We start from the raw sequence: 1,153,433 nt of genomic DNA, 5'->3' as shown, positions 1-1,153,433 counted from the left end.
TGGCAGTCCAGTGGTTAAGATTCCATGTTTCCACTACAGGAAGCATGGGTTCGATCCCTGGTCAGGGAATAAGGTCCCACGTGCCATGGGGCATGGCCAAAAAATGAAAAAAAAAATTTAAATAAATAAAAAGTTTTTTAAAAGATCAGGTCAAAACCATTAAAAATGTGAGTCTTGAATGTCGAAGGATTGCTCAAGGAAAACTGGTTTCCACAAGAAGATGGGAAGCACAAAAAAATGGACCCAATTTATAATACTGCCCAGAGGCAACCCTACTAAAATGAGTAAGATATACATAGAATATTAGCTAAAAACTGATCTACCAGGAAACATTGTCCCAATTAAAGTATTTGACATTGTTCCTGGAACCCAGTGTTGGGAAAGGCAATCTTCCAAGAGCCCTGAACCCTGCACCTCTTGCTGGATGTACCAAGAATGCAAAGACCAAATGCTCTTTACCCAAGCATTTCTCAGAGTTGTTTCAATTTTTGCAGGGAGCAACCTTGAAGGAAGAAGAAATGTCTCCCTCTGGGATTAAGAGACCGCTTGTTTATTGTTAGCTACAAAATGGTGAGTTCCCCAAATGTGATGTTCCTTGGCTGCAATGAAATCTGAGTATGGCAAAGCATCCATGTGACCCTTATTGAATCATCTCTGCAAGACATGAGGAAGGGCAAGGAGAACCACCACATTTGCTGATGCTCATGATGCTTGCTGTACCACGAGCAATAAAAAGTTCATTATCTCTGATCCAGGAGCCTGTGCCTTCTCAGCATCCATAACACAGATTAACCCATTAGCTAACAAGTAGGGCTACATTCCAGACCTGACACCTAGGAACTGCTCAACAAAAGTAGCCATTATTATGAATAAAAAGTATACATTTCAAAAACGCTACCAGAAGTAACATGGAAGAACTAACAATGCATTCCAACATTTGAAATCAAGGGTGAAGGTTTTAAAATACAGTCATTGCACTTTAGTAAAGTACAGTGCAAGCAAGCAATCAATGACTAAGGATCAGTCCTTCCTCTGGTCAGTCTAAAAGTACAAAATCAGGTTTACCTGTAGAGTTACCTTCACGCTAAGTCTTTATGCAATTCAGGACTCTCTTTTACTCTAAAATTTTGCTTCCTTGCCATTCTTAGAAATAATAATAACAGCCACAAACACTAATGTGACTCCTAATATTGTAAGTAACTTATATAAATATTAATATTTCAATCCATACAGCAGCTCTATGGGGTAGGTGCTATTATTATCCCTATTTTGCAGACAAAGACATTGAGGCACAGAGAGGTTAAATGACTTACTTTAAGCACCCAGCTTGTAAATGGCAGATCAGGGATCTGAACTCTGGTAGTCTAACTCTAAAGACTGTGCTCTTAACTAGTACGTTATAAGTCTTTCTAGAAAATAATGGTTTATTATGGACTGAAAAAAAAGGAAAACTAACATTTTTAAACCCCTCTTGCTGCCAGGTGTTTTTACAAATTTATTTCATATAATCTTCTCCTTGCAGGAAAATGTTATCACCATTTTTTACAGATAAGGAAACTGGGGCTCAGAGAAGAAATGTCATTCTGTTAAGATCACACAAATAGGCTATTGGAGAAACCAGAATTTTTGAATTGAGGCTTGACTTATTCCAAACCCCATGCTCCTTCTATTACACAATGGTGCCTACAGGACACTTAAAGAAAAGGCTATGGGGCTTCCCTGGTGGCGTGGTGGTTGAGAATCTGCCTGCCAATGCAGGGGACACGGGTTCGAGCCCTGGTCTGGGAAGATCCCACATGCCGCGGAGCAACTAGGCCTGTGAGCCACAACTACTAAGCCTGTGCATCTGGAGCTTGTGCTTGGAAGCAAGAGAGGCCGCGACAGTGAGAGGCTTGTGCACTGCTATGAAGAGTGTCCCCCACTCACCACAATTAGAGAAAGCCCTCGAACAGAAACGAAGACCTAACACAGCCAAAAATAAAAAATAAAATAAATTAATAAATTAATTAATTAAAGAAGGTTATGGATACACAACACATCTTTCCTAATGACCAATTTTGTCTATGATAAGCCTTTTTTGACTTAATCAGAAATGGGAACAGATAGAAACTATTCAAATGACAAGGTTATCTTGTCCCTAGATGCTTCCTATATTATTTGAAAGTTTTTATTTGTTTGTTTAATATGCCTGACTTTGTATAGACGAACTCCATTCCTTGAGTATTTGTCAATCAAGTTATCATTTTAGTGGCAGCTTATTTTTTAAACTCTATACTTTAGTATCATAAAGTTAGCATTGGACTGGATTCTATGACTAAATCTCTACTGAATATCTAAATTAAATGGCTCCTGTTTGGGGCTCATTTAAAATGACAGAATAGTGGAGCTGGAAGAGGTTCCTGAGGCAACTTAATCTCCCTTCTTTGAGGAAATCAAGGCCCAGAGAGGTAGGTGACCAGCTTTCAAACCTAAAAAAAATTGTTAAGTATGGTACAGTGAGCACTCATATGTCTGGAATCTCGAGCCACCAGTGGCTAACATTACATTTGTACTCACTCACTTTTGCTTTATGTATCTGTAATATGAGTATGTGAGTATACCTATTTATGTGTGTATATATATATATATATATATATATACACACACATATATATATACACACATATATATATGCATGTACAGTTGATTCACACTACTCAAGATGGTTACATTCTACAAAGTCACTGCAAATGCTGAATTAGTGAATATTGAACCGTTACTCCCAGGGAAAACACAGGATTTGGTTCCTGTGAGTTTCTGGTCACAATGTTTTCATCAGCCAATCAATACAAAACCTTGCTTCATGTGTACTTCTGTTTAAAGATACCTTATTTAATATTCTTGTTAATTCAGTAACAGTGAACTCACAGCCAACAGCACTATAACTCATGCCTGAAGGAAATTTATCTAACAGGAGCATTTTCTCCTTAAGGCATATCACAGCTTTCTTGCATTTAGAATAGTAGACAGCATGTCAGTATTACGTTTGGGGGCCATTTTAAATAGGGAAATCACCAACGAAAAGCACAAAAAATATGAAAAAGTACCACTAACTAGACTGCAGAGAGGATATTTGTTTACAGTATGAGAAATGAAAAAAGAAGGCAGAGATGTGTTGTCTGACCTCGTCTAGGAGCACACATGGCAGGCAACTCAAATTTTTCATCGCTCTGCATTTAGCTTCAAATGACCATGACAATGCTGTGAGTATTGATCTGAGGATTACAAATAAATTACCTAGTAGGCGAATTTTCAAATACAAAATCTGTGAATAATGAGGCTTTGTTGTATATATTTAAATTGAACCGTTTAAATTAAGTAGCGAAGTTTATGACATTTCACATTAAATGTGTCAAAGCTGGTGAATTTTGAGTACTATGGATCTGAAGCAAAAGTGAAAAATAATACAGAAAAACATTTTGGAAATTTTTATGGCCTGAAGGCCCACAAACTTCCCATTTTGGGGAATCATACCTATCTTTTTTAGGCCTCCCTGACCTACCTGAGTTGCAGCACACCACACTCAAGTTCATGACCATCTGAATAGATAAGGCCAACTAGAGAGTATTATCTTAGATATTCCTGGAGTTACCAACAAAAAAGTTAAGTATCTCAATTATCTGTATGTGCATGTAGCAGAGTTATCTGTACACTTGTCAATGCCTTTTTTATGCCAATTATGGATTTCCCCCTCTGATATACACTATTTCCCTGAGCCAATCCCCAGTGACTGTGGACCTAACATTTTTCACAAACACTCTAAATCAGGTCGCAGACACTGCAGCAATGCTGTGAGACTGCAGTAAAGCAGAAAGAAATCACACTCTGTGACTCAGTCTTGAGCACCATGTTTGTATTTGTGCTGAGTTTCCTATGTGACCATGTGGCTGAGAAACTAGAGCCAAAAGCAGGCACAAAAGTATCAACTTTAACTTCTAATCAAGGCCATCCTTTCATTGAATAAGGACCAATCATCATCCCTGGTCTCACCAAGTTTCTGTATTTTCCCCCAGCTATCATTGTTGGGAATCACAGATGCTGATGTATGAATGGGAATAAAATGAGGAGATGAAGCTTTGATCTTGAACATGTAAAACACATATTACTAAGAGAGTAAAAGGGACTTTGGGATTTTTTAGATGATCTAGATTCACCATCGATTGTAACGAATGTCTCATCATTCTTATATGCCATGTGCTTGGCTTAGCTGGTTTGGAGGGACTTTCTGAGGGCCACTTGTACCATAAATAAAAGCTATCTTTCCCCAAAGACTTTAATGAGAAAAACTTCAACTAGCTGCTGCCTCCACCAGAAACATCTCTCATAGTTTGCCCGTCACACCCTTTGATGTAAACACACTGCAGTTCGCTTCACTTCTGTGGTCCTGACAGCCCTGAGTCTTTGCACATGGCAGTTCCATGCACCTGAAAGTCCTTTCTCTCCCTCCGTCAACTGGCTACCTCCTCTTCCTCTTTCCAGTCCTTGTTTCTCTACCACTTTCTCATGAAAGACCCTCTGAACTATTCCTCAGAATGACTTAACTTTCTTTCCTCTGCTGTTCAGTGTTCCATGTACCTGGGCTCCCCTCAGTCATAGAGTCCTTCACCTTATATTTAATCACTTGCCCTCAATCCTGTCTTCCACACTAGAGTGTGAGCCTTTTGACTCCCGGCAAAGACTGTCTTTTGTCTTGTTTGTTATTTTATTTTCTGTGACTCGCACAGTGCCTAGTAAGATAAGAGTTCAAGGAATGTTTGTTGCATGAAAGACTGAATAAGTGAATGAGTGAATTTGAATTTTCACTTGCTCTTATTAGAAGTATCATTTGTCCCATTGAAATGTCTAACCCTTATTTTATACATTTAGAATTCCTATAGTGAATTCATAAACAAGGTTTTCTTTAAATGCTTCCATATTTTCCCTGTCTCCTTAGTTTTCCTCAGTACCCCTATTCAGGAAGGAGACTAGGTATGAATTTAAACCAATGTATTTTAAATTGTCTGCCAAGTGCAACTTTCTCACAGTGTCCTAATCCCCCTGTAGGGGAGAGATGCTGCTACCAAGCACAGCCCCTGGGATGCACAGGAAAGAGGCATGAGAGAATGGCTGCTAGGTAATTCACACAACCTCATCACTCCTCAACCAGCTCAAAGGACAATGCTCTATGCCAACTTCTCTTCCTGAGAGGTCACATATGTCCTCTCCATCCTCTGAGCATCTGAGCATGTGTGCACCTCTTGGGGGAAGTTGACACAAGTCCTAATGAATCAATGTGAGTGAACGAGGTCTGGGTCCCATCATTTGACTCTAGCCACACTTCATCTTTCATGTAGCACAAATGAGCTACACCAGGCTTATTTTTTTCCCCAGAGGAATAAAATGCCTTTAACCATTCTGAATGAATCAGTCTCACCAGCCTCCAAAATGCTCAGACATTCAGTTCATTTCTCATAATCTGCAATTAAACCCAAGACCTAGTTGGAATGATAAAGAACGATATTTTCACATGCTCAGCAACATTAGCATGGGAAGAGTAAACAGGGAAATTGGACACGGCAAACTCAGCTTCTCAAGGTGAATAAACATATGGAATGATTTTTTCAGGCCAAGCATTTGGAGCCAGGGGCATTTAAAAAAAAAAGAAGGCCTCCCTGGTGGCGCAGTGGTTGAGAGTCCGCCTGCCGATGCAGGGGATACGGGTTCGTGCCCCGGTCTGGGAGGATCCCATATGCCGCGGAGCGGCTGGGCCCGTGAGCCATGGCCGCTGGGCCTGCGCATCCAGAGCCTGTGCTCCGCAACGGGAGAGGCCACAGCAGTGAGAGGCCCGCATACTGCAAAAAAAAAAAAAAAAAGAAAAAAAGAACAACAACAACAAAAGAAAACACCTCTGATGACGTGTGCCTGGTTTCCAGAAACACTGACGGAAAAATTAGATAGACTAAATAAAAATCATATTAAAAAATAAGTAAATTAGACCCAGCTAATAGCTTCTCCATCATAGCTTACTCCATATATATTTTCACAATATGGGTTTCAATAAGTAATTGATGATAGTCATCATCCACTAAAACTAACTTTTATTTGGGGGCCTCCAAGTGCCAGATGCTATGTAAGGAAACTGTGTAAATGTTGTCTCATGTGATCCTTAAAATAACTCCACGAAGTAGGTGTTGTTATTATTCTCATTTTACAGATGAAGGAACAAGCTCAGAAAGGCAATTGACTTGCCCTTGATTAAAACCATCTGTATTGCTCTATCCGAACTTGCATGTACTTTATAAACTTGGATTGCAAATCACCTTATAATTTCTAAGGATAGGATAGGAAGAGATTCTTTCATGATGGGCAGACACCAAAACAAGGAGAGAAGTTCTGGGAGATACTGACACCTAAATGGGTTAACACATGGTAAGCTCGATCATTCCCATGCATCCACCAACACCTATAAATTGACGTCTCCTTGCCATCAGCTACATCTCTAGCTGAGTTCTAACTGCTCGTAAAACACCTCTATTTGTGTGTTTGCCCATTGCCTGGATTTTGACATCCTCAACCGCGTGACCTTAACTTCCTCACCGTGGAGAAATAGGTAATCTGTGTATATAAGGGTTAACCCGTAAACCAGAGTCAGCTGAAGAAAAACAGTGCATGGCGAGACAGGTATTTAAAATGTAAGGCCTACTTTCCTGGACTATAGGAATGCCTCTTCAAACATGATCTGTTTCTGCCATGTATCTTGAAAAAGTAGCAAATTACCTATATTTCTATGGTCTGACCTCCACTGCTTCTGACCTTGGAACTGACTCTGTTCTTTTGTGTGTTCTAACCTCATTTCCATCTGCAATATCTCCTCCTACCCTAACATGATGACCTGACCACATACTGCTTGTCTTCTTCCCAGATAGTTTGTTTTGAAGTTCTCAATTTGGACTTCACCTACCTCCAATTAAACCCATGAGAGTATTAATAGATTGTTGTTATTTAGAGCTTCTTCTCTGCCAGTGAAGCTAAAACCTTTACATGTATTATAATATTATATTTTATAGATGATAACATCGAGATACAAATATGTCAAGTAATTTGCCCAATGTCACATAACATAAGTGTTAAATCCAGAATACGAACCTCCCCATTCATTCTTCCACTAAGAGCTCACGTTCTTAACCACTACACCATAACACCTCCTATTAAGAAGAAAGATGTCAAACCTTCCTTCTGAAAAGTGACGGCTACAGTAAGATCAGTCTTCCAGTATCCAGGCCAGAACTCTGAAATATCTTTGAATCACATCTTTTCTTCATTTCCAATAACCACGTGTCCCTTAGTATTGTCAATTCTTCCATCCAGAACTTTATTTTTCATTTCCTTTCTACTTTTCTTTAACCATCACCTTTCCAATAACATTCCAGCTAGTCTCCCCAAATGTAGTTTTCTTCCTGATCTAATCTGTCTCACACAGGATTGCCAAACTAATCTTCTTTTTTTTTTTTTTTTTTTTTTTTTGTGGTACACGGGCCTCTCACTGTTGTGGTCTCTCCCATTGCGGAGCACAGGCTCCGGAAGCACAGGCCCATCAGCCATGGCTCCTGGCCTAGCCGCTCTGCGGCATGTGGGATCTTCCCGGACTGGGGCACGAACCCGTGTCCCCTGCATCGGCAGGCGGACTCTCAACCACTGCGCCACCAGGGAAGCCCCAAATTAATCTTCTTAAATATCGTATTCACCAGAAAAGACTGAAGCCTGATGATGCTTAGTCTGTAAGGAGAATATTTAAGGGGAATATGACATTTAAGAAATTGAAGGACTGTCAAGTGAATAAAGGATTAGCTTTATTTTGTGTTTCCAGAGAACAAAAATCATGTTTCTATACATGGGATGGGAGGTGGAAGTTTTTTTTTAATTAATCTTGGTATGAAGAAGTAATTTTTATCAATTAGAGCCATTCAACAATGGAATAGTTTGCACATCCCATTGTGATTCACCCACTAATATGTTCAAGCATAGACTAAATTAACACTTGCCAGAGGTTTTGGGATGTCTAGAGGTTGGACTCAATCAGCTCAGATATTTCTTTGGGGTTTTTTAATTCTGTAATGAGTCCCTATACAAAGGCCAGCAATGACTCTCAAATTCATATCTCACTATCCATCTAACCTTGCATCTCAATACCTCCAATCATGAATCTCCATCCCAGGTTGGTAAATTAGTACCCACACACCAAGCTTATCCCTCAAGTCTCTGCTTTTGCTCAAGCAAGTTGACCCAGCCAGAATCCCTGTCTCCAAAGTCTCCACCCTATCAAATTTTTTTGCTTTAGCAATGTAATAATCCTTTATAAATCATAAAAAATACAAAAATCATCTCATTTTATGTTCTCTCTCCTTCCCTTTCTTCAAGTCCTAATTCATCCACACAGCCTACCTTGGAGAAAGTATTTTCTATGAAATATGATTTATCTAGACACGTATCACATGAGCTCCTTATCTTGGTGTCATCAATGAGTTTGTGTTTCCCTGAAGTTGTTTTTGAATTTTTATGTGTAAGTGCTCATGTTCTCTTTTCTAGTAAATATAATTATCCTTGTATTTTATTGGAGCCTCAAAGAGATCTTTGTACCCAAAAAAGGTTAAGAAAAATGTTGTTTGCATTTTTCATCACCTGTATCATTTAGCTGTTCTCTCTCTTTTGTATTTTTCCACTTGTATTCTGTCTTAGATTGTAAATCCCTGAAGGTAGAAACGTTTTTTTTTTTTTGCTTATTAACCATAAGCTGTAAATTCCTTATGAAAGGATAGCATCATGCCTGTATTCCAAGTACCCAGTATGTAGTAGGTATTTTAGAAATGTTTGTGACTGAAAGCCTGAAAGAATGAATGCCCATCTCCTACTACAACAGTGTTTTGTTACCTTTGGATGTTCTCTGAATATTTTAGATTGGACCTGGGGTTTTCAAAATAATCACTAAGAAGGCAGCTTCTTAATTCCTAACATATAGCTGAGATATATAAATATCTCATCATGTTTTGTCAAATTTGTCTGCCACAGATTAGCTGAGACTTTTTGCATGCTAGAAGTAACTGCATTCACTGAATTTCCTATTTCTGGAGCTCACACAGAAACATCTTTACTATACCACTTATCATTACATGTCTATCCTGCTCCCATTCTGCAGTGAAAGACCCTGGATGTGGAAGTGGATAAAGATGCTACAAAGGTATCTACAGTGATTGCTCACCAAGGCCACATGAAGAATGATGCAGAGGCACAGCACTGGATGAAAGGCTGACAGGACTGCCTTCCATTTACATTGGATCTGTTCCACTCTCTCATTTACTGGTTAAAAAAATAACAATAACAAAAAGTAATGCAGTTCTCCTTTCTTAAATACATACTCAATGGAAGATCAATTACTAGGCTTGCCTGGCAGCACCTAAGAGAGTGCTGAGTACCTATTAGTTTCGCTTTTAATGTGGATGATGAACTGAATGTAATCAGGCTCCATAGCATTATCAGTGAGGCTCTGTGCTAAGCACCCCATGCAACGTTTTAAAGTACGCTCACTCTCCGCAGAAAACATTCAAGGTACTGAACTCATTTTAGTAGCAATTCTTTAATAAGGGTGTCTGCATGTTAACAAGTAGAGAGAAAGGCTGACTTTTGTTAAATGCTTTTTCTCCTTACAATAGAACCTGCTCTATTTTAGGTATCTAATATTAACATTCATTGAACGCCAACAGTGAGCTGGAAACTGTACTGCATAGAGACGTTTTCCTCCTCTGTTGCTGCACTATATTGGTCAACAATGGAATAAGAAGCAAGTGGCAGACTTGCAAACTGAATTATATAAAAAGACACAGAGCTGGTTATGCCCACCATCAAAATGCACATGTTTGAGCACTGAACCTATGCCTGGGAACATCCTGAGATAGTTTTCTTTCTTTTCATCTGATTTTCAGCATCCGTTACTGGCTTTGTAAGAACAAGATACTTCAATGCAATATATGTTTATTGATGATGAACTCAAGTCTTGTCTGTTATTTCAGAGTGGTAACAAAAACAACTATCATTAACATTAATAAACTTTGCATTATGCCATATGTATAGCTATTTAAACTTCCCAGCTCTCATTTGAGCTAAGGATTATTATAGATGAGGAATCTGAGGTCCATTAAAAAGAAGTAACTTGTCAGGGATCACACAATAGCAGAGATGGAAATTCAACTTGGGTCTTGAGTCCAAACCCTATCCAGTTTCCCCAACTTTAAGGAGTCTCAAGAAGAATATGTTTGTTTTGAGCCCTTGTATGAGGAAGCCACTGATTTTGTTGGAAACACAAAAGCATAAAACTGGATAATAAATAATAACTCCTCTCAAGAACATTAGAATTGAGTAGGAGTAGTGAGAAAAATAAGGCATGATTGTAAATATACATGACACAAGGTAGTGTGGAATAAGTGACACATGAGCTATTCAAACCAGGCCTCATGTGCATTCAGAAGAAGGCAACGCTTGGCAAAGGCTTCCTGGAGAAGGTGGTGGACAAACTGAACAATGTTCAGTAAATAAGTAGACAGAGAGGATGGGAATATAAAACAAATTAAGTAATCTAAATTGGAGAATAATAGAAACATTTTGCCAGTACTGTGGAGAGATGTGAAAAGCAGGTGAGGTATAATCTCTGTGCTCAAGGACCTTACAGTTAAACTGAGTAGAAAAGAACCTCATATTCAAAATAACTGAAGAACAACCTAGGGTATCCCATATAGCAATTAAACGGTGAATTGTGTGGCACAGGCAACAGAATACTGGTGGTGCTCAGAGAACAAGCTTTGCAGGTCTTAAGTCGAGTTTGTCCATGAAGAGAAAAGAAATGAAGCAAATATTGCCAAAGGCAAAGAGAAAAGAGCGCGAGAATAAGGACTAAAATGTTTTGGGGATTATTTGTTTGAATATTTATCGAGTTTCAGTGTACTCAATGCACACAGGGCTAGGTATTCATTTAGAAGTCTCAGAGACAGTCATAAAAGTGTGACTGAAGGAAAAAACAGCCAGGAAACCATGGTGACTGCTAAGCATAGAGAAAGGAGCCCACATATCTGAGCCAAATGGGGGAGCCCTGAGGAGAGAGCTCTACCACTAGTTATGTGGCCTTGAGTAATTCATTTAATCTCTGGTTCTCAGTTTTCTCATCTATTAAATGGACTAATAATACCTCCCTGGCCTCAATCACAAGTTTGTAGTGAGACTATCATAAGGCTTATTGATTTCATCGAGCAAGTGTCAAGGAAACTTGAAGTACTACCTACAGTGCAAATGCAATGCCAAACGCTGGGTGGAAATGCAGAGATAATAAAATACTGCAACCCATGCACACACAGTCTAGCCAGCCATTTGAATGTACCCAGTCATTAATTCGACCAACATTTTTTGAGAATCTACTAGGTTCCAGACATCATGCTTTTCACTAAGGATCCTAAGTCAAAAGAGACAAAGTTAGAATAACACATAAGTGTAAATCTTCATGTATTGGCAATGGTTTATTAGATATAACACCTAAAGTACAAGCATAATATATGACATAAAAGTACAAGATAAATAGATAAAGTGAACTTCATCAAAGTTTAAAACTTCTGTTTTTCAAAGAACTCTATCATAAAATGATAAGACAATTAATGGAAGAAAATATTTGCAAATCATATATCTGATAAGGCCGAATATTCAAATACATAATGAACTATTACAACTCAACAATAAAACGACAAATATCCCAATTAAAAATGAGCAGAGCACAGGGAGATCAGCTCGGTGCTTTGTGACTGCCTGGAGGGGTGGGATGGGGAGCGTGAGAGGGAGGGAGATGCATGAGGGAAGGGATGTGGGAACAGATGTATATGTATGACTGATTCACTTTGTTATAAAGCAGAAACTAATAAAAAAAATAAAAAAATAAAAAAATGAGCAAAGATTTGAATAGACATTTCTCCATAGAAGATATACAAATGGTCAGTAGCATACAAAAAGATTCTTAACATTATAAGTCATCGCAGAAATGCAAATCAAAACCTCAGTGGGATACTGCTTTATAACCACTAGGATAACTATAATCAAAAAGATGGACAATAAAAATTGTTGGCAAGGATGTGGAGAATTAGAACCATCATATTTGTTGGTGGGAATGTAAAATGGTGTAGCCATCTTGGAAAACAGTTTGACAGTTCCTCAAAAAGTTAAACATAAAGTTATCATATGATCCTACAATTCCATTTCTGGGCATATACCCAATAGAACTGAAAACACATATTTACACGAAAACATACTCACATGGTTCTTAGTAGCATTATTCATAATAGCCAAAAAGTGGGGGGGAAATGTCCACCAACCAATGAGTAGAATGAATGTCCACCAACCAATGAATATAAACATGGAATACTATTTGGCCATTAAGAGGAATGAAGTACTGATACATGTTATGATATGAATGAACCTTGAAAATATTATGCTAAACAATAAAAGTCTGTCACAAAGGCCCACTTATTGTGATTCCATTTATACAAAATATACAGAATAGTCAAATCCATGGATACAGAATGTGGAATTGTTGTTGCCAGGGACTGGAAGGAGGGGGCAATGTGAAGTGAGTCTTTTTTTTTTTTTTTTTTCAGTATGCGGGCCTCTCCCGTTGTGGAGCACAGGCTCCGGACGTGCAGGCTCAGAGGCCATGGCTCACTGCCCCAGCCACTCTGCTGCATGTGGGATTCTCCAGGACCGGGACACGAACCCATGTACCCTGCATCGGCAGGCGGACTCTCAACCACTGCGCCACCTGGGAAGCCCTGAAGAGACTCTTAATAGGCATAAGTTTCTGTTTGGGGTGGGGAAAATGTTATGGAATTATATAGTAGAGAGGGTTGCATAACCTTGTGAATATCATAAAAGCCACACAAGTATACACTTTAAAAGAATAAATTTTATGGTATGTAAATTATATCTTAATTTTTTACAAAGACAGAGCTCCTTTTAATCAAGGAATTTACAACATGGTGGAAAGGAAAAAGAGGGAAATCACTTATAGTGCAAACCAAACATATTCACTATTCAATATAACAGGCATTGGTGAGTTGTTTCACACATACAGAGAGATATAAAACAGTAGCAAATATTTATTGAGCACTTGCTATATGCCAGGTATTGTTCTAAGCGTTTCACATGTTAGCAGCTCATTTAATCCACATGATAGGTACAATTACATCTCCATTTTTCAGAAAAGGAAACTAAGAGTGGTAAAGAAACTTGTCCAAGGTTATACTATGCATAAACAACAGAGCTAGGGTTAGAACCCAAGAAGTCAGTCTATGGCATTTGTATTCTAAACCACGAGGCAATACTATTTCTGTAGAAAATATAAGGTACAAAACACATATAAAAATTATTAGCAGCAAGTCTCAGCTCATGGAAAGATTGAATCTTGGAGTTACAATTGATCTAGTACCTCCTTCTGGTTCATGCCTGAAGTCTCTACACAATTCCCTGCCCAAATGATCACGGATATATGTATACTTCCTGAAAGAGGGAACTCAGCATTGACCCAGACCATTTATTCCATCTTTAAATGACACTGGCTATTTTGAAAGTTCTTCCTTGCATTAAGATTGTATGACTTTTAGAGAAAGAAGCTCTTCATTGGTCAGGTTGCCTAGAAGCAGAGCCTGAGATGGGGATTTAGCTGAATGTGATTTATTAACAAAGTGTTCTTAAGGATGGGCTTGTAAGGGAGGGAAGAGAATGGGATAGGAAAGTGGTATGTGGTCCCAGTCAAGTGCATTCTTGGTCCCATGCATAGGTCTAAGGCTCTATAGAACATAAACCACAGCACAAAGTTGCCTGCCTTGAAGCATCAACCTGTTGTGAGCCACAGTGGTGGAAAGGGACAAGTAACGCTGGTCAAGGTAGCCAGGAGAAGGGGATGGAGCAACTGCAAGCCATGAGCAGCTCACACAGCAGCTAGGGGTAGAGTGCACAGGCCTGGGACAGGGGATATATGTGGGTATCACAGCATCTCCCACTTTCCCACAGTGGCTAGCAAAGGGGTTGAGGGTAAGTGTATAGAGTAGAGCCCGTTTTAAAGCCTAAATTTATTCTTAAGACTCTGCTATTTACACCTATTAGCCGTGTGACCTAAGCCAAGTCTTAAACCTGGTTCTTTAAGCCTGTTTCTTGACCTGTAAAATGGATACAATAACACAGGCAGACCTTGGAGATAATTCAGGTTTGGTTCCAGACAACTGCAATAAAAAGATTATAGCAATAAAGCAAATCATTTTTTTTGGTTTCCCAGTGTGTGTAAAAGTTATGTTTAGACTGTTGTCTATCACGTATGCAATAGTGTTATGTCTAAATAGACAACGTACATACCTTAAATAAGAAGTCCTTTATTGCTAAAAAAAAAATGCTAACCATCATCTGACCCTTCAGCAAGTTGTAATCTTTTTGCCATTACAAAGTATTGTCTCAGTGTCGATGGCTGCTGACTGATCAGGGTCATGGTTGCTGAGGGTTGAGTGGGCTGTGGCAGTTTCTTAAAGTAAGACAATAAAGAAGTTTGCTGCATTCATTGACTCTTTTCAAGAATGATTTCTCTGTAGCATGCAATGCTGTTTGATAGTCTACTACTTGCAAAGAACTGTCAAAATAGGAATCAATCCTCTCAAAACATGCCACTGCTTTATCGACTAAATTTATGTAATATTCTCAATTCTTTATTGTCATTTCAACAATTTTCACAGCCTTTTCACCAGGAGTAGATTCCATCTCAAGAAACCACTTTCTTTGCTCATCTGCTGAAGCTTTATCATGAGACTGCAGCAATTGAGTTCACATCTTCAGGCTCCACTTCTAATTTTAGTTCTCTTGCTGTTTCCACCACATCTGCAGTTACTTCTTCCACCAAAGTCTCAGACCCCTCACATCATCTAGGAAGATTGGAATTAACTTCCAAACTCCTGTTAATAGTGATATATTAACCTCTTCCTGTGAATCATGAATGTTCTTAATGGCATCAGAATAGTGAATCCTTTCCAGAAGTTTTTCAATTGATTTTACCTAGATCCACCAGAGAAATCATGATCTAAGGCAGCTATAGCCTTATGAAATGTCTTTCTTAAATAATGACTTGAAAGTCAAAACTACTCCTCGATCCATGGGCTATAGAATGGTTGTTGTGCTAGCAGGCATGAAAACAACATGAATCTCACTGTACATCTTCATCAGAGCTCTTGGGTGACCAGGTGCATTGTCAATAAGCAGTAATATTTTGAAAGTAATCTTTTTTTCTGAGCAGTAGTTCTCAACAGTGGGCTTAAAATATCCAGTAAACTATGCTGTAAATAGATGGCCTGTCTTCCATGCTTTGTAGTTCTATTTATAGAGCACGGGCAGAGTATATTCAGTATAAATCTTAAAGGCTCCAGGATTTTCAGAATGGTAAATGAGCATTGGCTTCAACTTCAAGCCATCAGCTGCATTAGCTCCTAACGGGAGAGCCAGCCTATCCTTTGAATCTTTGAAACCAGGCATTGACTTCTTCTCTCTAGTTATGAAAGTCCTACATGGCATCTTCTTCCAATATAAGGCTGTTTTGTCTACACTGAAAATCTGTTGTTTAGTGGAGCCACCTTCAGTAATTATCTTAGCTAGATCTCTGGATAACTTGCTGCTGCTTTCTACATCACTACTTGCTGCTTCACTTTGCACTTTACCATCATGGAGATAACTTCTTTCCTTAAGCCTTTCAAGCCAATCTCTGCTAGCTTCAAACCTTTCTTCTGCAGCTTCCTTACCTCTCTCAGCCTTCATAGAACTGAAGAGAGTGGGCCTTGCTCTGGATTAGGTTTTGGCTTAAGAGAATGTTGTGACTGGTTTGACCTTCTCTCCAGACCACTAAAACTTTCTCCATGTCAGCAATAAGGCTATTTCACTCTCTTATCATTCATGTGTTCACTGGAATAACACTTTTAATTTTCTTCAATAACTTTCACTTTGCAATTACAACTTGGCTAACTGTTTGGCATAAGAGACCTAGTTTGGGGGCTATCTCAGCTTTTGACATGCCTTCCTCACGAAGCTTAATCATTTTTAGCCTTTTTTTTTTTTTTTTTTTTTGCGGTACGCGGGCCTCTCACTGTTGTGGCCTCTCCCGTTGCGGAGCACAGGCTCCGGACGCGCAGGCTCAGTGGCCATGGCTCACGGGCCCAGCCGCTCCTCAGCACATGGGATCTTTCTGGACCGGGGCACGAGCCCGTGTCCCCTGAATCGGCAGGTGGACTCCCAACCACTGCGCCACCAGGGAAGCCCTCATTTCTAGCTTTTGATTTAAAGTGAGATACATGTGACTCTTCCTTTCACTTAAATACTTAGAGGCCATTGTCGGGTTATTAATTGGTCTAAATTCAATATTGTTGTGTCTCAGGAAACAAGGAGGCCTTAGGAGAGGGAGAAAGATGAGGGAACAGCCAATCAGAACACACACAGTATTTATCGATTACGTTCGCTGTCATATACCGACACAGTTCTTGGTGCCCCAAAACAACAATAGCATCGAAGGTCACAGATCACATAGTGATCATAGATCACCATGACAAATTTAATAATAATGAAAAAGTTTGAAATATTGGGAGAATTACCAAAATGTGACACAAAGATACAAAGTGAACAAATGTTACTGGGAAAATGGTGCCAATAAACTTGCTCTTGACAGGGTTGCCACAAACCTTCAATTTGTAACAAAGATAATATCTATGAAGTGGAATAAAACAAGATATGCCTATACCATCATAGGGCTGTAATGAGAATGAAGAGAAATGACAAACAAAATGCATTTAGCACTATGCTTAGCAGGTAATTAATGCTCAAACAACTATTATCATAGCAAGTATATATCAAATACTTGTTGATATGAAGTTTTGCCTATTTCCTTCTAAAGTGAACTGAAAGAAGTTGAATTACTTGTGTAACCCACCAACAATTTCAAACCTTATAATTTCCAGCCTCTATAATAGAACATTTAAACATTTTCTCACCATACTTTGAATTCACACAGTGAAAATTTAAATTTTGTCCTATAGTCCTCTCCAAGGACTCAAAAGAAGAACAGTTTTTTCTTTCAGCTTTACCTTTTTGCCCTATTGAATTAAGCTTTCCTTCTGGACTATCATAAATCCACCAGTATCTGATGTTTTCCTTTGTGCTCATGAATACCAAAGCCTGACTATGAATCCAGGTCCTGCTCTAATGATTTCAAATATATTCCAATTTCCAGGGTTATCCCTGTTAAAGGTACTTTTATAAGAATCTGGTATTTTTGCCAGGAAAAGACTTGTGATCCAACTGCCAAAACCTGAGGGCAAGCATCTGACAGAAAACCAGTGATGGATTTGTTGGCCGCCAGACTGGCAGCTCCATCAATAACAGTGTAACTGGACAGACTCTACCTTGACCCTGGGCTGGGTAAAAAACTGATACTATACCATGACCAGTACAGAGCATTCTGGAGAAAACCTTCTCATCTACTAATGGTAGAAAGGCCCATCCCAATGAGGAAATGGCTGTATTGTACACAGCATTGGGGGTACATGTATCGTTCATAAAGCTGCACTCTGTAACTCTACAGAGATGACAGCCAGCAGCAAGCAGTCTTTCTGCCAAAACATGCCCTGGAATTCTAAGGCATTTTAGGTAGTGAATTGACTTGCCATTTTACTGTCCTCCCATCCCAAGCATCTCTCTACTCTATACATATGCCAAGGCACACATTCTTCACCAGTGCTCTTCCTGTGGAGGCCGGTCACGTTCTTTTGTTCATGCATTCATTCATTCAGTTACTCATTCAATGAATATTCACTGAGTGCTCAGCTGGTACTAAGGATACCAAGGTGAAGACAGGTATAGGAAAAAGGAAACCAAATGCAGGTGACTGAGTTTTAACCCTTGCACACTACAAACTGTGCCCCACCCTTGTAATATAGGACAATTTTAAAGAGAAATTCTGGAGAAAAATTTCCTTACTTCAAATACCAAATCAATAATGGTGGAAATGTAGACACTGTTGCATAGACCTTCCTGGCCCTTCTTGAATCATGCCGCAAAACAACTGGCTCTTCAGTTAGAGAACGGCTGGACTTGTCTCTGCTCACACAACATACAAAGCAGTTTGAAATCCCAGTGCCTTGAAAGAACACTTGACAGTGCCCATCTACATCCAAGTTGCCCTGTGGAATCAGTTTTCTATGACTCTAGTTCCCACTCTGTGAAATGGGGATACTGTCACAAACAAGGCTGGCAGGCACCTGGGCAGCAGAAAATACTGTTATTTGCCTATCTAATGGATTCCTTTCAAATTGTTCATTTTTCTCGTATGTTTGAAATACCCAGCTAATAATAATGAGATGGGATGTGACGATGAAAACTCTCTCATTTAGCAAGATTCATTTTACAAAATCATCCCAGAGCATCTGAATCACTGCCTAGCAGAGGAGAACAACATCTGGCAAACAAGCGGTGCTGTATTATGTTTTTAGCACCATATGGCAATATGTTTTCAAAGTCACCTGCAGGTTGAAATGAAAACCCAATTTATAACTATCTAAGGAGAATAGGGGCCGAGAAATCAAGGGGTGCATTGGAATAATACTATATGGTCACCAAAAGCATGTGCTGCTGAATATTAAATATTGAAGTAGCAACACATTATTAAGCAGCTAAAATAACAAGTTGTCTAAAGCCTTTAATTGCCATGAAGTGTAACAAACCAAAGACTCATCTACTGAACCACAAGATGGTATTATCCAAACCCAATTAAAAGTGATTAATAGTTAACGTGGTAGGCCTTAATTAGGATTCTTGCCCTTTAATATGAGAAATGAAGTCAAGAAGCGGGTATCAAGTAGAACCTAAGGGCTTCCCTGGTGGCGCAGTGTTGAGAGTCTGCCTGCCAATGCAGGGGACACGGGTTTGTGCCCTGGTCCGGGAAGATCCCACATGCCACGGAGCTGCTAGGCCCATGAGCCATGGCTGCTGAGCCTGCGCATCCGGAGCCTGCACATCTGGAGCCTGTGCTCTGCAACGGGAGAGGCCTCATAGAACCTAAGTGTTATGTGAGTTGAGTTTTTTTCCTTATTTTTGCTAGAGAAATAGATCTTGCATATCTAATGTTTTCTTTCCTTCTGATCATGAACTGTCTTGCCCACACTCTGGGGTAGAGAACACAGCTTGAAGTATCAGAGGAATCTCTCTGCTCCAGCTTCTCCCCAAGCCATCCCCCTGCAGGTTGCCATCCCCCTGCAGGTTGCCATCTTCCCAAGCCTAGTTCTGTTCCTCTTTCAGTGTAACTGGTGTTGCCCTACATCACATCAGCTTGGGGAAGGGAGGAGGTGCAGGGGAACAAGAGGCAAAAAACAATCAATAAATAGTAGTCACTGCCTCGTAGCCCAGCCTCCTCTAATTTCTCCCTAAGTTCCCAAAGTCCTCAGAGAGGTGACAGACATATCACCTCATGAGTTCTCCCCTTAGCAACACAATGCCTTTCACCATTTTCCTTCCCTTCCCTTCTTAATCTCTGAAGTGACACTGTTGTAGAAGCTACATATGTCTATGACAAAGGTGCCACCACATTGTGTCATTCTCCTTGTTCCAAGTGTAGTGTGATCAGTGGCTCTGATGGCTGGGCGCCATGTTCAGTAGGTTCCAATAACCTTCATCCTTAAGCGTCCCATCAGTCTGTCCCATGGGCTACAACACTGTGCTACCTCATGCTCTTTGTACACCTCGAGAATTCACTCTTCTAATTTTCACCTATTGTACTATTGTCACATCTCTCCCTAGGTCTCAGGCATGACTCTATGGCATTGTATTACCAGAAAATATAACTGACCAATACTTTGCACCCTGACCCTGGCCTACGGCCCTGAAACCAAGCATAAAAATAATGATAATAATAAAAGTAATAATAATAGTCATAATTTATTGAACTTGTGATAGTTGCCAGGTATTCTATTAAGCACTTTATATACTTTCCATCAATTATTATCTCCATCACTGAGAGAAATTGCAGAGTTCACCAGGGTGAAGGAGTCAAGATTCAAGTCCAGGTCTGACTTCAGAAGTTGTACTCTTACCATTGGCAAGTAGTGGCTTTCATTCCTCAACATGTTCTTCCTTTAGAACATGTTCTTTTCCAGATAACACTTTAGGCACTCACAGAAATATATTTCAGGAACCAAAATGTAGCAAGAAACACATGACTGAATTCTGGTTGTAAAGCACAGCTTAGTTTCTCCATCTGAAATCCTCCCAACAATAGGAATAATGATTTTTATCTTTTATCTTTATCCTTGACAGTCTTACCTCATTTGCTCCTAACACCAACTCTCTGTTCTTGATTATTCCTTCTTTCTAGAATGCTCCCTGCTCCACTGCAGACACCAAGCCCCAACTGCCGTGAATGAAGTCTCTCCTTGGCCTTCTACTGTGTGAGGTCCCCCAACTCTACTTTTTAGTATGTTGTGTACACCCCTCAGTGATAATTCAATTTTTTTGGTCATTGTGGTTATTTTAATAGTTGTCTTGTCATCGCCGCCATTTTAGATCGTAAATTCCCTTAATGGAAGGACTTGGCCTTACATCCTATACACCTTGCAGTACATAAGAGAGCACTCCATTCCCTGAGTGGGAACTTAATAACCATTTGTTGAATTAAGATAACTTTAACTTCTGCTCCTTTATTAACAGATCATATTTATGATCAACTAATCTACGTACCATTTCCACTTGCAGGTCTCCATATTTTCCCCCAAAACAAGGGCACTTTGAAGTCATTCCAAGATTTTAATTTAATTTTCCTTTAATGGAGTTTGCCTCCCAATTGGTTCAGTATATTCTCTAACAGTCTATTTCCTTATGGATTTATAGCCTTGAAAAACTTTGTTTTCTACCTTAAGAATCTCCTGGATTATTTATTGGGGCTGATTAATATCTAGTGTATTTATATTGTTTTCTTATCAAAAGAGAAGTTCCTATTACATTTCAGCCAAAATATCTCAGTTTTCCTCAAACTCCAAGTGATTTATGGTGTATAATATATATTGGGGAAAATTAAAGTTTTTTATAGATCAGACAAATACATTGGCATGGCTCTTTCCTAAGCCTTGCATGTGAGAGTTTTTCCTGATGAGTTCTGGTTTTCTATGCTACGTCCAGTAGCAGCAGATTGTGGTTCACAGCCAGGGCTACTGAGTGAGCTAAACAGAAGATTCCTGCTCCTGTACCAATATTTCACCACTGGCTCCATTGGTGATCCTGTTGATAGCTCTTGGTTTGCCAACACATAGAAAGAGTTTCGATAAAGACAACATGGAAAAAGTACAGCCTTTCAAAATCAACTTGCCAGGGTTTTTGTTTTTCTTTTTAATACTTTTTGCCTTTATTTACAAGTTTATTCATGCACATAGTAAATTAGTTACACCAAAGGTGTACAAAGAAAAGCGTGTTCCCATCCCACCTGGTTTCTAGTCCCACACTTCAGAGACCACCACTGTTAGTGTTCCTTGCATATTCTAGACTAAGGGTTTTAAAGAGGAAGCAGGGAAATTACAATCAGACTCAACCACAGTTAATCAATGGTCTGCACTGAGCACCTATTAGGCTCCAGGCACTATGCTGGGTGCTGCACGTGGCCCCTCCCTGCTTCACAAGATTTACAGCTATGGGCAGTACAATAAGCAGGGCTTTAGCACACAGTGTAATCAGAGCTATAATTGTAGAAGTGCCAGGAGCTAAGGGAAACTGCAGACTTCCCAGAGGTGGTAAAAACCTTTATGAGGACTCCAGTAGGGAGAATTCTGTCAGGCACTGAGAAAGGAAATAGTGATCTCTGAGGATAACCTGTGCAAAGTCAGGAGATGTGAGAGAAGACGTGGCAAGCTTGACAAACTGGAAAATGGTCAATTTGGTTAAAACTCATGTTTGAAGGAAGATTGGCAAACAAAGAGCCTAGAAAGGAAAAAGTCACTCAGTGGCCATTGACCACCTCCCAACTGTTCTCACTATCATATTATAAAAAGAATACTGTAGGGGCTTCCCTGGTCACGCAGTGGTTGAGAGTCTGCCTGCCGATGCAGGGGACGCGGGTTCGTGCCCCAGTCTGGGAAGATCCCACATACTGCGGAGCGGGTGGGCCCGTGAGCCATGGCCACTGAGCCTGCGTGTCCGGAGCCTGTGCTCCGCAGCGGGAGAGGTCACAACAGTGAGAGGCCCGTGTACTGCAATAAACAAAAAAACAAAACAAAACAAAAAAAGAATACTGTACATGAAATAATAAGAAAATCTGATTTTAAATATTGGCTAATTACCTGAACATCTCCTTTGCCTCATGTGTAAAGGAAGAGAAATCAAAGCCACCTCCCAGGGTTATTGTGAGAATTAAAGTCAATTATCTAATTCATGCAAAGTTGCCCTAGCAGCGTGCTAAGCAAATACAAATAATAGAACCCAGCAAATGTCAAAAGGAAAGAAAAAAAAAGGAATTATTCTAGGTCACTGGAATTTCTTCTGTACATCATTATCTGACCGAGATTCTGAACTGCCAGGGCACAAAACAAGAGGGAAAATATCGCCTCCCCATCCCAAATCATGGGAAATCACAGAGATCACACTCCTCCCACCAGCCTGGTTCTACTTTGAAGAATTTCCAAAGCATATTGTAAGACAACATATTGCCTGCCTCTTAAGGCCTGATATTCCTTAAGGTATTACTAATTGGACAAATGAATCCTCTATTACACTTGCGGGGTGGAAAAATGCTCGATCATTTGGGAAACAAATTCAGATCTTAGTCATTGATATGAATCTACTGCTTTTCAGGGTAAAGTTGTGAAACTGTCAAAGGAGTTACTTTTTAAAAGAACGCTGATATTCTTGCTTACTTACTTGCTTTTGTAGCCATAGATAAACAGAAGTCCTAGCAGAAAGGTTAGTTTAAAATGGATCACCCTCAGAGTGACAGAGCACTCAAATTATTTGAATGGTGGTGTTTGGTTTGACATCTTTACTGAGAATTTCTGTGCAGCAACTGGTATTGTGTGACTGAAGAATCGTGTCGTTGTGTGTTTTTACCCCCTGATTACTATTTAATTTGTACTTCAGTGCTTGCAAAATGAGTGTGAAAAATGAAAATTGAGTAACAATTGGAGGGTAAGAGACATAATTGTGTGATTTCTGACATCCAGCACAGAGTTTCAATAGTATGGACAAATTAACTGTGACAGTTCAGGCAACTGACCCACTTTGGGCCTAAAGCTGTAGAACTTGAAATGCCAGGAGCTATAGTTTTGAAGGAGTTGAAGAGATCAGACTTGACATGGGAATATATGAACCTATTGTCAAGTCCATAGGCTTTCTCTGGTAGAACTATATAACTCCTTTAAAGAATTCTCTAGGCATATCAAGGAAAATGCAGACCTCTATTTAATGCAGTGTATCATCTCTAGCATGCTAAGTCACTTAGTAATCAAACTTGGCCATGCTACAGAGGATGATCCTTTTATTGATTCATCTATTCAATTCGTAAGCAATTCTTGAGCACCTACTAAAAAATCAGGCAAAATCCTAAACCTTGGAGATTCAAAGATAAATAAGACATAATCTCTGACTAAAGGAACTCATAGTGTAGCATACCAAGTACCACAGGAAATAATAATCATTACAAGAGATAGTGTTGTTGTATAGAGGAGGGGAGTGTTCAAGATTGATCTGCTCTAGGTGTCAACTTTGAATATGGTATTGGTAGAGATATAAAAGTAAACAAATAATTACACATGCAAATCTTACAATAAATGTGTGGTTACTGTCACTGTGACTCCTTTAATTAGAAAAACAAGGTCATTTCCCACTTAAGTTGACCAACAGAGAAGAAACAGCTGATTGAGGCGGATTAAGTGTTTAGTGATTGTTGCAGGTTCAACAACAGAGTTGATCTGAATTAGTCAAGGAAAAACTGTATTTATTCTTTAGGAGACCCAAATATTTGGTGTTTAGGACCCAATATTCAGCTCTACAGAATTGCTTCAACTGCAATTCTTTTGAGCTCTGTAACCCAGGCTTGTGTCCTCTATACATACGGCCATTGCTGAGGGAGGAGGCTGCTGATTTTCAAAAGCTTAGATGAAAGGTGATGAAGAGCACCTGTGCTGGATGAACACAGATTTATTTTTTTTTTAAAGCCAATATGACGGTAACAAATGTCATCGCTATTACTGAGGCCATTAACCTTTGGTCTTTTCTTGAAATCAGAAAAATGTCTCTGACCACCAGTAAAAAAGTCATAGTCTGGTGAAACCCTAAATTATACTCTGTATAGCAGCACCTCTTCCCTTAGATTAAGAAGAAAAAATCAATTATTTTTTTATGATTTATTTTTGCTTAATTTTCTTGGCAAAGTTTGGATTCCAAAAATTCCTTTGAAGCCCTTTAAGGGTCTCTTAGAGCACTTTTTCCCTCTTTGAATCAGCATACATCTTTTCCCAGCATGGAAGGAAATTCCTACTTCAAAAAGTTTTAAGATTCAAATCTAACCCTCCTTCTAAAGGATAGGCCTGGTTATAGGGATGTATCATTGGGATACATTAACCACACATAACTCATGGAGTAATCTAGAGATTTGAAGTTGTAAAAAAACTGATTATATTAACCCTTTGTCACATTATTCTTTCACACAGTCTCCAGAGTTTAGAAGCTTACAGTTTACTAAATTCTCATTTTATGTAGGTATAGATATAGACGTGTAGTCAGTGACACATAGCCAAAAGGGATTGAAGCACAAAATATCTCCTACATTCAAAAACTGCAGTGGGATTGGAAAAGTGAAATATATGAGAAATGATAAGTGAAAGAATTAAAGACATCAGTGGCATGTACTCTTTTAACAAGAAGGTACCCTAGAGATTATACAGATTCCCTCATTTTCAAAATAAGAAAATGTAAACCAAGGGGGAAAAAAATCAATATTTTGCCCAGGGCCACACATTTAGTTCATAGAAGAGTAAAACTAGAGCAAGGTCTTCTGACTCTTTTCCCAAGATACTTTACCCTGCATTGCATTTTATACTTAAAGAATAATGATGGTTGGGGGATGGTATATTTCAAAGCCACCTCTAAATTAGGATACAATGCTAAAAATCACACACTAGCTATAAAGAAATTCAAAGAGAAGATCATTCGTGATGATGGAATAATAAGGCAAGATTATATACAGAGATTGTCTTCGGATTAACTTTAAGAGAATTATAAGATATATGCTGGTGAGGGAGGGAGAAGAGTATTCTAGATAAGAACACCTCAATTTCATTTAGCAAACATTTTATCTAGAACATTAACATGCTTCAAGCTGCAAATGCATAGTCAGTTAAGACAAGATCTCTGCCTTCAAATCATCTAGCAAGTAAACACACAATGGATTAAAACTGTTGAGGGAAGGTGGGACAGAAGACTATTCAGGCTATTCTGGAACCACAAGATAGGAATGGATAAATCAGATGAAGAATCAGAAAAGATGTCATAGGGCTAGTAATTTTTGAGCTAAGTTTTGAAGGACAAGTTGTCTTTAGTGGGACAAAAACAGTAAGAAGGGAATTCCCGGTGGCAGAGACACAAAGTATGAAGGCACAAAGGCACCAAAAGCCACACATCACTGAAAAACTCCAAGAATGTCTGCATGACCAGAGCCAAGTGTCTGGGTGAGGAATGGCAGGGAGGAAAGCTGAAGAGGGACCACAAACGTGGTGACCCATAAGGGTGGCAGGGATGAGCTCCAAGAGCAAATCATCATTTGTTTGCAAATCTTTACCTACGAATTTTTCTGGTGCCTCAAATTCTTACATGAGTTCAACCTAAAAGGATTAATACCAGCAGGGAAAGAGATAGGTGGGGGCCAGATCATGATGAAAGTTGTGTGCTACTGTGTTATGTTTGAACTTAATTCTGAAAAGTGTGAGTTACTGAAGCACTCAAAGCAGGGAAATGGCATGATCAGATTTGTGTTAGAAACATCAGTTTGACACAAGAGTGTAAGATATATTGGCAGGAAAACAGACTGGAAACAGGGAATCTAATCAGTAAGCTGTGACAATAATCCAAGTTATAAGAGGTTTGGGCCCAAAGTAAAGCAGTGGCAATGATACAGAGATTCCAGAGATAGATGCTCAGGACTTGATGTCTAAGAAAATAGGAGGATGAGAGAAAGGATGAAGACAAGGAAAATATTACACCTTGTCTAACTTCCAATGGGAGGGTGGTGTTGTCATTTACTGTAAAATGAGAACTTATTGCCTATAGATGATAGTTTATGACACAAGAGTAGAAGTGATCTTCAAAGGACTATTCTGATTGAGAAGGGAGCTGAGTGGGGAGCCCTTATAGAACTAGCTTTAAGAAGCAGGGTGGAGGATGAGGAGGGAGCTGAAAAAAAGAGGTAGAAGAAAACTACAAACAAAATATAGAAAACGCATAGGTGGGAATGAGCAAAATGTGCTGCAGAAAGAAATACTGTGAGAATAGCTTAGCTTATCAATCTCTCAGTAAGGTCAAGTCCAGTTGAAAGAAGAATTTGCAAGCCTGGATGAGGAGTTCGTGTTTGGTACAGAGATCACTGTGTTGCTAGTGAGTCAGTTGATTTTATTAGCAGCAGCCATAATAATGTTTTTTTTCCTTTACTTTATACAATTTCTGAAGTTCTTTCACATTCATTAATGTTCTCGTTTAGTACTTATCATCTCTTTGAGTGAGATAGGACAGGACTAATTATCCTTACTTTACAGATAAGGAAACCAACTCCCAGAAAAGGCTGAATGATTAGACCTCACTTACATAGCAATTAAGGCAAAGCTAGGACTGGAATCCTAATTTCGTGTTCCTCCATCATAGACTCTTTCTAATTTGTAAACTTGCCCAAGTTCAGGCCTTCAGAAGCTCCACAGAATACATGTACCTGTCTAGGGCCCCAAGCAGAGGTACTTCCTCTCTGTCACTGTTCTAACTCTTCCGTGGTGGTCAGAATTATGGGAAGCCATAATCCCAGCTGGGTGTCTTGAGAGAAATCCAATGGAACTTCCACCCTAACTCTGTGATCCCCTCCAGCTTCTCTGGATGCCCTCCAGAAGGGTTGAGTTAGCAGCCACTGCTGCTGGTTTTCACATCCTGCCTTACAAATGGCAAACAGCCACTAGACTAGACAGGTGGTAAGCAGGTCTGTTTCTGAGATTACTTCAGGTGACTCACTATTCTGCCTAGTCCAATTATTAAGGCACAAACAAAGCTCAATTCTTCCTGCATGGGCCAGTTATCATGGCTCTGCATGTGACCACACTCTCAAGTCAACCCCTTTCACTGAAATGCACACCCTTGGTCAGAAAGGTTAATAGGTGGGGAAATAGGGAAAGTTGTTATGTGCATGGAAAGCCATTCCTGCCACTATAAAAGAAAAGTGCATAATTTTTCAAGTGTCAGAACTTTTGGAAGAAATCCAGAGCTCTATACAGTCAAGTGTATGAATCTGGAGCTAAAATCCCTGAACTGGGTCTTCTCTATGCTGAAACCGCAAGGAAGTAGCTCAAAATCCAGATGAGAGCCCTCCAATGTTCTGGTTTTTGCTATGTGTGATTCAAGGGCCAATAAATCTGGAGATCCAAATGGATTCCATTCCTGAATATCTAGTTAAAACTTCTAATGGATTAAAAATATAGGCATGAAGTTCAGGTCAATTTTAAAAATAACCAGTAAAACACAACCAAAGCTTTAGCAGTGAAAGTAAATGAAAAATGTACAAATATACTAGCTGGAAATGAAGCAATCTTAATCTATGTCCTGCCTAATCAGAACTGGCCAGATAAAGAAAAGCTAGAATCTGGAGAGTAGGCCCACTGGACAGGATAAGTGCAGATCTTTTCTGAGACCCAGGAATAAGCAAGGGATTGAAATTCAAAGCAATAGGTGAAGCTTAAGTGCAAGAAAGTATGGGGGAGGGTCTGGTAGGAAAGTGAGGCTCATGCAGATGTCTTAGGAGTCCGTTGGAACAGGGTAGCTGACATCTTTATGTTTCTCAAAAGTCAAGGGTGCCTCCTACCTATAGGCTTGGTTCCGCTGGGTTCCTGAACCAAACACAACTAGAAAAACAGCATTTCAGCATCATCAATCCTACAGCTAGGGGGATCAGAAATTAATCTTGTAGTCATAGACTTACTGCTATAGGTCAGTTTGCCTGAGCATGAAATTGCTGATTAATTCACAGCATTCACCAATTATTGCTGGGTTGGTTCAGGCTATATAATGAGCTTCTAATTCAATTTCCTCTTTCTGATTCCAGCTTCTACAGAGTAAGAGTCTGGAAACTATGGCCCCTGAGCCAAATGCTGTCCTCAACCTAATCTGTAAATAAGGTTTTATAAGAAACTGTTCACATCCATTTGCTTAAGTATTGCCTATGGCTGCTTTTGAACTATAATGAGAGTTAAGTAGTTGTGATAAAGACCATATGACCTGCAAGACCTAAAATATTTATTATGTGACACTTTGTGTAAAGTTTGCCAGCCCTGCTGTAATGACTAAAACTCTGTCCTAAATACCAGAACATAGAGTAAATTCCCTAACTCACCAGGAATTGCTCTTTGATGCACTCCCCACCAGGAGCTGGCCCCATTTCCTGTCCCTCCAGCCTCTCTCTAGGTGACAGCACTAAATGGATGGATTGTTGAAGTCAGGTCATAGATTTCAACCCTTTTAGAGAGCAAGTCTAGCCCAAATCAAGCTAGAATATACCACAAGGCACAAACTGAGCCTTTGCATATCCACAGCCCACCCAAGGGAAGTCCTCTGTGCTCCAGGAGGCTGATTTGTAAGGATTATATCAGTGAGTCACTTTGTCTTTTTGTTAAGTTCAATCCATGAGGGGCAGCTACAGGAGAACAAAACAAAGGATGAAGAGATCAAGCTATTTATTTTCCTGCTCTTATGAGTAGCCCTGGCAGTTGGCTATGTCCCATAACCAAAGGTTCCAGATTCTGTTAAATAGTCCTTTTCCAGAGTTTTTTGTCTCCAGGTTCTGATAATTGTTCCCACCCCTTATCCTTCAGAGCTAGAAATGGTAACATCCTCCACTATGGCTAGCTCTGTGAACCGCTTTATCCCTTGCAATTTCCCTACACTAGGCCTGTATTTTTATCAATCATCTCTTTATCAAAATCTTCTAAAATTACCCAATTTTAGATCATTTATTTTAGGATGTCATTTTAAGGTGCTTATTTTGGTTTGTCATTTATCTCCTGTTAGACTTCTAACTGGTATAGTAATTGGGATCATGATCCCACAAAACAGACCCAAAATATGGTATTTTGAGATTGGGTTGTATACATAATTGAAGAGCACATAGAAAACCTCCAGTTGAAGGCAAATGAAACTTGAGTAATCCACAATATTGGAGGCAACAAAATTACTGAAATTATCTCTAGTAGTGCCATGGGATGAAATGCAAGTAGAGGGCAAATTGGGATATCAAGTGGCCTATAACACTTAGTGCTATGATGATCACAGAGATTATGAAGTCACCTACTTTCCTCTTATGGCCCTAGAGAGACAAAGGAATAGAGAAAATAAGAAATTAAAAGGTATGCAATTAAGAACACAGTGAGGAAAATCATAAAGCCTAATGGCAGCATAGAATAATTCCCTCATCTCCTGTATGTGGTCACAGAGCAGCATTACTGATAATCTGGGACCTAATTGTAAAAGGTGAAAAATAGCATTTCAATTTAGAGCTGAACTCCACCAAATCTCTTATACACTGGTTGGAAAAAAGTAAAACACTGAGGCTGAGAACTGTGAAATCCTAAATCTTCTTGAATCAATTTTATTAGCAAAAGAGACTCCCTTCCCTGACAGGATTAAGGACCTGAGATTCCCCTGCATAAAAGCTGTTCAGTGATGAAGTCTGGGACAATGCCTCACCAACTGATGTCAATTTGTCTAAGGGCCCCTACACAGCATCCTTTATTACCTTCAGGTCCATAATTAATAACTAAATTTCAATAGAGTCCAGACTGAGAAATATCTGGTCTTCTCTGGGATGAGATAGCCTATAAACAGAAAAATTTATAGAACCATGTCATTCTGTATCACCATAAGTCTGGATTTTATGGGAGTGGATTCTAAGGTCATTAAATGGCAAACAAATCAAAGCCACAATTAGCCCAAATTCATTGAGATGTGTATTTTCACCTAATGTTGGCTCAAATGTATAGGATTGGCATTAGTTAACTGCTAGGTGGTCTACAGTTAATGAGTTCAAAATGCTATAATTTTCCTGGTGTATTATAGAGGACAATGAATGCACTAATCATATTTTTTATATTTTTGATGCTTTGACATCTTAGAGTCTTGCAGACCCAGGAAGACATTGTCCTTCCCAACGTTAAGTAATTCCTAGAAACAACAAAAAATCTGCCTTCAAGCACACTTTTGATATGCAAACCAGCCAATCAGAGGACATACCCCCCAACCACTTCCTCTATCAAACTCTCACACATCAAGCCAATATTCCCCCTGCCCAAAATCACCCCAAAGCTAGGTACCTGACAACTAGGAATCACCCCAATAACCCAGAGCCTCCAAGCCTAAGTTTACTCAGCATACCTACCCTACCTTGTCTATTTCTTCTCTCAAAAAATACATAAAGCCTCTGGCTATGTTTCCCTTTTCTCCTCTGTCTCCTGAGTAACCCAGGTGCTTCATCATATGACCCTACATGGCATGGCATGTCCCATTCTCTTGGGAGCTGTGAAAAATAAACCTTCTTTCAAGGCAGTTTTCTCATGAGTTGTCTCATATCTGTCATCTTATCATACGTGATTAAAACAAAATCCCAGGTATATTTTAGAACAAAGACAGATGACTTAAGGAAAGGGGAACAATGGAATGAATCATTTTGTTCTCATCCACCCACTAAACTATATCTGATTGGAAAATTCAGAAGATACTTCTTTCTTATTATGAAAAATATTATTTTTAATATTAGGGGAGAGGGAGTGCCAGTTTTCCTGAAGAGCTTTATGTAGTGGTCCTCTGTAGACTGGACAAGGTGGTGGTGACTGCTACACTGGACGGTCCCTAACTTCAAAGGGAATAATGGAATGCTAGAGTGGTAAACCAAATAGCTGCACTTAACTCTCAGAGTAAAGATGAATGAAGTTGCCACAATAAAACGTGGAGAATTGACAATCAGAATGTTTTGACTCATAGGGTTCTGTGGCAAAAGTTAATTTTTCACAAGTTTTCCAGAAATAAAATAGATAAACAGCCCACTAAGATACAGTTGGGCACATAGAGGTCTGGTGGACAGAAATCTAATTTAAGCATCAGTAGTGAGGATCCATAACCTATATAGCACAATTTCTAGATCTAAGCCAGTTCATACACCTGGGTCTGTTCAACTAAGGGAAAGCTGGATATTTTATTCAATAGGTGATGCAAATTACAAGTGTGTGTTTAAATGCAAAATTTTTAGTCAATAAACCAATGCAGGCTTTGGGACTTTATGTGTAACTTTTAACTTAATAAATGCACTTTTTCCTCATTCCTATCAGCTTTAAGAAACAATCAGGAACAGTTTTCCTACACATGGCAAGGATAACAGTACATATTTACTATCTTGTCTCAGGGCTCTATCAACTGTCCTGTTCCCCATCATGTAGTTTGAAATGAACTTTAACTTAAAATCCATAAAACATCAAGTTGGCCAATCCCATCAATGGAATTATGCTAACTGGACCTGTGGAAATTACTACTTTCTAGAGTGCAATTTGACAATAATATATACCAAAGCTAAAATACTGTAGGCATCTTGTGATCCAGTAATCCTAATTCTAGGTTTTTACCTTTGAATTTTGGTTAATGTAATAATTGATTATATGCAATTAGATATGCAACCAAGAAGTTTTATTGTATCACTGCTCTTAAATGTGACAAATTGAAAGAACCCAAATATCCTAAAACAGAAAATTGTTTAAACTATAGAATACTCATAGGGTGGAACGTTATACAGGCATGATAAAAGGATAGTATAAATATATATTTATTAACCTGGTGAGGATTTCTCAATATATCACATGGAAAAGTATGTTATAAGATAGTTTCTATACTGTGATAGTATTTTGTCATAAAATGCTTATTTTCTTAAAATCTGGAAAGATATATACTAAAATGTTAATAAACGTCATATTCAGGTAGATTGTGGCTGATTTTACTATATCCCTGTTTTAGCTGAATTTCTTATAATAATTATATTTGACATTCTTAATTAAAAAAAAAAACCTAATTCCAATTTGGAAAAACAAAAGGGTCTTTTTCCAGAATTTGAGTCAACATCTGAGAAAGGCTTGCATCAAAGCTGAGCATGCTGAAACTCTGGAGAATTTTACTAAGCTTTCCATAATCTCCCTGATAAAAGACTTAGGCCAACAAGTAGGGCTGCACTGCACCTGCACATACTGACTAAGTGGATCCATGTGGGATGGTTGGAGGCCTGCAGGAGCAAAGATGGTGCAAGGCCATTGTGAGTCCTCTGGTTACAACCCCTAAGGTGTATGCATAGGCCAATGCACCCACAAGATGAACAGAACCAGGAGGTATTGGAAACTGTGAATACAAATGAGGGAAAAAATAGATGTGCATCCATGATTTAATAACTCCTGGTTCCCAAAGAAATTAAATATAAAGTTATTTCAACCTTTGTACATGCCTCATTAAGATGAATTCGATCTTACTATATACCAGACACTGTACTAGACAATAGGTATAAAAAGAGGAACAAGATAGAAAGATGGGGGGAGGGATAAATTAGGAGTTTGGGTTTAACAGATATACAATACTATATATAAAATAGATAAACAACAACTATACCTACTGCATAGCCTGGAGAACTATATTCAATATCTTATAATAACCTATGATGGAAAAGAATCTGAAAAAGAGTATGTATATAGATATATATATGAATCACTTTGTACACCTGAAACTAATACAACATTGCAAATCAACGATACTTCAGTTAAAAAACCAACGTAGGTAGAACTAGTTTCTGCCTCCATAAAGCTTGCATCCTAGTGGAGGACAGTCAGGCAAAAGGAAAATTATGATGAACTCTAAGTGACATGAAGGGGAAGTGAGATGTCTTTAAGAGGCATAAACAAACAACACTATGTTGCAATGTGTAGTCGGGAAAGCATTTTAGAGAGAGGTAACAATTAGCAAGGCATCTGAAAAGTAAGAAGGAGTAATTTAGTTTTGAAAAGAGAGAAGGTATAGAATGTGATGTTAGAGAAGAAAAGGTGAGTCTTCTTAGCAGAGGAAATCTGCAGTTATCTAGTCAAGGTCTTATTCTACATTATGGATTTTTCTATAAGAACTTCTGCTTGAATATTTTAAGCCATAGTGAATTGTTTCTTCCCAAGGTAGTTAAATCCATTCTGGAAAACTCTAGCTGTTTGAAAGTTCTTTAAATAGAGCCCTCATGTTGCCTTTCTATTTATTTCATCCACTGATCTATTTCTTCTCTTAGAAGTTGTACAGAATGAGTCAAATCACTCTTCTACATAATATTCCTTCCAACGTTTGAAGCCAGTTATCAGATCCTTTTCTGGCAACTCCTCCAACTGTTCTTTTCTCTTGCTTTTACATGATCTAATTTCAAATTCCTCAACATCCTAGTCATTCTTCCCTAGACACACTCTAAGATGCCAAGGTCCTTGGTAAATAAAAAAAGAATAACAATCCGTTCAACAAACATTTATTAATTACATACTACATGAGAGGCAGTTTTCTAGGCTCAAGTAAAAGCATAGGGAATTAAATAGACAAGAGTCCCTTGACCTCATGAACCTTATATTCTAGTGAGTAAGAGAAAGGGAGAAGGAGAGAGAGAGAGAGAGAGAAGAGACAAAGACAGAGGCAGTGAGAGGTAGAGAGAGATTGAAATATATATCTATCTTAGGTAGATCTGAAAAGCAAAATTCTCACATTAAACAGCAAGCATGTTTTTAAGTCTTTCAATACGTTTGGCCAAATTGCCTTCCAAATATTTTTCTCAACTGCATTCCCCATCAACAACGTATGTGATTTGTAATTTCTCACTAGCTCAGCTTCCTACTTATCATTTTAAAATATTTCCAATTTTGTTGGGGAATAATTATATTACATTTTAATTTGAAACTTATATTACTAGTGAGCCTAAACATTTTTGCATTTTTCTGAACTTCTTCTTTATATCCTTTGCCCATTATTCTGAAAGTATTTTTCTTTAGGTCAAATACTTGTAAATACTTTGCCATGTAATAGGATATTAACCTTTTCTCACTCCTATATGTCAAAAATAGTTTACCATCAATTCATAATTTTCTTAAGGATATATTTTTTGTCAAAAAGTTATTTTTAAGCTTTAGTGTTTTAGTAGTCAAATCTATCCATCAATTTCTTCATGCTTTCTGGTTCTGACTTTGATATAGTTCTTGGAAAATTCTTTCCCTTTGGGTCATATAAATCTTCATCTATAATGATTTCTTGTACTTCTATGAATTTTAAAACCTAATAATATTTAGGTATCTATAATTTATTTTGGTGAACAGAATAAGCTAGGGATCTTTACTATTTTCCCTTATAAAAATCCAGTCATCTAAGTAACATTATATCCTCATTCATTTTTAAATGTCACTGACCCTCTACCTATCATTCCATTTGAACAGATCACATATAAGTCCATATATTTTTAAAAGCATGAAGAACTGGACATAGTGGGCTCTCATTTCTCTATAGGTCTACTTGAATAGTGACTGCCTCTGTTAGAGGAAGCATAAGCTCTCCAATTTGCCAAGTTCTTCTTTCACCATACATATGTATTACCATTCTGGCTCCATATAGGCATATGAGTTTGGAATTCTGTCCTGCTGGACATTCTTCCAACATTCAAGGTTTGTAACTTTGTTAAACATCTATTTAGGCCCCCAAACATATGATACAGATATTAGTAAGAATACCAAAACCTCTGGCAACAGCAGCAACATCTATAAATCTGAGGAACAACACCTCAGGTCTAAGTTTGTACAGCTTGGTCCCATACAGAAATAGATGTCCAATGTTCAAGAGGCTTCTGAGCTCAAGGGGAGGTGTCCAGGCTTCTGTACAATGCATGTGTCTAATTTGATTCTACATAATTAACTGGAGAATACAGCTAGATAAGAATTACAAGTCAGTGAATTTTTTCTCTTATTTGTTTATGTATTTTCTCTATGTGTGCACACAGAAGCTGCCACTGTGATGTATTATTTATAAGCCCAGTCACAAAAGTGGCACACCCAATGCAGGCAAACATTTCCAAGTTCTAGGGATACAGAGAGACATCAAAAAAAGTTAGATTATGACCTACACAATGATAGTTCTGGGGATTGAGGAAATAAATGAGGAAGCAAATGGAAAACCACTCTCTGTCTTCAGTAGCCTCAGCAGCTCACATGTTTGCTGAGCTAATGGAATTCAAAAAATTCATGTGAATTTGGCACTGGATGACAAACACACTCTTTTAAAAATAAAATAAATGACACCCTTAGATTACAGATGCTGTAGTAAAGTGACTCCAAACAGCTCATTCTCATGAAACTGAAGGAAAATTAGCTAATTATAATGGCGAGCAGGTGGGGACGGGATGGTGGAAAAACCTCTTCCTCAAACCCCTCTTCTTGACTTGCCAATAGGTCACCTATTATTCCATTTGAAATGCATTATGCAGGAATAACTAGTAAGAGAATATGATGGTTAATATTATGAATCAACTTGGAGGGTTTTTTGAATGAGATGAACATTTACATCAGTTAATTTTGACTAAGCTGATTGCCCTCCAGAGCATGGGTGGGCCTCATCCAATCAGTTGAAGGTCTGAATAGAACAAAAAGTCCAAGAGCAAAAGGGAATTTCCCAGCAGACTTCCTTCAGACTTCATCTGCAGCATGGGTAACCTGGGTCTTTACCTGTAATCCTTCAAACTACAGCTGCACCACTGGCTTCCCTGGGTCTCCAGACTGCCAAGGAACCCTGAAGATTTGGACTTTCAGCTTCATAATTGCATGAACCAATTCCTTATAACAAATCATATATAAACATATACATACATATATATGTGTATATATACATATATACATGCACACACATATCCCTTTGGTTACATTTCTCTGGAGAACTGTGAGTAATATGGGCAAATTTTAATAGGAAAAGAAAACAGTCATCATAATCCTATACCAAATTAACTATTCAGCTCTCTATGCTCTGAAAGAATGATACACGGATAAATACATTTTATGGAGAAGATAGAATAGAAAAGAATAGATAGAATGTAAAATAAAATAAAAATGATTTGCCCCCAGTGCAGATATCTGAGCATCTGAAGGGCATCAGGGAAATGATGGACATGGTTAATGAAACGGAAGAGGTAGACAACAACAAGGACACCAAAAGCAAACTATTTTATATTATTTTTCCAAGACCAGGGCCTGAAGGTGGTAAATAAGAAGATGAAATGCCTCAGAGGCAAGTATTACTGGACTGTGCCAGGGCCCAGTGATAAGAGTTATGTGAGTCACAGACCAGAAGATTCATAGAAGTTTGGTGTATGTTAGAGTGGGACCACTGAACAAGAACGAGACTGCTGGAGAAACTAGGATGAGTGCTCAGTCTTTATAAACTTTTTTTTAAGTAGAAAAGAAAAAATGTAGGAAAAAGCAATGTTGGGCTTCTTGGTGGTCTGAAGTGCACTGAAATTATAGTCAGAAGATGGCTCTTACATTTACCATCCATGTGACCAGGAGCAACTTACTTCTCTCATCTATATATGATAACTGGAAAATAATTCCAACTCAGGTTAATAAATATTTACTATGAACTACATAAATTTACCTAACACTGTAAATTCACAACAATCATCATATTCCTTTCTTTTGATCCTAATATTAAAATAGAGATCATGGTATTTTCTTTCTGAAAGTAGATCAGAGTAATTTTGAACTCATTTTCTTCTCACCTAAGAACAAGTCCATTTTAAGCCTTTCAGTAATCAAATGACTGGCCCATCATAACCTGCCTCTGGTGAGTAGTTTGGCATATCCCCAACCCCTACCAGCTCAAGGGTACCAATACAACTAGCTGGTAGAGTTTAGTCTATAAATATAAATCAGTCTTATCCCTCCAGTTCCCTAGGTTTAAAAGCCCAAGAAGCTTAATGGTGACCGGCTCCCACAAGTCACCCATATTTTGTTAGTGACTAAGTCCTATGGATGTTACTTCCACGATTTTGGCCACATCTGTCCCCTTTCCTTACCTCATTCTCAAACCAGTCCAATCCAGACTTTTCTTACTTTCTGTCTTGACTGTGACTTCACACTTAGGCTCCCAGACAAAACTTCTTAAAGCATCAGTCAAATAATGTCACCCTGTTGCTCAAGTCTTCTCTACAAAATGGAGATAATATTAGTGTTTATCTCATGGGATTTTGTGAGGATTAATTGAGATTATATATATATATGTTCTTAGTGCCTAGTTAGAAGTCATAAACTGGCTCTCTTATTTGTTATAATTTGTATATGATCATCATCGTCGTCTTCATCATAATTATTATTGCAAAGCAAAGAGTAAAATAATGCAGCCTGTTATTTAAGAACATCCAAGGGCTAGTCTCAGCCTAGCTTCTCACCTGGGAAACAGAAGCAGGGACCTGCTTCCACACCCACCCCTGGAGCTAGCATTTGATAAAGATGCACAGAGAAGTTCCAGGTACCCTGGAAACTTATGCAGAACAGTGTCAGGTAAATCAGAGAGGAAGACACAGAGGTGTGTCAAAATTTCTGTGCTCAGACATAGAACATCTGCCTATTTTTGAATCCCACTTATAAGTCCAGTGGAATGAGGGTGCTCCTGCTATTCTTGTGATGGGTCTATAGTTAGGTTCAAAGAGACAGTGGGGCAGTTTGCAGAGAGCCTGAACTCTTCAACACCGTGCCTTTGGCCTATCTGTACAAGAAGACAATAAAGACAGGTACAGGTAAGTACCTGTAATGAACTGTCTGTAATGATCCGTAGTTCATTAGCAGCATGGACTTGGACAATTTCTTACCTTTACTAGGACTCAATTTCCCCACCTCTTCAACTGGATATGAATAGGAACTATCTCATAGAGTTTTGTGAAAAATAAACAGCTTAATACCTGTAAAGAGCATAAACTAGCACCTGGCACATGGTCAGAGATCAAAAATCTTAGGTATTACTAAAAGGATGGTAAATATACAGAAGTAATACTGCTGGAGCCAAGAGCATATGTTGCTGAATTCTGCACCACCCCCCCGAAAAAATAGTTGTACCAATTTACATCAACAGTGGGTAAGTGTGTCTCTTTCCCAGTACCCTGGTCAGTATTAATTGGGATCAGTTCTTTGAATTCTTGTAAATCTGATAAAAATGTAACTCTTATAATCATTTATTTTGGTCCATTTTTGTATATTTATAGATGTTTCCTTTTGTATGTGTGAATCGACTGCTTAAGTTACTTATTTTTCATTTACCACGTTTCTCGCCATTGGCTGTGTTCTTGATTTCACTCTGTGAAAGTGGACTCTTCCCTTGCACTTTCCTGTCACTGCAGGCTGAGGGAAATGATGAAAGGACAGCTAGAGCATGCCTTCAGACTACTTTTCTGCTGATAGAACAAGAGAGGTCCTCTGGCCCAGGCCAACTAGGCTTAGTGGCTAAACTCTAGTAGCAATTGAGTGTGCCCTGGCCAGACCTGTGAGCAAGAAGCAAGCAAGGCAGCAAGGCAGTGACTGGAACCAGCCAAGAATTCTAGGTCCTCGCCATCATCTCTTCTTCAGAAACACCAGTTACAACCAACAAGTGTGTGGCACACATACCCAAGCAATGCGTACTGAAGAAATACATTGAATTCACACATTGATTCAGCCAGTTATCTATTGATTTATTTATTGAGCTAGCTTTGGCCAGCTACAAACTGAAATGACAACTCCGTGTTTGGCATTATTCAAAAACAAAGGAAGGTGTAAATACACCACCTGCTCTCAAAGGAGATGATAGTAGCAACACACAATGAAACACCCAGAATATGGGTCTCTCCATCACCTCCCATGGTGGTGGCCATCATCAACTGTGGATCCCAGTTTTTGCATCAAACTAAACTTCAGGTCATGTGTGATGACCTTACTTTATGAGATGCTGCCAAGTCTCCCTCAAAATACATGAACTCTATGGGAAGAGTTATTCTGAGGAAAATAAAGAAAAAAATAGGACAGATTTTTGGTTCAGGGTTGGGTGACAATAAATGGCCAGATTTGAGAAAGTTCTGTAATGCTTCCTTTTCTCTTAATTTCTCACAAGGATTATCACCTATCATTTGACATGTCCTCTTGGAGGTCTCAAATACATTTCAGACCAACATGTCCAAAATCAGATCATTACCAGATTGCACCCTGCCCCCAACCTTGGCTGCTGGCCCTTGTTTCTTACTTCAAGAGATGGTACCAGCATCCTGTCAGTCATGGTACAGGCAAAACAGTAGTTATCTTTGACTCTCCTCTCCATTAGCTCTACATCAACTGTATCACCAAACTCGCTTCTTTTTTATTTATTGTAATTGATTTACAATGTTATGTTAGTTTCATGTGTATGGCAAAGCGATTCAGTTTTATATATACATTCTTTTTCAGATTCTTTTCCATTATAGGTTATTACAAGATATTGAATATGGTTTCCTATGCTATACAGTAGGTCTTTATTGTTTTATATATAGCAGCATGTATATTTTAATTCCAAACTCCTAATTTATCCCTTTCCCTTCCTTTCCCCTTTGGTAACCATAAGTTTTTTTTTCTATGTCTGTGCCTTTATTTCTGTTTTGTAAATAAGTTTATCTGTATCATTTTTTTAGATTCCACATATAAATGACATCATATGGTATTTGTCTTTGTCTGACTTACTTTAGTTAGTATGATAATCTGTAGGCCCATCCATGTTGCTGAAAATGGCATTATTTCATTCTTTCTTGTGGCTGAGTAATATCCCACTGTATATATGTGCCACATCTTCTTTATCCATTCCTCTGTTGATGGACATTTAGGTTGCTTCCATGTTGTGGCTATTGTAAATAGTGCTGCTATGAACACTAGGGAGTAGGTATCTTTTTGAATTAGAGTTTTTATCTTTTGGATATATGCCCAGGAGTAGGATTGCTTGATGATATGGTAGCTCTATTTTAAGTTATTTAAGGAACCTCCATACCAAACTCACTTCTTGAATAACATTCAAATAGGATTCCCTTTCTCAATCTCTACTGTGCTCACCATATGTTTCAAGGCAACCTCCTCTTCTACTTTTCTGCTTCCCTTATTTTTACAACATTATAATTTTTATGTCTGCACCCATTCAGGCCTTTCTCTCATGTGTCTTTCACAAGAGTCACAATTACCTTTTCAAACAAAATATTCACATCAAAGCCTGAAAACATTGAAAGCTTCCCATTACTCTTAAGAGGGTGTTGGGGAGAGAGAAATTTTCCTCTACCCTTCTAGGTTCCTCTGGCTGGCATAGAATTAATTTGACATGAGACAGATTAACAGGAGAAAATCAAACAAAAATTTAATAACAAGTGTACATGGGAGAGACCCAGGAGAATTAAGCAACTTGCCAATATGGCAGGAAACCTCACCTTAAATACCATCTTCAGCTAAAGACAAAAAAGGATGTTGGGGGTAGTGGTTTGGTATTTCAAAGGGGACGAAGGTAATGCACAGGGAGATGGAAAAGCAAATGTTTGGTAAATAAATGTTTGCTGGGCCACATAGAGACAATGGGACACAGAGTGGACTCTGATCTCTAAGCTCTTCCTGGAATTTTCCTCCACCACATCTAGCTAGTATACTTTGCAGATATTGCTTGTGATAGCTCTAGTCAGTGAACAGGCCCTCTATCTATATTCTTTCAGGCAGTTAGAGCAAGGTCAAAGTTTCTTCCTGAATCTTTTTGACCTCAATTGTTTTCAGCCTGAAATAATCCATATGCCAAAGAGATATTTTGGGCTGGCAAATTTTGCTCCACTGCAAGGGATTAAGACAAAACTTAGAATGGACTTCAAGGCCTGTACCATCCATCACCCACACCTACCTATGGAACCACACCCTGCATTAACAGCCCCTTATTTGCTGCACTTTACCTTCCCTCAATCCATCATGCTCTCTGGTCCCCTCCCTCCAAAGGCTCTCTGCACCCATCCTAATTCTCTCTGATAGGTTTGATGTCTCTCTCATTTACACTTGTCAAGGTTGCAATTTTTGTTATGTGTAATTACAGGATTGTCCATCTCCCCATGTCAACTGTAAGCTTCACTAAGGCAGGACTTACTTTTTTTCCCCAGATTTATTGAGATACACTTGACACACAATATTGTGTAAATTCAAGGTGTACAACGTGTTGATTGGATACACTTATATTTTGCAAAATAATTAGCATCATAACGTTAGCTAACACCTCCAACATGTCACATAATTACCATTTTTTTGTGATGAGAAGATTTAAGATCTACTCTCTCAGCAACTTTCAAGTATATAACACATCATTAATAACTATAATCACTATGCTGTATATCAGATCCCTAGAAGGGAGAATATTTTTTTGTTCACTGTTGCATACTGAGTGCCTAGCCCATAGTAGGTGCTCAGAAAGTATTGCTAGAAAACAGATAAATGAATAAATGAGCAAATCATAAAAAGGAGATAGTTCTAAAATGTGCTGCACCATTTCCTATTATTTTTAAAGTACAATATGTGCATATAACTGGAGTCTGTCTTTTTAATAGTTTCCTTATAAAATATGTAGAATTTATTGACCAATTTTTATTATTTTTTAAACTTTTATTCCATGTTAACACATAAGTATTATATGTTTTGTCAAAAAGGAAAAGAATAAAAAAGAACATTAAAAATGTAAAACCCAGTCAAATCTAGTACTCAAAGATTATTAGTAGTATTTTGATATATGTTTTTCTATTTTCTATGTGTTTTTAAGCAAAACTAGAGATATACCAGTAAATTTTCTGTAACTTTTTTTGTTTTTTCTGCTTAATTTATCAGGAAAATCTTTCCATATCAGCAAAGAGTTTCTATATCATATTTAGTGACTACTTTGTATTATTTTACCTGGCTAGGTCGTAACTGGTTTTTAGAATATTAGAATATTTTTCTTTTGCAACAAAAAATTCTCCGCTAACAATCTTTGAAGTTAAATTCTTATGTTATAATTTTGTTAAATCCACATTTGTTAAGTGGAGCACAGGCTGCTGGATGGTGAACTGAGGTTCAACAAAAGACCACAAGAGAACTTGAAACCAAGAAGATTATTACTCACATGTCCTGGAGGAAGTACAGGGCACACCTAAAAGATTACACAGGGAAATTGAGGCAGGGTGAAGGCAAAGAGAGAGGCAGGACCTGGGGCACCTGCTTTTACTGGGATCCATGGATGAAGTGACTCGGGGTTCTCAAACTAAGGCAGGATTCACCAATTCAAACCAAAAAGAAAGGTGTTTGTGTTAGCTCCACAGGAGGTCTTACCTAAGGGGTGCTCCAGGGCAAGGCCCTGGGAGGTGGGGAAGACTGTAGGTCACAGGAACTTACATTTGCTTGTGGCTCTCTGGGCTGTGATTTAGGGTACAAGCTTGCAAAAAGGGGCTAGTGTCATTTTAAGGCCCCCACTGGCCACTTGGCCAAACAAAAGGGTTGCCGAGGCAGCAATGCCATGACATAGCTTAGAGAAACTCCTGACACAATATGAGCACACAATGGTTTAGGGAACAAAGTCTTATATTTAGAAACACTGGGCCAAAGGGTGTACACATTTTAAAGCTTTTTCCGTCCACAATCAAAGTGTCCGTTAGAAAGTTTGTACCAGTTCACAACTCTGCCCAAGACAGCTGAGAACGCCTGCTTCTTTACCCCTTTGGCAACACTGGCTGTCATTTGGTTTTTAAAGCTTTGCCAATTTGACAGATACATAGATATGGGTTAGGGTTTCAGGGTTTCAAGGTTAATTTGCATTTATTTGATTACCTGTGGCAAACGTCTCTTCCTTTGTTTATCGGCCATTTGTGATTCTTCTTTTGTAAATTAAATTGATTCTGTTCTTGATGATACAAGGCTGTGGTTCAGAAGATGGAATATTTTCTGGTGAGGTCTCTGACGGTGGAGGGGATGTGCGGGTCTCTGTCTTCATTATTCTCAGTGGTTTAGCCACTGCTTTCAGACCTGCTGCTGCATCTACTTACTCTAATCTCTCTTAATCCGGCATCAGGGATCACTTCCGGCTCCTGTCTTTACACATCTCTAGCAGTTGCACTGTACTTACCTTCTTCACATCTTACTTCTAATTTTCTCTGGGCTCAAATAAATAAATAAATAGACAGATTGGAAAAAAAATAGAAAAATAATCAAACTGGCTAGAACTTTGCCAAATAAAATGTTAAATTAACTGGGAAATTCTCTCTGGACACTCATTTAGCTGCTCCGAGAATGCTGTGTTCTGCTTCTGGGTGTTGACTGTGCTACAGAGAATGGATATTCCCAGGTAAATTCATCTGAATGACTAAGAATCTTCTGCATTGGCACTGTATTTATTTTTGTCTTTTCAGTGCAAACTATCTGAGCTCTTGAGCACCACAAGACACTGGGAAGTTTTGAGTCAACAGTTACTGGGAAGAAGCCCAATAAGAGACAAGAAGTCCTGGGAATCTCCCAACAGCTTGTCCACAAGAACCATCTGGCCAAAACAGGGGAAGTGAAAATAACTCCTCTCTGCCTTCACCATGGGCCCAGATTAGCAAAGAAGAAAAAAAAATTCTTCTAAGGAGGACTTACCAGTAAATTTAGTCCCTGACTTTCAGACACCTTCTGTGCATAAATAGGCCAAAACAGATTATTCCGAGAGCTTCTGAAAAAGAAAGTCAGATAAACTGAAAAATTTGAAAAGGAGCCAAAATAATTAATAGAAACAGTTTCATTGCTGTCTTGTTTCTCTTCCTAATTAATATTTATGCAGGCACATTCCAGAGACGTTGCTGTTTGCTTAAGAATACACTGTTGCAATATTGTTGGCTACAGCTGTTTTTGCAGTAGGACTTCATTGAGCAGCCTGAAATTGACAGATTAATACCCTGGTAATTAAATTTCCTAAAGAGGAGGAGTTATATCTCTCTTCCTAAAAAATAAACAAAATGATTACGGTAACAACGATATAGGTAGAGAACTACCAAAGATCTTAAAATGGCAAACGGAGTTTTGGGAATCAAAAGTGTGTTAAGTTTTTCTCTTCAAAGAGCTGTCACAGGGTAAAGAATTACCAGACTGTGAGGTCTTGTTCCTAGGGGAAGGGGCAGGTGTCTGTGGAAAGCCAAAGCCTTTGCAAAAGGAAGGAGGGTTTGTGTTGGTAGTAAATGCGGGATGTCTTTACAATGACTTTGTTGTGATGGCTCTACACTGATAAATCACAACCAGTGCAGCCTCTAACCCGGAAGTTTCATTCATACAAACCAACGAGTACTGTGAACTTGTCCCTGGAACAGGCCAGTTTGAAAACAGTGGCCAGGAATCCAGGAGAGTGGGGAGTTGCCTCCTAGAGTGCAGTACCCCTAATTACACCTCAGTTAAGCTTCCCCTGAGCTCTTCAACACCACCTCCCGCCACCCACATGGTGATCTCCGGTTGTGGTTTATACAGTGAGGGTCCTAGAGTAACCCTCGCCCTTCCCCAAGCCAATTACCTTCCCAGCTTTTCCCTGGCAGGCTAGATTTGACCAAATTCCAGCATTTTGGTTATTTAGCATTTGTATAAAACATACTACCTTCCGAGGGCTTTGCAATCATTGATTAGCTATTAGCCAGCTTGTGATGGATGAGTGTGCAGTTCCTAAATTACACGCTACACCAAATGAAGCATATATCTTTCCCAGTCCCTTCCTCCTCCCGTCCTCCCCTCTCCATCTCTTTCCCTCTCCGTCTTTCTTTGTCTGTCTCTCTCTGTCTCTCTCTCTCCCTTTCTCCCCAAGGAGGGATTGATTACGTCCACATTAATCAATCCAGGCAGGACAGGATCTCGCTCCTGTGAGCAAGCTCTCCATCTCAGCAAAGCTGGGGCTCCCAGAGCTCTGACCACCTCCCTTCGGCTGCCCCCTGACGCTGCACAGTCGAGTCCCTTTTCATCACCAATCTGTCACTCACACGAAATCAGTAAATCATTTCTCTTGTCAGAACTTTCAGCTTGGCCTCCCCTGCCCTCCTAGACTCTGATAGGTGGGAACAAATAATGCTCTAACCACCTGTTTATTAATAAAACATTTGCCTCTCCTAACTCAAGCAGTAAGTAATTTGAAGTGACATTGCTCTTATGTTCACAGTTATTTTTCAGTACCGCTGAGAAATGCATATATTTTTCTCTGTTTGGGGAAGCCCACATTTACACCCTCAGTTTTTCAGTTTTTCATTAAAGGCACACCGTTTCCCCTTTATAGTTTGCTTGCCTTGCTCAGCTGCCCATTTGGGTTCATGTAATGTCTATAGCTACCTGTCTCTAGGGAGACTAGAGGCAAGCCAAAGAGAGATACTGGTCATTTTGAAAGCCTGCCAAAGGCATTGTGCCATCTTTCACTCCCTGTTTAAACAGGATTCTTTAACCGCATAAAGATCCCAAAACCTAGTCAAGGTATTATTTTGTTATGTACCCTGATGATCCATGATCTAATTGCACACTTTGTCTAAAAATTGGTTTAGTAACGATCGCAGTTTCTTGTACCACTATCCTGGGAGCTTACTGGCTCCAAGCCCATCCTCAAGTCTCAGTATTCAGATTGGTCTTCACAATGTGCCAGCTAGCCCACCTTTGTTCACCCATCTCCTCCAGAGTTCCCACTCTGCCCCCCTGTCCAGTGAAGCTTAATACCAGGAACAATTATTTTTCACCAAATTGTCAGACTTAAATCTTCCCCCTCTCATGCTAGATAACACCAAGTGTTTAATTCAGAGAAGCATTCCTGTAGTATTCCCACTGACTCCAATTAATGTGCATCCGTAAGGGGCTTATTTTCTGGCATCCTGACTAATTGCATATACCCAGTCTCCAGTCGAACCAGGTTAAAAAAAAAAAACTTATAAGGAAAACTTAATCAACTCTTTCTTTTGAATTTTTTTAGCTTACTTGAAATTTCTGAATATTATTTTCCCAGAAGGATTCCAGACCAAAGGGATCACACTTAAAGCAGAGATCAGTTGCATTCATAATATTCCCAATAATACATGCGTTAGCAATACTGTCAACTAATTAGCCAGGGTTGTGCGGCAAAAGCACATCGTATTGCTCCAACTGCGCACCGAGTAAGCATCTCTGCTCCTCTGGGAAAACTGATTAACCTTTATCCTCCAATTTAAGAGTCTAGAATGATGTTACAAACAATTACCCCTTGAATCAATCATTATTAGTCCATTTGTGTGCAGGGAAACGACGCCTCCAAATTCTGGTATGTTAGTATATTTATTCATTTGCTCAAAAATATTTATTGAGTGTTCACCATTTGTCAGGAATAGGTTAGATGCTGGAAATGTCACAAAATTTATGAAGCAAGGCTAGTCTGGAACAATAGATTTATGGAAATAGCATCAAAAGGAGGGGTGCTAGGCAGAATAATATCCCCCAGATGTTTATGTCCTAATCTCAGGAACTTGTTAATATGATATGTTACATGGCAAAGTGACTTGCAGATGTGGTTAAGACGCTTGAGATGCAGAGATTCTCCTAGGCCCAATCCTCTTAGATAGGTCCCTAAAATCTGAGAAACTTTCCCAGCTGTGGAGAGAAAGAGATGTGATAATGGAAGCAGAGTCAGTGAGATTCCATGTTGCTAGCTCTAAAGATGGAAAAAGAGGGCCACAAGTCAAGGAATGCAGGTGGGTTCTAGAAGCTGGAAAAGGCAAGGAAACCAATTCACCCAAAGAGCATCCAGAAAGAAAAAATACTCTATGGGTACCTTGATTTTAGCCCAGTGGGGACCATGTTGGATTTCTGACCTATAGTACTATAAGGTAGTAAATTTTGTTCTTTTAAGCCCTAAGTTTATGTAATTGGTTATAGCAGCTCTAGAAACTAATACAGGGACTTGTGTTCAAATACAACTGTGTCACTTACTAGCCGTGTGATTTGAGCCCATTACTTAACCTTCTCAGTGTCTCAGTTTATCTGTAAACTGAAGGTAATAATACCTACTTTACAGGTTAGTGTTGAAAAAACCTGTAAGACAAAGCTGGTGAAGCCTCTGGCATTATGCCAGAAGGCAATAGGTATTCAGTGAATAGCTGCAGAACATACTGTTGACACAAAACTCTGAAAGTCATCTCTACCAAACTATCTAAGGGTTAACATCACATCCTGCTAAGTAGACTAAGAACCCACCAGGTCCAAGGAAGCAGCAGAGATGTGGAGATACTACACAGATGGGAGAAGAGGACCCAACCATGAGTACAATATTTCAACATCCTGCCTGATTAAATCCTGTTGTAGTTTTCCTCATTTTACAGAAGGTCTTGGGGTGTTCTGTTGCTTGTGCCAGGACCACTACTATGAATCAGAGCTTACAGTTCACATTCAGCTGCATCCCTGAGCACTTAAAGTGTGTGTCTAGCTACATTATGGTTGATGGTTTCTCTCCATTCACATTAATTCTGACCAACCACAGAGAGACAATTGAGGAAGCATCCCAAACAGAGAATCCCATAGTAAAGAAAGAGCTCTGGATCTCTCAATAACAAGTGAGGATCTCCCAACATCGGTGATCTGCTCACATAGCTAGAGAGAGATCTGGTGACATCAAAGTTTCTGCATGCCTCTCAACTATAGGCTTCCAAACGAGAGAGATTTTGAGCAGGCGGAGATCTTAAATGTCACTGGGCTTAACCTCCCATGAAAAAGGAGGGAAGTTCATTGTTGATCAGAGGAGACTGCTGAGTCTCTAAAGGGGGAAAGAGGGTGGTAAAGTTTATCAGGGCCTTCTCTATGTGTAATTTTAAGATTAATAGCTTAAACCTCAGAAAGTTCAAAACTTCTTGAGTTGTTCCAAATGGTATTACTTATAAGGAATAAGAAGTAGGACATTTAAACAGAAGAAACATTAGAGATCATACAGAAAAGATCCTTGAATTGTTAAGAGGATCAGACAAGATGACATTTAAGATAACTTCCGAAGCTAAAATGTTATGGTATCCTTAATATTCTTCAGCCTTTTGAGTGGTTCTGTACCTAGAAGAGAGCCAATAAAATCAGAGGTTTAACCTAGTGAGATATTTTCTTAAGTAACAATGTGGAACTTTAGGTAGTCTTTGTAATTGTCTGTTGGTTTAATGTTAAATCCTAGATGTAAAATGTGGCTAACTTCCCAATGCTTTAGTGCGTACAAGAATGCTAACACAAATGTTTATTTCAAGCTCTGTTGGAAAGAAAGGAAAATAATCCATATATAGCAGTACATCCTTGCTGGAGAAGTACCATCACAGAGACAAGAAGATAAGCTGATTAAAAGATAATGAACAATTTTTGCTTTTTTAAAGTGATAGTAATTATGCGGCTCAAATGCTTCAAGTCTGTACCTTCTCTTTAGATCAAATATCTTTACAAACTGTATTCTATGACCTTCACCAAAGAGCTGCTCTGAAATCTCCTCCCCCAACATGGCCACATGCTCCTCGTGTAGACATAAAAGTCCTGTCATTCCATTCCTTCAGTCTCTTCTTCCCACTCCAACCCGTTTTTTTTTTCAATTTCCCAATCTGGAAAATATTTATTTTTCCTAGTGGCAAGGATTACAAATCTTTATGATCTTGTTTAAAATACTCCACTTCGAAGATTAACATACAATATATTAACTATATTTTCATAACTGAATCTGAATAATTTAATTTTTTCTGAATCCTTATTATAAATGTTAAAATGTTAATTCAAAACAGCCTATGAATAAATTCTATTTAGTCAGTGTATAATTCAAGTTCCAAAAATAAAAGCTTCCATTGCCTTCCTTGCTGGTAATTAGACCCTTGTATATTCACAGTTTTGTCAGTGATGTCCAGGGCACCATCTCCAGAAAAAATGTCTTTGTGTTCTTTCAACCCAGTTCTTCCCCTCCTGATGGGCCACCATTGATTGCTTTTGCTGCCAGCAACCTCTGAGAGCTCACTGCTTCAATGTATACAGCTATCCTTGCTGGTTACCATAGCTGCAATCACCACTCTAGACTCAGGAGAGCCAATATAGCTATTACTTTCTTATATTGTTCCAAGTACAGAACATGCCCTTCTTTTCAATCTCTCACAAAATACAAAAGCTCATTCCATTACTCTTGATGAAGGTTAATAGATGGTCCAGGGGATGATGGAAGGGCAACAAGCAAGACACAGAATGATTTACAATAAGCTGTAGGAGCCCAGACAATTCCCAATGTTCTTTAAGGGCCATCTCCCTGAGCCATCTTGGCTGCTTCCCTGGAACCAAGCACAGTTTCCCATCCCCATTGCCAGAAAGGCTCAGGTCATCTCTATGGCTTTGTACCTACACTAAACTGTCTCTCAGACCTAGGGAAATGAAAAAAGCTTTTCTCTCTTTTCATCACAAAACCTGTCTTTTATGTACTTATTTCCCACACTAAAATTCACTTCCTTCTAGAATGATTTACACAGTTTAGTCCCTTGGAACCCCAAAGACACTTACACAATAATCTCAGATCTGTACATTTACCAAGGTATTTGATATTATGCTCTAAATAACAAAGCCTAATTGGAGCCAGGCAGGGAGGTGCCCTAATATCAATCTAGGTTTTTTTTCATTTTCTCCTCATCACTGATCCAAAAACTTTGGGCCTCTGATGTCATACATGTCACATAGGGGCATCTTGATACATGAGTAAAATTCTAGATATGACATGAATTATCCCAAGTGTGTGATCAAAATCATGGTGGGCTTCACAGTTTGCAATCAATGAAAGTATTCCATTTAATAATATTAAGAGAAATGCCAAATGGTTTAAATTATTCTACTTATACAATTCAGTCACATATAGGTTTTCATGCTAAAACTTTAAGGTAAAATTCAGATTCAGAAATTGTATGGATTGTTAGACCAACACAAATGACCAAAGTACAAGATATACTTTTTTGGTCATAAGATTGAACATGTTGGCTTCTAAAATCCAGGAGATCTTTCAAGTCATTATTCAGTAGCATAGATCAGAGGCAGAAGGGAGAAGTGGAAAGGCAGTTAATATTTGATGGCAGTCAATGGTGAACATTTTTACATAGGCTACCTCATTTAATTATGAAAAACACCCTAAAAGGTAGGTCATTTTATTCGCATTTAATGAGTAATAAAGATGAGATTCATAAAGAATAGGCAACTTGAGTGATAGCATGCAGCTAGGAAGTAGAAACGTTGGGATTTTTATTCAGTTTCTCTCTGGCTACAGGGCCTGTGGTTTATCTTTAAAAACAGCTTAACAAAAACCTAGTAAGATGTGAGCTTTGAATGAGATCTACAGCAGAGAGTAAATAATTTAGACTTTTGCAAAACAAACCATTTTTGTTTTCCTTTGAGAAATGTCCATTGCCAAGTTAGCCAGAAAAGTTTTGCTCCCAGTCACTTGGTCAATATGGGATAGTCCACTGGCTCCAACTACCTAAAGGGTGGTGTGGACTCTCTCCTCAAGACAAGATGAATTAATTACAAAAAAACAAAAAAAGCATTTAATTGTTTGATAAATCAACTCTGGTGAAAAGAGAATCTATTACCTCCAGGCTTCCTGAAGTTAAGTGACTAGTATTTATAAAGAATTACAAATACGGGGCTTCCCTGGTGGCACAGTGGTTGAGAGTCCGCCTACCGATGCAGGGGACACAGGTTCGCGTCCCAGTCTGAGAAGATCCCACATGCTGTGGAGTGGCTGGGCCCGTAAGCCATGACCGCTGAGCCTGCGGGTCCGTAGCCTGTGCTCCACAAGGGGAGAGGCCACAACAGTGAGAGGCCCGCATACCGCAAAAAAAAAAAAAAAAAAAAAAAAAAAATACAAATAAGATACACTTGCTAAGAGCTCCTATGTTGGCTCATAAATGCTGCAAGGTACATTATCTACGTGGGACATATGAATGATATTTATGATTTGAAGGTTACTAGTGAGGAATCTGTGGTTTACAGGGGCTACAGAGCTTGCAAGCAATGGAGCCAAGAATCCAGGTTTATCTGATTCCACGTTCGGTTCACTTTCCACTGTTTCTTACAGTATCAGAAATTTCAGCACCATTTAAAACTTGATATGACTGTGAACAGGAGCTGTGTAAATGTGTATCTGAGAGAAGAATTTAGTTGTGCAGCTGAATGGTCAGTGGGGCAGTGCTGAGTCAACGTACCATGAATAGATTTTTCCAGGAACATTTCAGGACACGAAGGTTTGCTGGTGTGTCAGTTGACAGACCCTAGTGTTATTTTTCTTCCAGGAATGGGGGAAAATACCAAAATGGGTAGTATGCTAAGGAACCAGAGGCAAAATAATTATATTAAAATGAAAAAAATTAAAATTAGTAACTCAAACTTCTGTTTTTTGATGCCCCTTTGCCAAGAGACTTATGGGGAACTATCCAAAGTATTATAACATGAAACCATAATCAATAAATTCAAAAAGAGCAAAATTCTCTATAACTTTTCAAAAGGGAAACAGCCCAAAAACAACAGCAGCAACACACATAGATGTACTGTGTTATGAAAGTCATATTGAAAACCAACTGCATAGTTAAGAATTGCTTGATTTAACATTTTAAAATAAACAGACAATTTTCTTTTTTCGGGCATTGCTCCTCCAGATCTGACTTAGAGGCTTAAATAGATGGATCCTTCAAATAACTTGTCAAAAGGAAGACCATTTTACAGTTGACTTAGAAACTGATTTAGATGTTTTAAAATGTCTTTAGTTATATCTTTGATCTAGTGGTTAAAGATAGAATAGAGTATAAAAAGGAAGGAGAAATAAAGCAAAGTCTGTATGTGTATCCAATGCTTAACATTAAAGACAAATCAAAAGAAGAAATAAATATATATAATGAAGAAAAGACTTAAAGGGAAAGAGCAAGTGGGGATAAGGGAAGGATTATTTGATTCATACAGATTGGCAGTTTAAAAAGTTTAATACAACATTTCTCTTTTCCCTTTTATTTTTTTTCTTAACCTTTCACCATGAACAAAATAAAATCAATGTTCCTGTTACAGGTGACAACACAGACTGGCCATTTCCTGCTTGATCCTGAATTGTGCATGTGAAAATCTCTGTCACTTTGTGAAGATGATTGTGTAATATGGGGATAACAGAGAAAGAATCTGAATTTGGAAACAAAATTCTCATCAACTATGAAAAAAATTGTCAGTCAGTCAGTCAGTCACAACACAGAGGTCAGTGTTTGACCTCTGACTATGTGCTGTAGACCCACATCTCTGAACTAATAATGAATTTTCTACCTTGCAACTCAAGGCTCCCATATAACAAAGTGGCATACACAGTGAATTTTAATAATGATTATGTATATTCCTATCACCAAAAATAATACTCAGGGGCTTCCCTCGTGGCACAGTGGTTAAGAATCCACCTGCCAATGCAAGGGACATGGGTTCAAGCCCTGGTCCAGGAAGATCCCACATGCCACGGAGCAATGAAGCCCTTTCACCACAACTACTGAGCCTGCACTCTAGAGCCCATGAGCCACAACTACTGAGCCCACGTGCCACAACTACTGAAGCCCATGTTCCTAGAGCCCGTGCTCCACAAGAGAAGCCACTGCAATGAGAAGCCCATGCACTGCAACAAAGAGTAGCCCCTGCTCATCCTAACTAGAGAAAGCCCGCATGCAGCAATGAAGATCCAACACAGCTAAAAATAAATAAATAAATAAATTTATAGAAAAAAATAGTACTCAGTTGAGAAATGCAAATAAAAACTACAATGAGTTGCCACCTCACACTGGCCAGAATGGCCATCATTAAAAAATCTACAAACAATAAATGCTGGAGAGGGTGTGGAGAAAAGGGAACTCTCTTGCACTGTTGGTAGGACTCTAAATTGATACAGCCACTATGGAGAACAGTATGGATTTTCCTTAGAAAACTAAAAATAAAACTACCATACAACCCAGCAATCCCACTACTGGGCATATACCCTGAGAAAACCATAATTCAAAAATAGTCATGTACCACAATGTTCACTGCAGCTCTATTTATAATAGTCAGGACATGGAATCAACCTATGTGTCCATCGACAGATGAATGGATAAAGAAAATGTGGCATATATATATGATGGAATATTACTCAGCCATAAAGTGAAATGAAATTGAGTTATTTGTAGTGAGGTGGATGGATCTAGAGTCTGTCATACAGAGTGGAGTAGGTCAGAAAGAGAAAAACAAATACCTTATGCTAACACATACATATGGAATCTAAAAAAAACGTTTCTGAAGAACATAGGGGCAGGACAGGAATAAAGATGCAGATGTAGAGAATGGACTTGAGGACACAGGGAGGGGTGAGGGTAAGCTGGGACGAAGTGAGAGAATGGCATGGACATATATACACTACCAAATGTAAAATAGATAACTAGTGGGAAGCAGCCACATAGCACAGGCATATCAGCTTTGTGATTTGTGACCGCCTAGAGGGGTGGGTTAGGGAGCATGGGAGGGAGAAGCAAGAGGGAGTGGATATGGGGATATACGTATATGTGTATGTATAGCTGATTCACTTTGTTATAAAGCAGAAACTAACACACCATTGTAAGGCAATTATACTTTAATAAAGATGTATAAAAAATAGTATTTTTCTTATTTTCATTTCTTTAAAGGGAAAATGAAGGTATGAAACAAAAATAATAGCATTGTAATATCCATCTATAATCTATAAATAATTACAATATATGGAAACCACAGCACAAAGAATGGAGCAAATGAAATTAAACTATTACAAGATTCACAACATTTATACATTTGTGAAATATGATTTTTGAAGTGGCATGTAATATATTTCAATATAATTTCTAAGAAGGCTGTAATAATTTAAGATTTCATATAGTAGTCTCCAGAGAAACTAATTTAAATGAATTTAAAAGCTAGAAACAATCCAAATATCATTTACTCGGTGAATAGATAAACTATATAATTGAATATTAGTTACAAACTTTTAAAATAAATTTCTGGTATACGAAACATCATGGATAAATTTCATAGACATTATTTTGACCCAAAGAAGCCAAACACAAATACTGTCAAGTCTATGGTGATAGAAATCAGATCAGTGTTTGCTTGGGGCAGAAAGTATATTTCAAATCCAAAGGGACACATGTGAATACTGTATGACATTGATAAGGGTTATGTTTTCATGGATTTATACATTTGTAAAAACTGACTGAACTGTGTACCTAAAATCCCTGCACTTCATTATAAGTAAATTGTATTTCAATAGAATTGATTTTAAATGTCTCCTTTTAAATGTAGGTAAAACTAAGAGAATCACAAAGGAAAAATTACTCATAATACTATCATCCACAGGTCATGTTTTAACCTTTGATGTATGTATATATTTTGTACTATTTCTTTCCACATACTTTTCACACTATAAAAACATTCCATGGCCTTCTTTTCATTATAAACTTTAATGTTGACAAAATGGCCACATATCAATAAGTGTTCTGTTCCAGCATTTTAAAAAATGATTACATAATGTAAATGTAGCTAAATTAAAGGTTTACATAGATGTACAAAATTATTAAATATAGCAATAAATATCAAAAAGTCTTCTTTTATTTTCCATTGCAAATCTCTTTGTATTGTTGAGCTCTTATTCCCACTGAGGATTAAACATTAAATTTGCCAAGTGAAAGTATCCCTGTCTTCCTGTTTAAAACACTCAGTAAATGGTAATTCCTCTATCTCTCAGGGTTTCTCCCCACCTTCCTTGGACGCTCCTTCCCAAAATGATGTCTCAGTGAAATGATGGCTCTCACAGCATTATATGAGGGGCATCTGGGCTTCATGATATCATTTGGATCCTTGAAGTGTTCACTAAAGTACGGCTTAGCCTAACTAATCACTAGTTGCCCTTCATCAGTATCTCCTTGGTATGGCTGGTGCCGTTTGGCCTTTTAGGAGTCATGCTATGACCCACTGATGGTGGCTATGGACCTTGCCCCTAGCTCCACTCTCGACACATTGTTATGCTCTTCTAGTCCTGAATCCCAAATTCTTCAATTCCATTGGCCCTCTTAGCACTTCTGCATCTTGCTTAGAGAGCCTGAGAATTCTCAGCTGTTAATTCCACACTGGAGTGTTCAAGACTGAAATTTCCTAAGTTCTACATGCCTAGGCACCTCCCACAGCCACTGTTCATTTATCATTCTGATGGCTTGTTGAAAAAAGGGCCGTGTTGAACTGGGAATACTTCTGAGAAACTTGCATCCTCCCCAGACTATGCCTAAGGATTTAGGGTATCAGCCCTGATGTTCCTTGAATTCTCCAAATCTCAAATCTCTTTTTTTTCTCCATGACGATTCAAATGTAAAAAGGAAGCATGACATTTGGGTGTCCCTAATTTTTTTTTTTACCTTATCTTCTTCTCTCCCTTAGTTTTATTCTGCCTGCTCACAATTTTATGAAGTAATTTTCCCTTTAATAAGTAGCAAAAATCTTTATATCACATCCTCCTCTTGGCTATTCTTTGATTTTCCCTATAGTCAAGCCTCTAGGTATTGTCTTTTTTATATGTAAAATCCTATGCATCTGAGTTGAAAGTCTAACTACTAATTTTAAAATGGAATTGATGAAACTCAAAGCAATGATGTCTGATGTCTCTATTTTCTTTCCAAGAGCCATAAGCTCCAGCTGAAAGCTTAGTTGTAATGGAAGAAGGGTAGGGGCAGACACAACAAGAAAAGAAATTGCATTTGATCCCATGTCAAACAGCATCTAGTTTCAATAGCATTCCACTGCATGCATGTGCCGAAATGTGTTTAACCTATCTCCTGCTGCTGGACACTTCGGTTGCGACTGTTTTTTCATTACTTTTCTTAAGTTCATAAAGGGAATTTTAAGAAGACTAAAGAACAGGGCTTATTAAGGGGACATACAAAGATTTGGGTAGAAGAAAAAGCCCAGGTCACTACTCAGCCCACTTTCTCCTCCAAATGACTTGCTGTCCTTACTGTTGGAGCTTGATTTGCTACACAATCAAGAATTCAGGGTAGAAATGTGTTCATCCAGAGTCCATCATAACTGTCTTTAAAGAGTGCATCAGTCCATGCGCCCGATGATGTATGTGCCCATTTCCTCAGATATAAGGCCTGAAATACCTTGGCAGCTTTAGTCAGCAGTTTTCTACCTGGGGGTGGGGACGGGGTGAATAGATATGCTATCCATGATAATTTACAATTTGTAATAAACTAAATGTCATGCATGGAACCAATAGGCATTTTTGATGGCATTTCAATCATTTATACTTCTTTTATTGAAAACCTAATTTCTACTGATCACTCTCTTCCTCTCATCCCCACACTAATCCATCACCAAGTCCTACCATCTCTATTTTCAAATCTTGTCCACTGCTCTTCATATACAGTTCCATTATGCTAATGTCAACCACATCCATTTCTTCCCTGAACTTTTGCAAAACCCAATGAGAGCTTTTGTCCTACTCCCTACAACTCTTCACATAGCAGCCAATCATCTTTTAAAATGTAAAATAGATGACACCCCTCTTATGCTTAAACCAGTTGTACTCTGAATAAAATCCAAGCAGCTTACCATTTGTAAGTCAGTAGGTGGTCTGGCTCCTATCTTACTTCAGCTCACCTTCTCTTTGCACATACTGTCCCTAAGCACAGTAGGGTTCCTTTCTGTTCCTTGAACAAACCAGGCTCTTTCCTGCTCTGAGACTTTATACTTACTTTCCCCTCTGCCTAGAAACCTCTCTTCCACATTCTCAACATAGTAGATTCTTTCCTACCCTCAGGTCTCAAATCAAATATCACCTCCTCAGAGAGGCCTTTACTCACCAATCCAATCAAAGACCCTTCATGAAGTTCTCTACCATCTCACCCTCAGGTTGATCACCATCTGAAGTTATTTTGGATGGTTTTATTGTTTTACATCTGTTTCCAACAGAGGTTTGTATGGTCTTTAAGAAAATAAACTTTGACTTATTTACTCCTGCATCCCTAACACCTACCTAGAATCTGACTTACAAAGATACTTAATAAATATGTAAATGAATTAATAAATAAATGAATATAGGAGTCGCTTTGTTGTGACTCTCAAACTGCCATGATTCTCACAGTAGATACCTTGACCAATAGCATAGAGTTGCCTGGGAACATATTAGGAATGTAATTCCTGTACCCTACCTCCTCCAGACCTACTAAACCAGTAATTCTGGTGTGGTCCAGCCATCTGTGTTTTAACAAGCCCTCCAGTCACAATTGACCTTGCTATCATCCCCATTTGACAGATGAAGAAACTAAGAAAGGTTGAGTATTTTGTCTGAGTTAATAAGTGAGAGATCTATAGGTGCTGAGTCTGAAGTCCCAGACCTTAACCCCTGAACCATGCTTCCCATAAATCCCATGGGTCCAAGGAATTTAAATACCAATAGAATGAAGTTTTACCTTCAGGGTCAGTCCAATGAGTCAAATATTTGAATGAATAATTGTATAATTGTGTGAAAAAGTGGTTAATATTTAAGTTATGTATAAAGTTCAAAGGGAACATGGAGGCATGATACCAGCACTCTGCCTGGAATGATGAGGGAAAGGTTCTAACGCAAGCTCCATTTTAGATGTGCCTTTCATAATAGGTGAGAATGAGCTAAAACAAAAAAGGAGTAGCATGGATGAATCCAGCTTCCTGGAAGTGGGGTTTGGGGTGAATGGTTGAGGGTGAAAGGATACATTTAAAAGACTACAGAAGTATCCAGGCTTTGAATGGTCCAATCTGCATTCGTCAGCAAGGACTGCCATACAAAATACCCTAGACTGGTGGCTAAAACAACAGAAGTTTATTTTCTCACAGTTCTGGAAGCTGGAAGTCCAAGACTAGGATACCAGCATGGTCAGGTTCTGTCTGGTGAAGGCTCTCTTCCTGGTTTGCCAATGTCCACCTTCTCATGTTGTGCCGATATAGCCTTTCCTCAGTGCATGAGCATGCAGAGAGAGAGTGCTCTAGTGTCTTTCCCTTCTTATAAGTACAACAATTTGGTCAGAATAAGGTCCCACTTGTTGAGGTACAGGACTTCAACATATGAATGTATGGGGGACACAATTAGGTCCATAACATTCTGCCCCTGGCTGTACCCCCTGAAATTTATGTCCTTATTGCATGCAAAATTCATTCATTCCATCCTGACTACCCACAAAGTTTTAACTCATTTCAGCATCAACTGTAAAGTCTAAAGTCCAAAGTCTTATCTAAATATGATCTAACTCAGGTGTGGGTGAGACTGAAGGTACAACTCATCCTCAGGTATAGTTCTTCTCCATTGTGAACCTGTGAAACCAGACAAGTTCTGTGCTTTCAAAACACTACGATGAGACAGGCATAGGATAGACATTCCCACTCCAAAAGGGAGAAAGAAGAAAGAAGAAAGGGGTGACAGGCTCCAAGCAAACCCAAAACCTAGCAAGGCAAATCCCACTAGATCTTAAGGTTTGAGAATAATCCTCTTTGGCTCAATGTTCCTCCTTCCAGGCCCACTGGGATGACAGCACCACCCCCCTGCAGCTCTCTGTGATGGCTTTGCCCTCTGAAATTAAGATGGAAACACCCTTGTTTATTGTTTTACATCTGTTTCCACATGGGTCTGTGGTGGAAGTGGCAGCTCTGATGATCTCTGAATTAACTTTAGGGTCCTTCCTCCCTCTCTTTGGAGAATAGTCTGTGTTCACAGTGGAATAGGCATATTGCCTGGTCCTGCACAATCCAAGAAGTCTGACAGCTTTCCTTCATTTTGTCCCACTTTCTCTGTAACCTTTAGTCCATACCAGCAGTTTCTCTGCTGGTATCATCCCATTTTTATCCTTGACTTCTGCTGAGAGGGCTGACTAACACTATGGGTAACTACTTTATGGAGTGATTATCCAGCTACATTGTTGGTATTCTCTCCAGAACAAGCTTCTTCATTTTTTCACAATCCGGATAAGCTGATAGTTTTGCAGATCTTTCCATTTTGGTTCTCTTTTGCTTAACAATTCTTTCTTCAATTCATATCTCTCCTCTCACATTTTACTAAAGCAGTCAGGAGGAACCAAACTGCCCCTTCAACACTCTGCTTAGAAATTTCTTCAGCTAAATATTTGGTTTCATGGTCTGCAAGTTCTACCTTCCACAAAATACTAGAACACAATTCAACCAAGTTCTTTACCACTTTGTAACAAGAATCACCTTTCCTCTAGTTTTGAATAACCTGTTCCTCATTTCTGTCTGAGGTCTCTCCAGCATGACCTTTAACATCCACATTTATACCAACATTCTGTTCATGGCAATCTAGGCTTTTTCTTGCATACACTTCAGAACTCCTCCAGCCTCTGTCCATCATCCAGCCCCAAAGCCCTTTCTACATTTGTAATTACAGCAACAGCCCACTTCTTGATACCAGAATCTGTATTAGTCTGCAAGGGCTGTCACAACGAAATATACCACAGACTGAGTGGCTTAAATAACTGAAATTTATTTCTTACAGTCTGGAAGCTGAGAAGTCTAAGATCAAAGTGTGGGTAAAATAGGGTTCATTTGGAGCCAGGTCTGGTGTCTCTTCTTATATCAGTCTTAATAGGTGAGAGTCCAACCTTTATGACCTCATTTGATTTTAATTACCTCCTAAAGATCCTATATCCAAATGCAGTCACACCGGGGGTTAGGACTCCGATATATGAATTCTTGGGTGCAGGGGACACAATTCGGTCCATAGCACCTTGCTACAGAGTTTGCCTTTTACCCTAAGGGATATAAGGAATTGTTGAAATTTTTTAATAAAAGCATATGACCAACAATTCTCTTTGTATTCTTTCCCACCAAGGGCATAACATTTACATATTTTAAAGAGGGGTTCAGAATAATTTCTTTTTAGAAATGATAAGTCAGCAGTGCAACCAAAGGCACTTTATCCAACTAGAGTGTGAAGTAAAGTTTGCTCAGTGGCACCTGTCAGTGGTACCTTCAGTCACTGGATTCTGCTTTGGCTCCTCTATTAATTTTTTATTGTGCCCCACTCCTAATTGGCATCTGTATGATATTTGAGCCTTAAGCTTGAATTAAATATTATTTCACACACACACGTGTGTGCACACACACAAAAAAACCCTGACAACTGATAATAAAGGAAAAGGAGCCATTCTAAATTACCTGGCACTTGTGCTGTAAGGCAGACAGTGGGGACTGACTTTTCCAAGTGAGTTGGGAACAAGATTCAGAATTTTTGCCTTGTAGCCATGGAATGATATTTTGAAATATGTTTGCATAAAGAATTACATGTCACTTGCAAATAATATGACAGATACTTAAGTTTGTATGGATAGCAAAACCTTTAAGTGCTTATTCTTAGTTTTTAATATTCAGTCTATGTAAGAAGCAACTCATTATCATATGTTTTATGCTATCCAAATTAAAGAAATAGACTACTATATATAGGATGGATAAACAACAAAGTCCTAATGTATAGCACAGGGAACTGTATTCAATATCCTGTGATAAACCATAATGGAAAAGAATATGAAAATACCATATATATATATATATATATATATATATATATATATATATATATATATATATATATATATATATATATATATAGGAGGAGCTTCAAGATGGCGGAAGAGTAAGATGCGGAGATCACCTTCCTCCCCACAAATACATCAGAAATACATCTACACGTGGAACAACTCCTACAGAACACCTACTGATCGCTGGCATAAGACCTCAGACCTCCCAAAAGGCAAGAAACTCCCCATGTACCTCGGTAGGGCAAAAGAAAAAAGAAAAAACAGAGACAAAAGAATAGGGATGGGACCTGCACCAGTGGGAGGGAGCTGTGAAGGAGGAAAGGTTTCCACACACTAGAACCCACTTTGTGGGCAGAGACTGCAGCTGGCGGAGTGGGAAAGCTTTGGGGCCATGGAGGAGAGCTCAGCAACAGGGGTGCAGAGGGCAAAGCGGAGAGATTCCCGCACACAGGATTGGTGCCGACCTGCACTCACCAGCCCGAGAGGCTTGTCAACTCCCACACCGGGGTGGGCGGGGCTGGGAGCTGAGGCTCCGGCTTCGGTCGGATCCCAGGGAGAGGACTGTGGTTGGCGGCGTGAACACAGCCTGAAGGAGTTAGTGCACCACAGCTAGCCAGGAGGGAGTCCGGGAAAAGTCTGGAGCTGCCGAAGAGGCAAGAGACTTTTTCTTGCCTCTGTTTCCTGGTGCGTGAGGAGAGGGGATTAAGAGCGCTGCTTAAAGGAGCTCCAGAGACGGGCGCGAGCCGCTGCTTTCAGCGTGGACCCCAGAGACGGGCATGAGATGCTAAGGCTGCTGCTGCTGCCACCAAGAACCCTGTGTGCAAGCACAGGTCACTATCCACACCTCCCTTGCGGGGAGCCTTTGCAGCCCGCCACTGTCAGGGTCCCATGATCCAGGGACAACTTCCCCAGGAGAACGCATGGCACATCTCAGGCTGGTGCAACGTCATGCTGGCCTCTGCTGCCACAGGCTCACCCTGCCCTCCGTACCCCTCCCTCCCCACGGCCTGAGTGAGCCAGAGCCCCTGAATCAGCGGCTCCTTTAACCCTGTCCTGTCTGAGTGAAGAACAGATGCCCTCAGGCGACCTACATGCAGAGGCGGGTCTAAATCAAAAGCTGAACCCCAGGAGCTGTGCAAACAAAGAAGAGAAAGGGAAATCTCTCCCAGCAGCCTCAGGAGCAGCAGATTAAATCTCCACAATCAACTTGATGTACCCTGCATCTATGGAATACCAGAACAGACAACAAATCATCCCAAATTGAGGAGGTAGACTTTGGGAGCAACAATATGTATATATATTTTTTCCCTTTTTCTCTTTTTGTGAGTGTGTATGTGTATGCTTCTGTGTGTGATTTTGTCTGGATAGCTTCGCTTTTACCATTTGTCCTAGGGTTCCGTCTGTCCATTTTGTTTTGTTTTATTTATTACTTAACATTTTTTTCTTAATAATTATTTATTTTTTATTTTATTTTACTTTATTTTATTTTATTTTATTTTATCTTCTTTGTTCGTTCTTTTTTTATTCCTTCTCCCTTTTATTCTGAACGGTGTGGAGGACAGGCTCTTGGTGCTCCAGCCAGGGGTAAGGGCTGTGCCACTGAAGTGGGAGAGCCAAGTTCAGGACACTGGCCCACAAGAGACCTCCCAGCTCCATGTAATATCAAACAGCGAAAATCTTCCAGAGATCTCCATCTCAACACCAAGATCCAGCTCCACGCAAAGACCAGCAAGCTACAGTGCAGGACACCCTAAGTCAAACAACTAGCAAGACAGGAACACAACCCCATCCATTATTACAGAGGCTGCCTAAAATCATAATAAGGCCACAGACACCCCAAAACACACCATCAGACGTGGAACTGCCCACCAGAAAGAAAATATCCAGCCCCATCTACCGCAACACAGGCACTAGCTCCCTCCACCAGGAAGCCTACACAACCCACTGAACCAACCTTAGCCAATGGGGGAAGACACCAAAATCAATGGGAACTACGAACCTGCAGCCTGCAAAAAGGAGACCCCAAACACAGTAAGTAAAACAAAATGAGAAGAAAGAGAAACACACAACAGATGAAGGAACAAGGCAAAAAACAACCAGACCTAACAAATGAAAAGGAAATAGTCAGTCTACCTGAAAAAGAGTTCAGAATAATGTAGTAAAGATGATCCAAAATCTTGGAAATAGAATGGAAAAAATACAAGAAACGTTTAACAAGGACCTAGAAGAAATAAAGAGCAAAAAAACAGAGATGAACAACACAATAAATGAAATTAAAAATTCTCTAGAAGGGATCAATAGCAGCATAACTGAGGCAGAAGAACGAATAAGTGACCTGCAACATAAAATAGTGGAAATAACTATCGCAGAGCAGAATAAAGAGAAAAGAATGAAAAAAATTAAGGACAGTCTCAGAGACCACTGGGACAACATTAAATGCACCAACATTCGAATTATAGGGGTCCCAGAAGAAGAAGAGAAAAAGAAAGGGACTGAGAAAATATTTTAAGAGATTATAGTTGAAAACGTCCCTAATATGGTAAAGGAAATAGTTAATCAAGTCCACGAAGCACAGAGAGTCCCATGCAGGATAAATCCAAGGAGAAACACTCCAAGACACATATTAATCAAACTATCAAAAATTAAATTCAAAGAAAACATATAAAAGCAGCAAGGGAAGAACAACAAGTAACACATAAGGGAATCCCCATAAGGCTAACAGCCGATCTTTAGGCAGAAACTCTGCAAGCCAGAAGGGAGTGGCAGGACATATTTAAAGTGATAAAGGGGAAAAACCTACAACCAAGATTTCTCTACCCAGCCAGGATCTCATTCAGATTTGTCATAGAAATTAAAAGCTCAACAGACAAGGAAAAGCTAAGAGAATTCAGCACCACCAATCCAGCCTTACAACAAATGCTAAAGGAAATTATCTAGGCAGGAAATACAAGAGAAGGAAAAGACCTACAATAATAAACCAAAAACAATTAAGAAAATGGTAATCGGAACATACATATAAATAATTACCTTAAATGTAAATGGATTAAATGCTCCAACCAAAAGACATAGACTGGATGAATGGATACAAGGCCCGTATATATGCTGTCTACAAGAGACCCACACCAGACCTAGGGACACATACTGCCTGAAAGTGAGGGGATGGAAAAAGATATTCCATGCAAATGGAAACCAAAAGAAAGCTGGACTAGCAATTCTTATAAGAGACAAAATAGACTTTAAAACAAAGACTATTACAAGAGACAAAGAAGGACACTACATAATGATCAAGGGATCAATCCAAGAGGAAGATATAACAATTGTAAATATTTATGCACCCAACATAGGAGAAACTCAATGCATAAGGCAAATACTAACAGCCATAAAAGGGGAAATCGACAGTAACACAATCATAGTAGGGGACGTTAACACCCTATTTCACCAATGGACAGATCATCCAAAATGAAAATAAATAAGGAAACACAAGCTTTAAATGACACATTAAACAAGATGGACTTAATTGAAATTTATAGGAAATTCTGTCCAAAAAAACCAGAATACAGTTTCTTCTCAAGTGCTCATGGAACATTCTTCAGGATAGATCATATCTTGGGTCACAAATCAAGCCTTGGTAAATTTAAGAAAATTGAAATTGTATCAAGTATCTTTTCCGACCACAATGCTATGAGACTAGACATCAATTACAGGAAAAGATCTGTAAAAAATACAAACACATGGAGGCTAAACAATACACTACTCAATAACGAAGTGATCACTGAAGAAATCAGAGAGGAAATTTAAAAATACCTAGAAACAAATGACAATGGAGACACGACGACCCAAAACCTATGGGATGCAGCAAAAGCAGTTCTAAGGGGGAAGTTTATAGCAATACAATCCCACCTTAAGAAACAGGAAACATTTCGAGTAAACAACCTGACCCTGCACCAAAAGCAATTAGAGAAAGAAGAACAAAAAACCCCCAAAGCTAGCAGAAGGAAAGAAATCATAAAGATCAGATCAGAAATAAATGAAAAAGAAATGAAGGAAACGATAGCAAAGATCAACCAAACTAAAAGCTGGTTCTTTGAGAAGATAAACAAAATTGACAAACCATTAGCCAGACTCATCAAGAAAAGAAGGGAGAAGACTCAAATCAATAGAATTAGAAATGAAAAAGGAGAAGTAACAACTGACACTGCAGAAATACAAAAGATCATGAGAGATTACTACAAGCAACTCTATACCAATAAAATGGACAACCTGGAAGAAATGGACAAATTCTTAGAAATGCACAACCTGCCAAGACTGACTCAGGAAGAAATAGAAAATATGAATAGACCAATCACAAGCACTGAAATTGAAACTGTGATTAAAAATCTTCCATCAAACAAAAGCCCAGGACCAGATGGCTTCACAGGCGAATTCTATCAAACATTTAGAGAAGAGCTAACACCCATCCTTCACAAACTCTTCCAAACAATTTCAGAGGAAGGAACACTCCCAAACTCATTCTACGAGGCCACCATCACCTTGATACCAAAACCAGGCAAGGATGTCACAAAGAAAGAAAACTACAGGAAAATATCACTGATGAACATAGATGCAAAAATCCTCAACAAAATACTAGCAAACAGAATCCAACAGCACATTAAAAGGATCATACACCATGATCAAATGGGGTTTATTCCAGGAATGCAAGGATTCTTCAATATACGCAAATCAATCAATGTGATACACCATATTAACAAGTTGAAGGAGAAAAACCATATGATCATCTCAATAGATGCAGAGAAAGCTTTCGACAAAATTCAACACCCATTTATGATAAAAACCCTGCAGAAAGTAGGCATAGAGGGATATTTGCTCAACATAATAAAGGCCATATATGACAAATCCACAGCCAACATTGTCCTCAATGGTGAAAAACTGAAACCATTTCCACTAAGATCAGGAACAAGACAAGGTTGCCCACTCTCACCACTCTTATTCAACCTAGTTTTGGAAGTTTTAGCCACAGCAATCCGAGAAGAAAAGGAAATAAAAGGAATCCAAATCGGAAAAGAAGAAGTAAAGCTGTCATTGTTTGCAGATGACATGATACTATACATAGAGAATCCTAAAGATGCTACCGAAAAACTACTAGAGCTAATCAATGAATTTGGTAAAGTAGCAGGTTACAAAATTAATGTACAGAAATCTCTGGCATTCCTGTACACTAATGATGAAAAATCTGAAAATGAAATCAAGAAAACACTCCCATTTACCATTGCAACAAAAAGAATAAAATATCTAGGAATAAACCTACCTAAGGAGACAAAAGACCTGTATGCAGAAAATTATAAGACACTGATGAAAGAAATTAAAGATGATACAAATAGATGGAGAGATATACCATGCTCCTGGATTGGAAGAATCAATATTGTGAAAATGACTCTACTACCCAAAGCAATCTACAGATTCAATGCAATCCCTATCAAACTACCACTGGCATTTTTCACAGAATGAGAACAAAAAATTTCAAAATTTGTTTGGAAAAACAAAAGACCCCGAATAGCCAAAGCAATCTTGAGAACGAAAAAAGGAGCTGGAGGAATCAGGCTCCCTGACTTCAGACTATACTACAAAGCTACAGTAATTAAGACAGTGTGGTACTGGCATAAAAACAGAAAGATAGATCAGTGGATCAGGATAGAAAGCCCAGAGATAAACCCACGCACATATGGCCAACTTATCTTTGATAAAGGAGGCAGGAATGTACAGTGGAGAAAGGACAGCCTCTTCAATAAGTGGTGCTGGGAAAACTGGACAGGGACATGTAAAAGTATGAGATTAGATCATTCCCTAACACCATACACAAAAATAAGCTCAAAATGGATTAAAGACTTAAATGTAAGGCCAGAAACTATCAAACTCTTAGAGGAAAACATAGGTAGAACACTCTATGACATAAATCACAGCAAGATCCTTTTGGACCCACCTCCTAGAGAAATGGAAATAAAAACAAAGATAAACACATGGGACCTAATGAAACTTCAAAGCTTTTGCACAGCAAAGGAAACCATAAACAAGACCAAAAGACAACCCTCAGAATGGGAGAAAATATTTGCAAATGAAGCAACTGACAAAGGATTAATCTCCAAAATTTATAAACAGCTCATGCAGCTCAATAGCAAAAAAACAAACAACCCAATCCAAAAATGGGCAGAAGACTTAAATAGGCATTTCTCCAAAGAAGATACACAGACTGCCAACAAACACATGAAAGAATGCTCAACATCATTAATCATTAGAGAAATGCAAATCAAAACTACAATGAGATATCATCTCACACCAGTCAGAATGGTCATCATCAAGAAATCTAGAAACAATAAATGCTGGAGAGGGTGTGGAGAAAAGGGAACACTCTTGCACTGCTGGTGGGAATGTGAATTGGTACAGCCACTATGGAGAATGGTATGGAGGTTCCTTAAAAAACTAAAAATAGAACTACCATATGATCCAGCAATCCCACTACTAGGCATATACCCTGAGAAAACCATAATTCAAAAAGAGACATGTACCAAAATGTTCATTGCAGCTCTATTCACAATAGCCCGGAGCTGGAAACAACCTAAGTGTCCATCATCGGATGAATGGATAAAGAAGATGTGGCACATATATACAATGGAATATTACTCAGCCATAAAAAGAAACGAAACTGAGCTATTTGTAATGAGGTGGATAGACCTAGAGTCTGTCATACAGAGTGAAGTAAGTCAGAAAGAGAAAGACAAATACCGTATGCTAACACATATATATGGAATATAAGAAAAAAAAATGTCATGAAGAACCTAGGGGTAAAACGGGAATAAAGACACAGACCTACTTGAGAATGGACTTGAGGATATGGGGAGGGGGAAGGGTAAGCTGTGACAAAGCGAAAGAGAGGCATGGACATATATACACTACCAAACGTAGGGTAGATAGATAGTAGGGAGCAGCCGCAGAGCACAGGGAGATCAGCTCGGTGCTTTGTGACTGCCTGGAGGGGAGGGATGGGGAGGGTGGGAGGGAGGGAGATGCATGAGGGAGGGGATGTGGGAACAGATGTATATTTATGACTGATTCACTTTGTTATAAAGCAGAAACTAATAAAAAATATGGAAAAAAAAAAAACTAAAAATAGAACTACCGTATGACCCAGCAATCCCACTACTGGGCATATACCCTTAGAAAACCATAATTCAAAAAGAGTCATGTACCAAAATGTTCATTGCAGCTCTATTTACAATAGCCAGGACATGGTAGCAACCTAAGTGTCCATCAACAGATGAATGGATAAAGAAGATGTGGCACATATATATAATGGAATATTACTCAGCCATAAAAAGGAACGAATGAGTTATTTATAGTGAGGTGGATGGACCTAGAGACTGTCATACAGAGTGAAGTAAGTCAGAAAGAGAAAAACAAATACCGTATGCTAACACATATATATGGAATCTAAAAAAAAAAAAAAAGTAAATGGTCAGAAGAGCCTAGGGGCAAGATGGGAATAAAGACACAGACCTACTAGAGAATGCACTTGAGGATACGAGGAGAGTGAAGGGTAAGCTGTGACAAAGTGAGACAGTGGCATGGACATATATACACTACCAAACACAAAATAGATATCTAGTGGGAAGCAACCACATAGCACAGGGAGATCAGCTCGGTGCTTTGTGACCACCTAGAGGGGTGGTATAGGGAGGGTGAGAGGGAGGAGACGCAAGTGGGAAGACATATGGGGACATATGTGTATGTATAACTGATTCACTTTGTTATAAAGCAGAATCTGACACACCATTGTAAAGCAATTATACTCTAATAAAGATGTTTTATATATATATATATATATATATATATATATATATATATATATATATATAACTGAATCACTTTGTTGTACAGCAATAATTAACAACATTGTAAAGCAACTATACTTCAATATTTTTTTTTAATTGAAGAAATATTCAGAAAATGGCTTGAAAAGAATTTGGAAAAACTCTATACCCACAAAGGTTTTTAATATCAGGCCTTTCTGCACTTAATGTCATCTTCATAGATCACAGATCTCTTTGATGCACTGTGATTATCCATCCAGGGCAGGAAATAAGGACAGTACAAGTTAAAGAGCAAAATGGTCTGCCTTTGCTTTCCTGTCACAGCCTTTTCATCAGTCCTAAAGCCTTATTTTTTTCTATCACCTTATTTTAACCTTTTTCTGTCTCCATAGGTTTCTGAGAATAAGAGCCACAATGTTAGTAACATGAGTTAAAATTGAGTAAGCGGGCTTCCCTGGTGGCTCAGTGGTTGAGAGTCCACCTGCCAATACAGGGGACACGGGTTCGTGCCCCGGTCCGGGAAGATCCCACATGCCGCGGAATGGCTGGGCCCGTGAGCTATGGTCGCTGAGTCTGCGCATCCAGAGCCTGTGCTCTGCAATGTGAGAGGCCACAACAGTGAGAGGCCCGCTAAGGCAAAAAGAAAAAAAAAAAATTGAGTAAGCACTTGCGGTGTGTAAGACTTGGTGCTAAGCTCATTTACTGTTTAACCCCAAGAAGTTGGTGCTAACATTATGGCATTTAAGTCAATCTGAGATACCATCTTAGATTAATGTTTGTTCCTCTATACTGGACCCAGCTGCATTCTTCATCAGTTTACTCAGTCTCACCAGTTTTCCAAGTGGGGGCTCCTTGTCCTGGATATAAAGACATGGCCACCAAGGCCTAGGAGGGCAGGAAGGCCAGAAAGTGGTCAGCCTTCCAACATATGAACACCCAGCCTTGGCCTGACCTCCACCATGTTCACTGTGGTAGGGCCCTCTCCAGCTCCAACACTCAGGTCCAATCTACCCAGATCTTTGCAGGGTCTCTCTGCCCCAGTAAGGAGGTCACATAACATAACCCAGAAGTGAGGGCAATTAAACCAAACTCTGACCAATGAGAGACAGGAGACATTATGGAAGTTTTTCACCATTCCCCCACACACATCAAAATGTTCTGAGACACAGTAGTTCCATATGGCTTTTCCAGACACATCCTTTCTGACTTAGAACTGGCTGGGTTTCTTGTGAAGCTGTGGTCAGCCTGGTAATGCATCTCCTGAGTTTCCTTTGCTTCTCTCTGTTCCTGACTCACTTCCTTCTTTCTGTCACTCTTTTGGACTGCAATCTTTACCTCTCACCCTTGCCCTCCCCACACAAAAACATCAGTGTATAATCTTGGCTTCAGGCCGTGTTTTCTAGGATACTCCAGCTATTAGAGCTGGAAATGTAGACATGTCATTGGTTACAAGGTGTGTTCTGAGTTCAGAGATGTTACATGTGTGAATTATTTTAGAGGTAATGCCAGGCACTGTTCTGAGCACCTTCCATACAATTAATTGTTTTACTCCTCACAGACTCCCTTTGAGGGTGATACCATTATTCCATTTTATAGGCAAGGCAACTAATGCTCAGAGAAGTTAGGTAACTTTCCCAAGATCACACAGCAAGTAATTGATGGAGCCAGATGGGAACATAGCTCTTTCTGATACCAAAGCACAGGCTTTCAGGCTCTACACTACATTCTCCACACCTGCCTTTTTTCCTTCACAAAGCTACATTGGCCTATATATGAGAGAGTGTCAGTGTCTAGTCACTGGAGTCCTCACTTATTTTAAAGATCTATTCAAACAGTACATTGATACTGAGCTCATCTTTCCCTTTGTGAAGTCTCATATCTTTGCAAAATCTTTTCTCACTACTTCAAACCTTTCCCTTCTTAAGCACTTTCTGTAATTACCACATACTGCCACATACCATCATTTAAAAGAGAGAAGACAATTTTTATTGAAGTACAGTTGACATACAATATTGTGTTAGTTTCAGATGTATAACAAAGTGATTCAGTTATTTATTTACACATATATATTCTTTTTCAGATTCTTTTCCCTTATAGGTTATTATAAAATATTGAATGTAGTTCCCTGTGTTATACAGTAAATCCTGTTGTTTATCCATTTTATATTAATATATAGTAGTGTGATCTGTTAATCCCAAACTCCTAATTTATCCCTCCCAGCACCCTTCCCCTTTGGAAACCCCAAGAGAGAAGAGATTTAAAATTCATCAAATGCTTACCTAGGTATCAGGTACTGTATGGGCATATAAACAATCATTAAATTAATTCTAACAAAAATCTTATTTGGCATATGTTCTTATTCCATTTACAGATGAAGAAACTGGATCTTGGAGTGGTTAATAACTTGCTAAGGTCAGAGTGTTAATACACACCAGCAATTTCCACAGGTCAGTACATCATTTTATCACTCTTTCTTTTTTCTTCCAGGGCATAAAAACTAGGTTTTATACTTTTCTGTATTCCATAGTGTCTAGTGTAACACTATATGTGAAAAACACACAATAAATAGAGTAATAAATAAGTGCACTATAAGTATGCCATAAAATACAGTAGTGAAGGGGGAAGAAAAGTTATTTTACTGTGATGGTGATTCTCCTACTCACATATTTTTCTGGGGATTTATTTTTTTTAATCACCTAAAACTTGACCTCTGTGGTCACTTTTCTTGAAAAAATAGAAATCCTTGGGAAGATTCAGTATGTAACTGCTTCATTATCTTTTACCCTCTTATGGAAACTTTGTTCAGAATTCTTACACTTAGTTATATCTGCCAGTCCTTCAGACTCTGGAGAACAATTTCTATATTTATTATTGCACATACATACACTAGAAGGGACCCAATAAAGAAACATTTGTAAGTAATTCATTATCAAAACCAGTCTATAGATGTCAGGGTGCAGCTGACAAATGAATTACTTGCATTTTTAAAATCAGATCAGAATTTGGGTTCTCAACTTTTTAAATCCAGTCATTAATTCCTTAAGACAGGTAAGAACACTAGACCAACCATTTTCAGATCTTTGGTCTTGGCCACATACACAGAAACCTGAATCTACTTTAATCGCCAGCTGGCATTCAGATGTATGTGTAACGCTGGTGGCCTCACATTGAGTTTCTCCTACAGAAATTGATCTGTTCTTACCCAGAATAAGATTATTTCTTCACCTCTAATCGGTAGGGAAATGGAAATTACTTACTCCAGAAAAGATTAATCTACTTTTTTTCTTCCAGTTTTGTTAATCATCATGTCATTCCTATCGCACTGAATGATATACAGAGCTGTGCAATGAGATGTCCCAGAAATAAAATCTCACGCTCTGCAGACCTGTCTCCCACCAAACTAGTAACTTTTCCAATACCACAGAAAAATCTGGGGGAGGTGGGTTGCATAAATTGGCGAAAAAGGAATAGTAGGATAAGAATAACAGCTTTTTTTCAAGTTACTAGATTTATATCTAGAATAATGTGGTACTTAAGTTAGTCTCTTTAGCCAAAAATAGCATGAGCTTATTTTGCTTGCCCATTACAAATCCAAATCTAATTTATCATCTGCTAATAAGACTCCAAGATCCTTTTCACCAGCAGTCTTTTCCAGGTTTTTCTAACCCATTTAATATCTGTATTTCACATGATTTTGCCCCATACATATCAGGTTGCATTTACCAAAACTGAATCTCATTCTATCAGTTCCTACTCATGTTACTGACTTTTCAGGGTCTTTTATATGACTTTCCCCACTGCACTTCAGCACAAAGCTTCTGTCCCTTTTGATACACTGCAATGTGCTTGATGAACAGTGACTCTGGATAATAGTATGTATAATAGTCATTCAGCCTCCATACAGGCACTGAAATAATTCAGATCCCCGGACACCCATCACACAAACAGGAATCCATGCCAAGCTATTTACTTCTGAAAGTATGCATGGGTATGCACCCTGGAGTGAATTCTCTGCCAAGCCATGGGGATTATCAGACACTGCAGTGCTCAGTAACAATCATTGACCTTGCAGACACAGTAAGCTGAAAAAATAAAATGACTTTATTTTAAATTCCCAAATCCTAAAATTAAATATTCTACAAGCCTTCCAATTCAGGTCTCAAGTAACAGTCAAAGTTCTAAGCTTGGGTACAAATAAGCATTAGCTTAAATATTTTCTTCCCAACTCAGTCTAACTATTAATTATATAACCCAGATATAAACCAAATAATATAGTGATTACAATAAACTGTAAGTGTAACAGAATGATTCAGGCCTCCAAAAGGCTGATACTCTGTGAGTGCCCTAAACAAAACAGTTGATGCTGAATCCTCCATTTGTACAAATGTATATGCCCACTGTGATTGAAGTAATTTTCTAGTTGCTAATTTTGATATTAAGTACAGCACATTTTATGACTAGCAGGAACCTTGATGGAGGGAGAATAAAGACCATCATTTAGACAAAAAAGAACACGACTGGGATTTGGAAATCCGGGATACATTCCCACCCCTGACAAGAACCTACTATCTTGCTGGTCAAGTTAACACTTCTCTGGACTATATTTTCACCAGTAAATACAGGGAGGGGATAGATCATCAAAGAAAGAGACAATAGTGTGGCATTCTACAATGTATTTTCAATCTACTTCTTTCCACAATAACTCAGTGATACTGGATAATTAACTTTTCATATACATGACCCAAAGAGAAGCAAAAGTAATTTCAGAAACGTAGGTTTATTATCCTTTTTCCAAAGCTTTTTGGTTTTCTTAATTAATCATATTTTATAATGGTAAATAATATTAATCTTATAACCAGAGGGTAATGAGCCCTTGTTCCATAGAAATGAACCTTGAGTTTGAAATGTTTCCACTGGGGCAACTTTTCATGTAAAACGCTGACTAATGTTGATCTTATGATGAGGGAGCAGGGGGCATGGTAAACAGGAACGAATATACTGTGTGTCTGGTTTATTTTAGTTAATGACAGCAAATATCCTCTAATTATACTATCTGTGAATTAAGTAAAATGAAATCTATTGACCTATAAAATTCCTATTATATTCTACAGCTCTAATATATTATACTAACAATTATAACCCATCATGTTTCCAATTGAGCCATTGCATAGTCCCTTAATAGAATAATACTTAAAAGCACAAAAGAATGTTTGGTAGAGAGATAAAAAAACATCTTGTTGTTTGATCTTCAAAGTGACTCAATGGAAGGCAGGTCAACTCGGATATGATCTGCTTGTGTGTCCAGGTTGTGTTGTACAGGAACAAATCTGTGGTTGGTGTTGGGACATTCCTTATCGCCAGTGGAGGATAGTGCTGGGCCAGGGATGACTTTGGTCATCCCTGGAGGAGAGGACTCTGGGGATCTTCTTTTTCACTTGCCAGAATAAGGGGGAGGCAGGATATTCACTATTCAGGACCTTCCTCCTGGGACCCTCTTCAGCATCTGATCTCTGATGGGAGGACATTGTGGGGGACAAGAGCCCATGCCAGCTGCTCCTCTCTCCCATGGGAGGGTTAAATCAAAGAAAGCTGCAGAGCTTCCTGCGTGAAGATCACCGAGACCAGCTCTGTCTTGCTCTAGTGAGGACCTGCTGACCGAGGATGAGGTCGGTCAGACTGGAGGGGCCCCAGGTAGCAGCCCACCTGCTTACCTTCAGCAAGGTTCACCTAGAGGCTTGATCCGAATTTCTTCATTATGAAGAACTTACTCAAGACAGTTTAGGGTTTTCTGACACTTTATCCCCCTCTTTAAAAAATTGGCCTACTCTTCCTGCCATTTTTCAGATTCTTTTGAAAGTACCTTATATTCTCTGAAGATTGAAACTTTCTTCCAAAGCCTCTGTTAATGCTGTCCAAACCAGGTCTCCATTCTTGTGATGGTCTTCCATTGCGGAGCACAGGCTCCGGGCACGCAGGCTCAGCGGCCATGGTTCACGGGCCCCACCGCTCCGCGGCATGTGGGATCTTCCTGGACAGGGGCACGAACCCGTGTCCCCTGCATCAGCAGGCAGACTCTCAAGCACTGCGCCACCAGGGAAGCCCCAATTGTGATGGGTTTCTAAAGATATTTTGCTGCAGATAGTGAGTCCACTAAGGGAAGAGTCTCACCTGTAATATTAGTCACAAGCCAAACTTGTGGTAAACATTAGATTTCTCTTCTTCCCATGATTTTCTCTAAGAATGTATTTTAAGGCAAAGTAAAGAGGTTTAGTTTTCAGGCTCTTTATTAATGGTCTTTATGTTTGCTAGATCTGAGAGTTTTTTCCCAGTCTAACTCCTAGTACAGTTGACTTGAGGTCTCCAAATTTTCTTTGGAGAATGTTTATGGCTGAACATATCAAAAATTTGAGTTTTCCTTTAGAAGGTCAGTTACTCCAGTGGTCAATTCCTTGTCTCTCTTGCATAGCAATTTAAAGCTCTAAGCACAAAACCCCCACTGTGACTATACAATCACCATCTTCCCCAGCATTCTTTGGAGACCTGAGCCTGGACTAAGCTACCTTGGCGGCACTGCCACCACCGGCTCAGGGTCTCCAGGATCAACATCACACTAAGCCTATCAGCCCTCAGTGGACCCTCCATGGCTCCCAAAGCCACTGCACATTCATCTCAAATTGCCAGGATCCTGTGGCTACAACAGGTGACAGTGTTATGGTGAATATTCTTTCTAGAACCTCCTTAGTGCCTGGCAACCAGAACAGACCTCAGTGGAGGTGAGCGAGGGGTTAAGAAAAACAAAAACAGTATCTCTCCTAGCTTCTTCACATGACCCACAAAGACGGGGATCATATCCCATCACCCTGGGGTATGGACTAGGTTCTTTGTGCCAAAGGGGATGGCCTGTGGCTCTGGCCATCCTAAGCACATTCTGGCTGCTGCAAGAACAGAGGAGGTCAATTTCCATACCTGTAATTAATCCAGGTCACGAGTTGGGCAGCTCCATGGTGGAGCACTTGCAGGGCCCCAACACTGACCACTGCTCTTCTTTCTCATCAATAAACTTTTTCTTCTGCAACATTGGAAACCTAACCTAGACTATGATGATCAGGGAAGACTCTACCTCTCAGTGTCTCTTTGGTTTGTGTCTGGCTTGCCTGGAGTTTGTTTGGGGAAAGGTGTGAAGGGGGTTATGAAGAGTCCTGCATGAGGTTTCAACTTGCTTTGCTAATTTCACCATTAAAAAATAAAGAAGAAATCATCTGAATTTTAAAGTCTGTTACCTTTTTCTTTAATAGACTTTATTTTTTAGAACTGCTTCGGGTTCACAGAAGTATTGAGCAGAGCGTACAGAGATTTCCATATTCCCCCTGTCCCAACACATGCATAGCCTCCCCCGTTATCAACATCCCCACCAGAGTGGTACCTTTGCTACAACTGATGAACCTAGATCGACAATTCACTATCACCCAGAGTCCATAGTTTACTCGGGGTTCACTCCTGGTGGTGTCCATTCTATGGGTTTGGACAAATGTATAATGACATGTAGCCACCATTATAGTGTCATACAAAGTAGTTTCATTGCTCTCTGCTTCACTATTCATCCCTCTTTGGCCCCCAACCCTTAGCAACTACTGATATTTTTACTGTCTCCATAGTTCTGCCTTTTCCAGAATGGCATATAGCTGGAATCATATGGTATGTAGCCTTTTCAGATTAGTTCTATTGCTTAGTAATATACATTTAAGTTTCTTCCGTGTCTTATCACTGCTTGATAGTTCATTTCTTTTTAGTGTGGAATAATATGCCATTGTCTGGATGTACCACAATTTATTTATCTATTCACCTACTAAAGGACATCTTCATTGCTTCCAAGTTTTGACAATTATTAATAAAGCTGCTATAAACACCTGTGTGAAAGAGTTTGCGTGGGCATCATCTATTGCCCTTTTATAGCTGAAGAGTGGAAGGCTCAGAGATGCTAAGTGACCTGCCTAAGATCATCTGGGTCATACATAATAGGAGCAGAATCTGTACAGACATCTGACTCCCAGGCCTCTACTCAATCAAATAAACACCCACTATCAGCTGTAATCTCCTCTTAGCTGTGTGACAATGGGGAAAAGAACAGCAAATACTTTATAATGTTTACCTGCTTGCTTCCTGCAGGGCTTATTCCAAAACTTAACAAGAAGAGCAAATTCTGAAATAATCCAAACACCAGTCCATAAGACTAGCCTCAAAATAGTATGGGGACCACGTGAAGCAGAAACTGCATTGATTCACATTTAGAGTCCCTGAATTGGAATTCTAGCTCTATCATATACTACTTTAACATCCTGAACCCCTCGGTTTGCTCACCCATAAAATGGGAATATCGTGAAAAGCACCAGGCATGATTGGTCTTAAGTAGAATTTAACTCCATTCCATCATTCATTTTTATCCAGATACAATCTGCACAAGATGAAATGTTTTGGGCTAATAATAGATTTTAACACTAGTTCTCATCCTTGGCCACACATTAGAATCACCAAGGGAGATTTTAAACATGACTGATATCTAACACCAGAGATTCAGATTTAATTGATTTGGGGTGTGGCCTGGGCATTGGGATTTTTAAAAGCTCCCCAGGTAATTGTAACATGTAGCCAGTGTTGAGACTGTAACATGTTAAAGGCTAGTATGAATGAGCACTTATGGATGTTAACTAAGCATGGCCACATTGTTAACCATTTAGTCTTCTCAACTGTACATGGGAAACACTATTATTTTATTCATGAAGACACTGAGACTCACAGAGATAAATGATTTTCCAAAGTCCCACAGCTATAAAATGGGAAAGTACAGATTTGAATTTGGGTCTCTGTCTTTGAAGTCCAAGCTGGTAGCCACCAGCTAATGCCAGGAAGGCACGAGTTCCACGGGTCATTTTTATTACAGTATATGGCATCATATGGTGTAGCATCACATTCACACTGAAGTGTCAACAGTCATCCCACTTTGTTCCGAAAAAGAGCTAAGCCAGATAACAAAGATCAAAATCCCAGGCCAGCTGAAATTTGGCAGTGGCAAAATTCTCAGTTAATTCACTTGCAGAGACCCAAACAGAGCAGATTTCTTCCTAGTCTTCTCAGATTCTACTTGCTGATCACCTTTGCCCACCATCTCATTCCTCCTTCTACCACATTGCCAAATAGATCAATGGAAAATTACTATTTGGAGTCATTCAACATCACTCAAGATGTATTTGGCAGGAGGAATGAAATTGGTGGCAGATGAGATTGAATGACAGTTGCCTTGTCAGAGAGATCAGAACCAGGAGGCAATTGATAAACACCCAACCCTGGCTAGAGCTGAGGGTAGAAGGCACATTTCCTGACAGAGTGCGATAGGTCCTCTCATTTCCATCACTTGCCATTAAGCATCTAACCCTCTCCTGGGTTCACTCTAGTTCCTGTTCATTGTTTAAAACAGATATGGACAGGGAAAAACTTAAGGACTCAGACACATTCAGAAAAGCTTCTCTTTGAGGTTCTATCTGAATTTCTAACTGTGTCATTAGTCTCCATCATAGGACTAAATTAAAAACTTGCTAAGAGACAGAGAGCTCCATCAGAAACCTCGGAGCAGTCAGGCAGGAGATTAAGCCCTGAGTTACTCAGGCTTCTCCCTCGTTAACAAGTGAATCCATCAGTGGAGGGAGAAAGACTGGGATCCATCAGAGCACTGACTCCATGGGAAGACTGACATTCTTTACCAACTTTTATCAGAGAAGGGAGTGTGATTTAGTGAAACAATCTTTATCTTTGTCATCAGGAGATGGTGGTGTGCATTCCAGCTGATGATCTGTTAGTCCTGTGGGCTCCGGCAAGTCACTTAAGCTTTCTGAGCTTTAGCTTCCTCATATAAATTGAGGATACAATAACTTCCTCACAGAGTTATTGGGAGGAGCAAATGGACTCATATACAAGAAGGTACTTGTAAAGCAGTTGGCATCATGACGATTAGCTGGCTGTCTCCTGTTGCTGGAGAGAATCATTACCTGTAGTTAAAAATCCCTGCTGTTACTCGTCCCAGAGCAGGCAACACAGGAATGCCCAAGTGAGAAACAGCCTGGACACAAATCAATGCTGACTATTTAAAGCACCTACCCCTTGGGGCTTCCCTGGTGGCACAGTGGTTGAGAGTCCACCTGCCAATGCAGGGGACACGGGTTCGTGCCCCAGCCCGGGAAGATCCCACATGCTGCAGAGCTGCTGTACCCGTGAGCCATGGCCACTGAGCCTGCTCGTCTGGAGCCTGTGCTCCACAATGGGAGAGGCCACAACAGTGAGAGGCCCGCAAAAAAAAAAAAAAAAAAAAAAGCACCTACCCCAGTGACTTTTGCTTTGGGGCTCTGTTTGAAAGCACTGCGTGTTTTCTCATACATATGCCGTGTCTCTCTGCATCCAAAGTCCCATGTGCTCTTCAATGTTACTCAGTTTCAGCCACTCCAGAGAATGGCTCTTTGAGTTTGCTCCCTGGGACTCCTGCAAAAATAAATCTTGCATATGCTACATACTTCTTTAAAATTTATATCATACATTTCCACACATACCATCCAAAAATTGGTAAAAATCTATCCATCCATTGCTTACATACTGTGGCAATTGCCAAAGGAATAATAAAATTAAGTCAATTAGGTAGACCTTCAGTTAATTTTAATAAACTTTAATTGATTATTCTGTGGCAGACATTGTGATATGTGCTAGGAATATAACAAGACATAGTTTACATCCTCAGGGGCTCCCAATATATTGGGGGACACACACAAGAGATAATTTTTACACCATGGTATATTCTAGATTGATGTTTGTCCAAGAAGCTACGGGATCACTCAGGTGGATGGAAAACATTAGGACAGTCAAGGAGCCATCCAGAATTAACATGTTGGGTTTTTTTTTAAATTTTTTATTTCTTTGACCACACCGTGCCACTTGAAGGATCTTAGTTCACCAACCAGGGATCGAACGTGGGCCCCAGCAGTGAAAGTGTGGAGTCCTAACCACTGGACCACCAGGGAATTCCCTCTTTTTTAAAAAAAAATTTCTGAATGAACAAGTTTTGACTAAACTATTTTTGAATCCTAGAGTGAATCTAGGCACATAGTACAAAATTTGGGTATATCTAGATTCTGGCAAAGTCATCCTTTTACAGAATTTCATGCATTTCTTTGCAACTCCATATATTCATTAAATAAGTAATATTAAAGATCCATTAGGTGCCAAGCACTGTGCTACGAATTGAAAATAAGGAGAAACACAACACTTTCCTTGCTCTTGAGGGGATTTCTGTCAAAGGGCAGAGTCAAACATGCAGTGTAATAACTGAAATACAGTGCAATGAGTGAAATAATAGAGAAATGTACAAAGCACATAGGTGGCCCAGATTATTTTAAAAACAGGTTTACTTTGGTTGGTCAGGAAAGGCATCCCTAAGGAACAGATGTTTGATTGATTCTCAGAGGCCTGAGGTAGGATGGGGTGGAGGATGGGGCAGGGAGAACAGGGAATTGTAAGTGCAAGGAAGAGAAACAACATCCCACAGTATCTCCCAGAAAATTAAAGCCTGCACTCCAACAGGGAATGTTCTGTCACTCACCTTCTATTTGTGTAGCACTTCCTGCTTCTCTCAGTGTGTGGCAATAGATTCTTCCACAAAGTCTAGAAAAGCATGGCAAGCACTCCCACGTGTGAGATGGGGTCCCTGCTTTGACCTGAATAGTCACGTGCCATATGTAAGTCTCTTTCTCCTTCTTAAGCCTCAGTGTGGCTTATGACTTCTGAGACATCTTCAACTTCCAAAATGTTAAAAAAAAAGTCATTTTTTAATAGATCAGAAAATGGAACCCAGAGATAACTAAGTACACAGACAGCTCGTGACAGAAAGACTAGAATTCAAGCCTCCTGACTCATAAGCCAATAACATCTTCACCATCCTGAAGTGACCGAACTGAGGTACAAATATGATGCTGGATATTCTCTCTTCCTCCTCGACTATCCTGCTCCACTCTGCTCTCTCCAGGGAAGCTGATTTCTACGGATTGTATCAACCAGTCTCTTCTGATGCCAAGCTTCCAACTGTATTCAACGGCCATCATGGAAAATGAATCAGAAAATGAAGGGAGGCAGAGGCCAGGGTATTACATCCCTGGCTTCCTTCCTGTCAGACCGTTCCTCTGCCCGATGCCTCAGCACTTGCCTAGTGGCTCTCTCCTCTGGCTCCAGCTGGAGCTGCAGCTGCAGCCCTCTCCAAGTGCTGGCAGCCACTCCGTCCCCTGACACTGCTGACCCAGTGATGCAAATGGCTTCACTTGATTGCTGGCACAAAGGTGGCTGCATTACCTTCTTGTGGCTTCCCAATATTAGCACAAAATCAGGTGGCTTAAAACAACAGACATTGGGACTTCCCTGGTGGTGCAGTGATTGAGAGTCTGCCTGCCGATGCAGGGGACACGGGTTCGTGCCCCAGTCTGGGAAGATCCCACATGCCGAGGAGCGGCTGGGCCCGTGAGCCATGGCCGCTGAGCCTGCGCATCCGGAGCCTGTGCTCCGCAACGGGAGAGGCCACGACAGTGAGAGGTCTGCATACCGCAAAAAAAAAAACAAAAAAAAACAGACACTTATTCTCTCAGTTTCAAAGGTCAGAGTCTGAAATCACGGTTCCAGCAGGGTTATACTCCAGAGGCTCTAGGGGAAAATCCAGTCCTTGCCTTTTTGAGCTTCTGGTGGCTGTCCACATTCCTTGGCTTATGGCCTCATCACTCCGATCTCCACCTCCATCTTCACATTGCCTCCTCCTCTTCTGTTATCTCCCTTCTGTGTTGTCTCTTTCTTACAAGGACACTTGAGAAGGCATTTAGGTCTGAATAATCCCAGATAATCTCCTCATCTCAAGATCCTTAACATAATCACATCTGTTACCTTATAAGGTTACTGTCACTCCTGATATATGAGGCGATATTCACAGTTCCAGAGATTGGGACATGGGCATATATTTTGGAGAAGTTACCATTCAACCCACTGCAGTACCTCACTGTTCTATGTTGGTTTTCCTTAACTCTGCCTGCCCTATTTAAAATAATGCCTTCATCGGACATTCCTCAGTTCCTCTGCTTGTCTGTAACCCCTTTTTGATCCAATCTAATACATATGCCCTTTGGTTACCCTTGCAGCATACGTGAGGGTACAGGAAGCCACAAAACAAAAATAATACATAAATTTTACTTTATAGCAAATAATTTATAACATTACTTTTTGTTTGTAAGAAAGCATAGAAATAATATGGAGTAGAATTCAAAATTCACATGAATTTTATAGACATGTGATTTAAAGGAAGTTTATTACCCACTGAAGGTCATTTTAGATTCACTCCCTGATTCTTTCATCCAGCCACTAGGACACATTGATTCCCTACTGCTGTAAGATGTAAGAGTTTTAGAACATTAACTACCCTACAATAGTTTTATTCTTTTTATTTTTTTAAATTTTTATTGGAGTGTAGTTGATTTACAATGTTGTGTTGGTTTCTGCTGTACAGCAAAATGAATCAGTTATACATATACATATATCCATTCTTTTTTAGATTCTTTTCCCATATAGGTCATTGCAGAGTATTAAGTACAGTTCCCTGTGTTGTACAATAGGTCCTTATCTATTTATAATAGATAGTTATAAATAGTTATATATTTTTTATATAGTGGTGTGTATATGTCAACCCCAATTTGACTTCTGTTTTTAGTGATTAGCCTCTAGGCTTGAAGGATACAGTTCACGTAAAGCAGAGGTTTTGTGTTGCTTTGACCCTATTCCCCTGGGGGTTAGAACCCTCATTTCACCTCCTTCTCCAGTTTCCTAGATGTGCAGGGGTAAGATGATCAGGTAGTACAGTGACATTATGATGTTCAGGTTAATAAGATTTGCAGTTTTGGACCATGCCTATACCTTCATTAAAGGAACTCTAGATGAGTACTCATTTTAATATTCTAGTCAAAGGTCTGGTCTCCATGGATGGCTCTGGGTGACAAGTGAATGGCAAAAGTGAAGGAATTATAACTTAGCAGACGAGTGACAAACAAATGGTATATCTTTGCAAAACCTGACAATTTATGATTAACTTCCATGACAACAAAGCAGGACAAAAGAGTCATGGACAATGTGTTCTAAGACCCCCTCAGAAAGCCTACAGCCTAATTTTGTTATTCTTAACTCATCCCTTTTTATCATTTTCACAGGCAATTCATCAGAAAATCCTGCTACATAAAAAACATATCCAGAATCCAGCTACTTCTCACCGACACCCTGAGAGGCAGCTGCCCTGGCTGATTACAGACCCTCCTAACAAAACTTCTGTTTCTGTCCTTCCTTTCTATAGCCTATTGTCAGTGCAGTCTTCTTTTTAAAACATGAGTCATATCATATTATTTTCCTGATGAAAATCTTCCAGTGGCTCTCTATATCAGTCCCTAGTAAATGGCAAAACTTTTAAAATGGCTTTCGAGGCTTTCAGCCAGTGTTTCTCAATGGGGCTGTAAAGCAATGAAGCCGTCCTTTTGTAAATTTCTCCAGGGTGTTTTTGCTCTCACCACGAGTGGCATTCTCCTCTATCTAGTGAGCAGTACAGGGCTACTGAATGTTTTGCAATGCATGGACAACCCACACAGTAAGAGTTTCCTTGCTTCCTGCATGGCTTTCTGGTATTTTCTCTGGACATTATACATCACTTTATTTGGAACTTTATCAAGAATCGCTCTTTTCACAAAACCATGTCATCAATGGCAATGTCATTCATGATATTTGAGTCACTATTATATCACATCTGTATCAAGCTACATATTCATGTTATGGTTATGGATATTCTGACTAAAGGTGAAGCATCTGACCACTTCATTATGTCTTCTGATGTAATCATACACTAAAAATTTCTATTTTTAGAAATTTCTCACATATTTTACTATTAGGGAATTACATAAGTTTTTTTGAAATTATGTGTATAAGTAGGTCATATTATTGATGAATTTAGTTACAGGAAAGTTATAGGAGGCATTACAAAACATTTGCTACAGTATGGGTCATTGGGTCTGATAGGTGTACTTTATATGATCTGGCCAGTGTCACCTCTGAGGTCACCAAGGTGCTATCACCTCCATCTCCACTTGGTCTCCTTGCCTAGCAATCCAAGCATGGTCTCACCTCAGGGCCTTTGCAGTAGCTTTTCCTTCTCCCTGAAATGCTCTCCCCTCAGATATCCTCGTGGCTCTTCAACCGAGTTACTTCAGATCTCTGCACAAACTTTGCCTGAGCAGTAAGAACTTCCCTGACCACTCTTTGTAAAAGAGTAACCCCTCACTTCTGGTGCTTTCTCCCTTACCCTATCTTACTTCTCCAATGCACTTATCGTCCAGCTGATAGCCTCTATGTTTTATTTGTAAATGTATTTTCTTATTATCTGTCTCTGCCAGCTGGAATGCAAGCTACCAGACAGCAAGGCCTTTCATTCCATCAGTGCCCAGACCCATGCCAGGCACATAATATGCACTCAATATGTGTTTGTTGAGTAAATAACTGACCATTCATTTTAATTTAAAATGTTAATTTAAAACAATTTTTTAAAAATTTTAGTTCTTTTTTTGTTTGCTAAATGGTCTATTTTTTTATTTTTTTTGCAGTATCCTCTTTTTGTTTCATGAATGCAATATATTTTCAGGACTCTTCAAAGATATTAATGGTAAATTTGGAAATTCCCTGGTGGTGCAGTGGTTAAGAATCTACCTGCCAATGCAGGGGACCTGGGTTCGAGCCCTGGCCCAGGAAGATCCCACATGCCGCAGAGCAACTAAGCCTGTGCACCACAACTACTGAGCCTGTGCTCTAGAGCCTGCCAGCCACAACTACTGAAGCCCACGTGCATAGAGCCAGTGCTCCGCAACAAGAGAAGCCCCCACTCGCCGCAACTAGAGAAAGCCCGCGCAGAGCAACGAAGACCCAACACAGCCAAAAATAAATAAATAAATAAACAAATAAATTTATTTAAAAAAAGATATTAATGGTAATTTTATTTGTTTTTAAATATTGTATTCTTCCTTCATTTTCTGTTACTCTAAATCTCCCTCTTATTATCTACCTATCCATATATCTAGTTATTTATTTACTATCTTAACCTCCTTGTGTCATGTTAGAGGCTTCCTCAAATGCCAATGACCCTTGCTAGTCTACATTTTTTTGAGTGCAACACAAAACTGCTGACTGGAGGTTCTGGGGATGGAGGTGAAGCAAGGCCTGTCAACTAGTGTTTGTCAATGAGAAGTGATCAGGTGGCCAGCTGCTCTGCTCAGTGAGTGTGGACAAAAGTCAGTCCCTACTAGGATTTTCTCTGTAGTGGTGCCAGTTTTCCAGGGATGGTCCCTCTCAACTCTTCCTTGAGAAGTATCAGCCTGGCTGCTAAGCTCTGGAATTGGGCACTGCTCAACAAGAAGGCCTGTACTTAGTCCATCTATATGCTGTCCTAGGCCTCAGCTCCCCATTTCTCCATACCTGCCATTCCCTCTAGCCTCTCTGGCTCTATTCTACCAGAGTCGCTAGCTTATTCTGGGTAGACAGTCAGCATCTAGGGATCTAATTGCTCCTTAAAAAGACTTCAAGCAAATCCTCTGTTTCCAGTAAGTCCCTCCGTAACCCTCCCCCACTACACACACACACACACACACACACACACACTTTATCCATAACTTATGCTTGGTGCTTCCAGTTCCAGGGCCTTATTGAAGTTAACGGGTTAAATCAGAATGTCTCCCATTGATGCCATAGTCTGGAGGCATTTAATTTTCATTTTGCTCTGTGCCATTAACTTACTATTCTTCCATTTGTCATACAGTTTCATTGAAGATGGTGTTTGTGCTTTGCCTTTAGTTCTTGTTTTGCAGGTGATTTACGAGTAGAGCAAAAAAGTAGAAAGGTTTTTATTCTACCATATTGAAATCATTTTTTTTCTACAGTGATTTGTAATGGCACAAAAGGTTTTCTTATTTATTTTAATTTTTATGTAATCAAATCTCTATATTCCTTGGTTTCTTCACTTGGTCTAATAGTTTTTGAGTGTCTGACATATGTCAAGTAATGTCAAGGGTAGGAGCAGTAAGCCAGACAGATATGGGCTCTACTTTCATGTAACTTACGGCTACGCTTATGAGGATGTTATGAAAGGAAGCATTCAGAATGCTGTGTAATCACACCTTACTTACGGTCACCTGGTCAAGAAGAGATAGAGCCCAATGATTTTTCTGTTTTAACTTTTATCGAATGCACAGCAACTCTTAATTGTCCTTACTCTATACTTCCATACTGATCTGTACAAACGTCTGCCACTGCCCTTACAGTACTCTCTTGCAATTGTAGGTTTGTCCATCTCTCCTGTCACATAGGAGAGAACAGGCCACTTATTCATGTCTGTGCCCCAGTGCCTAACACAGTGACATCAATATCAGTGGAATAAGTAAACACTTGTTGATTGCACTATTTACCTCCACTTTAACTGTACAGGAGGACAGGGAAAATGGGCATGAAAGTCAAGAGCAGGTTTAACATACAGCAAGAACAAGCAAAAGTTAATATCTTCCACACAAGCTTACCATACATAAAACTGGTTGAACTAACACCAGCGATCAGGACTTCAGCCCCACCACCACATTATCTGATGGAAGTAAAGGAATAACATTAGCCCCAGAAAGAGAATCTTCTTGGGGCCAATACAGATGTGGCCTTAAGGGCCAAACCCTAGGAGCAAAAGGAGACCTTGCTGACAGCTCCACTCTGACCAATACAGGGAATGTTCTGTGATTGGCAGCTGCAGATTTGGAGTTTATGTAAGTTTAAATCCTGGGTAACTATACACCCTTCATGAACTAGCTAGTGCCCTACACAGCTGTGACCCACAATGAAAAAGGAACATATTATCTTCAGTTTAAACGTGTCAGCTATATTAGTTTCAGTGGCTTTTTACAAAGTTTCCATCACCTAGCAATCATGGACACTTTATCCTCTCCTCGGGTCCATAACTGTCATATTAAAACCAGTTATGAGGTTTAATATCTCAAGAAATCTCTATCAGCTCAATAAATGTTTGAGAGGAAACTCAAGGCTGACAGCATATTTATTTATTTGTAAGAACAGCTCAGACCAGAAGAACAATCAATCAAGCTTCCTTCTGGAAAAGAGCTCAACCTCTCATGCTACAAAGAAATGGATTTGTTTACTTATTGTATATTAAAAATGCACTAAGCACTTACTATATGCCAATTAATGTGTGGCGCATCACAGGGGATCCCTAGATAAAAAGACAATGCCTCTGCATGTGGGATCTTACAATCTGCAGGAAAATGAAAACAGAACAATCCTTAAGTTATAATGCGATAAGGAACTTTAAAAGGATGAACCCTGTTTTGTGAGGGAACAGCAGAAGAAACAATTCCTATGGATTTGGTCAGAAGGGATGAAGGCTTCACCGGGATCCTCTGTGAGACATGTATAAAGAATGGCTAAAAGTTTGACTAACAGATATGAGGCAGGGATATATCTACTGAATCGATTTTAGTGTCTAGACACTATCTTAGTAACCATAATTGCTAATTTTTATCGAAGAGATTTCACGTGCCATACCCTGTGCTAAGGGCTTTACCCTATCTCATTCAACCCTCAAGCAATGCTCTATGAAAAATACTTTGATTCATTGAGCAAATGCCTTCTGAATACAGACCATGTGCCAAGTAGTCTCATTATTGCTATTACACGTGGAAAGGAAGTTGAGGCTTAGAGAATCAGTAGAGCTGGGATTTGAACCCACACGATCCAGTCTGTTAGCAGAGCACTGTATAACCTCCCACAGTGAAGTGGTCTAGATTTGGCCTGTCCAGTATGCAAGCCAGTAAGTAAGCCACATGTAGCTATTGAGCACTTAAAATCTGATTTGCCTGAATTGAAATGTACCACAAGTGTAAAATACATATGAGATATTCAAGACTTCGAATTTTTGAGAGTGTGAGACATCCCTAATAGTTTCGTATATCACCTACATATTACAATGATAATAATTTGGATGTATTGGCTTAAGTAAATATATTATTAAAGTTAATTTCATCTGTTTTTCTGTTTTTATTTTAATTAGTGTGGCCACTAGAAAATGGTAAGTTACCAATGTGGCTAACATGATAGTCTTACTGGACTGCTCTGATTACAACAAAGATGAGTACAGAGATGCCTTCAGGGTGCCTGCACTGCAGTCTAGTGGGGAAGATGGACTGTATCCAAAGCAGTATAATGCAAGACATATGGTAATTGCCACAGGGAGACACACAAATATGCACTGTTATTTAAGAGTTCAGAGCAACCAGAAGCTTCTTCTGACTAGGATAATTGGATGTCTCTACTGGTTTGGTTACAATTTAATTTTCACAAAATTCCAAATCTGAATATTTTCTCTAACCCATGGGCTATCATGAAAATACAAAGAGCCCAAAGAAAAACCTCTAAATATGACTTCTGATGGCTCAATCAGTTACCTACATAGAGAGTGAAAATAAAATGGATTAACAAACTTCATGGCAACCCCAGAAACTAATTAATTCAGAACTGCCCATAAGTAGCAGATTTCCTTCATCTAGTAAATATCTCATAAGTGCATACCTAATGCTGAGACTAAGCTATTGGATTATACTAATAGTTCATTTCCTGGGTCCCTTCTGCCTTCTCTACCCACACATTACGGAATACAGCGTTAGGCAGAAAGAGAACTGACAAAAACATAAACAATTGGATGTAAGAGGGAAAAGCAAGAGTCCCAGAAAATCCACAAATTGGTAAGTATCCTCTGAATAAAATAATTAATTATATCAACATAGCTCCATTGGGACACCACTGGTTTTTCATTTTGATTAATTTAAGGAATCTCAATCTAATTTATGAACCAGCAGGATGTTTTGAAAGATAAACAAAGCTGTCTGCAATTTGCGTTTCTCCTGACTTGGTCCGGCTCGAATTTCACATTTACCTCATTTTCTCCATTGTTATGGACTACTTTTTACAACTCAAACAACCAGATGTGCTTCAAACCGCGAGGCCAAATTCTTCTCCTGAGTATTCTCCTCCACAGGAATTCCTATAAAAAGTGTTGTAAAAAGTGAATCTTCCTGGCAGCATTTTGAAGGTGAGCTCGTTGCTCCAAACGGCATCAAGTTACCTGGAGACCTTTCAGCATTTATGGTTCCGGAGCTGTAATTTTCAAATGCAAATGTGATACAAGCAAGACTACCTGAGACATGAAAACATATTGAGATGTCATGGTAATTACAGAGGACACAGACCTGGCCAGCAAGCCACAATTCTGTGCATGCAGTGGTGGTTTGCTTCAAGCCAGTTCCTCTCTCTCCTCAATTCCCAGAGGCTCAGCCAAAAATAGAGACAAACCGAAATGGTGTGAGCACCTTTCTGGAACTGCAAACACTGAGAACGAATCTCCATTGTGTGAGCCAGCCTTGAGTCTCTCCCAGACTCGATATACCAGACACCATATTGACTTCAATTCTTAAAACAGTGCTAATTAGAAATTATTCATGCCCATTTTAAAAATTAGGAAACTGAGCTACAGAGTGATGAGCAACTAGGGTCAAAACCAGAAGAGTTAAGTTACTTCCCTAGGGGAACAAAGATTCAAAGACAGGCTTATCCGAACCCGTGTCCGTGCCCCCAACTCCATGACATACTTCCTACCACAGTCATTTTATTTTAACACCGTACAAATGCATCCTCTCCATCATTCTGAAAAGTATTTGATATAATTGGGCAAATTAAGACAGAATTGTTAGCCATGTTTTCTCATCCATAGAATGGGTTGATGGTAACAGTCCTATCATAAATCTGGTTGTTAAGTGATCGTACGTGTTTCTTTCTACATATGTATTATTTTGCTTAATTACTTCCCATTTCATTCTGCAAAGCGTTTGAAATGGCTTGACAAGTTACCCAACTGCTCTAGGCCTGCATTTCCATCTGTAAATGGGAATAATAACACCAGCCATGTGCTGACACATGGAGCTACTGGTATGAAGTAACGGATCTGAAAACACCATATTTATTGCAGGGTTCTGCACAAATATGACTTTTCAAGTGGGCATTGCAGCTGAAGAGTTTGAGTCAAGAGTTTTGTTTTACTTCTTCTCTTGACTCATCAGAGCGTATAGTGAGGCAAATAAAACACTCTATCCCCTTGTTTCTAACTTTCAGTTACCCACACACTTGTGATGTGCTTCTTTTAATTAATTCACCATGTTCCTACTGTTCACAGCTCCAAGAGTCCAGGGAAAAAATGGCCGCAGACTTCATTTCAGAGCCTGCTATGCTACCTGGAAGAACGTTTCTGGAAAGATGAGTGAATACTGAGTGGTCAGCTTTGGGGATACTTCATAGCAATCCCCAATGTAGTAGTATCTGGACAGCTCAATTCTGTGACTAAGGAGAGTTAAGTAAAGTCCTCACAGGTAAATATTGAACCAGGCATTAAAACACCATCAGACACCATACATAAATAGCAGCTGTTGGAAAGAATGTGGAGACCTCATCACCTGGCAACAGCTCTGATTAAGGCTTCTTCAAGAGAAGAGGGTGGGAGAAGGAGGGAGAAGGAAAATCAAATATCCATGGTGTGTGGCCAGGCCTCCATGTCCTCACACATCAAACTTTCCTCAAAAAATGCAAAAGGGATTGCTCAGAGACTGTTAGAAAATAGAAAGATCAGGGAAAGGAATGGTGTGGTGCTTCTGGAACAGGAGGTGGTAATGGAGTCAGTCTAGACTCTTTTCCACAATTCTGATCTTCCTAGAATTGTTTGATGGTCCAGAGATATTGCCTGGGGAATTTTATGCTGACATGGCTCAGGTGTTTATCGTGCAGAGTTTGTGCCAGTGTCACACATATAGAAGAGAAAGGAGGAAGCTGGCACTCATGGAGTACCAACCATGTTCTATGTCATGTGCTAGGTGACTCATTCCCAGGACCTCATTCCATTCTCACAAGAGCTCCACAATCACTCCCAATGTACAGAGCAGGAAACTAAGAGTCAGAACTATGCTCAGGTTATATAACTAGTAATTGATCAAATCAGGATTCAAACTTAGGTATCTGTTATTCAATGCTCTTTCTACTCTACCAAATCCAACACTGCCTCAGCAGTAGTTACTCCTAATTGACCTTTCCCCATTTCTACTCATCCACTATGAAGCCCACGATACTCCAACTAGACTGGCTAGTTCAAAGCCAATTAAGCCATGAACTCTGCTCCCTGAAGTTTTTCCTTAGTTCTAGTCAAGTCTCTACCTATTCTAATTATTTTGTCCCCAAGTAGAATTTTAAGTGGAAGTTCTTATACATAAACTTTGTGTGGACACAGAGATTAGTTCATGAAAGGGTTACATAAAGCAAATGGTCCAAGTCCTCTAATTTTACAGATTAGAAAACTGAGTCCCTGAAGGGTTAAGCGTATTTGTTTAATATCACAGAGTTGGTAGTGAGGACAGTAACAGAGTCCAGGCCTGTGTCTGTCTCAGAGTATCTTGAAATTGTGGGTCCTGTAATCTAAAAGCCATAAAAACAAATAGAAAAAATATACATATATGTGTGTTTGTGTGTATGTGTACATTCCAAGTGACCTGTATTTAAAATTTATCTTAGAACTTGCTTTGTGATCTTAAATATCTTATTCAACCCCTTGAAACTTTGGCCTCCTTATCTATAAAATAGAATTGTTAATCTCTACCTTAATCATTTTGAGAATTTAATGAAACAAGATGGGTAAAATTCCTGATACAACTTGGCACATAGTAGCTATGCAGTAAAAATTAAACTTTTTCCCATACTTTTTATAAATTTGAGAAAAGAATAGAAAGCAGTAACAGCACTGTTGCAGTTTGTTTGTGTGTTTGTTTTGCTTTTCCAGCACACTTAAATTCTAGAACTGTAGGTCAAACTTGAATGAGACATAGGCTTAAGATATTAGTCCTGTAAACCAAAAAAAAATACAACCCAGTGACTTCTGTAGCATAAAAATATCCACAGTTATCACATAATTTATCCATGTTGTCATCTGCCTATCAGCACCATGTTCCTGTACAATTGAAGTTGTTCACTGCCATAACTGTGTTCATCTCATACTCACAAGGCCAAGTTCTCATGTGATCCAGTCAAAGCCACTCTTCTGGCATCAGCTTGGCCTCACACTCTGTCTCTTTTTTCTTGCAGCAGATTGTACTCAATCCTATACCATATTCCCCAACTTCATAAAACAGGATATAGGCTCTGTTGTAGCAAAAATTAATGTGTATTAATTAAAATGTGGCAGCACACTTATGAAAACACCCTGGTACATGGCTATGACTACCCTGCTACTGGGCTCAGTCTGTGACTGGGCTCCAAATAGATCAGAAGTCTAAGTCTACAGATCTGTGCTCTCCCACCCTAAAATCCTGAAGTCTGTCTGAGCCCTAGGTACCCAGGGTACAACCTAGGAAAGGCACGTCTTTCTCACTTCCTACTTCCCTTTAAAGTGAATAAGAATTTGTTGGATGATAAGTCAGTACTCCAAGAATGAAGCCTTTTTTAGGATACATGTTAGAAATTAAGATTCAAGATTTTTTTTTATTATTATATGGACTATGTCTCTAATTTTGTACTGTCTTCTTCAATCAGAATCACTGTATATGACTCATAGAAAGTGGCAGGTCACTTTCCAGTCTAGGATATTAGTTCAAATCTGTCAGTGCTGATAATGACAGACAATTGTCTCCATCTGTGTGTGCTGTCTGTTGGTTTTAACTGAGTGTATATGGAACAAATATTCACTGTCACTAAACTGACTCTGCTAGATCTTTCTGACATTTTCAGCTGAGAGAATGAAGACCAGAAAAGAAGAAAGAAGAAAGAGAGTGAGGGAGGGAGAGAAAGGAGGAAGAGAGGAAGGAAGGAAGGAAGGCAGGGAGGGAGGAAGAATCTCACGTGCCAAGACCCACAAAATGCTGGGTGTCATCAGGAAGGACAGCAGAAACAAAATGGAAAGCATGACCTCACACTTTATACAGGTGACTACAGGTCACGTCATAGGGACACAATTTGTTCTCTATCTCTGCATCACCTGTGCCCACCTTCTTGGGGCCACTAGAGTCAATCCACAGAAGCTCCAGTCCAGGGAACTCAGCATCAAGACCAGTCACTGTGAATCCTCTAGTCCTACATCTTAGTTCTAGTTATTGGGCTTTTTAATTTCCCCTATGGTGAAGCCTCACCCTTGTCTTCTAATTCCAAAATTTGCATTCATATCACTTTCCATGGTACGTCACTGCCCCTGCCTTGATTACCACCCAATATACTGTGTCCTTCTAGAACAAAACTGAATTATTATTATGAACTAAACATCATATGAACTAAACCTTCACATTTTATTTTAATCCTCACAAAATCCATGTATATAGGTGTAATTACCCCATATTATAGATAAGGAAACTGAGGCTTAGAGGGTTAATTGACCTAGGGTTACATGGTAGTAAGGAGGGAATGAATTTGACATAGTTTTTCACTCTAGAACTTAGTTTTTTTAAGCCATGCACTAAATGCCTCCCTTATCCCTGCCATACAAGCATCATAATCTAACAGTGTATGAAGATAAGAAAATGAATAAAACTGGAACATGACACAGGCATGTAAACTGTGTGATGTTACCAAAGGAAGAAGCTATTCATTCTTCCTCAGAAAACTGTAGAGGGCTTTATTTTCATGATAAGTCTGGGAAGAAATGTGAGGATGGGCTTTCAGGAAAATGGAAATGCACAAATGGCCAGTAGTAGCTTATAGTTAGAATTAACATGTTTGATAGAAATGTGTCAATAGCAGAAGTTAAAAGGTTACTGAAGACCAATTAGAGAAGAATTTGAATGCAAACTAATAAGTTAGGACATTGCCCTGGAGCAAGAATACATTTCAATAAAAATTACCTTTGCCCACAGTTTGGAGAACGAATGAAAGCAGAAAAAATCTAGCAAGAGGATATAATTACAGTCCAGATGGAGATGATGGAGGTTTATCCAGGTCTGTTGTAGCAGGTTGCAGGGGGGCAATAAGAAGGAAGGATTTAAAGTTATATAATTGGTGGGCAATTGGGTTATGAGGATCGAGAGTAAAGAATTAGTTGAAGATTTGAGTTTAGGCAATAGTTCCAGAAATCTTACCGTCCTGAAACTAAGAGATACAAAGTGATATTAGAACAATGTGAGAAAGTACTAAGCCATATAGTATGCTTATAAAATGTGTAAGATAATGAGCAAGTAGTCTAAGAGTGCTTCTCAAATTTTAATGTGTATGTAAATCACTTGGGAATTTTATTAAAATGTGGATTCTGGTTGAGTAGGTCTGTTGTGAGGCACAAGAACCTGCATTTCTAACAAATTCCTGGTGATGTTGATGCTGGTCCAGAGACCACACTTTGAGTATTAAGGTTATAAAATACAAAAAGGGACTTTCAGGACACTTTTACTCAGATGGCCATTATTTATTATTAAGTATAGATCAGTAAAGAAAACTGGCAAAGGAAGTTTTTGGGGGAATGAGAGGGGGGATGATAGAATATGCCTTATCTTTTGCAAGTGCTGCATGAAGGCCCAGCATGCTGTCCACAAAGCCTCCTAGTGTAGCTTGAGGAGGCCCCGTGGACCACGGATGTCTTGACAGCTCTTCCTGGGAGGTCTTTTCAATGTATGAGATGGAAAGAATGAGCCCCATGTAACTGCAGAGTTACCGCCATCACAGCCAAGAACATTCACCTTCTATAGAGTAAAGGTTCCCCTGGCTTCTTCCTTTGCCAAGACTTAAGACATGATGTAGATGGAGATGAAAACATTTAGTAGTCAGCTCCCTTAAAGAATGTCGAAAATACACACCAGGGATCTTTGTCCAAAAGTAAATAATTATTGTTTGGCAAATGTTTAAAACAGTGGATGGAATTATACATAAATCTTGTTCTCTCCTTACAAACGAGTACTTGCCTGCTTTAACTTGTAGGTGTGTTGTTGCTTGTTTCTGTTTGAATCTGGTTTCATAATGAAAGTATTCAATAAAATTACCTTTTAAGAAATGTGTGCTGGCTGTAGCAGCCACCACCTGGAGCCTCCGGGACCCTCAACCTCACTGCCCCCGCCTAGCCTGCCCTGCCATGCCGTCGGAGAAAACCTTCAAACAGCACCGAACCTTCGAACAAAGAGTAGAAGATGGCCTACTTACCTGAGAGAAGCATCCTACCAAAATCCCGGTAATAATAGAACGATACAAAGGTGAGAAGCAGCTTCCGGTCCTGGATAAAGCAAAGTTCTTGGTGCCTGATCATGTCAACGTGAGTGAGCTCATCAAGATAATTAGAAGGCGCTTACAGCTCAACGTTAATCAAGCCTTCTTCCTGTTAGTGAATGGACATAGCATGGTGAGTGTGTCCACACTGATTTGTGAAGTGTATGAAAGTGAGAAGGATGAAGATGGATTCCTGTGTATGGTATATGCCTCTCAGGAGACTTTTGGAAGGAAATTTCCTGTGTAAGACTAAAAAAAAAAAAAAATGTGTCTCTTCTTGAATTTTTTAAACCCTTACCAAGGAATAAAAAAGGGATGTTACCAACTGAAAAAAAAAAGAAAGAAAAGAAATGTATGCTAACAACCACCCCTTAAATATATTGCAGTTTCTATAACATTAAAGACTCCAAGAATTGAAAGGAATTTTAAAAGTCTGCTGAAACTACCAGTGATTCTACACTGATTTCCAACTAAGTGATCAGCTACCGTCTACTTGAATACCTCCAGTGCGAGTCAGCTCACCACCACACAGAGATTTCAGTATACTTGCTGACAGCTCCGCTGGAAAATTCTAACTTATGTTATGCCAGGCTGGCTTCATGACTCTTTAATTTACTAGTCCTAGTTCCACTCTGTAGAGTCACAGAGAAAAAATGTAAACATCTTTTTCAAATAACAGTCCTCCCAATATTGAGCTACTATGGGCTCTGCTTTCCAGGTCAAAAACTCTTAGTTCTTTGGACTGTTCCTCATATAAAATAAATTCAAATCTCTTCTCCATCTGATTACCTGTACTCTATAAGTACTCCAGCTTTCCTCTTAAATTGTGGTGTTCTCAATCAAAGGGAAAACTCAAAATGGAACTCAGTTTAGATTAAACTGTGCTTATTACATCCGTTATTTTAATTATTTTTTCCACCTTAATGAACCCTACAATCACACTAATGAGGCAGAAAGAGAAAAAGAGTAAGAACCTTGTGGAAAAAAGGATCTGGGATCATTCATCTTAGTCCCTACTCTTATTAGCTGTGTGAGCAAATTATTTCATCTCCCTGAGCTTAAAATTTCAATTTATAATATGGCAAAAATTAACCTTAAAATTAATGGTGTACATAAACTTTACAGGCAAATGTATGCAAAGTCCCTAATAATGCTTGGCATATAATAGATATTCAATAAACTATAACCATTATAAATGTTGGTATTTTGGCAAGGCATGCCAATCGTTAATCTATATTTCATTTAGAATCACCTTAAAATCCTTAAGCACTTTTATGTCATATTTCACTATTACAATTATTTTTATTGTGAAACCAGTGGCATAAATTTACCTTTACCTATTTACTTTTATTTCTTTCAAATGTCCATCTATTATTTCAGAGTCACTTGAATTCCTTATGGATAACACTTCAAGAATCAAATATTTTAACTACCCTTCTCAACTTTGAACCATATAAAATTCTGGTCAGCATGACATTATTTAAAATATCAAGGACCTCCCTGGTGGCACAGTAATTAAAAATCCACCTGCTAATGAAGGGGACACAGGTTTGAGCCCTGGTCCAGCGAGATCCCACATGCCACAGAGCAATGAAGCCCGTGAGCCACTGCTGAGCCTGCACTCTAGAGCCCATGAGCCACAACTACTGAGCCAGTGCACCTAGAGACTGTGCTCTGCAACAAGAGAAGCCACCACAATGAGAAGCCCACGCACCACAACAAAGAGTAGCCCCTGCTTGCCGCAACTAGAGAAAGACCACGTGTAGCAATGAAGACCCAATGCAGCCATAAATAAATTAATAAATAAATAAATTTATTAAAAAAATAAAAAATAAAATAAAATATCATATTTGAATCACATGTCCTTGTTTAAAATGTTTTCCAAAAATGTAAGAACTTGTCTAAAAAAACAACATGACATTGTTTGAAGTGTAAAAAAAACAAGCATAAACTACACACGCACACACAAGGTCAAATGAAGGGTCCTATGTCTCTAGAAATATCACTATTCAAATAAACATTGACCCTCTGAATCTAGCCCTTGGACATCCTATGAATTACTCTATTTATACTAAAGCATCCTCTAACTGTTCCACCTATTCACTTATTCAAAGCTGTCATAGGCTGGGGTATCCAACCACCGGGCTGCACAGCAGGAGGTGAGCAGCAGGCTAGTGAGCGAAGCTTCATCTGTATTTACAGCCACTCCCCATCGCTCGCATTACCACCTGAGCTTCATCTCCTGTCAGCATTACAGTGAGTTGTATAATTATTTATTTATATATTACAATGTAATAATAATAGAAATAAAGTGCACAATAAATGTAATGCACTTGAATCACCCCAAAACCATTCCCCCACCCCGGTGTGTGGAAAAATTGTTTTCCACGAAACTAGTCCCTGTTGGCAAAACAGTTTGGGACCACTGTTATAGGGGACTCCAACATCATGTTGAAATTTAAACATGTACAGTATGTACTTAACTCACCAAAGAAGGAAATGATTCTACCATGGATGATTTATTATTGGTGAACCCATAAGTCTAATAATAACCATTGTTTCCTTTTCCAAATACTTACAACATCTCCTTTTATTGAAACTTGTTAGTTCTTCATAATGATTTAACCTCTTAATCGTTAGCAAAGTTCCCTTGTTATCATAAGTAATATTCTCTATTTTGGAGAACACTTGGCCTGATACTAATATAGCTATTCCTACTTTCTTTTTTTTTTTTTTTTTTTTTTTTTTGCGGTATGCGGGCCTCTCACTGTTGTGGCCTCCCCCGTTGCGGAGCACAGGCTCCGGACGCGCAGGCTCCGGACGCGCAGGCCCAGCGGCCATGGCTCACGGGCCCAGCCGCTCCGCGGCATATGGGATCCTCCCAGACCGGGGCACGAACCCGTATCCCCTGCATCGGCAGGCGGACTCTCAACCACTTGCGCCACCAGGGAGGCCCCCTACTTTCTTTTGATTCCTGTTTGCTTTTCATTAATTTACTTTTATATGCAGATTCATATTTAATTGGATGGGTATTTTTTTATCCAGTCTGATAATCTCTGCCTTAAATGTTACATTTAATAACATTTATATAACATTATATAACATTTAATAACATTAATAATAAATGTTACATTTAAAAGTGTTACATTTAAAAGTGCTTAACTATACAATATATAGTTAAGGTAATTATCAATATGGTTGATTTCAATTTATAATACTGTTATTTGCTTTCTGTTATTGCATCTATTATTATCTATTTTCTGTCTTCTTTTGGATTAAGTGTATTTTTAAATTACATTTCATCTGTACTATTAGTTTATTAGCCATACATCCCTTTTTTTAAAGCAGGAGTTCTAGAGTTTATACCCTAAATTTATCAAATATTCTGCCACTTCACATATAATATAAAAATGTTCATTTTCCCCCCTCCTGTTCTTTGTGTTATTCTTGACACATAATTTAGTTCTACTTTTGTCATAAACCCTATGATATATTACTATATTTGCATTAAACAGTGAATTATTTTTTAAAGAAATAAAAAGAAAAATCCCTAATACTTACTGTTTCTATTTCTTTTTTTTTCTATAGATCTACTCTTCCATCTGATATTGTTTTACATTGGTCTGAAGAACTTCCTTTAATATTTTTTATAATGCAGATCTGCCAGCAATAGATTCTCTCAGGCTTGGTTATCTGAAAAAGTTTTCATTTTGCCTTCATTTTTGAAATACAGTTTCACTGGATATAGGTTTCTAGGTTGAATTTTTTTTCTTTAATCATTTTCAATATGTCTTTCTATTGTTTTCTGACTTCCCTGATTTTGGGTAAAATCTGAGGACATTTTTATCTTTTTTTCTCCTCTATATAATTTGTCTTTGTTTGGTTTTCTGGAGTATACTCTGCTTGGAATTCATTGAAATTCATGGATTTGTGTATAAAATACTGTAAAAGTTCTCTTCAAATATGGAAATTTTTAAACTATTTTTTCTAAAATTTTTACTGTTCCCCTTCTCCTTAGATTTCAATTACATATTGGCAAAGGTAAATTCCTTGCTATTGTCCACCAGGTTACTGAAGTGCTCTTAAAATTTTTTCATTCTTTTTTCTCTCTATGCTGCACTTTGTAGGTTTTCTATTACAATGCTTTCCGGTTCAGCAATCTTTTCTTCAGTAGAATCTAATCTTCTATTAAGTCCATCCAGTAAATTTTTATTTCACAAGTCAGGAAGATGCAATGTTCTACCTGAATTCTCCCTTGCTACACAGTAGCCTGTAAATTGCCTCTAGGCAGAAAGCCAAAGTAATCACAGTGCACACCTCAGGTGTTCCCTTCTCTCAGTGGTCACAGCCTACATAGCCTCTTTCTGGTCCAATGTCTAAACATAACTGTTTCATGGATTTTGCCTAATGTGCTAGTTCTTCACAGTGGAATGGCAATTCCCAAATCAGTTTTTCCTTCATAGCCTGCAGCAAAAATCTCATCCTGTGTAATTCAGGGAAATGCTAAACTAGAGAATTTATATAGATACTTTAGATTTGTTTTTATATTTCTGAACCATTATTTTACTTTCTAATAATTTATTAGGAGAATGATAACTAATTCATAGGAATTCTAAAAATGAGAAATCTCAACTGAAATTGGTATTTAGTAGCCAGAAGACAAATTGCAGGCATATCATTTGAGAAGGAAAAATCTTAAATTAAGTCAGAATATTTTAAGTACCATTGATACAGGACACACAATGAGTAATACCATATAGTGTTTAAGTTATCATGAATTCTACTTGTATACCAAATAAATGGTTTTTGCCTATTTACCCAATTAAAACATTAAAATCAGGCATCAAAAAGATCATCCAGGGCTTCCATGGTGGCGCAGTGGTTGGGAGTCCGCCTGCCGATGCAGGGGACACGGGTTCGTGCCCCGATCCCGGAAGATCCCACATGCCGCGGAGCGGCTGGGCCCGCGAGCCATGGCCGCGGAGCCTGTGTGTCCGGAGCCTGTGCTCCGCAACGGGAGAGGCCACAGCAGTGAGAGGCCCGCGTACAGCAAAAAAAAAAAAAAAAAAAAAAAAAAAAAAAAAAAAAAAAAAGATCATCCAATATTAGAAGGAAAGTATATCACCTTTTCCAACCCTCAAAATTTATAGCTTTGGAGGGCCTCCCTGGTGGCGCAGTGGTTGAGAGTCCGCCTGCCGATGCAGGGGATACGGGTTCGTGCCCCGGTCTGGGAGGATCCCATATGCCGCGGAGCGGCTGGGCCCGTGAGCCATGGCCGCTGGGCCTGTGCGTCCGGAGCCTGTGCTCCGCAACGGGAGAGGCCACAACAGTGAGAGGCCCGCATACTGCAAAAAGAAAAAAAAAAAAAAAAATTTATAGCTTTGGAGAAGAGAGTCAGAGAAGTTAACTTTTTCATTCTCCTAAGGCAACATAGCTTATTATTGGAAGAGCTGATGTTACCTGATTCCCAGTTCCATGAGCCATACTCTTGCTGCTCCCTCCTCCCTCAGAATTCAGAGTGTACTGAAACATAGTGTTGTAAGACTAATCTATATAAAGATAAAAAATAGGAGGTTATCTTTACAAAAATTAGAATTATTTTTTCAATTATCCTCATGCTGTATTATCTTTAAATTGTTAATTAAGCAAATACTAGATTAAATTCTACTACATATCATCCTTTATAGCCAATTATTGTTTTTGTAAAAATCAAACAGCCAAATTATAGTGCAAAGGAAGTGGGATCTTTAGCCTGTAGAGTATTATATTGAGTTAAAGTTTTAGAAAATAGTTATGATTTGAGCCCATGGAGATTTTTTTTTTTGAATTACATTCTTTATCAAGAATCCTGTCCTTATAAAATATCTTATCCCTTCAAGAGGTCCCTTAAGGTTTTATTTTTACACTCATACTTAGCAAGCATTTAAGCAAATAATTCATCTGACTAAGTTGTTGATGCAGTTGAATTGAGTCTTTGGTAAGCTTGTGTTTGATTAAATAATGACCCGAATGATGTTCAAACAATTCAGAATTAGCTGTCTTAAAAGAAGTTTATAATTCCCTTTACTTATTATTAAGCACTGTATTACCTCACTTGCTTGAAATATGGACCTTGAATTCAAAGAGAGGAGGTGCCATAGTAAGTGAAAGCTAAAATGTGACCCCAAGTTTCTGAACCCCAAACAGCTCCCCATTGGCTTTATCAATGTTCCATTTCAGTGTCTTCCTCTGGTCCAGCATTAACCAAACATGTTGAAATATGTGTTTGAGAAAAAATACATTAGTTCAACTGAGTTACCAGTTGGAGAAAAAGAGTGTTAAACCCTGAGGAAATGAGTTTCCTGATATGTACCTTTTTTTGCATTTTGTTTTATTTTTTTTTAATTGGAGTACAGTTGCTTTACACTGCTGTGTCAATTTCTGCTGCATAACAATGTGAATCAGCCATACGTATATATATACCCCCTCTTTTTTGGATTTCCTTCCCATTTAGGTCACCACAAAGCACTGAGTAGAGTTCCTTGTGTTGTACAGTAGGTTCTCATTAGTTATTTATTTCATACATAGTAGTATATATATGTCAATCCCAATCTCCTAATTCATTCCACTCCCCCTCCCCCTTGGTATCCATATGTTTGTTCTCTACATCTGTGTCTCTATTTCTGCTTTGCAAGTAAGATCATCTATACCATTTTTCTAGATTCCACATATATGTGTTAATATATGGTATTTGCTTTTCTCTTTCTGACTTACTTCAAAAGATACATGCACCCCAATGTTCATTGCAGCACTATTTACAACAGCCAAGACATGGAAGCCACCTAAATGTTCTTCAACAGAGGAATGGATAAAGAAGATGTGGTACATATATACAATGGAATATTACTCAGGAATAAAAAGGAACAAAATTGTACCATTTGAAGAGATGTGGACGGACCTAGAGACTGTCATAAAGAGTGAAGTAAGTCAGAAACAGATATATATTTATATATTTTGGTCAGCAGATAATTATTGAGTACCTACTACACACTAGACATTATGCTAGGGAAGACATTAATGTACAGGCCATAGTGATAATTAACAATCTGTATTATCCCATCCATTTGTCTCTTTAGTTGTTGACTGCTTCCCCCACTCAACACCACCAGCAAACACTGAAATGGAAACTCCATCAACATTCCGTGTCTTGTTCATCATTGGATCACTAGCCACTTAACTGGTTCCTGCCATATAGTAGGCACTCAATCAATATTTGTTGCTTGTTTGAATGAATGACACTTCTATACCCTCATGAGAGTCTGATGTTAGGGAGATGTTTGGGGAAATTGATAGCAAATGACATGGTTCAAATGAAGGAGGAGCTGAAAATTTTCAGAATGTTTTTACTGTGATCTATCAGTATTTTATACCTCTGAATTTTCTGGTTTTCAGATCAGCATTTTAAAAATATTTATTTATATATATTTAATGTTGTATATTTTAGTGATTTTTCAATTTCTATTTATTTCACCTTACTCTCATAGCAAAAATATGGCAAAACAGATATAGAAATCTCATAACCTAAGAACTGGACAGGGAAGGAGGAAGAATCTACTGCTATTTGGATGAGGCAAGTCCCTTGGGCAATCTCTGCTCTTGCTTTGGGTCTACCTTAAAGCCAGATTCACCAGTGTGTTCCTCCTCAAAAAAAAAAAAAAATCCAAAGTCAAAAGAATTGGTGAATAATATAGATAGTAGACAGATTCTTTGTGCAGAAGAATTCCAAATAACTTATACAGATGCTCTGCCCTCAGAAAGGTAAAGCATAATTCCCAGTGAGCTGAGCTACCCATAGAGACTTCCTTCCAAAGAGTTCAGGAAGGAAAAAGTAAGGAAAGAAGAACTTTACAGAATAGAAACCTGGCAGACACCACCTGAGGTAGATGATCAAGTCAACATTGACAGAGGTAAGTCATATGTATAGCATGTACCCTTGATATGAAGTCATGAGGATGGCACTTTACTTGTGTGGTCCTCCTTGCAAAAACCCATACCCTCTCTCTAATCTTGAAAAAACATTAGACAACTCCAAATAGAGGGACATTTTACAAAATACCTGACCAGTAGTGCCTCAAAACTGTCACGATCACTAAAAACAAGAAAAGTCAGAGAAAGTGTCACAGTCAAGAGGAGCTTAAGGAGACAGAATAAGTAAATGTAATGTGGAGTCCTACATAGAATCCTGGAAGAGAAAAAATGACATAAGGTACAAACTAAGGAAATCTAAGTAAAGTATGGTCTTTTACTAATCATAATGCATCAAGATTGGTCCATTAATTGTGAAAAACTTATCTTGCTACTGTAAGATATTAGGGGAAATTTCATGTTAAGGTATATGGGAACTCTGTACTATGTTTCCAACTTTTCTGAAAATTTAAAGCTATTCTAAAATAAAATGTTTTCAAAGAAAGAAAGAAAAAGGAAGGCAGAGAGGGAGGAAGGAAGGAAGGAAGGAAGGAAGGAAGGAAGGAAGGAAGGGAGGAAGGGAGAAAGAAAGAAAGAAAGAAAGAAAGAAAGAAAGAAAGAAAGAAAGAAAGAAAGAAAGAAAGCGAGCCCTTATCTGAAGTCACAGGCCTGGTCTTAAGATATTTCTGCCAGATCACTCTGCAGTAGAAAGAAGATAACCATTTCTTTCTCTATCTTTCCAGCTCCCTGAGCAACTTCATCATCCCTGTAAATGACCCTCCAAAGACATCCTAGTCTCATCCTTGTCTCATCCTAGTATCTCTCTGTTGAACTTCAGAGATCTCCCCCTTTAATTCCCACTGGCCACCCACACATTACCCTATCAGACAGAAAATGCCTGCTGTAAATACCCCCAGCCTCCTGTTCTCCTACTTCTACTCACTGAACCCAACCTTTGCCACCATGTGAATTCCTATTCCTTGTCGCTTCCTGTCATCCCAACTGATCAACTCTCTTCCTTACGCTGCACCTCTCAAGAACTTGCTTGGGCCCCAAGACCCATGATTATCTGCATACACCTTAAATGCACTTATGCCCTATGCATTCAGCAACCACTGCTTCCCCAGGCCCCCCAGTCAGCTGACCTTCCAGTCTTATTCCCAGAATGCTCAGGGCTGTCAGCAAAAAATCAAAGTACTCAGTTGACTGGCTCCAGAATAACAATATCCCATCCCTGCTGGATTCTAATGGAGTCCACTGATCCCTTTTCTTTACCCTAAATGTCCTTGTACCAAGTGCTCTCAACAGCTTTCCTGGACCTTTTTCACCTGGTTTGAATCCCTAGTTTACACCCTCCCTCCTTCATTTCCTCAAATAGAAGTGCCTCCTGCCTGAGAAGATTGTGGCCACACACCTCTAAACTCTTCAACTTCCTTTCCCTCCCCTGGCAGGAACGTCCCTCCTTACTTTCACCCCTCCTGCCTCCCTACCCTCACCCTGACAGCACATTCCCCTCTTTCCACCGTCTTCTCATCTTTCCCCAGGGAAAAACAGTCAGAGGTCTTTATACCCCACCCCCAATCATTGTCTAAAATCCCTCTCATTTCCCAGGGTACTTGTCTCCTTAATTCTCTTTCTCTCTCTTTCTCTCATGACTTTATTGTCTTCCATTGTTCCACTCTCCACTTCTCCCTGGCTTTCAAATATTTCCCCATCCTACAAACAAGCTTTCTTAACTGTATTTCTGACTGCCAGACAATGACACTGCATTCATTAATCGCGTGTAAATGATTCTGTTTGATAAACATTTTTTTTCCAAAATGTTAGGAGAGGCAAAGAAAAAAAAATGATAATAAATTGCATCTCTAGCAGTGAAAACATGGGCACAACTATCTAGGTCCCATTCTATGGGTCTCTAATTCATCTGCCATTTCTCTGTGTTTCCAGAGCTTCTGGATAGGGATTCTGTTACAGAGCTAACATTATCTTGTCTTTTATTGTACCAGGTTGTTGACTTGCCCAAAATTTTCTTGAGGGAAGAGTTCACATTTTGTTTATCTCTGGCATAGTGTTTTGTGAATAATAGGTATTAATCGTTACTGAAAGAAAAAGTGGTAAATTGGCTTTTCTCCAGGCTCACTATTAATGTTAGCTTTCTAAAAATAAATTTTAATATTCTATTCCTAAAAGGATTTGAAGTTGCTATTTTCCTCCTTAAGCACAAAAATGTAAAAATGAGGAACACAGCCCGAGGACCTAGATGATATGGAAAATCACGCCTGCAATTCATTTGATATAGATTCTGCCTGCTGCCAAGAGTTCCTTGAGAGCAGGGTCCCATTTTGATGTATGTTTTGTACAGTGCATAGGTCAATGGGAATTCATGGTGAATAAATATAGGGTGCAAGCAATGTGACTGATGGATACAGTGAAGAACGAGAGTCCTAGTATCTATTTTCAGCTCTAGAATTACATAGACAGCCTTTGACCTCTAACATGAGGCTTTGAAAGTTAAATTCTTCAGCTTTGGTATCAGAAATAATACCTGCACACCTCGACAGTTTCAAAAAGGTTTTGCTTAGTAAAATGGTCACAAAAGAAGAAAGATTGCTCTTTACCAAACAGAATAAATCAATAGCACAGCATTCCAGAGAAGTCTGCATTAATATGAAAAAACATACTCTATCCATTCTCCTAAATTCTTTCCTTTCAAATAATTATATTTGTATTCCTCCTTAATGAGAGCTACTGGGTTTTCATAGTTGCTTAATTAAATTGGGGGAATATCAATTCTGTGATGCCTTTAGGAAAGTGATTCCAATTATGGGGCCAATCTGTCAACAAAAGTGAAGAGGCCAAAACATTTTAACAGCAAAGTTACAGAGAACAAAGGATGAATATAAGTAGGAGGCATACTTAATAATTAGCCTTGCTATTAGTTGAGTTTTGTAGAAATTGCTCATAGACTTTGACTTAAAAACCTTGGTTGCAAGGCATGGGCTTGTAATTCAGCCTCTAAGCTCAGATGGCTCAAGTAGCTATTTGTTCTCTTTTTTTTTTCACATTTTAAAATGTCATTTTTTTACATGAATTAAATGTGAACATGGCATATGTACATGCACTGGGTTGGAGACAAATGGACTTTTTCCCACAGAGTCACAAATTGTGGAATCTAGATATTTGGGGAACATATTTGAACAATAACATTTTATAAGGTATCAGAAACAGATGAAATTAGAAATGATCATATATTGCTATAACTGTATTCTTTGGTATAAAATAATTGCATGATATATGTTAAGAGAAGCATTATAATCTATATGGTAACAATGCCATAAATGTGATTTCATAGAAGGAATAAGGCTTTAAATGGCTGATCCTTACAAAATGTAAACCAAAACAGTTTCTCTTTACAAAGAAGGAAGTGGATCCTAACCAGTGTTATAGATCTCCATAATAAGAAACTAAACTAACTTTAGTCTTCTTTACTGGAACCCTGTTTTAAATGAATGATTATACATTATTTAAAATAATCATGTGAAGTAATTAATTTTCTCATTGTTGGTTTTGTTCTCTCTATCCATCATACCTAGAAAAGTATCAGATTTTTTAGGAGGAATTCCGTTATTACTTGTTGAATGACTGAATGAAAAATGAACTATCATACAATATTGATCTCACCTATGGCACAATACCATACTGAAGCGTCAGCGTTGCCTCTGTTGTGACAGGTCACACATTCAGCACCAGGAGAATCAAGGTCAGCTATAGTGGGAGGGAGCCCATACTGTGGAGCTCCTGCATATTCGCCATCTGTGCCACCCTACCCTGTCATGACCTATTGTGCAATTTTGGGTGGTTGAGGACAGAAACTGGCTGGTGTTACCTGGGTGAGTCATCTACTCACCTGGCTTTTCAATGTTTCTTCTGTGATATATGCTCTCTGTATTAGTTATTGACTGTTGAATAAAAAATTAGCTCCAAACTTAGCAATTTAAAACAATACATGTAGCAACTATACTCCAATAAAAATTAATTTAAAAGAAAATCCACCATTAAAAAATGAAATAAAAAATAAAGTTGCATCAAAACAAGAACATACTTGGGAATAAACCTGACTAACAAGGTAAAAACAAAAACAAACAAACAAAAAAACATGTTTATTATTTCAGTTTTTGTGAGTTAAGTATCCAGACACTGATTTTATGGGCTCTCTGCTTCAAGTATCTCACAAAGCTGCAACAAGGTTTCTGCAAGGTCTAGAATCTATCTTATCTGAAGTCTCAACTGGGGAAGTATCTGCTTCTGAACTCAAGGGGTTGTTGGCAGAGTTCAATTCCTTGCAGGCTGTTACACTGAGGGTCTCAGTTCCCTGCTGGCTGTTGGTTAGAGACTGCCTTCAGTTTCTTGCCACAGGGGTCTCCTAACTATGGTGCTTTGTTTCACCAAAGTCAGTAAGAGAGATAGAGATAGAGAGATAGAGAGAGGTGGGGGAAGAGAAACTGCCAGCAAGATGGGAGTAACTATCTTAGGTAACAAAATCCAGAAGTAACATTGCATCATCTTTGCTACAATACATTGGCTAGTTATAGTAGCTAGGTCACCCCACAATAAAGAGGAGGAGATTACTCAGGGCATGGATAACAACAGACAAAGATCATTGGGACCATCTTAGCATATGCCTGCCACAGTCTAATGGGTATTACATGAGACACAGAGATCCACACATTTTATGTCTACTCCTCTAGGTCCATCCACTTCCTTCTTTCCCAGGCCAGCTTGACTTTTATCTTCCAAAATTACTCCTTCCAGGCTTGAGATCAACCGGCTGAGCCATTTGTCACTTCCCAGGAGTATGTATATCATTATCCTTACCTCTGACAACCCTCCACAGAAAGTCAATGAGCAGTTACCTCTTCAGATCTCTGACTACTAGAAAAATTTCCCTTCACCTTGTCTTTCACCTCTGAGTTGGGGCAGAACATTCTCTTTTTAGCTCTTACTAACATATTAAGCTAACTTATTCATGAATCAGGCCCAAGTTTTGTTTTGGGCTTTTAACTTTTTTGTTTGTATGTTTGTTTTAATTTTAAAAGTACATTTATTGCTTATTCCTGATTGCAAATAACTTTAGCACCATTGGATCTACTAGGTCTCGTGGTCCAAAAGGCAGAATTGCTCTTACCTTGTTGTAAAGCTGTCTCTTGCTCTGGGTCTGACTCAAAACTGGTAGCCTTCTAAGAGTCACTTTATAAATAAGGTGGAACAATATTTTCAAGTATGGTATATGCTGTTTCTAAAATCAAAAAAAAATGCTCTAAACTTCTGTAATTTATCCCTAATGGTTAAATGTGCAGGACCAATAACTTTATCTTGAAAAGAAATATCCTGTCTTGCCCTAAACTATTTTACCAATGCACAAACCCCTGAAACGTAAGTTTTATCTTCCACGCTCTGGTGCCTTACAGAGGGATTCGTACTGCTTGCCATTTCCTACTCATCAAGTCACATTAACTTGATGTCATCAATATAGAAGAGCAGTAGGATATTGGATTGGGAGGAACAGGAATGGTGAGTGCCAAAACTATATAGTTAGAGCACCAGAGATAGTCTAGTCCTAAGCTACTTTAACTGGGGAGAAGAGAAATATAAAAATCAAATAATAATAGAAGATTTTATGCAGTACTTATCAACTTTATGGTAGGGGCAAAAAAATGGTGTAAGAGTTTAGAGAGAGGTAAAAGCATTGTAAGCAAGATGGTTTCTATAAGTCAACACCTAGACCCATTGTACATGGGCTAAAGCACGAATTAGTGTGTTTATTTTTCATGTATACTCTGTATACTGTCCAAAATGTGTCCAGATCAGTTGGACGACTTGTTACCACACAGCCATTTAGGAATCCAAGCACATAGAGGCTTTGTCATCTTGCATATGTGCTTTCCTGTTTCCTAGGTCACCTAGGACTTTGATATGCCATTATTGGAAAAGGAAGGGTTTCATGTGTGCATTAACAGTTTTATTAACTTGGAAGCAGCACACATCTCTTTCTTGCATATTCTATTGGCAGGAACTCAGTCTCATAGCTATACCTAATTACAATCGAGATTGGGAAATGGATTCTAGCCACAGAACTGATTATATAATTAACAGGACCATATTCAAAATGAAAAGATGGGGATCCTTTTTGAAAAAACAGGAACAAAGTGCTGTTAAAGATACCAAAATATAAAGCTTTTACTTTTCTTCTGTGGTCTCCCTCTCTCTCAATTTGTCATAGTGGTTTTTAATTTGATATTGAGTGTCTTTCTAAGGAAAGAATAAAAATTTTAGATTATTAGCATGAATTTTGCCATTCATCTTTGTACTGTACAATGCCAGCTTTATATGCAAGTATGAGTATTTAATCCATATGTGGAATCACTGAAATTCACAATTTGTTTTTGGTAGCTGGCACATGTGTGCATGTATGCATATTTTGTTCTTACCAGAACAGTGGAAACAGTGCACAAAATGAATTCATCTCCTTTTTATTTCACTTCTTGGTACATTCTGCCAACACTCTCTACCTTCAGCTTTCTGATGAGTAAGAAAGAACTGCAAGGAAAAGGAACTATGGGTTACCCCATCTTTCCCTTTTTCTCTATGTCATCTTTTTCAAAGTAAGTGGTTGGCTCACATAAGGAAGTAAGAAAGGATATGATAGTGTTTCTTGCTTGTTTGTGTTTCTTAGACCATCGTTGGCTTCTGTTTTCAAAGCAAGCTCAGGTTCAAAGTGTCTCTCAAGGTGGTCTCTCAAGGTTGTCAGTGACTTCTTTATTCATACATGTAATATATTGACCTTGCACTCACCTTGAGTCTCAATATAGACTCAAGACCACCACACATGGTGGGTGCACCAGAATTCTGTGCTCATGAGATATTGCAAAAACCGTATGCAAATGGGACAGCAGAGAACAGGAGACATGCATATTATGTGTAGTTCCCCTGCTTTTACACATGCTCTATTTTCCCATTGGACTTGACTTACAAAACACAAGATCAAAAATAAAATTATTAAGAATTTTTAAGACAGCGACAGCAGATCATTAACTGAGCACAGGGCCCTCTGAGCATGGTGTCTGATGCAACTTCACAGGCTGCACACTCATGAAGCCAGCTCTGTCTAAGTGTGTACCCAGAAAGAAATAACAAAGAATTTGGTTTTATGAAAGGAAAGTTTTGTGAAAGAGTTAATGCTTAAGAATATCTAGGCGTGAAAACAGTATGGTTTCTGTAGTTTAACTACTTAACCATTTTGTGTTTGTTATATACCAATATATATGCCTAACATATGCCAGGTAGCAGACCTTTGTAGGAATTATCTCTAACTACACAATTGTTCTGAAAGGGATATTAGTATCATTCCCAACTTGCAGTTGAGAAATTAAGGCTCATAGAGATTAAATGCTTCCCCAGGGCCACTAAAGTAATGTCTATTTCACTCCAAAACTCTTATTCTTTATGCTGATATATCCACTCTATATAGATTACCAGTAACCAAATTAAATCATTTTTTAAAGTACCTTTTTTACTATCTACAACTTATTTCTTTTCCTAATCTGTATATACCTGGCCCAAGACAACCTCAGTAAAGCTTGTGGAAGGAACCTTTGGGATAATCAAACCCAACTCCAGTCATGAAAAATGACTACTTTCTATAACATCACTAAGTGGATATCTGTCCACTGTTCAACTGTTCCAAGTGTCATTTATTCGATTTGCAGTAAGTCCTCAGCAAAGCAAATCTGAATCAAATCAAGTGCAATAAAAATAATAGGCTGCATATTTTCATAGCACAAAGAACTGTTGCATGATAAAAATAGACTAAAGAAATAAATTTAGGAAATATTTAGGCAATATTATTGTTTGTGGGCATGAAACATTTGTCTTCCATTCATTATTATGTATATACGATCTAATAATTTCCCAATGAGAAAATATCCTGACTAGCAGGCAGCTGGGGGACAGGTGAATGAGGCTGCAAAGATTTCAGTCTCTGGTATGTCCTGTCTTGCATTTTGATGAGCTGATGGGAGACACTGTGAGCAATAGGAAGAGAACAGAGTGTGGAGTTTAAAAACATCTGGATTCAAATCTCAGTTACACACCTGGTTCCAGGTCTCACCAGCTATACGAAGTTAAAGTAGAAACTTAAGCTCTCTGAGTCTTTGTTTGCCTCATCTGGAAACTGAGAATAAAAATAACTACTTCGCAGAATTGTTAAGAGAATCAGAGGAATCAGATAAGCTGATATAAGTAAATTTCTTCATCAATAACAAGGTGCTATGCACATAGAGATATCATTATACCCTCCAGTACTTAAAGGACATGAGTGAATGTAAAATAAATTGGAGATGAGAGAGAAACTGACTAAAAGCAGAGCAAGGTATAAGAGGAGTGAAGAAAAAGGTGAATGAGAAAGGGAAAAAAACAAACACTGGGAGAGGAGAAAGTCTGTTCTGCCCTCTGCATTTATTCAGAATAACTTCTTTATATCCAACATTGTGCAACATGTTATCAGAAATTTTTAAAAGTAGTAATAAAGCAGTAGAAAATATGATCCCGACTTGAGCAAGTGCTTCCTATTACAGTTTAGAAGCAGAAGACTGGGCCTTATCATTTACTTGACTTGTTCTGTGATTTTGCTTGAAGATATGGCTAATTTGAGCCTCATTTCATCTGTAAAATGGGAATGATACATCTCTCTCTTCCCAGATTGTTGATGAGAACAGACTGAGAAAGCATATGTGAAAATATACTGTGAGCGTGTGAGCTTTTGTGTGGTTCTGTTCATCAGCACAGATGACAGGATAGGATCACAGTTATTGATACACTTGGAACTCATCATTTCTGTTTGACAAATATGGACGTAAACCTGAAACAGGACACTCAAACATAATTAAAGGCTAAATGACTGTTCCGTAATGAGAAACAAGTTTTTCTTTTTAAACTCCAACAGCCTCAAGTGTTGCAGTATGCCCTAGGGAGACTGACATAGGAATACAATTCAGGGAGAGAAAGAGTGACTTCAATGGCAGCTTTACCTCTCCTTACATTCCCTTCGTATCTAGTTCTTGGATCTCAGTTTTCCCCCATGAAGGGGTGATAATTGCAAATTCACAGTATGTGGACTTGGGTTGGTTGGTTATTTGTTTGTCGTGTTTGTGCGTTTGCTGCATAACAAGCTCCCTTTCTCTGGAAAGAGCACCCTATTTCCTTTGATAAAATGGGCTCTTGAACTCCATGCAGTTTTGGTGGGTCCTAAATAAAGATATTATTTCTTTCTTGAAGGGAAGAATAGGGGTTAATGATTCAAGCTTGGCCAATACGACCTTGAGCATAAGACAAAGGACTTGAAAAGGTGACTGGAGCTGACTGGTCCACAGTGTTATCTGATGAGACTGAGGTTAACTCTTGCTACTTGATTTCCCAAGAGCTCTCTTGTTTCCAAACCCTTCCCACGGTGGCTCCTCAAATATTCCTTTGGTTCTGTGAATCAACTCAGACACTTTCATTAAGCAACCTCTTTGTTTAAATTAGCCAAAATGGGTTTCTGTTGCCAGAAACCAAAACCTAACAAACACCCCCAAAACAACCAAAAACAGAAAATACAATGATACTGCAACCTTGTGGTGCTGAGAGGGAATAATTTCAGTCAACTATAAGACTTGTGGGAACAAGTGTTGTTCAGATGTACTTTTCCATTGTGTACTTAACACAGGACAAAATGTGTAAGTGAATCCACCCATCCTTACAAGGCACAAACCCCAGCTGTTAGTCAGTCTCACATAAGAAAGAGGAAATTTTGGTGACATTTAGACCAGCCACAAATAGAAATTTTGATCTAGTCCAATTTATTTTTGTTGTTTTATTGCCAGTGCTTTTGATGTCATATCCAAGAAATCACCGCCAAATCCAATGCAATGAAGTTTTGCCCCTGTTTCTTTCTAAGAGTTTTGTAGTTTTAGGTCTTACATTTATGTCTTTGCTTCATTTTGAGTTAATTTTTGTATGTGATGTAAGGTCACAAATAGAAATTTAAACATTATTATTACTCAAGAAATCCTGGCATCACTGAGTGGAATTTTAACAAAGGTAGGTTATTGAGTCAGGATCCCTAAGTAGGAGGGAATATTGGCAATTCAGGTAGTGCTTCAGGCCCAGAGTAAGGAAAATTGTGGGTTTGAAAAAGTGTGGTTTCTGTACCTTCCCTCATCCTTTACAACAGCCCTCTCTGCCCTTCCAGCACTCAAGGCCTATCCTCCCCCATATTTTTCAAGATCCTACTCTCTTAAGAATTCATCCAAACCATCACCAGAGTATGTGCTGGGAAGAGAGCTAGCCTTTGTGGACCACATGCTGTGTGCCAGAAACTTTCCTGTATTATCTCATTTCATAGCACCTGAAAAAATTGCCTCATATCTGCTCAAGAAAAGACTCTATCTGTATTCCTATGAGGAATTCAAAGACTCAAAACTTTTCAGATTCATTTATTCCTTCATTCACTCTTTTTTTTAAATTTTATTGGAGTATAGTTGATTTACAATGTTTTGTTAGTTTCAGGTGTATAGCAAAGTGATTCCATTATTCTTATACATATATTCATTCTTTTTCAGATTCTTTTCCCATGTAGGTTACCACAGAATATTGAATAGAGTTCCCTGTGCTATACAGTTGGCCCTTGTTTGTTATTTTATATAGACTAGTCAAGAGTATATAGTAGTGTGTATGTTACTGCCATTTGCAACAACATGGATGGACAGAGATTATCATACTAAGTGAAGTAAGTCAGAGAGAGAAACACAAATATCATGTGATATCACTCATATGTGGAATTTAATTTTTAAAAATGACATAAATGAACTTATTTACAAAACAGATTTAGAAGACAAACTTATGGTTAGCAAAGGGGAAACATGGAAGGGAGGGATAAATTAGGAGCTTGGGATTAACATACACACACCGTTCATTTATTCTTATTTTTTCACAAATAACTACTGATTAAAAATAAAAGTAAATACATAAATAAATAACTCTTGAGCAACAACTATGCAGCCCACACCATGCTTAGATCTAGAAATACAGCTATTAACAAGCCCACAAAAAGCTGAATCTCTACTGTGAAGGTAAAGATAATGCAAGGGAGTCATTAAATGATTCCAAATAAATCATTGAAAATGGTGGGTTCCCAACTTGATATTTGGGAGCAAGTAAATCTTTGGCCAGGAAATCTTGGACTCAAACCTCATAGGATCCAATTCATGAGGTCAGTCTACCTTCTGCTGAGATCATTTATAACAGACATAATCAGATTTGAAACAGTATTTGGAACTTTGATCAGATTAGAGACTAGACGGTATAGGAATAAGCAGGAGGAGTGACACCACATTGTCTCCTGTGGCATCTAGTGACAATCCAGGAGTATCTCATTCTCACTCATCAAAAGATGACTGTCCATTAAAACCCAATAAAAAAATATGGAAGTCCATTTCTTTGTTAACTCCAAACAGCTACAGTTGTTACTTGCATAGATGGCTAATAAATTGTCAATTTTCTACAACTATGCTACCCTTACTATCCAGATACTTTTTAGTTGCAATCTCAGGCATTATAAGAACATGTCCTTATCCCCCTATTTTAAAGCAGATGTAAATTTACAAAGTAGGTTGCATAAGGTTTCATGAATATTTTTGTCTGAGATAGAGGATGAAAATTGCTTTATACAGGTTTTAATTTTTTTTAATTGGGATTTGTGTTTGTTCTTGTTCCTCTGCTTTTTGTTTTTTTGGTTTTTTGTTTGTTGATTTGTGTGTGTGTGTGTGTGTGTGTGTGTGTGTGTGTGTGTGTGTGGTGGGGTTTTGATTTTGGTTTTGGTTTTGATTTGCTGAGGGTGAGGGTTTTTTCTCAGAAATCTCACAGTCCAACTCCAGGAGTTGGTGTCCTTCAGGATTTCTCAACTGTCAACTTAGAAAGGACAAAAAATTAAAACTGAAGCAGATGACTCATTTGCATCAGAAAATGAGCTACACACTAAGCCTAACTGCTCTGTAACTCCGCTGAGAAGGGGAAGGTAAAAGGCCTGTGATGAAAGGTTTCTCAGAGACAATGAAAAGATATCTAAAGTGGATCAACAGGACAAACGCACCCAGACCCCATGTTTTCTGACACGAACAGACACTTTAGCAGCACAATAGCTTGTATTCACAAGATGTCTGGCTATTGAAAGCTTTCTTTAGACTTTTTGAAATATCTCTCTAATGAGAAATTAAAGCTAAAAGAGTGATAGTATCAGAGAGACTTTTTTCCCCTATTTTCTTTTGACTGAGAAACAAAATCCCTGAATACTCTTTTGTGACTGGACTTATTGACCATCTCTGGAGGCTTGGAGGAATACTGTATGTGGCTATTTAGAAGACTCAATTCAGGTGGGAAAGGTTGGGACCTGTCAGCTAACCCATCCTCCCATGGGGAGAGTTAGAAAGGAAGAAGAGAGTGAGCAACGATATGCAGCACTTAGGAAGTGCTATTCACCTGGGTTCAGAGGTCGCTTTACCTTGACAATATCCTAGTTTCATTTCTTGAGCAACTGCATTCTGCCAGGCACCTGATGAAGCACTGACCCAACTGAGATTTCAGCTCCTAAATTATAGAAAGGAGACAGAAAGCAAAGGCAGATAAGATCAGACATGCAAATTCAATCCACCTAATCATGTAGGAATCCTGGGTAAGCATGGAGAGCCAGGCTTTTCTCTGCTTCCTGAAAAAGCAAGAAACATCAGCGACCCAGTGTGGAAATACAGAGATTCAAAATTCAAATTACATTTCTTCCAACTAGGTAAGCTGGCTCTCATGCAGCAGCCTGATTGGTGGAAATCTAACACATTAAAACCCCAATTCATGGATGTTCTCAGAATACATTCTTGTCTGAATCAATGGTATGACCTAGTGTCTGGGGCCTACTTTGTGACCGGCAGAGATCCTGACTGACTCATTAGTCATTGTATCCCTGGGCTTGGCACTGTGCCTGAAACATTGTAGACTCTGAATAAATATGTGATGAATGAAGGAAAGAAAAAAGAAAAATAAAAAAAGTTAAACCCCAAATTATTATCAACATGTGCTGTGTGTCACTTATTTCTATTTAATTAAGATTCTGGTTGTTTCTTTCTGTTCTGACTTTCCATTTTGTCTAATCTGATAAACTGGAAGTTCTGATGTTAGGAGTTTTTACTCTATTTGGATTTTTAGATTAATGCTCAGGGCAGACATCATGAGTGTGTGATTTTTGTCCTTCCTGTTGTTAGTCTCCTACAAAACGTGGGCCTTCTCTTTATTCCTCTATCCACATTATCTCCTCTGCCCCAAGGATGCGGACAGACCCATGCTCCCAGGGGGAAGGATCTTCTATAGGAACATAGCAATCAGCCTCTATTGGGCAAATACATCAATGGGCCAAACTAGTATCAGAACACAAGGGATGCTCTAGTCACCTCTTCTTCCCCTGCTTCTGCACCCTGGGGACTCTCTCACTCTTAGAACCCAAGGGAAGTAAGGCAAGGACCAGAGCCTGCTTCCCCTCTTTCTCATTCCATGTCCCCTACCCTTCTCCCTGCTCCAGCTTTTCATGCTGTCTTTACTTTTTTCTCATTCTTCCTCCTGGCCAGATGAGTGCATCTGTCTTCCTGTCCTCAGACACTCTTCTCCTCCCAGGAGGTGAGGAAGCACAGGCTGGTGCAGCTCCCTTTCCAGATGTCTGTTATTGACAGCCCCTGATTTGCTCAGCCCATTCAGGGCTAAGGCTGGGTGAATGAGGTGCTTATCCTCAAGATGAAACTTAGATTCCCTTAAACCTCTTCTTCACAAAAAATCTCTGCCCATCATCTGCTGCCCATGTCAGCAGCATGTCAGGAACATTCCTTCCTCCAAACTAGCTCAATATTCTATCATTCCTGCACTGAGGCAACAGTGTGGAAGATCATTATAGAAAGGTTCAGGCTACCTGTGATGGAAGGATGGACTATCTAATACATGGGTTCATGGTCAACCAGTACAGGAGAGTGATGAATAGCATGGACTATGGTATCAGACTGCCTGAGTCTGAATCCCAGGTCTTTATATATTAGCAGGAAGACTTTAAACACATTACTTCTCTCTGTTAGTTTCACCATCTGTAAAATGGAAATAAATATAACACCTATCCCAGAGCACTGTTGTGATTATTAAAAGAGCATAGATAGATAGATGATTGGTAGTTAGAGATAGATGATAGATAGATAGATAGACAGATAGATAGATAGATATAGATAGATAGATAATTCAAAAATAAAAAAAAGAACAGTCCTTAACATGTGGAAGCTGGCCAGACGCTCACAGCCAGGCCATATTATTCTCCTGTTGGAGATAAAAAATCTCACAGAATACCAACATCAGACAAAGTTACTCTGAGACAATGATAAAGTAAGACAAAGCAAAGCCACTTCATAATTTTGTCTAAGAACAGACAAAAGCAAGGTCACTGTGCTGCCTATAAAATGCTAAACACCATCCCCCTTGGCTAGAATGAGAACTGCTACTTCTTTACAGCTTGATTCTGGCTCTAATCTCCCCTCTCTGTATATAAGATTTAATGAGATACTCCATCATAAAATTGTCCCCGCTTTTTGACAGCATCCAATTTAAAAGAAATTCCTGCTTCCTTAGACCTTCCTCCCAAATCCCTCAATTAGATCCTAAATCCTTTATTAAGTACTTTCTAACACCCTATTATTGAGGCACCCCACAGTTCCCTTCTCCTGTTCTCATGTGTTCTCCCTCTAGGTAACTAGTAATAAACTCAATTTGTTCAACTTCTGGGTTCACATGGTTTTTCGCTGAAGGGCACTTATGATAGAGATATTAGAGGGAGATGAGAGAAAGAGAGAACGAGAGAGAGAAGAATAACACCTACTGGCACATAGTAAGGATCTGAAAAGTCTTTCCTATCGTTATCATTATACATACCTTGGGAGTATTAGGCACAGGACAGGGAAATCATGTGAGACATAAGAACTGAGAAGGAGACCCAGAAAGTCAGGCCTATCAGTCAAATAATAAGAATAAAGTATATGTCTAGGACAGAAAGTCAGTCCGGAGGTAATGAGATAGCTGGTGCCAAAGAGCTCATAGGGATTTGAGGTCAGGAAACAAGGCATATTAAACTGATTAACACAATGCCTGGCACATAGGAAACAGGTAAAAATGTAGCTATTTTTTTCATCATCTTCCTTAGATGCTCAGGAAGCCACCTGCCAATAAGATGATGTCTGCTCTATTTAAACAGTGCGAGTCCATGACGAACAAGAACACTCCTCGTACTCTGAAAGAGCGCACGACAAAGTACTCAGAGGCTCTACTTTCCAAAGGCTCTTGGCATTCTTGTCTGTAACAGGAATGCACAAATGTGTTTTTGCACAGCCATCATAGCACCATCATTTGGCACTCGGTGCTAGAGCCCTGTGACAGTCATTTGCAGTGTAAATTCGACTCACATCCCAGCAATTTTGCCATCACTCTTACTGTGAAGTCACCTTGCAGGTTTCCTCTATGATGCTGTGATTATTTTTCAACTTTATTGCTAAGCTGATTTGTTTTCCATTAGCTTATTGATTAATTTTGCCGTTAACCAGAAATATGTATTCAGTAGCTAGTAGTAAGCCCCGGGAACATTTACAGGACAAACCTTACAAGCTGGCAGGAAGAACAGGGAAAACTAACATGGATCCAACTCTCATGGTTTATTCTGCAACCTGTGTTCCAAGAATTTATCCATTTATCCCACTGATGAGAATAGCATGCTCACACCAAAGTCATAAAGAGCGAAAAACAGCATATCTGTATCCATTATTTATTCATGCCCAAGTCACATGGATGAAAAACACTAACCGTTAAGACCAGAACAGCAATCTTTTATGATGATTGTGCCATTGCTTTCTTTATGTTCCCCCCTGTGCTGTGCTACATGCAGCAAACAAAGGGGAGTTTTCTAATTAGTTCTTAGTGATTCCTCCTCCAGAGCATAGGTGTGGGCATCACACCATGTAGTGTAAGACTTCTGATGTCCACCTTGTTGGAACCAAATATGTGCACAGTGCAATTCAGTCCAAATAAGTTGTCAGGTTTTTAAAGTTTATGTATCATTCTAATGTGACATAACCATATTGAAGAAATATTTAAAATAGAAAAATATTAAAATTTTTATTGTTTCACATCTCTCCAAAAATTACTCACTGTCATTTTTTAATGCCCAGGGTTTATTTTACATATATACACAAACAAACACGTGTATATGTATGTGTTTATGCATGTGCTGTTGTCTGCATGTTGTTACCGAATGCAACTTCGTGTGCCCAATGCACAGTGAGGCCAAACAATACTGAAACATCAGAGTTTGGAGCAGAGAAAGGTTTACTGCGGCACCATGCAAGGAGATGGGTAGCTCATGCCCCCCAAAATCCCACACTCTCCAAAGGAGTGCAAAAGCATTTTTAAAGGCAAGGTGACAGAGGGGCATGGTTGGTTGTTTTGAACTTCTTGGTGTCAGAATCCTTTGTTCTTGTAGCTGTTCACGTAGGTCAGGTCACGATGTTCCTGTAAACCTTCAATAAGACAAATGTTATTGTCTGTTCTGCAACTTTTATCTTTATGTGAATGGAAAAGTGTTATACCCTTAAAAGTCAGAGCCTTGAGAATGGGCTATCCTGTATATTTTAAGCTATAGGCAACATTCTTAAGTCAAAGCAAAAGCAATAGAATACAAAGATTAAAGTGAAAGAAATGGATCTAATATGGAGTCAGATTTTTTCTTCACTATTACATTTTTATACATACAATTTTAAGAAAAAATATTTCTCCATCTAGCATATTCTGGTCATATATTCCAAGTGTTTGACTGGAGACATGGGGAACACCCTTATTCTACCCACATTTTAAAAAAATTTTGCTCTTTCTTCCTATGTTTATTCTTCTTATTGTATAAATAATGTAATAGAATTTTACTATGCCCCTTTAATATTATATTATGCCCCCCAAACACATCATTTTATTTTTTTAAAAGTACATATCATTCTCACATCACTTAAATATACTCTTTCTCAAAACACATTATATAACAACATTGGGGGAAAAATCATTCACGTAATTTTCTACACAGCAGTGGCAATTTTAATACTGAAACTTTGCACTTCTGTGTACCTCTGTTTAAAGGCAGCAAGTGTTGACTAACTCTCTGCATGGATAGGCCCTCCCAAGAGCCCAGAGCTCCTGTGACAAACACATGGAGAATCACTTGTATCAGTAAGATAGAGATTGCAGTGGGAGATAACACACAAAGAACAGAGGAGAGTGCAAGGAAAAAAGTATAACCGAAGAATAATTTCTCAAAAAGAAATCCATCCACCCAAAGGAGCACTGTAGATGGTTACACAGGTTTCCATGGCTGGAAAGGATTAGAAAAGTTTCTGTATAATGAGGGAGCAATTAGATTGAGTTTAAAGCAACCTTGTTATTTATGATGGAGCAAGGTCAACGTGATTAAGTCTCTTCCATTATTTATAAGTTTGTATGTAATTACTATAAATTTTAGATGTTTCGTATGTTATAATAGAACTCATGGTAATGTTATTTTAGGTTCTCTTGATGCGTGCATCTGTTTCCCCCCCAAATTTCAGTCATTAAACCAAAAATGCACACAGTATGCTCTGATATTAATCAAGAGAAAAAGCAAAATAATTTTTGACACATTGACATTTTTTTAAAAAAGAGCATAGGATCATGAAAACCTAGTCATTTTCTTTCCCTAGCCCTGCGTAAGGAAAACAATTTTAAAAAGCAGTTTATATCACACTCTTGGCTTGAATCTTTTTTTGAAATGTCTCTTTTGGTGGCCACTTATAATTAAACACACAACTCCTATGATTAATGTCAATGTTTGTGGTTAAATGAGTCAACTGTTAAATCAGCTATAGCCCTGTAATGTAGGAATGAACAATGAGGGAGTGTTCTCCGCTAAATTTGCATTACTAACATTTGTGCTTTGATGGGGGAGTTAGCTTATAGCATCTGTTTCAGACACATGAAAATTCAATTAAACTATCAGCTATCAGAATTACCATGAAGCAAATATCAACATAGGAAACCATGACCTAATTATATTATGAATTTTAAACCACAGATAAAAGCTACATTCCAAGATAATCACATTGACTGACTCATTTTCCAGAAAGCTAACAAATATTTTTAAAATCATATAGTCTCTGGAAATATAAGCAAAGGAGAATCTTCTCTTAGTTATTACTCATTTTTGTCAGATCCTTCTAAAATACAATTTAATGATAACACAAAATATGTTTTAATAAAAGAAGGTGAGACTTAGAATGAGACAGAAGGTTATTTTGGAAGATAAGGCAGAAGTTTCTACAATTCTGTGCTAAGAAATAAGCAGGAAGTTGAATCAAAAATTTCATAGCCTTGGAACCCTATTCCCACTTGCTCTCTGATGACCAAGGAGAGGAGATGTGCTATGTGAGTGGAGGGACAGAGCCAGGTCAGAGAAACAGTAGGTTCTGCCATAAGGGAATCTACCCAGGCAGAGTTAAAGGTAGATAGCCTGTGGGAAGACATACTGCCATATGGGGAACTTCTCCCATTGGAACTGAGCAAAGGTGAAACTGAGCAGGAGTCTATGTGGCTCCTGGACACAAAGCCTTTCTATGTCCCCTATTTCTTTCTTTTTTTAAAAAAATTAATTAATTAATTAATTAATTTATTTATTTATTTTTGGCTGTGTTGGGTCTTCATTTCTGTGCGAGGGCTTTTTCTAGTTGTGGCAAGCAGGGGCCACTCTTCATCATGGTACACGGGCCTATCACTATCATGGCCTCTCTTGTTGCGGAACACAGGCTCCAGACGCGCAGGCTCAGTAGTTGTGGCTCATGGGCCTAGCTGCTCCACGGCATGTGGGATCTTCCCAGACAAGGGCTCGAACCCATGTCCCCTGCATTAGCAGGCAGATTCTCAACCACTGTGCCAGCAGGGAAGCCCCCCTATTTCTTGATTATAGGAAATAGGCTTCATCCAGCCTCCCTGACCTTCCCTGAGTTCCAATGGAGAGGTTCAAACAATTGCTAATCAAGGAAGGGAGGGCATACAGAGACAAGGGAAGAATGGTCAAGAAATAGTAGTGCAGCCTTGGGGCAGGGTCCTGGTTCCCCCTCAAGCGACACACAATCATATCTTTGAGCTGTTTTGCAGATACTGAAATCCCCACCAGGTGGGAGAAGTTGACGGTATGCTGCCCACAGGCACATAGATCCCAGACCAGTTGAAATCAGAAGGTTGAAAATGCTGATGCCCACTTACCCCACCACCAACCAATCCGAAGAATGTCCATGAGCTGATCACACCCTCTTTGAACCATTACTATAAAACTTTCCACTACCCCCTCCAGGTCAGGACACACAGTTCTGAGGGTATTAGCCTGCTGTGGCCCCCTTTGCCTGGCAAAGCAATAAAGCTATTCTTTTCTACTTCACCCAAAACTCTGTCTCCGAGATTTAATTTGGTGTCAGGGTACAGAGGCTGTATTCAGCTTCAAAGAATGTTAAAAAGAGGTCATCTGTCACTCTTCCTATTTAAATTAAACATGCAGTCATGGTCACAGAGGCAGGGAGCAACCCTGGGAGGTGGAAGCAGGCTGCCATCTTACAGAATATGCCAAGAAGAATCTCACCTCCCAAGTCTCAGGTGTAGTGCCCTCTCATCCTGCCTGACCCATAGAACTTATGGATTCTATCTTCTTTACTGACTGACACTCAAAATTGATTAGCCTCTTATTAAACAAATGACCAAAATAGTTAACTGAGGACAAAATGTTTCATGAAGTGACAAGTCTTAACCAGACATGAGTCTAGTTCAGTATTAATCCAGGAATAAGATGACAAGTCTCACTGCTGCACACATTCATCCTACACACCCAGTATTCCAGCCACACTGCACATGTTACCTTTACTCTAACGAATATGTTCACTACCACCTCCAAGCCTCTGTTCTGTTCATGCTGGCTGCTGGTCACTGTCACATGTGCCACTGTGCCTCTTGTCCAGCTGGTCAACTCCTAGTCTTGCTTGAATATTTAGTTCAAATGTCTAACAGCAGTTTTTTACTGCCCTTTATGTCCCCATAACATTTTCACAAACAAACTCTATCACAGTTTTTAGCATATTGTATTCTGACTTACATATGCATCCCTGTGTTCTTTTGCTTATGAACTTGATGACAAAAAAAGACCTAGATACAAAGATGAATTGGTCACTGTAATAAGGTTCTCAACAGAGGTATCTTTAACTGCTCTGGTCTTTAATTAGAGTAGGGTACCTGGGGGAAGGAAAAGGACTTTTTTCCATTTCCCTGCTGAGATCCTCTTCTTGAGAATGAGTAGAGCAAGCTGCCATTTTGGCATGGAATGGGAGTGAGTCACAAGATAGTCCACTAAACGGACTAGACACACATGGGGGAGAGACCACAGTTAATACTCATAGAGGCATTCATGGGTTTAATGTCCTTCCAAGGACCCTATGAAGTAGAAATGGGGACTGCAGACTAATTCCAGGCCATTTTCTATAACAGCTACTTAGAGCTATAACAGATACCTAAAACACTAATCTAAGAACAAAATCCTCACCCTGGGTCAAATAGAATCTTCAAACTTTGTGATCATGGTACAAAGAACGGGCTAATCAAAAAGTGTGCCTGTTTGAGAACAGCTACAACAGCTAATAAAAACTCAGACTATTTTTCCATTCCTATACTGGTCCATAATGTCCTCTCTAAGCTCAATAAGCAAAGAGGAGCCTTTTATTTAATGTGCAAGGTGCTAAAAGAGCTGAACTGACAAAGAACAAAGTGGTTAGATACCAGATTTCAATGGACATAGACTAGGGAAACCAAGAGACCTACAATCTTCATGAAGACACTTGATATATTTCTGCAGATATGTTCATGGCAAATGTCATTTAAAATAAAATCCCTCTAACCAGCAAGCTTGTAGGTGGGTTGTGGTATTCTTAGCAATCATTAAAACCCATATGCTTCCTCACTGCTGCTCACGTAGATTGTGTTTTTGTTACTAGGGAAGTTTTTTCATTGGAAAACAAAGCGACTCTAGTTCCATGGAACATTTAATATGTACAAACTCAGAAAAGGATCATTAAGAATTGGGTCAAAAATACTTTTAAATATATGCTACCTGGATTATAGAAAGTGGTATACTGGGCTTCCCTGGTGGCGCAGTGGTTGAGAGTCTGCCTGCCGATGCAGGGGACACGGGTTTGTGCCCCAGTCTGGGAAGATCCCACATGCTGTGGAGCGGCTGGGCCTGTGAGCCAGAGCCTGTGCTCTGCAATGGGAGAGGCCACAACAGTGACAGGCCTGCGTACCGCAAAAAAAAAAAAAAAAAAAAAAAGAAAGTGGTATACACTCTCAGTCTGAAATTCCTTTTTTCCCAATCTCTTTTCAACCCACTCTACTCGGGATCTTGCTCTGTCCTCCCTTATTCTTTTCAAAGTCACCAGTGACTTCCACATTGATAACATAATGGTCAATTCTCAGCCTTCATCTTGTGGTTCTACCAACAGTATTAAGCACAGATGATCACTTGCTCCTCCTAAATACACTGTCTTCACTTGGATTCCTGGATACCACTCTCTCCTGGTATTCCTTCTCCCTCGCGTGTCCCCCCTTCTCATTCTCCCTTGCTGGTTCCTCCTCTTCCCTTACCCTTAATATTGGAGTGTTCCAATCTCCATCCTTGTTCCTCTCTCCTTCTCTATCTACACTCGCTCCTTTAGTGATCTTACCAGTCTCAGAGCTGTAGGTATCATGTGCATGCCTATGTGTCTCAAACAAGTACAAAACTGTATTCAAGGCACAGATTTCTTTCCCAAAATCCTGATTCATCTATCCCCTGCCTACTCAACATTGCTGTTTGCATGTGTCTTAACATGACTGCAGCTGAATTTCTGATCTTCTCCCCAAAATCTATTTTATCTTCAGTCTTCTTTCTCCCCGCAGTTAGCAATGCCATCTGTCCATTTGCTGAGGCCAGAACTTACAGACATCTTTGACTAATTTTTTCTCTGACACCCACATCCCATTAATCAGTCAATCTTTTTGGCTCTAACTTCAAAATATTAAGCCAGAGAATCAACCACTCCAGAAATATTTATGGACAAAAAACACAGTTCAAGCTACTGAAAGATAATTTAAGCATCACTTCATGCTCATCCTCACATGGATTTCTGTACCATGTCATAAACCTATTAAGCAATCTGCATATGCCATCTGAAACTATGTTTTTGACTTTCTTCTCTGAACATATTCAACAAAAGAAAATTAAGTTTTGGTTTAATCTCTGCTTTATTTTTTTCTAAATATCTTTCTTCACAGATCCTAATGTCTCACAGCTAGTTCATTATTAGAAAGAGACTATTTTGTTCCCAGAAGAGCATAATACTATTCATTTGGCACTCCAGAGAGCCTATTAATACAATTTAAGGTATATGAGGTTAATCAAGGCCATACCATTTTTAGCTTAGTGTGCCTGCATGGTAATTAGTAAGAAAGAAATCATTCATTTGTTGCCACCTCTTAACACTTACATATTTCTCCCTTCTCTCTCTCTTGTTTCCTGTTTTCTCTGTATGTTATAAAGTGCATTTTACATCAGATAGGGATACAAAATTGAAAACAGTGCTTAGTAACACATTTGCCTCCATGTTCTATAGAAAAAGAATGAAAGAACCTAACAGCATCCTTTCATCTACTGCATTTTTTAATACATTTAACAAACATATATAATATTCCAGGCACTTTGCTAGATCATTGTGATTCCACAGTGATCAAGACAGATGTAGTTCCTGTCCCTCAGTACAGCTTACAGTCTAGGGACAGTTACAGACAAATAAATTGGCTATTATACTACAATTTTAAAACTGCTGAGATAGGTGAGGAACAGAGGGTCATAAGAACACTAAATTCAGGATGTCAGCAAAGGCCTCTTAAAGAAACTGACTTGCGAGTTATGATCTGAAGGATGAGTAGGAAGTGCCAGCTTGTCAGGGAGGAGAGACTAGTGTTTTACAGAGAAAGAACATCATAGGCAAAGAGGTGAAAGAACATCTGAAAAGCCCTAGAAGCTCAAAGTGTTCGAAGAGGAAAGGAATATTGAGGAAATGAAGCTGAAGAAGTAAACTGGAGCCAGTTCTAAGAGATGGCCAAGAACCTGCAGTTTATTGTAAGGGCAACAGAGGAACTGTCTAAGCCATAGACTGAATGGCTTAAACAAGAAACATTTATTTTTCACAGTTCTAGAGGCTGGGAAGAGATTTGATGTTGGGCGAGGACCCACTTCCTGTTTCATAGATGATCATCTTCTCTCTGTAACTTCACGTGGCAGAAGGGGTGATGGAGCTCTCTGGGGTCCCTTTGACAAGGGCACTAATCCCATTCCTGAAGGCTCCACCTTCATGCCCTTATCACTGCCCAGAGACTGCAGCTCCAAATAACATCACATCGGAGTTAGGACTTCAACATACAAGGGGGGGTGGGGGACAAAAAAGTTCAGTCTATGGCAAAAACCTTAATCTTGAAAATGACAATCAAATGTGTGTTTCAGAAAGATCATTCTTGTTGTGTTGTGAAAAAGACACTAACAGAGGGGCAAGATCAGAAGTAGGAAAACAGTTAGGCAACATTTGACATAATCTTGGAGAGCAATGAGAGTGATCTGAACTAAAAGAATGAGAACAGGAATAGAGAGCAGACAATTTTATTTGGATGATTGCCAAATAAAATTTTGGCTGCACAGAGGATTTTACATTCTAACACACTCACTCCATAGTACTTGTTGGTCATCTATTATCAAAGAATTCAAACCATCATCTGAAAACCAAGAACCAAAGAAATTAATTTAATTAATTAAGGTCACACAGACAATTACTGACATAATTGAGTCTAATATAACTCTTCCAGTCCAGCTTTAATTATAGTTCAATGTTTTACATAAAAGAATGTTCCAGTTATCTCAATAAAATGAATTCAGATCCATGTTACAAAAATAAGGTTATGAACTACAGTGTTTAAAATGAGCTTAATTCTGATCCTTAAAATTCACATTGTAGAAATGTAATTTGGTTGAGAGCCTTCCCTCAAATACTTTAGGGCCCTTTGAATTAGTCTGTAAATACAATTGCCTCTCTAACCGAGAGCCTAATACTGTTTGCCAGAGACTGTCTCCAGCCGTGCCAGTCAATTGTTAGGGCTATTGGCAGAAAACCTTATCATGTACATTAACCCGCAGCCTTTGAATGGAAGATTACTGGAAATAATGACTAGGAGTATCAAAATCATGAATAAAATATGGGAATCAGGATAGCAAGTTATAAAGTTCTCTTATCAAGTCTGCAGACCAAATGTACTCTCAAAGGCAGTTCTCCCACCTTGGGTGACATAGATGAATGATGATGCTGATTAAAAAAAGGAGAGAAGAGCAGATTAGCACCTGAGGATCAATTCTGTTGGTGTTGTTATCAGTTGGATCCAAATAAAATGTGTTAATTTTTCTGTGTTTTCTCAAAGTTTAGCTGTGAAAATGGAGGTGTCTCTTGGAGTAGAAGATAAGAAAAAGTGAAGATAAAATAAGTCCTTTCAAGAGATATAAGAAGTATGGCAAGAACAAAAGGAGAATATTTTGATTAAAATGAAATTCTTCTTAGGACTAAGATATATTATTAGTTTGCTCAGAGACAGTTAGGCAAAGAAAATACAAGGGGCTTTGTTGGGATTATATGTGGTGGGTGAAGGAAAAAGTGAAGTATTGACCTATAAAAAAGGGGGAGGTGTTGGTGTAGAGTCTCAACATATAGAATATATGTTGAGACTCCTGGGTTGAATTATCTAGGCAAGCCTTAATGAAGTCATACATATTTTTGAGTGGTTCTGACAAATCTCTTCAAATTTAGTAATGATTTAAACACAGAGAAGCTAGCAATTTCAAAAAGGCTCCAAATCTTACTGAAAAATTTCAAAGTAAATACACTAATCCTTGCCAAGTACTGCACGGGGGTTTCATAAACCAGAAGCCTTGCTTCAGATCGACCTGAGCTTCAGAGTAACTCAGATGGTCTGTGGCACTTCATCAGGTATCTGAGTTGATTTGTATTTGCAGAAGAAGCAAAAATTCACTGATTCTTTACTTATTTTGAAAAATGGGATTATTCACCTTTGAATTGGAATCTTTGTACTTAGTAAAGAAAGGAAGCAGGCAGGTAAAATAATCACATGCATAAGATGCATAAGATAACGAGGAAGAATTTTTCTATTTCTTCAGGGAACTAAGTGCTTGAAAGCACTTTAAAAGCATCCATTGTATGTGAACATAAGAATATCAAAGCGGTCACTTTCAACTCAAAGAGGACTGCTCAGTCTTACTCCTCATTAGATTTTTGACAATAGACAGTAAAAGAACACTTGTTCCTTCTGCCACCTACCTCAAAGCTTATAGATTAAGAAAAACATGTCCTAGCTCCTCTTTTTAAATCAGTAAGAATTTATTTCAGTCCTTTAAGAGTCTTATCATCTGTAGCTTATCATTTAGCTGTCTCATTTATCTTTACAGCAACCCTAAGAAATAGGGATTACTTATTCTCAGGCTAGGAAACCAGAGAGCTTCATCTGGGAATTAATTCATCCAACAAGTTTTTATTTCTGGTTTGCTGGAGGTCATGCAATGAATAATTGGTGGCACTGGAATTGTTGTCAGATCTGGTTTTAGAAGTTTTGGAGTCAGACAGACTTGTGTTAGAATCTCCATGGTTTACTGACTCTGTGAATTGGGCAAATTTCCTAAATTCATTGAAACTCAGCTTAATCATCTGTAAAATGGGTCTAATAATATCCCCCCACCACCACCTGCTGAGAAAATATATGAAAGTTGTTCTAGCAGCGGCCTTCAGGAGGAATTCTATGTGCCTTTCCCTTATTGCATCCCAAGAGGAAGGAGACCCAGCCACGGTAGTTAAATCAAGTTTTACAACATGTTTAGTTTTGTTTTTTGGCACTGAGTCCTTAAATGCAGTCACTTTGTAATTGAGCAAGACCCTGTGGGTACCTCCGTCAAGTTTATGATTAACCTCCTTCTCTGAACCTTTATTCCTTTTCTTATTCAAAACTTGTTCTCCTCAAGATTGAGGAGTATCAAGGAAAAGGGAGGAATTGTAACTGAGCAGGACCCTCTGAGGGTCTTCCCAGGGCAGGCCCTTCCCCATATCCTCTGCTTTAGCTCCTCTCTGAAATACCAAGATAACAGTATTTGATACACATTTCCTGAGTTGTTTTACAGATGTGAAAACCCCCCACGAAATGGAAAATTTTAACTACTTGATGACCATGAGCACATAGTCCCAGGCCTCCTGGAGCTTAAGGACTGATAATGTTAACCCCTGTGACACCGCATTGCTCCCTCACCATCAACCAATCAGAGAACTGTGCACTAGCTTATCACATACCCTGCGACACCCCCCCCCCACCCTCACCTGGCCTTTAAAAATGCTTTGCCAAAACCCTTTGGGGAGCTTGGGGGCTTTTTGGGCCTGAGCCACCTGTCTCCTTGCATGGCCCTGCAATAAACCTTTGTCTGCTCCAAACTCTGACATTTTGGTTTGTTTGGCCTCACTCTGCATCGGGCATAAGAAGTTGTGCTAACAACTTAGTAGAATTACATGATCTTTGTTCCTAGTTTGACTGCATCCTCTTCTTTAGTTTTTCCATTGTATCTGAGTGGAAAGAATATCCGGGGTTTATTAGCTTTTGTTCTTATTCATTCTTTCTCTCTCTCTCTCTCTCCTCAGAACGCTGAGGGAATGGGCCTGAGCCAGTTCAGCTCTGCACTCCAGGGAAAACACCTCTCTCGATCTGTCTCTAACTGCACTTGGTGTCTCTAATTTGTTTTGGATGGTCTCTTCTTCCACTAAGAAGAAAGAAAATTCTTTGGGCTTGGAAAAAGTAACAAGAATACGTCTCACTGTTTTCTTTCTGAAAAAATTTAATCCTAAATAACCTGGAAAAAAGCAGCCTTCCTTATGCTCCTGTTTAAGTTATTGAACCAAAGTCCTGAGTAATAAAGGGTAGTATGCCCTGCTACACGTCTTTGTACATAGACCTCTCCCAGAGGCTTCACACCAAAGAAACAAACCTGGACCAAGACTGGAGTCATGTAATCTTTAGCGTTCAGCCTAAGACAACCATAATAATTTCTTTGTATTATTTAAATATCTGTTATCACTATTAATCAACAATTTCTCCCCAATTTTTAATTTCTATGAGATAGAGGAAAACTCAGTAGTTTAGCTTATGATTTCAGTGACTGCTCTCAGTTATATGATCACTGTTGCATAAAATCAAATTAATTTTAAATCCCTCTTTCTTATTATCAAATAATATGCCATGTAGAACATACCAAGGAAGATTTTCTTTGTATAATTTTATGTCACTGGAAATAATAATCTTGTACTTTTATACTACATATTCAGACTTTTCACTAATTTACACAGACCTTTCCCCTTGTTAATCAAAAACAGTGTTGTATTGACTCTTGGGCTTATCTTTGACCTATACTCATGTTAACCTCAGCCTCAGTTTTTTTACCCCTCAAATAGGAATAATGGAACAATGTTTATTTCCTGGCACTTAGAATTCACTAAATTTAAAAACTCTGTGTTGAATAAGATGCTTTACAGGAAGGGTTTAATGTGACTGAATGAAGCATGAAGAAACGGTCACACAGACCTCAAGTAAACAAAATAATGTAGACATTTCAGTTCCAATCACCTTCTCATTAAGGAAACTCTGCTGACACAGGCAGAGTTCCAGTTGTGGCAAACCTGATGTTATACTCAAGCATGAGCCTTATGGGTTTTCCCAGAAAGCTGCAGGATGTCACAGTATCACTCTTAGCTGCATAATCAAATGACTATATCCCAAGACAGTCAAGCAGTTCGAAATGACATTCTTAACACAAAGTCTTTCTAAATTATTATTTTTAAAAAATATAACAGCTCTGGAAATGAAAGAGACTCAGGAGATAAGATCTAACCTGATGGTGAAGAGATTCAAATGCCATCATAAAGCTTAAGTCATTGAGGTGCTAAGCATATAGCAATGGGGTCCCGAGATTAAGACATCATTTAATTTAACAAGAATTTAGGAAGTGCCTACACCATGGCAGGCCAGAACTGAGCTAGAGATACAAGAACAAATTCTCTGTGACTCCGGCCCTCCAGGATTCCCGGTCTAGTGGACAGAGTTAAATGTGTACAGTACATTGGGATCAGGATAACCATTCCCTCTCTACTCACGAGGGTGAAGAATAACCTAGGCCCCCTTTAGGAAGATTTTTGTACCATGAGTCAAATATTTCCAGACATGCTTTCCTGGGTAGCAAAAGAACTGATGTGAAACTAAGTAATTACTTGAGGTGTGGGGAATAAACATTTACTTCGTTTATCTCATTTAATCCTGCCAGCTGACCTCAGAGGCAGAGTTTGCTACCCTCTTTTTTTTCTTTAATTAACTTTTTATTAGAGTATAGTTGCTTTACAATGTTGTGTTAGTTTCTGCTGTACAGCAATGTGAGTCAGCTATACGTATACATATATCCCCTCTTTTTTGGATTTCCTTCCCATTTAAGTCACCACAGAACACTGAGTAGAGTTCCCTGTGCTATATAGTAAGTTCTCATTAGTTATCCATTTTATACATAGTAGTGTATATATATCAATCCCAATCTCCCAGTTCATCCCACCTCCCCTCAGAGGCAGTGTTTGCTACACTCTTTTACAGAAGAAGTAATGCCTGTGGCTAAGGGATTGTCCTTCATCACCAGCTACATGTGATGGGCCCAAGATGCATACTCAGGTATGTCTGATTTCTGTCCCACCACATGGCCTAATAAGGGTGTAAATATCAAACTGCGTCTGAACAGTGTCTGAGTTTCTGGGAAGGGGAGTTCCAATGCCTGCTTCAGAGGATAGACATGGTCAGGTGATAAAATTGGCTGCAGTAGAAAAGTCAGCCAAGTGGCTTTGAGTGACCCAATCACTTAATAGAGGACCCTGCAATATGAGGTATACGAAAGAGGTTGGCTGATAGATGAACCATGTGTACTGATTTGTTATCCTTCCTTGCCCGGAATGTTGTAACACACTAGAGTAACTCTAATTATATGATGAATTAGAGCAATAACAATCATTGTATGCCTAAGATTATCATCACATGAGTCAGGACAGATAAAAATGTGGTGAAACATTGTATCTCAATGGATAGATCCGAACACAAATCCTGGGTTTGTCTAGTTCACTGGTAGGTGTGTGCTGAGCACCTAACACAGTGTTTTCACACACAGTGTATTCATACAATAGAGTCTCAATGTTCATTAAACAAAGGAATGAATGATTAAACAAGTAAATGAATGACAGCAACATAACTCCATATACCTCAATGCAAATGACAAGGCAAGTCTTTCTCAGTCTGATGATCTGAGGCCAGAGGGTGGGTCTGAGAGTAAGTCCTGGACTCCAATGGAGAAGCTCTTATTTACCTCCTAGGGACACCCAGAGTCTTCTGGGTGAATTCTGTGTCTTCTTGTAATTCTCCCAGGGCTCAGCTGCAACACTTGTTCAAGGGCAGCCTTGATGCTTTCCTCAGAATTTAAATGCCCAGTGGAGTACGCTCTGCAAGCTTGTCTAGGTATTATTACAAGGAGTCTCCACTTTCTCTCAACGAACACGTAGATTACAGATCAGCGTAGATGAATCAATGATGTAGTGCGTTAGTGCAGTGATTCAGAACCTCCATTAGCACATATTGTCTCTCCAGCCTCGTCAGTTTCTAAGAATCAATTTAATTATCATGGTGAAGAAGCACAGGACTCACCATGGGACCCACCCGATGTGAAAGGTGATGCGGGACACAGTCAGGGGGGCTGACGTGCAGGGTCTGTGTGTGTGGGGAGAGATGTGTGTGGGCACTGAGAAGTGTGCGTTAGTCTCTATGTGGTTAAGAGAGGTAAAATATGAAAATAAAAATATAAAAATAAACCTTGGTGACCGACAGACTTAAATTTAAATCTTACCTCTCACATTTACTTTGTCATATGACCTTGGGCATGTTACTCCACTTCTCTGGGTTTAAGTGACTTATCAATGAAACAGAACAATTGCATGTACCTTCATGGGTTATGGAAAGATTTAATTGAGCAAACTATACAAATCTAATGGCAAGGTACTTGGCCTATACCCGGCACCTCACAAACATTAGTGTCTTTTGTCGTTTTCCCTTCTGAAGGGGGAAGCATCCCTTGCTAGTATGCTCCTTAATTTGGGAGTCTTCTCCCCACTCATCCAGAGCCATTTTGGTCATTACTGAGTCACTACAAACAACATTAACAACCTAAACAACCAGGGAGACTCCTCTGGTTAAGTGCGAGAAACATCACTATCCTGTCTTGATTGTTTCAGAGATACTGACAAAGCCCTTACCGTAAAGCAATGCCATTATCATTTAGATTGTCAAATATCTTTGCTTGAAACGAGTCATGACAGTGTGGCTTCCATGTATGGAGTACCAACTACAGAGGCAGAATTTCAGAGTAATTGGCAATGTGGATTTTGGAGTCAGAACCTCTATAAAATTTCACTCCACTACCTTCTAATTGTATATGACACTGAGAAATTTATTTTACCTCTTTAAGCTTTGGTTGGAATATCTATAATATGGGAATAATGACAATATCTATTTTGCAGGGTGGTTGTGAAGATTAAATGAGATATTTATGTAAGACAGCAGTTAGAGTAATAACTGGCCCATAGTAAGTGACCAATTTTTGCTAATTTTTATTGTTATGTAGCTGATGTTATGAACATTTTCTCATTGAATCCTTTCACCCAGTGCAGTTGAGGCAGCTGAAATTCAGAGAGGATAAGGAATTGTCCTAGGTTCCCACACTATCTTAATTTCTTTATGGATTGTGCCCACCCTCCTAAGGAATTTCGTCAAAACTACTTGGAGGTGGGAGGTCCCTGCAGAGCCGGAAGGGAGCTAGACTAGAAGCTGTGAGAGAAAGTTTAAGCAGTGGTTACTCCACTTATCAGCTACATAAAGGGGCAATTCACTTCAGCACTCTGTAAATGAGAAGGATTGACAAGGTGTTTGTTAGGGTCACTCCTGGCTCTGACACATGGATTCCATGTGATAGGCTTGGAGGCTTAAAGCCACGTGTGCATCTCGTGGGACCTCAGTGGGTCTAATTGATAGTGATGACATTACTGGGATCATCACCCTGATGCCTTCACTTTTCCATTCGCAAGGATGGTCCTGTTTTCCCTCTTCCCACAGGGAGTAGAATGAGGTTCTCTTTATAATTCAACTTCCTCATCTGGAAAAGCATATTCCCAAATACCAATCATGTTTCCATATGTACAAAGAACAACTCACCTCCTCTTTTTGTTTCCTTTGATTTGTCATCTTCTGTCTGGAGTTGTCACAAGATAGACTTTCCCGGATATTTTCAGGCCGTTAAAAATGATCACAAGAGTCACGGGTGTAAATATTGAAATCATAAATACCTTTTGAAATTTTTATTTGTTTTCTTTTTATTTTTTATTGAAGTTTAGTTGATTTAGAATGTTGTGTTAATTTCTGCTGTATAGCAAAGTGATTCACTTATACATATATACGTTCTTTTTCATATTTTTTCCATTATATTTTATCACAGGATATTGAATATAGTTCCCTATGCTATACAGTAGGACCTTGCTGTTGATCCATTCTATATATAATAGTTTGCATCTGCTAACTCCAAACTCCCAATCCATCTCTCCTTCACTGCCCCCCTTGGCAACCACAAGCCTGCTCTCTATGTCTGTGAGGTTGTTTCTGTTTCATAGATAGGTTCGTTTGTGATAAGTATCATATTGGATCCTAATTCTAAGGGCAGACTTTGGTTGCACTGATTCAGGAGAGGGGTTCCCACTTTTATACTGAGATAACATGTAAAGATGATATTAGATAAATTCTGTTTACATTAAAATGCTGGTAGTCTCATCACACTGTCACATCTATATTTATTTCCTAGCAGTATTTTATATGTATTGATCTCTTATATGTGTCAGGCACTGGGCTAAGACCTTGTAGGACCTATCTCATTTAACCTTTAGAGCACCCTGAAGACACTAGAACTATAATTAACTCCATTTCAAAAATGGGAAAACTGAGGCTTATAGTGGTCAGGAAAAAAAAATCTCCAAAATCACAGAGATAAGCTGGACCAAGTTTTGAATTCAGACTTGTCAGACTCTAAAGGCAAGGTCTGCATGGCTAAACTATTCTGCCTTCATTTGCAGTCGTTCATATTTTTATAAAGTTTCAACAGTAGAGGACACCACCTTCTGCTAGTTTTGTTTAACATTTTTGTAAACATTTTCTAGAACCACTTGAAATAGTATTACAAATAAAATTAATCAACAGAAACATTGCCAGGCACTGTGCTAGTGCATTACCATCACTCTTTTATTTGACCTTTAAAATAATCGTGTAATTCCTATAAGGAACTACAAACATCTCCACTTTATACACAAAGGAGCAAGTTCAGGCAGGTTAAACAACTTGCCATGGTCATAGAGCTGAGACCTGGCAGAGCCACAGTTTAATCTCAGATCTGCCTTATATGTGGAATCTAAAAAATAAAACTAGTGAATATAACAAAGAAGGAGCAGACTCACAGATGTAGAGAACCAACTAGTGGATTAAAAAAAAAATGTCAAGGGCTTCCCTGGTGGCGCAGTGGTTGGGAGACCGCCTGCCGATTCAGGGGACACGGGTTCGTTCCCCGGTCCGGGAGGATCCCACATGCCATGGAGCAGCTGGGCCCGTGAGCCACGGCCACTGAGCCTGTGCGTCCAGAGCCTGTGCTCTGCAATGGGAGAGGCCACAACAGTGAGAGGCCCACGTACCAGAAAAAAAAAAATGTCAGTGCCCATTGGTGAACTCTTGAGTTCCACAGACAATTTTGTGAAAGAAATTGTAAGGGAAACTCATGAAGTCATATAAGTGGTCTTCAATATCTTCCATACCACTTCCTAGGCAGGTCACTTCATCCTTTGATCATCAGGTTTATCATCTATAAATCTGGGCAATAATGCCCCTCCAAGGACTCTGTAGGGATTAATTGAGATAACCTACACAAGACAGTTGGACAACTCTTTGCCCATAATACACAGAGAACACAAATTCTAGGCCCTTGTGAAATACCCACCCTTCCTTATGGACACACACCCATGAAATCAGAAGACACTGTAGTCCAAAAGACCACAAAAGCTTGCTCAGAGCCTTGAATGCTACTGAGCTATCCAGTGGTGCTATCCATTCTATACAATGTTATTGCAAGAAGCATGGCCACATTCTTTGTAAAATCAATAGTTTAGAGTCTCTTGTCCAGCTACTATTAATTTTCTTGTGCAGATGATAAAACTTAATGGAATAAAACTCAGTAGGGCTAAGGCTTCAGACACCAAAAGCCAAAAGGTAAACTCCCTCTCAGCTGAATTCACTTACACACAGATTATGCTTAAACACTGGTCATTACATGGGCCTAGATAAGATTTCCAGATGTGCACATTTGGGAGACCAATCCTGTGTGTGAGAATATGGAAGAGAATTGTGTTTTCACTGATGATGAATAGTCTCTTCGCCCGTGGTATAATTTTCAGGGAAGATAAGGATGAGCATGTCTGGTCTCCACAGGGCTAATCCCCCTTTTTTTTTTTTTTTTTTTTTTGCTGTACACGGACCTCTCACTGTTGTGGCCTCTCCCGTTGTGGAGCACAGGCTACGGACCCGCAGGCTCAGTGGCCATGGCTCACGGGCCCAGCCGCTCCGTGGCATGTGGGATCTTCCCGGACCAGGGCACGAACCCATGTCCCCTGCATCGGCAGGTGGACTCTCAAACAGTGCGCCACCAGGGAAGCCCTAATCCCCATTTTTTAGGCACATGCGAGGCTCCTATCCTGACTAAGGCAAGACCCTCATCTATCAATGAAGGGAAATCTCTGCTCTTTAATACTTGAAGTTACTTCTGAAGCTTGGAGTGCAGTCCTCATTGCTGAGACGCTAGAATTCATCATCAGACCCTAATGTTCCCTCTTCTTGTGCAGACTCTGAATCATTCGAGGAAAAAAACATTACCCTTTAGCTCCTCTGCTACTTTTTATCCCACTAATAAAACTGGAATTGTAATAGTGATACCTGTGCCTAATTATAGCAAGGGCAAGGATTATGTAGCACAGTTCAGCCAGGACAGTAATAGCACTTTTCAAAATACAGTCCAACCATCCTCTCAAGCTTCTTCCATTCTCATAAGCCAACTCCTGAATGTTAAAATTATTTTAACAGGCGCAGCGCATGGTGCATTAATAAATGATTAAAGGGTGTACATTTGCTAATGTCCCTTTGACCTCGATAAAGAAACTGGCAAATATTCCATTAACCAAAACCCATGATGTCGTTTTTTAAACTTGAAATATATTTTCCCCATCTCATGCTGGAGGTGGGTCACCAGGATTGCTTAGTGTATGCACTTGAAAACTGAATCCTTAAAGAAAAAGGATGAGATGGATTATTTATGAACATGCGTAAATTATGTAGTGATTTCATTGAAATTTCTGGGACTTGTATGAAGTAGAATGTCCCCTGCAGTGGCCACATCTCATTTAATCCATCCATTTCATCTTTTCCTCCACTTCAGAGACTTCCCATATTTTCAGGTTCACTTTGAAATGATAGCTCATTTTGAACTGTAATTTAGAAATATATTTATTATGTATTTCTGTGTAACACAAAATATTGCTTATTAAAAAGAAAGAAGCCCACAGGACACACACAACCTGAAAGGAAATTATACTTAAGAGTCATCATTCATTCATAAGATGGGTAGGGCAGTAAAAATACAGAAAAAAAAATACAATACAGAAGAACAATGAGAAAAATTAAAAACCGATAACCATGAAAACTCTATGTGGCATCATTCTCCTCTGTGATTTAATACACTCTCTTATCTTCCACAAAAGTTGCAGGCAAGTATTATTAGTTCCATTTTATAGGTAAAACCTTGAGGAACATAAAGTTACATGCCTTAGTAATCCTACATAAATGCATCACTTACAAATCAGCACCAGGAATCTTCAAGGAAGTATTATTTTCCTCTCAGCTACAGAACTGGAATATATGAATCACTGTGGGCCCTATTTGGTCAGTGTTCCAAGAGACACATCCATATAAAAAAGAGAACATTCTAAAATATATTTGTATGGTTAAACTTTATTCTTATATAGGTATATAAATACTCTACCACACAAAGAATATCTAAATAGATGATACAACAAAGATGTGCATTATATTTGTATTGCAATTTTTAGAAACAACTTTAATGTTTAATAGTAAAGAAATATATCCATACAATAAAAATACTTTATTGAAAAAAAAAGCAGAAATTTAAAAATAGCATTACAGGCAAATCTTCATTGACCCAGAAAAAAATGTTTTTTCTTATATTGATAAGATAAAAATAAAACAGACCTCAAAACAATTATTAAATTATGGCATTTTTGTAGAGAATAACTATGGAAAATCTTGATAGATAACACACTAAAATTTAACATTTTAGTTACCTTTGTGGTAGAATTATAGATATTTTTTGTTTTCTTTCTCTATAAATTCCCATGCTTTCTAATATTACCATATTGAACTTTCCTATAGTTTGTAATTAGGGAAAAAAAGCAAACCAATTTTTCAGGTAAAATAAAAAATATTTCATAAAGAATCCACAACCAATAGTACTTATTAATGAAAATAAGGATTCTGGGTACTCTGTTCTAGAACCAGTCGAATTTTGCACAAGGTTAAATATGTATTTTTATGCTCCAAAAAAGATGTATTAAAAAAATAGATAAACCATAACATCCTACCATATAGCACAGGGAACTATACTTGATATCTTGTAATAAACCATAATAGAAAAGAATATGAGAAAGAATATATATATATGTATAAAACTAAATCACTTTGCTATACAAAAATATTATAAAATAAGGCAGAGGGAGGAACACTACCAAACTCACTCTATAAGGCCACCATCACCCTGATACCAAAACCAGACAAAGATGTCACACAAAAAAAGAAAATTACAGGGCTTCCCTGGTGGCAGAGTGGTTGAGAGTCCGCCTGCTGATGCAGGGGACACGGGTTCGTGCCCCAGTCCGGGAAGATCCCACATGCCGCAGAGTGGCTGGGCCCGTGAGCCATGGCAGCTGAGCCTGCGGGTCAGGAGCCTGTGCTCCACAATGGGAGAGGCCACAACAGTGAGAGGCCCATGTAGGGGAAAAAAAAAAAAGAAAATTACAAGCCAATATCACTGATGAATATAGATGCAAAAATCCTCAACAAAATACTAGCAAACCGAATCCAACAACACATTAAAAGGATCATACACCATGATCAAGTGGGGTTTATCCCAGGAATGCAAGGATTCTTCCATATACACAAATCAATCAATGTGATACACCATATTAAAAAATTGAAGGAGAAAAACCATATGATCATCTCAATAGATGCAGAAAAAGCTTTTGACAAAATTCAACACCCATTTATGATAAAAACTCTCCAGAAAGTGGGCATAGAGGGAATCTTTCTCAACGTAATAAAAGCCATATATGACAAACCTACAGCCAACATCATTCTCAATGGTGAAAACTGATAGCATTTCCTCTAAGATCAGGAACAAGACAGGGGTGTCCATGCTCACCATGATTATTCAACATAGTTTTGTAATTTATAGCCACAGCAGTCAGAGAAGAAAAAGAAATAAAAGGAATCCAAACTGGAAAAGAAGTAAATCTTTCACTGTTTGCAGATAACATGGTACTATACATGGAAAATCCTAAAGATGCCACCAGAAAACTACTAGGGCTAATCAGTTAATTTGGTAAAATAGCAGGATACAAAATTAATGCACAGAAATCTCTCTCATTCCTATACACTAGCAATGAAAAATCAGAAAGAGAAACTAAGGAAACACCCTCATTTACCATTGCGAGACAAAGAGTAAAATACCCAGGAATAAACCTACCTAAGAAAACAAAAGACCTGTATGTAGAAAACTATAAGACACTGATGAAAGAAATCAAAGACGATACAAACAGATGGAGATATATACCATGTTCTTGGATTGGAAGAATCAACAATGTGAAAATGACTATACTACCCAAAGCAATCTACAGACTCAGTGCAACCCCTATCAAACTACCAATGACATTTTTCACAGACCTAGAACAAAAAATTTTACAATTTCTAGGGAAACACAATAGACCCTGAATAACCAAAGCAATCTTGAGAAAGAAAAACAGAGCTGGAGGAATCAGGCTCCCTGACTTCAGAATATATTACAAAGCTGCAGAAATCAAGACAATATGGTACTGGCACAAAAACAGAAATACAGATCAATGTAACAGTATAGAAAGCCCAGAGATAAACCCACACACATATGGTCAACTTATCTTTGACAAAGGAGGCAAGAATATACAATGGAGAAAAGACTCTTCAATAAGTGGTGCTGGGAAAACTGGACAACCACATGTAAAAGAATGAAATTAGAACACTCCCTAACACCATACACAAAAATAAACTCAAAATGGATTAAAAACCTAAATATAAGGCCTGACACCATAAAACTCTTAGAGGAAAACATAAGCAGAACACTCTATGACATAAATCACAGCAAGATCCTTTTGACCCATCTCCTAAAGTAATGGAAATAAAAATAAAAATCAACAAATGGGACTCAATGAAACTTAACAGCTTTTGCACAGCAAAGAAAACCATAAACAGGACAAAATGGCAACCTCAGAATGGGAGAAAATATTTGCAAAATGAAGCAACTGGCAAAGGATTAATCTCCAAAATATACAAGCAGCTCATGCAGCTCAATATCAAAAAAACAAACAATGCAATCCAAAAATGGGCAGAAGATCTAAATAGACATTTCTCCAAAGAAAACATACAGATATCCAACAAACGCATAAAAAGATTCTCAACATCACTAATCATTAGAGAAATGCAAATCAAAACTACAATGAGGTATCAACTCACACCAGTCAGAATGGCCATATGCAAAAAATCTACAAACAATAAATGCTGGAGAGGGTGTGGAGGAAAGGGAACCCTCCTGAACTGCTGGTGGGAATGTAAATTGGTACAGCCACTATGGAGAATAGTATGGAGGTTCCTTAAAAAACTAAAAACAGAACTACCATATGACCCAACAATCCCACTACTGGGCATATACCCTGAGAAAACCATAATTCAAAAATAGACATGAACCACAATATTCATTGCAGCACTATTTACAGTAGCAAGGATATGGAAACAACCTAAATGTCCATTGGCAGATGAATGGATAAAGAAGATGTGGCACATATATACAATGGAATATTATGCAGAGCCATAAAAAGGAATGAATTTGAGTTATTTGTAGTGAGGTAGGTGGACTTAGAGACTGTCCTACAGAGTGAAGTAAGTCAGAAAGAAAAACAAATACCATATGCTAACGCACATGTATGGAATCTAAAACACGGTACCGATGAACCTAGGGGCAGGACTGGAATAAAGACGCAGACATAGAGAGCGGACTTGAGGACACAGTAGGGGAAGGGGAAGCTGGGATGAAGTGAGAGAGTAGCATTGACATATATACACTACCAAATGTGAAATGGATGGCTAGTGAGAAGCTGCTGCATAGCACACCTAGATTAGCTTGATGCTTTGTGACAACCTAGAGGGGTGGGATAAGGCGGTGGGAGGGAGGCTTAAGAGGGAGGGGATATGGGGATATATGTATACATATAGCTGATTCCCTTTGTTGTACAGCAGAAATTAACACAGCATTGTAAAGCAATTATACTTCAATAAAGATACTTTAAAAAATAGAAATATTGTAAATGAACTATACTTTAATAAAACATTAGAAAGAAAAAAATTGGAAAGATCAGCATTTGAAAAAACCTCCTCCTTATTTTCAAAATACACATAGAATCTAACACAAAGAAAATTTAATGGGGATTTATCTGTGGTTCTATAACTTAAAAGAGTTGGGTTCTGAAACATATGAAGAGACACAGCACAAGGTTTTGAGGTTGTTATCATTCAATGTTTAAACTAAATCAACAGTTTAGTTTAATTCAACCAATATTTATTGAGTATACAGTATATGCCAGGCACTTTGCTGAGTGAAATGAAGCTAAAGATAAATAATGCATAGTCCTTGAAACTCACAGTCCTATGTAAAATGCTGTGTGTGATACAAGAAAACATAGGACACTTTGCTAAATCAGAGAATAAACATCCAAATCATTCTAAGGAATGAGAGACAATGAAGATTCTTGAAGGACATGAAGCTTCAAGAAGCAACATAAAATGAAGCAGGTAAAGAAAGAAAGGAAGATGTCTCTAGGCATAGGGAACTGCACGAGATAGAGAGAGAGAGAGACAGAATTTTTTAAATTCTTAACTATCTGAGCCTGCTAGAACAAAATTCATGTTGCAGGGAGTGGTAGGAGTGAAGGATGGACAAGTAGGCAGAGGCCAGATCTTGTAGTTATTTTGTTATGGAGGAGAAGGAAAGGCTTGGGGAAGATGGTGAAACTTGTGACGACTTTCAATATTCTGGCTAGAGTTTGTGGTTCAGTGATATCACTAGCTGAGACAAGAATAACAGTAGTAATAATTGCACACATTTCTTGAGATGTAAATATTTGCCAGGTCCTGTTCTAGACATGATCACATATCGACCCAACCAGCACACAAAGCCTACAAGTTAGAGAGGGACACTGAGAAGTTAGGAGACAGTGAATGCAGGAAGGTGAAGAGGCTGGGGTCAGAGGAGCAGACAGTGAAATCAGTTTTAAATGTGTTGAATTCAGGGTAAATATGGAGCCTCCAGATGGTCTTCATCAGGAAGAAGCTGAAGTCTTGAGCTAAGAGGAGAAATCAGAGGAAAAGATGTAGACCTAAGAATAATTTGTATATAGGAATTCTTTAAAAACCATGCTCAAGTTGTTGTTAATTCAGGCAAAATAGGTAGTGTAAAGAAAGGTGGGTTATAAACAGAGCCTGGGGCCGGAGCATCAACATTAGAGGGAAGCAGAGGAGTGTTTTTGAAGGACATTGTGGAGGAAGAGTCAGGGATGTGGGGGAAAGAAGGTACCGCAAAAGCCAAGACAAAAAATGTTCTAGAAGATCAGTACAAAGTGCCAATGCTGGCAAGAGGTCAAATGAGATAAGGACCAAAATATGCCTATTATGTTTGACAACATAAAGTCATTGTTGACTGCATTGTCAGTTCAGTAAGAATGGAAACCGCACTGTTGGTGACTGAGGATTCAAAGGGAAAGGAGGAAGTGAAACTAACAAGTGTATAGAGACTCACACTTCTAAGATACTTGCTTAAGGAGCAGGGAGTGAGATAAACCAGTAGAGATAGGTTAGTAGTAGCTGGGTTAAAGACACAGAGAGCAAGGTTTTGCTGGTTTATTTCTCCGGACAAGCAGAAAACTGAAGAGGTTCTTGTTGGAGAGAAGGAGCTAGTTTAGATGCATAGAGTGGAGGCTGAAATGAGGAAATCATTTTTCAGTAGACTTAATTTTTCAGTTTCAGGTTCACATCAATATTGAGCAGAAGTATAGGAATTTCCCAAATACTCTCTGCCCCCCACATATGCAAAGCCTCCCTCACCATCAAAATCCCAAACCAGAGTAGTTCATTTATTATAATTTATGAACCTACACTGACACATCATTGTCACCCAAAATCCATAGTTTACACTGGAGTTCACTCTTGGTGTTGTACATTCTATAGGTTTTGACCAATGTATAATGACATGTATCCATCATCATAGTATCTTATATGGTAGTTAAAAATCCTCTATGCCTGCCTATTCATCACACTTTCCTCTATAACCCCTAGCAACCACTGATCCTTTTACTGTCTTTATAGTTTTCTCTTTTCCAGAATGTCCTATAATTGGAATCATAGAGTATGTAGCCTTTGCAGTTTTGTTCTTTTGCTTAGTAGCATGCATTTAAGTTTCTTCTATATTTTTTCATGGCTTGATAACTCAACGTTTTTAGTGATGAATAATATTCCATTATCTGAATGTACCACAGTTTAATTATCCAGGTTGCTTCCAAGTTTGGGCAAATATGAATAAAGCTGCTCTTGACATTCATGTGCAGATTTTTGCATGAACACAAGTTTTTAACTCACTTGAGTCAAGGAATGCTATTGCTGGATCATATGGTAAGAGTATGTTGACTTTTGTAGGAAACTGTCGAACTGTCTTCTAAAGTTGATATACCATTTTGCATTTCCACCAGCAATAAATGAGAGTTTCTAGGAAATTAACTTTAGTACAATTCAGTGGCATTCATTATATTCACAATGTTGTACAACCATCATCAACCACTATTTATTTCCAATTTTTTTATCAACCCAAACAGAAACTCTGTACTCATTAAGCAATAAATTCCCATTTCCTCCTCCCCCAGCCCCTGGTAAATTCTAATTCACTTTCTCTTTTTATGAATTTGCTTATTCTAGATATTTTATATCTAGAAATATACATACAACATTTGTCCTCCCATGGCTAGCTTATTTCACTTAGCATAATGTTTTCAAAACTCATCCATGCTGCAGCATGTATCACAACTTCATTCCTTTTTATGGCTGAATAATATTCCATTATATGTACATATCGTATTTAGTTTGTCCATTCATCTGCTGATGGACTCTTGGGTTGTTTCCACCTTCTAGGTATTATGAATAATGCTGCAATGAACATTCCTGTGCAAGTATGTTTGAGTCCCAGTTTTCAGTTCTTTTGAGTATATACCTGGGAGTGGAATTGCTTAGCCACCTGGTAATTCTACATTTAACATTTTGAGGATCCGCCAAATGTTCTCCTTTGAGGCTGCAACATTTTACATTCCCACAAGGTGACAGAATTTTGAAATACAAGCAGGAATTATGCAGGTGTATAATGAGTGGGAGGGCATTCATTATAGGTATAGATTTTATTGTAAAGCCACAAAGACAAAAGAGGATATGAGGAATTCTCAGAAACACATAGAATTCAAAATAGACAGTCACTACCAGGCATCATTTAAGTAATGGCTGTAGAAAACAGCATCAGGCATTCATGAACAGTGTTCTTACTAATGAGCTTAAGTTGTTCCCTCAAAGTGATAAGATATTTTGAAGAATGTGTGCTTTAGAAATATTATTTTGTCAATTTTGTAGAGAATAGGCTGGATCAAAAAGTAGACTTTTGTGAATACTTAATGCAATAATCCAGAGTTGGTTACTGAAGCTTGATCTAGAGTGGTAAAGATGACCTAAGGTGGAAATGAGCAAAAATAGACAAATGGGACCTAATCAAACTTATAAGCTTTTGCACAGAAAAGGAAACCATAAACCAGATGAAAAGACAACCTATGGAATGGGAGAATATATTTGCAAATGATGCAACTGAGAAGGGCTTAATTTCCAAAATATACAAACAACTCATATAACTCAATAACAAAAAACCAAACAACCCAATCAAAAAATGGGCAGAAAACCTAAAAAGACATTTCTCCAAAGAAGATATATAGATGGCCAACCTCAAAAAGACTACAAATAATAAATGCTGGTATTGTGAAGCAATTATACTCCAATAAAGATGTTTAAAAAAATGCTGGAGAGGGTGTGGAGAAAAGGGAGGGCCTTTTCCATGAAGAAATGGGGTAAAAGGCAGATTGCCTGAGGTTGAAGAATAAGTAAGCATGAAAGAAAATACAACTTAGAAGTTAAGGGAAAAATAAAAGCCAAGAGATAGAGAAATAGTGCTATAATGTAAAGGAAGGATTTTCTTATGCTTTTGTTTTATACTCATGGAAGGACATGAGTATATTTTCAACCAAGAGAAAAGAAGTGGCAGAGCTTGAAGAAACAGGAGAGATGGATAACTGATGAATTGAGTCGCTGGGGGAAAAAAAAGTGCCAGAGCACTGATAGTGAGATTAGCCTCCACCTCTCAGAGTCCCTGCTCATCTACCAAGATGAGAATGAGTTAAAGAAAGGGGAGGTGGCACATAAGACTCTTCCCCCATTTTACAAGTTAATCACCTCTACATGCTACATGGATTATGCTATGCTTACCAGACCCCATGGGCTTAAAGATTACTGTAAAATGAAAAGAAACCTTAGCATTCTATTTTTTAAAGGTTTTAACATGTGAAATAAATTTGTTAAACTACTTCTCCACCACAGCATACTATTTTAATTGCTAATAGTCTAAGGAAAAAAATCAAGAAGTCAACAAGTCAACATATCAACTGTCTCATGAACCCTGCTTATCTTTATAAAACAGACACTTTCTGAGGCCAAAACAATAATTAAAATCATAAATATGTATTGCTACATCAAGTCAAACAGTTGGAAAATGAAAATTCATTAAGAATATTTTAATCATCTCATTACTTATGTGGCATGGTTGTAGATAAATAAATTTAATTGTCCTATAGTTTAAGTAAAACATTTGAAAAGACAAGTTGTTTTTCTGTGTCTTCTTTCCCCAAAGCAAAATCAGAACTTGACTGAAACTGAGGTGCTTCCTATGGGATAAACCTTTTGACACGGAAATAAGATATGGAAAGGCATATGGATCTGGTGACATTTTGGTTTAATTATTGAGACCACTGTACAAACAAGTGCTGTAAATAACAAAACAAGTCTGATTCCAGTTTGCTGTAAACAGAGAAATGAAAAATCTCATCCGCAGATGATGCCTCTAATACAAGATGCTGAAAGTGGCCTCCTCAGAATTCACAATTAAACTAAATGAAGATTCACTTACAGAAGACTCACAGGCCTCCAGGAAAGGGGTGGAAAATATACCCATTCATCCAAATTGCATCAGCAATCAAGGAAATGGATGGAGGGACATATACATCACCCCTCTCTCCATCTCTCCTCTCCCTCCTCACTTCTCAACTCTAGGCTGATTATCAGTCTTGCTCTCCAGCCTCTGCCACAGGAAAAAGGAGCAGATTTCCAAAATAACATATAAATATTCATGCTAGAGATTCATTGTTTCGCTTTGCAAGGTGCTGCGTTATGTTGCACCATTGGCCTCCAATCTGGTGCAACAAGATGTATGTTCAGAGCTGGTAGTCAGCAACAATGTTGGGAACAAGACCTTGCTTCATATTCACCAGAGGAACAAGCTAGACTCCTCTCTTTGGTGAACCCAAAAGTGTCTGCACAAATCAGCAGAACCCTCAGTCCGAGCCGAGCAAGGCATTCATTCATAGGAGGTGAGAGGTTAACATTTCATTGTGCACTTTGCAAACCCTGATGAAGGCTGTTTGCTCCCATTTATGTAAAAAAAAAAAAAAAGCCATTCTTCTCAGCAGCCCAGGGACTGTATAACAAATATGCATATTTTAAACTTACTTCTTATAGGCTTAGAGAATAAATTCTATGTATATTAATATATTAATATATTAACATATTTGGCCATCCCAATGATCATGCCTATTACTAATAAGCCAAAAGAAGCAAAAAGCTAACTTAACTTCTGACTAGACTATGGAGAGTTATTTTGCATAGAAAATCATGTTCAAGAATTAAGGATCACTGCTTCCTAGGTCAAAAAAATGAAAGATGGTGAAGTAGGATTTTATCTTCAACTGGTGGGAAAAAAAGAGTGCATGTGTCAAGTGGGGAGCAAAGGAAGGATTTTTATTCCATAGCCAAAGTCACTGCAGTGCCCTAAGGTAAAGACGGCAGCTCTGCCTTAGGAAGATTTCAGGCCCAACTTTAGTAGACGGCTGGACCCCCCTGCCCATCCTCTCCCAGGACTATCTCACCTTCACTCTTATCATCAGAGGACACTCACTGGTCAGCCTTAGACAACCTGGCCAGCAAGTGATCATCACTCCTGACACAGGTCAGAGTCACCATCAAGTCCATCATTTTTTAGGAAAGCTAGAGAAAACATAGACAGTGTCTAACACTTGTTCATTCATTCAATCAGCCAGTCAGCAGACAATTAGTCTGAAAATATTTACCAAATACTCAGGTGCTGAGAAGTGGTGAGAAAAATGGACAAAACTGCCTCCCTGATAGGACTTAGAGTTTAGTGGGGTCCACAAGAACTAAACTAATAAAATAATCCAGGGGCTTTGAGTGTTGGCTTTGGGCACTCTGCTTTAATCTGGGATGGAGTGGATGTGGGAGTGTCAGTGGATGTAGCTCTGAAAACACTAAATTTGAACTGCAGTCTCAACAATGAACAGGAGTGAACTAGGATGAGTGTCCCAGGCAGGGGAAAGAAAATAGGGAAAATCCTTGAGACAGGAAGGAGCATGGGATGTCAAAGAACCGACCCAATGACTAGAGAGCAGAAGGACAAAAAGGGATCCGGGCCAGACACTCAGTAAATATTTCTAATGAACAAATAATGGATGAGTGAACACACCAATGATCAGGTGTCTGGTTCCATAACCATCCAGCATTCCACCCATTCATTTACACAAGGATACTCAATAAAATCCCACTTGTTCATTCCTTTTCCCTTCTCCTAGTTTACCATTTTAAAATTCAAGTTTAACAAAAGTGAAAAAATGAGAGGAAAAAAAAAAAAAAAAACCCAGAGCCGTCCTCTCCAATATCTTCTAACTGAGATGCAAACTTTCTTGAATTGCCCTCATCACAGTACAGGAGAAAAGGGCACCAGGCCCTTTGTTAGGGGGTTTTATATGCTTTGTCTTATTTAGTCCATACAACAACGCTATAAGGTAGCTATTATTAGTTCCATTTTTGAAGATAAGGATCAGAAAGATTTAGCTACCTCTCCACTGTCCTGAAACCTGGATCCTACCTAAGCGCATGCTCTAAATTTTCAACCAGTGGATATCAGCCAAAGGCAATTTTTTTTTTTTTTTTTTTTTTTTTTTTTTGCAGTATGCGGGCCTCTCACTGCTGTGGCCTCTCCCGTTGCGGAGCACAGGATCCGGACAAGCAGGCTCAGCGGCCATGGCTCACGGTCCCAGCCACTCCGTGGCATGTGGGATCTTCCCAGACAGGGGCATGAACCCGTGTCCCCTACATCAGCAGGTGGATTCTCAACCACTGCCCCACCAGGGAAGCCCCAGCCAAGGGCAATTTTGCCCCAGGGAAATATTGGGCAGTATCTGGAGACACTTGTAGATATCACAGTTGGTGGGGTACTATTGACTATAGTGAGTAGAGGCCAGAGATACTGATGAATATCCTACAGTGCTTAGGACAGCAACTCACAACAAAGATTTATCAGGCCCAAAATACCAATAGCTGAAATTGAAAAACTCTGCTTTACATCATTCTGCCTTTGAAAGATATATATTCTTTTGCATAACTATTGAAGCACTTATCAGTGCCTGTGGGGAACTGTGAAACCATTGAATGGTAGTGTTGATGTCTTACTCTCTCCAGGAATAAATATGGTACATGGCACAAAGTAGACACTCACTTATATCTTCTTATTGTGATTGAAATTAGGTAGTGCAAATGTGATCAAGAGAATCAGAGACTTCCCAGTGGAGGAAGAATGCGGGCAATAATTTCAAGGTTGAGTGACATGCAGTAGCCCAGGGCCTTGTCTCACTCGCTGGCTGAGGCCCTTTCTCAGTATAATCGGACTGCCTATAAATGTTACAGGGGCACTCTGCCAAGGCAGAAGGAAGAAAGCCAAATGGCGAGATTTAATACCCTCAAATGTGATGGACTTTTTAACAAATGCAATTCTAGGACAACATGGTCTCCAGGGCAGAATAAACTTCATCTACACTGGAGACTGAAAAGACATTATGGGGGCTTCCCTGGTGGCTCAGGGATTAAGAATCCACATGCCCATGCAGGGGACACAGGTTCTAGCCCTGCTCTGGGGAGATCCCACATTCTGCAGAGCAACTAAGCCTGTGCGCCACAACTACTGAGTCCACACTCTAGATCCCACGAGCCACAGCTACTGAGCCCGCATGCCACAACTACTGAAACCTGAGCACCTAGAGCCCGTGTGCCACAACTACTGAGCCTGTATGCCACAACTACTGAGCCTGTGCTCTAGAGCTCGTGAGCCACAACTACTGAAGCCCACATGCCCAGAGCCCATGCTCCACAATGAGAAGCCCCCGCAATGAGAAGCCTGTGCACCACAAGGAAGAGTAGCCCCCACTCGTCGCAACTAGAGAAAAGCCTGTACGCAACAACGAAGACCCAAGGCAGCCAAAAATAAATAAATAAAATGAATAAATTTATTTTTAAAAAAGACATTATGTGTATATGTAAAATGGTGCAGCCACTTCAAAAAACAGTTTGTCAGTTTCTCAAAAGTTAAACAGAGTTATTATGTGACCCAGTAATTTCACTCCTAGGTATATATCCAAGAGACTTGAAAACTTAGGTCTACACAAAACCTCGTACATATATGTCCACAGCAGCTCAACTCAAATAGCCAAAAAGTAGAAGGAAAAAAAAAAAGATTTCTATCAACTTATGAATGGATTTTTAAAATATCGTAGATCCACACAATGAAATATTTTTAACCATATAAAGAGAAAATGTACTATATATGCTACAACGTTCATGAACCTTGAAAACATTATGCTAATTGAAAAAAAACAGACACAAAAGGCCATGTATAGCATGACTCCATTTATATGAAATGTCCAGAATAGGTAAATCCAAAGACAGAAAGTAGATTCATGTTTGCTAGGGGTTTGGGGCAGTTAAAAAGGAATGACTCAAAATGGGTATGTGTTTCTTTTGGGGGTGATGAAAATGTTCTAAAATTAGATAGTGCTGATGGTTGCACAACTTTGTAAATACACCAAAACCCAAGGAATTGTACACCTTAAAATGGTGAATTTTGTTTTATGTGAATTATATCTCATTAAAGTTATTATTTTTAAAAAGATATTTAAAGTGCTTTACTTTCTTCAGTGATGAAATCCACTAACTTTATTATTCATTATTGATTACATCGTTCTTGGTCCTGCATCTTAAAAGTATTGCTGTTATCTTTGAATAGGTAGCTGAATGATTACAAATTCATTTAAGGATTTCACTGCTTCTGAAGGTGACTTTGCCTGACCCTTAGGATTGCAGATTCTTCAAGACTTCTCTCACTGCTATTTATAGAAAAGTATAAAAAGTATTCATTTGCTTTCCTAAAGAGTTCACATCTTCAGTGATATTACCCATTATGACCAGGACTAGGGATGTCACAAGATCAGATTAGATCGAACAGAAAGCTAAAAATGGAGTATATTATGTTATTTGATCAAAAATCATAACATTTTGCTTGCAATTTTTGGCCTACAATGAGAGTACCTTTGCCTACAGTGAGACTGCCTGTTTTATTTTCTTGTGACATCAATGCTCAAATCCTTTCAGAATTACCAGGAAGACTGTATTTTGAGAAAAAGCACTCTACTCTCAATTTCAAACCAACCCTAATCTTTTGATGTTTCTATCTTAGTTTTCGTTAACTACATCAGTGAAGAGAGCTTTAAAGATTAAAATTTAAAGGACACTAGGATCCTTCCAAACTTCATTCTTTCTCAGGAAGCAGAGCGCTCCTTTCATCCTCCACCTCACATCCTTGTCAGCTGAAACCTGCCGGGAAGGGAAGTTAAAAGAAATAGAATCTTTTCCCCAAGGTCCTTATCTGGGCCCAGAATGTTCAGTCCTTTCACCCATAGAGAATATAAGTGGATTTGGAAATTTCCATAGCCAAGATAATGACCACGGGTAGACATCATGGGCAATGGATTTTGCAGCCCCTTGGGCAGCTCCATGATACCACCTGGAGCTCTGGCATCCTTATCACACCTGTGGGCTCAATGATGTCTGGAGATGTAGGGGCTCATGGGATTTGTGGTCATCTTTTCATAAAAATACAGAATCTCAGAGTGGAGAGAAAACTAATCATGAAGTTTCCTTGTCTCTCCTCCAAAAGTAGTTACCAGTTGCATGTCACTGTTAATGAGAAGCTCACTATATGGAAAATAATGACTTGAATTGTATTCCCTGTTTCAGGATTAATGCAACCAAAATACAGAGCGTGTTTTGGTCTAGATTTTAATGGTAGTTTTATCTCTTACCAACTGTGTCATTAACATTACTATTATTATTCCCCGTTCTCCCTTCCCATCATTATCCCCATCCTCGCTCTCCGCAAAGCATCATGGACCAGATAGAAAAGACAGAAGTGCTGCGTTAGACTCTCTTCTCACCTCAAGTGCAGAATAATAGATCAGAGCAGCTGATTAGCAAACACGAAAGAGTACCACACATCCTTAAGAAAACCAAGCAGGGAACTTGCTCCCATCTAAAATGTATCCAAGAAAGAGAAGGCACCAAGCTGTGATTGCCTGGTAGTTTGAGTGCCACTATTCAGAAGCCAGAATGCAATCTAGCCCTTGACCTTGAGAAGTAGGCCTTAAGTGGTATGCAGAGGATGCTTGAGCACATAGAGCAGACCCGAACTATGACATCAACACATCATAACTACTGTGTTTCAAGATTTCATACAGATTTTAGAAGATGGAGTCTATTTCTTTAATTACATATTCTATTAAATACATAACCAGTCCTAAATTTGTTGAGTGGAGGGAAAGAGAAATCAATCTCATTTTTACTGAGAAACTATAATATTCCAGGCCCAGTGCCAGACACATAGCTATTTAGTCCTCACAAAGGCAACGACTGAACCTAGAGTGTGGAACTGATGCCTGGACATTGAGCCCAAATGCAAGAATCTGCTTAGTTACAGAAGTGTTCTCCAGTGCTCATCATACCTCAAGGGACCAGTCAGGCCAACTGGTGTCAGTCACCCCATGGCTCCCTCAAGGTTTCTGGTTTTAAAGCCCATTGCAAACAAAATGATTTATATAAGCAATCTAACAAGATCCCTAATTCTGAGATGAAGAAATCCAAGAGGAGTTCCTTCTACTTGCTTGTAACACTGAAATGAAGCACAGAACCCTAAATGAGCCACTTACTGAATCCGGCAAAATGAGCACCACATTGAGAGCCATTCTTCTGTCCCTGGGATATTCTGTGCTCACTACGCCATTCAGTTAACATTTACTGAGTCCTAGTACATGACAGGCACTATGATACAAATGGGTCATTTAATGATAAATAAAAATTAGTCTGTGTCTTAAGGAATTCATACTCTTTGAAGCAAGGTAGTAACATACAGCTAGCTGTGTGTGTTGAGATGTCACTGAGTGCTGTAATAGAATGTAAACGAGATGCTGTAAGGATGGATGAGATTAATTCTATTGTAACGACCCAGAAAGGCTTCACAGATCTGGCCACTAAAAAAGCCAAAGATTTTAAAGCAGTTTAGGAAATTCCATGTGGAGAAGATAGCATAAGAAAGACACAAAAGGGGCCTCCCTGGTGGCGCAGTGGTTAAGAGTCCGCCTGCCGATGCAGGGGATACGGGTTCGTGCCCCGGTCTGGGAGGATCCCATATGCCGCGGAGCGGCTGGGCCCATGAGCCATGGCCGCTGGGCCTGCGCATCCGGAGCCTGTGCTCCGCAACGGGAGAGGCCACAACAGTGAGAGGCCCGCATACCGCAAAAAGAAAAAAAAAAAAAAAAGAAAGACACAAAAGTACATGGCATGTTTGGGAAATCATATGGATAACTTGATTTTAAAGTTCATGTCATGCTAAAATGTTTAGACTTGATTCATCAGGGAATGAAAAGCCAACAAAGTTCTTCAGCAGTGTCTTAACATGATCAATATTATATTCAAAGAAGGGTAATTACCTGGGACAATCAGGGAGGGCTTAACAGAAGAGGTGACATTTCAGCTGGGTCTTGAATACTATTTCAGGAAATAAGAATTCTAATCGAAGGAAAGGTGAAGACCTTTCCCTCAAAGATATGTAAAGACACAAAGGCAGCAGAGCCCAGGGAACATTTTCACAACATCCTAGAATCTGGTTTATCCAGAAACTGGACAGTACAAATAATAAAATGGTTAGAAACAGATCATGATACACTGTGAATACAGAAGCAAAGTGTTAATCTAGAGTTTCTCAAGAGATGCTAAAAAGCTACCAAATTTTTGCTTGGATTTTGTTGAGTAAAGTTTTGCTTAATGAGATTGAAACTGACAGCCAGAGATAGGAGAGTTTAGAGAAATACAAAAGAAAAGAGGAGCTCAATGGAATGTTATAATAACAATAGCTAACTTTTCTTGAGCACATAATTAGTTTTATGTGCATTATTTCATTCGATATTCACCTATGAGCTCAAAACTTATTTTATCTGAGTTGAAAAAACTGAGCATTTGAAAGATTAAATAATTTTTTTACTACAGCCAGCTCACAACCAGAAAATAGCAGAGCTGAGACACAATCCCATTCCCTCTGAAACTGTATCTCTAGGACTTAGGATACCTCCTGACACCTGGTAAGAATATAATGAAAAACGCTTGAACTACTTTTGTTGAATCATCTTAACTCTGTGGCCTAAACTCAATACTATCTATTCAAAAAATATTTTCCTGATATTTTCAGATCAAAATGGATATATTTTTCTGCATCCCAAGTTCTATGGATTATATTCATTTAGAAGTAGTCCCTACTCCAAGTTTTGGGGGGAAGCCAGGAAATGAATCTCATTTATCCTGGTAGTTCTCACAAGATGTCCAGCAAAGCATCTACCACAGAGAAAAGGCTTGATAAATATGGGATGAATGAATGGACAAATAAATGAGTTATATTTTCTAAGCAGTCTTTTCTTCATTTCAGCACAGGTAAATTTCAATAACTTTTCATGAAACACCCAAGCCATGTAACTGACTCAGAGTTCTCAATCAGATAATTTTTTCCATTTTCTTTTTTGATGAGAATCTTTATTGGCTGTGACTTAATTTAATCATAGCATTCATATTCTCTTTAGAGAAGCCCAGGGGCTCTAAGGTGGTGGGTTCTGTTTAATTAAATTCAATCAAATAATAATGATCTTTAATTTCCTAAAATCTAGATCACTGAGCATATGAGAGGCGCTATTTAGTGCACTTTTATGTTCTTATAATAATGTTCTTATTTCTGTGTTAACAGAAACATGGATGGACTAGGTGTCCTCACTGTGACATTTAGTGGACCTGGAACATCTCCTGACTTAAAAATAACTCTCACAATAACTCTCACACCAGCCTGTCCTCCTCTCTAAAATTCCACCATCAATATTTTATTCCTTTGCATTTACAAGGGATCCCTTTTAATCCCTTTTAAAATGCAAATAATTCATGTCAACGAAAGGGAAACATTGAGTGATTCACTGCATCTGTTCTATATACAGGGAAAAAGCAAACCAACATTTATTGAGGGACAGCTACACACTAGACATTGTACTAGGCATTTTACACTCATTATTTAATTTAATATTCAAACTCTGTAAAGTATTTCTTTATTTACAAATGAGAAACCCCAAAACTCAAAGGAGGTAAGTAATTGGACAAAATCAAAGAGGAAACAGCAGAGCTGGGACTCAGGCTTTAGTTTCTCTGATTCTGATGCTCTTTCTACTTTTTTATGTAGAAAATGGAGCTGTGAGAGTAGACGGAGTACATAATGCTGGAATACAAGAATAACATTGCACACATAAATGTGTGTCAGGGGTGGTGATGGGAGAGTCTGAACTGCCAGTGAGCAGTTGAGGAAATTAATAGGATTCTACGAGAATGGGGAGTGACTATAGGACTCATTGGCCATAGACTGCTCTAGTGTAGCTGATTTTATAGGATGGCTAACAGATTGTTAATTTTTACACATGCAAAAAATCATAAATTGGAAAAATACATATAGTAAGGTACTATTTTCTTTCCATTTAACTTCTGCTTTTGAAACCGTATAAGGACTTCCCTGGTGGTCCAGTGGTTAAAACTTCCACTGCAGGTGGCACAGGTTCCATCCCTGATCAGGGAACTAAGATCCCACATGGTCCTGCATGCCGAGCAGCAAAAGAAAGAAAAGAAAGAAAGAAAGAAAGAAAGAAAGAAAGAAAGAAAGAAAGAAAGAAAGAAAGAAAGGAAGGAAGGAAGGAAGAAAGAAAGAAAGAAAGAAAGAAAGAAAGAAAGAAAGAAAGAAACCTAATACTGAGAGACTTTCCAAAAATGTTAACATGTTTGCTCATTACCCATGATGAAGTAAGTGTATGTGGGAAAAATTTTAGAGATCTACAGTGTGCATTGTGAAAGACACAACTGAAAACCCTCCAGCCATATGAAAAACTCACCATGCTTTTGACCTGACTCAGAGTCATGGACCTCTTAACCTGTTTCTGAAAGATGTATGACATTTGGTCTGAGTCTTACAGATCAAACATGCCCCCAGAAAAGACTGGCCTGGGTAAAACTCACACACTGTTATATGGCTCTATATTCAACTTTAATAGAGCGATGAGTTAAATCAGTCTGCATTTCTGCCAATTGTAATTTCTTGACGGCTTTTCACCTTAAATTTTAGAAAAAGTCACTTTGGGGAAACCTGTGATTTTATCTTTTTCAGTGTAAATTAATTCTTCACTCTTAATTTTTATGCTCACCGTAACTGTTGTAGGAGATTGGGGGAGGGAGGGATTGTCAAGAAACTAGTGAAATCAGCAAATTTAAAAGAAAAGGAGAGCCTAGATAAAACAGAGTATAATTTCATCCTCGACTTACATTTTACATCTGAATGGACTGCCTCAACCCAAGCCCTCCTACAACCTACCGCACTGAGTGGGAGAGGGCTCTGCTGAAACACGTCCATCTTTTGGTGGCAAGTGCACTGTGAGTTGTTGCTTATAGAGACACCACGGGATCGATATAATGGCATGCCAGTGTACTGTATTATTGTTAACATCCTGCTGGCTAGAATTCAGGTTTCCATTTAATTGTGCTCTTATTTAAAATGTCTGCTGCACCTGCAGCTGACTCGATCAGCATTAGTTATTTGCCTGGTGTCATGTACATTTATGAACAATGAAAACTTCAGAAAAAATGTCAGCCGAGATGCATAGATCATAAATCACAAGATGATAATATCTCACGTGGAAAAAATGGCTCTGAGAAAACAGCCCCAGTGATGTAAATATTGAATTTACCAGCAATGTCATTTCCCTATGGAGGTCGGACAATAGGCCGTTTCTTAAATGGCAAAAGGGATGAGCTCTCTTCTTTATCTTTATTCACTTTTCCTTTTATTTCATTCCTGGGAAAGAGAAATGCCAGAGGAGAAGCTTAAAACAGATTAGAGTGTGAGTACTGTATATAGGCTATTACATCATAACTGTCTTTGAAAACTCTCAAACAGCTGACCTGTTTATATTACAAGACAGGGTCAATTTCCATTCTAGCGACTCTTTTGATGTTTGTGAATACTAATGCTCTCCCCAGAATGCTGGCTTTAGGATAGCAGCAATTGAATCATTCAGCCTTCTCTGATGCAATCTTTCTGCAGCTAGACAGGATTCTATACATGGATTTCATTGAGCCACACAGCTTGGCATGATCAAAAGCTTTGCCGGAGCTGTCAGTGAATGATGTTTCAAATAATAGAGTCACGTTAATTCCTACAGTTTCTACTCTAGTCACTGAGGTTGTGTGTATGAGTGCATATGTGTCTGGATGTATGTAACACAAAGTCACAGTTTTGCTTCCATTGGAACTCAGAAAGATTAAACATTGAAATGAAATAATAGGGTCATTTTCATGGCAAATGTCTGAGAAAACAAGAAAGAACTTTACATCCACATGGAATACTAAGGAAACTTGAGGGTTTGGTATCAGCAAGACATAGTCAAACACTTGCATTTCCACATCTTTCCAACTATAGGAACTCAAGCAATTTACTTGACCTAGAAGCTTCTGCTACCTTATTCCTAAAATGTGGATGACATGATCAATCTCACAAGGTTATAAGCCAGAAAAAATTTACATATAACAACAACAATAATAACAGTTAACACGCCTTAGGAAATTATTATGTAACAGGCACTCAACATTTGATGTGCATCATCTCAAACCAATCTTCACAATAGCCTTATGAAGTATGCACATTAGTTATTCCATTCTATGTATAAAGAATCTGAGACTTAGAGTCAAGATTTTTAGAAATGAGTAAAAGGTCTTTAATACATACCAATTACCCTTGAGACAAAATGAATGAGCAAGTCATGGTTTTCTGCTTAAATGGATTCAAACCATTGAATTTTTTTCTTTAACATCTTTATTGGAGTATAATTGCTTTACAGTGGTGGCTAAGTTTCTGCTTTATAACAAAGTGAATCAGTTATACATATACATATATCCCCACATCTCCTCCCTCTTGCATCTCCCTCCCACCCTCCCTATCCCAACCCTCTAGGTGGTCACAAAGCACCGAGCTGATCTCCCTGTGCTATGCAGCTGCTTCCCACTAGCTATCTATTTTATGTTTGGTAGTGTATATATGTCCATGCCACTCTCTCACTTCATCCCAGCTTACCCTTCCCCCTCCCTGTGTCCTCAAGTCCGTTCTCTACATCTGCGTCTTTATTCCTGTCCTGCCCCTAGGTTCTTCATAACCTTTTTTTTTTTTTTAGATTCCATATATATGTGTTAGCATACGGTATTTATTTTTCTCTTTCTGACTTACTTCACTCTGTATGACAGACTCTATATTTTTAATGGAAAGACAGTTACTATCAACATCTTCTCTTTGAATGTTAACAATAGAAGATACCTTAAGTTTTGGGCAGTCCAACACCGCATACCCCAAAGCAGGAATTCAGACATCAGCATCAGAGGTCACCACCTTTAGCGCAAGAAGCCCCACATCACTAACCAGCCTGTTCCATGCTTGGACAACACTCCTTGTTACAAAGGATTTTCACCTGCTTTCCTTTATAGTCTACCCAAGGGCCCTCTGGAGGTAAACATCTACCCTTCAAATATTGAAAAACCGTTTTCTTATTTCCTCTGAGCCTTCATCAGTCTGATCATCATGAGCTCCTCAACTGTGACTCTTACAACAGGGTCTTCACAATCCTAAAATTTGCTCTGGTTTGTCAATATCCCATTGAAAATATGGTAACCAAATTCTAGTCTCAATATAAACTGCATTCTCTGTGCACTTTAATTTTAAACTGGTTTGTAGAGTCGTTAGTTTAGAGATTTAGAAAGGCAAGATATCAACTCCCTTTGTCTGCCATGATCTCCTTAGAAAATCAGATTCCGGATTTTCTTCCCTCCCTAACTCAACCTTCTATTGAAGACTTCACTGCTACTTTTTCCACTTGTACTAGAGAAGCTTCGTTATTCAGATGAAGGCAAATTATGAATTATTTAAATTTTATTTAAATACCTTTCAGGAATTTAATCTGTTTCAGCCAGCTGGGCACCAAATTCTTGATAGCTTCCGTTATGTGCTGGCAGGTGAATCAGACACAGAGTCTTCCAATGGAAATACTGACTCTAAAAGCTTAATCATTGAAATTATAATTTGCTCCCTTTAGGGCAGAAAGGGGATTTGAATTAAAGAAATTTCTTCGTGCAAAGTAAGGGATTATTTTTTTATGGCAATGGTCCCAGGGTTCAACTGATTAAAATTTTATAGTATTTTTTTCCTCCATTTTGATACAGTGAAAGAATACTCCAGCTCTATTGTTATCTGGCCGTATTACTTTGGACACCCCTGTGTGTCAATTCCTCATCTGTGAAATGGGTATAATATTTATATAACCAAGCGTGTCCTGATGACTAAACAAAATGTATATGAGAGCACAAATATTTTAGTCTAATACCACTGGAAAGGAGGAGCTGTGAGGTGGGAGAAAGAGATAGCAAAACGAAGAGGAAGAAATTAATACTCAGGAAAGGGAAAAGCAGTTCTTTCTTTGGGAAAAGTCATGAAGTTCATTTCTTACTTAACAATGAACTATATTTGTAGAGTTGTTTTGTCTTCACCTACTTGTCTCATTGAACCTCAAAACAGTTCATGTGATGGATTTAAGTCAAGAGCCATTGCTACCACACTTGACACATGAGGAAAGAGGGATTGAGGGAGGCTGGGTATCAAACCTCTAAGATCACTCAACACAATGAGACAAAGTCGGACTAAGGAGGCTTTCTGACTCCAGAAAGAGTCAATGCTGCAGAGCAGGGAGAGCAAGACCTGTCCACCAACCTGGTTCACCACTTACCAGCTGTATGTTCTAAGTTACTTGCTAACCTTTTCTAGTTTCCATGAAATACCGATAAGTGCTACCTTTTCCAGTCAGGGTACTCCAGAGAAATACGGCCAACAAGATAATATAACAGAGCATGTGTGTGTGTGTGTGTGTGTGTTTACTGAGAGGGAAAGATAGAGAAAGATTTATTTTAATGAATTGGCTCATATAGCTGTGGAGGCTTGCAAGTCTTAAACCCACAGGGCAGTACAGAGGCCTGGAAACTCAGACAGAATTTTTATATTACACTCTTTTTATTTATTTATTTTAACCATTTTTAAAAATTGAAGTATAGCTAATTTACCATGTTATGTTAGTTTCAGGTGTACAGCAAAGTGATTCAGTTATATGTGTATATATATATATATATATATATATATATATATATATATACATACACACACACACACATATATTATTTTTCAGATTCTTTTCCATTACAGGTTATTACAAGATATTGAATATAGTTCCCTGTGCTATACAGTAATTTATATTACATTCTTGAGGTAGCAGTTTATATTACACAATTGCTTCATCGCCAGTGTTGCCAAAATATTTCTCTCTGTGCACCAATGCCGAAAAGAAATATGGAGACAGAGTTTTGGAGGAAGAGAAAGAGTAGCTTTAGTTCTTTTGCCAGGCAAAGAGGGAACACAGCAGACTAGAGCCTCAAAAACTCTGCTGCCCCCCACCCTGGGGAATAGGGAGAGGTCTTATAGTCAGGGCTCATAGTCTGGGGTAGGTGATACGGCTCAAGGCAGTACCACTGGCATCAGGCAACTTGGTAACTGGGGCTGGTCTTTTCCCAGTTTATTGGCTCATGACCTTCCTGAAAAGAAGAATGCTACAAGGTAGTGATACAGGGGAGTGTGGAGGAAAAGGATGCCACGTGCAGGATATAATCCACATAGAGTCAGAGAGCAATTAAGGAATTAGCTTTGTGAAGGACAAGTCTAGTTACAGGCACTACAAATTAGTAACAGTTAAAGTAATGCTAAAATTGCTTAACACTTTCAGGCTTGTGTGTGCTATTTCTACAGTTATTCACATGTTCCTTATTTACTTGTTTACTAATAGGAAAGAAAAACCTCATTATTATTTTTGTTGTAACACCAGGAAACCTTACTTTTACTCTTAAAATGTTCAACTGATTGCATGAGATCCACTCACATTATCAAGGATAATCTCCTTTACTTAAAGTCAACTGACCTTTACAGAGACATCTAGACTAGTATTTGACCAAACAACTAGGCGACATATCCCAGACAAACTGACACATAAAATTGTGTATCACACTACCTCACAGAGCTTTTGTAAGCTTTAAAAGAAAAACTATGCATTTGTCTCAAAGTGGTGAGCTCTAGAGATTAGCACAGGACAATCTCGAAATCAAAATAATGCTTAACTTAGGCTTGGGCTATTGGAACAGAATTCCCAAAAGAAGACATGCTTCAACAGGTTTGTTCACCTCTTCCCACTGTCCAGTCAGGAATGAATCCAGGTGTATGAGACCTGAAGCTTCTATAATTTGGATGTCCTTCTTTAATAAAAAAAAAAGCATTCAAAATTAGGTATATATATTTTTTAATTTCAAGATACATTATTTTTAAAAAAAAAGAAAAATAACAGGTCACAATGCTAAGCTTCTGACTCATTCTGCCAATGCACAAGCTACAAAGACTTGCTCACATAGACATCTCAAAACTAGCAGTAATTAAGTATTTAGCCCTAAACCCTAATGCTTTTAATAAAAAGCATTCAAAATTAAGTTTTTTTTTCATTTCTCTATATCAGAAAAATATCATGATCATTAAAAATTTAAAGCAAGTGAGAAATTACACACAATTTGATCAACATGGAAGCTTACCTTGTTTGTTGTCTTATATTTACTTATTAAAGAACAGAGAAAAATCAAATTTAATGAAATATGAAAGGAAAGCAAACAAGATAAGCACTGAAATCAATAGAAACTATTTTGACATGGAGAGAAAAATTGTAAAAATAATTTTGCCACATCATACCTAAGGCAATAATTTATGAAGAGGATAAGATGAATTTTTAATAGCATTAATAAATAGACTTCAGGGTTATTTGATAATCCAGTTAAGGAAGAGGAGTGGATCATAAAAACATTGGCAAAAGTGTCTAATTTCTTGCTGATTTGATGCTTAAATAATAAAACTATCATGTTATTTTCCTGGATTTTGTAATGCTTGAGCTATTTGTCAACTTTTAATCATTGGCATTTAAATTGTATACACTGAATTATTGAGAGTCCTCCTGATTGGAGAAGACTTCTCTTTTGACCAAGTGGCAGTGAGAATGGAATCCTCAGTTTACAATTTCATTTACTATTAAATCCTCAGTTTAAAATCCTTCAGATTTAGAAGAATTTTCCACAGGCCAGCTCCTGGCTCCATGCATATTAAACCTTGCTTCTGTCTCACTACCCATGAACTTCCAGCAGTGGGTGCTGGCTATATGGGGTGTGCTCTTCTCACAAGACAACTCCTAGCTCCAAAGTTTTGTGTCATGACATTGATTGAGTCAGCACAGTGGGCAGCAGGAGTATTCCTGGAAACCATTCCCACACCAGTGCAACTAGCAATAACTTAACTGGAAGCCATGTTCATATGACCCACTAAAGTCAAACCAAAAACATCCTCAACTTAAGCTCCTCTGAGAAGATACCATAAATGTCATAGCACCTCCAACATCACCCGACAGGAGGGGAAGAACAATGGAGGAGAAGCCAGAGCAGAAAGAAACATGGGTTGTGTGGACAAAAAATGTCTCCTGCCATATCAATAAACAAAGGATGTTGAAGCCATCAAGCGATTAACCACTATACCCTCTCCCAATGGTGAGTCCTGAGGGGACTCAGGACAGGAAACAACAGGATACTGGTCCCAGATAGCTGAGGTGCATATCAAAGGAATGATTTCAATGAGCTCAGACTCTTGCATCTTCCCATACATAGAAAAGCACTGAATTCATTAACTTGAGATGTCTGGTTTTCTTTAATTAACAGTAACTTTTGATGTTCAGCTACCTGGTTTTTGTTGCAAAAACTCCTATATGTCGGTTCCTCCCTAATCTTATCAGAGCAGTCCCTCAGAGCTATCCAAGAGGCTGTCTTCCAGGCTTAAATACCTCAGAAAGTCCTCAACTTTAAGGTTGTGCATCTTTTTTTCAGTCGACAGTTTCAAAGGCTTTCAGTTAAAATATCTTACTTTTGCAAATTATACTGTATACATACATATAAATGTGTATATATGTAGAGTTCCCCAAAGGGAGAAGAATAGCTTTGTAAAAGTGTATGGCATCTCTGTAGCACGTGGTTCTTTATATACTTGTAAGACTCCCCTCCCAATTGAGCTCTAAGTGTCATGAAATTGGGGACAGTTTTGCTTTCTTTGTACTCCTTGCAACTAGATCAGTTTGGGCAATAAGTGGGCACTCAATAAATAAGTTATTTATTAACAAAATGATTAAGGTCAAACATTTTAAACAAAATGAAAGTGAACACTTTTAAAACAACTGTCACGATAGCCTTGTATCAAAGCACTCGGGGCTCTACACATGTTGTAGTTTTTATAGCTGCAAACAAATTTCCCCAAGACTTAGCAGCTTGAAGCAACAGTAATCATTTATTTTCACTCATGGTTTCCATAGGCTGGGAATCTGTGCAGATCAGCTGTGTGGTTCTAGTCTCTCATGAGGTTGCAGTCAGAGATGGTGGCTGGGACTGGGGTCATCTCAAAGGCTTCTTATCTTATGTGTCTGATACCTGGACTGGAAGATTCCAATTGCTGGGGCTGAAACAGCTGCAGCAACTCAGACATCTCTCTCTCTCTCTGGTCTTTCCACATCATGTCTCCAGCAGGCAGCTTCTGGGGAGCTAGACTTCTAATGTTAGATCACGCTCTCAGGATGCATGTGCCAAGAGGAAGAGCCAGGGGGAGATTTTTTCCATTTTATGACCCACTCTTGAAAAATATGCAGCATCACTTCCACTGTATCCTATTGGGTAAGGCAGTTATGAAGTCATCCCCCACCAACCAAGTTTTAAGGTATGGGAACATAGACTTTACCTTCTTATGGAGAAGTATCAATGTCACACTGCCAGTAGATCATCTGGGATAAGATATGCATTAGTGTGGCCATCTTATTATAGGAGATAGAGGTTTCTAAACTTATAAGCATTTAAAAAATATTATATCAATATAATGTTTATGCTGCTGCTAATAACTACTAGCTACTGTTCTTTATGTGCCAGACCACTAGGTGCCCCTGCTAAGGAAATAAGGCATCACACATGAACAGCTGCAATGGCTTTGCCTTCAGAATGACATTGGTAGATGATGTTGTGTCTCAGAGTATCTAATACATTTAGGCTCTTGTGGTTTTAAAAGTGCCTTCTAGAGTTCCACAGAGCAGCCCATCTCCCTGTTGCCACCACCATTCAATTCAGGGTGGATGAAACTTAATAATTAATATTAGTATACAGCCCACCTATAGACTGTATATTTGTGTCTCCCCCAAATTCATATGTTGAAATCCAACCCCCAAGGTGATGGTGGGGCCATTGGGAGGTGATTAATTCATGAGGTTGAGCTCTTATTAATGAGATTAATGTCCATTTAGAGACCCCAGGGAGCTCCCTTTCCTCTCCTGCTGTGTGAGCAAACAAGAAGACAGCCATCATCTATGAATCAGGAAATGGGACCTTACCAAACAGTGAATCTACTGGAGCCTTGATCTTGGACTTCTCAGCCTACAAAACTGTGAACAGGTAACAAAACTGTGAATAAGTAACTGCCTATTCTGTTACCAGTAGGAATAGCAGCCAGAACTAAGACAAGCCCTGTACCCTATTCAGCCTCTGAGGACATAACAGGCACGTCTTATGGACTTCCTCAGATCCCTGGACTGCTGGCTGCTTTGCCCTCACTGGGCAGCAAAGGCAGCTGTGCAGATCTGGGCAGTTCTGCCTTCACAAGCTGACTAGCCTCTTTCCTATAGTTGCTAACTCTTCCCACCACTTCTACTTCCAGACTCCAGTATAACTGCCATGCAACAGGATATGGAATCTGACTTTCTGAGCAGCTGCCGAAGTTAATTCCCTGTGGGATAAATTGTGACCAGTTGCAGACAGTATATGCAGATAAATTCCCTCTCTCTTCCTCTCACTGATGGCCAGTATGGAAACACAGTATTGTTTGTCTGGAGACATCCTGCAAGGCCAAACTTGTACACTTGCCAGGTGACTGGCTGTGTCTGTGTAGATCATGTCAGAGTGGCTGGCATACTACTGCATCGTGTGATCTATTTTAATTTCTCTTTCTTACCTGCTATACTTCCTTTTTCATTCTCAATGCCCCAGGATGGCATTTCCCAAGTAAAACACCAGCAATTAATCCTTTATTCAAGCTCTGTATTTTAGAGAACTGAGGCTAAAGCTGAAATCATTCATATTATCATCATTGTCTTCATTTTAGAAATGAAAAAACTTAGATTCATAACTTTCCAACATCTCTCAGCTTCGTAAAAAACTTAGGATTAGAAATAAGGATTTTTCTTTCTCAGATACAATGCTCACATTTTCTTTTCCTTCTCCACCACGCTATTTTCTCAAGAAGTATAGGATGGGGCTTCCCTGGTGGCGCAGTGGTTGAGAGTCTGCCTGCCGATGCAGGGGACATGGGTTCGTGCCCCGGTCTGGGAAGAACCCACATGCCATGGAGTGGCTAGACCCGTGAGCAATGGCCGCTGAACCTGCACGTCCAGAGCCTGTGCTCTGCAATGGGAGAGGCCACAACAGTGAGAGGCCCGCATACCGCAAAAAAAAAAAAAAAAAAGAAGTATAGGATGTAGAAAAGTATAGGAAACAGGGTTGAAAGTTAAGTAATATAATAATATTAAAAATTATTAAATAATAATAGCTAATATTTGTTGAGTTCTTCCTACATGCCAGACTCTGTTCAAAGTAATTTATATGTAATTTCTTTAATTGCATAAATTCCCTTATAATTTAATAGTATCATCATCACTACTTTATAGATGAGGGAACTGAGCCACAGAAGGTTTATGGCCAAAAGTTCCAAAGGTACTAAGTGGTGAAGTCTTTGTCTATTTCTTTGCCTCTTTTTTTTTTTAAATTTTTATTGAAGTGTAGTTGCTTTACAATGTTGTATTAGTTTCTGCTGTACAGCAAAGTGAATCAGTTATACATATACATATATCCACTCTTTTTAGATTCCCTTCCCATGTAGGTCACCACAGAGCCCAGAGTAGAGTTCCCTGTGCTATACAGTAGGTTCTCATTTGTTATCTATTTTATACATAGCAGTGTATATATGTCAATCCCAACCTCCCAGTTTATCCCACCCCCCCTTCCTCCCTTGGTATCCATAAGTTTGTTTTCTACGTCTGTGACTCTATTTCTGCTTTGCAAATAAGTTCATCTGTATCATTTTTCTAGATTCCACATATAAGCAATATTATATATTTGTCTCTCTCTTTCTGACTACTCAACTCTGTATGACAGTTTCTAGGTCCATCCATGTTGCTGCAAATGGCATTATTTCATACCTTTTTTATGGCTGAGTAATATTCCATTGTATATATGTACCACATCTTCTTTATCCATTCTTCTGTCGACGTCCATTTAGGTTGCTTCCATGTCCTGGTAAATAGTGCTGCAATGAACATCGGGGTGCATGCATCCTTTCGAATTATGGTTTTCTCCCTTGTCTCTTAAATGTAGATGTAACTCCTCCCATGCCTACCTCACAGCATTCTCATAAAGACTGATAATGACACAAAATGCTCAGAAAAGTGCAAATATGAAGTAGCTTTAATATTATATCTGTCTTTTTGATAAATGGAGAGAAAACCAAGCCAATCCATATGCAGCATTGGAAAGTATATTCTAAAACATGAGTCTCAGCCAAAGACAGGCTCTAGCAATTAGAGCCACATCCCCAAGTAGGCCAGAAGTCGATGCTCATGGTGAGAAAAGGCCCACTGCCCTCCCTCCAGCCTTCAGATCTCTCACGTGTGGACAGCAGAACACATGAGCCTTCTGTTCCTTCTCTGAGTTCAGCTTACTTATTTCCTGACAATTTCCACTTATTCTAAAGATTACATTATATCAATAAAGGTCATTTAAAAGGAATCACAAATCACCCTCAATCCCATCACCCCAGGAAATTAGCTATTTTCATAGGTCTGGTTTACCTTTCAGTCTCTGTGCATGAATATTTTTTACATAATAAATACAGGGCAGGAAAGAAAATAGTTTTATTTTACTTAATATTATAGATAAAATTTTAAACATATTTCTCAAGAATCACTGTTTCTAAGATTGAACAGTTATTATAAGAATTTCATCATTAAATATAGTTACTTTTCACTATAAATTTAGCAAGAGATAAAATCAAGGCAATGGTTAATCCTTTTACCAATCTCTTTCCTAACTCCCCCTAATATGACCTCACCATTATACTATTTTCCCAACTTTGCAACTTAATTACTGCATTATCACCCTCACCGTAGTTTCTATGAGAGCAGGAACCATATCCGCCTTGTTTTGTCTTATTCATCTATGCTTTAACAAATCAACTGAAAGTGTCTGATACTCAAAAGATCACTTCCCTAAATCTCCAAAACCACTCAAAATCTCATTACACCATGTTTCACATGGAACTTCTGTTGGAAATTGGAACACTATTAGGTATATCACCCAACAGCACACAGCACAATGCTCAGTACATATTATAAATAAACATTATGGGCTGATTATATATGAAAAGAAATTAACTTGAAATCCTGCTTAATTGTATCTCCAAGCCCATGATCTGGCTTTGGTGGCAGTTAGCTATAGTTTTCCTCCTAAAAATTGAAAATGTAACATTCTAATAACAAGTAAATTATTAAGCTCTCTGAGAGCAGAGACTGTTTCTTTACTTTAAAATTTACTTTATCCTATATTAGAACCTCTCCTGCTTTTTAAAATTTATTTATTTATTTATTTATTTATTTATTTTTGCGGTATGCGGGCCTCTCACTGTTGTGGCCTCCCCCGTTGCGGAGCACAGGCTCCGGACGCGCAGGCTCAGCGGCCATGGCTCACGGGCCCAGCCGCTCCGCGGCATATGGGATCCTCCCAGACCGGGACACGAACCCGTATCCCCTGCATCGGCAGGCAGACTCTCAACCACTTGCGCCACCAGGGAGGCCCTAAATTTATTTTTTAATCATGGTTTGCATGGTGTGACTTTTTCCATTCTTTCACTTTCAATCTACCAGTGTTGTTATATTTGAAGTGAATTTGTTGTAGACAGCATATTGTCAGATCTTGTTTTTTGTCCACCCTGGCAATTTTTATCTTGTATTTTAATTAATTTCGATGATTTATGGTTATTATTGATATGGTATGGTTTAAGCCTGCCATTCTATGTTGGTTTGTTTGTTTTCTCTGTTTCCTCTGTTCCTCATTCCTCTTTCTTTTTTCTACCTTCTTATGGGTTATTTGACATTTTTTCATTCCATTTTGATTTATTTTTAGTGTTTTTGAGTATAAAACTTTGTATAGTTTCCTTAGTGGTTGTTCTAGGTATTGCAATATACATACATAATTTTTTGTGGTCTCTGATAGTGGTATCAATGTTTTACCACTTCAAGTAAAGTGTAGAAATCTATTTTCATATAGGTCCCTTTACACTTCCTGCTTCTAAAATATAATTGTCTTAAGTATTTCCTCTACTCACATTAAAAACCACAGCAGATGTTTATAATTTTTGCCTCAGTCATCAACTATTATTTAAGAAACTCTCATGAGAAGTAGGATGACCTATTATATTTTTGTCTATTTGTACCCATATGATGTTTTTCTTTCTTTCTGAAATTTCAAGCCTTCTTCTGCTATCATTTTCTTTCTGCTTAGAGAATTTTCTTTAACCATTCTTCAAAGAGGGCTTTTCTACCAAATAATTCTCTTTGTTTTTCTTCATCTGAAAAAAATGTCTTTTTTCCCCCTTAATTCCTGAAGGATATTTTCACTGAATATAGAACTCAGGCATGAGAGTTCTTTTCTATCAGTCCTCCAAGAATGGTGCACAACTTCCTTCTGGCCACCATGGTTCCAGATAAGAAATCTACTGTCATTCTAACTGGTGTTCCCCTAAAAAGTAATGCATTGTTTCTCTCTGATTGCTTTCATTTCTTTAGCTACAGAAGCTTAATTTTTTTTTTCTTTTTGCGGTATGCGGGCCTCTCACTGTTGTGGCTTCTCCCGTTGCAGAGCACAGGCTCCAGATGCACAGGCTCAGTGGCCATGGCTCATGGGCCCAGCTGCTCCATGGCATGTGGGATCTTCCCGGACCGGGGCACGAACCTGTGTCCCCTGCATCTGCAGGCAGACTCTCAACCACTGCACCACCAGGAAAGCCCCGAGAAGCTTAATTTTGATGTGCCTTTAAAGGTTTTTGTGTTTTGACAAACTGGGGAAGTTTTCGGTCATTATTTCTTTAAATACTTCTTTAGTACCATCCTTTCCTCTCCTCTGGCTCTCCAGTGATATGAATGTTAGCAGTTTTGTTATTGTCTCACAGGTCCCTGAGATTGTTCTTTTTTTTAACATATTTATTGGGTTATAATTGCTTTAAAATGTTGTGTTAGTTTCTGCTGTATAACAAAGTGAATCAGCTATATGTATATATATATATCCTCATATCTCCTCACTCTTGTGCCTCCCTCCCACTCTCCCTACCCCACTCCTTTAGGTGGTCACAAAGCACCAAGCTGATCTCCCTGTGCTATGTAGCTGCTTCCCACTAGCTATCTCTTTTACATTTGGTAGTGTATATATGTCAGTGCTACTCTCTCACTTCATCCCAGGTTACCCTTCTCCCTCCCTGTGTCAGTCTATTTGTTCTCATATTCAGAATGGGTAAATTATATTGATCTATCTTCAAGTTCACTGATTCTATCCCTTTCATCTCCATTCTACTTTTTGAGACCATCTAATGAGGTTTTTCTTTTTTTTTTTACTTCAATTATTATATATTTCAATTCAATAATTTACATTTGGTTCTTTTTTTATAACATTCATTTCTTTGTTGAGACTTTATATTTTTTATTCTGCTCCAATATCATCATTGAATCATTTTTATGAGAGCTGCTTTAAAATCCTTGTCAGATAATTTTGTCCTCTGATTCATACTGGTATGGTTTCTGTCGTCATTCATGTTGTGATTTCCCTGATTCTTGGTATAATAAGTGATTTCCTGAACATATTAGATATTATGAAACTCTGGATCTTATTTAATCTTTTTCTTTTTTTAGTAGTTTGTCCCTCTATTGAGGTGTAGCATGAGGGTCAGGAGGCCCACAATACCATCCAGCAATAGAGAAGCACTGACTAACACTGTTCCATTTCATGTTGGAGGAGAAGACACTCAGCTCCCTTTTCTGCTCCACTGACTCCTTTCCTTTAAAAATGAGGCACCAAAGGTCACACTGCCTTGTTGTTTCCAAGTAGGAGTAAAGATTATGTTCTGACTCTGGTCATGCAGCCACCAAGTACAGGATAAATAGAGGGCTGACTAATAACAATTTGCTGCTGAAGAATGGGAGTGGAGGCTTAGGTCCCCAGTGGCCCCGAGTGACATTGGGTGGGGAATGGGGAAGAATAAAGTGTTTACTACTCTCAACTTGTACCACCTTGTCAGCCTTATTGATGCCAGTCAGGGGTGGAGGCTCAGCTCACCAATGAACAGCAATGACACTAACATGGTGGGAAATTCAAGTACTGCCAGGTTCTTCTGGGTGAGAGATCGAAGACCAGCTTCCCACTCAGCCCACCAATATTATCTGGTGGGGATGTTGCAGTGTTGCCACCAGCTTCTGCCAAACAGGGAATGGAAAAGTAGGTCCCTACTCTATCCAGATGACTTCAGCCAGTAGGGAATTGGTACACAACATCAGCTTCCACGGGGTAAGGGCTAGGATGTAGAATGAAAGGTCAGCTCCTTGCTGGCCAGCTGAAATGGGGGGAAGTGTGATAGGATTTTTCTGTTGGCATTTGCCTAGACTAAAGTAGATATTGCCACAAGGTTTTCTGTTGTTAGGACACTCTTTCCCTAGTCCTTTGGCTAAAAAGAATAGGACATTCTTGGAGAATTTTATCTGTGCCTGTTGGTGGTTCTAGGATGGAGGCTTCTGCAAAACCCCTTTGGGGATATATTGGAGGCAATAAGGAAACCTAGGAAACTCATCACTATGCTGTTCCTCAAGCCCCAATGTCCCTATGCAGCTCACCTTCTTCTTTCCATCTTTCAGAGTCTTTCTGGTCTTATTTGTTGTTTTATCACCAGGAATTTTTAAGTCATAAGAGGAAGGACTTGGGAGGACTAGGGCTACTCCATCTTGACAGACCCAGGAGACTACTCATTGTTCTGCAAGTTTTCCTGCATGCTATAAAAGTGTGTGGCACAGAGTAGACATTTCAATACTATCCAAGGCAATCTACAGATTTAGTGCAATCCCTATAAAAATACCAATGGCATTTTTCACATAACTAGAACAAATAATCCTAAAATTTTTATGGAACCACAAAAGACTCAGAATAGCCAAAGTAAACTTTAGAAGAACAAAGCTGAAGGTATCATATTCCTTGATTTCAAACTAAACTATGAAGCTACAGTAATCAAAGCAATATTGTACTGACACAAAGACAGACACATAGATCAATGAAACAGAATAGAGCCCAGAAATAAACCCAAGCTTGTAGGATCAATTACTCTACAACAAAAAAAGGCAAGAATATACAATGGGGAAAAGGCGGACTCACACAAAAGAATGGACAGCTACACACAAAAGAATGAAACTGGACCACTTTCTCCCACCAGATACAAAAATAAATTCAGGATGGACAAATGTAATACCTTAAACAGTAAAAACTTCTGGAAGAAAATATAGACAGTACCCTCTTTGACATTGGTTTTAGCAATATTTTTTGGATATGCCTCCTCAGTCAAGGGAAACGAAAGCAAAAATAAACAAATGGGACTACATCAAACTAAAAAGTTTTTGCACAGAGAAGGAAACTATCAACAAGACAAAAAGGCAGCCTTCTGAATGAAAAAGAAAAATCCAGTAAAGTGCTAATATCCAAAATATACAAAGAATTCATACAACTCAATAGCATAAAAACAAAGAACCTGATTAAAAACTGGGCAGAGGATCTTAATAGACATTTTTTTCCATAGAAGACAAAGAGATAGCCAGCAGGCTCCTGAAAAGATGCTCAACATTACTAGTCATCAGGGAAATGCAAATCAAAACCATAATGAGGTATCTCCTCACACCTGTCAGAATGGCTATCATGAAAAAGACAAAAAATAACAAGTGTTGACAAGGATGTGGTAAAAAGGGAACTCTTGTGCACTGTTGGTGGGATGGTAAATTGGTGCAGCCACTTTGGAAAACAGTAAAGGGTTTCCTCAAAAAATTAATAATAGAATTACCCTACATTCCAGCAAGTTCACTTCTGGGTTTTTACCTGAAGAAATTAAAACACTAATTAGAAAAAAAATCTGTGAACCTCTATGTTCAAAGCAGTATCATTCACAATAGCCAAGATATGGAAACAACCTAAGTGTCTAAGTGTCTATCAATAGATGAATGGACAAAGAAGAGGTGGCATACATACACACACACACACACACACACACACACACACACACACACTATAGAATACTACACAGCCATAAAAAGGATTAAATCTCGCCTTTTGTCACAATATGGATGAGTCTAGAGTGTATCATGCTAAGTAAAATAAGTCAGAGAAAAAATACAGTATGATTTCACTTATATGTGGAATCTAAAAAACAAACAAACAAAAAGAGAAACAAAATGAAAACAGACTCATGGATACAGAGAACAAATGGGTGATTGCAAGAGGGGAGGGAAGAATGGGTCTTTGGGTAAAATAGGTGAAAGGAATTAAGAGGTGCAAACTTCCAATTAGAAAATGAATAGGTAACAGGGATGTATCATACAGTATAAGTAATATTGTCAATAATACTGTAATAACTTTGTATGGGACAGATGGTTACTAGACTTATCATGGTGATCATTTCATAATGTATTTAAATGTTGAATCACTATGTTATATGCCTGAAACTAACATAATATTGTATATCAACTATATTTCAATTTTTTATAAAGTGTATTAACTCCGTGTAGTTACACTTTATATTTGTTGAATACCATAATGAATAAGAATTGTCAACCCCAATCAGAATTAATCTCAAAATGTAATAATATTTTGGTTATTTTTCATGGTCTCTTTTCTACTAAACACTGTATAAGGTTATTTTGATGTGTGCCTGTCTGATGTTCTGAATATACACACTTTGGGCAAAGGTGTGTTGTTTTTTTTAAATTTTATTTATTTCTTCATCCCCACTTGCTTGCATAATGAGGATATCAAATGACACAGAAAAGTTCTCAGTAAACGACTGAGAATTTGATAAGTAATCGTTAAATCTTCCATTTTTCCTTATGCTAAAAGATCTGGAGTATTCAGAGATTGAATGTTTTAGTCAGAAGATAAAATGTTTTTAGCTCCTTCCTGCTCCTCCCACCCCAATTCACCATATCTCTACATCTATTTCCTGTTTATCTCCTTAAAAGAAGGTTGGGCTATGTGTTTTCTAAAGCTATGCTTTCCAATACAGTAGACTCTGGTCACAAACGTCTATTTAAATTTAAACTAGTTAACATTAAATAAAAATCCAATACCTCTTTCCCCTTGCCACATTTCTGGTGCCCTCTAGCCACATGTGGCCAATGGCCAGTATAGTGGATGGCACAGATACAGAACATTTCCATCTTCACAGAACGTGTTCTTGGACAGTGCTGCTTGAAAGACCTCCTTCTGCCTCCACCTCTTAAAGAAACAACTTCCTCTAGGGTCTGATTCAACTTCCCCCCACATATATCTATATTTTAAAATGCACACATAGGACGGCTGTAATTTTTTAGGATAATCTGGTGGCAGGCACAGGGCTGGTCAGAAATGTCTGGGCGACTGTTGTTGAAGGCACAGACCAATGAAAGTTTCCGGGGTATGGCTGTGCTCCACATGAGAATCAGCTCTCTAGGACCCGTGTTATTGGAGCAATTACATGTCCAGGTTAGATGATTTGCATTCTGATGGGGTTGAGGAGTCAGGTCAAAGAACAGTGCATCTCTCCATTCTCCTCCTAGAATAAGAAGGATTTGTGTGTGAATCATTTATATACTCCCAATAAATATTCATGGAAGATAATATATGTGTATGGATGTGTGTATATATTTATTCTATGCATACGGTTAAAATTCATCTGCATTAGAGTCAAAAGACCTAATGTTTGCCATCTTAGAACAACTGTTATGAAACTAGAAATCACTTTGAAGAAAGGAGAGCAGGGAGGCTGCCTCTGCTGAGGCAGAGCAGGGAGGGGTGGACAGCTTATGAGCAATATGTCTTTTCCCCAGTCATTTTTTCCATCCTGTTACTGCTGATGTAACGACTCATTGCTGCGACATTGTGAGTCTGGCTGATAACTCCATCAGGGTGGTCTCTCTGATTGTCGGCCTGCTCCCTCCCACCCATTCCCATTGTGGGAACCACACCACTTCTTTTCATCCACTCATTTAAATATTACTGTAATGAAAAAAAAATCTTTGTTGAAATGGATTGTTTTCAACATGTTTTTATTTGTTTCCAGTTGAAACCTTGCTTCATTGTTATTAATGTATTGAATGCTTACTGTAGGCTAGATTCACTATATCCATTAGCTTATTTGATCATAACAATACCCTGTGAGGGCAGTATCAATAATAGACCCACTTTAGAGTTAAGGATGTTGAAGCTGAGATAAGTTAAGATCTTTCCCAAGATCACACAGCAGGTAAGTTTTAAGAATCTGATTCACCATGGAATGCATCATTTCAAAGAAGCTGGAGAAGCAGGTGAATTAGAGTGGAGAGAAGAGGATCTGCTATTGTATATCTTAGTGATTTATGTTTGCAACAGAATTGTCACTGTCTAGGTACGCTTGCCTAATGTGGAAAGGCCATCGCTGCCTTAAACTTGACACTCAGTAGTGTGCACTCCTGCTGTGTTATTTCCCTGTGGACATGTTCATTTTCCAACCACAGTCTTCCTTCTCTGCTCTAAAGTTGGGACTGCACAGTAGCAGAGCAGGACATTAGGTTTTTAGATTGGTGAATTCCCTGTGCACAACCCTTAATTTCCTCAGCTTTCATTTTCACATCCATAGAAAGAGGTACTGACAGATACCCAGACAGAGCAACTGAGAACAGGACCGTCTCTGGTTTCAGATAAGATTATTCACAAAGACAAAAGCCTGAAACATTTAACAAATGCAAGTTCAAGCAACCAGTTCAGCCTACCAGGGGCAGCAAAAATAGATTGCAGTGTCAACTTAATCAATGGTTCATCCCTGTACTTTTTCAGTGCTTGAACCTTATTAGGATTGAGGCTGCACCGCTCAGCTGAAAATCAATCTGGAATTTTTCAAAAAGCTGCAAAATGCAGAAATACAATTGCAAATAATTTGATGAGTCCTCCAACTGCCTTGGGAAAATCCATGCAGAGCTAAGTGGGGCTGGTACATGGATGTGCTTCTGGCTGGAGCTCAGGGTCGAGAAAAGAGGATAAGGAAGAGAGTGGAGTGCATGGTAGAGTTTCAAATCCAGGGCAATTGACTGAACTCGTGTCTGAGGTCAGTTTTGAAGATGCAGAGACTGAACGCAGCAGTATGAGAATTAGGCTCTCTTGATACAGAAATTAACTTCAGGCTAAGGTTGAAATAACAAGAGTCTATACAAGAATGATTGAGTTCCTCCTTGGGACCTGACCTAGCGTTTAGAAATGGCTTCAAGGATGATATGGATTATGAAGACAAAGGGAAAGATGAGAAGGGATGCTGACAGATGAGTTGACATAAAGAAAAGGTGAGGGCCTCCCTGGTGGCGCAGTGGTTGAGAGTCCGCCTGCCGATGCAGGGGATACGGGTTCGTGCCCCGGTCTGGGAGGATCCCATATGCCGCGGAGCGGCTGGGCCCGTGAGCCATGGCTGCTGGGCCTGCGCATCCGGAGCCTGTGCTCCGCAACGGGAGAGGCCACAACAGTGAGAGGCCCGCATACCACAAAAAGAAAAAAAAAAAAAAAGAAAAGGTGAAATAAAGTCTTAAAGAACCTAACCAGACAACGGCAGACCTGTGTGTGGCCTCAGTTAGGTTGTGGCTGAATATATGACAGGATGATTCTCAAGGCAGACATTAGAAAAAGAGTTTTTAAATTTTTAAATATAGGGAATCTCCAAATGGTTAATAGGCTCATGGGTATTTTTAAAAAAGAAGAAATGCTTGCATTTTAGTTGAGAATGTAGACCTACAAATCAGTGATCTTTGTTAAATCCTGGCTCTACCATTAGTATAGGACCTGGTATGAGTTATTCAATCTCCTTGACTCTCAATTTGACAGCTTTAACAATGCTAACATTTCCCATCTCTTTGGCTTATTGAGAAGGTAAGATGAAATAATTAAATATCTAGCAGCTTGATTGGTATGTAATTCATGGTCCAAAATGTAGAAGTTGATGCTATTATTATGAGGAAGGGAAAAATACGATTTTGGACTAGGTCACTGTTATGGGTTGAAATGTGTCCCCCCCACCCAAATATATGTCGAAGTCCTAACCCCTGATATCTGTGAATGTGTTCTTATTTAGAAATAGAGTCTTTGCAGAGGTCATCAAGTTAACATAAGATAATTAGGGTGAGCCCTAATCCAATATAACTGGAGCCCTTATAAGAAGAAGAGAAGAAACACAGAGATAGACATGCACAGGGAGAAAATGATATAGAGACACACAGAGAGAGGATGACCATGAGAAGTTGGAGGCACAGGTTGGAGTTTTGAAGTCACTGGGGTTGCCAAAAGCTGGAAGAGTCAAGAAGGATCATCCCATAGAGGATACAGAGGGAGCATAGTTCAGCTAACAACTTGATTTCATACTTCTGGACTTTAAAATTGTGAGAAAATAAGTTTCTCTTATTTTTTTATTATTATTATTTGTGTGTGTGTGTGTGTGTGTGTGTGGTATGCAGGCCTCTCACTGTTGTGGCTTCTCCCGTTGCGGAGCACAGGCTCCAGACGTGCAGGTTCTGGACGTTCAGCTCAGCGGCCATGGCTCATGGGCCTAGCCACTCCACCGCATGTGGGATCTTCCCGGACCAGGGCACAAACCTGTGTCCCCTGCATCGGCAGGCGTACTCTCAACCACTGCACCACCAGGGAAGCCCAGTTTCTCTTATTTAAAGCCACCTACTTTATGGTACTTTGTTATAGCAGCTGCAAGAAACAAATACAGTCATGATTCTTACCCAAGTAGAGTCTCTCCATTTAACTAGCGTTCTGTTAACTTTCAGTCTTAACCAACTAGAGATGCTTTGGTTCACTAGGAAATCTCACAAAAATCCAGACAGCCTACAAAGTTTTGAATGTTGTAATTTTGTGAAGACTGTGATTTTCAGTATGGTTATAATTAAAAAAGAAAAAAATTGTTTAGCATTTTGTATGTCATCTCAGGCTACCAAACCAAAATATCACAAATTGGGTGGCTTAAAAAACAGAAACTTATTTTCTCCAAGTTCTGGAGACTGGAAGTTTGAGATTATGGTCAGATCCTGGTGAACACTCTCTGACTTGCAGGTGTCTGCCTTCTTGTCATGTGTTCACATGGCCTTTTCTCAGTGCCATGAGAGGAAAAGAGGGAGAGAGGAGAGAGAGAGAGAGAGAGAGAGAGAGAGAGAGAGAGAGAGAGAGAGAGAGAGAGAGAGAGAGATCTGGTCTCTTCTTATAAGGACACTAATCCCAACAGGCCAGGGCCCCACCCTCATGACCTCATCTCACTCTAATTGCCTTCCAAAGGCCCCATCTCTAAACATCATCATATTGGGGATTAGGGCTTCAATGTATGAATTGGGTGGAGAGGCATAAACAGTCAGTCCATAACATATGTATTAAACCAATAAGTTACATATTATTCACTTTCTCCTTCAAGTATATATTGATATCAGGTTAATGCAGTTCAAATAACTTTTGGAAGGTGAGGGAAGGGGACAGGATGTGCTCAGTGATTAGTAAGACATGTTCTCTGCCCTCAAGTATCTTGCAGACTAATGGAAGAGATAGAGTCTTAATACGACAGTACAATGTAATATGGTAGGCATATTGCTGGAGGTGAGCCTGAGGCAGCAGGTGAGGTTCAGGCATATCTTCCTTTAGGAGACCCCAAAGTCAGGGGAAGGGACTATGTCTCATTCCTTTTGGTCCATAAGTGTGGCTAGCAAATTTCAACAGCTATGGTGTGTATTTAATAAATCCTTTTTGAAGAAATGAATGAATGGATGAAGAATATTGTCATTAACAAGAACACCCAAATTCCTTATCATGGTCAAGGATTCTCTGTGTTTGAATATTATTATAAAATTCTAAAATGTAAGTTGAGGTATTATACAAGAAAAAACATTGAACTAGGAATCTAAAGAAAGGGTTCTAGTCCTAACTGCCTTTAAGTATCCCTAGGACCTTTGGTAAGAGACAGAGGAAGAAGACGTCTAAGATTTAAGGGGGTTTGTCCAGCCCCTGTCAGCTCTAAAACTGTGATTCTGGGATTCCCTCCTTGGATTTCATCTAAGGAACATTATTAATAACATCTGGAGTGCTAAAAGGAACTCATTACACTCTGTAAGGTGGTAAACCCTGAAAAGGCCCCAAAATCCAAATAATAGCCATGAAATGAACATGTGTTGAATTGAAGGAATAAGTAGTATAATGTAGCAGCTCTAGTGGATTTTTTTCATTCATTCAAAAGCATTTATTCAACTACTACTAAATGTCAGGCTAGGGATGAGTTAATGATACATTCATGTATATCTCAAGAAGTGTATACATACACACAGTTATATAAATTTTTAAACACTAAAATCTATTTCTTCCAAGTAACTTTCTAAAAGGCTTTTTAACTTTTCAACTTGAGAGCTCTGTTGCCATAATCTCATGTTAGCAATGCTCTGTGGAAAGGAATTCCCCCTAATGCTTTAAGTGCTTGGCTCTTATATCTGAACCATGTGGTTATTGCACTTGACAAAAGCCAAAAATAGCTTTATAAAATGCAGCCTCTCGACTCCCCTTAGAATTTGAAAAATATTAATAAATCTTATACTTCACTTTCAGTTTGGTGGGGGGAAGTAAGTATATTTTGTAATTCTTTCCGAATTCAAGTCCACCTCTATATCATTCCTTTCCCAGCATTTCCTACATCCTAAGGAGATAAAGGAGTTTCATTTTATAAAGGAAGTAGTGGTCCAAGCCTTGCCTCCTCTCTGCCCTAGCCTTAGGTTCCAAAGAATCATAGACCATTAGTGACTGAATGGCCATAGGGCTGATTTAATCCAACTCCTTCATTTTGAAGAAAAAGAAGTAGGTCTAGAGGATGGAAGTGGTTACCCAAGGTCATTCAGCTAACTGCTAGTGAGGGTGAGACTGTCACTCAAGTCTCCTGACTTTAAGTTCATAATCTCTCCACTAACTCATACAGCCCAATTTCTCTGTTTCTCTTTTTTCCTTCACATACATTTGCTCACAGATGTAGACATTTTGAGATCTCCATCATGTGCCCAACTGGCTCATATCTGTTTATATCAGGGGCTAGCAAACTTTTTCTATAAAGAGTCAGATAGCAAATCTGGCTTTAAGGTCCATATGGTCTCTGTGGCAATGCCACAACTCTCATTGTAGTGTAAAAGCAGCCATAGGCAATATGAAAATGAATAATCATGCCTGTGTTCCAATAAAACTTTATTTACAAAATCAGGCAGTGGAATGGATTTGGCCAGTGGGCTGGAGTTTGCCAAACCCTGGTTTAGATCTGCCTTCATTATTTCTGATGCCAGGAGCCCTCTTCCTCTGATTATCAGGGTTGTGAATGAAAGATACCATCTTTCTTCCCTTATCGTAACTACAAGAGCTTGTGAATTGTATACATTTATTCAACGGAAATCTATTGCATACCCACTTTATGGAAAAAGAACAAGGGGTTAAATAAGCTGTAATAATAATAATAATAATAATAATAGGGTATTATATTTATTGAGCATTTACTATACCCCAGTTATCAAGCAAAGCACTTTTATGTATATGCTTCTCATTATCCTTACAAAATCTTATTTTACAACTAAGGAAATTAAGGCCAAGCAGGAGTAGGAAACTCATTCAAGCTAGAAAGTTCTAGAAGTGAGATTTGAATCCAGATCAGCATGGTTCTTATCACTGCCACCTACTGGGTTCCTGAGACCATGGGTCTGGTCTCATGTTATAGAGGAAGCATAGCTCTAATCCTGGGTCCAGCTGTCTTCCATTAATACCAGGGATCCCTCCATCTGTTCCTCCCCCTCTGTTCTTTTGTTTGACAATAATTTGTGTTCACATACATAGCTGTGAATGATGTGAGTTATTGAATAAAAAGAACAACAGGAAATTACACTGATAGATTAGTCTAGGTTTCCCAAGAAGGTTAAAAGCCAACCTAAAGACAGATAGATAGATGATAGATGATAGATAGATAGATAGATAGATATAGATGATAGATAGATATAGATGATAGATAAATAGATAACTATAGATCTGTCTTTCTATCTTTTGATATGTGTGATTGGCCCACTCTGATCAGCATGGTGCCAGGCACTGCTGCTCACACAAGCAAGATTTTGGAGCCCTGAGGTTGAGGGCTGACTCTTCAGCTACTTAGCTGAGAGAACTTGGGCCAACACCTCACACTATGGTCCTTACATTCCCCTTTAAAAAAATAAGAGTTTTATTTAACACTCACTAAGATACCTTCTGGCTCGGATAGTCTAGTTAATGAGTCTGCAAGAAAGGTAAAGTGTCACATGAGCATCCCTCCTAGGGTTTAAGAATTCTTTAAAGAACTACCTCTGATCCGTAAGGTTCATGTGAAGGATGTTTCTGGGGGCCAAATTTTAATTCAGAGCACCTGACTCTGATGGAAAGATGGTGTGAACACACATATGCACGTGTTTGCCCAACACTATAATGTGATGGTTAAGAGTCCAGGCTTGGGTGTCAAACAACCCTGGAACCCCATCTTGATTTTACCAAGATTTTTGTTAATCACATGGTCCACAAAAAAGAGAGGGTTAAAGTGGACTGGACCACAGATCTTCTCTAGCTAAGATATAAGAAGGGAGAGAAAAATAACTGAGAAGGGCTTCCCTGGTGGCACAGTGGTTAAGAGTCCGCCTGCCAATGCAGCAGACATGGGTTCGTGCCCTGGTCCGGGAAGATCCCACATGCTGCGGAGCGGCTGGGCCCATGAGCCATGGCCGCTGAGCCTGTGCATCTGGAGCCTGTGCTCCACAACAGGAGAGGCCACAATGGTGAAAGGCCCACGTACCGTAAAATAAATAAATAAATAAATATAACTGAGGACATTGGGGGTTCCATGGAGTAATAAAATTAAACACTGATAACTATGGGAAGATGTCAGATCTAAATAAATTTTAAAAAGTAATGCAATGAATAGGAAGGCAGTGAGCTCCCTCTCCATGGAAGGATTCAAATAGCAGCTGGACAGTAACTTTTTAAAAATTATTTAAAAAAAAAATCAGGTACCAGATAAGAGTATGGCCAGAAAGTCTCCAAGAGTCCTTCTGATTCTGAAATTCTGTGACCCTAGGGAATGTGAAAGAGATTTGTTTACTTATCTTCTGTCAAGTGTAAAAGGAACCCAAAGATCCTTTGGGTTAAGCTCCTACTCTCTTAGAGTATCACAAAGAGCACTTAGCATAGCCTTTCAGCATTCCCAAAGGGCATGTTCTTCCTTCCGTAGAGCCTAGACAGCCCCTCAAGTCATTTATTTGCTCAGCATGTGTGCAGTGACCTTGACTTCACTGTTTTTTCAGGTAAGATAGACTGCCGGAGGGCTGCCCGGGTGGAACCATGGAGTTTCTACCTCAATGTTTCCTTACCTTCGTGATCACTATCCCCAAAACCTTGCAAGGACATTTGGAGTCTTCTTCTGAGTAATCATAACCCTCGGTGGAATAAACTGTCCCTAGAAGGTATGGGCCCTTGACATGGAAGCATAGTAGTTGTATTAAATGTTCTTTCATTCATTTAACAAACCACACTATTGCACTTTCTACATGACAGGCACAGTGAAAACCCCTGGAAATAGAGGAGCTACCTGTAATTTGCCTTTCTATCCTTAGTTCCCAGCATTGGTGTTGTGATAATACCTTGTATCTGGATCTCCATGAAGGCAATGCCATAACTGAGAGGTCATTCCTGAATGTGACAGGGAGAAGCATTGTTACTGGAGCCAAGTGTGATGAGGTGAAATGCGATGCAGTGTCAGCAGTAAAAGCCCATGAGCTGATGTCCCCTCCACCAAGTATATCTGTTTCTGACTTCTTTTACCTGCTTTGAGAGACTAAGCAATAAATTGCCCAAGAACATCCATGACAGGACTTTTGGCATGTCTTCATTACAGTCAATCATGTAAATTCTATTTTTGAGCTTTCTCATTCCTCTCTTCAGATCAGCCAACTAGGCATCCACTCAGAATCCTGTAGGAAAGCTCTGGTGCTCACCTCCAATTATCATATCCTCTGACTTCCATCTCAGATTTCCCTTTACATGATTCTTAACAGATTAGAGCTGTAAAGGCAGTCATAATAAACACACCAAATAAGTGTGGTATATATTGTCTGTTGATCCATCCCTACATTTTTAAGCTCCCCTCTACTGCAAGAACTGAAAGCCTAGGACCTATTACCTTCAATGTGATTCTTACTCCAAGATTTATACTTAACCAATGAAGTACTTTCACAAGATTTATAAAACATAAAAGAAAAAGAAAGTCATTCTTTTCAGCTATACGCAGGCATATGGGCATTCAGAGGTAGAGCATTTTTGCAGAAACTTCCTAGCAAACACCTGATAGTCAACCCCTTCCATGAGGCTGGCAGCTGAGACCACAGGCAGTGGCTTCTCTGTGATTCCTAAACATGAGTGTGTTCTGAAATTTAGCAGCAGCCTTCCAAATCTTCCTGCCCCAAGTCCTTCCAAGTTGTGAAAATCTATCTCTTGCTGCATCAGCTTTCTTCCTGCTAGAAATTCCTAAAGTGGTTTTCATTTCCTTGACAGATCTGCATGGCAGATTATAATAATTAACTCACAAAAATAACTCCCATTATTGAATGATACTATTTGTTGGGCACCCTTCTGGATGCTCTATGAGTATTTTTTTATTTATTCTTCATAAACTGTTAGTCCCATTTATTAGTTGAGGAAATTGGGAACAGAAATGTTAAGTAACATTCACAAGATCATATAGAAACTGAGTGGAAAAGCTAAGGGGAGGCCAAGGTTTTCTGAAATCTAAGCAGAGCCCATAGGGATGAGCCATCCCTTGGAAAAGGTACCTGGAGGAAATCCAGGCAGGCAGGTAGGACACAAGATCCAGAAAAATATGGTGTAGCGATAGGATGGTCCAGAAAGTGATACAAAGGCAAGTTTCAGAGGAGGTGAAATGGGAGATCCAGTTAGACAAGCAAACAGTTAGCATCAGTAGGGTCTTGTGTCATGCAGTAAGACATCACAGCTGAAATAAGATTCAGGGCCAGGACTATAGATCCTAGCAGGGCTCATCTAAACTATGACAAGTCTCAGTCTTGAGGGAACTTAAGTACTAGGCAAGATAACAAAGCAGGAACTCAAGTACGGGCAGTAAGGCTGGGATAAAGTTATTTGAAGTGGTCAAAGCAGAACAGTTCTTCATGGAAAGAAACCCTCAAAATGTGAAATGTGATGACGTGCTTTAGCAACTTCTTAACTAGTCTCTTTAAGCCATCCTAGAATTAAACCAGATTGTTCTCAGAGACTAGTAAGGAAATGAGTTTAGAGGTGAGTGTCAAGAGGCCTCAATTTTGGAGTTTGTAATAGTGAAAAGACAGATTTATACAATTTATTGTTATCATATCATGCTTTATTTTTCCCCTTATATTATAGCACAAAGGTTTCCCATTCTTTTGTACAAAGAACCATGGGTACAAAACGAGTGAAAGCTATAGGGTGTGTTAGGTAGTGTCCCCTAAAAATGTATTCAAGTGATTTATTCAAGAAGAATTTTCAAGGTAAGGGAGTGAGTGACAGGGGATAAGACAAGGGGGAGAAAACTGAATAGTCTCATCTGGATGTTTCATCATTCTGATGTCACAGGGAAGCTCTGGAGGACAAACTGCATGACAGAGTTAGTCCCACCTTCAGGCAAGTGGTCTGGCTGACCTTTTATATCACTATGCCAGTGAGTCTTTTGTCCCAAAAGAGGGAAGGAGAGATAGCCTCCAAGGAGAGGTGATCCTTTGGCAATTCTCCAAAAAAGAGAACCGCTATGAACTATTCTCAGGCAACAATGAGCGTACTGGTTGATTTTTAAAAACCTGGGCAGGAATGAACGGCATCCACTACAGTCCACCCCTTGCATTACTTGTATTCATGTGTTTCTTACATTAAGTTTACTCCTTCTGAGTATAGCTTCTCAGAATTCTCATTGATGTCAATTTCTTGGCAAACTCACAAGGGATGGTTAATTGGGATGAACTCCATCCCCTTCTGCTGCTGAGGCATAACTGATATTCATCATCCCTAACTTCTAAATCCATGTTAGATTTCCCTCCCCTGGGGCCAGTGCTTCTACTAATGTAGGGGGCTTGTCTGATGGCTTGCCACAAAGTCTTAACCCTAGCGGGTCTGAAACCTTGGTTACTATGTTATTATTGGGTTACTCTATTTGTCAACTTGAGATTACAAATGGGCCTGAAAGTACCAAGAGATGCCTAAGTGAATTATCTCTAATTAGATAATTAGACATAATTATCTAATTATGTTAGATAGTTAGACATATTTCTCTTGGCCTTCATTATGTATAAGCAATCCCATCACTTCATGATCATCAGCATTAGTTACCTCCACCACTATGGTAACTCCTTTATTTGGCTGATGGTCAGCTGGCTTGAGGACCCCAAAGTGACCAGATGGCAGCCGCAACTTTAGATTAGAAGTATTCTTACTCTGTCTACTGATGGAAACATCCCCTTCTGGAACCTAAAACCTCTAAAACCACATAGCCTAAATTTGTATAAAAGTGTTGCAAAAAATCCTTAAATTGATTACAGGGAATCAAAATGAATGGTGTATTTCCACTTCCAGTCTTTAGTTCTCAGAGCCATGTATTACTGGGAAGACAATATATAATGCTTAATGGTTTAAAGTGTATTCTGTTAGCACTCCATCTTTTTATGGTGTCTTCTTAAAGCTAGTGCTTCAGCTATAGCAACAAGAGTTTATCTTCTTTGCTCTATTAGGCCATAAGCTTCTGGATGGTAGGACCCATGGATGCCATAGCCATGTGCTCCCAGCTCCATCTCCGTTGCTGTAAAGTGGATCCAAGCAATGTTATATGGGATTCCATGTTGGTAGGTCAAGTACTCTATGAGGTCTTGGATAGTGGTACAGCCCAAGGCATGGCAGGCAGGCAAAGGCAAATCTATGACTAGATTATTTGTCAACTCCAGTAAACATGAATTACTGATCTTTCCAAGATGGAAGAGGTCTAATCTGTCAACTTGCCATTTGTTTGGCTCTTTTAAGGATGACACAGTCTCAGGGTCTCTGTTGCTGGCAGGTTGGATATTTAGCAGTGGTAGTAACTACATCAGCCTTGGTGAACCCATGCATAGCCTCCGTCTCTGCCACCATGGCTAATCTGTTTACTGGGGTCGTTGACGACAGAGGCTGCTTTACATCTACTGGCTGTATTAGCTTGTCTACTTAGAATTTTAGTCCTCTTCTACCATGGATGTTTTCTGATGGGCCATGACATGTGACACAAGATCCTCACACATTTTCCCCACTTTCTTGGGACTATCCATATGGCTCTTTCCTAGGACTGTCCCCAGGTGACCAATCTTGCACTTTTCAAAGGTCATCTCTGACCAACTAAGATATTCACTACTGCCCATAAGTCTATGTATACCCTTGCTCCAAACCACTTCTCTGTCCACAGAAAATGGATAACCAACCAGGTTCAAAGCCCAAAGCTCTGCCCATTGTCCTTGTGGAACAGTACAGTTGCATATATACAGGCAACTGGGAGGTTTGTCTAACATTTAAGTGACATTTCAGATTTTCATGCATTTTCTCTCTTCCTTTGTGTGTGTGTGTGTCTGTTTCTCTCTCTCAGTCTCTTTCTCATTCCTTTTTCCTCTTTCTCTCATTTCTTTCAAATATAGTACATTGGCTGTAGTGAAGCAACAGTCCCTGTATGGCTTGTACTTTGTACATACAAAGCCAGCCCATTCATGAACTAAACTCAGGCTTTTTCTTCCATCATCACCTGATCCTGTGGAACTCCCATCATGAGGGTCTAGGTGTGAGCTAAGGAAAAGGTGACAGTATACGAAGTGACATTTGGGTCCGGACCTCCTGCCCTCTAGCTTACTTGATCCCACTGTGCCTTCTCAAGCCTGATCCTAGATGAACCACTTCTATTTAGTGACAAATTGCTTCTGGAATTCTCATCCTTACAACTTGGTGGGTTTGACAGAATAATACATCACTTGATCTACAGTTCTGCTCACATGGTCAATTGATAACACGTAGTCAGAAAATCAATTTCAATCCGGACCCAGAAGCACATCAGGAGAAATTTTAGAATGTTATATACTGTTCTGTGGTAGATGGCAGGACCTTGCTCCAGAACCACAAGATTCTGCTCTATGACTCTCTTATTGGGTCCTGCCAGAGACTCCACATGACTCTCAACTTTATCCCCAACAAAAGCTAGAAGTCTTCTGCATCACCTGATAAATGGGTTGTAACAGAATTCCCATGTGTGGAAGAGACTGGCTTCAAAATCCAAAGAGTGCTATCAAGTGCTATACTTCTCTCTTACTGGCAGAAGGAGCAAGGTGAAATAATGTTGTCCTGCCCTTTGAAAGAGATGTCCTGGCATATGCCAGACCACTGGGTCCCTAAAATCTCCAATGTGGCAGGCCTTGAATCTTCATAAGATTTATCACCCGTCTTCTGTAGTGCATGTATCTTTCTAAAGCATCCAAACTACTTGCCATTTAATGTTTATCAGATCAATTTTGTAGACTAATATGACGTTCTGAATTGTCCAGAGAGTCGAAGCCCCTTTGGAATATATTATGACAGAGAACATAGAGTTCACAGAGCTGTCACTAAACCGTGAATGTGTATTGTTACTTGTCTCTTGTGAATGTGAACTGCACTTAGCCATACTCCTTGATGAGTATGGAAAATTAATTAATTAATAGCATTGTACCATGTACATAAGTCTGCACGGGATTTTTTTTTTTCATTTTTTAATTGAAGTATAGCTGATTTACAATTTTGTGTTACAATTTTGTGTTAATTTTTGCTGTACAGCAAAGTGACTCAGTTTTATATATATATATATTTTTTTCTATTATGGTTTATCCCAGAACACTGAATATAGTTCCCTGTGCTATACAGTAGGACCTTGTTGTCCATCCATTCTATATGTAATAGTTTGCATCTGCTAACCTCAAACTCCCAGTCCATCCCCCCCATCCCCCCACCTTGGCAACCACAAGTCTGTTCTCTATGTCTGTGAGTCTGTCTCTGCTTCGTAGATAGGTTCATTTGTGTCATATTTTAGATTCCACATATAAGTGATATCATATGGTATTTGTCTTTCTCTTTCTGACTTACTTCACTTAGCATAATAATCTCTAGTTGCATCCATGTTGCTGCTAATGGCATTATTTCATTCTTTTTTATGGCTGAGTAGTACTCTGTTAGTCAGCTCTAGGAAAGCTACCATATCAGTATATAGTTGTCATTGGCACTAATATTTGGTTAAGTTTGGGTGATCCACTATCATCCACCATGATCCACTTGGATTTTGCAGGGTCCAGACTGATGAAGCAAACAGGGATATGATTAGGGACCACCAATCCTGAGGGTGACACTACTAGCTGGCATTACAAAATGTGTTCTTATTTTTATTTACTTGAGGGGCAGTTTGGGGAGCTTCAATTTGGCCTGTTTTACAATAGTTCTCATTGTATAGAACAAGAAACCATTGTAAGGGTTTCTGCCAAGTATGTCTATTACAATTACACTTTTGGGAACCAGGATCACAACCCTTGTAATAACCCATCCCTTTGCTACATGTATCTTGACTCTGATTGTAGTGAAAGGAAGTTCAAATTTGGGAAGAAAATTACAAGGAGAACAAGGAGGAATTGCCTCAAAGGACAGAAAGTTCCTACCATATAGATAACACACTTCTCTGGAATCCAATAAACCTCAACTTCGTGTCAACAGCTCAGGGACAGAGGAGAAGGTACAAAGTCCATGTTACAGATTCAGCGGTGAGTATGGGCCTGACCTGCAGGGCATGCCCTGATGTCATTTTTATTATGGCAGCATTGATTCACTCTATTGGATAGACTCATGGAAGGGATTTTATGGTTTATCTAAACCATCCCCTCATTTTACCAATTAGCAGGCTGAAGCCCAGAGCAGAGAAGTGTCATGTCTGAGAGTGACAGAGGTAGCCTCAGATAATACCGTATAGAAATTCTCGAACCAGTTTGCCTGCGGCCAGATCCTGACTCTGTTGCTTGCTTGTTGACCTGAAGCAAGACAGGTAACCTCACAGTTTACTCACATGTAAAACGGGGAGAATGTTATTGTGAACATGATGAGCTGGTGCTTGGAATTGCCTAGGACAGGGCTGATATATAATGAAGGCTCAGGTAATATTAACTCTACTACTGTCATCTAAACAAAAGTCACCTGACTCCAAATCTGGTGTTTTGTTTAATTTCAAAGTCTGAATCTTTCACCTACTAGATGGGGCACTTTGGACACGCGACTTAATCTCTCTATGGGCTCATTTTCTTATCTGGAAGGTAAAGACGGTACTTACCTCATAGAATTGTGTGAGGAGAAAACAAAATAATGAGTGTAAAACACCTCACATTTAACATCATGCCATCTTCCACAACACTTTCCCTAAAGGCCTGTGGTTTAGAACTTCATATTGTAAGAGAGGAGGGTCAATTGGTAGAGAACTCACCGAAAATTAATGAAATGATTTTTATACTGTGTATGCACTTTATCTATAGCATCTTCATTATCTTTAATCCCAAACTGGCTACTATTAGCCCCATTTTACATATGAGGAAAAGAGAGTCTGGGAACTTATCAAGTCTGCAGTACTAATACAGGTTAGAGCCAGGAGTTCTACCAAGGTGCCTGGTAGCAGAGTTCTTGCCGTTCTGCTCCTCTATATTCAGGCAGCGGGGAGCTAAAGACGAAGGAAGAGGAAAGGGATCATTTATTGGGTGTGCCTACATCCAGGTTTTACCTGTGTTAACACATTTAGGAAAACATGACATTCTGTGAGCCTGGAAACTATCTTGACAAAGAGAGTACAGTGTCTCATAGTTATGTTTTTCAATTCACCACTGTTTGATTTTTTTTTTTAAATACTAAGGTAAACAACACTGGTGAAGGGGCTCCTAAGTCTGTTCACACAGATGTTTACTTAGACACCATTCCTCAAACAATTGCATTAAGTGAACTTCAAGTTGAGGAATAAACAGCCAAAATCAATTGTGGTTGCTGATTCCGTATGGGTTATCTGCATAAATATTAAAATGCCTTCCATGAATTTAGAACTACTTCTAACCCAGTAAAGAGTGATGTCCAGGATTTATTGGTCATCAGTCCAGAAGCCATGAGCTGGAAACATCAGCATCCACACAGATCTGGCTGTGGACAATTTGGGCATCAAAAGTCAAATTAACTGAGCAGTGGAAATGTTGCTAATGTAGCCATTTATTGAAAAAATCACAGTTGTTATAATCGCAATGATTAGGCTGACGTGTTCCTAGTGAGCTCTGTTCATATCTGTGTCTATAGATTGTCAACACAGCATTTTAAAAAGTAAAAAAAAAAAAAAAAAGAATTGTACCCAGATCATTGGTGATTATTTTAGCTACACACAACCACATAACTGACATTACCATATTTATAGTTAGTACCCCCATGTTATTTTTCCAAAGGACATTCGAATTTCTTATTTTATCCTCACAACTCTGGGAAGTGGGCTTCAATTACTGTTCCCAATTTATAGACAAGGAAGTGAGAATGCAAAGAACTTCCCCAAGGTTACACAGCTGAAAATTCAGACATAATGTAGTCCTGAGTGTTTTTACCTAAAAGTTAGCAACTATGTTAATAGACTAGATATTAATGTTTAAAGATCAGTTTGCTCATCTGTAAAATGGGGAAATAAGAGAACCTAAACCATAATATTGTAAGAATTAAATGATATCATTAATGTACATCACATAGAATAATGCTTGGTGCATTGTAAGGACTCACTAAATTTTAAACATATGATTATGTTTAAACATAAACATATGATTAATATTTCATAACATAGCAGTGGACTGAAAAAACACCAAGGTTCAAGCCCGACCTAATACTTTCCAACTGCATGAGTTTGGGTTAGTGTCTAAATATGATATGCTAAGGGAGATTAGGTTATTCTTGCCCTATCAGCCTCACAGGATGCATGACATGATGTAAGTGGAAATGCTTCGAAATTTGCAAAGGGCTATGAAAATATCAGAAGTTATTATGTTGGTGTCATACAAACTCTTCAGGCAGCAGAAGTAATACTAGTTAACATAACATTGACTCCTTGCATGCCTGCCAGACACAGTTTGCTTAGTGCTTTACATGCTGACCCCATTCCATTCTCACTGTTGTCAGGGACAGGGATTAACATTCCCATCCTATGGATGAATATGCCAAGGCTTAAAGCATTGAGGTAATTTACCCAAAGTCACTCAACTAATAAATGATGGATAGAATAGAACCCAAAAGGAAATCCAGGTTTTGAGCTTAAGCTCTTAAGCATTATACTATAATGATGAGCTAGTAAACTTTATAATGGTGAAGAAAGGGCCAAAAATAAAATAGCATACATTTTTTAAAGCAAGACTCATTTATTGCATATGAATGAGACTGAGAAGATGGGCTTTGCCCAGCCCTGAATGCATTATCAGAAATAATAAACTACACTGAGCTAATAGTTCGTCATCTGCACATATGGACACTGCTTCCATCTTGGGATTTTACTGGAAAATCCCAAACTGATTTCTAATCTTTTTTTTTTTTTGGACTTCTGAAAATTCTTTATTAAACCACATTGAATTGTTTTGCAATTATGCATTTTAAAATTGTGTGCATTAATACCTAGATAAAAATTATTTCTGACAGTAGTTGAGCATTTTTCCAGAGGACTTGGGACAAAATCTGTAATTCAGGTCCGTTACTAGCAATTTAGGTAAAATACTGTTATCTATTTTCTCTAATATTATAATAGCCTCCTAATTGGTATCCTCACTTCCTCTCTTACTACTCTATCTCCTCCCCTTATTTCCCCAATCATTCTTCCAACTTTATGCAAATATTATGTCATATCCATACAAAAATCCCCCAGAACAAAACCTTGTCTTTAAACACCTTCATTCCCTTTGTCCTTAAGATAAAGTCTAAGAAGCCCAAGTGATATGACTTATTGTACAGCATTGTCAAGTGCCATTCTATCCCTTTGTGTTTTATACTTCGTCTGTACTAGATATCTTTTAATACCTTGAATTTTCTGTGTCCTCTTCTACCTTAGTCCAGGCTTGTTTTGTTTTTGTTTTTTCCACAGCAAAATTACACTCATCCTTCAGATCAGAGCTTGAGCATTACTTCATCAAAAAAGACTAAATTGTCTTTCTCTAGAATCTAGTAATTCTCTTCCATAACATCACTGTACTTTTAAAATCTGTCTCTTGTGCTAAAGAGTAGAAGCATCCTCTGATTTCTAATCTAATCTACGTAAATATTTGTATTTCTTGAATGAAACCAGAACCCACCACTAGGGGGAAAAAAAGTGACAAGAAGAAACCACTGAAAGGCAGTGATCCCTCCCCACCCTGGGGTAGTCAAGGGAAGGAAATTAAAATGCCATTTCAATGGAAAAAATTTTTTGAATTTTTAATCCTGAGTATTTCAATCTGTTCCTCTGGAACTTGGCAGTATTACAAATGTATTGGCATCTTTTTTTTAAGGAAAATACTGTGGAAAGTCCTATTGGATTTATTTTTACATACGCATGCCCCTACTGACCCTATTTAGGAGATGCCAATCCTGAGAGGGATTTTTTTTTTGTAACTTAAAAACAAATCAGAATAAGTTTTCCTCCTTTTCCCAAAAAAAAAATATAGTTTTTCAATGCATTTTAATAAGGCTCAAACTGTCTCCCTGTGTGTCTTCCTTCAATTTATCCATATTTAATTGTCTTCGATCTTGGCATCTTGATGCCATAGAAAGGAACTGCGGTTCTGTTCTCCCACCCCCTTCCTTGTCTGCTCCCTTAAATAGGCTTAGCAGCCATCTGCACCTCCGGGTAGAGTCAGGCTGAATGTCATCCCTCCTGTAGGGCTCCACAGAAGAGAGCTCCAGAAGACATGCTGGTCTCACACCCAAACTGCCATGCCCTTGCCTCACTGTCTTTTCCTATTAATATTTCAGCACGTGGGTTGCATGGGCTTGGGAAGCCCTTTTGTCTCACTAGGGAGCAGATGACAAGCTTCATAAAGAGTCTTTTTCCCGCAGACATTTGAAAACTACTATTTAGAGCTAAAGAGCCCAGTCTCCATCGCCTGTCTTTTGGTAGGCTAGAGGGACTAGGTGTTCAAGCAAAACTTTCAGAGAAAGGCAGAGAAGCCAGGTACAAGTTGGGTTGAGTGCTGAGTAGAAGGGAAGAATAAAGATGCTAAAGAAAGAGGCTAAAGGAGAAAAGGTTGAGAAAGAAGGAAGTAGTTGAGGGAGGAATAAAGAAAGAAGAAAAGAATGTAGGTCCTATGCTTAGTTTCGAGGTGGCAGTGACAGGTAAATGTACAGGAGGAGGGAGGATCTAGAAGGAGAGAGATGGAAGGAGAAAGAAAGAAAGAAAGAAGGAGATCTGTAATGCCTAATATGTATCAATCATGTGCTTGGGGCTTTGATATCCACTCTCTCATTTGATCTTTGCCATGATCCTATATGGTTGTTGTCAGGAAAGTTAAGCTCAGAGTGATTTTCAAAGTTGCCTAAATTTCAGAGTTAATAGCAGAATCGAAAACTCACTAGCCATTATGTCATCAAGCAAATATTTGTTGTATCCCTTATAAGAGGTGTCATGTGTGGTGCCATTTGTCCAAGTAAGTGATGGATAGTCTCTGCTCTCTGAAACCCCACAAGAAATTATAATAGATTTTTTGACAACAGATGGGAGTCTGGCCCCAGGGTGACTTGACAGGGCTGACAATCTGGAAGAGTCTATACAATACAAAACAGTCTAGAGTTTCAGAATCACATTAGGGCTAGAATTCCTTCTAGCTTGGCTGGAATGGCTCTCAACTCTTTAGACTGCTGTTGAGGGAAATTGCTTGGATGTAGGGTTCTTGTGTTACTCAGTTTTCCCTCAAACTGGAGAGATGTTCCTGAGGTGAGTGCTTCTGATGTACAGAAGGGTCTGTCTTGAAAAGACCTCAGATGGACGTCAAAAAGATGGTGGGCTAGGAGGTCCCAATGCTTGTCTCCCTTACAAAAACAAAAAATGAAAATAGCTCTGGGAAAGCTCTAGACTACAATAAAGAAGCAGCAGATATACAGCTGAGCTCAAAAATTGAAGATGGTTGCATAGAAAAGGATAGGAAAGATTTTACCTGCTTCACGCCACCCCTAGTATAGAGCAGCTCAGCACCAAGAGGGAGTCCCTCAGAGAGATTTCACCCCACAGGGAAATGGAGAGTAGGAGAAGCAAAGTGATCCTCATCACACCATGGATGTTTGTCACCTTTGCTACTGAGGACCCCACAAACACTAAACCCAGCAGACGGAGCTGCCCAGAGTCCCCACCACTGCATCTCCTCCTTGGGGCTGGAGTTATAGCCCTGGGAAAGTAAGTTAGAGGCTCACAAATAAACAGTAAAAAAAAAAAAAAAAGAAGAAGGAAAAGAGAAGGAAGGGGAGGGAGATGGGGGAGAGGAGAAGAGTACCTTCTAAGAGATGGTTCTCCTCTTCTGAAAGACGTTTCACTGAAGCCCTGGTATATTCCCTTTTGGAAACCTGTTTCTATCATAAAGCATGGAATTTTATTCCAAATATATTTACTGAGCACCTACTACATGCTTGTCATGAATCCTCAGAGTTGTATAGTATGATTTGCAAGCAGGGAATGGAAGTCTGGGTCTTTTGCACTAAACTGTGTGGTTTCCTCAACGGGCATAAACTTATCATATACCATCCAAAAAGCAAAAGTTGCAAGCATTGAAGGGCTTTCATCTTGCCTTCAGTTTTCATTCAACGATGACCTTACTCAACTTCAAGCCCTGAGTACTTACCTGGAGTTCAGCAGAAATCAAGTTGTTTCTTTATTTCCTATCTCTGACCTGAAATAAAGATTTTGCAATTCAAACTCTGATGACAATTTAGTTGTTGGCATGAGTGAGACAATGGATTCCTCCTCTTCTACTGCTCTATTGATGGAGGAAGAATATAGCTAACACCCACAACTTGCAGGAATACAGCAAGAGGATTATACAAGCCAATTTCATATACCAACCCCCCTCCCCCCAGCTCTAAACACACATTCAATCCCCAGCATTGTCCATTCTGCTTGGTGCTGAGATTACAGAGATGAATAAGACAAATCCTCTGCCTTTGAAAGGCTGGACAAAATCCAAAGATAATAGAGAAACATGTAGTACCAGCAAACATCAATCTACAATTATGTGAATCCATCCTCATTTCTCTTCTATCTTAAAAGAATTGCTTATTAGTGTTTACGCTAAGCAGTATTGTGACATAAAGAATCCTTATTCTCACTTTGTGATACCTTCTTCCTTCTCCATAGGCAGGACTGTTCATGGATTTTAAAACCTTACTTCCTTAAACAAACTCTTCAAACTGACGATGCAAGAGCGGTCATAAGCCCCAGAACAGTCCTAGCCTATCTTAAGACTCAACTCCATAAATATACCTGGTTTCTAGGTCACCTCAGATTCAAAGTGTTTTCTAAGCATGTGCAAAGCCCTCTCTTTTTGTCAGTTTCTGGATACAGTTAGCTTCAAGGTAGCCTTGCATGACTGGGTGTTTCATTGAAGTGAGGTGTGTGGACATAATTAGAAGAAAGGATGAGTCCATTGTCTAGTTAGTAGAACTCTGTAGCAGAGAAACTTGAGCCAGCATTGTTCAAAACTAGAATGTGAAGGCTCCTTCATCCCACAAACATCATGGGGTTCTGTTACTAACACTGCAACGTGCCAAGGACTGCTCCCACTTCAGAACTCAGGCACGCATAACACTGATGTCCAGAGTGTTGGCAACTGTTCAAGTTTCCCAGGGCTGCTGTAACAAACTACTGCAAACAAACTGGGCAGCTTAAACAACAGAAATTGATTGTCTGAAAGTTCTGGAGACCAGAAGTCTAAAATCAAGATGTCGGCAGACTTGGTTCCTTCTGACGGTTGTGAGGGAAAATCTGGCCCATGACTCTCTCCTGGCTTCTGGTAACCTCAAGTGTTCCTTGGTTTGAAGATGGCATTCTCCCTGAGTCTTTACCTTGTTTTCCCTTTACACATGTCTATTTCTCTGTCTAATTTTCCCCCTTTTTAATCCATCATCATTGGATTGGGACTCACTCTGATGATTTCATCTTAACCTGACCATCTGCAAAGACCCTTTTCCAAATAAGATCACCTTCACAGGTATCAGGGGTTAGGACTTCAACATCTTTTGGAGAGACAATTCTACCTGTAGCAGCCACTGAGAGCTTGCAGTTAAATGCTCTCCTGAGATTGTCCTCAGCTGAAGAAAGCCAGCTCTCCCAAGTTATGCCCCCTCCCTGTATCATATCAACCTACATCCCATGATTGATCAGTGAAGGGAGTATAAAGGCCCCAGATCCCTTGCCCCAGGTCAGAACAACTTAGCAGTTATCCTAAATCCAAAACTCCCTGTAGTGTTGGCAAAGATCTCTGCCTAGGCCTTCTTCCTTCACTTCCCCTGTAGGCACTAAACTGGAAAACGTACCCTTATAAAGTTCTCTCATGCAAATAGCTAAATCAGAGTCTACTCATACCACTTGTAGCAGTGTTCCTCTGAGCCTGCACTGGTCCAGATGCTGGAGAATCAAAGGTAACAAGATATGTCCCTACCCTCCAAGATTTTCCTCAATATCAGAAAATGTTATAAGGTATAGAAAAAAAAGTCTTACCTCAAACACAGCCTGCCTTTGGGACCTTCACTTTCTATTTTATAATTAGCCCCCCTTTACCTGCTCCACCCCCCAAATCTCAACCAATGATCATATTCTTCTTCTCCTCATGAATTGAGCTTATAACAGGAAAAATAAAGAGGAGAGATTATTGTTTATTAGGTAGTATTGTGAGCTAGACATTTTGCATATGTGATCATATTCAATTCTCTCAACAGTGCTATTGCCTTTACATTACCAGTGGAGAAACTGGACTTCTCATAGAACCAGTAAGGGTTCAGCTCATCTGGTCATAGCAAATCCAACAAGGAGGGGAACACAGGGGCTTCTGCTTTCAAAGGCTATGCTTTTTCTTCCACACCAGTGGTTCCCAGATTTACATTATACAGTCCAGTAAATTAAGAACAAACAAAAAAAATGGAAAACAGAAATAGAGATAGCAACTTTGGATACTGTCAAAAACATTAAACATAAAAACTTCAATCTACTAATACCACCATTTTATAATAAAAGGGACATTTCAACACAGAACATTTTGCAAAATCAAATCTCAAAATAGAGGATCAGCACTTATCATTGAATGTATTTAGCTTTATGGAAAATACGTCACTTTTCCCTTCATTTTTTTTTTTTTTTTCATTTTGCCAAAGATTTGTGAAAATTTTGTCAAGGACTGGTACCAATCTTGAAAAAAAAGCTTGGCAATCACTTCTAATAGATCTGGATTTTATTCACACTAAAATAAATGACCTCTCTAGGTTATTCAGCAAAATGTTTTGAGGATTTCAGAAGATGTATCTAAGTTAGCTTTGATGTGATCAAACATAACTGAGAACTACATGGGAATGTTACATTTGAAGAAACAAAGTGAAAGCAAACGGAAATCATATTTTAAATCTTGGCTATTTTTCCCCCAGGTCTCAGATCTCTCTCAGAACTCAAGAGCTGGCAAGGCGCCAGTTTCCAATCAGAAGATTTTGCTCTGGACCTATCCATTCGTATTTGAATGCTGAAGTTATATTCAACGATTTTTATTCTGCCATCAGTTACCTCTGGCAGGGGACAAGAGTTCAAATTCATATGTTAATAACTACTGCTTGTAAAATGCCAGCTCAGTGTTTGAAATGGATGCATTCTATAACATTTGTTGCACATGCGCTCTCAGTATTTGGGGGAAGTATAATGAACTAATATATTCAGTAGTGGCAACAAATTTGTCTTATGCAGAAATACTGGCTTATATTTGCAACCGTCCTTCATCCAGAGGGCTCTCACAGCACCTCATAGATGGGGTAAAGATCAGCCACTCACTCGTGAAATTCAGATGCCTCAGGGGCAAAATCCCTCGTGTCTGAGGTTTTAGCAGTGCAGAGAGCACACTGCAGCATTACATGAGATGAAGCTCGAATTCCCCAAGTATTACAGATTTAGAACTGACATGAGGGATTTCATTTGAAGAACAGAAGTATTTTAAGAAGGCTGAGTGCAATTTTGAAGTGGCAATCATTCCTTACAGGCAGCTTGTCATAGTGGCGAGAATGAAACTTCAGGAGTTCATCAGTTAAGTCTGAATTCCAGCTCCACTGCTTACCCAGCTGGGTGATCGCGAATACAGCCTAGTTTCTCTTTGTGAAAGTGGGGATGATAATGATGCCTCCCCACAAGCTTGCTGTAAAAATTGAACAAAAGATTGCACCCAATAAATGATAGTGGCTGGTATTTTTTATCTGTAAAGTGAAGGTGTAATGACTCTCAAAGTGTCGTGAGAATAGAAGTAAAAATAAGGAAGGTTTAGTGAGGAGTTACTATGTGCTGGGGAATGTGCTCACGGCTTTATCTCATTGAATCTTAACAATAAACGTATCATTTTACAGATGAAGAAACTGAGTCACTGAGAGAGAAAGTAACTTGTCCAAGGTCACTATGCAGTTAATAAGGGACAGACAGTATCCAAATTTGTAGTGTTTAAGTGTATAGTCAAGACAAAAAATTGCATTTAGTTGATCTCTTTAGAGAATGACTTGGAAAGCCCATCTCATCTCCCTACACCTATTTACATCGCTGGCAAGTTCTGAATGGACACAAAGTCAAGTACACACTCTCTTAATTTGCCCTTTCCCAGAATAACTCCTTCAATTCCACTCAATGCACTAAACCATTGTGGAGCTCCTGCAGAGTGCAAAGACTGTTCTAGGCACTGCAGGTATACAACTATTTTCAAGATGCGGGTCCAGTCCTGCCCTATAACAAGGTCACAATCACAGCTAATTATCAAACGGGTGAGACTGTGATAAGTCTGAGTATTTGCAAAATGTTATGGACTCAAATGAAAAAGTAATTAATTCTGCTTGGGAGGAAGGGGAAATCTGCAGAGTGGAAGGGGTACTGGAGTGAACCTCAGAGACAGTACCGTCTCTAAGCCATCCTTGACAGGTGTCATTCTTTTGGGCTCAGCCTTGCCCTCTTCTAAAATGCAAACACTGGAAAAGGAAGGTATCACATCTCTTACATGGTCATTTTTAAGATCATTTTCAGCAGTGTCTGACAGGCCCTGGGAATGTCAGCACACTGGCTTGTCAGAGAAAAGAGACAGTAGGATGGAAAGGAAACAGGAAGTAGCACATGGGTGAGAGGCTTGGAGGATAACCTTTCAACTAGGTGAACAACATGCAAGACTATTAACGCGGCCCAAGTTGGCTGCTTTATCGGAAGGAGCACAAAGCTCTTCCCAAAAACAATGGGCAGAAATGTCACAGCCAAGAGTATATTTTAGATACGAGACAGGACGTTTCCAAACAGCATGTAAGTTTTCAATTTGACTCAGTTTACTGGAGATTAACTGGAGTCTTTTGATTTCTGCACAGGGTGCAAGAGATGGGGTGATGGATTGTTTGGTGTCTTCTCAGTTCTTCTTCGCTTCTTATGCATAAAAGCTGTTTTCTAAGAAATTCACTTCGATTCCAAAGGGTGACCAACATATCCAGAGGAAAGAAGATAGCTTTTTATTTAAAAATCTGCCTGAAGCAGTAATGATGTCATAGAAAATATATGAGTTTGGCAGCCAAACAGATGTGGGTATCTGTTTCCTATAGACTTCCCAAATTCGCAGCTGTCTGACCTCTAGCAAGCTAAGTTTTCCAAGCTCCAGTTTCTCATCTGTAGAATGGGAATTATATTATCCACCTAGGGTTGACAGAAAATAACATGCAGCACTAGAAGGTAAGTTACATGAGGGCAAGGATTCATATTTTGTTTTTCATTGCTGCATTTCCTGTGCCAAGACCATTGCTAGCATTTATTGAATGAATAGATGAGTGAGTCCATGAACAATAATACTGTTTCAAAGCTTACTATGTGCTAAGTATTATTCTAGTAATAAGATGATACCAATAAAGTATGAAGTATGCTAAATAAGTGTTGTTTCTCTTTATGATATCTCACACAAAACAGTGAATACGGGGAAAGAGAATCAGTCCAAGCATTGCTAACTGGCTCTACACCCTCACTGAGGTTCTGAGTTGACATGAAGGAGACTCTCTTTTCCTGATTGCTGCCATTTGATTTCACCAGCTGCTGTCCCTTTATCAACAGCCAAAAATTTTTAGATCTTCCTGACTCAAGCCTTACTAAGCTTGCAAATCAAAGGCAGCCTTACTCAAAGCAAATGCTAAACATCTTTTCCATAAAAGGCTCACCCTGAAATAGCACTGATTTTCTGCCAATGCTTATTTGGAACAGACTTATATTTTAAGCTCCTCAGGTATGCCTTTAAGTCTCCAGTGTCCATAAAAGCATTTGGCAGTGTTCTGCACACAATAGTGCTCGATGAATGTGGTGTTTATTAAGTGAGTCAGAGAAGACAGAGGAAGAGGAGCAAAATTTGGAGAATGTAAGGAAGAGGAAGAGACGATCAAGAAGGAAAGGCAGGGGCTTCCCTGTTGGCGCAGTGGTTGAGAGTCCGCCTGCCGATGCAGGGGACACGGGTTCGTGCCCCGGTTCGGGAAGATCCCACATGCTGCAGAGCAGCTGGGCCCGTGAGCCATGGCCGCTGAGCCTGCGCGTCCGGAGCCTGTGCTCTGCAACGGGAGAGGCCACAACAGTGAGAGGCCCGCGTACCGCAAAAAAAAAAAAAAAAAAAAAAAGAAGAAGAAGAAGAAGAAGAAGGAAAGGCAGGCAGAAAGCACGTTCCCTCTGCTCTGCGTCCATCTGCTCTATTTAAGCTCTCCTCGAGGCAGTGGTTTTTGAACATTGGTGCACAAAATAGTCACTTAGGGAACTTGTTAAAATGCAGATTCCTGCCCCAACTCCCAAAAATTCTAATTCAGTAGAGCCCTCAGAAGCTGCATGTTAACAAATCTCCCCAGTTACTTCTGATGCAAGTAGCCTTGTGATGCTCTTTTCAGAAACACTGCCTTAGGGAAGATGAGAAGGAGACTGCTACAAGGAAGGCGAGCAGTTCAGGAAGAGACTATCCACAGGTTGAAATCAAACACATCAGGAATAAGGAAGGGAGTAGCTATTTTCTTTGAAAACACCACTGCAAAAGAGAGAGTTAAAAATATTGGTATTATTACCATGATACACTCTTGCTAAACATGCCAAATAGCTTCTCACTGTCAGTAAGATAATTTTAGCAAGGCACTCCATAATCTGGCTCCCACTTACTTTACCAGCTTGATCTCTTTCCTCATGCATTTACCCGCCATTCCAAGCAGAAGGAACTATGCATCAACCCAAGTATGCAATAAATATCATTTCCACATCTATGGTGGAATATAAAAAAGTGTCAAATCATTTCCACCACTTGGAGTGATCTAACACAGAATTTCTTCAAGTCCCAGGATTGAGGGCACCCCCAGATTTCTGGCTTGCTCCTGCAAGCTTGCCTTCTTAGCCCTCCCAAGCTTGGTGTCCCTGGGCCTCCAAGCCAGAACCTCAAAACTTTCTGGCAGGGCTTCCCTGGTGGTGCAGTGGTTGAGAGTCCGCCTGCCGATGCAGGGGACACGGGTTCGTGCCCCGGTCAGGGAAGATCCCACATGCCGCGGAGCGGCTGGGCCCGTGAGCCATGGCCGCTGAGCCTGTGCGTCAGGAAAACTTCCTGGCAAGTCCGTGAGTTCCTAAAATTCTTCAAATAAATTCGCTTTTGCTCAAGTAGAGAGCATTACTGTTGATTTGAATCAAAGAACACTAACACTTACGCATTCTTCCCTTTAACCTTTACTTTCCCTACCTTTCACTGAGCACTTTCCATATACTGACTCATCCCATTAATTTTTCATCCACTTTTGAATTTTTCCACAACCAAATCCAGCTCTTTGGCTACAGAGACTGTCTTATAATTCTTTATGTGCCCCTCTAAAGGCCTAGGGTAGTGTCTTGAATAAAACATCTGTGGCTTGGTTAGGTTATTGGCTACCCCCAGAGGTTGAAAGTCACCTTTCTAGCCTCAGCATAAAGTGTTCCTAACACCTTGACATCAAACTCTTTCTGGAATTTTCCAAATCATTGGTAATTCTTTGCCAAACCAATCTATGTGATGGACAAGGAGCATTCCTGTCTGTAACGTTTCCCTAGTGCTGGTGTTTAACAAAGATTGTAGCCCTGCGAACATCTGCTTAAAAACAAAAACAAAATTCCTCTAGGATAACTTGATGTCTGAAATTCATCAAGAAATATCTTGGACTCCATAATGCATCAGATCACTAGTGAGTCCCACACTGTAATTATAGAATGAGACCCTAACATTTTCCCTCTGTTTAGGAGGTAAAGGGTGGGCTTTGAGTCACACACCCTCCCAGCAGCTCGCCAGCCTCTGTTCCCTTGCCCCTTTCTGTCTAGTTTTCCAAAATATCTACTCTTCTGTACCAAGGTTGCTTTCCATGAGTGAAAGAACATTGCTAAATCAAATGAATCTACTGTGAATGCTGCCTTTCTATTTTCCACATAGCAAACACACAAGAAAAACCCATGCCATACAGTGAAAATATTGTTAATTTGCCCTTTGTAATGTCATATTACTTTAAAAGTGATTTATGTATAATTTCATATATACTTAAAAAGTATCTATTCTTTAAAATAAACTGATATTTGGGGAGGAAGTGATAAAAGTACTTGAATATAAGCAATTGACTGGGGTGCTATCTACAAAGTTAAGGCTCACAACATTTCTTTGCAGTAACTCAAGGATACACCAAGCAGGTACACAGAGATCTTTCATGTACTCAGCCTTGGAAAATGCTATCAACCGATTTTTAGTATTTTTCAGTGTGAGAATAATCTTTCCTCCTGCTTCTACTCACTTTAGTCCCAGGGAAGCAAAAAGAATAGGGGTATATATGCAAATACTGATAACCTTCAGGACTGCACTTAATTTTTTGACAGGAAAATTTTTGCTCATGCCTGAAGCAATCTCAGGGATATTTTCTGCTTTTGGGTGACATTTCTTCTATGATGATAACCTGAGAGAATTCAGCCCGCAGTTACATGAAGAATAAACAAATTATCTTCCAAAGATCTTAATGCTAAAACTCAGACAGTGAGTGACACAATTTAGACTTCCTATGAAGTCTGTCTCCATCAAGAATTCCTTAGACAACAAAGCACTACATTTAGAGCTTTTATTCTCTCCAATACAATTGAAAGTGTCACATGCACAAGAAAGCCAAAGTTTTTTTTTTTAATTCTAAGAAAACAATGTGACAATGTCTTGCCTTAGACTTCTTCAGCTGAATCCCTCACTGCTTATTACTATTATTATTGATAATAAGCATTTCTGTGCCACTAAACTATTCACAGGACAGCATACAGTTATTCTCTCTCTAAGCTGCTCTTTAACCCCTGCATGAGGTAAACCAGTTGTATACTGGTTTTATTAACAGTAAAACAAAGATCTCAAGTAAATAAGTAACCCATTCCTTCCGAAATTCTTTTACTTAACAGAAACCAGAATGTATAATTTTTATCACACATCACAATCTGAAACACTATGTAGATAAAATCACCAAAAATGCCTACCAATCATGGGGATAATGATTATTCTGCAAATCCTCAAAGGTAGTCCTGTGAGTCTGCAACTTTATTTTCTTTGCAATTTGATCAAAGGAAACTTATTAACCTTATACTCAGCCTTAATTTAACCTGCTCCAAGCAACTGCCAAAAATCTTCCTTGGAAATGCTGGTTCTTGTTCTAAGAATTATGATATCTGAAGTCATGTGTGACAGAAACCTTGTTTTACTAAGAGCGAGGGAGCATTCTAGCTGTAAAACCAACTGTCTTGCCAATGCATCACCAAAATACAGCCACCAGCCACAGACAGCAGGTCAGCAATACATAACGTGCAATTGTCAAACTAGGATACTTGTCAATTGCCTATTCCTAATGAAGCCCCCAGTGCTAAGAGCAGAACTACTGAGTTATTTTCCCCTCTTTCATATATCAGCTCTTATTTCCTTAAACAAGAAAGAGAGGAAAAGAAGGGAAGTAAGCTTTGTTTTGGATCTCTCCTGCAAAGATGGTGAGCACCTTCCTCCAGCAAGACTGTGTTAAACATCTAAGAGAGTCTTTGGCTTACAGACAGTGATAAATAATTGACAGATAATTAAAATTAAGATGAAAAGGACAATGAATCCCTTCTCTGACCGGCATTTGGCTGATGTAAATGAGATAGGCATTTTTTTTTTTTTTGCCCTGTAAGTGGTTATTTCTAGCTGGAATCACAGAAAGGCTACTGTATCAAATTGAGCTATTTGCAGACAATCTGTTTCTGTTGACTCTAATTTATCTGTCTGTTTCAAACAATGTAAGCAATGTATCAAGCATATATTTTAAAAGGGGGGGAAATGGGCTTATTATTTGAAGTTGGGACAAAAAGGAGAGTTGTACCACCTCCATGGTCTCCATGTTTCTAGTCCTATTCCCAGCATAGAAGATCAGGACCACCCATGGCCACACTACTTACTGCACACCTCCAAGGAACCCTCCAATGGTCAGCAAAGGGAATGGCCCTTCCTGGAAGCTTGGCACGTGGTAACCCTATAAACCCTCCCTATCAAGCCTGAGACCCTCAGTGTAGAAACAGCTTAAAGCAGATACAGTTGTGTTGACTCCTTCTGGACTAGAGTTCGGTTGTGCTGTCTGGCTTTTCCTGACCTGGAGAGAAATGGAGATGTAGTGTTGGGTCTCAAGGGACCATTTGAATGAATGGGATGACAATTGTGGATGTCAGTCCCAAGCCCTGAGAAGGACTTAGAGCCTCTTAGAGTGCTCAGTGACCACCTTCTTCCCACCTCCTGACTTAACTTCCCACCTTCTGACCTAGCTCCCCCAAGGCTATTACCTCAAACATGGGTGCTTTCTTTCCCCTTCCTGTTGTCTCCTCTGAAACCAAGGGCAAAGGGTTAGGATCTTACTACTACTGGCTTAACTTCTCTGTCTTAGCTAGAGAACTATAGTAACTAAAACATTCTTTCTGCCGGGGTCATGTCGACCAATATGAATAAATCTGTGGGATTATTTTTTGTTCTATTTATTTTAAATCAAGATACATTCACTATCTAAACCCTAAATATAGTCTTTATGACTTCTGTTACTGTTTGTTTCCAAGGGAAGATCATAAGAATACTTTATAAGAAAATTCCCAATATACAGACTGATACCTACATTGCTTTTTGTCATCCACCAAGTTTAAATACTTTCAAACAGAACTTTAAAGACACCTAAGAAAAGTTTTAGATAACACTATCCAGGAAATATTTGTTTACTCAAAAATAATGAACAATTTTGTAAGTGCCAGGGAAATAACACTGAACAAGATGGACACAGCCACTGCCCTCAAAGAGCTAATAGTCTATCCCCAGGATCTTGAAAGAACTAAAAGATTTTGCCAACCCGAATTCTTTCTACAAGGAAAATCCATCTCAACCAGTGTTAATCCCATCGTAGGAGCTCAGCTGATGATGAAGAATAATCAGTCCTTTGTGAAACTGACACAGTACTCTAGAAATGCTACTATTTGAATGTGGCCCAACATTTTTCCTTCTTACAAAAGTGACACTTTGTCTCAGCACGTTAGATGAAAGGTACACACAGGTACCCTCTTGAAAGGGTAGACATGCACCGCTCAGCATGCTGAGGATGCAGGGGATGACATTTATTTTGCTTGTTCTTTCAGGGTGGCATTAGAACCCCACAGACAAGGAGAAACAAAGAAGTCTGTGTTGCAATGTGGACAGACATAAACCTGAAAGTCATAAGCAGTTGATCATCCATCTCCTACATTAATCTCAGGACTCAAAGTTACTTAAGTAAAAACGTGGGGCCTCAGTTGGTATTTCAGTGCAGGACCTCAATAGTCTTAGGACCCAGATGTTTGAGACTCAGATGTTTATTATCTTGAAGTTATTGCTCAATAAGTTACAACTTTATGTATTGGAAATTTCTTAGAGCTTCCAATAGGGCTCCAGGCGCTGAAATTGGTTGAGGTCCAGCTGTTCAGTTAAAATTACCTAGGGTGGACCTCTTTCTCTGGCCCAATACTCTAGGCTTCAATAGCATTTATACTCTCATCTATCATTCCCTCTTGTATTGCAGAAAACAGTTGGGGTTTATCAAACCCCATCCCATTCTCAACCCCAGGAATACACACACACACACACACACACACACACACACACACACACACTCTCTCTTTTCTTCATATGGAAAAATTTTAATTATCCTCAAATGCTCAGACTAAATATCAATTTTTCTGTGTCAATGCCCTAGGTAGGGCTCCTATAACACACTGTTCATAATCCGATTTTGAAATTTAATACACTACATTGTAAGATATATATTTATATTTATTACATTATAAAATATATATAGTTATGTTCCCCAACTACTCAATAGATTCCTCAAGGATGGGGATTGAAACCTCTTTACATTTTATCCACAAAACCTCACAGGGTGCTTAGAACACAGTAAGTGCTTAATAAATACTGAATGAATAAAAACTTTGTTGAATGGAACAAACTTACCCCATTCTAGATTATTCCATAACCCCACCACCACCAGGGTTACCTGTAAGGACAACTATTCTCAAGTAAACCACTTTGGATCTAAAGTGAATCCTTGGATGCTCAGAACTTCTGGCCCTCTGTGAGGTATAGAAATGTTAGCAGAAGCCATTTGGTTTTTTTTTTTTTGAACTACAGCTGAAATATATATAAATATTAATAGATATTCCAAGAAGCTCTGGAACTTTGGGGAAAAATATGTGGATTTCAAGGAAAATAAATATTCCATCTCTGGCACAACCTCAAGTACCAAGAGCTGACTCTTCTTAATGAAGTATTAACGAAATGTCAGCACAGACCAGAACACTGTTGATTTGCATACTTCTTGGTTAATAGTGTGAAAATAGGATTACATGGATGTTAAATCCTGTTTATGTTATAGAGCTAAAGTTCCTGTTAAGATTACTGATTCTTGGGCTTCTCTGGTGGCGCAGTGGTTGAGAGTCCACTTGCCGATGCAGGGGACATGGGTTCGTGTCCCGGTCTGGGAAGATCCCACATGCCGTGGAGCGGCTGGGCCCGTGAGCCATGGCCGCTGAGCCTGCGCGTCCGGAGCCTGTGCTCCACAATGGGAGAGGCCACAACAGTGAGAGGCCCACGTACCACAAACAAACAAACAAACAAAAAACAAAAACAATTCTACTTTTCAAACAGAACATCTTTCTTTGTTGTATGCAGAAAACAACAGAACGGGAGGCTTGGAATTTTAGAGACAACCCCTCATTCCTAAAAATTTGCGGGTCTATACTAGAGGAAAATTTAATAATCACTGGGCCCAAAGTCATTGAGCCCAAGCATTCACTCTTGACCAAAGAAGTATCAGAAGTAAAGCATAGTGCCAAGGACAACATTGCATTACTATTTTTTGGAATATAGAGTAATTACCTTCTAAAATATGCTGCATCAGCAAAGTAGCTTAAGTATAAATATAAATATGCAAATATTATATACATAAGTTTAATATATGAATATTTATACAGTCCATAAAGCCATATTGCATTAAAATGTATTCATTTATTATTGATAAAACGTTATATAAATATATTAATATTTATTCATTGTATAAATATATTGAATTGAGACTTCCGGGTAAGATGGCAGAAGAGTAAGACGCGGAGATCACCTCCCTCCCCACGGATACACCAGAAATACAGCTACACGTGGAACAACTCCTACAGAACACCTACTGAACGCTGGCAGAAGACCCCAGACCTCCCAAAAGGCAAGAAACTCCCCACATACCTGGGTAGGGCAAAGCGGAGAGATTCCCGCAGAGAGGAGCGGTGCCGAGCGGCACTCACCAGCCCAAGAGGATTGTCTGCTCCCCCGCCGGGGCGGGCGGCGCTGGAGCTGAGACTCAGGCTTCGGTCAGAGCGCAGGGAGAGGACTGGGGCTGGCGGCGAGAACTCAGCCTGAAGGGGGCTAATGTGCCACAGCTAGCCGGGAGGGAATCCGGGAAAACTCTGGAGCTGCCGAAGAGGCAGGAGACTTTTTCTTCCCTCTTGGTTTCCTGGTGCGTGAGGAGAGGGGATTAAGAACGCCGCATAAAGGAGCTCCAGAGACGGGCGCGAGTCGCGGCTAAAAGCGCGGAGCCCAGAGACGGGCGTGGGACGCTGGGGCTGCTGCTGCCGCCGCCAAGAAGCCTGTGTGCGAGCGCAGGTCACTGTCCACACCGCCCTTCCGGGAGCCTGTGCAGCCTGCCACTGCTGGGGTCCCGGGATCCAGGGGCGGCTTCCCTGGGAGAACGCACGGCGCGCCTCGGGCTGGTGCAACGTCACGCCGACCTCTGCTGCTGCAGGCTCGCCCAGCACTCCGTGCCCCTCCCTCCCGCCCGGCCTGAGTGAGCCAGAGTCCCCGAAGAGGCTGCTCCTTTAACCCTGTCCTGTCTGAGCGAAGAACAGACGCCCTCCGGCGACCTACACGCAAAGGCAGGGCCAAATCCAAAGCTGAGACCCAGGAGCTGTGAGAACAAAGAAGAGAAAGGGAAACCTCTCCCAGCAGCCTCAGAAGCAGCGGATTAAAGCTCCACAATCAACTTGATGTACCCTGCATCTGTGGAATACATGAATAGACAACAAATCATCCCAAATTGAGGAGCCAGGAGTCAGTGCTGTGCCTCTGAGGTGGGAGAGCCAACTTCAGGACACTGGTCCACAAGAAACCTCCCAGCTCCACACAATATCAAACTCAACAGCAGCACCCAGCTTCACTCAACGACCAGCAAGCTATAGTGCTGGACACCCTATGCCAAACAACTAGCAAGACAGGAACACAACGCCACCCATTAGCATAGAGGTGGCCTAAAATCATAAAAAGTGTGCAGACACCCCAAAACACACCACCAGACGTGGACCTGCCCACCAGAAAGACAGGATCCAGCCTCATCCACCAGAACACAGGCAGTAGTCCCCTCCACCAAGAAGCCTACACAACCCACTAAACAAACCTTAGCCACTGGGGACAGACACCAAAAACAACGGGAACTACGAATCTGCAGCCTGCAAAAAGGAGACCCCGAACACAGTAACATAAGCAAAATGAGAAGACAGAAAAACACACAGCAGGAGAAGGAGCAAGATAAAAACCCACCAGACCTAACAAATGAAGAGGTAATAGGCAGTCTACCTGAAAAAGAATTCAGAATAATGATGGTAAAGATGATCCAAAACCTTGGAAATAGAATAGACAAAATGCAAGAAACAGTTAATAAGGACCTAGAAGAACTAAAGATGAATCAAGCATCGATTAAAAACACAATAAATGAAATAAAAAATACTCTAGATGGGATCAATAGCAGAATAACTGAGGCAGAAGAACGGATAAGTGAGGTGGAAGATAAAATAGTGGAAATAACTGCTGCACAGCAAAATAAAGAAAAAAGAATGAAAAGAACAGAGGACAGTCTCAGAGACCTCTGGGACAACATTAAACGCACCAACATTCGAATTATAGGGGTTCCAGAAGAAGAAGAGAAAAAGAAAGGGACTGAGAAAATATTTGAAGAGATTATAGTTGAAAACTTCCCTAATATGGGAAAGGAAATAGTTAATCAAGTCCAGGAGGCACAGAGAGTCCCATACAGAATAAATCCAAGGAGAAATACACCAAGACACATATTAATCAAACTGTCAAAAATGAAACACAAAGAAATCATATTAAAAGCAGCAAGGCAAAAACAACAAATAACACACAAGGGAATCCCCATCAGGATAACAGCTGATCTCTCAGCAGAAACTCTACAAGCCAGAAGGGAGTGGCAGGACATACTTAAAGTGATGAAGGAGAAAAACCTGCAACCAAGATTACTCTACCCAGCAAGGATCTCATTCAGATTTGATGGAGAAATTAAAACGTTTACAGACAAGCAAAAGCTGAGAGAGTTCAGCACCACCAAACCAGCTTTACAACAAATGCTAAAGGAACTTCTCTAGGCAAGAAACACAACAGAAGGAAAAGAACTACAATAACGAACCCAAAACAATTAAGAAAATGGGAATAGGAACATACATATCAATAATTACCTTAAATATAAATGGACTAAATGCTCCCACCAAAAGACACAGACTGGCTGAATGGATACAAAAACAAGACCCATATATATTCTGTCTACAAGAGACCCACTTCAGACCTAGAGACACATACAGACTGAAAGTAAGGGGATGGAATAAGATATTCCATGCAAATGGAAACCAAAAGAAAGCTGGAGTAGCAATTCTCATATCAGACAAAATAGACTTTAAAATAAAGACTACTAGAAGAGACAAAGAAGGACACTACATAATGATCAAGGGATCAATCCAAGAAGAAGATATAACAATTGTAAATATTTATGCACCAAACATAGGAGCACCTCAATACATAAGGGAAATATTAACAGCCATAAAAGGAGAAATCGACAGTAACACAATCATAGTAGGGGACTTTAACACCCCACTTTCACCAATGGACAGGTCATCCAAAATGAAAATAAATAAGGAAACACAAGCTTTAAATGATACATTAAACAAGATGGACTTAATTGATATTTATAGGACATTCCATCCAAAAACAACAGAATACACATTTTTCTCAAGTGCTCATGGAACATTCTCCAGGATAGATCATATCTTGGGTCACAAATCAAGCCTTGGTAAATTTAAGAAAATTAAAATTGTATCAAGTATCTTTTCCGACCACAATGATATGAGACTAGATATCAATTACAGGAAAAGAGCTGTAAAACATACAAACACATGGAGGCTAAACAATACACTACTTAATAACGAAGTGATCACTGAAGAAATCAAAGAGGAAATTAAAAAATACCTAGAAACAAATGACAATGGAGACACGACGACCCAAAACCTATGGGATGCAGCAAAAGCAGTTCTAAGAGGGAAGTTTATGGCAATACAATCCCACCTTAAGAAACAGGAAACATCTCGAATAAACGACCTAACCTTGCACCTATAGCAATTAGAGAAAGAAGAACAAAAACATCCCAAAGTTAGCAGAAGGAAAGAAATCATAAAAATCAGATCAGAAATAAATGAAAAAGAAATGAAGGAAACGATAGCAAAGATCAATAAAACTAAAAGCTGGTTCTTTGAGAAGATAAACAAAATTGATAAACCATTAGCCAGACTCATCAAGAAAAAAAGGGAGAAGACTCAAATCAATAGAATTAGAAATGAAAAAGGAGAAGTAACAACTGACACTGCAGAAATACAAAACATCATGAGAGATTACTATAAGCAACTCTACGCCAATAAAATGGACAACCTGGAAGAAATGGACAAATTCTTAGAAATGCACAACCTGCCAAGACTGAATCAGGAAGAAATAGAAAATATGAACAGACCAATCACAAGCACTGAAATTGAAACTGTGATCAAAAATCTTCCATCAAACAAAAGCCCAGGACCAGATGGCTTCACAGGCGAATTCTATCAAGCATTTAGAGAAGAGCTAACACCTATCCTTCTCAAACTCTTCCAAAATATAGCAGAGGGAGGAACACTCCCAAACTAATTCTACGAGGCCACCATCACCTTGATACCAAAACCAGACAAGGATGTCACAAAGAAAGAAAACTACAGGCCAATATCACTAATGAACATAGATGCAAAAATCCTCAACAAAATACTAGCAAACAGAATCCAACAGCACATTAAAAGGATCATACACCATGATCAAGTGGGGTTTATTCCAGGAATGCAAGGATTCTTCAATATACGCAAATCAATCAACGTGATACACCATATTAACAAACTGAAGGAGAAAAAACATATGATCATCTCAATAGATGCAGAGAAAGCTTTTGACAAAATTCAACACCCATTTATGATAAAAACCCTGCAGAAAGTAGGCATAGAGGGAACTTTCCTCAACATAGTAAAGGCCATATATGACAAACCCACAGCCAGCATCGTCCTCAATGGTGAAAAATTGAAAACATTTCCACTAAGATCAGGAACAAGACAAGGTTGCCCACTCTCACCACTCTTATTCAACATAGTTTTGCAAGTTTTAGCCACAGCAATCAGAGAAGAAAAGGAAATAAAAGGAATCCAAATCGGAAAAGAAGAAGTAAAGCTGTCACTGTTTGCAGATGACATGATACTATACATAGAGAATCCTAAAGAGGCTACCAGAAAACTACTAGAGCTAATCAATGAATTTGGTAAAGTTGCAGGATACAAAATTAATGCACAGAAATCTCTGGCATTCCTATATACTAATGATGAAAAATCTGAAAGTGAAATCAAGGAAACACTCCCATTTACCACTGAAACCAAAAGAATAAAATATCTAGGAATAAACCTACCTAAGGAGACAAAAGACCTGTATGCAGAAAATTATAAGACACTGATGAAAGAAATTAAAGATGATACAAATAGATGGAGAGATGTACCATGTTCTTGGATTGGAAGAATCAACATTGTGAAAATGACTCTACTACCCAAAGCAATCTACAGATTCAATGCAATCCCTATCAAACTACCAATGGCATTTTTCACAGAACTAGAACAAAAAATTTCACAATTTGTATGGAAACACAAAAGACCCCGAATAGCCAAAGCAATCTTGAGAACAAAAAATGGAGCTGGAGGAATCAGGCTCCCTGACTTCAGACTATACTACAAAGCTACAGTAATCAAGACAGTATGGTACTGGCACAAAAACAGAAAGATAGATCAATGGAACAGGATAGAAAGCCCAGAGATAAACCCACGGACATATGGTCACCTTATCTTTGATAAAGGAGGCAGGAATGTACAGTGGAGAAAGGACAGTCTCTTCAATAAGTGGTGCTGGGAAAACTGGACAGGGACATGTAAAAGTATGAGATTAGATCACTCCCTAACACCATACACAAAAATAAGCTCAAAATGGATTAAAGACCTAAATGTAAGGCCAGACACTATCAAACTCCTAGAGGAAAACATAGGCAGAACACTCTATGACATAAATCACAGCAAGATCCTTTTTGACCCACCTCCTAGAGAAATGGAAATAAAGACAAAAATAAACACATGGGACCTAATGAAACTTCAAAGCTTTTGCACAGCAAAGGAAACCATAAACAAGACCAAAAGACAACCCTCAGAATGGGAGAAAATATTTGCAAATGAAGCAACTGACAAAGGATTAATCTCCAAAATTTATAAGCAGCTCATGCAGCTCAATAGCAAAAAAACAAACAACCCAATCCAAAAATGGGCAGAAGACCTAAATAGACATTTCTCCACAGAAGATATACAGACAGCCAACAAACACATGAAAGGATGCTCAACATCTTTACTCATTAGAGAAATGCAAATCAAAACTACAATGAGATATCATCTCACACCAGTCAGAATGGCCATCATCAAAAAATCTAGAAACAATAAATGCTGGAGAGGGTGTGGAAAAAAGGGAACACTCTTGCACTGCCGGTGGGAATGTGAATTGGTACAGCCGCTATGGAGAACGGTATGGAGGTTCCTTAAAAAACTACAAATAGAACTACCATATGACCCAGCAATCCCACTACTGGGCATATACCCTGAGAAAACCATAATTCAAAAAGAGACATGTACCAAAATGTTCATAGCAGCCCTATTTACTATAGCCCGGAGATGGAAACAACCTAAGTGTCCATCATCGGATGAATGGGTAAAGAAGATGTGGCACATATATACAATGGAATATTACTCAGCCATAAAAAGAAATGAAATTGAGCTCTTTGTAATGAGGTGGATGGACCTAGAGTCTGTCATACAGAGTGAAGTAAGTCAGAAAGAGAAAGACAAATACTGTATGCTGACACATATATATGGAATTTAAGAAAAAAATGTCATCAAGAACCTAGGAGTAAGACAGGAATAAAGACACAGACCTACTAGAGCATGGACTTGAGGATATGGGGGGGGAAGGGTAAGCTGTGACAAAGTGAAAGAGCGGCATGGACATATATACACTACCAAACGTAAGGTAGATAGCTAGTGGGAAGCTGCCGCATAGCACAGGGAGATCAGCTCAGTTCTTTGTGACTGCCTGGAGGGGTGGGATAGGGAGGGTGGGAGGGAGACTCAAAAGGAAGGGGATATGGGAACATATGTATATGTATAACTGATTAAATTTGTAAAATAAATATATATATATATATATATTGAATTACATATTATACATATATATAAATATTTATAATATAGAATTACTTAATATATACATATATAAAACAATGTACAATGATGTTCTTTTGGTGATTTCAAACTGTATACTGATGGCATATGCAAATTCATATCTGCATTTTATTTCTCACCTGTTAGTATTACACACATGTGTTCAGCTGGAACTTCAAACTTATCAACAGCCACAAAACTGCACTTATCATCTTCTTTGTCCTCCTCCTATAACCCTCTCCCTGTTCATGTCAACATCTACCCACTGAACCAGGAAAAGTCATCCATACCTCTACCTTTCTCCCTCATCCCCACATAACAATGAATTACTAAATAACTCCAACTTGACCTCCTAAATATTTCCCAGAAGATATCCTTTTGTTCCATTCCTACAATTACTTCCATGGTTTAAACACTCATCATTTCTCTTCTGGACCACTTGAACACCTCCTTACCTTCATTATTTTCTCTCTGGAATCCATCCTCCAACCAGTTACCACCATGGTTTATCTAACATCCAAATATGTTTCCATGGTTTAAAACCCTTCAGTGACTCCCCATGACTTATACTGTAGGTTCAAGCTCCTAACACAGTAATAAAGAAGTGGCCCTGCTTACCTTTCAATCTCTTCCAATAACTCCATGTCTTGCTTCTTACATTCCAAAACACCTAAGTATTTCTACTCCTTTACATAGAACATGATGATTTTTATTTGTTTGCTTTGTTTGGGGATTGTTTTCAAATATCTGGGGACTTTATCTGTATTCCTCACCTTAGTCTTCAAGAATTCAAGACTAAGCTCAGACATCACCTTCTCTACTCTCTCATCTCTCAAGATACAGCCAAGCTTCCCTTCCATGTACACTTTCATACTTAGGGTAAAAAGTGTTACTTTTCTTGCTGCTTTATTATTTGGTTTCTTATTTTATTCTGGTTTTGTCTGTTTCTTACTAGATAATGCACTCCATGAAGGCTTGAACTAATTTTTTTATTTTATTTTATATTGGAGTATAGTTGATTAACAATGTTGTGCTAGTTTCAGGTGTACAGTAAAGTGATTCAGTTATTCATATACATGTATCTGTTCTTTTTCAAATTCTTTTCCCATTTAGGTTATTACAGAGTATTAAGCAGAGTTCCCTGTGCTATACAGTAGGTCCTTGTTGGTTATCTATTTTAAATATAGCAGTGTGTACATGTCAATCCCAAACTCCCAATTTATCTCTCCTCCACCACCTTTCCCCTCTGATAACCATAAATTCATTCTCTAAGTCTGTGAGTCTGTTTCTGTTTTGTAATAAGTTCATTTGTATCATTTTTAAAGATTGCACATATAAGTGATACTATATGATATTTGTCCTTCTCTGCCTGACTTACTTAGTATGAAAATCTCCAGGTCCATCCATGTTGCTGCAAATGGTATTGTTTCATTCTTTTTAACAGCTGAGTAATATTCCATTGTATATATATGTACCACTATTTTTTTTAATCCTCCAAACCTAACATTTTGCCTAGAAAATAGTTGTTGAATGAGTGAATGAAGACATTATTGTTCACTTTAATTTCTCTTAAGAAACAAATGTGTTCAATTCTCAGGAATAACTTTGTGAGCTAAAGTTCTCTGACCTGATCTTGCTTCATTCTTTTCTGCACTGTTCACTTACTTTTACCAATTCCCATAATGAAAACTTTTCCCTCCCTTTTCTTTATGTTTTTTAAAACTAACTCCAGAAATTAACAATTTCAAGAGGGTCTCTGTTATCTCTATTTCTATAGCTCTATACATGGTTGTTTTTAATTATCTACTGGATATGTCTGTTCAGTGCAAGAACCTAAGCCCAGTTCTCCAACACATACAGAGTGAAACTGCCTGCTTTAATTTTCTGTCTCTGCTTAGTTATGGAAGGAAAAGGACCAGAAACACATTCTTGGTCCTTCCTGTTATAACTTCCAAATTTAATACTACTTGAGAAATCTTCCCCACTGAGCAGAAATAATTACCTATACATTACTTCTTGTATTACTTTAACGTATGAGGAGCTAAATCACAGCAATGGACAGGATATAATCATGGTTCAATGAATTTGTATATTTGTGAAGAAATAAGACAAGAAACTGGACAATTATAATTCAGTTGCGAAAAATGTTATAACTCTCAACAGAAAGTTATTTTTTGAGTGGAGATCCCAAGGACAGGCAGCTGAAGTGCAGGAGACCTGCTTATCTCCCCACCCTGGAAGCAACATCCCTACCACTCAAATGCTGTGTTCTATTTTGTCCAATATAGGGAATGCCCACAGGTACCCTGGCAGTGATCTACAGGTGTGTTTTAGCTCTTCAACCACAAAGCAAAATAAGCTAGGTGCTGGCACTTCCTTAACAGAATTGCCTGTTAAGAGTGTATTTAGTTCTTGAGATAGAATTTTAGGTGATGTAAATGGGAGGCACCCTCTCAAATTCTCCTACATGTGCCTGTTTAGAAGGGTGTCAACTCAGTACATAGCTCAGAATAATATCTCCCCTATCTAAGAATCATGAAAGTGGTGACAACTGAGCCATATCTCAGAAAAGAGCAAGCTAGCCTTCTTAAGCATGTTTAGTGACTAGTGTTGACAGTTAACAAAACCCTGAAACCCTGAGGCTGGAGCTTGGAAACCACTGATGGGTTTGGAAAACTTAATAAACATTTATTCATGTGTTTATGTATTTATTTATTTGATAGACACTTATGGAGAGACTACTGTGTGTCAAGAAATGTGCTAAGAGATGCGGAGACAATCATTAATAAGACATAATTCTTACCCTCAAAAGGCTTACCATTTAGAAATTCAAGTAAACTGTGATGATAATAGAGTGTTCTATGTACACAGAAACTCAGAGATGCAGTTAACCCAGGCCTAAGGGATCATGGAAAACTTCTCAGTCAAGGCAATCTAATTTCTACACTGAATCTTGAAGGAATTAGCAAAGGATTTAGAGACCCTACCTTGCATTTGCCTTGAATAATCCAGACCTTCATTGCACATCTCTGTGCATTCATTCTGTGCTGCAGGGGTCCTGCCTATCCTCTCCTGAGATAATCAGAGATGTGTTGCAAAGGCACAGTGCAGAGCTAGATGTAGTTAGCTCATGTGTGTGACTCAGTCTTGCTAAAAGAACACCAGTCCCGGTTGAAGTGTTTACAGAGTAGATAAAAATAGGCAAATGATTCATTTACTTAGGCTTATTAATGAAGATATTCTTCACAAACAGCATAAACCTATTCTCTAAACCTCTGAGGCACAAAAGGTTTTGTTTCAGCCCTGGAAATCTGCATCTACTTGTGCCTGATTGAGTGAACCCCGAACAACGAAGAATAAAATTCTTCCTCAATAACTTTATTGATTGGCTCTGGAATGGAGAGTTGTTGGAATGGCGATAATTCATGTATTGCTATAGGAAGGTTTTCATGCTATTTTTATTGGATTTATTGGTTTTTAATCACAGCTTAAAAATCAGACATGCACATTTAAAAATACCTCACTAGGGCCTCCCTGGTGGCGCAGTGGTTAAGAGTCCGCCTGCCGATGCAGGGGATACGGGTTCGTGCCCCGGTCTGGGAGGATCCCATATGCCGCGGAGCGGCTGGGCCCGTGAGCCATGGCCGCTGGGCCTGCGCATCCGGAGCCTGTGCTCCGCAACGGGAGAGGCCACAACAGTGAGAGGCCCGCATACAGCAAAAAGAAAAAAAATAATAATAATAAAAATACCTCACTAAACAGCTATCATTGTTCCCAGCACAAAATCTTATGTAATCTATTGAGACAATATATTTATGAACATATTCTTTTTTGTGATCAACCCTTGAATTGGGACTAAACATAAATCAAAATTTTTCAAAAATGATTCATATCAAAGTATTTTCTTGGATTACCCCCAAAGGGATGGAATGGGGGTAAGAACTAGCTCCATGTTTCACTTTGAACATTTCAGACCTTGGACTTTCTTTTTTGTAATTAAAAAAGCAATAAAGATGGAAGCAAAACTGCCAAATTTTAATTCTGTGATGAGACTCAAGAGGATATGATATATTTCCCATGCCTGGAAAATTTCCTCTTACAAAAGACAGATAACAATAAAGAAATACTTCATTAATTAGGAATCCAGGTACAACATTGGATAGAATTAAGCTCATGTATTATTGCCATAATCCCCCTTTGCTGTGGATGTCAGAGGTATAGGATGTGGAAATTTCAGCATCATCAGTAAAAGAATCTTACAAATAAGTGAGCAGGTAGTGTACAAACAACAGTTTAATCTCTCAAACAAATGCTATCTGCATTGATGTAATTCCACTTGTGTGTCAAATATGTGAATGAGATGGCTGCCTTTAAACTTCCAAAGCACATTCTGTCCTCCAAATCTTGGAATTACCATCTCTTGAAAGAGGAATCATAAAAATAGATGGAACTATTTGTAAGAGCCACAGAAATAGACTTTCTGAAAAATTGGGTCCACTGTACATGACTGAGCCAAAGCCCTTGAAAACATATATTGACACCAGGGCAACCAGCTAAGTATGAAAAAATCTCATCTGTGGAAACACACATCCCAAGCAGAATTTTAGGACATGAAACAAGATTATTGAGAATTTGACCTAAAATGGATTGAACCAGAAGGAATGGCAGAAGCAATAAGCTAAAGTAGAATCGTGATCAGATTGTTTCCATAGCTTTAGGCAGTGCCTACGACTGTAAACCACTCTGGTCCAGGGAATCAGAGAAGGAAAGTTCTAGTGACACCTATGCTGCTGACTGCAGCCTTCGGAAAGACACTTCTCCTTTGGAATATGAAAATGATACTTACTTGTCCTTTGTGCATTGTAAGGCACAGAACTTGAGGAATGCAAGCCCTAGGGAAAAGTCAGAACTCTTCTGTAAGGGAAAGAGCAAATTTAACCTACATGTACTCCTGCTTCTCAAACCTCTACTCAAATGGGTTGGTCCTCTGACTTGGCAAGAAAATAAGTAAAGCTCTTAATGTTCATAACATAATGATAACACTGCCTTCCTCATGTCTGGTGTCTAAAGCATGCAACTTTCACATTAGCCAAGAGTGTAGAGTAGCCATGTCATCAGTTGTTGCTCAATCAGGAATTGTCTGTGAGCCAGCACCCACCAGAGGCTGGCTTAAGGCATCTGATATTTGAAAAAGATAGTGTAATGGGCATGCTACATACCCTTTCTCCTAGACTCTGCAAGCCTTCTGCATTTTAAGTTAGATCATCAAGAAGCAATGTACTTGGACCAAATTATTTCAGTTCTCCATAGAACTACCTTCACTGATTGATGATACAAGGTTTTGCCCTGAGTGTTATAGAGGGTCGATAGGAAAGCTGTCTCATCAGTATTTCTGTTGTTTTTGTAAAGCTGGAGCCAATCTGTGTCCACTATGTTTGCAAATATAAGTTTTTTAAAAGACCCACAGAAATTCACCTCATTTAACATAATTCCAAGGGAAGTTTTGTTTCTTGTCAGTAAAAGTATGCTTTCTTTTGTCTGGAGAGAACTTTAGGTAACTAAAGAGGTTTCCTTTTAGATGTCAGGAAATTCAGAGCTAAATTCACACATACCTTAGAAATTAACTCACTTTCGGTTTATAGCACTATCTATTTTTGGTTGTGTTTTTTTAGATAGTGTTTCTTCTGTTTCAGTCATGAACTATCTATTTTACATGATATTTATCTTGGAAGCTGCTTTTTATCTTTTTAAATTTGGGAAGCATACAGCTGAAGGTAAGTATAAAAGTAAACAGAATTCTCTAAACATTTACTGTGTGTCAGGTAGTTCACATTTACAACCTTAGTTGTTATTCAATAATACCATATTCTGTTTTAAAGTCGAGGTTCAGGTGTGTCAAATAACATCATCAATGTTACAAAACTAGTAGGAATCAGGGTCAGTGTTGGAACCCAGATTTTTTTTCTAGTTTTGTCCAAAGCACATTCTCATGTTTGTGACTCTACTATATATCTATTTAACAACATTAATTATATATATATATATAATTCATATATATTTATTTTTATAACAAGCTTATTTTGAGCTTGATTATTAAGTTCACTAATGAATTAAATACCTATTCCCCTTTGCAGTATTGTTGTGAGGATAAAATAAAATTAAACACATGAAAGTACTTTGAATTTTAAAGTGATGTACAAATGTGAAGTGTTTTATCATCTGCTACCCCTTCATGTTGATCATTGTCAGGTTTGAATCACTATATTAAAATCTAATGGCTCCTGTCCTGCCCCTAGGTTCTTCAGAAACTTTTTTTTTTTTCAGATTTCAGCTGCATAGCACAGGGAGATCAGCTCGGTGCTTTGTGACCACCGAGAGGAGTAGGAGAAGGATGGTGGGAGGGAGGGAGACGCAAGAGGGAGGGGATATGGGGATATACGTATATGTATAGCTGATTCACTTTTTTATAAAGCAGAAACTAACATGGCATTGTAAAGCAATTATACTCTAATAAAGATGTTTAAAAATAAAGTTCCAGGGCTTCCCTGGTGGTGCAGTGGTTGAGAGTCCGCCTGCCGTTGCAGGGGACATGGGTTCGTGCCCTGGTCCGGGAAGGTCCCACATGCCGCAGAGTGGCTGGGCCCGTGAGCCACGGCCACTGAGGCTGCGTGTCCGGAGCCTGTGCTCTGCAATAGGAGAGGCCACAACAGTGAGAGGCCCACGTACCACATAAAAAAAAAAAAGTTCCATAAAGATAAAAAAGAATATATTACTCAACTTGCACCAGAGGTAAGAAGAATACTGTGTATGTAACAAATATATATATATATATATATATATATATATATATATATATATAATGGTTCTATGTGCGTATGTAATTCTGAATCTTGAGTGCCCCACGATTCACTTATTAGTACTCAGCAATGATTTTTAATCAGCTGGAAAGCTGAAAAGGGTTTTGGTAAATGTCCCTCAGATGTAAAATATTCTACTGAAGTTCATCAACAAATGACATTCTAAATTAAACTTCAGCTCATAAAATTCCTGTTCCGGTAAAGAAATTCTTCTTATGCCATACATATATAGCACCTTCCTGCAAGCTGTATGAAACCATCCATTTGAAAATCCTACAGTGGGCCGCCGACCTGCAAACAGCTATTTCAGAGAAGAGAGAGAGAAACTATACCTCTCCTATGTCCTTAGAAACCTCCTCAGACTTTATGAAATGATCCATTGCCTCTACTCACAGACAAGAATAGTCCCTTCACTGCTCATCCCAGTCCAAGTCCTCAGCCAATATTAAAGTGCAACCTCAGCACGCTTGATCCTACTTCATTAATAAGTTTCTCACTTTCTTCTCAGTCCCCTCTTTATCCTTCCAGAAAATGACTTTGGCTATTTCAACTCTTGATACTAATTATATTTTTCATTTTGTGTGTTAGCCCTACTACGTCCTTTATTTTCTCAGTAAGAAAAAAAATTTAAACATACTGCATTAGAAACCATGAATATTTTTCTAAGCATCAACCGCAAGTAATTGCACAAGGAAGATTACTATCATGGAAAGGTTTCAGTGCTGCTTCATTATTATAAAGGTAGAAAATTCAGGAGATTGCAGGACTGGGTGCTATTTAAACACAGCTTCATTCTTTCTGTAGGACATTTAGCAAACTGTAGACACAATATTTTCTCTGTCTTATTTTTAATATAATGAATTGCAACAATATCCTCACCTCATTCTTACCCATACTTTATCATCACTGGTGGATGGGGTGAACATTTTTATATTCCCAGAGGTCTTTGGACATTGGCTACATCATGCATCATATGGTGATAAATGCCTTGGAAGCCTCTGGTGCTCTAAAAAAATATTATAAATGCAGATGAAATAATAATAACCTTTGACCCTTGGAACTAGGGTGACAAAGACCATTCTGGGCAATCACTGTCACTCCATTAGAGAAGCAGTAGAAAGAAAAGTTGCAGAGATGATGAACACCTTCCTTTTCTGAGAGGAGCATCACAGATCTAAAAGACCAACTGGGATGGAACTGATTATTGAGCACTGTTGGTACATCAGTCTGGGACACTTCACAGCTCCCTTAGAGCCAATGGAAACACAGAAAAAACAGCAGGAAAATTAAGAAACATGTGAGTATACTGTCAGTTTCCCTTGTTAAGAAGCAGAGCCTGAGGAAGAGATTTGGATGCAATCTGTAAGGGAGGGAAGGAAGCAGAATAGAAAAGGAGAGAGAACCAAGCAAGGACATGGGTGTCACGTGTAGTCTGGGTTCGGCCTCATATGCTGGGAATAAGTGAAACTCTAGAACAGAGTCAGCAGCTTCATTAGCTCTCTCACAATTTTTCAGCTCTGCCATTGTAGCATATAAGCAGCCATAGGCAATAAAATAAATGAGCTTGGCTTTGTTCCAATAAAACTTTATTTACAAATACAACCTGTGGGCCAGATTTGGCCCAGGGGTCATGGTTTGCTGACTCCTTCTCTAGAGTATAAATCACATCACACAGTTGCTGTCTTCTCCCCACTTCAGAGGCAAGGAGTTTGGCCTTTTGTCCCCTGTATCAGTCAGTCAGCCACTGTGGAGCTGGGTGGCCGTGGTGCCTTACCTCCAAGACCAAGCGGTTTCCATCAGCTAGTATGGTAGTTCTCAAACTTTGCTGTGAATCAGAGTCATGTGGAATTCCATGAAACACAGATTATTGGGTACCACCCCTGGAAAGTCTGATTCCATAGATCTGGGGTGGGGTTTGAGAATTTGCATTTTTAGTACGTTTCCAGGTGAAGTTAACACTGCCTTTTGGGAACCACTCTTTGAGATCGCTGAGTTCAGACAGCTCTCTGGAAGTGGGGCAGCGGTGAGCCCTTTGCAGCCAACACTCAAGGCAGCTAGATGTTCTGACCTTTTAAGGGGTATCTCAGCAGGTCATCAACAGCACCCAGTACAATACCTCAATGTTTGCAGCATGGAAAGATACAGATATTTTAAAATATACCTTTGGATGAGGAAATGTTTACTCATGCCATATTTTCAATGAGGCTACTCATTCTTGAACTATCTTTTCCTGTCTTTTTCTGATCCAGCTATTTCATAACACTGAATTATATCCTTCTGAGTATCTATATTTATTTATATGTGTTATCTTCCATGTGTTTATTTATGCACTCATTGGTATTGGTTGGATATTAATTTTTGTTAAATTCTAGAATCCTTGGGAACACAGACCATGTTTTCTCCTAACTTTACAACTATAAATGTAAGAGTATTCTATGCACTTCATAGCTGCTTTGAATCAATATTTCCCTGTAGAAAATAAAACTCATAGCATATAGAAAATTTGGGTTTCTTTATTTAAGTCCTCCCATAACTTCTCTCTTGTTCTTTATGTATATTTCTGTTAGCATAAAGTATATTCCCAGACAACTGACATCACCAGCATAACATTGAATCTCTCACTAAATTTGTCCTCATATATATTATTGCCCAAGTATTAATGCCTTCCCATGAGCACTCTAATTCTGGCCAAAGAGTCATTACAAGGAACCCAAAGCAGAAAGAATAATCTCAATTTGTGCCTTATGAAGCAAGTTCTCTGAGCCACCTACAGTTTGAGGGCAAAAAAAAAAAAAAGAAAAGAAAAAAAGAAAATCACTGTTTATCTAAATCTCGATTTTATCTTTCTTAATATCCTTAAAGACTAAGCAGAGAAATGTGGCTTGGAGTTGTGACTAGTTGATGAAATTAAGTCTACCTAAAGGATAATGATAGGTAGAGTTATTTCAACCTCAAGTGTTTGCAGTACTTCAAGCTGTAATAACCTCAAGTTAGTAATACACACACGTGCACATGCTCTCACACATGCCCCCTGCTCCCAACACACACACACACACACACACAGTAGGCCAAGAAGTAAATACTTAGCATGCTGGCTCAGTTAGCCAGAGTTGGAGATGGGGGATTAAGTGGCTGAATAAGATGAGAGCTATTATAGTCTATAGATCAACACAATGCAAGCTACAGTAGCAAGTCCAAGCCAAAATATTTTGGGAAACACTGAGTCAAAAATCAAGAAAATGAAGTAATAAGGTTAAGATGAAAGCAAGAGCTGGATCATAAACCACATGATCCAAATATAAAAACAGAATGAATTAGAACTCAAAAGATCATAAGGAAAGGAAGGGTAGAGATAGGTTATGACCAAAAAAAAAAAAAAAAGGATAAATATAAGTGATGTGTGCAGTTTTCTTTATTGTTCAGAAGGTGTGGTGGCATAAATTAAAAATCAAAAGCATTATTTTGTAAGGTTGAGCATTAGCATACATACCTTATAATCCAGTAGCTCCCCTTATAGATATACAAGTTAGAGAAACTTACAAAAATGGACCAACAGATATGACTAAGAGTGTTCGAAATGATGTTGTTTATAAAAATAAATTACCTGAAATAACCCAAATGCCTATTTACAGGAGAATGGATAAATTGTAATATATACACATACTAGAATATTACACATCAGGGGGAATAAATGAACTATAACTATATACAATAACATAAATCTTGAAAATTTAATGCTGAGTGAAAAAAAATAATCCTTATAAACTCCACTTCCACTTAAGCTATAGGAAGCTGAGAGAGAATGTTGCTCCCAGCCTAATAACAACAACAAAAACAATATACAAAATAATATACTATATAAAATATAATATACAAAATTATAACTTATCTTGAACCCATCAGGGAGCTGAGGTCATAAGGCAGCCATAAGAACTGAATTTCAAAACCAGACAAGCCAGCAATTATACTCCAATAAAGATGTAAAAAAAAAAAAAAAGACAAGCCCCTCTAAAGAGAGACATGAACATTATTTTACCTTTACCAGAGATCAAGAGACATAGGAGGCCAATCAAGAAGAAGGTGAGACATCAGCTAAACTTGTAACAAATACCTGAAGGTCAAATGTGGGCTAGCATGTAAGTTTAGAATAACTAGGAGCCCCGGACTCAGGATAATTCTTATTCCCACACCAGCTCTTCTCCATGGGGCTCCAATAATGCTCTCAAGAAAGATTAGGGGCAGGACAGGAGACCAGCTAGATGTCCTTTCAGTGGTGTATGCAGATGGAGAATACCTTCTGCTTAGATTCAGATACAAAAACATTATCCACTTCCCTGGACCCATCTTTCATCAAAAACAAAAGCCACTTTGGGAAGAATAGAAAATCCTCTATGTGTCCATGGTCACTGAGGAAGAGGTAATAGCAAAACCCATCAGCCTCTGGAGGAAGAGTATGACGCTCCCCTTCCTGTCACCAAAAATCTTCTTAGGGAATGATAGGAACAAAGAAGTCTTCCCCAGGAGAGACAAAGGAAAATCTTTAAGTCCCAGTGATCTGAACCAACACAAAGAAGAAATCTGCTACCCTAGGGGATGGTCAGGAAACTCTTCTTCCCAATACCTGCCACAGATACAAGGCAGGGTTTGGTTGACACAGGTGGAACTGACAGAAACACTAAGAATGCCCTATCCCCAAGGCCCAGGTGCATAGGGGCTGGCTAAAATTGAGATGATTTTCTTCTTATTTTTTTCTTAGTTATCTTGTTCCATTTATTTTATTTTATTTTATTTTATTTTATTTTATTTTTTAAATTTTTATTGAAGTATTGTTGATTTACAATAGCTTGTAAGGTGTATAGCACAGTGACTCAGCTATATATATATATATATATATATATATATATATATATATAAAGATTTTTCAGAATCTTTTCCCTTATAGGTTATTACATAATATTGAGTTTAGTTCCTGTGCTATACAGTAGGTCTTTGTTAGTTATCTATTTTATACAAAATAGTGTGTATATGTGGTACACACACACACACACACACACACTCAATGGAATATTACTCAGCCATAAAAAAGAATGGAACATGGATTTTGCAGCAACATGGATGGACATAGAGATTTTCATACTAAGTTAAGTAAGCCAGACAGAGAAAGACAAATATATGATATCGCTTATATGTGGAATCCAAAAGAAAAAAAGAAAAAGAAAAAAAGAGACAAATGAACTTACTTCCAAAACAGAAAGAGACTCACAGACAAAGAAAAAAACTTATGGTTATTGAAGGGGAAAGGGGGGTGGGTAGAGGATTTTTTTCTTATTTTTAATAATATTAAAAGAAAATATGTTGTCTAAAGCATAAGTAGTAACAATGTATTACAAGGTTTATAATATATGAGAAGTAAAATAACAACAATAGTACAAAGGATGGGAGGGAAGAAATGGAAGAATTCTGTTGCAAGGTTCACACAACCTGTATGAAGTAATGTAATATAATGTGAAGATAGACTATAATAAGTTAAAGACATATATTGTAAACCTTAGAGCAATCACCCAAAAATTGTAAAGGAAATTTAACTAGAAAAAAACAAATGGAGAAGAAAAAGAATCCTAAATATATTCTATTAATTCAAAAGAAGTCAAGAAAAGCCAAAAAAGGAACAAAAACAGATCAAATAGAGAGCAAGATGGTATATTTAAATCAAACCATACCAATAATTATATAAAATATAAATTGTCTGAATGCTGTTATTTTAAAAATTATAATTTGCAGACACTTAACTACATGATAGCATTTTTACAAGCCTCAAAAATGAGCAAAACTAAAAAAATATGCTTGTTAAAGATGTACATCTACATAGGTATGTAACTATTTAAAATATGAATGATAAAATTCACAATAGAGATTATCTCTAGAAAAGATGGGGAGCATAGCAGTCCAGTGATTTTGTGAAATTCTGGTTCTTGAGTTGGGTGTTAAGTACACAATGCATTACTATGCTTTGATACATATGCATTACTTATATTTTGTCATAAGTGTCAAATAAAATACTTTGAAAAGAAGATTATATAAATAACTAAATATAGAAAAGGACCTCAAAGTAAACTAGACGGATTTTCAAACAGCAAAGGGAGAAAGGGCATCTAGAACTACACTGAAGTGAGAGATTCCATAAAAGTTTAGTTCAACAAAAATATCTTGAACGTATATTCCATGTGCTGAGATTTACAGTGAATGTAAAATTATAAATAAGACATCATTCCCTACTCTGTATAGCTTATACCATAGTGGAGGAGTTCACTATCAAATCTCTATCTGAAAGTAATATGTTGTTTAAAATAACCGGAAGGTAAGGACACAAAGAGGGAATCAGTGGAGGTACCGAAGGAGGAAGATTGGCCATGTGTTGATAACTTTTGAAGTTTTGTGATGGGAGCGAGGTGTTCATTATACTATTTTTACACATTTATAGATGCTTTAAATTTCTCCTAACAAAAAGTGGGTTTGTTTTGTTTTGTTTACAAAAATTATCCGGTACAGTACTTTTAAATAAAAACTAGGATGAGGAATTGGTGAAATTTCTGGTCAATGGTGAAAAACATAGATGACACTTTCATGATTCCAAAGTTCTTCACAGGCTAGAACAATGGGGTAAATAAAAATATATGTAGTAGGGATGCAAGAAAAAATAAGGTATACACATTGGAAAGACATACAATCGTCTCTACTTGCAAATGACATGATTGTATAGGCATGATATAGAAAATTTCAGACCTTTTAAAAGCTATTAAAACTAATTAGTGAGTATCAAATTAGAAGAATACAATGTCAATATAAAAATTTAATAATATTTCTATATACTAGTAGTGAATAATCAGAAGTTTAAATTTTTTGAAGTACCATTTTCAATAGGACCAAAAAATGAAATATATGTGTACAAATATTACAAAGTAAGTGTAAGATCTGTATGCTAAAAGCTATAAAATATTGATGAATGAAATCAAAGAGGATCTAAATAAATGGAGTGATATACCAGTTCAAAGAATGGAATATTCAAAATTGTTATATAAGTTCTCTCCAAACTGGTCTACAGAGTTAATGGAATCCTAATCAGAATCCCAAGAAGATTTTTTAAAAGAAATCAACAAACATTCTAAAATTTATGTAGACAGGCAAAGAAACTAGAGTAGTCAAAAACGTTTTGGAAAAAAATTGTAAAGTTGGAAGTTTCACATTACCTGATATCCAAACCTACTATAAAACTAGAGAAGTCAAGACAGTCCGATGTTGGTGAGAAGAAATACATATAAATAAATGGAACAGAATGGAGAGTCCAGAAATAGATGCACACATATATTATCAATTAGTTTTTTATGAAGGTGCAAAGACAATTCAATAGAGAAAGGAAAGTCAGTTCAACAAATGGTGCTGAGACAATCAGATAACAATGGGAAAAATTTTTTTTAATGAACCTCAATCCATACCTCTCAGTCTATACAAAAATTAACTCAAAATGGATCAGAGACCTAAATGTAAAATCTAAAACTATAAAACTTCTAAAAGAAAATGTAAAAAAAAATTGTTGTGTTCTTGAGGTAAACAATGATTTTTTTAGATAAAATACCCAAAGCAGAATCCATAAAGAAAATATTTGATAAATTGGACTTCATCAAAATTAAGAACATCTACTCTTTGAAATACAATGTCAGAATGAAAAGAGACAAGCCATAGAGAGGGAGAAAACATTTGCAAATCGTATTTCTAATAAAGAATTTGTAAATAGATTATATAAAGAACTCTCAAAATTCAATAATAAAACAAACAAACAAATTGAAAATGGGGAGATATTTGAGCAGACACTTCATATTGCAACCAAGTACATGAAAAGATGCTCAACATCAATAGTCACTAGAGAAGTGCAAATTAAAACCACAATAAAATACAACAATATAACTATTAGAATCAAATCTAATTTAAAAAAATCTGACAACATCAAGTACTGATGAGGATGTAGAGTAAGTGGGACTCTCAAACATTTCTCAGAGAAATGCAAAAAATACAGTCACTTTTGGGAAATATTTTGACAGTTCCTTATAAAGTTCAACATACACTTACCATACAACTTAGAAATTCCATTACCAAATATTAACCCAAGTGAATGAAAACCTATGTTTAAACAAAAAGATGAACACAGATGTTTAGAACAGCTTTATCTGTTAATTGCCAAAAACCAGAAACAATTCAAGTGTCTCTCAGCTGGGGAATAGATAAACCCCCAGTATATCTGTAAGATGGAATACTACTCAACAGTAAAAAGAAACAAACGCACTTGAGACACACAACAATATAATTGCATCTCCAATGAATTCTACTGAATGAAAGAAGCCATAGTCAAAAGACTACATACTGTATGATTTCATCAAAATGACATTCTTGCAAAGGCAAAATAATAGGAACAGAAAACAGATCAGTGATTGTCAGACATGAGAGTGGGAGAATGGTTGACTACAAAACTGCACTAGGGAGTATTTTGGAGCAATAAAACTGTTCTTTATCTGAATTGTGGTAGTGGTTACATGGCTCTATAAATTTTTCAAAACTCAAAGAACTGTACAGTAAAGAAAGCAAATTTTACTGTATGCAAGATATACCAACATTTTTTTAAATGGAAAATATCCCCCTCCAGAAATATAACATAGATAACCATAAACTATTTTATTTGGTTTTCAAAATTCATAAATACAAAATAAGAAAAATATGATTTAATATGCATACATGTAAAAGTATGAGAAATAATTATAAATTCAATATGAATAAACCCCTTGGCATGACTGACCAAAAAGTCAATTCACTCAGTAGATACACAGAGTTCAAAAAAAAAGGCAGGGAGTAGTGCCCTGTTATTTTGTACTACTGAGGTCACAACTGGGGCAATAATTTGAATCTGGGGCCAGGATATAAGAGGGATATGACCCATGTATCACTATCTACTAATAGAATCTCCTTTTGTCCAGCCAGTGTGAATTCACCATCATCAAAGTTGTTCAGAGAACACTGAAAACACTGAGATCAATTTTGAAGTGAATTAATAAGTCAGAATTTCAACATTTGTTTTTTTTTTCCTCTTAAAAAGTTATCAGTAATGCACCTGCTCTGGGCCAAGAACTATATAGTCTGGAAATATACTAGTGAACAGGTACTGTGTTTCCAGCCTGGGAAAGACCTGGTTAAAGTTATCAAGTTAAGCGTTCTTTCCTCTAAACTGAAAAACCTGTAGTTGAAAAGGGAGAAATGCAGAGAGCAATACTTCCTGACTTATTTTACTTAATTATGTCCGGGAAACCCTCAGGCAGCCATGATCATGAGAAGACAGCCAAATTCTACTTGACTGCCTATGCCTACAATTCAGTTCTGTTCTTGTTTTGTTTTGCTTTTGTATCTTGGATACTAAATCTGGACTTCCTCAGCATGGTTGCTTGTTGCCTTACCTTAAACCTCTCTCCAATTAGTATCTGAAATGATGTGAGTAGGAAGACCAGAAATAAGCAGTTCATCACATACCTCTGTTTTTACTGAGCCTCATGTACACTCGATGATTTATAGAACACGAACCTGATAATGGCCTTGTCCTATAGCTTTGGCATTCATCATGGGGGCTTTTTCCACTCTACGACACACTTGTCATATTGTATGTTGATGTATTTTATATATCAGGCCATGACTTTCCTGCTGCAGATGTTCACACTCTCCTAAAGTAATTCCTTAATCACTTGTGATTCATTCACTCATTTATTAGCTAGTAGCCTCACCTGTATTTACCAAGCATCCACTCTATGTCACTCAACTTGCTAGGTGTTAGAGGTGCAAAACTGATTATTTATAATTATTTCACTAGAATTTAATTTCATTTGGTTTTTACAGCTATCTCTGACCAAAGGAAAGCACATTGTTGATTTCTTTCTCAAGACAATAGTTTTTGTTAGTGTGATTAATACATGCACAACTCACAATATACACACACACACACACACAATTAAAATGGCTTGATCCTAAATTTTTCTTCTCAAAAATATACCTTGATTTAAAACTACCTCTTTTATGAAGGTTTCTCTAGTTCTCTTAGCCCAGAATGACCTCTCCCTCTTGTAGTCCTCAAATATACTTTACCATTTGTCTTTCACTTTATAACATCATGTGTCTTATTGTATTTCTTTGTGTGCACTTTTCAAAGGTTTTTATTTCATTTTGTGTCAAGGTAATATAACCGTACAATATGAGCATATGATAATGATTTAAAAATCATACAAAAGAAGTCTTCATGAAAAGCAACAGTCTTTGCCCCTCCTTATCTTGCTAGGCACCACCCTCCTGCAACCATCCTAATGCCTAAAGGTAACAGCTTTTTAATACTTGTATACTAGCCCTTCTAGGTATTAGCTATTTTGTTTTTTGAGCTATAAACTTAAGATATTATATCTTGGTTCCTGCCATGAAAGACTAAATTTTAACTTATTTACTTTGTTTTCCATATTCTTATCCCCCTCCCAATTCTTTGATTTCTGTAATATTTTTAATCAACTTTCGAAAGTACACCTTGACTCTCAGTTATGTACAGTGAAACTATTAGTGCTCTTACCTTTGATGCCACCTCACTTCCCTTCCGAGGAGAATGTTTCTACTATCCAGACCAAACTGATTCACTAATGTTTTATCTCATATGTTGTTAATTCATGTAATGTCTCTTATTTCCTTCATATTTGGACCATGACTTCTGATACAAATTTCTATTTGACTTTCCCATACATTTCTAATTGTCTTTCATTTTCTTACTGACAAATTAATTCACTAAATTCACTAATATTGCCAGTTTTCAGCCCTCTGATTATTCTTTCTCCTGCTTATAATCCACTCCATTTTTTTTTTTTTATGAGGACTTTCTTCATGGAATCTTCTGACTTTCTTTTGAAATTTACAACAGTTTTCTTTTAGGCCTCTACACAAATTATCATTACAGGATAAATTTTAATCATACTCTTAGTTTAGTCCCACAGTGTCTTGAATTTTTAACTTCTTTCTTGGTTTTCACCAAAATTTCCCTTGAGTCTCATTCTTAGAAAGGGTGCATAGAGATGTGATAGGAAGGGTATAATCTTTGAATGTACGAAATGTTTTTATTTTGCCCTCAAAGTAACTTGACTGGGAATGGAATTCCAGATTTAAAATAGTTTTCCCTTAGACTAATACTTAGGCATCTTTCTGTTGTCATCTCTCAGCAAGTGTTGTTGAAGAGAATTCTTGCCAATTCGTCTTTCATTCCTTTGTAGATACCTACTGTAGGTTTTTTTTTCCTTTCCAGAAGCTTTAAAGTCCTTCTCTTTTTCCTTGATATTTTGAAATTTCATGATGATTGATCTCTGTTTGTCAGTCAGGATCCCCATAAGAATAGATGGCTGTTGTGTGTAACCAGAGGAATTCCCCAGGTTAAATCTGAAACTGGCCTCTGTACACAGTGAGAAAGAAGAGACAAAAGAAAGAGGCAGACCACTCCAGACTGGTAAGTGGCAGGTTTGATAAGGGAACTTACATACAAGGCTTGTCTTGGCAGCCATAAGACATGTAGATTTCCCCATCCACCCCCCAAAATCTTAAAAGTTTATTTAGAGTCCTTAACTGGGTTCAGTCATGTATACTATCCAGATGGTCTCAACAACACATTGCTCTCTCAAGACTGCATCCTTGTCCTTGAAATGACTCCAGTGATGCGGATGGTGGGCAGAACATACATTCCAAGGGTGGGGGAGGTGTGGGGATGAGGAACCTTCAATTGCCTGGGTCCAGCTCTCCAGTCAACCTGCAGTCATGTCCTCTCAACAACCTCTTCCAACAGTGGCCCACTCAAGTTAATAAAAAATGTTGAGGAGGATTTAATCTGGAGGATATTTACAAAGGTATTGGGTATGGGAGATATGGAAGAGTCTCAAGGGATGCTGCCATGACTCAAGATCAGTCATTACAGAGCTGTTACCACTCCTAAACTCAAAGGGACAAGGAAATATGGGATGGCCAGGGAGTCACATACAGAAAACTGACCTGACAGCAGCAGTGACTTGTGTTTGAAGAGACTCTACATAGAGGGACCCACAGACAAACACCCTGAGCCTACCCTTCTTCCTCCCTCCCATCTCTAACTAGGATTCCCAGTGGCAAAACCCACCCAAAAGCCCGAGGGCTGGGGACCAGATGGTATCATCCATCGTGTTAGAAAGTGGTAAATGGTGGAGAGTGAATATAGCGAGACAAAGAAAAGGTAGCCAGCAATCAAGTATGATGCTTTTCTTTTCTCTTCTTCTGTACTGAATGGGCTTTCAATCAAAAGTCTTGTCCTGACTCAACTCCAAGAAGTTTTGTTCTATTGTTTCTTTTACAACTTCTTCCTCTCCTTGTTTTTCCCCTTGCTTCCTGAACTCTTCATTTTCTCTTTCTGCAACACTTCACTTTTTGTTGGCTTCACCAAATCATAAACTTCTTGAGGGGAGAGAATCCACATATTATATACTTTTTTGTCTCCTGCAGTACCTGGCACAGTGGCCTGAGCATGAATGGTATAAGAAAATGAGTTCTAAATTGAATTCAGTCTAAAAAATGTTCACTTTAAGTGTCAGTGCTGTACAATGTTTAAGTCATGAGAACTTGGAAGAGAAAGGCTTTCAGAAGCATTTACTTTTCTTTTACTGTGCAGTTTTGCTTTGATATTCACATTGATACAGAAAAAAAAAACCAAGAAATTTTGTTAAACTTTTGAATTAGGATGAGGAATGAATGTGTATTCTATTTTGACTTAAAATGTACCAAACATGAAAACATTTAGCTCTTTAATAAAAAAGAGTTAAACAGACAGTAATGACCAACAAATTATTGAATTTACATTTAATTTTTAATACCCTGGCATTTTTAAAAAGAGCTAGTGGGATTCTGTGTTATGATTTAAGGTAACATGATACATTCAATGGATAGAATCTTTTACGGTTACTTGTGTTGTTCTTAAAATCTTCAGTTTTTCAATGCCAAGAGATGTTTAGACAGCAACCAAGTCATTTTTGTCAGAGGAGAGTGGACCATATAAATTCTCACATTCTTTGGCAGGAAGGAGACCAACCCCAATCCAAGGTGTGCATTCTGATTCCATCACCCACCAGAAGTGATTGAATTTAGGCACATTATGACCTCTGAACTTCACATTTCTCACCTGCACAATAACATCTTAGATTGTTATGATAATTAACTGAGAAAATTCTGACAATACCTTACTGAATATCAGTCACCAGCCCAGGAAGACCTGTCCTCACACTTTTTACAGTTTATTGGAGAAGATGGACAGTTAAACAAGGAATTGTTTAAACCAAAAAGAAAAAAAAAGATATCTCTAGTTAGTGCTAGATTAGGGAGTTTCAGGAATCTTTGGGGTAGAAAATAAGGGCCTTTTATTTTGATGAGGGGGCGGATGTATGATAATAAATACAGCAAGTAGATTAGGTCAGGTCGGGAAAAGTGTGCTGGAGGCAGACAGAACACAGTGCATCTACCATGTGGTTAGTGCTCAAAAATGGTAGCCAATATTACTCAAACACTTGGTACAAAGCCAGGCACAAATGTAGTTAGCAGATTGACTAATTGGGACTTGCAGAGGCAATGAAGTTGCCCCTGCCCTCCACCTGTGCATTCAGTCTCATTCTGTGGGATGTGTTCTTCCTCTGCCATTAAGTGAAATCTCAGGTAGTCTCCATACCTTGGCTAGTCCTGCTTGGAGGATGCGTACACATGAGTAAGGCATACATACATGGGTTACTAGCAGTCCAAACAACGGTCTTGTTTCAGGAATGTATATGTTCACTTCAGCATGGTAAACGTATCCAAAATTAAATCTCCTTCTCTCCTCTATCAGAAGGATGGGTGTTGGTTCAAAACCTCAGGAGCTTCCTGGGTGAAACCTGAAGCTGGCCCCCATACACAGAGGGCAAAAAGAGACTGAAAACAGAGGTGCACACTACAGTAAGTCCCTACATAAGAACGAGTTCCATTCTGAGTACAGTTTGTTTGTGAGTCTAACAAAGTTAGCCTAGGTACCCAACTAACACAGTCGGCTATATAGTACTGTACTGTAATAAGTTTATAATACTTTTCACACAAATAATACATAGAAAACAAAAAAATAAAGAAACCATTTTTAATCTTACAGTAGAATTCCTTGAAAAGTACGGTAGTGCAGTACAACAGCTGGCATACAGGGGCTGGCATCAGGTGAACAGACAAAGAGAGTTACTGACTGCAGGAGGGAGAGGAGGTGGGAGATAATAGAGTTGAAGGATCATCAGCAGTAGGAGATGGAGGCCAGGCTGCAATTTCACTCACACCTGAGGTTGATGGCACAGGTTCTGGTTCCTTGCTGGATTCGATTCTATCTACCCTCTTGAAAAAAATGATCCAGTGATGTCTAGGTAGTAGCTCTTTTTTTCTCTTCATAGACGACACGGTAGCACTGGATTGCATTCTGAACAATTGATGCAACCTTTGTGTACCATTCTACGTTTGGGCCCTGTGCCTCAAAAACTAACAGTGCCTCCTCAAATAAAGAAAATCCCCTTGCCATTTCCTGCGTCATGAATCTCTTCAGGTCTTCAGTTACTTCTTCCTCTTGTCTCTCTCCTTCCTTTCTCTGGGCCTCCAATTCCTGCTGCTTCTTAACAGTACCAGCTATATCACCACTGCTTTTAATCTTGTTTCCGACATCCTGGGCCTGAAATAAAGATACTGTACTACTGTACTCTATACAGTACTTACAGTAAAGTACACAAAAGCACAACCACTTGTAGAGGATGCACACACGTGACAATGTACTCCAGACATGTGAACTAACTTATATGGTTGGACATGCAAACACATGTTTGCATCTTTGAAAGTTCGCAACTTGAAGGTTAATATGTAGGGAACTTACTGTACTCCAGGTTGGTAGGTGCTAGGTAATAAGCAAGGGAACTTACATACATGGCTTGTCTTGGGCAGCCACAAGATGTGTAGATCTTTGGCACCCACCTACCAGATTCTTAAAAGTTTACATAGAGTCCTTAATGTGGACAATCAGTCACATATACCATCCAGAGGTTCTCAGTAACACATTGCTCTCTCAAGGTTGCATCCTTGAAAATGACTCCCACTATAGGAATGGTGAGCAGAACCCACTTTCCAAGGATGGGGAGGGAGAGGTGAGGAGCCTCTGATTGCCCAGGTCCAGCTTGCACGTCAACCAGTGGTCACATCTTCTCAGTGACTTCCTCCAACGATGAGGTGAGCTACTGCTTCCTTTCCCACCTCTTTTCTACCAGCCCTAGGCTTCACATACTCTTCTAGGGGAGAAACCAAGGAAGAGAAAAGAGGTAAGGGAGCAGGAAAGTTACTGCTTACCTGACGTCAATAATCTACCCTTAGTTTCCTTTAGGCTATGTGGAAGCTTAAAACTAAGTCTCTTTGGGCTTGGCAGAAGTTTAGACTCTATTTTTTTTTTTAGTTCTTTGTAGACAGTGTCATTACTGGGATCTCTGCCTGAGTTCCCGTAACTACTGATCCCTTAAAATCCCCTCATTTGAGTGGTCTAATCTGAACAGACTCTCCCTTTTGGGGACCCATCACTTCTCCTTATTGGAGACAGTCATTGTAACAGAGGTTTGGGCAGATTTTTGTCTCATATTATCCCCCATCTGCTCATCAAGCAACCCTCACCCATCTTTTGCTCAAGCTCACCCATCCTTTGTTCAGGCTTCCCTAACACTTCCAGCTATGCTATGGACACATCTAACCAACAATAACCTTGTAACTTTAGGCTGTTCTAGGCTTGACCTAGGTCCTACAGAAGACATAGGTCAATCTGTCAAATGGTTTCCTCAATGTACCTCTCACTCAACTTGGGGTGAGTGTGGATAGAGTGGGGGTAATATGAGAGAAAATGCCTCAGCACTCCAAAAACTTCCACACACATTCTCTACTTGTCACTTCATGATTCTTTCAAAAATGGATAGTTATTCAAGGGCTACAAAACTGAATTTTGAAAGCTTTTCTGCAAATCCTGCATAGGTGGCCTGGTACCTCACTCCATTGTAGAAGAGCACTTGGGTAATAAGAAAGTACAAATCTGACTCCATATTGGATCTGTTTCTTTTGCCTTGACCTTTGTATTCTGTTGTTTTTGCTGCAAGCTAAGAATGTTGCCTACAGCCTGAAGTATACAGGACAGCCCTTTCTCAAGTCTCTGACCTTTAAAGGTGTAACACTTTTCCATTCACATAGAGATAGGTTGCAGAACAGAGAACAACATTTGACTTGTTGGAGGTTTACAGGAACATGAACATCATGGCCTAACCATCATGGACAGATGCAAATACAAAGGATTCCGACAACAAGAAGTTTGCAACAACCAATCATACCCCCTCCCCTTTTAGTATAAAAGAAGCCTGAATTCTAATTTGAGTAGAATGGTTCTTTGGGAAACTAGTCCACCATCTTCTCAGTCTTCTGGCTTTCCAAATAATGCTGCTATTCCTTGCCCCAACAACTCACCTCTCAACTTATTGGCCTATCATCCAGTGGGCAGTATGGGCTTGGACTCAGTAACACTTGCACCTACTGATTTGGGGCCTCAGCCCAAACTGAGGCAAGAAGAATCCTTTTGAAACATCCTGTTACCCATAGTAGCAACTCAATAAGTGATAGTCGGACAGCAATTTGTGCAAGAGAAATTTCCAATGAAAGATAAACAGGTATTATGGAATAAAGTGACAAAAAGATCAAACTCTAGTAAAGCACAGAAATAAGGTTTCAACAAATCCTTATTGGGGAAAACTTGAGATAGGAGAACACTATCAGAAGGACAACATTGACCTTAGTAAATAAAATAATAATAGTTGCTAGTTATTAGGGCTTTCTCTTTGCCAAGCATAGTGAAAGCACTTTATAAACAGGATCTCCTTTAATCCTCAAGTAACCCTATGAATTAAATATTACTATCCATACAATTCATATAAGGAAACCAAGTCTGAGAGAAGCTAAGCAACTTCCAAGAATATGGTTCTATGATATTATGTGTAATTTCCTGAATACCTATATATTTAATTATATGTATTAAATGTCCTTTTGAGGTTTCCCATAAAGAACACTTTAAGATACTGTAAGAGGGAAGACTTGGAATTTGTGGGACCAAAATAACAATCACAACCAAGGTTCTGGAGCCCAGAGTACACAGGTTAGAACCACCAGTAACCAGAGAGTAACTAAATCTTGTCTATTCTTTTTGTGGCATCACATTGCAGAAGGACTCTAGTTTTTAGAAAAGAAACTGAAAGTGTCTTTGCAATTTATTCAAAGTCCTTATAACTCGGATCAGCTAAGATATAGCCTCAATATAAGCTAAATCACTTATAAGGAGTTTCTTTTCCTTTTATTACACTATTTAACCCCTAGCCTCTTTTGTGGTTTAAGCAAAAGCCGATTTTAATAAGTAGGAAAAAATTACCTGCATGAAACTTATAAGCTTCCAATCACTGTATGCCAATAACCAGCTAGTTCTTGCAGAATTTCATAACAAGGTATAATTCCAATGGTTCTTTGTGATTTGACAGAAAATTTTTAAACTTTTTCTTCTTTCTTCTCTCTAGTAGTTTCCAAGACTTCTTTTGTTTCTTGTGTATCTTGTTGCCTATAAGACGTACTCTTTAATTTGCTCTGAAACTTTAAATTTACTTTTTATGTTTGTCCTCAGAAGAGAAAATAAGTAGATAGATTATCCTCATCTTACCAAAATTTGAAGTACCGAATATGTTTAAATTAAAAACATACAAGCTTGGGCTTCCCTGGTGGCGCAGTGGTTGAGAGTCCACCTGCCAATGCAGGGAACACAGGTTCGTGTCCCGGTCTGGGAGGATCCCACATGCCACGGAGCGGCTGGGCCTGTGAGCCATGGCCACTGAGCCTGCGCATCCGGAGCCTGTGCTCCATAACGGGAGAGGCCACAACAGTGAGAGGCCCGCGTACCACAAAACAAACAAACAAACAAAAAACATACAAATTCCCTGAATCCTTGACCCTCCACTGCCAAGTAATCCCAAACCCCTGAAGCCTGTTTCTACCCTCTTCTCCTCTCTGAACTGTGAATGGCTCCATCCAGCTAGCTGCTCAAACTCCTCCATCAAATCACTTCCACATCCTGTCAATGCTAATCCCAGAGGACGTGTCAGGAAACTCCACGTCCTTCTAGCATCCCAGAAACCACCTTGCTCCAAACTACTAGCATCTTCCCAACCTCCCAAGTGATCCTTTCACTTATGTTCTTGCTCCCAGCTCAAATGATCTCCAAATAACAGCCACTGAGAGCTTTGAAAAATGTAAACTGCATTCCATCACACCCCTATTAAAAACCTTCAAAGGCTTCCTATTACACTCAGAATAAATAAAATTTAATCTTCTGAAAATGGTCTACAAAACCTTATATGGTCTTGTCTCTGCTATTCCTTCCAAGCGTATGCTTTCCACTCATCTTTTATACCAATGTCTAAGTATTTGTGTATTTGGTGTAATGTTTCTCTCCTCCCCTGGACTGCGAGTTGCAGGAAGGGGGACCATGAGAGTTTTATGCATCATTCATGATTTGCTTGCACCACAATACCTGGCACATAGGTTCTCCATAAATTTTTATTAAATGAACATGTTACTATAATCAGCAGGAAATATTCTATATTATATGCAGCTAGTAAAATGGGAATTACAAACAACAGGGAAATGTATACAATATATTATGTGAGGAAAGAAAAATAGGAAATGTTATGTAAAATACAGTTGTATATAACATTTACAATATGATTAACATAATACTTACAGTGTGTATATGTTATAGATATACAGAGCATCTGCAATACAATTGAGCACATTAGAACATAAAGTTGTCTTGCATATTTTTTTAAACCAATCCTTGTTATAAAGAAAGGGAGATCTATTTAAAAAGTTATAAGCAGGGTCTGCCTTCTGAGGTGGCAAGTAGAATTTGGCTTTGGAGCAGATGATTCCTTTGTCTATAAAGCAATGTTTTGGTGGACCTTTTAGTTACAGAGAGTGAAGCAAAAATCCTTCTCTGACATGGAAGGTGTGTGGAGCTTAACTGCTCTGTGTAATAATGATTTTGTCTTCAATGAAGGTAGAGGTGCATCTCTGTAGATTTTGCTTCCTTTTTGAATAACCTCCTGAGCCTCCCATCCCTTCCTCCCTTTTGGGTAGCAATGGTGGAGAGGGTCTTTCAAAGAGGCTGGAACTTAACCTCTGTAGAAGCATGGGTTAGGGAATAATGCACTGAAGCCATCTCATGACATCTCCAAAGACCCAATTTTTAAATTCTCAGGAATTTTGTGAGATCACTGTTAAAAGCAGACATTATTAAAAATTCATTATTATAATCTTACAATTATATAAATTTTATTTAAAATAAAGTTAGGGAATTCCCTGGCAGTCCACTGGTTAGGACTCCTCACTTTCACTGCTGAGGGCCCGGGTTCAATCCCTGGTCAGGGAACTAAGATCCCGCAAGCCGCACAGTGTGGTCAAAAAAAAGAAAGAAAAAGAAAAGAAAGTTAACAAATACTCAAAACTCATCAATTCCTATTTCATTACATTTTACTATCACCTCTGATCTGGAAGTTGCTTATGTGTCCTGTATCTGTATTGTGGAAATATTGCATTGATATAATGGAATGCTACTGCACAACTCTCCCCAGCTCCGTGTTTGATGGAGTCATGTTGATAGCTTGAAATCAGCCATGGTGGCTCCATTTATACCACGGAAATTGTCAACTTCTATAAAATAGGGTTTGATTTATTGTTTTGTTGACTTTCCAGACTGAAGTGATACAGAAAATATTTTTAAAATCCAGATTAACCTTTAAATTGTGTCATGTCTGTAACCATTACATTGTGAATAGCACAAAACATTGCCAAAAACAAAATTATTGAAACTTGGCTTATGTTTTCATTGTTTCACTTTTGCTGTATTCCTTAATATAAACTAAAATATCAACCAGCATTTATGTCAGAACTACACTTGTCAGTTGCAACCATATGTTGTCTAGGGCACAACAGTTCGGCAAAAATCGATGAAATCACTCCATGAGAATCAATTCCATATCAATCAATTGATAAGGAATTTACTATAAAAATATTTCATATTTTATTATTATTGTAAATTGTGTTACATCCTTCATATCAGTAAAATTAATAATAAACTTATGTACATATGCATGCACACATTTTTTTTCCAGCAAGCCAGTTGTTGAACAGGCACATCACTGGGTCTGGGCCACTTATGTAGCAGAATGGAATTTGTGGAACACTAAGCTTTCTTTCAGATATGTAGAAACTTTGGGGAAGGAGAACCTAAAAAGAGACTGCTCTTCCTGCAATATAAAAGGATGAGAACTCCAGCTATTAGTATTTGGGAATTAAAAATGAGAGTAGTTCCTAAAACCTGGACTGTCAGATACACATATGTAAAATATTTATGCATATAGACAAGGACTAGAGAGTGATAACTGTCATGAAATAGACAGCAATGGGTTTATGAGTCATTTTTTTCCTTTATATTAATGATTTTATTATCTTGAAAACATATAAAAAATAAAAATACATGATTGTAGAGAGAAGCTGTTGGCTCAAAAATAAGAAATATGCAAATTTAGATTTTATGCCTAGCTCTCAACTTGTACTAGCATGGGTGAAATAGTTTGGCCTCACTAATTCTGTTTCTCATCTCCAAGGAGTGAAATAGAAACCTGGATCACCAGGTACCCATGAGGAATAAGCAATTTGGTAGCTTTTTCACCATAGTTTCTTAAAAGAATGATAGATGGATCAAAGGACAGACTGTATTATAGAAATACTAAAGATAAAGCTAATCACGCTTAAATAGATTACACTTCCTTGGTGGTCAGCTGACATCCGTTATCGAATCTGATGTTTTGAAATATCTATGATCTGTCTTTGGACATTCCTTCATTAATTCTCTTAAGTATATGAGAATTATACTGCCATTAACTAGGAAACGTGAAAAATACATTCTAATGAGACTGTTAATTATAGACAGTGCTTCATTTCCTAACTTGGTATCCTTATAAATTAAATGTTTTTCCCTCTATAGGAACAGAGAAGCACAATTGTTATTTTTACAAGGCCAAAAGTAACAAGCAAAATTTCCAGAAATGCCACCAGGTGATAGGGGTCCTAAGACATCCCCCAATAAACCTGGAAGATCTCTTGTATTGTAATGATATGATTTCTCACATACAATTTTACATAAAATAAATCAATGGTAATATTTAAAGGTAATTGCTTTGCTAGATGAAGATAGTGTCAAATCGACATTCCTATAGGTAAAAGAAGGTTGCAATTCATCAGGGGAAAATGTTATTTCCTTTAATAAGTAGGCTTTTACCCTCTCGTTGTTTTCCTTCCCTCTAATTGGTGTCAAAATGAGATCAATATCCCATCCTTACCTCTTGAGAGGACTCTTGTAAGGATTACAGTATATATGCAATGCTCAGTACAGGCACACAATACACGCTATAGACATGTAGCTATTTTTTATTGTTATTATAATATACATGAAAATGTGACTTCAGCTCTGTACCTGCCTGGAGGCGTATTCCCACGGTACATTTTCACTATCTCATAGCCACCTGTCTCGCCATCTGCCTGAGCCATGTTCACAGCTCTGACTTCTTTCTTATTGCTTCATCCAGATTTCTCCATGATTCTCTGGCCACCTTATAGAAATTAGAGATAGATATTCAGCCCCACTAAAGGTATCCAGGTAGCAGATCTCCTACGATTTTGTGCAGTTAGATTTTTATAAAGCCCAAAAGATAGATTGTTATATTTTCTCAGGCTCTTGTCTCATGGTCCTGTTATTCCAGATAATTTATTTTTCCTTATTGTGTTTCTTTATTCATTCTTCTTAATACTAAATACCCAATACTATTTCTACTTGGTGTATTTTTAGAACAAATGACCAGTTGTTTTAGAATGATGGAATTAAAGGAATGGGAAGAACCTTAAAGATTAGGAGGTCAAAGCTCTCATCGAAAATTGGGTGTAACCTTGCAACGTTCCATCCTGTATCTCTCCTGTCTCTTCAACACTTTACATCATTTACACTTGAATAAGCAGCAGTTTTTATCTGTCTACCCTTCCCACCATAGAAGGGGTCAAGTGACGTAGGCTGCTCAAAGTATCTCATCACTCTGGTCACTGTCATGGTCTGAGGGGGGAAATGTGAAAAAAACAGGGCTGATTGGTGTCTTTGAAGATTGATATTGATATCAAGAGAGGGGTCACTCTATTGTCTATGGGATCACTAGCAGTGAGGACAGTTCAAGTCTAGAGTCATCTTCCTCACCAAGTGGAGAAAGCCTTTCCAGAGAATTCAGTAACTTCTAATTAAATGAAGTAATTAGCACTTGTAGCATTCATAGTATATGCCAGGCACTGTGCCTGGTACTTGAAACATATTATTTTATTCAGTCTTTGTAACAAATTTTTTAGGTGGATACGGTTTTCCCACTTGCAAATGAGAAATTTAAGGCTCAGAGAAATCAGGTAACTTGCCCCAAACCAAATCCTCAGTACTTAGCAGAGCAGGGATGAAAAGAGCTCTTTCCATCACGCCACATAGGGATAAACCATCTCCATGGAAGTGAAAACTGTCCAGTGGCTACACCCAATCTTCTTTTTGCCAACAGAAAAGGTGGGTGTTCCTGTGTAGAGAGCTGAGTTGGGGAGAAGCCCAGTCTAGCCCTATCACTACCTAGATGAGACATACTCCTCTGAAATGCACCTACTGCATGGCTGTGGTGAGAGGTGCCACTGTCTAATTACTAGGCTATGTCACCAGACACACACGCAGGGGAAAGAGAGACTGAATGTTGCAGACAAGGATTTAAAACAAATTCAGGCTGGTGGGTATTCCCTGTGTCTTTCAGCCTGTGCCTTCTAGTAGCTGCCGATTCAGATAGAGGTCAAGACAGTCATGTGGATTAAAAACAACAACAACAACAACAACCCTAGCAAACTGTCACCAATGCTATGATTAAGTGATAATATGCTGTGGGGTTTCCCATGAAGCTGAGAAGAACTCTGCCTCCTATTCTGATTTCTAATGTCATTCTTTTGAGTTAATTTTTCCAACATAGAATGACTGAATTCTCTTCCAGTGAGTCCTTCAACATAGAAAAACAAAACATCCTTCCCTTGAAACACACACACACACACACACACACACCAACTCTATTTCTCCTGTCTTGCGTTCCCCGTTCTTTTCTTGGTGATGATAGAAATTCTTCCCAGACATTGCTTTGTCTAACATTCCACTTACTGTTCTTCCCTACCTTCCTTGGAACATTGCTGAAGACACACAGCTGGAAGAAACAAATGGAAGCCTTTGCCCTGTCCCCATCCGCAGCCCTCAGACAAGTCCTGACTATGGAGCATGGCAGCATCGTATGCCAGATTTTCCTGCCAAAGAAAAGGGAGAAGGGTTATTTTTACCCCAGTTCAGAATGCTCTTTTAAAAGTGCTCTCCAGGGCTTCCCTGGTAGCACAGTGGTTGAGAGTCCGCCTGCCGATGCAGGGGACACGGGTTCGTGCCCTGGTCCAGGAGGATCCCACATGCCACGGAGCGGCTGGGCCCATGAGCCATGGCCGCTGAGCCTGCGCGTCTGAAGCCTGCGCTCTGCAGCGGGAGAGCCTCCAACAGTGAGAGGCCTGCGTACCGCAAAATAATAATAATAATAATAAATAAGTGCTTTCCACAGGGAGTTTCTCTAAGTGGTTCCTTACCTCTTTCAATACTTTGTTCCATTCCATCATGACTCATTCGAAAGGTCTCTTCTTTGCCCCTCATTTTCTTAATTGGTTTCCTCAGAGTATTGAAGGCTACTGCTGTGCAAGGTTCAGGGTAGGATGTATGAGCCCAAAGTGTCCTCGCTCACAATGCAGTCTGCAGGCTGCCCCTGGTGGATCTGGACCACTGCTTCCTACCTGCACTAATCTTTCCTAGAAAATCCTTACCACCTACAGCAATCACTGAACATTGGACTTAGGCGAGCCACGGTGCTCAGTAGAGCACACCATCTCTGGTGACCCTCAAAGTGATCCTATGAGATAGGTATGATTATTATCATTTGCAGATGAGGCATCCATGCTCTTCAAAGAAAAGCAACTTAAGTTCACAGAGCTAGTGGCACATCTTGGACTCAAACTTCAGTCTGTCTGATTCTAAAGCCTGTGCTTTTTTTTTTTTTCTTTGTTGAACCTGTACATTTTATTGCTTCCCAAGGAAAACACTAGAAATTTTACATCAGTATGACTTGCTGTTCTCCAAGTCTGCCAGACCCTTGCTGATTTTGCTTCTTCTGCCTGGAATGCCCTCCTACCCGCTCCGTGCTTAGCTAATGATATCTGCCCTTCAGCCTTCAGCCCTAATTTCCTCTAGGCTGGATTATCTCCTCCTCAAATGTTTCCCATATGACTCTGCACTGACAAGTGCTTCATCACCTGAGCACCATAAGCATCTCTTCCATTGCATGGTCTCCACATTTATTTGATACCAGCATCCTATCAGTGAACCATGTTTGAGGTAGCAATCCAATTTATGTATATGTATTTATGTCACTTGCAGTACTATTCTTCTGATATAGAATGTATATTGTAAATCGACATGTAATACAAAAAATTTAATATAAAAACTTAAACAATGTTCTCAATATCTTGATAATGATACTGGCTTCAAACTACCGTACTGTAAATCATTTAGGACACAATGTATACTTAGGGTTGATCATTAAGAGAATTTAAAAAATCAATATTTCAAAAGTCATCTTGATTTTATATTTTTATGTGACTTCTCAACTGATCTAATTTGGTTTGACACTGATTTTACCTCCTAATGCAGTAATGTGTCCTCCAGTTTCCATAGTTCTATAGCTACAAATGGACTCCAGCCTAGAAAGCAGTTGACAATACCTTTTCCACATCATTTCAGCAGTGGGAGATGCACCCTGGTCCCTGCTTTCAAGCACTGAGCCTGGCTCAGGTTCCCACCTCTTTGAGAAGCACTTTCAGTCCAGTTGTCCTGCATAAACTGGTCTCCTGATTGGCTCTGCTTATTTGGGAACAGGAAACCAGGAGACCAACAGGACAGTCCTTCAGCCTTGTCCTTACTTATCATTTAAATTTCATTTCTGGTCCATGGAGATACTTGTCTTGTATTTTTGTTGTTGTTGTTGTTGTTGTTGTTGTACACGGGTCTCTCACTGTTGTGGCCTCTCCCGTTGCGGAGCACAGGCTCTGGACGCGCAGGCCCAGCGGCCGTGGCTCACAGGCCCAGCCGCTCCACGGCATGTGGGATCTTCCCGGACCGGGGCATGAACCTGTGTCCCCTGCATCGGCAGGCGGATTCTCAACCACTGCGCCACCAGGGAAGCCCCCTTGTCTTGTTTTAAAGCACAAAAATCTCTTTAAAAATTTCTCATTCTATGGTTTTTTGTTTGTTTGTTTTTTTCCTATCTGGGGGAGAGGATGGTACTTAAATGCACAATTCACAACATTATCTCAATATAAGTTCTCTTATCTTTGTATTCCCAGTAATGAGCACAGCTTATCCATGAACGATTGAAGAGTCAATGCAGGCACTCATGACTCCCTGCAAGGAGAAAGCAAAGGCTACCTTACAGGACTATCTTGAGGCTTAAAGTAGTCAGGTCTGACTCTTGTCTTTAGTGTTTTAATTTTTCAGCTAGTTTTATTCCATCTGAGTTAGTACACCTAGGAATGTCTGATTGTTAGACAGGAGTTCGTGGGAGGAAGAAGGTTGCACAAAACTCTCCTAATCTGAGCTGGTTTCTGCCTGATGGCCAATTTGGGGAGAGGAATCAAGCAACTGCATAACTGGAAGGGAGGTGTGAATACCAGATTTATGAAGGAAGCTGCTTGGCTCTGGGCTGGGAGAAGGCAGTGTGGGATGACTAAAGCCAGATCTTCTGGGCTAGAATAAAATGAGATGTGCTGTGTGAAAGAATTTGAAAAAGTGTAATCTTAAATTTGTAACGTGAGGTTTAGCAAGCAGGAGACCTACTTGACCTCTCTGTGGTCAGGTCTTCTCATACACAAATCAAGAGAAATAAATTCTGTGCTTTCCACAACCTGTAGCATGTGTTAAAGGTAGGCAAAGAGTATCAGTGAAACACTTTCAGCTTCCTAGAGGAGAAAGGGCAGCACTGTGTAGGTATATTAATTTTCAAGTGTTTTTAGATTAATGTTATTAGTAAAAGCTTCAAGATATTACTTTTATGAGCCCTTTTGATTTAGAGGTGTTTATTATACATGCTCTACAATTCTGTTATTTATATTGCTTTTCTTTAATTTTATTTTTCACACATGTAATTTAAAGAATTTAATAGGAGATCTTGGTTAGGAAAGGCACTAAAACTCACATTCTCTTTTTTACACACAGTAAAACTTAAACCTCAAAGGGGAAATATATTTTAACTATATTTGTACTCACCATAAAGCAAAGCTTTGTCTCTATGCATGCTTTGAGGCTGAGAAGAATCCTCATTTGGAAGGTACATTTGGGGTGGCCCTTCTGAGTAGAGGTTGACCCACGGCTATAAGGACAGTCAAGCACCTGGCATACCTGCCAACCTGTTGCTGAATCTATATTTGGCTGCCAGAAAATCTCTTCTAGTAAATAAAAATAAATGCATGCATGAAGGAACCAGATGCTATGGACATCATTTTGCTCAGTTTGAAAATGTTTTTCATGAACTGCAATTTTCAAGAATAAGAATTTGCCTCTGAACAGGCTTTAATAATGGAAATGGAAACAGTTCTAAAGACGAAAGGAAAGTTGGCGTGTTTGAATACCCACAGAAAGATGTATTTCCTAATGTGAGGTGACAGGTATGAAATAAGACCACAAAATTGTTGGCATTTATGAATATATTATTTATATTCTTTCCTGAATGCAGGTACCATACTGCAATTTCTATCCAACAGTGAAAAACCTGTGAACCCTGATAAAATTCAACCAGGAGTTATTGTACTTATATCATTACAAAAAGAGACCCCTTTTATTGCTTGAGTTAAGAGTCTGTCCATTTTCATCTCAACCTTGATTTCTGTAAGATTTTCATCTATAAAACTGTATAAAGGGTTGAACTTGATGTAAATTCTTCAGAATTGTATGGTTTGCCCCAATTTTTTCTACCCTCTAATCACTTTCGTGTATTTTACTATGATTAGCGCAGGATAAAGCAGTGTGATCTAAAGATCAGAATGTTCTAATTGCTTGCTCATGTTGCCAAAGAGGCCACATCCTTGTTCTGGATTGAGTTATTAATTGATTAGGCCTAAAGCAGGGAAGCTGGTGTTTAAGAACACCATCCGTGCTCCTATCTCTTTCAGATTGCATGTATCCTTTGATCCTTACAGCAGCTTTATGAAGCAGAAAGAGACATCTCCATTTTTATAAATGAGGAAACAGAGGCTCAGAGAGGTTAAAGAACTTAGTCAAGGTCACACAGGGGACAAATGGTACAAGGGAAATTCCAACTCCAGTCTTCCTGACTTCAAAGGCCCTGCCCGTTAACGCATTCCTCCACAAGATCTTTATTCTCTAATATCAGGGCTCTGAGAAAGTTGGTTACATGGAGGCTTCTGGCCCTCTTCATTTTTTTCTCCTCAGTTATAAACTTCCAACAATAATAATCAGGTGCTAAGTGTATGGACTAGAACCAGAAGTGCACTTTTACTCACACATTTCCTGTGGGGAGAGTTGGACTCTCCTTTGAGAAAGAGCTTAAGTAGCCAGCCTATATCTTCCTTTCTGTCTGCCTCTCCAGCCCCACACAATGCCCTCTCCCCCACAGATACCAGTGCCCTCCAGCTACCATCCAGGTGTCCCCTGGCCACCTCTCAAGCCTATACTCCCAAAGGAAGCCTCATTCATTAAGCCTTTGTGGTCAGTCAGCAAGTATGGAACAAGGACCTCTAACAGCCAGAAACTATAGCAGAAGTGGAAGATGTAAGGAGAGGTAAATAATACACAGGTCCTACCCTCCAGGAGTTTACAGTCCACAAGGGGAAAAAAATGCATCCAAACAGGTAAAGAACCACAACGTGACACATACTACAGGGCAGTTATGAAGCAAGAAAAATAAGAACACAGTAGAGTGAGAAATGAACTCTCCTTGCGGTACTTGGATCACACTTCTTGGAGGAGGTGAGCTTTCTGTTGGTTTTTTTTCACATTTTTATTGCAGTATAATTGCTTCCAATGTTGCATAGGAAGTTAAACAGCTGAGGAAGAAAAAGAGGAGAATTCCAAAAGAGGGGAATTTTACATATAAGGGCAGAGAGGAGTACATGGACAAGGCAGTGGCTAGATGTGACTGAAGTAGAGAGAAAGCAGTGGAGTCCACTGGTTTCCTGTGGCTGACCTAAGAAAGTACCAAACAGTGGGTCTCTTTTTTTTTTTTCTTAACTTTACTGGAGTATAGTTGATTTACAATGTTGTATTAGTTTCAGGTGTACAGAATAGTGATTCAGTTATACATATACATTTATTCATTCTTTTTCAGATTATTTTCCCAAGTAGACCATTACTGCACATTGAGTAGAGTTCCCTGTGCTATACAGTAGGACTTTGTTGGTTATCTATTTTATACATAGTAGTGCATGTATGTTAATCCCAGGCTCCTAATTTATCCCTCCCCCTCACGTTTCCCTTCTGGTAACTATAAGTTTGTTTTTGAAATAAAACAACAGAAACGTATTGTTTCACAGTTCTGGAGGTTAAAAGTCTGAACTCAAGGTGTTACCAGGGCCACACTCTCTCTCGCAGCTCTAGGAGAGAATCCTTCCTTGTGTTCTCCTAGCTGCTGGTGGCTGCTGGCAATTCTTGGTATCCTTTGGCTTGTAGATGCTTCAATCAAGTCACCTGACCATCTTCTCCCTGGTGTTTTCATATTGTCTTTTCTCTGTGTGTGGGTGTGTCTGCCTCTGTATCCAAATGTCCTCTTTTTATAGAACATCAGTCATATCAGGTTAAGGTTCACCCTACTGATCTCATCTTAACTTGATTACTACTGTAAAGGCCCTATTTCCAAATAAGTTTACATTCTGAGGTACTGGGGGTTAGAACTTCAATGTATCTTTTTGTGGGGGACCCAATTTACCTTTAACATAGAGTTAAGGCTGAAAAGATCAGTTGGAAACTATTGTGAAGATTCATTCATTTAACAAACATTTATCAATCACATATCAAGTGCCAAACATTGTGCTGGAGAAAAAAATGCCCACACGGATGCTCAAAGTTTTTTGAGCTATGATCCAATGAATTTAGGTTGTAAGAACAGAAAGAACATTGTATCACTCAGCTATTGCTTTGTAATTAATCACTCCATACTTGTTGGCTTAAAATAATAATCATGAATTACTGATCACACATCTGTGGGCCAGCTGGGGGCCAGCTGATCTAGTCTGTGCTTCTGTGAGGAGGTTCTGTTTCAAATATCTCTCATCTTGGATCAGTGGGCTGGTTGGGGCATGTTCTTATCATAACAATGGTAGAGGAGGAGGAGGAGGGCAAGTGGAAACAAGCAAGGGCTGCCATTTCTCTTCATAGATCATTGGTCAAAGCAAGATTTATAGCTCAGTTCAAAGTTTAGAGGGAGCAATTGTAAAGTCACATGGCAAAGGGAGCAAATATAGAAAGGTTGAAGAATTGGGGGCAAACTACCCTATGGATTTTGCAGTCAAATTGGACCTTGCAGGGCTTCCCTGGTGGCGCAGTGGTTAAGAATCCACTTACCAATGCAGGGGACACAGGTTCGAGCCCTAGTCCGGGAAGATCCCACATGCTGCGGAACAACTAAGCCCGTGCGTCACAACTACTGAGCCTGCACTCTAGAGCCTGAGAACCACAACTACTGAGCCCAAGCACCACAACTACTGAAGCCTGGATGCCTAGAGCCCGTGCTCCACAACAAGAGAAGCCACCGTGATGAGAAGCCCACGCACCACAATGAAGAGTAGACCTCACTCTCCACAACTAGAGAAAGCCCATGCACAGCAAACGAGGACACAGTGCAGCCAAAAATAAATAAATAAATGAAAAAAATTGGACCTTGCAGTCAAATAGGCCTGAGGTTATGTGTGATAGATCTATGACAGATAGATAGAGAGACAGAGAGAGAGAGAGACAGAGAGAGAGAGAGAGAGAGAGAGAGAGAGAGAGAAATATGTGAAATTATTATTTTGATAATACACAGTCCTCTGGCTCTCTTATCAGTAGACAATAGCTTGCTCCTACAGAATATCTGAAGTCAGACTCTCCTGTTTTTTACTCCTTGTTCTTTTAATCTGCTCTTAGTTTGTTTTCAAAGATGGAAAAATCTAATAATATAAAATGATAAGTACTGATAATGGTATAATATAATGTCTTCCCAGGAATACATTGAGGGATTCTGCCTAACCTGGGGGTGGATATTGCTTCATCTATCACAAAGAGGTAATAATGGAGGAATTTCAGGCACCTATGAAGGATGTTGAGGTTAGGCAGAATCCTCCCACTACGCTACATAGGCAGTCACCTATTTTACCCATATGTAGAGCAATTATGATGCTAAAGGCCCAGAAAAGTCTCTGTACTAGTTCTCCTTATCAATCATCACCAATTGAGGGTGATGCTCAGGGCTGGCTGTCGTGATGCCTTATAGAAATGCAGATTAAATCTAGACTTTGGGACTGTATTCACCTGTGTGCTCTGACAACGTCTTTACTCTGTCAGTACTCAGTCAGTGCTTTTCCCCCATCATTACTGTCATTAACATCATCCTCCTACCCATAAATGTGTCGTCTGCCTCACTGCCGTGGCAGCTTCCACACACCTGAAGTGTAAAGCCATCTCTAGGCTTCTACTGGCAACTGAATTATAGCATAAACCATATCAACTCTTGATCTGTGAAAAAGAGAAGGCGCTGGGATGCTTCCTCAGGCAGAAACACACATTTGCTTTTATGGAGAACAAAACTTTAAAGAAGGAATAAATGACTCATTAGGTTCACTTCTAATAACTAGATTTTTTCCCCTCTAGTTTTAAAAGTAGAGTATGGTCATAAACAATAAGGAAAATTATAAAAAGACTAAATAAATCATCGGCCCTTATACCATCACCCAGAGATAACCATAGCTAACACGTTAGTGCTTTTCTTTCATGTTACTCTTGCATATACATAAATACATATTTTACTTAAAATTAGAACACAGAGAATAGATGGCTTACTTTTATTCATCTTTAATATTGTGGTCATTAACCCAGATCATTTTCACTAAATATTCTTGAAGGACATGATTTTTATGCTTTTAGGGTAGTTCAACAAATCCACTGATACCTTTTCACTTCTACATTTCTCATGGTCACATTTGATATCCATGAATCAAAAAAATAAAGACCTTGTTTTAAGGATATTCATGGCTAAGATATTGACCTCCCATTCTTAAGGTTTGTCACAAACTGAGTCTCCCAGAAAGCAGAGCCTGTGGCTGAGGGTATGTATGCTCTTAATTTACTGGAGGGAAAAGTGGGGGAGAAAAGAGAGAAGTGGGGAAGGAAGGCGAGCCAATACAAGGATGCATTATCAAGCTGGTGGCCACAGGAATGTTCAGGAAGCTGTATAACCAGAATCTCAAGGTCATCCATAGGACAGAAGGAAGAGCCTTTATCCACATGCACCCATCTCCCATTGGACTTAGATTCAGTCCACGGAGCTTTAATTCTGCATTTTGGGTTTGCACACGCATGGATACCAGGTGGATCCCTGGTCATCAGCCAGAGGCAAGGCATGGTCAGCTGGGGCCACATGACCACATGAGGTCTGGGAAGCTGGTGCTGAGCCAAAAAGAGAGAGGGAAGTGGTGCAGAAGTGGTGTCTGATCTAATGCCTTGTCTACCCTGTCTGCAACTACACGACTATTTAAAACACAAGACCAAAAAACAGTAAATGTCATTTAAAAGAACTACTAATTTTATAGTTAGTCTTACAATGTTAGGAGGCCAAGAAAGGTATGAGGGAAGAAAACCAAGGGACAGGGGTTGGTGTGTCACATCCTAGTAGGACAGTCACAACCGCCTGCCATTCCTTCAAAACCCTCCTAAAAATAATCGCTCTGGGATGCCTTTCATTATTTATTCCACCTGAATGAACATTGCTTGCTTGATTCTCCCCTGGCATTTTCGTGCTCTCTTCATACTGCAATCATGACAATCTCATAGGATGGACTCTCAGCTTAACAAGGTAGAAATTCCTAAGAATGACAGTTTACCCTATTATAGATATGCATGTCCTCAAAATTGTGTAGTAATTGAAAATAGAATTTCAGAGCTAGGGGCACTTCATTTCAATACATAAATGATATCCAATCCCCATTCTGTAAACAGCGTCATTTGGGGCAGTTCAATGGACATTAATTCGATATGGCAGTGCGGCTGGAAATAAGGTAGCACAGTATACAAATATTTTGTCCATCCAATACGCCTTGATCACCCACTCATTCACACCAAGTATGAGTAAGATATACATGAAAACCCTTTATTTCAAAGGTCTTACAGTTGACAAAAGAGCATTTTCTACATTTGTTACAAGCTCAAAGTATACTCTTATATATATTAACTAGTTAGATGTTTATAATGACCCTGGGGAATGAAGGTTAAGCCTCAGGGCTCTGGATTTAGAGAGATGTAGTTTCAACTTTGGTTTTGCCATTAGTGGCAGTGTGGTCAGGGGGCAGTGGGCATTCCAAGCCTCACCTCACTCGTGTATAAAAAAAGAATAATGATAATATGCACTTCGTCTGGTTGCTGTGAGAATAAGATAATATATGTAAAGCACTTAGTACATCGAGCATATAGTAATTCAGTGAATGTTAACTGTTTTAATATTGTTCAGATTTCACAGTGAATTTAAATGCATTGTTTACAATCCTATGCCACAGCCAGGGCTAGAACCCTTGTTTTCTGTCTCCCCAGTCTAGTGATACTTCCTTTGAAGTATAACAATGAGGAATACGGACTTTTCCAGACTTTCAACCCTAACGTCCAGCACAATATTCCACCTGTAATGGAGAGTCAGGAAATACTGCTGAATAACTCACTGGCAGCAGACTCCAAGTCAAATTATAGAGTTGCAAATGCAGAATAAAAATAAAATGTGTTTCAGTGCTTCTTCTTGGCATTGCTTTGGAAGATATTAAAGATAGTTTGAACAAACATAGTTTGTTCTTTTGGTCCACCAGCTGGCGAGAAAAACCATAGGTGCTCAGATCATGAACAAATCCTTTAAGGATACATTTTGCTTTAGCAGAGTTTGCCTGACCACAGGGATGTTGAAGAGATAATCCCAGTCCTCATCCTCTTGTCAGGTGGAAAGCAGGAGGGTATAGGACTGACCGAGGGAAGGAAAGACATTTTGCTTTGGGCTGAGGAAAGGCCTATGGCAGACTGCACGGCCCAGACATCCAGAGAGGGGGAAACCCCTCCTGGATCACTGGCGTCTGACTCAATGGGTCTGCAACAGGCAAGATAAGTCCACGCAAGTGTGAAAATTTCAAGTTATTGAAGTCCAGCCCAATTGGAACAAAAGGATAGAGGCTTCCTTGAGAAAGAGCCAGTGGCATGGAATCCATATCCTGAAATGTGTACTTGTGTTTGTTCTCTGGCAACCAATTATTCTAGAAAAGCATGTTGCTGGAATTTTTCTATTTCATTACCTGAGTACAACTACCAGAGACTTTCTAGTCACCATTTACTGAGCATCTGTTCTACACCATGGACACCATTTACTGTACATTACCTCATTTCATCCTCCCAATTCTCCTATAGCCGTGGAGAATTGGAGCTCAGGGTAGGGGGTTTGTTCATTTTGCCCACCACGATATCCCCAGTGCCCAAAACAGAGTCTGGCAGAGTAGGTTCTCTGGAGTTTTTGCTGAATGTATTAAGAGGATAAAGGTTATTATCCAAACCTGAAACTCAGAAGGGTGAAGTGACTTGCACAGTCTAGGAGATGAAGCAGCTAAGACTGGAACACAGATCTGTCAAATTCCAAATCCCACCCTCTCGGCCACTGCCCTCCTCACTCTTACTGGTTTATCTAATTCTAGGCTCTCCCCTCTTCAAAGCAGAGCACACAAACCACCATTAGTACCCTAAAACACTGTCTTCATCTTGTCATTTCTCAACTGAAAATCCTCAGTGTCTCTCAGCTGCCTTAAGATGACACTTAGACTCCCCTGCCTAGCTTTCCAGGATCTTTAAAATCTGGACTTCACGTTAGTATTTTCCGCTAAAACTCCCACAGAAAATCTCTAGCCCAGTACTCTCACTGTCCCTAGGTCTTATGCATTTCTGCCCACCACAGTGATCCCTTTATATAAGTCATTTGAAATTACCAATTCATTCTGCCACCCTCTCTGAATCCCCTCCCATCCTTTAGGATTCGCTCATGTTGCACCTCTTCAACAAAGTTCCTGACTATCTCAGCAAGCAAAAATTTCTCATGTCCGAGAAACGACAAATCTCTCATTACATGTCTAGGCAGTTAAAAATGTTCCTTATGGACTTCCCTGGTGGCGCAGTGGTTGGGAGTCCACCTGCCGATGCAGGGGACGCGGGTTCGTGCCCCGGTCCAGGAAGATCCCACATGCCGCAGAGTGGCTGGGTCCGTGAGCCATGGCTGCTGAGCCTGCGCGTCCGGAGCCTGTGCTCTGCAACGGGAGAGGCCACAACAGTGAGAGGCCCGAAATGTTCCTTATGATTGTTGGTCTTTGTTAGGAGTCTAAAACATGAGTATAAGCATATTGAGAGCAAGGAATATGTCCAGAAGCAAACAAAACAAACACTATATCTGGCATCTAAGAATAACTGGTTGAATGGTTAATGCAACTACATATTTTTGGTTAAGCTAGCTAGGTGGCATATATCAAAAATATATCTGAGGTTATTGATTTAGAACAAAAAAGGACAGTAAAATGTCCCTACTCTTCCCTCTTTCTCTGCCTCTTTGCTCTTTTAGGTTGGCAAGGTCCTTGTGTATCTCCGCTGCAGGGCAGAGACTGCCAATGCTGGGTGACAGTCATTGTGAGACAAATGCAGGGTCATGTCAGCCTGGAGGCTTGATTAGAGTTCGATGATCCTGGCCAAGATTTCAAACTGGCTCCATTCAAGAGCTATGGACTTGTGTGTGGCAGACTTTGCTGTGAGATCACTGCTGATGCAGTTTCTCAGTGTCTTTACCAGGGACATGAGGGAGGACCACCCAAGATGCTGGGGCAAGTTAGGGAATGACACTGTTAGGGAAAGACTGGTATTTAGCAACAGACTCAAACCACTATGATATTCTGCTTATACTTAGGATGAAAGGATCATTCAGACTAAATAAACTCTACTGTTTCTCCCAAGTTAATCAATTGTTAGGGAAATGTTAATGAAACTGACCAAGGATGCACCATGTTGTAGTGCAAGTAGGGAGAAGCCGTCTCCTTCCTGCACTGGCATGTGCCACCACAGTAAAGAAGCAGCTTCCAAGTCTGTTCTCAGAAGGGCTGTTTCTAACCCTTTTGGGGGCAAGAGAATGATTTGTGCTGAGCAATCTCCCATCAGCAGCAGTTCCTATTCCCAGAGGAATCCGGTTGCTCCAAGAGAAAACACTTCTGGAAACCATCCCCTGGGGACTGTTTTGGAACCAGTCGAGGGTCCTCTACATCATGTGAAGTAGAGATATGCATCTGAGATCCTAGTAGCTGCTCTGGAAATGTTCTCAAAATAGTTGTTCACTTAAAAAAAAAAAAAGAGCTTCCTTTTCTCTGTACAATAAAAGCAAGTTGGGGACTTAGAGATACTCTGAAAGGGACAGGGACCCTGCAAAGGAAGCAAGTATAAGTATTACATTGAATTAAAATTGCTGCTAACTTGTGTTCTAAGGCACAGAAAAGGTGAGTAGATACAGCGAGAGTAGGATGCAAGCTTCTTGAGGCAGGAACTGTGTCATATTAACCTCTAGACCCTCTGCTACTGGAACATAATAGACACTCAGCGGTGTGTATAGAATGCATTTATGCTTGCCCAAGTAGGTATACGGGCTAATAAATGAACAAAGTCTTTTTCCATCTTGATTCTTATGGAGTCTATTAGTCCAAACTTAACCTTATCAGAATATTATTATAAATCCTCTCCCACAAGTAACACTCAGATTTCTAGAAATTAAAACCTGGTGTTTCCTGAATTCTCTAGAGCTTCCAAATATTCTAACCAAAATGGGATAAATCATGCACGTTTTTTCAGAGTTTAAAATATATATTACTCTGCCCCCATTTTAAAAAACACTAAGCAAAAATATGATGTGATCTCTAAATGGTATTTGTCAATATGAAGACGGGGCCAGCTTCCTTGACTGGGACCACTGTTAAAAACACTCTGTGTTACCCTCATGAACTGGAGGATGCTTGACGGGTTTGCCAGAGATTTTCACACAACTCTGGCCTCTCCACTAGCTTCTGGGAGCAGTGCTTCAATACTTTGTAACACCACTACTTTCACTCTCAAACAAGTTCAGAAATATGTTCTGAGAAATGAAATTTTCTTCAGACATTTCTTTACCTAAGCCTTCCAACTCGGAAAGATAGAAGGCTCCAGTAAATTTTGTCTTAAAGGCAAATAAAAAGTTACTGCCACCAGGTTTCCAATATCTCAGGGAAAGTAATACTTGACGCATGGCTAAGACAAAACTCACTGATTTTAGGTACAAATTGAAGAAAATGAAAATATTTTCCATGTAACTCCTTAAAAAGTCTTTCATTTTTTTCAGGTGCCTAGTCCATGTAAATAATATGAGTGTTTCATTTTTTAAAAAATCTTTATTGGAGTATAATTGCTTTACAATGGTGTGTTACTTTCTGCTGTATCACAAAGTGAATCAGCTGTACGTATACATATATACCCATATCGCCTCCCTCTTGCATCTCCCTCCCACCCTCCCTAACCCACCCCTCTAGGTGGTCACAAAACACCGAACTGTTCACCCTGTGCTATGCAGCTGCTTCTCACTAACTATCTATTTTACATTTGGTAGTGTATATATGTCCATGCCACTCTCTCATTTTGTGCCAACTTAGCCTTCCCCCTCCCCGTGTCCTCAAGACCATTATCTATGTCAACGTCCTTATTCCTGTCCTGCCCCTAGGTTCTTTAGAACCTTTTTTTTTTTTTAGATTCCATATATATGTGTTAGCATATGGTATTTGTTTTTCTCTTTCTGACTTACTCCACTCTGTGTGACAGACTCTAGGTCAATCCACCTCACTAGAAATTACTCAATTTCATTTCTTTTTATGGTTGAGTAATATTCCATTGTATATATGGGCCACATCTTCCTTATCCATTCATCTCTCGATGGACACTTAGGTTGCTTCCATGTCCTGGCTGTTGTAAATAGTGCTGTAATGAACACTGTGGTACATGACTCTTTTGTAATTATGGTTTTCTCAGGGTATATGCCCAGTAGTGGGATTGCTGGATCATATGGTAGTTCTATTTTTAGTTTTCTAAGGAACCTCCATACTGTTCTCCATAGTGGCTGTACCAATTTACATTCCCACCAACAGTGCAAGAGGGTTCCCTGTTCTCCACACGCCCTCCAGCATTTATTGTTTGTAGATTTTTTGGTGATGGCCATCCTGACTGGTGTGAGGTGATACCTCATTGCAATTTTGATTTGCATTTCTCTAATGATTAGTGATGTTGAGCATCCTTTCATGTATTTGTTGACAACCTGTATATCTTGTGTGTAGAAATATCTATTAAGTTCTTCTGCCCATTTTTGGATTGGATTGTTTGCTTTTTTGATATTGAGCTGCATCAGCTGCTTGTATATTTTGGAGATTAATCCTTTGTTGTTTGCAAATATTTTCTGCCATTCTGAGGGTTGTCTTTTCATCTTGTTTATGGTTTCCTTTGCTGTGCAAAAGCTTTTAACTTTCATTAGGTCCCATTTGTTTATTTTGGTTTTTATTTCCTTTTCTTTAGAAGGTGGGTCAAATAGGATCTTGCAGTGATTTATGTCATAGAGTGTTCTGCCTATGTTTTCCTCTAAGAGTTTTATAGTGTCTGGCCTTACCTTTAGGTCTTTAATTCATTTTGAGTTTATTTTTGTGTATGGCGTTAGGGAGTGTTCTAATTTCATTCTTTTACATGTAGCTGTCCAGTTTTCCCAGCACCACTTACTAAAGAGGCTATATTTTCTCCACTGTATATTCCTGCTTCCTTTATCAAAGATAAGGTGACCATATATGCATGGGTTTATCTCTGGGTTTTCTATCCTGTTCCATTGATCTGTATTTCTGTTTCTGTGCCAGTACCATACTATCTTGATTACTGTAGCTTTGTAGTACACACTGAAGTCAGGGAGCCTGATTCCTCCAATTCCGTTTTTCTTTCTCAAGATTGCTTTGGCTATTCAGGGTCTTTTGTGCTTCCATACAAATTGTGAAAATTTTTGTTCTAGTTCTGTGAAAATTGCCATTGGTAGTTTGATAAGGATTGCATTGAAATCGCAGATTGCTTTGGGTCATATAGTCACTTTCACAATGTTGATTCTTCCAATCCAAGCACATGGTATATCTCTCCATCTGTTTGTATCATTTTTAATTTCTTTCATCAGTGTCTTATAATTTTCTGCATACAGGTCTTTTGTCTCCTTAGATAGGCTTATTCCTGGGTAATTTATTCTTTTTGTTGCAATGGTAAATGGGATTGTTTCTGTAATTTCTCTTTCAGATTTTTCATCATTAGTGTATAGGAATGCAAGAGATTTCCGTGCATGAATTTTGTATCCTGCTACTTTACCAAATTCATTGATTAGCTCTAGTAGTTTTCTAGTAGCATCTTTAGTATTGTCTATGTATAGTATCATGTCATCTGCAAACAGTGACAGTTTTACTTCTTCTTTTCCAATTTGGATTCCTTTTATTTCTTTTTCTTCTGTGATTTCCATGGCTAAAACTTCCAAAACTATGATAAGAGTGGTGAGAGTGGGCAATGTTGTCTTCTTCCTGATCTTAGAGGAAATGGTTTCAGGTTTTCACCATTGAGAATGACGTTGCCTGTGGGTTTGTCATATATGGCCTTTATTATGTTGAGGTAAGTTCCCTCTATGCCTACTTTCTGGAGGGTTTTATTATAAATGGGTGTTGAATTTTGTCAAAAGCTTTTTCTGCATCTATTGAGATGATCATATGGTTTTTATCCTTCAATTTTTTAATATGGTGTGTCACATTGATTGATTTGCATATATTGAAGAATCCTTGCATTCCTGGGATAAACTCCACTTGATCATGGTGTATGATTCTTTTAATGTGCTGTTGGATTCTGTTTGCTAGTATTTTGTTGAGGATTTTGGCATCAGTGTTCATCAGTGATATTGACCTGTAGTTTTCTTTCTTTGTGACATCTTTGTCTGGTTTTGGTATCAGGGTAATGGTGGGCTCGTAGAATGAGTTTGGGAGTGTTCCTCCCTCTGTTATATTTTGGAAGAGTTAGAGGATAGGTGTTAGCTCTTCTCTAAACATTTGATAGAATTCTCCTGTGAAGCCACCTGGTCCTGGGCTTTTGTTTGTTGGAAGATTTTTAATCACAGTTTCAATTTCAGTGCTTGTGATTTGTCTGTTTATACTTTCTATTTCTTCCTGGTTCAGTCTTGGAATGTTGTGCTTTTCTAAGAATTTTTCCATTTCTTCCAGGTTGTCCATTTTATTGGCATATAGTTGCTTGTAGTAAACTTTCATGATCATTTGTATTTCTGCAGTGCCAGTTGTAACTTCACCTTTTTCATTTCTAATTCTATTGATTTGAGTCTTTTCCCTGTTTTTCTTGATGAGTCTGGCTAATGGTTTATCACTTTTGTTTATCTTCACAAAGAACCAGTTTTTATTTTTATTGATCTTTGCTATCATTTCCTTCATTTATTTTTCATTTATTTCTGATTTGATCTTTATGATTTCTCTCCATCTGCTAACTTTGGTGTCTTTTTGTTCTTCTTTCTCTAAATGCTTTAGGTGTAAGGTTACATTGTTTATTTGAGATGTTTCTTGCTTCTTGAGGTAGGATTGTATTGCTATAATCTTCCCACTTAGAACTGCTTTTGCTGCATCCCATAGGTTTTGGGTCATCGTATTTTCATTGTCATTTGTTTCTAGGAATTTTTTGATTTCCTCTTTCATTTCTTTGGTGATCTCTTGGTTATTTAGTACTGTATAGTTTAGCCTCCATTGTTTGTGCCTTTTATGTTTTTTTTCTCTATAATTGATTTCTAATCTCATAGCACTGTTGTTGGAAAAGATATTTGATATGATTTCAATTTTCTTAAATTTACTGAGGCTTCATTTGTGACCTAATATGTGATGAATTCTGGAGAATGTTCCACGTGCATTTGAGAAGAAAATGTATTCTGTTGTTTTTGGATGGAATGTCCTATAAATATCAACTAAGTACATCTTGTTTAATGTATCATTTAAAGCTTGTGTTTCCTTATTTATTTTCATTTTGGATGACCTGTCCATTGGTGAAAGTGGGGTGTTAAAGTCCCCTACTATAAGTGTGTTACTGTCGATTTCCCCTTTCATGGCTGTTAGCATTTGCCTTATGTATTGTGGTGCTCCTATGTTGGATGCATAATTATCTACAATTGTTATAGCTTCATTTTGGATTGATCCCTTGATCAATATGTAGTGTCCTTCTTTGTCTCTTGTAATAGTCTTTATTTTAAACTCTATTTTGTCTGATGTGAGAATTGCCACTCCAGCTTTGTTTTGATTTCCATTTGCATGGAATATCTTTTTCCATCCCCTCACTTTCAGTCTGTATGTGCCCCTACGTCTGAAGTGGGTGTCTTATAGGCAGCATATATATGGGTCTTGTTTTTGTATCCATTCAGGCAGTCTATGGGTTTTGGTTGGAGCATTTAATCCATTTACATTTAAGGTAACTATCAATATGTATGTTCCTATTACCATTTTCTTAATTATTTTGAGTTTGTTATTGTAGGTCTTTTCTTTCTCTTGTGTTTCCTGCCTAGAGAAGTTCCTTTAGCATTTGTTGTAAAGCTGGTTTGGTGGTGCTGAATTCTCTCAGCTTTTGCTTGTTTGTAAAGGTTTTAATTTCTCCATCGAATCTGAATGAGATCCTTGCTGGGTAAAATAATCTTAGTTGTAGGTTTTCCCTTTCATCATTTTAAATATGTCCTGCCACTCCCTTCTGGCTTGCAGAGTTTCTGCTGAAAGATCAGCTGTTAACCTTATGGGGATTCCTTTGTATGTTATTTGTTGTTTTTCCCTTGCTGCTTTTAATATGTTTTCTTTGTATTTAATTTTTGATAGTTTGATAAATATGTGTCTTGGTGTGTTTCTCCTTTGATTTATCCTGTATGGGACTCTCTGCAGTTCTTGGACTTGATTGATTGACTATTTGCTTTCCCATATTAGGGGAGTTTTCTTTTTCTTTTTCTTTTTTTTCTTTTTTTTTTTTTTTTTTTTTTGTGCGGTACGTGGGCCTCTCACTGTTGTGGCCTCTCCTGTTGCGGAGCACAGGCTCCAGTCACACAGGCTCAGCGGCCATGGCTCATGGGCCCAGCCGCTCCTTAGCATGTGGGATCTTCCCAGACCGGGGCACAAACCCATGTCCACTGCATCGGCGGGCGGACTCTCAACAACTATGCCACCAGGGAAGCCAGGGAGTTTTCAACTATAATCTCTTCAAATATTTTCTCAGTCCCTTTCTTTTCCTCTTCTTCTGGGATCCCTATAATTTGAATGTTGCTGTGTTTAATGTTGTCCCAGAAGTCTCTGAGACTGTCCTAAATTCTTTTCATCCTTTTTTCTTTATTCTGCTTTGCAGTAGTTATTTGCATTATTTTATCTTCCAGGTCACTTATCCGTTCTTCTGTCTCAGTTATTCTGCTATTGATCTCTTCTAGAGAATTTTTAATTCCATTTCTTGTGTTGATCATCATTGTTCTTTGCTCTTTATTTCTTCTAGGTCCTTGATAAACGTTTCTTGTATTTTCTCCATTCTATTTCCAAAATGTTGGATCATCTTTACTATCGGTACTCTGAATTATTTTTCAGGTAGACTGCCTATTTCCTCTTCATTTGTTTGAGCTGTTGGGTTTTTACCTTGCTCCTTCATATGCTGTGTGTTTCTCTGTCTTCTCATTTTGCTTAACTTACTGTGTTTGGGGTCTCCTTTTCACAGGCTTCAGGTTCGTAGTTTCAATAGTTTTTGGTGTCTGCCCCCGTGGGTCAGTTTTGTTCAGTGGGTTGTGTTGGCTTCCTGGTGGAGGCAACCAATGACTGTGTTCTGATGGATGATGCTGGATCTTGTCTTTCTGGTGGGTAGGACTGCATCTGGTGGAGTGTTTTGGGGTGTCTGTGTCCTTATTATGATTTTAGGCATCCTCTCTGCCAGTGGGTGGGGTTGTGTTCTTGTCTTGTTATTTGTTTGGCATGGGGTGTCCAGCACTGGAGCTTGCTGGTCGTTGAGTGGAGCTGGGTCTTAGCATTTAGACAGAGATCTCTGGGAGAGCTCTCACTGATTGATATTATGAGGAGCCGGGAGGTCTCTGTTGGGCTGATGTCCTGCACTTGGCTCTCCCACCTCAGAGGCTCAGTCCTGACACCTGGCCAGAGCACCAAGACTCTGTTAGCTACACAGCTCAGGAGAAAAGGGAGAAAAGAAAAAATAAAAGAAAGAAATAAAATAAATTGTTATTAAAATAAAAAAATTGAAAACGTATTATTAAAATTTAAAAAGTAATAAAAAAAGAGAAGAGAGCAACCAAACCAATAAAGAAATGCACTGAGTATAACAAGCACTAAAAATTATACTAAAAAAATGGACAGAAAGAACCCTGGGACAAATGGTAAAAGCAAACCTATACAGACAAAATCACACAAAGAATCACTAACATACACATTCACAAAAAGCGAAAAAGGAAATATATATATATATATATATATATATATATATATATATATATATATATATATATGTATATATATACAAAAGGAAGAGAGCAAGGAAATCAATATACCAACCTACCAATGATAATAAGGTCTAAATAATAAACTAAGATAAACATAAAACTAGAAACAAATTAGATGCAGAAAGCAAACCCCAAGTCTACAGTTGCTCCCAAAGTCCACCGCCTCAATTTTGGGATGATTTGTTGTCTATTCAGGTATTCCAGAGATGCAGGGTACATAAAGTTGATTGTGGAGATTTATTCTGCTGCTCCTGAGGCTGCTGGGAGAGATTTCCCTTTCTCTTTGTTTGCACAGCTCCTGAGTTCAGCTTTGGATTTGGCCCTACCTCTGCATGTAGGTCACCCTCTGGCGTCTGTTTTTGTGCAGACAGGACGGGGTTAAAGGAGCAGCTGATTAGGGGGCTCTGGATCACTCAGGCTGGGGAGAGGGAAGGGTACAGGGTACGGATGTCGGGTGAGCCTGTGGCGGCAGAGACCAGTGTGACTTTGCACCAGCCTGAGGCGTGCTGTGTGTTCCCCCTGGAGAAGTTGTCCCTGGATCACAGGACCCTGACAGTGTGGGCTGCACAGGCTCCCGGGAGGGGAGGTATGAACAGTGACCTGTGCTTGCACACAGGCTTCTTGGTGGCTGCAGCAGCAGCCTTTGCGTTTCATGCTAGTCTCTGGTGTCCATGCTGATAGCTGCTGCTCGCGCCTGTCTCTAGAGCTCGTTTAGGCGGTGCTCTGAATCATCTCTCCTCACGCACACTGAAACAATGGTCTCTTGCCTCTTAGGCAGTTCCAGACTTTTTCCCGGAGTCCCTCCCAGCTAGCTGTGGCACACTAGCCCCCTTGAAGCTGTGTTGACGCAGCCAACCCCAGTCCTCTACCTGGGATTTGACCTCCGAAGCCAGAGTCTCAGCTCCCAGCCCCTGCCCACCCTAGCAGGTGAGCAGACGAGCCTCTTGGGCTGGTGAGTGCTGGTCAGCACCGATCCTCTGTGCGGGAATCTCTCCACTTTGCCCTCTGTACCCCTGTTGCTGCGCTCTCCTCCTTGGCTCCAAAGCGTCCTCCCCACCACCCCCCATCTACACCAGTGAAGGGGCTTCCTAGTGTGTGGAAACCTTTCCTCCTTCACAGCTCCCTCCCACTGGTGCAGGTCCCGTCCCTATTCTTTGTCTCTGTTTTTTCTTTTTTCTTTTGCCCTACCCAGGTACGTGAGGAGTTTCTTGCCTTTTGGGAGGTCTGAGGTCTTCTGCCAGTATTCAGTAGGTGTTCTATAGGAATTGTTCCACACGTAGATGTATTTCTGATGTATTTGTGGAGAGGAAGGTGATCTCCACGTCTTACTCCTCTGCCATCTTTCTGATTGCTTCTTACAACCAACCAGGATTGCTTGTAATTACCTGCCTCAAAATTCCCATCTCAAGGTTTCAGAAATTGTGTGCCCCTGTGACTATGATGGCAACAACATTCATAAAGTGCACAGACAAGTTCAGGTTCACACCCATGCAAAACAGCACTTAACATTGTCAGGAGATCAAAGCTGCTGAGGCAGCAGGAATTTCCCCAGTCTCCTCTACTTCCCCTATTTTGATTCTAATGATGGGGGAGATGCACCCAAAGTGTACTTGATACAGAGAAGCACTTCCTTCTATCACTCAAGTGCCAGTCCCTGGTAGCATAAAATCATATGAACCAGGGTGTAAAGGAAAGAAAGTTGTAAACAGGGCCAAATAAATGCAGACATAGCCTCTGTTCTGTCCCCAGATGGTTCATTTCCCCTCCCCAGCAGGTCTGTAGTTGGTTCCAACCTGAGGGGAATAGGTTAGAACACCTTTTGGATACTGTGGATGGTTTTCCCACCAGCTGTGCCTGCCTAAGCTAACTGAATTGGTTAATTGAAGCAATTACCTGGCAATTCAAGCCCAAACACCACCCCATCGTCAGGAGGAAAGAGAATAATGTGGAGTTTTTGACAAATTAGTTAGACTACCTGACTGCAGCCTGTGCATAGATTTATAGGTTGAGTTAAAGGGGTGTGGCACTTCCATCCTTGAGGACACAGATCAGGAATCACATGGGCTTACTCTGAACTCTGAACACATGTGTGTATGTGAAGAGTAGTGGTTTTCAAGTTTTAACAAGCATCAGAGGAGAGAATCACCAGGAGAGTTTGTTAAAACTCAAATCTGTGGGCTCCACCTCCAGAATTTCTGGTTCACTAAGTCTGGAGTGAGGCCTGGGAAAGTGCATTTCTAACAAGTCCAAATTGACATGAATGCTGCTGGTCCAGGGAACACATTTTGAGAACTACTGATCTAGGGCTCTCTCTCTCAAGAAAATGAAAACAGTACAAGGCTTCCTATGGCAACACCATGCTCTGCCACCTCTTGGAAACTCAAACGAGGCTGAGATGTATTTATTCATTCAACCTGCAAAGAGTTTGTTGCGCACCCACCATGTGATGCTCACCTTGGTGATACAGAGATAATTACCAGCCTTTATCCTCAAGAGGCTCCCATTCTGGTGGAAAGACAGACACGAAACCAGATGAAGATGAGGATGAGGCAGTGTGAGAAGTGATATCACAGAGTTAAAGTCTGGATGCCACTGGGAACACAGACACTCCACTGGGACTGGAGGTTTATCAGTTCTGGGCTTGGTGGGGTAGCAAAGAAATGAGAATAAAGGTGTTAAGGTTGAGAGGTCTGTTAACATCCATAAAAGTCAGCCTTACTGAATCCAAGGGCTGCACCCATAAAAGTCAGTCTTATGAATCCAAGGGCTGTCATGGGCAAGCTTCCTGATTTCAGGGACCATTTATGCCACAAAGATCTCCATCTGCCCCTCTGCACACAGTAGGTTTTTAGTGTATGAATGAGTTGCTGTCAATGCTTCATAAATGCCGTCTAGTGACACAATTTGCCCAATGGAAAATGTATGGAGAGAAGTAGCTTTTTTCAAATTGACTCCTGAATCAGAGTCAGAGGAAAAGAACATTTAATCACTACAAATCTGGTTTGAATTTGGACTGGCAGATTTTGAAATGAAAACAAAAAACACAAAAAAACCTGAATCCTATGATCAACTCCTTGAAACTGCTACTTCCTCATAATCAGTAAGGTTTGTTTGTTTATTTGTTTGTTTTCACTTTACTGAAAATCAACTGTATTTGGCAAGTAGTTAGTTTTGGATGAACAAAGTTATCAGGTACAAAAATAGATGATGTTCTGCCAGCATTCTTTGACAACAGCCACAGGCAGCAAGGTGCTGGTTCACAGTGACGTTTTTGTTATGCAAATAATTTGATGCAGTTCACTTTTGAAAAATTATGCTGACATTCATGGCTAACATTTGGCCCGGTGAAATGAAATAGGTATTAATATTTGAGCTAAAGTATTCTAAAAATAAGGGTAAGTAGACCTTGTCATGAATTCAAAATGAAAAGGGGGTTTATGTTCCTTTATTTAAGGCAATATGCCAACATTTATTTTTAATAATACTTTGCTGATTCAATTAAAATCATGTAATAAAATCAATTGCTATAATTTGTTCACCAACCTCTTGGAAAGACTTTTTCCTTTTCTTTGGTTCGGGGGCTCCTGAGTTTAGATGGATTTTTTTAACATTCCTTTTTTGGATTAGTCAATGAATAAGGTAGAAGGTCACATACTTCTTCCTTTTAGCAAGTAGACAAAAGTCTTTGTTCTGTGCCTGGACTATTTTTTTGGAGATGCACTAAAGCCTGAAGCAATAAGTAGCTAAGACACTTAGGCAAATTAAAAGACAGGAGATAAATTCTAACTACTTTTCCAGTCTAAGATTTTATGGAACTTATACTAAATGGTGACCTCACTTTTATGTTACATAGCAACTTTCCCTTTGATTGGTAAAGGAACGTCTTAATTTACAAATAAGCTGTGTTCCCAAAGTTTGTAAGCCAGTTGTTTTAAACTTGGAAAGTTTTTCCCACAGAAATATGTTATAAATTGTGGTCTGACTAGATTAGCCCGCATAAGCATGTTTTATTTCTAATACAACTTATCTATTGTATTGAAATATAGGGGCAGACAATAAATATCAATACTTTATGAATAATTTTATTTTTTATTTTTTTTTTATTTTTTTTGCTGTACGCGGGCCTCTCACTGCTGTGGCCTCTCCCGTTGCGGAGCACAGGCTCCGGACACACAGGCTCCACGGCCATGGCTCGCGGGCCCAGCCGCTCCGCGGCATGTGGGATCTTCCGGGATCGGGGCACGAACCCGTGTCCCCTGCATCGGCAGGCGGACTCTCAACCATTGCGCCACCAGGGAAGCCCCATATGAATAATTTTAAAAGCAGTGATTTTGAATAAAGAACTAAAATTTCACCTCAAGATACTCGAAGAAAAGAAGGTTTAGGTAAAGGTCAATAGGGTAGATGAAAACTTTTGGTGAAGATGATGAAGTGGGATCCTGAAACTATTAATACCTTAGTATTTGATGACATTTATAATTTATAGTATTATGTCAAAACACATATCAGGTGTAACCCCAAATATCCTGTTTGCTTATTAGCCATGGTTAATGTTGAACTTTAGTTTATAAAAAAAGAAGGATGGGGTGGTAGTGATCTTTAAACAAACAACTTGAAGCATTCTTTTGTAGTCCTTCTTACTGTTACATGTCTTTATATAATCACTTGATAAATAGTGACTTCTCCACTGGCCCAAAGATCCAAGAGGGCAGATATCAGTTTTTGCTAACCATTATATCCTCAGCACTTAGCAGAGAGCCAAGTATGTAGCTGCTTGGAAGTATTGCTTGAATGACTAAAAAAGAAAAAGAGGAATGGTCTAAAGAATATAGAATTGCAGATGCGTTAAAAATGAGTGTCTGATATTACATTTATTATTAGTCTCTGTGTAGCCAAAGAGGGGAGAGTTGTAGCCAAAGACAGACGTATAAAGAGAAATTTCCCCAAGGATAAGGACAGTTGGTAATACAATTTTCTTGGTGAAAGCCAAGCAGTTAGGTCTGTCCAAGTTTTCTTTGGTTGTTGTTTCAAAATAAGGGAGTTTGGGATTGATCAGCTTTAGGATAGTTCAGTGGCAAAGAAGGACCCCTACAAGAATCATCAGAGGCTTGTGTACAAAAGGTGGGGCAGTAGGAGAGTTCTGCCCAGTGTGCAGACATTGGATGGATAGAAGCGCTCTCTGTATGTAGAAAATTTTAAAAGGAAATTTAAAAAGAGAAGTCAGTCTGCTCTTTAGTATTACTATATACCTGCAACTGTAAAAACGTCAGTGATAAAATATTCCTCTGTAACAAGATCTCTTTTGGTCTAAATTCTAAAAAAATCCTACAGTTACTCTTGCTTTAATTTAGTTACTATTGAGTTTTCATCTGGAGTTTGTAAACTCCAAATTAGCATATTTTAATTCCTTATCTTTTTACTAAGCTTTGTAGTCTAAGTGGAAGTTAATTCAGAGAACTTCTAGTTGCATAGTGGGTCCCCCAACACAGGAGGTCTTGGCTATACATGTTTATCTTAAGAGTAAGTTATTAAGAGTTTGGAATAATCCAAGTTCATTTCAGGTACAGTTTGTGCCTACAACACCTGGGATACTACGTATCCCTTATAGGAGGTTTGAAAAAGCAACTAAAGTAACTAAAAACTGGAAGAAACAGAACGTGAGTTTTGGACTAAATTTTTTCATGTGCAACATTTTCCTTAATCTGGGTTCTGTGGAGGGACTTTAGAGGGACACAGAAACTACTGAAATAGAATGCAGAATGTGTATGTGTGTATATGTGTATTTTTAAGAAGATGTTCTGTAAGTTTAACCAAAGAGGTCTGTGACCCAAAAAACATAAAGTGTACCCAACGTCTCTTCTATATTCTTTTTTTTTTTTTTTTTGGCTGTGCTGTGCAGCTTGTGGGATCTTATTTCCCCGACCAGGGATTGAACTTGGGCCCTCCACAGTGAGAAAGTGGAGTCCTAACCACTGGACTGCCAGGGAAGTCCCTATTATAATATCCTTTTTGAAAACAAATTTTTAATTTTTTTAATATTTTTGGCTGCATTGGATCTTCATTGCTGTGTGCGGGCTTTCTTTAGTTGCAGCGAGCGGGGGCTGCTCTTTGTTGCGGTGCACAGGCTTCTCCTTGCAGTGGCATCTCTTGTTGAGAGCATGGGTTCTAGGCGCTCAGGCTTCAGTAGTTGTGGCACACGGTCTCAGTAGCTGTGGCTCGTGGACTCTAGAGTGCAGGCTCAGTAGTTGCGGCACAAAAGCTTAATTGCTCTGAGACATGTGGGATCTTCCTGGACCAGGGCTCAAACCCGTGTCCCCTGCATTGGCAGGCGGATTCTTAACCACTGTACCACCAGGGAAGTCCCTCTTCTATATTCTTTGATGTTTTATAATACACAGAGTCAAATGAGGAAACATTTTTCTATGAAGATATGTGAATTATAATTATAGTCATATATGTAGTATATGACATGTTGTTAATTATAATATAATATATATTAATATTATATATAATAATTTTGCAAAAGGTGAATTTGAAATCTAAGGAGGTTTATTTATTAAAGAGCAAAAAAGGATATAAATAAATGTTTCCATCCACAAGTGACCCCCTTATATATTGAATATAAACATTTTATGGATTGCATGATATTGAATATCTGGAATATCATTTTGCTGTATTTGGATAAAAGTTTGGCCTTTAATTGCTGAGAATTACAGAATTTTAGCATGGAAGGGATTGTAGTAAGTCTGAACTTCGTTCCGGCTGCTAGCACTGACTTTAAGCTCAGATGATATAAAATAATTGCCTAAAGATTTGGATCTAAAAGAATAGTAATAGTTAAAATTTGTTGGGTGCTTATTATATGTTGAGCACATGCTTTTATGAATTATCTCATTTATTTTTACAATATACTTATCATTATACAGGTCCTATATTACATATGAAGGAACTAAAATCTAGGGAAACTAGGTAACTTATCCAGGATAATACAACTCGAAGGTGGAAAGTGAGAATTCTAACTGTCATTCTGTCTCCCTCCAGGGCCTGCTCACTTCACCACCACCCTAAATCGACTCCCTGCCATGATATAACTTGACTTTATCTGTTTCCAAAACATCCTAATACCACAGTTTCTTGACAGATCCACTCCTAGCCCAAGTTGATAAACACCTATCCTTTGATTAAATACTTCCAGGGAGGAAATTCCAGCACTTTTCTCAATTGTCCATTGTGGTAACGAATTCTTCTTTAAAGGAAATTGTTCTGGAATGTTTATGGAAGGCTAACCTTGAGGTAGGCCCTGTCTCAAATGTCACACTAGACAAGTTCCTCTCTGATCATTGATTTTCTGAGCACAGAAACACAGTGAATGGGATTAATAAGAAGAGATCCGGGTGGGATATAATTGATCACAAAGAAGAGCCAGTGTGTGTGTGTGTGTGTGTGTGTGTGCGTGTGTGTGTGTGCTATAGCACATTTTGAAAAATAATTTGCTCCTTAATGTAAATATGTAGAATTGATGGCGGGTGTTTGCTTGGCATTTTGCCAGAAAGTAGAGACTGCTAACAAAGACTTACTGAAAATACTTTACTGGGGAGTGTGACCCTAGGGGACCCAGCTAAGGATGGAGAGCCAGGACGAGGATGTGTTATCAAGCTGGCCACTGCTTCAGCTGACTGGCTCCTCAGGAAGACCACCTAAGGAGCTCTATGGAACACATTTCAGGACCCTTTGTTGGAGGATGGAAAAGGGAACAGATATCCATGGACTCCCACTGGGCAAAGATTTACCACAGGGTGTTTAAGCTGTCACACTTCTTTCTGGGCTTTCGTCTAAACCAAAACTTCAACCAACAAGCCTCTGGGTGGGACAAGAGATGTAAGAGAGGCCTCGGGTGAGACACTGTCAGATTGGACCTGTGTGAAGCCAGTTGGAGCCCATTTAGAACTTGGCTCCTGCAGTGGCTAAAAGAGACAGGCCCAGAGGATAGAAGGTGGTACATGGGAGGTGTAATATAACAAGTAACATTATTTTATTATTATTTTAATCAAATTATTTTATTATTCAATTCACAGTTTTTCATTCCTTGGCCTACTTTCCTATAAGGAATGTCCTACGTATCATATTCATTGGGTTTAATGGAAGATTCTCAAGCTTTCATTTTCTGTTCATTCTTTGAATATTTATTGGGTATTTACTGATATTCATGGAATGTATTAGACCTGTGTAGGGAACTGGGGGTAGAAATATAAACTCATATGACTCCCTGCTGTCATAAAGCTTACTATGTTATCCACACTGAGCTTACTACAGTACTAGCACACAGTAGGCACTTTTTAAAGAATAAAATGGCCTTCTGAGAATGAGTATTAAGTACTATGCAAATCTTAAATGACCAGAGGGGTGTCCTACTAGATAAACCACCTAATCATTCTTGTTGGAAGTCTCTCACCCCCTGCTGTAAATGGCTTATGTCTGCCAAGGGAGTAAAGACTATTTACTTTATTATCTATGTACTGCCTAGGGATAGGGGAGGCTGAAATTTAGACAGATTTCTGTACTTATCTGTAACGTGCCTCCGAGGCATAAGAGAACATTCGGAGGAGCTGAAATCCAGGAGCAGTAGCAGCTGTAGCAGCAACCACACCTACACTCACCTGGCAGTCTTCCCAGGCGGAAGGTGGAAGATGCCCTGTCTCCTTGCCAGCACTCCTTCCTTGAGCATCCTAGTGGCCAAACAACCACTCGCTGACTCTACCCAAAGCACCTGGTTTCGGGAGCCAACTCGTTTCAGCACTTCCCTGGGTGGGAAATATCGATTCCTTACAACCTTTGATGCACAGTTGGCTGAATTCTGTTGGTCACAAGCAAAATGCCCTGCCAGGGTTATACACACACACACACACACACACACACACACACACACACCCCATAATAAACTTTCCAGTGCCTTAGAAAGCTACTGAAATAAAAATAAAATCAGATTTAAATTATTCAAATGATAACATTTTGGAGGACAGGAGAGTCTTCCTAGCCCTGTTGGTGCTTTCCCTCACTCCAGACCCATCTTCTGGCCTTCTGTGACAGTGAAGCCCTAGGTAACATCATGCTGATTACCTCCGAATTAGCTGATGTATGGGGAGCTGTCACTGTTATTTAGTATTCACATTAACCTCTCAGGGCAGAGTGACCAGAGCATGCCTGTGCTTTATGGGGCAGTCAAGGCAGCCAGGCTGCTGGAGGCTTTCAAGGGGAACCTTCCACCTGTGGGGAGCGGCGGGGCCATTGTGTAGCTGCAGCAGGGCAGCGGCCCCAGGCTGAGAACTGGAAGGACAGAAAGGTAAACTCCGTTGGCTCTTCAAAGGACTCGCTCTAGTGACTGAGCACAAAGCCCCCGGTAGCCACCCCTACCTCATTCCCCAAGGAGAATTTCATGGTTGAAAAAAAGTAAGGATTTCTTTTGGAGAAGAGATCTGCAGGCCTAGCTCACCTCTCCTCTGGTGCCAACGGTAGAGTTGGGGACAAACCGCCTGGGAGAGAGCATCCGGGGCAACATGCCAGCTCGTGTGCCTGCTAAAAGGACAGATGCGCGTTGCTGTGTGTGGAGAGTGGGGATGGGGGACGGGGGTGGGGGTGGTGTTAAGACGCTTCTCAGTTCTGAGAAGAAAGGCGGAAGTGCGAGGATACACGGAGAGCGGGACGAGTGCAGGCTCCGCGGCAGCAGAGTGTGCGTCGGGGGTGGAGTCGGGGTGTGGTCTGGGAAGCGTAGGAGGGATGGGGGAGCACAAGTTACTGGAACAGACGGACAGACAGGTTGCAGTTGCAAATCATCAAGCCCCAAATCAATCACTCATTCCATTTAGAAGTACCTCTCCTCCATTTGGACATAAAAATGTTTAAAACGATCTGGGGGCAGGGAAGGAGGGAAGAAAATGTGCCACGGTTACCCCTTTAGTTTAATACTCTCTCCTCCACCGGGGAATTAGATGACCCTACGATCCAGAAATGTGTGGGAAAGCAGCAGGAACCCTTTCTGGGAAGCACGTAATAAAATCAAAAGTCACTTTGGGTGGTTTCATCTTCAAGCTACAAAGTAACCTCGGGATCTTAGATTAGCCATTTTAATCTCCATGTGCCTCAGTTTCCTCATCTGTCCTCCGAGAGTAACACGTGCTGGACCTCTGCTCGGGGCTGTGGTAGGGATGAGACTGAGAGCGGTGTGGGTGAGCTCTCTGAAGCCGGCACCACGTTCCGCCCGCGCCGCCAAGGAACGTTGGTGTTATCCTGAAGCCCCAGGGACACGGTGGGGGAAGACTCGAGCTCTAAAATTAGTCCAGCTTCCAGGCCCGGCGCCCGGAGCGCCCTCCAGCACGCCGCGCCTCCCCCATCACCCCCCTTTCCACCCGCCCCCTCTCCCCAGCGCGGCGCTCCGAGATCGCTAGTCATCCCGGACGCCGGTGCTTCTCTCCCCCTCGCCCTTTGCGCTCGCGGTTTGGGAGGAGGAGACAGCGACAGAGAAGGGAGAGGGGGAGATGAGAGAGAGGGGCTTGGCCGTGCGTCGGCGTCGGCTGTGATGGGGAGCTGGGAGCAGCCAGGCGCCGAGCAGTAGCGGCGGCGGCGGCAGCTCGGAGCACACACGAGAGCCGGCACTCCTCCCGGCAGGCTGCGCTGTGATCTGGGCTGCGGATTGGGATCTCGCGCCACCGTCCCCCTCCTCCCGCTGCCGTTCTCCTCCTCCCAGCTCAGCTCCTCCGCCTGCGAGCCCCGGCGGCGGCAGTGGCGGCGGCGTCCCGAGCGCTGAGCGCCTCTGCTCGTGGCCCCAGTCCCCGCTAGCGGGCTACAGGCACTGCGGCGGCAGCGGCCGGGTGGCCGGCTCGCCCCGGGCACGAGCGCCGGGAGAGGAAGAACAGCGGGGGAAGCGCCTGGTGTAGCGGAGGATCGCCGGCGGAGGCAAGGGTGCGTGGGCATTTTTAACGTGATTATTTGGCTGCCCGGTGCACCGGCTGGAGCGCGCCTTCCGGAGCACAGCTCCAGCTGCCGGGTGCAAACTGGCTGCGAGGTGGGCTCGTGTAGGCGAGAGCCGGCGGAGCGCGTGGGGGAAACTTTTCACCTTGTGAAGTTCCTGCCTCAGCACAGCTCCGAGCAGTCTTTGCCGCTGCAAGAAAGAGGGGAAGGAGACTAGGTCTCGTGGCGGTAGCCGGGAGGTTGGCATGGAGTGTTGGCTAAGTTTGGGGCTGAGGATTTGGAGAGGGGACCCGAGGGGGCTTTCAGGTCAGTGCACCCATCCCCCGACCCCCCGAGCCCCGGCCGCCCGCTGCAGGTGGATGAGAGGGTCCAGGCGGCGAACCTGCTTGGTAGCCGTTGCCTGTCGGGCGCTGTGGGGACGTTCAGATGCCAATGGATGCACTTGAGGGACCCGGAGGCTCAAGTTGGGTCGTCGCTTGGCGAGGCGCCGGGTGGAGCAGGGAGCCCAGACTCCACTTTGGCCAGGGAGGGGAAAGGGTTACTAGACATTCTGCGTGTCCACTCCATGCTTGACTCCGGTTTACGGGGGTCATGGGCAGGGTGAGATGTGCTGAATGGCAGAGGCTTTCGGACTGGGGCAACAGTCTTTTACGGAGTGGCGGGGAGGTGGGACTTTCCCTGCTATCTTGACAGGAGGAGGGAAACGGAGTGCCTTGAGAATGCACGGATTTTGGCGGGCGTGCGTGAAGGTTGCTTGTCTTTGAAAAGAAAGCCGCGCGGGTTTGAGTGTCCTGGGGGTGCGTTGCGGCCCTCCCTGTGTTGGGGAGTGGGGGCGAACGCGAGGGCGCGCCAGCTCCACTCTCAGGGCCCCCTCCTGGGCGGTGCCGGGTAGACTCCCCGGTGGGGACCAGTGTGGGTGCGAGGTCCGGGCGGGGGTTTGAGGCGCTCAGGCGGGGAGGCAGCCGAGGTGGCCGGGGCAGTCTTCTCGCGGCGCGCTGAGCACCAGGATTCCGCCAGTGGGGGTCGCTGAGCTAAAGTGCATCTGGCCCCCCGGCTTGCGCGAGGTGGCGGGCCCGGGGAATTTTTAGCAGCACTGTGGTCCGTACTCCTCCCTCCACTCTCCCGCTGACTTCTGTCGCGTGTGCTTTCCGAGACGGTTAAACATTGACCGCGATTAGGCTTCGCGGAAAGCAGCTTTCATTGTTCGCTTTTCCCTGCTCGGCTCTTGTGGGCGGGGGCGAGCAGGGGGCAAGGATGCGGGGGTGGCGGGAGGTTGGCTGTGAACTAAGGGAGCCTCTTGGGTAGCCTGCGACAAGAGGAGAGGAGGGCGCTCCTGGGATGTGTGTGGTGATGGTGGTGGCATCCAGCGGCTGCAGCTCCGCGTGATAATGGGGGCAAACCTGGCAGTGGAAGGGGATCCCAGAAAGGATGTGAAGAGGGAGGGAGCCTGCAGGGACCTGGCGAGGTCACCGTGGAGGGGCGGGCCGGGTTGGAGAGGCCCCCGGGAGGGAGAGGCGCCTGCGGCCTGGAGTGTGGCCGCTCGGTGGCCTGGGCTTGCGGCGTCTGGCCGGTTCAACCTTCCTCGGCCCCGGGCTCCGTCTCATCGCCACCGCGCGCCGAGCGGGACTCTGGCTTCTGGTTGGGGCGGACCTGCAGCAGCCGCGGTGGGAGGCTGGGAGGGAAGCGCGGAGCGCGCTGCTGCTTGAAGAGTCTTTTCTCCTCCTCTCCCCCCAGCCTCCCGCTCCTCCCCGCCCCCAGACTCCGGCGCGTTTGTTTTCCAAGTTGGATCCCACTTCCATTTACAAGTGTCAGACAAACCCGCGCGAACCTCCCCCATTCACCCTGGCCCCAGCCAGACGCGGGAGGGGCCGGGGGCGAGCTGTCTGGGCAGCGCCTAGGGCTGTGCGACGCTCCCACGGGGGAGCTGGACTAGCTTGGGTTCACATTTGTGGGTCCTTGATGTTTAAAAAAGAGACACGTAGACAAACCACGAAACCCAAACCGCTCTGGCCACTTGTATTCCGTCGCTTTTCTCCTCCTCGCCTCGGACGTTTTAATTTTCTGGCCCCAACGCCTGTCGTTTTAAAGGCGAGTCAGGGGCGGTGGGAGGCTGTGGGCGGGGGAGCGGGCCGACCAGTTCATCACGGTGGATTTGTGCTCCCGGCTTTGTTGCTAGGATTAGATTCTCTGATTCCGCCCGGGCTGGGTTAAAATACATGCAGAAAGACTGAGAGCCGACCAGAAGGACTGTAGACGACTTTGCCCGCATCCAGGCGGCAGGTCCAGGTGGTGGAATGGGGAAGCCCGCCATCTAGGAATCGAGAACTGAGGTGCTCCCTTCTCAGTATCAATCAAAGAGAGCCGGGATTTCGCTTCCACCGGCAGGCACGCAACTTCTCTTAACGTTTATCGAAAGCCTGAATGATGTTCTGGTTTGTGACGTGGAAATTTGAATCTGAGAAGGAAAGGAAGGGAGGGGATGGAAGAGGGAGAAGGAGGGAGAGAGATGGAGAGATTGAGATTCTGCAGAATCCTGGAAACTGCACCGAGCCAACTGCTCCTTTTTTTTTTTTTTTTTTTTTTTTTTGAGTTCGTATTCCTAAATTGGAGCAGTTGAGCAGTGAGAGAATAAAGGACAGACAAGAAAACCAGGGCGCCAAGAGACAAAGACAAAAAAATGCATAATAACTTTAGCGCTTTGATGTGCTTTTTTTCCTCATAGGGTGGAGTGGGGGAAGGGTATTTAACGTTTTACAAGGAGAAAAGTTGTCTCTTAGAATTAAGCGGTATGCTGATATTTAATCGTGAATCCTTGTTGTTGCCTTTTTTGGAACTTGGACAATGAAGGGTGGTGGGGCCAGTTTCTGTGCACAGTGAACTGGGATGAGAAAGTTCCCAGAACTGTCCAGTTATAATGTCTTCATATCAGAGCCACACAGAGACCTTCACATGAAAGGCAGCTGGCTCAGAGATCAGAAATCGGTCAGCTGCTGGGCTGGCTCCATGTCTTGAAGCTGTAGGATTTTCACAGCCAGTGTTTGTTGACCAGGGACTGGCTATCAAGCCCCCCTCCCCCTATTTTTTTTCAAATTTATTTGTTCTGGTTCATGGCAGAGTCATTTTGGGGATTTAAAAAAAATAGGACCCCGTCTATCTGTTAACTAGCAATTACAGTTGTGCTGAGCTACTCAAAATTGAAATGAGTAGCAATAAACAGAGTGGCTGCCCACTGACCTGTATGCTGTATGGTTATTTTGCCAGCTCACAGCGTTTTGTAAAGCAACAGCTCTTCACGCTGCTCACAGAAGAATTTTTTGATGACATAACTTTGATGACACATTTTTGATGTGTCAGGTTATGTTATCAGCCTTGCTTTCTTCATATGCTGCAGAACGACCCACTGTAATCTGGCTAATGAATAATGTTAAATAGAAGTAGGCAGTTACCAGTGAGGAGTGGATATTTAGTCATAGCAGCTGGTGTGAGGAGTGGCTCTTGTGTTGTTATGCTTTATTAATAGCTCATGAGGCAAAGAGGACCATGGTGGCTTTATTTTCCTGTTTGTGGAGTTGGGTGTGGCTTTCCTTGACACCCTACTTCTGTCCGGTTGACTGGTAGGTTGACTTTTTCCTGCTGAGCAAGAGGGAAAGGATAATATTGGTGATGTTTGGTTACTTGAATTGTGTCATTCCTTGGTTCTTTCCTTCTGCAAGGGCACTGAGTGGGGAATCGTCTGATGGGATCAGGTGGGACCATACATTTGGATTGATTTCCTTTGATTGCTGGGGAAGGACTATTGATGAGCTGTTGCCTTTGCTGGTTGTGACAAACACCAGGAAGGAATGATAATCTAAAAGAGATCTGACAGACCTAGTGGGGAGGACATGTCTGCTGCCAAATTCCTTCCTGAAGATAAGAGAGCCCCTGATTTCCACAGATGTGCAGAGTCTTAAAAAATTAAAGGAAGAAACACACCCCAGTGTAGATTGCTTTGCTTATTGATGCAATTTTCTGAAATACGTTTCAAACTCTAATTGTTGAATATGTCTTTATGAGCTTCTTTCTACACCATTGTGAGGGTTGGCTCTATTTTTATAGTCTGTCCTTTGAGGATACCATGCCTACTGCCTAATAGACACTAAATAAATATTTGTGGCTTAGGTGACTTCCTCTGTGAAGACCCTGATGGTACATTTCTTTTCTGTGTTTCACTCAATTTTATTCTACAGGCTTCTCAAACTTACTGATTTTTCTGTCAGTTGAAGAGTATCTACTTCTTTAACTGGCTTTTTTCTTTCTTTGTTTACACTGTTTCTTTTCCCCAAATTTCTTTCCAAGAATAACTTTAGGAAAGCTTACCTTTCCTTGAAGAAATAAAAACAAAAAGGCTCAGTTTAATGCCACAGATTGAATTTATTGAGAACATATTTGACACTTGTCTGGTGGCTTCGGGCCAGTTTCTGGTCTACCAAAATAGGCTATCAGTTACATGTAACAGTGACAAATGACCATTCTAGTAGTTCTGGATTGGAATGGCACTCCCTGGTTAGTCTTAATTTTAGCCAGTTCTAGGATTGAGATATTTTTGTATTAAAGTAGAAGGATTGAAAATTTGAGAATGGATTTCCTGGCATGATGGTGGTTGCAGAAAATAGAGAACAGATTTCAAAACTTAATGAGCAAACTCTTTATATAATCAAAGTGTGTTACTTCCTTTGCTGGATAGATATATATGAATGTGGAGGCCTGGGAGGAGGTCGGGAGAGGGTTGTGAGATTGTCCTTCTTTAGAAAATGTTTTATGAGAGTATTGCCTTGCCTGGAGAGAAAGGTTATACATGGGACCCTGAGAGGAATCCTTGAGGAGATTTTAGTATTTCACCTTTCCGATCTTCCAGGGTTCCAGGATTGTGGAATGCAACCTCTATTTGATAAAGGAAATTTGTTTAATGAAGTCTTGCCCTTGTGTGTCTTAAATTTATCTTTTTATTTTTATTCTGTTAAGTCACACTGAATTTAAAGTCATTTTGGTTTTTTTTCCTTTTAAAACAAAGCTTTACTTTTTTAAACTTATATTTTTGTTTCTTTTATCTCTTGAAGAAATTTGTTTCACTTAAATTTCTTTTCAGTAATATTTACGACCCTACGCAGGATTCAGATATGCCCTTTGTCAAAGTAAAATGTATCCTTTGCTTCTGTATGCTTACTGTGTTGTTGGGAAGATGGGAGGATACCCATGTGTGCAAACTAGAAATCAACACATGACATATTTGTTAATCGACAAAAGTGTCACTGAGCAGGGTCCTGGAGGAGGAGGGAGAGATTAATATGAGCTTGAGCAAACTTTTAGGGGGAGTATAAAAGTGAATATAATCCAATTTCATAATTCTTAGTGAAACTGTAATGTAAGCAAGACAGTACAAAATTAATCAATTCTTTCATTTCTTTAGGACAGTGCTCCTTTTTGGAAGAACACACTCACGGAACAGGCCAAATAGGCTGTTGGAATGTTATTCAGTATTTTGGTAAGACACCAGAATTTATTCAGGCCCTTTTCTCCATTATGCTTTTGTGGCTCCCCATCTCCCCATCCCCAGCTTCAAAGAGGAACTTTTAGGCGTTTTAAGTGTGTCTGGGAGCCTGCATGCAGGTGCACCTGCCTGCCCCCATTTCCTCCACTATGTATTCACACACTCTGGCTTCCTAGTGGTTCCATCACTAATTCTGGGTTTTTTAAGATTTTTTTTTTCCTGTTGGTAGTATTTAAAAAGTATGGGTGCGTGGGCTTCCCTGGTGACACAGTGGTTGAGAGTCCTCCTGCCGATGCAGGGGACACGGGTTCGTGCCCTGGTCCGGGAAGATCCTGCGTGCTGCGGAGTGGCTGGGCCCGTGAGCCATGGCCGCTGAGCCTGTGCGTCCGGAGCCTGTGCTCTGCAACGGGAGAGCCCACGACAGTGAGAGGCCCGCATACCGCAAAGTATGGGCGCAAATAAGTTGCCTTTTAGGGAGGCAACTACTGATTCTTTAAAGAATCATTCATTTTTGCTGTTTTGCATAAAATTTAATGGGCCTTTTATGGCACTACTTATTATTATTCAACAGGGAACTCTGGGAGACTTCTCACACCACCCAAAGTGCCCCAAAGTGATCCTAAGGTAGGAGTCCTCAACCTTGACTGCACTTTTGGAATCACCCAAAGGCTTTTAAAACAGCTGACTCACAAGTTGCATCCAGAGCACTGAAATCAGACTCTCTGGAGGTAGCACCCAGGCATCAGTATTTTTTAAAACCTCCCAGGGGATTTCATTGGTTAGTCAAGGCCAAGGACCACTGCTACAAAGGCTGTGCCTCCATCTGGGAGTTAGAGTTCACTCCTGTCCGAAGCTCCCAGACCCCACGGAATTTGAATGGAAATCAAAAACGCATGCTCTGCATTCTCCTGCTGTGAATGTAACCCCTGGGACTCTGTACTGTGTTGAAGTTAAGCTGGACTGGCCCTGACGGAGGTGGCTAGGAAGGTCCTGGCTTCCATCCTCCTGTGTTTTTTTTGGTACTCAGTTTTGCCGGTGCTTAACATTCTTCCAGTTGCCTAATGTGGATTTAGCCTGTTTGACTCTAGTTTGCCATGGTGCCTTCTCCAGATAGTAATCATGGTGCTGTCTAGGAGCTGGTAAATGATATTTGGAAAGTTTCAAACATCTTCAGGAACAGAAATTCCTTCCTTTTTCACATTGGATTCTCACTCTATCTAGCGTCTTTTTTTTTTTAAATGTAATTCTGAATTTGGGGAATGAATTCAATGTAATCCATCAATATATGCTCAATTTTCTTTCTATTTGTAGGGATTACAAGAAATGCATTGCACAAAAAAAATGAATCAGGTCTTCAGGAAGCTTACAGTCTAGTTGTGCCTCAAGATGTGTACACTTAAGGAAAAAAATCACAGCACTGTTTAATGTTGGAGGTGAAGGAATCTATGAAGTTTGGCAGGCATGCTTCTGGCACATGTTAGGAAGAAACTTCATTCCCATATACTGATGTAATTGGCATCTTCTTAGTTCCATTTTCCTCTGACGCTTAGTAATCTCAGAATTAGCTTTAGCACAGAGAACTTTGAGGTGTTCTGTCATTTAGGAATTCAGCATTCAGGTCTGTTGCTGGCTTTTTAACATTCAAAAAAAAAATGTCAAGTAAATGGTAAGCCTAGTAATGCTAGCTTTCACAATGTGGGTGAAAAGGCCAGAACTTTTACCTTGGATGTTCAGCATGAGTTGCTGAAACTTGCACTTTGCAAAGCAGTTGCAAATACTGTTTCAGTTATTCTTTATTTCTTTTCTTTTTTTTGAGATGTCAGAGACAAGCCTAGATGTTGAGTGACGCACTGATAGAAAAGGTTAACCGGAAGTTTAATTGTAACTTTAGGACTTCAAGTAAATTAAATTCCCAACAATCTGATAAAAATTATAGCCTTTACCATACCAGAGAAAGTTAAAAAGTGAGCACACTGGAGCGGCTATTACATTTCACATTTTGAAATAAACTCCAAATTATTAGTGCTACTAAATATCCATATCATTGAACATTACTTAACACTCATAAACATCTGAAAGCATGCCAGATAATACAGATTACATCTAGTGACAACTGTGCTTAATGACAGTATAAATATCATTTTTTTTTCTATCAGATAAACAGTGAGTGTGTGTGTTCTCTTCAAAAGCAGAAGGAGGCTATATCTTGGGAGAAGGGGTAGCTTGGTCTTTTTTGCAACCTAGAGCATCTGTTACAAATGACGTTTTGCTGATTTTTAAACATCTGAGTATGTGATTAATATTTTGGGCATCTGAAGTCTATTTTTAAGACTGGTTTGAAATTCTCTGTTTGGCTCTAAGTGGTGGCTAAATGATGGCTGTTGGTGCCGTGATTGGTTGAGAAATGCATTGTGTGATACATGTGGTGTGGTCTCTGTTTGGCTCTAAGTGGTGGCTAAATGATGGCCGTTGGTGCTGTGATTGGTTGAGAAATGAACTGTGTGATACATGTGGCGTGGACCTGTGCCAGGCTGGAGTGTGTAGCTACGGTTTCATCAGATTGGCCTGGCTGTAGAGAGCCTCACAGTAAAGAAATGCACACACGAAAGTAGGCCAAATGCAGACAACTTTAGCATTGCTGGATTTAGGGAGAAAATGTGAATCTTTCCCACATTTCAAAAAAGGTTTCATAATAACCATTTCACTCAGATGAACCAGAATTCAAAAGTATGTAGTAATCTCCCTTGAGAATTTGGTACCTATCTGATAGGACTGTAAAGGCATTTCAGAACGTCAATTAAATGGAAAAATATGCCTGGAATTGAATATAATTAAGAAATGCTGAAGTCTGGTGTCTACATATTCAGACACTGTATTCCATGGTTTAATTAGTGAACCAGGACTTACATTTATTGACAGAAAGTCTCTTTCTCATGGCACGTTTCACCCTCTATATTATATTTATCTGATATTGAAATCCACATTTCTCTGCGTCCTTTTCAGTTTTATTGTTGATCAGTTAGTGGTATCAATCCTTTTTACTCCAGATTGTGGCTATGGAAAAGTTCCCAGTTAAACAGGAGATTGGGAAATTCTTTTCTTTCTTAAATATCCTTTTTGTGGGATGTATTTCTTTTTGAACTGCATTTGATGGTTATAAAGCCTTGAAAATACTGTAATTAATAAAGAGATAACTTGGGAATGTTGACAACAAGTGAGGAAGAGGGAGAAACACAGTTCACCTAATCCTTGAGGATCTGTCACTACCTGATTACAGTTTTTAGCTGACTCCTGTACTTGTATTAATGTGAACAGCTAGTTTTATATGAATTCTTAATTCCTTGTCTTCATAGGTATGTTCTGTAACTAGCAGCAGTTTAATGTAATCTGGCATTTCATCTTTCCTGTAGACATAGCAGATCATTCACAGTCTGGGAGAACTAAGTACACATTACATTGTTAACCTTTCTGAGGGCCTGTGCTGGGTTCTTCAAATCTGTGTGTCATTGTTGGCAAAAATGTATTGAGTGCTCTTATTACCTTGTACTGATTTTTTTGTTTGTTTGTTTTGGCGGTACGTGGGCCTCTCACTGTTGTGGCCTCTCCCGTTGCGGAGCACAGGCTCCGGACACGCAGGCTCAGCAGCCATGACTCACGGGCCCAGCCGCTCTGCGGCATGTGGGATCTTCCCGGACCGGGGCACGAACCCGTGTCCCCTGCATCGGCAGGCGGACTCTCAACCACTGCACCACCAGGGAAACCCTACCTTGTACTGATTTTGCATGCAGCATATTAAACAAATGTGGTGCCTGACCCTTCAAAAGTTAGCTTTGTCAATTGACTCTTGTTTACCTAGATAAGCCCAGAAAAGGACAAAATGACTGTGGGACACAAAGTTAGAACGATGGCACCAGCATCTTTTATTGAGATGAAGTGACATCATCTACTTGGAAGTACCTGCATTAACAAGGGGACAATATGTCTTCCATTTATATTCAGAAGACAATCACTACAGTGAGGAAATTATGCAGTCTAGGCAATTGATTGGGAAATGTAAGACAAAAACATACTACCTTGCCAAATCAATTTCCTAGATCTCCTTGAATTATCCAATCATTAGATAATCTTCTTTTACTTTGGAAGTGCAGATTTTGTATGTGTAATTATTTGCGTTAATGACTTTATTCCCAAGTTGTATTCAGCAGTATATACAGTCTGTTCAATTTATACTCTCTCTATTTCTGTTAAGTAGGTAGAATTAATAACATATTATACTTCCTCTCCAAAGAGAGAGAGGGAAATACAGGTATTTTTATAACATTTGCCACTTTCATACAATACAGCTCATCAGTGGTTATTATAATAATCAAAGTGAATAAGCCTAGATTGCTCTTATACAATAGATATGTTTTTAAATGCGAGTGTAAGTTCCATTTTTCCAAGCAAATCACATTTTAACTGCATTCAGTTAGGGAAAACTCACTATTTCAGCAGATCCTGTAGCACATTCTTTTATAAAGTAAAGAATATTTTGTTTCTCCTTAATTTACCTGTTTTTCAGCTTTCAATGTTTGCATATCAACTTTCTTTAAAAGAAGCAAGAGTGTATACCTATGGAAAATATATTTTCTTTTAAATATGTGATGAACTGAAAGTTAGTTTGTCCTTCTCCCTCTGAACTGCTTTCAAGAGAAGCATCAGAGGGGAAGCTAAATGGGGAAGACAAGCCTGGAGTTAGAGAGGATGGGAATGTCCATGTCATTTGTGGAGACTGAGGAAATGTTATAAAGCTTGAGAATTTCTGGGCAGTAGGGCCAGCCCAGTGCAACCCAGAATTACACCTCTGATGATATCCGCTCCTTTGTGATGTCGACTGAAAGAAGTACACAACCTAAAAGCTGAGAGTTGTTTTATTTGGTGGACAAAAGTGAGGACTTAAGCCCAGGACACAGCATCTTAGATAGTTCTGAGGGACTGCTCTGAAGAGGCAAAGGAAGAGCCAGGATATATAGGAGTTTTTGCAACAAAGACCAGGTAGTAGGAACGTCACAAGATTACTGTTAATAAAAGAAAACCAGACATCTCAAGTAAAGGAATTTAACGCTTTTCTGCGAAGGGGAAGGTGCCAGAGTCTGGGCTCACTGAAATCGTTCCTTTGATATGCACCTCAGCTATCTGGGGCCAGTGTCCTCTGCTTCTCATCCTGAGTTTTCTCAGGGTGCACCATGGGGGGTGGCTGCAGTGTCTGATGGCCTGATGGCAGGCATTCTCTTTCCATCCTGAGTTCCATCAAGGCTCACCTTTGGGGGCAGCTGTAGTGGCTGATAGCTGCGACATCCTTTGTTTGTTGATATTTCTACACGCGGTTGCCCACTACAGTTTGTGTTACTATCATGGCACCTAATTCCATCCTGTAATGAACTTACCTTTGTTGGTGTCTCTTCCTTCCTATAGACCATTCATTCCTGGGTTCAGTGAAATAACATAAATCTTTGATCCCTCATTCTTATTACTGCTGGATCTTACCAGTGTTTAATATTTAAAACTGAATGACCATATTTGTTGATGTTTAACTTGAATAGTATATTATTGACTTTCACAATGGAACATCTAAGACTAAACATTGAAAAATATGCCTGAGATATTAGGACTTCTTATGATACTGGTACTGGTGGGATATACAATTGGCCCTCTATATCCACGGGTTTTGTGTCTGTGGATTCAACCAACCACAGATTGAAAATATTTAAAAAAAATTTCCAAGTGGTTTCAAAGGTCAAAATTTGATTTTGCCACGCTAGCAACTATTTATGTAGCATTTACATTGAATTTATAATTATTTACATAGCATTTACATTGTATTAGGTATTATAAGTAATCTAGAGATGATTTAAAGTATTTGGGAGGATGGTGTGTAGGTTATATGCAAACACTATGCCATTTTATATAAGGGATTTGAGTATCTGTAGATTTTGGTTCCCAAGGGGGACCCTGGAGCCAATCCTCCATGGATACTGAAGGACGACTGTAGTATATTCGAAGTCCTCATTTTCTAGTTGAACAAAAGACCCTCCAGGCATGTACACCCAGGTTCTTGATTGGCTGGTCTGTCAAAGCTGTGGATCTTTCCAATAAGTTCTCAGCCAGTGCGGTGAAGACACCAAGAAGGCATGTTGGGTACATCCAAATATTTGTTAGCTTTCAGTAGCACCACTTTGTTTTCCAGGAGGTTCTGATAGAGGAATTATTAACCTAAGGGTACATACACATGCACGTTGGATGGATGTTCACAGTCAAAGGTCAGATTTACTGGGAGTGGGGAGCACATCTCAGTACTGAGTCTTTTCTTCTCAGGAAAGCATAAAATGCATATGTAAGAATGTTGTTATTATAAGAAAATTTGAAGCCTTTTAAATTTATATTTAGAAATTGAATTATTTGTAAACACCTTTGTTGTAACTCTTGTTACACTAAATTACAATCAATATACCATTCCAGTGGGTATGAAGACACAAAGGTTCCCAAGGGTATTACTTACCCAGTTCTGACCATTGTGGGCAAGTGAATCCTGCTTTAAGGGCCGAATTTACAGTATCTGGCATGTAGTAAAGCTTGTGTGTATAAATGAATGCACAGAGTTACCTGGCAGTTAGTAATAGCATAAATTAAAAGCAAATCTTGTAAAATTCCAAGTATCTTTTTTTTTTTTTCAGTTACACTGCACTAAAGCATTATTTGAGGGGCAGGCCAGTGAAATCAGCATGTGAACAGGTGTGTGTCTTGGGAATGTCATATTACAAAAAATGTTCAATAACTATTTCTTGAATGAATGGAAATTGGAAAAGGCCGGGTCTGTCTTTTAGACACTTTGTCGTTCTGTGAGCTTAACAAACAAAATCTCATTAATGCTGAATGCATGGGAGCATGAGAAATGTGTAATGCTCTTAATTTCTTATTAAGTGATTTGTGTTTATTGAAAATTGGCTTGAAGGTACACTGAACATAATTCATAATATTGGATTTAAGGGAGTCTAGATAGCCATGTCTTTTCTGTACTTAGAATGAGCTTACAAGCGCATATTGGAATAGGGGGTGGGAAGAAGGATAGCTTATTTCTGGAAGAATTTCATTTCATTTCATTCTCTGTAATGAGAAGATGATGAGTTAGACTTCAGAGATCCTTTTCTGATGCTCTCGTGCCTTTTAGGTTTGTGTGAATTGTGTAAGGCCTTTATTTCTCCAGGCACGCTTTGTACGTGTCTACAAGCAGATGAGAGGGAGCGAGGGCACTTCGGGGCTGGTAGAGGCAAATGTGAATCCTGTTTTTTCCCTATTAACTCATGAGGCCTGCTGGGTAGCAGCAGGCACTAGCAGACATTTAATTGTGTGCTAGGTAAGGCTGGCACAACTCCAGCATCATGGTGGAGTAAGAATTACCCTAATCAGCTGGGATATACTGCATATATTGATTAGAGTTGGATTTTGTTGTGCAAAAAAAAAAAAATCTTTATAAATAGTGGGAAAGTAATTGAGAGTAATTAAAAAGGCAGAGAGTTAATTCACAGTTCTTTAGATGAAAAGGCATTTTGATCCTTTGCTTCCATGCAGATTTCTGGGCAGGCTGGAGCAGTCTGTGAGCACTGAGTCTGAATGGTGTGATGGCTGTTACTGCTGCCCTCAGAAGTAAATGGGCAGGCTGTGTAGATGAAGCACAGGTGACCAAGTTCCAGCAGTTTCTTCTTGGTAGCTCTTTGCTGCAGGAAGCCTTCTTCTTTATTTGGGTCTGGGGGTTTTTCATTTCTTTTTCTTGGCCCTACTGATAGCTTTTGGTTCTTATTAATATCCCTGATGAGAACTGGATTGGGACCCAAGTATCCTAGAGAACACTGGAGAGAACATTAAACTTCACTGGAATTACCTGGAATTTCAGCATGTTTTGTCCTTGCTTCCCTCCTTCCCCCAACTGAGAAGGCTTCGTAGTCATTTGATGTCACGGAAAACACTTCATTTCTGAAATGATGACCTGAGTAGTATATTTGCACACCGTTTCTTGCCTCCTAGCCCTTTCACTCATAGGCAGTGTCTGCCACAAAATAGATGCACAATGAATATCTGCTGGATGCATGAATGAATGGGATGTTGTATAGGTTTGGATGCTGGAAGGATTTAGCATTTTTGAGAGAAGTTATAGATGATGTTTGGTGAAGTTCCAAGCATCATTAAGATCTGAGATCCTGAATAACAAAGAGAAAAAGGGGAATAGGGGATGGAAGAAGAAAATGGCTAAAATTTATTGAGCATTTACTACATCAGGCTCTTTGCATATGTGCTTTTGTTTCAGCATCAACTATGTTCTGGGAGTTGTTTGTTAGCATTATCATTTCATAGGTGACAAATAATGGTTAGGAATTGAACCAAAATCACAGACCTTAGTTGGCAGGATAGGGATTTGAACCTACAGCTCTTGTCTACAACCAGGACTTCTCAAATGTAGCCACACAAATCCCCATACCAGAAGAGGAGGTTGGTCTCATACTGTCAGAGCTTGATGGTGAAGCCCAAAGATAGGCCGTAAGCATCAGTCAGATTTCTTTGAAGGCTGAGTATTTTTCTACAAACACTTATGGGAATTTTACAGTCTGTTCCATAATGTGTTTGGTTGAATGTGAAATAATATTTTAAATTACTTGATTATCAAAGTGCTTAATTTTTCTGCCCCAAGTCTTTCATTACAATGGACCCACCTAAAGTTGCTCCAAGTGTATCCTCTGGGACTTTTCTGGGAATTCCATGAAGAGAGAATCAGAGGTGGCAATTTTGTTGGAGGAGGGACTGGGGAACCTGTCTTGAAATTTTGTTCCCATTTCAAGTGTAGTTTTTTACTTAGATTGGATGCTTATTTGCAGCGGCATGGGGCTATTAGAGATGAGGAAGGTGCCAAAACTCCCCATGATTTCGTCTTGTTTATCAGGAGCTTTAAGTACCCTGATGTAACTGCTGTTAATCCAAGTTTGAGAAGTACGCACAGAAACATACTTCGCTGTATTATTTGAAAAATAATAATGATGCCAATAACAATTACTGTGCATATGATTAATTGGTTAGTCATAAATGGCGTTTTATCCTAGTTTTACTGTATGGATGATAAAACTTAAAGGAGATACTTGAGAAAAGAATGTGGATTAAGAACCCTTGAAAAACAGAATATTCCCAAACTTCTGCTGGTCAGCAGGCACTTATTGGTAGGAGACTATTAGAAAGTAATTCCTGACAATATCAATAAAAACTTGCATTTGTTTAGAACTTTACCATTTATAATTTATCATTCATTTTTACATTTTTTTTACAACAACTAACATTGATGAGAGATTTACACATATTATCTCATTTATCCACCAACAACTCTATGAGACAGGTACTATTATTTTCTCTACAGATGAAGAACTTGAGGCCACTTGACAAGTGACTTGCCCAAGGTGACATACTTTCGGAGGTCAGGATTCAAATTCCGCCTTATCTAACTTTGCAACCTTTGCTCTTTACCCCTCTGCTGGGCTACCAGTTCTTTTTCTCCTTGGTGAAGTTCTCAGTTCCTGGCCTGTCCTCAGCCTCACTCATAGTTATAGCGACCCTCTAGTAATCCTGCAGAGGCATCCTTCTCCAGACTGCAGTATCCCTTAAAACACCTGCCAGTGCATGGCAAATCTGGTTTGATTTTCTAAAAGTTGAGTATGCAACCCAGGTCAGCAGGAAGCAAACTGAGTCCCTCCAGAGGGTCATGGGAAGAGTACAGATGTTCCCTCTTGGAAATTACTTTTCCCTTCCAGGATAACATAACAACACAAAACGAAATGGAAAAGTTAACCAATGTCCATAAATGTGGGTTGTTGCAACCTTGCTGGAACTAACTTCAGAATTGTTGGGCTGGTCTGAGTTCATCTTACTCCTGCGAGTTGGGCTGTTAGGTTCCAAGTGACTGTCCTACAGTTATCCATGGCTGTGCTTGTACAGGACAGGTTGGATCAAGAAGCGGGAAATCTGTTTTCTGATTTTGATATCTCAGCTGAATGTAAATTAAAAAATGGAAGATAAAAATGGAGAAAAATGCATTAGCTTGATTAGAGGCTTTATTTGCATAAAACTCTTTGAATCACAATTTCCCTCTGGCTTTGGACCCACCCCCCACCCTTGCCTTTCTTATTATCGGGTCCAAGGTCGTTACTAAAAGGCTTCCTGTTTCTTGGACGAAGACTTACTGAAATATTAATTTCATTGCCCAAAGTAGATTCATATGGTCTGGTGAATAACTTGAGGTTCTGTCAAAATCACAAAGTAAGAGAGTTATTTTTTATGCCTTTGGAAATGTGGTTCAGGAATTTTAGTAACAGGCAGCTAAAACTTCACTCTCATTTTGCCTGTGTTTATGACAGAAATGAGTACAACTCTATGTTCTTTGGTAATTACTGCAGTGAAACAACTGTAACTGGGTAAGTTGCATGTTTAAGTCATCATGGAGGAGATTTTGTTTTGTTTTGTTTTCCTTTAATTGCACTGTGACTGGGTTTGGATTTGATGCATAAGATTCTGAGAGAGAAATGAACTTGTGACATTTGAAGTTTGGAAGTTTTTTTTTTTTTTTTTTTAGTATAGGTAGAGCTTGAATATTCAAGATTTTGTTGAATACCTTTTCAGTTTGTAACTGCTTTCACACAAAAGCTTGACTTCAATGCTTTTTTTTTCCGTTGCTCTTTTGCAGCCTTGGCTGTATGTGTAATTTAATCCAGTGTATTAAAAAGAAGTTGAGTTCCTCAATAGTAGAACAAAAAGCCCTCAATCTCCCTTAGTAGTAGTTAATGATAATAATACTTGCAAGCACAATTCTTTAAAACAAAGACAAAACAAAACAAAACAAAACCCAAACTGTAATTGAAGGTTTTTGCATCATTACAGGCAACAGCCTCATAAGGCTGTAACAGATACACTTGGAGAGAGTTTGGCTCATTTTATTGACATATTGTTTTGTCTGTTGTGAGTAGACATGCATTATTCTTGGCCCAAGTAACATATATCAGTTGACAAAAGCCAGCAACTTACTTACCTGGTCTCACTTTAGAAATATCCTTGAAAGTTCTTACTTTAGTGTTCTTTTCAGCTGGTTTTGCTCAGTAGCTCTTTGCATAGCTGTTTTCCAGTCTGTTTTATAATCCATACGTGTTCCCCCCACACCCAGCCTTGCATTGCTGGAATCTTTTCTGTTTTACTTTAAAAAGCACTTTGCTAAATGTCACAACAAAATAAAGCATGGATTAGAAACAGCATTGCAGTTGCAGACTTAATGCCTTTGTGACATCTCATTGCTATGCAAATGAGATTCAAGGAGGTCATCCCTTTAGCAGTTGCTCTAGCCCCCGGTATCTACTTGATATTCGTTGGCCCAACTTACTAGGCATTCATTACTGAGATGACCTAGGTGTTTAACTCTTTGTTGGCTTTGAACCTGCTATTGAGTCTGCTGAGTTCAACAGCTCCTTCTTTAGTGGATGTTTGCATTTTAGGGACCTCTTTGCATCTCTGCTCTGCGCTTCTCAGACTGTGGGTACCTCAGGAAACCCAGCACTCCTATTTGCAAGATACACTTGTTTGTATGCCAAGACAGTATTGGGAAAGCTCATTTGTGATGTTTCCTTTGCTGTCTCAAGTATTTTTATCATTGCTAAATACTATACATTTAGATAGATGTTTTATTCACTTGCATCTGTGACAAGTTCTTACAAATATTCCATAGAAAAATGTGTGTCTGGGCTGGTAAATGTTCACGTAATACTTACTTTAAAATTAATTGTCCACAGTTCAAACTTGATTTCATCTGATTTAGCAGATGTGTTAATAGTAAGTAGTTACTGTAAGTGGTGGAATCTGGTTTTAATTCAGTAAGAACCAACTACCTTTAGTGAGTACAGATTATTGCTAGTGTTCCATTTGCTTGGTTAAAGGGTGTTTTTAATTTGCTAGTATGATTCGTTTATAGCATGATTATAAAAGTAAGACCCACTTGTCTTATAATTCCAGTTTTGAATGAGCATTTTGCAGTTTGAGCAACTGGCCATATTTTAAATGGTTGATTCATTATGTAATTATTCTCTTAGTGATTATTTCAGTGTAGTGGATTTTCTTTACACACAAGCAGATACAGAGCTGTGTAAACACTGAGTTAGTTCTGAGAATTTGGGTAAAATAACTGCTAACACAAAGAAAGCACACCTTGTACTTGGTGTAAGAAGGCTCAGGCACTCTGGAGAAGAACATTCATCTTACACCACGGTCCCGTACACATTAAGAATTAAAATGTTGACATTGATGAGAGGGGTGATTTGAACAACTCTGTGTTTCACATGGAGAATTACAGAATGAGGATTTGACCCTTTTCATGTATTAAATAGGCATCTCTGGATTAAGGTATTTAATCAAATCCAAAAAAAAAGTTTTTAAAGCTTCTTTGGCCTTTTATAGACCAGTACCTTTCAGAGTGTCATATCTGACTGCCTACTGGTGTGAAGGACCGCTCAGACATCTGATAATGACAGGTTATCTTGAATTCTGCTGAGAGCGGCATTACGCCTTCATGATTTTGATCAAAGGGCGGTAGAAAACTACTAGTAGTTAAAATTGGAACAATATTTCAAGGGCCAGTTAAGTGCAACATTAGAGTGAAAGCTTAGAATCACACTTCTCTGTGGTTTCCCACCTCCTATCCTCGTCTTTATTGGATCATAAACATTCATGGTGACCCTGTTATACTCTGAATCTTGCTGGGTGCTGGGAGGGCCAGGGAGATAAATTTAACTTTTCTTGACTTTGAGGAATTTAAGGTATGGGGGTGAGATAAGGCCTACCAGTAACCATCAAGGAATAAGACGTGGTATTGCTGCAGTGGCTGTGCTCTGCTAGTTTGGGCACAGAAGTGTTTTCTCTGAACTCATGTGGGAATTGATTTCTGATCTGTCTCTTATGGACACCTCTGAAAGCCGGATTCCCTGTTCAGTGCTGGAGCATCCTGATACAGGAACCGAGGGTGGCCGGTTACCCAATAACTAACACTTGAAGAGTCAAATTTCTCAACTTGATGCTCCTAATCTATCCTGGCAATTCTTCTTTATTCAATGAACAATTAGAAGGAAATCTTATTTAGTAGGTGCATCCTAGGAAACAGAATACGTCATCTTCAGAGGATTTTTTTTTAATTGTTGTGAAATCTTTTCATGTAAAGAAGCCCTCCAAGTTATTCTTTTGTGAAGAGACGTATAATTTATGAGTTGTAAATTTGAATTTACCAAAGTGATGTTAGAAATATTAAAAGCTGGTAATAATTGTATTTGGTTTGCAGATTATCTTGGGGCCTGGCAGGCAGCTGCCCCTTCTCTATGGTCTTCAGTTTTCCACCTAAACCAGATGTTGAGTGTGTGACCTGTTGAATTGAAATCAACCAATATTGATTAAAATGAAAAGAGGAGACAAAGTTAGAGAATGTAGAAGCTAAAATGAGATAAAGTCTGCATATTGTTTGTCTCTGCTGTCATTGTGTCCAATAACACAGATGATTCAGTGGAATGCTTTCAGGCGTGGGTGAATTATCACAGTGGTAAGTTTTCTTCTGGGGCTTTTGAGGAAAGTTTTAAAAATGAGTTTGTTCAGAGTTAGATGGAAATGTTCTTTGCTGGAAGCCCTGATTTTTTAAAAAAAATTACCTTGCTCTCTGTTTTAGGAAATTGTCTTTTTTTTCTCAGTAGAAAACTGTCAGAAAATTGAAAATTAGTCGGTCAAACATTTTGCATCCTCCCCCATACATTGTTTTAGAAATCGACTTTCTTATTGCAAAAGATGCTGGTTGATAGACTGCTCTACATCACTGTTGTCATCAGTGTTTGCAAACCCAACGTTAAAGAGGTCTTCCTGGGTCCTTGGCCTGCTAATATGGTAAAATGCTACCAGGTGAGCCACAAGGCTTTGGTTTGTGATCTGAACCATAAGCCAAGGACTTCAATTTTAGATCCAGATTCCAAACCATGAACTTTTCACTGGGCATGATTTTTTAAACTATGGATCCAATCTTTATTAAAATGCCTTAAAATAGTAAATATCAACTCTGTTACTGTACATTATATGTAACAATGGATTAAGGTCAGAGTTTAAAGAAATGAGCACCCAAATAAATTTAATGCCTTTCTTATCATTCCATTGTGATTCATATGGCAACCCTTTTCTAATACACACACTTGATTAGAATGTTCCTCTCTGCCTTACAACTTTTCCCTCAACTCTAGGGTCAGAATCTCTTTTTGGGGTATTTAGAAGAGGTCTTTGAAGTAGCGCAGCCCCAAAAGACCTTGCAGCTATTAACTGACGTAGGAAGAGGGGAGGAGATTTTTGAAATGTGAGATTTTGAGGTAATCATATTGTTTTGCCCTTTGTTTATATCATCGGCTCCCTGATTGAACTCCGCACTACTCTTGAGTAAAAGCTCTTTTATGTTCACTTTATAGCTCCCGCATAGGATTGCTAGGTAGAGTAAATAAAAATACAGATCTCAAGTTAAATTTGAATTTGAACAAGGAACAATTCTTTAGCATATCTCCAATACTGCATGAGATGTATTTTTGTCTGCCCACCCAACTCCTGCACAGATCACAGCTCATCCTGTACAGGGTATTGAGAAAAGGTTTGTTGAATGACTGAATGAGCCTCCAAGGGGAAATATCCAGGAGTTAGTTGAAAATATGAACTTAGAACATAGCAGAGCTTGATTCAAGAGTCCCTATCACATGCACGGGTGGTACTTGAAGCCCTGGAGATTGTCCAGGGTCATTGTGTTGACCTAAGGTTCTTAAACTGCAGTAAGCATCAGAATCACTGGGAGGGTATGTAACACATAGATTCCTGTGCCTCACTCCATAATTTATGATTTTGTAAACTTGAGGTGGGGCTCAAGGACTGCTTATCCTACAGGTTTCCAGTTTATGTCAGTGCTGCTCTTCTGGGACCACGCTTTGGGAGCTACAGCGTAGACTCTCTAGAGATGGATCTGCAAACCTTTTTTGTAGAAGACTAGGTAGTAAATATTTTAGGCTTTGTAGGCTGTACTGTCTCTATTATGATTACTCAACTCTGCCTTTGCAGCTTGAAAGCAGCCACAGGTAGTATGTAAATAAATGGGGTGTGGCTATGTTTCAATCAAACTTTATTTACAAAACCAGGATACTGGCCTGATTGGGCTCCTGGGTCAGCTTCAGTTTGCAGGCCCTGCTCTAGGGTGAAAAAAAAAAAAAGGTGACTGTTGAAGACATCCAGGTTTAAAAATTGGGCAGAAGAAAAGGAAACAGAGGAAAAGTGATCTGAACCATGGTAGAAGACCCAGGGGAGTATCCCCAAAGCCAAGCAATCACCCTCATCTATTGTCTCAGAGCAATTAAGGATGTGGGAGGGGATGAATGCTGAAAGAGGCCATTGGATTTGGCAGTTAGGATGTAATGACCACTGTTGACTGAGTCGTATGAATAGAGTGGTGGGGAGGGATGCCTGCCAGATGGCAGTGGGCTGAAGTGAAGGAAGAGGTGGAGGCAACAAATTTTGAATCCTCTTTCAGGAAATTTGGCAGTGAAAGAAAGGAGGGGTTCGAGGCTAACGCTTAAGGAGAAAATTGGGTCCGAGAAGGTTCTTATGAGGATAAGAGGAAAACAAGTATGTTTATAGGCAGAGAAGAAAGGTCCAGTAGAAGCAGGAGCCTGGGCTGCAAACACATAGTCTCCTAAGAAGATGGTTCCCCACAGGTTGTGCAGCAGGTCGTGAATAGGGAACAGAAGAAGATACAAGAGAGAAGAGATCATTAATGGGGGAAAGTTCTCAAAAGAAACAGTGCAGGAAGGGGGATTAAGAGAGCCTGCAGAAATTGTCCTTGGTCCGGAGAAGGATAATACTTCCTGTAAGACAAGAGCGGGTGAGCATCACTCCATTTCGAGGAAGGAAGGTAAGAGACTTCCCAACCCATCGCCTTTGTTTCCTTGGAAAGGTTGAAAGCTAGGCTAGAGTGAAGAGATTGTGGAAAAAGTAGGGATTTTAAGGAAAGCGGTGATAGTTTGGAGTAGGCAGTGAGGCAGAGAGTATACCAAAGGTAAATACTATGCATACCAGGTAGCACTGAGGACTCTGCTGGAGTTTAAGCTCATTTATGAGCATCCATATGTCACCCTGATATATGGAACTTTCCTGTAGTCTGTAGCTGCCTGGAAAATGTAGAACATGTAACAGATGGAGGGTTATTCAGAATTGCAGGTTGTCAAGAGGTGTTGGTCAAAAAGACATGAGGTGATAGAATTGGAGATGCCTGTGAATGGGAGTATGAAGGAGAACGAAGTGGAGAAGCAAAGGAAACCAAGAGTGGTACCCGTGTCATAGGTTGAAGTCTTGGTAAAGATGAAGAAGAGCAGGTTTAGAGGAAGATGTAAGGGGGTTGAGGAGGATTGGAAATTATTAGAGATGTTGGGATTTCTTAGTGATTTCAGAGATGTGGCAATTCCAAGGGCCTGGGCTGTGGCTGCAGAATTAGGCTCTGAAGTCGAGTTGAGGGGGTGTGTTCAGGAATTGAGGGGAGTAGTTTGGGTAGGTTAGCAAGGTAGATCCTGAAGTTATGTAAGTCATGGCAGGAGAGGAGGAAGCTCTTGGCACAGCAGGGGACCTGCCTCTTCTTCTACCTGGAGGAGCCTCGAAACTGTCTTGTTTTGCTTTTTGTGGGGCTCCCCAGTTCTTGCTCTTTTGGTCTGCTTCTGCCATTGCCTGGCATGACGTATCTCTTCTGTGACCATTGAAGCAACTCACCACACATTTTCCTTCTTTCTTTCCTCATTTTTCTCCCCTGGCAGAAGCATGAAGAAAGATTATAGACAAGTAGGGTACCTCTTGTTGGTAACTTGAACTTCTGTGACTGTTCCTTGCAACTCGGAAGGAAGCTATTTTCCAATTCCCACTATAAAAGAGAGAGCAAGTTTTTCTCCCTACCAAGCCTTACTAGTTGTTGGGCATCATTGAACATTTGCTGGTACCTTCGAGTCTGTATTGTTGCTGACTTCTTTGAGGAAGTCTGTCTGTTGTAAAATATTTGGGCTCACTTGTTTTTTATTTTCCAGCTTTTGGTTGCAAATTATCTTCTAAAAAGGAACTGGATCCTTTCTACTAAAAAATGCAAGCTCATGTATGATAACTTTAATGAACTAAGAAAAATAACATTTAAATGAGCATTTAAGAAGGGCTTAAAAGAAATGTTTAAATGGTGTCACCACAGAGGATTCACGCTTCAAAAGGAGTATTTCCCCATTGCCCCAATCCTTCCTTTGTCCTCTCTTTCTTTTTCTATACAACCATTTTCTTTCACCTACAGAAAAGAGGACTATGTTTTGAATTTGTCTTTGTTTTTGATGTTTTTTTTTTTACAGGAATGGCTTGATTTATATCTCATGCTCTCATGTATCAGTTGAAAAATCTGAGAAAATGAACTGAAAGAGTGTATCATTTTTTAATATTTGAATCATAACATCTCACACTAGATTTCATATCTCATACAGATGGCATTACCCTTTGCATATTTTCCCCCCATTTTGGAATTGCCAAAGGAAAGGTATGAATATGAAAGGTAAATGAATGTTGGAGAAAGATTATTAGAATAGCTGTCAGATGTTATGAGTACCCTATCTGTTTTGCTGGAACGTATAAAAGTTTTCCCTTTGACTAAATCTGTGCAGAAAATGTTACCCTGCACTTGATATCCATCAGTATTTTCAGAACTGAAACATGAAAAAGAAATATAAAATTTTCTTTCAAAAACTCTATCCCAATTTTACGTCTGTTGTCATTGGGGGAAATAATATATATTGGAAAAAAGAGAAAGAAGAACCACTGATGGTGATTGTACTTTGGCAGACCAACACCCAATCTCAAAACTGACTACATGACAATGACATTTCCACATACATTTTAGTGAGGTATAGAGTTTGGTGTTTGAATAAATAACCTGTACTAGATAGACAATTCCTAAGAGATATAATAAATTGTAACACCATAGCTCCATTAGTGATCCTGTAAAGATGTAAAAACCACAGAGTCTTAGGGGCTGGAAGAAACTTTAGAGTGAATCTGATTTAATCTTCTTTCTTTACAGATGGACCGAGGTTCCGAGAGGGCTAATAAATTGCCCAGGAACATGGAACTAATTAGGGACTTAGTGAGGGGCTAGACTTGAATATTCTAAAATCCGAATTCTGTGCCCCATCACTAATTGGTCATCTAGATTTAAGCATTTTACCATTTTCAGACTGAATTTGAAGGTGTGATAGGCATTTTAGAAGGCTTATTTGTGATTTAAAAGTAAGTTAAAGTACCTGCATTTATCTCACAAAATATGGGAACGTTTTGACAACTACGTCATTCTGGAAACAAACTCAAATGAACTTGCAGGGAATAACTGAGATGAAAATGATTGATCGGAAGGGGGAATGGGAGACTGTAACAAGGCAGCGTGTGTTTGTAAGTACAGGGGCCACCACCTGTGACTCTGAGGAGAAGTGAAAACGCAGAAGCACGTGTAATCCGAAATGTGCCTCTCACTCATCAATCAGTGTTTATCAGAATTGGAGGTCTTCGTAAGCGAACTGAATGCTTTCAATCCAGACACGCCAGTAATTGCCATCGACCGAGCGTTCTGTCACACCTGCCTGCTTTTCTTTCTCTTTCTCTTTACTTCATTACATATTGATTGACTTCTTGGGTTTTACAAGTTCATAAATCACATTCTTTTAATAGGCTTCTTGGCTTTTGTGTGTGTAGACTGAGACTACTGGAAAAGATTGATACTTGAATCACAGTAATGAAGAACTTCATCTTCCCTCCTTCAGTTTCATATGCAAGAGTGACATCAAAAGACAGTGTCATTGTGATGAAACAGATTTAAAAGCAGTGGAAACACCTTATAAAAACCTGGAGCACTAATAGCCAGCCCTCTTGGGTTTAATGGAAACTCTCATCTTACACACATGGAAGGATTGGAGAGAGCTGGAGAGACTTCACAATCAAGAAAAGTATTATTCAGTAAATAAATTATTATTTTAAAATATTAGAAGTATTATTCAGTAAATAAATAAATAAGTAAATTCAGTATTAATTATGTAATGAAATGTCACCTTTGCAAATAACAACAGATATTCCTACCTGATTGCAAATCCATAATCCTGGTACAGGATAGAATAGATTTTTGTCTGTCTTGGAGGGCTACATTTTATGTGCCTGCTGTAGAATAATAAAAGAACGGATACCTATGATCTCTTCTGCTCCTAAAAGTTTTTCAAATTTATAAATCTTAGGAACTGAACTTTGTTATTATCCTTTTCATGAAAAAAAGGTCATTGTTCTTTCCACTATGGACATTTTAAATTCCTGTTTTATGAATGAATCCTAAAACATCCACTTCTTACTGTTTCTGGATACAAACTGATATTTAAACTCTGTAAGAATTTTTTTTTCCTATTTTTAGTACCTGTTTTTTATTTTAATATAAAGCAGTTACATGACATTTAAAATTCTTATTTTACAGATGAATTCTAAAATACTCATTTTTTTTCTTATTTAATGATACAAACTGGTATGTTAACACTGAATGGGATAGTTTCCTATTTTTGGCATCTATGCATTTTTTCTTAAAAAGTCACGTGGGACTTTTATGGAAAGGCCTATGCAGTTGTATAATATTAATGTCTGTTGTCCTCTTAAATAACAAGGGAGTCTACTTTGTGGGTTTGTAGTCAAGCATTAGCAACAACAAAAAATCATATTCCAGGCATTCTTTAACAGCTGATTTAATTTGGAGATATTCAGCCATTCCTTTCTGCATTAATTTAATTTCTGACAGCCAGTTTAATACATCAAAAGGGAAAAAGAAAGCAAAAACTGCCACTGAGGTTGACTGTAATTAATAGAGCTGACTTCTGAAGCACTCCAGACTTCTAAGCCCTCACATGTGAGAAGTGGCTTATTCTGAAGATCTGGCGCTTTGAAAGAGCAAAACAATTGAGGCTTGAGAAGGGAGGCTGTGAACCATTCTTCACTTTGGTGATTCAGAGCCATTGCTTCTATTTTTCTCTGTGAGGAGGAAGCAGAAGGAGGACGGGAAATGTTCTGGGAATAGCTGTCTTTTCTTCACAGAGTTTGCAAACAGAATTTACAGGCAGAAGTGTGTCTTTTGCACTAGTTTAGTAAAATGACATGAAGTCTCACCATGTTGCTACAGAGAGTCATATCTCCGAAATGAGGTGATAGAAGATAGCCATATTTACTGTGGATCAGTCAGTGTCTACAGTACATGTGATATTTTCTTGAGACAGTTTTAGTAAATAAACAGATCCAGAGAAATTCCCTTGAAACCAGAATCTGAAAAACTGAAATAAAATACATTTCAAGTGGGCCTCCCTGGTGGCGCAGTGGTTGAGAGTCCGCCTGCCGATGCAGGGGATACGGGTTCGTGCCCCGGTCTGGGAGGATCCCATATGCCGCGGAGCGGCTGGGCCCGTGAGCCATGGCCGCTGGGCCTGCGCGTCCGGAGCCTGTGCTCCGCAACGGGGGAGGCCACAACAGTGAGAGGCCCGCATACCGCAAAAAAAAAAAAAAATACATTTCAAGTACTTTAGAACAAATAAGCATCATTATTAATTGAAAGGCAGTACTGTGTTAAATACCATATAGACAGTCTCATGTAAGCTTCCTTACCTCTGGCCTCTGAGGGAAATACTGTCCTTCATCTTTATAGATGAGAAAACTGAGCTTGAGGGAGGCTAACGAGTTGATGGTTCCACACATGATGAATAATGGAAACCAAGTATGTTGGCTATCATAGTTTTTCTTTAAAACCTATAGAATATATCAGGTTATACTAATTGAATTCATTTAATTATTCCTCTTAATTTTTTTAGGAACCTCTAGAATGTTAGTATTTAGACAAAAAAGCAGGTACTTAATTGTTAAAACAATGAAAAAGAATTGATGATGTTACTGAAGTGTAATGACCTCATGATTTTCCACAACCAGATATTTTTTCTACCCTGGTTTCCTTATCTGTTACGTCTCCAGTAATGTGCTTAAGGAATTCATATTTCTTTTAGTATTAATCAAAGTAGAAATCTAATTTTAAAAAGATGAATCTGTGAATAAAAGCCCACAAATTATATTTCATAGTTGAAAATTACCTTTTCATTAATTTATTGAAGAAATAGGAAATTGGAGTGCCTACTTTGCCAGGGATATGGGGGACAAGACAGGCAAAGTCCTGCTTTCATGAAACTTCCAGGTTTTTTGAGGGGAAAGATAGCTAATAACTAAGATCTGATTTGCTTTTATCCATTTTGAATTAGCTATCATCTGGAAAGATCCTAGAACAAACAAACGGATGTGTTGAAAAGTACTATTAGTTTACTTGGGAAAACCTTCCTCCTATTTTGCTTTAACAAACTTGGAAGTTCCACATAAGTAATTCACTGGTTACTTTTTAAAATGTGATTAGATAATCTGGGGTTGTATAGTACTCCATTTTTTTAATTGAAATATAGTTGATTTACAATGCTGTGTTAGTTTCAGGTATACAGCAAAGTGATTCAGTTATACACACACACACACACACACACACACACACACATTCTTTTTCAGATGCTTTTCCTTTATAGGTTATTACAGAATATTGAGTAGAGGTCCCTGTGCTCTACAGTAGGTCCTTGGTTATCTATTTGATATATAGTAGTGTGTATATGTTAATCCCAAACTCCTAATTTATTCCTCCCCCTTTCAACAATTGTTACCTGATGAATTATCAAGGCTTTGAGGGTTGATCATAAATGTGTAAAGGCATTAGAAGCCAGTGGGCCAGGTGACACTTCTAGAAGGCCCTTGGGGAGTCAGGAACCACATACCTGATTGAAAGGAATGAAGTACCAGAGGGAAGAACGCAGAAAATAAATTTAGCAATTTTGCCAAAGACCAGCTTTATGAGCAATCCTTGGAATTGAGAGCTCTTTCTCCTAAGTTGTGTATCTGTGTCAGTGCTGGAGAGACATGGAATCAAATGGAGTGAAATCCTTTAGGTTCAGCTGCCCTCTGTGATCCTGTCAACTGGATTGCCCCAAAGTGATGCAGTTACACAGCTGCAGGGCTAAGTCTAGAACTTTATGACCATTTCTCATGAATCCTGTGCTATGGTTCTTCTTTGAGGTGACATCAAGGAGAGAACAGTCTTCCTCTAAATCATGTCGCTGAACATCGCAAAGAATTTACTTGGCTGCAAGCACAGCATTGGAAGGGTGCATCATTTCCTTTCCTTCCACTGTTTCTTGTCCCATCCACTTGGGTCCCTAACAGTCGTGTGCCAGTGTCAAAGCTGTTTCCTAAGCTGTAGTTCCCAAACCTTGCTGTGCATTAGAATCGGGAGCTCTACAATTTAGATTCCCAGGTCCAACTGTTTCAGGTCATTTCCTTGGCAAAGAATAAGCAAGTAAGTGCAAGTAATCTTCAACAGCAATAAGTAATTCTCTCTCTCTGAACCCCTACTGAAAATTTGCTGGAAGGGCATCTTCTCATCACCTCCCTCCCCCACCTCCTGCCCTATAGAATGCTGGGTGTGGAGTAAGTGTGGGGAGGAATGAGTCACAAATATTCTATGTTGTTTTTCCCAGGGGATTTGACTGTCACTCTGAGAGCAGCACTCAAGACCAGGTACCTCCTGCTCTTTCTAAAATTATTACATATTTTCCTTCTGCTAGTGCCTTTTTGCCCGAATCAAGCAGTATTTTGCAGGTACTTGGGCCTGTTGCATAAACTCAGTCACCCCTCCCCCACTGTCCGGGAGCAGCCTGGAGGCAGCCTGGAGGCAAACGACCTTCACACGTTTGCCCAAGCTTCTCACTGTAATGGTGAAGTGGATTCTCCCTGTCCTGTGTTGCTGAGTGGATCTGGGTAATACATCCACTCAGAGGGGAAGAAGATTGGTCCATCCCACCGTAAAAGGGCTGTACCTTCTCTTCCTCTCCCCTCCACATCCTGGACAGCTTCGGCTTCTCTATTTCCCACTAATGCACTTCGGATTTGGTTCCTCCTCTTTTTGGGGGAGCTCTCTTCAGTTGATCTGTCCTCTCGTTGGTAGATTTAAACCTATCGTGTAAATCACCAACTTCATAGTTAACAGCATTGCCCTTCAGTCTTGCTAGTTTTTCCTGCTTATTTCCTTGGTTTCTGCTCTGAATTTTTCTTCCATGTGATAGGAGCTGGTGCTTTTTGCTTGCCAAGGACTCCTAGGACATATTATTGGCTCTTTAGAAAGTAAACCAACTGGAAAGCTTGAGGATAATTATTCAGTACTTGGGAATTTATAGAGAGCATCTCTTTATAGTAACTCGGGTTTCTTTAATGTGAAGCAATACTGGTTTTAGACCGTAAGTACCGCTAAATTGCACCTGTGAGCTAGCCATATTTTTTTTCTCCCCAGTATTTTTAGAAGGGACAACTTTTAAGAAAGTCAGCCTTTGTGGGGATTTTTTTTTTTAACTGCAGAAACGTCAAGGTAAGTGGTCCAGGCTGACAACAGATTCATTGAGTCATAGAATCTCAAGTTGGACGGGATTTAGGAAAGATTGTTAGTCGTCTACTATTGATGACTTCTTGGACTGAAAAGATCACACTGCAAATTCCTAGATCACTCAAGATTTAATTTATTTGAGATCAGATACTTGAACTAATTCCAATCAGGTATTAGTAGTTTTCTAACCTCTGAAAGTACTGGCAACCTTTCTTGACATTGAAATTCTCCATGGAAGTTCTAGATTTGAAATAGATGAAAGCAGAGTTCTCTGATTGCAGAGGAAGAGGGCTCTGAAATAGGGATTCTTACATATCCCCTGGTCCTTTCTACCTAGTTCTTCTTGCTGAGAGATGGAAGGTGGAGGAAAAGTAGAAATCCAGCAAATCTGTCCTGCTCACTGTCATCTATTAAAACTATACTATCTTTTCCACACCAAGGGCCCTAATCTGCACATCCAAATGTAGGCAATGAGGCAAGATCTAAGAAATGTTGATATCCTGAGAAATCTTGCAGAAGGATCCAAGATCCTGAGTTAATCAGAGATTCAGTTTTATTTTAGTCACCAGACTGTTACTAAGATAAAACATTGTATTAACGCATTTTAGAAAGATTTTTAAGGACAGAGTGGTAAAAAGGAAGTTTCAGAGAGTTAAGATCTTGATGGCTAGAAATATTAATGCTGTTCACAAAGCATTGGAGAAAAACAGGGCATTACAACATGTTAAAGAATTTATATATTAAAACTTTCAAATCCTTAGGTAGGGAGGAGCTTTAGGTAAACTTCAAACTGGTGGTGGAATGCCAGGTTAGATGGTAGAGAACTACTTGAGATTTTAGGGCTGGGGAAAGCATTTTATGACATGTTACTTTATCAAACTTTTATAGGAACTTACCCAATACCTGGGCATACAGACAGCCAGGGAGAGGTGAAAGGAAAGTTGGCATTTTGAAGTTTTGTTGGCAGATATCTCGTATTATTAAAAAACAAAAAATAGCAATTGGCTGAACAATTCCACTGGGCTGGAATCAGGAATCCAGATGTTATAGAAACAAGTCCAGTGGCCACTTCGCCTTTGTAGATGCTATGGCTAAAATTAGCCCTAGCTAAGGGCCCCATCAGCAACATCAGAGATCTGTGTTCCCTGGTCCTCCAGACCAGGATGGGGCCCTCTGCTATATCCATCCTTTTACAGGGTCCTCCCCGGCTTGTAGCAATGATCCTGACTTTAATTAATTAATTACTTACATTTTTTTTTTAATTGTAGGGCTTTCCTTGGTGAGTTTTATTTAATTATTTGGGTACGTTTTAATATTAGGTTTTTTCGAATAAAAATTTCTCAGTAGCTGCCTTGAAGGCAGATACAATGCATGTCTTCTTCATTACTGGAACCCTGCTATTTTGCACAGTCCCTGCCATATAAAAGAAACAATTAAAAGAACCTACTGAATGAATGAATAAATGAATGCTGAAACAATCAGGATTTCTACATTTTTATCAGGGAAAAGGAACTGTTGTGGGCATTTTGGATACCAAGAAGGGCAGCCTACTGGAGTAGATACAGACTGGTGCTCTGAATTGAGTCTTGGCTCCGCCACTCCCCAGCTTTTAGGATGCTGGGAATTTGACTTTAACCTTTCTGTGCCTTAATGTTCTTCTCTGTAAAAGGTGATAATAATAGCACATAACCTGTAGAGTTTTATGAATATCTGAAGGGGGACCTGACACAAAGTGATGTGCCCAAGAGGAGTGGGGTAAAGGTGAATGAACGGGCTCTTGACTAAGTAGGGAGGAAACTCCTCTGCCATATGTATTTTCAGACTGTTACTAATTAGAAAACAGGGCCTTTACTGGGACAAGGATGTCAGGAGTGGGTGAAACCAGAGAAGGCCCAAGTAATTGAAAATATGGAGGTGACAGCTACCCCATTAAAGCAGAGAAAATCAAGTACAGTTGACCACTGAACAACATGGGGGTCAGGGAGCAGTGGGAAATCCATGTATAACTTATCCCTCTGTATAAGCAGTTCCTCTATATTCGAGGTTCTGCATCTGTGGATTCAACCAACCGCAGATCATGGAGTACTGTAGTATTTACTGTTGAAAAAAATAAGTAAGTGGACCCATGCAGTTCAAAACCCGTGTTTGTTGTTCAAGGGTCAACTGTAAAACTAGAGTGTTGAACTCTGATGCAAATACCCTTAACTTTTGTGAAAAAGTGATCTACAAATTATAAAAACCCATCGTTCTTATCTGGATATTGAAGTGTGATAGTGGATACATTACCCATTATCCTGAGCCTAAATGACGCTGAGTATTTTTCACTGTTTTGTTTCGTTATTTCCCAGTTTCACCTTGAAGGATTTGGCATCCGTCTGTTGGCACAGCAGATAGGTCTTTCATGGAGCAGGGTGTGTTGCTCCAGGAAGAAGATGGGGGTCCAGAGGAGACCCCTGGGAAGAGTGCACACTCAGTTCACACACACTGTTAAAACGTTCACGGTTTCCCTTAGTGACAGAGGAATGCTTTAAGTGTTTGGAATTTATAGTCAAGGAGTTTCCCACGTGAGCAAGGCTGTACATGACTCATTTGTAAAGGTTATAAAACACCGTTGGTCATAAGATAAAAGATGCCCTCCAAATTTAATATTGTTACTATTATAAACAAACAAGGGATAACTAAATAAAAAGGAGATAGAGAATTAGAAAACCAAAGTACAAAACCAAAAGAAAATCCAGGCACCATTTGGCATGTGTGAATCAAGCCTTTTCTTTTTCTTGTTTTTCTTTGTTTTTCTTTCTTTCTTCTTCCTTCCTTCCTTCCTTCCTTCCTTTCTTTCTTCTTTCTTTTAATTGAAGTATACTTGATTTACAATATTGTGTTAGTTTCAAGTATACAGCAAAGTGATTCAGTTATATATATATATTATATATATATATATATAAATATATTATTTATTTATTTATTTATTTATTTATATTTTTCAGATTATTACAAGATACTGAATATAGTTCCCTGTACTATACAGGTAACATCCTTGTTGCTTATATATCTGTTAATCCCATACACCTAATATATCCTCCTTCTCCTCCCTTTCCCCTTTGGTAACTCTAAGTTGTTTTCTGTCTGTGAGCCTGTTTCTGTTTTATATATAGATTCATTTGTATTATTTTTTACATTCCACATATAAGTGATATTGTATAATATTTGTCTTTCTTTGTCTGCCTTACTTCACTAAGTATAATAATCTCTAGGTCCATCCATGTTGCTGCAAATATTTCATTCTTTTTTATGATCAAGGCTTTTCTAAGTGTAAGGTTGCTTACACTTAGTGCTGTGGTTCTTTTTGAGTTTAATAGTCCATTTAAGTGTTTTATTACCATTTGCATTTGCTTTGGATTTACTCTGGGCCACAGGATGTTTTGTGTTTAACATTTTACTTGTGCTGTGTCAAGATCATCACAGTTGTCTGAGGTTGGTATTATTATGCCCATTGAGAAACAGAGGTTTAGGGCGTCACTTAATTTGTCTGAGATTATATACTTAATCAATTGTGGAGCCTGGATTAGAACCCAGACCTGCCCTGATACCAGTGCTTTACTCTTGACCATAATGAGACTGCAAATCATACAATCTCAGCCCTTGGGAAACTTGGATTTTTGGTAACACTAGCAACAGGTCTTAGATTGATGAGCAAATCTTGCTCCTTTCTTTTACTAGTTTTTTTTTTTTTTTGAGTTTTAGAAGTCTACAGCCTGCTATTGACCATTCTGGTGTTTACTTACAAGAATCCAAATGAAAACCTCATGCCTTTGCTCAGATTGTTGTCACTTCTTCTGAGAATGACAACACCGAAAAATAAATTTCTATGTGTGGAGGCTTGCTGCGGAGAACAGCTACGGTGGTGAAAGTAACTCAGAAATGCATAAAAACCTGATGTGGTCTTTTCCATTTGTGCCTAGGATTGTTTTGCTCCCTTGCGAAGAGCAGAGGTCCTGGTTTTCATAGCTGTTTGCAGTTTCAGCTCAAGTCTTGTTATAGTTTACATTTAAAGCTTTACAGTGGTACCAGGTTCAGGCTAAATTTGAAAGGAGCTCTGGGGAAGACAACTTCAGCATTTCCACAGGGAAGTGGTCTGGAAAATTGCTAGAGAGTGAACTGTAGGGAACAAGCTTGACTTGGTCTCTTGGGTTGGCCATAATTACCTAATGGATTTTCCATCTCTCAAAATTTTAGGAAGGAAAAAATTGCATTAAAAAATAACAACAAAAATGTGAAACCCGAACCTCCTTGATTTCTCTTCAGGACTATAAACTCCTGCCCTCCTGTCTAGCCTTTGAAGAATGGGTGTGTTCTGGGACAGAGACAGGCCAGAGGAGACACGTGCAGGAGAAACGGATTGAAGTGATTGAAACTCACAAATTCCATAACCTTATTTCCCCCTTCTGAATCACTGCTGAATGCTGAGATTCAGCTCCATTCAATATGGCTTTGGGTGCAGCTGGGACTATATTTTAATGACCTGTATATCCTAATTATTATGGAGCATTTTGTTTTTCCATGGAATATAAAGGTATTTGTTGAGTGGCTTAGCTGTTTGCATACCAGGGTTTCCTGCTCAAAGGGACCCATTATGCAGTTAGTTTTCACCTAGAACACTGCCCACCTCCCACCTCCATCTTGCTTGGAAATTGTATCTTGAACCAGGAACATTAAACTCAGTCCCCCACCCCACCCCCACTGGATGCATCCCCAAAACTGTTCTATTTTAACGTGTTCGGTTATTATTCAGATTGCCCAGGAAGATAAAGTGTCTGTTGCTCTTCTACCCCTCTAACTTTTCTTATTGGCCGATGTGTGTAAGACTGTGCTTGGCTTTGGGAATAAATACGCTCCAATAGAGGGAACCAGCTTCTGTGATCCCACATACGTTCATTGGACCGATAAATGTGAGTGCTTGCTGTGTGCCCAATGTCGTGTTACAGCTGTGATGGACCCACACATGGAGCAAACACTGACTTGCTGCTTTCGTGATTGGGGAAGTAACTCATTTACAGAAGAAAGAAAAATACCAGGTATACTGTGGAGAGAGCTTTAAGGGATCCAAGTGCTACGAAGTTCAGACAAAGGAGACTTCACCTTGACTTGAGGGATCATGGGAGAGATCATTTGAAATAGCTGCAGTCTTGCCTGTGCCAAGAAAGGAGGGTCCGGCTGGGTCCAGCAGCACCAGCAGAGGCCCAGGACTGGGGAGCAGAGGTGACTGGCATGGGACTGTGCATGGTTTCATTTGACTGGCATATTGGTTGTGTGGAGGATGGTAGTGGCAGAGAAAGTCGGAGCCAGATTTTGAATAGTAGTGGACATCAAGGAGGGAGCTTGGGCTTTATTCATTAGGCAGTCAGGTTTTGCTGCAAAGATGTGAGCATCTTGGCATCATTATGAGAACCATGATTACTGTGGAGTTACCTGGAAGCAGTGTGGTGTGCACAGTGGATTGTAGGAATATGGGGGCACGGACAGACAGAAAAGAATCAGGTGAGTTAGAATGAGGATGATAGGCGACGGACCTAGAGCAGGTGGGATGCAGATGGAGACCAGAGACCAAGGTCGCTGGGGAAGGAGAACCAGCGATTGAACCAGTAGTGTGCGAAGGCTGTGGCGAGAAGCTGAAGGATTAGAGTTTGGATGACAAAGAGACAGGTGGTGACATTAACATAATTAGTTGAGGAGGGAGGAGTGTGTGTGTGTGTGTGTGTGTGTGTGTGTGTGTGTGTGTGTGTGTGGTTGTTGGGCAGGAGGGAGTTGTGGCCAGGCTGGCGTTCTTTCAGAACTTGATCTGATACTTCCTTAGCCGTGTAATCTTGAGCAAGCAGCTTCACCCCCCTAAGCATCTAAGCATTCTACATCTGTAAAATACGTCTTTAATTCTCATGACTTATTATTCCAAATATTATTTGTTTAAGAAAAATAGAGAATGGAATGGTTCCATCAGTTCTCAGAAAGTAAAAGAGAGGAACAGGAAATGCAATATGGAAATCTTTTGAACTTTCTGCTGCTGCATAAGATTTAGACTCTTGACATTTACAGCAGAAAAGTACAATTTAATGAATGATGGAGGGTATGTTAATTAGTTAGTAAATAGGAAGTTTCCCCCTTTGACACTTCAGATGGCCATAATTTGGGGTGGCACTTACCCTGGCCACATTTATACTCAAGGCTAATTGTGCATTGAGTGATAAATAAGAAATGGGTTGAAATTTCCAAAGAGACTGACACAAATATGAATATTACAAGCTGAAAAAAAAAGAGAACCTTCAAGCTCCTGTCTTGCCTTTATATATGGTAGATGACAAGAGAAGAGGTCCGCTTTGGATTGGTGGTATAGGTGGGTATATTTAGTGCTCAAAACTCAGCACTTCAGAAGGAAGTGAAATCTTTCTCTACATCTAACAACTTGTAAATAACCGTATGGCTTCTAAGCTACTTGAAATTTTGTTGAGTTGAAATGAATTGGAAAGGGACCAGACCTGTCATTGAAAACTAACGGATTGAGCTTTCTTAAATACTGAAAGGCACCTAAATGACCTCCCCAGGTTTTAGAGAAGAAAGTTTTCAACCTGCTTTCATCTCCTCTTCCTCTGGGTATTTTTCATGTAAGGGATGGGGAACAGAAGCCACAGTTGGGGTGTTTTTAAGGTGAGACTGGAGTTTGCCCTCCAGTCTTTCAAGGATAAGACAGTTTTACTTACCAGGGATAGGATCTATTACACCCTGAGCAGCTGCTGTTTTTGAGGTAGGAAAGTGAGGCTGAAGAGCTTTGTACAGCTGTCATGCAGAATTCTAAGCACCCATTTTACAAACCTGTCAGTATGGCCTGGTTTCTTGGGCAGATGCAGCCTTCGGCTGTAGCCTCTTTCCCTGCTAGCCCTCTTCTTTCATCAGTTTTGTTTTTGTTTCCTGTTAGGAATGTTCCAGATTTAGCAGCTTATAAGCAGGATGTGTGTGTATGTTTTAAGAGTCTTCATTTGTGTGCTTGAACTCAGACTCCTGTTTGTCTTCAAGGAGTCATATACAAAAAAACCCCCAAAAAACTAAAACCTTGACTCAGGGCTCTGAAAATTTTGTCCTACAGGGAAAAGGAAGAGCAGAAATCCTTATCAGCTTTCTTATTTGCTTATAAAAGTGGTAAGGCATGAAATTGGAACAGATGGCATAGAAATAGCTAGACTGATCTCCTTTAGTTGGATTTTGCTGACAGTTTCTTTAAAATCTTTGTAAACTCCCACTTTCAACAGTTCTTTTAGGTCTTTCAAGGCCCTGTGGGTAAATGCATCAGTGTAATAAGCTCCCATCCAGGTATGTTACAGGAAGGAAGCTTTAAACTAATTCAGGACCCAAGATCTAGACCATGAAGCCTATTTTACATATCTCTAATAAATAGATCCTAAAGTTAATATATCACCTGTTCTGTCATCCTGAAGTTGAGACAGTGTAGTTACCATCTTAGGTTGTACCTGAGGGGGTACGTGTAGTGGGCAGCCTGTCTTTGATAAGTTAAAGTGGACATTAGAACATCCTTTAATAGAAGGGTTGAGGAGATTTTGAGAATTGCAGGCTGAGTATGCCAACACATAGGACATTGGATAGACAGCAAAATAACTTAAGTAGTGGGTATCCTATTCACTTTTTGTCTGTAGATATTAAGCAGTATGAATAGCTGGGGAAAAATTGTTATCTCATTAGCCATGGGTGGTGTGGTGATAGTTTATTATAGGGTAGAGTTACTGAAAAAGAAAGAGATGTATCATTATTCATATTAAAAAATGCTGTGACAATGTACTACTTCAGATGAGTGTTGCTCCCATAAATCATCCCAAATCCCTGTACTCAGGGGATTTGTGAAAAGATAGTATTTTCAGAGGCAAAATTATTTCAGTTTCTTCATGGGAGAAATTTTAGAATGCAAGGAGGAGTTCATCCAAACAAGAAAGCCATTTACTGAGTTCATATCATTAAATAGGAAAGGTAAGGAGGAATATGCCGAGTTTAAAGATATCTTAAAACAACTCTCCCCAACCTGGGGCCTCAGACCTCTGGGCGATTGCAGTGTGTGTCAGACCTGCATTGCCTATAGACTTAATGAATAAAAACTGAATTCCTTTCTGTTTTGGGAGTGGTATTAAAAGGGCCTCGTACTCACAAGGGTTGAGAAGTGTGCTTTAAGGTGAGGTACAAACCTTAGTTTGCTCTCTCTCTTTGTCTTTTAATTTGGCTATTTTCTTATTTATGGACATTTTAGCCCAGCTCAGAATAGAACAGTAAAATTGCAGTCACCAGCTGGAACCAGTTTAGTACAATATTCAATCTAAGGGTCTTGTATCTTACAAATCTTTGTATTATTCCAACTCCTTAGTGGTTACATACCTTATATATTAGTACTTGATTTCTCAAAAGATTTCCTTCTAAAAGCAGAATAATACCACAACTAAGAGGTAAGGGCAATGTACTTTGAGTTTCTGAAGCCCTGGCTCTTTGACCTACTCATGCTGGCTGGATGCAAAGGCATTTTAGTCATTCCTTTCATTAAGGATTCCCCAAATTAATGCCTTCTAATTAATTATTCAATTAAATTATGTTGTCCTCTTTCTCCTGAATTCCAGATTTTCTTACTCCTGTATTGCTTTCCTTTATTATATATTTGCTTTTTTCTTTACTTTTTAAAAAAAAATGCTTTAGTCTTTAGAAGAGTAAATGGACTTAAGCATTATTTTGCTTCCATGTGACCTAAGGAAACTTGCCCAAAGGCTACCATATTAGATATAGCTTTTGCTTACCAGAGGCATCTGAAATGGCAGAATTATGACAAGAACATCCAGAGAAGGAACATTTAACTGGAAATTCCACTCTTGAACAGATCACAAAATAGAAGGAGCCCTCTTTAGCTGCCCTTAACTGGTAATAACTGCTCATGGGTAGTTTTAATATCCTTCAGAATTCCTCATCTTTCCTTCTCTATATTTTCTTGTAAATAGGTGTCAAGAAGTAGTTTCGGTAACTCTTTTGAGGACTGGATAGAAGGAGCAAATTTTTGAATTTGCTCCACTTTTATTGAATTCAGAGGAGTCACTTAACATATTAAGCTCTTTCCATCAGCTGAAGAAATCTTACCTCAGAATTTGGAGACACCAATCCCTTAACCATTATGAGACACTTTTAAGGCATCCTTGGCCTGTTCCTTCTTGTTGGAATTCAGAAAAGATCATCAGACCCTTTAATGACACCCTCACCATCTCAGGAAATTAAACAAGTCCATTTCTCCATCAAATAGAATTTTCGCTGGTCCTTTGTGAATGGGCAGAGCATGATATATTTCAAATAATTTAATGAAAGAATTGAAACAAGTTTTACTTTGATAACTATTTGGGAATATATACATACCCTTCTTGAGAAAATGAGAAGATTCCATGTGGGACTGAGATAAGACCAGGGTTAGGAAACATTCCCAGAAGAAAGGGTGAGGTGTCAGTATCCCTGCTTCTGAATCTATAACACCTGGCCCCAAAGCAAGTGATTGTAAATACTTCTGAAGTATGATTGTCAGTTCTTTTCCATAAAGAAGAGAATAATAGAAGCATAGAGAAATAGAGACAGTTATTCTGGTCAAAATAGCTACTGAAATGCAAGTACTCCTCTTTGGGCCTGTGGTGCCCCTACGATGATGTCTTTTATCTTCTTTTCCTTCTTTATTCCTTTTCACTTTGTAGCTGGTTGCTGTACCTCACGTTGTTTCTAATAAATGGAATATTTATCACATCCACCTGGGAATCCTTGGTGGTTTTGTTCCCAGTATTCACAGTGCAGTGCTGAAGAGATAATGGTTTGTGTGTGGTGGGGCATCTCAGTGTTAACCCTGCCAACCTTCTGTGGGCTTCACACTTCTCAAGGTTCTGTCCAGCATTTTCTTTTTCAATTTTTTAACCTGGTTTTCCTCAGGTTTTCTGTGTCATGTCACAGTCTGGAATTACATATATATATATATATATATATATATATATATATATATATATATATATATACACACACACACACATATATATCTTTACTAAAGATTAAAGCATTTTTTTTAAAAAGTAAAGAAAAAAGCAAATATATATATATTATATACATATAAAATATAGTGTGTGTGTGTATATATATATATATATATATATATCTTTACTCGAGTAAAGCATTTTTTTAAAAAACAAAGAAAAAAGCAAATATATATTATATATATATAAACTATAGTGTGTGTATATATGTATATATGTGTATATATATATATATATATATATATATATATATATATATAGTATTTGCCATATGTCACATTAGACAGTTGTAAATAGAAAATTGATTCCTTGAGAAAGATTTCATTTCATCAATACTGTGGGAGTAATAACTGTATTGCTGTTTTATAAAGATTTTAAGGGTTTGCGAAACACTGTTTATCCTTTGTCTAAAATTTCCTTCCTTGTGTCTGCACAAGTTGTGAAGATTGGCTCTGTTAGGTAAAATGCCACTTTTTCTAAAATGTGGTATGGTAAGTGTGGCATTTGAATATAAGTATACATGTGTGTTATAATTTTAATTTTGAATTCTAAATGCTTCCCCATGAACAAATGATGAAATATTTCCCCAATTTATTATCTGTTAGCATTGATCATATCCTACTTGGTATTGCTTTTAACCTTCTCTCTTTTTTTTCATCTTGAGTTACTTTTCTAAGGCCCCTAAGAGTAGGGATCTACATTTGGTATCTGTTCTTAGGAGGAAAGAAAGCTGACATATCCTGAGCAACCACTGTGTTCTAGGCATTGTGCTAGAGAGGCAGTGTTCAGAGAAGTGCTACGAGGTAGGTATTATTACCTCTATTAAGAAACTTAGGTGCAGAGTAGTTAAGTATTATAGGCCCATAGTTACATTTGATCTACTGACCAAGCACTGTCAAGCCCACTGTTTCATTTCTATTTTACCATTATGCCTCTTCTACCCTGTGTATTCTAAGGTGTCATTTTGTTGACTTCAGCTAATTTAAGTATAGAAATAATAAATAATAGAAACCAGGGTAACACGACATTTTCCTTGTCTCATGACAAGCCAAGGGACGTTACCGTAATGCTAATATGTATTTCAGATTTGAATCTGGAATGACTTGAGACTTGAATTTTGAGCCTTGCTTTCGTGTTGTACCCATTTCAGGATAGTGGGTCTTATTGCATTGTTTTCCACATCTGAAGAACAGAACATGAAAATGGTTATCTGTAGTGTAAGTCACATGTGTATTGAAATGGTTAAATTGTAGAAACCAATCATGGGTTGTTTTAAGGACATTAAAGTCATCTCTGCCCCTTGTCCTGTAGAACATACTATGCATTTAGAGAGAACTTAACCAGTAATTCAGGATGACCACTGTCACATACCATACACTTACTGTGGGTGAATCCAGGTTGCTATGACAACGGAAATCTTTTCAGTTTCTCCTTTTTAGAGTATAAACACACAAAGCTGGAATATTTCTTAAGTTCACATTTCATATTTATCTTTTCTGACTTCAGGTTACAAAGACAAAGAAGTGAGGAAGACACTAACCATATTTCTTCAGTTATGCAATTGTTTCTCCTTTTCACTCCCATCTCCTAGTGGAGTTCCTGGAATTCAGCATGGCTGTCGCTAGTCTATGCTGACATCTCTTCTTAAGGGCAATGATGAGGAGAGATTAGACAGCTTTCATTACTGTTCTCGTTTAAAGATTAACACATATTTATTTCAACTTGGATTTGAAATCTAAATCTCCTTGGGTAAAGAGGATTCAGGATCAGAGATACACAGTATCCCCCCTTTATAGATGGCAAGGACTTCATTCTGTGAATATTCTGTGGGGGGCGTTCTTGGCATTCAGGAAAGAAGAAAAAGGTAGAAGAGAGGAGGAAAAAACAAAACCGTTGCTAAGCCAATAGTCTAGAAATTACCCCAGGCTCCCTGGGGCTTTATCTCTTGAGGTCCCTTCTTTGGGACCCACAGTGTGAGTTAAGAGGATCACTAAAGAATCAAATAGCTGTAGATGGTTCAGCAATTTTTGAGCCAGCTAGGTGCTGAAACCCTATATTTATTTGAAGGGTAGCAGACATACTGGCTTCTGCTCCACAAGGCTAACAATGAACATTGTTAAGGAGATTTTATTTTATTTTGTTTGGTTTGGTTTGGGTTTTTTTTTTTGTTTATATATTTATTTGGCTGCATGGCAAGGCTTGTGGGATCCTAGTTCCCTGACCAGGGACTAAACCTGGGCCCTCGGAAGTGAAAGTGTGGGGTCCTAGCCACTGGACTGCCAGGGAATTCCCAGGAGTCTTTTTTTTTTTTTTTTTTTTTTTTTTTGCTTACTAGATCACTGGTTTATTATAAAAGCATATAACTCAGCAACAGCCAGACTGAAGAGATGCAGAGGGCAAGGTATGGGGAAAGGGTGCGGAGCCTCTATGCCCTCTCCGAGTGCAACACTTTCCACAAATCTCCATGCGTTCACCAACCCAGAAGCTCTCTGAACCTCCTTTTTTTGTTGTTGTTTTTATGGAGGCTTCATTGCATAGGAATGGTTGATGAAATCATTGGCCATTGGACCTCCAGCATCTCTCCCTTTCCCAGAGGTCAAGGGTGGAACTGAAAATTCCAACTCTCTCTTCAAGGTTGGTTCCCCGACAGCCAGACCCCATCCTTAGGTGCTTTCCAAATGTCATCTCATTAACAAAAACTTAGTTGTGGTGAAAAAGGGCTTGTTATGAATAACAGGACACATTTATGGCTCTGAAATACTTTCAGGAACTAAGGATAGAGACCAAATATTATGACAAAAGATGCTCCTATTGCCCGGGAAGTTCCCAGGGTTTGGGAAACTGTGAGCCAGGAACTGTGGATGAAGACTAAATATATATGAAAAAAATATTTTGGCCGCCTCACCAAATATACATGTTTCTCATAAATCACAGTATTGCACGTGGCAAAATAGACTTTGTAGATGTGATTAAGTTAAGGATCTTGAGATGGGGAGTTTATCCTGGAATATTTGAGTGGGCAGTGTCATCACAGGGTCCTTACAACAGTCGGGGTCAGAGAAGGAGATCTCATGACGGAAACGGAGGTTGGAGAGATTCGAGGAAGGATTGTTACCCAGCCGGCTGCCTGGCGTGTACAGAAGCCAGTACTATGGCGCTGGCTTTGGAGGAAAGGAAGAGCTTTATTGCGAGGCTGATGGGCAAAAGGACAGGAGGCAGGACTCAAATCTGTCTTTCCCATCCAGAGTTCAGGGCAAAATTTAAGGGCGAACTTGGCAAAAGCTGATTGGCTAGTCTCAACTCATCCATCTGGAAGCCATTTTTCCTTATTGAAGGACTTCTCACTTTGTAAAGGGCTCCAGTGGCAACGTTTCTATTCTTTGAGTTCTGTAGACTCAAGATTTTTGGTTCCAGGGTCATCCTGGAGCCATGGGTTCCTGTCTTGCACATGCATAGTACTGTCTCTGTGAAATAACTACAGATTTGAATACTCAACAACCTGTTTTAAGGAAGCAAAGGGAGTTTTTGCTGGTCAATGTGTTATGTGCTATTTCAATTTCCCCTTATTTCTTTATACATTCCTCAATCTTGAGGGAAATAGGGTGCTTCTTGCTGATTAGGAGCATGGTTTTTTATAAGAGGAACAAAATTGTTTTGCACTTAATTGTAAATATTCACAAGTCCCACCTTGAACTCTTAAGTCTTAGACCATCATCATGTGAGTGGGGAGGCCTATTAAATATATGAGACAGACAATAAGTACAAAATTTGGTGAGTCCTGTGAAGGCGTCTACAAATACCAGCAAATAGCCGTAATTTCTCATGGCTCTTAGCCTCACGGTCCAGGCTATTTGCAAACCATCTCCAGGAGATTTTAAAAAGTACAACTCTGCAGCCTTGGGCTTCCCCATATTCTCTCCATCCACCCCTCCATTCTCTTTTTTCTCCTTCTTTCTGTAGCCTTCAATATTGACTGAGTGCCAGGCACGGTGTTAGGAGATGCAGGTAAAATGATGCCTGAGGCAGACCTCTTTTTCTATCTTCATAGAGCCCCAGTCTCAGGGGGAAGACAGATAGGTAGACAGGAGATTACAACATGGTACTCAACGTTCCCTGAGAGGGCAAGGGGAACACCAAGCCCTCTGGTGCTGGTAAGACTTCCTGAGTGGGGCAAAGGCAGCAGGCTCCAGGCTTCTTTTCTCTTTTCCTGACTTCTTCCTTCCCCTTTCCTTCCATCATTTCTTCCTGTTTTCTCAGATTATCTTGAATATTTGTCCGAACTGAAACTATGTCTTCAATAACTACTTTTTTATTATTAAACATAAGGCACGATTTGTAATATTTTCCTCCAAGTCTTTAACTTGGAAGGAGATTTATCTCAGGTACTAAATGCTGCTTTTAAAGAAATACTGACTAGTTTTTCATTAAGAGAAAGAGGATAATAAATAAGCTACATTTCTTTTCAAAATTCATCAGCGTAGCTCTCTGAGCAATTCATGCTGTTCATTTCATTCTGTAGTTTGAGAACCTGGCCTCACAATGAAAAGTTATGTCCAAACATCCTTGAAACTATACTTTCTCTTTAGTATAGGCAGGAGCTAAAGTGTCTTCAGACCCAAAATGCTGTTTATTCCGTGTTTGACACGTACAAATCCTCTTTGGTAAAATGTCATTAGGGAGGCATATTGAGCTGTGTGGCCTCCGTTGATAGGTATTTTTCAGCTTTTATCACTGTCTGTGACAGAAAATTAAGTGTAATCTAGGGTACTTTCATTCCTTTGTTAACTCTAGTGGGTGTATTTTATATTAGGGAATTTAGTACCACATTTTGCCTTGGAGAAATGCATGTCCCTTTCCACTCTGACAGCCTCAGCCTGCTCTGTCTGGAGGGTTGTGACTGAAAAGCCTTTTGCCCACCCTCTGGTTGAAAGTCCTCTGCTGAAGGGTAGCAGGGATGGTTCTCAGAGATTCACCTCATTTGCAATTCTGTTTCGCAGAGAGAGTGTATCTTCTATTTGCAGGGTGACTATTTGCCGGAAATTTTATGGAAACACCGCCTGAAAATCTGGGTATGCTTTTTGGGTGCCTTTTCCTGATTTCATCTGATGATTTTCATTCTCTGTGATTCATGCCCCAAGGTTGTCAGTTAATTCTGGCATATCACCCACAGAGTAACATCCCATAAGCAAAGGGCCCATTAGCATGTGTCTGCATGCTGCCCTGTGCTGATAGAAATCCTCTGGAAGAAACTTGGACTGAGCCGCTGCTCCACTCCGGTGTGGAAAGGCGTTGGAAGGCTGCCTGCCTGACAGTGAGTGCCTTACATGTCACCAGCCATAGCGCCCTAAATTTGCACAATGCTGATGCTTTGTACCAACTCATTTATTGGCAACATTTACTGGAAAATAAATGTACTTGGCCTCCATGAGTTTATCATATTACTTGTTATTCAGGACAGAAACAGTGGGACAGAAAGCAAATTATTTTTGTATGCACCTACACTCCTCAGAGATGAAAACAGTGTAGAGATTGTTCATTGTAGGTACATTCTTTCATGTTTGTAAAGAATTCCTAAATAAATGCTGAAACTTCGTACCAGAAATCTAATACTAATTCATTCTAATTAGTCAACCTTTAGTATAAGAAGAATATGATGGATATGTTTTGCTGGGGTCAGGGGAAAGAGTGCATAGAAGCTAGAGGTCCCCTTAGCAGCCTGAAGGTGCATAGAACTTGGGGAGGGTCTTTGGGCCAAGATTGGCAGTTTAGGAACAATTGCTTTTAGGAAGGAATAACTAAAGGGTTTGGAAGTATGGAAAAAAGCAGTGATGGTGATGGGAAATGACCCCCCCTAAATACAGCTACCAATTAGACTACTCACATCCTGTCCATTTTTTTATATCCTCTGATTAAGTGGCTAAAATGTAGTTTTATCTGAAAGTATTAAAGCGAACTAAAAATGGAATGTTTAATTCTGACAGTTCTCAACAGAAACTCTTGGTTACCATTATTTATTTGGAGATACCGTTGTCTCTTGAGCAACACCGGTTTGAACCATGAGGGTCCACTTATATGTGGATTTTTTGTCAGTCGTAAATACTACAGTACTACATGGTCCGTAGAGGGTTGAATTCACCAGAGCAGAACCACGAATATGGTGGAACCTCATATAAGGAGGGCCGACTGTAAGTTATGTGTGGGTTTTGGACTGTGCAGAGGTGCCCTAACCCCCTCGTTGTTCAAGGGAATCAAATCCAACAATACATTACAAGGATCATACACCACGATCAAGTGGGATTTATCCCAGGGATGCACGGATTTTTCAGTATCCTCAAATCAATCAATGTGATACACCACATTAGCAATTTGAAGAATAAAAAACATATGATCATCTTAATAGTTGCAGAAAAGGCTTTTGATAAAATTCAACATCCCTTTATGATAAAAACTCTCCAGAAGGTTGGCATAGAGGGAACATACCTCAATCTAATAAAGGTGTCCTGAAATTCTTAAGTAATCGAGTCTGTGAAAATCTTTTTATGGGACTGTGTAAGAGTATGTCGTTTGCATAATGACATATGTGAGCCCTGATTTGTTAGGATTTGGGGAGCTGGTTCTTCAGATTGAGTAAGGTAGCAATTCCTCATGAACCTGCTTAAATTACTGAAAATTGAGGCTCTTCTTCTTTCAGTATACTTCACTAATATTATAGCCTTTTAGAGTATAAAGGGAATTTAGTTATCTGCCCTAAGTTCCTCATTAAGGAAACAAAAACAAAAACAACTAATCTGTTCAGAGGGAAAAAAAGGACAGAGAACAAACCCTAGTACCAGCTCTGGGCTAATCGTTTCAGATCACTAACTTATTTAATCTTAACCTTGTGTGATAACTATTATCCCCATTTCACATGTTGGGAAACTGATACTCAGAAAGGTTAAGGAGCTTGCCTGGGGAAACATAGCACAAGGCAGAGATGAGTTCTAAATTTAGATCTCTCTAGTGTCAGTGTCCATACTCTTTCTACTACCCCAAGCTAAGGCCATTCAACTAGTTAGTATTAAAGAGAATGGACTAGAACCCAGGCATCTTACTCCCCTAAACAGTGATCTTTCTAATATATTATACTACTTAACTTGGAAAGATTTGAACATGTATGCCAATTGTAAAAAAGAGTAATATAGAATTCCACTTTCTTAATTTTTTCAAAAGTAAAAATAATTTTCCTTGAGACTGTAATTTCACAATCCTCCCCCCCCCCTTTTTTTTAAAGCTTTGTTTTTTGCATAGAAGCTAATTGAGCTTTCAGACACTTCACTAACTTAATTTTAATCTCTGGTTGCTCTTCTGTATATATTTCTTTTCCGTTCAGATGATGAGTATGCAATTGTGGTTACCCTGATTAATGTTTTACATATTTCCCCAGGCATTCATACAGAGTTGACTAAAATATAAGTTACCCTTGGCTTCAGAAAACTTCTGGCATTTAGAAACACGCACAAAATATACCCCTTGGTAAGCAGTGTTCCAACTTGCAATTTTCTTCCTTTTAAGGAAGGGGGGAGAGAAAGAGACATTTTCCAGGGAGATTTTGTTACAGAAAAGACACTGATTTGAAACCATTATTTTTTCTATTTCAGCCTTTTCCTCAGCATAGGAAAAGTTAAAAAATAGATGTATTCAGGTGTTTTTAACATGATGAGCTGGAATGGAATGCAGAATCAGCTCTTTTTTCCTCTTCATCTCTGAGCAAAAATATCACCATATCTTAAATGGCTTTGGGTCTGAACACTGTTTGTTGAATTATTCAGCAGTTTGAACTGGTAGAATTAGAGCATTCATTAGACCGAAGGTGAAAAGTTAAGTTTAAAACACTTCCTTATAGTTATGATATGATTCACAATGTTGACAGATTCCAGAATGGCCTCAGGAGCTTAGAGATGTGTGGTCTTAATGAGCTAAAAACACTCTTTTGCCTGGCCATTTAGCCCCTCGACCACTCAGAAGTACCCTGAATTCAAATCACTTAGGTCTGTGTTAGATCTGTAGGCAAGTGTGTACTGGGTAATTCTCCCACTGGTTCTTTTCACAAGATGTTTACATGAGACTGGAAATTGTTCTACTGATTTATTTTCATTTTCCTGGTTTATCCACATCCCATGAAAAAATGAATCTGGTTCATACTGGGTCGTATAATTGGAACAAACAGAACTTTCTGCTCTTCAATTCATCTTTCAGTTATTTGTTGAAAGAGCGTATGGCTTGAAGTCATAAGATGGAAACTGTATTGAGCAGATTTCTCATTAGAAGGATGGCAAAAGAAAGGGTAATATAGCAATACTGTGCATATACAGAGTACCAAGTGTTCATGGGCAATAAAATATTTACCTGCCTTCTTCCTTATTCATGTGTATACAGAGGGTACTTAGTGTTGAGTATCACCATTTTAGAAATGGGTAAGACGATTTGCAGAATCAAACCAAGAACACTGTTCTCTTGTCACCAGTCTGCCCACTATGATCCACTTCCCCTTCCCATTTGGCAACTTGGGAATTTGGAAAGTTGGGCTTTGGGAAGAGTTCTACCTTACACCTTCTGGTGCTACCCACGATTTCATTTTCTTGCTGTTGGTTGAAACTCACTTGTTTTAACATGCATTAATTTACTAGTTTGGACACTAAAGAAATAATTGATGGTGAAGCCATCTGAAGAATAAGATGTTCCTTTACTACTTTGGCTGTAGCCACTCTCCTCTCCATTATGGCTCTTTCTTTCCAGGTGATTGATGATGTCTTGTTGATCTGTGTTTTAAGACCCTAAGCTGCCAAAGGTGGTGAGATTTCTCAGCAGCTTTTGGTATAGGTGACCACTTCCTTTGCCTTGAAACACTTTCATTTTTGGTCTTCAGTAATATTACCCTGCCCTGGTTTTCCTCCCACCGCACTGGCCATTCATTCTTGGTCTCCTTTATTGATGCTCCTACCAACCTCTAAATATTGAGTGTTTCAGGACTTGAACTTGGACCCTCTTCTCTCTTTATCTGCAGTCCCCTTCCTTACCTCTAGTGATATCATTTAACATTACTTTTAATACCATCTATAGGCTACTCTTAAATTTATATATCTGATTGAACTCCCACTTGGATGTCTGAGGGATGTATACATATGTGGCTAAAAAGAACTAATGTTCTCTCAGTCCCCACCCTGAAAGCTGCTTTTACCCCTGTCTTTTCAACCTCCATAAATGGCACCATCATCCACCCATTTTCTCAGGCTAAAAACCTAGGAATCATCCTCAAGCCCTCTCTTTCCCTCATTGCCCACATCCACACCATTATCCAATCCTGTCTGTTTTACTTCCAGAATATATCCTGAACCTGACCACTTCTCACCGTTTCCATTGTTCCAGCCCTTGTTCAGGGGATCGACATCTCTTCCCTGGACCACTGCAGCGGCTCCCATCCAGGACCGGACTCCCTGCCTCCAGTCTCCCACTCTTAAAATTCATCCTCCATGCTGAGCCAGAGTGTTGATCAGGCCACATCACTGTCTTGCTTATAGCCTTCCAGTGGCTTCCCATTGATATAGGTATAAAATTTAGACCCCTTACCCTAGCCTCAAGGTTCTTTGTGACCTGGCTCCTGTCTGTCTCTCTGATTTCCTCTCCCTTCACTGTCTCTCTGGTTATCATGGCACACAGGACTTTTGTCTGTAACGTAAACCTCCAAAATGTCCTGCCCCATCACCTTTGTCTCTGCTGCTCCTTCTGCTTCCTTTTCCTCCAAGTCTTTCATCTTCTGCTTTTTATCATTTATGTCTTGACTCACCCCCTCCAAGCAGCCACGCCTGACTGTTCTAGTTGAAGTGATCCCTCTTCAAATTTCTCTCTTCAAAAGATCCTATTTCATCTTCTTCACAGCACATTTTAGTACTTGAAATGATTATGTTTATATAGTCTACTCTCTGTCTTCCACCACAAGAATTTCTGGTCCTTGGGGGCCTGTCTGTGGGGTTCACTGCTGTTTCCTCAATGCCCAGAACAACAGTGCTTGGTACATAGTAGCTGCTCAGTAAACACTGGTCAATTATATTTGCCTCTTGGTTTCTATAGCTCTTTTGATTTTTCCTTTAAAAGGAGAGTTAACAATTCCCTTTGATATGCTGGACTGAGTAAATTAGATTTGCCCCAGTCATCTAAAGAAATTATCCTGCCAGAGCCTATTAATTGTTTTTTCATTTTTGAATTTTATTTTATTTTATATACAGGAGGTTCTTATTAGTTATCTATTTTATACATATTAGTGTATATATGTCAATCCCAATCTCCCAGTTCATCCCACTCTCCATGTCCCTTTCCCCCCTTGCTGTACATATGTTTTTTTCTCTATGTCTGTTTCTCTATTTCTGCCTTGCAAACTGGTTCATCTGTACCATTTTTCTAGACTCCACATATATGCGTTAATATACGATATATGTTTTTCTCTTTCTGACTTACTTCACTCTGTATGACAGTCTCTAGGTCCATCCACGTCTCTACAAATGACCCAATTTCGTTCCTTTTTATGGCTGAGTAATATTCCATTGTGTATATGTACCACATCTTCTTTATCCATTTGTCCGTTGATGGGCATTTAGGTTGCTTCCGTGACCTGGCTATTGTAAATAGTGCTGCAGTGAACATTGGGGTGCATGTGTCTTTTTGAATTATGGTTTTCTCAGGGTATATGCCCAGTAGTGGGATTGCTGGGTCGTATGGTAGTTCTATTTTTAGTGTTTTAAGGAACATCCATACTGTTCTCCATAGTGGCTGTATCAATTTACATTCCCACCAACAGTGCAAGAGGGTTCCCTTTTCTCCACACCCTCTCCAGCATTTATTGTTTGTAGATTTTTTGATGATGACCATTCTGACCAGTGTGAGGTGACACCTCATTGTAGCTTTGATTTGCATTTCTCTAATGATTAGTGATGTTGAGCACCTTTTCCTGTGTTTGTTGGCAATCTGTATATCTTCTTTGGAGAAATGTCTATTTAGGTCTTCTGCCCACTTTTCCATTGGGTTGTTTGTTTTTTTGATTGTTTGTTTTTTCAAAATTGACCTGTTTATATATTTTGGAGACTAACCCTTTGTCCATCGATTCGTTTGCAAATATTTTCTCCCATTCTGAGGGTTGTCTTTTCGTCTTCTTTATAGTTTCCTTTGCTGTGCAAAAGCTTTTAAGTTTCATTAGGTCCCATTTGTTTATTTCTGTTTTTATTTGCATTACTCTAAGAGGTGGGTCAAAAAAAATCTTGCTGTGGTTTATGTCAAAGAGTGTTCTTCCTATGTTTTCCCCGAAGAGTTTGATAGTGTCCATTCTTACATTTAGGTCTTTAATCCATTTTGAGTTTATTTTTGTGTATGGTGTTAGGGAGTGTTCTAATTTCCTTCTTTTACATGTAGCTGTCCAGTTTGCCCAGCACCACTAATTGAAGAGACTGTCTTTTCTCCATTGTTTATTCTTGCTCCCTTTGTCATAGATTCATTGACCATAGGTGCATGGGTCTATCTCTGGGCTTTCTCTTCTGTTCCATAGATCTGTATTTCTGTTTTTTTGCAGGTGCCATATTGTCTTGATTACTCTAGCTTTGTAGTATAGTCTGAAGTCAGGGAGTCTGATTCCTCCAGCTCCGTTTTTTCTTTCTCTCAAGATTGCTTTGGTTATTTGGGGTCTTTTGAACACACAAATTTTAAGATTTTTTTATTTGGTTCTGTAAAAAATGCCATTGGTAATTTGGTAGGGATTACATTGAATCTGTAGATTGTTTTGAGTAGTGTAGTCCTTTTCAAAATGTTGATTCTTCCAATCCAAGACATGGTATATCTCTCCATCTGTTTGTGTCATCTTTGATTTCTTTAATCAGTGTCATAGTTTTCTGAGTACAGGTTTTTTATCTCCTTAGGTAGGTTTATTCCTAGGTATTTTATTCTTTTTGTTGCAGTGGTGAATGGGATTGTTTCCTTAATTTCTCTTTCTGATCTTTCATTTATAGTGTATAGGAAAGCAAGAGATTTCTGTGCATTAATTTTGTGTCCTGTAACTCTACCAAATTCTTTGATTAGCTCTAGTAGTTTTCTGGTGGTATCCTTAGAATTCTCTATGTATAATATCATGTCATCTGCAAACAGTGACAGTTTTCTTCTTTTCTGATTTAGATTCCTTTTATATCTTTTTCTTCTCTGAATGTCATGGCTAGGGCTTCCAAAACTATGTTGAATAGTAGTGGGAAGAGTGGACATCCTTGTCTTGTTCCTGATCTTAGAGGAAATGCTTTCAGTGTTTCACCATTGAGAATGATGTTTCCTGTGGGTTTTTCATATATGGCCTTCATTATGTTGAGGTAGTTTCCCTATAAGCCCACTTTCTGGAGAGTTTTTATCATAAATGGGTGTTGAATTTTGACAAAAGCTCTTTCTGCATCTATTGAGATGATCATATGGTTTTATTCTTCAATTTGTTAATATGGTTAATCACACTGATTGATTTGCATATATTGAAGAATCCTTGCATCCCTGGGATAAATCCCACTTGATCATGGTGTATGATCCTTTTAATGTGTTGTTGGATTCTGTGTTGCTGGTATTTTGTTGAGGATTTTTGCATCTATATTCATCAGTGATATTGGTCTGTAATTTTCTTTTTTTTTGTAGTATCTTTTTCTGGTTTTGGTATCAGGGTGATGGTGGCCTCATAGAATGAGTTTGGGAGCATTCCTCCCCCTGCAATTTTTTGGAAGGGTTTGAGGAGGATAGGTGTTAGCTCTTCTCTAAATGTTTGCTAGAATTCACCTGTGAAGCCATCTGGTCCTGGACTTTTTTTTTTTTTTTTTTTTTTTTTTTTCCTTTTTGCGGTATGCGGGCCTCTCACTGTTGTGGCCTCTCCCGTTGCGGAGCACAGGCTCCGGATGCGTAGGCCCAGCGGCCATGGCTCATGGGCCCAGCCGCTCCGCGGCATATGGGATCCTCCCAGACCGGGGCACGAACCCGTATCCCCTGCATCAGCAGGCGGACTCTCAACCACTGCGCCACCAGGGAGGCCCTGGTCCTGGACTTTTGATTGTTGGAAGATTTTTAATCACAGTTTCAATTTCATTACTTGTGATTGGTCTGTTCGTATTTTCTATTTCATCCTGCTTCAGTCTCAGAACATTATACCTTTCTAAGAACTTGTCCATTTCTTCCAGGTTGTTCATTTTATTGGCATAGAGTTGCTTATAGTAGTTTCTTATGATTCTTTGTATTTCTGTGGTGTATTTTGTAACTTCTCCCCCTTCATTTCTAATTTTATTGATTTGAGTCCTCTTCTTCATTATGAGTCTGGCTAATGGTTTATCAATTTATTTTATCTTCTCAAAGAACCAGCTTTTAGTTTTATTGATCTTTGCTATTGTTTTCTTTGTTTCTATTTCATTGATTTCTGCTCTGATCTTTATGATTTCTTTCCTTTTGCTAACTTTGTGGGGGGTTTTTTTGTTGCTGTTCTTCTTTCTCTAGTTCCTTTATGTGTAAGTTTAGATTGTTTATTTGAGATTTTTCTTGTTTCTTGAGTTAGGATTTTATTGCTATAAACTTTCCTCTTAGAACTGCTTTTGCTGCATCCCATAGATTTTGGATTGTTGTGTTTTCATTCTCATTTGTCTCTAGGTATTTTTTGATGTCCTCTTTGATTTCTTCAGTGATGTCTTGGTTATTTAGCAACGTATTGTTTAGCCTCCATGTGTTTGTGTTTTTTTACATTTTTTCCCCCTGTACTTTATTTCTAATCCCATAGTGTTGTGGTCAGAAAAGATGCTTGATATGATTTAAGTTTTCTTAAATTTACTGAGGCTTGATTTGTGACCCAAGATATGATCCATCCTGGAGAATGTTCCATGTGCACTTGAGAAGAAAATGTAATCTGCTGTTTTCAGATGAAATGTCCTGTAAATATCAATTAAATCTATCTGGTCTAATGTGTCATTTAAAGTTTGTTTATCCTTATTAACTTTCTGTCTGGATGATCGGTCCATTGGTGTAAGTGAGATGTTAAACTCCCCCACTATTATGTTACTGTTGATTTCCTCTTTTATAGCTGTTAGAATTTGCCTTATATATTGAGGTGCTCTTATGTTGGATGCATATAAGTTTATAATTGTTATATCTTCTTCTTGGATTGATCCCTTGATCATTATGTAGTGTCTTTCTTTGTCTCTTGTAACATTTTTAATTTTAAAGTCTATTTTATCTGATATGAGTATTGTTACTCCAGCTTTCTTTTGATTTCCTTTTGCCTGCAATATCTTTTTCTATCCCTTCACTTTCAGTTTGTATGTGGCCCTAGGTCTGAAGTGGGTCTTTTGTAGACAGCGTATATACGGTCTTGTATTTTTTTTTTTAATTTTTAAAATTTTTTGGCTACATTGTGTCTTTGTTGCTGCACACGGGCTTTCTCTAGTTGTGGTGAGCAGGGGCTGCTCTTTGTTGTGTTGTGGGGGCTTCTCATTTGTGGTGGCTTCTCTTGTTGCAGAGCATGGGCTCTAGGCACATGGGCTTCAGTAGTTGCAGCACACAGGCTCAATAGTTGTGTCTCGTGGGCTCTAGGACACAGACTCAAAATTTTTGGTGCTCGGGCTTAGTTGCTCTGTGGCATGTGAGATCTTCCTTTACCAGGGATTGAACCCGTGTCCCCTGAATTGGCAGGCAGGTTCTTAACCACTGCCCCACCAGGAAAGGACCTGGGTCTTGTTTTTGTATCCATTCAGTGAGCCTGTGTCTTTTGGTTGGATCATTTAATCCATTCACATTTAAGGTAATTATCAATTTGTATGTTCCTATGACCATTTTCTTAATTGTTTTGGGTTTGTTTTTTAGGTCCTTTTCTTCTCTTGTGTTTCCCACTTAGAGAAGTTCCTTTAACATTTGTTGTAGAACTGGTTTGGTGGTGCTGAATTCTCTTAGCTTTTGTTTGTCTGTAAAGCTTTTGATTTCTCCATAGAATCTGAATGAGATCCTTGCCAGGTAGAATAATCTTGGTTGTAGGTTCTTCCCTTTCGTTACTTTAAATATATCATGCCACTCCCTTCTGGCTTGTAGAGTTTCTGCTGAGAAATCAGCTGTTAACCTTATGGGAGTTCCCTTGTATGTTATTTGTCATTTTTTGCTTGTTGCTTTTAATAATTTTTCTTTGTCTTTAATTTTTTTCAATTTGATTACTATGTGTCTTGGTGTGTTCTTCCTTGGGTTTATCCTGCCTGGGAATCTGTGCTTCCTGGACTTGGATAGCTCTTTCTTTTCCCATGTTAGGGAAGGTTTTGACTATAATCTTTTGAAATATTTTCTTGTGTACTTTCTCTCTCTCTTCTCCTTCTGGGACCCCTATAATGTGAATGTTGTTGTGTTTAATGTTGTCCCAGAGGTCTCTTAAGTTGTCTTAATTTCCTTTCATTCTTTTTTCTTTTTTCTGTTCTGTGGCAGTGAATTCCACCATTCTGTCTTCCAGGTCACTTATCTGTTCTTCTGCTTCAGTTATTCTGCTATTGTTTCCTTCTAGTATATTTTTCATTTCAGTTATTGTATTGTTCATCTCTGTTTGTTTGTTCTTTAATTCTTCTAGGTCTTTATTAAACATTTCTTGCATCTTCTCGATCTTTGCCTCCATTCTTTTTCTGAGGTCCTGGATCATCTTCACTATCATTATTCTGAATTCTTTTTCTGGAAGGTTGCCTATCTCCACTTCATTTAGTTGTTTTTCTAGGGTTTTATCTTGTTTCTTCATGTGGTACTTAGCCTTCTGCCTTTTCATCTTGTCTCTTTCTGTGAGTGTGGTTTTTGTTCCACAGGCTGCAGGATTGTAGTTCTTCTTGCTTCTGCTGTCTGCCTTCTGGTTGATTAGGCTATGTAGAGGCTTGTGCGTGCTGCCTGATGGAGGGACTGGTGGAGGGTAGAGCTGGGTGTTGCTCTGGTGGGCAGTGCTCAGTAAAACTTTAATCAGCTTGTCTGCTGATGGGTGGGGCTGAGTTTCCTCCCTGTTGGTTATTTGGCCTGAGGTGCCCCAGCAGTTGTTGCTATGGGCTCTTTAGTGGAGCTAATGGTGAACTCTGGGAGGACTCATGCCAAGGGGTACTTCCCAGAACTTCTGCTGCCAGTGTCCTTGTCCTCACAGTGAGCCACAGCCACCCCCCACCTCTGCAGGATACCCTCCAACACTAGCAGGTAGGTCTGGTTCAGTCTCCTATGGGGTCACTGCTCCTTCTGCCTGGGTCCTGATATGCACAGAATGGAGTTTCTGTTTCTCCAGTCCTGTCAAAGTCCTACAATCATATGCCCCTAGCCTTCAAAGTCTGATTCTCTGGGAATTGCTCCTCCTGTTGCTGGATCCCCAGGTTGGGAAGCCTGATGTGGGGCTCAGAACTTTCACTCCAGTGGGTGGTCTTCTGTGGTATAAGTGTTCTCCAGTTTGTGAGCCACCCACCCAGCAGTTATGGGATTTAATTTTATTGTGATTGTGCCACTACTACCGTCCCATTGCAGCATCTCCTTTGTCTTTGAATGTGAGGTATCTTTTTTGGTGAGTTCCAGTGTCTTCCTGTCATTGATTGTTCAGTTGTTAGTTGTGATTCCAGTGCTCTTACAAGAGGGAGTGAGCACATGTCCTTCTACTCTGCCATCTTGAACCAATCCTCCCCTATTTATCTTTTTTATGTAACTTGCCTTTTTCTGTCTTCTTGTACCCATTTGGAAGTGGATTTATTTTATGTCTCAATATCGTTGTCCCATTTTTAACCTGTGTGTGGCAACTCTTGGAAGCAGACTCTACTAATCTCTCTCCCTCCTCTCCTGGATCAGAATTGGCTTGCCTTAAGATTGCATCTTTTTTATTATATAGCTGTGTAAGAATTTAGATCAATTCTCTCAAGCAGTCATCCTCCTCCACCTTACTTCTCTTGTGTTGCAGAAGGAAAAATCCCTGGTTTAGTCATCAAAGAGAGCTCTTTTATTGATGTCATTGTAAATTCCTGCTCACATCAGATGTAGTGGTGATTATGCAAAGGAACAGTGAAGCCACTGAAAGGTATTAGAGGGGAAATTGAGTGTGGGTACCATTGTTCACTGTACCCTACTTCCATGGGAGTCTCACCTGGTTGCAGATGACCAAGCAGGATAGAAGTCTAGCATGTAAGGCTGAGTGGCCTTTACCATCTTTCTGGCTAAGGACTCTCTGTTCCAGCATAAAGTTTGCATTCACATGGCACAATTAGACTACTTTCTGAGTTCCTTGTAAATGTGTGACATTTTGTGAGTTACTGAGTAGTCATGGTGACAGTGGTTGGGAAGATAACTGAGACATGGATCATGTGCTCAGGAAGCTCTTCATTAATAAATATGGGAATAATCAACATAAAGGGCATAATATGATTTAAGCCAGAGGAAAGAAAGAAGCAAAATGTGGTGGGTGTTTGAAAGGGGGGAGATTACATGTAGGCTGGAGGAGGATGGGGGAGAATGAAGAGGGAAAGCTGCAGTGAAGAGGGGCCATTTGAGGAGCTCATGTGCTATGGGGGTGGGGCAGCCAGGGAAGATGTGCCTCAAATGACTGAAGTGTTAAGGAAGGGTAATCCTCAGGCATCCTTCACTTCTGTCATTGTCAATGACCTTGGACAAACTTGTTAAAGAAAGGATTGCCAAGGAAGCCTGCTAGACCTTTTGAAAAAGTAAGATCTGTTGAGCCCAATAAAGTATTGATCTGCAAACCTCCTATCTAGCTTCGGATGGAGATCTGACCCTACACCTTGTCAGTATTGTATTTGTCAGCAGGGAAACTGGGGGAAGCCTCAGCCATGTACTCTGAGGTCCACTTTTTTTTTCAGTAGATAATCTTATTTACATTAATACAGAATCACTTTACATTCTTGGATCTGACACTAGTAGATGCTTTATTTTAGTAAATTATGAAGGAAACAAAAAGGAAATTAATCAGAAATGTTCTCCATGAACCTGTCTTACCATAGCAGGGGGATCTGGAGACACAATGGAACTGGCACATCCTTCAAGCCATGGTTGGGGAAACAGTGTTTTGCTTTGGCTGGATGATGGAGAACTTTCTACTGCTGTGACTGTGCTTTCCTTTTCTGAACAAACATTAATGCAGAAAAGCATGATTATTAACATTAAATAATTTAAACACACTTCTGAAAACAGAGGTCAGCAGTGTGCGTGGTTTCCCTAAGTCAAATTTTCATGTATCACCTTCTAGTGACATGCCACTGATGAGTACCCCCTGTACCCCTACTTACGTCATATTTTCCTTTAAATCAGTCCTCTGTTTTACTTAAGTAAATAGAATCTCATCCTAAATAGTATCTGGAAATCATAAGTCTGATGTGCCATGTGTTTACATAAATTATAAACCACCTACCATTCATCTCATGTGTTTTATATAAGTGATGCTGAGATGCCGAATTTGTTTGTTCGGAACTTATGTCTTCTGCCTTTAAAATCATTTCAGCTTTGGGGGAAAAATAAAATTACTTCTTCACCATCTTTGTAGCAGTCCTATTAAGCCCTTCCCCTTCATCTCTACCCCCTCCCCCTGCTGTCATCTTCGCCCTGCCCTTCCAGATTCTGTAACATTCTAAGCCTGCAGGGATCATGGAGGACATAATAAAAAAGATCTTGGGTATTTTAGGATTTGAAGTTCAATGAAAGGAAATTACCGACACACTGAGTCGCCATTAAATGGGAGATGGTGATATCAATCTGGTAATGTTTCCTACGGTCCTAGGTGTAATAACTGTATAATATCATACACTTTATCGAAGTAATTTAAAAGCTGGCAAATGAAGTTGTTATGGAGCCTCTGTGTAAAATGAAACAAAAGTCAGAGGGTCTAGAAGTTGGTGAAGGAGGAAGAACAGACTATATTCAGTCCTACAGGACCAAATTAGAGGAGAACTATAAAGCTCTGTAGCCAGAATAGATTTCTCAAAGTCAAGTTCATGTTGACATGGGGCTCTGAGTCTCTGGGCTCTGTTATTCTACAGAGAGTAAAAAATGATGCTCTCATCCCCTCTTTTGTTTTAACCATTATTATTCTTCTGAGCTGATGTAAGTTAGCATGCAAAGTTGCTTGATTTGTAGACTGTGATTAAGTTTACTAGAACATTTCTGGCATAATAAACTGACTTTATGAGGGGCCTGCTATCAGCAGGTTGCATGTTTAGTGCGTAGCTCAACCCATTGGTTTTTATAGCCCATAATGAAATGTCTGCTGTTATCAAAAATTTAATGAAAATTATGATGGTATCTCTCAGTGTCCTTATTAAAAAATCAGGTCTTGATATTTCTAAAACTTTCATTATTACTTTAATCAGTTTGTACTCTCATTGTCTTTCTTGGGCACTAAAATTCTTGAAGTTTCACATTTTTGTCGGTATTGTTTTGTCACTGTTTTCTTCACATGCATAATCTAGAACATGATTATAGAGGAACGGTGGAGCATAATTAAGGGAGATTTCTCTTTCTTTTTTTTGGAAAATAAGCATAAGTTGGAAAATCATGCTCCTGTGTTTTCCTTTACTCTCATATTACTACCACACTTTACTTCCTGTCTGACACTGGATGTGTGGGTTTTCCACACAGCAGGCATTTCTGCAACACCAGTTGGGTGTCCTACAGTTCAACTCAGTTCTGACACTATCTACCTGGAGGTAGCATCACATCCCTCAAGTTGAGGAATCAGTTTCACAAGACTGCCTTCACTTAGGCACCAGTGGCACGTCTCACATTGCCACCTGTACTTCTGACGGACTAGGCTATAAATCTGGGTTCCCATGACCCCCTGCTAGTGTTCCATAATTTGCTAGAACAGCTCATATAAGTCAGGGAGACACTTACGTTTACCAGTTTATTATATAATCAAGGATGCCGATGAACAGCCAGATGGAATAGGTACACATGTCAATGCATGTGGGAAGAGGTGCGGGGCTTCCATCCCCTCTCCGGGCACACTACTGTCCCAGCACCTCCACGTGTTCCAGCCTGGAAGCTGCCTGAAACCCGTACTTTGGGGATTTGTATGGAGGCTTAATCACATGGGCATGCTCAATCATTAACTCAGTCTCCTGTCTATCTTCTCTTCCCAAAGGATGAGGGTGGGGTGGAAAGTTCCAAGCTTCTAATCATGGCTTAGTCTTGAGAGTTTCAAGCTTCTAATCATGGCTTGGTCTTTCTGGTGACCAACCCCCCATCCTGAAGCTATACAGGAGCTTACCAAGAGTCACCTCGTTGCACAAAAGACACCTCCATTGTTCAGGAAATTCCAAAGGATTTAGGACCTTTTTGTCAGGAACCAAACACCAAATATTAGAACAAAATGATGCTCCTTGTGCTGTTATCACTTAGGAAATTAGAAGCGTGTTAAGAACTCTGTGCCAGCAACTGGAAGCAGAGATCAGTACATAGATAAGTTCTTTTTTCTATTATTTCACAAAGTAGGTATTATTTTTGTTACTGTAATCATACTGCAAGTTTTCTTGACTTGGTCTTCAATTAAAAATTTCTGATTACTTGGGGGGTCACTATTGTTTGATTTAGAATTATTGATTAAAAGAAGGTTTTCTAAAAAATTAAATAGTATTGCAATTAAATAGCTTGTAAATGTTAGGTTTAAATTTAGAGTCCCAGAATTTGAGCACTTTATATGCATAAATTTGTTGGACCACTTCTGGTTTATTTTCAAATCTCATCTTCTGTGAATGTGATGTCAGTTATAAAGCATTTTTAAATAATTAAACTCTATAGGACTTCTTCTTCTAGAAGATTTTTTGGCCAAGGGTGTACATACACTTTTAAATCTTTAAAAGTATTTTACACTTAGTGAAAAGCTTTATGTTATTTCAGTATATTTCTTCACTTTCTTTATCAGTTTAGGGTCAGAAGTATAGTATAGTGACCTTACTATCATATTAATAGTCTCATTTTACCCATTTTTTTAATTCAGGAAAATAAAACACTAAGTTCTTGACCTTTCCTATGACTCTGTGGGCGCCCACATTTGTCTAACCTTTCCTATATGTTTATTTTGCTGTGCTATTTGCTTTTATGAATGTTAATATAAAGAGCTTCTCATAGTTGTGAAAGAAAGAACGGCGACTTTTAAATGAGGATTACTAGGAAACATTTTTCATATATAAGGACCCATTTGCGCACATACACGTTGGTCACTTCCACATTTTAATTGTGTATGTCAGATATTTAATGCAATGTGAATCAACATAGCAACAATAACAGGGAACTTCTGCAGCAAGATGAACCATGAATTCTAAGCCCTTGATTCTTCAGTCTTCCCAGACACCACACTGAAATCAGGAGCCTTCTCCATCTCTCCATCTCTCCCTGAAGGGTGCTATAATCCTGGACCAGACCCTCATTTCCTTATCTCATGCTGAATTAGGGTCATAAACATCTGCAAGACTTCTCTGCCTTTTTACTTTCTCCCTAGCTGTCCATCCATATTGCCAGAGTGACTTCCCACTTTCAGACACTTTCAGCATTAACTCCCTCACCATATTAAATCCAAACGCCTGTGTCTGGGTTTCAGAAGCTGCCATAATTGGTCTCAGTTTCTGTATTCTACCTTATTTTTCTCTAAATGCTGAGAGACCCCTCTGTTCATCTTTGGTTCCATTCATTGGCAAACATACCATGCTTCTTCTTATTTCCATTACATCAGTTATGACTCCCTTCCCCCAGGTTTTCTGGACTGTATTTCCTAAGTCTCCTTCATTTTGTCAGTACTTATCTATCCTGTAAAGTGCATCTTGATTTTTACCTTCATCATGTACACAAATCATTGCTCTTCCTCATTTGGAAGACAGCACTTGTTTCTGCCACTAATTTAACACTTAACTACCAATTGAATGGTTACTTTTCAGGAGCACATGCACTGTGGAAAATAAGGAACACCTTTTAAATGTTCATTTTGATGATAATAATTCCCAAGTTGGAGACTTGTGTACATTTATGCTTATTAATCACAACCTTTTATTTTCAATAATTCCAGTTTTCCAACAACTTTCCTAACCTATAAAATGGAGTTAAGTGTCTCATTTTTAGAATATTTTCACCATTAAAATTTCAGTCAAATTTAAGAGTGCATAGTTTATCATATGCTTATGATGTCATATGTATGTGATACATATAGAGTAAGAATAGTTTTTAAAAGAAACTGATAACTCACTACATCAAGCTTTGAATGTGAAAAGGAGGCTGCTTAGCTGTCGTATGATGGAACATTTTTTCTGCTAAATTGCAGTTCTCTGTGCTTGAATCTGCATGGGTAACTAGATCTGAATAAAACTGTTTTCTTTAGCTCAAACTATTTAACAAAACAATGCCTAAAACACTAAATCTTTTTATTTCTATTAACATTATCAATCAGTCCAGTAATACATTTTTATCAAAGTAGTCACAAAATTGTAACATCATAAAATGATAGAGCTAAAAGTGACTTTGACTATCAATTTTAACCAGAATTTTGACCTATACAAGACCACAGGAAGCCTTTTACTTTGGTCTGTATGGTAGCTTAGATTATTGTTGAAAATGTTCCCTACCTTCCCTGTCTCCATGGGAGAAATATATTTTCTCACTCTGGGATCTTGCACTTGGCCTTATGACTTGATTTGCCCTCCAGGTTGGTGGAGTCTGCTACCTGTCCTTTGATGACTGGTGTGGCCATGTGGCTCCCTTTGGCCAATGGAATATTAGCATTCATGACACAAAAAGAGGTTTGAAAGGTGTCTTGTGCTTTGCCATTGTTGTGAGAAGAACTTCCCCCAGGTAGCCTAGGTACCTGAACGCATGTGTGTTGAGCAGACCCAGCCTCCTCCACAGTGAGGAATCAAGCTCAGCTGACCCAAAACTTGAAGCAGAGATGCTGACCAGCCTAGATCCCAGCTGACTTGGGGACCCATAAGCATGAGAATAAAATGCTTATGATTGATTTTATGCCATTGAATTTGGGGTAGTTTGTTATGTAACATTATTGTGGCCATCGCTAATTGATATAGTAGCATAGGACAGCCATATGTGTTTTTAAATCATTTCCATTTCTGGTAGAAACTTTCCTAACTAACTGGTTTACTGAGTTCCTTTTTGGGTTCACAGACACTCCCTTCACACTCTGATAAAACAGTCTGACTGATGCCCGTGACTCACTGATCACTGACAGCTGGTAGCTTACTCGTTAAAGTGCTCATATGCTTCTGCCCCCAACAATTGTTAGGTGCTTACAAGAATAAATTTTAGTTGTGCTCAAACTTGCTGATACCAGTTGTACTTCTATGTTTCAATTAAATATTAGTGAAACACATCTGTTTAAAAATAGTTGCTTCTGGGAAACCAATTAAATGCTGGGAAAAAGCTAGTTTCCAAAAAGTTTCTGTCAAATAGGGCAAGTGAGGTAATTGTATAAGAATGGAAAAATTGTAAGCTCTAGAAGGTTGCTATAGAAGTATCCCTAAGTTATTACTTTACTTTAAAGAATGCCTAACTGGAAATCATAGGCAAACCTGTGTGTGCCATTCACATAGGATAGAGCTGAGAGAGGACTTGGCCATCTCAAATGATGGGTGAATGAACTCATATCTATGTATTTTATGTTAAAATTACATGTTTAAGGCATGATTTCCTACTTTAATCACCTCTTTTGATTAACTGACCAACTATTGGGTTGGAAAGCAGCTTTGTTAGGGATATTTCATTGGGGTTTGCCCCCTTGTAGTAAATTGTTGGGACATTTATGAAGTTTGGACTATTGGAGTAAACATTCCTTCATGTTTTTTCTTTATTATAATATTTCTTCTTATAGGTAGGCATATATTTGGATGTTCTACACATTTAGAATTTGCTGGGCCTCTTTGGATTTTTCACGTACAATTTTAAGGGTCACAATTTTCAGGGTTATTAAATCTAGAAATAATTTTAGATAATATATACTAATGGAAACTGGAAGCTGAGGTGAGTGAACAGTTTTATATATAAATATGTTGTGTATGTATTCTTTATGAAGTACATACATATACACACATACTTCATATACTTCATAAAATTTTATGTATATATACTACTCCTATATAAACAAATTATAAGCAACTGTCAAAATAAATGGATGAACAAAAACAAGTTGTGATTCAACTCTTTAGTCTTGAATCCTATTTGCACAAATTTAATCAGCAACATGCAATGATTCATGTTAGTTCCCCTTGCCATGAGTGCCAATTAGAAAAGATATGGTGATAGAATAAGGGACGTTTTTCTGGAGACCAGCCCATCCCAGGAGACAGTCTATCTCGAGGATGATAAACAGAGTGTTTGTTGATTGTGTGGCCTGTTTACTCTTGCCTGTTTACATCGTGGGTGGCTTCCAGTCCTCTGTGGTGGGCACTACTGGATTTTGAGGACCACAGGAATATCAAGAGAAGAGGAAAGGGAAACAATAGCTCTGAATTAGGAAGTGCCCCTCCCAAGTGGATGGAATTCTAGCCTAAGCACTGTAAAGATGGGTCCAAATAAAAGTGATATCATTTACAATCACACTGCTGTACGTTTTATGTAAGACTTTTTAAGCCTTTTATACCATGTATAAGATGACCTTAGGGTATGCAGATTTGTCTAAATACCCATTGGTCCCACCTGTCTCCCATTTTTGGTGTGACCCACCCCAACCTATGGCTCAACCTCCCCTTCACTGACTACTGCTGATGTCTTCATCTCCTCCATAGGTACAAAGGGCGAGGGTAGGTCAATTGGGAGGCAAAGCTCTAAGTTAATGAGGACATATCATCTGTCAGGAATAAGGAGAAACATTGAATAAATGTTGACAAAACGAAGGTTCTGGAAAGAACCTCAACAGTGAAATTTGACTAGAGGGATGTGGAGATTCCCTCTAGAACGTCATCAGTCCATACCACTGTCTCCCTCTTAAATGGGAAGGGTAACCTACAGGTCTTCTTGATAGGGGTGCTTTAACTGTCTTTGAAATCAGTCACCAAATCTTGTAGATTCAGTCAGCTTAATATTCTTTGTACGTACCCCTTTTTGTGCATCACTGTTGCCTAGCTTCAGGCCATTCTTTGTTTGCTCCCGGATTATTAAAGTAGGTCTCCAGGGTGTCTTTCCTCCTCCAGTGTACCCCCATCTGTCATTGCCACAAGTGTGGCCTCTAAATCATGAATATGATCATGTCCTCTTTTCCTTAAAATATTTCAGTTTCTCATAACTAACGCTGTGATGGAGTTAAATCCCAGTAGCTCAGCTACTGTTTGTCTTTATGAGTTAGTTCTTGGCCATCTCTTCAGCTCCATTCAGCCACTCCCTCATCTCATCATACACACCCCTTTGATCTAGCCTTACCAAATTACCTGAAGTCCCTGAATGTTGTCATACTGTTTCATGCCCATATACCGTCATACATACTATTCCTTGTACTTCACTTCTATTTCTTCTTCAAAACTCAAGCTTATTTAAAATATGTATATTCTCTTTAACCTAATAATTCTACTTCTAAGAACTTACTTTAATGAAATAAATTTTGTGTGCAAATATGTTTATTGTTACTGTTTATAATGGCAGAAGTACTGTATTTGAAAAAACTTAAATATCCAGTAGTAGGGAAATGATTTAGTAAATACTATGCAATATTGCATTTACATTACATTAGATTTTCATAGGTTTTTGATAACATGAGAGAACATCTATAAGATAATATTAAATGTATGAAACACAAACACATGTATATTTATTCTCATTTATTTCTTTTAGTGTCTGTTCCTTTATTTAATGAGGAGTGGAAGAGAGAGACTGGAAAATATCACCAGAAGGAAATATCATAAAATTGATAGAAACTTTTGGGTGATAGAATTGTAGGTGATTTTAATTTTTCTTTATATTTATGTAATATGTAAAATTTATATTATATAACATTTTTTATATTAATTTATTATGTCTTCCAAGTTTCCACAAGTGTATGTGTATTTTATAATCAAGAAAACAATTCTAATTAAACACATACAAATGAGTTCAAGGATCCATCTACCTGGGAAGCCTTCCAGGAACTCCCCTACCCATCGGGATCCTCTGTAGGTAGGGGAGTTCTCTATGTGGGATTCTCCCACATTTCCGCAGGCCCTGTGCTCAACTTCACTTGTGCATCTGTGGTACTGGATGCTAGTCACTGATTTATTCATCTCTCTCCAATCTTAGACTGTGATATTCTTCAGGGCAGGCAGGAGACTTAAATGACTTTTCTCCAGCATGGTAACTGCCCTATGATGAGTGCTTAGTCAAAGGTCATGAATCCATAAACTAGCAATGACGCCTCTTCTGGTGTTAGGCAGCCACTCTAATCACTCACTGGTCCACTGTGTGGTAACAGGAGACCTGGAGAGCATTGAGAGCTGGGAGAAATGACTGTAGGTTTGGAATACTCCTTTTCTTAGAACTTAACCTGATTGAGTCCTCATATTCAAGGGTCCTACTATTCAAATCCCCATCCCCGCCATCTGACCTCTACAAACTGTGCCCCTTCTTTCAGGTCTGTTTCAAATACCATCAGCTCCCTGAGGTTTTAAGGAAACATATCTTGTTTAGATTTCAGTCCTTAACAGTGAGTGCCTGATGATATTTTTGTACACAGTTTGTGCTTTGTAAATGACTGTGTCCTTGTATCACCAATTCTGCCTTAGGAATGCTTCCCTAACACCTGTCAGTCTAAAATTGAAAATTTTCTTTGCCCTGGAACTTCACATGTCTCCTATCTGGTTTTTATTTTATTTTATTTTGCTGTAGAGTCATCGTCACCACCAAACATATATAATTTACTCATTTATTTATCTGTAACATCCAATAGATGGTAGAGATGAATAGTAGGTTTTTTTTTTTTTTTTTTTTTTTTTGCGGTATGTGGGACTCTTACTGTTGTGGCCTCTCCTGTTGCAGAGCACAGGCTCCAGACGTGCAGGCTCAATGGCTACGGCTTACGGGCCCAGCCATTCCACGGCATGTGGGATCTTCCCGGACCGGGGCACAAACCTGTGTCCCCTGCATCGGCAGGTGGACTCTCAACCACTGCGCCACCAGGGAAGCCCTGAATAGTAGTTTTGTTCACAGCTATATCCCCAGAGCCTATGACTGTGTGTGGTATGTATAATAGATGGTGTTCAGTCCATATTCATGGAATACACAGTGAAGGATAAATATATTCAGTTCCATTCACTTCAATAAGCAGGTACAAAATGCTTACTATTTGTAAAGCACTATGAAAAGAACTGTAGATAAATATGAGAAAGGATGGCTTCCGGTCCACAGAATTATTTCCCCATCTCATAAGAGATACAATATACAGACACGATACAACATGAACTTTGATAAGTGCAATGATAAAAATACTGACAGTGGGGCCTCCCTGGTGGCGCAGTGGTTGAGAGTCCGCCTGCCGATGCAGGGGACACGGGTTCGTGCCCCGATCCCGGAGGATCCCACATGCCGCGGAGCGGCTGGGCCCGCGAGCCATGGCCGCGGGGCCTGTGTGTCCGGAGCCTGTGCTCCGCAACGGGAGAGGCCACAGCAGTGAGAGGCCCACGTACAGCAAAAAAAAAAAAAAAAAAAAAAAAAAAAAAAAAAAATACTGACAGTGTTCAGGGGGAATTTGAGGAATAGAAGACTTGATTTCCACTAGGTTTATCTATGAGGGCTTCTTGGAAGAAGTAAAATATGAGCTGAATTTTGAAACACGGGTAAGATCTGGAGAGTGGTGTAGAAAGCAGTAGACAGTGGCGGGTATCTGGAGGGAAAAACAAAGGTGGGAGATGACAAAATGAATTCTGAGGACAATTAAGAGCTCATTTGTCTTAGTTTAAATGAAGGGGATGGGAGGGCATGGCAGAGGAAGCAGTTTGGAATTTTACTTAAAAACATGAACGTTCCCACAAGTGTTGAGCAAGGCCATGTTGTAAAGTCTTTGGAAAGGTGGTTTGTAGTGAGGAAAACCTGGAGTCAGGGAGAGGTACAGAAAGAAGATAGATCAGTTGGGAGTCTACTGAAATCCACCTAATATGAGTTGATAAGAGGCTGGATTTGGGTGGCAGGAGGTATTGTATCCATGGAGCTTGAGAGTTTACAGTGTAAAGTGAAATTTGGAAGATGGAAACAGTAGAACTCAACTTCTTACTTTGTTGCCTCATTTATAGAACAAGAATAGTGATTCGCTTTGGCCTCCTCTAAAGAGGCTGTTTAAGAAGTATAAATTAATTTTCATTGAACATTAACTTTCCTGTGAACGCAGGTAATTTCAGCACTGGATGGAACTTTATTAATCATCAGTCTATCTTTTATCCATTGCTTTTACCTGAAATTTACAATCTGATTTAATTTTTATAAAATAAGCCTCTGAAATAAGCATGCTCATCCTTGTTTTATAGACAAAAAAACTAGGGTATAGAGTTTGAATGATTTCTCCATAGTTACAATTAAGTTATGGGGCTGGTACTGGAACATAACCTTCAGAATTCTACTCCTGTGCAAATTCTAGTTCAGTGCTCTGTCTACAGCCCAGACCAACTCTCTGGAAAATCTTCTTGTCTCATCTTGGTGTTATGTCCTCAGAAAAGATCATACCACTAACCATTTTATTCCTATTAAAGCAAAATCAAATCTGAGACTTATCTGTGACAAGCTTTGCTCCTGAGTTGAGAGGCATTAGGATTTTTTACTTGGTGTGTAGGTTGGAGTATTATAATGTTTATCAGACAAAATTTTTGACACCAAACCGCCACATCAAGAATTAAACCTTAGATCATTTTCTGAAGCATCTTAGATACTGTGACAGTCAGATAAGCCTGGTTCTATCAAGATACTGGCTCTGTAACACCTCCTAGATTCTCTACTCATTAGTTTTCCTCGTTTGGGTTCTGGAGACTTTTTAGCTAGCAGTTCAGTGAATGCCCTAAAGAGTTGAATCCAGTTTCTTTTGCAACTTTTACAGTTAATGATGGCCTGTTCACCTGAATAAGCTTCTGGTCTCACCTTCAATTCAGGAAGAGCTAGTGATGTACTTCTCAGTACAACTGGAATCCTGGTGCTTTCTGGAAGTCTTCGTTAAAGTGGCCTTGCACAAAGTGAGAGCCACCTGGTGCATTGGCTATGTCATTCATTTATCCATGCATTTACTCCTTTATTTCACAGACTGTTTATTGGGCTAGTGCACTTTGAGAGAACGAACCAGGTGCTGACCTTGCTCTAAAGTAACTTAACATCTAGAAAAGGTGATAAGACCTCTCCCTTCAAGCCTTTGCTGACCCACTGAAGCAAGTGGTATTCTTCCTTTTGTGTCTTGGGACACAAAAGTTTTCTTGGGACTTTATTAAGTCTTGTATCCTATTGTATTGCATTTCTGTATGTCCAGGTCTCTGTGAGTTTTGTGAGGGCTTGCAGAAATTCTGTTCATTCACTTCTACCTCTCTAGTACCAGACATAGCACAGGATAGGTTTTTAATAAATGTGTGGTGAGTATATAAACACGTAAGAAAGTTAGGTGCAGAATGAAGTACAGTTCCATTGGGAAGATGATAGAGGCATTGGCATCTGAGCTGGCTTTGAAGGAGGGACATGAAGGAAAAGGAGAGAAGGCATTACAGCATTGGAAGCAGCATATTAAAGATATGGAAATGGGAAAGAATTAAAGCTTCTGTGATTCCAGGAGTGATTCCTTTTGAATGGAGTGTGGGGTTCACCAAGGTACGAAAATGGAAATCATGTTGGAAAAGGAGCTTTGGTCCTTTGGGGTCCGATATGGGTTTTGCAAAGGAGGCAACAAATAGCCAATAATGTTGCAGCTCACTGGCCTTTACACCAGTTCTAAAGACTCCACCTCTTAGGTTTTAAGGAAAAGGAAGGTGAGGGGTCAGAATGGGAATATTATGTTATGAGAATCAAAGCCTGGGCAGTCCTTCAAGGAGCTCAGGACTGAGTAGGATTAGGATGGGAAAGAAGCCAGGGCCCTTGGAATGGGCCCATCCCACCCTAGGGTACTTGAGTGTTGTTTCCATTTGTCAGTCTTGGGCCACGATGTGTTTGAAAACACAGGTGCTGGATTTTTTTAGATGAACTTTGCAGAGGCTGAGTGCTCAGAGGACTTTGTTGTTCTGCCCCTTAGCTCTTTGTACGTGCTGCCAACATAGTACCTAAAATACGGTAAGTCCCCTACATACGAAACTTCAAGTTGTGAACTTTCAAAGGTACGAACATATGCTTGCATGTCCAATCACGTAAGTTAGTTCACGTGTCTGGCATACATTGTCACATGTGTGCATCCTCTACAGGTGGTTGTGCTTTTGTGTACTTTACAGTACTGTATAGAGTACAGTCGTACACTATCTTTATTTCAAGGCCAGGATGTCCGGAAGCAAACGTAAAAGCAGCAGTGATGTAGCTGGTATTGCTAAGAAGTGTCAAGCGAAAACGATGGAAACAAAAATGAATATAGTTCAGAGTGGAGCGAGGAGAAAAGATGGTAGACGTTGCTCATTCTTATAACATGAATCGTTCAACTATCGGCATGATTCTAAAGAACAAGAACAAGATCATGGAACGTGAAGTCCGCTGTGCCATGATGTTGACAATAATATTGAAGAAGTGTGGAAAAGCGATGGAGGAGATGGAGAAACTTCTCAGTGTGTGGATGCAAGATCAGCATCAGGGTTGAGTCCCACTCAGCTTAATGCTGATTCAAGAGAAAGCTAAAAGCCTTTACGAAGATTTGAAGAACACTGCAAGGAGTCAGAGGGTGTGTCTTATAATGCCAGCCATGACTGCTTTCGTCAGTTCAAGGCTAGAACCAACGTTAACATCGTAAAAGTAAGTGGTGAGTCAGAGAGTGCAGATATGGTAGCTGCCCAGGAATTTCCTGAAATGCTTCAAGAAATTATTGATGAAGGCATGTATTTACCTGAGCAGGTTTTTAATGTGGATGAGCCGGGACTGTACTGGAAGAGAATGCCAGACTGAAGTTGCATCAGTAAGGAGGAAAAGTTAATGCCAGACTATAAAGCAGAAAAGGATAGGCTAACTTTGTTGTTTTGTGGCAATGCTTCCAGTGATATGAAGCTGAAGCCTCTGTTAGTTTGTCACTCAGAGAACCCAAGAGCCCTTAAAAACATAGCCAAGTGCTCTCTTCCTGTTGTGTGGAAGAGTAATGACAAAGCCTGGGTTACACAGACCATTTTCTAGGACTAGTTTTTCCACCACTTTATCCCAGAAGTAGAGAAATATTGCTGGGAGAAGGACATCCCATTCAACATTTTTTGCTGCTTGACAATGCTCCAGACCACCCCCCATTCATGGATGACTTTCATCGTAACATCAAAGTAGTGCATCTGCCACCAAATACTATGTCGCTCATCCAACCTATGAACCAGGAAGTTATAGCAACTTTAAAGAAATATTATTTATGTCACACTTTTTGTCAGGCAGTAAAGGTGAATGATGAATCAGGAACAACCTTGTGACAATTTTGGAAGGACTTTGACATCTACAAGGCCATAAAAAACATTGATTTTGCTTGGAGTGAGGTTACGGCCGACACCATGAAAAGGGTTTGGAAGAATCTTTGCCCGCAGTTTGTTCATGATTTTCGTGGATTTGAGAAGGTGGATGAGGAGTCCAAAGAGATCTCCAGCAACTTAGTGACCCTCAGCGAGAAGCTGGAGCTAGATCTGCAAGAGGACGACTTCACTGAACTCCTTGCTGTGCAACACAAGGAGCTTACTGATGAAGACCTGATGGAATTGGGGACCCAGGCAAAAGACGAAGAGAGACAAGAGGAAAAAGAAGTAACTGAAGAACCGACGAGATTCACGATGCAGGAAATGGCAAGGGAATTTTCTTTATTTGAGGAAGCACTGTTAGTTTTTGAGGCATAGGGTCTGAATGTAGAATGGTACACGAAGATTGCAGCCGCTGCTCAGAATGCAAAGCCAGTGCTACTGTGTCACCTATGAGGAGAAAAAAAAGAGCTACTACCCAGACATCACTGAATTGTTTTTTCAAGAGGGGAGATAGAATTGAATCCAGCAAGGAACCAGAACCTGTACCATCAATGTCAGGTGTGAGTGAAATTGCCGCTTGCCCTCCGTCTCCTGTTGCTGATGGTCCTTCAGCTCTACCATCTCCCACCTCCTCTCCCTCCTCCAGTCAGTAACTCATCTTGCCTGTTCACTCGATGCCAGCCCCTGTATGCCAGCTGTTGTACTGTACTACTGTACTTTTCAAGGTACTGTACTGTAAGATTTAAAATGTTTTCTTTAGTTTTTTTCTGTTTGTTTTTTATGTATTATTTGTGTGAAAAATATTATAAACTTATGCCGTTTGTGTTAGTTGGGTACCTAAGCTAACTTTGTTGAATTTACAAACAAACTGGACTTAAGAACGCACTCTCAGAACAGAACTCGTTCATATGTAGTGGACTTACTGTATTGTCCTAGGGATGCTTGCAGGTCAGTCGTCTCCAGAGATGGCTGCAACTGGCTGAGGCTGCTTTGTTTCCCCAGACTGAGTGCAGTGCTGGCACATGGAAGATCCTCTGTAAATATCATCTGCGTGGAATCGAGTTGCTGAAGTATAGCCAAATATAGTATTACTCACCTCGGGGACATCAGAAGCAGAAGTTTCCATCTAGGTCGGAGTTAGGTGCTCTTCGCTTATTGGTGATAGAATTTACCCCTAGGAAAATGACACTACAGGTATTATCTTCCTGGTTTCCTTATGCCATGGGGATTGGGAGGGAGCAAAAAGAGGAAGGCAGTGAACTGTCATCAAATCAGTGGCTCTCCCTAGGACACGAGTGAGGAGGTGATTCAGGAAAGTTGAGGCTGCATGGTGAAGTCAGAGACTCCTCCCCTTTTTCATAGGGGAGGAGTGAGAGAGAGCAGAGTATTTAACATAGCTCTGCAGGCTCTGCTTATGAGTTGCATGTGCACAGCTACACATGCAACTGGGTTTTCTGAAAACCTACCCAGTCTGTTTGTTTTTCCAATTAGATACACACTGGTATGCACATCCAGTTTTTACTAGGAGCAAGCTGTTATCTATTAACATGGTATTTTTATTATTACCATTGTTTTGCCAAATGGTAAGGCTTTCTAGAATGGGAGTAACTTGACTATGTGCAGGAATGGGAAAGAGTTAGGATACTGGGCAGAAGTAATAGTACAGCTTGTGAAGTGCTGATGTGTTTTGCTCAGAGCGTCATCCCTTTCTTGCAGCTCATTTGAGGAGTTTACTCAAGTGGCTATTTGATCATCCATGTGATATCTGGGGACAGGCAGTTAGGTCTCTGTTTTCATGAAATCATGTATCTTAGCCAAATTTGGAATTATTTCCTTTATACTTAGGGAAAACCAGTATCTTGGCAGAAGAATCTTCTGTCTGGTTCTGTTGTGCAGGTCAGTGTTTTGTCTCCTAAGAGGAGGCATTTGTATATTTTTAAGTCAATGCCAAAATTAAGCAAAATTCTCTTTAGTCACTTATGTGTATGTGTGTTGAATTGAGGCAGCAGAGGGTGGAAATGGCAGCGTATTGGGGGATTCTGTGTTTTGCTTTCTAGAATGTTCCACTTTGCTCCCATGCCCCTCCGCGGTGGATGGTGGTGGGGTCCGTGCACAGGATGGCAGGCAGTGTGTGCACTCTTGGGTACCACAGCTAATGCTCTTCCCCAAGATAAGAGTATTGGCAACACCTGCTCCTAGTCAGCAGCGTGACTCCCCTCCTCTCCCTGGAGACCGACTGCCCCCCTTCACTGTTGGCTCCAGGCTTTAGATCAGAGATGCCTCCTAATGGGAAACTCTCCCCAGTTTTGGCAACGGGGATACACATTGCTGGTGATGCTTTGTCATTCCAGCAGCTGATTTGTTGCAGGCGTTCAGTATGCGGTGTCTGTGGATTGGAAAAATTCAGGGGTCAAGTCTATTTTATCGACTTCTAGGCTGGCAATCACTGCCAGTGACAGGATCAGTCCAGGGTTTTTGATTATTCTAAATTTCATGTCCCAGAAGCCTGGATAATCTAGCGGTGAGTAAAGGATGCGAATGCCCAGATTCTGGAAATAGCTTTGAGAAATCTTCCCTTATATACATGGGAGGGAACTTACTCTGTTTGTTCTTTATGTAATCAACAAATAGTTACTGGAGTGGAATGGCTCCTGTTATTTAAATATAGAACATGGTTTTGGTGTAGCTGTTTTCCTGAATGACCATATGTGAAGTGGCAATACTCTCTGATAACTAGTTTGTTTAGAAAAGCCTCACAATTCCCTCATCTTAATAATACATTAAACACTTAGGGGCCTGATTTTGAGCATTTTACTATAGTGATAGCAAGGGAGAAAAAACTCTAGCTGGTGCCAGCCATTTTTTAGGTTATACACTAAGAGCTCATTTGCCTTTTCCTGTTAAGGCTTATGGCATCGGTTTAAGAAAAGCTGCTCCTCGGCTGGGCCCGTGAGCCATGGCCGCTGAGCCTGCGTGTCCGAAGCCTGTGCTCCGCAATGGGAGAGGCCACAGCAGTGAGAGGCCCGCGTACCGCAAAAAAAAAAAAAAAAGAAAAGCTGCTCCTGGAAGTTTGGACTGCGTTAGGGGTGTAGCCTGAAGTATTCAATGACTCAATCTGTGACTTCACGTTGGCTCATTACTCCCTCTTGAGCAAAAGACAATATGTGAAGAATTCTGATTATAGCTCAGATCTTCAGCTTTAAGAAGTTGCCCTTTGAGCTTGCTCTGTAAATACTGATTAGTGTCAAACCTTCAATTTTTGTCCTTCACCACCCAGACTGGTGCCTGGGTACTGAAGAAAAGTGCTTTTCTCACTGCAGAAGCACTTGAAACAGTAGATTCTTTTGCAGGGAAACGAAAATAGGTTTCCTGTTGTTTAAATGGGTGTTCTAAGTGCTTTGCAGGTGTATCTTAGAGAATGGAGGTATTTATTTTTAATGAGAAGAGCTGAAGAATAAAAACAATCACAGCCTTGGAGAATTGCAGATCAAAGCTTTTCTTATTATAAAACAAATGAAGGCCTCCCTCCTAGGAGTTAGTAAATTTATTAATTTTTAATAGAGGAATAGGCTGTACATGATAATTTAATTCTTTGGGAGAAGATCGTTTAAGTGGTGTTTAAAAATCTACATACTTAGATGGTTTGAAGTGAGAACTTGTTGTGATATCTAAGGTAGTAAATGGGCAGGGTGGTTGAGAAACTTATTCAGAAACACCATGAGTCCTTTACAAATGTTCTTCTTCTACCTGGTGTACAGTATAATATTTTGTACTGTAGCCATAGTTAGCTCTTATTTTGGACCTGGGTTTCCTATCTTTCCATTTGAATCAGAAATGCCACTGTCAAGAAGTAGAATTTTGTGCAGAAATAATAAGCAAATCCCAAATCTTCTATTTCACATTTTTCCTCCTTGGTTAAGATCTCCCCTCACCATTCTAAATGCCTGTGCTCCCCTCTAAGTGATCCCCCTCTGTTTTCCCCTTTTGTCTTCAAGTAGCAGCCATAATATTTCTTGAAGAAGCCAGCTGTGCTCTCTATGAGTTGTTTTGTGGAGTTGGATTTCTAAGCTGCTGATTTTTGTGATCACTGCCCCAAGCCCTCCCAGACTCTTCAACATTGTGGTGCTGGCTTGGAAAGAGCCAGTCTGCTCCAGAATGCCCACGTGCCAGGGGGCAGCTCTTCCAGAATGGGTCTGCTGTGAACTGAACACGTTGGAATGGCCACAGAACCGAGGGCATTTGTTAAAGTGACCTGAGTTTGAAGCCATTTGGCAGGCGCAGAAAAGTTGCAGAGCAAATGAGTTGTCTCTGATCTAGGTGTGTGTATGGAGGCGTGCATTTGTCAAAGGGAAGTCACTGCTGGGCTGAGAAATACCTTTTGGGAAATAAGATGAATCATGAGGTCTGAAAAGCACTGGGGTAGAGGAGGCCCTGCCATCTTCTGGTTCTATCCCCTGCTTTAGAGATGAGGAAACTGTGGCTCAGAGCTATGAAAGGACAGCTTTGGAGCCTTAGAGCCAAACACTACCTGAGTCTGCTTCTTGCCTCTCCTGTCCTTTAGCTCTGTAAGCTGGCTATTTACGCATTTCCTTATTTCAACTCTTTCCTGGAGCAGGGCAGCACATTAATAACTGAATTAATTTATGCCTTCTGTGTTTTAACATGTTCATTCTTATCATCTGTCTGTTTATCCATATTGTAAATCTGCAAGTGATTGTCTATCTTGCTTTCCTCCCCTCTTCCACCCCTCAAATTGGAGTCGCAGGAAGGTAAGGACCTTGTTGAAACAAAAACAAACCTATAGCATCTAAAATTCCATCATGTTCCTTGACTATTCAAAACATGTTGCTAGGGAATGAGCCTCATGAATTAAATATTTGCAATTTTTAAAATCTTCCTGGTTTGCTGGGACCACACTTGGTTAGCTCTTTGGTGAAGGGTAGTTGTTAAACCTGATCTAGGAAAAGCAAGGTTTCCCATGTCACTGCTTCCCTTTCTATTCCTTGTCAATGTGCTGACAACTCCACCTCAGAACTGCTGGAGCCTGAAAATTATCTGTTGTGAGCTCCAGGCCCTTCTTGCAGGGTTCAGGAGTCAGGGCGCTAGGTCAGGCCTTGAGGCAGAGAGGTGCAGGGCTGTAAAAACAATCATAGATAACTCTTCTGGGGCCCATCTAAGAGCAGGTGTTCTCTAAATGACCTCTTTGATAGTTTTAGTCACACACGTTGGCTGGCAGTTTGGAAACTTCCAGTGTTGGAAGGGTTAATCCCCCAGGTCCGACTCCAGTGCCTGTCGAGGTGGGGACAGTTTTCCTTGCTTCTTATCTGTGTTTTAGTTCCAGGCTCAGGTTTGGGGACCTATTTCTGGGTCCCTTGAGTCTAAATGGAAATTCCTATTGCACTGTCTCTTTCTCCTGTGTCATCCTCTGCTTTCTGTTACTTTCTAATGGCATGCATATATGTTGGCATTCTGTTCATCTTAAAAAAAAATCCTTCATTTGATTTAACATCTCCCTCCATACACTGCCCCGTTTTCTGCTCCCCTTTCAGTAAAACTCCTTAAAAAGTTGCTTATTCTTGTTTCTTTCACTTCCTTTCCATTTCCTCCTCATCACTCCACTGAAACAGTTCTTGTCAGTGTCATCAGTGGCCTGGTGGTCACTATAACCAGTGGTCAGTACTCAGCCCTCTTCTTAATTGACCCATCAGCAGCATTGGATACAATCCATCATTTCTTCCCTCTTCCTTGAGACTCATTCTTCATGGAAGGAAACACTGGCTTTCCTCCTACTATCCTGCCCATTCCTTCTCAGTCTCCCTTGCTGATGTCTCCTGGTCTCCCTTGTCGCAAAATATTGGGGTGTCCTGGGATCAGTTCCCTTCTCTTCTTCTGAAACAAGATTCATTCTTTAATAATCTCCAGTCTCGTGGCTTTTAATACCATCTATACATCCTAAATGTAGAGCTCTAGCCTGACACTCCCTCATACTCCAGACTCATATATTCAGTGTTTTATTCAACATCCAAATGGGACCTTCAGAGGGCATGTGAAACTTCACATGGCCAATATGGATCTGCAAGTCTTTACCCCATACACTTGCTTCTTCTGCCATCTTCCTGAATAATGACAGCTCCATCATCCTTCCAGCTTGGTGTCTCCCATATATATATAATTAATAATAAACTATAATATAAACTTATAAATTGTATTTATGAATTATGTATTTCTGTATTAAATATATTTATTTTATATTTTAAAAATTAAATAGTTCCAGAATCTGACCACTTTTCATTGCTCCCACCTCAGTTCAAGTCACCATTGTCTCTCTTTTGGATTATTGTAATAGCCTCTTAGCTGGTCTCCTTACTTCTACTCCTCTGTGCTGTTTTTTGTTTTGTTTTGTTTTTTTGCGGTACGTGGGCCTCTCACTGCTGTGGCCTCTCCCATTGTGGAGCACAGGCTCTGGACACGCAGGCTCAGCGGCCATGGCTCATGGGCCCAGCTGCTCCGCGGCACGTGGGATCCTCCCAGACCGGGGCATGAACCCATGTCCCCCGCATCGGCAGGCGGACTCCCAACCACTGCGCCACCAGAGAAGCCCTGTGTTGTGGTTTTTTTCAACACCTCAGCTCAGTAATATTGCTAAACCTTCATCAGATTATCTCACTCCCCCTGCTCACAACACTGTTGGCTTCCTATCTGAATCCGAGTCAACTTAGCAAAGACTGTATGGAATTTGGACCCTGTTTCTCTCCGACTTTACCTTTCCCATTCTCTACCTCATTGACTCTTGCCACAGTGCTCTCATTCCTGTTCCTCCAGCAGAGCAGGCCTCTTCCCATCTGAGGGCCTTTACTTGTGCTGCATCTTCAGCCTGGCATCCTCTCCCCTACACACCTACATAGCTCACTCCCTTACCTCCTTCCCTTATTCAAGCCTCACTTTCTTGGTGACACCTTCCCTGAATGCCCTGTTGAAAACTGTTACCTGCCTGCAGCGCTGCCTATCTCCTTTTCCTGCCTTCTTTCTCTCCACAGTCCCTATCATCATATGTTTTAGTTATTCTCTTCATTTATTTTCCTTCTCCCTCCACCAGAATGTAAACCTCTCTGGGGCAAAGATGATATCATCTGCTTTTGTCTGGGCCTGTATCACTAGCTCCTTAATGGGGCCTGATTCGTAATAAGCCATCAGTGATCAGTGTCTTGAATAAATGAATGCTTTCCAGCAAAATCTGCCTTTTCATGGCTCAAAGATTCTGTTTTCTGTGGTGTTAATTTTTTTTTTTTTTTTTTTTTTTTTTTTTTTGCGGTATGCAGGCCTCTCACTGTTGTGGCCTCTCCTGTTGCGGAGCATAGGCTCCGGATGCGCAGGCTCAGCGGCCATGGCTCATGGGCCCAGCCGCTCTGCGGCATGTGGGATCTTCCTGGACCGGGGCACAAACCCGTGTCCCCTGCATCAGCAGGCAGACTCTCAACCACTGCGCCACCAGGGAAGCCCTGTGGTGTTAATATTTAATAAGAGATATTCCAAGCTCACCAGCAGAAGCAATGGATTTAATTTATATAATGCTTTCTTCAGCTGCACACCGGCCACCTTAGAACACCAGTGTGACTTGTCTAACTAATCAGGGAATTTTTGCATAATTATAATGGTGATATTATAAATACTAACTTGAAAGGCTTGGACTTGCTAAGATATATGAGAATCTAGATGCCCCCCAAGTGTGCTCTAAAGAGACCAACCATAACAGAAATAACTAACACTTGTTGAGCCTTTACTCTGGGTTACACTCTGCTAAATACTTTTTGTTATCACTCACACACATACACACACACACACATTCTGTGAGGTAGGTGGGCGTTTTTTTTCATTTTGCAAATGAGGACCCTAAGGTTTAAAGGGCTTAAGTAACTTGTCAAGTTCAAAGGTGAGGAAGTGGCCAAGTCAGGAGATGTCTTAACTCCTCTGCTCGGTTGGAAGGACTGACTCCTCAGAGATTCACTGGGTGAGTCCTTCCTTTCTCACCAGGCAGGTGCTTCTGCCCTTGGTGGGAGCCTGACACTCAGTCATGACATCAGGTCCAGTGGGAGAGGAGAGAGAGGGCAGAGTGAGAACAGTATGGATCCCTTGCTCAAGGGCTGGGCTGCTATCCAGCCGGTACCCTCAGCTTTGGGACCCAGCTCCGTGCTTCAGGCTGCGGAGGGAGGAGTGTTAGCTCGTCAGAAACTCAGTCGGGAAGAGAAGCCTAGTCTCTAACTTTGCTGGTTGTAGATTTTGTGCCGGCCTCCTACCTCTCTCTCGACAAAGCAGTTTAGTCTAAATGGCATGTCTTGCTCTGGGGGCCAAAAGTTATTTCTGCTTTCCTAGGTCTGAGCCACAGAAAAAGCCCTTATCTACTCTGATCACCCAAATAGGAGGATTTCAGAGCTGGAATGGATTTTCTTTTTTTTTTTTTTTTTTTTTTTTTTTGCGGTATGCGGGCCTCTCACTGTTGTGGCCTCCCCCGTCGCGGAGCACAGGCTCCGGACGCGCAGGCTCCGGACGCGCAGGCTCAGCGGCCATGGCTCACGGGCCCAGCCGCTCCGCGGCATATGGGATCCTCCCAGACCGGGGCACGAACCCGTATCCCCTGCATCGGCAGGCGGACTCTCAACCACTTGCGCCACCAGGGAGGCCCTGGAATGGATTTTAAAGATCCTGCAGTACTTCCTTATTTTGTGTGCTCCATCCTTCTGGAAGAATACACAAGTGCTCCCACACACCCTTCTCTCCTCACCCTGGCCCTTGGCTTGCTCTGTCCCCTCTCCTGTGAAACGTTCTCTCTCTGTCTCTCTGGCAAATACTTTAGGATTTAGCCTAGTATGGAGAACACAACTGAAGATTTGCAATTATTGTTTTTAATACAAATGAAGGACGGTTAGCAGCATCATGATTTGCTTTCATGTTTGCAGTTTATTCTCTGAAAAAAATATTGATTTGCATATGCAGATGCTAGCATCTGAAAGTTTGGTCAATCTTTTAATCCCTCTTATCTATCACAAGGCAAAATTTAACCATGGATGTGAAACCCAAACAAGTGTATTAATTAATGGATATCAATGGCCTGTAAAATCAAGGCACGGCCTGTTGGTTAAACATAGTCTCAGATTAATGATAAACAGAATAATATTTTTTTTTAAAATATGTTAAGTGCATAAGTTTGTGACTACATTAAGTGTGGGTTTATCATTATTATCCTTAGGGAGAGAAGGGGCTAGGTTATTTTTTAATGAATCCAGATGTCCAGAACTGTATTTCCCCTCAAATTTAAACATACTTCCAGCCAAAGTTTCAAAGCTGGAGCTGTTGAACATGACCATGGGGATGGGAAGTGAGGTAAGACAGCTGCTTTTGTCTGTGAGGAAACTTAATTTGTGTGACACTCGCCTTCTGTCTTCCAGAAAATTAACATGTGTCATTTTAAACCACAGAATGGACATGCTGCTGTGTTTATTAAGCAGAACCAGTTTATGCCCCTGCATAGCTCTGTGACTATGTACAAAAACTTTTAGACTGTACTGTGTATAGCAAATTTCTGTGCACCTGAAATGCCACTTTTATCTAAAAGGGGGGTTTCAGTGTGGAGCCCAGTAGGAAGGAAGGGAACTGACATTTATTGAGAGCCTTCTATGTGCCTGGCAGTGGGCTATATGCATGCTTTGGGCACGAGCTGGCATTTCCTACTGAACTCTGAAAGTGAGGGTGTTTTAAGAAGGGCAGGGTAGTGGGGCTGGACATCCTGAGCATTTCTGAATAAAATCAGCTCTCAGTGACCCGAGCCAATGGAGAAGAGCAATTTGGCAACTGTGGTGGGTACTCTCCCAGGACCTCTCTGATCTCCAGGGAGAGGGTGACAATGGAGAGCAGAGAGGAGGGTGAGGCCCTGGAGGAGGTGTGAGGTCTTCTACCAGCTCCACAGCTCCTCTCTTCCCTGCAGAGGGACGGGCAGTGGTGAGATTGCTGGGAAGGAGGTCAGTCTTTTCCTTAGAGGAGTCCATAGCCTTCATCCCGTGTGTTTTTTTTTCTTTCTCTTCATTCAAAAGTAATTTAATTATTTGTTGAAGATTTAGAGAATGTACATGAATATAAAGAAGAAAATTATAATCATGTCCGTAACCACCTGACCCTGATATAACCAGTTACCATTTTAAAGTGGAGCCTCAGATATTCTGTAATTTTTTCCTTATCCAATTGGAATATACAGTACATACCTTTTTAGTTCATCTATTAGCCACTGGCTTTCTTAATTGAGCAATTAGAAAATAATTGTGGCGTGGGTGGAGAGAGGCCTCCAGGAGAGGATCCTGAGGCCTTCCAGTGCTCACGGCCACTGGAGACTGAGTCAGAGCACCCAGGAAAGGACCTCAGCTCTGTTTGTAGTAATAATGCTGCACAGCCGTGCGCTCATGAAGCTCTTTATAATTGTTCAGAGGTTCTCTGATCCTTGTAGTGTCATCAAGATATATATACATCTCCATGTGCTTCCACAAAAGCCTGAGATGAAACCAGCTGTTCTGTTGACTGTGGAAAGAAGGGGCCTCAAACTCTTGACATTTTTCTTTTAACCCAATAATTCTCATTCTCAGATGCACAATCAAATCACCTTGGAGGTTTTGGACACCCAGGTCCTGCTCCAGACCAGTAGAGTCTCTGGGGGGTTCCCAGGCCTGAGGATCCAGTGTGCAGCAAGGTGGAGAACCGCCATCTTACCAGGTTGAGTTCAGCTTTCACCAGGTTTCCGTTAGTTGGGTGATTGATCACGTACTACTGCTCCTGTTAAATAGTGGGGATAGGACGTGGGGAGCAGATGAAGAAAGACACTTAGTGGTTTCTCCTGGTTCAGTGGTCAGGGCCAGACTCAGAGTGTCTAAATATAGTTGAGATCAATTTTCCAGGTCTAGACCCACATTTTTTTTTCAAAAAAATTGAGGTATCGTTGATTTATAATATCACATAAATTTCAGAGGTACAACATAGTGATTCACAATTTTAAAGGTTATACTCCATTTATGGTTATTATGAAATATGGCTATATTCCTTGTGCTGTAAAATATATCCTTGTAGCTTATTTATTTTACATTAGTAGCTTGTACCTTTTAATCCCCAACCCCTATCTTGCCCCTTTGTTCTTCCCTTTCCCCACTGGTAACCACTAATTGTTCTCTATATCAGTTAGCCTGTTTCTTTTTTGTTATATTCACTAGTGTGTTGTATTTTTAGATTCCATGTATAAGTGATATCATACAGTATTTGTCTTTCTCTTGGACTTGGAGGGTATTATGTTTTTTGAAATAAGTCTGACAGACATAGACCCACATTCTTGACAGCTTCCCTAGGTTAGAAACTCAGAAATCCACCTCTAATTTCCATACAGTTTCTGGGAAGCATTACAGAGTTGTGGCTAAGAGCACATGGTCAAGGTCACAGGCTTTGAAGTTGGAAAGAAAGGAATGCAAATCCTGGATTTTACACTTATCATGTGTGTGTCTGAAGCAGCTACTTTATGTTTTCATGGCTCAGTTCCACCTCTGGAAAATGGTAGAATCATACATGCATTTCAGGATTTTTAATAGTTAAAACAGACTGTGCACAAAGAGTAAGCACTTCATTCTATCGGCTACAGAGGGAGGCTCACTAGACATTGACTCTCAGGGTAGCTGTGTATCTAGTACGAGGGTCAACCAGAGATCCTGGGCTCTGAGTGCCAATCCTAGCACTAGCAATGCTGGTTATCACCATCTAAATGATGACCTAGGGATGGAAAGCAAGTTCAGGAAGCTACTAGTGGCCAACTTCATATCAGGTCCAACTTGTCATGGCCTGTCTGTTCGATGGGTTTTTGACAATCAGTAGAATAATCTGATGAAATATTTAATAGATGTTTTGAAACCCAGAATGAAATGGAGCTGAGCTAGCAGTTAGCCTGCCTTTTCCACCTCACCACTGACCTCCTTATTTGTCAGGATGGGATGTGAAGGATGACTCCATTGCACCTGCTGGCCAGAATCATGGCAGTCCCAATGACTTAGCACTCTCCAGGCTCAGAACTTAGAAAGAAGGACTGACTTCTTTCCTGGATTTGAATGTGCCTCCTGTGTTATTTAGACCACTCAGTGACCCAGAGCAGTGAGTATTAAGTGATCCCTAGATTTCATTTTAGTAATGTAAACCTCTGTAGGCATCAACATTACCCACGCTTTAAATAAGCAGCAGCATTAGAGCTTGATTTTAGTTATCTTGCTTCTGTCCTGTCCTCTAGAAACAAGCAAACCAAAGTATGACAGGAGGAAAGGAGCAGCCCAAAGACTAGATGGGCCACAGCACTGGAATAACTGTAGTTGACTGCACTTAGTTCATCACTGGTAAAGTCCTTCTTCTTCATGAAGCTGTCCTCGAATTCTTGTCCTCGTTCAACCAGATGCAAGGTGTTGCCTCTTCTGAATTCTTGTAGTGTTTCAGTGACTTTTTAATGACAGGCTTTCTTTTATTAAAATTATTTATGCCCATATTTCTATGAGCTTCTTGTGGGAAAGGACTTGTATTAGTTATTTTTGTATCTCCCTTAACATCTAAGCCTTTTTACAAAGTAAGTACTCAGTGACCGTCAACTGAATAGATGTATGTTTTGGGCACAATTATAAGAAATGAATCTGTACCATCAAGACTCACCACTGTAATCCTGACCATTGAATGACAGCTGTCATTTACTTTTCAGGTGTTTAATTGAAACACTGATATCCAGGCCTTGTAGAGTCCTTTTAAGAATTTTTTGATATCTTAGTTTTGATGTCCATCCTCCAGACAAACCCCATGGCCAAAAGCCATGAAGAGCTTTCACCATTAATATTTTTCCTCCAAATTCACAACTATTATGTAAGCACACATTTGCAAATGTACTGTTTTGTGTGTTCTGCTGGTGTCTAAGTGAGTGTAGTTATCATTTAGAATTCTCCCACCTGCTTCCAGATGTCAAAGGTGGGGGAGGGATTGCTCTTGAGAGCTCATCAATTCTGCTTCAGTGGACACTGGGAAGGTGCACGATATAAATTCTCTTTTGAAATCTTGAATTGTTCACAATCTGTGGCAACTCTGGCTTTATTTGAATATGTTGGAATGATGGGGTGGCAGTAACTAGAGTCAGAAATTCTGTCCAGCAGGAGCTGGACATAAAAAAACAGCATTTTCCTGCCTGGTGGTAAGCTCTTTGGGGAAGAATAAGCTTGTTTCTGTGTGCACAACAAGGAAATGGGGGTGGTGAAGACATCCAGGATAAGACAAGTGGTGATTGACAGCCCAGCTGGTGGAAATGGGTAATTGGAAATTCATGGCACATAAATCTCCCAGTACTTATCTTGAAGCACAGGAAGAGAGGAGATCTGAGCAGGGGAACATTTAACTCTTTCAAAGAGATCTAATAATGTAGCAAATCTTTAAGTTCTTCATTTTAACTTTAATTAAATTACGGTTTTCTGTCTTGGAGAGATAAATACATTCAGCTAAAGGAAATGTTTCTGTGCATAGTAAATGGAAATGTGCAGAACTGTTGAAGAAAAGTTGTTCAGTTTGTTAGTTTACTTTGAATACGTAGTCCTTTCCCATGGGTCTCATTCATTTAGAGAACAATTGTTTCCCTCTCTTGATGGGTTTCTGGATTCTCTGTATATAGTGATGTCTCCTTTATGTGCCTTACCTTTCTAATTTCCAAATTGGTGTTTTGTAAAATGAGGTGGTATTAGAGCATTAGCAAGTAACTTGAATTACAAATACTAGCATAGCGAAAGGGACATTCATCATACTTGTTGAAGTCTCATGCTTTCTCTGATGATCTGATTTTTGGTTCAATATTTTTGACCTGGACAACTACCTGCCATTATCTTTCTCATGATAATCCATCATACTATTAAAGATAATCATTAAGTTACTTCTAATTTTTATCTCTAAGCCAGACAACCCCATACAGACTAAATAACTAAAAATTTTCATCCCAACACAGTTTTGGACTTGTCAGGGTATGAGTGAGATTGGGAAACTCGAAGTGTCCAGTTTGCATCTGAACCTGATCAGTGGAGCTCCCTGGTACCTTTCCATAATTGGGTTGGGTCCCTTGAAGGATTGGATCTATTTTATCAACTGGGCTTCTTCCATCTCTGCTTCATTTTCGTTGCAATTCAGACACTTATCTAATCTTAGTGCCTCGTACGCCTGAAGATGTGTGGCCACATCTGTGTTATTTCTGGCTGGCCAAATGTTGCATCTGTTGCCATGCCAGAGTTCCTGCTGGTGAACAGTGTTATGCCATAGGGGGTCAGCTCTCTATGGCTTCAGGGCTTCCATGAGTCTAATGCCCTGACATCTGGCTGAGGTCTGAGAAGGGAGTAGAAATTGGAGAGGTACGCTGGGGTACAGAGATAGACATGACAATAGTTATAATGGTGGGGCACAGGGTGGATGGATTAATCTGAGGGAATGCATTGAGCTTTGGAAGCGCTGAGCCATTGTGTTAGGCATCCTTCAAAGTACTCAAGAAGAACTAGGTGTGGTCCCTTGGTGACCTGGAGCCAGGAAACCCAGGTTATCATCTGAGCTCTTCCAGGAGCCAAATAGGTTACCTGGTTTGGACTAGGTCTTTAAGATGAAATGAAAGGGTTGGACTGATAATCATGTACAGTAGGAACAAAAATGCTATAAACTTTCTTCCACTATTCAAAGGCCATTAAGGCTATTTTATGACTCTGATGTGTGAAGCATATGTTATCTCACACGATGATCCTTGCTGTGCACAGAAGAAGAAGATGATACGTACACATGGGTTGACTGATTCAGTGTGGAGCCAGGTAATGGCAGAGTGGTGGATCACAGGGAAGAAGTGAAGACATATATTTGACAATCACAGCAGGAAACCTTTAGTAGATGAGATTATCAAGCTTTAAAAACCATGTTTCATGTCTGAAAAAGCACTGCAATGAATATATGTCTCTACAGTGAAGGACACAAAAAGCCAAATCTTCATTTAAACCACATCAGCAGTAGCTGTTAGCACTACCAGTATAGGCTTTCTAAGGGCAGGCATCCAGGTTCATTGGTAGGTCACTGTTGTCATCCTTGAGGTTTTCTTGTGAATTGCAAAACCGTTAATGGCCCCCGTACCTACAGAAAGAAGTCCAGCTCTCTCCAACTTTCATCTTTCAACCTTCACTAACTGCTGTGAACCTGTCTTTTTACTCTTCACCCAACTCATTGTGCTAGATTATTACGATTCAAAATGAGTAAGTTTGCTATTGTTAAAGAATGTACATTCTAACAAGGGGAAAAGACATGGAACAAATCCATACAATTCAGTGCTTAAATGCCATAAGAGTAACTTCTACAGGGTACAAATGTCATTTATAGACATGTCATACACTCTCATGCCACTGTTCCTTACCTCATTATATTTCCTGGGCCCAGAATGTTTTTAACAAGTCTGGTGGCAAAATCCAACTCTTCAGTCGAGGTCATGGTCGAAGGTCACATTTTAGAAATGTTCATGGACTCTTCCCATTGGGGTTTGGGTGGGAGTTTGGGGTACATTTATTATGTCACTGGGTCTGTGTTCCCCACTATACCATGGGGCCTTCAAAGGCAAGGGATTTGTCTAGTTCACCTTTGGGAAGAATAGGAGCTTAACGAAAGTTTACAGGCATGCAGGCCGGCTGTTATGGCAGGGCCTTTGCCATTGCTGTTCCTTCTGTCCAGAATATGTTTGTTCCAGATCTCTGAATTGATGACTTAGTTTCAGAGAGGCCTTCCCTGACCACCTTCTCTAAAACAGACCCTTCCTTTCATCCAGGTTTCTCTTCATCACTTTGTCAAGGTGTTTTGTCTTCATAGCACACATCACTGTGGGAAATTACTTCTTAATTGCTTTTATTTAATTGAAGAATAGTTGATTTACCATATTGTGCTAGTTTCAGGTGTACAGCAAAGTGATTCCATTTAATATATATATATATATTATATATATATAATTTTTCAGATTCTTTTCCATCATAAGTTATTATAAGATATTGAATACCCTGTGCTATACAGTAGGTCCTTGTTCTTAACTGCTTTTGTCTGTTAAGACAGCTTAGACAGCTCTCTAAGAGTGGGGATCTTGTGTGTCTTGTTCACTGATGGATTACTTGCACCTAGAACAGTGCCTGACCAGTAGAAAGCCTTCAGTATGTATTTGTCTAATCCATGAAAGGCATTTGGTTCCCTTTAACCCGATTTGTATTTCTCATCTAACATACATTTTTATTATTTAAAACTGAGCTCTTCGCACATTTCCAGTGTTTTCTTCTCTCTCTCTGGGCTGGTTTGAGTTTTCCTGGCACCTGGAAGATAAGGGCGGCAGGATGGCATGTTTTCTTTTGCCACATTTGGCTCCGGGCTGCTGGCCTTTCATGAGTGGTCTTCAGCAGGTGTTTCACAGAGTTTTTTCTGAATCATGGAGGCCTGGACCCTCCACTCTTGTGCTTTTGGGAACTGACATCCCAGGGTCAGAGTTTGGCTTCTGACCTCCTTTGTCTTTTTCAGCTGTTTGTCTCCATCAAGTCAGCTGGCCCACCCTGATATATGAGTTACGTTTGAGAGGGACAGCACGGAGGTTTTTGTCTTCTTTCCTTAATGACTGCTGACTGTTCCAAAGGGAATAAGGGCATGGAGTTGAAGGAAGAGGATAGGATGACAAAGGAGAGAGAGATACAATGGATAAGCCCGTGACTGGGAAGTCCTGAGATTGCAACCACTTGAGAGTCCTGAGTGCAGGAGCTCCACTTGGGTGGAAGTGGATGCATGAGCACCCCTCTCCCTCCCCTTGTAGAATCTGCTTCTCCTTCCATAGTCATAAAATACCCCAATTCTGGGCCTGCAGCTCTCTGCCAACCAGTCACCCTTACTTTAACCACCCTCTTCTACATAGTCTGGAGGTGGGCAGTGGGATAAGGGGTGTGGAACTAGCTTTGCTGGATGGCAAGTCCATCACCCCTCTCCAGTGGGGACAGTTACACCTACTGTTCTCAGCCTTGGGACTCAGAACAGCCAGTTAAGCTGTTATTATTGTTTCTCTGTTCTAAAGGAGCTTATAATTTGCTGCAGTTATTACCAGGGACCATGAGGATCAGAATGCTTGAAGTGTCATATGTCATAACTGAATCATCTTTGTATGCCTTATACTAGGTCTAGTGTGTGTGTGTGTGTGTGTGTGTGTGTGTGTGTGCACGTGTGTATGTTTTAGGTTAAGCTGTAAGCACAAGTATCCACAAAATCCCCCACTTCTTTCTAAGGGGCCCATAGAAGCCCTGAATCATTCAGGGTACAGGCTAACTCTGCAGAACCTCCTAGAATCCCACTGACACATCCTAATGAAATGTCAGGGTGTTAACTTCTGTAGTCTCTGCTTTAGGGATGGAAATGCAGACACACACACACACACACACATACATACAGTTGACCCTTGAACAAGGTGGGGATTAGGGACACTGGCCTTCCTGAAAAAACTTCGTGTATAAGTGGCCCCACATAGTTCAAACCCGTGGTCAATTGTACATATAACCGTCTCCACCATGAGAGTATTGTTACCTTGTTTCTCTTTGGTGATCATTAGCAAAAGATGGAAGTATTTCTCTATGCAGTTTTAAAATATTATTGGATAATATTCAATCCTCCTGGTGGTTTCATGTTGCCAAAACTGAAATTCTAAGGGAAAAAAATGGCCTTTGTAGCATGGCTACATAATGAACTAGAGTACATTTAGCTAGCTGAAAAACTCTGGCAGTTTATTGTGTGGATGTAAATTGTAAATATCTACCTAACATTTTCTCATGTTAAGCTTGTTGTTGAAAAGGTTGTTTTATCTCCTAAGTTTTTTTTTTTTTTCTTTCAGGCTCAGCACCATTTATATGTATATTGAATTTGATTAAGGGAAAAGAAGAAAAACATTGGTAATACCAATCGGTAGAAATCACCCCTTTGTGGAATATTATCTAACTTCCATAGTAGCATAGAAGCATAAAAGGCACTGCATTTACAAACAGTCTCTACATTTATGAACAATTTTTTCTCAGTCCAAACAGAACTCATAGATCTATTTTGAATGAGAACTAGTCTCAAGTTGGAATTTATTATTATAATCACTCATTTTATTAGTCATTTAACAATTGGGTGGTGTTGATTAATTTTCTGGCAGTGTTATGTTAACAAGATTTCAAGGAAAGGGAGGAAGTAATTTCATGTATGTGGGTTTAGTTTAATTTTATTCACCAACATGGTATTTAATTAATAACAATGATGGAAATAAGCACAGATTCAGAATTTGTCACCTTCTATTTTAGTGCATGGCTAATGAATGGAGCAGGTGCTTGTGGAAAAATAGGTTGTGAGTCACAGGGGCACTCGACCTCATTTGAGTGTTTGCAGTTTGGATCAGAGATGGTTATCTTCTACCAGACTGTGATGTGTCTATGGATGCTTGGTCGATGCCAATTAATGAGGAGGGTTGAGATCCCCTGTATAGTTTTAAGTTTGTGCTGATTCTTAATGCACAGATTTCCCATTAAGTGGAAATCAGTTTTGCGAGGAATTTATTTACAAATTTGTAGGTAAAATTTATTTTAAAATTAGGATTAGAGCTAGTTTTAAAATTCTGTTGTGTTGTTTTCTCTTCCATTTTCCTTCTCTTAATTGCATGGTGATGGGGTTATTAACCCGTTTGTCAGAATAGAGATCTCTGTCTCTTACACCAGCCCACATGGTTGTATCTTGTGAGTATCTTCCAAAGGTTCACCTCTCAGAGTATTTAGTTTTCCAGCTCTTAAAACACATTAGTGTTTTACTAACATAGTTGGTTAAAGGGGCTAACACAGTTTTGATCACCTTAGGATTTGAAGAATTGAGTCTTGCACTTTGAACCAAGTGGTAGGCATTTCTTCAGTATATTGCTCTTATAGAGTCTAGATGATCTTTGAAATTCTGGCCCTAAAGATGAGTTTAAGAACAATAAATGTATTGTTTAGCTCAGAGTTTCAGTAGCAGAGCTTAGGTGCTGAACTAGCTTTTTAATTTTTTTCCCTTAAAAAACATTTGTAGCTTGGGATGGATAGTCAGAGAAACCATGGTATCATAGCAGAGAGTGGGCTGGCTTCACCTCATCACATAATCATTTCATTTTGGATGAAAATTTAGCACCTGGTATTGAAAACCTAGAGAAAGTTTTGACAGCCTATTAAAATGTAATTTAGAGAGTTTTTGATTCTAGTAATATAATAAATATAGAAGCCTGTTTTAGCAGTCATATGGTTATGTAAAGATTTTGATGCAGAGCTCATGGGGTTTGACGACATATTCTGTTTGGTGGTCTAGTGATTTTAAAGGGCGTTTGCAGAGTATGTACCTGGAAAGTAAGGGAGCTATGTGATGTGGTCTTCAAGCCACTCTCTAACCTTTTCCTCATAAGACTTTTCCTTCCTTAATCCTCTCCTGGTGGTTTTCTGGTTCTCCGAGGCATGCCAGCTTGAGGAGTGAGCCTCAGGATGGCTCTCCGTGGGTGCTTGGTAACTTTTTTGCTGACCTCTACCTATATTCCTGCCTAATGAATCAGGGTTCCTCCTGGGTCTAGATTCTACAGTGGAGAAAGCTAGCAACCACCACCTTAACCAAATGATCAAAGTTATTTTTACATGACATATCACTATCATGTAACCCTTGGTCTGATGCAAGAGAAAGGAGAACATCACTTCTATGGTATTCTTTCCAAAAATACACACCCTGAGTTAATCATGAGTAGACATGAGGTAAACTCAAATTGAGAGACATTCTACAAAATAACTAGCTAGTACTTTTCAAATGTAAAAGTGATGGCTGTTGTGGAAATGTCACAGTTTTAAGGAGAGTAAGGACCCAGGACAACTAAATGCAGTGAGGGTTCCTGAATTGGATTCTGGACCAGCAAAGGGACATACCTGTGACAGTCAGCAAAAATTGTGTACTCTGTTGATTAGTTAAGAGTGTAGCATCAGTGTTAATTTCCTATAATTGTTATATGGTTGTATAAGATATGAGCATTTGGGAAAACTGAGTGACAGATATATGGGAACTCTTTGTGTTAGTTTTTCAACTGTTTTGTAATTTTGAAATAAAAAAAGAAGTAAAACTCTCTTTTCTTTAGGAGATATTAAGCTTCATTGAACTAATGGTTTCATTAACTCCCACATATCCTGTCTCTGCATATACCTAGTCGCTCTTCTAAGAAAATTAAAGTGCGTGGAGACTCTCCTTTGATGTTATCATTTTACTTGAATATCAGACTAAGTTTTTTAGCATCTCAAGGTTGCACTCTCCTCTCATCATCACCAATAAGAGAAGATACTCAAAGTTCTACCGAAGGGGGCAGGGATGGTCCAGCTTTTCCCACCCAGTTACCTGAGTCTTCCTACCCTTGAGTTGCTCTGAAGGGAGACCCCATTGATAATAGGGCATATTTATTGTGAAGTTATTGAAGCTTCGGCTTCAGAATGCTTCTCGCTCAGGGGCCTCTTCCAAAGACTTCTGACTTAATTTTGAATTGAAAATTTTATACTTGTTTCTTAAAGGGGGCCCTCCACATGGTATAAGCTTCAGGCCCCACAATACCTGAAATGCTCCTGCTTCTTGGGAATATTTTGCCTGAGGTAGCCCCATACAAGGTCATGAAGTTTCTTTCCATTCTGGCTCACCAGTTCAAAACAGCAGAGAAGAAAACAACATCAAGCGGATGCCGCAATCAAATATTTCAAAAGTTTTCCTTTGGGACTTCCCTGGTGGCACAGTGGTTAAGAATCTGCCTTTCAATGCAGGGGACACAGGTTCAAGCCCTGGTCCGGGAAGATCCCACATGCTGCAGAGCAACTAAGCCCGTGCACCACAACTACTGAGCCCGTACTCTAGAGCCTATGGCCACAACTACTGAGCCAGCATGCTGCAGCTACTGAAGCCCGTGTGCCTAGAGCCCGTGCTTGACAACAAGAGAAGCCACCACAATGAGAAGCCTGTGCACTGCAACAAAGAGTAGCCCCCACTTGCCACGACTAGAGAAAGCCCGTGTGCAGCAACAAAGACCCAATGCATCCAAAAAATAGATTTAAATAAATAAATAAATAAAATTAAAAAAACAAAAAGTTTTCCTTTGCTGGATTTGGTTCACTACTCGGCTAGGCAAAATTAGAATCAAATAAAGGTGAATGTAAATGAAAAGCATCCATGTCAGCAGTCAGAACCTGAGCACATTTGGTCAGAAGATCAGCTTTGCTGCATCCAAAAGGTCACTGCCCAGAGGAGCACACTTTGGACACTTAGAAGCAACATGGCTTGGACTGACTTGGAGTTGCAGCTGATACTTGAAAATTCAACCCCCAGCCCAGCCACAAACTCATCCCAGTTCATCTATCTGTCAGATAAGCTCACAGCCCAGATTTTCAAGTACCAGACCTCACAAGAAGAGGCCAATTATCCATATGTAGAAATCTGTGTTAAATAAAATATAGGATCAAGCCAAGGAGCATGAAATTTGGCGCTGGTGTTGACAGCCCCTCATTCCTGTCACTTATTAATTTTATTTCCCTCCTCAGCTTGTGTCATTGCCTAAAAATTATTTAAACATAGGTTTTCATATTCTGTGATTTAACTGTTGAAGACCTTTTGTAACACATGGGAACTAATGACCTCTTTCTCTATGAACATTTTAGATCGAGTTTATTCTTAGGGAAATTTGATCTTTAATAATTTTATCAAAGTGATTGTTTTTAAAGCCTAGCTGTTCTAACCCTGAATTTACCAAGGACATTTTCTTTTTCTGGCCACACACTTTTGAAATCGAAGTAGAATTACAAGACACAAGGCATTCATTCTGAAGTTGCCTTCTCTCTCTTGACTTTTACACTCTGTGTGTGTTGTGTGTGTGTGTGTTCAGAAATTTTTATTTCCATATCTATGTTTCCAGAGTAAGCAGGGGACAGAATGTAGAAGTGATTTGAAATCACAAATTAAACTAGTTATGCTAGAAATATCAATAAAATATTGTTAAATGAAGAGGCTGATGGTTTGGAACCCTCACTTGACAATGGTTCCTGTTTTTAATGAAATACATCTAGCAATATTTTAATTGAAGTATAGTTGATTTACAGTGTTGTATTAATTTCTGGTGTACAGCAAAGTGATTCAGTTTTATATATAACTCTTTTTTTTTTTTTTGTGGTACGCGGGCCTCTCACTGTTGTGGCCTCTCCTGTTGCGGAGTACAGGCTCCAGACGTGCAGTCTCAGTGGCCATGGCTCACAGGCCCAGCCGCTCTGTGGCATGTGGGATCTTCCCGGACCGGGGCATGAACCTGTGTCCCCTGCATCGGCAGGTGGACTCTCAACCACTGCGCCACCAGGGAAGCCCTATATATAACTATTTTTCGTATTCTTTTCCATTATGGTTTATTACAGGATATTGAATATAGTTCCCCATTCCATATGGTAGTACCTTGTTGATTATCTATTTTATATCTGGTGCTTTGTATCTGCTAATCCCATACTCCTAATTTATCCCTCCCCTACCCCCTTTCCCCTTTGGTAACCATTAGTTTGTTTTCTATGACTGTGAAACTGTTTCTGTTTCTTAAATAAGCTCATTTGTGTCCTATTTTAGATTCTCATGTACGTGATATTATGTGATATGTGTCTTTCTCTTTCTGACTTACTTCACTTAATATGATAATCTCTAAGTCCAGCCATGTTGCTGCAAATGGCATTATTTCTTTCTTTTTTATGGCTGAGTAATATTGCATTGTATATATGTACCACATCTTCTTTATCCATGTCGTTGGACATTTTGGTTGCTTCCATGTCTTGGCTATTGTAAATAGTGCTGCAGTGTATCTATTCAGGGTGCATGTATCTTTTCGAATTATGGTTTTCTCTAGATATATGCCCAGGATTGGGATTGCTGGACATATATCCAGAGAAATCTGGATCACCTGGTAACTCTATTTTTAGTTTTTAAAGGAATCTCCTTACTGTTCTCCATGGTGGCTGCACCAATGTACATTCCCACCAGCAGTGTAGGAGGGTTCCCCCTAGCAATGTTGTTTTTGATGTTTTATCTTTGGTCTTTGAAAAAAATCAATTGTTTGATAATCAAATGAATCAGAGACAGAGAGAATACCATTTTTAAGGAAGACTTGCTATGAAGTATATTGAGGGAACCAAGTCAGGTTCTCTAAAACGTATATGAGTGAATCATTTGCCAAAACACCAGAATTTGGCTATGAAGAACCCAGCAATCACCGGAGTCCCTTATGAATTAAAGCTCAGGAAACCTCACATGTGAAACAGCCTGCTGGCTATCAGAGACCTGAGGCTACAGCAGAGATGATTTCATTGGCTTCAAAACTCTATTAGAGGGACTTCCCTGGTGGCACAGAGGTTGAGAATCCGCCTGCCAATGCAGGGGACACGGGTTCGAGCCCTGGTCTGGGAAGATCCCAAATGCCATGGAGCAGCTAAGCCCATGCGCCACAACTACTGAGCCTGTGCTCTAGAGCCCACGAGCCACAGCTACTGAGCCTGTGTGCCACAACTACTGAAGCCCGCACGCCTAGAGCCCATGCTCCACAACAAGAGAAGCCACCGCAATGAGAAGCCCTTCTCACCACAACGAAGAGTAGCCCCCACTCGCGGCAACTAGACAAAGCCTGCGTGCAGCAACAAAGACCCAACGCAGCCAAAAAATAAAACAAAACAAAACAAAAAAACTCTATTGGAGTTAAGCTTCTTAAAGATGTTCAACCAAGTCATCATGCTCTTCTATCCTTACATAATGTCTGGTATGTGTGTGGCTTACACCCACCCCCGCCACCCCGATTTTGGCTGTCACTCTACAGAGGAAATAAAGAAGCAGTAGACCCAATTTCTGGACTTATGGATGCTAAAAGCCAGTTTATTTCATATTGATCATACCAGGGAGCTAGCCAAGTATGGTGTTAATTGGGTCCTTTGGAATTCTAAGCCCTCGGGACTGAAAGCTTTCTAGTGAGGAGGGGAAATAACCCACAGGCTGCATAAAAATGAAATCCAGGAGCCCACAGTGTCCCAGTTGCTGGTGATTTGGCCAGCTCATTTTGTATCCAGTTGCTTATTTCAATTAGCTTGTTTTGTGTTATGTTTCCCCACACCCCCCTTTCCTTCAAAGCTGTGAAGACTTGTTTTGAAAACTGCTGCCCCAGAGTACACTGGTTTGGCTGTCCTGTCCTCATTGTTCTAAGGCTCATTCCATATGTGGGTCACATCCTAGATCTCTCCTCCACCCCTCCCCCCAATCCCTTCAGTAGTCTCCCCTTCCCTGTCCAGGCATCCAGGCATTGGCATGCACTTGCTAGTTCTCTCTCTCTCTCTCTCACTCACACACACACACACACTTTTTTCCCCTTATGAGGCAGAGGGAAAGAGCAGATTCTTTTAGGAGCTTGCAGGCAGAGCCATTCCAACTTACTAAGCTGGTAGCTGTGCATTTAGTTTATGGCAAACACCACTTCACCTTCATGAAAGTCATTATTCTGTTCCTCTCCCTTTTTCCCTCTTAATACCCCTTGCTCTTTTCCCTTCTCTTTTTCCAGGACAAAGGTCTTTAAGAAACTAAGATTGCTTCTTAGTTTGGCCCTTTCTTGTTACCGTGGTAGCGGGTGGGTATCTCAGACAGTGAAGGATGGAGCAGGCAGGCTGGAGTTTTTATGCGCAGTTCTTTGGGAGCTGCAGAAGGAGTCCGCTGAGAAATGTGTGTTGCAGGCATGCATGCTGAGTTTAGTCTGCTGGTTATCTGTCACTTACTCTGACTAAAAGGTAAGGGCTTCTGTAATTTGCTGCTGCAAAGAATTGGTGCATTGTTCTATTTTTAAGGCCTTCAACTAATTGGCTCTTGAGGGAAGATTGGAATGAGAGTTTTTGCTTCACTTCTGTGGCCTATCCTGTTAGATCTCTCTGATTTTTTTTTTTTTTAATATCTGAAGAAAATATAATCTTGGCTAATGTTATGGCCGTTAATGGAAGGTCTATTTACATGTCTTCCAGGGGGGAAAAATGCAAAAACTTTTGATTCCATGATGTTTCTTCCTTTTCATCTAAAACTTTTTATTTACCAGTGAAGAGGGATGGGGTACATGTAGTCACTATTTTCAGTTATTTCTGTAAACTTTGGGAACATGTAGTCACTATTTTCAGTGATTTCTGTAAACTTTGGGAATAGGACTTGTAGTTTTATCCCAAGCTAATAATATTTTCATTCAGCAGATTGCATTTTTACCAATTAAGAACTATAGTGCATTTGAGTAGTCATAGTGAGGAAAGTTAGAGACTATTTAAACAAGAAGTAACATTTACAAGTAGCATTTAAACAAGAAGTAGCATAACTGATTGGTCAGTTACTCTAGCGTGTGTAAATATATATTGATAAATAAAAATCACCAATTATACCTCTTGTTTTATGTGTGTTTAGAGGAAATTTTCCATTTCTGACTAGAATTCAGATATGAACTGAAATATAGGCAAAAAAATCTTAACAATGGAACTATTATAAAATTATAGAAACCTTAAACTTATGTTTCTCAAACTTACCTACTTAAAGTAATTGAAACTAGAATATCAGATGCCTGTTATCCCTGGGAAAAAAAGCTTACCTTTGGTTAAAGAAACATAATTTCAAAAACAGATTGCCCATCGCTATGGAATTTGTACAGTTGGAAACCAACTGAGTTTTATTGAAAAAAATTATTACACCTTATTTTCGTAAGCACTGGTGATTTATGGAGACTCTTTGGTAGGAGTGTAGGATGTATTTTATTGGAGATGGAGGTCCCTTTAAATATATTTTCTTTTATGGTTGCTACTTGGGGCGTGTGATATGTGTTGCAATCTGGCTCTATTTATCAATCTGTCTCATGAGCCATAAATGAAGGAAAGGTGTATGTTTGGACACCCAATTTAAGTCAACTTATTTTATGTATTACTTTATAAAATTTGGGCCAAAGAGCCTGTGGGAAATGTTTCTTCCAATATTGATGCATATTCCTCCAACATATTGATGCATCTACTTAAAAAACCTAGTGATATTAGCAAAACGAACTGGATTTCTTTAGTGATTAGACTTTGAGAAGAAACAAGAAGTAACGTGGATACTGAAGGGATGATGCTGTCTGTAAAGGGGGAAAGTTTTATTTCCTTAACCCTGACTCACGTATTCCTAGTGGGACTACTAGAGATTGAGTCTACAGAGTAGGGCCCAGATTTTAGAGGCTGTTTCTCTCCCACAGCTACCCCTCACCCCAACCGTCACTGTCCAGTGTCTTGTCATTAAGTCCCTCTGGTTTCTTTAATGTGTTAGCAGGATGGCTTCACCTTCCATTTATTTATTTATTTATTTATTTATTTATTTATCTATTTATTTATTTATCTATCTATTTATCTAGGCCGTGCATGGCATGGTGGTCTTAGTTCCCCAACCAGGGATCAAACCTGCGCCCCCTGCATTGGAAGCGCAGAGTCTTAACCACTGGACCACCAGGGAAGTCCAAAACTAAGATTGACCTTCCATTTGAAATCAACAGGAGATGGCTCAGATCAGCACATACTCCTGGAGACCTTAAAAATCTTTCCTCGGGCTTCCCTGGTGGCGCAGTGGTTGGGAGTCCGCCTGCCGATGCAGGGGACGCGGGTTCGTGCCCTGGTCCAGGGGGATTCCACATGCTGCGGAGCGGCTGGGCCCGTGAGCCATGGCCGCTGAGCCTGCACGTCTGGAGCCTGTGCTCCATGACGGGAGAGGCCACAGCAGTGAAAGGCCCACATACCGCAAAAAAAAAAAAAAAAAAAAAAAAAAAAAAAAAAAAAATATATATATATATATATATATATATATATATATATATATATATAAATCTTTCCTCCCATGTTTTATTCTAAACATCTCCTTCTTAATACAAAGAAAAAATAAACAAGGAGGAAAAGAAAGAAACCAGATACTTCTTCATATGAAAATTTTTTCTCTTCCAAGTGTTTCATACTTTATTTTCTAAAATTTAAACTGGATTTGTCCCTTATATAAAATTGGATACTATTTTATGTACTAAATCAGTGACTGTTAGCCTGGGCGTGTCCTTAGGACTCACCTGTAAAGAGATTGAGTGATGCCGCCATCAGGGAGTTTGTTCTGGAACTCTACATCCATTCCTGGTACATGGTAGGTGTTCAGTAATATCCAATGAATGTCAAATACTGAAGTGTTTTCAGAGTGGATTCTAATAGGCCACATTGGATAAAACTCATTGCAAAATCTGTTCCTCTTCCTCTTTAGTTGAATTTAGAGAAGGGCATGTCCCAACTTCTATGCTTCCTACATGTAAGTTGAGAAATAATAGGGCTTCTTTTGAAAGGCTGGACTTCTTTTGCAGACTTTTTCAAACCTCTGAAAATAGATGAATAAGGGCCCTTTAATCATTTTCTAGCACACAAAACAAAGTGACTTCTATAGCAATGATACTAACATACCTCTTAGAAATTACTGTGTACTCCAGTCCCAGGACTCTCTCATGAACCTCAAAATGATACAATGGAGAGAACCCAGCCAACTGAAAACATGCTCTTTCCACATGTGTATTTTTGGGTTATGTGTGTATCTTCTCACTTGAACCAGTAGAAGTTTGCCTCTTGAATAATATTGGGTTGGCCAAAATTTCTTTGGGCTTTTTCAGAAAAACCTGAATGACTTTTGTGCCAACCCAATAATTATTATGTATTTCTCAAACAATTCTAAAGGCACCTAGGTAGACATTACATATCAGATGAGGCTCTATCTCCATAGACCTGGAATTGGTATGTGACCTAAACATTTGTTTTTCATATCAAAGTTTCTCTCCTCCAGTGTCTTTTCTACTTTAGACTGAGTCTTGAAAAATTATGAGAGTATCTAGACAATAGGGGCAAGACCCTTAAAAAATGTTCAGAGATACTAATATGTTAATATTATCTGTGATTTGAAGACTTGGATTAGAAGAGATGAGCCTTAAGTCATTCCCAGGATTCTAATCTCTGAATTTTAGTCTTTCTTTTATAAGTTTAATCAATTCTCAGTAGTCATTTCTGCTGTAACACTTGTTTTGAAAATGCAGATTTGTTGCAAAGCAATTGATGTATTAGAGAACAGACATAAAAGAAATGTATTCGCTTATGTTCAGTTTCCTCCTAGAGAGACACTAGGTGAAGGCAGAAAACTGCAGCCAAGCTTAACGCCACATAGAATTACCCCAAAGTGTGTACAACACCCAGTTATCTACATACTCATTTTACTTATGAATTATGAGCCTCATCCATCCACATTTGGTGTGAAACAACTTTCTGTCTCATTTCAGATCGCTTTTCTACCACACTTCACAATAAACGCATCTCTTCCTGCACCCAAGTCCAAAACAAACTGTAGCTTTTTTTTTAATGAGGTAAAGTGTCATATTTATTGTAGTTCTTATGTGTTTCTTAACCGTTTAACACAAATAAAACTTTGATATTAAAGTCCTGCATTTTAAAAATGTTACTGATATCCTTTTTGAGTGCTTACCCCTAACCCCATGCTCCCCCTAAGTCCTATGGTTTTTATTGCATGATTTGCATTGTATCATGATTTTCGGGAACACTTATGTTTTGTTATAGCAGAACTGACTGTAATGGATCTTGGTGTGAAAAAATTCTTAGAGGCTAGTGATGAGGACATTTAGCATGTCCTAGTATTGTTTTCTGAGTGTGGACAACTTGGCATGCTTTTTCCTACCTGCATTTTTTTTTTTCCAGTGCCTTTATAGGTTTGCTTCAGAATAATCATTTTCCAAAACTGCAAACTTCAGAGAAAGTTGTATGACATTCCCAAAAGTGAAGACCATTGAAAGATGATTATATACTTGGTCCAATCTTAGGAATAAGGAGAGTTTTCTGGTCTTGGCTAATTAATATTTAAGGTCATTGGGTGACATAATTTTAACCGATTCTAAAGTTCAGATTTTAAAACATGTAGATGTTATATTTTGCAGTATAAAACTTGATCAAATGAATCCAAACTGGATCCTTTTTACATTTACCAAAAAAAAAAAAAAATGCTGGACTCTTCATCATATGAAACAAGGAAGAAAGCTGGCCTGGTTTGGTAGAAGGGACAGGGGATTGTCATCTTCAGAGGTGGTAGAGAGGTAATCTATACTGTAGGGTTGTTGGTTTGTTTTCAGTGTCTGCTTACTGTGAGCCTGGGAATTGGAGTCTGTGTTTTTGTTTCTGATGCTCCTCAGGGTTCTGACTTTTGGCCACAAACAGTTACACCATATACTGCTCAGGGTATCCTCTTGCCACTACCTACTCTGTTATATTTCTTTCACCACCGAACTAGCCCTCCAGACCTTTGCAGAGCTTCTCCAGGGAATTGAACATGACGGCCAGAGTTTGGAGCTGCAGATGGAGCCCTTGTGTTGTCCTAGGGTCTCCTCTGTTTTCTAGCTGTAGTGCCTGTCAGGCCACATGGGCAGGCTCTTTCGTCCTGACTTGTAAAATGGAGCTTCTCTCCAGCTCCTTCATGAGAACTTTTCCCTTTGAACAGTAGCCATTTAAAAGCTTCCCAGGCACATCCACAGTCCTTAGGTCAGATGACCATGCTCAGAACTTACTCACTTGACTAGAGGGCTGGTGCCTTGATCATTATATATGCTTAACCCGTTTTTGCTCTTATTAAATATCCTGTTAGGGACTGAACATTTGTGTACCTGCCTCAAATTTATATGTTGAAGCCCTGACTCCAATGTGACTGTGTGTGGAGATGGGGCCTATGAAGAGATGAGGGTCATAAGAATAGGGCCCTAATTCAATAGGGCTGGTGCCCTTGTAAGAAGAGAAGACACCAGAGTTCTCTCTTTCCCTACGTGGGGACACAGTGAGAAGGTGGTAGCAGTCTGAAAGCCAGAAAGAGAGTTCTCATCAGGAATTGAAACAGCCTTCACTTCAATCTTGGCCTTGTCGGCCTCCAGAACTGTGAGAAATAAATTTCTGTGGTTTAAGCTGCCCATCCTGTGGTATTTTGTTATTGTTGCCAAAGCTAAAACACACACACAGTTTAATTCATCACTTTAATGAATTTCTGGTTGAAGAGAGGAAACAAGAAAATTGACGTTGAAATACAACTAAGTTGCCAAGAAGTATAAAACTAATAATCCTATTAATAACCTTGAGATTGACCTGAGCAGATCTTCAAGCTGAGTTGAACAGTGTTCTTATATAGCATATCAGGTGCTAAAAATAGAAGACACAGTACCTGCTCCATCCACTATGGCTCTTCATTTACCGAGATTAAAAATTATTCACAGGGGCTTCCCTGGTGGCGCAGTGGTTAAGAATCTGCCTGCCAATGCAGGGGACACAGGTTCGAGCCCTGGTCCGGGAAGATCCCACATGCCACGGAGCAACTAAGCCCATGCACCACAACTACTGAGCCTGTGCACCACAACTACTGAGCCCATGCACCTACAGCCCATGCTCTGCAACAAGGGAAGCCACAGCAATGAGAAGCCCATGCACTGCAACAAAGAGTAGCCCCTGCTTGCCGCAACTAGAGAAAGTCCGCGTGCAGCAAGGAAGACACAACACAGCCAAAAAAAAAAAAAAATTATTCATATCCACTCTATGGTTATTTATTGAGATGTCTGTGCAAATAGAAACCTGAAACCATCAAAATTACCAAAAAATGTGGGTTAAGCTTATGATGCAAACATTTCAACTATCAGATCATGAAGTTTGTTTTTTTTTATTTTTGACACAGTATGGTGCAGTTAAGCCTCAATGTACATGTTAATATGTGCTCGAGCCTAAGATGAAATCTTATATAATGTTATTTTAAATTTAAGTTGTAGACAAATGATTAGTTTTCTTACAAACTTAAGGTAAATGAAATAGCGTTTCTTACTTATTAAATGGGAAAAAATTGGAATTTGTCTTCATACATAATGAATGTTATTAAAATTTTATTAAATGAACTTTATGATAAAATCTTTAATAATATATTGATCTCAAGTGAAATGCTTTATTTTAAATCCCTTATCATCTACCATGCAGAAAGGATGAAATGATTAAAAGTTTTCCTAAGGGGTTTCCAGTGGTGGTGCATTAGAGTGAAAAAAGGGGTCCCAAGTGAAAAGCGAATAGACAGTGCTAGGCTGAAAGATCCCCAAGGCCTCTGTAGAGTCTATAGTTCTCTGATATGCCTGGAACAAAGCAGAATTAGGAATACAAAGGTGGAAAGAAAGAAGCGATTCCTTAGGAAGTCTAAAGAAGACACTCCACTTGGAGCTCCGTTAAGTGTAGAAGGTTTCATTGAGCTGAAAAAGAGACGTTTCAGTTCTCAGACACAGGCTGCACCCTAAGATAACATGATTGTTGGCAGCAGTATAACTATTGGTTGTTGAAAAAATATATACAAAATACATATTTCTTAGTTGCTTTGATTTTTAAAAAAATCTGTCTGTTTTTGTGTTTACAATGGTCCTTTTAACATCATGCCAAAAATAAGCCTCTAGCTATCCATGCTTAACAAGTTGAATTGGTTTACCTCTTGACTACTTCATAATTAACTGATTCGGTTAGTCTTGGCAAATGACAGAACCCAATTGTTGATCTATTTTCTAATATCTCTGTAAAATTAAGCTGAAAAAATGCATACAGGGTAAATTACAGCAGGAATTGCAGTGCACCCACCTTCTCTTTGTGTTGAAGAAGAAAAAATAATGATTAGATCACACATTAGATTCATTCGATTTCACATCAACTCTACTTATGATCATAGGTCTAGGTTAGGGAAGGTCCGTGGGACCTCTGTGCTGCTGTGTGTTTAGCTGAGTACACTATTTAATAGCCTCATGGTAGCTTTTAGGCAATGATTTCCCACATTCCTCTCCTTCTCCACTCTGGAGCCAGGTGCCTTGGGAAAAGGGAAAGCCATAGCTTAATTTGAACAAAGAAGGAATTAACCAGTTGCCTTTCCAATCCTAGGACATACGGAGCATACTGGCTGTGCCACTAAGGAGTTGGCAGAGGAGGAACTGGGACCTCAGGACAGATGGCACTGAAGGGAAGGAGGAAGGGAGGAAGGTAGAAGGAAAGAAGGAAGGTGGAAGGTAGGAAGGAAGGAAGGAGGAAGGAAAGAAGGTGGAAGGAAGGAAGGTAGGAGGAAGGAATGAAGGTGGAAGGTAGGAAGGAAGGTAGGAGGAAGGAAGGAAGGTGGAAGGTAGGAAGGAAAGTGGAAGGAAAGTAGGAAGGAAGGAAGGTGGAAGGAAGAAAGAAAGGAAGGTGGAAGGTAGGAAAGAAGGAAGGAAGGTGGAAGGAAGGTAGGTGCGTGGAAGGAAAAATTGAGGAAAAATGAAGGATGAAGAAAACCAGCAACATGTACTTTAAAAATGTTTTTGTCCTCTCCCTCCAAACATGGTGGACATGGAGATTCACATATATTCTTCCTCAACTTTAATTGTATTCTTTTGTTTGTGTAATATAATGTTTAAATTTTTTAGAGGAAGTCCTTTCCGTTTTGCCTTTTTTTTTTTTTTTTTTGCGGTGCATGGGCCTCTCACTGTTGTGGCCCCTCCCCTTGCGGAGCACAGGTTCCGGACGCGCAGGCTCAGCGGCCATGGCTCACGGGCCCAGCCGCTCCGTGGCATGTGGGATCTTCCCGAACCGGGGCACGAACCCGTGTTCCCTGCATCAGCAGGCGGACTCTCAACCACTGTGCCACCAGGGAAGCCCCGTTTTGCCTTTTTATAGCTGAATGACCTCAGGTAGGTAATTTTGCTGGGAAATCAAAGGATTTGGTTGTTCGAATTGCATTAGCATCAGAAAGGCAAGTTGCCTGGTGCGCTGGCTAAGGTAGCCTTGTAGAAAGAGGCTGAACTGGTGGTGGAGAAAGAGATTGTTCCTTGGAATTAAGAGAGAGCTGGAGTGGCTTTGTTGGGCAATCAGTAAAGCCCTGCTCACAGGTATTGCTGAATATCAAGTTCTCTTTGCTGGGCTGGGTAAAGCCTTATTGCAGTTGACTGTGGCTTCTTCCTTGTTGTCGGTAAGTATATACTTGAGGCTAACTAAAGTGGTCTATACTGTTTTAGTGCTCACAACTTTTGTGAAGGCTTTTCATGTCTTCAGACTCCTAGAATTACAGGCTACAGGAGACATGGTGGAAGAAAGTATTCTGGCTGGGGTCAGGAATGCAGTCACTACTCTTAACCGACTGCTTTTGAGCAGTTCCTTTTACCTACATGGCCTCAGCCTTATCCAGCTTTGAAATATGGGACCTTGACTCTAATAGTCTTTATTTTTCTGTTTGCATTTATTTAATATGAAAGCTCCTGCCTGTGATTGAAGTTGGCCCAAACTGACTGGAGGGATAGAGTTATTCTTTAACAGAAATTATCTGCCTTTACCTTGAAAATGTTTTGTAAAGTACTTTGCAAAGTCCAAATCACATAACATCCCATGAGATAGAGAAAACACCATTTGGGCATGGATTTCTAGAAATGGGCAAACTGAGATACAGACAGGTGGTGTGGCAGCCTTGATATCCCAACTCGGATTTGGAAGTATTATGGGAATCTTCTTCTGAAAGTCATTAAAAAAATTTATATATATATATATGATATATATATATATATATATATCATAGATATATATATCTCATGATATATCATATGTATATATCATATATCTAGTATGAGATTCTGAGAATATGAAGGTTATGAAAACAGTGCATTTGCTGGTATTAGTGTTTACTGAACTTTATTTAATGGAAAAATGTTAATAGTTATGGGGGAGGGGAAGGGGGAGGACAGAGGAATTTCCCTGGTCAAAGCACGTTAGCAAACATTGGGCTAAAGGAAGTAAGCAGGTTTTTCTTACACATGATTTTTTGTTATCTTTAACCTGCTGATGTGCATTGTAAATCTCCAGCGTGGGTTATAGAGGTAGTTCCCAAATCTGAAATCATAATCACAAATTCCTGGGCTCCAAAGACTCACTGCATCAAAACTGTGGGAGGTGGGAACTGGGGACTTCCATTGAAAACACCTTTGGGAGACCACCTTTAGGCAGTGAGTTCATCTATTTCAGCAGGGGTCCAAGGCACCACTGTCAGCCAGACTGCAGCCCTCCCGCCCCAATTTATTTAACTGCCAAACTCCTTTTGTCTGAGAAATGCATGTCGACATTTATGGAACTAACAGTTTAGAAAATGCTGGTCAATGCATTCTCTTACTAAAGGCTTAAAGAAAAATACGACCATCAACAAGTATTGGTTTGGGACTTTCCTTTGAGTTGTGTATTTTGTGTGTGGTGGTGGTTCAGATAGCATTAAAGATCATGTGCATTTTTTTTTGAGCCCCCAGTGATGTGTTATTTATTATTTTTTATAGTGGTGTTTATTTCATTTATATTATCCTTAGACTTTTTTTTTTCTTTTTTTGCAGCAGACTTTCCCAAGATGTTGAATGTAATATGTAGTAAACTGTTATGTTCTCTCACTTTGTTAGGGAATAATGCTTAAACTTATTTGATTTCTAAAACTCAAATCTCTAGAGATAGGGAATTTTGTAATTAAAGTGAGTTTGATAAACTCTTGGCATAAAATAAATAAGTCTTCCAAGAGAGGAGAGAGTGAAGGATCTCATTTTTTAAAAAATCTTGATTGTTTCTAGTACTGGACTCTAGATTATTAATTTATTATGCTGAAGGGGGTTATGACAGTGACTTAATTAAAATGATGTAATTAGACAAATACAATACAGAAAATACTGGTCCTGAAAAGAAGATGATTTTTCTGAGGGGAAAAAAATTGGGAAAACCCCTCCAAAGAGGTTTAACTTTCTCTTCATATGTGTTCTGATGCCACATTTGAGAGCCTCAGAGCTGAGCTGTGGAACTGAGGCAATTCACTGCAGACTTAGGGTTCTGTGTGGACATCCATGAAGACGTTTGGGGTGCAGCTGTATTTTGAGAGATGAAACACTCTAACGGTAACTCCCTCCACAGCCATTAGAATCAGGTGAAATGTAAATACAACCTTCTTTTCATTTTGAATATCCTTCTGTGTAGAAAGCTCTTTCTCATAAACTCACATTTGAGTCTCCGCTCACTTATTAAGACACTGCAAACCAGATCACCATTTCTGTTCAAGCGACTGTTGCTGAGGTACAGTACCATGGACCTTTGAGACCATAGGTAGATGAAAGGGCTTTGAAAATTTTTGTTCAGTCATCGAAAACCTTAATTGCTGAAGTGAAGACTCAGGTTCACTGTAGACCTTGTCTTAGGGTCCAGTGAAGCCACGTGCATGTACAATATGCTAACAAAGCACCAATAGCAGTACACACGTGGTGGCCTCTAACCCATTTCATGATGATAATAATTGATCTAAAGACTCTCTGAAGAAAAGACCAATTATCACTGACATTCTGCAAGCTGGAACTCCCTGTGGGTTAGACAGAGGCCCTGACTGAAGACTGTTACCAGGAATTTGAAGATGATTCTGGCAGAGATACTTCAGGAACCAGGACCTTTAATCTGATCACATTTAAAACCCATTTCAAGATGTTAGGTAAATTATGTCAAGGCTCTGGGGAGATATCTCCGGAATCTGAACATTCTCTGGGGATTGCTGTTTGACATTTAGAGCAGGTGAGAGTCCTATAGCTTGTGAAGTCATTAAGGTACAATTATGACCAGCTAGACTTGATCCTTTCTGATGTGCCTGCCAGACTTGACAGCTCCGAATAGTTGGTGGGGACCCGAAGACACCTCTTCTTGTTTCCTTGTAGCACAGTGAAAATATTCTGCTCCCCGTGGCTAGAGCTGCATGAAAGAAATTTTTGCTGAGGAAAGGTAGAAGGCCCTCTGTTGACGGTTGCTATTAAGTTAGAAACCTTGGGCCTATTATCGATGATTCCCTAGGTGTACAGAATGGGTATAATTCCTCTTCTTTTTTTTCTGGTTTTCCTTGTGCTTTAATTGGAGGCTGACATTTCTTTATTCTGTCAGATAACTCCTTACCTTAACTCTCATTTGACATCTGGCTAAAATGGTGTCTGTGCTTTTGGAATGCAGGATGGTGGCATGTCTACAGCAGCTTGAGTGACATAGATTAAGGGTCATTCTTTTTATTTGTGGGGATGTGTGCATTTCTTTCATGCATGCCTAAGCCCTTGTAATTTAGGGCCTGGCTCCCAAGCCATATTCATGTTGGCAAAGTAGTTTAAAACAAGTACTTCTTGGGCTTCCCTGGTGGCGCAGTGGTTGAGAATCTGCCTGCTAATGCAGGGGACACGGGTTCGAGCCCTGGTCTGGGAGGATCCCATATGCCGTGGAGTGGCTGGGCCCTTGAGCCATGGCTACTGAGCCTGCGCGTCTGGAGCCTGTGCTCTGCAACAAGAGAGGCCGCAATAGTGAGAGGCCCGTGCACTGCGATGAAGAGTGGCCCCCACTTCCCACAACTAGAGAAAGCCCTTGCACAGAAACGAAGACCAACACAGCAAAAATAAAATTAATAAAATTAATAAACTCCTACCCCCTATATCTTAAAAAAAAAATTAAGAGTAGGAGGAAAAAAAAAAAAAAAAACAAGTACTTCTTGAGTAGGCAACATAATCTTACTAAGAACTCTGAGCATCGGGGTCACCCAGGGTCCATCCGGTACTAGCTATGTGATTTAGCACAAGTAATTTAGTTTCTAAGCCTCAGTTTCCCCAGCTGCCCATCTGTGAAAAGCAGCTCCTTAAAACTACCTCCTAGGGTCATCTTAAGGTGAAATGAGAGTGCATTTAAAACACAGTGTGAGGTACATAGTAAGTACTTTATAAGTGGTACTATAATTATTGTTTGCAGTCAATTTCACTAACATAAAATGAATGTATTTTTTATCTCTTTTCTTTGAAAGACTAAGTGATAAATGATATGGATATGAACCTGGAATAGAATTTCTGAATTAATACATCTCTGCTCTCAGGAAATTATCTTATGTTGGTGGCTGTCTTTGGTCTTCCTTAAGTCTTAAGGTGTTCCTTAACTTCTCTTTATTACTTTGGTTGTGTTTAGAGTTTCCCCCTTAGTTATATGTAAATGTATTTTATCTAATGCTTCATTTTGAAGAAGATAGAAAATGTTTGTATTCTTTAGAAATGCATTAGATAGCAAGTAATAGAAAACCCAACTACAACAGCTTAAACAAATAATTTATCATGCTAATATAGCAAGTAGTCCTGAGGTGGGTGATTGTTAGCTTTGGTTAAGGACCTCAACAATGTTAGGGTCAGTGCTTCTCTGATTCTCGAAGATTTCCCTCCTTTTTTTCCCACATGGTTGCAAAATGGCTACTGAATTCCAGATATCACATCCCCATTCAGGTAGGAAGAAAGAAAGAAGAAGGAAGGGGCATGCTGCCTGTCACCCAGTATCATCCCTTATTTCTGCTAGTCTCATTGGCCTAAACTGAATCACATCCTACCTGCAAAGGAGATCAACTGTGATCATCACCTGGAGTTGGACATATTTGCTCTCTAAATAAATATGGTGTTAGTTAGGTAACAGCAGGATGATGAATATTGAGTAGACAAAAATGGTCTTCTTCAGTATTGCAGACCTCAGCTTAGTTTCTGTACCAGCTGCCTTCTGCACTAGAGGAATTAAATGCCAGGGGGAAAACAGTTAATCCTAATCCCTCTAACCCTCCTCCACGTGAACTGAACACGGTTAATGTCTGTATTATTTATTAGGTGCAATGCACAAAGAAGGAAGCATTTGAACCAACCAGTTGCCTGCCCCAGTCTCCATCCTTTGCTTCAGGATGGCTTCCCTTCCCTTGGTTACGTCCATCAGGATGGTTGTAGTTTATGATGGATATAATGGATGTGATGTTGGACCATCTTTGACCATTACTAGTTCTCCACCAAAAAACATCCAAACAAGCATGAAGCCTGCTGCTCCCGACTCACCCTCTTGGGACTCTGGGCAGCCCCCTGGTGTGTTCTCCTTGCACAGTCTGCATTCATCTAGGTGGGAGCCCACCCTTCCCCACCCCCACCCTCACTCCTACTTTATCAGAAACTGGAGGCTAATTTCCTATTGTCTTATGAACTCCCAAGACTCACTTAGAAATAGGAAAGTATATTGACTCAATTTCATTATCTAGATTAGTGAGTCAAAGTTGAATAATTCTGCAATAGTTCTAGGGACTAAACCATTCCTAAAATCAGCACTCACTGGCTCAATACAAAGTAGCTGCTTGCTTATCCTAGTATTGCATCTGAGAAGCAACCTTGAAGTTCCCTTTCCTTTCATCTATCATTTTCTCAAGGTGAAACAGGCATAACCAGAACTTTAAGGTATTCCTTATACAGTCCAAATGCTTTTCAATTATATTTATGAAAAGACATGGAGTCGCTTTTGCTTATCATGCAGCTTGTTACTGACTTTTTCTTTTCTGCATAAAAAGAAAAATAAATACCTCTGTAGGCTTCCTATTCAAAGGCACCTAGGCTGAATGGAAGATTTCCTTTTATTATTGTTATTTTTTTCTACTTGCAAAGCCAGGAGTCAGAACCATGGAATCAGAGAATTCAAGTTTCTTTATAGTTCAAGCAGAGTGAGGCAGGGGATGGATAGAAATAGGTCACATTGTGTTTGAAAGTCCAGGACAATGAGGGTTTTCTTGGAGTGCTCAGAATCTGATGGATTCTCATTTGGGGGCAGAGTGTTTCAGGAAAGTCAGAAGCCAAGAATTTATAGTATGACAGCCAGTAAAACATTGAAAAAACGTTTATTAGTCTGTGTGTTTTTTCCTAGTAAAAGGAATTTGGCAATATTCTTTAATCATTTGTCAAGAAGAGACAAGTGGCTTTTCCCAAGATAATTAGAAGATGGGTTGAATGTGTCTTTTCTGTTGCATGTAGCCCTTGAATGATCTTTGGACATCATCAGCTCCCCACATGGCTGGGTAATGGAGACGGTAGCCGACCCCTTAGCTGAGATCCCTAGGTCCCAGCCACTGGTTTTGCCAGTAAAGATCATTTGGCAATGACTTTGAGGAAGTCACCTAATCTGAGGGTGTTCTTACCAATAAAACAATGGGTCTGTTTGGCCTCTTCAGCTTCTAAAATCAGGGTGTTGCTCTCACTTTATGGTGTGCAGTTATAAGGTAATCTGGGGATTCTTGGGTTATTGCTCTGAGTCTAAACAGATATAAAAATGGGTAAAGAAGAGGTGGAAGCTTCCATGGGTCCCTGTCACTATCTTTGTTTTCCTCTTCCCATAAGAGACAGGGTAATACCCAGAAAGGCTGTGATTTTTAATTTTGCAGACTAACTCTGAGTGTTGCATGGGCTCTGGTTTCTGTCTTGTTCTTGCTGCCCCTTCGTCTGGGATTTAGGGACATTACCCCTCTCCCTTTCTTCTCAGTTCTGCCCAGAGATTAAGTGCTTTGGATTCTTGTACGTCACCCAGACATGCCCTCCTGCTTCAGAATGCCACTCCCATCTCCAGTTAGCTTTTCCATTCTCTGAACATAAAGCCAGACTCAGCTAGCTGCCAGATTATTTGATGACATTGATGGACGTCAGGTTGTTAAATGATGCTGAACTTCAGCAAGGGTATATGCATTTTTAAAGAACATCGCCCTGAAAAAGATCTCTTGTTTCTGGAATATGTGGAGAAGATAAGAATAACGCTATGTGTAATGTTTTATCCACTTCAAAAGGCTTTCACATTAATCATCATGTTTAGTCACACCAGGAAAATGAACTAAATAGGGATATCCCTCCGGGACTTTATTTATTTCATTTGAGCAGCTGAGACGGGTTGAGCAGATAATGCTCAAGGCCAGCTGGCTAAAAAGTTGAAAAACAAGACCTTGCACCTAAGTCTTCCCATCCTGGGCTCTGGCCTCTATAAGAAGCACCTCTTCACAAGTGCCACTTCCTTTTCCTCATCTTCCTTTTCCCTGTTGAATCAAGTACATTGGGCAAAGGGCCACCACATATTTAAGGGACATGCTGACTTTAGAAGATGACTTATAAATCAGAGGGTGTTCAACTGTATGTAGGATCAGCTTTGCAGCCTTAAAACATCTACCACTATGGGCTTCTTTAGCTTTCCCCATCTTTTAAAAGTGAACTCAGTGAAGACCAGTGTTGGATTGTGTGGTATAAGAAGTGGGGCAATTTTATACCATGACATGGGATGTTATCTACCTGGTGACAGTACTTCCTGTGACACAGGGAGGGGAGTTGTGGCACAGGGCTGCCGTCTGCTTTGATGCTTTAGAAGATTGTGTTTAAACCACCAAATAAAAAATCACAGTTCTTTATTCTCCAAATAGTATGCTTTAAACAGCTCTCCATTCTTCAAACAATAAAGAAGAATGTAAAATAAAATGTAAAATCTCCTACCCCATTCAAATCCCTCTTTTGGGTGATTTTTGAGTGTGTAATCTTCCAGACCTTTTTCTACACCATACAGCGTATGTATCTGTATACATATTTTTAAAAAATGAATTGTAGTTGTTTTAAGAAAATCTTTCCCTGTTAGTAAAAAAAACTTGATTTTTCTTAACGGGTGCCTGATATTCTACTGGATGGAGTCACCAGAGGTATTTACCCTTCCTTACTGAAGGGCATTTAGTCTTTCTTTAGTACATCACTACTAAAAACAACCTCGTAAAACATATTATGCCAGTATTTCTGTAGATAGATTCAAAGAAGTGAAATTGCAGAGTCAAAGAATGTGCCATATTAAAATTTTAATAAGGGTTGCCCATTGTCCTCCAGAGCTATCATCCCCAATTACTCTTATAGTAGCAGTGTTTGAGTGTGCCCGATTCCCCGCATATTCACCAACATTGGGGAGTATGACTCTGGTTTGCCAATTTGATAAACAAAACAGGCTCTCATTTGATTTATATTTCCCTGGTCATGTGAAGGTTGTACATCTTTTTCATAGGTTTTTTTGCTATTTGTATGTCTTTTGCTGTGAAGTGCTAGTTCATGTCCTTGTTCCAAATTTCTTTATCAGTAGAGCCCTCTCTCTCTCTCTCTCTCTCTCTCTCTCTCTCTCTCTGTATCCATGGGGGATTGGTTCCAGCACCCCACTCCTCCCCTTGGAAGCCAAAATCATCAGATGCTTAAAACCCTTACATAAAATGGCATAGTCTTTGCATATAATCTAGGCAATCCTCCCTTATATTTTAAATCACCTCTAGATTACCTGTAATGCCTAATACACTGGAAATGCTATGTAAATAGTTGTAAATACAATGTAAATGCATGTAAATAGCAAGCAGCAAATTCAAGTTTTGCTTTTTGGAACTTTCTGCAAATTTTTTTCGAATCTTTTTGATCCATGGTTGGTTGAATGCACAGATACAGAACCCGTGGATATGGAAGGCTGACTGTATTTGTTTTCCTCTGTAAGAGCTCTCTCTGGTCTGTCATTAGCCTTTTGTTTATGGTATCTTCTGCTACTCAGATGTTTTTAATTTATATGTGGTCAAATCTGTTAGCCTTTTTCTTTATGGCTTTCTAAGCATTGTGCCATCTTTAGGGAGGACTTCACCCTGCTAAGATTTTGGAAATATTATAAATTTTTTTCTAGTCCTTTTAAAGTTTTTTTCTTTTCTTTTGTTTGTTTGTTTTAGGGTATAGATTCCTGATTCATGTATGACTGTAGGTAGACTTCTCATTTTACTATGAAGCACTAAAAATTAACAGTTATTTAGGAAAGAAAATAAGATATAAAATTGCACCAAAAATAAAATGAACTCCTAGTTATCCAGGATCTGGAAGGCCATTCGGGGTAAGGTTGGTGATCCAAATCACTTACAGGGTGTTGGGGTCCCTTGAAGCAATTTCTCCACCAAGATCTTAGAAGCTGTAAACTATCACATTCCCCTACTTTTAAGCCCATCATGATGTGTTTCAGGACCAGTCCACATGGGTTTAGTGACTAATGAAAGATAATGAGTTAGTCATTTGAATTTGTTCCTTAGTAGACAGTGCAAAAGAACAGGTGTGATGACCAAGAAGATATTTTCTAGGGGAAGCATCTTGAGATGAAGGGGAAAGTTTAGTGGAGTCTGGCAAAGACCTGCATTTATGCTGGATTGCAGAACTTAGTATATTTCTTCTGGAAGAGAATCCCACTCATAAAGCAGATGCATTGTTGTCAGTGAAGAATGAGAAAATAGCGGAATTCATGAAAAATGTCTTCAAGTCACACAAGTGCATGAATGACTTAGGGAACATATATAAGTAACTGGCTTAGAGAATTGCTTATAGAGGAAATGATGTCAGGACAAAAATGCATGCAGAAGGGATTTATCCTCAGCATGTCTTTCTTAGAAAAACAGAAACCAGATCTTAGGAAGATGGTGGGCAAGGCAGTTGAAGATCACTTGTGAAATTTTGATCTATTTTGAGTCCCCTTTTCTCTGAAGATACCTTTAGATTCACGAAAGGGAGCAGAAAAGGATATCGGAATGTGAAGGATGTGGTCACTCCAAGGTCAGAGGTGAGAGCAGGGAGGGAACAAGACCCTGAACCTTACCGTGTCTCTGTCAGGATGGAACAGACACACATAGATGCATGCCACATCACAAAAGGGCATTCAAAATTTTTTTCAAGAGAAATCTCTGAAGATTAGATTTTCACTAAACCAATTATAACTTAAACTAAAATCTTTAAACTAAAATCTACTGAAGAGAAACAAGCCGTCCTTATGAATTAATGCTTGTCTCATCTGATTTGAAGCATAGATGAAGTAATTTTGCTTGGGGTCCATAATAATCGAGACCTCTGTGAACCAAGACCCTGGGATGTTTGTCCTTGCTGTGGGCCTTAGGAGCTGACTAATTTTTCCAAGTCACTTAACTCTCTGAGCCTCAGCTTCCCCACCTGTAAGATGAGAAATAATGCCTGCTTCAGAGAGTTGCCATGAAGAAAAAGCTAGCTGGTCCATATAAAAATTACCTGAATAATTTAGAAAATTCTGTGCAGAGGGTGAGATTATAAGGTGTACTAGTGCTATAAATGATCATGAACCTTTTTTGGCCTTCTTTCTGATATAGGTTAAGTTTCCTCTGATGCCGTTGAAGGTTGTATCTTGACTCATTGTACCCTGAAACATCTGACATTTTATATATATATATATATATATATATATATATATATATATATATATATATATATATATATATTTATTTATTTATTTTTTTTTTTTTTTAATTTTTTTTTTTTTTTGCGGTACGTGGGCCTCTCACTGTTGTGGCCTCTCCCATTGCGGAGCACAGGCTCCGGACGCACAGGCTCAATGGCCATGGCTCATGGGCCCAGCCGCTCCGTGGCATGTGGGAATCTTCCCAGACTGGGGCAGGAACCCATGTCCCCTGCATCCGCAGGCAGACTCTCAACCACTGTGCCACCAGGGAAGCCCTTATAGATACATTTTAAAGAACTATGACATTAAAAGGGAAATTTGAATTGTCTTTTCCACACTGTAAATATAGGGGTGATGAGTTAAGCTTTCTGAAGTGAAGGTCACATTGTCTACTTTTGTTTCTCCCCCAGTGTCCAGCTAGCATAGTGCTGTGCACATAGAAGATGCTAAACAGAGATTTGGTGATGCTCACAGATCATCACTGAACTCTGCTCCAAATTCACCTGCAATGCTGAGAGCTGGGGCGTGTCTGTGTCCCTCTTAGAATCTCATAGTGCTTCTGTATTGTTTCTGCACCAGCTCAAATGAAAATGCTGGAATTCCAGCTGGAGTGTCAAAAAGCCCCCCCACCTCTCATTTTGGGGCGATGAAGGGCTGTTTAGAGACAGGCACTAGAGCATCCATTCACCCTTTGGTTGCATTCTCATTTACGTGCTACAAAACCCCATGACTCTTCATTTTCTCCAGAGCTGACATTTCCAAAACTAGACCTTGGAGAACTCTATGGGAATTGGATTTGGGCAGGCAATTTCTGAACAGGCACTAGTCTTTCTGCTTTCATAGATCCTTAGGAGTTGTTTGCACCTAACACAATCTTGTCAGTTAAAACCTCAAGCCAGCTGAGCCCTGAGGATTCAGGGAGTTGCTGGGGGAAAACTGCCTCTGTTTGCTAACTTGTTTTAACTTCAGCTTCTGAAAGATGGGGGCCAACTCAAATTCTTCCTGCTGCGCTTCCGTTGCTGGGCACCTATCTTTCTTTGTTTCTTGTCTCAGACAGTAAACAGAGGGTAATGGTTGCACAAGCATCCAGTTCTTTTGTGATAGCCTGGGAGCTTCATGCAAGGAGGTCTGAACAGGTTGCAAAACGGAGGCTGTTGCTGAATGAAAAAGAAACACACACACACACACACACACACACACAAGAAACAAAAGACAAACCCCAAAACACACACAGACACACAAAACCCCCCAAACCTCTTCCTTTCTAGCTTGTTACCCTTTTCCAAGCCTTCTTGAGCCTTACCTGTTAGTGAGTCAGTACCTTAACCGTTTCTTCAGTAATAAGCTGAGGGGTAGGATTGAAACTTGTACACTTGGTGATATCATAGGAAGTTCTTACCTGGGCTTAATAAACTTTAGCCTCATTTGAATGTATTTTTCATAGTCACTAGAAACCGGGCATGTTCTTAAACTCAAACATTATTGGTTTTGTACTTTTAATGTTTTAAAGCAAGGGTTGTAAATCCTTAGCATAAGAAGAAAACTAACAGACAAACCCCAAAGCAGTGGTAGGGTAGTGGAAAGAAAACTGAAGGAGATAGCAGAAGAGCTGAATTGTTATCCTAGAGACCATATGTAAAGCAAAATAAAATGTTCTTTTGGGGGAAATGTCACAAGGCTCCATGATATTGAAATTAAAATAATATATTTCTTGACTGTATGACTGCAGAATTTGGCATAAATTTATGGAAGCTACACTCTTCCCCTTTCTGCTTTGCTGATGCCCCCCAAATTGTGAGTCAGCCTCTGGGGGAATCTAGCCCTGCTGTCTTGGCTCTGTTGCCCACTGGATTTTGACTCTGCAAGACATCTCCTCTCTCTTGTCCTTGGCTTCCTCCTCAGTGTACTGAGAAACAGTTCATATGTTACACTTCTGGTTACTTTCAAATACATAGCTTCATAGTAGCTCTGTGTGATAGGAGAGGTGGAACAAGTTCAGAAAGTTGAAATGTTTTGCCCAGGGTCATAAGCAAGCAGGAGTTTCACCTCCTACTAACTTTCCAAATCCAGTTTCTTCAGCTCCACTGCTTGGCTAGGGTTTATTATAAATTGTTAGGACCTGACATTGGGTAATGGACAAAAAACTATGCAAATAAATGGAGTACTTTATTGCTTCATTGTTATTTATTTGAGTAAATATTCATTTACATGTTGCTATTATGTCTCAAAATGTGTAATTGTTTTATTGTTGGGAGCATTATCATTTTGGAAGGAAAGGCTTTAAATATCTGATAAACAGAAAATATTGAATAACGTGAGGCATTTTAATGAGTTTCCATTGACTTTAGTTTGCAAATTATGTTAATGGAGTAAAGGAAGGGATTTCTTGTTAGTGAAACTGACAGGAGGACACTGTGTATGTGTGTGTGTGTGAGAGAGAGAGAGAGAGAGAGAAAGAGAGAGAGGGAGAGAGAGGGAGAAAGAAACATCTACAACCACATTTACAGCTTTTCAGATTCTGTTATTGAATCTGTACAGAGTTGAATAAATAAATGTTAAGAAAATAAAACCTGTAATAAAATACTTTATCATGTCAAATAAAATGTATACTTAGGAGTACCGTTTGAGATAAGTTTTCAGCCTATCTCTGGATGTAATAGATCAAGAGTCATTTAACATTGTTTAGCACTCCTGTTGCACAGTTAAACATTATCTATGGTTGAATGGATCATGAAATGCAGTGCGCATAAGGTATGTTTTCTTTCTTCCATTTTTTTCTAAATGTGGGTTTCATCGAAACCTCTCTACGATATTAAAAGTCCTTCTCTGATCTGAATAAATATTTTCTCTTCAGGCAGATCATATATTATAGTTTGACCAAATAAAGGCTTATGGCAGAGGCACATGAAATGCAGATCATAGTAAAATAACACTGGATAAAGCCCCCCAGGGCAGGTGCAGGCTGTACTTTTAGCAGTGAACCCCTCCTTATGAAAGTCTCTGCCACAGGGCTTCAGGAGAAGTTGATGTCCTTTTGAATCAAAGTGGCCATAACAGTGCTTCCTCACTTCTTTGCCCTGATCATGGACTGAGATACTCCAGTAGTGCGATACTAACATTCTTGTCTTTAGCTTGTGAAATTCATAATACAATGAAACCTAAGGTGAATGAAAACAGAATTGGAACTTTGCTTTTAAAAAAGAGTTTTCTCTACTATATTCTTGTGATTTTTTTCCTTCCAAAAACATCATTTTTTACTTTGTTGAATAAAGGTAGTATTGATATGTAACAAGGGGGATTTATAAGAGGAGAAATAATATATTAGACAAGAGTGCGTATACAAAACACTAAAGCTGAGATGAATTAACTTGACTAAAGGCTATTATATTATGTTTCTTAAGATCGCCTTCTCTTAGCTTAGTGTTTCTTATCAGACTTCCCTGGTTCTTATCTCTTCTTTTAATTGCATCCTACAAATATCAGCTACAGAGCTATAATTTTCCTGAAGCAGCTCTTCCATCTTGATGCTTCCTTAATCAACAAAAATAGGTAGGGAGAGGGTTCCAAAATTGCCTCCAAGCTAAAGTTCATGATCTTCAGTTTGATATTTAAGGCTTGGAGGCCAACCTCTTTTTTTTTTTTTTTTTTTTTTTTTTTTGCTGTACGAGGGCCTCTCACTGTCGTGGCCTCCCCCGTTGTGGAGCACAGGCTCCGGACACGCAAGCCCAGCGGCCATGGCTCACGGGCCCAGCCGCTCCGCGGCATGTGAGGTCTTCCTGGACTGGGCATGAACCTGTGTCCCCTGCATTGGCCGGCGGACTCTCAACCACTGTGCCGCCAGGGAAGCCCGACGCCAACCTCTTGAGCTTTATTTTCCTCTTTCCCTATCGTGTCCTCTTGCTTCCTCTAGTCCAACTACACTGGGTCACTGGTTCTTTCATGGCCTTGTGCTTTCCCACATCTGTGTTTTCACTTTCTTGGACTTGGGACCAAAAAAATTCCAATCAATCATTAGAATTCTTTCTGCCCTTTGTGACCCACCTCACATGAGAGTGTAATACCGTGGTGGGCGAGAGCCTGGGCATTGCAGTCAGACACACCAAGCTGGAATTGTAGTTCTATCATGTGAATGAGAATGTGGGCAAGAACCTTAAACTCTCCAAACCTCAGTTTCATCATGTGTGAAACAGAGGTAGTGATACCTCATGAATTTATCGTGAGAATGAAATAAAATGATATAGGTAAGGCGTATATGATCACAATGCCTGGCATTTAGTAGGCACTCAGTAAAATATTATTCAACGCTTCCTTCTTCATTGAGTTTCTCTATTTTCCATCCTACAAAACAATTAGCCTATTTGAATTCTTAGAACACTTTGCATCTTTATAGTATTGCCGTGTTCTGTTAGCATTTTCCTTCCCTTAAGCTCCTTGAAGTTTATCTCTGCTAGATGTTTCATAAATGTTGGTTGAATTAAGTTAGGTTGCTGAACCAGGGCTTAATAACAGTGGGGTTTATATGATTTCATCATAAAATAAATGGGAATTTTAGATAATTAATGGTTCCTAGGTCATGCCAAAACCCAAGCATCATTTTTATAGTGTAATAACTAAAATCGAGCTGAAAATAAGCAGCCCTGAAAGCCAGATACTTAAATTATAAATAGCTGGGGAGGACCAAAGAGGTCAAATAGCTGATGCAAGGTCATTCAACATGGAATCATAACCAGGTATTTGGACATGGCCACCAGTGATTTGATCTGAACTCTTTGTAAAGTTACAAATATTTATTGTAATGGTGATTTCTCTGTGTTTCAGATTCTCATTAAATCATACTAGCAATGCTAGCTTTCTAATAATTTTAACTGACTTACATGAATCACCAAAATTCTGGTGTAAGGGAGTCAGGCAGTCAAGTGAAGTAGCAACTTGCTCCCCAACCTGTGACCGGGAGGAAAGTATAGTCAGCACTCACTGTTTGGCTGTCCCTCTACACCTCTCCTCCTCCTCTTCTCTATATAGCTGCTCTTTCTCTCTGAATTTCCTTATCTGGTGGGGAATTTGGAGCTGCAAGTCCTGGAACGTATTCAGAATTCTCCAGATTCTTATCTTGAAGTATTCAAGACAAGAAAAACTGTGAAAGTTTTTTTCCAACCTTAAATCATGTTCAAATTATCATCCTCCCTACATCTGCCTCATAAATGTAGGTTTTAATTTGAAAGTATTTTTTATTTCTCCATTAAGGCAGCAGTGAGACATTTTTGAAGAAAGGACAAGATATTAGGGCTCTCTCAAGTTATATCCCACACTCTTGAGCTGTGAAGAAGCATTAGTACTCTTCCTAAAGCATCTCTTTAATCATGACCCTCCCCTGATTCCCACCTCCGCCCCTCCACAAAATCAAAAGGGGAGAAAACCTTTTTTTCATTTTGCTCCCAGTTAAGTAGATTACAATTGGTAAAGGACTGAGGGTGAAAATGGAATTGCTAAGCAAAGGAACTGACCAGTATTCCAGTATTTCCATATTGCCTTTCTTCTCTTTTAGAGTGACTTCATGAAGGATGTGAGAGTCATAACTTAAAGAAAGTAACATCATTATCTTTGGTAGACTGTGCAAAATATCTTACTAATGCCTTATGACTTTTGTCAGGATTCATTTTATACTCCCACCTAAGAGGCTAATCTGTAGCTGATGATTTCTTTCTTTCTCCATTTTTAAATTTCAGTCATCTATAGAGGGATTCCAGAGAGTGTCGTTGATAAAGGAGTGATTCTTTCCATGAGTTAGGAGGGTGCATCTTATGTGCAAATAATGCCATTCATATCAAGCTTATAATTCTCTCCTTGGTAGTATGCGAAAACACCACCTTGAGGAGAAAAGATAGCTGCTGCAATTATGGGAAGCCTTTGAAACAGCCCTGGGCCAGCATTTGTGAAACCTGTTCAGAGATGCTCTCTTCTGCCAGTGAAGAGCTGACTCAGATAAGAACTGATCACAGTTAAATTAGGCTTCTGTGGGGGAATGTCGGGCTGGAGGGACTGCCCTTTATGTTCACCATTGATTAGACCGGTGGAAATTCTTATCCTGAAGGCACTCTAGGCCAGGATCCTGAGGAACTCTGCATGTATTAGAAAGGAGAAGCGCTGACTGCGTTAAATGTCTGATGATGCTGCACAGGGAACACGAGACGGGACACCATCACTGTCATCTGCTCACTTTGAGAATCCCGGGAGTTACATTTAGCCCATTTCCTCCCCTCCTCAGTGTTGGATCCTTCTTCTGTTGATCTACATAGGAAAACCTACATACTTGTTTTTGTTCAAAAAAAAAAAAAAAAAAAAGGCAAACATTCCCCAACTGTCTTTCCCCTGACTCAGACACTGAATGTATGCAAAATTCCCAAATGACTTGAAACGGAAGTTTTCACTCCTTTGACTTTTTATTTAGGTTAAGTGGTTGATTATGGTTTTCTTGTCAGGCAGGGGGGTTTTGCAATTGATTGATCGGATGGATGATGGACAGAGGTGATGTATTAGAGTTATTGGGTACTTCCGTGCCTTTGAGTGAGGTGATTGTTTGCCATTATGTAATCTACAACAATCACACCCGCTTTCCAAAAAAACTGTGGCTTTTCCAAAAATCTCAGAGGCTTTGCATAGTATATCAGTATATAAATCTGATGTAAAAAAATGTAAGAGCATGGCTTTGAGGAAGGCTAATGTTTTTTATACTTTATTTTAAATTGTGATAAAAAACATATAACACAATATCTACCATCTTATCAATTTTTAAATATAGTGTTCAGTAGTGTTAAGTGTTTTCACATTGTTTTCTCACTATAGGCTAATGGTATTGAGGAGGTCCTAGTCTAGAAATAACTGCATACAATGTGACAGAGATTGTGAACATGTTGTTAAAAAAAAAAGATTCTGGAACTGAAACTAAAATTAAATCAGTGGAAAAGGAAGAAGCTAGAGCAAGAAGGACATTCCAAGGGCTTTCCTGGTGGCGCAGTGGTTGAGAGTCCGCCTGCCGATGCAGAGGATACGGGTTCATGCCCCGGTCTGGGAAGATCCCACATGCCGCTGAGCGGCTGGGCCCGTGAGCCATGGCCGCTGAGCCTGTGCGTCCGGAGCCTGTGCTCTGCAACGAGAGAGGCCACAACAGTGAGAGGCCCGTGTACCGAAAAAAAAAAAAAAAAAAAAAAAAAAAAGAAGGACATTCCAAAATTGTCCCCAAAATCAAAGTCCAAAGTTTCAAAGGAAGATTGATATGTATTGAATCACATGAGTATATATTCTATATAATCTGTGTCTGAATTGTGAAGGGCAAAAATATACAAATCATTTATTTGTTGGCTTCACTTTTACTTAGTGGGGAGATCAACATTATGATAATCTGGAACAGAACTGACTTTTGGGGGCCGTTTTTTAATAAAACCAAATCACCAGTAACTATTTGATTGTAAAACCAGATAACCTTAAACTGCCAAATAATGTTTCTTGACTCTTTCTTAGTGATATGTTGAATCCAAATAAACTCTGGAGTGGTAGAAGTAGGGTTGCAGACCATATGGCTTCCATTTGCAATTCTGTGAGAGTATGGTAAATAAACATTCTCTTTGTACTTCTAGAAATTATTTTAAAAGGTAATAGTTTTATAACTGTTTATTTTTGGTTTAGAGCTTGAGTTCTTATCCTGGCCCTGCCATCAGCAAGCCCATGTGATGAGTATTGAGTTCTGAGCATCATCTTTCGACCTCCATGGCAAGGTTGATGCACCAAACTGTTACTGAGCACAGGTTCACGTGCTCAGTGCACAGTGAGGCCAAACAACACTGAAAAGTCAGAGTTTGGAGCAGAGAAAGGTTTATTACAGGGCCATGCAAAGTGACAGGTGGCTCATGCTCAAAAAACCTGGAATTCCTCCCAAAGGGTTTCAGCAAAGCATTTTGAAAGGCAAGGTGAGGGAGGGGCACGGTTAGTTGTTGCAAACTTCTTGGTATTGGAATCCTTTTCCAGCTGTTCTTGCAGCTGTCCAAGTCGGTCAGGTCATGATGTTCCTGTAAACCTCCAACAAGACAAATGTTATTCTCTGTTCTGCAACTTTTTATCTCTATATGAAAGGAAAAATGTTATACGTTTAAAAGTCAGAGCCTTGAGAATGGGCTATCCTGTATATTTCAGGCTATAGGCGACATTCTTTTACAAAAGGTGCATAGCTAGCATGACTGAGCACAGGTAACAGAGTACAAAGGTTAAAGTAAAAGAAACAGATCTAATATGGAGTCAGATTTGTTCTTCCCTATTACAAAACTACCTCTGAAATTCCTTCCTCCTTAACCTCCCTAACTCTGGAAGTACCAGTGTTCAAGTTATCTTAGATAACAAAACAGTGCACAAGGTCTGGCCATGTGGTAAGCACTCATTCTGTGTTAGCTGTTATTACCATTTCCCAAGTCAACGAATATTTATTGAATGACTGGTATTTGATCTTGCAGAAAATATGGGAGGCCAAGAGTAGTGATGCCTACAATTCTAGTTAGGGACATTTAATCTAAGTAATTTTTCACTAATATCATTTGTTCTTTCTCCTAAAAGCACATAAGTAGTGGAAGGATGGTATTGTTACCTTTGTGAGGCTGAGAGCTAGCACTTCTCTTTTGGATGTGGAAATAGAGGTTTTTGCAAACTATAGTATAGCCTAGTGGATTCGTGAAGCTCAGAACTTAAAGTGTTTGATATACAGATTTTTCTGTTGCTACATTCTTTATTAATAATATTTACTCTTGTCTGCTCGCATTTACTAATAACACATGGACATTGAAAAGCATACTTCTGGGCTTAACGTTTGTAACGGTTGGATGAAATTTGCTCATAATGGTCAAACCACTAGGGCTTCTTTCCTTAGTTAAAAAAAGGAAGTGGGAAAGGCATGTTAAACACAACAGAAATCTGTTCTAAAGGAAAATTCAGATCTGAACCCCTTAGGTGGAATGGTTTGATAAAGGTTAAACAAACCTTCTCTCACTCTTGTGGGACTTTAAAGTAAATTTCTTCTAAATTCTTGTCAGCTTCCCTGTACAGCTGTCCCTAAACATCTGCCATGGCTGCTCGGTATGGCAGCTTCCCCCTTTCACAGTTTACACATGCTTGTGTAAACTATTTATTTGTAATACATAATTGGTGGAAAAGTGTAGACTTGGTTTTTAACTACATCGACTCAGGGTGGACTGGAAGAAAGCTCTATCTAACTTCATGGAATGGGAGTAGTTGGTTTAAGGCTTGTTAGATTTGCAACCCCATTTATTTTCCAGCAACTGTTGATGTAAAGGGGTGTTTAAAAATCTATTTAGGTTCTTGTAGCTTGGGGTAATTTGGGGAGTTGTGCTTGCCCTCTCAATCCAGGACTGGGTTTGAGAACCCTGCCTGGTAGACCACGCTGCTGAGGAAAATGACTCTTTTGAAGCCATGGAAAAGTGAGGCAGCTCAAAGCCTGGGGAGGCTGTGGTCATAGTAGTCATGCAGAGCAATTTATGTGACCCTTGAGAGAGGTGGCCCTCCATTGACCTGGAAAGATCAATCTTCCAGGGTCTTGACTCTGTTGGCAGAATAAATGCTTCTGTAAAGAGTGAGATCCAAGTCAGGTTGTTGGAAAACTGGTGAACATTAGTCCTTGGGAGCAAAGAGGGAGTCTAGCTGTCAGGGTGACTGATGGTCTTGCCACACGTGAATACTTCCTGGAGAAATCAGGTCAAATGGTTCCACCACCGAGAGGTGAAGGTTTCTTCATTCTGTGTTGGGGACAGGTAACTGAGAACCCAGCCAGGTTCATCCTGTGGGGATGGAGGTCATCCCATCCCTAACAGAGGGGAGCTCAATTCTTAGTACCAGATACTCAGAGCTGTTCTCCCTGGGTCAATATCCTGGGAACATCTCAAGGGCAGCAGAAGGGCTCTGTGAAGTGTCTCTTCCATGAACCATTCTTCTTGGGGGTCTTTTTATTTTATATGCTACTACCCTTCTCAATATAATTGCCCTTGTTGCCCTAGTCCAGTTGCAACCTCAGCATTAATTGACATCTTACTCCTGATGCTAATTCTTTGTTTGGGAGCCTGTCCTGTGTCTTGTAGGATGTTTAGCAGCATCCCTGGCCCAAGCCCACCAAATGCTAGTGGCACCTCTCTCCTCATTGTGACAATGAAAAATGTCTGCAGACACTGCCAAATGTACCCTGGGGACAAAATTGTCCCCAGTTGAGAACCACTGCTCTAATCCCATGGTTTCATAAGACATTTATAGTTTATCCAACAGCAAATATTGGGCACCTGTTATGTGCCAAACACTAGGTTTGGTGTGGGACAAGAATGATGACCCTAAGATATAGTCCCTTCCTTCATATAGTTTATAGTCCAGCTGGGAGAGCAGATATTAATCAAATGGCCTTACTAAAATATAATTAAAATGGTAATAACTGTGATGAAAGAATGTTCTGGGTACTCTGAGGACCAATAACAAGAAGCCACAGTTAGTCTTGGGGATCGGAGAAATGTGCCTGGAGGGATACAGAAGCTGTGGTGACTGTGAATGTGTTTCCTGATGGAGATGGGGCTGGGAAGAGTTAAACTCAGGGGCAACAGCATGTACAAAGTGCCTGGGGCAGGAGGTGATCTGCCAGGAACAAGAAAAAGGCCAGTGTGGCTAAATGCAGAGTGGTTAGAGATGAGTCCAGAAAAGAAGCGAGGGCCAGATTCAGCAGAACCTTCTCAGGCATGTTAACAGTTTTGGTCTTTATTATCCTGAAAGCACAGGAAATGTGCCCTCAGTGGCACCCTCATTCTCATCAGCCGTGAGTGAACTTTAATCTGTTCCAGCTCCAAAGTCCTGGATTTGAATTTGCTGCATTCTTATAACATTCACATTCTTTCTTTCTTTTTTCTTTTTTTTTTTTTTTTTCACTGTCTTTTTGAACCTACTACATTTGACTGCTTTCCCACTTCTGGCTCTCAGGTTCCAAAATGATACGAGGGTCCCAAGAAGCGGGGTGAGGGGATGTCCCAGGAAACCATTTCATTAGCCACACCCACCACTTTGGGTCCTAATTCTTCCAAAATTGTGATGTGCAGCAGTATTGACAGAGATGAAGAAAGTAGCAGTTTAGCATTTCTCAGGGTGACTCCACTGACCAGCCTTGTCCATGTGTGCTTAGTAGCTTTTCTCCAAAGATAGGACCTACCCTTGGCCTTTTGGCTCCATTCTAGGTAGCAGAGTTCTTGTCAAGCCAGCTCTGAGGCACTGAGTGTTCGCACCTAGTCCTTTTACAAGTGCTTTGGGATAGTAACCCTGCCCTGGACCTAATATGTTAGGCTAAGGTTGGTTATACTGAAAATTACTATCTAGGTGCTCCGAGGTTCTTTGACAACTCCTTCCATGTGGATCTACAGAAATGTTACAAATATCTCATTCTTCTCAGGAAATATGTTTTCTTTAGTGAACGTGAAGACCCCACTGACACATGATTCTGCATCCTTGGGCTTCTCAGTTGATATGGAGGGAAGTTGATGCTCAGCTGTCCTTGATGACCTGTTCTTAGGAAGACTCTGGGTAGTCCCGTGTGGGGATTGAACCTGTGACCTTGGTCTCATTAGCACTGGGTACTAATCCAAGCAATGTCGGTATAAACCCATGAATCAGTAACAAATAACCTTAATGGAGAGTATGGGAGAGCTGAAGGAAGCCAATTTGCATTTATGCCTTGTTTGCTAAGGCACAGTTGTCAGTGATGACAATGTGAGGAGACGTGACTGACAAGATTTCTGGATTGTCAGCAAACTTCGAGACTGCATTTCTTGACCTACATGTGAGCTGTTTTAAATCCTGGCCAATTTTTTTTGTTGCTTATTCCCAAATCATCTTCTTTGCCTTCTCCTGTATTCTTTACCTCTCACCATAGTGTGTTCATCTTCCATAAGTTAACCTGCTTTTTCATCTCTTCTAGGATTGCTGCCTAGAATACCTTTTTTTAAAGAGTCTCTCACCCATTCCCAGATGTATTTTTTCTTCATTTCTTGCCCACATATTCCCTTCCCCATCTTCATCTGCCCATTCCCCAGCTTTCATGTGGTGACACATATAGTATCACGCCGTTGGAGAGAGTTAAGCGTGTATCTCTTTTCTTATTAGATTCATTTAGCAATGCTGTACCGTGCATAATAGTTAGGGATCAGTGCTGCTGCCTTCTTACATTGGAGTGGGGGGGCATTTAGCCAAACACATAGGCCTTTCCAGAACTGTCTTCTGGAACTTGTGACCTGCTTTGTCCAGAATAAGACCAGATCCCATGTGTAATTTTGGAAAAATTTGGAGTTGAATAAATTCTCCCAGAAGTCCTCCAATAGTCTTTAGGATGTTTTATCATTTTCACATCTTTCTTTGGTGATTAGGTTCTTTGGGAGGAGGGAAACCTGATACCCCCGTTACCTTGTTTTGGTCCCAGAGCTCTGTGTACCTCACCCTTCCTCGACTCTCCCAAGGATGCACTTCCTAACATTACCAACACTTATCACAGTGGGGAAGGGAGGTACTGAGGGATGCTCCCCCATATTCTGCTTTCCTGATGCCTGATTTTACTATGCAGAATACTCTTTTTCTTGAAGGATACCCACTTTTAAAGGGGTACAGCAATTGGGATGGCTGAAAGGATGTTAACTTTTGGAAATAGGACAGACCACAGGGACTTAACACAGCAGTAAATATGGGTTGTTTCAGAACGCACTAAGCTAAGGGCTCAGAGAACACAATTCCCTTCAACTGCATTTTGCCCCCTAACTATTGGAATGAACACTGTTAAAAAGAATTGTTCCATCTGAAACTATTTGGGTTCTTTTTTCTTTCAGGCAGTTATGCAAGAGTAAATGACATTACTTGGAAAAGGCTCTTTTTTGCTTTTTCTTTCTTCATTTTTAAAAAATCTTGAGCATAAGTGAACACTAATGTATTTACTCTTTGGTTTCTGTCAGCGAGGCCCACCAGAGAAAAATTGAAATCATGCATTTTTCTGGAACATTTTCCCAGACAGCCAAGCATCGAAGCAAATTATATCCACTCCATACATTTTTTTTTTCTCTTACCCCATGATGAATTTCTTTCTCCAGAGGGAAAAGTGATTTTTAAAAGACTTGAACAACATGCTAATCTTCCTTCTTATAGCCCCTGGTTGAATTACCCCTGAATTTGAAGCATTTACTGATGAAATAATACTTGACATTAACCACTGTTGTATGGAAATATTTCTAGCACCTGGGGAGAAAATAAAGGAGGGTGTTCATAACACTGCTGCTGTGTGGCCTGAATCTTCCATTTTTCTCAGGACCAACTTGAATTACACTTGCTCCATGCTGACTGACTTTTCTCCTGAGAGACCACTCTTGGACAACAGAAAGATGTGCACAACTGGAAAAATTGAGAATTTACAGTATTATTATAAAGAAAAATATTGGGTTTGGGTAACATTCTGCTTGGCTGGTTGGCAGAGCCAACTGGAGGCTTTGGTTTGGGACTTGGTCCTTGTTCAGAATGACAGAAGTTGATATCATATCCTTGTCAATGAAATACTCTTTTGCTTGTAAAACCCTGCTTAGGCTTGGGGCTCAAGTAGACAAGCAGAATTTTCCAGAGAGGTGTGAAATATGAACTTGGTTTTAGGTTTTGCACCTCAGAATATTTTTGATTTGGCAAACTGCTTTTGATCATTGACTAAGTAAAAACAGATAATAAAAACTATGAAAATATAAGGATGACCATTTAACATTAATAAGGTTCTTCCCCTCATACCAGTCTATGTAGCTTATAGGACTGTGAAAATTCTCTATTTGCCTTTTTTTTTAAATGAGAAAAGAAAATATACAGCACAGTATAGAACATTCAGCTTTTTCTTCAGTTGGAGCATGGAGATGTGTTTATATGACAAATATTGAAGCAGTTTCTTCAGGGATAAGTCTCAGCTTAGTTGAAATGAGAAAACATACCCTGTGATATGGTGATGAATAATGAACCAGTCTCAAGAATCTTGGGATTAGCCCTCACCTCCAAAGCTTTCCAGGCAGCTGTTTGACCTGTCTGAGCCACAATATCTAGCTTGCACTCAACCAGTGTTTCCCCAACAAAATATTGTTTCTTCTCCTGCTGGTGGTGGTATGGGGAGGGGGTAGGAATGGGGAGGAAATTCATGATCAAATACATTTTAGAAATAGCGCATATACTATCCCTTGGGATCACAATTTACATAGTATGTCTGTGCATGCAATGAGAATTTTTTAATCCTGACCAAGTACCAAGGAACTTTATTTCTCCTAGTGTAAGTAGACAATAAATACAGATTGTCCTTTCCTAGGGAGTTAACAAAGCAGGGCAAATTATTAGAGGCGACTAAGGAAGGGAGATGGGGAAAGTTTATTTTGGAGCATAGTAAAGGCTCCAAGAAGTTCTAAATTAAGAAATCCATTTAGCTTTGTTCAACCAGCATTTCCTAAAATGTTTTTTAGTTGCATACCTATTTTCATATCATAGAATGATGTGTCATAGGACACAGTTTGGGAAATGGTGTACTATTTCTCCAAGGTGTCTAGGTTTAATGACTATAATTCCTGATTTGTCCAATGCTCATTTTCATCCTCTCCCTGGAGCATGTTGTGAAGTACACTGTCTAGACAGTGTACATTGGCAAGACAAGTTACACTCGACAAAAATTGATTGAAGTTTTGCCTTTTCAAGTTAGATACTGTAAAAAAGAAGAAACAAGGGAGCTTACTGTCCAGTATGTAATTTACAAACACACATAAGTAACTTTTTTTTTTAATGTTGAGGCTTCTGTTAATTAATTTATTTTTATTTTTGGCTGTGTTGGGTCTTCGTTTCTGTGCGAGGGCTTTCTCTAGTTGTGGCGAGCAGGGGCCACTCTTCATCGCGGTGCATGGGCCTCTCACTGTTGCGGCCTCTTTTGTTGTGGAGCACAGGCTCCATACACACAGGCTCAGTAGTTGTGGCTCACGGGCCTAGTTGCTCCACGGCATGTGGGATCTTCCCAGACCAGGGTTCGAACCCATGTCCCCTGCATTGGCAGGCAGATTCTCAACCACTGAGCCACCAGGGAAGCCCACACATAAGTAACTTTGATACAAGGAAGGCAGTGCTATCAGGAGGTGCATATGGATAAGCTACAGACAGTTTAAGGCAGTGGTTCTCAGAGTCCTGGTCATCCCAAGATGAGCATCTCCTGCGAACTTGTTAGAAAAGAAATTCTCAGCCCCTACCTCAGACCAACGGATCCAGAATCTCTATGGTGGGGCCCTGCAATGTGAGCTTTAGCAAGTCCTACCTTGTTTCCGACATTTGCTAAAGTTTAAGAATCTCAGCTTTAGATGTGGAGCTCACTTTTGGATGGGGGTGGGTATCTCCAGGATTGCTTCAAAAGGTATGTGGCATTTTAGCTAAATCTAAGAAGATGGAAAAGAATTATAGGCACGAACAAGTAGAGACCTGTATTATAAAGGAAGCAATAGCAACGAGACAAATTCACAGTAGAGATCTGAGGTCTAATTTTAGCTTTTTTACTGGTGAGCTGTGTGACCTTGTCCAAATTACATAACCTCTTTCGGTGTGTTTCCTCAACTCTAAAACTGGGTTGTTGGATGAGACAATTTTATGATCCTTGTGTCTGTAAAACTCATTGGGTCTCCATGCCTCTGGTTTAGTATATCATAATGTCATCTGAGTAATGGCATAACATGAATTATTTGTGACGCAAATGCTTAGTATATTATCCTGTACACTCTCTAGCTACAATGATTTGTATTAAGAAAACTACACAGTAAACATTTTTTCTACTTTTCAGGCAGCCATTAGCATCAGCCAGAGAGTAAAACTTTATTCCCAAGTGTGTCATACAGCCAGTCTATAACTGATTTCAGGAGCAAGGACCCAGAACATAAAGTAGTGCCATGAGGATGGTAATTTAAGCCATATTGAAATATGCTGCTTTGGAAGATAGGGCTTAGCAGTATCTGGCTGTGCTGGAGCTCATCATTGCAAGGAGAAATCCTGCTAGAACTTGTCAGGAATTAAAGGCCAAATCTGAGGAGTAGGTCCCTAATGCAGCTATAGTTTCCTAAGTTTGAAAGTGTACACTCAGGATTTGGGAATGAGTTACAGAGCCTTGGCAAGAACCCTTAGCCTATGTTACCATGCAAAAGACCCCTCCCTGATTCTGACCCCACCCCATGGCAGGAGCCTGGGTCTGTGGAAAGGTTATCTTTCCTATTAGGGATGGACTACCCCATGGATTGTCTTCCTCTTGACCCCTTATCCTCAGCCCAGTTTTCAGTTATTTTCTACTTTGTCTCAGTTCTTCTGAACACCGTAATAATTATAGCACCAGTACATATTTGTGAAACATTTACTGTGTGCCAGACACAGTTGTAAGCCTGTTTCATGAGAGTGGGAACTGGTATAATCCCTGTTTTAAAGATAAGGAAACTGAGACTTAAAAAGCTTTATGTGTTACCCCAAGGTCACCCAGCCAGTAAGTAGCAAACTTCTATTCAAGTCAGATATTTCTGACCTTTGGGTCTCATGGAGTGATCCTTTGCTTTTCATAAAGAGGACATCCTTTCCTTTCCCTTCAATGTGGCTTCTCTTGTTGGAAAAAAAAAATAAATGTCAGCGTAGGTTGTAAATTTCGTCCATTATCCCTCTCTTGTGACTCACAGATTTTGCTGTTTCTAAAAACTGCCTTAGTTAATGATATTAATAGCCAGCAGTTGTATACTTACCAAGTGCCATGGACTATTTTAAGTGCTTTATATTTATTAACTCAAATCCGATTTGGTAGGCAGTATCATTCTCATTGTGTAGTCGAAGAAACTGAGGCACAGACAGGTTAAATAGCTTGCCCAAGGTCACACAGCTACTAAAGAGCAGTGCTAGGGACGTCCCTGGTGGTGCAGTGGTTAAGAATCCACCTGCCAATGAAGGGGACATGGGTTCGAGCCCTGGTCTAGGAAGATCCCACATGCTGTGTAGCAACTAAGCCCGTGCGCCACAACTACTGAGCCTGCGCTCTAGAATCCATGAGCTACAACTACTGAGCCCGTGAGCCACAACTACTGAAGCCCGCGTGCCTAAAGCCCGTGCTCCACAACAAGAGAAGCCACCGCAATGAGAAGCCCGCGTACCACAATGAAGAATAGCCCCCCACTCTCCGCAACTAGAGAAAGCCTGTGTGTAGCAACGAAGACCCAACACAACCATAAATACATACATATATACATACATACATACATACATTCATTAAAAAAAAAAATAAAGAGCAGTGCTGGGATTCAAACCCAGGCAGTCATGCACCAGAGTGTGTGTTCTAGAACCAGTGTGCACGGAGCGTTTGTGTAGGTTTCAGACACAGTCACAGCACACCTGAGCCTTGACTGACCTTCCCTTTGCAGTTCAAACATAAGGCATCTTCGTGAAGGATGCCTGTAAAGGGGCGGCCCTTCAGAGACTGACTTTGTTCTTTGTTTCACAGGCTGTCATAGCACATTCCCCAAGCATCATCTCTGGCTTACAAAACCCTTTGAAAATCTGTAAGATACGAAGAGATGGAGTAAAAATAGAATGCTTTTCTAAGATGCTGTTTCTACTGTTCAGATATCCCAGCTGTTTAAAGAGGCCAGCTTACTGATGGCAAAATACAGCCTCCCCAGGTTACCTAAGCAAGTAGAGACACTCCGGGACTCCACTGAGTCAAGGCACTCCCAGAGCGGTGGGCTTTGTAAGAGGTGTTCATTACCCTGAGGTCTGTGGTATTTTTTCATCCCTGGAAAGAAAATCCGCATGCCCTTCTACATCCCAGGCTAAGAGCCCCTCTATCTGAGTGGGCAGGGCCGGATGGTGAGGCATGCTGGACTGCTTCTGGAAAATAAATGTCTTGAAGATTGATGACTTGATGATCTCTTTGGAGATTATATCAAAAATTATTGATTATGTTACTAAGTCGTAGAAAATAGGCTCTGAGGTTGGGAGCTAAGTGCTTTCTTTAAAATAATCCAGAAGCAGTAAAATAAATCAATGTGCAGAGCTTCTCAAACACCATCAACTATCAATCATATTGGCTTCACAAATAGCTTGGCTTCAATGTGGAAAAAGCAGGACTCTTTTTTTAAGAAAACATCTTAACAGTCATCTTGGCATACTAAAAATGGAAGCCAAAAACTAATTCTAGTACTTACTTTGCAGAATTTTAAAGGATATCTCACTTCTAGCACTTGTTTGTTTTCTAAATTGATGGAGAAAACTTCAAGGTTTTGAAATAATTTGTGCCATATAAGACTTTTTTTTTCAAAAATAAATATACCAAAACCTCATGAGATATTTTTTGGTTTTAACAACTGAAGCCTACAAGCTCAGTCCTGCTCAGGTTTTTTGGAGTTAAATCCAAATTTCAGAGCACAATAATACAATTCCATTTCAGCGTGGTTTGAAGTCTTTTCATTTGCATTTAAGACCATTGATTCTGCTTTATAAGAAAAGTATTCCAGCAGTGTATCTTGCTGAAAGAAAAACTCAGTATGCAAAAGTACTGATTTTCAAATAGTTAACATGAATGATGTTTTTCATATTATGACAGCATTCTGTGTTTTGAAGGATTCACCAGAAGGATTTGTAAAAGTAACTGTTCCCCAGGGCACTTCAATGTTTACTTATAAACAGTTAACTACTTAGAGGAGGCAGTAACACCGGGGAGACTAATAAGATGTCAGAAAACAAAGATGGCTGCAAAATGTTGATAAACCACAGCTCTAAAATTGTAATATAACTCAAAGGAGAACTAATTCAATTGACACACATTTCCATTTGGTATCAGCTCGAACCTGGGAGATCTGAGACCTCATGTTAGGGAATCTCGTCCTCTTTATGGGCCTCAGTTTCCTCATCTGTAAACTCAAGAGATTGAAACAGATGTTCTTTAAGGCTCCTTTGAATCAGTATAATTTCTTGATTCTGTTTCCTGAAGTAAGATGTGCTTATTTTGGGGATTTGGAAACTGAGCATGTTAAAGGCTTCTGGGCCTCTGTTTACTTCTGTACCTTAATATTCTGTTCAGCAAACCAGTATTGTATGCCTCCTACGTGGTATGTGGTTGGTGGTACATGCTGGACTGCATGCTGGGAATAGAGTGGTGCCCAAGTTCGGCTCATCCCATCAGGTTTCCTTCAATCTGGGCTTAGGGTGGGGATGGGGGACAGACTAAGAAAACTTCAATTGAACTAAATTTACCATTGAAATGGGTTTCTTCTCTGGTGATCAAAGAGTCCAGACTCCTTGGGCTAAGTATTGGTGAAACCCCAGGAGTGCCCTGGGTGTAGACTAGTGAGTGGGAAATGAGGCAGAAACTTGCTTGTATTTCCCTGGAGATGCTGGGAGTAACCTGTTTGCTACCTTAAGAGAGTGCACATGCCTTCAGTCATCCCCTTGTAAAAACCTTGTCTCCTTCCACTGTGTTCATAGTGCACCTAAAAATACCTCTTCTGCTTTGGAGCATTCTCAGATGATGAAATAAAAGAATCTTATGGGTCATACGGGTTCTTATCAAAGCTTCTGCTGGTTTCTATCTGTGGTCTCTACAGAGGCTCTGTCACTCCCACGTTTCAGCTGAGTGTCCTCCACGGAGAGTCACCTCCAGTCACTCTGGTCCCCTGGGGTTCACTCTCCTGAACCTTCTGTATCCAAGCTGCTGCTTTGCGCAGAACTTAGCACATGGGACATTTCCAAAGGACAACCAGCCAGAGGAACTGCATGTGAAATTAACTTCTTTTATAAAAAGTCATCCCATCTTTCTGCTTTTCATTTTTATTGTCTATTCTGCTTACGAAATCCATATAGTAAACTGTACTCTTTCTACCCATCTACTCAGTGTTTCCTTGGTACTTCACCAGGTGACAGCAGCAAGTTATATTTCCTCCTCAGTTGGAACCAAGCAAATGCAGGCTCGGAATTTCACTTATGAGAGTCTCCTGTAAGGCAGAGTTGGGGGGGGGGATGAGAAAGTGCATGGGGTGTGGAGAGAGTCTGCTACTAGGAAAATGAGGTTTGATGGTCTCATTTAAAAAAGGTATAATAGGGCTTCCCTGGTGGCGCAGTGGTTGAGAATCCGCCTGCCGATGCAGGGGACACAGGTTCGTGCCCCGGTCCGGGAAGATCCCACATGCCGCAGAGCAGCTAGGCCCGTGAGCCATGGCGGCTGAGCCTGCGCATCCAGAGCCTGTGCTCCGCAACGGGAGAGGCCACAACAGTGAGAGGCCTGCGTACCGCAAAAATAAATAAATAAATAAATATAAATAAAAAAATAGAAAAGGTATAATAGCATGTGCGTTGCCAACCTTGAATATTTGTATAAACTACAAAGATATCTTTGTAGATGCTAAACTTCCATATGGGATTTTTTAGCTTGCAGCCAGTGATTGCAATTAGTCTAAACCCAGAATGGAGATCATCAGAGAGGATGTGTGGGTTTTATGCTTTTCCATCAATGATAAATACTGACTAGTTCAACAGAATGAAATTATGTCATATGTGCTTCTAGGGAACCTGATTATTTCATTCTTGCTTATAGATAATTTAGGAAGAATGGTGGTGTGATAGGATAAAGCATGGCTTTTAGAGCAAGAAAGACCAGGGTTCGAGATCCTGCTCTGCTACTTACCAGCTGGGAGACATTGGTTGGGCCAGTGTTCCAACCAAGTGGGTTAACTTTTCTAACTTTCAGTTTTCTAACATGGAGTTGGGTGAAATTGTACTTAGGGTGTTGTGAGGATTAAGTGTAACAAAAGGGCTAAGTCACAGTGTGCCGGCTAAAGGATTCATTTCCTATCTCCTCTTCTCTCCCATTCTGTTTCCTATAGAAGAGGCGGAGAGAGGAAATGGGAGGTTCTGGTGAATATGTCTTGGTGGAAGAACTAATACATTTGGTTGTTCTAAAAATCTGAGTCATCATGGTATAGATAGGCTTAGCTCTTCCCTGTTAAATAGCATTTCCCCTCTCTATTTTTAAAGCACTTGACAGATTTTAGAGTTAAAATAGGAAAATGTTTTGATAATCTACATAGTCAGAGCTGTGGTGACTTGGAAATTTAATAGTTGCTGATAAAAATAATTGGAAGCAATTCCTTCAGTTACTCTTAAGAAAATAAATCTCTTGTCATTCTTTAAATTTTTCTTGCATAAAATCTTTCTTACCTCCCTTGTCCTTAGTGGCACGGTCCACTTGTGAATATCACTTAGCTCATGCAACTCCTTAGGGATGGTCCTTCCTGCTTTGTTTGTTACATGATGTTTTGTTCATCCTCATGGTAGTAGATTATGCCTTAATTTTGATCAGTTTAAAAGTCAACACAACAGAAAATGGTGATACCTTGAAAACATTTCTTTAAAGATCATAGTTATAAAAGTAATTACACAACCATAGATGAGCAATGTTAACTGAAGAAATATTAGAAAATGCAAAGATGCCCCCAAACCCACAACACAGTTAATTCATTTTAAATGTAAAAATGCAGTTGTATATATAAATGTTTAAATAATAATAGAATGATATCACATATACATACTGTTTTATGATTTTTTTTATTTAGCATTACATCTTACTTCATCGGAAAATATACATCTTTTTATCATTATTTATTTATTTTTTATCATTCTTTTTAATGGCTTCATAGTATTTTGTTTTATGAAATGTGACACAAATTAATTGCTTCTCTATTGATAAGCAGTTAATATCGTTTCAATATTTTGTATTTTAAACTGTGCTCTAAATGTACAATTGTCTAATTATTTCCATAGGATAATTGCCTAGAAGGTAATTTTATGTCAGAGGTAAATGCACTTTTTAAGGCTTCCAGAACATATTTCTAAATTGACCTTCAGAATGCAAGAAATCTACCAATGAACAATGCTATCAGCAGTGTAAAAGTGTCATTTAAAAAAATCAAGTAAGATAAATTTAAATCCTAGTGGTTTTGAATTCCTTGTCATCTAGTAGTGGTAAGGAGTCTATTTTTTTTCTCATTGATGTTTTAGTAAAAATATTTTATAATAAAGTTTTTAAAAAGCACTCTTTCATAACAATTATTTCCTGTTCCTTCTCCCATGTTCCTCTAGGTTAATGTATCTTTTCTCTCTCTCTTTTTCCCCCTCCAGGATGGAAGTATGATGTGATGGATATAACTATGGGATACTGTGTAGGTACACGGCCTCCCTCTTGCCTCATCCTCCTGCTTCTCAAGCTTTTAGCCACTGTCTCTCAGGGGCTGCCGGGGACCGGGCCCCTTGGTTTCCACTTCACACATTCCATTTATAATGCTACCGTGTATGAGAACTCGGCAGCAAGGACCTACATCAACAGCCAGAGTAGAATGGGCATCACCTTAATAGATCTGTCCTGGGATATCAAATACAGAATAGTGTCTGGAGATGAAGAAGGCTTCTTCAAAGCAGAGGAAGTCATCATTGCAGATTTCTGTTTTCTCAGAATAAGAACTAAAGGTGGCAATTCTGCCATATTGAATAGAGAAATTCAGGACAATTATTTATTGATAGTAAAAGGTTCTGTTCGAGGAGAAGATTTGGAAGCATGGACTAAAGTGAGCATACAGGTTTTAGATATGAATGATCTGAGACCCTTATTTTCACCCACAACCTACTCTGTTACAATCGCAGAAAGCACACCTTTAAGGACTAGTGTTGCCCAGGTGACAGCAACAGATGCAGATATTGGTTCCAATGGAGAATTCTACTACTACTTTAAGAACAAAGTTGATCTCTTTTCAGTTCACCCCACGAGTGGTGTCATCTCTTTAAGTGGACGATTAAATTATGATGAAAAGAATAGGTATGATCTGGAAATTTTGGCTGTGGACCGGGGGATGAAGCTCTATGGAAACAATGGAGTGAGCAGTACTGCAAAGCTTTACGTTCACGTTGAACGAATAAATGAGCACGCTCCGACTCTCCACGTGGTCACTCACATTCCTTTCTCACTGGACAAAGAGCCCATATATGCACTGGTGACAGTGGATGACCTAGATGAAGGAGCCAATGGAGAGATTGAGTCTGTTTCCATTGTGGCTGGGGATCCTTTAGATCAGTTCTTCCTGACTAAGGAAGGAAAGTGGATGAATGAGTACAGGATTAAGGAGAAGAAGCAGGTTGACTGGGAGAGCTTTCCCTATGGCTACAATCTCACTCTTCAAGCCAAAGACAAGGGGTCACCTCAGAAATTTTCAGCAGTAAAGATAGTCCACATTGCCAACCCCAAAAGAGACACTGTCCCAGTTAGGTTTGAAAAAGAAATGTACGATGTGAGCATTAGTGAATTTTCCCCTCCTGGTGTCATGGTTGCTATAGTAAAATTAAGTCCTGAACCTCTAGATGTGGAATACAAATTATCCCCTGGAGAGGATGCACAGTACTTCAAAATTAATCCTCGGTCAGGTCTGATCGTCACAGCACAGCCACTGAATACCATTAAGAAGGAGGTTTATAAACTAGGGGTGACAAATAAAGAAGGAGATTTAAAAGCACAAGTCACTATCAGCATAGAAGATGCGAATGATCACACCCCAGAATTTCAGCAGCCACTGTATGATGCTTTTGTGAATGAAAGTGTTCCAGCGGGAACAAGTGTTTTGACAGTTTCAGCTTCTGATAAGGATAAAGGAGAAAATGGGTACATCACCTATAGTATTGCCAGCTTGAATTTGTTACCATTTGCCATTAACCAGTTTACAGGTGTTATTAGCACAACTGAAGAATTGGATTTCGAATCTTCGCCAGAAACATACAGGTTCATCGTCAGAGCCTCTGACTGGGGTTCGCCATACCGCCATGAAAGTGAGGTCAATGTGACTATTCGAATAGGAAATGTCAATGACAACAGCCCTCTCTTTGAAAAAGTGGCTTGCCAGGGAATTATTTCCTATGACTTTCCAGTTGGGGGCCATATCACAGCTGTCTCAGCAATCGATATCGATGAACTGGAACTTGTAAAGTACAAAATCATCTCTGGAAATGAACTTGGTTTCTTTTATTTAAACCCAGACTCTGGTGTTTTGCAGCTTAAAAAGTCACTGATGAATCCTGGAATCAAAAATGGAAATTTTGCCCTTAGGATTACAGCCACCGATGGGGAGAATTTTGCGGATCCTATGTCTGTTAACATTTCAGTCCTGCATGGGAAGGTGTCTTCAAAGAACTTCAGTTGCCGAGAAACTCGTGTGGCTCAGAAGCTGGCAGAGAAACTACTCATTAAGGCCAAAGCAAATGGGAAGCTGAATCTGGAAGATGGATTTCTTGACTTTTATTCAATTAATAGGCAGGGGCCACATTTTGACAAGTCATTTCCTTCTGATGTGGCCGTGAAGGAGAATCTGCCAGTTGGTGCTAACATCCTGAAGATTAAAGCCTATGATGCCGACTCTGGCTTCAATGGAAAGGTGCTATTTACAATATCCGATGGGAATACGGATAGTTGTTTTAATATTGATATGGAGACCGGGCAGCTTCAAGTCCTTATGCCCATGGATCGAGAACACAGAGACCTCTATCTCCTTAATATCACTATCTATGACTTAGGTAATCCACAAAAGTCCTCGTGGAGGTTGCTCACCATCAATGTGGAGGATGCTAATGACAATAGCCCAATTTTTCTTCAAGACAGTTACTCAGTTAACATTCTTGAAAGTTCAAGTATTGGCACTGAGATTATTCAAGTGGAAGCCAGAGACAAAGACTTGGGTTCTAACGGTGAAGTGACTTACTCAGTCTTGACAGATACACAGCAGTTTGCCGTCAATAGCTCCACTGGAATCGTGTATGTAGCTGATCAGTTGGACCGGGAATCCAAAGCAAACTACTCTTTAAAAATAGAAGCCAGAGACAAGGCAGAAAGTGGCCAGCAGCTGTTTTCGGTTGTCACCCTGAAGGTTTTCTTGGATGATGTCAATGACTGCTCCCCGGCTTTCATTCCCAGTAGCTATAGTGTGAAGGTTCTTGAAGATCTCCCCATTGGCACTGTCATTGCTTGGCTGGAGACCCATGACCCAGACCTGGGACTGGGGGGTCAAGTGCGCTATTCTTTGGTCAATGATTATAATGGGAGATTTGAAATAGATAAAGCAAGTGGCACCATCCGCCTGAGCAAAGAGCTCGACTATGAAAAGCAACAGTTCTATAACCTCACCGTTCGGGCCAAAGACAAAGGGCGGCCTGTCTCTCTGTCATCCGTTTCCTTTGTTGAGGTGGAAGTGGTGGACGTCAATGAAAACCTCCATACTCCCTATTTCCCAGACTTTGCTGTTGTTGGATCTGTAAAAGAAAACTCACGGATTGGAACAAGTGTGCTGCAGGTTACTGCACATGATGAGGACTCCGGGAGGGATGGAGAGATCCAGTACTCCATCAGGGATGGCAGTGGTCTTGGAAGGTTCAACATAGATGACGAGAGTGGTAAGTTTCATATTTTGTGCCAGAATTGTTGTTTCTCTTCTCATGAATTGTCAACATTGGAAAAATGAATGGCTATTCTTGCACTCAAACGGAATGACAAATGAGGTTGCATTTGGTGCAGAGGTGATGCAAGTAAAAGCTTTTCCGTAGAATGCATTGACTTGTAAGAAGACCCATTTATACAGTGATAGCCAGTGGTTTTCAGTGGGAGTCCCTGGTTTTTGTTTTTCTTGTTCAGCATTGCCATCACCAGGTTATCTTTCAATAAGTGTAAATAATTGTCACCTCTGTTGAGTGCACTTCTGACCTTCACTAAATTAAGGACCCTGATAAAGTAAATTACATTTGAATTGGCTTTAAATTAGAAGTGTGAAATGGATTTTCAAATGGATCTTATATACCAGTGTTTCCCTTTATAGTAAGGCTTTTCTAAAGTGATATTGCATTAGTTGCTTGGTCTCTTGTGTTTCCCAGGCACATCTGGCACTTGAATGACAGGCATTTGCACTGTATCGGCCCCATTAATGCATGGAGGCAACCTTCTACAAATGTTTTCATGATAGACTAGAGGAGGCATGTTGTGGCTTTTATTTATTTAAAAAATGGTTTTAAGATTTTATCTGTAAGGTTTTACCTTTTACAGAAACACTTTAAAATATGGGACAAAATAGTCCCAATATTTTCATTGTCCTCTACCTGTTTATTTATACACTGTCATAGATACAGGTATAGATTTTATTTCTATTATTATTGTCATTATTTGCCTTTAAATGTACAGGTGCTTGGACACCTGCTTGTGTGTGTGTGTGTGTGTGTGTGTGTGTGTTCCTTGATCAACACAGTGCCTTTTTCTAGTCTTCTCTAGATTGTACACCTCTCAAGACAGGGACTGTGTCTTCTCTATTCCTGTGTGAATGGTACTATTAGTACTTTACAGTTTGGGGGCACATTTGTATCCAGTAAATCATTTTCTACAACACTCACAGGGTGTTTTGTTCCCAGTAATGATGATGATGATGATGATGAAGAAAACAGATAGTGGGAAGTTGTCATCATAGGGATACTAGTTGTACATTAATTATACTAGAAAAAGGGTTTGAGAAAATATTAAATACTGGATAGGAGTTAAAAAACTGTGTATACTGTCAAAAATTTAGACTGTAAATTTTTTGTATAAATGGTTTCTCATTTTGGCTAGTATAAATTATAAAATTGATCTCCATAGTCATAATGAAGGAAAAGGTAAATGTCAAGAAAACTGGGTTCTGATGTAGCCCTATACTCTATCTTATTATATATAACTTGTCATTTGATTAGAATATATTTTTACCTTTGAAGTACAAAATGAGAAAGAAAAAGTAGTAACCTTTACTGGGTGTCTATTCTATGCTAATACTTTACTATTAATAATAATGACTTCATTGAGTACTTGCAATAGGCAACACACCATATGAAGTGTTTTAGAGTCGGGCCTTATTTAATTCTCCCAACAGCTCCTCCAAAACTAATACTCATGGACTGATGTTCAGAGAAGATACATAACTTGGAGCCTGGTTTCAAGTTTAGCTCTGAGTAACTGCAGTATACACTGCTGTCTCCCATCTAAAGACAAGTATGTGCTTCCTTGCATGTTCCTAGATACACATGAATTTGATGTTGATCTAAAATCTGTAAGGCAATAAAGTGTTAAATGGGTTTCAAAGTCCTTACAATCCTGGGCTTGTTGGCTGATGGCACCAGCCATTAATCATCTTCCTTCTTCCTCACAGTCCCATTGTTTGTGTGGCTCTTCAGTGTGAGAAGCTTACCTTTGGGACTCAGGTGGATGTAGGTAGGTAGGTCAACAGGAAGGTGTCAGGCTGAATCATTAACAACTGCAACCTTCATGACTACATCAGGCCACAATGAGTTATGTTCATTAGTTTCATCTTGGTGTAGCTTGATGCAGAGAAGAGCAGGAGCAATTTGGTGAGAGTGGCCTAGATTTTCCATGTTTGTACCATGCTCTTTTGTTCTCATCTTGGGTGTTATTTCAGAAAATGTGTGTATAGTCATCTGATGATGTAGCTGCTTTTATAATTCTTTACATAAATAGAAATTATTTTTATTGAAGTATAGTTGATTTACAATGTTGTACTAGTTTCAGGTGTACAGCAAAGCAATTCAGTTATATATATATATGTGTGTGTGTGTGTGTGTGTGTATGTATATATGTGTGTATATATATATACATATTCCTTTCCAGATCCTTTTGCATTATAGGTTATTTGAAGATATTGAGTATAGTTCCCTGTTCTATACAGTAGGTCCTCGTTGTTTATCTACTTTATATATAATAGTGTGTATCTGTTAATCCCAAACTCCTAATTTATTCCTACTCCCTTTCCCCTTTGGGAACCATAAGTTTGTTTCCTATGTCTATGAGTCTGTTTCTGTTTTGTAAATAAGTTGATTTGTGTTTTTCTTTAGATTTCACATATACGTGATATCATATGATATTTATCTTTGTCTTACTTACTTCACTTAGTATGATAATCTCTAGGTCCATCCATGTTGCTGCAAATGGCATTATTTCATTCTATTTTATGGCTGAGCGATATTCCGTTGTGTGTGTGTGTGTGTGTGTGTGTATACATATATATATATATATATATATATATATATATATATATATATATATATATATATATATATATACCCCACATCTTCTTTACCCGTTCATCTGTCTATGGACATTTACATTGCTTCCATGTCTTGGCTATTGTAAATAGTGCTGCTATGAGCATTGGGGTGCATCTATGTTTTCAAATTAGTGTTTTTGACTCCAAGAGTTTGATGTCTTTTGCCTCTGTTGTAAAAACAACTTCCTACTTTGCATTGTTCCCTTATATTCTGGATTGTATAAAATAAGTTTTGCCATGAGTGATAATAATTCCACTTTCATTTTGACATTGCTTTGTGACTTAAAAATCTCTTTTCTTATGACATCAACTCCCTTGGGGTAACAAATAGCTAAGTGCATTGTGCAAACCCACATACCCATTAGAGGATTTAGATCTAGAACCAACTCTCCTCAGTCCTAACTGAGTGCTCTTTTCTTTTCATTCATTACCCATGTTTCTGATTTACTTTCCTAGAGAATTATTCATTTTTAAAACCATAGTGACTATTTCTTTTCCTCTTTTTTTTTGAATTTTATTTTATTTCATTTTTTATATAGCAGGTTCTTATTAGTTATCTGTTTTATACATATTAGTGTATATATGTCAATCCCAATCTTTTCCTCCTTTTTATTTCATTTTGTTTCCCCCTTTTAGGAAACAAAACTATCTTTTTCTCTAGGTTATAGGAAAAAACTTTCAACTTAATGTTGAAATTTTTATGAAGATTAGAATTTCCATATGGTAATATTCTTAACCATCTTCCTTCTGTCTCACTTCTTGCAGATTTTAACATCCCAGCCCAAAAAGATGATGAGGAATGATTGCGTGGACTTGTGCCACGGGGATGCTAGGGTTAGGGAGAAGTTTGGCAAATGTATGTCCAACAAGAGAAGCCATCACCATGGCGCTATTGGGTTTGCACTACTGTTGAGTGATCAATCAGCTCTTTGCCTCCCAGCTCTAAAAATCATGGCTTGAGCTGCTGGTAGAATGAGTGGTTGTTTAGCCCTACAGCTGCTACTGGGTCTTAAGTTCGGACTCTGTTGTTTCATATGACCCCTTGGGCATAATAAAATGGCCTAAAATTGTTGGGGTTTTCATCTTTCAAGAACCTTAAGTCATCCGGCAAAGGTTCTGTCATGGCTTGCCTTGTTTAATGGGTCTAAACTTATGCATGCACATGAATCAGCTGGAGAGTTTGTCAGCAGTGCAGATCCCCAGGCCTGATTCCCAAAGATTCTGATTCAGTTGGTCTAGGGTAGGAGCTGAGGGATCTTCATTCAAGCACTCCAAGCAGTCCTTCTGTGTGTGGTTCAGAAACACTACCCTAAATTTACCTGGGCTCCTTAGAGTGTGTCTATCAGATTATATCTTTTCTGTAAAATCCTGTTCCTTATTCTTTGGAAAGCCAAGGAATTGAGCTCATATTTTAGATAAATTTCTTTTCTGGTCAAGTTTTCCAATCCAAATAAATTTTCTGTTATTCATTAGTGGTATAGTTTTCTGAATGCCTTCCCAATGGATCAAAATCTATTTCTGTGCTTCAGTAATTGCAGTGCTCCTGTTTTGTGGACAGATTATGCTGGAATTAGTTGATCCATTTAGTAGTTTTATGTTCTTGATGTTTTTGGAGCTCAGTGAACAAAACCATACCTTTGAAATTCTTTACCATGCACGGGCATTTAATAAATGTTTAATAATGTTCACAGTAAATGGATTAACTGAGGGGCCCCCAACTACAGTGGATTTGATGACAATTTAAATAACCAGTCTGGAAGATGCAATTTAATCTTCTTTTATTCCTTCACAAAGAATGCATTCTTATTCTTTGACATAATAGGAATGCATATTCTTGACTACTCAGAAGTTTTAGAAGGTTTATACACAGCACACTGTACATTTTAAACAGTGATTTTCTATTAGATTCTTTTGTAAACTGCAAACTTGAGCAATGACTTCACTGTTTTATTTACCTGGTGTTAAAGAAGTATTTAATCCAGATAAACAATTTCCAGTTTAGCATATTAATCATGGGTGATTAGGAAGATATTTTACCATCCGTTATTACTAATTATATTATTGCTTCCATTTATCAAGTACCTATTGTGTGCTAAGCACTATGCTAGGTGCTTTGTGGGTACTTTCTAGTTGTCACAGTAATCCAGCACGGTGAGGTTCAGTGAGGTTTGCCCAAACAGGGTCAGGCATCTGGAAGTTGTTAGAACTGGATGCTCTAGTGCAATGGACTCCAAATCTCATGTCAGTTCCCCTCTTTTCCACTGCAGTGTGCCATAATAACCTTGCTAAGCATATGTATTAGTCAGATTTTTTCTGTATTATTACTGTATAACAAACAATCACAAAATTTCAGTGGCTTATAAAAGCAGACATTTTTTTCTTCTTGCTCTTAAGTCTGGGAAGACAGTTGAAGTTGTTGAAGGCTGTAGAATGAGTTACGATCTGTTCTACATGTGTTTCCTTCTTCAGGACCCAGGCTGAAGGGAGTACTCACTGTCTGGGATGTAGTGTTCTCAAAGTCAGATCAGGAGTTCAAGAGGCTGATGGAAGTTTGTGGTGCCTCTTAAAGCCTCTGCTCAAGACTGGCCCACATTCCATTGGCCAAAGAAGGTCTTGGGGCCAAGTTCAATATCGATGTGGGGTAAAGAGTAGTACCTCTCTTACAGAGGGAGGGAGGAAGAGGAATGAATAATTACTGAATAATTAATAATCATAAGTACTGAATAATAATACAGCCTAACATACCATGTGACAGCTCTCACTATTGTCTTCATAACTTAACGTTAGTTGGACACTACCTTTGTGGAATGCACTGGGACAGGCAGTGGTGACACAGAGAGCTACAGGTATCAGACCTGGGCCTTCTATAGTGGGACCAGGATCTTTCAAGCTCTCCAGTGTTGAGATGCTGTACTTGATCTTCTATAGGGAGAAGGATTCACTTCAACTGGTGGCCAGGGAAAGAATAAATACATAGAGCTTTTATTTATTTAGTTCAACTGAAGAATGTTTACTGGCTGACAGTGCTGAGTCTAATACTCTTTTATCTGCAGACTAATCATTAGAAAGTCAAGAGTGGGTGGATGAAAACCAAGAATGGGAATATTTGTATTGTTAGAAATTTGAGAAGCTTTTGTCATTGCAGAAATCGGATGTCTCAACACAGATATTTTAAAAGGTGGGTAATATCCATAGGATCATGTTTCTTGCATAATGTCATAAAATATAAGCTTCCCTTTTCTGATATTCAGAGGCACCAGAAGCCATATTTTATCTTATGGTTGGCTGTTAATCTTTCCAGTTTATTCTCCCCAAACTTTCCTGTTAAACTCCTTTTTGACAGTTTGAGGTGTAAGGCAGATGCTACTCGGCGGCTTTGGTGCAATTCATGATAATTCCAAACTAAATGGTGTTCTCCATCCTCATTCTTTTTTCAAGGTGATATTTTGTCTCTACCCGTCTAGGTTAAAAGAGAATCACTGAATTTTGGCTCAAAATTGCCCCTGGGACCAGAGCAAGTAAAGGAGAGGAATGAAGTTATGATCAAGTGATAGCAGAAACTTTTCTCAGCTCTGGATTTTTAACCTTAGCTCTAGACTTCTTGATCATAATTATTTGAGAGAAATATAATGTTCCCGGAGGAGCCCTGAACACTCCATAACATTCAAATGAATGTAGTAGTTGTCATGTAAATCAGGCCAGAGAGAGGATTAGAAGCTTCTGGAAAATAATGAAGAGCATGTTTTTATTACTCTTTTCAGCACGTGCCTTCTTCTTGACCTTTTTTTCTTAACTGTCGGCTGAAGGCAGTTTAGGTTTTAATAGAAGACTGTTGGTTCAAATCTGTAATTATGCCTGCTTTGTATATCAACTTTGAGCTGCTGTTGTCCCTAGGTAACTAGTAAATGGTAAAACTAGTGACCAGCATAAAGACGAAATCCAAATAGGGTGGCAAGCCAACAACCTAGAATCTTGTGTGGTCTTTTCTCTGAAATCAGTCTTCCTTTTATATTTTAATAATAGAAGTTTCCCATGGCTTACCTGGCCCGTCATGCCGAGGTCATGATTTCCTCAGTGCCAAGTGATAATGAATTATATGTACTTCTTCAGTTAACAAAGAATGAAATTTCAGAGGCCTAGTAAGCAGAGGTTACAAAAAAAACCAAAGGCTTGCATCATGTATTAGTGGCTCTCCAGAAGGTAGTGGGATCAATTTATTGCCTTCTGTGACTTCGGATAGCTTGCGTCTCATTTCAGTCTTCTAAAAATGTTTTTTTGGCAGGTGTTTTATATGCACGTTGAAGGATACTTTCATTTATCATTACATTTGGAAGGTTTATAGAGTTTGATAAATATTTATGTGATGCCGCTACATTCACAGTGTTTCATTGAAAAGAAAATGAAAATGAAAATGGGCTGCAGCCTGTAGTTTTAGCTTGCCAGTTTTTATGAACGCATGTCTTATCGACAGACAGAATCTACAAAGAGTTGTGTGTGGGATTCAATTCAACTTATATTAAATTCTGGGCACTGGTATACAATGATTGAATATAATAGGACTCTCCAAATTTTCCCATTGGACATTGGAGGACTTAGTAGCTCCTCTAGGGCCACACTCTTTGTGATTAAATTCACCAATTTTCATTTACATAGCATAGTTAATATTCGAATTGCTTTTAAAAAACAGCATGCTAGTGAGAATAGTACCAAGTAAAAATAATATATTGAATAGGAAATGTCTTGAGTCAAAAAGTGAATAAATGTTGAAGGAATTAAGATAAGAATTTGAGGTACACACACACCAGCATACACACACACGCACACACACACAAACACACACATGTTATGGTAAAAACATAAAGGCTTTGTGGTTTAGCCCCAAGATCTATAAAATAGAGCTTAAACCATTTTCGGTTTTTCTCCACATTCTTAAAAGTCTGCCTCTTGGCTCTTGTGGCTTCTCTGCTCCCTTTTTTCCTCATCCTCCACCTCTTCCTTCTCTACTTGCCACAGTTATAGTGCACAGATTCTCTTCAGGCACAGTGTTTTGCACTGAAGAAGATGCATAGATGATTAAGTCACGGATGGGTAGTAGAGACAGAAAAGCATGTAATTGCAAACCGTGGGATACATAAGTGACACAACGTAAGTGAGTGCCTTGTGCTAGCCATTCATCATGTTCACTGTGGCCTTAGCATCACCCTTTGGCACTGTCAGATGATTTTTACAAATTCCAGTTAGAGACAAGACAGTCTGAGAGATAACCAGGGCATTAAAGTCAGTTGATGATGATATATAAGCAAGGCTTAATTGTCAAGGAATGCATAACCCGAGAAATGGATCCAGGTTTTGTGAGACTTAAAGCTCATGCAATTTGGTGTGCCTGCTTTGAGAAAATTATAAAAAGTATGACTACAAAATCTTTGTATTTGTTTAGAATGAGGAAAGAAATCACAGTAACTCATGAGTTTGAAAGCCAACAAACACAAATATCACAAAGCTCAGGAAAAATATAATATTTTGTTGATTGATTGTCTAACATACCTTTCTAATACTTTTTTCCCCTGCATTTTTTGGTTGCCTTTTTTCTTTGATTGCCTCTTATAGGATAATAATCTTGTAATTGTTTCTATAAAAAGTGCAGAAAGATTATTTTTCCTCCAATGTGGTTGATTGAAGTTTGTTTTCTCACTGAGAGTTTAGAAATGTTTCTCTAGAGTCACAGCTTGTTATTAGTAGTGCTATGTGTATTCTTTCTATTGGTGTCAAAGTTGAAAACATCTCTATCAAGTTTATTTCTCATATGAGCTGTGGCAGATCTACTTGCTCTTAATAATAATTTCTACAGGTCTGTGCTCTGTAAACAAAAATCGTATAGTAATTTCCATGTCTGAGAATCTAATCCACCAAAGGAAAGAACTCATGGTGCACTTATGCTGCATTTCAGGAGAAAACTTTGCTGCAAAACTTTGATTTTGACTCTATAGGCAAGAACCAAATCTTCTAATTACAAGTTTACATGTCTAATGATTGGGGAATTTTCCACAGACTAGCTCCTGGCTCTGTACATTTTGTACCTAGTCTCTCCTTCCCAATGGCTGTAATTCGAGTGCTGGCCACCCCAGGATATGGTCATGTGGTGATACAAGTTCTTTCCCTTCACTTCCATGTTACAATGCTGGGTGTCTCGGTGCAATGGGTAGTAGAAGGGTTTTGGGAAGCCATTCCTACACTGGACAGCTAACAACAATTTGTCTATACATGGAATTGATGGTGAACCACATAAATATATGCCACTAAATGCAAACCTAATGTATCTTCAACTCATTCTCCGTTAGATCCTTCAGATGCTTACAACTACTTTATCTGGTGATGCAGAGTATAATAGAGGAGAAGTTGAGGGGAAAGAGAAAGAAGTTTTAAATGATTGTGGTTTAGGTATATTACTTTTGCAAAATTTATAGAAATGTGTAACCCTGTGAATCATTGCTAGGGTCCTCTATGGGGCTTGGAAGCTTTGACTTTGATAGCTTCATACTAAATGTGCATCTGCCTAGGAGTGTTGGTAAATGAACATTTTTCTGAAAGAAGTTAAGTCTTCAAGATCATTGGAGGGAGGAACTGAGCTGGGCCAGGCCACAAAGGCTAGTCCTGATTTGTAGACCGCTGACCCCTAGACCAGGTTTATGGTTTTTGTCACTCTCATGTATTATTGAACCAACAGACAAAACTGTACAAAGGACATAAAATCACGGTTACATGTGAGTGGATCTGGCTCCCTGATATCTCCAAGAATCTCAAGGAGGTGCCCTGGAAGTATGTAGCCAAAGCAGCCCTTGAAGAGTAAGAAGTCTGCAAGTTCAAAAAATACAGAGTTTTGAGCTCACTGCCTTTTCTGAGTGGTTGGCTGGTGAGAGAAATGCATTGTTCCTTGGGCCCACTCTCTTTTATAACACCTATTTGGAAATTCACTAGGAAGTATACACTAGGATCTGGCAGCCAAGGAAAAAGGGTCTTTGAGAGCTGTCCTAATGACAGTCACAGAGTTCTTTTGCTTTGACTCATTATCTGTATCCTAAAAGCATGATTTTGAGGTTTCCCCTAAAGCATTAGGGTTTCACTTAATCAGAATTTCAACATTATTATGAAAGTGTTTTTTGGTAATCTAATTATTGCTATTATATCATACATATCAGTAGCACATCTCACAATCGGTAATTTCCATCCCCATGGGCTGCTGGCATTGGTAAGATGTTTATGGAACCTTGATAATGCCCTGTTATTTTTTAAAATAAACATTGACTTGAGGTCAGCTTTAACAAGGAATTCTATTCAATAGATATCACATCATATTGAGCCAGCATGAGGCCCTGAGATCTTGAATGAGGCTGTGGTGATACCAAGCAGGGTTAAGGTTTTCTTCCATGTTTGTCTATCCCCTGTTCCCATGCATATCAGCGTCTTTCCCTGAACCTGGGTAGAGTTATACATATCTTTCTCACACCTTGAGTATACTTCTAAAGAAATATTTGCCACATGATTAGACTGAATGAGCCTTGAATTGAAAACACGGTGATTAACTTTTAGATGACAATTTCATAAAACATTGTCCTGATTGCTAAAAGTGCAGGCATCAGGGTGTCCCTGGTGGCGCCATGGTTAAGAATCTGCCTGCCAATGCAGGGGGCACGGGTTCGAGCCCTGGTCCGGGAAGATCCCACATGCCGTGGAACAGCTAAGCCTGTGCACCGCAACTACTGAGCCTGCACTCTAGAGCCCGCAAGCCACAATTACTGAGCCTGCATGCCACAATTGCTGAAGCCTGTGCACCTAGGGCCCGTGCTCTGCAACGAGAAGCCACCGCAATGAGAAGCCCACACACCACAAAGAAGAGGATCCCCCGCTCGTCACAACTAGAGAAAGCCCGCACGCAGCAACGAAGACCCAAAGCAGCCAAAAATAAATAAATAAAATAAATAAATTTATTAAAATAAATGAATAAATAAATAAATAAAAGTGCAGGCATCGTCCATCTGTCTGTCAGGTAGTTTTATCCTAGAAGGCAAATCATCAGAATTGGAATGAGTAAGAGTTTCATTTATGGTCACTAAATTCCTGTGTTTCACAGCTAGGATAGGGTAGACAACCAATGGTGTTAATGCTAAGTCAGAATTCTATATTCCACAGTCATACCACATAACTCAAAAATGTATAATTAGCTAAACTGGAACTTGATAATTTGGTAGAATATGTTCAAGAACCAGAGTGTAAGCAAAAATTGCTATTGGGAGCCTTCTAAATAATCTTTAGAATGAATTTGTTCTGCTATACACGAACTCTTGGGTTTTTACCTAGACCTTTTCTTTTTCTCATTAATTTATTTTATTTTATTTATTTTTGGCTGCGTTGGGTCTTTGTTGCTGCAGGAGGGCTTTCTCTAGTTGCGATGAGCAGGCGCTACCCGTCATTGCGGTGCGTGGGCTTCTCATTGCGGTGGCTTCTCTTGTTGCGGAGCACGGGCTTTAGGCGTGCGGGTGTCAGTAGTTGTGACTCGCGGTCTCTAGAGTGCAGGCTCAGTAGTTGTGGTGCACGGGCCTAGTTGCTCTACGGCATGTGAGATCTTCCCGGACCAGGGCTCAAACCTGTGTCCTCTGCACTGGCAGGCAGATTCTTCTTTCCTGCACCGCACCACCAGGGAAGCCCTTTACCTAGAGCTTTTTAATTTTACTTCGCACACAGTTCTAGTAAGCTAGACTTTTTTTTTTTTTTTTTTTTTTTTTTTTTTTTTTTTGCAGTATGCGGGCCTCTCACTGTTGTGGCCTCTCCCGCTGCGGAGCACAGGCTCCAGACGCGCAGGCTCAGCGGCCATGGCTCACGGGCCCAGCTGCTCCGCAGGCATGTGAGATCTTCCTGGACCGGGGCACAAACCCGCATCCCCTGAATCAGCAGGCAGACTCTCAACCACTGCACCACCAGGGAAGCCCTAAGCTAGAATTCTTGATGTATAATCCTACAGTATTTTAGAAACTGCACAGCAGAGAGATTGCTGTAGATAGGCATACTAACAACAACGAGGAATAACCCTGTTCATCAGACAGGGAGAGAAATCAGTGGCTAACCCCCCATTGCCACTGGTATTTATTATGTGCCAGGCATGGAAAAGTATTAACTCATTTACTTTTCACAAGGATTCTGTAAGGTAGGTACTCCAATTATCGACATCTATGGATGAGGAAACAAAAGCTTGATTTTAAATTACTTGTCCAGGGTTTCACAGCTTGTGGTAGAGCAGGGACTTGAATGAGGCAGGCCAGCACCAGTCTGAGCTCTTAATCACTATACCTCAGACACTTTCTGGATGAACAGCCCTAAGTATCTCCTTAAGGGCTGACCCAAAGGGAGCCCATCATTTCATTACCACACAGTATAAGAGATGAGCATTATCATGAAGAGTCCCAACCATTGTAGAGGCCCAGATTCCCTAGAAAACAGAGCCCAAGGCAAAAATTATAGTACATGCTAATGTTTTATTAAGGGTGCAATCCCAGGAGAACAAGAGCGAGGGAAAGAAGGAAGCCAGGCCTGAAGGAAGGGAGTCCAAATATTAATTCGTATATTAAATTAGTCACAGCTTTACAACAAAAACCAGCCTGTTTCTCAGTCACCCTGCTGTCTCCAGGGAGGCCACTTAGAACCTCTGCATCTTGGGCCATTTGGCCTGGAGTTGGAGGGAAGAGCAGGCAATTTTTCTTTTGACTCCCATTTTTGACCTCTTATTGGTCAGATCTGCCACCAGGTGGGGGCATCAACACCCCAACTCTTCTGGGTTGCGTTGGGTATGCTTGGGCTGCTGGTGGGAAAGCCAATACTCTGTGGGTACAGCCTGGTCAGCATTCCTGCGTTACTGTGAGTAAGCTCCTTTTCCTGCTGTTGCACTGGGGGTTCCTCACGGGAAGCTGGTGAACAATTGAGGCTGTGGCAGAGTAGTGGAGCAGATGGAATTGAGTGGATCTTGGCAATGCACAAACAGGGTCTGGGCAGAGAATTGCAATGTATTTGGGAAAGATTTTTCATTGAAACAAACAAATAAAATCTAAGCAACATGAAACACAACCCATAAAATTGTGATGCCTACCTGAGCAGATGCTAAGCTACTTACAAAACTCAGTTACACAAAATGACACATTTCCCCATAGCTCTGATTTGTCAGGATGTTGTGATTCCTGTTTCTCTGGGCCCTGGACTGCTAAGAACTGCATGGGAAGAAGTGCCAGCACTGCATATTCTTTCATTGATGTGGGCAAAACCTCTTTTTAACACCTCTCCTTTCTTGACATCTGAGTGCTATTTTATCAAATGTTTGTGCATGAATTCATGCACTAGAAATGCAGGGGGAGGTAGAAGAGAGACTAGAAGCTGAGGATTTTGTGAGAATTTTGTCTGCTGAACTTACTTTCCCATTATCATTCTTTGTCACAATACAATCATCTTTGTTATCCTCCTCATTGGTATCATCACCATCATCATCTAGCACTTTCTTGGAGAGCTTGTTATCTGCTAGATGCTCTGCAGGGTGTTTTATGTACTGGAACTCATGCAGTCCTCACACGAAACTTATGGGCCAAGGACTCTTATGACCCCAGATTTATGGGAGTGGGAACTGAAGTTTAGAGTGGTTGAATAACTTGCTAAATTTCACAAAGCTAGGAAGTAGCAGAGCCAAGGTTTCAACTCAGATCATCTGACTCCCAGCCCTTGCTCTTGTCCTGACCACACACTGTTCCTGGAACCCACATGTTTGGGTCCTCTTAGAAAAATGCCTGTCCCCACCCCTGCCGCTGCCCTGTGCATCAATTTTCTTATGTGCCTTTGTTGCTAGGAGCTTAAAGGGAATATCTACAATATTCAACAATTCATTAAAATAGGCATTGTATGTTATAGCATGCAATATATAATATAATGAACATATATAAGCAAAATAGAATATGTACTAAATATAATAATATATAATACAGTATATAATATAAATATAATTATAATATAAAATATATAATATAAAACAACATAATTTATAATACATACGTCATGTAGTATTACATGTTATACAAGTTATAATATGTTATGTATTTGGTATTTTCATATATGGTATGTTATTATATATTATATATATTGAGCACCTACTATGTGCCAAGCATTGTTCTAGGCAGCAAGCTAGGCCAGTGAATCAAATGGACAGAAATCCTTATCCTTTTAACATTCTAATGGAGAAGGAGATAATAATCAAGATAAGTATAACATGTAATATGTTAGGTGGGTTTAAGTGCTAGGCAGAAAAATCACGCAGAAAAATCAGGTGGTGGAGTGTTCCAAAGACGGCCTCACTAAGAAGATGGCCTCTGGATTAAGTCCTGAAGGGATTTTAGATGTGGAAAATTATGATTTCAGCTTGGAGGAAGGCAAGAAAGATGGGGCACAAACTCAGTTGATTGCCACAGACAAACTCTCTAACTACTCTTTGTGATTAACAAAATCACTATGAACTGTAGGAAGGATATAATTTAAAAGACACAATTGTAAATGCAGATTTGTTCAACACAGAAGTATCCTGTTTTAAAGTATTTTCCAGTGACTCAAAAGTCTTGATGTAAATGTATCCCATCTCAAATTTCCTTTAACTTCAACGTGCCTACATCATAAGAGGAAAAACTATTTCCCTTGTTAATTATATAACTATTTCCCATCTTCCTTCTAGAGTCTATTTTTCTGATACTGTTTCACAGCAACTGTACTTTCATTTTTATCAAATGTATTGTATTAAAACATGTCCAACTGAGCAGGTGTAATGTCTTAACTGCTGGGAGTGGATCTTGGCTCCTTGCTTGGAGGACTTCTAGTTGGGAAGATAAGGCATGTGTGCAGGCAAAGCGGAAGTGTTCTGTCCTGTTTAATAAAATAAACATGTACACACCCTGTACCTAAATTACTAATTTTCAAAGAATTGGAGTAATTTAATACACTTTCTGCTAAAATTATAATTGAACTGGATTTTTAAAAACTCTTTGATGATTCTTTGGAGCACATTTCGCCCAGTGCCCTGCTTTGACATTTGAGGAAGATGAGACTTACTGAGATAAAGTGACTTTTCCACAGCCCCAGAGCTGGTCAGTGGTACCACTGAGCCTTGAACTGAGGACTTGTAAGCATGCACACTGTTTTGCTCAGAGCTGTCTCCACGATTCAGAAAATGCTTTTGATGTCTTAGGTTGTCATCATTAACCATATTTATTACTGAGGTGTGGAGTTACCAACTTTGCCATAAGCAGACATCAACTTTTAGCAGAATGGCTTATGCTGGAGTTGACTGTATGTTCACTTTACACTTGTGAAGATTTTGGGTGACCATCCTCTACGGTATTTTACAACTTATTTTACATTCTGTTGTATACTGCCCTAAAAAACATCATACCTAGCATTTGAAGCAAAGATGAAAGCACACTTTTTTTTTTTTTAAATCACACATGCTCAGTTTTTAGTCATGGAACTCTTGAAATGAAATCATTAGCATATGGAAACACTCTTTTTCCCAAATTGGTTTTTTACTCTGTAATTATTAGGTTGTTTGGGGTAAGATAAATAAGCCCAACATGAAAACACTACATATTAAAATGAGAAACAGTAACATTGTCATTATAAAATATTAGGGAGCTATGAAAACACAAACAAACACAAAGATCCCCCTGTGGCTCCTGGCAGGGTCTGTTAAACACAGTGATGCCTGACCCCAGTCTTGGTCCTCTGGCTTCCCTGGGTGAACACTGGGCTGTTGAATATTCTCTGCTGGAACTGGCTGGCCAGGCCACTAGTTGGGGTAGGTGGGAGGGAGAGGTTTCTGCCTTCTTTTGTTCTGATCAAACCCAATGCAGTTTCTCCAGCTGTGAGGTCGAATTTCCAGTGCTTAGTAAAATTAAATCATCTGCTTTGTCTAGTACCAGTTCTGATTTCAGGCAGACAGAGCTATAGTGGGAAAGCAACCGTGTGGGTAACACAGAGGTAGTGTTGGCTTTGGGGCAAATAGTTTATCATTCTGGGGACCTTAGATACTCAATTAACATACAGAGCTTGGTACCCAGGTTTGAGTAGATGGCCTGTCACGTTCAAGAAGATTTCTCTCTGTTGCAGGGGAATCTTTCCTAGTTGGCACATGGGATTCTTAATAAAGATGTTGGAAACAGCAGCCCTGCTATGTTTTGGCTTCTCACCAGAAGCCAAATAAATATCAGAAGTTCTCTGTCCCTCTCAAATGGATCCTAGCATCTCTCACTTTGGAAAATGAGTGTGGTTTTGTTAGCTTGTGTGTTTCTTGTTATTGTTTTCTGTCTTTTAGTGTTTGTGAGTCACTCAGATTTGGCAAACCTTGAATAGACATATGAACCCCAAATAACTGTAGTAAGAAATGCAGAACATACTGAGCAGGAGGTTATTGGATTTCCTTTAGTAAGCAAATATATCCTAAGAGCTCATGGGTGAAAATAGCTTTTTATTTAATGAGTCATTTTTACTGGAAGGTAATGATTATGTGCAGGTCGTAAATACAGTGTAAATTCCCTTCAGTGGACATGAAAAACTTTCAGTTGTAAGCAGCTTTAAAGGCTTAAGAATTCTGAGGTACAGATTTTCAAACCTGTGTATTCTGTACACATATGGTTATAAAGAAATGAATGAAACCCAATAAGAGTTTGTGCATAGGAACAAATGTTTCTGACCACCATCTGTAGTTGAATACAGCGACTTGAACGAGAACATATAATGTATAATGATAACAAGTTTTCAAGTTATTGTTGCATGTGGCATCTCATTTTATTGTTATAGCATCCTGTGAGTTATTATCCTCTCTCCATTTCACAAATGAGAAAAATTAGGCACAAGGAGATTTGGTGACTTACCCAAATACTTCATATTTCCAGTGTATTATATTGACTCCTTGTGTCTATGAATATGTAATTTTAGGACTAACAATTTGAACAATCCATCTTCAAAGTTTAATTATATTTTTCTTCCAGGAACACTCAACCAGAAATAGGAGTTATTGCTGGTGGATAAACTTAATAGCTTATACATGATAATTGTAAAAAATCCAACTGTGTTCCACATTTACCTAGGAAATAAAAACTGTTGTCTAGTCATGTAAAATCATATCTAGACTCTGTAACCTGTATTCTGTCTGTATTAAGATTCTGTTTAGCTGCCCAGAGGGCAGGTGACAAAACTTTTTCAGAACTTTTTTAGAACTTTTTTATAGTCATACTACCAAGGTATTGAACTGGCTGTTTCCATCTAACTCTCTGGGATCAGCTGGTTTTGTTGGAATAGCCGAGCACACAAAAGATTTGGGTGTAGAGGCCCAGATTGACCTACACCCATCATCTTGGTTCAGCATCAGTTGTACATTTGTCTTATTCTTTCTGCTTGATTGTAAGCTCCTTGAAGGCAGGATTTATTTCTCTTTTTTTCCTTCTTTTTAAAATTGAAGTATAGTTGATTTATAATATTGTGTTAGTTTCAGGTGTACAGTAAAGTGGTTCAGTTATATGTGTATATATACATATAATATACATGTTTTTTTCAGATTTTCCATTATAGATTATTATAAGATACTGAATGTAATTTCCTGTATTATACAGTAAATCCTTGTTGCTTATCTATTTTTTTGTATATAGTAGTTTGTATCTGTTAATCCCATACTCCTAATTTATCCCTCCTCCCCTCCTTTTCCTTTTGGTAACCATAAGTTTGTTTTCTATGTTTGTGAGTCTGTTTCTGTTTTGTATGTAGATTCATTTGTACTATTTTTTTAGATTCCACATATAAGTGATATCATATAATATTTGTCTTTCTCTGCCTGACTTACTTCACTTAGAATGATATTCTCTAGGTCCATCCATGTTGCTGCAAATGGCAATATTTCATTCTTTTTTATGGCTGAGTAATATTCCATTGTATATATATACCGCATCTTCAGATGCCCAACGGGCACATGAAAAGATTCTCAATGTCACTAATTATTAGAGAAATGAAAATCAGAACCACAATGAGCCATGCTTCACACCAGTCAGAATGGCTATCATCAAAAAGTCTACAAATAATAAATGCTGGAGAGGGTGTGGAGAAAAGGGAACCCTCCTACACTGTTGATGGGAATGTAAGTTGGTGCAACCACCATGGAGAACAGTATGGAGATTCCTTAAAAAACTAAAAATAGAACTACCATACAACCCAGCAACCCCACTCCTGGGCATATATCCAGAAAAGCCAAAATCTCTATTTCAAAAAGACACATGCACCCCAGTGTTCATAACAGCATTATTTACAATAGCCAAGGCATGGAAGCAACCTAAATGCCCATCAACAGATGATTGATTTAAGAAGATGTGAGACATATACACTACAAAGGATTTCCAAAGATTTGGGGTTTTTTTTAACTTTTTATTTTATATTGGAGTATATTTGATTAACCATGTTGGGATAGTTTCGGGTGTACAGCAAAGTGATTCAGTTATACATATACATGCATCTATTCTTTTTCAAATTCTTTTCCCATTTTGGTTGTTATAGAATATTGAGCAGAGTTCCCTGTGCTCTACAGTAGGTCCTTGTTGGTTAGCCATTTTAAATATAGCAGTGTGTACATGTCAATCCCAAAATTCCAAAGATTTATTTCTTATGCACGATTGTGTCCTATGTCTTGCCTAGTCAGAGCTTGGCATATAATCAATGCTGAGTAGAAATTTTTGGAAGGAAAGGAAGAGAAGAAGGGGCTGGCTGTATATATCCAATAGCAGCTCTATGTCTCTGTCTCATTCCTCTCGAGAGGTTGGATTAGATGAAGGAGACATGTTTTCTGGCCATCAGCTTCACCTCTTGAGTACAGGAGGGTTTGTTCCAGTGCCTTTTTCTTCTTCTGTGATTCAAAGCTTTGAATAACCAATACGTAGATAAAGAAAATTGAGACGTAGATTATCTATGGAAAAGCTTCCCTGCAAATACTGGCTTATATTTTCCCAGCCATTGAAGGTAGAGACAAAAATAATGATAAAAGCTTACATTTGAAAATAATTTGACTTTTTAATGATTTTCACTATGTCTCATTGACCACCATAGGGTTTTTAGCTTCTACATAAGCTTTCTTTCTCCCTACCTGAACACAACCAACACAATGTCCACAGAGCTGCCCATCGCTTCCTTATAAATTTCATCCTCTCAGACTTCCAGTGCTTTCTTGTTACCTGGCTTCTTCTTCTCTTGTAATGTGTTTAATGCTCCTGTGGCCAGTTCTTAGGCTGACTCTTTCTACTTCTGTTATTGGAAGGACTTTATCCTCCACATAATTCTTTTATTCTCTTTCTTCTCTCCCCGCTATTTGTCAGTAAGACCCCATAAACCTATTATTGGTCACTTCAGCTCACTAAGCCCTTCTACATCCTTGTCTCTTTGAGTAGGTGCTACCTCATACCCTGGCTGGAACTTTGAGTTCATTTCAGCCAGCAGTTTTTATATAAGACTTTCCATACTATTTCCACTGTGCCAAGGGCCTCCAGCTTTGCCACTTTCTTAAAGGTTATCTTCATCCTTAATTTCTACTTTATATGCATTGACTTCTTTTGGTATTTCTTTGCAAAAGTACTTTACTGGTTTTCCAAGTTAGATCTTTGGCCTTGTCACACTGCCTACCACCCTCCCATCCATGTGCTTTCTGTCAGCAACACTTTTCTGACTTCTTTAAAAATCTTCTGTCTTCCCCTTCATTCCATCTTCTTCTTAGGTAGGAAATATTCTATTTTTCTTCTTGGGATAACATAGTTTTAAGCTTGTTCCACAAATGATTTTATACTAAATGAGTTATTTTATATACCAAACATGGTCAGGATTCCTTGTATATTTAATTTAGCCTTTCTCATTCTGAAAGGAATGTAATGGGCATCACTGGTGCTCAGTAGTACCTGTCCCCACAGACCCAGACATTCATAAATTTGAAACATAAGGCATTCAATTATCAAACATTTCTGTATTTACCAAGCCATAGCTTCTTTCTTCTTCTGGCAAGTAGTGTATGCCACTTTTGATGGGGTTACCCTGTTTCATGGGGCCAGGAAAATGGTCTCCACGAGCAGGAAATCATCTGTTTTGTACATACCAGGCAGTTCTAACACTATTTGGTGGTAACCCAGACCAAGGCAGATTATTCTGTCTTTGCCTCCACCAAAATCACTTAGCTGGATTATAGATGACAAAACAGCCTGACAATCATGTAATCAGATTCCTCTGTGTGTGTGTGTGTGTGTGTGTGTGTGTGTGTGTGTGTGTGTATTCAAGCAAGCCAGGAACAAAATGGTACAGGTGAGGGTCTGTTCTCAAGATAACTGGTGTTAAATTTTATAACAGGGATTTTATGTGGGGAAGGTGCAGTTTGAAAACAAATGTGAATACGCCTGTCACATAGAGTGTGTCTCTTATACCTTCAAAATTCCCTTTTGTGGTTGACCTTTGACACTTACTGTGCCTCTTGCTAATGTCTGGAGTGAACAGTGTGGACCTGGTACATGAACATTCCACTTGCTCTGTGGCCCTCAGCGTTTCGTGGTTCTTAATCAATTCTGCATGCCCCCGTCATCCTTTTCCAGTCTTGGCCATCTGCTTGATCTGTAAACTGTGGTTATACAGCTGTTTCTTTTCTTCTTTTTTGAGCACCCCAAAAGAAACCATGTGGACGGTGCTTTGTCATGTGAGGAGGTGCCCATGTGACCTTCGCAGCCACCCTCTGAGGCATGATTATCCAGACTTCAGAGATACACAGCATAATTTAGCTCTCTTCATAGAGCCAAGGTAAAACCCAGATCCCTTCATCCTTAAGCCAATTCCCTTTTAGTAGATAACCTGGTAACACGTCAGTCTTTTATTTAGCAGCTAGAATTCTTTCATAGGTTGGGAGAGATACAGGGTCACATTTCCATGAGTGGGTACCAGAATATAGACTCCCACTCTAGGCCCCATACCCACAACTGACCTCTCTCTGTCAATGAGCTGCTCATGGGATTATGTCCTTAGGGAAACCTTGGCATTTTCCTGATTTTGTTTTTGTTTTTTGTTTGATTGAGGTGAAATTCATATAACATGAAATTAACCATATTAAAGTGTTCAGTTCCATGGCATTGGTACAACCACCACCTCTATCTAGTTCCAAACTGGGTACCCATTAAGCACCCATCTCTCCCCTGCACCTGGAGACCACCAGTCTGTTTTCTATCTTCTGTTTTGGTTTTTCATAAGCATAAAGTATAGCCATATGAAAGAATGAGATGCCATGTGATTCAATTACCCCATTGTTAAAAGAGAAGGTGGGATCTTAGGGACTGGGATTTCTTTTATGTTATCATAAATCTAAGAGGTGAGTTTCAAGAATAAAACCACATCTTGCTTTATCTTCCCTTTAGTGATAAAAGAAAGATGTTAATTTTCTGAAGCAGCTTTGATCTGACTTTTAAGGAGTAAACCCATATATTTTTGTTCAAGCAGACAGCGAGATAGCTGAAAGATAATTGAACTATTTTTTTTTTTCATTTTAGAATTGTATTTTTTAGAGAATCCTAGTAACACTCTGGAAATGTATGGATTAATTTCCCATTTTAAGTACCCGATTCTGTTTTTTTTTTTTTCTTAAAGGAAATATTTTTGAACACCGGATTTCATTATGGGAAGACAAGTGTGCCAGGCATTAAAAAGAGAATAGAAGAAATATGAGATGCTGTCTTTTTCTCAAACATTGAGGGTAGTTTGTATACTTTTGGCAGGATTTTTGCTTAATGAGTTTTTGTTGCTTCTTCATTGCAGTATTAATTACTTTCAGAGGGCCAGATCTCATAAAATGCCAGAAGATCCAGGAGAAAATTGAACCCTTGGGCTCAGATCAATTGCATATTACGTTAGAAGACTGCAGACTTCATGAAAACGCCTCCTGTTAGGAGGAAGATCTGAATAGGATCTGAATCCAGATCTGTAGGATTTAATAGTAAAAAGACATGGCTTCACATGTATTTTTAATTTCCTCAAGTTTGAAAGTTGCATGAGTCTTACACTGACCCTTGGAAGTGGATTTCAGAGTTGCTATTTAAAATAAAAGAATCACAGAGACTTTTGTGGGGGGGGGTCAGCTAGAGTGTCATTTTCAGGAGCAAGCAATATGTATTTTGTCCTTTGTTCAATACTTTCTGCAGTTTTCATTTGGTAAATCTGGTTGTTATTAAAGTGCCAAAGCTAATGGAATTACCTGCTGAGGTACTGTCCCAGGAAGGCACCTGGAACAAAACCTTCCATTTACTGAGGGGAGATTCTTATGAGGTCCTGCCTCACAAGAGGGACCCCTGAGGGTTACACTGGAACATTCCTTCATTCTACCTGAGTGTCCTTTGGCTTTAATCCTTCTGCCACCACCTAGATGCCTGTCAGCCTCCAGCTTAAATTCATTTTAAGATACTCCTTGGTCTTTCCTTGAATTAAACACAACAATAAAACAACCAACACTCTGGAGGGTTTTTCTTCCTTCAGGTTTTACTAATTTTGAGATAGCCATAGTTTGATGGCTTTTTTCAAGTGTGTATCAGGAAAGATGTTCACGGACCCACCAACTATAGGTCAGGACCTAATGTTTCAGGTGACTGTGTTCTTGTTCAGTGTTTTTTTTTTTTTTTAACTGAATGAAAGATTCTTTACATTCTACAGTGCTTTACAATTTTCAAAAGTTTCACACATGTGGTTTCATATAATCCCACAATAACCCTTTTAAAAAAATCCCCTACCCCTGTATTGCCCCTCCTCCCTTCCCTCTCCACACTGGTAACCACTAGTTTGTTCTCTATATTTGTGAGTCTGCTTCTTTTTTGTTTTATTCACCAGTTTGTTATACCTTTTAGATTACACATATAAGTGATATCATACAGTATTTGTCTTTCTCTGTCTGATTTATTTCACTTAGCATAAGGCCCTCCAAGTCCATCCATGTTGCTGCAAATGGCATTATTTCATTCTTTTTTATGTTTGAGTAGTATTCCATTGTGTGTGTGTGTGTGTGTGTGTGTGCCGTATATAAGTGTATATATATATACACCACATCTTTATCCATTCATCTGTCGATGGATGCTTAGGTTGCTTTCATATCTAGGAGACTGTAAATAATGCTGCTATGAACATTGGGGTACATGTGTTTCTTAAAGAGTGTTTGCCACGAGTCAGCAGGTATGGAGTGGGCCAAGCATCTGCATTTCAAACTGGATGATTCATATTAAATCAGATGATTCTGAGATAGGTGATGTGCAGACCATACTTGGAGGACCACCATCCTAGCCTATTGAAGCCAATGGGGGCCTTGCTTTGTTATCCAGCATATTTGTTGTCCCTCCTTTTTGAGTCATGAGAAAATTTGGTGAGATATTCATGATCTAATCGCAGTCATTAGGAAAAATGTTGACGGATGCAAGACTGGATTCAGAGTCCCGAGGCAAGCCGCTGGAGACTCTTTTCTAAGTTGACACTGCCTTGTGTGTACTGAAATTCTATCAGTTTTATACCCCTTTCCCTGGCTTGTCATTTGGCCCACATTTTCCCTGTCATGTCCTCTGGGATTTCATGAGAGATTTTTGTCAAATGCCTTGCTGACATCCAGCTATGCTATATCTATAGAATTTCCCTGATCCACAGTTTAGCAAACACATTTTTAGACAGGAAAGAAGAAAAGAGATGGGCAAATAAAATTTTAAAAAGGAAAAGAAAATTGAGCCTAATTTGGCATGCTGTCCCTTTTCCTGCTGATCCAAACATATAAATTTGAGCCCACAGATTTCTTTGGTTATTTCATCTGGAACGCTCAGATTGTAAGGTATACTTCCCAGGAGTCACTAGAGCCTAACAAAGAAATCTACATGCATTTTACAGGAGGTTTTGCCTCCCCACAGGAACATGTGCAGACATAAATGTGGTAAGTCATTAATACCAGCCTCCCTCTTTATGTGATGGGAAGCAGGGGGGCATCTTTTAACTCTGAAGCAGTGATTTTTGGGGAAGGGTATAGAGATGGGCATTTCCCTGTAAAAATCTCTGAAGGTTTCACACTGGTCATCCCTCACTTTCTCATCTGCATACCTGATCCTCCCATTCTTGCTAAGTGGCCCTGATCCTTTCTCTGTTTGTCTTGTGTATCAGGGAGGAAATAGGCAAAGGGTTGCTGCTCAAAGAGAAAGGGAAATTCCTGTAGCACATTTGAATGACAAAACTGTATTTTTTAGAGGGTTTATTCCTAGAAAAAGGAAAGAGAGTAGTTGGAATATGTGTGTGTCTCAGAATTCTGACCATGAAACCGCAGAAAAGAATTTGACTCACAACTCACTTAAGCTAATCCCTCCCTCAGCGCCCCCCTCCACCCCCACTCTCACAATGTGGTGATTCATTGTGGAAATCTGAAGCAAACTGAATTTAAGCACATGCAGAAGCTAGACTACCACGCATCTGGGGGATTACGCACTGCCATCATCCCTCGAAAATTGATGGTTCAAAAGCACTGCCCTTCTGATGTACAAATTTAAAAAGTGAGGGAAGCAAATTAATGATATTCAAAAAGAATTTAAAGTAGACTAATCAGGGCAGTGGACGAGACAGGGAGATGTTTACAGATGTGTGATGTAGAAAAATCAGTGTTGGCTTTGTCTGGAAGAAGGAGTGGGGTTCTTCTTCTCTAGCTAATTAAAATGGGCTTATCTGTAAATTTAGTCATTCATAAAGCTTGCTTCCACAAAGCTGCTGTTTTTCTAATAGGATGGGAAGGCTGGGTTTCTGTAAATGTGGGTCAGCCATGTGATTGAGTGACCCAGATTTCTGCAGACACCCAGAAGACAGAGCAGAGAGAGGATCTGCCAGCTCAGGCTGCACAGCACAGCATGGGCACACCTAGCGCCTACTCCCGTGCGCTGACAACAGAGCTTGAACTTGAATGTTTTCACTTAGAAATCAGGTTGTAGTTTCCTCCTAAGAAAACAGCACCAACTACCAGGTCTTCCTGTTTTTTTTTTTTTTTTTTTTTTTTTTTTTTTTTTTATCACGTCTCTTTCTTAAATTTGCTTTTAAGCATTGAAATTACGGCAACATCTTCCTTGGCTGTGGCTCTGTCTGGGATAGCTGGCAGCACAGGAATTGGGCTGGGGTCCCCGAGTGTCCATCAGTGGAGAGACTGGAAGTGGACTCATGCTGATTTTAGACAGCTCATCAAATTAGCATTTTATTATCTCTCTGCATATTTTCTTTATAATGTAACAGCAACTGTTTTCATCTCATGGTCAGCCAAATCATTTTTTTTTGTTGTTGTTATAAATTACGCTCAAGATGACATGGCTCAATGTAGAAAAACTAGAAAACACGAATAAGCAAAAAAAAAAAAAAAAAAGAGGGGGTGATTAGAAAGGGAGATAAGAAAACTCTTACTGCTACCACTCAGAGATAACCATTCTTATTCTTTTGAAGACATGAGCAAGAGGTGGTTTTGTTTAGAGGATTTTAAAAAAAGGAGCTCTGGAACCAGCTACCTGGATTGAAATCCCAGCTCTGCCACTTCTCAGCTGTGAGATTTGGGGAAATTAATTGATCTCTCTGTATCTCAGTTTCATCTTTGATAAAATAAGGGTACCTACTTCAAGAAAATTCCTTGATCTAATTAAAAGACTTTGAACATAGTAAACGTTCAATAAATGTTTGTTGGAAAAGACACTGAATGAATGCTTAGGTGGAATGTTTCCCATGCGGTACAAAGTTATGTATCTGGTCCCTAGTCCAGTACCTAGAGCAACACAAAAACATAATGGAGCCTGCTTAGCCCAGTGTGTGTACCGTAAGTGCTGTGTAAGTGTCAGTTATGATTATTGCCTGGCACACTAGTATTTGTTAGATATTTCTTGAATGAATGGATGTCAGTCACTGCCCTTGGGTCATTTAAACTTGAGAGAGAAAGCAAGAGAAGATTCATGAAATAATAAATAAGTTGTGAGCCACTTGGTACCCATTTGAGGGGAGAGCTCCCTGGGGGCTGTTTTATTTCGGAGGTTTCTTTGATGTGTTCAGTTGATTAAAACGCTCCCACTACAGCCTGATTGTTACTGGGTAGTGGATCTAGGGCCAGATCATTCCATCTCAGAATAAGAAATACGCTGTGGCTTCATGCATTCATCTTTTTCATTTTTTTGTTCCAACAAACATCAGGAGCTCTGTCAAATTCTGTAGCTCCAAAGACATTTGCAGGGGCACAGTTAGAGAGATCTCTGACTCAAAGGGGAATTATAATGTACTGTGATATATGGTGAAAGCCAGTAATGCCCAGGGGCTGTGGGAGCTGGTGTGTGTGTGCTTATGTGCATTGGAGGGAGAGGGTATCAGAGCATCCTTTCCCCAAGGAGACCCAGTTGGAACTACATCCCAATAAAGACTAGGTATTAGCTTCATGCAGTGGGTGCGGCTCATTATAAACCAAGGACACAAGAGTGGCATTTGCAAACATTGAGGAGAGTAAGAAAGCTGGGAAGGTGAAAAATCATCCTTAGTTCAGCATGGCTAGAGGTCTAGAGTGAGGAGGGTCATGGGTCTTTAAGTTTAAGGCTGAATGGGGCTGGTTGCCATTGAATGATTTTTAAGCAGAGAGTGACATGATCAGAGCAGACTTTTGGAAAGCTAGTCAATAGCCACATGTACGTGGAGTGGCAGCGGGGGTGCGTGGACTGGCATCAGGAAGACTAGTCGTGGAAAATCCAGAAGTAAGTGGCTGGAGTAAGGGTGGGGCAGCAAGGATGAGCGAAGGAACTGATTCGCGAGATATTAAGGAGGCAGAATTCATCAAATTTGGCAACCCGTGAATGTGTCTGCGTTGGAAGGATGGGTGTTGGTGGGGTGAATTAATGATGGTCCTCAAGTTTTTGGCTCATCATGAGGTGCATGGGATGGTGAGAACTTTTTTTTAAATATAAATTTATTTATTTATTTTTGGTTATGTTGGGTCTTTGTGGTTGCATGCGGGCTTTCTCTAGTTGCGGCAAGCAGGGGCTACCCTTCGTTGTGGTGCGCTGGCTTCTCACTGTGGTGGCTTCTCTTGTTGCAGAGCATGGGCTCCGGGTGCGCAGGCTTCTGTAGTTGTGGCGCCTGGGCTCAGTAGTTGTGGCGCACGGGCTCTAGAGCACAGGCTTCAGTAGTTGTGGCTCACGGGCTCTAGAGTGCAGTCTCAGTAGTTGTGGCGCACAAGCTTAGTTGCTCCGTGGCATGTGGGACCTTCCCGGACCAGGGCTCCAACCTGTGTCCCCTGCATTGGCAAGCAGATTCTTAACCACTGTGCCACAAGGGAAGCCCAAGACCTTTTATCTAGATTAAATATACAGGGGAAAGGTCATTGTTCAGGTGGGAAGATGCCAAACATACCAGTGGATTTTGATGAGCCTCTGACACATCAGTTTCCTAACGGAGTGGCCCAGAGAAAGCACTGCTGTAGAGGTAATGCTGGAAAGCATGGATTTTTTTATGCAGATGACCTTCGGCTTGCATCAATATATATCTCTTGGTTTTTCCTCACTAAGTAGTTTGGGAGTTACCGGCTTACCTTAAGTTCTGTCTTCTTAGCGTAACTGTCCCGTCCATAAAGAACTGAGGTCTGCTGTGCTTGTTCTAAATACAGGACAAGGATCTTTTCTGGTGAAGGGAACTACTCTGGACAACTCATTTCCATTTTGGGGCTTTCTGCCAGGCTTGTGGGAGGCAGCACTTAGAAGCAGGGAGATGGAGATTAGCACTGACTCATTTTTGATGCTTTGGCTCCAAGCTGATAAAGTAATGAAAGTTTTATGATTTCAACATGGTTTTGTGGATGGGTCATAATTATTTATGTGTTTGAAAGTGAAGGAAAAACCGGTTCTAAGAGGGAAATGTGCCCTCACCTTGTGGCCGAGTCTAGATCTGGCACTGCCCTTTCCCCACCAGCACTGGGCCAGGTCATTTTAATATGCTCTTTGAGAAAGAGGCCTCCTGATCTTCTGACCATCGCCTAGGGGGTGGAAGGTAATATTTCTTGCCCATTTGTTTTATAGTGCTCAGTGCCTCAGGTCAAGAGCGTTCCTGGAAGAGAAATGGTGGGAAAGAAAAATTAGGAGTCTGGGATTAACATAAACACACTACTATATATAAAATAGATAACCATAAGGACCTACTGTATAGCACAGGGAACTCTACTGAATATCCTGTAATAACCAATAAGGGAAAAGAATCTAGGGAAAAAATTATATATATAATTGTATCACTTTGCTGTATACCAGCAACTAACACAACATTGTAAATCAACTATACTTCAATACAAAAAAAAAAAAAACCTAAAGAAAAGAAATATTCAGAAACAGGAACCTGTGGCTATAATTTACTTCTTAATTGTTCTCAGGTTACATATAGAGGTAGGATAACAAATTGGGTTCATGTTTCAACAGCATTTATTTAGGACTTACTATTGTGTATCAGATATTGTAGTAAGTTTCCTGGTGGCGTGATGAAGGGGTTGCATGTATAAAACAACAGGGCCTGGTAGTCCTGACCTGAAGAAGGTTACTAACTTCCTGGGGAAGATGGGTTTCCAAACAAATAAATGCAAAACAACGAGTAAAGTGTTGTAATAGAAGTATATCCAAAATAGTACGGGGGCTTAGAGCATAATTGCCTGGGGAGTGCTAAGGAATTCTTTACATAGGAATGCTATCTGGGCAGTCTGCTTGCTTGTTTACCTTGTTTAAAATAGACTGCAGACCCGTGTCCTTTTCCCTGCACTGGACTTTCTTTACATTCTATCTGTGCTTCTTTGTATTGCAGTTTTTTCGGTCTGAGTCTTCTCTCCTCCACTATCCTGGAGCATCGTCAGGGCAAGGCCACTGTCTGTTCAACTTTCCTATTCCCTGCTGGGCTCAGCAAGTACCATAGTAACACACAAAATTTATCATTTCACTCTCAAAATAGCACCATGGCACAGATGTTATTGTTAGCCCCATTTTTGAAGATAAGAAAATTAAAAGTCAGAGCATTGAAAACTGTTTTCAAGGTGTTTTAGACAATTCCGGCCACTTTAACAAAATTCCATAGGCTGGGTGGCTTAAACAATAGAAATTTATTCTCTGACAGTTCTGGAAGCTGGGAGTCCAAGATTAGGGTGCCAGCATGGTCAGGTTCTGGTGAGAACCCTCTTCCTGATTTGGAGACAGCTGCCTTCTCTCTGCATCCTCATATGGCAGGGGGAGTGGGAGAGAGAGAGGAAGCAAGCTCTCTCCTCTTTATTTAATTTTTATTTGAAATATAGTTGATTTACAATGTTGTGTTAGTTTCAGGTGTACAGCAAAGTGATTCAGATATGTATACACACACACACACACACACACACACACATATATATACACATATATGTATATGTACTCTTTTTTAGATTCTTCTCCATTATAGGTTATCACAAGATATTGATTATAGTTCCCTGTGCTATCCAGTAGGGCCTTGTTGTTTATCTAGTATGTATATTTTAATTTCCAACTCCTAATTTATTCCTTGTTCCCTTCACCTTTGGTAACCATAAGTTTCTTTTCTATGTATGTGAGTCTATTTCTGTTTTGTAAATAAGTTCATTTGTATCATTTTTTCTAGATTCCACATATAAGTGATATCATATGATGTTTGTCTTTCTTTGTCTGACTTGGCTTCACTTAGTATGAAAATTTGATAGGTCCATCCATGTTGCTGCAAATGGCATTATTTCATTCTTTTTTATGGCTGAGTAGTATTCCATTGTGTATATATACCACATCTTCTTTATCCATTCAGCTATTGATGGACACTTAGGTAGCTTCCACATCTTGGCTGTTGTCAGTGTGCTGCAATGAACATTGAGGTACACGTATCTTTTTGAATTAGCGTTTTCTCCTGATATATGCCCAGCAATCTACCCAAGAAAGAGTCCAGAGTAATGATTGTAAAGATGATCCAAGAACTCGGGAGAAGAATGGATGAACAGGGTGAGAAATTAGAAGTTTCTCCTGTCTCTTATAAAGGCACCTAATCCCATAATGAGGGCCCCACCCTCATGACCTAATTAATTACCTCCCAAAGGCCCCATCTCCAAATACCTCATTTTAGGGACTATGTCAACGTAGAAATTTTGGGAGGACAGAATCATTCAATCCATAGCAAAGGGTCACACAGCTAGTTGAGTGAAAGCCAAGACCAAATCTAGAACTTTTGACTTAGGCTCCTTTCACTAAACCACCCTATTCACTAGCATCACCGTACCTGAAGGCAGGTGGAGGGGTACTACATCTCTGTGGAAGCTCTGTGAACAATGCACAGGTACAGGAGCCCCTCTCTTAGCTTGGGTTTCCCATAATTTGAATTTAGGGAGATTATTAGCAGGGAGCAAAGAGTGTTAGTACAGGGAGAGAGGAAGAAATTCAAGAATGGAAGGCAGCCAATGAAGGACATTTACCACAGAGAATAACTGGGGCTGATTCCAAGGAGAAACTCTGGGAAATGGTGTAAAACACAATTTGAAATTATTCTGTTCAAGGGGTGAGGGAGCTGAAGTATTGAGGTGCCATGTTCATTCGGTCATTGGTTGGGGACTGCTGGGGGATGGGGGCAATTAATTCCCTGGCACATTCAGCCTGCTATGAGATAGGCAAAATAGCCTTAATTAGTTTCAGGAAAAACTCTCAGACACAGAGATGTGGAGGGAAATCATACAAAGCACCCTGAAATGGCAAAGGCATTAGGATATCAGTGGGGGCCCTGACAGTGTCTCCCAAGCCTCCTGCCTTCCCTGCATGGATTCAAACTCATAGATGAGTTTCCTGAGCACTTGTTTTTTGCCTTTCAGGGATATAACAGTAATGACTAGTGTTCTCTGTCCTGGAATCAAACTAAATGCTCATAACCACTCCTGTTAATGATTATAATTTCACAAGGCACGTTATTCTTATTCTTGTTTTACAGGTGAGAAAACAGTAGGCAAACTTAAAATCTAGTTGGGGAGAGAAGGCTCACGTGCAAGGATAATGAAATAAAAATAGATTTAAATAATAAAGACTAATGATATTAGATATACCTTAAGGTAAAACATAATCAATTGTCAAATGAATGGTACACAATAAAAACTCTCATTTATTGAGTGGCATGGCTGTGACCATCTTGGTGAAGTGCTTTATAATAATCTTCTCAGTAGCAGTTAGAAGTATGTACTATTACTTTTCACTTTTACTGAGGATGAAATCAGTGCAGAAAAGTTAATGATCACATATTAGTAAGTATCAGAGTAAATGTCAGATCTGTTTGTTTCCAGCACTTATTCTCTTAAATGTGCAATCACAGCAGTGTAACACCCTGACATATTAAACCTTGAGTTGTTCTTTTCCACACTGGCTTACATTCGATCTTTCTAATCAGCTGGTGGTCTTCACATTGCCTTGTGGAGAATTAGGGGCATTCTAGGCAGGGAGCAGAATAAGCAGGAGGCATGCCCATAGAAAAGCAAAGAAAGCAAAAGGAAAAAAAGCTATATATATATATATATATATATATATATTTTTTTTTACTTCCAAAATAGGCTTTTGAAGTCCACATCAAAAATAACAGTTTTAAAAGCACAGGTTTTGATCTTAAGAGCTAAGTTTTGTTGGGAGAAGAAAAGCCTCCTGAGAATAAAAAATGAAGGTCCCTGAAAAAACTGACCCTAGACTTTATGCCATAATCACAGATTGGAAAGAGACTAGAGGAAGATTTAGTAGCTTCCCTCTCCCCACTTGATTCTCCCAAGACTAGCTGAGTATCCTTGTGTTCATAGGGAAGGAGAGTTAGTTAGGACTTGAGCAGGGCGGAGGGGTCTGAGACTTGCAGTGATGAGACCAGACCTGGGCTGGTCAAGGAGACAAGCAAAACCAAGTGTGGAGAGTGTGCCATATGCTGGCCATGGCTATGTCTGGGAGCTCAGCTAAAACCTACTCTCCTTCACCCTTGGAATGGACACCGTATGTCACCTCAAGGAACCACGGTGGTTGCTTACCACTGCTTATCAGGCCTTCATTGATCGCTGTCTGCATGCTACTGGTGGACCACCCACTGAGCCTTGATGTGAACTGCCCAGTTTAGGCATTCCCCTTTTCATGACCCAGGATACTCAAAGCCTTGCAAAGGAAACCAATCTCTGACCTGGGTAGGACTGACGGTATTTTGAAAGAAGTGAAGACACTCTATGATGGTTTCCAGGAGCAGGTGGGACCAAAGCTGGACCTTGAGGATGAGTAGGATCCGGGAAGTGAGAGGGTGGGAGAAGCCTTCAAGGAGGGGATCAGAGTGCATAGCTGTGGAAAACCATAAGTGTTGTGGATGTACTTAAATCCTGTAGTTACAGGTTAGGGCTAGAATCTGGCATCGGGGGCCTTGAATGCAAGATTAGAGTTCAGACTTCAGCCTGTGAACACTGGGGAGTCACTGAGGCTATCTTTTGTGTGTTTGTTTATTGATCTTCATAGTGGCTTGATGAAAGGCTCTACTAAGCATTTTTCACGGACGTACGAATGACCCACTTAGTATTCAAGAACAGCTCCAGAGAGGCTAAATAAATTGGCCTGAGGCTACATAACTGGAAAGAGGTAGAACCCAGCAGAAGTGAACTCTGGGTTTGTCTGGCAGAGACAAAAATCTCATGTTCTTCCAACTGTTCCAAGCCGTCCTTCAGCCTGTAGGTGCAGGTTGGGGCTAGCATCCTTGATAATGCTTGGAGTCTGGAGTCAGACAGTTGAAGATCCTGAAGTGTTCCTGCAGCCTTGCCAATGAGTGTAACACCCCTGTCCCCCAAAAGGTTTTCTAGCCTAGTCATTCCCAAGCTGTGTGGCCCCTCATTCTCCTAATTTTTATTCTGACTGAAAAGTGAAATCAGTCTCAATCACCTATAAGCTTAGGCCCCAAGGCTGTAGGCAAATGGTTCTGTATGTTGACATCTCAGCCCCTGGATCTGTGCTTTGTACAAGATCCTGTGCATAATGTTTTTCTTCCCCTCGCTCCTTCAGAGTAACTTTGTTCCAGTGTCGAGGGAGGACAATTTGTATGCTTTACTGTGAGTTCTTATTTATATGTGGTTTAGCTCTGTGTTCTGTCACCTCATTAATTTGTCTGCTTTTCATTCAGTTAGTGACAAATGGACACTACACAAATGTTTGACATTCAAAATAGACAGCTCGGCAGTTTTGTGCTTTTAGATCATTTACTCCCTCCAACTTGGAGATTTATCTAAATTAGCATGACAGTGGCCATCTTTCCATGCACTTACTTCTACTGTCCTTTCTGGAGTTTTTCTTGGCACCTCAGAGTTAGGGATGGGATTCATTAAGATCAACAATTCTTTGAGATAGATAGGATATGTGTCCTAGGGTTCTGTTCATAGTGCCCACAAGTTATTCCGCTGTCCAGTGGAGTGGTGATGGTTGCCTGGAATGCTCAGTTGTGTCCATTCCATTGGAATTCAGCAGTTTAGCATCATGCTCAATTGGAAGTAACTTTGACATCTACTATCAGATAATCCATCTATTCTCTCTTTCTCCTTCTCTCTCCACGTCTTCCTCTCTTTTTCTCTCACACACGTGTACACAAATACACGTTATATTTCAGCCAAATTGAACCATGTGAATTTTCCAGAATGTTCCATATGTTTTCTTACCTCTAAGCATCGGCAAATGTTGCTGTTATTGTTATGATTAATACAACTATAGTAATGACAGTGATGGCTATGAATTATTGAGCCCCAGGTTCTTTCCTCACATTCTCTTATTTAATGGATGAAGAGGAAGAGCTTGGAGTATTTGACGCACAAGAACAAATTTCTGCCCGGCTCTAGAACTGCTCCCTCTGCCTCGGCTGTGCTCCTCCCTAGCCACTTGGCTGATGGTGCTTTCTCTTCGGGACTCAGTGTGCTGCCCGCCCACAGTGTCTCTACACCAGCTGATACCGTATTGCAGCAGGATGCATGCTGCACTGTATTGGCCAGTGTGTCTGGCTCACTCCTCTACTAGAGTCAGGGACCACTGCATCTGTCTTGTTTGGAACTGTTTCCAGACTGACTGTAGTGCTAGACTGTCCCTGCTCGGTCAAGGTGGAATGAATGGCAGAAAGTGATGAACAGGTATGGAAGGAGGATGCTGCGTAGCACCCCTCAGCTATTTTGTGGTTGTGACTCTTGAAGTCCCCTCCCCTTCAAGCCCATAGCGGTGATCAATAAGGATTTGTTGACCAATTGAATGAGTCTGATGAAGACAAATCTGAGCAATTTGTGACAGCTTTCGGGACCTGGCAGTACCTCAGACTGCCAGGGAGACCAGGGGACTCTGATCACATCTCTGAGTTGCTAACAGGCCATCTTTTCCTTGACTGCGAGTTGGGTGGAAAGCTGGTGGTGACTCCCTGTTTTCTGAATGGAACCTAAATGTCAGAGTTACATAAGCAAAGAACAAAATAGTTCTCTAGTTGCCATTCCCTTTCCAGCTGGCTTTACACCATTAGAGACAGATGAAAAAGACCCATGGAAGGCCAACTTCACCTGATTTTGCGTGCACGTATATGCATGTGGGGCATGAGTGTGTTTGTTCACACTCCTGTGTCTCTGCCTGTGGGGATTGGGGAGGGGTTCTGTTTTGCCTCCAGCTTCTCGAGGAAGGCATTGCTGTCATCACAGTGAAACATGTGGCATCAAAGCAGCAGTGGCAATTATGCCACCATTTGGATGCCTGTGCTATGGCAGCATCTGCTGATGCTCTGAGACTCTTCTGCCAGGATTTCTCCTGCCAAACTACCCAAACCATATGTTCTCATCAGCAGTAAGACCCGCATCCCCAAGTCTTTTAGGGGTGAGGCATCATAGATCAACGACCGGCATCTCGGTTGGGATAAGCACAGCTTGTGCTTGGCTTTGATAGCTGAAGGGAAGTGGTGGGATACTTTGTAATTTTGATTTCAGAAACAATAGGTATTAAAAATAATGTTGAATTTACTTCTGATCCACAGTAATTGACAGTAATGAATGGATTAATTAATTACAAAGAGCGCAGTGTTTTTCCAAGGCCTAATCTGCTGGCTTGTTGTTAGTGAGAAGCATCATTAAACAGAATAGCATGAAGCAGTTGTTTTCCTAAGTGGCAGGAAAGAGTGTCTTAACTTCTGGTTGGGGAGTATCCCACTTTCTGTTGACACTAACACATGAATTTTATATGCTATTGATGTGCTATCTTGCAATATCTCAAGAATTGATTGCTTTCTAGTTGTTTCAAAGTATATGTTTGTTTTTTGTTTCTTGCGATACGCGGGCCTCTCACTGTTGTGGCCTCTCCCATTGCGGAGCACAGGCTCCGGACGTGCAGGCTCAGTGGCCATGGCCCACGGGCCCAGCTGCTCCGTGGCATGTGGGATCTTTCCGGACCGGGGCACGAACCCATGTCCCCTGCATCGGCAGGCGGACTCTCAACCACTGCACCACCAGGGAAGCCCAACAAAGTATATGTTTTATTTTCTACCCCCTCTTCCTCCTAAAGAAGTGATGAGCCTGTTAAAAATAGGGCTACTCATGTTTTTCTTTTCTACTACTAGGAGCCCACTACGACGTTGAGCCCTGAGGAGGTACTCAATAAATCACTCAGAGAAAGAATAATTCTGACAAATAAGATTTATTTAGGAGGCATTACAGTATGGTTAAGTCACCAACAGATTATAAAAATTTAAACTTTTATCGAATGATCTGTATACAAGAATTAAAGCAGAAAACTCTTTTATCCCAAATTAGATTCACAGTCTTTCCTGAGTTTCCACAATTAATAGGAAATTAATATTTTTCCTTAATATACATGCCATAAAGCATTTGAATCTATCTACACACAGTTGGAGGCTATTGGAATCTTTAAAAGAGGTTAAAAGTTTTTAATATTTTCCTACTTCTCTCTAACTTTTCAAATTAGAACACCATAACTATATCCCTAGAATTCAGTGTCCATTAGGGCAGGGATGTTTGTCTGTTTTGTTTTTCTGCCTCGCCCATTGGCTGGAAGAATGCCTGGCACATAGCAGGTATTGAGTATTTGCTGAATGAATACCTGAACCCCAAATCCTTTCTAACCCAGTTAAGAGTGCTATAAATAACCTTTTTTTTTCAGTTTAAGACTATTAATTAAATATTTTCAGTAGTTCTAAATACTTTTTCTCTACAGTTTCCCTAGATATGTCCTCCTTTTGTCCTTTACTCATTCTTGTTCTGTCTTTCTGTAAAATAAAAAGACAGTGTTGAACTAGACACTTGAATTGTTTGACAGTTTTGACATTATTCAGCATTTGGGTCACACCGATCACTTACTGGGTGCTCAATAAATATTTGTTGAAATATTGCAGCCCATCTGATTGACGCTCAGTCCCCTTCTATATATGGGCACTTTTTGCTCATTTGTATTTACAAAATGAGACTGTACGCCCAGGTCTTTCTTACTAGTTTTCTCTCTTACCATTGTCTAAGAGTCCTGCATTCCAGTTTCACCACATTTCACCACATTTCTTGCCGTTTTATAAAGACACACTTTTTTTTTCATGCCTTCTTTTTTCTCCTTACTTTGCATCCCTGTCACCCGGGTTCAGTGTCACCTTCTCTGGTCTTGGGCATCCCTGACCCCAAGTAATATTTAACCAACTGGTGCTGTGGTGTACACTTGTCTCGGTGTCTCTCTCTGTAGCTGTTGAGTCTGTCCAGCTCAGGGAAACTAGCTTTTTCAGCCTTGTATCCTTCCCCCTCTCCCTTCCCTAACAGTCATCCCACCCTGATGCCTGCTCAGTCCCCTGCCCATTCAGGACACTGAAATGTTTATAGAAGGACTGGTTGATAGCTTCCCTCACATAGAAGGGTAAGTTTAAATCAAAGATTCATATGATAAATCTGAGCCCATCTGTGAGCCAGGCATTTTACAGTTACCATCTCATTTAATTCTCAAAAACTCTGTGAGATGAGTATGATCGTAAATCCAGCTTATTCCTGAGGAACCAGAGATGGGGAGCTACTGAGTAGAGTGTTACACTGTGAGTGATTTGTTTCCTTATCTAAACCTTTGTGTCCCTACTTGCTCTGCTGCCCTGCTATCTCATATGCAGGTATTTTATAGGGGCCAGAAAGGCAGAATTTAAAGGTCCATCTGCTTGTTCTCATCTTGATACTGATCATGGTTCTTGACCTTCGCTTAATCAATAGAAATTGATAAGAGGCCAGACAAGAAATTCAAGCAAGGCTTTACTGGGGCTCCTGCTGCAGCAGGGGGGAGCAAAAACAAGTAACAGTTTCCCTTGCTGGCTCCCCAAGAAGAGGGGGTGAGCTGTTTCCATCTATGGGGTGAGGGTAGGGGTGTGTCCAGGGGTCAGGCCAGAGGGGTGGCTTGGGTGTCTTGCCCACCCCTTTGGTGGTGCTGTGTGCAGGAGGCATGCACAGTACCCTGCTTTTGCTCCCAACACCCTGTTTTTGCTCCCAGCTCTTCAGAAGTGGCAGTTGGATTTTTGGTCTCTTTGTAACTTGTCCATAATTTGCCCCAGCCGCGCATGCGTGTTTTTAATCTCTCATAGTTTCTTTGTATTTTGTTGCTCAATGTTGTAAGCATTGCAGCAAAGGGTCCAAGGTCCCAGGTCCCAGGTCCCAGCCTGTTTGAATCTGACCAGGGAGTGGGAGATCTGGTTTACATGGAGGGATAACATCGTAGGATGGTTTGCTGCCGGTGGGTAATGGGTACTGAGGTGTGTATGAATCGGCGGCTTCCCCCAGCCCAGCATGCTACGCAAATACAGTGATCAGATGAGCAACTGCAGCTCACGAGTAAATCATGCTAGGCTACCCCACCTCACCCTCCTGTTCTGGTAACAGAATAAGTCATTGGGTTTCCTTTTGTTGTCCCTTTGACACCCTAATTGACTGCATACATTTATACATACATGAGATTTGGTAATAATGCAGTTTTTCTCTGTTAATGATAATATGATGGTATGTTATAGGGATTTTGTGCCACATAATTTGTGTTACAATGTGCATTACAATAGCAAGCCTAAAACTGTTTACAAAGTGGTTTTTGTTTTGCACTCTGTTAAAAAAAAAAAAAAGGACTTGGAATTTTGGGGATTTGGGCATTAAGCAATACATTTGCCCAGATGTGAAAAGTTAATTTCTAAGGGATCAGGAGATCTTGTTTATGGTATGTGAAGGAAGCTTAAAGGGAATTAGTTTAATTGTGTAAGAATATTAAGCAATCTTCTGCCGTCTGCTGTCAACAGCGCATGGGTCCCTGAAGGTCTGCTTTTCCATTACTCTGATTTTCTCCCTGTCTGGATGGAGTTCCCAACATCATTAACATGCCTCACAGTTTCTTTTGAAGCTTGGGCTGGGTTAAATCATTTTTACTTATGCAAAGTGGATTGGCAAAAACCTTTTCCCTAAATACCTGCCCAAAACAGCTATTTTTGTCTTCTCTTGCAAGTGATGCATGGCCAGTTTCATACAGTATATTACCCCGACCAACAGCTACTCTATTTAATTATACTGCTCTCCCTGCCTATCTTCCCAGAAAAGCTGGAACCTCCTTCCATTCCCCACCCTGCAAACGCTCCATCTTTTTTTTTTTCTTTTTTCCCTGCCTCCCGTCTTAAGGAGATTGCCCAGATAGATTTCAGTGATAGTATATTTGCCTGTGTTATGGAACACTGTTTCACAAACTTTTTTTGGCCACAATCCACAGTAAGAATTAAATTTTACATTGTGAACCAGAATATACATCCATATGCACATAAGCACACGCTCCAAAGGGACTCTACAAAGACTTTCTCAAACCAGTATTGTGTTAGTTTCCTAGGGCTGCTGTAACAGTGTACCCCAAACTGGGTAGCTTAAAATAACAGGAATTTATTGTCTTACTTCTGGAAGCCAGAGTCTGAGATCAAGTTTGGCTTGGGCCGTGTTCTCTCTGATGACTCTAAGGGAGAATCCTTCCTTTCCTCTTCCTGACTTCTGGGGTTTTGTGGCAATTTTTGGTGTCCTTGGCTTGTAGATGCATCACTGCACTCACTTGGCTCTCTTCTCCCTGTGTGTCTTTGCATCGTCTTCCTTCTGTGTGTGTTCTGTCCCTGGTGAGATTTCCCTTTTTCATTAGGACACCAGTCGTATTGGTTTGACTCACCCTAATAATTTCATTTTAACTTGGCTACCTCTGTAAAGACCTTATATCCAAATAAGGTCACTTTCTGAGGAACTGGAGTGGGAGATACCCCCAATTAGGATGTCACTGTATCTTTTTTGGGGGGACACAATTCAACCTGTCATAAACACCAACCCTTAAATAATGTCTTAATATCTATTCTCTTTTATTAAAAATGTTGCTTATTTCTCACAAAATTAATTTCATGTAAGTTTGAAACACTGTTTGGGACAGTGGTTCTGAGTTTCAACCTGGCTTCTCTGATCTTCAGTTCCCTCCTATAAAAAAAAGAGATTATAATCCCTACATTACAGGATTGCAGTGAAAATTAAGAAGAAAATATAATGAGATACTTGGTAAGTTAAATGCAATAAAAAACAAAGTGAAAATGAGAGGGGAATTAGGAGCAGTACCTTTTAATCTGCTCGGTGAAACTACACAGAATCCATTATGTCTGACGTGATCAGGATCTGTAGTTGTTAATCAAAAAAATCAGACTATTAACAATTATATACACATACCATACAAGATATAAATTATTCATTTATTCTCCAGTCTTTTAATGTTGGACCAAGATTTGTGTTTGTTACTGCTGCTGTTGTTGTCTTAAGAGTCCCATGGTTGATGTTTCACATCATTTTTCTTGTGTAAAGCCCATATCACTAATAGTTTCCTTTTGGAGGGTTTTTTCAAAATAATGAAGTGAGAATTTAAAACACAGAGCAATCTGAGTGTAGAATTCTGAGTAAAGCTTTCTCTACTGATGTAGAAAATAGTTAACTATTTTCCTGGAAAGTTTCACAGTGGTCTTGCTCACATCTAATTTGATGGCTAATTTAACAAAAATCAATTCTCATTCAACTTAATTTTGTTTTTGTTCACACTCATATTTTATTAGCTTATGCAATATTTGCTTAAATTATACAATGTTGTTAACAAGTAAAACTGGCATATATTGTTTAGGGCACAAACCCAGCTGATTCTCAGCCTAACAACCCAGTTGGTGGGGGTAGAAGACAAGATATCACGGAGAAGGGCCTACTGGCTAAAACCCTTCAGTCTAGCCATGAGTGCGGGTTCATATTTTTCCGAAGGAATCTAGAGAAGTGGTTTATTTGGTGAGTTGGTTAAGTGGTGGTAGATTAGGGGGCTTTTACATTTTGATGACCACTTACATGAATCAGTTCTCCATTCAGGGGACTCTTGTCTAAATCTTCTGCAGCCCTCCCCATCTGTACCTCTACCACAGATACAGGACATGTGGCTGGGAAAGCAGAACCCAGCAGTTGGGCTGCGCCCCACAGGCCTACAAGGCCTGCACTTGCCCAGCTTTAAGACCAAAGGAAAAGCAGGGAGTCAGCAATAGAGACATCAGTGGTTTACTGGACAGTGGGGAGCTTACATGTCTGAAGCGACACCCCACTGTCTGCTGTGGATGGTGGGCAGGATGTGGCTACAGTCTTCACTCCCAGGGGAAGGAGGGATGGTCAGTTATAGGGGGAATTGACATCCAGTTGGCTCATTGGTTACCAGGGAAACTAGTAGAGGGTGCAGGCCCTTCACAGCCCCTTTGATAAGAACAGTCACTACCTGGGGTGGGGGCAAGTATGTAGGCAGGTGAGTAGGGTGTAGGTGAAGCAGGCACTGGTCAAACAGGGGATGTACAGAGAGCAAGAAAACAGCCACTGTGAGTGGCCTGACCATATACCAGCCAATAGGAGATACATTAAAAGTGAAACAATATGGAGAAGGAAATGAGCTTGATAGACGTGTTTCTTTGTGCCTGCTCTGCTTCAAGGATGCTCTTAGGATGGACTTGGGATGTATGCTCTTATCTCAGTGCAGGGATTATTGGCTCCTCTTAGCTCTTCCTTAACACCTCTGAGATTGTAAGGAAGAGAATGCACACCTCACAGTGAAAGAGCTTTCTCTACTGATGTAGGTGACTTTTTGCTTGTGTCAGTATTTTTATCTAGCAAAATGGGTTTAAGCTGAACTTTAAAAAAGGCAGATATGTATCTTCACTACGCATTTACTAGGAAATGTCAAGTGGTGTTTTTATTAACTCAGTGAGATAAAGCCAAAGAAATACACAGGAGATCTGCAGCCCGGCTTGAAACAACTAAGAGACGTTTTCTTTGTAACTGTCTTAGCCTTGGATCGCTTATCCACACAAGGAATATGCTTTGACTTTGATTGTGCTTTTTTAAGTGTTCTGTCTGCAGATCATAGTGCTCAACAAACAGGTCTAATGCTCAGGATAAGGTTGGTAAGAAATAGTAAGCACTGTACATGAACCAGAATATGGAAGAATTTAAAATAAAGATGTCTGAAATTAAAAGTATTGTGGCTTGGCAGTCAATGGTCATATCATCTTACATTTGTGCATTACTTATTCTTTGTCAGATGTGCATTTTCTTACAAACATCTCTATGAGAAAAGTACTCTCCATGTAGTTTTCTTCCCAAAGAGACTGAGACTTGGACATTTAAATGCCAGATAAATAACAATAGGATGAAACACCCAAATAGAGGGAAGATAAAAGTAGAAATTGAGTATAATATATGATAAAACAATGAAAATTGATATGATCAACAAATGAGAGGAAACATAAATTGGTAATATTCAAAAGAATGCTTATTTACAGGGTTATTAGAAATTTAAAAATTTGTGTATGTGCATACACTCACAAAGAGAATGACATGAACAACTATGTGCCAGTACTTTTAAAAATCTAAATCAAATGCACAAAATTCCGGAAAATATATAGATTACTGAAACTGACCCAAAAAGAAATAGAAAACCCGAAAAGATTGAAACCATAAAAAGGGGACTTCTAGCTCCAGCTCTGACATGCAAAGAGCTTGGATATTGTTACTCCCAACATTACAATGTCGATTGAAAAAATATGCACAAGCTAAAAGTTGAGAGTTATATTTTATTCTGCGGGCAAAACTGAGGACTTAAGCCCAGGACATAGCATCTTAGATAGTTCTGAGGGACTGCTCGGAAGAGGTAAAAGGGGAGCTAGGATATATAGGAGTTTTTGCAACAAATACCAGGTAGTTGGAACATCAAAAGATCACTGCTAATGAAAGAAAACCAGATATCTGAAGTTAAGGTATTTAGCACTTTTCTACATATGGGAAGATGCAAGAGTCTGGGCTCACTGAAATCATTCCTTTGATATACATCTCAGATATCTGGGGCCAGTGTCCTGTGCTTTCTCATCCTGAGTATCCTCAGGGTGAACCATGGGGGAGTGGCTGCAGTGTCTGATGGCCTGATGGCAGGCATTCTGTTTCCATCCTGAGTTCCCTCAGGGCTTACCTTCGGGGGCAGCTGTAGTGGCTGATAGCTGCAGTTTCCTTTGTTTACTGACATGACAGGCAACATTCTTATACACATCAACAACAACAAACCTGATCAAACTGGAAATTGACTTTTCTTGGAATTTGGTTACCTGGAACAGAAACCAACCAGTAAGTGCTATAAACTGGTAGGAACATTTTGATACAAATTTTGACGAATTCCTAGTGGCTGAGTGTAGACAAGTGGGAGATTGAGAAGCTCCTGGGAGCTGAAATAGACCCAGGAGAATGTGTAGGTCACCACATTTTCACAAGCTTTACCTTTGGAACCTGCCCAGTGTTCAGGAGGAGGGTCCAAGAAAGCTCCCGTCCTGGCTCTGGGAAAGGAGATGGGATGAAATAAAGGAAACCCTCTGAGACTCTTCTCCCTAACAACGGTCTACTCTCAAGGGGGAAGGACTTCTCTAGAGGGCAATTCTAAAACCTTATCCCAACTGAGGGAAGGGAACTGGCTCCACCACAGCTGCCTCTAAGCCTTTCCTCTCACTTAAGGGAAATATAAATAAATAAAAGCCATGGTCAACAGGGGAGGGAACTTTAAGGAAATAGACTGGGAATGTTATAGCCTGAGAGCTGAGAAATAAGGCTCTTCTCCTGGAAAGGGACAAAACACTTCTGAAAGCCACACCCCTGAGACACAAGCTCACTAAGTCTGAGACTTAAGTGAGGATTTGAGAACACTCCTCTCCCCCACATCCTACCATTACACTCACAAGCTTCCAGTAAAAATAACAGTGGGGTAGAGCTGAAGAGGCTGCAAAACACAGGTTCTTTCTGAGAAGCAATAAAAAGGGAAGCCCAAAAGCTAAGAGAGGGGGAACACAGAAGCCCACTATAGGGATTTGAAGCCTTGGGTACCAACAACTACACCAAACATTAAACACAGCTTATCTCCTAGCCTGATTAATATAAATTCTCACACTAAAGTCCTATTTATTTCAGTAACTATCCTATAGGACATGTCTTGCTTTCAGTAAGAAATTACTAGTCATACCAAAAGGCAAGAAAAAATTCTCTCACTCATACACACACACATATGCACAGTCTGAAAAGACAAAACAATCATCAGAACCAGATCCAGATATGACATGGATTTTGTCATGATCAGAGATTTTAAAATAAGTATGGTTAATATGTTAAAGGCTCTAGTGAAAAAAATAGATAAGATACAAGCCCATATGGTTAATGTCAGCAGAGAGGTGGAAACTCTAAGAAAGAATCAAAAGGAAATGACAGAAATTTTAAAAAAAAAGTAATATAAACAAAGAATGCCTTTGATAGATTCATAGGTAGATTTAACATAGCCCAAAGGAAAGAATAGGTGAACTTGAAGGTAAGTCAATAAAACTTCCAAAACTGAAATGTAAAGAGAAAAAAGAATGGGAAAAAGGCAAGCAGAACATCCAAGAACTGTGGGACAGTATAAAAGATGCAATGTTTCTTTTATGAGCAGCAGAAGAGAGAGAGAGAACAGGGCAGAAGAAATATTTAAAGTAATAACGGTTGAGAACTTTCCAAAATTAATGACAGACACAAAATCATAGATCCAAGAAGTTCAGAGAAATCCAAGCAGGTTAAATACCATATAACCAACCAAACAAACAAATACCAAAAACCCATACCTACACATGTCATATTCCAACTGCAGGAAACCAAAGACAAAGAGAAGATCTTAAAGGAAGTGGGGGAAGTGTGAGGTGAACGTGAAACAGTAGAATCAGAAATCAAAACTTTTCCACTCTCTTCCCACTTCTACCCAGCCTGGCCTCCATCACCAAGATACTGATCCATATTTTTACATCAAGTTTACCTAACTTTCAAGGAGCCCATAATCTCTATTTTATACAAAGTCTTCCAGGAAATTTTAAAAAGTGGGGATGGGGAGTGAAGCAGATGGCACAATTTGTTTTATAAGGCTAACCTTTTTTTATCAAAACTGGACAAGCCCAGGATAAGAAAAATGTAGGCAATTCTCATTTGCAAATATAAATGTGAAAATCCTAAGCAAAATATTAGCAACTGAACCCAACAGCGTAACCTACAGAAATACATTATGTCTGAGAAGGATTCTCCTAGGAGATAGTTCAACATTAAGACATTTGTCAACTAAGAGAACTGATTAACAGATAAAGGGGTTAGTTAAGCAATTGCTTACTCATATAGCTATTAATGGGTGAGTAAGATTTCAACTTGCATAGTTCAGAGCCTAAGCTCTCATCTACTATTCTGTCTCTGAACAAAGACAAAAAAAGGATGAGGATGGAGGCAAAAAGAAAACTGTAATGGCAATGAGTAGAAACAGACTGCAGTGGCTGAGCAAGATGTCTCATTACACTGATCTCTTATTAGGGTTTTTGTTTCTTTGCTATTTTACCCAATCTTCTAAGTCCCTACCCTCAGTGTCTTCTTAAATTTTTCCATTCCTAGGTTTCTCACTGACTAGCTGTGTTTCCTTGAGCCCCTCTTACTCCCACTTATTCCATAAAAAGAAGGGTTGCCCTCTGGCACATAGGCTCCCAGAAAAAGCAAGTTAAATACAATTCATTGCAACATGTGATTAAGTGTCATGTAGATATTACAGATCACAAGTATAGTAGGAGTTTAGAGATGAAAGCTGGGGATAACGTTTAGGAAGTCAAAATAAAGGAGTTAGATTTGAACTAGGCCTTAAAATTTGGGGTTGCCATTTGCAGAGGTAGAATGGGTTTATAAGGATGCTCTAGTCCAGGGCTTCAGCATTGTTAAAGTCCTAGAGGTGGGAATGTGTAGGTCAATGTAGGTCATTCTGCTCCAGTGGGAAGAAAAAGTTTATATTGAGGAGTGGTAGAAGATAAGTATGAGGTATGGATTTTATCCTTTGAAGGAAAACAAATAAAAGTTTTGGAACTTTCACCTGTGAACTTATTCATTTGTTCCTCCATTTAACAAATATCAAGCATCTATTCTATACCAGTCTCTCTGCCACCATTCAGAGTACAAAGGTCAAAAGGAAATGATTCCTGCTTTCAAGGAGCTTTGCAACTAAAAAGAAAGATGTGTCTGTAACTAAAATTCACTGCAACAGGTGCCGTACTGGTGGAATGTATCACTGGGTGTGGGAGGCCCAGAATAAGGAGTGATTAATTGTGTCAGGCAGGAGAAAGAATAACAAAGAGCTGGAAGAATCTAATTCCAAGTAAACTATCCTGAATAACTTCGAGTCGATGATACATCTTTGTCAGATCCTCAGCATTATACCTCACTGAGCATCTGTGGACTTTGGAGGTTTTCCATCTGTGTTTGGTCATGGCCTGACCCCGTAGTGTGTGGGTCATGGCCTCAGAGCCCAGTATGACCAGTGGATGAAGCTGACTTACTGGCAGTTTTCCTAAAACACCCCTTATTTACGGCTTCTTCCTGTGTTCTTCATGGCCATTTCTTCCCAAGCAGAACTCTTCTGTTTGAGAGATACTTCACTTCCAGCTGTAGAGTTTGCTTCTACTTTCCCCAAGTTTACATATATCACTCTTATCATGGAAGATTCCATCCTAATGCCTTCCCGTGATGCTTTAGAGAAGCAAAGGTAGCATTGGGGTACATCCGGGGGCTGTATGTGACATTCATGGTGGCACAGCCTCTCAAGCCCTGTTCAAAGAGGTTTTATTATTTGGCAAAAATTTGCTATATAAAGTGATCTCATCAAGTCCTCTTTTGAGTGGTATCAAAGGATGGCATGAGAATGAGGCTCCCATTTATACATTAATATCCTTGAACCAACTGGAGAACTTTTAGAAAAAGTAAGTATTTGGTGGTGTAGAGAAAGTAACGAGTAGGAGTGGCTAGAAATTTTATATCCTTAGTCAATTTGCAAAAATTTAAAATTTTCTATGACCAGTCATATTTTGCTTTCTTTTAGCAAAATCGTTTTGGACTTTTCTGAGTTTCCTAGTTAAACCCATGAATATTCTGAAACTTTGACTCTTTCAGGACATAATCTTGACCCTTGAAATATGCCTTGTTATTGTTAAAGCCCCCAAAAAAGCCCGCATCATTCCTTGGTTCATGCGTACATGTTGCTTGATTTATATATGGCTGCTCATATATCCTTCTCAGGCTCCACTAAGAGTTCAATTTTCTCTTTTTAGTGTGGCAACAGCAGAATTTTAAAAAGGATTCTTCTTTAACGTTTGAGCCATACATTCTATGACTTTGTCTTAATGTTTCTATGGAGATTGTCTTGTTCTTTGAGAAACTGTTTTAGGACTTAATAGTCTCCAGAATTGGTGCTGTTTTGTTTCTTGTTCCTTGTGTTACCCCAGTCCCCGATAAAACCATATTTTAGTAGTTTATACACCTCCTTTCTAATTGTATATTTAACACATAATGGATACTGAAAAGTTGCCTTGTAACTAATTGTTCCCTTTCTTAAATAAATACCTTAGTGCTTCCTAAATCAGAGTAACCAAGGGAACAGCATCTCATTTTCCCAAACATAATCTGATTTCTTTCCTTCATGCACATGCTTAGTTTGCTGGCCTGAAAGTTGTACAGACTGCATGGACTTCCAGAATTCTTTCCAAAGGGAAAGATAACTCACGTGGAATCCTTCCTATCATGGGCCCCATGTGAGCCTCGCCTGGAGGAACACTGATTTCAGTCCCTTTCCGGGAACCAGTAACAGCACATCCTAGTAGCTCCCCAGTGGGCAGATACCAGGTGCCTCTAGGACCCAGGTGACTGAGGCTGCCAACATGGATTAGATAGACACATCTTTCTAGGCAACAGCAGATTCTCCAGGTTTGTGCCCTTTTCCTGACCAGCCGAGGAATCCACCCTACAGATCCCGGAGAGGCCTCTGTTTCTTCATAATGTTGTCAAGTTAATGATTTAAGAAATTTTCTCTTATATCTTAGAAGGCTAGACTCCTGGAGACAATTAGAGAAAGGTACTCTGGAAGGCTGAACTTTTTTGAAAATGACAATTATTCTAATTGCCAGAGACCAGACTCAAGGGAATCTGTCTGTTCAGGCTTAAGCCAGATAATTTTATTTGCTAGAAAAATTATTTAGGAGATACTGCAAGAGTGTAGGAGGGGTAGAGTATGTTTAAGAGAGAAAGATTGAGAGATGGAGATTGATTAGTAACATGTAAGGGATCCTTTTTGAGAAAATGTGTTTATTCATTCATTTGGTGATGGAGCACTACCAAGTGCCGGGTGCTGTTGAGGAGTTGGGATTACAGTGGTGAAAAGAAAGGCAGGCATGGTGCTCCAGAGCTTCTTAGAATGATGTTCACATGTTATTGCTTCATATATATATCCCAAACACCTAGAACACTCTCTAGCACATAGTAGGTACTCAGTAAATGTTTGTTGAGGGAAAGCATGAATAAATATTCAGTGAATTTCTCTGCTATCATCGAACTGTTATTTTCTAAGTTTTTCAGTGCTCGTACCTTGGCTTTGATTCATGCATGTAGTGTAGTTTGCCTGTGAAACGCTGGGTTGATTTGAGAGGAAGTGCCCTTGATTCCACACATGTAACTAGTCAGGACTGATCAGATTGAAATCTAATGTAGACCCCTAATTTAATGAGGAGAGAAAAAATTACCCAAACAAGAGCATGTGTAATTATGCTAAATTTCATGACTTCGGGGTCATAAATGGATTTTGCTTGATGTTCATCTGACATGAATTAATTCCAGTTGTTGCTGACTGTTAAGCAGCGGCTTGTAGAGTCCCTTATAATAAGAGGACATTAATTCCTGTTAAATTGTGATGAGCCTCCTTCAGAGTCATCCATTTCATTCATATAGATGCAGCTAATAAGGAGACAGTGAAAGACCAAGGGGAACAGAAGGAGGCTTTTGCTGCAGAAATTGAGAGGGAATGAACCTTTGCCTCCCGTGAGGCAAAGAGGCAAGGAAGAGTAGTTAGCTCCAACTATGGTAACAAAACACCACAGACTGGGGGCCTTAAACAATAGAAATTTATTTTCTCAGAGCTCTGGAGACTGGGAATTTCAAGATCAAGTTTCGAGCAAGATTCAGTTTCTGGTGAGAGCTCTCTTCCTGGCTTATTCGATGGCTGCCCTGTCCTCATGTGCACTTTCCCTCTGAGTGCATGCCGAAAGAGAGAGCCGGAGAGAGGACGAGATGGAGGGGGCAGAGAGAGGGAGCGATGCTCTCTGGTGTCTCATAAGGACACCAGTCCTATCAGATCAAGGCCCCATGCTCATGACCTCATTGAATCTTAATTACCTCCTATAGGCCCTGTCTCCAAATACAAACACATTGGTGTGCTGGGGCTTCAGCGTATGAATTTGGGGAACACAGTTCAGTCCATAGCAGTGGGATAGCCTGAGGTTTGAATTCCAGCCCTTTTTCTGCTTAGCTGTTTTGACCCTGGCTGGTTGCTTAGGCTCTCTGAGTCTCATTCCTCTAACTCCATATACCATGGGGGTAAGAATCACAGCCTGAGTCACGAGATTGCAATGAATTAAATGTGTTTGAGAGCCCTCATCCAGGCGGGGCACATAGCAGGCACTCACAAAGGCCAGCCCTCAAGCTCCTCCCTTACCCATTGTGCCCACTCAGACTTCATCCTTCTTTGCCTGGCCAGGCTGGGATCCAGGTTCTCAGGCACATTTTTGGTGTGGATACCCCTTTCAGTGATCAGTGGATCATAGTCTAGGAGGGCAAAAAAATTTTCAGAAGCAGGGGTTAAATGTGGAATGTGTGACAATCTGCCTAAGTGGTGATGTTGAGAAAATGAGAGGATTAGCAAGCACATTAATGCCAATGGAAATTATGGAACAGTGAAGCTAAGGAAGGCATTTTTAATGACTTGAGTAAACGAGAGAGTGACTTTAATTCTATTCTATCAAATTATGGGATTAGGCTAAGGCCTTTCTTTGATGAGGAAATAAAATGGAATCATTTTTCAGCAGAATTCCGTTTTAAAAGTATGCCCATCTTTAAATATTGTTCTTTAATAATCCTGTCAACTGTTAATGAAGTAAACATTATGTATAGATGTGTTGTTTTTATTTCCTGCTCTGCAGATAAATCTCCTAAGAAAAGATTCTACATCTTCTCTGGGCTTTCTTCTCATGGTATTTGAAATTAAATTCCTCTGGCCAAGTATTATATATATAATTCTTATTCCTGATTTTAGCACAGATGTTAATAAATGTCACCCCAGTATATTTGCTTTCTTTATTAACCTGAATTAACAAAGTTTTCATATATATATATATATATGTATTTATATTTATATAAATGTAAATATATATAAACACATCTGTGCAGCCTGAACCTTGATATTTTTAAAGAGATAAGCATATTTCCCCCCCCTTTCTTTGTACTGAAGAAAAAAATGTCATCAAGTGTTATGCCAGCTGCATTCCAATACCTTTGCAGATTTTTGTTAAATATATTGTTTGTGCTTGCGTATTAAGCCCTCTAATGAGCTAGTATCAGTCCGCTGCTATAGTTTATTGGTGGCATTTCCGCAGCTCAGCAAATACATCTTCTTCATTCATTCATTGAGCCTGTGGAGTCGTTGTCAGTTGGTGATATTTAGTGTGACAGAGGAAGGAAAATAGCTGTGCTTGAAAGTGCTGTCAAATTATTATCTTTTTTTTTTTTTTTTGGTCCCAGTCCTTGTATTTGGTATACAGAAGAAACCCTTTATTTTAAGGCATTGAGTACAAAATTAGATCAGTTCCATAAGATAATGACCGTATTTCACAGTTTGAGCTGGTGTGATTGCAGGGTAGCACTTACAGCTTAGAGTCACTTCTTGTTGTGGTTCCTCGATGAAGTGGACTCGTATTTTTTATTTTCTTTTGTGTTTTGCCAGCCTCAGACAGCGTTCTGTACTGGCAGTTGGGATAACAGACCTTGAATTTTATTGAATGAAGTAGGGTGGAATGGACATCATCTTTCTGACTGCTAAATTGTGCTGGTGCATTTGTTTATCCACTCATTTGTAAGAAGCAACACAGAGCATGCACTGTTTGGTTTTCGGAAAAATAACAAACAAACAAAAAAAAACATTGCATGGAATAAACAAGGGCCAAAATGTAAGGAATGAAAACAAATCCACTTTTTAGATTTCTTTTACCTGAGGATCTTTTTAGGATTATGACTCTATATGCTCTTTGTAAGGCGGTCCGTGATTTTTTTGTTGTCTTTTTGTTATCATCAGATGTACTGCAGCTTTGGGATTCCACAAATCCAGAAATCCTTTGTACCATTTTCTGTCCTGGCTTCTTCACCTGTATACTAATTGCATAATATGGCCATTTAAAATTTCACTGTACTTGAATTTCTTTTATGGTGTGTGTGTGTGTTTGTGAATAATCACTCTGGGACTAATCAGGGGGGAGAGTGGAGCTCGAACCATGCTTTTGAGACATCTGAGAGATTATGATAAGGGCGTACAATCTGATAAACACCTTTGTTGAGTCAATTTGAGTTAACTTGAAGCCCAAGAGTATTTCCCCAGTTCTTCCATTAGGGGGTCCATATTTTTGCTGGTGTGTAAATTCTTGTGTCATTTTTTGCCTTTAGTTCTCAGCCAATAAGTAAGCTGAGTAGCTGATGGGAAGGAGGGTGAGTTTATTGAATAACTTTCCAGATCAGTTTGTGGCCCAGACTTCAGCTGCAACCAGCATGATTTCAGACATGCCAGGTCCTCATTTCCTCATTGACCTCCTTGGTCTTCCTGCCAGAACCAAGCAAAATAAAAAATAAATTAAAAATGTGGCTCCTTTCCTGCCGTTTTCTTGGAATATAGTCTTGCGGACATAAGCCAAAACTCTAATGAGGAAAAAGAAACCTTACTGGAAGGAAATTTTCATATATCACCCTAGATTTTTTTTTTCTTACTATTGAATGTTAGGTACAGTTGGTATATGTGACAATTTCCTATGCATAAATTGGAAGGTCCTGAAACTGTAGAGTCACTTAGGCAAAGAAACAGGATAAAGAAATACATGAGGAATGATAAAGCCAGGAGAACCTCTAGGCAAGTTACAAAGTCAGAATGACCCACTTCTTTTTCTTTTTTTCTTTTTTTTGCGGTATGCGGGCCTCTCACTGTTGTGGCCTCTCCTGTTGTGGAGCACAGGCTCCGGACGCTCAGGCTCAGGGACCATGGCTCACAGCCCAGCCGCTCCACGGCATGTGGGATCTTCCCGGACCGGGGCACGAACCCGTGTCCCTTGCATCGGCAGGTGGACTCTCAACCACTGCGCCACCAGGGAATCCCAGAATGACCCACTTTTTGAACAAATTTGTTTAACTATTGTTGATTTACAATATTGTGCTAGTTTCAGGTGTATAACTTCAGATTCTTTTCCATAATAGGTTATTACAGGATATTGAATATAGTTCCATGTGCTATACAGTAAATCCTTGTTATTTATCTGTTTTATATACAGTAGCGTGTGTATGTTAATCCCAAACTCTTAATTTATCCCTCCTTCTCCCACTTCTCCTTTGGTAACCATAAGTTTGTTTTCTATGTCTGTGAGTTTGTTTCTGTTTTGTAAATAAGTTGATTTGTATTCTGTTTTTAGAGTCCACATATAAGTGATAGCATATAATATTTGTCTTTCTCTGCCAGACTTAATTCACTTGGTACGATCATCTCTAGGTCCATCCATGTTGCTGCCAATGGCATTATTTCATAGAATGACCTACTTTTAAGGGAACAAGTTAAAGATGTGTTACTTAGTCTCTGCATGCTACTCCCATTGTGCTAGGAACTGTAGAAATTTCAAAGCTGAATCAGACCAAAGTCTAGTAGGAAAGTACATAAAATGCCATAAGAACATTGTATAAGAACAATGACAGATGTCCAAAGACATACAAATGTATTTTTAGGAGACATAGAGTAAGGAGAGATTGCATCTATTTCATTGCTTCTGAAAGTGTGTCTGCAGGCCCGCTGCTTGTTGGAAATGCAATTTCATTGGCCCCACCTGAACCTATGCTGGGGCTGGGGCCCAGGAATCTGTATTTTAATGAGCCTTCCAGGTGATACTGGTGCTTGCTAAAATTGGAGAAATATTCAGTGTATAAAGAGAGGCTTGGGGTTTCATGGGGGAAGTGGTATTTAAGTGGGGCAAGAGAAGCAGACAGAACGTGAGTAGGCACTGCAGGAAAGCAAAATTTGCAAAGTCCTTAAGCCACCATCTATTTTAGTGCCTCCGACTCTTAGAATGAAAGATTTATTTTAGACTTAATGTAAATTCATCATGCTTTTCCATAAGGCTGTTTCCTCTGTTTTCATTCTCAGTGGAATTGTGAACATGGTGATCATATTTTGTGTAACAGCCTTTGCTGTATTTCAAGCAGAATATTAAGTTCCCTACTGTCTTTTCTTCCCCAGGCTAATTAATCTTCATTCATCAGCTTTTTCTCCTACCTTCCAACCCTTTTATCATTTTCATTGCCCTTGTCTGGGCTTTCCCCAAATCTTCCATATTTCTTCAAAGTTACAAAGACCCAAATTATACCTGGAGCTGGTTGAGGTCTTTGCCTTTACAGGCAAGTGGATGAACATCTTGAGCCCCACATTATTTTTCTTTGTGGGAATTTACCTACAGAAGTAAGAGAGTGTATTTTTCAACACATTGTCCTTGGATTCATGGGGAACTGGGGACTGTTCACATGGTATCTTAGATCCATGTAAGTACTGGCCATTATCTGCAGACTCAGTAACTATCATGATTTCCACCTAAATGCATTTCTTTTTTTCCTCACTTATTTAGCTGTAATAGGGATTAGCAAAATATTATTTTAACTTCTTATGCTTTCTTAACACAGTAAAATCCAACTACCATGGTGGGAATCTATGGAATTTTTAAAGTCAACAAAGGAGCCCTTCTTGGTTTGAAAGCATATTTATTGGGGCAATACGCCAGACAGTGAGCATGGTGCCCTGTCTTCGTCTGTACAATAGGAAGAAAAGGATCTACCTTTCATGATAATCATCATGAACCATGTGTCGAAAGGTGGTTACTATATGTAAAAGAACATAGTAGGTGTTTAACAAATGGGAGTCATTATTTATGTGTACTGACTCTTGTGTACCATACGTGCCTTTTAAGCCACCATGATCATTTGCTCATCTAGCCCTAGAATATTTAGATGGCATCTGTCAAATGGTGCCACACTTTTCTCCATTTACACCTCTGTTCTTTTCACTTTCTTGGTTTAAGTTTCTGCGGGTAGGGGATTGGGGAAAGATTCCTTTTGGGGAGTGTCCTTAGTCTGAGTTGGGCTTCGCTGTGCTGTATCTTGCCATGAGAGGCCCCTTCATACTCTACTGGATGTCTAGAATTTCAGCATTTCCTGCTTGAACTAAAAGCAATAAAAGAGGAAATAGTGTGGGTGGGTTTGCTGAACGGCACAAAGTTGAAAATTTAAGACACTTTTCTATATAGTCATTTGAGTTTTCACCAAGAACGTTATTTCCATATATGTTGACAGGCAGGAGAGGAAAATTTCTGACCCAGGAGTCTGTAAAGTGTTGAAGACTAAATAAATGTTCTTAGCAGACCTGAGATGAAGGTGTGGCTGGTCTCAATGGAGCCTTTCATGAAAGAGATGCAATTTTCATGGCTCAATCTCTTTCCAGCTCCTGGATCTGTGTGTTTACCTTGGTGATGTTGGCATAGGTTGTCCTTTTCTCTGTTGCAATGGAAACAGGTGACGCCACACCTACCTTCTCTGTCTGCTTTGCATTTTATGTGAGGAGGTCTGAGAGGGCCCTGGTACACATGCTTCTTTGATGGATCACTGCTCCGTTAGTAATGCACAGTTCTTATAATTTATTGTTGTGCTGCATGCTGGAGTATCATTTCCTATCTTTGTCATTTCTATTTGTCTTCTATTCTTAGGCTTTGTTTCTTTTTTCTCCTCTAAGGATGTGGTACCATTATTTTTATTTATTTATTTACTTATTTATTTATTATTTAAATTTCAAATACATATATATAATTATTCCAAGTCTCCAAAGTTTTTTTGTTAGTTTCTGCTTTACAACAAAGTGAATCAGCTATACATATACATATATCCCCATATCTCCTCCCTCTTGAGTCTCCCTCCCACCCTCCATATCCCACCCCTCTAGGTGCTCACAAAGCACCGAGCTGATCACCTTGTGCTATGTGGCTGCTTCCCACTAGCTATCTATTTTACATTTGGTAGTGTATATATGTCCAGGCCACTCTCTCACTTCGTTCCAGCTTACCCTTCCCCCTCCCCATGTCCTCAAGTCCATTCTCTATGTCTGCGTCTTTATTCCTGCCCTGCCCCTAGGTTCTTCAGAACCATTTTTTTTTAGATTCCAAATATACGTGTTAGCATATGGTATTTGTTTTTCTCTTTCTGACGTACTTCACTCTGTATGACAGACTCTAAGTCCATCCACCTCACTACAAATAACTCAATTTCATTTCTTTTTATGGCTGAGTAATATTCCATTGTATATATGTGCCACATCTTCTTTATCCATTCATCTGTCAATGGACACTTAGGTTGCTTCCATGTCCTGGTTCTTGTAAATAGAGCTGCAAGGAACATTGTGGTACATGACTCTTTTTGAATTACAGTTTTCTCAAAGTATATGCCCAGTAGTAGGATTGCTGGGTCATATCGTACTTCTATTTTTAGTTTTTTACAGAACCTCCATACTGTTCTCCATAGCGGCTGTATCAATTTACATTCCCACCAACAGTGCAAGAGGGTTCCCTTTTCTCCACACCCCCTCCAGCATTTAATATTTGTAGATTTTTTGATGATGGCCATTCTGACTGGTGTGAGGTGATACTGCTTTGTAGTATTGTTTTGCATTTCTCTAATGATTAAGGATGTTGAGCATCCTTTCATGTGTTTGTTGGCAATCTGTATATCTTCCTTGGAGAAATGTCTATTTAGGTGTTCTGCCCATTTTTTGATTAAATTGTTTCTTTTTTTGATATTGAGCTGCATGAGCTGCTTGTACCTTTTGGAGCTTAATCCTTTGTCAGTTCCTTTGTTTGCAAATATTTTCTCCATTCTTAGGGTTCTCTTTTCATCTTGTTTATGGTTTCCTTTTCTGTGCAAAAGATTTTAAGTTTCATTAGGTCCTATTTGTTTATTTTTGTTTTTATTTGCATTTCTCTAGGAGGTGGGTCAAACAGGATTTTGCTGTGATTTACATCATAGAGTGTTCTGCCTATGTTTTCCTCTAAGAGTTTTATATTGTCTGGCTTTACATTTAGGTCTTTAATCCATTTTGAGTTTATTTTTGTGTATGCTGTTAGGGAGTGTTCTAATTTCATTCTTTTACATGTGGCTGTCCAGTTATCCCAGCAGCACTTATTGAAGAGGCTGTCTTTTCTCCATTGTATATTCTTGGCTCCTTTATCAAAGATAAGGTAACCATATGTTTGTTGGGTTATCTCTGAGCTTTCTATCCTGTTCCATTGATCTGTATTTCTCTTTTTGGGCCAGTACCATATGTCTTGTTTACTGTAGTTTTGTAGTATAGTCTGAAGTCAGGGATCCTGATTCGTCCAGCTCCGTTCTTTTTTTCTCAACATTGTTTTGGCTATTTGGGGTCTTTTGTGTTTCCATACAAATTGTGATATTTTGTGTTCTAGTTCTGTGAAAAATGGCACTGGTAGTTTGAATAGGGATTGCATTGAATCTGTAGATTGCTTTGGGTAGTATAGTCATTTTCACAATGTTGATTCTTCCAATCCCAGAACATGGTATATCTCACCATCTGTTGGTATCATCTTTAATTCTTTCACCAGTGTCTTAGTTTTCTGCATACAGGTCTTTTGTCTCCTTAGGTAGGTTTATTCCTAGGTATCTTATTCTTTTTGTTGCAGTGGTAAATAGGAGTGTTTTCTTAATTTCTCTTTCAGATTTTTCATCATTAGTGTATAGGAATGCAGGAGATTTCTGTGCATTAATTTTGTATCCTGCTACTTTACCAAATTCGTTGATTAGTTCTAGTAGTTTTCTGGTAGCATCTTTAGGATTCTCTATGTATAGTATCTTGTCATCTGCAAACAGTGACAGCTTTACTTCTTCCTTTCTGATTTGGATTCCTTTTATTTCTTTTTCTTCTCTGATTGCTGTGGCTAAAGCTTCCAAAACTATGTTGAATAATAGTGGTGAGACTGGACAACCTTGCCTTGTTCCTGAACTTAGAGGAAATGGTTTCAGTTTTTCACCATTGAGAATGATGTTGGCTGTTGGTTTGTCGTATATGGCCTTTATTATGTTGAGGTATGTTCCCTCTATGCCGACTTTCTGAAGGGTTTTTATCATAAGTGGGTGTTGAGTTTTGTCAAAAGCTTTTTCTTCATCTATTGAGGTGACCATATGGTTTTTCCCCTTGAATTGTTAATATGGTATATCACATTGATTGATTTGCATATATTGCAGAATCCTTGCATTCCTGGGATAAACCCCTCTTTTATCATGTTGTATGATACTTTAAATATGCTGTTGGATTCTGTTTCCTAGTATTTTGTTGAGGATTTTTGCATCTATGTTCATCCGTGATATTGACCAGCAATTTTCTTTCTTTGTGACATCTTTGTGTTGTTTTGGTATCAAGGCAATGGTGGCCTCATAGACTGAGTTTGGGATTGTTCCACCCTCTGATATATTTTCGAAGAGTTTGAGAAGGATAGATGTTAGCTCTTCTCTAAATGTTTGGTAGAATTCACCTGTGAAGGCATGTGTTCCTGGGCTTTTGTTTGTTGTAAGAGTTTTAATCACAGTCTCAATTTCAGTGCTTGTGAGTGGTCTGTTTGAATTTTCTATTTCTTCCTGGTTCATTCTTGGAAGGTTGTGCATTTCTAAGAATTTGTCCATTTCTTCCATGTTGTCCATTTTATTGGCATATAGTTGCTTGTAGATCTCTCATGATCTTTATATTTCTGCAGTGTCAGTTGTTACTTCTCCTTTTTGAGTTCTAATTCCATTGATTTGAGTCTCCTTCCTCTTTTTCTTGATGAGTCTGGGTAATGGTTTATCGATTTTTTTTATCTTCTGAAAGAACCAGTTTTTAGTTTTATTGATCTTTGCTATTGTTTTCTTCATTTTTTAAATTTATTTCTGATGTGATCTTTATGATTTCTTTCCTTCTGCTAACTTTGGGGATTTCTTGTTCTTCTTTCTGTAATTGCTTTATGTGTAAGGTTAGGTTGTTTATTTGAGACGTTTCTTGCTTCTTGAGGTAGGATTGTATCACTATAAACTTCCCTCTTAGAACTGCTTTTGTTGCATCTCGTAGGTTTTGGGTCATCGTGTTTTCATTGTCATTTGTTTCTATGTATTTTTTGATTTCCTCTTTGTTTTCTTCAATGATCTCTCTGTTATTTAGTAGTATATTGTTTAACCTCCATTTGTTTGTATTTTTTACAGATTTTTTCCTGTAATTGATATCTAGTCTCAAAGCATTCTGGTCAGAAAAGACACTTGATATGGTTTTAATTTCCTTAAATTGACCAAGGCTTGATTTGTGACCCAAGATATGATCTATCCTGGAGAATGTTCCATGAGCACTTGGGAAGCTGTGTATTCTGTTGTTTTTGGATGGAATGTCCTATAAATATCAATTAAGTCCTTCTTGTTTAATGTATCATTTAAAGCTTGTGTTTCCTTATTTATTTTCATTTTGGATGATCTGTCCATTGGTGAAACTGTAGTGTTAAAATCCCTGTTCTTACCTTGTTACTGCAATTTCCCCTTTTATGGCTGTTAAAAATTGCCTTATGTATTGAGGTGTTCCTATGTTGGGTGCATAAATATTTCTGATTGTTACATTTTCTTCTTGGATTGATCCCTTGATCATTATGTAGTGTCCTTCTTTGTCTCTTGTAATAGTCTTTATTTTAAAGTCTATTTTGTCTGATATGAGAATTGCTACTCCAACTTTCCTTTGATTTCCATTTGCATGGAATATCTTTTTTCATCCCCTAACTTTCAATCCATATGTGTCCCTTGGTCTGAAGTAGTTCTCTGGAAGACAGCATATATACAGGTCTTGCTTTTGTATCCATTCAGCCAGTCTATGTCTTTTGTTTGGCTCTTTTAATCCATATACATTTAAGGTAGTTATTGATATGTATGTTCCTATTACCATTTTCTTAATTGTTTTGGGGTTTGTTTTTGAATTACTTTTACTTCTCTTGTGTTTCCTGCCTAGAGAAGTTCCTTTACCATTTGTTGTAAAACTGATTTGATGGTGCTGAATTCTTTTAACATTTGCTTGTCTGTAAAGGTTTTAGTTTCTCCATCAAAGCTGAATCAGATCCTTGCTGGGTGGAGTAATCTTGGTTGTAGGTTTTTTCCCTTTCAACACTTTAAATATGTGCTCCCACTCCTTTCTGGCTTGCATAGTTTCTTCTGAAGGATCAGCTGTTAACCTTATGGGGATTCCCTTGTATGTTATTTGTTGCTCTTCCCTTGCTGCTTTTAATATTTTTCCTTTGTATTTAATTTTTGATAGTTTGATTAATATGTCTTGGCGTGTTTTTCCTTGGATTTATACTGTATGGGACTCTCTGCACTTCCTGGACTTGATTTACTAGTTCCTTTCCCATGTTAGGGAAGTTTTCAACTATAATCTCTTCAAATATTTTCTCAGTCCCTTTCATTTTCTTCTTCTGGGACCCCTATAATTCGAATGTTGGGGCATTTAATGTTGTCCCAGAGGTCTCTGAGACTGTCCTCAATTCTTTTCATTCTTTTTTCTTTATTCTGCTCTGCAGTAGTTATTTCCACTATTTTATCTTCCAGGTCACTTTATCCATTCTTGTGCCTCAGTTATTCTGCTATTGAATCCTTGTAGAGAAATTTTAATTTCATTTATTGTGTTATTCATCATTGTTTGTTCTTTAGTTCTCCTAGGTCCTTGTTAAACGTTTCTTGTATTTTCTCCATTCTATTTCCAAGATTTTGGATCATCTTTACTATCATTACTCTGAATTTTTTTCAGCTAGAGTGCCTATTTTCTCTTCATTTGTTTGGTCTGCTGGGTTTTTACCCACATTTGCTCCTTCATCTGCTGCATATTTCTCTGTCTTCTCATTTTGCTTAGCTTACTGTGTTTGGGGTCTCCTTTTCTCAGGCCTGGCAGTGGCAGGCTGCACAGGCTCCCAGGAGTGGAGGTGTGGATAGTGACCTGTGCTTGCACACAGGCTTCTTGGTGGCTGCAGCAGCAGCCTTCACGTTTTATGCTCATCTCTGGTGTCCACACTGATAGCTGCAGCTCGCACCCATCTCTGGAGCTCATTTAGGCAGTGGTCTGAATCCCCTCTCCTTGCGCATCCCGAGACAGTGGTGTCTTGCCTCTTCGGCAGGTCCAGACTTTTTCCCAGACTCTCTCCCAGCTAGCTGTGGTGTGCTAGCCCCCTTCAGGCTGTGTTCACGCAGCCAACCCCAGTCCCATCCCTGGGATGTGACCTCAGAAGCCCGAGCCTCAGCTCCCAGCCCCCGACCATCCTGGAGGGTGAGCAGACAAGCCTGTTGGGCTGATGAATGCTGGTCGGCACTGATCCTCTGTGCAGGAATCTCTCTGCTTTGCCCTCTGCACCCTGTTGCTGCACTCTCCTCCGTGGCTCTGAAGCTTCCCCCTGCCCACCCCCCATCTCCACTAGTAAAGGGGCTTCCTAGTGTGTGGAAACTGTTCCTCCTTCACAGCTCCCTCCCACTGGTGCAGGTCCTGTCCCTATTCTTTTGTCTCTGTTTTTTCTCTTTTCTTTTGCCCTACCCAGGTACGTGGGGAATTTCTTGCCTTTTGGGAAGTCTGAGGTCTTCTGCCAGTGTTCAGTAGGTGTCTGGAGGAGTTGTTCCACATGTAGATGTATTTCTGATGTATCTGTGGGGAGGAAGGCGATCTCCACGTCTTACCTCTCCACCATCTTGAAGGTCTCTCTACCTTAGGCTTTGTTTTGAGTCATTTTGTTTACACCAAAATTCACTCATCCAAAAACAAGCTGGGAGAGATCATCATGCCCCAGGCCCCCAATTCATGGGCAAGGAACTAGGAGCTCTTATGAAATGTGAACTGCCCCAGAAACTAGTGAACAAGTGAGAGACTGATGTTTGTAGAGAGAATACGAAAATGCTCCATGTGTTGGTGTTCTGGCCAATACAGGATACCTGACATTGATTAGAAAGTTAAACCTTCTAGGTGATTTCTCTGGCACTTGTGGTTTTCCATTGCAAAACAAAAAGTAGTGACGTTCATAGAATTTTAACTTTAGCCTGTCTTTTCTTATTTTGCCTTTATAAACCATTGCATCAGTTTTGTATTTCTCCACTTCCTCTTTGCCTACAAGAAATACATCACATGGGCTAGATGATTTTCTTTCTCGGAAATGTGTTTGACAAAGCTGCATATAATAATAGCATAATTTTCTCATCAGGAGAGCACAACACACTACCCTTTGCAACTGAGCTTTAAAAAAAATCTAAAGAATACACTTACTTAGATCAATTTGGGTTGTGTTTTCATATTTTTGAAGTGGTGTCTTTGCTTCAGAACATTCCCAGTTGAAAAAATATGAAACTCTCTTTTACTGATGTGCTGGGGAAAAAACGGATTCTCCTGCCAGTTTCAGCTTGAATAATCATGGTGCCTGTTTAATGTGTTCTCTTTGTAAATTATAAGCCTAGAATAATTCTGCCATTTCCCAAGTTTTAAAATATGTTCTTATTTGATCAAGTTTACTTAGCAATGCATGCTGATGGTGTTCCACAGATTGATCAGCCTCTCATTTTGTTACATGCCTTGGATACTGCATTCCTGGATGTTTGTGTTTCTTTGCATGTCTGAACCAGGATGGGCATAGAATCAGAAGCCTTGGACTGGGGACAGATGCCCCAGGCCATTAGCTAATCTGTCCTCCTGCATCACTGGAGCAACAGAATTGCAACTTATTCCCCTCATGTTGGCCACAGTTTCAGAAGAGTGGGGTCTCAGTAGACCATACTGTGCCTCCGTGCTTCATATATCAATGGCTATACTTTCAGAAGACCCTGTATTATCATGGTTGAACGAAAGAACATCTAGAGTGTCAGAACAAAAATACCACCAGGCACAAGGCAGATGGTTCAAAGCAACTGAAGTGTAGGACTAACTTTGGGGGTTTCCCTGGTGCCATTGGCTTTGCAAGGTCCAAGTTGGCCCCTGAAATATGCTTTGTTTTAGCCCCTATCACTTGGAAGGTGAGAAAGAGTGTGAATAATCATGTGGGTAAATGTACTCATTTTCCAGTATAAGATTTTTTTTTTGTGGTGTTTTAAACCCTATTGCTTACAATTAAGAGCAAACCATCTTCACACAGGCAGAACTCCTTGAAACCTATTTGTTTAACTTTTCATGTTAACATTAATGATAATTAATTTATATGACATTCAAATTAGTGTTTCTTATACATTTTTCTTTCATTGGGAAAATGGATATGCTGTGTTTTGTTAAGGATATGTAAGAAACCATTGGCAGAGCCATCTGGGTCAGATTATTTCTAAATTTTGTCAGTGCTTTATCCATTACACAACACTGACTTGACTTGTGACATAAAGAGCTCACATAAAAAGTTGTCACCAGTCCCTTGAAAGGAATTAACATTTTAGCAACCCACCCCAGAAACTTTGCCTGATGGATGAGATTTTTTGTCAGGCATAAGGTCACCTATGAGATACCCTTGCTTTGTGAGTCCCAGTTCAGAGGCAAGCACACAGAAACTGATGAGACCCTTTCTCAAAGGCTCCTCTACATCCTTCACAGGTGCAGGTCTGTCCACATCCTGCCGAGAAAGTTGGATGTGTCTGACTTTTGGTTGGAGAGGATGGTTTCCAGGACAGATGCTGGAGGTTAGGCAGTGGCCTGGGGAATTTGGCCAAGCCAGCTTGGATGTGTGCCTTGGAAAATACCAGCCATGCAGAATGATCCAGGAGCTGGAGCAAGGGAACAGAAGCTAAAAGAGGGTATTTAAGCAATTGTTTGATTGTCTGAGCTCCCTTTTCAGGTTTAGAAATCAATTCCTAGTCATCATTGCCTTGATACAACCTTCTGTTTTGATAGTTCTTAGGAATTTGTGGTGATTTTATGGTTGTTTAGTTCCTACTTTTAAAAATGCTAACCTATGATAAAGGTTATTTCTAAATCACAGCTGTGGGGAAGAGTTTGCTGTCACCTGGTAACAGGGCTGTGTTTCTCATTATATAATTAAACCCATTCCAGGGTCTCGATTTTGAATTGTACACTCTTAAATTCAACATTAAAAAATACATATTGAATACTTCTTAGGTACTTTGCTGGATTCTGGAAATAGCAAAATGAGAAGAATGGACTTTGTTCTCCTAGAAGGTATCATATAGTAGGAAGACAGATGTGTAAACAGTAACTACCGAGTGGTTTGATGGGTGAGTGTAGCCACAGAAATGTTAAGGTAAAAACTGAGCATGGAAGAGGTCATGGTCAACTTTCCAGGAGTGTGTGAGTCAGGAAAGATTTCAGAGAGGAAATGATACCTGAATCGATTTGTCAGATGGATAGATATTTATCAGAAAGGGAAAAGATACAGTGAAAAGTTACCAGGAAGAGCCACACAGCATGGGCTGAGTCACATAGATGGGAGATTTATGTACTTAGTCTTAAACCACTCTTGATGGGAAAGAATTGACTTACAGAATCTTCAAAAATAAAATTAAAAAAAAAAACCAAATAAGTAATAGATTCCAACTTTACTAATCATATCATACAGTATCATTGGTGCTCCCTGTGGATATTTAAGCAATAGCTGTTCTTAAACTTACGTGAGAAACATCTTCCTTAAATTTAGGAGAGGAAATAATAGTAGTAGGTTCAGAAGGTGCTTTTCCCTTAAACCAGCAGGTCCCCTGCACATACCTGTTGAGTGGGTGCTGGAAGGGGACTCTGAGGTGGGAATTCTAGCCTCCTTTCTGCAGTCACCGATGGGGGGGGGTGTCACCTCGGGCTTATTACTTAGTGGAATCTCACTTATATCTTGGTCAAAATGAGCTGTTTCTGTGTCTGATATCTAAATTCTCTTTCCAGCTCTGATTCCATCACCTATCAAAATACCTTTTAATATATTTTGACACACGAAGGAGAATAATTCACACGTCTCGACAATTCTCTCATAGTGGGTAACCGAGGTAGTATTAGTAAATGCTAATGCTAATACCATGCTCAGTTTTTACCTTAGCATTTCTGCGGCTACACTTAGTAAATCTTTCACTAAGTAAATGTATTTTATGTAGTGATAACCTCATACCCTGAAGAAGCCAGCTTTTACTAGGCTACAGAAGAAATTATTTTAAAAAATAATATTTAGGAATAATTATAACAACAACAAACTTCCGTGAAAGTGTTAAACAACCTTCCTCTCTCCATAAGAGAGAATAACTTTTCCATTATAGCACAACCAGGCAGCTGTCAGATTTGGTGCCTTGCTGAGATCCTCGCTGTCACCCTCCAGGCGTCATTAGAAGGCGGTGAGCACCTTTGGTAAAGACGCAACTTAGAGCACGTCTGCCTCGCTGTGCCTGCAGGTCCCCAGGAAGCATTTGAAGGCCTTATTGACCCTGCTCTCTGGGGACCACTCCAGCCAAGAGGGCTCATCCATGCCCGCAGTAACAGATGCAAAATGTAGTTTGCTTAGCGAATTTGTTTGAGTTCTTTATCAAATCAAAATTCTATTTTGTTTTTGTTTTTTAATTGATATAACTTTGCTGGAAATTGTCTTTGTAGTACATGATACTAAGAGAGATATTAGAACCACTGCCCTCAGAGTGCTTTCAGTCTTTGGAAAACATAGATGTACCTATTGTAGCTTTTAGGAAATCACTAGGCCTGGAGAAGAAAACATTTTTATAATATCTGGACCTCCTGGTCAAACATCAATCTAGCTTTTAGAAATTACCAGCAAAACAAAGGAGTGTTCAGAAGAGGCTTTGACCTTTCCCTGTCTGCCTCCCCACCAGGCTTCTGACTTACTGGATGTGAAAAACCTTTAGTGCAGGCTTCCTGCTCCCCTACCCCCAATTCATATTCTATATTAAATATATTAGTGGTCTCTATAGAAACTCTCCAGAACCATTATTATGACTTCTGGATTTTATTTTCTTTAGGTAAGCATTTAATGATAAAACAGATTTCATGAACACAACATTTCTGTTGCTGTCAAATTTTACGTTTCATGGTGGTATGCTATGTTCATTTCTATGTAGCATTCTTTTTGTTTGTTTGTTTGCAGTACACGGGCCTCTCACTGTTGTGGCCTCTCCCGTTGTGGAGTACAGGCTCCGGATGTGCAGGCTCAGCGGCCATGGCTCACGGGCCCAGCCACTCCGCGGCATGTGGGATCTTCCCAGACCGGGGCACAAACCCGTGTCCCTTGCATCACCAGGCAGACTCTCAACCACTGCGCCACCAGGGAAGCCCTATGTAGCTTCCTAAAAGTGGTTTAAGGGACTTCCACATTTCTAAATTGAGCTGATGTCCAGGAAAACCTTGTACAGGTTGCAGGTGATGGGTATTTATATTGACCTACAAAGATCCAGGAAATTCATGGGGCCCTAGTTTTTGTTAATCCCATTATAAAGGGTGTCTGAAACAGAAAGTTTAGGGCTTGAAAAAACTGAAGATCCCCATGAAGATAAATAATACAATATACAGCAGAGATAGGAGGATTATATTACATTTCTTTAGGACCTCGGATTTCTTTAATCCCTAGGTGTGTTAGGATAGTGCTTACCTTCATGACTGAATTAGCAAGGTAACTGAGGAGTTTTGAATTTCACTTTCTACCTTTCTAATGCTTTATATTTATGACTGGTGTTACTGTTGTATATTTGTTCATTTCAACTGTGTACCCGTCAGTAAAGCCAGGACCGCTGACCAGTCTTAAATGAGATAAGTGACAATCTGGAGCCAGCAAGTCAATTTCAGGTGTACTCTTTGTAATTTATTTGAAAGACTTCATGCCATCCCTCTGGCTATATAACAAAATCACAAGTTGACTGAAGGGATACTTGCCATCTTTCAAGGATAAACTCTTACAGTCTTTAAGGAATGTGGGAAACTTGTTTAATATAAAGATCATTCCTTTAAGGATGTCTCAGGCAGGAGAAACTTGGAAAGTTAATTTAGATTTTTTTTAAACATCTTTATTTGAGTATAACTGCTTTACAATGGTGTGTTAGTTCTGCTGTATAGCAAAGTGAATCAGCTATACCTATACATATATCCCCTCCCTCTTGCATCTCCCTCCCACCCTCCCTATCCCACCTCTCTAGGTGGTCACAAAGCACCGAGCTGATCTCCCTGTGCCATGTGGCTGCTTCCCACTAGCTACCTATTTTACGTTTGGTAGCGTATATATGTCCATGCCACTCTCTCACTTCGTCCCAGCTTACCCTTCCCCCTCCCTGTGTCCTCAAGTCCATGCTCTACATCTGCATTTTTATTCCTGTCCTGCCACTAGGTTCTTCAGAACCATTTTTTTTTAATTTTTAGATTCCATATATATATATATATATGTGTTAGCATACAGTATTTGGTTTTTCTCTTTCTGACTTACTTCACTCTGTATGACAGACTCTAGGTCCATCCATCTCACAACAAATAACAAAATTTTGTTTCATTTTATGGCTGAGTAATATTCCATTGTATATATGTGCCACATTTTTATCCATTCATCTGTCGAAGGACACTTAGGTTGCTTCCACGTCCTGGCTATTGTAAATAGTGCTACAATGAACATTGTGGTACATGACTTTTTTTTAACTTCTTTATTGGAGTATAATTGCTTTACAATGGTGTGTTAATTTCTACTTTATAACAAAGTGAACCAGCTGTACGTATATATATATATATATATATATATATAGCTCCATATCTCCTCCCTCTTGCATCTCCCTCCCACCCTCCCTATCCCACCCTTCTAGGTGGACACAAAACACCGAGCTGATCTCCCTGTGCTATGTGGCTACTTCCACTAAGTATCTATTTTACATTTGTTAGTGTATGTATGTCAGTGCCACTCTCTCACGTTGTCCCAGCTTACCCTTCCCACTCTCTGTGTCCTCAAGTCCATTCTCTACATCTGTGTCTTTATTCCTGTCCTGGCCCGAGGTTCTTCAGAACCATTTATTTTTGTTTTTAGATCCCATATATATGTGTTAGCATATGGTATTTGTTTTTCTCTTTGACTTACTTCACTCTGTTTGACAGTCTCTAGGTCCATCCAACTCACTACAAATAACTTAATTTCATTTCTTTTTATGGCTGAGTAATATTCCATTGTACATATGTGCCACATCTTCTTTATCCATTCATCTGTTGATGGACACTTAGGTTGCTTCCATGGCCTGGCTTTTGTAAATAGAGCTGCAGTGAACATTACGGTACATGACTCTTTTTGAATTATGGTTATCGCAGGGTATATGCCCAGTAGTGGGATTGCTTGGTCATATGGTACTTCTATTTTTAGTTTTTTAAGGAACCTCCATACTGTCCTCCATAGTGGCTGTATCAGTTTACTTTCCTACCAACAGTGCAAGAGGGTTCCCTTTTTTCCACACCCTCTCCAGCATTTATTGTTTGCAGATTTTTTGGTGATGGCCATTCTGACCAGTGTGAGGTGATACCTAATTGTAGTTTTGATTTGCATTTCTCTAATGATTAGTCATATTGAGCATCCTTCATATGTTTGTTGGCAATCTGTGTATCTTCTTTGGAGAAATGTCTATTTAGGTCTTCTGCCCATTTTTGGTTTGGGTTGTTTGTTTTTTTGATACTGAGCTGTATGAGCTACTTGTATATTTTGGAGATTAATCCTTTGTCAGTTGCTTCATTTGCAAATATTTTCTCCCATTCTGAGGGTTGTCTTTTCGTCCTGTTTATGGTTTCCTTTGCTGTGAAAAAGGTTTTAAGTTTCATTAGGTCCCATTTGCTTATTTTTGTTTTTATTTCCATTTCTGTAGGAGGTGGGTCAAACAGGATCTTGCTGTGATTTATGTCACAGGGTGTTCTGCCTGTGTTTTCCTCTAAGAGTTTTATAGTGTCTGGTCTTACATTTAGATCTTTAATCCATTTTGAGTTTATTTTTGTATACGGTGTTAGGGAGTGTTCTAATTCATTCTTTTATGTGTAGCTGTCCAGTTTTCCCAGCACTACTTATTGAAGAGATTGTCTTTTCTCCATTGTATATTCTTGCCTCCTTTATCAAAGATCAGTTAACCATATGTGTGTGGGTTTATCTCTGGGCTTTCTATGCTGTTCTGTTGATCTGTGTTTCTGTTTTTGTGCCAGTACCATACTGTCCTGATTACTGTAGCTTTGTAGTATAGTTTGAAGTCAGGGAGCCTGATTCTTCCAGCTCCATGTTCCTTTCTCAAGACAGCCTTGGCTATTTGGGGTCTTTTGTGTTTTCATATGAATTGTGAAATTTTTTTTTCTAGTTCTGTGAAAAATGGCATTGGTAGCTTGATAGGGATTGCAGTGAATCTGTAGATTGCTTTGGGCAGTATAGTCATTTTCACAATGTTGATTCTTTCAATCTAAGAACATGCTATATCTCTCCATCTGTTTGTATCATCTTTAATAACTTTCATCACCTTCTTATAACTTTCTGCATACAGGTCTTTTGTGCCTTTAGGTAGGTTTATTCCTAGGTATTTTATTCTTTTTGTTGCAGTGGTAAATGGGAGTGTTTTCTTAATTTCTCTTTCAGATATTTCATCATTAGTGTATAGGAATGCAAGAGATTTCTGTGCATTAATTTTATATCATGCTACTTTACCAAATTCATTGATTAGCTCTAGTAGTTTTCTGGTAGCATCTTTAGGATTCTCTATGTATAGTATCATGTCATCTGCAAACAGTGACACTTTTACTTCTTTTCCGATTTGGATTCCTTTTATTTCTTTTTCTTCTCTAATTGCTGTGGCTACAACTTCCAAAATTATGTTGAATGATAGTTCTGAAAGTGGGCAACCTTGTCTTGTTCCTGATTTTAGTGGAAATTGTTTCAGTTTTTCACCACTGGGGGATGTTAGCTGTGGATTTCTCATATATAGCCTTTATTATGTTGAGGTAAGTTCCCTCTATGCCTACATTCTAGAGTGTTTTTTTCATAAATCGGTGCTGAATTTTGCTGAAAGGTTTCTCTGCATCTATTGAGATTATCATATGGTTTTTATCCTTCAATGTGTTAATATGGTGTATCACATTATTAGTGTATATTGAAGAACCCTTGCATCCCTGGGCTAAATCCCATTTGATCATGGTGTATGATACTTTTAATGTGCTGTTGGATTCTGTTTGCTAGTATTTTGTTGAGGATTTTTGCATCTATGTTCATCAGTGATATTGGCCTGTAGTTTTCTTTTTGTGACATTGTTGTCTCCTTTTGGTATCAGGGTGATGGTGGCCTTGTAGAATGAGTTTGGTAGTGTTCCTCCCTCTGCTATATTTTGGAAGAGTTTGAGAAGTATAGGTGTTAACTCTTGTCTAAATGTTTGATAGAATTCGCCTGTGAAGCCATGTGGTCCTGGGCTTTTGTTTATTCGAAGATTTTTAATCACAGGTTCAATTTCATGGCTTGTGTTTGGTTTGTTTATATTTTCTATTTTTTCCTGGTTCAGTCTCGGAAGGTTGTTATTTTCTAAGAATTTGTCCATTTCTTCCAGGTTGTCCTTTTTAGTGGCATACAGTTGCTGATAGTAATCTCTCATGATCCTTTGTATTTCTGCAGTGTCAGTTGTTACTTCTTTTTCATTTCTAATTCCTTTGATTTGAGTCTTCTCCCTTTTTGTCATGATGAGTCTTGCTAATGGTTTATCAATTTGGGGTTTGTTTTATTCATCTTTCTCTAATTGCTTTAGATGTAAGTTTAGGTCGTTTATTTGAGATATTTCTTGTTTCCTGATGTAGTATTGTATTGCTATAAACTTCCCTCTTAGAACTGCTTTTGCTGCATCCCATAGGTTTTGGGTCATCATGTTTTCATTGTCATTTGTTTCTAGGTATTTTTTGATTTTCTCTTTGATTTCTTCAGTGATCTCTTGGTTATTTAGTAGTGTATTATTTAGCCTCCATGTGTTTGTATTTTTAAACTTTTTTTCCTGTAATTGATATCTAGTCTCACAGCATTGTGGTCGAGAAAGATACTTGTTATGTTTTCAATTTGCTTAAATTTACCAAGGCTTGTTTAGTGACCCAGGATATGATCTATCCTGGAGATTGTTCCATGAGCACTTGAGAAGAAAGTGTACTCTGTTGCTTTGAGATGGAATGTCCTATAAATATCAATAGTCTCTCTTGTTTCATGTATCATTTCAATCTTGTATTTCCTTATTTTTTTTTTCATTTGGATTATCTGTCCATTGGTGAAAGTGAGGTGTTAAAGTCCCTGCTATTATTGTGTTACTGCAATTTCCCCTTTTGTGGCTGTTAGCAATTGCCTTATGTATTGAGGTGTTCCTATGTTGGGTGCATAAATATTTATACTTGATACATCTTCTTCTTGGATTGATCCCTTGATCATTATGTAGTGTCCTTTTTTGTCTCTTATAATAGTCTTTATTTTAAAGTCTATTTTGTCTGATATGAGAATTGCTACTCCAGCTTTCCTTTGATTTCCATTTGCATGGAATATCTTTTTCCATCCCCTTACTTTCAGTCTGTATGTGTCCCTAGGTCTGAAGTGGGTCTCTTGTAGACAGCATATATATGGGTCTTGTTTTTATATCCATTCAGCCAGTCTGTTTCTTTTGTTTGGAGCATTTAATCCATTTACATTTTTTTTAATTTTTTTCATTAGTTTCTGCTTTATAACAAAGTGAATCAGTCATACATATACATCTGTTCCCACATCCCTTCCCTCATGCATCTCCCTACCTCCCACCCTCCCCATCCCACCCCTCCAGGTGGTCACAAAGCACCGAGCTGATCTCCCTGTGCTCTGCGGCTGCTTCCCACTATCTATCTACCTTACGTTTGGTAGTGTATATATGTCCATGCTCTCTTTCGCTTTGTCACAGCTTACCCTTCCCCCTCCCCATATCCTCAAGTCCATTCTCAAGTAGGTCTGTGTCTTTATTCCCGTTTTACCCCTAGGTTCTTCATGACATTTTTTTAAATTCCGTATATATGTGTTAGCATACGGTATTTGTCTTTCTCTTTCTGACTTACTTCACTCTGTATGACAGACTCTAGGTCTATCCACCTCATTACAAATAGCTCAGTTTCGTTTCTTTTTATGGCTGAGTAATATTCCATTGTATATATGTGCCACATCTTCTTTATCCATTCATCTGATGATGGACAATTAGGTTGTTTCCAGCTCTGGGCTATTGTGAATAGAGCTGCAATGAACATTTTGGTACATGCCTCTTTTTGAATTATGGTTTTCTCAGGGTATATGCCTAGTAGTGGGTTTGCTGGGTCATATGGTAGTTCTATTTGTAGTTTTTTAAGGAACCTCCATACTGTTCTCCATAGTGGCTGTACCAATTCACATTCCCACCAGCAGTGCAAGAGTGTTCCCTTTTCTCCACACCCTCTCCAGCATTTATTGTTTCTAGATTTCTTGATGATGGCCATTCTGACTGGTGTGAGATGATATCTCATTGTAGTTTTGATTTGCATTTCTCTAATGATTAATGATGTTGAGCATTCTTTCATGTGTTTCTTGGCAGTCTGTATATCTTCTTTGGAGAAATGCCTATTTAAGTCTTCTGCCCATTTTTGGATTGGGTTGTTTGTATTTTTGCTATTGAGCTGCATGAGCTGTTTATAAATTTTGGAGATTAATCCTTTGTCAGTTGCTTCATTTGCAAATATTTTCTCCCATTCTGAGGGTTGTCTTTTGGTCTTGTTTATGGTTTCCTTTGCTGTGCAAAAGCTTTGAAGTTTCATTAGGTCCCATTTGTTTATCTTTGTTTTTATTTCCATTTCTCTAGGAGGTGGGTCCAAAAGGATCTTGCTGTGATTTATGTCATAGAGTGTTCTACCTATGTTTTCCTCTAAGAGTTTGATAGTTTCTGGCCTTACATTTAAGTCTTTAATCCATTTTGAGCTTATTTTTGTGTATGGTGTTAGGGAATGATCTAATCTCAAACTTTTACATGTCCCTGTCCAGTTTTCCTAGCACCACTTATTGAAGAGGCTGTCCTTTCTCCACTGTACATTCCTGCCTCCTTTATCAAAGATAAGTTGGCTATATGTGCGTGGGTTTATCTCTGGGCTTTCTATCCTGATCCACTGATCTATCTTTCTGTTTTTATGCCAGTACCACACTGTCTTAATTACTGTAGCTTTGTAGTATAGTCTGAAGTCAGGGAGCCTGATTCCTCCAGCTCCGTTTTTCATTCTCAAGATTGCTTTGGCTATTCGGGGTCTTTTGTTTTTCCAAACAAATTTTGAAATTTTTTGTTCTAGTTCTGTGAAAAATGCCAGTGGTAGTTTGATAGGGATTGCATTGAATCTGTAGATTGCTTTGGGTAGTAGAGTCATTTTCACAATATTGATTCTTCCAATCCAGGAGCATGGTATATCTCTCCATCTATTTGTATCATCTTTAATTTCTTTCATCAGTGTCTTATAATTTTCTGCATACAGGTCTTTTGTCTCCTTAGGTAGGTTTATTCCTAAATATTTTATTCTTTTTGTTGCAATGGTAAATGGGAGTGTTTTCTTGATTTCATTTTCAGATTTTTCATCATTAGTGTACAGGAATGCCAGAGATTTCTGTGCATTAATTTTGTATCCTGCTACTTTACCAAATTCATTGATTAGCTCTAGTAGTTTTTCAGTAACATCTTTAGGATTCTCTATGTATAGTATCATGTCATCTGCAAACAGTGACAGCTTTATTTCTTCTTTTCCAATTTGGATTCCTTTTATTTCCTTTTCTTCTCTCATTGCTGTGGCTAAAACTTCCAAAACTATGTTGAATAAGAGTGGTGAGAGTGGGCAGCCTTGTCTTGTTCCTGATCTTAGTGGAAATGGTTTCAGTTTTTCACCATTAAGGACAATGTTGGCTGTGGGTTTGTCATATATGGCCTTTATTATGTTGAGGAAAGTTCCCTCTATGCCTACTTTCTGCAGGGTTTTTATCATAAATGGGTGTTGAATTTTGTCGAAAGCTTTCTCTGCATCTATTGAGATGATCATATGGTTTTTCTCCTTCAACTTGTTAATATGGTGTATCACATTGATTGATTTGCGTATATTGAAGAATCCTTGCATTCCTGGAATAAACCCCACTTGATCATGGTGTATGATCCTTTGAATGTGCTGTTGGATTCTGTTTGCTAGTATTTTGTTGAGGATTTTTGCATCTATGTTCATTAGTGATATTGGCCTGTAGTTTTCTTTCTTTGTGACATCCTTGCCTGGTTTGGGTATCAAGGTGATGGTGGCCTCGTAGAATGAGTTTGGGAGTGTTCCTTCCTCTGATATTGTTTGGAAGAGTTTGAGAAGGATGGGTGTTAGCTCTTCTCTAAATGTTTGATAGAATTCGCCTGTGAAGCCATCTGGTCCTGGGCTTTTGTTTGATGGAAGATTTTTAATCACAGTTTCAATTTCAGTGCTTGTGATTGGTCTATTCATATTTTCTATTTCTTCCTGAGTCAGTCTTGGCAGGTTGTTCATTTCTAAGAATTTGTCCATTTCTTCCAGGTTGTCCATTTTATTGGCATAGAGTTGCTTATAGTAATCTCTCATGATCTTTTGTATTTCTGCAGTGTCAGTTGTTACTTCTCCTTTTTCATTTCTAATTCTATTGATTTGAGTCTTCTCCCTTCTTTTCTTGATGAGTCTGGCCAATGGTTTGTCAATTTTGTTTATCTTCTCAAAGAACCAGCTTTTAGTTTGGTTGATCTTTGCTATCGTTTCCTTCATTTCTTTTTTATTTATTTCTGATCTGATCTTTATGATTTCTTTCCTTCTGCTAACTTTGGGGGTTTTTTGTTCTTCTTTCTCTAATTGCTTTAGGTGCAGGGTCAGGTTGTTTACTCGAAATGTTTCCTGTTTCTTAAGGTGGGATTGTATTGCTATAAACTTCCCCCTTAGAACTGCTTTTGCTGCGTCCCATAGGTTTTGGGTCGTCGTGTCTCCATTGTCATTTGTTTCTAGGTATTTTTTTAATTTCCTCTTTGATTTCTTCAGTGATCACTTCGTTATTGAGTAGTGTATTGTTTAGCCTCCATGTGTTTGTATTTTTTACAGATCTTTTCCTGTAATTGATGTCTAGTCTGATAGCATTGTGGTCGGAAAAGATACTTGATACAATTTCAATTTTCTTAAATTTACCAAGGCTTGATTTGTGACCCAAGATATGATCCATCCTGGAGAATGTTCCATGAGCACTTGAGAAAAATGTGTATTCTGCTGTTTTTGGATGGAATGTCCTATAAATATCAACTAAGTCCATCTTGTTTAATGTATCATTTAAAGCTTGTGTTTCCTTATTTATTTTCATTTTGGATGATCTGTCCATTGGTGAAAGTGGGGTGTTAAAGTCCCCTACTATGATTGTGTTACTGTCGATTTCCCCTTTTATGGCTGTTAGTATTTGCCTTATGTATTGAGGTGCTCCTATGTTGGGTGCATAAATATTTACAATTGTTACATCTTCTCCTTGGATTGATCCCTTTATCGTTATGTAGTGTCCTTCTTTGTCTCTTCTAATAGTCTTTATTTTAAAGTCTATTTTGTCTGATATAAGAATTGCTACTCCAGCTTTCTTTTGATTTCCATTTGCATGGAATATCTTTTTCCATCCCCTTACTTTCAATCTGTATGTGTCTCTAGGTCTGAAGTGGGTCTCTTGTAGACAGCATATATATGGGTCTTGTTTTTGTATCCATTCAGCCACTCTGTGTCTTTTGGTGGGTGCATTTAGTCCATTTACTTTTAAGGTAATTATTGATATGTATGTTTCTATTACCAGTTTCTTAATTTTGGTGTGTTTGTTTTTTTAGCTCTTTTCTTTCTCTTGTGTTTCCTGCCTAGAGAAGCTCCTTTAGCATTTGTTGTAAAGCTGGTTTGGTGGTGCTGAATTCTCTTACTTTTCCTTGTATGTAAAGATTTTAATTTCTCCACTGATCTGAACGAGATAATTTCTGCATAGAATAATCTTGGTTGTATGTTTTTGCCTTTCATCACTTTAAATATGTCCTGCCACTCCCTTCTGGCTTTGAGATTTTTTGCTGAAAGATCAACTGTTAACCTTATGCAGATTCCCTTGTATGTTATTTTTTGCTTTTCCCTTGCTGCTTTTAATATTTTTTTCTTTTTATTTAGTTTTTGATAGTTTGATTATTATGTATCTTGGCATTTTTCTCCTTGGATTTATCCTGTATCTGACTCTGCACTTTCTGGACTTGATTTACTATTTCCTTTCCCTAAACTTCTTTTAGGGAAGTTTTCAACTATAATCTCTTCAGTTGTTTTCTCAGTCCCTTTCATTTTCTCTTCTTCAGGAACCCCTAAAATTCGAATGTTGGTGTGTTTAATGTTGTCCCAGTGGTCTCTGAGACTGTCCTCAATTCTTTTCATTATTTTTTCTTTATTCTGCTCTGTTGTAGTTATTTCCACTATTTTATCTTCCATGTCACTTATCCCTTCTTCTGCCTCAGTTATTCTGCTATTGATTCCTTCTAGAGAATTTTTTGTTTAATTTATTTTGTTCATCATTGTTTGTTTGCTCTTTACTTCTTCTAGGTCCTTGTTAAACATTTCTTGTATTTTCTCCATTCTGTTTCTAATATTTTGGATCATTCTTACTCTTATTACTCTGAATTCTTATTCAGGTAGTGTGCCTATTTCCTCTTCATTTCTTTGGTCTGCTGGGTTTTTACCTTGATCCTTCATCTGCTCTGTCTTCTTATTTTGCTTAACTTACTGTGTTTGTGTCTCCTTTTCACAGTTTGCAGGTTCGTAGTTCCCGTTTGTTTTTGGTGACTGCCTGCAATGGCTTAGGTTGGTTCAGTGGGTTGTGTAGGCTTCTTGGTGGAGGGGACTGGTGCCTGTGTTCTAGGGGATGAGGCTGCATCTTGTCTCTCTGGTGGGTAGGACCACCTCCAGTGTGGGTTTTGTGGTGTATGTGAACTTATTATGATTTTAGGCAGCCTGTTTGGTATGGGTGGGGTTGTGTTCCTGTCTTGTTAGTTGGTTGGCATGGGGTGTCCAGCACTGTAACTTGCCTGTCATTGAGTGCAGCTGGGTCTTAGCGTTTAGAGAGATCTTTGGGAGAACTCTTGCTGATTAATATCACGTGGAGCTGGGAAGTCTCTGGTGTACCAATGCCCTGAACTTGGCTCCCCCACCTCAGAGGCTTAGGTGTGAGAGTACCAAGACCCTGTCAGCCACACGGCCAGGTACGTGGAGAGTTTCTTGCCTGTTGGAAAGTGTGAGGTCTCCTGCCAGGGTTCAGTAGGTGTTCTGTAGGAATTTTTCCACATGTAAATGTATTTTTTATGTATTTGTGGGGAGGAAGGTGATCTCCACGTCTTACTCCTCTGCCATCTTGAAGGTCTCCCCCATTTAGATTTTAAGCCCATTGTGATTTTTATAGTTGATTGTAGGAGCAGGGATCAGAAAAGCCTAGCCTGCAGGCTGGCCGCCTGATTTTGTTACGTTTTAATGGGACACAGCTTTTGCCATACAATGGCAGAGTTGAATACTTGCCACAGAAACCGTCCAAATCTACAAAGCTTAAAATATTTACTATTTGACACTTTACAGAGCAAATTTGTAGAACCCTGCCTTGGGGGTATTATTGATGCTTAATATTTATTAGGACAATTTATCTGATAATTATAATTTGTAAAATGGAGGGGTCTTAGGTTAACTTATGCACTACTATATATAAAATAGATAACGAACAAGGATCTACTCTATAACACAGGGAACTATACTCAGTATCTTGTAATAACCTATAAGGGAAAAGAATCTGAATAAGGATATATACATATGTATAAGTGAATCACTTGGCTGTACACCTGAAACTACCACAACATTGTAAATCAACTATACTCCAGTAAAAATAGGAAGAGGTCTTTTTAATAAGTCATTACATTATGGTTTCTGCTTTCCCAAAAGTGAACATTTTTTTGACCACTCATAAAGGATGCAGGGGTGGAAGGGCTGAACCAAGATTGCACATAGATAGCTTCACTCAGCGTTCATTCACAGAGACATCCTAGAGCCCCCGTTCTCATATCCCAACCAATTTTATATTGAGTGGGATTTCACATCCAAGTTCTGGTCCTAAAGGATTCAACAGTTTTAGAAGACCTGCCTAGCGTAAGTGCTGATCAACCTCTCCACTCTGATGGGGTTTGGAGGGCAGAGAGAATACCCATCATAACTAAAGGCTTACTAATTATTTAAATTCTACAAATTCCAGGACTTTTGCAGCTTGACTCAGTAAATCTTTCCTGTCTTTCTTTTTTTTAAAGCAAGGGAAAAATAAACAGATTAAAGTGCACTTAGAAACCCAGCTGACTTGTTTTTAAGCTCCCAAAGGAGCACTTGATTCCCTGTTACACTATTTTCCCTTTTTATCAAATTGCTAAGAAACAGTAACTCAATTGATTTAAATGATGTCTATCACACATAACTTTTAAGACAAGTAATCGGTTTATTATGCTCCATCATAACAATTTTACTTCTATGAATTGTATTTTCAGCAGCGCTCATAAAATACCCAGTTTGATTTTGTTTATTAACTTTCTTGTTTTTCCATTAACTAATGTTTTCCTGTCTCAGATAATTTTCCTGCCCGTTGATATTGCATAACTCAATAGAAATGTGTCTTTCAAAAGAACGAACAGAGCATTCTTTGAGGTTTGGATAAGATGATTTTATCTGAATATATCTTGAAGAATAATTCTTTGGTTTTTGTTTTAGTCAAATTTCACTTTTAATGTAATCTGAATATCACTTTGAATTTAATTACATTAATTTTTCTGCCTTGCTATTTAGTAGTTTCTTATTGCTGAGAACCTAGGCATTAAAAAAAATTCATTTTATGCATTTTAGATAAGAAGATATGATTCAGTTTTCATTCATTCAGCTCTTGTCTGCAAAATTAATTAAAAAGATGTCTGGTCTTATATTAATAAGTTTCAGTTTAGTGTTTTATTCTCTGTTGAGTCTCTTTCAGTCTGTTGCTGAAGCCGTCTAGATCTGCATAAGGCATCTGCATTATTTTTTTATCTTCCTCATGTTTTATTGGCAAGTGACCTTGTGTATGGTAATTGAGAAATTGTGTGCTTACATGGGTTTATGGAATTTGCCTCAGCAACTTTTGGAGATCTTAAATTTTTGTCTCTAAACAGACTTGAAGAGGAAACTTTCTGAAATACTGTCTTCTGCTTAAAAATGTTTCATTTTATTGAGTGACAGTCAGTCTCAAAACATTAAAGACATATTTCCCTTTTCTCTTGGCCATATCTTCTTGTGCCTTTGTAATCTTGGAGACTGGAGCCAGAGGCAACTTTTCATTTATGAGGGGGTACTGACTGCCAGGAAAGGGGACAAATATTCACTGAGCCCCAGGTAGACCGAGGTCAGCAAGCTAAGCCTTCACATGCTTCATCGTAGCCTCTCTTGTCCATAAACTGCTGTTCTTTCCTCCCTTTTTTGACAAATGCAGATACTGACAAATGCAGTTTGAGATAGTGAGGTGACCTTCGTCTGGGTCCACCAGTCAATGTAGCAGAACAAAGTTTTGAGCTCTGCTTTGTGTCTTTGCCACCTTTCTGTCACCTGTTCCTTGGCAAATGTGATTGATTCTGCCATCAAGAGAGACACCTAGTGGGACTTCCCTGGTGGAGCAGTGGTTAAGACTCCATGCTCCCAATGCAGGGGATTCTGGGTTCGGTCCCTGCTCAGGGAACTAGATCCCACTTGCATGCCACAACTAAGAGTACACATGCCACAACTAAGGAGCTCACCTCCTGCAACTAAGGAGCCTGCCTGCCGCAGCTAAGAGACCCGGAGCAACAAAATAAATAAATAAATAAAAGAGAGATACCTAGTTCTCTTTTTTAGCTGCTTCCATAATGTTTCCTCCTTTGTTTGAGTCCTGACCCATTCATTCTTGAACTGGACCGTGCCGTCCTGCCCTTTTTGCCTGACTCTTCCAATCCCATTCCAACCCTGATCTCTGGCTTGTGCTTCTCTGATCCCCCTTCACTTTTTCAGTTCCTGAGGGCAGTTTTTTCTGGGAAAGTGCTTGTGTTAAACTTGGGCCCCTCTGGCTTGAGGCAAATTCCATCTTGAACCTGTGGGGCATGTTCAGTCCCTGGCAGAAGCTGGAAGGCCATGTCAAGGGGGTGGAGTCTGTGTTTCCATACACATTTTATAATTTTTTGTTCTAGTTCTGTAACAAATGCCATTTGATAGGAATTGCATTGACTCTGTACATTGCCTTGGGTATGGTCGTTCTAACAATATTGATTCTTTCAATCCAAGAACACAGTATATCTTTCCATTTGTGTTGTCATCAGTTTCTTTCATCAGTGTCTTACAGTTTTTGGAGTAAGGTCTTTTGTCTCCTTAGGTAGGTTTATTCCTAGGTATTTTTTTTTTTCTTTTTGACAAGATGGTAAATGAGATTGTTTCCTTAATTTCTCATTCTGATATTTCATTGTTACTGTATAGGAATGTGAGAGATTTCCGTATATTAATTTCGTATCCAGGAACTTTACTGAATTCATTGATGAGCTCTAGTAGTTTTCTGGTAACATTGTTAGGAATTTTTATGTGTAGCATCATGTCATCTGCAAACAGTAATAGTTTTAAAAAGAAGGGATGGAGTCTGAATGGCTTTGAAAAGAAGAAACTTGGTAGGGCCCATGGGGTGGGGAAGAAGCGTGCTTGACCAGAGGCTCGGGCAGGATTCTGGGGCCAGGGTACATGTATGGATAAGTGTGTTTGCATTGGACATGGAAAGGTGTGTGATGAGGGAGACAAAAGGCTGAAAGGAGGCTGAAGCTGGGCCATAGAGCCTGAAACACACCTGGGATTATGGCCGCTGAGAGCTGCTGGAACTTGGTGGCAGAGGAAACCCTGCCTGCCCTGTGCCTGGCAGGCAGTCAGTGGATATTTACTGAACGGCCACAGATGGGATCTGGACATTATGGGTCCTCCTGCAAGGAAAATTAACTGAGTTGGAGGAGAGTGAAATGAGAGGCAGCATAACCCAATAGAATGGATTCATTTTTCCTGTTCTCTGTGTGTAGGAGTCACAAGAAACTAGGGATGCACTCAAGGAAAACACTCCAGAATCATATTCCTGGTTGATGGGTTTATATTTACTATTGCTTCATTTATATTTAGGAGAAGTGATACTGAAGACTGGATGGAGTACAGACAAAGTAAAATCTCTGATACACGGGCCTCTCTCTTCCTCCTTCCCTGTCCCCAGTATCCTGAGGCAATTAGGAACACTGCATGCCAGCGAGCCCTGAATTCGTCCAAGTCAGTGCTTTTCAAACTGAGGTATGATCCCATCCATGGATCATGCAGTGAAGTTAGTGGGTGGCAGAGAGCATTTGAAATGACACATTATAAAATATAAAATAGCCCATTGCATTGCACATCATAAGGGTCAGTTCTGTTTTGTGACAGAAAATATATTTCTTATTGTGGGTCACCGAGAAATTTGAAACACAACATTGTAAGTGAAAAGAGCTTATTACTTAGGAATATCATATATCTATCTTTAGCTCTTTGTGTAAAGAGATCATATGATTTCTCATCCCAGCCGGGACACATTTCAGACGGAAAGAGGTAGCTCTTAATTAGACCACAACAGGTGTAAACCGGGACTGCCTCAAGCTAATTAAGAAATATTGTCACTCTGCCTGTATTAGAGTTCTCCAGAGGAACAGAACCAATGGGATATATAGATCTATATACATCTAGATCCATCTATCTCTGTATAGAGGGGGAGAGACAGAGAGAGGGAGAGAGGATGGGGAGGATATTGAGATTTATTTTAAGGAATTGGCTTACGTGCTTATGGGGACTGGCACATTGGAAATGCGTAAGGCAGGCCAGCAGCAGGCTGGCTACTCAGCTAAAAGCTGATGCTTCAGTCTTGAGTCCAAATGCTGCTGCAGGACATCAGGCTGGGAACTCAGGCAGGGTTTTCATGGTGCAGACTTGAGGAGAATTCCTTCTTCCTTGGGAAACCTCAGTCTTTGCTTGTAAGATCTTCAGCTGATTGGATGAGGCCCACACACATTCTGGAGGGTAATCTGCTTGACTCACAATTTCTTGACTTAACTGTTTATCACATAAAAAATACCTACACAGCAACATCTAGACTGGTGTTTGACCACACAACTAGGCATCATAGTCTAGCCGAGTTGTCATGGAAAATTATCCAGCACACCCCACTTACTTAAGAAGGACAGATGGTGGATGAACATAGCTACAAAGCTTTCTTTAGTGCCCCAAGGCTCTGCTGAGGCTGGACAATTTATCAGGATTTTTGTTGTGCTGTTTACTTTTATTCATAGTTATTGGCAATGAAGTTATTGAGTATTTTCAATTTGACCTTGTGACTTCTTAAAATAATTTTTTAAAAAAGGTTTAACATCTCACTTTCGTGGTTTAGATCACCTTTTACCTAAATGTGAATTATATGTAACTTCGTATTTAAAGCTGTTTTATATCTTACCAAATGTTTTATGAAATGTTTGGAGAAGAATATTCCTGAATAGCTTGGCTGCTTGGGACACACTGTTTATCCTATAGAAACTGCTACAAAAATTTCTTTATAAGTAGTCAACAGCTTACTACTTCTCTTGCTCCAAGATAAACTGTGAGGGCTCTGAAGTACCAGAGAATTTGTGAAAACTTTAATTCTCATCAAGTGGCAGGAACTAACCACTAGGCAGCTTTGCCCTATAGTTGGCTACAACAGAGTAACTGTTAAACCCTGAGCAGAAAGCTGGCCTTGCTAGGATCTTTGAAGAAGGAGAGAGAATTCTGCAAATTTTCATATTGAAAAATATCCAAGTGAAACTCTTGTCCTTCATCTTTGCTGACCCGATAGTCAACTTAGTGCTGAATATCTTAAGTTTTGCATTTTCCCTAGTTTTAGAAGGATTGTTTGCCAATTATAGAACATTTGGAAGCTATTGAAGAAGTACAAAGAAGGAGCAGAAATGAAAAATGATAACTCTGATCATAGTGTAGTAGGATCATTAATGTTTGAGTATTTTCCTTCCACCTTGTTTTCTGTAAACTTTTAAAAAATTGTAAGATTGCATGGCTTACATACTTCTATGTCTTGTGTTTTTGTCAGGTGACTTAATAAGGGAACACTTTCCAATGACAATAAGTACCTTTATAAGCATTATGTTTGTAGTCGGCATAATCTTTCATCATGTGAACACATCATATTTAAGTCATTTAGCATTCTTCCCTGTTGGACTTTCAAGATACTTGCCAATTCTTTTTTTTTTTTTTTTTTTTTTTGCGGTATGCGGGCCTCTCACTGTTGTGGCCTCCCCCATTGCGGAGCACAGGCTCCGGACGCGCAGGCTCCGGACGCGCAGGCTCAGCGGCCATGGCTCACGGGCCCAGCCGCTCCGCGGCATATGGGATCCTCCCAGACCGGGGCACGAACCCGTATCCCCTGCATCGGCAGGCGGACTCTCAACCACTTGCGCCACCAGGGAGGCCCGCCAATTCTTTTTTATGATTGTAAATAATGCTGCAGTGAACTGCTTTGTGAATGAAACTTTTCTCTTGTTTGGATTTCTTTAAAAGATAGCTTCCTAGTTGCTTTTGAATATAAGATTAGAGCCTTCCTATTGGGCCCTGCGTGCGCTGGGTCCTGAGGTTGGCCAGGGCTGAACCAACCCTCAGCATCCTTGGATACGTTCATGGAGGGCTGAGCTGCTTGCTAAATGGCAACAAAAAGCTACTTTCTCAAGGGAGCCATTAACTCTGGTTGAGAGTGATAAGCTTCAGAGGATACTGATCAGGTGAGAGGTGCTATCAGTCTCGGAGTGTTTCACCTCACAAAGGATTAAGGGAGCCTGGTGAGTCCAGGACTTGAAGAACTCATAGGCCAGGAAAGCAAGGTGGGGCTGCAATGGAAATTCTTGTTGGGGATGCTCACGTTCCTCCCTGGCAGTGCATCGCACGTGATTTTTAGGAAAGAGGATGAAGGGAGACTCTCGCTCTCTTAGAATCTCATGTTCTGGTTTATTTACATCATGTCTGCTGACAGCCAACACAATGCGGGCTCCTGCCCAAGTTCTTCTTTTCACTCTTGAAAATAAATCTGTGTTGAATAGAATCGTCATCAGTAGTTAGTCTGAACACCCCTCAGACTGCCTTATTTCTATGGAAAACATGATCAGGCAAGGCTGAGGTCATCACTTTAGAAGCTCGAGATCATGATACAATGTGGAGAGAACCCAAGTAGGATTTAGGGACCTGGAATCTCTCCTGCCTCTGCCGATGTAGAACCTTTGCCTCATTCTAGAGTCTTTGATGTTGGTTCATAGCACTGGTTCTCGAGCCAGGTAGATCTTGACCTAAAATCAGTCTCCCGTACTCACTAGCCATGTGACACAAGCTGCGTGACCTTCTGTGCTTCTGATCCTCTGTAGCATGAATATGTCACATCTGCTTCTCAGAATTGTTCTGGCAATTGGATAAACATAATGTAATTCTAGCAGTGTACACATTACTTAGTATTGATATATGTATGCCAGCATTCATTAAATGAAGCTGTTTTTATTTTTTTTTAATGGCTGTCCCAAATAATCTCTAAATTTTTGTTCTCATGTATGAAATTTCGGTGCCCCAGTGGGGAGCTCTTCCCCGGTGTCTCTACTGTGACTGATAGTAACTGGCGTTAGAATCACAAGAAACAGCCAAAGGTGATAACACAGCTCCTAAGGATGTTATTCTCTGGGATTCTCTCTGCCTTCCTGTTTTCTTTGTATTTTCATTATCTGCTCTGTGTCCAGTACTCTGGTAAGTGCTGGGGATTTTAAGTTGAATGAAACACCATTTCTGACCTCACATCATCTTTGTGGTCTAGTAGTTCCCAGATTTCTAACTTGTAAATGCATAAAGTACCTCTGATGATACTTTCATTCATTTGTGACATACCCTGAGGATTCTCAGATGTGAAGGGCTCTTTATCTTCCCTGTAGTCATTTTTTTTTGTTTTGTTTTGTTTTTTGCAGTACGTGGGCCTCTCACTGTTGTGGCCTCTCCCATTGTGGAGCACAGGCTCCGGACGCACAGGCCCAGTGGCCACAGCTCATGGACCCAGCCGCTCCACGTCATGTGGAATCATCCCGGACCGGGGCACGAACCCATGTCCCCTGCATCGTCAGGCGGACTCTCAACCACTGCGCCACCAGGGAAGCCCTTCCCTGTAGTTTGATACCCAAAGTTAACTCTACTTTGACAGGAATCTTTTCTGGAAGGAATGGGTTCCCACCTGTCAGAGTTAAGACACTGTCTGCCAGCTTAGCATAACTTCGGGTACCTGGCGCTTCCTAACCCAGTTCCTAGTTCTATCAGGAACTAGCTATCCTATGGACAGAGATGAAAATTTGCTTCTCAGATCCTGGAGCAAGGACCCAACAAGACATGGCTCTGGCCTTTGAGGTCCATTGGTTCCATTTTGGCCTCTGAGTTTCCAGTTTCTTTCTTTTTTTTTTTTTAACATCTTTATTGGAGTATAATTGCTTTATAATGGTGTGTTAGTTTCTGCTGTATAACAAAGTGAATCAGTTATACATATACATATGTCCCCATATCTCTTCCTTCTTGAGTCTCCCTCCCACCCTCCCTCTCCCACCCCTCTAGGAGGACACAAAGCACTGAGCTGATCTCCCTGTGCTATGCGGCTGCTTCCCACTAGCTATCTATTTTACGTTTGGTAGTGTATATATGTCCATGCCACTCTCTCGCTTTGTCACAGCTTATCTTTCCCCCTCCCCGTGTCCTCAAGTCTATTCTCTACATCTGTGTCTTTATTCCTGTCCTGCCCCTAGGTCCTTCAGAACCTTTTTTTTTCAGAGTCCATATATATATGGGTTAGCATACGGTATTTGTTTTTCTCTTTCTGACTTATCTGTATGACAGTCTCTAGGTCCATCCACCTCACTACAAATAACTTGTTTCTTTTTATGGCTGAGTAATATTCCATTGTATGTATGTGCCACATCTTTATCCATTCATCTGTCGATGGACACTTAGGTTGCTTCCATGTTCTGGCTATCGTAAATAGAGCTGCAATGAACATTGTGGTACAGGACTCTTTTTTGAATTATGGTTTTTGCCTATGTTAATTACACAGTGATTAATTGTAGGCAGAGAAACTGGGTTTGGATACAGCTCTCCCTCTTATTAGTTATGCGACCTTGAGCAAGTTATTTAACTTCTCCAAGCTTCAGTGTCCTCATCTGCATGAAAGGGGAAATTTTTTCAATATAGCTCACAGGGCTGGTGTAAGTTAAATGAAATAAGCCCCTGGTTAGTGCATTTCAGTAAACATTAGCTATTATTATGATGGAGCATGGAGAAAGGCAGGAACAAATCCACACTGAGGTGGGCTGCGAAATTACATTTTCAACAGGTGTTCGTGGTGGGTGAGGATATTCCAGGAAGGAAGGACACAGAGACAGGGAATTGAGGGTCTTAGTGGGAACATTGGGAGTAATCCAGCTTGGCTCTGCTGTGTAATGCATGAGTACAAGAGCGAGATGCAAACTCTAAAAATGTAGTTGAAACCTGATCACAGCTGTCTTGGATGCCAACATGGAATTTAAAGTTCAATCATTAGTATGTGTATGTCTGTGTGTGTGTGTGTGTGTGTGTGTGTGTGTAAGAGAGAGAGAGAGAAACGGACAGACAGACAGTAAGAAAGAAAGAGAGACCGAGATATGATTAGACCTGGGCTAAGGGAGAGTAATTGGGTGAGGACGGATAGGAAGGGAGGCTTTCTTTAGATAAAGTGGAATTATAGCTTGTATTCTGACAGTGTATGTTGAAAACTTACAAATGTGTCTCCCTCTGGCCTGGCAATTCTGATTTTAGAAAAGTATGCAGAGATGATGGTTTAAAACTAATAACCTAGGACTTCCCTGATGGTGCAGTGGTTAAGAATCCACAGGCCAATGCAGGGGACAAGGGTTCGAGTGCTGGTTCAGGAAGATCCCATGTGCCTCGGAGCAACTAAGCCCATGTGCCACAACTACTGAGCCTGCTCTCTAGAGCCCGTGCTCTGCAACATGAGAAGCCACCACAATGAAGAGTAGCCCCGCTCACTGCAACTAGAGGAAGCCCACTCGCAGCAATGAAGATCCAATGCAGCCAAAAATAAATAAATAAAATACATTTATTAAACAAAAAACTGACAATCTAAATATCTAATAATGGGGTCTTGGTTAAAGAATGGAAAATCTATATAATTTAATGTTATCTAGTCATTAAAAATGATGTTATTTATCAACAAAGATTACCAAAATAATGCTAAAATTATTTAGAAGGTATGAAATGTTATGTTGGTATGATCTCATAAAAAATATATGTGGATATATGATGGCCTATACCTTCATTCATAAAAGTCCGGAAGGGATTTAAACTGAAATATTAATAGTGGTTACCTTTGGGTGACTTTTTAATTGAATTAAAATATACATAAGATAAAATTTACTATTTAACCATCTTTAAGAGCACAGCTCTGTCATATTAAATACATTCACCATTGTTCTGCAGCCATCTGCATTCTCCATCTCTAGAATATAGGTGATTCTTTTCTTTATTCTTCATGCTTTTATCTACTGTTTGAATTTTTAAATTTTATAACCAAAACAAAATTTGAGTTAAAAAATACAAAGCGAGGTTTTGAGGCTCGCTGGGCTATTATTGCTGGGATGAGGGAAATCACGTCCTGACTCAAGATCATTACCAATGGAGTGGAGAGGAAGTGCAGAGATTGAGAGAAGGCCAAGTTGTCCTTGTGATTTTGCTTATAATGTTTGATCCCCCTGGATTAGATGGTGCTTTTTCCCCCAGATAAATTTGGGGCACCAAGTTTATGGGAAATGGACTTAGGAGCTGCTGGGGACTTGCAGGCTTCTGGTGTGCATAATATATTGTAAGGCAGCTAAGCCACCAGATCCAAGATCAAGCTGTCATACCAACTTCAGGAAACCAAGGGACCCAGATCTGGTTCAGGTTGCATATATGAGGAAAAACTTTGATGGAGGCACAAATCCTTACTTTGGCCTATGGCTGCTTGTGGGAGAGCCTTCTGTGTTATAGCATCAAGAATCTCCACGTCAATTTCATATTGCATATAATTGGATTCTCTGATGCCCAAATTCCTTCACTTACAGGAACGTTTGTTTCATCAGCATTAACAAATGGTCTCAAAGTAACAAAACAGAAGACTATTTAAAAAATTTTTTCTGCAACACGCAGGCTCCAGGCTCCAGTACCTCTGATCTAAAACAGAATTGAGAGTATTTTAGCACTTTTCTTTCATATATTGTGTCTTATTAGGTATGCTTATTATACAATGTGAAAGCCAGATCTCCCCATAAGATAGAAAAATAACTCCATAAGGAAGCATCCTTCAAGAAGAAACACATGGTTTTATTTAGGGACATTTCTAAAAAGTTCACCTTTTTTCAGCAGACGTGGAGCAAAGCCTACCACATGGAACCACAGTTGCTCTGGTGGAGGTGAGAATGAACATGACAGGGTGTTGGCCTCCCAGGAGCTCATGATTTAGTCTGTGGATTGTAGTCAAAGTAAATACACATGTAAACATCTTCATAGGGGACCTGTGCTACTGAGAGGTGCACAGTTCTCCAGATGGTGGCGGTCTCCCTGGCTGATTGGCTCAGGAGGTTTGGGAGGGCAGAGCCTGGCCCAGAGCCTTGAGGATGGGTAACTCAGAAAAGGTGGTTATGCACAGGAGGTGTCTCTTGATGGAAAGAACAGCCTAAGTCGAAGTGCAGAATTAGAGATGTCCAGCATAGTGTTTGGATAATGGGTTTCCCCAGAAGCAGAATTGGAGGCAAGGATTTGAATTTAAGCCCTTAATTAGGGGGGATCCTGGGCAACGTTAGTAAGGGGTAAGGAAGTGAGGCCAGGAAGGGAAGGAAGCCAGTAAAGGGTGTGTCATGGAACCAGTGAGCACTTTGGGCCAGTGGAGCTCAGCCCTGCTGGAAAGCTCTGGGAAACGATGTGTAACACGCCTTAGATTTATCCCAGCTGAGGCCAAGGCAGCCCCTATCCACAGCTCTCAGACCATTGCTGCTTGAGGACTGCTCCCAGGGACATGGATGCTGGCCCTTCCAGATTGTCCTGCACAGGTGGTTTGCACTTCTGTGGCTGGAATAAAAAGCTCTCGGGCAGTGATGCTCAGAGGTGTTTGTAATTAGAGTCTTCAGCATATAAAGAAGAAAGACTAGAGTGTTAAGGTACATCCATTGCATGAGTGGTCATGGTGGACGGGTGTAAACTGAAGAAACTGAAATTAGAGACGGAGCGGAATGCCATGCAGTGTCAAAGGAGAGCTTCCATAAGGAGGGAAAGTCGAAAGGAAAGTAATATTTTACCAAAAGCATGGTCATAATTGTGCTTTCAAACCCCCAAACTAGCCGATTATGTGTTAACTGAGTGGTCTAATGGAATAGGCTTGCTCTGAAAGTTGGCTGTAGTTCTGGTTTTGCTGTTCTCTAGCTGTGTGACCTCAGGAATGTCCCTTAACCTTTCTGGGTCTCAGGTTCCTGTTGTGTAAAGTGAGGTGGTTGTTTCCAATCTCTCCAAGTGCCAAGAGGCAATTTGTTTGGATTCAAAGATGTCGTGTGACTCCCGCCTCACTCCTTGTCGTCTATTAAGTTCATAAGTGTACTGCACATGAGACGGAGGAGTAATCTAATTTCACAGTTAAATAAAGAGCTAATTTAAATGACTGTTGAAATTAAAATGTCCATAGAATAAATTTGCTAGGTCTAATAAATGCACTCTCAAGCAGTTTTCCCTCCCCCCCATTCTCTGAACCCGTCACCCTCTATCTTCTCTGTCTGCTTCTGTTCTCCAGCCTCCAAATGGACTCCAGAATTATTTTTATTTCGTGTTTGTTTACTTTTATCTATGGCTGTTTTGGCAGCAGGAATTATATCTGTTTCCCTGACAGAGAGTTTTACGTGGAGCATGTGTTTGAAAGATTAATATAAGAAGTCACTTCTGAAACAATTTAATCTTGCTTTCCCATAGTAATGAAAAATGAATAATCAAAAGCAATAAATTGTGTCTGGAAGATAATAAATACTTCTTCAAGCATTTTAGCACTGACTGTGAATTATAGCTGACCCCCAAATCGGGAAGGATGAATATGACCAATGGAAACTCCACAGTGGGTGCCACCGGCCTTTAATATCAGTGTTTAGCTGCTTGATTGATTTCATTGTTCCCTATCAGAACCCAGAGGATCTGCTGTCTGTCCTGCTGATTTAAAACTCAAAAGGGCATCTCAAGTGCCCATTAGGGGAGTCTGTTTTTAAACCACCATAAAACAGTTTTCTCTTTCTGTCCCTTAACTAACGTACAGACCCAAGTGGAGCTCCATTAGGATTTAAAATGTAAATAGTAACAACTGAATAATCCTAGATCCAGCTACTGTAGACCCGGAAACTCCTAAGAATGTATTTTATCCAGGACCTCATCAATTTCCTGTGCATGAAAGCTACTTCAGTAAACTCTAGAAAGATCCCTCAGAGACTTAATTTTACTTTCAGCTGCCCACCTTCTGCTGGCACATTCATGAGCCAGAGCTTACTTCAGACCTGATATGTTTTGAAAAATAGTGCATCTCTTTCATGAGACGTTCTGTGAGGTATTGAAGCCCTGAAGTAAATGGTTGGCTTTCTTTTGAGATGCAACACTTAGGAAGTATATTTGAGCACCTGTGGCATTCAGATTGCTATGTGCAACACCACCAATAATACATGCATACATACATACATACATACATAAAACAGATGTATCCATACTGTCTCTGCAATGAAGAAACTTAAACATTACTTGGCAAATGTAGACTTAATGCACTTTACAAAACAGCGGTCAGGCACAGACACAGAAAGTTTCCTGCAAAGCTGATGGATGGCAAAGGGAATCAAGACATGACCCTGGTCAAGATCTTGCACTGTATGCAACTGCCTGCATTTAATGTGTTTATATCTGCCTGCTGCTCTGGTACCCAGAGAGGCCATATTTTCACACTACTGAACCAAAAAGCAGGATGTGTCCTCCTTCTCTGATGAAGCTTGGCAGGTAATTATCATGAACCCCAAAGTACATCTTTATAGTGTCCGATTTTTTCCATGCTACCTAGTAGCTGAGATATTTGAGCTGAGGTGCTGGAGCTTCAGCATCCTCTAAAACGAAAGTAAGGCTTCCCTTCTTTCTATTTCCAAGAAACGTTTCTAAGCACAAATGAAATAGTGTGTGGTATACATAAGTGCTTTGAAAACTCTACGGTGATGGTCAAACACAAGTTGATAGACCTGCCAAAAGTTGATTCCTCTTATATTGCTGTTTTAATTCTATTGTAATTGTAAACATAACTATTTAAGAGGTTTTGTCAAGGAATATTTTCAGGTCTTATACATTTATACGAGTTTATATGTTTTCAAACCTGGAAACATAATTCTGAAATCTCCTAAATAAGTGAGAGAAAAATCAACTCAGCAAACCAGTCTTTTGAGAGAGGAGAGGCTCTCCCTAGTTCATTGTTTCTAAAAATAAGCTTTCCAAATTTAGCATGGCTGTTTGGGAGCAGGGATGGGATGTCAGTAGCCTTAAGTCCCCAAGTGCATGCCGTGCTGTATTGTCAAATGCTTACAGAGCTACTGAAAAAATTCCTGGCATATGAGTTTCGTTCTAACAACTTAACACAACATGTTGTTTTTTGTTTTTTTTTTAATTTTGCTTTTATAGAAATGTTCAGGTTCTCCTGGAATCTTCTGAACTGTTGCCAGTATGTGATTTAAGCCCTTGACTTGGTCCTACAAACAGAAGTTGAAAACCAAAGATGAACAGTCATGTGGTCTCTTACACATGAGAATTATTCAGTTAATATTTCAAGTTGCCAAGGCTGGTCTAGCAGGAAGCATGCATTTTATTTTTGTTCTAAAACATTTCTCTTTTGAGCTATTTCCTGAAGGGTTTTTGCAAGAAAACAGTTCATTGTATGTAGGAAGATAACTATTTCTTAATGTGCTCTTCTCTTTCAATTCCTTGTTCCAAAGTGTCAAGCTGTTGGTGGTGGGGTTATAATAATAACAAGAAGAAAGAAAGAATAATGAGGAGAAGAAAAAGAAATTAGGAAGAATGGGAAAATGAGGAAGAAGAAGAGGAAGAGGTCATAACAATGTCCTTCAAGTCGTTTATTCTTTTGTAATTTACAAAGTGAGTTAGTGAGGAAACTGACTTTTTGGTGTGGCATTATTTTCTGTGTGTCATATAGCTTAAGTGACAGAGCTACAGCTTAAACTTCTGATTCAAAGGCTTTTTTTTTTTTCTACCAAACAGTTGATTCCATATTTTCATTCCTAACTCTGCATGTACAGTGTGGAGTTTACAATGTGAGCTAATCTATTTGTAAAAAGGCTTGAACTAGGGCACTCCATAGAGTGAGTGTTACACTGAAAATTTGATAAAGAAATATAATAAAAATTGTCATTAGAAGAAAGAATGAAACATAGATAATTGTTAGAGTTTATCTCAGACAAAGGGGGAAATGTCCACCAGGTTCCCAAGAAGAAAAATACTTTAAGGATGCTAATGAATATTATTGGGAAAATAATGCAGACTATAGGTTATATTGCTTTCTTAGAAGCACACATGTTTATGAATGAATGGCTCAGTTTCACAGAAGTCAGATAACAATGCTCAGGATACTTGATTGTGGCAGCTGTCAATGAACATGCCCTTTCCTTTCTCAAAGATACGTTGTGAGGAAATTAGCAGACACCACAAAATTGAAATGTAATGACTATTCTGTTTCAATGGCTTCTGTCTTAGAAGGAAAAGGTTCTGTCATTTTGATAATACACAATAAAATTCAAAACTGTTTATTATGCTCTGAATCGTGCCCCACTCCCCAATTTGTATGTTGAAGTCATAACTTCCAGTGTCTCAGAATGTGACTGCATTTGGAGATTGTCTTTAAAGGGCTGATTAAATTAAAATAAGGCCAGTAGGATGGCCCCTAATGCAATCTGACTGGAGTCTTTATAAAAACAAGAAATTTGGGCCTCCCTGGTGGCGCAGTGGTTGAGAGTCCGCCTGCCGATGCAGGGGATATGGGTTCGTGCCCCGGTCTGGGTGGATCCCATATGCCGCGGAGCGGCTGGGCCCGTGAGCCATGGCCGCTGGGCCTGCGCATCCGGAGCCTGTGCTCCGCAACGGGAGAGGCCACAACAGTGAGAGGCCCGCATACCGCAAAAAAAAAAAAAAAAAAAAAAAAAAAACAAGAAATTTAGACACAGACACACACAGCGGGGAGACAATGTGAAGATGCAAGGAAAAGATGGCCATCTACAAGCCAAGGAGAGAGACTTCCAAAGAAACCAACCCTGCTGACACCTTAATTTTGTACTTCCCAGCCTCCAGAAGTGTGAGAACACAAAATCTGTTGTTTAATCCACCCAGTCTATGGTACTTTGCTATAGCAGCCCTAGGAACTAACACTTTTTAAAATCAGTAGCTCTCAAACCCAGCTGTGTTTTAGAATCACATATGAATTTTTTTTTCAATTAATGCTCAGGGTACCATCCCAGAACAATGGAGTCAGAATTGCAGGAGATAGGACCTGGGTGACTGTGTTTTGCAAAGACTTCCCCAAAGATTCTGATACAGTTTAGGTTGAAAATCACTGATTTGCATTTCTTTCCCAGAAGAGTTCCCAACTGGTTCCTTTTGGGGAGGGAAAACAAATCTTCCATCCAGGTCTGGGTTGTTGGAGCTCGTTACTCAGAGCAAAGGAAGACATCCCACATGGATCCAGTGATAGTCCATCCTTGCTGATCCTTTCAATCATTTGAATGTCTGTTTAAAAATACTTATTCACAGAGATTCTAACTTGTGAATCTTTGGAGTTCTGGGATAGGGGGCAGGAGTTTGAATGTTTAAGATGGTCTGTGAGTGATTCTGATGATATTTTAGATTAAGAATGGCTGAACATTTATTTTTATGTATGTGTGTATATATATATTATGTATGTATTGTCCTCAGCAAGGAAAAATTACCTATAATTCCACCAACAAGGGAGCCTACTCACGTTTCTGATCTGTGATTGTTTCCCCATGTCTTTTTCCATCATTAGTTCAATGATGAAAGTGTTAAGGACATTGGGAGTGATTTTCACAAGTAGATGTGGGACAGTTTGGTGTTTTGTAGTAATGACCTCAGGTTAATCAGTATTTTCTCTTTATAAAACCTGCTGTTAGGGCAAAAGGTCTGATGCTAACAAATTATGTCCTTCACAGTTGAAGTAGAAATTGAACTCTGAATCCATTTGTTTGCCTCCTTATGAATACACTAATCAGCCTCTTTGGGGAAATTATCTGTCATGTATAGTCATATATTCATGCAACATTTCATTGACCCAAAGTCATTGATCCCCAGCCAAACAAGTTAAAATCTAGTTGGAGGGAAAAAGAAGTCTATGGAAAGTGAAAGTCAGTTCAAAATAGTAACTGATATGTGTCATAAATGATATAAATGTTTATATTCATAATCTCAAAACAACCTCGTGTGATGTGCTACTATACCCATTTTACAGATGTGGACATTGATGCCAGGAGAGAGGTGTTGGGTAACTCACCCAAAGTCCTGCCGCTAGGAAGTGGCAGAGGCAGTTTCTGTATGCTCTTAACAGTTATACCTCTACTCACCCTAAACTTACCAGTTAACTCCTCCATGAGCCCTTTTCTCAGTCTCTTTTAATCTCTTTTATATCTAATTTTAACTAATTTTGGATTTCAGGTTTCCTAACCAATATCAGGTTTAAAACAAGCTTCCCAATCAAAGACCAGAAAGGATGCAATAGATATTTTTAGAGTGGGTGGTCCCTTTACACAATTCTCTTATTTTCACTTGTAAAAAAGTAATATACTATGATTTTCTTAAATATAATGTTTCTATAATAATCTTCTCATGTATTAAATTGCAAAGATATCCATACATCCATAGGCTATATTCATAATCCCATCCTGATATGAAAATTATTTGTGTTTTGCCTACTATCTTTCAGTCTTTGACCTGCTGGTGTTTTTTATAATTGCAAATGGAACACTTATTTTTTCATATTCAGTTTTTCACTTATGTAAAGACATGTTGTGTAGTTTCAAATTGTTCCAGGCAGTCATCAAGGTAAATATTTGCAAATAGTTCTTGGAGTTGATACATCTGGATTTGCAGTCTTATGTCATAGCATTTTCAGCACTTCCTATCTCTTAAAATCACCTAGATTGTAAGCTTTTTGAGATTGACTATCCTGTCTAAAACCCAACTCTAAATTTACAGTTTGGCATACTGCAGAACAAATTTGTAGCAAATAAATGTTGATTGAATGTAGCCTAATAATTATTATTCACATATTCTCTAACTAGAAATGCTATACACACATAATACATATTTATATATATAATATACATAACAATATATATGTGTATGTGTATATATATACAGTGGTTTAGAGCACATATTTCAGACTTAGGCTGACTTGGACTAATACCCTTTTTCTACTATTCACTCCCTGAGTCACTTTGGGGAAGTATTTGAACTCTTCAAATCTCAGTTTTCTTTTCTGTAAAGTGAGGACAGTAATATCTACTTGTAGGTGGAGATTAAATGACAAAATAAAGGTGGAGCTCTTCAAGATGCGCAAGCCTGGCCCACTAAATGCCCAGTAACAGCTAAACAGTATTATAATGAAAATTCCTGTGACCCCAAACTGAAATACAGTAATTGTACAAAGCAAGGTAAACTTTTATATATAAGTACTATGAGGGTAAGGCACAGAGTGAAGTTTCCCTGGTCTTATTTGGAAATAACACACTTCTTTTGCTGAATATGGTCAAGGTTTCCCTGTGTACATTGCCAAAACAAATGTCTTCATATAAACATGTCCATCCACTGCTGTGAGCCAGGACCAATAATCAGGTATGTGGAAACGTTTCTGGAAGGAGAAGTGGAAAGGAAAGAACCAGAGTGCCTCCTTTTATCCAAAGCTAATCCCTTGAGCAGTAGGAAAGGAAGATGGTCAGGCCTGCCTAGAGTGCTTGTACCTTTGTAGAAGGTGGATGCTGAATAAATCTTGCAAACACAGAGGCAGGTAGGCAGGATCCAGAATGAGGTTCAAATCGACCTGGGGTTGTAAAAGCTCATTCTAGAGCCAGAGGGAGGGCTTGTGGGAGATGGCTGGATGAACTCATTCTGGAACCAGATGGCCTGGGTTTGGCTCCTAGCTCAGCTATTTACTAGTTGTAGGACCTTGGACAAGTCTTTTTGCTTTATTGTGGCCAATTCCCTTAATTGTAAAAGGGGGGTAAAAATATCACCTACCTTCAAAGTTTGTTGCGAAGATTAAGGAAATTAATTTATGAAAGTGCTTGGAACAATATATGGTGAAAAGTGAGCATTCAGTAAATGTTAGCCATCATAATCTATCTACCCCTAGAGAGCTGAATGGTCAATTTTGCTCTTGCCAAGTTTTTTTCCCCTCTTTTTTTCCATGATTGTACCTGGATTTATGTGCATTTCCACTTAAGAGGTGACTCTTGAAGGTTTCTTATTTTCTGGGGGCAGAAAAATGTATAGCATTATGAATGATAAGTCTTGAGCCTGTTCTGTTATTAAAGTCATGGAGACGGTTACTTTTTATATTAAGAATGGTTCATCATCCTTCCTAATCTTCAAGATGCAAAATTTGCACTCTGACAGGCCTGGGTAGCACAGGACGCATTTGCAGGCAGAACAAAAACTGTACATCCACACACTTCTGAGGTTAGAACATGAATTAGTTTTTAGCAAACGTGTTTGCTCAGGATTCCAATTTCTTTTCTCATTCTCTGGGATAAATTCCTTTAACCACAGCTGGAGCTTTTCGTCGGGCTGGACTCCCTCCCCCTTCATTAATTTATTGCCCTTGTTGCCTGCTGAAAGTGTGCTCGGGAAATAAGACTGTGATTTCAGGCTTCCTCCTCCCAGCTTTCTTGCATTCAGAGTCTCTGGGATTAGACTACTGTCACTAAGCCCACTTTAGAGCCACTGATCTCTGAATTCTGCCATTAAGTTTTTTGTGCTGTTGCTCCAAAATGTATTACAAGGATTACAGATTTTGCTGCCCAGGTAGTTCCCAAGGGCAGTCTGTGGCTACTCAGGTGCCAACCTCTGTCTTGAGTCTGGAGATGCTTGTGGCTGGCTGGCCTATTGGTATGAGGCCCACCTGGGTCACCAGATCAGCAAAGGAATGCAAGATTCTGATTCAGCCAATTTTTTGTGAAATCCGACTCTGAATGGAGCTCAGTGGTAGATGGTTTCAGATGCCTCCGCATTTACTCCTCACAACATCCTGATACCTAGTCTGCAGATTGATGGGGGTGCCTGAGGGAGACTGAGAAAGAGTATAACTCCTCTCAGCCTGAGTTCTGAATAATTTGAGAAATAAAGCAAAAGAGCAAAGATGGAGGCCAGAATATCATCTTTATTGTAGAGATGCTAAATTGGCAGATGTAAGTTAGTGCCAGAGCCAAATGAGCTTGCAAAGAATGAATCCCAGAATTAGGCAGATGAATTGTGCTTCCCTATGGGCAGCTCAACCCCAAGAGGAGAAACTGTGGAGCTGAGTGGAGTGCACCTAGTTTTCTTCCCAAATATTCTAAACCAATGAGTCACTCCAACTAGAGATGAATGGAATGAGTCAAGTGCTGGAGAAAGGGCATAGGAGCATGTTTAAGGAATATGTGCTCTCATGAAAACAGTGTAGGGTAAAGTTCAGATGAGAAAACTGAGGCACAGAGAAACTCAGTAACTTGCAAAAGGCTTCAACAGTTCCTTAGCAGAGGAGCTGAAATTTCAACACAATCTTTCCACTCTTCCACCGAGGCTGAGGTAGAGCTTTTCTCCAAATTGAATGACTGGAATCTTGACATAGGAAAGAAATGTAAAAGGTCATTCATCCTCTAGAATCCAAAACAAGATTTTACATAAACTATCCAAGAAGCATAGGCAGGTATTTTCTCCTTTGGGCTTGCTACTTCTGCTTTTGCTGTTAACTGGCTGTTGAAAATTCTAGTGGCCTTGTTTTCCATAATATAGGTCACTTCCTTATGAAGTTATCTTGGCCACTGGACTTCTGCCTCTCAAAACTGACTCTCACCCTGTACACCAAAGCCCACGTCTGAGAAACTTGCTTTTAGACCACAGATGATTTGCAAATCAGCTTCCTTCCCCGTGACATCTCTTGCACAGCCATGCCACCTCCTTAACCATAGAGGAATGCTGCCTCAGCACCAATGGACTGTGACAACCATCTGTATACCTCCTGCCTGACCTTATGTTCTCAGCATTAGCAGGCCAGCTGAGGACCCATTAACTGCCTTGGAGCCTTGCTGTTGTTGTTGTTTTTTTAAAATCCCTTTCTTTCACATGTGATTATCATGATGCTTAATATTTAAATTTTTAATTGCGTTTTTAAATTTTTGGCATTAGATGGCTGAATGGCATCATCTTTAAGGACAGCTTACACAGTTTCCTGCAGGGGTGGGACCTTGCTCTCAAATGTGTTCATGTTCAGAGCTCAGCTTCCTTGTGGCTCCGTGGGGGAAGTGTGGAGTGATGGTGGAGGGATTTATGGGTGCCGTTTCCACTAGGAGCCTTCCTGGAAGATCTTTATGAATAAGCTAGATAAATGTCCTGAAGGAGATATGGTATCACAGCCTCTGGCTCCTGAAAGGTTTTATGAAGTACACAGGGCTGGAAACAATTAGGAGCAGCAGCAAGATTTGGGAAGTAGGAAGAAAAAGGTAAATCTTGTATCTTGTACCCAGAGTTAGACATGGGAATTTGGAATCTCCTTCCAGTGAATCAGAAGTTATAGCCCAGAAGCCATGAAATCCCAAAGCCTACTTACCTCTTAGTAATTTTAAGGAGGCTAAAATACCCTTTGCCTTCATGGCTATGCTAAACTGATAGTATGGACATTTTGTAAGTTATGTTCCCTTGAAATATTATTATCCAAATAGATTTGCATTGTTTAGAAACTCATCTTTCAGTATGGCCTGTTTCCATACTGAAAGCTTCCAGATAAGTGTTCCTTGAGAAATCAAGACGATGTAAAACAGGATCCTGATTCTTGCTGGTCCGTCTATGGAAATTTTCTCTTGAGTTACTTTTCCCACCAACTGTAGAGCAGCTTTTATTTAAAATTCTACAGAACACTTCCTTTCTTCCTTTCTCTCTTTTCTGTCCTCACGGCTGAAACCTCAGAAGATAAGCAGGAAGGTTTAAGTGGTGATGCAATAGTAAGCACTTGCCTGTCCGTAAGAAGTTGCAGCTTTGAGGGACCCTGGAAAGAAAACTGCGCTCCCTGCATGTGGCAAGGAAGTGTTTCCTATTTATGGACAGGTTCATTGGCCGATCACTCTGGGGAGCTTGTCCTCAACAATTTAATTCAGGTTGGGAAGCTAGTGAACCTTCAGCACAGCTCTGTGGATAAGGTTGTAACCAGCCTTCCATAACAAGTCCTGCCTCTGATTCCCTTGAGCTAGGGTTATTCTTTGGACTGTCAAACTGGCACCTTTGGATATTTCTATGACCTTGAAAATTAGAATAATTAAGTTTCCTCTGGCACAGCGGGAGTTGATATGCATAATTAACAGCAGCCAGCAGTCCCTGGAGAACAAATTTATGAAAGAGATTAAAGGAGGAAAGAAGCAAACCTTTTTGAATGAAGGGAAGTGAACATTAGTTATGTGAGTGTGGCAGTATTTGGATGTTCCTTATCATAAGCATGTAGATACTTCTGTGAAATTTAATAATGCATTTTCCCTTTATTTTTCTTGGTAGCACCTATCATGTGAAACAGAGGGACATTAACAAGTGGCAACCAAATTAATGAACGTGGGAGAGAACTAAACAACTTCCTCATAGGGGAGAAAAAAACTAGTTGCAGGTTACATTAACGTTTTTGCAACAAAAACAACTTTTAGACCACAATAATTGTGTATGTGCATTTTCTTTTCTTAAGTTCTGAGAGTGCCTAGCGTGAATTGGTCACAAGTACGTGCCTAAAAAATGTGCAAGGAATGTGTTTGAGTGTATGTCTTTTTAAACATTTCTCCAAACAACTGTGATTCTTTATAACCCTGTTTTCTCTGAAATTTTCTTTAAATGTACATAGATAGAGAGACTGATGGACAAATGAGAGAGAGAGAGAGAGAGAGAGAGAGAGAGAACAATCCATTAGGATAGAATTCTATCTACCTACCTAATGACTGCTTTGAATATGGGTGTTTGCCTTCAGCCAATGGGAGTTAAAAGAGCAGACTGTAGATATGCTCTCAGCCAATGAGCATTAGCATTCCATCTGTACATACTCTCTGCTGGTGAGCTCTGGTAAAGGGTGTGTTCTTCCTCTGGACTCATTATGGCCTTTATTTCATTTGGAACTAATGCCAAAAGTATGCAAGTGATAGTATCTGTGTGTCCATAGAGTATCCTTCTAGCTGTAAGAACATAGATTCTTTTTTTAAACATTTATTTATTTATTCATTTAGGCTGTGCCAAGTCTTACTTGCAACATGCAGGATATTAGTCTCTGACATGTGAACTCTTAGCTGCAGCATGTGGACTCTTAGTTGTGACATGCATGCGGGATCTAGTTCCCTGACCAGGGATCGAACCTGGGCCCCCTGCATTGGGAGTGCAGAGGCTTACCCACTGGACCACCAAGGAAGTCCCAAAACATGGATTTTTGCAGAGATGTCACACACCTTCAAGGAAATGATCCAGACATCTAGTAGTACTTACCAAGAAGCAATTAGAGATTAATGGAAATCCTTTGTCATTGTGAAGAGCGTCATAAACATCTTTACCACTGAGGAGGGGTTGATCAATTACTTAGGAGTGGTAGTTGATAAAGAATATGGCAGAGGGGCTTCCCTGGTGGCGCAGTGGTTAAGAATCTGCCTGCCAATGCAGGGGGCATGGGTTCAAGCCCTGGTCCGGGAAGATCCAACATGCCGTGGAGCAACTAAGCCCATGAGCCAAAACTACTGAGCCTGCGCTCTAGAGCCCACATGCCACAACTACTGAAGGCCGCACACCACAACTGCTGAAGCCCATGTGCCACAACTACTGAAGCCCATGTCCTAGAGCCCATGCTCCGCAACAAGAGAAGCCACTGCAATGAGAAGCCCACGCACCGCAGTGAACAATGGCCCCCGCTCGCCACAACTAGAGAGGGTCCGCATGCAGCAACAAAGACCCAACTCAGCCATAAATAAATAAATAAATAAATAAATAAATAAATAAATAAGAATATGGCAGAGAAGAGATTTTCTGAAAAGCATGGAAGGATCACTAAAGTACTGTGATGGGAACATGTATTCATAGGGACAGTGCTGTAATGACCTGTGCATTGTAATTCAGTTAATGCTAAATGGAACAAGCACATATTAGTTCTTTGATAGAAATGTCTAGAAAGAGGGCAGGGGGATAACTGCCCTATAAACATCCACTGTGGCAACCCTAAATTGATATCCCTGTTTTTGTTACTGATTTCTACCCACTACCACTCACACCACTGCTGAATAGCTCTCTACTTCTCGCCCAGAATAAATCAGCTTTGAGGCAATTTGAACGTTAAGAAATTAATCAAAAGATATTCTTAGAGCTTGGGTTCAGTGAATAGGTCATAGTAAGGCAAAATATTGCTCAAATGCTGCTTTACATACTGTTCACCAATAAAACCAAATGCTATAAGTTAAGTATTTATCACTTACTACTATGTACTATGTACTGTATACATTAGGCCAGTCCAAATGGGCATTTCCCCTTTCTTTGGGTCTTTGTATTGTGCTAACCAACTTCTAAGTTCTCTGGTCCTAAATAGAAGACTCATTTTTTTACCTCTTCACATTCCAAGTAAGGACTAGAGCCATTTCCCAAAACATTTTCTGAAAAAAAAAAAAAAAAAAAAAGTCCCTAAAGGTGCTCAAAAAGAAAAAAAGAATAAAAATGATGTGTATCAAATGAGTATGAGAAACATGGGCCACATATCTTTTTTATTTTTTAACATCTTTATTGGAGTATAATTGCCTTACAATGGTGTGTGAGTTCCTGCTGTATAACAAAGTGAATCGGCTATACATATACATATATCCCCATATCTCTTCCCTCTTCTGTCTCCCTCCCTCCCACCCTCCCTATCCCACCCCTCTAGGTGGTCACAAAGCACCAAGCTGATCTCCCTGTGCTATGCAGCTGCTTCCCACTAGCTATCTATTTTACATTTGGTAGTGTATATATGTACATGCCACTCTTTCATTTTGTCCCAGCTCACCCTTCCCCCTCCCCATATCCTCAAGTCCATTCTTTAGTAGGTCTGTGTTTTTATTCCCGTCCTGCCCCTAAGTTCTTCACGACCATTTTTTTTTAGATGCCATATGTATGTGTTAACATATGGAATTTGTTTTTCCTTGCTGACTTACTTCACTCTGTATGACAGACTCTAGGTCCATCCACCTCACTACAAATAACTCAATTTTGTTTCTTTTTAGGGCTGAGTTATATTCCATTGTATATATGTGCCACATCTTCTTTATCCATTCATCTGTCAATGGACACATAGGTTGCTTCCATGTCCTAGCTATTGTAAATAGAGCTGCAATGAACTTTGTGGTACATGACTCTTTTTGAATTATGGTTTTCTCAGGGTATATGCCCAGTAGTGGGATTACAGGGTCATATGGCAATTCTATTTTTAGTTTTTTTTCGGGACTTTTCCATACTGTTCTCCATAGTGGCAGTATCAATTTACATTCCCACCAACAGTACAAGGAGGTTCCCTTTTCTCCACACCCTCTCCAGCATTTATTGTTTGTAGAGTTTTTGATGATGGCCATTCTGACTGGTGTGAGCTGATACCTCATTGTAGTTTTGACTTTCATTTCTCTAATGATTAATGATGTTGAGCATTCTTGCATGTGTTTGTTGACAATCTGTATATCTTCTTTAGAGAAATGTCTGTTTAGGTCTTCTTCCCATTTTTGGATTGGGTTGTTTGTTTTATGATATTGAGCTGCATGAGCTGCTTGTAAATTGAGGATATTAATCGTTTGTCAGTTGCTTCATTTGCATATATTTTCTCCCACTCTGAGGGTTGTCTTTTCATCTTGTTTATGGTTTCCATTTCTGAGCAAAATGTTTTAAGTTTCATTAGGTCCCATTTGTTTATTTTTGTTTTTATTTTCATTTCTGTAGGAGGTGGGTCAAACAGGATCTTGCTGTGATTTATGTGATAGAGTGTTCTGCCTATGTTTTCCTCTAAGAGTTTTATACTGTCTGGACTTATATTTAGGTCTTTAATCCATTTTGAGTTTACTTTTGTGCATGGTGTTAGGGAGTGTTCTAATTTCATTCTTTTACATGTAGCTGTCCAGTTTTCCCAGCACGACTTATTGAAGAGGCTGTCTTTTCTCCATTGTATATTCCTGTCTCCTTTATCAAAAATAAGGTGACCATAAGTGCGTGGGTTTACCTCTGGGCTTTCTTTCTTGTTCCATTGATCTATGTTTCTGTTTTTGTGCCAGTACCGTACTGTCTTGATTACTGTAGCTCTGTAGTATATCTGAAGTCAGGGAGTCTGATTCCTCCAGCTCCTTTTTTTACCCTCAATACTGCTTTGGCTATTCTGGATCTTCTGTGTCTCCATACAAATTTTAAGATGATTTGTTCTAGTTCCATAAAAAATGCCATTGGTAATTTGAAAGGCATTACATTGAATCTGTAGATTGCTTTGGGTAGTATAGTCATTTTCACAATGTTGATTCTTCCAATCCAAGAATGCGGTATATCTCTCCATCTGTTGGTATCATCTTTAATTTCTTTCATCAGTGTCTTATAGTTTTCTGCATACAGGTCTTTTGTCTCCCTAGGTAGGTTTGTTCCTAGGTATTTTATTCTTTCTGTTGCAATGGTAAATGGGAGTATTTCCATAATTTCTCTTTCAGATTTTTCATCACTAGTGTATAGGAATGCAAGATTTCTGTGCATTAATTTTGTATCCTGCAACTTTACCAAATTCATTGATTAGCTCTAGTAGTTTTCTGGTGACATTTTTAGGATTCTCTATGTATACTATCATGTCATCTGCCAACAGAGACAGTTTTACTTCTTCTTTTTCCAATTTGTATTCCTTTTATTTCTATTTCTTCTCCCATTGCTGTGACTAGGACTTGCAAAACTATGTTGAATAATAGTGGCGAGAGTGGACATCCTTTTCTTCTTCCTGATCTTAGAGGAAATGCTTTCAGTTTTTCACCATTGACAATGATGTTTGCTGTGGGTTTGTCATATATGACCTTTATTATGTTGAGGTAGGTTCCCTCTATGCCCACTTTCTGGAGAGTTTTTATCAGAAATGGTGTTGAATTTTGTCAGAAGCTTTTTCAGCATCTATTGAGATGATCATATGGTTTTTATTCTTCAATTTATTAATATGGTGTATCACATTGATTGATTTGCATATATTGAAGAATCCTTGAATCCCTGGGATAAATCCCACCTGATCATGGTGTATGATCCTTTTAATGTGTTGTTGGATTCTGTTTGCTACTATTTTGTTGAGGATCTTTGCATCTATATTCATCAGTGATATTGGTCTGTAATTTTCTTTTTTTGTAGTATATTTGTCTGGTTTTGGTATCAGGGTGATGGTGGCCTCATAGAATGAGTTTGGGAGTGTTCCCTCCTCTGCAATTTTTTGGAATGGGTTGAGAAGGATGGGTTTTATCTCTTCTCTAAATGTTTGATAGAATTCACCTGTGAAGCCATCTGGTCCTGGACTTTTGTTTGTTGAAAGATTTTTAATCACAGTTGCAATTTCATTTCTTGTGATTGGTCTGTTCATATTTTCTGTTGCTTCCTGGTTCAGTCTTGGAAGGGTATAGCTTTCTAAGAATTTGTCCATTTCTTCCAGGTTGTCCGTTTTATTGGCATAGAGTTGCTTGTAGTAGTCTCTTAGGATGCCTTTTATTTCTGTGGTGTCTGTTGTAACTTCTCCTTTTTCTTTTCTAATTTTATGGATTTTAGTCCTCTTCCTCTTTTTCCTGATGAGCCTGGCTAATGGTTTATCAATTTTGTTTATCTTCTCAAAAAAACAGCTTTTAGTTTTATTGTTCTTTGCTATTGTTTTCTTTGTTTCTATTTCATTTATTTCTGCTCTGATCTCTATGATTTCTTTCCTTCTGCTAACTTTGGGTTTTGTTTGTTCTTCTTTCTCTAGTTCCTTTAGGTGTAAGGTTGGATTGTTTTCTTGAGATTTTTCTTGTTCCTTGAGGTAGGTTTGTATAGCTATAAACTTCCCTCTTAGAACTGCTTTTGCTGCATCCCATAGGTTTTGGATCATCGTGTTTTCATTGTCATTTGTCTCTAGGTATTTTCTGATTTCCTCTTTGATTTCTTCAGTGATCTGTTGGTTATTTAGTAACATATTGTTTAGCCTCCATGTGTTTTTATTTTTTACCTTTTTTCCCCTCTAATTCATTTCTAATCTCATAGTGTTGTGGTCAGAAAAGATGCTTGATATGATTTCAATTTTCTTAAATTTACTGAGGCTTGATTTGTGACCCAGGATGTGATCTATCCTGGAGAATGTTCTGTGCACACTTGAGAAGAAAGTGTAATCTGCTGTTTTTGGATGGAATGTCCTATAATTATCAATTAAATCTATCTAGTCTATTGTGTCATTTTAAGTTTCTGTTTCCTTATTTATTTTCATTTTGGATGATCTGTCCATTGGTGTAAGTGAGGTGTTAAAGTCTCCCACTCTTATTGTTTCACTGTCGATTTCCTCTTTTATAGCTGTTAGCCGTTGCCTTATGTATTGAGGTGCTCCTATGTTGGGTGCGTATATATTTATAATTGTTATATCTTCTTCTTGGATTGATCCCTTGATCATTCTGTAGTGTCCTTCCTTGTCTCTTGTAACATTCTTGATTTTAAAGTCTATTTTATCTGATATGAATATAGCTACTCCAGCTTTCTTTTGATTTCCATTTGCATGCACTATCATTTTCCATCCCATCATTTTCAGTCTGTATGTGTCCCTAGGTCTGAAGCGGGTCTCTTGTAGACAACATATAAATGGGTCATGTTTTTGTATCCATTCAACAAAGCTGTGTCTTTTGGTTGGAGTATTTAATCCATTCATGTTTAAGGTAATTATCAATATGTATGTTCCTATGACCATTTTCTTAATTGTTTGGGGTTTGTTTTTGTAGGTCCTTTTCTTCTCTTGTGTTTAGAGAAGTTCCTTTAGCATTTGTTGTAGAGTTTGTTTGGTGGTACTGAATTCTCTTAGCTGTTGCTTGTCTGTAAAGCTTTTGATTTCTCCATCGAATCTGAATGAGATCCTTGCTGGGTAGAGTAATCTTGGTTGTAGGTTCTTCCCTTCCATCACTTTAAGTATATCATGCCAATCCTTGTGGAGTTTCTGCTGAGAAATCAGCTGTTAACCTTATGGGAGTTCCCTTGTATGTTATTTATCATCTTTCCCTTGCTGCTTTCAATAATTTTTCTTTGTCTTTAATTTTTGCCAATTTGATTATTATGTGTCTCGGCATGTTTCTTCTTGTGTTTCTCCTGTATGGGTCTCTTTCTGCTTCCTGGACTTGGGTGGCTATTTCCTTTCCCATGTTAGGGAAGTTTTCGACTATAATCTCTTCAATTATTTTCTCGAGTCCTTTCTCTCTCTCTTCTCCTTCTGGGACCCCTATAATGTGAATGTTGTTGCATTTAATATTGTCCCAGAGGTCTCTTAGGCTGTCTTCATTTCTTTTCATTCTTTTTTCTTTAGTCTGTTACGCAGCAGTGAATTCCACCATTCTGTCTTCCAGGTCACTTATCCGTTCTTCTGCCTCAGTTATTCTGCTATTGATTCCTTCTAGTGTAGTTTTCATTTCAGTTATTGTATTGTTCATCTCTGTTTGTTTGTTATTTAATTCTTCTAGGTCTTTGTTAAACATTTCTTTCATCTTCTTGATCTTTTCCTCCATTCTTTTTCCGATATCCTGGATCATCTTCACTATCATTATTCTGAATTCTTTTTCTGGAAGGTTGCCTATCTCCACTTCATTTAGTTGTTTTTCTGGGGTTTTATCTTGTTCCTTCATCTGGTACATAGCCCTCTGCCTTTTCATCTTGTCTGTCTTTCTGTGAATGTGGTTTTTGTTCCACACGCTGCAGGATTGCAGTTCTTCTTGCTTCTGCTGTCTGCCCTCTGGTGGATGAGGCTATCTAAGAGCCTTGATGGGAGGGACTGTTGATGGGTAGATCTGACTGTTGTTCTGGCAGGCAGAGCTCAGTATAACTTTAATGCACTTGACTGCTGTGGTGGGGCTGTGTTCTCTCCCTGTTGGTTGTTTGGCCTGAGGCAACCCAACACTGGAGCCTACCTGGGCTCTTTGGTGGGTTTAATGACAGACTCTGAGAGAGCTCACGCCAAGGAGTACTTCCCAGAACTTCTGTTGCCAGTGTCTTTGTCCCCATGGTGAGCCACAGCCGCCCCCCCCCCCACCTCCGCTTCTGCAGGAGACCCTCCAACACTAACAGGTAGGTCTGGTTCTGTCTCCCCTAGGGTCACTGCTCCTTCCCCTGGGTCCCAATGCACACACTATTTTGTGTGTGGCCTCCAAGAGTGGAGTCTCTGTTTCCCCCAGTCCTGTCGAAGTTCTGCAATCAATTCCCACTAGGCTTCAAAGTCTGATTCTCTAGGAATTCCTCCTCCCGTTGCTGGACCCCCAGGTTGGGAAGCCTGATGTGAGGCTCAGAACCTTCACTCCAGTGGGTGGACTTCTGTGGTATAAGTGTTCTCCCATCTGTGAGTCACCCACCCACCAGTTACGGGATTTGATTTTACTGTGATTGCACCCCTCCTACTGTCTCATTATGGCTTCTCCTTTGTCTTTGGATGTGCAGTATCTTTTTTGGTGAGTTCCAGTGTCTTCCTGACGATGATTGTCCAGCAGCTAGTTGTGATTCTGGTGTTCTCGCAGGAGGGAGTGAGAGCATGTTCTTCTACTCCACCATCCTGGTTCCTCCTCTTGTTTCTTGTGGTAGGATTGTATTGTTATAAACTTCCCTCTTAGAACTGCTTTTGTTGCATCCCATAGGTTTTGGGTCATTGTGTTTTCATCATCATTTTTTTCTAGGTATTTTTTGACTTCCTCTTTGTTTTCTTCAGTGATCTCTTGGTTATTAAGTAGTGTATTATTTAGCCTCCATGTGTTTCTGTTTTTTACAGACGTTTTCCTGTAATAGATATCTAGTCTCATAGTGTTGTGGTCAGAAAAGATACTTCATACGATTTCAATTTTCTTAAATTTACCAAGGCTTGATTTGTGATGTAAGATATGATCTATCCTGGAGAATGTTCCATGAGCACTTGAGAAGAAAGTGTATTCTGTTGTTTTTGGACAGAATGTCCTATAAATATCAATTAAGTCCATCTTGCTTAATGTATCATTTAAAGCTTCACATATCTTTTTGATATATAGATTACGTATAAAGTAGTGTAGTAGCTCTGAGAAGTCCTGAACCAAAGAAATTTGCTTTATTTAAACCTACGCTTTGACTCACTGTATTCAACATGATAAAACTATATATATAAGTGACTAACATTTATTGAGGGGGACTGTATTGTCCAAGGCATTATTTTATTGCCTATCCCAGTTTTGTTTTAATGTAACACCTATTAACTGTCTAATAAACCATCAAATAATTTTCCATTTAAGGGAAGCAAAATGTTGTACACACAAGTATGATTTGAGTACCTCATGGTCTAAATCAGCACTATCCAATAATGGATAATGCTAACCACATATGTGATTTTAAATTTTCTAATGAAATGGACCAAAAAGCCCAGTTGAAAATAATTTTAATAATATATTCTATGAACCCACTAGATCCAAAATATAAAAGTTATATTAATATTAAAAATAGAGGACGTCCCTGGTGGCACAGTGTCTAAGAATCCACCTGCCAATGCAGGGGACACAGGTTTGAGCCCTGGTCCAGGAAGATCCCACATGCCCCAGAGCAGCTAAGCCTGTGTGCCACAGCTAATGAGCCTGGCCCATGTGCCACAACTACTGATGCCCGCATGCCTAGAACCCATGCTCCTCAACAAGAGAAGCCACCGCAATGAGAACTCCGTGCATTGCAATGAAGAGTAACCCCCATTGCCACAACTAGAAAAAGACTGTGTGCAGCAACAAAGACCCAATGTAGCCAAAAATAAATAAATAAAAATAGAAAGTTTATATTAAAGTATCTTATTAAAGATATTTTACATTTTTCCCCCATTTTTCCTATTAAGTCTTCAAAATTCAGGGCGTATTTGGCACTTAAACATTCCTCAGTTCCCACAGCTTCATTTTAAGAGCTCAGTAGCCACATGTGACCAGTGGCTACTCTTCTGGACGATGTGGGTCCATTCCAAGATGACCCCTGTGGGAAAGTCTTCCCTGCCTTTCCTTCCAGGAGTGCAGTGCATCCAGTTCTCCTTTACTCCCAACAACACCATCTGGAATGCAGATCAGATGGTGAATATCTGTAAACACACATTTCTAATTCTTTGATATTGCTGTTTCATTCAGCTCCAGTGTCAAGTTTCCCCAATGGAGAGGGAACACAAATGGGGGAAGCCTTTATTATTTAATGAAAATCAGCAGGAAGGCATCCAGAAACCTCATTTAACCTTGTCAGGATAACATTTAATTTTATTTAGGTAGGCCCTTAAGTTGACTTTCTGTGTCTTGGAACCCTGATAGACAGGTGGATGTGGATTTTTAAAACAAGGTATTTCACTAGAACATTGGTATGGTCTTTGAGGGCCAGAGAAATTTCAACTACAGTGTAATTTACATAGGAATGTGTGCATGCATTTATTAGGATATAGATGATAATAGTAATAGTTAACTTTTCCTTAGTGTTTTCCATGGGCCAAGCCCTATTAATATGCATCATCTCTTTTAATCCTTACAATTCTATTAATTGCCTCATTGTATAGATGAGGAAAATAAGGCTTAGGCAGGTTAGGAAATTTTGACTGAGCTTCCCCTGTTGTCAACTCTATTCAGTGCTGGAGCCCATGCTCTTACAGAACAGGGAATTCCCATGTGCCCTCCATTCAAGAATTGACAATCTTCTAGTATCTGAATGGAAGCCGAGTTTGGGCAGTCATGGTAGGATGGCTGTAGACCAACAACTGCATGAGAATGTGCTTCAGGGAACATCTCTGAATATCCTTGACACTAGGATGTTTAAATACTTTCTTCCTTTCTGTGAATGTGAAGATGATAACATTTCTATTTTAAAAATCAGGGGATAGTTTGAACCTAGTCTGGGAGAATCAAGATAATTCTCTAAGTATAGTTTCAGTTTATCCAAGCCTTGCAATTTCAACATGATGACTCTGTTCCCAGAAACTGTGGCTCTGACAAGCTCCTGCTGCAGTCACTTCATTAATCTTACTCTACCAGGACACCTGTTCACTACTGTGCAGTGTTGGCTGATATCATGCGGTAATTATGTTGTTAATTCATGGGCTGATGTTTTCCAGGCTGAAGCATGGCTTCCTGTAGGCAGTGATCTGGGAAATCAAATCAAGGAAGCAAGGAAAACATTGACAATTGTCTGCTTCTGCCAGCTTGAATGGCATGACTTTGGGTGGAAAGAATGCCTTTTGGTGAATATGGTCTTTTTCATTTGGCCACAGCAGAAATACTGTTAATTGAATGGTGGGATAAAACATGAATTCTTGAGTGAGATGACCCAAATGGAGCTAGGACCTAAATCCTAGCTCTATTCCTTAATCTGGGATCTTGAAGTTACTTAACATCTCAGAGTCTTTTCTTGTATGATAGAATGACAATAGAGCTAGTGTTATAAGATGCAAACTCTTAACCCAATAAACACTCAATATATGTTAACTTCTATTATTATTATTATTTAGAAAATATATATCAATGGCTACTATTAATTAGCAACATGGAAAAGCTTCTTGAAGAATATAATATTCTAGTTCAGCCATTTATAAATAAGTAGAGATAAGATAGAAGAGCATTACAGATGGGGGAGCAAGGCTTTGTGTGGTCTGGTGTGGTTTGGATCCTTGGGCTCTGAGAATCTGCAATGGGATTTTTGCCTTTCAGTTCTATGTGATGTTGTGATTTTGAAGGACTTGGACTAGAATCTTGCCTCTAGTACTCCTTAACTGAGTGACCCTGGGCAAGTTTCTCCATCACTTGGTTCCTTCATCTAAAAAGATGCAGAAATAATACCTACTTCATAGGGTCTCTATGAGTATTAAATAAGTAAAGCATATCAAGCACCTAAAGCTGTACCTATCTCCTGGTACATACTCAGGAACAATTAGCTATTGCATATAATAATATTATTTTTTAAAATATTTATTTATTTATGGCTGTGTTGGGTCTTTGTTGCTTCATGTGGGCTTTCTGTAGTTGCGGCAAGTGGGGGCCACTCTTAGTTGTGGTGCGCAGGTTTCTCATTGTGGTGGCTTCTCTTGTTGTGGAGCACAGGCTCTAGGTTCACGGGCTTCAGTAGTTGTGGCACGGGGGCTTAGTAGTCGTGGCTCACAGGCTCTAGAGCGCAGGCTCAGTAGTTGCGGCACACAGGCATAGTTTGCTCTGCAGCATGTGGGATCTTCCAGGACCAGGGCTCCAACCCATGTCCCCTGCATTGACAGGTGGATTCTTAACCACTGCACCACCAGGGAAGTCCTATAATAATATTATTACTTCTGTAGTTTATAGTTTCCCTGGGGAGGCAGACCTAGCATATGAAATTATAAGCAACCTATGATTCATTGCCACATATGTGGTATAACTTGTAATCAAGAACAGTAATTTCCAACTTTTTCACCCCAAGTACCTCATTATTACCTTCTCTAATGACTGTTAAAAAAAACAAAACAATAACACAAAAACTTTAATTTTTTCTTATTGTAAAAGCAATAAATTGGACATCATAGACAAATTATAAAATATAAATATGCAAAGTGAGGAATAACATTGAAATCCATACACACTACTCAGAGATACATGTGGTTAATACCTTGATGTATAGCTCTTCATATCCCTGTCTTAGTGTGTGTATATATAACTTTTCTGAAAATGGAATTATACTATCCATACTGTTTACAACCTATTTTTATCCTTAATGGTGAATATTTTTATCTGTTAATAAATGCTTCTCAACAACAAATGTTTTTTAGTGGCTGAAGACTATTTCATTGTATGAATGCACTGTAATTCTTTCAACCAACCTCCACTTCTGGTGCTTTCCTCTGTGTGTGTGTGTGCCATGGCGAACAGCACTATGATGAAACTATCTTATGCTTAAATGGCATGTAGCTCATTCCAGTGTTTTGCTTGACCTAAACTTACGAGTAAAGAGGATGGTCATGGGTCTATAGCTAGGAGGTAAGGGCCAAGGTGGAACTGTCATCCATTTCCTGGGTAGAGGAGGACACAGGAGCAAGATGATCCCAAGCAGTAAATCTAAGAGTAAGGGCAGATGGAGTATAGAATGTGTTTTCCAAGGCAAGAAAATGAGAGCCTGGAGGTCCTGTAGATGAGGACTAGAAAGAACTAACCCTTCTCTGCATTGCCAGTCGCCTGAGCCCCTTGCTATTTGAGGCTATGACCCCCTGCCCCAAGAGGTCAGAGAAAGGCCAAAAGCTCTGTGAGAGAGGGCAGCTGGAAAACCTTCTTGAAGTAGATATTGTGGGTGATAAATACAAGATAAGTACAAATAGGTCCAGAAGAATCATAAGAGTGTTTCAGATGGGAGAATAGCATGTATGGTCTGGTGTGGCTTGGACCTGTGAGCTTTGAGAAGCTAGCAGTGGGATTTTGTGGTTGTAATCACTCTGCAGAGCTTCTGGTAGTTGCATGTGAGTTGATTTGCAAAAAGGACCCTGGCCCACCTTGCATGTCCAGAGAAATGGAGAAGAGCTAACTGATGAATATGAGTGGATATCCTTGCCTTAAAATAATCATCAAAAATGACCTCATCCAAATCAGTCTGACCTCTCAGAATAATATTCTATTTAATATAATTATACATTAAAACAAACAAACTGAAACATCTTAAGGCATTGGGTCAGAATTAAGCCAGCAGTTTACTTATCTCTCACAGAGAAACAGGTAAGAAAAAAAAAAACATTACCTTCCTCCTCAAAGCCTCCTACTTATGACCAGAAGAAAATCTCTAGTTTTCCCCAAAACACCACCTTTTATCAGGTGGTGTCCAAATTTTTTCTTCTATGGTGAAGAGAGCTATAATGAGACTGTGGTATTCCAGTTCCATTGTTCTAAATATTTTAACTAATGGAATTTTATTGTATTTTTTGCCCTGGGGACTTGAAGCAGTAGGTAGAACTATACAGGGCTAACCGATAAATAATAAATGCCACAATGCCCATTAATCTATATTTGGAAGCAGTGTTTCTGTTGCTCTTTCCAGGTTCTCACATTTACTTGTACACTTTGCCCCTGACTATGTAGGTTTACATTAGCTGCATTTTCCACGGAATCATTTTCTTTAAATTTCTAGGGCCCATAACATATATTTTTGTCCACTACTTGTTCGTTTGAGAGTGAGGTCGAACTTGTTTTCCGTATTTTGCCATGAAATTTTGAGAAACCCAACACTGCTCTCTGCACCCCCCTTATTTCTGCCATTCCGCTTTCCAGCCACAGCAGAGGGACTTTTCAGTTTCCTAAGTGGTACGGGCCATTGTGGATGTCATTTGAAAGATAGATGGTTTTTCACTGGCCTTCCCGAAGATGTTTTACGTGACGAGCATTTATATGGTGTGATGTACTGTTGGGAAAACTGACAAGAGGCAGCACGGTTTTGCATGGTCTGGGATCTGAGCAGTCTGCCAGGCAGAGCTGAGCCTAGTCCTAAGGAGAACACGGGAGTCCTTGCACTGTGATTCCATCAGCATTTAGCCCATTGCCTTCATTCAGCGAAATTCATCAACCAACATTGTGTATGCCTTCTGGGGGCCAAGCACAGGCACTTGATAATGATTTGCTAAATTTGAATTTAAGCAACCTTTACACCTGTTTATCATAATGTGTTGAGACCATTGATTACATCTCTCCATATTAAGAAGACATTGGTTGACAACCTTGAAATGCAGATTGTCCTTTGTTACAGTCCTGTGACCCTCACTGCAGCAGGTCTCCTAAGGTGTGGGACCATCTGCGCTTTAGCAGTGTAAGGACCCTGTTAGAGCACAGCCCAGGAAGGACGGCTTCCTGAATGAGGTGGCGTTGGAGCATGGAGCGCAGCAGGGTGGATGCTCAGCCGTCAGAGCCTGTGACTTCAGAAACCGCAGGGCATCCCCTTGCCCATAGGGCCTTCCAGTTGGTCCTGACAGCTGCTCCTGTAGTGCTCAGGAGACAAAAGAGCATGGAATGAGGGAAACTGAAGGAGGGACTTTGGGTGCCTGGCTCCGCTCCTGGCCAGCTTCGCAGCTTGGGTAAATCTCTGCACATCTCTAAGCCTGAGTCCTCTTCCACATTATAGCCATAATACACCATGTGTGCTTACCTTCCAAGCTGTGGTCAGGTTCCATTAAATAAGCTCCTCGCATTCTTGAAAATGCTCTCTAACTTCCCTGTCTACGCCTGGAGCAGAGGAGGGGCTTGGAAGTATTTGATGATGGAATGCATTGAAAGCACTACATGGATCATTCTGGTCAAATTCGAATTTTCAAATTCGAGCAGATGGGGTCTCATTCTCTTCCTGCTCATTTGAGGGTAGAGCAAGGACCCCACTTGCTTAATTGGGGGAACAGCCAACACTGGTTTGAGGTCACCACACATCTCTGGCCAAACATCAAAACCACGTTTCCCTGGGGATCAAGAATGGGAAGCTAGCTGTTGCAGGACATGATGTGTTTTTGCCATTGCTTCAAATGCTAGTTAATCTTGAACTTTGCATGCCTTGTTGGCAAGCCTGGAGCTCCTTCAAAGTGTAATATTAAACAAGAAGAGCTATGGTTAGTGCAAGCCAAAGAAAAAAATATGTTTTCCTTTGTTTTGTCTTTAGCTCAGAGTTTATTGCTGCCAGAGACCTATTTATTAGCCAGCTTTAAAAAGCAGCTGTTCTCTGTCTTCGTTTTGCCTCCAATGATGCCTAACTTGGATATTTGGGCACAGCTTAATTTTAACAGTGCTCTGTAAAGTGAGTCCTGGAAAATGGATTTTCTATCTCTTTCAGAGGTTAGAGAAATGGAAGTATAAATATTGAATCCACATATTAAAGAGAGGGTAGGTAATTAAGCTCTTGTATGTTCCCCAGCAGCTTGTTGATGTGTTTTTATTTTCTAGTGAATGAGTGATGTTTTTCAAAGGGAGGTGCCAGTTGGGAAATCAGATCTCTGCTGAAGCATAGCAGTGATCCCTGCATTGATGCACACCGTGCATCGTGTTCTGCACGGGTCCGGCTCTAACCCACAGGCAGGCGGCAGGGCTGGACTAACTATGCAGCTGTCAGAATCACACAAATGAATGGACTGGGAGTGCTGCTGCCTTATCTGTGACAGTGTTTGTGGGTTTGGATTTCACTTTTTTTTTTTTTGCGGTACCTGGGCCTCTCACTGTTGTGGCCTCTCCCGTTGCGGGGCACAGGCTCCGGACGCGCAGGCTCAGCAGCCATGGCTCACGGGCCCAACCGCTCCACGGCATGCGGGATCTTCCCAGACCGGGGCACGAACCCATGTCCCCTGCATCGGCAGGTGGACTCTCAACCACTGCGCCACCAGGGAAGCCCTTACTTTTTTAACAAGCCCTTACTTTTTTAACAGTGATCTGTTAAAAAGTGATCAGAAAGCACTCGTGTGAAATTGAAAACTTTCTGAAAACAGTATTAGAAAGTATATCTGTCTGTGCTTGGGGTCCCATGATATAGAGCGTGCTTGCTACCATTCCAAAGTCACCACTGCTAGTAAGACAAATAGATGAAATTTAGAATCATGCTGCGAGTCAGTGACATTTGTACCTTGCAGGAACATGCTCATTCACACAAAGGACACATGCACCCAGTATCTCTTCTCTCATTAGATGTATGTTACGGATGTTGTATACCTAAAGTATAATTATGTTATAGACATATAGTGGGAAGCTTTATGATTTAGAATGTTTCTCTGTGAACAGGGGAGGGGACGCCTCTCCTGAGAAGCCATCACCACTGACGTACAGATATATTGTGAAATCATCCAGAAACCAAATAGGAGATGCTCTTTGTTCTGAGCTGTAAGGACCAAGGAAGTGTTTGAAGGGCTGTGCCATACCTTACCATCTTCGAGCCTGTTGTTAAAGGAAAAATCAGTAATACTGATCCTGTCTTTATTTAAAGTGTTGATACTTTTTAATCAAGGATTTCATTAATGTTTTTTTTAATGTTGTATTAAGATATTTTCTGTCTAGATTATGGTGTTTTGGGGGAACACTCTCTTAAGTTTTGCACGTGGGACAGGTACCTGGCTTTTCTCACTCTAATCCTGGCCCCTTGGAGGGTCCTTTGCATTTTTCTAGAAGATGAGAGCACAGAGATAGGAGCCTTTCTCATGCTGGCTCTGCTGCCTGGTACTTTCTCCTCTTTCCCCAGTAGGCCTGGTTGTGTGATATAGTAACTGCATCAGGCGTAGTCCTCACGTTCATGGAGTTAATGGTCTGGAAGAAATGATAGACAAAATCAGATTAAACACATTTATAAAATCAGAGTAAACATGTTTATAAAAATTAGAGTAAACACATTTATAGTTTGTTTGTTTACAAAATGCAAAGCACTGTTTTAAAAAGAGAACACTGGGATATGAAGAAGAATGGGAGTTGTGATGCTGGAGAATCCTTAGAGCAGAGTTAGAAACAGCCACACACAGAGAAGGAGCTGGCATTCAGATCAACACCTGAGGAGACGATGACGAGCTGGGGGAGAGGACTTCAAGTCAGAGGACACTGGGTGAAGGGCTGACTTCAGCGAAAAAAAGGTGGTCTTTTCAGTAAATAACTGGCAGATGGGGCAGAGGTGTAGTGAAGTAGCAAGAGAAGGGCCTGGAGTTAGAGGCAGAGGCCAGATGAGAGAAGCCTTTGAAGGTTAAGGTCAGAAGTCTATCTCGTCTGAGAAACTCTCCTCTCTCCCTCTGCCTCATCTTGGTGCACCCACAGCTTCCCAATCATGACACTTATCACGGTGTAGTAAGTGCTTTTTCAGGTGTTGTCTCCTCTTCTAGACTGAAACAAGGAATGTGACTTAACTGGTATTTCTTATGTCCACCACGGGGCTCAACAAGCATTGTGACATAACTAATCTTTACTGTTCAGGAAGACACGCTGGTAGCCAGAGATCAACCTAGCTGAGAAAAAAAGCAGGGAGTGCCTTGATATTCTCCCTTTGGGACTGAGGGTAACAATCTGCCAGAAAAAAAAAACGATTTGGGACTCAGGAAAGCAATTTGCTGTATCCATGGATATTCTTAGGACCAGAATCGTATACTCCGAATCCGTGAGTGTTTTTATATTGTTTATGTTGTCTTTAGTTCATTCTCTTTGCCTTGGCTTATAAAGCAAATGCCCGCTCATCTTAGCTTTAAGATTTTATTTGGGGTGTTAAGGCAGATTCATCATCCTTCTGTGTTTAGAAATGGCAGAAGAAGGCAAAACCAGAGGAGAAAACACGGAGGAGAGGAGAGAACCCAGGGGAGCGTGGAGGAACACATCGTGAAGTTCCACAAAGTTCAGTCTCCTCCCTTTTTATTCTCAGAGAAAATCTAGGATACTTTGTGCATATTTTACCCAGAGTCATTCAGTTCATGCTGGAGAGTTCCAAATCTATATTAATAATTAGCTTTCAAGTTTGAATATCCTGATGCAGTGACTGATTCTCCTTTGATAATGTTTTTCATTAAGAATTGTGTTTTATAGCCAAGATGTGGAAACAGCCTAAGTGTCTGTCGACAATGGGCAAAGAATGATGGATAAAGAAAATGTAATATATTATATATATATGAATGTTATTCCTATATATAATATAATGGGATATTATTCATCCATAAAATAAGAAGGAAATCCTGCCATTTCCAACAACATGCATGAAACTTGAGAGCATTATGCTAAGTAAAATGAGTCAGAGAAAGACAAATACTGTATGATCTCACTTACATGTGGAATTTTTTTTAAAGTCAAATTTATAAAAGCAGACAGTAAAGTGATGGTTGCCATGGGCTGGACGGTGGAGGAAATGGGGAGATATTGGTCAAAGGGTACAAACTTCCCATTATAAAATGAATAAGTTCTGAGGCTCTAATGTACAGCATGGGATTATAGTTAACAGTACTGTGTGGTATTCTTGAAAATTGCTGAGTGTAGTTCTTAAAAGTTCTATTTGTACACACACACAACGTAACTATGTGAAGTGATGGATTTGTTAACTAACCCTATTGTGGTAACCATTTCACAATATAAACATATCAAATCATCTTCAACTTAGATTTGTTATATTCCAATAGAAACTCAGTAAAGCTGGGGGTGGGGAGAATTGTTTTAGGAATCGGAATTCCAGTAAAATGTAAAAGGTTAAAAGAATGTTTGTCTTATTCCCTAGCCAACAAAACTTCCAACACCTCATGCTCTCTTTTGTCTCAGAAAGAAATACAGCTTTCCTGCAACCAAATCTGTTGTCCGTTTGGCACCTTTTATGCCCTTTATTTTTTTCCTCCCATAAACACACACTGGTGTCTGCTGAGAACTGTGCTAACTAAGCACCCAGATCTACAAGTCCTGTGGCCTCTGGAGAGGCCCTGCAAGAGTAGGGGGGAGGTGGGAGGTGAGGACAGAGGGTAGTTTGATGGGCTTTGGAAGCAACCGTAGAGTGAGAAGTTTATTTTTAAGGGGTATAAGTTTCATCGAGGAACAAATATTTGTGCCAGCACTTAAAAGATGCCTAACAGGGGCTTCCCTGGTGGCGCAGTGATTGAGAGTCCGCCTGCCGATGCAGGGGACACAGGTTCGTGCCCTGGTCCGGGAAGATCCCACATGCCGCGGAGCAGCTGGACCCGTGAGCCATGGCTGCTGAGCCTGCACGTCCGGAGCCTGTGCTCTGCAACGGGAGAGGCCACAACAGTGAGAGGCCAGCGTACTGCAAAAACAAAACAAAACAAAACAAACAAACAAAAAAAGATGCCTAACAAATGTATACAATTTATATACTGTTTTCTAAATATAGTCTCTGGGATGCATTTAGTTTATATCACCCTTTTCTCAACAAATGAGTGGCTGATATTCTTTAACAAATTATTGAATCATTTGTGTTTATTGGGAGATAGTATAGTACAATGGTTAAGAGTACTAGTTCCAGAACAAAATGGCCCATGGACAAATTCCAGCTCTGCGAGCTGACAGCATGTGTAACTTTGGGGAGGACTCTGAACCCCTCCAAAGATCAGTTTCCTTATCTGTAAAATGGGTACAATACTGCAGCTCCCTCCTAGAGTTCCTGGGAGAATTAATGAAATGGTCCATGTAAAGCAACCAGTGTAGTAACCTGCACTTAATAAGTGTTCAGTAAATGGTAGCCATTTCTATTAGCATCAGATTTGACTTCGGGAGTTTGTTAAAAATGCCAGCTCTTTGTTCCCACTGAAACTCACTCAGTCAGCTTTCCTAGGTTATTTTCAGAATCTGTGTTTTCACCCCAGGTTATTCTTACATAGGCACTCTGGTACCCATATCTGTGCTGAGGCTTGTCAATTACAGGACTGCAAAGGATCAATGTCTGGACTTTACAGTTAGAAAAGCATGAGTTTGAACAGCAGTTCTCAACCCCTTTCTGTCTGTGTGACTCTGGACGATTAAGTTCTCTGACCCTCTGTTTCCTAACTTGTAAAACAGAGATAAGACCTTCTGGGTATCTCATGAAAGTTCATGAATATGGTGACACAGTGAATGTGGAATACTTAGCATATAGTAAACGCTCAGTAAAGCATGGCTGCTGGTCTCAAGAGTGTGTGCTACCCACTGTGCTAGATGCTGGGGATACAAGACCATAGTCATCTTTAAGTTTGCAGTCAGCAGTGTAAAGGCTGATGAGGGCTTTAATGAAGAATAGCTCCCAGTAGTAAGAAGGGCATTTAAAGATCACCTAGTCCCGTCTGGTGGAGGGATGGTTACTCCTTTAACATTCCTCGGAAGTGATGGTCATCTAAATGGAACACAACTCTATCACAAGTGGGCCTACCTCCTGATGCAGTCTAATTATTGGCTCTGGCATATCTGCCCCTCTCTCTTCCTGCAGGGTAAGTCTCATCCTTGGTGGAAGTTGCCATATTGAAATATCTGAGGGCAGATGTCATATACCCTCTGGCATTGATTTTCCAAGTCAGCATTCCCAACGACTTCAGTTGTTTCTCATACAGGATGATTTGGGGCTCCCCCCATCGCTCCATTGGGCTCCCATTAGCAGGGATATCTTCAACCATGAGGGAAGCTCAGCTATCATACCATGAATGCCTCAGTAGAGGTGCATGTAAAACCCCTTAAAAGGCCTATGTGGGAACTATTTCTCATATGAAATAATACCATTGCATTTCATAATCATGGATTGACCAGTAAAATGCTGAAGCAGATGGATTTGGTTATTGTGAAAGAACATTGAAAGGGTGAATATGAAAATAAGTACTTCTGAATATTTCTTAGACTATCCCAAACCTTAATCGCAGGCTCCAATTTTTGTTTAAAGTTATTTCTTTGAAATGTTGAAATATCTGTAACACATAAAGTTTGCCTGACTTTGCTGTGCTCCTAACAAATAAAAATGCACTCGGACCTGTTTGAGAGGACAATGCCATTTAAACTCTGAGAGCTAATGAGAAGGCCAAAGCATACATTTGATAAGCTTTGTCATCTTTTTGTCTTGTCTGCAGATCATAGACCTTGCATTTTAATTTACTATACATAATGCTTTCTTAATGAGTTCCAGTGGATGGCCATTGAAACATGCTGGAGCAGCTGCAGACATGATTATGGGGGGAGGGGTGGGAGGAGGAAGCATTTATTTGACTTATGTGATACGCGGCTAGGGTAACTAATATTCGCAGCCAGGGTACAATAACGGCAAGGGAAAAAATCCTCAGTATTACTGTGGACAGGAGAAAGGTGCTAAATCAATTTAATTTTCCTGTACGTGTGAAAACTACTAATTGCAAGCTAATGGAATTGCATTTTAAATGTTGAGTATCTTGCTAAACTATGATTTGCTTTATGCCAGAAAGTTTGTATTAAGCCACTATAATTATCAGAATATTTTTAAAGTGAAAATTGAATTGAGGCTTCCCAGTACTGACTTCGGCTATGTTATAAAGCTCTGCCTTCAAAAATAAATAGTGGCTTGGCGGAAGAGAAGAGCAAGGATTGGGGATGAGTCCTAAGACTAAAACACGAACAAAGTCACACATGTAATTGCCACAGTTACAGGCACTAGTTATAGGGCTTTAGTGTTAATAAGTGTTGAAAAGCACATTCATGTATATCACCTCATTTAATTCTGCTAATAATTCTGTACAGTAGGTACTATTATTCTCATCTTCCAGATGAGGAAACTGAGGCTTTAATAGCTTAATGTATTTATCCAAGGTAGGAATGCTCAAACGGTGATTTGAACTCTGACTCTCTGAACCTCAGTTTCATTTTTAGAGATAATAATACCTGTTCTTGGAACATTGCTGTCTCAACAAATCATGCTTTGAATGTATTTATTAAATTATGGAGTACTATCTCTGTAGATATACGATGATAGGATGATTATTACTGTTATCAATTATACAGTTAAACAAGAAGGTGGGAACATCAAATGGACAACAAGCAATCGAAAACCTAAAATTGAGGGGTGTACAGGCACACCTCATAAGTATTGTGGGTTCAGTTCCAGACCACCACCATAAAGCGAGTGTTGTAGTAAAGTGAGTCACACAAATTTTTTGGTGTCCCAGTGCATATAAAATTTATGTTCACACTATACTGTAGTCTATTAAGTGTGCAATAACATTATGTCTAAAACACAATGTACATACCCTAATTAAAAAATACTTCAGGGCTTCCCTGGTGGCGCAGTGGTTGGGAGTCCGCCTGCTGATGCAGGGGACATGGGTTCGTGCCCCGGTCCGGGAGGATCCCACATGCCGCGGAGCGGCTGGGCCCGTGAGCCGTGGCCGCTGAGCCTGCGTGTCCGGAGCCTGTGCTCCGCAACGGGAGAGGCCACAACAGTGAGAGGCCCGCGTACCGCAAAAAAAGAAAAAAAACTTCATTGCTAAAAAATGCTAACCGCCATTTGACAAAGCAGGTTTGCCACAAAACTTCAATTTGTAAAAAAGTGCAATAAAGCAAAGTGCAATAGAATAAGGTATGCTTATATATAAAGAAGAAGAAAATCATTCCTGGATGTTGAGTTATTAGAATTTTATCTCTAGGTTCTGAAACCATGATTCAAAATCTATCACTTCTGCACTCAGCGTCCCTCACCTTGTCCCCATCGTGCTGTCCACTTGGCGTGGCCAAGTTGCCACATCTGTGACTCGTTTCCTAATGTCTTTTGACATGTATAATAACTATCCTCTTCTCTTTTGTGAACACACACACACAGAGACATGCACGCACCTTGGGGACCATTTAGTTATTATCTTGCTTTTTCCATTAATCCTTCCCTTACTTGGGTTAATGAGAAGAGTCATGATCCCAGCTTCAATTCCTACTCTGTGTAAAGAAGCAAACCCATGGTGACCTCGCTCACCAGTCCTCCATGCCCTTATCCCTTGGCCTCTATATAATTTAGTTAATCACATCTGCGTACGTCCAGGGCTCTGTAGTCATACATTTGTTCCTTTTTGTTGGTCTGTCACTCATTGTCAGTTCCTTCAGGCTGTGCCTGCATCCTGTGCCCAGAATGAACCTCACACTTGATGATGAATGTTGTTGAAGGCTGACCTGAACACGGTGCCCTCTAATCTGGAAGCAAGAACATCACCATCTCTGAACATTCGCTGAGGTTTCAGTGTTTCTCCAACCCTAGGGCTACAGCATTAACTTCCTCCTTCTTCCCATTAGAAGAAAGAAAAATACAAATGTTAACACAGGTCCATTATCCCATATCCAAACCCTTGGGACAAGATGTGTTTCAGAATTCAGAATTCTCCAAAATTTTTCCTTCTTTTTTTTTTTTTTTTTTTGCGGTACGCGGGCCTCTCACTGTTGTGGCCTCTCCCATTGCGGAGCACAGGCTCTGGACGCGCAGGCTCAGTAGCCATGGCTCACGGGCCCAGCCGCTCCGCGGCATGTGGGATCTTCCCGAACCGGGGCACGAACCTGTATCCCCTGCATCGGCAGGCGGACTCTCAACCACTGCGCCACCAGGGAAGCCCTCTCCAGAATTTTTGAAAGGCAATGGGGAGGGGGCATATACTGTAACATTTACATGACATCCTCAGCTGGGTCTAGGGCAGTAGCTTGTAATCAAATACTTTAATATTTCAGTGGCAAAACATATGGAGAGTCACACTGGTGGGTTGAGTATAAGAGTCTCACATTGGGCCAGGTTGTGTTTAATCATTAAATCGTTTCTGGTTAAATCAGGTTTTGCAGTTAAACGAGTTTTCAGAGCTTTTGGGATTTTAGAATTATGGATAGATCAGGGATTGTAGCCCTGTACTTACAGAGGAATCACTGTATAAAGTAACTCTCCATGCCACATGCCTTTTTATAGAAATTTGAAGAAATTTCTTTTCTTCAATTAGACAACAGTAAACATTTTCTTATAATAAAATACACCAGATTAGAATATGTTTGACCTAATGTGGTGGTTTATAAACTTGATAGAAGCCTTAGGAAGTCCTCTTGTCATATATACCCTTTCTTATAGCATCTATAATGCATTAGCTCTCAATATATTCAGAAGAGAGGTGTAACATAATGTCTGCTTTCTTCCCTCTGAGAAACTGAGATAAGATCAGCACAAAGGCAAACAACACACAACGTGTGGAGAGCTTGCATAGTTTTAGAGGCTTGTGTCAATCTTTATATATAACTTTTCTTTCCTGATCATTTCTTTTTCTTGGATGTGAGGCCATAGCCAAACTACCAAGGTGTCTCATCATCCCAAAGTCGTTTTCAAATGTATTCTGAGTTTGAATGCCGAATAATAATTTCTCAGCATGGTTTCACTGTCTGTTAGGGTCATAGCTTAATGAACCTATCATAAGGCTGATCAAGGTCAGTGTATATGTTAGTGATAATTAAAAGAGAAAAGGCAGGCATGTGGGATCTTGATTGTTTCATTCAAAAACCCAAAATTGTTCAGGAACTCATAAATTAGCCCTGTTTAATGAAGATAATTAGGGAAAGATTGCTTCAAAGTAATAACTGTTATAAAAATGAGACCTTTTTAAAACCCTGATTTATAAAGCACTTATTTGCCTTCAAGACTTTTGGGAGCTGATTTATAAGCTGATTCACCATCTGTGTCTTCTTGGCAAAACAAAGGACAAATGGTTGGATACTATTTTAGGAGCTGGATTAAAATATTAATTGTATATTTTACAGGACCAAGAAACCAGGGGAGCTAGGATTTGCCTTTGACAGTGGGTGACTCCTTTTTATAAAGTATCTTTTAAATTGTTCTACATTGTGATCATTTAAGCTGAAAAATAAATATAATCTAAATAGAAAAAATAAAGCTTGAAACCAACTGGTGTTGCTAGTAAGCTTTTAATCAAAGCTTTTAGAGTTTCATGTAGTTTACATAGTGCAGCAGTTAAATATCTGGGGTATATTATCCAATGATGCTCCAATTCCATTTGCGGAAGAAACCGCCGTATTCCTGGGATTCACCTTTCCCTCTTTTTTTTTTTTTTTTTTTTTTTGCGGTACGCAGGCCTCTCACAGTTGTGGCCTCTCCCTTTGCGGAGCACAGGCTCCGGATGCGCAGGCTCAGCGGCCATGGCTCACGGGCCCAGCTGCTCAGCGGCATGTGGGATCTTCCCGGACCGGGGCACGAACCCGTGTCCCCTGCATCGGCAGACGGACTCTCAACCACTGCGCCACCAGGGAAGCCACACGTTTTCCCCTTTTTGAGTGCTTCCAACATGCTGCACATAGTATTTATTCCCATTATTTCTAAATGTCCAATAGCCATGCAAGGTCGATACTGTGTTATTATCCCATTCTTATGATGAAGAAATTGAGTCTAAAGAGGTTGAGAAACATGCCCAAGGCTGACCTGAGTTCAACTCTGAAGGATGTTCTCTCTCTTCTTTTCTACACTTGACCTTGATTCTTTCAAAAACTGGGGTAATTATAAGCAAGTGTTTCATAAACGAAAGACAGTTATGCCAGTGGTTCAAACCATTAGCCTTCTGGTCAAGGTGTTTTAAAAATCAGTCTTTGCATTCTGAGTTGATGATGTCTTTTACCATCAACTGCATAAAATGTACTTCTTATAACCCTCAGAATCCAGTTCTAGCTATATTTTCTACTTAGATCTCGCTTGACTCTCCTTAATCTGTCCTCAAATGCATGCCTAGACATAGAAACCATATGCCCACTCCTTGACTGAGGTACAAATTGCCTTTTCCATCCTGTGTCTGTTTGTCTTAATTGTGTCATCTGTCTTACTTAGATTGTAACTTCTTTGGGAAACACTGAGTCCTGCTGTATATGGAGCCCACAGAACTTCTCGGGTTATTATTCCCCATTAAGTGAGACAGCAGTGATCCAGGGGTGATCATTTTCAGTGGGTTTGGCTGAAATATCTGGTCTTGGGAACAGAAGTCTTGCATACATGTACACACTGGTCTTATTTGTAGTTTTCAATGCTCTTTACAATCTGGTGCTTTTCAAAATTGTCTCTTAGATTAATTTTTCTCCTGATAATCAAATTCTGAAAGAGTCTCCCCATTATATTTATAAGCATAGCTTAAAAAAAACATTTTATATCCTTTATAGAAATTTTTGAGAAAAGATAAGAATAAAAAGAAGAAGATATACTTATAATCCCATAAACTAACAATGATCGCACTGTCATATTTTTTGCAACCTGCTTCTCCCATTTAATATATTTTTAACATTCTTCTACACATTAAACATTCTTCTATAAATGTCAGTTTTAATGTCTAGATAGCAGTCTATTTATGGATATGCCAATTCCTTTTCTTGTTGTTGGAGAATTTCATATGTTTCTGGCTATTACTTAAGTATATTGCTTGTAAGTTTTGTTATTATAAACAATGTTTTGATGAGCATCTTTGAAGCCTAAATCTTTTAACAGACTTTTATTACTTTCTTAGTTTTAATTAATTAAGTGTAATTATTGGGTTAAAGGGTATGAAAGCATTTTAAAGGCCTTAAAATTAATATATAACAATAATTTGTTTTCTATAAAATTTTTAAATGAATGATTAGTATACAGAAAAGAAAGCCAAATGGTCAGTGAACATGAAAAGATGCTCACCTTCACTGATAATCAAGAAAACAAATTAAAATGACAAGAACCATTTCACACCTATCAGCCTGACAAAAATTAAATTTGGCTCTAACTGAGTGATTTTGAGGCTGTGAAGCAATAGAAACTCATGCACTGCTGGGAAAGGTGTAAATTGTTTCAACAACTTTGGACAACAATTTGACAATATCTAGAAAAGTTGAAAATGCACTGACACTAATCAATATTGGAGAAAACTCTCCTAAAAGAGCATGAAGTTTATGACAGGGTTTCTTCTAATAATAAGAAACTGGGAACATCTAAAAAGTCCATTTCTGGAAGAATGGATCTAACATAGGGCAGTGGATTCATGCAGTGGAATACTATATAGATGCGAAATGAATAAACCAGAGCTACATTTATCAGTACAAATGAATCTCAAAAAACATACTGAGAGAAAAAAGAGGAATCAAAAAAGCCAGCTTTTTGTGTTTTATATATATCATTTAAATAATATTTAAAACAAACAAAACATCATATATTATCTTTGGAGATGTTCACATGGAGTAAATATATTAAAAAGTGTGCGTGAAAATGAGAAATTCACAGTAGTGATGTATGGAGGGAAATGGGGTGGGGTTTTATTTATATCTGTGAATTTTAGCTCTTAAGCTAAATAAGCAGTACATAGTGTATATATTATATTATTCCACTACACTTTTTAGTGTTCTGAAATATAAATGAATGATTTTTACTTCCACGAGTACTATAAGTGATTATCCATTCCTCTGGCTTTTTCCAACACTGGCCAACACCATTTCTGATGGCAGCTCGGTAATCTGGTCTCTGTAGCTTAATTTTGAAAATTTTTTCTACCACTCGTGATAGGTTTGAACCCACACTCTCTAGCCTGCCTTGTGATAACCAACAAGTGATTGAAGACACTGACAAGAGTCACGGGTATTTTTGAATGCAGCAGAACAAATTTTTCTCTGTAAAGAAAACTACCTGGCCCTTGGTTAGACTCCCAAGTTGTTTCCAGCTAAGTTAATAATTCAAGTCAACACACGTTTTTGAGTGTCTACGATGTACAACCTACAGTGCTGTGAGCCTCCCTTGCAACTGAATTTTCTACATAAAAACTGAACTACTAACACCCTTTCAGAGTTTGAATCTACTCTTCAGTGTAAACACAACATAACTGTCATGGCCTCCAGACTGCCTGCCATCCCCACTTTGCTTCTCCTTTATCCAGTGGCCAGAAGAGTCTTTGTAAAGCTTTTATCTTGCCCTGCAGTTAAACGCTTCTGAAGATGCTAGATGATGTTCAGCCCCTTAGCCTGGCAGTGGAGGCCTTTAATCATCTGAGCTCTGCACTCTCCTAACCAGCTCTCACTCTACAGGCCAGATCATGGTTCTGAGAAGGCTGCTCACTCTTCCATTCATCGGTGACTTCCAGATTGTTCTTTCTGCAGGTTTGAAATTTTCTTTGTCCTTTATCTGCTTGGTAAACCCCACTTACCCTTTAAAATTTAGCTTAAATGGAAATAGCTGGGGAAACTCTTCCCTGATCCTCAGTCTCTCCTGAGTACTCCTGGGTCCCTGTGAATATCAACTTCTGCAGGCTTTGGTCCTCACTTGTGACTCTTGGTGTGTGTATCTATTTCCCTAATTAGGCTTATAAACTTCTTAGAGTCAGACACTATGTCCTTCATGTTTGTACACTTAATTGGTGCAGTACTTACCATACAGCAGGTACTCAGTAAATGTTTGTTAACTTAATTGCAATTAACAATAATCTCAGTCGTGTGTGTGAGAAGGAGGCTGTTCAGGGAGTGGCGTGGAGAGAAAGAAAAGAGAAAGATCAAATCAGTCAGCCACCATCTTATCTTTTCACATCTTCTATCCATCTTTAGCATTTCATCCTTTTCCACTGGGATCCTTTTTTAGTTGATTGCAATTATTTTGAAATGTTATCCAGTCATTTATAGTATTGGAATGTCACCTGGCTTAACTTTACCTCCAAATTTAGTAAGCACATCTTTGATTCCTTCATCTTAGGCATCAATATGGACAGAAATAGTTTGCATTTTAGGATTTATTCCTGTGACAAAATTTGGTAGATCTCTCCAAGTGCTTATGAGACACTTGTTTTTCTTGTTTTTGCACTGAAGTTAAAAACTAACTCCTAAAGCTGGGTGTCCCATGAATCATATATTTTATGCCTCATGCAAGTCAGCAAGTCCCTTCACAGAGAAAACACTGTGTGAACCTCGGAACTGGCTAGAAGCTCAGAATGTTTTTTTCACATAGGTTCAAAAAAATATGCCATTCCTGCAGTCCTAGTCCAGAAAGATTTGGGTTCTTCATTGGCCTTTTGTGTAGAAAGACTGCTAAAGAAGTGACCTCCTCAGGCATCCATAGGATTTTTTTGTACCTGTTGCTGTCACTTAAGGCTCTTGTCAGGACACTTCTGCTGCCAGCATGCTTGTGAAGCTGGGAATCACAAACATTGCATGGATACTTTGTTATTAGGTGATGTTAACTCCAACTGGAAGGTATGATGCTTGATTGTCAGGAGATAAGGGAGCCGCCTTCTTTTCCTTTGGGATGAAAGGCTCTCCTGGACCACCCCAGTGATCTCCAATAAACCCTGAATTGAGGCTCACTACTCTGGCTGTTCCCAGCACAAGTGCAGGTCATTTTGTATCAGGGGCTCCTAGGCCAGCTAATAGGCTATCATAATTTCTCTTCTAATGAAGGATGGTTGTGCCAGTGATACGTTTCTTTATCAGAAATTTATTACCAAGAGGAGATATAATAGATATACCAATATGTTCCCTCAAAAGAGCATACACAAAATATAAAGAATAGTGAAGGATAGGTTAAGTCCTATGACAGCCTCGAGCCACTACAGCCAAACTAATTCTGGGTTTGAGACTAGTGAGGTGGGCACAGATTCTACCTTTATTGGTCAGAACTCACAGACTGAGTGTGTTCTATGTGCTGGGAATACAGGGGTGAAGGGATAGATGCCATGGTGCCATCTCTACCCTCCAGGTGCTTAGAATGTAATGTGGCAGAGGCAAGAAGCCTGAGACAAGGGATCAGAGGGTCGGGGTGTCTCAGAAGAGGAGATGCTGGACTCCTAGGGGTGACTGATGTAAGCTAGGGGCCCTCGAAAGGCCTCCTGAGACAAAAATCAGAAATCAAAGCTAAAACCTGAAGTTATCAAGTGAAGAGGGAAAGAGTAGAGTTTCTTTCCATTTAGGTGATGCCAAGGTAAAGACTGATATCAGTTTGCTCCTAGGCTGATGACAAAAAGGAGTTACAAAGCCTGGAAGGTGGGGATAATACTGGAGATGCCTAAAAATATGCTTTGCTGTCTTTATAATCTGTTGTTCCTCACTGATTCTATTATAAGCAGTAATGTCATCATGACGACGACACATGGAGGGCCCCATGGGAACATCACCCTTCTTAGTTGTCCACTGGTCTTCAATAATTTTCCCTTCTCCATACCTTACCTGGATATGGATGGCTGTTGTAGGTCTTACCATTGTGGGTCTTGATTAAAGGCTGTTTTTTATTTGAGTATCTCACCATTTTCATGGCATGGTCCTTGAATGTAGAGATTGTATCTCTCCTCTAGTTTCTGGGATACCACTCTTCCTTAGTTCTCCTGTCTCTTTGGAGATTCTAAGATTCTCTGCATCTTTATTTATTTATTATTTATTTATTTATAATCCTTGTGCTATTTTTAGTGACCTCTCCCAAGCTGCATTGCTCCTCTCCTGGCAGAGAACTCCATGTACCAGTAGCACTCTGCTGGCTATTCTGTTCCAGGCTGTCTGTTTATTGTCTTTGGGTCACTGATGGACAGGGGCCATGGATGTACCCTGGGATGCTGCTCTGAACTGCTATTCATGTGGGGAGCCCAGGGTCAGGGAAAAGGTGAAACAGTTCAGAAAGTACCCACATATACATGTGAAAACTGGCTGCATGTTCCCCACAAAGACAAAGCCTTACAATTCTCACTCTTAGGGGTGGAATTTTTCAGTTCCTAACTTTGCAAAATACTAAATTCCCTGTTAGTTTTTTAGCACTTACTTATTGATGAGAGGAAGGTGAAACAAAGAAACAAAGAGAGAACCTCAGCAGAACAAGAAATATATGAGAATATTTCAAATAGTTAAGAGTTTTGATTATCCTTCGTTCACTTATTTATGAGTATGTGTTTGGAGCGTGATATTTTAAATCTACCTTTACAGACTAGAATCATCATAGTCATATATAAATTGAAATTTATTTTTAGGGAGTCACCTCCATACAAATCTTTATAAAAAGGCTTTATTGAGAGAGCAGGTCATAAAATCAAGTGGAAAGGAAGAAACTAAAGACCTAAGGTTAATGTGGAGCAAAGGAAGAGATTAAGTAATTTATGAGGCAACTCAACTGAGAGATCAACTCCCTTTCTAGCTTCACGTATCTAATGGAGGTACCAGGCTGGCCAGCAGTGAGTTAGTGAGCCTGTGTGTGCACAAGTGTGGGTGAGCATGTGTGTGTGGGGGGGATTCCAGGACTGGGTTAGTGGGAGGTAAAGAGGCATCTACGAAGCACAGAATATGACTGGAGGACTCATGTCAAGAGAGCAGCCTTGGGACTTCCCTGGTGGTGCAATGGTTAAGAATCCTCCTGCCAATGCAGGGGACACAGGTTCGATCCCTGGTCCAGGAAGATCCCACATGCCACAGAGCAACTAAGCCCATGCGCCACAACTACTAAGCCTGCGCTCTAGAGCCCGTGAGCCACAACTACTGAGCCTGCGTGCCACAACTACTGAAGCCTGCTTGTCTAGAGCCTGTGTTCCACAACAAGAGAAGCCACCGCAATGAGAAGCCCGCACACTGCGACAAAGAGAAGCTCCCACTTGCTGCAGCTAGAGAAAGTCGGCATGCAGCAACGAAGACCCAACACAGCCATTAATTAATTAATTAATTTAAAAAAAAGAGGGCAGCCTTTTGTTTTGTTTCAGCTTTGGCTAGATCACCACTATCTTTTTGTTGGAGCCAGGTCAGCTCAAATCAGTTGACCAAATGCCAGTGTTAGAGTGAGGATCTCTCTAATCTGTGTAACCCACTTTCAAAACCATTCTTAGAAGCCATCTAAATATATTTGGGTCATAAAATTACATCAAAGTCTACTATCTCTTATTGTGGAAGCAGAAAGAAAGTTTGGAATTTTATGAGACTCAGCAGCAGAGCAGCACACACACCATGCACTATATGCCCAGAAACATGTAGCATGAACAAAATGAGTCAACAGCATGATAGTGCAGAAAGTGGAGAGTGAATGATTTAGCAGTTCATTTGGAGCGGCATATAAGACATTTGATTGCATTGAATTGATCAAAATAAATTGAGTGGGCTATGTGTTAGGTACTGAGTGAGCTCTGTGAGAATAAGAAGCTAATCCTTGCCCTCATGAAACCCATAAGCTTTGTAAACTAGGACACCCAAAGAGCTTGGTGGGGGGAACATGGATGGAAGAGGGTAATGTACATTTACTAAAATAAGCCTGTTATTATGAGTGCCCTGCATTTGGAGTTGAAGAAAGTGGTACAGAGGAGCTAAACACTAATTAAATTTATTCTGGAAAATGGTAGAAAATTACCCATATCAAGTATATTTGCTGTGACTTTCTCCTCTACTTGTTTATTTCTTCCACCACCTTGACCATCATGTGAAGCCTTGCTTTGTGTAACCAGTTATTTAATTCTGTTCAGACTGTCAGCAGCCAAAGGTAGTAATGTAAAATGTTAATAGTGTACTTTAATTGTGTTGAAAATTCCTCCATGTACTACCATTTTTGTTTCTTAATACCTGATGGAAAGTTCATTGATGAACTTTCTTGGTAAATCCAAAGGGACCATGATTGGTCTTTCATTTATTATTCTTAATAGAGACAGCTTTAATCTGACAGCTTTATTTAAAATACTTTCCCACAAAGAGAGTGGGGTTTCTATGGTAACATAAGACTATTCTGTATAGCAGATGACAATGTAGATTTCATTATTTGGGGGTTTCTGATGTGAAGTGTATTTTTGTTGTCCATGGCCTCATGCTTTTTGTAGGTGGTGAATGCAGCATTCTAAAAATACAAACTATCAGACTCCTACTTTAGGGAAGTGAATAAATAGGTACAAAATGAGATATGCAGCCTAATCCCCCAAATTAAGTGTGCCTCTCCTCTCTTTTCTGGATAATTCATATACCTATGCTTTTGTGAGCACTTGTTCTTATAGACATGTCTTCACTTTAGATAGTCCATCATGTTCTTTCCCTGACCTTATTTATTATCTCACTGGAATCAATTACTCTCTCACCTTTTATATCTACATCTCCTCTAGTACTTAATTTGTGTTAGTGTACTTATTTATTCTATTGTCCATGTGCAGCCTTGGATGTGAGCTTCTTGAAGGCAGAAAACATGTTATTCAGCTTTGAAATTCTTACACTTAACACAGCTGGCGCCTGACCCCAGAGCAGAGGCCCAGGAAATGTACAGGGTTGCATATGTTCAGGGTTCACTGAATTTTTCTATGTCTGTATTAGAACATGAGATCGGTTAGACAGCTTTGGGTATGCAAGTCATAATCAGCCTTGACCTTGGTTAACTTACAAGAGCATGCTCTGGGAGGTCTGTCAAAATGGCAGGATGGTGTGGGTCTGTGAAACCAGGTGGCTCATTAACAGTCAGTAACTCTATCCCTGGTAATAGCCTTCAGAGTAGAAACCAGAAGGCCTGGTAGACTGAGTTGGCTAGCACAGTGAAGTGTTACTTCTCTGAAGTGTTCTTAAGGGAAAAATTAGTGTAGAAAAGTTATTTAAGGCAGTTAAGAACCTCTGTGTTCTTATTAGTTAAGAACTGGCTATGTGAGGCCAAACATTTTCAAGATAAAATGCTTTTCTAGGCCTGGAAAATACGAATTTCAGTATTCAAGATATTTATTTCACAGAGAACATCATGAGCTGGTAATTCATCACCTTGGCTCTCCCTCAGACTAGTTTAAAATTTCTACAGATGACAACAGCATTTTCCCAGTCACCCTGACTTGATATCCTGAAGGCCATTTTTTTCCTCTTCTTTAAGTTTCTTTTTGGACTTGCTTATTGAGTCACAAGCCAGATTCTGTAGGTTTAACTTCAGCACGATGCTTGGTGTACTTGTGTTTCTTCCAGTTTCACCAGCATTGTCCTTCAGCTCATTAAGTGACTACCTGTGACTGCCCCCCGCCATGAATCCCTGCCTCCTTGCTTAAGTGGTAGCATGTAAATCTGGAACTTGCCCGTATACTAGCTCACGGCTCATGGGGATGTCAACTAACTTCTCTGAACGTCAGATTTTTTCCCAATGGAAAATAAGGTCAATAATAGTAGCTAACTCTTGGAAATTTGGGGAGTATTAATTGAGGTAATGTTGGGAAAGCAATTGAAACAGGATTGGCCCAAGTTTAATAACTAAAAGTCACTACAACCAAGCCTGTCATTAAGGGTCAGGAAATGGTGATTTGATAGGGCATGGTTGAAAATAGTTGTTCAAAGAATAAACTATTTGTATTTATACCCCATTACAATGTAAACACATGACAGTAGTTATATGACGATGCTGCACACCCCAACCCCTTCTACTGCTCTGGGTTATTAGTTTTCTTTTTTATAGCTTTTTGAATTTTCTTTCCAAGAAGATGTAAACTTCTTGAGGGCAGAAACTTGATGTTCTACTTCTGTTTATGTGTAGTACATGAACCAGTTGACCATGACAATATTAGATTATTTTTGACCTCCAAAAATGGCTGTTTCGAAGGTTCAACTTAATTATAGACAACCAGTATTCCAGTGCTTGATTGATAATAAAAACTATTATGTTTTAAATCTTTCCCACTCATTTACTTTCAGGGGAAAGAACTTCCCTTGAAGAAAAGGTTTTACCCCCTTTGGTGGCAAAAATACCTGCAAACATTTATAAGAATGTATGTGTATTTTAACTCATTTCTGTTGAGTTTGGAAAAATTACGTTGCTTTGCTTCTGTTCACTCTCTTGCATGTCAGTATGGGAACCCACCATCTTCTATATTGTGACACACACACACACACACACACACAAAAGAAAAGAACACTGCAGAAAATGCAGAAAAGAACATATATGGCTAGAGACCTGGATTTCACTCCAGCTTAGTTACTGGCTGCTAGTGTAACTTTGGGCAAGTCACTTCTGGGCCTCCATTTCTTCATCTTATAGACCAAATGATGAGATCAGATGCTGTCCACAGCTTCTTCCACCAATAAAATTGTTCAGTTTGTGTAGAACTCTCTAAAATATTGAGAATTTTTCATGATAATCTGTTACTTATACCAGTTGGGAGAACTGGTTTCTTACAGACTTTTCTGGTTGTGTCAAACTCCATTTACACTGTAAAAAAAATGGACGTCTATTAATTCTCCTGCAAATTATCCTCTTGCTTCATAGATGGTTGATATGGTTGCTCTGGCAGAAGCCAGCTCTTGGGCTGGGAAAGGTAGAAAGACCTGAGTGATCTGACCCACGAGCCCAGACCAAGTGTCCCTTTTCTTCAAGGCAGACAGCAGCACAGCTACAAGGCTAGGGACGGGGAGGCAAGGTGGACGAGGGTGTAAGTGGACTCTACCCACAGTTGAAGTCATGATAATTTTGCCCTTTTAATCATGTGTCATGCTTATAGCTTCTAAGCATGGTTTTACAGTTGTATCACATTCTATTAATTTATTCCACCCGCAGACATTTTTTTGAGCACTTACTGTGTGCCAGTCATTCAGGAGACATACATCAAACAGACAATTTCAACTTGAGTTGTAGATGAAATTCGGGGTGCTTTGAAAGCATGTTAAGGGAATATCTTTACCTTCCATTGCTCTTGCATGAAGGCTGTGGAGCCATCTATGGAAAAAGGCCAGTGTGCCTGGAATATGAGGGAGATAGATGTGAAGGGTGACAGGTCATCTGTGGAGGACCCTTCAGGCCTTTTAAAGGCTTTGTGATGTTGTCCACATATGTTAATGATTTTATTCCCACAAACAACCTCCTGAGATAAACAGAAAAGATACTACAATTTCCATTTTATAGACTTTATAAACGGCTGCAGTGCAGCTAAGACGTTCAGTGTCTAGCCCAAGGTCCCTCTTTCAACACTCATTTGCTCACTTGTTTAGCAAATATTTATGAGTATTTATATGTGCCTCTGGGGTAAGTCCTAAAATTGGGGCTCAGGATTATGTGCTGCCCTAATAGCATCTGGTCAACTCAGGAAGGCCTTACATGGCCCGACTGCAAGTTCCTCTCCCCACTCGGCTCCCTGGTCAAATACTCTCCCTTATCAAAGGGACCAGTCCCGGCTCCTGCCAGCCTGCAGAATTATTCAAACAAGCCAATCACGTTGTCTGGTGAGAGACAGGGGCCACGCTATGGTCTTGGTATTAAAGCCTGTCTCCCATAGTCCCTGTGGGTTCACTTTGTTCCCAAGTGCAGCCCCTGTGTGGTCCTGCCTGGCATGCATTCCCCTTCCCTGGCCTGTGAGTGCTTGGGACTATTAAACTTCAGTTGCTCTCATCTGTCCAGTGTTGAATGTCCTGTGTCCAGCCATCCCCATGACCATAGGACAGGAACCCTTCCCTTAATAACAGGGTGAATAGGAGGCCATTAAAACATTGCCAGAAACACACATTTTAAGTGGAGGAAGTTCAAAGAGTTGATGTATTTTGGAGTTGGCTGCCTCTGCATATTTGAATTATGAAGCAAACTAATACTAGAACTTTTACTATCAAATTAAGGAAAGCATTTGCATCAAAGGGCTCCCTATATCAAAATTGCACTGGTGAGTGTGTTTTGGGAATGCAACCCACAGGGTGAAAGGCAAGAGCAACAACTGACTTGGTGTTCTGCTTCCCTGCTAAGTTTACACGAAACAAATTTTCCAGTGTCCTCAAGGATTATGAGCAAAAGGTAGCTAATCCTCCATAGGTCCCCTTTCCATAGCATTATATGATGTATGTGGATTTTCCAGGGAGATCAGAAAGGCTCCAGGATCATATAAATGGAAGCAGTGCCCATTTTATTCTGACCATAAGTAAATGTAAATGCTTTGTTATAAGCACAAGGGGAGTCAACCAGTTGCTGATTGTGAGTTTAATAAAATCCTTTCATTGAATGCTGCATAGCCAAGTAAAGAAATGCATAAATCATGTGGAGTGAAACGAGCTTTGTGGATGAGGCCATAAGAGAAGATGCTAAAGGGAGTTCCTGCAAACATGTGTTGTGTGAAAGAAGCTTAGGGAAGCGACTAAGCTGCTGTTATTGTCCAATCCTTTTGTTCATTCATATGTGACAAAATATTGTTGCAAACTTAAGAGTTTCTTCCTTAAAGATGACTAAGAGGGCTTCATTTATAAGAACCTAAACTGGTGATCAGGAAGACTTGGATCGTCAGTGTGATCTTTGATTCATTTTAGCGTTTGTTGACTTGCTCTCTCATATATGAGTATGCATTTCAAGGAAAATACTCAATTATTCCAGTCAGTTAAACTGGAATCATGCTGTTCCTATCCTTGCTCAACTTAGTAAAATTCCCTGGGCAATGATGATATTCCAATTATATATAGTTTGAAAAATTATGTTTGTCTAGTATATTTACCTCTTTGTATTATATATTGGGATCCTGGTGATACTTTTAGCTTTGCATTATTGCTTCAGAAATTAAAATCTAAAGCTCTGGGAAAAAAACAATCAAAGCATAAGCTATGAGGTTAGAGGAAACTTCTAAATTCAAGGGAATAGTATATTACCTATTTTAGTGCATTAATCCAGTTTATTTTGTTGCAAAATTTTTTTGAAGAGTGTTTTTAATTGAAGGTGGACTTGGATTTGTTCACTTAGTATTATGCAAGGAAAACTACAGAGTAATGTTGAATTAGTTCTGATAATTTCTCAGGATTTTAAGAAAAAAATTGACTAATGAAATTAATTGAGTCAACATCTAAAATATAAGTGTTTCATGCTTGTAGCTCTTGTCCTGTCAATTACTGTACTTTTTGATTTCTCTCTTTTGTGAGTTATCAGATCAGGGGTGGCTTTAAATTTCTGATTAGGAAGTAGAAAAATACGAGATATGTGATTCTGGTGCCCATAAGGACACCATGTAGCAAACAGACCATTGAGAAAAGACTATTAAGAAAAAGCTCAGCCATCTCAAAATCTGCTTCTTGAAAATAATAGTAAAAAAATATGATTACAAAATGGATACATTTTTGTTAAACCACACTATGCAAAGCATAATTTAGAAAATTAAAGTCTCCTTTAATTTCACTCCACAGAGATAATCATTTCTAATAACGATGCTTATATTTTTCAAATTTTTAAAAATGAATTTTACTTAGAGAAATTGGCTGATACTATATGTATTGTTGAATGTGGTTTTTACTTAATTATACATTTGGGCACCTGCTATGTCAGTGCACCTAAGTAGATCTCATTCATTTTAATACAGTAAGGATGTACTACACCATAAACCCTGCTTCTGTTAGTGAACACTTGGATCGTGTTCCATTTTTCATCATTTCCAACATTATTACAATGGGTAGTCTTTTGCACTTATGAGAGTATTTCTTCGAATTAAAATTCGTATAGTGGGGATCATAGATTTAATCATAACAGCAGTAGCCGTTGGTAACTTTGAGGTCCTTACTATGTGCCAGGTCTTCTGCTGAGAATGTGCAGTATTCCCTTCTAATCCTTAGAACAGCCTTAGTGGGCATGTTCTTTTATGTTTCCCCATTTTATAGCCGAGGAAACCACGTTTTTGTTTTTGTTTTTGTTTTTGCGGTATGCGGGCCTCTCACTGCTGTGGCCTCTCCCGTTGCGGAGCACAGGCTCCGGACGCACAGGCTCAGCGGCCATGGCTCACGGGCCCAGTCGCTCCGTGGCATGTGGGATCTTCCTGGACCGGGGCACGAATCCATGTCCCCTGCATTGGCAGGCGGACTCTCAACCACTGCGCCACCAGGGAAGCCCAGAAACTACGTTTTAAAGAAATTTAAAAGCTTCCCCAAAAGTCACCTAGCAAAGAAGAAACAGCATCAGGACTTAAACCCTGTTGTTTCTGATTTTACAACCCATCACTGTCCTCTGGCCCCATTGCCAGGTCTGCATCAGTACTTCAGTTGCTTCATCCCAGTGCATCTTTTTATCTCTGCTTGAGCTTCTTCTCCACCTTGTGGTGCTGCCAGCTTGCTGTAGAAACCCCCAAGACCTCTGCTTTCCACCTCACATCTGGAGACTGGCCTGGGCATCTAGTTCCTCTCTCCTCTTTTGCACCTGACCCTTCCCCAACTCCATATCGGCCTCCTCCGTTGCTGAGACTGCGTTCCTGGTAGAAAGCACAGCCTCCCTAGGTGTGAGAGGAGAGGGAGAGTTCCCTTTAGCTTTCCTGGATTTATAATGCCTTTGCTGTCATCCAACAGATTTCAGCTGACCAGCAATCTCAGGAGCAGTCACAAAGAGTAGCTGTCATCATAAATCAAGGTGGAAAAAAGAAAGAAAAATGACTGCATGTACAGTACGGAAAGAGTCATAAATGCTCTTTGGTGCTTTGAATTACACTGGCACAACCAGGTATTGGGAGTAGCCAAGTAAATGAACTGGGAGATGTTGGTGTGTCTTTTTTGTAAAACTCATATTGCAAAAATAGCCACCAGCCAGTGCTGATTCTTAGAGGAGCTACATGAACTACAGTGCACAGATAATACAGTATTTGAACGACTTCTGAGTATTGTGCGGGAGGAGTACATTTTTCTGGAAATTATCGGCATGTCCATCATAATCCAACTCCTTTCTTAATGTTTCCCCACTTCCCCTACAAAACACTTTTTTCCCTTTTATTTTCTTTTGTTGTTTCTAAACAAAGTTGTTTTCTAATATTTATGTATGCAGCTCTATTAGACCGTGAGACTGTGTGGGTATGAATCCTATCCCATTTCTCTTTTATTCTCATCTATATTTTCCTCTACCCTTATTTTGCTCCCTTTCTTCCATGCAAGTGTATTAAGCATCTCTGCTATGTCAAGCACTGCCAAGCACATCATACCCCTAGAGGTTACAATGATGTGTGCAGAAGATACATCCTTTTCTGTCACTAGGCTCATAATCTAACACAAAGTGTTGAATAACCTAGACTCTTTCATAGTATCTGACACAGAAAGGCACTCTGTAAGTACTTGTTACATTTATCTTTCAAATTCTTACAGATAATAAGGAAACTGATTTTCAAGATTATTAACTGACTTGCCTGCTCTCTCACAGAATGCAAGTTTTGATTGCCTGTTGCTGTGATGTAATTCCCAACTAGCCTGCCCAGTTAAGGTAGTTTTTATTGCTGTTACACACTAAGGTGAGAGTGGTATATCATGTGTCATAATCTATGTTAATGATCCTAAGAATAACATGTGGGACAGACAGGTGGTCAAGGGCTGTCATTCCTTCACTTTTTCAATGTGACCATTGCACAAATTTTCTAAGAGATCAATCTTCTGTCCTAAGGTCTGTCTTCTTGGCATAGAAACTTGGACCCTATGCCTGCTACATAAATTATAAAAATAAATTCTCGTTACTTTACCAGTTCCACTGTGGTATTCCCCCCCTTAGCAGTTTTATTTTTTGTTGTTGTTCTTTTATATTTTATTTATTTTCTTATTCTAGAACTATTACCATAAAGTAGATTCTGAGGTCGGACGAATTTTACCCATGTTAGAATTTTCACTCGTGTTTGAGTAGTATCATAAAGAAAGAAACCTCTGGAAGATACTTCTTAAAGACTGTTAATAAGAGTGCCTCTTTGTACCAGGTGGATAGATACAGGTATAGTTTTCCACTCAAGATGAAATCTACCTGGAAAAGGGAGAAAATGAAAATCACTTTAGAACAATGGAATATTTCCTTCCTTAGGCCTCCTCCGGGAAAGAAAAACAAAGATTTAAAATGTTGGAGGATGATAGTAACGATGCATTAATTTTATCTTATGTAAATTATGTGAACTACAGAAAAAAAAAACAAATCATTTAATCTAAAACCCAGTTTATTGTATGTAAATTAGATTAGAGGGACTGAGTGATTCTTCCCATCTCTCCGCAGAGCAGTAACTGCAAATTTCACTCTCTATGTTCACCTCTACTTTGTATCTTCAGCTAATAACCACTATTAATAATATTCTGAAATACGACACTCAGTTGCTCTACTGCAACTGTAGCTCATCTGTAGGTGAAGAGAATTTGTTCATAAAGAAGTTAATTAGACAAGTAATTCTTGAGAAACGTCTTTGAAAATGTGTGTGTGATGAAAGTGAATGAGGGAGGAGTGTTCACGTGTATATTTATAAGCCTAACAGTTTACTCAGTGTACAATTTTTGGAGAACAAGATTCACAGTTTAAAGTACAAAGAAGTAAGCCCATAGGTGGCTCCTCTAAGGGAAAGATACGTCGTATTTAATCTCAATTGACTGTAAATAGAACAATTCTTCAAATTAAAGAGAAGCTTGCCTGCATCATGACAGCCAATAATGTAATGAAAACAGGCCATTTTAACTGCTTGGAATCCTAGTATTGGGTTGTATGTGTGTTCATTACTTACTCTCTGGAAACTGTGGCATATCGTTTATAGTAAATATATGTTGAAGACTGAAATATATGTTGTTCATCTCTTCTCCGTGCTGATTTCATTTTGGAAGACATATGGGAGCTTGGAGTGTCCCAAGTGTATAGAAAAGCCCAGAAGAGTGATCTCTTAAGTCATGCTTCTCTTGATACAGAAAAGGACCAGACTAAAGCTGTGTTTAGACCATTGAAATAATTGGACCATCTCTTGATAGACTGGCTTATTTCAATAATCTTGATAAGAGCACCAAATCCAATAGATTGCACAGAAATGAAAAGCCCAAAACCCCAAAGTAGTGTCTGAAAAGCGAATGCTATGGTCATGTATATATGATGTGAATGAAAACATTTGTCCCCATCCTGCCCTCCCCACCAACACAAGCACACAAATTTGTATGTGCTAAACAACCACAGGTCCCATGGGAATGCTTGCCAGCTGCTGGAGCACACCAGAAAAGCATGGAAACACTTCTCAATTGCAAAGAATAAAATACCAGCTTTTATGTACCCTAAGAATTTTACTGTTTTAAAGTAATCTTTAAAGATTTGATGGAAGGACTTCTGACTGGGTAACTGGCTCATTGTAACTTTATCAAGACTCTGACTCTGTTCCTAGATCGATACTGCTCATGAAGAGTTAATTCTGAACATAGTCTGCATGCAGGGAATAGAAAGGGTAGAACCCTCAGCTCAGATTTCATCCAGTGCAGCTGCACTTGAACAAAGGGGATTTTAGGTTGACACTGTACACTGCAGGTAGGAGATATGGGTAAGATATGGATAATTTCCATGAGTTCCTCTAAGGACTCATATGTGAAATAGAGGAGAGTCTGCTGGTTTTTTGGTAGACTCCTCTTTGTTTTGCTTTAATTTGCTCTCGGAATAAGACACTCCAGAATTGTCCTTTGGGGGGCTGTTACTACGGATTGGTTAGTTACTTTATTGACTGTGGATTAACATTCTCTGAACTATGTGTTCTGTCTGTTTCTTTACTAAATTGTACTTTGCAACTTAGGCAGAGGGCGGTGCCTATTTTAGATTGGCATCTTTTGGTGTTTCTTTTACACATGAGTCTGCTCTTTATTGGGGCCATGTCCATCTCTTATTTCAGCAGTCAGTGAAGAGAGGTCAAATTACAATGTACAGGGAGAAGAATATGGCATTTGATTTCATTAATTCATTCATTCTTTAGTTTAATCTGTAAGCATTTTTAAGCACTTTCTTTGTGCAAGATACTGCGATCAAGTGCAATCTAAAAATCCCAGATAGTCTATCTTTCCTCTTTGCCTTCCCAAAGAAGGCAGAACTCTACAACCAATAGCTATAAGTTTGGTATCATCCAGAAGTTTCTTTATGTCCTCCTCTATTGCATCCTCATCTCTATTCTCTGAGTCTTCGTTTCACCTTTGCAAGGCTAAAAGCCCATTCAGGTGGTTTTCCTTATCAAAACAGCTTTCTTTACACAACAATGAACTCTGATCTTTACCTTTATGGACACAGAGAACTAGAGGAGGGTTTGAAATTAGTTTTCCTTTATATTCTACCAAGATCTTACCCCAATGTCCAACTCTCTTCTGATCCCTACACGCAGGCATTCTTAGTGCAAATCTTTTCCCAAATATTGGGAATTATAACCTTGACTGGGGAAGAGGGAGGGGACATGACAGAATAGAGGAGAAAGAAAGGTGGTGTATAAAAGTCATCACCTCTTTTGGGAAGAATTTTCTCCTCCCCCTTATCTAGGGCAGTATGATGTGGTTCCTACCTCCAACAAGTTTTTAGTCAAGTAAGGGAGATAGAAAAGTAAATCCACAATGACAACATTTCATGGTGAGTGCCTAAAGCACACGTTCCCATAGAATGGGATCCTCACTTAATAATTGTTTAGATACATCCTTGAGGGTGTCTGTATGACTTGTTTTAATCGGTTTTGGATTATTTCTTTCAGAGGAGGCAAGTGCAGGAACTGGGTCCCTGGAGGGTATACAGAACTTTCAGGAGGTCTACACAAAAGATGTTTCTCTAGCAAACAAAAGGAGGCTGGTGGGGCTTCCTTCCAGTAACACAGTAGATTTACAAAAAAAAAAAAAAAACAAACACAAAAACCTCATAGTCTGGGTGTTGTTATTACCATTATAGGTAGCAGAGGAAAGAAAAAAAAATAAAACCTCCCTTCTGTAAAGCAAGATTTTTCATCTATAATATTTGAATTCTAGAATCAGGAGCCTTATATATTATGTGATCTAATATTTTTACAGAGGAAGCTGAATCCCACAGATGTTTTTAATAGTAGCCTGCATTTATTGAGCATGTCTCTGTGTCAGACATCCAGACATAGTTTACACTGATCATCAGTTATCTCTCACCACAACCCTAAACTCTAAGAAGTAGATTCCATGGGACTGCCATGATATAGGTAAAGAACCTGAAGCTGCTTGAGGTTAAGTAACTTGTCCAAGGTCACACATCCAGAAAGTGGCAGAAACTTGAATCTAGATCTTCATGGCTCCAAAGGCCATGCTCATGACCACAGTGCAAAACTACATAATCTAATAGAGCTACTACAGCATCTAGTTCTTTTGATTATACCTTCTACATACCCCTTAAATCCATAGTCTGGACTAGTAGTTCTTAACTTTGAGCATGCATCACAGTTATCTGGAAGACTTCTTAAAATACAGAGTATGGTGGACAGACTCTGAGGTGGTCCTCCACAATTTCAGCCTCCTGGCGTTCATACATTGATATAATCCTCTCTCTTTGTGCAAGGGATCTGTGACATGCTTCTTACCAATAGCATTTGGCAAAGGTAATGAGTGTCACTCCCATGATTATGGTACATTATAGAAGACTCTGTCTTGCTAATGGATTTGTTCTAGAGACATTGCTGGCTTGATGAAGTAATCAGCCACTTTGAGCAAGCTCATGAGGCAAGGAACTGTGGGCAGCCTCCAGATGACAGCTAGCAGGAAGCCACCAGATGCAGCCTCCAGATGACAGCCTCCAGATGACAGCTAGCAGGAAGCTGCCAGCACCCTCAGCTCTACAATCACAAGGAATTAATTCTGCCAACAACCTGAATAAGCTTGGAAACCGATTTTCCCTAGTTGAACCTGCAGATGAAAACACAGCCCCGCCAATCCCTTGATTGCCACCTTATGAGGCACTGAGCAGAGGACCCACCTAAGCAGTGGCCCCCCAGACCTACGAAATAATAAGTGTAAGCTGTTTTAAGCTGCTAAGTTTGTGGTAATTTTTTACCCAGCTGTGGATGACTAATGCATCCCCAGAGTTTCTGATTCAATAGGTCTGGGGTGGGTCCCAAGAATTTCAATTTATAAAACCGTCCCTGGGGACAGTAATGCTGCTCATCCAGAGACTGCACTTTGAGAATCACTGGCCTGGACCCTAGACAGTTGCATTATATCCTACTTGTTCTCTCCATACATCCTCTGAACCTCTCTGCTGCATTGTCCACACTGCAGCCAGAGAATTTCTTCAAACACAAATCATATTACTGCTTCCTAAAAGCCTTTCAGCAACTTCCCACTACTTTAGGATAAAGATGCAAATTCTTACCTTGGCCTGCAAGGTGCATGTGTTACCGACCAGGGTTCTTGGATTCTCTAATCAATAGAAATTGATAAGAGGCCAGACAAGAAGTTCAAGCAAGACTTTACTGGGGCTCATGCTGCAGCAAGAGAGAACGGAAACAAGTACCAGGTTGCCTTGCTCGCTCCCTGAGGCCGGTGGTGAGCTGATCCTTTATATGGGGTGAGAGTAAGGGTGGGTCCAGGGATCGGGCCAAAGAAGGGGCTTAGGTGGCCTGCCCATCCCCTTGGTGGTGCTGTGTGCAGGGACCATGCACAGTACCCTGTTTTACTCCTGACATCTCAGAAGTGGCAGTTGGGTTTTGGCCTTTTTTGGCCTTGTTGTTCATAATTTGCCCCAACTGTGCATGCTCGCAATTATTTTTAGTCCCTTATAGCTTCTCTGTATTGTGTTACTGGAGATGTTTGACCAGGTACAAGCACTGCAGTAAAGGGTCCCAGGTCCCAGGTCCCAGCCTGTCTCACATGTTCTGCTGTTGCAGCCACTCAAGCCCCACTCCCTGCTTTCCCTCCTCTGCCTAGAACCTCCATCCCCCCAGATTCACTTCTGATCTCTCTTTAGATGAACCCATAACTGCCTTCCAACTCAAGGGTCACCTCCTCAGCAAAGCCTTCTCTGACTTCAGTCTGGACAAGGATTCCTTGTTACACACCCACTTGGAGGTTACAAGTATGGCCGCTGAAATCCATCTGTCCATGTTTCAGTCTCAGTTCCACCATTTACTCTCTGCGGAATCTTGGACAAAACTTGTTAACCTTTCTGTGCCTCCATTTCTTCAATACTAAAGCAATGAGTTCAGGTTCCTTCATCAAGTTAGGAAAATTAACATCTTCTGCAGTAAAAGGGGGTGATGGTAAAGTGGGGTTACGTCATCAAGTTAGAAAAATCAAATGAGTTAAATGCAGAGGGCTATTCCTGGTACCTGGTATGCTCTCAGTAAATGATGAGGGTGTTGCTTTTTGTGTTGTGACTGTTGTGATCTCCCATAGACACGTATTCCTTTACCTCACTGCATGAAATTTTAATTTGTTAATGCACATGCCCATCTCCCCTTTTAGATTATAAGCTGCATGAGAGTAGGAACCGTGACCATTTTTGTTTCTCATCTCAGCTCCTGTACTTCCTGCAGTACCTGGCATGACATGAACAGTCAAAAGCTACAGTGCATAGGAGATGAGTGAATGATCAGTAACAGGGCCAGGACTTATTACCAGGAGGCCTATTCCCAGATCCATGTGTATTCTCTCCACTTGGATGGAATGCAGTTTCCTCTGTACTTCAATCTCTAACTGTACTGGTCCTTAAGCTCCACTTTTCACCCGCTGGGTTGTGTTGAGATCATATGGAGAGTCTGTTAGGTTCGTTCTTGATCATGGGTTCCAGTGAACTCTGTACCATCAGCTGTAATTTGTTGATTTGTTGTTGCCATGGAGCACAGAGGAAAGGTAGTGTTGGGTAATTGTATGAGGTCAAACACGTGAGCATCTTTGCTTCCTAAGATTTTCCTTCTTCCTTTAAGGTATTTCCAAAGTTGTAACATCTACCAGATGCTAATAGGCATTATTGATCTAAACCAAACTATATTGGCTACTCTCTGAGATCAAGTACTATGTGTCCAGAACTCAGCTACTCTTCGCCAGGGCTGGTTAGAGTGCTGGAAAATACATTACAACATAGCTCTCTTTGCAGTGTGCTGGAGAGGAGCTTAGTTCCAGCCTTGATTCCAAAAAGAGAAATGCATTTTGTAGCTTTTTTACTTATCCTGAGAGCAACAAAAGAGCTGGCCCAGAAAACTAGAGTCTGCAAGGTTCTCTGGAGATGTTTTCCCTCCCTACCCCATTTCATTAACCTTTCTTCTGAAAATACTTTTGAATGTCTGGGTTTAATTAAGAGTTCTTGCATGGAGTTATGGCAGGAGCCCATCTCTCCCCTTGGTTTATTCCTTCATCTGATTTGGGTTGAACATATACATATTTTGAGAATTAATTATAATTGCTTTTGACAAAAGAAATAGGTCTTTTTATGTCTGCAAATCCTTAATCCTGGCTTATGTGCAACTAATGATGATAGCCACCGACATAATCAGTTCTAATGGTCTCCACTGTCTACCTAGTTTTGCATATAGGGATATAATTCAAATTTCAGAAAGGCTGAGCTGAATGGCTCTTTGTTCTGTATTTAAAATATTACTTCAGTGCTCACTGGAAAGAGGGCTGTTCTCACAAACTGGATCTGAGTGTCTGCTTTCTGGCTCTGGGAACATGGGGCGATTCTTTAGTTCTTTCAGGTTGTCTCCTCACTTTCCAGATAACACCAGCCCGAGCAAAGAGACCATCGAAAGAGACCATGTGTGTGAAAGGAGGTCATTATTATTGCTAATTCATATAACAGTTTTTTTTTTTTTTTTTTTTTTTTTTTGCGGTACACGGGCCTCTCACTGTTGTGGCCTCTCCCATTGCGGAGCACAGGCTCTGGACGCGCAGGCTCAGCGGTCATGGCTCAGGGACCCAGCCGCTCCGCGCCATGTGGGATTTTCCTGGACCGGGGCACGAACCCGTGTCCCCTGCATCGGCAGGCGGACTCTCAACCACTGCGCCACCAGGCAAGCCCTATAACAGGGATTTTAAAAAATTTGTTTGAACGCTACATTGAGAAAAGAAAGCTCAAATTTTATTACTGATTTTTAAAAACCAGATAGTAACACCTCTCCATTGTTTAGCACTTACAATTTATAAAGCATTTTCTCACACATTAACCCATTCCTAACCTTCTGGTGAAAGGGGAGATGTGGTCTTGCTAGGCAGCTTGATGTAAGTATTACACTTTTCCCAGAAACATTATGAGGAAGCAAAAATTAGTTCCACTTTTAGGATACATAAACTTAGGACAGGGTCCAAGGTCCATACAGCTTGAATTTATCGTTCTCTTGTCCTCACTGGGATAGTTCTCTTCTGTGAAGAAATTTTAAAAATATAGGAAGGGATCTTGTGTTTGCCAGAGTGGACCACTTGGCAAATTCTTCTTTTTAAATCTCAACCTCACTTAGCATAGAAACATGGAACCAGAAGGGACTCCCAATGATGTATTCTTCTGCTTAGATTAAGGCTCAGCCAGTATGACCAAGGTACAGACCTAGCACCAAAATACTCTAGCTCAGTGGTTCTCAACTGGTGGCAATCCCTCCTACCCCAACCCCACATTTAACTATATCTGGAGACATCTGTTATTGTTGCAACTGGCCGGGTGCTATTGACATTTAAATGGTTAGAGACCAGGGATACTTCCAAACATCCTACAATGTGCAGGACAGCCCTACCTCTCACAACAAAGAATTATATAGCCCAAAATGTTAATAGTGCCAAGGCTAAGAAACTTTACTCAAGCTGGAGGAGTCAGGGAAGGCTTCCTGGGGGAGGTGACACCAGAACTGTGTTTTTAAAAATAACTAAAAGTTCTCCAGGCAGACAAGGAAAGGAAAGGGCATTCCTGACAAAGAATGTGATGTTTGCAAAAGTAAAGAGGCCTGAAATTGTGCCTCATGTGTAAGAAATCCTGAGCTCTTTGGCATTGTTGCAGTGTTTCTGGGAGGAGAAGTAGTGGGATGACACTAGAACGATGTGTTAATTTCCCTTTTTTCCAGCAGTAATTCACATTAAGAGTTGGATTGTAAATTCACTTTGTTCCTGAGAATAAATAAGTCTTTCTGCCAGACAGCCTGTGAATATCACCAATTCTTAAGATGCTCATGCAGAGACTATGCTGCAGTGATGATACAGGCAGATAGTCAAGCCCAGCCTCAGGGCTTCACAGACCTGGGCTTGTTTCCCCTCTGTGGGTGTTTCTAAGAATTGAACCACATGTAGGTGAACATTTGAACACATGAGCCAAACACGTCTTTCCTAGCTTTGTATCCATGGCCCCTGGTACAATGTCCCCTGCACAGTCTATACTGCAGAGAATTTTGATGGGCCAGGATGTGGAAGTGGTACCCAGTGTGCTCTTCTACAGTAATGCAGGGCTGTGGATCTCCAGCCAATGAAATTTGCCAGCCCTATGTGCTTCTGAACCTGTTTATAACTATGTATGTACTCATATCACGGAAGATTTCCCTCCTTTGTATTATACCACAGCTTCAACTTGGTGAAAATCCATTCTATTTAATATATTCATCAACCCTATACATATGTGTGCACTGACAAACCTGGGTTTGCATCCTGGTTTGGGCTTTTGCTTGCTATGTGACTTAGGACAAATGCTTTCCCCTCTCTAAGTTTCAGTTTCTACATCTCTAAAATGGAGCTCATAACACTTAATGAGCAATATTGTATTCAGCATTAGAGATAGTATGCAAAGAATCTAAAACACTGGTAGCAGATATGCTACATAAATGTTAGCTTTATTTTTACTGCTATTATGACAAGGATTATGACAGTGTGCACAGCATTTTGATTGGTGCTTTGGAGGAAATGAAGGTTGATAAGGTGCATTCCTATCTTTTGGAGCTCACACTGAGAGCCCACCATGACAATAGTCCTGCCATCCCAATCTGGTGCTAACCCTGCAGCAGCAGCGGTAAATCAGAGCTTTGTTACCTTGGATAAGTTATTTCACTTCTTGGAGTCTCACCGGCTGATTTGCAAGAACTAAATTAAATAAAACATTTAAAATTATTGGCACATGGTAGATGCTGAACAAATGCTGGTTCCTTTCTCCCTGAGGCAGTTATCATCAAGATATTCTCTGGATTTTACTGCTGGCAAAAACAAATAAGGTTAAATAAAAGTCAGGGATGAAAATAAGGGGAATTACAGAGTTTTTGTTTTCTTTGGCTTTGTTTTCTTTCATTTTCTTTGCATAAGATGCAGAGAGTCTTCTCTCCTCCAAACTTCAGTGAATTTGATGTCTTATCATTCTCCAAGGTGACATTTTTCACCATTGATCTCTAGACAACTCTAGACATTTCTCATGGATGATTTTCACCTTGGATGGAGGCCTCAACCTTGTCTGCACCAATCTCCTGGTTGCACCCCCTCCAGGCCTAGCTTGGACTCCCAGAATTTCTTCTCTGGCTCAGTCACTTCTGCCATGGCTTCTGGGGGTCTGCTTGCACTAGACCCCCAGGAGGTGGACAGCATTTTCCTATTTACACTCACAGCTCCTGCCCTTTGGCCCCTGGCCTTACTCTGAGCTGTAGCTACTGCCCTGGCACTTTACTGATGGTGTGTAGTTTCCTGTCTCAAGCCCTTAGAGTTCCCCTGGTCCAGATTGAACTCCACCTGGAGTTCAGGTATCTTAAGTAAGCTTTGCCCCAGTCTTCTGTTATTTCTTCAGACACCTTCCTCTGCTTGCTGTTCCTTGAATATGCTGATGTTCCTTTCACTCTGGTTGAATTGCCCTTCCACCCTCAAGGATGGGCATGGCCGTCATTTCCAAGGCTCAACCCATAGTACTTTTCTCCCTCCTGTAATCACATAGCATGTGTGATCATCTTTATTAAAATACTTACAATGCTTGTTAGTTTCCTGTGTGTCCCCAACAAGACTTTGAGTTCTCAGGGCCAACGGACTATGAAAAATGAATCTTCATTGAATTCACAGCCCTGATACCTGTGCCCCAATGCATATGAAGAAGGAGACAGGGAAGGAAGCAAAAAGGATTTACAGACATGCTGAAGGATAATGACAGGAATGGAACTATGAGTAGATCCTTCAAACTTCATTGTCTTGGTGCCACTGGGAACTGACCATATATGAAGTCCAAGAGTTTCAGAGACTTAGCTAGAATCAGCAGTGGGCTGGGAGAATGGCCTGCTGGAATCAGCAGGAGCCTAACAGACCTGGAGGAGAGTCTTCATTCCATCACTTAGTAGCTCTGTGATATCATGAAAATTGTTTAAGGTCTCTGATGCTTACTTGCATTTTTGGTAAAAAGGTGGTTAGTATCATCTACTTAGAGATAATGCATTTGACCTGTATTTGACACTAATTGAGAAGTCTTTATGGTTAACATACCCAATGTGTGAGTGACTTTAGGGTGTCCCTTGCATACATCTGTTCCATGGTCTGAGTTTATTGCACCTACCCTCTGGTTGCCATCATCATGATCATTAATAAACATTAATGTGCCAGGCACCATGGTGGGCATTTTCTGTACATTTTCTTCTTTAATTTTTCCCCAATAACCCTGTAAGATAAGAGGTTGTATTGTCATACATACTACACAGATGAGGAAACTGGGGATTAGAGAATGTAGGTGACTTGCCCAATATTTTCCATAATAAGTAATTGGGATTTAAAGCCAACCAGTCCTACTGTGGAAACTGCACTCCCCCCCGACCACCCTATATGTTACTGCTGGTGTTGTCAGGAAACAACTAGGGGAAGTTGTCCTGGGTAATGTGGGAGCCTTAACAGAATGTGTGGAAAATGCGATTTCTACCTTAAAAAACACTGTATTTCAAGTTCCTAATTCTACCCAGGAATGGACCAAAGGATCAAATAATCCTAACATGTTAATAATCCTAATACATAAATTATAAGCTTAAATCATGAGACCACTGAGCATAATTTAGGGGCAGCATGAAAACTGATTTGGGAGATGGAATTTAAAGGATTTTTTTTTTAAAGCTGTCAGGTAAATAGAAATCTACAGCGGTCTAGTATGATTTTTCTTCCCTGCTGGTCTATAACCTCCTCTAGGATAGGAGAACGTCTTCTGTTGAATGACGAATCATTGTATTTGTCTAACAAATCATGCTTTCCAAAGTACGTTTGTAAACTCATCTCATTTGCTACTCATAGCAACCCAGCGAGATAGGCGGGGCAAAGGACATCCTTCTTTGTGAACAGGTTAGATGGCTGAGGCTTTTAACAAGGGTGAGTTATCCAAGGTCACACAAGTGATTAGTGACAGTTTTCTTGCCTCAGCTTGCAACTTCTCCCAAATGCTTATTTTAATGGGATGGCACTAGACAGCTGCAACAATTTGTACACAATGAAATCTTCAGCAAATATTGACTGGCTGATTTGGCTCAAAACAACTGAAGATACTTGTCACTGTGATTTCCATTGTTTCTCCTAAAGTAGTTTAGAGGCACTTTATCTCCAGTTTTCCCATATGCAGGAAAGAAGCAGAAATCAAACCACTGATCAGTTTTGAAAGTCTTTTTCTCAGGCACCTACAACTTTTCAGAGCAAGGGAGTTTGCTGTTTGAGTCAATGGCTAACACACGCTCTCCTCTCTTTAGTCATCACTGGGAATAATCTCCTTGCAGCTAGTAAATGGAGTCCATATTGGAGAGGTCGTCCAACCAACTCCAGCGACTTCTGAGACATAACATCCACTGGAAGGTCCTGAGAGAGTAATAGAACTATGTACACAGTACACTATTTTTTTCAGACCCTTGACAGAGTAGTTTAATAGAGTTCTTTGTAGTGCGAGCCATGTGGGATGGGGAAGATTTTGGTCCTGAGCTCTTAGCTATTTGAATCCAAATCAGCTGGTTTAAATCAGAGTTGAAGAGCCATTTCCAAGTTTTAGCTATTAATTTTGCTAATCTGGAAAATCTTCCTTATAAGTGCATTTTCCCCAGTGCAGATCCATCCAAAAGATGAGCACTGACAATTTTCAGTGCAAAAAACTGGGGGGCTGTGGATTGATTAAACCTCTTGTGCAGGGTATTGGGTGAAGGCCTGGATTAGGATCGCTACCATCACATAACAACCCTGTCAGCTGCCCCACCTACTGAATGGACATTTAATAAAAGCCAATGGATTTTACAGCATATGTAACCTTTCACTTAAAGAATATTCCAGCTGAATTGAGATTTTGCTCACGATTCTATCCCCAGTGCCTGGCACATAGCAGTCGGTAAGTGTTGTATGAATGTCATGTCATGGACCTTTGCCATCTGCTCCCCCTGCCTCCCCACTTCTAACCCTGGCACCCTCCTTTACAAGCACCAGACTTTCTACTGCCTCTTGGAAAACCTCTTCTCCTATAACTCCTCTCCTGCCTAACGATCTTATTCATCCTGTGAGCCCAGATCACATGCTTTTCCTCTGTGGGACCTTCTATGACACCTTTCCAAGGCGGAGTTCACAGCATCCCCATCTGTGCCTCTCTTTCCCCTGCACACTCTTCCGTGGCCATATCTTTCACACCCCACGGCCATATGTCAAAATTCCCCTGAGCTGTATCCCAAGTGCAGGACCTCTGCTCTAGTCACACTGGTGGTTCTGTCTCTAGGGCAGTGATGGGCACGCGGCAGACACTTGCCAATTACTTGTTGGATTGAAGGAAGGAAGGAAGGAATTCAGCACCTAGCCCAAAGGTATTAGTCTTGCAAACCACTTTAGGAAAAGAGGGAGGAGGTTATGTTTTACTTTCTGAGGATAGGGTTTGAAGAGACCTTTCCGTGCTGTTGGAGAGAGCCACAGAGAGCCTGAAGGCAACACTCCAGAGCTGGGAAGTGCTATCCCATGCCCAGCATTCACAGTGGTAGGTGATAATCATAAGGTGATTTCACACACTTGCACTCTGTCCTCCACCCCTTCACTGTGATTGCTTAAACACTTAACATGCCACAGGATGGCCTCTGTTTAACTTCCTCACTTGAGTAGAGCATGTTTTGCACTGAATCTGACTTTGGTGATGGAGTTCAGCTGCATTTGTCTAGAGTTTATCTGGAATTCTATAGCCCAGTTTGCATCTCTATTACCTGTTTCCTTAGGTCCCTGGGATTCGCCTTCCTTATGAACTTGATGTGTATCCAGTGACACACTTCATCTTACTTCTCCACTGTGGTGGGTTTGGTTTCCATCCCCTCTTAGTCTTTTCACTGCATCAGAGAAGGGACCACAGCTGTTTCTCTGCTGCCTGGCACTTAATTGAGGTCTGAGCCATTTTTGTTTGATAAGTGAATCTCTGTCGGGAGGTTTATTTTTAGTGAAAGGATTCAAATCAAAGTTAATGTCTGTGCATTTTAAATACCACAGCAGGTGCCTAGTGCAGATCTTTGGGTTGGGAAAATATCATTTTAGCCTGGAAAATTCGATACAAATAGAAACTAAATTCGATGCGGCTCTGGCACAACATTTCTCGCTTAACTCCCCGGTGAGGTAGGTGCCATTCTCAGCTCGATTTTTATGAAGGAAGAAACCGAAGCCCTTGAGAAGTTTAATTGTTGGCTGAAGGTCACACAGCTGGTTCATGACAGAGTCAGACCTTGACCCAGGTCTGTCTCCAAGACTTTCTGCTATGACATCATCTGGTAATGATTAAGGTGACAGCTTAAATTGCTCAGATACCATTGATCAATAGGGCAAGAATACTGTATAGAGGAATGCAGTTTGGGGGCTTTTTTTAAGGTCTTGCTTAAAAGCAAAGGTGGACTAAAGGGCTTCTCAGAGTTTCCTCTTTCTCCACTGCTCTGCAATTCGATGCAACTTTGCATGACTTGTAATGTTTAGTGCAGGTGTACTTATAAAGGCTATTTTGATGTCATTCATATAGTAAACATTTGTTGAAGACCTACTATCTTTTTGATACAGAAGTGACTGCTATATGTCCTATGACCTTGAATAGATATGTTAAAAGGGATAATTGCTGTATAGCATGTGAGTGCTTTATTAGCAGTACAGAGAATTTATTATGGAAATCTAGTGGATGGAGTGACTAATTCTGCTGGGGGGAGGCAGGAAAGGATTGGGAAAGTCTCCACGTGGTGTGAGCTGATCTAATCATTTGAGATGATTTTCTGAGTGGTAGCTCGGGACCATGTATTTTATCACAATTTATAAAGGGCAACTGTCATCTACTATCCAAATGTTAACTATAATTGATAACCAAGTGAAATCTTGCTAAATCGTACCCAGCAGAGTATACCTTTAGTAATCAGGGATTTAACACCAATGGTTCTTGAATAAGAACTGTTCTGAGGGTACCTGATATGAGCACTTCCTAATTTTGCTGAGAATCCATTTGTAATCTCCTGGCTTTGGAATGCTGCATGGAAGCAAAGGATTCGCAGAGTGAGTGAGCCTGGCTGACTTCCCAGCAGTCACATCTGAACTTGGCTTTGTTGTTCTCCATGGCACCTTGAGTCACCTTGTACATGAGCAAAGCTTTGATTTCTTTGTTGCAAATGACCGTCATTTGAAATATTATATCTTGAAAAACTTGGAAAACCAGTTATTAACTTGTGCTGGAAGGGAATGCACAAAAAATGTGACTTGTCAAAAAAGTGATAGCATAGAAGTTGAAGAACCTATAACAACATCTGAGACTTGGAGTATTAATACAGAATATCCATTCCCTTTACAAATGTCAGGGGTCTGATAGATGTAGAAATTTTTCATACTCAGATTGAGATTGTACTGAGGCCTATGCAATATGCTAGAAAAAGCTTAAATAATGTTGTAAAATTGAAAATGTTTTTAAGTCTCCTTGGGCTTTCACATTCCACACTGTATCCACAGACTGAGAAAGTGCATTCAATGTAGTAGATGCTCGATAAATATTTGTTGACTGGAATTAAAAAGGCTCAGAATTGGGACAGCATTGATGCTGTAAAGTGCTGGCCAACATGATTTGATTGTAAAAGGAATTTGAAGAAGGAAAAACAAGATGAAGTGTTTTCAAATAATGACATCTGATAACTCATGTTAAGTGTCTAATGTGCATTTTTCCTTTGTGTTTCTCTTTCTCTCCCAGAAAACAGCCTTCTTGCAAGATTCCCCCTTATCAGAACAAAGTAGTAAGAGGTAATTTTTTCAAGCCAAATGTGACAGAACACACATCAGCATTCAGGAATGAGGTTTTGGCAGTAGGTAATAGTGTAATCGGTTTTGCCAGAAGCAGAATGTACAATCCTATTAGAGTTGGGGAAAAGGAAAAGTATCACCTTAATTTACCTCCAGGCAACAGAGCAATAACTTGGGGTACCTAGGGCTGCCTGTGTAAAGATACTTCAATCATATAGTAAAAACATTTTTAGTCTTCTGCCTGCTTTAGATTCAGGAAGACTCCCCTAAGTTAATAAATGAAATTCATCCAGCACACAGTCTGGCAATGATGATATGCTATTCTTAATCTTTGTCAACATTAAATCTGTATAAGAAATTTAGCAGGCTACAATGAGATCAATTTCCCCCCTACATTCCCTATGTTCATTGTAGAAAAATTGGACTGTGGCCTTTGGATGGAGTTGATACTACACAAGAAAGAATTGCTCCAAAATTAAGGGATGTCAGAGTTTCATTTCACAGCCTTCAGATAGAAGCTGCTTTCTATTGTCCCGTACCTTTGGGACTGAACTCATTATAGTAACCATCAAACTAGAAAGTCTTCAGCTGGGGGTATTTCTCTGTTTGCTCTTTGGCTGTATGGAGAATGTGATCTTTAATTAGTTCAGGTTGTAAAATATTGCAGAGAATTTCCCAGGCACACTTTGCTTTGTCGTTTAGGTCAGCAAATGCAATTCTGTTTTAATTGTGGCTGAGCTATTGTCTTAGACTGGTATTCCTAGAGTGCCTTTTACCAATTAATGGTAATATACTACTGGGAAATCATGTTGCCTTGTGGAAACCCGTTAATAGCAAGGCCCTAATAGGCTGTCTATTAATAGTAACACAAAGTCAAAGATCTAATGACATTAAATGGTGGTATTCATGTGTGAAAGCCTTCTAGTAACTACTTTAAGATTTCACCAGTCAACTGTGTGTGTGTGTGTGTGTGTGTGTGTGTGTGTAGGCATGTGCATGTACATGTTTTCTTCCTGTCTCTTTCTCTTTTCTTTGTCTTTCTGTTGGGCTCTTTTCTAATAAGAATTTCCATTTTCTGTCAACCCTATGATTGATTGGGTTCAGGGAAGCAACATGTGCCAGTCCTTGCCTTTGCACCCGTACTTCACATGTGTGGCGTTTTATTTCCTCTCCTGCCTCTTGGCTTATCATCAATTCTAACAGTGGATTTTGACACATGAAAATTAATAATCATTCAGTGAAAATGAATATGGTGACCTTTGTGCCCACACGATGTAGTAAAAGGAGAGGGATGCAGTGCTCATGAACTCGTGGAGTTTACAGTTTCATGAGAGAAGCAAAAATGGATGCTTTTGTGGGTGTACATATATATTTCCATCTGCTCAAATAGTCTGTCAACTTATAACGGTTTAATGTAACTGCATGCTTTTTACATTTGCATGTGATATGCTCCTGAGAATAAGAGTTAATTTTATGAAAGACAGAATTAAGAATCAAAGTGATCTCTCTAGGCTGGAAAGCTAAGCCAAAAGCAAGGCAAGGAAATATTATAGGGATACAAATAAAACTTTCATTGAGGTTCAAAAGTGTGGTTGTAGAAATGCAGGGTGGAAAGATGTCCTGGCAGTTCATTTGAAAATTACTTTGATACTTTCAGTGACCAAAACCTGGAGATGAAGCAGAGTGTGAGGTAGTTTGTTTCCAAGGATCTTAACACAGTTTCCAAGGATAGGGATACACAAGTGTGGTTTTAAACAAACCAGTTCTCCAGTAACCTGGACAGGCCACACACATCAGGAGTATTGCATTAAGGGACGTTTTCAGATTGAATATCATCTAAAAGAAGATGAACAGCATGTGAAAAATGTGTAAGAGGCATCTCATAAGAGTGAAGTCCAAAGACAACTAAGAATGTTGACTCCAGAGAAGAAAAGACAGAGAGGAGAGAGTCATTCATCATATTAAATTATGTGAAGTAGAAGAGACTGAATATATACTCTGTACTGTTTCAATGGGTGGAAAGTGTAGGCAGGCAAATATGTGGGCTAGATATGAGAAACGGCTTTCTAACAGTCACAACTGCCTATTGATGGAGCAGAAGGGTTTGGGGAGTAGGAAGCTCATGAATATATCGGGCCTTCAAACCCAGACCAAAAGGATGCTACAAGTTGAGGCCTGCCACAGGTAGATGTTTGGATTTGATGATCGTGATGTAACTTACCCTGTTGAGGGTCTCAAGATGTGCCAGATGGACATGGGAGCAAAGCCTGATTCTCTCACTTACTAATAATATGGCCTGGAAAACATTATTGAAACTTTCAAACCTGTTTTCTCATCTATAAAATGGGTTTAATACAGTGCCTGTAAGCACTCAATAAAAGGTAGCTATCGCTCTAACCTTATATACCTATCTTCTTCTTTGCTTTAGTCTGGGAAGTGAGTTTAAGGTCAGCGGATGAAATGCTAATACAGTGCTCAGTTCACAGTTCCTTGGTATTTTTAGCCAGGGTTTAATTTACAGCTGAACATCAAGTGATTTGAATGAGAAAGGGTGGCAACGACAAAAAAAAAGAGTGCCAGTCTACTTTGCTTAGTGACGTCCAGTGAACATGGAGAGTAATATTTGATTCTTACATTTTAGGCAATACCTGATCATAATACACATATTACCATACATAACAATAGTAATACTTAAAAAATAATAATATACAAAACAATTAATTGCTAGCATTTAAAGAGTGTTTATTATATACCAGGCACTGTGCTAGGCATTTTAAATAGTAAACAGTATTCCCTACTGTTATCTTAATAGGTGAATTAAGCACATTATATTATTTAAACCTCAAGTAACTTTATGAGGTGCCATCCCTATTTTATAGATAAGGAAACAGGCAGAGTTGTTTCTTGCACAAGGGCACATCACCAATAAATCACAGAGATGAAATTAGGATTTTTCGCCTGCATTTTCACCATGCTTCCTGACTTCAGAATTGGAGTCATTTACAGTTGGTTTATCCGTGGTTTTCTACCTTATTTGGCTATCAGCCTCAGTAAAAAATACATTTAAATACACTTTGTATCACAACCCACTGTACTTACTCTTTCTCTCATTCTCACACATACAAGTATTACAAAACACTATTTATCCTTATCACGCAGAACACACTCTGATTTTTCCATCCTATTATATTTCATTCAAAAAAATATACAGGTTGAACCTATTAAATTGATTTCATATCTTACTAAGTGATCATTACTAATTATAATTTAAAAAATAATGCACCCTTGTTCTTTCTCTTCCTGTAGGAATAAAAAGTTCTATACATTGGATAAATTATAGGGCTCATATATGTAAACGGATTTGCTTCTTACTCTTTCGAGGTGGTCTCATGAAACAGTGTCGTTTCATAACGGCAGAGGTTACAGTAGGAGAAGCACATTATATGAATCATGTTGTCCAAATGAATTACTGCTGTCATCTGAATTAAAACAGATACATTGTTCCAAATCAGAGTCCTAAGTGACTTGAACATTTACATCAGAGATTGTGAATTATTATGTAATGGAAGCTAAATAGTTGTAGTTTTTCATTTTAGGACAGCCATAGCTGTCAGGTCCAGATCATACACAAAAGCTAGTTGTGCCATGAAAAATACAATGTAATAGCCAGAAGACTGCACAGATTCCATGAACGAGCCAGACTTCTTGGGAGGTCGGTGCTCAGACTCGGGCATGGAGGGAGCAGGTCTAACTAATTTTAGTGATTTTTTTCCACCCATCTCTTTTGGATGTTGCCCAGAGAATATGACTGTTTGTTTGATGGGCATTTGAAACCTTTCTGGTCTCTGCTCAGGGCTCGGATTTGATAGCAGAAACAGAAGTAAGGTATTCCAGAGGTCCGCTGGTTGTGAACAATTGTGACTTAGGAGTTTAATACTGGTTCTCTGCAAGAAATCATGCAAAGGACAGATCAGTTCTACCCACTAAAAATAAAACATTTTTATAGCTGATTTAAAAATCCTGTATCAGCCATGTCTTTGAAGCATTCCTTGAAATGGTTATGAATGAATATATTACACATTTGCCTCCTTTTCCTTGCTATAGTTTCTCTTTTCACAAGAACAGTTATCCTGTTATCCTGGACTTTACGATCTTCCCAACAAGATTTACCTGTTGGCACGTTCCCCAGCAGGACATTTCTGTGAATGGCTGCGGATCAGGAACGGGTTTCCTTTTCATCCATTTCACACTGGCTAAGTGATTATGTGTGTCAGGGACCAAGCGCACAGAAGATGAATAGGACATTGGCCCCCTTTAAGACACTCATTGAGGTGTCAGACATACAAAGAAAACTGCAAAAGAGTGTATTCAGTACCATAGTAAAGGCAGCAGTAAATATAGTGGTAGAATAAGTGGACAAGTCTGTTTTGGGGGTTAATGGCTTCACAAAGCAGGAAGTGCTGAATTTGTGTCTTAAAGGTGTAGGAGGGTGGTTCTTCCAGACAGAAGGGACAACATGAGCATTCTAGGGTGTCTGGAGTGTCCAGGTGGATGGGGCAGGGGGTGGCAGGAGATGAGACTGGAGAGAGGAGTGGAAAGGTCTTTGAGATGGCCATATGTGCCTACTAGAGATTGCCGAGGTCGACTTGCTCTCTCCTTTGAACCAACTCTGGATTCTGGGGTTCACCTGCTCATGTACAAACCAAGTTTTTCTGAGCAACGGCTCTCAGGTCCCTGCTGGAGAGAATGGCTCTGGCTGACTCTCCCTCTGCAACTGTTGAACTTGCTAAGACTTTCTGTTGGAGACTGAGCAGATGTTACACTTGACTCATGACTTTGGCTGTTTGCTTACATCTCTGGTTGCACCTTCCGGTTATGCACCAGATGCACGTTGGAGGAGCTGAAGCTGAAAGTTCCAGTGTGGTGCTGGTATGTGTCGCTGCCCTCTCTGGGACTGTCTCTGCAGTGGGGTGAGGTACTGATCCACCTCTACTGCAGTTTTACATGGGTTATGTGAAGACCGTGACACCTGGTGAGAAGCTTAGACTTTCTCAGCTGGGCCTCCTGCTATTTTAATTAAACTTTGCTTTTAGAAGCTCTTCCTGTTTCCAGTCTGCTGGGGTTAACTAGGTGCTTTTCTTTTTTCTTGCTTTTTAACTCATTGCCATATGTTGGACACTGTTAATGGATTTATAATAATTCTTGGCTGGGCTCTTCCTGCACAGCCATCAAAGCTCCATTGGAAGTAGAAACACCATTCACTCATTCAATAAATATTTAATGTTCAAGTATTTTGTGCACAAACTGTTAGGGGCTCTTTGAGATAGGTGCTGGGTCTGTGTTGAGTAAGACAGGCATGATCCTCTCTGCCCTGGGGGATATTACAATCTAGTGGGGAGATAGACACTAAGCCCATAATTAAGGTCACATGCAATGAAACCTGTTCCTCGGAAAGGCAAGGCAATACCTCTGTGCCTATAAAGCATCCCTAAGGCTTTGAGCGCATAGCTGGTCAGAATGGACCCCAACACAAAAATTCCCTATGCAATGTACAATCCAGGATGATCTCCTGAAAATCCAAGGTTATTCTTGTGTTCTCTTTATTTTAGTTTTTCAAAATTTATTTTATTGAAGTATAGTTGATTTACAATATTGTGTTAATGTCTGTTTTACAACATAGTGATTCAGTTCTACATATATTTGCATTCTTTTTCATATTCTTTTCCTTTATATTTTATCACAGGATATTGAATATGGTTCCCTGCACTATACAGTAGGACCTTGTTGTTTATCCATTCTATATATAATAGTTTGCATCTGCTAATCCCAAACTCCCACTCCAGCCTTCCCCCATCTCCCCCTTGGCAACCACAAGTCTGTTTTCTATGTCTGTGAGTCTGTTTCTGTTTCGTAGATAAGTTCACTTGTTTCATATTTTAGATTCCACATATAAGTGATATCATATGGTATTTGTCTTTCTCCCTGCATTCTCTTTAATGCCACATTTCTCATGTTGTTCTTTGCTGTTGCAACCTTCCATAGGTACCTGGGATTTCACCCCTGTTGGAATCTGAAGTGTAGACGCAGGAAAGGAGGAATGGTGGGTGTAGCAATGCCCATGAGAACCCAGAGGCCTCCTTTCTGAACACCTCCTCTCTTTTCTCTTTGATATTATTTTGTCCATATTGTCTGACAAGGAGCTATCCTAAGTTTAACTTAGAGCCACATTTGTTGAGTGACACCTCCCAAATACCAGTCTTATGCATTTTAATTTCAGTGGCTAAACTTTCATTTGGATATTGGAAATTTATCAGTAATGTCCATACGCTGTCTATACTAGCATCAGAACCCTTCGTGGGAGCCATTCACATACATGTTTTAATCAGTATGTTAATGGAATATAATATGATAAAATAATTTTCATATTATCTTGAATTTTCACAGTAATACAGCGATCACATTATTACTGCTTTGTTTTCAGAGTTTGTAATATAGTTGTTTCTTATCCCATGCATATTACTTGAGCCACATTATGGGCAGTATCTAAATTAATGTTCTTACAAAGGGGAGACAAATCAACATGATTTTTCATCTCCATGTTGAGAAAAGTGCAGAGTGATTTGTTCACAAATCTCAATAATTTGTCCTAAAAGTAACATTTACCTGTAGTGCTATTTACACAGCTTAGAATTGCTAAGCACTTTTAAATATAGAAATTTTGAAAAAGCTTTCCTATCTGCAGCATAAAATCAGCATGGTAACAACAAACTAGTCTTAATAGCAGCATTTTTTCCCTCTTCTTTTCACTTCTCACTGCACGTCAACAGCTACATATTTACCAAAAATGCCTTGTGATGTGCACACTGCTTTTAAGAACTATAGCTAGATGAGGAGTGTGCATTTGTTTTCTCCTCCAAGGCTGATGAGACAGAATGAGTATTTATCTGCGTCCTGTCAATGCCTCTGGTACTGTCGACAGAGCAAGTGGGCACATTTCATCTCAGTTATGAATAGAAGATGAATCTGGGGTGGTGTGCACTTGTCAGAGGTTAGAGCCATTTAATGGGATGAAATGCGAATGAAAATTGGAAAACAATCCAAGGAATCTATCGAAGATGAGAATGGGGGAGACTCAATTAGCGAAAACCAGACACTTACCTCCTTCTGGGCCCTGGTTTCTTTGGGCTATGTTAGGTGCTTATTTGGTTATAAATAGGAAAACAAAGAGTTTATTGTTTCCATTGTGAAGAAAGGTAAGGTGGTTTCAAGGATTTTATTCATGTGCTCTAATGGGCATGTATAGTCCCTATAACCTAATCAACCTAACTTAATTACTTAAGTATGGCATTGTCTGTGTGATTTCCACAACATTGATCAAAGGAAAAGACAATTTAGTGAGATTTAACCTGAAAGGATGAAAGAAGACAGAAGTTCTGTAGGGTACTTTTCTCCTAGGTAAGCGTTTATAAACGTATCCTAATAAACGTAGTTATTAAGTTTTTGGCCACATATAGGAAAAAGCAACCACAATACTAAACTTAGACCCTGATCCAGCTTTCTTTCTTTGCTCTGTGTTTCACTTCCATCACCTAGATTGTGTTTTTGCCAAGGGAATCAATTCAGCTATTTGGGTATCAAATATGCAGTTATCTGTGCAACCTCAGTAAAAATATTTTCTTGGTAAATATCCACTCAGCTGTGAAAGTCAGAGTGTATTCACTTGAGAAAAGAATAAGTGAGCTGTATGCTTTCATTATTTTATTAGGAAGTTACTGAAGGCTATTGCTCCCTATGGGGTGGTAGATAAGAGCTTTGTATCTGGGTGGATGCAGCTTGACTTATAGTTTCCATATTCTGATAATAGGAGAAATCAAAAGGAAGGAAAAAATGTTCCCTTTAACTTGGAGAAAAAGTTTCGCAAAAGGGAAAATTTCCAGAAAGTTCAAGTGGAGAAGTCCCATTTTTAAGAGTGGACTTTGTACCATCCTGAATTGCTTGCAGAGTAAACACGGGATCTTTTGAGAATAAGCCTGTATGTGCACACACTCCAAAGCATTTACCCAGTCATTTTGGTTCAGGGGGTCTTTCTTCAAGTCTAACTTCTTGAAAGTGAAAAGCCTTTTCTAAGCAAAACTCAAATTCCCAGTCTCAGATTTTTTTTAAAATTGTATCTACATAAGATCATGGATGCTAACTAAATATATTGTGGTAAACATTTAACAATATATGTAAGTCAAACCGTTATGCTATACACCTTAAACTTATCCTGGGATGTACGTCAATTGTATCTCAATAAAAATGGGGGAAAAAAATAAAAAAATTCCCAGTCCAAATGAAGACTCTTATAGAGCTAGTCTGCTCAGAGGATCCAGATGTCCTTTATGCTGAATGAAATTTGGTAGTAAATAAGTCTAAATATTGGATTAAAGTATGACTAATATGTAATATCTAATGTTACTCGAAGAGCTAAAGGTTGTGCTCTGACATTTCATTTAAAAAAACCCACAGCACTTTTCAAGGCTGAAGAATTTGGTTTTGTGGACAGATTTTAATTTAATTAAAGTTGTGCCTCATGTAAAGTCTTTCTTTTCAATAAAAATTTTAACACCATCTCTCTGTCAATGTTTTATCTCACCACAAAAACATGGCATTTTGTCGTTGAGTCCAATGGTTAAAATACAGTGAGGAATTGATTAAAGGTTTTTATAAGGTCAGCTGTTACCTCTATACATGGTAAATTGCAGATTTTTTTTTATTTTGGGTTTATTTTTAATTAATTAATTAATTTTTATTTTTGGCTGCGTTGGGTCTTTGTTGCTGCACGCGGGCTTTCTCTAGTTGCGGTGAGCAGGGGCTACTCTTCATTGTGGTGCCCAGGCTTCTTATTGTGGTGGCTTCTTTTGTTGCAGAGTACAGGCTCTAGGCACGTGGGCTTCAGTAGTTATGGCACACGGCCTCAGTAGTTGTGGCTCACGGGCTCTAGAGCGCAGGCTCAGTAGTTATGGTGCAAAGGCTTAGTTGCTCCCCGGCATGTGGTATCTTCCCGGACCAGGGATCAAACCCATGTCCCCTGCATTGGCAGGTGGATTCCCAACCACTGTGCCACCAGGGAAGTCCCTATTTTGGGTTTTTGTTTCACCAACAATAATACAGATCTTATAAAGATTTAGTCAAAAATGTGAACAGAAACTGCTGGTAAGATTATAATTAGTGTAGCCTTTCTGGAAGACAGTTGATTCAAATACATTTTAAAATGTACAGGCCTTTTGACTCATTGTTTCTACTTCTAGGAATTTATCCTAAGAAATAATTGAAAAAAGATATAGATGCAAGGTTATTCATCTAAGCATGAGTTATAATAGCGAAAAATAAAATACGACCTAATAAATGACTTAGCAAGAGGGCCTTCATTATATAAATGATAAATACTGTGTATTTCAACAAGTATTTATTGAGCATCTAGTGTGTACTAGCCACTCCTCTGGGGTATACAACAGAGATGCAACATAGAAAACTTTTGTGTGTAGGGAGCTTACATTTTATTATTAGTGGACTAGTGGGCAAGTGGGCATTACTACACAGGCATCAAAAACAAAACGTATAGAATTACAGTCATCAATATGGAAAGCTGTTCAGTAGACGATGGTATGTGAGGATCCACAATTACAGAGAAATATGCTGCTTTGGGGTGAAAATAATATAGGACAAAGGCAATACATCCAGGATATTAACAGTCATTATCTCTGGGTCATGAAATAATGAGTGTTTCAAAAACATATTCATTTTGCATATTTTCTTCTACAATGAAGTTTTATTTTTTTTTCAACACAGATTTACCTAAGTAACCAATTTGAATGCTCCAAAAGCTTCTGCTAGGCAAAAAAGTGCCTCTTTATTTTTCTTCTTCCCCTTTCTTTCTCCCGTTCTTCCTTCCTTCCTTTCATTCTTTCTCTCTTCTCTCTCTCTCTCTCTCACACACACACACACACACACACACACACTCTCTCTCTCTCTCTCTCTCCCCTATCACTGAAACATAGAAATAGACAGAAACTTCAGCTTCCCTCAGAGAGCTAGCCCTTTGTTCCTCTCCATTACTATCAGAAAATATTTCTAGGTATCTAACCAAAATGCTTTGTGCTAAAGTTTATGCTCAGGTCTTCTAAAGAAACAGAATCCAGCTAATCACTGCCCTTCGTGAAATAACCTCCATGTTTCTAGAAACTTAACAAAATTACTTCTTGACTTTATTGCGTATATTGAGATCATTTTCTCCATTGCTTTAAATTTCAATCTTCCGTTCTATTCGGCTGTGAGGATCCAGACCATTTTGCTGGGTATGGGGGTATGCAAATTAGCACAGACCACAGAAAGAATCTGAGGCTGGGAATAATCTGGGTTACAGAAAAGAAGGAAAAAAAGTAAACAATAATGCAAGCTGGATGTGTTGCTCACAGCCTGGTCCTCTGTCCATTTCCTGTTTTTAGGCTTTTGGCACCTGGTGCCAGCTACACAGACCAGAATTACTGAAGAGAGAGCACAGGTGTACATTTTGAGTCCATTGAAAACAGGTCCCGAAAAGTTTGTCTTTAAGAAAAAATCAAATACCGAGTGTATGTTTACTGAGCACATGGAACTTCACGTGAAGCTTTTGAGCATGCAGCTAAGTTTTAGAATTTCTGGGTCCCAAACAGACAAGGAGAGCTGTCTATTTTCATTAACTCCAAATAAAAGCTTGAATTCAGCCTGCAGCCTTTCACCTTAATCTAATGTGCAGATCGCCAGCTTTGAGCCTTGTGAAATAACACAGAAAGAAGGCGGCTTGCATTTCAGGACATAATTGTTCCCCACGACTATGCTGTGGATGTTTTCTTCTCCTTCTGCAAAGATGAAAGATAGCTAAGCAGTAGGAGCTGGCATGAAGAGGAGGGAACAGAGTAGAACAAAATTGTCCGGTGAGAATCAGTGGATGAGAGGCCAGCACCTTGCTGGTTCTCTATCTGGAGGCCCAGGGCTTTAATTCTGGCTGCCTATGGTGTGTGCCTGTGGCAGTGCAGCATTTAAGTGCATGATAAAATCAACTGATGTCTTCATCAAGCTGCATCTTGGCTTTAAGCCTTGAAGATGTTACCATAACACCATCCTTATTCTTGGTAGTAAAGGGACAACTCAAAACTGGACATGGTTTTTAAGAAAAGTGTCTTATCACATAGGATACTTCACAGATGGAGAGTTGACTTTCAGAGCCACTTAACTATCAGTTCTGCATATACGCTAGAGAAGCCTAAAATCAATGACAAGCTCAGTCTATCCCATTTTATTTTGGCTAGTGATCACAGGCAAACAGGATAGCTAGATGACTCATTTTGTTTTTCCTAATGTAGCTTATGCATCAGAGTGCTTGTCTGTAAAAGAGCCAGACATCCCAACTTGCCTGCATTTACCAAATATTATGATGTTATCCTTCATTCATTTATTCAACATTTAGAGTGTTCCAAATTTCTAGCCACCATCCTAGAATAGAGAAAAACAAGATAGAATGGTCTCTACCCATAGGGAGCTTGTCGTAGATTGGGAAAGGGACAAAAATAAAGTGCTAAGATAAAGGCAGATGGGGGACACCCCAGACCCCTGGCTGGCTGGGTGAGGGGTGTTCTCTGAATCTGAAACCTCTTTGAAGAACAGAGAAGGAGGTTTGGTTTGGGGAGACGGGCTGAAGGAGCAGTACATGCAGACTGGATGTTTAAGGAAGACTCGGTCTTCTAATTCTCCTGGTCTCAAACCATTCCAACAACTGAGGATCTTCTGAGAAGATATAAAAATGGATTCAGAATAATATCTTGCAGCAACTTTTAGAAATGGGGGAAAGTAATGAAACTATTGGATTTCCTATTACTAAAGAGCTGATACCAACACACTGAGAGGAGCGCAGGAGCATGGAATTGCCTTCTTTTTCATGATAATGGACACATGTGGATAAATCAGCGGGCAACTCCAGTAATGAAAAGAGTGCATACTCTGATTCACAGCTCCAGATTCCAGGCCTGACTTTGCCACTTGATTAGCTGGGTGATTCACTTAAAATTCCCGATTTAAAAAGTGCCTTAAATTATATATTTAAATATACTATGTGTCAAATATGTGATATATAAAGTATATAAAAGCGTATGCATATATAATATGTGTATGCTAAAATGTATTTGAAAAATTTTAAACATCTAAGTTAAGATTTTCTCCACCCGCAATTGCTCTATGCATTTTGGTTCAGCCCATTTTAGCTGATTTCAGTTGATTTCAGTATATTTCAGAGTGGTAACAGTTATAGGTATGACCATGGGTGTGCGTGGACTGACCCCGGGTTGGGCCTATGAGGATAAAATCCCCATTCTTCCCTTAATTATCACCACACTCTGCTAAGAACAGTGATCCTTCCTAAGGCAATAAGAGCTTTATACAAGTCTGGGGATGAATAGGAAAAGAAAGAAAAATAGTATCTGTGTGATCCTCCTAAATAAAGGCAAGCAAGGGTTGGCTAAAGAGGGTTATGGAGCCCATGAAAGAATTCATATTCTCTCAGAAATAAATGTAGTTAAGTGTTTGATTCTTGAAGAAATAAGCAATTTAAAAAATACATGTATGGGCCTCCCTGGTGGCGCAGTGGTTGAGAGTCCGCCTGCTGATGCAGGGGACACGGGTTCGTGCCCCGATCCCGGAGGATCCCACATGCCACGGAGCGGCTGGGCCCGCGAGCCATGGCCGCGGAGCCTGTGTGTCCGGAGCCTGTGCTCCGCAACGGGAGAGGCCCGCGTACAGCAAAAAAAAAAAAAAAAAAAAAAATACATGTAGATGTTAACATTGGTGGAAGCTGGGTGAACGTTGCCCAGGGACTCCTGTCCATTTCTTTGCACCTTCCTGTTAGTCTATAATTATTTCAAAATAAAAAGTCAATACAAATTTTAAATGCACTGAGAATTGGGAGTTAATATTTTGACTGATTGAGAATAAGAATTAAATATATATGCACAAGTAAACGTCTATTAGAGGTATCTACAAAGAATATGCAACCAGGGTGTTTTTAAATTTTTGTCGTCTTTTTTTTTAACTGCCTCAGAATCTATAGTACTTATCCTGGCAGAGGGATTTTCATCATGTTATGGGCCCATAGCCTCCATCCGAAGCACTCCCTGAACCATTTGTTGACAGGTCATTTTAGAGCTGTTGTGGGTATTTGGTTGTCATTCTTTGGGGGCAAGATGTCATTTGAGACTTTGGGTGCCACATACGGGCATATGGCTGGAAAAAAGGTAAATTGAATAACCCAGTGTGTGATGGTCATCTGATTTGAGCAGCTCCATACATTTTTTTCCTTTCATCTCCAATATGTAGGGTTTATTCTATGAGAACAAGGTGCATATAGTTTTTCTAATATTTGTGAATAAGAAAGAACAATTACAGCTAACATGTGCTTCATGCTGGGATCAACTAATTCCATTTCAAGCTGTGCACAGATCTAATAAATAAATAAATAAATACTGTTTGTGTATCTGCTTATAGAATTAAATATTAGGTTTCTCAAATAATTCTAGTCTTCTACTAGAATTATACAGCAAGTAAAGAAGAAACAGGAAAAGAAAAATTTTATAAACATAAGCTTATCTCAAAAATAAAAAATCCCAACTTTATTTCTAAAGATTCTTTTTTATTTTCATGAATATCAGCATAAATTTGGCATCTCAACTGAATCCACACTGAGCATTTCTGTGATAGGTGAAAAGGCAAAGAGGGTAAGGATGTATCTCCATCTGGGATATTCCACCTGAGTTCTTTCTACCGAGCAGCGCTCCCTGAAATTTGCTAGAAGCTCACTGTGGATGGTTTATTTTTTAAATAAGATTTATTAATTGCTCATTCTTGGTTCAGAGCAGAGACAAGGAAGAAGAGAATAGAAGCCTATGTGGTACATGAGGAAGAAATTCTTAGACTAGAGAAGAAAAACCATGGAGAAGGTCATTTTTTGATATTTGAAGAGCTATCACAGGTGAATGGTGGTTTGCAGACTTGTTCTATTTTATTCTAGGATGTGATTTAGGAAAACATTTAAATTAGAGAGACTGAAATTTTGCCTCAATGTGAAGAACTCTACATTAGCTGAAACTCCCTAGTAAATGATGCGGACCCTGTCACCAAACTCAGCAGAGGCTGGGTGCTGGGTCAGGAATCATGTGGGAGCATATACCTACTGATTGTTAGGGGTTTGGTTATACCTATTGATCTTCGAAGTCCCTTCCAGATCTGATTTAGTGAGGCTGACTTATCTCATCAGTGATGTAAACTAACCTACTGCTGATTCAGTGTGAGGATTTAAATTCATACATGAATATTTTTTGAGTGTCTGCTACATGCCAGGCACTGTTGTATGCAGTGAGACCACAGTGATTAAGCAGCCAGATACTCTCCTTGTAGAAAGTACTTTCTCTAACAGGCAGATGGAAGGAGACTCGTTTCTGGGGATAAACACTCCAGGACTGTGTTAGGTAACGGACTACGAATATGTCACAAACATTTATGTTCTGCATATTTTGATAAATCAAAAAAGACTCTCTTTGCAGAGAATCAGTACTGCTGTGATTGTGTTTTTATATTCTACAAAGAAATACTAAGAAGTACCTTTTTATGATTTATGATTTCTACAGTCAATTTGGAGAAGTCAAATAGAAAGTATCATATTAATTCAACATTGTTTGCCCAATTAATGACACTTCTCTAACAGAGGGGAAAAAAGAATTTCTATGTGAGTCTGATGTCTATATAGATTAAAAAGACAATAATGAGATATGGGGATATATGTATAGCTGATTCACTTTGTTATAAAGCAGAAACTAACACACCATTGTAAGATGTTAAAAAAAAAAAGAAAATAATGTTGTTTTGGTGAACAACCGGTCTCAAGTTTGACAGACCAGTGTTTGAGAATGGGGTCTTCTGTTTACTGGCTGAGTGATCATTCATAAGTTACTTTACTTAAATCTCTTTCCTTACCTGTAATATGGCAATAAAAACAGTAACTACCTCATGAGTACTTGGCACTAAGAAATATTTGCTGAATGAATGATAGGTTTAGAAAATTTAATGATGAATGCATTTATTGCACCTATCATAATCCCAGCACACAATGATTAAATAGTCATGAATGTGTAGGTGATGATAGTGGTTGTAAAACTGTCCCTATTTGGAGATAATATGATCATCTATGTAGAAAACCCTATGGAATTTGTAAAAACCCTGTAGTAACTAAAAAGTGAGTATAACAAGGTTGCAACATACAAGATCAATATACAAAAATCAGTTGTATTTTTTATTTATTTATTTTTTTGCGGTATGCGGGCCTCTCACTTTTGTGGCCTCTCCCGTTGTGGAGCACAGGCTCCAGACACACAGGCTCAGCGGTCATGGCTCATGGGCCCAGCTGCTCCACGGCATGTGGGATCTTCCCGGACTGGGGCATGAACCCATATCCCCTGCATCGGCAGGTGGACTCTCAACCACTGCACCACCAGGGAAGCCCCAAATCAGTTGTATTTTATATACTAACAACAAACAATTAAGATTGAAATTAAAATAATAATGCCATTTCTAATAATATCAAAATATGAAATGCTTAGGGATAAATTTGACAAAAGATGTGCTAGATCTGTGTTCTGAAACTATACAGCATTGCTTAGAGAAATAAAAGAAAACATAAATTAATAGAGACATATACCATTTTCATGGATCAGTAGACTCAAAGTTGTTAAGATGTCAGTTCTTTCCAAAATGATTTATAGAGTCATTATAATCCCAGTAAAAATCCAAATAGGTTTTTCTAAATTTCATATGGATTCTAAAGCTGATTCTATACTTCATATGGAAACACAAAGGATTTGGAATAACCCAAACAACTTTGAAAAGGAAGAGCAAAATTGCAAGACTTACACTTCCTGACTTCAAGACTAATTATGAAGCATTATTAAGAAAGTGTGATATTGATATAAAAATAGACAAATAGATCAATGAAACAGAATGGGGAGTCCAAATGTAGACCTATACATATATGGTCAATTGACTTTCAACAAAGATGCAAAGGCAATTCAGTGGAGAAATGATAGTTTTTTTCAACAAATGGGGCTGGCACAATGAACAACTACATATGAAAAAATGAGCTTAGGCCCATAGCTTGTACCATATACAAACATTAACTCAAAATTCATCATAGGTATAAATGTAAAACCTAAGACTTTAAACTTCTGGAAGAAAACATAGGAGAAAAATCTTTGTGACCTTGGATAGGGAAAGATTTCTTAGATACTTAGATAATATCTAAAAACTAAAAGCAACCTAAATGTCCAACAAGTCAATGGTCAAAAAAAATTTTGCTATACGCGTGCAATGGAATACTACTCAGAAATTAGAAGGTCTGTTGTATTTTTAAATGTACAACAACATGGATGAATCAGAAATAATTATTCTGCATGAAAGAAGCCAGACAAAAAGAGCACATACTGTACCATTCCGTTTCTGTAAAATTCTAGAAAATGCTAATTAGTCTGTAGTGACAAAGCTAATCTGGTTGTCTGTGGGTAGGGAAAATTTGAGAGCATTTTAATTAGACTAAAAACGGGAAGGTGAATACTTTCAGAGGTCACGGTCACATTTTTTATCTTGGTGGTGATGTTTTCATGGGTGTCAAAACTTACAAATTGTTTATTTTTAAATTCTTTTAGAGAAATTGTAGAGGATTTTTTTTAATTTATTTAATTTATTTATTTTGGCTGCACTGGGTCTTAGTTGTGGCATGCCATATCTTCAGTGTGGCACATGGGATCTTTCAGTTGCAGCATGCTAACTCTTTCTTGTGGCATGCATACGGGTCTAGTTCCCTGACCAGGGGCTGAACCTGGCCCCCTGCATTGGGAGCATGGAGTCTTACCCACTGGACCACCAGGGAAGTCACACCGATTGTTTACTTTAAATGTGTATAGTTTATTGTATGTCAGTTATGCCTTAATTGAAAAAAAAGTAATAAAGAACGTATGGTAGTTGTTACAAAGCTATGGGCTTATGACATGATTTTGGCAGTCTTTGGGCAACCTCAGAAGTGAGTTTTTGCTTGATAGAAAAGCTCATGTGGATTTACATTTTTAATTGTGACCACGTGGATCATAATTAGCTTTGAAGCACTGAAGAAAGTGAGAAAATGCTATCACTGGGCATTGGTTGTTTAATATAGTTAATATGGAGCCTTGGATGAATCTTATAATAATTGTCAACACATTTCATAGTCCTTCTTTTCATTTTGTCCTCAAATTTTTGGATCATGAGAGCAAAGCCTGAACACTTATGTTCCAAGATACTCATTTGCACTTCTACTTAATGAGTAAATATAGCCATAGACATATTTTATCTTAATGAGAGAGAATTTTAATTTCTAGAGGACATATCTGATGTTGCATTAAAAAATAGAGTAAAATTCCACCCATATATTTTAATTTGCATTCGTGGATGCCTTTCATCTAAGGACTTCTCAAAATCATTTAATGTCCAAAGCCTGTAAGGTTCAAAGACTGTCCCAGTTTGACAGGTCCAAGAAAAGGGATTTAAGTGACTTCCAGGGATCCCAGAGCAATTCTGTGAATACAAATCTGTGTGTGTGTGTGTGTGTGCCCATGTGCACAAGTGCTTGTGTGCATGGTAGGTGGTCAGGCAAGGTACAGACAAAGCTGACCTAACTTCTGTGATTTTCTTCCTTCTTAAGTTCTCTTTTTAATGGACTGACTTTGCTGTTCTCCAAACAGGCCAGATATTTTCATGAAAAGGTATCATGGGCAAGTCACAAAGATCAAGCAACAATACGCCGCATGACCAGAGGAGAAAAAAATACCTAACAAGACTGTCCATCGCAAACTTCTCTCCTCTAAAGATTATTCCTTGCTTTTGGGGGTGGATACTATTTACAAGGTTTTGGGTATTGCTTTTTTTTTCTTTTTTTTAAAAATTATTCCCCACCTTTATTTATTTTTATTTATTTAATTTTTCAACTTTATTAGAGTATAATTGCTTCACAATGGTGTGTTAGTTTCTGCTTTATAACGAAGTGAATCACTTATACATATACATCTGTTCCCATATCCCTTCCCTCTTGCGTCTCCCTCCCTCCCACCCTCCCTATCCCACCCCTCTAGGGAGTCACAAAGCACCGAACTGATCTCCCTGTGCTATGCGGCTGCTTCCCACTAGTTATCTACCTTACATTTGGTAGTGTATATATGTCCATGCCTCTCTTTCGCTTTGTCACAGGTTACCCTTCCCCCTCCCCATATCCTCAAGTCCATTCTCAAGTAGGTCTGTGCCTTTATTCCTGTTTTACCCCTAGGTTCTTCATGACATTTTTTTTCTTAAATTCCATATATATGTGTTAGCATACGGTATTTGTCTTTCTCTTTCTGAATTACTTCACTCTGTATGACAGACTCTAGGTCTATCCACCTCATTACAAATAGCTCAATTTCATTTCTTTTTATGGCTGAGTAATATTCCATTATATATATGTGCCATATCTTCTTTATCCATTCATCTGATGATGGACACTTAGGTTGTTTCCATCTCCGGGCTATTGTAAATAGAGCTGCAGTGAACATTTTGGTACATGGCTCTTTTTGAATTATGGTTTTCTCAGGGTATATGCCCAGTAGTGGAATTTCTGGGTCATATGGTAGTTCTATTTGTAGTTTTTTAAGGAACCTCCATACTGTTCTCCATAGTAGATGTACCAATTCACATTCCCACCAGCAGTGCAACAGTGTTCCCTTTTCTCCACACCCTCTCCAGCATTTATTGTTTCTAGATTTTTTGATAATGGCCATTCTGACCGGTGTGAGATGATATCTCACTGTAGTTCTGATTTGCATTTCTCTAATGATTAATGATGTTGAGCACTCTTTCATGTGTTTGTTGGCAGTCTGTATATCTACTTTGGAGAAATGTCTCTTTAGGTCTTCTGCCCATTTTTGGATTGGGTTGTTTGTTTTTTTGTTATTTAGCTGCATGAGCTGCTTATAAGTTTTGGAGATTAATCCTTTGTCAATTGTTTCATTTGCAAATATTTCCTCCCATTCTGAGGGTTGTCTTTTGGTCTTGTTTACAGTTTCCTTTGCTGTACAAAAGCTTTTAAGTTTCATTAGGTCCCATTTGTTTATTTTTGTTTTTATTTCCATTTCTCTAGGAGGTGGGTCAAAAAGGATCTTGCTGTGATTTATGTCATAGAGTGTTCTGCCTATGTCTTCCTCTAAGAGTTTGATAGTGTCTGGACTTACATCTAGGTCTTTGATAATTTTTTTTTTTTTTTTTTTTTTTTTGCGGTACACGGGCCTCTCACTGTTGTGGCCTCTCCCGTTGCGGAGCACAGGCTCCAGATGCGCAGGCTCAGCGGCCATGGCTCAACAAGCCCAGCTGCTCTGCGGCATGTGGGATCTTCCAGGACCGGGGCACGAACCCGTGTCCTCTGCATCGGCAGGCGGACTCTGAACCACTGTGCCACCAGGGAAGCCCCTTTGATCCATTTTGAGCTTATTTTTGTGTATGGTGTTAGGGAGTGATCTAATCTCATACTTTTACATCTACCTGTCCAGTTTTCCCAGCACCACTTATTAAAGAGGCTGTCCTTTCTCCACTGTACATTCCTGCCTCCTTTTTCAAAGATAAGGTGAACATATATGTGTGGGTTTATCTCTGGGCTTTCTATCCTGTTCCATTGATCTATCTTTCAGTTTTTGTGCCAGTACCATACTATCTGGATTAGTGTAGCTTTGTAGTACAGTCTGAAGTCAGGGAGCCTGATTCCTCCAGCTCCATTTTTCGTTTTCAATATTCCTTTAGCTACTCAGGGTCTTTTGTGTTTCCATACAAATTGTGGATATTTTGTTCTAGTTCTGTGAACAATGCCAGTGGTAGTTTGATAGGGATTGCATTGAATCTGTAGATTGCTTTGGGTAGTAGAGTCATATTCACAATGTTGATTCTTCCAATCCAAGAACATGGTATATCTCTCCATCTATTTGTATCATCTTTAATTTCTTTCATCAGTGACTTATAATTTTCTGCATATAGGTCTTTTGTCTCCTTAGGTAGGTTTAATCCTAGGTATTTTATTCTTTTTGTTGCAATGGTAAATGGGATTGTTTTCTTGATTTCACTTTCAGATTTTTCATCATTAGTGTATAGGAATGCCAGAGATTTCTGTGCATTAATTTTGTATCCTGCTACTTTACCAAATTCATTGATTAGCTCTAGTAGTTTTCTGGTAGCCTCTTTAGGATTCTCTATGTATAGTATCATGTCATCTGCAAACAGTGACAGCTTTACTTCTTCTTTTCCTATTTGGATTCCTTTTATTTCCTTTTCTTCTGTGATTGCTGTGGCTAAATCTTTCAAAACTATGTTGAATAAGAGTGGTGGGAGTGGGCAACCTTGTCTTGTTCCTGACCTTAGTGGAAATGGTTTCAGTTTTTCACAACTGAGGATGATGATGGCTGTGTGTTTGTCACATATGGCCTTTATTATATTGAGGAACGTTCCCTCTATGCCTATATTCTGCAGGGTTTTTATCATAAACCGGTGTTGAATTTTGTCGAAAGCTTTCTCTGCATCTATTGAGATAATCATATGGTTTTTCTCCTTCAACTTGTTAATATGGTGTATCACATTGATTGATTTGTGTATATTGAAGAATCCTTGCATTCCTGGAATAAACCCCACTTGATCATGGTGTATGATCCTTTTAATGTGCTGTTGGATGCTGTTTGCTAGTATTTTGTTGAGGATTTTTGCATCTATGTTCATCAGTGATATTGGCCTGTAGTTTTCTTTCTTTGTGACATCCTTGTTTGGTTTTGGTATCAGGGTGATAGTGACCTCGTAGAAGGAGTTTGGGAGTGTTCCTCCTTCTGCTATATTTTGGAAGAGTTTGAGAAGGATAGGTGTTAGCTCTTCTCTAAATGTTTGATAGAATTTGCCTGTGAAGCCATGTAGTCCTGGGCTTTTGTTTGTTGGAAGATATTTAATCACAGTTTCAATTTCAGTGCTTGTGATTGGTCTGTTCATATTTTCTATTTCTTCCTGATTCAGTCTTGGCAGGTTGTGCGTTTCTAAGAATTTGTCCATTTCTTCCAGGTTGTTCTTTTATTGGCATTGAGTTGCTTGTAGTAATCTCTCATGATCTTTTGTATTTCTGCATTGTCAGTTGTTACTTCTCCTTTTTCATTTCTAATTCTATTGATTTGAGTCTTCTCCCTTTTTTTCTTGATGAGTCTGGCTAATGGTTTATCAATTTTGTTTGTCTTCTCAAAGAACCAGCTTTTAGTTTTATTGATCTTTGCTATTGTTTCCTTCATTTCTTTTTCATTTATTTCTGATCTGATTTTTATGATTTCTTTCTTTCTGCTAACATTAGTTTTTTTTTTGTTGTTGTTCTTCTTTCTCTAATTGCTTTAGGTGCAAGGTCAGGTTGTTTATTCAAGATGTTTCCTGTTTCTTAAGGTGGGATTGTATTGCTATGAACTTCCCTCTTAGAACTGCTTTTGCTGCATCCCATTGATCTTGGGTTGTCATTTCTCCATTGTCATTTGTTTCTAGGTATTTTTTTATTTCCTCTTTGATTTCTTCAGTGATCACTTCGTTATTAAGTAGTGTATTGTTTAGCCTCCATGTGTTTGTATTTTTTACAGATCTTTTCCTGTAATTGATATCTAGTCTTATAGCATTGTGGTCGGAAAAGATACTTGATACAATTTCAATTTTCTTAAATTTACCAAGGCTTGATTTGTGACCCAAGATGTGATCTATCCTGAAGAATGTTCCATGAGCACTTGAGAAAAATGTGTATTCTGTTGTTTTGGGATGGAATGTCCTATAAATATCAATTAAGTCCATCTTGTTTAATGTATCATTTAAAGCTTGTGTTTCCTTATTTATTTTCATTTTGGATGATCTGTCCATTGGTGAAAGTGGGGTGTTAAAGTCCCCTACTATGAATGTGTTACTGTTGATTTCCCCTTTTATGGCTGTTAGTATTTGCCTTATGCATTGAGGTACTCCTATGTTGGGTGCATAAATATTTACAATTGTTATATCTTCTTCTTGAATTAATCCCTTGATCATTATGAAGTGTCCTTCATCTCTTCTAATTGTCTTTATTTTAAAGTCTATTTTGTCTGATATAAGAATTGCTACTCCAGCTTTCTTTTGATTTCCATTTGCATGGAATATCTTTTTCCATCCCCTTACTTTCAGTCTGTATGTGTCTCTAGGTCTGAAGTGGGTCTCTTATAGACAGCATATATATGGGTCTTGTTTTTGTATGCATTCAGCCAATTTGTGTCTTTTGGTGGGAGCATTTAGTGCATTTACATTTAAGGTAATTATCGATATGTATGTTCCTATTCCCATTTTCTTAATTGTTTTGGGTTCGTTATTGTAGGCCTTTTCCTTCTGTTGTGTTTCTTGCCTAGAAAAGTTCCTTTAGCATTTGTTGTAAAGCTGGTTTGGTGGTGCTGAACTCTCTCATCTTTTGTTTGCCTATAAAGCTTTTAATTTCTCCATGAAATCTGAATGAGATGCTTGCTGGGTTGATAATCTTGGTTGCAGGTTTTTCTCCTTCATCACTTTAAATATGTCCTGCCAGTCCCTTCTGGCTTGCAGAGTTTCTGCTGAAAGATCAGCTGTTAACCTTATGAGGATTCCTTTGTGTGTTATTTGTTGTTTTTCCCTTGCTGCTTTTAATATGTTTTCTTTGTATTTAATTTTTGACAGTTTGATTAATATGTGTCTTGGCATATTTTTCCTTGGATTTATTTTGTATGGGACTCTCTTGCCTCCTGGACTTGATTAACTATTTCCTTTCCCATATTAGGGAAGTTTTCAACTATAATCTCTTCAAATATTTTCTCAGTCCCTTTCTTTTTCTCTTCTTCTTCTGGAACCCCTATAATTCAAATGTTGGTGTGTTTAATGTTGTCCCAAAGGTCTCTGAGACTGTCCTCAGTTCTTTTTATTCTTTTTTCTTTATTCTGCTCTGCAGTAGTTATTTCCACTATTTTATCTTCCACGTCACTTATCCATTCTTCTGCCTCAGTTATTCTGCTATTGATCCCATCTAGAGTATTTTTTAATTTTATTTATTGTGTTGTTCATCATTGCTTGTTTCATCTTTAGTTCTTCTAGTTTCTTGCATTTTGTCTTTTGTATTTCCAAGATTTTGGATCATCTTTACTATCATTATTCTGAATTCTTTTTCAGGTAGACTGCCTATTTCCTCTTCATTTGTTAGGTCTGTTGGGTTTTTATCTTGCTCCTTCACCTGCTGTGTGTTTTTCTGTCTTCTCATTTTGCTTATCTTACTGTGTTTGGGGTCTCCTTTTTGCAGGCTGCAGGTTCGTAATTCCTGTTGTTTTTGGTGTCTATCCCCAGTGGCTAAGGTTGGTTCAGTGGGTTGTGTAGGCTTCTTGGTGGAGGGGACTTGTGCCTGTGTTCTGGTGGATGAGGCTGGAGCTTGTCTTTCTGGTGGGCAGGTCCAGGTCTGGTGGTGTTTTTTGGGGTGTCTGTCACCTTATTATGATTTTAGGCAGCCTCTGTGCTAATGGGTGGGGTTGTGTTCCTGTCTTGCTAGTTGTTTGGCATAGTGTGTCCAGCACTGTAGCTTGCTGGTTGTTCAGTGAAGCTGGGTGTTGGTGTTGAGATGGAGATCTCTGTGAGATTTTCACTGTTTGATATTATGTGGAGCTGGGAGGCCTCTTGTGGACCAGTGTCCTGAAGTTGGCTCTCCCACCTCTGAGGCACAGCACTGACTCCTGGCTGCAGCACCAAGAGCCTTTCATCCACACGGCTCAGAAGAAAAAGGAGAAAAAGTAGAAAGAAAGAATTTGTAGAAGTAGAAAGAAAGAAAGAAAGAAACAGAGAAAGGAGGGAGGGAGGGAGGATGGAGGGAAGGAAGGAAAAAAGAAAGGAAAAAGTATAATAGAATAAAGTATGATAATATATAATAAAGTTATTCAAATAAAAAATAATTGTTAAGAAAATAAATTTTTTAAAAAAGGGTGGATAGAACCCTGGGACAAATGGTGGAAGCAAAGCTATACAGATAAAATCTCACACAGAAGCATACACATATACACACACAAAAAGAGGAAAAGGGGAAAAAAATCATAAATCTTGCTCTCAAAGTCCACCTCCTCAATTTGGGATGATTCATTGTCTAAAGGAGGGAAGGAAGGGAGGGAGGGAGGGAGGGAGGGAGGAAAGAAAGAAAGAAAGAAAGAAGATTAAGTAAAATAAAATAATTAAAATAAAAAATAATTATTAAGAAAAAATGGACGGATAGAACTCTAGGACAAATGGTGGAAGCAAAGCTGTACAGACAAAATCTCACACAGAAGTATACACATACACACTAACAAAAAGAGGAAAAGGGGAAAAAATCATAAATCTTGCTCTCAAAGTCCACTTCCTCAATTTGGGATAACTTGTCCACAGGAGGGAAGGAAGGAAGGAAGGAAGGAAGGAAGGAAGGAAAGGAGATAACGTAAAATAAAATAAAGTAAGATAAAATAAAAGTTATTAAAATAAAAAATAATTATGAAGAAAAAATAATTTCTTTAAGAAAAACGGACAGATAGAACCCTAGGACAAGTGGTAGAAGCAAAGCTATACAGACAAAATCTCACACAGAAGCATACACATACACACTCACAAAAAGAGGAAAAGGGGATTAGAAAGCGGGACGTTTGGCTTGGGAGCGGGAACGGCTTAGTTGTACACGGAGAAAGAACGATTTAAAAATGGGCGATGTTGAGAAGGGCAAGAAGATTTTTGTTCAGAAGTGTGCCAGTGCCATACTGTGGAAAAGGGAGGCAAGCACAAGACTGGGCCACATCTCCATGGTCTGTTTGGGCGAAAGACAGGTCAGGCTGTCGGATTCACTTACACAGATGCCAACAAGAACAAAGGCATCACCTGGGGAGAGGAGACGCTGATGGAGTATTTGGAGAATCCCAAGAAGTACATCCCTGGAACAAAAATGATCTTCACTGGCATTAAGAAGAAGAGAGAAAGGGCAGACTTGATAGCTTATCTCAAAAAAGCTACTAATGAGTAATAGTTGGCCACTGCCTTATTTATTATGAAACAAATGTCTCATGACTTTTTATGTGTACCATATTTAAATTGATCTCATACACTAGAATTCAGATCATGAATAGCTGATGTAATATTTCTGTCCTGATTTAAATAAGATTGGCTTGTGGCTAAATGAATATGGTCAGCTTTTTGAATTTTGATAGTTATTCTGGTTCAGCAAGTACTATCCCTGTCTTCCCCTTCTAAAGAGATGATTAAACTTGAATAAGGAATGTTAAACTTTTCAGGGATATGGTGAATGCCTTCTCAAACCCTATAGGAGATTGGTTTTATATTTAGATTTCTATAACTGGTTATATTAAAATATTGAGAAGCTCCCTTCACTGTCTCATAGACCAGCAAGATTCACCTGTGTTTCAAGTTGTGTTCATTCACCTGTTAAGGCAAGGGCTGAAGATACACTGACAATGTCCACTTTATCTTTTTGGTCTTAAATATGCCAAATTAATTAAAATTCTCCATCTAAAATATTGCATTTTACTTAATGAAGGGCATTTTAGTGTGGTTTATGTATAGCATCAGATAAAGAATATTTAGTACTTCTCACATTTTATAGATGATCTTTAAGATCAGATGCTTTTAAAATTCACTGTGACATGATAGGTTGGGAAACTTGCTTGTGAATTCTTTACAAAGTCAGATTAAGTTATAATTCAGGATTGTCTTTTAAAGAGGTATTCAGAAACACAACTGTAGAACTACTGTAGATGTGTGATTGGTAATGATGCTTTTGCCAACTCAGAAGGGTTACGGTAGAGGAGCTCTATCATTAGCACAGATTTGTAAGTTATCTGATCATAAGGCTTGAGAATTAATAAAAAGTCACAGATCAAAAAAAAAAAAAAAGAGGAAAGGGGGAAAAATCATAAATCTTGCTCTCAAAGTCCGCCTCCTCAATTTGGGATGATTTGTTGTCTATTCAGGTACTCCACAGATGCAGGGTACATCAAATTGATTGTGGAGCTTTAATCCGCTACTCCTGAGGCTGCTGGGAGAGATTTCTCTTTCTCTTCTTTGTTCTCACAGCTCCCGGGTCTCAGCTTTGGATTTGGCCCCGCCTCTGCGTGTCGGTCGCCAGAGGGCGTCTGTTCTTCACTCAGACAGGACAGGTTAAAGGAACAGCCGCTTCGGGGACTCTGGCTCACTCAGGCCGGGGGGAGAGAGGGGTACGCAGTGCGGGGTGAGCCTGTGGTGGCAGAGGCCGGCGTGACGTTGCACCAGCCTGAGGCGCGCTGTGTGTTCTCCCGGGGAAGTTGTCCCTGGATCACAGGACCCTGGCAGTGGCGGGCTGCACAGGCTCCCGGAAGCGGGGCGTGGACAGTGACCTGCGCTCTCACACAGGCCTCTTGGCAGCGGCAGCAGCAGCCCCAGCGTCCCACGCCCGTCTCTGGGGTCCGTACTGTTTTAGCCGCGGCTCGCGCCTGTCTCTGGAGATCCTTTAAGCAGCGCTCTTAATCCCCTCTCCTCGTGCACCAGGAAACAAAGAGGGAAGAAAAAGTCTCTTGCCTCTTCGGCAGCTCCAGACTTTTTCCCGGACTCCCTCCCGGCCAGCCGTGGCGCACTAACCCCTTCAGGCTGTGTTCACGCCGCCAACCCCAGTCCTCTCCCTGCGCTCCGACCGAAGCCCGAGACTCAGCTCCTAGCCCCGCCCACCCCGGCGGGCGAGCAGACAAGCCTCTCGGGCTGGTGAGTGCCGTTCAGCACCGATCCTCTGTGCGGGAATCTCTCCGCTTTGCCCTCCGCACCCCTGTGGCTGCGCTCTCCTCAGCGACTGCGAAGCTTTCCTCCTCCGCCACCCGCAGTCTCCACCCGCGAAGGGGCTTCTACTGTGTGGAAACCTTTCCTCCTTCACAGCTCCCTCCCACAGGTCCCGTCCCTATCCTTTTGTCTGTTTATTCTTTTTTCTTTTGCCCTACCGAGGTACATGGGGAGTTTCTTGCCTTTTGGGAGGTCTGAGGTCTTCTGCCAGCGTCCAGTAGGTGTTCTGTAGGAGTTGTTCCAGGTGTAGATGTATTTCTGGTGTGTCTGTGGGGAGGAAGGTGATCTCCGCGTCCTACTCTTCCGCCATCTTTCCCGGAAGTCTGGGTATTGCTTTTGATTCATATTGATTTAACATATACTCAGCATCTACTGTGTTGCAAGCATTTTGCCAAACTCTCGGCATACATTTAATTACATGATTGCCACCACAGCACTGAGATATGGGTGATAGAGCTAGGCTTGCTTGGTTCAAACACCTTGTACAGGGTCAAAGAGGTAGTAAGTCATGGAGTCTGGGTTGAAACTGGATCATTCGAGGCAGACAGATCCGGGTTCTTCTGCAGCTAGCTGTGTTACCTTGGACAAGTTCCGTACTCACATTTGAGACTTGATGCCCTCATTATAAGAGAGAATTATAAAGCTTAAAGAGTTCTTTGGTGGATAACTTTAGAACTGAAACTTCAACATAAGTTGGGCGATCTCCCTTTGAATCGTATAGCTGTTCTGAATTACAGGCAACCTTCACTTTTCTGGCCTGTTTTTGGAAAGATGCCCTCCTCCCTCCCAGGTGCTATACTTGGCAGTTTGCTTATGCAAGATCTACAGGCCAAATTATGTGCCTAATCCAACAGAAGTACAGAGGATATAAGATTCAGGTCAGAACTGGAGAAGTGTTTCTTGGCTCCTTCCATGGATCTTTTTTAGGGTATAAAGGTTTACATGAATTACACGCCTTCCAGGTGTATCCTGACTACTTTTAGAGATTTTATAAGCTGAATCCCAGAGTTTTCCCATCACAGTGGAAAGTACTTAAGAGTTCCTGTAGTAACTTTCTATAGCCTTGGTGGTTTGCATGAGGGCTGTAAAGATATTCAAGAACACAGCATTTTCTCTTTGGCTTTTCTGTCAGATGTTTGATTTCCTGGTTGGTGCTTGTTTCAACCATGAAATGGGAAAGGTGGAAGGGAGCACACTGGGCATTTTTCTGATCCTAATTTAAAATGATTGTCCCTGAGTATCCCTCAAAGTGGCTTAGAGTTTATTTAGTGCCCTCTGTAGAGTTCTTGAGGGGGCTAGAGCTCATTCAGAAAGTATGTTAGTATGGCTTACGGCTTCTTCTCTGACTCTTTTGGAATAAATGTGACATTAGATTTGTACAGAAATAGTATCAAGGAGTTTTGTACTTTTGCATGCAAAGTAGTTTCTATCCTAACAGGCAAAAGAATATTTTAAAGGTCTTTTTCATTTTTGTGAATGAACAGACAAAATAATGTATCCCGGGAAAGCTCTTTGTTGTATAGGAAATCAATTCGACGTCAGGTCAAATGGAAATTTTGGTGTGATAGTGCACTGATTTCCCATGCATTATGGGAAGTGATTTTTTTGTTTGTTTGTTTGTTTGTTGTGCGTTACGCAGGCCTCTCACTGTTATGGCCTCTCCTGTTGTGGAGCACAGGCTCAGCGGCCATGGCTCACGGGCCCAGCCGCTCCACGGCATGTGGGATCTTCCCAGACTGGGGCATGAACCTGTGTCCCCTGCACTGGCAGGCAGACTCTCAACCACTGCGCCACAGGGAAGCCCCATGGGAAGTGTTTTGACCTCTAGCCCACTCTCTTCCCATTGCTCCCAGCTGTCTCGTGTGTGTGTGTGTGTGTGTGTGTGTGTGTGTGTGTGTGTGTGTGTGTGTATAGATACATCTATCCCCGAAATTCAAATAAAGTATTTGTGAATATAATTATACTTCTCAAATGGTAGAAGAACTGGTTAGTACAGTTTTGCAGAAAATAGTTTTCTGATGTAAAGAGAAACATCTTCATTTAATTTTGTGTGATGGATTTTTTTTTTTTCATATGCCAAGATCTCTTAGCACAGCCGTTCTCAGTTTGGGGTGATTGACAATGTCTTCCTGTTTTGCTATAGCAGTTACACTTTCCCTGCTTTCTCTTAGGAGTCATCTCTACTGCAGACATTCTTGATCGAGAGACAACAGGGTCATACTGGCTGACTGTGTACGCCACAGATCGGGGCGTTGTTCCACTCTATTCCACGATTGAGGTCTACATTGAAATTGAAGATGTGAATGACAATGCCCCGCTGACCTCTGAACCTATTTATTATCCTGTTGTCATGGAAAACTCTCCGAAGGATATATCTGTCATTCAGATCCAGGCTGAGGACCCTGACTCTAGTTCCAGTGAAAAACTGACATACAGGATTACAAGTGGGAATCCTCAGAACTTTTTTGCCATCAACATCAAAACAGGTAAGGGAATGCTCGTATGACTGTTTTTAGTTGTTAGTCCACAACTTTTAAATTCATGAGTCTGACACTTGCTATACCCTCTTATTTATTTTATTGTGTGGAGAACAGCATTCTCCTTTCTGGGAATTGCTTGAAAAGGTGAGCGTTTTCCTGTCTGGTTTGGTATGTTTTAATTCCAACTGACATTGAGGTGAAGTGATCTAAGAGAAATCGTAGGCTTTCACAGGAAGCCTTAGATTTGCTTTACTCATAATTGTAAAACGTGGTTCCTAAGCCATTCAGAGAGCCAGATGCCCCCTTTCTCTATCTTGGGAGAGAGTAACCTGGGCCATGCTGGGTTCTATGGGTAGCTGGCTTTGTCACACCTCTCTTTCTAGGAACTTCTCCCTTGCTTGGCCTTAGTCCAGCATGCCATAAATAATCTCCTTAAAGCCTTAACTTTAAGCCCTAGATGTTTTGTGATTTCTGTACTACCCATCAATGAAATGTCAGTGTTTAGTAGAACTTCCAGTATCTAAATCTTTACATAAAACATACACATTTTAGTGTTCTTGGTTTTTGCTCAAAAAGTTTCTAGAGAGTGCACCGAAAACTTAACTTGTTGACTAAGGACCAGAAAGGGCAGGTGTGGAGTTTGGTTGAATGCATTCTGAGACAAGTACATATACTGGAAAAAAGTGCTTTGCAGAGTAAATCTCAGAAGTTTGTTGCTTTCTTGTGATTTTCCTCTTTTAGATCTGAACAAGCAGGTAAAACACTCAGTGAGAGTTGTGATGGATAGAGTTTTAATTAAATGAAATTTAGAAGAATTAGAAGATACTATAGCTATCTCACTCTGGGTGAGTTGATATTGGTCAAAAGTTAGGCTAGGTGATTGATGTTTGTTGGTTGGGACATGCCTCACTTTCCTAACAAAGTACTGATCGAGTTGATGGTTATTTCTCCTGCTCATGTTTGTTCAAGTAGAAACATATAACTGACGCCAAGCGTTTTATAAATGCCAAGTTCCCATTAACATAATTTAAAGAGAATGCCAAGGGTTTTTTTTGAAACTATTGATTTTTTTCTAATTATGAGTGGGTCAGTCATTTTGTTAATCAGAGTTTAGCATTTGAATAGTGTTGAATCAGGATCTGACTTTAATTTCATTAGAAGACAGAGAGTGGTCATCAGCTATCAGTGTCTAATTCAGGCGTCCTTGAACTTAAAGGAGAAGACTCAGAGAACCGGAGCCACGCTCATCTTTTCAACACCCTCTTAAGTACGGGGAGCCTCCCATGAACGTGAGGACCCCCACCCTCCTGATTCACTTTCTCACTGTAGCCAAGAGCTCTGTGTAATATGGTGACAGAGAAATGAATTCAGATACTTGAGAAGGTCAAGAGGGAAAAAGAACAAAGACAAAAAAAATCACAGGAAAGAAGTTGAGGACATAGACGTCTTCACACTTCACAGCCCCTGTGGAGCCTGAAACACCCCAGTCATATTCCGAATCCTCCCTCTTGATTCCATTGGCACTTGAGTCAGTAAGAGTGAACCCAGCACCCTCTTTTATAAAAGACACTGCACAAGGGCAATGTCAACTGGTCTCTTCCTCCACTCATGGCTGAAATTAAAGAAAGAATAAACGTCACAGGGAAGAATTTGGACTGGAAGTGAAGACCATAGACCACGCACTATTTGCAGAGAAGAACATGGAGACTCATGTAACTAAAGCTGTCTTTTATCTAGCTTTGAAAAGTTTGCCCTTGGATTTTCAGAAATTCCTGTATTATCGAAATTTGGACTGTATTACATAAGAGCCTTAATCATATTTATAATTTCTCTGTCCTAGCTGTAGATTTTTAAAAAGGATTTGTGCCAGGAATGACATTTTAGACCAACTTTTCTAATAGTCTAAAAGGAACGTATAGCACACTTTGTAATTCTCAGACACACGATAAGAAAACACTGGATTTTGTTTATCCATTTAGTCATTCACCAAGCATTTATTGTGCCTACTAGTTTCCAAACAGGATCTTATATAGAGAGTTATAAACTTAAGAGATGGCCCAAGCCTATCAGGGACCCAAGGTACGTGAAATTACTAATTGACAAATATTTATGATAGAGTGAAAGTAGAGTGAAAGTTTGCAATAACTGATTATGGTAGAGGAGTTTCACTCAATATGGGGTGGGCAAGAGTGGTAGTTAGGGAGTGTTTCATGGAGGAGGGTAACATTTGGGATTAGAAGTACTGGTTTTCAAACCCTTGCTCTGCACTTCTAACTGGGAAACATCACCAACCACAGCAGGGAAAACATAGACTAAATCAGACACTCTGGGCTCTGTGAGCTTGGGCAGGTTCCTGAACCTCTCTGAACTTCGGTTTTTAGTGAGAAAGGATAATTGCAAGGCATAAAGTGGTCCTCAAGTAAAATGCTTACCACAGTGCCTGGCACAGTGAAACTGCAAAGAGAGTTGATACCCCATCCTGATTGCTGTAACTCTGATTACAGGCACATCAGTTATTCTCCTCGGACCTCAGATTCTTATCTAGAAAATGAAAATGACCTTGCTTACTTCATACGAGTTGCTCAAGAAGTCTGAATTCATGATGTGTTTGAAGGCCATTGGTGAACTACAAAGTTCTAGAAGAATCATGTTATTACTCTTCTTATTTCTATTGAGATTCGCAGAACCATGAGCCTGGTGTAACCCTTGTTAAGCTTGTTGCTCTAAATATAATGCTGCCTATGCAGCAATTTCCATCCAATTCAACAAGCTCTCCAAAGAGATGGCTTAATTTTTGGCATACTTCCTGTCTCTCTAAAGTCCTTTGTCTGCAATAGTTACGTTAATGTAACATTTTTCAGGAATGAAGGGAGAGGTGTACCTAACTGGTATATTTAGGTAATATTTATGCTTTAGATTTTTTCAACTGGTGTGGGCTCCAATAAACTGACCTTTCATTCCTTCCTCTGTGGTAGAGCTGAAATTTATAGAGTTCCATTTTGCTTTGGCAATGTGCTACATAATAAATAAAGATTAACATGATTAATGCGAACTCGAATAATGTCAATACTTAGGGTCCACAGCTTGCAGCAGATAACAGACGTCCGGGACCCAGAAAGGGAGAGAGATTTCTCTAATGAACACTCTGTTCTCTACCTAAAGAACTGTTTTTTTTGTTTCCTACCAGACCTAAAATCACGTAGAGTCAGTAGTCTGTGGACTTTCTTTAGTAATTCCTGTGGCTTAAGAAGAAAAACAAAAGCTGTAATGCTCTGAGGTCCTTTCTGGCCTGTACAGAGAACCCTTGATTAATTCCAGGCTGAACAGGTGATTTTAATCAAAGGCAGCTTCCTGCATGCGCCTGCCTTAGCTAGTCAGTAACGGGAGTCCTACCCACATGTTCTGAGCAGGAGACACCCAGCAGGCTGGTGCTCACCTGTCTCTCTGGGTGAGCAGGAACTTAAATGCTTCCTTCCAGCACTTGTAACGAAATCCAAGCTGGCTGCTGAGTGGTCATCCAGGCTGAATTGGGGAACAGGTGTGGGAAGTTCCTCTAGGATTTCAGAATGTTTATTGTAGTTGTGTCTGCAGTATGGGAACCATTTGGCACAGTGCCAGCATGCCAGCATTTAGTGGAGCACTCAATAAATATTGTTGTTTTTATTATTATTAATCATCCTGTTTTCCCCACTAGAGTCAAGTTTGTGTGAGTTGCAAGCATACTTCTCCCGGACCCCCCTGTCTTTTTTTTGAAGTATAGTTGATTTAAATTGTTGTCTTAGTTTCATGTGTACAGCAAAGTGATTCAGTTATACATACATATATATATATATTCTTTTCAGATTATTTTCCATCATAAGTTATTACAAGATATTGAATATAGTTCCCTGGCCTATACAGTAGGACCCTGTTGTTTATCTGTTTTATATATAGTAATGTGTATCTGTTAATCTCAAACTCCTAATTTATCACCCCCTTTCCCCTTTCATAAACATAAGTGTGTTTTCTATGTTTATGCGTCTGTTTCTATTCTGTAAATAAGTTCATTTGTATCTTTTTTTAAGATTCCACATATAAGTGATATATGACATTTGTCTTTCTCTGGCTTATTTCACTTAGTATGATAATCTCTAGGTATAGCCATGTTGCTGCAAAGGAGACATACTTGAAAGGCGGTGATGTCTTTCCTTCCTAATCAGTGTGTAGCACTGGAACCTTCCACGGGGTTTTATAAAGTGTATTATGCACTACTGTGTGCCACTGCTGTTCTAGACCCCAGGTATTGGTGGGATGGGTGATAGAACAGAAGTATAAGACATTACTGCATTCAGGGAATTTATTCTCATGGGAAAAATAGGACCATCACACATACTACGCACTTTAGTAAGAATGTAAGGCAGTTTATAAAAAATAAATGGTCAAACTCTGTGGAATATAAGCTGTGAACAGGATAACATGTCTGAGTGGGGCAGAGCTCAGTGCCAGCTGGAGTAGGAGAGGATGGTGTGAGGACTTTGCAGACCCCTGAAATGGACCCTGAAGAATGGATCAGTCTGCAAAGAGAGAAGCGAGAAAATTACCCAGGGACTATGAACAAGTTAAGCTGGCCTTGAAAACCCATCCGTTGCTACTTGAGCTAGTTGGAGAGGCTTTATATCATTAGAAAAGGAATTTTAAAAGACTCATAAATGTCTGGAGTGTTGGAAGACATTAGAAGTAGCAACTATGCACATCTCTTTTATTCTTGTTTGATGATATTTAGATTTTTAAAAGCTCTGGGTCTTATATCTTCCTTCTGAGAGGCCTAATAAAATAACCTTTTAGAGGGAAAAAACATACCTAAGATAGAGCCCTTTATTATTTTCTTTGCCTCTGTTAAACATAGATCCAGGATTAGGGTATGCTGTATTAAGAGCCTGTATCTCTGGAAGTGAGCCTTATTTAATCCAGACCTTTTGATGGTTCACTAGCCAGGGCATGGGCTTTCTAAATTCCTTCCTTCAGTTGGGATGTCTCCCTTTGGTCCATGCTCTGGCCGCTGGCATTGCCACCTAAATTTGAGCGGAGGTGAAGCTCAGCTTGCTTTCACTTTGTGTGAGTCTCTTGGGATTAACCTGACCAAAGCATACTTATGTGTAGGAAGACTTGCTGCCCTCTCCTCTTTTCAGGGGAGCTGACAGAAAGTGAACCTTTCAAAAGCATGGGTGCTGTAGGAATACCTCAAAGCCTAACCTTAACGATTGATTCCCTCGGGCTTAGACATTTTCCCCTATACAAAGAGGAGGGATAACTTATTATAATATTGGATGTCATTAGTTTTTTAACCAACTCTAAATAATAGCAGCTTGGGACTTCCCTGGCGGTCCAGTGGTTAAGACTCCATGCTTTCTGGTTCCACTGCAGGGGGCATGCATGGGTTCCATCCCTGGTTGGGGAACTAAGATCCAGCCTGCTGCACTGCGTGGCCAAAAACAAACAAACAAATAAATAAATAATATCAGCTTGCCTTTCAGTGTACAGTATAAGACGAAGCTGGTAAGTGTTACCTGGAGGAGTAACAGAGAGAGAAAAATCTAGACCATATTTCAGCATGATGATGATCGACTGGCAGGCTTGTTAGACTATGGATTCCTGGGGTGGAGCTCGATCATTTGCATTTCTAACAAGCTCCTATGTGATGCTGACATTGCTCCCCTGAAAACTAGGTTAGCAAGACTCTAGACTTCAGTATCCAAAGAGAAACGAAAGAGGGAGGTAACAGTTCTGAGAGATGACCTGAGGACAAGGTAGCCAACTTTGTAATTTATCCGTACACTCTTTTATTTTAAATTTTACTGGAGTGTAGTTGATTTACAACGTTGTGTTAGTTTCAGGTGTATACTCTTGACTTACAGTGCTGGGGTTTTGAAATTTGACCATGAATGCAAAGTGTTCTCTGTACCCACCCCCAGAATCAACTTTCATACCCTTGCTTATAGGTTCTGTTTTATGGAGTAGAGAAAAATGAAAATTCTGTCTCTTTAATGGTCCATGAGCAAAAACATTGTGATACCTAAGACTTGTGGTTAATAAAAATTCTGGGTTATATTAATGTTTGGATACACTTCTCTTGTTTCCAAATATATAACATTAAGAAGAAACTGTTGCTAAATGGAATTCAGAAATACTTTAATGAATCAGCAAACATTTGATATTAGTTTATCATTATAAAAAGAGTGATGACTCATAAAAGAGTGGTGCTTAAAAATAATCTGGTATCATAAGTAAGCTATGCCTTCTGTTGATGCCCAGCTCTATTTGGGGATACTCTGCTTAACAAACCACCTTTTCCTGGAAAACAGAAGGAGACCTGGCTTTATGTTATAACATCAGAGATTAAAAAGAAGAAAACACACAAGGTGAAGGACAAGGCGACAAATATTGATGATTTTTCTTTCCAGTGAACATTGCAGAAATCCCTTGTTACAGTCTCTTGTTCCTTGTTTCTTCCTAATGGAAAGCTAAATTCTCCTGAATGGGTAGAAATGACTGCGGGATGATGAGTTGATATTCATAAGTCCAGGCACAAAGCAGATAATGTAGCGAATAAGTACGTATGAAACTGTAAATCACCCTTGCTCCTTCTTTCAGCCATGAAAGGAGGCCTTGTCCTATAGAACATTAAATTGTGTTCATTTAATCCAACGAGTCCAGTAGAACAAATCGGCCTCATGCAGATTGATCACAGGAGGTTATTTAAATTCAGCAGTGACCTTTGCATCCCTGTGAATGTGCTTCACGTGAACAAGGACAAAGGGAACTTTTCTGCACTGTCATTGTATCACTGGGGAGACTCTGCATTTCCCCATTTGATCAACTCATAAGTGTGGACTGGGGGTGGGGGGTTCTGAGGGTGCAGAGGGTGACATTGCAAAGGAGAGTGTGCTTTCACCTAGAGTGGACTCAGGTTCTGCCTTCCTGTGGCTTGATTTTTTTTTGTTGTTGTTTTTTGAATGCTGCTTGTGAATGTAAGTACCGATTTCAGAGCTTCTCAACTTCAATACTTTCGACATTTTGGACTGGATCCGTCTTTGTTTGGGGAGCTGTGCTAGGCGTTATACGATGTTTAGCAACATTTCTGGGCCCCTACAAGATGCCGGTAGTGCCCCTTCCCCTAGTTGTGACAGCCAAAATACCTCCAGACATTGTCAAGCATCCCCTGGGGTAAAAAAAATGCCCCTGTTGAAAACCACCGAACTAATGTGGAATATTTTCCAAGACTCTATTCCACTTGCCCTTAACAAAACACCCTACAAAATGAGTAACTAATTAGGGAGGTGTGGTGGTATTGTTAACATTTTCAAAAAGTGCTTGTGTGCATATATCTATATATAGAAACAGGTGCAAATGTATATTATTAACAATAATAAAATGATATAAAATAAAAAAGGAAGAAATCTAAAGCTGCCTCTCACTTCCCTCTCACTTCCCTCTCACTCCGGGTTCTTTGTATTTTAAAGGCTTTATGAATATTTGAAATCAAATCCATTAGCAAAAAAAGAACAAAACAATAACAAAACTTCCAACAGAATGAAAGTGGAGGAAGTTATTGTTTTCTCAAATCTGAGTGTTTGGACAGAATCTCATCAAAGTCAGTTTTGCACAGCGTTCTTCAGAAAACAGCATCAAGGGGTTATTTTGAGGGTCCCAGAGTTTATTCCCTTGAAATACTTAAGTAGCTCCAAATCCTGTTCCTGCTTAATGTCAGCCTTCTGACAGATAAATATGAGGATTGTTACTTCCCTGGAATAAAAGGGAGTGGGAAAAAAAAACAAAAACCTTTTGCCCTCAGTTGGGGAGTCTGCAGTCCTGTATCTAGATTAAGGCTCTCTGAGGTCTTTGGCATCCCTTGTAAATATGCAGTGTTCATTTACAAGCCTCAGGGAACTGGTAGATTGTGGGGACTTAGACCAGTGTCTCAGATCACCGTCCTTGGATACACCATAGGTTGTGAAGACTTTTCTAACTGGTGCCACCATCAGTAATAGGAAAGAAGACTTTGACCCCCAAATTGAGTCACGTTTCGATGGACAGCTCTGCTAATTAGTTAACAGCATTCATGAGAAACAGATTCGGATCTTTGAGTTAATATGACTGTTACTTGGAAAAAAAGAGCTTCAGGTCTTGACTTTTATAAAATTGAATTCCAGGCAGGTATGAGGAACTTGGGTAAAAGGGAGGGAAGACTGAACAGACAGGAGCTGGAGCAAAGAGATGCCTGGCTGGGAACCGCCCCTGGGCATGCAGGTGGCTCAGAGGTGCCTCCCCAAGTCGATGAATGCTGCTCATTCTGTGTGGCTGGTGGTATTGCTTGGGCCTCCATGCTCTTTAATGTCCTCTAGCCCACTGAGGAGGGGTGGGAGGGAGGGGCAGTGTTCCTAGATCTCCGGTAGATACCCAGCCTGCTCCTGGGGCTCAGCGGCAGGTGTAGCTGCTGCTGGAAATTACTGAGAATTATTTGGGAGGGTGATAGAGTCATGTAAATAAAGCAGACGATGGAGTTATATGTATATATGAAAAAAAGGATTGATTAATGTCATAAATTTCCCTTTTATTTCTTTTATCTGGGCATTAATTCCACAGCAGTAATTTACTGCATTGGTTTATTACTTTCTTCTGTTCTGGGAGAAACAGTGAATTTTAATTGAAACCACTGCCTGCCTCTCTTCATTCTTCCCCGACATTGTTAGGGGGACTCCTGGATACTCCCTGGTGTGTGCCCCTCCCTCCCAGGGGTGATGGAAAGGTGGGAAGAGGAACCTTAAGCCAGGGAAGCCAGAGTGCAGGTCTGCTCTGTGCCCGAGCCAGACCTATGTTTTCACATATTATCTAATTTAGCTCTCACCACAGTCCTGGGAAGAAACTGGGCCTCTGGGCACCTTGGTGACCTGCCCAAAGTCACCCAGCTGGTCATACAGAACTAGGATTGCTCTGATTAATGGTCCCCATGCTAAAGACATATGCCATTGAAAGTGAAAACGTGAGCAACTCAATGAATGCATTAATGATCTGAGGACTCTGGTGCTCAGGGAATTCTTTTCGATGATTGTACTCTTTGTTTTGCAAGTATTTAGGGATTGAACTGGGTCCCCCCAAAAGACATGTTGATGTCCTAATCCCCCTGTACCCATGAATGTGACCCTATTTGGAAATAAGGTCTTTGTAAATGTAATCAAGTTAAAATGAGGTCCACTGCATTAGGGTGGACCCTAATTGAAGGACTGCTGGATACAGAGACACAGACACAGAGGGAAGATGGCCGTGGGAAGCTGGAGATAGAGGCAGAGATTGAAGGTATGCTGCCATGGGCCAAGGAATGCCAAGGATTCCCAGCATCCACCAGAAGCCAGGAAAGGACTGGCTCCCTTCAGAGGAAGTGTGGCCCAGCTGACACCCTGATTTTCACCCTCTAGCCTCCAGAACTCTATGAGAAGAAGTTTCTGTTGTGTTCAGCCACCAAGTTTGTGGTACTTCTTTACAGCAGGCCCTGGAAACTATGCAAGGGGCAGTCCAAGGGTACAGGTGGGAAGCTTGAGTTCTCCTGAGGGAGTAAAGGTGGTTGGTATAACCAAGGACTCATAGTATGTGGTGCTCTTCTTACTACACCAAATGTTAAAAATTTAGCAGGGTTTATTTTCCAGGTTTTTTTTTTTAATATATTGTTCAGATTTTTTTCCTATTGAACTATACTTGATTTACAATGTTGTGTTAGTTTCAGGTGTACAACAAAGTGATTCAGTTATACATACATATATATATGTTTTTTCAGATTCTTTTCCCTTCTCGGTTATTACAAAATACTGAGTAGAGGTCCCTGTGCTCTACAGTAGGTCCTTGTTGTTTATCTATTTTATATACAGTAGTGTGTATATGTTAATCACAAACTCCTCATTTATCCCTCCCTCGCCTTTGCCTCTGGTAACCATAAGTTTTCTCTATGTCTGTGGGTCTATTTCTGTTTTGTATATAAATTCATTCGTATCATTTGTTTTTTAGATTCCGTATATAAGTGTTACACTGATGGACCTAGAGATTATAATACTAAGGGAAGTAAGCCAGGCAGAGAAAGACAAACATCATATGATGTCGCTTATGATGGAACCTAAGAATTTTAGCAGTTTTTGCATTAGTCAATCCAGGCTTTAGTTAGATAGATCGTTTTTGTTTGTTTTGCAGTTCTTATGATCTGGTTAAGTTGAATGATTTGGGGAATTCTAAAAGGGATAGTATATACACTATTGATACTATGTATAAAATAGATAACTAATGAGAGAACCTACTGTATAGCTCAGGGAACTCTACTCAATGCTCTGTGGTGACCTAAATGGGAAGGAAATCCAAAAAAGAGGGGATATATGTATAGCTGATTCACTTTGCTGTACAGTAGAAACTAACACAATATTGTAAAGCAACTATACTACAATGAAAAATTTAAAAATAAATAAATAAAAGGGATAGGGGATTTGCTGAGTGATTTGTGTGGCATTGAGTTGCTATAATCATTTCAGGACCCCTGAAAGATCATCCGTGGGTGGTGCTCTCATGCCCCACAGGGCCAATTGTGGGAGTATTTTTATGTAACTCACAAGGCCATGTGGAAGTTACTATTCAGTGTCATTGGTGTGCTTCATAAATCAGAATCTCATCAGAGTCTCATTTATTTTGTCACTTTTCAATCATTTAAAGTGGATTCTCTGGAAGCACTTTTCTTTCAAAGCACTGGAAGTTTCTGCCTGAAAAGTAAATACAGGATGAAGTGTAGTTTCACCATTGACCTTGAGAACCCAAAGTCCAGTTTTAGTATTGTTGCTACTTTATAGTCTGGCCTTGGTATTTGCTGTCATTTTTAAATGACTTTGTTCCTAGTTTCTTGACATTCTTATAAAAATGAACAAGTGTTTTAAAAATCCATAAATTTTATTCACGTTGAGGTAGATTATTCTAGGAAAGCATATGGAAATCTAACAATAAAATTACAAAACCAACCTGGGGTGAGTTACTGATAGTAGTCTCGTGACTTAATAGCACAAGGACAAATGTCTGTTTAGCACTTTGCCATTCATTATCATGGTCGGGCTTCATAATAACAACTGGGAGGAAAGAAGCCACAAGGAGTAGTGTCCAAGAGATTGGACACTGAAATCAGATGTCTTTGCATTTGAATCCCAGCTCTACCACTTCTTAGCTGTGTGATGTTGGACACATTACTTAACCTCTCTGAGCTTCAGTTTACTCCACTGTGAAAATGGGGATAAGTTCATTAACTAATGAATTGGCTCGCCACCAAGATTAGATGAGTTAATATATGTAAAGTACTTTAATAAGCATTTAGCATGTAGTAAATTCTCAGTAAATGTAAAGTGATATTGTCTTCATATGTATGGAGTTTATTTTAGCTAATTTGGCATCCATATTGTATGATTAAGTCTTTGAGTCTTTAAGTGACAGTGACATTGAAGGGAAGAAAAGGAGGGGACTGATAGGACAGACAGAATAGAAATACAGTTAACTGGAACTTGGTAACTCTGAGAAGGGGTGAACACAAGAGGTGAAGACAGTCTTCAGGGTGTAGTGAAAAGGAGCATCAGGCTTGAAATCTCACAGAGAAGATACCTTGTTATAAATAACGTTAGAGATATCTGTGTAGCCCACAACATCATCCCTTTTCTCTGAGTACTGACCCCCAATCCTTCCCTCCTTGACACTGGGACAAAGATTCTCTCTCCCAGGAATTTATTGCTGGGATTCAGAGGTAATCTCTAGTGGGGGTAGAATTGAAGAGTTGTAAACCTGACAACTGTGGTTGAATGTTTGTGTCTCCCTAAAATTCATATGCTGAAACAATCACTGTTGTGGTAGTATTTGAAGGTGGGGCCTTTGGGTAGTAATTACTTCATGATGGTGGAGCCCTTATGAATAGGATTAGTGTCATATAAGAGAAACTTCAGGGAGATCCCTCTCCCCTTCTGCCATGTGAGGATGCAGCTAGAAGATTCAGGAAGTGGGACTTCACCAGACACCGAATCTACCACATCTTGATCTTGGACTTCGATCATCCAGAACTGTGAGAAATAAATCTCTGTTGTTTATAAAACAGTGAGCTGATGATATTTTGTTAGAGCCATCCAAACGGACTAAGACAGAGGCTGTGGGCATGAAACAGCTGAGGGAGAGACAGACAGGCTCTGATAGGCTTGACCCTGAAGGCTTTCCAATGGCTGGTCCAGGTGTTAGTGACACTCAGCTGTACTCTTTGCCCTTAGATTCTCTAATGTACCCTGCAGTAATAATACATACTTTTTTCCATTAAAGTTTGGTATAGGTGTCTCTTTCGTAAATAAAAGGACCATAAAAGACTTGCTGTGGAAACCATGTCAGGAGAGAGGCTCAAGAAAAAAGAAGTGTTCTCTAATGACAGTTGTGCACAAAGGTTAAAGCCTAAAAGAAGCCTTTAGATTTAGTAATTAGGGGAGAAATCAGTGAAAGGTGTTTGTCCTTATAAGTCACATTATTGCTGGGATTTTTCATCTACATTAGCTTGAATGTTGACCATCACCTTTCATCTTTTATTTGTGAAATTCTGTGGGTCATGACCTAAAATATCTGTGGTCTCCAGTGTGTGCTTGGATTAAGCCCTGTCTCTCTTTATTACTAGTTCTTAGATATTTGCTGGTTTAAATTTTATCTGTAGTGTTCCATAGGAAAATTTGCCAACAATTCTGTTAAAAGCAAATTATCCTGTTTTAGACAACCCCATTTATCCTTAATCTTTTGAACAAGATGTGCATGACAACCACCTGTTTTCTCTGAGTTTCACTCTGTGAAATTCGCCAAGTACACCCATGAGAAGCATGGATTCTTCCTGGATTGGCGCCCCATCTCGTTCACATACTAACCTTATGGTGATAGACAAGTTTCTTAACCTCTTATGGATCAGGTTGTCCATCAGGAAAATGGGGATACTAACCCATTTGTTGCTAAGATTTAACAGATCAATGTATTTTATCAAGCACTTAGCTAAGCCTTGTACATATGAAGCGCTCAACAAATGTTAGCTATCATAGTTATTATTAAATGCATCCAACATTCTTGACTTTCATCAAAATGTGCTTCATAAAGAATACTTTCTTAAAAGTTGATGAAGAATCAGTCTGATTAAATGCCTTGAAGGTATCAGATATATACTAAATGTTCATTTGTTTACGAGTGCTTACTGTACACTAGTATACTGTGCTAGGCATATAGGGTCCAAGGATGATAAAACAAGAACCCTACTCTTTAAGATCTCATAGTGCAGAATTATTTCACCATCAGCTGTCATTCACTGCTGCTGTCACACAGCTTTAAAATGAATAGATTAAGTAAATAATATTAAGGGCTTATGTGGGACATTTTTCCGGCAATAATAAATGTTATAATATTTATAGGCTATTTTGGGACGGAAAACATCTGAGATCATGAGTGAGGAGATGTAAAATAATAAATCCATCATTTTAGAAACTTACTATTACAGGTAGAAAGTGCTGAGCCTTTGCCAGTGCACCGTTTTTAAATATATTGCCATTACAGATACTTCAGTTAAGGAAGACATCCAATTTTACCTCCTACCACTTAAGTTAATTTCTCTTCTCTGTAAAATTTCCTATTTTATAAAGACATACTTTATCTTGGCTATGTACATACTAAATTGTTCATTTTTTTTACTTAGTTAAATTGTTTTCTGTCACAGTGAGAAATGCTTTTCTCTGAAGAAATGATGTTCATGCACGGGAAATAGGGTTATTTATTAAAATGGTTTATTATGAAATTAGATTTAGACATATTTCTATAATTTTGTATTTAAGTGTTTTTAGTGTCCAATGAAATGATTTTCAATGTAAAGTGGGCTTTGATAATCAGTCTCCGAAGTCTCACTTCTATAGTTAATCAAATATACCTGGTGGATTTATATTTACGTGCATATGTTTAGAAATACCAGAGATGGTTTCAATAGACCTCTATCAATGCTTTGCTGGGTCATCATAATTAGTAGATGGCTTAAGTTATTTTGTGTTTTCATTCCTCTCTGATTTAATATGCCTTTGTGGATTTGGGACTCTGTACATAGGTGTGGGAGGAACACAAAGAAATAGGAAACTTCTCAGCCCTAAAAAAACAAACAGGCTATTTTTACAAGACAAGAAACCACTTTATAACAAAGGGAAAACCTGTGTTTGAGGCTGAATCTGGAACTTATTATTGAAGTTACATGTTGGAATTTTAGTCATATCTAGTACCTCCCAAGATAGAGAAATTACACGTAAGTGGTTTTCCCATGTAACTGAAGTTTAACCCTTTAACTTATCTACAAAACAGAAATAGACTCACAGACATAGAAAACAAACTTATGGTTACCAAAGGGCATAGCTATGGGGCGGGGCGGGGAGATAAATTAGGAGTTTGGGATTAACATATACACACTACTGTATATAAAATAGGTAAACAGCAAGGACCTACTGGGCACAGGAAACTATACTCAATTTCTTGTAATAACCTATAATGGAAAAGAATCTCAAAAAGAATATACATATATATATGTATATATATATATGTATATATATATATATATATATATATAACTGAATCACTTTGCTGTACACCTGAAACTAACACATTATAAATTAACTATACTTCAATTAAAAAAAAAAAACCTTTAAGTGCCCAAACTACAATAAAACCCCTGTGTTTCTGCATCCCTTTCTAAAGTGTATTAAATGTGTCTTTCAACTCAGCAAGCATAGTATGCTGAACATGACGATACCAGCAGTTCTGGTTTCATGGGCCTACAACCCAGACAGTTACCTAGGGCCCATGTTCAGAAGGGCCACTTGTATGGTTTAATGCTCTGCTGGCACTATCTGGAAATGCTTAATAATTTTTGAACACGAGGCTTGGTGCTTTCATTTTGCACTGGGCCCTGCAAATTACGTAGTCTGTCATGGATACAGGATTTCCCTCTGGAATCTTAATGGTTGTCTGGGGCCATCAAATGTACTACTGTTTGGGTTTCCTCACTTAAGCTCAGCTTGACAGCACTGGCTTCTGTTATCAGCATGCCTCTCTCTCCCAGGGCTCTGTCTTCCAATCTGATGCTTCTCATCTGCTGAGACATCATATAAATAAGGGATTTGAATAGTAAGTAGGTTGAGAATCACCAGGCTCTGTAGGGTGACTTTGAAGACCCCTCCCACAGAGTAAAAGTGCACAGCGTCAGTAACCAGGCTTTGTGGCATTAATTTCAGTGATCACAGGGCCATTTTTGCTCCTCTTCTGGACTGACTGCTTTGGTGAAGAGTCTGCCTCTGTATAAACACCATGTGGGATGGTACAATTCTGGTCCATTTCCAGTAAAAGAAAATTGTTGGAAACAAATTATTTTCAAAGCCCACTTTATTTTCAAAATTAATCATAGATGGTAAGATGGTGAAGGAGGTTTCTTTTCATGAAACTCCTGTCACATAAACCTCATGAGCTCTGAAGCTTTCCCTGTTGACTGAGGGAGAACGTTTTTATTCCAGTAATTTCTGTCCCTTCAAACTGTACATGTACCTTCAAAGCATTGTTCTTGCCTGATGTTCTCTTGTCCTAAAGGAAACCATGCTATACTATTTTTTTTTAATATAAGTACCTTTGTATATCACAGTATTCTGGATGATTTTCTTTTTTTCTTTTCTTTCTTTTTTTTTTTTTTTTTGACATAGGTCATAGTTACTAGGCTTTCCCTACAATTATGCAACTTCATTTTTCACTGTCTTCTTGGATTCCTATTAGCTAATCTCTGAGGTGATTTCTAGTTTTCTTCTGGTATGGTTTTCTGGTTTCCAACATCCAAGCTACCTGTGGCAAAAGCAAGTAAAGCCAAGTAAATGTTCTGTTGTTTTTTTTAGGCTGTTCGTAGTATAAGAAATGTGCTGGCATTTGTATTATAAGAAAACAAGAGTCTTCAGAGTAGAAAGGGGTGTTTCTTACTTATCATTTGTTTACTTGTTCATTTATTCAATATTCAGTGTTGTTTGTTGAGACCTTACTGTGTGCCAGACACTGAAGTAGGCACCAGGGTACAGTGGGAAATAGGGAGTTGTTTTCCATTCCAATAACAGTGCTTTACACACAGCAGATGCTCTAAGGAAACATGGAAGGAAGGAAGGGAGGGAGGGAGGGGGGAAGGAAATACATGCTTTGGATAATATGTATCATTTATTAACATTGCTCAGGGATTTCTGAACTCCTTTTGTAGCAAAAAGCGCTTACACCTTTCTGAAGTCCAACCATGGTTGAAATCCTCCTGACTAATTGCTTTTGTTTAAACTTCCATTTGACATTTGAACTATTTTCAAAATGTCATCTCTGGATTCAGTTGCCTCTGAGGAATTGAAAGAAAGTTTATATTGACACAGTCTACAAGTCATCAGAATGTACACAGTCCTGGAAATTTCATAAGTGTTCACAAAAGAAAATTAAGTGGTCCTTAGTCTTTTTTAAAATCAGTTAATCCTAGGTTATCAAAGTGCTTTGGGAATTGCAGCATCAATTTTGTGCCAGGTCTTAACATTAACTAAAATGGTTAAAGGTGTGGGCATGGTTAAAACAATGTCACAGTGACCTTCTACCTCAGTGATGCTGTCCTTCTAATATGTTGGATTTTAATGTGATTTGACATGTGGAGCGGGGAAAGCAGGTAATTATTTGGGAAATGCCTTTTACTTTTATAAACAGGAGGAAACTGGGAGTTGGTCTTTGCTAATAGATATAATAATAATTGCAATCATAATTGTAATTTATATGATGCTTCACAGGATTAAAACCCTCACAAATTTTATCTAAGATAGGTTTAGAATAACCTCTTTTGCAAGATGAAAGTCTACCTAGGCCACCTATAGAAAAGTTCTCTAGAATTAGAATTTTATACCTGAGAATCAAAAGCAGCAGACAAATCTCGGTTACTAAGCAATCTTACTTAGATCCTTTATTTTTGAGGAAGGCCAACCATTGCCCTGAGAGTTAAAATAAAGAAAAGGGTTGTGATAAAAATATGGCCAGATGTCTATAAACCTCATTAGAAACAAAATATTGGAAGCAGCGTGTTGTGTACCTGTGGGTTTGGTCTGTATCATAAATTCATCGTAACTAAACTCAGTATTTTCTGGCCTTCCATGAGTTGATGATATTGTTGTGCCTTGACTTATGTAATAATTATGAATTAATTAATTCAGCAAACACATATGGAAAACCTTCTCCGTGTCAGGTGCTGTGCTAGGCCCTGGGAGTGCGAAAGGAATAACACGTCATCCCTTAAGATAGGCAGGGTCTTCAGACTTTTGTTACAATTTTTGCAGTACTTCATGTCATTTTTATTGATCCCTACTGAACAAATGGCTCCTTACCCATAAATAGCTTTAATTTCCCCTGCATCCTGGGTTCTTTGTCAAGACAAGAATGACTGTAAACCAATACTTCCATGCACTGGAGGAACATGCCTGAACCCTGGTGTCAGGCCTCTTGTGGAAAGAAGAATCTCAGATGGTTCTGTTTGGGGTATACAGTCCTCAGCTAAACATTAAAGTGAATACATTTCTAAAAGGATGTTGGTGAGGAGAAGCTGGTATCCTTTCAAAACTAAACGTAGAGCTGAAACAGAAACAGACTCAGAGAACAGACTTGTGGTTGTCAAGGGGGAGGGGGTGGGGGAGGTATGGAGTGGGAGTTTGGGATTAGCAGATGCAAACTATTATATATAGGATGGATGAACAACGAGATCCTACTGTATAGCTCAGGGAACTATGTTCAGTATCCTGTGATAAACCATAATGGAAAGGAATATGAAAAAGAATGTGTGTGTATATATATATATATATATATATATATATATATATATATATGACTGAATCCATTTGCTGTACAGCAGAAATTAACACAACATTGTAAATCAACTATACTTCAGTAAAAAATTTTTTTAAAAAGTAAATGTAGAGCCATGGATCTGTTTTAACCACAAATCAAACATGCCCTAGTACAGACGGACTGTCATCACCTGACCTGTCTCCTCCAACCCAGGAAGTAAATCACACTGTGAAACCTGGACCTTTAGCAGAGTCATCACCCTTAGTAGAGGTTCCCAGAGTCCTGTCCCCAACCAGGAAAGCTCTCAGAATTGACAAAGACTCCTGGTGCTTTCGATGGGCAGCGCCTTCCTCTGGGGGCAGGAAGGGTTAGCCGGCCACCTCAGCCCTCAGGGAGCTCCTGTTTGAGCGGGAATGGTCATTCTTGTGGTTGGATCTTATGGCAGTGAAGCAACTAACTCCCTTCCAACAGGTTTTGAGATGAGGTGAGCCAGACACCATGCCCATGTCTTATTGAACTGTCAGAGGCATGTGCTGTAATTAACGTTCACTGTACCACAGATGCTCAAAAAATTTCGGTCTTACTAGGTCAAAGCACGAGTTCTTCCCTTGGCCTCTAAGGACGGTTCTGATGGTTGCCCCTCTCTGCCCCTCCATGCCCCACTCCTCACTGCCTGCCTTCTGTCACCTGTGCACTTGGGCACACTCTCGCCCTGGGACTGTGGCCCCCTCTGGTCCTGCTGCCTGGAATGCTTTTCCCCTTGATCCCCCGCATGACTGGCTCACTAGTTCCTTCCTCCAGTGCCACCCTCTAAAGCAGCCTTCCTTGCCCACCCCATCTAGTACTGCAATTCCCAATTCTTCCTATGCCCCTCCCTGCTTTATTTCTCTCATAAGCACTTACCACTATCTAACAGAGTATATCTGTAACCTGTTTATTTTGCTTCTTCTTTATTTCCCCACTGGAATGGAGGCTCCATGAAGACAGGGCTTTTGTCTGTTTGTTGACCCCTGTATATTCTGTCTTGAACAGTGACTGGCAGGTAGTAGATGTTTAGTAAATTATTTGTTGAATGAATAAATGAATGATTGGATAAATTAGTGAGGGAATACATTTGCCAGAATTCTTACTCTGAGAGGTTATAAACAAGGGGGTCCAAATTTGTACTCTTTCTGTCGAGAGGCCATGCATTATACCTTCCAAACCAAAAGGCTAGGGAGTAGGGACGATGTGAACTTGATTTTTAAAATGTGCAGGTGTCAAGGAGAGAAGAGACCTCTACATGAAGGTGTGGAAGTGGAGGCGGTCAGGTACATCTGTTACCGAGACCAAGCTCACTGTGCTCCCCGCACGACAGGCCAGTGAATCTGGAGACGAGGTGCTGAGGCAAGGAATATTTTATTCTCGGAAAGCTGGCAGACCAAGAAGATGGCAGACCAGTGTCTCTTGAAAAACCATCTTATTGGGGTGTGGATGTCAGTTTCTTTTATAGCACAGAGAGGGAGAGGAGATGAGCAAGTGAAGTAAAGTAAAAAGGCCGTATGATTTGCAACTGTCCCCTGGAATGGCCAGCCTCGGCGTGGGGATGTGTTAATTTCTTCTTTCTTGCAGCCATCCACAGGTGGACAGGGCCAGGATGTTTCCCTGAACAAAGGCACTTTGGTTTGACATTCAAGCAGAGGGGCAGCGTTCCCTGAGGCAGGCCATTGTGTATAGACAGCGTCCTTTTAGTGAACAAAAGCAACAGGAAGCAAAGGTTAAAGTAAAAGAAACAGATCCAACATGTAGTCAGATTTGGTTCTTCCCTGTTACACATCCTTTCCCCACTGTCCTGGGTTTGTATGGGAATTTGCCTTGCCAAGCATCTATTTAAAGACAGCATTTCCCCTGTGCAGTCATGGGTGTTTCGTGCTCTATACCAAAGCCATTTCTGAGCCACCTCTGGACGTGTTGTTGCTTAGCAAATAGCCTTCCCATCCTGAGATGATAACTGATAGTAGGATGTGACAGGGCATTTCTAAAGTTAAGCTTTTGATCCTGGAAACATTTACAACTGCACTTAGAGAAATTGTCATTTTTTTCCACTTCTCTCTCTGCGTGCTTGTTAGATTTTCCATACGTTGTTTATAATAACTTTTCCCTGTGGTTGAAGATAACAGATTTTTGCTTTTAATTCAAGAAATGTCGTCTGCTGTAATGTTTTGCAACATGATACTTTCCAAGTTTCAAAGTGAGAGTGTGTTGTCTGATTGTGTTTTTGCATGTGAAACTGTAGAAATGGTGATAATAGCCCCAGAACTGCAGTGTGCAGCTCCTCTGCCCTTCCATTCTTGTCAGTGTGTTTAAGTGAATGTAAAGGATTTTTTTGTCATTGTAATTTAAATTCAGAAGGAGTCTATTTGTATGGTAATTGTAAGCTAAGGAAAACAGTGTTTCATTTCTCTCTGGGATTTGTTTTCTGACATCTTAACATTCTCTAGTACTTTAACCTGGCAACAGCATATTAACAGCAATTCATACTTCGTATTTTAACATGTAGAACAATCCCCAGCAGATTAATACATGATGAGGAGAAAAAAACCAAGAAGGGATGTTGAGGCCATCATTAATTTTGCTTTCATAAACCATACCTTGGTGCTTTCTGATCTGAACTGAAATTAGAGTCACCCTAGAGTTTTCAACATCCAGAAAAAAATATTATTGTCACATGGAAGCACAAACAACATTGCCCTTCTTTTAAAGACAGATTGTGACACGAGGATACAAGTGATATTCTCATTGTTCAAATTCATTATTTTTCAACAAAGCTTTTTAAGGGGGTAATTTTCTTTTTGTGAGCACAGTCAGGAAGGACCTCTTTAACTAACTGCTCATCCAGTGTGCCCTGAACCAGAGAAAGATGGAGAGTTAAAGAGACTTCTCTCTCAATTCAAGTGATTACAGCATGTTCTTGTCTTAAGTGAGAGAGTTGTGAGGCCAGGGGTTATATCTTCAATCACATCAAATCACACTTATTTGTTCACAAAACAAGCTCAGTTAGATTAATTTTAGGTGAGGTGATTCAGCTAATACCTTAAGGTTTCTTCAACTCAGGTGTCTTGTGCTCAGATGCCTGCCAGGACAGGTAGGTGGTAACATAAGGGAGCAGTATGAGCCTGGTCAATTGGCTGCACAGAAAACAGGACATTGGCTACACAGGTCTAGCTGGCAGCTTTACCTTAAACCACTGAAGGTGGCCAAACAGACAATCCTGCCCCCATCCCCCATCCCCCATCCCCCATCTATTTGGGTTGGCCAAAAATTTCCTTCGGTTTTTAAGTAAAAATAAAAGACACATTTTTCATTTTCACCAAGAATTTTATTGAACAACGTATTCACATTTTTGTTCCACTACCTTCTGCCATTTTTCAGGCAATTTCATAATTCCATCTTCCCAAAACATTTTATCTTTGTGAGCAAAGAACTGTTCCAGGTGCCTTTTACAGTCTTCCAGGGAATTGAAATTTTTTCCATTAAGGGAATTTTGTAAAGACCGAAATAAATGGAAATCCAAAGGTACAATGTCTGGGGAATATGGAGGATGAATCAGAATTTCCCAGCCAAGCTGTAACAGTTTTTGCCTGGTCATCAAAGAAACATGCAGTCTTGTGTTATCCTGATGGAAGATGATGTGTTTTCTGTTGACTAATTCTGGATGGTTTTCGTCGAGTGCTGCTTTCAGTTGGTCTAATTGGGAGCAGTACTTGTTGGAATTAATCATTTGCTTTTCCGGAAGGAGCTCATAATAGAGGACTCCCTTCCAATCCCACCATATACACAACATCACCTTTGGATGAAGACCGGCCTTTGGTGTGGTTGGTGGTGGTTCATTTCACTTGCCCCACCATCTCTTCTATTCCACATTATTGTACAGTATCCACTTGTCATTGCCTGTCACAATTTGTTTTAAAAACAGAACATTTTCGTTAAGTTTCAGTAGAGAATCGCATGCAGAAATACGGTCAAGAAGGTTTTTTTCACTTAACTTATGTGGAACCCAAACATCAAAGTGATGAACATAACCATATGGTGCAAATGATTTTCAACACTTGATTTGGATATTTGAGTATGTCAGCTATCTCCTGCGTGCTATAACATTGATCGTTCTCACTTAATGTCTCGATTTGATTACTATCAACTACAACTGGTCTACCCAACTGTGGATCATCATCCAGTGAGAAATCTCCAGCACGAAACATCGCAAACCACTTTTGACAAGTTTGATCAGTCACAGCACCTTCTCCATACACTGCACAAATCTGTTTTTTTTTTTTTTGCATTTCATTTGCGTTCTTACCTTTCTTGAAATAATAAAGTATAATATACTGAAAATGTTGCTTTTTTTCTTCCATCTTCAATACTAAAATGGCTACACAAAAATTCACCAATTTTGGTAAGTTTTTTTTAAATGCATGCTGATATGACAGCTGTCACAATACAACTAACAAAATTGTTTCAAATGAAGTTAAAGACAGCCAAGCGCTACTAGAGCTACCGTACAGAAAAATATGAACGAACTTTTTGGCCAACCCATAAAAGAGGGTTGCCACTTTTTAATCTCAAAGGATGACTGAGTACAGAATGTTGCATTGAAGTGGCCAGCTCTTTCTTCAAGGGATGCTATAAATCACGGTTTTCATGCAAAATCCCTCGATTTTTATATGTTAGTTAAATCTAAAAGAAGCAGTCATAGGCACCAACCTAACAAAATGTGCCTATGGCCTTAACTTTCGCAGGTCCAAGATCAAAATGAGAACAAATAGAGACCCACATGCCACAAGTATAAATATTTAAAAGTAATAAATCAAGCTAGCAAAACTGTTAATAAAATATGTTCCATTCTCAGACTTTGACAAATATTCAAATCTGAAAGGCCATATTTTTTTTTTTTTTCTTTTTTTGCGGTATGTGGGCCTCTCACTGTTGTGGCCTCTCCCGTTGTGGAACACAGGCTCCGGATGCGCAGGCCCAGCGGCCATGGCTCACGGGCCCAGCCGCTCCGCGGCATATGGGATCCTCCCAGACCGGGGCACAAACCCGTATCCCCTGCATCGGCAGGCGGACTCTTAACCACTGCGCCACCAGGGAGGCCCTGAAAGGCCATATTTGAAACTAGAGTTCTCTGCATCCTACGAGCACCAGACAAAGTGGAGTGGAAAGAGCAGGCCCTGCAAGCCCCTACTCCTACCCAGCTTCTCTTCTCACCCCCGGCTCTGTTCCAGGTGCACGTGTGTGGGGTGCACGTGTGTGGACACCTCAGTCCACATGGCTAAGCACTGCTCTCTCACACTCCAACACTTGCCTCCTATAAACAGCTGCCTCTTAACCAACCCTCTGTCCTGGGCAATGTGGAGGCATGGCCTACCCCAGGGAGAATGGATCCAGTGAAAAGACCCACTCAGGCCTGGAAACAGGCTATAGGTGGTCACTGAGGCAGAGAATTCCAGAATCTCTAAAACCAGAGCTTGGTCCAGAATCTAGACTTTAGAATGTGTGTGGAGGGTCATGCAGTGACACCAAGTGGGCACATCTCCTTGGTCCTCAGACTCTTGGTTTTGTTGGGGAATGCATGGTTGAAGGAGGGCCAAGGGGTGCCTTCTGCATTATAGGAGCAGGGACTTTGGTGGCTGGAATCTTAGGGCAGTGTTTAGGCCCTTGATTTATAGAATATTTGTTCCCAGTGAGATCTTAGAGATCATCTTATTAGTCCAAGACCTCAGTTTACAAAGGAGGATCCTGGCTAATGAGAGGCAGTGTCCATTCATGTAGAATCAAAGGCTTTTTAGTCAACTGTATCGGACGTATTTGAACCTAATCCTTAGTCCAGTCATATGCCAGGTCAGTGACATGTTACCTAGCTTCCTTGAGCCTTGGTTTCCTCCTCTGGAAAATGGAGATGAAATAAACTTTTTTCTGGCCTATCAAGGGCTTTTCTAACCAGTTACGGTTGAGACCTTTCGTTACTGGTTCATCCTAGCAGAACCTCCTCCCTAGGGAATGTCTATTCCATGGAACTCTCTCTCAGCTGCAGTTGTTTGCTTTAGGCTCTTCTGGTTAAACACAAGGACAGTCTGTGGCTGCCTTTCTAGTACTTGAATTATCTTTCACTTTTCCATGAGAAAAGAACAGCATAAGGAAATTAGCTTGATGATGTGAAAATATGAAAAAGTTCATGTCTTTCCTCTGAATCTGATGGTGATAAGTTTTCAATTTTTAGGGCCCTTGTAACTATTTTCAAAGCTATGTGTAATTTCTAAAATTAATTTGTTCAAAGGACTTGGTACTTAGATTCTTGCTTAAGTTTCCCTGGAAACTTATACCCATGTAGCTTTTATGTATCAGTACATGATCTTTTCAAAGACAGACTTTTGTTTATGTTTTTGTTTTAGGAAGACAGGAGAGAAAAGAGGGAGAGACAGTTTCCTTACTAAGAGGAAATTATTTTAAACACAGTTTAAATAAAAGCTTTTCCTAAATTATAAGACTAGTTATTTGGTGTGGAATTTAGAATGTAATACTGAAGTGAGAGAAGTTGGCATTTGCAGGTTTCATTGGCCACCAGCAATGACCATTGAGTGTTGGCATCGGGCTTATATTCTCTTCTATTTAATATATTAAGTCAGTTGTTTAAAAAAAGAAAGTCTGGCTAATTAGCCTGCCAAGATCATAATACTATCTGGTTCTAAGGCTATATGAGCCTGAAAACCCCATTATGGAATACTTCTTTTATGTGCAGAATAGTCCCTAATGCCTGAAAATGTCATAATTGCCTCTTCATCTTGGAAAGGCAATAGATATTATTGGATACACACTTCCTCACAGACTCATTCACATTTTTCTTGCCTTAGGCATTGTCCCCCACTATGAGGACATTTTCCTTTAGGACAAGCGATAACCCATATTTTAGTACAAGCAGATCTAGTTGTATATAAGAATATTTCAAACCAATAAGCCCATTCAAAATGTTTTCTGCTCCTTTAGTCATAACATAGTTTTATTATGTTGGAGATTAAGGTTGTTATTGTTCACCTGCCATCAGCCTATTATTGAAGTTCCTTTCTCTCCTCATGGTTTCCATGACCCAGTGATCTGGAACACAGATTAAGTAGTGGATCCCAAATAATAGTAGAAGAAGATATATGAGAATATTGTGATTTGGGCATTTAGTGAAGGTATAGGTTGATGATGATGATGACTCATACTTTGGTGTATCTGCCAAGCATACTTAATGATCAGTATGATTGTTCCCAGTTCATCATTGAAAAAAATGAAATTCAGTAATCGAACTTGCCGGGGTCACTCAACTAGTAAGTAGCAGGATAAGGACTCAAGGTCAGAGTCAGTGACTCAAGAGCCTGTGTTTTTGTCCAGTACACTGTGGATACAGAGACAGAAATGATAGCCAACATTTTTTAGTAATAGGAGCTGCCTTACAATATGCCCTCACTCCATTTCATTTCAGCAAGCCAGAGAAGGGCATTATGATTAGCTGCATTTTATAGATGAGGACACTGAAGCCCGGAGAGTTTTTATAAATGTGCCCAAATCACACAGCTTGTAAATACAACAGTTGGGATTTACTCCAGGGCCTCTAGAATGCTGGGCCTTTTGACCAGAAAGGGGAGAAACCTTCAAGAATTAAAAGCCAACTTTTGTTTTAAATCATTTTCTATGGTATTTAGCAGACAACACTAGGGAATTAAGCCATAAAGAGATGCCCAAGTGTCTATATTTGAGTTCACCAAACAAAAAATTTCCCAGTGGATTCCTTCATCCGGTTGTGTGAGCTACTGTGTGGTGTATCACCACCCAGCTTAAATGAATAGACTACCAGCCAAGTGAGAAGAGCCAGCAGGCTGCAAGCTGTGGTTTTGTAAATGTTCAGTGATTAGAGTGGATAATTATTAATATTATTTTGATTTATTTTGCAGAAGACATAATCCATCTGTATGTATATACATATATATGCATATATATGTATATGTATATATTTATATTTGGCTAAAGATTCAGGAAATTTTTCAGGGAGATTTTCATATGTGTCCTCTTTCTCAAGTTGCTCTCTTGCGACTTCTCTACATTAGGCAGTGATGACCCCTGCGAGCATTGACCAAATCCACTTCCCTGCTGTCCTGAGTAGCCTCTCTGTAGAGTCCCTGCTAAGATAGAAATTCACAAACAATAGGTGGCCATTGCCAGCAATTTGAACACAGCAGTCTTGGTCCTTGGCAGCAGTAACCAGCAATTGGCAAGCTATTACCCAAATCCCCTGCCAAGAGAAAGCTAGGACTTTTGAAATTACCTTGTTCCTTCCACCTGGTTGCTACATTTCTCTCTTTTAAAAAAACAGTCTTTGTGTGTGCAAGTATGTTATTTGATAGCCTTCATGCTAAAACTGTCCTTGGCATGAGCGGATTTGGGTCTTTACAGGTGCTTAGCAAAATGAGTGCCCTTCCATATGGAAATGCAGTTCTTTCCTTGGATACAGGATTTGATTTGGGAGTCCTCTGCTTCTTGATATCCTATGGCACCTTAATTGAAAATTATAAGAAGACAGATTGTGTATGTGGGTCTGTGCTGTATATCAATGTGTTGAGTGGTAATTCACACCTGATTTTTTTTTTAGTACAAACATAGAATCAAAGGTGTCCGGAGCTTATGTAACCATTTTACCGAGAGGAAACTGAGATACACAAAGTTTAATTGATTTGCCAAAAGTCATGAACCTAATTTAATTCACTGGATGTTTGTTGACCCCCTGCTAAATGTGGAAGAGGGTGGCAATAAGAAAATTTAAAATATATTCTTAGGGGTATACCTACAGATATGCAGGACATAAGCCACAGTATAAATCTGTGTAATTAAGAAAAAGTATTATCATGGGTAATAGCTACTTTAATTGAGGAAAGGAGAGCTCAACATTGTTTAAGAGATTACAGAGGATCCAGACCCTAAACTCGTTCACTCATTTATTAACTCAGCAAAGTTAATGCTTTGCTTACTATTTGCCAGGCACTTCCTAGAGTGTGGAGATGGCCAAGCAAATAAGGTGCATGTGGTTGCTGCCATCATAGAGTTCAAGGTTCAATGGGGCAGAGAGATAGATGGGGAGGAGTAGCACAGTGATGAGTCTTCTGAAGAGACAGGATGCTGTGGAAATTCAGGGTTGGGGGACACTAAACCCAGATTCCAGGAGTCTTGGGATGGGTTGTGTATAAACCCATAGGTGGAGGTGTGATGGAGGGCATTCTGGGAGGGAGCCAGCATAAAGAGGATGAGAACATGAATTGCCTGGGGAAGAGCCCTGTGCTGGGCACTGTGCTTAACACTTTCCATACAGTATCTTTTCTAGTTCTCACAACGTTAATTCTCACAATGTTAAGTGGTGTGTATATTATTAACTGAGTTCAAGTGACTTGCCCAAAGTCACATAGCCAGCAGATAGAGAAGCAGTGTTCTAACTTAGGTCTGCATCACGGAGAGCTGTACTCTTAAGAAACCACTTATGGAAAAGGCTTTTAGTTAACATTTAAAACGTGGTTTTAAACATGGCTTGATATGATGATGTGTTGACATACATTGGTCTTTGGGGTATCTTGGACCCTGGATGATCCAGGAGACACTTGCCTTTTGGCCCCAACTGGAGTATACCCTTGGTCTTCTGGCAGCTCATTATGGGTTTCTTTGTGTTCAGCAGGCCCCTTGCTTGCCCCTCTGACCTCCCTCAGCAGCATTCCAGCTAAGCTGCCTCTTTGGCTCTGAGGTCTCTACCCATCCCACTTGCTGCTTGTCACTAGCTCCATGAACCAGCACTTGTTTTCTGCTCTTCTCCTGGTACTTGAGCTACCACTTGGATCTGACCTCAGGCCCCTCACTAGCCTCAGTCTTTGAGTGTGTCCCAGCCTCCAGATTCCCAAATTCTAAGGCCCAGATGAGTCTGAACCTCGAAGTACATTTTCTTTTCTACCCATCATCCTCTATCTGTATCTTCGATCCGATCCCTCTGGGGCAGGGCTAAGCCCCAGTGGTTTCTATAGACCAATTGGCAGCCAGAAAATATCCTCAACTTCATCAGATGTCTGGGTTCAGCCTGGGGGTCATTCTCTGAAAGAACCTGTAGTGGAAATATATGGTTCAAATTTGCCTTTCTTGGGACTTTCTAAATCTCTCTACTCTAAAAAAACTATTATGTCAATACCAGCGCTCTCAGCCAACTTTAAAACAGAGGATCTAATTTTCTCTCACCTTTTGCATTTAAAACAGGGAGACCTATTCCTTAGGCTTCCTCCCACCTGACCTGTTTCACTATTGCAACTTGCTTAGGTGATCTTTGTCTTTTTCCCGTGAGGTAGGTGTGTGTGTGTGTGTGTGTGTATGTGTGTGTGTGTGCTTGTGTGTTTTCTCAGCCATTTTTCCTCAACTTCTCTACTAAAATTTGGAAAAATATCATTTTCATGGACTTTGAAATCTATATTTCATATTTTTTTCATATTTTACAATGAATGCCTGTTATTGTAGAAACAGTAGACAGGCCAGGAATTTTTAGTCTTTTACAATTCTCTATTACATTAGAACATGCAATGAAATCATTTCTTATTGAAACTGCTACACTTGGTCATGTTATTACAGGAAACACGCTGTGGACTTGTTTTGAATGTGAAACATCTTTAGACTAAAATTTTAAATTACTCATCCAGCTAAGGTTGGTTGATGTTCAGTAATAATTCTCAAGTGTTACTTGTTTCAAATTTCAGAATTTTTTTTTTTTTTTTTTTTTTTTTCGGTATGCGGGCCTCTCACCGTTGTGGCCCTCCCCCGTTGCGGAGCACAGGCTCCGGACGCGCAGGCTCCGGACGCGCAGGCTCAGCGGCCATGGCTCACGGGCCCAGCCGCTCCGCGGCATATGGGATCCTCCCAGACCGGGGCACGAACCCGTATACCCTGCATCGGCAGGCGGACTCTCAACCACTTGCGCCACCAGGGAGGCCCTCAGAATTTTTTTAAAAAGATTCTATCAGGTAAGGATAGAATGTGACAAATTCAGTGAGGTATAAGATAAACCTGTCTTTATGTTTCTTAGGGCAAATCATATTTTGTCTTAGCACAGCCTTCTTGCCTTTAGTATGCTCAAAGAAATTAATTTGACTGTTTACGATGTTATTTAATTTTCAATAATTATTCAAGCATATATAACCACAGACATCTATGTAGTAGGCAGATGGATCAGCAATTGTGCATGTAATTAGAAATAATCCTTGAAATATAAAAGTAGATTTTAATATTCAGCTTCCAAAGAATTGCTAACATTACAAATTGTTCATACCCTGAAGTGGCAGCCAGTGATGTAAAAATTTAAAAATAAGAATTCAAATGAAAATTTCAGCCTTCTCAGCACCAAGCAGTCATTGAATGACAGTAGAAAACCATGGCAAAATCACTTAAATGGACACTCTTTCTTTAACATAAAAATATGATGTGTTGGGGCTTCCCTGGTGGCGCAGTGGTTGAGAGTCCATCTGCTGATGCAGGGAACACGGGTTCGTGCCCCGGTCCAGGAGGATCCCACATGCCGTGGAGTGGCTGGGCCTGTGAGCCATGGCCGCTGAGCCTGCGCATCCAGAGCCTGTGCTCCACAATGGGAGAGGCCACAACAGTGAGAGGCCCGCGTACCCCCCCCACACACACACACAAAATATATATATATATATATATAATGTGATGTGTTTGTAACTAATTATCACTTGAATAATTAAATTTGAAATTATTTAGTTTTGAGTGTCTTTTTATAGCAAGCCACACAATCAAATGGAAAAAGTCATGTTTAAGAATCATATTAGTAAATTCCAGCTCACTTGATTTTTACAGAGAAGAAAACAAAATAGTCTGCTTTTAAAATGAAGGACAGCACTCATATTTACTGCTGTCGATAAATATAAGGAATGTACTTCATTGACTATTGAGAGAGGGGGAGAGGCAGACTCTTATGGTGAAATGAATTCTGGTATTAGATTAATGAATTCTGGATTCAAGTCCTTGGTCTGCTATTTATAAGATAAATAACTTGAAGTTTCTTAAAGTCTCAGGACTTATTGGTATTTTTGCTGTATAGCAGGGCTCAAACTCGTGTCCCCTGCATTGGCAGGTGGATTCTTAACTGTGCCACCAGGGAAGTCCCGTCCTTGATAAAGTCTTAATAAAAAATTTACTGAAGAAAGAAAAGAAAAAAGAAATTAAAAATGGGAGGGGGGCATAAAAGAAAATAGAAACAGAAAAAGAAAGAAATCCCCAGTTTTCAAGGAATAATATTACTCCCTTATGGCATTTGATAATATTATGGCTAAAAATAAACAGTCCAGTTGTATTTTTGCAAGTACAAGCATCACCTCTTTATACTTAGGTCAAAGGCTAGATCTTGTCCAAATAACATATTTTCCTTTTGAAGTAATAATAATGTTTGTGGAGTTTCTACTTTGTGTCACGATAACGAGACACAAGTATTGGCTTAAAAGAACTTAGAGTTTAGGGAGGTTGTTTCTTCCAGAAAGAAGGAATTCATGTTGGGAATACTCTGACCCTGGAGTTACCAGGCACCTGTTTAGCTTTCAAATGTGGGAGGTTGATATTATTCATGAAAACCAGAAATTTACGTGCAAAACAGAGAATGAAGCTGGGTTTTTTTGCCACACTAGGAGCAAATCTAAGCCCTAGAGGGGCACTGATGGGGAAATCGAGGACAGAAATTCTAGAATTCATTGTTTCTTTATCATTGTGAGAGGAAGGGTGGGATAGGATTTAGTTCAGGAGAGAAAGAAAATGGAGGACTTGGTAGCATTGGTTGTGTATTTCAAACCCATAACTAGAGAAGATATAGCAGAAGTAGGTGACTTGGTGGATGATATTAATGCTTGTAACATCTACAACCTAACTCTAACCCCAACCTTTGATCTCACTTCCTCCTAACATAATATAAAAGTCAAGAAGTATGTCCTCCTGCGCCCTGCTTTTGTTCCAGGCCTTACGTTTCCTATGACCCATGGGTGCTGATTATAAGGCAGAAGAGTCCCCTTTCCTTAAGAGGAACCATATGTGATCTGTGTCCTGATGTGTTGTTGCCAGTTTCTTTGCTGGCTGCGAGCACTTCCGTGGCTGGCATTGGAGAAAGTATGAAACATCCTCCCCACACCTTCTGATTCTGATGTGTCTGCTGCACAGAAGCTTATGTGATTTGGGGTAATGATGCCACTGGGGATTAAAGAGCTGGTAGCACTTTTTATTCATTCGTCTGACTGTGCTAATTCATTAGCATCTTAGAAAGAGAATACCTAATATTACAGAGGCATGTTTTTCAATCCTTTGGTCATAACAAAAGCTTTGAGACCAAAAAAAAAAACCTCATTCCAATTTTTTCCTATGATATCTAGAACTAGTTGGTGCTTTAAAGTGAAAATTTGCAGAGATACCGTAAGCCCAGATACATTTTTCTCTTCCTGGAAAACATGATGGCTCGATGTGATGATTCTGAGTTTCTGCGATTATCACTGCTATGGTGTACTAGGGATGGTACTGCAGTGTTAACGATTTAAGGAGCTGAGTGCAAAAAAAAAATGTTTCCTTTGGTTATGGTTAGGAATAATATTCTTATGTAACTTTACATTGGAAATAACTTGAACTGCATGCCATAAAATTAGTTTTAAATGGAAATGGGAAGTTGTGGTTGTTTGAAGATGTTTTCCTTTGTTATTAAGCCAAGTGCCTTCTGGGATAACAGTTTGTATACTTTAACTCCTGGGACAAATTTGTTTTTTCTTTAAGGTTTGTATTGCTTTGTCCATTCAGGCGTGTCTAGGCCACCTTCTGGTCAGTTCGTTCTGAGCTAACGCCCACAGCCCAGCCAAGCAGGGAAGCTGCTCTTATCACTGCCCCTTTGTGCCTGGTGTTCTGAGCAGAAAGGGAGAGCGGTGGCCTGGGTTGACTAATCCTGGCAGCCACCCACCCTCCTCACGGCTGGTCCAGAGCGAGACTTGGCTCAGTCATTCACAGAATCAGCAGTACTCACAGATTCATTTTGGGAAGTTTATGCCATTTTATGTTTTTAATCAAAAACATACAAACACACATAAATTATCCTGCTCACCCCAAATCTTACACTTGTCATCATTTTCTGTAGCCTATTGGTTAAGAGTACACTTTGTGTTGACATCCCGGCTCTGCTACTATGGGCTTATGATCAGGCAAGTTCAACAAGAATCCGTAAAGCCTCACCCTGCTCATTTTTCAAATGAGACTAATAGTGCTGTCCATGCTGGGTTATGGCAAGGATTACGTGGGGCAATGGCATGCACCGTGATTAAATCGGCACCTGGATGTAATCATTAGCACTAAACAAATGTTGGCTATGACTATTGTTGTTTTTATGAGTTCACCCATAGCCACCTCACTGTAGAGGATTTCACTTTTCTGGAAACCTTCTCAAATAGAGGCTATTCTCTTATTCTGCATAACATGGAGAAGGAGGGTTGAAGAACATGTTCATGGAATTCTCTCCTTTCTTTTCGCTGTTATCTACCAGCCTCCCAGATGTTTTCCCATGAATTGTGTGTTCCGTACCAACATCTTCTCTATCCTTGCCTTCACTGTTATCCTCAGGGCATATAATGACTTCATGATGATTATCAAAAATTCATTGTTTCAAACAAAATCAACTTCTCTACTCTTCAGGTCATTAACAAGGCAAAGCCAGTATGTTTTCATTGAGTCCTACCCCTGAAACTGAATTCTCACAATCCCTTTGTCTTCTTTCTCTGCTCATATGCCTCCCTACTCAGTGAAAAGCCATGGTGATTTATTACTTAATTCACGTAATTGTGTTCTAATTCCCCCACCAAAAAGGGGGGGGGGGAATCAAAGCTCTTCACTGATCCTGGTACTCTCCAAGGTGCTGAAGCACAATAATGAACACACTGCTTCCACACCCAATTTACCAGTCCATACCTCTGGGTCACTAAAGTGCTCAGTTCTGTTAATTTTAGGCTACCAAGCCCCACTAGAGGAAGAAAAAAAAATCACAGCTCCAATACAGATTATTATTCGCAAATGCCCAATCACACGCTAACCACACAATCACAGCACTAACCACACACTGAACTGTGACTTCCTATTTACTTACCTGTCTCCCAACAGAACTCTGAGCTCCATACACTGTTTCATACATCTCCATGCCCTGATCCAAACTTGGCTTATAGTAGGGATTCAATTAAAATGTGAATTCTTGTCAATTAATGCATTTATCACTTTCAACTTTTTACATAGTCTCCAACTGCCGGTTGGCAAACCCATTTTTCCTATTTTTTATCTTTCTTTTACTCTCTGTCCCATTCTTCCCAGTTTCTCTTTCAAGTATTCCCACTGAACCCTTCACTCTTCCATCTTCACTTTCTACAGAAGAATCTGGCTCGTATTTTATCAAGGGTGTTGACACTGCCTTATGTGAGTCCCCTTGGCTTCCCGTTCAGTTGCTTCTACCTTCAGTGCACCCCACTACCACGTTATGGAAAGCAGTGGGATGTATTGTGGGATCCCTCTGCCTCCTAGGACTCTCCTCCACCTGTGTTTTCCACTGTGATTAGGTTGATAACCTGCAAAATATCACAGGCTCAAAGGAAGTTTAAATTTAACTATTACATTCCTTCCCAAAAAGCTGTTAAATTAAATTCCTTCCCAAAAAGCTGTTCAGAGTACTGACCTTAAACCAGTTAAAGTTCTTGGCACTGTGGGTCCACCTTCACTGCCCACTTTGGGCCTTGTGGTCTGTGACCAACCAATAAGCCAGAAGTCAGCCCCGACTCCCCCTCCTGCTTAACCCCAGCCCCCTTATCTCTGCAGCCCTGATCTTGCCAAGATGGGATTGCTCCATTCTTGATAAACTCCGGTGTTGATTCAGGGCCTACCCTGAATCCAGCCATGGTCTGGGGACAGCCTGCAGCTCTCTGTCCCAGTCAGACTGCAGGGAGCCTTTGTAAATTCACGAGCAGTAGAGGGAGTGATAAAACTTATGCTTTAGTAAGGCTGTCCTGGTTTGGAAGAGAGGAAAATAGAATCATAGGATGCCTTAATATGTCTTGAAATCTTGGCCTCTTATGTGCTAAGAACCTAGAAATGTTCTGAATTTAATAAGGAAAATAAAAGAGTTCATCCTCTATTCCTGAGGGGTGACTTATTTTGGGGTAAAGATTCACCAGGATTGCCTTTGACAAAATGTGCAAGTTTTGTAAGCCTGAAGGCTTTTTTATGGGCCTTATTTTGGAATGGCTTTTTTTATTTGGCCAAAGTAGATGGTTCATGCTATCATATCAGGCATTTGCCGCCAGCTTCTGGCTTGTGAGAAATGCTTTGAGATATGAAGCATCCCATAAAGGGCCATCATTCTCTAGGATGGGTCTGGGCGTGCAAAAGACTTGGATCTCTGGAAGAGAAGGGGACATTTTCTGTCCTCTGAGAGGTACTGGTTGTCAGGGGGCTTATTCCAGGAAGCATAATTACTAACCGCTGATAGGAATTTATTTGAATAACTCCAGAAAATATTTGTTTAGGTAAGAGGGAATTTTCCTTTCCTGAAGATAAGCTCTTGCCTAACCAGCATTACATTACATTTCAAAAGGTCTCTCAGAAGCCAAAGCGTGAGTGCAGAGCATGGTGTATTTGTATGTACTACTGGTGTGTGTATGTGTGTGTGTGTGTGCGTGTGTGTGTGTGTGTGTGTTTAACCTGCTGAGTGCTTAAACCTGCTTTTGTATTTTGAGGGTTATTTCTAGTAGGAGACGAGTCTGTCCAATTTATCTCTGGCACCGAGTAAGCCCTATTTGTCTCTGGCATGAAACAGGCTTAGCTCATCTGGTGCTATCTCTGGTTATCATGCTACTCAGCGGGGTTAATTTGTTTTGTTTTATTTCTGTCCTGAAAGGTAATTAATAATACAGGGGCAAAATTGTTTGTGTGGTGTTTTTATATTTTTGATTACCCAGAGAAGAATTTTTCAGGAGCTTTTCCAAATAGCTGCTCAGCACCTGGCTGGAGAATTGCTTTCCTCGATGGCAAAGAGCTAATTTGGGGAGAACTTCCAGGGTCTATTCCTTCACCTTCACATGCCTCCAAGCCCCATTTAGTGTGGGTCAAGGAGAACTTCAGAGGGTATTAAAACACAGATCAGTGAAAGTAACACTGAGCCAGAGCCTTCATTGTTCAGCACAATTTTCTGGCTTCTGCCAATGGTTCAGAGAAATCATTCAGAATGCTCTAACACGCTAGGTGTTCTGTGTGCTCAATTCTTTCCATGAATCTTATTTCATCTTCATAACAACCAGTGAAGTCTCTCCACACCAGAAGTGAGGGACTTGAGGCTTAGCAACATAGTATTTAAAAGTTGAAGTTGCTTTTGCATTTTAAGAGTAACTCTTCTTCTTCAACCTTAAGATCTCAATTACTATTCCAGGAGTGGCAAACTCAGTGGTCTAGAGGGCCCAGACCTGTAGGCTGGGGATGGGGATGTAGCTATATGGTGAGCACTTGCTCCTCTTAAGGACGCTGTTTGTATTTTGCACTTGCTGGTAGCTGTAGGGGTTTGTGGGCCACTGAAACCAGGTAATTCTGAGTTTTCAGTGCAAACTGTAAATATGGTGCTCGTCATTATAATTCTGTAAGTTTGGTGTAATTGTTACTTTCTTTTCAGAAGCAGTAAATTGAGGTTTGAGAGAATAAGTGACTGTCCCCAAATCATTCAGTTAATAAGTATTGTAATTGGAATTCATACCTATGTTTGTCAACCTCAAAACCCCATTATGTACTATATTTCCGTGATACCATGTATATTTTCACCCTCAGCCTCAGCCCCTGGCAACCTCCAAGTAACTTTTTTTTGGTAAGAGCTTTATTGAGATATAATTTACATACCACACAATTCACCTATTTATGTACAATCGGTGTTTTTTTAAATATATTCACAGAGTTGTACAACCATCACCATGATCAGTTTCAGAACTTGTACACACCTAGACCTTATAGCTGTCTCTCTCCTTTCCCCTTGTGCCCCAGCCCTAAGTAGCAACTAACATTTTCTGTCTCTATTTTTTTGCTTGTTCTATACATTTCATGTAAATTGAATCATATAGTGTGTGGTCTTTTTTGACTGACTTCTTTCACCAAGCATAGTGTTTTCAAGGTTATTAATGTTGTTATGTATATCAGCACTTAATTTTTTTATGGCTGAATATTATCTGCATATACCACATTTTGTTTACCCATTCATCAGCAGATGGACATTTGGGTTGTAGTGACTCTTATGAACAATGCTACTATGAATATCCATGTACACATTTTTATGTGGATATATGCTTTCACTCTCTTAGGAAAATACCTAGGAGTGGAATTGCTAGGTGATATGGTTATTCTATGTTTAAAGTTTTGAGGCATTCCCTACCGTTCTTCAAAGTGGCTATCCCATTTCATATTCTTACCAGCAGAGTTTGAAGGTTCCAATTTCTCCATATCTTCTCTAACACGTATTATCTGACTTTTTGTTTTTAGCCACCCAACAGGATACCAAGTGGTATCACATGGTGGGATTTTGTTGGTTTGTTTGATTTTTATTTATGTTTTATTGAAGTATAATTGATTTGCAATTTGTGTTAGTTTCTGGTGTACAGCAGAGTGATTCAGTTATATATACATATATATATATATATATATATATAGATATATAAACTGAATATATATTTTTGTGTGTGTAAATATATATATATATATATATATATATATATATATATATATATATATATATATATATATATTCTTTTCCATATTCTTCCATTATGGTTCATGAAAAGATATTGACTATAGTTCCCTGTGCTATACATAGGACCTTGTTGTTTATTCATTCTACGTATAGTAGTTTGCATCTGCTAACCCCAAACTCCCAATCCATCCCTCCCCCACACCCCTCCTCCTTGGCAACCACAAGTCTGTTCTCTATGTCTGTGGGTCTGTTTCTATTTCATAAACAAGTTCATTTGTGTCATATTTTAGATTCCACATATAAGTGATATCATATGATATTTGTCTTTCTCTGACTTACTTCACTTAGTATGGTAATCTCTAGGTCCACCCACATTGCTGCAAATGGCATAATTTCATTCTTTTACATGGCCGAGTTGTATTCCATTGTATGTATATACCGCATCTTCTTTATCCATTCATCTGTTGATGGACATTTGGGCTGCTTCCATGTCACATGGTGGTTTTGATTTACATTTGCCTAATGGCTAATAATGTGGAGTATCTTCTCATGTACTTCTTGCCTATTTTTATACCTTCTTTATAGATATATCTATTCTTTCTAGAAGTGTCTATTCAAGTCCTTTGCCCACTTTTTAATTGAGATATTTTTCTTTTTATCATTGATTTGTAAGACTTCTTTATATATTCTAGGTACAAGTCTCTTATCAGATATATATGATGTGCAAATATTTTCTCCCATTCTGTGGATTGTCTTTCACTTTTTTGATAGTGTCCTTCGAAGAATGAATGAGAGTTTTCTTGGCTCATTTCTTTTGTTTCTTGTGCTTTTGCTGTCACATCTAAGAACATGTTGCCAAATCCAGAGTCACAAAATTTTACCCCTATGCTTTCCTACTTACTTTTATTGTCCTAAGACATAGTTTCCTTTTTATGGGTATATTCCTTGGTTTGAGAATACTGGGATTTGTTGAAAAATACTGTTTCTACTGTGCATGGTCATAGAAACTTCTGTCATCTAATTTTATCCTTAGGTTTTCTAAAGATTTCCGTCCCTACAATCAAACATCATTTTTGGTCATTATAGGTGCTGGGCTACCTCTGGTTGGAGTTCTGATATTGTTTATTGGTCAATTTTTGATTGAGTTATATATTTCAGCTCCTGTGATTTATCTTTTGCTTATTTTTTTGTTGTCATTATTCTATTGCTCTCACCAATTGGCCTTCTAAACATTCCTTCAGAAATACTGGAGTATTTACTGCAAAAACTTTTCATGCTTTAGAAATTCTGAGAGAAGCTTTTAGAAAAGGAAGAATGCCTGTCAATGCACTACCCTCTTATATTATCAACTTTTTTGACAGAATATTTAAAAGGTGATTTAAGACTGGTTAGGCAGCACTTATCAGCAGGAAAGAAAATGTCTCTTTCAGTTACTTAATAGCCTATCTGAGGCACCTGCAAGGAAAATTCTCCAAATTTCACGGATGTTTTTGTCACTACAGTACCCTAGTGTATACAGTGTGGCTGACACTTTTCTAGTTCTTCTCCTTCAGTATTGACAGTCTTTCAGATTCTTCTGCTGTGTGTGTGTGAGGGTGTGTTTGTGTGTTTACCCTAAATGATTCCATTGTGACATTTTTATCTGCCTCATACATGAATGTTATCTGCTTTATGTTTTAATAATGTTCTGAGAGCTCTTTTAAGGAAAGTATAGCATTTATACAGAGAAAATTAAACTATTTATTTGTTTAATTTTCATAAAATGTCCACCAAAATCCATGCAGTTAAAAGTACTTTATAGTGTTGAGCTATATATTTTTTTTTACAGGTAGGAATTTATCCAACTCCATAAAAACCTTGTCTTCCATAGCTACCATGACTTTCTTCTTTTGTTTTCTCAGAGGGAATAGTAAATTTGTTTCTGATTGGCATCAACCATTTGATAATTTTAAATGGCTCTTGGCCATGAAAAAGGGGTATTTGGAGATGTTGATCTTAATAGCATCTATATTCATTCACTAAGTTGAGTAATTAAAGTTTATGCCCAAGGTAATTTTTCCCTTTACCCCTCTGCCCTGTTATCTGGATGCTTTCACTTCTCAACAGCAGTGTTAATTGATCCCTTACCTGGTTCTGTTTAACTCTGATTATCACTTTTCAGCCTTTCACCATTTAACATGAAGTTTTTTCATATATGATTCAGTACCTGGATATTTGTTTATATATGATGTGTACATGTGGCTGCCTCCTATACTAGGTAACCACATAAACTGTACAAAACAGAATTTTTTTATGGCAACTATCCTGTCTGTCTGTCTCTCTCTCTCCTCTTTCTGTATTTTACATATTCTCTAGAATAACCCCTTGCATATAGAAAGCTGAGATATATATTTATTATGTTAATTCATATTCTCCCAGTTACTCTGGTATAAATGAGTACTTAACTTTGCTTAGCCTCAATCATCTTACCTGTATAATGGATATAACATTTAACACTGCTTCAGAGAGTATGCATAGAGATAATTTTTATGAGCAGCTTTGATTTTTGGACTATATTTGGGAAGAGCTGGAGCAGGGGTCTTCTGCCTCTTCTTTCTCTTCTGTCTTCTGCCCATAGATTCTTCTCCCCCAAGCCCAATGTCATCTGTGGAGTAATTGCTCAGAAAACGTTTTCAAAATGGTTTCTGGGTAACTACTTTATTCTTTGAGTATAAAAGGAATTCTCTGTTCCTAATATTGGCTCTATGGAAGCAGCAGAAAATATGTGAGGAAGAGGGAGGGACTGTAAGTAATCATGGGGGTTTACTAAGTAACACAGTGGTCTCCCAACTTTTTGATCATGTACTCCTATCAGTAAAACATTTTTGAGCAGTCATCTCAATATCTTGTGATTGATTGGAAAACATATTTATGTCAACCAACTTCAAAAACTAAAAGGTTATCCAAATATATTGTCATTATTATTAACAATAATAAAAAAAAAGTCTCAGCGTTCTTTAACTTTCAGCCAAGAGATATGAACCAAGGATCGACATTACAATAAATGACTCATTTTACCTGAAAAAATCAATAAATTCTTGAGACTGACTTTCCCTCCACCAGCCTGTTTTAAAACCCAATTTAAAATTCACCCCTTTCATGGGGGTGGGGCAGGAGGAGGGGAATTATAGGGATGGGGGAGTGGGAGGTACAAACTATTAGGTGTAAGATAGGCTCAAGGATGTATTGTAAAACATGGGAAATACAGCCAATATTTTGTAATAACTGAAAATAAAAAGTAACCTTTAAAAATTGTATAAAAAATTTTAATTAGAAATAAAACAAATTCACCCCTTTCAGTCAATACAAAATATTACTGAAGGGACTTCCCTGTCGGTGCAGTGCCACCTGCCAGTGAATCCACATGCCAATTCAGGGGACGCGGGTTCGAGCCCTGGTCCGGGAAGATCCCACATACCACGGAGCAGCAAAGCCCATGCACCACAACTACTGAGCCTGCGCTCTAGAGCCTGCGAGCCACAACTACTGAAGCCTGCGTGCCTAGAGCCTGTGCTCCACAACAAGAGAAGCCGCCGCAATGAGTAGCCCACACACCGCAACGAAGAGAGCTCGCCACAGCTAGAGAAAGCCCACGCACAGCAACAAAGACCCAACACAGCCAAAAATCAATCAATAAATAATTTTTAAAAATTATTATTGAATCTCTACTCTGCCATCTGGCACTGTTCTAGGCACTGAGAATAGAGCGAGGAAAAAATACATACAGCATGTGTCCATAGGCAAATGGAGCAGCAGAGTGAGCACAAGCAAAAAGCATTTTGTAATTTCTAAATACATTTACTTTAACCTCTCTTCCAAGATCAGAAGAATTTAAATTTTACTGATATTTAATATTCAGGTTAATATTGACACTGACCCTTATCCATGAGTTAGGTGGCGACCTGCCACTTGTAGTACTCACAGTATCCTGAAGGCATCATCAGATACTGGAAAAGCAGACAATTAAGCCATTTTTATATTGTGCGTATGCTTTAGAGTGGGCCAAAAATTGTAGATGACGATGCTTTGTTGTGATTAATGCCAGCAATACAAAGAACAGAAAATGTGTTCCTATTAGGCTCAGATACACAAAAGTGTAACAGATCCTCAGGCAACCATTAGGTCACTGTGGCTAGACTGGTTATCAGCCCTTAAAACCCTTGAATATCTCCCAATTGATGACAGGATGAAGTCCATACTCCTTAGCCTGGCATACAGGCACCTTCACTCTCTGGCCGCTGTTTGCTTTTTAGTCTTGTTAAGTCTTTTTTTTACATTTGTACATGCCTCGAATGTCATCCTCATTCTCTTTACCTGATGGTTTTCAACTTGTCCTTCAAAACTCTGCTGAAAGATGCCCTTTGTGAAGTCATCCTGGGTGTTTCCAAACCGTTACTCACATGGTGCTCTGACCTCTGGTGGCTTCTCCACCTGGATGCCTGTCAACCCTCAGCTCACTGTATTTTAATTATCTTTACTTGTCTCTTTCACTGACTAAAACTGTGAACTCGTATCACCACCCGGTCCTCATGAAAACCAGTGGTTTTGGCCAACAGGCACATGAAAAATGCTCAACATTGCTAATTATTAGAGAAATGCAAATCAAAACTACAATGAGGTACCACCTCACAACGGTCAGAATGGCCATCATCCAAAAGTCTACAAATAATAAATGCTGGAGCAGGTGTAAAGAAAAGGAAATCCTCCTACACTGTTGGTGGGAATGTAAACTGGTGCAGCCACTATGGAAAACAGTATGGAGGTTCCTTAAAAAACTAAAAACAGAGTTACCATATGATCCAGCAATCCCATTCCTGAGCATATACCCAGAAAAGACGAAAACTCTACTTCAAAAAGATACATGCACTCCAGTGTTCATAGCAGCACTATTTACAACAGCCAAGATATGGAAGCAACCTAAATGTCCATGGACACATGAATGGATAAAGAAGACGTGATATATATTGATATATAAATGAAATATTACTCAGCCATAAAAAAGAATGAAACAGTGCCATTTGCAGCAACATGGATGGACATAAAGATTATCATACTAAGTGACATGTCAGACAGACAAAGGCAAATATCGTATGATATCACTTATATATGCAATCTAAAAATGATACAAATGAACTTATTTACCAAACAGAATCAGACTCACAGACGAAGAAAACAAACTTATGGTTACCAAAGTGGAGAGATAAATTGGAAATATGGGATTAACAGATACACACATAGCACAGAGAACTATATTCAATATCCTGTGATAAATTATAATGGAAAAATCAAATAAAAAAGAATACAGGTATATACATACATACATATATATATATATATGTATATATGTATATATACATATATATATATATATATATGTATATGTATATGTATAACCAAACCACTTTGCTGTACACCTGAAACTAACACACTATTGTAAATCAACTATACTCCAATTAAAAAAAAAAAAGAATGAAAACCATTGGTTTTGCTTCCGAGGACATTCTGGGTATAGCTTGACTTTCCGGAGTTAAAAGGTCTTCTTTTCCCCTATTGTGTCTACCCCATCAGGTGTCATGGGACTGAAGTTCATTGAGCAGGTAGCCAAGCCCTCTGTTTACACATAAGGTCGAAGCTTCTAGTGGGTCTGTATTTGGCCCAGTGGCTAAGCTGGGTACCAGCAAACCTAGGAGCAATCGCTGCTCCCCTGCATACTAGCTCTGTGATCTTATGTTGCTTAACCTTAGTGCCTCAGTTTCCTTTTCTGTAAAGTGAAGATAACAAGCATACTTATTTACATCATTGTTCTGAGGTAGGGGGAATGTGCTTCTAAAGGCACAGCTCCTAGAACATTGAATCAATGTAGCTACTGTGGTCAAAATGCAAACTCTATGCAAGTCCACATAAGTATACATAGCTTTCAGTCAAAGTTTAAATGACATTATCACTTATGTCATTAAGTTCTTGCTTGTTTTGAATATTTGATGTGGTGGATGGAGGGAGGGAATATTAACCACGAGAAGAAGGGTAAGGAAAGATGAGACTGGGACACTAAAAATACTATTACCCCTATTTTCCCAATTGGTAAGTTTGGTAGATTTCCTGCTGTACTGGAGGGAAATTGAGCAGAAACACTGCTGCTCGTGTAATTTTTGTTGTCATGGTTCTTATTGTTGTTTTCCCTAACAGAAACTGCATTACATGTCCTATTGCATTCATAAGAAGTGGAGTGGACACATCCCCACTCAATTAAAGTTCCCCCCTTTAATTTGATCATTTTGCATATTTAATAAAGCTAGCATGCTCTCTGCCTCGTTAGGAGACTGGTGTCTGCTGTGGGAATCGCAAGCTTTTACCATCTCAGTGGCTCATCGCAATAATTGGTTGGAAAAGTGATTTCCAACAGCTCAAGCTATCTGGAGCTACGACTGAGGGCTTCATCTCACCGCAGGCCTCCTTGTCAGCCTGTGATGTGTTATTGCTCGCTTTTGTCTGACTATGTATGTTCCTTTAATGTCTCTGACAGCAAGGTGTCTGAAATTCACAATTTCACTTGGTGATGAGAATTGTGATCAGTGCGTCCTTAACACGGTTGTGTGGGCACCATGTAGTAAAACTGGATTTTGGCTGTTGAGCAAAGGGTAAAATGAGCATGCAGTAGTTGGCTAGGATGAAAAATTATAATTAAGTTGAATTCACTCTTTAGCCCTATATTCACTGGCAGCGCTTTTCAGCCTCTGCCATGTAATAATGATGATAGATGCACATGTTGTATCTCTCCTCTAGAGGGTAAGCTCCCTAAGACAGCCTTGGTCATCCTGTGCTTGTGTATAAAGCAGCTTCAGCATATATTACTTCTCAGTACATGTCTGATTAAGGACTGCGTGAGTGAGAATCTAAGCATGGTGTTGGATAATCATTAGTGATGTTACCTTGGGAAATTTTCGCAATGTTTTGATTATGAAAATTGTTAAACATACACCAAAAGAAAGAGAAGAGTATAACAAACTCCTGTACACCCATTTTCCAGCTTCAATAGCCATCAACACTTGGCTAATCTTGTTTCATCTATACCTCTAGCATTCCTTTCACCCATCAGACTATTTTGAAGAAAACCTATAGGAAAGATTTTGATACTGATGTGCAGAAAATTCAGTAAATTAAGTAAATACACAACTTACTTTGCATTGTCTGCCTTCAAGGGATATTTGCAAAGAACAAGCTCTACTTGGCATTTTTTTTTTTTTTTCTTTTTGCGGTATGCGGGCCTCTCACTGTTGTGGCCTCTCCCATTGCGGAGCACAGGCTCCGGATGCGCAGGCCCAGCGGCCATGGCTCACGGGCCCAGCCGCTCCGCGGCATATGGGATCCTCCCAGACCGGGGCACAAACCCGTATCCCCTGCATCGGCAGGCGGACTCTTAACCACTGCGCCACCAGGGAGGCCCTCTACTTGGCATTTTAATGCCACTGATTAAAAGAGACACAGTCCCTATCTATTTGGACCCTGTTCTAATCACACAGAAACAGTCTTCTCCAGGGTTTCTCAAGATTCTCATTGTTTAATAGCTGGTGGAACTGAACTACCAGCAAGGTGTAACTGCAGTGTCAGAAGCTTCTTAATTTGTTGGTGCATTTATCCTCTGAGGATGAAATTCCTGTCCTCTATCCAGTATTCAGTAAAGGCTGTTGACTACCATTATATTTTGTTCTATTCCAGGGACTGTGTTGGGTGCTCAGATTAAAAATAAAGAGCAAACTTCTTAGCCATTTCTAAAACTCTCTAGCTAAAAACATTGGGATCTTTTAGATTTTTTCAAAAGAGCCTAGAAATGCAGAATGAAAGAAGGGGAAAGAGGGGAAGACCAGGGCATCGACAAGGGACCTGGATGAACAGGCTAAGTGCCAAGGGAGGGAGGCTCTTGAAGTGTCCTTCCCCTCTCCTTAGGGACAGAGGTCCTGCTCCAGGTCTGTGCTGCTCGGGTGCTGGGGCACAGGCAGCCAGGGGCCAGAGGGGAGGATGGCCAGTAGCTCACTCTTGGGCTCTGAGAGTCAGTGACAAGGAGTAGCCACCAACCACAGGACCTGTACCCCAAACTGAGCCGTTGGCAGGCTCCTTCCTACTGTCATGAGCTCAGTTAAGCCACGTCACCCCAACTTAAAGGTTGCTCATTCATGGAATGATTGTCACCACTGTCCTCACCGTGCAGGGGCAGCTCGCTTCTCTTTGCAGGTTTTACCATGACTTAAGACAAGTTTTGCAAAATGTTACTCTTCCCTGGAATTTGAACATTTGATACTGTTGTCAGCTAACAACAGACACTAACGTGTCTTCTGCACAAGGCCATTAAGACCGGGACAGATGCTGTCACTTTTGCTTTCTATCTCCTATTTTTCTCTCCCCTTCTCCTCCAGTACTTAGCTCTTTTTTCCGGTCCTTGGTTTTCTTTCTCTGTCTAAATCTTGCTTCTCTTTTGTTGCTTCTTCCCCATTTTGATTCCCTTCCACATTTGATTTCTTCCTTTTCTCTCACCATCCTTCTTCCTGTTTTCTCCTGGCTTTACTCTTGGGTAACTATGTGAGAGTTTTCAGGGATGTATCATTTTTGTATGTCTGAAAACATCTGAACTACAGCATTTCCTGTCACATACTTGAGAATGGAAGGAATGCTTGGAGTCTCAACCTCAAGATGACATTTGGCTTTTACAGCCCTCATAGGTACCTGACCATAAATCCCCTTTTTCATTCAGACAGTGTTGGCTGAGTGTCACCTATGTCCCTGGCACTGGAAATTCACATGGGCATTAAGGAGACACAGCTCCTGTCTTCATGGGGCTCACCACCCATTGTGATTTATGGTAAAACATGGGGAAAGACATCCTTCATTGTCCAATTTAAATTGAAAGATCTTATTAGAGGTCTACTGTTTTAAAGGTATAACTTACTTAAGTTACTGTATTATTCTACCAACAAATTTCATGGGTAATCTTTATGCTCAAAAGCCTACAGATTCTTAAATAAGATTCAGCCTGAAGCCAGCCAGGTTGAAATGATAACCCTGAGCATCTGACGACAAAAATAAAATGAAAGGGCTTCCTGGTGGTGCAGTGGCTGGGAGTCCACTTGCCGATGCAGTGGACACGGGTTCGTGCCCCGGTCCGGGAGGATCCCACATGCCGTGGAGCGGCTGGGCCCATGAGCCATGGCCGCTGAGCGTGCGCGTCCGGAGCCTGTGCTCCGCAGCGGGAGAGGCCACAACAGTGAGAGGCCCACGTACTGCAAAAAAAAAAAAGAAAAAAAAGAAAAAGAAAACGAAATAAGCACTACAGGTAGTTCAGCATTTTCTCATCCATGCCCTAAATGTCAAGGGATATTTTTTTTTTAAATGTCTCTCTCTGTGCTATTCGAGCAGAGTATTAACAACTGACCATGCTTTTTAAAAAATCTGTCAATATTGCAATCTTAATAACATAGTTAGATGAAAGGCAGCATATGGCAATGAATCATTAGGACCACTCACATGTCAGAAGAGCTATAAAACTGAAGTCTCTTCCAGGAGTAAAAGAATTAAAATGACTGTGTACGTTGAGGTGTTTTTAACTAGTTAACCAGTCATTGAAGTAGCTAATTGCCGAATGGGTGAGTTGTTCAGCCTGTTCGGTTACCATGACAACAGAACCCTTCATCTTCTGTAATATACATTGAATTTTCACTACTTACAATCTAAGCATTTGATTTCCTCATGAGTTAACTGATAATCATGCAGTATCTTGCTAACCTAATTAAGAAACATGTCATATGAAGATGGTGCCTGGAATGCAAGTGAAAAGGAGAAGGTGGATTGTTAGAAATAGATTCATGTCAAAACTGAGAAATGCCATGGCCTGGTTTAGGCAACAGTGATGAGTCATACAAAACTGATGCTATTTTATCTTCTATCTTCTATTCCAGTTTCTTTAATTTTTCCCCACCTTCCCTGTAGCTTAACTGTTAATTGTTATGTTCTGGGACCTGTGCAGGTGCTAAGGCACAAAGATGAAAAGGGATGTTCTTGTCTCTCATAAGACAACAAACTAGTAGGGAAACATCAGCTAAATTACTATCTTAGGTCATAAATGCTTAAATAAATGTGCTGTGGGAAGATCCTGAAGAAGTGGCTAATTCAGCCTCTGCTCCCTGATCCCCTAAGGGTGACTATGCCGGTAGAGAATAGAAGAAATTTCCCCAAAAGATCAAACTTTACCGCAACAGGAAGTCTCTCCACGACTCCTAGAAACATCTCTCCACTTTCAATTTTGTTGGAAGTGAACACAGACAACCACAGCCTTTACTGGTTACACTGGGTTATACTCCCTCCTTAAAGATATGTCCAAGTCCTAACCCCAGTACCTGTGAACATGCCCTTTTCTTGGGAATAAATGTAATTAATTTAAAGGTTTTGAGATGAGATCATCCTGGATTTAAAGTAGGCTCTCAAATTAGGAGTTTGGGATTAACATATGCACACTATATATAAAATAGGTAAACAACAAGGACCTACTGTATAGCACAAGGAACTATACTCAGTATCTTGTAATAACCTATAAGGGAAAAGAATCTGAAAAAGAATATGAATATATCTATAATTGACTCACTTTGCTGTACACTTGAAACTAACACATTGTAAATTAACTATACTTCAATTAAAAAAATAAACTAAAGTTCTCATTGGAATAACTTGAAAAAAATAAAGTGGGATCTAAGTCTAATAGTGAGTGTTCTTAAAAGACACAGGAGGGCTTCCCTGGTGGCGCAGTGATTGAGAGTCCACCTGCTCATGCAGGGGACACGGGTTCGTGCCCCGGTCCGGGAGGATCCCACATGCCACAGAGCGGCTGGGCCCGTGAGCCATGGCCGCTGAGCCTGCGTGTCCGGAGCCTGTGCTCCGCAGCAGGAGAGGCCACAACAGTGAGAGGCCGCGTACCGCAACAACAACAACAACAACAACAAAAAAAAAAAGACAGAGGAAAGAAGACACAGAGACACCCAGGGAGAAGAAGGCCACGTGAAGACAGAGACAGAGATCGAACTTACGGAGTTAATTCAGCTCCAAGACAATGAAAGCCAAGGGTTGCCAGCAGCCAGCAGAAGCTGGAAGAGAGGCACAGGACAAATTCTCCCCCAGAACCTCCAAAGGAAACCAACCCTGCTGACACCTCGATTTTGGAATTGTAGCCTCCAGAACTATAAGAGAATAAATTTCTGTTGCTTTAAGCCACTCAGCTTGTGGTACTATGTTCCAGCAGCCTTAGGAAACTAACGTACTGGTCAATTAAAAAAACAATAAAGAAAATTGAAATCACCTACAATGAAAGGTCTCCATCCAGCCACAACATATAACTGACAGATTCCATTCAAGGCACGTTTAATAAAAGAGCAAACATTTGTTTTCACAAGGCTGACATGCCTCCAAACATTCCAAGGGCCTTCAGAGGAAAGAGAAATTTGATTTATGTCTCCCTGCTAGTTGAAAATAGTGCAGCAGTGGGTGAGGCTGTTTGCCACAGAGCAGTGCTACACCTGTTTTATGTGTTATGGTCTCTGGCGGCCAAAGTTAGACACACGTGTCTGAGATAATACTGTATCAACAGAGCAACAGGAAATAAGAATCCCTCCCCAAACTCCCCATTCTGACATCTAACCTAGAATTTGAAATGTGTTCATGGTGCATGTCAGAGGTGACAGAAGTGTCTGCTCCCATGATGGTGTGCCCCAAATTCCTCAGTGGACTCCAAACACCTTCACCTGGCAGTAGACTCAAGTAGAATGAGCCCTGTGCACTCCTCAGCCTCTCATTTGTGCTTCTGAGCCTGGAGTTTAACTTTGCAGGGCTTTGTTTCTTTGTCAGTAAAATGGGGATAATAATGCCACCACAGGAAGTGTTGTCCCCAGCCTCCTTAACCAGAGGGGAAGCAGCTATACTTCTCTTTAGCAGTTGATTTGTTTTCTGCTAATACAAGCTGTAAATCTGGAAGGAGATCTCTTTTCTTCTTATTTCAGTGTGTTGGAGATTGAGCCAAATCCTGGTGAGCTTCTAGTAAATGTACTGGGTCTTTGGCACACCTCTTTGTACACTATGTAGTGTGCACTATTTTAAATATCAATGGCTAATGTGTGTGGAGCATTGCTTCATTTTAGTCACTGTGCTAGGTATTTATATTCTTGACTTTATGTCTTATCCCAGCCCTGGGTGGGAGTAGTGATGCTCCCATTATCATTCTCCACTTTGCAGAGGAGACTGAGGCTTTGAGTTGTGTGTGTCATTGACTCAAGGATCCACCGCTGTTAAGGAGTGGGGTTGACGGCTGGCCTGCACTCAGATTCGGATCTGGTGTCTTCAGAGACCAAGCTCTCAACCACACAAAACAGATTATTATTATGATGCCTATGACTTGCTTTTTTATTTTTTATTTTTTTAACATCTTTTTTGGAGTATAATTGCTTTACAATGGTGTGTTAGTTTCTGCTTTATAACAAAGTGAATCAGTTATACGTATACACATGTTCCCATATCTCTTCCCTCCTGCGCTATGACTTGTTTTTAAAAACTGTCCTATCATTGTTCTCTGTTTACCCTGATTTTCTCATTTATTAATTATTTATACTGTTGTTTGCCATGGATATCGTTTAGCTACTTCATGAATTTTGAGGAACAATATATAATAAGACTAGTACAGGTGATGTAAGGGTTACCTGAAAGAATTTAGGTAAACTCTAACCCAGTTTCTGACACACTAAAGGCACGAAATAAACACTTATCCCTCTGGCTTCCCATTCAGTGCCTGACACCAGCATAACCCTCAGTCCGGTTTCTTCTACTTCTTTCCACTTCTCAGGCAACACCATAAATTGATTGCAAATGATCAGAAGAAATAGTAGTAATAATAATATTAATACACTGTGTGCAAGTCTGTAATGAGATGTCCTGAAATGAATCAAATTTGCATTTAAACACTATTTCTATATTTTGTCTCTCATATTCTCAACTTAATTATCCAAGTATATAATTATCCCTTCTAAAGATCTTGTAAACGAATTGGTTGAGGTTTTTCATTTGTTTCTTTGTTTTTGTTTTCTGGTATTTTGGGGAAAGTGGGTAGAGGGGGGTTCTCTTTTTGATAATATTAACACTTCTCTTCATTAAGACTTAATGGACTTTATCCATAAAACGGGGTTTTTACGGACTTTATCCGTAAAACGGGGTTGATAATAGTTACTTTACCGAATTGTAATTATAATTTAGTGATAAGGGCACATGCTGACTCCATGTACTTAGAAGCACCATGTACTTCTAAATGGTACAGTTTCAGCAATAAACTGAAACTCTTCTCTCCCTCTCTTCTTCCCTGAGAGAGTCTTCTTCTTATAATTATGTTAATTTTTTTTTAATGCAGAAATGTTAGTAGGCAGAATACAGAAGACTTTTCTTCAGGACTATTTTCAGTTTTTTGAGACTAGAAATGGAAAGTCAGAATTTGTGATAAAGCAGAGATACCTAGCCTTTTAGGTTGTAGTAAAATCTGCCACACTTAGTTTGAGGTTTACATACGAATTACTTTAGTTTAATAATGAGCTGTCATAAAAATGAATTATAAATTGAGAGTGTAAAACTGTGCACTGGGCTTCTCTGGTGGTGCAGTGGTTGGGAATCCACCTGCCAATGCAGGGGACACGGGCTCGAGCCCTGGTCCGGGAGGATCTCGCATGCTGTGGAGGAACTAAGACCGTGCACCACAACTACTGAGCCTGCGCCCTAGAGCCCGCAAGCCACAACTACTGAAGCCCATGCGCCTAGAGCCTGTGTTCCACAACAAGAGAAGCCACCGCAATGAGAAGCGCGCACTGCAAAGAAGAGTAGCCGCCCCCTCACTGCAACTAGAGAAAGCCTACGTGTAACAGCAACAAAGACCCAACGCAGCCAAAAATAAATAAATAAATAAATAAATAAATAAATAAAATGTGCACTGATCCTCAGTATCATCTTTGCCAATGTAGGTAATTGCTTCAACCTGGGATGTGATTCTGCAGCATATGCAAATGATCAGAGTAGTTTTTTAAGGAAGGACCTCAGGTCCTTAAGGGGTGAAACTGAAGAAGCAACACAGCCTTCCATTTCTCTGGTGGTTGACAGCCCCCTAAAATTAATTCCTAGAGAATATTTAGTTACTTGCTTTGGTTTCAGTTACTTGTTGGTCCCAACCTTAACATGACCTTACCTATGTCATTGAATAGCATCTTGTGGTGAGGTCTTTGGGACATTTTGACAAACAGGTGGATTGTATCACAAGCAAATTTATAAATCTTTAGCCCGAGAGGAGATTTAATATTTCCGTGTTTTAGACCACATGTTCATTCCCAAGCAGGATGTGTAAGCTGTTCTTATTTCAGTGAGTACAGTTCGTGAAATGTTTTTATGCCATAGGAATAATCCATTCAAATTCTAGCCTCTGCGATGAAATGCTAAAAATGGCAGATTTGGGCAAAGCACACTAAGTTGTCATCCTCTGAGGAATACCTCCTCTGAAAGTTGGCATTAACTTCCAGGCAAAAGTTCCAATCAGTGGAGCCTTTGTCACATAGAGGAGGGAGAAACATAGGGAGAACTATTTATACCTTTCCTGCAAGTGATTAAAAAAAACAGCTTAAACAACAAGAACAACAACAAAAATAAAACCCTTCCTTCTCTAACTTAGATTTTACTTTTGATAACCTCCAAGAAGACATTAAGCAGTACATTCATTACAATAAAATTTTAACCTCTTCAAGAAAGAAAAGATGCTTTAGAAAACAATTAATACTGTGGCACTGAGATGACTGCAGGTAGACTTCCTGGAACTCAACAAAGAAATTCACAGGGCATCAGAATGTTGGCAGATAATGGCCATTTCCAAAGAAAAACACAGATCTATTTGTGATTTAAAAAATTTTTGTGGTATAATTTTTTATTGTATTATTTCCTTCGATTGTATCATGTGGAAAAAGTGGGAGAGAAAAGAATTGAGATTTAGATAGAAAAAGAGAAAAGAGATAAGGAGAGAACTGAGAAAAGAGAGTGCATACACTGAAAAGTAAATCATTTGCAAGTAACCAATATATTAGAAATAATCTAGCAGATCCTTATGGAATACCTATAGTATGCACGGCATAAAGGGACACATAGCTTTTATGTAAACTCTGAGCTTCATGTTTAAAAATTATGTGCAGGCTAAACAATTATGGACTCAAAGTGATACTGAAATAGTTGCAAGAAGAGTACTATTTGAATATTAAATATTAAGGATAAGAAAAAAAGAAAAAAATAGTAATTTGACCAGCATTCACTATTAGTGTTTGCAGGTTATTTTACCAACACTGACTAGTAGTGTTCACAGGGTTACTTGGTTCTCTTTATTAACAGATTGTGCTTGTGCTAAGTCATTTTAAATAATTATACAATGCATTGAAGATTAGAGGATTTGAGGATGGTTTGCTCATTTGCAGTGAAAACTTCTGTAGCTAGTTTGGAAGTCCTGTTGTGTACTCTCTGATTTACCCTTGATAACATTTACCTTGTTATCAAGACCACTTTACAAAGCAAAAACCCAGATTGCGTGAGTGACCTACTGGAAGTCACACCTTTAAGAAGACTTCAGACCGCATACCACATGGGCTTTCCACCAGGTGATGTTGTTCCCTGCAGCACCATTACACGGGGTTGGAAATTTTTCCTATTTTGATAATGGACTGCAAATTTGAGAGAGTCATTACCCAGTGCAATCTTACAGCTGCATTAGGCAGCAGAGAGCCGGGGATGTCCACCCCAATTCTCACCCCTGTTTTACCCGTCTGTCAGACCTTAATCATGTCCTCTTCTGAGGCCTCACTTTGCCTGTTTATAAAATAAGGAGTAATAAAACCTTCCATCTCTCAGAGATGAGTGTTTTAAGGACACATTAGATCACTTATGAGAGAAGCTTTATGTTCTTTCGAAGAAAAGCACATGGCAAAGTAACATTTTTCACCATAATCATCTAATATGTCATAAAAAAAACCAATGCTGGAAAAATAATTAAGTATGTGGCTTTGACAGAGGAGTTGAAAGGAATGAAAAACTGATGAAAATAAAAATAGTCGGTTATCTTGGTGACTGGATGGTATTACCTTATAAGGGCATTTCTGAGCCAGTGGTTCTACTAAGACAGTTCTTTATTCAAAACCAGATGAGTATCTATAGCCCCATTAACTGTGTTGTAAGCTAAAATCCAGACTAATCTGGGAGTAAAATTTGTAACATAAAGATCAGTGGTCTGTTCTTATTAAATTGCTATGTCAGGACCCTATGACAAATGAAATATTTGGAAAAGGTCAGGAATGGATCAGTGAAAATGACTCAGAATTAGGAAGCAGAACTTGTTAGGGAAAGGTTGAAAGGAGAGAATAAAATAGAAGACAAGGCTGCAGGATGAGGGAAATATGAGAGATGGATGGTGACTGGAGGATAGAATGAAAAGAAATTGATTTAAATTATGACCAGAGGACTCTAAGCAGTGCCCAAGGGAAACCCTGATGCGTCTGAAGGTTGTAAGCTACTGGAATGCACTACTGATTGAATTTATAGAATCTCTCTTTTTTTTCTGGAGATATATTTAATAATAGGCCACCTTTCCATCTCAGCAGATTGCTAGAGGCTGTGGATAAAAGGGTACATTCTATCATATCGTGTGGTCATGCCCTAAGATAATTAAATTTGGGGACAGAGTGCTTTAGGATGTGGAATCTCTCACTAGAAGAGCTGCAGCATTGCAGGACCCCAATCAAATGCTGCTTGGCGTATTAAGTAAAGACCTCTGTTCCATTTTCGAGAAGAAATAATACCATTACTCCTTCTCATAGCTACAGAAGTCTCACTACCTTGGCAATGGCATCAGAAAAGTTGCCCCATAGTCAGTACCTGTTATGGAAAGATTTTGGAAGTTAGGGGACTAGCCACACTCCATTACCTTATGAAACATCTTTGTACCCAGATGGCAAAGAAAATGGGATGCCTTCTTTGAAAATTATTAGAAGTTTATAAAAAGCAGTAATTATGTAATCTCTGAATATTTCAATATAATTAATATGCTTTAAAAAAACTCCAGTAGTTAAGGTAAACAAATAATTTGGCATAGACTAGAATATTACATAAGCCTAGTTATTCAGGGTACATTATGTGCCCAATAGTTGTTTTAATTGCTTAAAGCATGTAAAGCAGCCTCCATCGTAATCTTGTTTTTGTTAAGTTAACATGGAAAAAAATTAAATATAAGCTTTTTATTTCTGTTAAGTAGAAGATTAGGTCAGGAAGGATAATGACTCCTATCTGCTGTTGTGGTTCTCATTTTCACCCGAACTGTAGTTTTGTTTTTCCACCCAATTCCAGAGCAACCTTACTTAGATGCCTCAATATGTCCTGGACCCATAGTTCCATTTCATCTGGTGATGCTACCATGATTGTTTGATGTCACCTTTGTTGGAAATGCTCTTTCCCCAACACTAGCTGCACCTGTTAAAATCCTACTCATTCTTTAAGATTCAACTCAAAAAACATTTCTCCGATTCCCTCCTCACCCCCAATTTGGTAAGACAGTTTCCTGTCTTGGGCACATCCATGGTACATAGCTCATGCCCTCTCTTGACCTTATCAGAATCTGGCTATTTATTGTTCTCTATCTTAATCTCAATCTTTTCCCCCTTGATCAGGAGCATTTTGAAGGCATTGATGTTTTACTTATCCTTCTCTTCTTTGCAAAGCCTAGAATGTCATCTTGCACATATTGGATATTAACTAAATATCTGTTGAATCTGCTTCCCCTCCTGCCTCCTCTTTATGCACCATCCATTGTCTTGCTTTTTATGCCTTTGGATTGAGTGTCTTCTGGTCATTCTTCCTTTTGGCATCTTGTTCTGGGCTTCTCTTGGTGCTTTATAGCTGAATTCCTGCCCTGGCTACCTCATCAGAGCCTGTTTGGATCCCTTGGCAGTCTTGCCCTCTCCTGCTAAGTTTTGAGAACCCATAAAAACCCCACAGGTACAGTTTAGTAGCTCAGGGAACTTTTCCAACCATTGCCTTTTTCATTCGATTCCATCTTCCCATGTTTGCTTTGAGGTTCCTAGTTTCTAACTTGTTTCCACGTGCTTGAGTTTGGCCTCTCTGAATCATTCCATGATGTCACAGCCCTCACTGGACATCTCTTGGTTTGGTTTTCCATTTCAATTCTGCAGAGGAACTGGCTCTTGGCTCTACTTTCCCTATATTTGTTTCAGCCCAAATGCAAGTCACAATCCAGCATCCCCCAGATCCTAGCAGGGACACAGAGGTTTGCTGTCCTCTTGTAGGAAAGGGAATTATAGTTGTTATGGAGCTAACAAATCAACTTCTTACACCAGCATCCAAAACCTTGTGTAATCTGCCCTCACCCTCTCTAGGCGAACTTCTTTGCCCTGTCCCGTCAAATAGTCCCATCTCTTGGTGACCCTTGAGGACCACAGGCTCATGCCTCTTAGGGGGAATTTGCTTGTACTGGGATGACCCCTCGTGTTGAACACCCTCTTCTTTAGTCTTATTTTTTTTCATAACAATTTCTTTAGAACCCAATTCAAGATATATTCTTTATGATTTTTTTTGTCCTAAATTCAGATCATCTGATTTTTTCTCCATCCTCACCCATACGTTGCATTTATGATTTTGGCCTTGGCTGAATTGTCATTTTATGATTGTCCCAGGAATGGGCACCTCATCTTACCAGCTAGCTTATAAAGTCTTCCAGTGTCGATGATTCCGCAGACTTCTCTTTTGCCATTGCACCTCCCTCAGAAAATATGATTGTACTGGTGTATATGTATGTATGTGGGTACACACACACACACACACATACACACAGTATGTACCTCTACATGGCTTATCTAACTTAATATACACAAGTAGGGTTGCCAGATAAAATATAGGATGCAAATATTAAGTCCTGTAATACACTAAAGAATGATCCTAAATGTTATTTTTTGTTTATCTGATATTCAAATTTAACTGAGGCCTGTATTTTAATTTGCTAAATCTAGCAACCTTTTACACAACATCCCTAAGAGATAAGCATTTATTACATCTGTTATTTTATAAATGAGGAAACTGAGGCTCAGTGACATTCAGTCATTTGCCCAGAGCTAGATTTCAGATGAAATCTGTTGGCTGGAAACGTTCTTTAAGCACTATACTTAGCTTAGTAAGTGTGAAATAATGTGATGGCACACAGAATGGCATGACACCTTTCAATATAACCTAATTCACTTTGTCTTAAAGGAGTGAATCATATTAACTCCAGTTCAAGATAACCTAATTTCACTTTGTCTTAAAGGGGTGAATCATATAAACTCCAGCTCATCTTCAGATCTTCTGTTGTGAAGGTAAAAGGGCTGTTCAATAGTTGGAAAATGCATTTCTCTAATTTTAACATGGGAATGGACCTCTTCTGAGCATAGAATCAAAACCTAGGTGCAAAACTTAGCCACAGTAGGTACTGTGGAAAGCAGTGGAGATGAAATATATTGAGCATGATAAAGCACCTATTAAATACTCTTTAGCAATTTTGTTACACTTAATATACTTCCCTGTAAATATTGGTTTCCTTTATTAGACTGTTATTACAGTGAAATCACATTAGCACTTTGCAGAGTATTTTTTTTAAACCACCCATCTCCTACAATTATGTTAAATCAAATTTAATTCAGGCTCCCTTGTCTAAAAGAAAATATCTTTGCATTTAGTGAATCTAATTAGCATTACATAGAACTTTCCCATTAGGGAGGGTGCCTTGGAATATTCCCCTTGAATAGAGAAACTCTTTTCTCTATTAATGAAGAAAAACAGGGGAAAAGTGTAGGAAGCTTTGCAAGATAGCCTTCCCCTTCCTTTGTATTTCCCTCTTTTCTGTTGGGTAAAGCAGGGATTTCCTGGAAAGCTTTGCTGTGGGCTGGTCTGTGGAAACTAGACTTAGAGGAAAATGGATGGAAGTCTGTAACCTCTCAAACTAAAGTACTAATAAAGCTCAACCAGGGACTTCCCTGGTGACGCAGTGGTTGGGAATCTGCCTGCCAATGCAGGGGACACGGGTTGGAGCCCTGGTCCAGGAAGATCCCACATGCCGTGGAGCAACTAAGCCCGTGTGCCACAACTACTGAGCCCGCAAGCCACAGCTACTGAAGCCCGCGTGTCTGGAGCCCATGCTCGGCAACAAGAGAAGCCACTGCAATGAGAAGCCTGTGTACCAAAACGAAGAGTAGCCCCCGCTCACCAAAACTAGAGAAAGCCCGTGCAGCAACGAAGACCCAATGCAGCCAAATATAAATACATAAATTAAAAAAAAAAAAAGAAAAGCTCAACCAACCTAGGATAAAGGTTGTGACCACCCTAGGATAAAGTTCATCTGACACATAGTCTGCCTTTAGGACCTTTGAGACTGCAAAGTGTAAATGGTACGTCTTTTGGGCCTTCTTGCCTCCTATTCTGAGTCTTTCTTCCTTCTCTGCGCCTCTTTTTGCCAACAGTTCTGTTGATGACCCTTGGTCTGGAAAGTTACACAACTTTCCCAGTCGTGTCTCTAAAACTCCAAGAAGACCTCCTGTACCCTTTGACCACAGGCCACAACTCCGTTGTCATTGTTATCAGCTATATCTGAAGTTGATGTTCTGCTTATTTTTGTCTAAATTTTTTTTTTTTTTTTTTTTTTTTTTTTTTTTTTGCGGTATGCGGGCCTCTCACTGTTGTGGCCTCTCCCGTTGCGGAGCACAGGCTCCAGACGCGCAGGCTCAGTGGCCATGGCTCACGGGCCCAGCCGCTCCGCGGCATGTGGGATCTTCCGGACCGGGGCACGAACCCATGTCCCCTGCATTGGCAGGCGGACTCTCAACCACTGCGCCACCAGGGAAGCCCTAAAATTTTAATTTTATGCAGCTCCCAGGCACCTCAGCAACTGAAGAGTCTTCCTTCCTCCCTCCCTCCCTTCCATTCTTCCTTCCTTCTTTCACTTTTAATTGAAAGGAATTTTAGAATTGAGGTTGTCTGACTCTACTTGCCTACAGAAAATGATTTCAAACAGCATACTGAAAACCAGAGAGACAGTAGATGAAGCATTTTAATTGAGTCATCGAGGTTAGACAAAATTCTTATGGGTACTAAGCAAAGTGCAAATGCTTGTGGCAAGGCAAGGATCACCCTTAGATAGAAAAGGGTTTAATTTCCAGCTCTGCCCCTTGCTATCTGGGTGACCTCAGGCAAGTTTCAGAAACTCTTTAATTCTCCCTTTCCTTGTCTAAAAAAATTGTGTTAAAATATAGCTGCCTCTCTGTATTTCTGAGACTATTAAAGGACATTATATGGCTTGGCTAGTTTTGACTCTCTGTAAACAATGGCACTTATTGCCGTGCTTGTTATATACGATGGATGGTTGGGATTAGGTGTGCCCTTTGCTCAGCAGCCACTTGCCCACAGCTTCCTCACCTCCCTCCCAGGGCACAGAGACTTCACTTTCACAAGGATGTTGGTGATCAAAGCGGTAGGCCCTGGATTCTGCAAAGACCCAGTCTTTGTATTTTCAGTCATTAAAAAAAATTGATTTAACTGTGATTCACGGAGTTTATTGAAGTGGTTTTTATGGTGCAGAAAGCCTTTTTTGCTACTTGACATTTAGCTAAGCCTGTTCCTGAAGGCTAAGCAATACATTTGGGGGAGCTTTTTGCCTTGTTGCTCATATGTGCTTGTCTTAGTCTGTTCTGGCTGCTATAACAAAATAGCATAGACTGGGTGACTTATAAGCAACAGATATTTATTTCTCAAAGTTTGGAGAAAATAAATATGGAAAGTCCAAGATCATGGTGTCCACAGATTCAGTGTCTTGTGAGGGCCCACTTCCTTTTAGACAGTTGTCTTCTCACTGTAATCTCACGTGGTGGGAAGTGCAAGGGATCCCTCTCCTGGCTCTTCTTAGTAGGTCACTAATCCCATTCATGACATCTCTGCGCTCATGACCTAATCACCTACCAAAGGGCCCACCTCTAAACACCATCACACTGAGGATTAGGTTTCAACATATGGATTTGGGGGGACACAAACATTCAGTAAATAGCAGTTCCTGAACCCATTTGTAGAGTCAAAGGTGAGAGCATAGGCTGAGTTAATGTTTCACTTTGTGGCCATATTAGTGCCATGAGACTTGTGAGATCGTTATGCCCAGGAATATGAAGTAGAGGTGGAAACCAGTCTTAGGCAGGCTACTGATACAGTGAGCATGATAGTAAAAAGGAAAGTGTTACAAAAGAGTGGGAATGCATATACTTTAATTCTTCGATAGTTTGTGATCCTCACGGAGATGTGTGTGGTAACTATTTATAAATTAGAATATTTCCACTTCATTTTCTAAACATGCAGAGGAATGTTTTCAGTAGATTGGAAAAAAGCCAAAAAAAAAAACCTGATTGGAAAATTAAGTCATTATCTCAGCTGGAGGGCAGTATTTTGCCTTGAGCTGTGTTTTGAATAGCCTGTGGAATTACTTAGATTATTTGAGCTAGAGATTTATAATTTAAAATGATACCCTTTTGTATTCATGTAGAGACCTTCATTTTAGAAATGTTAACTGCTGAAAAAATACCTAATTTAACATCCTGTGGGAAGAAAAATTATGGAAATGATAACAGCAGTTATTGACAATGAAGTTATTGGGACAGTAATTAATATTTGCAAGTCTTTGATAATCAAGATAATGCAGTCTCTGTTCTTAAAATGTGATAATCAAGATAACCCAGTCTCTGTTCTTATGATGTGGACATTCTATAGACCCGAGGGATGGAAGAATAGGAAGGAGTTAGGGCTGGATATTATAATGAGTTTCATTTTCATTGTTTCTAATTCTGGTGACTATAAATTTAATTTTGCACTGTTTTTCTATAGTTTCCATCATCAGCACACTTGCCAGGAACATCTTAAGGTAGAAAGCTTGACTGAATGCATTAAAATGATTGTCTCACAGTTACATATCTTATAGTATTACCTTGAAGAGAGAAATTATGCACTTCTAGAGATAGGTAATAAAATAGCTAGCATTCAATTATTCTTACAAAGTTCCAAATGCTTTACATATGTGAACACATTAGTCCTATAAGATAGGCACATGATTTCTGTTTTAAAGATGGGGAACCCAGGCACAAATTGGTAAAGTAAATTCCCCAAATTTTCACAGCTACTCAGTAGCAGATTCAAGATTCCAACCCAAGTTTGATTCCAGAGCCCATGCTCTTACTCTTTTTTTATTTTTTTTAATTTTTGGTCCCTGAAATGTACCATACCTATTGCTACCAAAATTTTTTTTTCTTCTTCCCTCCCTCCCTCCCTCCTTCCCTCCCTCCCTTCCTTTCTTCTTCTTTCTCCCTCCTTTCTATTTCAGAAGAAAGGGAAAAAAGCCCAAGTGAAGGGGGATGGCTGGTTGGAGTTAGGACCACTGAGGTCAAAGCTGGAGAGAGGAAGGTGCTGAGAAGATCAATGGCTGGGTCATGTCAGTAGATGAGACTAGTGACATATTAGGTATTGAGCAAATAAATAAGTGGATAATGGAAGCCAGTTTTCTTACTGTCAGAGGAGAATGATGTTGCAAATAGGAGAAGAGGAAGACTAGACTGACTCTGTGATATCCGATTGGAATTAGAAGGCATTGGTATGTTTTCAAGATATATAGGTACTGTAGAAATAAATATAGATGTAAGGACATGTGTGTGTGTGTTTATATACAGATAGTTCTTAGCTCTGTTCAGTAGGGACACTTCAGTATCAATAATCACACCTGAGCCCAGCCTGCATCATCAAAAATGATAAGGTCATGGAGGTCAAGAGGGACTGAAGAATGTCTTCCTGATTGAAAAAGACTAAAGACTCATGACCATTAAGTGCCACATGTGATCCTGGATTGGATCCTTTGACTGTAAAGGAAATTATTAGGACCACTAGTCAAATTTGAGTGGGGTCTATGAATGAAGGATGTATGAGAGTTCTTTATACTCTACTTGCAGCTTTTCTGTAAATTTGAAATTATTTTGAAACAAAAATTAAAAGAAAGAAATAATAATATTAAATATTATTAATTATTAATAATAATGATATTAAATAATAATATTAAATATTAAGAATACTATTAAAAGAAAGAAATAATATTGGGCAGTAACAGTTGTCTTGTTACTTTCTAGTTTTTTTTGTCAGTAAATTTAAAATATTGGAATTTAACCAAGTCCCCAGAATCAGGGATTATTAAACTCCACTAATTGTGGATTAAAAAGAGTTTCTGTTAATTGCAAATAATGAGTCTGAATAATGACAATATTTTTATATGCTTTCTTTTTTTTTTTTTTTTTTTTTGCGGTATGCGGGCCTCTCACTGTTGTGGCCTCCCCCGTTGTGGAGCGCAGGCTCCGGACGCGCAGGCTCAGCGGCCATGGCTCACGGGCCCAGCCGCTCCGCGGCATATGGGATCCTCCCAGACCGGGGCACGAACCCGTATCCCCTGCATCGGCAGGCGGACTCTCAACCACTTGCGCCACCAGGGAGGCCCGATATGCTTTCTTTTGAGAACATACTCTGATTCACTGAAATACCATGCTTTTAAGAAATGAGCTACATTTCAGCAACCTCTTTTCCTAAATTGCTTTTGTGAAAAGCATGTTTCTGAATGATACTAACTGGAGAGTCTTTTAGAACATTGGTTCCAGGTAATTAAGGGAAAGAGGTTTTCCTTGTCTTGGAATAATTTCAAATGTGAGAGGCATGGCAGAAACGAAATGTACAAAGCTACACAACTGATTTCCGGTTAGTATACATTTACCTGCAGTGGTAGTGATGAGAATCTTTACAGCTGATGTTCTTCTCTTTACTTCACTTTCTTCTAGACATAGGAAAATATCAATGTGATATTTTCTAAGGATTTTTAACTTGATGCTAAAGTGGGCCCACTTTTATAATCCTCTTAAATTCAAAAGAATTCATTAAATTATATTCATGATCCTCAAGAAAAGAACCTTGATCTGTGGAAAGTGGAATATTTAAATATACTGACTTGGTTATTAGTGTTATTTCATTTCAGCAGATCCCATGTACCCCCTTTTCTTTTGTCTCCAATATCCAGGGTGGGGCTGTTTTTAATTTTTTACTATTATTAAAAAGGTGCTTTGTCTGTCTGACTTACTTGACTCATATGTATGGTATCCCTTATATGAGGAATCTAAGAAGAAAATGATACAAATGAACCAATTTGCAGAACAGAAACAGACTCACAGATTTAGAGAATGAACTTTTGGGTAAGGGGCGGGGAAGGATGGGGGGAGGGATAGTCAGGGAGTTTGGGATTGACATGTACACAATGCTATATTTAAAATGGATAACCAACAAGTACCTACTGTATAGCACACGGAACTCTGCTCAATGTTATGTGGCAGCCCGGATGAGAGGGGATTTTGGGGGAGAATGGATACATGCATATGTATGGCTGAGTCCCTTTGCTGTGCACCTGAAACTGTCACAACATTGTTAATTGGCTATACTCCAATATAAACTAAAAAATTTTTTTTTAAAAAGGTGCTTTGGTCAACATCTTTGTAAATGGATCTGTTTTTATTTCCCCTTTAGAAAAAAAATTCCCAGAAACACACTTGCAGGTCAAAGAAATGCATATTTTTGAGACTTTTGATGTGTTGCCAAAATACTTGCAGTCACACAAACTAAAATGCCCCCCTCACTTTAACTACTTAAGCTTTTTTTAATAATTAAAAATGCTAAAGTACAGTGTATTAAACTTAGCAAAATGAAATATTGATCCTGAATGTTGCATCGTGTTCTTAGAATGGTGAGTCTGTTGACTCAGACCACATCATGGTACTAGAACATAGAACTTCTCATTCCTAGGGAGGCTCGGAGAAGACGAGATTGCAAGCTTTGCGTAATGCTGAATCTCAGCAAGGAACAAATTTGTTCATTTTTCCTCAGCAGTGGACTTGGAGCAAGGTTGGCCAGCAACATGAACTAACAATTCTCCATTTATTCAAAGTCTGCTGTAAAATCCCTCACCACATCTGAGTCACTTAAAAACATCCAAGGGCTTCCCTGGTGGCACAGTGGTTGAGAGTCCGCCTGCCAATGCAGGGGACATGGATTCGTGCCCCAGCCTGGGAAGATCCCACATGCCGTGGAGCGGCTGGGCCCGTGAGCCATGGCCCCTGAGCCTGCGCATCCGGAGCCTGTGCTCCACAACGGGAGAGGCCGCAATGGTGAGAGGCCCGTGTACTGCAAAAAACAGAAAAAAAATCCAAGACTTTAGGTCTCCTACTTTGCTTTACTATCAAAAGGATGACCATACAAGGTCTAAGGATCTTTTCCAATAGATCTGTGCTCGAGACTTGGGGAACATGCATGTTTTCATCAGTGATGTCCCTTTTCTGTCGTTCACCTTGAGTCCATTTGTAGAGTAACAATGTTTCTAGCTATGGCCTCTGTTATTCTTCCTTTTGATGTTATTTGGCATGATGCACAGATTTTTCATTTGTTTTTTGCGATAAGGTGCTGTTCCAGGGCAAAGATGGAATGTTTTCCTTTTCCAGTAACTTGCCAGTATGGTACATCCATTAAATTCAGTTACACAGGTACCAGAATGTACTATCGTTATCGGCAGGGACCTCATTGATTAATTACAGGCTGACCCTCTTGACAACTTCCTACTGATTTTACTTCCTGAGTGATTAGCTGCAATGTTGCTTATGCAGTTGCAGTAAAGGAGGCTTAGTAATAGTCCTGCTTTGGAACACTCTCTGCTCTACTGACGTTAATTAACAGAATACTCCACAGAGGAAAATGGGTATTTATGCTGTCACAGATGAAAAGCATTAAGAAGCTTCTTCCAGACCATTCAGCAACTCACTGGTATCCATCAGAACACATGAGAAAGAAATCAGCCAGTCTTTTTTCAGACGTCAGCCAGATAGATGAGTTTAGATGGAGCAAAAGTAGACAAAGATCCACAGAAGAGCAAATAGTATGTGACACATTTCCCACAAAATATGATCATCATAGCCTGGTCCCCATTCTGACTCTAGAAAAGGCTAAATGCAGCCACCTTCCAATAGTTCTGGGGCAATTTATATTAGGGAATAATGAGGAATTTTATTAGTTAGGATAAAAATTAAGCTGCCATAATGAAGAAACATCCAAAGTACAGTGGCATAATGAAGACAGTTTATTTCTCTTTAATGTGACAGGTATGAGGTGACAGTCCACGTAGATGGGGCGGCTCTGTTCCATGTGATCAATCAAGTACTAGAAATTTTCCATCTTATGACCTCACCATTTCCTTGGGTATTACCTTGACCTCTATGGTTGAATCTGAGTCCTAGGCACATCCATGTTTTAGCTCACGAGAAAAGGAAAGGAAGGAAGTCCAGGGCATATGGCTTGACCTCTACATTGGAGATGACCTAGGAGTTGCATTCCATTGACCAGAACCAGCTGTAAGAGGGGTAAGGAATGAATGTGGTTTCCAGCTGAGTGGCCATGATTTTCCATTACTGTGAAGAAAGAGAACAGATAGTGGTGGGCAAGTGACAGTTTCCACCACAGATTTATTTTCTGAAGCACTTCCCCTTTCCTAGTGAAAGTTTTGTCAAAGGGCATATAACTAGCACTTATGGGCACTCAATATATTTTCACTGAATGAGTTAATTCAAGTATGAAGAAGTATAGCAGGTTTCAATCTATAGATCCCAAATCCTGACCCTCTCACCCCTAATGCCACCTAAGCACAATTTTCTCCTCCTAATTAAGTTGTGCTGCTTATTTAAACTTAAACTTGCTCACTTGTTCAGCAAAGTGGATATATCAATCATATTTGCTTTACTTGAGCAAGCTTATCTTTTGGAATGACTTCTGATTGTCTCTCTCTCTGTGGCCACATAAAGGACATTTCTTCCCCTCCGATCTCAATAACAAAGATGTGACACGTCTAACTGAGGCCTAATTGAGGCTATTCATATTGTGAGGCTGCTGTCTCCTTCCATATCAAACACTGTTTGTCATAAAAGGATGCTTAAATACAGGAAATAAATCTTGTACCATCAGCAAGCCCACGGAATACCAGTCTGCTACATCAGACCAATACAAATAGGTGCCTAGGTGCTCACATTTACCCCAAATAAAATTTCAGTAGAATTCTAAGTTGGAACAAATTTCTCTCCCTGTTGAATCTCACCTTTTTTCTCATTGTTTTCTTTTGGTATTATTTCTATAAATATTCTTTAAGCAGCTGCTATGATTCAAGTGCTGTGTATATGATTCAAGTGCTGTGTATGTGATTCAAGCGCTTGGTACATGGAGGCCAACACATAGAGATTTATTTTTAGTTCAGGGAACTTACTCATAAGTGATATAATCAAGGTTTCAGCAATATACTGTAGGAGGTTGAGGAGGGGAGCAACAGAGTAAATCAAAATGAGAAAGTGTGGCAGAGGCTTCTTGGGAGAAGGAAGATTTGAACTTGGCCTTTAAAATTTAGGTGGGCACACATGGTAGGAAGGCTTTGCCTGTCAAGAGGAAGAGCTGAGCTACAAGATGGAAAAGTTCAGAAAGAGAGCACACTAGTGTGTTTGGAGCGGGTGTGGAGGGTAAGGGAGAAAAACCACATGAGTAGGTAGAGGCCAAGTCGTGGATGGATACGCATCTGAGAAGTTGTGTGACAGAAGGTTGTCAGGCTCACAAAGTACAATTTATCATCATAAGACCAAAGTCAGATTTTAAGCTAGTTATCACTGCTTCTGTTATACCTTGAAAATAGCTGACTTTATATAAAAAGACTGAAGGAAGAGTGCTCGAAAACTAACATTTATTTATCCATAGAATAGTCCTCTGTTTTACAGTAATCATCTCATTTGATCGGGTACAAATGCTTCCAAAGCATTTGCTTATTGAGCCTTCACTGTAACAGCTTATTAGCATTCACTATGTGTTGGGCATAACATGTTGATGTAGACGTAAAAAGCAAAGGAGATATTTGTTGCTTTTTTCCTACATCCTTTCTTTTCCTTCATCTTTTAATAACAATCCCTCTATGCTTTTATATGGTTAGAGGAGCTAGGATTTTGACACAGAGGCTGAGTTGATTACAAGGGAGAAAGGGGTAGAAATTGGAAAGCAGCCAGCCCAACCCATTTCTACTGCTGGACTTAAAATTCAACCATCAGCCCAAGGAGGCTGACCTCTGTGGGTGTTTAAATCAAATACAAAAGAGAGGAAGCTAATGGCCTGGACGTTTTCAAGTTCAGGACCCTTTGAAAGAATTCTATAACCAAGCCAAATGTAAATTTACCTGGCCTAGGAACAAAACAATAAAACTCACTTTAAAGTACCTAGGACGGCCTCTGGCTTTGAAATGTGGTTTTGGTGACCTCATATCCTCTAAGGCTGAAGTTTAATATCCCTCATTTCTGAAGTAAGTGCCGGAATAGCTTATGGTTCCTAATGGGCCCCAGTGCTTCCCACAAATGGGCTTCTGCATTGGGTGTGTCCATAGTACAGGTCTTATATGTAAGGAGCCCTGTAAAAGAGGAATATTCTGGGAGAGCATTTTGGAAGGATTCTGGAATACTGTGGAATGTATTCATGTATTTCTATGAGTCCCAAGAATGCATTCATTTGATGTAAACAACCAGATCACAGCAATAGAAGCACAGCAGCTAGGATTCAGTGTGTTAATCATGTCACTCTTTTTTTTCTAATTTTTATTTTTATTAATTTTTATTTTTTTTTACTGGAGTATAATTGCTTTACAATGTTGTATCAGTTTCTGCTGTACAATGAAGTGAATCAGCTATATGTATACATATATCTCTTCCCTCTTGGACCTGCCTGACCGCCCCCATCTCACCCATCTAAGTCATCACAGAGCACCGAACTGAGCTCTCTGTGCTATACAGTAGGTTCCCACTAGCTATATACTTTACACATGGTAATTTATTTATATCAAACCTAATCTCCCAGTTCATCCCACCCTTCCCTTCCCCCGCACTGTGTACACACATCCATTCTCTACCTCTGCATTTCTATTCCTGCCCTGCAAATAGCTTCATCTGTACCATTTTTTCTAGATCCCACATATATGCATTAATATACAGTATTTGTTTTTTTCTCCTTCTGACTTACTTCACTCTGTATGACAGACTCTAGGTCCATCCACATCTCTACAAATGACTCAATTGCATTTCTTTTTATGGCTGAGTAATATTCCTTAATATATATGTACCACATCTTCTTTATCCATTCATCTGTTGATGGACATTTAGGTCGTTTCCATGTCCTGGCTATTGTAAATAGTGCTGCAGTGAACATTGGAGTACATGTGTTTTTTTTTTTTAACACCTTTATTAGAGTATAACTGCTTTACAATGTTGTGTTAGTTTCTGCTGTATAACAGAGTGAATCAGCTATATGTATACTTATATCCCCATATGCCCTCCCTCTAGATTCTCCCTCCCACCCTCCCTATCCACCTCTCTAGGCACCAAGCTGATCTCCCTGTGCTATGCAGCTGCTTAGCAGCTGTCCCAGCTTACCCTTCCCCCAACCACGTGTCCTCAAGTCCATTCTCTATGTCTGCGTCTTTATTCGTGTCCTGCCCCTAGGTTCCTCAGAACCTTTTTTTTTTAGATTCCATATCTATGTCTTAGCATACGATATATGTACTTCTCTTTATGACATACTTCACTCTGTATGACAGACTCTAGGTCCATCCACCTCACTACAAATAGTTCCGTTTCATTTCTTTGTATGGCTGAGTAATAGTCGATTGTAAATATGTGCCACATCTTCTTTATCCATTCATTCATGGACATTTAGGTTGGTTCCATGCCCTGGCTATTGTAAATAGAGCTGCAAGGAACATTGTGGTACACGACTCTTTTTGAATTATGGTTTTCTCAGGGTATATGCCCAGTAGTGGGATTGCTGGGTCATATGGTAGTTCTATTTTTAGTTTTTTAAGGAACCTTCATACTGTTCTCCTTAGTGGCTCTATCAATTTACATTCCCACCAACAGTGCAAGAGGGTTCCCTTTTCTCCACACCCTTTCCAGCATTTATTGTTTGTAGACTTTTTGATGATGGCCATTCTAGCCGGTGTGAGGTGATACCTCATTGTAATTTTGATTTGCATTCCTCTATGATTAGTGATGTTGAGCATCCTTTCGTGTGTTTGTTGGCAATCTGTGTATCTTTGGAAAAATATCTATTTAGGTCTTCTGCCCATTTTTGGATTGGGTTATTTGTTTTTTTGGTATTGGGCTCCTTGAGCTGCTTGTATATTTTGGAGATTAATCCTTTGTCAGTTGCTTCGTTTGCAAATATTTTCTCCCATTCTGAAGTGGTCTTCTCATCTTGTTTATGGTTTCCTTTGCTGTGCAAAAGCTTTGAAGTTTCATTAGGTCCCATTTGTTTATTTTTGTTTTTATCTCCTTTGCTCTAGGAGGTGGGTCAAAAAGGATCTTACTGTGATTTATATCATAGAATGTTCTGCCTGTGTTTTCCTCTAAGAGTTTTATAGTGCCTGGCCTTACATTAGGTCTTTAATCCATTTTGAGTTTATTTTTGTATATGGTGTTAGGGAGTGTTCTAATTTCATTCTTTTACATGGAGCTGTCCAGTTTTCCCAGCACCACTTATTGAAGAGGTTGTCTTTTCTCCATTGTATATTCTTGCCTCCTTTGTCAAAGATAAGGTGACCATATGTATGTGGGTTTATCTCTGGGCTTTCTATCCTGTTCCATTGATCTATATTTCTGTTATTGTGCCAGTACCATACTGTCTTGATTACTGTAGCTTTGTAGTATAGTCTGAAGTCAGGGAGCCTGATTCCTCCAACTCCATTTTTCTTTCTCAAGATTGCTTTGGCTATTTGGGGTCTTTTGGGTTTCCATACAAATTACGAAACTTTTTGTTCTAGTTCTGTGAAAAATCCCATTGGTAGTTTGATACGAAATGCATGGAATCTGTAGATTGCTGTAGGTAGTATAGTCATTTTCACAATGTTGATTCTTCCAATCCAAGAAAAGGGTATACCTCTTCATCTGTTTGTATCATCTTTAATTTCTTTCATCAGTGTCTTATAGTTTTCTGCATACAGTTCTTTTGTCTCCCTAGGTAGGTTTGTTCCTAGGTATTCTATTCTTTTTGTTGCAATGGTAAATGGGAATGTTTCCTTAATTTCTCTTTCAGATTTTTCATCATTAGTGTATAGGAATGCAAGAGATTTCTGTGCATTAATTTTGCATCCTGCTACTTTACCAAATTCATTGATTAGTTCTAGTAGTTTTCTGGTAGCATCTTTTGGAATCTCTGTGTATACTATCATGTCCTCTGCAAACAGTGACTGTTCTACTTCTTCTTTTCCAGTTTGGATTCCTTTTATTTCTTTTTCTTATCTGATTACTGTGGCTAAAACTTCCAAAACTATGTTGAATAATAGCGGTGAGAGTGGGCAACCTTGTCTTGTTCCTGTTCTTAGTGGAAATTGTTTCAGTTTTTCACCCCTGAGAATGATGTTGGCTGTGGGTTTGTCATATATGGCCTTTATTATGTTGAGGTAGGTTCCCTCTATGCCTACTTTCTGTAGAGTTTTTATCATAAATTGGTGTTGAATTTTGTCAAAAGCTTTTTCTGCATCTATTGTGATGATCATATGGTTTTTATCCTTCAGGTTTTTAATATGGTTTATCACATTGCTTGATTTGCTTATATTGAAGAATCCTTGTATTCCTGGAATAAACCCCACTTGATCATGGTGTATGATCCTTTTAATGTGCTGTTGGATTCTGTTTGCTAGTACTTTGTTGAGGATTTTTGCATCTATGTTCATCAGTGATATTGGCCTGTAGTTCTCTTTTTTTGTAGTATCTTTGTCTGGTTTTGGTATCATGGTGATGGTGGCCTTGTAGAATGAGTTTGGGATTGTTCCTCCCTCTGCTATATTTTGGAAGAGTTTGAGAAGGATAGGTGTTAGCTCTTCTATAAATGCTTGATAGAATTCTCCTGTGAAGCCATCTGGTCCTGGGCTTTCTTTGTTGGAAGATTTTTAATCACAGTTTCAGTTTCAGTACTTGTGATTAGTCTCTTTATATTTTCTATTTCTTCCTGGTTGAGTCTTGGAAGGTTGTGCTTTTCTAAGAATTTGTCCATTTCTTCCAGGTTGTCCATTTTATTGGCATATATTGCTTGTAGTAATCTCTCATGATACTTTGTATTTCTGTGGTGACAGTTGTTACTTCTCCTTTTTCATTTCTAATTCTGTTGACTTGAGTCTCCTCCTTTTTTTTCTTGATGATTCTGTCTAATGGTTTATCAATTTCATTTATCTTCTCAAAGAACCAGCTTTTAGTTTTATTGATCTTTGCTATTGTTTCCTTCATTTCTTTTTCATTTATTTCTGGTTTGATCTTTATGATTTATTTCCTTTTGCTAACTTTGGGTTTTCTTTTTTCTTCTTTTTCTAGTTGCTTTAGGTGTAAGGTTAGATTGTTTGAGTTTTTTTCTTGTTTCTTGAGGTGAGATTGAATTACTTTAAACTTCCCTCTTAGAACTGCTTTTGGTTTCTCCTATAGGTTTTGGATCTTCATGTTTTTGTTGTCATTTGTTTCTAGGTATTTTTTTATTTCTTCTCTGATTTCTTCAGTGATCCCTTGGTTATTTAGCAGCACACTGTTTAGCCTCCATGTGTTTGTCTTTTTTACAGTTTTTTTCCTGTAACTGATTCCTAATCACATAGCGTTGTGGTTAGAAATGATGCTTGATATGATTTCAAATTTCTTAACTTTTCTAAGGCTTGATCTGTGACCCAAAATGTGATCTATCCTGGAGAATATTCTGTGAGAATATTCTTGAGAAGAAAGTGTTTTCTTCTGCTTTTGGGTGGAATGACCTATAAATACTGATTAAATCTATCTGGTCTATTGTGTCATTTAAAACTTGTGTTTCCTTATTTATTTTCCATCTGGATGATCTGTCCATTGGTGTAGTGGGGTGTTAAAATCCCCCGCTACTATTGTGTTACTGTTGATATCCTCTTTTATGGCTGTTAGCATTTGCCTTATGTATTGAGGTGCTGCTATGTTGGGTGCATAAATATTTATAATTGTTATGTTTTTTCTTGGACTGCTCCCTTGATCATTATGTAGTGTCCTTCCTTATCTCTTGTAACAGTCTACTTTAAAGTCCATTTTATCTGATATGAGTATTGCTACTCCAGCTTTCTTGTGATTTCCATTTGCATGGAATATCTTTTTTCATCTGCTCACTTTCAGTCTTATGTGTCCCTAGGTCTGAAGTGGGTCTCTTGTGGATAGCATATGTATGGGTCTTGTTTTTGTATCCGTTCAGTCAGTCTGTGTCTTTTGGTTGGAACATTTAATCCATTTACCTTTAAGGTGATTATTGATATGTACGTTCCTATTACCATTTTCTTAACTGATTTGGGTTTGCTTTTGTGGGTCTTTTTCTTCTCTTGTGTTTCCCGCCTAGAGAAGTTCCTTTAGCATTTGTTGTAGAGCAGGTTTGGTGGTGCTGAATTCTCTTAGCTTTTGCTTGTCTGTAAAGCTTTTGATTTCTCTTTAGAATGTGAATGAGATCCTTGCTGGGTAGAGTAATCTTGTTTGTAGGCTTTTGCCTTTCATCACTTTAGATACACTCTGCCACTCCCATTTGGCCTGTAGAGTTTGTGCTGAAAAATCACGTGATAACCTTATGGGGATTCCCTTGTATGTTATTTGTCACTTTTCCCTTGCTGCTTTTTATATTTTTTCTTTGAATTTGATTTTTGTTAGTTTGATTAATATGTGTGTTCTTGTGTTTCTCCTCGTGTTCATCCTGTATGGGACTCTGCACTTCCTGGACTTGGGTCCCTATTTCCTTTCCCATGTTATGGAAGTTTTCGACTCTCATCTCTTCAAATATTTTCTCAGACCCTTTCTCTTTCTCTTCTTCTTCTGGGCCTGCTATAATCCGAATGTTGGTGCATTTAATATTGTCCCAGTGGTCTCTGAGACTGTCCTCAATTCTTTTCATTCTTTTTTCTTTATTCTGCTCCTTGGCAGTTATTTCCACCATTCTATGTTCCAGTTCACTTATTTCTTCTTCTGCCTCAGTTAGTCTACTATTGATTCTTTCTAGTGTATTTTTCATTTCAGTTATTGTGTTGTTCACTACTGTTTGTTTGTTCTTTAGTTCTTCTAGGTCTTTGTTAAATATTTCTTGTATTTTCTCAATCTGTGGCTCCATTCTATTTCCAAGATTTTGGATCATCTTTACTATCATTACTCTGAATTGTTTTTCAGGTAGGTTACCTACTTCCTCTTCATTTATTTTGTCTTGTAAGTTTTTACCTTGCTCCTTTGTCTGTAACATATTTTTTTGTTGTCTCATTTTTTTGATGGGTGGGGCTGTATTCCTGTCTTATCGGTTGTTTGGCCTGAGGCGTCCAGCACTGGAGTTTGCAGGCAGCTGGGCAGAGCTGGGTCTTGGTATCAAGATGAGGACCTCCAGGAGACCGCACTCCAATCAGTATTCCCAGGTGTCTGAGGTTCTCTGTTAGTCCAGCGGTTTGTACTTGGCTCTCCCACCACAAGACTCAGGCTCAACCCCCGGTCTGCGAATGAAGATTCCACAAGCCACACAATGTGGCAGAAGCAAAGAAAAAAAAAGGAGCAGTGTAATAACAAAGAATAAAAAATAAAATAAAATTAGAAAAATAAAAAACATGCTAGGAAACATAAATATGTAAGTGAAGCAACTGAAACAAGGTGAAACAGAACCATAACAGAAAAAGGAAAAAAAAAGGGGGGTGGGGGGAACATCCAAGAGGAGCAGAACAATAACAAAGTATAAAGAATAAAATAAAATTGAAAAAAATATATTAGAAAAAATAAAAATATTAAGAAATCAACAACAGGGTAAAACAGAACCACAACCTAAAACAAGGCCAGAAAAGGCCTTGGCTGGGGGGGCGTAGCTTAAGTGGGGACGAGGTTTAGAGTGGGGGCGGGGCCTAGGCTCAGGACCCTGCTTGGGGGGAAAAGACCTTGGGGGTGAGTCCTAGGTGGGGGTGACAGGCGTGGGGTGGGGCCTGGGATCAGGACCCGCAGCAGCCGGGAAAGGCAGCATGGCTGGAGGAGGGGCCAGAGGGGGGCCTCGGAGTTACGAGGTAAGGCCCTGGGTGGGGGTATGCGGGCATGGTTTAAGCCATCGGATGGCATGTTGGAGTGTGGCATGTAGAGAATTACATCACTCTTTTTTGTTGTTTTTGTTTGTTTGTTTGTTTGCGGTACATGGGCCTCTCACTGTTGTGGCCTCTCCCGCCATGGAGCACAGGCTCCGGACGTGCAGGCTCAGCGGCCACGGCCCACGGGCCCAGCCGCTTCGCGGCACGTGGGATCCTCCCGGACCGGGACACGAACCCACGCCCCCTGCATCGGCAGGCGGACCCTCAACCACTGCGCCACCAGGGAAGCCCAAGAATTACGTCACTCTTAATTGCCTTATTCCACCTATAATGTTATCATCTCAGAGTTTTTTTAATGTCTAATGCAGTTTCACTATTGCAGAGACTAGTAGGAATATCAAGTCAATTTTTCCTAAACTATAAGCATACCAGTTGATTTACAAAGCTCATGACAGGAACTTAAAATATTTTTACTCCTTAAAAGGCATGCAATTTTATCATCTTAGCTGCAGGCAGAATAGCAAGCATCCAGCTTCTGACATATGAATTGTTACAAAGGAAAATGAACATTTTCTGTTTCTTTGGACATGTCTTGTTTCAGCAGTAGTTAAAATGAAGGAATGCACTCTCTGTCCATTTATTCAGTGCTCCTCCTTAGGCTTTGGGGATACAGAGTAAATAAGACACAGCCCCTGCCTTCAAGTCCTTCTTAGTCTTATGATCAAGGAACATGTGTCGTTTTTAAACTTGTCTAGACACTAACTCTTTTGTAGACAATCATATGGCCCAACAATAGATCAGGAATCTTCTAAATCTTCTAATTCTTTTTTTAAAGAATATGAACCTTTTTTTTTTTTTTTTGGTGGTAGGCGGGCCTCTCACTGTTGTGGCCTCTCCCATTGCAGAGCACAGGCTCTGGACATGCAGGCTCAGCGGCCATGGCTCACGGGCCCAGCCGCTCGCAGCATGTGGGATCTTCCCAGCCCAGGGCACGAACCCGCGTCCCCTGCATCGGCAGGCAGACTCTCAACCACTGCGTCACCAGTGAAGCCCTGAACCATTTTTTTGGTACTGATTAAAACAAGCTATATTTAAAGTATATATTACATTTATGGGACAATTGGACATTTGACTGCTGATGGGTATTTGATGATATTAAATAATTATCTCTCTTTGAGTATTGTGGATATCTTTTTTGTTTGTTTCTGTGGATTTATATTTTTTTAACTGTGGCAAAATACAATAACATAAATGTTACCGTCCTAACATTTTTTAGGGTACAGTTCAGTAGCGTTAAGTACATTCACATTGTCTGGCAGCCAATCCCAGAACTCTTTTCATCTTGAAAAAGTGAAACACAGTACACATTAAACAACTCTCCCTTCCCCTCTCCAACAGGCTCTTGGCAACCACTATTCTGTCTCTGTGACTTTGACTACTCTAAGTACCTCATATAAGTGGAATTATGTGCTATTTGTCTCTTTGTGACTCACTCATTTCACACGCATAATGTCCCCAAAATTCATCTATGTTGTAGCATGTGTCGGAGTTTCCCTCACTTTTAAGGCTGAATAATATTCCATTGTATGTATACACCACATTTTGTTTATCCATTCACTGTGGATGGGCACCTGGGCTGCTCCCATCTTTTGGCTCTTGTGAATAATGCTGCTATGAACACAGGTGTGCAAGTAACTCTTCGAGACCCTGCTTTCAGTTATTTTAGGTATATACCCAGAAGTGGGACTTCTGAATCATATGGTAATTCTATTTTCAATTTTTTGAGGACCACGATACTGTTTGTATATCAGCCTCACCATTGTACATTCACACTAACAGTACATAAGGATTCCAGTTTTTCCACAACCTTGCCAACAGTTGTTATTTTCTGGGGTTTTTTTGATAGTAGCCATCCTAATGGGTGTGAGGTGGTCTAATTTGGTTTTAATTAGCCATTTAGCAAATGTTTATGGAGCGCCTGCTGGTGAAAGACCCTGGGCTGGGTTGTACTGAGCTCTGAGAGTGTTTCTCTTGTAGTCAGTTTACTGATCAAAAGTTACCTGGTGACCTCAGCTAACAATCAGATGTATTCTGTCCCGTCCACATTCTGGAGGGGTAACTAACAACAGGTGAAGAGTGGGCAACACTGACCCTGTTGCAAGGTGTAGCACCCTGTCTCAAGACTTCACATGAAAGGAATCCTAGGATTATGAGCAGATTATATTTCAAATGTATTTACTAATGTCTTATTGGAACACATACCATTATAATATAGGATTTGATTCCTGAGCTAGGTCAGGAAAGACTACTGAAGCAAAAAGTAATAACCAGGTATGATAAGTTTTATTTTAAAGCATTATCTCAGTTACGTATGTTCCCACTTCCAGGTTGTGATTTCAGAGATACAGATCGTTACTCTGCACTGCATCCACAGCCTGAACAAAAATAGGAGGAACAGGGGCCCCTCCTCCCCAATCTTCTTTTCACCCATTGGTAAGCAGTGGCATGTGTCACAGTGAGGGCACAGCATTAGAACCAGAAAGAATCAGAGGCAGGATTCAGGGAGCTGGGGGTGGGTGTGCACTGCAGGGACTTTTGGATCCCAGTAATTTAACTTGCACATCTGCATAAGAGAATGATTGAATAGTCTTCCTTGCTCCCTAGGTGTTCAGAACTACGAAACCCAGACCGTTTGCCACTTCTGTGTACTAATTCCCCTTGTACCTTTGTCATTCTTCACTTAGTGGGCCACATTTGTATTGAACACATACTTTCAATGCCTCATGGGTCAGGCACTGTGCTGGGCATGGGGATATGGTGGTGAGAAAGATAACTTAGTTCCTGAACTTATGGATGGCACTTAGGGTCTGTTGGTATTTATGGATTACTCATAAGGCAGAGGCTCTTAGTGGAAAGATTGCCTATACATTTTGCAACAATACCCCAGATTGCTTTACAGTAAAACCCAGCCCCCTTCCCCACCCTTGATGTTTGCTGCCAGAATCCACAGTATGCTTCAGAACGCTTTCTATTTTGGTAGTGTTTCTGAATGAGTGTGAGGTGGATTGCTTGCAGGAAAAAATAGATATATGTAATAGGGTTCGCTTAAAATAAGATATAAGGGTAGAAGAAGCATACATCTTAAAGTACTCATTCATACATATAGTATTCCTTTGGAGCCAGGAATAAGGATCATCTTGATGCCTGCGTGTACTCTGCATAAACCATGTGAGTTCCTTAATTTCACTCCTCTTTTCCTTGGGAAGATGAATGCTTCTTTTTGGCAGGAAGGATGGGACTTGTCAGGGATGTGAACCTCTTGGTTGAATCTGATTTTAACAGCATGTGAGTTCAGAAGAGGGTGATGGAGGCAGAGTGTCTGGTGAAGCAAGTATTGAGGGGCCCGTGTCCCTGTCGAGCCTCCTCTGGGGCACTTCCCCTCACCAGCTGTGTGTCCTCTTTGGCTTCACCTTCGATTGCATTTCTGAGAAGGCTGGAATCTGTTGAATTGAGTACAGGGATGTGGGCAACGGAACAAAAAGTGTTTTATTTATTTCCTGACAGGCTTTTAACAGGCTGTGGTTATAATGGTAGAGAAATGCATTCTGTCCACAACACAAATTGCTTTTCTTCCCCAACATCATGGTGGTACTTCCTGGCCCAGGATTTCCATGGTTGTTGAATTTGGTCTCTCTTTTGTTGGTTTGTGAACTAAGAAAGAAAAGAACAAGACCTTTGTAACCCAAATAACGGGGTAATAATTAAGTCCTTTATAAAGGCAAGCTTATTCCCACATCTTATTCCAAGGTACAAGGCATACTTTCTCATTAGGAAGCATTGTAAGTACTCATTGGTAGTGTATCAGGCATTAGATGGAATAAATAAATATGACCTCATTCATATGGAGCTTCACCCCTGAGACTGACACCTCACGTGCTTACGGGCACCTTCTCAAATGCTATTACTGTTAGACAGTAACGGTGTTGGTTAGAGTCCTAGACCACCTCCCCACCCTCAACTATCATGTTTTCATGCTTGACATCCAGGTTCCTGGGTCCTGGAGGGGTAATCGATACCCATTTTTTATTGATTAGCCTAAAACAAGAGAGAGCATTGGGTAATGTTTGTGTGTGTGGTCCAGGAAATATTGGGGGGATTGAGGTGATGGAGAGATAGCTCATTAGTGTAAGAAGGCTTCTGAGAGTGATGTTTTCCAGGTCATCCTTATCAATACACAACTCCCACAGGGTAACCCCTATTTGGCTAAGAAATATACTACATTTTAACATATATTCTTTATTTTTTAACATCTTTATTGGAGTATAATTGCTTTACACTGGTGTGTTAGTTTCTGCTGTATAACAAAATGAGTCAGTTATATGTATACATATATCCCCATATCCCCTCCCTCTTGCGTCTCCCTCCCACCCTTCTTATCCCACCCATCTAGTCACAGAGCACCAAGCTGATCTCCCTGTGCTATGCAGCTGCTTCCCACTAGCTATCTATTTGACATTTGGTAGTGTATATATGCCAGTGTTACTCTCTCACTTCATCCCAGCTTACCCTTCCCCCTCCCCATGCCCTCTTGCAGCACTATTTACAATAGCCAGGACATATATTCTTTTTAAAATAATTCATTGGGAGAGCCTAGCCTTCTTGGGCCAGTACACGGTTTGTGAGGCCTTCGCCACTGTGGAACCCAGCTCTACCACCTTCTCCCCTGACCCGCCCACCACTCGCACCCTCCAAATCTCACTTTCTAAGACACACCAGCAACAGCTCTGTAATTTTCTGTATAGGACAGGGGGGTAGTCAGATCAGTGGGGACTTCAGGAATTTGCCTTGGGCCACATTTTCAGAACCAACACAATTTTTTGTTCAGATTACACGTATGTTCCAGACGACCCAAGGGGCTGATGGTGGTTTTGGGTGCCATGCTTTGGTGATATGCTCTTCTGAATTGGGTGGCCAGCAGACCGTGTTCAGTGCACGATTATGTATGATGAGAGACATAACCATCTTGCTATTGACCCTCTCATGCACAGTGCAAGGAAGTGAGACATGGGTACAGTGAGAATGGGCTTCCTTCTCTATTCTGCTGAGTCAGATACCATGCTCTCTGGTATCTAATTATAAGAACAACAAACTCGCTTTCCTTCCAACTTCCTAGTGGCCATGATTATCAAAAAGTTTTTTTTTAAGTCTTTATTGAATTTTTTACAATATTGCTTTGTTTTTATGTTTTGGTTTTTTGGCCACAAGTCATGTGGGATCTTAGCTCCCTGACCAGGGATCGAACCTGCAACCCCTGCACTGGAAGGCGAAGTCTTAACCACTGGACTGCCAGGGAAGTCACTATCAAAAAGTTTTGACTAAACAACCTATATCAGGCTTCAATACTGTCAGACATCCCTCCTTTCTTAGTACCACCAGCTGCTGGTGCCCAGTTCCCCCAATAAGGCCACCTGAGTTCTCATGAGTTTTATCGCAGTTACTGAGTAGTTCTTTCCTAGTGTGCCCACCCTGCAGTACTGAGATTTAGTGATTTTCTTTCCCCATGTTCCTCCCCTTTATCACTTGAATAACCAATATTGAATTTGTGTGGATTTTGTTCCCTTCACTTTTTAGTTTAACCTCTTCTTTTCTTCTCTGTGCCTGTTTCTTACTTCACTCTGTTCCTTTTAACACCTCCCCCACTCCAGTATTCTTTCTCATTAAACCTATCTCATTGCATCCTCTTGGATGTGCTTATGGTTTACAGAGTGTTTTCATAAATTAGCTCAATTGCTAAGAATTTGTCTGATGTCACATTTAACTGTGTCATTTATGGGTAGATGTTCTGGTTAGAAATGACTCTTTGGAGGTCTTCTCTTACACCTGCATTAAGCTATAACTTAACTGGTAGCCTTTACATAGTGATCCATCAAATCTTTTCAAAGTAAATGAATACATCCTCTTTTTTGGCTAACATTTTATTGAGCACCTACAAGTGACAGGCAATTTATAGGATATCATTATTCCCATTTTATAGCTAAGGAAACTGAGACTCAGAGTTTAAATCTTTTCCCTAGACTCACATTGCTGGTGAAGGGATAGAGCCATGATTTAAACTCTGATCTCTATGGTTTTAGCCAAGCCCTACCATTTCCATTATGGAGGCCCCTTCATGGATGGAGAGTTCTTGGTTTGGGGAAGCCCCTTTGACCATTTCTTAAGCAATTCTTCCTTAGCTGTGTATTTGCATAGAGAGTAGGAGTAAAAGGTTTGGCATATTTCTTGCCTTCCTTGGAGATTGCCAAAAATGTTGATTCAAGTATGTTCTGAGAAATGTAGACTTTTCTTCTGAAGTAGGTCCTATTATATATTATTGAGAACAGGATGCAAAACAAATGACCCAGGGATGCATGACTAGTCTCAAGTTTATAACTAAGTTCAACGTGCCAGACCTATATGAATCAAAAGAAGAAAAAGCCTTTAGGAAAATATTTGAAATATAGAAGCAAAATGCATCAGTAACCCATGAGAATACAAATAGCCTCATTCATTTAAAAGATCTGTATTTTATTTGGAATTTCCTAAGAGAACAATCTCCTCAGGGTAACTTTTTCTTAGAAGCTCATAGTTGGAGAACAATTTTGAAATCCATATTGAAGACTCTGATGAGGGGGAAAAAAGCATATGAACTTGTATAAAGTCTAGGTACATTTTCCTTTTTTAAATGGGTTTCTTAGGCTTGAGGAAAACATGTTTTTTGTGCTACATGGGTGTTCACATAGAAATCATCTGTGTAATCAGATATATAGAGCTTACTTTTGTATGTCATGTAAAAGTTTCCACAGGGATTTGAGGGCATCACTGGAACTTCACACAACTCTGTGAGGAAGATAGTGGGGATTATTCCCATTTTATACATGAGAAAACTAAAGCCCAGAAATTTTAGGTGATGCATAAGACATCCAACTAGAAAGTGGTGAGACCAAGTCTGGATTTGAGGCCTGGCTCCTCTGTTTACTACCTGGCTAATCTTAGTTACTAAGCTCTCTATTCCTCAGTTTCTTCTTCAGTGTGATGATGATGCTGCTGCTGCTGCTGCTGCTGATGATGATGGTGATGGTGGTGGTGGTGATGATGATGATGATGATGGTGGTGGTGGTGATAGAAAAGACCTAATAGAACTATTCTTAATATGCTGTGAGTTAATGGTTAAAAAGTACTCAGCACAGTTCCTAGTACAAAAGAAATAATAAGTGTCAGTTTCTCTTGCAATGATTTTTGCCTCCTAGCTCTGTGCTCTTTCCTCCTTATCATCCTGCACCTGCTGGCCATAGAATAAGCTTCTGAGAAGAGGACATCCCCTCTGGACTGCTTCACATCTGGAGATGAGAATATTCCACTGCTTCTTCTCACCCCTTTGTTTAGTGTTACTATCCAGGGAGTTCATTTCTTTCCTAAGGGCATGGTCTCAACATCCCAGGAAGAAACTTTAGTAGAAAGCTCAGAAGTGCCAATCACCAAACCCCATCACTATTCCAGAAAATATCAGATCAAATGGTTGTCCCTTAGCAAAGTGAATTAGGGATTGTGGAGATTAAATTTCACATAATAGGCTGCTGGTTCCCCAAGGAAACAGTTCCATCAGTAAAAAGTATGTGCCCAGGGCTGTGCTAAGCTTACAACAAGAATGCCTTATTTATTTGACCTCATTGGAAAAAGGTGTCCCACCCAAAGGGGAGAATTCTTACAACTGAAACCTATACTTTTAAGTGCTTATACCTCAAAGGACTCCTTTTTTATTTATCCCAATAATATCTTTTTTTTATTGAAGTATAGTTGATTTATGATGTTGTGTTAGTTTCTGGTGTACACTTTCTTTTATAGCAAAGTGTTATATATATATACTGTTTTCCAGATTCTTTTCCATTATAAGTTATTACAAGATATTGAATATAGCTCCCTGTGCTGTACAGTAAGTCTTTGTTGCTTATCTGTTTTATATATAGTAGTGTGTATATGTTAATCCCAAACTCCTTATTTATCCCTCCCCCTCCTTTCCCCTTTGATAACCAGAAATTTGTTTTCTATGTCTGTGAGTCCATTTCCGATTTGTAATTAAGTTTATTTGCATCATTTTTTTAGGATTCCATGTATAAGTGATATCATATGATATTTGTCTTTGTCTGACTTTCTTCATTTAGTATGATAATTTCTGGACCCATCCATGTTGCTGCAAATGGCATTATTTCATTCTTTTTTATGGCTGACTAGTATTCCATTGTATATATGTACCACATCTTCTTTATCCATTCACCTGTTGATAGACATTTAGGTTGTTTCCATGTGTTGGCCATTGAAGTAGTGCTGCTATGAACATTGGACTGCATGTATGTTTTCAAATTATGATTTTCTTGGTGTGGCCACTATGGAGAACAGTATGGAGACTCCTTAAAAAACTAAAAATAGAGCTACCATATGATCTAGCAATCCCACTACTGGGCATATACCCTGAGAAGACCATGGACCTAGAGTTTGTCCAACCATGGATGGGCCTAGAGTCTGTCATACAGAGTGAAATAAGTCAGAAATAGAAAAAAAAATATCGTATATTAACGCATATATGTGGAATCTAGAAAAATGGTACAGATGAACCTATTTGCAGAGCAGGAATAGAGACACAGACATAGAGAACAGACGTGTGGACACAGGGAGTGGGGCGGGGGGATGAATTGGGAGATTGGGATTGACATATATACACTACCATGTTTAAAACAGATAGCTAGCAGGAACCTGCTGTATAGTGCAGGGAGCTCAGCTTGGTGCTCTGTGGTGACCTAGATGGGTGGGATTGGTGGGGGAGGCCCAAGAGGGAGGGGATATATGTATACATATAGCTGATTCACTTCATTGTGCAGCAGAAACTAACACAACGTTGTAAAGCAATTATACCCCAATTAAAAAAAATACTGGTTGTGATCCCCAGCACATCCATGATCCCATGGGCTGTAATGAAGTCGCTTTCATGACATTGTTGAGGTAGGCAGAGTGTTGGCCCTCACCATGTAATGCCATCCCCCTCCCACACATGCCTTTTGACCTCTTATACCTACTTTTTTCCTTTATAGTTGTCTTTTTTACCTCTTATTCTTTTTTTTTTTTTTTTTTTTTTTGCGGTATGCGGGCCTCTCACTGTTGTGGCCTCTCCTGTTGCGGAGCACAGGCTCCGGACACGCAGGCTCAGCGGCCATGGCTCACAGGCCCAGCCGTGGCTCACGGGCCCCAGCCGCTCCGCGGCATGTGGGATCTTCCCGAAGTGGGGCACGAACCCATGTCCCCTGCATCGGCAGGCGGACTTTCAACCACTGCGCCACCAGGGAAGCCCATTTACCTCTTATTCTTAACTATCATTTCTCATTGTCAGAATCTGCTTGGATGCTGAAACTGTGCCTAAAATAAGAGTATATAGACCCTTAGTGAGACCCAAGCAGCCTCTCCCCTAGCTGAGTACATGAACTTCTGATTACTCCTGAGTTGCAGCTGTCTCTGAGATGGTCAAGGTTGCTGCTCTCAGGGAAGTTAGGTGAGTGGGGGAGAGAAGATGCACATTTCTTCAGATAAAACAGGACAAGGGCTTCACTGGTGGCGCAGTGGTTGAGAATCCGCCTGCCGATGCAGGGGACACGGGTTCGTGCCCCGGTCTGGGAAGATCCCACGTGCCACAGAGCGGCTGGGCCCATGAGCCATGGCCGCTGAGCCTGCACGTCCGGAGCCTATGCTCCGCAACGGGAGAGGCCACAACAGTGAGAGGCCCGTGTACCGGAAAAAACAAAAACAAAAACAAAAACAGGACAAGTATGCTCATGAGAAAATGCCTAATTGTGAGAGTAGGTGCATTCGGAGTTCACATTAGGTGAAGCCATTAGAGAAGGCTTTGTAGAAAAAGAGAAGAACTCTTATTCTGCTTATTCTTGAGTAGAACCTCAAAGAACTACTTAGAGTTGTAGATCCCCTCCCTCACTCCCTCCTTCATGTACTTGTTCAATAAATATTTATGGAGTAAGATTATGGGCAAGGTTGTACTGTAGGTGCAGAAGATACAGTATACAAGCCAAGCAAGTTTTCTGTTCTCATGGAACATGTCTGTGAGAGTAGAAAGACAATAGGACAAGTAAGGAAAAGATATAGAGCGCATCAGAGGGTAATAACTTCTGGAAACAAATAAGATAGAAAAATAGCAAAGATAATGATAGAGACTCATGGGGTGCAGCCATCAGGGGCTGCTTTAGAGAAGGTGGCTGGGAAAGGCCACAAGAGAGGTGAGCTTCTGGCTGGAGCTTGAATGGCGAGACAGATCTGGCCATGGGAATAGCAGAGGAACAGAGTTCCAGTAAAGGAAACAGAAATGCAAAGGCCTTGAGGCTGGAGCCAACTTAGCAACGTCAAGGACCAAAGGAAAAGATGCTGAGGCAGCAGCCAGGGGGTGGGTGGGAGATGTTATCAGAGAGGGAGGAGGGAAGGGGCACATAGGAGTTTAGATTTTGTTATAAGGGCAACAAGAGGCCAGGAGAAGGTTTTAAGTGGAGAGTGATGTGAACCAACTGTTTTTTGAAAGGTCGCCTGGATGCTGTGAGGAGAAGAAGGTGGAGGTAGGGCAGGGGTGGAGATGAGTGCATAGACAGGTGAAGCCATTCCAAGCAGGCATCTTCAAAGGAAAAAGCATAGTATGCAAGGGGTGTGTGTGTGTGTGTGTGTGTGTGTGCGTGTGTTTATGTGAGGGGGGCGGTGTGGGAAGATAGTCTGAGAAGAATGGCAGTGAAGGATATAAAGTTGGAGGGAGGGACACGTGGAATCTTCCAATGGAATCTGTTACATATGGAAGAAACTTCCATAGCTGAGAAGGCTACATTTCTCTGTTTATCCTTCTGCAAAACAGCTTAGAGTTGGTATTCACACCATCAGTGCCAAGACTTGATTGCCTCTGAGGGTTCACATAGAAGAAGTTACACTGCACCCAGTTTCTCATTCCAAAATAGCTCGTCCTTAAACTCTGCTAGCATGTGTACTCTGTGAATCTGGGGCTTTGGAAGACGAAACTGGGCCGATTCCAGCCAGGTGTTTAGAACACACTTGGTTCTGCTTCTCCCTCAGTAAGAGTAATCATAGCTGACATTTATTAAGTTTCTACCATGTGCAAGGCACAGTCCTCCGTGCTTATGTTTATTACCTTACTTAAGATGCTCATCCCTTTTTATCTCAATTTGGCAGATGGGGAGACAGACACAATAGACCAATTAGTTTGTTCAAGGTGACAGATAATGAGAGATGGCGTCAGGATTTGAACCCAGACTGCTTGACTTCTGAGTCCCTGCTCTTCACCACTCTGCCTCCCCCATGCTTTATGTTTCTGCAAGAATACTTAGGGGTACAAGTGCACATGAAGCATGTGGTAAATCCGAGAGGCACAGATGAGCTGCCACTTGGTACTCCCGGCTTGCTATTCAGCTCCACCCTCACGCTTGTTTTCCTCATTAGTAAACAGCTATTGGAATCTACTCCAACCCCAAAGCAGCCTCTTCCTTGATAGAAGGGATGGTAGATATTTACTGCTTGATTTGTTAAAAAAGAAGAAGAAGAAGAAGAAGAACATAGTGCAAGGTTTCTGAGCCCTTGAACAAAAGATTCAGTGGACTCAGGGTCGGTGGCAAATTTTCATTTCATTTATTTGTTGGCTCTGCCAGGTGTCAGTCAAAAAATAAAAAATAATAATCATCCAGGCAGCTTCGACATGCTTTTCAACAAAGATTTACTAGCCCTGTGCTATAAGGAAAGTTCATATTGCAAAGACTTCATTACTTTCAGTATGCATACTGTGAGACAGGGTGATAAATCATTTAACCCAAACTTTACTAATCAGAATTAATGTACAGAAGTCTTGTTGTGATGGCTTCTAAGTTTTCTCAGTAACTCTCAGACTTTGGTAAGCTTCACTGGGCTTCCAAGTCATTAGTGAGAATTGCAGGCTCTCTCCAGCTCTCTGCTGCTGCCCCGTCTACCCTCGTGGTAGCTATGCTTGTCACGTGCTGTTTTGGGAAAAGCATTTCCAGGACCCCACAGTTCCATAGTGACTTCTGCTTTCCTTCCAAAGGACTAGATTGTGTATGAATGAGTTAGGCCTAGAGGCTTCAACTCACCAAAGTCTCAATGATGGGAGAATAATGAACTGTGTTTGTTCATTTGCAACTCTCAAGGGTAATCGCTTGGCCATTTCGATAAAAGGAGTTTGCTTTTTATTAGAGCCCCATGAAATAAAACTGCACCTCAATTTCAAAAAGGAGTTGGAATTTCAGAAGTTTTACATTTCTCATAAAGGGATAGAGTCCATTTAAATCATTAGATATTTAGATTGCATGTTTTTTTTTATTTTTCCTCTCAGAGCCCTTACTGGGGTCTGCTTCTATCCCATTGATTTCTGTGCCCCCAAGGTCTTGCCCTATCTTTGGATCGTCACAACACCTAACACCAAGCTTTGTACATAATACGAGTCTACTATATGTTTGTGAAATTGAACAGCTCTGAACAGGTCACCAGATTGCACTTAAATAACAAGCATTGAACATACAGTACCAGAAAGAAGCATAATTTATCCTTTTATGATACATTTTTCTTCCTGACTTTTAGACATTCTAAGATCTCTGTTTTCACATGTACTGGATTCTTATATTCTGCATCCTGATAACAAACTAAGATATGTATTTTTATCTTACACTTAACGCTCAGTCTAAAATACTCTCCAGCTGCTTATATATGAAATGCTGTGATATGCATCAGAATTTCCCTATGTAGAAGAGGTCAACACAGGTTTCATTTACAGTGAAATGGATGTCACATATATATTTCCTTGAGGGTCCTCTCAGTATTTATATGTGTTTTGTTCTGTGAATTTGCCCATCAGCTGTGCTGACAAGTTTTCAGTATCCCCACCCAGAGGGGTAGATCCCTGAGCATATATTTCCCAGGGTAACCTTGCTAAACAAATAGGAAAATATTCAAAAAATATGTTGTAAAAAAGTTAAGTGTTAATATGTATGGGCCAATTTGCTGGTAAGGATTATTTTCTTCTTTTTTATTATGAATCTGTGCTTGAGGAATGCAGAATAACCTTATAAACTTAATTATATTTAATTATACTTTAATATCTTCTACATCTCCACCACCAGGCTGGGAATCACAAAGGAATAAATGACACAAGAATTGTCCTCTTTTTCAGGTGGTTAGTTTATAATCCTCCCTAGGTGGTCTCCAATCCCATAGTCTTTCCCCCAAGCCAAACCCTGCTCTACCTCACGACCAATCACTGTTCCAAGAGGAGGATTTCCTTTCACTACTTAAACTTAGAGATTTTGTCATTGACCCAAATTAACCCCAGTGTATATGCCCATCCTACATCATCTTACTCTGTTCCTAGCAGCAGTGTTGAATTCCAGAAGGGCTGGTCTCTGGTCCCCTGCATCCCTCACTGGTACAGTGCCCCTACTCCTCAGAAAAGCCAGGGCAGTAGGGACATGCAGTAATGCTTCAAGCAGAGGATTCAGGGTCAGACAGGCCTGGGTTCAAATTTGGACTCTGATATCTACTAGCTGAGTGCCCGTGAGCAAGTTATTTAAACATTTTGAACTTGTACTTCCTCATCTGTACATGTAATGCCTCCTGCGAGATGTTTATGGAGATGGAAGTGAGGTAAGTATGCAAAGCACCAAACATAGTGCTCAGCCTACAGTCTGCATTCAGGACGTGGAGCTCTAACGGGGCCAGCCGCATCCTATGAAATTTGCCCCAGTGCCTCCAGCATCATGTATATATCCCCTTCCAACTTCCTGCTGCACTCGCAATCAGAATTCCTGCAAGGCAGAAGCCTGAATTGTGTCTTCCTTTGAATTCTCACATCCACATAGCCTGACAGACAAGAAGAGCTTGACAAATACCTATTGACTCCTGTCTAAGTGACAAAATTGAGCCAACCACCTCCTCCGGCCAAGGGTTTAGATCAGCAGCATGTGTGTCAAAGGAGGGTATCCTGGAGCACCTGGGACCACACTTCTCTGCCGTCTAGAGTGGGCTGGGCAGTGACTGGGGTTGGTGGGCCCTCATCCCACAGTATTTACCAGGTGCTGACTCTTACCCAGCAATGGGCACGGCCCTGCAGAGCAGTGATGAACAAAACAAGCATGATCGCTGCCCTTAGACAAGTATCATCTGTGGGAAAAGACGCTTCAATAAACACACATTAGTAAATATTGAGGGACAGAAGAGAGTGTTATAAGAAAGAATAAAGTATAAAGAGAAAGCCCTCTCTGGAAATTCAGAGAAATCCCCTCTGAATGTCCAGATGACATAATAATAATTGAAACAACTTACAGGTTACTACTTTGTATGCTTTATACAAATCCCAAAAATTAAACCTTACAAAAATTAAATTTCAAAATAATGCAATAAAATAGCTACTATTATCCCCATTTTACAAATGAGAAAACTGAAACTCAGGGAGGGTCATTCTTACCCAAGTCAACTCATGAAAGCCAGAGTCTAGACTGCCGCCAGGAGTGTCCACAGTCCTGGGCCCATAGTCCAGTGATCAGTATGTAATAGTCTTTGCCAGGGTCCCTTCGCCACATCGCCTGCAAGCATCAGTTTTTGGAATGGGTGACGAGCCAGGGAAGCATGCTAGAGGGGGAAGAGAGTAAATTCAGTGAACAGAGAATGTCATCCTTTAACTGAAAACTCATGTTCTCTCCTCATTTACAAGCTGAATGAGTTAGTCCTGTGATAAAACGTCTGCTTTTTCCCTCATTAGGCCATCAACAACTGGTGACTGATTCCCAGTCCTCAGCTCCCTCCAGCTTTCTACTTATTTCCGTAAAGTCAAGAAAGCTTCAGTGTTTTCTCAATCCAGCGAGTTATGAGGTTTCTGTTACTGCAGTGTTCGAGCCTCATAATTCCGTCCTAAGAGTTTCCTAATGAGGTTTTATTTTATTTTTTTAAATTACTAACCAGAAAATTCTGTTCCCGTTCAGGGTGAAGCCTCTTCATCCTTTCCAGGCTCACCCAGTTTGCAGTTATCCCTCCTCCTGCCAAGGCAAGAGTGCAGTCTTCATGTCCTTGCCCGAGAATGGACACTTCTCTAGGTCAAGGACCTGGCACCCCATAGACCCAGTCCCTGGGCATTGCCTGGAACTCCAGCCTACAGGAGAGGTGGACTGCTTTGGACTGCTTCTGTCCTCCCACCTCCTCTTTCCAGCTCACCGGTGAGCAAACATCTCCATTTGCTGAAGATGATAATAGCAGTAATAAAAGCACTTTTCATTTGTTGAGTAAAGCACTCTGTGCCTGTTGTTCTAACTTCTTTATATGCATGGTTTCATTTAATCTTGAGGTCGCCATTATTAAATCACATTTTATTTTATTTGTTTTTAATATATTTTTTCTATTTATTTATTTTTAGCTACATTGGGTCTTCATTGCTGAGCATGGGCTTTCTCTAGTTGGGGCGAGCGGGGACTACTCTTCATTGCGGTGTGCAAGCTTCTCATTGTGGTGGCTTCTCTTGTTGCGGAGCATGGGCTCTAGGCGTGTGGGCTTCAGTAGTTGTGGCTTCTGGGTTTTAGAGCACAGGCTCAGTAGTTGTGGCACATGGGCTTAGTTGCTCTGCGGCATGTGAGATCTTCCTGGACCAGGGCTCGAACCCGTGTCCCCCATATTGGCAGGCAGATTCTTAATCACTGTGCCACCAGGGAAGCCCTAAATCACATTTTAAAGTTGAGGAAACTGATTTGCTCATGACTGAAACCTGGCTCTGTCTCAATCCCAGTCTGGTTCTTAATCAGTTCCTGTGAGCAGGTGGGGGTGGGAAGTACCCATACCTCTCTTCAATTTCATTTGGTTTGCCATGGGGACCCCTTCCCAACTAAGACAGTGACATGGGAAAATGGAGTGTAGAACAGTGACCCTAACACATTGTTAGATTACAGAGCAGCCTGGCAACTTCCCGCATCTTCATCCTCTCTGTTCCAAGCCACCGACCATTAGCAATGAAGATGTGTAATCTAACCATCACATCCCATTGGTGACCTTAGTTTTCACTTGAGTAGTCTATTGTAATGTTTCTATCTCTTGGTTTGGAGCCCACTTAGTATTTTTGGTGGATGTGAATTTTCTGTGATGCTTAGAAATTTTTGTTGGTGATCAGTGAAAGTACTCGCTGAAATTTACTTCATGAGATTTTCCCATGGAGACCCATCATTTCTCTTACACTCTCTCACCTCTTCCTCACCAGCCTGGAAGCAGGATAGGGTGGCTGCTGACAGAGGAGACTAAGAGAGGGGGAAAATGACTTGCTCTAGTGCAGCTAGCTGCCTTAATCTGTCATCATTGATCAAAGAAACATGGTAGCAATTACACTGATTTTTAAAACTAACTTCTAGAGACATTTGAATATAACAATTGGTTAGTAAGAGGATATTATGTCTCCTTGGGGAACTTTATCTGTTCTTCCAGCACTGTTTTCAAACTAGCTTAGATGCAAATGTTTAGGAATTTCTTGCATATATGAAGGGATAATGATTGTTTTGCTGTTCAGTCTTTAATTAACTGAGCAGAACTATATTTTAAACATGTATTTAAAATAAACAGTTCAAATGCTGAGCATCCTCTTGAATACCATGTGGTTAAAATTGCCCCCATATTTCATGTATTACTATAAACTTTTCCTGGCACATGAGTCACATTGGTCAAAAAATTATTATTAATTTCTCATTTACATTTTCTCATTTCTCAATTTTCCATTTTAAAGGTAATTTACTTTTCTTGCTGATTTATTTGTGAGGCAAGTTCTCTATATACGTGTGAGTAAACATGAGTATGTATTTGGTCACCCTTAGTATTACTGGTTTCCACTTACCATAGCCCTGTCCAATTTCCTTTATCCTGATAAGACTTTGGACCAACATCTCTCATATCTGCCTAAATTTCCTTAGAAATGTGGTCAAGTAAACAAAGAGTGCCTTCCATTTTGGAACATTTATCTTTTTCACCTTAAAATGAAATACGATGACATCTGACATTGTCATTGAGGTTTTAAGTGTGTTCAGGAAATTAAAAGCTGGGATCCCTGCAGGAACCATAAGATAATGATACCTGGATGATAAGTGTAACAAATTTCACATATATCTGAAGGAGCTGAGTCATCACTGCCTTTTTGCTGTGAACAAATACCAATTCCCTGACCTTAAAAATCTTCAGACATTAAGTTAATGCATTTTATTTCCATTTCCAGTGAGTTGTTTGAGGCAGTATTACACACATGAGTTCTGATGGGTTTTATATTACCGGGATATTGATACTTGCCAAGATTCAGTTAATTTACTTTTCATTTTCAACTCCTCACAGAATGATATGCTGTTAGTTGTTACTTTTCAATCTGTATTCACGCTTTCATATTGCAATTACTCAGCTTTTAATGGAAAACGAAATGGAGAAATCCTGCTGGGGTGTGAAATATGTGAATTTGCAGGTTACATATTTCTGCCTGTGTCTTCCTTTTGCATCCTACCTCAAAACTTCTCCAGCCTACCTCTTCTCTCCCGACAGCATCATGAAACAGGATATAGCTTTTCGAATAGGCTAGCTGATTGCATAGGAGCCTTCCTGGGTAATTATGCTTGTAAGAATCAGGGAATTAAAAAGAACCTGATAGTGAGATAACGTTCTTTGTGAAAATACAGTCCTGAGTTCAGCATTAAAAACAAAACAAAACAAAACAAAAACTCCTATCTAACTCAGCAGTGTTCTCAGTGCCTAGGGAACAGCATCTCAGCCAGGGAAGTTGGAAGTAACCACAGAGAGTCAGCCAGCCAGGGAGCACTCAGAACCTGCCTTTGCAGGAGCTTTTGAAATCCTGGAAGCAAATTGTTGCCAGGCTTCCGGAGGCTACAGCTTTGTGGCACAGAGCAAGGAAGGCAAAGCATTAAGATAAATGGAAACCTTTCCCCAGAGATATCTCCTATTTTTTTATTTTTGTGTCTGATGTTTATGAATGTGGCTGCTTATAACATAGCTGTTTTGTTTTGCATACATTTTGAGCAAGGTATCCTTGAGCACTTACTGAGCAAAAACGTCCTTGCTTTCCCACTGATATTTATTCGTGATCACTGAATAATTAACTGTGGTTCATTCGGTTTTCAGAACTCAAATGTACTATGTACAGCCCTTGTTCCACGGTGTGTCTCTGCAACTCCCATAGCAGAAATGAACTTTTAAGTAATTCCTTGATAATAGCAAAGCACTTACAGCGGCATAAAATGGGGGTTGGAGAGTTTCTAGTTCATAATTATTGTAAATGTAGGTTAAAACTTGTTTGGAATTTGCAGGTTGTTCTGTGTATTTGCTTTGTGCGTGTGAGAGTGTGTGTATATTTGGAGTGAAGCACATGATCCCTGATAGATTCTGAATGTGGATTTGTTTTGTGCATTCATGAAAAACAAGAGTGCCAAAAGCTCATTCTAGCTCAGGTACTGTCTAAGCTGAGTTACATGGTGGGCAAAACAATATATTTTGGTATCAAAGCTTGTTTGGGGAATAAAAAACAAAACAAAACTAGAGATCAGATACAAAAGTGAAAACCAGCAGTTATGAGAGCTGCAAATAAAAGTTTGTTCGTCTTAAATAAACTTATGGTTACCAAAGGGGGAACTGGTGGGAGGGATAAATTAGGAGTTTGGGATTAGCAGATACAAACTACTATATATAAAATAGAAAAACAACAAGGTCCTACTATATAGCACAGAGAATTATATTCAATATGCTGTAATAAACCATAATGGAAACAAATATGAAAAAGAATATATATATATATATGTACATATATACATATATATAGCTGTAAAATCTATATTAGAAGGAGTATTTCAGTCACTCTTACAGGAGGTATTTACTGAGCATCTAGTCTATGCATGGGTTTTTGTCAGACAGATTCTTCTTAAGGACACTATCTTTTGAATTTTTTTAAAGATACTAATGGGACTCTGCAGAGTAATTCTAATGAGTAATTCTAACTCTAATAGCACTTATTTATGCTACATTACATATTTGAAAAGAATAAACCGACACTTTTAAAGATGTTCTAAAGTTCAATCATTTGTATATTTCAGTTCAGTATTTAGGCCCAATTTCTCTTTTTTAGACTTTTAGTGTCTCTTAAACCTTTTCCCTTTTAAGTTACAGGCTTCCGATATTCCTCTCTTTACCTGTGAAATCTTGGTTTAAGTGTCTTGTCCTCAGAGGAGTCTGTCTTTGGCATCTCAGATCAGGTGAGGTTCCCCTCTTTAAGATCTCAAAGCACCCTACATTTCTTGAGAGCACTTATCATAATTGAAATCATATCATTAAAGACATTGCTTTAGTGCTTCCCTCTTCCATCCTAAAAGCTTCACTGGATAAAGACCATGTCTGTCTGACTTGAAGACAATGCCTCACACACAGTAGGCACTTCACAGATACTCCCCCCCGGAGTAAAAGAGCAAATGTGCAAAGATTATTACTGGTCTCAGTCCTTGGCGTCCTTCATGTGAGATGTTCTTGTCTGAACACACTTAATTGGAGAGTATTTCAAAATCCAGAATTAGGAGAGATTAAAGCCAGTTTAGTTTCTTTCTTTGACTTTGGATCTCTAATATGTCCTATTTGGCTTCTGATCTTCAAAGAGGTTTTTTTTTTTTCTGAATTCAAGGAAGAATTAGTAAATGGCCAAATAAGAAGATTATTGAATGACTGTCTCTGTTTCTTGATATACTTCGGTGGTGTAGGAATAATTGGGGGAGGGAAGAGATCAAATTGCAGTGGCCTCAACAGAGGTCATTCAGGAAATATTGCAAAGGACCAAACATCTCTACACCTCAGAAGAAAGAAGAATAGAAGAGTTGAGACTACATAAGGACTTGACTTGCACATTTGCTCTCACTGTGTGACCTCTAACAAGGTTCTTAACTTTTTATGTCTTAGTTTCCTCCTCTTCAAAATGGGGGAGAAAGATAGGACCTACTTCATAGCACAGCTTGAAGATTGAAAGAGATAATACATGAAAAGTGGTTAATTCACACAGTACTAGGCACATTAGAGACACTCACTGTTAGCTATTTTATTGTTTTCCTATGTTTAGAGTTAACCCAGAGTGAAGATGTCTCCACATTTTTCTTCCCTTGTCTTACTTGTTAAGGTGTTCCATAAAAAAACATTTCAATTTTATACTAAACCATTGTTTTCTCTTTGTCTCAGAATAACCATAAAAATGACAACTGGTTACTTACCTCTCCATCCCACCGCCACAAAAACCCCCCATTTTGCACATTGACTCTGAATCCATACCTGATAATGAGAATGATATGAATCTATTTTATCAGTTATACCAATGGATTTTTTTTTTCTTAATTAGAGGAATGGGAGAAAGTTGGAGACTATAACAGGGCTTGGAGTGCTGGTTAATTAGGGAATATTCATAGACACAGCAGGATAAGAAAAACAGTAAGAAATAAGTGCAGGGACTTCTCTTACCTGAATTAAGCCAGGATTTATATGCAGGTCTGTCAGAAGGCTTGTCTCGATGCGGGGAATTGAATTGGTAAAGATTGACTGAAGAGAAATGACATCGATCATGTCAGAGAGAAGCGATGGCGTTCTTTCTCATTTCACAAATATTTGAGAGCCTGTTCTGAACCAAATCCATTGCTAATTTAAATTCTAGTGTAGGGACAATTTAAGTACATACTTTCTGTGACATAAAATTAAATAAGAAGGGCTTCCCTGGTGGCGCAGTGGTTGAGAGTCCGCCTGCCGATGCAGGGGACACGGGTTACTGCCCCGGTCCAGGAAGATCCCACATGCCATGGAGCGGATGGGCCTGTGAGCCAAGGCTGCTGAGCCTGCGCATCCAGAGCCTGTGCTCTGCAATGGGAGAGGCCACAACAGTGAGAGGCCCATGTACCGCAAAAAAAAAAAATTAAATAAGAAAAAAAAATTAAATAAGATATGTTCAAAGGAAGTGCTATGTAAAGTTCACAGGTGGGAGAGATGGCACTGATTGGAGAAATCAGAAGATGCTTCCTAAAAGACAGTGGCATTGAAGACAGAACTTGAATGATGGCTGAAGTCTTTTTTTTTTTCTATTTATATTTTATTGAAGTGTAGCTGTTAATTTCTGCTGTAGAGCAAAGTGACTCAGTTATACAAATATATACATTCTTTTTTATATTCTTTTCCATTATGCTTTATCCCAGGATATTGAATATAGTTCCCTGTGCTATAGAGTAGAACCTTGTTGTTTATCCATTCTATATGTAGTAGTTTGCATCTACCAACCCCAAATTCCCAATCCATCCCTCTCCCAAGCCCCCTCCCCATTGGTAACCACAAGTCTGTTCTCTATGTCTGTGAGTCTGTTTCTGCTGCGTAGATAGGTTCATTGGTGGATGGTGCAGTTTTGATAGGTGAAGATAAAACCCTGAAGAGGCACTATAGGCAGAGGGAAGAGTATAAGCAAAGGCACATAGGTGGGTAGATGTGTGAGAAATAGTGATGTTTCCGTTAAGCATGAATGTGTATTATGCAGGTGTTGGGAGGAAGAGACTGAGTAACAAAGCTAAAAAGTAGGATGGGGTCATGGAGTAAACTTTACTTACCTACTGAAAGTATCTCCTATATTTAGAGTCACTAAAGTTCTTTAAATGAAAATCATAGCCTATTATCAAACTCAAGGATCACCTTCTTGGATTCTAAGGTAAAAGTTTCCTGCAGCTCATGTGGAGTATATAATAGGGTCTATATGTGCAGCATTTCTGTTTTGTTGGTCTTAATGTTTTTCTAGAATAATGTCTCTTGGCCTTCTTCGGTCAGGAAGACTTTGGAAGTCACCAGACTAGGTCATTCACAGTTGTTACTTCTTAACCTCTTCCCTTTTCCTCACTTGTGGAATTTTCTAGCTATTCTATTTAGGACTTAAGAAAACCAGAGGGACTTCTTTGGTGGTACAGTGGTTAAGAATATGCCTGCCGATGCAGGGGACACGGTTTCGAGCCCTGGTCCAGGAAGATCCCACATGCTGTGGAGCAACTAAGCCTGTGCACCACAACTACGGAGCCCATGTGCCACAACTGCTGAAGCCCACGTGCCTAGAGCCCATGCTCCACAACAGCAGGAGCCACCGCAATGAGAAGCCCGCACACCACAACAAAGAGTAGCCCCCACTTGCCACAACTAGAGAAAGACTGTGCACAGCAACGAAGACCCAATGCAGCCAAAAATAAATAATAAATAAATAAATAAATGAGTAAATAAATTTAAAATCTAAAAAACAATAAAACCAGAGAGTTCATTTTAAAACACCTTTACTGAGGGTGAAAATAATCAAGTTTGAAAGTAATTAAGTGTAAAAAATGAACTGTTTTAAAATAACGCAATTAAATTCTAAACCAACTTTAGATTGATTTAAAAAGCAATGAGAAGAAAAAATGGTTCTAACTCCTCTTTTAATCACTATTTTTCAGTACTCATTTTTGAAAATCCCATGAGCACATCACACACACACATATACACACATACACACCATACTCATATTTAAGGACCCATCAACTCTCCTCTCTCATTAATCCTTTGGGGTTACTCTCCAAACCCAACTTTTCAGCCTCTACTTGGGAACTGGCCAAGGAAAATGAGGCAGCTGACTCCCTAAGAACTTCCTTCATCAGTGTATCAGACAGCTTAACTGAGAAGCTGATAGTAATAAAATGAGTGATGAAATATGTGCCTTGTTTGCTTATTTTTAAATTGTACAATTCGATCATTTTTAGTGCATTGACAGAGTTGTACACCCATCACCACAACCAATTTTAAAACATTTTCATCACCCCAAAATGAAACCCTGTACCTATTGTCAATCATTCCCTACCTCCCTCAAATCCTCCTAGATTCTGACAACCACAGATCTACTTTCTGTCTTTATACATTTGCCTACTCTGGACATTTCATATAAATAAAATCATATAATATACGGTTTTTTATGAGTAGCTTTTTTCACTTGGCATAATGTTTTCAAGGATTATCTGTGTTGTAGCATGTATCAGTTTTTCATTTTTTTATTGCAGAATAATACTGCATTGTATGGAATATTTTGTATGTCCATTCATCAGTTAATGGACATTTGGATTTTTTTACTTTTTGGTTATTATGAATAATCCATGTACAAGTTTTTATGTGAATATATATTGTCACTTCTTTTAGGAATATACATAGGAGTGGATGTGGTCATATGGTTACTTTATGTTTATCATTTTGAGTAACTGCTAGATTTTTTTCTAAAGGTGCTATGCCATTTTACATTCCTATAAGCAATATATGAGCAATTTCTTTACCTCCTCACCAACACTTGTCTTTATCTGTTTATTTTGATTCTAACCATTCTACTGAGTTTGAAGCAGTGTCTCATTGTGGTTTTTATTTGCCCTTCCCTATGGCTAATGATGTTAACTATCTTTCCATGTGCTTATTGAAGATATGTATTTCTTTCTTGGAGAAATGCCCATTTAGATTCTTTGCCATTGTTTGTTGTTTTACTGTTGAGTTTTAAGTGTTCTTTAGATATTCTGGATACAAGTTCTTTATCAGATAGATGCTTTACAAATGTTTTCTCCTAATCAGTGGGTTATCTTTTCACCTCCTTGATGATGGTTTTTGAACAACAAAAGTTTTAAAATTTTATGAACTTAAATTTATCTTTTTTCTTTTGTCACATGTGCTTTTAATGTCATATCTAAGAAGGCTTTGCCTAAGCCAAGGTCATGAATATTTAATCCTGTATTTTCTTCCAAGAGTTACATAGTGTTAGCTCTTGCATTTAGGTCTATGATTCATTTTGAGTCTTTTTTTTTGGTGTGATGTGAGCAGAGATCCAACTTTATTCATTTGCATGTAGATATTCAGTTGTCCCAGAGGGATCTGTTTTATAGACTATTTTGTTCCTTTGAATTGTCTTGGCATCTTTATTGAAAATCAGTTGATTGTAAGTGGAAGTGTTTATTTCTATACCCTCAATTGTAGTCCATAGAACTATACATCTATCGTAAGGCTAGTACCACACTGTTTTGATTACTGTAGCTATATAGTAAGCCTTGAAATAAGCAAGACTGACTCATCCAAATTTTTTCTTCTTTTTCAAGATTGTTTTGGCTATTTTGTCCCTTGAATTTCCATGTGAATTTTTATTATTAGCTTGTTAATTTCTTAAGAAAAAGCCAACTGAGATTTTGTGGGTATTGTGTGAATCTCTAGGTCAATTTGGGGAGTATTGCCATCTTAACTGTATTTAGTTTTGTGATCTATGAACAAGGGATATCTTTACATTTATTTGTCTTAATTTCCTTCAACAACACTGTAGTTTTCAGAGTACAAGTCACACACTTGTATGTATGACTTAATTATTTGTTATATTAATTTCCAAGGATTTCATTCTTTTTGATGCTATGGGCTCCTATAGAATTACTTTCTTAATTTCATTTTGGATTGTTCATTGTTAGTGCATATAAATTCAATTGATATTTTTGTGTATTCATCTTGTACCCTACAGCCTGGCTGAACTCATTAGCTCTAATGTTTCTTTTTGTATTTCTCAGGGTTTTCTATATACAAGATCATGTCATCTACAAATAGAGGTAGTTTTGCTTCTTCTGTTCCAAACTTGATGTCTGTTATTTCTTTTTCTTGGTTAATTGCCCTGGCTAGAGCCTTCAGTACAATATTGAATTGAAGTGGCAAGAACATACATCCTTGTCTTATTCCTGAACTTAGAGAGAAAGCATCCAGTCTTTCACCATTACATATTATGTTAGCTGTGGGGATTTTTCAGATGCCTTTTATCAATTGAGGAAGTCCCCTTATATTCCTAATTTGTTTAGTGTTTTACTCATGAAAGGGGTGTTGGATTTGTCAAACACTTTTTCTGAATCTATTAGTATAGTCATGTAGTTTTTGTTCTTTAGTCTATTGAAATAGAATATTATATTAATTATCAGATGTCAAACCAACCTTCTATTTCTGGGATAAATCCCAGCCCAACATGTTGTATAATCCCTTTTAGACATTGCTTGATTCAGTTTGCTAATATTTTGTTGAGAATTTTTGCATATATATTTATAAGAGATATGGGTCTGTAGTTTTCTTATGATAGTTTTGGCATCAAGATAATGCTGTATAATGAGTTGGGAAGTGTTCCCTTCTCCCATATTTTTTGGAAGAGTTTGTGAAGTTTGAAATTAATTCATGTTTAAATGTTTGGTAGAATTCACCAATGAAGCCATCTGAAATTGGGCTTTTATTTTGGGGAAGGTTCTTTTTTCTTTTTTTTTTTTTTTTTTTTTTTTTACGGTACATGGGCCTCTCACTGTTGTGTCCTCTCCCGTTGCAGAGCACAGTCTCCGGACGCACAGTCTCAGCGGTCATAGCTCACATGCCTAGCCGCTCTGTGGCACATGGGATCTTCCTGGACCGGGGCACGAACCCATGTCCCCTGCATTGGCAGGCGGACTCTCAACCACTGTGCCACCAGGGAAGCCCTAGGGGAAGATTTTTTTAAATAATTATTATTAATTCAGTCTCTCTACTTATTATAGGTCTATATATTTTTTTAAGACTCCTGCTTTTTATTTATTTATTTATTTATTTATTTATTTTTATTTATTTTTGCTGCATTGGGTCTTTGTTGCTGCACGTGGGCTTTCTCCAGTTGTGGCAAGTGGGGGCTACTCTTCATTGTGATGCGTGGGCTTCTCATTCATTGCAGTGGCTTCTCTTGTTGTGGAGCACAGGCTCTAGGCCCACGGGCTTCAGTAGTTGTGGCACGCAGGCTCAGTAGCTGTGGCTTGCAAGCTCTAGAGCACAGGCTCTGTAGTTGTGGCACACGGACTTAGTTGCTCCGTGGCACGTGAGATCGTCCTGGACCAGAGCTCGAACCCGTGTCCCCTGCATTGGCAGGTGGATTCTTAACCACTGCCCAGGGAAGCCCCAGGTCTATATTTTTTATTTTGGTATTCCCACTATCTTCTTTATTATTTCTTTCTTTCTACTTGCTTTAGGTTTACTTTTCCCTTCTTTTTCCAGCTCCTTAAAGTGGAAGTGTAGGTTATTGATTTGAAATTTTTATTCTTTTTAAATACAGTCATGCACAGCTATAAATTTCCCTTTAAGCACTGATTTAGCTGCATCTCATAAGTTTTGGTATGTCATACTTTTGGTTTCATTTATCTCAAAGTATTTTTCACTTCCCTTGTGATTTCTACATTGACTCATGGGTTATTTAGAAGTGTGTTTAATTTCTACATACATGAGGAGTCCCACAACTTCCTTTTATTATTGGTTTCTAATTTCATTTCATTGTGGTCAGCGAATGTATTTTGCATGATTCTAATCTTTTAAAATTTATTGAGTCTTGTATTATGGCCTATCCACAATCTATCCTGTTCCATGTGTTCTTGAGAAAATGTAATTTGTTGCTGAGTGATATATAGATGTCTCTTTGGCCTAGTTAGTTTATAGTATTGTTCAAGTCTTCTATTTCCTTCTCGATCTTTTGCCTAGTTTTTCTATGCAGTCTGTGCTTTGACACAGAAATCTCAATAGTATAAATTTTATATTGACTTAAGCCACATGTTTAATTTTTTTACCTTTCTCTTCAGTAGCTTCCTGTAACAAAAATCTTAGCTTAGCTTTATTTTTTTTAACCAAATTTTAATCATACTATCTCCTCAGCTAATGAGGGAAAATGTTAGTTGGTTTCTTTCTTTTATTTACTACACTCTCAACATTGCATTATTTTTTTAAGTTCTTCTTGCAGTGCACATTTTTAATTGAAGTTTGAGTCCATTGTGTTTATTTCTTTAAAAGACATTTTTATTTGATTTTTTGTATTGTTTTTTGTTCCCTCTGTCACTGCCTTAGTCTTTTTAGGCTGCTGTAGCAAAATACCATAAACTTGATGGCTGAAACAACAAACATTTATTTCTTACAGTTCTAGAGGCTGGGAAGTCCAAGATCAAGGTGCTAACTGATCCAGTGTCTGGTGAGAGCTCTCTTCTTAGTTTGCAGACAGCCGTCCTCTCATTATACCCTCACATGATGGAGAGCAGAAAGAGGAAGGAGGCTTTTTTTATAAGGACACTAATCCCATCATGAGGGCTCCACCCTCATGACCTAATTGCCTCCCAAAGACCTCATCTCCAAATATCACATTAGCCATTAGGGTTTCAACATATGAATTTAGGGAGGATCACAATCATGTAGTCCATAGCAAGTACCATCCTAAATCAAGGCTTGACCTTGAAAACTACTTCCTAATTTGACCACAAAATTTAGCTCTGCCTTTTATCCCAGAATATCTCTTCCCAGTCAACCAGGGAATGTATTTGCATGAGCTCTAGGTTCATCAGGGAATCAAGAATATCCAAACAAATGGAGGTAGCAGAAGAATTCTTTGTCTTGTGGAAGAAGTTGGGAGAAAAGAAAAATTAGTTTTAAGATGAACTATTTCCCAATGGATTAAATCACCAGCACTTCTTGCTTATCCTTAAGGTTTATATTTCATTCCCTAATCCTCCTCTTGAAATGCTGAACCTCATTTAACCAGATCAGTTCTTTGGGAGAGATGGAGAGAATCACTCACAGACACTTGACAAAAGCTTCACTGTGTGATGTGGCTTGGTCCTCCACATCATTAATTTCCACAGCACATATAGCTCATGACCATCTTGTTTCCTTTACCATTAATGATCAGGATGGTTCTTCTACTTGTTCTTTTACTTTAAAGGCTTATCCTTGTAATCCATGCTGTTCTTTGAATGTTTGTGATTTTTAAAGTCTGTTCTTTGAATTGCTTGAGTTCATATAAAAATGACATGAAAGTTGTATGGGCCTATAACAAAAGCCATCCTGAATAAATAGTCACAGTGTTGTTTCTTGTGACTTGATCAGCAGTAACCCTCTATCAGAAACTCCTGGGATTCCTGTTTAAAAATCAGATTTTGGCATGGTACTCTGAGTAGAGGCCCAAGAATCTGCATTTTAGCAAACCACATAATTCTTATATATTCAAGTTTTAGATCCACACTTAGGGGCTTATTGTGTAGATACCCCATTGTAGGTAAGAATTCTGCCCTCACCTTTAGCATCCAGCACCTTAAAATTTTTGTAGAATGTAATTATGAAAGAGTTCCTGAGATTGGTCCCTGTTATTAGTGCAGTTATTTTCATACTATTATATATGTTATTTATTGATCCTAGACAGTATTCACAATAATCCTTTGCTGAGCAATTCTTTGGAGGCAGTGGAGGACGTACAACAGCAAATGTTTACACAAGCAAATAGAGAGATAGAGGGTGAGATCATTGTTGAGTGATTTTGATTGTGAATCCATCGTTGCTGCTTCCTCAGCCTTGACTTCTGGGGAGCATGTGAGGTTTTCCCTTGTGATAAGAAACAGACATGTTGTGTGTATTTATATATCAACCTTGGAGCAGAAGCATCACACATCACAAGTCATGCGTGACCTGTTTTCATGAGGTTTTAGGAAGAAGATGTGAAAAATCAACTGAAAAGAGAGGAAAGGAGGGCCTCTCAAGTGCAGGGTCATGTGGAGTTCTCCTTTGAGCCCTACTAGTTTCATAGTGAAGCCACAGAGGTTAATTAAAAGGAGTTTAAATCTTCTGCCTGAAATGATGCTCTTCTTCCCTGAGACTCTCTATAAGAAACTTGACTGCAAAAGCAGCCTCATGTCTGCCTCTGCTGTGTGAACAAGCTTCCTCTTAAAGAATTACAGCTGTGTTCCTGGGTGGTTCCATGAGGATATATCAGTCACTGACTGAAAGCTCCCCCAGGGTGGCCTCCCAGCAAGTTTGGATTCAAGACACCTCCTGTAATGAGGCTGACCCCAGGGATGTCTTTGAGTGCCTTTCACTGTCTGCTCTTGAAAGCCTTAGTGTTCAGCCCTGACATCATATTAGAAACTTAGAAAAGAACGTGAACACAAGCCATTTCTGTCATGTCTACCCTACATCGTTCCATGTAGCAGCTTAATTGAATATTGCAGAGAAGGAGGTATGCCTCCCCCCGATGATCGGTGAGCTTACACAGAACACAGGGACCTTGTTGTTCACTTTAGTATTTCTGATCTTTCCCATGCCACCTGCCCTCCTTACTCCCATCCCTTTCAGTCCCTTACTTAACGTGCAACATATACAGCAGTACTCACCGTGCATATGTGTTTGTTAGAATTGCACTGAATTGACTTAAATCAGATTGGTATTAATTAGTCATAAATCAGATGGATGAGCAGAGTATATGTGAACTCATGTTTTTGGTTATGCGCACCAAAAAGAGATTGGGAGTATGCTATATCAATGTTGTATGAGGGCAAGATAATCTATCACTTGCTCACTGCTGTATAAAGGATACTATCAATAAATTGGGGGGGGGAGAGGAAAGATACTATGTTTTCTTAAATTGTAGCATTTAGAGTGTTATAGAATTAGTATCACCTGCTTTTAAATATTAAGACTTTTATCCCATACAACAGATGTGTATGAAGTTCTTAATATGTGTCCAGCACTAGGCTAGATACAAAACAAACAAGGATACAAGAGCACACAAGACATAACCTCTGCTCCCAAGTTGTTCACAGGCCAGATGCTATTGATGCGCAATGTAGCAAGACTTTTGATAGCGCCATGCACAGAAACTATGGAAGAAGTTTGGGAAAGGAGCTTAGCCTACCTGGGATGAGAGAAATCTTCCTAGAGAAGCCCCCGGAAGTGATAACACCTGGCTGTGGTAGGACAGTATTTTGCCAGGTAAAGAGCAAGGGGAAGGATGTTCCCTGCAGAGAGAATAACATCAACAAATGCATGTAGATGGGTGAGCCTGTCAGGTGTAGGAAACCAGGTAAGGCTGGAAGCATGATTTTGAGGGAGGGAAAATTAACAAGATAAAAGTCTAGGAGAAGCTGGCTGGGTCAGATCCTGAAGGGTCTGGCATGTATAGGCTAAGCATACTTTCTCTACCCTGATGCCAAGAGGTATGCGGTGAAGATCTAGAAACAGATTTGCAATGTAGAAAGACCACCTTGGCAACAGTGGGAATTGGAGGATGATGAGATCTGAGGCCAGCGAACCAGCTGGAAGCCTCTGGTGGGGACCCACGTGAAAGACGATGGTGGTCTGAACTAAAGTCTAACAATGGGTGGAGAAAAGTGAATGGATTCTGAAAATATTAGGTAGGTAGAATTAGTGGGACAAAACACTGCTTGGCTATAGGTCCAAAGAGAGAGACAGAGGAAATGTCAATGTCTGGCTTGGTGGGAGTTTTCCTTTTCTAGGGCTGCTGTTAAAAATACCATAAACTGGGGCTTCCCTGGTGGCGCAGTGGTTGAGAGCCCGCCTGCCGATGCAGGGGACACGGGTTCGTGCCCCGGTCTGGGAAGATCCCACATGCCGCAGAGCGGCTGGGCCCGTGAGCCATGGCCATTGAGCCTGCGTGTCCAGAGCCTGTGCTCTGCAACGGGAGAGGCCACAACAGCGCGAGGCCCACATACCGCAAAAAAAAAAAAATACCATAAACTGGATGACTTAAACAGAAACTTATTTTCTAGGAGTTGTGGAGGCTAGAAGTCTGAAATCAAGGAGTCAGCAGAGCTGTTAGGGCAGAATCTGTTCAGAGTCTCTCTCCTTGGCTTGCAGATGGCCATCTTCTACCTTGGTTTATTCACATCATTGTCCTTCTATGTGTCTGTCCCTGTATCCAAATGTCACCCCCATTTTTTAAGGACACCAGTCTCACTGGGTTAGGGTTCACTCTAATGACCTTGTTTTAACTTGACAACCTCTGCAAAGACCCTCTCTTCTAGTCAGATCACATTCTAAGGTACTGAGGGGGTAGGAATCCAACATATCTTTTTTGGGGGAATACAACTCAACCTGTAACAGTGGGTATGGAGCCATTCACTGAGAGCAAACGAGAAGGAGGTTTGGTAGATGCGGGGGTAGGAGAATGAGACTGGTTTCATGCTATGCTGCCCGTGCCATGGTTTGCTTAAGTATATTATAGTATTATGGTCACATAAGCTGCTTGCTTTTGTGACTTTCGTTTTATGCCTATGCAACACCTTTGTTTCTGTGTTCATCTTACTTTACTGGTTTAGTCACCTGACAATGCCTAAAGGAGTGGTCCTGTGGAGAAACCATGAGCTGTCCAGCTTATTCAAGGGCTGTCAGATTCTATGGCATTGAAGACATTCTTCTCTCGGATGACATTAATCCGTGCTTCAACTCCCTCCTCCTCAAGATAGCGGCTGTCATCCCCGGGAATGACACCTGAGGCCAGTGGAAACAGCCTCTCTAAGCTCTCCACAATCATATTGTCAGCTGGAGCCCCCAACAAAACTCAGACGGATAGCCCAGAGAGCAAAGATGTCAAATTTAGCAGTTAAATATACTCAGACACCATACTGACTCTTCATCTCCCCCCAAGTTGTCATTGGCTATGGTCATTTCATGCTCTGTGGCGTGAGGTAGGGTGAGTGCATTGTCAGCCTCTAAGTCAGTAAACCAAGTATCTGTCCTTCACTTTTTTTTTTTTTAAAGCAGATTAGTCAGTTTTGCCCAAATCCTGAGACATATGTAGCTAAAACCCCAGGCCTGAGATTCCACACCTTTGTCGCTTTGAAACATTGTGTCCTGCTGAAGGCAGAGATAAATTGTGACCCAGAGAGGAGAATCACATCAGACAGAGGGACTTCCTGGGTTTAATTAAAGTACTCACATTGATGAGTATTGTAAGTGACTTGCCAAATCACCTGACAAAATCATTTCCACAGATAACTCCTTGTTTTCAGAAAAATACAAGAAAGTAGCCAGAGCTTTGAAGTGAACCAAACGAATGACATCCTAATGGAGGATTAGCTGGAAGAGGCCTGAGGCTTGGAAAATGACCAAGTGTTACTCTGGAAAGCTCCTTTTATTATAGCCCTTGGAGCAGCCCCAAAGACTGGCTTTGGATTTATCCAAGGTTGTTTTTCTCCCCAATTGAAGAAAGACATTGGTATTTTATTTGCCTAGATTATTCTTACTGAAAGTTCCTTTTAAAGAAAGACAATTGAGATAATAGTTTCAAAAGTTAAGATTTCATTCGGTAACCTGATTTAATTCCCTTGATTTAATCGGGGAATTTGAAGAAATAACATGCTGGGTCTTTTTAGGTTAGAGAGTTACAAAAAAAGAATTTATGTGCATCATTTTGTTGGCTAAGCTGAAAGATATTTTAGATCAAGGAAAAGGGAGTTTGACATTGTCATGGCACATCCAATTTTGGGGGTTCTTCCAAACATGAACCTGATGCTTTCCTTAATTTCATTTAAGGAAATGAAATTAAGCAAATGACTCCGTGGCTTCTGTTTCTGACACTTGCTTGGGTCCTTTTGAGCCCAAATATTATAGCCCAGAAGACTCTAAAGTTTCTCATACATGCCAGCTCCAGAATGAATGAGGAGTAGTTCTAGAACTTCGTCTTGATGGAAAAGTGACGTGAGCTTTCACGAGGAACTGGGACGATCGTGAAGAGGTTTGACTTTTCTCCCCAACCCAACAAAGAGTTAAGGAGAGTGTGGGTAAATGGGATGGCTGTCACAAGGCTGTCAAGGCAGATATCCTTCACTCCATTGGTTCTGCCAGCTATTAAGGTTGCTTATTTTACTTCTCATGAACTATGCATGGTACTTGTTCTGATATGGAGGGAACCCAACCACTAAGGCTCTTTGTCCCAGTAAGAGCCATTTGCTATAACTACACTTTTAACTCACCCAGTGACATACAGTTAAGAAAACAATGAGCGAATTTTACTAATGAAGCTGCAACATTGTTGAAATAGACATAGACTTCCTCTCCCTGTGAATTTTAATCAGCCTGCAAATCCCCATTTATTAGTGATGGGTAGTCTAGAAGTCTTACTTTTTAAAGGTCTTCAAAGGAAATTGAATGTTGTGAAAGCATAGGGGTCTTCTTTGATATGCATGTAACTCATGTTAACATTAATCAATGTTCCAGCAGATTAAGGAAAGAGACCTCTTTATATAAGGGTTAGCAAGGAGGACAGAGGCAATGATTTCAGTGGCCCTCTGTGAGCAAATAAGCTCGATGGCTGGATTCATAGGTGAAGGTTCTATTACATCAGAGAAGAGAAATACAACCTAAAGTTGTACAACTTTATGATGCGCTGGGGAGGGATGGAAAAAGGCAGCCAGGTCCTCTGAAAGTCTCCTTTAAAGCAGTTAACAGAGTGAAAGGGAGTCCTTTGTGACATAAGTCCCCAGGGTTTAAACTTTTATCATATAAAATGTCTCCTAAATCTCCAGGAATTTATAGTTGGTAGAGACAAAGCAAGAGAAAGGAAGAGGGGATAGAGAAGCCCACTTAGGAAAATAATTTATCAACAGTAAATAACAAGGATTAGGTCATAGGAATGTGGGTTGGGGAGAAGCTGGGGTTCGAGAGCCAAGCAATACTGTGACTCAAGTCTCATTTCTGTGGAAGGAGTTTACTCTCTTTGGACTTTGGTTTCCTGGGCAATAAAAAAACATAACTTGGACAGGCTCTCTTGAAGTCTCCCTTTCCTCTAACAGTGGATGATTATAATGTAGAGAGCAAAATGTGTGCGCCATTGATAAATAGGTTGATGGCATTATAAGGATGAGTTGACATTAATCATGAAAGGATTACAGGAAAAAGTACAGTGTGAACAGCTTTGTAAGTAAGCAGCCTGGGCAGGGAGGCTACTGAGCCCAGAGAGCAGAGTCAGGGGCTTTGGAGTCAGGAAACAGGTCTGAATCATAGCCAGATACCTACCGTGTGTCCTAGAGAATGTTTGCTCCCGCTTCTTATGTGACACCCGGGACGATACAGTCTTCTTCATCTGGTCATTGAATGGGATAGTTCAGATACTGATGCCCAGGGCGTAGCAGGTGACTGCACATAGTGGGCCATTAGCAATCTGATCTTTACTTCTGAGTAATGCATATGTGCACTGTCATTAGCAGTTGAGCAAATGATTCCCTAAAATTGTTTAAAAAACTCTCAGAATGTACATTTTATCATCCATTCACGAGGGAGCTTGCTATTTCAAAAGAATCTATCTTGACTCTCTTCATAACGGGATTTTTATAATGCTCATTACCTACTCATAATTTATCTGGCTTCTTAAGTTAGGCTTCTGTTCTTTGGTGTTGTCTTAAAGTGGGAGCAAACCTGAACTGATATCTTGCTCCATTCCCATTTGCGCTCTTTTGTGAGCGGCTGTGATGACATGTGATGACCGACTTCAAGAAAAATGCCTCTGCCCTCCTTCTCTTGAAGCATTAAACTCGGGGAAGCTTTTCTTCCAGAGATTATTCTCGTAGGTTGAATGGTCTTTAAATTGCAATTGACAGAGTGCTTAGTGAAATGCTATATTTAGGAACCATTGCGTACCTATGTCTATTATCTGTTTCCTTTTCTCTTCCACGAGGTGGTGTTTCCATGGAAAAAGCACATTTGTTGCTTAGGAGATCGCCCACTCCTGTCTTCTTGCGTATCTTTCCTATTTAGTCCCAGACAGGTTTGTAATATCATTCACAGTTGCTGTGGAGACTATTATGATATCATGTGTGTGGAGCTATTATTTAAAGTGGTGACTTAGCCTGATCTCCTGAAACAAGAAGGGCCCATGCACACACCCGTGGGCACACACACACACAAGCACACTGCACTGCAGGAATTCTTGAAATCATCCTATCACAGACTTTTTGGAGGAAAAACTGCATCAAATTTTCTTTTCATAATTTAGTCGAATTTCTATTCTGCTCTCAAACAGCCTGGCTTCTTGGACATTCAGGATTAAAATAGTGACAAGAGAAAGAAGGATGTACAACTTTTCTTACGTAAGATACTACCTAAAACTGTAGTACTCGCTAGCAGAGCCAATTAATGTGTAGCATGCACCCAGATCTTCTCCTACAAGCTGATCATTCTTTCTTTATTTATTTTTTATAACATTCATTGATCACCTAAGTTTATTTATTTATTTATTTATTTATTTATTTATTTATTTATTTATTTATGCTGTGTTGGGTCTTAGTTTCTGTGTGAGGGCTTTCTCTAGTTGTGGCAAGCGGGGGCCACTCTTCATCGCGGTGGGCGGGCCTCTCACTATCCTGTCCTCTCTTGTTGTGGAGCATGGGCTCCAGACGCACAGGCTCAGCAGTTGTGGCTCACGGGCCCAGTTGCTCCGCAGCATGTGGGATCTTCCCAGACCAGGGCTCGAACCCGTGTCCCCTGCATTGGCAGGCAGACTCTCAACCACTGTGCCACCAGGGGAGTGCCCTGATCATTCTTTATTAATCAGTGTAACTGGAAATGAATCAAGGTATAGTAGCAGGGAGAGAATTCAATGACTCATAACTATGCTAGACATTTCATTCTGCTAAAGGGAAAATGAAATAAGAGAGGACTAACATTTTGTTGAGTTCTTCCTATGTGATAAGCAGTTAACATCACCAGGATCTCCTTTCTGCCTCTTCTCTGCTGTCCTCTCACTCCTCTCCCCCGACACCAACCAATAAGTATGTTCAAGTCTCTCCTGTGTTGATCCCTCCTTCCCTGTCCCATCTAAATTAGACTCCCACCCGTCTCTCATTCTATTTTGTGCCAAGTGTTTTGAAAGAATAGTCTACTGTTCCCAACCAACCTGTATATCACAATCACAAGGAGAGCCTGCTAAAATACAGATTCCTAGGTTCCTCTTGATTCAGGAGAGATTTGATTCAGAAGATTCAGAATGTGGCTCAGAGGTCTGTTTTTAGCATGCTCCCTGGGTGACCCTGTCAAGTATTGGGACACTAATCTATACTCGTTGCCTCTTATTTCCTCTCTTCCTGCCCACTCACCAGCCCTCCTCCATCTGACTTTCATCCTTCTCATGCCAGTGAAAGTGCTCTTGCCAGGGTCACTGTGGTCCTTCCTAACTGCTGGGTACAGTGGCACATTGGCCCTGTAGTTGAACCCTGGACATTGTGGGTCACATCCGCTTTGGAACTCTCTCTCCACTTGGCATCTGTGACACTGTACTCCCGAGCATCCCTCCTGCCCCTTTGACGGTTCCTTCTTGGTATCCTTTGTGGATTCTAATTTCTCATCCTTATCCTCAGCTGTTGGTTTTCCCCAGGATACCATGCTCAACCTTCTAATCGTATTTCCCTACGAAATTGCTCAGACAATTTCATACCCTCTTATGGTTTAAGTACCTCAGATATGTTGATGACACCCAAATGTCCCTACAGCCCTGACCATCTCTTAATTAAGCTTCAGATTCTCATGAAAATCTCCGTGTGCTGGACGCATGTGCCCAGATACCCTGTAAGTGCCTTAGGCTCAGCTTGTCCAAAGCTTGTCTTCCTCCCTAAATTGTCCACAGCCTGTTTTCTCCCCGGAGAGATCCCACTCTCAATGAAGCCAAAACTTGAAGTCATCTTCGTCTAATTTTTCTTACCCTTAACATTAAACATTGCCAAAGCCTTCCAATTTTTCTCCTGAATATTTCTTGATTGTATTTTCTCTTCTCCCAGCTTCAGGCCTTTATTACCCTTTGTGACAGACTTTGAACAGTTCTGCCAGGTATCTAACAGTAATTCATGCTCTCACCACCCCTGTTGGATGGTTAGAGCCGTGAAGTTAGAAAATATGGCTGCTTCATGCTATGTTCTCAGCATCTAGCTGAATGCCTGGCAGGTGATCAATAGAATTAGATAAATGAAAGCGTGAACCATCCAGCACACAGCTTCTTTGGGAATTCTTACTTACAGATCAAACACACAAAGCAATGAGCTTTCAGGGCTAGCATGTTTAAAACCCGAATTGCCAGCCACCAGATTGGTATTGGTATTAAGTCGAGAATTTTTCAATTTATTTCCCTCCTTCAGGTCCCCAGCACCAAATCAGGTCAGCTGGAATCTTTCCCTCACACTGCAAGAGCCAGCTATTTTGTTTAAAACTGACCTTTCTCTAGTTTCATTGCTATGAATCACAACTTGACAATGAGGTACTCACCCTTGTATCTTCTCTCCAGACCTACTCCAATTAGCAGGGAATTACAAGCATGGTCAGTGTGGCTTGGGTCTTCTCTGTCACAAAGGATCACTATGGCAGTCTCCTCACTGAATCTCTGATTTCCCTGTTGGATCTGTAACAAAATATCATTGAAAAATTAAAACCTGTCATTCTTTTCCCCTGGGGACAAGCAGAAAGCATAGCTCAGGGCAGCAAGACCTTGTCCAAACAGATGATGACTTGGGAGAAATGAAAGTTCCATCTTTTCCTTTGATTATTATGGAAACTTCCTCCTGACCCTACACCTCTCTCTGTAAGACCTGCTGGGTTTTCTGGCCCTTTGCATGATAACTGCGTTTGTAGTTTCTTGCAGGAAATATGTCAACTTAAATAAGTGGTTATTAGTATAGCCATGGGTGATAGTTGACATTTGAGAGCCCATGTTTCCAGTTACTGTTTTTAGGATTATATCTGCAGTATTTTTCTTGGCTTCAGCCACTCTTTATGGAAAACCATCCACATAGAATACCTACAAAGACTTGTAGGCTCATTTGTTGCATAACCTGCCATATAGTAAATATAGCCATTCTAGCAAGACCTTGACTATCCATGCTAATGAGGACAAGGCATGGTATGGATAATTTAAATCTACAGATAATATAAGAATCTTGAGTCACTCTGTATTATCTATCTTCTCCTGCTGTCAAACTGGCAGTCATTCGAATTTCACATTTTTTCCTTCCCAGTTTGCTTTCATGAAAGGCGCTAATGAGAGGCAAAATGGCCTAGAGGTAGGTAGGTTACTGGGGAAGGAGCTGTAGCTCAAGGATGAGCTGAGGCAACAGCTGGATAATCAGCTCCTGAAAAAATGGTTTCAAAAAGCATTATTCGACTCGTCTGGACTGCTCCTGAAGGCGAGGCAGTCACTTCTCTTCTGCAGGCATTAACCGAGGCCTCCTTAGGACCAGCTTCTGTTCAGGGGGCTGCAAAAATGTCAAGAAGGTAAACAAGACATGGTTGTACACAAATTCCTATAATAGAACACAGCCCCAATCTGTGTCATCAGGGAAATTCCATGTGTTGCAGGGTCAGAGGCAGGAGACAGAGAAGCATTGACACGGTTTCACCTTCTGGCCTGTAAATTTATTCTTCCAAATTTCACTGTGGATGTGTAATCAGAGGTTAATTTCTATTCTGGGCGTAAGGTCAGAAAGGAAGTGCCTCTCTTCATTTCTCGGGTCTTTGGAGAAACATAGGTTTTAGACCACGTGGGCATAGTGGGCTGGGACGTAGGTACAGTTATTTTCACTGCCTCTGAAAAAGTGTCTCGTATTTGAGGGGACATTGCCACCTATGGTTATTTTCTACATGCTTTTCCTTATTTTGTACCTGCAACCTTTACTTATACTAATTCCCTGAAATGTTGGTGGTATAATTGACTATATTTATTTGATAAATTGATTGTGCATTCCTGGTTATTTTCCTTCATTCTCTGATACTTTATGACACATTGAGGGATTGACTAAATATAACCAACTGTGCATAGGTAGGTTCACAAACATAAGGCGCTTCTCACTCACAAGAGGACTACAGTTGAAGGGGTTTTAATCCCTCGTGGGTCAATAGCTTTTAATCTGAAAGAGAGAGCTTTCCCAGGTTTGATGTAAGCGAGTCCTGGCTCCACGTAGCCTCCGAGAGCCATTTCTTGTCTGATGGGTGTTCCTAGAGAACAGTGGATTTGATGGTTACATTTTCCAGACCAAAATAAGCCAAATATGTCGTCAGAGAGTAACTTTAAGAGCCTTGTTTGTTGCCAGCGTCCTAAAAATCAGGATAATGGCCCTGTGAACTCTACAATGTCGACAATTGAGTAGGGACTCAGCATAGTGCAACAGACTTCTGAATAATTCCATGGTGTGTTATTCATTTTCTGTCCTCAAATTCAGGAGACTGACTTGGTTTCAGAAAGGAGAACAAAAGGTTCAAGCCTAGGAGTGAAAGACAATGAAATCCCATTTTTAAACAATAGATTGGTCAGCAAAGCATGTTCTATCAGGCCCTTATTCATCTTGCTACTTATTTGTCTTGGAGGTGAAGGACGGAAGGCAATAGATCACTTGATAAATCTGAGTCTGATCACTGTTGATCTCCATTCCAATGGTGTTCTTCAAGAGAGACCTTCAATAGATGAGGTTAAAGATACAGGAAAATTTAACGTGTCAGTGTTCAGTTGGGTTCCTTATCTGCCTGTAGGTGTCATTATTCTTACTCCAGGGAGGAAAGATTTCTTTGTCCTTACCTGTATGTACTGAGTACTGTGCTAATAAGTGCTGTGGATATAGGCATTAAATGAACTGTTTCTTCTCTCAGGGGGCTTGGACTAAAGCAGAGATGGGTACAGGAGCATAATATAATGATCGTGGTATAACATAACTTTTCATTCCTTATGCCAAGGAATTGAGGCCCTCTGTCCTCTGCTTGATAGAATATTGTGTTATAAACAGTCTTCTTCTTGACCATGGCAGCCCTTCACAGGCCAGGAGAGATTTGGAAATGCAGAGATTCCAACAATAAAGTCTTAAATGGATAGCATTTCACACAACAGAACTCTTTGTTTCTGATCTACCACTACTTCTTCCTGCCATTTTAGACTGCTGTTTCTTTCTTTTTTTGCTTTTTATTGGAATATAGTTGTTTTACAATATTGTGTTAGTTTCTGGTGTATAGCAAAGTGGTTCAGTTATATATACATTCTTTTTCAGATTCTTTTCCATTGTGGTTTATTACCAGATATTGAATATAGTTCCTTGTGCTATACAGTAGGCCCTTGTTGTTTATCTATTTTATATATAGTAGTGTGTATCTGTTCATCCCAAACTTCTAATCTATCCCTCCCTTACCACCTTTCCCCCTTGCTAACCATAAGTTTGTTTTCTATGTCTGTGAGTCTGTTTCTGTTTTGTAAATAAGTTCATTTGTATCATATTTTAGATTCCACATACAAGTAATATCATATGATATTTGTCTTCCTCTCTCTGACTTACTTCACTTAGTATGGTCATCTCTAGGTCCATCCATGTTGCTGCAAATAGCATTATTTCATTTTTTTCTAACTAATATTCCATTGAATATATATATATATATATATATATATATATATATATATATACCACATCTTCTTTATCCATTCCCCTGTCGATGGACATTTAGGTTGCTTCCATGTCTTGGCTGTTGTAAATAGTGCTGTAATGAACATTGGGGTGCATGTATCTTTCAAATTAGAGTTTCTCCGGATATATGCTCAGGAGTGGGATTGCTGGATCATATGGTAGTTCTATTTTTAGTGTTTTAAAGAACATCCATACTGGCTGCACCGATTTACATTCCCACCAACAGTGTAGAAGGTAGCCTTTCCTCCACACCCTCTCCAGCCTTTATTATTTATAGACGTTTTGATGATGGCCATTCTGACAGGAGTAAGGAGATACCTCATTGTGGTTTTGATTTACATTTCTCTGATAATTAGCAATGTTGAACATCTTTTCATGTACCTATTGGCCACCTATGTGTCTTCTTTGAATAAATTGGACCCCTATTTCTTACAGCTCCTGGAAGCCCAAGTCCTCACTTTGTAATCTATTTTCCTATCTCTCAGTCCTCATGGTCAGGTGACAAATTTGTACTGTCCAACAGTCTATCCATTATATCTCATTTAAATCTCTCCCAGTGTTGTAGCTGAATTCTTTTCTCCTGATTGGCCCCCAGTAGCAAGACGGAGCAGCTGGTCAGAATTCTGTGCATACTATCTCCTCCTATATTAAAGATTGTTAAGTCCCCTCCATCTTCTCTTCTCTCAGCTATGCAATTCTTGGACCTTTGACCTTTTTCCAAGAATTTCATTTTCTAATCCCTGAATCATGCACTTCTCATGTCTTTCAGGGTGTAGAGTATGCGGTTTTTTGTAGAGCCTCAGAAAGCAGAGAGGTGGTGAGATCCTCTCCAGGCTCTCCTCAGCTAGGGACAGTCATGCACACTCCAAGGACCTGGAACTCCACAAAGGACAGGAAAGAAATGAGCACCAGAATGAGATGAAGAGTGTTACGGACTGTATGTTTGTATCCTCCCAAAAGTACTGTGTTGAAGCCCTAATCTCCAATGTGACTGTATGTGGAGGTGAGGCCTCTAAGGGGGTAATTAAGGTTAAAGGAGCTCATAAGGCTGGGGCCTGGTCTGATAGGATTAATGACCTCATAAGAAGAAACACCAGAGAGCTTGCTTTGTCCTCCACACACATGCACTGAGGAAAGGCCATGCAAGGACATAGCCAGAAGATGACCATCTGCAAGCCAGGGAGAGAGTCCTCACCAGAAACTGACCAAGCCCTCACATTGACCTCAGACTTCCAGCCTCTAGAACTGTGATAAAATGAAACTCTGTTGTTTAAGCCACCCAGTCTCTGGTCTTTCATTATGGCAGCCTGAGCAGACAAATTCAAGCTGTTTCTTGGGCAATCCTTACACTGCTCCTCGTTGCCTGGATTCTCACAAGGTTTATTCCTGCATGAGCCTGCTAGGATGCTGAGATTTCTTCCCCCTGTCATTCTGATCTATTTCTCTAGCAGAATATTTAAGACAACATTTTCAGTAGGGCATTTTCCTGTTACTGATATTGAGGAAACAAACCATTATGCAGAAGAGTTGGTTGAACCAGGCTTTTCCTGGATGCTGTAGTTAGTCTTTCCACTAGAATTGATTTAATCTGTAGTATGTTAAAATCTATTTAATAATAAGGTATATCATGAGGATATTCTACTTTATTATTAAAATATCAGGAATCATTGCCTGATGAGGTCTTCAGCATTATGTTTTAATTATATATAGAGAAAAAGAGTTCTTAGGCTTCAAGTCAGCGTGTAATTTTTTAAAAATTATTTAAATTGACTTTGAAGCACCTTCCAGTCATTTGTTGAATGGTTGAATTCCCCAGAATGCATGCTGTTTTCTCGCTAAGTTTTTGACATTATTATCTTTCTGGAAACAGAGCTGCTATTTAACTCAGTTAATACTGAACAGAAACTGATTATTCTCTTTTGATGTAACTGGAGTGACTTAAATACTTACAGTCTTTTGTGTTAAGGGAAGATTAAAGCAGAGGAGAAAAGTGTTCTGTCTTACAACTCAAAATAAATATTTCAATATGAAGTGGCTATAATTTCTTTAGGAAAAGCATACCAGGTGTTCAGTAGCACAGCCTAAGAGAGAGATGTAAGTGGTTCCTACAGGAGTCTTTATTCTTAAAAGAGGCAAAGACATCCGCTGACTTTGGTCATGATATATGACTGAGCAGAAGATTCTGGTGAGGGTAAGTTATACCATAGACTCTTCTTTCTATAAATCAGAGACTTATCATTACCTTATCCATAATCCCTATTCCTGTCAGAGTTCTTTGTGAATTACAATTCCTTTCAGTCATTACAGCTTCTTAAAGGACTTAATGCAGCAGAGACGAGTATGGCTTGAGAGGTTTAGATAGAATTTAGACAAATTAGATCTTCCTAACTATTGGGCAGTGAGTTTTAGCAGCTCTCAAAAGCATCCCTGGGCATCTACTAGTTTCTGAGAAACAAAGATCCAACAGTAAAGGAGAAATCAATGTGTTATTAAAAAAATAATAAAGTCATCAAGATTCATAACAGCTCTTGGGCTTTCTGTTGACAGCACAGTTTGGAATTCACTGAAGACTTGCTCGAACTGGACTCCAGGCTTCAGACGTCTTCCTTTTGCTTAGGTGAAGGTGCAAGCTAGATTGATCAGTAAGCCCGTTTCTGGCAAAAGAACCATGGTGACAATCCAGCTGTGTCCTTTTCACTGTTAGCCTCAGCTAGTTCATTCTTCAAATGACTAATGACCAATCCTAAGTAAAATTAAGTTATCTTGGCTCCAAATATCAATATCACCCAGGACTTCAGTACTGGTCCTGTACATCCTTTCTAACTGGTCATCTTGCTGTCACTGCAAACTCAACAACGTCTTATTTCTACCATTCACATTTTCTTCTCAGAGTGGTTTCTCCACCATCCTCCAACTTGCCCATTTCTGTCAACGTTCAAAGGATCCCTCATTCAACTACAGCAAACCTTTACTGGGTAAAAATTCAGTGCCAGGAGTTCTGTTGGGAGAAAGGGGGCGGGGTCCAAAGACATATGAAAAGGAAAAGACAGCCCCTGCCTTCACGAAGCTGACAGTCTGTTGAGGAGGTGGTGTAAGGCATAGAATGAATGATTGAAAGACCAATGTTCCATCAAATATTGGTTTAATAAAAAGTACCAAACTTCTTGTACTTCTTAGAACCCCATGCTGTTATCTTGGAAAAGAGAATGGCTAACGGAGCGGGGGAGGGGTGGTCCAGAAGGATGAGTCCCATTTCTACACCTTTTGTTTCACTTAATAACAAAATTAAGACAGTGTAACCTGCTACCTATCTTGCTGAAAACGTTGTTATGTCCTCTCACTTTTGCAGTGCGTCATTGCAAAGACTAGTAATCACTATACAGTACCTCCATCATTAATGGCACTGAAGTCACCAATGCCTCCTTCACAGCAGGGCTTGATAAATAGCTACACAATGTTCATTTTCACTGACTGCATAAGCAAGTAACTTATGATCAGGCATCAACATACATTGTTAAGTGCTGAAAGAGCTGTAGGAACTTTGTGAGTGTTCACTTCCATGTGGTTTATGAAAATCTCCCAAGAAAACAAGAGCAAGGTAACTGTGAATAAGAGGGTTTATCTTGCCTTGCTGAGCTTCTGAATACTTTCTATACTGTGGAAATAATACTGACTCTGTCATGTCTCTGGATAATGATATCTTCTCAGTATACATTATACATGGGCTTTTGTTTTTAAAATAAATGAACCAGCATGTCAGGCATAGGAGGCAGCTGGAAATAAAATTGACTCTTAGCAAAAGCTGCATGTCATTCGAATATTCTTTTTTTACCTTAATACAGTGCATACCCCTCCTTCAGGTAACTTGTACTATTGAGGTTCAGAGATCCCATGTACTCCATGTTGTGTGTGGTGCATCCGCTGGCATGGATCATGTGAAAACATGAATCTCATCACATGGATTTTATTGACTTCAATTTGCAATATACAGCGCTCACTAAAATGCTTTTTAAAAAGGTTGAGATGGACTCATTGGACTGGGTGATAGGGCAACCATTTCCATATTAAATTTAAGCTACATCAAATAATATGGAAAGCAAATAAGCATGTGTATGCAAGTATATACATAACCTTGAACTCCTATGCCTTTTCATGATCTACTGAACATGATCTTGACCCAAGTGCAATATACTAGTCAGAATCCTACTTTAAGACTTTTTTCTTGAGCATTCTTGACTCTTGTTTCTGCATCAGTTGGTTTAAGATCTCAAGTATATCCCATCGTGACTGTCCATCTTGATAAAACCTCTCTGATTCTCCCTTTACCTCTGAGTGAATTGAGTACACTCTGTTGTATCATAAATTTGGGCTTTATGGAGTCCAGATTTTATAAATGGGGAAAACCATATTTGGCACTGTGGGATTTAAGTCTAAATGAATAGGAGTTCTGAAATGTGGTTTCTTCCAGAAACCATTTGGACGCACTGTGGATCTTACAATTGTATTAGAAACTTACTAGTATGCATCACAGCAAATATCAGTGTCAGTAATAGTTTTCAGAAGTCAGGAAGACATTCTGATGTGAATTTTGCTTTTCTGGATTGTATACATACATGAAGCAAGAGGTGAAACTGGGCCCATTGTGGGCTGCAGACCTGGTTTCCAATGCTCATCAATCCCTTCTTTCAAAAGTTCAACCTGATACAATAAAGGAACTCGATGATGATTGGTCTGGTAATGATATTAGTCATGTTTCAGAATGTTATGGTACTTGTTCACTGATTCATGGTTAACCTCTTAGAGCCTCTACTAGTCTGACCTTAGCCCTGTCTAACTGAGAAGGTACAGATTCCATACTCCCAAACACAGTCAATGTATGTCATTCCCTATGTGCCTACATTTCTCCATATTAATACATTAATTACTATTATAGTATGGTAAGTATATTGATGCTAATAGCCCGAGGCACAGACATTGATGAAATAAGTTGGGCTGCGTTGCAGACCAAATCTCCTCTTATCCTGGAATCAACCTTCTAGGCCTTCCCTTCTATGTGAATCAGCATATGCATGTGAGGGGAGAGAAATAAGGACAGTGCCATAGGGAGATCTCGGGGGCTTCAGATTTAATATCTGCCACTCTAGAGCAAGATTTTCTGGCACTGTCTTTAATGTTCCCCCCATTCTGCTTAAGTTGGGGAGTAAACAAAACCTGATTCCTCTAGTCTAATAAATGAAACTCTAAGGATCATGCATACACAGAGAGCTGGGTGCCTTTTCCTGCAATTCAGGTAGAATCACAGCATCCTGTAGTTCTCAGCAAATAGCACTGCAATGCAGTTGTGAAAAATTTGGTATCACACCTCTCTCCTCTCTCTCTCCCTCTCATGTCTCTAGCCTACCACTAGCCTGCCACTTCTGCTGGGAGCCATTTACTGTTTCATCATGGTACTTGGTAATATACCTGAGCCGAGTAATACCCCTACAGCAGAAATGTCTAAGAGTTGTGTGAATCTCCTCAACCAGTGAGGAGCATGAGTTTGAGTGCCTCTGGGGCCTTTGCTTCTGAATATACTGTGCTTTTCAGTCCTTTACCAGCCAGCTGTGGGGTTTATTTACAGGTAGTCTCCATTGCCACTGAGAATCACCACTTTATCTTATGAACTACATGGCTTTTACTGACTCTTAACCTCTTTACAAGTGTGTTTTCTAGATTGTAAATTTATTTAATCACATTATAGGAAAGGGCTTGGGCTGTACTCAGGTGCATGAGTTTGGCATTGGAGGCGTCCATGTTCAATGCCAGGACAGATTTCCAAATGAGCCTTCACATTCCACCTCCCAATTCTTCCTCCTTGGAATGCCCTTTTCCCCACTCTCCCTGTCCAAACTCTATTCATCTTTTTAATACCTCCTAGTTCCTGGAAGTCTTCATTTCAGTACTGTGGAGTTTTGTTTGTTTGTTTAGTTTTTTCTGTCTTCAACTAAATTGGGGTAGGGAGTTTGGAGAGGCCACATCAGGGTCTTGTCACTAATTATAAGTATATGAGACGATCCCACAACAGATTTTAGGTTCCACCTGCCCCAGGCCCACTATGTACTTGTTAGGTCAGGAACTCTGGACAGCAGAGGGGCAGAGGCCTATCAGTCCTTTTTGTTATAATGACCTCCAGCTTGGGTGAGTCACTTCATCTTGATGAACATGATGTTTTTACTTCTTTACCTGAAAAACAGATGTAATGATCCATTCCTCACTGGACTACTATAGGGATTCATTAAACCAGATAATGCATGTAAATAGTTTGGCCTGGTGCCTGAATCAAAGTAAATGCTCAGTAATCATTAATTATTAATTAATACATTACATTACAATGGTTACATTAATTAACCATTGTAACTATTATTATTTGTAGAACAGGTTAGAAACATATCAGGAAGTTTTCCTAAACGCATCCACATAAAAACAAGGACATGGAATTACAAAATACTTTATATGAACCGTTACTCTAAGTTTCATGCTGTATATCCCTTTGAATATTGAGCATACCCTACCTTTCCATTTGAATATATTTTTTATTAATGCAGTTAGCTCAAATTCTTTCAGGTACACTAACTTTGTTTAGTATTTAATGATTCTTTCTGAGTAAGAGATAGCCCTGTATGGATTTATTTCTACTCAATTCCCATTTTAAGAGACCCAGTGTAATTATTTATTTTCCCCACATAAGCCACAGGTGTTGAATGCAGTTGGTCAATGGATGACAATCTCTCTTGTTTTTTGTCCCATCATGCAACCTGGGATGATGAAGGACTTTAGATCCTAAGTGATAAAATAATAAATTCACTATATAATTCACATACACACTGGAGAGAGAAAGAGAGAGAGAGAGAGAGAGAGAGAAACACAGATATAGATATAAATACATAGATATAGAGATCACATTTGTACATGTTATAAACATACTATACTAGTTTCCTAGGGCTGCTGTAACAAATTACTACAAACTCGATAACTTAAAATATCAAAAACATATTCTCTCACCATTCTAGAGGCCATAAGTCCAAAATCAATGTATGACAGAGCCATGTTCTTGCTGAAGGCTCTAGGAGAGAATCCTTTCTTGCTTCCTCCACTTTCTGTGGCTCCAGGCCTTCCTTGGCTTGTGGCTGCATAACTCTGCTTCTGCCTACATCTTCATATGGCCTTCACTTCCATGTTTCAAATTTCTCTCTGCCTTTTTCTTTTAAAGACACCTGTCTTTGGATTTAGGGTCTACCCAGATAATCCAGGATGATCTCATTTCAACATCCTTAATTACATCTGCAAAGGTTCTTTTTGCAAGTGAATTTACATGGACAAGTTATGAGGGTTAGGAGGACATGGACCTATCTTTTGAGGTGCCACCATTCAACCCACTACACACACCTATAAACTATTGTGCCTACCTGTTATAACCATCCTATTATTCTATCATTTGTGTTAAGTTTGGAAGTGAAGTTTATCACTATAACTTTAAAACAGACAAAAATTAGCTGTTAGGTTAGCTGAAAAATTATTTCAACATACCAGTTACTACTAAGATACTGAGATCTATGGAACATGAGGTTGAAGGAGATCACAAATCACACTGTTGGAGTCCTTTGAGGAAGACTGAATTCCTGTGAAAGGCATGGTTTAACCTGGACCACATGTCTGTACCCTGCAAATGGGAGCAGCTGTGGTAAGTTGTGAGACGCCTGTATCTGAAACAGGGGTCTGTGAATCTTCCTTTGTGATTTGCCTTTGTGAAAGTGGAGGAAATGATCCAAGGCAGCCATGGATATAGGTAGAATAAAAGTACCTGCCAGAAATGCCTTGGACTTAAGCTTCATCCTCTTTCCCATCTTCACCCTGCGCCATGATTGTCTTTGTGTCCTCGAGTACCATGACTCAAAGATGCCTTCATGCAGGTCCATGGCCCACCTGCCCCATCAGCAGAGCAAGTTGAAAGGGTGCATCACCATCAGGACACAGAGCTGATACAATCTGCTATTTTAACCTCCAGTACAAGACTGGACTGTCATCTCAATAATTTTCCAGGCCCTACAAAACTCTGACTGGCAGGAAGCCCACTCTGCTAGACGGTTGTTAGAAGGTGATTTGGATTTTATCCTAACCGGAGGATTGAGAATATATTTAAATCAGCAAGAAATGCTTATGATATTGCAAAGATGGTTGCTATTATCTTTTCCCCTTAGTATGCATCCATGAACAAGGGCACACTCTGAAGCACTGCTGGCTATTTGAGGATCGGCCAAGCATACCTGGAGAGCACTGGGACATGGCTTCTACCCCCGACCTCCTGGGGAGACAGCAGACTATGTCATGCCTGGCACTTCCCTCTGGCTTCCTCCCTGATATTTAGTCAGAGCAAGGCTCTCCCTAGATGCCTAGAGTTCTGGGGCATTCCCATGGTGTGAACTCTTAAAAACCCTTTCCTCACCTTTTCAGAATAGATGAAACCCACAGGGGAGTCTGATGGAAAGAGGAGCAGAACTAATCCTTACCCTGTGCCAGGCTTTGCACCTGTGCATTATTCCCATTATCTCATTCCATGTACATTGTGACCTTGTGAGGTGGTATGAATGAATAAATGAAGTAGTATACATGATGTCAGCACCAGGATGCTTTTGGTTCACTATTAATTGCTACATACCCACAGGTATGATTACCTGTGAGGAAGCAGACTCCTAAAGAAGTTAAGTTATTTGATGAAGCTCATCCAGGCCACTTATTCTTGCTGACTGTAAATCTTTGCTCTTTCTGCTGTATCAGATTACATGTTAATTAAAGCAGATACCCTGGTCCTGCCCTGATTCAGATTCCTTGGGACCCTGGAATTGCAACCTCAGAAGCAAGAGGGACATTCATGATGCCAGCAGCCCTCGCACCCAAACTTCCATTTGGAGGCTTCAGCAAAAGCCCCATGAGACAGGGAAGTGTCTGGAAGGTCTGCATTTATCATGAAAAGACCTGGGTGTGAGTCCTGCTTAGGCTTCCTCCTTGCTGTCTAGCTTCTGGCAAGTCCTTTCATGTCTCTGATCCATCCTGTGCATCTGTAAAATTGGAACAATATCACCTGTCCTGCTTCCAGCAAGAGGAATGATGATAGTCAAGAGATACTGTAAAAATTGCTGTACAAATGTTAAGATGAGATTACAAGAAGATGCGTGAACTCAGAGATAGACAGACAGTCCCTTGCATGACAAATCCCCCAACACAAAGACTTCACCACTGCTTGTGCACACACATGCCAGGCCATCAGCACTTCTCCAGGCACTTCGACTCTGCCACGGTGTTGGGCTTCGTCTCTAACGCCTTTTATGATGGCAGTATTTGTAAGGCCAATGTCTTCATTGACACCTGAACTTGCATAAATCACCTCACACCATGCATAACCCTAAGAAGATGCCTGGTAAATATTTGTTTATTAAATGGAAGAGTGAATGCATGCCTTGGAGATTCTTTTCAGTGAACTTCAGGGTTACTGCAATCCTATCAGGGAATATAAAGTCTTAACTAGCAGTCATCCTTGTCAGTGCCTGGGCGCCTGCACTGCTGCCTGCCAGGGCAGCCCAGGGCAGTCTCCAGGGTGGAGGGTCCAGGTGGCAGCCCCAGAGCCATCCTTCTGTCAGGCAGGTCAGGGGGGCCACCTCTGAAACCTGCATTGACATACAGCAGCCCTCTTTAGTAGAAGTACCTCCCCAGGGCCAGGCATCCCCCTCAGTTCCGGTTCATCACCTGGCTTTTTCCCTCTGTCATCTATTTTTGGATGTTGCCCTCTGGACCAGTCATCATGATGCCAAATTTTGAGATGTCAGCCAGACATTCTGAGTATTGTTGACCCTCTTCCCTGGGAGCTGTCGCAGGAGAGGTTCCGGTTCTTCATCACTTGTCAGTGTCCATGTTTTGTCCTGTCAAGGAAGACACATGTGCCCCTGATCACCTCTAATCCTTGGCCTTGTGCCTGAAATGAAACAATTGCTTCCTCACACCCACCCCCCCGCGCCCACGTACTTCTCTCTGGAGATAGATTTTGATGAATTCTCTATTATGAGTTCACTGGCGCACATGACCCATGTCTCCCCTCGCCTTGCAGTCCAGAGATGTAGTTGTCACGTGACTTGACTGTCCCGAGGCCAAAAATCCAATAAAGATGACACGCCAGCCTTGTTATGTGTGCTGCTCCTTTTCCATAGCTCATCGCCTGCCCAGGTATTGCACTTTGGGGGCAGAGTCAGGAGTTAATTTAAATGGCTGACACATTGTATCTTGCAGAGAATCCTTTCTCTAACATGCGTGACTGGTTTTGTCTCTATGTAGGAAGTCTTCTCTTCTGCTGTGCAAAGCGTAAGTGGAAAAATAAAGTCTCAGAGAACAGGGACTTTATTCTCGATTGGAGTGAAAACATGACAGAAACAGGACTCTGGTTGAGAAAGTGCTTCGGTGGTTGTCAGCACTTTCCTCTAACAGAGTGATGCATCTTTTTTAAAAAATATTTTTTTATCATCCTCCTGCACTTTATTTACTTCAGTTCATCTTAAGAAGTTTTCTGAGTAGATGGCAAAGAACAATTCTTAAAATATGTGAATACCAAATGTAAGATAAAAAACATAATTGCAGTTTAGACTTCAGATTTATTTGAAAAGGGGATAATGATAGTAATTACCCAGTTTGAGTTTTGTAGAAGGCTAATTAGATCCCCAAAGCATTTGTATGCACAAGGAAAACCATAAATACAAAAGACCATCTGGTCCTTATCAGCTTACAAGACTAACACTGTCTGTAATTATTTTTTCTATATTGTTTGATGTTGATATTTTATGGAGTGATACGCTCTACGCTGGTTAGGGAATAACCTACATTTCTGAAGACCTGGAGGTTTGCCCTCATTTTCCTAATAAAAGTTTTAGGGTTCCACAGGTAAAAGAGACACTGCTTTTGAGAAATAGGTAGACATCCTTTCATTATACCTATCGTTCCAGAAACGTGTTGTTTATCAACTTCTCTGGCTTATCTGACTTGTTAATAACTTAGTCTTCAAATCCTTGGATTCCGTTTCAGTTACATTCTTTTGGTTGTTGTTTTACAGTACAATGGAGAGTGACACATTGAACTGTGTTGAGGGCACAGAAGTACAGCATCCCTTAGTCACTTTCTATAGTTAGCTCTGTACCTGGCAATTTGGATATTACAAAAGTAACATTATTTGTTTTCATGTTCATTGTCTACCTCCCTCACTAGAATGTCAGCTTAAAAAGGGCAGAGATTTTGTTGTATTTCTTTGGTTGTATATCTTAGCTTTTATAATAGTGCCTGGTACATGGTGGATACTCCATGGTTATTTGTTGAAGTGAATTAAGAAACGAAGTAGAAATGCATGATTTCAGCCTCAGGATGTTTATGATTTGCTATCAAATATTACATAATAAACCACCCCCAAAATTAAGTGGCTTAAAACAAGTAACATTTCATTAGCTCTCAAGATTTCGTTGGCTAAGGATTTGGGCAGTATTCCACTGGGAGTTCTTTTGTTCTGCATGGTGTGGATGGAGGTCATTTGGTGGTGCTCAGCTTCATCGTATCTAGTCCTTGACAGGGATGGATGGAAGGCTGGGCTCAACTGGGACTCTTGATTGTAGCATCTACGTGGCCTTTCCACATGGCTTGGGCTTCCAACAGGGTGGCAATGCCAAGTTTCATGAGGGCAAAACAGAAGATGCCAGTTATCTGAGAAGATAAGCCTGGAATAGGCATAACACCACTTCTACCATATTTAATTATTTAAGTGAGTCCCTAAGTTCAGCCCAGATTCAAAGGGAGGGTAAGTGACTCCCCCTCTAGTAACAGAAATAATTGCAGCCGTCTTGAATCTACCACACCATCTAACTGAAAAGCAAATTTACCAAACAACCGGAAAGCAATATTTAGACAAGAATGGTATGTGCTATATAGATGACCATCACATGAATGCAGAGTAAGAAATCAGCAGTTTGAAGGAAGACTTCATGGAAGCCATGTGTGAGCTTTGGCCTGAGCCTGGAAGAAAAGATAAGATTTCAAAACCTGAAAGATGTTGAAGGAGGGTATTCCCAAAGGAGGAACTTCTGCTTAAATATTGGTGTAGAAGAAGGATTGACAACATTAACAGCATTTCTTTAATTAAAAGTTGTTAGTTGGCAGTAAATTGGAGATAAAAGGACATGACCACCACCATTTTTGGAAGGGCACTGTAGGAAACAACATATATAATTTTCGACTGCATTTCCTGTGAAATACTGACTGCGTCCCTCCTTAGAGAATACCTTGTAGAGAGTTATCTTTCAGAATTGTGCTAAGAATAGGCTTTGTTAGATCTGTTCTGCTTTCTTCTTTCTGATAAGAACTAGGACAATTCCTATTTTCTTTGTCCCATTAGCTTCTGGAGGCTCAGAACCAAAATTGAACCTCTGGCAATTATGTTGAGCCTTCCATCTGGCATTTCTGAAACATCTCCTTTTCTTTCATCCAAATGTTTTAATTCCCTTTCCGTTTTGCTAGCTCATTGTATGAGCTTTTGCTTTAATCTACCCCAAAACCATCTACAAGGGGCTTCCCTGGTGACGCAGTGGTTGAGAGTCTGCCTGCAGATGCAGGGGACACGGGTTCGTGCCCTGGTCCGGGAAGATCCCACATGCCGCGGAGCGGCTGGGCCCGTGATCCATCGCCGCTGAGCCTGCGCGTCCGGAGCCTGTGCTCTGCAACGGGAGAGGCCACAACAGTGGGAGGCCCGCGTACTGTGTAAAAAAAAAAAAAAATCCACAAAATAAATTGAGCAAACAGGAACTGAGTGCTTATGCAAATTGTTAGAGTTAGAAAAAAGATATAGAAATCATTAAGAACAAATAACATAGATCCTTATTTAAAGAGAATATATAGTTAGGTTAGGATCCAGGTACAGGAGGATGTTAAGAACAATAGCAAATGTGAGCCATGGACTTCAAATGAGGTAATTGCTAGAAATAAAATGAACAAGGTGAGTTGTGATCACCCGATTGAATCCTTGAATGCTAGAATAAAGGAGCCTGCCTTAACTGGAAAATTGGAAAAGTCTGACATCAGTATGACAAAGTATTTCAAGCTGATACAGCCTATATATTTCTCAAGGAATTGAGTTTTTCATGGGTATTTTCTTCTAAATTATTTCCTCATTCAGAGAATAACTCAAAATTCTTATAACATTGTTCAGTTCCTCTGCACTGAGCAGCAACCTCTGCTGGGGGGTCTGAGAGGTGTCAGGACCAGTAAGATAACATTTTGCACTTCCAGCAAGTTTAGAGTAGAGGTGGAAAGACAACACTATGTTTTATTGCCAACGAGCAGCCTATCAAATAGGCTCTGTTTCCCGTATCATATTTCTGGATCTTAATTTTTCTGGCTTTCTAAACAAGGAACACAGGAAATAGTAGATAGACATTTGTCTCGTGTTTGATGGGACAAATAGACCATTCCAGCATGAGCAGTGTTTTTTAATAAATGTCAGATGTACAGAACAGGAAATCGCTCAATGAAATGAGAGTATACTTGTTTTCCATGCTGTATATTCACCCTATGAAAAGTAAACCTAGTCTCATCTCACCGGTATGCCTGGATTTCAGTAGATTACTGTCACCTCCCAGGGAGAATAGGCTGAACGGAGATTTCAGTAGAAATTCACCTGGTAATGTCCCAGGAAGAGGAAAGTGGTTAAGAGACCAGGGTTATTGGAAGTGGAGAAGGCATTTTTGTCTTCATTCTGATGACTGCCATATCTGTTCTGGTGAGTGGAGGGGTGAGTCGGGTAGGGAAATGATAAAATTCTTTCTGGGTTGTAGAGTAAATAGAAGATGAATCAAGTTGCCCTATTTTTGTTGGGAGGAATGAGACTTTCTGCAAAGAAGGTGAAAATGGTGAGTTGAAAGGTGATTACAGTCATTGACAGCCCTGAAAATCAGACAAGGCACTCTGATAGCATTGTATGCCTGTGGCCTCTTTGACTACTTTTAACTATAGCAGTTGCTGTGGTGTGCTGTGCAGGCTCCTTAGGGCTGAGACACCATCCCTCCTGCTTCTGGGAGTGCTGGCAGCTGATGACCCTCTGTTGATTCCATCTCTGGGAATAGTCTTAGCTGAAGAGAACCAACATGCCCTCTCTAGACACAGTTTACATCAGGGATATACCAATGCCTACTTTGCTCAAGGTAGAACAACTGTGCAGGGTCATCCTGGCTCCAGAGCTGTCCTTGGATCAGCTGAGGCTTTTGTTGCATTTCAGTTCTCACAGCTCCATGACTGCTGACCCCAAGAAGCTCCCCAGTAAACTGCCTAAACACAAATCTTCATCTCAGTCTACTTCCTGGGGGACCTGACCCCAAAACACAGGCCATCTTCAAAATTGTGTCCTAAGACCAGGATCCAACAAACAATTGGAAGCACAAACTTTTGACCAGGGACTCATAGAAGGCATGAAGATGCACATTTAAGTAAGGCCTATGGTGACCCCACAGTCTGAAGCTGTCAAGAAACGACAAGGATTGGGACTTCCCTTGTGGTGCAGGGTGGTTAAGAATCTGTCTGCCAATGCAGGGGACACGGGTTCGAGCCCTGGTCCAGGAAGATCCCACATGCCATGGAGCAACTAAGCTCGTGCGCCACAACTACCAAGCCTGAATGCCACAACTACTGAAGCCCACACACCTAGAGCCTGTGCTCCACAACAAGAGAAGCCACTGCAATGAGAAGCCCGCGTACTGCAACAAAGAGTAGCCCCTGCTCACCACAACTAGAGAAAGCCTGCGCTCAGCAATGAAGACCCAATGCAGTCAAAAATAAATAAATAAATTTATATTTTTTTAAAAAAGAAACAACAGGGATCACCCAGGAATGCTGCAAACTATCCCTGGGTAACCTTGCAGTTGACTCTCCTTTCCTTCTGTTTCCCATCCCTTCTCTCCACAGTCCTGTTCTGAGTCCCTTTGCCTCTATTTGGCTTTATAATTCAGCTTCATATACCTGCCCAGTGAGGCAAAAAAGGTGATATTTGTCTTTCATAACTAGTGTGTGGAAAAGTGTCCAGGCATGTGATGAAACAGGTCTCACCCTGAATTGTGATGAAGACTGGCATTTCTTACTAATTATGAAGAATATAGGATCACTGGGTCTATTGATTTCTGTTAACTTGTAGAGAGTTATGAACCTCAAAATGGAAGTCCACAGCTACAGATACCTTAGGATGGTGTTTTATAGCAAGCAAGACTCTAGGGAGTACCATAAAAATCAGCCTCTGATGCTCGTCTGGGGGTTTATGACTTAAAAAATTGCTTGTGTTTTATCTGCAAATGCCTCCCAGTCATCCTTGGGAATAGTGGCCTGACTGAGGCAGAGGCTACACCTGAGTTGAATACCGAGCTCTAGAACTCTTCTGAAATTGGCTGTGTTCTTTCTTCACTCCCCATTTCTTGTACCTCTTGTTGAGGACTTATCTCCTTGTCATATTGCCAGCAGGTCCCTATTCTGGCATCCATCCACCATGTTTTAGAAGGATCCTCTCCAAAGGTACAGAGCAGGCATCGGCATCTTGGCTGAGTGCTTTTGTTGGTCAGACTCTAATCTCAGAGAGCTTCATAGATTTGTCATGTAGTGCAAAGGATACCAAATGAAGGAAAATGGGCCTTGTATCCCCATGAAGCCAGATTGAGCTGTCTTAGATAAGTTTTGATATCAGAGATCTAGATATGAGATACTTAGGATCAAATTGAAACCATGATTTTTTTTTCACTACCTTTTCTCCTTTGTTCGTCAAGCATTGATTGAACACCCACTTTGTACCATTGTGTATATGACTTCCTTTCCCATTCTTGCCTTTTTCTTTCTCCCGTGTTACTTAATTTCTAGAACAAATAAATGAAGAGGAAGTCAGGTTCCTCTGAGGAGACTGCTGGGTTCTTATCTTTGTGTATAGAGACGAGTGCTTTCATCGGACCACCTAGGGGGGGTCAAGCATTAGAGAATGAGGGACCAGGTCCACAAGGAACCTACAAAAGTGTCATTTTCTTTCATTACAATTGAGTGTATAACTTTCTAACAACCAGAATGCTGGTGTCTTCTCTTGCTTCCAAGTATCAGAAGTCTGCTAGGAATCAGAGAAGGGGCACCAGCTGATCTTGAGAGATATTTGTTCCAGCCTGTGGTGGAAACTAATGAACTATTCCTTCTGCTTTACAAGAACATAACTTTCTGGTGGCTTGGGTCTTTCAGACACAGTGTTCACCTGCTGTGTGGGGGGCTTCCTGACAAATCTTAATACTCAGTGTTCGTTTTCTAGTCTCCTCACATACATCTGTCCTTCTGTCTGCAGTCATCATTACACACGGCCCTTGTCATGCCAACATGCAGGCATTGCCAAGTCCATGTAGTATTGTTTATTGATTACATATGGGGTAATGGTTCATTAGCAGAGAGACTTTGGAATCAGACAGCCCTAGTCAGTGGATGTGCTGGTAAGAATTGGCACACACACACACACACACACACACACACACACACACACAAAGACCTGATTTATAGTGCTTGCTGATTTCCATGGTGATATACTCCCACCACGGCCAAGTTCAACCTACCCAAGTGAAATCGCTAAATACAGTTAGCAAAAGATGAGAGCACAGTTGGTTCTCATGTGCTGGTACCAGACACCAACGACCCTAGGACTGAGCCCATGATCCAGTCCTTTTCAGCCCTGGGAGCATTACTTACCTTCTCCAAGTCCCAGCTTCCTTGCATGTGAAATGTGTTTGAAATGAAAATAATTGCTCCAAAGGGTAATTGTGAGGATTCAATGATATTTCATACATAGAGCTTAGCTAAGCACAAGGAACATGGTAACCATTCAGTGAGGGATACCTAGTTAGCTAGGAGTACTAGGCACCTTTATCTCATCAGTAATCCAGCCCTCTCTCTGCAATAGCATTATTTCTGGTGAACTTTCTACGTATGAACCAATCCAGCTCATGATGTTGGTTTCAGTTATGGAAAGGTACTGTCCTCCTTTGGCTTGGGGGACTCACTCGAGAAGCAAAGTGGGGCTGGCAGCCCTGATCATCTCCTGTAGCTCCATCATCCTATTTATTTGATAACCAATTATTGGTTATTAAATGGCAGCTGTTCTCAAAAGAGATACAGTGGGGAGAGATACCTGAGCGGGTCTAGACCTCACTTAGCAACTTACTGTTCAGTGGAGGGAGACAGATGTGCACAAGGAACACAGAATTGTGGAGCCAGCTGGGCTGAGGTAAGTCAGGGCAGCACTATTGGTGCTGCAGGCTGATTGCTCCCAAGAGGACTGCTGGGCTTGATCAACACACCCAGCTTCAGGGACAGGTAAAACGTGGAACAAGCTTTCCTGCTGTGTGAACTCAGTCTCAGTATGGAATACAAAAATGCCCATCACTCTTTTAATCCCATCTGGGACTGTGTATTGCTTTAGACTAGAGTCTCAGTGGGGGAAATCTGGGTCTTTTAATATGAGTTAAGACATAACTTTTTCGTTCTCAGAATACAGCCACCTAGCCCCTACTCACAGAGTTCCATCTTGGCCAGAGTTAAGAGGGGCACACTCAGTATCTGGAAATGAAACTGATGATGAGAACAGATGCCCCTGCCAAAAGAGTGGGTGACCCACTGCACACTTCCCAGTTTCCCAGTTTTTCCTCCAATCTATTGCTATTTACCTCTTCTGGATGGTGCGGGAGTGAGCATCTAACAGGTGAGCATTTGTCTCCTGTAAGCAGTGCCAAAGCCCTCCTTGTCAAATCTTTTCTATCCAACTCCTGAATTCCTGAGATTTTGAAGGTTGATGACTAAGGGATGCTTTGGTTTAAAGAAATGGAAATTGATTTGATAATTTGCATAATATATTCGTTTTAAATTGTCCATCTTCCTGTCTGGACTGTAAACACTTTGAGAGTAGGGGACTCACTCATATATTCCCTGACATTACTGAACACATAGCCTCACTGTAGTCATCCCAGTAAACCTGTGAGGGAGGTGCCATTATGATGCCTTTTACATACCTATTGAAATACAGGGTTTCTAACCACCCCAAAACTCCACAGATTTTCCTTGGTGAAACTGGGGCAGCTGACTCCAAAGCCCTGCTCGCAAGGCTGGTGCTCTGATCACCTCCCACTCTTTGCCACTGACAGCAAGGCCCCTCCAGTCCAGCCTGAAAGGAGCTTGGTTCTCATCAAAGCTGTAAGCCATATCCAGACATATGCCTGTCGCGTTAAGGAGGTCAGATATTCAAATTGACATAATTTTTAAATTTTTAATTCCAATACCACTTTTAAGGCCATCAAACTGATTTTGCTTTCAAGAATTTACTAGGCCACTTTGAAGAGATAAACTTATGCAAAACTCTGGCCCACATTTTCCAATAAAACTGTTCCTGTGTTCCTCAGAGCTGCAAACAGGGCTTTGATTAAAATCAGAAACCAGTAGCTTACATGGGATAAAGAGCCGCGGAATGCCATGCTTCTCCTATTCTCTCCCACTTACCCAAAAGACTGTCTTCTTCAGATGAATGTTTCCCTTTGTTTTAATTGCACCTCAGAAACAGAGGGAAAAAAAGAGTCTGAAGGCACTTGGCTGGGAAATGATAGCCATCGTTTTGTGTGTATTACGGCAACAATTTTGCATCTCCCATTTAAGTATAGGAGTTGGGGAGATGCTTCCTGAAGTATTACAACCTCTTCTGGCCCTGGCTCCTACCTCATTTCCTTTGCTTATATCTTGCATTTGGGCTCACAGGATGCTTAAAATCCCCTTCTCTGCTTGTCATGAAGTATTTGTGTGTGCACATCTTCCAATAACCAACTAACATATTCCTTCTCCATGAAGCCTATTTTAATCCCCAAGCCAGAATTCATTGGAACTGCTTCTGTGTCCCAGTGGCCCTTTCTACCATTCCAGTGGCCCTCATCTGCTGTCTCACATTACAGCAGATGGTGTTACAAATTGGGGTGTAGTGGACTTTCCAAACCTCACTCTAGGTAAGCTTCTTGGAAATGGGAGCCCCAAATCATCTCTGTAGCCCACCTCCCCACCAGTATGATGCTTTGTATGTATTAGCACCCGACAAAGGCTATCAAAACCAGATCTCTGCTTTCCAAAAAGGTATTAAATTATAAGTGTGTTGGGGAGCATCCAGAACTCTCTTTCCTAAAGCAATTGGTTGCTCTGGCAGTATTAAGAAACGATGGAGTCTGGTTCACGATCAATCTTAAATCATTGCGTTCTTCACTGTTTCATAAATTGTAGTTGGAAAGTCCAGTTCCTTGTTATGCCTTCCTGATGTGAACCTAAGAAATCACATCTTCTCTTCTTGGCCGCCAAAGTATGACTCTAATTAGCATTAATATTTCAGTGAATTTTAAATACACACACTTTCCTTTTTTATTTTTTACTAGAATAGATTAGTTGTACTGCCTCTAAAACAAGGTCTCTCGTGGTTCTAGAAAAATGACACCTATGCACATTACCCACCACTTCTCAAAGCTCTCTGGAAGTCTCATGGAGATGTTGTAATATTTCTAAACCTTTTAATATTTTGTCTTAAAATTTGCTTATAAATTACTAAATCACTCCATTTTAAGCTATTGTTCCTTTATTTTCTTGTGGCAGTTTTTCAAATTAGTTTGACTCTTTTTCTTGGTCAGTGATGGCAGAAATCCACTTACTTAAGGGACTTTACATATTGCATCCTCGGCAGTGTTCAGGGGTTAAATTAGTAAGTAATGAATACTTTATACATTTCCTTCAGAATTCCAGCCCCCTGGGAGGGCAGCAACAGTATCAGTTTTGTAAAGCTCTGTATCCCCAGCACCTAGAACAATTTCTGGCACTTTGTAGACAATGAATAGTAGATGAATGAAGGGATACTGGCTCTGTCACTTTGTGTCTGTGGATATATTGCTTAATTCTTCTGCATTTGTTTCTTTATCTATAAACGGGTTTGTTGTCAGGACAAAACGTGATAGTTATATAAGCCTCTTAACAAAATAAACAATAATAAATGCTTGTTATCACTGTTGTTATTTTTTGGTACATGTTTGTCTCATTGTCCCATCTGTCCGCTCCAGATCATTCAGGCTCAGCTCTCACTTAAGGTGCTCCAGCAACCTTCCTTGGTGAGAAGTGCCCTCTCCTGACTGTGACCTGCCAGAGTGTTTGCTTTGAACATGGCATCTGCCCCCTCTGCCTCGTATTCAGCTATTCAACTTTCTTTAAGTACCCACAAGGTACTGAGCTTTGTGCTGGGTGCAAGTGTGTTTATTTTTGTAGTTTGTTATTGGTTGATTTCTGAAGTTTGGCAGGAGGCTCCTTGAGAGTAGTTCTGTGTCGTGTTCAGCTTTGTAACCTCACATTGTCCAGCAGTACACCTTGCATTTAGTCCTCATTGCATATATACTGAATGAATGAATGAATGAGTTGAGTGACTGAGTTACCCTAACTAAATCTTAAGCTCCTAGATGCACTAAATCCATTCCATCCTGTCCATCACTGCATTTCTTGGGGGGCACAAGATGGATTGGGCTGCAAAATGCTTGAAATCTTTGCCCACACGCTGGCAAAGGCTCACAGACCTCTGAATTTTGGGTTTATGAGTCCATGGAATTGTGTTCCTTGACCTTACATTTGATTCAAACCATTGCCTCTGCTCCCTTTGACAAATGTTTCTGCTGGGAACTATGAGTGCTAGGTCATCTTGGGTATAGAAACAAAATTATGTAATGTTCAGTGGTAAGAAGATGGGGCTTGGTTGTTAAATTTCCCTTCATCTCACTATAGACTATAGATAGCCAACTGGTGATGAATTTGCTTTGCTCCATTAAAATCCACTCTATAGCTCTGGTCTAGGGACCTGGGGTCTCGGAAGTGATTTCTTGCCTTGGGCTAGGTCCTCAGCCTCCAACATATAGATGCCTTCTTTTTTACTTTATTCTTTGCACCTGCATGCATGCCTTTTTTTTGCTACATACTTGTTTTTATAACCCAAACCATCTGCTTATCCCATATAGCCCATCTTCTTGATGTAATGACACAACCAAACCACCAGATACTGACATAAAATTCTCACAACGATGACTTAGACCACCATTAGTTCTGCTTTTTTTGCCATCCCAATAATGAGTCCTCAAGTTTAAATTTACTTTCTAATTCAGAGCAACCATAGTTTTTCTAATTACTTTAAGTGGTTTCTGTGTAAAAAAAATACCTAGCAAATACTTAGCATTAATGGCATTCTTTGAATTTTTAAGAGTGAGTTACAGTCATTAATTAGCCAATTAATACAGCATCCCTGGGTGGAAGACTTCATCAGCCCAGATTCCATTTTATAGATGGAGGAACTGAAACAGATCAATTGAGACGTGCCCCTTGGAGCTCTGCCTTTTCCTATTTATTTCTCTGCCCCGTCCTCTGCTGCTCATTTTACCACGTTTCCTCCTCCTAAACACCTGCCTTACAGATTGCTGTGTGTGTGTGTGTGTGTGTGTGTGTGTGTGTGTGTGTGTGTGTACAGGACAGGGAGAAAAGGTAGGGAATATCTGTGGCACAGAAGAAAACTTGATTACCACCACCAAGAATTAAGCTAGAGAAGACTCTGCCCTAGGAGAGGAGAGGGTGGGTTTGAATCGAAAGCTTATATTTCCACTGGAAAATAACACCGTTAAGCATTTTTCAGATCTCTTTGTTTAGAGCATGTCTGTTTTTTAGTGGCATCACCAAAGCCGCACCCTCCACCCCCAGAATAGGGATTGGGCTGATCCCCTATTACACTGAGTGGTTGGTCATCTGCAAAATACATATCCTGTAGTGTATCCAGTCATGTGCCCAATAACTTAGAGTGAGTTAATTTTGCTCAATAAAGATAATCGTGAAAAGGTAAAAATATGCATTTAATGTTTCTTAGGTAATAATTCTGATGGCAGAAGGCACCATTTGATTATTATTTGCACTGTGGGCACACAGAAAGCAAATAGTGGGTGTGGCCCTGGAGTCTGAGTTAGCCAGGTTCTTGGTGAGGGCTATGAAGTCAACATGTAGGGTATAGAAGAGCCCCTTCCATGGGGCTGTGGAAGGAGATGTCTTGACTGTTACAAATGATGGTGGGAAGTTGGAGTGTGCTGTGGAATTCACGTGTCTTCTTTGAAGTCCTCTCAGATGAATTCCACAGCATTTTATCATTCAACCGAATAGTAGGAGGCATATTTATCAAATTTTCAGAGGACCTAGAGATAAAAGGGAAAGAAAATTCCTTCGAATATTGTATCAGAGTTCAGGGAGACCTCAGGCAATAAGACGCTGATGATATCTAAATTAGTAGAAGCCAGATTCAAATTCAGCTCTAGACTCCAAAGCTTATGCCCTGTTAGACCCGACAAATCCATTACAAAAGATATGATATTCCCAGCACATTTTTAATAGTCGATAATATCGAAAATTTTATCTCCATTTCTGGAGTGTATAGGCCAGTGGTGTTAAATAGAAATATAATATGATATACATATGTAATTAAAATTTTTCTACTAACCACATTAAAAAGGTGAAAATAAACAGAGAAAATTAATGTTAATCATATATTTTATTTAACTTACTATGTACAAAACATAATTTTGATATGTAATGAATATAAAAATATGAATGACATATTTTACATTATTTTTCACACCAAATCCAATGTGCATTTTACACTAATGGCACATCTCAATTTGAATGCTGTTTTCATCATAAATTCTTCATCTGTATTTAGATTTCATAAAATTGACAGCCGAAAAAGTAGATTCACATATCCAAGTGGTTCCAAACCTATTTAAGAGTTTTCCAAAAAGAGTATTGGTTTCTAAATTTTAATTTGAACTACTTAAAATTAAGTGAAATTTAAAAGTCCGACCCTGAGTTGCACTGGCCACATTTCATGTGGTCAGTAGCCACATGAGGATGGTGGCGAGTGTATTGGGTAGCATGGGGCTAGATTCAGAATGATTCCGCGTGTGGGCATTAGGATGAGGCAGGGTCTCAGTCAGGAACAAGGGCAGAGCAGAAGGACTTGCTTGGCATCCATCAGTGATATGGTGGGAGGAAGCTGGACTGAATGGCCTCTGACTTCCTCTGAGTTCATCCAGTTTTGCAAAGCCCCAGTCCACTGATCTTGCCATTTTGCCTGGCTGCCTTCCCAGAGGCTGTTGACTCAGTGATTACGTAAAACACAAGGCCCAAGCATTTTTAGTCTTTGTGAAGTTATGCCACCTGTTTTCTCAAGTTCTTCTCTACAATTAGACATGCTTATAGCTCTTCAAGGACCCACTGTGTTTTCTGAGTAGGTAGATGCTCTTTTGAGGAGACAGCTGGCTCAACCTGCTCCATCAGCTTAGCCTAAGGCTTGTTGAATGAGTTGTAAGTGCCTTAGGGGTAAGGGGTCTAAAAATGAGTCCTTGTCCTCATGATCTTGGCCATTGTCATCATCATCATCAGTGTTGTCATCATCCCTTTCCCCCTTTCAGTCTATCAAACCCTCACTATCCAACTGAAGCTCCTGTTTGGGGATGGGGAACCTAGATTCTCATGCTATGTACCAAACTAGAAGTTTATGGAAGAGAGAAAAGAAACTAAAATATGCTAGGCATTCTTACATAACCCTCCCTGAGGGAAGTCTGGCTAGCTGTCCCTCCCTCTTTACAACAGTTGGGAATACTAAAATTCATGGAGGTGAATTCACTTGTCCAGGATCAAGCAGCAGAACTCAGATGTAAATCCAAGGGGATCTGACTCCCAACTCCATGCTATTTCTGCTGATCATCCTTACTGGAGGACAGAACACAGGGAATGTAATAACACAGCAAGTCCTCAGTGTAACACAATTGTGTTGTACGTTGAAGTGTCTCCTCCCAAAGGAGGGTGCAGTTGTTACACCAGAGAGCTGATAGGAAAACTACATTGCTACCCATTTGTTATAAAGCCGTGTCCATGAACATCAAAGAAGGATTCTTCTTTCACTTTCTCTTTCTAAGAATGCTCACAAGTGCTATCTTACAATTTCCCTCACAGTTTCCCCATCATTATCCCCATTTTGCCAGTGAAAAAGTCTGAGAGGAAAAACAGTCAAGTGTTAGTGTAGGAACATTGGTTTCTAGAGAAATAATATCTTAGGAGGGCTGCCGCCTTGGTCGGACCCCTACTGTAAAGCCTGGAGCATAAAAGAAAAAAACAAAGGTGTGAAGCTGATGGTAGTAGATGACCTTGTTCCCAAAATGTGAGGGATGAGTGATGATTGACAGTGAGGAAGACACACTGCAGGGAGTATCTAAGCGGGAGGGGTGATGGAGCTCCTGCCAAGAGCACCTCAGGGCTCTCAGACTGGACCCCTGGTTTGTGTGGACACCAACCCTATGGGAACACCGCTGTTACATAGTAGCTCTCTGAGGAATGTTGGAAAGGTACTGGGGAAAAAAAAAAAGCAGGAGCAGCAGCCAAGATTTAGAGCTTTCTTGGGACTCTCACAGAGCCACCTGTTGAGAATATGGTTGTACTTCCCAGGCAGCATATGGAAAACATGAAAGGAAAATTAAGGAATACAGTGTACCAATTATGTGCACCACTTAGGGTTTTTTTTTTTTCACAGTCTAATAAACTGTAGGGTGCTCCACTTAAGTATGAGTATAGTATAATAAAAACCCAAATAACTCATTGGATTTCTACTGCCATTTATTTATTTATTTCAAAGTGTTTTTTTATTGAAATATAGTTGATTTACAATATTGTGTTAGCTTCAGGTGTACAACAGAGTGATTCAAAATTTTTATAGATTATACTCCATGTAAAGTTATAAAATATTGGCAGCATTCCCTGTGCTGTACAATAACCTATCTTTTTTATTGAGGTATAGTTGATTTACAATATCATAGTAGTTTTAGGTGTACAACAAAGTGATTCAAAATTTTTATAGATTATACCCCATTTAAAGTTATTATAAAATATTGCCAATATTGCCTGTATTGTACAATATATCTGTGGTTTATTAATTTTAAACATACTAGTTTGTACCTCTTACTCCCCTACTCCTATCTTGCCCCTCCCCCTTCCCTCTTCCCACTGGTAACCATTAGTTTTTTCTCTATATCTGGGCGGGGGTCTGTTTCTATTTTGTTATATTCATCCTTTTGTTATTTTTTAAATTCCACATGTAAATGATAACATATAGTATTTTAGCATCTAAGCTAAGAATAAATTGATGCTTTGAAATACAAGAATATTTGTGCTGTGGGTCAGGGGCGAACAGGGTTTATATCTTTAAGTTCATGAAAGAGATGATTTCCTAAATTAACACTAGAGTCCCGACTGAATAAAAATCTCAAGAGCATTTCATTTTCTTTGCCATCTTACCAAGTGGTGGGGGCAGGTGCTGGGTGATGATAAGTAGGTATTATTCTTCTGAGGTTCAGAGTAGAGGTCCACTAAAATGTCCAAAAGTGATGACCAGTCCTGCTCACCCCAGACTGCAACCCACTTGCTAATGAAATCTCGTTTTCAACATGGTGGAGAGGTGTCCCAAGGCTGTTCCATTTTTTTTTTTTTTTTGGCGGTACGCGGGCCTCTCACTGCTGGGGCCTCTCCCATTGCGGAGCACAGGCTCCGGACGCGCAGGCTCAGCGGCCATGGCTCACAGGCCCAGCCGCTCCGTGGCATGTGGGATCTTCCCGGCCCGGGGCACAAACCTGCATCCCCTGCATCGGCAGGCGGACCCTCAACCACTGCGCCACCAGGGAAGCCCCCAAGGCCGTTACTTTTTGAGAGCGACTGTAATCATTGTGAGAGTCAGTGTTACGCTAAGAAGAAAGCAGGGTATGAGAAGTCTGGGTCTCTTGCAGTGATTTAAATTGTGGTCCTAAACTGTGGAATTAGCCTTCCATGTTCTGGGTTTCACAGCTTTGAGACAAAGGGAAATAACAGTGTCAGCCTGCCACTGACATCATGGGCTGGAAGTCTTTCATCATATAGCTTTCACCTAAATTTTTCTCCAAAATCAGAAGCACACAAAATATATCATGTTCTAGGTTATGTCTTAAACAGCAACAGCTGTCTTCACAGTGGGGATTCTTCAACATTTAGTTCCCATGGCAAAAAGAGTAGTATCAAAAGACCTAGTAAAACGTAATCTTTAAAAAAATATTATTCTACTTCTCTATCTACACATATATATATTTTCTAATCTGGCCACTTCATTTTGTAAGTACTTGATAATGAAGTAAAAATAGTTGTGGGATTGAGCCAAAGAAATATGTTGAGTGGTATTGGAAATGGCTCCAAACCCAAGAGGAGCGGGTGGAGTTGGGATGTTAGGGCGGGGTGGGGAGTGGGGATGAAAGGGGGGGTGGGACGAGAGGGGGCAGGGCGAGAGGGTCTTTCCAGGAAGTGCCTGTGTGGTAATAAACTAATCAGACACAAATTGTCAGATTCCACAAACAACACACAGTTATATCTGAGTCAAGGGTACGCAAAAAATATTCATGGGCTAAACTTGATAAAATGTGATCACATCGAGGGGACAGAAAGTTATGTGGTCTTTTGAACCCTGGCCATGGTCCATGATGTGTCCAGAACTTCCCCACCATTCTGACGAGGAGATGCCATCACCATATGTGGTGAAGCCCTGAAATGAATTCAATTCCAAGATCCACATCCTGCCTCCAAGGACCCCCTAGAGTCATGAAGACAGTTTCACACATGGATTCCAAGGCATAAGGGATGGGCATTAAAGTATGTGGCTGGCAGTGCTCCTATGAAGCACTGGTGTCCTTTTATCTTTCTTGTTTTAGAGCATGTTGACCCATGTCCTCTTACATAAATAAGTGTTCCCATCTCCACTGACCTGTTTGGAAGCATCAAGAAATTCACGTAGGGGAAAAACTCAGTTGTCTTTAGAAATTGAAAAAGTGAGTGTTTCAGAAAGAACTGGAGAGGGGGAAGAGGCGTTTTACAAATGATCAATAAATTAGCATCTAATTTTTTACTAAAATAAGAACTGGCTATTTATATAGTCCAGGCGGAGATTGTGAGAAAGGAATTATAAGATGGGAGATACAAAGAATCTTTGTATTTTGTTTAACAGCCAGAAGATCTTCAAGCAGATGTAAGATGCATGCCTTACACATCTGTGAATGTGGGTGATGATTATTATACAAAGAATTTGGCTTTCTTGGTAGCCAAGCAGATGATCTGTGTTTCTTCTACCTCTGTATTAACATTATTACTACAGTTACTGTAATTATTAGAATAACATTAACATGCTTGGCCAGTATAAATATAGAAGGAGCTATATTTTATGAGCAGACTCTAATGACGTATCCATCATGTTGGCACTCAGAATCTAAGTTGCTAGTGTCTTGTCAACTAATGTAGAGTGAGAATAGGGCATCTTATGCCAGGAGCCATTATCAGTGTGGTATCAGCCTGGCAAACAGCAGAAACTAGAGGCAGCAGCTGGGACATGGAGAGCATCTTTCTACTTGTTTCTGCATCTCTTAACTCTTAGGTGATGAGAGAATTTACAAAGAAGGAGAGGCTGCCTCTGCTCCGAGGTCCACCCCTCATTAACCTGATTCCTTTCCAGAATAATTCCTTTATAATTAGAGGTCGAGTTGTGTTGTTTTCCTGGAAAGATCTTAAACTGTTGACAGCTGAGTTTACAGCCTGAATTTAGCCATCGTCGGGGTCACAGATGCTTATGTTTTCACACAAGTGGCAATAATCATTTTTTTAATCTAATGAGTATATAAACATGAAAACCTCACGCTTAAATTGCCAAAGAAAACACATTTTTGCCTCTTCTTGGGCTCTGCACATGGAAGTCTTAATGCTCAGGCATGGCAGGAAGGGTCATGACAAGTAGAGAAGCCGGATGAACACCAGAAAAGAGAGAAGGTCTAATCTTTGCAATTTTGTCAGTTCACTAAGTCATTTGTCATGTTTCATCACATCATCCTGAATGGTCTATTCCCCACTGCGGCCCAAGTGATCAGCCCTGAAGCTTTTAGCTTCTGATGTGATAGTGAGACCCTGTGTTCCCAGGAGCAGAGCAAAGGACGTTCAATGCTGGAAGCCCAAGGAGCCTGCACTCCTTTATTTAGCACGTCCTATGGGGATGGCCCTGCTCTGGTAAACTTCCATTACAATGTGACTTATGGAGACAGTGATGGGCCAGGTGGAGGAGGTAAGACCATGCATCAGAGGTGTGAACTGCATGTTCTGGGAGGCCAGAGGAAGAGGAGGTTGTTTATCACCGAGAGGTACCATTGGGGGAACATTTGATGGTTGAGATGGGATTTGGGATGAAACCTGAAATGTGTCAGATTTCAACCAGTGAAGTGAACGTGGGCAGGAAGGGAATGCTGAGCTGGGGAAACAGCAAATACCTAAGGATGTGTTTAGGAAGCAGGCAGGTGGTTTGCTTGGCTTGAGTATCCAGGTTGAGGGAGAGAAGGCTGAAAAGAGGTTGGGACTAGTTCAGGACAGTCTTTGAAAGCCAGAATAAGGAATCTGCGCCCAATTCCATGGGCAGTGTGGGAGCTAGAGGAAGTTATTGCACGAAAGTGACAGACCTACAGTTCAGGAGGAGGGTAGTTGCTGACTGACACCCAGATACACCATCACTGCCCCTGCCTTCTCTCCTGAGCTGGAGACCTAATTATCTAACTGCCTCTGGTGTCCCTCTAGCGGGATGTCTCATGTAGAATCTTGCGTTCGGCATGTCCAAAAGTTCTACCAGTCTAAACTCTTTCCTCTTTTCTGAGAAGCAGCACACCCACCCACTTAGTTGATCAAACCAATCCTCCTTACATGCCCCATCTCTCACTTCCCACAGCACACCAGTCACCACATCTGATAGATTCTCACCCCTACTTCATGAACCTGATTGTTTCCTCTTACTCATTGCCATCCTACATCAGCTGATTCAATTCTATTTTTTTTCCTCCCCAGTCAGCCTCCATGTGGCCACTGGTTATTGTTTGAAAACAGATAAGCTCGTATGACTTGGAGATTCTAAAATCACCACTGGCTCTCTGTTACCAAAGTCTAAAACCATGCTTCTTACAACATAATAAAAGAGCCATCACAATTTGGCCTTTTCTACCTTTGGCCTATCTTAACACCTCTACCCTCAACACATCACACACCATGTCTGGGCTTGTGTTTTCCAGATATACATGCTTGTTCTCATCTACATGCTTCTACACAAAATGCACATTCGACATGGCGTGTCCTTTCCCTGCTTGGCAATCTCCTACTCATCCTTTGAAACCCCACTGGATTCTTCCCTTTGTTTCCTCTTCAAAATGATCAATCCATTCATTACTCTCTGCTCCTGTAGTGCTAGTTCATAGAGTAGTTTAGCACTTTTAATATGTTGCATTTTAACAAGCTCTTTTCCCATATCTGCCTCTCCCACCAGGCTGTAAGCTGCTTGAAGGTAATGACATAGTCTGATTGACATTAGTTCTCCTTCTGCTGCCTGATATGCAGGAGACTCTAATCAATGTCTGTGAAATGAATGAAGGACAGAGATGACTACAATCAGAATCACGGTGTATGATGGATTATTGATATGCCATTTCTTAACCTGGCTCTCAAATCTCCTTTAAATTTACTTTTGTATTCTTCTGTAAAATGAGTTAGTAGAGATAAAACATCTAACACATTGTCTGCACTTGGCAAATGTGTCATTCCTACCAACACACACACAACACACGCACATGCACATGCACACACATACACTTTTTTTTTTTTTTTCGGTACGCGGGCCTCTCACTGCTGTGGCCTCTCCTGTTGCAGAGCACAGGCTCCGGACACGCAGGCTCAGCGGCCATGGCTCACGGACCCAGCCGCTCCACTTCCCAGACCGGGAAACGAACCCGTGTCCCCTGCATTGGCAGGCGGACTCTCAACCACTGTGCCACCAGGGAAGCCCCACATATACTTTTTAAGAGAAATTTTATATCTCTTTAGAGAATAATAATTACCAATATAGCTTAAGGATGAGAACGTGAAATAGGTAATGCATTAATGTGTACTTTTGTCCCAGAATTTTAGTTGTTAGACTAACTTCTGATCCTGTAGGAAAACATCTTCCTTATATAAAATATTCAAATATTATATTGTTTGTTTATCTGCTTGCCATTTGAATGCTTTTATAAATTCTTCCTCCCCCGTTTAGTGTTTCCTTCCCATCCGCACCCACTTTCACTCCCAACAAGAGTGGACTGGTTATTTGTTTGGGATTTTGTTTGCAGCATTAGATTTAATGAAGAAGGAACAGTTTTCTTTGGTTGTATGTTTGGTCTGAAATTCATATCCTAAAATCCTCAGCAAGGAGTCATATTTGTCCCATTTGTCATCGATGACAGTTGCAGTGCTGATTTGTGCTCAAACTCCTCCAAGAGCTTGTTAGGTCATTTTTATCCAATTATGTTCTACAGCCAAAATCATTTTAATACTGTGAGACAGAAGAGGTTAGAAGAGTCCCTGTTTGCCTCAAAAATAAATTAAGATTCCTCGAGAACCTCCCACAAATGCCTGTTGGCAGTTGGTTTGAATGCCACGGCCCTGCCATACCTGACCTCCAGTCATCTTTTCCTGTGCTCTTGCCAGAGAGGAATGTTTGTCCAGATGCATCTCACGACGTGATGTTGTCAAGTACGGAAGAACGACTCCAGTAAAAATAACAGACTTTTGAAAATGTAACAAGTACCAACTGTAGTTATGTTCATCTGGTTCTACTGACAGCAAGGTTTCTCTTTCTAATTAGTAAAAAAAAAAAAAAAAAAAAAAAAAGAAGAAGAAAATACTCAAGATAGGGAAGACTGGTGATAGCAATATATATAGTTCCCAACGAGTCCCCAAGAGAGTTCTCCTAGGGTTTCTATCACTTTCCTCAACTGAATTGTGGAAGAAGTGTTGTCACCTCAGTGGCTGGTCCCTGAACCCTTAAAAGTTAAGGGAATAAGCACAGATCAGTCAAGCAGGAACTCAGTGTTTTCATTTCCTTGTCTCAGCTTCAAGGGAAATGAGCTATGTAAGCATATTCTCCTTTTTGACTCATTGTGGTCCTCGCCTTCTCTGTTCTTCTCCACCAGCCACCTTGAGAAACATTCCATGTCTACCTGTATAGCCAGGGTCTTCCAAGGATGCTGACATTTTCTGTGGGGCAAAATGCTCTAATTGGGTCTTCCCTTTCTTCCACTTCAAAAATTCGCTTGCACTCCAAGCTTATCTTTTCTCTTTTAGCACTCTATTCTGAAACACCTTCTCTGCCTCATTTGATGCAAATTTTATGACATTGCCTGTTGGCAACTTGCTGCTAAAAAGAGGCTTAGAAAAGGGTTGAGTTATGAATGTAGTAAAAGCGGTGAACTAGGAACATCAAGCTTGAGAGGAGTCTGGGTGAAACATTTGTGTTTGATGGCTTAATTGATCAAGATGTTAATTTGGCAGGGAAATAGATAATACTTGATAGATTAATTTATCCAGATTTTATTTCTTCTTTTTAAATTTTACTGAAGTATGGTTGCTTTACAATGTTGTGTCAATTACTCCTGTACAACAAAGTGATTCAGTTATACATATATATATATATATAGATAGATAGATATAGATATATATATATCTATATCTATATATATATATCTATATATATATATATAGATATATATATCTTTTTCATATTCTTTTCCACTATGGTTTATAACAGGATATTGGATATAGTTCCCTGTGCTATACAGTAAGACCTTGTTGGTTATCCATCCTATGTATAATGGCCTGCATATCCAGATTTTATTTCTAATCCATAGTTAAGGATGAATTTGAAGGTATTTAAAATATATCCTTAAGGGACAGGTTGTTGATGTAAATTGCTCTGAGGGGACGAGGGGAAGTTAGGAGAACTGAACTATACTCCAGCCTTAATGTTGAGTGCAGTAAGCCAGCAGAAGGGGAAAGAGCATGAAGGCAGGGCATGGAAGGTTATCCTCTGGAAACCTGAAAGTGACATACATCCCATCTCCATCCCATATTCCATTGGCTGGAGTCAGTCACATGGTCATGTCCAGCTTCAAGAGAAGCTGGGCAGTCTAGTCCAACTGTGTGCCCAGGAAGAAGAGGAAACCAGCTCTGGTGAGCAGCTGGCTAATGGCAACAGAGGACCAGGGCCAAGACACAGCATCTCTGAGCCTGAGTTTACTACTTACTTGTAACCTGAAGGGGTGATGCCAAAGATTCCACTTGTATCTATAACATCTATGATTCCAAATGGACAGCAGATCTCTTATATGACTGCCACACCACTTGCAGTTAATTCTTTTTTTATTACTTTAATTGAAGTATAGTTGATTTACAATGTTGTGTTAGTTTCCAGTGTGCAGCAAAGTGATTCAGTTTTATATATATCCTTTTTCAGATTCTTTTCCATTATAAGTTATAAGTTATTACAAGATATTGAATATAGTTCCCTGTGCTATACAGTAGGACCTTGTTGTCTATTTTATATATAGTAGTTTGTATCCATTTGCAGTTAATTCTTAAAGAAAATTTCCAGCAATTAAACAAACAAACAAACAAAAACCTAGTGAGAAGTGGGCTTTGGCACTTATGTTAAAAGAAAGTGTTTCATCGCACTTCTTGTTACCGAACGCAAGTTCGTGTGCCCAAAGCACAGTGAGGCCAGACAAACCGAAACATGGTAGTTTGGGGCAAAGAAAGGTTTACTGCAGGCCAAGCAAGGAGATGGGCGGCTCTTGCCCAAAGAAATGGAAACATGTTATACTCTTAAAGGTCAGAGCCCTGAGAATAGGCTATCCTGTATATTTCAGGCTATAGGCAGCATTCTTTTACAAAAGGTGCAGAGCTGGCATAACTAAACACAGGCAACAAAGCACAATGGTTAAAGGAAAAGGAACAGATCTAATATGGAGTCAGATTTGTTCTTCCCTATTACACTCTTTCCTATTCCTATTACATTGGATGAGGTAGGTTTTTCTTGTTCTTCTCTCCAGCCCTTTATACCCTTTCCTCTCTCCTACTTAACCCCCTCAGGCTTGTAAACAAACACAACAGAGACAAAAAACTGAGAGAATATACCCACAGCACCCTCACCCCTCCCCTCCAAGGTAATTTTGAATGCCAGCCAAGTCCCTTTAGGATAGAGGCCAGGCATTTTGGCAGATCCCTTTGGAATTTTGAAGCCAGAGTGCTGACAGTTGAGACCTTAGTGAATGGGGCTGCAGAGGAGCCAATGCTGATTAACGACTTACACACAAGCTGCCCAAAGAATGTTGGCTCTTGCTGGGGTGGTGATGTCATCCCTAGCAACAGGTGGCAGCCCTCTTTCTCTGAGCCCTCCTCTCGGAGGTCCTAGTGTTCCCAAGCTTGAATGAGGAACAATAAGGCCACCACAGGGTTAACTGCCACTTTCACTCACTCTTTTGTGGATCAGTGGCCTTTCCCATAGAAATGTTACTGGCTTGAACTGATTTCTTTTTTTCTGTTTCCCAAATGTCAGACTCTCATATAAAAGTGGATCGTGAGCGACTTTCGCCACGGAGGCCCTTTAAAGAGCAGCTAGTGATGTGTGTGCTTTCCTTGTGCAAATAGAACCTATCTCAGGGAAGGGTGGAGGGACGAGAGACTGCCTTGGGCTCCCTATTAGGGAAGATCATCAGAGAAGCATGAAACCTGCCCTGGCTTTTGGGTTGGTATTTTGCCTTTTTTATCTCCTCTGGTTTGGGAGTACAGTGTGTCTTCAGGACTGGGTGGCAGGACAACAAAGTTGTCAGAACTCACTAGGAGATCTTACAAAAGCTGTTCAGTGGACCTTCCCATAGTCACCTGTCCCAGGACTGAGGTTGGCTGAATGTGACCTCAATCCATCACTCTCCATCCTGTTACCCAGGAAGGGAGCCTTTTACAAATGCACATCCTCAGTTCCTCTCAGGAACTCAACACAGAAAGTGGAAAACACAAAGAAGAAGACGTGATCCCAGACTTAGAGAATGAACTTATGGTTACCGGAGGGGGGAAGGGTGGGGGGAAGGGATAGTTATGGAGTTTCGGATTGACATGTACACACTGCTATATTTAAAAAGGATAGCGAACAAGGACCTACTGTATAGCACAGGGAACTCCGCTCAATGTTATGCATGGCAGGCTGGATGGGAAGGGAGTCTGGGAGAGAATGGATACATCTATATGTATGGCTGAGTCACTTTGCTGTGTACCTGAAACTATCACAACGTTGTTAATTGGCTATACTCCAATATAAAATAAAAAGTTAAAAAAAGGAAGAAGATGTGATCCTTGCCTACAGGAAGTTCATTAGGTCTGTCAGAGCGGGTCCGGGAATCTCTGTTTTTAAAGTGATCCAGGCTGTTCTGAAACACTCTGGCCTCAGGCAATGGTCAGGATCTCCAGTGTAGAAAGAGAGATTGAACTAGAGAGGGAGAAATAACATGGGCTGTAGGCTCACACAATGTGGGTTTGAATCTGGATTCTACTACCTGAAAGCTGTGTGACCTTGATCAAGTCCTCAATTTCCTGAACCTGGCTCTCCAATAATCTGTAAAATGAGGGAAACAATACTTTTCTCTAGGATCATTGTGAGGTTTAGAATGAATGTGTGTCAAGTACCTAGCACAGTGCCTGACACCAAGTAAATTGCTTAGTAAACGGGTCTCAGTTTCTTCAATCTCTTATCTGTAAAATGTGAGAGTTTGAATAGATGACATCTAAGCATCTTCTAAGCTTTAATATTCCATGCTACTTTAATATTCCAGTGCTACTCTGGCATTGGGGTCCACTTTCAGAGTGGGTTGTGTCCAAGCAGCATGAAAATGTCCCCAACCAGGGAAGGAGCCCCTTGACTGAGCTGAAGTACAGACGTCATAAACCAAGCAGGGTACTTGAACAACAGCTCCAAAGGCTGTCTAGTGAGGACGTAGCTGTCTTTAGTGACTTTAATTTACAGGATTACAAGGGGGCCTGTAAACCATCCCTGGCTTTCCGAGACATCTTTTATGGTACTTTCGACCATGATTTATCTAGCTCTTCTTTCAGCTTTTTGATGGTTTCACACTATTCTATGCCCTAAGATAAAGGATCGAAGTTGACACTTGCCATCTCAAGTAATCCTTTCTCTCACTTGCTGTACACTGATTCTTTCACCCTTCAGGGTTTGGGCTTGGTTTCAGACAGACAGACCTTCGCTCCAAAGCTTTCTAGCTTTGTGATTTCACATAGTCACTCAGTGCTCCTGAGTCTGTAGAGCAGTGATCACAAAATCTATGCTGTGCAGTTGTGCTAATTAAATGAAATAATTCACTCCCTGCCGACAACCCCCTTCTGAATTTCACTGGCAAGCCCATGTTCACTATGTCCATGGCTTTGTGAATATACAGATTTTGATCCTAACCCTTCTCTTGTCTGTTCTTCCTAGACCTGGTCTGTCCTACACAGAATCCACACTTTGGACATGTCAATTACCAGTTCCTTAGTATTTGCCTGCCCCTGTTATGGCCCGTATGAGCAAACAGCCCATTTTTCCTATCTGAATTAGGAAAAGTTGGCTGGACTTCTTATCCAGAAGCTGGTGGCAATACAAAAATGGTAAGAGCATATACTTTGCAAACAGGCACCCCTGGTTTCCAACTCCAGCCCCATCACTTACTAGCTACAGGCCCTAGGGCAAATCATTTTACAGAGTAAAATTCCCATCCATAAAATGGGAATAATCATGCCAGCCTTGCAGTGTGATGGTAGAGATTACATGAGAGCTAGCTAGTACTGCTGCCTTTCCAAACAGGCAGCATGGGCTGTAGACAGGAAATGGATCAGAAGTCAAAGACCTAGTTTCATCAACAGCTGGCCATGTGACTACAGGGGAGCCATTTAACTCCTCTGAGTCTGTTTTCTTAGCTGTCAAAAGGCATGATAAGTCTTCTCATATGGATACCACAGTGATGCTTTCTGGCTAAAAGGAAAAAAACAGAAGTTGTATCCTTATTTTTATTAATGTTCTAACGCTTCCTCTTGGTGCTGCCCAGAGATGGCTTTCATTCCTGATGATCTGGCATCTGCTTTCTAGACATGCTTTTATTTATTTATTTTTTTTTTTTTTTCTTTTTGCGGTACGTGGGCCTCTCACTGTTGTGGCCTCCCCCGTTGCGGAGCACAGGCTCCGGACGCGCAGGCTCAGCGGCCATGGCTCACGGGCCCAGCCGCTCCGCGGCATATGGGATCCTCCCAGACCGGGGCACGAACCCGTATCCCCTGCATCGGCAGGCGGACTCTCAACCACTTGCGCCACCAGGGAGGCCCAAGACATGCTTTTAAAGCATGGGCAACCTCTAGTTTATCTTCAATGAATGTGTTTGTAATAGGGGTGTTTTATTCCTTTGGGTTGAGATAACTGCTTTCCATTCTGGAGTATTCCTTAAAAGCAGACTTCCTGTTCACAAATTTCACTTGACCAGATACTTATCAGCACTAAAACCAGTGCCTCTCCCTGCCCAATTCGACAAAACCACTGTGCAGCCTTTTCTAGATACAGATCAGCAACCGTATTACATGTTTCTTTATTAATGAAACAGCAAATCGCACCCTTTTGGAGGATACTCGAATTACCTCTGGAAGGAAGTACTTTGTTAATGAGCTGAACAGCCTCATTTAGGGGATGAGTTGTGTTGACATATCAGATGTCCTTTTGAGCCAGCGGCCCGAGTGCTTGGGAATTGGGGCCAAACAGTGTTTCATGACAGTTTCCTGAATTCCATTGCCTGAAATTTTTTTGTAACGAAGTGGGTGCTAGATTATTTACACTGTGATCACATCTGCAGAAGAAATGGCTTGAATTGCAAAAGAGAAAAAGCATTTTATAAATCGGTCACACCTGTAGTGGGGAACTGAGACAGGTTAGGGTAGACAAATTGGACACAAAACCACTCCATGTCTAGCCGGAGCTTACTCACAGGACAAGAGGAAGGCTCCGGAAGCCTCTAGTTCCCGAGCTGATAATCAATCATGTCACTCTCTTCCTCAAAACCCTTAAGTAGCTTTCCATTGCTGTAAAAATAAATTTAAAAATATTCGAAATCCAACATACAGAACCCTTGCCTGGTCCTCTAGCCTCAGCCCACCCCATTACTCCTTGGCTCGCTCTTCTGCAGTCACACTGACCTCCTTTCTTTCTTTTTTTTTAAGATTTCTTTTTTATTTATTTATTTTATTTATTTATTTTTTGGCTGTGTCGGGTCTTAGTTGCGGTTCGCGGGATCATCGTTGAGGCATGCGGGATCTTTCATTGAGGCATGTGGGCTCTTCTTTGGGATGCACGGGCTTCTCTCTAGTGGTGTACAGGTTTTCTCTCTCTAGTTGTGGCGTGCGGGCTCTGTAGTTTGTGGCTCGCAGGCTCCCTAGTTGAGGTGTGCGAGCTCAGTAGTTGTGGCACACAGGCTTAGTTGCCCCGAGGCATGTGGGATCTTAGTTCCCTGACCAAGGATTGAACCCACATCCCCAGCATTGTAAGACGGATTCTTTGCCACTGGACCACCAGGGAAGTCCCCTGACCTCCTTTCATTTTCACTAATTCACCTAGTTTTTTTCCACTTCACGTTGGTACTACATACTGGTTACTGCCCAGAATGTTTCTCCCCTTCTCAGGCCAACTAAATTGTGCCTATTCTCCAGGACTCACCTTTAAGATCTCTTGCTTAAATTGGCCTTCTCTGTACCCTCCAGTGTAAATTTGGTCCCCTTTTATCCATTTCATTGCATCCACTGATTCTCCTTCAAAGCACTTACTATAGCAACCTGTCCTATGTGTGTGTGTTATTTGTTTAATGTGCATCTTTATAACTGGGCTGTAAATTCTATGAGGGCAGGGATTGTATCCGTTTTGCTCTTTGTTATATTCTTTTTATATCTGAGTAAAGTGCTTAGGCAATAATAGAGGCTTATTAGATAATTTCTGGAATGAATTAATGAATGATTGAGGCCTTTGGCAGGGCTAAACGCTAAGCAAAAAGGACAAAATATGCAGTGGGTACCCTCTCATCCCCAGACTCTCCATCAGTATAATCATGCTTCACTTGACCCAGCACCCTGGCATCATTATCCCATTTGAAAGACCCTTTCAGGACCCTCAGGCCCTCCATCCATGTGGTCTGCAGGCTGCCCATTGCTGGATGGGCAGGAAAATCTAACAGATGCATCTTTAGAGCAGAAATGGGTTTTGCAGCGTTTCCACACGTTGGAAACCTTGAAGTAAATACTGCTGAAGACTCTACTCTGCCCTTTGTTTTAAATGGTCACAATTTATGGTGGGAAGTCTCTGGCAACCATATTGTTTTTATCTCTTTATGATCTAACCAGATATACAGATTTGGGTAGCTTGTTTTGAGGAGGGTGACCATGACTGAACATGATCTGAAATCCTTGAATCAGAGGGAGAAACTGGGACATAATGATTATTCTTGAAAAACAAAGGAGAAATCTAGTGTTTGTCATTAAGTATTCAAATAGGTGCCATGTAGAACAGGACAAGATTTTCCTGTGTTTTGCTGGAGGGCTGAGGTGAGCATTATAGGGATACACATTTTTATCCCTAGAAGGAGGAGCTTATGATCCCCTTTTAGATTCAAAAGTGAAGGATGATCTGTCATGACGCTGTGAGTAGAATTCAGATAGAGGTTGGTTGACTCTCTGGTAGGAATATTGCAAAAAGTATTCATGTACTGGCTCTGAAATGGACTTTAAAGCTCTTTCCAACTCTGGGAGTTAGTTATTCTTATTCTGCATGGGGTTATTCTTTAAAACCATTCATTAGTTTGATTTCGCTTTTGATTTAGGCTACTTTACTTCAGGCCTTGGGATCAGAAGGTCAGGCTAATTTTCTAAAGTGATTTAAAAGGGGAATTCAATTGAAATTAGATTATTTCCTCATTTTCACATGACCAACTCATATTCAGTACTCAGCAAAGAAGTCATAAACTATCAAGCTTTTTCCAACTGTCATTTTAATTTTACCTTTGACTGTTAAATATCCAATTATGTTCAATTCAACAAACACTAAGGAACACGTATTGTGTGTATTCATCCAACAAGCCTTTATTCCATATTTACTGTGGGTCAGACAGTATTAGACACTGAGGACATAGACCTTGTCATGAGGAACTCATGGTCAAGTTCAGACAAGTATCAGTACATCAGCAATAACAATCCCGGTGGTACGTGCCATGATAGGTGTTAGCATGTGGCACCGTGTGAGTGCAAAGAAGCCTGTATAAGACATCCTGGGGGAGAATAAGGGATTGGGGAGGCCTCCAGGAGGCGGTTAACTGGTAGGCACCCAGATGCAAAACAGGATGATACATGATTTCTCTCCTCCAAAAGTTTGCAATTCAGTTGGTATTTTGGTGTCTAGGAGATGCCTAAATGTTCACAAGGTGCCATGTTAGTTCATTATGTATTGGGCTATTATTTCCTTCACTACAATGTGATCATTATATATTACTTTTCCACCTAGTCTGGACTCTAATTCTGCAATAAAAAAGCCTTAGGAGTCTGGAATGGAGACGGCCCCAAATCTGAAGATTGGTATGAAACCCAGGTGAGTGAGGAGCCCTCCTTGTGTGGTCCAGACAAGGTGCTGGATGTGATGTGGGAAGCAATGAGGAATTTGGGGATGTAGAGGACAAAGTACTGTGTCATTGGTGCCTCCGAGGACTGGGAGCTCCTGAGGTCTTGGGCAAGGAGAGAAAGGAAGAGGTTTCTGGACATGTGCTCTAGCGCACAGAGAGGTGTGGATCCGAGTGCAAAAACATTGAGAACCTGGGGTCGATATGTTACTCCTCCCTTTTCCTCCCCTACCCACTCCAACCTGCCTCTTGGCTCTGAATTGTGTTCCTTCACTTTGCTTCTTAAAGGCACATAATGATCTAGAAAAAAATGTGCATAATTAGAGATTTGGAAGGAGCAAGATAAATAAGTGATGTTTATTAAAATGTTTTCATAATTAGTACCCCCTCTGAGAACAAGATGTGCTAGGCTTTATTCCTGTTCCTCCTCTGAAACTGATCTTCCTCTGACTCAATTTTTTTTATCATTTTAATGGGATATAAATGCTTGTTAACCTCACAATTTAAAGACGTGTCCTGAAATTCGCTTCCTATGGCTTGAGTGGTTGAGAAATCTAATTCTCTAGCCAGAAGCATGAGTGTTACTCTCTCTGTGATCCTTGAGAAACATTTATTGTCCATTTGCTCTACTGAGAAGCCGAATGAACAGCCAGAAAAACTCATCTTCTTAGGTTCAGGGAGAATCTCACCTGCACGACTGCAGGAAGAAAACAGTTCCTAAGAGTACAGCTAAGGTCATTTGAGAATCTGCTCTTTGCGTTTGATAGCAGTGAACTTCTCAGGATAGAAATAGGACCTAAGTCCATCTCAACAGCACTTAAACTTAGAACTCAATCGATAGCAATTAGGAAAAAATTAAAGCACACCCTGGAGGCTCCAAAAGTAAATATTTCTCTGGGCAGATGTGTTATAGCTGAATTAACTGGGTGTTTGTGCAACTGCAATGAATCGGAGAGATAACAAACAGTCTTTATTGCCTGTAGATGTACCCTGTGATTTCAAAATACATGTGGTGTTAAATGTTCCCAGTAGAGGTTCAGGCAGTTTGCTGAGCAAACCGTAGCTGCTGCCAGGTTATAATCATACTGCCTTAGGTTATTTGTCCAATTCTAAGTAATGAGGTTCCCATCATCCTCCATTTGAGGAGTGTTTATCTTATGAGAACTTGGGTCAAACTGAATTTAAATTTCACTTGATTGTATTCTCCGCTAAGAATCCTTCCTAGAGGAGTTAAACACAGATTGATTTCTCTCATATTATTGCTTGTTAAAAGTTTTCGCAGGAGAAAAACAAATGCTCTCCCCTTTTAGGTCAATCGGGTGATTTGGGGTGATGCCTCCAGCCTCTCGCTTTCACAGGTGAGAAAGCTATAAGAGGATGATGCTGCCTGGATACCCATGTCTTTTCTGTTTTCATCCTGAGACCACTTGACAGGAGCAGCCTTTTGTGACATCTCTTCCGGGAGGTAATAACAGGAGAGCAGGCAATAAGTGTAGAGGTGGAGGTTACAAGCATCAGAAAAAAAGAAACAGGGAATGCCTGTAAAGCACTGAGCTCAGCTATCTGTTCTGGCTTATGATCAGTGTTGTTACCTTTGCTGTAATACGATGCATTGCACCAATATAAAGACTCCACTACCAATGCGTGGTTTAGTTTGGTCCAGCCAAGGCCAGGCTAAGGCAAGTATTCACATGGGCTCATCACCTGCTATGCTTCAACCCTCATGCTTCATGCTTTTATGTGTATGATTGTAATTTATATTTACAGGAAGACATAAAAGGTTGGTATTATTCCCCACCTAACAGATGAGGAAAGAGAGTCTGCCCAATGGCACATGGGAAGTAAATAGCAAGGCTTGGTCTGGAATCTAGTCTGTTTGATTCTGGTCATCTTAACCTAGATTTGGCTGAGGTCGGCATCATTGCCACAAAGACACTTCCCGCTCAGGCATATGAAGTGGCAGGCATTGGACCCAAATGGTCATATCTGGAAATTTCCTGAAGGAGTTAAGGACCCCTGGTGCATAGCCCAAATGCATTCAACACGTTTTTGTTGACTCCATAAATGAGATGAAAGTTAGACTGGGTTTTGAAATAGGTAAGGTTAAGGAGAAGTGGATCTTAGTCAAAGCCTGACTGTTTAATTACAGAATGGCTGTAGAATCTATTATTATATAACCTTTTTTATTCATATCTCTATATATGAAAACCAAGAGACTTTAATCACTGTCCTATTTTTGTTAAAGTAACACTTTTTATTTGAAATAGCTCTTTTAAAGTTGTCTTACTTGGAGCCTCTCATTTTCATTCATTCTCTCAACTGGCATTTATTAAAACCTATGTCTGGACACCGTGTAGAGGAGATTTAGGGCTAGAAAGGAAGCCTGGGAGCTGATCACAAAAGGGGCTGAACATCAGGTGGGGCTGAGACTTTGTACTCAATAGGCTACAAAGATATGGTGGCAGGGAAGTAATGGATGATGATAAATGGATGAGCTACATGGTTAGACGTTGTTATTATCCCTGTGAGAATGCAGACACTGAATCAGAGTGGCTATGTGACTTGCATAAGATTATAGAGTATATAAGGGGAGAAACTGGGGTTTAGCCTTGTTCTCTGGGCCCTGAGTTTTCTCCACTATCCTCTGCTGCTGTCTTTCTTACCAAAGACCACTAATGCCCTTAGTGAAACAACAGGGGCAGGGTCAAAAAAAGAGAGAGCTGAAAACTTCTACCTGTGGGCTTGCCACAGAGGAGCCCATTTACTCAGGTAGAAGATTACAACTGAGGGAATTCCCTGGAAGTGGTGGTTAGGACTTGGTGCTTTCACTGCCAGGGCCTGGGTTCAACTCCAGTGGTTAGGACTTGATGCTTTCACTGCCGGAGCCTGGGTTCAATCTCTGGTCGGGGAACTAAGATCCCACAAGCTGCACAGAGCGGCCAAAAGAAAAAAGAAAAAAATTCAACTGAGCAGAAAGGATATGGAAGTAAGAGGTGCTTACCCAGAGGAGCAGAGAGCTGTTCTGATGATCTCATTTGCAGGAGATTAACATCAACTCTGAGATTTGAATTCAGTCCATTGACTCGAATGAGATTAGATCACTTAACCCTCACACTAGCCTCTTTGGTCTGTGGTAGAAGTTACATCCTCTCCCTGGAATTTCCTGCCAGCAGGGTGCTGACCTCCAGACATTGCTATGGAACCAAACTTGTAACTGACCTTCCCTGACAGTTGACACTCCAAGCTCCTGGGTTTTTGAAAGAGAATAGAGAATTCTAAGATTTTCCTGAACTTCCATATATTCTTCCTATTTTCAAATTCATCATTTACTTGTTCAGTATGGACAGATAGTTAGGTAAAATTATAAAACTTAAATATACCTAATAACTATATAAGGAGAGAGTAAGGAGCACATCAAGTCCTTCCTTGTTGCATTATAGGTGCTTTCAGGAGCCTTGAGCTCCTGAAGCTCAAGGAGTTTGAGTCACTTGCTCAAGATCATTGAGCTGGGAAGTGGGGAAGCTTGGAACCAAACCTGGATCTTTCTTCACTCCCATCCACTGTCCTTCAGGCTAGTTCCCAAATGGAGAGCATCCAGAAACTTTTAGTCATGTAATCAAAATCCATACTGAAAACGTTCAGTGGGAAAATGCAAGTAGAATGTAAAGCATGCAAAATATTTAAAGGCAAGGACAGGAGAGCTTCAGCAATGTTTACAAGTATTTTTTTCATAGAGGCATTTCTCCTTTCATTCAACAGTCATTTACTGAGGGACTACTATGTGCCAGCCAGTCTTCTAGGTGCTGCAGATATGACAGTGCATAAGAAGAACTCGAAGCTCCCGCCTTTGCAAGGCTTACATTCTAGAGAAGGAGATAGACAATAGATAAGTAAACAAGTAGGCAAACAGGATAATTTCAGACAATAAGGTCAGAAGAAAATAAAACAAGGAGGGGGAGATTTTAGATGTGGTGATCAGAGAAGGGAAGTGTTCTCTCTATTGATGATATTTGAACTGAAGTCTGTGTGATGAACAAGGAATCAGCCCTGCAGCTATGGGGAGTGGAGGGGGTGTAGGGAGATGGGTCCTAGCCCAGGGTAGGGCAAGGGCAAAGGCTTAAAGCAGAAATAAGCTTTACATGTTCAATGTGAAGGAAGAATTGCTGAGTAGCTGGAATCTAGTGATAAATTATCAATGTTTTGATGAATTGAGTTGAATTTGTTAAGTGTGAAGACTTTCTTTCAAAAGAAAGAGAATAGCAAGGAGACATGGAAGAGGACAGAACCTAAGGAGAGAAACCCTCAGAGAAGATCCAGCAGAATCCAAATTATATGGGTCTGGTCTTGGCAGAGTTCTTAAGAGAAGCATGGTGTTTGGATCCCTGTAGGGTATCCTTCGGTTAATTGTGGGGAGCAGGGGTCCCAGTGACACTTAATTGAATTGATCATACAACAGCTCAATGGCTTAAGACAAAAACACTGTCCACACACTAAATTTGCACTTTTCTGAAGCAGTATTGTAATGGAAAGATTTGATGTGGCCCCGAACCCACTGGGAACTGAAAAGCAAGTATAGACACTTATCTGAAAATGCTTTTCCAGTGAATGGAATAATGAATGAGAGACAAAATAAAAGACAGAATAAACAAAATCATTCCTATGCTTTTTCAAATATTTTGGTTAAATGGTGAAGTCATTTTACATGAAATAGTGGAAGATAAAATTGAATCAGAAGAGAAGTCTTGTGTCCTTGTGATTAAGAACAAGAATTCTGGAGTCAGACAACTTGATCAAGTTTCAGATCTCTCACTAATTGTGTAACTTCTGCAAGTTGCTTGGTCTTGCTGGGAGTCCATCTCTTCATCGGCAAAATGGGGATGGGGATGATAATAGTGTTTACAATTTAGGAAGAGTAATTTAGAACTGTTAGGAGGATTAAATGAGATGTTGCACGTAAAGTGCTCAGCACACCACTGGCAACATGGAGAATAATTAGAAAATGGTGCCAGTTGTTAGCTCTATTAGGAAAATGTGTGATCATGGAAGGAAGACAAAAAGAAGTCATAAAACAGTTCTGAGTGGTTTTGAGCAGGGCCATCATCTAATTGGAGCTAAGCACTGTGGAATCTGACAAGGTGCTGCCACTCTCTGGGCCTTAGTTTCCTCATCTGCAAACCCAAGGGGGATGCCAGGCCAAGTAGTAAACACTCTTCATATGTGTCTGGCCTTGAAAATTTACTGTTTGAATAAGTTCATTGCAGAAACCTGGCATTTGGTTGTGATCTAAAACTATGGCGACCAACTGTCCTGATTTGCCCAAGACTGAGGGGTTTCTTGGGATGCAGAACTGGGACTTTTGATGCTAAAACCAGGATAGTCTTGGGCAGATGGTTGCCCACCTTCCAAAAGTGTTGCTTCCAAGAGGAGGCAAAGGGAGTGGGGAGGAAGCTCTGTTTAAATGGTAACTCACCGACGTTCTCCTAGCACTCCTGACCTGTCACTTTGTTAGGCTCAGATACTTGCTTGCAACTTGGTCCTGGTCCCTTTTTTCTGAGCCTGACAGGAGTAGAGAGAGAACTTTTCCCATTGTCACCTACAATGCTGTAAAAACACTTCCATGTTAAAAGTTAAAAGAGCACCTTGCAGAGCTGACTGATTGAATGCTTGTAAGAAATTAAGGTATTATTTTCTTTCCATTTCCAACAATGAATAATACAAAATTCCAAGGTTTCCCCTAAGGTGTCCTGAAGTAACTTTGAAACAGGACTGGGGTCCTTCTTGTCTGTGTGCTTTTGTTACCGAGTCCAAACTTGTACTGCTCACCACACAACAGGCGAATAAATTGAGAGAAAATGTGTTGGGGCAAGGAATAGCAACTTTATTCAGAAAGCCAGCAGACCAAGAAGATGGTGGACTAGTGTCCCAAAGAACCATCCTACCAAAGTTAGAAGTCAGGCTTCTTTAATACTAAAAGGGGAGGGGGTGTGGTTGATTGCTGCAAACTTCTTGGTGTCAGAATCCTTTGTTTTTGCATCTGTGCAAGTAGGCCAGGTCACAACTTTCCTATAAACCTCCAACAAGACAAATGTTGTTCTCCATTCTGCAACTTTTTACCTCTATATGAATGGAAAAGTGTTATGCCTTTAAAGATCAGAGCCTTGAGAATGGGCTATCCTGTATAGTTCAGGCTATAGACAACATTCTTACCTTGTAGCAAAAGCAATAGAATACAAAGGTTAAAGTAAACAGATGCAATATGGAGTCAGATTTGTTCTTCCCTACTGCACTTTCCCTGTCCCATCAGAATACCGTGAAAGGTCCTCTCTTCCTTGTCTAGCTGGCAAACTGCTGTTTCAACCAAGAGAAGGCTTCCCTTGCACTCTCAGGTGGAGATTAGGGCTGACTCCTCTGTGCCCCTGTGTTACCTTTCTTCAACGGTTTAGCTATAATTATCTCTCCACCGCCAGTATTGTCAGCGTTCTCTGAAGGCAAGTACCCCGGTGGTGCCAAGCCAACACTCGGGCTCAAACTGTAGTCCACGTTATATTAAAAATTCAGAGCCTAGAATGGCTGATGAGACAGTGCAGTGCGTCCTGCCCTCTGTCTTGTCTGCTGCTCTGGTTTTTTAATGCAGAACCTTCCAGCAATTTTCTTTTCCATGGGAAAAATGAAACCCATTAATATAATTTCAAACCTTAGTCTATCTAGCTTGAGTTCCAGGTCTTCTAGTGCCAGGACACCAATGTGACTCACAAGAATGAAAATTGCAGCAAAATTAAATAATCTTGTTGAATGGGTGCTAAACTGGGCGCCAGTTCCATGACATGTAGCATCGACATGTACAAGTACTAATTATCCACTAATTACAACCACAGCAGAATTAAGCTCATTTTCACTGTGAAAGAAGGACTGACACTGTTTTGAATGGTTTAAAAATCCACTCTTAGACTCTGTATGCACAGCCATTTTTTTGGAAAATACTGAATTACTCAGAATGCCAGCAAAGATGATGATACTTTAACATGGCTGGTGTTTTTATTTGGCTTGCTGGTTTTCTAAATGGGTACCTCTTGTGTACTCACCCAGTACAAACTGTTAGCCCGAAAGAGGGGATGCTAAATTTCTAAAAATGTAGAAGAAACATTTTGTAATTCTGCTTCTGGCCCCTTTGCTGGATTGGATGGGAGGGGATGGAGGTCAACATTGGGATGACAAGAAAAGGAGTAAGAAAGACAGAGAAACCTGAACATGGGTGCCCAGCTGACCCAACACCAGAGGCAGCCCTGAATTTCCAATTTACCCCATTTCATGTCTGCCATCACTGTTCTCATCCCTGAAATGGGGGGAAAACCTAAACAAGCTTCTGCCACCTCTACCAAGGGAACCCGTAAAAGGAAAGCCAAGCAAAGGGCACCAGGGCACAAGTTTAGAAGGCACACAGAGCTAGCTAATAGTAATGTAACAAATGACATACATTTATGTTGATGTTTTCTATTAATATGGAATAATCAAGATCTAGACACAGATGCTATGGTGGTCTTCGAGGCTGCCCATCTCCCCACAGCTCCCCACACCAGCCCTACTGCTACAGAGCCAGTATTTGCTGCTTTCTGATTTTGCCCCAGCTTTCACTCTGTCAACAATTCACTCACTTACTTGCCAGTTCTTTTAGTTTTGTTTTCATTTTCTGAACAAGAAACTGAAATGGCACCTAAGTCACCCCTTCAGTAAGACATGGCTGAGGTACCCCATTAGCACAGTCCTTTTACTAGATTGTTGGTGGCATTTTGGAAGGATTAATACATTAAAGCCACCCGGGAGTGTGATCCTACAAGGCCCTTTGACTCATCTTCCATTTTGATATTCACCATAGAATACCTGGTGGACCTGGAGGAATCAGAGGTTGGCTGCTTTTTGCAAGCTCCCTCTTTCTGTTTTTTGCACCCTTCCTGCCACTGTTTTAATGTTTTTTGGGAAGTGAAACATGGTCTGAACCCTCTCTGACAGGTTGGCAATCTCTGCTTATATGTGACAGATTCTTGGATAAATAACATAACTTAGTTAAACAAAAAGTAAAGGCAGGGCTTCCCTGGTGGCGCAGTGGTTGAGAGTCTGCCTGCCGATGCAGGGGACACGGGTTCGTGCCCCGGTTTGGGAAGATCCCACATGCCGCGGAGTGGCTGGGCCCGTGAGCCATGGCTGCTTAGCCTGCACGTCCGGAGCCTGTGCTCTGCAACGGGAGAGGCCACAACAGTGAGACACCCGCGTACAGCAAAAAAAAAAAAAAAAAGTAAAGACAAAAGAGGAATAAAATGCATGTTAGAAAGAGTAATGAAAAACTCATTAGCATTGACAATCTGCCATTTCCCCCCTTAACCTCAATTAGCCACACAGACTGCAGACTCTGACATAGATACCAAAAAACATGGCTTTATGAACTTGTAACATTGTATGTTAAAAATCCAAAATACAGCATATAATTCCATTTAGAATTTATTTGGAAGCTTTTTCCAAAAGACATGGAAGCTTTGCAAGCCACAATATAAATGCTGAGTGATCATTCCCATGAATGTGGACCATTACCTGCTTTGGGTGGTGCTACACATACCTATGTTCACACACACTTCCATACACATTTTCAGTAGGATAGGTTATTCATCCAATAGGCGAATATTTATTGATCACCATCCATATGCCAGGAACTTTGAAAGATATACAGATTAGCCTAGGCTCTTAAAAGATATTCCTTTAACAAACATTAAATGAGTAAAAATGTAATGGCCTGGAGAAGCCACAGTCTACTGAAGAAGACAAACACACAAACAAAATACAAAGTGATAAAGCTATAATGGAATTGTTCATAAATTTTTCTACAAAAGAGTAGAGGGAGTATACAACTCCTCCCTGGATTGATAAAGCATTTTTCTCAAGGAGTTAGAAAGGATTCTAATTCTGCCTTTATTTCCACTCATATTTATAAAGGAAAAAAATAGCATATGTTAATCATAGTAAGGATGAAGTTAATTGCTTCCCCATTAAATCATTACTATGTTGCAGAGGAAGAAACTGAGGCACACAACATTTTTAAAGGCACACAACATTCTAAAAAGCTTGACAAAGTTGCTGCATTCATTGATGAATGATTAAGCACAACTTTCATCATTCTTGCAAGAGATGGTACGTCTTCCCAAAGAAGAGAAGGACCATGAAATTCCATTAATTCAGACTCTTATTGAGGAGGATTTTATAGAAGTTGAAAATGCAGATTCTAGAATATTTCAGGAAGCACACGTTTCCTGCTTTCAGATAAACACATAAGGTTAATGTTAGTGTTAACAAAATGTTGCCAAACAAAAGACCTGCTTGGATGTTGCGATTAGAACATCAAAATGGGGGTTCTTAAAGTGCTTTGCAAGTGGTTTGTCTGGAGTACATTAAATATTCCCCTGAGAACTTTCTACACTATTAATTTGCCTAGGTAGTACAAAGGTGAACTTCAACCAGCCACAGACCTATTACAAATTCTCAGATAGGTAGAATGAAAAGTAATAAAGTTTAACAGTTTATATAAAAATTTAGGACAAAAGGAAAGGATTGAATTATGTGAAAATTAACTGGAAAATGTGTGATATTAAAAAAAAGAAAGAGTGTTGTCAGTCTTCTGATAACTTTCAAAGCTCTCCATAACAAGTGATGTTTTTTCCCAGATTTTTTAAATTGGGTTTCAAAACATGGCTCTTACCTAAGACCTCACAGAGCAGAGATGATCTTAAAGGATTGCACACCTACAAAGCATGTGTGTGTTTTCAAGACTCTGCACATCCTCTGAGTAATTTGCACTTTAACCATCCTCCTGAAAACAGATGTAGAGACAAATTATTTGCATTGAAATCATTTCTAAGGGGAGTGCAGTGGTGACTTTCACACCTCTGGAGTGTGGCAGGAATTAATGAACTTTGCAGTGTTCATTTGAATGAGCAGAAGGAAACTTCAACTTTTAGTTGTTTGGTTATTACATTTTTAGACATTGTCAGAGGTGAAAAATCTAGAGACAATAAGGTTTTCCTTTAAAATGTAATCAGAAATAGCATCCCAGTGCTCTTCAGGTTTTTCATAAAAATTAAAGATAATGCACTGCCTTTTATAGATGCTGTTTCTATTTTTCAAAACAGCATCTGCTAAGTGCAAGGCACCATGCTAAGCACTTCATCTGGATCATTTTTAACCAAAAGGCTATGGGGGAGTTATTACTATCCCCACGTCAGACATGACAAGACTGAGATCAGAGAAGTGATGTAACTTGTCCTTGGTCACATAGCTAAGAAACAGCAGAGCCAAGATTTAAACCTAGATTTACCTTTTTCATTAACCTTCTGTCTCATGATTCTTAGCTACAGATTTGACATTTTAACTTCTTCCAACTTCTCTGGTAGAATCTTATTCACCATTAAAAACCAGGACAAATTCAACTTATTCCCTCATCTTTTCTAGTTGCACAATTCTGCAATAATCCTTCTTCAGGGCACCCGAGTTGTCCAGGGTGTTTCGCTCACACCTAGTATCATAGTTATTTGCATACATGTGTGTTTCCCTTACTGGATTGTTAGTTTCATGAGGGCAAATATGGGGATTTACTCTTGTATCCTCTTGGCTCTTCCCACGGTGTCTCAAGTAAAAATATGCTTTTGTGGGAAAGAGGTAGCATCACCACGGAGGTGGGGTTTAACCTCTGCTCTGAGGATCCTGAGGGCCAGAAGATGCTAGGAAACGTGTAACACAATATAAGAAAGTGTGCCAGGGTGAAGATGGAAAACTGTAGCTGAGGTAATCCAGTGTATTAGGGGAAGACACCAGGCCTGTAGCAGATATGAAGCCAGAACAGATCTGGCAGCCATAGTTTAGTCCTTTTCTGGGAGGGTTCAGCATAGAACCTTGCAGAATTCATAGGAAGATATGCAGGGGTCCATGCACCAGGTGTCTCATTTTACTGGCCTTTAAATTATCTTATATTATAAAATTGAGTGTTGTTCATTGTGGAGAAACTAGACCATTTGAATAAGCCAGAAAAACTAATTACCATAACCCCAGCACCTATTGGTAATGACTGCATATACAGTGATTCTCACCCCTGGCTGACTATTACAACCATCCAGAGCTTTTTAAAAATCCCTGTACCTGGGCCCCCATCCATACCAAATAATTCAGAATGTCTGGATGTGGGACCCTGGCATCAGTATTTTTTAAAGCTACCCAGGTGATTCCAGTGCACAGCCAAATTTGCACAGCAACGGTCTAGAGTCAGGCTTCTCAAAATTTAGCATAGGTACAAATCACCAAGGTATGGGAGAAGCCTGCAGTTCTGCATTTCTAACTTAGCTCCCAGGTGATTCTGATGCTGCTAAGCCATGTCACACTTTGAGAAATAAGAATATACGCTCACCTCTCAATAAAATTTAACAATGCATGGATGAAGGATTTCTTACGAATATATCTTTGGACAAGTTATTTAAACTGTGAGCATTGGTTTCCTTATCTGTCAGATGACAGGGTAAGAAGTAGAAATTTTACAATTTTTGTTGCCCCAATGTTCAGACCCATGTGAGGGGAATCTCAAGATGGGAAGGAAGCAAGATTAGACCATTGAACACATATGATACTTCAGGCATTATTCTTGGAACTAATAATAAGAGTAACATTTTGAGCATTTAATATGTCCCAGGAACCAAGCCAAGCATTTTAAATTGATTATTTAATTTAATAAGCCTCATTTTACTTAAAGAAGCTAAATAACTCACCAAAGAACAGGCAGTTGCCTAGGGCTGGTAACGGGGATGTGAAGTCAGGCAGTCTGATGTCAGAGCCTAAGTACTGTTTACTTGATGGTACATGATGGTGGTTCATGGTGCCTCTCAGGCTAGATAATCTTTAAAACCCATCCATATAGTATAATTTAGGTTGCCAGCCACTTCTTCCTTATTTTGATCATCCAATATTCAGAATTCTGTAAAAAAAAATATCTTGGCAGAAAGAGAAAGGGGGAGACGTGCACCATATTGCACATCTGAGCACACACATCAGTGGTATGTTAATGGCACCTAAAATGGCATCATTTCTTGTGACATCCCTAATATTGGTTTACCATCTGTAGCTTAATTTCTCTGAAGAAATCCAATATGGCATGCAAGGTTTAGCTAAATCGCCTAGAGACTTCTTCAGGTGCACAAATACTTCTTCATCTAGGCTGAATTAGAAGGCAGAACCAGAGGGCTGTGTGAGACTGGGAGGGAGAGAGCCATGAGGATTGGTGATGAGGCGAGGAATAGAGGGAAGAACAGATGGGACTGCTAAGTATCCAGGTATTCTGGCAAAATGAGACTCGTACACAGCATCTCTGGTCCTAAGTGTATGTGTGTGTACATGTATATGTGTGTGTGTGTGTGTATGTGTGGGTGCGTGTGGCAGGATCACCTTGTATGAGAGAGAATTATTCAGAGGAGATGGCTTTTGGAAATATTCTCCACCCTACATCCTCAGCATTACCCGTCCCTTGTTAACCACTGTCTTATCCTTCACTCTAATGACAGGTTGCCTTGACCCAGATCCCCCAGTCGATTTCATCTGTAATGAGTAGCACAGTGAGGGAGCAGGATTTGCCTGAACCTCAGAACTCTCCCTCCAGGCAGCAGGCAAGTCCATCTGTCATCCAGGCCTGAAGGGAAGGTGCAAGGTATGTGCCAGCATCAACACTTTTCCTTTACAAGCTGGCTTTTCCCCTTTGCTACCTGTAGTACCTACAGAATACTGTATCCAAAGGGGAAAGTGTTTCTGGCGGGAGAGAACTGCCTGCGATTTCCCTACTGCTAAGGCAGAATTGGGAAATTCTACCCATTGGCTTGCAAAGAAAAACAAGTGAAAGTTACCTGTGACAGAAAACCAACAACTATGAATCATGTTTGACCCACAAGGTCTTTCATACTTCAATTTAAGATGCATTCTCACTTATACAGCTTTAAAACTTCTATCAGCATCTTGGAAATCACTATTTATAAAGAAAATTCCAAGTTTCAGGCTTAGAATTCCATCGATGATTTCCCCTGTCAGATTTTCTTTTTTTAAAATATTTATTTATTTTATTTTATTTTTTGGCTGCATCGGTCTTAGTTGCAGCACGTGAGATCTTTGTTAAGGCATGCGGGATCTTTCGTTGCAGCGCAGCATGGGTTTCTCTCTAGTTGTGGCATGTGGGTTTTCTCTCTCTTGTTGAGGCACACGAGCTCAGTAGCTGTGGTGTGAGGGCTTAGTTGTCCCACTTCATGTGGGATCTTAGTTCCCTGACCAGTGATCACACCTGCATCCCCTACATTGGAAGGCAGATTCTTTACCAGTGGACCACCAAAGAAGTCCCCAGATTTTCTGAAGGAAATTTACTAGCAGCACCGTGTGCCCAATTGAGCAACCCCAAATCTTTACATCCGATGAAACAGCCCTTACTTAAGAAGAATGCCTGATAGGGCCAGTTCTCAGAATCCTTTTTTAACCCCCCTCATATGTATATGTTTTTTCTTTCTGGTTTTTCTTTTGAAAGAAACATCATGTAGTCCAAACAAACATTATTTAGTCTTTTTTTAAGCAAACCTGATATGTGTCTTCACCTCAACTTTAATTTTTTTCTGCAACCTGAAACTTTCAGGTACTGTGTCCATTTCATTCTCTTTGAATTAATTCAGTGCACAGTCTGATGTCCATGTGTAAATACTATAGGGAATATTTTAAGCCTTCTTAATAGGCTTAAATGAGGTAGAAAAAGACTTTCTCTTACAGAGTCCAAGCTCTTACTGCTTACCACATGATAGGCCAATAAATCGAGAGATGAATTGTTGGGTCAAGGAATAGTGACTTTATTTGGATAGTCAGCAGACCGAAAAGATGGTGGACTAGTGTCCCAAAGAACCAACTTACCTGATCAGGCTTCTTTTATTCAAAAAGGGGAAGAGGTGTGGCTGGTTGTTGCAAACTACTTGGTGCAGGAATCCTTTGTTCTTTCAGCTGTCCACATCTAGTCACAATATTCCTATAAACCTCCAATGAGACAATTGTTATTTTCTTTTCTGCAACTTTTTAATCTCTATATGAATGGAAAAGTGTTATGCCTTTAAAGAGCCTTGAGAATGTGCTATCATGTATATTTCCGGTTATAGGCAACATCCTTTTACCCAGATGCAGAGCCCTAGAGCTAAAGGAATAGATCCAATATGGAGTCAGGTTTGTTGTTCTCTGTTACATTTCTAGAAGTTAGAATCTTGTGGAAGAGACAATAAACCTGAGAATAACTACAGTGTTGTTTTATTTTTTTTCCTACTTAAAAACATACATTCATAGTTAACTGATGTTTTTATTTTGCTCCTTTTAGAAATATGCATATGAGTGCTTAAGTGTTGATTTTGTGGATAAATAAAAACGAGAACACAGCCCATCTTGTTCCTGCCTGGGTGACCCGCCCATGTCCTGCACAGCTGGACTCAGGTCCATAACAGAAAGTGGGGTCCAATGAGGCAACAGGAAAGGAAGAAGAATGATCGCCTTTTAATGTTTCTATATTACTATAGACTCTTCACACTGAAAAGAGACTTCAGGACATTCCTAGATGAGGAAACAGGTCTAGAAAAAAAAAGATGTGATGGCTCAAATCTCAGAGCCAGTTACTGACCAAGGTGAAACTGAGATGCAGGTCTCCTGGCTCCTATGCAGGTGGCTTTGCCATGGCTCTGTATCCTTGTCTGCTAGGAACACAGTGGAGGAGTTTCAGAGTTAGAGTCCCTGAGTTTGAATCATGGCTCAGTCATAGCTGACCCTGAGCAAGTTATTTCCCTCAGTTTCCTACTCTGGACAGTCAAAATAGTTGCTATGTCTCTGAACTCTTGTGAGATTAAATGAGGTCACATATGCAAACTGTTTAGTACAGTGTTTGGCACATAATACTCAATAAATGTTGTATACTACTGTATTATTTTTTGCCCACCTTTCCCCATAAATTAGATAGAAACCAGGATGTTGGATAACCATAGAATGGGCAAGTAGCCCCTGCGTCTAACATTAAAGATTAAAATCTTTAAAAATCCACTGAAATATTAAAAAATAAAAGACTATCAGGAACCGTTCTAATGATCTCCAACTATGAGAACAGAAGAGGTTGTCCAAAACTTGGGAAAACATTAAAATTATTCAAAGAATGGATGAAAGCATTCAGATAACTTTAACTCCCATGCTTTGGGGCCATTGTGGCCATTCTGTATAAAACAATATTGGACTTCCCTGGTGGCACAGTGTTTAAGAATCCACCTGCTGATACAAAATTAATGTACAGAAATCTCTTGCATTCCTATACAATAATGATGAAAAATCTGAAAGAGAAATTAAGGAAACACTCCCATTTACCATTGCAACAAACTTGCTGAAGGAAACAAAATACCTGTATGCAGAAAACTATAAGACACTGATGAAAGAAATTAAAGATGATACAAACAGATGGAGAGATATGCCACGTTCTTGGACTGGAAGAATCAACATTGTGAAAATGACTATAATACCAAAAGCAATCTACAGATTCAGTGCAATCCCTATCAAAATACCATGGCATTTTTCACAGAACTAGAACAAAAAAATTCACAATTTGTATGGAAACACAAAAGACCCTGAATAGCCAAAGCAATCTTGAGAAAGAAAAACAGAGCTGGAGAAATCAGACTCCCTGACTTCAGACTAGACTACAAAGCTACAGTAATCAAGACAGTATGGTACTGGCCCCAAATAGAAATATAGATCAATGGAACAGGATAGAAAGCGCAGAGATAAAACCGTGCACATATGGTAATCTTATCTTTGATAAAGGAGGCAAGAATATACAGTGGAGAAAAGACAGCCTCTTCAATAATTGGTGCTGGGAAAACTGAACAACTACATGTACAAGAATGAAATTAGAACACTCCCTAACACCATATACAAAAATAAACTCAAAATGGATTAAAGACCTAAATTTAAGGCCAGAAACTATCAAACTCTTAGAGGAAAACATATGCAGAACACTCTATGACATAAATCACAGCAAGATCCTTTTTTACCCACCTCCAAGAGAAATGGAAATAAAAACAAAAATAAACATATGGGACCTAAGAAAACTTCAAAGCTTTTGCACAGCAAAGGAAACCATAAACAAGATGAAAAGACAACCCTCAGAATGGGAGAAAATATTTGCAAATGTAGCAACTGACGAAGGATTAATCTCCAAAATATACAAGAAGCCCATGCAGCTCAATATCAAAACAATGAACAACCCAATCCAAAAATGGGCAGAAGACCTAAATAGACATTTCTCCAAAGAAGATATACAGATTGCCAACAAACATATGAAAGGATGCTCAACATCACTAATCATTAGAGGAGTGCAAATCAAAACTACAAAGAGGTATCACCTCACACCGGTCAGAATGGCCATCATCAAATATCTACAAACAATAAATGCTTGAGAGGGTGTGGAGAAAAGGGAATCCTCTTGCAATGTTGATGGGAATGTAAATTGATACAGCCACTATGGAGAACAGTATGGAGGTTCCTTAAAAATCTAAAAATAGAACTACCATATGACCCAGTAGTCCCACTACTGGGCATATACCTGAGAAAACCGTAATTCAAAAAGTGTCATGTACCACAATGTTCATTGCAGCTCTATTTACAATAGCCATGACGTGGAAGCAACCTAAGTGTCCATCATTGGATGAATGGATAAAGAAGATGTGGCACACATATACAATGGAATATTACTCAGCCATAAAAAGAAATGAAATTGAACTATTCGTTGTGAGGTGGATGGACCTAGAGTCTGTCATACAGAGTGAAGTCAGAAAGAGGAAAACAAATACCATACGTTAACACATATATATGGAATCTAAAAAAAAAAAACAAAAACAAAAAAAGATGGTTCTGATGAACCTAGGAGCAGGACAGGAATAAAGATGTGGACGTAGAGAATGGACTTGAGGATATGGGGAGGGGGAAGTGTAAGCTGGGACGAAGTGAGAGAGTAGCATTGACATATATACACTACCAAATGTAAAATAGATAGCTAGTGGGCAGCAGCTGTATAACACAGGGAGATCAGCTAGTTCCTTTGTGACCACATAGTTGGGTGGAATAGGGAGGGTGGGAGGGAAATGCAAGAGTGAGGGGATATGGGGATATATGTATACATATAGATGATTCACTTTTTTATACAGCAGAAACTAACACAACATTGTAAAGCAATTATACTCCAATAAAGATGTTAAAAAAAAAAAAGAATCTACCTGCCAATGCAGGGAACATGGGTTCAAGCCCTGGTCTGGGATGATCCCACATGCCTCGGAGCAACTAAGACTGTGCACCACAACTACTGAGCCTGCGCTCTAGAGCCTGGGATCCACAACTACTGAGCCCACTTGCCACAACTACTGGAGCCCACATGCCTAGAGCCCGTGCTCTGCAACAAGAGAAGCCACCACAGTGAGAAGCCCGTGCACCGCAACAGAGACCCAACAGAGCCATAAATAAATAAATAAATACATTTATTTTAAAAAAGAAGAAGAAAACAAAACAATATTGAGAGTTCTGAGAGACTGCATCCATGTCACCCTCATTCAAACAAGTTTTGCTTGATACCCTCAGTGTACCAGGTTCTATATTAAATGCCAGGGACATGAGATGAATAAGATCTATTAACTACCTTATATCCTGTTAGGGAAAATTGACTCCTTAACAAATAATTAGAGCCAAATAGTGGGTGCTGTACTAGTAGTACTGTTGTATTCAACAAACATAATAGGCGCTGATTGAGGTTCCTGAGCTCAACTGGTGAACCACCCAAAGCCTTCCTGAAACTGTGGTCTAGAAAGAGATCCAAACAATAGATGAGTTACTTACCACATGCTAGAGGAGGAAAGGTCAGAGAAGCCTTTGCAGATAGGTGACATTTGAACTATCTGGAAGGATGGTGAGAGGGTTTACCAGATAGCCAGGGTAGGCATGGAGAAATGGTAAGCAGACGAAACTGAATATGAAAAAAGACAGAGAGTAAACACTAATTGTAGCTCACAGGGCTGATACTCCATTTGTATTTGTAATACCAAACTCAGTTTCCAACAGTCCTGAAAAATTATGCTGAAACAGCTAAGACCTACACTGCTTCAAGCAGTACTTAAAGGAAATGTCAATGTCATGGCAATAGATTACACAGCTGGGACCCAGGACACCCACAGGCCGGAAAAGCAGGGGAAAGATGTCATCCTTACAAGTATCACTTCTCTGACCATAACTACATAGAACATTTTGAGTTCTTTCTTGAAAAGGCAGCCATATTTTCATGCTCAGACTGTTTATCAGAAAAGTCATTAGATTCTCCCATTTCCACAACAAAAAAAAATCAAAAACAGTCCTTTTTAAAGTAATTGCACAGTTCCAGCCATATGTTCTCCCGTCCTCTTCACTGAGTATCATTCACTTAGGACTGGCATAATTCCCCGCCTAAATTGGAGGCTTGCATATGTAATTATATCAAATGATGTGTTTGTTTATACCTCCAAACCACATTCAAAAGCTTGCCTATGATTTATCTTTGAAATTCAATTTCATCATGTCAGTCCCCAACTTACTGTGCCCAGTGGGTCTACAGTTACATGTGTGATGTATACGCCTCTCTCTTGCAGAGATTACAGGATGAGGGTGCCTTCCACAGTGATGAATCAGAGCAGTTGAAGAGGGAGATTGCTCTGTTACAGTTTCTGCCCTGTTCTAAGACCCAACTGCATTTAGCTACAACAAAGTTGTTTAGAAAGGAAAATGCAGCTTTGGCAATTTTGACTAATTCCTCTGGACCAGGAGGGATGGCTCACTTCATTGCTGTCTGACTGTGAAACACACCGTGCAGCTGAAGCTCCATAGCTCATCCTAAGTACACAACTTTAGAAGGAAGAAAGCTTTTGCCCCTTCTTAGTTTAGCTAGCCCCGTCTTGACAACAAGGTTTATTTTCAGTGCAAATAACTACCAGTTGTGACTTTAACCCAAAATGTACTTTTCATTATTTTTATGTTCTAGATGCCCCATGGACAAACCTGATGGCTCTATTCATTCCAGCCCCTCTTCCTACCAGATTCCTAAACTAACTCATTCATTCATTCATTCAATCATTTAAGTATTTTTTAATTTATTTTTTATTTGAAGTGTAGTTGATGTTCAATATTATATGTTACAGGTGTACAATATAGTGATTCTCACTTTTTAAAGGTTATACTCCAGTTATAGTTATTATAAAATATTGGCTATATTCCCCATGTTGTATAATATATCTTTGTAGCTTATTTTTTACCTAATAGTTTGTACCTCTTAATTCCCTACCCTTATATTGCCCCTCCCCACTCCCCTCTCCTCACTGGTAACCACTAGTTTGTTCTCTATACCTACGAGTCTGCTTCTTTTTTGTTATATTCACTAGTTCGTTGTATTTTTTAGATTCCACATGTAAGAGATATCATACAGTGTTTGTCTTTCTTTGCCTGGCTTATTTCACTTAGTCATTCAACCGTTTAAATATTTTTAAAGATCTGTCTCCTCTAGGGACTTCCCTGGTGGCGCAGTGGTTAAGAATCCGCCTGCCGATGCAGGGGACACGGGTTCGAGCCCTGGTCTGGGAAGATCCCACATGCCGCAGAGCAACCAAGCCCGTGCACCATAACTACTGAGCCTGTGCTCTAAAGCCTGTGAGCCACAACTACTGAGCCCACATGCCACAACAACTGAAGCCCGGGTACCTAGAGCCCATGCTCCGCAACAAGAGAAGCCACCACAATGAGAAGCCCATGCACCACAACGAAGAGTAGCCCCCGCTCGCCGCAACTAGAGAAAGCCTGTCCGCAGCAACAAAGACCCAATGCAGCCAAAAATTTAAAGTAAATAAATAAATTTTAAAAAAGCAGGTTGAATTAAAAAAAAAAAAGATCTGTCTCCTCCAAATATGAAAGATGTGTTCAAATCTAAACGGCAGAGTTTGTGATCTCCTACTGATTTTTTTAAATTAATTAATTTATTTTAAAATAAATTTATTTTATTTATTTATTTTTGGCTGCGTTGGGTCTTCGTTGCTGCAGCGGGCTTTCTCTAGTGGCAAGCGGGGGCTACTCTTCGTCGCGGTGCTCAGGCTTCTCATTGTGGTGACTTCTCTTTGTTGCAGAGCACGGGCTGTAGGTGTGCAGGCTTCAGTAGTTGTGGCATGCTCTCCTACTGATTTTTAAATGGCTTTACTGATACATAATTTACGTACAATAACAATCTGGCTTTACTGATACATAATTTACGTACAATAACAATCACCTGTTTAAAGCATACAATTCAATGGTTTTCAGAATACTTATGGAACTATGCAACCATCACCATAATCTGTAATTTTAGAGCATTTTCATCAGCCCCAGAAGGAACCTTGTACCCCTTAGAAGTCACTCTCTGTCCCTTGCCCCAACTTGTCCCATTTCCTACTGATTTTCACTTTTGACTTAGATTTTTTCCCCTGCCTTTTACTTTAGATCTGTGAAAATAAAGGTGATAGAAACCCAGAGAACTGAGACCTGCAGAGGTTTCCCTGCCTTTCCTTCACAAACAGAAACTCCTTGGCTTTCTCACAGCTCCAGGTTCACTGTTGTGTATGTTGTTTCAGACTTTTCAGGAAGCCTGTCTTCTTCCCTGTTGGCTGATAAATAGGTGAAAAGCACATCCTGGGGGAGGTAGGCAGATGGAAGGGAGCCACACTGCTCTCTCACTTATACCTGGGCATTGTGAAAAGAAGTGGCTTTCCTAAAGAATTACCCTCAGGATAATCGGGAGAGGAAGCTGACCTCCTTCCTGAGCACCGTCATACCACAATGGGCTGTGACTGCATGACCTGGGCAAGGGGGACCTGAAATGACACAAGATCCTACGGAGTGGGGGAGGGAGTGCAGACAGAGGGCAAAAGGGTTCCTGGTCTTTTGTTCCTGGAAGAGCAGCAGGCGAACAAGAGCAGAGGCTGACAGCCCTTTCACCCATTTATAGCCTCCATATGACAAGTATTTCTCATTCCCATTGTGACCTCTAACAGAGGATGCCCCCTGAAGAGGTGGTGAGGTCTGTGAAAGCCTCCCACCCCCTTTCGAGAACACACTTACATCTCACTTGGAGAGAGCCACCATGACATATGATCTTCTGGGATAGCGTGGCCTGAAAATGAAAGCGTCAGATTTGTGCTTTAGATGCTCCCTGGTGTAACCAACCTGACCCTTAGTCAGTATGACTCAGAGAGCAGGTTCCCCTTTATTCCTCCTTTATCACCTCACCCACCAGTGCACTCACACATCTCCATCCCCCCGCCGCTCACCCTCCCAACACACACACATACACACACACACACACACACACACACAAACACACACTGAGCCCAAGGTCTGATCCAGATGCTAAAGCTTCTCAGGTATATTTCATTATTGGATGGGTAGAAAAATTCATGTCAATAAAAAGTCATAGGGCTTCCCTGGTGGCACAGTGGTTGAGAGTCCGCCTGCCGATGCAGGGGACACGGGTTCGTGCCCCGGTCCGGGAAGATCCCACATGCCGCGGAGCGGCTGGGCCCGTGAGCCATGGCCACTGAGCCTGCGCATCCGGAGCCTGTGCTCCGCAACGGGAGAGGCCACAACAGTGAGAGGCCCGCGTACCGCAAATAAATAAATTAATTAATTAATAAAATAAAATAAAATTAAAAGTCTTAGTGAGATTCAACAAAGGATAGTGGAATTGCAGAAAGCCTCCTCTTAGAATCAGAGGACCATCTCAAGGCATCATCCCAGGAGATTTAGACACAGTAAATGAGGGATGGAGTGGGGCACAGGATCTCTGTTTTTTTGAGTTTCCCCGGGAGGTTCTAATGGGTAGCTAGGGAAGGGAAGTTACCGATTCTCTCCCCTGAAACTCTTGAGAACGGTCTTCTCTCTGTCATCTCTGACAATAGTTCAGAGGTGCCTAGCACTGTACCATTCACATAGAGGAATTTAGGAAGTGGTTTAAATGAATACTAAAGGCACACACTTCCTCCCCATCCACAGATACTCTCCCCACACACAAAATAATACCCTCCTAAACAAACACATTCTAAGTCTGTCTGTAGCAAAACTGAAGATTAGAATATGAAAAATCCATCTTTTCTACAACAACTTTTGTCAACTGATCCTTAATGAATTTCCTGTTTTGTTTTAGGCCAGGGGCTTAGGTGGACCACAGGGCTTCTAAATTGGAAGGCAGGTCTTTCCCATGAAGTCACTCTGTCAACCTGTCTGGCAGTAAAATACAGATGTATGAGCAAAGGATTGCAGTAAAAGGCCAAGAATGATACTGTGGTGGAGTATACTCATTCTGTTAGTATGTATCAGATGGACCCTTAACCCTGGGAGAGAGGGTCACCTCTCCAACACCTGAGCTAACACCTGAACTAAATTCGAAAAATCTGTGGATGGGTGGGGCACATTCCAGAAAGCATTCATGAAGAGGCAGATCATTTATGCAATGGAAATATGGGTTTCCCTCCCATGGGGAGTGTGGACAGATGAGAGTGGAGAGGAGTGGGTTTGAAACCAACATCAGATTGGGGCTGGAACCCATTCGCACCTCAGATGGGATTCAAACGCATCCAAAACTCAGACTGGGACTCGAACCCACGGGCTGGGACTCGAACCCATGGGCTGGGACTCGAACCCACTGTCTTTTAGTTAAAATCACTCACCTGGGGTCAGGACTTACTAAAACTCAGGCTGTTTATGTCTCTGCACAGAAGGAATTCAGCGAGAGGCTAAGTGATAGGTAAGAAGTAGGTTTATTAATATAGGGTGCGTTTGAGGGATACAAGTGGGTCGTCAAGGAGGCTCTGCCCCAAGAACTAAGTGGGAAAGAAGGTGTATTTAGGGAGATACACATTCCATAGACAGAATGTGGTACATTTGAAAAAGTAAGAGTGGCCCGAAATATGGGGTGGTTAATTTTTACAGGCTGAGTAATTTCATAGGCTAACAAGTGGGAGGATTATTCCAACTCTTACAGAGAAGGCGTGGGGATTTCCAGGAACTGGGCACCACTCACTATTTGGCCTTTTAAGGTTAACCTCAGAGCTGTCATGGTGCCTGTGGGTGTGTCATTTAGCTAATACTAATGTATTACAATGAGCATATAATAAGGCTCAAGGTCTACTGGAAGTCTAATCCTCCACCATCTTGGGCCTAATCGGTTCTAACCAGTTTTGTTATATCCTCAACGGCTATGTCATTCTTTTAAAGGTTGTGCCCTGCACCCTTCCCTCCTGTCTCAGGGTCAGCTTGTAAACAGCCATGCTACCTGCAGTGGGATTTTATTTTGAAGGCCATGTGGAGCCATCTAACCTCTGGTAGTCTTACTCCCACCTGCTACCTGAAAACAAAAACATGAGCACCTCAGCAGATTTTGATAAAATACCTTTTCTATATTTCATGTACCTCACCAGCATTGGGAGTGAGCTTTTCATGATTTCTCTGTTATCTCATGTCAGTCAGCATATGCCATGAAAGCAGCCCAATCCATAGTCTCTTATCTTCAGGGGCATTGAAGAATCAAGAAATAGAATGTAAATTTGACCTCCTAATTGCCATTTGACAATAATCATAATAAAACTTGCAATAGACAAATTGGGTGACCTTGACAGTTTTGTCTTCTCCTTCCCTTTTCTTTGCCTTTATACTCAAAGGGGTGATTCATTTATGGGAAATGCCATTCATAGGAAAGATAGATATTTCCCATGTGGAACTTATTTTGTGTAAAGATTTAAACAAATAATACAAAGTGATAAAACTACAGTATGAGATCTTCTGTATATGAGATATTATATTTGAAATAATTATGTGTACAAGTAGTTATTACAGAAATAACCTTCTTTGTCAAGTATAACCAAAAAGATTATATAAGCAGAAAAATGTTAAATAAGGAAAGTTCTATTTTATAGCCTGAATCTAATCAGCTTCAACAACCTATTAATTGTTCAAGAACTCTTAAAATCTTTAATAAGGTTCCTATGGTAGAATATCAGTCATATGCAAATGAATCATTGAATTCCAGAAAAACAATGGTTCTTTTGTGAGGTTTCATATCCCCAAAGTGATGAAAATACCTCATCTGTGGTAAGCAGAACCGAGAAACAAATTTTTCAAGTTTTCTTTGTAAATTTTATTTTGTTTGAAGAATAATTCTGAGACCATCTGACTGTCACTAAGGACTGGCCAGTTATACTGTTCCCCATTGCTTTTGCTTTTCCTTTAACTGGACTTGCTTCCCACACCCAGTAAGCTGCTTGCCCCAGATATTTAAAAGTCAAATATTCTCATTTCTACACAGGTCTGATTACAACAACTTCAAGGAAATTGGATCGAGAGCAGCAGGCAGAACATTTTCTGGAGGTAAGCACCTAGAGGGAGCTGGTTTTCATTAAAAGTGACTTTTCCTCAACTGCTTTAACCTTCCACCGGAACTGGAACTTGAATGTGTGTGAACAGTGGGTTGCAAAATGCGGCTGTTTCTCTTGGGCTAGTTGGTTCTGAAGTTGGAGATTTCTGGTGCATTCCTCTTAATGCATTCCTGTGTGCAGAGAGTAGATGGCAGGGTGGGGACTTTGCGTTTCCTGGAAGCAAGCAGATGTATCGACTTTGTGCCCCTTTGTCAATAACTGGAAAAGAAAGTTCAGGAGCAGAGCCCTGGAAGCCATCATGGCCTCAGAGGTAAAAAGAGAGTGGGCCTAAGTGCCGTAGTTAAAGTGAAGTATGTCCTTTGTGAAGAAGTGCGCTGCTCAGCCCCTCAGTTCTTTTCTCGGGAGAGGATTGAGGAAGAGAAAGCTGCCAGTTGATTCACTGCCTGAGAAGACTGTTTCTGAAACCATAAAATGTGCTCCTATAATTCATGAAGACAGAAACAATAGCAATAAAAACTGTAAGAGCATTATTTCTGGAGGAAAAAGACCAGGGATGAGAAAATAGATATGAAAGAGTCTCGTGGAACATTTTTTTCCATACATATCGAGTATCTTTATTGGGAAGCTTGAAGCCCGGGTAGTATGTATGACGTGGTGATTTAAGTGCGACAGTCTGATACCGAACGGATGACAATTCTTAGAAGGTAGAGCTTTGTTTCATTGTGTCCATGCTGCTAAAATGATCTGTCAGTCCCAAGAACGACTCACTGGAATCCGCAGGTCCTATAAACACTCACACAGACCTCAAATCTCTTCTGATATTCCCCTTTAAGTCAGTTCACCAGTAATGATTTATTTAAAGAACACTGGACTAGAAATCAGTGCCTTGAGTCCTAGGGCTTCCCTGTCAGGATTAGGTTGGAGCCTTGGAAGCTGTTTCATTGCCCTGGACTTCAGTGTGGCAAATAATTGCTACTCCATATACCTCAAAGGATCTCTGTTAGGATCAAACCTGATATTTTATATCAAAGTATTTTTAAAACTCCTAAAACATTACACATAATAAAGGATTATTATTATTATGCAGCCCTGTGATAAGCCTTTTAAAACATTGCTACCATCACATAAAGATGAAAGACTCCAGGCTGCCGAAAAATAATTATTTTAATTCTTTTTCAAAATCATCCTAATGGGCTACATACCTACCTGGTCCAGAATTAGAGTCAGTTTGCCAGAATAAAAACGCCTTATGTTATATTCATGGGCTTCTTTCCTTTGCAGCAGTGTCCAGGCCTCCTGGAGAGGCTATGTTCTCAGGTAGTTGAACCTATCACCTCCCAGCAGGGAAAAGGGAGGGTGTCTCATTAGCTGGGCGATCTGCCTGAGATCACTTACTGCCTTGTCCCTGGAAAGGTGGTGTTCTGGGGGGTGTTTGGGGGCATGCAGAGTGTGACTCTAGGGAAAAGAGGCAAAAGTGTTTTCCAGGCATTTGAATACACTTCCCAGAAGAATCCTTAACAGTTTCACATCCTTTACAGACTTACATGAATACTCACTCAACACTTTGGTCCTTTGGACAACACAGGTGCTCAGTAAAATGTAATTAGAATCGTTGTGGTTTTATTATCATATGGTGTCACAATACCTGAACTCTCCTACAGATTCAGCTTCATCTCCACACTCCAAGTATCACTTCAGACACAAGCTCTCTGAGACCACTCAAAGTAGGTTCCATAATAGTGCTTGAAAATAAGGGGGTGATAGGCAACATTCAATGGGGCGGTTAGGAGGGCCTCTTTGAGGAGGTGACATTTGGTGACATGAAGCCAAAGTTCTGTTGGAGAAACAGAACCCAGACCAGTGTGATTGAGTATAAAGTTAGAGGGCCGTAGAGGTGGTAGGAAATAAGTTGGAAAAAGCAAATAGGGCTGTAGTAAGGATTCTGAATTTTCTCCCAAGTGCAGTGGAAAGCCAGTAAGCAGGGTGGGTCGGGGCATGATAAGATTGCAGAGTGAGAGATCACTGGCCGTTCTTCTGAGCAGAATCAGGCTGGGACAGGACTTCTGTAGCAGGAACACTGGGATGGGAGTGCTTTGAGAGGGACCCAGGTGAAAGATGACGGTGACTTGGATGAGGGTCTAATACAAATCCCATCATGATTCTAGCTAGCAAGCAGATATGGGTTTTCTGAAGGTTCCAGGGTAGAGATTTAAAAACCTACAGGTCATCTGAATTACACTAACTCGCCCCCCAGCTCTGCCCACATGCCAGGATTCCCTATCACAGGTGCTCTTTCATTTGGTAAACTACCCTGCTAAGGTTTTCAAAAACCACTTGAATCTCTTGTCTCCTACCCTGTCTGTCTCTCCTCCTCTTCTCTCTCTCACGTAGTCTTGCTCTCACTTTCTAAATTGTGCAGTTCTTAGCCACATTTTTTTTTCTATATAACATTGCCGTGAGCATTTGAATGGCATTCATTTCTTTTTTCTGAATGGATCATGGACAGAATATTGCTTTAACTCAGCCCTGCAAAAAAAGTAAGTAAAATAATATCATTCAGAGTGCAGAAGACAGTTCTCTGCTGTACACAAATTTCTGTAACTGCTGACACATTTTGTGAATTGTAAGCGCTGGGTGTGGGTAATTAACCTCCTGAAAAGCCTTTAATTGCCAAGATAACCCTATGCTCCTTTTTTTTTTTTTTTTTGTGGTACGCGGGCCTCTCACTGTTGTGGCCTCTCCCGTTGCGGAGCACAGGCTCCGGACGCGCAGGCTCAGCGGCCATGGCCCACGGGCCCAGCCGCTCCGCAGCATGTGGGATCTTCCCGGACCGGGGCACGAACCCGTGTCCCCTGCATCAGCAGGGGGACTCTCAGCCACTGCGCCACCAGGGAAGCCTCCTATGCTCCTTTTAAACTCATATTAACCTTCTGGTTCTATTGTATATCTCTCCTTCCCAATCAAATAAGATGGACTCTTCTTGAAAGGATCCATTTAGAAGCTGACCTGGCAGGTACACTTCTGCATAGGTAGCCAGGAGGACATTAATGATTTGTTTATAGTTTGCTGTCCCCATGATGGAAAGCACTTCAATTGTATACTGCAGGTACTCTGCCTGTGCATTAATTTCAGATATTTAACTTGACTGTGTATGCGCTGTAAGGGTTTTGGAGTCTGTAGAACATTCATCTCAAATCTGTGACTATAAGAAGGGATTGTCATTATCAGAATCTAAGGAGCTTGCTAAAGAAGCAAGAGCAGCAAAGGACTATAGAAAACTTCACAAGTACAGCTTATATTTCTCTGGTGAATTCTAAGTGTTACTTCTTGCCTAATTTGGAAATCTGTTATGTGAAAATATTGGCCTGATCTTTTCTCCCTACCATGAAGTGCAAAAATATGGAATTTTCAGCTCATTTATTCAAAGTCATACACATTCCTTGATAGCCAGTTATGATCGCAGTGGAGGTAGAAGGCTAATTCTAGCAAACAGATGCACAAAGTTGAAAATGATGCATAAACTAAACAGTGAATTAACATTTTCGCTTAGTGGTTGTGACTTTAGCCCTAATTACCTCATTAGCAGAGAAGGCAGCTGTGAAATAAGGGAATAAATGCACTAACTCTTTCTTATATTATAATCACTTGTATAGATTGTTTCCTCACCTACTAGATTTAATCTTCTTACGAGCATGAAACTTGATTTATCAAGATAGTGAATGGAAGTGGTGTGGGAAAGCATGGATGTTCCATTCAAGCAGGCCTGAGATTATATGTGGGCACTGCTCACAGAACTTAGACAGGCTCTCAACTCTCTGAACCTCCTTTCCTTCATCTACAAAGAGCGGATAATGGTTTCTAACATGGGATTGGTGTAAAGAGCATATGAAATTGTTACCGAGTCCAAGCTCATACTGCTCACTGCATGACAGGCTAATGAATCAAGAAACATGATGTTCCTCCAACAAGACAAATGTTATTCTCTGTTCTGCAACTTTATCTCTATGTGAATGGAGAAGTGTTATACCTTTAAAGGGCAGAGGCTTTAGAATGGGCTATCCTGTATATTTCAGTCTATAAGGCAACATTCTAAACTTGTAGCAGAAGCAATAGAGTACAAAGGTTAAAGTAAAATAAACTGATCCAATATGGAGTCACATTTGTTTGGATCAGGCATCTGAACTATGAAGAACAACATCTTGTGAAAGTCATCAGTGGTTAAATGTTTAGAAACCAGAGAATATGGACTGTTACATTCTATTTTAGCAAATACATTTTACAAAATACATAAATTTTAGCAAAATAAAAGATTTCAATGTGAAAAAAAAAGAAAAATGAAAGGTGAGATGTCCCCAGGATGACCTCTGTTAGACAATGTGTTCCAGGGACAGTGACGGGTGTTGTCAGCACCAACTGTCTTACCTCTCTATTTAGATCATCTAGTTAAGTACCTGGAAAGCAGGGGGCACTCAATAAAGGATGTGTGAATGAATGATTACTCTAAGAGACCTTTATTTTACTCCTAGATGAGATCACAGAGGTGGGTATTAGCACACAGGAAAATGCTTAGGCTTGGAGACAGAAAGAATGGACTGTTCTGCCTCTCTCCATCTGCTTTGCCAAATTAAATTATCTCTGATCCTCCATTTGCTCATCCATAAAATGGGGCTACTAATCCCTACTTCATCAATGAACTACACAGAGGGTCTGGCACGTAGGGACACTATTCTATTAACCCGTTGTTTGCCCCGCCCTCTTTCCCCTCCCTGCTGTCCTTGTCCTCAATAAACACCTGGTCAGTTCCATTTCTTTTTCAGAGCTGGCCCCAGTGTTTGAATAGCTTACAGCAGTTTGATTATTCCTAAAAGGTATATCCATTTAAATAATGCTATAGTCCCAGCCTAATTATGTGTGAATCTTTATCTTGTTTGCTAAAAGAGTATGATTTTGCCTCTCTTTTGATCTTGAAATTCTTCTCTGTTCATGGGTAGATGGTTCTGGTAAAAGTCTCCCGAAGAAAACAGAGAGAGTATTTTATTTGAAAATCAAAAAAGATGACAAGGCCCTGTATAAAGACAGAGGATGAGAAATTATGTTGCCTGTGTGGGTATATCTTGAAGTAGCCCAGAGAAGGTGGTGAGATTTTATAGTGCAGTCGGTATAAATAGCAAAACACATTACAGAGGAATATGCTAGATCTATAGGAATGTAAATTATTTAGTATCTGTCTCTTTAGAATACTCATCCATCGTCCTCTCTAAGGTGCATCTCCTGTGACTATTTTTTCTTCCTGTCTGAAATTCTCATCCCTTTTTATAGCTTTATTTTCTGAGGGGGAAAAAATATTGCTCTTCGGTAAGTTTTATAACATTTCCTCTTGCCTTGGGATGCAAATTGATTTCTTTAGTGAGTGCATATCCTTAGTGGTTTCTTACTTTAGTAAGCAGCTGCTTTTGAGGTGATGGTAATTTCTGGTGGTGAACAGTTGCAGGTCTATCTCAACCCATTAAGCCGTCCATATTTTGATAATTTATCTCCAAGTGAAATGGCAGTTTCTCTCATTAGGCTCTTTTTTCTGCCACCCTCAAAAATCTTCACAGAAAGTACCAGTAGGCCTTCAAGAAAAGATGTGTATCTATGCACAAAAAGAGCACTTGTAGCAGGCAAGGGCCTCGAAAGGAGAGTGATCGTGACTTCTGTTTTCCAGAGCTCCCAGGAGAGCCCCAGTTCCCAACACCGTTCTTTACTTCTAGGACTGTACCTTCTCTAGTCTTAGTTGTTCGTGTTTGTGCTGTATCAACTTCGATGAAGTTAATGGCAACTCACTCTTTTTTTCCTTCCTTTCTTCAAGGCTTATTCTGAGCCTGGTATTGGGCTAGGCACCAAGGTTCTGTTTTTGGAGTTAGTATGTTTTTCCCACTGGATGTTTGTTTCTTTGCCTTTCGTGCTGAGGTCTATTCACAGAGATTACATTGCTGATTATTTATGAGCTACTACAGTTAGCTGCTGTCTTGGAATCAGGGGGCTGTTTTTCATTCAGGTCATCCAAACTCCTTCTCTCCCATTATATAGATGCAGAAACTGAGACCTAGAAAAGAGAAGAGACAGGTCCAAGGTCACACAATCACTTCATAGTAGTGTCCAGTATAGGTCTTCCTCTTCTTATAGAACATATATAGACCTATATGTCCATCAGTGTGTTAAAGTGTGGCAAACGGAATCATCTTTTCCCACTCTCGTTTTATAATAGATTTACCCAAGGCTCAGCTCAGTACCCCCCTCAAGGATCAGCATACACATGTAGGGAAAGAGGAGGTTTTCTCTTACACTCTTTGGCTGTTCTTTTACCACCCCCTCAGCTGTTTGCTCTTCAGAGTAGTAGGCCCAGCGTTGGACAGGGGCTCGCTCTGCTGCTGGGCCCCAGCCCAGGCTCCAGGACAAAGTCCATCTGAGAGGAGGCTGTGCCTGTGTTGTGAGTGCCAGTGTGGACTCCAGCAGAAGAGTGACTGTATACCAGGTGTTATGGGCTGAACTGTATCCCCTTAAGGTTCCCCTTAAAATTTGTATGTTGAAGCCCTAACCCCTGGTACCCCAGAATGTGACTGTATTTGGAGTCTTTAAAGAAGTAGTTAAATTAAAATGAAGCCATTAGGGTAAGCTCTGATCCAGTATATGACTGGTGTCTTTACAAGAAGAGGAAATTTGGACACAGACACATCCAGAGGGAAGACCATGTGCAGACACAGGGAGAAGACGGCCGTCTACAAGCCAAGGAGAGAGGCCTCAGAAGAAACCAACCCTGCTAATACCTTCACCTCAGACTCCTGAGACTGAGTCCTCCTAAAACTGAGTTCCTATGCTGGGTTTATGATTAACCTCTCTATCCAAATCTTTACTCCCTTTCTTTTCCTGAACCTGTCCCCCTCAAGATTGAGGAGTATCAAAGAAAAGGGGGAATTGAAACTATGCAAGTCCCTGTGTCCCTGTCCTTTGAAGGAAAAGGCTTTTGCTTTAGTCTCCCAGGCCTCCCTTGAGTCTCTAAAGGCTGACTCAATCACTAATGATTAGAAAAGGCGAAGAGGTAGAAACAAAGAAGAGCTGTTGGGCTGGGAAACTGGTAACAATTTAGACTATAAATCCGCCACACCGCAGAATCACCAAACTCCCAGTTCCCTGAAAGATATAGATGAAGGCCTGACACTCACTTCTAAGTTGTTTTTACAGGAAACAGACCCCTACCAGATGAAAACCACTGACCTCAAGAACATAGACCCCAGACTGGTTGAAACCAGAAAGTTGATGATGCTTGAAACTTCACCTTGATGCCAACCAATCCGAGATTGTACACAAGCTGATCACACACCCTGCAGACCCCTCCTTCACACTGCCTTTAAATCTCTTCCCTGAAAGCCATTGAGGAGTTCCGGGTCTTTTGAGAACGAGCTGCCTGTTCTCCTTGCTCAGTGCCCTACAATAAATGCTGTATTTTCCTTCACTACAACCTGGTGTCAGTAGATTGGCTTTACTGTGCACAGGCGAGAGGACCCAAGTTTGGTTTGGTAACACTCCTAAGCCTCCAGTATCGTAAGAAAATAAATTTCTGTTGTTCAAGCCACCCAGTCTGTAGTCCATTGTAATGGCAGCTCTAGTAACTCATACAGCAGGCCAGACCATTCACTGCCTGTCCCTGCCCCTCTCTTCTCACACCACCACCTTACAAGGCTACGTACATGCATTAGACTTTACTAAGGGACCAGGGCAACTACACTTACAGTGTGGGAGGCTAAAACCTCCATCTAAATATGATTATCTCCATGTTCCACACTCCATACTACAAGGGGGGGAGAACCTGCAAGTGAAAATTCTTCACAGAAGGCCTCTCCTGCTTCCCTAGGCTCAAGCAACTGCCTTTCTGACTGCCTGCTTCCTCCACTCTCCTCAGGGAGCATTTCCAGCTCATCTTTCCCAGAAATCTTGTCTCTTTACCCACAGGAATTATTCTTGTTCAGGAACAAACCCTTCCCCATCAGTAGAGTTTCCTAAATCAGTGTCATTTTTATGTCTTATCAGTGCCCCAGCAAGCTAGGCAGGGATGGCCTTGGGCACTCCAGTCTAGTTAAAAAGGAGTGGTGGTGGTGTATGTGTCTGTGTGTGTGTGTGCACACATGCATATGAGGTAAGAGCAAGGGTTGCCATTCTAATTCCTGCAGAGCAGTCTAGGTTCATGTGGGTCCTTAAGAATGATCTTTTGTGAGAACATCCCCAGCAGTGTGAATTGCAGACGGACCACTTGATTTTCCCAATTGACTGAAGAGTAAATATTGAATCAGACACACAAGCAAATTTTTCAAAGCAAAAATTAATTCTAAGATAGTTTGTTCAAAACAGAGTTTGAGGCTTCCCTGGTGGCGCAGTGGTTGAGAGTCTGCCTGCCGATGCACGGGACACGGGTTCGTGCCCCGGTCTGGGAAGATCCCACATGCCACGGAGCGGCTGGGCCCGTGAGCCATGGCCGCTGAGCCTGCGCGTCCGGAGCCTGTGCTCCGCAAGGGGAGGGGCCACAACAGTGAGAGGCCCGCGTACCGCAAAAAAAAAAAAAAAAAAAAAAAAACAGTTTGCCAGATGCCCACAGGGCTGGGCAGGTAAGAGGAGCAGCATGTGTGCTGGTGAGGGTGGAAGGGAGAAGTACTGTGGGTCTCACCTGCCCCTTCTAAAGAAGTTCAGCCAGTGGCAGATGAAGCAGCCAGTTTTACCAGAAAGTCTTATTTTTTCCAAAAACAAAAACAAAATCAGATCTGCATACCAAATTTGGCACCTCCATTTTTTTGTAACACTTTGTAAGCCAGTGAGGCCCTGTTTTGCAACATTTGATATAAAGGGTGATTTCTTACTTGCCTCATAATATGTAATCATCTCACAGGGGAAGTAATTCACATGTATTGTAGAATGCAATTAATTTCTTGTCATCTTTTCACCCATTTTTTCACAGCATGCCCCTTTGGGCCCATAAAAAAATAAGAGATGAGCTCAGGGCTAAGTCTTAAGAGAGCCTGCTGAGGTTGGAAATGATAGAGTGTAGGGAGTTGGTTAGGATCTCAGCTGAGGGCCGTCTTCCCACTCAGCCTCCATGTGAACTGAGGGAAGGAGGGAGCAGTTGCTTTGGGTCCTTGAGTGACAGAGAGTTGCTTGGGCATCATGTCTGCTTTGTCTGCCCCTGGCAGTTCTCCATCTCTTAACCTTGCTTGTCTGTGCCCCTGGTTAGCCTCCAAGTTCATAACCTGCAGACAAACACTTATATATGCTAGGAGAGTTGTCTGAAATAAATCTTTGATTCCGTAAATAACCACCCTCTAATTTACCTGTTTGCAAAAGGTTGCATTTGTTTCGTTTCCCCTTAAATCTGAACTCTGATTAGTAGAGTAACAGTGAATGAAACCTGTTCCCTTGGACCTGGGATGGTCCTTCCAGCCAGTGGCTTAGTCTGGAAATGAGCGGGCTTTTGCGCTCTGCTCACCGGGGATGTGCGGGCAGATAGATAATTGCTCCAGTGGGATCACAGCTTGTTGAGTTGCACGCACAGGCTACAGGGAGCCAAGGCTCTGCTTTTGTTTTCACTTAGGAATGGTTTCCTGATGTGGTGCCATGCTGCTGTTTCCTTCAAGCCTCGGGGGCAAGCGATGGTTGGGTCCTGTGGGCCGGTGGGGGGACCCCTTACCCTGCAAGCCTGGTATTGCACAAATGGCTTATCCCATTTCAGAGAAGAGGTTCAGATTTCCTGCCCGGCTCTGAACAATCATGAGAACTCCCAACAAACCGTACGGCCCGGAAACCCAGACTGGCTTCTCTGCAGGGCCGAGATGGTAAATTGACCCTCTGCCGTTTGCTTCCCTAGCTCCTTTTCCCTCTTCTCCCACTGTGTTGCTTTTCTAGTTTATTTGTACAACACACTCTGTGAGCTACAGAATGATCCGTCCAGTCTGATTTCATTGGGGCGCTGCAGAAACCACCCACACCCATGCCTAACACCATATATGACCCAGCTGAGCACTTTAAGTCTGTCTGTGGGAAAATAAAAAATGGAATGTCAGCAGGTTCAGAACTTGAGATTTCAACTCAATTGCCTCCATTAATAAAAAGGAAAACTACTTTGGCTTGCTTCCTGCATGCTGCAGACAGCTTTATTCAAATGAGCTGTTGTTTTGGGACCTTTCAAGTGACTTGCTTTCATGGCAGATCAGGGGCTACCAACCTCATCTATTTTGCAGCAGGACTGGTTTAGTGAAATGCTGAGAGGGTTGTAAGCAGGATACAGATGACTGTAAGGAAGGTAAGTCAAGAGAGTCCCAGATTTCAGAGCCCAGGAAAATAGGTCAGTATGTTGGAGCAAATACAGTTCCTCTAAAATTGAGAAAACCTGTAATAAATTTGGTTATTTCATCTTTCTGGATGTATTTTGCGCAATTATTTAATCTGACTTAGTGAGAAATAAGGCATCTCTCATAACAATGTCTTAATTATAGTAGTCCTCTTAAAGTTTACATCAAACCAATGATGTACAACAAATGTAGACAGAGATGGTTAAAGCATAGATTTGGAGACAGAGAAGCCTAGCCACTCACTAGCCACGTAACCTTTCTTAATGTACCTAGCCTCAGTTTCCCCACCTGTAAAACTGAGATAATAATAATATTTTTATTTATTTATTTATTTATTTATTTGCGGTACGCGGGCCTCTCACTGTTGTGGCCTCTCCCGTTGAGGAGCACAGGCTCCGGACGCACAGGCTCAGCGGCCATGGCTCACGGGCCCAGCCGCTCCACAGCATGTGGGATCTTCCCGGACCAGGGCACGAACCCGTGTCCCCTGCATTGGCAGGCGGACTCTCAACCACTGTGCCACCAGGGAAGCCCCCAATAATAATTTTTTTTTCATAGGATTTTGTTAGGATTGGCATGGTGGATGTACATTGTGCATATTAAGAGTTTAATATGTGTCAGCTATTATGATTAGAAGTTTAACATTTTCCCTTTTGATTCCTGAAGCAGTCTTCTTGTGGCAGAATTCAGAACACTTAGTGCATTATATTACATGGCATATATAGTTTGCCTCATGGTTGTTGAATATATTTATAGTACTTTAGCAAGATAGCATCTATGAATGTACCTAGATCCTGGCATATGGTGTGCACTCAAAAGAGTACTAATTTCTTCCTTCCTTTTCTGGAGACAAGCCCAGAGTTTCACAGATTTATCATCTTCCATTTGCCAGCATCCATTTAAATGGACTATGACCATCTAAGTTGGAACAGCTCATTCTACAAAGATAGGCAGGATAAGGAGTCCACCATGGGTCTAGCCTGGCTCTGAAGAAGGTCACGGGCTCTGCTGGATGATGTGCAGTTCCCCTGGCTTTCTAAGCCAAACTCTGAGATGGGAGACTAAGGCATCCTAGCTCAAATGGCAGAGCTGTAGCATTCCCAGATAGTTAATTTCTCCAGGTTTGCCATCTCTAGGCCTACCCAGCTTCATCACTAACTCCCAAGCTTTCCCCAGAATTATAGTGACTTTAAGGCCTTAAATTGTGTTTAGTTGTTAATATTTAAACACATAATGGGAATTTTTCCTATTTCATTCAGATGTCAACAATTGAGTGGAAATAATAAACTAATCATGAATAGGCAAGAGATTCTCAGTAGAGGTCTTCCACACCATGGTTAATACCCAGTGACAGATACTGTAATTCAAAATTTGTTGCCTTTAGTAGATTCAAGTTTGGCCTCTTGTTCAGGCCATCTCAGCTCTGTTAGCAAGCTGCAGGATGGGCTCCCTAGAGATTCAGCAATGTCTCCCTTCCTGGCCCTGTCTTTGGCGAAGGCCAGCAGTAGGATGGGGGGGCCAAGCTAAGGAGTGCCCCTCTTTGTACTCCCAGCACCTAGAACAATACCTGGAACATCATGGACACCCAATGGACACTGATTGAACTTTAAGTTTAGGGCTCCAGGAAATCTACAAACCAAATAACCCATGCTTCCCAGGCTATAGTGATCTGTACTGCCCAGAAACCCACAAAAGTAGGTGCCTAGGCAAGAGGTTGGCAGGTCTCCTGTGGTGCCAACTGCCATGCAGGAAGGGAAAAGCCTTCACCCCACTGCATCCCAGTCAGTACAGAGGCCTCTTGCAAACCCCAGTGTGTGTTTGGAGCCTAAAAGCTGTTCTTACATCACATTTACCTCCCTGAAATCTGTCATCCTCAGGAGGTCATACATAATTCAGAAGGAAGACTTTTCATGAGGTACCCTGTTATAACTCTTGGCATGCCACTATACATTTTTAAAGATGCTAATAAATCTTTAAATTGGACATGGGGCTAAGTTCCATGCTAAGGTATACTTTGCTAATATGTAATTGAAATAAAATCTACTTTTAGGATACTATTTCAAATGAAATAGGAAAAGCTCAATATTTTTTTAGATGTATAAGTACTCATTAATAGCCCTCTTAAGAAGCTTCACAAAGACATTTTTAAACTAAGAAACTAGTACCTACGGGGCAGGGGGCCTCTGACCAATCAAGCCCTGTGTTCTGAAAAAGCAGAATGTCTTCTTTCTCCATATAGAGAGAACTGATTTTCTCTTGTGTTGCCTTTAAATTGAGTGTTGTGAAAGCAACTTTTGGTATCCCACAGATACCAGATGACTGAATTTTTCTCTTTACAATGTGGGGCAGCCTCTTTGCCATTGTGAATAAGTTTGGCAAAGTCTCACCTTTACCATCACTACCATCAAGTCAGAAAGGCTGAAATTAAGTTTAAAGCACATTATAGCATTGCCAGCAGGGAGACAGGGCTATGGCAGACAGACTCTTGTGGTGTCCAGGAATTAGAGAGGTGCTTTCAGCTAGAGAACAAGATGGGGTTTTTATTTAGCATTTTTACAACAGGAGACATTGTTCTGTCTGTCAGTGATAGCAGGGCATGCTTGCTCCACCTCAGGATGAAGAATTACAAATCTCTGTGCAAGACTGTGACAGACTCATGATATGTGCTTAGATACATGCACAAAACCATTTACCTGTCTTCAAAAATGATGCTTCCAGGAGCAACTCATTTAAAATTCCTGTCATATCACAAGGACATCCATATGTAAGGAAGATTGATCTCAGTTTCTAATGGTTTAAAACATGTGTCTATACACTTCAGTGAAAGGGAGAAAATTAGAGTTTATTTCAAAACTCTTCTTTTAGAAATTACTTAGTGCCTATGGTAGGATTTTCTTTTTTTAAATACAGTTATTTCAAATTACAGAATAAGTAGAAACATGTAACTATGATGTACCAGAAGCATGTTATATATAATACACATTCATTGTTTAAAAAAAAGAGAGATAAAGATAAGCAAAAAAGAAGAAAAATGTAACACTCATAATTTCCCCATGAAATGATGTTTACTTTTTAGATTTTGGAGAATAAACTTTAGGAACTTTTATTTTGCATTTATGTGTATAAGCTCATATATTACATATAATCCTGTATAAAATTTGTCAAAAAGATTGAAATCATACTATACCTGTAGTTTTAGAACCTCCTTTTTGCATTTATCAGTTTATTGTGAGAAATTTTTTATGTTAAAAAATTCAGATTCAGTATGGCTTTTTTTTTTTTGGCTGCATGAGATCTCATTAAATAGCAGTCTGTGGTAGGGTTTTTAATGACCTTAAGTAATGGACCATCATCACTTATTCTGGAAGACTGCATGGATACAGCCTAACCTCCTAGCTCTCCTATTAACACTTCTGTAGTGTGGGTTTGGAGCCCACTTGCAAGCAATCATTTCCTTAACCTCCTGCTTGTAGATCAACTGAAAGAAAGACCCTGGACATGATCTAATATCACTTAGCAGATTGTTTCAGGCACTTGACCAGCCTGCACACAAATATAAGCAAAAATCCTTCCCTTGGCTGAAGTTGTGAGACCCTACCTTATAGAATTCACTTACTGAAGGCAAAAGTACACAGCATAAGAAAATTTGTACATAAATAACTCCAAAACACTTGAACAAAAGGGACTACTACATATTCACTCATGTCATTTGTAAAATTATATCAGAAACCTGAACACGTAAACTAAAGAGGTAACGTTATACTTCTGAACGTTTTTTCCACGAACGTGAACTATCCCCATCTCTTCCACTGTAGATTAATATTTTCCTTTATAACATTTTCTCAGTGAAGGCAAAATGATGCATTGTCAGCATCTTTTCACAAAAGTTCAAAGAAATCCCACAGAATCATAAAATTTCGGCGCTAAGCAGGACTTAGATATCGTCTACTAGACGATGAACTGTTTAAATCCCAAATTAAAGATCTGGGTAAACATTTGCCAAATGTGGGCATGCAGCGACATTCACATTTGGCATGACTGTCTGCATTCTCTACTGGTGACAAACTGTGGTGTCAAAAGAGGGAAAGGATCCAAACCAAGCTGTATCTGAAGCTTGACATGTCTTTGAGAGGGTACATACGCCTTCCCGTGCTTCAAAACAAAATCCCCTCAAATGATGCAAGGAGAACTAGTAGGAAAAAGGGCAGCCCTGACTCCCTATACATGTCACATCAGTCTCCACTTGGCGCTGGTAAGTAAAAGGGACTCTGGAAAGACTGGTGCGCATGCCAAGAATAAGTCATCTTTGTACCCAGAGAGACTCCACTTTCAGACAACCTTGAAGTGTGGTTTTTAGTGAGGGAGGGCAGGAAAAATAATATGCTTCTATGAAATATCCCTTCTTAAGGTAAAAATGGAAAGAAATATATCATTCATGAGTATGTCTCTGTTATGAGACCATAGATTACAAAGTCCTTAATGACAATTTCAATTTTACTCCTAGCACTGAGGTTACACTTATTAGACCTCAAGTAAGTATGGGTTGAATTGAATTGAAAAAAAAATGTTCTTTCTCTATCCTCTTTATTGTGGTTAGACAGAGGAAGGAGAAAATGAATCTCAACTCAGTTACAATTAGTTCTTATCTGTGAGGAGCTTAAGCTGCATAGGCCTGTGCCCAGATATTTCCAATGACATAAATACGTAACTTTAGTCATTTGACAAGTGGCAAGGCCAGTTCAGAAACCATAGAAGGAAGCAGCATCTATGAGGTTGCCTGCTGGTAAGACAAGTGTATCTGGATCATGTTTCTCTACAGTTCAGCTTCATTATATTGTCCACATTAGGGTCACTTAACCCCAGGACAGCATGCACTGGATTCTGTGTTTGTTTAATAAAGGTTTTATCTGGAGACACCATTTCCAAAGGCCAGACCCAGCCTACAAGGTTGAAATCTGACCCATTTACGTCAGACATTATACACACTTCTTACCACTTCACACAGGTGTTCAAGCATGAAGCCTGATAGCACATTGAGGAGGCAAGCTGGTGGAAAGGACAGCTACTGGAAATGATAAATAGGCCCAGACATAGGCTCATATGATCAGGAATGATAGGTGAATCACTGAGAAGAGAGCTGCCTTTGACTGCCATAGCCAAGGTTTGGAGTAAGAGTTCAAAACCACAAAGAATTATAAGCAGAGGAAAAGCATTTTTCCCGCTGCTTTTCTGTTCTCTCCTTGATTGTCATACATTTCATTGGCATCCAGATGTTCCATTATTTTAGCTACCAACTTGAGAAATTACATTATAGTTACTTTCAAAGTTGTCAGAACACTAAACTCAACAGTGACAGTTTATAACCCATTTTCTCTAAAGTGCTTAATTTTTTCTTCTTCTAACCCTGATGGGCTGGCATTTAAATAAAGAAAGTTAAGATTCTGAAATTCAGTTAGTTTCTGTGTATGCCAAGTTATTCTTGAGGCTCATCCACATGCATATTGCTTCTTGCATGTACATATTGAGTATACTGTACTTGAACTTTTCCTCTATTTGTGTCTAGATATGTTAAAAAAGGAAATTAATTTGCTTCATGCTTCAACTTTGAATATTTTCACTCATCAATTTTAGATTCTTTTGGCATTCAAATGTATGCATTTTTTTTTCAGAAAATTGAAGGCTAGTTAAAAAGAGCAAGATTATTAATTTTGAAAATGCATATTTCCCCAGTCAAATAAAAAACATAGTGGTACATAATATCATATTTTACAGCTGATTTAAGATTTCCCAGAAAACTCCATTCGTAATTTCCAGTTGCAAGGGGATGAAGTTCTTCATTTTAATGCCTGCAGCATTCTTGTGGTAATTTTGAAATTGGGAGACTTGGCCACATTCATAAATGGTAACTGTGGAAAATCAGCCACTTTCCAATCAAACAAAAGCATAGAAAACCTTGAGGATACTTTTGAAAAGAGGAGATTACTTCTAACAAGTCTAGTTACACTGTCTATTCCTAAAGCACATGAATGGGAGACTGTTATAAGACTACTGCTGTTGCTTTTTTCTGTATAGGCTGCTTGTATTATCTGTCTGTACAGTACTTAGCACCATGTTGAACTCAATAAATATGCAGTGGTAATAATATTATTGCTCAGAATTCATTTAGCACTTCCACATCTTTTGAGTATCACAATGTTCTGCCTACTAGGTGCAGGGAATTTTAATTTAATGCTCATTCTGAGGCTTAACGCTTGGAAGTGAAATGACCCATGTGAGATTATCCTCCACTCCAGCAGGCCATTTTTGGAGCACAGCCATTGAGTTGTCCAAGAATTCATTTAAACGCAGAGGAACTTTACTTCCCACACTAAAATTTAGAGGCTCAATATCCTGGCTTTTCCAGTCTCTATCCTCCAAGCCATCTACATCATAATCCCCTAACACACAAAAAAGGAGAGAAACAGAGAAAATTCTAATAGATCTGTGACAGTTAAATAGCTCTGACCAACCTCAATCAATCTGTGTCCATGGAAGAGGTTGAAATAGAAATCAGATGGAGCTGGAACAAGTTTTTTTAATCAGGACAACCAAGTTTGTGCGTCAGCCTAATTCAGCTATCGTTAGACTTTGGAATATCTTGATAGTTCCCACATATTTTCTCCTATGAAATTGCATTTTCCTTTTAGCTTAATAGAAACTACCCATAGAGAGCTCTGATACCAGTAATGTCCTTGATACCTGACATAGTATCTGGCATCCAGTAAGCATTCTGGAACTATATAGTTGTATGAATGAATGAATGAATGATCTATGAAGGGAAATCCCCATCTGTTCTAGAACCTCATTTAAAAGGAGAAAACTGTTGGGGTTACCTAAAAATATCCTTAACTTTTCTTGTATCTCATTTGAGGTTTGTCGGGCAACTAGCCTACTTCTTAACAATCTATTTTGTCAATAAGTGTAATAAAATGCTCTGGGCATATTTATCTTGACTTTAAATCTATGTAAATTATCATTCATGAGAATATGCAAATATTTGGTGTGAAATTTGGTGAACAGCCCATGGTTAATACAATAAATAAATAACTACAGACACACATATTTGTGTACACACACATATACACACATACACGTGAGTACTTGCAACACATAAAACATGGTAATTACACTCAAGTTTACCCTAAAACAGTTGGAGGTCACCAAAATAACACAAGTGAATCAATAATTAACTGCAGAACAGTACGTAATAAAATTATGCCCCCAATTGTGAGAAACAATTTGTATGTCCTACAAGAGTCAAGAGCTGGATTTATCAGGGAGAACTTAATCTGGAAACTGCACTGTTTCTAGCAGAGGTGAGTTTGACTTAGCGTCTATGTATTTTAATTTCCTACTTTACTGCATGTACTTGGGACTTGACCCTGACGAGCAGGCAGTTCATTCACCAGGGCCACGTTGTCTGATGAACCCATCATCCCATGGAATCGCAATTGTGTCGAGGTAGAATCTAAAGAGAGATTCATTGGGGGAAGGGAAGTTTTCCTTTAATAACTGTAGTAGTGGTCTAGTATTCTAACAAAGAATTGAAACTGTTGGAATATTTGCATATCTGGACGAAACCTGTTGTTATAGCCTGGAAAAAGCCTGGGTGTGTAGGTTGAAGTTGACCAGGGGTTGAATTAAGATTCTGCCATATATTTGGTGAAAGACTTAGAACAAATTCATAATCTATAATATTAAAACCTCACTGGGCTGTTAAGTGCTGCGTAGAAACCATATGCAAAGAGACTAGCATAGAGCAATATATCAACTATCGTTAGTTTCCTTCTTCTTCAAGGCAAAACCCCCTGTATGTTTCATTGTTCCTAAGGCTTAGCTCAGTCCTAGGAAAGTCAGTAAGTATTTTGCCCAATGGATGCAAAATCAGAAGGGCATTTTGAGAACTAGGGAAGGCAGCAGCATCCATAATCAAATACACATGTTTGCCTTCCAATGGGGGAAGTTAATCCAGCACTTCAGCTAGCATGCATCCATAGAATAGTGGGTGTGTGCATCACACTTCCCAAGGTGAGCCATTGTATCCCATCCTACAGGTCTGTCGGGAGGCTCATGATGACTCACCCTCCTACAGATCAGATGCCTAATTATGTTATTAGAGTGTCAGAATGATCTCCAATGGCTTTGTCATCCATCTAACAAGAGGCCTTAGTTTGACACTGCTGAGTTCAAAATGACTGAAAAATGTGAATGATGTATGAGATGATGTATGAACATATATGGAAGATTTTTCAAAATGTTTTATGACAGACATTTTTCCCTTTTACTCCTATGCTTTAGCTATGACATTGTTCTTTGCTTAAAATTCACTTTAGTTCACGTCTATAATAATTTCATCAGTGCCTAGGATATGCAGGTTTTATACTCAGCTTCACAGGGACATAAGGTGATAAGACTTGGCCCCCTGGGACCCCAGCCCCGACCTCTTGCAGAGTGGAGAAGCCCTTCATCAGGACAAAATTATCCATCGTGATATTCATCAAAAGAATTTTACTCACATTACAACGAAATGGGTATACTGGGTGTTGCCCAACTGCACTCAGCTAGATGGTCATGGTGGATTGTAAAAATGGCCACAAATTTCCTCAGCTCCTCCTATCAAGAAGTGAAGACCTGGCTTGGTGACTTGCTGTGGCCAATAGCATTCATCAAAAGTGACGTTGTTCAGTTTTCAGTTTCTGAGCCCCAAGAGACCTTGCTGCTTTTCTTATTGTGCATGTAATCCTGAGACTTTGCCCTGTTTTGTGATGTGATCACTTCTCAGAGGCCATATGGCCCCTCCATCCAAACTTTGGTTCAAATGTCAAGACTCATGTTGCCACACATTCACCAGGAGGGTATGAAAGGGTCTATTATTGGAGTAATGTGCTTTCTAGGGTGAGCAGGGTGAACACCTAAGCTGGTCCAAAAATTGTTTGAGAGAGCAGGGAAGGGAGATGGGCTTGGGGTTATATATATGACAGTTGGGGTGAGGCTGGGGTGAGGGTTCCTGCCCTTGAGCTGGGGCTGACATGGCTTGAATTTCTTGCCAACGCCAAAGGTGCACCTGAGCTTTCTTATCAGCTTGCCCAGATGTGGAGTGTAAGGGGAAGAGAATGTGGTGAGGCCTGAAAGCCATCAGCAAACTGAAAAATGGAGTCAGACTCTTTGTTACTCTTTATTGCAAGGGTCTTCATATCACCTTTAGCACCTGAAATTATCTTTTAAAAAATTTACATGTATATTATTTTATTTCTGTACCTTCTCTGCCCTCTGTGGATTGTAAACTCAGTAATGGCTGGGACCAAGTCTGTATGTTCTCCCCTGAATCTCAGCCTCTAGATTAGTGCTGGTACATAGTAGGTGCTCAGTAAATATGTGTATATGAATGAACTTCTACTAGTGAACATTCATTTCTCTGTATCCAGTCCTGATGCTTAGAGTCCCATCAGAGAGCAGTTGCACTGCAGGTAATTCTTATGATCTTAAGTTTGAGTGACCTGCTCTTCATCTCCTGTAAGATGATGCCCCCAAAAGAATGGCTGAGAAATGTTAGCCTTTGGTGCTCTATGCTTTGAACCATATCCTTGTATCAAGTCAGATTGCCAGAACACCATCTACCTGGATTGGGTTACTCTGGCTTCTCATGGAAATATTTTTACAGCATTATGTTCTTGATTTTTATTGAAGTTCTTATGCTACAGAGCCATATCCAGCTATCTCTGAATATTTTTTAAAAGTGCCACTCAGAATACTGTTATCTATGTTATTCACTGTTTCCCAGGGAGGACACTTGCAGCAGGATCTCAGAGTTTAGAGGTGGGGCTAAGGGGCATTTCCTCCTCTCTGAGATGAAGAATTCAGCCCTCTGTTATGGAATGAACTGTTGTGCTAAACAGTAGTAGCTTCCCTTATCCTAGGTTTTTTCATATTATTATCCCCCAACCCTTTTCTTTTTACCTTTCTTTTAAATATGTATATATAATTTATTTTTTTAAATTTTTCATTAAAGCATTTTTAATTGAAGTATAGTTGATTTACAATATTGTGTTTCAGGTGTACAGCAAAGTGATTCTTATATATATACATACATATATTCTTTTTCAGATTCTTTTCCATTATAGTTTATTACAAAATATTAAATATAGTTCCCTGTGCTGTACAGTAGGCCCTTATGGTTTATTTCATATATAGTAGTATGTATCTGTTAATCCCAAACTCCTAATTTATCCCTCCCCCTCCTTTCCCCTCTGGTAACCAGAAGTTTGTTTTCTATGTCCGTGAGTTTGTTTCTGTTTTGTAAATGAGTTCATTTGTATCATTTTTTAAGATTCTGCATATAAGTGATATCATATGATACTTGTCTTTCTCTCTCTGACTTACTTCACTCAGTATGATAATCTCTAGGCCCATCCACGTTGCTGCAAATGGCATTATTTCACTCTTTTGTATGGCTAAGTAATATTCCATTTTATTTATATAAATATATATATATGTATGTGTGTATATATATATATATATATATATATATATATATATATATTCCACATCTTCTTTATCTATTCATCTGTCAAAGGGCACTTGGGTTGCTTCCATATCTTGGCTATGGTAAATAGTGCTGCAATGAACATTGGGGTGCATGTATCTTTTCAAATTAGAGCTTTTGTCTTTTCTGGATATATGCCCAGAAGTGGGATTGCTGGATCATATGTTACGTATATACATAATTTTAATGATTAACTGTATATGTACGCTTTTCCTATTAAGTGTTCTCAAACCTTATCTGGAAGTAGGTTTGATATTAGTAATTAATAAATGGATGCTCACTCCTGAGACACACAGAAAAGTCCAAGGAAGACTTTACTTTCTGTTGTCCTTCCTCTGTTTAAGGGAAACCTGGCCCTGGGGGAAAAGCTGAGAGTCATGCCTTCAGGTTACTCCATGGGGGACAGATTGTTTTTCACCTTGTGTCTCCCATAGCACATTTGAAGTGGTTAATAAATGTTTGTTGCATGACTCTCCCTTGAGGTGTTTTCCATGCCATCGGGGCTTAATTTATGTCCTTATTTATGACCAGAACGTGTAGAATACAGGGATCTAGAATTTGAAATCCATCCACTTTACAGAGAGATCACAGGGGATATCTCTTAAGTAGAATAAGAGATTGATTGTCATCTGTATCCTCCCACTGCTTATCATAGCATCTAACTCTTAGGCACTAAAACCTGTTGCGGAATAATTACTAATTGATCTTCAGGAGCACTTTAATATCTTTGAAACTCTGGGGTTGATTATCTTCTTTTACCTAGAGCTTGATACACTGCAAATGAATCAAGAAGTCATTGCCAGTATAGCTGTTTTAATCTATAATTTAAAATGCTTTAAAAATGTAATCTTGTTAACCTTTCTTTAGGAAATAGATAGGTACACCTAAGGTGAGCTATGGAGTTAGTTTCTATAAAATGAATCTATTTCCCTGCCATATTGTTTTTTAACCATACAAATAGAGATATGTTTTCATTAAAAACGTGTCTTGAAATACTGAACTGTGAAATATTTGGTGAAGGAACACCTTAATTGGACAGTATTGCACACTGGATGATGGAGTGGCTGACATGCTTTCTAACACTTCTGGAAGTGTGCAACATATCTCAACTCTATTCCACATTCCCATTTCTAGATTCCACACTCCAGCTTCTGGAACTTAACTCTTCTTCATCTTATTAATAGCAATTTGAAGTGTCTTAATAGCCATCTAAATTTACTTAATTTTTATGCATTAAAAATAAATTACTAAACTACCATAGGGCTTCAAATTCAAAATCTGCTAAATAAGCTCCTTTAATGCAAATAATATTTGAACTCAGTGGTTGTTTTGCTCTTCAGATTTCTGTGTGATGGTCCAGGATTCTAAATGCCATAGCATGTTTTTTAGTAACAAGGCACACTGCATGTGTTGCAGTATAGGATAATTGGGCTGATGCTGGAAATATGTTATCACAAATTAAATGGGATGTTAAAGGTCCTTATTAGCTATCGGTATTAGAAAATATGAAACAAAAAGCTGTGTGCCTTTTGGGGTGATGAAATGTTCTAAAATTAGATTTTGGTGATGACTGCATGACTCTGTAAATATACTAAAATCCATTTAATTGCACACTTTAAACAGGGAAACTTTATGGTATGTAGAGTATATCTTGATAAAGCTGATTTTTTTGAAAGCTGTGTCCTGGTGCAGGAATGAAATAATGGTTTAATTTATATATACTTATAAAGGCATCAGTGATCCTAAAAAACCTTCAGTTGAAACGAAGAGTAACTGCAACATTAAAGGTGAAAACATCAACTTCCTAGGAAATTTCCTGAAAGTTGTGTCTTGTCTGTGGCCATGGCTGCATCTTAAGAGATACAAATGCTGCATCCTTGATGCTCATGCCAATTGGCAGGTGTTTATTGAGTCCCACTGTGATGGGGCTGCTCCCATAGAGTCAAATGTATAAAAGATGAAACATCTGCATCAGTTACCTATTGCCATGTAACAAAACTTAGTGACTTAAAACAACCATCATTCTATTTAGCTCACAATGCTGTTGGTTGCTAGGTTGTTCTTATCTGGGCTGGTTTGGCTGATCTCCGCTGGACTTTTTCAAGAGATTGTATTCAGTTGACATGAAGGCCAGTTGATCTGGGACAGACTCACTCACCTGTCTGGCAGTTGGCAGGCTGGCATCCAAGGTGCTCACTTTTCCTCTATGTGGCCACTTATCCTCTAGCTTCAGACTTAGGATTGGAACTTGCACAGGGGGTCACTCCCACTACATTTTATTGGTCAAAGCAAGTCACCAAATGTCTTACTCAGTTTGAGCTGCTATAAAAAATTGCCATAGACTGTTTATATTGTCCATGATCAGGGTGCCAGCATGGCATGGACAGGGGCTGGTGAGAGCCATCTTCCAGGTTGCAGACTGACAACTTCATGTCGTACCCTCACATGAAGAAAATAGAGCAAGCTAGCTTTCTGGGCTCTTCTTATAAGGACACTAATCCACTCGTGAGGACTCCACTCTCACAACCTAATGACCTCCCAAAGGCCTCACCTCCTAATGCCATGACAGTGGGGTGGGGGCTGGGGGACAAACATTCAGTCCAGAACACCAAGCAGCCCAGATTCAAAATGTAGGGAAATAGAATTCACCTCTTCCTATGAGGAGCTACAAAATTTTGTGGCCATTTTTACAATCCACCATGGCAAACAATCTAGCTGAATCTAACTGGTGCTATTTAGTTTACCCCTTACAATTTCTATAAAGTAAGTTTCATGATGAAGATGATTTGGCCCTGGGTGTTGTTAAATGTACAGTCATAATATTTACACGTGCATTTGATTTTATATTAATCACCCCATTGAAAGTGACAGGGATAACAGCAGCTATGGCTAAAATTGTTTAAATTTTGCTTTTGAGTTTTGTCACAGATTTACCTAGTATACAGATTTCTTTGTGTTCCTAAAGTGAACAGCATTAAATAGGAGCCAAAAGCTAGAGGAGCAGGGAGAACCCAGGATGGGATTAAAATGATGCTGTAATTAGTACACATCGTGTAACTGAGAATCAACTTCATTTTATTTTTTGTTCTGATTCTGGTTACTTACCAGCTAGAACTTCTCTCGCAGCAATGGGAAAATTTCAGGAGTAGACCAAAGCATTCACATGAAAACAACAAGGAACACATCAAGACAAGAGGGGGAAATAACACTCTATATCCTATTGACTAATGTTAGAAAAGAAATTGATAATATCCACAATCTTGTTTAAGCTATTTATCAAAAGGAAAATCAATAGCAACTAGTCAGAATTTGCCAAATATGATCTCACAACCTTGTTAAATCTGTGACACCATCATCTTACTGCCAGTTGTCCCTAAGAAAGGGGCACTCACCTTATAGGTGAAAAGCAGATGGCCGGGGTCGAGCCAGAAAAACCACTCAGCTCCACAGCATTTGACATTAGTTAAGAGAACAAAGACCTTTGTGCATAGTCATTAAAAATTTTACAAGCCAACTTTGAAAATCCTCTTGAGGTTCAAGCTTGGGTCTCAAGTAGAAAAATCTATCGCCCAGCTACCTAATCAAAGTGGAGTGTTCAGTTTGATTTCCTATCCCTAGGCATTTGTTTTCTGTAAACACAGCTCCCCAAATGATGGTATCATATTAAATCCCTGCTTCCAAGATACCTGATAGAAGAAGAAGAGAAAAAAAAAAGACCTTCTTCCTTTAGACCTTTTAAAATCTCATTCTGTAGATAGAGAAATCTAGCATCTTAAATGGTATTTTAAATGGCCATTTTCTTTCTATAATCTGTTGCCTCAGATACAGTTGAGATTTTTCTAATAAAACTACTAGGCAAATTTCTTAATAGCATGTTAATTTAGGATTATAAAGAGCTTTTATTCTTTTCTTCAAAACAAGATCCTTGGGCCTCCCTGGTGGCGCAGTGGTTGAGAGTCCGCCTGCGGATGCAGGGGATGCGGGTTCGTGCCCCAATCTGGGAGGATCCCATGTGCCGCGGAGCGGCTGGGCCCATGAGCCATGGCCGCTGGGCCTGCGCGTCCGGAGCCTGTGCTCCGCAACAGGAGAGGCCACGACAGTGAGAGGCCCGCATACCACAAAAAAAGAAAAAAAAAAAAAAAAAAAAAAAACAAGATCCTTTTTCTTTGCTATAATCCTCAGGTTTACAGTTATATAGAGGCTCTTTTTCAACATTTCTGTCTATCGAGTCAAGAGTGGAATAGTGGCAAAAATCTTGTCAGGGTGCCGCACTGGAGAGATTTTACATCTCTCCATTATCTCTCTGCAAGTAGACAGTTTATTTTTTCAATTTTAAAAATTGTTTAATTTTTAAAACATAATTAATCAATTACAAAAAACCTCTCTTGTCTAGAGCTTTAAGCCACTTCATCAAATGTATTAAAATACCAACTATAAAGTTTACACAACTTCACATTAGGTTGAATTGCTTTAACAGCTTTTCTACAAAGTTCTACAGTTTCTACAAAGTTCAAGTTTTTCTTTTCTATATTCAGCACTTTAAAAAGATCTAATTTCTCAAAAACTAAGGGTCACAGATAGTTTAATTTTCTTGTCAATATGTTTAATCTTTAAAAAACCTATATTTTATTGCCAACAACCAAAATTTCAGGATGACACTAGTTTCCTATATATTCATCATAAACATGAATTTGCTGAGGAAAGACCCAGAACAACTGTATCAATAAGATACGGTGAATATGGTTACTCATCGTTAGAATACAAATCTTAAGGGACTTCCCTGGTGGCACAGTGGTTAAGAATTCGCCTTCCAATGCAGGGGACACGGGTTTGATCCCCGGTCTGGGAAGACCCCACATGCCGTGGAGCAACTAAGCCCATGTGCCACAACTACTGAGCCCATGTGCCACAACTACTGAAGCCCGCATGCCTAGAGCCTGTGCTCCGCAACAAGAGAGAAGCCACCACAACAAAGAGTAGCCCCGCTTACTGCAACTAGAGAAAGCCCGCGTGCAGCAACAAAGACGCAACACAGCCAAAAATAAATAAATTAATAAATTAATTAATTACTTAAAACAAAAGAATACAAATCTTAAGTTGAAACACACTTTGTGTCATTGGTCAAAGAATGATTAAGTGATAAAATATGAAATATTTTTAACGGCAAAGGATGGAAGATAGATGCCAAAAGCACCCTTTCACACTTGGTATGATAAAATTCAACGAGTTGCCAAAAACACCAAATTAAGTCTGATAAGTCATTCTGGTTGAAAGTATGAAAAAGGTCAAACTCTAGCATAACAGAAAATGACATTCAAAAACAACTAAAGAAATCTGGAATGTCTAAAGCCTTTCCGTCTCAAATGATAAGCTCGTTTGTTATTATGTAGCCACTGGGATATCTGAGAAATGGGATATGTCACCATGGTAGCAGTGGGCAGGCAGATTTAACATGAAAAATGAGAACTGTCCAAAGCAGTAGAAAGGAAATAGGATGGGACTACTCAAAAGATTGAGAAACTATTAAATTTATCTTAATATTAAATCTATTCAGTAGAAATCTAAATCACTGTGATTCTTAACTTCCTCAATAAAATGAACATTCAGTAAAATGCTGCTCTTAAAATAAAAGAAAAAACAGTCATCTAATGTTTCCTTAAAATCGTCAAAAGCTATTAGGACCACTCAATGTAATATGAATTTTCATTAACTTTGTAAACAGTTACAAGAAATAAGATGTTTTGGTAAATTTAGCACGTTGATTTTTGGCAAATTGGCTTTGGCAAACTTGTCATTCTGTATATTGTTTATTTCAGCCTATCGAGTTTTAGCAATTTGGTTTTCTTCTGATATCTGGTGCCCTCAGGGAACAAACTAGATAATCAAAGACTTATTCTTTTTTTTTTTTTTTGCGGTTTGTGGGCCTCTCACTGTTGTGGCCTCTCCCATTGCAGAGCATAGGCTCCCGACGTGCAGGCTCAGCGGCCATGGCTCACGGGCCCAGCCGCTCCGTGGCATGTGGGATCTTCCCGGACCGGGGCACGAACCCGTGTCCCCTGCATCGGCAGGCGGACTCTCAACCACTGCGCCACCAGGGAAGCCCCAAAGACTTATTCTTTTTAAATAAATATCAAGTACCACAAGTTATGGGCTAGGAAAGTAGGTGTACAGAGGTGACTAAGACAGATGTTGCCCCTGAACTCATGGGAGTTACAGTCTGTAACAGGGAAGACAAACATTAAATAAAAGTTACACAAATAGTTATTTAGCTTGAGTTGTAATAAGTGCTTTTAAAAAAATAAAAGCATGGTGTGAAATGAGAGAGTCTGAGAGGAGGACCTGTTAGCCAGAGCTTTTTATTTTTAATTGAATAAAAATAGAAAATGCAGTGTCTGCCTGCCGAAACAGACTACGAGAGTAGAGTTGAGCATCACCACATCTGTTGTCATGGGTGATGCAGTGGGGCTGCTGGAGCAGGTGCAGACCGAGGGCCAAGTGGGCACTGACAGAGGAGCAGGGGCTGGCTTTCTTATAAAGTCTCTCATGTTCCTCTTGTGTAGGGGCCCTTTCTGTTTCCTCAAACGCCCTAAAGATGATCTTTGTCCTTAAGGTGACATCCTAAGCTTCCTACATGTTTCTGTATTTTGTCTCACTCACCTGTAAGCTCCTGGCTTCCCTCTGCCTGTTGCATGCTGTTCTATAACTGCTTCCCATTGCCCTCACTGGGGCTGATCTCACCGGTTCCCTTTCATTTTCTTCATTTTTATTCTTGTAATTCTCTGTCACCTTCTGCCCTTCTCAGAGTTCTCAGCCTTTGAGAGAACATATTGGCTGGTCACAGCATTCCTAGGCCTCTACACAGCAGGGTTGAACACCTGAAATTCATTAGATGTGGCCTTTGGGTCTCTGACACTTGCTAGGGAGTATTTTTACACTGTTGTAGTGTTTTAGAACTTATATTCCTGGGAAGTCTTTATTTAGAACTTTAAGGATTGTCAGAGACTAGATTTGAGATCACTAGGTTTGTAACTAATTCTAGAAGACAGGTTATCCTTATTATTAAGAGAGGTCTTGAATATTTAGAGTTTCTTAACAAAGATAAATGAAAGACCATAGATGAAACTGTACGTACAATGTGACTAAGACAAACCTATCCATATATAATATGTAGATAGCTATGTCAAAAAAGTAAAGTCATAGTAAAAGTCATTAAGAGAGGAGAAGTGTTTTTAGTGCATATGGAAATGCATATAAAGAAACTAACTGATGGTTTGCTTTTCAGTTCTCAAAACCAGAAGTTCTTCCAAAGCACGACATAGATCACTCGTTCTCAACAAGGCACAATTTTGCCCCCAGGAGACATATAGTAATGTTTGGAGACTTTTTTTTGTGTGTGTGGTGGTGGTCACAAGGGAAGGCAACATCTAGTGGGTTGAGGCCAGGGATGCTGCTAAACACCCCAAGTGCACAGGGTAGCCCTCACAGCAAAGAACTATATGGCCCCAAATATCAATACTGCACATGTTAAGAAATACTGGGGGGCTTCCCTGGTGGAGCAGCGGTTGAGAGTCCGCCTGCCGATGCAGGAGACACGGGTTCATGCCCCGGTCCGGGAAGATCCCACATGCCGCGGAGCGGCTGGGCCCATGAGCCTTGGCTGCTGAGCCTGCACGTCCGGAGCCTGTGCTCCGCAACGGGAGAGGCCACAACAATGACAGGCCCGCGTACCAAAAAAAAAAAAAAAAAGAAAGAAAGAAAGAAAAGAAATACTGGGATAGAACAACAGCACCCATCTTTCAGCTCCATCTCACAGGAGTTCCCAGCTCTTTTCCCACTGAAAGGCACAGAGATGCAGGCTTTACAAAACATACATTTAAAACAGAGGGTCCAGCATCATTTAAGAGATCCAGATTCACTCTTACTTCTTCACTGTAACTTTTGCATAGCAAATGGCTCCCATAACATTCAAATCTAGAGTAATGAAAGTGTTTTGCTCTCTGGTGGCTTAATGATTTCTGTGAGACCTTAGATTCACTTTGGGGGGATAAAAGAATTCAGGACAGTAAGAAGACCCTCAAGAGTACAGTTGGTTGCTCCTTCATCTGTGTTCTCTCTTTGTATCTCTAATAGAATAGGTTTGGGGGTATTTTGTTATAATTTCAGGGTGATTTTTTTTTTTGGTCAGCTCATTAAATTAAATTATGGCATAATGCCAGTATCTAGGGTAATGGCAGCACATAAAAACCGCATAATAAATGTTTGTTAATTGTATTTAGAGTTTCGTATTCAAGTTATAGATCATAAATTTCAGTTGCCTGTGGTTTCCCATCAACTTCCGCAGAATGACTCTGCCTTCTAACTTCAGTTTTACTTTTTCCATTGGTTTTATTTTTGCCATCTGGGGATCTACTTTTCACCCAGTTAATTCATTCATCAATTTACTAATTATTTCTTATGCTAGGTGCTCACAGCATTGCCAGAAAGGCGTAAGAGACCTGTCTTTCAGGAATGAGAGAGCAAGACTGGAGTAAAGACAATATGGCAATATAGAATTTAATTATAATACAGAGAATAGCTGGATGCTATAGGAATCCATGCATAGAAAGATCAAAATAGAATTGAACCATAAAGAAGCCTGTGAAAGTGAATTGGCCCAATCTACACTCCTGAAAATAGGATGAGATTTGGACAGGTATTCTTTTGTCCATCACTCACTCACTCAATAAGCATATTTTGAGTGCCTTCTGTGTTTCTAGAGATTACAAAGATCAGTAAGATATTGTTTCTTCCCTCAAAGAGGCCATGATTTGGTGAGGAAAAAATGGACAGTAAACAAACCTTCTAGGATAGTTTGGTAAGTGCCGTGCAAGCAATCACAGAGCAGGTTTGCTGGGAAAGTGACAAAGGACAGCTTCCTGAGGGAAAACCACTGAATTTGATGTTAAAAACAGTTGAAGTTCATCCCAGGAAGAAACTGAACAGGGTGTTCCAGACATAAAGATGGCAGGTTTGTTGAGGGGTAGGTAGCTGACTGAAATCTAGGGGACACAGGAGACAGAGAGAGAGGAAAGGGACAGGAACAGTGGGAACACCAGAGTAGCAAAGATTGAGGAGCAAAGCTGGATGTCAACAGGCTTTGGGGGTCTTATTAGACAGTTTGGATACAACTGGGAGCCACTGGGAGACAGAGTGTTTGGTGACCATACAATGGATGACTAAAATAGTCTTGTGTTCTGGAAGGGCTTGGGGTGAAGACTCAAGTAAACTTTGCATATTCTGGGGTTACTAGTCCAAGGCTCATGTTTGAAAGTTCAAGAAACCAATTTGAATAAGTATCATGAGGCAAGACTATAATGGAATTTGGTCATCATGGTGGTTTCTTATCTGCAAAGTGATATACCAAACATGGTGCTTTAGCACCATGTGTACAGTGTCCTAGATGAGGAAGAGACTTGAGGCTTGATACCAGATATGTAATTGTTAGTTAGTTATGAAACTACAGACCAGGTGTTGGGGAAAGCAACAGAAGCAGAAATGAAGAGATGGATAGAAGTCTTCAGGAAAGAATCAACAGTATGAAAAGGGGAGGGGAGAGCCTATTAAGTCTATAAGCTGAGATAAATGAGGGCATGGTGGTTCCAGGAAAAAATAGGCAGATGTGTTTTGAGAGAGAGAATAGTGAGTTGAGTTTGGCACATTATGTTTTAGATGCAAGGGAGCCAAAAAAGCAGAACTTCCCAATTGGACCTTGGGTATATGTGGGAGAAACAAAAAAATTGAAGCTGGAGGTACAGATCTGGGGATCATCAAAGCATAGATGATTGTTCAAGAGTAAGTAAATGATTCTTCACGTTCTTGATTTCCATTTTTTTAAAGAAGTTTTCTAGTGTTAATTAGTTGCTTCAGTCTGACATTTTATTAACAGAGAGGCACTTATAAGTATACTTTTCTTTGCTGGAAAGCATCTGGTTAATAAGTGCTTCTACTTAATAAGCCAGCATGTTCAGGGTCCTCAGTAACTCCCTTGTGATAAATTGGCACTTTTGGAAGCTGCATTAAATTTTCCAGACTCCGAAACACTCTCTGAGTGTCTGATGTTTTAATACTTAGGGGAACATCACTACTTTAATTATGGTGAGAGTTCTTAATAACCAGATCCTGTGTATGGGACTCTACCTACTTCTTCTGGAAAAAATAAAATAAAAAATCTCTGGTGGGGATAAAGAAGCAAGCTGAAGTTCAGTTTGGTGTCAGTGATGTCAGTAAGAATCCCACATATTTGAGTGCCTACTATGTATTGGGCAGTGGATCAAATACTGGGGACACAGCAAATTCTTCTTGGGGCAAGTCAAGGGAACAATCACAGTGAATGCGGATAAGGGCTCAAATACAGGTCTGTACCAAAAGCTATAAAGCTCTAGAGGAAGAAGAGGTCTCCTTGCTCAGGGAAGTAGGGTAGAAAAATCAATCATTTGAATTGAACTCTGAAGGCTAAGGCACATTTGCAGTTAAATGAGGTCATGTCAGCTGTCACCAAATGTATATATTGAGCATCTAGTCTGTGCCAGGCACTGTTCGGATACTGAGGATAAAGCAGAGATGCGACAGTCACAGTGTCTATCCTCATTTAGCTGGTGTTGAAGTGGGATGAAATGGACAAGAAATATATTAAACAGTAAAATAATATAGTTGAGTGAGTGGGGGAGTTGCTTTAGCAAATATAGTCAGCAAATGACCTCTCTGAGGAGATCCTATTTGAGTTAAGACCTAAATGAAAAGAAGAAGGCAGGTAGGGGATAAGATTTACTGAAGCCACAGCAAGTACAAAGGCCCCAGTCAGGAATGAACGTCTCAGGGGCAGAAAGAAGTGCACTGTGAGTGGCTGGAACCAATTAAATGGGTAAGTTAGCAGCAAGGGATGGAATCGGGGAAGCAGTAAGAGGAAGCACTTAGACGTGGTTAAGAAAACACTGTGTTTAAACAAACAAACAAACAAAAAAACCCTCTGTATTTTACTCCAAATGTAATGGGAAGCCATCAAAAGATTTTACACTCTAATTCATTAAAGGGAATTAGAGCTCTAGGAAAAGATCCAAGTCTGGAGATCTACACCTGGGAGTCATCAGCATATGGATAGTTTTTGAAGCCATGAGACAGAGAATGTAGATAGACTAGATAAAAGTGCTGAAAGCTTTGGGCAGTCCAGCATCTTAGTGAGACGGCAGAGGGGGAGACAGTGAAGGCAGGAGGGAAGCAGGCAAGCAAGGGTGCCTTGGAAGCTCAGAGAAGATTGTGCTTCACAATTGAACCAATATTCAATGGTTCATATTGAACCATATTCAATATCCTGTGATAAGCCATAATGGAAAAGAATATGAAAAAGATTGTATATATGTGTATAGCTGAATCCCTTTGCTGTGCAGCAGAAATTAACACAGCATAGTAAATCAACTATACTTCAATAAAATAAATGTTTTTAAAAATGGTGGTACAGGGAAAAGCAGTGAAAATTGCAAGAGCAAAGCCCTTGAGTGGGCTAGAGTAGAATCCAAGCTGAGTAAGGAGGGGATGAATGAAGGACATGGTCGATAGTGAATCTGTGAAAAGGCCAGTGGATATGGGGTCTCACAAGTAATAGTGGCATTTGAGCAGGAGTGCTGGGGGAGGCAGGCTGGGAGGGTAGGAGGTGTTGTCACAGAGGGTTATGTTTGAAATTGAGAGATTCAGAGCTCTTGCAGTTATTGGTGATGTCAAATCCAGGGCACATTTGTTATATGTCATATCTAGCTATAGCTAAGTTTGTATCATAAGCTTGTTTATCTGACTTAGTTGACAAACAATGTTATGACTAACAAAATATTCATTAAGCACATAAATGGTACTTGCATTGCATGCAGATATCTGAAAATCATAGTAGTCATAGAGGCTCCAGTTCAAGAATGTCAACACCTGATATAAGACAGTTCTTATAAGCATTGAGTTCATTACAAAGTTAATAGAACCACTTGAGCTGGCTTTCAACAAAAAAGTGGAGGTAAACAACAATGAAATACATGCTACACACCTATCAGAATGACTAAAATTCAAAACACAACAGTATTTGCTGGTGAGGATGTGGAGCAATAGGAACTCTAATTCATTGCTGGGAATGTGAAATTGTACAACCACTTTGGAAGATAGTTTGGATGTTCCTTACAAAATTAAACATAGGACCCAGCAATCAGGCACCTTAGTGTTTACCCAAATGAGTTGAAAATTTGTGTTCACACAAAAATCTGCACACAGGGACTTCCCTGGTGGTCCAGTGGCTAAGACTCCGTGCCCCCCATGCAGGGGGCACCGGTTCGATCCCTGGTCAGCGAACTAGATCCCACATGCTGCAACTAAAGATTCTGCATGCTACAACTAAAAGATACCGCATGCCACAGCAACTAAATATCCTGCATGCTGCAACGAAGATCCGATGTGCGGCAACCAAGACCTGACGCAGCCAAATAAATAAATATATATATATATATATATATATATATATATATTTAAATCTGCACATGGATGTTTATAGCAGCTTTATTCATAATCGCTAAAATGTTGAAGCAATTACTATATCCTTCAATAGGTAAGTGGATAAACACACTATAGTATATTCATACAATGGAGTATTACTCAATGATAAAAAGAAATGAGCTGTCAAGCCTCCAACAGACATGGAGGAATCTTTTTTTTTATTTTTTATTTTTTATTTTTTTATTATTTTTTTTAATTAGTTTCTGCTTTATAACAAAGTGAATCAGTCATACATATACATCTGTTCCCACATCCCTTCCCTCATGCATCTCCCTCCCTCCCACCCTCCCCATCCCACCCCTCCAGGCGGTCACAAAGCACAGAGCTGATCTCCCTGTGCTCTGCGGCTGCTTCCCACTATCTATCTACCTTACGTTTGGTAGTGTATATATGTCCATGCCTCTCTTTCGCTTTGTCACAGCTTACCCTACCCCCTCCCCACATCCTCAAGTCCATTCTCAAGTAGGTCTGTGTCTTTATTCCCGTTTTACCCCTAGGTTCTTCATGACATTTTTTTTTAATTCCATATATATGTGTGAGCATACGGTATTTGTCTTTCTCTTTCTGACTTACTTCACTCTGTATGACAGACTCTAGGTCTATCCACCTCATTACAAATAGCTCAGTTTCGTTTCTTTTTATGGCTGAGTAATATTCCATTGTATATATGTGCCACATCTTCTTTATCCATTCATCCAATGATGGACACTTAGGTTGTTTCCAGCTCCGGGCTATTGTGAATAGAGCTGCAATGAACATTTTGGTACATGTCTCTTTTTGAATTATGGTTTTCTCAGGGTATATGCCTAGTAGTGGGATTGCTGGGTCATATGGTAGTTCTATTTTTAGTTTTTTAAGGAACCTCCATACTGTTCTCCATAGTGGCTGTACCAATTCACATTCCCACCAGCAGTGCAAGAGTGTTCCCTTTTCTCCACACCCTCTCCAGCATTTATTGTTTCTAGATTTCTTGATGATGGCCATTCTGACTGGTGTGAGATGATATCTCATTGTAGTTTTGATTTGCATTTCTCTAATGATTAATGATGTTGAGCATTCTTTCATGTGTTTGTTGGCAGTCTGTATATCTTCTTTGGAGAAATGCCTATTTAAGTCTTCTGCCCATTTTTGGATTGGGTTGTTTGTTTTTTTGCTATTGAGCTGCATGAGCTGTTTATAAATTTTGGAGATTAATCCTTTGTCAGTTGCTTCATTTGCAAATATTTTCTCCCATTCTGAGGGTTGTATTTTGGTCTTATTTATGGTTTCCTTTGCTGTACAAAAGCTTTGAAGTTTCATTAGGTCCCATTTGTTTATCTTTGTTTTTATTTCCATTTCTCTAGGAGGTGGGTCCAAAAGGATCTTGCTGTGATTTATGTCATAGAGTGTTCTGCCTATGTTTTCCTCTAAGAGTTTGATAGTTTCTGGCCTTACATTTAGGTCTTTAATCCATTTTGAGCTTATTTTTGTGTATGGTGTTAGGGAATGATCTAATCTCATACTTTTACATGTCCCTGTCAGTTTTCCCAGCACCACTTATTGAAGAGGCTGTCTTTTCTCCACTGTACATTCCTGCCTCCTTTATCAAAGATAAGTTGACCATATGTGCGTGGGTTTGTCTCTGGGCTTTCTATCCTGTTCCATTGATCTATCTTTCTGTTTTTATGCCAGTACAACACTGTCTTGATTACTGTAGCTTTGTAGTATAGTCTGAAGTCAGGGAGCCTGATTCCTCCAGCTCCGTTTTTCGTTCTCAAGATTGCTTTGGCTATTTGGGGTCTTTTGTTTTTCCAAACAAATTTTGAAATTTTTTGTTCTACTTCTGTGAAAAATGCCAGTGGTAGTTTGATAGGGATTGCATTGAATCTGTAGATTGCTTTGGGTAGTAGAGTCATTTTCACAATATTGATTCTTCCAATCCAGGAGCGTGGTATATCTCTCCATCTATTTGTATCATCTTTAATTTCTTTCATCAGTGTCTTATAATTTTCTGCATACAGGTCTTCTGTCTCCTTAGGTAGGTTTATTCCTAGATATTTTATTCTTTTTGTTGCAATGGTAAATGGGAGTGTTTTCTTGATTTCATTTTCAGATTTTTCATCATTAATGTACAGGAATGCCAGAGATTTCTGTGCATTAATTTTGTATCCTGCTACTTTACCAAATTCATTGATTAGCTCTAGTAGTTTTCTGGTAGCATCTTTAGGATTCTCTATGTATAGTATCATATCATCTGCAAACAGTGACAACATTACTTCTTCTTTTCAAATTTGGATTCCTTTTATTTCCTTTTCTTCTCTGATTGCTGTGGCTAAAACTTCCAAAACTAGGTTGAATAAGAGTGGTGAGAGTGGGCAGCCTTGTCTTGTTCCTGATCTTAATGGAAATGGTTTCAGTTTTTCACCATTGAGGACAATGTTGGCTGTGGGTTTGTCATATATGGCCTTTATTATGTTGAGGAAAGTTCCCTCTATGCCTACTTTCTGCAGGGTTTTTATCATAAATGGGTGTTGAATTTAGACTTGGAGGAATCTTGAAAGCACATTGCTAAGTGAAAGAAGCCAGTCTGAAAAGGCTATGTATGATTCCAATTATATGACATTCTAGAAAAAGGCAAACTTTGGAGATAGTAAAAAGTTCAGTGCTTGCCAGGAGTTTTCAGGGAGTGAGAGAGGGATGAATAGGTAGAGCACAGGGGATTTTTAGGGCAGTGAAACTAATGTATATGATACTGTAATGATGGACATATGTCATTATTCATTTGTCAACCCAAAGAATGTACAAGACAAAGAATGAACACTACTGTAAACCAGGGACGTTAGTTAATAATAATATATCCATATTGGTCCACCAGTTATAACTAAGGCACCACAGTAATACAAGATATAAACAATAGGGGAAACTGGGAAGAGGGGGCATGTGAAAACTGTACTTTTCTGAAGACCTAACACTTCTCTAAAAAAAAAAAGTCTATTAATTTTTTTTTAAAAAAGCAATGCACTTGTTTCCTTGGAACATTATAAGTGCTCAAAAACGAAAAAAGAAATGTTTGCCAGATAGGTGAGAAGAAGAAGAAGGTATGTTTATTTCCAGAAAGAAGGAATGAGGTGTGTGTACAAATACAGAGAGAGGAAGAGTAGGCATGGTATGAAGATGTGTTGGGAGGTTGTACTGAAAATGCTGTCAAGCAAATGATCAGATTTGCTGTACAAAATGATCCCTGAGCCTGCAACAGGGAGGATGGTTATGGTTGGAACAGGACCAGAATAAAAGAGACAAGTCAGGAGGCTATTGTCCCGGTCTAGAGGAGAATGGATACGATCTGAACTAAGGTAAGGATTGAGAAGAGAAGACAGATTTTAAATAGATTTGGCTGATAAAATTAAAGGAACTTGGTGGCTGATCGAACAGGAAAGGGTTCTCAAAAGCCACCATATGGAACTCTCAGTAGAGCCCGGGCAAGTCATGTCTGACTTGGAGCATGCAGATCTGACCCCACCTTGTGCTGAATGATGAGCTTGATTTTTCCAGCGCCAATTCTCTTCTCCTTGATTGTTTGTTTGACACCTTGGGAAGTAGCATTAACACTTTCAGGTCACTAGGGGGCTAATCATAGCCATTTTCATGATTGTAAAACTGAATTGCAGTTCAGAGAGAGTAATCATCACAGTTCACACAGGGGTCTTTCCTGGAAGAAGATTTCACTATCTTAGGACAAAGTCATTTGCTTAAGACCACGCCGTGAAGATAGTGTCATGAAAGTCATTATTTATACAGCTTTTGCCCTCAAATTTTCAGGCACCCCAGAAGTCCAGTGAACACTAAATCCTTTGTTCATTCCAGATGTGTGTGTGTGTTAAACTGATGGACACAGACTGTACATGAATGAATGATTAGAAGGATGAATGGATGGATGTAGATAGACAAGCAACTAGAAATTAATGATATGGTAAAGTAGCAGAATACAAAATTAATGCACAGTAATCTCTAGCATTCCTATACACTAATGATGAAAAATCTGAAAGTGAAATTAAGAAAACATTCCCATTTACAATTGCAACAAAAAGAATTAAATATCTAGGAATAAACCTACCTAAGGAGACAAAAGACTTCTATGTAGAAAATTATAAGACACTGATGAAAGAAATTAAAGATGATACAAATAGATGGAGAAATATATCATGTTCTAGGATTGGAAGAATCAACATTGTGAAAATGACTCTACTACCCAAAGCAATCTACAGATTCAATGCAATCCTTATCAAACTACCATTGGCATTTTTCACAGAACTAGAACAAAATATTTCACAATTTGTATGGAAACACAAAAGACCCCAAATAGCCAAAGCAATCTTGAGAAAGAAAAACGGAGCTGTAGGAATCAGGCTTCCCGACTTCAGACTATACTACAAAGCTACAGTAATCAAGACAGTATGGTACTGGCACAAAAACAGAAAGATAGATCAATGGAACAGGATAGAAAGCCCAGAGATAAACCCACCCACATATGATCACGTTATCTTTGATAAAGGAGGCAGGAATATACAGTGGAGAAAAGACAACCTCTTCAATAAGTGGTGCTGGGAAAACTGTTACAGGTACATGTAAAAGAATGAAATTAGAACACTTCCTAACACCATACACAAAAATAAACTCAAAATGGATTAAAGACCTAAATTTAAGGCCAGAAACTCTATAAAACTCTTAGAGAAATACATAGGCAGAACACTCCATGACATAAATCACAGCAAGATCCTTTTTGACCCACCTCCTAGAGAAATGGAAATAAAAACAAAAATAAACAAATGGGACCTAATGAAACTTAGAAGCTTTTGCATAGCAAAGGAAACCATTAACAAGATGAAAAGACAGCCCTCAGAATGGGAGAAAATATTTGCAAATGAAGCAACTGACAAAGGATTAATCTCCAAAATATACAAGCAACTCATGCAGCTCCATATCAAAAAAACAAACAACCCAATCCAAAAATGGGCAGAAGACCTAAATAGACATTTCTCCAAAGAAGATATACAGATTGCCAACAAACACATCCAAGAATGCTCAACATCATTAATCATTAGAGAAATGCAAATCAAAACTACAATGAGATATCATCTCACACTGGTCAGATGGCCATCATCAAAAAATCTAGAAACAATAAATGCTGGAGAGGGTGTGGAGAAAAGGGAACCCTCTTGCACTGTTGGTGGGAATGTAAATTGATACAGCCACTATGGAGAACAGTATGGAGGTTCCTTAAAAAACTACAAATACAATTACCATACAACCCAGCAATCCCACTACTGGGCATATACCCTGAGAAAACCATAATTCAAAAAGAGTCATGTACCACAATGTTCATTGCAGCTCTATTTACAATAGCCAGGACATGGAAACAACCTATCCATCAACAGATGAATGGATAAGGAAGATGTGGCACATATATACAACAGAATATTATTCAGCCATAAAAAGAAACGAAATTGAGTTATTTCTAGTGAGGTGGATGGACCTAGAGTCTGTCATACAGAGTGAAGTAAGTCAGAAAGAGAAAAACAAATACCATATGCTAACACATATATATAGAATCTAAAAACAAAAAAATGGTCATGAAGAACCTACAGGCAAGACGGGAATAAAGACACAGACCTACTAGAGAATGGACTTGACGATACGGGGAGGGGGAAGGGTAAGCTGCAATAAAGAGAGAGTGGCATGGACATATATACACTACCAAATGTAAAATAAATAGCTAGTGGGAAGCAGCCGCATAGCACAGGGAGATAAGCTCGGTGATTCGTGACCACCTAGAGAGGTGGGATAGGGAGGGTGGGAGAGAGGGAGACGCAAGGGGGCAGAGATATGGAACATATGTATATGTATAACTGATTCACTTTGTTATAAAGCAGAGACTAACACACCATTGTAAAGCAATTATACTCCAGTAAAGATGTTTTTAAAAAAAGAAATTAATGATAGCAGTTACTGCTCTGCTTGCATGAGCATGTTAACAATTTTAAAGGAAAATTATAAAAATAATAAAAATTTTAAAATAAGTTTTTTTATATTTTAAAAGAAAATCATTTAGTAAAAAGCAAACATATTTACTAAACATCAGCTACATGCAAGGTACTGTTTTGGACACTTATGTGCACTACTAGACTCAAAGCTCTTGGTCGTAACACTTTACATCCCCATCAACAGTGCACAAAGATTCCCTTTTCTCCACATCGTCACCAACAATTCTTATCTCTTGTCCTTTTGATGGTAGCCATTCTAACAAGTATATAGTGATAGCTCATTGTGGTTTTGATTCTGATGATTAATGAGCACCTTTTCATGTACCTGTTGGACATTTGTATACCTTCTTGGGAAATACTGTGTTATATACTTGAAAGTTGCTGAGAGAGTAAATCTTAAATGTTCTTACCACAAGAAAGAAATGGTAATTATGTGATGCAACGGGGGTGGTCAGCTATAGTGGTAATCATTTTGCAATGGGGGAAAAGAAAACTCTTGGAAGACAGAGGTGGAGGATCTATTATCTTTTTATTCCCAGGGCAGGTAGTTGGTGCTCTAAACATGCTTGCTGAATAACTAACAGAACATTTCATTTAATTCTAGTAAAATCTCTATGAATTATATATCACTATTCCCATATAACAGACATGGGCATTGAGGCATAATTTACATAACTTTCCAAAAGGTTGGATCAGCTTGGAAGCAGTGGAAAAACTGGAATCAAACACAAACCTCTGTGATCCAGAAGTATTGGTTTTCTCTTGCTTTCCACCATCTTAGAGATGGCTCTTTGTAGGTATAGTGTGATCCTCCTCGAGCTTCTGAACAGTGCCCTGATTGGGAACCGAGTTATTCTTCCAGGTCGTGGAGAAGTCCCACTCTTGGCAGCCGACTTGTTTGCGCTGACAGACATTTCACAGCTCCATCTGGAGCTGCCGTTTAAGAAACACCAGCAGAGAGCCTGAGCTGAGGTGTCCCCAGTCCACCAGCTTTTTGAAATGAACAAGATAATGACTTTTATGACCCCAGCCTTGCAGGATGCTCCCCAGGCCCAGATGTTCACCCTCCACAGAGCACACTGTAATTTCCTCACCCACAGGCCACAAGACTGCATTCAGGTAACCATGAAAACGATTCCCATTGATTCAGTAGAACCCAATTACACTGCAAAAGAATGAAATGGAGTAGAAGAATGGCATGTGGAGGCAGAACTGTTGTTAAGTAATAGAAAATAAAGAATGCCAATTGACCCTTTAGGTGTTTGGTCAGACCCACATGAGACTGCTAAAACAACAAATCCATTTTAAGGCTATACCTATGCCTTCTCTCTGAACCCCTGCTGCCAGAGGCCATTAGCATTGTCCAACTAAAAGCTCCAGAAAGTCCCCAGCCCTCATTTAGCTACTGAGATCGTAGAAAGTTTGTCTTTGGGAAGAAAGTCATAAATATAACAACACCTGTACCCTTTTGAAAAAGAACGATTCCTAGTATTTGAGCTATCTGGTCAGAATCTGATCCATTCATTTAAAAGATCTGTCACTCAGATGCAATTTCAGTCACTTCCAGGGTGGTCTTTTTTTTTTTCCTCCTTTCATACGTGTAAAGGGAGATACGACCCTCCCACTCCACTCCTGCTCATCTCATTGATGCCTTTAGAAAGCTGGAACCAGACTCTGATTACAGACCTTTGTTGCCACAAAGAGACAACAGAATGTGGTTAAGGAAGAAGAAAGAGTCTTAACTATGAATTCATTTCCTCTGAAGGCTAATTTTTTTCTCTTATACCTTTCCAAAAAGGTGGCGAGGTGACATCTACATAGAGCATACTTAATTGCAACTTTCAGAAGACTGAAGCAGTAATACCTCACAGAATTCTCAGTCACAATTCAAAATGTTTGTAAAAGCACAAGATGAAGTGTACTGTCAGCAGAGGGAGAAGAAATTGGAATTTTGAGTAATCTGCCTGGTCTACTGAGTACGCTCTGTAACAAAGAGGATATACCAGCCCTGATTTTAGTCTCTGATTTCCATTTATCTGGGGTCCTTTCATTATGAGCAGGGTTTCTCTCTGGCTAGCCACAGTACTTATAGTCTAAAGAACAGCAAAGAGCATTTTGTTCTATTATGATGTGGTGATGTCAGATGCAAGTAATTTGATCCTAATCCCTACCTACAGCATCTAAAGGCAGGTTAAGGACCTCACCCAAAGCATCTTCCTAAACCACAGTTACAGAGTGTGTATGTCTGCATCACTGTGTATATGTGTGTGCCTGCATGTGTGTGTAGGAAAGTTTATTCATAAAGGAGCACATGATAAAGCCATGTGAATAACTAAAATTGATGACCCAGCCATTAGATAAGAATTTACCTGGCTAGTTCAATTTTGACACAGAATTTCTAAAAATGAACAGTCAGAAATCTCAGTATATTTCAATGAAATATAAAAATAAAAATTCAAATATTTATTTAATTATTTTAACTTTTTGTTTATTTAATTCAGTGGAATTAGTTACTGAAATTTGGGAAGAATAAACTTTAAGTCAGAAAATGTATTACTCACATAACTCACATAACAAGAGTCCAGAAGCCATGCAGTGCTAGGAGTTGCTCAGTTGTGTAAAGATGCTAAGAAACCTAGTTCTTCCGCCCTGCTGTCCTTGATGTCAGGTCATCCAGAAGCTAGCATCCCTCTTGACCCTCTTGGTTCTAAGAAGGCTATGAAACAACTAGGACTACTTATTTCCTTGTTCACATTGACACAGGACTAGAGGGGCAGGGGAGGCGGGGGAGCTGAGAATCAGTGGTAAATAACCTTGATAGCCTATAAACCCATTAAAAAAAAGATGTGTAAGGCTATGATCTTTTCTTCTATAGCATTTTTTATGAGAAGTACAGGTCTTAAGGACAAACAGAACCTTGAGAAATCCTCTGGGCAGCCCTCCAAAACAACACAACTACATCACTCCAGATACACTTGAAAACATCTCACTTTATGAGGAAGAATTCCATAATCGCCTTAGAAAAAGAGAAATCAATAATACAGATTTCTTTTCTGGGACTTTGGTTTTCCAAAAGTAAAGAGCATTCCTTTAAAACACCGGGTTCCCTGGGACACCCCAGGTGCCATTGCATTGACGACGCATTAAGAAGTTTTAGACGGACTACTTCCATACACAGCCCACATATAGAGCTTTTTCTCTCTTCCATCACCCCTTCATTATTTGTAAACATATCTGTTGTCTCTTCCAGACGGTAAGTTCACATAGGGCAGAGACTGTGTTCTTATTTATCTTCATAATCTCTCCCCCCAAGAGTGCTTTCTCATTGCAGGTCCCCAAGAAGTAATTATTGAACACAATGCATATTTCAGATTGATAATAGTGAATTCAATGTATTCTAATATAAACAATACACTTGCGTATATCAAGATATGATACTTCCTCACTTTTAGCTGATTCTCCCTAGGAGTGTATGTGAATTCAAGCTGGTGTCCTGTGAGTCTGCGAGGGTGTCATAGCATCAGCCTGGACTGGACCCTGTGCTGTGCTGGGTCTTCCATCTGCTGTCAAATGGGATTAATATTGCTTGACCAACTTCCCTAGTCAATTCATTGGGAGAACAAATGAGATCACAGATGTGAAAGTGCTCCAAAAGGGTGGCATGAATGAGGTGGCATCAATGATGTTATTGTAGTGGCTTAGGGATCCAGAATATGAAGAGTCCCTGTCACCCTGTGGTTTTCAATAATAAATCACCCTGGCGACAGACCCACTAAACTCAAAAGCACTGAGAAAGAGCCCTGAGACTTGATCTGGCTCAGGGACCCAAAACAACAGAGGGGGACAGCTTTGTGAGAGCACAGGTCATCTCACGCTCAGCCTGCCCTGGGCTGCAGCAATGTGTCCTGGGCCCCTGACCATCAGATTTCAAAACCAAAAGGACCAGAACCTGGATAACAGCCATACATCGTTCATTGTCAGGTAGCCTTCAGCTGCTGCTGACACAACGTCTTGATGCCTTGTGTGATCTTTCTGTTTGAATAATTTCTGGAGATTTCCAAGAAAGGCTGTGGGCCTATTCATTGGAGCACAGAAACTGATAACTTTTTATGATCAATATATATTCCCACCCGCTTTAAGTCTATTCAAGAGTCAGTTTTATCATAAGCTCTCTGCTGAGTTTTTTTTTTTTTTAATTCAAGAATAGCTGATTTATAGCGTCGTGTTAATTTCTGCTGTACAGCAAAGTGACTCAGTTACACATATATACATTCTTTTTTATATTCTTTTCCATTCTGGTTTATCCCAGAATATTGAATATAGTTTACTGTGCTCTACAGTAAGACCTTGTTGTTTATTCATTCTAAATGTAATAGTTTGCATCTAGTAACCCCAAACTCCCAGTCCATCCCCCTGCCTCTTGGCAAGCACAAGTCTGTTCTCTGTCTGGGAGTCTGTTTCTGTTAGTTTTTAATTCTAGTAAAAATCTAACCTGCTTGGGAGCTTCATAAGCCAGTTCCTCTTACTGTCAAATTATAATGCTTCCTAGGACATTTTCCATATATTTTAGTGAATTCTTTTTTCTTACATTGGTCAAATATTGGGATCCCTGAAACACTCCTTAGACAAAGCCAGAAGGAAAAGGAACTTTTCACCTTCACAAAGTTCCATGTTTATGTCCGGAATGAGATTTTTCAGGACAATTGGAGCAAAACACCTCAACCTTCCCTGAGTGTGCAGTGGTGTTAAATCTCACCCAGTGCTTGGCAACCTCTGCTGCCTCTCACACATTTTGAAATGTGGTTTGGGAATATTTCTCTCAGAGTGCTTTTGCCATAAAGTAAAAATAGTTTCAGCTCCCTGCTAAGTAGAGTTCTTGCAAAGAGACATTCATTATGCATTATTCACTTTTCTCCAGCGCTGCCCACCAGGGATCTCAGGTTTCACTCGTAGGTACTTGTGGACATGATTTTCTGAGAAGAAAGTTTGGGGAGGAAATAGAGAAAGTAGAACTGCCCTGGCAGTGGCAAGCCCCGGTTCACAAAATGAATGGGGAAGGTGTATCTGTTAAGCACGGGGACGATGGTGGCCCATGTGAATATGGTACATCAAAGGGAGTCATATCTGATCATCATAATCTCACTCCAAGAATAAAATTCAAGATTGTAAAGTATCATCTGTGGAAACTACTGTATTATATCTCCACCCAGCAGAGAAACTGAGTACTTCTTGGAGGTCTTTTGTTTCAAATGCCTTTTCAATAGTTTTGGCTGGGCAAAAAGACTATTTCTAGAGTTTATAGATGCACAACTGAGTTATACATTTTTAATTGCCTCCTGGGCAGTGTGACTCATTTATCTTCGATGATTTAACGCATTTAATCTATTTTGCTTTTGACATGGGCAGAAAGTTCACCAGCCACTGTTTTTCATTACTTAGGCCTGGTGATAAGGGCTGCCTGGGGCATAATGATGAGAATGTTTTTACTTAGCCCTCTGCCTCTACTGCTGAAGAGTGAAATGTGAAGAATTAGGCTTTAAGTGGGATTTCAATAGGTAGTGTTGACGAGGAACAAAGTGGAAGTTTTAGGCATTTTTTAAAAATTCTTTCAGATTATTATTTATTTTCTTAAGTTATTGGATTTGTGAAATCTATTTGATTCCATGGTCAAAAGATAATTTGGCTTTTTTCTTTTCTTTATCTCTGGAAGAAGGGATTTAAAAATATATATACATATATAAATGCTTAAAAAGAAAATTGTTGCCTTCTTGATTTTGCAACAGTCATATTTTCAAGAATTTATAATAAAAGGGATACTAGAGCATCTGTAATTTTTTTCTTTCACATTCTTTACTACAATATGAACATTTCTAGGCTCTTTGATGGATAGGTTTTATATTTTTTATTTGTGATTGTTTTCATTTTCTGGATACAGCATGGAATTATTTTATTGCTAATATTTTTCATGGCTGAGTTTTCATAGCTTTGGCAGTTTACTTTTCCATGCATTGCTTTCATTCATCCTGCTCTAGGTACTGAGAATGGAAAAATGAAAGACACAGTTCCTGCCCTCAAGGAACTCACAGACAGTTTTAATACAGACTTACAGATGGTTTGATAGAAATAAGCATAAATTCTGAAGGCTTCCAGAAGAAGAGACATAGTTTAGACCTTGGACTGGGTATGTGTCTTATATTCCCCTGGAAGGCAAAAACTGGATGAATGTAAATACATATCTAACAAATTTGCTGAATTCAGATACGTGATAAATACTTCCTAAATATTGCATATTGATCATTATATTCACCCTTGAATTTATCTTTGTGAATCTATTTAAGTCTACTGAATTGATCTTTATTTAAAACTTGCATATGCTCCCTTTTGTCTTGTGAAAGTAATTAAGATGCTTTAAATATCTAAGAGGAACCATCTTTCTCTTTTAGTAGCTGTATCCTGAGCCATGTTTCCCCGGGGATTTTTATTTTATCATGTATAAAGAACAAACCTGTTCTGTGTTGAATACAAGAGAAAACAGGCTTCTTAATGGCTGTGTTAATAGGATAATGAATAATGTTTGTTTCTAACCCGTAGGATATCTACCTAATTTATCCTAATTTATTAACAATCTCTGCTATGATTCAAAATTAAGATAACATGCCACTAGAATAAGAATATAAAGCAGGATAAATAATTCCTTCACCAAGGGAGGGCTTTTTTCCCTGATGCCTCTTATGAATATCAAAAGAAACTGATGTTAGTTTAGCATTTATTATGTATTGGGATATCATGCAGGATGCTGTCAATATAGTGATTGGTGTGGAATTGCCTTCATCCCCAGGGAGCTTACAGGCTAGTTCAATGCAATGGTGTTAAAGAGGACAGACATGTAATAATTAGATGTGTGATCAACTTTGTATTAGTACATGAAATCAAGGCAAGTGAGAAATGAAAAGGAGTAATCCTATCTGAACATGATCTCTTGAGAAGACATCATAAAAGGACAGACATTGCATGGGGCCTTGGAGGATTTTGAAAGAACTGCAAGAACAGGGAAGTAAAGGGAATTCTATGCAGTGGGAACCCCAGCAAAGCTGCGAGGGTGTTGAAGTACACGCTTCATGTTAGAAGAACAGGTAGACCTTGAGGTCCCGGAAGGAGCCCATCTTGCTGACCACTGTATACCCCATGTCTAAAACCCTGCACATTGTAAGCACTGTATGCATTTGTTGAATAAGTGATCTGATTATGTGATTAAAACTTTAGGTATAGAGTGGGTGGAAACTAGAGGTTGAGAATAGCCCAGTGGACAGGCTGTATCAATACTCAAGAATCTTGTAGGTTAATATGAAGAGTATGGGGCTTCCCTGGTGGCACAGTGGTTAAGAATCCGCCTGTCAATGCAGGGGACACGGGTTCGAGCCCTGGTCTGGGAAGATCCCACATGCCGCGGAGCAACTGGGCCCATGAGCCACAACTACTGAGCCTGCGCGTCTGGAGCCTGTGCTCCACAACAAGAGAGGCCGCGATAGCGAGAGGCCCACGCACCGCGATGAAGAGTGGCCCCTGCTTGCCGCAACTAGAGAAAGCCCTCTCACAGAAACAAAGAGCCAACGCAGCCAAAAATAAATAAATAATAAGAGTATGGACTTTATCCTGTAATTCAGCACTTTCCAAAGTATGTTCCTTGAAATGTCAAATATGAAGGATGTTAATAAACATCACTCAACAAAAGCATTCTGTTGTCAAATAAGCTTGGGAAATGCTGGTTTAAATAACGTTAAGGCAGCTTCTTTGCTTAGATTTTCTCCGAGCCATCACTCTGCTTATGTGCATCATGAAGTTCCAAGAAAGATCTATAGCGTTCTTCAAACTTCTCGGATCCTGGACCCTCTTCACCTTGCAGGATTGGTGTTCTCCATGACACATTTTATGGGAATCTGTCCTAAGCAATGGAGAGACATTAAAGACCTTTCAGCAGGAGATTGACATCATCTGAATTTCATTTTAGAAGATTCTCTGGCCTTCAAAAGAATGGACTCAGGAGAGGCAAGACCAGAGGCAGGGAGGTTGATGACAGGTGCATTGGTTTAGGCAGAAGATAATGAAAGCTGGACCCCAAGAAGAGAGAAGAAAGAACCAAGAGCTACAACTGACATTTCAGAGGTAGAACTCCTCAGGGCTGTCATTGGAGTGACACAGGTTGTGCCCTGCTCAGGGACTCCTGGTCAAGGTGGTCCCTGGGCATGAATCTGGCCTGCACTCTTTGTCACCAAGCTGTGCCTCCAGATGCAGGGCTGCATCCATCCTGAGGAAGGACACCTGTTTCTATTTCACAGCTTCAGGATCCCTAATTAATGACTGGTGAGATGTGGGAGGAAAGCAAGAGAAGTGTTCAAGATGACTCATGTTTCTTGTTTAAATGATCGCATGGCCAAAGATGCCTTATTTATTTATTTTTTTTGCAAACTTTTAATTATTCTAAAACCATAGTATCTGCAATCACAATACCTGGAGAAGGAATGATGATGAAGGTGCATCTATATTGCTCTTAACAGACTCTGCCAAGAGCTATGCTTTTCTCTCTACCACACATGAAAATATAAATACATCCTGTCATTAGGGAGAGATTTTTACCAAGACCTTGAACCAAGGGCTACAAACTCAAACGTCTACAGAGCCCACTCGGGCATCATGAGTGAAGTATGTAGCAGGCTGAGTGTTTGCATATTAAACTTATGAGAATGTACTTCACTTACCAAAAGAAATATGCTGTCTTCCATTTTTGCCTTTGAATATGCAGTCTTCTCCATCTATCTTTTATAGCCATTTTTGATAGGAATGTGGATAGTGAGAAATATTTCTCTACTCCAAGAAAAATGTCTACCCAGTATTGATGATGAATGATACCTGACATGGCAGCAGTTAGGAACACAAAAGAGAGGGGTGGGCCAGTTATTGTGATTTTTTCAGGAGACACTGGGCATTTGAATTTTTATGTGATATCTCTCTAGTTTTCAATGCAGACAGAAATTTTTCAATAAACTGTATGGGCCAAATAAAAGTATATCTCTCGGCCCCCAGTTCATGATCCCTCCCTTAGTCCCTATGTGCTATCATACATACACATGGGCCTCAATTTTCTAAGTTAATAGCTTTAAAATTCATATTTTAGACAAAGTATTAAAAACCCACTAAGTTGCCCTGCAAACCTAGGTTGAATTGCTGAGAGGAGAAAAGCTGTGTTTCCTGAGCTGATAATTAGAGCAGTGTCCTTATTTTTGCATTAAGCCTTTACTGTGGAAAGAGAGACCAAAAATCTGGTGCCTGGAGAGTGTTAGAGCTTACAACCAAATCACATCATCAATGGAGCTAAGGCATGAGAGTCTGCCAGGATAAAAGTAACCTAAAGTGTGAGGTCCGGTGCTGTGAAATAGAGGGGAAAGCTACTAATATACACTTCCCATTATAACTCATACCTGGTGGATTCTGTTTCACAGAGAGGGGAGCGTGGAATAGTGTATTGATTGGCTAAGGCCTTGGTGTCAGGGGAATTGTGAAATAGTGCAGGGGGATTTAGTCCCAGGGCTAATGTGATGTCACATCTTGGTTCATGGCAGAACTTTCTTAATGGTCCACATGTGAGCACACAGATTGGACCCATCTGTTTGAAAGGGGGAGTTAGCACATGTGTGGTAATCACCATCGTTCTAAATAAACTTTGAGGAGGTGTTTAGTTCCTGCTGATAGGGAAGATTAGAATCAAGCAAGTTTTATGAATAGAAAATGATGAGTGGATGAGCCTGGAAGGAAATGGAAATGTGATGAGATTAGTAGCTGATGTATACCTCTCTGCAGGGAAAGAAAAGCTTTAAGAGATGTCAGGCTGGGAAATACTTTATTTCCTGAAGTGCGAAGAAGAGATTTGGACAAAGATGTAATATTAGCAGCTACTGCCAAGGGAATCGGTCAAGGATCTTTCTGAAAAAGCTGCCATTTAGCAGTTGCTGGGTCTACACATGACAAGGAAAAGATGCCTTCATTGTCCTGAGATACAAGGTTCAAACATGCATTCAACCAACAAATACTTACTGACCACCAACTCTGCACTAGCACTGTACTAGCCCTGGGAGTGGCTCACAGACTTGTGGGAAACAATGCCCTGCAGAAGACAGACCACAGGTGCACTGTCTCTGGATGGATTGTGAGCAGATTTTGTCCTGGGTCTCCCCAGTAATGTGGTATCTTTGGGCAAGGAGAAAGATCACAAAAATGAAGAGTATGATTCAATGGCCTGAAGACTTAACTTCCATGGTTCCATGGTTCCATGCGTCATGGAGCCCCTCTGGTTTGTACCTTTTCAAAAACAACTTTTTAGGAAAAACAAACTTTCTGAAAGACAGTTCAGAGCAAACTCTCATTAGATTTTTCTAATCTGTTCCCCAAAGATTGGCAATCCTAGCATTTAGTGAATGTTTTTTTTTCAATTGAAGTGTAGTTGATTTACAATATTGTGTTAGTTTCAGGTATACAGCAAAGTGATTCAGTTATATATTTATATTTTTTTCAGATTCTTTTCCATTATAGGTTGTTACAAGATATTGAAGATAGTTCCCTGTGCTATACAGTAAATCCTTGTTGCTTATCTATTTTACATATAATCATGTGTATCTGTTAATCCCATACTCCTAATTTATCCCTTTCACCCCTCCTTTCCCCTTTGGTAACCATAAGTTTGTTTTCTATGTCTATGAGTCTGTTTCTGTTTTGTGAATAAATTCATTTGTATTATTTTTTTAGATTCCACATATAAGTGATATCATATGATATCAATTTGTCTTTGACTAACTTCACTTAGTGTGATAATCTCTAGGTCCATCCATGTTGCTGCAAATGACAACATTTCATTCTTTTTTATGGCTGAGTAATATTCCATTTTGTATATATACACTGTATCTTCTTTATCCAAGTGAATGGATTTTCTTGTTTCCGTGACTTTGTCAATGGCTTTCTCTGTATGGAAGGTAATACACCCTATTCTCTTCAGAAAACTGCTCTATTCCATCCAGATTCACCTCTTCTTAAATCTTACCTACCTACCTGCCTTCCTTATTTCCTTCCTCCCCTTCTTTCCTTCCCTACTTCACCACATACTTTAATGTTTTCTTCCTCCTTTTCTTTTCCTTCCTCTTATCTCTTCCTCCCCTCCCTCCTTTCTTTCCTTTCATTCCTCATCCCTTCCTTTTTAAAAATTTCAAATAGAGACTCTTCCCTTATAAAACAAACCATTCTCTAAAGGTATTCAACCTAGTAAATACATCTCCTGAAATACCTGAGAATATGTCCCTCAACTGTACCCAATACATAGCAACATGGGATAGGGAATGCAGGGTGGGAAGGGACCAGGATACCTTCCCATCCCCACTTGGTTTCTTAATGCCAAATTATAGGTCAAATAAGAGGAATTACATGTAATAAATATAAAGGCAGTTAGTTTAAGGCTGATTTTTTATTTCTTTTCCTCCTCCATGGAATATATGAGTGATACTGGGGGTTTCAGAAAGTTTATCTTCAAGAGTGGCTCCTCGTTTGAAACCTACCCTCTAATTTACTGTTTGTTCATAGTTTCCTTTCTAGAAATGGCAGGAAGCACTTGTCTTCCCAGCAATGCAGGAGTCTGAACCCATAGGCAGACAGGTCTGAATTCCACCCCCTGCCTTGGTATCAGCCCCTGAGTATTCTTTGAGAAGGTCATTCTCTGTTGCTTCACTTGTGAAGAGGAGATAAAGTTGTTTTAACTTCTCCTCTGCTATCTTGGGTGGATTAAGGATTTAATGTTTGGGAAGCATTTTGAAGATAAAAAGTAAACATGAAAAGCAAACATAACATCTACTCTAAACACATTTCTTTTATTGTTTCAAGAGTCTAGCATTTTGAAAAATACCTAAATTAAAGCCTCTGCCATATTGAAATCACACAGATATCTATATCTGAGAATTTATGAATGTATGCCTCATTTGAAACTCAAAGGGCAGTTTGAAATTGTGGAACTAATCTCTTGGAAAGATTGAGGTTATTGCCAGTAATATCATGTTGGGTTAAGAAGCTCATTGGTCTACACCCATTTCCTCATCTGTTAAGTGAGCAGATTGAAGCAGAATGGGGTCTAAACTCCATGTACTCTTGATTTCTCTTAAAGTCTAGTGATTGTGTTTTCCTGACTATAATAGAGGTAAGGAAAGAGAGTTTCTCCTACCCTGAGTTTCTGCAATACATATGGCAACATGGCAGGGATAAGAAAATACTCAACAGTGGTCCTTTCATCCATTTGCCTACCTGTGTGGTGACCATAAATGGAGACACCCAAGCACAGGTAAGTGGTAAAAACTGTGCTATCCACAACTGGTCCTTGGTGAAAATAGATAGGCATCCTCACCAGAATTAACCGTCAGCAGCACCAGCATCTAAAATCCTACCCATGGAGAGAGTGTTCTTTGAATCCAGTGACCTCCAGGCATATTGTGTTAGAATACAATCAGATCCAAGAGAAGGGTGACATTATTTGTAATTTATTACAGGGCTTCCTAACCATTTTGCCTTTATGGCGCACATAGAAGATGATAACATTTGTATGATACCTTTAGGTAAAGGGAAAGGCCAGCCCCAGTTAGAGATCCAGCTGTAAGAGGTCACAGGCTTCTACTCAAGAGTTAGGTGGATCAAATATTGCAGCACATCTGACACTAACTTGCCTCATGTGGTTGGAAGCTCTGCCTTAGTTTAAATGGCTTTATCTTTAGATTTCTTCCTTGCACAGAATCTATTAGCCAGGTCTTTAGACTTTTGATAATGAAATGAGGGGGAGGTAAAAATAAATCTCTTTTAAGCTTTGTCTTCTGCTTTAGAAGAGTATCAGGTGCTGAAATAGCTCAGACCAATCAGGAGACTCAGAAAAAGGGCACAGAGTACTTCGGAAGAAGAAGGGGTATTGCCAGATGGGTAGAAGGTATGCGGCAGCCAAGTCGGGAGGCTGAGATATTTGGGATTTGGGGCGTGTTCAGACTAGACAGTGGCAGATGGGTTGGTAGTAACAGCACTCTGGATGATTTCATCCTAGACGTGTGAGGCCACATCCCACCTGCGGTGTGAAGAGTGAACTGTTGATGCCTACTGTGGCCTCAGGGTGCAGCTGCCAGATTGGAGCAGCCAAGGCCCACGTGCCATAGACTTGCCAGCTTTGCTCAAAGCTGAAATGATGGTACCGAGGCCAATGAAAGGGCATGTTCTAACCGTGTTCACAGGAAAGAGTTGGGACGAGCATTTAGATGAGAGACAGCGTGGGGGTGGTGGTTAGGGGCACAGACCCTGGCCCAGGTGGAATCCACTTTACTTTCTAAGCCTCTTTTTTTTTCTTCTTTTTTTTTTTTTTTTATGTGGACCATTTTTAAAGTCTTTATTGAATTTGTTACAGTGTTGCTTCTGTTTTATATTTTGTCATTTTGGCTGCGAGACGTGTGGGATCTTAGCTTCCCGACCAGGGACTGAACCCACACCCCCTGCATTGCAAGGCGAAGTCTTAACCACTGGACTACCAAGGAAGTCCCACTAAGCCTCCTTCTAATCTGCCATGTGGGGATAATTATCCCACCTTCCCCCTGGGATTGATATAAGGATAAATGAGTTAATATTTATTAAGGACTTAGAAGAGTATGTGCACAGAGTAAACACTAAGTGCCTGATGAGTAAGAGATAACAGAAATGGCCACTGGGGACCACTCAGTTTCACCCTTCTTCCTCCCATTGCCTTTATCAGGGTGAAGGGCATGGCTAATTCTGTAAGAGGGAGCTGAAGATGTAGATGTGTAACAAAATAGTAAGAGAAGAGGTAGCTGCACTAAATAAGTCTTGGAGAGCTGAAAGAAGTTGTAGCCACGACCCATGACCTGGTGGCAGTCTTTCAGCAACTGAGGAGAACAGGGAGGGTGCCACAAGGCTGGAGACGAAGATGATCCCAATTATCAAAGGAGGGAAAAGCTTGACTCTAGAAGCACAGCTACGAGCTTGATGCTGATCCAAAGCCACACTTGGGGAGGGAATTTTAAACAGATGGTTAACAGATGCTTCTACACAGGACGGGCTGCTCAGGATAGGGAAAAGAGCAGGAGCTGGGATGCCAAGCTGACTGGGGTGCAAACCCACGTCCCGTCACTTACTGGCTGAATGGCCTTGCAAAAGTTACATCGCTTCTGGGTCTTATTGTCTCCAGCTGTAGAATAGAAATGGCAGTGTCTCCAGGGTTCCTGTGAAAAATCGTGATAATGTAAACGACCACACAGAGGACTGAGCAAAGCAGACATGCAGTCAGTGATATCTGTGTATCCAAAGAGGCAGCGGAACACAAGATTTAGAAGAGAGATTGTGGCAAACTTTTCTGTAAAGAACCAAATGACAAATATTTTAGGCTCTGTGGCCCATACAATCTCTACGTCAAGTACTCAACTACACCTTTAAAGCAGGAAAACAGTCATAGATAACATGTTCATAGATGGTATGAATGGGTGTGACTGCAACCCAATAAAACTTTATTTACAAAAACAAGTGTCCAGATTTGGCTGTAGTGTGCTGATCCGTGGTTTAAAATCAAGCAGCCAGGAGTAAAACAAGGCCTTGCCACTATGAGCAGTGTGACCTTGGACAAGTCCATAAATTGAGTTGCTTTGTCTATCAAATGAGTTGTAATTGTAGTACCTGTCTCATGAGATTGTTTGAACAACAAAAGGAACAATTAAAGGAGCTTGGGCTGTGCCTCTCACAGTGAGTCCTCGATGCCTAGTAAGCTTTTGATACCTGCCTCCTGTCATTGGTAGGATTATCCCGGTAGCCTAGAATAGGGAGCCAAAACCTCCAGTAAGATGAAATTGAATAGGAATGAATGTAAAATCCTGTACTTTGGCCTTCAAAAGGAAACCACACACTTATAGTTTATTGCTCCTCATAAGAAAAAGACCTAAATGATTTAATTCAATCATGTCACAGAGCTGTGTGACAGGACTGCCACTCAATATAAGTAGAGTCATGAGCTGAATAAAGGGACTTGAGATTGTCTCTAAGACTACAGCAATTTACACAAGTCTGAGTAAGTTTGACATGCTATTGTTTTGTCCTGGCCATCGTATTTTAAGAAGGAAGCTGGTAGATAAGAAAACATCCTGACAGAGGCAACCAGTATAATGAATAGCAATTCATTATACATAATGACTGACCTGAGAGATGATTATATGAATTAGAATTTTTTTCAGTCTGGGGTGAGGATTCTCAAATATCCTTAAGAATTTATGAGTATGGTAGTTTTAAAATATAACTCCCAAATTACTTGACCCTCTTCTCATCTAGAGGTGGGGTTTATGACCCCACCTCTTGAATCTGGACTCTGGGACTGCTGGCCAACAGAATATGGATCAAGTGATTATGTGCCAGTTTCTGAGTTCAAGCCTTAAGAAACTGGCACCTGCCACTTCCTGTCCTTTAGGGCTTTTTATCAGAACCCAGCCACCATGCTGTGAGGAAGCACAGGCCACACAAAGAGGCTACTTGTAGATATTGGGCCCGTTGACCTCAGCCACAGCTGAGGTCCCAGCCAGTGGCTACCATCAACCAAAAGACTTGTTTGATGACCACAGGCCCAGATACCTATGACTTGAATTGCATGAAAGATTCCACACAATAACTGCTCCATTCAACCCCTAGAACAAGGAGAGTTAATAAAAAGATAATGGTTATCTTAAGCCACCTAATTTGGTGTTACTCAGCAGTAGATAACTGAGACAATGTGGGAGAGGAATTTGAGTTTTTCTGTAGAGTTACAAAGAGTAAAAGTAGTCTATAGGAAGCTACAGTCAGTCTAGGCTAAGAATAGGTAGATAGAAACAGGTTCAATAAGAAGAACTTTGGGAAGATTGAACCTATCAAACAACAAGTGGGCTGCTTCATAAAGGATTAGTTCTTCTTATTGAAAATATCTAATTTAAGGCCAGATGACTGCAGGTCGGGAACATTGCAGAGGATTGGGGCATGGGGGAGGGGTGAATTTGATAGGAATCCATGCTCGCTGGTTGGTTGGTTAGTTGATGTCCCAATTTGCCTAGAAAAGAGTTTTCTACCTAGAAGGCACTGTATGAATATTTTATTAATTCATTTAACAAATATTTATTGAATGCTTATTACACCCACTGTTGTAGATGCTCAGGAAATATCTGTGAACAAAAGAGATGCAAATCCATGCATATACGGAGCTCATATTCTGAAAGAGGGAGACATGCAATAAACAAGCTTATATGTGAAATGTATATAATATATCAGATGATATAAAGTGTCAAAGGCAAATATAAAGTGGAGCAGGGGGGAGATATGTAATTCCTGAAGAGAGGTTTACAATTTTAAATATAGGGGAATTCCCTGGCAGTCCAGTGGTTAGTGGCCTGGAAATAGCCATTTTTGGTAAATTAACAGTTGAAGAGAATGACAGAATTGAACTCTTCATCTTAGAAATATTGAATATATTCTCAGACACTCTTGTAATCACTGGGGACAAGGCAGTGGACAAAACACAAGGTCTCGGCTCTCAAGCAGCTTATGTACTTATATTCTACTACATGGAGAGGTAAAACTAAAATAAATACATCAGGCAGTGTCAATGATTGAGAAACATGGCCTTCCACCAGCTGCCATAACTCCAGAATTCTCAACATTCACGCATTTTTGGTCCTATAAAGCTCTTGCATCTTCCATGGATAGACTTAACAACAGGTTCCTCATTGTAATTTTGTCATCATAATGCATTGGGCCATGCTGATTGCCTTCTGGCTCTGCCTGGTATTCACAGACCACAAAGGTATCATAGAAAATTGAAATGGGCTGTACTGTCCTTTCAGGGGTACTGTGTTATTTCTGGTTCCTTTTGTTAGCTGTAAATAACTAAAGAAATTAATCTTTCAGAACTTTGATTAATTGCCAAACCACTGACTATTGATCAATGATGAGAGCAGAAAATCTAGGTTAGGGTGTCAGAGTGAGAGGACACATGGATAGTTTCTAAACAATGGCTAATTACTTGCATCATTAATGAAAAATGATGCAGAGGAGGAGATATAATAGGGATTCATCTCAGTTTGGCTTAGGTCTCCAGTGCTATTCCTCCTTCCATATAGGATAATTCCACATGATGGGCTGAGGTCTAGCACAGCATGAAGTGTGAAGTCTGAGGAACTGATGGAATTGTCAACAATTAATATTCCAGGTACCAACATGACTGGAGACATGAGTGGGTCTAGAGGAGTGATAACGGACGTTAAGACTTTGAGTTAGTTCAGTTCAGCAAACGTTTATCAAGAGTACACTAGGGCTTCCCTGGTGGCGCAGTGATTGGGAGTCTGCCTGCAGGTGCGGGGGACACGGGTTCATGCCCCAGTCCGGGAAAGATCCCACATGCCGTGGAGTGGCTAGGCCCATGAGCCATGGCTGCTGAGCCTGCACGTCCGGAGCCTGTGCTCTGCAATGGGAGAGGCCACAATGGTGAGAGGCCCGTGTACCGCAAGAAAAAAAAAAAAAAAAAAAAAGAGTACACTAGTTTCCAGGAAAGAGATGAAGAAAACAAGCTTCCTACCTTCGAGTGGCTCACAGTGTCCTGAAGGAGCCAACACACAAATAGATCAGTTGAGCAAACTGTAGACAATTGTCCACAGTGGCAAGCACAGTTTTGGAAGTAGCTAGAAATCATTATGAGTAATCATGGGATCGGCAATGTTCTCAGTGACACAAGATGGGTATGAACCCCAGAGTTCACAGTTAAAATTGTGTCTACCTCTACCTGACCCCCATTCAGAGAATCATAAAGCACTTGGGAGATCTTACATTATCAGTCTCTTCATTTCCTACAGGTAAAGAAGCAGAAACCCTTCACTGTCTGAATGTTCTCTCCATTTATTATCATAGGGAAGAGTTTGGGGTAGATTAATTCTCAATTTCACTCAACAACATGTATTTGGCACTTAGAACTGTCCCAGGTGTCAGAACAGAACAAGGAATGAGATGGTCCCTGACCTCAAGTTGCTCATGGTCTGGAAGGATTGAGCACAGACCAACAAGCAAACAGACACATAAAGTTGTAAGATGATAATTAGCGTCCTGGAACTATGCACATAGTGGAGTGGGAACAAGGTGAGGGCATCTACGGAGGTCTGCAGGAGGCAGGAATGGCTTCGCAGAAGGAGTGTTTGAATTGAAGCTTCTGGAATGAGTCAGGCGTATTCCCAAAAGAAGGCCTTCTATGGAGACAAACAGCTATGCAGAGGAATGAAGGTGTAAGAACATGGCATACTCAGGACCCCCCAGGCTCACCATGTAGCTGAGCATGGAGAGTGGAAAGGGGCAGGTAGCACGTGTTGATAATCAAGGCAGGCCAGCTCCTCAGCCTCAAGGAGCCCCCGAAAAAATACTATGCAGGTCAGTGACATGATCAGATTTTTGAGGAAGAAATAACGCCTTACAACAAAGGTGAAGGCTAGAGGCAGGGAGACCAGGAGGCCTCTGCGGGAGTCCAAGCAAGATGCAAATGAGGCCTGTCCCAGGGCAGTATGGCAGAAGAGATTGGTGTGAGGGGTGCACATGAGAGATGCCTGCTAGCCTCCACATTTGCTTGGATGTGGATAGTTAGAACAGGGACACTAGATGGATGCCCAGGATTCTGGTGCAGACCAGTGTGTGAGTGAATGTGGGGGTGGGGGGTGGTCATCACTGAGACAACACAAATGGAAGAAGGAGGAGCTTTGAGGATAATGATTTGTCTGTGACTTTTGGGGTGTTGGGGTGCATGTGAGGGTCCAGAGAGAAGATTCCTAGGAAATAGTTGAACGCATTGGCTTGGAGGTAGGGAACGTGGTTTAGACACAAGAGTGCATATCGGGGAATGATCGGCAAACAGGTGGTGGTTAAAGCCTTGGGTAAGGAAATGGAGGCGTTATGGGTGGAGAGGCAGCTTGGGGTGACTTCATAAAGGGCCTTGAATGATCCATGAAGGCTTTACAAGGTGAGACAGCTTTGGCTAAAGATCTTGTCCAAATAGGACCTGAGTTAGAGTCTAATTTATTAAATAAGTAAACATGGAGCATGGCTTGACACAAAGGTGAGAGCAGTGAACAAAAACGCAAAATCTGTTTTTGCCCTTATGCATCCTATCAGCTTGGTGGAGAACCATGTATTTAATTAATTTCCACAACCGTAAATGTTGCAAAAGAAAATTATAGTGTGAATTAAGAGTACATAATTCAGGAGGCGGAGAGAGTGCGAGGCCGACACTTGGTCTGTGAGGTCAAGGAGGCGTCTCTGAGGAAATGGCATTTCAGCTAGATCCAAAGGATGAGTAGGCAAGATCCAGTGAAGGGAGGGGGAGAGGACGGCATGTGCAAATTACCTGAGATGGAAGACACTGTGTTGGAGCACCTGAAGGATGCCCGCATGGCATGAGGGAGCATGAGAGCTGGTACCCAGGGTGAGGCGGTGATGTAGGTGTGCCTGCTTCCCATCGCGTGCGTGGAGGCTGCTCCATGAGCCTGTGCAGCTGCCACCCTTTCCTGCCTATAAGCAGATACCTCGAGGACGTGGGTTTTTAAATCCAGGTCAACTCCGAAAGGAAGCATCTTTATAGCAGCAGGATCCTCAAGTGAGCAGTGAACTGCAGCCAGGAGGGCCTCTCTGTTCCTTGGCAACCACCTGGCCCTGAGGCAGCCCCAGAGCTCCACCTCGGAGCCCACTGCAGGGAGTTTGTTGACAAGCAATGAGGAGGTGATTTTGTGCACAGTAGAGACAGTGAGAGTTGTCTGGATTTGGAAAAGGGGCCGTTCAAGCAGTAAAGAGAGGCAGAGGAGTTGAGCAGCCAAGAAATCAACATGTTTTTGTCAACACAGCTCACCTGGGAGTATAACATTTTAGTTCAGCAGCAGCAGTAAAACATGCCTCTCCAGAACTTACCATGTCCAGGAATAAGCTCAAGAGTCAAAATCCAGCCTTGGCACCCAATGGCCTGACATGCTTCTTTTGTAAAACATAACAAACCAATTGGGAAAATAACCTTGGAAGGAAACTGGATAGATTTTTCTTTTTTTTACACAGAAGGTTCTTATTAGTTATCTATTTCATACATATTAGTGTATATATGTCAATCCCAATCTCCCAATTCATCCCCCCACACACACACACTTTCCCCCCTTGGTGTCCACGCATTTGTTCTCTACATCTGTCTCTATATTCTGCCCTGCAAACCGGTTCATCTGCACCATTTTTCTAGAATCCACATATATGCGTTAGTAGACGATGTTTGTTTTTCTCTTTCTGATTTACTTCACTCTGTGTGACAGTCTGGGTCCGTCCATGTCTCTAAAAATGACCCAATTTCATTCCTTTTTATGGTTGAGTAATGTTCCATTCTATTTATGTACCACATCTTCTTTATCCATTTGTCTGTCGATGGACACTTAGGTTGCTTCCATGACCTTGCTATTGTAAATAGTGCTGAAATGAACACTGGGGTGCATGTGTTTTTTTTTTTGTTTGTTTTTTTTTTTTTTTTTTTTTTTTTTTGCTGTACACGGGCCTCTCACTGTTGTAGCCTCTCCCGTTGTGGAGCACAGGCTCCGGACGCACAGGCTCAGTGGCCATGGCTCATGGGCCCAGCCGCTCCATGGCATGTGGGATCTTCCCGGACTGGGGCATGAACCCGTGTCCCCTGCATCGGCAGGCGGACTCTCAACCACTGTGCCACCAGGGAAGCCCACATGTGTCTTCTTGAACTATGGTTTTCTCATGGTATATGCCCAGTAATGGGATTGCTGATTCATATGGTAATTCTACTTTTAGTTTTTTAAGGAACCTCCATACTGTTCTCCATAGTGGCTGTATCAATTTACATTCCCACCAACAGTGCAAGAGGGTTCCCTTTTCTCCACACCCTCTCCAGCATTTGTTGTTTGCAGATTTTCTTATGATGCCCATTCTAACCCATGTGAGGTGATACCTCATGGTAGTTTTGATTTGCATTTTTCTAATAATTAGTGATGTTGAGCAGCTTTTCATGTGCTTCTTGGCCATCTGTATGTCTTCTTTGGAGAAATGTCTATTTAGGTCTTCTGCCCATTTTTTGATTGGGTTGTTTGTTTTTTAATATTGAGCTGCATGAGCTGTTTATATATTTTGGAGATTAATCCTTTGTCCGTTGATTTGTTTGCAAATATTTTCTCCCATTCTGAGGGTTGTCTTTACATCTCATTTATAGTTTCCTTTGCTGTGCAAAAGCTTTTAAGTTTCATTAGGTCCCATTTGTTTATTTTTGTTTTTATTTCCATTACTATAGGAGGTGGGTCAAAAAAGGTCTTGCTGTGATTTATGTCAAAGAATGTTCTTCCTATGTTTTCCTCTAAGAGTTCTATAGTGTCCAGTCTTACATTTAGGTCTTTAATCCATTTTGAGTTTATTTTTGTATAGGGTGTTAGGGAGTGTTCTAATTTCATTCTTTAACATGTAGCTGTCCAGTTTTCCCAGCACTACTTATTGAAGAGACTGTCTTCTCTCCACTGTGTATCCTTACCTCCTTTATCATAGATTAGTTGACCACAGGTATGTGGGTTTATCTCTGGGCTTTCTCTCCTGACCCATTGATCTATATTTCTGTTTTCTGTGTCAGTATCATATTGTCTTGATTACTGTAGCTTTGTAGTATAGTCTAAAGTCAGGGAGTCTGATTCCTCCAGCTCTGTTTTTTTCCCCTCAAGATTGCTTTGGCTATTCAGGGTCTTTTGTGTCTCCATACAAATTTTAAGACTTTTTGTTCTAGTTCTGTAAAAATTGCCATTGGTAATTTGATAGGGATTGCACTGAATCTGTAGATTGCTTTGGGTAGTATAGTCATTTTCACAATATTGATTCTTCCAATCCAAGAACATGGTTTATCTCTCCATCTGTTTGTGTCATCTTTGATTTCTTTCATCAGTGTCTTACAGTTTTCTGAGTACAGGTCTTTTGTCTCCTTAGGTAGGTTTATTCCTAGGTATTTAATTATTTTTGTTGCAGTGGTGAGTGGGATTGTTTCCTTAATTTCTTTTTCTGATCTTTCGTCATTCGTGTATAGGAATGCAAGAGATTTCTGTGCATTAATTTTGTATCCTGCGGCTTTACCAAATTCATTGATTAGCTCTAGTAGTTTTCTGGCAGCATCTTTAGTATCCTCTATGTATACTATCATGTCATCTGCAAACAGTGACAGTTTTACTTCTTCTTTTCCAATTTGTGTTCCTTTTATTTCTTTTTCTTCTCTGATTGCCATGGCTAGGACTTCCAAAACTATGTTGAATAATAGTGGTGAGAGTGGACATCCTTGTCTTGTTCCTGATCTTAGAGGAAATGCTTTCAGTTTTTCACCATTGAGAATGATGTTTGCTGTGGGTTTGTTGTATATGGCCTTTATTATGTTGAGGTAGGTTCCCTCTATGCCCACTTTCTGGAGAGTTTTTATCATAAATCAGTGTTGAATTTTGTCAAAAGCTTTTTCTGCATCTACTGAGAAGATCATATGGTTTTTATTCTTCAATTTGTTAATATGGTGTATCACATTGATTGATTTGCGTATATTGAAGAATCCTTGCATCCCTGGGATAAATGCCACTTGATCATGGTGTATGATCCTTTAATGTGTTGTTGGATTCTGTTTGCTAGTATTTTGTTGAGCATTTTTGCATCTATATTCATCAGTGAGATTGGTCTGTAATTTTATTTTTTGTAGTATCTTTGTCTGGTTTTGGTATCTTTGTCTGGTTTTGGTATCAGGGTGATGGATTTTTCAAAGAAAGCAAGAACTCCTATGAACATTTATCGGAAGTCTATTAAATCCATCCTCCTAAGCCGCTTGTAAGAGAAACCTAACTAGATTGCAGTTCCATTTTGTAAAACGCCATAAATTTGTTTTTCCACATTTTGGGCCTTTTTTCCCCTCATTTTTCCTGTCAGGTTGCTTCATTAGGTGGAAAACTGGATGACCAGGGGCTGTAATTTACTGTAGTTTTTCTCCTATTGATGTTGAGTGCATCTTTATGTTTCTTCCAGCCTCCAAATATGTATTTTGAGGTAATAAGCTGTCTTATTCAAGGTAATGATTTAAAGATTGAGTAGAGGTTCCTCTAGGTTTTGTGGTTAAACACAATATCAAGAATTGCCAAAAGTTCAATACCTGATTTTAGGCTTAATAACAATGAGACCTCAAGCCTCTGTTTTCTCACCTGCAAAATGCGAGTAAACAAAACCGCTCCACTTACTGAGGAGAGTGTTTTTGGAAAATGAATGAGATAATATATGGAAGAGTGTTTATATGGCACCATCTGCATATTAAGTATTAATATGATAATAATTATCATCACTATGACCAAGAAGAAGATTATTCACACTAAAACTCAAAGACATTTTACATCTGCCATGCAAATTCCTTATCTACATATTATTCTTTTCTATCTTCTCTCAGTTTTCACAGACACGCATAAGAGTAGCATCTCAGATGTGAAAAGGGGTTGGCCATCCCCCTCCACTTCCCAAATAGGAAAAAATTATTTTGTGACTGTTAAAAACATATTTTAACTGTTAAAGGTGCTTACAACCAGCCATCAAAATTGTGAAGTATACATCAGAGTTTTCCTTTTGTTCGGTGACAATGTAAAAATCACAAATTTTACAGGAAGATGGAAAAGAAAGAACGGAACATGAATACTGAAGGAATTCGGATGCCGATAGCAGTTCCCAAGAATTAGATGAAATACCCATGGGTTAACATATAATAAAGGTTATATTGTTTTTTGTGTCTGTTGAGGGGAGCATATTTTAAGTCTACTACAGCTATATAACCTGACACATTTTGTAAAGTCAATCCTATTTCTTCTCCCTCTCCACCCCACACCACAATAAGAGCCTTGCCTCCTTCCTACCCTTTCAGCAATGATTTCCATTACTGGATTTAGGGCCTTCCCTGCTTTTATGGATGAACTATGAAGAGTTATGCATTTGACATGAACTACAGGAATAAGAGAAGTTGAGATACCCTAAGGCACAGAATAGACCTTTCATGGGGTGGCAGGGGAAAGAGTGGCAAAAAATGTTTTTCTCTTTTCTAATTGTAAAATGCTTTCTCTTTCAAAACTCAGGTGACTGTGACAGATGGTGGTTTCTCTCCAAAACAGTCAACCATTTGGGTGGTGGTTCAGGTTTTGGATGAAAATGACAACAAGCCCCAGTTCCCAGAGAAGGTCTACCAGATCAAGCTGCCAGAACGTGACCGGAAGAAGAGGGGAGAACCCATTTATAGGGCTTTTGCATTTGATAGAGATGAGGGCCCCAACGCAGAAATTTCCTATAGTATCGTGGATGGGAATGATGATGGAAAGTTCTTCATTGACCCTAAAACTGGCATGGTTTCTTCCAGAAAGCAATTTACAGCAGGGAGTTATGACATTCTAACGGTAAGATTTTTCTGAACCTCGATAACATTAATGCGGGGGAGGAAGTTATTTTCTTAGTCATGTATATTTTTTAAGCAAAAAATCTCTGGGGTAAAAAATGCAGCCACACAACAGTGGAAGGCTACTTTCTTTTTCAGTGATATTCTTAATGAGACCATTTCCTTTGGTTGTGTCCTATCAGCCAAACTCCCCATTCCCAGTACACAGCCTGCTCCATCATTTACTCAATTACACTTCCTGTTGCCCCAGATCAATTCAAGGTACTGAGCATAGATGTAAACTGAGGGGAGGGGGATAGCAGAGTGACATAACCTTCCCACCGCTCATTATGTCCTGAAAATATCCCAAAGAAAACAACTCTTGTAATTGTTGACAATGGGTTAGAACATGAATTTAGCTGTATAAATTGTGAGACACAAATCATAGCTAGGCTCATTCTGTAAAAAGTGAAAAAACTTAAGTAAAAAATGACTTAATTTTTCATTGTTAGAAAATTAAAAATAAAAACAAACATGAGCACCATCTCAAATAGAGGCTTAAACTCCCATACCTAAGGTGCCAGCCTGAACTCCCCACCCCTAACCACTTTAGACTTGTAATGCCTATTCCCAAAGGGGGACTGCTCGGCCTCACAGGTGATGGGCACTTCCCAGGGTCTCAACAACTGTCAAGAGTTAGCACCATCTGCCATCCTTCTCTTAGTCTTCAGCCTTCTCCACTGTGTATGGTCAATCCTTTATTATTTTAAAGGATAGTCAGAGTGCACTTATTTATCTTTGTACTCCTATGGTCTGGACTTGGATTCCTTTCCCTGCTCAGTAATGTATCCAGAAGAGTGGGCAGAGAAAATAAAATAATAATAATAATAATAAACAGCCCTGTTTCTACCATTAGCAGCTCTCATGTAATATGTGCTGTTACAGTTGTGTGAGGCTTGCCAATGGGAATCTTTGAGGACTGGGTGGATTGCAGTGGATACTGTTGGTACCCTGTCCAGATCCCCTTTATCAGGCTGGTGCACATCCCCCAACTGTTGTGAGTGTTGGCTGCTAAGGGCTCACAGCTGCCCCCTTCTCCAGAGGGTCATCTTTGGCTGAACTTTTTGGCCCAAGAGGTTCCACACTCCTACCCCAGCCCAACAGCCCACAGCCAATAACTACTAACTGACACCAGATATAAAGGTCCAACCTCCTTGCCTCCAGGTGGATCCAACACTTTGATACAATTATTCAGAGCTCCCTTTGGGATCAGACTGAGGTTAGACTTCAACTGAGACCACACCCTTGCTTAGTATCTTCCCCGTCTATCCTGCTTTCTTCACTCCCTTTCTCCTGGGAACACTTCCTCCTGAAACCATTTGTACACAAATCCCTATCTCAGACTCTGCTCCTAGGAAACCCTACTTAAGACATCTACCTTCAAACGTCCTTCATCTCACAGGAATTTTCTGGGGCAGAGTGATCATCCATGAACATAGTATTAGGGAGCTATGAGTTGTCACTGTTTTAAAGGCTATAACTATTAGCTATGCACCTAAAAATGTTTTTATTGATGTAATATTTTTAGACCCGTTTTTTATTTAGATTTTTAAATTTCTGTCATTGATGTCTGCTTGTTGGACTTAACTGCATTCCCCCCCCCCCAACACACACATTTAAATCCAGGACACCACAGCTGTTAACCCTGCATATCTGGTCAAGGAAGCATGCTTTTCTCAGTCCTTATATCAGACCATAAAGAAGAGTCATTAACACCCTCTTCCTTTCCCCACTGGCTCGAAGAGCCCATGTTTCCACCAAGAGAGGTCTCTTTCACCCCTTCAGAGTTAGAATAACTGAAGGGCCTCTGAGACGAATTTTACAAGGCTGATGCCTTTCCCAGAACCCCTCCCATTATCCTCCTGGAATCCTATGTGACAATTCTTGTGTCTATGTGATGCACTTTGTTCCCTTTCCAACACTACCACCAGAGGTATAAGGAATCAAATTAGCTCTTGTTACTCAAGTAACTATTATTTGTGTCCGTAAAACACTAAAATTTGTAAGTGCATCATTTATTTTTCAAGTTTTCCACATCTGCAAAGTTGGCAGTGATTCACATCACCTTCTGGCAAATGTGGTGTGGGCCCCCCACGTGACCAAGTTGTTTTCCCCAATTCCTGAGCCCATTCTCTCCAGATCTCCACTGTCTTCTTCCCCTTGCTGACCCTGTGATGAGGATGGACTCTCAGCCCAACAACATATGAGTGACAGATCGAGACTTCCACCAGGATCTGGGATCTAAGACAGCTTTCTGTTCTCTCCGTGTGTGAGTAGATAAAGGCAGTGGACAATGGGCGCCCTCAGAAGTCCTCCACGGCCCGCCTCCACATTGAATGGATTAAGAAACCACCTCCTTCACCTGTACCGTTGACCTTCGATGAGCCATTTTATAACTTTACAGTCATGGAAAGTGATAGAGTCACCGAGATTGTAGGGGTGGTGTCTGTGCAGCCAGCTAACACCCCTCTGTGGTTTGACATCGTTGGTAAGTTCGAGTCCTCCAGAGCAGTACTGGGCAATGTAATCATTGACTGTTCAGAGCAACTAACAAAACAAACAAACAAAAAACACAACGATTAGCACTAAGATTAAAAGATATATAGTGCTGGAATGCAAAAGAGCCAGTAAAATGAATAATCGACCTGTGCTTTCATTCTGACTCTGTAGCTAAGCTGAACAGAAAGTGCTCTCTGGCTGGATATTCCATAGTACGTTATTTACTGCAATCTTAATGTCTTTCTGTGTGTCATTTAAATTCTATTGTCACACTTGGCTAATCTCATTTCTAAATGTATTGATGGTACTGGACTTGCTGTCCTTCATTTCTCTCTTTTTCTTCACCTTTTTCTGCATTCTGTTCTTTTTTTTTTTCTGCTCCCGACTGCCCTGCTTCAAGGTGGCAAGCATGCTCGAGAGATGTTCTATATTCTACAGACAGCTTGTGGGCAGAACTGTTCAACAGAAGGTACCCTTAGTGCAAACACATTTGCTAAAATACAGCTATCCAATCTGCCTTTTACGGGTTTTTTTTTTAAGCAAATTAAATTACATCTTTCATAACTGCCTGTGACAGGCTGAAGTGCAGCCCACAAATTTCATACATGCCTCTAACAGCTATTGCATTACTCGTATCCAGTGACTCCTTTGTTTGAGGTTTGACGGATTTGGATTTGGGGCAGGGTTGGGGGGTTGTTTTGATTTCTTAAAAAAATTTTTTTTTCTTTGCTTTTGAGGTATGTGGGCTTTTTGTTGTTTTGTTTTGATCTTTTTGTAGGTTGGTTTAACTGGGCCTTTTCCAACTGAAAAGTAAATTCAAATAGATCCCAACCCCTCGGTTTTGCAGCAGGAGTGCCATTCGTAGACCAGAAAGCCCCACCAGGAGAGTCCCTGGCTGCTGTCCACAATAGGAAGGGCAGGAAATGCAGCCTAGATATATAGCCAGGGAGAGCTTCCCGTGAGAGCTGAATACAGAAAGCAGATGGATGCAGGCAGGATAGACCTTGGAAGCCAACCTTTAAATTCCTTGAAAGAAAGCAAGCAAGCACGCAAGGCTACAAAAAGAGAGGGCAAAACAGCACCACTGCCCTCCACAACCAGGCAGCGAGAGGCAGTGGAGAGGAAATAAGTGCTGAGGGCCAGGAAACAAAATGAGGGGAGAGAGTGTGTGCCAGCCCTGGATCTGACACTGCATCGAGCTGGAGCTGACTTCCCATGGTTCTCTGTGGAAGGCAGCGAATCTAGAGAGCTGGTCTGGGGGAATCATTTCCTTCCATGTGTCACTGCTTGGATAGGATGGGTAGGGACCTGCCTCTCTTCCCAGGAATGGCTGGGTCTGGGGAAAGCATTTAGAACATTCCACATCTGTTTCAATGAAGCACAGAAAAAGAATGCCCCATGGCCCCCAATCAAACTTCAGTAGAGGGTCCTCTGAACTCCCCAAAAGAAAGGGCTTGTTTTCTACCTATTTCATTTTATGGAATGCCAGTAGAACGTCTGTGTTTTACTTAATGGGCATTAATCACACCATCCCTGTACATGACCATCCTCATTCCCAAGCTTTCAACTCCGTCTTCATTTCCACTTAACACATTTGAAATGGAACCTCTTCTGTTCCATGAAAGATGTCTCCGCTTCTGTATCTTCTCAGTCATTTTCAGGTCATTAAGTTATTATCCAGTGCAGTGTCTTCTTTCTTGGTGAAACAGAGGGTCACACCTATGCATCGCCTGGTTGTCTGTGCTGTCACCTTTGGTGATCCCTTCAGAACCACCCTCAGTCAGTAACAGAAGATGCATCTCAGTCTCAATGTGTCCCCGGTGCAATCATGACTTCTTTTAAATAACTCGAGGAAGAGTACAGTGGAAAGCCAACAGGCTGCAGGGCTCCTGCCTTGCTGTCCCGAGATCTGAGAGGAGTTGCCCTCTGTCATCAGCCACCAGTTCATCTCCCTCCTCCCCTGACGCTCCAGTTTGCAAGCACCTCTACAGCCTGACAGCACCACTTCTCTCCCTTGTGTGATGCATGCATGCAACCTCCTGACATGCAGCACATCCCACCCACCCCAGGATGCCCTTGCTTGCACTTCTTGTCAGAAATCTTGCAAGCACAGCTTTCGGTGATGCTCAGTCTAACCAACAACCTGACCCCAGTTATCCAGTCACTTTTGCAATTCCTCAGCATCCCTGCATGGGTGTGTATGGTGTGTATAGGTAAGCATGCCTAGTGGTGCTACGTGTAACCTTACTTGCATGAATTCCATGCCAGCATTATTAGTGCTAGTGTACATTTTCATTTGTGTTTATCCTAGCTTCAATGTTAACCCTTAAGGTCAAGGTCTTTGCCTCCTGATTTCTTCCTCCTGCCAATGCTTCTTTTGATGTCCATCCACGGTAAGTGGAATAAACAATGGTGACCGATGGAGATGCCCCAGGTAGCCCATGTCTTAACACTACTGATACCTCCTGAGACCCATCCAGAGTCAGTGTGACCTTCCACTGTATTCCCAGCCTGAGCAACACAGCACCTTTTTTTTTTTTTTTTTTTTTTTTTTTTTTGTGGTACGCTGGCTTCGCACTGTTGTGGCCTCTCCCGTTGTGGAGCACAGGCTTCGAATGCACAGGCTCAGCAGCCATGGCTCACGGGACCAGCCGCTCCGCAGCATGTGGAATCTTCCCGGACTGGGGCACGAACCCGTGTCCCCTGCATCGGCAGGCGGACTCTCAACCACTGCGCCACCAGGGAAACCCAACACAGCACCTTTGACCAAATGAGGACTGGTCCAAGAAGAGACGGGCAGTTGACAGATGAGAGTCCTCACTGGAACGAATCCCTTTAGGCTGCTTCAAATCCATATCCAGGAATCATGATCAAAAACATGGCATCCATTTTCATGTTTCTCCATCTTTATTCCTAAATCTATACTCTTTTTATAGAATCCTCTCAGTTTTAGTACACAAGTACTTCTCTTAATGAAGACCTACTGGGTTGTTCCTCTAGTCTAGATACTTCCATCACAGATTTCACTGTATATCTCGTAACATCTAGTCAAGCATCTCCTGAAAATTGAACTTACTGGGCCAGATGCTCAAACAGAACATGATTTTATTTCCATCCCTGCATCCAGCCAACATATTAAAATGTCAACTCTATTTCACGGCAAAACTACAAACTTTTCCCCAGGTGCTGGCTGCACTCAGAATGGATATGGTCCTCCTTCCACCAAATCCCCCTCCTGAAAATCCTTTCTGATCTAAGAGAGTCATATTTTTTTCAACCTGCTGACAACAACTTTCCCCTTTTTAAAAACCTATTGTTTCCTTTATCATATTCAGATGTTTCATTCTTACTTTCAAGCTTTCTTGCTTGTTTATCCTCGGCCACTGAAACTCTCCTCTGTCTCTTCCCTTCCTCCTTACCTAAACATATTCCCTGGCCAGGCTAACATAGAGGAGAGAGAGGGAAAGTGCTTCTCAGTACTTAAGAAACATAGCAGTGTACTGCTATGGACACTTATGGTTACAGACAATACCACCTCCCGGCCTAACAGTTATAGCTTACAAATGCTATAACTAATGAATCCTCATTAAATCAGCAGAAATAGTGTTCCAGCATGCCTTTTCCCCTGAGAGTATTTTCTCCTCATTTCCATATTTTGAAATCTGCCCGAATCTTGTTTAACTGCATTTCTTTTCCTCCCACCGTGATATGAATTCACAAAAACCATGTCGAGAGCAATATTTCGTTCCCAAGTGCAAACCCCGCCAACAAGGACCTGCCAGATACTTTCTTGCACCTCCAAAGAGGCCACTGCTTACAATGTTACGGAGCTGGACTCTCCTCAGCTTCTAGAAACAGAAGCCCACTTGTAACTGAGTTAAGAAAGCTATAATTAAAAGGAAACATTATAAAGTTCAGCTGTTCTGTGGTTAAACAGCCCATTGCACAGCATGTTCCTTCCCTGTGTTAAAAGGGAAAGAAAATGAAGGAAACAAAACTAACCCACAATCCTTTGTGGCTTTATCACATATCTTCACACTTCTCAGGAGACTATGACTTCAACTCAGCAGCATCGTGATTTACATACTCTCTAATGTGCATGCAATCTGGTCCCTGTATCCTTATCCCATGGGCAAATATTTGTATTGTAAAGATCACTGTTATTACACACTTCAAACAATTCCTTTTTACCTCCAGTTTGATGGGGCATGCTACCACCCACTTTTCTAGCTTTTCCCCTGACTTAGACTAGAAAAACTGTTTTCCTTGTAGACAGTAAGCACTTAAAATATCTCTGTTTATTTGCCTCACCCAATATGTAGAGAAGAGAAAGGCTGTTCTTTGAAAATAATCCTCTGATGGTACAAGGGAACACATGGGTTCAGCTCTAGCAGAAATACATTTCTGTGTTGCAGGTACAGAAGTACTACCTGAGCCCTTAGTTTGTCATAGGTTCCTGCAGAATTTGGGTTCTTGACTGCTTCTGTCTCATAAGCTTATACCTGTCCTTAGAGAACCTTGTCCCTAATGGAGCCATCCCTTAATAGGGTTCCATCAAATAGGCAAGGTAAAGTCTTTGATGGTACCCTGACTAGCACTTAATCTCTCTGGGTCTTCTCTAACCTCGTGGCCAGATTTATCACAAAACTCCCCCCCACCCCTCCCAAGAGAAGCCATGTCTGTGTCCCATTTTTAATACAGCTCTTCCTCCATCAGGATGACGCTTGCTCAGAGTCATCAGTTGACATCATTTCTTCTAATTGGATCCCAAACATGCCCCTCTTTTCTTCATAGCAACAATGTGGTCCATAGGAACACACCTGAAGAGACTTTAGGAAAATAATAAAAAGCCTAAAACAGCTTCGGATATTATCGTTTGTAAGAAAATGAATTTCAAACCAGATTCTAGACAGGATTTTCCTTCCTACCACTGTTTCCCACCTCCAGCCTGCATCTCCTGCCTTCCATGTAAATATCCGTTTTAGCCCCGTACTGTGCTTGCTTCATTCCAAGGCATAAAATTATTCATGATCAAACCATAGAAATGGTGTTTAACATTTTTCCTTAAGTTAGGTGTACATGCTGAACTTGAATGAAAAGCTTGCGAACAACTCCCTTAATTCATTGAGATTCAGCGGCTCAGTGTTTTGGAAGCTTCTCCCATAGCTCGTCTCCCTTGGTGACTACTAGATTTTGGTTGGTATTTTTACCATCGCACGTAGAGTGGATTGGAATCATAGCTAGGGGAGGGGCCCGGAAGCTTCTCTCAAAAGGCAAGTTGTGAGATAGTCAGCATTGGATCTCATTATGGAGAGATGGTGATTCTTTAAAGAAAAACTTAACTAAATCATGGCCCAACACCCTGCTGCCCAGTACATTCCAGCAGTAGCTGCTGGCTCAAAGTATTTTCATTCCTGTCCCATTTTTAAAGCTTTTTGGGACACTCCGACTTGCAATGTTTAACTTTAGAATCCAATAGAAATCCAACACGCCTCTCGTGCTCTTTGTTTACTCCTTAACACCTGTGTTGACCGAAAATGGTCAAAGAGAAATGTCCCTGACATGAATTCTCTGTTATGTGGGCTGTTCACAACCTCGCTTTTAACCATCTCTGCCTCACACCCCTGCAGCAACGCTCAGGCTGTGACTTCTCTTAATTCCCCACTTTGTTGAAATCAGACCAGCTCCGCAGTGTCCTCCCTCCTCCCCACCCTTTGTTTAGCCCAGCGCTGCTGCCCCAGCACACTCTGGCTTTGCATGTTGTTACTGGCTCTGAGGAAGCACATCTTCTTTAAACAGAATGCTGCTAGTGAAAGCAGACTCCTTGCATTTAATATTCTCACCCCAGATGAATTGGACATGGGTTCCTACAAAATGAAATCACCTTTCAGGCTAAAAGGGAGCCTGAAAAATGAGGCCTGGGGGAGAGAGACGGAGTCATTCATGAAATGGGAGGCTTAAGTGGTAGATTATGAAATTGCGGGAGGGTTGATGGTGAACTGCTGGTCTAGATTCTGTATCCCTTGTCAGAAATTCATTTTAAAACTCAGGGAAGATTTGGGGAACCTGGTTTTACATAAAATCTTGGTTTAACTAGGAGCTAAAGCCCTAGAAGTGAGTATCAGAGGCTGCTAGCCTTATTGATGGATGGAAAGACACTCACAGGCCTTCTTTGTCAAGCTCACCTTGATCTGCTTTCTCTTTGTCTATCTCCCCTGCCCCTTTCAACTTTTCTGTTCTAGAGTATTTGAAACAATAAAGGTGAATGGGGGAGATACACACACACACACACACACACACATATGCAGGAAGAGAGAAAACTGTAAAAAATCACTACCATATTGAGGAGAGTTCCCTGTGCTCTGCCCAGTATTCTCCAATAACCTAAATGGGAAAAGAATTTGAAAAAGAATAGGTACATGTATATGTATAACTGAATCACTTTGCTGTACACCTGAAACTAACACAGCATTGTTAATCAACTATGCTCCAAAATAAAATAAAAATAAAAAAACACCACCATAAAAGTAGCCAAAAATGTTTTTGATACAAAAAATGGCTAATAAGAAGGTGCACAATCTATATGCCATATGTAAAATATGTAAATTTTATGCCACTAAGCACATGAAATGATGATGTATTTCTGTATAGGGAAGGCCCCGAGGAAAATGTGACTCTAGGGCAGTGAGGGAGAGGAAATAGAATTGCCCCACTGAAACAGTAACTGAAACTGGAAATCTTTGCTTGGAAAGAAATCTTTGCTGGAAATCTCTAAATTTCATTTTTATTTGTCTTAAAACTGGAGCAAATCAAAGGCTTATAGTTTGTGTAGTTTCTATTTTACTTTGACCTACAAATTTTCACCTTCCAAAATAATTGACCCTCCTCCACCCCTGAAAAAAATTATAGTACTCAAATTTAAGAAAGTAAAAATCTTGGTTAAGAAGACATTCTAAAGATGATTTTAAATGTGATTTAAAATATGATTTAATACCCACTAGAAATGGCTTGAGAAGTTGCTTTCTCATCTTTCCTTCTACACAGTCTGAGGCAATTTTATGTCTTTTCTTTGAAAGTTTCCATGGCAGAGTTTTTTTTTTTCATAATATACCACTTGATAGCAAATGATTTTTCTTTGCTCATTAGGACGGTTATTCAAGACACTTGAATCAGTCACACATTTCATTGCATGTGGTTATAGAGATGAAACATTCCCTTTGAAATAAGCATGGTGACCTAAGGCTTACTTCCCTTTCAGCCTAGATTTCCTCCCCTTTCTCTTTATCCTGTTCTTCAAAAGACATTTTTTGGAGTTAACATTTAGTATTTCTCAGTAAATCAATTAAAGATATTAAGTGGAAGATGAGTCTCTTTTTGAGATGAAATTTTTGAAAAATATATCATCTCCAAGCAATTCTCTGGTACACAGATATCTCCATAACTTTAATTAAATGTCAAGGGCAATTATGTTCTCTCTAGCAATTAAATAATCTCAAGTGTATATGACAGCTACATGCAATAAGTATCTGAAAAACCTGGTCATATGTATGACTAGGTTTTTTTTAAGTACACCATATTATTTATTTCGTGTAATTATACATCAGATTCTAGCAATTCAGGTAAAATTCTCTTTTCCTTTAACTCATCTGCCCATTTCTAATTCTAATATCATAGAAACTGTATATAATATTGTTGACTGATCATCAAAATTAAATGCAAAAAAGAGAAGCCAAGATTTCTTTTCTAAAATATGAAATTCAGTAAATGCATTGCCCTATGTGCTGTAGTTAAATAAAATTACTGTCCAAGAACAAAATTTGTGGACATGATGAAATTTCAGGCTAAAGTGAATAGAGCTTGTGAACATATACTGATACTTAATTAAAATCGTTCCAGAACTTATACCAATATCTTCCCTCCCCTTAAAAAAAATCTTTCATTGTGAAAAAGATCATAAACTACACTTTGGTTCACATAGATGGAAACACCTACAGTAATTTCCACAAAGTCTATGCTGTCTTAGGCACATTAGTTACAGATTATGGATTACACCTAGTCCAGGGGGAGAAAAGTAAAGTTTTCTAAACTTTTCTATGGATTATTTTATCAGTTGATGTTCCATAGCTGATGTTTTCATCTCCTTTCCAGATTTCATTTTGTAAATCTCCCATAAACTTTCTATTTTGGGGCGAGAAAGATAATTCACACTGTCAAGATGGCAAAAATATATTTCTATAAATATCCCAACTTACAGAGAGAGAACTTTTAATAAGAAATTCAGTTTTATTGCTTTTTCTTATTTTCTAGTATTTATAACTTTATTTCTGACATCTAATTGAGGGAATCTGAACTCTACCAACCATATGTTTACCATCAATCCTGGAATGGATTTCAGAGTGTCTACTAATTTTTGTTAATAATAATTGGACTGTTTGTTTACCTAGAATTTATCTATCAATACTTTGGAAAAGCAAAGGATCTACAAATTCCTAGCCCAGAAGCCACAAGAGGTTGAAGGGACTTTAGCTTTCTAAATATTTTATGGAGTCAGTTTATGCTTCACTGCTATAACATTAGTGCTGAGGGGATTTTTGCAATACGTTCTTTTTTGTGACATTTGTTATGCATTGTAGAGGCTGTACTTTGAAATATGAATTAAGTAATAAAACAAAGGGTCCCATTTAAGATGTACAAAATTGAGCAATAGGGATGCCTGTCAAAAAACGTTTCTATGTAAGATCTCCCTTTAAAGCTGTATGCTTCAATATGTGTAATAACTTTTCAGATATGCTAATTTCATGTTGTTTTTGTGAACTCGTCAGGGGGCAATTTTGACAGCTCTTTTGACGCAGAGAAGGGCGTTGGGACCATTGTCATTGCAAAACCTTTGGATGCAGAACAGAGGTCCATCTATAATATGAGTGTGGAAGTCACCGATGGGACAAATGTTGCTGTCACTCAGGTAAGATGTCAGATTACTAAACAGTGGGAATGCTGAGAAGTCTGCTAAAGTCAGAGGTACAAGCAATTAAAATATGTGTTGAAAGTAGTAAATTATGTCCATGGATTTTTAGCATTTTAAAAAAAGCATTTGCAAGAACAGTTTAGACAAAGGATTCTATCAACAATATTACATAACTTAGCTGCCTCTTTCAAGAAATTATGATTGTTCATGCATGGAAGAGTGATGTGTATTTGTTTCCCAATGATTTCCTGTAACATTTATCTCTTTGACAACAAAGTCAGCTTTCCTTGAATTTACAAAGAGAAGGACATCTGTAGTGTCTGAGCTAACACACCATGATATTCTTCACCTCCTCGTGCTTTAATCACAGAAAGTTAAAGCTAGAGAATGCCTGAGTCCAAATTCATTTTACAAACTAAGATAATCTAAGTAATATATCCAAGGTCACACAGCTTTAACAAAGAACAAGAGAGCTGGGTGTCCTGACTTCCATCTCCCGTTCCAAACCCTATGCCAGTGGTTCTTCATCCTGGCTGCACAGTAAAATCCCCTGGTTGTGGAGGGTGTTAAAACCAATAAAGCTTTAGCTCCATCCCCAGAGGTCCTATGTGATTCTAACATGCAGCCAGGGTTGAGGACCATCACTTCTACTCTTCTACTTGAGTGTTCATGGAAGGGCGCTGAGAACAAAGAAGAGGAGAAAAAATCTCTGGGTGAGATGAATACAGTTTTAGATATCAATATGGAGCAGATTTACCCTACATATGAGATTTTTGTTTGTTTGTTTTGTATTTTAGCACCAGAGACCTTAAGCCAGTTATGGCAGAGGACTGGCACACACACATAGCCCCTAACCCCTCCCACCCTCCCTGCCTCTCTCTTCTGTTCCCATGACCCCAGAAACCATCACTAATCGATCAAGGGCCTTTGTTTGTTTGTTTGTTTTGGTTTTTTTCCTGCTGAGCACAGATGTGGCCTCAGAATCCTTCTCAACACAATGCTTCAGGTATTGAAGATGAAATGTTTACCAGCCCTAAAGGAAACAAGTGTTGATTTATTTCAAATATGATGTAAGCTTTTGTAACAGTGTGGTTTTTAAAAGAGGAGAGGAGGAGGGTTTTATGTGTTTGTCTATCCAGCTGTCAGTTTGAAGCTGTTTCAAAAACATGATGAGACTCTTTTCTTTGAGACTGTAAGCATAAAGTGGCAGAGTTTGAAGGAAACCGTAGCGTTGTTTTTAGTACAACCCTTTTACTTTTCATTCAAATAAACTGAAACCCAGAAAGGGGACGTGACATGTACTTGATAAGCCAGCCCGTGAGTATCAACTCCTGATCTTTCAACCCATGTCCTTTCCTAGGATGAATATGCGACCCTATTTGCCTGAGATAATCCCATTTATACTGGTGTAATTATCACGCTCAAAGTTGCCCCAGTTGAGACAGTAAATTGTATGGTCACCCTACCTAAATCCAGACTGCTTCAGAGTATCTTCAAAAGATAGAGATACCTGGAAAGGACCCCAGGATTGAGATCCTGCATGAATCACACAATCTAAAGACTAATACAAAACAACCCACTTGTAGCATTGCTAAGTCTTTAGTGCTAATTCACTTTAAATGGGAATTTAAATTAGACTTTTTAAATTAGCCATGTCTTAACATATCCAACTTCAACTTTTTAGCACCACCTAGAAACATAAGATGTATTTGAATAAAATACAAATAAACGCATGGAACCCTATTCATTACTGACTTTTCTCCAGCATTTCATAACAGTGGGATTAAATGGTGATTCATTGTGCCCAGAATGTTATAGATACATATTAAATATTTTAGAATGAATTAATGGATAGTAAATATTACATTTTCAATAGGGTCTGAATGGTAGGTATGCTGGATCTCCAAAGCACACAACTGATAAATGTTAACCAAAAAAAATTATCTATGAAACTTTTATTTCAGAACTTCATTAGGACCAGATGATAAATCATTCAACAGCATCTTTTCTACAAACATTTCTTGAGTTCATACCATGTGCAGGGAACTGTACTACATGCCTGAAGTCACAGTGGTTCAGAGTTTTAGACCCAGATAACTGATGTGCACCCACTTTAAAAAAATTAATATGGAAGCATGTATTACAAGACTTTGAATGTACACGTTGCTCACATACTGCTTTTGCTGATCTTACTTCAGACTAGTGTAAAGTTAGACTTGTCTCTAGAGCCATTCAGGAATTAGAGAATTGGGGTGAACTTGGAGGTTCCCTTTGGCAAGCCCAAGCTCAATAGGTTAATAAATTAGGATATCAAGAGATTTTCTTGTCAAAAGCTTCCAAGTTACCCTATGTCTCCAGGGCTATGACCTTCTCAAGAAGTGAGAACAGTTTCCAAAGCATAAATTTGTGTACCATCGTTATTACCATCAGAAAACCAATATTCTGTCTATCTGGCTGTATTTGAGCCTGAAGACCCACCAGCCTCTGCCAGTCCAGGCTTCTGCTAACATTTGCCACGGCTCCTCTGGCAGTGCTGACAGGAGCAATTTCTGAATTAGTCAAAGCCCTCAGTGTCAAGGACATTTTTACAAAAAGGATATTTGGGGAAAGGAAAGTCATGCTAGGCTTCTTTTAGAAACCACTAAAGCACACTCCAACCCATGACCTGAGGAAACTTAATGATTTACCATCAAGTGGAGATTCTTCACCATATAACTGAAATGTCCTGTAGCCCCCAAAACACCTGTTCAGTTTTCTTTGGGGAACTTTTCTCTACTTTGTTCATTTGGAACCATAAATTATGGTGTGACATGGGCTTCAAATCAGCCATAAACAACGTGTTGAATTTCACTTCACAAATGTCAAATAAATCACAGCCTCAGGGACCTCTGTGTCTACAAGAAAACCATTCCTTCATCTTCAGTTTTGGCCTGTTCTCCCAGAATTCTTGTGCCTCAGAGCTACAATATCTGGTGATGAATAAACATCCTTTTCCTCTCTGAGATTCAAGCATGAGTACAGAATGTAAAAGGGTTTGGTGGACTTCAAGTTATAAGGATGCAGACGTACTAAACAAGAACAAACATCCTCTTTACAAAAACCTCCTGGACAAGGGCCTCAGTATAAGAGCGTTGTTGATTTTATGTAGGATATTATTGTGCTTTATATAAATAGCATAGTGTTTGACAAACTGGGCTTTGTAGGGAATAAATCCATGTCCTAATCCCAACTCTGCTATTTACTAACTGTCACCTCCAGCTGGTGCAGGTCACTTAATTTCTCTGCACCCTAGTCCCTTCATCTATGAAATGGGGGTGCCAGTACCTACATCATTAGAGGTGCTGTGAGGATTACATGAGTTTACATATACAGAATAATAGCAAGGGAGATTGGTTTAAAATGGCACAGTAGAAGGATGTGCTCTCACTCCCTCTTGCAAGAACACCAGATTCACAACTAATTGCTGAACAATAATTGACAGGAAGACACTGGAACTCACCAAAAAAGATACCCCTCATCCAACGACACAGGAGAAGCCACAGTGAGACGGTAGGAGGGGCGCAAAAACAATAAAATCAAATCCCATAACTGCTGGGTGGGTGACTCACCAACTGGAGAACACTTATACCACAGAAGTCCACCCACTGGAGTGAAGGTTCTGAGCCCCATGTCAGGCTTCCCAATCTGGGGGTCTGGCAACGGGAGGAGGAATTCCTAGAGAATCAGACATTGAAGGCTAGTAGGATTCTATCACAAGACTTTGACAGGACAGGTGGAAACAGAGACTCCACTCTTGGAGGGAACACACAAAGTAGTGTGCACATCAAGACCCAAGGGAAGGAGCAGTGATCCCATAGGATACTGAACCAGACCTACCTGCTAGTGTTGGAGGGTCTTCTGCAGAGGCAGGGGGTGGCTGTGTCTCACCATGAGGACAAGGACACTGGCAGCAGAAGTTCTGGGAAGTACTCCTTGGCTTGAGCCATCCCAGAGTCTGCCATTAGCCCAACCAAAGAGCCTGGGTAGGCTCCAGTGCTGGGTCGCCCCAGGCTAAACAACCAACAGGGAGGGAACCCAGCCCCACCCACCAGCAGACAAGTGGATTGAAGTTTTCCTGAGCTCTGCCTACCAAAGCAACAGCCAGCTCTACCCACCACCAGTCCCGCCCATCAGGAAACTTGCACAAGCCTCTTAGCCTCATCCACCAGAGAAAAGACAGCAGAATCAAGAAGAACTATAATCCTGCAGCCTGTGGAACAAAAACCACATTCACAGAAAAATAGACGAGATGAAAAGGCAGAGGGCTATGTACCAGATGAAGGAACAAGATAAGACCCCAGAAAAGAAAGTAAATGAAGTGGATATAGGAAACCTTCCAGAAAAAGAACTCAGAATAATGATAATGAAGATGATTCAGGATCTCGGAAAAAGAATGGAGGCAAAGGTAGAGAAGATGCAAGAAATGTTAAACAAAGATCTAGAAGAATTAAAGAACAATCAGAGATTAACAACACAAAATTGAAATGAAAAATACACTAGAAGAAATCAATAGCAGAATAACTGAGGCAGAAGGACGGATAAGTGACCTGGAAGACAGAATGGTGGAATTCACTGCTGCAGAACAGACTAAAGAAAAAAGAATAAAAAGAAATGAAGACAACCTAAGAGACCTCTGGGACAACATTACATGCAACAGCATTCACATTATAGGGGTCCAGAAAGGCAAGAGAGAGAGAAAGGACCCGAGAAAATATTTGAAGAGATTATAGTCGAAAACTTCCCTAACATGGAAAAGGAAATAGCCACCCAAGTCCAGGAAATGCAGAGAGTCCCATACAGGATAAACCCAAGGAGAAACATGCCAAGACACATAGTAATCAAATTGGCAAAAATTAAAGACAAAGAAAAATTATTCAAATCAGCAAGGGAAAAATGACAAATAACATACAAGGGAACTCCCATAAGGTTAACAGCTGATTTCTTAGCAGAAACTCTACAAGCCAGAATGGAGTGGCATGGTATACTTAAAGTGACAAAAGGGAAGAACCTACAAACAAAATTACTCTACCTGGCAAGGATATAATTCACACTCAACAGAGAAATCAAAAGCTTCACAGACAAGCAAAAGCTAAGAGAATTCAGCACCACCAAAACAGCCCTACAACAAATGCTAAAGGAACTTCTCTAAGTGAGAAACACAAAAGAAGAAAAGGACCTAGAAAAAGAAAGCTAAAATAACTAAGAAAATGGTAATAGGAACATACATATTGATAATTACCATAAATGTAAATGGATTAATGCTCCAACCAAAAGACACAGGCTTGCTGAATGGATACAAACACAAGCACCATATATATGCTGTCTACAAGAGACCCACTTCAGACCTAGGGACACATTCAGACTGAAAGTTAGGGGATGGAAAAAGATATTCCATGTAAATGGAAATCAAAACAAAGCTAGAATAGCAATACTCATATCAGATGAAATAGACTTTAAAATAAAGAATGTTACAAGAGACAAGGAAGGACACTACATAATGATCAAGGGATCAATCCAAGAAGAAGATTTAACAATTATGAATATATATGCACCCAACATAGGAGCACCTCAATACATAAGGTAACTGCTAACAGCTATAAAAGAGGAAATTGACAGTAACACAGTAATACTGAGGGACATTAACACCTCACTTACACCAATGGACAGATCATCCAAACAGAAAATTAATAAGGAAACACAAGCTTTAAATGACACAATAGACAAGATAGATATAATTGATATTTATAGGACATTCCATCCAAAAACAGCAGATTACACTTTTTTCTCAAGTTTGCATGGAACATTCTCCATGATAGATCACATCTTGGGTCACAAATCAAGCCTCATTAAATTGAAGAAAATTGAAATCATATTAAGCATCTTTTCTGACCACAACGCTATGAGATTAGCAATCAATTACAAGGAAAAACACACAAACACATGGAGGCTAAATAATACGTTACTAAATAACCAAGAGATCACTGAAGAAATCAAAGAAGAAATCAAAAAATACCTAGAGACAAATGATAATGAAAACACGATGATCCAAAACCTATGGTTTGCAGCAAAAGCAGTTCTAAAAGGGAAGTTTATAGCTATACAAGCCTACCTCAAGAAACAAGAAAAATCTCAAATAAACAATCTAACCTTACACCTAAAGGAACTAGATAAAGAAGAACAAAAAAGGCCTAAAGTTAGCAGAAGGAGAGAAATCATAAAGATCAGAGCAGAAATAAAGGAAATAGAAACAAAGACAACAATAGGCAAGATCAATAAAACTAAAAGCTGGTTCTTTGAGAAGATAAATAAAATTGATAAACTATTAGCCACTCATCAAGAAAAAGAGGGAGAGGACTCAAATCAATAAAATTAGAAATGAAAAAGGAGAAGTTACAACAGACACCACAGAAATACAAAGCATCCTAAGAGACTACCACAAGCAACTCTATGCCAATAAAATGGACAATCTGGAATAAATGGACAAAATCTTAGAAAGGTATAACATTCCAAGACTGAAACAGGAAGAAATAGAAAATATGAACAGACCAATCACAAGTAATGAAATTGAAACTGTGATTAAAAATCTTACAACAAACAGATGTCCAGGACCAGATGGCTTCACAGGTGAATTACATCAAACATTTAGAAAGGAGCTAACACCCATCATTCTCAAACTCTTCCAAAAAATTGCAGAGGAAGGAACACTCCCAAACTCATTCTATGAGGCCACCATCACCATGATACCAAAACCAGACAAAGATAAGACAAAAAAATAAAATTACAGACCAATCTCACTGATGAATACAGATGCAAAAATCCTCAACAAAATACTAACAAACAGAATCCATCAACATGTTAAAAGGATCGTACACCATGATCATGTGGGATTTATCCCAGGGATGCAAGGATTCTTCAATATACGCAAATCAATCAATGTGATACACCATATTAAAAAACTGAAGAATAAAAACCATATGATCTTCTCAATAGATGTAGAAAAAGCTTTTGACAAAATTCAACACTGATTTATGATAAAAACTCTCCAGAAAGTGGGCATAGAGGGAACCTACCTCAACATAATAAAGGCCATATACAACAAACCCACAGCAAACATCATTCTCAATGGTGAAAAACTGAAAGCATTTCCTCTAAGATCAGGAACAACAGAAGGATGTCCACTCTCACCACTATTATTCAACATAGTTTTGGAAGTTCTAGCCATGGCAATCAGAGAAGAAAAAGAAATAAAAGGAACACAAATTGGAAAAGAAGTAAAACTGTCACTGTTTGCAGATGACATGATACTATACATAGAGAATCCTAAAGATGCTGCCAGAAAACTGCTAGAGCTAATCAACGAATTTGGTAAAGTTGCAGGATACAAAACTAATGCACAGAAATCTCTTGCATTCTTATACACTAATGATGAAAAATCTGAAAGAGAAATTAAGGAAACACTCCCATATACCATTGCAACAAAAAGAATAAAATACCTAGGGATAAACCTACCTAGGGAGACAAAAGACCTGTATGCAGAAAACTATTAAGACACTGTTGAAAGAAATTAAGGATGATACCAACAGATGGAGAGATATACCATGTTATTAGATTGGAAGAATCAGTATTGTGAAAATGACTATACTACCCAATACAATCTACAGAGTCAATGCAATCCCTATCAAATTACCAATGGCAATTTTTACAGAACTAAAACAAAAAATCTTAAAATTTGTATGGAGACACAAAAGACCCTGAATAGCCAAAGCAGCCTTGAGGGAAAAAAATGGAGCTGGAGGAATCAGAGTCCCTGACTTCAGACTACACTACAAAGCTACAGTAATCAAGACAATGTGGTACTGGCACAAGAAAAGATATATAGATCAATGGAACAGGATATAAAGCCCAGAGGTAAATGCATGCACCTATAGTACCTAATCTATGACAAAGGAGGCAAGGATATACAATGGAGAAGGGACAGTGTCTTCAATAAGTGGTGCTGGGAAACCTGGACAGCTACATGCAAAAGAATGAAGTTAGAACACTCCCTAACACCATACACAAAAATAAACTCAAGATGTATTAGAGACCTAAATGTAAGACCAGACACCATAAAACTCTTAGAGGAATACATAGGAAGAACACCCTTTGACATAAATCACAGCAAGATCTTTTTGATCCACCTCCTAGAGTAATGGAAATAAAAACAAAAATAAACAAATGGGACCTAATGAAACTTAAAAGCTTTTGAAAAGCAAAGGAAACTACAATCAATATGAAAAGACAACCCTCAGAATAGGAAAAACTATTTGCCAATGAATCAGTGGACAAAGGATTAATCTCCACAATATATAAACAGCTCATGCAGTCAATATTAAAAAAAACAAACAAACCAATCAAAAAATGCCCAGAAGACCTAAATAGACACAGATGGCCAAGAAGCACATGAAAAGCTGCTCAACATCACTAATTATTAGAGAAATGCAGATGAAAACTACAATGAGGTATCACCTCACACCAGTTAGAATGGGAATCATCAGAAAATCTACAAACAACAAATGCTGGAGAAGGTGTGGAGAAAATGGAACCCTCTTGCACTGCTGGTGGGAATGTAAATTGATACAGCCACTATGGAGAACAGTATGGAGGTTCCTTAAAAAACTAAAAATAGAATTACCATTTGACACTGCAATCCCACTACTGGGCATATACCCAGAGAAAACCATAATTCAAAAAGACACATGCACCCCAATGTTCATTGCAGCACTATTTACAATAGGTAGGTCATGGAAGCAACCTAAATGCCCATCAACACACAAATGGATAAAGAAGATGTGGTACATATACACAATGGAATATTACTCAGCCATGAAAAGGAACGAAACTGGGTCATTTGTAGAGACATGGGTGAGTCTAGAGACTGTCATACAGAGTGAAATACGTCAGAAAGAGAAAAACAAATATCGCATATTAATGCATATATGTGGAACCTAGAAAAATGGTACAGATGAACTGGTTTGCAGGGCAGAAATTGAGACACAGATGTAGAGAACAAACATATGGACACCAAGGGGGGAAAGCAGAGGGGGGTGGGGGTAGGGGTGTGATGAATTGGGAGATTGGGTTTGACATGTATACACTGATATATATAAAATCGATGACTAATAAGAACCTGCTTAATAAAATAATAAATTAAATAAATTAAATAAATAATAGCAAGAGGTTGAAATGTAATGAGTGCTCAATAAATATTAGCTACTACTGCTATTATTATTACTATTATCACTTAACCTCTCTGAGCATTTGTATCATGGGGACTGCCCCACAGGTTGTTGTGAGAGATAAGTGAGTGCCTGAGACAGTGCTCTGAAAAAGGGATTATCCAGTGTGGCATCCCAAACCTTTAGTGGAGAACCATCTTGGAAACCATCTGACTAGTCTTGGGGTAGAAAGTGAGAGAAGATCCATTAAAGCATTGTCAATGCTGATGAACCATATAGAAATTTTCAAGGGCTCTGTAAGCACACAAGACCCAGAGTATGTTAGTGGGCTTTTCCTGGTTCCTGATGGTCCCTCCAGGGTTGGCCACATTTGACAGCTCTTTGACAGTCTTTTCTTTGCCTAAAACCAGCCAACATTTTTGAGTGCTTTCTGTATTCCAAGAATTATCCCAAGTTATTAAGAGCTGACTTCCAATTTCTACATATATCATATTGTGGAGTGGTAGCAAATAATTCATGACTGGCACCAGAAATAACATTCATTGGTCTAGACCAGAGCATGAATAATGTTGAGTGGAGAAATTTAAAACCAACACCCTGGTTCCAGCTATGTTCCCTTCTGTCCACACCCCCTCCCAACCTCCACATCCAGCTGCTTCCAACAAGCTGGGGCAAATCAGAACCTAGTTGTGCAAACAAATTAGACTCTCCAAGGTAGTTTGAGTCCCTGGCAGATCCTTGAAGCTTATGAAATTGTTGATATATTTTGGTGTGCATGTATATTTTTTCAGAGAGTAGTCCCTTAGTACTTATCATGTTTTTAAATGGGTAAGTGGCTCAAAAATGGTTAAGGTAAACAAACTCCTCAATATTTTCATTACTCAGAAACTCTAGTTAAAAATTTCAACATGCAGCCACCCAGGCTTCCTAGGAAACATACATACCTGAGGGGGTTGTTGGTTTTCTGATGCCTCCCTGCTCTGGTGACTGGGCTGGCTGCTGCCATGGTGTTTCAAAGCACTGTTGTTCTGGGTTAAGAAAGAGTTAAGTTTGCCTACCAAAGCCCTGGATAGCAAATAGGAAGTTAGCTCCCTTCAAGAAATTTTTAAAAAGTAGAAATAATCTGTGAAAAAGGGTACCACTATTCTTCAGCATTATGGAAGTATTCCCCACTTGATGTCATAGAAGGTCAGAGATGAGCAAGGGTGTCTGGCTTAGATGAGGAGAATAAAAGAATGAAGAGAAGTGGGACAGTCTGGTTGGTGGAAAAGTGAGGAATCACAGGAACACTGGCTGTTATAAATAAGAGGGCAAGTGGGAACATCCAGGTGAGACCAGAGGTTCATAAGGGACAGGAATAATGAGATGCTGAGAAGGATGAAGTTATTGTCCAAACATACAAGAGCACTACAAATCCATTTGAAGAGGGATTCTACTCTTAGCACCCAAACTGTGGTCTCTACATACCATTTCCCATGGAAAGGAACCAGGATTCCTCATAGAAATAGCTGATTCCAGGTCTGGGACAGGAGCCTGGGCATCTTATCCTGCCAGAAAAGGCGAGTGGAATCTTGTTAGAAGGTGACAAGAGACAACTTGAACTGCCTTCCACTGGTCAAAGATGGGATAATTTGAGCATCAGAAAGAATAATTATTATAATGGACTGAAACACTTAAAATAGATTAAAAACCCAAGTGTTTATATTATATTCAAAAGCAAACAAACTCACTTAACTCTTACAATTACTCCATGAGGCAGGTACTATTTGTGGTGGGCAGAATGCACCCCTGTCCCACACCCAAGATGTCTATGTTCTCCTAGTCGTCAGAATTTGTAAATATGTTACATGGCAAAAGGGGCACTGCAGATGTAATTAAGGATGCAGATCTTAGGATAGTGAGACTCTCCTTGATTATTTAGGTGGACCCAGTCTCATCACATGAGCCCTTAAGCAGATGATTTTGTCCAGCTGGAGTTGGAAGAGATTCAGCAAAGGGGAAGTCAGAGATTCCAAATATGAGAGAATTTGAAACATCTTTGCTAGTTTGAATATGGAAGATGTAACACAGCAAGGAATGTAGGCAGCCTTAAGGATCTGAGAGAGGATCCTGCTGACAGCCAGCAAAAATGTAGGGACCTCGGGCCTTTAACCTCAAGAAACTAAATGCAGCCAACAACCTGAGTGACCTTAGAACTGATTCATCCCCAGACCTTCCAGAAGGGAACACATCTCTGATGGCCCCTTGATTTCAGGCTTATGAGACTCTAAGCCACACTATGCTCAAACTTCTGACCTGTAGAACTAGGAGATAATAAATGGGTGTTATTTTAAACTGCTAAATCTGTGATAGTTTATTACGTTGGAAATAGGAAAAGAATCCCCTGTTGGCATCCCCATTTTACACATAAGTAAACTGAAGCAAAACGAGGTTAAGTAACTTGAGTAGATCAGGGTTTAGATGTAGTCAGTTGGATTCTAGAGACTCTGCACTCTCAACCACTACACTGTGCTACCTCGCAAAAGTAAGATTAAATCTTTGCTACCTATTCTAAGGCAGGAAGAGACACTCATCTGGCTCTACTAGTTATGAGGGGGACATTCTTTTAAGTGGTTGCCCCATAAACATGGCACCACCTATGGCCCTTAGAATGTTTCATAGCTGGTCATACATGCTAGGAAGAGAGCAAAATACCCCAACCTCTTTATAGCCCTCCCTTCCACCCACTGAGCTTATGAGCTACAGAGACACACACTACCAAGTATGAGAAATGACAAATTTTAACAACTTCCCCCATGTATCTACCAAACCCATATGAGCCGCTGCATCTTCATTGCAAATTTAAATAAATCTAGAGCCTGGCTCATCCAAAAGACCAAGAGATGAAAATTAATATATAACACCTGTTATTTGCATAATAACACTTAACAAGCCTCATTCTAAGCTTCATTTCCCTGACACTCAGGGAGTAGTTAAATCAAGTTTTATCATTACATTCATTTTTCCAGTGAAAAACTGAGGCACAGACAGGTTAGGTGGCCACCCTAGGTGTACACAGGTCGATATACAAACCCACTTCTTCCTTCTCAAAATCAGATACCATCTCGGGCTTCCCTGGTGGCACAGTGGTTGAGAGTCCGCCTGCCGATGCAGGGGATGCGGGTTCGTGCCCCGGTCCAGGAAGATCCCACATGCCGCAGAGTGGCTAGGCTTGTGAACAGTGGCCGCTGAGTCTGCGCGTCCGGAGCCTGTGCTCTGCAACGGGAGAGGCCACAACAGTGAGAGGCCTGCGTACTGCAAAAAAAAAAAAAAAAAAAAAATCAGAAGCCATCTTAGGAACTTTCCCTTACATGTCTATGTATATAAAATATACAGCTTAATTCATTAGGGGAAGTATTTAGTCTAGTGGAAGGAGCACTGACCCTGAATCAGGTGACCCAGGTTCAAAGTCAGCACTTAACCAATGGTTGACTGTGTTACGACAGAAGGAAGCTCTATCTCTGTGAGACTCAGTTTCTACAACATAATGCGAGTAAGATCTTACATACCTCATGGGTTATTGTAAGAATAAATAAGATATTATGCGATATGAGAGCTGTGACGTGTCAGACACATGTAGGTTTTATTATTGTAGTCTTTTCTCAACTTAAAACTGTAATAATATACCTACTAACTATAAAATATTATGTGTGTGGATTTTACTGTTATTCATGAAAGGCAGCAGAGATATTCATGCCCAAATAATAATCTAAAAATTACATCGATTTTATTCAGGGACTTATGATACATGTTTTTGTGATTTTCATATGCTTTTCTTATTCAAGTCCTGCTTTGATTTATAAAGATATAAAAATCAGCTTGTATTTGTATGCTCCACAGCCAAACCTGAGATTAAAACTCTCTTTCAGATCATTTCCACATTTCTTAAGCCCCACAAGGCAGTTAATTTAGATGGGCCACTAAGTCTTCCAGCCAGCGGGTCCCTATTCTCTGGGGCTGGGAGGTCTGTGATGTGTGTTCCTGGGTTAGCCTTGCCCTTGACGGCCATGGGGATTCCATTCCTCTCTTATCTCTAGGTGATGTTGGGAGTTCCTAACTGGCCTCCTTCCTTAAAAAGCAGACTTTACCTTGAAGATTTGGATTTTGTCTTTTGCACCTGCTTAAAAGGAGGTGGAGGGTAGAAACAAATCACTTTTGCTAATGCTGCTTCATGATCCCTGGATCCAGGGGCTTTCAAGGGACACCCTCATCAAGGGTTTTCTTTTGTTTCCTTTAACATCATCTCCCTCTTAGCAGGTGAAAAAGGCAGTGGCCCAAAGCTTCCTTGTATATTTAGGCTAAGACAATGCTGTAACAAGTGCAATTATATAGATGAAATAAGGCAGCAAACCAACTCTACTGTGAGACTTTCTGTTAAAAAAATAATAATGATAAAATCTCACTGAATGTGATAGATCCATGCCTGACAACTTATGAATAAATCAATTCTTAATAACGGATTCCAATTTTAAAGGCAGCAGGGAACTTTATTTTTAATATATAAATGTATGTATTTTATTTATTTATTTTTGGCTGCATTGGGTCTTCGTTGCTGTACACGGGCTTTCTCTAGTTGCAGTGAGCGGGGGCTACTCTTCATTGCAGTGCACAGGCTTCTCATTGCAGTGGTTTCTTTTGTTGCAGAGCATGGACTATAGGCACGTGGGCTTCAGTAGTTGTGGCACGCGGGCTCTAGAGCAGAGGCTCAGTAGTTGTGGTGTATGGACTTAGTTGCTCCGCGGCATGTGGGATCTTCCCGGACCAGGGCTCGAACCTGTGTCCCCTGCATTGGCAGGCAGATTCTTAACCACTGTGCCACCAGGGAAGCCCAACAGGGAACTTTCTGTTCAGAATAATCCCATGATTAATGTTCCTGAAATGAGAATGGTCGTGTCAGCTATGTGTTTGGTAAATTAGGATTTCTGTAGAGCAAGATACATAATATTTGCACACATGTTTGTTCACATGTATGTTTTGTACATTTATAGTTACTGCGTATATAATTTAAGTGCACATGGAAACTGTATAATGGAATGCATACAGAATTTGGCTCCGTAAGACCTAGGTTTGAGTGTGGCCTTGCCCTTGTGACTTGGGCACATCCCTTAACTTCTCTGATTCTCATTTTCCTCATTGAGAAACAAGAGATAATACAGTTTAAGAAATGAATATGGTACAGATTTATAAACTGGAAAACAAGCACACAATTTTTCTCCTTAGGCATTCAAAAACAAAACTTGTAAGCTTGGAGAGAATGCAAGAGGCATCATCCTTGAAATCACAACTGTAGAATGTTTTAAGTATGGTTTTGAAATGCAAACAGAGGCAGGACAGAATTTTCAGTAATTCAGGATTTAATTGGTTCTAATAAAAGACAGAGGCCTTACCCTCCAACTCACCCCATGGACACTTCATGCCATGAGCCTTTGTAAAGCTGGAGTTGGCATCTACCCAGACTGAGCTTAGATGAGCCTGCAAAACCCAAAGTGTTTGTGGTGAGCAGCATTGAAACCAGCTCTGAAGAGGCTTCCCACACTCAGGTTTCCTCCTGCTTTGAATCCATTGTACTTCTTTAGGCATTTCAATTACCATTTTGAACACAACATCTTTGAGAGTTACTTTGCTTTGTTTGGTGGTTCAGGAGCTCACAAATGGCCCCAACTGTGGGAAATAAAAAGCAAATGGGAAAGGGAAGTCTTTTACAGAGAAACACTTGTTCGGACTGTAGATTAGGCTCAGGACAAAGCAAGCAGAAAGAGGCAAGCTTTTCAAGAGCACATCAACTTTGAAACCTCAGGAAGGTCAGGGCAGGCTTGCTGGCCGGAAAGGCTCTTTTATCCCATTAATATGACTGTTTCTGTGAACACAAATATTTTAGCATCTTGACTAAGTTAACTGGAACTTTTTAAAGGAAAGAATTGACATTCAAAGAATCTAGTAGGGCTTTCCAAATACAGTGGAGATAAAACAATACCCAAAATGCTATAGGCACACTTCTCTAAACTTTTTCTACCATAAACTACAAGCAAAGCTTGTCCCCGCGTCACGCTCACTCCCATGGCAAGTCGTCCTGGCACAGAAGTCATAGCACGGCCCTTCTCCTCTCACTCAAAAAAGCACATCTCCACCAAAGTGATGGATAGTACAGTTATTTATAAGAACAACCATGGTCTGACTAAATTTATTTCTAAAAGTAAATAATTTTCTAGAATGCAGCCAAATGCTTGCATATTATTTAATGGAGAACCACTAAAGGCTTTCTTATTAGTCAGGAATAAGAAGAGAATATCACTGTTTCCACTACTATTTAACATTGTGCTGTATTAGCCAATATAATTAGCTAAGATAAAGCAATTTGTGTTATAAGAATTATAAAGGAAAAGGTAGACTGATCTCTATTTGCATGTAGTGTAATTATATATCTGCAAAGCTCCAAGGAGGGAATGGAAAAACTACTTCAAATGATAGGAAAATTAGTAAATAACAGGTTATAAATTTAACATACAAAAATTAATGGCCTCCATATATAGCTCACCCTCCCCAAAAAAAAAGCCAGTGAAAAAGTGTAATGAAACAGAACCCATTTAGGTTAGCACATATATAAACTTTAAAAGTGTTCAAAACCTATTTGAGGAAAACTAAAGCACTCTTGAAAAACAAAATAGTAGATATGAACAAATGAAAAAAGACAAACTATGTTCTTGAATAGGAAGACTCCATTATGAAGAAATTAGTTCTTCCTTAATTATCCTGTACTTTTAACATAACCCCAGTTTAAAATGCTATCATTTTGTCAGGTGCTATAGAAGTTAATTATAAAGTTAATTTAGAAGAACAACAATTGGGACTTCCCTGGAGGTCCAGTGGTTAAATCTTCACCTTCCAATGCAGGGGGTGCGGGTTTGATCCCTGGTAGGGAATCTACGATCCCACATGCCTCATGGCCAAAAAAACAAAAGATAGAACATAAGCAATATTGTAACAAATTCAATAAAGACAAAAAAAAAAAAAAGAACAACAGTCAAGAATAGCTATGAAGGGCTTCCCTGGTGGCGCAGTGGTTGAGAGTCCGCCTGCCGATGCAGGGGACACTGGTTCGTGTCCCGGTCCGGGAAGATCCCACATGCCGCAAAGCGGCTAGGCCCGTGAGCCATGGCCGCTGAGCCTACACGTCCGGAGCCTGTGCTCCGCAACGGGAGAGGCCACAACAGTGAGAGGCTCGCATACTGCAATAAAAGAATAGCCATGAAAATCCTGAAGAGAACAAAGAGAAGACCTAGCTTTTCCAAACAATTAAAATATATATAATGGAAATATGGAATCACTATTTGTGCACCAGGAACTAACATAGTATTGTGGGTCAACTATACTGCAAAAGCAAACAAATAAACAAACTCATAGAAAAAGAGGTCAGATTTGTGGTTACCAAAGGCAGGTGAGAGGGAGAGAGGGAACTTGATGAAGGGCAGTAAAAAGGTACAAACTTCCAGTTATAAGATAAATAAGTACTAGGGATGTAATGTACATGACAACACTGCTGTATGTTATATGTGAAATTTGTTAAGAGAGTAAATCCTAAGAGTTCTCATCACAAAGAAAAATGTTTTTTCATTTCTTTAATTTTGTATCTATATGAGATGATAGATATTGACTAAACTCATTATGATAATCACTTCATGATGTATGTAAGTCAAATCATTATGCCGTACAACTTAAACTTACACAGTGCTTTATGTCAATTATGTCTCAAGAAAACTGGAAGGAAAAAAATACTATAAAGCCTCTGTAATTAATACATTTTGATGTTGTTGCATGAAAAGACAGATAAACCAATGGAACAAAATAGAAAAGCCAGAAATATACTATCTGCATTGGTAGAGTTAGTATACAGTAAAAGTGACTTCTCAAATCAGTAAGGAAGTGATGGTCTGCTAAAAAGTAGCATTGAAATAAATAGAGAGCCATGTGGAATAAAATAAAATAGGACCCATTCTTCACATAATATACTAGGAAAAATTCCAAATGGATTAGAGAAGTAAATGTAAGGAAAAGAAGCATTTAAATTCAATTTTGATAAAATAAATGTGATCACCAAAATCTGGAAATGTAGAAAATATTCTACACTATGACTTAACATCCAGAAACAATAAGGGAAAAGACTAATGCATTCAACTACATGAAAATAAAAATAAAATCTTTTGCATGGCAAAAAAAAAAAAATTACCATAAACAAAATAAAGATAAATGACAAAACTGAAAACATTTGCAATGTGTATCATCATGCTCCCAAAATAAAGGGAAAAAGTACCATCTAACCCATAGAAGAATGAACTGATATAGTTTTAACAGAAAAAGAAATGCAGATGGTTCTTAAACATATGAAAAGATGCTCAACCTCACTTATAACAAGAGAAAGGAAAATTTAAAATACATTGAGATGACATTTCTCATCCCTCAGCTTGGCCAAAACCCCAAAAGTTTTACAGCATGCTCTGTTGGCAAGGCTGTGGGAAGACAGTCATTCTTAAATACTGCTATAGAAAGGCAAAGTGATCAAACTTATAGGTAGGGGAATATGGAAAGTATCTCACAAAACCATATAAGCACTTCTCCTTTGATTCAGCGATCCCAATTCTAGGGACAGAAATATATGTTAGCAAAAATGTGAAAAGACACAAGCACAAGGCTCTTCATTGCATGGTCATTCGAAGAGCAAAAATAGGAATGCACGTCAATAGAGGACTGATTGAATTAACTATGATACATTTATCCATGGAAAAGTATTTCTGTACTGCTGTAGCATGGTCTTCATGATATAAAGCAGCAACATTATTGACCTTTTGAGTCAGATAGCTCTTTGTTGCAGGGGGTTATCCTGTGCATTTTAGGATGTTTAGCAACTCCCCTGCCTTCTATCCACTAGGTTCTAGGAAAATCCCTCCCCCGAGCTGTGACAACCAAAAATGTCTACCGACATTGTGAAATGACCCCAGGAGACAAAGTCATCCTCAGTTGAGAACTATTGATATAATGCAGCAGTCCCCAAACTTTTTGGCACCAGGGAGCGGTTTCATGGAAAACACTTTTTCCACGAGGAGAGGAGGGGGAATGGTTCAGGTGGAAATGTGAGTGATGGGAAGCAATGGGGAGCAACAGATGAAGCTTCACTTGCTTGCCTGCCGCTCACCTCCCACTGTGCAGCCCTGGTTCCTAACAGGCCACGGACTGCTACCGGTCCACCGCCCAGGGGTTGGGGACCCCGGATATAATGTTAAGTGAAATAGCCTGTTGAGGGGAGTGTATACAGTATGTTAATATTAATAAAATAGATGGATAAAATGTAACATTACTAAAAAAAAAAAAAAAAAAAGGTTACCTGAAGAAGAAGGGAATACATGAAAGAGAAAGATACAGAAGCTAAGCTTGACTATAACTTTTTGTAAATTTAACATTGGTAATTTTACATATAATATAAAACAAAATTAAATGTTAAAAAAGCAAGTCTAAAATTTGAAAGTAAATGGTAGCAGATGAACATATATGTGTATCCAGTTGGGAGCATGTATGCATAGGGAAGAACTATTCTAAGTGACTCTACATATACTAATTTGACTGTATATGCCTAGTGGGATAAATCCAAAGGACAAAAAGACAAAATAATATCAAATTAGTTTGAATGACCATAATTGTAAGTGATTATAATAACAATGTTGGTGTTATTCGGAGACTTGGGCATGTATTTCAGATATGTGAACATTCAGATAGGTGAATAATTATGGTGATGTCCTTGAGCATGAGAAATGTCATCATGGGAGAAAGTAGACAGGTAAAAAGAATGAGATTAAGTAAAAACCTTGATGGGTACCTTAATATTGTCTTTTGTTTTGTTTTTTATTGAAGTGTAATTGACTTACAATATCATATTAGTTTCAGGTGTGCAACATAATGCCTCGATATTTTTATACATTACAAAATGATCACCATGATAAGTCTACTTACTATTTGTCACCATAAAAAGTTACTATAATATTATCAATTATACTGTATTCCCTTTGCTGTACATTACATCCCTGTGACTTATTTACTTTGTAACTGGCAGTTGTACCTCTTAATCCCCTTAACTTATTTCACTTATTTCCCCACTTCTCTCCCTTCTGGAAACCACCAATTTGTTCTCTGTATCTATGAGTCTGTTTCTGTTTTGTTACATTTGCTTTGTTTTTTAGATTCCACATATAAATGAAATCATAGAGTATTTGTCCTTTTCTGAGTTATTTCACTTAGCATAATACTCTCTATGTCCATCCATATTGCTGCAAATGGCAAGGTTTCATTCTTTTTTATAGCTGAGTAATATTCCATTGTTTGTGTGTGTGTTTCTGTGTGTATGTATACACACACACACACTACCTTCTTTATCCATTCATCTATTGATGGACACTTAGGTTGCTTCCATATGTTGGCTATAGTAAATAATGCTGCCATGAACATAAGGGTACATATGTCTTTTCAAATTAGTGCTTTTTTTTCTTCAGAAAAATACCCAGAAGTGAGATTTCTGGATCATGTGATAGTTCAATTTTAAATTTTTTAGGAACCTCCATACTGTTTTCCATAGCAGCAGTATCAATTTACATTCCTACTAACAGTGCATGAGTGTTTCCTTTTCTCAGCCTCTTCATCAACGTTGGTTATTTGTGGTCTTTTTGACCATTCTGACAGGTGTGAAGTAATATCTCATTGTGGTTTTTATTTGCATTTCCCTGATGATTAGTGATGTTGAGCATCTTTTCATGTGTCTCTTGGCCATCTGTATTTCTTCTCTGGATAAATGTCCATTCAGGTCCTCTGCCCATTTTTTATTCAGGTTGGGGTTTTGATGTTGAGTTGTATGAGTTCTTCGTATATTTTGCATATTAACCCCTTTTCAGATATATCATTTACAAATATCTTCTCCCATTCAGCAGGTTGCCTTTTTGTTTTATTGATAGTTTCCTTCACTATGCAAATGTTTTTCAGTTTTTCATTTGGTTTTGTTTTTGGCTTTGTTGGCTTTTATTTCCATAGCCTGGAGAGACATATTCAAAAAATATATTGCTAACACAACATCAAAGAGTGTTAAGCCTATGTTTTCTTCTAAGAGTTTTATGATTTCAGCTCTTACATTTAAGTCTTTAATCCATTTTGGGTTATTTTTGCATATGGTGTAAGAAAGTAGTTCAGTTTGATCTTTTGCATATAACTGTCCAGGTTTTCCAACACAATTTACTGAAGAGGCTGGCTTTTCACCATTGTATATTCTTGCCTCCTTTGTCATAGATTAATGGACCATATAAGCATAGGTTTATTTCTGGGCTATGTGTTCTGTTCCATTGATCTTTGTCTCTGTTTTGGTGCCAGTACCATATTTCATTGATTAATGTAGGCTGGTAGGATAGTTCAGGTAGCATGATACCTCCAGCTTTTTTCTTCTTTCTCAAGATTGGGGTCTTTTGTGTTTCCATACAAATTTTAGAATTATTTGTTCTAGTTCTGTGAAAAATGCCAATTTTTTTGATAGGGATTGCATTGAATTTGTAGATTGCCTTAGGTAGTATGGTCATTTTAACAATATTAATTCTTTCAATCTAAGAAGATGGTATATCTTTCCATCTGTTTGTGTCATTGTCAGTTTCTTTCACCATTGTCTTATAGTTTTGAGTACAGGTCTTTTACCTCCTTCGTTAGATTTATTCCTAGGTATTTTATTCTTTTTGATACAATTGTAAGTTGGATTGTTTTCTTAATTTCTCTTTCTGATAGTTCATCATTAATGTATAAAATGCAGCAGATTTCTGTATATTAATTTTGTATCTTGCAACTTTACTGAATTTATTTATCAGTTCCAATAGTTTTTTGGTGGTGGTGTTAGCATTTTCTATATATAGTATCATGTCATCTGCAAACAGTGACAGTTGTACTTCTTCTTTTCCAATTTGAATTTTTAAATTTGTCTGATTTCTGTGACTAGGATTTCCAATACGTAAAAGGATTTCCAATTGCATGAAAATGGTGAGAGTGGACATCCTTGTCTTGTTCCTTTCTTAGAGGAAATGCTTTCAGTTTTTCACCATTAAGTATGATGTTGGCTGTGGGTTTGTCTTATATGGGCTTTATTATGTTGAGGTGTGTTCCTTCTATACCCACTATGTTGAGAGTTTTTATCATAAATCGATGTTGAATTTTGTCAGAAGCCTTTTCTGCATCTACTGAGATTATCATATGATTTTTATTCTTCAATTTGTTAATATGGTGTATCACACTGACTGATTTGTGGATATTGAACCATCCATCCTTCCATCCCTGGGATAAATCCCACTTGATTATGGTGTATGATCCTTTTAATGTATTGTTGAATTCAGTTTGTTAATATTTTGTTGAGGATTTTTGCATCTATGTTCATCAGTGATATTGGCCTCTAATTTTCTTTTTGGCAGGTATCTTTGTCTGGTTTTGGTATCAGGGTTCTACTGACCTCGTAGAATGAGTTCAGTAGCATTCCTTCCTCTTCAGTTTTCTGGAATATTTTGAGAAGAATAGATACTGACTCTTGAAATGTTTTGTAGAATTCACCTGTGATGCCATCTGGTCCTGGACTTTTGTTTGTTGGGAATTTTTTGATTACTGATTCAGTTTCAGTACTGGTAATTGATCTGTTCATATTTTCTACCTTCCTGATACAGTCTTGGGAGATTATAAGTTTCTAGGAATTTACCCATTTCCTCTAGGTTTTCCATTTTATTGACATAAAATTTGTCATAGTAATATCTTATGATCCTTTGTATTTCTGTGGTATCGGTTGTAACATCTATTTCATTTTTAATTTTATTTATTTGGGCCCTCTCCCTTTTCTTCCTGATGAGTCTGGCTAAAGGTTTTTCTTGTTTCCTGAGGTAGGCTTACATCATTATATTTCCCTCTTAGAATTGCTTTGGCTGCGTCCCATAAATTTTGGGTCATTGTGTTTCCATTTTCATTTGTCTCCAGGTATTTTTTTTATTTCTTCTTTAATTTCCTCAGTGACCCATTGGTTGTTTAGTAGCCTATTGTTTAGCTTCTACATCTGTGATTTTTGCAGTTTTTTTCTTGTGGTTGATTTCTAGTCTCATAATGTGGTAGTTGGAAAAGATGCTTGATATGATTTCAATATTCTTAAAGTTACTGAGGTTTGTTTTGTGGCCTAGCACGTGATCTCTCCTGGAGAATGTTCCATGTGTGTCTGAAAAGAATGTGTATTCTGCTGTTTTTGAATGTAATGTTCTATATATATATATATATATATATAAATTAAGTCCATGTGGTTAATGTGTCATTTATGGCCAAAGTTTCCTTATTGATTTTCTGTCTAGATGATCTGTCCATTGGCATAAGTGGAGTGTTAAAGTTCCCTACAATTATTGTATTACTGTTATTTTCTCCCTTTATGTTGTTAATATTTGCTATATGTATTTATGTGCACCTATGTTGAGTAAATACATATTTACAATTGTTATATCTTCTTGTTGGATTGATCCCTTTAACATTATGTAATACCCTTCTTTGTCCCTTGTTACAGTCTTTGTTTTAAAGTCTATTTTGTCTAAGTATTGCTACTCCAGCTTTCTTTTGATTTCCATTTGCATGGAGTACCTTTTCCCATTCTCTCACTTTCAGTCTGTATGTGTCTCTAGATCTGAAATGAATCTCTTGTAGGCAGCATGTATATAGGTCTTGTTTTCTTTTTTATCTATTCAGTCACTCTATGTCTTTTGTTGGAACATTTAGTCCATTTCCATTTAAAGTAATTATTGATGGATATGTACTTATTGTCATTTTGTTAATTGTTTTCTGATTGTTTTTGTAGTTCTCCTTTGTTCCTTTTATTCTCTTGCAATCTTCCCTTGTGATTTGATGACTATCTTTAGTGTTTGTTTGGATTATTTTCTGTATATTTTTTTGTGTCTATTAAAGGTTTTTGATTTGTGGTTACCATGAGATTCATATATAACATCTAATATGTATGGGTATGTATTTTAAGTTGATGATTTCTTAAGTTTAAATGCATTCTAACAGGCCCACATTTTTACTCCTTTCCCCCCACATTTTATGTTTCTGACAACATATTTTACATCTTTTTATTCTGTGTGTTCCTTATCTACTTATTGTAGATAAAGATGATTTTACTTTTTGTCTTTTCACCTTCCTACTAGCTTTATAAATGCTTGGTCCACTACCTTTACTATATTTTACCTTTACCAGTGAGATTTTTCCCATCATAACTTTTTAAATTTCTATTTGTGGGCTTTTCTTTTCCACTTAGAGGAATCCCTTTAATATTTCCTGTAAGGTTGTTTTAGTGGTGATGAACTCCTTTAGCTTTTGCTTGTCTTTAAAACTCCTTATCTCTCCTTCAGTTCTGAATGATATCCTTACCAGATAGATTATTTTTGGATGTAGGCTTTTTTCCCTTTCAGCACTTGGATATATTATTCCATTTCCTTCTGGCCTGCAAATATTCTGCTGAAAAGTCAGCTGATAGTCTTATGGGAGTTTCCTTGTTTATAACTAGTTGCTTTTCTCTCACTGCTTCTAAGGATCTCTCTTGGGACTTCCCTGGTGGTCCAGTGGTTAAGAATCTGCCTTCCAATGCAGGAGATGTGAGTTCAATCCCTGGTCAGGGATCTAACATCCCACATGCCACAGGGCAACTAAGCCTGAGTGCTCTGGAGCCCATACACCACAATGAAAGATGCTGCATGCTGCAACTAAGACTCGTGCAGCCAAATAAATAAATATTTACAAAATAAATTTTAAAAAATAAAAATTATAAAAAAAGGATCAGTATCTTTAATTTTTGACATTTTTATTATTATTTGTCTTGGTGTGGACTCTCTTTACTTCCTAGGCCTGGATGTCTATTTCCTTTCCCAGGTTAGGAAAATTTTCAGCTAGTATATCTTCAAGTATGCTCTCTGCCCCTTTCTCTCTCTATTCTCCTTCTGGGACCTTTAGTGTGCTTGTTAGTGTGCTTGATGTTGGCCTAGAGGTCTCTTAAATTATTCTCATTTTTTTTAATTCTTTTTTTTTTTTTCTGTTTAGCTTGGGATTTCCACTACTCTGTCTTCTAGTTCACTGATCCTTTACTCTGTATCATCTAATCTACCATTGACTTCTTCTAGAGTATTTTTTTACTTCAGTTATCATGTTCCTCAGCTCTGTTTGGTTTTTCTTTATATTTTCTAACTCTTTGTTAAAACTTATGACTCTGCTCATCCATTCTTTCCCCAAGCTCGTTAAGCATCTTTATGATCATCCTCTTAAATTCTATGGGGGTAGATTGCACATCTGCCCTATGCTTAGTTCTTCTTCTGGGGTTTGGTCTTGTTCTTTCATTTAGGACATATTACTCTGTCTCCTCATTTTACCTTATTTTCTGTGTTTGTTTTATGTATTAGGTAGTTCAGTTATGTTTCCTGGTCTTGGAGAAATAGCCTTGTGTAGGAGACATCCCGTACAGCCCAGCTGCACACTACCCTCATGTCACCAGGGCTATATGTTCTAGTGGTGCATCCTATGTGGGCTGCATGGGGTCTTTTGTTGTGTCAAGGTCAACTACTGTTGATGTGCTGGTAGGCTCTCAGCTCACTTGGCTGCCAGGCCCTGCCACATGCAGTGGCTGCTGTCCCACAGTGGATGGGGTTGGATCCCAGTGCAGCTGGCCACATGATTCGGGGGGTCCCAGGGCTGGTGCCAGGCCACTGATAGACAGGGTTGTTGATGACTTAATTTTGAATTAGTAGTATCAATATGAACTCATGAAATAATTGTTTAAAACAAAACATTTTCCTGACTCTGTCCACTGAAAAAATAGCAAAGCTAGCAGGAATAAGCATTCCTAGCACCAGACTGTGGTCTCTAAATGCCACTTCTAACTAAAAAGAAACCAACACTTCTTGGAGAAATGGGTAATTCAAGACTGGGGCAGAAAAAATGTACAAGATGACCCTGAAAAAATTACCAGCAGCAATTATTGGAAAGCAAGGAAGCTATCAAAGACTACTTGGGTTATGTCAGAACATTGCAAAAACCAACTTGAAGAGGCTCCCCATGGCCAAGGAAGGACCATTTGTTCATCAATAAATATAGTAACTGCAGTGGACAGAAACACATCAGATGTGATTAAATTCATGAGCTCATAGTGATGCTTGAAAAAAAATACCTTATTGATCACTTTGGGAGGAGCTGAAGAACCAACTCATTATTTTGAAATGATCAAGGAAAAGAATTCTCCTTTCTTTTCAACATGAAGTGTACTTCAGAGTAACCAAATAATTGAAGAAAATTTTCTTTTTAGAACTATTCTAGCTAATAAGTGAGGAAGAAATCATAGAGTTAAAACACTACTGTTTTGAATGTTATCTATATCATGATCATCAATGGCTGCTAATATCATGGAACAAGATAGAGAACTAGATATTATGTTTCTCCAGATGGAAATATACTATATCACCCATGAAAGATTCTTGTCAAAAAAAAAGAAGGAAATTGAATGTGAATTTTATTGTCTCCTACATAAAACTACCAAGTTATAAGAAATACATGGGACAGAGGAACATGTAGAACAAAACCATGGGGATACAATAAGCAAAATTCAGACTGTGGGAACTAAAGAGGAAATGGCTCAATTTTTTGATTGCCAACAAAAACAACATAAAAGTTGCAAGGAAATCAATGAAGATAGAGAGAGAACCTACAAATTAAAAGATAATTAAAAGAAATGTCAATCAAATGCAATGTCTGTGCCTTATTTGCATATCCTGGTTAAAAGAAACTGAAAATATATATGCACATGTACACAAGAATATATATAACTCATTACAAAACAATTACAGAAGTATGAACACCAACTGAATATTTAAAGACATTAAGGAATTCCTGTTTTCTCTGTTTAGATGCAGTAGTGGTGTTGTGTGTATGTGTGTGTTTATTTTGAGTCCCTATCTTTTAGAGATGTACACTGAAATTATATGATGGCTGGGACTTGCTTCAAAATAATATGAGGGAGCAGGTGGAGATGAATGGGCATAAAGATGAAACAAGGTTAGCCATGAATTGATCATTGTCAAAGCTGAGTGATGAATATTCAGGGTTCATTAAGCTATTACTTTTATAAAATCTGCCTGAAATTTTTTGAAACAACTTGGGAACTTCATATTTTAACTATCATTAGTACCATGTTCTTTGCTAGACACCTCCCATCTGAAGGAGAGCCACCTCTGTATTCACGCCTCCCTTTCCTCTGCCTCTTTGTTACTTATCTTGTCACTGCCTCCACATTAGGTCTACTATAAGAAGCACATAACAAGAATGTAAGATAATAGGAACTTAACAAACTAAGGTCACCTTGTGATCTCTTACATTGTGCCTAAAATAATCTCCTAGAATTATCACCCCCCACCCCAGGGGCTGTCTCATCTGTTCACTTAATCGTGAGAATATTGATCCTCATAGTTTATGTTCCTGCTAATGTGAACTACAGGTTTATCGTCAACCTCTAATTACAGAGTGCTTTCATAAGAATCTTCCTACATATTAAAGTAGTTGCTAGAAGCTGGGATCACAGAGGGAGGAGAGAAGGAGGGAGCTTCTTTTACTAGAAATTAGTAAATTGGCATTAGTCATCACTCTTGTCTCCTTTTAACTATAGGTATTTATCAAAGTGCTGGATAATAATGATAATGGCCCAGAATTCTCTCAGCCAAATTACGATGTGACAATTTCCGAGGATGTGCTTCCAGATACCGAGATATTGCAGATTGAAGCCACAGACAGAGATGAGAAGCACAAGCTAAGCTATACTGTCCACAGCAGCATAGATTCTGTCAGCATGAGGAAGTTCCGGATTGACCCAAGCACTGGCGTGCTCTACACAGCCGAGAGGCTGGACCACGAAGCCCAGGACAAGCACATACTCAACATAATGGTAGGACCAAACTGCTTAATATGCTCTCCTAGCAGAATCACTGACCATCCAAGGTACATGCCTTAGCCTTCAGATGTACAGGCCCTTGAATTTTGTAAGTAGTAGTAAATTTGGTCTTTTCAACTGCAGGGTTGCATTCATTCTTGCATTTTTAGTTCAGTGAGGAATTACTATTGTTAGATAGTGACTCCATATGTTTGCCAAACTGAAATATTAGATGAGCTCTACAGACAGTGGCCACTCAGTAAAGGCTGCTGACAGCCTGATTTGAGAGAGAAGGAACAGGCCGTGTTTCTGTACTGGTTCGCATACAGAAGATTTTGTGCAAACGTTTAAAAGAAGTTCCTTGAGAAGTTAATTACAAGGGTAATCATTTATTCAACCTATACAATGCTCAGTCCTTGGAAGCATTTAGAGAACTGATTGATTACTTATTGCACTGGCATTGGACCTAGTGGTAAATAGCCCACAAAAGAGATCTCAAAACTCACCAAAGCCTACAGAGAATGTTGAATTTGGGTTCATGGGGTCTCCAAATTATGTAGAAGATGCTTTCATTTTAAAACAAAGTTTGGCTAGTTTACATAATTGGGAAGTAAAGATTAGTAATAAACACCCTTGTTTAAGACCTAAAACCTGTCCCTTTAACTATCCAAGAACCCTATGGGCAATTGTACAGCCACTGCCTAACAGGGCCCCCCTGAGTTCCTTAAGACCACGTAGGATGGCAGAGATGTAATCTTTGTACTGATTGGCTTTAAAATACACTAAGATGCTACCAATTCCCAAGCAGCTGAAGTACTGTTCCACTAAGTACTACTCTTCCTTTCCAAGTCTTTGGGCAAGAAGAAACTAGAGTTCCATGCCTTTGGCTATGGTTTCCAGATGAGACTCCAGGGAATGGAAGAGGGACACAGGGTTCATCAGATCCATCCCTCTGGCCATTCATTCATTCGTTCAACTGATATTTCTCAAGCACCTACTGTATACTAAATTCTGTTCTAGGCACCGAGGATATAAAAGAGACAAAGTCCCTGCACCTTTGGACATTCGATTGGAGCAGAACTAGATTTCAATAATCCCAAAGTACAGAGTCAAGTTTGGTCCTTGGGTGGGGCAGGCCAGTCTACAGACAGGGAAACTCATCACGCTCACCGGCTAGCTTTTGCATATATCTCTTCAGGAGCAGAAATCTACTGCCAGTGACTAACTCTATTCTCATGATTTCTTCAAGCCATTTCTGTTCATTCTTTCCTTAATAAACTTAGAATTCAGTGCACTTACCCTGTATCATTTATCATTTATGTAATTGAATATTTAGAGCAAACAACTCCTTTATGCTGCCTTTCTCCAAGCTAAGCCCTTTTAGTCATTTTGCTCAATTCCTTTTAGGTAATATTTCTGAAAACCCCTTTCCCTTTGATAGCTTTTCTTGGTATATATTCTAATTTCTTCAAATCTCTCTGAAGTTAGGGGATCTAAAATTGAACAAGCAAAAAGCACACATTGGATTAATGCTACATACAATTATAGCAAAATCATGTGTTAGAGTTAAAGAATTGATTAGTTACAAGTTTCTGCCACATGCAAACCAGGGAAAACTTTAAAGCAGTCAGGCAAGGTTCTTTGGTGATTTCACAGTGCTGGGGTCTCACATTTCAAAAATTAAGATTTGGTTCATCTCCCCAGTGGTCAGTGTTCTCTCTTAGTTCTGGGACTTTATTTATGTTGGTTCTTCTTGCCTGAAATATATGCCACGCACTCCCCCCCGCCCAGCACTTTACTACTTCTACTTGGTTTTGTTACCTCTTCCAAGCCAGGCTAACATCCTTACTAATTACTCATATTCTGGCACTTACCTCTGGGCCTTGTACCTTTCTCTTACTTGTTTGGATTCCCCACTCAACTATCAGGTTCTTAAGGTCAGAAACTGTATCTAATCCACCGTTGAACCACAAGAATCAATCCCAGGACTTGGTAGATAATAGATGATAATAAATGTTTGTTGAATGAATGAATGAATGAATGAATGAATGAATGACAATGGCTACATTGCATTCATTAATTCCACATTTTAGTTTCCCCTTTACAAGGGCCTCCATCCACCATTCCATTAGCAACTGTATACACAAATTCCGGGGCATGGAGGGTGAGGGGGGGCAGAGGAAAGTGCTGTGTTTGTGATATCCTGACATCAGTTCTACAAGCGCAGACTGAACACAGACCAGAGGCCAGGCGTAATGCTGAGCAATAAAGACAGCGTGGCCCCAGCTCTCACTGTGTTCACAATCAGTGTCCTCACTTTATAATAGCACTGCTTATTGAATACCTACTCTGGGCCTGGGACAGGGTCAAGCAGTTTTTGTGCATTATTTCATTTTGACTTCACTTTAGGCACAGCCAGGTGAATTATTTGCAACTTAAAGATTTTAGTCCTACTGCTTCTTGTATTTTGCCTAAAGGTCAGAGATCAGGAGTTTCCTTATCGAAGAAACTTGGCCCGAGTCATTGTGAACGTGGAAGATGCTAATGATCACAGCCCTTATTTTACCAACCCGCTGTATGAAGCATCTGTGTTCGAATCGGCTGCTCTGGGATCAGCTGTACTGCAAGTGACGGCTCTGGACAAAGACAAAGGGGAAAATGCAGAACTCATATATACAATAGAAGCAGGTGAGAGCTGGTGCAGATTGCAGTGTCATGCATGGCATTGGACCCTCAGTAGTATTTATCACCATGTAAAATTCACATAGTTACCACTGGAATGTCTCCAGATGAATTTTTTGGCCAAGCAACTGCCCTATTTGCACAACGATGGTGTATCAAGTTCTTGGCATTTCAGTAATATGTTTTCCATCATTGACAGTGAAGAAGGAGTTTCCTTTTACTGTGTTCAATCTCAGATTTTTCTGGAATGGAGAAGAGAGAGGAATGTGTAATAAAGTCGGTGGCTTTTACTGATGGGTCAACAAGCCTTGGCCTCAGACTAAAATAACCAAAGCCTCCCATCATTTGAGGGCTGCCAGAGAGTTTGGTGAATTGAATCTTAAAGGTTAATGCTTACTTGTCAGTAGGTGAGCTGTGGGCTGTGGGCTTCAGAAATTCCTAGGGTTAGGGTTAGGTTTAGTACAAACTCACTTCATTGGAAGTGATCTGAGTAGCAGAGTAGTTGGTAGGTACTGAACTGCTTGCTTAACCTGACAGATAAATAACTGCAGATTCTCGTGTTGTTAAATTTGAGATTTTTTTAAAAAATCAATTTTAGTATCTAGAAAGCAAGACCGTAGTTTCCTGATGGTTTGCAGTTGGACAGTCAGAAAACATTTATGACAAAAGAGATGAATGTCCAAGCAAAGGCAGGACTGTGTGCCTAAAAATTACAAATATCCTTTATCTGCTCTGTTTTCCCTTCCCCTGTTCTGTCATTTTTGAATATTCAAGCCTCATATTCCCAAAACATTCTGCAACATTATGTCTGTCGTGCATAATGCCAAATGCTGTTTCCTTTCATGCCAGCACTGGAAAGGCTTCTTTCCCTTGATGTAAATATGGAGCATTTTTGTGAGTGGTTGAATTAAAATATGAATGCTAGAATGACAGTTCTGGACTAAAAAATATTAGAAAAAAAAGACAATGACTTTCTTTAAAAAATAGCCCCTGTATTTACTGACAATCTAAATCTATTTCCTTTATTAGGCACCTACATTTTACATGAGTCTGTGCTAAACTCTATACCAAGAAAGAAAAAAAGATGTTGGTTCAGAACAGCCAGATACCCCAAGAGAGTTCACCCCTTTCTTTTCCAGATTTCCATGGAATTTCCTTTTAGCCTAAAGCCTGACAGTACTCTTTTTTTAAATGCTATTTTTCATCTCTTGTTTATCAGAGGATATTTTAATTATTTCATTACACAGTCCTTGTTCTTTTAGTTTCACAAATAATATAGGGAAACTTTAAAATACATATATTTAAATAATGCCACAGGAAATGTCACCTAACCCAAGAACTCTTTATGTCCGTTCTATAGTTTTCCCCTAATCTTATGTATTTTTTCTTTTCTCGTAATTCATTCACGCATATACATTGTTTCATGACATTGTAATCATTTTGATATAGGGTTTTATTTCTACTTTTCTTAACATCTTCTAAGCATTTGTCTGCATGTGTACTTGCTTTTTATATTTGTCATGAAGGCTACTACATATACTCCTCTCAGATAGCCAGACATTTTGAAACCAGTTTGGAGGTTCTCAGAGTAATTTAAGAGTAATTTACCATCCAGCTGAAAATTCTGCCTTGCTTATCTTTCAGCTTCCACAGACTATAGCCGGGTGCTGAACATAGAGAAAGAACTCAATCATTTCTTCAACAGTTGGCTAAAACTAGAGGGAAAAGTTATTTCCTTAAAACATCTTTTATATAGAAAACTCGAGTTTCCAGAAAACCCACAGGAATGCTTGGTATCTCAAAAAATAACCTTTGATTGGATGTGTAAAAAGCTAATGAGAATTACAGGACAGACAGACCTACACTTGACCTGGACTGGTTTTAGTTAAGTCAAGTTTCTTCACGGATCATGGTAGGATAGAAGCAGATCCCAGATAGTTCAGGACTTTGAGTCAAATAACAAGAGGTTGGTGTAAAGTATATGTTTTATTTAAGTGCTCTCAAAAACCTCAGAGAAGCAAGATTTTACTCTGTTTACCGGTGGGCCATACATTTCCTATCCCCTGTCTGGCCTAAAGTAACTACTGAACCTTTTCATTTTGACCCGAAAGACTGAGGTGGAATTCAAGTGCAGAACTTCGAGTCTTATATTTAGTTCAGGTTTGATGTTTGGTGCCAACAGTGGCTCATGAGTGGCTCAGAGACAGGGCAGTACAGGAGAGACCAGGACTAAGAAAGTGTTGAGTTAGGATGGGGGCATATTGGACCCCAAGATATATACAGATAGAGACTTAAAAACATCTTTTTTGATCTAGCTCTCTCAATCATTCAACAAAGATTTATTGATCACCTTTTACTTGTGCCAGGCACTGTGCTGTATACCAGATTAATAATGATAAGTAAGGTCAGCACAGCTTTTGCCCAGTTGCCAAAAGTCTATAAGAAGTCATAGATTCCAAGAAAGCAAGCAGAGATTAACTTCAAAGATTTAAGTACAGAAGAAGAGAATAAGCAGGAAGTGGATTCTAAGAAAATGGGACAGTGCATTGAAGAGGAAAAGAGGCAAAGAGCCCATTTGGACCTGACGTATGAGCACAGCATCCAGGAAGGGGGTAACAAGCAGGTCAGCAGCCATGGAACAGCAGGGTGGGGAAGCTCTACTCAAGGTCAGAAGGTGACCTTCCTTCATCCCTGCCATATATATCTTGCTGTGTATGTACGAGCCTGGAGTAAGAAAGGACTCACCTCGATACTCCACATGGGACACCATAATAAGGATGTGGCATTCATCATTCAGGGTTGCATGTTGTTGCCACTGCTAGAAGGTGACCATTACTCAGGTATCTCTATATTTTCCTCCCCTGAGATGCTAAAGTGAAATGATTCCTGCCTCCTTGTGAGGGTCTATGAATCAAATATTGGAATCACACGTAATTCCATGGTACTATTTATAGAAAATTTGCAAGTTTGTTCATGAGTTCATTGACCTTCTTGTTGTCACCACAAAATGGTCATGTTCAGGTGACAAAGTAAAAAATCATGCTGATGTCAAAGATAATTTTGTTTAATATTCATATTTGGGGTCTAGAATCAAATTCGTTATTTCTTTGTTGGACTTGCTCCCTCTTGAGAAATAAGCAAGCATCTTATAGAAATAGATTTTATATGAACATCACATTTTTGTTTTCAGACATGGAAAAGTTTAGTTAATAAGTATGTAGTAAGAAGTGTGCAAATAGCTGTATGTGTTGTATATTTCAATAAACACATTATCTAACTGCAATCTCAATCCTGGAGCCTATCTTAATGATAAGACATTTAAACTCTCTGTATGTTGCCATACTATAGCACTTCAAAAAGAAAGAAAAATTCAGATACAATTGAATTACCAAACTTTTAACTTGTGATGTAAAAAAATCTAGACACACAAGCATGTGTTCTTTGAGAAGCATGGGAAAGCCTCATGAGAGAAGCAAAAAGTAACATGGTGAAGGATACTGCTTCCCAGTGTTCACTACCTGTGAGACACATTCTTTACATTTTTCAAGTTTTGTGTTCCCCATTCTCTCCTCTTTTCCACAGTGTCATGGTTCACAGCTCTTCCCATTTCAGGTTTGTCAAAGTGGGGTGCCAGTTTCTTAGTTTCATAAGGATTATGCTCAAGTTCTTGGTTTCTGTGCTGCTTGAGATTTTTAACACTTTCTTATTTCATCAGAAATGTCTCAAAAATTGAGCAAATAGAATGGTTACAGATGGAACAACTGCCTTATACATTTTGTGTCTACTTTTATGTCTGTGTGTGTTGGGGTGTAGGGGAGTGAAGAATAGAAGGAGAGTGAGAAGAAATTCTCACAGCTTACAAAGCAAATGGTGACTTGAGAAGAATCCTCCATACCTGAACAAACCCCCGTCACCAAGCAGTGTTTGGGATGAAGTTGGTTTTGATGATATGTATGAAACTATACCAATTCCACATAGCAAAGCTTAACTTTGGGAGAGTCTTAAACCAAATGACTATATGATAATGTTCTGAAGTGATTCCTACAGCCCTCTTCCTTTTTTATTTTTTAAAATTATTTATTTATTTTTGGCTGCGTTGCTTCTTCGTTGCTGCATGTGGGCTTTGTCTAGTTGTGGCGAGCGGGGGCTACTCTTTGCTGTGGTGTGTGGGCTTCTCATTGCAGTGGCTTCTCTTGTTTCAGAGCATGGGCTCTAGGTGCATAGGCTTCAGTAGTTGTGGCACGTGGGCTCAGTAGTTGTGGCTCATGGGCTCTAGAGCACAGGCTCAGTAGTTGTGGCACATGGACTTAGTTGCTCTGCAGCATGTGGGATCTTCCCGGACCAGGGATTGAACCTGTGTCCCCTGCATTGGCAGACGGATTCTTAACCATTGAACCACCAGGGAAATCCCTACAACCCTCTTTCTTATAATGTAGAACACAGAATTATGGCACTGGTTTCAGGATAAATGCCTTTTTATCAGTGTCATTGGCATGTGCTAGCCCAGTCTGGGAATAAGAAAACCCTAAGCAGAAAAGTCTTTCCTACAAACTCTCCTGTTTCCCAGTTTGAATGTACACAGAGCTGTGTTGTTGTTCTTGTTAACCTGGATTAAGAAGATACTGATCTGAAATTCACAATTTACTGGAAAACCCATTTCAGTTGCTTTTTTGAATACCCCTAAAAGGGAAGTCTCTCATTTTATTTCAGAATGAGGTGAAGTGAAAATGAATAATTGCTGTTTGCCATGTTGTGTAAAGTAGCCTTAAGATGAAGAGTTAGGGGTTTCCCTGGTGGCACAGTGGTTGAGAGTCCGCCTGCCAATGCAGGGGATACGGGTTTGTGCCCCGGTTTGGGAAGATCCTACATGCCGCGGAGCGGCTGGGCCCGTGAGCCATGGCCGCTGAGCCTGCGTGTCCGGAGCCTGTGCTCCGCAATGGGAGAGACCACAACAGTGAGAGGCCCGTATACCGCAAAAAAAAAAAAAAAAAAAAAATGACCCACTTGAACTCATCTCCCTGTTGATTTTTCTATTGTAGGGAACACTGGGAACACGTTTAAGATAGAACCAGTCCTGGGCATCATCACTGTTTCCAAAGAGCCAGACATGACAACAATGGGTCAGTTTGTCCTGTCAGTAAAAGTCACGGATCAGGGTTCCCCGCCGATGTCTGCCACTGCGATTGTGCGAATTTCTGTCACCATGTCTGATAATTCTCACCCCAAGTTCACTCACAAAGACTACCAAGCAGAAGTAAATGAAAATGTTGATATTGGAACATCAGTCATTCTGATCTCTGCCATCAGTCAATCCACCCTCATTTATGAAGTCAAAGATGGAAACGTTGATGGGATTTTCACCATAAATCCCTATTCTGGAGTCATCACCACACGCAAGGCACTGGATTACGAGCATACCTCCTCTTATCAGCTCATTGTCCAGGCCACGAACATGGCAGGAATGGCTTCCAACATCACAGTCAATATTCAGGTTGTTGACGAAAATGATAATGCACCAGTTTTTCTCTTTTCTCAATATTCGGGTAGCCTAAGCGAGGCAGCCCCCATCAATAGCATCGTCAGGAGCTTGCACAACAGCCCGCTGGTGATTCGAGCCACCGATGCCGACAGCAATCGGAATGCTCTGCTTGTGTATCAGATTGTTGAGTCCATGGCCAAGAAGTTCTTCACAGTGGACTCCAGCACAGGTGCAATCAGAACAATCGCGAACCTGGACCATGAAACCATCGCCCATTTCCATTTTCATGTGCATGTGAGAGACAGTGGTAGCCCCCAGCTGACAGCAGAGAGTCCAGTTGAAGTCAACATAGAAGTGACAGATGTGAATGACAACCCACCTGTGTTCACTCAGGCTGTGTTTGAGACTGTCTTACTTCTACCTACCTATGTCGGAGTGGAGGTTCTGAAAGTTAGTGCCACAGATCCTGACTCCGAGGTGCCCCCAGAACTGATGTACAGCCTAATGGAAGGTAGCTTGGATCATTTTTTAATTGACTCAAATAGTGGAGTGCTCACCATTAAAAACAACAACCTCTCCAAAGATCACTACATGCTGATAGTTAAGGTGTCTGATGGAAAGTTCTATAGTACTTCCATGGTCACCATCTTGGTTAAAGAAGCCATGGACAGCGGCCTCCACTTTACACAAAGCTTTTACTCCACCTCCATCTCAGAGAACAACACGAACATAACCAAAGTTGCTATTGTCAATGCAGTGGGAAATCGCCTTAATGAGCCCTTAAAATACAGCATCTTAAACCCAGGAAATAAGTTCAAGATAAAATCTACCTCAGGTGTCATTCAGACCACCGGAGTCCCCTTTGACCGTGAAGAACAAGAGTTATATGAGCTGGTTGTGGAAGCCAGCCGAGAGCTAGACCATCTGCGGGTGGCAAGGGTGGTGGTCAGGGTTAACATCGAAGACATAAATGACAATTCTCCAGTCTTTGTGGGCCTCCCCTACTACGCTGCTGTGCAAGTTGATGCTGAGCCTGGCACCCTGATTTACCGAGTGACAGCCATTGACAAAGACAAAGGTGCAAATGGAGAAGTGACCTACCTCTTACAGGATGACTATGGCCACTTTGAAATTAACCCTAATTCAGGGAAAGTTATTTTAAAAGAAGCTTTCAACTCTGACTTGTCCAACATTGAGTATGGAGTCACCATCCTAGCCAAAGATGGTGGAAAACCCTCTTTGTCCACATCCGTGGAACTTCCCATCACTATTGTCAACAAAGCAATGCCTGTGTTTGATAAGCCTTTCTATACAGCATCCATCAACGAAGACATCAGCGTCAACACCCCCATTCTAAGCATCAACGCCACCAGCCCAGAAGGCCAAGGCATCATATACATCATTATTGATGGGGATCTTTATAAACAATTTAACATTGACTTTGACACTGGGGTCCTGAAAGTCGTTAGCCCTTTGGATTATGAAATTACATCTGTTTACAAGTTGACAGTAAGAGCCAGTGATGCCCTTACCGGGGCCAGGGCTGAAGTCACCGTTGACTTGCTACTTAATGATATAAATGACAACCCCCCTATTTTTGATCAACCCACGTACAATACAACATTATCAGAAGCTTCTCTCATTGGGACACCTGTTTTACAAGTTGTCTCTACAGATGCAGACTCAGAAAACAATAAAATGGTCCATTATCAGATTGTCCAGGATACTTACAACAGCACGGATTATTTTCACATAGACAGCGCAAGTGGCTTAATCCTGACAGCGCGGATGCTGGACCATGAGTTAGTGCAACACTGCACTTTGAAAGTCAGAGCCACAGATAATGGCTTCCCATCACTGAGCAGCGAGGTCCTGGTTCATATCTACATCTCGGACGTAAATGACAACCCTCCAGTCTTTAATCAGCTCATTTATGAGTCATATGTGAGTGAATTAGCCCCCCGGGGCCATTTTGTAACTTGTGTGCAAGCCTCCGATGCAGACAGCTCTGATTTTGACAGGTTGGAATACAGCATTTTATCTGGGAATGACCGGACGAGCTTTCTGATGGACAGCAAGAGTGGCGTCATCACACTCTCCAACCACCGGAAGCAGCGGATGGAGCCTCTGTACAGTCTCAATGTGTCCGTCTCTGATGGACTGTTCACTAGCACTGCCCAGGTGCATATCAGGGTCCTCGGGGCCAACTTGTACAGCCCTGCCTTTTCTCAAAGCACCTATGTAGCTGAGGTGAGAGAGAACACAGCCGCTGGGACAAAGGTAATTCACGTTCGAGCCACGGATGGGGATCCAGGGACATATGGGCAGGTCAGCTACGCCATCATCAATGACTTTGCTAAGGATCGATTCCTCATAGATGGCAATGGACAGGTCATCACAACAGAAAGGCTCGACCGGGAAAACCCTCTGGAAGGAGACATCAGTATTTTTTTGAGGGCCCTTGATGGCGGAGGGAGAACAACTTTCTGCACCGTGAGGGTGATTGTGGTGGATGAAAATGACAATGCCCCCCAGTTCACGACAGTGGAATACAGAGCCAGCGTCAGGGCAGATGTCGGACGTGGTCACCTGGTCACTCAGGTTCAAGCCATGGATCCAGACGATGGAGCAAATGCAAGGATTACTTACTCCCTCTATAGCGAGGCCTCGGTCTCGGTGGCTGACCTCCTGGAAATCGATCCTGACAATGGCTGGATGGTCACAAAGGGCCATTTTAACCAGCTGAAAAACACAGTGCTGTCCTTCTTTGTCAAAGCAGTGGATGGGGGCATTCCAGTGAAGCACTCCCTCATCCCCGTCTACATCCATGTCTTACCCCCTGAAACATTCTTGCCATCCTTCACCCAGTCTCAGTATTCCTTCACCATTTCAGAAGATACAGCCATTGGGAGCACAGTGGACACCCTGAGGATTTTGCCCACTCAGAAAGTCAAGTTCAGCACAGTTAATGGGGAGCGGCTGGAAAATAACAAAGGAGATGTCTTCATCATAGAACAGGAAACAGGCACGATCAAGCTGGACAAACGTCTTGACCATGAGATCAGCCCAGCTTTCCACTTCAAAGTAGCAGCCACTATACCCTTGGACAAGGTAGACCTTGTGTTCACGGTGGATGTAGACATCAAGGTACTGGATCTGAATGACAACAAGCCAGTCTTTGAAACTTCAAGCTATGAGACGATCATCATGGAAGGGATGCCTGTGGGCACCAAACTCACGCAGGTGAGGGCCATCGATATGGACTGGGGAGCCAATGGGCAGGTCACCTACTCCCTCCACTCAGATTCCCAACCTGAAAAGGTGATGGAAGCGTTCAACATTGACAGCAACACAGGCTGGATCAGTACCTTGAGAGACCTGGATCACGAGACAGACCCCACGTTCACCTTCTCCGTGGTGGCCTCCGACCTCGGGGAGGCCTTCTCTCTTTCTTCCACAGCATTGGTCTCTGTCAGGGTGACGGATATAAATGACAACGCTCCGGTCTTTGCCCATGAGGTGTACCGAGGGAACGTGAAGGAGAGCGACCCTCCAGGCGAGGTGGTAGCTGTCCTCAGCACATGGGACAGAGACTCTTCTGACATCAATCGACAAGTGAGCTATCATATTACAGGTAAGGCTGTCACCCTTGGTTTTCACTATGTGCTCTGCTTTCTAAAGAAAGATGGAAGGTGGCAGAGGGGTAAGAGTAGGAGAGAATAAGGAAGATGAGATGAGGGTTTGAGAAGTTATCTTACCTCTCTGGGGCTGAGGAAAATATCTGAGTAGCGTCAGTTTTTTAGTTGTTACTAACTCAGCCTTAGTTTGGAGTTCATTGTTTTGCCTATGACAGATTACCCAGATTGCTAACCAGTCCTTGAGTCAATTTTTATCATCTAAAAAAGAATCCAGCCAAATATCTCAGTGGAAGAAATGCAAATAACAGCTCTTTTTGATTGGGGGCAGGGGAATGTATGTTTTTTTAAGTATATTCCTTTCTCCTACTTTTTGTAGCAGTAAGAAAAATAAATAGCTTTACTTACAAGTCTTTCCAGGTAGTAAAAGCTCAGATGCGTGCACAACACACACATATACAAATCAAAGGGCATGGTTTGACCTTTTGCTGAAAAATGTTAAATTATAACTCCAAGTCAAAGGGTATGTCTTCTAACATCACAATTTTCTTGGATCCCTTTTCTGTCTTTCCAGATAGTAAATAGCAGTTCAATAGGAAAGCCAAGATAGACAAATAAGGTCACCCAGAGTACACAAAAAAATGTCACCATTACTCTAAGCGGCAGAGGATCTCATGTCAGAGTGAAGAAGGGGTGTCACTGATCAGGAATAGCTTTCTGGGGGTGACTGGCCTTAAACTGCGAAGAGGAGAGTGTTGGTGGTGTGGGAGTAGTCTTCCTAAAAACTATTTGGGGGTTTTAAAGCTAACATTTTGATGTCATGACATTCAAAGGCAGAACATAAGCAAAGTGCCAAAAGATTTTAAAGAATCCATCCATACTTGTAGTCAGGTGGCCTCCCTTTAGAAAAACTACATTATTCAAAGTGAAAAATGAATTAATTAGAGTGCCCTCAGGGCACAGAATCTGCTTAAGTATGTTAATGGGAAAGTTAATTAATCACTGCAGAATAAGACCCACTGAAGAGCATATGTGTCATTGCTCGGGACCACCACACCTCCCCTCCACAGCACTACTCTTTTTCTTTATGGAACTGTTTTCTTGGTGCTGTTTTCTGTTTAAAGGTCTTAATGCATTTGTGCTTTGTCTGATACCGTTCATTGTGGGGTTTTTTTTTTCATTGAAATGTATTATTTCTGCAGTAAAGACATGCGTGATAGTGGTAAGGAAAGAAAGGTGAGTAAAGCAAAAACTTTGATTTATTTGCATTCGGTTTCAGACAAAAACCTTCTTAGGCATTCTTTTTTTTTAAGTTTTTTTTAAATTTTTATTTATTTATTTTTGGCTGCACACGGGCTTTCTCTAGTTGTGGCGAGCGGGGGCTACTCTTCATTGCAGACTGTGCGCTTCTCATTGCAGTGGCTTTTCTTGTTGTGGAGCACGGGCTCTAGGCATGCGGGCTCCAGTAGTTGTGGCTCGTGGGCTCTAGAGCACAGGCTCAGTAGTTGTGGCATGCGGGTTTAGTTTCCGCAGCATGTGGGATCTTCCCGGACCAGGGCTCGAACCCGTGTCCCCTGCATTGGCAGGCAAATTCTTAACCATTGTGCCACCAGGGATGCCCTTCTTAGGCATTCTGAGGATACTTTTCTATTTGGAAGAATGGTTAAATACTCAGCTTTAATTATTTACACATCGTCTCTGAATTCTCAGTGGATGGTTTAAGGGACCATCCCACTGACTTTACCAAAGTAATGAGAACAGAGTAGCTTCAAGCTACTGTTACTATTAGCCGTGCCAACCACCAACTGATTTTTATTAGATTTAACTTTTGCTCTTGATGTCACACAACTTGGCTGTGCTGCCACTGATGAACAAAGGACGATTAATCATTTTATTTCGCAAAAGAGCAGTGTGGGCCAGCACCAGAAGCATTTAATAGAGAGGTTACATTTGTGCATGCTGAAATCATATTCAACTAAAGTAAAATTGCATCCTAGCCAGTGGTAGAGGAAAGTGATTTTCCAGGGAGGACCCCATGCCTTACCAGAGCATGTTTCTCAGCCTCAACATTATTGGCATTGAGGGCTGGATAAGTCTCTCTTGTGGCATTGTAGGATGATTACCAGCACCTCTGGTTTCTATCCACTAGATTCCAGTAGCACCACCACCAGCATCACCCCTGATGTGACATTCAGAAATGTCTCTAGATGCTGACAAATGTCCCGGGGGTTTGCACACAGCCACTGTCAGTTGAGTTGAGAACCACTGCCCTAGAGGAATGTGCAGCCCTCACCTTCTCTGCACTGTCTGCCCAGTACGATCCATTTATCCTGTTGTTGTGTTACCAAAGTGTGGCCTCTGTGCACTGGTGCCAGATTAAATCTTGGAGACAGTTTTGGGTACAGTAGAAAGAATTTGCTTTATTGCTTTGCCAGGCAAAGGGGGCCACAGTGGGCTATTACCCTCAAGACTGTGTGTCCCACCCTGGAGAGGGTACTGAAGAGTTGTCTAGTGTTCAAGGAGCAGGGCGTGATCAGCTCGTGGACATTCTGATTGGCTGGTGGTGAGGTAATGGAGAGTCAGCTTCATCAACCTCCTGGTTCCAACCGGTCTGGCGTCTACGTGCTTGTGGGCAGCACACAGTTAAATTCTTCTACCTGGTGGAGGATTCAGTATCTGCAAAACAGCTCAAAGGACATGGCTCAGAATATTACCTATAGCCCTTGAGGAAGAATAAAGGCCTTGACTTTGTTTAATGGCTAAAGTATTATTATTTTGTCTTGCTTGACTGTTTTCCTTTCTTTCTGCATTTTCTCACTTCTTTGATTGAATTTATTCTTTGATTAAAGTTTTCCTACAGACAAAAGGCAGGTGGAGGTCTATTGTGGGAAGGCCTCATAGTGTCCTGCTTGGTTACAGTTGTTCCACACTGCTGAGCCCCTGGATGCCCGTTGCCCCTGCCCCCCATGCCTTATATCCAGAGTGCAGTCTGACGCTCAAAGTCCCACTACTTCTCACTCAGTCCCTCCAGCAGGACTGTGGGTTTGCCCCCTGTTCTTTTAAAGATTCATTGTAAGAAGATGAGATGGCTCCACTTTTTCAGTGAAGCAGCAGCCAGCAGGCAGTAGGCTTTCCTTATTTATTTGTTTATTGTCAGTCTTTCCCATCAGAAAGTGAGCTCCACCAAGAGAGCAGGGATTTTTGTCACTTTTGTCCACTGCTGTAGCCCCACTGCCTGGCACAGTGCCTGGCCCAGAGCAGGTGACAAATACGTGTGAATGCCCAAACAAACGAGACAGCGATGACCTAACTGGATTCCAGACTTCTTGCCAGTTGTCTCGTCCAGTCTTCCTCCGTGTTTGAAGTGACATTATTTCCCCCTTCAGGTTTGGAAGGTCAAGGTGGTTTTCTTCTTCCTTCCTCCAAGCTGCTTTTGTCTCCCTGTAATTCAGTGATATGGGAAAGTAATATTGCTGGGACTACATTCATTGTTTCAGCCTCATCAAGAGCGGTTCCACTCCAGCTTTTCTACATTTCTTCCATTTTCACCAGCTTCACTGTGTTAAATTTGATCTAATTGCAGTGCTTATCTTTGAACGGCTCCTTCAGTAACCCTGCATTGGGGCTATTTAATCCTAATGGGTCTTCCTCTGTCACACAAACTTTTCTTCCCCAAACTTCAGTCCTTATAAGAAGAGCTGCTGTATGATAAAGGCTTCATTAAGATTCCTTAATAGAACTGACTGCCTTTCCTTGATTGCATAATCAATGGCTAATGAAATTGTCTTGGTAACAAGAGCTATAGTGTATTACATCCTCTCTTGAGACAAAGTGGAAAGACAGTTGTATCAGCCAGATAAGAAGATTGATTGTTCACAGTTTGAATTTGATTGTCCTTAAGGGGAACTAAACAAGAGATCATCTCTAGCTTCTCTAAGTGCATTTTCTTCTCTTGGAAAGTTACTGTTTTACTTTCCACACAAGCCAAGCATATAAATATCATGCTTTGTTGCAGGAGAGTCAAAAGGAAGTGAGTGTCAATTCTTTTTCAGCATCGTAAAGGATGCAGTTTGAGAGGCACCTGGATGACCCTGCACAGGCCTCTTGCTGTAGGTGGAGATCAAGGCTTTTCATTTCACATCTTCAAAAACTCTTTTTTCACCACAGGAGGGAACCCCCAAGGAAGGTTTGCCCTGGGCCTCGTGCAGAGCGAATGGAAGGTCTACGTGAAGAGACCTCTAGATAGAGAAGAACAAGACATTTACTTCCTCAATATCACCGCCACTGATGGGCTCTTTGTCACTCAGGCCATGGTGGAAGTGACTGTCAGTGATGTGAATGACAACAGCCCAGTGTGTGATCAGGTGAGATTTGCGGCTGTGTCGGATATATCACTGCTTTTTACTCTGCTTATCTAAAATTAAGTCAAAACCCATTTCACTTTTCTCCTTAAGACCAGGCTGCTTTCTCATCTTATATTCTTAATTAATGAGCTCCAAATGGATATAAGAGGGTAAGAGGTGGACTCTAGGATGAAATATTATAAACATGAAAAGAGTATAGTTAGCACGATCAGTACCTAATTCTGCCCACCAAAAAAATCAAACAAACAAAAAAATGAAACCAGGAGTCTCAAAATTAAATAATTTTTAAGGACTCATAAAGGACACTATGAATTTTTCTGTCTGAATCACCTATTTCATAAAAGAAGAATGGACCACTCAAAAGTATGAATTACGTTTTTTGTATAAGTTTACACAGCTTGTTGGTAGCAACGTTGATAATGAAGCTGGGTTTCCAGACCCCTTATGGTGGCCTTTCCACCACAGTTCAAAATGTGACAACGAATGCAAGGTGCCAGTAATTGATTTTATTTCCTTTCTTACCAAAATTAAATCACCCTTCATTTACCTTTTCCTTACATGTGGATTGAGAGACAGTATTGGTGTTCTTTAGCTTAGAAAAGTGTTGCAAATAGATTTAGTCTCTCATACTAATGCCAGATGTTAGTAGTGGCTCTTTAAAGAGTTGAAGGGTCCCAAGGACTAAGAGGGGCATGATCAATATGTGATGTGGGTCATGGTTCCACAGGGGTGGGGATTTTTGTCTGTTTTCTTCTCCGTTGTACTTCTAACATCTCAGTGGTACCTAGCACATAGTAGGTGCCCAATCAGTAGTTGTTGATGATGAGCATAGGAGGGGCAGAGCAAGAGATATTCTCTGTTTCATCATATGGCATAAGATGATTCTGTGGTAAAGGAAAAACGTAGCTGAAGATAAATTATGCAAATGCATTTTTAAAGAAATCATTTATAATGCTAAATATGACAACTGCCCCACAAATACTAATGATTCAATTACTTTTCTTTACCTTTGCCTAGGTTGCATATACAGCATTATTTCCTGAAGACATTCCATCAAACAAAATCATCCTGAAGGTCAGTGCCAAGGATGCTGATATTGGATCCAATGGAGATATACGATACTCACTCTATGGATCTGGAAACAATGAATTTTTTCTAGATCCACAAAGTGGTAAGGCGAAATTTATTCTTTGGGTAAATGCCATTGTTAATCCATGAGAGAAGTTAAACTCTCACATGGTCTTATCACTAGGGCATAGTTAGTATACAAGAGCCTTGATATGATGCCCTGCTATCTTGGACTCTTAAGAAATACCAGTAGCACATGGTGTTTGGAGGACAGAAACCTCATTTGGCCTATAAAACTTGCCCTGACTTTACCTACATTTAGCAGCACCAAGTAATCAGATGTGTCTGTTTGCTTCTCCTCTTTCTCATATCCACGGGTTAAAGCAGCTGACCTATAAATAGCATAAATAGAATTCTATCACAAATGCAAGTTTCCATGCAAACCAGACAGTAGTGCATAGTAAGGAGAGTTTTGCCCTGTTGAAATCCCTTCTGGGTGCCTATGCTTATTAACATACTTGTCTGGTTTTTATTCATCATTCCTCTCTAGTTTCTCCAAAGCTATGAGTCCTCAGACTTGCTTACATATTGAGGTAAAATTTATAAGGTGAAAGGTTATGTACCCTAAAGGCAGACGCCTGCCTTGAAGGCCATAGATAATGGAAAAGGCATTTTCTATGGAGGTAAATTATCTCAGTGTTGTGTATTGGATGGCCCATCCATTGACAATTTTTAAATGAAGGGTAAAGATTGAATAATTTGCATATTTCCAGTGTTGTGTTCATCATAATGAACAATAACTAATTTCTGAGTCTCCAGAAGGTATTAGCTCCTCCCTAGCTCTCTCCCATGTCTGGTGCATCTTACTGGGAAGGGTTTAGCTACATAACAATATGCTACTTGGCTAAAGAGGCCTGGCAATTTTTTATTGAATAGGTAACATTTATTAACTACTAGACCTAAAAGTACTTTACGGGATATTTGTGTTCGATTCCAAGATGAACCAAGCAAAGCATCCCCAAGGAATATTGTATTCCAGTGGAGAAGACAGAGCTGTAAGTCAATACTAATAATAACAGAAAAAACAACAATAATAGTGAAAGGCAGAATGAGTGCCCGGGAGAGATATCAGGAGAGATATATCTGGGCACAGAGGAAGAAGTAGCTAATATTCTGATAAGAGGGAAGGAGAAACTTTTAAAGCAGAGCTGGCATTTGAAATGAGCCAGGATTCTAGGAGCTAAAGCAGGACACTGCCAGTCATGGGGGCAGTGAGGGCAGAGAGCACGGCACATCCAGGGAAAGCTGTGTACCACATTGTCACTGGTCAGAGGAGCCACAGAATGGCTCATGAGAAAAGTGGTGGAAAAATAACTTTAGGTCAGATTTTGGAGGGTCTTGAATGCCCAACTGAAAAAACACTGGGTGTTTTGGAGAAGGGGAAAATGATCCAGGCTAGATTTGAGAACTGGCTGCAGTCAGGAAGCCATAGGAGGAACAGCTTTATAAGTATAGATGGCTTCGTCCCAATGACTTCTACTAATTTTGTTAAGAGTACATAATAATATTTCATGAGTCCTACTTTTCACCAAACAGTATTTATTCAGGTCTGTCACTGTGCTTATTGCCATTATCCATTGAAATTTAGGTTAACAAGAATAACAAAATCCCCACAGGGGCTGACACTCAGGACCAGTACAGCTATCTGAGTGATTAAAATACAGACATAACCTCCCTCCATGTTGGTTGCCAAAGAGCTGCTGCTTTAAGGTTCTCAGATAACCCCCCACTGGAATCCTCCCCCAACAGCCACAGGCCCTACCACCATCCAGCAAGTGGGGTTCATCTGGCACAGTAGGACTCCTTCATGACCTCTTTCTGCTAAAGCCAGCCTGTTTTGACTGTTTTTCTCTAAAAGATGGGGTAAAAAAAATGTTAAATATCTGGAAGCAGACAGACTGCCCCTTCTGAATTTACAAATCATTGACCTGATTGACAGTCAGAGAACTGAGGATACTGGTCCATTCTTCATGCTTTTTCTGGAGAAAATCCAGAAACAAGGCCGATCTCCAGAGCAGTTCTTAAGATGTTTAAAGAGGTATGGAGCTTCTCCATGCTGCCAAGAGAAGGAATCCCTGAAACAAGAGGCTTCACAGTGGGATTAATTCATCTGAAGGTCATACAGTTGGTTTTTTTGTTGCGTCCAGAATCCCATCACTTTTTCCCTGATGCTTAAAAAAATTGAACTTGCTCGATTTTTCAAAGCATGAGGCACTGGAGCCAAATGTCAGCGATCCTTCCTGTACTGGGGATTCTGTATGCACAATAATTGATTCTCTGCTCTTCAAAGAAAGACAGTTTTTGAAAAGCTAGGCCATTTATTTTCACAGGTGAGTTAAAAACTTTGGTTCTGTTGGACCGGGAGAGGGTCCCTGAATACAGCCTCATCGCCAGGGCCACCGACGGGGGTGGCAGGTTCTGCCAGTCTGACGTCCGTCTGATCCTGGAGGATGTGAACGATAACCCCCCAGTGTTTTCGTCCGACCACTATAACGCCTGTGTCTATGAGAACACAGCCACCAAGGCTCTGTTGACCAGAGTTCAAGCAGTAGATCCCGATGTCGGTAAGTCAGCTGCACTGATGGGATGTCTCCCTGTTTGTACATTTGACACATCTTCAGGTGCTACCTGTCCTTTAGTTTCATCAGCCCACCTTGGCTCCTTACCATGAAAACAAGTACATTAAACCACATTTCAGCTCTTCCACTGACACACTTCATATGCACAAGAGAACTCTACAAGGCATCTTCCCGCCTCTTTCTAGGATTTGAAGAAGTGATACTATGAATTCCTTTACCTTTTAACAAAGAGCTTGGGGTTTGCATTTTTTTTAACCTTTAGCATAAAAATAATAGCTTTCTTACTTGCCCATTCCTCCTGAACATAGTTAAAATGCTGTGTTGTGGGCTTCCCTGGTGGCACAGTGGTTGAGAGTCCGCCTGCCGATGCAGGGGACATGGGTTCGTGCCCTGGTCTGGGAAGGTCCCACATGCCGCGGAGCAGCTAGGCCCATGAGCCATGCCCACTGGGCCTGCGCATCCGGAGCCTGTGCTCCACAATGGGAGAGGCCACAACAGTGAGAGGCCCGCGTACTGCAAAAAAAAAAAAAAAAAAAAAAAAAAATGCTGTGTTTTGTGGCAGGGAGAATTCATTTCCATTTCTATAAAGAATTGCATCCCATGCTTTAGCTGAAATATGACAATCTCGATTTATGGTGGTACCCATAGTGCAAAGACCAATTACGAAATGTGCTGCCAGTCCAATGTGGATTTTTTTTAACTGCCGTTTTCCAGAGTATTTTGCTCATATAAACTGACATTACTAGGAGGCGTGTGGGTGTGGGCGATAAGAAGGAATTAGAATTGAAAGTTGTTAATAAAGTTTGTGTTCCAATCCACTTTACATAATGAGATGGTGAGTTAGAAAAGATCAGAGTTAATTGCTAGGTAGTCCTTCTGAGAATGCATAAGTTATTGAGGTGACTGCATGATGGAATCTAAATACGAAAGGGCATATAGACAGCCTCTTGGTTGTGCATTTTAAAAGCTGTAAATCAGGGGACTGGGGAATGATGGGGTGTGTCTGTTATGCTAAACAGGCCTTTATATAATTCAGGGTGTTATTGTTTAATTCTGAATTGAAAGAAAAATTATTGGACTAATGGAAAAGTAAATACATGATAATTAGTTGAAAACAAATGTAGAGCCCAGGGCCCCTGCATATTTCCCCTTAGAGAAATTAGTGGCTACACTATGAATTATTGTTCTTACATCATTAGCATAATTTTTGAGGCTGAGAACCAACACTTTAAAATCTGCATATTGTAAAGCTTGGTTTAAAAAAAATGATATTATTTTTGGCTGTGACACGTGGCTTATGGGATCTTAGCTCCCCGACCAGGGATCAAACCCGGGCCCTTGGCAGTGAAAGCGCCGAGTCCTAACCACTAGACCACCAGGGAATTCCGGAAAAGACCCTTTTATTGATTTATAATTATGTAATACTTACAAATACTCTTTTTTAAATGAGGATTGGAAAACATTCTGTGGACTCTTGATAGCAGACTTTTGGGGAAAAGAGGACAGAAATCATGCAAATGAATCATTAATAATTTAAATTTGACTCTGAGAATGTGTAATTGGGCCAGAGATGAAATTTTAAGATCTAAAAATTTTTTAATTTAAATTAACATTTCAATTTTAAAAAATTGGAGTTTTTCTACTCACCTCCTTCCTGAAGGAACTGGGTATGCTCTATGTACTAGAGACTGTACAGAACACAGAGGGAGTCTGATCAGTGCACATGATGTTTCAGACAGCGGAGGTGGGGAGAAGTTATTGACTCACAGATATGGTTGTGCTGGAGGGTATGCAGTTAGCTCCATCCTTCTCACTTCTTCTGAGTCAGCTGTCCGGGTTGGCAGTTGGGGAAGAAGGGTTGACCAGACTCTGGGCATTAGCAGGACAGAGATGATAAAGCCTTTCAAAGACCAAACCCAGAATAACGACCTTATCAGCACCTCCCTCTGCTCATTTGCACTAATTAGCAAAAAATTAGCTTACGCTCAGAGCTTCAAACAGACACGGAGGTTATGAGTGCTGCTCATATAAGATGTGTTCACCAGGCTATTGTATTTGCTTCTGGAAAACCAGAGCATAGGAAACCAGATTCTGGGTCATATTCTCAGTTTTTGTAGAATTCATTTAGCTTAAAAAAAATAAAAACTAAGACAGTCGGGAAAGAACAAATGAACACCTCTAAAAAGGCAAGCTGAGCACCTGCTATTTCCAGGCACCATGCTGAGGAGGTGGGTGTGAAGGTCTTGTTCAGAGCCTGCAGGGGGATTCCAGAGTCAAACCCACATTCTCCAGAGTCCCGGGTGTCAGTGACTGGGGGCTCATGCCATTTTCATTAGCAGCCTGATTCCCCATTTCTCCATCTTCTGTAAGGCAGCACAGAGGAGCGTTGAGCCGCATACTGAGATGACCAGTTTGCGGAGTGGGCGAATCATCTGGTGGCCAAACTCAGCCTCTGGCCTGAAGCTGAGTTTGCACATGAATCGTTAAGACTGAATCCAGCCCTCCAATATCTTTAGTTTGGCTTACATACAGTGTTCCAAAAAGTTTGAATTAATTGTCAATAAAAGTCAAGAGATATTTATTTAAATTTTCAATTTCTGGCATTTTCTAAAAACAGCACTCAGACGACTCAGCAATTCCAGGTGCACAGTCCCACCATGGTAGGAGCCTAATAGCAGCTCCCTCCTTGATACCAGCCAGTTCTCACCCTCCCAATCCCCAGCCATCTCACTTACTTATGTTACCACTTGACTTCATAGGCCCCTCTCTAAAGTGACAAGGAAATGTCTGATTTTTAAAGAACTTTTAATTTTGAAATAATCATAGGTTCACAGGAAGTTGCCAAAAACAAAAATGTACAGGAGGTGGCATGTACTTTTCACCCAACCCTTTCTCCCAATGATACCATCTTGCATAACTGTAATACACTCAGATTTTGGCGCAGGTGCGTGTGTGTGTGGTTGTGTGTGTGTGGTTGTGTGTGTGTGTGGTTGTGTGTGTGTGTGTGTGTGGTTGTGTGTGTGGTTGTGTGTGTGTGTGGTTCTATGCAGTTTTATCACCTGTGCAGCTTCATGTAACCACCACACCCACCTCCTCTGCACACTTCCTTCCCAGTCTCTAATCCCTGGCAACCACTAATCTCCGTATCTATAATTTTGTTATTTCACAAATGTTATTTAAATGGAATCGTGTAGTTTGTCACCTTTTGAAAATGGCCTTTTTCACTCCGCATCATGCCTTTGAGATCCATCCAAGTGGTCTAATTGGTTTCTGACCCTAGTGAAGAACATTGGTTCCATTTGTAAAAATGACAGGGCTATTTGGTTCATGAAACTTCTTCTGTTAAGCATATTCCTTTACCTAAAGTTACAAACGATTTCAACAGCATTTGGCTGCAGTATATACTAAGTCACTATAAACTGCAGAAAAAAGACAAAGATATATTAATCTGAAATCCAATTCCATTGCTTCATAAATTCAAAACGCTTACAGTGACTTGCTAACTTTTCATATCCTGGTTTCCTAATTTTAAAAAATATTATTGCTTTTAGCCAAGCAACTCTTTTCCTATGCCAAATTCATTATTCATAATGAACCAACTGCCTAGGTCAGGAATAAAATAAAAACAGAGGAAGACAAGACCATTTTAGCACCCAATTTATGAGTTCTAAGAAATAGCATGGCAACTGTCTAGATTTCAGCATTAAATTCTTAGTTTTCCTGTAAAGTGGAAACATCCTCAATCCCATGAACTAATGACACGACTTTATGGCCTAACATTTATAAAAATTTAATCATTTCAGTAAAGATTAGGAGACCTTTTGTTGCACCACCTCTTTGGGGTTAATATGTTACTATTTATCGTACCTCTTAAGGTAGGAATTGTGTCCAGGTTCTCAATTTTGAGGGTTTTTTAAGCTAGCAAAGGGCATATGCAGAGGTGAAAATCGGAGCCAAAATCTGTGACCATTTTAGACAAAGTGACATGGAAATAAAATGTAAACTTGCACTGGAAAATATGCCAGAGACCATGATTTATTGAGAGGCTAATGTCCAGATATTTGAGATTCAAGAGGACATATTTTTCCTCTTATGGATCAGGGACATAAAGCAAGGAAATGTTCCAATGAGCAACTCACTCCTTTCCTGTAAAATATTTCCTACAAAGTTTAGAACTTCTTTCAGGGATTTTGGAGAAACTTGGAAGCTTGTAACATGCATTACATTTATTTTCCATTCAATATAACTGATATTTAATGAGTAGCTATGTAGCAGGCATTCTAGAAGTAACTATACAAGGAACGTGCAGTGACAGGCCCAGGTTCTATGCAGTAGTGAAGGGCATGAATCAGCAACACATAGACCTTGAATAAAAGGCAGAGCTCACAGAATGAATGGGATTCAACAGGCAGAGGGAGAAAGGCCTTCAAGAAGACAGGAACCAGGGGGATGAAGTTGCAAAGCTGGGAAACTCTGGACCCAATTAAATAGTTGGGAGATCATCACATGGTCAAGGACAGAGAGAAGGCAGTGAGATGAGAGAAGGCATCTGGGCCTGATTGTGGTGGTTCACAAAGACCAGGAATTGTGTGCTTAAACCAATAGATAGAAAAGAACCACCCAGCACTTTGGAGAAAAGAAATTCATCAGTTCTGGTTTTGGGAAATGCTAATCTGATAGGAGCATCTAATATGGGTGTTAGGAAATCTTCTAGGAGAGTATCAAGAGAGATCACAGGGGCCAAAATTCGAGTAGTAGCTTTGGGATTTAAAAGGAAGGAGCAGGGACTTCCCTGGTGGTCCAGTGGCTAAGACTCCATGCTCCCAATGCAGGGGGCCCAGAATTGATCCCTGGTCGGGGAACTAGATCCCCCATGCCATAACTAAGAGTTCACATGCCGTAACTAAAGATCCCGCATGCTGCAATGAAGATCCTACACACGGCAACAAAGATACCGCATACCGCAACTAACACCCGGCACAGGCAAATAAATAAATAAAAGGAAGGAGCAGAGGAGAGAGAGATTTTACACGTGAAATCTGTCTATTTTGGTGCTGACTGGATTGAAGGCACAATGGACAGGCTAGACAAGAACTCAAACTCGTGCACCAGGTGCAGGTGCTGCTTGCACAGAAATAGCTTAGGTGGCCTGAAACAGGACCTGATGTAGAAAGATGAAAAACTGGAGACACATTGGGAATTAAAGTACAGTCCTTCAGGAAAATGTCAGGAATAAAGATAACAAGTTTGTTAATCATGACAGAGTAGGGAGGCTTTGCCTTCGAGGGGTTTACAGTCATAGTGGGAAACAGGCAAGCACAAAAGAACATTCAAAGAAAAATGGAATCAATGTTATAATAGAGTTGCATCTGTAAAAGTAGGAATTTTGCTTATTTTTAAATTTAATTTCTATTTTATATTGGACTACAGTTGATCTACAATGTTGTGTTAGTTTCAGGTGTACAGTAAAGTGATTCAGTTATACATATGCCTATATTCATTCTTTTGCAGATTTTTTCCCATATAGGTTATTAAAGAATATTGAGTAGAGTTCCCTACACTATATAGCAGGTCTTTGTTGATTATCTGTTTTATATATAGTAGTGTGTATATGTTAATCCCAGACTCTTAATTTATCCCTCCCCTTTGGTAATCATAAGTTTGTTTTCAAAGTCTGTGAGTCTGTTTCAGTTTTGTAAATAAGTTCATTTGTACCATTCTTTTATATTCCACATATAAGCAATATCATATGATATTTGTCTTTCTCTGTCTGACTTACTTCACTTAGTATGATAATTTCTAGGTCCATCCATGTTGCTGCTAATGACATTATTTCATTCTTATTTGTGGTTAAGTAATATTCCGTTGTATATATGTACCACATCGTTTTGTCCATTCCTCTTTCAATGGACATTTAGGTTGCTTCCATGTCTTGGCTTTGTAACTAGTGCTGCAATGAACATTGGGGTGCATTTATCTTTTGGGATTATGATTTTCTCTGGAAAAAATAGGGATTTTGTAACGATTAGTCAATACATGTAAAATGATAGCACAGGTCCCTGTGGGAACATGAAAACATGAGCAATGAATTTTCAAGTGGGACAATTCAGGAAGAATTCACAAAGTGGTATTAGGATTTAAGTTGGGTTTTAAGGGTTGGGGCTTTTCAGAGACCTTCAAGATGTCGGAAGAGTAAGGTGTGGAGATCACCTTCCTCCCCACAAATACATCAGAAATACATCTACATGTGGAACAACTCCTACAGAAAACCTACTGAATGCTGACAGAAGACCTGAGACCTCCCAAAAGGCAAGAAATTCCCCTCGTACCTGGGTAGGGCAAAAGAAAAAAACAGACAAAAGAATAGGGATGGGACCTGAACCAGTGGGAGGGAGCTGTGAAGGAGGAATGGTTTCCACACACTAGGAAGCCCCTTCACTGGCGGAGAGGGGGGTTGACAGGGGGGAAGCTTCGGAGCCACGGAGGAGAGCACAGCAACAGGGGTGCAGAGGGCAAAGCGGAGAGATTCCTGCACAGAGGATCAGTGCTGACCAGCACTTACCAGCCCGAGAGGCTTGTCTGCTCACCTGCTGGGATGGGCGGGGGCTGGGAGCTGAGGCTTGGACTTCGAAGGTCAGATCCCAGGGAGAGGACTGGGGTTGGCTGCATAAACACAGCCTGAAGGGGGCTAGTGCACCACAGCTAGCCGGGAGGGAGTCCGGGAAAAGTTCTGGAACTGCCTAAGAGGCAAGAGACCATTGTTTTGGGGTGCCTGAGGAGAGGTGATTCAGAGCACCACCTAAACGAGCTCCAGAGACAGGTGTGAGCTGTGGCTGCCAGGGCAGACACCAGAGACGGGCATGAAATGTTAAGGCTGCTGCTGCAGCCACCAAGAAGCCTGTGTGCAAGCACAGGTCACTCTCCACACCTACCCTCCCGGGAGCCTGTGCAGCCCACCACTGCCAGGGTCCCGTGATCCAGGGACAACTTCCCCGGGAGAACACATGATGCACCTCAGGCTGGTGCAACATCACGCGGGCCTCTGCCACCATAGGCTTGCCCCTCATCCATACCCCTCCCTCCCCCCCGGCCTGAGTGAGCCAGAGCCCCTGAATCAGCTGCTACTTTAACCCTGTCCTGCCTGAGCGAAGAACAGACACCCTCAGGCGACCTACATGCAGACGTGGGGCCAATCTAAAGCTGAACCCCAGGAGCTGTGCGAACAAAGAAGAGAAAGGGAAATCTCTCCCAGCAGCCTCAGGAGCAGTAGATTAAATCTCCACAATCAACTTGATGTACCCTGCATCTCTAGAATACCTGAATAGACAATGAATCATCCCAAAATTGAGGTACTGGACCTTGGGAGCAATGATCTACATATATATATATATATTTCCTTTTTCTCTTTTTGTGAGTGTGTATGTGTATGTGTATGTGAGTGATTTTGTCTGTACAACTTTGCTTTTACAATTTGTCCTAGGGTACTCTCTGTCTGTTTACTTTTATTTTTATTTTTTTTAAGTATAGTTTTTAGCACTTGTTATCATTGGTGGATTTGTTTTTTCATTTGGTTGCACTTTTCTTTCTTTTCTTTTTTTAATTACATTTTAATTTTTAATATTTTCCTTTATTTTAATTATTTCATTTTATTTTATTTTATTGTTTTCTTTCTTTCTTTCTTTTTTTCTCCCTTTTCTTCTGAGCCATGTGGCTGACAGGGTCTTGGTGCTCTGGCTGGGTGTCAGGCCTGTGCTTCTGAGGTTGGAGAGCAAAGTTCAGGACATTGGTCCACCAAAGACCTCCCAGCTCCATGTAATATCAAGATCTCCATCTCAACACTAAGACCCAGCTCCAGTCAACCATGAGCAAGCTACAGTGCTGGACACCCTATGCCAAACAACTAGCAAGACAGGAACACAACCCCACCCACTGGCAGAGAGGCTGCCTAAAATCATAATAAGGTGACAGACACCCCAAAATACACCACTGGACACAGTCCTGCCCACCAGAAACACAATATGCAGCCTCATCCACCAGAAAATAGGCACTAGTCCCCTCCACTAAGAAGACTACACAACCCACTGAACCAACCTTAGCCACTGGGGGCAGACACCAAAAACAATGGGAACTATGAACCTGCAGCCTGTGAAAAAGTGACCCCAAACACAGTAAATTAAGCAAAATGAGAATACAGAGAAACATACAGAAGATGAAGTAGCAAAGTAAAAACCCACCAGACCAAACAAATGAAGAGGAAATATGCAGTCTACCTGAAAAAGAACCAGAACAATGATAGTAAAGACGATCCAAAATCTTGGAAATAGAATGGAGAATATACAATAAACGTTTAAAAAGGACCTAGAAGAGCTAAAGAGCAAACAAACAATGGTGAATAACACAATAAATGAAATTAAAAATTCTCTAAAGGGATCAATAGCAGAATAACTGAGGCAGAAAAAATGGATAAGTGACCTGGAAGATAAAATAGTAGAAATAACTACTGCAGAGCAGAAAAAAGAAAAAACAATGAAAAGAAGTGAGGACAGTCTCAAAGACCTCTGGGACAACATGAAACACACCAATATTTGAATTATAGGGGACCCAGAAGAAGAAGAGAAAAAGAAAGGGGCTGAGAAAATATTTGAAGAGATTATAGTCGAAAACTTCCCTAATATGGGAAAGCAAATAGTCAATCAAGTCGAGAAAGTGCTGAGAGTCCCATGCAGGATAAATCCAAGTGAAACATACCAAGACACATATTAATCAAACTATCAAAAATTAAATACAAAGAACAAATATTAAAAGCAACAAGGGAGGGCTTCCCTGGTGGTGCAGTGTTTGAGAGTCCACCTGCTGATGCAGGGGACGTGGATTTGTGCCCCGGTCCGGGAGGACCCCACATGCTGCAGAGAGGCTGGGCCTGTGAGCCATGGCTGCTGAGCCTGTGCATCCAGAACCTGTGCTCTGCAACAGGAGAGGCCACAACAGTGAGAGGCCCGCGTACCGCCAAAAAAAAAAAAAAAAAAAAGCAGCAAGGGAAAAGCAACAAATAACATAAAAAGAGATCCCCATAAGGTTAACAGCTGATCTTTCAGCAGAAACTCTGCAAGCCAGAAGGGAGTGGCAGGACATATTTAAAATGATGAAAGGGAAAAACCTACTACCAAGATTACTCTACCCAGCAAGGATCTCATTAAGATTCGATGGAGAAATTAAAACCTTTACAGACAAGCAAAACCTAACAGAATTCAGCACCACAAAACCAGCTTTACAACGAATGCTAAAGGAAGTTCTCTAGGCAGGAAACACAAGAGAAGGAGAAGACCTACAATAAAAAACCCAAGACAATTAAGAAAATGATAATACGAACATAAATATTGATAATAACCTTAAATGTAAATGGGTTAAATGCTCCAACCAAAAGACATAGACTGGCTGAATGGATACAAAAACCAGACCCATATATATGCTGTCTACAAGAGACCCACTTCAGACACAGGGACACATACAGACTGAAAGTGAGGGGATGTAAAAGATATTCCATGCAAATGGAACTCAAAAGAAAACTGGAGTAGCAATTCTCATATCGACAAAACAGACTTTAAGACAAAGACTATTACAAGAGACAAAGAAGGACACAACATAATGATCAATGGACAATTTGAGAAGAAGATATAACAATTGTAAATATTTATGCACCCAACATAGGAGCACCTCAATACATAGGCAAATGTTAACAGCCATAAAACCGGAAATTGACAGTAATACACTCATAGTAGGGGACTTTAACACTCCACTTTCACCAATGGACAAACCATCCAAAATGAAAATAAATAGGGAAACACAAGCTTTAAATGATACATTAAACAAGATGGACTTAATTGATATTTATAGGACATTCCATCGGAAAACAACAGAATACACTTTCTTCTCAAGTACTCATGGAGCATTCTCCAGGATAGATCATATCTCGGGTCACAAATCAAGCGGTGGTAAATGTAAGAAAATTGAAATTGTATCAAGTATCTTTTCCGACCACAATGCTTTGAGACTAGATATCAATTACAGGAAAAAAATCTGTGAAAATTACAAACACATGGAGGCTAAACAATATACTACTAAATAACCAAGAGATAACTAAAGAAATCAAAGAGGAAATCAAAAAATTCATAGAAACAAATGACAATGAAAACACGATGACCCAAAACCTATGGGATGCAGCAAAAGCATTTCTAAGCAGGAAGTATATAGCAATATAATCCTACCTCAAGAAACAAGAAACATCTCAAATAAACAACCTAACCTTACACCTAAAGCAATTAGAGAAAGAAGAACAAAAAGACACCAAAGTTAGCAGAAGGAAAGAAATCATAAAGATCAGATCAGAAATAAATGAAAAAGGAATGAAGGAAACAATAGCAAAGATCAATAAAACTAAAACCTGGTTCTTTGAGAAGATAAACAAAATTGATAACAATTAGCCACACTCATCAAGAAAAAAAGAAGACTGAAATCAATAGAATTAGAAATGGAAAAGGAGAAGTAATAACTGACATTGCTGAAATACAAAGGATCATGAGAGTTTACTACAAGCAACTATATGCCAATAAAATGGACAATCTGGAAGAAACTGACAAGTTCTTAGAAAAGCACAACCTTCCAAGACTGAACCAGGAAGAAATAGAAAATATAAACAGACCAATCACAAACACTGAAATTGAGACTGAGATTTAAAATATTCCCACAAACACAGGCACAGGACCAGATGGCTTCACAGACGAATTCTATCAAACATTTAGAGAAGAGCTAACACCTATCCTTCTCAAACTCTTGCAAAATATAGCAGAGAAAGGAACACTCCCAAACTCATTCTACGAGGCCACAATCACCCTGATACCAAAACCAGACAAAGATGTCACAAAAAAAGAAAACTACAGGCCAATATCACTGATGAACATAGATGCAAAAATCCTCAACAAAATACTAGCAAATAGAATCCAACAGCACATTTAAAGGATCATACACCATGATCAAGTGTGGTTTATCCCAGGAATAATCCCAGAAAAGATTCTCCAATACACACAAATCAATCAATGTGATATACCATATTAACAAATTGAAGGATAAAAACCATATGATCATCTCAACAGATGCAGAAAAAGCTTTCAACAAAATTCAACACCCATTTATGATAAAAACCCGCCAGAAAGTAGGCATAGAGGGAACTTACCTCAACATAATAAAGGCCATATATGACAAACCCACAGCTAACATCATTCTCCATGGTGAAAAACTGAAACCATTTCCACTAAGATTAGGAACAAGACAAGGTTGCCCACTGTCACCACTGTTATTCAATATAGTATTTCAAGTTTTAGCCACAGCCATCAGAGAAGAAAAAGAAATAAAAGGAATCCAAATCAGAAGAGAAGAAGTAAAGCTGTCAGTGTTTGCAGAGGACATGACACTGTCTATACATAGAGAATCCTAAAGACGCTGCCAGAAAACTACTAGAACTAATCAATGAATTTGGTAAAGTAGCAGGATACAAAATTAATGCACAGAAATCTCCTATACACTAATGATGAAAAATCTGAAAGAGAAATTAAGGAAACACTCCCATTTACCACTGCAACAACAAAAAAAAATACCTAGGAATAAACCTACCTAGGGAGACAAAAGACCTGTATGCAGAAAACTATAAGACACTGATGAAAGAAATTAAAGATGATACAAACAGATGGTGAGATATACCATGTTCTTGGATTGGAAGAATCAACATTGTGAAAATGACTATACTACCCAAAGCAATCTACAGATTCAATGCAATCCCTATCAAACTACCAATGGAATTTTTCAAAGAAGTAGAACAAGAAATTTCACAATTTGTATGGAAACACGAAAGACCCCCAATAGCCAAAGCAATCTTGAGAAAGAAAAATGGAGCTGGAGGAATCAGGCTCCCTGACTTCAGACTATACTACAAAGCTACAGTAATCAAGACAGTATGGTACTGGCACAAAAACAGAAATATAGATCAATGGAACAGGATAGAAAGCCCAGAGATAAAACCATGCTCATATGGTCACCTTATTTTTGATAAAGGAGGCAAGAATATACAATGGAGAAAAGACAGCCTCTTCAATAATTGGTGTTGAGAAAACTGGACAGCTACATGTAAAAGAATGAAATTAGAACACTCCCTAACACCATACACAAAAATAAACTCAAAATGGATTAAAGACCTAAATGTAAGGCCAGGCACTATAAAACTCTTAGAGGAAAACATAGACAAAACACTCTACGATATAAATCACAGCAAGATCCTTTTTGACCCAATTCCTAGAGAAATGAATATAAAAACAATAATAAACAAATGGGACCTACTGAAACTTAATAGCTTTTGCACAGCAAAGGAAACCATAAACAAGACGAAAAGACAACCCCTAGAATGGGAGAAAATATTTGCTAATGAAGCAACTGACAAAGGATTAATCTCCAAAATATACAAGGAGCTCATGCAGCTCAATATCAAGAAAACAGCCCAATACAAAAATGGGCAGAAGACCTAAATAGATAGTTTCTCCAAAGAAGATACACAGATTGCCAACAAAGGCATGAAAGAATGCTCAACATCACTAATCATCAGAGAGATGCAAATCAAAACTACAAAGAGGTATCACCTCACACTGGTCCAAATGGCCATCATCAAAAAATCTACAAACAATAAATGCTGGAGGGCGTGTGGAGAAAAGGGAACCCTGTTGCACTGTGGGTGGGAATGTCATTTGATACAGCCACTATGGAGAACAGTATGGACGTTCCTTAAAAAACTAAAAATAGAACTACCATACAACCCAGCAATCCCACTACTGGGCATATACCCTGAGAAAACCACAATTCAGAAAAGAGTCATGTACCAAAATGTTCATTGCAGCTCTATTTACAATAGCCAGGACATGGAAGCAACCTAAGTGTCCATTGACAGATGAATGGATAAAGAAGATGTGGCACATATATACAATGGAATATTACTCAGCCGTAAAAAGGAATGAAATTGAGTTATTTGTAGTGAGGTGGATGGACCTAGAGACTGTCATACAGAGTGAAGCAAGTCAGAAAGAGAAAAACAAATACCATATGTTAACACATATATATGGAATCTAAATATATATATATATATATATATATATATATATATATATATATATATATCTTCATGAAGAACCCTAAGGGCAAGATGGGAATAAAGATGCAGACCTACTAGAGAATGGACTTGAGAATACGGGGGAGGAGGGGAAGGGTAAGCTGGGATGAAGTGAGAGAGTGGCATGAACATATATACACTACCAAATGTAAAATAGATATCTAGTGGGAAGCAGCCGCATAGCACAGGGAGATTAGCTTGGTGCTTTGTGACCACCTAGAGGGGTGAGATAGGGATGGTGTGAGGGAGGGAGATGCAAGAGGCAGGAGATATGGGGATATATGTATATGTATAGCTGATTCACTTTGTTATATAGCAGAAACTAACAGACCATTGTAAAGCAATTATACTCCAATAAAGACGTTAAAAAACAAAAAAGGGTGGGGGCTTGAACTTGGGTCAAGAAGAGGGGAATGATCCAGTAACAAAAGAGAAAGAAAGAGGTGAGGATTTTATTAGCCAAGATAGGTTTGACGAGACTGAGGTAACTTTTTAAAAATATCAGTGGCTTAGTCCAGCAAAAGTTTAATTCTTGCCCCGAAGTGCAGGTTAGCATGAGTCCATTCAGTGACGTGGAGATCTGGTCCCTCCATCCTGTCAACAGCATCTTCTTGACCTTTGGTGCCCAAGGTCACTGCAGCAGGAGAGGAGAGAGATGAAGGAGGCACCCAGGCTTTTATCTAACTCAGCCTGGGAGAGACCCACATCACTCTGTCACTTTCCCTTGCCCAGAAGTAGGCAGAAGAGGCTGGGGAATGTAGGAGAGGCCATGGGGTATTTGGTGAGCACTCGTTGTCTCTGCCACAATGATGAAAGCAGGAAAGGACAACTGCCCCAGCGGGTCCCAATTAGACTGGAGCGGGTAGCATTACTCATATGAGTAGGGAGGGTGAGCCTCAGCAGTTTCGAGAGACCACCTGACCTTAGAAATCAAAGGAAGGAGAGGGGCAAAAAAAAAAAAAAAAAAAAAAAAAAAAAAACCAAAAAAAACCCTGACACTCAAAGGAAGAAACTAAGAGGGAGATGGCTGAGGATAACCCAGTCAGGAGGCACACATCCACCCTCAGACATCTCCATGTGGTAAGAGGAGACTAACATGGCAGCAACTGGGCTGGGCGCTGTGAGGTGAGGGAAGGGAGCTGGTTTCAGGGGATAAAGGCAACATGAGAGGGAGTCACCAAGAAGTGGGGAAGAGAAATTCCTCACCCACTGAGGGCTCTGTAGGTGCTGGATTATAGAAATGAACAGACCCAACCAGTAGAGTGAATTACATAAATAGAAAAGATGAGAAGTTCTCTCTCAGTCTTCCAGAATGATGCTTTTCCCTCTAAAGTTAATAGTTAGATCCTCATATTAACAGAGAACAGGAAAGAAACAGAGAACACGTATCTCTTGACAGAACTTTTCCATTTTTTTTTTCTGACTGCGTCGCGTAGCCTGTGGGATCCTAGCTCCCCAACCAGGAAGTGCAGAGTCCTAACCTGTGGACCACCAGGGAATTCCCAGAATTTTTCCATTTTTACCCAAGTGTTTGTTTTCCAGCAGCCCTCAGCATCCTTAATTTTGCACTGTCATTCACTGTAGTAATGTAAGCTTGCAGTCCATGTTGGGGATTCATTTTCTGCATATTTCACGAGGGAGATAGATGGCATCATGACTCCAAGCGTGCTCTCATGGGACAGAAGCTGGAATGAACTTGGTTTTCCAGAGAATGGATCTTGTCAGAGTGAAGGGCTGGCCCAATATCTCAGAGCATCATTTGCTCTGAGCGTGTAGCTCCTCATGAAGGAGCAGGAAATTATTTACCTGAGAGGAATGTTCACAAAAATAACCACTGAGGGTTATTAAATAGAGATCTTTCTGACCAAACCACTTTAAATGAATCTCTCCAGTTGTTTCTTGCCTCTTCTGACACATTCCTAGCCTTGTGTGGCTGCCACTTGTTGAGCCGTGAAAAAAGACTCAGGAAGAACAGCTAAGAGATGAGTTAAGTGCAAGTGCACCACAAAGTGCTGGAAGGATGATAGAAAAGCATGTGGGTCGAGTGCTCTGGGCTGGCTGTTTCCTGCATCATCCTGGGATGAAGTCTGAGGGAGGGTCATTCAGACCAGTCTATCAGAGTCAGAAACATTTGTCTACTGGAGCTCTCCCTTACCTTCAGATATGATGGCCAAAGCTTCAACTCCTGGGATGGTGTTAGATTTTAAATATTCCCTCGTCACCCTTCTGGTCTCATAGAGGTCCCTGTAATGGAGTTTGATTTTAAGTCTTTCATCATCACCTTCTAGTCTCATGGAGGAAAACAAATATCCATTCAGTATGTACTCTTGGAAGGACTTAGCTGAATATGCTACCTTTACACTGGGCCCCAAAAGCTAAAGAAAAATGTCACACCTGACAAAAGAGGTAAATTCTGAAGCATTCCTTTTCCATAGCCTTTGGCACCCGGCTGTGTGGGGCAGAGAGAAGTGTCAGTCTGTGGAGTCTGTGAAGGAAGTTGGAGGTACCCATGTATCCCACAATGGAGGCATGCAGATGGCCTGCCATTTTTCTCTTTTAGGACTTCCCAAGTAGGTAGCTTCTTGGCAGCCTCATACCTCAGCTGAGCCAGCACCCCTGGCCTCCTCTGGACCCTGCATATCATGGGGTTAATCCCATGTCCTTAAGGGACACATCTCCTAGTAACCAGAGATCAAGAGGCCACATGGGTGTGTAGAAAGCCCTGGATGATTAGTGCCCTGTGCTGTGTGCAAGCTTCATGACCTTCGGCTAGTAACTGGTCTCCCTCAGACTGTTTCCTCTTCTATCAGTATAATGTTAGAAGGACAGGAGTAGTGCTTGATTTGCCAAGCATGAAGGGTGAGTGAGAGGCTCACCCAAGAGTGACTAGAAGGGAGGGAACTACATTGAGCCACATCTGCCCTCTTTGCAGCTGGATATCCTGCTCTAATCTCCTCAGCATCTCAAGATTTTCCTTACATGGAACTGCTTGCATATCTCTTCTCTCCTACTCTTAAGCCCCGAAAGGCAAGACTGAGGATTGGTAAGAATTTTAAATGAAAATAATCATAATACGACTAACAACATTTACTTTGTGAGCTTCTACTACATACCAGGCACCGTGCCAAGTACTGCAGATACATTATTTCCTCTTCTCACAACAACTTCTGCAGGTTGGCAGATATTTTTGTTATTGTTCTATTTAACATATGAATAAACTCTGAAGGGTGAACTTGCCCTGAAAGAAAAACTAGTTAGTGGCACCAAAGGAGGCTTGGTTAATAGATATCAATAGTTATATTTTAGTCAAGGGCAGTGGTTCTCAAAAAGTGGTCCCTGGACCAAGAGTATCACCTGAGAGCTTGTTGGAAATTGGACTAATTCCCAGAGGATATTAATGCTGCTGTCCCAGGACTGCACTTGAAGGGCCACTTGCTTAGGGATTCCTAAACTTTTTGTGCCACCCGTACTTTGACAGTTTGGTGATACCTACAGGTTGTGTCTCAGGATAATGTTTTACAATTCATAAAATAAAATACAAAAAGTGACAGAAGAAATGGGGTCCAAATATTTTTTAAACTTGTTATATAGTAATATGAAGTTCTGCCTTAATACATTAAATAAGATCTAGCACAGTAGATCTCATAACTTTTATATTTTGGAGTAGTGGTAAGCAGGGTGGGTATGTGCCACAACTATAAATTATGAAAATAGTTGTGATTTCTGTTGGTCACAAAAGCACAGCTGCTGCTCATACTACAGTGATCGGTTGCCAACATTTACCATTGAATGTTATGCTAAATCCAGTTAGAGGTTAATGGAAATAAAGATGTAAATTTTTCCCTCGGTGGTAGGCAGCTTCTAAGATGACCCCCAACGACCACCCCCCTACCTCTTGGTCTTCCCAGCTCTTTCCTCGAGAGTCCACTGGACGTACTGACTCCTGATTCACTTCTAATGAATAGAATATGGTAGAAGTGATGGCTGATATCACTTCTGAGATTAGCTTACAGAAAGACTGTGACTTCCCTCTCGGGCATGCTCTCTGTATTAGTCTGCCTGGGCTGCCATAACAAAATACCATAGACTGAGGGGCTTAAACAGCAGAAACTAATGTTCTCAGTTCTGGAGGCTGGATGTCAGCTCAGGGTGCCAGCATGGTCAGTTCCTGGCTCACAGGTGGCTGCCTTCTCACTGGGCGCTCACATGACCTTTCCTTGGTGTACGCAGAGAGGGAAAGAGCTCTCTCTGCCTTCCTCTTCTTATAGGCCACCAATCGTGTTGGGTTAGGACCCCACCCTTATGACCTCTTGAACCTTAATATCTCCTAAAAGCCCTATCTCTAAATACAGTCACATTAAGGGTTAGCTCTTCAACATTCGGATTTGGTGGGGGACACAATTCTGGGCAAAGCACTCCCTCTCACTCTCTCTTGCATCACTCACTCTGGGGAAGAGAGCGAGGATATGGTGAGGCAGCCCTGTGAGGGGCCCACATGTCAAGGGACTCGGGACCACCAACGATTGCATGAGTGAGCTTGAAAGTGGACCCCCCATCCGCGTCCACTGGAACCTTCAGATGAAACTGCAGCCCTGCCCAACAGCTTGACTGAAGCCTCATGAGAAACCTTGAGCCACAGAGAGCCAGCTAAGCCATTCCTGCCCCACAGAAACGACGAGGTATTAATATTTGTTGTTTCATGCTGCTAAGTTCTGGGGTAGTTTGGCATGGAGCAGTAGAGAACTAATACACTAGTGCAAGTTCATGGACCTCCTGAATTCTACCCGCAAATCCTTAAGAATTCCCCATCATAGCCATTATCCTTTCACAGGCTTTACCCAGAGGGAAGAAGGGCTCAAGTGGGTCAGGGGCAATCAGAACAGGGCCTTCCCTCCATGAGAAGCGGCTCAGCCAAGCTGGGAACATGGCTGCCATGACGTGGGCAGGGTGAGTGATGACGTAACAGCTGTTGGCTGCTCTTTGCTGCTGTTCTCCTGGATTCATGGATTCTCCCTGGGGCACTAGGCCTACTTCTTCTGTGAATCATAGTCCTTATAGATCTTGGAATGTTATGCTGGGAAGGACCTGAGACTAAATCCAGTCAAAACCCTTCTTTTTCTGAGAAGGGAACTGGGGCTCAGAGATAAAGAGACTTACCAAAGATGACTTCGTTAGTGGCAGAGCTGGATCTAAAAGGAGGGTACCCTGATACCTCAGTGCAATGCTCTTTTCTATTCTCTAGTCATTTCTACCAGATGTTGTGGGGGTTTTTTAATATATTTTAATAGCTTTTAATAGCTTCATCAATTCTTCTGACAGAGATGAACATTTTATTTTATTTTTAAAATTAAAAAAATTATTGAAATATAGTTGATTTACAATGTTATGTTAGTTTCAGGTGTACAGCAAAGTGATTCAGTTATACATATATAAACATACATATTCCAGAAGATGTTTTGAGAAGGATTCAATTCTGATGTCAGCCTGTGTGCTCTTAAATATCATGTATTCTATGTCTTTCCTTAACGCCTTAGAAATTATTACCTCTAAGCTGCATAAATCAGTGATTTAATATTTTTTTTTTCCTTCCCCAAAGCCCTGCTATTTTCTTTTTTTTAAGAACTCTTATGATTTATTCCCTTAACTTTCAAGCCCTGCTACTTTCTGAAGTATTAAATCTTTGAAGGCAGCTGAGAAACTGTTAAAATGTTTGTAAAAACTAAATAATCCCCCTAAAGACAGAGACATGAGCCGTTCTCTGGAGCACATTGTAGCCAAAGCCCTTTGTTGTAGATATCAAAAAAGATAATCTCATGCTTGAAGCCTTTCTCCAAAGAGCCCCAAGCGCTTACACATGTAATCTTGCTACAGCTAGGACAGACCTTCATACTCCCACTGACAGATGGAGAAACTGAAGTTCAAAAAGGCTTGGTGCCCCCTCCCAAGGCGTTTGTAAAATGGGTAATAGTCCTGAGTAAAGAGCTCCAGGGTGCCATAAAACCCTTCCTGACTTCTTTACCTTCCACCAGCATCAGGACGTCTGCTGCAATACATGCAGCTACGTGGCAGACTGTGACACCCCATCACCTCTGGGTCACGTTGTCCTGTCACTTTGGGAATCACAAAGGGGCTTTGGGATGAGACCAGATTAAATATCCCAGTTCCAACCCTTACTAACTGTCTGGCTTTAAATAAGTTCCCCAGCCCCTCTGAACTCCTCTTCCTCCCTGGAAAAATGAGATATTAATTCCTTGTTTTCTCTCCAGAGCTCCTGGAGGGCTGGCATACCAGCCCAGTCACGAGTGCAGGCAAGGCACCAGCCACCCAGTACATGCTCGATACATATCTGCTGAACTGCCAAGTTGTTGGGAGAACTAAATAGACATTCCACCTAAATTCCCTAACGTCATGTCTAGAACATATGTGGATTCCTTCCTCAGGTGTTTTTACACACAGAGCCTGGGCTCCCTTGTGTAGAAATCTCAGAGGCTGGAAATTCCCCTCTCCAGTCATTGGAGATAATATTTCTGTCACACGGGGCTTAATTTGGGAATGGACTGACCTCCCCTATGCCCAAGAAAATAGGATGCCTTCAGTTGATTAGGGCCCTAGGAACTACCCCCTCCCAAATCCAGAATGCAGCAGCAGAGATAAAATAACACACAAAAATCAGACAAACTGGTTGTCAACCCTGGCTGTACACCAGAATCCCCTTGGGAGTTTTTAAAAATAAACATACAGGCCAGGGCTCCATCTCCAAAATCTGATTCAGGATGTCTGAGATGGGTCTGGACATACTTTTTTTTTTTCTGTAGTTGACTGTGATGTCTTGCCTGGTTTAGGAGTCTTTGCATTGGACACATATAAGTTATTATTATTACTCTTTTTAAAATCTTCCAAGCAGGGGGAGGTCAAAACAATAGTTATCAAATAAAACAGCACATTCCTTTCAGAAAGGAGTATCTTAGTGAACTGTTTCAGCAGCCACCTATAGGCAGGGAGTTCTGATTTCTAAGAGTTAACCTCTGTGACTCACTCCCGTGAATTCACATGTACACACGCTGTCTCATCCATAGATGCCACAGGTTGGTCACAGCCTTCTGAGCTGCTCCTTTGAATCAAACCTGATCCAACACACAGCAGTACACAGGATGGGTTTAAGGGAGCGCTAGATGTCTGGAGGAATTTCCAGTCACCCCTGAGCATTTTGTGCAGAATCCAAGGACCCCAGCTTTGGCTTGATGCCTCTGCAGGGTATGTTAAGGTCAGTGGAGTGTGCTTATCAGCTCTGCTTCAGGATACATGCTATCATTTCACCTTGTGAAGACTCCTTGATGGGGGCAATTATGTTGTCCATCATCAGTGGGGAGCTCTTGGAATAACTTCTCCCGTATTACATAGCACTTCCCACCCACACACCCTCTCCATCTCACCCCTTCTGATCTCCCTTCTTCTCTCTCTGCTAATTTAGCCATTAACTTCTGCCCAGTTTTTCATTTACTATAGCTATAATTGTTTATAACAGCTCTGGTAATTTGCTAGCAGCTCCGAAAACAGACAGCTTCAGCACCTGCCCTTCTAAATGTGTAATTTTGCAATACTGACCCCTTAACCCTTCTCTGAGTGCCCCTTGCAATTTCATTTTTCTTAACTTCACATATGTTCCCATCGCCCAAAATGCCCTTTCTTCTTGTCACTTTCCCACTTTGGTACTCCTGACAACTCCTGTCTTTCCTTCATGGTTCAATTCAGTTGTTTCCGTCTCTGGGAAACTTCCCCTGGCCACCTCTCTCCAACAATCAGCTATATACATGTTTGTCTCCTGAGAAGTAGGAGACATTTGAGGGTAGAGATGCTGTGACCCTCTTCTTTGTATCCCCAGTGCCTACCATACGGCAGAAGTCCTGTGAATATTTATTGGATGGATGAATGAATTGATCCAATGGTCAGAGTCAACAACCCACCCAGGAAACATTTTTAGTTTTACTGCTGAGTAGCAGTTCAGCATAGAAGTTCTGTGCCCCAATAGAGATGGAGTTTTGAGTACATGGTTGATGGATTGATTTATTTATAAAATAAATTAATAAATTTATTATCTATTGACTATCCCAGTTAGCAAAGGGCCAAGCCATAGATGCTTGAAAGAGTTATACCCTGATGAAATGCAACTTTTTTTTTTTTTTTTGCGGTACGCGGGCCTCTCACTGTTGTGGCCTCTCCCGTTGCGGAGCACAGGCTCCGGATGCGCAGGCTCAGCGGCCATGGCTCACGGGCCCAGCCGCTCCTTGGCATGTGGGATCTTCCCGGACTGGGGCACGAACCCATGTCTCCTGCATCGGCAGGCGGACTCTCAACCACTGCGCCACCAGGGAAGCCCGAGCTGCAACTTTTGAGAGATCACAGAAGGCAGTCTCAGCAATGGGGCCAGCTTTATCGGTGTGCAGCCTTTGCAACTGTACAGGACCCCGTGTTTAGAAGGGCCCCATTTTGGTTTAATGTTCTGCTGTGGCTGCATTGAACTTCTTCACTCTTTTTTGTAATTGAAGTATAGTTGATTTACAATATTATGTTTGTTTCAGGTGTGTACAGCAAAGTGACTCAGATATATACATATATATATATATGTATATGTATGTATATGTCTATACATATATATATATTCTTTTCCATTACAGGTTATTACAAAATATTGAATATAGTTCCCTGTGCTATACAGTAGGTCCTTGTTGTTTATTTTATATATAGTAGTGTGTATGTGTTAATGCCTCCTCCTTTGGTAACCATAAGTTTGTTTTCTCTGTGAGTCTGTTTCTGTTTTGTAAATAAGTCATTTGTTAACATTTTTTAAACAAGTGTCCCTAGATTCCACATATATGTGTTAATATAAGATATTTGTTTTTCTCTTTCTGACTTACTTCACTCTGTATGACAGACTCTAGGTCCATCCACGTCTCTACAAATGACCCAATTTCGTTCCTTTTAATGGCTGAGTAATCCAAAAAAGAGGGAATATATGTATACATATAGCTGATTCACTTCGCTGTACAGCAGAAACTAACACAACATTGTAAAACAACCATACCCCAATAAAAAAATAAATAAATGAATTTATGAAGGATAAACAGAAACACACACACACACACAGACACACACACACAAGGACCCCTGCATTTTTATGTTCTGTGAGAACTCACATCTTCTGGCCAGAGCCGGTGCCAGCCCAACTGACAAGTCCCCAAGAAGTTTATGGTACACTCAGGATCTCCCTTACTCTGTGGCTGGTGCTACCTTCTGTCTTTTTTTTTTTTTTTTTTTTTGACTATTCAAAAAGAGTCAAAAGGGACTACTGACCCCCAGAGTTGGTATTTTGCATGTGGGAGTGTGCCAGGATTAGTTATCACCCAATGAAAAACTTTTAAAAGGCACTTAAAGCAGACATAATTAGAGAGTCTATTTAAAAGTCATTTCTGACTTCAGAAGTAATTGCAATTCCATGGAACTCCTCAGGGCAACTTTCTACTTTATTTCCTATCATCTGAAGGCATATTTTAAAGACAGAAAAGAACGTTCAGTTTGAGCTCTTTCACTGTGATAGAATTTTATTTGCCTCCCACAGACAATGAGAGAAGAATTTGAGGCTTGCAACTTTCTTCTACTGCTTAAATAGTTTTAAGAATGTATCCCTTGAAATAACTTTATAATAAGAACTTTGACCCAAAAAAAGTGATTTTCTAAGTAAAGTCAGTGCCTTTCTGAGCAGAAACTAAAATGAGGAATGGAAAGATCCAGAAAAAGAATCTTATAAAAATACCTTTTTCTACACTTATTTCTAGTATGTATATTGAGAAATAAACTGGCCTGGAAAATAACCTGAAAATTTGACTACTCTCTAAGATGGATACTAAAGAATTATTTTCTATGTACATGAGTTTTATAATAGTTCTTTTACTTATTACAAACATGATCTGTGTCCACTGTGTAAAATCTGGAAGGACAGACAAAAAGAAAAAAACAGTCAATTCTAACCAATGTTACCATTTTGATAGAAGTCCCTTCCACCTTGTTCTTTACAAAAATGGGCTGCTAAACTAGATACTGTTTTGTAACCTGCTTTTTTCACTGGCTTGCAAACATATTTCTGTGTCACTATATACTCTTTTATACTTTTACGTAATGATATATATAGTATTCTGTGATATGAATGTACTGTGCTTTATTCAGCCAGTCCTTATTCTTGGAAAATTGTGTAGTTGCTAGTTTATTTCACAAATGAGAACATCTATTTAGCAATAGCTTTGTATATAATCTATGAATGTTTTATGTACATTTTTAGTATTAAATATTTCTGACTTCTCCACTTCACACTGTTTGGAGCCTCTTCAGTTCTTTGGCCTATGCATTTGCGGTGGGCATGTAACACCAGTGTGCACACCACCCCTACCTTCATCCTGTTAGCAGGCTCATCATACACTTGCTGTGGTCCCCTGGATGTTCCTTCTGCAGTTCAACATTCATTCTCTCCTGTTGTGTGCCAGGGTCTGGACTCAGAACCAGGATACAAAGATAATAAGACACAGTCCCTTAGCAGGGGGTGGGAGTGGGGAGTATCAGATGGAGGCAGTCAAAAGGTACAAACTTCCCGTTATAGTTATAAGATAAATAAGTATTAGGGATGTAAGGTGCAACATGATAAGTATAATGAACACTGCTGTATGTGATATATGAAAGTTATTAAGAGAGCAAATCCTATGTGAGTTCTCATCACGAAGAAAAGATTTTTTTTCTTTTTTTAAAAAATTTTGTATCTACCTGAGAGGATGGCTATTCACTAAACTTACTGTGGTAATCATTTCATGATATATGTAAGTCACATCATTATGTACACCTTAAACTTATACAGGGCTATATGTCAGTTATATCTCAATAAAACTGGGGGAAAAAGTAAAGTGGAAAGGAAAAAAAAACACGGTCCTTCTGCCTAAATGATACATTAATCTAGTGGGAGAAAGGATATAAATATAACTAATGAGAATGCAATAATGATGTTAAGGAAGCAAAGGGAAGGGAGCAACTGGGGAAGTTAAGGATGCTGTCCCAGAGGAGACCCTGCAAAGAATATGTAGGATTTTGACAAGTGAAGGCGGGGAAGAGGATGTTCTGAGTAGAAGGGAAAGCATGAGCAGAGGCCTGCGTGTGTCTTCAGGAGTGACTGCAGTAGACCACCCAACAGGGAAGTGGAGCAGGAAATGACCTGGAGAGTGTGGGCTGGGACCAGACTGGAAAGGACTGGAAAGCCATTCTCAATCATTTTTACTTCTTGCTGTAAGAAGTGAGAAGTCGGCAACTATCTTGAGCAGGTGGGGCAGGACTGGACCCAGCGTTTTAGGAACTTAATTCTGGTTAAATTTAACCAGGAAGGGATGGAGTCCGAGTTTGCAATTAGGGGTCTCTTGCAACAGTGTAGGTGAGAGAAGGTGGAGGCTTGCCTGACTGTGAGTCCCGGCCACAGACATTCAAGAGGTCTCTCAGAGGTAGAATCAAAAGAACTCAACATTCCAGTTCAGGTAGGATTGGAAGACATGAAGGAAACCCTAAACTATCTGATAGCTAAGATATTACTTTAATACATAGTTAATAGTTTATGTAATTCCTTGTCAAGTTGCTAAGCTCCTAGAATTAGGGAAGCATCTTTTGGGCTCCACTTCACCTCAGCATGGTGCCTGGAATAGTCAAACAAGTGGCACTTGACAAATCCTTATCAAATGGGAGGGTCATAGCCAGGGTCTCTGGTGAGAAAGACAGAACACTTGTGCTTCTCAAAAGCACTATATTTTAAGGATAAGGCTATTGCAAAGGAATGCAATGACATATTCAAGAAGCAAAGCTTTGTTTAACATTTTTCTTCAAAAGGTAATCCTTATAGCTTAAATAAGAATGTCTTAATCACCACGCCTGGGTCCTAAAGACTGAAATCTAAATGTACTTGTGGGATTTCAAGCACTGATAAATAGACATTCATGAAGGCAGGAGAAAGTGTTGGTTCAGAACAACTTATTAGATTGCCTAGGTCATGGGATTGGGGGACTGACAGCGATGGGACATGAAGGAACTGTAAGCAACAATTGCAATGCTCTGTATCTTAATGCGGATAGTGGTTCCACGGAGATGTACATTTCTCAGAATTTATGAGCTAGACACTTAAAATGAGTTCAGGTTATTGTACATAAATTATGACACCTCAGTATATCAATAAAGCTGATATGAAAGCAAATGATTAAAACCAAAATTAAAAGTATTTCTAGAGTATGATTGTTGAGACTGTTTCAGATTACTTTTTCCCCAGATATCTATTCTGTATAAATTCAAGTCCCTCTAGAAAAGCCAGTTTACAGCAATTTAGTACAACCCCCATTTTCTGTGTGCTGCCTACAGGCCAGATCCTGTGCAGGCACTGGAGGATAGAGTGTGAAGGTCACAGACACGGCCCTGTCCTGACAGAGTCAAAGCAACAGCCAACATGAGGCCCCCTGAGTAAGAGCAGAGCTCTTGTAGGTTCCTTAAGCCCAGGGAGCTTGATCTCAGAAGGAGGGGAGAAAACATTTTTAAAGACCAGGTAAAAAAAAGTCTCAGTGTACTTGTAGTGTTGGCTGCTCTGGCCATTTGGTTTTGGTGCTGAATCTAACACCTCTAACAATCTCAAGTATCACGCTGAGTTCTTCTGACACTAGGTGAGATCCTTGGGGATGATCCTAGAAGTGGGTGTTATTTCTCGCTGAGGTATAAAAACCTTGCTGTAAACTATATGTGTGAACTCTCAACATGTAACTGAATGGTATGAAACTACTGTGTTAAGTTTTCATCCCATCCAGAAGAGTCCAATAGCTCATCATCACTGGGTTGAACGTGACTTTTCCTTTGGTGACTCAGCCCATTTATGCCCAGGTCCAGCAACTTAATGGCCAGTTGGAGGAGAGGGTCAGCCCTTTGAAAATAAAAATGAAACCAACTCCATTAATTAACTTGCAAATGAATCACAGTGCTGGAAGATCATCTTACACTTCAGTGGACTAGGTTCTATCATTTTAAAAATGAAGACACCTGAGACCCAATGAGGTTAAGCTACATGAGTATACTTGGGAAACCCATGGGCTACAAGCAAGATCTCCTGTCTTCCAAGACTGCACCACACTGCCTTCATTCCTAAGCATTTAAAACTTTGACTTTTCTGTACAGTCCATGCTCCCCAAATAGTCCCTCTTTTCATTTGGCCCAGTTGAGAGGAACCTAGCCTCCATTTAGAAATCTTCCAAGGGAGGGAATATAGATGCCCCTGGCAACCCACCCACCCCAGGATTTCATAGCCTTCTCTCTGGGAATTTGTACATGCTATTTCTTTCCTCTCACCCCACTCCACAAAATGCCACTACCTGTTACTTCCTTTGAGCAAATCGGGATTTTAAGCATTCTCTGTTTACTTGATTTTAATCCTCTGAAGGCCTGCCTGCTCCATGTGCCACAGTTAATGAGCAGAAGCTTCACATGCAATGAAAATCATACTTCTCTTGGTAGTCTGGCATTTCAGCATCTTAAGAAGCTAAGTAGCTCCGTCCTCATTAAATTAAGTGCAAATTGGAGAAGAGAATTACGTACTTAAAAACACAGACTCAAAATGATGGATTAATGTTATACCTTAATATAACACATCGTGACATGCAGTGATAGCATTAGACCAATTAGCAAGCAAGTCTTCTGCTCGGGTTCATCTTTTCTGCCGGGTACGTAGTGAAAAGCTGGTGATTTGAAGGATGGCATTTATCAAACGCCCTTGGATAGAAAGTTTCCACTTTAGTGATGGGACCCGCATTCATTTAACAAAGACAGCCCCCATTGCCTGGTAATACAGCAAAAGACCCGAGTGCTCCACTAGAAGTATTGCCTGCATGTTGGCATTTATGCATCTGATTTGATTTCTAGAAACCACTGAAATCTGTTGCAATTGTGTCTAAATTGGCGTTTAGATACATTCCAAAAATATATCCTGCTCTTTTCTTCAGAACTACCAAATCACAAAAGATACCACTTAGCAGGTTTGTTGGTTTGGGTGCCCACCCTGCCCCAACCTTTTCTAGTCTTACTTTCATATAAGGTCTGACTGGTAACAGAAAGAAGAGGTAAACAGTAAATCTCCCTGTTCCTCCTGGTGTGAATGTGCAAGATACTGTCAAAAGCAAAATATACAGGGAGTGGGGGCAGTTTGGGCCAGCAACTTGTTGGGGATGGTTTTATGCTGTGATAAAGCAGAAAATCCCTGTCCCTAAGCTTTAAAGGAACAGAACCTACCTGGAGGGGAGCTGTGGTCTTTGTGTGGCTGATCAATGTCAGCCTTGTAAATGCAGGGTTCCAATAACAGGGCTAGCCCGGCTGAGCTGGAAGCTCGGAAAAATACGGCCTCTCCTGCTTGGGGGTCTGAGCAAAGCCAAGGGCCTCTGAATAGGGCTGGGAGAGAAATCTGCAGACTGGGGACACAGGCAATATTTTTAATTAGATTTCAGCTATCTGTCCCAGTGAAGGAAACACAGGCAGTCATGAAAAGCACCTTCCCTTCAGGCCTTGCTGCCACAGAGAGCGGCAGTGTGCAAACCCAGCCCCTACCTCTCCTAACTCAGTGGGTTGGAGCACTATGGCTTTCAGAACAGGGCCAGAAATGGCCTTCTTCCTACATGATCTTCAAGCCTGAAGAGGAAGCTTATCCAGGAGCACATCTCCTGAAAATAGGACTTTGTCCCGCCTGCTTACCTACATAGGCTAGTGGCACCAGGGAAATCCCTCAGCCCTTGGTTTATGCATCAGTGAAGTGGGTGTTGTCAACACATGCTCAGATGAAAGATCCTGCATGAACTTCCTGCCCCATCTTATTGTTGGTAACAGTGCTCTTCCATATGCTGGGGCTGGGAGTCAATCCCCAGGGAATGTGTGTCTCTGTGTGTGTGTGTGTGTGTGTGTGTGTGTGTGTGTGTGTGATTTGAAAACCCATGTGGTGTATTTATGTCAATCACTGATGTGTTTCCATAAATACATTTTTGTGCCTTTGAGAGGTGTCCTGACACTATGCAGTCAGTCAAGGCAGTTTCCAGGGCACACAGTCAGCTCCGACACCCAGGCAGGGTTATTATTTTTCAGGTGCAAGCTTGATCACCTCCGCGATCCTCCGTGTATTCACCCCAGGAATTTACGTTGAAAAGTTTAATCTTGCAGCCACCTGTAAAAGTAGCCAGAAAGCAACCCTAAAACACCTGCTTTGGGCTTCCCTGGTGGCACAGTGGTTGAGAGTCCGCCTGCCGATGCAGGGGACACGGGTTCGAGCCCTGGTCTGGGAAGATCCCACATGCCGTGGAGCGGTTAGGCCCGTGAGCCATGGCCGCTGAGTCTGCGCGTCCGGAGCCTGTGCTCTGCAACGGGAGAGGCCACAACAGTGAGAGGCCCATGTACCACAAACAAAAAAACAAAACAAAACAAAACAAAAAAAAACACCTGCTTTGGGGCCTTATTGCAAGGGGCAGCAAGGAAAGAGCAAAGACTTCTTGTTTTTCATCCCAGCACCAATAAAATCAGAGGTTGATGTTTATATAACACAGGGTGGTTGTTTTGAAAGAGAAATAGAAGTAAATGATGAAACTTTGGAAAAAATGGACTCTCTGGAATGGAACCATGAACAAACTCTCAACGTTGACCTTCTGGTTAAAGCCACATAATGCAATTTCTGTCATTCCCTCCAGATACATGATTTTATTGGTTTGCTTGGAATTTTGGATTAAGAGAAACTGTACATTGAGGGAGTAAAATGTTTAACTCTTATTACTGCCAAAGGCCTGTCCCCATGGTGAGATGGTATAGTAGAAAACGACAGTGCATAGGCCCTCCCTGTAAGATCTTATATTCTAGGGGTCCATGATTCGCAAAAGACATTTTCAGGTAGTTGTCATAGCTAAAGTCATGACTAATGACTGTCTTCATTAAGAGCGTTTAGGATCAACATGATGCTTTTCAGCCTATGAAGTTGTTATGTTTTCTTTCTTATAAACTGTAACTCCTAGTGAATTTGAGGTTTATAAACCATTTTGAAGTGCTGAGCTCCTTGGATGAAAACAGTTAAATCAATCTTCAGAATCGGAAGTTGATCCAATCATCATTCACTGATTTGTTGGTTGTTAATGAACATTTCCTGGTTGGTAGGTTTTAGCGTTAGTATATATTAAGGTAAAATGGTATTTTGATAACTACCTGCAGTTCTTTAAGTCATGGAACTGGAGACCACCCTCTGACTAGATCCTCTCCCTCCTTTGATGGGGTGCTCTAGGCTTACTGGCCACTGTATTTCTTTTTTCCCTTTATATTCCCTTATGACCGCATCCATTCTTATGGCTCTGCTGGCTCTCTGAATGCTGAAGACCCTCAAAAATGTAACTCCAGTTTGGACCTCTCCTCTGATCTCCAGCCTCCTCTGCTAACTTCCTACTTGAATCTCCACTTAAATATAAAATGTCCATCTCACACTTAATCGATGCAAAACAGGGCCCGTGATCTTCGTCCAAATCCTATAGTCTTCCTGTAGTCAGTCCTCTCCATGGCAGCTGATGATAACTCCCTCTTTTCAGTCGCTCAGGCCCAAACCTAAGAGTCTTTCTGGGATCTTCTCTTTCGTTCACATCCCACATCCTGCCAGCTCCACGGTGAGAAATCGATCTATTCTCACCACCTCCAAGTTCAGAATACATTTAGGGCCCCTCACCTCTCACACCTATGTGTTCAGAGTACATCTGGAACCCAACCACCTCTCACCCCTTCTAACACCACCGTCCATTCCAGCTGCCCTTATTGCACACCTGTCTTCCTGCAGGAGACTGACAGTGGGCCTCTGCTTCCTGTCTTGCTGTTCTGTTCATAACCAGCTGCCTGAGCGATCCTGTTAATATCTAATTCATATCGTGTGACTTCCCTCCTTAGAGCCCTCCAGTGCTTCCCAACTACCACCAACCACCACCCCTCCGGGCGATCTGCTCCCCAGTGCATCACCACCCTGCTCTCATCTCCTGCATCTCTCTTCTTCACTCTGCTCACACTGGTCCTCTCCCCTGTGCTCCTCAAACACGAGCTCGGCTCCCACCCCAGGCTTGCCTGGGTCCCTCTGCCTGCGGTGTTCTTCCTCAGATTTCTGCACTGCTCACTCCCTCCCCTCCTTCAGGTCTTCACTCAAATGCCAGACTTCCAACCACCTGTATTAAAAGGACCACCTTTCTCCCCAGCTCCCAAACTCCCTCTCCCCCCAGCACCCACGATTCCCCCCCCATTATGGCTTCATTTTTCTCCCTTTTTACTCCCTAACATACCATGTATTTTACTGATTCTTTGTTCTTGTTCATTTCTTATTTACTCTCACCAGAAAGTAAACATTTCCCTCAGGAAATGTTTGTCTCTTGTCCATTATGAGAATCTCTAGCCTTTGGAATAGTGCCTGATAGAGTCTAGATAAAAATTTGTCGAATTAATTAATTAACTTGTCTTTCTCCTTCTGTGGCACATCTTGACCCTTATACCTATTGGCATATTAGAGTTTTTCTTAAGGATGCATGGGGTTCTTTAATATATTAAGAAAATCCAACTATTTCTTTTTTTATTAAGTTGCTGGATTGTTTTTTAGGAGATGAAGAGTAATCCTCAGGATAACAGTTTCAGATGGAGGTTATAAAGATATGAAGAAATTGCTTGAGGGCTTGAATAATAATAGGTTATATGTTCTTTACTGTTTTCAAAGCATTTTTCATCTTACTTGTGGCCTAGTCAGGTAAGAAGGACTGTAACTTGTCCAAGCCACACGAGCCAGAAGAATTGAAGTCAGTTTCTCTAACATGATCAAGACAGTTGGTCAGTTATTTGAAAACATTGAAGTAAGGACTCATAACAACGTGACACATGCATGCAAAACGTTTTGCTTTAGATCCAACTATTTCTGATATTTGTTACAAATATTTTCCGTTTCTTTACCATTTGGTTCAGTTGTATATTTGTTATAAACTGAAGTCGTCGTAGGATCAAAGCCATTGGTTTCCATAGTTACCATTTTTCTTTGTGTGGCCCTTAGACAGTCATCAAAGCCACAGTCATCTAGTGCAGAGAGCATCCGGCTGCGTCCCTCTCCGCTCACGCTCTCGTGTCTCCCACAGGCACCAACAGGAAGGTCGTGTACTCCCTGGCCGACTCGGCCAACGGGTTCTTCTCCATCGACAGCTCTTCTGGCATCATCATCCTGGAGCAGCCGCTGGACCGAGAACAACAGTCCTCCTATAGCATCAGCGTGCAGGCCACCGACCAGAGCCCCGGACAGGCCCTGTCCTCTCTGGCCACTGTCACCATCACTGTCCTGGACATTAACGACAATCCCCCCGTGTTTGAGAGGAGGGACTACCTGGTGACGGTGCCTGAGGACACCTCCCCTGGCACCCAAGTCCTTGTTGTTTTTGCCACCAGCAAAGATATAGGCACAAATGCCGAGATTACATACCTCATCCGGTCTGGAAATGAGCAAGGGAAATTTAGGATCAACCCAAAGACAGGTGGGTAAACAGCAACCAACTTAGAATCTAAGTCTTCACCATACCCTGGTTCTCCTCCTAACCCTCTAATCAACCACCCTTCTTGGTGGAAACAAGTCTTCTCAGAGCAGGACCTGCATGCCTACCCCCGAGTGCCCTCTGACACTCTGTTCCAAGGATGCCCCCTGCTAAGTTTCAGCTCCTTGCTGTGGGCTCACTGGGCAAGTACTTGGCCCCTAGGTTGGCTCCAGGATTTTTCAGATTGGCAAGCTCGGGAATAGTCATGTGGTTCAAGATGGGGAGATAGTATTTGCAGATGGAGCCTCAGGGTCTGTTTGTTTCTCTCTCTTTTCTGTTTGCTCGTTTTTGTTACTTGGGTCCTATATTTCTGTGTTGGAACAGCTCTTGGGGATTAGCCTCCAGTTGCCACTGTCCACACTCAGGTTGCCACTATCTGGTCACCTACCAAGGCAGACGTTAATGAGTGATCTGCACGGTGACCTTCAGGCCTTCTAAACCCAGCACCCGTCCAGCTGGAATGGGCATTGTATTTGATTCCTGTTCACTGCTCCTATAGTCAGAACACTGCCATTTCTCACCACGCCCTTTTCAAACTCTGCAGGAGGGTGTGGCATCTCCTGGGGAAGAGATGTCTAGAAAGAAACCAAGAGAACAAAGAGAACCCTAGGGCTTTCTCTTCCTCAGGAAGTTAATAACTATTAGGGCTGTTTTGAATAAATGAAGAGGATAATTCAGAAAAAAAGTTTGGCTATTCTTTGAAAAGTAAACATACTCACCCTTGCGTTTTCAAAGAGTGTTTATATTAATATTTTCAAAGCTCTTTCGTGGATATTCTTATTTGTTTACCTATCCCCCTATGAATAAGCAAGGCAGCCCCATTTCACAGATAAGAAAGGTGAGTCCCTCATACCTTCTGGCCACTGGACATAATTCCGTCATCGCTCAAGGAATATGTACTTGTTGAGCAAGAGGGCAAAGGAGGTCTGTTTTCTGTTGGATAATCCAAGAAATATGAGCAAGAAACTATCACAATTAGCAATGTTCATTTAACATGGCAGATACACCAGATCCCTATTAAGTCATTAGTTATTTCTCCCATTTTCTGTATGAGAAAATCAGCTTCAGAGAGGTTAATTTTTCCAATGTGAGTAAGTTGTGGGTGGTGTAGGGATCCAGGATTTGAAGTCAGATCTCTCTGACTCTGGAATACATGTTCTAACCTCTATATAGCACTGCTATGCCATGGGGGTGCAAAAATTGCAGGACATGAGTCCCTGCCTTAGTATAGGAGGGTGGAAACATTAATGGAAGGATGGCAGCAGCAGCTTCTCCCAGCAGTAACCCTGTTTATTAAGTGCATTACTTCAAATTAAAATGTATGGGGATTTTCCTCATTTAAATATGTGTTAGCCTTAGCATGTCTAGTTATGGCCATTGTATATGAATACCATGGGGAAATGGTTGAGTACTGTTTAAATCTGGCTCTGGATAACGAGGCTGGGATGCAAAATAAAGCGCTAGGGGTGGTATTTGCTAAGAAAACATAATTATGGAGAGAAAGAGGCTCTTGCTTTATGTACGACTTCTATTTCTCACCTTAAGTAGAAGGGCAGGCTTAGCTCCCTGAGAACCTGCCTGTCTGGAAAGAGAACAGATGTGATGTACTCACCTTGGTCCTAGTGACTGTTTTCCAGGTGGGAGAGAGAGGTAAATGCCCTTGAGAACTGCTCTGCAGACGGTACAATGACCAGCTACCAAGTGCAGAAGGCAGGACTGGGTCGCCCACCAGAAAGGGCTAGGATGGGAGGGAAAGAGCACTCAAGGAGCCCCTCGTGGAGGTGCCCCCACCTGGCTGCTTTCACCTGTTCTACTTGCTTAACTTAAGTAACTCTGTGCCATGGGTATTAGCTCTGCTCTGTAGTTGTAGACACTAAACTCACACTTGCTATTTGGCAATGGATTCCCAAGTGTTTCCTTTTCCGTCACATCACTATATCCTGAACTTTCTGAGGTCTTTGTCCTCTTTGTGCCATAAAAGTTTTAGAAAAGTACCTCATTAGTAGGGGAGGCACCTTAGTGGTTAATTCCGTTTAAGAGTTAGGTTAAGTCTGCAAGTATATACTTACTGATGAGGGACGGGGTCATACAATCACATCCACACATCTTGGTTCATTCTCAGTCTGCCTGGGTCCACTTGAGGAATCCTGGGGAGATGTTCATAGGGGCTGCTTGCTCCAGTCCCTCCTCCCAAAGTGCCTGAGGGTGAATAATGCCAGAGATTTTCAGGCTGCTTGAGGGAACTTCAGAAGCTATTGCAGAAACATGCAAAGACCTGACTTCTTCAGCATTGTGTCTGATGGATTGCAATGTTTTAACTGACAGCAATAATCAGACTCTGGGTTGCTTTCAGCTGGGCATTAAGTAAACAAATTCCTGAATATCTCAAACTCTTGGCAGGAAATGATGTTACAAATATTACCATGATTGTGGGACTGCTGACCAGAGTTTTTCCTAATCAAATCTAAAGCTCCCCATTTTCCTTCAAAGGGAGTATCTCTGTGTCTGAGGTCCTGGACTATGAACTATGCAGAAAGTTTTACCTGGTGGTGGAAGCAAAAGACGGGGGCACCCCCACCCTCAGTGCCATGGCCACTGTCAACATCAACCTCACAGATGTGAATGACAACCCTCCCGAGTTCAGCCAAGATGTCTACAGTGCTGTCATAAGTGAAGACGCCTTGGTCGGGGACTCTGTCATTTTGGTAGGTGCCAGTGGGGTGGTCCAGATATCTGGGACTAATAATCCTCAAGAGAGTGAAAAAGTGAGCAGAGTCTATCTTGGATTCTCTTTGCACTTTCTCTTTTCAGTGTCCTTTGGTCCCCAAGAACTTTAGTCAGACACCAGCCTTTCAACTACTCCTTCTCCACATTCTGTTAGAAAGGGTCTGATAAAGTTCACTTATATCAAGGTGTAAGTGATCACTCATCACTTTCCTCCCAGGAATGTATTTTTTTGAGAAACAAAACAGACCATGGAATGAATTTCTGATGATAGCTCCTACTAGTTTGTGACCTTGGATGACAAGTTAGTAGATGGCTAAGGACAGAATAAAAGATCCTTCCCACCCCCCCAAATACACACACACACACACACATACAGAAGGGCAGCTACAAATAGGATCAAGCTTAAGACTGGCTGGTTACTCTTGAAGGAGCTCTTTCTGGAAGGAATTTTTTCTATACCAGTAAGAGCAAGCTATGTATTAGGAGGACACAGGTTCTCTTAGACATAGAAATTACATTTGGGAACAGTGAGTCAGTCCCGTCCTCAGCATCCTCATCACCCCTAGGTGGGAGAGGTTCCTTCCATCCACCCTCATATCTGGCTTCTGCAGCACCAGGTGTTCATTCTTTACACATCCAAGGTAGACTTCCCAGGCCATTTCTCCTGGGGCCTGAAACTATTACAAGACTATTTCCATACATATAAATCCCAACATCACCAATGTGGAGCAGCAGACAGTGGGGCTGTGTGTTTGCCATGTGGGAAAGGGAATTTTCTTGGACTTCCTTAACATGGGAATGCATAAGTTTAGAAAATACCTGACTCAGTGACAGAGACCATTGTTTTGCCGAATTGGGAAAGAATCACCAAAGTATCCCTATCAGTTAGTTTTGGGTCTATCCTTACTGGCTCAAGGTCTGAGGATAATCAGGCCTAACAATCATCAGGCTATAGGCAGATTAAGAGGAACATAAATAAAATGGCAGCTCTAGTAATGGTGCTTTCCTCCTTCGGCCAACTCCAAATCTCTTCCCCTGGTGCATGATCACTGGCATTGGTGAGTAGAACGCCTAAGAAAACTCTCAGAGTTGTGCCCATTTGTACAGTCCTGGGACCCTAAGAATAAACCTTTTCTCTGTCTGTCGTGTCATGTCTTTGCTTTGTTTTGCTTGTGTCCCGTGAAGCTAATAGCAGAAGATGCAGACAGCCAGCCCAATGGACAGATTCGATTTTCCATTGTGAATGGAGATCGAGACAGTGAATTTGCTGTGGATCCTGTCTTGGGACTTGTGAAGGTTAAAAAGAAATTGGACCGGGAACGGGTAAGCTAGTTTAGGCCTGCTCCCTTCCCATCCACACCCACCCCTTCACTAAAATCAGGCACAGACTCCATGAGTATAAGTAGGAAGGTTCTCCATTCTAAGTAACAGGAATGGGAATTCCCTGGTGGTTCAGTAGTTAGGACTCTGCGTTTTCACTGCCATATCCTGGGTTCGATCCCTGATCGGTGAACTAAGATCCCATCAGCCTCGAGGTGCAGGCAAAAAAAAAAAAGAAGAAACAAACAAACAAACAACAACAACAAAAAACACACATTGAATAATGGGAGTAAATAGGGATGGACTAAAATGCAGCAGGAAGTATTTTCATTAGACCTTAGAAAGAATTTGTTGCCAGTAGATGCTGGTATTTTCTTATTTTTGGAGGCTTTAAAGAAAAAGCAAAAAACTGACTTTCTAGATGGTTTGAATTTTGGTCCTTCCAAAGCAAGAAGGCAGAAAAGTATATTCAGCATCGGGATCCTCTGGTCCTGGTTTCATGAACAGCATTGACCCTAAGTGAGCAGATACAAAAGGATAACCTGAAGGTATCTAGGTCAGAAAGAATGATCCAGCAGATTCCTCTGTCCGAGGTTAAACTAAGTTGCTAAACACTGCCTTTTTTGACCAAAAATATGTCTTCAAAGTGAAATTTACATATGGAAAAAGATGCCATAGGCATGACGCTTAAAAGTAGAAAGACTTCACTGGGTAATAGAAGCCCGTAATATACTCCCAAAGTATCAAAACTAATACTTAGGACAGATCAGTTGTGACAATTGTTATAGTTTGAACAACGGCCAAGAGCTGTGGTTCTAACCCGGGCTGATTTTACCCCCAGAGGACATCTGGCAATATTTGGAGACATTTTTGATTGTGACAAGCAGGCAGAGGCAATATTGACTACTAGTGAGTAGAGACCAGGGATGCTGCTAAACATCCTGCAATGCACAGGTCCGCCCCTGACAACTAAGAATTAGCTGGCCCCCAATGCCAGTTGGTGCCAAGGTTGAAAAACCCCGGTCTAAAGACTCAACGTGAAGATGGCTCATCTTCAGCAAAGCATTGTGAGCCTGCAGCGCCTGAGTGGGCCCAGAAGGAAGCAAGCGCTGTGATTCTTTACTGTCGGCCCTTTGTGCTTTGGCAGGTGTCTGGATACTCCCTGCTCGTCCAGGCAGTAGACAGCGGCATTCCTGTGATGTCTTCAACTGCCACTGTCAACATCGATATTTCTGATGTAAACGACAACAGCCCAGTGTTTACACCTGCTAACTATACCGCTGTGATTCAGGTGAGCAAATCTGGCCTCCCAGGCTCTTGTCCTTATGCACTCATCCTCCTTCCTCTGCTGTTAATTACTCATCATGGTTTACTCTTGTTTTTACCTAATATCAACTCATCCCATCATAGGGCTAGTATGAAAAGAGCCTGATTCTTCTACTGCAACTGATTAATAAAACGTCGACAGGCGCTATGGCCAATGGGGTTCTTTCAAGTGTCAGGTGCTTTCCATACACGGTCTGTCCTCACGACTGCCCTCACTTTATAGTGAAGGAGGTAAGGATCTGAGAGGTTAAGTAGCTCAACCAAGATCATGAAACTGTTAAGTGATAGAGTCAGCATTTTAACTCGGGTCTGTCTTCTGAAAAGATTATTCTCTTCCCAGAGTGACAGGCTGCCTTTAAGCCACTTTGTGCTGTTCTAGCAGGGGAGGGAGGTTGATATGAACCATCTTGTTTGTCAAAGGGAGATTGGCCATCAGGCTAGAGCTGCTCCTCATTAAAATCAGTCTTCCAGGGCTTCCCTGATGGTGCAGTGGTTGAGAGTCCGCTGCCGATGCAGGGGACACGGGTTCGTGCCCCAGTCTGGGAGGATCCCACATGCTGCAGAGTGGCTGGGCCCGTGAGCCATTGCCGCTGAGCCTGCACGTCTGGAGCCTGTGCTCCGCAACAGGGGAGGCCACAGCAGTGAGAGGCCCACTCAATGCAAAAAAAAAAAAAAAAATCAGTCTTCCATAAGCAGTTTGTTTAGCAGTTTAAACCCACTTGCTCTCTGAAATTAGACTGCAGGAGAGAGTGACTTACTGCTGGTGTTCTGTTCTCAGAGAGAACTTTTCTTCCCAGCTATTTTTTTTTTATTCAAAAGATATCTCGTGAGCACGGTACTAAATGCCAAGCTACTTCCATTTCCCAGTATTTCTAGGAGCTGAAAGTCCGACTTCAAGAGGATCAGGAAATCCAGTCCAGGAATACTGTCAGCATGGAGGACTTACAGGAGACAGGGATGGATATATGTGTCTTGTGGGGACCACAGATATTTTAGGAAATCAGCCTCAGAATCACCCACCACGGCGTCCCAGGGCTCTGTGGGTCGAAGGTGAGACGAGAGTGAGCCAGTCTTGAGGGGCGCCTTTGGAACAACATTCAAGACTCTGCGTCTGGCCATCTATAGGCCCCCAGCTCCCCACACCACTGAGCCCCCCCAGAATCAGGCTGAGCGGCTCTCTGCTCCCTTCCTACCCCTTTCTCAGCAAAACCCGATTCCTTCCCCAGCGGTATTTTAGTTTCCTCTCCTCTCTGACGCTCTTTCCAGCAGCTGTGCATTCCTACCCCTCTCCAGCTTCCACAGAGCTCCCCCGAGGCTCCACCCCTCCCCCTACTGCCGTTTCCCTCCATGGCTCTGCTCCCCACCTGTCCCCACGATGCTGCTCTCTGCCCCCTCCCCCGCCTCCGCTCACTAGCCCAGCGCCCAATGGGCTCTGCCTACTCAACGTTCAGTTTTAGGACACGCGTTGATCAGCTTGACAGACTGTTCTCACACGCACTCCAGGAAGTCAGCAGGGAAAGAACAGAGACTCTGAGCCCATGAGCGGTGACCGTGGCTTCTTGTCTGCAACACCATGTGTTCTATTTCACCCTCCTTCCTCGGATGCGACCCCTCAGGCACACATCCTCTTACCCTCTCTCTTGTATGGAAAAAATGGCTTTTATAGAGAGAGCAAACAAATCAATAAATCTTCTATTTTGTGTAGAGCTGAGGGTACTGTCAGTGTGCACCAATAAATCTACGCTGGGCTGGGACGTTTCCACAACTTATTCCAGAGGGAGACGGTGTCTAGTTCCCGATAACCAAAAGGCCACTTGAGAGGAGAAGCAACATGAGAAGTCTCTGAGGTTCTTTTCTCCTCTTTTTCTCCTGCAAAAAAATGCTCCTCCCATTGTTCACCCCCGAATAATTTTCTTTTTCCAACACATGGTTCTCATAAGACTAATTCAGCGCCTAAAACATGAGTGTGCCCCCCTTCCCGCCCATGACTGCTGTCATGCAGGGTATCATTGTCTACATCTCTGTGACCCAAACTCACTTAATCCAAAGTCAATGTCATCAGAAGGCCTGAACTAATGAAAATGACTTGAGGCCTGAGCCGTGGGAATGCTGAAGTCTAAACACAGCAGAGCAAGGAAACCAGTGCCTGAGCCACCGAGGAGTTTAATTTGGTGTTTTCAAAGTAAGGACAACCTTGGGCCCAAGAAGGAGTAACTAGGAGCCTTTGTGTTTCCATCTGGGGTAGAAGGCAGAGTTTCTGCGAAATCATGTTGGCATAATGACATCCGGACTTCCGAAACTTCTGATGAAGTTACAGATTCCTTTTCTCTTCCTTCGCTAACTGAGGAATATCCATCCCATCCCCTTTCCCTTCCCTTAAGAAACAGCAAAACTGTGTTCTGATGGCTGGGGTGAAAAGCCCTGTTTTTCACCTGACACCTGCCTTTGTATTTTTCCTGGGAAGTTGCCAGGATGTCCCCCTAAAGAGTCCGGTATTGTGACTTTGTGTCACCACATTGGGCCTCCACGTAACCGTGCTGTGGTAAGTGTGACGAAGTGCTTTCCCATCCTGAAAGGTTGATGTTTTCTTGGCCTGAGAGGACTTCTGACATCGTCATGAAGGCTGATGAGCACTGTGTATCTCTGGAGCCGTTCGGGTGAACTCAGGGCCATTCCAGCCTTTCGAGGACAAGGTATAACCAGCAGCATCCTTGGAACCTGCAAACCCATTCAAAGCCAAGTCCTCATGTTTTCACCTGCAGCTCACTGTCTATCAGGGCAGCTGTGGAGTGGCAGCCAAGGATGGGAAACATGACCCTTACAGAGGCCAGCACATTTTCAGAAGACAAGATAACATCACAGGGAATCCCTTCCGCAAAAAGCCCTGTTTTTAGCACAGCACTCTCAGCCAGTAATGATTGGTTTGTTGTTTTTTTTTAATGTGAAGAGAGGTGTAATTTTATCTTCCCTTTTAATATACTCTGTTATGCAGGAAAATAAGCCAGTAGGCACCAGCATTTTGCAGCTCGTGGTGACAGACAGAGACTCCTTTCACAATGGGCCTCCGTTCTCCTTCTCTATTTTGTCGGGAAACGAAGAGGAGGTGTTTGTGTTGGACTCGGATGGGATCCTGCGCTCAGCCGTGGTCTTCCGGCACATGGAGTCTCCAGAGTATGTGCTGTGTGTCCAGGTACAGCCTCATCCTCTGGCCGCATCAGGCCAGCTTTCTCTCGTGCTGGTTGCTGTGCCCCTTGGTTGGGTTTTCTTTGTCGAACAAGTCAACATAATTCATTACTGTGCGGGAATGTTCCCCTTTTAATCTCAAATTCTGTTTCACACAAGTAAAAGTGGCCTCTGTATGTGAAATTGAACAGGAAGGAAAGGAAGCATCATGGTTCAAGCGGGACGTTCCTGTAGGGTGTGCCGGGCTGACGGTCACTGGGCTTAAATCTGCATTCTGAAAATTCCTGGGGTTCTAGTTGAGCCCCAAAGACAACTCATTTGTCAAGGCTTGCTGCTTGGTACTGAGAAGTATTTCCCAGGTCAACCCAAGTGGGGAAGCAACCAATCCTTGTCCTAATGTGATTAAGCTATTTCATGGCCTCTGCTTTTGAAGAGACCTCTGCTTAGTAAGTTTCCCCAGTGAGGAGGGAGGGGAACAGGGACTCAGATGGCAATGGCCTCCCAACATTTCAGCTTCTTCAAGGTCATGGTGTAAAATGAAGTGAGACAAAGAGGCAAAAGTGGCAGTTATGGGAAGGGTGTGGATAAGAGCAGGAAAGAGAGAGCACCAAAAATTCACTGGGTGCAAATTTTGCCAGTACCAAGATGTGGGTCCCGTCAGTGAAACTGAGCGACTTTTTTTACCTGCAATTGGCACAGAGGGCAACCTAAACTCATTATTAATGGTGGCAATAATAACAATGGTCATTCTTTATATAGAATTTAATCGTGTACCTTGTTTCTTTGGATAAATTATGGCTTACTCTACTCCACGAAACCTTCCAAATTAATGACTTCTGGCTCCAAGCACATTGACAAACTCTTCAGTTGCCACCCACGCGTCCAACAATATTATGTGAATGATTTTATATCACAGTATAGGTCCTCAAGGGCAAAGAGAGAGTTTTAGTGCCTTCTCACAGAAGCTAGTACAGTTCTTTGCATACCTTCTCTGGTTGTTAGAGAGCATATTTCACAACTCAGACTTTGTAAACACCATGGAGAGCTTCCTCCTACTAGTCCCTTATATTAAACTACCACCAAGTCACACGTTTCTACCTTCATAAGGTCCCCGTGTGCATCAGGTTTGTTCCCTTTGCCATCACCCCACTTTATTCTATATCACCCGATACTCATACTATTGCAGAAGCCTCCTGGATGTTCCTCTGGCTTCAGCCTCATTCTTTTCTGATCTATCCCTACACCCCTCTAGGCTAATCATTCCACTTTGATTATATCCATCCACTTTGATTATGTCATTCCGCTAAACCAGAGGTCAACAGACTATAATAGCCCCTGAACCACATCCTGTCCTCAGCCTGTTTTTATAAGTAAAGTTTTATTAGAACACAGCCTCACCGATTCATTTACATATGCTCTGGGCTTCTTCTCTGCTGGAATGATAGTTGAGTAGTTGATAGAGATCATATAACCCCAAAGCCTAAACTATTTCTTATCTAGCCCTTTACAGAAAAGGTGTGCCAACCCCTAAACTAAATCCATCTGAGCTCCCTAGTGCCTGAAAACTTGTGAATTCTGGCTCTTTCAGACTTTAGGCAGACATGACTGTCCAGTCCTTCTCAGGCCACAAGCCCATGAATCTGCCACCTTACACCCAGTGGCTTCATGCCTTTCTGTCACCTTTCTGATTTTCAACATCTGAGTGGGCAACCTCTGGCCTATAGAGTCCAAACTCATCACTGTCTTTTTTTTTTTTTTTTTTTTTTTTTTGCGGTACGCGGGCCTCTCACCGTTGTGGCTTCTCCCGTTGCGGAGCACAGGCCCCGGACGCGCAGGCTCAGTGGCCATGGCTCATGGGCCCAGCCGCTCCATGGCATGTGGGATCTTCCTGGACTGGGGCACGAACCCGTGTCCCCTGCATCAGCAGGTGGAATCTCAACCACTGTGCCACCAGGGAAGCCCCATCACTGTCTTTTGAAGCCATACACAGTTTCACTTCAAGTTCAACCTAATTTGCTAAATTTATCTCTTCTTACATGAATTTTCCATTTCAGCATCTCTGGTTCATATAATTTATTTTTAAATGCATATGGTGATGGTAATAATAAAAATAACAACATTACATTAACTCTCACATACTAAGTACTTCTCTGAGTCAAGCCTGTGCTAAGTACGTTGTAATCACTGTGTCTGTTAATCCACACAGTACAAGAATCCTGTGAGGTAGATATGACTATTTTATTCAAATTAAAGATACAGAAATTGAAGCTTGAAGAAGTTAAGTGACTTACTCCAGGCCAGACACATAGAGGCAGGGCCAAGATTCAAACTCAGGTCTCTGTGATGACCAAGCCTGTGCTTTTATACTGCCTTCTACATACAAGGACACATCTCCCCAGATGGTACCTGGCCTGCAAGGTCCTTTGCAGCCCCACATCCTGAGATACCCTCCCTGGGGACCCAGCCCCTGAGAATCTTCCCTTCTCAGAAGTCCTACAGCACTGACTACCTTCACATTGCACATGGCAGGTACTCAGTAAAGATCTGTTTCAGGGTAGTGGTTCTGTCAATTCTTATGTAAAGAAGGAAGTAAAAATGGGTTTTTTCAGGCTACCTATTTTGCCCTTCAGTGTACCATCTTTTATTCTAAACCTTGATATTGTGTACTTCTCACTTTAAATAACATTGTTTCTTAAATGTGCAGAAAAGTGCTGTCTGGTCCAATCAAAAGCAAAGAAGCCAAAGAGAACAAAGATTTCTCCTACAAGTGGGAATGCCACTTTATGGGGTTCCCCTGTGGCTTCTGTCCAAAATTAAAACAAGGCCAGCCTGTTGTGGGCATGCTGAATCCTATAGCACCCTCTGTTCTCCCTCCCAATTCACCCCCCATGACTTTATTGTGTTGACACATTTTATTGTCCATAACAGAGTGTACATATGGGGACCCCAGGTGATAAATCACTCCTCTTGCTTAAATGCACATCCTCAACATTTTGCAGAATAGTGGCAGGGGATGGAGGAAGAAGCAAACGTGGTTAAAGGAACAGACATCTTCAGAGTTTTGTTGATTTTTTTTAATTATTATGTTTTTTTTCTTACTTCCTTGGCTTTCTCCCTCTTGGTTGTTTTAGGCAAAAGACTCAGGCAAACCTCAGCAAGTTTCTCACTCCTACATCCACGTGCGGGTCATTGAGGAAAGCATCCACAAGCCCACAGCCATCCCCCTGGAAATTTTCATTGTCACCATGGAGGACGACTTTCCTGGTGGGGTCATTGGGAAGATCCATGCCACAGATCAAGACGTGTATGATGTCCTCACATTTGCCCTGAAATCGGAGCAGAAAAGCTTGTTCAAGGTGAACAATCATGATGGGAAAATCATCGCCCTAGGAGGCCTGGACAGCGGGAAGTACATCCTGAACGTGTCAGTGAGTGATGGCCGTTTCCAGGTGCCCATCGACGTGGTTGTGCATGTGGAACAGCTGGTGCACGAGATGCTGCAGAACACCGTCACCATCCGCTTCGAGAACGTATCCCCTGAGGACTTTGTGGGGCTGCACATGCACGGGTTCCGGCGCACCCTGTGGAACGCGGTCCTCACCCAGAAGCAGGACAGCCTGCATATCATCAGCATCCAGCCCGTGGCGGGCACCCATGAGCTGGACATGCTGTTCGCGGTGGAGACGCCCAACAGTGAGTTCTACAAGCCAGCCTACCTGATCCAGAAGCTGTCCAACGCCAGGAGACATCTGGAGAATGTCATGCGCATCTCAGCCATCCTGGAGAAGAACTGCTCTGGGCTGGATTGCCAGGAGCAGCATTGCGAGCAAGGCTTGTCGCTGGATTCCCACGCGCTCATGACCTACAGCACAGCTCGCATCAGCTTCGTGTGCCCGCGTTTCTACAGGAATGTGCGCTGCACCTGTAATGGTGAGTGCAGTTCGGAGATTTCCCTCCCCAGTCCTGAGCTTTCAGAGGTGGCCTGAATTACCATCCTAGCATGCATGCATTTGTTCATTCACTCATTGGACAAAATATTTACTGACCGCCAGTGATGTGCCTCATCATCATGAGGGATGCTGGGGCTGCAGGGTGAACAAAACAAGCTCCGCCCCTTCTCCGGTGGAGCATGTAGCTTATGGGCGGCACAGACATACAAATAGGCTGTCATACTCCACATGATGAGTATCATTAGGGGAAGTACAAAGTCCTGTGGGAGGACCCTATCAAGAGGGAAGTTTTCCTGAAGGGACTATCCTCTAGGTTGAGATAAAAGATAAGTAGGAATTAGTCTCTCTCTGTCTGACTTACTTCACTTAGTCTGATAATTTCTAGGTCCATCTGTGTTGCTGCAAATGGCGTTATTTCATTCTTTTTTTATGGCTGAGTAATATTCCATTGTACGTGTGTGTGTGTGTGTGTGTGTGTGTGTGTGTATCTATAGATATATAGAGATATATACCACATCTTCTTTATCCATTCATCTGTCACTGGGCATTAGGTTGCTTCCATGTCTTGCATATTGTAAATAGTGCTGTGATGAACATTGGGGTGCATGTGTCTTTTCAGATTAGAGTTTTTGTCTTTTCTGGATATATGGCCAGGAGTGGGATTGCTGGATCATACGGTGACTCTATTTTTAGTTTTTTAAGGAACCTCCATACTGTTCTCCATAGTGGCTGCACCAAATATCATATGATATCACCTACATGTGGAATCTAAAAAAAAATTATATGAGCGAACTTATTTACAAAACAGAAATTGACCCTCAGTCATAGAAAACAAACTTATGGTTATCAAAGGGGCAAGGTGGAGGGTATAAATTAAGAGTATGGGATTAACAGACAACAGTACTATATGTAAAATAAACAACAAGCACCTACTGTATAGCACAGGGAGCTATATTCAATATCTTGTAACAGCCTATAATGGAAAAGAATCTGAAAAAGAATATACTTATATATATATATGTAGAACTGAATAACTTTGCTGTACACCTGAAGCTAACACATCATTGTAAATCAACTATATTTCAATGTTAAAAAAAAAAGTAGGAATTAGACGTGTGAAAACAGGTAGGGGAGGAACAGCATTCCAGTGGAGGGGCTGTTTGCATGAGGCTTAGGGGCAAGACAGTAACCTACACTGAGGGGATTGAAAGAGATTTCCAGTGATGACAAAGGAGACTTTTGAGTCAGCCCAGTGATCACAGAAGAGCCATTAGCCAGGGTGAAGTTCTAGAAATTATCTCAAAGCAGTGGGAGCCATTGGCTCATTTGAGGGGGAGAAGTGACAGAATCAGGTCTGTATTTCATGAAGAGCCTGCTGGCTGCAGAGGTGAATGGGTTAGACGGAGCCAGGCCAGAGGCAGGGAAACAAGTTCAGAAGCTATCGCAGAGGGTAAAGGCAGCTGGATTTGCTTCAGTGAAAAACAGGGGCCAGATATTCTGGAGCACAGTCAAGGGGTGGATTTAGCCCTCAGAGTGGCAGAGATGGAATGGTTTGTATTTGTCGACGTAACTAGGGTCACTGAACCTTGACCTTCCCTGGCCAGAGGCCATAGCTGCACAGAGTCGCATGACCACAGTGGTCAGCAAGAAACCTTGCTCTCTCTCTCTTTTTCTCTCTCTGACATGTGGCACCATAAATTCACTGCCCTCTTCGAAGAAAATTGCACCTGGAGTTTTTCTAGCCAGTGAAAACTTGGCCTAAAGGTACTGTGGCCAGAAGAGAAGCCATTTATAAAACATCCTTTAGGTAATTGAGGACAGGCAGGGCCCCTGCCCTCTTCACTTGTAGAAAGTTTTGTGTTGCACTTTGGAGAATGAGTTCATCAGAGAAAGGTCCCAGAGATCACAGCTCCCTCAAGAGACCTTTTGATGACCTCCAAGCAGCCTAGAAGAGTGCTGGCCACTCACTCTGTGGTCCCCAGTGAATTCTGTTTGTGTTTTCATCAGGTAGATGCAGTGATGTCCAAACTGTTGAATATGTAAATTAGCTCCAAAGTAGCTCCAAAGTAACTCCAAGCACGTGTGCTAGGTGAAATGCATTTCTGGCAGAAGCCACCAACGTGCAGGATTTATGAATGCCAGTCGTCCAGACCCTACCTATATTTCCTTTGTAGGCAAATTGATTTATGCACCAAAGCTCTGCTAGAGCCTTCCTGCAGTGATTCACAGCAGGGTTCAAAAGAGGTTCGAGACAGGACAGGGCAGACTCTGCAGGAGAAACTAAACCAGCTAATTAATCCTTGTGCTCTGAGAACTCATTTCATTCAGTAAAAAACTGTGGTACCGGCAATGTCCTAGGCACTGCAGATTCAAAGTGAAAAAAGACACAGTCCCTGCTCTTAGGAGCTGGCTATTGTGAACTCAGCTGTTGCAAGTACCTGTTTGCATTAATAGTGTTCTAAGGAATGCTGGGGAGGAAAAAGGACAGCGTCCCTATCGTGGCCAGAGGAAAGCTTTCTGTGACACTTAGGCACCAGAGACCACCTATATTCTAAGTTTTGAGGGATGAGTATGAGTTCTTCAAGAAGAGACAAGGGGAGGGCAGGCTTAGCAGTTTTCTTCAAAGCAGGGATTTAGATTTTGTTGGAGAGAGGGGTCTTGCTCTGCATTTTGCATGAGACACTGATGTTTTCAATGCAGTGAGTTTCAAGGTGGTATCCTGGCCCAGGACTCCTGTCCTCGAGTCCCCATAAATCTTTCCACTCCTGGGAAACCCAGAATGCTGGAAGTTTTTGTGATTCAGCCCCCAGACCTCCCAAGAGGAGGCTTTCTCAGTTTAAAAAGTGAGCATTTCCTGAACAAGAACTCTGTGCAGACTCAGCCCCACTTCTCAGCCCCTTTTCACCTTTAAGTCATTCTTGTAATTAAGCTGCAAAATAAAATACTGGCTTTTAGTGGTAAAAGGACCTCAACACATCATCTGGCCCAATCCCCATCTTCAGCAGCTGATATACGATAATGTCCCTTTTATAAATGTGGTAGCTCCTTGCCTTGCCCAGGGCCATACGGCTGGTGAGAAGGTCATGCTCATTCAATAAAGGTTCATCTTGGGCCCCTGTTTTATTACCTGCATCTTAAGAACAGGAACTCTTCCATTTTTTATATGATTCATAACCCCAGTGCTATGTACTCTATAAGAATATTCAAATAACCCCATTTTTCCTGACTGATCACCAACCTCACAGACCCATGGCAGAATAGCAGAGGATCTCAGACTCCAGTATGCCTGTGGCTTAATAGAAATTCCCACTACTGAAACCCACACTCAAATATAGCAGGAGGTTTTGGGTGGAGCCTAGGAGTTGCTATATATGTAGCCTGGGTGATTCTAATTCTGGCAAGTTTGGTGAGGGAACCAAACTCTAAGAAATCTCACATCAACATAAAATAGAAAACATTTCCTCTGGGTTCAGAGGGCAAACTCTTAATTATAATAGTAATAGCTCTCTCAGTTTTTCTGAAGTATCCTCTCAAATAAAAATACAGTGAAGAACTGTTAAGGAAAGCATTCATCATTTTAGACATTTCCTCATTTATTGGAAAGGAGAGGTAATTGAAGTCAGTAAATGCCCCCAGGCCCCCAGACACACACACATACACACACACACATGCACACCCAGTATTGCTGCTTGTCTGTTTACCCTAGAAGGCTGGCAGATACAATAAATGGACTTTCTCACCACCTGGTGGAATAATTAGAATGATAAATAGAGGTAGCTGCCCATTCTGGGCTGTGTAGTAATATTTATACAGATTTGGCCTCAATATCCTACCCTCCTCCCAACTTCCAACCCACCTTTCTCTCATGCAGACTTTTTTTGGGGTCAAATTAACACCATTTACATCTTAAACCAAAATGCTGGGTTGCTTTGACAAAATGCAAACAGGCTTGAAATTTAGTGCCAAAGAGCCTCATTATATTCCAGCCCCCATGAAGCATCACGTTTGAACAAAAGTTTGAGAGCTACAGAGTTCTGAGGTCGTGCGGTGGCTCCTGGTAAACTTTAGATGTTCAGTGCACTTTGGCACTTCGGTAAGAAAGCCCGACACCAACCTACCTAAACAATGGGGAATGATAAAGGCCCTTGAGCTCCTATGAGGAAGCCAGAGGACAGAGCACGGGGGCAGCCCGTGGGGCAGTGGTGATTGTCCATTTTGGAAAATTTTCATTGATTTTTCAAAAGTCTAATCTAGAAATATATCAAAAAGGAGACGCTTGTCCAAGAGAATGGACTCGCCATGAGACCATCAGAGTTTAAGACCAATGTGTTTATGAGAATATTAGTGGAAGTAGATGCCTGATTTGTCTAGTCCTGGTTCAGATATGGAACCCAGACTAGAAACTGGAGCTCCAGTAAAATGCGTGAAGCGTCTGCCGTGGGTGAGCCCTGTGCTGGCAGGGGTGAGGGTGACAGCAGCCGTGCCCTCAGCCAGTGGTGTATGATGCCACTGTAAGGGTTTGCAGGGCAGGGAGAAGAACACTGAGGGTGATGCCACCTGCACTAGGTCTGAAAGGATGCCTAGAATTAGGTAGGTGATGGGGAGGGAGTCCTCCAGGCTGAGGAGCATTAGAGCCAAGGAATAGAGGTGAGAAACCGTGTGCAGTGCAGGGCACAGATGAAGGCAGGGACAAACATCCAACTAACATTTAGTGAGCAGTGACCTGATACTGTGCTGTTTTTCACACATGTGTCATTGCATTTAACCCTCATCATAACCCCAAAGGGTAGGTATCATGAACTTTCCTCAAAAGCTCAGGAAACTTGGACTTGGAAAGATCAGTTGACTTGCTCAAGGTCACAAACTTAGTAAGGGTCAAGCTAGGATTCACACCTGTCTGTCCTAACCACTGTACCCTATCACCTCTGCACAGATTTGAAAGGAACTTGAAATTCACCCAGTCCAGCCTCCCACCCACTACAGACATCCTGTTTACTGTACTCCTGGCACAATCATTCAGCCAAGGTTTGAACCCCAGTCTGGGCACTCACTACCTCACAAGATGGACCTAAGACAACTTCTCTCTTCTAGGGCACCAAAATCCACCTCCTTGTGATGTCACCCAGCTCCACCATTTAGAGCTACACAGAACCTGACCTGTCTAACCCCTCCTGTACAAGTTGCCCTCCAGTCATCTAAGGATAGTTTTTAGGACCCCTTGAATCTCTTTTTCTAGACAAACAACAGAAGTTCCTTTGCTCCTTGGCTGTGAAAAATAGGAACTAGAAAGAGTTGTAATTCCTGTAGTTGGGGCACAGAATAAACATAAAGGAAGGAATCCTCTGTTCTACTTGAAGGAGTCCATGAAAGGCGTTGGAAACAATGAATAGTCCTGGGAAGGCATTTTGAGCAGAGAGAGAAGTGAAGAGAAAAGCCCAGGAATTCGGGGCACCCCTTCATTTGCTCACTCACTCAACAGTGAATTAAATACTTTTCCAAGCCTTAGGCAGGCTGCTGGAGATACAGTGGTGAGTGAAGCTAACATGGTCCCCATTCTCATGGACCAAGAACCAGCATCATGTACTGAGCGAACAACAGGGAGCTCAGTTGGATTGAGTTGGATGGTGGGGAGTCTGGACAGTCCTGGAAAAATATGGTAGGACAGGTAAATGGAGCCTGTGAGAGGCAGCCACCATGATGTACTTCTCATAAGCACAATAAAATAAAATAAAATGATGAACGCTCCTGTAAGGCAGTAAGACACTTAAAACTTAGCCTTGACAAGTTTTTAAAAAACATAAAACAACCCGAGATTGGGTTTGCACTTGGGCTGGGGATTGTTAATGCTAATTCTCAAAGGACAGAGCCCATTGTCCCAAACCCAGGGATTCTGAATAATTTAGTGTTATCTCCGAATCTTAACCAGATTCCCCCTAAAAACTGGGAAGTTTTTATTTCTTATTCACAACAGATATGTCTCTGCAGATCCCTGATCTCCAGCATGCATGGGTCCTGAAGTGCCAGGAGAGGTTTGGAGGTGCCCACTGTGGAGGTGATACCAGCTTCTCACCATGTGGATAATCCCTTATATATTCCATCCACACACAGCTGCCCCAGAGAGGATATCTTGAATGAAATTGTACTCAGCCTTTAGCAGAATCATCCAGAAAATATGGCGGAGCCAAGCAAACACCAATCAACATGATTCTGTGCTTCTGGGAGAACCACAAGGAACCACTTCAAAGCCAAGGGACCTTAGGAGAATGTGTTTTAAAACTTCATGCAGGCCAGGAATTAAGAAGGAAGCTTATGTGGCATTAGCTGAGATATGGCATCTTGGCAAAGCATGTGAACTCAGGGTGTAGGATATTTACCATCAGTCATTAGATTCTCAGTATAATGAGGCAGTGATATAAATAAAGAGGTTGAATAAGCTCAAAGTGGCAGCAATAATAATCACAGCTAAATACTGATGTATTAGCTAAAGGCATAGACTTAACGCTGGGAGCTGTGGGAATTCTGGGGAGATAAGGAGAGGAGAGTCATACATAGGGAAGTAAGACCCTTTTAAAACCACAGGAGGATCATCTTCCTCCTCCCTGCAGGTTCCAAAGCTCTGAGCTTCTGCTCAAGTGAATTGTATAATGTCAGCTCTGTAGAAAGTGACCTAAATGTCCACCCGAGCGAAGTTTCAGGGGTGGGAAACCTTGTGATGAATGGCCACATCATGTGCACATTTCTCCTGGTAGAGAGACTTTGTGAAAAGAATACCTCTGCCCGAGATAAGCTTGTGTAGGGGCTAACCCAGCTGCACATGGCCTGTGACGCTGATTAATAAAAAGCTCCTCCCATGCACACAGTATTTCATATCATCTGTCAGTTTACAAATCGTGAATCTGACCCAGAAAGAACAGCAAGAAAAGGATTACACTGGAGTTTAGATCTCTGCCATATTGTCAGGCTAGTGTCTCCAGTTTGGGGACCTTGTAGTCATTTGTTTTTACTCTAAATTTTTTTCTTTACAAGTTGCTTTCACATACATTAGCCCATCTAATGCTCACAACTCTATGAAGAATCATTATCCTCATTTTTCACAAAAGAAAAGCAAGACCCAGAGAAGTCAAGTGACTTGTTCAGAGCCATACAGGAAATACGTTGAATAATTAGTCAGGGCCAAAATCCAGGGCTGCTGCTTGTCAAGGCTGCACCCTTTCCTGCCCCACCTTCCAGAGGGGACCTAGGGATGGGGAACAGAGATTTCTCTGCCTGCTTTATGCTCTGACAATTGCTAAAAACATCTGATCCTTCTGCCCTGTCCTGACGCACCACAAATGGTGTCAGTTGGTTTGATAAAGTGGGACCCTTCTCCCTTCATGCTCACTCTGGTGCCAAACTGATGGATGCCTGGAGATGCAGATCATGAAGGTCTAGAGCCTGCATTCCCCCCAAGCTGTTACTGATCACAGAGCAAGTTAATTAAACCTGGATTATTTAATGACAGTTAATAAGATAAACTTCCTCCCAGAAGCCAATGGGAGCAGACACTGTTGTCCCTTAACGGTTGTAAGGAAGTGGATGAGGCACTTTCTTCCACCAGAGAGAGCGTCTTTAAGACTCCTAACGATAGTAGGTATGAGTGCTTCTCTGCAAAGGGGATGATGTGAGCATATGTTTTCTAAAAACAAGCTAACCCCTCAACAGCCATTGAAAGCATACTGGATTCTATGTTGCTGGAAACTTTATGGCTTTGGCTGGGAAGAGGGTTGTTATCCCCAGGAAAGTGTCCCCAAAACCTAGGCCTGGGTACATTGGAGGTCAAAGCACACACGGCATTGTTCAGGGTTGGCGTATGAGGGTCAAGTCCCTCTCACGATAAATATTTCAGAAAGGACCTAATTTCTTATCATAGCTGAAGAGAGGGAAGAACTACACTATCGCATATGGGGAGTATTTGGTTTGGGGAAACCTGTTTTTCAGTAACCAGAAGTCTTTCTCTACTTGGAAAAGACTGCATGTCGTGCACATGCTCACATCTGTCCCCAGCTAAGGAGCGTGTTACATTTACACTGACCTCCAGACTCTAATCTGCCTTCAGACTTCCTTGGGCCACAAGAGAGCAGACAGTGAACAGAGCAAACTGACAGCAGCAGCTGGAGCCAGAACGTTTATGGCTACTCCCGTCCCTGGCTGGGAGGCAGGGAGGAGGCCCCCTAGGATTTTTTAAAGCATCGAGAGACAGATCGCTTGCCAGAACTGTCCCTTCTGCCTTAGGAAACCTATTAAAAAGAAAAGGAAGGAAAAATAACCTATCAAAGTCAGTGACTGCTGGAATGAATAGAAATATACATTATTATATGTTTAATATTTATACTAATATTAATTTAGAATGCACTTATTATAATATATTAATATATTTTCGATCTGTCTTCCAGCTACAGTTTTTATAAGGGGGGCTGGATCTAATGCAATTCATTAATTTAATGAATTTAACTATATGGGTTCTACGGTTATGACATAAGGAAAGAAGAAGAAAAAGAGCTGTGAATTTGAACTCCAGTTACTGATCTAAGTGATTCTGTGCTTTAACCCAATATAAGCGATATGGGTGATAAAGTGAGAAGCCCAATGCTAACTACCAGGGCAGGACTGGTGGTAAAAGAAAAGGCCAAAACATGTGAATAAAAGGGAGAAGTACTCAAATGCTGTGTTTATTCTGAAATACAGTGATTAGCCTTTATTATATGCACTTACAGCTTTTTTTTTAATTTTTCTTAAATTATTATTACTATTATTTTTTTAACCATAACTTCTGGCAGGAGAAAATAGCTTTGCTATCATGGGTTTGAAATAATCTAGTCCTCTTTTCTCCTTTAAAACAGAGGCTTTGAAACTGCATTATTGATAATGCAAGTTTTCTAAGCAATGTAGCCATTGCATTAGGGCAAAAAAGACTCTGAATGTAGTATATGTAGCTGTATCTCAGAAACAAACACAGACATTTATAGAAAGGACATCTTTTGGCCGGCTAAAATAGGACATGGGAAGAGGCACGTCCACAGAATGGAAAGGAACAGACTTCTTAAATACATAAATTACTGTTCCCATGTCTAACTGGAAGTTAATGCCCAGGTAATTTAGAGTTACATCCATTTGATGGGATGAATTCTGTGATTCATTTATGCTCGTTGCTCCCTCCCTGTGGCGTGGTTCCATTTTTGAGCCCATGCTAACTAGTCAACAGGTAGGAGCCACCTAGGAGTTTGCAGGCCTCAGAAACGGAAATGAATCCAATCATGGAGACAGCACAGAGTAGGCTGGGAGAGTTGTGAACTTACCCTAAGTAAACATTAACACGTGCATGCGGTCAAGCCACTAACGATGGTAGATTCATTCCCAAGAAACACAGTTCCCTGCTACTCAAAAGAGCTCATCGTTCAAGCCAGAGTTTTTAAAATGCTTTCTTCCTCTGCAAGGACTTCTGACATTCTCCCAGGAAACACAATTGTTCCTTCTCTAGGGCTTCCCTTGCACTCACATACCTCTAGCAAAGCAGTTACTTTATTGTACTGTAATCATGTGTTTGTGTGTGTTGTTTCCTGTGGGGAGGAAGAGATGGGACCTTTTTTTTTTTCATCTTTATATGTCCAGGCCTATTACCTCGCTGGCCCTAAAAAATTTTTTTTGTTGGATGAATGCATCAAAAATTCCAAAACTGGTTATCAAAAGCCTCTTGAAGGGACTTCTGTGGTGGTGCAGTGTTAAGACTTTGCGCTTCCACTGCAGGGAGCATGGGTTTGATCCCTTGTCAGGGAACTAAGATCCCGCATGCCACATGCTGTGACCAAAAAAATTAAAAATTAAAAAAAAAATCTGGTATCAAAAGCCACTTGAGATCATAAGGTGGCTGAACAGCTGTTTTAGGTTCCATAAATATTGATAAATACATGGCAGGAATAAAGATTTCTTGGAATGAAATGAGGAAGATGTATTTCAGGGCACTTAGGTCTTTTAGAGCCATTTGTGAAGATCATTCCAAATTTTCAGTTAAAAATCCCTTCATCTTCTAAGACTTTGCAAGCTGGATCATTGCCAAGAGTATCTTTTATGGCTCAGCTCTCAACCAGTGGAAAATAGGATTTATGAACTCTGAGTTTGCTAGTGCTACTTACATCTCTCCCCTCCAGGATTACAGTTCCTAAAATGTTTATGTGTAGTTAGCATTAAATGTCTGCTTTCTCCTGGACACAGAAATGACTGTATAATGGAATAATATGCTTAATGAGGAGGAATGAGTTGGTATAGAAAGGAAGATGGGAGTGGGCCAGATCTTGCTGAGGAAAGATGCTGCTAAGGCCCAGTGTGTTCTTGGTTCACAGAGAAAAGGTGTTTCTTTAGCCCACTGCTAAGCCAGCTGTGAGTTGTTTTCAATTTGTGTCTTCTTTCCTACAGTCCTTTTACCACCTCAACTCTCGCCTAATTACATTTGAAATATCCAAGACCTTTGGAAAGTGCATTTTCTTCAGTGGACCTATAGTTGCCGTCACCACAGTTCTGAAAAACTCCCTTGGGTCCTGAATTTTACCTTAATCAGATAATCTGCCTTCCAGAATTTCCTTTCTGAGGAATTAACCTTTCATCTCACTGTGCTATGCACATTGAACAGGTGAAAAGGAAGCCTTCCTTTGCCAAGGAAAATTCTGCTATGTTTGATAGCCAGCAGGGCACATTTACAGCTAATCAATACAATAGCAGGGGGCAGAAGGGATTAGGAAACAATGCGAGTTCTGCTTTCACAATTTAGAATGAGTCATACTTTTCTTTAGAAAAGTCTTTTTTCCCTCAATCTGAAAACAACAGCTAACATCTTGTGATGTCTACCTAAGCATAGGTAGCATAGGAGCATAGAAGAAGTCTAAACTCAAGTGATGCATTCAAATGGCCCCCAGTATGCAGGAGCCCCATCCAATAAAGACTACCAGAGCTCACGTGGTATGGTCTTTCTTCACCAGAAGTTGGCCCTGTCACAACCTTAGCATATTTTAGCCTAAACAGAGGAGCTCCATTGACTCTTTGCCCCCAACGTACTTCACTCTGGCAGTGAGCTTTTGGCAGATGCAGGGATGTTTGATGGGCACCCACACCAGGTGGAGCTCACACAGGCATTCCTGCTTCTGGGCGGCCGTTTTATCTCTCAGCTCAGAGCCTATAGAGCCCAGCTCCTGAACCATTCCTGTGCTTCCTGGACTTCCTGGAGTGTAGAGTGATTGCCTTTCTACTGATCATGCGTGTTCCCCTCTGTCACAGGAGGACTGTGCCCAGGGTCCAACGATCCTTGCGTGGAGAAGCCGTGTCCAGGGGACATGCAGTGTGTCGGTTACGAAGCCAGCAGGAGACCGTTCCTCTGCCAGTGTCCACCGGGGAAGCTCGGAGAGTGCTCAGGTGCAGAGCAGGGCCAGATGACGAGGGTCTAAATTCATATTCTGTCTACATGCAACGTATTCCTTCTGCATGGACCCCAGCTAGCCTCCCCACTCAAATACTTGAGATTTATGACAGCTACAGCCTGTGCTCAGGAAACATGCAGTGCCTGTGGGCTCCTTATATAATGGGAGGTCACAGCATGTGTTTCAATCATGTCACATGGATGTTAGGGGTGTGAAATTATGGAAAATAGAAGGCTGTTGGTTAAGCAGAGGAGTCGGAGTATCTGTGGCATGGCTTTGATGTTCAGAGCCTCCACCTTTCAACAGAGGTAAAGCTGAGCTAGTTCAGTTGACCTTCTGTAGGGTAAGTCCAGCCTAGATCAAGAAGACTCTCCACTGCACATGTACAACTAACTGCATGTTCCCAAAGGAGAGGGAGGTGCTCACCTCTGTTTCTTAAAGAAAGAAAAAAAATCAGTATTTGTGTTATTTCAATCCAAATGATCCTCCATTTCTGATTATCACTCAACTTCAATACTTCTTTTGATTCACATATGCTCTACCACTTCTTTCCTCTAAAAAGAGTCCTGTTCATTTTTGGTACCAATAAAACCCTTTTTTGGTAGAAGATGTATTTCAAATATAGGCATGCCGATACCAATTTTGGAATCCAAGAAATATTTATTGAGTGATGATTATAATAGCCATTATAATGGGAATAAATATGCCTAGTATTTGCAAGGCACTTGTTAAGCACTGGGTTCTAGAAACTCAGCCTTTGCAAAGACAAGCACTGTTCTTAAAAATGGAAGCCAAAGCTCTTTCAGAGTTGACTTCGAGAATGGAGCTGCCCCTGAACTGAAGGGATCACCCACATACTTGCCTTTGAAGGCTTCTAAGGCTTAGACTTAAAAGATATTTATGCTGACCTCACCCCAACACACCTGCTGTGTACACAGCAGGTGGGTCTGCAAGGTGACACTAAGGCCAAGTATCCTAACTTCAGATGTCCCTTTCTGCCCATCTCCCTTCTCCTTTCCATATGGAAAATTCTTCATCGTCCACGATTATCATCCATTTGGTATATTTCCACACTTTCCACCCTTCCCCCCCAGTGATAGGGCTTTTCAGCTGTTACTTTGCTTGTTAAAACATAAAGCTGGAGACAATAAAAAAAGAGAGGGTTAACTCAGAATTGGGTGATGTGGGTGCAACTAAAGATTCTAGGAAGGGGAGCCTTGAAATTAATGGTCAAAAGGCAGAGCTGTGACTGCACAAGACATGAACTTCCTTTATATCATTATCCTTATCAACATTTGTGCAAATGACCTAAGTTGTCTGTTTTGCATTAGGATACTTGGGGAATATGGATATTCTTTTTTTCTTTTTTTTTTTTTCAGTACACGGGCCTCTCACTGTTGTGGCCTCTCCCTTCGTGGAGCACAGGCTCAGGACGCACAGGCTCAGCGGCCATGGCTCACGGGCCCAGCCGCTCCGCGGCATGTGGGATCCTCCCGGACCAGGGCACAAACCCGTGTCCCCTGCATTGGCAGGAGGACTCTCAACCACTGCGCCCCCAGGAAGCCCTGGATATTCTTTGAGAATGGTTTTGTCTTTCCCTTGTTTCACAGAACTGAAAATTCTTAAATATCTAAGTGATGAGGGTGGGCATAAAGGGATATCTTTTAATAGTGCTATTTTTAGAAAATAGGAATTGGGAATTTAGTGACACTAAGAAAATTCAGGTTAGAGAACATATTAAGTTGCCCTTGACATGAGAGAACTAAGATTTTTCAGCATCTGAATAGTAAATTATTTTTTCACTTTGAAATTAGAGTGTGACCTGAAATGGAGAAACAGTTTTTAATCCAAAATGGTTTCTCCTCAGTGCCTTCCCTAACTTCCCATGGTCTTTCATCCACTTGCTTGGTAGTTGTTGGGTGATTTCATGTGTCCCTGCTCGTTTCTGGATGTTAAAAGTATCTATATCTCCTCATCATGGTCTTTTCAGGGCACACTTCTCTCAGCTTTGCTGGAAACAGTTACATCAAATACCGGCTTTCTGAAAATAGCAAAGAAGAGGACTTTAAACTGGCCCTGCGTCTGCGAACACTGCAAAGCAATGGGATTATAATGTACACCAGAGCAAATCCCTGCATCATTCTAAAGGTAATTAAAATAGGTTATCTTTTCCCACAGTCAGTTCTCATGTTAGTATTTTGGCTCTTGGATTGGGGTCTGAAATCATTTTGTCTTTTAAGTTCAGAAACCAGAAGCCAACTTTAGGGCCAGGGGAGCAGCAGCAGAACTGGGAAGTGTTCCAACACCCCATTTCCTTTTGTACATTCAGCTTCAAAATTAGCTCTTCAGAGACTGGGGCACCTATCTCTAGAGTAGGTTCAAGACCCGGCCTCCTCTGAGTTGTAATCACTCAACAGTTGATTAGAATGTGTTTCCTAATCAATTCCACGGCAGGGTGGTCCTTTCAAAAGACTGACTGTATCCTCTTCTACCACACGGGTCTATCCCCAATGACCCCTGAAGGTCACTTGTGTTCTTGCTCAGCGAAGAAGCTGGATATCTGGGCTGTAGATGATTCCATATGCCCTCTTATGGCCCAAGTAGCCCAATTTTTAAAACATGCCCAGCCTCAGAAACCCTCCAAAGGCACCAGATTTCCTTTAGAGCAGGGGTCCCCAAACCCTGGGCCGTGGACGGGTACCAGTCTGCAGCCTGTTAGGAACCGGGCTGCACAGCAGGAGGTGAGTGGCAGGCGGGTGAGCTAAACTTTATCTGGCACTCCCCATCGCTCCCCATCACTCCAATTACCGCCTGAACCATCCCCCCCATCGCTCCAATTACTGCCTGAACCATCCCCCCCATTGCTCCAATTACCGCCTGAACCATCCCCCCCATCGCTCGCATTACCGCCTGAACCATCCCCCCCATCGCTCCAATTACCGCCTGAACCATTCCCCCCATCGCTCTAATTACCGCCTGAACCATCCCCCCCATAGCCCAATTACCGCCTGAACCATCCCCCCCATCGCTCGCATTACCGCCTGAACCATCCCCCCCATCGCTCCAATTACCGCCTGAACCATCCCCCCATCGCCCAATTACCGCCTGAACCATCCCCCCCATCGCTCACATTACCGCCTGAACCATCCCCCCGATCACTCGCATTACCTCCTGAACCATCCCCGCCATCGCTCCAATTACCGCCTGAACCATCCCCCCCATAGCTCCAATTACCGCCTGAACCTTCCCCCCAATCGCTCGCATTACCTCCTGAACCATCTCCCCAACCCGAACCCTACCCCAGCCCGTCTGCAGAAAAATTGTCTTCCACGAAACTGGTCCCTGGTGCCAAAAAGGCTGGGGACCACTGCTTTAGAGCAAGTCTGGCATTTGTAGTCAGGTCAGAGCTTCTGGTCCCTTCATGAAAACAACAATAATACTAAGAGTGTGACATGCCTCATTTGATTTGTGTCATAAAGCTAATAAAATAAATGTGTTATCTATATATGATCAGCCCCATTTGATCAAGGAGCATATAGAGGTTCAGAGAGGTTAAGTTATTTACCCAGAGTTGTACAGCTAATAAGTGGCAGGTCTGGACCTGCCTTCCAGTGTCTCTCACACCATGCTCTTCATCTCTATGCTCTCCCCAGTTCTCAGTTTTGTAACTATAACTCATTTTATCCAGAATCACATCTGGGCATCTGTAGACCAGATTAAGCCTTCCAGGATGAGAGGAGAAGGGAAAAGTAGGAGAAAGACGTGTTTAATTGAATGTTATTCTTACCAGGCTGCTATGCCAGCCCACCGTAAGTGTGTTCAGAGACGGGTGAAGTCTGTCCAGTAGGAGATGCCCATCCAAGTGGAAATGGCTGGCGATTTTCTCCTTCCTACTGTTCTGTCACTAAGCTTAACTGGGATCATGGTGGGCCTTTTTAGCTTCTGTTCTTTGATTTCTAGGTCACATCCAAGTTGATGAGATGCCCAGGCTTTAATCCTGGAGGGAGGAAAGTATATAGAACATTAAATGCCAGTGGCTCCTCCTACCACATAGACCTTTACGAACCTGCTTCTGGTACTGCCAGGTATTACTTGGTGTCCAGAGGAAGTGAGCACAGAGCTGGAGTTTAAAGTTGACCATTTTCATGGGCAATCTCCCAATACCCTGACTCATTCAACTCAGAGAATCATTTCAGCTCTGTTAGGAAAGCAGTGTTTTCAAAAGAAAACAAGATAAACACTCTGGACGCACAGTTTTAGAAAACAATGAATTCAAACCAGATCTTTATGGTGGAAGAATATAAATTCAAAAACCTAAGTGCTGTCTTTTTAACCTCCTAGCCTGTGAAGCAACCTGCCTGGGGTCCTTAGCTCACTCTCTAACTAGCCCTGAGCAGTGGGGTTTGTATAGTTACTAGGAAGGTGCTCTGCCCATTCAGACATACCAGCTCCCAGGGGCTCTGCCTGGGTGTCGCTGACCTTCCACCTCTCCCCTTCAAACCTTAGTAAGGCTTGTTGCTGAGCATCCTTAGGAGGCAAATACTTTCTATTAGCAATTCTTTTAAACGGCATCAAATTTGAAAGAGAACAAAAATATTGGACGTGAATGGCTTGATCCTAAAATGGAGCTTGCCATTCGACACTTCACTGGCAAGTGTCTAAAATGTGCAGAACCCTGGAGATGGGAAAGAAGAATAATTAAACCTTTTAGTCCGCACTAGCTCCTAAGGTATATTGTATTTCGTGAAACAAGCGTGTTTCTGAAACTTGTGTAAATTGAATCTCTATAAATGGAATTCTAATAAACTAGGGATGGTTGCTATTTGAAGGAATCGTTCCATTAGTCCCTTTGTGTTGTGAATAATCACCCCGAAACTGTCTGTTCTGTAAGTTTGCTTTTCATATGTTGGCTTTGCCCAAAGCCAGACAGAGCTGTACTGACCTACTGCAGATACTTTCCTACAGTTGCCAGGAATATCCACTTAGGGGATTTGAATCTGTTTGCTTAACATTTTCAGCCTCATGCAAGATTTAATTTCATTGGCTTTAGGTACAGTATGTGCCTTGCACTTTGGTTCAATGACTACGCTGAAATGCTTTGTTTAAACTGCACCTCTTGGTTGTTTATATTTTCCCGATTAAAGCACATTCCCTAAAAAGTACTTAAGATGATCTGTGGGGTGAAGGGCACCCCTTCAAGACAGTTGAAGAACTGCATGGAGACCTCAGGAAGTGAACATTCTCATGGACAAGGAGCACCACTGTCTTTTAGCAGCAGTAAAGGCGCTCATTCTTCTGTTCACCATTGATACCCTGTCTTCTTCCAAAAGAGATTCCAGGCTTACCATAAATACGCAAATGCAATAAAATCAAAGCACCATTAAGCTGAAAGCAAGGATAGGTAAAATAGGGGAAGGGGATTAGGAGGTACCAACTTCCAGTTATAAGTCATGAGGATGTAATGTACAGTGTAGGGAATGTAGTCATTAATATTGTAGTAACTTTGTATGGCAACAGATGGTAACCAGACTTATCGCTGATGATCATTTTGTAATGTATAAAAATATTGAATCATGTGGCACACCTGAACCTAATATAATAAGTCAATTATACTTGAATTTTAAAAAAGATGAAAACGAAAGGTTAAGACTCAACCAATGAAATAGGGACGGACAGAATATCATCACTGAAAAATCTAGACCAGGGGTTAGTTGAACACAAACTATAACTCTGAATTCCCTGGCAGCCAAAGTCAGGATGAAAATGGTGGGATAGATTCTGTGGCTGTCCTCGAACCTATAAAAGAAACATGTCAGATCACCAGGAGAGACACAAGTAACTTTTTCCCTATGTTAGTCGCTCAGGTGCAATATTATAGCAGAAGCACAAGAAGTACTTGCTTGTTAATCTAGAAATATCACATTTGATCTTTGGGGAAAGTTATAGATGAAACATGGCTTCATTTTGATGATTCTCAGACATGGCTAGTTAAGACCCCAGGACTAAGAGGACGATAGTCAAGGAAAGCTCATTTGGTTTATAAAACAGTCCACTTGGAAGAGCCAGCTCCTTGCAACACAGATCAGAAGAGTAACACGGAAGACCTCACAAGATTCCAGAGTTTCAAGGATATATGAAAGCATATCACTGAGAAGTGAGCTAACTTATAATTACACATTATAGTAATAATGAAATACCTAAGAGTTTATGAAGCACTTTCACGTACATATATTTTTATTCTCACTCTCCTGTGCATAGATGTGAGTGCCTACTTTTTCGCCTGTGAGGAAACTGAGATTCAGAGAGAATCATTGACTTGCCTAAACTAATCAGTAGTGGACCTGGCCCTCTGGTGGTGGCAAGCAAGTCAGGAGTAAAACAGTGTTTGTCAAAAGAAGAGATTTGAAGGACTGGGATTTATTCACTCATGTTTTCATTCAAAGTGTATTTTTTGAGCATCTACTGTATGCCAGATAGCTATTCATGGCTGCCTTAAAAATAGGTTTTCAAGAAGTTCGCTTTTCAAAGAATATTTAATAACCCTCTTAAAAGTTTTATCATGATGGTGCATTTGCTAGAGCCACACATGAAAAATGTGAAGCAGTAAGACTTTATGCCATAATTCATACTTTTTACTCAAAATCCTAGTTTCCTACAAGATGACTTCTTATAGCTCTGATAGCTTGTCTCCCAAGCTCCAGGCCACAGAAGATCCAGGTTAAAGCACATCACTGATTTCAGACAACCCTGAACATCTGCATACTTCATAACAGTAGGGCCACACTCTGAATTATGCATTTCATTGAACACATTGCCTACGTGCCCCTGCCCCCTCCCCCGTCCCCCGCACATCATTCAGATCCTTGCTGTAGACTTTTCTTACAGTTTCATGCACACCTCAGTTTCTATTAAAATAGCTTGCCCTCTGCTTTGAGAAAGCTTTGTCCTCTTAAAAGAGAGATCCTTTAAAACTGGCTAAACCCTATTCTGAAGACAGAAGAACTAAATATGATCAGTGCATAATTTTCCAAGATGAGAGGACTCAGATATGAGAGTGTTCTTTCCTCTCCCTGGCATAATATACTTGTGAAATGGCCAAATATTAACTTTTTGCAAGGTAGCTTTTGGCATCAACATTCTTGTTTGTCATCTAGGCAAGGCTTATAACTCCAAACTCCTAGAATTTTGAAGGTACAAATCATTTTTGTTTTCAAAAGCCTGAGGCTCATGTAGGCATTTGGCTTTCTATTCATTCAGCGGTGTTGCCGCTCTTATTTTTTTCAATAGGAAAGATAAAGGGAAACTTAACCATGCTCGGTGTTACCATGCGAGAATTTTATGTTCCTTAGTGATAGAACGTCGATGTATTTGAGGCTGTCGGAGCCACATCAGTTCTCCTGGATGAGTTTGTAACTTGGTTATTATCCCAAGAGGTAGGGCGTTAGGGAGGGGAGTGGACCAAGTAATGCATTAATTGAATACATCCTTTACCAAACCTTAGATGAACTGCACCCTCACCACAAGATTTTCCTTGATAGACTGGGGACCCCACTCTGTAGCCACTGAGCAGAACAGCAGATGGACTGTGCCAGAGGCAGATAGTCCCTAAAGTCATATTTGATCATTTGATTACTTACACTGAAATAAAGATATGGATATTACCCAGGAGTTGTCCCTGAGCAAGTATTCTGGCATGATTTACAATATTCATTCAGTCCATTTTGTGGAACAACAACAGAAAAAATGACAAAGGCAACAGCAAAGATTACACATGAAAGGTCTCTGAAAAGAAAATTAAAATTTGTCTCCAGTCTTTGCACATTCGTACATTTGCATTACAGAGCGCAGGATGTATGTACTAACTGTGAATGAGGAGGCTGACCGTTCTGCAGTGGACACAGTCAGTCTCCTTGTAAAATAAGTCACAGCAGTTATCTCTGCTTTCCATAGAAGAGGTCTCAAACCCAGAGGAGCCAACCAATGCTCTCCAAGGGACCTGGATGATACACGACAAAGCCAGAATTAGATTTCTCATTTCTAAATTCCCAAGGCTCTGCCTGGTTCACAGAGCCCCCTGCCTTTCATATACACACATTTATGTGGCATAAACTTTACATGCAGGAAGAGAGGGTGACAACAAATCCATGGAGCCATAGGGGCAGTAATGAGAGTCCCTAAGAATTAGTTGCCTGGGCTTCCCTGGTGGCGCAGTGGTTGAGAGTCCTCCTGCCGATGTAGGGGACATGGGTTCGTGCCCCAATCCAGAAAGATCCCACGTGCCGCGGAGCGGCTGGTCCCGTGAGCCATGGCCGCTGAGCCTGTGCGTCTGGAGCCTGTGCTCCGCAACGGGAGAGGATTAGTTGTCTGCAGAAGATACTGAAGCATAGAAAAATACCCCATTTGTGAGGGTGGGTGATGTTGTGATCATTCCTAACAGATCTATCAGTAGCCAAACGCATTTTGGAAAGACTGGCTCAGTTTATTTCTACGAATTCACTTGACATTCGTACCTCCTTGGCACTTAGTGCCTGGAAGGTCTGTCTTCCCTCCCCTTCTGTCCCTTCCCCTCTCTTTCTCCACAAGTTCATGTTCTCTACCCAGGTTTTCACATAGGATTATACCTAGATCCTAAGTAAAGGCCAGCTGCCCTGGCGTGACTGAGACACTGGCCTCCACAAGATCCTTTTGCTGGGTCATGTACAAAGACCAGAAAAGTAGCTTCTGTTTCACAGTTTTCTAGCTGTGAATTCCTTCATGGACCAATAACAATTTGTTGACTAGACATGGGTCCAGCCCTCAATCCCTGGATCCTCAAACCATCTTGCATTTCTGAGAGATGCAGATGAGGGTGGACGACAGAGGATTCAGAGGCCAGCCTGTCTCCTCGGCAACAGTTGAACCTGGGTCTCCTTGAAGGACCCGGACCTGCCCAACAGCGTTCAACTCACCAGCATCCTTCAATAGCATGCTTTCCTGATTTTGGTGTCCCTCTGGGGTCAGGCTGCTGAGGGTGGGGGGACTTGGATGCCCTCCCTGCACCAGTGCAATGAAAAAAAGCAGGCAAATCTCTGTTGTAGCTGACCCCAGACCAGGGGCTGGAAGTATCTCCAAGGTGTAAACAGTTAACCAGATCCTTCTGGAGTTCCAGAGGTCATCAAATATACATACCTTCTTAGCAAATGGCCAAGCCCTGAGCACTTTGTGAGATAATCTTAACCTAAATAATGAGCAGCAGTCCTGAAGAACTGTTTTAAGAAGATGGCTAGTGTTTAATAGGAGGGTTTTTACGTCTTAAATATGTATGAAGCTGGGAAGTAAGAAATCTACCTGGCCTCTTTCTCTCCCCTACAGCACAGTCACACAAACTTACCTGGGGAGTATATGTGTATTTCTGTGCTGATCTGATTAATAGCCATCTCCCCCACTCAAATATAAGCCCCACGAGGGCAGAGGTGATAACTCCTTTTGCTAACAGTGGTCCCCATAGCACCTAGCACATTTCTTAGCACATGGTAGATGTTCAATAAATATTCGTAATTAATATTAATGAGTCCACAGAAATCATTCCTGTGCTGGTAGTAACTAGGAAGGGCGCAGAGAATAAACAGACTCCCTAAACAAGAAGTAGCTGTGAATATTTAAAGGATGAAGACGGAAAGAATAGGAGCATTCTTAAATATGTAAGTGTGGCTTTCTGAACCTGTGCTCATATTGCTAATTACAAGAAGATGTGTGAAATATCAGGCATGCATTTGCACGGCATATAATGAGGAGGGAGAGTGATTATTAAAAATCAAACCACATGGGCTTCCCTGGTGGCGCAGTGGTTGAGGGTCCACCTGCCGATGCAGGAGACACGGGTTCGTGCCCCAGTCCGGGAAGATCCCACATGCCGCGGAGCGGCTGAGCCCGTGAGCCATGGCCACTGCACCTGCGCGTCCGGATCCAGTGCTCCGCAGCGGGAGAGGCCACAGCAGTGAGGGGCCCGCATAACCCACCCCCCCGAAAAAAAAAATCAAACCACAGCAGATTTATGGCTGGATCAAAATTGTTGTCCATTCTAAAGCCCAGGCTGGTTGGGAACAGGGTGTCCAGGAACTTATTGCCAGATGCATATTAAAAAGCGCTGCGGTGTTCATTCCCGCACAGATCGTGGACGGCAAGCTGTGGTTCCAGCTGGACTGCGGCAGTGGCCCCGGAATCTTGGGCATCTCGGGCCGCACTGTCAACGACGGGAGCTGGCACTCGGTCTTCCTGGAGCTCAACCGCAATTTCACGAGCCTGTCCCTGGACGACAGCTACGTGGAGCGGCGCAGGGCGCCCCTCTACTTCCAGACGCTGAGCACCGAGAGTACCATCTACTTCGGGGCCCTGGTGCAGGCGGATAACATCCGCAGCCTGACCGACACGCGGGTCACGCAGGTGCTGAGTGGCTTCCAGGGCTGCCTGGACTCCGTGGTGCTGAATAACAATGAACTGCCGCTGCAGAACAAGCGCAGCAGCTTCGCCGAGGTGGTGGGCCTGACCGAGCTGAAGCTGGGCTGCGTGCTCTACCCTGACGCCTGCGAGCGCAGCCCCTGCCAGCACGGAGGCAGCTGCGCTGGACTGCCCTCCGGGGGTGAGTGCGCCTGCGCCCTGGGCACCCTGCCCCTGCCGGGCGGGGGTGGGGGGGAGGTAGGGGGGTGGGGGGATGGGGGGCAGACCTGAAGGGGGACTCGCTCTCACAAGCATGACCAACCCAAGTGCTCTCCCAGAGGGGTGTATGCACCCATGATGCTGGCCCAGCTTCTTAATCCCCTTTAAGGAAGTCACAAAGCTTGACAATTACAGGAACGTCCAGTTTAGCCAATCCGTTTGCAGCATCCCACAGGCGCAGTGAGCTGGCTGCAGGAGCCCAGAAGATGCTGGCACGGCTGCCCCCTTACCTGCCCACTCCACACCCTTCCAGGCCTCAGCAGCCTGGAGGAATAGGATCTCCTTTTAAGTATCTGCTCCTTTGGACCACTTGCAAGTCACTGCAGAACAATGGGTAGCAGTCTGAGTTATGACATCCATGCACTATCCTTTCACAAGTAGCCATATATCTTTACTAGAAGCTAAACGGTGTGTGGGGTGAACCCACCACCCCAGAAATAGAAGTATAGTTTTAGAGCATGGTTTTAAAATAGAAGTATAGTTTTAGAGCATGCTTTTAAAACGTGTGTATTACAAATAAGTCTAGGGACAGCGCTATGAAGGATTAGAAAGTCAAGAATAAGGAGAGGGCAATTTACATGAAATATCAGGACAAACCAGTCAGTGAGGGCAATGATACTTTACCCCTGTAAAATTCCCCCCAGAGATACATCGTGAAGAGGAAAGAAAGAACAGGGTAGGCCAAAAAAGAGGGGAGGAGTGGTGTAGATTTATAGAGGGTTTCTATTGTTTGAGGGAAAAGTCAAGGTTATTTAAGTCCTAGGAGTCTGACGATGAAAGCATCCCTGACTTTACCCAGATGCAGGATCTGTGTTGATGTAAACTAGGTCAGGCGCTCTCCTGGCTGAAGGCTTTGCCACCGCAACAGCCTAACTACTGATTCCACTTTAGCCCCTCTGCAGAGCCTCTCAGTGGGAGTGTGATTACCAAATTTAAACCTTCCCCACAAATCACTTAGAGGTTCTGCTGTGTGCAATACCATCTAATGTTCGTGAAGCCCAACTCCAACTGTAGAGTCGATTTTATTATTAGAATGTTATAAACTGCCCGTGAAATGATGCAGTGCCGAAACACAGACAACGAAGTTACTTAGACTTGCATATGTTACTGCCACAATGAGGGCCAAGTGCCCTGGGGGGAAATTTCCGCTGTCTCGATTTAAGAAATCTATTTGCTGTTTTTACTGTCTCAGCAGTATGTGTAAATAAAGGGTTGTTATGGTGCCATAATTCCTGAATGATGGGCAGTAACTATACTTCAGTGGTTCTATAAACCAGCCCATTATGACAAGTCATGGCCAGTTTTTCACCAGGCAAAATAATTCTGCTACTGTGAGCCATCCACAATATATAAAAGGAGCATGTAATTAAATTTGGGTTGAAATAGAACACCACTCCATGTCAAATGCTGGGTACATAGCCACAAATTGTAACATACTTTTAACGATAGCAGGACGTTGTTTTTGCTGGCAAAGCTATGGGCTTCCACAATGGGTTTGCTTTAAAATAATAATAATCACTGTATTAAGGGAAAAGACTGAGGAATCTTGCTTTTTCTTCAGTGTACATTTTAATTTTTTAATTGCCATGAAATCCCTGAGCTAAATATTCAGTGCAGGTATGTTCATTAAATGACTATGACCCCTATGACCCACATCAGAAACAGCAGTTTTCCTCTTTATTTATTTATTTATTTATTTGCGATACGCGGGCCTCTCACTGTTGTGGCCTCTCCCGTTGCGGAGCACGGGCTCCGGACGCGCAGGCTCAGCGGCCATGACTCACGGGCCCAGCTGCTCCGCGGCATGTGAGATCTTCCTGGACCAGGGCACGAACCCGTGTCCCCTGCATCGGCAGGCGGATTCCCAACCACTGCGCCACCAGGAAAGCCCTTCCTCTATTTTTTTTTAATCTCGTTTGGTTTAACCAAATTTCAGGACTCAGGACCCACCTGCCATATACTTTTTCACATGGTCTAAAGAACCTGTTTTCCCCTCCCCAGGGACCCAACTTTACCCATGGGTTGCCTCCTCTCTCAGACTCCTCTTTGCTCCCTGTTCCTCACTTTCCCCTGTGATTGCGCTTGGGATTCTACGGGAGGTACTCTTTCTTGCAAGGGAATAAAGCCTTTTATCAGCTCAAGTATCTCCTTTGTACCAGGAGGCTAATGTTTTCCTTAGACAAAGAAGGTGTCCTTCCTCACCTCCATCTATACAACTCCCTTCTCTCAAGCCTACTACCTGTTTAATTGAGAGGGCCCACAGGAGCCCCCAGGTGTGGTCCAGATGAGGAAGTACTGTGCTCTCATGCACAGCAGTACTGAGCCCAGGGCCACCAAACTCCTGGCCACTTACCAGGAAATCCAGGAAGAGTGTTTCTGTTGCTTCCCTGGGGAATCAAAGGCACAGGAGCCTTCTGGGTTTTTTTTGTTTTTTTTTTTGTTGTTGTTTTTTGGCTGTGTTGGGTCTTCACTGCTTTGTGCAGGCTTTCTCTAGTTGCGTCAAGCGAGGGCTACTCTTCGTTGAGATGCGCGGGCTTCTCATTGCGGTGGCTTCTCTCGTGGCGGAGCACGGGCTCTAGGTGCTAGGGCTTCAGTAGTTACAGTATGCAGGCTCAGTAGTTGTGGCGCACGGGCTTCATTTCTCCGTGGCATGTGGGATCTTCCTGGACCAGGGATCACAACCCATGTCCCCTGCATTGGCAGGCAGATTCTTAACCATTGCACCACCAGGGGAGTCCAGGAGCCCTCTTCTGATGTGTGAGGAGGTACCTACCTGCTTCCTGGCTGTCAGGATTGGGGTTTTGGCTTTTAAGAAAAGAGGAGAGAGAATCCATTTTCTTGCCCCCATTATCAGTGGAATTCTTGGAAGGTCTCCGTATCCTATCTGCAAATTCCCTAAACTGGTGCCAAATAGTAGGGAGGGATGGGAAGACAAGAAAAGGAAGAACCAACAATTTTCCCTTTACCTCATATCTATGAAAGTATTTAGCTAATTATAAGCTTATTTAAAATAAAAGAGGGCTTCCCTGGTGGCACAGTGGTTGAGAGTCCGCCTGCCGATGCAGGGGACACGGGTTTGTGCCCCGGTCCGGGAAGATCCCACATAACACGGAGCGGCTGGTCCCATGAGCCATGGCCACTGAGCCTGCGCGTCTGGAGCCTGTGCTCCGCAACGGGAGAGGCCACAACAGGGAGAGGCCCGCGTACCACAAAATAAATAAATAAATAAATAAATAAATAAATAAAGGAAAAGTCATCTTAGTTGTGAGTGATGGTTTAAAAAGAACAATAATACTGAGTCATTCATGAAAGAATATCCATGCCTGGAAGAATTCCCTCTGGCTACCAGGGTACCTAATCACAGGAAAAGAGTCTTGCTTCCCCAGATCGAAGGCTAGGATGCATGGTGTATTCAGATAGGAAATGTGAGCTGGAGAAAGTAGAGTGAGGTGCTTAAAATGACTCCATGTGAGAATGTTGATAACACAAGCTAATGGTTTGAACATCTTACTGTTGTTGGAACCCTGAGTTATGTGTTGCTCTAAAATTCCATGAGACATATTTTAGCATAATCATTCTCTTGGCCCTTCAAGAATGCTGGGGTATTGGTCATTGGCTCTCCTGGTGACAGACTCCCCTCTCTAATTGTGACAACCCTAGCACCAGGCCCTTGTTCCAGAGCATTCAGAGTTTTAAAAGCAGGCAACCCACAGCAAGAAGCAGATTTCTTTCAGAGAAGCAGGATTCTGCTCCAGCCACTTCCAAACCCAACCAAACGCTTGGCATAAGGGGCAAGGAAGCCAAGTCTACTAGCTTGGAATGGCATGGTCAGCAAATTTGACCAGGGTTATCCCTCTGACTGTCCCAGGAGCAAGCCACGGGAACCCCAGGGGAGTCAAAGCCCAGAACGCTGACTTGTAATAAGAGGGTAAATATGACTCTGTAAATCAACCACAGAGGGAAGGCTCTCTCTTGGTAAAGTCTTAAAATTATATGTATTTCATAAACATGAACTGGAAATAGCAACCACTATGGAAAAGAAATGGCCTAGTCCCATCGTGACCCCTGTGCTTCCAGACCCAGTGGGTGGGCAGCAGCCCAGTGAGCACCCACGATCTGAAAAGGAGGCCCCAGTCCTCCGTGCCTTATCCTGCTCAGCTCAAGCCCATGACCGGAAAGCCAAGTTGAGGCTAAACTATAATTTGGCTAAGCAAGGCAGCAACTGATGACTACCAGGCCAGAAATAGTCATTCAGATGGCTTTCATGAGCCTGCAAGCTTAACTCTTAAAATGAGAAGTTGATAACTTTTTCGATGGTAGAGTTCCATTTGTTAGTTTGTCATTTTGTTACTATGTGCTTGGTACTCTGTTACCAGTGCTGTGACACAGTTCTCACCCCAGTACTCTGGATTGGTACTATTCTTTGCTCCCTTCAACCCCCATTTTTCAGATAAAGAAACAGGCCAGAGAGGTTAAGTAACCAGCCCAACATCACACAGTTAGTAAAGTGAAGAAGCAGGATGTGATCCAGGTTTGTGGAACTCCTCCCCCCTGCCCAGCCCCCCAGCCTATGCTCTTAACCCTTGTTACTCAAAGTGTGTTCCAGGGACCAGCAGAAGCCACATCACCAGAAGTGTTAAAAATGCAGCATCTCAGAATGAATCAGAATCTGTACTTTAACAATATCCCTAGGTGATACGCTGATTTCTCTCTCTGTCTCTGAACTGCCCTGAAACCCCAAAAAGAAATGAGTTATTTTCTGTTTTCTTGTGTTGTATATAGTGGTTCTCAAATTCCAAGGTGCCTCTGCACCATCCGAGGACCTGATTAAAACAAGACCTTGTTATAGAAGAGTCTCTTGGTTGTTAAGGGAAAAGGAGAATCTATTGACTTGCCTCTGTCATCCGCTGTCCACATCCGAGGAACCTTCTCCTAGGTCACTGAGTTGTATTTGCAAGTTCCTGAATCCACCACCAAAAAAAAATGTCTCAGTGAAAACTTTGGAGGAAGAAAAAGACCCAAACCTACGAATCAGAATCTCAGAATCTGCAAGAGTGGAATTAGGGCATCTCTGTTTTTAACAAGCCTCCAAGATAGTTCTATGCAATTCTGAGTTTGAGAACCACTGACATTTGGGAATCCCAGTAAACTCTGTATTTGCCAGAATGTGAATCAGTGAATTACAGGAGACATAGGACATTCAGAAATTGAATGTCAGATGCACAGCCTGCATTTTTAATAATTGATTTAGTGTAAAGATTGAGCTTTGTTCCCCAGACAGTCAGAAGTTTGAGGTCACCTGAGCCCCCTTTCAAAGATAAAAGTAGGGCTTCCCTGGTGGCGCAGTGGTTGAGAATCCGCCTGCCGATGCAGGGGACACAGGTTCGTGCCCCGGTCTGGGAAGATCCCACATGCCGCGGAGCGGTTGGGCCCGTGAGCCATGGCCGCTGAGCCTGCGCGTCCGGAGCCTGTGCTCCGCAATGGGAGAGGCCACAACAGTGAGAGGCCCGTGTACTGCAAAAAAAAAAAAAAAAAAAAAAAAGATAAAAGTAATAGTGCATACCTACTCCCTCTAAGCAAGGTGCATAAAACAACAAGTTCCCAGATTTTGTTAATAGTTGGGCATAGAAGCATCTTCAGCTACAGAGTGACCTGTGCTACTTTGAGTAGCACATAATTTTGCTGAGTATTTTGGGCCCCTAACTTGTAAGTGTCTAGATTAATTCAGTCTATCAGACTTTAATCAAGTGACTGATTTGTGTCGAGCTCTGTGTTAAATTCTCTGTGTTGCTGTCTCTGTGACCAGTGGATCCACTTATGTGGCCTCCCTCCCTTCACAGCTGGCTTAAGGGAATTAGACAGGTTCCCTGTATGTGCTCAGCCCACTGGCCTACTGAGCACAGGGAGACAGCGAAAGGAAAAACCAGGCTCCCAGATAATATACTATGGACAAATTTGACTGAGCTTTGCAGCTTATGGGGAAAACATTTTGTTTTTTTTCTGGGTGACTTTCTTCTAAATACTGAGGTAACTTTTTTTGGTACTTTAGAAAAGCCTCATGGTAACAGCATTAATAATATAATATTGATATTAATAGAAAAACCCAAAACCCTAAAGCAGCCAGGTTACGTGCAGACACAAAAGAACATGCCAGAAGGTGAAAATTTACTTTGTGCTTAATGTTAGCACATTAAATGTTTCCGGGTCCTCAAGGAAAGTATTAGAGGTTCGGCCCAATATATAATATGTGAAATGTGAGCCAGCTTTCCTAGGGGAAATTAGAGGTCTCACCTGCAAAGGTTTTCATCTTACAAGGTCTAAAGGTATTGCATGGACCCTGCTTAGTGAAAGAGAAAAGTCACAGTGACTACAAGTTGAGAGGGTGAAGTAATGACAGAGGTCATAGTCCTCAGCTAAGCTCACTCCACTTATGATTAGCATCTCACGTGATAATGTGGCCACCAGTTTTCTCAAACTCATTAAGATTCACGTGGACTAGAAGTTTCAGTATTTCCCAACATTCAGCCTAAAAGTCAGAGTGAAAAAACTCCCATGGCTTTCTTTTGTTTGGTTTATGAGCAACCCAGAAATGAAGCTGATTTTAGAATCCATAGTAATTACAGTAATTACAACAAGAAAGCACCTAATGTTTGTGGGCTGCATTGTGGTTGATGAATCCAGAAACCTTATTATCCCCTATGAAGTGGGTATTAGTGAGGCTTAATTATCAGATAAAAACAGGGAGGTCCCTAGAGGCCAGGAGGCTCGGCCGTGATGACACCCAGCTAGTGAGGAACAGCCAGAACTTAGACATGTACCCACCACATCACAGCTCCCTCCCCAAATTGTAAAGTTCCTGGAGTGTCTAAATGCAGTCATAACTCAGCAAGCATAGTGGTTGACGCTGACTTCAGATCCCAAGTGCTAGTTGCACATCTGTCATTATTTCCACCTTTGTGCGGAAGGTAGATGTTTCCTTATCAAGGCAGCCAAACTGGATCAGAATGATGTTCACCTACGCCAGGTGAACAGGGCCAAAGGTGGACGCTATTACTTAGGTGAATCAGGTCGGAAAATAACTTAACTAAGTCAAAGGAGTAAGATAGGAATTATCTTGATTATTTGCCTACACAGCCCAAAGTCATTCTATAATTGCTCAAACCATTTCTCTTTTTGCATTTAATAGGTTTTGCAATGTTCTTCTTTGAGCAAGGAAAGGAGAGGGCATTTTAAGTTCATCTGGGTGCAGATTTCAAAACCATCTGTATCAGCTGTAACTAGAAGGATTGTAAACAAGAGCACAGCTTTGAGGCAAGGCTTTAAAATACACTTCTTGATGTGGCACATGTATACAATGGAATATTACTCAACCATAAAAAGAAACGAAATTGAGCTATTTATAGTGAGGTGGATGGACCTAGAGTCTGTCATACAGAGTGAAGTAAGTCAGAAAGAGAAAAACAAATACCATATGCTAACACATATATATGGAATCTAAAAAAAATGGTTATGAAGAACCTAGGGGCAGGACAGGAATAAAGATGCAGATGTAGAGAATGGACTTGAGGACATGGGGAGGGGGAAGGGTAAGCTGGGATGAAGTGAGAGAGTGGCATGGACATATATACACTACCAAATGTAAAATAGATAGCTAGTGGGAAGCAGCTACATAGCACAGGGAGATCACCTTGGTGCTTTGTGACCACCTAGAGGGGTGGGATAGAGAAGGTGGGAGGGAGACACAAGAGGGAGGAGATGTGGGGCTATATGTATACATATAGCTGATTCACTTTGTTATAAAGCAGAAATTAACATGGCATTGTAAAACAATTATACTCCAATAAAGATGTTAAAATTTTTTTTACATAAAATAAAATACACTTTTCATTTCACAAGGGTTTGAGAGGAGAGAAGCTATGGCATTGTTTATTTGTTTGTTTGTTTTTAATATGTATTTCAGTGCTAGTGTGACAGTTATCTTTTTTAAATCTGGAAACTGGTATGAAGTAGCATCTGCCACTTACTAACTGTGTAACTTTGGGCAAACAATCTTATGTAAGCCTCAGTTCCCCTTTTGTAAAATAATAATACTTTCAGCAGAGGGTTGTTGTCAAGTATTAAGTGAGATAATGCATGCAAAGTTCTTAGCATTTTTCCTAGTGCATAATAAGCTGCTGTTCTTGGTGATAGTTTACTTATTTGACATTCTCCCCCAACCCAAGACAAAAAATCTACTCTTTTTCATAAGACTTTGAGATTATCCACTGAATTATATTTTTCTTTTACATTCACAAAAGTGTTAAAATATTATTTGTGATCAAATAATGCCTATCTTTGGGAATTCGATTCCCTCTATTTGTGTTTTATATCAACATATGGTAATGCTTTGGGAGAGCAGAAGCTTTATTATGCTATTATCTTTATTATTTGATGATTATTTGGCTCCCAGAAGGATGTCTGATGCTGTCCATCTCATTGCATCTCATTGGCTCCCTGGAGAGTTGTGGGGAGTAACTACAAGCCCCTCCTGATTCCTAGTAAGTTGTGAGTTCTGGCTTACTGACAAGTTCCAATGCCAATACAGTCTTGTAGAAAGATTTGAGAATCTGAAAGCCTGGATTCAAGTTCAAACTCATCATTTACTAGCTATACATACTTGAACTAAGCCACTATTCTCTCCAACACCCCCGTGGAGTAGGGATGTTAATGGGGCCTCTTATTTTCCTTTCACGGGATTATTGTGATCCTTCATAGAATGACAAAGTGATTTTAGACATTACATCACTTATTATCATTATGGCAGACTTGTTGACATTTTAAAAATTATTAATAATAAGGCCCAGGCCAGGATAATGAGGTCATAAATAATGCTTCATTAGAACAGGTTAATTTTATCAACAAGCCTCTTTCACAAAGGCTAAATAGCAAATATAACTTTTCTTTCATTTAAAAAAGAAAATCTGACCACTTTTTAAAATCCAATTACTTTTCCCTTTCATCATGTTGACATAAAAATCCCTCAAAATTTAAAGTTTTTTCTTGCTTTTAGGCAAGATTTCTTCAAAAGTGTCTCTGCCTCCCTTGTCCCATGGGTTTGACATCATGAGAACAGATTCTAGAAAGTTTGCTTCTCTTTTTAATAAACAGAGAAATCCAGATAGAGAGTGTAATAAAGTATGATTGTTAAACTTACAATTCAGGATAATACTGAACTCAGGACTCTGGAGCCAGACTACAGGGGTTCAAGTCTACACTAGTTTCATGACTGCAAATAAGTAATCTACTTCTCTGTACCCTGGTTTCCTCATCTATAAAATTGGAATAATAATAGTACCTTCATTGCAGGCTTGTTTTAAGATTTAAATGAGTTAATACATGTAAAGTGCTTAGAACTGTTCTTGGTCCATAATAAATGTCACTAACTGTTAGCTATCATCATCATCATCTTCTTCAAAATGGACAGCTAGTTTTCTCAGAGGTAGAACAGGGCTTCTCCCTCGTGCAAAGATTGTAGTGCTCTCTGTGCTCGTCGATGGTGTTTTTCTGTCTTTGTATCCCCAGTCCCTATTTCAGGAGTGTGCTGGAAAACCAAGTCTCTAAAAACAAAAGCCCTGATCTGCAATGTTTGCTGATTTCTGTGGTGTAAATATTCTCAGCCTTGCTGGCATCAGGCTACCAGTGGTTTAATAACTGTCTGCCAAATTCCTGAATACTTAAAATTCAGTACCCTCAACCCTAGATGAGCTGGCTCCAGCACACCACTGCCAATGGCTTAGACACTCCGTGAATAGTTTAATCAGTCAGGCTGGTGGCTGCATCAGGTAGCACTAGATATCCCACAGAAGATAATGAAAATGACAAAATGCAGAAGGAAATGTGTGAGAGTAAAATAGTGCACTAGAGAGAGTGCCTCATTTTAAATTCTGATTTTCCAAGGCAGAAAGACACCCAATCAAAGTAATCAAACCCATGACCCTCGTTAGAATCCAGTTTCCATGATAGTGATTCAAATGTCCCTTATTTCCAGACAGTTCCTCCTTGCCCCTCCCTGGCCCCCTACTACTGCTGCTATGGTGTTATTTGAGAAAAGGCCAGGGCTTGTCAAATAGGAGCTGGAGAGGGAGGAATTGTACCTGAGCTGACCCACCTCACCTTAGGTTCCCCCTCCTGACTGCCCTCCCTCCTCATCACTGCCCTGCTTTGCAGATTCCCGTACTGTGGTTGTTCCGCCCCGCCCTTTAGTCTTAAAAGGAATTGAATTCATTCTCACAAGTCACTCTCCCTCTAAATGGCATGCCATCCTCACCAAAGACTAGCCAGGTGACATAAAGAATCATTTTTCCCAGTTCCAACTGCTTTCAGCAATCCCCACTTCCATTTAGGTGAGCAACTGCCCAAATTGGAAAAAAAATTACCCCAAGTCAGCAGCATAATTTGAAGCAAGCAGACCTCAGAATATTGCATCCTGCCCATAGACTTCAGGCCGCCCATCTCTGGACACAGTTTGCATCAACAGTGGTCTTTCCTTATACATTAGTTCCCTGGTGTTTCATTGGTGTTGCATTCAAGAGTATTATGTCTCTCTCTCAGAGCCTCAACCTCTGGCCCTCTGGGTTCTTAGTGCCAGGGAGGCTGGGGCTACCCAGTTCCTTCCTCTTAGGAATGTAAAGATTTCTCTCTTGCCTCTTCCACTTGCCTCCTGAAGATGAGTCCTTCTCTCTCCCAACCTATGAACACCCACACACAGTCATAATGTCCTCCTGTATGTGAGAGTTCTCTGGAGTGTGGATTCAGTAAAATGTCCATGAGAGCATGCTGTATTTCAATCTATAGATTATTAGCTATCTTATACCTATAGAGATCAATCTACAATATCCCAGCATCAGTCACTGACCACTTGGGGAGCAGAGGTTAGCCCAAGAGCCCTTCAAATAAGAGTGAGGATGGTTATTTGCAAACCAAAGTAAATATGATATGCTTGTTGGATGCGGAGACCCACAAATACTCTTCCTCTACTACCACCCACTCACCCAAACATTAGAAACCAGGCCTTTACCCTCCCTCTGGGCAGATGATAGAGCCATTAATGTGGAAATTAACCAACCTTGACCAACCCAAGGGTACTGACACAGTATTGTTGTTGACAAGCCCCACTGATGTGCTTAGAGCTTCCTATCAGATTTCGATTTCTAGTTTTCTTCAACCCCACTCTTCAATATGAGCTGATAAGCCAGGATTACCAGAAAAAGGAAATCCTCTCATGTGGAAGATATGGACTGTATTAAGGTTCTCCAGAGAAACAGAAACAATACGATAGAGAGATAGATAGTTGATTGATGGAAAGATAGATAGATAGATTATAGATAGGTAGGTAGAGAGAGGGAGATAGAGTGATTGATTGATTGATTGATTTTTAAGAAATTTGCTCACAAGATTGTGGGGCTGGCAAGTCTGAAGTTTATAGGGCAGGACAGCAGGCTGGAAATTCATGAAGAGTAGAATTTTCAGTCTTTACTTTGAAATCCTCATAGCTGGAAATTCAGCTAAGATTTCTGTGTTGCAGTCTTGAGGCAGAATTCCTTCTTCTTAAGGCCTTCTTTCGAATGGATAGAATCCACCCACATTATGTAGAGTAATCTGCTTTACTTAAAGTCAACTGATTGTAAATGTTAATCACATCCACAAATACCCTCACAGCAACATCTAGACTAGTGTTTGACCAATAACTGGGCACCATAGCCTAATCAGCTTGATACATAAAATCTACCTTCACAGAGACCAAATCACAGAAACAGAGAAAAGCAACTTGGAAGAAACTATTTATGACAACATAAATGAAAATCTCAATAAAAGTTTCAAAAGATGAGAAACTCTCTCGGAAAGTAAAGCAAAACCCCACAGAAGTGTAATGTGAGAGAAAGATAAAATTAAAGGAAGATCCAAATGATCTAAGATCCAAACCATAAAACTTCCATAAAAACAGAATAGAGAAAACAAAGGAAATCATCAATGCAATAAAGAAAATTTCCCAAAGTTTAACAATTTCCAGATTGTGAGAGCCCAGTACTGGTTCAAGTTAAGTGTACATCATTGTGAAAGCTCAGAAAATTGTTGGGGGCAGGAGAAACCCCTCCAAACTCTTAGCGACACAAAGAAACTAGGTCACACACAATGTTCAGGAACCAAAACAACTTTGGATTTCTCAAAAGTAACATAGAGGGAATTGCTTAGAATTCCATACATAACTTAATTATCAAAGAAGTGTAAGGGTGGAGTAAAAACATGTGCAAGGTCTCACAACATTGACTTCTTATAAACCCCTTCTCAGGAAGCTACTGTAGAATGAGTTCTAATGAAATGAGTATGGTACCTACGATAAACTCCTTCATGGAGACATCCTGCCTTTTACAGTAGCAGCCTGGTGGGGAAAGCATCTTCCGCCCTATCCTGGTTTCTGTTCTTGGGATCTGTTCTCTGGGTGTCGCTTACCATTCTCACTAGCATTCATGTATGTGGTTAATTAGGGGAATTTTTGTGGACTAGCACAAGCTCCAAACCATTACTTGGCATTTTTGTGGCAAGATGGGTTCCAAGTTCAAAATAACCAATTTGCTAATCATCTTGGGAATTTGGGCCCTGCCTAAGATTTGATTCAGAGGAATTAGGCCATGTATGGCCGAGTCCGTGCACTCTGAGCATTATCAGTGGCATCCATAGCTCATGAGTTCCTCTGTTTCTCCAGGTTATCAGTGTACCTGTCTCTCCCAGTTCACCGGGAGAAACTGTGAATCGGAGATCACAGCCTGCTTCCCAAACCCCTGCCGGAATGGAGGCTCCTGTGACCCCATAGGAAACACTTTCATCTGCAATTGCAAAGCTGGGCTCACTGGAGTCACGTAAGTGAGATTGTGCAATTAGTCTTTCTCTATGCTGCTTCTTGTTGCTAAGAAAACCAAACAGTAAAAAACTAACTGAGATTGGGACTTCCCTGGTGGCCCAGCGGTTAAAACTCCACGTTCCCAATGCAGGGGGCCCAGGTTCAATCCCTGGTCAGGGAACTAGATCCTGCATGCCACAACTAAAAAAGATCCTGCACGCTGCAACTAAAGACCCCGCACCGGCGATGAAGATCCCACATGCTGCAACTAAGACCCGGCGCAGCCAAATAAATAAATATTAAAAAAAAAAAAACACCTAACTGGCATAAAATATTCAGCACTAATAGGATGGGCAAAGGGTTAATATCTTAATATAAAGCGTGCTTACAAATGACTAAAATGTTATCTGGGATTATCTCTGGGTAGTGGGGTTATGGGTTAATTATATTTTTACTTTATACTTCTCTATATTTTCAAAAATTTATACAATTACTATGTGTTCTGTAATCAGAAAAATAATCCTTTTAAAGAAAGTCTTCTCTGACCCCTAATATTTCCAGTATAGCTCTGAGGCAGATATACTATCCATCTCCCCAGAACTCATAAACTGGGCTCTACTTTCTAGCGTTTTATGATCATTCTGAGAAACTGAAAACTTATGTTTCCTTTGCAAATCTTTTTTCCCCCAAGGAAGAGGGAAATTAAAGTGTGAGCCGAATGGAAAGGGAATGTTTTAAGTTCTTAGTAAAACAACGCTTTCAACCATCCTTGATGGTTTTAGAAGTATATATATATATATATATATATATGTAATCTCAAGCAAAGTGATATTCTAATTACAGATCAGTCTTACATATTCATTAAAGTAAATCTCCTGAGGACTTTACCAGGAAATACTTAGCTGACTTTGAATTGTTGGATGTAATTTAAAGTAATAAAGCTGCATTTATTTTTAAATACTTCGTGATTCTGACTAATTTCCAGCTGACCTGGCCTCAATCTTTTCAAATTAGGGACATTTGACTACATTTTGAAAGGTGGACTACCAAAGATATAAGTGATCGGGCCTTTTAAAATGAACATATCAGAACAACTTGGGAAGTAGGGGACAGGAAGAAGAAAGATCTATGTCCTTAAATAATGTTAAAGTAAGAAAGAGTAAGACTTACATGTTTGCCTTATAATTATACTCAAAACAAGTCACGGATTGCTTTAAAGAGAATAAAATTGATTTATTTTTCATTAGAATGCTTTAATCATTTTTCCTGATAATCTGCGTTAGCATTAGCCTTTAACATAAGCATACAATCCAGAAGATACGATGCTATGTAACCCTCCACCCACTACCTACATACACCCTATTACCCCTGCTTCCCAGAGAGACCAAAAATGACTGTATCCATTAGAGAGAAATGTCAGAACCAAAAACATTCTCCTCACTGGAAACTCTATTATAGGGTATCTAGCTTCACAGCTCTTTAAGTGTAGCTCTCAATCCCAGAAGCTCTGAGAACTAAAAGGACTAAGGATAAATTCGTGGCAAACTAATTTGGTGGCAAAATCAGCCAAACCCATTCTGAGGCTACTTCTAGTCTTTATTTCCCTCATTTAGTGTGAATATACATATGTTTTACTGTAGAAACACTGGCATATTTGATTATGGGTCCTATGTCAGCACCAGTTCCTGGGATGGACTGGGTATTCTACATAATATGAAAGATATGTACTGTATGTCATTTCTAAAATTGCAAAATTTTACATTCTGAGATGCATCTGGCCCTGAGCATTTTGGAGACCAGTGCGTCTTCAACAGCATCTGTGGTTTCTTTTTCTGCTCCTTCTCTTCTCTCCCATGGCAGCCGTTTTCTTCCTCTGACCCGCTAGGGTCAGAATATGGGAGAGATTGCACTGGGAGAAATCCCTTAATGCATGATGATCACCGGGGTCTACGGTGGGCACATAAATGCTCACCCACCTCCAATATACACTGCATCACGTCATTTTTGTCTTGCTTCAGGTACCCTTTAGGTGCTTTCTCTCTTTTATTTATTTACTTTTTTTTTTGCGGTACGCGGGCCTCTCACTGTTGTGGCCTCTCCCGTTGAGGAGCACAGGCTCCGGACGCGCAGGCTCAGTGGCCATGGCTCATGGGCCCAGCCGCTCTGCGGCATGTGGGATCTTCCCGGACTGGGGCATGAACCTGCGTCCCCTGCATCGGCAGGCGGACTCTCAACCACTGCACCACCAGGGAAGCCCGCTTCTTCTCTTTTAAAGATGTCGGTTTCACATGGAACGTCCACAGGTCCTGATGTTTGAGGGGGGTTTTGTGTGTTCTGTCGCGAAGGTGCGAGGAGGACGTCAACGAGTGCGAGCGGGAGGAGTGTGAGAACGGCGGTGCCTGTGTGAACGTGTTTGGCTCCTTCCTCTGCAACTGCACACCAGGCTATGTGGGGCAGTACTGCGGCCTGCGCCCCGTCGTGGTACCCAACATCCAGGCCGGCCACTCCTACGTGGGGAAGGAGGAGCTCATCGGCATCGCCGTGGTCCTCTGTGTCATCTTCGTCCTCATCGTCCTCTTCATCATCTTCCGCAAGAAGGTCTTCCGCAAGAACTACTCCCGCAACAACATCACACTGGTGCAGGACCCTGCTACGGCCGCCCTGCTCAACAAGAGCAACGGCATTCCATTCCGGAACCTGCGGGGCGGCGGGGACAGCCGCAACGTCTACCAGGAGGTGGGGCCCCCACAGGTCCCCGTGCGCCCCATGGCCTACACCCCGTGCTTCCAGAGCGACTCCAGGAGCAACCTGGACAAGATCGTGGACGGGCTGGGCGGCGAGCACCAGGAGATGACTACATTTCACCCCGAGTCACCGCGCATCCTGACGGCCAGGCGGGGTGTGGTCGTTTGCAGTGTGGCCCCCAACCTCCCTGCCGTGTCCCCCTGCCGTTCTGACTGCGATTCCATCCGGAAGAATGGCTGGGATGCCGGAACTGAAAGTGAGTCGGAAGTAGTAATGCATCATTATTTCTTCCGCTCTTGTTTGCTGGAAGGAAATTCGGGAAGGGAGAGCGCCCCGGAGGCACAGAGCTCTCAGTAGGACATGTTCTGACCCTAAATGTTCACACCAGCGCTGAAATATTGCCTTGGTTCTTATCCCCATTTACAGATGAGGAAAATGAGGCTCAGAGAACATACATAAGGTGCCCAAGGTCACACAGCTAGTAAGAGGAAGCTGGTACTCCAATACAGGGCTGCCAGCCTCTAAAACCCATGCTCTTCTTCTTTTTTTTTAATTAAAAAAACTTTTTATTTTATATTGGAGTATAGTTGATTAACAATGTTGTGATAGTTTCAGGTGTACAGCAAAGTGATTCAGTTGTACATATACATCTATCTATTTTTTTCAAATTCTTTTCCCATTTAGGTAGAACGCATGCTCTTCTCACAATAGCACACCATTGGCAATAAAACAAGCAGCGTAGCCACTTATGTGATATACAGGAAGTGTGCTATGGAAGGTCAGAAGAGAGTATTTCTAGTCTTAGGGTGAAGACCTGAGGGGAGCAGAGGGACATTTGAGTTGGACCATGGTGGATCAGAGGTCCAGAAAAAGGAGGGCATTCCTCCACATAGAGGCACCCACATGATCAGAAGAAAAGCAAGTCCTTCTGTTTGGCTGGAATGCAGGGTTCAGGAAACAAGAAAGTGAACCACAAGCAGGAAAAGTGGTCCAGGCCAGATGCTAGTGTTTCCCTCTCCTTTTGGCCTCATATAGCAGAATTCTAGGCAAAGAGAAGAGCCACAAGTGCAAAGGCTCTGGGGTGGGAAAGACTTTAGTGTATTGAAGAACATAGACTAGGTCAATGTAGTTGGAGCTTGGTGAGCAGTGGGGAGAGTGGATACATTTTAACAGCAACAGTAATGCAGTTTTTAATCAGGTAAGTAGCTTGATCTAATTTACATTTTTAAAAGATGGCTCTGACTGATCCATGGAGAAGAGACTAAATAGGACCAAAGAGGGAAGGGAGCAGAGACCATTTCGTTGTCCTATATGAACATCTGGGGAGAGGTGGTGATCGTTCTCTCTGTCCTAACATCAGTCAGAATGAAACTAAGGCAAGCTCCGTTGTATCCTATGACTTTTCATCAGGCCTAATGGCTTTATATTTGAGTAGCAGTGACACTCTGGGTAGCAGGAGTTTCCAAGGCTAGGATTACAGTACTATGATGTATGTCAGGGTAAAGGGGGAGGGGGGAGGCTGTTTCAAATGGAGCTAGAAAGCACATGCACCCAAGAGATACAGGGCGTCTCTATGAAGGAAGGAGGCATTCCTACTGGCGTCTTTAAGCACGAGTAAGATTTGAGTAGGAAACTATTGGAGAGGGCCTAATGGGAACAGGAAGCAGCTCAGTTAATGCAGGGGACACGTGAGGGGTTACCTGAGGGTGTCTGGCTCTGTTGTTCAGGAGGAAGGCAGCCAGAGGTGAAAGTTTGGACACCGACTACATGAAAAATGATTGAATCTCTGAGAGTGTGAGCTCACCGAGGGAGCAGGAACAGAGAGAGGATGGTCAATCTGGGCCTCAGAAAGAATCTTAGAGATACCTACATGAGGGAGGTGGGCAGGGAGTTGGGGCCAGGACGGGAAACAAACACATGTCAACAAAAAGAGAGCAAGGAAAGCGGAAAGGGCAGCCAAGCAGAAGCCAACCAATACGGTCAGCAGGGTTGAGCACCTTAAAACCATCAAGGAAGACACAGTCTTAAAAAAATACTGCACTTGCCACCTAGAAGTTTCTTAGTGATCTCAAGAATATCCCAATGAGTCCTCAAGACAGTTCAGCATGCAAGGGTTAAGGACGAAGAGATTTGGTGAGAAAACAGAGGCAGCAGATGAACATGAAAAACCACCACTGCCGTGTGCTGGATCATCTCCTTAAATCCCCACAGCTGCCCCACATGGGTGCCAATTGGAGGAGTGGATAAGTGAAATGACTTGCCTTAGAGCAGTAACTAGGAAAGGGAGGGATGAGGATTAGCATCTGTTGCATCAGGGTCCACAGCCTGTGCTTTTACCCAGACCGCTCTTGGGAGCTTTACCAGGGAGGAGGGAGAGGGACAAGAGAGGGAGAGAGTCTTCTGATGATGGTGGACAGAGCCTCTACTCTAGTACCACTCCAACTGTGCTCCCTGCTGACTCCACCTTTGAGTAGACACACTTATACTTCAAGTCCTTCCCCTTGGATTTTAACCATAAATATATTCCCTCTCGAATTATTGGTAGAGTTAGACTTCACTGCAGCCTTGCCAGTCCCCTGGTTAGTAGAAAGCCTCCTTTTATTTAGCAATGAAGATTTTGAATAAATGGAAGAGTGGAGAAAGGAGTTTTGTGCACAGCACTATACTCACCAGGGTGGATCATTTGGCATTTCCTTCCTTGTGTTCAGGGCTAAGCCTGGTGCCCACCTTGTGCTTTTCCAAGGCACATGTTTTCTGCCACATGGCTGTTGGGAGGTGAATATCTCCCTGGCATCTCTGTCCACTTGTATCGGTTGCTTATCCAACTCATCGTTTTGCTGTGGCTTCAGCATCTGATGGCAGATGCAGAGCTGCAGTGCCTGCACGCTTCGTGGAAGAAACAGCGATTTCTCTAGTCATGAAAAAGAACAACTGTTCCCTTAATCACGAGTCCCCGTCTCTTCATACCGTCACATTCTGTGATGATTTGAAGCTTTTCCTGGTGATCAGTTCCCTCCACCCACTTCGTAATGTGACAGCTTTATTTCCAGAATCCACCTCAGGCCAAAACTCACGTGTGCCCCCAAAGTATTGTTGAGCTTTTATCGACTACATTTCCCCCTTTGTTAAGCAAGGCAGAGCTAGCTGGCAAGACAGTCTCTGGGTGACTAATTCATTTTTCACTTGACAACTTCAAGATAATGGGTTTTTATTGCTTCTTTTAGTCCATCAAATAAGAAAGTAGCCCTGTAGTGTGTGTGTGTGTGTGTGTGTGTGTGTGTGCAGGCTCTCTTTGTATGGCAAAGAAGGAGAAGTGTGTGGCTAAGAGCACATCCACACTGCTGACTGCTGTCCTCTGGAGTGCCCGATGCTGTCATTCCCAAAAATGATGTGGCGCTGCCCTCTAGAAGGCAAAGCTGAGAACTCCACCCGCTCCCCAGAGAGGGAAGTTTGGATAAGTGTAATGGCATTCTTGCCTATAAAATATTTATACCCCTATTTTTAAAGTAGTCTCATTTAACCTGGTGTTGACACCACATCAGTTCATGTAAATGATCTAAATTAACTCTGAATGGCAAAGAGCAACTCAGCCACTTCATCCTAGCTTCCCTCTTCACTTAGTCGCTTCCCTTTGAGGATGGAACAGCGACTTTTCGGCTGTCAGCTATTTGGAAGCTCATTTACCACAGGTTAAGGGTTTCGAATCCATAATGTAAATTTCTTGATTGACAGACCTTTGCCCCTGATGGTACAATCAATTTTCTATTGTGCACTAAATTATTTTCTCCAAGCAAATGAAAGTGCCCCAAGAAGTGAACTCTGGCAGGGGGCAGGACTGGAAATATGCACAAGGTAACCAGTGTCATTTCTGCTTTCTCTCTGGCTGTCCACGAAGACAAAGGGGTTGATGACCCAGGAGAAGTGACCTGCTTTGCAGGCAGTAATAAAGGCAGCAACTCAGAAGTTCAGTCCCTGAGCTCCTTCCAGTCAGATTCTGGCGACGACAATGGTAAGAAGTCATGGGATTTGTCCCCCCCCACACCGGTGGGCTCTGTTTCCTGTGCTGGCGATCACTGGTTGAGAGGAAGGTGTTGGGACCCATTCTGTTTCCTGGCCCAAGCGTGGGCTTTTGCTCAAGCTCACAGCTTTCGCTGGGCTCCACTGTTGCGTGTCCGCTGAAAAAGCAAGCACTCATTGAGCCACAGCTGGGAGCAGGCACAGAAGTAGAGGAAGTTCCCGCAGACCTCCAGTAATGCGTCCTCTTTGACTTGGTTCATGATGGAACTACCTCATCCCAAAGGATACTCTCTAGCAAAGTGTGATTTGTTTCCTTTTTTATTCTAGCTCATGATGATCTCTTCACACTTCACTATCCATCCAACCTCCCCATCATTAGAAATTAGTTCAGAGGCAAGACCTCCTTCTCGTAGAACCTCCTTCCCAGAGAGGTGGTATCTTCATTCTTCTTCAATCATTTGAGGTCATGGGCCTTTGGAGAATCTTATCTTAGATACGATGGATCAGCTCCTTAGAAAAATGCACATACACCCAAAATGTTGCATACAATTCCGTGGGGTTCATGAACCTCACTGACACTCCAAAGCTGCAGCCTCTACCTCTTGTGAACCCATGTTTATGGAGAGGGCGTTAATGAAGAACTGGGTTTTCTGAGCTTGAGGAACCAGCTTTGGAGGATGGGTTGGTCTCCCCAGGGCAGGGAAAGGGTACAGAAATAGTCATAAAACAGTGAGAATTTACCACATGCTGGTGAACAAAGAATAATTTCAAATAGCCATTGACGATGACAGGCAGGCTTACCTTAGTCTATACGTTATGCTATTTTCCCATTTATCAACAATTGGCAAAATTGAATATTTATAATTTATGTAATCATTCACCCCATAAACCCTTGCTGAGTTTCTCCTGAATGTTGAATCCTGTGCTGGACATTTTGTACCCTGAAGAACAAAATGAAAATGACATAGTCTTTGCCAACCACCACTCGCCCCCGGCCCGCCCCAGGTAAAGATAGGAACAAAGGAGCCCCAAGGCCATAGAAGCAGTCATGGAAGTAAAATAGTCTACTTTCCCCATCACCACCCCCAAATCTCTTCCATCTCCATCCCAAGTCCCTGGCACTCCTGAGAGGTGTGGAAACTTCAGTGCATCTGACCACTGGGGTAACAAACCATGTAACAGTGGATTTCTTCTGAGCAGTCTCAGAAGGTCAGAGGCAGGTCTCCAGATTTCTTTGCCTTGGTGTTTACTCCCTTCCTCATCCCCAGCCAGAAGAAAAGTTGTCGCTGGTTTGCATTTTATGTAGAAGCAGCCAAGAACGTAGTGTTTCCAAACTCCAGGCAGCAGCTCCAGCGATGATGCCTGGTTGACTATTCTCACAGGCTCTTCTTCATCACACACTTGGGCTTTCAGGCTTAGCATTCTAGGTTGGTCCTGACTAAAGCAGGCTTCCTAAAGTGCCTGATCACCTCTCCAGAAGCTACTGGTATCAGGTGCTAAGGCAACCCATATGAGCACAGAAATCTCCTTCCCAGTTTCTGACTATTTCAGAGGCCAAATGCTGACTCCCATCTACACTTTACGGGTGGGATCTGGGCCACGGGTCGTTCTAGGCTAACGGTGGCGTCATGTGAGTGTGAAACCATCAGTACTGAAAAGGTTATCCTTCATCACTGGCATTTGGCTTGGAGCAGCATGGCTGACCAGCAAGTAATTATCCCTGGGAATAGTGAGATCTTCCTTGGAGCCTTTGGGAGTCACTAATGAGAAATTAGCATAAGCTTATGGCCTTTGCCTTCCTAGATTGATTTCACTGGGCCACGAGGTGTGAATTTATGACCCAGCAATTCCTGCCGATCATGCCTTTCAGGAGGACTGGCCCTGGATTTGCTGCTGTTTCCCTTCCTCCAAGAAGCCAGGGGGATGAAAGTGTCCACTGGAGTCCAATGGATGGACTATGGGAAGCTTTGGGTGTTTGCATGCTGTGCCTTTGTTGTTACCATTGTTGTTGTTAAGACAAGTGAATGTATGTTTAAAATACATAACTAACCTGAAGCTGTCCTTCTCCTCCCTCCTGTCTTCTTTTCCTGGCCACAAGCATCCATAGTGACTGTCATTCAGCTTGTCAACAATGTAGTTGACACTATAGAGAATGAAGGTATTTACTGTTTTCTTCAATAGCATTTCTTTGTGCAGAGTTAACCTTTCGGAAGTATCACTTCCTTGTTACTTTGAACTAGGGGTGACTTTTTTTTTTATTGAAGTATAGTATAGTACAATGTTATATAAGTTTCACGTGTACAACATAGCGATTCACAATATTTGAAGGTTATACTCCATTTATAGTATTGTAAAATATTGTCTATATTTCCTGTGCTGTACAATATAGCTTTGTAGCTTATTTATTTTATGAACTAAAGGTGATTTTAATCAGTTGGCAGCAGAGGGGGCGGTACAGGTTGTTTCAATGAGATGCTGAATGTCTCTCTCTGGATTGGAGTGAATTTTACAATTTCGAAAAAAAATCCAGGTCATAATTCTTTTAATGTGTGAGGTACTCTTTTTATAAAATCCCTTCCAAGAGAAGAGTACCCACTTAATCAAAATCCAGATTAATACTAAAGTCACTCTTACATTCAACATGCATTGATTGAGCACCTACTGTGATCTGGGGATATTTAAGAAATCACTCAGAACTACAATATTATGGGAATTGATTTCAATCGGGTAACTTTTATTAGTGATTTAATACTGTTAGGGCCTGGTACAGATGCGACATATCTTTTCATTTCGCAAATAACAACAAGGAGAAATAGGAACATTTTTTACATCATGTAGAATGTTCTATTGCACCTTCTTCACATGACTTGGACTGTCAGTTTTACTTCTCACTTTGTATTTAAACAGTGTCTGTCACGGATCAAGGACAGAACTACAACCGAGGTGATTCTGCCATGACCCCAGCATAACATGTTACTTATGCATTTGGAATTGCTGAGTTTGTTCTTACCCTGTCACCTCCTTCCATCTCTTCTGAGTTTCTTTGATCTGAATTTTGCATGTTCCAGGTGTCTTGTGTGCTTGGTACTGGAGGTGAAAGCCCCAGCCCAGCATCCTCCCTCCCCCAGCTTCTCTCCTGCTCCAGCAACTCATTCGTTTGCACGCACATCTCCCTGCCTCCCGTGGTCCACAGGACGGCTGATGCATCTCCCTCTTCAAGCATGTTGCCAGCCTGGATGTGCACTTAGCCTATGGCTAGGAAGAGGAGAGAGGGTTCTAGAACTGTTGTTTGCTCGGCATGCCCTCGCTGGCCATTGCTTCCGTCATGGCTGAGTGGGAGATGCTGCAGCAACCAGGTGTCGTCCTCAGAGTTGCCATTGCCTAGTACTTCCTGGGCCAGAGCATGGCTGGTCCTGAGAGACCCTTGTAAAAAGCATGCGGGTGACCCTGGCTTCTTAGGGTCTCCTGGATGTTAAGAATTGCATGTCAGGTTCCTTGCCTGCTCCTTTCTGAGTCCTGACTCCAGCTCCATTCTGGAGGAAACTAACTGACACGGCTTCTCTCTCACAGCCTATCACTGGGACACCTCTGACTGGATGCCGGGGGCCCGCCTGTCGGACATAGAAGAGGTACCCAACTACGAGAACCAGGAGGGAGGCTCGGCGCATCAGGGCAGCACGCGGGAGTTGGAGAGCGATTACTACCTGGGTGGCTACGACATCGACAGCGAGTACCCACCCCCCCACGAAGAGGAGTTCTTGAGTCAGGACCAGCTGCCCCCACCCCTGCCAGAGGACTTCCCGGACCAGTACGAGGCCCTGCCGCCCTCCCAGCCGGTCTCACTGGCCAGCACGCTGAGCCCAGACTGCAGGAGAAGGCCCCAGTTCCATCCCAGCCAGTACCTCCCTCCCCACCCCTTCCCCAACGAAACAGATTTGGTGGGCCCTCCCGCCACCTGTGAATTCAGTACTTTTGCTGTGAGCGTGAACCAGGGCACAGAGACAGCAGCGGGCCCAGCAGACAGTGTGTCTCTCTCCTTGCACAATTCCAGAGGCACCTCGTCCTCGGATGTGTCAGCCAGCTGCGGCTTCGACGACTCCGAAGTAGCCATGAGTGACTATGAGAGCGTCAGGGAGCTCAGCCTCTCCAGCCTTCACATTCCCTTTATGGAGACCCAGCACCAGACCCAAGTGTAGAGGATGCGCCCGGTGATGTGCATGGTTTGTTACAGAAACGCGGAGGGAGACTGGCTGGGCTCACATCTCCACGAAGGGTCCTGTGTTGAGCGAGCAGGAAATGTGGTATTTTCTTCTGGGAACTTCTTCCCGAGCCATACTGTCATAAGCAAGCTCGACTCTAGCTGACTGAAAAGGAAAGGTTCAGAAATTGTTTCTGAGAGGTGACCCATCACCCTGGCAGTGCGTCCCTGCGCTCATAACCGACAAGACGCACCTAGTTTTTAAAGGGGGAAACAATTTCACCCATTGTTATACAGTCCATCTGTATGGCTTTGTGCAGTACTGTGCCCTGGAAAGTGTTACAGCATCGGTCCTTGCAGTATTAATAACTGGCAACAAGCCAAGAGGCATTGTGGCATGTAATTTTGAGCCAATGGGGAGGGGGGAATGAAAATAGTAGTTATGATTGTTGGAAAAGTTAGTCTCTTAGGCAAAAGAAAAGAGGAATAAATATTATTAAATAAGAAAATGGGATGAAGGCTTTCAAATCAACTCTCTTTTTTTGTTTTTTTTTAATAAGCTGCCCAATTTTCAGCTATAAAATTAGGTTTGGGTAACATGTTTAGTATGCTCAGTTATTTTTGTTTGTTTGTTTGTGTTAAGCATCCAATATAATATAGTTAGATTTTATGATCTTTGAAAAGATATCAATGAAGAGGAATGCGTGAGGATATTTGGGTACCATTTTGTAGGTTGTGCAAACATTAGAAAGAATGTGATTATCTGTCTTTGTGTTTTCCAGTAAATATTCTTGGCTGTAACTTTAATTTTAACATTGCTGCAGAAATTGGCCTTTGTTCTGAGAATCAGGAAATAAAAAGACAAATAAAGGAATATTTTGGTACATTGTTCTCTAGAATGAGAGATATTGAGAGGTTTAAGCCGAATTCACAAATTCAGGGAAAAAAAGAAAATATAATACTTTCAAAGTTTTCAGCTAGATAATCACAATTCTTGATAATGCAGATAAAAGGTACATGTTGTTTTAAACTGTTAACATCATCACTATAAATGCAATTATGTTTTTTAAAAAGGAGAAGAAAGTAGATAGTCCTTGTGTGTAAATTATAATAGTGTGTGTTTCTGGTCCTATGTACAAATATGTGCTTGCACTCAATAAGGCTGCTCTTGAGGAAAGCTGACGGGAAGGTTTTAGGATATGGACTATATTAAAAATCCTGCCAATGAGGCCAACCTTCCAATTTCTCTGATCTTGATGATATTAGAGAAACACCAAATGCCGTATTTTATTCTGGTTCAGTTAACTTTATTTTGGTACTGCCATTTATATTAACTTGAAGCAAAACTGTGCTTTCTTAGGAAACAAAAAAACAAAAACTGTATTTTGTTATAATTTTCCAGAACTAAACTCTCATTTGAAAAATGTGTAAAGTCTCATTACACCCTGGGGTTCTCCTCTCATCTGACCTGTGGGCTTCAGCCTTGAGTTTCCAAATTTGACAGGAGAATCAGCCCACTGGAAATACAATAACCCGGTAGTCGAAGCTTAAAGTTGACGAGTTGAGTGACTTTACTCTTTTGCTTCAATCAGATCGTGGCCACGGGCGCAGCGGCCATGGTTAAATAAATGCATATTTGCACTCTCTGCATATGAGCAAATCTCTGTGTCCACAGTTTCTGATGACATATGGCATTGGTGTGTCCACCGTACTGTCCTGATCTGTGTGTTATCCACTCAGACATATTTTTAATTGCTTCAGTTGTGTTCAATCCACTTCTCTGCAGGAGTCAGTGTTTCTGAAAGTTCGTGGTTAAGAAAAAAAAGAAAAACTCATTTTCATTCCCAAGCTTCCTGAGTATATGCATAAACTTCACAGATTTTTCAGCTTTTCTCCTCTTCCTATCTCTTAGTCAGACCTACTCATGGAAGCATTATCCGCACTGTGGTCTTGAAATAAATGAATTTCACTAAGGCTGCTTGGGAGAATAAAGTCTTTGATATTTCTCTTATGTAAGAAACCATTTGCAAGAATCATGGAGAAAATGACGAACTAATGGTCTAGAATAGAACTGCTGCTACACTTTCGATAATGCAATGACATAAAAAACAATCAAAGTAAAACCAACAATTCATTTCTTGCCCCCAGGAAATATTAGAAGGAGATTAATGCCCATGAGTCAGTCCTGCTTACACAGCATCCCCTCCAGGCAGACTGCCTGACCAACACAGTAATGAAGGAATAAATAGATCCTAATGTGGTTGTGAAGTCATCCATGAAAATTGTGCCCACTCTTGGCTCTGACCTATATAAAATACCTCTTTCTTCAGGATATCTTCCCCTGATTTTCTGCAGAGTAGCTCTGTAGCTAAATGTATCCCAGATAACCTTGTGTCATACTTTGATTCATTATCTTTAAACACGTGATATCTTTTCACTTTTTGGATAATTAGCTTTCCCAGTAGATTCTGAAATGGTTTGCAGTCAGGCCAAGATGGAACTAGGTGGGGTGACCACTGATTCAAGTGCTGGAAGGGTCCTTAAGGTCTGCTTGTCCAATCCCCTTATTTCATAAAAGAGTAAACATACCCAGAGAGGGGAAGGGACTTCCCCAAGCTCACACAGGAAGGTAAGTAGCTGAGCAAGAACTAGAACCCATCCATTTGGCCAATATTCTTTCTATTAACATTGTTCACCACTAAACTTCCTAGGGCATGATATCTGCCTGCTTCTGCTAGACCTTCTGATTTCTCACCATTCCTGCTTTGGAATATACTAGAAGAGAAACCTCATGGAGAGTATTTTTCTGGAAGCCTCATGAGCCTAGGTTTCCTTGCAGCTCCCATAGGAAAGGTGCAGTTACAGAATTCACACATTTCTTTGGACATCTATCAAAACTGCTTTCGCCAAATGAATGTTTACTAAAATGAGGATGGAATGATAATCACAGGATGGAACTAAGACCAGTCAGCAAATTCAGTAAAACTTTGATTATATTACCTATTAGGTGCATTTATTTTTCTCCTTTTTCCCCTCTCCCCTCCCTGGTGTTTATTCCTAACCCATTCACCATGCTGAACCACATGGGAAAGATTTAAGCCAATTAGTATCTTTCCCATACATATTTTTCTAACATGTATGTTCTACCTCTGGAAGCCATTTTCCATAGCCTATTGTAGGCATTTTACTTGTATTGCACACATTCTAATTAGGTTGAGAATAGCTGGACTAGTGATGTTTGTCATATAGTAAGCAGAAGCTATAGGGCTGTAAAAGATAAATAAAATAGGTGTTGAATTTATTTGCTCTCTTCTATGAGTATTTTTCTGCTGAATTTCGTTCCATGCCAGCTTTCCATGTACTCATATCCTGCCAATTCATGAAATGCCATTGAGGAAGACTTAGTGATATAAATAGGTCAAGTCTATGCATCTGAGGTTTACCCTATCAGACAATCAGGGTGAAGACCTAGAAAGGGAATTGATGATGCATTCCTGGAACTTACCTGGAACCACCCTAGGGAATCACTAGCAGATCTGGGGAAAAAAGCAAGGAAAACACTATTGGCCAACTCCTGTTTACTTCCCACCCTCACCCCGCCCACTGCCCCCACTAATGCTGAGTCTACATAATCAACGTCGGGGAATAGACATTAGCAAAATAAATCTCTTAGGACCCAGAAAGCACTTTCATGGGAAATAATTCAGGAAGATCTGGTGTTCATTTTGCATGGGTCGCCCAGATAATTGTCTGGGCTCTCCACTCTGCTGCCCCCCCAGTGCACAGATATTGCTAAAGTGGTTAGGCTTTTATGTTTTATGTTTTTAGCCTCAAACCATGAGAAATGTAGATTTGAAGAGACATTTCTTTAACGTCATCATTTTGTGTGGTCTGTGAGAAGGCGGGTTCTGTGTTTGTGTTGGGTTTTGTCCTGCAATGTTCAACTGCACAGTATTCTGGTGGAAATCCACGATGTCTTTAAGCTTCTGGTTGTATAATTCTAGGGTTTAAAGTCTCCATGTGTGGATTTGGCACCAGTTAACATTTAGCCAGCTAGCTAAGAGATAGGAAAAGAATAAGATTTTCTTTCCTTATGTAATAATGAAAAGCAATAATTACAAGTATGTAATATTACACAAAGGCCATAATTAGTCTCTTCCAGTGTTTAGAATGCACTCGAGAATCATAGAGTCATTTGGAGCGTGTTTGGACCCATTAGTATATACTGTAGTACCCTTCTGGCAAACAAATACCTGAATTGCTACTATTTAACAATTTTATGAGCCCATAATACTGCATTTCGGGAAGTGACAAATGTGTTCAAATGTGTTTGGAAGTGGAAGCAGTTCTTTTTAAGCACTGTATCAGAGAGATTGTCTTGTAAATTTACCTGTTACAAACAGGCTGGTTTGTAAAAGATGTATGTTTTGGTGTTTAAAATGTTTATAAAATTGTATATAATGGTTTCAATTTTCCAGGCTTTTGTAGATATACTGTATTTGATGCCTATCAGGATGCTTTAATTTGGGGGGTCGAATATAATTCTAAGTCATCCATGCTGTTGATCTGCAAACTTCTGAGGTAACTACACACACACACAAAGCATTTTAGATTTGAAAATGATGTTTTTTAAACATTTCCAAAAGTACTGTAACCTTTCTTTGGTTCTACTATTTTCATTTAACTCTCTCTGTTTCCAAGAAAATGCTTTCATTGACATTTTAGAAAACAAGTGTGTTTTGCCCAGTTACTAAATACCTGATTCTTATGCCTTTTCAGATTCAGAATGAAGTACATCATTTCTTCACACACACGTGCACTCACCTAAACTTGCACACACATCACACACCAAACGTTATGCAAAGGGAAAGCTAACACTTAAAGTGAGTCTTGTCCCTTATGGAAATAGATTTTTTGTGCATATAATGCTGTTGGCAGTATTCAGTCTTGTGTTCTTTTTCTAAAAAATGAAAGAAAAACAAAAAACGAACAAAAAAAGACAGCCAAAAAAAAAAACCCGACAGTGTACAGGTTTGTAACTGCCAAAATTTGATGGTTAAAACAAGTTTTCAAGTAAAAAGAAAAAAATGAAACTAGCAATTGTGTTGACTCTTTTTAAGTGTTGCCTTTTATTTGTCTTCAGCTAATTGCTCCCATGGCACTTATATTTGTAGGGATGGTAGTTTTCTCAGAAACTTCTTACCTCCAGAAAGATTTCCTTTGGCTCTGGTGCACCTGTGCTGGAACTTTATGTAGCTTCTTACTGGGCACACACCCTGTAGGGTTTTCTCCTGATGAGAACGAAAACAGTGCTCGAGATTTGAGCAAATAAGGGTCATCGAGCCACATTTCTGCAGAAGTCATTCGTAAACACAACCCCACGCATTCTAGGCAGCTTTTTCCAACAAGCCTCATCCCCCCTCAAAAAATAAAATAAAATAAATCCAAAAGTTTGGGGCACAGTTAGCACTTGAGTTTTCCTCCAAAGACCAGAGCTCTAGAAATTTTTTTTTTTTTTTTTTTTTTTGGCGGTATGCGGGCCTCTCACTGTTGTGGCCTCTCCCGTTGCGGAGCACAGGCTCCGGACGTGCAGGCCCGGCAGCCATGGCTCATGGGCCCAGCCACTCCGCGGCATGTGGGATCTTCCCAGACCGGGGCACGAACCCGTGTCCTCTGCATCGGCAGGCGGACTCTCAACCACTGCGCCACCAGGAAAGCCCTAGAAATTTTTTATACAGAGTGAAAGTCAAAATATATACAGGACAAGTTGGGGAGGAGGGACAAACTGACCTTTCAAAGATGACCTTTCAAAGAAGTGACATTACAAGAGGTTAGCTTGAGACCAGGAAGGACTCCAGAAGGGGAGGGGCACCTTCCTCCCAGCCTTGGTGAGGGAAGGCGAGGTCCTCCTGTGAGAACCACACTGTCTGAGCACCAGCAGCATAAAAGCCCCTCCTCAGGCCCTGGGCCACCCCTGGAGTTGGCCCTGCCTGCACCAGCAGCAAACTCCACCTACATGCCCCTGACCAGGATCTTGGAGCCCTGGAGCCACTCTCCTCTGACTAGGCATTCAGTCTCTTCTTACTGGAAATCTTTACCATGCAGGCAGAGTTAGGTGTGCTTCATCCTCTGGTTACTTGTCCATCCACGTATCGGTAGGCATGTAAATGCTTAAGAACTGGATAAAAGAGAGAGTGCACCAATTTGTTGCATTTGCCAACTTCCGTGGTATCGATGCTGAAAACTCAGCCTCTGTGCACCAGTGCCAGATCGAATCTTGGAGGCAGAGTTTTGGGTGAAGTAGAAAAGAAGAGCTTTATTGTTTGCCAGGCAAAGGGGGATACAGTGGGCTCATGCCCTTCAAAACTGTGTGTCCCAACCCGGGGGAATTTGCTGAAGAGTTTTATAGCAATGGTTCAAGGGTGGGGTTGCCGATGAGAATCAGGGTGTGCAATCCTTTAATCTGGTCTCAGGTGGTCTCCTGATGAGCTTCTGTGGTTCTCCTGAGGTTATCAAACTGTGACCTTCTCTCTGGAATGAAGAATACTTCATCAAGTAGTTAACATCTTCCATTTTTGGGGGCTTTGAGTTCTGCAGAAGAACTCAAAGATACTGTTATGTGTATCCCTTGAGGCAGAACCAGGATCCTGTCCCAAGGCTGAACTATTGTTTCTTGGTGGCTTCTCCCTTGTCTCTGCATCCCCTCCCTTCCCTGATTAGCAACTGCTTGAACCTACCCTTTGGAACTCAGGGAAGGTCATGGAGGCTGAAGCCTATTCCCTACAAACAAGAAGCGGGGGACACAGAAAGGCTTCCATGCCCAGGAACCCCACAGCGTCCTGCTGGGTTTCAGTATAAACACTTGTATCATGGCTGGTTCCAAACTACCAAGGTAATGTGAACTGGCTCACAGATTCCTGAGACTCTAACATTGGGCTCTAGAAAATCAGTATAAGCCAACACCAGCAGACCACTGGCTCCCCATTAGACCAGAAGGCAGAGTTGAGCCTTCACTGTCTTTGTTTCCCAGGTTCCCAGTATAATACAGGCCCTTACTAGACATTTTTGATTGAAAAATTAATCAGTGATGTCTCCAGCTAAATCCCCTTGATCTTATAAATCCTTCCTCATTTTGGTGAACTTAGTAACTGCAGTGAGAAAGATTTCAAGAGACACAAGTGTTGAGAATGCTTGAACTCTCCTGCCTTTCAACCCAACAGCACAGTGATGTGTTTGTAAATTGAGCAGCAGGAAAATATTCATGTCCATGTCTCTCCCATGACCACCCTTAGCAGAAAGAGAATTTGTTTCAATCTCCATCTGTACCTCCAAAATGGTAAGGCCACCCAGAGATGTCAATTAAGAAATAACATTGGTCCAGCTAGGGAAAGAGGAAAAGGAAAGGATTTTTTATGTCGATCTCCATTCTCTGCTGGTTCTTTGAAATAAAGGGGCTGGTTTTAGCTTGGAAACTGGTCTCTATGGAAAGGTAATTTTCTTTTTCTGTGCCTGGGTCAGGGGTGCCAAGGTTCAGTGATTCCCTAGGACAATTCAGGACTCAACATAGAGTTCTACTCATAGCTATGAAATACTGTCAACCAGGGGAGCTCATTAGACATTCATCATTCAGGGTATCATTGAAGGCTGGTCTTGTCAGCAGCCTTCACCTGGGTTGTACCAAAATTCCAGACTCCCAGAAGGAATACAGGTGTTCAGCATAAACGAAATGGTGGGAACCCCTCCTGAAATTCACCTTCCCAAACACAAGCCAAGGGCCCACCTGTGAGCAGGGCTTTCAGAGAACAGCATCAGCCCTGCTAGTTCCCAAAAAGACCCTCCAAAATTTCTGCTAAATTGTTGCTTCCCCTGATTATCCAAACTCTTAGCAATTAACAACCTCTATTTTTCATGGGACACTCCATGTGGCCTGGGGCTCTTCAAATCTTTACCTGCCCTTCTCTGTGGAAGCAAAAGATCCAACCAATGCAATTCTGCCAAAATAACTGGGTGAAAGCAACCCAATCAATAGATGATGCTATGCAGTAGTGATTTCAGCAAAAATTGTCATCTCCGGTCACTAGTTTTATATAACTGCCGGTTTTGGTGCACAACAGGGCAGTTTTCCAACTTAGATATTCATCTTGAAGCACTTTGGATTATTTCTCAAAATTCTTCCATTTTTGTCTCCATTCTTTTGCTTTTTAAATTCCAGTTATAGAGGAAAACATAGGAAGAACACTCTTTGATATAAATCACAGCAAGATCCTTTTTGACCCACCTCCTAGAGAAATGGAAATAAAAACAAAAATAAACAAATGGGACATAATGAAACTTAAAAGCTTTTGCACAGCAAAGGAAACCATAAAGAAGATGAAAAGACAACTCTCAGAATGGGAGAAAATATTTGCCAATGAAGCAACTGACAAAGGATTAATCTCCAAAATTTACAAGCAGCTCATGCAGCTCAATATCAAAAAAACAAACAACCCAATCCAAAAATGGGTAGAAGATCTAAATAGACATTTCTCCAAAGAAGATATACAGATTGCCAACAAACACATGAAAGGATGCTCAACATCACTAATCATTAGAGAAATGCAAATCAAAACTACAAAGAGGTATCACCTCACACTGGTCAGAATGGCCATCATCAAAATATCTACAAACAGTAAATGCTGGAGAGGGTGTGGAGAAAAGGGAACACTCTTGCACTGTGGGTGGGAATGTCATTTGATACAGCCACTATGGAGAACAGTATGGAGGTTCCTTAAAATACTAAAATTAGAACTACCATACGACCCAGCAATCCCACTACTGGGCATATACCCTGAGAAAACCACAATTCAAAAAGAGTCATGTACCACAATGTTCATTGCAGCACTATTTACAATAACCAGGACATGGAAGCAACCTAAGTGTCCATCATTGGATGAATGGATAAAGAAGATGTGGCACATATATACAATGGAATATTACTCAGCCATGCAAAAGAAACAAAATTGAGTTATTTGTAGTGAGGTGGATGGACCTAGAGTCTGTCATACATAGTGAAGTAAGTCAGGAAGAGAAAAACAAATAGCATATGCTAACACATATACATGGAATCTAAAAAAAAAAAAAAGGTTCTGATGAACCTAGGGGCAGGACAGGAATAAAGATGCAGATGGCAGATGTAGAGAATGGACTTGAGGACATGGGAAGGAGGAAGGGTAAGCTGGGACGAAGTGAGAGGGTAGCATTGACATATACACACTACCAAATGTAAAATAGATAGCTAGTGGGAAACAGCTACATAGCACAGGGAGATCAGCTCAGTGCTTTATGACCACCCCGAGGGATGGGATAGGGGAGGATGGGAGGGAGATACAAGAGGGAGGGGATATAGAGATATATGTATACATATAGCTGATTCACTTTGTTATACAGCAGAAACTAACACACGATTGTAAAGCAATTATACTCAATAAAGATGTTTAAAAAAAAGAAAGAAAGGGAAAGAAAGAAAGAAGAAAGAAAGAAAGAAAGGGAAAGAAAGAAAAAAGAAAGAAAGAAGAAAGAAAGAAAGAAAGAAAGAAAGAAAGAAAAAGAAAGAAAGAAAGAAAGAAAGAAAGGTAGAAAATACAGTAATCAAGGCAATTCCAGGACACTGAGCAGCCATTGTGCTTAGGTCGGTTTCCTACCTTTCATGTTTAGCATTTCCTATTTTCACAGCATTATATTTTTAAGTGTCAGGGACACTAATCCTGTTGTATGTTATTAGAATTAAAATTAATAAACCTACATTGTAGACAAGATAATTGAAGCATAGTAAGATTTAAAGGATTTATTTAAGTAAATAAAAATAGAACACATATTATAAACTCTTGCATTTCGTTTCCCTGCTCACTGCATTGTGAAAGAGCAGGGAGTACGGAGAATATAAATTCCAAAACTTAATACCTTGAAACTCAAAATAAATAAAATAAATAAATAAATTCCAATTAAGTTTCAGCCAATTATGCCTGCTCTGTACTGTTTTTAATAAAGAAGTTTTGGAACAACGTAAGTATCTAACAATAAATGATAACTTGGAACAAACTGGCCTCCAAATTAAAACAGCCTAACAAACCAAGCAGGAAGAAGTGGATTAGAAATAGAAAATTCTAAAACAGTTTTTAAAATATCCCTTTAATTTCTTGTACTGCCCTTTCTCCTTTCTCCCTTCCTTCCTCCCTCCTTTGCTCCCTTCCTTCCTTTCTTTTTTTCTTTCTTTCTTCCTCCTTCCTTCCTTTCTTCATCTTTACCTTTTCTTACTTCCAAACCAGTGCAGTTTCATTACAAAACTGAGAAAAATGAAGACAGGCAAAGGAAGGTCTTAAATAACCCTTACATATATCTCTAAAAATGATCGCTTGTATATCAGAGTATATTATTTTACGACTTTGTCTATATAGACGTATATTAACATTTTTTAAAAAGGAGAATCTTTATGAATATACTTTTTGGAATTTTAAAGAATATTGCTCCAAGTAATAGATGACTGCTTTCTTACGCAAAGACAGAAACAGTACGAAGGCATCCAAAGCAAAGCATGAATGGTCCCCCTCACTTTCAACTGATGTTCCACCCCCCGACCTCTACCTCCAAAACAAACAGGATCATTTCTTTAGAAACGTAGGGGACATTTTTTAAAACCTTTTATTCAAATTATTCTCTATCAAGTGTTTTTTGTGATCTTTCCTTTTTATATGTTTTCTGATCTGCAAGCCCCTCGTTTGTCTACCACATTCCCCAAGATTCAAATAGCTCTCCTCCCATGTCCCTTTCTCAAGCTTCTTGAAATCCTGCATCGTTTTCGAGTTGTGCCCTTTCATTTGGCAGTCAGTTGCATTGAACTGACACTAAGTATACAGAACCCATGATCAGCTAGAGCCAGAGTGTCACAGAACCTGATTCCAGAGCTAAGCAGGGAGAGATGTTGAAGTAGAAACGATTTCTACAGGTTTTCAGTTCATTGGTGAATGTTTCCTTAGTGTAAACACCTTTGCTTCCCCACTCGACCTCCTAACAGTGAGAGGTTCAGATAATGAAGACTTCTTGTATATGTACAAATACACATATGTAGATGGGAAGGAGTTATAAGATAGGATCCTATTTTATATGTTGTCCTGAAACTTGCTGTGTTCGCATAACACCCTGTTTTAGATACCTTCGCAGGTCAGTGCTGTCTTGTGCTTAATGGCTGCATTGTCTTCCACAACATGATTATCCTTAATTTTATGTAATCATGCCCTTCTTTTCTTATTGAAATATAGTTGATTTATAATATTATATTAGTTTCAGGTGTGCAACATAGTGATTCAATACTTTTATGAATTCGACTCCATTTAAAGTTATTACAAGATGATGGCTATATCTCTCTGCACTGTACAATATATCCTTGTTGCTTACTTACTTTATACATAGTAGTTTGTATCTCTTAATTCCACACCCCCATTTTGTCCCTCTCCTCCTTCCCTCTCCCCACTGGTAACCACTAGTTTCTTCTCTATATCTGTGAATGTGTTTCTATTTTGTTACATTCATTAGTTGGTTTTACTTTTTAGATTCCACATATAAGTTAATAATGCTCTCCTAGATGGACTGCTTTAATGTTTGGATATTACAGACAAGGCTCCCACAAACATTCTTATGTAAATGTGCACATGCGTTAGGATTTCTGAAGGATGGATTCTGGAAGCAGAATTTTTTGGTCAAAGAATATGTCCATTTTTAAGTCTGAGTGTTTCTCCCACCTTAATTGCTTTTGAAATTGTTTCATCAAATAATAATCCCACCAATAGTTACACACAGTATGTAGCAACATATAACTCACTCTCTCCACCAAGTACATGGAGCTGGCCTCATGTTCCAGAGGCCATACTGCTGCTCTAGATTCTTAGGAGCTCCTAGGTTGGGGACTGCTATGGAAACTTGCTGCCACCATGAGAAATGACCCATTAAGTCTCATCTTCTATAAATATTGTCACATGTGCCACTCTTCTCTGCCTGTGCAAGGCAGGGCTCACAGAGGGAGGCCAGACAGCTGACTGGCAGAACCACCAAGAACTCATTCTCACTGAAGCACTAAATGCCTGGGTTTCAGGCTGTACCTTTGAACAGGAGGGTCCAGGCAAGACAGATTTTGGCAAGAAAAATGTAAGCAGATTCTACAGAGCTTGAACACTGAGGTTCTCATAACATCAGTCCGTGTCTGAGCCATCGTTATTCCACAACCTTGAACCTGAAGATTGTTTATCTGTGTGATGTAGAAAAACTCAAAGGAAGCCTTAAAACATGAATTTCCATATGAGCTTTTGTCAGTTGAAAACAAAAAAGGACCATCGACAGGAACTATAATGTATTGCTTTAGAGGCTGTGGAGTTAAGCTCTACCATCCTGCTTCTCAAACAGTGGTCCATGGACCAGCAGCGTCAACCTCAGCAGGGAGCTTGCTAGAAGTACAGAATCCCAGCCCCACTGAATCAGAATCTGCACGTTAAGAAGTTCTCCAGGTGATAGGTATGTATGTTCATGAATGTCTGGGAAGCACGGCTGGACTTTTGACTTGGACTCTGATACATACCAGCTGTGTGAACTTGGGTGAGTTACTTAATCACTCTATATGTACTTCAGTTGCTTCATCTGCAAGACAGGCAGGTTACAGGAAGACAATGATGCAATGCATACAGAGTGTCTGACAAATAAGAAACACTCACATCGTAGCCACATATGATTTTTCCTGATTTTCATCCTGGTCCTCCTGTATAGAAGCAGCTTTCATCATTTCCAAGAGCCCCAACTAGTCTGGCTGCTGGAGGAACAGTTCAGTTCATAAAGATTAAAGCTATTAATAAAAAAGACAAATCCTTTGAGTTAATGCTCCGGTGTTCTCTGGAGTCATGCTTTGCCGGAAAACTCTTTGGAGCATTATCCAGCCTCTTATTTAAATAAATGTGTTTTGCACAGATAAGAGGTATGGGGCCTTGATGCAGCTGCACATCCATGTTGAGGTTCATCCTTTCTCTCACCCAGTTATTTTCTAGTGAAGCCGAGCCCCTGATTAATTTCAGGAGCTCCTTCTCCAGGCAGAGATTTTTTTTTTTTTTTTTTTTTTTTTTTTTTTTTTTTTTTTTTTTGCTGTACGCGGGCCTCTCACTGTTGTGGCCGCTCCCGTTGCGGAGCACAGGCTCCGGACGCGCAGGCTCAGCGGCCATGGCTTACGGGTCCAGCCGCTCTGCGGCATGTGGGATCTTCCCGGACCAGGGCACGAACCCGTGTCCCCTGCATCGGCAGGCGGACTCTCAACCACTGCGCCACCAGGGAAGCCCCAGGCAGAGATTTTTAAGGCTGTATCATTACTGTGACGCCCCCCACAACAAAAATGTCATTTAACTAGGTCACAAAGGAATTCAGTGACAGGTGACGAGATCTTGGTACGTGGGGAGGTTAACGGTCTGGATGCTTGTTCTAAATGGTAGGAAATTGACTCTGAGAGGAATGAGATTAAAATGACCAAAAGGGCAGCAACTTCAGGGACAAAACTGAAATGCACTGATAAGATTTACTGTGTAAATAATTCACCTAGCACAGAAAAAAGCTTAGGATGGGCTCTGAGCACAAAGGGACTTTTCCATGTCTCAGAATATAATTAATTAAGAATTCAAGATACAAGGTAATTAGAGAAACCGTAACCTGGAGGCATGCTTCTGAATTATTCTGATCATTTTTAACAATGAGAAAATTTAATTTTCCTGTCATGTGGCATAGAGTTTGAATTTGGATAATGTAAAGAGCAATGTTCAGACAGTGCAGTGAACAAATTAAATTATTTCTTTTGATTTTGATTTTCCAGCAAAAATTAGGATCAAATGATTGAATCTAAATCATGGAAATGATTGTTAGAGCTGAAAAATACTTGAGAGAAAAATGTACAAATTACAATTGACTCTCATTTTCTCTAACACTAAGTTGCCCATGTTGCTCTCTTTGTAATTACTATGTGCATGTGTGTGTGTGTGTGTGAATCTATTTCATTACTTGCCCTGGGACAAAGGGGATGAATAAATTATTCTGAATATAATAGAGGTTATATTGAGTTACCACCAAATTAAACTCTCTTTCCTTGACAGGAAGAGGCTATCAACAGTTTTTTAGACCCCAATTAGTACTCATAGAGTTAAAATTTTTAAATTAAATTCACTTTTTAAAAAATTCACTTTTTGATGAACCCAGCATTCACAGAAGATGTGCTACAATCTACTGTACTTAAATTACCCATTTTTCACATTCTTTCAGGCATTGCTTATTTAAATATTTCCAAGGGTACTTGAGATGCTTTTTAATAACATCAATTATCCGACATGCGTTTTCAAGAGAGTTACAATGATGTTCCAATATCTGTCACCTCATTTTGTACCTATAAAATCTCTAACTGTACTATCAAGATTTCAGAAGGTCCCACTCAGAATTTTGTCCCCTGAAAAGATGTTGAAGTCCTAGTCCCAGTGCCTGTGAATGTGACCTCATTTGGAAATAGGGTTATTGCAGATGTAAGCAAGTTAAAATGAGGTCATACTGGGTTAGGCTGGCCCCTAAGCCAGTATGGCTATTTTCCTTATAAGAAGAGAACACACACACAAGGAGAATGTCATATGAAGACGGAGACAGAGACTGAAGTGGCATGACTACAAGCCAGGGGACACCAAGGATTTTTGTCAACCACCAGAAACTAGGAGAGAGACTCAGAACAGATTTGCCCTCAGAAATTCCAGAAGGAACGAACCCAGCTGACACATGGATTTTGAAATCTGGTGTTAAAAAACCATATCTACCTTACAAAATTGGGATGAGATGCTGCTTACAGGTACAAACATGATAGGTGCTTGGCACACGCTAAGATTCTAGTTTCTAGTTGCAGGAGGCCTAGAGGTAAGAAACAAACCCAGTAGAGAAAACCAACCCTGTCCTCGTCAGGCGAAATGACTGTTCTTTCATTCTGATTGGAAATTTTTGATTGACAAGCAGCAAGAGCAATATGAAATAAGCTTTTGTTGCAGGAGAGAACTCACCACACTACTACTACCCTAACAATTTCTGTTTTCATTTTCTATGATTACTTTACAGTCTTTCATTCATTTGCATAATGTTTCATAATTGTAATCACAGTATAGACATCATTTCATCTTCTATTTTTTCACTCCGTTATATTTAAATATTTTTCTTGCTTCTACAAAGGCATCATAATTAAGTGTTAATAATTTACCTTCTTTATATTTGAGGGTCATGGATGAATTCATGGCAAACGAAGCTTCCAAGCTGGGAAAGCTGAGAGGAGGGGAGAATGAGAAGAATCTTGAATCTTCTGAGGCTGGTATCAGAAAGAAGGAGGGCCCCTTCTCTCTGGACATTCCAGGATCGTGAGCCTGTCCACTGGGTTGGGAGGGTCTTCTGTTTGAGAATGAGCCCCCTTGGAGACATGGATGCTTCCATGAGGCCTTGGGAGACCTAGAGACTGAAGCCCAGAGCCTTGCTGGTCATGAGGAATGGGTATGGGTGCTTTCTAAAACTCCATGCCTTGTTTTCCAGAGGCAATCTCCACAAGGTCCTATGAAGACTTTCTTGAAGCTATTTTTGCAGGCCAAGCACACTCCTAGGTTTCACATTTATTTGGGGTGGATGAAAATTATGGAGCTCTAACACCCCCCAAGCCACCATGTTGATGTTCTCACTGATCACATGTTTAGCCTCAAGGACTGCCTGGAGGATCCACCCCTCCCCTGGGAGAGTCATTAGTCCACTAAACCATATGCTCCTCGTATTAGTCAGGGTTATCCAGAAAAACAGAACCAATAGGAGGCATAGAGAGAGAGATTTATTTTAAGGAATTGGCTCATGTGATTGTGGTGATTTAGTGGGTCCAAAATCTGATAGGGTAGGCGAGCAGTGTGGAGACTCAGGGAAGAGTTATAGTTCAAGTCCAAAGGCAGTCTGCTGACAGAATTTCTTCTTGCTCTGGAGAGATCAGTCTTTGCTCTGTTAAGGCCTTCAACTGATTAGGTGAGATCCACCCATATAATGGAGGATAATCTGCTTGACTTGAAGTCCACTGATTTAAATGTTAATCTCATCCAAAAAACACCTTCAGAGAATACTGCTTGACAAAAATAGTGTTTAACCAAACACTATAAATAATGTTTGACCAAATATCTGGGCACCATAGGCCAGCCAAATTGACACATAATGTTAACTTCCTCCAGGGCAGAAAGCCATGCCCTCTTAGTCATCTCTGAATTCTTCATATGTTTTTATTTTAACTATAAAAGTTATCTACACACATTTAAAATCAGAAGACAAGTAGAGAAGAAAGCTAAAATCTTTCCTATCTTCAACTTACTCCCCAAAGTCACCTCCATATAATAATTTGATTCATATTCTCTGGTTTTTTTAAAATAATGAAATGAAAATGTGTGAAATTTGTTTTACAAATATGGGACCCAATGATACACACTGTTCTGAAACATGCCCTTTTCACTTTGTGGGAGTCCCTGGACATCTTCCTATAATCAGTACATTCTTTCAGCAGCTGCATAATATCCTGCTGCATGGATGCACTCTAATTTATTTAACAGTTCCCTTATTGATGGATATTTTTGTTTCCAGTTTGGGACATTGAACACATTTTAGCAATCCTGTGCAAGAATATTGTACAATAAAGATCTAATAGCAAAATTATAAGATCAAAGATATATTCAATTTAAATATTGCTAGACCTTCCTTATCAAATTAATAGGTGCTTAAGGAGTGTTTGTTGAGTTGATCTGAAAAGACACAGAGTTCTGAAGCAAATTCAGCCTGGAAGGAAAGGCGAGAGAAAAGGAAAGGGAAGGAAAGAGGGAGATTAGGAAGGAGGTGGACAATGTTTGGCAACCAATCAGAATTTGGCTCTGCCCATGCTGTAGACATTACTTAGTAACCATGAGGTTGTGCACAATGACTCCCATGAGGTAAGCTCTAAGAAGGCAGGGCTTTGTTTTGTCATTGATGCAACCCAAGCTGTTCAAACAGAGCCTGATTAAAAAGAAGAGGCTAGATAGAGAAATATTTGTTGAATAAATAATACAAAGAAAACCAAGACCCATAGAGGTTAAGTTAAATAAGAAAAGATATGTAGTAGTGTGTCTGTTAATCCCAAACTCCTAATTTATCCCATCCCTTCCCCACTTGGTAACCATAAGTTTGTTTTCTACATCTGTGAGTCTGTTTCTGTTTTGTAAATAAGTTCATTTGTATTTTTTTTTAGATTCCACATATAAGTGATGTCATATATTTATCTTTCTCTGTCTGTCTTACATCAGTTAGTATGATAATCTCTAGGTCCATCCATGTTGCTGCAAATGACATTATTTCATCCTTTTATATGGCTGAGTAATATTCCATTGTGTGTGTGTGTGTGTGTGTGTGTGTGTATACATATATCTCACATCTTTATCCCTTCATCTGTTGATGGACACTTAGGTAGCATCCATGTCTTGGCTATTGTAAATAATGCTGCTATAGATAATAAACAAGGACCTACTGTATAGCACAGAAAACTCTATTCAACATCTTATAAGAACATATAATGTAAAAGAATCTGAAAAAGAATATATATATATATATATATATATATATATATATATATATATGGGGGGGTGTATGTATATATAAGTGAATCACTTTGCTGTATAACTGAAGCCAACACAACATTGTAAATCAACTATAACTCAATATAAATAAATAAATAAATAAAAAGATATGAAAAGCATATTGCATGTTGTATGCACTCAGTACATGGTAGTTGCCTTTATAATAGCAGATACTAAACTGGGTTGTCAGTAAGTATTGGAAGAGTGAGTACACTCCAGTTTGCTGCCTGCTAAGCAAGTGACTTCCCACTGCCCCACATGGGGTGTCCTTGGCTGAGGGAAATCATCTAGAAAAAGTGGAATTCAGGTTCTATACTTGGACTGAAATTCAAGGACAAGGTAGAGTAACTGAGAGCGGCACATTTTGGAGTAAGCAAAGCAGGGGTCCTGAAAGACTTGAGCTTGGCCTCTGGTTCCATTTTTCACTTAGGCTCAGGTTGCCAGCTCTATGGGGCATAGAAGGAGGGAATACAAATATTTTCTTCTGTAGAATTTCCTCTTACAATAAACAGACCAGTTTTAATCATGGTACTAAACGAAAGTGGCACAAACGCTGTGTAGGTTCTGCCACACACCCTGTAGCTGTGGCAATTACACCATTTTGGATAATTGTCTTGTAATTGCCGCTGTGATTTAAAATCTAATGTTATCCTCCAATTGTTCTGATGTCTTTTCATGAATAATGTAATCGTCCCATGAGCCCTCCCCCAGTTTCTCATTTAGATTGGCCCTGTGTTTGAGTTATGAACCATTGTCTTACACGCCATTGTCTCATAAAAGGAGTGCGCCAAAGACAATACAGAGAATAATTAGGGCTTGGCTAATTATGGGAATGTGAGTGAGTAAGGTATGAAGTTTTTCTCTGGAAATATTTCCAACTTCAATTTGACCTATAAGTAAAGACGAGGGGGGCAGATTTTTCTTTAAGGGTCTTCGTCTACTGCTATCTGTGAATGCTGGACATGTTTGTTCTGTCTGATGTGGTGGGATTTTTCTTTTCAGAACAGAAAGAAAACAGATTTTCCATAGGGTGGCTTTTCTCAGTTGTGTTACATTGTCATCATTAAATGCAAACAACTCTGTAAACATGAGCTGGTGCATCACCCTACATGGCCAAAATACCAATTGTTTATATGAATGGGCAATGGCAGCTTGGATTTGTGTGTCTGGGGTCTGGGACTTGGTTTAGTGTAACAAGAAGAAATCCATTGTATTCAGACAAATGACAAGAGAGTCATTTTAGAATTCCAATTTAGCTTCTACCCTGGGAAGGGACCCTGTCAGTCTGGTAGACTTGCTCCTTTATTTCCATGCCAATGACATGGATGCCCTCACTACGAGGCCCTCTCAGTCTTGATGAAAGTGGGCAGAGGTGTACCCTGACCACCTAGCAGAGGAGGGGAGTATCAAATTAGATCTAGTCACCATGTTCTCTTTGCATTAGAGCCCAAGATAAGTTTCCGAGGCAGCTCAAAGCCTACACTTCTCATGCAGAGAAAGACTATTCACCTGAGCTGGGCTTCTCACTGCCCTCACCACCAAGTCCAGACGCCCCAGCTTGACATCACATCCCTTCAAAGACCTGCCCATTCTTGATATTTCCAATCCACAAGCCCACGATCCTGCCCTCCGGGCTTCAGCTCCCTCTGGGCCTTTGTATATGTATTTTTTTAAGAGGTCAGTATTTCCAATAAGTTTTCTCTGATTCCTCAAGCTTTGTTGTTGCTCCTCTTGTGTTCTCCATAGCGTCCTGAAGTTAGCCCTGTCACCGCTTTTCTTACATCATGTCATACTTTTCTATTCACTTGTCTGTCTCCCTTGCCAGATGGTGGGATCTAAGTGAGCAGGATGAAGTGTACAATCCAGTTCAACCCCACTTGCCATCAATGAACATCTGGTGAAAGAGGGGATGAATGAATGAAAGAATAAGTGACTCTGTGTCTTCCTGGCCTCACCCAGGTGGAGGAAGCAGGGCATCCACAGTGAGTCTTCAGAATCGGGGGCTATCAGCCGCAGCCTGGTGTGCTGAGTGGCTGGGACCCGGTGAGAGCTGTGTGTCAGTGCAGAAAGAGCTCCCTTCACGAAAGCACAGACCTTCCCACGGAGTGAGTTGGGAGCTGCTAAGCCTCCTTATTTGGCCTGAGGAGATGGGCTGACAGATGACCTGACAGGAAGCTTTTTAGAGCCCTGGAGTCTGACACAGGCACAGACTGAAATTAGAGCCAGGGTGCTTCCTTTTGGGTCTGAAGCTTTTGGGTGATCCAGTGACAGCAGGGAATCTCCCCCAGCATCCATCCATGATTGGAAGGGAAGCAGCTGCCAGGAAAGTGAGTCAAGGCTCCCGGGAATGGAGAGAGGAGGCTGGGTTGGGGCAACGTGACCTCTCAGGAAAGCGTGGGCCCAAGGTGGAGTGTTGTGATGGGGTAGGGTAGTTTTAGTCTGTACAGTAGGGGTGGTTGTTTAATATTTGAAGTCCCCTAAGTGGGACAACAGACTCTAGAGATGGTTATTTAGCATTTGAAAGAGTAATCAGAAGCCCCTCTGACCTCAGAGGTGTAGGGGACAGCATAATCACAAGTCTCAACAGTATTTATCTCCAATCAGCACCAGAGGGTGTGTTGTTTGTTGTAATGGGTATTAATAAAGAGTGTTCACTGGTGAAGTGAGCAGAGTTGACACATGGGTTGACTAGAACTATTGTACGGGCATCTTCCTGGATGAGCAGGTGAACCCAGGGTCCTTGACCCTTTCAAGTGGCAGCCAGAGCCTAAGGATTCTATCCTGTGTTGAGTCATTTTCAGGGGGTTCTCTTCCCCACTAGAAGGCTAGGTGAAACCTACTGCTGGGATGTCATCCACCTGCATACCAGGTGCTCATCAGAGACTGAAAGGTCTCTGGTGGCTCAGAGACTTCATCAAACTCTACAACAGACATGTGATTGTTTTATGCCTGCTAATAGAAGCATATGTGAAGGAATTGTCTGAGACTTGGTTCATTGTACCAACTGGTCTCAGGGGTGGGCGTGATATCTAACAAGTAGAGGCCTCCAATACCTGCCAACCAAGAACCTAATCACTGTGAACGAACAGGGTGCCTTAGGTCCATTTGCAACATCATGTTAAGGACTAAAGGAGGGGGCCTGGGCCAGCAGAAATGACTTCTCAGGTAAAATGCCAGAGCTCTCACTACAAGCCTGAACTGCCATAGCCATAGTTTGGTGCCAAACTCTGGTGGCTCAGACAATTCTGGGGGCTCAGCCAATTCTGGTGGCTCTTTGCAGTGCTGCATAGATAGGCTCTTGGAGTTTCTAATGAGATGAGATTCTCTCACTTACCAGCAGTGGAATTACTCCCACCCAGGGTGGAATTACTCAGTAGAGAATATGGTACTTAGAGGATTAACTGTGACACTTTTTAATTTTCTTTTCAAATTGAATTTAAGGAATCTTTAAGAAACGAGGTCAAGACGGTGAGTGTTCTTGAAAATTGAATAAATTTACACTCAAACATTCACTTATTTCAACAAAAGTAGGTTGACATTCACTCACGAATCAACAAATGTTTTTCAAGTACATATTAAGGACACATCTAAGTTGGAAGTTTAGTTCCTCAATCACTTTAAGCAAAGCTATGGTTATGATTTTGAGCATTTTAAATAAAGTGTTCTGAGGACAAAAAGGACTCGCCATTTTCCACAGACCCCAGGAGGCATGAGGAATCCAACAGGTGAGTAATTTGCACTCTATCCCAGCCACAGCTCCTGCACTGGCCTGGGTCTGGGTAGCCTTTGACATTGACAAGCTTGAGGTGCTCCAAAGCTGGTCCAGGTTCCATTAGGCAGAGTCATGCTGACAGCAGCTGGAATTTGACAGGCTTCCCAGCACTGGAGACAGGTGAGCTTTTTGATACCTGGCACAGTGACAGCTCTGATGTGTCATCCCACTATTATTTCTAGGTTTGTGCTGGGTGTGGGGTTTCCCTAGGGGATTTGCACATGAAAGGAAGCCAACTTGATAGGCAGGAACAGGTAATGTTATTGATCAGTGAAAAAAAAATAGATCACTGCACACTTGGTCTAAATCTTGGACATCAAAGTCCCAAAGTGATTAGGAATATCACTTCCTGCCCATCTCCAACATGGCTACAGAAAGGACTCCAACAGCCCCCTTAGACCTTGATACTTTTTAATAGCATTCTCAATGTTTGAAGATTAATGACTTTTCCAATAGAGAACTGATTGCAATTATCATGCAGCTGATTAATTTACTTCCAGGAAGGCTGAGTGTATGTGCATGTCCTAGCACCTCCTAGCAGATGCTTCTGGGCAAGGGATCAAACTTCCATGTTTTAATTACGCCCCTGATTATCTCAGCCTGGACCTCTCCCCTCTCCAGAACAGCATCTCTTTTAGTTAGCGATCCACCCCCACCTCTCATCATAGAAGCTCCACCCTTCTAATTCCTCAGGCCAAGAATGTAAATGTCACCTTTAACCCCCTTTCCTTATATCCCACATCCAATTTTTAGATATTTGTCAGTTTCTAAATATAGTCAGAACTTCTAACTGCTTATCTCCATCATGACTATCCTCCTGTTCCAAGTTGCCATCTTGCTTGGGTGGTTAGAAATCTTCACTGCCTTGCATCTTTCATGGTCTACTTTCCACCTCTACCATTCTCACTGCTCCCTTGCTTTATGCATTTATCACCACCTGATATTTACTTGTCTCTACACACTAAGTAAGTCTAAGGGGTCAGACTAACATCTAGCACAAATTCTGCCAATATTTGATGGATGGATGAATACACCACAGGCAGACCTTGGGGGCCTGATTCCCAGTATATGATGAATGAGCATGTAATTTAGCTTATTAAGTGCCATGAGGCGATACTCTGCTGCATCTGAAAAATGGAAAACAGAAATTAGGGAACAAAAGGTTACAGAGCTCCATTCATTCCTCACCCTCTAGGCATAGTAACCTAACCTAAATGAACATGGTGGGCAGCAGGTTGAGCCCAAACATCCATATATAGTGCCTCCCTTCTGCCTAAGAGAAATTCACATTGACTCTTTCAGGATTCTGAATGCTAAAGCACCTAGCACCAAGAATCGAGGACATGGTAGTGTTGACTAACCTATTGGCACTGAGATCCCACCCTATGCCATTGTGATTATACTTTATCACATCCCCAAACAATACTTCCTTATGGGAAACAGGAGAAGGATAGGATAGAGCCCTGGGTAGGAGAAGGCTGTTAGGACCTGAATGGTGTGTTCACCAACCAGAGCATAAAACTGCTTTGAAGCTTATGAGCCTTAAGTTAGTTGTTCATCTACCCAGAGGTTCCTCATTGACCTCACGCTTTCTTCCTTGGAAGAAACCATGACAGCTAGTCTAAATTTTATTATTAATTTTTTTCAGTCAATACACAGAAGTATCTAATCTACATAGTGGAGGTTGCTGAGGAAACTAAATTGCAGGGAGAAGAAGGACATGCTTCATTTCTTGCTGGCCTTCACTGCTGACTTAGTGACCCTGGCCACAGATGCTGTCTTCTCCATGGCCTTGATGACGCCAGTGGCCAATGTTTGCCTCATGTCATGCACAGCAAAACAGCCTGGAGGAGGAAGGAAGGAAGAAGCAAGAGTGAAATTTCTAGAAAGAGGCATAGAGGAAAGGCTCCTTGGCCTCAGCCAGAGGTGCTTTCCTTCCCAGGACTCAGCAGCCATCAGTCCCTGGTTCACCTAAAGGTGGGTACTCAGAGAAGGTCTCCACACACATGGCCTCGCTGGGGACCATCTGCACTATGGCTGCATCAGGGCCTTGGTGTTGTCCTCCAGCTTCTTGCCTGAGCGCCGGTCAATCTTTTCCCTCAGTTCAGCAAGCTTGCAGGAGACATGGGCCATGTGGCAGTCCAGCACCAGCATGGATATGTCCCGAGTGATTCAAGATGATCCCCTGGTGAGGCGAGGAGGATGGAATTAGAAGAGATCGGATGGCACCAGTGATCTGGGGCCAACTCTCGGCCAACCTGTGCCTTCTGTAGAAGTCAAGGTTAATTTCTAAGAAGCATTTCCATCACCACCAAGCTCCAAGGCCTGTGGCCTCCCACGCAGCTTACCTGTACCACAAAGCTGCCAGCCTCCATGGGAGGCAGGGGGGTCGTTCTTGCTGTCTCCGGCCATATTGCCACAACGGATGTCCTCCACAGACACTTTCTTCACGTTGAAGCCCACATTGTCACCAGGCAGGGCCTCGGGCAGGGCCTCGTGGTGCATCTCCACAGACTTGACCTCAGTGGTGATGCTGCAAGGGACAAAGGTGACCACCATGCCAGGTTTCAGGAGGCCCGTCTCCACACGGCCCAAGGGCACAGTGTCGATGCCTGTGCAATGGGAAGGGCACTCAGAAAGATTCTAGAGCCACCCAGTGAGAACTGGCTTCTGGGGAAGTCCCTTGTCCTGGGGCGCAAGGACCAAGGCCACCTACGGGACTAGTAGGAAGCACCAGGACCCATGACTGGCTTATTTATGCTATGTATCTATCAGATAAACTGGAAACGCTGGGGGCTTTGGCACTTTATCCTACCTTAAAAGTCACGATCTGAACCCTGGCAAGTCAGACATCAGACCTCATTCTCAACTCCTTTATTCCTTAAGAAGCCCTGTCACCTCACCTCCAATCTTGTACGCGTCTTGCAGAAGCAGCCTCAGGGGCTTGTTGACAGGGCGAATTGGCGGGAGGATGGAGTCCACAGCTTCCAGCAGAGTCACCCCAGTGGTGCGTCGCTCAACCTTCCAGCCCTTGAACCAGGGCACGTACAGGGAAGGGGGATGGGGATGCGGAGCGGAGGTGAGCCTGGGTCATGGCTCCCGGTGCGCCCACACCAGTAACAGGACCGGGACCGGGACCAAGACCCGCGACGCACACCTGATGACCCGGTCCGCACTCACGTTGCTGCTGGGCTCTAGCATGTTGTCGCTGTGCCAGCCCGAGATGGGCACGAAGGCCACGCAGGCTGATCTTCTTGATGTAGGTGCTCACTTCCTCCGTGATCTCCTGGAAGGCGGGCTCGGTCGAGTCCATCTTGATGGCCACGATCAGCTGCTTCACGCCCAAGGTGAAGGCCAGAAGCGTGTGCTCGCGGGTCTGCCCGTTCTTGGAGATGCCCGCCTCGAACTCGCCCATGCTGCTGGCCACGATAAGCACTGCATAGTTGGCCTGCAGGACACGGACACCACGGGGTCAAGGGCTTAGTTAGGGGAGGGGGCGGCGGCCAGGCTGGGAAGCCTGCTAGAATTTCGGGCAGTCCCGGGTCCCTTTGGAAAGCTCGGGGACGGGATGCTCCCCAGAAGTTGATAAGTTCGTGGGTCCCTTGGTTACTGCTGTGCACAGAGGTCCTGCCTCCCAGTTAAACTCTCACCTAGTCCCATAAATGAACTTTTAGTTCCTTCCTCCCAGACGGACCCCAAGTGATCTACTTGTCTGGGCATCAGAAAACCTGGCCCCTGCCCCAGCCTGAAAGGGGGACCGTATCTGAGCCTCACCGAGTCTGTCTTCCTCTGGTTCTTTGAGAATTGATGATTGGCATGGATGAGGAAAACCTTCTAAGGCTTATGATATCCTCCTTCCCAGAGTCCCGGAAATAAAGCCTGAGTTTCCTCCCTTCCTCTGTGCCTGCCCCGCCCCCATCTGAAAGGGAGGGCCCTGGGAACAAGGGCTGCTTTACCTGGGAGGTGCCCGTGATCATGTTCATGGGGCATCGATGATGGTGATATAGTACTTGCTGGTTTCAAACTTCCACAGGGAGATGTGGATGGTGATGCCACACTCTCTCTCTGCCTTCAGTTTGTCCAACACCTGGGCATACTTGAAGGAGCCCTTACCCATCTCTGGAGGGGTGGGGAGTGAGTAGTGTGCATTGACAGCAAGCAGAGGGATCTATCCCAGAGAATTCAGTGGCACCCTACAGCGCACCCTACTGTCCACGCTCTGCCACCAGACCCACCCAGAAGTGGGACATCAATCCTCCAATCCTCCCCACCCCCTCTGCTAGACACCAACACCACGCGTGGGTGCCTTACCTCGGCTGCCTCTTTCTCAGACTTCTCGATGGTCCTCTTATCGATCCCCCAACACTCGTAGATGAGATGCCCGGTGGTGGTGGACTTGCCAGAGTCCACGTGGCCAATGACAATGATATTGATATGGGTCTTCTCTTTGCCCATGGTGGCGGGTTCCTTCCTTCAGTCACTGCTAGAGGGGAGCACGGGGCGGGTGAGGCCACACCGTTCCAGGCCTGCCTCTCTCCTCTCCTCCCCTCCACTCTGCTCCTGCCCAGCACCCCCCTTCCCACTTCACAGCCTAGCCCAGAGCCGGGGACATGGTAGCATCAACTGAAAAGTAAAAGACTTGCCAGGCTTACACCCTGGCAAGAGTCATGATCCCAGGGCCATAGCTGGTACTTCCAAGCAGTCCTGGCCCATCCATCCTTTCTCCTGTGTGGGCCTTCCCCCTACACTTCCTCCCATCCTTCCAATCCCCCCATCCAACCCTCACCCCCAGCACACTTCCTGTACAAGAAACCCCAACAAGCCATAGTTTGCAGCTTCTCTCCTGCCCCATGCAAGTCCCTACCTCCAGAGAAAAAGAAACAAAATTAATCCAGAAAGAGCTGCAGCAGCTGTGCCTCCTGCTTTTATAAACCTAGCACTGGACCCTCCTCTGGTTCCACCCAAATCTGATACCAGCGCTGGAACTGGTTAAGTAATGCCTCTCCCTACCACCAAGCCCAGCTGCACAGACTACTTCTCAGACTGATTGAATATATGGGTGAAGAGAGGGTGAGTGAGAAAGTGTGTGGGTGGAGTGGGGGAAGGGAAGATTTTGGAAATAGGAAAAAAACAGAAAGAGAGAGAAATAAATAGAATGAATGCTGCATGGTGCCAGACTTTGCATGCGACTTCCCAAGACTAAGGTGCTGAAAGGTTGTGGCCATTCATTCATTCATTGAGCAGTTTATTGAGAAGTATAGTGCTCAACACTGTGCCGGAGGCCGAGGCTTACAAATTAGGAAGCAGTCATGGCCTGGCTTCGGGAAAGCTCTCAGGCTCCATGACGGACAGCAATCCCAGCTGGGGCTCCGTCAAGTCAGCAGTCTGGGATTGCTGAGGGAGAGCTTGTGGGACTGCTTTGAGGCTGGCTGTGGCTATTTGGGGTTTTCTTCGAGCCTGAGCATGTCCTCATCACTCCCAGGGAAAGTTCTCAGCAGAGCTCAATCACTCACACACGGTCAATGCTGACTTTCTCCAGCCCCTCTCCCCAGCCCAAGCTTGGACCCAGGATGGCAAGAGGCCAATACTCTAGACTTTCAGTGTTCCCCATCCCATTGAGGCCCACCTCCTTGAGCATTGCCCATTTCTCATTCTTAAATCATCATCCCCGCCTTTACCCCTAAAGAACCAAAAAGCTAGAATGTCAGAGAAGCGGGGTCCTCAGGAGACATCTGTCCTTTCCCTTCCCTTCCCCAATTTTATAGAAGAATCAAAGTCTAAGATATTCAAAGGATTGTCCAAAGGTTCTGCAACTCCTTGGTCCCCCACTATTAACAACTTTCCCTCACCCAGTCGCTTTTTACAAGAGAAGAAGCAGAGCTATGGAGCCCACTGATTCATTCCACTAACACGTAAGAGGGACCACTGCTTAGCTCTGCCCTGGGAGCTGTGGATTCAATGTGAGTGATGCAGCCCCTGTCTTTGAGGGGTTCACACTTTAGTAAGGGAGACAGACCACAAAGAAACTATTTCCATGTAATGAGTGCGTCCCGAGGGCTGAGAATGAGGCTCTTTTGGAGAGTTCCCAAGTGTGTGGGGTGACGAGAACCTCTTCACAAAGAAGTTTTAACAGGTCTTCAAGACCATGGCATCTCAAGGCCCATAGAGGAGGGAGAGGCTGGTCAGGCAGAATAATCAGTTGAACACAATTCTGTACTCCATTTGCCTAGAGGACAGGAAGTGGATGGGAGAAAACAATGGCTAAAGAGATGAAGGGGGAATATCATTATGCATTAATTCCTCAGAGTTTAGTTTTCCTAAACTGTAAGTCTAATTATGTAATCCCTCTGCTTCAATCTCTTGATTACCCTTTATTGCCCTCGGGGGAAAAATGACTGTTCCTTCAGTGATGAGAAGCTCCGAGAGACTGAGGCTCTAGGCAGGGAGCCCCTTAGGAAGCCACCACAGGAGTCCTGGCAGTGGGGAATGGGGCCTCAGCCAAGGGGTGCAACTGATGTGTATGCCACATAAATAGAGGGGTGGTCAGAAAAGAGAGGGGGGACCACTTGCCATCAAGATGGAGAACACATGACTTTGTCAACATCTTCTCCCTCCTCCCAAAGTAAGCTCAAGCCCCTGAAAGAGTACCCAGAGGACCCTGCAGTGAATTCTAAAGGGTCAGAGTCTAGACTCTTTCCTGACTCTGCAGCCCTTCCACCTGGTGCAGTTGAGCTGATCACTCCCTGGTCTGGATCTGAAATTCCCTAGTCTTACAATGAGACTATAGTACCATCTCGTTTTGGCCTCTTTGAAATAGCACAAAGGCAAATTAAGAATGCAAGACAATTGCACTTCAGATTCAGGTAGACCTGAGTCTAAATCCTGCCTCTTCTACTTCCCAGTTATGTGAATTTTCTATCTCTGAGCTTCCGTTTCCTCATCTGTAAAATGGGGATAATATTTACCTCCTGCTTTGCTTGAGGTTGAACTTTATCGTCCTGCACAGTGCCTGGCACGTGGCAAGTGATCCATAACCAGTATCTACTATGGTCCTGTCTTCCTCTCCCTGTCTTGTGTTGCCAGACTCCACTCACTAAGAGGTGAAGTGCTCACATACAGACCAAACAATTTGCCCAAGGTCACGGAACACATAAATGAAGAAACAGGAGGATACCCCTTAGTCTCTGGGTTTCCAGGCTTCTGCTGAGCCAGACTGTCTCCTCATTAAGAATTATTATTATTATACTTCTTCCATTTAAGCCATTTACATAGTATCTCTGTGGCTTGGCTGACTCAGAACTGAAAGAATAATCAGAATGAAGAGGTTTTCTGACATTGAAATCAGCTGAAGGGTAAGTGCTCCTGATAGAATGACTTTCCCAGCCTAGTGTAATTGGCTGTCACTAGGGAAATATTCCCATTGTTTACAAATTCGAAGGGCCCTGGCAATTCATTATCATTTTATTAGAAATAGTATTTACAATGTATAAGCATAAAGTCATCAGGGTTTCTGGACTGGGACAGTTAAGAATTAGAAGTGAATCTATAGTGACTGTAATGCAGGCTTCAGAGGAGTTGGGATGAAATAAAATCATTTAGAATGACAAGCACAATGCAATGAGAATTCACGGAGACAAATGAAGTTATATGATCAAGATGTGCTTGTTGGGCAACTGCATAAATACAAGAAGAGGTGACTTTGTAGTGAAAAGTTACTCCAGAGAGGGTTGATTCATAAAAAACTAGACAATGTGACCAATACTGGCATATGAACTAAATACACCTATTAATTAATTTATCTATGTAACTATTAACCAAAGCCCATTGGTCTTTAGAGTTAGTGAGCAGAGGTGTAGCTATGAGATCTCCCAAGTTTATTCAGGTTTACTAGAGACAGAACCCATTGCAGACATAGACTAAGTCTGCACAACAGTACCAGTAAATTTTAGAAGAAACCCACAAAGTGAAACAAACTGGAGTTTGTCATGGGGAACTTTAAAGGTAAAGGTTCAACACCTAATACCAATACAATAGCCAGGACATGGAAGCAACCTAAATGTCCATCAACAGAGGAATGGATAAAGAAGATGTGGTATATATATACAATGGAATATTACTCAGCCATAAAAAAGAATGAAATAATGCCATTTTCAACAACATAGATGGACCTAGAGATTATCATACTAAGTGACGTAAGCCAGCCAAAAGACAAATATTATATGATATCGCTTATATGTGGAATCTGAAAAAAAAAGATACAAATAATCTTATTTACGAAACAGAAATAGACTCACAGACATAGAAAACAAACTTATGGTTACTAAAGGGGAAAGGGGGGGTTAAATTACAAGTTTGAGATTAACAGATACACACAACTATATATAAAATAAACAACAAGGACCTACTGTATAGCACAGGGAACTGAACTCAACATTTTGTAATAACCTAAAAGGGAAGAGAATCTGAAAAAGAATATGTATATTTCAGTCATATATATATATATCTGAATCACTGTGCTGTACACCTGAAACTTATATGTGGAATTTAAAATACAACACAAGTAAACTTATCTATGAAACAGAAACAGATGCACAGACATAGAGAACAGAATTGAGGGTTGCCAATGGGGAGAAGAGGTGGGGGAGGGATGGAGTGGTAGTTTGGGGTTAGCAGATGCAAACTATTATATATAGAATGGATAAAGAACAAGATCCCACTATATAGCACAGGGAACAATATTCAATATCCTGTGATAAACTATAGTGGAAAAGACTATGAAAAAGAATGTATATACATATATAACTGAAATCGCTTTGCTGTACAGCAGAAGTTAATACAACATTGTAAACAAATTATATTTTAATTAAAAAATTAATTAAATTTAAAAAAGAATTGTTTTGACTTAGTTCAGTCCAATTTCAAGTGTGTACATGAAAAGAAGGGAAAGCTGACTTTCCCAGGGTCTGATCACCTGAATATGGAGATATCCAGTTTGCAGACCTGCAAAAATAGGAAATCAAATGCTAAGAAAGAAGGAGTTATTTCTTTGCACAAATACTTACAGAGCATCTTTCCCATGGTGTTCTTGAAGCATGAGGCGGACTAGGATATCTGCTCTCCCTGACTCAACAGCGCTAGGAGGAAGCAAGACCAGGCTCATCCAGCCACACCCCAGGAGCTGGATTTCAAGCACCAGAGAAGACAAAGAACTGGATATTGGAGTGACTCTAAATTAGTGATTTTCTACTCAAACAACTCCTTGCACAGAGACAAAGGGAGAGGGCCCTTTCCTTCAAGTTCCAGAGCTTGTCGACTTTAAGGGGAAGGGCAGTGTGGGAAGATCTGGTCAAGCCCTATTAAAATGGAAAGCTTTTCCTATGAACTCTCTGAGCATTAGTCATTCAACAAATATTTCCAGAGCACTTTGTGTTACTGCATCCCCATCCCAAAGCTGTTTTTGCCTAACCTCCATTTCACATATGGCTCAGAAAAGTAAAATGAGTTGTCCAGACCACACAACCAGCATACAGGCAGGAGTAGGGGTGGAATTTTAATCAAGACATGTTCCTTTCTAACTTACCACAGCCAGGACATGCTACCTTCTGGAAGTCCCCTAGGCATCATTCTAGTGCAGCACCTCATCCTAGATTTAAAAACTGAGTCTCAGGCAAGTCCTATTCAATCTGATTTGAATACATAAACATTTACATGTCAGGCATGGTTCAAGAAGGATCTGCACCTCTAGGAATTCCCAGGCCAGCTAATGTGACACATTCACAGTCCCAGGCAGCTACGGTGACACACTCACACCCACACACAGTAGGCTATCACAATACAGAGGTCTGTACACAGGCAGTGGGAACAGAAGCCTTCGGTAGACCCTGCTGACAGACTTGATCACAGGTGCCTCTATTGAGCATTCATCCAACAAAGGAAGCTCCCCGTCATATTTATTTAAATAATTGCTTTTCTTCCCCAGTGTTCTAGGGGTGACATCTCTCTGCCAAGACTGCAGTTAATTTGGAGTCTCCCAATCTCTACTCACTTTGGATCATAAGCCAGATAAAAGTATAAATCCAAAAGCAAGTGAATTCTGAACTTCAGCCCAGAGGCAGCACAGGATGGAGACTGAAACTGTTCAAGGCTTCGCCTTCTCCAGCCCCACACCCTGCTCAGAGAAGTGTCCCAGAGGAAGAACTGGGACAAAGGAGGGGCTCCTTTCATCTGTGGTTCAACAGGGATGGAGAAGGAAACAGGATGAGGTAGGGGTGATGGTGGCATGGCTAGAAGAGAGGTGCTACAGACACAGGTAAAGTTAATGTCCCCGGGGGATTTCCTTTTGAAGCCAGCAAGAATCTGAGAAGTCGGTGGAGGATGTCAGCATAGAACTGCCCATTCGTTCCTTCTTTCATCCATTCATGTAGCAATGTGAAAGTACATGTTTCCAATTGTAACTTTTTTCATTGTGAAGCATATGCTATAGGGAAAATCATTTTGTGGATATCCCATATATGTGAGCACCCTTCCCTCCCTTGATTCTAGAAATCTAAGTTCAGGTTCTTTCTCTCATTTATCAGTGTGAATTTGCATAAGCTATTGACACTCTGAATCGCAGGCTCTTCACCTGTAGAATAGGACTGATAAACATTCCTGCTTTTCCCTCCACCAGTCCTTAAGAGAATCAGCCGATGGGTTGGTAGTGAAACTGTAGGGTCAATGAGGGATCCACAGAGCAACTGTACTCAAAGTGAGTAGAGACTGAGAACTTTAAACTTAATTCTGCAAGGCTGGCAAAAATAGATGTTACCTCCAGAGCACTGGAGGAGAAAAGTGATTATGTAAATATCATCAGGAGTTTCCTTTTTTTGATGGATGCTCAGGGATCATGATGAACTTATTCACTGCTGTCTCCAAGATGCCATTCACAGTGATTTGCATAGAGTCCACTAATGAAGGATCAAAGGAAGTACTCAGGTATCTATTGTGTTGATTCGTTAGTTTACATATATATATATATATATATATATTTTTTTTTTTTTTTGCGGTACGTGGACCTCTCACTGTCGTGGCCTCTCCCGTTGCAGAGCACAGGCTCCGGATGCGCAGGCTCAGTGGCCATGGGTCACGGGCCCAGCTGCTCCGTGGCATGTGGGATCTTCCCAGACCGGGGCACGAACCCGCGTCCCCTGCATCGGCAGGCAGACTCTCAACCACTGCACCACCAGGGAAGCCCCGTTAGTTAATATTTAAAGCATATTATAAATCTGAAATCATGCTGTTAGCCCTTGAACACATACATGTTTTATGACTACCTTGGTCTCCTTTGAAAATCATTTCATTTGGTCTACTGAGAGACAGTAAGATACAGACAAAAAAATTAGAGGGTAAAGCAAGGTTCTCCTTCCTCTGGGTTGCTCCTAAGGCAAACACACTCTCTTCCTTACCTCCCCAGATGCACATATGTCCTAATCCAGATGTTAATGCTCCGGAGTTGACAGTACATCAGGTGAACATCTAAAATATTATCCTGAGGAATGTCAGATTCACTGCGTAGTGTTTATAATTTAACTGTTATTTAGCATTTATGGATAACACTCATACTTGCAAATTGTTTTACAATCATTTTATAGTTGCTGTGAGAGATAATTAAAGGAAAGCCACTTTAAGTGGAGCTACTCAGAGGTACAAAGTTGTTGTTTTGCCAATAATGTGCTATATAAATGCAAATTATCAGGATTTGTATTATAGGGAAACTGCTTAAATCATTTTTCATGGGACCAATATGTAAATGTTATAATAGTTCTCTGATTTATAGAGCACTTTTCTCCCAAAAAGATAAACATACCTAGCCATGCATTACTTAACAGAACTTCCCAAATTCCAGCAGGAGGAAATCCATTCATTTATTGATCCTTTCAATCAGATCCTACAACAGTGCCCAGCTCATAGGAGGTCCTTAATGTTTAACAAGTGAATGAATGAATGAGGAGTTACTTTAACAAGGCCATAAACATTTGTAGCCTTCATGCAAAGAATGAGGGTGCAGAGGGGGATGTCATGAAGTAGAAAAGGTCAAGGTCGCCACCTTTGGTGAAGCACTGAAGTAGTCAAAAGACTTGGCAAGAACAGAAGGAATGAAAACAGAAAGAATGAGGGTGAGGTTAGGCAGGTGAGCTGAGGCTATTGTCAGCATATGGAGGAAACCTATTTTTCTAACCCTCAGAAAATGAAACTGAAAAAGAAGAAACAATGAGAAAATTCATTAGTAATTGGTGCAGTTAATGTTCTGGAGAAGTGCCCCAGCTGAACAATAATCCATACAGGGCTTCCCTGGTGGCGCAGTGGTTGAGAGTCCGCCTGCCGATGCTAGGGGACACGGGTTCGTGCCCCGGTCCGGGAAGATCCCACATGCCACGGAGCGGCTGGGCCCATGAGCCATGGCCGCTGAGCCTGTGCGTCCAGAGCCTGTGCTCCACAAGGGGAGAGGCCACAACAGTGAGAGGCCCGTGTACTGCCAAAAAAAAAAATCTATACAATTTAAGTACATGAGAAGCCAATAAAAATGTAGTCGCGGGAGAACTTGTCTTCATTAGCACAGGGTAGATCAGCAGCCTCATCAGTGATGAGAACAGAACAATCCATGCTTTAGATTCTATAGGAACCCTGTTTCATAGAAAGAAAACTCATCTTAGAGTTCACTCCATGTATTTGATTGGGGAACCCTTTTTTAGAGGTACACAATTAACCACTCATGGAACTAACGTACTAAGGAATACAGTTTGGAAAATAATGGTTTAGAGCCTAGAAAAATAGTACAGAAGAGCAGTCCCCATGGAGGTCATATTTCTTACATAAAGAAACAAGTCACATTCCTGTTCATCTTTGGCACTTAACAATCACAAGAGATGTCCCCAAACCTTGAATCCCCAGACTTCTGAATACTACATATAATGTATGTACGTATAGGATATATGCTTATCATTTCCTCTGTGTAATATAGTATGAATATAACTGGGACATTGAAATGACCCCTTCAAACCCTATTGACTCTGTAAACGTGAGAATAAAGTGTTTTTTTAATGTAAGCTATTGCTGTCCTTTTTTCACACCATTAAAACACAAAACAGTGACCTGTCTCTGACCCTTGGATCCATGTAGATCCCCATCTTGGGTATGGACTGGGAAGATAAAAGACTCATACCTTCAGCCTGTTTTGATGATTGTTGAAGAAAGCAAGAGCCTGACTGTAAACTGCAAAGATCACCACTAGACTTGTCACCCCAAAGACTGGGTTACCCATAAAATAACAAGAATCATTAAGAGTATGTACTGGCCTTCCTAGTGGTGCAGTGGTTGGGAATCCACCTGCCAATGCAGGGGACATGGGTTCAATCTCTGGTCCGGGCAGATCCCACATGTCGCGTAGCAACTAAGCCTGTGTGCCACAGCTACTGAGCCTGCGCTCTAGAGCCCGTGAGCCACAACTACTGAAGGCCACGTGCCTAGAGGCCATGCTCTGCAACAAGAGAAGCCACCGCAATGAGAAGCCCGCGCACTGCAAGGAAGACCCAACACAGCCAAAAATAAATAAATAAAATAAATAATTTTTTTTTTTTAAAAAGAGTATGTATTGACCTTCTGACACAGTTTTGAGCACTCTTCATGCATTGCGTCATCTCATCCTTACTATAACCCTATGAGCTGGACACTATTACAATCCTGTTTTACAGCTGCAGCTGCTGAGATACAGAAAACCCGTTGGAATATTGCTTTCCTGATATAATGCAAGTATATTTTGTTATTCTCAGGTTTTTATGGTAGAAGTGACATTTCATGTAGGCCTATGAGAGCACACTGGATATTTTCAATCATAATGAATAGGCTGGGACCCTAACCGAAAGGAGATTTAAATGATCCTTTGAGCTTGAAATAAAGGCCACTAGGTCATCTTTTGAAAACTTCTGAAGGGTCCTCTCCCCTCCAATACTTTTTTCAAGTTGTGGCACCGAATTGATAGAATGATTTCAAGTTCAAGGTCATAACAAGAGATAGGAAAAACAATGGTAATGGTGGAAGAAACAGGAATTTTTAAAAGAATATGGAATGATATAAAAATAACATAAAGGGGGTTTCCCTGGTGGCGCAGTGGTTGAGAGTCCGCCTGCCGATGCAGGGGACACGGGTTCGTGCCCCGGTTTGGGAAGATCCCACATGCCGCAGAGCGGCTGGGTCCGTGAGCCGTGGCCGCTGAGCCCGCGCATCCGGAGCCTGTGCTCCGCAATGGGAGAGGCCACAACAGTGAGAAGCCCGCGTACCGCAAAAAAAAAATAAAATAAAATAAATAACATAAAGGAAGGAGGGGAATTTGCCAATACTTTATGCTGATGGTGGAAAATGATGAAATACACTTACGACTTTAAGGTTGTGGGCAGAATTGTTAGAAGTTAGGAGGATCTGGAGTCAGACCACTTGGGCCAAACCTCACTCTACTACTTCCTATAGATAAATGACTGTCAAACAGTTAAACCTTCATAAGCCTTGCTTCGCACCATAAAATTGAAATAATGATATTATCTACCCTCTTACATTTGCTTTGATCCTCTCATGGGAGGATCTGTAGAATGGTGCCTGGTATATATTAAACTCTCAGTAACTGATGGTTTTATTATGCCTTCCTTCTCAACAAATCTGTTACCCTTCCAAAGCTGGTTCCTACCAACCTTCCTCTGTTAAATAGGTCTTCAAAGAGAGAGAAGCCCATCATGGTGATGAAGAAACCAATTCTACTTTGAAATCATTTTATAAGTGAGGTATGACGTGAAAAATCCCTTAGCACAGCGTTGATTGAGCACATAGTAAATGCTCAATAAATAAAAGGTGTTGTAATATGAATCATTATTTATAATTGCACAATGAATAAGAAAGTAATATGAATCATTATAATTGTAATATGAATCATTATTTATAATTGCACAATGAATAAGAAAGGATAGAGGCAAATTCACCCCAATTCTTAACCAAATTACCCAATTACATGTCCAAAGAATGTCAGAACCCCCATAACCCTCATTCTGCTCACATATGACGCACTGCTGGGAGGATGACTTGTGTGCTGAAAACCAACCCAGGCACCCCAGGGGTAGGAAAGTCACAGATCCTTTGAAGGGACAGAGTGAAGGGAGAAAGGTAACTGGTCAGATCCTCAGGATGAAAAGGCAGCAGGTGACAGGAAGATCCTCCCTACTGATGGTGGGGAGACACAGGCCTGATGTCACACACTCAGCGGATCTCCGTGCCTATCCACATGAAAGGAAAGGGACCCATGGGCAGTCTTAGCATCACCCATAATAAAAACAATATCTACTATTACTTTAGAGCAGAACTTGACCAACTATGACCCGTGGATCAAATCTGGCCTGCACCAGCTTTTGTGTGGCCCGTGTGTAAAGAATGACTTTTACATTTTAAAATGATTGAGTAAAATCAAAGAAAAAAAGGATGATTTATGGTATATGAAAATCAGATGACAGACATTCCAATTTCAGTGTCCATAAATAAAATTTAATTGGAGCACAGTCACATCCATTCATTTACCTACGTCAATGCCTGCTTTGAGACACACCAGCCGACTGAGTAGTTGCAACAGACCCACAGAACCTGAACTCTGGACATTTTTTTTTTTTTTTTTGCGGTACGCGGGCCTCTCACTGTTGTGGCCTCTCCCATTGTGGAGCACAGGCTCTGGACGCGCAGGCTCAGCAGCCATGGCTCACGGGCCCAGCCACTCTGTGGCACGTGGGATCTGCCCGGACCGGGGCATGAACCCGCGTCCCCTGCATCGGCAGGCGGACTCTCAACCACTGTGCCACCAGGGAAGCCCAACTCTGGACTTTTATAGATAAGTTTGCCTGATTTAGAGCATTGTGCTTTTTAGTGTTTTCCCATTCATTCATTCATCCATTCATCAAACGTTCTTGAGCATCGCTCTGTCCAGGCACTAAGGAGACTGAGATCCAGGGATGCAGAAAAAGAAAGATGAAACCAAAGCATCCATAGTGCTTTAATTGAGAGGTAATACACAGCTAGGGTAGTGCGAACTGGAGGCGAGAGAGTGGGAGGGTTCAGTAAATGTTTCAGGAAAGAGATTCTCAAACATGAAAGTCACAAAGTGAGCAGACTGTTACTCTTTTCTTGGATGCGCTGTGCATGGCATGTGGCAGGTGGGATCTTAGTTCCCAGACCAGAGATAGAACCTGCGCTCCCTACCATGTGTTAGGAAATTTTACATTACATCATTTCAACAAATCATGGTTACTAGTAAATGGCAATTGTGTTGAGCGGAGCAAGGCTTTGTTTCATTTTATGCTCATAACGAACGACTCTGTGAAACACAGGTTTGTAAAATTGGAAGTGGAAGGTCAGGATGAGAGGTGAGGAGGAAAAGAGAATTGATATTCGTTGAGCACCAATCACAGAGTTCAAAAGGTGTTCTCATTTTTTGCTGTTATGAATATTGTTGCAGAGAATAACATTAAAATAAAAACATTTTTGTCATACAAAATCTCTAAATTGTTGATTAATATTGACATTGTCTGAAGCTACCCCATATTCCTCTAGGGGTTTCTTAATATCCCTGAGGGCAGGGCGCATATCAGTCTGATCCTGAGCCTGACCTTGGTCATGGCCTCATTCTCCCCTACTCCCCACAACACACAGGAGAGATTGTGAGCATCTTTTGAAAATATGCAGCTGGGGACATAATTCTCTGAAGGATCCACAGCTCTGAGTCTATGTCCTGCGTCCCTTCTCTTTCCCCCATCCTAGTTCTCTTACTCTAGCCCTGAAGCTTAGACTCCCCCTGGGGGTCCTTGGAGCTACTACCAGTGATCCTATTGCCTGAGAACAGGAAGGGGCTTCTCTGTTTTCACTTTGGGATTTGGGTTTTCCCAGCCTAACAATAAATATCTACTCAGGTGAGACTAGAGCATTTTCAAGGAGTCAGTATATTCGCTAATTAAAATTTACAGCCTGTAAAAAATTCACCTTTAAGGAACTATGATTTTTTTCCCCCATCCAGGCCCCTTGATGTCACGATTATTAAATGAAAATCCAATAACTTTATTGAAAAGAAATGGGATGCTCTTTGTCCTATCTCTGCATTCCTATAAGGCTACAAGAGGAGACTGAATGTAGAGATTGGGTGGAATGCTTCCCTTGTGGGGGTGGTATTAGTCACCTGGCTAATTAAACTCCATATTTCATCCCTTATTATTTCTCACGCATTGCAAAGGCAACTCAGCATTAGGGAGTGTGACCCTAACACCTTTAGATTCGGACTTAGACTCCAAGAGCTCCCAGGGATTGATAACAAGGGAGAGGCACAGGGAGACTTGGGCTTCTGCACATACTTAGCCCAGGCTGCTGGGAATTTAACTCTAGCTTTGCTACTTACTAGCTGTGTGACCTTAGGCAAGTCACTTAACATTTCTGAATCTCAATTTTTCATCTGTAAAAAGAGGATGATAACAGTACCTATTTCATAGGATTGTGACTATTAAATGAATCAGTTCATGTAAAGAGCTTAAAACAGTGCCTGAACATAAGGGCCCAATAAATGTTAGCTATTGTGATTAATTATGCTTGTCACTGAATCATGGAAAGGACACATCCAAGTCAGAGCTGCCCTGAGAAAAGTATCTCACCCACTGTAGACAGATTATACTCGGCAGCTCAGATTATACTCGGATCTTCACTTTAAATAAATAAAGTGCATTTGCTATTGAGGGGATTGATTTGCATGAACTGTCCATACGTTTTTCATTTAGTCACTCCATGAGTTGAACTGAGATCCAGGGATAAAATCTATTCATTTAACAAAACTTATTATCAGGCTCTGGGCTAGAATACAAATAGAGATCCACATAGCATGTGTCCATTCAACAATTCTAAATCAAGGTAACAAGTCATTATATAAAATGGTTTATTTGCTTTCAAGCTGATCTGGAAAGCCTGGTTTGAATTTAGAATTCTTGGAATTCTCAGAGTTCTGTGCCCAAATGTGGCAAGACTGCTGACCTTGACCCCGCCCATGGCCTGACACCTTCTCTTCCCATCCCAGGTCAGTCTGCACACTGTGTCCTTGCACACAGACATATGGATGCTCTAGCTTTCATATCCCAACTGCACTGTGCAGCTTCACCCACCCCAGGCCTAGGGGGGGGCTCACCCTGGCATCATCTACCCTTGTGAAAGGAAACTCAGGTAAGAGGTGTTTACAGGGGCAATCTAAGTGGATCCCAGGTCTTTGAGGTAAATAATTCCAGGGTCCTGGGCATCCAGAAGGAGGACAGAGCCTTGAATAGACAATCCCCTTGGTCCTGTAGACTCCTTGCGCCATGAGAAGAGGTATCACTGGAGCAGGGCAGGAGCATGAGCCAGGCAGGGACCTTCTTGCTTATGTCTAAGGGCCCTTTCTTTGTTGCCCACACTGTCCTCGACATGGGAGATACCATGATGAGAAGACAGACAGGATACAGAGCATAGCATATGAATAAGCATTAAACAGCTACTTAAATAATTTCCTCCAATTGTGATGATGCTGTGAAAGAGAAATCCAAGATGTTGTGAGTATATGGAGAGAGAGCTCTGACATCCTCTAGGGTTTGTGGGAGGTCTTCCTGGGAAAGCTACATGAGCTGAGACCTAGAGGATATAGAAAGTAAAGAGAGTGACAGAGAGTCTTCCAGGCAGAAGAAACATCACATGCAAAGGCCCTAAAGTGGGAAGCAACCAAAGAAGGTTAACACATCTGGAGTAGAGAGAAAGATGGAGAGGGTATGGGGAAAGATTGGAGACGCAGGAAGGGGTGAGGTGCTTCAGGGTATGATTGGAATTTTGTTTTGTGAGGATTTTGTTTAGTAAGGATTTATCTAGGAGCCATGGGAAGGCATTTAAGGATTTTAAGCAGGTTTATGATCTGTTGAAATCTTTATTTTTAAAAGTTCTCTTTGCCTCAGCTTAGGAAAGGGGTGGGGATTGGAGGCACAGGCGTGGACATTGTGAGTCCAGTTGGGAGGCTAGTGCCAACACAATGGTGGACTAGAGAAGATGTGGAGAGAAGTGGTGACTCCAAGGCATGGAGTTAAGTGAATGTGGAGGTGAAGCAGGGGGAGGTATCAAAGGTGAATTTCCAAATGTCTGGCTTAGCAACTGGGTGGGTGGTAGCATGTCTAAGAGGGGCAAGACATGCAGACTTGGAGGTGACTTTAAGAACCAGATAGAAACACCAAGAAGAAGCTCAGAGAAGATGCCTGGGTAGGACTTGTCATTGAGCAGAAGGCAATTGGAGCTGTGGGAGGAGATGGGGTCACCCAAGTGGCATCTCACTACAGGGCTCTCTCCTCAGGAAGAAGAGGTCATGGTTCTCCTCAGGGAAAAGAAGTCGTGGTTCTTATCCTCAGGGAGAAAATGTCATGGTTCTTCTCTTCAGGGAGAAGCAGTCATGGTTCTTCTCCTCAGGGAGAAGAGGTCAGGGTTCTCCTCAGGGAGAAGAAGTCGTGATTCCTATCCTCAGGGAGAAGAGGTCAGAGTTCTTCTCCTTGGGAAAAAGATGTCAGGGTTCTTCTCAGCAGGGAGATTAGTCCTGCGGAGCTCCACAGTGCCCTGTTGGATTCCATAACTTCTCATCCTTATACCACCATCACTCTGGTCCAAGCCACCATCATCCCTGTTCCCCACAAGGCAGTCAGGGTGTTCCTTTTAGAACACATGTCAGATCATTTCTCTCCTTGGCACAAAAATCTCCAATAGCCTTCAGCTCACTCAGGGTGGTGGACCACAAGGCCCTGCACAATTTAACACACACACTCCCCCACCTGATTTCCTCTCTGACCTTATTGTCAACTATTCACTCTCTTACTCTGCACTAGGGCATTTGTACTGGCTGTTCCCTCTGCCTGGAATGCTTTTCCCTCAGATGCTGCATAGTTTGCCTCCTTAGTTCCATGTCACTTTATCAGTGAAGTGACACTGATCACCCTATTTAACCCCACTTGCAACTGGCACTCTCCATCTACCTTCCCACTAAACCATAAGCCTCATGAAGGCTGAGATTTTTGTCTTTCGATTTTTCATTGCTCTTTCTTAGCACCAGAAAGGGTGCTTGGCACATACTTGGTAGTCAATAAAAATTTGTTGAATGAAAAAATTTAAAAGCAGATAGGATGATAAGGAATCTGAGCTATATCAGCCATTTAAGAGAAGTGATGCCCAGCACAAGACATTAAAAAAAAAATAAGTGAGTGATTAGATTCCACTGAAGATGAAGTAAAATTGAAACAGAGCAGGACCCTATGGGGCCTTCCCAGAGCAGAACCACCCCTGCATGTCCTCTGCCTGCCTTTTGCCTGTAGAAAAACTTTAGTCAAAGAATAAATTTAATCAGAGAAGTGAGAAAATGCAGAAACAAAAGAAAAGCAGTCAAGCAGGACAAAATAATAATAGTTTAGTCATTAAACAAAGTCAACGACCTTTAGTTCCTCTCAAGCGCTACAGATAATATTCTGAGCCATATCCTTTGAACTGTTTTGTAGATACTGAAACCCCCACCAGGTGGAAGTTAACTACATGATGACCAGATTGTAACCATTACATAAGCTGACATTATTCTGAGAACTGGCCTCAAAGAAATGGAACAGAAGATTAACTGTACTTAAAACAATCAAGACGACACTGACCAGACCACTGTATGATTAACTTCAAGATGACTGTCGGAGCTGACTCTACTGTTTCTGCATGTAGCCCCCTCCTTCTTCCTATACGCTCCTGAAACTCTCTTTTAAAAGCTCTTGCCCACTGATCAGCAGTAGGGAGTTGGCTTCTGGACATGAGTCTGCCTCTCCCACTGTTGCCGGCCTCCAAAATAAAGTAGACTTTCCTTTCTACCAATACTTGCCTCTCGAGTATGGGCTTTCAAGTGGTGAGCAGCCAGACCTGAGTTTTGGTAAGAAAATGAAGACGGAAATGTGATCTTCGCACTCCTACATGACCAGCTGGTGAGCCACATGAGGACAGGGATCTTTGCTATTTGTTTACAGTGTATTCTCAGTGCCTGGGACAGTGTCCACAGCACAGCAGATATTCCAATACATACCTTTGAATTCATGAATATATTGACATAGCGGTCATCTGTTGGTGACCTTGGTGACGGCCCTGTTGGCTGTGCAATGAGGGTGTGAGGCTGACTGAAGGGGTTGTGAAGGATGAGAGATGAAGAAATAGAGTGCCATGAGCTTGGACAACCTGGAGAAAACTGGCTGAAACCTGGAGAAGAGAAAGATGAGGAAGTGGCTGGAGGGAGGTGTGAGATCAATGAAGATTTTCATTGGTTCTTAAAGATGGGAGAGGCAGAACCATGTGTGAATTTTGATTACAGTAAGTCCCCTACATATGAATTCAAGTTGTGAACTTCCAAAGATGCGAACGTGTTTGCATGTCCAATCACATCAGTTAGTACACGAAGGTTGCAGCAGCCATTCAGAATGCAATCAGGTGTTACTGTGTCATCTATGATGAGGAAAAAAGAGCTACTACCCAGACATCACTGGATCACTTTTTCAAGAGGGGAGATAGAATTGAATCCAGCAAGGAACCGGAACCTGTGTCAACAACGTCAGGCGTGACTGAAATTGCAGCTTGCCCTCCGTCTCCTGTTGCTGACGATCCTTCAGCTCTACCATCTCCCACTTCCTCTCCCTCCTCCAGTCAGCAACTCTTCTTGCCTGTTCGTTGGATGCCAGACCCTGTATGACAGCTGTTGTACTGTACTATCGTATTTTTCAAGATACTGTACTGTAAGATTAAAAACATTTTCTTTGTTTTTTGTGTTTGTTTGTTTTTATGTATTATTTGCGTGAAAAGTATTATAAACCTATTACAGTACAGTACTATATAGCCGATTGTGTTAGCTGGGTACCTAGGTTAACTTTGTTGGACTTAACGAACAAATTGGGTTTACAAACGCGCTCTTGGAACAGAACTCGTTCGTATATAGGGGACTTACTGTAGAATGAACCAGCAGAGGGCGATGTGGGAGATTCATAAGAAAGCGAGGAAACCAATATGGTATAAGTTCCTTAAGAAGGCAGGATGGCATGGTACCCAGACACTGCACTGGAAGAGACCCCTCTTCTCCAGGGACAGGCAAGGAGAGGCTGGTGCATCGGTGGAAGTTACAGGCATTTCCCTTCATGGCTTCTACTTTCTCTCTGTAGTAAGTAGGAGGAAGGTCATGGAGAGAGCAAGAGCAGAGGGAGATTTGGAGTCTTTCAGGGATATGAGAAGACATTTGGACACAGAATGACAGAGGGTGGGTGTAGGCAGTGTTAATAAGTGGGGGAAAGTGTTTGGTGGATCCCAGATGAGGAAGTCTCTGGTTATTACATAGAATAGATCAAAACAGATATAAGAGTGTGGGTCAGGGCTCTAAGTGCGGTGGACCTCAATCCCCTTCTATGTTTGGAGGAAATGACCTACAATCTCTTTCTACTTTTACATTTTATAACTCTTTTGAGCCCAGGCAGGTATTAGGTATCAGAACAATGGTGTTGGCTCCCTATAGTATATTAAGGTAACTGAGAGGGCTGCTTAGTCTCAGAAAGAAATTCCATTAAACACAGGGCTTTTGTCTATCTTCCAACCTCTCCAGGAGGCAATAATGCATTATTTCATGAACTAGAAGTAATTAGCCTGAGACGATTTGCTGTTTATATTAGGGAATACTGTGTGAACCCTGGCCTCCATGGGCCCACTCCAGGGAGTTGAGGCTTCCAGTGGAGGATAAATTAATGTAGAGTGCACAGCCCCTACTCCCAGGAGACCCTGCTAGAGAACAGTGAAAATATGACTAGATCTGGAATCTTTATCTGGATTCAAATCCTGGATCTTCCACTTGGGGAAAGGAAGCCGTGTTGATTTTGAGGGGAACCTCTCTGAGCTTCTGTTTCCCTATGGCCAATCAACTACACACAAATACCTACTGGAATCCTTAACATTCTATGGGCCAGCCACTATTGTGAGTGCATCTTTTATCTTCGCAACCCTCGAGAGGATGCTGTTTTCATACTTCTCCGACAGATGAGGAAACTGAGGCAGAAAGATGTTAAGTAACTTGCCCAAGGTCACCCAGCTAGTAGGAGCTGAGCCATTCTGGCTGCAGAGCTGGTGTGCTTACCCACACTCTGCAGCTGCTTCCAGGCACCTGGGAAACTGACTGCTTACTGAGATTTGCCCACGTTACAGATGTTGTTGGGTCCCAGGGCAGGCTGCCCCCAAATATGCCTCAATGTCATATCGATTATTTCGAACTAAAGTTACTTGAGAAGGAGGCTGTGGGGGAAAAATGAGATTAAAAAAACAAAACCCATGGCCGCTGAGCCTGCGCGTCCGGAGCCTGTGCTCCGCAATGGGAGAGGCCACAACAGTGAGAGGCCCACATAACGCAAAAAAAAAAAAAAAAAACCCCAAACACCTGACCCCTCTCTTTCCCCCAAATGCAGGAAATAAAATCTCCCATGTAAAGGTGTCCTCCCCATACCAGGAAGATAAAAAGCATCCTTACCACCAGAGTCAGGGAATTCAAGGCTAAGAAAGCTGTATAGACAGACTTTGTTACTTCTTCATTAGTCTGCTGCCCCAAGCACAAGCCCCTTTGTTTTGTCAAATCTTCACAAATAGTTTCTTTGACCAAAAATGATACTTTGGTCATTTCCTATTGTCCTATTTCTATAAGACCTCTGTGCATATGAATTAAATTTGTTTTTTTTTTTCTTTTCTCCTGTTAAGCTGTCTTGTGCCAGTTTAATCATTAGGCCAGCCAAAAGAACTCATGAAGGGTAGGGGGGAAATTATGCTTAATTATCCCAATAACCTGCAACATCATTATCACATGTCATTCATGCGTGAGGCTATAGATGCTCTCAAAGTTTAAATCACTTGCCTGGGAGCACAGAGTCCCTCTGGGCACAAGCCTGGGTTTCTGGCTTCCTTCCACATCGAGGTGCCTGATCCAAATCAGGTAACACACGGAAATGCTTGGTAACTTGTAAAACCCTGTATGGATAATGGTATCACCATTCTCGGCAGTTCTGGCTCTCTCCAGAGCTCAGAGCTTCACATTGCTCTTACAGATAAGAAAACTGTGTTTCAGAGCAGGGAGTTACTTTGCCAGCGTGACATGGACAGGAAACAGGAGAGCTGGGATTAGACCCAGAGGAACCTGGCTCCTTGAGGACCATGGTCTCTATGCCCTTCACACTGGGGACCCTTAGGCCCAGGGGTCATGGGTAAGGTGCTTTGCATAAAGATGATGAATCCTTCTATAGAGTTGATTTCATTTAGAGAGTTGGGTAAAATATCATTTTATGTTAAATATGGTGATATATTAGTGCATTGGAATGCAGCATTCACATGAGTTTTTTATAATAAATCATGAAACTTCAAAACAATTTTGTTTTGGCTACTGCAGCTTAGGACTATCCTCCCAGGCCCCCAGAGATATAGATTAGTCCTCCTGGCCAGTAGGGTACCTGGGAAGTTTGAGAAGCTCCTCCAACATCTTACTCCAAAATACTGGGGACAAAAATGCAGATACAATAGGGGCATTTGTATCTTCTGGATGTTTTTGTACTAGTGGAGGTGCTGATTGCTTAGAAGTGAATAAAGCTGCTTAACACGAGGTGAAAGGCAGGGTGTTTCGTCGTTGTGTGTGTGTTGCTTTCACCCTCTGTGGGCACCGTTGTGCACAGTGTCAGTGGAGACTCCAGGGCATAGGTGACAGACGCTACCTTCCAGCCTCCTAGACTCCACTGCTTGTATTTTCCCTTCTCTACCACCGGGGGTCACAAGCGCCCACAGTAATGCTCCATCTCTTTCTAAGAAAGCAAAGGAGTTTCTTTCTCATACATGGGAGCTGTGTGTGGCTGCAGCAAGGTCCTTTTGCCCCTTCACTGATGAAAGGGGCAAGTGCGGGGACAGCGCGGGTGAGGAGGGGCAATAAGAGGGGGCGGAGCTTGGAGCTGCAGGGCAGGAGAGCGGGCTTCTCCCAGGGAAGCCGCCACCTCCCTGCTGGTGACCCCTCGGGGCGAGGTGGGAGTAAGTGGGTGGTAAAGCAACTGTGGGGTCATGGGAAGAACTGCCCCATGTGGACCACATCTCCTTCACCCATAGGCTAAATAGCCTCCTGATGCGCTGCTAAAGGACAGCCAGTGTTAAGAGCTGGCTTAAGATGAGGTCAGAGTTTAGAGGCGAATCAACTTAAAGAAAACATTGAATAAGAAAATGTTCAGGTAACCCTAAGTGTGTTTTCTATGTCTGTGAGTCTGTTTCTGTTTTGTACATGGATTCATTTGTAATACTTTTTAGATTCCACAAAGGGGAAAGAGAAGGAGGGGAGGGATAAATTAGGAGTATGGGATTAACAGATAAAAACTACTATATGTAAAACAGATAAGCAACAAGAACTTACTGTATAACACAGGGAACTATATTCAATATCTTGTAATAACCTATAATGGAAAATAATCTGAAAAAATATGTATTATGTAACTGAAAAACTTTGCTGTACATCTGAAACTAACACAATATTGTGACTCAACTATACTTCAATTTGAAAAAAAGAAAGAAAGCAAGAAAAGGTTTAGGACGTCCATGTGTATGGCCAAATGAGTGAGGGACTGAGCTTGGGAAATGGTTATTTTTGTTGGCTCTTTCTAGGCTGGGCACCTCTGTGTTCTCAGGCTTTGTGTTCCCAGAGCCTGATGTAGCTCCTTGGTGTCGGTAGACTCACAGTAAGTGCTGGAAGAAAGTAGAGACGAAATGAGGGAGGATGGGAAAAGGAAGGAGGAAAGAATGGACGGTACATATGTTAAGCTGGTGTAAGTGGCAGATGGCCCCCAGTGACTCCATCTTCCAGTATCCGTGCCCTTGTGTGACGCTCCCCTGAGTATGGGCTGGTCCTAGTGACTCACTTCTAATGAACAGAATATGGCAAGTGTGGTAACATGTCACTGCCAAGATTAGGTAACAAAAAGGCTGTAACTTCTGTCTTGAGCATCCTTCTTGCTCTCTGACTCTTGCTCTGAGGGAAGCCAGCTTCCAAGTTGTGAGCTGCTCCATCAAGAGGATGGTGTGGCAAGGTCTTGATGTCTGGTCAACAACTTGAGAAGACCTGATTTCTGCCAACAGTCAAGTGAGTGAGCTTGGAAGCGGGTCATCCCTGTGAGCCTTCACGACTGCAGCTCCAACCAACATCTTGACTGCATCCTTGTGAGAAACCCTGAGTGTGAGACACCCAGCTCATCACACCAGTTTCCAGACACACAGAAACTGTGAGACAGTAAACATTTGTTATTTTAAGATGCTAATTTTATGATAAATTTTAAGGCAGCAACAGGTAACGAATACAGATTTTGGTACCTGGAAACGAAGTGTGGCTGAAATAAATATCTAAAAATGTAGGAGTGCAGGCAGTGGAAGGAGGCTGGGAAGATTTTGAGGAGAGGGTTAGAGAAATCCTAAATTGCCTTGAACAGACTTTTTGTAGAAATCTGGGCTTGAAAGCCTCTGCTCTTAATTATTATATCAATACATCCACACATCTCAGAGAATGCAGAGACTCTGCACGTATGCAAGAATCTTTATGCAACTGTTTGTCTTCCTCTTCAGCAACTCCAGAGAAGTTATTGCTTTTCATGTTTTTAAATATGAGCATGCTATTATTGTAACTATTCAACAGACATTTGTACTCCTTCTGTATGCCAAGCACATTCTTGGCAAGACAAAGGTGAATAAAATCATTTTTGCCCTCAAGAACATCATCTAGTCAAGTATTTTGTTTGTTTGTTTATTTATATTTTTTGTTTTAAAACTGGACCCCAAGTTGAGGAGTACTTGCATCTGAAAGCTACGTGTATTAATTTTATGGAGCACAATGATCATTCCAGAGGCTCTACACCATTTGAGATATAATAGATTTGAGTTAAGCACACACACAGAAGCTCTTAGTAACTCACCATTTTCTCCTTCTCAGAGCCACGATATCATGTCAGCACTGACCAGCTCTAAACAATATGTTGAAGGTGTCATGTTGCAATAGCTGAAAAAAATCTCTGATGTGCTTCTGTGGACCACATTTGACTGAAAGGTGGTTTAATAACTGTGCAGACCACAGAGGAAAGAGAACTGGGCTGAGAGTCAGAAGCAGGGTTCTAAGTCTTGTCTTTGCCTTTGACTGAGTGATGCTAGGCTAATCGCTTGGATTTTCTGTGCTTTAGAGAATCAGTAAAAATGTAGAAACACACCTACAGGTTCTTGTGAATATCATATACAACAAAGTAGCTAAAATTTCCTTGAAAACAATTTTGTTCCTCAAGTGTATGGTGATAATCTTGCAATGTTTATAGAGATCTAATTACAATTTTCCTTCTTTTTTTTTTTTCTTGGCAACAATTTCCTATGTTCTGACAACTTTCCCAGAAGTATTTCAGAGATAAGCACCAATAGCCAATAATATATTCCAGATTTAGCATTAATCTTATAAAATTTATAGAATCAAAATGAAATACCTCTTGTCAATTTTTTCCCCATGGACTTCAACAAGGCACATTTTCACTTCCTTCACATGCATCCGCCTCATTTCCTCTTTTCCCACTTTCCTTCTGTCTTCCCTCCTTTTCTTCCCCTGGAAAATAAAGGTGCTAAAATCCATTTGGCCAAATAAAACAGATAGGTAATATTTAGGGTTAGCAAGGCAATAGAGAAGAAGACATTTTTCATACTCTGCTGTTGCAACCATAGATTGGCCTGGCCTTTTAAGAGCACCAAGTGGCTATATTTCAAAATTTTTAAATTTTGACCCCAAAAGTATACAATTTGACCCCAAAAGTTCACTTCCAAGAATTATTTCTACAAAAATTACTTGCACAAGTCACATTATGCATAAGGAGAAACAATCATTCCCAATGCTGTTTAAAATAATGAAAATTCAGAAAGAATATAAATGCCACCAAGGTGTTTATTTACAGTAACTGATAACATGGACCGGTATGCAGCCATTCAGAAGAATTCAATAGATCTGTATATCTACTGGCATGGAAAGATCTCTCAGACATTATGAGCAAGAAAACAAGTTTACTTTTTCACTTCACTCATGGAACAAATATTTATTTAACACTTATATGTCAAGCAGTGGTATAGGTACATGAGATATAACAATGAACAATTCAGGCAAAATTCCTGTCCTCAAGAGTTTGCATTCTAGTTGAAGATCAGTGTTTAAAGTATGACCTCTTTTAGGTTAAAAAGAATCATATATGGATATGTTTGCAATAAAGATGAATCTGACATGGGCTTCCAGTGCACAGGAAGGATGTTCCTGTTGACAGCATGAGCTCAGAGACAGGGACCCGGGTAGATGGGCACACCCCGAATGCCTGAGTCACAGGGAAGTGTGCTGGATCATAAGGTAGAAGTATGAGTTAGGCAGCTGTGGACTGGCAGGAAGAGTACACTATGATTATTTCTCTCTTTATCCACATCGATTCTACATACAGATAATATACTCTCATTGAAAAGATTCAATAACCCAAAGACCTCTGCAACCTTCTGGCCCCACCTAATGTGAAGGTAGCATTTGCTCCAAATATCTTAAAGCTAATGAAGCTTTAGTGTCCCAAACTCAGATGCTTGCAGGAACCAGAAGGCATGATGGAGAAGTTGATCAGCTTAGTCTGGGCTTGAGACTCAGCCCTTTCTCAGAAGGCAGCTGTCACGTGGCTCAGCCCAGGGTGGGTGTGCTGGAAGACGAGGCTTGGACACCAGATCTTCCGATTTTTAAGCCACGTAGACTCTAGACATTTGTAAATCTTGGCTCAGAAATTTTTTTACACTTCTAAAAAATCACAGCTGCCAATAACACCTGGCTCACAGCCTCCAGTTTGTGACCTGCTAGTCTTCACTGCAGTTTCTTTGAAGGAGCCGTGAGAGAACTACCTTAGCTTAGCATACCACACAGCAAGACTCTGGAGGGCCTGTGTAGACACAACTCCCGGCTGAGAGGTCCACGCTCAGCCACTGCTAGAAAGCTCTCCTTCCCAGCCTCTTTGCATAACCCTTGGGATGGGTTATGCAAAGCGGAAATTGCTTGGAGACTTTTTCTAATTGCTTAAAGAAAAAAACAAAATTAGTTTAAATTACTCCTATTTCTCAGGAGAAGTCAAGTTGACTTGAAATGGTTATCTTTTATCTGATCTCCTTGTAATTGTTTGTTAATCTAAATAAATTTGACAGCTCTTCCTGGAGCCATGAAAAAAAAAAAAAAAGCCCACCTGTAGGAAAGTGTGTGCTTCACCTCCTACCTGGCAGCTTTGCTAAAAGAACAAGCCCTCCTGAGAGTCAAGTGAACTCAAGTGAAAATTTCTACTTCATTATAATAAAACACACACACACACACAATACGAGAATCCACAAAAGATGTGAACAACCTAACAATACACCCTATCTACATCCTACTCCAACCCACAACCAAGTCACATTCCTTCCCATTAACTCCTTATTCTGTAGAGCACTGAATTCTTGTTTATACTCCATCACTGTTTAATTTTGAGTCTTTGAGTCTCAGTTTCTTCATCCGTAAAATGGGGAGAGAGATTTCTGCCTCAGAGGACCATGAGGATTAAATCAAAAGACATGTGAGAGAGCTTTGCCATCTATAAGACATTGTGAAAATATAAAATATGTTTATTACTAATAAGGGGCGAGATTGGGGAACCAGGGAGTTTTCAAGTAGATTTTTCAATGTGCTTCAGAAAGAACTCTCTGGTAACATTCAAAGCATGCTCTAGCGAGGGGAAGGGCTGGAATAAAGAGACCAGTTTGGACTGTTGCAATGGTGGAGATGAGTGGTGATGAAGGACATTGACACTGGGATGTACCAACGGGCCCCATGTGAGAGAGGCGGTCCAGAGAAGGAAGGCAGTGGTGATTTCGAAGTTGTAGTCTGAGTGACTGGGAAGATAAGGATGACATAAACTGAAATGGGTACTTTATGTATGTGTTTGACAATGTTTACTGAGTGCCTGGTTTTTTTCAAGCACCGGTCTGGAGGTTGGAGTACATCCAGGAGCACCACGTAAGTTCCCTGTTCTCAGGGTTTACGTTCTGGAAGTGCACCGTGAACCTCTGCCAGCTGTTAAAATGAGATGTGCATAACCCAATCCAAGGATGAAGTTGAGTTGGCATGATCTGAAGTGCAGACAGTGTGTCTCTGTCTAAATGAAAGAGCCTTTACGTCTATGACAGGTTTCAGAAAATGTTGTAAGAATTTTTTTCTTTCTTACTTTTTATTTTAAAACATTTCAAACATATACAAAAGTAGAAAGACTAGTGTAATGAACTCCCATGCATGTATTACTCAACTTTCGTAATTATCAATTTACAGCCAATTCATAAACACTCCTATCCATTTCCATCCCCCATTGCCCTGTTCTGATTTATTTTAAAGCAATTCTCAGACATTGTCTCATGTCAATATATAAGTATTAAATATTTTAATATATATTTCTAAAAGATCAAGACTTTTTAGATATATGATCACAATACCATTGTCATTCCTTGAAAAAGTTAACAATAATTCTTTAATCTTTTTGCTGACTAAAATGAACTATTCTGAGGTTGCTGATTTCATCTTTAAAGAGTTTATGTATGCAACTACAGTTTCAGGAATCCTCTCACCAAAGGCAAGGAAAGACCCCAAACAATGTATTTGGAAATCTGTGTGCTGTTTACATTTTGCAACATGGAGGAGGTGGGTAATAAACAAGTAAAGAAATAAGTGGAATAGATAATTGCAGTTAATACTAAGTGCCAGGAGGAAAATGAAGCAGGGCAGTGTGGTGGTGCTTGGGGGTGGCAAGGGGGCTTCCTCTCTTAGGAAGGAGCCTCCAAAGACAGGGTGAAAGGGAATCATTTCAGAGAGAAAGTGCAGAGAGAGCAGAGACCCTGCCCATGAGCAGGCCAGGAGGCTAGAATGATGGGGAGAAGGGGACACTGGTAGCAAATGAGGTCAAATCATGCAACCAGGGGAAGGAGCCTGGAGTTTTCATTCTAAGTGTGAAAGGAAACCATTGAAGGGTACTGAGCTGGGGAATTAGCTGATTTACATAAAAAAAATAGTCCTGCCTACTAAATGGAAAAAGGGTTGGAGACAGGCAAGGTAGGAGTAGGGAGATTGACTAATCTGGGGCTCTTGAATTGTCACCCTATCCTTATTGTCACCGAGCAGGATCCAATGGGGCCTCCCCTGGACAGATCCCCTCCATGTCTTCTGCCTGCCTCTTGTTTATAGAAAAACTTTAGCCTCCTAGGCCTTTCCTGAGTTCCAAAGAATAAATTTAATCAGTAAGTGAGAAAATGCAAAAACATGGGGAAATAGTCAGACAAGACAAAATAGTTTAGCCATTAAACAAAGTCAAGGACCTTTGGTTCCTCCTCTAGATAATATTCTGAACCACATCCTTTGAGCTGTTTTTCAGATACTGAAACTCCCACCAAGTCTACTATATGAACGTAGACCCCAGACTAGTTAGAACCAAAAGGTTGATGATGTTGACTCCCGGTTACCTCACAACCAAGCAATCAGAAGAATGTCCTCAAGCCAATCACTCACCCCTCAACCCTCTCCTCAGTGAGTAGTCCTTTTCTTCCTCTTTTCCCTATACAGTAAGTCCCCTACATATGAACCTTCAAGTTTCCAACTTTCAAAGATGCGAACATGCGTTCACATGTCTAATCACATAAGTTAGTTCACGTGTCTGCCGTACATTGTCATGTGCGTGCCTCCTCTACAAGTGGTTGTGCTTTTGTGTACTGTACTGTACAGTACTGTATAGAGTACAGTAGTACAGTAACTTTATTTCAAGCCCAGGATGTCTGGAAGCAAGAGTAAAAGCAGCAGTGATGTAGCTGGTACTGGGAAGAACCGAAGAGATTCACAACACAGGAAATGGCAAGGGGATTTTCTTTATTTGAGGAGACACTGTTAGTTTTTGAGGCACAGGACCCAAACATAGAATGGTACACAAAGGTTGCAGCAGCCGTTCAGAAGCAATCCAGTGCTACCGTGTCATCTATGATGAGGAAGGAAGAGCTACTACCCAGACATCACTGGATCACTTTTCCAAGAGGGGAGATAGAATTGAATCCAGCAAGGAACCAGAACCTGTGCTGTTGACATCAGGTGTGAGTGAAATTGCAGCTTGCCCTCTGTCTCCTATTGCTGATGGTCCTTCAGCTCTACCATCTCCCACCTCCTCTCCCTCCTCCAGTCAGTAACTCTTCTTGCCTGTTCACTCGATGCCAGCCCCTGTATGCCAGCTGTTGTACTGTACTACTATACTTTTCAAGGTAATGTACTGTACGATTAAAAATGTTTTCTTTATTTTTTGTGTTTGTTTGTTTTTTATGTATTATTTGTGTCAAAAGTATTATAAACCTATTACAGTACAGTACTATATAGCCGATTGTGTTAGTTGGGTACCTAGGCTAACTTTGTTGGACTCACAAACAAATTGGACTTATGAACACGCTCTCACAACAGAAATCATTTGTATGTAGAGGACTTACTCTATTATCTCTGAACAAAACCTGGGCAGTGGGGAGTTGGTTCTTTGGGACATGAGTCCACCTTCTTCCCAAGATTGCTGGTTTCCTCAATAAAGCTATCTTTCCTTTTATGCAACACTTGTCTCTCAGTATTAGATTGTTGAGCAGCGGAACCTGAGTTCAGTAACACCTGTAGGATGGTGGCAGCGAATGGAAAGCATTGGATGAATATGGGAGATCTTCTTACAAGGAGATGAAAGAGAACCTGCAGGTTTGGGGATGGCTGTGGTAACTTCATTTTTAAAGCATTAAGGATAAGATGCCAGTGGACTAGTTTGAGGAGGGCATGAGGCTATTTGAGGGCATCCATTAAAATAGCTGGGTTAGTCTTCACAGTGGGTGCACAGCAGTGAGGGACCAGGTGTCCAGCTGGCCACCCTTTCCTGTAAGGCCACACCCCTAGCTCACACCAGCATCACAGTCATGATGCAATTATGCTCCTGCATACCCCACTTCCTTCAGAAGTGGGAATAACTGCAGGTGGGTTTGGTTCTGGCTTCTTTCTTCCAGTGTCCTCAGGCCACTCAGGGTCTCCCTCCACATGAGGAGGGAGCAGTGAGGAATAGCTGTGAGAGGGGACAGTGATGGAAGGTGTAAGAGTTTCTACTCAGCAGAAAAATATTTTCATTCATTCGCAGAGCAATTTTCAGCTTATTGCATGTTGGGTACCACGTGAGGAACTAATGGGGCTAAAAAAGGAAAAGAAGGTACACTCCATCCTCAAACTGTTCTGGTCTAATGAGAGGGAGAGGGTACATTTATTAGAAACCAGTAGGGAATTAAATGGGGTATAAAATAAAGGTGAAGTAGACTAGAGAGAGAGGTAGGCACAAATAAGAAATAAAATCATCATTTTTCCAAGGATACTTGAGGAATACATATCTTATTTCCCCAACCCTAACATCACCCAGTCACCTTAGCCTCAGGATTCTTTGTGTTTCCGCAGCAAGTACCAATTTTATTGGGAAAGGAGCTGTATAGTTTAACTATCATAAAAAATCTAGACAGATAGTGTGACAATGAATTTTTCTCCCTAATTCTTAAAATTATTTATATGAAAATATTTATAAAGGCATAAGAATTAGATCACATTTGATTGCCCAATTAATAAATTAGCCTTATTTAAAAAGGCATAATTATGTGTAGTGGAAAATCTAGAACAGATGCCTTATAATATTATTTGTTGCTTTGTCAGTGCCTCTCCTGCCCACCCCACCCCTACTTGGCCAATTCTCTTTGAGAAAGGGGGCCTAAGCTGAGTGATTTAAAAGATTATAAATCAATCTCTGGACTAAATTGGCTGATTCACAAAACTGTGAGCTATTTATATCTAACTTAGACTTGGCTTATAACAACCCAGCAATTGGGAACTCTCTACCGTGGTTTATTGATATCGTGCTGCTAAGATATTTTTGAAATATTTCTCCTGCTTACATAGTCACAGGTATTTCAGAAGAGTTTGGACTAGCTGGCCCAAAAGGGCACTCCAAGTTTTGTTGAAGGACCAAGGAGGGGCTACTTCTCTTGGGAAGCAGCAGGAAAGAGGGAGGGAGAATGCAGGAGAGCAGACATTAAGAGAGCAAGGCTGTCCCCTGGCCTGTGGGATTTAATTTGGTCATTCAATCCATCGGGAATTGTGGGATGTCTGCCACACATCGGCACCAGAACCACAAGAACCTAGGAAAGAAGCACTCAGTTATGTAGGCTCACAACCTTGAGCGCTTACAGGGGCCAGGCAGGTGAGATCAATGAACTAGTGGGTAGGAGTAAGGGGCACAACCCCTGAGATCTCTTATTTACCTATGTTTAAATTTAATTTTCTATTTATCATAAGGAAATAGTACAAGCATGTTGATAGATGGCAATTGATTCTCCTTTGGTATGAAGAGCACAATAGAGAGTGGTGGTTCCCTGTGGCATGCAGGCCCCATCTAAGGAAGGTGGGAGTGGCAGCTCCAACTAAGCTCTGACTATAGTCAGGCCAGGCATGCCAAAACTCCAATTTTTCAAGCAAAGCCAGATGTCAATTTTTTTGGGGTCAGATCTTATTTGTAATGGTGGCATCTACTTAAAATATAAAACACCTTTGGAGCCATAATTCTGTGGCCAAGCCAACCTGGTTTCATTCCCTGAAGAAATGGGCCCTGTCCTTAAGCAAGTTGCCATATCCCTGGATGAATATAACACATACTAACTTGGGCAGGAAATGAGAATATCTCTGGCGTATAATGGTTGTATGATATATGTTCAACCTCTTCCTCTTTCTCATTATGAAACAATATTTTTCCATATCTTTCCTACTCCTATCTAAGAAGGGTGAAATCCCTTCCTCCAGTTGGAGAAAGAAAGTGGGCAAGAAAAGAAACACTGAGAGTTTGTTTTGCTAATGAGGGTGACCAGTTAAGGAGGTTAGTAGAGACCTATATTTCTCTAGAATGGACTCAGGGCCAGACAATCTGGAGAGGAAGAGAAAGGCTGGGGCAAAGGGGGACAATAAGCAGCAGCAAAGAGATTCAGTTGATGAAGGAAAAACAACTTTAGGAAAAGAGAAGGCAAAACTTAAAGGGACCTCAACATATTTTGCCGTGTGTTATGTACATAATCCCCTGTACACCCAAGACATTTAAAAAATAATCTACAGTCCTCTTCAATGCGTTTGTAGTCCTATTTGTGTTTTCTCCGAGATGAGAATGAAACACAGCCAGGGTTATCTAAGCCTGTGCCACAAAGAGTGGTAATGACTAAAGGTGACAAAGGTGTGCTGCCTGCATTTTCCAACCAAGAATGGGAGGAACCCAAGGTCTGAAAACAGAATGAGATATTTGACCATAAAGGAATGTCATAAAGAGTCGAGGTTCTAGGATTGGTTATGGTAACCAAAAAAGAAGGCTCATTAAAAAGGGAAGATATGAAAGCAGAGGGCAGGGGAGGTGAAGACGTGCCTGGTGCATCCTGAGGATGGGGGTAAGCAGAAGCTTTATGCCCAGAATATGTCTCATTTTCATGTTAGGAGGGTGGGGCCTGAGTCATCATCAGCTGTAGGTTAGCTTTAATTTAGTCAAGGCTCCAGGCTTTGCTCCCTTACCCTAAGAGTGTCGAAGGACTGTAGGTAAGACCCTCAACATCACATCCTTAGAGACCAGGCTGTCAGACATAGCCACTCCAAGGTTCGGATCTTAGAAACATTTGTAGGCGTGCAATGGGCATTTGTAACTTCACTGGTTATATTTTTTCCTGCCTGTAGAATCTGGTTCTAGACATTCAGAACTAGCCAGTTCTGCTGAGTCAGTTGTCTGTGTGAGCCTGCACACAGCAAACTCACGAGGTTGGCTCCTGAGGAGATGTCTTTGAACCCAGGTTGGGACACCTGTCTCAGTATGCTTACAGAGTGAGAGAGGAGAGGTCCAGTGCAGGGGTCCAGAAGTTGCCTCTGGACTGGCTTCCCCACCAGACGCAAAATCCTGGGCAGGCCAACTAACCTGCAGGACCTCAATGTCAAATGAGGACATTTCTGGATCTGCATGTGAAGATTTTACACTTTATATATTTTACATGAGGAAACTAAGGCACAGAGAGGTTAAACAGCTTGTCCAGGGTCACACAGCTAGTGGTCTGGCTCTAGGGTTAACTACTACGCTATATATCTCAGAGATATTATTAACCAAGAAGACAAGAGGCTTTGGAATCAGACAAACCTGGGCCTGCCAGTTCTTAGCTCCATGGCCTTGGGAAAATTAGTTAATGTCTCTGTGCCCCAGTTTCCTCATCTGTAAAACATGGATAATAAACTTATCTACATCAGAGAGTTGTTGCTTAGTAATGCACAGGAAGTGGTAACACATTATCTAAATATGTTCAATAAACTACTATTATTACTAGATGCAGCCCTGGCTAGGGAATGTAGGTGCAGAAATAAAAAGAAGAGGTGTAGGAGTAAAGGGTGACAATGAGAGACCTGGGGATATAGACCCCACAAGAGGATCAACATTATTTTGCTTTCTTCTATTGATGAAGGTATATCCTGAATGCCAGAGGATCCTGTGTATAGGGAGTGGAGGCGGGGACCAAAAGTGGGGATAGGTGTGTGATGGGTGGAACAGTGGACAGTGAATTCTCAGGAACTTCAGCCAAGTGCCCATTTATTCCCATGATGTTCCTGGGCACAAGATGAAGAATCCAGTCTCATCTTAGGACAGGCCACTTTCCAGATCAAATCATTCATGTCCTCAACAACAGATCACAGGAAGTCAACTAATCAAGTGGTGGCTGGCAGTACTCTGCCCGCTGCCTGGTAGCGCAGGTGATGACAGGCCCTTCCAAACAAGCTGGTTTTCCATGTTTAATCCATATGTTCTTTAATGATAACCAGGCTTGTCTGGTCTAGGTGAGTTTTAGGCCAAAGATACAGACACTCCCATGCCTTATGGAGGGCTGCTTCTCCAAGTACAGGAACAGACTCAACTCTCTATAATCAAGAAGGCTTCAGCTGGCTGTGGATATTAGTTTGGGGATGAGGCCAGGCCTTGGCAAATTAACTTGGCTGGAAAATTATAGCACTAATTAAGCAATCACAGGGAGAACATAGAGCAAGTCACTCATGTTTAAAATTCTGCCCCAGGCTGAGTGTCCCATTCACTGGCCTTGGAGGCAAAGGTACGACACTACTGACTGAGGCCCTTGGGGGCTGATAACAGCCAGTCTCTGGGGAAGGGGCCTGGTCTGCTAACAGCATCTCTGCAGGAACACAGGGGTATTCTCCTAAAATAAACACGCCCCCCTGAGACAGGAGAGTGGTTACACACCCGACCCAGCTGAGGCTCCAGGAGGGTACACCAGCACCCTCTGTCCCCTGAAATGGAATCCACATTGGCCTTTGGACCATACTTCCCTAATAGCTCGGAGACCTCTCTTCCTTAACAGCTTGTCCCTTGAATGAATTTCCCTGTGGCTGGGTCCCCTTGTCCCCAGGTTTTAAAAGAAAGCATTAAGATTCCAAGATAAATTTCCTTCTGTAGAAGTCAAAACCATCCCAAATTTGGTGTAGCCCTTTCATTGGAATCTTTCATTGGAATGCTTATGATTTTCTGCTTCAATTTATTTTTACTAGGAAAATATACTGTTCTGGTTCGTTGTAAACTATAAACAAAAAAATCTTCCAATAAAGCAAGAATTAAACAATTTAAATTATTTATATAAATACATAAATGATATATATATGCTAAATAATTCATTCTAGATAGTGTGGGATAATAAACACTGATCTGGAGTTCACTGGATTCCAAGGCAAGGGTCAACCCCTTCTACTTGAACATTGAGCTGTTAGATTTGATTCAAATCTGAAGTAACCAGGACAGTAACTCTTAGACTGATGCTTCCTCTGAAGGGAAAGAAAAGTCAGAAAAGGTAAAGATCATGCAACCAGCAGCAGAGAGAATTTGCTGCTCTGACCTTGCCTGGCCCAGCTGGGTCCCTGGATCACTCTATTGGTCTCTGCCATGAGCCTGTGCTGGGTAACAGGAGGGAGACTGTCCAGGGGTGGGCTTTTTGTTGTTTTTGTTGTTTTGTCTTGTTTTCACTCCTTTCTTGTACAATATCCCCCTTTCCAGGTTACACTTCAGGAAAAGATTAGGCAGCTTCTCGATGCTAAGCAGTGGTATATCTTCTAAGTTATCTAAATAAAAGCCATCTTTTTCAAAACTCACACAAGCTTTTTCTTCCAGGGTTCTACCTGCCCAACATCATCGAGCTCCCCTTCTCTTGAGGTGAAAAAGAGCCCAGAGGTTTTAATATTCCCCGATGCAAGGGAAAAACTGGACCAGGTTTTGGAGTCATCCTAGCTCTGAGACCTACCAGCTGAATCTCAGTTTCTTCACAGTAGACAGTAATCCTACCCATCCCATTGAGATGGGAGGGTTAAATGAAAGTATCCATATGTCTCCTAGCACATAGAAAACATTCAGTGTTAGCTGTGGCTGCTATGATTATTTCTTCTGGTATTACTAAAAGGGCAAGTGGCCCTTTTAACCATGTTGCAAACTGATTACCTAAAGAAAGTTTTGATTATATGCTTTGTATATTTCATATGGGGGAATATAAGCCATTAGACATTCAATCAAAGAATTGGATTCTGGGACTTCCCTGGTGGCTCAGTGGTTAAGACTCTGTGCTCCCAATGCATGGGGCCAGCACGCATGCTGCAACTATGAGTTCACATGCCACAACTAAGAAGCCAGCAAGCTGCAACTCAGCAGCCCGTGAGCTGCAACTAAGGAGCCCACCTGCTGCAACTAAGACCTGGTGCAACCTAATTAATTAATTATTAAAAAAAGAAGAATTGGATTCTGTTAGACAGCTGGGTTACAGACTCACCTTGGCCATTCATCAGCCACCAACCTTGGCACATTATTTATCTCCAAGAGTCTGTTCCTTTCTTTTCCAGCTGGGCCAATCATACCTGCCCCCCAGGCCTCTCAGAGCTGTTGAAAGGAGACACAAGATGGCCTGGGTAAAAGTGGTTTGGAAAAGGTTTCAAGTACTATCCAGAGTGAAAGATATTATTGTTGGGATGTGGGAAGCTGAGCTTCTGTGAGCGTATTTTGATTTGCATTTGAACTTGGGGGCAGGCATAAAGAATGCCAGTCCTGCTCATTTTTGTAGCCCTAGGACACTCCATAGGTGTTCAAAATGTTGATTTACTTTTTAAAGAAACCAGCTAGGAATCTTGAACCTGTCTCCTTTGGCTCTCTCCTTTCCCTTCTCTAGGGTTTGAATTTTCTTCCCATATAATTTAATTTCACTGTTGGCAGCCACTATTGGTTTCACCTATTATGAAAAGAATCCTCTTATGTTAAGAGGCCATGAGCCTGGAACACTGGAAGCAATCACCACTGTTCTACACTTGGACATCAACATGGAAATTACTTTCTGTGGCAGACATCCTCTCTGCATTGGAAGGGAAACCTGCCAGAGTGGGGCAGGTTGCAGATGCCTGGCAAACCCTTCAACAGATTCTACTGTGCTTGGGATCAAGTCCAGAGTCCTCAAGGTGAACTTGAGGCCTCCCTGGACCAGTTCCTGCCCTATTGTCTAGCCTGATTCTCAGGCCTGAACTTACTTCTTTCGGGATGTCTTCTCAGTTCCTTGAATGCGATACCCTCTCTCTTAAATCTGGGCACTCCTCTCCATCACCTTGGATGTCATAGCTCCAATCTCCCCATCATCATGACTTCTCTCCCTAGATTTGCTTTAGTTTGTCTTGTTGATAGTAGGGTGGATTCTGTTTCGCGTGAAGATGTATGAATCACCCAAAGTCCATAGTTTACATTAGAGCTCACTTTTGGTGTTGTACTTTCTATGGGTTTGGACAAATGTAATAACATTTATACACCATTGTGGTATCACACAGAGTAGTTTCACTGCCCTAAAAATCCTCTGTGCTCTGTTTATTCATCTCTCTTTCTCCCCTAACCCCTGGCAACCACTGATCTTCTTAGTGTCTGCATATTTTTGCCTTTTCTAGAATGTCATATATTTGGAATCATACTAGCCTTTTCAGATTGGCTTCTTTCACTTAGTAATATGCATTTAAGGTTCTTCCATGTCCTTTCATGACTTAATATCTCATTTCTTGTTAGTGCTGGAAAATATTTCATTGTATGAATGTACCACAGTTTATTTATCCATTTACCTATTGAATGACATCTTGGTAGTTTCCAGTTCTGCGAAATTATGAATAAAGCTGCTATAAACATCCATGTGGAGGCTTTTGTGTGGAGATGAGTTTTCAACTTCTTTGGAGAAATGTCAAGGAGTACAATTTATGGATCATGTGATAAGAGTGTGTTTAGTTTTGTTAGAAACGGCCAAACTGTCTTTTTATTTATTTATTTATTATTTATTTATTTATTTTTTGCCTGCGTTGGGTCTTCGTTGCTGTGCGCGTGCTTTCTCTAGTTGCGTCAAGTGGGGCCTACTCTTGGTTGCGGTGTGCCAGCTTCTCATTGCAGTGGCTTCTCTTGTTGCAGAGCATGGGCTCTAGTCACACAGGCTTCAGTAGTTGTGGCTCGTGGGCTCTAGAGTGCAGACTCAGTAGTTGTGGCACACAGGCTTAGTTGCTCCACGGCATGTGGGATCTTCCCAGACCAGGGATCAAACCCGTGTCCCCTGCATTGGTAGGCAGATTCTTAACCACTGCGCCACCAGAGAAGTCCCAAACTGTCTTTCAAATTGGCTATACCATTCTTCTGACCTTTTAAGGCACAGCCTGGTCAGCTGTGCCAGGAGACAGCATGGACTTCTTGGCAGCAAGTACCCCAATTCCAATGTCCAAAGATCTTGAGATATCTGTTGTGGCTATGTGCATGATCCCAGACCAGGGCAGCACAGGGCAAATACACTGTGTTTCATACACAATTAACCAATTGTGTGTTATTGGTGTGTCTGAACCGAGGCAACATATATTGTATTTAACTTACTTATTGCTCTGAGGGCCACTGACAGCCAGAGAAGTGCTACTCCATGTTTGCTACATGTGCACTTGTATGAACAGGGCAAGCATGGGTGTCCCTTCTTTGAAAATGCCCCTAGACACCATCCAGCTGTGTCTCTTTCTCATTCCTGTTGCTCTCCTACCGACTAGCTGCTCATTCCTCCTTGTTCATTGGGGATTCGCCCCCAAATCATAGGTTTCCTTTTTTCTCACCACCATAATATTCAGCCCGTGACTTCTCAGGTCCTCAACCTTCTCATTTCCAACAAGCTTCGTCCAGCAACCCACTCCCATCATCACCTCAGAGCCCTCATATCAATAAAATCCACACTCCTCAGAAATCTCAGTTTCAAACAAGTTACTCTTTCAATACCACAATTTATGTTTTCCGATTCATCCACCACAACTCTTTGAATTCAACCCCTCCCATCCCTTGATCCCGCCTCTTTCCCATGACCCACCAGCGCCCCGCCATCCCCGTTTTCTCAACTTCTCTCTTTTAATGTCCTCCTGGGGTCCATCTTCCCATCACACCCTCACACTTCCTTTTGTTAATTACTCCTCACCGGCAAATCGAAATCCTGAGCGAATTTCACTCTGCCTTCTCTGTGTCTATCCTGAGCGGCTCCAAGTTGCTGCTTAGTAACCACCAACATGGCTAATTGGCTCCATTTCAAACCATCTTCTTAAGCTGTACAGTGGCGCATGTTCTCCTGACACACCTGCCATGCTTTCCTAGTTAAAGTTTCTCTTTTCTGTAATGACATTTCAGACCTTCTCCTGTCTTCAAATCTTCCACACTCTTTCCCCCTGAATCCTAGCTAATGAGGTAGCGTCGAGCACCCTGAGAATACAGCAGCTAGAGGGGAACTCCCTCATCTCATGCCAATCTAGAAACACTTCTGAATTTGTACTGGCTTCTGCTTCATTTCTACTGTAGAGAAGAAAGCCTCTCTCTCCTAATAATAATCTACCTTCCTTGGGCTCTGGATGGGCTCACCTCTCAAGGAGTTTATTGCTTTAATTATTATCTTCTCCTGCATCATCACGCCATTAGAGTCCCTCCTCTCCACTGCATTCATTTTTGTTTTTGTTTTTATTTGGGGGAGGGGGTGGTGGGAGAGTATAATTTACATATAATAACATACATACAAATAACATCCCAGAAATTCATTTCATGTTCTGTTCCAGTCAATCCTTACCCCCATGGGCAACCATTGCTCTGATTACTATGACCATAGATGATATTTTCCTGCTTTTGGCCATTCTATAATTGGAATTGTATAGAATGTACCCTTTTGTATCTGGCTTCTTTTGCTCAATATAATGTTTTTTTTAGATTAATCCATGTTGTTGTGTATATCAGTAGTTTTTATTGCTGGGTGGTATTCACAATTACCACAATTTGTTTACCCATTCATCTCTCGAGGGACCTTTGGGCTGTTTCCATGTCTGGGTTATTATAAATAAAGCTGTTCTGGATAATTCGTGCACAGGTCTTTCTGTGGGCATATGTTTCATTTTCTTTGCATTTCTGGCCATAGGATGGTATATGTTTAATTCTATAAGAAACTATCAAACTACCAAGCACTTTAAAGTGGCTGTACCATTTTGCATTCTCATAAAAGTGATGTATGAGAGTTCCAGGTACTTTACTTCTTCACCAGATAGATAATCAGTCATTTTGATTCTAGTGATGCAAACAGAGCTTAAGACAGTGCTTGGCATAAATTTACCCTCAAGAGGGATGAGCAGTTGTTATTATCAGAGTAAAAGTGCTCAGACATTTTAAAGGAAGGGCATCTAAGTTCCTTCTTTCCTATAACCATAGTGCACTATTCTTCTTGTTCTAACCCTCCAAAAACCACATCATAATAACCCCCAGTATTGACCATACATCTATTTAAGTATTATCATGTTTAAATAGATGTTCTTAAATCTATTTAACTACTGTCATGGCTTTTTAAGGAGGACAGGGCAGAGACATCACCAATGCTTCCCACATAAACAGCAAGTGCTCAATAAATAGCACAGGTTCATCTTTCTCCTGCAGCTGCCTAGAGTGTAACCCTCTCCCTTATTTGCTCTGGGATCTGTCCCCATACCCTGAAGTCACCACCTCTTTGGGGCTGTACAGCCCCATGGGGACCTCAAACCCTGCCCTTTTTTTTTTTAACATCTTTATTGGAGTATAATTGCTTCACAATGGTGTGCTAGTTTCTGCTTTATAACAAAGTGAATCAGTTATACATATATATATATGTTCCCATATCTCTTCCCTCTTGCATCTCTCTCCCTCCCACCCTCCCTATCCCACCCCTCTAGGTGGTCACAAAGCACCGAGCTGATCTCCCTGTGCCATGCGGCTGCTTCCCACTAGCTATCTATTTTACATTTGTTAGTGTATATATGTCCATGCCACTCTCTCACTGTCACAGCTCACCCTTCCCCCTCCCCATATCCTCAAGTCCATTCTCTAGTAGGTCTGTGTCTTTATTCCCATCTTACCCCTAGGTTCTTCATGACCTTTTTTTGTTTGTTTTTTCCTTAGATTCCATATATATGTGTTAGCATACGGTATTTGTTTTTCTCTTTCTGACTTACTTCACTCTGTATGACAGACTCTAAGTCCATCCACCTCACTACAAATAACTCAATTTCATTTCTTTTTATGGCTGAGTAATGTTCCATTGCATATATGTGCCACATCTTCTTTATGCATTTATCTGTCGATGGACTCTTAGGTTGTTTCCATGTCCTGGCTATTGTAAACAGAGCTGCAATGAACATTTTGGTACATGACTCTTTTTGAATTATGGTTTTCTCAGTGTATATGCCTAGTAGTAGGATTGCTAGGTCATATGGTAATTCTATTTGTAGTGTTTTAAGGCACCTCCATACTGTTTTCCATAGTGGCTGTATCAATTTACATTCCCACCAGCAGTGCAAGAGGGTTCCCTTTTCTCCACACCCTCTCCAGCATTTACTGTTTCTAGACTTTTTGATGATGGCCATTCTGACTGGTGTGAGATGGTATCTCATTGTAGTTTTGATTTGCATTCCTCTAATGATTAATGATGTTGAGCATTCTTTCATGTGTTTCTTGGCAATCTGTATATCTTCTTTGGAGAAATGTCTATTTAGGTCTTCTGCCCATTTTTGGATTGGGTTGTTTGTTTGTTTTTTTTTTGTTATTGAGCTGCATGTGCTGCTTGTAAATTTTGGAGATTAATCCTTTGTCAGTTGCTTCATTTGCAAATATTTTCTCCCATTCTGAGGGTTGTCTTTTGGTCTTGTTTATGGTTTCCTTCTGACAACCAATCAGCAGGTCCCCGACAAACTGCACCTTTTCTAGTCCGAAAATCTGGGTGTCCCTAGACACAGCTTCTCTGACAGTGCGCTCAGGCACTGAGGCCCGAACTGGGCCAGGCACGTGCTGGGCTCTGGGCGCCATCGCAGCTGCTCCTGAGCTAGCGAGGGGGGGGACGTGCTCCTTGGGCAACACCTGCACCCCAAATCCTCCTCCCTTTCCTACGTTTTTTCTCCTTCCCTTGCCCATGTTTATCTCTTCCAGGCCCCTCTCCACTGGCCTCCTCCCTGGCCCCCCAACCTGGGTAGGGAAGGGGGTGGCAGGAGCGCCGGACTCAGCACTGCACGCCCAGCCTGCGGAGAGACAGGGTGCGTGGTGGCTGGCGCTGTGCGGGAGGGTCCACGATGCCTGAGAACGGTTCCTTCGCCAACTGCTGCGAGGAGGGCGGCCGAGCGGAGAGCCGGGTCTGGACTGGGGCAAGAGGCGCCCGGCCCTCCGGGACCCCCCGGCCGCCCTGGGTGGCGCCCGCGCTGTCCGCCGTGCTCATTGTCACCACCACGGTGGCCATCGTGGGCAACCTCCTGGTCATCCTCTCGGTGTTCGGGAACCGCAAGCTCCGGAACGCAGGTGAGCGCCACGCCCGCTGCTGCGTCGGGCCCCTCTCTGGTGTCTGGTCTTGCCCCTGACCCTGATCCTGTCCCTCGTCAGGGCCCCGCACTGCGTTCCCTTCTCTCTCACCAGTCCCCAAGTTTGGTCTTGAACTCAAAAGTTAGGGTGAGTTGCTGCCTTTCCCCGACTTGCGGCTGTAGCCAATGGACCAGGAAGCACTTGGCGCATCAGTGCCAGCGTGAATCGGGAGAAGTTTTTCTTGTGCACTTTTCGGCAGACCGGGGCGCTGTGGAAATCCAAGCGGCTGGAAGCCATAGCTCTCCAAGGTGCTCCAATGTGTGCAGGTCCCCATGGTGCCCCTCCCTGGCCACAGAAATCTCACCATCTTCAACCCCTCCCTCGCCTGCCAAGCACTGTGGTTCACGCAGTAGGTGCTTAGGAAATATTTGCTGAGACAATGAGTGAATTAATGGAAACGCTCCAGTGAATTTTCGTCCTAGACGTATCTCCTCATCCTGGTTCCGAACAAGAGAGTGCCAAAAGCAGACATCTGCAGCCTCTGCTTGGATGGAACTAAATTGTTTTGCGATAACCATGGTCAATCCTGAGAATATTTGGGGGTTTAGTGTTGCAATCCTGAGAATATTTTTCCGCTTTCAATCCACTCTCATTTCAACTTTCCCATACTCAGGTGTACCAGGGAACAAAACCAGAGGGAGGGAGCCTCTAAACTCTCGCCCTGAGGGTCACTGGAGCACACTGACCATTCCTGCTTGGGGAGAAGCTCAATGACCTGTTTGTCAATTTGTTATTTCCCAGTTTGGGTCTTAGGGGCAACTCAAATATTAGAGTGAATTAAAATGAAAAGATAGCAGAAAGCCAACTATATAGCTTAAACATGCTTTTCTAAGGAGGCTGACCATTCAGAAAGGCTATTTTTAACAAATTGTTATATATATTTTATGTGGCCCTGTGACTCCATGATTTTTATCTAAAGAACAAACAAAAAATAAAAATGTGAGCTTCTGTGCATACTATTGGAAACTTCATATTATTAAGAAGAAGTAACTGTATGGTGACAGATGGTAGCTAGACTTATCACAGTGATCATTTTGAAATGTTAAGAAGCATCGAATCCCTGTATTGTGCCCTAGGAACTAACATATTGTTATAGGTTAATTATACTTCAAAAACAAACAAACAAACTCATAGACAAAGAGTGGATTTGTGGTTACCAGAGACAGGAGCTGAGGGGAGAGGGAACTGGGAGAAGGCAGTCAAAAGGCGCAAACTTCCAGTTACAAGATAAATAAGTACTAGGGTTGTAATGTACAACAGGCTACATATAACTAACTCTGCTGTGTGTTACATATGAAAGTTGTTAAGAGAGTAGATCCTAGTTCTCATCACAAGGAAAAATGTCTTTTTTTCTATTTCTTTTTGTATCTATATGAGATGACGGATGTTCACTAAACTTATTGTGGTAATCATTTCATGGTGTATATAAGTCAAATCATCATGCTGTATACCTTAATCTTATACAGAGCTGGATGTCAATTATATCTCAATAAAACTGGAAGAAAAAAGTAAGCTTTCTAACTCAGTCATTTCAGTAGTGGATGCTGGTATTATCTGCAGTAACTTTTTCAAGATATTACTGTGTCCTTTGAGTAGAGGCTTATCTACTAGGAAAGAGCAGGTTACTATCAGAAAGCTGTGTTTAGTATTTTCATCCTATCGCCCTTTTGTAGCAGCCACAAGAATTCATTTCCTGCCCAGGGAGGCAAGGAGGAGGCAGGGCCTCTCTTCCTGACTAGCAGGGTGTTTAGAGGAGACCCGGTGGGCTGCCTACCACGGGCAGGGTGGCTGAAGGTTGAGGGTGCTTCTTCCTTTTGCCTGAAGGAGACAAGCTTATTCTCCCCTCCTCCGTCCCAAGAAGGGCTGGCCTCTTCTGCTCTCCTAGCGAAGTTCATGGAAACCTTATTGATTTGGCCCGGGTGGGTAATGAGTATGTTAAATTGCTGGCACACCGTATGTCCTATCCTTCCTAACTCCCTTTGAGTCTGCTACAGCCCAGCACCAGAAAAAATTTTAACACTTTATCTAAATGATATTAATTCCTGACACATTCATTAAAGGCTGTTCCGGTCACACAACCAATTTTTATTTGACCCATGGCTTTATTGATGATAGTCATACATACTATGAAAAATCATCGTATTAATGTAAACTAAATAACTTTGGCAGATTGAGATTTCAAAAGATGCCTGAAAACCTACAGCAGTTTGAATAGTTAGCACCCATTCCACTATTAATCATGTCTTCTCTTACTGAAGAGTATGGACTTACTTTAAGAAACATTTATCTTAGAGCTTTCTGTAATTGAGTCTGGTTCCTTAATTCATTGCTATTAAGAAAATAGGGGGCTTCCCTGGTGGCGCAGTGGTTGAGAGTCCGCCTGCTGATGCAGGGGACACGGGTTCATGCCCCGGTCCGGGAGGATCCCACATGCCGCGGAGCGCCTGGGCCCGTGAGCCATGGCCGCTGAGCCTGCGCATCTGGAGCCTGTGATCCGCAATGGGAGAGGCCACAACAGGGAGAGGCCCACATACCACAAAAAAAAATAAAAAAAGAAAGAAAAAGAAAGAAAAAGAAAAAGAAAATAGGGCTGTGACAATGAGAACATGTGTATTTCCAATGACTAAGGCAAACAGCCCATACTGAAGTCACAGCAGCATTCTTAGCAGGTGTCAGTATCCTCTACTTGACTATTACAAACCCAGTTTCTCCGTGCAGCAGACTCTCATCATTCATAACAGGGATGTTCCTGATAGCGGGGTAGGTGATTAGATTAACTGTCCTTTTTTGAGGGGGGGACTCCCCTGTCTTCAGGTTCTGTTGCTCATGGTTTTGGTTGACTTTTTCAGAGATGGCACTAGAGCAAGGCAGACAGGAAGGGATGGAGGGAAGATGGGGGCAGATTCAGGGCACTGCCCCAACTTAGAAGGTAAGGCCAGGTGTGTGTTACACTCTTTGCTATGTTTCCAGAGCCTTACACATTGCGTGGCACTGGTGGCTTTTCATATTTCTCGGTGTGTGCTTTCTGAGGCCTGCCACACTCCAGGCTCTCCTGACAGCGTCTGAGGACTTTTCCTTGTGCCCGCCCCTGTCACTCATCCCCACCCCGGACCTCACCAATGTTCATCCCTGTATTTTCTCTCTCTTCCTCTCCTGCTCTCACAGAACTTTCCTTCATCAAGTTCCTTCTCTCTCTTCTGTATTTTCAATTTCTGTCTCTGTCCCTTTAGCTCACACACAGGGCTCCTTTGTTTAAAAGAAAAAAATATTTCCAACTTCAGGGCTATCTTTCTCCTTCTCTTTTCAGCCAGACATCTTAATATAACAGTTTACATCCATTAATCACCTCATTGCTTCCCATTTCTTCCTCAGCCCCCTGGGGTCTGCCCTCACGGGAAATGCCCCTCTATGCTGTGTGTGACACTGAGGGCCACTCCCTCCTTGAGACCTTCCATTCCCTCGGCTTACCTGATGCTAGTTTTTGGACCTCCTTCCTCTCTTCCTCTCTCAGACACCTGATCCCTGGGAGTCCTCTTCGGTTCCTTCATTCCCCAAGCCCTCCTGATTTTTGTCTCATAGCATCTCTCCATTTCCCCCTTTCCTGCCCCCTACTCCTACTGCCCCAATTTACACCCTCATCCTCCCTTGAGCAAACCATGTCCATAGTCACCAGACAGCTTTCCCCACTACTCTACCCACCCTGTTACCATGGCCAGGGTCACCCCTGCCTCCAGGGATCACCCTCCATCTACGGAAGAGTGTCCGGCTCCAGAGAACGGCTGGAACAAGCCTCCGGGACCTGCCTAACCCCCTCAATGTCACAGACTTGTCTCACTTCTCCCACTCAATGTGACACGAGCTGCTGTCGCTCCCACATGGTCTGTGTTCTTTTTTTTTTTTAATTGGGGCATAGTTTTACAATGTTGTGTCAGTTTCTGCTGTACAATGAAGTGAATCAGCTATATTTATGCACATATCCCCTCCCTCTTGGACCTCCCTGCCCCCCGCCATCCCACCCATCTAGGTCGATGCTCTATCCTCATCTTGGGAAGCTCCCTGCCTCTTTTCGACTACTGAATATCTCTTTCAAACCCCTTCCTCAGCTCCCCTGCGGGTTGTTGATTTTTATCATTAATAGTATAAAATGTGTGGTTACTGTCTTCCCCCCCTCCCAGGCCCAGCCCAGGCTCCCGCATGCCCTCCCCATACAACACCTCCCTCACTGTATTGCTCTTAGTTTTTTTTCTCTCCCCACTGGATTGTGAGATCCTTGAAAGCAGAGACTTTTATTCCATTTGTAAAACTGAATATAGATTTACTGAAACAAATTGAAGTGGACAAGATACCAGGAAAGCAGTGAGACAGAAAGTATTAATTTTGCTTCATGAGGTGAGGTCTACTCAGCACCGCTCACGCCATCAGTACAATTCTCATGGAACTGAATTGCTTGGAGCACTGAAAGCCCAAAGTACACCTGACTCTTGTCCTCAGACACTGACTGGCACCTGCACTAGGGTGTATCTTGATCCCTGCTGTTCCTGTGTGGCCCATGGGCTCCCTAAAATTGTGCCCCAGTGACTCCTTCGGGAGTTTCTCTTTTTTTAAAATTTTTATTGCAGTATAGTTGATTTACAATGTTGTGCTAGTTTCAGGTATACAGCAAAGTGCATTAGTTATACATATATATATATATATGCCCACTAATTTTTTTAAAAATTTTTTCCCATATAGGTTATTACAGAGTATTGAGTAGAGTTTCCTGTGCTATACAGCAGGTTCTTACTAGTTATCTATTTTATATATAGTAGTGTGTATATGCCTCTTGCCAGTCTGGCTGGAGGCTTCCCACTTTAAACTGCCTGTAAAATTGAGCCTCCTGCCCTTACCTGAACCATCCTGACTGTCAGCCACACAGAAGAGAGCTGAGAGAAACGTGTCCTTACTGTAACATCGAGATAGACTCCATCAGCAAGGGGAAAGCACAACAGCATTCATGATTCTTGGCCCATCAGCACAGGGACCCTAATTTCCCTGGTGATGATCAAGAGCCATTGTCTGACAATGGATGTTTGTACTGCAGATGGATTCAGAGGCTATCGGAGAGGTGTTATTAGTGAGCGGATGCATATCCATACCTAGGACATCCCTGTGATTTGTAAGGAAAAAGGATGTGGACTATTTGACAGGAAAACATGGAGGATTTGCTTGCAGAGCACCCAGGTCCTCGTCCGGAATCCACTCTGTCCTCTGGATGCCCAGTGATGTGTGGAGTCTGCATCATCTCTTATCCAGAACCGATGACTGCATTGCAGACTTCCTGATGGGGATTTTCAGCCTGGCACGTGTTGGCATCCCCAGTTACATTAGAGCAGAGCCTGCCACGCGGTCCCTTTTCCTCCCACTTGTTGATCGAGGAGGTAAATGATGATTGAATAAGCAGGCTGGCCATAGGCAAAAGCTCTTGAAAGGCCTGCAGGAAATATTTAATAGACCCACAGCCCCTGCCCTTCAGGTGTTACAAGGTAAGGTCGAGCCCACTTCATCCAGGCTCTATCCTACCGCTGAGTACTCCTGGAGATGCCCCTTGGTGACAGGCGTCTTTTAACCTGCTTAGCTTTCAGGCTTCGGAGGGCTTCTTATCAACTGAAAACCAAACTGGGCTACATTGGACTCCTTCCCTGATATTGCCTGAACTTTCCAACTTCACATTTTGGCTCTGAATACTTCTTTTCTCTTTACCAGGCAAAAAGGAAAGCATTTTAAATCTCTTAATTATGTCTTTAGCCAAATAATCAGGAAAGCGCATAATCCTTGTTAATTCCTCCCATAGAGTCCTTAGCAGCCCTGCGTGTGAACACTTTCATGTTAGACTGTCTTTTTCTTCCCCTGCACAAAGTCGGAGTCTGTATTTAGCATGATATGCAGCAAAACTCAGAAGATCCTGATGCTGCTGTTAGGTCTTACAGTTTAAAATACTTATGGCTGAAAGAGGAAAAGTTAGGGAGTTGGGAAGTAAAGTTGCAATTCTGAGGGTGTTTACACTCTAGATGCAATGTCCTAATTTCTTCATCGTCCTCACCCTATAGGACTTCTCACGTCTTATCTCCCAGGGAGCTTAGTCCAAACTTATGATCCTCTTTCTTGTTCTTTGTAATAATAATATAAAACTGTTATTGTATATAATTATAATAATATAAAAACTAATAATAATATAAATAATAATGCAGCTGATAATATAAAAATTACAATAATAAATAATAGCTAAGATTGTTATGTGTAGGGTTAGCAGATGCAAACTATTATATATAGAATGGATCAACAACAAGGTCCTACTGTATAGCACAGGGAACTATATTCAATATCCTGTGATTAAACCATAATAGAAAAGAATATAAAAAGGGACGTATATATATGTATAACCGAATCGCTTTGCTGTATAGCAAACATTAACACAACATTGTAAATCAACTATACTCCAATGAGAAAAAGATTGCTATGTGCTTATTATGTGTCAGATACAAGCCTCTCTCACTTAAAAGAGAGAGAAAGAGAAAAGAAAACAAAATATCTTACACAATCTCTCCATCAAAGGATAGCCCTTTCCAAGTACCAGTCTATTTCTCTCCGTTTCTCTTGAAGGCAAAGCTGGGTGGGAGGGCAGCCTCCAGTGCAAAAGTTTATCCTCCAACACTCAACAGAATTCGCCCTTGCTAACATCACTGCTGACCTCCTAACTGGCAGGTGACATGGGCACTTTTCTGCTCTTTCTCATTCTTGTGGATAACCAAAATCTCTACACCCTTAATCCCTTTGACATTTCTTTTTCCTGGTTTCCTCTTGTTTTTCTTTTTGCTTTTTCTCCCTCTTTCTCTGTTCACATATTCTGGGTGTTGGTTTCTTGATCTGTAAAATGGAAATCATGCAATCAACCTTAAAGGATTCTTGTGAGAAACAACTGAGTCAGTTTACGTGAATGCACATTATAAATGTCAAGGTACTATACCAATTGTGTGTGGGGGTTGTTATAATTAAAGTAATAAAATGGTTCCATAAGAGTTTCCAAGCAATGCCTTGATGGTTATGGAATATGATTTTGTAATAAGCATCTCAGTTAATTATTTAAATGGATGCTTATGCTCTTAAATATATTTTATTCTTTTAAGTGGTTAAAATACCCCCATCATATTTTTTTATACTATTAGCTTGCTTAGTAATCCTTTTCTTTTTAAATTAACGTGATATTTGATTTCAACTCAGCCCTTGTATGATTCATCCACACGCTCCAGGGTTTTCACAAACAATGTGATCTGGGAAGAAAACAATCTCCACCCTCAAAGAATTTGGGAATCTAATTAGGAGCTTATGTTAATATAAAAGTGCATTGTTTTAGTATTTGTGAGGAAGTCACATTTTTAATAAATTATCTGTTCAGTTACTTCAAATGCCTATCCCAGAATATAACTAACAAGTATATCTCACAGTCATTTGGAGACTGTTATTATGTCTTAAATTTTTTCCCATGCAGGATCCTATTTGAGGTGAACAGCCATCCCGGGATGGAGGCAGGCCTGTGACAAGGGCCTTTGTGGTTTTGTCCGACCCCTTACTGAATTGTCCTGCTTGACCAGCCCCATCCTCCAGTACTGCCCTCAGCCCCAAGACGACTTAGTTTTTCCCCACTATTCCCACCACCTTGTGCTAACCTCCAACCCAGCTCTCACCACAGTGAAGAGCCACTGTTTCTGTGTCTCTTTCCCCAACAGCACTGTTAGCATCTCAGTGGCAGGGGCGTGTCTTTCACCCATCACTGCGCCCTACCCAAGTGTGATAGGTGCTCAGTAAATATATTACACATTTGAGCAAGTGGAGGATGGAAGAAGACCTCAAGGCATGGAAAGTTTAACCCTGTTAGGAATGATAGATCATCTGTTTACTTCCCTATCGTAACCCTCATCACATCTTGATTTTATTGAATTGTCTCTTCTATGAGACCACGAGCTTTGTAAGAGGAGGGGATGTGTCTCTCTTGCTCACCATGCCCCAGCATAAGCCAGAGCCAATACCTAGTAAATACTCAGCAATATTTGTTGAGCAAATGACTCAATGACTATCTATCTATTTCTACATTGCCAATTTTAGCTCAATGACCAGAGACAATTTAAAACCAAGAAATTCCTCTAGGAAAATAGGGTGGGTACAGGGAAGAGCAAGATAAAGGTAGCTTTACCTTCCAGAATTCTCCTATCTGATGAAAACTAGATAGCTGAACATCTGCTGGCTCCTTCTCAGATTTCCAGATTCCCATTAAGGACTAGATTTCCCAAAAAGAAGGAGAAAGTAGGCCAGTGGGGAGGGGATTGTGGTGGCTGTATGTGTGGAGGGATGTGCTTTGTATATGAATGCAAAGGGAAGGGAGTTCCATATTAGTACAAAACCTTGTTGTTGAGGTCTGTCTCCACTAATACGCCCTGTCTGATAGAGGCAGATGGAAATAAGTCATGCCAAGACTCGTGATATAAATATTCATTAGAAGCCTGTGCACCGGATGATAAGCAGTGCTGTGTGTCCTGGCTGATTTCTCACCTGTCTGGGGAAAACATGAATAGAGAACTCGCTCTCCCTTTGACTGTCATCTAGGCAGAGTCTGACTTCTTACAGCTGGGAGACAAAGCAAGAATTTTATTTGTCTAACTTGGAATTGTGTCAAGAAAGTCGGGAGATGGTATGACGTCTGAGGGCAGATGGATCTACAGCAGAAACTGTTTGATTTCAGCCTTATAGAAACCCCAGGAGTAATGGGGGAGAGTAATTGAAACACTTTCCACATGGAGTTGAATGTGTTCTTCCCACTATTTACAAGCTATTTGCCAGCTTCTGGGGCATTATTAGGGGATGAGTCACATTAACACGGCAGAGCTTGACTTGCTTTCCCGGGAACAGCTGGCTGATCTGGCACCCACACCCAGCCGCTCTTGAGTTTCTCCACATGTGCTTGCAAGGGCCAAAAGCTTCTTTGCCACTCAGCCAGGAAGCCAGTGGGCGCTGCAGAGACGAGTATTCCCACATGGGAAAGAAGGGATTTTCTTCACAGAAATAATCATGTGGAGTGTGTGTGAGGAGAGGGAAGGAGGGCCCCAAAAGAAAAGAAGGGAATGGAAGAAACAATAGTCACAGAGAAAAGAAGTTCAGTGACTAGGTCAAGTTCAAAGTGGCAGGACTGAGATTACCCCAGATCACTCCAACTTCCAGCGCCACTTCCCAATGTCAAAACAACATTTAATTTTTTTTTGAGAAGTCTCCATACTGTTTTCCACAATGACTGCTTCAGTTTACATTCCCACCAACAGTGTACGAGTTCCCTTTTCTCCACAACCTCGCCAGAATTTGCTATTTGTGTTCTTTTAAATCATAGCCATTCTGACAAGTGTCAGGTGATATCTCATTGTGGTTTTGATTTGCATTTCCCTGATGATTAGTGATGTTGAGCATCTTTTCATGTGCCTGTTGGCCATTTGGATGTCTTCTTTGGAAAAACGTCTATTCAGGTCTTCTGCCCATTTTTTGATCAGGTTGTTTGTTTTTTTGATATTGAGTTGCATGAGCTATTTATATTTTGGATAGTAACCCCTTATCAGGTATATCATTTGCAAATAATTTTCTCCCATTCAGTAGGCTGCCCGTAAAATCCAGCAGTTCCACTGCTGCATATATATCCCCCAAAAAATAAAACACTAATTTAAAAAGATACATGCACCGCAGTGTTCATAGCAGCATTATTTACAGTTACCAAGGTATGGAAGCAACCTATGTGTCTATCAACAGATGAAACGATAAAAAAGATGTGGTGTACACACACACACACACACTGGAATATTACTCAGCCGTAACAAAGAATGAAATTTTGCCATTTGCAACAACATGGATGGACCTGAAGGGTATTATGCCTGGTAGAATAAGTCAGACAGAGAAAGACAAATACTGAATGTTATCACTTATATATGAAATCTAAAAAATACAACAAACTATTGAATATAACAAAAAAGTAGCAGATTCACAGGTATAGAGAACAAACTAGCGGTTATCAGTGGGGAGAGGGAAGGCGGAGGGGCAACATAGTGATAAGGAATTTAGAGAGACAAAATACTATGTACAAAATAAATAAACTACAAGTACTGCACAGGAAATATAGCCAATATTTTATAATAACCTTAAATGGAGTATAATCTATAAAAATACTGAGTTACCTCTGTACTTTCATTAATACTATCTGATTTTTCATCTGCTTTATCTGTCTCTGCAGCTTTTTGAAAGCAGGAATTATGTCTTGTGTCTGTATCACTTTCCTCCCAGTTAATCAATAAAGGTTTGTTGAATGAAAAAAATAATACTGAATCACTATGTTGTACACCTGAAACTAATACAATATTGTAAATCAGCTATACTTTAATTAACCAAAAAGAACACTTAAAATTCTAGAAAGAGACAAGGGCTCCTGAATCAGGTGAAAACAAGAAATTCGAGACAGGAAGTCCCTCTCTTTCTTGAGACCAAGTAAGTTCTCAGTAGTGGAGTCAAAACCTGAAATCCACCAGTGGAGACAGGGAACAGGCTGAGAATTAAATGAACAAGAAGGAGACTCCCCCGCATCCCAAGCAGGTACTAAGATGTATGTTTCTTGCCTTGTAGTGCCAACCATACAGAATTTGAGGGGGCTTTTCTCCCATTAAGTAAATAGATCCCTGGGATAGTACAATAGGAAGGAATCTGGCAGTTCAATCTGAGGCAGGCTTCTCCTTTACCATCCAACTTGTACTTGAATACCTCGAGAGACACGGAAGCTCACTACCTGGAAAGCACTTTAAGTATCCAAATCATCTCCTTTCTATTCAGTTACATCCTGTCTCCCTCGGGCCCTAACCTAGCTCTGGACTCAGGAGCAGTTGGGTCCTGAGAACTCCCAGGGAGCTAACAGATGTCTTTTTGGTCAGTTCTAAGTGGAGTTACCCCAAGCATCTGAGGCGAAAATAGGCACTTCACGAAGGCTGCTTGTGGGCCTCCCAGCTTCCCAGTGGCACGTCCTATGGAGTCTTCCCTGAGATGGGTTGAGACTGTGTGTCAGGACAGGGAGGGCTGGGAACGCCCTTCCTCTACCTTGTGGGTTTGCATGTAGCTGCAAGTACAGAGTCTGCTTCACCTGAGGGTCTGATTCAGGGGAACTCCCCGCTGAGTGGCTCTGAAGCTCCCTTTTTCCAAACCCCCTTGAAGCCAGACCACAGCCTGACTTTCCTGGTTGCTGTGCCTTCTGGATCCTTTCCCTCTGCCTCATGCTTTGGACCCCAGAGGTAGTCACAGCAGCCTCCGCAGAGTACCCACAGACGTATGGTGGCTATGGCGCATCAGTGTCCTGGGAGAGTCCCTCCTATGAGGGACAAAGGCTATAATGTTCTATAGAATAGACATCGTGGGGTTTTGTCCTGACTCTTGCTTCCTGTTTCCCGCTCCAGGTAATTTGTTCTTGGTGAGTCTGGCATTGGCTGACCTGGCCTTGTACCCCTACCTGTTAATCCTCTTGGCCATCTTCCACGACGGCTGGGCCCTGGGGGAGGCACGCTGCAAGGCCAGCGCCTTTGTGATAGGCCTGAGCATCATCGTCTCCATCTTCGACATCATCGCCATCGCCATTAACTGCTACTGCTACGTCTGCCACGGCGTGACCTACCACCGCATCTACTGCCACTGGCACACCCCCCTCTCCATCTACCTTGTCTGTCTCCTCACCCTGCTGGCCCTGGTACCCAGCTTCTTCGTGGGGTTCCTGGAGTATGACCCACACATCTACTCCTGCACCTTCATCCAGACGGCCAGTGCCTGGTACCCGGTGGCAGTGGTGGTCATCCACTTCCTCCCCCCATCGCTGTTGTGTGCTTCTGTTACCTGCGCATCTGGGTGCTGGTGCTCCGGGCCTGCAGGAAGGTCAGGTCGGAGAACAATCCATGCCTGTGGTCCAGTAACATCTGAAGCTTTCTGACCACGTTCGTGGTGTTTGTGATCTTTGCCATCTGCTGGGCACCGCTGAACTACATCAGCTTTGCTGTGGCCATCGACTCAGAAGTGGCTCCCTAGGTCCCAGAGGGCCTCTTTGTCACTAGCTACTTCCTGGTTTATTTCAACAGCTGCTTTAATGCCATCGACTATGGGATCCTGAACCAGAACTTCTACAGGGAATACAAGAAGATCGTCTCTGGGGCTTCCCTGGTGGCACAGTGGTTGAGAGTCCATCTGCCGATGCAGGGGACGCGGGTTCGTGCCCCGGTCCGGGAAGATCCCACATGCTGCGGAGCAGCTGGGCCCGTGAGCCATGGCCACTGAGCCTGCGCGTCTGGAGCTTGTGCTCTGCAAAGGGAGAGGCCACAACAGTGAGAGGCTCGTGTACCGCAAAAAAAAAAAAGCAAGGAGAAAACTCTTCTAGGCTTTCCTTCTAAACCCCTGACTATTTTGGTCTCCACACCTCTGTGGTAGAGAGGGGCAGTGAAGCGGGGGAATGGAGGAGGTGGCCCCCAGCAGGAGGTGTCAGTTCACATGGAAGAATCCAGGGCACGCTCCAAGCCTTAGTCTCCCCATCTATAAAACCGAACAATCACATCTGCCCACCACCACAGGAGTAATGTAAGACTAGACTAGTTAGACACGTCATGTGACTGCTGAAAATAAGGTCCGTATCATGGAAAGCCCCTCTGTGTAAATATCTCATAAGATACCTATTTGTTTAGCAGGCATACTGACACGGGTATCAATTTAGATTATCTCTATGCAAGCATCTTTTTTCTTCAAGTACTCTTAACTTTGCTTCATTATCCAGAGTATCTCTGAGGGGGCCCTTTGTTCCCAATAACCCCCTTCTCAGGGGCTAAATTCTCTTTAATAGCTATGGTAGCACATTTTTCTAATTGTGTATGGGAGTTTAAAAGAGCAGAACTGGGCTTCCCTGGTGGCGCAGTGGTTGACAGTCCACCTGCCGATTCAGGGGACATGGTTCGTGCCCCAGTCCGGGAAGATGCCACATGCCGTGGAGCGGCTGGGCCCGTGAGCCATGGTCGCTGAGCCTGCGCGTCCGGAGCCTGTGCTCCGCAACGGGAGAGGCCACAGCAGTGAGAGGCCCGCGTACCGCAAAAAAAAAAAAAAAAGCAGAACTTTCTTAACGTTGGACCAAGTTGCAATTTCCAAATCAGGTTCTGTACCGCCAACAGCCCACAGCCTGAGCCTGTACACTGCTGTTGATGATGAATGCATTCTAAAGAAACAGGGAAATTCATCTTGATGCGGGGCATGAAAATTCCCCAGCCCTCGTGTTTCTTTGGCCATCTGTTTTCCTTAGCATGGATTGCAAATCACGTCATTTTCATCTTCATCATGCGAAGAGGAATTCTAGCCCACTCCTGGGCTAGCGTGACCCATCAGGTGCAGAGATAGCCACTGTGCACACACAGTCAGCATCACTCATCTGAACAAAGCCTGTCCTGGGCCAGGAGAAGAAAACAGCTGGGATGTACCTGCTGGTTGCGAAGATGCTGCCACTGGGCAAAGTTTTCTGAGACCAGCGCGAACTTACAGACTGCAGTGAGCCCTACAGCCTTGCTCCTTAGCTGCAAAGGCAGATTTAGGTAGGATGACCATATGCTTTGGGAAATGAGAGAGGAACTGTTAATGATTCTGTAAAGACAATATGTCCAAATCAGACTATCCCAGGTAACGTGGAAACTATGGTCTCTAGGTTTAGAGAAAATCCACTGATACAAGGGAAAACTGCAAGAAAATGATAGGTGGATCTGTCAGAACCAGTCATGCTAGCTTCTGTCCACCTGAAGTCAAATGCTTGCAAGAGAAATGGAAGAATTCAACCCATTAAAGGTTTACATTGAAATAGTCCTTCAAATGCCTCACTCCCCATCCCGCTGCAAGGCTTTCTGTGAGAACCCAACGTAACAAGGTTTGCAGAGCACTTAGACAAGCCTCATCCAGAGAAAGTGCTCGTGAGTGTAGCCAAAGGTGGTGGTGGAGCGTGGGTGGAGAGTGTCAGGGGTTGTGACAGTAGCAGCAATAAACAACAGGATCGCTGTGCTGCAAGAGGAGAGGTGTGGGTAGAAGGCCTCTCCAAGGGGGACACTTAGCTGGTCACCAGGAGCAGCCCGTCCCTTGAGGAAGGATCAGAAGGATGAAGGCACGCTGCTATGGAGGTGGAGATGCCGAGGGACCCTTTGCACTTTGGGTTTGCGCACTGAGCCTCTGAAAGGCAGCATGGGCTGGCGATCAAACAGATCTGGAATTCAGTACTGACCTGCCACTTACCAGCAGTGAGAACTTACTCATTGTCTAAATTCTCTGACCCGCATCAGAGGGTCCTCAGGCTCCTAATCTGTGAAATGTGGAGGATAATAACCACCTGCAGTGCTCACAGGGAGAATTGATGACTGCAGGTAGTCAAGGGCCTGGCACAAGTTTGTTCAGCAAAGTAGTTGTCCCATCCCTAGAACTTCATATATAATGCAGGAGAAACGATGGTAAGCAAGAGTGAGAGAAAACTCATGTGCTTTACAAACCTTTTCCTGAAACTAGAGTATTATTTTTTAATATATTGAGCACCTTAGAAAGCTTCCTAATAGTCAACCGTTTACTTATCAAGACTTGCTATTCCTAAACTATTATGTCACAAAACTTGTTACCTCAAATTAATTATCCATCGTGAAAGACTCACCTTAAACCACTTAAACGCAGACCCCCCAAACCTTACAAATGCCCTCCCTGACCTCCCCCTTCTGAGATACTACTAAGTCTGTCAATGTGGTGTTCTCCCTTCCTGCAACCGGCTGCATGAACTTAGCTTTGACCAAGAGGCCTTCTGGTGATCTTCTGCAGAGCTGACAAGCATCAAGCCAAACCCAACCATCTGAGGTCCACCACTAGACAGGATTCCCTGTGTTTTGCCCACACTGCCTGCTTGAATCCTGTCTTTCTCAGAGACCATGATCACACATGGTTATGCATGTTTCCCTCAAGCTCTGAAGCCTCTGCCTTCTCTGAAATGCCATCCCCCTGGACACACACAGTCTTCCTGTTACCTCCTTTACTTTGCCTCATATTAGAGCTGTTTATATATTTATTTTGTCACTGTCTGCAGTGCCACCTGTATTTCAATTGAAGATGCCAACATTGGGCCTTGCACATGACCAGGGCACAACAAGCTCATTCTAAAAGTGCTTTTAAAGATTTCCAAAATGTTTAAGGAGAACAAGTCAAAGGGAATGTAAAATCCTTATTTTTTTTCCTTTTAGGCAAAAAAGTATAAAAGTTAGACCTCTGTTAAAATTCAGAATTGCATTTGGCTTTACCAAATTGGCTTCTTCTAGTTCTTTTCAAAGTCTTTGGTGATTCTTTTTTAGTCTGTTTTGTATTCTTTACACACACACACACACACACACAAAATCCACACACCAAAGCTCATCAGGTTAGGTATCCTGGGATAGTCCTGTCCTGTTGTTATAGCTGTCTTTCTCTTTTCTATCTTTTGTAACTTTGGTTTAGTGTGTTGAAACATTTATCTACTTCCTCCCTTTATTATAAATCCCCCTTGAAATGTGTCCCAGGCACTGTGCTGGGTGCCTTATGTAGTGGTGATCCTGCCTGAATGGAGCTCAGGTTTGGATATGCTGCTGGGGAAAAACAGGTGACAGCACACTACACAGTATCTAGACACCTTGTTTCTAATGAAAGCTTAAGCATAAACAGACAAGGGTTGATGTACTGCTGAAGTGGTTGTGATGGAAGCAAGATAGCATGGCTGGGGGAAATGACAGAAACATCAAAAGTGAGTGGAAGGCATCAGGCGCAGTGGGACACAACCCGCATGAATGCCTGCATGTCAGTGACAGGGAGGATAAAGGAGCCAATCCAAGGTCTTCTTAGCCTCATCATGGCAGCAGGCTATGGATGTCTTAAGAGCAAGGTTAAATGAGAAGAAGCACATATGCCCACAGCTCTTTTACCTTGCTACATTTCACTCTGCTGTCCAAGTTTGCCCTCTCTACTCCCCCCACTCCTCTATGCTGTCACTATAACAACCACATCCTGTGACAAGTAGCAGAACCATTATCAGGAAAGATAGACGATGCAAACCTGCCCAATGACTCCCATTTGATTTAGCCTCAGATTTCCTGTCTAATTCTCTTCCCTTGAGATTTTAGTATCTTGAGATAGATGATATCTGCTCATGAATTACTGAAAATTTTCCAGCTGGAGGTTAGAACCAGTTCAGGGGTGTTTCTTTGATTCTCGCCAAATATTAACTGATCAATTGATATTAAATGAATATAAAATAAAAATTTGGGTAAAGACAATGGTGAACATTTCTAGCACAAAAGGAAATGCCTGTGTTCTTTCTTAGTCTGTAAGAAAATGCAGAGGGACAATGGGTTGTATCCTGAGGGCCAAGTGGAGATGAACTATTTTCTAAGCATATTGGCTTTCAGATCCCTGCTGCTTAAGTGGGGAACACCCCCTACCCCAATCTGATTGGAGCCCCTTTCAAGAGCCCTTGAAGGGCACTGCCTGCCTCACCAGTTATCCCAATACCATAGCCAGAATCATTGTTTAGAACTGATTGGATCTAAAATCGTGTTTTAGACCTCAAAATTATCGATGTCCCCTCTCAAAATTTCATCCAGGGAGAAGATTAGGTTGGATGGAATTTAAAATGTAGCCTGAGATTAAGTATCCTTTATTTTGGTGACTCAGAAAAATCTTTCTAGGAGCTTATTTATAGGCAACTTTTATTGCCCAATTTCCTATTTATGTACATACTTTGTTGACTGCTTTACCTCATTACCGATAAAAATCAATATGCTAGCAATGTATTTGTGAATTAATTATTTTGCCTTTTAAAATGATGAATCATTATTAATGTAGCTTGAAGGGCTATTTAACCTATTGCATGATGTGTGAACAACCCCCCCTCCACATATATACATATCACAATAGCCTGGATGTTATGTGGCAACAATCTTTTAATATTGCTGTGGCTCTAATCTCACTCCCTTCTAATCTCTTTTTCATAATCCAGCCAAAGTGATTTTCCCAAAATGTACAAATGGTTATTTCATCCTCCTATGAAAATCATTCTTGTATGTCTTCACATTTATGAATTTCACAAGCTCTTCATGATTTTTTCCTTGCCTTTCTCTCCAACTGCATGATCAGCTGCTCCATTGTCTCTTTCTCTTTTAAATGTACGTACCTAACAATTTAACTTGTGGGACGATTTGTACCATTGGTATGAGAATGTATATCACCTCATTATTTGTAGTGCTGAAAAATTGGATTCTATATCAACAGAATTATGGCTAACTAGAAAATAGTACATACAAACTATGGGATATTATGTAGGTGTTCAAGGATAGATTTACATACCAACATGGAATTCTGTCCATTACGAAAAACAACAAATTGAAGATAATCGTGTATAGTATGGTATCATTCCCCCCCCCAAATATATCTTCTTTATGTGTGTTCATCTGCTTATAATGTGTTTCACACAATAAAAAGTCTCGAGATATATTTACCAAATTTTTACCTTTGGAGAAAAGGATGGACTGTAGTTGAAGGAGAGAGACCCTCAGTTTACACTTTACTTCTTTATTGGTTTTTTCAATGTGAGGATGTCTTATTTAATAACAATTAAAGATTTAAAAACTTTTTTTGAGGGAGGGCCATGCTGCACGTCATGCAGGATCTTAGTTCCCTGACCAGGGATCAAACCAGTGCCCGCTGCAGTGGAAGCACAGAGTCCTAACCACTGGACCACCAGGAAATTTCCCAAAAATGTTTTTAAGTCTACTACATGGCTAGGACTTGTCATCTATCATGATATCACTGGGCAAAGATGGCTTAACCACAGCAAAAGAAGACAGACAGAGCAGGGTCTGGATGAACTCTTTGGATCTGCATGTACTAACAGAGTGATGGGGTGAGGGAGATGTTGTTGCATTGATAGGACTGGGAAGAAGTACATCCAACACCTAGAATCAGGTATTCAAGGACAATGGTGAGAGGTAACAGGTTGAGGCAAACCGCCAGTGTCTGTGGTCCCAGAGATGTACAGGATATGCTTACCCCTGGGTGGCTGGCTAGGAGTGTAGGCTGGAATGTGCTTGGCAGCAGCAATCAGAGGCCTAGCCAAAGCCTCAAGTGCAAGGGAAGGGTCTCAGCCCTTAGGGTGGAGCAGAGGGAGGTGACAAGAGCAAATGAGAACCTTCAGAGGACACATAAACTTGAGTCAGGGAGAATGACAGGGCCACAGCCATGGACCTGTAAAGGAAAAGGCAGAGCCCAGTTTTAGAACAGAGATAAGAGATCCACTCACTTATAACATGACCACTGAGCAGTGTGAGGGGTAGGTCCAAGCCTACACTTGAGGGTCAAGTGTTCTGAGCTCTGGGTAAGAAGGCTGTAGGGAGGGAACACAGGTAGACGTTGGTGCCATTCCAGGTAATTGAGAAAGTGCTGCAGACCTTAACCTCTTGGTTGGCTCTCCAAAGCTGTAGAGTCAGGATGTGCTTGGTCTGGATTGCGGCTCAAAAAAAGGAATCCACAATAATAAAGAAATATTAGAAATAGTATTGACTCAAAGTGAAGGCTTCTAGAATTTCTGATAATATTCCTCAGAATAGACTTCATATTTTGAGAGTCATTAGGAACTGAGAGTCTGGTCACAGTAACACACACCTCCACATTAAGTCCATCAATCTTGATGGCTCTGTCTCCTGAACTTTCCTGAAGCCAGTAGCTACTTACAGTTGATGGAGTGGCAGGCAAAAGGAAGAGACACAAGTGCTGTCTTAGATTTATGACCTCCTTTTTCACTCAAGATAAAAACTCCAGAATTTAGAATACTATATTTTTATCTGATACATGAGACTAGATTAAATGTTGAGCTACATGATAGATGAAGGTGGAATTAATTAATGTCCATTCTCATATAAATGGCTTATGATGAGAAACAATGAAATTAAGGTAAATAGATGTGATACATCATCATTTCTCTTCATTTAACCTAGCTTAGAAGTAGGCTAGGAGGAAGACCCATCACATAATAAGAAAAATGGACAGAGTTGGTGATAAAGTCACATTCATTTCCTTTTCAGGGTAGTCAGGAGTGGTTCTCATGAACCTAAAATTCATATTTAGTGTACAAACTAGCTCCATGGTTGCAGTTAAAAGCAATCTGCCTTGTTCTATCAGACAATAATATATCCTTTTATTTAAGCGATGAACATTTGCAAAGAAAATTGGGAGAAATTTGCAATGGCTGAAATATTAAAGCTATAACACCTTTCTAGTTAAGTCTTGGATGGGGTGAGTTCCCTTGAAGCCTGGCAGTCATGACAGCAGAAAGGATTTAGTATTTTTCCAGTTTGCTCACATGCATTCAGAAGTCAAAGCCAGACCATTTCCAGGAAGCATGGAGTCAGGTCTGATGATGGACTCTACAGTTCTTTCCTAGTCACCATCTCCATGTTGTCTGCACAGAATGGGTACTAAGAGGCAAAGCAGGGGAGGCTCCTGATGCAGAGAGGCTCCAGTATGGCAGGACATCACCCAAATATATCAGAGAGGAGAAGGTACTTCAAACTACGAAAATCTAGTGTGCTAATTTTGTCACCGACTCATATGCAACCAAAATATTTTTAGTGTTCATTAAACAAGTACATATGGGCTAGGCCTGGTGTTGGGTGCTGAGGACCCCAAGGTGATTAAGGCTCCTGTCTTAGAGAAATTAATAGTCAGGAAGATAGACACCTAAACAAATAATGTAGAGCATGTAATAACAGAAAGGACAACGTGCTGTGGGAACATGTCCTCTGCTTGTGAGATTTATAGAGACTGGCCTTTGGGCCTTGCTCAGAGTAGATAGGCCACCAGTCAGAGGGAGCTGGGTGTGAGAGGCAGAGGAAACTGCGAAAGCAATGGCACAGATGCCTGAGATGTATAGTCTGATTTCTTTACCTATCAGATTGCCAATGATTAAAAAATGTATATGCTACCATGAGGGCAGCAGTGCTAGAAACAAACCCTCTTGTGTGTTGCTGGTTGTAGTGTAAGGTGGGCTGAGCCCTACTGAGGACAGTTTGGCAGATCTCTCATGATTACAAAGGCACCGACGTGTCATCTAGCAATTCCTCTTCTAGAGAGTTGTCCTAGAGAAAACTCATCCTTGTGCAAAACATACTAGGTTAATTATTGCAACATTGTTTGTAGTAGCAAAAAATTGGAAACAATTTAATGTATGTCACTGGGGACTGTGAAAAGAAACATCAGTGTTGTCCTACAATGCAACAGTATGGCACCATAAAAGAATGACAAGTCTCCTTATAATTTGATATAGAATGATCTCCAAGATATAGTATAAAGGAAAAGCACAAGGTGCAGAACAGCAGGTAGGGAAGACCACTATTTATGTAAATAAAGTGGACAAAATAGAATAAAGAATAAACAGAAATATGCAGCAATGTATTCATAAAATGTCTCTGAAAAGGAACAAGAAACAAAATGTGTAGACTCAGAAGAGGGAAACGGGGAGGTGGGGTGCAGAAGTGGACAGGAGGATGTTCTTGATATACTTTTTGAATGTAACCATATTACCTGTCAAACATTGTCAGATAAATTTTCCCCAGTTTTAATGAACTGTAATTGACAGATAAAATTGCATACAATTAAGGTATACAATTTGATATTTTGACATAGGTATATATAGTGTAATAAGTAATCACCACAACCAAACTAAATAACATATCTGTCATCTCACATAGTTGCCATTTTTATTTTTGTAGCAAGAACACTTATTATGTACCCTCTTGGCAAATTTCAAATATAAATTACAGTGTTGTTTTCTGTAGTCACCTTGCTGTACACTAAATCTCCAGAACATAGTTGTCTTGCATAACTGAAACTTTATACCCTTTGACCAACATCTCCCCATTCCTTCTTCCCCACAAGCCCTGGTAATCACTATTCTATTCTCTGCTACTATGAATTTGACATTTAGGTTAGTTACATATAAGTGAGATATGCAATATTGTCTTTCTATGCCTGGCTTATTTCACTTAGCATAATGCTTTCCAGGTTCACCCTTGTTGTTGCAAATGGCAAGGCTTCCTTCTTTTTAAATGCTAGATAATATTCCATTGTGCACGTACACCACATTTTCTTTATCCATTCACCTGTCAACAGACAGGTAGGTTGTTTCCATATCTTGGCTATTGTGAATAATGCTGTGATGAACATGGGAACACAGATATCTCTTTGAGATCCTCATTTCATTTCCATTGTACATATACACCCTTCGATAACTTTAAAGTGTATCATGTATTTAGAGAATCGTCTACTATGACTGAAGTTCAGGGTGTGTATGACTGTGTTGGGCAGGTGGAGGTATGGGAGATAAGCCCCCAAAAGTTGGAGGTGTCGAGCTTTTTATCCCAATTTGTGAAAAAAGGCATAATAGTGTGATGGTGTGATATTCAGGGCACTGGCTTTGGCAGCAGAGAGAACCTAGCTTTGGAATTCCACCTGACACTTCCTGACTACCTGAGGCCTTGAGCAAGTTATTAATGCCCTTCAACCCACATCTCTCAAGTGAGGTATTAATACCTTGTGTGATGGTTCCTGGACACAGTAGTCTTGGTAAATCCCTCCTTCCTTCCTTTCATTTCTTCTTTCTGCTCTGTTCTGGCTTCTCAGTTCTTGCATTTATATGAATGGATCAGAGAAAGAAAATGTTTAAGAGGGTCATCCTCCACTGACTCAGCTTAGCTTGGTAATAGGGCATTGACTGAGGTAGGTTTGAAGAGGGGACATTTAACTCCATGGTACCTGGTGCTTTTCCACATTCTTTTTCTATAATAGAAAAGGTTGTTACAAACTGAGACCTTCCATTTTAATTATTTTGTTCACCATGGGACACATTACTACAGTTTTATGCAACTAACAGGGAGGTCTCATGAATCAATATGGCACAGAGAAAATGAATTGAAAATGGAATTGAATGTGAGAGGGTAATTCTGAACACAGAAGTGCATTCAGATTAGCTCAGGCAATTCCATTTACCTTGGCTCTCACCATTAAGAAAATATCATTACTCAATACTTTACTTCCTTCCTGGGGTGACTAAGTGGTCAAGCAAGACTCAAGATGCAATGCGAGCAGTTTATCATCATGGTACAGAAAAGGAAAAGTGGGTTTAGAATGTAGTGTGCTTTCTAAAGAAGCATGGAGACTGTAGACTTGGACTGTCAGAAGTCAGAACCCTCATGGTGGCAGGGCCTGAGGACAGGAGGGATGGAAGACTTAAACTACCCTGAGATGGGAATGGGAGGGGTTGCACTTCCGAGGGACTTAATCATTTATTTTGGTGGAAAGTAATATTTTGGTTTTTACATTTTTATAAATTAGAAGGTGCCTTTCTACTTCTCCTGGTTTCTTCCCTTTCCTGTTTGTTTTTGCATTTATTCAACACATGTTTATTAAGTGCCTATTACCGTATTTGTCTAACATTGTATAAGGTAATCAGAATACAAAGAAAAATAAAACAGAGTTCACTCCTTGGTGTGCCCCTTCACCTCTTCCCTACTGAAATGGCATTCTTCAGTTCAGAATGTCCATCGATATCAACATCAAACACCCCACTCCCCACAGCACACACACACACACACACACACACACAGAGCTGGTTGTTGCTAACTAAAAGATTCGTAGTGTAAAAATGAAACCGAGCACGACCCTGTGGGAACTTCCTGGGGACAGACATTCCCTTCCCCACCCCTTTCCCCTGCTTCTTCTTTGTAGAAAAATTTTAGCCTCCTAGGCCTCCCCCAAGTTCCAAAGACAAATTTAATCAGAGAAGTGAGAAAATGCAGAAACAAAGGAAAACAGTCAAGACAAAATAATAATTGTTTAGCCATAAAACAAAGTCAAGGACATTTAGTTCCTCCTTATGAGCTATGGGTAAAATCCTGAGCCATATCCTTGAGTTGTGTTGCATATACTAAAAAGCCCCACCAGGTGGAAGGACTTAACTGTTGCCCACCAGCACATAGATCCCAGACCAGTTTAGAAGGTTGATAATTAAGATTCCCCAAATACCATCTAGTGACCTCACCACCAACCAATTAGAAGAATCAATATCCATGAGCTGATCAGGCACCTTGCAACCCTCTCCCTCACCTTGCCTTTAAAAACCCTTCCCCAAAAGCCATTTGGGAGTTCAGGCCTTTGGAGCATTTGCTGCCCATGCTCCTTGCTTGGTACCTTGTAATAAATGCTTTACTTTCCTTCACCACAACCCAGTGTCAGTAGATTGGCTTTTCTGTGCTGCTTGGGTAAGAAGACCAAAGTTTGGTTCAGTAACCAAAATACAAGGAAACTTTCCATTTTTTGGTGGAGAAATCAGCCCAGACATTGGCATGTGTGATTTTGATGCTTTGCCAAGAGAGATGGTCAAGAAGGTAATAGTGAGTCAAAAACTTAGTGTGCATATCTCAACTATGTAGCCAAACTTAACATGACCCAGTAAAAGAACAAACGGCATTATGCATCTCCAAATATAATACAATGGGAAGTACACATTATCTGAATCTAGTTAGAAGAAAACAATCAGACAACTCTAGAACGTGTCGTATCCTATAAGACAGTTGGCATGGACTTTTCAAAATGTCAATGTCATGTGTGATAGCCACCACCTAAGATGCCCCCCACACACAGTGATCCTAGCTTTTTGGTATCCATGCCCTTGTATAGTCCCCTCTCACACTGACTAGGGCTGACTTGTGTAAATAATAGGGTATTGCAGAATTGACTATGTATGGCTTCCAAAGCCAAGTCATAAAAGACATTGTGGCTTCTGCCTTGTATATTTTTGTTGTTCTGGAGGAAAGTAATCACCATGTCATGTGAAAGACACATAAATAGTCCTGTGGAGAGGTCCATGTAGTGAGGAACTGAGACCTCTTGCCAACAGCCAGACCATCTTGTCCACCATGTGAATAAGCCACCTTGGAAGTGAGCCCCCAGCCTCAAGCCTTCAGATGACTGCATCCTCAAGTGACTTATGACTGCAGTCTCATGACCAACCCCAAACCAGAACTGCATGTCTAAGCCATTCTCAAATACTTAACACACAGAAAATGTGAGTTAACAAGTGTTTGGAGTTAAATCACTAAGTTTGGGGTAATTTATTATATAGCAGTAGATAAAAAATACATTGTGAAAGAAAATAAAAAGCAAAGGGATTATTCCAAATTAAAGGAGACAAAAAGAACATGGCAACCAAATGTAATGCATAACTTGTCATTGAATCCTGGAAATGCGGGTGACAGCTAACAGGAATTTGGAGGATAATTGTGGAAATTTGGGTAACATTTCTGAATCAATGTCAAAAGTTGGGGCATGCTACTAGTGTTGTGGTTAAAGGGTTAGTGACTTTTGTCCGTAGGAGATGTGAACTGGAGTAGACAAGGGTGAAACATCATGTTTGTAGTATTTAATACTTTCCAAAATAAAATTATAGGGAGAGATAAAGCAAATGTGGTGAAATGAATTTGGTGAAAGTTATATGTTTATTGTCCTATTCTTTTGTTTTTTCTCTACATTTGAATATTTTAAAAATAAAAATTTGGGAGAAAATGTGCACACAACTTGAAACAGTAGTTAACTTTCAAGAATTTATATTAGTAATATAATTAAAGGTAAGCACAAAGATTTAACTACAAGAATTTTGATCTATTTTATAGTAGTCAAAATGCAATTTTCACCTGGATATTTTTGTGCAATTTTTAAAATATTTTTAGTCTATTTTAAATATGCTTCAGGGGGACCTTCAAGATAATGGAGGAGTAAGATGTAGAGATCACCTTCCTCCCCACAAATACATCAAAAGTACATCTACATGTGGAACAGCTCCTACAGAACACCTACTGAATGCTGGCAGAAGACCTCAGATTTCCCAAAAGGCAAAAAACTCCCCATGTACCTGGCTAGGGTAAAAGAAAAAAGAGAAAAACAGAGACAAAAGAATAGGGACAGGACCTGCACCTCTGGGAGGGAGCTGTGAAATAGGAAAAGTTTCCACACACTAGGAAGCCCCTTCAGTGGCGGAGACGGGGGTGTAGGGGGTAAGCTTTGGAGCCATGGAGGAGAGCACAGCAACAGGGGTGCAGAGGGCAAAGCGGAGAGATTCCTGCACAGACGATCGGTGCCGACCAGCACTCACCAGCCTGAGAGGCTTGTCTGCTCACCCGCCAGGGCAGGTGGGGACTGGGAGCTGAGGCTCGGGCTTTGGAGGTGAGATCCCAGGGAGAGGACTGGGGTTGGCGGCGTGAACACAGCCTGAAGGGGGCTAGTGAACCAAGGCCAGCTGGGAGGGAGTCCAGGAAAAAGTCTGGAACTGCCGAAGAGGCAAGAGACCATTGTTTCGGGGTGTGCAAGGAGAGGGGATTCCTTCACTGTATGCCCACAGAAAGCAGAGCACCGCCTAAGCAAGCTCCAGAGATTGGCAAGAGCCGCAACTATCAGCTTGGACCCCAGAAACGGGCATGAAATGCTAACGCTGTGGCCACTGCCACCAAGAATCCTGTGTGCAAGTGCAGGTCACTATCCACACACCCCTGGGAGCCTGTGCAGCCCGCCACTGCCAGGGTACTGTGATCCAGGGACAACTTCCCTGGGAGAACGCACGGCATGCCTGAGGCTGTTGGAACATCATGCTGGCCTCTGCCACCGCAGGCTTGCCCCGTGTTCCAATTATGACTACTGTACCTCTCCCTCTCCCTGGCATTAGGGAGCAAGAGAACACTAATCAGGTGCTGCTTTAACCCCCTCCTGTCTGTGCAGGAAACAGATGCCTGTGGGCAACCTACATGCAGAGGCGGGGCCCAAACCAAAGCTGAACTGCAGGAGCTGTGCGAATAAAGAAGAGAAAGGGAAATTTCTCTGTGCAGCCTCAGGAGCAGTGGATTAAATTTCCACAACCAACTTGATGTACCCTGCATCTGTGGAATACCTGAATAGACAACGAATCATCCCAAAATTGAGGCAGTGGATTTTGGGAGCAACTGTAGAGTTGGGGTTTGCTGTGTGTGACAGAAGAGTTTCTGATACTTATGTTTATCTTAGTGCTGTTTTTAGTGCTTGTTATCAATGATGGATTTGTTTATTGGTTTGGTTGCTCTCTTCTTTTTTTTAATTATTTTTTTTATTTTAATAACATTTTTCTTTTTTTTTCTTCCTTTTCTTCTGAGCTTTGTGGCTGACAGGGTCTTTGTGCTCCTGCCTGGTGTCAGGCCTGAACCTCTAAGGTGGGAGAGCCGAGTTCAGGACATTGGACCGCCAGAGACCTCCCAAAACCACGTAATATCAATTGGTGAGAGCTCTCCCAGAGACCTCCATCTCAACACTAAAACCCAGCTCCACCCAATGGCCAGCAAGCTCCAGCAATGGACACCCCATGCCAAAAAACTAGCAAGACAGGAACATAGCCTCACCCATTAGCAGAGAGGCTGCCTAAAATCATACTAAGTTTGCAGACAGCCCAAAACACACCACCAGATGTGACTCTGCCCACCAGAAAGACAAGATCCAGCCCTACCTACCAGAACACAGGCACCAGTCCCCTCTACCAGGAAGCCTACACAAGTCATTGAACCAGCCTCATCTATTAGGGGCAGATATGGAAAACAACAGAAACTATGAATCTTCAGCCTGTGAAAAAGAGACCCCAAACAACATAAGTTAAACAAAATGAGAAGACAGAGAAATAAGCAGCAGATGAAGGAGCAAGGTAAAAACACACCAGACCAAACAAATGAAGAGGAAATAGGCAGTCTCCTGAAAAAGAATTCAGAGTAATATAGTGAAGATGATCCAAAATCTTGGAAATAGAATAGAGAAAATAAAAGAAAATTTTAACAAGGACCTAGAAGAACTAAAGACTAAACAAACAATGATGAACAACACAATAAATGAAATTAAAAACTCTCTAGAAGGAATCAATAGCAGAATGACTGAGGCAGAAGAATGGATAAGTGACCTGGAAGATAAAATAGTGGAAATAACTACCACACAATAAAGAAAAAAGAATGAAAAGAATTGAGGACCGTCTCAGACACCTCTGGGACAACATTAAATGCACAAACATTCGAATTATAGGGGTCCCAGAAGAAGAAGAGAAAAAGAAAGGGTCTGAGAAAGTACTTGAAGAGATTATAGTTGAAAAAATCCCTAATATGGGAAAGGAAATAGTCAATCAAGTCCAGGAAGCACAGAGAGTCCCATACAGGATAAATCCAAGGAGAAACATGGCAAGACACATATTAATCAAACTATCAAAAATTAACTTCAAAGAACAAATATTAAAAGCAGCAAGGGGAAAACAACAAATAACATACAAGGGAATCCCCATAAGGTTAACAGGTGAACTTCAGCAGAAAACCTGCAAGCCAGAAGGGAGTGAGAGTACATACTTAAAATGATGAAAGGGGAAAACCTACAACCAAGATTACTCTACCCAGCAAGGATCTCATTCAGATTCGACAGAGAAATTAAAACTTTTACAGACAAGCAAAAGTTAAGAGAATCCAGCACCACCAAACCAGCTTTACAACAAATGCTAAAGGAACTTCTCTAGGCAGGAAACACAAGAAAAGGAAAAGACCTACAAAAACAAACCCAAAACAATTAAGAAACTGGTAATAGGAACATAAACACTGATAATTACCTTAAATGTAAATGCTCCAACCAAAAGACATAGACTGCCTGAAGGACACAAAAATAAGACCCATATATATGCTGTCTACAAGAGACACACTTCCGACCTAGGGACACATACAGACTGAAAGTGAGGGGATGGAAAAAGATATTCCATGCAAATGGAAATCAAAAGAAAGCTGGAGTAGCAATTCTCATATCAGACAAAATAGACTTTAAAATAAAGACTATTACAAGAGAAAAGAAGGGCACTACATAGTGATCAATGGATCAATCCAAGAAGAAGATATAACAATTGTAAATATTTATGCACCCAACATAGGAGCACCTCAATACATAAGGCAAATGCTAACAGCTATAAAAGGGGAAATTGACAGTAACACAATAATAGTAGGGGACTTTAACACTCCACTTTCACCAATGGACAGATCATCGAAAATGAAAATAAGTAAAGAAACACAAGCTTTAAATGACACATTAGACAAGATAGACTTAATTGATATTTATAGGACATTCCATCCAAAAACAAAGGAATACATTTTCTTCTCAAGTGTTCATGGAACATTTTCCAGGATAGATCATATCTTGGATCACAAATCAAGCCTTGGTAAATTTAAGAAGATTGAAAGCACATCAAGTATTTTTTCCAACCATAATGCTATGAGACTAGATAGATATCAATTAAAGGAAAAAAAACTCTAAAAGATACAACCACATGTAGGCTAAACAATACACTACTAAATAACTAAGAGAATAATGAAGAAATCAAAGAGGAAATCAAAATATACCTAGAAACACACGACAATGAAAACACGACAACCTAAAACCTAAGGGATGCTTAGAACATCCTAAGGGATGTTCTAAGAGGGAAGTTTATAACAAAACAATCCTAACTAAAGAAACAAGAAAAAGTTCCAATAAACAATCTAACCTTACACCTAAAGCAATTAGAGAAAAAAGAGCAAAAAACCCCCCAAGTTAGCAGAAGGAAAGAAATCATAAAGATCAGATCAGAAATAAATGAAAAAGAAATGAAGGAAACAATAGCAAAGATCAATAAAACTAAAAGTTGGTTCTTTGAGAAGATAAACAAAATTGAACCATTAGTCAGGCACATCAAGAAAAAAAGGGAGAAGAACTCAAATTAACAGAATTAGAAATGGAAAAGGAGAAGTAACAACTGACGCTGCAGAAATACAAAGGATCATGAGAGATTGTTAGAAGCAACTATATGCCAATAAAATGGACAGCCTGGAAGAAATGGACAAATTCGTAGAAAAGCACAACCTTCCAAGACTGAACGAGGAAGAAATAGAAAATTTAAACAGACCAATCACAAGCACTGAAATTGAAACTATGACTTAAAATCTTCCAACAGGGACTTCCCTGGTCGCACAGTGGTTAAGGATCCACCAGCCAATGCAGTGGACACAGCTTTGATCCCTGGTCTGGAAAGATCCCACATGCTGCAGAGCAACTAAGCCCATGTGCCACAACTACTGGGCCTACGCTCTAGAGCCTGTGAGCCACAACTACTGAGCCTACATGCCACAAGTACTGAAGCCCGTGTGCCTAGAGCCTGTGCTCCAAAACAAGATAAGCCACTGCAATGAGAAGACTGCACACCACAACTAGTCCCCACTTGCCACAACTAGAGAAAGCCCGTGTGCAACAACAAAGACCCAACACAGCCAAAAATAAATATATAAATGAATAAATATATTAAAACAAAAAATCTTCCAACAAACAAAAGCCCAGACCAGATGGCTTCACAGGCTAATTCTATAAAATATTTAGAAAAGAGCTAACACCTATCCTTCTCAAACTCTTCCAAAATATAGCAGAGGGAGGCACACTCTCAAGCTCATTCTACGAAGCCACTGTCAGCCTGATACCAAAACCAGACAAAGATGTCATAAAAAAAGAAAACAACAGGCTAATATCACTGATTAATGTAGATACAAAAATCCTCAACAAAATACTAGCAAACAGCATCCAATAGCACATTAAAAGGATCATACACCATGATCAAGTGTGGTTTATTCCAGGAATGCAAGGATTCATCAATATACACAAATCAATCAATGTGATACACCATATTAACAAACTGAAGGATAAAAACCATATGATCATCTCAATACATGCAGAAAAAGCTTTCAACAAAATTCATCACCCATTTATGATAAAAACTCTCCAGAAAGTGGGCATAGAGGGAAACTACCTCAACATAATAAAGGCCATATATGACAAACTCACAGTCAACATTGTTCTCAATGTTGAAAAACTGAAACCATTTCCTCTAAAATCAGGAAAAAGACAAGGTTGCCCACTCTCACCACTATTATTTAACATAGTTTTGGAAGTTTTAGCCATGGCAATCAGAGAAGAAAAAGAAATAAAAGAAATCCAAATTAGAAAAGAAGAAGAAAAACTGTCACTGTTTGCGGATGACATGATATTATACATAGAGAATCCTAAAGATGCTACCAGAAAACTACTAGAGCTAATCAATGAATTTGGTAAAGTAGCAGGATACAAAATTAATGCACAGAAATCTCTTGCATTCCTATACACTGATGATGAAATATCTGAAAGAGAAATTAAGGAAACACTCCCTTTTACCACTGCAACAAAAAGAATAAAATACCTAGGAATAAACCTACCTAAGGAGACAAAAAACCTGTATGCAGAAAATTATGACACTGATGAAAGAAATTGAAAACGATACAAACAGATGGAGAGATATACCACGTTCTTAGACTGGAAGAATCAACATTGTGAAAATGACTCTACTACCCAAAGCAATCTACAGATTCAATGCAATCCCTATCAAACTACTAATGGCATTTTTCACAGAACCAAAACAAAAAATTTCACAATTTGTATGGAAACACAAAAGACCTCGAACAATCTTGAGATAGAAAAACAGAGCTCGAGGAATCAGGCTCCCTGACTTAAGACTATACTACAAAGCTACAGTAAGCAAGACAATATGGTACTGGCACAGAAACAGAAATATAGATCAATGGAACAGGATAGAAAGCCCAGAGATAAACCCACACACATATGGTCACCTTATCTTTGACAAAGGAGGTAAGAATATACAATGGAGAAAAGACAGTCTCTTCAATAAGTGGTGCTGGGGAAACTGGCAGCTACATGTAAAAGAATGAAATTAGAACACTCCCTAACACCATACACAAAAATAAACTCAAAATGGATTAAATACCTAAATGTAAGGCCAGACACTATAAAACTCTTAGAGGAAAACAGGCAGAACACTCTATGCCATGAATCACAGCAAGATCCTTTTTGACCTACTTCCTAGAGAAATGGAAATAAAAACAAAAATAAACAAATGGGACCTAATGAAACTTAAAAACTTTTGCACAGCAATGGGAACCATAAATGAGAAGAAAAGACAACCCTCCGAATGGGAGAAAATATTTGCAAATGAAGCAACTGACAAAGGGTTAATCTCCAAAATATATAAGTAGCTCATCCAGCTCAATATCAATAAAACAAACAACACAATCCAAAAATGGGCAGAAGACCTAAATAGACATTTCTCTAAAGAAGTTATACAGATTGCCAACAAACTCATGAAAGAATGCTCAAAGTCACTAATCATTAGAGAAATGTAAATCAAAACTACAGTGAGATATCATCTCACACTGGTCAGACTGGCCATCATCAAAAAATCTACAAACAATAAACTCTGGAGAGGGTGTGGAGAAAAGGGAACCCTCTTGCACTGTTGGTGGGAATGTAAACTGATACAGCCACTATGGAGAACAGTACGGAGGTTCCTTAAAAATTTAAAAATAGAACTACCATATGACCCAACAATCCCACTACTGGGCATATACCCTGAGAAAACCATAATTCAAAAAGAGTCATGTACCACAATGTTCACTGCAGCACTGTTTACAATAGCCAGAACATGGAAGCAACCTAAGTGCCCAATGACAGATGAATGGATAAAGAAGATATGGCACATATATACAACAGAATATTACTCAGCCATAAAAAATGTAGTTGAGCTATTTGTAGTGAGGTGGATGGACCTAGAGTCTGTCATACAGAGTGAAGTAAGTCAGAAAGAGAAAAACAAATACCATATACTAACACATATATATAGAATCTAAAAAAAAAATGGTTCTGATGAGCCTAGGGGTAGGACAGGAATATAGATGCAGACATAGAGAATAGACTTGAGGACACAGGGAAGGGGAAGGGGAAGCTGGGACAAAGTGAGAGAGTAGTATTGACATATATACACTACCAAATGTAAAATAGATATCTAGTGGGAAGCAGCTGCATAACACAGGGAGATCAGCTCGGTGCTTTGTGACCACCTAAAGCAGTGGGATAGGGAGGTTGGGAGGGAGACGCAAGATGGAGGGGATATGGGGATATATGTATACATGTAGCTGATTCACTTTGTTATACAGCAGAAACTAACACAACATTGTAAAGCAATTATACTCCAATAAAGATGTTTAAAAATAAATAAATAAATAAATAAATAAATATGCCACCCAAAATTTAAAACTTCAATTGTCAACTCTCTACGTATTCAACCAGTAGAAGAATCATCAAGTTATATCAATATTGTAGAAGAGTATGCCATCATCAAAAATGATGTTGAAGATGAATAGTTATTGATATTATAAAAATGTATTGTTGAGTGAATAAAAGGCACATAAATCAGCAGGGATAGCGTGACCTTACTTCTAGAAAATATTTGTGTAAAAATACATGTGGAAGGGTAATCCCTCAAGAGATTCCCCCAAGGGGCCATCTCTGTGTCACAGGAGAATGGGTATTTTTTCCTTCTTTTCACTTGTCTGCATCTTTTAATTTTCTTCCATGAATAGAAGGGGGAGAAAAGGTTATCACTGATTTAAAATGATGGAGATACTGCTTCATTTTGGTGTCATACACTTATATGCAAATTGGCTGGTACCCTCACAAGAAAAATCAGCTTAACCTCTTTCATGTAGAAGGCATGAATTGTAGAGATGATATGAATCTTGGTCAGGTTGGAAAGATCCACTGTTTCCCCAACAACTTAACATACAGATGTATCCTAACCAACCGTAAGGAGTTGAATTTCTTTTCTGTGGTTAATTTGGACAGTCCAATACAAAGGTGACCCTATAATCCATCCTGTGCCTTTGCCCCAGACGCCTGAGGCAAAGGTCCCCTTCTGAGAGTCCCTATGAGGATTCCTTGGTTTCCCCTACTCTCACACTCTCTGTAGCTGCTCCTGGAAGGCCCTCATCCTGGCGTTGCCTCTCTTGAATGACTGTAATCCCCACTCATGAAGGCAGGAGGCTCCTCTGGGTCTTGCCCATTGGCCTTGTTAGTACCACCAGGTTTCCCTGCTGCTACTCCTCTCTCTCAGTGATTACAGGATCCTCTTTCCCCCCTTACTCAGAAAGAAGAAACCCCACATTTTCCCTAAGACTCATACTTATACCTGGATCGCACTAGGTATCACCCAGGTTTTTAGCCCAGGAGCTGAGACAAGATGGACTCTTAAGTCACAGCCTTCCAGTCCCCATGTAGAGATACATCCAAGGACGAGTGAAGTGGGGCACCTGAATCTTCTGACTGTGTCCCTCACTTTGCCTACCCTAGGGGAACTTGCCTTTCCATTCTAAATTGTGGCCTAAGGTCCCAGCCACTGAGGGCACATGCAGATTCCCTGGTGTCAACAGCTCTTACCTCAAGGATATAGTTCAGGCCTCAGGGCTTCAGAGTTGTTAAAATGCCTTCACATTTGATTATCACAAGTACTGTGAAGTCGGCCATTCCCCTTTGAGACAGGAGACAGTGGGCTGTGACTAAAGACAAGTGACTAAAAGAGGCTGGTCCATGTGGTGTGTGACAGCCACCATCCAAGATGGCCCCCCAGTGCTCCTGGCTTGAAGGAGGCTGGTGGTGGAGCAGGTGGATAAGCTTTCCAGGTAGACTTAGGTGCAAATCCTGACCTTGCCACTTACCAACCACATGGTACTGGGCACGTTTTCCAAAGTCTCGAAGTTTCCTGAGTCTCAAAGTTTCCTTATCAGTAGAGTGGAGGTAAAAATATTTAGCAAGTTGAATTGTGATGAAGATTAAAGTATTGGAAAGTAGTAGGTGCTTAATAAATTTTAGTTTTCTCTGCTTAGTCCAGATTTCTTCTGGCTACACTGTGCAATTTCTCTTAATAGAAACATTTCAGCTCCTTCAAGCCTGGGGAATAACACTCTCATTTTTGATGAGATAGGTTAATGGCAGAAAAGAAGAGTTCCTGCCTGTGAAATGCAGCCACAGTTTGAGTTCCTATGAAAGGCTCCTTGATTCTAGCATGAGCATATGCTGCTGAGACTTGCTCATGGCAGAAGTCACCTGGAAGCCAGGCACCCAGCTGTGTGGACCATTAGTTAGCTGTGCAGCTCAGCTGTGGGATGTCCAGAGCAGAGGCTCGGCTGGCTTTGAAGCAGGTGCAGGCTTGTCATCTGTGAGGCAACAGTGAAACGCAAGCAGAGAGCCAACAGGCTGGCTATCCCTTACAGGTCCTGGGAGCCCCGTGAATACCAGTATTAATTATCTGTGCGGGATTCCCTGGTGGCGCAGTGGTTGAGAGTCCACCTGCCGATGCAGGGGACACGGGTTCGTGCCCCGGTCCTGGAAGATCTCACATGCCACAGAGTGGCTGGGCCCGTGAGCCATGGCCGCTGAGCCTGCGCGTCCGGAGCCTGTGCTCCGCAGCAGGAGAGGCCACAACAGTGAGAGGCCCACACACCGCAAAAATAAATAAATATATAAATATTTTTAAAATAAAATAAATAAATAAATATCTGTGCATTTGCATGGATTATTTCCCAAGGAGAATACAGAGAGCCCACCTGGTCTGCACTTGGGGGCCCAGGAGGGTCTGTGAGGAAGCCTTCAAGCTGTGCTGGCCGTAGGATGGGCAGGCAGGTCTGGAGGGCCTTGGGAGTTGACAGATCTGCTGAGGTTTGCTGTTTCTCCCTTTCTGGGTGGTGAAGGAGCAGGGGAGGCTGCCGGCGAACCTGCAGCGACCCAGGCCTGGGCTCGACTTGCCTGTGGCACAGGGTGTGGGATGTGGAGGCTGTCACTGGATGCAGCCTGGGGTGGACTTTGGGCCAGAGCCAAGGTAAGAGTCTGAGTCCAGTGTGTAAGTCAAATGAGAATAGATGAGGCGTTAAACAAGCAAGCAGGTTGGGGATTTCAGAGAACTGACTGTCACAGTGGGTGGAGGGTATATGAGCTTGGAGGAGTTGAGCCAGAATTGAGGGATGAGCTTACTGCTTTTCCACGGGGTGTCTGTGACCACTGGCATGATTGGGCATGGCCAGTTAAGGGACCAACATGAGACAGTGTTATTCTTTTTGACTGAAAAAAATTTTCACATATTGAGTTATGGGGAAGTCATTCTGGCTTACACATGATTTAACTTGAACTTTAGGCCAACCAGAACAGCCTGTTTATGGCCTATTAAGCCTGCATTATACATCTGCTTTACCCATTAAAGAAAAGAATGCATTTAAAAAATAAAAATGGAGTAACTGTGGTTCATTTAATATAGAGTTGAGAGGCCATTGTGGACATGGTTTCAGGCACGTTCCTGTATCACTGAGAACTTGAACTTTCTGAACTGTATGAACTGTATCAGATTCAAAGATGCCACCAGCCGTTCTCAAAACAGTATCTGTTAGCAGATGCCAACTGCAACCTTATGGTCTCAAGGTCTCGCCTTGTAACTATGTGAACATTTCAGACCCCAATCAATCTTTGCTTAACAAGCACCCTTACTTCTTGCCCCTCCAATTATAATTCTTGACAAGCAACTTAGGTATTGATAATTTTGTAGGTTTTACCTTTATAAGTCTTCCCCATTTTGTAGTCTGGCAGAACACAATTCAAGTGCTTCTTGAATCTGAGTCCCCCAGGCTATATTCCTCAGTTTGGCTCAAATAAAACTCTTCTATTTCTATCATAAATTGGTATTGATTATTTTGGTGGACAATTTTTATGTTTCTAATGTGGTTCCTGACACATGGTGGCTACACACCAAATTCTGTTGAATAAATGGGGTCAGAAAATAAAGGCCAGCTTTACATTTCTCCTCAGACCCGGTGAAGGGGATTTGTGAGAAACTCTTAAGCCTCCTGGTCTCTTCAGGCATAAAGAAGTTCAAGAGATTACTTTTATTCTCTATGAACTGGAAGCTGTCATGAATCTGTCTAGATAAAATATTAATCCAATATATCTCTGGTCCTCACCAAGAATAAGTTCTACCTCTGAATTCTAAGGAGGGCCAGAGCTTTCCTGGAATGTGCTCGAAGCAGTTATGAGATGGATTTAGGAAAAGCAGAGTGAGGGAGATGCAATTTCGCAAATGCTTTCCATGTGCTGCCCTGGGGGCTGTAAATGACTGTGGTGGGATCTATGGTCTCCATCATTGGAAGGTTGCCATGCAGACTCCTAGGGCAGAATAACCACCAGCTTTTGTTGTCGGAGTGGTGCCAGATCACACAACTGACATATGGGGATTTTGCTTTTTTTTTTTTTTTTTTTTTTTTTTTTTGCGGTATGCGGGCCTCTCACTGTTGTGGCCTCCCCCGTTGCGGAGCACAGGCTCCGGACGCGCAGGCTCCGGACGCGCAGGCTCAGCGGCCATGGCTCACGGGCCCAGCCGCTCCGCGGCATATGGGATCCTCCCAGACCGGGGCACGAACCCGTATCCCCTGCATCGGCAGGCGGACTCTCAACCACTTGCGCCACCAGGGAGGCCCGGGATTTTGCTTTTTGAGTAAAAGCTCCCAGTTTCTTTACAAGATCTGCTTTGGCTAAAAGGTTTGCACAAAGCGACCCGGTCAGAGTCCAGTGCACAGTTTTGTAGAGAGAGCTATGCCCACAGCTTTCTCTTCCTGAACTTTTGCAAGCTGTTTTGATGTATTTGCTTGTTTGTTTGTTTTTAACCAAATCTGAATTACAAAATAAAACCATCTCATGTTATTTCATTAGATTTGATTCATCCCTCCAGCCTGCCGAATATTTTCTGATCCTAATTATGCAATCAAATATATTCGACATTTATTGAGTAGCTACTCTATGCCAGGTGCTGTATATATTGCCTTTAATTTTCATAACAAGCCTCAAGGTAAATATTATTAACATTCCCATTTTTTTTTTTTTTTTTTTTTTTTTTTTTTTTTGCGGTATGCGGGCCTCTCACTGCTGTGGCCTCCCCCGCTGCGGAGCACAGGCTCCGGACGCGCAGGCTCCGGACGCGCAGGCTCAGCGGCCATGGCTCACGGGCCCAGCCGCTCCGCGGCACATGGGATCCTCCCAGACCGGGGCACGAACCCGTATCCCCTGCATCGGCAGGCGGACTCTCAACCACTTGCGCCACCAGGGAGGCCCTAACATTCCCATTTTAAAGGTTATGAAAGAAAGGCTCATCAGTGACTTGCCCAAGATGACACCCTAATAGGTGGGCAGAGGTAGAATTTGAAACCAGCATCTTTTCACTCCTACTCCATGCCTCGTTCGGTTTTGATATACTGCATCCCATGCATGGTCCTGATTGTGATCTACTATGTTAGCAACTTTGATGAGGATGCTATTTAGGTCTTTACCCAAGTCACTGGTGAAGATAATGAGCCTATGGCCAGGGCCTGGGTCCAAGCACAAGCCTTGCCACTCAGAAACTCCCTCTGGGTCACCTTCTTGACTTAAGGGCAAATGTTCTAAATTTCCCTGGTGTTTTTCTGTTATAGATTTCTCCATGCCGACAAGAAGGGTATCATGGCACTTCCGGTAAGGCCTTGCCCAAACAGAGGTACCTATGCTACCTACCTTCCTTATCTATTTCTCCCATCTAATTCTTTATTATTAAAGAAGGAAATTAGATTTGTCCACCATGACTTGTTGCTCAAAGAAACCACGCTGGAACCTAGGGTCATGGTTTTCTCTACCAGGTTTACATTCCCTGGCCTCCTTTCTCACCTCCTCTCTCTTCCTGCTGCCTTTATCTTGTTTTACTAAGGATTTGAAAGTGTCTTATACAGAAAACATACATTGTAATGGTAGAGCACAAATAAGCAAGATAAAGCAGGACCAAGGAGTTCTAAATCAGAATAGAAAGACTGACCAAAGGCAGAAAATAGAATGCAATTGTGCAGACTGTAAAGGTTTTCATAGTTGACATGTAGAGCCTAAAGCTATTTCCTAGGAGCTTACAGTAAAATTTGAGACAGTACACTACATAATTCTTATCGAAATTGAAAAAACATTCACGCTGGTTACTAGCAGGAAAAAAGCTTTGTCTACTATTTAGTTCTACAAGAAAATGTTCACATCCTGTTTTATTAAGAGTGCTAAAATCAAATCTATATGATCACAATCAACCCTTCCCAGAATCTTGCTTTGAATTGACCTCATCCTGACCTGTCAGAGACTTGCAAAATCCGCTTTCTCCCTCTTTACAAAAAATGGAATTAATTCAACTCTGGTTTCTAGTACTTTCAACAAGCTTACAAGTCCCCACAGAGGCTTCCAGTGCAACTTAATTAAAATCAAGGGATATTTCCTAGGAGAAAAAAAGAGATAGACTCTTTATACTGAAAAGGATTGTATGGATGGGATATGCATTCATTTGACAAATTTAAGCACCTACTGTACGTGGAATTCAAGGATAAGCTTAAACTTAAATCAGACTTTGCAAGTATTAAAAGAAATGATGTTACTATATTTCACAGAGAAAATAATTTTGTTGAAGGAAGTATTTGGAGAATCCAAGTGTTGGATTCTCAGCAAATGAGAAAGAGAAAGTCAGGGAATATCTGCACTCTTGTGATATGAAAAAAGGAGCACCATCAGGGGATTAGGCAAGTAAAACAAAGGTCTTACTTTAAAAAAATACCATATAATTTCACTCATATTTGGAATATAAATAAAAACAAAAAAAATATATGAACAAACCAAACAAAAACACATAGATACAGAGAACAGAGTAGTGGTAACCAGAGGGGAAGGGAGTGGGGGGAGAACAAAATGGGTAAAGGGGACGAACAGAATGGTGATGGATGGAAATTAAACTTTTGGTGGTGAGCAGGCTGTAGAGTATACAGAAGTCAGAATATCATATCATATGCATGAAACTTTATAATGTTATAAACCAATACAGGATAATTAAAAGCAAACAAATAATAAAAATAAAATACTGCTTCTTTTCTCATTGTGAAATGTAACACATGCAAATAGTGCATAAAGTATAGTATGTAAGGATGATTTAGTGATAATTATAAAGCAAATACCAACATATCTACCACTATAGTCAAGCAAGATAATATTGTCAACACCCCAGAAGCCCCCTGGTACCCCTTCCCCATCACAAACCTCTCCATCCAAAGAGTTAATCACTGCCCTGAATTGAGTCATAATCATTTCCTTGCTTTTCTTTATCACTTTATGACCTAAATAACATCAGTTTTGCCTGTTTTTGAATTTGGTATAAAGGAATCATACAGTGTGTGTTCTTTTATGCCATGAACAGCCATGTATCCTGGTGCACATGTTTTGCTAGAGAATATTCCTAGGAGTGTGGCATCTTCAAATTTACTAACACACCCAATTGTTTTTCAGAATGATGGTGTCTATTAAGACTCCCTCTCCTGGCCACCATTCAATAGCGCAAGATGTTTTAAATTTTGCCAGTCAGGAGGACAAGCAATGTTATCTCCTTAATTTGCATTTCCTTGATGACTGGTAAGTTGAGCACTATTTCATATGCTTATTGTGCATTTGGATCTCTTCTTTTGTGAAGTACACGTTCAAGAATTTTGTCTATTTTTCTACTGGGTTAATCTCTATCTTATTGACTTGTAGGAGTTTGCTATGTATTCTGGATTCTAGTATTTTGTTGGATTTATGTGATATGAATACCTTTTCCCTCTCTGTGCCTTACCTTTTTATTCTCTTTATAATTATTTTGGTGTAGTCCAACATATCAAACTTTTCCTCTGTTACTACTCTTTTTCTTCTTTTTTTATTAACCTTTTACCATTTGAAAGAATCATCCTCTATCCTTTATAACCTGGCTTTCCACATGGACTTGACTTTGTGTATGGTATAAGGTAGGAATGCAATTCCATTTTTATCCATATCCATATTCACTGAGTCCAAGCTCATACTGCTCACCACACAACAGCCTAATCAACCAAGAAACAAGTTATTGGGGCAAGGAATAGCGACTTTTTTCAGAAATCCAGCAGACAAAGAAGATGGTAGACTAATGTCGCAAAGAGTCATCTTGCTCAGGTTTGGATGCTGGTTTCTTTTACAGAGCAAAGAGAGGGAGTGTGGAAGTAAAGTAAAAAAGCTGATAAGTTGTTGCAAATGTTTCCTGATTCCAGCCAGACTCCTGAAGAGATGTGTTAATTTCTTCTTTCCTGCAGCCATTCACAGGTGGGCCTGGTCAGGATGTTTCCTGTGAGCTAAACAAAGGTATTTTAGCTTCAACTCAGGCATGGGAGGCAGGGTTCCAGGGGATAGGCCATTATGTATATTTTAAACTGTAGGCAACATCACTTTAGTGATTAACTGGTAGCAAAAGCAATAGAATGCAAAGGTTAAAGTACAGGAAAAAAAATCTAATATGGAGTCAGATTTGTTCTTCCCTGTTACATAAAGACTGACCTTGCTCCGTTATTCTGCAGTGCCACTTCTATCATGTGTCTCGGCCTATATATTAATAGATTTATTCCAGGGCTCTTTACTTTGTTTCGTTGATCTATTTATCTATCCCTGAACTAAGCCACATTTTCTTAATTACTGTAACTTTAAAATGAGACTTGATTTCTTGTAGACCAAAATGTCTACCCCATTCTTGCAATTTCTATAAAAAAATCTTAGAATCATCTTGTTGAATCCACAGAAAAGTTAGGATTTTGATTGGAATTATAAAAATCTGTACATAAATTTGGGGGAAAATTTACATTTTAACAATATTGAGTCTTTGATTCTATGATCGTAATATGCTACTCAATTTATCTAGACCTGTTTTAATTTATTTCAGTAACATTTATAAATTTCTCTGTAAGTTCTTTTTATTTATTTACTTATCATTATTATTATTATTATTTTGGCTGTGTTGTGTCTTCGTTGCTGCATGTGGGCTTTCTCTAGTTGTGTCGACAGGCTTCTTAACATGGTGGCTTCTCTTGTTGCAGAGCATGGGCTCTAGGTGCGCAGGCTTCAGTAGTTGTGGCGTGTGGGCTCAGTAGCTGTGGCTCACGGGACCTAGAGTGCAGGCTCAGTAGTTGTGGCGCACGGGCTTAGCTGCTCCACGGCATATGGGATCTTCTTGGACCAGGGCTTGAACCCATGTCTCTGCATTGACAGGAAGATTCTTAACCACTGCGCCACCAGGGAAGCCCAATAAATTTCTCTGTAAGTTCTTGAACACATTTTATTAGATTTTTTTCAAGATACTTCATATTTTTTAAGTAAGTGAACACAGAAAGTTCTGTTCCCCAGTGTCCTTTGCACCTGGGACAGATTTACGTGACCTATGCTCCACCAACCAGGTTCACTCACATGAGATTTCAGTTTAGAAGTGAGCAACTTGAGGAAGGCGGCCCCCTGTGGGAAACCCTTCACAGGTTAGGACTCTGACAGAATTATTCAGCTTTGAAGGGCAGTAACAAGGTTGAGTTCCAGAGCAGAGAAGGCATCAGTTGGGGCAGCAGTGGTTGAATTCCTCTCCTTTTCAGGGCATTTCTGCTGCATGATTTTAAACCATTGTTCCTAGAAGCTTAGCATCAACATGAGCTACCCAATTGCTGGAGTCAGTTCCATTGTTTGCAACTAACAATGCTGATCCTATTGTAAACGGAATATTTTTTTTAAATGTCATTTCTAGAATTTTCTTGTTAATATGTAGAAATATAGCTCACTCTTATATATTGACTTTTTTAAATGTGACAACCCTGATAAATTTTTTTATCAATTTCAGTAGATTTCTTTTAGATTTTAAATAAATATATGCATTATCTTCATATAATGATAAGTTTGTTCCTTCCTTTCCAATATTTATACTCTCTCTCTCCTTCCTCTCATCTTCTTCCTTTCTCTTCCCTTCCTCCCTTTTCTCCTTTTTCTTTGAAAAATATATAGAATTTGCATTTGGAATAAGCTGGGCTTGTATTCTGTGTGGGAAGTTCTTTACTACCTGATTTCAATTTTTTAGATGATTTTCACCTGATTCAAAGTTTTTATTTCTCCTTGTCAGTTTTGATAAATTGCATTTCTCTATAAATTTGTCTATTTCATATAAATTTTTAAAGTTTTTGCCCTAAAATTGTTTATAATAATACTATATTTTAATATCTGCAAAATCTGTAGTAATATTTCTTTATATTTCTCTCATTGATTATTTGTACCTTCTCTCTCTTTCTTAATTGAATATAATTGACATATTAGTTTAGGTGTACTACATAATAATTCAATATTTATATAGACTGTGAAATTATCACCACAATAATTCTAGTCAACATCCATCACCACACCACACCACACAGTTACAATTTTTTTTCCTTGTGATGAGAACTTTTAAGATCTACTCTCTTAACAACTTTCAAATATGTAATACAATATTATTAACTATAGTCACCAAGCTGTACATTATATCTCCATGACACATTTATTTTAGAACTGGAAGTTTGTACCTTTGAACTCTCTTTCCCATTTATCCCATGCCCCGCCCCCTGCCCCCACAATCACCAATCTGTTCTCTGCATCTAAGGGTTCAGTTTTTTTTTTTTAGGTTACACATATAAATGAAATCATATGTTTTTGTCTTTCTCTGTCTGACTTATTTCACTTAGCATAATGTCCTCAAGGTACATTCATGTTGCTGCAAATGAGAGATTTCTCTCTTTTGTAAAATTCTCTCTCTTTTACTTTATGAATCTTGCTAAGAATTTGTTAGTTTTCTTAATTTTACAAAGAACGTTTCTGTTGTATGTTTGTTTTCTTATTTTTTAATTTTTATTGTCTCATTTAAATATTTCATTGCATTCATTTTGCTGTTTGAATGTTTAGCTCTTTAATTTTTTAACTTCCCTTCTTTTCTATTATGCACACTGAAAAGATAAATTTTCCTTTGAGTCTTTCTTTAGCTGCATCTCAAATTTGATATGCTATAGTTTGTTAATTTTTAGTGTAAAATGTTTTCTAAGTTCTCTTATAATTTCTTCCTTGACTCATGAGTTATGTAAAGTGTTTATGATTTCCGAAATATAGATATGTTCTAGTTATATTTTTAACTTTATTTCATTGTGGTCAGGGAATATGCTCTGAATGAGTGCAAACCTTTGAAATATATTGGTCATACACTATGGACCTACTTTGGTCAATTTATAAAAACATTCTATGTAGTCTTGAAAATAGTATGTATTCTGCATTTGTCAGATAGAGCATATATACATCTATTAGGTCAGGATTGTTAACTTGTTAAAATTTTGTATATGGCTAGAAATCATTTTTTTGCTTCTACAAATTACTAACAGAATTATGTTACAATCTGTTCCCATATTTTGGATTTATTTATCCTTGTATTATAACTTTTTGATTTATACATTTTGAGGTGACATTATTGGTGAATAGGATTTTATAATTGTTATATTTCCTGGTAAATTAATGCTTTATCATTAAAAATGATCTTTTTATCATTAATAAGGCTTTTTGCTCTAAAGCTATTTTAACTGATATTAACGTAGTTATATTTCTTTTGGTTAATATTTGTATTGTGTATCTTTCTATTTCCTTAATTTCAACCTTTTTCTGTCCTCATTTAAGCAAGGTCAATTCCCTGGTTTCTCAATTTTTAATTGTTTAGCTGAGACATTTAATACATTTATATTTAATATGATTACTGACTTACTCGGGTTTAAGTCTACCAGTATACATTCAGTACTTTCTATTTGTCCCGCTTATTCTATATTCCTTGTCTCTTCTTTCTTGCTGGTTTTAATTGGGGGGGTGCTTTTTTTTTTGGTAATTTCCTTTTAATTCCAATAGTTTGGAAGCTTCTTTTCTTTTAGTGGTGACCCTAGAAATTAAACATGCATATTTAACAGACCTATGGAGTTAATCAAATTTTATACCCTCCTTCTGGATCACACAGGGACATTAGAGCACTTACTTCATTTACACCTCTAATAATTCCTAGATTATTGGTTTCATTCTATTTTTAAAATCCTACGAACCATTGATATTGTTTTATACAGTCCACGTCCATTTCGAATTACCCACAGATCTACCATTTCTTAGTTCTTCCTTCCATCTGGTACCTCAGACTTCCACCTGTACTTAAAGTACATCCATAGAATTTCATTCTAATCAGATTTTGGTGAACTCTCTCAGTGTCGGTTTGTCTGGAGAAAATGTCAATTTTACTCTCATTTTAAAAATTATTTTTATAGGTTTGAGAAGGGAAGTTTACATTCTCTCAGCACATTGAAGATAACGCTTTCCTGCCTCCTGACACTCCCACAAAAGATCTTCAGCAGTCAGCTGGTGATCTAATTAAATTGTTCCTTTGAAAGGAAACTACTTTTTTTCACTTGCTGCTTTTTTTTTTTTTTTTTTTTTTTTTTTTTTTTTTTTTTTTTTTTTTTTTTGCGGTACGCAGGCCTCTCACTGTTGTGGCCTCTCCCGTGCAGAGCACAGGCTCCGGACGCGCAGGCTCAGCAGCCATGGCTCATGGGCCCAGCTGCTCCACGGCATGTGGGATCTTCCCAGACCGGGGCATGAACCCGTGTGCCCTGCATCGGCAGGCGGACTCTCAACCACTGCGCCACCAGGGAAGACCCTGCTTTTAAGATTTATTCTTTGCATGCAAAACTGTATGCACTTTCACTATGGTGTATTGGATGGGATTTCTTTATGCTTATCCTACTTGGGAATCATAATTTCAGATCTGTGAATTGGTATTTTTCCATCAGTTCTGGAAGACTCTCAACCATTATCTAACCAAATATTGCCTCTGCCCCATCCATTCCTTCTTCCTTCTAGCACTCAGATTAAACATATATTAGAACGTCTCACTCTGTCCTTCAATCTCTTAACCTCACTTCCATGTTTTCTATTATTTTACCTGTCTGTGCTGCATATGACTTTTTTGCTGGCCTCTCTTTTAGCTCTCTCTTTTCATCTATTGTCTAATTGGCTTTTAAACCTGTCTGGTAGGTCATTAATATTCTGCAATAGGGAACTGCATTTTTCAGTTTTAGAAGTTCTATTTGATTCATTTTGTAATCTTCTACATCATTGCATTCTTCCCTGCAGTTATTTTCACATTTGTCTCTATTTAAACAAAATAAGCCTCTTTAAAAGCAAAAACAAAAATGCCTCTGATGATTCTAGTATCTGAAGTCCTCATAATTCTCTGTCTGTTAACTCTTGTTTTTTTCTGGCTCTCACTTATAGTGCTTTGCTTCCTTGTGTACTTAGTAAAGTTGATCTTACTGTATGCTACCGATCACTGTCCTGGAAATATTACTTGTGGTGTTCTTTTAGGTCTAGGATAAAAGATCCTTCCTGTAGGAAGAATTTGTGTTTTCTTCTGTAAAACATCTAAGGAGGCATTTCCAGGCTAGTGCCACCAGGTGATGTGATGAGAATTTAGACTATAAATTCATTACAGGGCTAGATTTTGGTTTCAATTTTGCAAGGATGAGTTTGGGGTTTTGTTTTAAATTCCTTCCTGGCTGTACTTTATGCTAAGGTAACTTTCTTTGAAGTCTCTTGTGCAGAGAGTGAGTTTCCTTCTGACTCAACCTTACCCTAATGTGTAGTTCCTTTAGGATTCGAGGATAAAATGCTAGGGGGTCTCCTTTGACAGTCACTGGACTTTGATCTCTATCCCCAGCACCACAAGACCATCAAAACCAAGTTCAAATTTTACGAGATCAGCAAGTGTCTCCAAGGTAAAAGCAGCTTCTACGTGCTCTATTCCTGCTTAAGCCATCTGGATTCACATTTTCCCTTACAATTTAGTCTCGTAATTTCTTACAATCTTAATACATAAGTCAGAATAAACTAATGTATGCTGCAGTACAAAGCCCCCTAATATCAGTGACTTAAAACAACACAGATGTATTCTTGATTACATCTCTGTGTCAAGTTTGCAGTGGTGTGTTCCACACTCTCCTTTGTCACGGATCCATGCGGGCTGACAGAGGCATGATCGTCTGCAATGTTGTTGACTGTCATGGTGGGAGGAAGGTATCATGGTGAATTACACATTGATCTTGAAGGTCTGCCAAGAAGAGTACAAATCTTTTACCTCTGCTCATATTTTACTGTCCAAAGCAAGTCACAAGGCTGCATCAGCTTCAAGAGGGTAGGGAAGTGCAAAGCTACTATGGGCTCAGAAAGAGAACTTGAAATAGTGCTAAACATCGCTGATAACTAGCATACTTGTCAACTCTTCAATGTTTTTAAGGAGGTTTTTTTTTTTAATTGAAGTATAGTTGATTTAAATGTTGTGTCAATTTCAGGTGTCAGCAGAGTGATTCAGTTTTTTCAGGTTCTTTTCCATTATAGGTTATTAAAAGATATTACATATAGTTCCTTGTGCTATACAGTAGGTCCTTGTTCGTTATCTATTTTATATATAGCAGTGTGTATCTGTTAATCCCAAACTCCTAATTTATTCCTGCCTCTTTCGCCTTTGAACACCATAAATTTGTAGTCTATGTCTGAGTCTATTTCTGTTTTGTAAATAAGTTCATTTGTATCATTTTAAATCAATAAATTCCACATATAAGTGATATCATATAATATTTTATATGATAAAGAAGATGTGGTATATATACACAATAGAATATTACTCAGTCATAAAAAAAGAATGAAATAACGCCATTTACAGAAATATGGATGGACCTAGAGATTATCATACAAAGTGAAATAAGTCAGACAGAGGAGGTATTTTTTAAATATAGTATTTGCAGTTGTTTTTAGGAGGAAAGTTGGCCCAAGTAAACCCTGTCTGTATTATGTTCCCTTTTTCAATGCCTACTGATATCCAATGAATCTTAGTTACACATCTCTATCTTGATTAAAATTTCTCTCTCTCCCACCAATAATTGCAGGGTGTTGAAAAGCAAGTTGACGGTTCTCCAAGATATTCAGTTATTTAACTACAAAAAATTTCATTTATTTTCACAGCACTGTAAATTTTAGCCATACATTTGTTAGAACCACAAAACTTGTTTAACATTTATTCTAGGAAACTTTATTTGTTCATTGAGATGGTCAAATATACTTGTTAAAGGAAACTGATTTTGCTCACAAGCCTTAAATGCACAAATCAAGTCTACTCTTAATTAACACATTATTTTATATATGCTGAGTGCTTTCTTTCATCAGCAAGAAAACATCAGAGTCTAGTAAAGATTTTTCCTTCTGCATCCTGCTTGAACTAAAGAGCACCCCTAGCAGATCTCAGTTCAAACACAATATGAAGATTCTTCCCCAAGAAGGTCAAATATGTTTAAGCACACGGGAAATATAAATGAGACAGGTAAGGCTCCTGGTTCTATGGAGCTGACATTCTCAACCAAGAGTCAGCAAACTACAGGCTGCAGGCCACATGTACTCTCTCTGCCCTTGTCATAAGCCTGGGTGTCCTTGTCCAGAGTGACCTTGGGAGCCACCTGTGAAAATGGCATCTTTCAGCTGGACAGAAAGGAGACAGACTCCCTCACCGTGAATGAAAAGCAAAATTCTATTGAATTAAGCTGTTCACCTTTCAGAAGTATGGACACACACACAGGGTTCTGGATGGCGGGTGATATGAGGACACACTGGGTGGTATAGATACAGAAGAGGAACAGCAACAAGGGACAGGTTTTGGGGAGAGAATAATGATCATGTGTGGGACACTAGAGCCAGTGGACAGCTGGATGGATCTGTCTGTCTGGAGCTCAGGTGAGAACTCCTGGCTGGAGAGAATAGATCTGGAGTTGCCATTATTCTAAAGGTAATTATAGCCCTTGGTGAATGGAAAGGGCCACAAAGCAGCTGAACGTTTCTCTTCTCTCTAGGCACAGAGTCCATGTGCACAGCCCACCTCTGCTGTTCCAGTCCTATTTAATGGTGAAAGAGTGACCTATTCTGAAAAATGCTTCTTGTTGCCCTATGAACCATACTGGAAGGTACCTCTCTCCTTTGGAAACATGAAGCCACTCCTCTCTTATTCCCGGGGCGTGAGCAAACAGGTGAAGTGGTGGTCTCTAACTCCCATTCACAGCTAGTGAGTACTAATGAGGACAGCTGCCTTCAAACACCAGAAGACATGTAAACCAGCAACCAGCGATGCTGTGTGTCTGAGAGAGGGAATCAACTTCACTCTTTGGCTAGGGTTTCTGAAAATGTTCTCCCGGGGAGTGGACAGGGCTGGGGGGGGGGGGAGTGACACTGTCAGTTAAACAAATCTTTCTGAATAATATAAGGTTAACCTGAACAGGGATTTATACCACACTTTTACTACTAAAGTATTTTTAAACAAATTACTATATAAAAAATAGACCATATTTTCTAAAAGTATAAAATTCTTACAAAGTCAGACTCAAAAATTCTCACCATTGACCTTTGATGATTCTGGCAATTGTTAGCAATACAAAAACACACCTCCCCTATTCCTATACCACTGAAAAATTAAATTTTTCCAAAAAATAGACAATGAGACCTAAAACAAAACAAAACATTCCATTGGCATGCATATCACTCATTTTAGACATGACTTTGGAATGAAAGGACTTGGATCTATAGATCCTGGCACTCCATCAACTCCCAAGGTTACTGTGGGAGGGGTTAAAATAATTCCCAAGAGACTCATTTCTGCTACTCTAAGTAGTATTTTTATAACTTTTTGTAGGAATGAGTAGTAATCTTATTAACACATTTTGTCAATGATGTGTAGAGGTATCTTGTCTGCATATGAGCATAGCATCCTTTCATTTGAAAAATAATGGATAAAGGTTTGCCAGCACCAACATGGATGGAGTAGTTCCAAAAGTATGTCCCAGTAACCACTTAAAAAGGGCATGATCTTGTCATCAGGATCATAAATCTTCCTAACAGTCAGATGGTATAATGTTGATCTCCCCTGCAGTATTTAAGAAAGAAGCTTTGTGAGTGGGCTATCTCTGGACCAACCATGTAACTCCAAGAGGATTCAAGTCTCCAGAAAGATATCTGAAGCAAACAAATCCCTGGGGTGGGGATGGTGATCTTATTTGGGGACAATAGAATAAAGGACACTTTGTTGACTTGAAATGGCTCAAATGCCTCCTTATTCCTCAGTTTGTGGTAAGAGTCCTTTCCTGACAACCTAGAAAAGACTCAAAAATATAGACGGTCTGCATAGTAACTAACCTGGTTTTTGGAAGGAAAGATGTGCCTCTCAATTTGTGCTTTATTTTTGCCTTCATGAACAAAAATAAAGGGGTAATCTGAGCCCACTCTTTTCTCTCCATGTTAGAGGCTGCGTGCCCACCTGCTAATCCCACCAGGTCACTTTGATTGATCCCTGAATCTCACCTGCCAGTAATCTGAAGCAAACATTTTGGGAGGGAATATGGGGCAGTTCTTACCCATTTGAATAAATTATGGTGGGAAATGATGGGAGGCTGGTTTGTTGTATTGATACCTTTTCATCCCATGTGTCCAATTATACCTACAACACAAGGTAAGCGAAAACATTTCCTTTTTGAGGGCTGGTAGGAAAGTATGTTTAAAATTGGTTGTATATAACTTTTTTTTAAAGGAAATGTGTGGGGTTTTTTTGACACATATTCCGTCTTCTATATAATGGTAATGGCTTCTGTTATATGAATATGAGAGAAGCTGCAATAAAAATGGTGGTATTTGAAAACAGTTTCAAATACCACCCCTAGCCCTCCCCTGGATGCACAAAAACGTGCCAGTGATAAGCCTACTAATAGTTGGAAGTTGTGATACAGGTGTGTGCTATTGAAAATTTTAATATTACAAATATGTATATATAATATATACATATATTTTGTATGTATGTAGATTATAATATTATGTAGTATGGCTGAAAGCAAATAAACCACTGTGGGGTTAAAATAGCAAGCTCTCATCCATCTTGATGGAAATGCTTAGCTGCTTACAATAACAGAATTGAAGTTAGAAACACAGATTATTAAGAATATGGTAGGAGCTTCCCTGGTGGTGCAGTGGTTGAGAGTCTGCCTGCCGATGCAGGGGACATGGGTTCGTGCCCGGGTCCGGGAAGATCCCACATGCCGCGGAGCAGCTGGGCTGCTGAGCCATGGCTGCTGAGCCTGCGTGACCGGAGCCTGTGCTCTGCAATGGGAGACGCCACGACAGTGAGAGGCCCGCATACCACAAAAAAAAAAAAAAAAGAATATGGCAGATGGTGTTAAAGGGTCATTTTAAGGAGCACATGTCCAACAGCCCAGAGGTCCAGTTAAGGCAAACCTGCTGCTAGCTTATTTTATTTCTTGCTACCATACAGTCCTTAGTCCTAGGGCAGAGAGAGCATCTCTGAACCACATAGATCATTCTTTAGCCTGTGATACCACCTGTAGTGGCACCAAAGTGCCAACGGGTTGGCCAGCCTTCTTGAGATATAGTGGGGACATGTGCTATGCAATCCCCCCCAAACAAAACATCTGAAACACCGGGACTCTGAGAACATGCAGTAGCTATGTTAGGGGGTCCAAAGTAGCCAAGAGTGCTGATGGGGAGGTCGAAAAGATTTTTTTAAAAGAAACTGAGAATTTCTATGTGAAATTTTCATAGTACTGACTATGACCACAAATTCCATTTTGGGAATGGAAACCAGTCACTATAATTTATAGAAGCCATCAAGAGTTTGCAGAGACTCACTGGCAGAGGTGGACCTCGAGGTTAATAACAATAATCTCCAATAATCAAGAGAAGTGTGAACAGCCCTGGGCCTCATGTGAGTCCAGCAGGCTGTGGGCTTCCTTGTTGCAGAGTAAAGCAAGCTTATTGATGATAGATTGAGGAGGATAACATGATGGTGGTAAATAATCAGAGGGAAGGGCACATAGAAATTTAAAATCTGTTCTTTGTACTCAAGTGATTCATTATAATGTTCAGCACCTTGTGAGTTTTAATCCCTTGGAGGCTCACTCCTTTTTGCTGCTGCTCTGATGCAATTCCCAGAGAAAAGCAAGATGCTGCTGGTGCCCCAGGTAGGGGTGTTTCACAAGGCCTGGGGGGTCTTCCTTTCAAAAAATGACACAGAAGAGAGGTGGGGAATTGTTTGAGGAACATTTAGATGTGGCTAATATGTGACCATGGTGAATGGGAACACCTTGTTTCTGGGGGGTCAGTGATACCCCCAATTTATTTATTTATTTATTTATTTTTATTTTTTTTTTTTTTATTTTTTTTTTTTTTTTTTGCTGTACGCGGGCCTCTCACTGCTGTGGCCTCTCCCGTTGCGGAGCACAGGCTCCGGACACACAGGCCCCGCGGCCATGGCTCGCGGGCCCAGCCGCTCCGCGGCATGTGGGATCCTCCGGGATCGGGGCACGAACCCGTGTCCCCTGCATCGGCAGGCGGACTCTCAACCACTGCGCCACCAGGGAGGCCCCCCCCAATTTATTTTTATACATTTGTACTCTGATTGTTATAACAGAATGACAAATATGAGGATGTTTCTGGGTTGACTCACATCTGTGGCCAATGCCATGTAACTTATAAGAATAAACACCAACGCAATTGCACACAGATTTTTCTCACAGCTGTCCATCATGAGAATTGTTCCACATCGCAATCTCCGCTCCTCCTCAGCTTTCAGAATGGCACAATGGAAAGACAATACCACACAGATTAGTTTTCAAGAAAGACACTGAATGGTCAGAGTTTTGATGTATTTCCTCAGAGAAATATGAATGTGAGGCTTTGCTATGGCATAAGTGGAGGACTTTTATGAAGGGTAAATATCTATGTGTTTTTGGATCCCCCAAATACTTAGAATATATATAAGAACCCAGGCTACACACCTCATATTAAATTACGTAGCACACATGTTCAGAATAAGTTAAAGGAGGAACTTGAGAACAAATTTTAATAATATTTAAACAAATTTATCAGTGCTGATCTTTGAGACTGTTTATCACCCACAATTCAAGACAGCGTGAGTGCATTACAGCAGACGATCACGTGGGAAGAGACCACTCTGAGCCTTGGGCTTCCTGGGGAATATGGGACAACGGCCCCATTTTATGAAAATGCTTCCGAATCAAAAATATGTAGGTCCATGAGATTTCTGAAATATTAGAGGTCGGCCAGATGATGCCAGCTGACAGAGAAGAGCTTTTACAGTGGAACGAAGAGAAGTTGTTTGATCCATAGAGAGAGTGATGACATTGCTGTAAGAATGGACAGCTTCTGATTACGGCTGGTATTCTGCAAAGATAGTACTCAGACAAGTCTATCTTTTCAAAAATGTATGCAGTGGACATGACGCTCTCTATTCTGTGTGCATGGCTGAGCAGCCTCAACTGTCAATACACGCGTGCTGACTTGGTGACTCCCCAATGGCCACCTCTGGGTGGGAGGGTCATTCCATCCTGGTTAGTTGCCAAGTGCTAGGGTTTCCAGTGTACTGTAGGACATCTCCACGTGGCCTGCCTGCTGCGATGGGAGCAGAGATCATTGGAGTCAGTGTCCAGTGAATTTAGTGCTTGTTTTCTTCTATGGCTGCCTCACCTGCTTCAGAGGAGTGAGTGCAGTGCTGTGATTAGAGCAACCTGTGAGGTGATATCCTCTAGGTCCCTGGTCAACTACATTCTCTAGAGAGTTTTTCTTCAGGATGGGCTTTCAAAAGCTGCACCGTTGACCCCTGCCTCTGCAACCCAGGGATTCCTTTGGGGGAGAGGAGTTTGAATGAATGCTATCTGCTTACACCACTGATCAAAGATGGGTGAGATAGCACCCCATTCTGCCATTCTGATAGCATAAGTTTATATTACTTTCAGAGTAAGATGAAATACACCCACAGATTAATTATGATCACTTTGAGATACTGAAAACCATCATTTTGATCTGGAAAAGGGCCAAATTGTATTCATTCTAATGGGCATGTTTTTCTGCTCTGTTCTCAGGATGGATGGAAAGCTAATATTTGTGCTCTACTGCACCCAGGCTGAGATCAGCTAACCCATCCCTCTAGGCATATAAAGCCACAGCAGTGATTTGGTATTCTGTAGGGTACTGTAGGAGTAAATGTAGTGCTGGACGTGACAGATAATGTTCCTGAGATTTCTGAAGCTTGGCATTTTAAAGTCCTTTTGGTGATTATGTTCATCCCCTTTGCCATAAGCAGGAAGCATTATTTTCCCAGCTGGGGTGAGGTTATCAGCGGTCCTGTATTGAGGACATTGCTTTAGAGAGTGTTTACTTTGAACCCCCAGCATATTAATAAGATTGCTGCTGGAGGAATAAATTTGAAGTATGGTCCAATCTCTCCAATACCACTTTAGTGAGAAGCATGGGAGCTTGCAACCATCAGTTTTCATCTTCTTCAGATATGTCCTCTTGAAAACTCAGAGGTGCTGATATGGCTTTGTTTTGTTGGATGGATGCCAAAGGCCCCACGTGGACTAGAGCAGACATCATCAGAGGCTACTTTACTACAGCATGCATTACAGAGCAGGTGTCTTTGTCATGTGTGACCTTGAGATTTTCAGCATCACAGAGGAGGACTGGGACCCATCTCTAGGTAATTATCTAGGTGAACATTCTAGTGAATTACCACTTGGGTATCACACTGAGGATTTATTTCTGCAGACTCCAAGTATTATAGCTCTAAAACACGACGGTGCTCAAAATAATGATACCACACTGAATTCTGGGTAGAGTGGCCAAAGTTAATTTTGATGGGTTGAAGGACCCCAGGTTTGATTATTGCCAAAAGGGAAAATGAACCCTCGAGTGTCGTCAAGCAGCAGTAGGCCATCATTTGTAAGGAGGACTGTGAAGAATAAAGAAAATGTGGAAAAGAAACTCTGCAAGGGGACCCTATGTGTGTGATTATTAATGACTTTAAAGCATACCTTTATGGCTGCTGAATCCTTTGACAGACAGTGATAGGAGCCAGGCCCTTTAATTCTGGGAAAAACTTGTGTACACATGTGAGGGTGTGTCGGGATGGGGGGTGGGATGAGAGGGGACAAAACTAGTGGGAAATGGAGATAAGATGTTATCAGAAGTTTCTCAGAAAATTGTCCAGTGCTGGCAGTCTTTACACAGTGAGGAAGAGCACTGTCTCCCACACATCTGATCTATGGAAACTTCCTGCAATACTGAGTGCTGCAGGGTGGTAGCTCTGTAAGCTTGTTGGTACGGACAGTAGGGAAAGTCAATAAATGCCTCATCAAGCATGTCATGTTACCATCACGGTCCTTAACCTTATTCTAAATATGTTCTGACCAGGGCAAGGGAAACCATGCTGTCAATATAATCACAAAATTTTTATCACCCGCCTAAGGTAAATTACAAATAACTACATAGGCTAGAAAGATGTACTCCATCCATGTGTGCTTCCTCCTGGAAGCCCTCCCCAGTGCCACCTAGTTGTCCCTGCAGAGACCTCTGGGCAAATTAAATGCACTGGAGGCTCCTCAACGTTTTTGCTCCTTGAATACTCCCACTGAAAGCAGGTGTCTTTGCACCCAGTGAGCTGCTTCTGAGTGTCTCAAGGAAATGCTCATTCTGGGAGGCTGAAAGGAGGGTAATCCTCCAGCAATCCAGCCGCATGCTTCTGCACCATGAAGACTTGGCAGTGTCTGACGGCAGGCTAAGGAATCTGAGCCTATTGGAATTACTTATGTGAGCATTCTCCAAACACAGCAAAACTACAATCTATTTCTTATCATCACGGAAATTGCCCTTGATACCCTTAAGGGTAAAATCCCTCTAATCCACCCAAACCAGATCTGTACTGCAAAGTGTAGTTGAGACAGTCAAATTCCTCAAATGCTAGCATGTTGTAATCTATCTGGTTCTGAGACTTCTAACCAGTTGTTAGCAGAATATAACAAGAAGTTTTATCTGGTGAGCTGTCATCAGATGGAACAAATGAAGAATATGCTTTTACTTCCTTTTCAGAGGAAAATATGGTTAGACCTGTGCTGTTTAATGCAGTCATTAGCCACACAGTGTCACTGAGCCCTTGAGGTGTGACTGGTCCAAAGTGAGATGTGATATAAGTATAAAATACACACCAAATTTCAAAGATATCGTTTCTGAAAAATGTAAAATATCCCATTAATGATTTTTGTATATTTATTATCTCTTCAAATGATTTTTTCGTGCATGTATTATTAAACTATATCATTGCACTTAAGTTCACCTATTCATTATACCTTTAATATATGGCTCTCAGCAAATTTTATTTCTTTTTATTTTTTATTATTTATTATTATTATTATTATTATTATTTTGCGGTACGCGGGCCTCTCACTGTTGTGGCCTCTCCCGTTGCAGAGCACAGGCTCCAGATGCACAGGATCAGTGGCCATGGCTCACGGGCCAAGCCGCTCCACGGCATGTGGGATCTTCCCGGACCGGGGCACGAACCCGTGTCCCCTGAATCAGCAGGCGGACTCTCAACCACTGCGCCACCAGGGAAGCCCCTCAGCAAATTTTAAATCACATAGTTTGCTTGCATTTGTTATATTTTTACTGGACAGTACTAATGACAAAATTTCATCCCGCTCTGATTAAATAGACTGGGGAAGACAAAGTCTGCAGCTGTGCTCTATACCAGTTCTGGTCTAAGAGTGTGTTCAAAAAGAAGAGATGCTTAGACATGTCTTTCCTGAGGGTCAATGGACCATCCCTGCACCAAACTCATATTCCATGTGCAGAAATATTGGACAATGCGAATTGATGCTTCAGAGAAAATCCAGCACTTCTGCTGAATAAGATGAAGTAACATAAGCAAGTAGCCGTGAGGTCAGAAGAGGGCTATAGGAGTAAAAGTAAGTGAGTAATGTTTTGTGTATTATTACGAACCTGGACTACTTTGCCATGCAACCTGGCACAGGGAAGCACCAGTCCAAGGGAGGGATGTTTCCATCACCGCTTAAACGTATGACAAATTCCACTGTTTATCTTGAAGAAACATGAAGGCATAGAAGGATGTGCAGCTTCCCAAACATGCTTGTCTGGTGAATCTGGGGAACTACAGATGATCCTGATGTTGAATGAGGATAGTTGCTCATACAGAAAAAGCCTGGCTTACTTTATAAAAGGAAAGAGAGTTTTTATGATTCCTGCTTTTCTTCTTTTAAAATGATGTGAAATAAATTTCTTAGTTTATTAGTATGGGAGAAGGTATGAGTTTGGGGAAAGAGTGAAAAATCACCCATAAGGTAACACAAAATAAACAAAATACCATGAGTCAGCTTATGAATGACATCATAATCTTCTTTATCACCACGATTGATGGAACACCTGTCAGGAGATACACGTCTGTGGAGAGTGAAAGATTAGCAGTAGCAGTCTATGATTGCCTCACACCAGTTGTTTTATTTATAAAATAAATAACCCCATTGTTTAGACAGAGTACGGTGGAATATATTTTTACATTCTGGCTAACAGATAATCCCTGCCACTGTGAGTATAAGAAATGAACCTTTAAAAAAAGCTGTGATTTATAGCCACATGTTACAGACTATGGAATATTCCTCTTCTGAAATGTTATCAGTATTTTACCTTAAAGTAGATTATAAAGTTTTTTGGAAAACTACTATTTAGTCAAATGTCTAAGTAAAGACAAATTTACCAGTTGCTTCACAGAAATAAGCTTTAAGGCACCAAAATTTGCAATAATTTGAATATTTTAAAAACTGATTTAATCATAACATACCAAGTAAATAAAAATCCACAAGCCATAGTGATCCTCAAAAAGGGGGGAAAGGATGAGATAAAGCTCTTCTTTACAAATGTAAAGTCAATGAATATAAAAGAACAATGGAACTAAAATCAGTAGGCTCCAGCCTCTGTTATGGTAAGGCAAACATCAGCACTGGTTGCTAAAATCTGTAGGTGAAATTTGATTGGGGAACAGGATATTTACATAGTGCCAAAGTATCAGCCTACAGATTTCTCACTGATGTACGAATGAAAGTATACCTTTGTAATGAAGGAATCTGATGATCATCCCCTTAATCAAATGATAAAATTTACATCACTAATCGTGAGACACCATGACATCCTAGGCCTCCTGATATGAAGTGTACAACATTGTCTATGAAGTATTCTTGCCAAAAATATTTATATCCAATCAAGCCTAGAACTATAGTATCCAATATTAGGCACATGTGGCTATTGAGCAGCTGAAATGAGGCTAGTCTGAATTGAGATGTGCTGTAATGTAATATACTGAATTTTGAAGACTTCATTGAGATGATAGAGTGCAAAATATCTCATATTGATTACATATTCAGTGATAATATTTTGGAAATGGGTTAAATGAAACTTATTAAAATTAATTTCACTTGTTCATTTTATCTTTTAAGTTAACTTAAAGTTTTACTTTTTTAAAAGGACTAACCTTAAAGTTTTAACTGCTGTATGAAATCTCAATACTTCAAGAGTCTTAACAAATTAAAAATAGAAGAAATTGACATTTGTATCACTCTCCCCAGCAGTGCTTCAACAGACCTGGTCATATATGATCACTATTATTAAGTGACAACTCAATAAAGGTCTCTTAAGGATAACAAATTGCTTTGGCTGATCTATCAGACTCACATTTAATTAAGAGATAGGGTTATTGACTAGTCCACAGAAGCTCCTCTATTCTAATTTTACAGGACAGGAAGAACAGATATTCATTGCAGATAAACCTTCATCATTACTAGTTATATATAGTTCAAGCAGGGGGAATCAGATATCCCTGGAGGTGTACCTTGTCACAGAAGTGTTTTTCATAGTATATATATGTGTGTGCTGTCTCAAAAAGGTCCCTGTGACTTGGTTCATTCATTGAGTTATGTATTTACTGTGTTTAATATGTATTTAAAAGCCATTGTCACTATTGTGTGTGTGTGTGTGTGTAAAACATTCTGAGAAAAATCTATGGAGTGATGGTATGGTTCTCCGTGGGAATTCTTACTGTCAGCTTTTCCTTCCACAGATGCATTGTTGTTTGAGTTTTTACTTTTTAGAAAGTTCTCTTCTAAGTTTCCTCTTACATTCTGTAGAAGTCTCATCCACTTTTTGACCATATTTTTTCTGAACAGTCTTTTAACATTCCTCAACACACTCACAGTCATACTTCATAACTGTCCTCATGTAAGGCCTAAAAATATCAACATTTCTTTCAAAAGAGATACAGCCTTTCAAAATAAGCCTGGGAAGCTTCATCTCCTTCCTTGTCCCAGTCATCACTGAAGTTTCATGAAGTCATCCCAAGTCAACACAAGTCCTCTTTAACTTTGCTACAGCTTCCAATTCTTGTCCTCTTTTTAAAAAACCATTTGTTTCTCCTAAGTATTCCCATGTCTCAGGAGGTACAGGTGCATCTAAACAATGAAAATGAGAAAAAGACAAGTTTGTCCATTCAGCATTTACCTGGGAGTCCCAGCCAGTGGGATAAGGCAAGGAAAATAAATAAAAGGTGTAAATATCAGAAAGGAGAAAGTAAAACTTTCATATTCACAGATGGAATAATTGTTTATTAAAAATCCAAAATTAATATCTAATTAGATGAATGATTAAAATTAAATACTGATTTTAGCATGATCATCAAACATAGGACAGTATATAAAAATGAATTGTTTTTCTATGTACTAGCAATGAACAATTGGAAAATGAAAATGCAATTTACAATAGTGTCAAACACCACCAAATAATTAAGTAAATCTAACAAAAGATATGCAATACCACTGTACTGAAAACTATTGAACAATACTGAGAGAAATCTACATTTCTAAATAGTGGAGCGATAAACTGTATTAAGGGGTTGGATAATTCAATATTTTTAAGATGTCAGTTACCTTCAAATTGATCTATACAGTCTCAATCAATACAGTCTCAATCAAAATCCCAGCAGGTTTTTTGTTGGAAATTTAAACGTTGATTTTTAAATATTTATGGAAATTCAAGGATGTAGAGTTGCCAAGAATTCTTTAAAGAAAAACAAAGATAAAGGACTGAACTACCAGGTTTCAAAACTTATTTTAAAGCTATAAAAATCAAAACAATTTGTATTGTTGTAAGGGTAGACAAATAGACCAATGAAATAGAATAGAGACTTCAAAAACAAATCTATACTTAGTCACTTTATAATAAAGGCACTACTACAATTCAGGAGAAAGAATGGTCTTTTAAATAAATGTTTTTGGAGCAATTGCATATTCATATATATTTTTTTAAATTTGATCCATGCTTCACACTATACATAAAAATTAATTTCATATGGATCATAGTCCTAAATACTAAAGGTAAAACAATGAAAAATTTGAAAGTAAATATCTTCATGACCTTGGGGTAGAAGAATTTTTCTTAAATAATACTTCAGAGTACTAAGCATAAAAAAAGAAGGTTTATTTACAGAACTTCATTAAAATTAAGAACTTCTATTCTTTAAAAAAATACCATTAAAGTGAAAAGGCAAGCCATTTATTGGAGAAGATATTTGCAATAATAATATCCAACAAAAGTCTCAACAAGAATACAGAAAGAACTCCTACAAGTCAATAAGGAAAAGACAAAGAACTCAATATAAAAAGAAAAGGGCAAAGACATAAGCTCTTCAAAGAAGAGGATATCCAAATGACTGATAAACATGAAAAGAGACTCAGCCTCATGACTTTTCTGAGAAATGCAAATTAAACGTGATGAGGTACAACAACACATTCACCACAATAACTAAAACTAAAAAGCCTGAAAGTCCCAAGTGTTGGTGAGACTATAAAGCAACTGGAACTCTCATATTTCCCCAAAGTGAAAAGGATACAAATGTTCATCATCAGGTGCACTCAGTACCTACTCTTCCTTCAGATATCAGCTTAAGTGTCATTTCCTCAGAGGAAGATCCCTGACTCCTCAGACTAGGTGTACTTGCTACTGTTACAGGAATCACTACGTGATGCAGCATGTGTTTTGATTGCATGTAAACATGAATTATTTACAGCTTTGAGCCATTTTTATCAAGATTCCACCAGACCTTGCATCTTCCTGGTGACTCACAGCAGAGCTCAGCCAAAAGGACAGCTGAGGTACCACTTGGTGGGACTAGCAATCTGAGCATTGTTTGCTGATTTAAGGCTACAAGTCAATGGATGCAACTGGCCCTTTAATCACCACAAGTGAATGGATGCAACTGGCCAGTTGATAGAGCTTTGAGTCTGGACCCTAGGAAGGGCTTCTCTACAAGGTTGGGGAGGGGGGGCATCTCCATGACTCACCCAAAGCAGACAGGACACATTTTTCTATCTTTTCAACTTGCTGCCTAACTTCCTCAGTTCCATGACTTTTCACCTCTGTTCTATTTCTACTTCCTCTCAGGCTACACCTCTACTTTCTCCTGAAATCTTCCCTCTGTGTTGTCTCAAACTACATTCTCTTCCTAATTGAACACAATTTATGACCTTCTCATTCTCTTTTTATCTCCCTCCTCAAAACATTCTTAAGCCTCCCAGGGAACTCTAATTCCTTCACTAGTCCACTTTCTCCCCCTCCAACGGCTCCCGTCTGACAGCTTCTTCTTCCTGCCTTTTTGTGTCTGTGATGTATATAGATTGTTATGTGGATCACAGATGTGACTTTCTGATTAAGAGATTGATTTGATGATTTTTAGAAATATAAATATATATAAATATATTTTTTAAATATAAAAATACACAATGTATAAAATGGATGGTGATGGCTGCACAACAATATGAATATACTTAATACCACCGAACTGTACACTTAAAAATGATTAAGACAGTAAATTTTACATTATGTCTATTTTATCACAATACAAAATGGAAAAAATGGAAAAAAATAGCATGTTACAGACATAAATAATAGACTAGAAGACTGAAGACATTTACAAATTATGTTTGTTCTTGGGATGCATCTGGCTGCAAGTAAATGAAACTAAACTTAATGTGGCTTTTTAATAAATAAATAAAAATAAAAACAACACTAAGCAAAAAGGTAAATGCACCAGTCAGTTCTTTATAAAATGGTCCAACCAGTTTTATGTGCAGAAAATTTCCAACTGTGGCTTGCAGGTTGCTAGGTGTTCTTTCCTGTGAAATGGACCACTGACACTTGGAGGACTAGTTGGCAGGGCAAATATGCACTTGCAAGCTTTTCAGCTGTGTAAGGATTACATCCTGTGCAAAGACAAAGATGAAAAAGCAACTTATGCTAGATAATTGTGCTACAGATCAGTCTGCCTCCAGTCTTTGAAGAGTCTGGAGAGACTATGAGTTAGAAGGAGTGTCAGAATATGTATTCTAGGTTTGTCCTTGGATAAACATACTATGAGCAAATTATATTAATTTTCTTGTTGGTACCCAAAGCCTGCATTTTGGTCATTTTTAAAAGAAAGGAAATTAGGTTGTATTTACAAACGCAGGAAGTATTCCTGCCTCTGGAACCCCTGAGTCTATTATTAAAATGATCAGTTCCCAGCCTAATAAAGTGAAATGACACTCTGGGTCATGATAGGGAATGTCTTTTCTGAATAACGCATAATACAAACTTGTTTACTTCTGACTTTGGTACAAAGATTGTTTCTTCCTTCCTTGGTTTATGTGCTATTTGTTCTCTGGGGAATTCTTTGTCCTATACTCTTGAAGACACTTTTAATTTGATACTTTCTTGGATCCTGGAGTTCCCTTGAGGGATCAGCCTTTTTACCAAGAACTCCTTAGGACTCTGATCAAGCAGGGATATAGGAAACCTGAATTAAATCCCTTACCTTGCCCCAGACCTGCGTTAAGCTAGTCTCTGTCCCTGTCTGGGCCGGCTTTCTCTGCTGTAGAATGGTGGTAAAAATACACACTCTGCCTGTCTTGCAGGTGGGTGACTGGGGGAAAAGATGATGTGTGAAAGAAATTCAGTGCACATATAAGACGTTCCAGTATTCCTATAACACAAGCACACTGGCAGGGGATGGTGTGAATGCCTGAGAGCTGTTTTGCATGGAAAAGATCTTGATGTTCTCAGCAGTTTTTCTGCTTTCTATAAAGGGCTCCAGCCACTCTTCTGCTGCCATTGGACCCAATTAAACCCTCACACAGGCAAGAATTATAAGAGCCACTACTGTGTGATAGACATTGGGCAGATACAAGGTTTCTGTCTTCAAGGAGCTTATAGTTTAGCTGAGGAAAGAAGAAATACCTATTTGAAAAGTGGATGGAAGGCAAAATATATTTCATTTCTTTGCCTGGTGTATTAGTTTACTAGGGCTGCCATAAGAAAGTACCACAAACTGGGTGATTTAAACAACAGAAATTTATTTTCTCACAAGTCTGGAGAGTAGAAATCTGAGATAAAGGTGTCAACAAGATCAGTTACTTCTGAGGTCCCTCTCCTTAACCTGTAGGTGGCCATCTTCTCCCTGTGTCTTCTCGTGGTTTCCCTCTCTACTTGTCTGTGTCTTAAAGTCTCTTCTTATAAGAACACAGGCCCATTGGATTAGGACCCACCCACATGGTCTCATTTTAATTTAATTACCTCTTTAAAGACCCTGTCTCCAAATGTAACCGAGCGGCCCCTAGGGGGCCTTTCTGGGACAGGCCTTCCCCCATATCCTCTGCTTTAACTCCTCTCTGAAATACCAAGATAACAGTATTTGATGCACATTTCCTGAGTTTTTTTACAGATGTGAAAACCCCCCACCAAATAGAAGGTGTTAACTACTTGGCCATGAGCACATAGGTCCAGGCCTTCTAGAGCTTAAGGACTGATAATGTTAACCCCTGTGACACCACACTGTTCCCTCGCCATCAGCCTGTCAGAGAATTGTGCATGAGCTGATCACATACATTGCGACCTCCCTCCATCACATGGTTTTTAAAAATGCTTTGCCGAAACCCTTTGGGGAGCTCGGGCTTTTTAGGGCATGAGCCACCCGCCTCGTCCCTCACAGGGCCCTGCAACAAACATTTCTCTGCTCCAAACTCTGATGCTTTGGTTTGTTTGGCTTCACTGTGCATCGGGCACACGAACTTGCACTAACAGAAATATAGTCACACTCTGAGGTACTGAGGATTAGGACTTCAACATAAGAATTCTAGGGGGACAAAGTTCATCCTATAACATCTGGTTTCCAAATGTTGGTGTATCAGGGTTCTGTCTTTTTTTTCTTCTTCATCTTTACTCTGTGTATGATTTCATCACCTCCTGTGACTTTAAATACCATTTATGCTTATGATACCCTTAACTATACCCTCAGCCTTGGTTCCGCTCTGAGCTGTAGAATTTACATAGAAATTGTCCAATTGCATCTCCTCCTTGGGTGTCTAAAGTCATCCGAAACCTAACATATTCTAAAACCAAGCCCTACTCCTCTCCTCAGCTCCCCACTTCTGCTCATCCACTAGTCTCTCTCTTCCCTATAAATGGTACCTCTCACCCCCCAGTCACTGTCCTCTTGGTGGAACTGATTACACCTGAAATTGTGTTTTTATTTCTTTATCTGCTTTTTGCCTGAATTCCTGAACTAGAATGTCTGATTCATGTAGCCATTCAGTAAACGATTGCTTGAATAAATTATGAAAATAGTTATACAGATGGCACATGTGTACAGAGGGGGATATCTGTGGGCTTGAGAAGTATGGTAGGGTCCATGCAGGGGTGTGCTGGAGCTGGCTTTAGCCAGCTTGCAAGAGACAAGTGTCAAGTTTTCAGTTGTTAAATACAGCCATTATTAAAAATTAAGTTAAAGTTACAATTCAATATATTACAAATAAAAGTGATACTCAACTCCTTACTTCTTAATTATTTTACTTTCTTTTATTATTATCTGTATGTTTCAGATTATTTTATTTTATTGTATCTGATGATAGAAATACTTTATAAAGATGTGCTTCTGCTCATCTCTTCCCAACTCTGCATTCAGTGACATCACATGGGTAGATTGAAATTGGCGAGAGTGGAAATATTTACTCTATGGAAATCAGTAAATGCTTTTGGCTTTTTGTTTGTTAGGTTGGGTGGGGTTTTTTTGTTTTGTTTTGTTTTGTTTTCTGGAGAGCTGATTGTGAAATGTTTACCAGCACACTACAGCTTCCTTATAATAGATATCCTTGAAGGATTGTGAGGATCTGTGTCTATAGGGATGAGAGGAGGAGTCTAGGCAGTAGCCAGAGCATAAACAAAGGTCCAAAAGTAGGAATAGTATTCATGTTTGGAGGGCCATGTATGTGTGTTTGTGTGTGTGTGTGTGTGTGTGTGTGTGTGTGTGTGTGTGTTGGTAGGAACTGGGGGAAGATGGGGAGTGGAATCACCCTAGCAGCATCCACAATACTAGGCTAAGGGGCTTGGATTTTATTCTGTAAGCAATGGAACACCAGTGAAATTTTTTCATCAGCCCAGTGATGCAAAAACACATATAGTAAATGCTCAGTGAATTCCTGAGGAATGGAATGAAGGAGGGTGCTTTTGGGGGAGTAAACATTATTCATAATTCTTTATATGCTTTACCAAGGTTGTTAAGAGTCTACACTAATCATTCTGAACATGTGAGCTGAAGATGTTCACCAGGGAAAAAAAATTATTCCTTCAGCTAAAACTTCTCCAGATTTTAGTGAACGGAATGAAATTAAACAGATGCTTAACAGAGATTGATCCCTGAATAGAAAAATCTCATGGAAAAATAAAAGCCAAAATGTGGAGTGAAGATGATCAATCTGATGAAAGTTCAACATGATTGTCCACAGAAAAGAAATCATCCTGACTTTTACTGCCAATAAACCTGCCAATATACTCTCTCCACTGACTTGAAAAGGTGAGCAAATGTAGTTTTCCAGATGTTTACTTAAGGATGTGTTTTTCCCCACAGTTGAAGCTCATTAGTAGCAGCTGAAAGTAATTACAGGCTATTTAAAACAGAGTACTGAGGTAGCTAATTACTAATGATATGATACTCATTGTTATCCATTCAGTGGTACTCTTTGTGTCTTACCTGTGATTGGGGGAAGAACATGAGTTCTAAATACAAAGGGGTCTTGTCATCTCTACTATATAAAAACACTACAATTATGCACACAGAAAGAAAACCCTGGAAGAAGAAGAAGGTCAACCTTCTACATCTCCCTTGACATAAACTGTAAGATAAATCCAAGAATGTGAGGGGTATCTGGACTCTAATGGCTCATCTTCCCCTCTTGATATGAAGACAGGTGTATATGGAAAGAGAAAAACAACTTAATGATAAAGGGAGAAAAGAACTTAAAAATGATGTGAGAGTGTTTACAAAAGGACAAGGAAAACATAAAAGTTTAATAAGCAACATGTATCCCTTTGTCTGAAAGGACATTGTCAATCTCAGTGAGAAACAGAGAAAGTTTTCTTCATTGTTCTTACTTGAGCCCCTTTAGTAATATTGATAATGCCTAATAAGAAATGATTATATTACAAATACTATTTTTCCAGAAATGAGGAGTTTAGTAGAGAAATTTGCACCATCAAGTTGAAGTTCGAAACAACATATACACTTATGTAATAACCTGCCAGACAATTTGATGAGGAGGAGGAGGAGGATGAAGAGGATGTCTTACTGAAATTTCCACAGAAATGTATATAATATGACCTAAATACAGAAACCCACCTGTTTTTTGGTTTGTTTGTTTGTTTTGTGGTACGCGGGCCTCTCTCACTGCCGTGGCCTCTCCCATTGCGGAGCACAGGCTCCGGACACGCGGGCTCAGTGGCCATGGCTCACGGGCCCAGCCGCTCCTTGGCATGTGGGATCCTCCCGGACCAGGGCACGAACCCGTGTCCCCTGCATCGGCAGGCGGACTCTCAACCACTGTGCCACCAGGGAAGCCCAACCCACCTGTTTTAAGACGCATTCAAAAGCAGTCAACACATTACAGAGAGGAAAATTTTGTAATGGAAGTACAACCAATATTTCACTTGAGTTTAGCAGAATGTACCAAATAGTTAATCTACAAGGTGTTTGAGTCTCAAAGGTTATGAGAACTTTATATATTGTCTTGAAAAGCAGAGAAACCCCTGGTGAGTGGTTAGTTTAACCTACCTCACCTAATGCAGAAGATAGGATGGGTTAGAGAGATCTTGACCTGCTCTCTACCATCTCCCTCTTGGCCACAGGCAGACATCATGCCTGACCACACTCCCCGCCTCTTGTTCAGCCCCGTAATTGTTTTCCCCACTGCTGTCAGTAAAAGCTTGATCACATCCCAGTCTGTCATGTCATAGATCTTTGGTTCTCCCCATTCCTTGAAGACGAGTCAGCAGGCACACGTCTCTCTCTTATTTGCCACTCCTCTCAGATTGACTCCTGATGTCTGCTCTGCTGCATCTTATGCCCAGACCTAAGCTATGGCAAACTTGCAGTTTTTTGGGTTTTTTTTTTGTGTGTGTGGTACGCGGGCCTCTCACTGTTGTGGCCTCTCCTGTTGCAGAGCACAGGCTCAGCGGCCATGGCTCATCGGCCCAGCCACTCCACGGTGTGTGGGATCTTCCTGGACCAGGGCACAAACCCGTGTCCCCTGCATCAGCAGGCGGACTCCCAACCACTGCGCCACCAGGGAAGCCCCAAACTTGGAGTTTTTGAAAAGAACTTTGATCTTTCATGCTCTCCGAGCCCTTGCATATCTAATACTCTGTTCGGCAAACCTTCTCCCTCACTTCTTCCCATGCAAACTCCTACACGTACTACAAGACTCAGCTCCAGTAACATCTCATTATGCTTTTCCTTATTCTACCCTCTTTCTAGGAAAACACCTGCTGTTCTCTCTCTTCTTCTCCCTGTTTTTTTCTAGCTCTATCCCTAATCATGGCAGACTTGAGATCTTTCAACATTCAGCAAATATTCAGTGAGCGAGGCAGGAACTACTCTAAATGCTGAGGATGCAGCCATGAACTCATGTCCTTGTGGAGTTTCCACCCCAGCAGGAAAAGCAGGTTCAAACAAACAAACTAAATACTACACTGTGTTTCCTAACTTTGGTAAAGAAGACCTGGGAATTTTAGATTCTGAAAAACAGCAAGATAAAGCCTTAGAAAAGTACACCCTGAATTAACCCAAGCAAGCCTCTTCCCGGTGACCTTGTTCTCAGTGTGAGGAAATCTAAGGCAAAGAGATGTGCATGGACTTAGTCAAGGAGAGTCACGTGGTTTATCGGTAGCAGAGCTGCATCCTCAACCCCATTTCTTCCTTGAGTGTTGTCTTCATTCTTCTAAAATCTGACAATTCTCAGGCAACCCATTTATGGCACAGCCTTGACTGTAATCAGGGTCTTTCCCTCCTCCAGCTTTATATAACTGACATATAACATGGTGTATGTTTAATGTGTAAAATGTGTTGATTGATATGCTTCTCTATTGCAAAATTATTATATATTACTTATATATGTAAAATGATTAGCTAACACCTCCAGCCCATCACATTATCACCATTTCTTTTTTGTGGTGAGAACATTTAAGATCTACTCTCTTAGGAACTTTCAAGTATATAATACAAGACTATAAACTATCATCACCATGCTGTACATTAGATCCCCATAACTTATTCATCTTATAGCCAGAAATTTGTATTTTTTGTCCAATGTCTCACCATTTTCCCCAACCCCCAGCTTATGGTAACCACCATTCTAGACTCTGTGTCCCTGAGTTTGGCTTTTTTAGATTCCACATTTAAGTGATAACCTACAGTATTTGTCTTTCTGTATCTGACTTATTTCACTTAGTATAATGCCCTCAAGTTCCATCCATGTTGTCACAAACAGCAGGATTACCTTCTTTCTCATGGCTGAGTCATATTCCCATTGCATGTATATACATATACATACTATATATATATATATATATATATATATATATATATACACACACACACACACACACACACACACACACACATATATACATACCACATCTTTATCCATTCATTCATTGATGGACACTTAGATTGTTTTCATATCTTGGTTATTGTGAATTATGCTGCAATGAACATGGGGATACAGATAAATTCAACTCAAAATGAATGAAAGACTTGAATGTAAGACCTGAAACAGTGAAACTCCTAGAAGAAAATATAGGGGGTAAGCCCAGTTAGATAGGTCTCAGCAATGATTTTTAGATTTGACACAAAAAGCAAAGTCAACAAAAGCAAAAATTAACAAGTGAGACTAAATCAGTGTCTTTTTCATAGTAATTGTGTAAGGTTATTTGCATGAGGTCAAGTATGGGGTCCAAAGCCCTGCTGATTTGTCAAGCCACAGTTTAGCCAGAATGATCAGCTTTCTGCAAAGGCCATTGCTCAGGAGGGTCACCAAGTTGCTAGAGGTGAAATGATTTTAGAAGGCAGGACTCTGAAAAGGTAGCTGCGTTTACTGAGTCTCCTCCCATCTCCTCTCATCTGAGGTATTTCTGCCTGTGGTGTTGGTTGTGTGAAATGCTGATCAGCAGGACAGCTAGGTCAGGGATCTAGCCTGCAAGGCCGTCTTCTGCTGCATATAATGAAGTGGTTATGTGAGATTTCTGTTAGAAAAGCAACCTGAATGGAGAACTCATATTTGGCACTTTGTTTCTGAGTCAGTGATTTACACCACCTTTGTGAGAGTTTGGATGTGCCACTTGGTAATAAAGGTAGAGAAGAAAAGGTCCCACCTTCACACCTTTGCTCATGTTATTGCCCAGCCTGGAGTGGCCCTCCTTACTCCATTCATTGAGCCAAATCCATTCATCTTCTGGGCCTTCCTTACCCACAGTGTTCCCGGACTACTCTAGTCTCTGCTGAGCTCTCCTCCCTCTGAAGTACTGTTCCTTCATAGTTCTTCAAACACAGTTTTTGTTTTTATTTAAACCAGGGTTTCTTAACCTCAGCATTGTTGACATATTGGCCCAGATGATTTTTTGTTGTCCTGTGCATTGTAGGATGTTAAGCAGCATCTTTGGCCTCTATTCACTACATGCCAGAGCACTGCTCCCAAGTCATGACAATCAAAAATATTTCCAGGCACTGCTGAACGTCCTTAGGGGAACAAAGTCACCCTGGATTGACAAGCATTAATTTCAACTCTCATGCATTTATTAATAACAATTGCAGCAGTAGTGCATTGGAGTTTATGTACTGGTACTTTGCCAAGCACTTTACATAGACCATCACACTTGACCCTCAGATAAGGAATAGCACATAAAGTATACTAGCCCCGTTTTATGTATGGGAAAACTGAGTCTAACTTGCCCAAGATCACAGAGCTAGAAGATGATGGAGTTGAAATGCAAAAGTAGTCCTTCTGACCCCAGAGCAGATACTTGTAACCACCATTCTGCCCAGCCTGGGCTCTGTTCCAGAATCCCCACTCCCACATGTCTTTTTTTCCCCTGGCACTGGCATTCCTTTCCAGAAGCAGCAGTTTTTCCAACACTCACAGAGCCAGACTTATTGTACTATCTGAGAGACGCCAACACCAGTCAGCTGGTGCCCCCTCCTCAGATATGTGGGTCTCAGGTCCTTGGGGCCCCTCTGCTAAGCCCAGAAATGCCTGAACCAGCTAAGCAGTGCCCCCTCCTCAGAGATCTAAGTTACACCTTGGCAGGGGCTCATCTTTAAGCTTCTAAATTTTAATAATCTCAACCTCTTCCCTTTGTCCCCCTAGTCCAAGGTAGTAGCTGCTTCTGCATTTGCTACCACTGTGATACTTTCTTATTCTCTTTCTGACTTTTTAGTTACCTAGTTAACAATTATTGATACCTAGCTAACATTCCTTTATACTAAATTATCTCTGTTGTGAAATAACTGGTGTGTTTTCTGCGTCTTGACTGGACCCTGACCAAGACAGTACTTACCAAGGTTCATTGCTAAATACCCCCGAGGCAAAGGGCAGAACTGAGCAAATTTATTTTATGTAACTCAGGTGATTTATCATATATATTCAGAGCTTGGAATGTGACTCCTGGGAATTGTGATATTTATCAAGAATGTTAACATATTTAATCTTTTATTTATCATGAAATCATGGAGAGAAATAAAACAGAGACTCTCATACAAGCAATGATTGAGATGTTTTATCATCTGATTTTTTTTCCAGATTTTATTTTATTTTATTTTATTTTGATTACCAAAGCAAAGACATTGATAAAGCAAATTCAATCTGCAATAATAAATACGTCTGCAATAGATGCTAAATATAATTAAATTATTATATAATTTAGACAGTAAACATGGTCTATTTTTGCTTCTTTCCAATAGAATACATTTGATCGTATTTTTTTTAATACAGCAGGTTCTTATTAGTCATCAATTTTATACACATCAGTGTGTACCTGTCAATCTCATCTCCCAATTCATCACACCACCACCCCCCATGGCTTTCCCCCCTTGGTGTCCATATGTTTTTTCTCTACATCTGTGTCTCAATTTCTGCCCTGCAAACCGGGCCATCTGTACCACTTTTCTAGGTTCCACTAGCATTAATATATGATATTTGTTTCTCTCTTTCTGACTTACTTCACTCTGCATGACAGTCTCTAGATCCATCCAGGTCTCAACAAATGACCCAATTTCGTTCCTTTTTATGACTGAGTAATATTCCATTGTATATATGTACCACATCTTCTTTATCCATTTGTCTGTCCATGGGCATTTAGGGTGCTTCCATTACCTGGCTATTGTAAATAGTGCTGCAATGAACATTGGGGTGCATGTGTCTTTTTGAATTCTGGTCTTCTCTGAGTATATGCCCAGTAGTGGGATTGCTGAATCATATGGTAATTCTATTTTTAGTTTTTAAGGAACCTCGATACTGTTCTCCATAGTAGCTGTATCAATTTACATTCCCACCAACAGTGCAAGAGGGTTCCCTTTTCTCCACACCCTCTCCAGCATTTGTTTGTAGATTTTCTGATGATGGCCATTCTAACTGGTGTGAGGTGATACCTCATTGTAGTTTTGATTTGCATTTCTCTAATAATTAGTGATGTTGAGCAGCTTTTCATGTGCTTCTTGGCCATCTGTATGTCTTCTTTGAAGAAATGTCTATTTAGGTCTTCTGCCCATTTTTGGATTGGGTTGTTTGTTTTTTTAATATTGAGCTACATGAGCTGTTTATATATTTTGGAGATTAATCATTTGTCCATTGATTCATTTGCAAATATTTTCTCCCATTCTGAGGGTTGCCTTTTCATGTTGTTTATGGTTTCCTTTGCTGTGCAAAAGCTTTTAAGTTTCATTAGGTCCCATTTGTTATTTTTGTTTTTATTTCCATTACTCTAGGAGGTGGATCAGTAAAGATCTTTCTGTGATTTATGTCAAAGAGTGTTCTTCCTATGTATTCCTCTAAGAGTTTTATGGTGTCCGGTCTTACATTTAGGTCTCTAATACATTTTGAGTTTATTTTTGTGTATGGTGTTAAGGAGTGTTCTAATTTCATTCTTCTACATGTAGCTGTCCAGTTTTCCCAGTACCACTTATTGAAGAGACTGTCTTTTCTCCATTGTATATCCTTGCCTCCTTTGATATAGATTAGTTGACCATAGGTGCGTGGGTTTACCTCTGAGCTTTCTCTCTTGTTCCATTGATCTATGTTTCTGTTTTTGTGCTAGTACCCTATTGTCTTGATTACTGTAGCTTTGTAGTAGTCGGGGATTCTGATTCCTCCAGCTCCGTTTTTTTTCCCTAAAGACTGCTTTGGCTATTCAGGGTCTTTTGTGTCTCCATACAAATTTTAAGATTTTTTGTTCTAGTTCCATAAAAAATGCCATTGGTAGTTTGATAAGGATTGCACTGAATCTGTAGATTGCTTTGGCTTATATATTAATTTTCACAACATTGATTCTTCCAATCCAAGAACATGGTATATCTCTCCATCTGTTGGTATCATCTTTAATTTCTTTCATCAGTGTCTTATAGTTTTCTGCATACAGGTCTTTTGTTTCCCTAGGTAGGTTTGTTCCTAGGTATTTTATTATTTTTGTTGCAACGGTAAATGAGAGTGTTTCCATAATTTCTCTTTCAGATTTTCATCATTAGTGCATAGGAATGGAAGAGATTTCTGTGTATTAATTTGTTATCCTCCACCTTTACCAAATTCATTGATTAGCTCTAGTAGTTTTCTGGTGGCATCTTTAGGATTCTCTATGTATAGTATCATGTCATCTGCAAACAGTGACAGTTTTATGTCTTGTTTTCCAATTTGTGTTCCTTTTATTTCTTTTTCTTCTTTGATTGCCATGGCTAGAACTTCCAAAACTATGTTGAATAATAGCAGTGAGAGTGGACATCCTTGTCTTATTCCTGATCTTCAAGGAAATGCTTTCAGTTTTTCACCATTGAGAATGATGTTTGCTGTGGGTTTGTCGTATATGGCCTTTATTATGTTGAGGTAGCTTCCCTCTATGCCCACTTTCTGGAGAGTTTTTATCATAAATGGTGTTGAATTTTGTTGAAAGCTTTTTCTGCATCTATTGAGATGATCATATGGTTTTTCTTCTTCAATTTGTTAAAATGGTGTATCACATTGATTGATTTGCATGTATTGAAGAATCCTTGCATCCCTGGGATAAATCCCACTTGATCATGGTGTATGATCCTTTTAATGTGTTGTTGGATTCTGTTTGCTAGTATTCTGTTGAGGATTTTTGCATCTATATTCATCAGTGATATTGGTCTGTAATTTTCTTTTTTTGTAGTATCTTTGTCTGGTTTTGGTATCAGTGTGATGGTGGCCTCATAGAATGAGTTTGGGTGTATTCCTTCCTCTGCAATTTTTTGGAGGAGTTTGAGAAGGATGGGTGTTAGCTCTTCTCTAAATGTTTGATAGAATTCACCTGTGAAGCCATCTGGTCCTGGACTTTTGTTTGTTGTAAGATTTTTAATCACAGTTTCAAGTTCATTACTTGTGATTGCTCTGTTCATATTTTCTGTTTCTTCCTGGTTCAGAAGGTTATACATTTCTAAGAATTTGTCCATTTCTTCCAGGTTGTCCATTTTATTGGCATAGAGTTGCTTGTAGTAGTCTCTTAGGGTGCTTTGTATTTTTGCGGTGTCAGTTGTAACTTCTTCTTTTTCATTTCTAACTTTATTGATTTGAGTCCTCTCCCTCTTTTTTCTTGATAAGTCTGGCTAATGGTTTATCAATTTTGTTTATCTTCTCAAAGAACCAGCTTTTAGTTTTATTGACCTTTGCTATTGTTTTCTTTGTTTCTGCTCTGATCTTTATGATTTCTTTCCTTCTGCTAACTTTGGGTTTTGTTTGTTCTTTTCTCTAGTTCCTTAGGTGTAAGGTTAGATTATTTATTTGAGATTTTTCTTGTTTCTTGTGGTAGGCCTGTATAGCTATAAACTTCCCTCTTAGAACTGCTTTTGCTGCATCCCATAGGTTTTGGATTGTCGTGTTTTCATTGTTATTTGTCTCTAGGTATTTTTTGATTTCTCTCTGATTTCTTCAGTGATCTCTTGGTTATTTAGTAACGTAGTGTTTAACCTCCATGTCTTTGTGTTTTTTACATTTTTTCCCCTGTAACTCATTTCTAATCTCATAGTGTTGTGGTCAGAAAAGATGCTTGATATGATTTCAATTTTCTTAAATTTACTGAGGCTTGATTTGTGACCCAAGATGTGATCTATCCTGGAGAATGTTCCATGTGCACTTGAGAAGAAAGTGTAATCTGCTATTTTCACGTGGAATGTCCTATAAATATCAATTAAATCTATCTGGTCTATTGTGTCATTTAAAGCTTCTGTTTCCTTATTTATTTTCATTTTGGGTGATCTGTCTATTGGTGTAAGTGAGGTGTCAAAGTCCCTCACTATTATTTTGTTACTGTCGATTTCCTCTTTTACAGCTGTTAGCAGTTGCCTTATGTATTGAGGTGCTCCTATGTTGGGTGCATATATATTTATAATTTTATATCTTCTTCTTGGATTGATCCCTTGGTCATTATGTAGTGTCCTTCTTTTATCCTATGTTTAGCCTATGTTTCATGTGGGGTCTCTGAACATAAAGGTAATAAGCAAAACCACTGGAGAGGGCAACAAAATCTCTATGAAATGAACTTTTTTAAAAAGGTACATTTAATACAGTGATAAGCTATCAGTAGGAAATTAAACTGAAATGGGAGAATGGGATTTCCTTGTGGGACTTTTGGATCAGCACACTAGGTGATTTCTTCAAGGAAAGAAATCAATGGTGAACCGAGGCTGGGATGATAGATCCCACTGGTCCATTTTGATTAACAAATGCTTTTTCCCTCAAGTGACAGGATATGAACATTAATGAGTTTTAATCATAGAAAAAGCATACTTCATGCTTATATACCCATGTGCCAGTTTTAATATCTTTTCCAGGTACTGTGCTGTGCCTCCAAACTGTCTGAGGGCTTCAATCACACTGTTTCTATAATAATCCCCAACTTGATTCAAAAGGCTAGACTTATGCCTAAAACATCCTAAATTATTTTAAGCCATTTCTGTGTTACCTACTCCCAAGGGTTTCCATAAGCTATCTGGAGGACTAGGAATCAAGTGCAGGGGAACCTGAGATTTACACAGACAGCAGCTTCCTGCAGGGTTATCCCAGCCCCTCTGACTTGAGCCACAGGATCTCTGCAGCCCTGGCAGTGACTACATTCCCAACAGGGGCACTTCACTGCTCCAACAGCTACTGAGACTCCCACAGAAATCTTGATGCTGTGAAAAATGACAGCTTTTGTGTGGATTAGCCAAGGTTTCCCTGAAAGTCTTCTCAGTATTCCCATAATATGTCTTCTCTTCCTTTAGAGTATGATATTCACTAGGTTTCAATGTTTATGACTTCACAATTCTCAGGGATATATCTGGGGTTTTTATACTAAAGACTTTTGGAAGTTCGTGCTTACTAGAAATTTCTACATAGATCCTAATAAGATTTATTAATGAGCAGATAAAAATTATGGTCTAGTGGAAAGATCCTAGGATTCTTATACTAATTCTATTAACAGTAAGCTCTGGAAACTTAAATAAGTTGCTTAATCTGCCACAATTATCTCAGTTGTAAAGTGGGAAAAATAATATCTTAAAATTCCTGCCCTCATCATTGGAGAAGTGGCTGATTGTAGCTCTGGGGCAGCAAATAGGGTGATCCTATAGCATTTTGTAGCAGAAAATAAGAAAGTACTCAAAACCAAACAAAAAACCTAGATTGATGGGGAGACATCAACGGGACCTAGGAACCAACTGAAAAAAAATTTCTAATGACCAAACCTGGAACAATTTGAGCAAAATAAATAAAGAAAGTATTATTGAATTATAAACCCAGAGTATATGAAAAATATCCATGAGTCCATACTGATATAAATAAATGATTGAATAAATAAATAAGGGATAATAGATGTCTCCCTTGCATAAGAATTCCAAATAATGCCTGCAGATATTCTACCCTTGGGAGAGGGAGCATAACTTCCTACTTCTTAAGTGTGGGTCATGTAATGTGTCTTCCTTCTGAGGAGCAGAGTCTGAAAAGGGAGAAAAAAAAATTTTTTTTTTTTGGATTCAACAAAGATTTATTGTTTTTGTTTCTTTTGTTTTATTTTATTTTATTTTTTATTTTTTTTATTAGTTTCTGCTTTATAACAAAGTGAATCAGTCATACATATACATCTGTTCCCACATCCCTTCCCTCATGCATCTCCCTCCCTCCCACCCTCCCCATCCCACCCCTCCAGGTGGTCACAAAGCACCGAGCTGATCTCCCTGTGCTCTGCGGCTGCTTCCCACTATCTATCTACCTTACGTTTGGTAGTGTATATATGTCCATGCTTCTCTTTCGCTTTGTCACAGCTTACCCTTCCCCCTCCCCATATCCTCAAGTCCATTCTCTAGTAGGTCTGTGTCTTTATTCCCGTTTTACCCCTAGGTTCTTCATGACATTTTTTTTAAATTCCATATATATGTGTTAGCATACGGTATTTGTCTTTCTCTTTCTGACTTACTTCACTCTGTATGACAGACTCTAGGTCTATCCACCTCATTACAAATAGTTCAGTTTCGTTTCTTTTTATGGCTGAGTAATATTCCATTGTATATATGTGCCACATCTTCTTTATCCATTGATCCGATGATGGACACTTAGGTTGTTTCCAGCTCTGGACTATTGTGAATATAGCTGCAATGAACATTTTGGTACATGTCTCTTTTTGAATTATGGTTCTCAGGGTATATGCCTAGTAGTGGGATTGCTGGGTCATATGGTAGTTCTATTTTTAGTTTTTTTTTTTTTTCTTTTTGCGGTATGTGGGCCTCTCACTGTTGTGGCCTCTCCCGTTGCGGAGCACAGGCTCCAGACGCGCAGGCCCAGCGGCCATGGCTCACGGGCCCAGCCGCTCCGCGGCACATGGGATCCTCCCAGACCGGGGCACGAACCCGTATCCCCTGCATCGGCAGGCGGACTCTCAACCACTGCGCCACCAGGGAGGCCCTATTTTTAGTTTTTTAAGGAACCTCCATACTGTTCTCCATAGTAGCTGTACCAATTCACATTCCCACCAGCAGTGCAAGAGTGTTCCCTTTTCTCCACACCCTCTCCAGCATTTATTGTTTCTAGATTTCTTGATGGTGGCCATTCTGACTGGTGTGAGATGATATCTCATTGTAGTTTTGATTTGCATTTCTCTAATGATTAATGATGTTGAGCATTCTTTCATGTGTTTCTTGGCAGTCTGTATATCTTCTTTGGAGAAATGCCTATTTAAGTCTTCTGCCCATTTTTGGATTGGGTTGTTTGTTTTTCTGCTATTGAGCTGCATGAGCTGTTTATAAATTTTGGAGATTAATCCTTTGTCAGTTGCTTCATTTGCAAATATTTTCTCCCATTCTGAGGGTTGTCTTTTGGTCTTGTTTATGGTTTCCTTTGCTCTGCAAAAGCTTTGAAGTTTCATTAGGTCCCATTTGTTTATCTTTGTTTTTATTTCCATTTCTCTAGGAGGTGGGTCCAAAAGGATCTTGCTGTGATTTATGTCATAGAGTGTTCTGCCTATGTTTTCCTCTAAGAGTTTGTTAGTTTCTGGCCTTACATTTAGGTCTTTAATCCATTTTGAGCTAATTTTTGTGTATGGTGTTAGGGAGTGATCTAATCTCATACTTTTACATGTCCCTGTCCAGTTTTCCCAGCACCACTTATTGAAGAGACTGTCCTTTCTCCACTGTACATTCCTGCCTCCTTTATCAAAGATAAGTTGACCATATGTGTGTGGGTTTATCTCTGGGCTTTCTATCCTGTTCCATTGATCTATCTTTCTGTTTTTGTGCCAGTACCACACTGTCTTAATTACTGTAGCTTTGTAGTATAGTCTGAAGTCAGGGAGCCTGATTCCTCCAGCTCTGTTTTTCGTTCTCAAGATTGTTTTGGCTATTTGGGTCTTTTGTTTTTCCAAACAAATTTTGAAATTTTTTGTTCTAGTTCTGTGAAAAATGCCAGTGGTAGTTTGATAGGGATTGCATTGAATCTGTAGATTGCTTTGGGTAGTAGAGTCATTTTCACAATATTGATTCTTCCAATCCAGGAGCATGGTATATCTCTCCATCTTTTTGTATCATCTTTAATTTCTTTCATCAGTGTCTTATAATTTTCTGCATACAGGTCTTTTGTCTCCTTAGGTAGGTTTATTCCTAGATATTTTATTCTTTTTGTTACAATGGTAAATGGGAGTGTTTTCTTGATTTCATTTTCAGATTTTTCATCATTAGTGTATAGGAATGCCAGAGATTTCTGTGCATTAATTTTGTATCCTGCTACTTTACCAAATACATTGATTAGCTCTAGTAGTTTTCTGGTAGCATCTTTAGGATTCTCTATGTATAGTATCATGTCATCTGCAAACAATGACAGCTTTACTTCTTCTTTTCCAATTTGGATTCCTTTTATTTCCTTTTCTTCTCTGATTGCTGTGGCTAAAACTTCCAAAACTAGGTTGAAAACGAGTGGTGAGAGTGGGCAGCCTTGTCTTGTTCCTGATCTTAATGGAAATGGTTTCAGTTTTTCACCATTGAGGACAATGTTGGCTGTGGGTTTGTCATATATGGCCTTTATTATGTTGAGGAAAGTTCCCTCTATGCCTACTTTCTGCAGGGGTTTTATCATAAATGGGTATTGAATTTTGCTGAAAGCTTTCTCTGCATCTATTGAGATGATCATATGGTTTTTCTCCTTCAACTTGTTAATATGGTGTATCACATTGATTGATTTGCGTATATTGAAGAATCCTTGCATTCCTGGAATAAACCCCACTTGATCATGGTGTATGATCCTTTTAATGTGCTGTTGGATTCTGTTTGCTAGTATTTTGTTGAGGATTTTTGCATCTATGTTCATCAGTGATATTGGCCTGTAGTGTTCTTTCTTTGTGACATCCTTGCCTGGTTTTGGTATCAAGGTGATGGTGGCCTCGTAGAATGAGTTTGGGAGTGTTCCTTCCTCTGATATTGTTTGGAAGAGTTTGAGAAGGATGGGTGTTAGCTCTTCTCTAAATGTTTGATAGAATTCGCCTGTGAAGCCATCTGGTCCTGGGCTTTTGTTTGTTGGAAGATTTTTAATCACAGTTTCAATTTCAGTGCTTGTGATTGGTCTATTCATATTTTCTATTTCTTACTGATTCAGTCTTGGCAGGTTGTACATTTCTAAGAATTTGTCCATTTCTTCCAGGTTGTCCATTTTATTGGCATAGAGTTTCTTGTAGTAATCTCTAGGGAGACAAATTTTAAAAGAATAACTTCATTGTGGAAAACCTGACAAACACTACCTCCGTCAGGTGATCAAAGTCAGTATCAACTGTGATAAATCATGTTGATAGCTATGTACCTTTGATATTATGTGATCAAAATGGCACTTTACCCTGGCCATAATCCTCCCAAGAGTGAATAACCCTAGTCTAATCATGAGAAAAATATCAGACAAATTCCAGCAGAGTGGCATCCTAAAACTGAGTAATATTCCCCCAAACTCTCAGAGTCATTAAAAACAAGGAAACTTTGAGAAACTGTCATAGCCAAGAGGAACCTAGAAGACATAACAACTAAATGTAATTTGGTGTCCTGAGTGGACTCTTAGAATAGGAAAAGACATTAAGTAAAATTAAGGAAATATGAATAAACTATTAACTTTCATTAATCAAAAGGTATCAATATTATTTCATTAATTGCAACAACTGTGTCATACTGTTAAGACGTTAGGGGAAATTGGGTAAGGAAGTATGTAGGAATTCTCTGTACTAACTTCTCACTTCTTATGTAAATCTAAAACTGCTTAAAAAATTGTCTATTTTTAAAAATATGAAAGATTCTGAAATCACCTGTGCGTGCGCGCACACACACACACACACACACACACACACACACACACTCCCCTCCTGAAATTCAGGGAAGATGTGAGAATAAGGAAATTTATATGCCTTACTTTATGTTTTTTTAAAGGTAAGGAAGTCAAAGCCATATGGCAACTATTGTAAATTGTGCACCCAATGTCCATTCTTCTTTCCTTTTTTTCAATAAACACCCGATTTTGTTTGGGATGTCAAGATGCCCAGTTAAAAATATTCACTTCTGGGGCCTCCCTGGTGGCGCAAGTGGTTGAGAGTCCGCCTGCCGATGCAGGGGATACGGGTTCGTGCCCCGGTCTGGGAGGATCCCATATGCCGCGGAGCGGCTGGGCCCGTGAGCCATGGCCGCTGAGCCTGCGCGTCCGGAGCCTGCGCGTCCGGAGCCTGTGCTCCGCAACGGGGGAGGCCACAACAGTGAGAGGCCCTCATACCGCAAAAAAAAAAAAAAAAAAAAAAAAATATTCACTTCTTCAGACCCCATTGTCTCTAGAAGTAGCCATGTGACCAAGTTCTGACTAATGAGATGCATGTGAATGTGAGACTCTTGGAAATCTTGTTAAAAAGTTCTTGCATCTTTGCCTTTTATCCTCAATCCTTTGTTCTCCCCCAATTCTTCCTGCCTGGAACATAGACATATACCTAGAGAGGAAAAGAGGAGGAAACGAACCACACACTAAGGATGGTGGAATGGAAAATGGGAAAGAGCCTGGATTCCTGTTGTCATCATGAAGCTGCCAAACCCATATTCTGCCCAGCTCCAGATTCCTTTTCATGTGAAAAAATAAATAAATCTTTTTCTTTGCATGGTAGGGAATAAGACTATTCGGATAAGTAGTGTTCCTGTTACATGCAACCAGATGTATCAGCCGAAATCATGGCAGCTGGTTCTGATCATATCAAATTCATTGGTCAATTCACTTCAGCCAATGAAACAAAAACACCTGTCAACTAAGTCAACAAATCAAATTTGTTGTGTCAGCAATTGCATTGAGCAGCTACATACACTTTTTTTAAAATAATTTTTATTGGGGTATAGTTGATTTACAATGTTGTATTAGTTTCAGGTGTACAGCAAAGTGAATATACACATATCCACTCATTTTTAGATTCTTTTCCCATATAGGTCATTACAGAGTATTGAGTAGAGTTCCCTGTGCTATATAGTAGGTTCTTATTAGTTATCTATTTTATATATAGTAGTGTGTGTGTCAATCCCAATCTTCCAATTTATCCCTCACCCCCTTACCCAGCCCGCCAGTAACCATAAGTTTATTTTCTACATCTGTAACTCTATTTCTGTTTTGTAGATAAGTGCATTTGTAGCCTTTTTTTAGATTCCACATATAAGCGATATCATGTGATATTTGTCTTTCTCTGTCTGACTTACTGCACTCAGTATGACGTTGTCTAGGTCCATCCATGTTGCTGCAAATGGCATTATTTCATTCTTTTTCAGGGCTGAGTAATATTCCATTGTATATATGGATCACATCTTCTTTATCCTTTCCTCTGTTGATGGGCATTTAGGTTCCTTCCATGTCCTGGCTATTGTAAACAGTGTTTCAAAGAGCTTTTGCACAGCAAAGGAAACCATAAACAAAACTAAAAGACAACCCTCAGAATGGGAGAAAATATTTGCAAATGAAGCAACCGACAAGGGATTAATCTCCAAAATATACAAACAGCTCATGCAACTCAATATAAAAAAAACCCCAAACAACCCAATCAAAAAATGGGTAGAAGATCTAAATGGACATTTCTCTGAAGTAGACATACAGATGGTTAAAAAGCACATGAAAATATGCTCAACATCACTACTTATTAGTAGAAAAATGCAAATCAAAACTACAATAAGATATTACCTCACACTGATCAGAATGGCCATCATCAAAAAATCTACAAATAATAAATACTGGAGAGGGTGTAGAGAAAAGGAAACCCTCTTGCACTGTTGGTGGGAATGTAAATTGATACAGCCACTACAGAGAACAATATGGAGGTTCCTTAAAAAACTAAAAATAGAGCTGCCATATGATCCAGCAATCCCACTTCTGGGCATATATACAGAGAAAACTATAATTCAAAAAGATAACATGCACCCCAATGTTCATTGCAACACTATTTACAACAGCCAGGAAATATACTTTTTTTTTTTTTTTTTTTTTTTGCAGTATGTGGGCCTCTCACTGTTGTGGCCTCTCCCATTGCGGAGCACAGGCTCCGGACGCGCAGGCCCAGCGGCCATGGCTCATGGGTCCAGATGCTCCGCGGCATGTGGGATCTTCCCGGACCGGGGCACGAACCCGCGTCCCCTGCATCAGCAGGCAGACTCTCAACCACTGCGCCACCAGGGAAGCCCGAAATATACTTTTTTATTTCAATCTTTGACCATGCTGAATGGGATTACTTGGGAGTTAACATCCAGAAGGCTTTATTTGACCTTCTAGTGGATGAGAAGTTCCCATAGAAAGCACCATGCTTTCTATGGAGCCATAAGTGGCTCCATGTTTCTTCCATTTTTCAATTTTAACAGCCTTGCAATGTGCCTTTTTTCTGATAAGGAGACCGCTTTTTTTTGCCTAGGCTTCCAGGAAGTTTATTAAAAATGTTATGCTAATTACATTAACTGTTCTATTTCCTGATAATCAGTAGTAGTCTTTTTCCTATGTCATTATCTTTTTTTTTTCTATTCAAGTTTTATTCTTTTTGAAAGTTCTTTATTCTAAGATACTTTAAAATTGGGGGAAGAAATAGATGGAGTATAAATACAGATTTTCATACATACATAGTTTGGTTAAGATTACACAGTAATTTGAGGTGACTGCGCTTCTTTTTGAAGGACTGATTCAAAATAATAGGAATTATTCTTACAACTCTGTGGAACTTCTTTTTTATGCCATCTGTTCTTTCATGTTTGTCATTCAGGAGACAGCATTGCAAACTTCTCCAGAAGTGATGAAGTGAGATGGTTGGATTACTCCCTATAGAGTTGAGCTCCAAGATTTTTATGTGATTTTTCTAGAGAACAAATGTATACCAATGTCAATAAATGGTATTTCTTTTCCCAACTCAGGAATGAATCAAAAATGTTGCTGTTTTCAATGACCAAACTGTCACAAACTGTTTCAAATATCTTTTGATTTTCTTCTATGTTTTTTTCTATTCACTGTTTGCTCTTTGAAAATAAGAATATGAAAATTCAATTTTGAAAATATCTAAGGTCTTTGACATAGCTGAATGGCTTCAAGAAAGAAAAGAAGCTTTAAAGCTCATAGTTAGAAAGGTAGAGAAGTTAAGGACACATTTCCCCAAGAAACCAAAAGGTACTGGCTGCTAGTATGGAATCATCTTTATGTTCCTTCTCACAGAAAGTTAATGTCTGGTTTCCAGGGAATTATAATAAGATCTGTTGTTTTCTCATTGCCAGCCATTATGCTAAAAACTTTGCAAACACTCGTCTCATTTAATTTCTATAACAAGTCCATGAAGTATAAAAGACAGTAAAATAAGTCCTTTCTTTGAGGAAGGAAAATACACAATCTAAAAAGGAATGTCCCTTTAAGAAGGGCACTGGCTTTAATTAAAGGAAAAATGAAAAGGAAAATACTCCTGAAAGTATTTAGTTTATAGAGATGTTATGCTCCAAAGGTCTTACTCAGTGCTGACAAAGTAGCTGAATCAAAACTAGAAATCCAGAACCCACCTGTTGATCCAGAGTAGGACAAAATTGGTTGTGTCACCTCTTCTGTCAGACTGACACTTCACTGCAATGCTCTCCTCCTGGTCCCTGAAAACTCTCACAATGTTAAATTGTTTTAAGAAAATCTGCTTTTACCTATACGTGACTAAACGTGAGGATTTATAAAGCATGTTTTAATAACTGTAGGAAGTCTTTAATAAGTTGTATACATCATGAATTACTTTAGATTTAACTGAACTTAAAATGAACTTATTGGACTTTCTTTTATTTCTCTCTCTCTTTCATTTCCTACCTAAAGCTAAACTCATTCTTTAACACCATAAAAAACTAATTCTGGTATTTTAGATAATAGTCATTTTGTTATCTTCTGTCTGCACTGGTTCAAAATAGATATGCTCTGGCAATCTTAAGAAAATAAGCAGTGCAATTCTTTTAATTCTTTTTTATTTTAAAGTATGGTTGTTTAAAATATAATACTTTCATGTGTACAACATAGTGATTCATAATTTTTATAGATTATACTCCATTTAGAGTTATTATAGGGACTTCCCTGGTGGCGCAGTGGTTAAGAATCCGCCTGCCCATGCAGGGGAAACGGGTTCGATCCCTGGTCCGGGAAGATCCCACATGCCGAGGAGCAACTAAGCCACGCACCAAAACTACTGAAGCCCCCCTACCTAGAGCCCGTGCTCCACAACAAGAGAAGCCACTGCAAGGAGAAGTCCATGCACTGCAATGTAGAGTAGCCCCCACACGCAGCAACAAAGATCCAATGCAGCCAAAAATTAAAATTAAAATTAAAAAAATAAAGTTATTATAAGACATTGGCTATATCCCTTGTGTTGTACAATATATCCTTGTATATTATTTGTCTAATCCCCTTCCCCTATCTTGCCCTACCCACCTACCCCTCTCCCCACTGTTAACCACTGGTTCTCTGTGTCTGTTTCTCTTTTGCTATACTCATTATTTTTATATTTTAGACTCCACATATGAGTGAAAACATACAGTAATTGTCTTTCTCTGTCTGACTTATTTCACTCAACATGATGCCTTCCAGCTCCATACATGTTGTTGCAAATAGCAAACTTTTATTCTTTTTTATGCCTAATATTGCAATATATATATATATATATATATATATATATATATATATATATATATATATATATACATACCACATATTCTTTATCCATTCATCTGTTGATGGGCACTTGGGTTGCTTTCATATCTTTGCTATTGTAAATTATGCTGCTGTGAACATTTCGGTGCATTATCTTTCCGAATTAGTTTTAGGTTTTGTTTTTTGGGGGGTATATACCCAGGAGTGGAATTGCTGGATAATATTATAGTTCTATTTTTAGTTTTTTGAGGAACCACCATACTGTTTTCCACAGAGACTGCACCAATTTACAATCCTACTAGTACTGACTAGGGTTCCCTTTTCTCCGGTCCTTGACAACATTTGTTATTTGTTGTCTTTTTGACAATAGCCATTCTGACAGGTGTGAGGTGATACCTCACTGTGGTTTGGATTTACATTTCCCTGATGATTAGTGATGCTGAGCATTTTTTCACGTGCCTGTTGTCCATCTGTATGTCTTCTTTGGAAAAATGTATATTCAGTTCCTCTACCCATTTTTTAATCAGATTTTTAAAATATTGAGTTGTATGAGCTGTTTATATATTTTGGATATTAGCTCCTTATCAGACATATCATTTGCAAATATTTTCTCCTGTTCAGTAGGTTTTTTCATTTTGTTCATGGTTTCCTTCCCTGTGCAAAATCTGTTAAGTTTAATTAAGTCCCACTTGTCTGTTTTTGCTTTTGTTTCCCTTGCCTGAGGAGACAGATCCAGAAAAATATCACTAAGGGCTATGTCAAAGAGTGTACTGCCCATGTTTTCTTCTAGGAGTTTTATGTTTTCCAGTCTTACATTAAGGTCTTTAATCCATTTTGAGTTTATTTTTGTATATGATATGAGAAACTGTTCTAAATTCATTCTTTTACATGTAGCTGCCCACTTTTCCCAGCACCACTTATTAGAGAGACTGTCTTTTCCCCATCTTCTGGAGAAGACCTTTGTGAAAGTCACACAGCTAGTAGATGACAGAATTGCATTTCAAACCCAGGTCAGCCTGACCTGAAAACCTATTTTTCTGGCCAAACAGGCAAAAACTACATTTTACAGATAAAATGGGATAATAACAATAAATAATGATGCTGAGAGATAATACTTATTATAAACCAGTTTTATAATTTAAATATGTTAATTCATTTAATTCACACAGCTCTATGTGTTATTATTATCCCCATTATACAGATAAAGTAACAAAGGCACAAAGCTGAGATTAAATACCTTGCCCAAGGTCACAGAGCAAGGGGTGAAACTGCAGATGGTGTGGATCTAGAGCCTAGATACTAACCATGGTGTTCTATAACTCACAACAATTAATAACACTTATTTCTACTATCAATAAACAACTGAAAAATTTATAACTGCAACAAACCTATATTTTAGAGGAATTAATCTAAGAAAGAATTACAAGATATCTATGTGGAAAATCCCTTGAAGATAATTGTCTTGTTGCTTCACAGGGTTGTTACAAAAATTGAATGAGTTAATACGTGTAAAGCCCTTATAATAGCTCCTAGACATAGGAAATGTCCAGTAATATTACCTATCATGTTTTTGGACTCAGCCTCACCACTTATGGGTAGTATGATCTTGGACAAGATCAGATTATTCTGAGTTTCAATTTCCTCATCCATAGAACTGGATTAATAACCAATGTCTTAATGCTGCTATGAGAATTTAGATGTGATAATGAGTAAAATCAAACCTTTCCCAATGCCTGGGACATGGGAGGGACTCCCTTGAGGTTGATTGTCTTCCTTCTCTGGGAAAAAACAGTGTCTTATTTTTCTTTTGAGTCTGATTATCCAGGGTTCCCCAGACTCTGAGATTTCAAGTTTTGTTTGTGCATTAGCTTCCTAGGCTGCCATAGTGAAGTGCCAGAAACTAGGGGACTTATTTAAACAGCAGACATTTATTGTCTTACAGTTCTGGAGGTTAGAAGTCTGAAATCGAGGTTTCAGCATTCTGGTTCCTCTGAGGTCTATGAGGGAAGAGTCTGTTCTGTGCCTTTCTCCCAGCTTCTGGTAGCTTCAGTGTTCCCTGCCTTGTAGATGGTCTTCTTCCTGTGTCTTTACATTGTCTTCCTTCTACACATGTATGCCTCTGTGGCCAAATTTCCCTTTTTCTTTTTTTAATAAGGACACAGTTATATTGGATTAGTGCCCACCTTAATAATTTCATTTTAGTTTGAAATGAAATTTAGTTTGAAATGAAACTTATGTAAAAGCCTGAATTCCAAATAAAGTCACATTCTGGGGTACTGGAGGTTAAGACTTCAACATCTTTTTGCTAGGACACAACTCAATGCATAACAGTTTAATTGCTTTTTTTTTTTTAAGTTGAGTTGCTGATGTATAGTTGCCAGTTTTTTTGCTTTCTTTTTGCCAAGACAAATCTTAAAGCCTTAAAAACAAAATACCTGCCATCTATTATTTCCACCATTTCATTTAAAATATTTTTAATGCTGTAAAAAAATAAAGAAAGTTTATTGTGCTGGAGCAGCTGTAGTTTTCCCGATGTTTTACAAAAGCTATCTTAGATGAAAGTGGAGGAGACAGAACCATTTGGGGTTCTGGACTATTTCCTCCACCAAGAGAAGACAGGCTCTGTATTTATTTATTTCACATACTGGGAGCTCTGAGACGGATTAGAAGATTTTATTCGAAAATCAGGTTGTTTGTTACTAAAACAACAACAACACACTTCTTGACTGCCTATGCTCTAGGGTACTTGTATGAAGTTCACTAAATTCTTCTTGGTAATTTGTCTTACATTTCTAATTATAGTATGTGGTTCATGTATTAGTAAGTGCTATAGATCGAATGTTTGTGTCTCCTCCAAATTCATATGATGAAGCCCTAATTTCCGGTGTGATGGTATTTGGAGACGGGGCCTTTGGAGGTGATAGGTCAAAAGGATGGAGCCCTTATGAATGAGATTAGTGCCCTTTTAAAAAGAGACTGCAGAAAGATAATTTCTCTCTTGGCCATGTAGGGATACAGCAAGAAGATATCCATTCTGCAAACCAGGAAGAGAGCTCTCACCAGGAATCAGTGCTGCCAGTGACTTGATCTTGGACTTCACAGCCTTCAGGACTGTGAGAAGTAAATGTTTATTGTTTAATACACCGAGTCTATGGTATTTTGTTAGAGCAGCCCAAATGGACTAAGACAGTAAGCCAAAAGCAAAATTCTCCTTAAAGTTCTTGCTAATACACTAGTAATGTCAGCACATCCTGCATGGCTCACTTTTTCCATTGCTACCAATCTCTTCTTCCAGTGAAGTAGTTTCAAGTACTTTAATTTGTCTCTTGGGAGATCCATAAGAGAGTTGAGTTCTAGGCCACCTCCAAATCAGGGAGCAAGTGTTTAGTCATCAGATTTTCTATACAGAAGAAAGCATTCATCACTTGTGTGTATCTCTGTGTCTCTCCCTCTTCCTCTCTTCTTTCTCTCTCTGCACTTTGTACAAGGTTTTGAAGCTTTCCAGCAAAACATTTTCCTAAATGGCCAGCTCATTAGACTCATTTTAGACTGACAGTTTCATAAACAAACATTGTTTAGATCATTTGCCTTCAAAAATGTGATGGCTCCCTCCTTCCTGACTTATTTTTCTTCTTTCTCCTGGTAACTATTTTTCATTTATGCATCATCTGAGTTTTCTTCACCCAAATAAAACATCAGCTATTTGATGCCATGAAGCATCTGGTTTAAGACACCTCTTTACTGTCCTTTGATAGTAGTGCTGTTACAGTAGAAATGGTGCATTTTAATAGTTTATGTAGCATTTAATTAAGAAATAAAATGTAATGGGATGTGGTTTAGGAGACTCATTAACCATGCTCTGGAGAGTCTAGTTGGTCTTCTGGTATGTATTTTCATCTTATAGTACATGTCCTTTTAATGAACTTCAGCCCCAGAAGATGTTTGCCAAACTGCTTTAATTTTTTTTTCAATTTGAACACTAAATGAAACAGCATTTTATGAAATGAGTATACCCTTGAATAAAATGCCAACTTCAAAAATGACTGAGATTTCATATGCTAGAAATGCCAGTCAGGCTTTTTGGTATCATGAACTTTGTATCTGGATTTGATTTGAAATTTGAGTCTGAGTCCCAGTTTCAGTGCATGCTGGTTTCATCTTGGGGAGCTACTTTAGACTCTGAGTCACGGTTATTTTTCATATAAAATGAATAGAATAGCACTCATCTTACAGAGCTGTTGTAAACATTAAATTATACACAAAAATAAACAAAAAATGGATCATAAACCTAAATGTAACTGCTAAAACTACCAAACTGTTAAGACTCTATCAAAATTTAAAACTTTTGTTTTGCAAATAGTACTGTCAAGAAAGTGAGAAGGCAACCCATAGAATGGGAACAAATTTTGCAAATCATGTATCTAATGAGGAACTTGTATCCAGGATACAAAAAGAACTCCTGCAACTCAAGAAATCCAACATGCATCCACAAAAAACTGGTACATAAATGTTCACATCAACATTATTTATAATAGCCAAAAAGTGGGAACCAGCCAAGTGTCATTCAACTGATGAATGGATAAACAAAATGTGGTAATTCATATAAGGGAATATTATTCACCTCTAAAAAGGAATGAAGTACTAATCCATACCACAGCATGAATGAATCTTGAAAACATTATGCTATGTGAAAGAAGCTAGTCATGAAAGACAGTATATTGTAAGAGGTCATTTATATGAAATGTCAGAAAAAAGCAAACTTATAGAGAGAAAGTAGAATAGTGGTTGCTAGGGGCTTGAAAGGAGAAGGGAGACTGGAAAGGAATGGGGAGTCACTGCCTGGGAGTGTGGGGATTCTTTGTGTGGGGACCAAAATGTTCTAAAATTAGATTGTGATTATGGTTGCACAACCTGTGAATATACTAAACCCACTGAACTGTATGCTATAAATAGATTAACTTTATTGTATGTAAATTATATCTCAATAAAGCTATTAAAAGGAATTAAATAGCATTTTTAAGGGTCCTAGCAGACTGTAAAGCACAGAACAGGCATGCAGTAAATTTTAATTCCTTTCCCCTGGGTTGTTGTAAACCATGTTGGCTTTGCTGATTTAGTCCACTTTTGTTCTATTTCATTAATTTCTGTTCTTGTCATTATTTCTTTTTTTCTACTTTCTTTAGATTTAATTTGCAGGGTTTTTTTTCAAATTTTTAGATGAATCCTGAGCTCATTAATCTTCAGCTTTACTTCTTTTCAAATATGTGCATTTAAGAACAAATATTTTTCTTTAAGTGTTGCTTTGAGCTATAGTCCAAGATACTACATTTCTAACTTACCACTTGACATCTTAAAAATTTAGAAATATATTTATTCATTTCTGAACATAAGAGGGTTTTATAGTTATATTTTATTATTGATTCCTAACTTAATTTTATTGTGGACAGAAAATATAATGTATGATTTCCACTTTTTGAAGTTTGTTTCACACCTTGCTTTATGACCCACTAGAAGGTCTATTTGTGGCTGTCATGTGCAATGTTCTAGATATGTCCATTAAATCAAGTTTATCATGTTCAAATCTTCTATAGCTTTAATGATTTAGTGTCTTTATTCTAGCTGTTACTGACAGAGAGATGTTAAGTCTCCCATTATAATTGTTAATTTGTTGATTTCTCCTTGTCGTTCTGTCAGTGTTTGCTTTATATATCTTAAGTCGATGTTATTTCATTCGTACAAACTCAGAATTGCTATATTATCCTGTTGAATTGAACCTTCTGTAATCATGAAGCACCTTTCATCTCTAGTAATGCTTTCAGACTTAAAACCTATCTTGTCTGATATTGGTATAGTTGCATTTTTTTCTGTCCTTTTGCAGTCAACGGTCTGTATCTATTTATTTAAGGCATGTCACTTATAAGCAGCTTGTGTTTAGATTTTGTTTGCTTTTAATGTCTGAATTATTTTACCTTTTTTATGATATAAAGCTACTTACATTAAATGCACTTACTGATGTATTTGAATTTATATCTATCTGTTATATATTTGTACATACATTTGTATGTACTTTCTATTTGTCTTGCCTATTCTATGTTCCTTTTCCTTTCCTTTTTAGTCTTTTTTTGCATTCTTTTTGATGATTCCTTTTGTTTTCCTATGCTCATGTAGAAGTAATATGTTCTTTTACTAGTCTCTTAGGAACTATAATACTAATTCTAGAATTGTTGAAAACAAATATTAATTTTTTACCCACTTCCCCAATAAAGCAAGGAGCTTCAAATAATTTAACTTTATTCACCCTCTCTCAATTTTTACACTTTTGCTGATGTATATGCTGTTATATATTTAAATTTCCCCTTACCTCTGTCTCTCTCTCTTACTTTTTTCTTTGTTCTCTTTCTGTTTCCTTCTTTCCCTTTCTGTGTCCCTCTCTTTCTAACATATGGATAAGTCACAATTTATTATTATTATTAGCTTATAGAAACAATATTCATTTAAATTTACTGATATGTTTGCCTTCTTCCATTGTTCATTATTTATTCCAATATTGGTAAACTTCATTCAGGAATAATATCCTTTTTGCCTTCAGAGCCTGCTAGTAATTAATTCTTTCAGTTTTGTATATCTGAAATGTCTTTATTGCAATTTCATTCTTGAAGGAATTTTTTGCTAGGTATCGGATTTTAGACTGATAGCTATTCTCTTTCTACAAAATTCTATACTTTGATTTTTAATCTTTTAGAAAAGGTAATCTTTTCTGCCTACTTTTTTGATTTTCTTTTTGGCTTTGATTTTCACCAATTTTATTTTGAGGTGTCTAGGTGTGGATTTGTTTTTACTTATCATACTTGGGGTTTGCAGAAATTTTTCTTTTATCTGTGAATTGAAGATCATTCATATGTTCGGGAAATTCTCAGCCGTTATCACCTCACACATGGTGTCTGTCCTTTTCTTTCTCTCCTTTCCTTCTGGAAATCCATTTAAGCATATAGTACACCTTCTCACTACCTCCTTTATGTCTCATACCCTCTTTTTGTATTTTTCATCCTCTTCTTTCCCCATGTTTCATTCTGTATAATTTCTTCTGACCTACCTTTCTTTTCTTTAGTTTTCTATTCAGCTGTGTCTAATCTGTGGTCAAACACAACCCCTGAATTATTAAATTTTGTTATTGTATTTTAAAGTTCAATTTTTATTTAGTTCTTTTATAATATTTTTTCAGTTCTAGAATTTTAATTTAATTATTTTATATTCCAAAACTCTAATGAAAGTTTACATCTTTGCATCTATTTTACCTATTTCCTCCTCTATTTAAAAAATATATTAATCATGTTTCTTTTTAAATCCTTGTCAGCTAACTCTAATCTTTGGATCACTTGTGGGTCTTCTATAACTATTTTTCTCATGGTTTTAGTCATAGTGTCCTGTCTTTGGCATGCCTAATAATGCTTATTTATTGCCAGGCATTGTGTACAAAACCGTGTTTAAGCTCCAGAAGAGCTAACCTTCCTCTAGAAAGAATTTACTCCTCCACTGGGTAGAGTGGCCCTTTATCATTTTAATCCAGTTGTAACAGGGAAGAGCCAATTTTGACTCCATGTTGTATCTGTTTCTTTGACTTTAACCTTTGCTTTTCATTGCTTTTGTTATTAAAATCATACTTTATGGCCTGCCTCAGAGAACCTTGCCCCTCTGCCTGAATGTTAAACCAAAGTGCCTTTGTTCAGCTGACAGGGTGACAATCTGACCGTGCCCACCTGTGTGTGAATGGCTGCAGAAAAGAAGAAATTAACACATCCCCTCCCCCGTGCAGGCCATGCAAGGAGATGTTTTGCAAGATAAATGGCCTTTTTACTTTACTTCCTCACCTCCTCCTCCTCTCTGTTCTACAAAAGAAATTGGCATCCAGACCCAATAAGATGGTTTTTGGAGGACCCTAGTCTGCCATCTTCTCGGTCTGCCGGCTTTCCAAATAAAGTTGTATTCCTTACCTCAGCACCTCAACTGTAAATGAAATTGTAAAGAAAAGAAACCCCTCACCGTCCCATTACCTTAACAATTCTTGCATTTTCTTTGTCATTCTTACACTTACTAAAAAAATAAACATGGTTGCCATCATTCCATAGATACATTATTAAATGTATTTTACAACTAATTAGTATTTCTCAAGTTACTGATTAGAAACCCCCAGAAGAAACTCTGGATGTTCATGGGACAGTCATGAGAATTGTTCATTATAAAAGAGTAGATTAAAGCAGGGGAAGGGTGAAAGCTGCAGTGGAACCAAAAATTACTGAGTCTCCACAGTTTGTTAGGAGCCTAACTTACTTTACCTGGTGATTCTTCAGCCTGGTCCCTGGAACACATAGGGTCAAATCTGCCACCCACTCACATTAGCTTTATTTTTTATTCTATTTCATATTTTATTTCAGAACAATGTAAATAATTATCTTATCTAACTATTTTTATTTAATAAGATAATTATTCCCATTTCATAACTTACATTCAGAAAATTACGTGATTCAAACTTGCTACAAACAGCAAAGCTGATATTTGCCCTTGACTGAAAGACAAAAAGGTGCTCTTGAAAGATTATTGCTTCCTTGGCCCTTATGGTAGACTCCCTCAGAGTGCCCCCTATAGGGTTGCCAGATTTAGCAAATAAAAATACAGGTCACCCAGTTAAATTTGAATTTCTGGTAAATAAGAAATTAGTTTTTAATATAAACATGCCCCCAATATGCATGACCACCTCATCCCCACAGCCCATACTGAGGGAAGGAGCCTAAGTGGCCACATTTATGCCAAGGGACTCCACCCTGACCACAAAGCAGCTGGCTCTCACTAACTAACTAACCAACTGGCACAGGAAGGGTGGTCACAGGTTCTGAGTATTGGAGCTATAAACTCTTGTCAAGCTGGGATCAATCAGCACCATGGTACACCAAGCCACGTACAAGTTGAATTTATGGGAAGGTAGAGAAAGCTGTTTGCTGAGAGGAGACCAGAGCAGAAGCATGGAAAGAACCCAAGGTAAGGGCTATGTGGTCAAGAAAAATGAGGTGGAGAGGGCAGCTGCCCAGCAACCTCCCAGACCCCACTAGGCACAGTCGTACATGCTACCCTGGGGTCCAGAAAATTCCCCTTTATCTGCACTAACTTGAGAGAGTTTCCGTTCTTTGTCACCTGAGTCCTGACTGAACCTCCTCCTCTGTATTGGTGGGAGTTCATGGCTGGTAGCAGCATGATTCATCTTTCTGGCTGGGTCTGAAAGGCGGGCCCCTCCCTGGCTTTGTGCAGTGACACTGTGTCCATGTGGGTGCCATGTGGGTACTGTGTGGTTTGCTCTATCTGCTCCCTTCCTGCTCACCCTTCTAGCAATTTAATGCCCAGGCGACTCAGACCTACAGGCCAGATTCTTCAGACAGACAGAAGAAAACTAAGAGGACACACACAGAGTCAGGGAACTTTCTGGGTTATGTCTAGAGGTAACCCCTAAGGACCAATCCACCTCTGCTTGTCCAGTCACATCTCATACACACATGTGCACATGCCCCCACGCTCGTCAGCCATTCTTTCCTCTCCTTTCCATCATGTTCATTATCATCCCTACTCTCTGGCTCCTCCTTAAATGTTGTTGAAAAGCAATGAAGAAACCCAGGACTCATGATATGTCAAATCCTTCTCAGGGCACAAAGTGGCCCAAAGCAGAGAGGTGTGTGCCAGGCAATAGAGGTCAAGCCTCTGTAAGTGACACTTTCCCCATGGTCCGGGCTTCCTTTCCCAGGTCAGAGTATTGCCAGACACTTGGCTTAAGCTCTTTTTTTTGACTTTTGAGATCTCCTTATGAGCTTCCTTGTTACAAAGAAGCAGAATCTCAAGTTGTTATTTTCTCTGTGTGCTGAGAATGCAAATCAGCCAACACAGACAGCATCACAGGCTGTGCTGACCTCCAGGAAGCCCAATGATTTTTTCATCCTCACTCTCGGCCAAGTTACTTAAAGCCCAGGAGAAAACTACTCAGCCAAAGGAAGAGCTCATACTCAGCCTGGGCACCATTTCAGATCTGACTCCCCAAAATAAGGATTTCTTTCTCAAACTAAAAACAAACAGGTCCTCACACTTAGTGACTGCCCTTAACTCTAGAAAGAAATGCTCACTCCAGCTTTCTTTTGACTTCTATTTACATGGAATACCTTTTTCCTGATCCAGTGATCACACTCCTGAGTATATATTGTAGAAACTATAATTCAAAAAGATACATGCACTCCCACAGCAACACTATTTACAATAGCCAAGACATGGAAGCAAACTAAATGTCCATCAACAGAGGAATGGGTAAGGAAGATGTAGTATATATATATATATAAAATAGAATACTACTCCACCATAAAAAAGAACGAAATAATGCCATTTGCAGCAACATGGATGTACCCCAAATTTTTCATATTAAATGAAATAAGTCAGATAGAGAAAGACAAATAACATATAATGTCACTTATATGTGGAATCTAAAAAAAATATTCATACAAATGAACTTATTTACAAAACAGAAATAGACTCACAGACATAGAAAACAAACTTATGGTTACAAAAGGGGAAAGGGTGGGGAGGGATAAATTAGAAGTTTGGGATTAAAATATACACATTACTATATGTAAAGTAGACAACCAACAAGACCGACAAGGACCTACTGTATAGCCCAGAGAACTATACACAATATCTTGTAATAACCTATAATGGAAAAGAATCTGAAAATTTATATATATATGCATATATTCAGTTATATATATATATAACTGAATCACTTTGCTGTACCCCTGAAACTAACAGAACATTGTCAATCAACTATATTTCAATTAAAAATTTTTTTAAAAAGAAGTGCTCACAAAATTCACAGTCAGCATTATTCTATTTCTACTCCTGGTTTCATTCAATCACTCCCAGTGATTGATCACACTTAAACTCATGGTTCCCATACAGTGTCCTCGGGTGATTTAGTGGACATTTATGGGGGTCTACCCAGCACTGGTCACCCCTCCTCTCTTGCTTACAGTACTCAGGTTTCCATCTCGGCCCCTTGCAGACCCTGTACTTGGGGATACTAGCCTCCCCTCCAGCCTGCAGTGAGCCCTGATAATGAGGGCTGAGCAGCACTTGTGACCATGAGACTGTCTGCTCCATGGTCATCTTCTTGAGACTTGGCACATGATCTAATCTAGTCCAATCAGGATTCCGCCTGGAATTCTGGGGCAGAAGATGTACCTTTTCTCCTGCAAGTCTTCATTTGGAAGTCAGGCGGCTTCCAACTTACTGGGATGTGCTTGTAAATGGAACTAACATTCTGGGTAGCAGAGCAAAAGACGTGTGAGCAAACTGCACCCATGACAATGACATTGTTAAGCTGCTGGATCAGGAAGTCTAATGCCTGCTCTTCTGCCAGACTTTCCAGGCACCCCGACCAACAAATCTTCTTTCTCGTTTATCCCAGTTTGGATTGCATTTTCTATTATGTGCCACTCAAGACAGATGAATGTTCTAGCCAGTATTCTAGTGCGTAATGAGAAGTGGCCATTCCAACATTGTTAGTGTGTGTCCATGGTGCCCCGACTGCTTTGTGCTGGTCTCAGCCCATGGATAGTAACATTATCAGCTAGAAATGCCTGGGGCACCCACCTGGGCCCTAATGAGGTCCCCACACACTTCTCCCCTTTCCAAACCAATGTTACCACTGGACCGGCCCTCGTGATTCTTATGATTGCAAGACATCCTTCAGCAGTAACCATTAGAAAACTTCCTAATAGAGCATGGGGGTGTCTGGTTTAAGTTTAGTGACAAGGCAAAAGGGGCCTCCTGTAG

The 1,153,433-nt window shown here is 40.3% G+C and overlaps 2 protein-coding genes and 3 pseudogenes across 3 annotated transcripts; 4 read left to right on the top strand and 1 right to left on the bottom strand.

Moving 5' to 3' along the window:
• The first annotated feature begins 95,182 nt into the window (after positions 1 to 95,182).
• Positions 95,183 to 95,560, top strand: LOC132493952 (microtubule-associated proteins 1A/1B light chain 3B-like; annotated as a pseudogene).
• A 180,586-nt stretch (positions 95,561 to 276,146) lies between these two features.
• FAT3 (FAT atypical cadherin 3) lies at positions 276,147 to 990,653 on the top strand. Of its 2 annotated transcripts, XM_060103563.1 has the most exons (29): positions 276,147 to 276,207; positions 281,563 to 281,637; positions 412,580 to 415,885; positions 599,446 to 599,760; positions 777,491 to 777,552; positions 841,333 to 841,647; positions 843,963 to 844,173; positions 853,007 to 853,146; positions 880,171 to 880,446; positions 882,909 to 883,119; positions 888,153 to 892,226; positions 896,395 to 896,591; positions 897,609 to 897,762; positions 900,050 to 900,283; positions 931,727 to 932,120; positions 934,668 to 934,878; positions 936,086 to 936,223; positions 937,368 to 937,511; positions 940,539 to 940,736; positions 943,861 to 944,659; positions 955,984 to 956,118; positions 958,114 to 958,271; positions 966,273 to 966,741; positions 979,561 to 979,714; positions 982,041 to 982,696; positions 986,336 to 986,449; positions 988,556 to 988,615; positions 989,365 to 989,400; positions 990,028 to 990,653. In XM_060103563.1, exons 3-29 carry the CDS (start codon positions 412,597 to 412,599, stop codon positions 990,651 to 990,653), a joined length of 13,770 nt encoding a protein of 4,589 aa, XP_059959546.1. In that variant the 5' UTR covers positions 276,147 to 276,207; positions 281,563 to 281,637; positions 412,580 to 412,596. The 2 variants fall into 2 exon arrangements, with proteins under 2 accessions (XP_059959546.1, XP_059959547.1); XM_060103564.1 differs by lacking the exons at positions 777,491 to 777,552; positions 841,333 to 841,647; positions 843,963 to 844,173; ... (20 more) ...; positions 989,365 to 989,400; positions 990,028 to 990,653 and adding an exon at positions 687,932 to 688,016.
• Positions 595,159 to 595,588, top strand: LOC132493661 (cytochrome c-like; annotated as a pseudogene).
• Positions 990,654 to 1,013,857: 23,204 nt separating the features above from the next.
• LOC132493288 (elongation factor 1-alpha, oocyte form-like) lies at positions 1,013,858 to 1,016,587 on the bottom strand (annotated as a pseudogene).
• Positions 1,016,588 to 1,057,049: 40,462 nt separating this feature from the next.
• On the top strand, positions 1,057,050 to 1,105,208 carry MTNR1B (melatonin receptor 1B). Its single transcript, XM_060105182.1, is given in 7 exon segments — positions 1,057,050 to 1,057,272; positions 1,068,837 to 1,069,235; positions 1,069,238 to 1,069,569; positions 1,092,183 to 1,092,310; positions 1,094,940 to 1,094,979; positions 1,103,096 to 1,103,153; positions 1,105,048 to 1,105,208. Coding segments are annotated over 7 exon segments (1,341 nt in total).
• Positions 1,105,209 to 1,153,433: the final 48,225 nt, after the last annotated feature.

Source organism: Mesoplodon densirostris, chromosome 7 (genome assembly GCF_025265405.1).
Source record: "Mesoplodon densirostris isolate mMesDen1 chromosome 7, mMesDen1 primary haplotype, whole genome shotgun sequence".
Classification (NCBI taxonomy): domain Eukaryota; kingdom Metazoa; phylum Chordata; class Mammalia; order Artiodactyla; family Ziphiidae; genus Mesoplodon; species Mesoplodon densirostris.
The sequence above is the reverse complement of the archived record's forward strand: the minus strand, read 5'-3'. Positions and strand labels throughout refer to the sequence as shown.

What these genes read in the sequence shown, in the direction of transcription:
- FAT3 (XM_060103563.1), top strand. Translation starts at nt 412,597, where the DNA reads ATGGATATAACTATGGGATACTGTGTAGGTACACGGCCTCCCTCTTGC. An exon ending in AGCACATACTCAACATAATG is followed by an intron (nt 880,447 to 882,908) that starts GTAGGACCAAAC and finishes TTTTGCCTAAAG; the next exon opens with GTCAGAGATCAGGAGTTTCC. An exon ending in TTTTCTAGATCCACAAAGTG is followed by an intron (nt 897,763 to 900,049) that starts GTAAGGCGAAAT and finishes TTATTTTCACAG; the next exon opens with GTGAGTTAAAAACTTTGGTT.